The sequence below is a fragment of the Lissotriton helveticus genome, chromosome 4_2 (assembly GCF_964261635.1).
Source record: "Lissotriton helveticus chromosome 4_2, aLisHel1.1, whole genome shotgun sequence".
In the NCBI taxonomy this organism is placed as follows: domain Eukaryota; kingdom Metazoa; phylum Chordata; class Amphibia; order Caudata; family Salamandridae; genus Lissotriton; species Lissotriton helveticus.
The window spans coordinates 64,593,310-65,746,742 of record NC_136064.1 but is presented as its reverse complement, the minus strand read 5'-3'; the positions used below and the strand labels follow the sequence as shown (position 1 = coordinate 65,746,742).

Genomic DNA, 1,153,433 nt, shown 5'->3' with positions numbered 1-1,153,433 from the left:
AGGGAAAGTAAGCACCAAACTGCGTGACATGCCAGGTATGGGAGCACATGGAGAGAAATATTGCCTTTCAGCTGGAAATGGTATAGTCCAAAGCTCTGTTTTTAATATAAAATCAGGTCCTTCGGTTGTCATATCACTGAAAAGACAAGATTTGAAAAAAATATACTTGTTTACGGGTGCTCGTGGAAGGCAATTTATATGGACTGGAATCTAGAGAACGCTAAAGTGATTCTGGTATTTTACTGACCTCTGCTGGTCGTTTTCTGTCAAGAAAGTTAAATAGAGGCAGTTATATGTATCAAAAAGAACTAGCTACTTGTGACTTGTATGGAACTCTGAAAGGTCATGTCCAGTGGCACCGGGTGGGTGTCTTCATGAAGCCCTCACCCCCCAACCTAGTTGGTGGCATGCTTCATCATCAGGCCCACCCAGTGACACCTAATGTGTCCCGCGTGTGCTTCGACGCCTGATTACAGCAGAGCAGGTATCTTACTGAGAGTGCAGTGTAGTGAGAAAGGTGAAGTGAGATTAAAACGGCTTGGCAGGAGTCCCAGTGCCCGAGGGCTAAATTAAATTCTAATAAATGAGCTCCTGTCAGCGGTTAAAAACAAGGCAGGGTGGATGTGATGGTGGTGAATTACGACCTCCTACATCCGGTGTGGGCCGACATGTTTCAGCCAGTGCCTTCTTTTAAATCTGGCTTTCCTCAGGACCGTTTATAAGTGTTGGTGCAAGTTTAAAAGTTACAAATTTAAGTGAGTGTCGCACTCACTAAGGTGCTATAGGTGTTAAAGGGGGGGATTCCCTCCTCAAGCATACCTGGACATACAACATTTATGAAAGAGACACGACATATATAGAGACAGTTTTAGCACGTTGCACAAGTCAAATAAATATTATAAAATTGCCGTTTATAAGTGCTGCGTGTAGGGGCTTACAAGCAGCAACGGTGTAACAGTACTGGTGGTACTGTTAGTTGGGACAATCGGTTTCTAAATGTCGTGGTGATGCTAGAAAACGAACAGCTCACACACATTATGTGGAGAGGGGCGTAAGGGTAAGTAATCTCACGCTGACGATTGGCCTGCGGTGATTCCAGGAGTGGGTCGGCAAAGGAAATGACCCTGGAATACAAACGTGGGACCACTGGTATGAGAGGGACCTGTATGGGAAGAAACGCTTACCAAGGCGTAGTGTAGGTAGAGCAGCGAACTCACAACAGTCTTGGTCAGGACCTGCGGGATACCTGTGTGCCGTCCTCGTACTCCGGGACCTGTTCGGAGGTTGCGGTCTGCTTTTATGAGTGATTCAATTGCCTGCACCTGTGTGGGAATAGTAATGGAAATGGAAGAGAGGCTCGCCAGGTGGCGCGAGACCTGCGCATGCGTGTGGCTGAAACAGCCGGAGGTGTTCGCGCATGCGCGGTTAAGCCGCGTGTCTTAGTGGCAGAGCAGGAATTTGCTGCAACACAGGAGGTTCGGGAACTAAGGCTAAAGCAGCCCAAGGTTCTCGTGTCCTAAAGGCTCCGTGTGAGAGCCGGATGCGCAAGGGATGAGTTGGATTTGCCAATGCATAAAATATGACGTTCAGACTGGGGACAGGGGCCATGACGTGCTGACTCGTTGGGCGGAGTGTGGATAGTACTGTGGTGTCACTGGGAGGTTTTAATGGTTAAGGGAGTTCCACGGGATAGCGTCATTGAGGCCATCCTTCTGTGATGAGAGGCGATAGATCCAGCGTTGTTCCTTATTGAGGAGTTTTTTCTCATTGTCTACCCCATTGTCAGGGAAATGTTCAATGATGGTCCACTGAAAATCATTGGGAGTCTGGTTTAAGCGAAGGAAATGGTCGGTGAGTTTGCTCACATTTTTCTTGCACCTTATAGTGCTCCTGTCTTCGACCAACCTAGTGCGTACTTTGCGCGTGTTCATACCGATGTACCGCAGACCACAGGTACATGTCAGCATGTAAACTACATTACGTGAGTTACAGTTGGTATGTGACCGTTGGGTCCAGGTTTTACCAGGTTCCAGATCCAGTGTTTTAATGTGCTTGGTAAGATGGCACACACTGCAATCATTGCACAGGTAATGACCTGTCACTCTTGGTAGTCCCCACGTGTTGTGGATTGTGTTCACTTCAACTCTGGTCTGTAGTCTAGGACGAGTGGAGACCAGTTGGTCCTTGAGGTTGTTGGCTCTTTTGTACGCAAAACGTGGTTTCTCCCATTCTCTGTTTCCGGAATTGATGATCCTCCAGTTTTTTGGGATAATTTTCGCTACCTGGTTAGAGGCCGTGTTGTAGGTGGTGACGCAGGTTATAGGTTGTTCTTTTGTCTCCTTTGTTGTGGTTTCAAGTAGGGCATCTCTATTTTGGTTCCTGGCTCTTTTGTTAGATTTAGCGATGATTACTTTGGGGTAGCCCCGATCCTCGAGTTTCTGTGCCAAGTTGAAGGCTTGTTTTTTATAGTCTGACACTTTGCTGCAGTTCCTGCGTATTCGCAGGAATTGGCCGTATGGGAGGTTCTCCTTGAGAGGTCTGGGGTGAAAGCTCTCGTAGCGTAGTAGGGATTTCCTCGCCGTAGGCTTATTATAAGTGGTGGTAGTGAGGTACCCTTGATTGGCCGTGATGGTGAGGTCTAGGAAATCAAGAGTGGTCGAGTTGGATGTGCTCGTGAATTTCAAGTAGGGGTCTCTGTTGTTAAGCCATTTGAGAAAAGCATCAAGCGTGTGGGCAGAGCCTTGCCAGATCACCAGGATGTCGTCGATGTAACGGCGCTATTTCTTTATATTGTTAGCAAATAGGTTGGAGTCAGACTTGATGTGGATCTCCTCAAAGTGGTGGACATATAGTCCCGCTACGCTCGGGGCAAAGACTCTGCCCATCGATGTGCCGTTAGTTTGTAAATAGTAGGTGCCCTCGTACTCGTAGTAATTGTCTTTGAGTGCTAGGGTCGCACAATCCAAGATGAACTCTATGGGCGTGTGGTGTGGCCAGGGTGTCTGCATGAGGATGTCTCTCAGAGCCTGGATTGTGGCGTCCTGTGGTAAGCTGGTATGTAGACTCTCTATGTCTAACCCAACCAGTAATTGGGTGTTGACATCAAAGGGTTCATCATGGATGATGTTGAGTAAATGCTTGATGTCCTTGATATAGGTGGGAGTCTGTTGGACAAGGGGGTTTAAGAAGTAGTCACAATACCGTGAAAGAGGTTGAAGGAGCGAATGAATACCCGAAACTATGGGTCTCCCCGGTGGTGGTGTGATTCCCTTGTGTACCTTAGGTGCAATGTAGAAGTATGGGGTTCTGATTTTTTTGGGGCAGAGGTATTCTGCTTCTTGTTTCGAGATGTATTCGTTATCACTTGCTCTCTTAACGAGGTTGTGTATGGTCGTCTGGAGTTCCAGAGTTGGGTCCCGCTCAAGAATCTTGTAATTGCGGTTGTCACTGAGGAGTCTTTTGCATTCATTGTCATAGTCATTTTTGTCCATGAGTACAATTCCCCCTCCTTTGTCCGCCGGTTTTATGACGAGACCAGGGTCATTCTGTAGGCGCTGTATGGTGTTTCTGTCCTCTTTGGACAGGTTATTGAAGTATTGCTGGGGTTCAGCTTCTCAATCTCCGTGTATACTGCTAGCCCGAATGTTGCGATCTTAGGGGGACTGACGAGGGGGGTGGGGTGAAGGTGGACTTGGGTCTCAGGCCAGAGATGTTGGGGTTATCGATGACTGTGGGTTCATCAAGGGTGGGTTTCTCAAAAAACTTCTTTAATTTCAGCTTGCGGAAGAACTCAGCAAGTTCCACATGGAGTTTGAATTTTTCAAGTCTCGATGTGGGTACGAAAGAGTGCCCTTTCAGCAGTACCGTCTGTTCAGTGGTAGTGAGGTTGGTGCTTGATAAGTTGAACACAAGTGAGGCTGGTGGTTCCTGTCTTATTGTTTGCTCGTTCCTGGGGCCTCCTTGGACTTCTGGTGGGTGTTGGCACTCACTGGGTTGTTCTCGTCGGCCCAGTGTACCTGTTGGTTTAGTTGGTTGTGTCTTCTTCTGCCGTGTGATCGTCGGCCTTGTCCTAAAAAAGGAAGTCTAGGGTTGCCCGGGAATAATGGCACAGGGTCTGGAGGATACATCGGTGGGTACCCGTAGAATGGGTTTTGCATGTGGCTGAAGTTCGGGGGAGCTCCAAAGAATTGTCCTTGTTAGGGGCCTTGCCATGTTTGGGGCCATTGTTGACCATGTCGTCCTCTACCGCGTCTCCTGTTTTGGCCGTTGCTCGAATCACTGGAGGCCGAGCTGTCATCAGCCGATCAGTCACTGGTTCCACCATTTTTGGTTGGTGGCGTGTATTCCTCATCGGCATAGGGGTATACCTTTGTGTAGTTTAACTTTTTAAGGTCCTTCTGAAATTTATTTATTTTAGCTTGTGTGAGGTATTCTTTGTATTCGTTCATGTCTTTGTTTTGGTCATCAAGTTTCTTTTTATATGAGGTTAAGGTTGTCTTGAAATGTGACTCAGTGGCTTGAATTTCAATCACTATGGCGTCACAGAGACGTTTGGCTGTCTTGATGATGAGTATCATCCAATCTCTGGTACAGTGCCACGCGATCTGGGCCCAGTCTTTGCGGAAGGTGGCATCGTCCAAAAAAATTCTAGGTGCGTTTGTCACTATTAACCCTCTAGGCGCTGTGTTAGTTCTGAGGTATTGGGCTAGGATAGAAATAGAGGCAGTTGCCAGAAAAATAAAAAAAGAAAGTTCCTCAGCAGAAAGCAATTCTGGTATTTTACTGACCTCTACTGGTTGTTTTCTATCAAAATAATTAACTAGAGGCAGTTGAACAAGCAGAAAGCAATTCTAGTATTCAATTCAATAATCTTTATTTCGATTTTAAAAAAACATAAAATATTACATACTATATAAAACTTCATACAACAGTATTTCAAAGCGTAACCCACCCGGCCGTACGCAATTTAATTGGTAATCAATGTCCCAAAATAAGACCTTTCTTGGAGTTTAAAAAAACAATAAATATAAATAAAATCCCGTCAACACAGCCATTTTACGATAAAAACACAGTTTTAGTAATGATAACAAATTTATATGGGGAGTAGTTTTTCTATATTAAAAACATTTAGTAGCTCTTTCAAAAATATACAAGGTTCCATGGTAACCGACTAAAATTGTACATCTAGGTGTAAATCTATTACTTAATTGACACACATGTTTTTAGAAGTACCTAGAATTTCAGTCCCATTCTCTTTCTTATTAGGTCAACACAAAAAAGGTATCTGCTTACACTAAATACAATTGCTTGTGTAACGTCTGTTCACAATATTCTTCCTGCCTCATTACATGATCTAAGACCTCTACTGGTTGTTTTCTATCAAGACAGTTAAATAGAGGCAGTTGAACAGAAAAAAAGTCCCTAAGCGGAAAAATACAAGTCCTAGGGCTGATCTCCAGAGCGCACAAAGTACATACACATATAAGTATATACTAAAGTATGTTCAAGAGGTCTCGAATGCTCGACCTAAAAATGTTAGAGGTGTGTGATGTACGGTACCCGTACTAATGTTTATAGTTTACAAATGTCAAAACTATGTAAAATGCGTCTGGTGCTTCCCATGCAGTGATTTACACACCGAGCGCCATTATATTCACAAACCGTGTTGGCTTATGCCTGTATTCCAAATCACTTGTACGTGGGAACTCACATTTTGTAATTTACTTGTCTTTAAGGGGAGGAAATTATTTAAATAGTATATATTTCTTATAGCCAAGGAAACTTTCTACCAGGCGTCCAACTGGTAAAGCCCAGGAAAAAATTCTGATAGGTGATCCCCACAAGTTTGGAACCAACTTCTGACTTTGAAAAGGTTCTCCAAGCATCGTTTGAGTACTGTTGGAATTCTGAATAATCAGTCTTAGGTTTTCCGAAGTACTGGCATATGTAACATGCGTAATTTCCACCTGGTGTAAATTCCAATTGCAGAAATGTGGCATAAATGTATATTTAGCATGTTTTCTCTATGGGTAAAATAATTTCCCTCCTAGAGCAATGGTGAACCCACATTAAAATGGTGGTGTTCCCTGCATATTCTGACCATGGAAACGTACTTACCCCTGTCAGAGTTACTAGGGTGCAAACTCTGGGCAAAGGGTATGTGAACACCGACCAAGTTATGAGTTTTCATGAGTTCGCCTGCTGTTCTAGGTAGGACCACCCAGACATGTGCACAAAACCTCTGTGGAACCCCTGTGGAAATTCCACCACAACGCCAGCATGGTGTCATTGGCAAATCTTATTTGTAAGGGTAAAATTCAAGAGCTTATAATGGCAGAGGGAGAAGCTTTCTTTTCAGATCTATAACTACATAGCGCCTGGTGACACAGACGTGCTCATTTGAAGCCCTGCATTTCAGGTATCACTATAATCAATTTTTGCGGGATCAGGTATATGCTCTCTGAATAACAAATTAATGTAAAACATCTTTGTGGCTGGCGCATTATCCCAGTGAGTTGCCCATCCTGCTGCAGCCTTCCCATAGCAGGGTTATTTCAGTTTAGTCTGTGTCTTCCTAGATAGCTGCATAGAACTTGTTAAGAGGACCCTCCCTCTATCTTGTTAAGAGGAAACCCTCTCTATCCCCACCATGCATATGTCCTTCTAGACACGTCAGTTGTTCATTGTTTTTTCCTGCCCATTGAGATGCTGTTTACTTTTTCTTGGCAGAGTCGCTCCTGATTCCCACCAACCTGGACAGTGGGAGATGCCCCCTCGGGCAGTTCCCCTGTGGGAACCTGTCCGTCTGTCTGCCCCAGCTCCTGCACTGCAACGGCATGCATGACTGTGAGAACGGAGCCGACGAGGAGAACTGTGGTAAGGAGCTTACTACACAGTATTTGAATCTATTCTGCCATTTCCCCAAATCTTGTATGTATGCATGCATTTGGTATTTCTGTAGTGCGAACCTAGCCAAAAAGCATCGGAGCGCTGTACATGGTCAAAGACAAGCATACAGTCAGCGAGTGATAGGAGAGGTGGCAGGTGTGTGGATGGTCACTGCATCCTCATGTGGTCCTTATAGAGCTGCACCTTCAGGTCTATCCTAAATTGGAGCAGTGTTCGGGTGGTCCTGATGGATCTTAGGTTCATTGATGAAAATGGATTGATCACTATCCAGTACAACTGAATCTAATGGTTCCCGGAGTACTTCTTTGTTTTTAGTCCTCGCACAAGTTAGCCAGAATAAAGGTTAGAAGGCGAACCTTGTAGTTAGTTTTAATTCACTCATTCACCTGCACTGCACCCCTCACGAGACCCGGTTAGTAAACCTGGGCGTAATTCGCGAAGTAGCGTTATGCGTAGCAATGCAAAGTGCACTTCGCACTACGCGAACTACGCGTAGCTACGCGAACTGCGTAGTGCACTGTGCAAAATGCAAGTGGTCAGACCACTTATTTTAGGTCCTTCTTTGGACCCATAAGAGACTATTGAGTCCTGACAAAGTTCCAATGGAACCAAACGCGTTGGCTGAGGTTTTAAAAGATTAAAAAGAATAAAGGACTTTTTGGGACAAATTGGAAGCTTTCTTGAATCCTATTATTTGGTGCACCGTCCTTTTCTACAAAAACTGTGCAAAATGCTGTTTGCACTGATTGCACAGTGCCGGATGCTTGTCTGCACTGTGCAATCAATGCAAACTTCATCTTGCACAGTGCAAGCGGTCGTTTTCTGCTGCTCGAGTAGATTTCTACTCCAGCAGCAGCTTTCTCAACGCGGACTGGTAGTTTCTCATCGCGAGCGGCGCAAGCATACGCGACCATTCGCAGTGAAAAACCTGACCTCCCCGAGTGGAGAATCTCGCCGGGAGGTTTATTTTCCAAACTCGCGATCAGCAACTTGATGTTGCTGATCACGAACAAGGAAAAAGCCTCGCCGGGATGTCATTTTGCTTGCTTGCGGTCGCCACTTGACGTTGAGGACCGCGAGCAAGCAAAAAATGACCGCTGCACTACGCTACTTGTGTTTGCACTGTGCTACGTGCAATTCGCGTAGTGCGAAGTAACGCAAACTTCGCAAACTACACAAGCGTAGCGTAGTGCTTTGCCCAGGCCTACCTGTTAGCTCCCGTGGGGTTTAGTAATAACCCTGCTATTAAAACATCCAGAGCTCATCCCTCACAGTGAGGGGGTTGTAGCCCGCACCATGACTAGGCTTCAATGGTGCGAGGAGGATTCTCAATGATGAAGCATGCCACCATTGGTGGGTGAAGGAAACGGTCCATAAAGGGGACACCCCCCTGTAAGCAAGCCCCCCTTGTTTGCTTTCTTTCACATCACTAGATGCAAGGGACCGGTGTGTATTGAGTCATAGATGGAAAAGGCCTGTAGCCTTGTTTTTTCTTTTATATGCTTCTTCATTTGAAGTCTGATTGTGTGCTTACTGCGGGTGTGCTGAAAGCCACCAGACAGGTGAGCTTGTCATCAAGATAAGCAAGGGTGCTGGGTGTGATGGCTTTGCAGATACACCGAGCTACATCTGGCTGATGAGCCCTAACTAGGGTGAAACCTGTCCTGGGCTGCTTGTGTTACGGTTCAGGGAGGACCTGGCCAGGCACTTTGGTCTGGACTGTTCCAATAAGGAGCAGGGTCAAGACTGATTTGCATGTGGCTGGGTCCAAGCTGAGGTGGCATGGTGTGCAAAATAATGATGGACTGGGATGCGACCCCAGTAATTATTAGTGTATGAGAGATGGTACCAGGCTGTATTTATTTTTTGTCAAGGCATTGCTTGAGGGTGAGGTTGGTGTCCAGAGTGAATCCAAGTGACTTGCCATTCAGTGAGATGTGTGGTTTGTTGCCGTCATGTTCCATTTCTTTGACCTAGGTTGTTACTGTTCCTTGCCTATTGTCCTTGCCAAACAAGGACTTCTGTCATGGTTGGGTTGAGCTTCAGAGAGCTGGGCATCCAGGTCTGGATGATGTACAGGGAGTGTTTGAGGCACTGGATGTCTGGAACAAGGGAGAGTTTCAAATAGAATTGTTGAATCTCGATGCTGTTATCTGTCAGTGGCTTCATGTAAAGGTTGATGATGACAGTAAACAGTATGGTGGCCTGGGGGGACTCAAAAGGTCATGTGCATCTTTTGGGATCTCATGGTGCCCCTTTGAACAAACTGGTGTTGGTTGGAAAGGTAGGAGGAGACCCAGTGAAGGACATGGCTAGTGAATCCCATTTGAGACTCCAGGGTGTGTAAGAGGGTGGGATGGTAAACATTGTCAAAGGCAGCTGAGCGGTCCAGCAATATCAGGAGGCAGGAGTCACCATCTGTGAAGAGTAGGGCAGTGTCAATGATGTCTAAAGTAGCGGTCTTCATACAGCAGAGTGATCTGAAGCCAGACTGGTAATCATGCAGGAGATGGTTAGCAATGATGTGATCTTGGAGTTGAACACAGACTGGTTTTTCAATGATCTTGCCAATAGATGGTATGTGAGTGATGGACCAGTAGTTGGCAAGGTCATTAGGGTTTAGTGTATGTTTCTTTAGGAGTGAGACGATCGGTCTTGGTTTAGGAGCTTCTGGGAAAATAAGTTGTGTGAGGGAGGCATTGACAATAGTGGGAAGTGGTGAGAGGGCCTCTCCAGAGATAGCTTTGATGAAGGCAAGTCATTATCTTCACAAGAACTTGCTTCAAGGAAGTTGAGTATGTTGTTAAGATCTGCGAGGGATAGGGCTTTAAAGGCTGACTTATGTGGGATTCCACATTAAGGGGTGGGCATAGGTGATGAAGCAGGTTTTGTGTTATTGATGTGCTGTTGGATTGTCATTATTTTTTAACTGAAACAGAAATTGATGGGAGTGCACTTTCCAGTGGAGTAGAGATTAGGGCAATCTGGCGAGGGGATGATAGAGTGCTTTATTTTTTTGAAAATCATTCGGCTTCTGTTGGTGGCTTTAAAGGTGGTGTTGGTGTTGGTATTGTACTTTTCTTTGGTTGATGGGGTATGGTGTCTGCATGTTACATGTGGGACTTCAGTATTATGAGGTTATCAGGAGTTCTGTTTTTCTTAATTTCTTTCTTGTCTATATATGGATTATATCTTGTAGCAAGGTTGCTGAAGGCATCGGATTGCACATACATGTTTTATTTGGAATGTGGATGATCGCATAACTTTCCAGGAAAGTGTTGAAGTTGTTCAGAAGGGTGCTGGCATCAGATGTGGAGATGATAGGGTGAGAGAGGAGTTCAAGGATTAGGTTATCTATAAAGAAAAGTTTGAAAGATCTGAAGGTTTGTTCTTCGTTTGTGTTGACTTTGGTTTGTTGGTAGAATGCTGAGCAGGAGATGCGGATGTCAAAGTGGTCAGTCCTGTCCATTGTGGTTTGTATTGGACTATTGGTGGTGTTTAAAACACGAGTATGTTGCTTTTTCTGTGAGTTGGTTATCTGACATGCTGTACCACATTGAGTGTGCCCATGAGGTTAAAGAGTGTGTTTGTTTTTTGAGCTTGTGATGTCTGGACGGTTGAATTCACTCAAGTGGGTGGTGTGGGCATATTTGGTGGACAAGGTGGTGAGAAGTTTCAAGAATTCATTATAGAAGTGTTTGCTCTACCTGTGATGTCTGTAGATGGGATGAAAGACGGTGGTCTGAGTCTCAGAGACTGGGAAATGGCATATTAGCAGCTCTATGGAATTGAGTGTTGCTTGTTTGCCTAGGGTGCAGGACCAGAATGTCTTCTAGATGACTGCAAGGCCTCCTCCCTTCTTATGTGCCTGATCCACACAATGGTTGCTCTAGCTTGTGGGAAGAAGGAAACCCAGGACGCCTGTTTCTGTGATGAAGAGGGTGGCAAGTTTGTGACAGATGTTAAGGTGTTGGTTGTCTTTTGCATGGAAGTATTACAGAGTGTTCATTAATGAGCATGAGGAGGAATAGGAGTTCTGTCATTTGAGGGTCTTTGGTAGTTACTGGAATGTGTATGAAGTTGGGTCTATGTGTCATTCTATTACTATGTGAATGAGCGTCTGGGTCATTTAGATCTGGATGTGATTGTGGGGATTGGCAGTACGGGGTGTTGGGTGATGCACATGATGTTATCTTACCTTGTATGTTTCAGTGGAAAATGAGTTCTGGCCTAAGGCCCTTTCTGCCCCTAACAGTCCCAACCAGGTGATACTGTTGTCCTTGTCTGCTGAGGTAATTGGATACCCTGAAGAGTCTTCCATTTCTTTTCTATCTTATAGCGTGTCCTTCCTTCCTTCCACTTTTCCTTCTTAACTCCCAGCTTCCATTCACTTACTCAGTTATTCCATTATTTCTGACTTCAGTCCCTGTGTCCCTCCTTCCCTCATTACTTCTTTTCTTCCTCCCTGTCCCCAGACCACTCTTCCATCCCTTATTAAATTCATACTCTCACATTTCCTTTATTTTGACTTCATTTTTCCTTCCTTGCTCCTTAATTACCCTAACTCTCCTCTTCATTTCATCCTCTCCCTCCTGCCTTCATTCCTCTAACCTTTCCTTTCTTCTCCGTATCATATTCTCTTTCCTGTCTCTTCATCCCTCTCTTTCTAACTACTTTCTTTTGTTTATATCTGCTTTACCTCCTGCCTTCCTGTTCTTCCTAATTTGTCTCCCTTACTACCTTCCCACCATTGTCCTTGCAACCTCCTTGCTTCCCACTCTTCCTACCTTTCTTTCTTCCTCTCTCACTACTCTTTCCCTTCATTCTTAAGTCTCTCCAAACCTTCCTCGATCCCCTCTGTCCATTCATCATCCCTTCTTCTGAGCTCCAGGAGTCTTTTCACAAATCTGTGTAAACTGTGCTCTTGTTTGAGTATATTTCACTACTGGTTGGGGATGCAGGTGCATTCTTCTACACCGCGTACACTTGAACGTCATATCTGTGCATTTGTGTGTGTATGTTTACATGTATATTCAAGATGGAAGGATATTTTTCTAACTCTGTCAGTTTGCAATGCACATATTGCTGGGGTAGGCAACATTGTGGCTTTTCAACTTGTTTTACATTGCAGTGCCTTTCCTTGGATTAAACATTTTTCCATGACTGGCACCTGTTACTTCAGTCTTCCTGACATAACAGAGCTGACTGGCACACGGTACCACATTTTTGCATTGCTTATTCTAGTGGCATTTGGGTGCAAGTCAGGTGCTCAGAGAAGGGTAAGACGTGCATGACTAGTTGTGTGAACACTCACAAATGTAACACTCTCACCATCACCGTGAGAGTATCCAGGTGCTGGGGTCTCGCTGGGATCAATCAAAGAGCCAGGTCTTGAGTCCTTTTCTGAATTCAGGGACAGGGGATGATGTTCGGAGGTGCAGGGGGGAGGTTGTTCCCTGGGCCGGACTGGGAACCAAAACTGGCCCTGGCAAAGTGCTCAGACGGACCCCCGGGGGGTTGGGGTGCGGCCGAGCTGTTTGCCTCGGCCAGTTTCAGCCGATTTCGTTACAGCGGCCGAAATTGCAGCTATGCTGCAAAAACAGCCCTGTAACAAAATCGACCCCCATGGGCCCAAAACCGGCCCCCAACCCCTGCGGTCCACTGGGGAAATGCCTGGTGCCCGCTACAGCCAGTCCGGCCCTGGTCATTCTAGGACTTGGCATAGAGGTATAGAAGGAGCGGCCTCCACTGTTGCTTCGAAGGATGCACCTAATGCATGAATTACTGTCAGCCACTGGTATTTCATCAGGACTATGTTATCTTTTTTAGTTCATCTGAGCCATTACAGAGTGCAACTATATGCAAATCAGTCCCTGCCCTTCCCCAAAAGGGGCAGTTCAGCCTGAACTGCTAGATCAGGTCTCTATGAATGGGAACACAAACAATGAAGAATTGTTTCAGTCTTGTTTGCCTTCATGGATGACCTGCATCAGGAGTCGCATGACACAGCGGCTCAGGGCCCACATCTAAGCACATACTTCCATCAGTCTGAAATACCTCTGTGAAACACTTCAGTGGATGCCAAATGAGCTCTTAAGCCCAGTAGTACCCTGTGTTCATACGCGAGCGGATGATTCTTGACATAAGCCCTGCCTGTGTCCTGCATTACACCATTCATTCTTGTTCTCTTTTTGCAGTGGATGACTCAGGGTGGCCCCAGCTCTTTGATACCATTCAAAGAAACCGTGTGAGCAAAGAAAGACGGGAAGAGCAGACATACGACTGTAGTAAGTGTGCTGCCAATGTGTTGATATACTCCAAAGCATGTAATGTTATGTTACTATGTTATGTTACTAAGTTTTATTAAGCGCGAACAGCTGCCCCAGCAACGAGGCGTCCCGGCGCTGACCCATAACAATAACCAGAGGGAAGGAGGGAGAGAGAGGACAGAAAGGGATTAGGATGGGGAGAATAGAATGGTTTTAATCGCCTTGCGGAAGACCAGTAAGTTGGTCATGGAGCGGATATGGGGTGGATGTGATGATGTGAATAGACCCAGAGGAAGAGACAAAAATGCAGGATGTGCAGGTATGAGGTGGACTTAAGATGAGGCAGCCTTGGTATTCCTGAAATCTGGCATTCGGCTGCACTGACAGCAGTTTCTACAATAAACTTTGTCGCCTGCACTTACTTGTTTTTCCTTAATAATTTAAGAATTGATTATTAGCACCCAGCTGCCACTGAAGCGGCCTCGCAGCACACGTTGGTTGTCTGAATGTGCCCAGCAAGAGACTTTCTGGGTTTCCTTAGGAGGCTGGATGTTCAGCCAGAAGAAGCTAGCATGTTCCGCTTTCAGTTTCGTTTCTGAACGCGCATGACATGGTGTACATGGCTCACTTGTGTTTCCTGAAAGAGCAGAACGCGCACAGCATGCTGTCACAGTGAGACAGAGTAGTATACACTCATGCGGTGGTATAAGTGTGGAACCATGCCGAATGAATGGGGGTTGTGGTCTGCAAGCGAGTTTGGAGAAGGAAGATCAACAGGGGACATACAAGGGATTGGCAGGCTGTGGTGTGAGTGTACTGTGGAGAGTGACACACTGCTTGTCAATTGGTCTCAATTGGCCGAAAAATTGGTTAATAAAAAACTGTCTCAGTTCCTGGAAGACAATAACAAATTAAAAAACTCTCAGACAGGTTTCCGGCCAGGGCAGGGCACCGACATCGCCCTCCTGGCGGCGGTAGAGGAGGCCAGGACACTCTTAGACGAGGGAGGATCAGTGGCAGTGATCCTCCTCGACCTGAGTGCGGCCTTCGATACCCTCAATCACCAACTCCTCATTAAACGGCTCGAAAGAGTCGGTGTGGTAGGCTCTGCCCTATCCTGGCTCACATCCTTCTTGGACCAGCGTACTTTTCAGATCTGGGAAAACAACACCTGCTCCTCCGAAACTCCCCTCCAATGTGGTGTGCCTCAGGGCTCCTCCCTGAGCCCCACATTATTTAACATCTACATGTCCCCTTTGGAGGAGGTTATCACCCCGTTCGGAGTGAGCGTCGTCAGCTATGCTGACGACACACAATTAGTGGTATCACTATCCCATCCCAATCGAAAACCAGCAGATTTACTTAACTGCCTTACGCAGGTTCAAAACTGGATGAACAGCTCAGCCTTGAAACTAAACGGAACAAAGACAGATGTCCTTCTTCTTGGTCAAAAAGGAATCATTCTCCCCCCAGATATCTGGCCTGATTGTTTGGGTCCTATTCCAGAACCAAAACAAGAAGTAAAAAGCTTAGGTGTGTGGCTAGATACTACTTTGTCTTTTTCCACACAAGCAAAAAAAGTAGCCGGGACATGCTTCGGCTTGCTGAAATCAGTGAGAAAGATCCTGCCCCTTTTGCCACCCAATTCCCAAAAACTGCTTATACAAGGCCTGATAATTTCTAGGCTTGATTTCAGCAATGTGATATATCTGGGCGCCCCGGAAGCAACACTGAATAAACTTCAGAGAATCCAAAACATAGCCGCCCGGATTCTCACTAAAACCCCTGCCAGAGACTCGGCCAAACCAGCATTGAAACTCCTCCACTGGCTTCCTATAAGGGAGAGAGTTAAATTTAAAGCCTTGTGTCTAGCCCACAAATTATTACAAAATCAAGGCCCTCCCATTCTTAGAAAATTTATCAAACCTTACAAATCCTGCAGATCCCTCAGATCGGACACGGAGAATTTCATCAGCGCTCCCAGAGTCAGGAGGGTACGCACAGGTGGAAGGCGGTTTACAGTCCAGACCGCAAGCCTCTGGAATGCACTCCCGCACGACCTGAGAACTGAACCACACTACCTCCGCTTCAGGAAGCAGCTGAAGACTTTTCTTTTTCCCTAATGATCCCTTCCTATCCGAACCACTGTATCCCCGTCCCATTCCTCACTCCCCCTCCGTCTGGCCCCCCCATGTCAGGTTCAGGGTAGGGTTCTTAGCGCTGGGATACCTACGGGTGACTACGCGTTCTAGAAGAGTTTTTAATAATAATAATAATAATAATAATCTGGCGGTGGGGTTGGTTTGAACATCCGACAGGGCATGCAAGAGATGTGCAGATGTGGTACATGTGGTGACGGTTTGACTGCACTATCTGCCCACCTAGTCCAGGGGGATGGCACCTACACCAAAGGAGGGCACCTGCAAATTGTACTGGAATGGAATGGTTATTTGGGGAAAAGACGCAAATTTAATCAGGTGTCTTGGGAAAGGTTTGATTTACTAGTGATCGGAGAGGGAGGATTTAAACAGAGGTCTCAATGGGAATGATGAGAATGAAAAGGCCTAAAGTGAATTCATCTAGATGAGAATGGTCTTGAGTAAGAGGTCTGGAAGGAATGGTCTGGATGGAAGTGGGAGTGGTCTGGAAGGAATGGCCTAGATGGGAGTGGAGATGTCTGGAAGGAATGGTCTGGATGGGAAGAGGTGTGGCGCCGCGGCCAGGGCGACTGACTCCGGAATCTGGGGATCACGGTTCGATCCCCGGCACCGGCGGCAGATTAGCCCAGCACCATGTGACTCTGGGCAATAGCTTGCTTAATCTTCCCGACGGCCCCCAGCGCCTAGAGACCCTAACGGGTGATTGTGCGCTTTACAAATGTGGATATTATTATATTATTATTTTTAAGTGGGAGTGGTCTGGAAGGAATGGCCTAGATGGGAGTGGAGATGTCTAGAAGGAATGGCCTGGATGGGAGTGGAGTGGTCTGGAAGGAATGGCCTGGATGGAAGTGGGAGTGGTCTGGAAGGAATGGTCTGGATGGAAGTGGGAGTGGTCTGGAAGGAATGGCCTGGATGGGAGTGGAGTGGTCTAGAAGGAATGGCCTGGATGGGAGTGGAGTGGTCTGGAAGGAATGGCCTGGATGGGATTGGAGTGGTCTAGAAGGAATGGTCTGGATGGAAGTGGGAGTGGTCTGGAAGGAAGTGGGAGTGGTCTGGAAGGAATGGTCTGGATGGAAGAAGGAGTGGTCTGGCAGGAATAGCCTGGATGGGAGTGGTCTGGAGGGGAGTGGGTTGGAAGGAATAGTCTGGAGGGGAGTGGTTTGGAGGGGAGTGGTCTGGAAGGATTAGACCATTCCTTCCAGTGGTCTGGAAGGAATGATCTACAGGTTATGGGCCAGATGAGAGCGAAATGGAAGAGGAAGCAATGTTGTGTACGGATATGATCTAGCTGAGAGGATGGTCTGGAAGGGGACATATTTGAGCAAACTGGTTGTGGTAAAGGTCTGGATATTGTTGGTATGGACTGAAGCAATCTGGAAGGGTTGTACTAGTGAATATCGCCCCCCCCCCCCAGAATATCACAGTACAAGAATATGGAGTACAAAATATCAAAAGGTGTGTGCAAGTAGTTAGCATACATTTACTATTCAATATACGCAATTCCATATCTATGTTACTTGGAAGAAAAAAAAAAATATATATATATATATATTCACTGAAAAAAACAAAGCTGACAGGCACTTTATAGTTAGAAATTGGCTTTAAATAAAACCTTAGACATTCGCTGAAGCACTGAAGAAACCAAAGGTTACAGGGACATTATAGTTTCCAATAGAATTAAAGAAAAACCTTAGAAATTCACTGAAAAAACCAAAGGTTAAAGGGACGTTATAGTTAGGGTCAAATTCTGTCTACAAAACCAGGGAAATTCAGTAGCCATAGTTACCTGAGCTAACTATAACTTACGCCCCCGCAATGCACTGCTTATGACCTTATTTATTACATCACACATGGCATGGTCAGTGACAGCACTAATTATATCCCCCAGGGCCTGGCCTCTTTGTTGGGGACTGTGGGGAGAGCCTCAAAATTCCCGTGGTCCCTACCTGTCCCAGCCTCCTGAGGGAGCCGGCATGGTGTTGAGACCCAGGGATCTTCTCGCATAGCTCCCTGGATCCCAAAGCAAAGTGCAGTTTCCTTGCTCTCTTCAAAGCGAGCAGGGTAACATACTCGGCTCTGCTTTCAGCAACTCTTTTTGCTCTTGCTTGCTGAAAGCAGAGCTGGTTTGCTATGGCATGGGGTGAGCAGTGCCCCTGTCATGTCATAGTAAACTGCAATGTCCCAGGGTGGGCATCCCGGGACATTGGTGGAGCCAGCCCTGGGGGGGGGGGGTCCCCAGGGACATCTGGGGCTCCAGGAGGGGGGTCGTGCAGCCCCCCTCCAATGTAATTAAGCTCTGGGGAGGCAGTGGTCCTCTAGTCTACGGGGGCCGCGTGGCCCCGTACTTTATTTTTAACCCCCATACATTTTCACTTGAAATAGCCACGGGGAAGTAGCATTCAGCGGGACAGCGGGGAGGCCATACAGCCTCCCCCACATTATTTGTAAATTTGATCACTGCCCCTGGGAGGTGTAGGTCACTGGGGCAACAGGGGAGCAGTTATGCTCCCTAGCATATAATATTGTGACTGCCCCAGGAAGGTGGTTGTCCCTGTGGTGCGGGGGTGCCACATAGGCACCCCCCACATTAGGACATAAACTGCCCCCTGTACCTGGACCACTCGAAGGCCATTATTTAATGAGGCGCATGAGACCGCCCTTCGTTATTCTTTTTTTCGACGGGAGTCACTGAGCCAGACACGAATTTGTCTGAAAAGTTTTTAAAAGCAATGCTTGTATGGCCCTCTGGGAACCAGGGGGTCAGGGTGTTTATACCCTGATCCCTTTTCTTTTCTTTTAATCTTCTTGTGACTCAGTTGAACCGAGTCACAAGATAGCTGCCAACACTTCCTGGTTTTAAGTGTTGGCAGCCAGTCAGATCTCAGGCATGAGATCGGGAGGGTTCGTGGATCCTTTGCGTCCCTTTATTTACAACTGGGAATTTCTTCAAATTTCTCAGCAACTACTGAACAGCTTCACACCATTGAACAAAAAGAGCGCTTTCTGGACCAGCAGCTACCTTTTTTGATACATTTGGTGTAATTCCGTTCAGCAGTTTGGGCTGTAGCTTTGTCTAAAATTTACAAAAGAAATTAACATGGAGTAAAAGCGTTTTGGGACTCCTCCTTTTTTTTGGCCCCCGCTTGACAGATCGCCATCAAATTTACTAGTTTTGAAATGTTTGCAAAGATTTGTCAAATAACGCCAACATTATTGGCAAATGAAAAAAAGCTATTCCTATGGAAACAACATGATAACTATAACTACCTACTGGCGACCACGATCACCACTGGGTAGTTATAGTTAGGTCTGCATTTCCACAGGAAATGCCTTTTTTGGTTTGCTAATAACTTTGCTGCCGTTTGGCACCTCTCCACAAAACGTTCCAAAAGGATTCTCTTTTTCAACTTTAAGAAAGTTTCAGGGTGATCTGTAAAGCTAAGGCTGAGAGAAAAGAGGTGGGGGGCCCAAAATGCAAAATCTCCATGCATTTTCCGTAGACTTTTTAGAACAGTGCAACCGAAAAAACTGCTCAACAGAATTACACCTCATTTGGCAGGAATCTAGATTTTTGTTCATAAAGTAGAGTGTAGTTCCAAAAGCATGCATTTTGTGATTTGGTGTTAATTTGTTAAGTAGTTTTTGAGAAATTAAGGTTAAAAAAAATATATGGTTGGGTCCGAAGGGCTCATTCAAACCCAATTTTAATAAGGTTCCTGTGAGAGCAAGCGCCCTGATTGAATGCCTGCAAAATGAGGGGAAATGTTGCAAGCAACCTTTACAGAACACAGTGACAAGAGGCCGATGTAGGTAATTCTAATTTACCGATTCATTAATACCGAATTTTACCGATTCGGTATTTATGAATTGGTAAATTAGAAGGTGGGAGATGTAGGTAAATTTTATTTTTGATTTACCGAATCGGTAATATTCGGTATTTACCGAATCGGTAAATACCGATTTGGTATTGCCCATTGATTCCTATGGGCCTTGAAGCCTATAGGAATGAATGGGCAATACCGAATCGGTATTTACCGATTCGGTAAATACCGAATCCTGCAAGGGTGCAGGGGGTGTCACTTTGACACCCTTTAGCACCCCAAATACAGGCATGTGTGACATGTGGCACACATACATGCCCTAAGGGCATGTCTGTGTGTCACATTGCACAGTGTGCATGCACAGATGTGCATGCAGACCTGAATTCGGTATTTTACCACACAATAGGATTGTGTGGTAAAATACCGACTCTTAAGGGCCTGTGGCACTCTCAGGAGTGTCATCTACATATGGCTTTACCGAATCGGGAAAATATACCGATCCAGTATTTTACCGATTCTGTAAATTTACCGATTCGGTAAATTTACAGAATCGGTAAAATATAGGCCCCCTACATCAGAAAACCCTAATACCGGTCGGTAACGGCCGAATTCGGCCGTTACCGACCGGTATTAGGGCTCCTACATCTGGCCCCTAGTCCCATGTCCATAGTTTGCAAATAAAAAAAGATATAAGAGGGCAGGGTATGGGGGGGCAGGGCAGGGACTGGCCTTTCCTGTGCCCAAAATAAAAGGTTTTTAAAGCCGCAATCCTGTAAGTCTCCTGCCGGGTTGCAGCATAAAACAAAAGCAACACCAGCTGACATTCTTTTTTTAATTAAATCATTAGAACCCCGGAGTGAGCCAGGGCCTAGAGGTCTTTTTTTTTTATATTTGGGGAGGGTGCCACTCCTGAGACCCCATCCTCAAGGGTTAAATTCACAATAACAGGGAAGGGGCATGTGGCCCCCCTTCGCTGAGCCTATATTAGGGCCCCTCTGACCCTATCCCCGGGGTAATTGCCTAATAAGGGGTAGGAGGTGATCCGCCCCCTATTCCCCGAGCTACTAATAGGTCCCAGGGACCCCATCCCCCAGGGCCAAGTTTCTTAAAGAAGGAGAGCCGGGGCTGCATGACCCCGCCCAGTGCTAGTATCTGCTAAGTGGATCTCATCCCCCAGTCATGATACGTCAGAGTGTGATAGGGAGCCTAACCCTGGGCTATTGTGGTTCCTTGCCCAGGACTCCGATTAGCTCCTGTGTGGTGGGACCAATACAAAAATTCTGCTCTCGACCAGGCGGGAGCCAAGAAAAGGTGCCAGCTCCTGCCAGCACCCCGTGTAGTGCTGGCTGCGGGACTGCAAAGCTCTTGGGGCCCCCAATGCCCTGTGCATCTATTGGCCCAGTGATGGGGCTGCCTGGCACTCTCCTGTTACAACAAACAAAGGCTTAGGGGGCTAGGTCTCTGGGGCTTAACTTGGCTCAAGAAGGAGGGCTGTGCACTCCTCCCCTTAATAAAAAGAATGGCCCTGGGGGATGGGGTCCCTGGGACCCAAATTAGCTTGAACAGAGGAAGCTGTGTGCCCTCCTCCCATTAATACAAAAGAAGAATCCCTTGGGATAGGATACCCAACCACTTCTCAAATATATATTTTTTTAAAAGGGCTTTTTGAGTGGGCACTGGGACATCACAATACATAATAAATGAGCTGCTGGAGCAAATCATTTATTATTCACTGACCTTTCTAGGAGTTTTCCATGATGCCCTATAATGATATTTTTGTTTACTATTTTTTAAGATTGTTGTAAAACCAGCACCATATACAACAACTTTGCTCCCCAATATGACCTTTCCACCCTCGTCGCCCTTCAACCTGACAAGACATACACCCTGGAAACTGCTATTGCCCGGCAGACATACCACCCCCTTTTTTGAAACAGCCACCACCATTGGCTCAATCCACTTGAAAGCCCAAGTGGACCCATATCAACATTTGGACTCAACCCCATGTGTGCTGCACTCACCCCATACTCAATGAGCACCTCACAACAGCCACCTTACCCATCACCTGGAAACACACCACCATACTACCGCTTCTGTCAGCAAGCAACTGTCCAGCCGCCTCAATGACAACCACCTCCAGAACAGAAGACAGAGGAGACACAGTGGCACTAATCCTAATTGACCTCTGCCATTTTTGACACTGTTTCCCACCCCATCCTCTTCCAATGCCTCCACAAAACCAGAATACGCAGACCAACTCGGATGGATCACCTTCTTCCTCAACGGATGCATCCAGTCTATCAGCCTAGGCCCGTTAACCACTGCTGCCACCAACCTGATTTGCGGAGTGCCCCAAGGATCCTCCCTCAGCAGCATGCTATTCAATGTCTGCATGGTGCTGCTCGCCAACAACATTGGAGCCTTGGAGTTGGCATCATATCGTATGCTGATGACACCTAGCTCATCCTCTAATTTTCTGATGACCCTCTTAACACCCAGCTTACCCTCTCCTTCTCTAACGACATTCCTAACACCTGAATGATGTCCCTCACCTGGGTGTCCAAAGTCGCCAATTAGATGAAGATGAATTCCTGTCTGCTCTGAAGTTCAACTCCAACAAGACAGAGGTGGCACCCTTCGGAAAAGCCACCTCGCAGTGGACCTCACCAACCAAGCCAAGAGCCTAGGGATAGTAGTGGACAACCAACTCTGTTACCAGCCATATCAACACAGCCACCTCCTTCTGCTTCCCCACCCTCAAGCTGCTCAGAAAATCTACAAATGTCCCCCGCTCAACATCCAAAATAGGTACAAAAGGGGGTGGTGATGGACGGAGCATCTGAACCAATCAAACACTCACACCCAGTCAAAAGATCTGGGTTTGATCCATCACCGTTCTGTAGCCCACTCTGCCACCCCAGTTCAGACATGGCTATATGCAAATCAGTCTGACGCTGTGCCTCATGGGAACAGTCCAGCCCGAACTGCCAAGCCATGCCTTCCCTGGACCAGAAACAAGCTTCCGAGGACCGGTTTCTGGCATTCCAGCCGTCTTCAGCCCAGCTTGCTTGAATCCAGTGGCAAAGTGAGCAAGGGACTCACGTCTGAGCATACCCTGCCACACTTATGGCGTCCAAAGCGGTACAAAAGGGCGTGGTGATGGACGGAGCATCTGAACCAATCAAACACTCACACCCAGTCAGAAGATTTGGGTTTGATCCATCACCGTTCTGTAGCCCACTCTGCCACCCCAGTTCAGACATGTCTATATGCAAATCAGTCTGACCTTGTGCCTCATGGGAACAGTCCAGCCCGAACTGCCAAGCCATGCCTTCCCTGGACCGGAAACAAGCTTCCGAGGACCGGTTTCTGGCATTCCAGCCGTCTTCAGCCCGGCTTGCTTGAATCCAGTGGCAAAGTGAGCAAGGGACTCACGTCTGAGCATACCCTGCCACACTTATGGCATCCAAAGCGGTACTTAAGGGGTGGTGATGGACGGAGCATCTGAACCAATCAAACACTCACACCCAGTCAAAAGATCTGGGTTTGATCCATCCAAAATAAACGTCACACCCCTGATCACCAGCAGGTTGGATAAAGGCAATGTATTCTATGTCAGCATCACCACAAACCTCGCCAAAAGACTCCAAGTCATTCAAAAGGCAGCAGTCAGACTCATGCTCAAACTCCCACCCCACACTCCCATCTTCATACACCTCAGTGACCTCGACCACTAGCTCCCAGTTCAGAAACACTTACTCTTGAAGCTCTTCACACACACATACAAAACCTTGCACAATCAAGGTCCCACCTGCATGAAAAGCCTCACCAAACTCCACACTCCATCAGAAATCGCCACTCGGCGGCCGGCCTGCTTACCCTTGTCCGCCGCATTCGTAGAACCAGAGCCGACTGTCATACATTCTCATACCTAGCTGATAAAGCCTGTAATGACCTCCCCCTACATATTAGAGTTTACAGCTCAGCCCTTGAATTCTGCAAGAAACTGAAAACCTGGCTTGTCCAATAGGCTCCAGATAGGGTCCTTCTCTAGACACCAGTGAACCTTCCAGAGTGAGATGCATGCATAAAAAATACACATAACATAAAATAAAAAAAGAACTATGTTTTATTTCATAGCATCTACACCACTTGGTATGGCAGGAATGGTCAGAAAATTGTTGTCTACTACATTTGCAAACCTGGGCATTTTCACAGCAAGTGGTTGTACTTAGTCACTGACCAGAGAGGTCATTGGTTACATTGTTGACTAAATAAATAAATAAATGTGTTGGACTTGTAAAGCGCACAGCTGCCCGTGAGTGTCCCGGCGCTGAAGACTGCTGCGGAACCCGTCCTGGCTTTCCCTGTGAGATGGTCCCTTCTGGGTATCTCCAAGGTGAAACCAGGCATCCCCAGCGTCTGTGGGGGGCCGTTGTAGACATGAGGCAAGCTTAATGCCCAGAGTTGCCGAGTGTGATCCCTGGTTAGAGGAGGCACCGAGGCGAGAATTGTAGAGTCCGCTGACCCTGGTCCACGACCCTGCCGCGTCGGGAATTGAACCCTGGTCCCGGGCTGTTCTCTGCTTTCGGGTCTGCCGCCTCTAACCAGTGAGCCACACCGCACCACTTTCATTTGTGAAAACTATTAAGCCTATTTTTGAAATAAAATAAAAATAACTGACATACCATCATAATACACATTGGCAATTGTAGACAACTTTGTCCATTATCGAAAAAATTACTAATTAGTGTGACCTTTTACCTCATTGAATACGTGCTAATTAGGTAACAAAATCACCTAAAAAGAAACAAGCATCTGTATATCTTCTGTTATGATGGGCAGTAGGATATGCTTCCATGGACTGGGTTGTTATCCGCATGATGGTGAGAAGTCAGCCACCTGTCGACATATGCAAATGGAATCCAAAAGCAGCAGACGTGGGCCCATGAAATTTATAAATGATAGTGAAGAAAGACGCTGTAATATCGGAAAATAAGAAGCTACCATTCCAAAGGGCCACCCAACCCTCAACCTCAGGATCTTACCTTGGGCAAGGCCAAAGGGCCAACTCCCGTGTTAGTGCAACCCCGACTCCCCTCTCTGCAAAGTAAGGCGCCTGTAGATTCCAACGCATCTTCTGACGCACCATCAACCCACCACAAAACTCATCTGTTGTCAAAGCAGGAAAAAAACATTGCATAAAAGTCAGAATAAACAAACAGCGGGAACTAAAAACACTATCACCAGCTATTTCGCAAAGGATAACTCTGAGACTTCACTGGAATCACCCATAACGCACAAAGCCAACACCAGTTCGCCACCAGTAGCACAACCTTTAACATCTCAAAAAGCATTTTTTCAATCGAATAGTTCACCAACAGCAGACCCACCTCAAGCCCTAAGGCTCCCCTTGCAGCCAATCACTCAAGTCACATCGGGATTTAATCAATGTCTACCTGCAGAGGTGTTAGCGACTGGCAAAGATCCAGCTGGGACCGCTAATCCCCAAAAGTTACTATCTGACTTCATCGCACCTTGTCCACTCTCAGCAGGGGTTAATGGACCAGCCCGGCAAAGAGTAGTAAAAGTGCTCGATGGTCAGTATCCGCCAACCTAATCTAGCCATCAATTGCTGGTGGTAACGTGTAGTATATCCCCCATTTTATCACCAATCACTCATCGTCGAGAACTGATTCCCCCCCGTCTAACACACGTACAACCAAGATGGCACCAGTGGTAACCTCTAAGCTAAATAAGTCCCCAACAGTAGAGGAAGTGCACAACAAAGCAATTAACCGCTCCAAGACCAAATTCCTGTTAACCCCAGAATATGTCTCAAGAGGCCCTCATGACATTTTAAATTGTGGGAACATTCTCAGACTTTTCAAATCGTTCCCGGCCCTAAGTACCCTGTAATCAAAAGATATAACTGCCATTGAATTTATATCCAGTGAAGGTACTCAAGTAGGAGAAGCAGCTCAAATTACACTAGCGTCCTCTGCCATCTGGGAATTGGTTCAGTTAAAAGCAGACCAATTTAAAGACTGGGGCATAATAATCCCTCGCTATCCTTCAATACTAGAAAACACACAGGCCCATGCTTCTAGTACAAGCCTTGCCCTTTTTTCAGTACTAAAGTCTGCTAGAAGTGGGTCGCCAGTTGCTGCCCCAGAGCAAACAAGTATTCAGCTAGTCACCCAAAGAGCTGATTGGTCATGACTACCAGGAGCTTTATCTCGGAGGCGGAAAGATTGAAACATCTCAAATCATGGTTTAACAATATGCTCCTGGAACGTCAACAGATAGGGATCGAAAAGTCAATCCGGAGTAACTCTTGGCTTTATAAAAAATCGAGACATTATACTTATCCAGGAAACCTGGGCTGCATCCAGCATTCCCATTGAAGTCTATTTGGAATTCATGTCACCTGCCTGTAGACAGTCCAAGTTCGGCAGGCGTTGCAGTGGACTTTCAATCTACGCCTCTATTAAACTCTTCAATGCATCAAACAACAAAAATTCGAAGTAGTTTGGGTGGCCGGAATCGTGGTGCGAAGTCCAACCTCAGTCAACCAGCTGCTCCTCCTCAATGTGTATATTTCTCCGCGTACCACTAAGAAAAAATTTAAAATGGACCAATTGACAGACATAATCTGTAACCTACTAAGTGATTACGGCAGTATACCCAGCATCATCTCAGGGGATTTCAATTCAAACCTGTTGTGTAATGCTTCAGAGGTCCCTGGGATCGTTCCCCCCATTGCTCCCCCGCACCTTTCCATACAATCAATTTCCGTCGGACACAGACTCTCGAAACTGGGCTAGTATGTAACACAACATCACATCTCATTAGTAACAAAAAAATAAAGGTTCAAAGAAATCAGGCCCTCCGTCTTTCAAGGAAAAGTCCAGGAAACTAAATGTATTTAACTATTACAAGCAAGCACAAAGAGCCTTCAAGTCCTGTATACGTAGGGAAAAACAAGCAGCCTCTGACGAGTTTTGGCTGAAACTAGTTCATGAAAGCAAGAATCTCAACGCAAGCAATTTTGGTCTCTTGTGAACAAGGGATCACAGGGTGGAAGCGGTCATGGTAGTGCTAACCTTAGCGCAGATGAATGGACTCAGTTTCTATCATCGCATTTTAATGATCACAGAAACAGTGACGACCATCTCAATCTTCCTTCATCAGCCCCCCCCCCGAGTCATCACCCCTAGAATTAAAGCGCCCAAGCTAGTCTAGCCTCTTCACACCAGCCAACAATATTACGGTTGAACCAACAAACAAGGGCCTTGAGAAGAGTGACGACTCAAAGACAGAGATCCCAATGACATTAGAGGCACTAAAAAACAAGATCTCGCGTTCAATTAGGAAAGCCAGGGCTAAAGGGGCACCAGGGCCCAACGGCCTTCCCCAGGCCCTGTTCAAATCAGACATCGACCTCTGGTCAGACCACCTAGCCCTCCATGTTTCTCCACTGCAGACTAAATAATACCCTCCTGGAGTCCTGAAAGGTACTATCATCGATACTATCTACAAAAGTGGCAAGAGAATCCCCTAACAATTACAGACTGATAGCTCTCCTCGACGTTGAGGCCAAACACGATGCCAGCATTTTACTGGAAGAGCTGCTGGCCTGGGCAGACACAACAAAGCACCTTCCGTTCAACCAGACTGGCTTTGTGGTCAACTCCGGAACAACTACCAATTTATTCACCCTATCTATCTTCATAGAGAAAGCGGCATCCCAGCGCACCCAACTTCACTGCTGCTTTGTTGATTTTAAAGCGACCTTTGATCGGGTGCCCCGGGGCCACTTGTGGCAAAAACTTGAGCTCTGGGACATACCCCCGGCCCCTTTAAATGCTTTCATTCAACTTCATTCGGAAACACGGATAAGAATTAAGTTGGGAGAAGGTTCCCATGTTTCCAGGAAGATTGAGACCAAAAGTGGAGTCAAGCAAGGCTGCGTGCTGGCCCCTCTCCTTTTGAACTTGTTCATCTCGGATCTATCCCCAGTACTTGACAGCGTTAACAGCCAATCCCTCCCCCCCACCAATTAGATGGAACCCGCATCAGGAATTTGCTATACGCCGATGACCTTGTGCTATTAAGTCAAACAAAAGTAGGCCTACAGAGACTACTTGCCGAGCTGCTCCCCTACACCACAAGAAACCTCCTTGAGCGGAACTTGTCTAAAACAAAAACAATTTCTTTTGGGAGGCAAAAGCGGCTGCGTGGAGGGTGGTTCTTTAACAATGCAAAGCTGGAATCAATGCCTCACTATAAGTACTTGGGAATTTACCTTGACACCAGGTGCTCATTTTTTAAGCAGAAAGATGCATTAACCCGTTCCGTTGGCCGACGGGAGCACTACCTGGCTGGTGCTGCGAACGACTGTTGGCCGTCGCAGCCCCACCCGTTTCTTCAAACGTTCCGCACTGGTGTGGAACTTTCAAAGCAGTAAAGGAGTTAAGAGCTAAAGCTCTTACACTTGAGATTGCCTCATTTAAACTGTCGAAAAAAGTAATTGGTCAGAGTCTAACTCCGATGCTGAAGGATAACACTTAAGGCAGTCATTAAGAGGAGCGTCCGGCTGTGGTCTCTCCATTCAGATAGGGCAACACTGTCTAGAAGGAAACACGCCAGGGCAATAATCTCTCATTTTAAATCGGGGGTCGAATTATCCTCTTTATCTAGCATGTTTGCACTTTTCTGGAAACTAAAGTTCATGGCCCTGAGGATGGGAGAATGGCCTTTTTTAATGAACCTGCCTGAACGGCGCCGCCCCGGCACTAGTATCAAATGCAGGAAGTGTGGCTATCAGTCTGAAGCTAAGGAGTATATAGTTTGTGTATGTCCCGTTATGCTCATCGACAGACGGTCTTTATTGTGGGACGAATGGAACAACCTTGGAATACGATCCTGCTGCCAAGCCATAATCATCGAACTATACACAGACAATACGAAGCTGAACATTCGGTTCACCAAATTTGTAAACAGAGCAGTGAAAATGTTGGGAGATAACAGAGCTGCAAATCTCCATCATCCCGGCTGAGTTGTAACTCTACTCCAGGTTCAATTAATGAGCTTTTGATTGCTAATTTCTGTTGACAAGAACATTGCCCTCTGCTTAATATTAACAGTTTTTAGGTCCCTCCAGTTTCGTCGTTTCATTTAAAAAGAGAGGGGGTGATGCCCTGATTGACCTGACACCTCAGTATTGGACTGCCACAGGTAACCATTATCGTGAGGGTGTCTTTATCACTCTCCCCAGAGTCTTTTAGTATTAACCATAGTTTTATTAATGCCTTGTCTTCTGCATATAAGAACCGTATGAGTTTTTTTAAAAAATGTTAAATTGTAATGGTTTTAAATAATCAAACAATAAAGAATTATTATTATTATTATTATCAGAGGATGCTCAAAATGCTTACGGATGCTGTGGATGTTATGCAGGCAACGAGGATCTTCCTGCGGCTACTCCTCGGTCCAGGGTTTGGTGAAGAAATCCTAGCAATAGAGGTTGACAGGGTTCATGCTTAAAGTCTTCTCAGTCCGGGTAGAAGTCTAATCATCACTGGGCTGTCAGTCGCCAGGTATCTCAGTCACAGTGGAATTGTTCCATGCCTTCTGGGCTACCAAGCTGCACTCTGACAACACTCCTGGGTTCAGCAGACTTGGGGGCAACTGTGAGCATTAGGTCCAGGTCCCTGTTACTGCATGGTGGTGAGGAGCAGCTGGTAGAATATTTGGGCTATCAACTCACACCAGGAGGCTTCTTCAGCTGTTGTGGCCTTGTCCTGCAAACAGGTGGTCAGCCGACTGACCCCTGGAGTCATGTGCTTTGACTGGGCCTAGATAATGACTTGTCCATGAGCAGGTAACAGCAGGCACAGCTGCCTTCTCCTCTGCTAGCCACCAGGTTCAGCAGGTACAGTCTTTGTTGATGCAGCCTTTCTTTGCTGAGTCCTCTGTGCAGCAGGGCAGTCCTTCCTTAGTCCTCTTCTCCAGTCTGAAGAGATGTGAGCCCTGGGTGCCAGGGGTGCCCTTTTTATGCCCATAAAATGACCTCAAGGTAGGTTGTGGTCAGTAGTCATGGGGCTACTAGGTTCCCTCCATTCTGATCACCACTTCAAGATGACAAAACCCCTCTCTCCGCATGTAGAGCTTTCTAGCCCAACCCAGAGGTGTGGCTACCAAGTGAGGCAACATGCCCCTGAAAACCATTTTGGTTTCCCTCTCCTTCCTGAGTGTCAGCCTGTCTACCTAAACAAGTGGTCACCGTTTGACCTTCACATGTGGCTTCTCCTTTAAAGCTCGCCTGTTGGGCCAAAACACGTGTGGCTTCCTGCCAGAGAAAGGAAACACCCCCATGCAGTCTTCTGTTGTGTCCTATCCTGGGAGTCATTTGCACACCTCCCTAGCAGGGGAGAAAGCTGTCGCAAGGACACTTCCTGTGTGTAACTGTAAATGGGCATAGGAGGCTTTAGGCAACAAAATGGCAACTTTGTAAAAGTTGCACACTGCAAGACGTTACATTAATTTTGAGGTGAGCATCAAGTCAGATTTAATGTAATAAGTTGTTTGATGCCTTACAGTATCAACGTTAGTAGTCCCAGTCAGACATTAGCAGGGCTGCACTCTCCAATCGGGCTACTAGCCTTTTCCACAGTAAAAACAACAACTGTGTGTTTACTGAATACATGTTCCACTTCTTAATACACAGCCCCTTGCCATAGGGCTCAGTAGGCCTACCTTAGGGTTGACCTACAAGTATTGAAAAGGGAGGACTTAGCTTTGCCATTACTTTAAATGGCAAAGTTGAGGCAGCAGTACTTTCCTTCCAGTCAGCAGTGGCAGACTAGGAGCCAAGTAAGCTATTTTATGCCAATTGAGCATGCGCCAGTCAACCATACTCAGTTTTAGGGACAGGCAGTGAGGTCTGGTTAGCCGCCCTCAGTGCACTCTCAGAGTCAAAAAACCAGCAGCATCAGGCCGAAACTTTTGGGGTGACCATACAGGAAGATACATTTCCTTACAGACGTGCAACACCGAGACAGCTTTGCAAGGGTGACATTATTAAATTCATGGTGCTGAACCTCAAACCTCCTCGACAGTCACTTGAGTTCATGGGTAGTGTGTTTATTGCCCTCAGGGCAGCTTGAAGGGGAAACATCCTTTACAAGGAAACTTTTACAACGCAGTGCTTTTACAACGCAGGTTTTACAACGAAAACCATTACAACGCATTGCGCTGGGGGGCGCTCTAGGATAGGGAATAGTTTTAATTTACTATCCAACACCTTCCCTACTATCCACGGGGACTGGGTTTGGAATAGTAAATTAAACTATTCACTATCCAGCACCCCAAAGCGCTATGCGTTGTAACAGCATGCGTTGTAAAAACTGCGTTGTAACAGCATGCGTGGTAAAAGCATGCGTTGAAACGTCATACAACCGTTTGAAGTTGTGGAATCTCATTCCCACCATTGTCAAAATGAGTTTATAATTAAGAGAGGATCTCCTGCAGGTCATGTGGTTTTTCACCTTCATGCTATGTGCTCTCAATGTGGTTTGGCCACTTGTGTGGATTTATCAGATGTACTTGTCAAAAATGTATCTGTCCGAGTTGATGCGGCTGACCTATTGCTGTATAACTGTGCATACACCGTAGAGCGCACGCTACCTGCCAGATTTTGGTGAACTGGGGGAGATTTTGTTTTCACCTGCCCATGTGATTCTTCCCTTCTGATTGATAGACCTTTAAATAAGTCACTTTCAATGGCTTGTTCAGCTTCCTTTGCATAATTGCCTGGGAACTCCTTAAGCTTCTCAACTGCCTTCACAGCACGAATAATGAGCTGGTTAGCAGCATTATATCATCCCTTTGCAGTGCTTCTGAAAGTGCCCCAATTTGTGTGTACCATCTGCAAAACCAGCTAGATCCAGAAGCAATCTGCTGATATCAGGATTTTAGTCAGCCCACTTGCATCACAAGAAGTGCTTAAGCTTGACTGATAAAAATTATTTTGAAGGGCTGGACCTGCCTCCCACACTGCTCGGATTGCTCTTTTGCTAGAGGCAATCCACTGAATATTTAATGCTCAACCAATTTTGAATCTTGCAGTTTTAAACTCTTCAACCCATTCAGAAAGTTCAATTCAATCATTTTTGGGAGACGGGTGGTACATTGCATTTAGTTGTTAAAAAATAACAAGGTGTTAAATACCTATTGCAGTTTCTCAACTAGGTAATTTGTACATGGCCTTTCCAAAACACTAGGGGCCTCATTTATAAAAAGTGACGCATCGCTGCGTGAAAATAGCGATGCGTCACTTTTCACTGCGCCCTCCTTGCAACACCAATGATGCGTCATATTTACAGTATGACGCATCATTGCGCAAGGAATTACAGATACGTCAGTATTTCTGACGTATCTGTGTGGCGCAAAAGTGACGCATTGCTGGAGTGTGTCAAAAAAGTGACGCAACTCCAGCAATGTATCCTTTCACATGGGGCAAGCCCCATGTGAAAGGGCCTGTGTCAGTCTTACGCCTGCCTCAATTGACGCGTTTGTGTCCTAGAAGTTGCGCAGTGAAATCACATAGATTTCACTGAGTCACTTCTACGACCCTTTCTTGCGTCAATACGCCCCTCTTGCATACATTATACCTGGCGCAGGTATAATGTGGCGCAGGGGTTCACAAAGTGACGCATCCACCTAGATGCGTCACTTTGTAAATATGGCGCAACAAGCCGCATTTTTTACGCCACTGGTGCGTCACAAAAAGTGACGCACCAGCGGCGTAAAAGTGACGCATAGCCTCATAAATGAGGCCCTAGACTATCTCAAAAAGCATTTCACTTGTATCATCACTGCAAAGCCCATACAGGAAGGGGTAGTGGGGCATGACAGTGGTGGGGGGATGGATGTTGACATACGATTAGATAATGAAAATAAAGTAAATAAATAAAACTACTTACCTTGTGCTCACCGCATCACCGTGTCAGCAATGCAACGAAAGCAAGGTAAGTGGTTTGTTTATTTTATTTTCACGATGCTGTGGTATGTCGACTAGCACCACCCACCCCTGCCCACCATGCCTACTGATACGGGCCACCACTGAACCCCAATACAATTTGATGCAAGGAACTTGTTCCAAAACCCATGTTTGTCAAAAGTGAGGCCTCCATTTTCTCTGCATCCACCCTAGTCAACTCAACCAAGTAAAGGAGGAAGACAATGGGCTGTTTTCCATTGATTGAATAACAACAAGAAATGCCAGTACTGATACGTAAATCAAGACCAATATTTAGAACCCAAATACAGACAACAGTTCAATACTCAGAGCACCTATTAAATAGCTGTTTATTCGAAAATATTTCTGTAATGCACGATTTTGAATTAATGTTCAAGTTCGAAAAACACTTAACAACAAAGGACATCAGGACACAGAGTAATGAGGTAAAAATTCATCCAAAATAACACTCGTTAACCATCAGACATATCACATTCAAACCACTCACGTACAAACATTCAAGCTGAATACCTCAAACAATCTGGAAAAACAAATAAACCAGTTGGAGAAGTATAAGGTCTGCTCAAGAATCTAAAGCATTCTATAATGATCTAAATCATGCACTGTTGCTAATTCAAATAAATCAATGTGATTTTCATCATCATTTACAGCATGAAATTTACAAACACAGGTCAACGTGAAAAACAAATGAACACCAAGATATAATGAGCAGACCCGAGGGCCTACGCGTTTCGAATCCTTTTGAATAACAGGATTCTCATCAGGGCCAGGCGTCTCAGTCTGTTATGTTCAGCAAGAAAAGTTCCAAAGAGTGACCTCCTGTGCGAAAAAGTTGCTGTGCCTTCAGCTAGCTGGTCACATTTTACTTCAGTTCGCTAGGGTGAAACGTAAGGATCGTGCAAGTCCTTCTACCGCAGCAAGGAGTCGAGTGCTCCCGATGCGGTTTTGATTTGAAGACGCCGCATCTATCCCGGTGTTGAAGCCTGGTGCCCCGGATTGACACACCCGCACACGCCCGACCGATTGTCATCTACGAACTACCCATGCCGCGGTAGAAGGACTTGCACGATCCTTACGTTTCACCCTAGCGAACTGAAGTAAAATGTGACCAGCTAGCTGAAGGCACAGCAACTTTTTCGCACAGGAGGTCACTCTTTGGAACTTATCTTGCTGAACATAACAGACTGAGACGCCTGGCCCTGATGAGAATCCTGTTATTCAAAAGGATTCGAAACGCGTAGGCCCTCGGGTCTGCTCATTATATCTTGGTGTTCATTTGTTTTTCACGTTGACCTGTGTTTGTAAATTTCATGCTGTAAATGATGATGAAAATCGCATTGATTTATTTGAATTAGCAACAGTGCATGATTTAGATCATTATAGAATGCTTTAGATTCTTGAGCAGACCGTATACTTCTCCAACTGGTTTATTTGTTTTTCCAGATTGTTTGAGGTATTCAGCTTGAATGTTTGTACGTGAGTGGTTTGAATGTGATATGTCTGATGGTTAACGAGTGTTATTTTGGATGAATTTTTACCTCATTACTCTGTGTCCTGATGTCCTTTGTTGTTAAGTGTTTTTCGAACTTGAACATTAATTCAAAATCGTGCATTACAGAAATATTTTCGAATAAACAGCTATTTAATAGCTGCCCTGAGTATTGAACTGTTGTCTGTATTTGGGTTCTAAATATTGGTCTTGATTTACGTATCAGTACTGGCATTTCTTGTTGTTATTCAGTTGATTAGGCTCAGCCTTACTGATTGGAGCCAACCCCATTTGCTACAAGTTTTCCATTGATGGCAGCATGGATATAAATAAAACAGAAGTTGAAGAAAACTTTGTTGGCTCATCAATGTAAACATAGGTTTTACAAGTTGAGTGATACCCATGCAAAGTTTCCTTTGCATTTCATTAGTGATGCAATCTGTTATCGGTGTTGCATGTGTTCACTGTGTAGAATCGAGGCCACATCTGCCTCACCTGCACGTCTTATAGTCCTGGGAAGCTTCAAATGGATGATTATTTTTGGCACAATGATAAAGAGGGAGAAAAGCCTTACCTGTTGAGGCATGGTAATACCTCTACTGCTGTGCCCTAGTTTTACTGCAGTACCTCCTTCTTGGAAGGAGCTTGTATTTCACTTGCTTTGGAATGTACTTCAGAAAGTTTGTACTTATTTTTTTTTTCTGCAGTGAAATTAACTGGCTAGCTTTTCCTGTACCAGATGCAGACATTCTCCCAGAGATCTATTCTTTAGACGTTCTCCCACCCTGTGATGCTGACACTCTTGACACTCTAAGCAGGTTCATTTAACTGCAGATTTTGCACCCAAGCCAGCTATTTTCAGTGCTTAGCCATGGATACATTTCCTGGAATGTGTTCCACTGATTGAGGTCCCAACACTCTTGCAAGCTGGTAACCCCTTTCAAAAGTGACACTCCCTGCTCTGCCCTTGACTGTAGCGTCCCCTAGTGGAGAAGCTGGGTTACATTTGTGGTTGATTGCATCCCCTGCGAATCTCATGCAGATACATTACAAGGACCAACTGGGTTGTACTAGGCTACTTTTTAAATTTGACATTGACCTTTTGCAGACATAAAGAAATCCATGATACTGGATTTGCATTTGCATATTCATGTAGAACACATAGGGTTAGTTATATGTTGTTGCTTTTGCTGCTCTAATATACTTATTCACTGTTTACTAGCGAGCTGGAAAAGACTGAATAATTGTTTGGGAAACATATTTTCAACCTGAATGAGCATAGGTGACTGAATTTGTAGTATATTTGGAACAATACTTTTATAGTAATGTGCGAGGTTATCCACCCATCTTGGTTTGTGGTTAGATTAAAATGTATACATTAATAAGGAAAATCACAAAATGCCCTTTAAAAATCAAACATCCCCTGTATTCTCATGTAATTGTCTGCAAAATCACCCTTATGAGTTTGCTCATTTATTCCATTGTATTGCAACAACATTAAATTAGGAGAATTTATGGTCACACGTGAACCAAAAATGTACTGGTGAAGGATACTGTTGCTTTTTACCTCTCTTGGCCAGCACTGAGGCAGCCTCAAGGCTCGGGAGTTGAGGCAAGGTTTCCGTGTTGTGTGCCTTTCTTACCATCTGCTTTGTCTACCGGATGTACATGGGACCGGATGTGGCCTTGCCATGTTGAAGAATGGCGATACAGAAAAGGGGGTGGTGATGAACAGAGTGTCTGAATTAAGCAGACCACTCTTACCCAGTCCAAAGATCAGGGCTTGATCCATCACCGTTATTTATCTCACTGCCCCATCCCAGCTCAGAACCTGGCTATATGCAAATTAGTCTGTCCCTGGCCCAGTGCATCATGGGAACAGGGCAGACCAAACTACAAAGCCAATTCTTCACCAGAAAGGAGACAAGCTACCGGGGACCGGTTTCTGGCATTTCAGCCTCTTCGGCCCGGCTTGCTTGAATCCTGATGGAGCAGTGAGAAAGGGACTCATGTCTGAGTATACCCTGCCACACCTATAGTGGCCAAAAACGATACAGAAAAGGGGGTGGTGATGAACAGAGTGTCTGAATTAAGCAGACCACTCTTACCCAGTCCAAAGATCAGGGCTTGATCCATCACCGTTATTTATCTCACTGCCCCATCCCAGCTCAGAACCTGGCTATATGCAAATTAGTCTGTCCCTGGCCCAGTGCATCATGGGAACAGGGCAGACCAAACTACAAAGCCAATTCTTCACCAGAAAGGAGACAAGCTACCGGGGACCGGTTTCTGGCATTTCAGCCTCTTCGGCCCGGCTTGCTTGAATCCTGATGGAGCAGTGAGAAAGGGACTCATGTCTGAGTATACCCTGCCACACCTATAGTGGCCAAAAACGATACAGAAAAGGGGGTGGTGATGAACAGAGTGTCTGAATTAAGCAGACCACTCTTACCCAGTCCAAAGATCAGGGCTTGATCCATCACCGTTATTTATCTCACTGCCCCATCCCAGCTCAGAACCTGGCTATATGCAAATTAGTCTGTCCCTGGCCCAGTGCATCATGGGAACAGGGCAGACCAAACTACAAAGCCAATTCTTCACCAGAAAGGAGACAAGCTACCGGGGACCGGTTTCTGGCATTTCAGCCTCTTCGGCCCGGCTTGCTTGAATCCTGATGGAGCAGTGAGAAAGGGACTCATGTCTGAGTATACCCTGCCACACCTATAGTGGCCAAAAACGATACAGAAAAGGGGGTGGTGATGAACAGAGTGTCTGAATTAAGCAGACCACTCTTACCCAGTCCAAAGATCAGGGCTTGATCCATCACCGTTATTTATCTCACTGCCCCATCCCAGCTCAGAACCTGGCTATATGCAAATTAGTCTGTCCCTGGCCCAGTGCATCATGGGAACAGGGCAGACCAAACTACAAAGCCAATTCTTCACCAGAAAGGAGACAAGCTACCGGGGACCGGTTTCTGGCATTTCAGCCTCTTCGGCCCGGCTTGCTTGAATCCTGATGGAGCAGTGAGAAAGGGACTCATGTCTGAGTATACCCTGCCACACCTATAGTGGCCAAAAACGATACAGAAAAGGGGGTGGTGATGAACAGAGTGTCTGAATTAAGCAGACCACTCTTACCCAGTCCAAAGATCAGGGCTTGATCCATCACCGTTATTTATCTCACTGCCCCATCCCAGCTCAGAACCTAGCTATATGCAAATTAGTCTGTCCCTGGCCCAGTGCATCATGGGAACAGGGCAGACCAAACTACAAAGCCAATTCTTCACCAGAAAGGAGACAAGCTACCGGGGACCGGTTTCTGGCATTTCAGCCTCTTCGGCCCGGCTTGCTTGAATCCTGATGGAGCAGTGAGAAAGGGACTCATGTCTGAGTATACCCTGCCACACCTATAGTGGCCAAAAACGATACAGAAAAGGGGGTGGTGATGAACAGAGTGTCTGAATTAAGCAGACCACTCTTACCCAGTCCAAAGATCAGGGCTTGATCCATCACCGTTATTTATCTCACTGCCCCATCCCAGCTCAGAACCTGGCTATATGCAAATTAGTCTGTCCCTGGCCCAGTGCATCATGGGAACAGGGCAGACCAAACTACAAAGCCAATTCTTCACCAGCGTGGAAGGGTATACTCAGATGTGAGTCCCTTGCTCATTGCACCATCAGGATTCAAGCAAGCCGGGCCGAAGACGCCTGAAATGGCAGAAACCGGTCCCCGGAAGCTTGTTTCCTTCCCAGTGTAAGAATTGGCTTTTGTAGTCTGGTCTGCCCTGTTCCCATGATGCACTGGGCCAGGGACAGACTAATTTGCATACAGCCAGGTTCTGAAACTGGGATGGTGCAATGGGCTAAAAAACGGTGTTGGATCTAGCCCTGATCTCTTGACTGGGTGAGAGTACTCTGCTTAATTCAGAGACTCTGTCCATCACCACCCCTTGTTGTAAATAATGTTGGAGGATGGGCCATGGCAGAATGAGCTGGACAACACTAATAGACTTGAGGCCTGTACGTAGGTGAGGGGGGTTCTGTTGAATAGGGTGGCTCCAGAGCAAATGCTGTGGTGCATACAAAACTGTATATATACGAAGATGTAAGTACTTTGGAAGTTAAAGAAAAAGCACTATCTTCCTGCTGGAATCAGACATCTCTTAGAAACTCTTAAGAAGCATTGCATGGATATCCATCAGGCTGTAGCACAAAGAAATATGAATATATTAAAGTGATGCAGGCATTTTGGGTGTTGAAGAAAAAGTCCCATCAAACTGACGTTTCAAAATTAGATCGAGTTCCATGCAAACGTTTGTGGACTCTGGTGCATAGAATAGGGAAAATAGAAGTTGGATACCTTGCATAAAAGAGCATACCCATGCAGAAAGGCACAGTTGCAGACGGGAAGGTGCTAACATAAATACTGGTAATAAGAAGTGAGAAAGAGAGTACAGAAGATTACCAGTATGTAATTCAACCAATATATCTTCCTTTCTTACCTCACTACACTCCTTGCACCATAAAGATTTACCCAAGTAACATGCCATTTTAAAACTCTAATTTCACTGCACCAAGACACCAGCAAGCAAATGATTGCCACACTGCATCACACAACCCGGAGGCAAGTAGCACACAAAACCTCAATGCCATCTAACTGTATGCCAATGCACCAACACAAACTGCACATTCACTAAATTACTCTCCTGTGAATTTGTTTGAGGGGCCTGAGAAGAAGGTGTTTTATGCAGCCATGATTGTAGCTGTTACACAATGGTCATATGTGTAGATCTTGCCTGTGTCCTTAAGTACATGGACAATCAGCACTTGCCGAGCATACATATATTGCATGTCCTGTAGGCATTTCTCCTTCTGCTTTAACCCCACACCTTAAAAATTTCCTTAGAAAAAGTACTAAAAAAAATACAGGAAGAACATTTCTGAAGCCAAACATCAAGTGGTCGTCATAAGGAAAGATGAAATATAAAACATAGGGGATACTTTAAAGCCCTAAAAGGTATACATTTATAAAATACAGTATTTAACAAAGTGGTAAACTGATCAATTAGTTGCCCGAATTGAAGGGGCAATTGTTTATCTGGAAGAAGGGACACCTTCCTGCATGTAAACAATCTTAAAAGTCAATTTGCTGTTTCTATGTGTGCTGCATGCTGCACACATGGAAAGAGCAAAATATGAGGAGAAATGTAACATTTATCCTTTTTTTCGCCTGCTTAACACCAGGTATTCCCTCTCAATATTTTTGGCGCTGCCCATACCTTGTGAATATGGTACTGCATAAAAGAGCAATGGGTGTTGCGGCGGAATGCCCACTGCAACACCCATTGCACGCCCCTTTCACACTAAGTGATGCATGAATAGGGGCATTATTTACAAGGCATTGTCAAGCCATGTTAAGCGGCTTAATGCTGCCTTGTAAATAAGGCAAAGGACTTAACGCCACCAGAACACTGGAAAAAAATGACATTCTGATGGCGTTAACTCCTTGTAAATATGCCTCATGGTTTTGTAAGCTACATGTCAAACAATGTTGCCTTTTATCCGTGTAAAACTTCCTTTGCCAAAGGACTGAACAAACTCACTATGCCGCCAGCCCACTTCACCAGGAGTACTATTTTGTGCTTAGCACATTTCCATGTAGATGTGATTGCTTTAGCTGTCAGCATTCTCCAGGGGTGAGACCATCCTCCTGTGCGAAGTTTTACCCAGCCTTACCCCCACACTTAGAGGTCCATTTGGATGGCGGGCGGATGACCCCCTGCCATATTATTATGGCTGGGCGGGTCCGCGGTGGACGGAAAGACTGTCCGCCGCTTTTCCACCCCGGTCGCCTTGCGACCGGGCGGAAAAGGGATCTATATGGTGGCGGTGTCTCTCAGACAGGCATTTTCCACTGTGGGGGGCGGATCCTAATTTCTCCCACGGGACCCCCACCCTTATGGCGGGCGGTCCCTTTCCACGATGGGATGGCGGGCGGACACAGTCCGCCCGCCATCCTATTGGGCCCCTTAGTGTGTCTTTGGTGGGCACCTGCACTCATTTTAGGGGAGTGAAGCTCATTTTTCACCATTAACAAACAGTGTGGATGGACCCGCTTGCAAAAAAACGCAGAATCACTTGTATTGAGATTTAAACGGGTGCCAGAAAACCATTAGCCAGTGTTTTTTATCCGTGGGTAGGTAAGTATACAGACACCACCCACCATACAACACACCTTAGTGTGTGCTGCTATATCACCTTACACATGGTGTAATTTTGCCACATTCACTCCATTCACCTGGTCCTGACGAAAGCCCCCACCTTTTTAAAGGGGCTGAAACATGTAGACTTTCCATTGTGGCAACAAGGAGCATTTTTCTCCAATGTTGCCCTCTTTGTTTTTAACCTTATCCTGGGCCGCTAACAATAAAATATTTGGCAAGGATTCCCAAAGATAATTTTAACTTGCACCACTTCACTCACATATCACACGACACCAGCTCTGCTGTAATCAGGCATCGCAGCACGACCGGGTGGCACTCGGCTACCCGGTTGGGACCCCAATGATGAATCATGCCACCAACTAAGTTAGTGGGTGAGGGGTCTTTTAACAAACCTAATGGTTTTCTCGCACTCATGTAAATCTCAATACAAGTGAGTCTGTCTATTTTTGCAAGTTAGTCCGTCCACGCTGTTTGTTTATAGCTTATCTTGGGGATAGGGACGTACCCCCACATAATCTTCGCTCTCTCCTTTGTTTACCCGCTCATTTTTCACCAACAGACCATGACAGAGCAAAAGAAAAAGACTAACGTGTAGATAGAAGGAGAAAGAGATATGGAAACAGTGATCAAGGCAGAAAACGGTGTAAAAGAAATGCTTTTAAAAAGATCAATTTTAAGCAAGTATAGGGTTTTGAAAGAAAAAGGTACTGTCAAAATGAACCAGGCATTCAGCAACAGCACCCTAAAAAACATTTGGGGCTCTGCTTAGATGTTTTTACATATTGCACATTGCTCTCAAAAGGTTGTCACCTCCATATTAGAAGCAGACATCTCTCATTTTCTTACTGTTGGGACAACTATAAACCCCTACCATTCACCACCGTAAACGGAGAACAGCTCACCCTGAAATCAGTACTACCAGAATACCTACACAAAGAATGGAGCAAATATTTCACAGTAAGAGGTATCAGTTCCACATCCAAATATGTGCAAGCCTCCCAGTGTCCAAGGATGAGAAGGAAATGATGATAAATTTAACTCAAAAGAAATGGGCACATACTTTTCCATTCCAACTAGCCTTTTCAAGAAAATATTGGCCTTTACAAGGAAATGTAACTAGTTTGCATAGAAAGCCAACACTAGCATGGAGATGTAGGAACAATGAGAGACACCACAAGTTATGGACATTAATCAGAATTTACATTCAACTATGCTCACTAGTAAGAGCTCCGCACATCCTAGACTTATTAAACTGCCGCAATGGTGCCCTGGATGAGGCCTAAAACATGAGAAATAAAGAGATGCCCATCTATTGGCAGAATTGCACAATGTGAAACCACAAAACCTGACATCAATCCAGGCTTCTCCACTTGACCAAAATGTGTGATCCTGGCCAAGTCTTTCACTTGTGTTTCATTTAATAGACTATAATGTTGCTCTATGTACAATAAGGTTCTAGGCCACATATGGGGAGGGCGCTCATGACAGCCTCTTAATTCATTAATAGCAATGTTGTTAGGAGGCCAAGAACGTTTCTAAGGTCAACCTAAAATCACAATTCCCTTTTAATAAATGCTTTTCAAAGCAGTGATATCATTTAAACTACTACGGTGAATCTTTTTTTGCATTTAAATCAAATATTTTTTTTTACATTTTAGAGACTTTGCATATTTTGTTGCATGAATTACTTGCCAGATTCATGGCTCAGCTTGTGCACTGGATCTGTCCGTTAATGTTTTCGGTAGTCCACTTCTAAAGAAGCTAAGGTTTGAAACCAAGGCTGAGGCCTGGGCTATTGTAATGGTACCCTTGGACTCAGCCTTTGGAGGCAGAAACGTCTCCTTGGAATCAGGCCACATGCATATGAATTTCATATAGGGGTTGTGGCTGCAACCCCTCGTTTGTCCCTTGCGACCCCTGGCACTGTCTTTTCAAACCCTGGCCTCCAAGGTGGCAAAAGCAGCCCCAACAGCAGAAGGTAAGCAGTCTCCTGATATGCACTGTTTATTTTCTGCTTCTGGGCTGGTATTACGTTCTATAAATAAATTGGAATCATGTACAGAATTCTGAATAAAGACAAAAATTAAATTAACATAAGCATGGTTAAATGTATTCAAATTAAGATAGCACACAAAGGGCCAGATGTACGACCATTTGAAATTGCGACTCGCAAATTGCGCTTGATTGCGACTCGCAATTTGCGAGCCGCCATTTCAAAAGTACAATAGTGTCTAAGACACTGATTGCGATTCCCAATGGGTAGCAAAATGCAAGCCTCATGAATATTAATGAGGCACCCGCAATTTGCGACCCATTGGGAATGGCTGGCCCTCCTAGGGATGGTGGCCTGCTGAGCTCAGCAGACCTCCATGTCTGGAACTGGTTTTAAATAAAGCTGTTTAAAAAAAAAAAATGCAGCCGGTTTTCTTTAAAGGAAAACGGGATGTATTAAAAAAATTAAAAAATTTAACGTTTTAGTTTCACTTTTTTACGGGCAGTAGTGGTCCCTGGGACCACTGTTTGCCCCTAAAAAGTATTTTCCCCTGCTTTGCAAAGGGGAAGGGGGCCACTGGGGACCCCTTCCATCTTACAATTACATAGTAGTTGCATCGGTACACCTCGTCCCGCAACCCACACCACCCAAATGAAACACAGACAAGTATTTTGGGAAGAAGAGTTGCAGGTTTATTTGTAATACAAATAACAGAGCGGGTTAACTGACAGGTGACCCCTTAACCCCACAACCCCTTGTTGCAGGGCGCCTGAAGTTGAGCCAAAACAGACACCAGTGGCCATAGCCCGGTGTGTAGCCTGGGAGGAAAAAAACCCCACCGGTGGACCTATCGTCCACCTGTCCCACCCTCCGGACCAGGGAGAGTCAACTCACACCTTGCCCAGTCAGGCGAGGCATTATTAGCAAACCCCCGGTTGCACAGGCTACAACCGCCCTCAGGACTAACGGGGTGCCGTCGGAACCAAGTCCCCAAGAAGGGCCCCTTGGATTAGGTATGACTCAGCATTGTGCGTCTCGCACTAGGCCCTCAGGTCCTGTTCCTGCGCCTGTCCTGATGGGGGTCACCTTGTAACTCCTCCTGCAACCTGAAAGAACACAAATACATCGTTAATATTCACCCCCTCCCCACATCCCCCCTTTCAGCGGGTGAGCGGTAGGGAGGGGAGCGGAAAGTGCGGGCCTCGCGTCCGGCGTCGTGGGGGGATGGGGAGAGAGGGGGGGTCTAATGCCAGGGCTGGCGAGGAGCAGCCTGGCACGTCCAGCTAACAGGGGGGGGAGAGCAGCAAAGAGGGCGCATCCTGGGCGGGCTCCCCTATATCAGGTCCCGGGAAAGGGGCGGCTTCCCTCGTGTGGCCCCGCCCTGTCCCACCCTTCCTCCTACCGCTCCTCAGTTCCCCACGCCCTACTACGGGGGGTTTGCCCTCCTACGGGGTCCCCTGCAGGGACCTCGGGCATCCCTCATTACCACCATCTTGAAGAGGGCGGTAAATTGCAATTGTTTTGTGACCGCAATTACGGTCGCAAAACATTCGTACATGGCTTGTGAGTCGCTATTAGGAAGAGAACGTCCCTTCCTAATAGCAAGTCGCAAAACACTATTTTGCGAGTCACAAATTATTTGCAACTTGCAAAATAGTGTTAATACATGGCCCAGAGGAAAATTGCATGCGCAAACAGGTCGCAATCCCGTTTGCGCATGTATTTTCTGTTGTACATCTGGCCCTAAATGAAGTAACCCACTCTCCATCAGCCTGCCTGTGGAATCCGCATTAGAATAGACTATAATCTTACACACATATAATCGAGGTGGCCGGAAAACAGATCATGGCAATCACAGACATGTAGAAACATGATTAATACCCACAGAACCCGCAATAGCAATTTGGAAAGAGTGTAAAGGATGACTTACAGCGGTGGTAAGTGCACGTAGGCAGGGAACAGAGCCTTCCTGCGTTTCTTGAAGTCCTTTGCGCCAACCTGAATAACTGGAAACAAGGATGCTTAACAGTGGCCTAGCAGGCACTTTGAGAAGTCAATCTCCTGAAAGGACTCTATGCTGCCAGGTCGCAGGGCCGGCTTTAGCACTGGTGGCGCCCAGTGCGACAATGTTTTTTGGCGCCCCCTAATGACCAACTCCACCACCCTTTAACAGTCTCCATAACCACTCTCTCTCAGAGGCATTTAATTAATTTTATAGCGTCACTATGAGTGACGCTATCAAATTAAAATTGAAAAGTAAAGGGTGTCAGAGCACTTTACATAACACACACATTACACAGAGACTATCAATCATAGGTGAGTAATTCAGTGTATAGGAAATGTACGTAAGACAGAGGACAACAAGGAGTGGATTCACATATTATCCATACAGGTAGGCAGTATAGTTGAACAGTACTTGGTCTGGAGAAGCACAAACTCTGAATTTAAAAGGTAACACAATGGATTGGGGCTCTCTTCAATAACAAGAACTGAGTTGTATCCAAGTGAATTCTTTTTGCAACATTAGAATAATAAAAGTCTGAGGAAAAAATCCAAACGCTCCAAGCTATACTTTGAAGTCTGCACGCAGTTCTTTGACACCTAATAGCTCACTGTAAACTGCAACTAACAAAAGGAAGTCACTGACAAAAGCAGTAACTCACTGACCTGTTTACATTACATTCACTTTGTGATCTGCATGGTACATCTTCTTTGCAACAGGCGTGTTAACCCTCTGCTCTACCTTACCAAGAATCAAAACTTCAAGGAGTCAAAACTTCTACTAGACAAATATCCAATTTGCCTGGGAGAACATTAATCACTGGAGTTTTCTTGACATATTGTTGCCTGAAATTTGCTGGAGGCAGGAACGCTGCAGCAGTTGCTTTTAAGCACAATATAAACTAGCAAACAGGCGCCCCCATGCAAGGTCAGCACCTGGTGCGGTTGCACCGTCCGCAATGCCCTAGGGCCGGCCCTGCCAGTTAGCGCAACTAATGAACCTCAATTTTTGAGCTGATTCGTGCCCAGCGAAGGAATCTGTCACTCAGGGGTAGATGTATCAAGCCTTTTGAGATTCGCAAAGGCCGGAATTCTGCAAATTTCGGCCTTTGCGAATCGCAAAAGGCTTTTTTGCATTTTTTGGAATGTATTAAAAAATTGCAAAATAAGGAATCGCAATAATTTGCGATTCCTTATTTTTCTTAAGCATCTAAGGAAACGCACATTTTGCGATTCCTTAAATGCGATGTATGTAGGCTTTTGAAATTGCGAATTTGGGTTAAGAAATCGCAAATTACCACCAACTTGTAGTTGGTGGTAATTTGCGATTTCAATTAAAAATGCCCTATTTTTCATTTGTGAAGGTGGCATGTGACGCAGATACATGCCCATAGGGCATGTATGTGCGCCATATGCACACACATGTACATTTCAGGGGTGCAGCAGGGTGTCTTTGAGACACCCCTGCACCCTTGAAATTATTCTCAATTTGTGAATTCGCAAACTGCGATTCGCCAATTAAGAAATATTTCGCAATCATTCCTATGGGCCCCCTGGCCCATAGGAATGCATGGGAAATTATTCCTTATTTGCGAATTTGCAAAATGCGAATTCGCAAATAAGGAAGACTAAGAAATCGCTAAAAAATAGCGATTTTTTACATACATTCCATTTTGAGAATTCTAAATAGCAATTCCTTAAAAATCGCTATTTAGAAATCGCAAAATGGAATTTTGATACATCTACCCCTCAGTCTTGGGACCCAGACCACACGAGTCCTTCCCTCTGCGGCTTGATTGGAGCCCCATTTGGGGATCCAGCATATTCCCAGCTCAGGCCATCCTGTTCCTGAGGCTTGTCACCTGGGACCCCTCATTTAGCAACTGCATTACCTAACATAATCTATCTCTCGGACTCACTTTATCCCCTTGAATCCTGATGATGATCCCTCCATTTTTATTGGGATCGAAACGCCAACAACTTTATAAACATGGACCCTATATGATTGTTGAGAATTTCCTGTAAAGGGCCATGCTGTTCTTGTGCTTGTTGATACACTTGTTGATTTTTTTTATCACAATTTATCTCTTGTGTGCATCACCTCTAAAGAGCATCAAGCATGTTTATTTTGCACCAATATTCACTGCAGCTATGAGTTTTTCATAAACTTCTTTGAATACATTTTATTTGCCACTTGGTTCTTTAAATTTAAGTATGTTTACGAAGGATCAGTGTGTTTTTTGTTACAGTCAAGCAAAAAACAGTGGAAGGCTACACTCATCGAATCAGAAGAATAAAGAGTAAAGCCATCACACTAGGATAAGGGAAGGGAGATAGCCAGGAAAGGCATGCAATCATGAGCAAGGTGCTGCCCAAAGCCCACTCTAGTTGTGAAAGCAAAATCAATAACACAGGACCAGTGGCAATGTATTCAAAATCATTAGCTATTTGAAAGGAGAACCTGACTTGTTCTGATAGGCTTGCAGAAAGGTCCAGAAAGGTCCAGTAGTAGAAACAAAAACTACTGGTGGGGTGTGAGAAGGCTAATACACTAACTTGGGACTTGCAGAAAAGTGTCTCATCAAAAGCTGAAAGTTCCAACACATCATTTAGCTAAGTTATCCTGTGCGTTATTTCTATAACTCGGGCGATACTGACCAGGATGGCTCTATTCTTAAAAATGGATTGAGAATAGGTCATATGTAATAAAGAAATTTACCAAGAAAGCAAAGCAGCTGCTGCCTTAGAAAAATGAGGAGGACACTGGGGGCTGGTCAGGGCAGCTTCGTAGATCGATACTAGGGGTGCCTTAAGTCAGTGTAGCAAAATCATGTGGAATTACCTATGAATTCTGCGAGATTATGCAGATTTGCGCAAGAAGAGTAATTCTGTGTTTAGCACAAAAATGCATCCTAACGTCTCAGATGAATACGAGGATGCATTTTGCACTACGAAGTAGTGCTAAATGCAACACGAATAGTGAGTAGTCAGCTGGGCTCACCAAAGGCCATATTATCAAGAAAGGGCGATACATTATCGCCGCTTTTATCGGCAGGAAACTGCCGCTAAAGCGGCGATAATGTGCTTGATAATATGCCCTTGTGAATTCCCATAGCAGCCCAGGTTCTGATGTTAACATGGGCTTCTATGGGAATTCACAAGGGCATATTATCAAGCCCATTATCGCCGCTTTAGCAGCAGTTTCCTGCCGATAAAAGTGGCGATAATGTATCGCCCTTTCTTGATAATTTGGCCCTAAATGTGCTCCTGGGACAGGATTTTTCGGGAAACATCCTTTACAACGCAACTTTTACTCCGCGCTACCATTACGATGCAACTATTACAACGACTTGCGCTGGAGGGCGCTCTAGGATAGGGAATAGTTTAATTACACCTTCCCTACTATCCACGGGGACTGGAGTTGGAATAGTAAATTCAACTATTCCACTATCCAGCGCCCCCCAACGCAAGTCGTTGTAACGACTTGCGTTGTAAAAGTTGCGCCATAATGGCATGCGGAGTGAAAGCATGCGTTGTAATGACATACATCCGGATTTTCCCCCAAAATTATCCCCTCTCATCCAAAATGAAGCATGGATGCATTTTTGTGCTAAGATATAACACCAAATGGCAGAAGATGGCTAAAAATGAGCGCACGCAGCCACTCGTGCGCGATAAATGTGTTCTTGAAGTAGGATTTTTCACAGCGTACTCCTGACATGTAGCACTATTTTCTCAGCGCAATATCCACAATACATCCAAAATGGACGCGAGGATACATTTTTCCGCTAATAAATAGCACTAAATGCAGCAGAGCATAAATAGCGAGCGCAGGCGGCTACGGGAGCTCCCTACATGTGCTCTTGCCCTAGGTATTTCCCTCCAATGTACGCAAGAAGGAGTAATCGCATGTTTAGCGTTTATTCGGCGTCAAAGAGTAACGTAGAAATGCAGAATTACTCTAATTTAATCAATACCTGCAATATCATTGTGTTGTTCTTCCATGAAAATAGAAAGACTTTCAAGGGCAGGCAGTTTGTTCCAAAAAGGGTAATTACAACAGTATTACCTTTGGCTCATTGGTAATGGAAAGAGACCCTCTTGATAGCCAGACTGTGGATACTGTAGTAATAATGAAATCTAGGTGCATCTTCTTTGTAACACACAAAAATAGTCAAAATTAGAATTCTCCTCAAGCAAGAATGCAAGTCATAGAGACCGAGAAAGAAAACATCATGAGATTTATTAGTTTTGGATAGGGATGTGCTCCTAACTAAATAAATGTTTTAATAATGCATAAGATTTTACCTTTGACATATTTTTTTGCAATTTGCGGGAGTATGAAATCCCACTGAAACTTTGCATTCAGTCTATTTTCTAACAGCAACCTATATTCAGCAATGTGTTGTACTGGTCCGCTCAACCAAAGTGAAATATTAAACAGTACATTGGGCAGACACAATAGCTCGGTCCACCCTGACTGTGGTCAATGAGGATCAGTGCCTACACTCTGAAAGAGTTACAGTACAATATAAATTATTTTAGTGGACTATGTTAAAGCTGATACCTTAATGCGACATAACATATCATTATATGCTTCGCTGCCTTTCTGGTTAAAGGCGTCATTCTGTGTTTTTTCACAAAAGTAAAACATTTATGAAAAAAACTTTTTATTTGTCCTTTAACATGTTTTTATCATTGTTAATAATATTAACTAATATTAGCACCTGGTATTTATTAATATTTATTAATATTTATATTTGTTCCAAATTTTAAACAGTGTATCTGCCATGCATTTAGCGAACTAGGGACCGACTGGTTGTAATAATGGATTAGGAATTCCAATTGTCTGGTTTTGTTAAGCTCCCCCCCTTTTTGTAATTATTTTGGCCACCATGAGTGTGGAAGGGTATGCTCAGACATGAGTCCCTTGCTCATTGCACCATCAGGATTCAAGCAAGCCGGGCTGAAGACGGCTGTAATACCAGAAACCGGTCCCCGGAAGCTTGTTTCCTTTCCAGTGAAGAATTGGCTTGGTAGTTTGGTCTGCCCTGTTCCCATGATGCACTGGGCCAGGGACAGACTAATTTGCATATAGCCAGGTTCTGAACTGGGATGGTGCAATGAGCTAAAAAACGGTGATGGATCAAGCCCTGATCTGTTGACTGGGTAGGAGTGTTCTGATTAACTCAGATACTCTGTCCATCACCACCCCCTTTTTGTAATTATTTTGGCCACCATGAGTGTGGAAGGGTATGCTCAGACATGAGTCCCTTGCTCATTGCACCATCAGGATTCAAGCAAGCCGGGCTGAAGACGGCTGTAATGCCAGAAACCGGTCCCCGGAAGCTTGTTTCCTTTCCAGTGAAGAATTGGCTTGGTAGTTTGGTCTGCCCTGTTCCCATGATGCACTGGGCCAGGGACAGACTAATTTGCATATAGCCAGGTTCTGAACTGGGATGGTGCAATGAGCTAAAAAACGGTGATGGATCAAGCCCTGATCTCTTGACTGGGTAGGAGTGTTCTGATTAACTCAGATACTCTGTCCATCACCACCCCCTTTTTGTTAAGCTCCCCCCAGAAAAATGTTGCATTGTTTATCGTGACCCCTTTTTATCGCCTGCCTTTAATTGGAAACTGAAATTGATATTATTGGTATCACTTGTTTTTAGAGATTGTATTGTATTTTATGTCAATGACTCTTTTATGGTTTGTTTAACCGAAATAAAGATTTGAATTGAATTGAATTGAATTGAAAACATTTATGAACAACTAGGGAATAACTCTATCTCCGGAACAGAATCTTATTTTAAACTACCAAAAAGAGTACGGAATTCCATTGGATATATATTTAGTAAATTATATTTAGTATATTATGTATTAAATGCATAAGGGTTTAAAACGCATTGTATAACCTACCAGAGTATGAAAGGTAAGGAGCATCCAAGGGGAATCTGAGAAAAGAAAAATAACGTGCACTATGCACCTATATAGTTTCAATTAGTAAATATATCACTTTTACCAATATTTTACAGATTACAATATAAAATACAAAAATGATACAGTCAAAATTAACACATACTTGGTGGTGACAAGAAACAGGAAAATAATGGGTCAAAAGAAAAGCGAGCTGGGAGGAAAAGCCACAGACAAACCAAAAAATATTACTACAGTCTTTATTATGCGTGCAACTGCCCAGAACCACTCCTCACTAAAAAAAAATACAGTGTAGAAAGAAGTGCACATTATTCACTCGGTGACTTTTTTTCTTTTTGGTACTCTATGTATTGGAATAATTTTATTCCTAATAACCTTCATCTGGACAGGAACACTGTAGCAGCAAATAAGAGGAGTCACCAAACATACATTCTACAGCAATCAATTAAATGAAGAGAATACATTTAGTCTATTCTAACTATATTGTTTGCATGCTTTAAAAAGGGAAAAGGAATCAGTGAAGATGGGATATATGGGGTGGGAGGGCATTAAGGTGGGTTGAGACTGATGGGTCTAGAGGGAATTTGTGGTGAAAAAGAGGGAGAGAGAAACAACTATTATCACTAGCAGTACTTAACAACCTTGAAGCCAGGGCACCCAATGTCTTAGTTCTGTGTATTAAGCAATTTATTTGAGACTCATCAATTACCAATGCACACAATAGTCCCTGGTAAGAAGTAACACAGAATTCCAGGCAGAAATGTATTTATTTAAGTTTTGTTTAGCACACTGTAACAAATAGTACATTTCGAGGGAGTGTATGAAGAGTCATATCTTGAGGAGTTTTGTAAACCTAAGAAGATTTGTTTCTGCTCTTAAAGAGATAAGGGATTCCTTAAAATGATTCCTTGGACCTGAAAGACTCGTCCACCGTATACGGTAAGCTTAAGTCTTTTTACAGACCATTCAAGATTGCTCGATGAGCTAAGCTGGAGAGAGTAACATATTTCACAAATTTTCTAAGAGAGGAATGTTGGGCTTCTGCCATAGAGCACTTTCTATTGCACCCAGGCATATCTGAACTGGATCTTCTTATTAATCAGAAGAAAGTGTAGTTGTTTAAGATATTCTGAGATGTGGCCAAACATCTGTAAATTGAACAGAATCTTGACAACTGTATTTTGCATTCTCTGAAGCCGAGCCAAGCTTTTCTTGAGTAATACCAGATAGATAGAGCTGCTGGATTTTAAAATTAGATTAGATGTATGATTTGACAATTGTGTGAGAAGAATTATATAAGTGAGGGGCATATTATCAAGGGATTTATCTCCGCTTTTTTGGCTTTAAAAGCTAAGAAAGCGGAGATAAAATTATCTCCCTATCAGCAACAGGGTGCTAACATGCAAATTCGCATCCCCTTCCATCTCTGAGATGCAAAGGGGGCGTTCCAGAGAAAAATAATAGGAGAAATGTTGTTAAGCGACATTTCTCCTATTATCAAGGATTTCGCTAACCCTGTTAGTGATAAAAAAAGCAGCGCTAACCGCGGTTAGCACTGCTTTTTAGGTCTCGGCTAGTAACGCGCTGAAAGCGCGTTCTCGCCAGAGAACTATAGTCGGCGTCTCAGCAGTTTGAAGACGACGAAGTGAGACAAGACCTGGCCGCGCGCAGCGTTTTTCCATAGGATAACGTTGTGCGCGCGGCCCGGTCTTGTCTCCACAGCATTGCACGGCAGTCCGGATCGCGTCGCGCGCCTCTCTGGAATGCAGGGGGAGTCTGCAGAGAGGCGTGCAGCGCCGATAACAGCTACCCTGAGCGGCCCCCTCCCTCCTGTTGCTGGAGCAGCTCTGTTTTGTTCTTGTTTCTCACGGAAACTGTAGTGTAGTTCCTATCTTCCCAATAGGCTCTGCGCATTGGAATAATACCTACAGCAGTAAAGGCCTAGGCCAGACGTTAACTAGGTCTACTACTGTCGATACTAGACTTAAGTTTTGGGTTTGCCAGCGTAGCTCAGAGTTCGCTAGAAACTTTCTCGAATGTTCAGGAAAGAATTAACTCCCCTGATTAGACAAGAAGGGATTTAGTTTCTGACAACCATAGAACATGACAACTTTGCTCTCCCCTAATCAAGAGTCAATCTCGAGAGTCGTGTGAGCACAAGGCAATTATTTTACTCAGTCAGTACGTGCATTCTTAGTCTCATCAGATTGTAGAGAAAAGGAAGAGACGGGCGTGTTCAATAAAAAGGTGTTATTTATTGATCAGTCTCTTTTCTCGTACAAGAGAAATGGATCGATATTATTGCAATACTTATAGTTAAGTAAAGTGCATACATTAAAAGCAATAGTATAAAATAATACTGTAAAAACATTGATATGGTTTCTGAGCCATATGATGTTTAAAATGATTAAAATATATTTACATGCACATATACATTTGACTAAATGTACTCAACTGGTGTTTCTAAATAAGCCTACCCCGTGTACCTGACCTAAGTCTAATGCGTGGGCGGGAATAGAAAGTTACAGTTTAAGTTAAGTTTGTTTTTGCCAAGTGAATACCTAAAGAATTCTCTGTGAGGGGTTATTCAGTTCTGTACCTGGAAGTTAGGATGAATGAGGAATGGTATCTCTTTCTCTGCTCTCGATATTCCAGGCTGCCTGCGAGGGCTGCCCGAAAGCGCCGGTGCTGGGTCTCTCGGCAGGAGATAGCAGCGCGTCTCTCAGCGCGTCAGGAAGGCGGGGCTGCTGCCAGCGGGGTCTGCTCTGCTTCTGGGCTTCGGCAAGTATGGCTGCTCCGTCTCGTCACCACGCGTGTGTTTGCATAGGGCAAGATCGGCAATATTTATACCTTAAAGGTGCCGAGATTGACGTAAGGATGGACATAGATACGTCAATAAAGATGTCATACGACTTGCTCGTTAGCACATTCTTTACTAAAGTTCTCTGTGAAATCAAAACAATGGCCGCACGGATTTTCCAGGTTGTCATAGGTTTGATTTGTTATGAGAACGTCGTATGCCTTATCAGGGGCTGGAGGAATGTCGCTTGTCTAATTAGATCTCAAGCGTTATGACCTAATCAGATAACACGTTCCTGTGCCGTAGTGTGACTGCGTCAGATAACGGTATCTGCATCATGGGGGCTTTTCTTGCCTCATGGGCTGACTGTTAGTTAACCTGATAGTTAGTTTAACCAGAATAGGGTCAGGAATAGGGGGATTGATTCAGAACCTATAGGAATACATGACACCCACTCCACGCTAACTATGGTCATATTTACTAATCTATGCATAGTATAACATAGTACAACATACTATAGAGTATAGTGTATACCTTACCACCCCAAAATACATAAATGCATTTTGAAATTTTCAAATATACTGAAAAATTGCAGTCATATATATTGTATGCACTCAAGCTATGAATTAAACGCTAAAGTAAACACGCATTTGTATACATTATTGCTTATTTGGTATATGAGAAATACACATGAAATGGCTCTTAATATGGCTATACAGAAAGAAAGTTCGAGACCATTTCATCACATAATCAAATATTTGTGAACATACCAGCGGGCAACTAAAGTTTATAAAGTATCTAAAAATAGAAATCTTAGTTCTCTAGGAATAGTTTCTTACTTTAAGCAGAAGATAAGTGTCCCGAAAATTAGTAAAAATTAATTTGGGGCTGCTAAAAAATTGCTGTCCGTGAACTGGTGGGAAAAATTGTTCATGTGACTTTATTTTTAAAGTTGAAGGCCGAATTCAGGGAACGCCGTGTGCGAGCTTGCTCAAAAGTCTCTATTTCTGTTCTGGAGAGAACATCATATCATTAAGGCTTTCGAAAAAACTGTTAACAGCTTCATGGGAAAGTTCCACTAAGTCGGAAAAAGGGGTAACCATGCATTCGTGCGCATGATTGTCTCCATTGACATTCTGATTTGCATTGCTGACAGAAGGTCGTACCTGTTCGATGCTGCTTTCATCTTGAACTTCACTACTCTTCAATCGTAGTGGTGAAGATTCCACGAATGCCGTCATCAGGATTGGCAGCCTTTGAGGGCAGCACAAAGCGTGAACCTTGGTAGGAACCAACAATGTATCTGCATCCACTGGCGCATCCGATTGTAGCGTCAGACAGGTGTCTAACACGCATTCTTCTCCGCATAGCAAACACCTTAATACAGGTAAAACACACCTTTGCCACATTGGTCGAAATGATAGAAACCAAGTCATGTTCAGGTCTCTAAGCCGGGAGAGTCCCAGGATTTTTGATATCCGGTCCCGGTATCCAATGGCTAGGATTGTATCTTCCATTGTCGCTAGAGTTTGGTCTGTGACATGGGTTGCCATAACGAAAAATAAGGACTAAGAATAGGATTCCTGCAATTAGTCCCAGGATCAGGGGAAGTCCGCCAAAAATCGAATGGACGAAATCTGGAAAAATACCCAGTATGGCTTTGAATGGTGTTAATGCCATCGAAAATACTGTCTTAAATACCTTTGAGACCCCAGTGGTATCAGAAATATTTAAGATTTCGCTCAGGATTTCCGCGAAATGTACGGGGGAATTAGTTGATAATAATGTATGTATCTCTGCAGTCGTCCTTGCGACTTGTAGATCATACGTTTCTTTTGATGACGTGAGCCTTGTAGGCGTCTGAAGAAGCACTGTTTTCATTCTGCTTAAAGTATCTATTCGAATAGAAGTAATTTTCAAATTGGGCCATGCCCTTGCCTCCCTGTCTGGAAAGGAGCTGGGGAACAAAGAACGTCCACAGCACTTGACCTTCGCAGTCGTAGTGACTAGATAAGGAGTCCCGGGCATAAGACTACAACATCTGCGGTCTACAATAAGAATGTAACTCCCATTATAGAGTCTTTGAAAGAATGGTTCTATTTCAGTTGCAGGTGCGCCTTGCTGGTGACATGAAAGGTTGTATGAATTCCCTTCACAGGCTCCATGCAAACTAATTCCGTTACACAGAAGCGTGCCGCTTAGTGACATAGCACAATTGTTGCCACTAAGAAACACTTTCTGTCCTTTATTACTGACACATGCATGTGAATAGGGCAGGTTCCAAGTTGTTTTAAGGTACCCCTTTCCCAATTTCTCGTACATGCCAGCCTGTATATATTTTTGGCAGTATTGAAACCTGAAGGTTGAGATTGGAATATTTATGATTCCGTGTATTATCCATTCACTGACAGGTCGTTCTGACATTGTCATTGGTAATCTTTCTAGTTTTTCAATGCTCAAGATTGTATAATCAGCACCCTTTTGCGCCATACCGATTTGTCTATCAGTAAGGTTAAAGATTTGGAATAGTGACGTTGTGTTGATTAAACGCCAAGGCACATAGCCTGAACGCAGATTTTGTAACGTCCAGCCAAGCTGTACAATAGAACGCAATTGTGACTGACCATGTTGTAATAACAGTAAGTCTTGCGATAATATATCGATTGCTGAAGACACAATGCTGTCCAATGAAAAAATTCTGGAGGACAGAGTCATTAACCCATTGTCCACTACAGAAAGTGATTTTTCCAAATTGATACGGTCAATTTCCCGTATTCTCTCTGCTGTTTCAATTTGAGTAACCTTCCAGGCCTCATTGTATGCTGCATATACAGAGGCTGCTATGAAACGCTTTTGACGCTGATTGCGTGGTCCCATTATGAAATCACGCAAGTCAGCACCATCACTAAGTAAAGTTAGGTGTTGCTTAATTTCAGGCAGTGTGGAAGTTTGTAGCCATTGAAGGCATAATTTGCCCACACTGTAAGTTGTTATTATCCCTGGGTGATGTCTTTGGGGATATCTCGGGTCTGGCCTGGTCATTTTGAACCCCTGTGTTTTATTCAGGAATCTGTCTTGACAGTTATTTGTATCTGTGGGCCAGATCAACCATTGTTTCCAATCAGGATGTGTTCTGTTTTGGTTTATTATATGGTTTACGTCTATTTCTTCATCTGTATCAGAGCTATTGCTAAACATTGTTGGCTTTGGAATAGACGGTTTATTTAAATCTTTGATTTTGGCTAAGCCAAGACAGGTGGTTTGTTGGACAGTGTCATTTAAAAATATCATTTGTTCTGGGATCATGCAGGCTCTAAACAAAGCTTCTTTACCCTGTACTTGCCAATCTTTTGTACCCCAAACACTTTTCAAATCAACATTTTTGTCCCAATAATCAAATCCAAAAGTATTCATTTTTTCGAAGAATGAATCTGAATATATCAATTTTGTGTTGGTTATCATTGTTTTCATCCCTGTCTTGTTTGACAATTTAAAATAAAATGTTTCAGCATTACTTGTGTTAAAACCTGAAAAATATGAATATTTGTCATAAACGGTTCTGGAGCTCCCTTTTGGAGGTGTAGCACAATGTTCCCATTGATTATAATTTAAAACATTTCTAGGTTGTGCAGATTTATGTAAACAATGGTTACCATAGTGGTTATAGCAATACATACTATCATAATTTGTAGAACCTTGCAAATAATCATGTTTGGTAAATTTAGCAGACATTACTAAATCAGACATCATATTATTAATGCTTTCGAAGTCCCAATCATCAGCAAATGAGTTCGGTTTTGCAAAGTCACGCAAGGAGATCTTAATTTGGTGTGGATATTTCAGGATCTCGACCGGACCATAAATTTCATAGTCAGTGTTGTCCCAGGCTACCCCACCAGGTATCGGATTGGCTGTGAAGTTGGCTGAAGAAAGTTCTCTTTTCTCGACGTGTGAAGATGTGTGTGGTTTGAGGACCAAGTTGATGTTCTGACTTGCTGTGTCCATTTTAGCATATTTTCCCTCAATGAAGCGTCCCAAAGGTAATACCATGATGAGCCAAAGTATGAGGATAAATGCACCAAAACCCACCCAAAATTCAATCCATGGAGAAATCAGATATGTTTCTTTCAGTTGGTTCAAAAGTTCCTTAGCTTTGTCTTTAAAGGATTTTGATGATGGCTGTGTCTTTGATTCACTGAGGCTTTCAGAGGAATCATCGAAGTTTATGAAGTAGCCGGATGCAGTTCTGTCAATTGTTCCAATTGCTTCAGGATTTTTGTTTCTTGCATTTTCACTTGGTACTTCATTATAGATTGGTGTGTCTCTGCTAAATGTTTTTATTTGGGTTTTCAGAGGTCTGAGTTCTATTGCATTGTTGCATAGTCCTTGTTGTTCTTCTGTAGGCGTTTCGAATGTGATGAGCCTCTTCGTTAGGACCTCTGTACTGGTAGCAAACCTTGGTGTTCTGCTACTTATTGGGAGTCCACTTGGCCTACTGTTTATTATCGGCCACATGTTGTGGTTTTACCAGGTCGATGGATACAACTCGGTTCTCCTTTTTACCAGCAAGTGGCGGTAGTACAACTGATCTTGTCCCATTGACAGACAAGACAGGAACTGCTTTTCTGTAAGAAGGCCCAAATTCCTTCTTTACCGCGATCTTCTCCCTGACTAGATCCCCGACTTTTGGAATCCAGACAGGTCTTGCTGGGACAGGTGGTGATTCTTCAGTGGTTGTTGGCTGTTGTTTCAACTGTATGTTGCTCAGGTCTTTTCTTGTTTTGTTTAAGTCCTGCAAAATAGCCAAACGGTCTTTGACATCAAAGCTTTTTTCTTTAACCACTGAAGTCTGACTGTCGAGGTCAGAGATAATCATTCTAGTTCCAAATAATAATTCGTACGGACTGAATCCCTTCAGAGAATTTCTTGGCAAGTTATTTAGACTACGTTGGACACTTATTAGATGTTTGACCCACCCAGCTCCCGAACCTAATATCCTTTCCATTATAGATTGCTTTCTGCCTTGGTTTTTTCTTTACACCATCCCGTACCCTCAGGAAGGAAGTGAGAAGATTCCCGCTGGGCTGTGCTCATTTGGCCATGTTTCCCCCCAGGCTGGTGTGCCTGAGTGAAAACAATGGTCGAACGTAGCATGCTCTTAGCGTATATGCCATTTAGACTCGCAAATCTCTGTATAATAGTCCGGACGTCAGCCGAGTGCTGGTGATCTACATTATAAGTGGAAACTAGCCTGTATATGTTAATCGCAAGCCATTCTTTTTACTGGTGATGTTATCTGCAGTCAGATTCCACCGTATTATATTTTTTCTCTCCCCACTGCGATTTCTGTTGCAGTTTGGGCAGTTGTTTACAAACATGGTATGATGTAGGCTCATGCCTGGCCACCAGTACCGTGACTGTAATTCTTCCAGAGAATCTTTTAGTTTGAGGTGTCTGAGACCCTCGCCCATATGTGTGTCTGCGATTAACAAGCTTCTCCTGTCCATGTTTGGAATCACTCTATCCCCCACTCCAGGGATTCGAGCAAAAGGGACGGAGTTTGCATCGATTATGTATGTGTAATTGAGTGGATAGTTGATCGGTAACGCTGAGCAGTCGCCTTTTGATGACGTTTTCACCGCCAGCACTGTTTCACCGTCAATGTATTTTAATGTACGCTTTTTTCGAACTACGGGAGCCGATTTAGTGGCTGCCGCTGCGGCTGTTTCAGCCAATGAATTCCCTACAACGTGAACGCCATCACGCTGATGACTCAGTGAGTGAGTCACGTGAGTCTTTGGTAGTTCTTTTTGTAAAAGAGCTATTTGTTCCCAGAGCAGTTTCTGCTTTATTGGTGCATCTGTGTCATCTTTGTAACCGTTTTGAATCCATGTCTGCAAATCGCTGTTATATGATTTGACGCAGTAATATGAATCTGACACTATAAGTGTCGGGAATTCGCGATCCGCATTATCTAGCGCCATTTTCAATGCTATTATTTCAGTTTGTTGTTCTGAATTAGTTTCAACTGAGTGTGATTTTGTTAATAGAGGTTTTAATTTACCTCCGCGCCACACTTCTTTTGTAATCTCACATGTGGGGTTGTATGCTTGTTCTCCCCAAACGGAGGGTTGAGCATGTCCGTCTGTATAGATTACACAGGCGTAATGTCGTAGAGGCAGAATGTCGATTGGCAGAGGATATGTTTTTTCATATTCTAGATTTTTAGAAAATTGTCAACCATGCTATACTTGATAATTCATATCCTACGTACACGACTGTTAGATGGGCAATTCTGGATTTTTGAATTTGTAACCCTCTGCTGCGAACCCAAGTATTATGGTGTTCACTCTTTTCAAGTGAGTCTCCAAGTCATCGTCTGTTAAGTAAATGTCATCTACATAAGATAATGCTTCATCATCATATAGTTGTAGTAATTCTGTTACTCTCGCTGAGAATACCCCCGGGCTGTTCTTGTACCCCTGGGCTAACCGACAGAATTGTTTTTGAGTGCCATTTACTGAGAATGCAGTTAAATATCTGCTCTCTGGTGCTATATTTTGACAAAAGAATCCGTTGGAGATGTCCAAGGTAGTTTTGTATTTTTTGCGCACTATGTTATTCATTAGTGCAGCACTGTGTGAGTTTTGCACTGCAAAGGTTTTGCAACATGTGTTAAGGTGTCGGTAATCCAAAACTAGACGATATGAGTTGTCTGGTTTAGAGACCGGAAACAAAGGATTGTTCATTTGTGAGGTGCAAGTTTCAATCACCCCCTGGTATTCTAGCTGATCTAGTATTTCATTTACCTGTTTTTTAGCTTCTTGCTTAATTGGGTACTGCCTTTGTGCAGTAGGTTGTGATTTTAACTGGATTTTGTGAGGAGGAGAATCCTCATCCCATCCTACATGATTTTTATATAAAGCAGGTGCTAAGGCCACTGCCCACTTTCTAGCAAGTGTATATTTTTTATGAATCGGGATTTGATTAGAGAAGGCAGGCATAATTACTTCTTCGCCATGAGGGCACTCCCTGACAAACTCTGGTGGCCAGTCTTTTTCAGCTAGAAGGATATCATAGCCCTTGGAGAGATTATCCCAAAATAGTCCCCTTATTTTCCTAGTCTTATCTCCCTCTATACGTAATGTTATCTCGTATATCTTGTGGGGTTTGCTAACTCTGGTGTCTGCAGTTTCCACTTGAAGATATTCATTCGTGTCCACTGTCTCCAGATGATTCATAAGGACTTTGCGAGCTATGCTCACCTCTGCTGCACTGTCTAGCATTGTCTGAGCCCACTCTCCGTTTTTCAGTTGTGTCCTCAGTATTCTCGGCATTGTTAACTACCTTGATACTGGCTACCTTCTTTTTTGGAAATTGTAATTTCTTTTTTTGTTGAGCAGGTTCCTTGTCTTTGGACTTGGCGTGCTCTTCTCTTTGTTCTGATCGTCCTCTTCTTTCCGATTTCTGCGAGGAATTCTGAAAAGATTGAGAGGGACGTGTATCAAAGTCTTGATATCTATCAGGTTTTTTAATATTATCCCTATTTCTAAGGTTATATTTTTTCCCAGAGGGGTCACTCTGGGGTGACCTGTGTCTCTGGTTCGGAGATTTCTCCATTCGCCTAGGAGACCTTCCTCGGGACTGGAATTTCTTTTCTTTTGGATTGGATTGTTTGTTTCCATCCCAGTTCTTTTTTGGTGAATTGTTATTAAAAAATATTTTTTCTGGACTTTCAGTCAGTTGCGGTTTTACTGGTATTCCACCTAAACTATCTCTACCTAGTTCTTCATAGGATTTTTCTATGATTCTGGCAATTTCAGCTGGTTGGTCTGCTATATCTGTCTCTTTTAACCTCTGGCGGATCGTCACGTTTGCTGCTTCACCTTTTATATTGGCTAATAATATAGCCGAGACCTGCTTGAAGTCTTTTAGTAATTTGATACCAAGAGTTAAAGCAGGTTCTGGACCATATTCGTCTTGAATTTGTTTTAGCACATCTGGTATCACCGAAATGGATGGAACACCGTGCGTTTTTGTGTAGATGGAAGCAAAGACTGTACCCCAAGTGTCACAGTCCTCTATGTGTGGTGCGATTCCCATTGGGAGACATATAGTCAGAATCCTGTCTTTTTCTAGCGGGGTGGTGTCAGGAAACACCGCCTCTATTTGGGTGATTTTCTGTGCCAACCAGAATGGTATTTGTTCCCGTTTAGCCGGAACTTTACCTAGGCAGGATTGGATGTTCTGTGGTGTAATTTTATTTGTGTTCCCCTGGTGAGGGGTCAGCTGTGGAAGTTTAATCGCTGGCTGAATTGTTGAAGTCCGCATTACATACTGGACTAATTGTCTATGAATTTTTTGTAATTGTTTTAGCTGTATTAACAGCTCTCCTGTAGACATCCCTTCGATGTCTGGGTGTGGTGTGTATCCGGCTAAGACCGGCCACGTTGCTCCTGGTCTACCTAAAGGACCGAGCCTGGTGATGTGATTATTGTGTTTTAGGGCGCCATCAAATAAGAGCAAATGCTCTTGAAATTTGAGTGGTACTTCCACCTCCTCGAAAGGAGTGTACTCATTAGGAGGTTCCTCTATTTTGTAATAGTGGAAGTACTTTGTTACAGCATTAGCTGCTGGAAAATGTATCCATGAATAATATACCTCTGTCTGCCGATATTCGTGTGCCTCAATTACGAATATGACTGTGCCACCTCTAGGTGTCAGTCCATTTTCTATAAGTTTTAGGGTTATAGATCTCCTTTTGATGACCGGGATGAGTATTATATCCCCGTCTGCAGCCTGTATGGTAGCGTCAGCTGCTGCGAGTTCAGTTGCTAATCTAACTGCCTCTCTTTCTTCATCACTTTCTGACATTTTACTGTTAGAAAGGTTATTCTTTTTGTTTGCAGATCAGGTTTCTTATGGAAACAGAGATTAGATGCACAATATTTTGGAACAGTGTATCCTTCAACGTTGACTATACCAAGAACCATACATAGGAGTTCCCTCCTGCGAGGTTTTGGAGGATATTACCTTTCACCCACTCCAGACGTCTTTGGAGTATTTGGGAAAAGGGGTCTGAGTGAGAAAGCACGACTGAGTTACTCTAAATGTCTTACGTTAGTTTTATCGCCCTTTCCAAACGCGTTGGGCGCCATGTAGTGTAGTTCCTATCTTCCCAATAGGCTCTGCGCATTGGAATAATACCTACAGCAGTAAAGGCCTAGGCCAGACGTTAACTAGGTCTACTACTGTCGATACTAGACTTAAGTTTTGGGTTTGCCAGCGTAGCTCAGAGTTCGCTAGAAACTTTCTCGAATGTTCAGGAAAGAATTAACTCCCCTGATTAGACAAGGATTTCGCTAACCCTGTTAGTGATAAAAAAAGCAGCGCTAACCGCGGTTAGCACTGCTTTTTAGGTCTCGGCTAGTAACGCGCTGAAAGCGCGTTCTCGCCAGAGAACTATAGTCGGCGTCTCAGCAGTTTGAAGACGACGAAGTGAGACAAGACCTGGCCGCGCGCAGCGTTTTTCCATAGGATAACGTTGTGCGCGCGGCCCGGTCTTGTCTCCACAGCATTGCACGGCAGTCCGGATCGCGTCGCGCGCCTCTCTGGAATGCAGGGGAAGTCTGCAGAGAGGCGTGCAGCGCCGATAACAGCTTCCCTGAGCGGCCCCCTCCCTCCTGTTGCTGGAGCAGCTCTGTTTTGTTCTTGTTTCTCACGGAAACTGTAGTGTAGTTCCTATCTTCCCAATAGGCTCTGCGCATTGGAATAATACCTACAGCAGTAAAGGCCTAGGCCAGACGTTAACTAGGTCTACTACTGTCGATACTAGACTTAAGTTTTGGGTTTGCCAGCGTAGCTCAGAGTTCGCTAGAAACTTTCTCGAATGTTCAGGAAAGAATTAACTCCCCTGATTAGACAAGAAGGGATTTAGTTTCTGACAACCATAGAACATGACAACTTTGCTCTCCCCTAATCAAGAGTCAATCTCGAGAGTCGTGTGAGCACAAGGCAATTATTTTACTCAGTCAGTACGTGCATTCTTAGTCTCATCAGATTGTAGAGAAAAGGAAGAGACGGGCGTTTTCAATAAAAAGGTGTTATTTATTGATCAGTCTCTTTTCTCGTACAAGAGAAATGGATCGATATTATTGCAATACTTATAGTTAAGTAAAGTGCATACATTAAAAGCAATAGTATAAAATAATACTGTAAAAACATTGATATGGTTTCTGAGCCATATGATGTTTAAAATGATTAAAATATATTTACATACACATATACATTTGACTAAACGTACTCAGCTGGTGTTTCTAAATACGCCTACCCCGTGTACCTGACCTAAGTCTAATGCGTGGGCGGGAATAGAAAGTTACAGTTTAAGTTAAGTTTGTTTTTGCCAAGTGAATACCTAAAGAATTCTCTGTGAGGGGTTATTCAGTTCTGTACCTGGAAGTTAGGATGAATGAGGAACGGTATCTCTTTCTCTGCTCTCGATATTCCAGGCTGCCTGCGAGGGCTGCCCGAAAGCGCCGGTGCTGGGTCTCTCGGCAGGAGATAGCAGCGCGTCTCTCAGCGCGTCAGGAAGGCGGGGCTGCTGCCAGCGGGGTCTGCTCTGCTTCTGGGCTTCGGCAAGTATGGCTGCTCCGTCTCGTCACCACGCGTGTGTTTGCATAGGGCAAGATCGGCAATATTTATACCTTAAAGGTGCCGAGATTGACGTAAGGATGGACATAGATACGTCAATAAAGATGTCATACGACTTGCTCGTTAGCACATTCTTTACTAAAGTTCTCTGTGAAATCAAAACAATGGCCGCACGGATTTTCCAGGTTGTCATAGGTTTGATTTGTTATGAGAACGTCGTATGCCTTATCAGGGGCTGGAGGAATGTCGCTTGTCTAATTAGATCTCAAGCGTTATGACCTAATCAGATAACACGTTCCTGTGCCGTAGTGTGACTGCGTCAGATAACGGTATCTGCATCGTGGGGGCTTTTCTTGCCTCATGGGCTGACTGTTAGTTAACCTGATAGTTAGTTTAACCAGAATAGGGTCAGGAATAGGGGGATTGATTCAGAACCTATAGGAATACATGACAAAACAAAAGGAGGTGGGTCTGTTTCCGGCCTCAGTACTGTGCACGTGTATTGCGAGTTCCTCAAAGTTCGCCGCTGCCTTTTGATGCCATTCTTTGTGTTTGCCTTGATTGCCAGTCCACTTCCACCACCCACCCCTACATGTTGGTACGTTCCGAACATATGTCATTTTCGCGACAGCCGTCCTGCTCGTGAGTCTTGCATAATTCTCACCGTGTATCGGCTATTTAGGGAGATTGCAGCTATTAATAATACTAATAACATTATTTGAAAATGTCACCCGCCAGGGCTGGTGCCGATAATACTTACCAACAAACAAGAAAATTGCCTGGCGTTCCTCTCCCCTGGCTGCAATTTGCAGCGGTGTGAATACAGCTCGCTGGAAGTTGCAGGAATGCTTTGACTCTGGAAATAACGGATGGCGGCGCAGGGAAGAATGGAGGCAAATGTGCGAGCGGACAGATACGGAATTATGCGGATATCAGTGTGGACTGAAATATACCGACATACACCTCGGCATATAGCGCCTTGACGCGGCATCAATCGCTCACTGAGGCAGCACCATGATGGTGGTGACTACCAAGGCATAGTCCTCACACTGCCCGGACCGGGCAAAACCGCCCCACTTCTCTGGTACTCTGGACAATCCTAACTCTGTCCAGTCACATCCCGTGTCATTGCCCTGTCTAACCATGAACTGCCCTCATCCGGAATGGCCTGCTGCCTTAAACGCTGCCTGGCGTTTCCGACGTGTCCCGGCACTGCCCCCTTCCTCCGGCAGTGATTTCCTTCTGCCTCTGCAATCTGCCTTTCTTTACCTCCACCCGGGCCAACAGGTCATTCAGTTTCCATCTACTTGGAAATATCTGTTCCTTCCTGGCACACTAACTGTTCCTGCCGCACCAGCAATGTTTACACAATGCCCCAAATGTGCACGCCCCTTTCCCAGTCCACCGTCCCAGCACAGTTGCCACTGTACCACCGCCAGCCAGCGCCCCTTCCCCGTTAGTGTCCTTATCCCCTGGCAGGGCCCAGTCCGATCAGTTGCTCCAAGTCCCTACACCCTTGTCACCACTCTCTGGGGATCCTCGGCCCCTCCCCGCCTCCTGGATGCAAAATGAAAGCAGGGTGGAGCTCCAAAAAAGAAGAAAGCAACAGGGGGAGCCAGGAGAGCGAGCAGGAACTCTCCATGGAGACGGTACATGTGAGTAGCACCTCTGGGGTCATATTATGCTTATAAACGTGCTGTTAACATTAATAATGTTATTAATGCTAGTATTCGTACTATCATAATGAAAAGCAGTTCATTGTGCTGTAGCTTGCAAAAGCTCTGATCTGTGTTTTTGGCTTGCAGTTTATCACTTATTGGTCATTATCCGCTTGGAGTGGCTTGTTGGAGTTCACTGGGTGGCAGTGTGGTTGTTTAAATGCAGTCATGTGGTTCTGGTTGAGGTAGAAGATCTTAACGTACTCCCACAAAGTATTTATGAATACCTCTCGCGGTATTTAGAAATTATCTCTGCAGTGTCACAGTGCCCGTTACAAAGCACTAAATATTATGTCAAAATTAAAATCTACCGTGCTGGGGATGCCTCTGCCAGTAATTTACAATCAGTGGCAAATTAATTATTTCTTCTGGGGGTTGTAGTCCAATTGCTATTGCGTTTAGGTGCTTAAATGTTTCAGCAACATGAAATGATGTAATAAACACGGTAGAAAGTCAGTAAGAGTCTCACGACCATTACACTCAGCCTTCTTTATTTCAGCCGAATGATCATTTACCACCTGCTGAAAATCATACAATAATAAGGCCCTAGAAGCAGAAAGTGTGGGTTTTAACAGCTCGGATGAAAGATATAGGGAGAAAAACTCTGGCCCTCCCTCCCCCAGTTTATTTTCCCTGCTCCTAGGCCCGCTCCCCCTGGTTCCACCGTGCTCGGCCGCGTCTGCCTCCAGGGTTGTGAAAGGGGGTCATCAATGTTAGGGCGGACATTTGAGGGGGGCGCTTTCTGGATCTTGAGCCTGAAATACTCGCTATAAGGTAAGGATCATCCAGGATGGAACAGTAATGCGAATATTAAAATGTGACCGATATTTGATGAGCCCCAAAAAGTGGAACTCTCTCACTACCTCACTCTCTATCTCACTACCTCACAACTTCACTCTCTCTCTCTAACTCACTACCTCACTCTCGCTCTATCTCACTACCTCACTCTCTCTCTTTCTATCTCACTAACTCACTTTCACTCTCTTTCAGTACCTCACTCTCTCTGTCTCACTACCTCACTTTCTCTCTGCTAATGCAATAGGTCCCGCATATGCAAGCAATTAAGCTATTGCCAATATAAACGACAATGCCATTTATTTAGGGATACAAAAAAAAAGTAAAAAAAATAATGAGCAATGCCAATAGCTCTACCTATAATATTGCCGAGACCATTGCATTGTAAATGCTTGTTTTACACCTGGTATTTTCCTGACTTAGCCATAATATCCTATGGAAGGTGGATATCTTGGCTAAGTTTGTGAGCCCCTATCATCAAGCTAACTCGAGAGATTATCGTTGGTTTTCCAGCGATAATCTCTCATTTGGCAGCTAGGGCGAGGTTTTTTATCACTTCTCAGATAAACCTTGCTAATAGCAAGTTATCTCTGCGATAATTTCCGGCGATGCTTAGCGTTAAAAAATTTGTTGCTAAGCATCGTTAGCGATAAATATCGCTAATCGTTGGTAATATGCCCCTGAGTTTTTAAAAATGTTTCCAGTTAGAAAAAGCATGATTTTGTTACTGCAGAGTTTCAAGCTCCTAGAGATAGGTAGGTGTTTAAACTAGTACCAAACTTATGGACCACTTGAACTGGTTAATTGCAACTGCCTATTGAAGAATACAATATCTGTTTTTTAAGGAATATAGGCCTGATCTAGATCTTGACAGACAGGTTACTCCATCACAACAGTGATGGATAAAACCTCAGCCGAAACATAAATCCAATAGGATACAATGGAATTTAAATGTTGGTGGACCGGATATCTGTCACCCTTGTGACGTAGTAACCTGTCCACTGAAATCTAAATCAGGCTCCACGTCTCAAAATGTTCTTGAGCACCCACCACTGTGTTATTTCTAAAGCTAATGACAAGGCAAGGGCATGGTAGTTATTGTCATCACGCAGAATGAATGTTTGTTGTGCATCACTTGCTTAAAAGTATATTTTGTCTTGAAACTTCTGATGGAGCTAAGGAGATAAAAAAAGGTTTGGTAACTAAGGAGATTATGGAACCCTGAGGAATGCCCCACTGTAGAGGTTTAGGTGATGAATGAAGATCGGTCATTTTTACCGCTTCGGTTCTTCTCGACAAGACTGTGGAATGCCATGCCTGGAGGAGAGGACCTCTCATGGCATATGAGGATAGGCGGTGATGGAGAATTGAACGATCGATGGTGTTGAAAGCAGAGGAGAGATCCAAAAGTATGAAGAGTCCTGCGCTGCCCTCGATTACAACATCTCAATCGTAGATCGCAAACCACTGAAGTGAAACCAGAAAAAAATTAAAAGCTTTAAATCAGGAATTAGGTACTAATGTCCTTCACGGTGTTGGAAGAGGTAAGCAGTACACATATAAAGTAATAAGACAGCTGAGACCTGCACATGCCACATAAAACTACGGTAAATGAGGTGAGAAGTTGAAGCATTTGAGCTAAAGACAAATGGTTGACAATGGAAATTCAATCAGTTTATGCTGCATTTGAGTTTGTGAGTTCTCAACCAGGTCTCAGCTTTGCGTCATGTGGTACTGGCGTAGTTTTGGCACAGAGTTTCCCACTCCCTACGATTCAAGGGGGTAAGTAGTTAGGCTACTTACTCCCTTTAGTCTAACACAGCATGGATAAAAAAAAATGGGTAAAAGAAATCCAGTGAAATTGAAATATCCTTTGTTGGTATCACCGAGGACAGCCGCATTAGTGGATTAAGTCATACAGGTGATGCTTAAGAGTAGCCCACAAACAGGCTATCATCTCAGGGATAATGAATTTGGTGGGAGTGTTTTGGTGTGGACGATATCTGCGGCGAATTTGGGGCATCAGTGCGAGAAATTAAGTAAATAAAAACATGATTTTTGTAAGTGGATTTCATTCTCACAGCACTTTTTCATAGGGTGAATTAGGCACGTAGAGCTATTTTGAAATTTGTTTTAAATGATCTACTTTTTCTAAGAGATTGGGATAAGCCATCCACACACCCAAGGTGTACCTGAACATCTCTGTAGCGGGATCAATGACTGGTGTCGTCTTATATTACTTGTCTACCAGTTTGTATATTGATATGTTTTATGTATGTTATTATTATCCTACCATGTCAGTGACTACTATACTGCTTCCATTATCTCTGTTCATCCCTACCTCCCCTACCCTGTCTTTGTGAAGCGCTCTGATATCCGCAAGGATCTTGTTCGCGCTATATAAAACTTTGAATAAATAAATAAATAAAATAAGCGAGCAATTCTTTTACCTCCCCGCGCTTTTAAGATCCGGGTCCTCAGATGTGTTCTACCAGTACTCTGTCTTCTTGTGTAGCATGTGATGGTTTCCGCTCCTCAAGGGTCTCCTCTGTGACCTCGAGACTCCATCTCTCATGCAGGACCCATCCTATGAACCCTGATTTTCCCGCGTAAACATGTCCCCAATGCATATGATCCGCCATCTTGTAGAGGACTGTATGCCTTTCGCATCAATGTGTGAATTTCCTCTTATAACCCATCGTAAACCATTTCCATCTCTTTTTATTTTTGACTTTTCTGTGTACATTTATCACGCTTAGAGTGTCGTTTGGTGAACTGTCCTCATCCCCTGAAACTGTAGTGACCGCAGAGGAGAAGGTACAGGGGAAGTCTGCAGGGCCAATATGCTTGCCCGTCCACAGGTTTCCATATCTGGTGATGATGTCTCAATACTAGGGGCCTATTTACTTGGTATTCCAGTTCTAATGCCTGATACTCATATAGTTCCTATCATAGCTTCTCGCCTCGTGGATATGTACATCTGCTGAAGCTGCAGCACTGCTCGCATTAGTCTTACTACTAGCAACACTACTATTGTGAATACTACAAATCATTGAGATCAGTGCTACGACTACTATTACCTCTAGTTTGGCCACAACTACTAGTAATGCCACTGGCATTTCTAGCAGTGGTAGGTTTTATAGTGGAGCCAGTGATAGTAGTTAAGTCCATCATTAGTACTTGAGGTGGCCCTACTAGAAGCAGCAGCATTGCCAGTAGTGTTTTTTTTGATAATTGTATTAGCAGCAGCTGAAATAATATTAGTATAGTGAGTCATCGTGAGAGCTGGAGTGGTACTAGCAGCGTGCACTAGTGTCGCTCTAGTGACAGTAGCACTGGTCGAAATAGGGGTTCTAGTAATCCGCCTAGCATTCATATTTAAACTAGTATTAGCACTACTAGTAGTAGCGTCAAAGGCTGTGATAGTATTACTAGGCACATCAATTGTCCTGGCAGCAGCTTTGGTAGTAGTACTAGTATGATTGGCAGTGGTATTGGTGAACTGCTAGTAGTCCTTGTAGTAGTAGTATCACTTTTATTAGTAGTAACATTTAGTCAGGTAGTAGTAGTAGCAGTAATAATAATACCAGCAGCTGCACTTTAAGTAGTAGTAGTTAGATTTAGTAGTTATCGAGTTAGGGTGACAGGTCGCCAGGTGTCAGATACAAATCGGCACTATATGCGTATTGCAGTGAAGCCTGGAGGGGCAGCATCGTAAATTGTGTGAGCCGGGTAGGAGCAGTGGCGGCTCCTCTGTCAAGGTGGAGGAGCATCGCCCCTCTGCCAGGAGCAGCAAAAAAAGGAAAAAATAAACTGATAATACCAGAATGTTATTATCATTTTATTTTGTCCCCTTGCTGTGGCAATGCATGAAGGGACGGGGTAGAGCTACAGGGGGGGAGTGGTAGAACACTCCTGGGCGCAATAACTGTTTGGTCGGCCCTCTCGGGCAGGCCAAAATAGTCATGCGCACTCCCCTGTTCTCCATGCAGGCTGCATTACAGCCTGCATGGAGAACATGCCATCCTGCCAGCCACAGGCTGAGCGCCGTGTCACGGCTTAGGGGTGGGAGCATGGCTGCCTGCTACCTGTTACGACCTGGAGTTGAACACAGGCGAGCAGGAGAGAAGACGCGGGACCCGGCAACGGCAAGGTACGTTTTTTTTTTCATGTAGTTGGCGACCACCTGCGTACCCGCCCCTGCCCCACCCATGAGCCGTGCCGCCGCCCCTGGATAGGGGTCATGGACGTCATTTAGGGGTTGCCAGGTGTCACTACTGCAACCGCTGGCATGCCCCTTGTGACCCCGGGCACTGCCTTCGCGACCCCTTGTTTTAGCAGTGGCAACATGAGTGCCAGGAACAGAAGCAGCTTGTCCTGATTGACGCCGATGGGGGGCTTCACTCACCTCGTTTTTGTCAATTTTGATATTACTAGTGAATACTATTACATTATTTGCTATTAGTTTCATACAAATGGGGTACAAATAGCTGGAATATGACTTTCCTTGACAGCTGAGGTAAGTTAAAAAAATGCTTTTAAATGTATGTATGTTGTGTGCGAGCTTGCATTTTTGAGTGAGTTTATGTAAGAGAGAGTGTGTGTATGTGTAGGCAGAGTGTGAGTGCATGTGTGAATAGGTGTGTATGTGTGAGCATGTGTATGTGTGAGTGAACGTGAAGGTCAAAGGGCATGTGAAGTCACTTCCGCTACCCCTGGCATTTTGGTGAATTGACAGAGGTGCAGGTACCGTTGTCTCTGAATAAGAGAAGAGGATTGGAGGAGAGGATTGGATGCGAGAAACGCGTGAATGAAAAGAAAATGAACACCCAGCTTTTAACTTTGCACATTTGTTTCTGTAACAGATCTACAGAATGCACTTCCGCTTAACCACTGGCGTCACTTCCTGTTTCAATGATTCATGGCCGTTCACAAAAGGGAGGGCGGTCTTAGCAATGCTTGTAAAACAGTAAAAAAATAAGATTACTCTTAAGCACATTATGAATGTGAAATCAGCAGAATTTGAAACTTTATTAGGGAGGAATAACACATTTGATTTTTTTAAAACACTGTATGCCCTTTTGGGTGAGTATGTGGGCTACTGCCTTTAGATGTGTTGGGAGAGCGGATCTGGATGCCTTGGATTTTTGCTCTATGGAAAGAAACATACATTAAATGTCTCCTTTTCTCCTAGTGTTGGAAGATGTCCCCGAGAGGTGTGAGTGTTGGAAGCGTTCCATTAACTGCACGGGTCAGGAGCTGCGCGCCGTCCCTCCGGTCTCCACCAACGTCACAGCTCTGTAAGTAAGAGGATTTCATATGGTCCTGGCTCAAATCTACAAGCATTGAGAGAGTCAGGGATCTGATCCACAGTGCCAAGGGGCAGCATGGTTCCAGTAGAAGCTTCCGGTGTAGAGTCAATTAAACCCAGACTTGACAGGTACTTACTGACAGGTGTTCCTATGGAGCCTCCTATCTCGCTCTCACCACCCTGGAACCTGTCAGATGAAGCGTGGCGTGATACGATGAGCAGATCAATATGTTATTCTTAGCTCCCCTACGCCTAGAGGGTCAAGGGCTTCAGAGTTGCTGGTGAGAGGTTCTTGGCCAAGCCACCATTGGGAATTGGAGATTGAGTCTAACAAGCATCTCTGAGACAGCACTGAACTTTCTCAACCCCCCTTGGGATCCCACCTACCACTTACTCTGACCTCTGGGTCAATCATGGAGTCATTGCAAGGCGCAAGGTGACGCGGGGATGATGCAAAAGCTTCAGTAATAAATATAAGGCCACACAAGGGGAGATTTATGCCACCTTGCGTGGCTTTGTAAACAAATGTCACACAAGGCAGCTGCCAGCGCTGTGTTACATTACATTTCAACTTGCGAGGCATTCTATGGGTGGAAGATGGGCGTTCTCATGCATCCACCCGTGGAGTTTGGTTCATTCCCAGATATACGAAGACTTAATGAGAAGTGATATAATTATTCCTCCTTGTTAAATCCTCAGCACACATAGAAAGTGGGAAATGCCTCTAAGGATTGCTTTTGTGCAGGAAGGTGAACCTCTTGCACAAAAGCTATCCTGCCTGTAACACAGGCACCCTTGCACCATAGTGCAAGGGAGGCCGCGTTGGCACTAGGCAGCACACAGTGTGCCAGCACAATCTATTACTAATGTTACTAATCTATTATTTACAATGTATCTTTGTAAATATAGAGCATTTCTGCTCTCTCTCTCTTTCACATAACGCAGTGCAGCAGCTCTGGGTGCTGCCCTGTGTTGCATGAAATGTTAGTATATGTGCACCTGTGTGTATAAAAAATGGCAGCTAATTAAGGCGTAATAGATTTAGGTTGATTGCAAGTACTCTTTTTCAAAAGTTAAAATAAACTAATCGTGAAATAAAGAGAACATATGATGCTATTAATGTGATGCAGGAAACTATTGAATAGAAGCATCTGGTGGATTTAGACTTTGATTCCTAAGGTGGTGTAATGTGGACAGATATTTACAAAACCTCGTGGGCTGGATCAGGAAAAATGTTTAACTGGCGCTATTTCATGCCCTTGGTGGTAAGTTCAGTCCGTGTTTGGTGCAAGCACCTTTAATCAAGCTTCAGGAGGTGGCAATGTGTGACAAGAATATGTGTACATATTTGTTGTGTGGCACTTTGCTGAAGTGTTCATGTCTTCTGTTGATTTTGTGATGCTATGCTTTTGTGATGCATTTTTGCAATATGATGCTGTTGTGTTGTTTTACGTTGCTTGCTGCTTTGTGTATGTTATTGTGTCATTTTCTGTTTTTTTTTTAGATATGTCAACAAATGCAGCAACACTTCCATGAAAAACAGCATGTCTTTAGTTTCAGTGACAAACATCAATTTACGACTGCCTAAGGTGTTAAATAGCGCAGCTCCAGCTCTTCGACTATTGAAGACAACAGTCATCCCAAAACTGTGGCTTAGACTGTGTCTCAAACTATCCCCTCCAGGGCTTACTCTGTGTGATACAGCCCCTTATTTAACCACTTCGCTGCGGCGGCTATTCCGCCGCAGCGCTAAGGGGGAGGCGGGGCTGCGTGGCGCTCCCGTACTCGTGACGGAACTGCTCCGTCATGGCCCTCGGGTGAGCTGTGCTTGTGACGGAACGGTTCCGTCATGGCCCCGCCCGCTCTTCAGAACGTCAGCGCAGGCGCGGAATTCACGCCGTGCAGGCGCAACGAGCAGGCCGTGACGGAACCGTTCCGTCACCAGCACAGCCCACCCGAGGCTCGTGATGGAACGGTTCCGTCACGAGCATGGGAGGGGTTAAGAAGATTCATGGGAAGTTAGTTCAGCACTTTGGAGCAAAAGTCAATCCTGTGTCTGAAGCACATGTTGGGTCCATCCTGAAGGAACCATGACCATTGAGGCTTCTTTGCTAAAGCTCAACATGGGGCTGTGGTGGAAAATTAGGACTGCGGTATATAATAAAAACTGAAAAGGACTATTCACACCTGAGGAATGGAACTGGACTATTATCACCCTAATTCATAAAAAAGGAAAACGGGCAGCCCTGTGTTGTACAGGTGATTTCCAAAACGGATTATGTTAGCAAAGGATTTACCAAAACCATACCAGCTTCCCTGCCATTTTATTTTTATTTATTTATTTTAAAAGGTTTTATATAGCGCTGGCTGGACCCAAGGGTATCAGAGCGCTTTACATGGGTTTAATGAGCAAAATATAAAACTGCAGTTCCGGCAGTCCAGTCCACATGTGGAGAAGGTCATTCCACTATTAATCAGGGTGCACATTTAGACTATCTAGCCAGACACTCAAAAAGAAACAAGAGAAAGGAAGGGAGTTATGTTTCTGCTTTGTTGCTCTAGAAGCAGATTTTTATAAAACTGACTGAATTATACTATGAAAGAAACTGGATAGTTGGGTGAGGGGGGCTGACTAAGGTCTTCTTCAAGTCATTATGGGATGCGCTCTATGTTCTTGATTGAAAGCACCTCCTTCAATTCTACCCCTTGCGCTGCAGGGGTCCCAATTACTAGTGATGGAATAAGGTTCACAATCTCCTGATTTCCCCCTTTCAATTTTGGCAGAAAAAAGCCCGTGACATTTTTCGACAAAAAAAGGCTCAGTAAATTCTGACTGGATGGATTTTTGTGTTATTCAAAAACTAAAATCTGCATTTTATATGTAGGGGTCAAATAGTTTTGGTGCTAATTATCACACCTGATGAATTCAGAACCACTAATATCAAATTCAATTGCATGCAATAAATATCCCTAAATCCTCCGGGGCATTTGTAATCTGGGCCTGAAGCATCAACCTAGATTAGGAGTAGGGTGGATGCTTCAACAAAGGGCTGATTTAATTATTGACAGATGGAGTATTTATCATATCTGTCCGAGAGTACCCAACTCCCACCATGGCGAGGGTACTCCGCCCGCCTTATGTAGAGATGTCCGCTCCCCTGTGGACATCGCTTTCATTCCCAGGAACCTTTGTCACAACGGTTCCTAGAAATGCATTGTAAATTTGATGGGACAGCTCCATCAACATGACGGAGCCGTCTGTCAAACTTAAAAACTTTTTAATATTTTCAACAAAAAAATCCCAAATAAAACAACAAAAAAATCTTCTCACCATGGGAGCATTCTCATTTAAAAGTTTCCACTGGCCCTTACTGTCATGTTTTTCATGGCAGTGACTGCCAGGCAGTGAAAACTGCCTAGGTCCGCCCACAGGCAGACACATGGCCAAACCTCCTACGACCGTTAGTCCGTTGGGCCGTCGGAGATGCGTGTAGGTGACGTACATGAAGTAGTCTCCATCATCTACAAACTGAAGGTCTGTCTGACTAAATGAGGTGGGTGGACCTTCAGGTTGGCAGAAAGGTTACTCTGTTGCCGCGGCAATGGATTACCCGTTCCCCAATGTCTAAATCATGCCCTAAGTGACCATTGTTCATAATGGTTCTAGGTACAGGTTACTTTATTCTCTCAACTAGTTTAGTAAATAGTAATATTTCCGCCTAGTTTGAATGATGTCACAATACTTACCGATGTTATATCAAAAATCCTTAAATAAGTTTACGCTCATGAATATAACATTACAATTAATTTCACGAAAAGTAAAACTCTGCCTGAGGCCAACATCACAAACATTGAAAATGGTATTTGGGCTCATTATTATGATGGTCTTTAAACACCTACTGTTATCTTAGTGTGGTGGTTGTAGGCAATTTAATGTGGGATTGAAAACTATATCAAGAGAGCAGGATAATTGCTTCAGGCTCAGACCTCAGCTTACCATCAGAGAAAAATAGATTTAATTGGAAATTATTGGAAAGCGCTGTAATCAGATCTGAACCTCGACTACCAAGCTCTTATTGGTTTTCTAAGTATGTTATCATGGCCTATTGGGCAAAGGCTGAAGCTATAAATGAGAATTGTTTGATTACAAATATTTATGGAAACAGTCTGTTAAAGGACAAATGCAATCAACAATTTGTTATTGCATCTGACAGCGTTCCAAGACAGGCTTCCACGTTATGCATTTTATTACATTTGCTGGTAATTATCTTTAAAAAAGCAGTTTTCTTGAAAGTGCAGCTAAGAACGGGCACTGATTGGTATTAAAATGTGTAGGTTTACATTTCATGAAAAAAATGTTGATAAAATAATGCACAAATATGAGGGACAGTGGACTGATGTGATGCTTTGGCTGCACCCTGTACCACATAATTATGGATTTATGACATTTTCTTCATAATTTTCCGATTTCACAAAAATATTGTTTCTGTCTCACATGGATGATTATAATACCGCCAAAAAATGTGGCACATAATTTGGCTTTTTTGCCGCACAATTTAGATACCTTGCCACATAATCTAGACAGATAACCTTGCTGCATAATTGTAGTGCTAAAGCTCTGTAACTTGGCTTGGGGGTTGGCATTATGATGATGAAACCCATATTTCACAAGGCACCATGTGAACCATGTGAAATATTGCCCTTATTTCACAGTTGACTGTTAAATATGGGTTTTAGATCACTGCATTGTGTGTGATAAAACATCAAACAAAGTAATATATGTATAATAAATACACATTATATGGATATATAATATACACATGATATATTAAAACTTTTTTGGGGAGAGAGGTCCAACTACTCTCCCTTATTTTGTATTAAATATTTCTTGTTTTTTAGGGAAAATGTCCTTATTCGGACCTAATTCCAATACCCTAGCTATTAACCCTAACACTGCATTTTTTGATACAATGGTGTTTCCGGTAAAGTATTTCCTATTATTTAATATTTAAATACATTTCTTTCCAATGTACTTTCCAGATCCTGGGGCATAGGCTGAGAAGGCTTGTTTTCTTGTTTTCTCTTTTCTGCAGTGTTTAGTCTCTGGTCTGGTCATGTTGGAGCTCCTCTTCTGCAACTGACACCCAGAGTGATATTGTTGGTTTATTAGCTGGGGAGGCAGTGTCTTTTTGTAAAGGGTATTGTAAGTGATGTAGCTGATCTTAAAGATGGTCTGCAATTGTAGGGAAAGTCAGTATAGATCTTTTAGTGCAAGTATGATGTTGTTGGAAACCTTTAGCCCCTTGTTGTTGGCTTATAGTGCTGCTTGAAGAATGTCTTACATGGAGTGAGGGTGGTCTTGGGATGCTGTTGACCAGGGCACTGCCTCTATATACGTCAGGATGGAAGGCTTCTCATGTGAAAAAAAGTTTATCTTTGGTTCCATGCTGTTTTGGTCTTCTTGGTGATGTGTTCTTTGAGTGAGAGGTTGGAGTCCAGGGTGAATCCAAGGAACTTGGCATGTTCTATCTGGGTGGGAATGAAGCCTATTAGTTATAAGTTGGAGAATGAATCAGAGGATGTTTGGTGCTCTTAGAAAACAGAAGAAAACCAGCCTTCATTGAGTTTAGCATCAGGTAGTTTGTTGACTTACAGGTTTGTATACACAAGCCACTGGTCGTTTATTGCCGTAGAAACACTTTCAGGGGGCACTTCATATGAATTGGCACTGAGTGATTCTACATATGCACCTCGCACCTTAGGATCCAGAGGAGCATGCTGGTTCGCATGAAGCTTGCATTACTCGCGGGTGCTGTGCGTGTGTCTGACTCTACATCCAGCGTCCTATTTACTTCTGGCACAATCTCTTGGTGAGTCTTCTGCACAAATATGCACCACATACATGCATGCACTTTACGTGCACCACAGGTTTGAGCACCATATATTCAATGATCTGGGAAGAGTTTTGTTTCTCACTCTTATTATATGCTTTTTCACTCCAATTCGGCACCCTAGGTCGCAGCAGTATAGGGCCCCCATGCATACATTCTATGGCATTTGGAGGCTCCAGGTTTATTTGGTTTTTATGCATACACTTCTCTCAGATACACATACGATTGGCTTGGATGCAAAATATCAAGGGCCACAAAGTAGCCCTGGAGTAATTCACTGTAACCTGCCGATGCATGCTCACGCACAACATAATTTTATGCATGGCACAACACTGCACGCCCGCGCACCCCATGGTTTCTGGTTTTGCCCAGTGATGCCTCATTTTGTATTGGCCCCACAAAATAACTCTTTGAGCTATTTGCTGCTCCCATATCACTGGACCGTAGCACTTCCTGATGCTGTTAACCACACTTGGGCTACAAATGTTGTGACATTTAATTTATATATATTTTTTTACTTAAACGAACATCGTATAGGTTTTAACCATTTAGTTTTACATTCAATGCCTGTTTTACATTGTCTTTTGTAAACGATTTTAGGTAATCATACAATAAAGAATTTACTTACTTACAGGTTTGTATGGGTTTGATACAGTCTTTGAGTCTCTGTCTGTCATTGGCTGAGAAGATTTTGAGATATAGTTGGCTGTCATCTGTAAACTGGTGTATCTTGATGTTCCTGTCTGCAAAGATAGCTCCCAGGGGGTCCATGTAAAGGTTAAAAATGATGGGTGGCAGAATAGAGCCCAGAGGGGCTCCACAGGTGACAGGGAGAATCCAGGATTGCTAGATCCTTTTTGAAAAGTTGCTTTTGGTTGGTGAGGTAGGATGTGATCCATTTTATAATTTATACCAGTTCTCAAGGCATGGATCAAAGTCGGACCTATAATAAAAGCAATATGGTGGAATATGCCACCTAAGTGGTGTACTTTTAGAATATGTTTTCACTTTCCTGGTCTCCCTTCTGCATTTATGTTTCAGCAGAGATGAACACAACACAAAGCCTTTTTGCCCAGAGAATAGATTTGAAGTTTGTTAAGTTTCCTTGTTGAATATTCAGAATCACTACAACTGTATTATGCTCGGTGTTTTTATTTATGATTGTTCTTGGACATATAGCTCAAGGAACATGACGCCCCAACACCTGGTGCAAGAGAAGTGAGGATCCTAGGAGTGACCCTAGACTCATTTCTGTCTCTAATACCACATGCGAAGCGGCTCACAAGGTGTACGTTATTCACAAAGAAACCTCTACAACTCACGTCCAAATACCTTGGATACCAACAAAAACTGTAAGCTATACTCACTCTTGTGACCTCCAAGCTTGACTATGCCAATAGTACATAGCTTGGTGCCTCTTGCTTATCAGATGCAAAATGCAGTCAATCCAAAAAGCTGCAGATAGACTCTGCCTTAAACCCTGCAAACACCTCACTGGTTATCTGTAGCTGTTCAAAGCATTTAATATCATCCACAGAGCCTCCTAAAGGAAAGGACCATAATACCTAACAATTAAATGTAAACAATAAAAACAAAATACAACACTGCACTCCACACTACTACCACAGATCATCATACTGCCTTACAGTAAGAAATCCATAGGCGGCTTCACTTTCTTGGTACAAGCCACCCAGCGCTGAAACTCATTGTAAGCCACAATTCGAAGCATCCAAGAGCATTTAAGAAAAAGACATGAAATCAAGGTTGTTAGCAAGATAATTACTTCAACCACTCACCCTATTAAATGTTTGCAAAAATGGGCTGGTGTTGATTTTCCTATGAGCTCTAGCAATACATGGCACATATTTCAGAATTAAAAATGTAATGTAATCAAGTAGCCTTAGCAAACATGCATGGCTATGTAGTCAGCCACAACTTGATCTATAGAGAATTCTGGATGTATAGGCCACTATCACAAGTGTGGCCTTAATACCATTTTACATAATATGCATGCTCCAAAGCATTTGCTGTCTGATACAAGTATACAATAACAATTAATCCATACTAATATAATAAAAAGAGAGCCCAAACCTTTGAGGTGGGTAATCTCAGGAACCACAGCACCAATCGCAACACCCAATACAGCGTTGGAAAGGCCAGTTGCAGCAGAAGGACATAGGCTATGCAGACGCCCACCATATACATTTAAAAGGTAAACAAACCGTGCCAGCAAAGTAGTCCCTTGTGGGCATGTCTGCGTTGTGCTGTGGGCGTGTGCTGGGGGCGTGACAAACGCTGGGGGCGTGGGGGTACGTTCCACCCTTCATGCCATGTCTCATATCGTGTGCTGTGGGCGTGGGAGTGTGCGGGGCGCGGGATTACGGAAAAAAGCGAGCGTTGTGCCCAATATTTCATTGTTTTTTCTTCCCAGGTTCTGTACATTCCAGCTCCGGGTGTCCACCCTGCTCCCTGTAAATACCCCTGCACCCCATAATCATAACCCACCCTTACTCCTTAAAATACCCCAACACCCTTAAACACTAACCCATCTTAACCCTATAAATATACCCTGTACCCCAAAACCCAAACCTAGCCCTGAACCCTATAAATACCCCTGTACCTCAAAACCCAAACCTAGCCCCGAACCCTAAAAATACCCCTGTACCCCAAAACCCAAACCTAGCCCTGAACCCTAAAAATACCCCTGTACCCCAAAACCCAAACCTACCCCTGAACCCTAAAATACCCCTGTACCCCAAAACCCAAACCTAGCCCTGAACCCTTAAAATACACCTGTACCCCAAAACCCAAACCTACCCCTGAACCCTAAAAATACCCCTGTACCCCAAAACCCAAACCTACCCCTGAACCCTAAAAATACCCCTGTACCCCAAAACCCAAACCTACCCCTGAACCCTAAAAATACCCCTGTACCCCAAAACCCAAACCTAGCCCCGAACCATAAAAATAACCCTGTACCCCAAAAACCAAACCTACCCCTGAACCCTAAAATACCACTGTACCCCAAAACCCAAACCTAGCGCTGAACCCTAAAAATACCCCTATACCCCAAAACCCAAACCTAGCCCTGAACCCTTAAAATACCTCTGTACCTCAAAACCCAAACCTACCCCTGAACCCTAAAAATACCCCTCTACCCCCAAACCTAGCCCTGAACCCTAAAAATACCCCAGTACCCCAAAACCCATACCTATCCCTAAACCATAAAACTACCCCTGTACCCCATAACCCAAAACTATATCTGAACCCTTAAACTACCTAAACACCCCAAAACATATACCTCAGTACCCCAAAACATATACCCCCTATACCCATACTTACCTTATCCATACATTAAAAAAACATGCTTTTACCATTCATGCATTTACAACGAATGTTGTTGTAAATGTATGCGTGGTAAAAGCATATCAAATGTAATGCCATGCGTTATAATGGCATTGCAGAGTCAAGGTACTTTCGTAATGAAAGTATGCGGAGTGATGGTATGCGAAAAGAATTTTGCGGAATAATGGGTGTTTACCCTCCCCCGGTAAGTACATTGGTGGCACGGCGGCCCACATCTCCAGCAACATACTCATATTTTTTCACCACCGATTTGAAAAATACACAAGTCTCTCTCATTGATGGTCAGCACCGACATACACTTTTAGACACACCTCCCGCCACAAGTTCTAGAATTGCGAACTTTAGAGCTGGGGAGCTACGTTTGAATGTCGGCATCAGCTCAACATCCTGTGATTCCAGGCAAATCGCTTTGTCTCCCCGTGCCTACCACAAATGAATGTGTTCTTCTGTAATGTAAATTGTGCTCATACCATGTTTTCGAGTTTGCGCTATATAATATTGCAAGGAAAAATAAAGTTGGGAAACTCGAGTTCACACACTACTGAACGCGCACTCTTAAGTGCATCAGCAGTGCACTGTGAATCGGAGCGTTTCACAGGCGTGTCACAGATAAGAAATGCTATCAAAACGAAATCCTACAAAACAATATACTACTGGCCGGCAGCAATTCATACCCGGACAACGTCGGGACGGGCTGCTAGTAATATAAATAAAGAAAATGCAAAGGACATACAAATGGTGTGACTTGGTATCCCTAAAAAATAAAAGAGGAAAGAAGAGTAGGGAACGGAGAGCTGGGAGAGAGGGTGGAGCATGGGAATATAGTCATGCAGACGAATCAATGCACACTTCGAGCATATACATCACTAATGTTGTTAAGAGGATACTATAGTGGTGAGCAGAATTGCTCTTGATGTGTCCGATAACATTTGTTTTGAATATAAAGGTTTGTGACATGACATTTTTAGGGTTCAGACAATATGAGAAGGTGAATCAAGGTCTTGTTCAATATAGCACCAATACGGTTGGGGAGCAGAATTGCACCCTGACTGGCGAATTAGGTGGTTTGGAAGTTGAACTAGTTGGTGAATTCACATCCACAATCATTATAGTTTCCCCTTAATTTCTTGTAAGAGATTCTGGCTCTTTTGTTTATTTCATAGAAATTATGAAGTGATTTTATCCACCACAGAGGATAGGTTGTTAGATAGTCGTAAGGGCAGTATGCTTGAAATAAAGTTGATCAGGGGTGTAATCATTATTTTAATTCACTCTGCCTCACCACGAAATATGCTTAGGGGACCAAGCCGGTAGTAGATCTTTCACTTTATCTAGGGTTTTTGTTTGATGGTGTCTAATGCAAGTTATGAGATCACTGGGAAACCTTATGCCAAGGTATTATAAAAAATTGGGTTGCCAGTGGAAGCCCAAGTTACTTGTTGCCATGTTTGGCTGGGGCCTTCTGCTGAGAACGATGCACTATTTGCAGTTTGGGTGGCTGGCCATTGCCAGACTGCTCTGGGGAAATGGACTTCGCCTTTGCCGGTTTTTTTTTTCGTTTATGGTTGAGTTATGCCCTGTTGCAGGACTGGTGGTAAAATAATTCTTGAAGGAGGGGGGCGGGAGAGGGTTGGGGAGATGGGACTGGGGTTGAATTTCTTCAAATGGCGCCCGCACATCACACCAAAACTTATGACGTGAACATCAGGGGGGAACATCACCGTTACGTCTGGAGAAGGGTGATGCAGATCGCTTTACTGCAGGAGACGCATCTTGTGCACAGCAGAATAGAGAAATTACACAGACGCTGGAGAAGGCAAGTCTTTACAACATCCCTTTCTGCGGAGGTACCCTTCGAATCCTTACATACCTTAACGGATAGCGAGGGCAGATACATATTCCTGAAAGTGAGACTGCTTAGACGCGAGATCACGCTGGGCAGTATATATGCCCAAATCAAGAACAGGTATCCTTTGTTCAAGGCCGTCCAGCCCATATAGCTGAAGTAGTGGTGATGGATGTTATCATTGGGGGTGACTTTAACTGCATGGCTAACATCACATTGGACCGCTCATATCCCCCACCACCAGGGTCCTAGGCCCACTGCCCAGCAGTAGGATTCATGGAGGGGATGGGTCATTGAGGATTGAAAGCTATTTGGAGGACGCATCATTTGGACGACAGGGACTACTCATATTTGTCCTTTATACATCAGTTACACACAAGGATAGAGGCATTTCTTTACTCCTCTGCCTTGGGACTCGCTACCACAATCACAGAATACCTAGGTGCACCTTTTCTGATGACCGTTCTACCTGTAGGGAAGCACCCCTTAGTTCCATTGTGGCATCTCAAAACACAGATGTTGGAAGGCCCTTGATTTAAGGAGTCTGTGGGCTCTTCCATAGATGCTTATTTTGCCACCATCATGCGCACAACATCCACAGTGCTGATGGAGTGGGAAGCATTTAAAGTGGTGATAAGGGGGGTTTGCTTGAGACAATCTATTGGCATGCAGCGTAAATTACACTCGGAATTAAGAAAACTGGAGGATAAACTGCATGGTCTGGACAATGCACAGGGCCAGGACGCTGCACAACACAGGCTATTGAAAGAAATGCAAACACTATACCATCAAGCGCTTGAAAAACGGAGGTATTATGACTATAAGGGGTTCCTTACAAAGGTGCAGGAGGAGGAGGGGAGGCCTAGCCGCTTTTTGGCATGGTTGATTAAACCAGAAACATGAGGCTCCCTGATCACTCATTTACGAATAGGACGAATCAATCCGTCCATGACCCAGGGGCTATTAACACTGTTTCGTGGTTATTATGTATTACTGTATAAAGCACCATCCCGGGTGCAACACATAGAACAGAAAAATATTCTGTCTCTGATGCCCCTTGGCACACTAGACCAACAAGCGAAGGCAACCTTAGGTGGCCGCGTTGAACCACAGGAAATATGGGTGGCAATTAAGAGCATAGTCACAGACAAGACCCCAGGCCCAGGTGGTCTTCCTTCATAATTTTATGCTGCATATGCTTCGAAACAAACCCCCTGTCTGGTGACCATATATATAGAATAGTTGCAACTGTCATAGGTGCACTGGTCATTCCACTCCCTACAATGAACCTAGAGGGAGCCCGGTCCCTGATTTCCATCCTCTCTCCACGCTCAGCATGGATTTCAAAATCCTGAGCAAGAGTCTGACACTCCGTTTGCTCCCACTTACGTCCATGCTGATTCACACAGATCAAAATGGCTTTATATTGACACAAAACTCCTCCTATAACTTACGCAGACTGTATTCTGTGCTGTACCACCTCTTGGTGAGGCTACATCCTAGGGTGGCCCTCCTGTCAATAGATCTGGAGAAGGGCTTTGACACTGTTAGATGGGACTTTCTATTAGAAACTACCCCCCAGATTCATCATGCTCCTCTTTTGCGAGTCCTTAATAGCGATTATTAAGGAATCGCTATTAAAGACTCGCAAAACGGGATGCATGTAGAAATCGCAAAATTAATTGCGATTTCTACTGCTTCCTTATTTGCGATTCGCTAATTGCTTGATTAGCAATTAGCGATTCGCAAATAAGGAAGCGATTTCAAAGGTACCAGGGTGTCCAAAGGACACCCTGTAGCACCCCTGAAATAGTGATTTACACTGGTGTTGCGCACACACATGTCCAAAGGACATGTGTGTGTGTAACATCCAACTTAGAAAAATGCACTAAAGTGCATTTTTCTAAGTTTTCGCTATTTACCACGAAGTCAGACTTCGCTGTAAATAGCGGCCCCAGATTGCGAAATCGCAATTCTAAAATGGTTCATGAATTGCATTTAAGGAATCTCAAATAGAGATTCCTTTAATGCAATTCTTCGCAATTTAGCGATTTCAAAATTTGCGATTTTTGCATTTGGGATGATGAATCCCAAATGCAAAAAAAGCGCTCGCAAAGGGCCAGATTCGCAGATTCTGGCCCTTTGCGAGCCTATTTTGGCTTCATGAATCTGGCTGTATGACACACATGGGTCTGGGTGATGACTAGGTGAAATGGGTGAGGTTGAATTTGGAAAGCGTTGGTGATAGAGCTGCTTGCAGCACTGTTTCGTCAATGAGGCAAAGGTGCGTGTTTGACGGTTGGGGGCCATACCCACACCATTTCACTTTATGCTGATGATTTCCTGATTTACCGTAATGATGCTGTATGGGGCTTCGAAGTAGCACTAGACTTATTAGCTAGATTTTACCACGTGTCCAGATTACGGATCAACAAATGTAAGACTTTCATGTTCCCAGTGTCTCCGACCAGCCCTTGCCCTGTCGAACTTCCCTTGGATCCTCCACCTTTAAAGACCTAGGGATACACATCTTCCACACCTGGAGGATCTGAGAGATAGGAACCTCGGACGAGCTCTTAGTTCTCACAGAGCCTGTGTCCCATTCTGATGCTCCCTGTGTCTTCCGCTCATGGCCAGAATCTCACTTTAAAGATGGTCATGTTGCCCCGTTTGCTATATTTTTTTTGTTAACCTCCCGATAGTGGTGCCCACTGCATGGTTCCGACAGCTTGATGCCCTACTTCAGGATCTCATATGGGAAAAGGGGCACCGGAGGGTGTCCTTGGAAACACAAGCCGAGACCCTGCTCGCGGAAAGCATCAAAGGGGCGGAAGTACTTGGGGTCAAACTCCACTCTTCCTCACGGTGTGTCATCGCCATAACCGTGTACCGTCCCCCTAAAACACCACCCAAGTTTGTTAAGTGGTTAGTGGAACTGGCACACGATCTATGCTTCCACTACCAATGTTTAATTATATTGGGCGATTTCAATTTCCACTGGGAGGCATCCCCAAAGAGAATCAAGCCTCCCTCCTAGATGAAGCTCTGACCGCTCTCGGACGGTGCCTATCTGTCACTAGCCCCACCCATGCTAAAGGTCATACTTTGGACCTAGTCTGGACCTCATTGCCTCTCTCCAGCCCCCCTGTCATTCAACCCTGTGCCTGGTCCGATCACTCAATTATTTGCGGCACCATTCAACCCCCCAAACTAGGACCCCAACTTTCTCCAAGATGGAGAGTAATTAGAAGCTGGAACAAAATCAGTGCAGCCGACCTCGCCCCTGCCCTCAGATTGTCTGGCCCGCCTGACTATCCCTCTGGGGATGTCAATGAAAAAAACACGCTCTGGCGAAAAGAATTAATAAGGCCATTGATAGTTCTTGCACCCGCTCGTAGGGAAAGGATTAAAGATAAGGGGAAAGGAGCCCCGTGGTTTAACGACAAACTACGCACTCTGAAACAACAGCTTCGCCAAGGGGAAAGAGCCTGGCGAAAAGCATATGACCCTTTAACTCTCTCACACTATCTTGAAGTCTTTTCAGCATACAAACACGCTATACAGACTGAAAAGTCGGTCTACTATGAAAACAAGATTGTGTCTGCCCCTAAAACGCAGAAAGAAACGTTTAAAGTTCTAAATGAACTGCGACAGGTCAAAGAACAGAAACTTGCCTTTAACAAGGAGGATTGTGAGAAGTTACAAATCTTCTTCACCTCCAAAGTGGAGGACCTCTTGACCACCATCGAGAATACCCCTAAGCTGACATGCTCTCTAAACCCAGTCCCCTCTGGCCATTCCCCAGAACTTTCCCTTACGTCCTTCCCCCTGCTCACACATGATGCCTTGGGGCCACTCTTCGGACGTGTGAAGTCAGGTTCCCCAGCTGACCCCTGCCCACCCAAGATCTACAGGATGGCCCTCCCCGAAATTGAAAGCGAGGCTCTGTCACTCCTGAACACGTCTCTGGAAACAGGAGTGGTCCCGAGCGAGTTCAAGGAGGCGCGCGTGATCCCCCTCTTGAAAAAAACGGGGACCGATACTAAAAACGTGAACAATTTTCGACCCATATCCCAGCTCCCGTTCCTCGCCAAAGTCCTGGAACAACACGTGCTTGCCTCCCTTGCACACCATCTAGAGGCCAACGACCTCCTGCAATTTAACCAGGCGGGCTTCCGACCTCATCACAGCGCCGAATTAGTGATGCTGGCAGTCCTAGATGACCTGAGACTGAGAGCTGATTCAAAGGACCTCTGCGCCCTGATTTTGTTAGACCTATCCGCGGCCTTTGATACCGTGAACCACCAGTTACTTCTGTCGCGGATGTCCGGTCTCGGGGTGCAGGGCATTGCAATGACCTGGCTCATAGCCTTCCTAAAAGATCGCTCGCAGAGAGTGCAGTTGGGGGAAGCAGTATCCAGGTCAGGTACTCTCCCTTGTGGAGTCCCTTAGGGATCCGCACTTTCCCTCCTTCTATTTAATGCTTACCTTCTGCCATTGATAGCTGCACTCAATCAGTTGGAGTGCCAAATATACAACTACGCAGATGACACTCAAATTATCATCCGGATAGACAACTCCCTACCAGCGCACCAGAAAGTACAGAACATCCTAAAATTCACAATAAACTGGATGTCGGCCAACTATCTGAAGATTAATCCGGATAAGACGGAGGTGCTGGCAGTCACTAATGACGCCAACCCCTGGAACTGCCTCTTTTGGCCACCCGAGTTGGGCAAATACCCTGAGCCAGCTATAGCAGTCAAAAGCCTGGGAATAAAAATTGACAACAAACTAACCCTGGCTCCCCAGGTATCCACCACAGTCGGGGTCTGCTCCAACATAATCAGGCAGCTGCGAAAACTGGCCCAGCTACTCACCTTCGAGACCCTCAAACGAGTGGTAGTAGCACTCATCCTATCCCGTCTGGACTACGGCAACTCACTTTACCTAGGACTCCCAGACTACCAACTGACTAGACTTCAGACCACCATGAACGATGCGGCTCGGCTTGTGTTCAAAGTCCCACGCCGCACTCACGCCTCCCCCGTTCTACGCTAGCTACACTGGCTCCCCATCAGACAGAGGATCAAGTTCAAGGGTCTGTGCATTGCACTCAAGGCCATGTATGGCAATGCACCAACCTACATAAAGAACAGCCTTACGAACTATGCCCCTACCAGAGCACTTCGATCTTCAGAAGCCAGGATGCTAGTCTGTCCCCTTACCCGCCTGTCCTCCATGGGAGGCAGAGCCTTCTCGTCTATCATTCCACAGATCTGGAACAGACTGCCTGACAACCTCCGTAGGGAACACTTTCTGTTACCCTTTAGGAAACATCTAAAACCCCTCCTGTTTAAAGAAGCCTGGGGCGCGCAGTAAAGTACCTGCCTCCCCACCCTCAACACTAGCAGGCCCCTCTATCAAAGCGCTTAGAGACCGTCGGTGATAACGCGCTATACAAATATAAATAAAATTACAAAATTACAAAAAAATTACACTTCAACACCCAATGGGAGAGGGTGGCCTGGGAGTGCCAACTTTCAAACTCAATTTCTGGCTTCTCAATTGCAGTGGCTGGCACAATGGCTAGGAGGTATAGGTCCTGAAGGCACGAATTTGACTGATTTAGGAGACCGCACAACCCTATTGTTGGCCAAAAGGCTTAACCGGCAGTGGTGATCCCTCACCAATCCCTGTTACAGGCCACGGTCTTGCAGTGCTGGAAACGTTGCGGTCTGTAAACGGTCATAGATTCCCTTATATGCCCCGGACCTACCTCTCATTGGCTTGCCACACGGTAACCCCAGGAGGATATTTTCTTCCGAACAATTGTCGCCCAGGACTGTGGTGGGACTACAGATGGTGGGGGACGGTAAACAACCTTTACAACGCAACTTTTACATCGCAGAGCCTTTACAACGCAACCATTACAACGCAAACTATTACAACGCATTGCTCTGGGGGGCGCTATAGGATAGGGAATAGGTTAATTTACTGTCCAATACCCTTCCCTAGTGTCCACGGGGACTGGAGTTGGAATAGTAAATTAAACTATTCACTATCCAGCACCCCAAAGCACTATGCGTTGTAATGGACTGCGTTGTAATACTTGCGTTGTAAAGGCATGCGATGTAAAAGCATGCGTTGTAATGTCATACATCCGTGGGGGACTGTTATCAACAGTCCGTTCTGGCTTCCCTGGAAGACCTGGTAGAAAGTAGTGGACTTTAACCAGGGCAGTTCCTGCATTACAAAGCCTTGACACGTATATTCAGGGTGGGGAGCGGCACCAAGTAAAATGCCTTTACACTTCAGTGTCAGAGTTGTCCCGTACCCCTCTCCAAACATTGTGTGACAAATGGGATACTGCATTGAAAAAGGAACTTCCAGAAGCAGAAGGAACAGATTCTTAGCATACCCTAAAAGGTCTCCTGCAATACTAGGGTGAAATACATGCAGTTCAACTACATCCATATAACATACATGACACCCCTTAGAATCTGGGTTCCCTACGGTGGGGAAATGTTCAACTGCTTACGGTGCGATCGCAGTGACGCTGATTTTATACTCATGACTCAGGGCTGTGTCATTGTGAATAGATTCTGGAGGGATGACGTTGGGATGACAGAAGCCACAATGGGGCGCACAATCGAACCCATGATTGGGACCTGTATACTGGGACTTTTCCTATGGCCACTCAAGCAGAAAGTGGGAACAAGGTTCGTAGATCTGGCCTTGGTCCTGGCCAAATGGAGGAAATCGTTAGCATGGAAATAAACATGGGGTCCCAAGATAGGAGACTGGAAATGAGACGTGTCGCACTGGGCGGGGGCAGAGGGGAGAGTCTTGGCCAGAGAAGACGCGTGGAGGTTGCAGCCGCACCACATGGCAGACCCCTGGAGGGAGGATCCTGGAAAACTAGGAACACCCTGAAAGATAGCAAACCTTAACAGAGCAAGATGGAGCCAGCTCTCATCCAGACAGTGACCATAGCCAGGCACTCTGACTTGTGGGGCACTTAACTACCTGAACCCCCATCACCGCTGTCGCACCCCCACCTTGATTTGAATAAACCCGGGAAAGATAGGTTTAAACACCGGTTGGGCAAGTTGCTGTGTACCCACGATGAAAAAAAGACCCCCTTACCAGCCGGGTCACCCACGAGCCTTCCCCCTTCCTATACCCCTGACGTAATCCTGCTGACACACCACCCTGCACAGTTACCTAGTTCCCAGTTTTTTTCTTGTCTGTGAGTTGCTCAATCTGAGTCATTTTTCCAGCAGTTCCCTTTCTCTTAACAAACTGCATACACTAGTAGACAACAAATGGCACATAGACCCAACAATTGCTCTAGTCCACTGCACCCAAATAGGAACACCCACGGAACTCAACTCCTAGGGTTGTAACATTGACTAGATTGTTAAGGATTGCAGTGTGAAAATCGCTGGGAATTGTAAACTGGTCATGTTGGGTTAGTGTACAGTTGATCAATGTTTAAAACTGTATTGCATGTCATATCGCGAGCAGATATGTGAGACTATCACTAACTCAGATGCCAATAAAAATATGTTTGATAAAAAATAAAGATATGGACCAGGACTAAGGTGCAGAGGGCATTGTCAATTATTTTTTAACATGGCATTCTTGGTTGTTCAGCCAGGCCTGAATCCAGATTGGTAATGGTAATTTTCCAGTAATTATAGTCAGCGACAAATCCTTTCCAATAGGAAGCCACACAGCTTTCAATAACTTTTGCAAACAAAGGCTGAGTGGTTATTGGCTGATGATAGTTTAGGCCTCAAGGTCCCAAGTGACATCTTTATGAGGGCGGGGCCACCTTTAGGCAGTTGGAGAACTCAGGCTTGGTACTAACCTTGTACATCAGATCCAACAGAATCCCACTAGTAACCACAGACAATACAAGAAGAGAACTGCTGGTAGAAGCGGGGAAGGCGGAATGGGATAAGAGAGAAAAGAGACACAGCACTCCACAATCTGCTCATCACTTTTAGGGTCAAGGAAAGCTGCAGCTTGAGGTAGAGCACTACAAGCAAAGCGATATCATGAGATAAGCACCTTGCTATAAATAAATAATTATAGGCGTACACCTTTGTCTATTTTAGAACAACTATCAGAAGCTGTGTCACTTTGAGTTCTTTTGTGGCAGATGAATATAGTTTCTACTTGACTGCTGTAAAATTACAACATAAGAACATCATTAACATCCTTGAATTCCTACACATTTGCATTCATATGGAATGTCCACTTGGAGCAGGAACTTGAACAGAACATTTACCCCAAACAAATGTGCAAAATAGTGAACCGCTAGTTTTCAAATAATGCAGATCTTTAAAATACTTCTCTGAGACACACAATGTCAATAATCCAATCCTAAGGGAACTAGAGGACTTGATGCTTGAAAACCAGCAACCCTGTTGCGAGCTCCAGCTTTGGCAACATTGTAGAACAAATTGCCTAGCAAGAACGCTGAGCACCATGAGGGAATTTATACTTGAAAATCCAAGATGGCCACCACCGTCTCTCAATATGTGTTAGTGTATCTGGCCCATAGTTGGCTGCCCATGCTCTACAACATGGCACATTCATAATGCATGAGCAGCTTGAATCCAGACAGTACCAACTCTCTGTACGGAACACAAGTGTTTTCTTTGCTGGTATAGCACCACTGTAAATGACTTCACGGTACTACTTCCTCGGAGAAGACCCTGACATGACAATAAGTGGCACTTCTAGTCAGCATCCTGAAAAAAACCCTCCGGATAACATACAGTTTGCTAGTTTTTTTCCAATAGGTATCCTTATAATTACTTGTAGATTTAGGTAGCATGGCCCCAATTGGGCCAGTTGAGCAGCTGGATGGTCTAAATCCTAAAATATAGTCAGGAGGATACCTGTATGAGAAACTGAATCTAAGATCATATAACTGGTCAATGATGTCCATGGGATGACAGGTGAAGCGATGGTATGATGCATAGAAAACATTTTAAATTTTAAATTATTTTATACTTAGACTTGTGACTTTAGAGGTATGTATTCAGAAACTGCTGCACTTACATCTAAAGTATCCTAAAATGATATTAGCCTTTACAGATGAGCAGATACAGTTGAAAATATGGATGGATTTTTCTTTCAACATGTTGCTTGTTTAGAAGATATTCTAGGCATACTTTTTAAATTAAGTTTTCCTTGTAGACTCCTCTTATACCCCACAGCTTTTTCAGAAGAGTTGCAGAGATGCAATTCTGATTCTGCTTGATTGCTCTAATTATATATTTTCATTGTTAAGTGTCTGAGACCCAAAAAGCTGATTCCTCAAGATTTCTTTTTTTTTCTTTAACCGCATGCGTGCGGGCGGAATTCCGCCTGTACGCTGGGTTTTGCGAAACCGCACTTTACGTGACGAGCTGGGCTCGTCATGAGCGTGCGAGGAGGCTACGCCATGACGAGCCCAGCTCGTCATGAGCATCGAAGGGGTTAAAAGACTCCAGGATCATTAGTGATTCCTGGTGTCAGAAAGTGAGTTGTTAATTTGAGAAGGGGGGACTATTACCAACTCAAACAAGCATTAGAAATGCAATCGGGCTCGGATTTATTTGAGTTTGAGCTAATGGCATTGTAAATGCCAATGTATTGTTGCTATGTGTTATGGAGTGTGTTCATGTGGTGTGTACTGCCAGTGATCTCCTTGTGAGTGTGAGAATATTGCACCGTTACTGCCTGTGATGTCCTTCTTGTGAGTGTGAGAAGCTTGCACCTCTGCTGCCTGTGGTCTCCTTGTGAGTGTAAGAAGCTTGCACTGCTGCTGCCTGTGATGTCGTTCTTGTGAGTGGGAGAAGATTGCACCTCAGCTGCCTGTGGTCTCCTTGTGAGTGTAAGAAGCTTGCACAGCTGCTGCCTGTGATGTCCTACTCACTACTCTACTCTACTCACTACTCTGCACTCACTACTCACTACTCTACTCACTACTCTACTCACTACTCTACTCACTACTCTACTCACTACTCTGCACTCACTACTCTGCACTCACTACTCTGCACTCACTACTCTGCACTCACTACTCTGCACTCACTACTCTGCACTCACTACTCTACTCACTACTCTGCACTCACTACTCTACTCACTACTCTACTCACTACTCTACTCACTACTCTACTCACTACTCTACTCACTACTCTGCACTCACTACTCACTACTCTACTCACTACTCACTACTCTACTCACTACTCTACTCACTACTCTACTCACTACTCACTACTCTACTTTCAACTCAATACTCTACTCACTACTCTACTCACTACTCTGCACTCACTACTCACTACTCTGCACTCACTACTCTACTCACTACTCACTACTCTCCACTCACTACTATACTCACTACTCACTACTCTACCTTCTACTCACTACTCTACTCACTACTCTACTCACTACTCACTACTCTGCTCACTACTCTCCACTCACTACTCTCCACTCTCTACTCTACTCACTACTCACTACTCTACTTTCTACTCACTACTCTACTCACTACTCACTTCTCTACTCACTACTCTGCATTCACTACTTTACTCACTACTCTACTCTACTCACCTCACTACTCTACTCACTACTCTACTCACTACTCACTACTCACTACTCTGCACTCACTACTCACTACTCTACTCACTACTCACTACTCTACTCACTACTCACTACTCTGCACTCACTACTCACTACTCTGCACTCACTACTCACTACTCTGCACTCACTACTCTACTCACTACTCTGCACTCACTACTTTTGATAAAAGTGCTAATTATGAGGCAGATTATGTGGCCAATGTGGCAAGTTCATAATTATGCTGTAAACCCTGCATCCAAAGTGACAGAATTGCATATTTTTCTGACCCTCGCAATTTTCTATTGCTTTATTAACATGCCATTTGTGAAAGGCAAACAAAACGTGAACATTCTAGTTTCAAACAGTGTCCATAGTTAGCCGCACACTTGAACGAACAACTCCAACAATGCCTCCCTTCTGGGAACAGAACTTGTTTTTGACAGTGCAAACTGTACCTTTTATTTTAGTAAAAATTATACACCCCTCTCTATATTATGAAGGACTGTTCTGTCATTTTACTGCGAGCAACCAAACGACATAGTCCACTATGTTAATTACTATGTTCAATGTAAAGAAATCCGTTTGGAAAAATGAAAAAAAATATTTTGAAGCGTGACTTATGTACCAAAAGCGTGAAGAAGAGTGGCACGTGGAGTTGATTCATATCTGTAGACCAGAGTGAAGATGTCTGATTCTGATGCAAAACTAGCATGTTATGTGTGTAGCAGAAGTAGCATCTCCGACCCCAATAACACAACAAACACCGCTCACCTATCAAACCGCGCGTGACATGCAGGCAGTCAGCTGTCTGTTGATTCCTCTTTGAGGTTGGTGTTACGCATTTACAGCAGCAGGCGGAGTCATCCATGTCGTGTTCGTTTTATCCCGAGGAACCCACCTTCGCCGTTTCGGGGGCTTTGTGTACTGTCCACACTTGTTTTTACAGCCCTACAGACGGACAACATAAAGATACCAAGCCTGCAGTATCTCCTTTCAACAGAACATCCGTTAAGATAACTCACAGGGTAATGCGCCCCTGCAGCGCACTGCAGGTGACACGAAGGTTCTGCTTTTGCAGGGATAAACTGCCTGAATGCAATTCAGTTGAGAAAAGTGGTTAAGTGACATTTCATTTCCATCACTGGCAAACGGCAAATTCAACGAAAGTAACTCGACATAAAAACACGTCATTGTTTTTCTCCTCTTACACATCGCACACGTATCTCTCCTTTTTGGAGCAGTGCAATAGTGTTTGATGCTTCCTCGCTGTGGTGTCTTAGGAAGCCCATATTCACAGTAAATATAGTGCGTTTTCAAAATAAAGAGTCGTGTCACTGGCACGTGCATGTAATGTGACTCAGCAGATTAACCGCTCCCTGCTGTGACCTGCTGTCATGCTTCAGATGTCTGTTGATCGAGTACATTTACTCCATTGAATTGCGAGTTATAGGCTTTACTATGTCCTATACATAACAGAAATCACAGGTTGTTACCGCGTCAGTGTTTTGTTATTTTTTTAGTGAATGGTTTCAGTTTTCACAAATAGACTTTTAATGATTTAATTAAATCGTATTTAAACAACCCTGATTTTAAAAAGCGCTGCATATAACGAATGTTCCTTTTAATCCTTTTTACTGTTCTATTTTTTTATCACATTTTATGGTTAATGACTGCGTCTGCTCTATGTAAAAAATGCAATATGTTATTTCCTCGAGTAATGTTGCAAAGAATTCGTGTATTTTTGTTCTCTTTCCCAAAATTGTTATTTCACATCGTCATCAGATTCTCGCACAAACTCTCTACCCGTAGATATTAGCTTTTGCATTGCTGACTTTAAGCACATTTTCAAAAGAAAGTTATTTAAAAAAATATATATATATACACACAGATTATTTCGGCCTAATAGAACAATGCATTCAGAACTGTGTAGCCAGCTCAGGAGAATAGTGTACCTGCTGCAGAATTCCGTATGAAGATTCAAGCCTTCATGCTTCTGAGGTCGATAAAATCGAGTGTCCCTGATTTATAAACCAGCGCTTCTCCGTTGGACAGCGAGCGCTGGTAGTCACAAGGCAAAGACAACCGATTAATAAAATGAAAATCAGTATTTATTGTCAATAGCTGACTAATACCCCTTCGTGCATGAGTGTGGGTTAAATATGTGTACATTGAATTCGATACTAAGCCTCTGGGATGGGTGGGAACAAATCGACATGCTCGCCGAACGCAAGATTTATCCCCCTGACAGCTCCTCGGCACTGGAACAGTAAAACTCCAAATGAAAGAAGCAAGCTGCCGAAACCTCGATAAACTCATTCATCCCCTGAATAAATATGCTCGGACTTGCACCCACCCACAGGAGGCGCAAACAAACACCGAGGCCCTTAAAACCACTTTTAAAGCTGCACGACCTCCACCGCTTCCCGCCCGGTGCGCGTGCCAACTGTAACATGATGCCACGGCCATGTGTGTGTGTGTTTATGACTTTTTGTATGCAATGCCATGGTGAACGCGCTCGCACCATCTGGATAGCATTACACAGGCACTCTGACAGCTCCTAATTAAGATTAATCACTCGGCCGTGCTCGTTCGCGCACACAATATGCCACATCGGCCACGCGTAAATTACTTACAGCCTATCAGGTCAACGCTACAAAAAAAACAGCACAGCGAAGACGAATCACTAGGCAGATACCAGAAAACACTAAGGAATGTGCCTGGAAAGAGCCCTTTCTGAATTCCTTCTTCTTTTGAACGCATAAGTTCTCGGGAAGCTCCGCCTCCCCACTTCGTGGAGGCGGAGGCCCGAGCCCTAAAAACGAATCCTGGAGAGGTCTAAACACAAGTCTCGGAGAAACTCTGCTCAACCATTGGTACCTATGACACCAGCAGCAGGCAGTTCCCCAGAGCAGTATCAACTGCTTCAAAGTCAAGAAACACAATAAAATTCCCAAACTAATGTAGAAAAATAGAAAATGAGCAAAACCCCACTAAAGTCATTACAATTAGATAACAGAAACCAGAGATATATAGTTTTCAACTTTTATGACAAACAAATGCCAAGGAAAAGTAAAGCACCATAACAAAAACCAGTTTGAGGATGTCTGGGACCTAGGCACATGAAATGGAGGTCAGCTGAACCAAGCAGACCATATTGGTCAATGTTTTCCCCTAGGAATTAGTCACTGGAATTGAAGTCTGTGGTACAAGGTCCAAGGCCCAACGCGGACACCGGCAAGGACCCTTGAAGTCTCATACTTCTTCTTTCTTTCAATTGATCGATTGATAATTGATAATTTTCCCTTGCCAATTCCAAGAAGCCCAATCTTCAAGATGACTGAACCTTTCTTCCATCTGTTATAGCCCTAGGTGGCTACCATGCCCCACCCTCTAGGTAGATACAATCTATTCACCTCTATCAGATTTCAAACTGATTCTCTTTCCTGGTGGAGGTGGACCCAACAGCTCTAGGAGGGCAGTGGGAATGAATAGGAGAAGAACATGACAGTTTTTTGTGAACAGCAAACATAGGAAAATCTATTATGGCTAGCCTCTGTTCTGCCAAATGTCCTGTGCCCCATGCAGATGAGTAGCCCCTTCTAAGTGGAAGTTGTTGACAACATGTCTGCCTACCTAGGTCCAGATACCAGGTCTCTGTCTTCTGGAAGGCAGAGTCGTTGACTCCAGCAAGGAATGTGTATTGACTAAGGGAGTTGTGGTGAGTGGCGGCACTGGTACAATTTTATAAAGTTATGTTTCACTACGAAATCAGATTTTGAAAACTAAGTGGAAATAACTTTGAATTATTTTTGTAGCATGTTGTCAGGCTGATATGTCAGAAATATTTGAATCATACCTAGGCCTGTCTATGGAAACACTAGCCTAACCTTCATGATGAAAACAGCTTTTAGGACTTAAGTCACTAAGATGACACTTTTTCCATTATGCATACATTTTATGTATACACTTTTCATATATTCCCTGCCTTGTGCCTTCAAAGCACACTCTATAGGTGACACTAATATGTATATAAAATTGGTTTTCTTACATGGCCACATATTACTACAGTGCTTTTGCACTGCAAGTAAATTGTATCTAATAAGTGTGATATAGTTAGTCCTTACAAGGAGGCAAAGGGATAACAGCATAAAAATATTCAGTCTCCTCTTTTTAGGGGGCCAGGGCCACATTTGTTTAACTCACTCAGCAGAAATTACCCATAAATTGCATGAAATTATACGAAATGCCAGTCTGGCATATTGCACTAAAATATTATAAAGTCACATCCAGTGCCAACAACAGAGGCTCTTGCTCGCCGTTTGCATGATCCCATGCACCTGAAATAGGATATTTACCCAAATGAAATCTTATGTGACCTGATATAATCATAGGCATGTCGTGCAACAAGTATAACACTAAATAAAAATAATTATTTGAGATAACTCACCATGTTTGAGGTGCACCATTGAACCCAAAAGTCCCCAAATAATCTAAAAAAGAACATTAACATCTGAAATAACCAGTATAGGTATTGAAACTAAATGGAGCTTCAATAGAGGTCCAAAAACACGATCATAAGAAATAATGTAGACTAGCCACTCCAGTAAGTAACCAGAGATTGATAACAGAATCGTGGCCAATCCAAATCATATTTCAAATAGGTCAGAATCACCAGCAACAGCATGGCAGTATTAGCAAATGACCTATAAACATTATTGAAGGAGGTAAAGGGCTACTAAGGTAATGATTTTGCAACCCTACAGTGATTCATCCCTGGAAAGATGGAACGAATCAAGAAACATAACTAGTCGGAAACCTGTAATTGTACTGCCAAGTTACCAGCAACCTGAGGTCAGAATTGGTCATCATTACTCCTGAAGCAGCTGCTTTCAAGCCAAATCAAATGCTTGAATAAGTTACAAAAGAGGAAATTTGAGCATTGAAAAGTTAAACTCAGGCTACTATGATATATGATGGTATAGAGCATGGAGAGAAGATAGCCTCAAAGTACATTCCCCAAAGTTACCACTAGTCAAACCACGAAGGCTGATTCCTCAAGCAGCCAAGGTGACCATGCTCTGTACCTCAAACCCCAAGGCCAACAAGGAACATACAAAGGAGATCCGAATACTCAAGTCTGGGGACTCAATACCCAATTCAACCAGAGTCTAGCACCCATCAGTGTACATTGATATTCCTTTTATAGAATGCACAGCCCTCAATTGCTACCTTTCTAGTGAATAAATGCCTGAGGCTTATCAGGCCATATGAAATATCACTCTAAAGTGATATATACAGCATTTTATACCACTAAGGACAGGGTAAACCATGATTCATATCATGGAACAACTGCCCATTTGAAATGTCCTCTTACCAGACAGGAACTCTTAAGGGGGTGGGATTCTTCCTCTATATCATAACTCCAAGCCTATCTGGGAGATTATAGGGAAGTTCAAGTCAAAGGGTTTGGACAAATAGCTATTGTCCATCCTAGACTAGGGGCCAGAGATAAAATAAACGACCTGAGGTTATGTGAGAACAACACCTACGGCAATAGGGATTGTTCAAATGGTCCCAGATAAAGCCAAATGCCAGGATACTTCTCTCTGCTCTCATGGACTTCATTCAGGAGCCACCAGGAGTCACAGCTGTGACTCCAGTCTTGCTTCTTGTAACCCCTGTTTTTTTTTTTTTTTTTAAATAATTTTTATTGTAGTCACGCATGTACAGGTCGATACATGTAGTAGTTGCTTCATAAAATCGAGCAGATACACAATATACTTCGTCAAACAGTACACAGCCGTCATGCCCACAACCCGGGGGTTGGGCGGCGATGTTGTCTCAGCTCTTCCATGCCTGACGTTCCAGAATGAGGAGTGGTTAGTGTCCGGAATGTGTGCATAACTACTTTTAGAGTCCTACCAAACTACGCGCCTTGTAACCCCTGTTAGTGCCTTTACGATCCCTGAGCTCAGAGGTGGCAAAATCAGTGCTAAGAACAGAGTGGTATCTGAGCATCTTCAATTTCAGTTTTTCATTACACTAAAAGTTATACTATTCTATGATTCGCCATTAGTATAATAAGAAATGGAGCACATTTAGGACCATTGGTGGCAGCTGTGATATTTAGAAATAGTGTTAAATCTATGTTGTATACAAGCTTGCGGGTGAGGATATGTTTAAGTTACAGAAAGCATGTATGGGTCAGCAAGTGTGTCTGTATGTGTAAGCATCTGTGTGCGAGTGAAAGTGAGGGAGAATCTGTGACACCGTGCCGGATTGGGTGATATTGTGTGAGATTAAGTCCCAGATTCACTGTTCATTGACGCATGGCAATGTTGCGCTGGTGTTGCTGTGTTAATTTGCCTCGAAGGAATAGAGAAGAACTGTGTCACATCTACTTAGATACGGTGCTTTTTTTCCCTTCCCGTGCACTTGCACACTTTTAGCAGACATCTGCCAATGCACACACACTTGTGCCATAGTGTAAGAGTGTGTGCGTTCTCTGAAGCTTAGGCGTTGTACTGGAAGTAGTCCCACCCATACAAATCTATGCTTTCAGGCTTTTTCCCACTTTTTATGTGTTCTGTGAAATGCAACACACATTCCAAGATGGAAAAACAAGGAGAAATTAAAACATTAATCCTTGTAACACCTGCAATGAGGAGGTCTTAAGTTTTGGCACAAATTCCTTTCTGCCCATGTTTGTAGAAAGGGGTTTCTGTGAACACCCATGGGTGGTTGAATGGGAACACCCATCCACTACCCATGGAATGCCCCGTTGATGCAAAATAAGGCAAAGCTGTGCATAGTGCAACTATGTTTTACTTTGTGATGCTATCAAACACAAATTCTGATTGGTTGACAGGCTCTCAGTCGTGAGGCAAGCCTCCATAGAGAGAAACTATTAACCCTATAAAATGTTTACTATATGTTTTGTTGGGGTGAAAGAGACAATCTTGTAACAGAATATCATGGCCTAAATATCATCTGATAAAAATATACTATGCAAAATATTGTTTGTGAAAGTATTACTTCTTTGAAATTAATAACAGAAAATTGAGCAATATGTTTGTAAATGCTATTTAGTCCACAAAGGAGTGAATGATATTTAGTTCACAACGAAGTGCTATGTTTGTAAATTATATGTAGTCCTGAATGAGGTCAATGATATTTAGTTCACACTGCAGTGATATGTTTTTAAATGATATTTAGTCTACAATGGAGCGATATGTTTGTAAATTGATATTCTGATATAAAACTGCAGTGACAGGTTTAAGTCTGCCATGAGGTCAGCAGTGTCAGAACCTATTGCACTCATGGCTCTAGTATAGAATTAAGAGAAACTAGCCTGAGGATAAACATGTAGGTAAACATGGCGTATGGGTGAGAGGTGTCTGGTGGGGAAATGTACCCAAAGTGCTGTCATCAAAGGTTCAGCCTGATAGAAGACATCAAAAGAAGTGAGAGGAGAGGCTCCTCATGAAGAAGACCAAAGAATATAGGATCCTCGGAAGACACTATTGACAGACAGATATAGGAGGGAATAACTCAATGGACCCTGGGTAGCATGCTAGTCAGGAGGAGATAACTCTGCTGTCTAATAAGACAAAGGTGAGACAGAATCAACAGAAGTCTAATGTACTCCTTGAGACATGGTGATGATGCAGTCTTCCACCTCCACCATTATGAAATCCATCTTGAGCATGATCATAACTATTAATTAGCAAGCTGAATGGAGTAACACCAATATATAATCACTCATGTTGACGGAGCTCAAGAAAGCTTGAGCTTTTCTATTATGTATCACAATCCCCACCTCATAGTCAAACGCTAGTATTTCTATCTCCCTTTAAAACAACTGTGTGCTACATCCATGCCATATTGTAATGTCAATTTATACTAGTATAGGGTCAAAGACATATAGAACTGACTATCTTTATGTCGCCAATCAGGTAGAGCAAATGATATCTACCACACCTCGAGTCCAAAACATAAACATACTAGAGACCGAGCATTCTGACTGACCATGTTCACAGTATTGTTGCCCCAACTGGCATCATCTGAGCATGATAGGGGCAATCAAGGTTACAGAAATCTAAAACAAAAGGTGACTCCATCTAGGACCAAAGAAGTAATAAGCATCAACGATGCACTGACATCCTCAATACATGAGCCCTGCTCTAGTATCAGTATAACTTTAAAAACATTATCCTCCATCATTGTCATCAATCATAATAAAGGTGAGTTGGTGTAAGAAGCTAAAGCAAAAGCTGATGAGGTTCATAAAAAAGCCCCAAATTGAAATGGTACACAATATGTATTTCTCAGTTAAACCATAAAATATTTGGTCAAACTGAGGCAAGTATTCTTGTCATTTACAATCAGTCATTGTTTCAACCGCATTTCAGCCTGTTGTATTGAAAGCAGTGTAATGCGGCTACATAACTCCGTCATTCGAAAATGTGGAAACCTATAATTGTATGTTTGGTAAGTATTCCTAATCTAATAATTTATTGTGATGGCACATATCTTTGCCACTCGTCCAAGGCATTTGAAAATACAGACAAATATGGTTACATAACAATGTTTACCAGATAATAATCACATCATGGCTCATCCCGTGGACCAAATCCCTCATTTGTTTATCATATACAGTGCTAACTCGTATTCTACCCAGTGTGGCATGAAGATAGAGTGATAAATACCCAAAATTATGCAGTATATTATAAACAGATAACCATTTCATGAACCAAACACAAAGCTCGTAGCAAGGGAAAAAGAAAGGGAAAATATAGATAGATATATTTTCAGATTCATATAAAGGTAATGTGTCACCAAACCCTTCAGGTATATCATGTACCCAAGAAATATTGAAGTTCATGATCTATATTCAGACCTTATTCAACCGCATGCAATTTCATTATCCACTGCGCTTCGCACTGTCTATGCCTCAGTATCCCGTTTCCCAATTTCCACCCCTTACATCATTTTGCACAGATTCAATGTACATCTCAAGCCTCACAATATGTTGCAGATGTCGCAATAGGATAGCTTTCATCTCGTTTTTTCAATGCTCTGAAATGTTCTGTGACACAACCTTTCAGTGGTATGATAGTACTTTCCACATGTATCTTGCCACATTTACAGATTAGAACATAAACAACATATTTAGTCATACAGTCAATATGTGTGCAAATGCAACATTTACGAGAATTGTAATCAAATTTGGTGATATCATTCACAAACAGTCTGCACATATTGCAATTTCCACATTTATGCAAGCCCTTACTCATTGTGCGTAACCATGTTTCACTCACCTGTTGTGTTTTAGGGTCACTGGAGCTAACCATATTTCATAGTGTCCTGCCCTTACAGTATGTAACACTCAGATGATCTGCCAAATAGGGTTGTAGTGTATGATCCAAGGTTAGTAAGCACCAGAATCATCTGAGTAAGTTATACACCTTATTTAAATAAGGATGATAACCCCTAACTGGTCTCAATAGTGTCTTTTTGTTTCTGGGTCTGTTTCTAGTATCCTTAAGAGTATCACTCTTAGGGGCATATTATCAAGGACCGGTGTTAAAATTATCGCCGTTTTGTCGGCAAGAAACTGCCAATAAAACGGCGATAATGGGCTTGATAATACTCCCTTGTTAATTCCCATAGAAGACCATGTTAACATCAGAACATGGGCTTCTATGGTAATTAACAGCGATAATTTTAACACCGGTCCTTGAAAATATGCCCCTTAGTCTCTGGGACCTAATTCTAGCTCTAAATCAGAGCTTTATCATGCTAGGAATCTCTGGTCTGCATAATGTTATGTGAAAATTTGGTATCCTTGCTATACTTTTGCCTCGCTCTAATCATTTTACCAAAAAGATATCGAGTTCACCTGACATCTTGGATGTAAGCTACTGGCATGAAATAAAGAGTTGCAGGATGTCATGTTTCTGTACATCCTGCTGTTGAGCATCTCACCCACTAATATAGAGCTCAATATCCAAAAACGCAATATTTTCTTGGCTGTGTTGAATATACTGTCATTCGTGAAATCAAAAAAAATAATTGAGCTCTACCTAGCTATCAGTCTAAGTCATTAGACAGTCATCAATATAACGTCCAAAAAAATAAATGCGATTTTCCATCTAGATTCAAAGGAGCCCCAGATATGCATCGCCTTGAATCAGCCCATAAATTGTTTGGCAAAAGACGGTGCAAATCTGGAGCCCATTGCAATGCAGCATAACTGTCTACCACTCCCCATTAAATGAGAAGACATTATTTTCAAGTATCATCTGGGACATGGTTATCAACATCTCCGAATGCTCCATGAGCTCTATTGGTCTCTTATAAAAACAAATGCCTCAAGGCAGTCAGGTCGTGTTGATGTAGTATGTTTGTGTACAGTGAAACCAAATCCATGGTAACAAGTATCAAGAGGTCTCAAGTCACCACATTGAGTACGTTCAGTAAATGTTTTGCATCATCTATGTGTGAAGGGAGATTGGTAACAAGGAGGAGTAGAAAAATGTCTACAAATTCTGATAGCCTCTCTGCGCAGAAGTTACCCTGCCACGTTGTTAATTGATAAAAAGTATATCACTCAATACATACATAAGTACGTGTTAATTTCTTTTCAAATAAACATTTCTATATGATCTTATTCCTAGTGTTCAATTCATTAATTTTTTTATTACAGATTTTTGCAAGACAACAAGATTCGACATTTATCCCAACATTCCTTTGCTGGGCTTTTCGACTTGAAGACGCTGTGAGTAACAATCTTTTTGCAACAAATCATGGTGTGTTTAAACTTAATAATACTTTATTGTGTAGTAATGAAAAATGTATTATGGAAATTACAGCAACATTTGTTACTGTACTTGAGATTGATTTTATTATGCTCTCTTCATTCATTGTAAGAGATAAAAGAAAGCTGAGTAGGTTTTATATTTTAGGTTATAAGTGTGTTGGATCATTGACATGAAGTAGTAATTACAGCTGGGGGTTACAATAGAGATGTGTATGTGCAAAGCTTGTGATTTTTAACCTCCCTGTAAAGGTTGGGATGTTTACTTATCGGACACTTTCAATTGAAAATGTTCGATTTTTTGACAATTGATGTCACATATATCCTTATTTAGTACTAACAAAATGGTTCTGTTTAATTTGGAGGAAATGTATTAGTTCTTTCTCTTTGAGTCCGTTGTGCAAAGAAGAGTTCAGCAAAATGTTAACTTCAGAAGAAACTCTTGACGCAGGCTTGCTATTGTGCATCGAAATGCTTCGTTAATGGAATGCTCAGAAATAAATTCTGATTATATTTTAAAGTTTGGCTGGATTTGATTAGACTGAACATTATCCCACTAAACCATGAAACTTTGGAAACGCTATAAAGGGAGAAAATCTAGAGCTTATCTAAAATTTGCTGGTGTAAAAATTTGGGACTAGAAAATTTGATTCCAGTGAAAAGAGATAGAGGCTGATTTGTTAGCAGTGGGCCATTTTGAGTGATTTAATAAAAATCGTCATCGGGAGGCTCCTTGCCTCCTGATGGGACCCCGTAAAAAAGGCTCTTCCAGCAGATGGATATAGCATAAGTCCTCAAACTATGTTTACAGTTATTTGATGCTGAAATAGGTTTGAAAATGGTCCCTAAGAGATAGATATGGAATGAAGAATTTCAGAACAAACTGTACACATTTCAGAGTGTGTTTTTGAGATTAGTTTTTGAAATTCTAAATAATATGGCACAACTATTTAGAATAAACACTATTTTAGAGTCAGTGGAATCAAAAGCATAATTGGTGCTTAAATATTACTTTTTGAAGTCATTGAAATACCAATCCGATGCAAATCTGAGATACGGAATTGCTAGAAATAGAAACATCATATCGTATCAACATTCCATCTTTGAGTTGCCTCAAACTCTACAAACTAATGGCTTAAGGATAGCCCATTAAATATAAATATCCAAAGAATGAAAGCTAATATTGAGGACAGATAGAAGAGATTGTAAGATCAAATCAAATTGGAAAGATTTAAACATATGTACACTTTGCACATGGCTAGACACCAAAGGTTACTGATGTTCCTTGCAATCACTTGAAGCTAGAAAATGGATATCATGCTCAAAATGTACAACTCTAGCATGGGACCATTGCATGGAAGAACCTCCAGGGTCATGCATGTTTGAGGTAGGTTAAAAAATATTTTTTACACGTTTTGTTATATATGAGATGTAGACATTTAGGTATCTTATGCTGAATAATGCAGTACATTCAGGAGAGGCTGCGGTCCATATTTTTGTTGAAGAGATAGGTTATGTGATCAATTAACTTGTACCAAACAATGTAAATCTAGCTTTAAAAAGGTGGGTGTTCATTTTGAATCAGCATGCCTTGCATAATTGCATTTTACCCCATAAAAACACACGAGTACTGTAATTATTTTATCATTAGCCTTAGAGAATATAGTTATTTTTGCACAGATGTCCATTACAATTTGCTATTAAATATTTATTGTACATTCTAAAGTATCTGAATGTTTTAATGAAATGAAAACAAACACCCTAAAAAATAAGCTACATTTTATTTTGGATCCACAGATTTCTAAGTCACAATCAAATTACTTCACTGGAGGCAGGTGTCTTCAGGGACCTCCATCAGCTGCAATGGTTGTAAGTGACCCTTCTTCCTAAGAATCTTCACAAATAATGTGTGCGGTCTTAATAATATTATGAAAAGAAAACGAGTGATTAATGAGTTGCGCCTTATCAATCCTGATTTTTTTTTGTTTGCAGGAAACACATATTCCATGGTCTAATCACAAAATTCTAGCTTCAATGGGGTTTACGCTGCTAGCTGCTTCAAAACAAGCTACTATGAATAGAGGGGTTGTGATTTTGAGGGGTTGGGGGGTTGTAGTAACCGGCAGGACGCGGGTGGATAACTTTGGGCCGTGGGCAATTACTGAGTGTATAATTGGAATGAACAAGATTACAATATGCACAGTGTATGGCTCTAATCTTGACGAGGCTGAAATGTTTAAATTTTTAAATGTAGAATTGGCACAATGGGCGACCCCTTTGATAATACTTGGGGATTTCAATATACATGGTGATAATAAAACTTGGAATCTTGCTTCTCAGAACTATAAAGGTCGCAAACCAAAGGTATACAGGGCTCTACGGCAGCTGTTACTGCAACATGGGTTGGTTGACGGGTGGGCTATTTTACAACCAGGCAATCCGGGATATTCTTTTTTTTCTTCTCCCCATGCTAAACTAGTAAGATTAGATTACATGTTTCTTCCCCGACTTCTCACCGTAGGTGCTAACATGCAAGTAATGCCCCGAATAACTTCTGATCACATCCCAGTGGTATTAGACTTGACATGCTGTAATATGGTGCAGGAAGCCCGCACATTTACTTTCAATAAAAAATTAATTTGTGATCAGCAGTTTATAGATAATATTAAGGCATGGGCTAAGCAGTTTTTAGAATTGAATCGCGGCTCCGCTTCTCAAATTTTGGTTTGGGACTCGTTTAAGGCGGGATTTCAGGGGGGAAATATGTAGTTATGGTTGGGCCAAACAAAGAAAACAAAAAGCCTTGGTAAACGGCCTTATTGAGGAACTTAGAAAGGCAGAATGTGAGCTTACTGCTAGAATACGCTCTAACTCTGATTCCCGTGTAGCACAAACTAAGGTTGCTAGTTGTAAGGCTAGGATAAATGGGATATGGAGTCAGGATATTGCTGCTCAACATCAAGCGTATAAAAATGAAAGATATGAATATGGGGAGGCTACAGGCAGATGCTTAGCACAAAGGATGCGGGGTAGACAGGCGGCGCAGCGTATTGAGGCATTAGAAAACGCAAGCGGGGATATGGTGGAAACTATGGAGGAAATTTTGGAGGTTTTCCGCAGTTATTATCAAGAACTTTATACTCAAGATGTGGTCTCTGAGGAATTAATTGTGGCTTACCTCCAGGATTTCGATTTTCGTAAACTAGGGTCTCTTGAGGGGGAGAAATTGGAAGCTCCAATCTCTATGTTGGAATTACAGTCAGCAATGGATGAGTTGGCACTTGGGAAAGCAGCCGGTCCGAATAAACTCCCTCTGGAGGTATATCGGGTACAATTTGAAATTATTAAAGAGGATATGCTTAGTACTTTTATAACCTCTCAAGGTGGAAACCCCCCGGTTTCATGGGATGATGCTAACATAGTAATTTTTAAAAAGAAGGATAAGCCCCCTAGTTCTCCCGGGTCATATAGGCCTATATCTTTAATTAATGCTGATGCGAAAATCTATTCTAAAATATTGGCAACCCGACTTTTACTAGTTGTCCCTTTACTTGTATCTCGGCAGCAACATGGGTTTCTCCCAGGCAGAGGCACGATTAATCATCTTCACAGGGTTATATCTGCTATAGATTTTGCAACTACGTTACAAAAGGATATTGGAATTATTTTTCTTGATGCTGAAAAAGCATTTGACCGTGTTACTTGGGCTTTTTTATGGGGTATAATGCACAGGATGGGGTTTGGACCAGGCAATACGCACTATGTATAAGAGCCCTTGTGCTAAAATATGTACTATGGGACTTGAATCTTTGTCTGTACATATAACTAGGGGAACACGACAGGGATGTCCGTGCTCCCCTTTGCTCTTTGCTATTTATATAGAACCATTATTACAGGTATTGGAGTCTACCATTTTTATTCAATCATTGTTAGTTGGGGAGCACAATATACGTGTTTTAGCCTATGCTGACGACATCGCAGTTGTGACATCTGATCCCGCGTCGGCGTTAAGAGAGGTAGAAAATGTAACGCAAAGATTTGGACAGGTTGCCGGATACAAGTTAAATACTTCTAAAACGCAAGTCGTGTGTACGACTGGATTGTGTCCTGGCGAAGTATCTGGGGATTAAAATAAGAATGTCAGTTCAGGAAATAGTAGAAGTGAACTGGTCGGATATTGTAGGATCGGTTAAAAAACAATTAGAAAAAGTGGAATGTCTTCATTTGTCAATGGTAGGGCGTCGGAATGTATTGAAAATGTGCATTCTTCCTAAGGTACTTTACTATTTCCGGACAGTCCCTTTAGAGCTTACACGGCCTCAACTATCGCAACTTCAGTCTGTTACTGATAGGTTTATCTGGGGCTGGAAAAAAGCACGCCTGGCATCAAAATATATGGTGCTTCCATTATCCCGGGGAGGGTGGGGCGTTCCTAATTTCCTGTTATATTGTATACTTGTCTTATTCAAAATTCAAAGTATATGCTAATACGGGGGGCTGTTCGATCGTTTAAAGTTCCTGATATTTACCAGATGCTTGTAGGAGATTCGGCCCGCTTAGCTTTGCTGAAATTTTTTGAGCCAAGTTATTACAAACGGACTAGATTTAAAATTATGATTGCAGCATATAAGTGGTGGAAAATGCTATGTAAAATCCTGGCCATAAAATGGAGAAATTTTCATACACCACTGGATTCTACGGAATTATTCCCGGGGATTTTTTGGGATTCAAAGATGAAAGATTGGCAAAATAATGGGATTTGCTGCTTGGGCGATATATATAAGGATGGTGTATTGATGGCTTTTTCGAATCTAATGGCAACATATACAATAATCAAGAACGATTTTTTCAAATACTTACAGCTACGTGATTTTTTACATAAACATGCTAGGTTACAGGTTATCTTGTGTAATGAGTTTATTGTAGCTATATATAAAAAGGCAAAGATAGGGACGTTATATGAAATATTACTCTCTAAGCAACAAGACGATCTAGATATCCAAGATTCCAAATGCAGGGGTGGTTAGATAACTCTGGTTTTGCAGTACAAACTTCGATTGATTTAGCAAATGAAGTCATTTTGTCTGCAAACCTGCGTACACGACACTACAAAACGCTTTTTCATCTATATCATACACCACTTAAAATGATGAAGTGGGGCAATAAATATGACGGCAAATGTTTTAGATGTCAAATGGAAGAAGCGGATATTGTTCATATCTTTTTTGATTGTAATGTATTAAATCCGCTTTTTCTAAGTATTCAACGATTTTTGCTAGAAACAACTAGGGTCGGCAAATGTTGCTCTTTGGGGTTTGTGGTGAGTTAGAATCTACGCAGAACAATCACGCTAATCGTTATTTTATTTTTATGGCTATGGCGGTGGCTAGATTTTGTATGGCCATAATGTGGTTGAAGCGAGAGGCACCAGCATATGAAATGTGGAGAGCTAAATTCTATAATGTATTTTATTTTGAATATAATTTGTATGGTTTAAAGTCAGTGAAAAAGAAAAAATGAGGACTGAAAATTTGGCATCCTATGCTTCAACATCTAGATGTCTCTTTGCAATGATATTATTATCATGCCGTAATGACCTATCTAGTTATAATTTCAAGTGTATGTTATGAATCAATCCCTATGTCTGCCTATTTTGTTGTTTTGCCTATTTTTCATGTTATGAACTGATCAATAAAAAAAAAAACAGAATCTTCATAAATGTCTAGCAATTTGCCTAAGCCTTTGATTCCTAAGCTACAGATGCAATTGCACTGTGGGGACAGGGGTTTATGGTGAGGAGATGGTAATCAGTGTGAGTCTGTAGAAAGTCACAAATAATCACTACATTTGAAAGCCTTGTGGCTTTCTCAAGGTCAAACCCACTAAGCTGGCTCACGCACACAGTAATCTTGTTTGTAGAGAAATTTGTATAACCAATAAATGTTCATTAATTCAGCCAATAGGATCTCATTGTAAAATGCACCAGGCCAAGCCTGTGGACAGTCATCATGCTGATAATCTATCACTATAAAAAGAGAGATTCTTAGGGGCAGATTTACAAATACTGGCGCATCCCTGCATATCGGCAGAGATGCGCCAGTAATTGTGCGCCGCAGCTCCGCCACCCATGATGAGCCGCATTTACAATGCGGCGCACCATGGGGCAAAAACGGCACAGATGCGTCACCCATCTGTGCCGTAAAAGCGGCGCATTGCTGGAGTTGTGTCGCAAGCGTGACGCAGCCCCAGCAATGATCAGGGTGGCCCTATGTGCATAATGCTGCGTCAATCCGTACGCCTGCTTCAAGCAGGCGCAGGGTTTTGATGTAGCATGAGCCCAAAAGGGATGTATGACGTTACAACGCATACTTTTACAACGCCTACCTTTACATCGCAGTTTTTACAACGCATAGCGCTTTGGGGTGCTGGATAGTGAATAGTTTAATTTACTATTCCAACTCCAGTCCCCGTGGATAGTAGGGAAGGTGTTGGATAGTAAATTAAATCTATTCCCTATCCTAGAGCGCCCCCCAGCGCAATGCGTTGTAATGACATGCGTTGTAAAAGTTGCATCATAATGGTAGTGCGTTGTAAAAGTTGCATTGTAAAGGATGTTCCCCGCCCAGTAGATTTCACTCAGCCACTTTTGGGGGGCGTTCCTGCATCAGAACGCCTCCCCCTGCAATGGTACGCCTCTTCTGGCGCAGGGCTTTACAACGTGACGCATCTGGGAGATGCATCACGTTGTAAATACCCCCGTACCATGGTGCATCTTTTGCGCCGCCGCTGCGTCACAAAAGTGACGCAACTGTGGCTTAAAAGCGGCGCAAGGGGCTTGTAAATCTGCCCCTGTGTTCATATCTCTCAGCATCCATGCTCTATTTCATTTGGTAATTAGTTCTATGGTAGTTCTTCAGGTGGTATTGTAATTTCCTAAATTAAAACAGGTACTGCCCTGTTATATTGTATGCAAGAACATACTGATTCACCTTTGTCATCCATTCGGGACATGGAGTCCTTTAAGGCGAGTTTATCTGTGCTCTTAAATTGAATATAATTATTAGAACAGTGATAGTGTCCGAGATCATTATGTGTTCTGTATGTAACTACGCTCCACGCTTCATAGGACAGTATTGTTTTGCTAAATTATATGGCATAACAAAATCCTATATTTGTCTATTGAATCTGAAACTTCACTTTTGCCCCCTTTACTCATAACACCTCTCGAAACTGGTAGCAGCAGCTTGCCAGAGACTCTCCCTCGACTTTAATACTTCATTCCTCTCATAACACAGACTCTGACTCATAAAATCAGGCCCATGATGCTAGTCCCTTTTCAAAGTTGAAAAAGATTGACCCCTCTGTAGCTCCTTCTTTCTGTTACTATCTTACCTTTTTGCTTTCCTTCGCTTCCATTCCTCCAGCGTTTAAAAGTACCATGGCGAATCCCCTCTTGAAAAGCTCTCAGCTGACCCCAATATTTTGAGTAATTTTCATCCTTTATCCCTCCTGCCTGTCATTGCTGACCGAGCCGGGTTCCACGTTCTAGATTTACTCAGGAACCTCTTGCCGATCATCTTGTTGCCTGCTTTGCAAGTGTGGAAGGGAGAGAAAAACATTAGCCAATTATACTTTATCATTGCCCATGACCCCAAAAGAACACAGACTCCTAATCCAAATTTCTGTATATTTATTATAAAGCCAAGAGCAGTTGCATATATAAACGGTAAACATCCTTTACAACGCAACTTTTACCACGCAGTGCCTTTACGACGCAACTTTTACAACGCAAATCATTACAACGCATTGCGCTGGGGGGCGTTCTAGGATAGGGAATAGGTTTAATGTACTATTCAACACCTTCCCTACTTTCCACGGGGACTGGAGTTGGAATAGTAAATTAAACTATTCACTACCCAGCGCCCAAAAGCACTATGCGTTGTAAAGGTATTTTTTGTAAATACCGTGTTGTAAAGGCATGCGATGCAAAAGCATGCGTTGTAATGTCATACATCCCATATAAACACCTCAAGGCGAGAGTGTAAAGATACTTGGGCACTAAGACAAAACCAAACCTACGAAAAAAAATTTAGATGGTGCAACATACACAGAATAACCAATTCCAAAATCAGGACACACATGATTATATAAACCACATCAAGAGCCCTCTTCCTTATTGGGTTGTAAGCAAGAGTATTATTCTGTCCCTGCACTACTTCTATCTTAGCATTCCTCAGGCAAGCCCCCAGAAAGGTGTCAGCAAGTGAAGACTTCCTAAGAAGCACTCTCACGTTAAATGGGTCGAGTAGCATAAAGCAACAGAGCTCGTTCTAAGATGTTCTCCCTTCTCCAGGTAAGGCAGAGGTTGGTTAGGTCTATAATAATAATTCCCCTCGGGCCCCTCTCCACTCTGTAGTCTTGTGAGAGGTTGTTTAGGCTCTGTCCCTAACCCCAATACGAAAGTCAAAAATCACACCCCCAATTACATCACTTGACTGCCTCGTGCAGCTGGGTACCGCCTTGTAGTTAACTTTCCATGAAGTAACGATACATCCAGGCTCTAGTTTGTTGCTCTTGGTTCCCAGTCCTGTCCAGACACGGAAGACATCCTCCTACATTATCAGCTCTGCTTGTTCAAAGGCATCCTCTCCTCCCTATGCCTGTCTAACTCCTAAAACAAAGACGTTATTCAAACTAAAGAGGACAAACTCTTGCACCTGCAACAGAAACAAGGACAAACTCTTGCACCTGCAACAGAAACGAGGACAAACTCTTGCACCTGCAACAGAAACGAGGACAAACTCTTGCACCTGCAACAGAAACGAGGACAAACTCTGGACAAACTCTTGCACCTGCAACAGAAACGAGGACAAACTCTTGCACCTGCAACAGAAACGAGGACAAACTCTTGCACCTGCAACAGAAACGAGGACAAACTCTTGCACCTGCAACAGAAACGAGGACAAACTCTTGCACCTGCAACAGAAACGAGGACAAACTCTTGCACCTGCAACAGAAACGAGGACAAACTCTTGCACCTGCAACAGAAACGAGGACAAACTCTTGCACCTGCGTTTGCACCTGCAACAGAAACGAGGACAAACTCTTGCACCTGCAACAGAAACGTGAAAAGGAAAATATTCCAAAGGCACATAAACTGTAACAATTTCGACGTAAGAGCAAACAGGTCGAAAAGAAAGTTAGGCCTACCAAATTCAGCTAACATAAGAACAGTGCTCACATTAAAAAGGCAAACATATTGGAGTCATTTATACAAACACATTATATGAGCCTTAATAAGAAAAGTTCAATTGTCAGGATTACACTTCACACGTATATGATTCACCTAGATACATACATTTACTATGTTAGGGCCATATCAGCAAGTGCTTTATCTCCGCTTTTTTGGCTTTAAAAGCCAGAAAAGCAGAGATAAAACCATCGCCCTATCAGCAAGAGGGTGCTAACATGCATAATTGCATCCTTTTGCTCCCTTTTGCACTATGCCTAACTTTTCATCTCTAATGAGATGCAAAGTGGGCGTTCCTGACATACACTACATGTCAGGACATCAATAGCATGGCTTCGCGCTATCAGCAAGGATGCCCTAGCATTTTAGCGGACGTTAGTTTTTGGAGAAAACTGCTGTTTTCTCCAAAAACTAATGTCTGCTAAATTCTTGACTTAGCCACCCCTAACATAGGGGGTGGATTGTTCTGATATGACCCTGTGGGTCGTATCAGCAAGATTATCTCCCTTTTGCAGGGAACATCGCTGGAAAACCAGCGATGTTCCCTGCAAAAGGGAGATAACCTTGCTATCGCCGGAATTTTTATCGCTCTGGAGTAACGCATTGTTAATTAAGCACTACTAGGGCGATAAAAAGCAGAGATAGCTTGCGATAATCTATTTATCGCTAAGCACGGCAAGCGATAATTATCGCTGGCCGTTGTTAATATGCCCCTTAATTCTTTGATTGCATGAAGAAAATTTCTAGCATTTCACTTACACGTTATTACAATTTACGTTCTAATGCCCTAATGTTAATACGGCAACAGATTATGGGCACGATTAGGATTGCGGTTTTCCCGCATCCTCCGGGCCGGCGGAAGCCACCGCCGGCCCGGAGGATGCGGGAAAACCGCTGCGGATGCACAAAAGACCCACCGCCAAATTAGGATGGCGGTGGGTCTCAAAATCCGTCTGCAGCTTTTCCGCCACGGGCGCCTTCCGACCGTGGCGGAAAAGCTCTAACATGGCTGGCAGTGTCTATCAGACACCGCCAGCCATATTAGGATGGTGGAAATCATATGCTTTTCCACGGCGGCTTTTCCGCCGTGGAAAAGCATACGGACATTGCCTTCGGGGCCCGTTGCGGGCCCCCTATGTGAAGGGGGTGGGGGGTGCACATGGGGGGTACCTATGGTACCCCCCCTGCATTTGTGTGGACAAAGCGGCAGGCACCGCGCGGTGCCTGCTGCTATGTGCACGCAAATGCCGTGCATGCATTTTTAACATTGTGGTGGGTGCAGCTTGAAGCTGCACCTGCTGCAATGTTAAAGATTGAGGATGTGACCGCCACCCTGGCGGTCACATCCTAATCTGCACGGAGGGACCGCCGCAGCCCCTGCGGACGGTCCCTCCTACTCTATGGTGGCGGACGGACTCAGGTCCGTCCGCCATCATAATCGGCCCTTATGTGTGGATGCGGACTAATCATGATTATAATGCACCCCTACAAATGTAAGAGCAACATTGCACTCTGTCATTGCCAAAGTGATTGATAAAGTGGTTAATTCTTAAATCCTCTGGGAATATTCTGGAGGGTACTGCCACTTTTGGACCTGCCCCGTGCATTGCACAGAGCTCATCTTGGTGGGAGCCGTCGATGACATCAGGATGGCATTGGACCAAGCAGTGTCGTGTCTTAGTGTCCATAAATTGCCTTTGGCGCGAGTGACCTTCCCCAGCCTATTGTCAGGCATGAGATCACTTGCCTTAGACTAGCTCAGGTCATTCATCTGTAACAAAAGCCAAATTATTTTCCTTCGGCCTTTCTGCTGCTTTCAACACACTCTACACTGAAGGTCCTTCTGGGATCACCACTAAGGCCCTAATTGCAGGTTGGCCTGACTTTGCAATGGAGAAACAGGAGCTCTGGAACTAAATTTACCGGCCAGTATCTCTGCTGCAGTAAGGCCATTACGAGTTTTTCCCCGATATTGGAAATACCTGCTTCCACCTGGATTTACCAGAAGTTTTACAATGCAATTTTCACCATTTTGGTAAAAAATGCATACATTTTCTGCCACTTTGAGCAGCTGGAACGTGTATTGTGGCACTGTAGATTGGGTCAGGTGGCGGGTAGAGGGCTGGGGGTGCAATGGTTCTTGATAATGCTGAACCCTGACACACTTGTAATTTGGACTTGCGTTATTTCTCAACTCAACTCATAATGATAGCTGAAGCCTCATGCTGTTTAATACGTAGGTAAACACCTTTAGCTTCTCTTATTAGATGCTTTGGTTTTTCATTCTATGCATATCCAAATTGCACACACATTCTGATTAGAAATGAAGTGGCTTCTAATTGTAACATCTGTAAATTTCATAACTTGAATGACCCAGTTTGCTTCCTGGGTGACTGACAACAGCAGTGCTTAATTTGGGCCGGTGGTTTCCGGTGCTCAGCACCTGCACTTAATCATCAACAACAGCACTTTTCATGAGCACCAGTTAAGGACACATTCATTTACAGGGAGATTATATGATTTGCATAGATTCACAGGATGTTGAGCCGATGCGGAGACACGAATCTGGTTCTCCAGCTCTGAAGTCTGCAGCTCTGGCCATTACGCCACACCTTCTGCCCACTTTCATGGTTAGTAGTAGGCTCTGAAGAAATGGTCTTTTTTACAAATGAACCACTGGACGACAGCCTTTACCTAAACTTGTATAAAACAGAGTTGATTGCTCTTACTACCCCAGCCCCTTTTCATGTCTGCTACCTGGTGCTCAGCTTCATAATGGGCCCCCAGCTCGTACAGGAAATCTCAGAAATCTTGGTGTTCTAAAGTATATATAATATACCCCCAAATCATCCTGGGGTGGTCGGACTCCCCCACTCCCTTTGTGTAATATGGGGCTGACATGGCAGTATTTTCCAGGGTAGGTGTAGCTCCCCGTCCACCACTGACTGATTACAAATCACCTTTCAGAACTTCATTGGTTCAGAGGACAAATGGGTCAATATTACATTGTTTTGTACTTTATACAGGATAAAATACCGAACTTTGGGGCATATTACCAACCAATAGAGAGGATTTTTGTCTCTAACTTGTTTAGAGACAAAAATTATCGCCGCAAATCGGCGATTTTTACCGCAGATAAACCTTGGTATTAGCAAGGTTTATCGCAAATGCGATAGAAAACGGCCGCAATGCATGAATATCGCTGAAAAGTCAGCGATATTCATGCATTATCGAGCAAATGCTCTTAGCCATGTATTCCACCTCCCATTGGATAACATGGTGAAGAACTGCTCAGGGCAGGTGTTAGCTTTTGGAGATATTCACGCTTAGCGCGAATATCTCCAAAAGTTGGTAATAGGGGATAGCGATGTTAGCGACTGTTTCCAGTCGCTAACATCTTGGCACGCCCACTTTGCATGTCATTAGTGATAAATATCACTGACATGCAAAGCGGGGCCCAAGATGGTCGCTATCTCCTATTAGCTGTCACTAACTGGTGTTAGCGACAGCTTGGTAATAGGGAGATAATTTTATCTCCGCTTTCATGGCTTTTAAAGCCAAAAAAGCGGAGATAAACCCCTTGATAATATACCCCTTTCATCTCTAACTCTTGGACCTAGCTTTCCTCCAGTATTATTTTAGTGGAATTTCCCAACACTACACGTGCTGAACTTGAGGGGTTAGGGGGGCGGGGTTGCTCTTCTTCCGGCAAAGCACTCCTCCCATCCGGATTAAGCTCCACTGACTTTGTTCTTGCTCCCATCACTGCTGTCTTTCACAAGCTGCTGAGACAACATCTTTACTAAACCACCATGCTATCTGCCTCCTAATCCTCTGGCTTAAAAGACGCCCTCGAGCAACAGCGAGCTCAGAAAACGCAGTTCATTCAATGAAAGAGGACAGCTTGGATGAAGGTGAACATTCATAAACACAGAGGCCCACAATGACGTCCACAAAGAAGCTTTGCGGCATTTTAATAAATATTCATTGAGTATTTTACACCATTTTGGCTCAGTCATTCATAAGCTCTTGTTTTATTTTAGATGGTGAATGAAATACTATGAAACTATGGGGCATATTATCAAGGCAGGTGAAATGAAATTATCGCCACTTTTGCAGCCGTTTTCGGACGCAAAGCGGCGATAATTTTATCGCCCTATTAGCAAGCTATCGCTAACATCAGTTAGCGACAGCTTTTAGGTGATAGCGAGCGGTTTGGGGCCCGCTTTGCATGTCAGCGATATTTATCGCTAATGACATGCAAAGTAGGCGTACCCAACCTGTTAGCGACTGAAAGCAGTTGCTAACATTGCTATCGCCTACTATCAACGCAGGCGTAGCGATGGAAATATTCGCGCTAAGCCTGCTCAGACCACTTCTTAGCCTGTATATCCAATGGGAGGTGGATATTCAGGATAAGACCCTATTGGCATTAATGCCTGAATATCGCTGGATTCCCAGCGATATTCGCACATTTCGCCGCTATCGCCGGATATTTTATCTCTTTAGAGATAAAGGTTGCTAATAGCACGTTATCTCTGCAATAAAATCCGGCTATGTGCGGTGGTAAAAAAAATATCGCTAAGCCCATTTAGCAATAAATATCGCTATTTGTTGATAATATGCCCCTATGTCCCTTCTTTATGCAAGCAAAAGACTGAATTAACTCTCGAAGCTTAAGTAAAAATAGGATTATTGGCAACTCAAAGGGAAACCCAAGGATATTCAGAACATATTCCCAATAATTATACCAATTTAATATGCTCTCATTTCTACGAAGTGTTTCATGATAGTTCATATATAATTTCATCCTCATTTTTATCAGAAATCGTCTTTCCCCCTCCCAGCTCACTCTGAATAAGTAAATTTTATTGAATAATGTTGGTACTAACCTTTCAACTCTTTCTGGCTCTTTCTTTTAATCACCAAGGTATAGTAGCCATGAAGCCACATTGTCAATAATGGGCCATACAGCACACAATCTAGAAGGACCGGGGAGAACCCTATTCTATTGGCCCATGTAATCTATATCAGAACTTTGGACTGTTGAGTGCTCTGTTGAAGACAATGAAGCACACTGGGCTTCTAATATCCGGTAGAAGCCCGGAGCATCAACATTCCAATGTTTAATAAGGGCCACACAGAGCATGAGGGGATTTCAACCCCTTTCCGGCTCTCTGAGGCCTTTGGTTTACAAATTAAAACATTCTGCCTTCTTGGGGCAGAATGTTCTAATAGCCTTAGAGCCTTCCATAGCGTGCTCAACCGGCCATTAAAGACCCGCTCCCTTGTTAAAGGCCCTCGTCGACTGGAGTGGGCCTTTAATGGCCGGTAGAACCCGCTACAGTGGGCTCTAAGGCTATAATAGTTATAGTATGCTACATTTCTAGAGCTGGGCCTTTATGGGGAGTTTTAATACTAGAGCATTACTGCCCGCTGCTGAGATCTATATTTACCGATTTCTGGACATTTCACTGCATGGCAAACACCGACCTAATCTCCACACCAGTGCTTGTCTGCAGTGATTGCTGCCTTCTTGGTTTTTTTTGTGGACGTCAACCCTACCCACATCACTATTCTCCTTCCCAGCTTGCTGACAGGCATTTCCCCACCAACAACTGCAGCGTTATTTAATTAGGCGCTGCAATGCAGGCAGAGAAATGTCCGTCTGTAGGAGCAATGCAGGCCGAAGTCCATATACCATACTAACCACCTTTGTAGCTCAATTCAAACGGGCCACAATCATTTTTAGAAAATCCCCCCACTTTTAGTTGAATATTCTAAAATAAACAGGGAGAAACTGAAAGACAAACATTAGAATGCGGGAGCAGAAAGACTACAAAAGCCATTTTGGCCCATATTGACTTCAATGGAACCTCAAGATACCTATTCTCTAATTACTATTGGCTGTGGGTTGGGCTAGGGTTTGGGCCTTTAACAACCATTGTACCCCTTGGAAGTTGGCTATCACACTTAAGAAAACTAAATATTCCATCATCATCAACGTTATAAATATAATTGAGAATTTCATCTAAATTCAAAATATTAAAATTAGACCTAGAAAATTAACAAAAGTTGTAAAACATTCTATAACTTTAATAATAGTAACCAAGTAGAATCTGCATCAACTGACGTGGAGAGGGATGCTGTGTTTAAAAATAATTTATGGTTTTAAAAGCACCTGTTGCAGAATTCCTTGTATGTCCTCAGTGGGCAGGCAACAATGAACATTTCAAGATAACTCTGGTAGTTTTGTCTAGTGGCAGTTTTGGCTCACCATAATGTAGCACAGAGAACTGTGTTTTATCTGAATAGCTCAGTGGGTTACAGCTTTTGTAACTGAGATCCTATTGTTACTTGCAGTTCACTAATTACAATTCTCATTTAGGGCAGTGACCTATGAACTGTCAAAAAAGAGCTGCATGAAAACTGCATGGTGTATGTTAGAACATTATGTTTTTCCCTCAGCCTTTCATTATGCTAATGTTGCTAAAAAGGATTTTTGGGTAGGAATACATTCTTATTAGTAAAGCCAATCCCACCCACTGTGGTACGTAATAAGTCCTGAGTGTGTGCTTCTCCAGACAAAACACTCTTAAAATATACTGCCTACTAGTATCGGTGACATGTGACTCCTACACCTTGTAATCCTCATTGTTTTTGTGACATTTACTATATATTGAATTACAAACGTATGATTCATTGTCTATGAATAATTTGTGTGTGTGCTTTAAAGTGCTCTGACACCCTACACTGGTATGAGTAGAACTATAAAATAAATGAAATGCATGTCAGAGAGGGGCTATGGAGAGATGAGGGGCACTGTTGGAGTGTGGAAGCTAATAAGGGAGGTTATGGGGGGGTGCCAAAAAAGATCATTGCACCAGGCACTAAGACCACTAAAGCTGACCCTGTTACTGTAACTCATTTTTGAGGACTCACACTTATTTATCCTCATTAAACATTTCCTGAGAGCAAAAGAGGGAAAATACACAAACGGGAAAGAAGGAGGAAGCGAAAGACAGCATACCCATCGGATGTATGACGTTACAACGCAGGCTATTACAACGCGGTTTTTACATCGCAATCCATTACAACGCATAGCGCTTTGGGGTGCTGGATAGTGAATAGTTTAATTTACTATTCCAACTACAGTCCCCGTGGACACTAGGGAAGGTGTTGGATAGTAAATTAAACGTATTCCCTATCCTAGAGCGCCCCCCCCAGCGCAATGCATTGTAATGGTTTGCGTTGTAATGCCAGCGTTGTAATGATAGTGCGTTGTAAAAGTTTCGTTGTAAAGGTTGTTCACCATACCCATCACAAAGGAGAAAGTAGCAACCTGCAAGGGTGTGTCTGGTAAACAATTAAATAGGCCTTGGTATTCAGCCCACCAACATTTAATTGCACTGGTCGCGGGCGTCTCAGCAGAACTTTGGGCACTGGCACTCTTTCATTCACAAATTGAATACAGTCTGCTAAGGACAGATTACTAGGGTCTCCTGCGCTGGTGTCTGCTGACACTGATATAGGCACCTGACCTGTAGGTTCAGAGCACAGTTTCCCTTGTGATGTAGCTGTCCCTCCTTTCTTGCAGCCCTGACCACAAGACCAGCCAGAAACCCCCTCTGTGCAGCTTGATTGTGAAAATGATTGCAAGCACTGAGGTGATACCAACAAGAGAGTAAGCCACTCGGGCATCACCCCTACTGCAACAACTGCACTGGCTACCCATCAAACAGAGGGACAAATGCAAAGGCCTCTGCATTATACATAAGGCCCTGTTAGGACAGGCACCCAGCTACATCAAGGAACGCCTGGACAAATATGTCCCATGTCGCTCACTAAGGTCCTCCATGGACGGCCTTGACTGGGTGTGAGTGTTTGATTGGTCCAGATGCTCCGTCCATCACCACCCCCTTTTGTACCGCTTTGTTCGCCATAAGTTGGCAGGGTATGCTCAGACGTGAGTCCCTTGCTCATTTTGCCACTGGATTCAAGCAAGCCTGGCTGAAGACGGCTGGAATGACTGAAACCGGTCCTGGGAAGCTTGTTTCCGGTCCAGGGAAGGCACGGCTTGGCAGTTCGGGCTGGACTGTTCCCATAAGGCACAGGGTCAGACTGATTTGCATATGGCCATGTCTGAACTGGGGTGGCAGAGTGGGCTAAAGAACGGTGATGGATTAAACCCAGATCTGTTGACTGGGTCTGAGTGTTTGATTGGTTCAGATGCTCCGTCCATCACCACCCCCTTTTGGACCGAGTTAGCTTTGGAACAGGCTGCCAGGTCAGCTCTGTTCTGAAAGCTGCCTCCTGCCATTTAGGAAAAAACTTAAGACCCTATTATTCACAGAAGCCTGGGCATAACACTCCCCTTTTGATACTGCATACTTCCCAGGTTACCATTTCACAAGTATTGGTAACACAAAGATTTCCTTCCAAATCAGCTGGATTCTGGAATTATCAATCCATGACTGCAACGAACATTTGTATATTTTGTATTGTTTTGCATTGTAAATGCATATATACAGCTCTTACTCCTAAGGACAAGAGGTAACATCTTGTGTTATCCATCCCAGAAGACAGCCATCTTCAGGCGGTTTTAATTTTACATTAACTGGTAGCATCCGTTGTTACAAGAACGTCTGAATTTACCATTATATTCGCAGAGGTACTGCGGACCGCACGTGTTAGCTTTTCACAGGAACTTCGAACAAACTTAGCTGTCCCATTGTGGCAAACAATAACTTCTGGGGCTGTATTACAGTAAATGCCTGGGTACACAGTGGCCATTTGCACCCACTACTTGTAGTTCTTGAGCACTTTGGTATTATAGAAGGGGCTGCAGATGCTTGTGTGGTCTCTTCTGTAGTACAGACAGCACTGGCACACATTTTGCACTAGTGAGCTCATGAAGGGAAGTACCTTCATTTTAATGGAACTGCGGGCCCATGAAAACAAGGGAACATATTGCCTCTTACCCATAATAGAGACACGGGTGCAGAGGCAATAAAACTGTTAGGGGTGAATTTGATATAGTTTTTAGGGGTGGGCGGAATTTGGGTAGTCACACTACGCAAAGCTCTGCGTAATGGTAAAAAATCTCTGCAAGCATGCGGAGTTCCACAAACACGCGGAATTGCTTGTTCCGCCCATTCACAATGCTTTTTACCTGTTTACGAACACTGCTTGCGTGCTCGGGGGGAAATATCTCGCGAGCACGCATTTTGAAAGCGCGAACATGCAAATATTTTCGCAAAGCCTCAATTCGTGGAATTCTGGCCAATTCTGCATTCTCCGCAGGATGCGAAATTACCCAAATTCTGCAAATTCCATGTGCGTAACGGAATTTACCGTCCAGGCCTAATAGTTATCTTATATTTTTCATTTAAGTATCCCCCTTTTGCATTATCATGTTCATATTTTGAGGGATATGTTTATAAAAACAAATGCTCAATTGAATCTTTTGTTAAAATATTTGTTTCAGTGCAGTGTGAAAATGCAGCTTGCTGGAATATACTGTTCAATATTTATTCCCACACAGCCTGATATCTTGATTTTGTACTTATAATTTATATAATCAACAAGATTTTATAGAATCTGATATCTTAATTTTTCAGGTATTTGTTCCAAACATTAAATAATGGTTCATAAAACTGAAATAGGTGGAAGGCTAGAAGAGTCTTGGATATTGATTGTTTATTTTAAAACCTGCAACAATGTTCAGACATAGTGTATTAGCTGAACTGAAGCATTGTTGGCTAGAGAGCAGCTTCGATCCAGAGTTTGCAGGCAGAGATCGCATAGACAAGAGCTTTCACCGTAAACACCTTTCATTGCTGAAGGTTACAGCAGAAACACAATAAGTCCTTCGACAGGCTTATCTGCCTGCCTGAAGATAATACAGACCCTGCTGTTCAGACATTAACAACAGCTTTCTACTGATCACTACCTCAGTTGTTCCAAAAAGGCACTCAGTGAAAAAGTTATTGTCAGTTATGTTAGATCTGTCTTACCCCAAACATTTTGCCTTACTTCTCCACCTGTGTTAGGACTCGGTGCACTTTACCACTGCTAACCAGTGCTAACACGCATGTCCTCTCTCATTTAAATGTGCTAACGTGGCTTAAGCCCAATTGGCACATTTAATTTAGTTGGTCTTTGTATATTGCTCTCAGATAGTGAGACAAAGGAGCATAGGTGCTGGCAGGATGGGCCATCTCTGACTTGATGAGGGGTAGGAGCTGTCACACCCCACACTTGCCCATCACTGACTGAGCACACTCACAAGGGTTTGACACTAATCTATTTTCACCCCAGACAAGCCGAGGCCAGGGATGGGAGGCAGGAAATTCCAAACACATCTGGGGTGGAAACCTCCAAGACCCTTCATCTACTTCAAAGTGGACACCAGATGTAAATAATGGACCCTCAGTTCCAACTCTTCAGTGCACCTCTGGACCTGTGGAAGACTCAGAAGGACTGGTATGCTGCTCTGCAAGAAGACTGCTACTCTATTGCCCTGCTGTCATGTTCCCTGCTGCCTGAGGGAAATCGCTGGACCTGCATGTTGAACCCAGGACCACCAGAGGGATTCCATGGGCTAGTTGGCTGGCCTGCTGATCAGAACCTAAGGGACAGAAATGCTCCAACTACCTTCAACACAGCATCTGTGTGCTGTGAGTCCTACCCCCTAAGTGGTGCCACCCTAGGCCTGGACCCTTGGAAGTGGGCCTGAAGGTGCTCTGCCAGCCCAGCTTTGGTTCTGTAAACCAGAACCAATGCAGCGTGACGCATTTCCTTGCGACCATATTAGAACGGCAGCAGTGCAACCCATCCCCGACGCCGGACCACACATCACAGCATGAGGTATCCTTGGAACCTATGCTTCGCAATGCATCCTTGACGCAGGCCTTTGCATTGCAAGCCCCTTGTTGACAGAGCAGCACTCCGCATCGCAGCCCCGCAGCTTTTTCAGAACTGCTGGTGCGCGATGCATCTTCGACCCAAGACTTCCCATTACAAGCCCCTCATCGATTGCATTCTAGAACGTGAAGCAGGACCTCGCATCGCAGCCTCGCAGCTCCCCAGAACTGCCGCTGCGTGATGCATCCTCGATGCGGGAACTTGCAACACTCCGCAAACCAGGATTTAAGGTATTTTTATGCAGCGGGCCTAATTTGGTTCCTTTATGCGCCCCTCGCTCCATCACGCTTAGCCTGAACCTGTGACTTTGTCCCGGTCTGGCACGGCCAAATAACTACAGCTGGCACTTTGTGCTTTTAGGCACTATTTTCAGTTAAAACTTTGAACTTGCATTTCTCCAGTTGTACTAATTGGATTTTTGTTGTTTGGGTGTCAAATAATTTGTTAGATTTTACTTTATTTTTCAAAACTGGTGTTGGGTTTTCTTGTGTTGGGTTTCCACTTTATTACCGTTTGTGTGCTACATAAATACTTTACACAGTGCCTCTAAGTTAAGCCTGACTGCTGGTGCCAAGCTACCAGAGGGTTGAGCACAGGTTAATTTGGGGGTTTGCTTGTGACTTCACCCTGGCACAAATTGTGCTGCTGCTTGAGGAGGGTACTCCCCATCTTAACTAAATACCTAATTTCCAACAACTTAATTAAATTATACAGTGTTCTGGAGTACAATAAAATCATTTTCGTACATTTGAGACTAATACCAGAGTTTCAAATCCCTAGAAGAAAAGAAGGAAACATTATAATTATATTAAAAAACAAAATGCTAGCAAATTCCTCGTCTATGAGACCAATATAGTGGACAGATGTGTTGATGAACTTCACCAAATTAAATGACATTTGAGTCTTTTCGCAGCTCATTGGAAATGTCAGCCCTCTTCAATAAAGAGGGGTCAGAACCATATTTGTCTCTCTACTAAAAGAAGGGAATAAAAGCATAGTATATATGTTAGTGATTCATGTTTAAAACGGCGTTAGCGGCAATGAATGGAGCAGTTTTTTGTAGGCCGGTCAATCATGTCAATACTCCATTAGTGGAGTACATAGAAACCATATGCAAATACAATGATACCTGATTGGTTTTGACATTGAAAATAAAAAATAGTTTGGCAGCGTATTTTCAAGGATGCTCCCTGTGGTGTAAACTGTGAATTTTCGGAAATGATGGGCCTTATTATAATCTTGGTGGACAGGGTTACTCCGTCACAAATATGACGGAAACCTCGTCTCCCGTATTACAATTCCATTATATCCTATGGAACTTGCAATATGGCAGACAGGTTATCCGTCACATTTGTGATGGAGTATCCTATCCTCCAAGATCATAATCAGGCACCATGGGTTTCCGCGTCTTTTATGAAAGTTAACGTTTTACTTGTTTTTTGGCCACAGATTTGAAGTTCTCTGGTGATGTCGGCAAATTCCAGAGAGATTGTAGTTGCCAAATGGTCAGTGCGGAATTTAGGTAATTTGACCAAGGTAAAAACCTCGAATGGCTCGCTGAGAGGTATTACCCCAGCAAAGACTTTAAAAGTGTTTGCTATGGCATTCCACAGCTTATGGCAGCTAACTAAATATAGGAACATAAGTTTGAACGAAGGTTGCGGCCGATTAACTTCTAGTCTGATATGTGCCTGGGTAGTTGAATTAGGGATAGGCTACTGGTGCAGTCTTGGACTTTAGATGTGACCAGTGTTCTTTTGGGGTGACTTGATTGTGGAGCCTCATAAGATAGGAGTATGTGGTTTCTCTTTCTATCTTGGTTTCCCCTAACCGCTGTCTTGTCAATCAGCAATGGTTCTTTCTAAAAACTAGCACTGCAGATTTTGCTTCATTAATTCTTAGCTTGTTAGCAGCACTGAATCTATCCAGAGCACTCAGTGAATTCATCAGACCTGCTCATCTATAATCTAGAATTAGTGTATCATCTGTATATTGTGAGGCCTACAGCAGTAGTGACTTATTTTGGATGGTCTTCCAGGAGTCTTGATAGTTTCGAGTGGATTTACTGTATATAAATTGAACAGAGGGGCTAGCACACAAATCTGCTTTAGTCCTCCATTTGTCTCCAATTTTCTTGGTATGTGTCCATTTTGAGCAAGTTTGATTTGCACTGATGTATTCCAATAAAGCAATTGAATGCCTCTCAGTTACCTGGTGGGATCCTGCATTCTTCTAATACAGCCCATAGACTCTTAAGGAACCATCACTGTATAATGCCTCTATAGGAACAATCAACATTGTTTCTAGAGTGAAGTTGCCTAGATCTGGTCAGTAGTGAAAATCCAGCATATTTATGAATTGGTAGTATTTTTTCGAGGAGCCTCACCGAGTGATCGGGACAACTTTTAGCCACTGGTCCTCTTTTGAACACACACTGTTGTTTATACTGTCTGCTTGAATACGTAGCAACCATAGTAAGTATATATGGAGGGATAATCTACTAATTTGACATAAGGCCCTCTTTAAATGTATTTTTGGCTTCTTAGTTTTGGCATATAACCCCAGTTCTTGCATGCACCTCTTGTGAATCGAAAGGATGGGTGCTTGGCTTTGGGGCCTTGCTGGGTTAATAATCATTTTTACATTTGTGATCAAATTTCACTGGGTTCAAGTTGTGGAGGAGTTAAGTTGCTTATAGATTGGATTAAGCTGATTCTATTTTCTGTCTTGACCAAATTATTGAAGATAGTCCTAGTCCAGAAAAGCTGTTCTAGGTGGTTGCATTCAGTAGATCCTCCTAGTGCTGCATAGGGTTGATGTGTGTGGGTGGGGAGAAAGATAGCACAGGTCCTCTGGGTAGTGTGGTCAATCTCAATCCTTGCAGTTACGTCAAAGGTGGTACAATGGTGAAAATGCTCAGCTGATACAAAAGTGTAATTTAATACCACCTTGCATTGTGGTGAGATGTATCTGTAGTTCATGGGCTTATCACTGGGGAAGAACAAGAACTCACATAGAAGGGGGCCCCTGACACAAATGACAGGCAGAGAAAACGGGAAAATAGAAAGCAAGTTAGAACAATAATTTTCTGCCTGTGAACAAAGTCTTATGGTGCTAATAGTCACTGATGCATTTCACCAAACTTGAAACACTGGCCTTCCATAATATAATACACAAACCTTCAAGTACCAAACATATCACATTTTATTTATTCATTTAGTTTTTACAGTTTCAGATAAAAACATAATAAGAATTATTTTCCAAATAATCCAAGCACATCCTACATCACACTCACACATACGTTCAACCAAACAGAAAAATACCCACACATACTCATACGTCCTACAAAATCAGGGTTCAATATTTGACAACAGATATACATATATATATTCACTGAAAAAACCATAGGTTTTTCACACATGTTATAGTGAGCTGGACATTTTACTCATAAGAAACCATTGAAATTCCCCCGTTATAGTTAGTTCAGCTAACTATAACTCGTGCGCCCGCAATGCACTGTTGATGAGGTCACATATTACATCACTCATGACATGGTCAGTGACCTCACTCATGACATCACTGATGACATCTCAAATGACATCACTGATGACATCATCCTTGTGAAAGAGTGGCAGACCTCCTCTCACCCTAATATAACCTTTGATACACACATTCAAAAATAGAAACTAACATTTTCAAAGAAATGGAGATACCAATACCAGTTACAACAACCTATTCAGTAATTCCACCATATACATTTACTCATTCACCAACGGTTCTATATAGTCACTCATACATGTACTCACTCATCATATGTACTCGTACACCTATACATCCTGTTACACACCGATACTCATCCATAGAGTTACTCACACACATACTCACACATGCAAATAAACTATCAAACATCCATTTACTTGCATATACAGCTATACACACACTACTACGCTTACTTCTACAGAAACGTGCACATACTGGTTTTGTATGAGTGAAATGTCCAGCTAACTATAACGTGGCTGAAACCTATGGATTTTTCAGTTAATTTCAAAGGTTTTGTAAATGATAATTTTTAAATGTATTACTTGTTATGTTTTTTTATACTGATTTACTACACTGTTTTAAAGTATTTATTTTTAGATATTTTATTTTTAAATTACATTACATATTTTTAACATAAATTGAAAAAAAATGTTTTTAAAAATATTGAAATTGTTATATTTTTTTATTTTATATTTTTTTAATTTATATATATTTTATATAGCAGGCAATGATATCCTATGGAAGAAAATTCCAGTTACTGGTAGGTACGGGTAAAATTAATTTTCAGGATCAGTAGTGTGCTGAAAGATGCAGCACTGAGGTCTCTCCTGATAACAGGTGAGTAAATCAGAATTCGTAGTTCGGCTGATTTTAGAGGAATTTTTTAAAGTTCCAAAACTCCACACAGAAGAATTTCCAAGTAAAACCAGTCAATGTTAGCCTATGGGCGGAAATTCAAGTTACTGTAAGTATGGTTAGAATTACTTTTCAGGATCAGTAATGGGCTGAAAGATGCAGCACTGAGGTCTCTCCTGATAACAGGTGAGTAAATCGGAATTCGTAGTTTGGCTGATTTTAGAGGAATATTTGTACGTTTCAAAAATAGACAGAAACTTTTCTGGTGAAAACCACACAATAGATTCCAATGGAAGGAAATACAAGTTACTGGTAAGTATGCTTAGATTTACTTTTCAGGGTCCGTACTGGGCTCAAAGATGCAGCACTGACGTCTCTCGTGATAACAGGTGAGTAAATCGGAATTCGTAGTTCGGCTGATTTTAGAGGAATATTTTGCTCAATAGTGAAGGAAGGGGGCGTGTCTGAGGTGACATGTGTGCAAACGCGACCTGTGGCGCGTTTTAAGTTGGAGAGTTAATTCCTCTACAATCCTGAGGTCCCCTGTGGGCCAACTAGCCCACCAGGTACCTCCAGTATGCGCCAGGGAGCTGCGTTGTAGAGAGGTGTTCAGAGGCCACACACCCTTTTTACAACACTCTGCAACACAGCTCCCTGGCACTTACTGGAGGTACCTGTTGGGCTAGTTGGCCCCTACGGGACCTCTGGATTGAAGAGGAATTAATTCCCCAACTTAAAACGCACCACAGGGCATATTTGCACACATATCATCTCAAGCCCCGCCCCCTACCTTCACCACTATGCAAACGCGCCCCGTAGCGCGTTCTGAGTTGGGGGATTAAGTCCCCTTGCATACTGGGGGTCCCTGGGGGCCAACTAGCCCACCAGGAACCTCAAGTATGCGTCAGGGGGGTGCGTTGCAGAGAGGTGTAAAAAGGGGTGTGGCCTCATTACACCTCTCTGCAACACAACCCCCTGGCATGCTTCCAGAGGGGGAACTAACTTCCCTTGTATACTGAGGGTCCCTGGGGGCCAACTAGCCCACCAGGAACCTCCAGTATGCGCCAGGGGGCTGCGTTGCATCGAGGTGTAAAAAGGAAGGTGGCCTCATTACACCTCTCTGCAACGCAGCCCCCTGGCGTGTTTTCAGAGGGGGAACTAAATCCCTTGAATACCAGGAACCTCCATTATGCACCAGGGGCTGGTTGCAGAGAGGTGTAATGAGTCCACGCCCCTTTTTACACCTCTCTGCAACGCAGCCCCCTGGTGCGTAATGGAGGTTCCTGGTGGGCTACTTGGCCCCCAGGGACCCCCAGTATTCAAGGGGAATTACTTCCCCCTCTGCAAACGCACCAGGGGGTGCGTTTGCAGAGTGGTGCAGGGAGGGGGCGTGGCCTCCTCCCCGATCCCGTTTCTTTGGGGGGGGGGTTGTTTTTAAGAAGGGGGGCTGTGTAGCCCCCCTTCTTTTTCTTTTTTTGGGCCCTGGGGAAGCCATCCTCCAGGGCCTGACCACCAAAAATTATTATTATTTTTTTCCAATGGGAAGGGGGCCACGGGGCCCCCCTCCCGTGGCTAATCCAGGCCCCAGGGGACCCCATCCGCCGGGGCATGCCACTTTTTATTTTTTATTTTAAGAAGGGGGGCTGCATAGTCCACCTACTCAGGCCACTTAAGGCCCCGGGGACCCCATCCGACGGGGCCAGGCCCTCTCCCCGCATCCTGCAGGAGCCAGCATTGCTTTTCTGAATGGGGAGCAGCTAACATGCTGCTCCCCATGCAGAAAAGCATTCGGCTTTGGTTCTTGAAAGAGAGAGCAGGTTTCCTGCTCTCTCTTTCAAAAACCATAGCAAACAGCAGTGTCCTGGGGTTGGGCACCCCGGGAAACTGCAGGAGCCGGCCCTGGGGGGTGGCGGTCCCCAGGGCCATCACAGGCTCCAGGAGGGGGGCCCCCCTCCCATCATTTGTAAAGCCCCGGGGGGTGGTGGTCCCCGGGGCTGGTGGGTCCGTCACAGACCCCCCTATTTTAAATATTAGAGCCCAGGGAGGTGAGCCCCCCACACAGGTTTTAAAAAAAAAAATATTTTAAAAAGAAGCCCCGGAGGTGGCTGTCCCCGGGGCTGCGGGGGGCCGTGAACCCCCCCCCCCGCATACTTCATATTAAAGCCCCAGGGGTGGAGGTCCCCGGGGGGCCTTGGAGGTCCCCCATTATTATACATATAAGCCCCAGGGGGTGGCGGTCCCAGGGGCTGCAGGGGGCCGTGTGCCCCCTGCTACAATACGTACTTTGCCCCAGGGGGTGGCGGTCCCCGGGGCAGTGTGGGGGGGAATGGGCCCCCCCTCACACTTTATAGGTATAAAGCCCCCAGGATTCGGCCCCCCCGGGGGCTAATTTACATTCAAGCGCGGGAGCCATGCTTCGGGTTTTTTTTGTATCGGCAAGGTACGCGTACCCTACGCGTATCCCACGATTTTTTAAGAATATATACATTTATTTTGGGACCCCCTAAGCAGGCCTAGGGGGTCAAGGTGTTTCTACCCTGCCCCTTTTTGCATTTTTCGCGTTTCTTTTTCTGTTTTCTTGTGCCTCGGTTCTACCGAGGCACAAGATGGCTGCCAACACTTCCTGGTTTGGAGTGTTGACAGCTAATTAGTATAAAGCTCATGCTCGGGAGGATACACGTACGGTACTTTGTCTATAGATATATCTATGGTTTTACTTTTGATTTTCTCAGTAACTACTGAACGGATTTACACCATTTAACAAAAAGCGTAATCTGTGAACCAAACTCTACCTTTTTGCCAAATTTGGTGTAATTCCGTTCAGCAGTTCAGGCTGTAGCCGTGTCTGAAGGTCCCTTTGGAAAATTGCATGGGGAAAATACGTTTTGGCACCCTGCTTTTTTCTCAGCCCCCACATGACAAATCACCCCGAAACTTTCAGGATAGGAGCGGAGCGGAGCGCCCCATCTTCTTGGAGAATTTCGTCAACCGGCGCCAAAGTTATTCCAAATAGAGTGTTGCAGATTTCCTATGGAAACTAGGTCCTAACTATAACTACCTACTGGCGACCGCCTGTAGGTAATATATATATATATATATATATATATATATATATATATATATATGTTCAAACAAGATGCCTGTGACATGAGAGGCACACTGCAGGGCTCTCCTCTCCTCTCTTATCGAGGTGTATTCTTCACCACGGACTACAAATCCCATAATTCCAACTCAAGAGGCCACATGCTTGCCTATGGATTTGCCTGATAGAAAATGTCCATAAATCACATGAAATACATCGAGATTTGACTGGAAGCAGCCCCTGATGACGGGGGTGGAGTCCCCCAGAAACGCGTCGGGCACATTACTCCTTGCAACGTGCAGAAGCGCGCTGTGACATTTCAGCCCGGAGAGGAGAGCCCTGCAGTGTGCCTCTCATGTCACAGGCATCTTGTTTGAACATATATATATATATATATGAAAATCCCCAAGTTTGCCCATAAGCAAAGCCGCGCACTCAAGGAGATGCAGTCAGAAAAGATTTATTTACGGATAACGCTACGCGTTTCGACACCCCACGGTGTCTTGATCACACGATAACCTCTCCCAATATTCCCGCATGTTAAATACACAGCAAGGTTCATGAGCAGTAAACATAGATGAGGTATGCATTAGTAGAGTAATACATGAAAACAGTCGGCCATATTGGAGTAGTACTTTCCCCTGAATACATAACTATGTATTGAATGACCATACAACTGTACATGAAATTGTGTTGTAAATATATACATCAATACACAGGGGAATTAACCCACAAGGTATAAGGAATATACCTCCAACTTGCGACATACTTGTACGAACAATTTAGAACCCTTGTCATGCCAATCTAGGTTACCACAGTTCATTAAATATTAGCTGCGAAAATAACTAGTCGCGTTACAACACGCTATTACTCGAAATGTGAAAGGTGTTTGGTACACAGATTCCGGGCCAAATAAAATGTGAAAATAATTAAGCTCCGTGAGCATCTATGCCCAATGGCATAGAAAGAGACTACCACGTAAGGGATATATATATTAGCGGTCTAGCATGTGATGACACATAACACGATTAATCAATACATTCGGTCTAGTGCCAAAGGAAGTTGCAAGTGTGTGGTTTTACACATAAACAGAAATTGTTCTCCCTAAAAAGTAAAAGATTAACTCCCATTATAACGGAGATTACATCCTAAGCCATGCAAGGTGGGGTAACAATGACTACAATGGAATACTGTTTTTTTTTTTTTTTTTAAAGACATTTTTATTGCAGATGTACAAAACAAGCATCGAAATAGGTCATCCTTCAGATTCATCATATCACAAAGTACCTTTGTGTCTATAAGTTTGCACACAGCCATTTAGCCCACATCCCGGAGGTAGGGCGGCATATCAACCAGTTCAGATAGAGTACACAATGGCCAATTCTAGGAAAAATAGGGACAACAACATAATATAGCATCCGCTTTTATACCAACAAACTCCCTTCCCCAAGGCCCCGCTAAGCACAGTCAACTATTCGGAATGGGTGACGCCAGAAAACCAATGTCCACTGTGTCAGGCCAACTTTATTGCTGCCCAAACTGGCGGTTCCTAAGATCCCTCAGTAAGTCCTCGAAGCCCCTGGTATGTCATGGGTCCTGAGAGTCCCTATCCATCAGTCACCACTAATCGAACATATTATTAGTGCTTCCCCCCTCTCCACAGTGGTGCATTAGCGCGGTCCACCCACCCCTCCCTCTCCCCCCCTCCCCCCACCCCCTGCTGATGTGGGTGGCAACCGTGAGTTTGGCACAATAGTACGTTACTTATCGGTCATACATGTTCATATCGCAAAGCCCAGTGGAACTTCCTCCGCTTATCCTTCCTGCTCTTCATCTGCAGTCATGTAGTCCTTCAGGGCCTGTACTATGACCTCCCAAGCCCTTGCTTTCTCCAAACTCTTTTCATTCCCCGACCTGGTAGCCAATCGCATTCTAATCACTCCTTCACACCTGGACCATTTCAACAGCTCATTCATCCATCTCCGCACCGATGGGCCCTCCCTGGATTTCCAGTGCCAGGTTATCTCTCTTTGGGCCAGAACGAGTCCCAGGTCAATAAATTTGCTCGTGACTTTTGTTCTAGCCGTATGAGGGAACCAAAGCAGCAGACAGGCCGCCATGTCAAACTCCACCTCCCGGTCAGTAACCACATTCAGGAGCTCCCCCACCGCAGGCCAATATGACCTCAGTTTCAAGCAACCCCACAGCAGATGATCGAGTTCAGCCTCAGGCGCCAAGCATCTCGGGCACATCGCATCTTGCACATGAAAGTACCGTTTGAGCTTCCCCGGAGTCAAATAAGCCCTATGTAATATGAAGAAGTGCACCTGCTGAAAACGGGCATTCCTGGTACCCTTTCACGTCCGTTCCAAAATATGGCCCCAGTCCGTGTCCGGTATGGGCTTGCCTACACTGTCCTCCCATGTGGCCTTCAGCTTGGTTAGCGGATCTAAACCCTCGTGCAGCATTCTGGAGTGGAGACAGGTCACTGCCTTGAACGTCCCTGCTGCCATTACCACATATTGGCAGGCCATGGTTGTGGACGGTTCTGACAGTCCTCCCTTCCAGTGCTTCTGCATTGCAGCGACCACTGCCGCATGCAAGAGGTAGCTTCCATCTGGGAGCCCAAATTGTTCCTGCAGTACTGTAAACGGCATCAGCGTTCCGTCACTGTAGAGATCTCCAACTACATGTAGACCTAGTTCTTCCCAGTCCAGCAATGGGGACCAATCGCCCCCGTGTGGTAGTGCAGTCAGCATCCCCAATGGGATCTCTGGCGCATATAGTCGTACTACTTTCGCCCGCTTCAGGCTCCTGTGCCAGCATAGTCGAAGGGTCCTTTCCTCTACAGTCAGATTCCTCAACTCCAGTGGCTGGTGCATGACAATGTACGACAAGATGTGTCGCTGAATACCCGATCCCCGCGTATGTTCTGGGCCTCTAAATTCTCTGGCAACGTTCTGTGTCATTACTTGCAATTGAGCCGCCAAGTAATACAACTCAAAATCGGGGACCGCCATCCCTCCCTCAAGTTTGGGTCACGTCAGAGTATCCAGCGCAACCCGGCGCCGGCCAGATCCCCATAGGAAATCAATAACCATCGTTCTCAATTCTTTAAAGATCCGTTGCGGGATCCACGTCGGAAGGATGCGGAAATAATATAGCAACCTCGGCAGCGCCGCCATTTTCAGTAGCGCTACCCGGCCCAGCACGGACAGAGGGAGGGAGGCCCAGAAAGACATACAGCCCCTCAGGGCCCGTAAGCAGCGCCCTACATTGCCATCCAGGAGGTTCACGGTATCATGGTAGATGCGAACACCCAGGTAGGTGAAACATGCACCCTCCCAAACCACGTCCACCGTAAGAGGGGGATACTGCGTGTCAGTTCGCAATGGGTATACACAAGTCTTATTCCAATTCACGTTGAGGCCCGACAGCCGACCAAAATGTGACAACAACTCCACAGCTCCTTCCAAAGCCCCTTCCGTGTCCGCTAAGTACAATAAGAGGTCATCAGCATACAGTGAGATATGGTGTACGTCCCTACCATGCTCAATCCCGGCGTACCATATTCCGTCCCTTGCTCGCGCTGCCAACGGTTCGACTGCCAAGGCAAACAACAAGGGAGAGAGCGAGCAACCCTGCCTCGTCCCTCTGTGCACCGGGTAATCGGACGATATGAGAGAACCTAAACGTACCCTGGCAGTGGCCGAGGAGTAAAGAACCCTCGTCCATCGTCCAAAGCCTTCTCCCAGACCAAATTTCTCAAGCACCTGATCAAGATATGTCCATTCAAGGCTATCGAAAGCTTTTTCGATGTCTACAGATAGGACTGCTGGTCTTTGATCCGCCGTCCACGCACCGTCCAGTAGGCGGACCAGGCGGCGGATGTTTACAGAGGTGTTCCTAGCAGGTATAAACCCGGCTTGGTCCTCATGTACAAGCGTGGTCATGTGCGGTAACAGTCTCGTGGCCAGGATACGGCTCAGGATCTTATAGTCCACTGTCAGCATTGATAGGGGCCTATATGATGTTACATCCGAGGCGTCCCTGCCAGGCTTCAGCAGTGGTATCACTAGTGCCTCCCTCATCGATTGGGGCAGTCGCCCAAGCGTCAAGGCCTCCGTGTATACCGTCAGCAGCCTGGGTGCCAGAATATCTATGTATTTCACATAGAATTCAATCGGGAAGCCATCCACCCCCGGCGTCTTATTTTTGGCCATCTGCTTGACGGCCGCTCGGATCTCTGACAACGTTATCGGGCCACCCAACAACTTTGCGGTTTCCTCCCCCAGCCGTGGGAGATGGACGGTCTCCAGGCCGTCGCCTATATCAGAGCCCGTCACCTCCCGCCGACTGGCGTATAAGGACGTGTAATACGATTGGAAGCGCCGTAACACCCCTGTCTGAGAGTAGACCATAATCCCCGATTCCGCTTTAATGGCCAGTACCGGGCTACCTCCAGGTTCCGGATTAGCTAGTTTAGCCAGCAATGTGCCCACCTTATCCCTCTCCGCATGTACCTTGGTGAGATAGAGCTTATAATCATAGCACCTCAGGCGTTCCGTTTCCGCAGCCACCCTCTCCTTCGCCTCCACCAATCTCTCCAGCAAATCGAGTCGCTCAGGGCTACGCTGTTCCAGGTCTCTCAACACAGTCTCCGCTCTTTCCAGGTCAGCCAGGACCGTCGCCCTTTCATTCATGAATCTGCCCATATATACACCTCTCACCACCACTTTCATTGCATCCCATTCGATCGATCTTGTGGCCGCGGTCCCCTCATTCTCAGCAAAGTAGCTCTCAATACCCTGAAGGACTCTATCACTAAACACCGGGTCCTCTAATGTGTCAGGCCGCAGCCTCCACGTCGGGACCGCCGACCTTACTCTTTGCCACCCAATCATCATCAGCAAGGGATTGTGGTCCGAAATGGTCCTGGTGAGGTATTCCGTGTGGGTCGATAGGGCGGCCAAGGGGCCACTACAGAGGATAGAATCTAATCTAACATGTAAGGCATGTAGTGCTGAAAAGAAAGAATAGTCCCTGAGGTCTGGATGTTGCTCCCTCCATACATCAAGAAGGCCCCATCTTTCCTGCCAGTCCTGTCTATGTGATGCTAGCTTATGCACCGGGGAGTCAACCAATGGTGGATGCGACCTGTTGGAACTGGCCCTCTTTGCAGGGTCATCCTCAAACTTTTTGCTTCTTCCTCCCTTATTTTTCCTGACCCGTGGCTGTTGGCAATAGGACTCTGCGCCCTTTACCACTGCTGATCAGTGCTAAAGTGCATATGCTCTCTATGTAAAGTATTATTCTGATTGGATATACATGTTTGGCATATTTGTATCACCATGAAGTCCGTAGTAAAGTGCACTGAGTGTGCCAGGGCTGGTGATGACAAATGCTACTAGTGGGCCTGCAGCACTGATTGTGCCACCCACAGGAGTAGCTCTAAAATGGTGTCTCTGGCCTGCCACTGCAGTGCCTATGGGCAGTTTAGAACTGCCATGTCCGCCTGGTCAGTGTCCCCACTGACCAGGCCTAACCCTTCCCTTTCTGTGCACATCAGTCACCCCTATGGAAGGCCCAAGGTACCCCCCTGGGCAGGGTGCAGTGTATGTGAAAGGTAGAACATGTACTGGTGCAGGTAACATGTTCTGGTAGTGAATTACAGCCATTTTCGTTTTTCACTATTGTAAGGCTATCTTGCTCCATAGATTAACATGGGGGATGCTGGCTACAGTGGTTAACAGCATTTCTTCCCATAGGAACAAGATAGGACATAAGTATCTAGTATCCCTGAACTCAGAATTTAATAACACATCTTTTAGGAAAGGTTGTTTTTAAATCCTGTGTTTGAGAACAGCACTTTTAGAAAGTTGCTGTTCTCTTGTCTGACCCTTCTGTGTGCCTGGGCCTGTTTGTGTATTGACTGTCTGGTTTGTGAGTGACAGGGGCTGGGGAATTCCCCAGCAGGATGGATGAGTCAGCACTGGGCTGAATGACTGCAGTTGCAACTGGAGTGGTGGGAGGAGTTAGCACCTGGGCTGAATAGGGCTGTGCCTGCCTTCCACAATGCTGGCTCCACCCCCCTGCTGGGCGGCTGAGGACCCTGCCCCTCACTCTGAAAGGAAAGATGCAGCCAGCAAAACAAAGTACTCAGGATCCACCCAGAACTGGTTCAGACCGGGCACAGGGCCCACATGCACCAAGAGAACAAAGACTTTAGGGGTATAAGTACAGGACCCCTGACAACAGAAAATTAGATCATCCTGGAAATCAAGAAGGAACCTCTGCCAAGGAGAAAGCTGAAACTGAAGAAGGAAGATTGTCCTGCTGTTGCTCTGCTGGACTGACCTGTTGCTTTGTTGCCAAGGAGAGGGGAAGGACTTGGCTGTGTGCTGTGTCCCCTGTCTTGAAGGAATCTCCAAGGGCCTGAGAAGAGCTGGCTCCCTGTTTTGAAGTCCCAGGAACAAAAGGACTTCACCCCCAGCTTCCCTGAACTCTGCTGAGAGAGTTCTGTCCCTCCTAGAGTGCTTGATCCAGTTGTGGGGCCTCTGGAGGTTGGACCTGTGCTGGGAAGCTTGAAACTAAGCTTGAGTGACTTTTTGAAACTGAAAAGTGTCGCATCGTTCGCTTGCGGAGCACATCCCCGACAGTGCGAGAAGTTTCCCGCCGCTACGGAGGGCGAGATCGTCGCAGCGCCTGACGCGGCTGCCAGAGACGTCGCATCCTTCGTTTGCGGGACGCACCAGACCGGTGCGGGAGAATCGAACATCGCTGCGAGTATCGTCGCAGAGCCTGTCGTCGCTGGGTGAGAACGCCGCACCGCTTGCTTGCGGACCGCATCACGTCGCTGCGAGTGTCGTCGCAGAATCATCGCATCGAGGAGCTGCGAGAGAAAGGATCGCCGCTGGACCGTGCATCGTCGCCCCGGAGATCGTCGCAGCACCTACGAGATCGTCGCATCGTGCCTTTGCGAGAACAGACTTCCTACGGAACCTACGCACCGGAATCCATACAAGTGGCCTTCCTCCCCATACAGACCGGATTCGTCGCAACACGCCCGGTGCTGCAGCGGGGCTGTCGCATCGCCTCCCCAGGGTCTCAGGAGCAACGCATCGCTTGTTTTCCACCGCACCAGCTTCTGCTTTTGGAACTTTGTTGCAACTAAAAGGTACTGTGACTAAACGTGACGCAACTGTGAACTTTTCACGCATCTGTGGTTTATTTTACCGCAACTTGAAGAACTTTAACGCAACCTTAAGAACTCTTTTTGAAACCATATTCTTGAACTGTGTATGTTGGATTTTTGTCGTTTTGGTCTTGTGTAGTGTAGATTAAAAATACCTTTATTTTTCTAAACTGTTGTGGAGTCAGTTTGTGGTGTTTTCACTGTGTTACTGTGAGTGTTGGTACAAATACTTTACGCATTGCCTCTGGTTAGCCTAGACTGCTCGCGCCAAGCTACCTAGAGGGTGAGCGGAGGTTATCTCAGAGGGTTATCTCCTTGCCCTGACTAGAAGCAAGGGTCCCTATTTGGACAGTGGTACCTACCTCTGCCAACTAGAGACCCCCAGATCTAACATTGGTGGTCAGGCGGTGGGATTTGAACTTGTATTTGTACTTGACCCACAGTAATTGGTGTACATCACTAGTGAGTGCAGACCACTACGCCACCGCATACTACTGGTTTTTGGTTTTGATTTTTTCTATTTTTGAGTAACTCTTCCAAGCATCATGTCTGTGAAAGGAAAGGCACCCAGTCAGGAGGCAGAAGAAGAATTAGAGTTTTGCATTGAAGATTTGTGTTCATACAAAGTTGAGCAACTTAGGAAATTCTGCCTTGAGTTTGAGTGCCCCATAAAAAGCGCCTACAGAAAGGAGGAGCTGCAGAAAATCTTGAGGGCCCATTGGGAGGCTCAAGAGGGAGATGATGTGGTGGATGTGGAAAACAGTTTTCACAGCAAGGATCTGCCAGTGGGCAGAGTAGGCTCAGGAGCTGGCAGCAACCACTCCGGAAGGGGCCTCACCCAAGAAGAGTTACAAGAAAATCAGAGAATAAGAGAATATGACTTGGAAGTCATGAAAATGGAAAGGGCGGCGGAGGAGAGCAAAAATGCCCGTGCCCTGGAAGAATTGAAATTGACCTTGGCCCATGAATTAAGAATGAGGAAGCTTGAGTTGGAGCTCCAGAAGTGTGAGGCCATGAGGGTCTCAGCTGAAGAAGAAACATGGGTAGCTCAAGAGGTGAGCTTTGCTGAGTTGGAGGTGGAGTCCAGCTCAGATGGTGGCAGCATGTTTATGATATCTAGTGCTGAGAGAAAGGTACAAACACCCAGAGATGTGGCGCCTGACTTGAGGGAGGGGGTCGACATACACCAGGGGGTTCAGGTTTATGATGTAGTTCCAGTGGAGTGCAGTGTCCCTGAAGTAGATGGGGGGACTGGCACAGGGGACCATATTCCTAGTGGTGGGAGGGACACTCTACTGACTCTAGATGAGAGGTACAGGGAGAGGGGTTCCCCCATGGTAGAAACCTTGGTGTGTGTGTGTGAAGACCGGCCAGAAGAGTGTGGGTTGTGTGACAGAGGTAGTCAGATACTGTCTTGCCAGTCTCAAGAGAGTGGTGTGGGGTACTTGTGTGAGGCACTGGAGGGTGAGGCAAAGGGTAGCGTGGTTAACAACTGTGGGGGGCTGTGTGATTCATTTGTTGGAGAGCATATTTTAAGTCCCTGTTTTCCAGAGCTATGCCAACACCCCGGGGAGTGTGAGTTCTCTGATCCCAGAGAGCTTGCGTTGGAGGCAGACCTCCTGGTGGATTCCAGAGAGTCTGAGGAGGCATTGGGGAGTGATCCCAAAAGGAGTGGCTTAGATATCTTCCAGACCTGTGAGATGGAAGAGGTTCAGTGTAGCCCAGTTAGGTCCCAGTGTAGTGGGAGGGGTGTAGGGGCTCATGTCCGGTCTCAGTGGAGAAGGAATGAGTGTGAGACGGTGTGTCTCACGGTGCTCGAAACCCAGTCTCAGGGCCTGGAGGGTTCATTAAGAGAACACCAGGTTGGGGACCTAGACTGTACTTGTAGGGCATTTGAGGAGGATCTCCTAGTGTCTGGGGAACGGGGAGTGCCTGTAACCAGGCCTCCATCAGTTCTGGTGTCTGGCAGTGCTGCTCCATTTGGGAGGGTACCGAAGTCCAGACTGAGGGGTGAGAGGGGGAAGGAGTCCCCAGTGGGAGAACCAGTGGGTCAGGGACCAGTCAGAAGGGCTGAGTCCCCAGTGAGTGACCATGGTGACCTCACTTCTGTCCTGGGGGATCTTCCTGCGCTGTCAGGTGGACAGGGGTCGGGAGATCTGCGCCAGGCAGACTGTCACAGGACACCTGAGTTGTGTGTCACCCTCAAGGGGGTACTATGTAAGTCCCCAGAAGTCCTAGCGTGTCAGGCAAGTGTTCCACCGCAGGGGTTGGTCCCTGGGTGGGGATGCCATGTTCAGGTGGTGTCTGACCTGGAGGCTTTGGAGCCTAGTTTAGAGGGCCAGGCCCGGGGTATCCCCCCTGACCAGGAATACCAGTTGCAGGATAGCACCCCTGAACTGGTGAGTGAATGGTGCAGGACACCTGCCACAGGTGCCCTGACTATTCTAGAAGGGGGTACCACTCCAGGTTGGAGGGTACAGAGCCCCAAGGAAGAGGAGGACCGGGTGTGGAGAAGCCCAACTCAGCCTCCTGTCCAGCCGCCGGATACAGGTCCGGGACTGGTGGGTCAGTGCCAGGATGTTAGACCTGACCTGACAGGTGGGAGAATGGACAAAGGGTGCCAAGCACCTGGGGCTACTGCCCCCCATCCTCTGAGGCCACAGGTGTTTGAGAGCCATGAGAGGCATGAGGCCTGGGTCTCATCCCTGATCACTGTTGGTGGTCACTGTGGCTTGCTGTCGGTCTGTTGGGACACACATGTGAGGGAATTAAGGTTAGGTGCTGCACATGTGGTGTCCACAGGTGAGGAGAAGGGTTCCACATGGATTGGCATGGTGGACCCTGAGAGTATGGATAGAGTGATCCAACTGGGTTTAGGACGGCGTAGAACAGAACTGCCCTGCTGTGTGGGCCAGTTTCCGTGTTCTATCGCCTTAAGCAGGGAATACCATCGAGGTATCGTTTGGTATACCCTGGCTTTAGGCTGGAAGGGGGTTGTGTTGGAACTGGCCCTCTTTGCAGGGTCATCCTCAAACTTTTTGCTTCTTCCTCCCTTATTTTTCCTGACCCGTGGCTGTTGGCAATAGGACTCTGCGCCCTTTACCACTGCTGATCAGTGCTAAAGTGCATATGCTCTCTATGTAAAGTATTATTCTGATTGGATATACATGTTTGGCATATTTGTATCACCATGAAGTCCCTAGTAAAGTGCACTGACTGTGCCAGGGCTGGTGATGACAAATGCTACTAGTGGGCCTGCAGCACTGATTGTGCCACCCACAGGAGTAGCTCTAAAATGGTGTCTCTGGCCTGCCACTGCAGTGCCTATGGGCAGTTTAGAACTGCCATCTCCGCCTGGTCAGTGTCCCCACTGGCCAGGCCTAACCCTTCCCTTTCTGTGCACATCAGTCACCCCTATGGAAGGCCCAAGGTACCCCCCTGGGCAGGGTGCAGTGTATGTGAAAGGTAGAACATGTACTGGTGCAGGTAACATGTTCTGGTAGTGAATTACAGCCATTTTCGTTTTTCACTATTGTAAGGCTATCTTGCTCCATAGATTAACATGGGGGATGCTGGCTACAGTGGTTAACAGCATTTCTTCCCATAGGAACAAGATAGGACATAAGTATCTAGTATCCCTGAACTCAGAATTTAATAACACATCTTTTAGGAAAGGTTGTTTTTAAATCCTGTGTTTGAGAACAGCACTTTTAGAAAGTTGCTGTTCTCTTGTCTGACCCTTCTGTGTGCCTGGGCCTGTTTGTGTATTGACTGTCTGGTTTGTGAGTGACAGGGGCTGGGGAATTCCCCAGCAGGATGGATGAGTCAGCACTAGGCTGAATGACTGCAGTTGAAACTGGAGTGGTGGGAGGAGTTAGCACCTGGGCTGAATAGGGCTGTGCTTGCCTTCCACAATGCTGGCTCCACCCCCCTGCTGGGCGGCTGAGGACCCTGCCCCTCACTCTGAAAGGAAAGATGCAGCCAGCAAAACAAAGTACTCAGGATCCACCCAGAACTGGTTCAGACCGGGCACAGGGCCCACATGCACCAAGAGAACAAAGACTTTAGGGGTATAAGTACAGGACCCCTGACAACAGAAAATTAGATCATCCTGGAAATCAAGAAGGAACCTCTGCCAAGGAGAGAGCTGAAACTGAAGAAGGAAGATTGTCCTGCTGTTGCTCTGCTGGACTGACCTGTTGCTTTGCTGCCAAGGAGAGGGGAAGGACTTGGCTGTGTGCTGTGTCCCCTGTCTTGAAGGAATCTCCAAGGGCCTGAGAAGAGCTGGCTCCCTGTTTTGAAGTCCCAGGAACAAAAGGACTTCACCCCCAGCTTCCCTGAACTCTGCTGAGAGAGTTCTGTCCCTCCTAGAGTGCTTGATCCAGTTGTGGGGCCTCTGGAGGTTGGACCTGTGCTGGGAAGCTTGAAACTAAGCTTGAGTGACTTTTTGAAACTGAAAAGTGTCGCATCGTTCGCTTGTGGAGCGCATCCCCGACAGTGCGAGAAGTTTCCCGCCGCTACGGAGGTCGAGTTCGTCGCAGCGCCTGACGCGGCTGCCAGAGACGTCGCATTCTTCGTTTGCGGGACGCACCAGACCGGTGCGGGAGAATCGAACATCGCTGCGAGTATCGTCGCAGAGCCTGTCGTCGCTGGGTGAGAACGCCGCACCGCTTGCTTGCGGACCGCATCACGTCGCTGCGAGTGTCGTTGCAGAATCATCGCATCGAGGAGCTGCGAGAGAAAGGATCGCCGCTGGACCGCGCATCGTCGCCCCGGAGATCGTCGCAGCACCTACGAGATCGTCGCATCGTGCCTTTGCGAGAACAGACTTCCTACGGAACCTACGCACCGGAATCCATACAAGTGGCCTTCCTCCCCATACAGACCGGATTCGTCGCAACACGCCCGCTGCTGCAGCGGGGCTGTCGCATCGCCTCCCCAGGGTCTCAGGAGCAACGCATCGCTTGTTTTCCACCGCACCAGCTTCTGCTTTTGGAACTTTGTTGCAACTAAAAGGTACTGTGAGTAAACGTGACGCAACTGTGAACTTTTCACGCATCTGTGGTTTATTTTACCGCAACTTGAAGAACTTTAACGCAACCTTAAGAACTCTTTTTGAAACCATATTTTTGAACTGTGTATGTTGGATTTTTGTCGTTTTGGTCTTGTGTAGTTTAGATTAAAAATACCTTTATTTTTCTAAACTGTTGTGGAGTCAGTTTGTGGTGTTTTCACTGTGTTACTGTGAGTGTTGGTACAAATACTTTACGCATTGCCTCTGGTTAGCCTAGACTGCTCGCGCCAAGCTACCTAGAGGGTGAGCGGAGGTTATCTCAGAGGGTTATCTCCTTGCCCTGACTAGAAGCAAGGGTCCCTATTTGGACAGTGGTACCTACCTCTGCCAACTAGAGACCCCCAGATCTAACACGACCGATCTAAGAAGACATCAGTAATTGAGTTAAAGTCGCCTCCCAGAATTATGGGACCAGCTAGAAAGTGTGCTAGTGACCCCGACAGGCAATCAAAAAATCGCGCTTGGTCAGTGTTAGGGGCATACACACTACATAGAACCACATCCCGACCATATAACCTCCCCTCCACCGCCACAAACCGCCCTTCAGGGTCTACCAACTGGTTCAATGCCTGGAACGGGATCCCCGCTCTCACCCATATCAGCACTCCCCTGGCATAAGCCGAGTATGTGGTACCAAATACCTGTCCACGCCACCTCTTCTGCAGCGCAGTGCATTCCTGTTTAGTTAAATGGGTTTCTTGCAATAGTGCAATTTGGATGCCACGCCGCACCAAATGGGCATGCACCTTGTGTCTCCTTGACATCGTTCGAAGTCCACGGACATTCCACGTAAGGCACTTCAAATCAGGTAACGCCCCCATTGTCGCCATCTTCCCACCATCTCCACCAAATCAATCTGCCACCCACACCAGTGCAGCAAAACTCCCCACTCAAGAAACCCCAAAAAACTCCCCAAACCCCATACCCCAGAACAGGACCTAACAACAAGTCATCAGCCCCCATCCAAACTCGTAACACAACACACATTCACTACTCAGTAGTCGTTACTACAGAAGGCCTTAAGGGCAATAGGGAGATGAGTCAGAGCCAACCGGGGGCAGGCAGATACCCCCCTCCTAGCCTCGATCCCCTATCACGCATCAACACAATACCTGGTAGTTTGTGGAGTACCAGGGTACAGTATAGTAGTCCCTCTCGGAATGTCATTCATTAAAGAGTCCATCCGCCGTTTGCGGGGTAACCTCCGGTCCACCAGCACTGTCCACCTCCGAAGCATCCCCTCCAGATTTCCTGCCTTCCTCATCAGAGTCTGAGCTCACCGATTGTCCGTCAGGTCGTGAGCCCGTTATGGACGCTGTAGTGGCCAGTGCACCTTTCTTGTCCGCCGCCATTTGGCTTTCCATGAGCGCCATTTTGAGTTTATTCCGGTTGCGGATTCGTTTCGACTTTCGCATCTGTAGCGGTTTCTGTCTCTCACGGTCATTTCTACCTCTGCGATCCGTACCGGCCCGGTACAACTCCAGCCACGACCATGCCTCATCAGGGGTCTGAAAAAATTGGGTGTTGCCATCCACTATCACTCGCAATCTGGCTGGAAAGAGCAAGGAATACTGTATGCCCTGGTCCCTCAGTTCTTTTTTCACAGAGAGATAAGTAGCCCTGCGCCTCTGGACCTCTTGCGTGTAATCGGGAAAGATCGTAACAGGGCTATTGTCCACTTGAAAGGGGCCCAGCGAGCGTGCTCTCTGTATTAGGAGGTCTCTGTCTCTGAAATGCAATTACAATGGAATACTGTGTATCCAACTGCTGTATGAAATAAAGGGAGGCCATGCCCAAAAGTGAAAGTCTTATCTTAACGTGAGTGAAGTGAAATCTTCCATCCAAATGAAGAAAGGAGGGGCTGTAGTGAAGTGTTCAAAAAGTGTGCCGTCCCCATCCTTATCTCCTGAAAGAAATACATAACAAAAAACAATTAAAATGAGTTAAAACATATACTGACAGTATATCTGTACACAATTAAGCTATGCAAGATTATGAAACAACTTTTCACTGTGGAAAGAATCATGGAACTGTATAATAAACACTCCACAAAAAAAGAGACACAAATATTCCTCATGCAACATTGTTCAGTATGCAGATGAGTTGCCAGCTCTTCGTCCAGGTTGTGACCTCCCGGGAATCTGGTCTCGAGCTCCATTATCCATCTGGATTCCCTCTTCCTTCTGAGGGCAATAAGAAACTGCAGTAGCATAGATGGTTTCCACACTGAACAAGAGATCATGCTTACCAGATTCAGAGAACAGTGATACCCTGAATGGGTCCTAACCAAAGCTGTCAAAAAGGTTAAAGAAATAGAGAGATCTGAAACCCTCACACCTAAACCCAGAGATGACACTGCCTCAGTTAACACGAGTATCATCACTACCTTTCATCAAGAATCCAGTAAAGTCCAGAAAATCATCGTGGACAACTGGAAAATTTTGCAAGCAGACAACATCATAGGCCCTCAAATAGCAGAAAGACCACAGATCACATACAAAAGAGGTAGGAACCTGAGGGATATTTTGGTTAAGGGGGATATCACTGAGACCAAGAAACAACACATTCAGGGGCTAAAAGGCTTTTATCCCTGTGGACACTGCAGGGCATGTAGAGCCAGTTTTATGGTCAAAGATATTGTAATCCCAGGTACTCCGGAACGTAGAAAAATCAAGCAATTCTTGGCATGCAACACTAATTATGTGGTGTACGTTCTACAATGCCCTTGCAAAACCAGGTATGTGGGAAGCACCACCTGCATGGCCAAAAAATGGGTGCAAGAACATCTTAGAGCTATAACCAATATAGATGCCAAATACCCCATTGCCAGACACTTCCAAGAGTTCCACCAATCTAACAACTCTCTACTGAGATGTTATGCAGTGGAACAAGTCAATATAGGAAGACGGGGGGGCAACAGGGAATTGGCTCTAAGGAAGAGGGAATCCAGATGGATAATGGAGCTCGAGACCAGATTCCCGGGAGGTCACAACCTGGACGAAGAGCTGGCAACTCATCTGCATACTGAATAATGTTGCATGAGGAATATTTGTGTCTCTTTTTTGTGGAGTGTTTATTATACAGTTCCATGATTCTTTCCACAGTGAAAAGTTGTTTCATAATCTTGCATAGCTTAATTGTGTACAGATATACTGTCAGTATATGTTTTAACTCATTTTAATTGTTTTTTGTTATATATTTCTTTCAGGAGATAAGGATGGGGACGGCACACTTTTTGAACACTTCACCACAGCCCCTCCTTTCTCCATTTGGATGGAAGATTTCACTTCACTCACGTTAAGATAAGACTTTCACTTTTGGGCATGGCCTCCCTTTATTTCATACAGCAGTTGGATACACAGTATTCCATTGTAGTCATTGTTACCCCACCTTGCATGGCTTAGGATGTAATCTCCGTTATAATGGGAGTTAATCTTTTACTTTTTAGGGAGAACAATTTTTGTTTATGTGTCAAACCACACACTTGCAACTTCAATTGACAATAGACCGAATGTATTGATTAATCGTGTTATGTGTCATCACATGCCCTGTCGGCAGAGAGCATAGCTGGGCACTAGACCGCTAATATATATATCCCTTACGTGGTAGTCTCTTTCTATGCCATTGGGCATAGATGCTCACGGAGCTTAATTATTTTCACATTTTATTTGGCCCGGAATCTGTGTACCACACACCTTTCACATTTCGAGTAATAGCGTGTTGTACTCGGAGACAGAAGCTTTACAGGCTGGACCTTGGCTGCATACGGCCTGAAATTATTTAAGAATATTTGCGCACCGAAAAAAAGTTTCCTGACGGCAAACTTAATCACCATAATAACTACCCGACAAGGACCGGGTTGGAATTATCACCGGCTCCCCGACCACGCGTTTTTGATCATTTGATCAGCCCTGATGAGTCACAGCCACATGCTGTGATGAAACACGTGTAGGCTTAAGTGATTGATACAGTGATTTCTGAGAAGTGGACATTGTTCACAAATAAAATCCTTTTAAAAATATTCATTTGGTGTGATCTATCCCGAATGAATGAAAACTTGATGAAGAAGATACTTTGAAAAAAAGAAAAAAAGAACAATAAAGAAAAAAATATAGTGTGCTCTGGTCTCTTTGCCAAATTAACACAAGAAGGGGGTGGTTTATCCACTTCTTTCTACAGAGGTTAAGGTTTTCCTCTGACCAAGAAGCACCTACCTCGGTACCACGAATAAGTCAAAACCATACCGTAAGAAGTTGAGCGCCTAAATTTCTGAATACTCCAAAAACCTACCCACCGATATAACCAATAACGCGACTAGTTATTTTCGCAGCTATTATTTAATGAACTGTGGTAACCTAGATTGGCATGACAAGGGTTCTAAATTGTTCGTACAAGTATGTCGCAAGTTGGAGGTATATTCCTTATACCTTGTGGGTTAATTCCCTTGTATATTGATGTATATATTTACAACACAATTTCATGTACAGTTGTATGGTCATTCAATACATAGTTATGTATTCAGGGGAAAGTACTACTCCAATATGTCCGACTGTTTTCATGTATTGCTCTACTAATGCATACCTCATCTATGTTTACTGCTCATGAACCTTGCTGTGTATTTAACATGCGGGAAAATCAGGAGAGGTTATCGTGTGATCAAGACACCGTGGGGTGTCGAAACGCGTAGCGTTATCCGGAAATAAATCTTTTCTGACTGCATCTCCTTGAGTGCGCGGCTTTGCTTATTGGCAAACTTGGGAATTTTCATTGAAATTTACTCGGCTTTGGGTTTGCCTATTTTCCGCACCACCTGACCACAGGAGGAGGTACCCGGAAGGACCCAGTGTGCTGTTTCCAGTTATTATCCAAGGCAATATGTTTTCTATGTCTATGAGAGCAATACTATGGCACTAGCACTTTAAAAGGAGCACATACGCCCCTACACGTTGTCATGTGATCAAGGGCTTGTTTAGCCCGAAACGCGTAATGGTGGTGTGGTGGGAGAGCTAAATAAAAAATCAGCACCAGTCTTTGGGTTTGTCTTGTCTATTACCCGCAGAACTGCTGGAGACTTTCGTATGCCGAATATATATATATATGTATATATTATGTAGATTTTGGAGTATTTAATATGGTGTACATTTGTATATAATTGGTGATACTAACAGTCATGTCGATATAGGGAAGGGCCGAGGGATTTATCCCACTAACATGCGGCAGCAATAGAAATTGTGCAATATAAAATCTTCCTTTGACTGATGTAAATTATGTAAATTATCAAGATTTGCCATTATATATTCACCCGGCGTATTGTTAATCAAACAGGGATTTAGCCCAAAATTTGAATGTATGCATGACCGGTACTCATTAATGTTAAACTTAAAACTGGAGTATTTTTACCACATCCATTGTACCGCCATCAGTTCCCTACTGTGATTTGTTGATTTTAAATGCACTAGCACTTTAAATTTCTGCCACCGCCCTTTGTGGCGCCATGTGACCAAGGCCTCTGGAAGGCCGAAACGTTATGCTGTCCGTTGCAGATATTAAAAACTAATTACTCACGGAATTACTGGGTCTCTCGTTTCTCTCGGCGGTGCTGCGGTGACATCAAAATCTGCGGCATCAAGTGGTTGAAACTTTGGTGGATATATATATATATATATATATATATATATATATATATATATATACACACACATACACAAACAAACAAATACCCCCAAACAAAATGTGAATGAAAATGTAGCTTTATAATATCAAACAGTGAATACAATAGGATAAGGTCAGATAATTTGATAAACACATGAAGCAATTACATGAAAAAATTCATCAGTTGATGGTACAATTCATTTTTTAAATCACTGTTACTACTCAGGGTGGGAACGTCACATTGCCAAACAGAGCTTCAGTGCTGACGCGCGTTTCGGTGATGATAGACCCCAATGTGGGTCTCACCTTCTTCAGGGCGAACTGATAGTGTAAAGAAACCGAGATGGACGTGCCTGGAACAGTTGACTGCAAGATTGTCAGCAACGAGTCAGGTAAAACACGAATACTCAATGTGCTCTGGGCCCAAACCAATAGAAATAGCTGAGTTCCCAAAAAAGTGAGAGGATAATCTCAGCGTCCTAAGAGATAGGACCGAGACTGGCTGTCAAAGAATTCCAAGTGCAATCCAAGGATACAATGGGTCCTCGTAGGGGCCACTCACTTCGCTGGAGTGAGGAGCCCAAAAGATACGTAATAGAGTCTCCAGAGGTGGATGAAAATACTTGATCCACCTAGCAGGTAGGATGCAGCGGCAGCTAAGTAGCCGTCCAGCAGGAATGGCTGAAAACGAAAGTCGAGCGGGAAACCGCCCGGTAGCCAGACAGCTGGGGAGCCTTCCATTCAGGAATCATAGCTATAGCAATATGAAGCTTTCAGTAGGTTGTAACACTCCTGGTCTTTACGTTACAGTGGTGGAAACACTGCTGAAATACCCCATATCTGATCTGAATATACGTGAAATGGATCGTTCATGAGATTAAGAGCTAGATTTAAGTTAATATCGCCTGTTACTACTGTGCATACATTTGTATGCTCCTTAATGTGTCTATTCAGAATAGAGAGCATTTCTCTATTAATTGTGACTTCAGATTAGCCATTGGGTGTAGGTAGTTATTGAGTATGAGAAGACAGGTTATCACCATCATAGTACTGGTCGTACAAGACCACTCAAAATGTAGCACCTGTATATTACCTGTTCCTTTTTTTGTTTTTTCATAGTCTTTATCTTTGTTAGCGCAGCAACATAACAGAAAAACATACTGGAATCATCTGAGATATATACACACGTTGTGATACAAAAGAAAACGGTAAGGAAAGACACCTCCTAGGAACAGAAAAGATGAAGCCAAGACAACAATAATAAGCTCGAATAGCATTTACAACAATGAGCATTGATAGTAGGTAATGTATCTTCCTTATTCGGATACCCCTTCAAAGGACCACATAAGAAGAGGGAGTGGGGAGCCAACCCAATTGGCCACTACAACACTCAATACTGCTGATTTTCCTTCCATCTATAGATGGGTCCCCAGATACGTTTGCCAAGCAGCCTCCTCCTTTTACCCTTTCTTTCATAAATTCCCTTCTCGAGATTGTAGGTAGACAACAACCTGGCAAGCCATTGCTGGAAAGTTGGAGCTGCTTTATCCTATCACGCTGTGGCAATGCAGATACACAGTACAGACATAGCCATGAAGAGAAAGTATTGTGATGGATCTTGCCTGCCCTCACTATTTATCCCAAGCAAAATTATAGAAGGAGTAAGACTGACTTTAATTTCTAAAGTTCTGTCCAGAAATAATTCTATCGCCTTCCTCAGAACTTGCAGCTGGGGACATGACGCAAACATATGTATTATTTCAGCGTCTGCACTGTCGCATCGAAGGCATCTAGTTCCTGTCTGTCGTCCCCCCCCCACCCCATTGCGCAATCCTTGCAGGAGTATAATACAAGGACAACATTGTTTTATACTGTTGAGCTTGAAGCGCTGCAGAGCATAACACCGTTTGGCCTAGTTCTAATGAGTCTCTAAAGCCATCTTGATCTATGACAAGTTCATCCACCCATTTCTTCTCGCATTTTTCAAGATCATCATTTTTAAGTAAAGAGAGTTCAGCATATATCCTCCGAATAGTACAGTCTTCCCCTCCCATAATAACATCCATCATTCAGTTTTTATCAAATCCACAGGCCCCCCCTTTTTCCCACCTAGAAAGCTCTGAATTTGAAGATATTTAAAAAAAAAAATCTTTTGTTGATATCATAGCTATTTTGTATGTCTATAAACTGCCGAATTCCATGTGGCCCCATTAGATCACCCAGTTTCCGGATTCCACACATTTCCTATTCCGCCATTATAGCGCCTGCAAAGATTTCCTCAGGGAGAGTGGGATTCCTAAATAGTTGAGTGTAACCATTCCAACTGCCAAGACCATTTTTTTTGCGCAATGCTGTCCAGATCTTATATGCAGCCATCAGGGTTTTACTTAAACCTAGTTCCTTTAAAATAGCTAGGGTCAATAAACTTCAGAAGACAGTTCTCCGCTTCTCCTCCGATCAAAATAGAGTACATATCAATTGATCGAGTCTTGACCTGTGGGTCAGACGCATCTCCGCCAATTAACCCGCTCATATACTGAAAGGCTGCCGCCCAATAATACATTCTGAAATCGGGAACAGCCCAACCTCCCCTTGCCCTTGGCAAAGACGTAAAACGCAGTGGCCTCCTAGTTTTCCCATGTGCCCAAATAAACCTGTTGACTATGTGCTCCAGTGCTAAAAACCCTTTCCCCTCGAATTCAAGTGGAATCGCCCTAAAAACATACAAAATCTTTAGTAGAAAGACCATTTTCACCACATTGCAGCACCCCACTAGCGATAGGTGTAGATTGTGCATTCTATCAAAATCCTTTCTAGCTTTAGACATCATTGGCTCAATGTTTCTGTCTCCAGTCTTTCCCAGATCTGCAGATATATTGATCCCTAGATAAACAGCGGAGTCAGTAACACGTATATCACCATTCACAGCCCCCGCATTCTTGACTATCTGAGTTACCTGTTCCTGTGTCAATTTGTTCAGCTGAGCAGTTCAATGTGTTTGGGACGAAGATACTTAAGACACCATTTGCTCCGCCCCTGCATTTTCGTTTAATGGCTTTTATATGGTAACTATGGTAACCTGTAATGATAAAGGATCGCTGCACCAGTTGTCTTGAGTACGGATTATATCACCATGTGCCAGAAAGGTGCAGGAGTTGGCATTATCCAAGAGTTTAGAAGGACATGTGACATTACAAGAGAGTAATGAGAGAGCTTCCTTACCAGTTGTAGGCTGAATGTTATGCTTCACAAAGTCTAAGGATGCATAAATTATGTCCTGTGGATTTTTTTTACCCTAGAGACTTTTCTGGTTAATTATGGGTGGAGGCGAGCCAGTACCATTCCTCCTCGGTGGGTGAATACCACTTTGAGTTTTGCTTTATATGCATCACTCTACCTACGCTCCAGAGACATTTTATTTTTAAGTCATGGGTTGGTGGCATGGTGGCACTATGGTTACAGCATCCTGGTGGTTCTTTAAGAATGATTAGGCTGTAGATTTCATTAGTAAATTGGCCAATAATGTTGGTTTTAGTGAATGGCTCGGGGTAGCAACAAACTGTTGGATTGGAGACAATGAGTCCCCTTGCATTCCAGACTAAAAGTGAGAGCACCCAGAGTGGAACAGTGTGGATTCTTTGTCATGGTATGAAGCATTGTTTGAAACTAAAGTTTGTGCCCTAATTTGTGTAAGAGAGATAGAGCAGAAAACCCCCACATCTACAGGGTATGGCACTGCTCTGCTCTCTTTCCTGTGCTGGCTCGCAACCAGTATGTCATGTCACATGTCACATGTCTCACACACACACAGACACACACACACCCGCACACACGCACACACACACACACACACACACACACACACACACACACACGTGTTTTGTATTAAAAGGGTGCACTTGCAGTACAAAATGCCGTGCTTATACTAACATTTAATCTTTAACTTATTTCTATGTGTGCTGTACATTGCAGCACGCATGCGCAGGCGGAAGAGATTGGAGAAATAAAACCATTGCTCCTTGATACCGGCAATGTCAAAAAAGGTGTTATTCCTTGATGCTGTCTACTTTTTTTTTTAGATAGGGGTTTGCATCAAAATCCTATGGAACTCCCTCTGGAAGCTAAACAATGAATTGCAGCACTAGACCCTGCTTTGCTTTACTTTCACTTAACGTTTCAGTGCAAAACAAGATTTGTGCTGCAAAGTAAATTTCAAAAAAACATTTTACACTGATTTGCTTCAATTTGTGACGTAAAGTTGGTGCAAAAAAATGTGTAAATATATCCATTGGTGCCTTCAATAGCGTTGGTGTTCAGGCCGTTTAACTCTTAAAGGGATTTGCTTCAGAATATTCCTTCTGTTTAAAATTTCTAGTTGACCTGGGACACGTATTCTGGGATCAACAAGGGGGAACGGGCGTGCTCGTCTGTTTTTGCACTGGCTTCTTTTAGCGTGATGTGGAGGTGGGTTCAAGAGAATGGATGAAGGGGGGATATTAAAGAGGGGCTGTGCACTTGAGGAGCTTTTGAAAGGCAGTGATGAGTGTTGGTCTCTGTTTGAAGTGACTAAAGTGTAAAGCAGGGCTGTGGGAAACTCCTGATCTTGCTTGTTGTGTTACCTGCAGCAACATGATTGCTTTTGGTGATGGGAAGTAAATTTTGTTTCGAAGCTACATTTTTACTATCCTTAGATATGTCTCCTGGACTTCCATGAACTGGGTACATAGTTGCTGTGTGAATAGAGGACTTTTGATTTGGTGGCCCTAACTGCGCAATGAGTTTTGTGCTTGTGTGAGTCTCGGTAGAGGAAAATGCCTGCCTAATATTGCTGGGCGGTTAGGGTAGCTCCAGACTTTTTAAAATTATTTGGGGCTTGTGGGGGTTGAGATATTTCCGGGTGTGGATACTGGTAGCTTCGAACTGATTGATGTACTAAATGAGCTGAGCGTTGTGCTAGGGGTGTCAACTGTTGCTTCCTCACAAGTTGATGATAAGTGGAGAAAATTGGATCTACTTTAGTAGGTGATCTTGTGAGAGAACAAGAATTCACAAGAGGTTTTGATCTGCTGTTGTTTGTAGCCTTTCAATATTATTTAAACATACAGGTATTGTGTGAGCTGAGTGTAGTGGAGCAGAGTGCACAACATCGTCTGTTTGAGAACCTACTCCTCGTAGTACCCGAGAAGGCTTTTGGAGCAGTCAAGGAGAATTGACTGAGTTTGCTAATGATAGCAGGGAGAAAAAAAGCAACAGTAACTCAAAGAGTTTGTTGATAATTGGTTGATAATAACATGAGGTCTACCAGGGTGCAGGACACAAAGGTATCTAAGTGGGAAATTCTGCTTTCTATTAAGAAAGGTGGCTTGAGACTCTAATAGGTCATTGTGAATGTCTAGTTCATCCGCTTGCCAGTTTAGAGCAGACGCTGTAGCTTCCAGGAATCGGCAGAGACTAGGCTGTGTTACCCATAGATATGGGGTGTGCGGTGGTGAATATTCCGAGCGGCAAGGAAGACACTGGGAATTGTAATATGATTGGTTTGTGTAAGATGTGGGGAACTTCAATGATTGGCAAGCGGGCTCATGCAGGAACCCAAGACATTGGTGGTAGCTGCCAGAGAATCGTACAGTTTTAAAGTCTTATTTGATGGCTCATGAATTAAAGCTGCTGGAATGGTTGTTGAGGCCTCCAAAGTCTAGGAAGATGTTGAGTCTATAGAGTCACAGTGCAAAGTACACAATTGGGCTGGTCATGGGTGATCCTGAGAGCAGGTGCTGCAACCACAGCTTTAATTGAGGCATGAATTAATGCCTGAATAGCAACAGATTTATTGGTTGAAGCGGTCGATGCTCCACCCCCAAGTATAAGCTCAGTTAAATCCTGAGCGTTAAATTCAGATTGACTCAAGATTTCTATGGCCCACCGCCCCTTATTAAAACAAGCATTTACAATGCAATAGGTCTCGCAGCATTAAAGTTTGAGCTATTGGCATTGTATATTACAATGTGTTGCATTCATTTGTTATCAAACTCTGAATTGTTTTATAAAGATGATTTGCAAACTGTCAAATGTTGCTGAATAGTAAGCAACGTTGTGAATAATATTGTTTGCTAGTCATCCTTGGGTACCAGAGTACTTCACTTGAGGCAGAGGTATTATCTTTAGACTACAGGTGCCGGTGCCGCTTGAGCTAGAAACAGGGCCAGCCACTCACTACTCTGCACTCACTACTCACTACTCTGCACTCACTACTCACTACTCTGCACTCACTACTCTGCACTCACTACTCTACTCACTACTCACTACTCACTACTCTGCACTCACTACTCTACTCACTACTCTACTCACTACTCACTACTCACTACTCTACTCACTACTCTACTCACTACTCTACTCTACTCACTACTCTACTCACTACTCACTACTCACTACTCTTACTACTCTACTCACTACTCACTACTCTACTCACTACTCTACTCACTACTCTACTCTCTACTCTACTACTCTACTCACTACTCTACTCACTACTCTACTCACTACTCACTACTCACTACTCTACTCACTACTCTCACTACTCACTACTCTGCACTCACTACTCTACTCACTACTCACTACTCACTACTCTGCACTCACTACTCTACTCACTACTCTACTCACTACTCTACTCACTACTCACTACTCTACTCACTATTCTACTCACTACTCTACTCACTACTCTACTCACTACTCTGCTCACTACTCACTACTCTACTCACTACTCACTACTCACTACTCTGCACTCACTACTCTACTCACTACTCACTTCTCACTACTCTCACTACTCACTACTCTCACTACTCACTACTCTCACTACTCTGCACTCACTACTCTACTCACTACTCACTACTCACTACTCTCCACTCACTACTCTGCACTCACTACTCTACTCACTACTCACTACTCTACTCACTACTCACTACTCACTACTCTACTCACTACTCTACTCACTACTCTACTCTACTCACTACTCTACTCACTACTCACTACTCACTACTCTCACTACTCTACTCACTACTCACTACTCTACTCACTACTCTACTCACTACTCTACTCTCTACTCTACTACTCTACTCACTACTCTACTCACTACTCTACTCACTACTCACTACTCTACTCACTACTCTCACTACTCACTACTCACTACTCTCACTACTCACTACTCACTACTCTGCACTCACTACTCTACTCACTACTCACTACTCACTACTCTGCACTCACTACTCTACTCACTACTCTACTCACTACTCTACTCACTACTCACTACTCTACTCACTATTCTACTCACTACTCTACTCACTACTCTACTCACTACTCACTACTCTACTCACTACTCACTACTCACTACTCACTACTCTGCACTCACTACTCTACTCACTACTCACTTCTCACTACTCTCACTACTCACTACTCTCACTACTCACTACTCTCACTACTCTGCACTCACTACTCTACTCACTACTCACTACTCACTACTCTCCACTCACTACTCTGCACTCACTACTCTACTCACTACTCACTACTCACTACTCTACTCACTACTCACTACTCACTACTCACTACTCTACTCTACTCTACTCACTACTCTACTCTACTCACTACTCTACTCACTACTCACTACTCTCACTACTCTACTCACTACTCACTACTCTACTCACTACTCTACTCACTACTCTACTCTCTACTCTACTACTCTACTCACTACTCTACTCACTACTCTACTCACTACTCTACTCACTACTCTCACTACTCACTACTCACTACTCTGCACTCACTACTCTACTCACTACTACTACTCACTACTCTGCACTCACTACTCTACTCACTACTCTACTCACTACTCTACTCACTACTCACTACTCTACTCACTACTCTACTCACTACTCTACTCACTACTCTACTCACTACTCACTACTCTACTCTCTACTCACTACTCACTACTCACTACTCACTACTCTGCACTCACTACTCTACTCACTACTCACTTCTCACTACTCTCACTACTCACTACTCTCACTACTCTCACTACTCACTACTCTCACTACTCTGCACTCACTACTCTACTCACTACTCACTACTCTCCACTCACTACTCTGCACTCACTACTCTACTCACTACTCACTACTCTACTCACTACTCACTACTCACTACTCTACTCACTACTCTGCACTCACTACTCTGCACTCACTACTCTGCACTCACTACTCTGCACTCACTACTCTGCACTCACCGCTCTGCACTCACCACTCTGCACTCACTACTCTGCACTCAGCACTCACTACTCTGCACTCACTACTCTACTCACTACTCACTACTCTGCACTCACTACTCTACTCACTACTCTCACTACTCACTACTCTCACTACTCACTACTCTTACTACTCACTACTCACTACTCACTACTCTCACTACTCTCTGCACTCACTACTCTGCACTCACTACTCTGCACTCACTACTCTGCACTCAGCACTCACTACTCACTACTCTCACTACTCACTACTCACTACTCACTACTCTGCACTCACTACTCTGCACTCACTACTCTACTCACTACTCACTACTCACTACTCTGCACTCACTACTCTACTCACTACTCACTACTCTGCACTCACTACTCACTACTCACTACTCACTACTCTCACTACTCCCTACTCACTACTCACTACTCACTACTCACTACTCTGCACTCACTACTCACCACTCACTACTCACCACTCACTACTCTGCACTCACTACTCTGCACTCACCACTCTGCACTCACCACTCTGCACTCACCACTCTGCACTCACCACTCTGCACTTACTAGTCTGCACTCACCACTCTGCACTCACTACTCTGCACTCACCACTCTGCACTCACCACTCTGCACTCACCACTCTGCACTCACCACTCTGCACTCACTACTCTGCACTCACTACTCACTACTCACTACTCACTGCTCTGACAAACATCTCTTTATGGTTCCTCTCAATCAAAGCAGCATCGAGGTAAATTGCCATATTGATTAAATATACCTGATTGGCATATTTGCATCACCATGAAGTCCCTAGTAAAGTGCACTATGTGTGCCAGGGCTGGTGATGACAGATGCTACTAGTGGGCCTGCAGCGCAGATTGCGCCACCCACATGAGTAGCCCTAAAAAGAGGACTCAGGCCTGCCAGCGCAGGGCTTGTGTGCAGTCAGTGTACTGCCCTGTCCCCCGGGCCAGTGTCCCCACTGGCTGGGCCTAACCCTTCCCTGTCTGTGCACATCAGCCACCCCTATGGAAGGCTCAAGGTACCCCCCTGGGCAGGGTGCAGTGTATGGATAAGGTAGAGCATGTACTAGTGCAGGTCACATGCTCTGGTAGTGGGCAGCAGCCATTTTGTGCGCTCACTGCTGTAAGGCTATCTTGCTCCATAGAATAACATGGGGGAGGCTGGTCCCAATGGATACCAGCCTATCTCCTCCTAGGAACAAGATGGGACATAAGTGAAAGATATCCCTGAACTCAGAATTTAATAACACATCTTTTAGTGAAGGTTGTTTTTAGATCCTGTGTTTGAGAATAGTACTTTTAGAAAGTGGCTGTTCTCTTGTCTAAAACCTTTCTGTGTGCCTGGGCCTGTTTGTGGAATGACTGTCTGGTCTGGGTGTGACAGGGGCTGCAGAGACCCCGGAGGGAGGGGGTCGGAGTCAGCCATGGATGAAAGGCCACATCTGCTGCCGGGGAGGCGGGAGGAGAAAGCTCCTGATAGTGCCGGGCTGTGCCTGCCTGACCACCATGCTGGCTCCCCCTCCTGCCGGCCAAACTGTCAACTCTGACCCTGATGCTGACAGGAGACGGAAACCAGAAACACCCAGCGCTCCGCAACCCCCAGAACTGGTTTAGCCCGGGCTCAGGGCCCCCTTACACAAAGACTTCAAAGGACTTCAAAGACTTTCAGGGGTATAAGGGAAGGACCCCTGACTACAGAAGATTAGATTCTAAGATTCTACAATCAAGTAGGAACCTCCGCTGGAAGAAGGACTGCTGGAGAACTAAAGGAAGATTGCCTTGCTGTGTGCTCTAAGGGCTGACCTGTTCTGCTGTTGCAACTGAAAGCTGAGGAGGAGAAAGGGACTTTGCTGTGTGCTTTGACCCTACCTGCTTGAAACTGCCAAGACTTTGCTGTGTGCTGTGTCTACAAACTTGAATCTCCAAGGGCCTGAGAAGAGCTGGCCCCCTGTCTGCAACCCAGGGACATAAAGGTTGCCCAAGGACTACAAGACTCTGCTGTGCCCCCTGAAGCTGCTGTGTGGCGAGGAGATCGTGAAACCCTGTAGTTTGCCTGCTTAGCGCACTGGCTGCTCTCTAATTTGAGTGAGGGCGCCCCGCTGACCCAGCCTGCTGTGTGGCCGAGATCGACGTGTTCATCGACACGTGTGGGGTGCAGGCCGGAGACTTGTGGGCCTTCCCAGCGTAAGGAGCGCTGAAAAACAATTGTGGGCCGTGTCACCGTCGCAGCCCGGGGTCCGTCACCCCTGTGGAAGTGCCCCGTCGCTTGCCGGTGTTTGCGCTACAAAGATCGAGCCCGCCGCGCTCTGATTGGGTGAGAGAGCCAAGCCCCCTCAACAGAGCCGCGACGGGATTGGCTGGCGGAGCGTAGCGTCATCGGCGAGGCCGCGCTGTCATTGGTCGGCGGCCTCGCGTTCAGAGGGGCTCGTCAGAAGAGCCGCGACGGGATTGGCTGCCTTGGCTGAGGCGGCTGGAAGAGCCGAGGAATCGCCGTGATCACCGCCGGGACCGGGGAAGACTGACCCGACCCCGCCGATGGAATCTGAAGCGTCCCGCACCCCTGGCCAGCCGTCCCCCACAAGGTGAGCAGCACTGCCTCCCCCGCCGCTCGTTGGATTGTCGAGAGCGGGCGGGAGAGGACAGGGGACCGGCCGGGGCGGGGACGCGTGCGATCTGCACGGCCCGGGGCGCCTGAGGCACGATAAGGAGCGAGGTTGCACCTGGGGAAAGAAAGAGTCCCCGGGCCTCGCGGAGGAGCGCATTTGCAGCGCTTGAAGCCCACACGCAAGATTGCACGTGGGCAGTATTTTTAATGCTCGCTTTGAGGGCACATTTTTAAGAACAGTCAGTATTACTTATTTTAAGTGCTGATCCCCCAAGAGACTTGAGACTATCGTTTCAGATGAGAAACTTCCTATTTACAAGTACTGCAACCATTAAGATTAAGAGCAACATTTTATTGATAAAGTGATTATTGTGCAATTACCTTATTTACCTTGCTGAAACTAGATAAAGCTATATATTTTTATAAAATATACTTACCTGTGTGGTCTCAGTTTGTGGTGGATTGGGGATTATTGTTGTGTTAAGTGCAAATATTATACACATTGCCTTTGATTAGCCTAGACTGCTCGTGCCATGCTACCTAGAGGGTTATTCCTTCACCCTGACTAGAAGCAAGGGTCTCTACTTGGTCTAAGGCACTTACCTCTGCCAACTAGAGACTTCCCAATCTAACAGCCATTAATATTGTGAACTTTACATTGATCACTGAATTTACCTTTGTAAATTGGCCCTTATATGTTGTTGTAGACAGGTGTTTACAGGTGTTTTAACATATACCTTATTTGCAATGAATGTTTTTATTCCTTTTCACACCAGCACCCATACATGTAATAAGAGTGTCATAGGCTATTATGAACGCAAAGGAAACGCCAATACCTGATTCTAAATTGGACAACGGAGATCATAAACTATTTGAATGCTTACCTTAAATTGTCTCACGTTGTGTACATTCCTTGGAGTAAGCCTATAGCCATCTTAAAAGTATTTGGATAAGGCTTAACATTTAAAAAGGGTTCTAGGGCTGTTCTAAAGCAATTGCATTTGAAAAACTCTAATTTGTGATTATGAGATAAAGTCTATTGTGTTTGATTGATAGAAAAAAATTCATGCACTCTGAAACCTTTGATAACTTTGATAAACACCACTACGTATCTTTAAGAAACTTAAGAACAGAAACTAAACATTTTGGAGACAAACTGAAAAAAACCATCAAAAAATATCTGCATATCTCTGTCAAGCAGGTCTCTTTAACCCTGCCTTTCATTGATGTTCCCTTTCTTTGTTTTCTGTTTCAGGATTTTTGACAACAACAAACTGTCTAAGATTGTACCAGGATCTTTCACGGGATTGCAATCTCTGTATCTGCTGTGAGTATGAATTGTGGTCTCTGAACATGATCTGATTCAATCTAAATTTGGAACTGTCTTTTTTGTTTACATCCTACATATTTGGATTCACTCTTCAAGAACTAGAGAATCAAACTATAGGGGATACAGCCATTTGGAGGCTAGGATTGCTTCTGAAGACATTATTGGAATAGTTAAAGACCCATCCTTTACCTGAGTTTTTAAGTATTCATTATTTGAAAGCTTAGACCTAGCACTAAGAAGCATCAAATCGCATTGAATAAACTATGTTAAAACACACAAGGAATTAATGAAAAATAATTTTTTTTGTGGAAGATGATAAAAGCGAAAAGTGGTACAAAAGAGGTCCCAACTATGTCTGAAGAGCTCAACTAATATGCGTGATTCTGACGTGATTGAGGTATATGAGAAGTTTGTAGTTTTGCAAGGGTTTGTATGTGGGCCATCTGGTGAGTGGTGTCATAATCTAGCAGAAACCACACAATTGAGAACTGCACCTAGAAATAGAAGGCTGCACTGAGACTTGGATAAGGAAAGACTAGAGAATCCAGAAGGAAGAAGAAGGCAAATACAGAATCCAGGAATGGAGTGCGGATCAACGCGGAGATGGAGTGAACTGCTGGAAGCATATAGATATGCGCCAGTGTCATCTCCATATTTATAGTATACAATTTAAAAATGATGATTACTGGTAGGTGCCAAAAAGGACAGCTTTGGGGGTCTGAGGACGATTACCTGTGGGTTTGTTATAATTGTAATTTACGCAGGATTTAATCTCACCTCATGATAGGCCACTGTAAAGGCAGAATAAACCAGCGACTGTGAATCATATCCATGGTTTTGTTTCTCTAGATCACTTGACCCAAATGTAATGCACCTGGAGTAGTGGGAACCAATCATTATCCTTGCTCTAAATAGATCAACAAGACCTGATTTACATCTAAAGTGTGCAAAAAGAATCTAGAGAAACTTAATTTGGCACAAAAACTGTCTGAAAGAAATACCCCAAATATTTGGAAGGAATTATGGGGCTGTACAATGAAGTTCGTGGTAATGCACACCCTGAGGTAATCGCTGATGGAAGTGGAGCACTTCCTTAGAGCTTCGTCTGTCTGGCCGCCACTACAGATCTTTAGCGACACACGGAGAGGACGGTAACCAGACGACAGAAGCAAAGAACGAGTGCAAACACTTAAGGTAAAGGCTTCTGGAAAATCATGCTGGGCTCGGGTTGCAGAGCTTGAATTTCTGAGACAACTCTAATGGCCCGATCTCAAGCAACACTGAGAAGGTGAGCTCCAACGTAAAGTCAGCATGCCACTCAGCTCTCAAACAATCTTGGTGGGAGTGATGCACAGCACCTTGTTTTGAAAATAACTCAGAGTGAGGACTGACTCATAAGTGGCAGACATGCCTAAATAGGGTGCCGGTGGACAAAAGAAGAAACCCAGGCCCGACAGGGTCCGTAGCCTTACAAAGAGGACTGGCCAGTACTAAAGATGGTTGCCACATCGCAGTGAGCCGGCCAGTAGAGGGCTGTTTCACATAGGCATGGCTCATAATGATTTCTATCAGTTATAGTCTCTTTTCACCTAAATGCCTTCATAACTTGAGGTATCCATCCCGTGAGGCACCCCCTCAACAACTTAGCACTCTGCGCGGCCTCACATAATAGCTGCTCCTATGGCTATTCAGGGCTTCTTGTGTGAACATCACACCTCATAAGAGTATGCCAGGGCACGATTAACAACAGTGCAAGCCCTCATTACTCGACTCAAGCCCGGACTGGTAGGCGCAGGAGACCTCTCGCTGGTCCCTTGGGACCAGCGAGAGGTCTCCACACCACAAGCTGGCTGCTGCAAGTGACGTGGAGACGCATTGTGAACATCTACAGGGGTTAGAGATCCATATGTCTACATGACACTGACCAGTGTTAGCTGCAAGACTCCCAATTCAAAGCACCAGTCTAAGAGCGTCCCACATATAAAATGCTGGACTACATTTAGGGTCACCTAGGCGTTGTACTTACACTTCAAACTCTGTCACTCTTATTTCCCGTATAAAAGACAGACACAGAGGATACACGCTCAGCTGCACCTTTGAGGAGGGAGCCTGCTACAGACTCCTTAAATAAGTAGTCGCCTACCCTCAGCCGACAGACTGGTAAAAGTTGCCAGCGATGAGGTGCAGATGACCTACCATTCAATTTTTGCCAAACTCAAACCCTCCTCCTTAATGTCAAAATTATCCCGTCAACTCCTCTTTACAGTAGCTGTTTTGGTAAAGGAGTGAAAACCTCAACAGGACTTGGACTCCGTGCGCAAGACTCTCTACACTTGATAATTTACTTGAAGAACTGGCAGCCCTCAGAACTATGATGGCCACAGTAGATGACAATACTTCCAAAACGTTGCAGGAAATAACCTCAATGAGGACTTAGCTTGCAATCTTTAACTCCAAACTCTCAACAATGGAAGACAGAATAAACATCATGGAACAGGATTTAACCAAGGCCACTGACTAGGAACAAGATCATTGCTACATGCAGGAAACAATAATGGAAATAGAAGATAGAAACGGAAAAAATAACTTGCAATTCGATGAAATCCTAGAGAACCTGGAAGGCGACAATATAAGGTCTTTTATGTATCAATTTATCCTGTCAATCACCAAATTGGTGTTCCATCCACTGCTGGATTTACAGAGGGCCCACGGGATTAGATCATGACTTAATGAAGGCAGAGACACTCCGCGTCAGGTGATCGTCTGTTTCCTTAGACAATAACAAGCGATAGAAGTGATGCCAGAGACCAAAAAAACATGGACCTTTCCTGCTTTGGAAATGTAACCATGCTTAAAGGAAGAGCTTCCTCTCCCTGAGGCCCTGACTGAATCTTACGGACATTCACTTTGGCCTACCAAATCCAGCGAGAATATAGATAACGGAAAATGGGTTTACAAAAGAATTTTATGACGCAGAGCAGCTCTAGAGCTTCCTTGACGCACTGCACATGGAAGACATGGACACATCTCATCCCACTGATGTTAATTCACCACCTAGCTCAAGGGCAACTGATGACGTTTCTTCACAGCAGGAGATGGTAGAACAAGATATGGCCACCAAGTCCTGGACTTCGATACCAAACAGCAAATATTATGATTGGCCGCCACCTGCAAGAGATAAATCACTATCCCCTTTAAAGAAAGACTCATTTCCCAGCTGTTTTAGCCCTAATTATATTCATAGTCTTGACAATAACTGATACTTTGGGGTTACAGGTACTTCCCCGTGACTGTATGGGGGAAGGTTACTCTGTTTAGATGTTATTCATAAAGATCTAAGACTACAGGGCTCAGGTTGGACCCGCAGAGTGATTTGTCCTTGGGGTCATGATAGGTGGTGAACCTTGCATCCATGCCAGTCTCAATGCACCAGTTATACACTGCTAGTCAGCGACCAAGTAAGAGGGAGTTTGTTGCTACTTTACAATTATCATCAACAGATTGCCATGGGCCACATACACCGACACTCTCACTCATTTTCTACCTTTCCTTCCTCCTATATCTCACAATACACATGCTCAGCTATGGCGGATGACTTGGCAACTCCCTTGGTACTACCACTTAACCTAGGGAAAGCGGGTACACTCCCGCTTCATTGGTCTAATGCCCTCTAAACCCCACTTCTGTTCCATTTCCACATTTAATCCTAGTGCAGCATTAGAAGCCGCTGCATGGTCTCCGGTACGCATTCAGACACCCAGCCCACAACTGATATATACAAAAATGTCCAACTCCACGAAACCTACCAACTAAAGACACCATTTCTCCTGTCGCATTAGATAAAATCCACTTAATTTCCAGGAAGCTCCACGCATGGCACTCACGTACACCGCAACACAGGCCTTAAGTTGGTCTCTCTTAATCTTGATGGCCTCACTCACTACATAAAATGGAGCAAATACTGTCCTTTTACTCCCATCGCCTTGATGTAGCCCTCATTCAAGGAACTCACCTCTCTCAAGTGGAAAACCTTAGATGGCAGTGAGTTGGCAGGGAATATCATACCTGTGGAGGAACGAGACAAGGGGTAAAGTATCATCCACTAGACCTTCTTGGAAAGGAGGGGTAGACGTACTGATAAGAAAGGGACTGCGGATAAACATGGACTGACGCAGAGGGACACTGTATATTTAGTAAGGCAAGTAACCAAATTCTGCCACTGGTCCTTGGCTCCAAAGAGGCTTCAATTGGAGAGAAGGGGCTTTTCCTCAGAGCATTGTATTACAGTCTTCTTTCAATTCCCAGGTCAAAAGAAATCTTAGGGTGCGATTGGAACTTGGTCCTAGACCCTGTGCTAGATAAATATGACCACAATGAGCTTCACAGATAAGGGGACAGGTGCATCCTAGCTGATCTAATATATGACCTCTCTTCGACGGATCTCTGGTGCTAACCCACCCCACCAACCGTGACTAGACATGTACTTCATGCACACATGGCACCCGCACCAGAATTGACTATTTCTTCTTAACACGTACTTTTCTACCATATATTAAAGAGGTGGTGATCACACCAAATGGAACTTCCACAGTACAACTCTAGCTTGCGGTAGGTATACCGACCCCTCCAATGGGCCACTGGCGTTTTAATATCTCCAGGTTCAAAATTCCTGAAGCCAAACATAAGGTACAAGGCTTCACAATATTCTATTTAGAATTAAATAAGGTTCAGTGCCTTTCTCTCATGTATTATGGGAGGTTGGGAAGGCTAGTATAAGAAGAGAGTTGATGCATGACTCAGCTCTTGCAAAAAGCAGGCCTTGACAACCCAAAAGTGCTAGAATGTCAAAAAGCAGTTACAACACGTACTCTCACAACACACTTAGAGATCTTCTGAGTGAAAATCTAAAGTTAATAGGCTATACTTTGTGGTGCAAAGATTTTACTTTCAGCTTGAAACAACCACATTATGAAAAGGGTGAAAAGGCAAGGCCTTTGCTGGCTTTTCAGTTGAGATAACAGGAAGACTCTCGCACGAGACTCACCGCGCTGAGATGGATCCAGGCCTTCCTCACAGGAAGAAGCTTTCAAGTGAGGCAAGGCGACTGCTACTCAAAGAGGGTTCCTTTGGGCCAGGGCGTGCCTCAGGGCTCGTCTCTGAGTCCAACCCGTTTTAATTTATATGTAGCGCCGGTGGCCTCCATTGTAGAGAACTATGGTCTCCAATTGGTTTCATATGCCGATGATACGCAGCTGGTCATCTCCCTGTCGCACGCGCCCTGTCTTGCTGCAGATGGCTTCCGGTCGTGCATGAAAGAACTTGCCGACTGGATGGCCACCAACTGTTTGAAACTTAATGGCAGCAAGACAGAAGTGCTAGTGGTAGGGAGAGCCCAGTCTGCATGGTCATCGGCATGGTGGCCACCCTGTCTAGGACCTACCCCCACCCCTTGCCAGGAGGCAAAAAATCTAGGGGTGTGGTTTGATGCAGGTCTCACTTTCGGGCCCCAGATCAACCGGGTGGTTGGCGTATGTTTTGGGGTACCTAAAAGATTGAGAAAAGTCCTGGACTTATTGCCGAGGGAAGCTCGCCAAACCCTAGTACATGCTTTGGTAACCGCCAGGATGGACTACGGGAATTTGCTTTACCTGGGGGTGCCAGAGAAGAGCATGGCTCGCCTCCAGGTGCTGAAAAATGCGGCAGCCCGTCTCATCCTCAGGCTGCCCAAAAGGGCGCCTTCGAAGGCGGCACTGCAGAAGCTACATTGGCTCCCGGTGAGGCGCAGAGTTGAATATAAAGCCCTCTGCACGTGTCACCGTATCCTGTATGATAGGGCTCCTCGACCACTTAGGAAACTGGTTGAAGCTTACATACCCGCCCGAGCGCTCAGATCTGCCGATGGGGGTCTGCTTAGGGTCCCCAGGGTGAAGCAAGCACGTATGGGAGGCAGATCTTTCAGGTGTCTAGCGGCAAACTACTGGAATAAACTCCCAGTGGACTTACGTCTGGAACCTGAAGAAATGAGGTTTCGAGCGAAACTAAAAACCCACCTGTATACGAAGTAAAAGGACTAGTAAGCTACTGTGCTTCCTGTTTTCTGCCTCTCTCACTTTCAGCGCGTGGACACGCCGGTGTGCGTAACGCAGCGCTTTACAAATGTCCCAATAATAATAATAATAATAATAATAATTGCAGCCATTCGAAATAACTTAGGAGAGACACTAGCGCTCCCCACCATAATTTTGCAAACTTTCTGCTTGTTCTACAAAACACTATACAGAACAGAAAGTCAAGGGTCAGAACGGGCAGAAGGGAGTTTCTCTCTACCATACCCTACCCAAACTGTCCCCAGAGAAGCCTGAATTGTTAACATAAGGACATATTGGAAGAAGAAGTAAGACAAGCCATTAACAAACTCCTCCTGCCTAAAGTCCCCGGAGTAGACGGATACCCTGTGGCGTACTATGAAATAAAAAATAATAATAGTCCCCCTACAGTGCAAAATATTTAATGAGATCCAAGACAATACTCCCCCACTCAGAGAAGCTAACTAAGCAAGAATAGCAGATACACTTAAACCATGCAAGGAACCATATGACTGCACAAGTTTTAGACCAATCTTTTTAATGTTGATTTTAAGATCCTTGAGAAGGTTTTAGCAAACAGATTGAAGGGTTTTTTACCATCCTTAATACACAGTTGCCAGATGCAGTTCATCCCACACCAATCATCGATGTTCCATCTGTGATCCCTAGCACATGGCAGGAACAAGATGACCTTGGTGAAATATTATTAGCCTCCCTCGATGCTGAGAAGGCCTTTGACCGGGTACCTTTTTTCGATTATTGATTTCCGTGAGGTTGAGTCAAAGATTCCTGACCAAAGTAAAATGGCTGTACACTAACCCCCCAGCAGTGGGTGGCATTAAGTGGATATTATTATGATCCACAAAGTGCGGGAATGCCAAACTGAGATCCTACTGGGATACCCTGTGGGTGTATACAAAACAAACGTCAGGAATTATGGGGGATTTGGTAGACTCGTCAGTAATGCTTCATGATTTCTCACAATATCCAGAAATCACCTCACAACATGGGCTTTGGTTCATCAAAGTGCAAACAATTTCGACATTGTGGGTTCTTCGTTTTTGGAAAACTGAAAATGTTCCTCGTGGGTTCTGTGGAAAAGTAAATTTTGCCATGTTCTGTGTCCCTACGTGTTCCCCATCTTATGTTATGTGTGCATGATTAATATGCATATGTATTCCCCATGTTTGATTAAGGACGCAATTATAGTTGTGTCCATCTCTAGTATGCCAGTTTCCAGTTCTCATGAAAGCTACGAGTATTAGGCCTATGTAAAGTTACGTTGCCACGTTTCTCAGTGTGCACGTTATTTCATTGAAAAGTCTCCGTTTCTAGGCCTCGAAAGGGCCCGGACACCAGATTCAGCTCCTGTCTCCTGAGCCCTCGCTGAGGAGCGATACAGCCCCCACCTGTGTTCCTGACCCTTCACTTACTTCCTGCCTCACAGTGCCCGGCTTGGCCTGGCTCTGCCTCTGAGTCTGCCAAGAGTATGTTATGATTCTAGTTATCAGTCCAGCCCTCCTTCTCTGCATTCCTAAGCTACTGAATCGCATCAATAGTTTCAGTCATCGTCTAGTCTTTACGTCTCCATGTAAGAGAAAATACTGTATTAATGGTCATTTAATATTCTTCAACACGCACTACATGTAGAATAATGCATGCACCAGTCTTAGAGTCTGTTAGCCTTTACCCCGATAACTTTTGGATTCTATCAACATGTTCTCTAAACATCAGATACTAGATAGTGTTTGGGTACATGTCGCCCTGACTCTCCAGACTTCAGTCTCTGCTCCTAGAGCAGAAGTCATAACCCCCAGCTTCTCCTAGTAATACGTCATTGTCAGTTTGCGCGCACCACTAGGTTAGAGGTTCCAGCTCCTCAGGTAGCCCCCTCCATGTTTCCGCCCCATTTATGACATATTCTGTTACGTTTACATCACATGTCTATGTATACGCCTCCTGTTACACCCACTTTCACCCTTATCTTTCGCGACTGCTATGCACCACACCCACTGCTCCGCCTATTGTATGTACTGCAATGAAACTGTTTTAGTATATATGCTTGTGCACTGTTATTAAAGTGTGCTAGCTAGCCATCCCAGATTTTGCAGGTTGTCCTGTTCCTGTCCTTATGCTGTATTAAACCTGCAAACTCCTACTACCTCGAATCTTGACTCTTATTTATTGAGCTACCTGTTATTACCATATCCAGTCAAAAATAGATCCGGTATTATTTATTTATATACCACATAATGGCGCCCGAATAGGGACTTGCCCTTTCCCCACGCGCCGGTGAAGCCACGTATGCCCCCTGATCCTCTGCAGCCGTGACGGAACCATACCGTGCACGTGCAGATATTTCTGCTTCAAGTATCCCTCAGGCCTACGGAGGAGACGGAGGTTGCGGTCCAGCATCCAGACGAGGCGGTGGAGGAACGCGGCGAGTCCCGACCAGAGCCCAAGCCGAGAGTCCAAGGTCCGAGGTATCCGGAGGCCCACCCGTAACAGAAGTCCGAAGTGTGTCCGTCCGGCGTCGAAGCAGTCCAGTCCAGTCCGAGGCCTTCCGTTCTTGCTGCCCGGTGAGTACCGTTGCTGGGGAGTATCTAGACAGGGTCAATCTAATTGTCTCTGGTCCGTGGGGTTTGGTGGTACACAGATCCCAAAACGAAGTGTCCACTCCGGTGGATGCGGGTCCTGACGTGTCTCTTTATGAGACCGGTAAGTTTCGTACTATTTCAGCAGTGCATCTAGTTTCTGTTCTAGTCAGTTCTGTTCTCAAGAAGATTCATGTATTCTGTTTTCCGTATTCCAGGTAGTATTCTGTCCGAACTGTTATTTTAAATGTTCTTCATGTATTTTAATGTCGTGGTATGAAAGTGGTGTAATTATCGTGTTCATTGTGTATTGTATTGTGTCTAGATTACAGTCCAGTCATGCCCTGGTTTTCCAAACTACGTCAGTTAAAAACTAGAAAAGGTCTGTTAGAAGAAGCAGTTCCTGTCCCGCCTAGGGACAGTCCAGGTCATTTTATGTATCAAAAGCATGGCATAAGTGCCATATTGTATCTAGATTTATGGGTGGAGTACACCAAAGAGTTAGAGGAAAAGTATAGATGGCCCGTATCAGGTACGTGGGATGCCGAGTGCATCATGCGAGTAGAAGAAGCATTATGGAAAAAGAAAGCCAGACAGTCACAGAAAGATGCCATCGAGTTATGGCGCAAAGAATCTCATAAAAGAACCGAAAAAGAAATCAGAAAGTCAGAATTAAGTAGAGAATCCTTAGAACGAGCCCAAGAAAGGGAATTAATCGAGATAGGTGAACGAGTTAAAACCGAACAGTCAGACAGACAGAGGCATGCCCTTATTAAGGGTATGTATCCTCTTCTTGCCGAGGGCTTGCCAAAAGCGACCCCGGAGACATCCAGTAATTTTCCGCCACCATTAGTTCCGACCAAGCTACGTCACAAACCGACCGCAGCTGATATTTTTCTCCCGTCCTATTTGGACGACACAGTCCCAGAATATGCAAATCCTGTTCCACCAGCTCCTGTAAATAATGTAAATCCTGCTCCTTCAGTCACCGGGGCACCTCTTGCAGTACCTGCTACGGTACCCCCGGTCCAGCCAGTAGTACAAATCCCCGCCACATCAGTCACTCTGCCAGCACGAAGAGTATCAGTCGATGATTCCAGTATAGGGGCCGCAGGAGGAGGTCCTCCTGGTACCCCGCCGCCAAGTAGACGTCTAGGAACAATCGAGTTACATGAACGTGCGTTACAGCGTACGCCCAAATATAAGTCCGTTGCAGAAATCAGGCGAGCTCTTACTGAATGCGGTTATGATCCAGTTCCAGGCGAGGATAGTATGGTTCTATATTCCATACGTATAAGACAGGTGTCCGAGTATTTGGTCACCCTACCGAACATGAAAGAAGATTTAGACAGAATGTATCGTTTCATTCGTACAGGACAAGATTCAGAAAGTATTGGTGAAGTCATGTCTCTCAGAAAAGCTGAGATTCAGTTGATGTTATTAAAGTTTCTGATTAATTGTTTAATAAGGGAACAAGATTACCCGTCCAAAGATCCGACAGAAATGAGAACCCTGACAAGGTGGAGTGATAATATAGCCGAGGGTAAGCACAAGACACTCAATAGTATAGAGAGTATGTACAAGAAAATACGTAAAGAAATAATAAGGTTACACGAACAACGCAAAGAAGCACAAGTAAGCGAGAAAGAAAATGACTCTTCTACTGAAGAGGTAGACGACGAGAATACCGCCAGAATAGCGTATGTAGGTAAATCTAGAATTCTAGACCGACATTTACGCCTAGAACACAAGAAAACTGTTCATCTCCCAGCACCAGAACAAGGTTCTCTAGAACAAGTATTTCAAGCTACCGATCACATTTTGAAATCACGAATTGGTTATAGTGAGTTAAGTACTATGCATGAACAAGAACTAGCCCGATCAGCAGTCCGATGGACTACTGATTCTACCACTTTTCCAGACGAAATAGTGGCACAAATGTTTCTGAAACTGCCCCCAGCCGAGCAGCGACTGGTGGGTATGTATATGATTCAGCACCTCATCACATTGTATGAGGGTCAACATTCTGATCCAGGTCCGTTACATGATGTCCTGAACGAGTTACTCCAGTATAGATGGAAAGGTTTAGGTACCGATTTAATTAGTGTCATTCTAGAACAGCGTCATAAATATAGTATGTTTTTGAACCCGCATTTTGTTCATGTCTCACCTCCAGAAAGTAAACCGTTTTACATAGATAGACAGAATCCGTTACGAGAAGTACACCCGGTCAGGACAGCAGATGGTGAAATGCAACGAGTATTTGTTTACACCCCGATTACAAAGATGGAACTGTTAGAGATGAAGAAATTAATTCCCTGTCACGACAAAGATCCAGCAGGGTTCCACCGAGAATTAAAAGACATGCTCCGTATGGGAGAATATACGTATCCAGATATTATTAAAATGTTAAAGGTCCTGTTGCCCGCAGGGGTATATGAAAAACTCAAGGAAAAAGATTGGGAGGTGGGAGAGAAAAAGATCGATTGGGCAGTTCTAGATGCTGAAGATAAGATACGAGTACCAGGTACCGGTCTTGGAGATAAATGTAAAGAATTACCAGAATTATTGATACAAGTTTTGCCTAGATTATTAGCCACTAAAAAGGAAGACTGGGATGCAATCTCAGCCTGTAAACAGAAAAAAGACGAAGACACTAGTGATTTTTATTCTAGATTTGAGAAATGTTTTAGCATAAACAGTGGTTTGAAGACGAGTAGCGAGTCATACCCTCATCTTTTTGTTACTAAATTAGTCGAGAATTCAAGTCCACAAGTTAAGAATCGAGTTTTGAAAGTCGAAAGTACATGGCAAGCTAGTACCCCGTCCCAGATGTTACAGATGCTCCAGTATCACCAGAATAGAATCAGAGAAGAGCAAGAACACGAGAGAAGACGTATGAAAGACACGAAAATGAAAGTACTAGTTGCACAATCTGTTCCTCAAGACAGTCAGAAGAGGGGTCCGAATCAAGCCAGTCATCCTGCAGCTCCCGTTAAAGGGACATGCAATTATTGTAAACAGCCAGGTCATTTTATAAACGAGTGTGCAGTTCTGAAACATAATATAGCTACCGGTAAAACTAAAGAAAGACCACGTCCGCCTAGACAAGAACAAGTTTCACAGACTTCTCAGCCACAGAATGCACAACAGACAGTTCCAGCACCGCAGCCTATTGCTGCAACACAGCATGTTACACAGCAGATGTACCAGTATGCTCAGACAGAGTATCCAGAGTATCAACAGTACTCATGAAACAGCCTAGAGAGGGAGGTAGGCTTGCCTCTCATCGAGATTCCTGTAGATCAAGAAGGTCCCTATGTTCATAGTCAGGTACTAGGGAAAGACAGAAAGTTTCTGATTGATACAGGGGCAAGTAGGACTACCATTAGTCACGACGAGGTTCCAGGGGCTCCGCTCTCAGGCTCTAGAAATGTTTCCCTTGGATTTTCAGGAAAGCCTATTGTAAACGAGATATCAAAGCCAGTTACTCTGGAAGTAGGTCCATTGTCCTGTACTACTGATCTATTACTTACGAAGTCATGTCCAGAAAATCTGTTAGGCATTAAGACACTGAAAGATTTAGGTGCAGTTATTTGCTGTTCCCCAGAGGGAATACGTCTGTTTTTACGTGACTTCAAGGGTCACTATGTATTACGAGATTTTGATCCAAGATTGTCTAATGTTCCGCAGCATCTATGGGCGCAAGGTCCAACTGATGTTGGCTTCATGCAAATCACACCCCATCGTGTGACTCTCAAACCAGGTGTAGTGTTACCACGAATCAGACAGTACAGATTACCACCTGAGGCTGTAGCAGCCTTATCCAAAATTATTGACGAGCTCATGGCTCAAGGAGTAGTTGTAGAAACTGACTCCAATGTATGTAATTCTCCTATCATTCCAGTCATGAAACGTACTGATCCGAATGCACCCCCAGTATATCGATTAGTGATTGACCTTCGAGAACTTAATAAATGTATCATCCCCCAGTATCCAGTTGTTCCAGATATCTCATCTCTATTGACAGCCATTGATTCTGAGGCAATATTTTTCACCGTAATCGACCTCAAAAACGCATTTTTCAGTGTCCCCATTCATCCAGACAGCCAGTACCTTTTCGGTTTTTGTTTAAATGGAAGGAGCTATAAATTCACACGAGCTCCTCAAGGTTTCACAGAAAGTCCTAGCATTTACAGTCAAGCACTTAAGAGACAACTAGACAATATTCACATGCCAACTGACACTGCCCTGCTCCAATATGTCGATGATCTACTGATCACAGCCCGTTCTGAACGTGCTTGCGAGCGAGCATCGCTTACAGTCCTGTATTTCCTAGCCGAGATGGGGCACAAGGTGTCTCCTTCAAAGCTTCAATTCTGTGTCCAGCAAGTGATCTACTTAGGCCACTTACTGTCCAAGTGGGGTAGGCAGTTGACACCCGACCGTATCCAGTTAATAGCGAGTCTCCCTCAGCCCAAGACACAGAAGGAGGTACGTGCTTTTATCGGCCTCACTTCTTATTGCCGACAATGGATTCCTCAGTATGCATTTCTAGCTAAACCACTGATACAGTTAACGACACAGGAGGCAGCCGTATCGACTGTTCTCCCTTGGACATCTGAACATACACTTAGTTTCAATGAGTTAAAGAAAGCCTTATGCCAAGCTCCTGTCCTAGCTACACCGAACTACAGTAAGCCTTTTACACTTTTTGTCACAGAACGTAATGGTACAGCATTATCTGTTCTCACACAAGATCAAGCCGGACAGTACAAGCCCTGTGCTTATTTTTCGAGCACACTAGATCCAGTAGCCCAGGCTCTGCCTGCGTGCCTCAAGTCAGTTGCAGCCACAGCACTAGCTATCAGACAGAGTGATTCCATAGTATTAGGACATTCCTTGACAGTACAAGTTCCACACTCCGTGGAAGTTCTTTTAAACCGAACACAGACCCAGCACTTGACAATTGCACGTTTGACAGGTTATGAACTGACACTGTTCCAGCCACACATAGAAATCAGACGCTGCAACGTTCTAAATCCCGCTACACTGTTACCGTCAGTTAATCCAAATCCTGCCACACACGACTGTGTGGAAGTAGTTAACATTATGACAAAGCCAAGACAAGATCTGACAGATATTCCATTACCAGATCCCGACCTGACACTTTATGTGGATGGTTCATGTATGAGAACAAGTACAGGAGAACTAGTAGCCGCGTATGCAGTGACTACTGACACTGAAGTTATAGAAACACACCGTATTGACACCCTGTCTGCTCAAGCAGCAGAGCTAGTTGCTCTGACACAAGCCTGCATACACGCTAAGAACCTGAAAGTTAATGTTTATACAGATTCACGCTACGCATTCGGAGTTGTACACGACTTCGGAGTGCTCTGGCAGGAGAGAGGTTTCATGACTTCTCATGGAACCAAGATTCAGCATGGTCTCCTTATTCAAGCTCTGTTAGATGCCATACATTTACCGACATCTATTGCTATCATGAAGTGCAAAGCACATACGAAAGTTACTGACATTATTTCTCAAGGTAATGATCTAGCAGATCGCACAGCCAAGCTTACAGCACAGACTCCAGACATTTCAGTTAACAAGACACAGACACATACTCCAGATCCGACTACCTGTATGACAGTTAAGGACCCTACTCAAGATGTCATAGATATCCAGTTACATGCTACTCCCGATGAAATTAAGAAATGGTCCGAACAAGGAGGGGTCCAGACAGATCAGGGATGGGTAACGAAGGGTAGAGCCACATGGTTTCTCCCCGACTCTATGGTTCAAGTCATTATCAATACCGCACATAGTCCAGCACATTTAGGAGAAAAAGCTATGTTAGACAGCATCCAGAACATTTGGTTCAACAAGCATTTACGAGCTGCAGCCAAGCAGAAAGTCCGTACCTGTATGATATGTTGCCAATTTAATCCAGGTAAAAGTGTCCCGGTGGAACAAGGTGGATTCCAGCCCCCTGACCACCCTTTTGAAGTCCTCCAGATGGATTATATTCAGATGGAGCGATGTCGAGGTTTCAAGTATGTCCTTGTAGTTGTATGCGCTTTGTCCAGGTGGACAGAAGCATATCCAGTCCCAGATTACACAGCCGCGACCACTGCCAAACAGTTGGTTCGTGAATTCTTCCCCCGTTATGGACTCCCTAGGGTCGTATATTCTGATAACGGCCAGCCATTCTCATCTGAACTAATGAAATACGTTTCCCTGTTGTTAGGATACCAGTGGAAGTTCCATTGTGTACGCCATCCTGAAGCAGCCGGTCTCGTAGAGAGACATAATCAGACCCTGAAAATCCACATTGCCAAAGTCTGTAAAGAAAAAGGTGTAGACTGGTTAGTAGCTCTGCCAGTCGCCCTGTTTTATATGCGCATGGTCGCACATTCCAGATCAGGTCTGTCCCCGTACGAGGTCGTATTCGGCCGCCCCCCTAACATGTGGGGTACACCTAGACCTCGAAGTATTACCGATGTTTCAAGTAATATGCTGACAGATTACCTAGCTTCCTTGATGTCTGCCCTACATTCTTGTCGTTCACAGGTTGCCGCCGCATTTCCAGACAATACCGAGGTGGCACCGCATGAAATCGTTCCCGGAAGTCTGGTTCTTGTAAGGAACTTTGATCGTTCAAGTCCGCTGGAGCCTCGCTGGAAGGAGCCAAAACAGGTCCTCCTGGCCACCCGTACTGCCGTCAAGCTGGAAGGCAGGAAGGGCTGGGTGCATCTGTCTCACGTGAAAAAGTTTTATGGACTAAAGACTGTTTCCAAGAACATTTCCCAGGATTTGAAAGACTGCCAAAGTACTATTCTTAAGGACTGTCCCACAAAAGACAATGATATAAATTCCTCCCTGTTAGAGAAAACTCCGCAACAGGAGTATATGAAAAAATTAAGGTCTAGTAAAATAAGTCAGCCAGTTTGATTGTCTAAGTCCTCCCCTAGGTGAAACGGTTAGACCGGTTCTGACATGTATGAAATAGACCCCCATAGTGAGAGAGTTAGTCACAACTCAATCCGATGTATCGTTTTTCTAAGTTTCATATTGTTTTTCAGCCTTATGACTACCTGCACAAGTTATGCTTTTTATTTGTGTTTTCCAGTTCCTCATGTAAATAAGTCTTCTAATGTTACAGTAGAGCACACGTTTAGTGATCTGCCTCCTCATGAACTTTCTTATCGTCTTGCTATGCGTAATAACTCATTTATCCGCATGTTACATTATTCACACCAGACCAGCAATGCCACCAATTGTTGGGTGTGTGGTCGACTCCCCCCTTTCCAGACACCGAAGGGAGTTCTGCCACTCTTTCCTTATCCATTTTCACATAACGGTTCGTGTGGAGCATGGTCCACGTTAACGTCATCCTCAACAGATATGTCCTTTCTTAACAGTACATGTTTTCCAGACAAGCAAGGTTTTCCCCACAGAACAGGGTTAGATCTAGAAAATGAAGTTTATAATTTAGGTAATTATTCTTCGAATTTCATGGTCCTGAATGTTCAGTCTGATACTACTCCAGACTTACCTGCTATGTCAGTACTACCCGTTAAAGGTGAATTATGTGTCCGAAAGAATGGTTCCGTACATGTAGGACATAGTGATTGTACTATTATTGTCAAGTATAGTGACAGCAGGAAATCTATTTTCAAAGCTTCACGTCATTCTTATTTTGTTTGTGGTCAGACCGCATATGTTCGTCTGCCCCTCGATTGGGAGGGAACCTGTTACATTGCATTCCTACTGCCACCAGTTTTCCTAGCCCCACCTGACTATCATAGGAATTCCCACCTAGTACATACTAAACACAAGAGAGACCTCCCGATTGTCGATTATACTGAAACTGCTCTAGAACAATACATAGATATCAATAAAGGTGTCTTCCCCTATTTAGGTACTGTCGTGAATAGTAAACTGATACGTAGATTAACCAGAACCCTTGAAGCAGTAGTGATTGAGACTACCTCTGCTCTAGGTAACTTAACCGAAGAGCAATCCTTTATGAGAATTGTCGTGCTCCAGAATCGTCTCGTCCTTGACGTCATACTGGCCGATAGGGGCGGGGCATGTAGAGTCATCGGATCTAGTTGCTGCATTTTCATTCCTAATAACGCGCCGTCTGTTTATTCAGCTATAACCAGACTTCATAAAATTGCCCATCAGTTACACCAGGATCCAGGCACCTGGACATGGTCCGGTTGGTTCTGGAGTATAATTTCTGCCTGGGGATGGAAAGTATTGTCATTTCTAGGTATTGCAGTAGCGATCATATTCAGTTGCTGCCTCTGTATACAATGTGGCCCTGCGATTTGCGGCATTTGTGCTACCTCTTGTATTCCTAGTCCCAAGTCCCGTTCTAAATCCCGTTCCAAGAAAATTCGAGACGAGCAAATGATACTATATGAAATGATAGATGGTATCATGAATATTGATGTTTCCTGATGGAAACGTAGTGACAAGGAGGGAATGTGGAAAAGTAAATTTTGCCATGTTCTGTGTCCCTACGTGTTCCCCATCTTATGTTATGTGTGCATGATTAATATGCATATGTATTCCCCATGTTTGATTAAGGACGCAATTATAGTTGTGTCCATCTCTAGTATGCCAGTTTCCAGTTCTCATGAAAGCTACGAGTATTAGGCCTATGTAAAGTTACGTTGCCACGTTTCTCAGTGTGCACGTTATTTCATTGAAAAGTCTCCGTTTCTAGGCCTCGAAAGGGCCCGGACACCAGATTCAGCTCCTGTCTCCTGAGCCCTCGCTGAGGAGCGATACAGCCCCCACCTGTGTTCCTGACCCTTCACTTACTTCCTGCCTCACAGTGCCCGGCTTGGCCTGGCTCTGCCTCTGAGTCTGCCAAGAGTATGTTATGATTCTAGTTATCAGTCCAGCCCTCCTTCTCTGCATTCCTAAGCTACTGAATCGCATCAATAGTTTCAGTCATCGTCTAGTCTTTACGTCTCCATGTAAGAGAAAATACTGTATTAATGGTCATTTAATATTCTTCAACACGCACTACATGTAGAATAATGCATGCACCAGTCTTAGAGTCTGTTAGCCTTTACCCCGATAACTTTTGGATTCTATCAACATGTTCTCTAAACATCAGATACTAGATAGTGTTTGGGTACATGTCGCCCTGACTCTCCAGACTTCAGTCTCTGCTCCTAGCGCAGAAGTCATAGCCCCCAGCTTCTCCTAGTAATACGTCATTGTCAGTTTGCGCGCACCACTAGGTTAGAGGTTCCAGCTCCTCAGGTAGCCCCCTCCATGTTTCCGCCCCATTTATGACATATTCTGTTACGTTTACATCACATGTCTATGTATACGCCTCCTGTTACACCCACTTTCACCCTTATCTTTCGCGACTGCTATGCACCACACCCACTGCTCCGCCTATTGTATGTACTGCAATGAAACTGTTTTAGTATATATGCTTGTGCACTGTTATTAAAGTGTGCTAGCTAGCCATCCCAGATCTTGCAGGTTGTCCTGTTCCTGTCCTTATGCTGTATTAAACCTGCAAACTCCTACTACCTCGAATCTTGACTCTTATTTATTGAGCTACCTGTTATTACTATATCCAGTCAAAAATAGATCCGGTATTATTTATTTATATACCACAGTTCCAACGATTGAGTCACATACAGACTGGAGGATCGTTTGCCCGTCTTTGAGAAAATCTGGGGTAAATTTCTTCCAACCCAGGATTGACCACCATTTCAAGCTGACTGATGGTAGAACAATGCTTCAATGGGACAATGGGGAGAAACAAGAATACTGTTGTGGGCCCAATTCTACTAGGCCTTAGAGTGGACCCTAGAAGTGGTAGCTTTACCTTCAATGTTTTTCACTAATGATTGTCATCATAGCTACAGTATGGCCGGATCTGGTGGCTTAGTGGATTAATGTGTCCCTGTAGGGGCCTGTGTTCGACCTCACAGTCACAGGTTAAAATTCCTGTAGGTCAACTCAGCCTTTCATCTTTCTGAGGTCTATTAAATGAGTACCATTGAGTTAACAATAACATCTGTTAATCTGAGCTAAGATACCATACTGGGTGAACATTCACTGAACAAATACACATGTTATTTTTTTATGTTAGAATAATCTATGGGATGGACTGATTGGTGGGGGGGAAAGCGCTTGGGCATGATGGTATGGAAGTTTAGCATATATTGCCTATTATTGTGCGGGCTTTATTTCCCGGAGCAAGTTACCTTCGGCCATTAATACAGATATTACTGTTTATTGTTATCAATACGTAGACACCAATGATTATACTCCACATGAATACACACCTTAATGTATAACAAGCAGGACGAAAGTTATGAGGTCTGTTATGATGGAAAAAAAATTCCATTTTTTTTCGTTCTCTTAAAGATATGTGCAATGTTTGATTTGATGCTCAAAAAATAATTTATATAAAAAAATAACAGTTTTACCATCTTTGAGGAAAGAGGCAAAAGACAGATTTTGGCACAATCTTTCTGGTAAATTATCATATTGTAATGTATTGCAACATTCATATAAAGTTTATTTCCCTTATCTGGCGCACTGAACCACTTTCCTACATGGGCAGCATGCTACGCTGTGTGGGATGTAGGCTTGGGTGGTGAACTACGCTATGTTCGTTTAATTTGAGACGTTTTCCATGCTCCATTGAGCTTGCAGAGTTCTGATAAAACTCTGCTCCACATAGCGCAGTTTTTTCACCACTCTCGCTTGCCAACGGTAAGTTGGCAAGCGCGAACGAGGAAAATCCAATGCAGAACGCTTTGCAGCAAGATTTCTCAACGTGGGCGATTGTGAATGGTCTCCGACGGCTCACGTTGAGAAACTTTCTGTTCGCATTGGAGTAGCTACTGCTTCAGTAGAACTTCAACAAGAGCAGCAAAAAGAAGCAACACCCTCTTGTCCTGTGCTGGATGCCATTTGTGCTGATTTTACAGCACAGGACAAAAAGCCGGTGGTAAAAATCAGTGTGAAAGGCACGAGGTAACGCACTCTGCAGCTCATGGAACTCCCCGTAGCCTGGCGGAGTTTACGTAGAACTCCGCGAACTCCACCCAGGCGTGGTAGGATGTGTGGCTGGGAAATTGTTGTCTTTGTTTTTGATCCAATGTGGGTAGGGTTTCCATGTCATACATGAGGACCGTTATTGTATTATAGGATGCAACACTTGGCAGTGTAGTGGATGGAGAAGTGTGAGAAGCAGACACACAGTTTATGGGTTGCAGTAGTTGGCAGCTCTGCAGGTCCCTTTATGGTATTTCTTATGCTTACAGTCTACTAAGATGGTTACTGCCCTGCGTTGCGCAATCTGCGGTATTATGTTTAAAAGTATATGGTCCTGAGCAGGCATGGTTGGAGAAAGAAGTGGTGGGGAGATCATATCTGAATGTCATTGTGAGATGTAAAGAAGTGGTCATAGTATGTAGTAGTTGGAACCTACAGTGGTGTACTAGATTTGATCCCTCTTGCATTTGGCACATCGATTCAGTTATTCCATACTTGTTCAGTACTGGGAGATGGACAAAATCTGTAGCAGATATTATGTGTGTGTAAGAGAATTTAACCATATATTACAATTGACTGATGGCCACTATTTTGGTGGTACTGTTAGTGTGGGTCAGAGGATTACCAATGAATTGAAATGACTATGTAATACATTGGCTGGCCATAGGTCAACCCTTCATAACTTACCTGGATACAGAAAATGGTGTGCTGGTTGGACTGTTCCAATCCACCCTGGCCAATATAGAAAATGAACTATTGGTATCCTTATGTGATATCAACAAATTGATCGTCAGTCTACTTTTGTTGTACTGTCCTACTGATGCTCCATTAACCAAACAACACTTGTTTATGGAAGAACTCTGACTGCACGTTTTGGAGAGGGAAAATGTAGTATTGTTGGGCAATTTAAATCTCTGATTATTGGCCACAGTGTTGCAGCACTTGCATTCACAAATGATCAGGCAGTGTGTTACCTTTTTGACCCTTTGCGGACAGCAAGAGAAGCCATAACCATAGGGGACCGAGTTCCATTTACTCTGGACTGGCCATTACGGGGCTCTTTTTTATATTTCTGCCTCAGGTCTGCAAAAACCCTGTACGTCTTCTTCAATGCAACCTGAATTAAACTGGGAAAAAGTTTGCCCAGCAACCATGGACCTCCTTTTGCCCAATGCCACGTACTCCTTCAGATCCTGTGCCTTCTGAACATATCCAAACCCAAACAATATAGCACAGGGTTTCCCAAACTGTTGTTCGTGACCCACTAATGGGCAGAGAGATAATTTTTGATGGGTCACAAAAGTGCTAGTCTAAATGTAAGTAATATTTAAATGATTAGTCCTGTTTTTGCACCAGTGTAAAGGTAGCTGAACACAGAGACATTTTAAGGCATGGATTAAATGTGTATTAGCCCAGGGCCCCAGCCTTTCAGGGGGCCCCTGATAGAGGCAGCTCTGTTCCACAGACAGTCCTGTCCTGATGACCTTCAAGCAATCAATCAATCAAAGACATCAGAATCGTCCTGGTGCTCACAGCTTAGAGAGACTGACTCTAAGCGATAGCAGAGCAGCGGGGGACTAATCTTTCTCAAAAACAAAGGTTTTTATTTATTTTTTTAGTGATAGAGAGAGAATCAGACCTATGAAGGTTAACTGTGAGAGCATTTCACAGTTTGGAAATCAGAAATCTAAAGGAACTGTCTCCCTGTCAATCCCTAGACAATTTTGGGACCTGCATCATATTATTATTATTATTATTATGCTGTTTTATTACGCGCTCAATTACTGCGGAGTATCCTGGCGCGAAATGAAAAAAGAAAACAGAAAAGGAAGAGTAAGCTATACGAAACAATTAAAAAGCCAACCTGAACAGATAGGTTTTCAAAGCTGTTTTAAACGGACCAAAGTTCAGGGTAGCTCGCAAGAATAGTGGAAGGTCATTCCAGGCAGAAGCGGCCTTCACCGCAACCGACTGCCCTCCCAGCCGACAGCGCTGGAAACGTGGGACCTGAAGCAGATGTTGAGCGGCAGAACGCAAAGGTCTGTTGGTAGAGTAACGGCTAAATCGTTTCATCAAATAGGCAGGACCATGACCATTTATAGCTTTATGAGCCAGTGTAAGAATTTTAAAAATGATCCGTTGTGGAACTGGCAACCAGTGCAATCTCTGCAGATGGTTCTTTACACTCACACGGCTAGAAATATTACATAGAAGTCTGGCGGTAGCATTTTGGATTACTTGGAGACGCCTCACCAAATAGGCCGGTGGAGCCGCTCAGCAAGGCATTGGCATAGTCAAGGCGTGAGAGAATTAATGCCCTCGCCACTGACTCTCTTGCTGTGGAAGGAAGATAAGGAAAAAACTTCCGTAACGCTTTAAGGGTCCCAAAGCAACCCCCTGTCAGTTTCTTAATGTGCGCCTCGAACCGGAGGTCTTCTCCGAACCAGATCCCTAAATTCTTACCGGGAACATTAACTGAATAGGGCATCGGAAAGCCCGCCGGCCAAAGTAAATCTCTAAAACTAGGGGGAAAATGACCATACAACAACATTTCCGTCTTATCCTCATTACATTTCAATTGTGAGGCAGCTAACCAATTAAAAACCGAGGAAAGACAGGACTGAATCAGCACTGTGTCAAGAACATTGCTAGGCCACGTAAATAGCAGCTGCGTGTCATCAGCATAGGCAATAATTTTGGCCCCCAGTTGTTCGGCCATCTTTATTTGACCCGAGCGATCTGCATTGCTTATAAGGTCGAAGTCTGTTTCTCGGATAAGAAGCGCCTTCACCTACGAAAGCTCAAAGTGCCAGAGTAAGGGCTTTAAATTTGATGCTCTTACTAACAGGCAGCCAGTGTGCATGCTTCAAATGGGGCGAAATAGACTGCCGAAGAGGAACTCTCTGGATAAGCTTTGCTGCTGCATTTTGAATGACTGAAGGCTTCCAATTAGAAAAGCAGGAAGGCCCAAATAGAGACTGTTAGCATAGTCTAAATGGGAGGTTACCTAGTTGTGAACCTCTGTTTTCTGTGCAGCCTCAGTACCAGGTGCAGCAGCCTCTTTAACAATTTAGGTTTAGCAATAAAGACAGACGATACATACTTAATTTGAGTGGAAAAGGAAAGGGTTGAATCAAATACTATTCCCAAATTTCTAGTGGAAGAGACCTGAGCTGGAAGGGGATTTAGTGCTTCCGGCCCTTATCGGCAATGGGGTGGGGGACCACTGGCTAAAAAAAATGGTCTTCTGTTTTGTCAGAATTTAGTTTGAGGAATTTAGAATCCATCCAACCAGTGAATCCCTTATGACACTCCTTAAGCTTGATGAGGGGCAGAATCTGAATGCTCCTGCAAAGACATAAAAGCTGGGTGTCATCAGCATATGAGACCACCTGCACACCCAAAGATTCCATTAAACAACTCAGAGGGGTAAAATATATGTTGAAGAGGGTAGGCCTCAAAGCTTAATCCTGAGGAACTCCATATAAAAGGGGTTCAGGGAGGGACGAGAAAGGGTGGAGATGCACCCATTGACTTCTGTCCTCCAAGAAAGATTTTAGCCAAGAGTGGGCCCTGCCTTGGATGTCTGCCAATCTTAGTCTGTCGAAAAGGGCATGCAAGACCGTATCGAGCGTGGCAGACAGGTCCAGCAAAACTACCGTTGCTGAGTGCCCACAGTCCAGGTTCTCTTTAATATACCCTGTAACCTCCAGTAAAGCAGATTCAGGGCTGAAACTTGATTTAAAGGTAGATTGTGAATCTTGAAGTAGGCCATTAGTTTTCACAAAAGATGACCACTGTTGATTTACCAGTTTCTCTAAGATTTTAGTAGCCACTGGCTCTGCATTAGGGGCAGATGTACGACTCTTACATTTTGCGACTTGCAAACTGCGTCGCTTTGCGACTCGCAAAATGCAATTTACATTGTGTCACAGACACCGTTAGCGATTCCTATTGGTGTTGCAAATTGCCCGCCTCATTAATATTCATGAGGCAGGTGCTACTTGCGACCCCATTAGGAATGGCCAGCATTCCCAGGGATAGTGGCCTGCTGAGGTCAGAAGACGACCATGTCTGTGACTCCTTTGTAAATAATTCAGAAAAGGGGGTGGTGATGAACAGAGTGCCTGAATTAAGCAGACCACTCTTACCCAGTCCAAAGATCAGGGCTTGATCCATCACGGTTTTTTAGCTCACTGCACCATCCCAGCTCAGAACTTGGCTATATGCAAATTAGTCTGTTCCTGTCCCAGTGCATGATGGGAACAGGGCAAACCAAACTACCAAGCCAATTCTTATACTGGGAAGGAAACAAGCTTCCGGGGACCGGTTTCTGCCATTTCAGGCGTCGTCGGCCCGGCTTGCTTGAATCCTGATGGTGCAATGAGCAAGGGACTCACATCTGAGTATACCCTTCAACGCTTATGGTGGACAAAATGATTCATGATCTTTGGACTGGGTAAGAGTGTTCTGCTTAATTCAGACACTCTGTTCATCACCACCCCCTTTTCTGAATCATTTTGTCCACCATAAGCGTGGAAGGGTATACTCAGACATGAGTCCCTTGCTCACTGCTCCATCAGGATTCAAGCAAGCCGGGCCGACGACGCCTGAAATGGCGGAAAACGGTCCCCGGAAGCTTGTCTCCTTTCTGGTGAAGAATTTGCTTGGTAGTTTGGTCTGCCCTGTTCCCATGATGCACTGGGCCAGGGACAGACTAATTTGCATATAGCCAGGTTCTGAGCTGGGATGGGGCAGTGAGCTAAATAACGGTGATGGATCAAGCCCTGATCTTTGGACTGGGTAAGAGTGGTCTGCTTAATTCAGACACTCTGTTCATCACCACCCCATTTTCTGAATCATTGCTTTGTAAATAAAGCAGGGTTTTTTTTTATATGCAGCCGGATGAATTTAAAAAATAAAAAATAAAACTGTTACAGTTTCATTTTTTAAGAGAAGGCACCACTGTGGGACCACTGCCTGCTTCTAAAAAATATTTTACCACTCACGAAGAGGATGGGGTCTCCTGAGGACCAATTCCTATTTGTGAGTTGTTTACTACCTACTTCAAGTAGGTGGTAAACTGCGAGTGTTTTGCAATCACAAAACTATCATACATTGCAGTTAGAATCGCTATTAGGAAAGGACATCCTTGGCAGCCCCTTCCTAATTGTGAGTCGCAAAATAGGGTTTGTACATGGGACAGACCAATTTTGCGGTCGCAAAACCGGCTGAATTCCCGTTTGCGACCACAAAAACCAGTCGTACATCTGCCCCTAGGTTTCTTAAGAAGGGATAAAAGGAAAGCGTGATTCCAATCCGAGGAAACAGACCTACTTCCAAAGAGGTGTCCCATATTTATGGAGCACCTCGAACTAATCTTAAACATACATTATTTTAAATACAATTTTCCTTTACTGTATTTTTAATATGAATAATGTGTGGGATTTTATTGCAGACATTTTGTAGGGAAATGATTTCTTTTTCACCCCCATGCAACATCCATAAAAAAGTGTCTTTTAGATCGAAACAAGTCCTCATATATCAGAAATCGGAGGGTGTCAGAGACTATTTGCAATATCATTAGCGAGCTGCTGCAGTTTTACACTATTAAAAACACACATTACAGTCCCCGAATATTAGATAGAAACACATTTTGGATTTGGACCAGTGTATCTTTGCACGCTCAGTGACCTAGCCAAACAGGGCATGAAGCTGTAACTGGATCAAAAATGCAAAGTTGTTTATAACTGGGTCCCCCAAAATACGTATGGCCCAGAGCCCGTAAAATCCTTAAGATATTCCTGGCTAAATAATGTCACTAAGTCCACTTTAACAAAACACCCTGGCAAATATTAAGAATATGGGGCATATTATCAACGGCCAGCGATAATTATCACTGGCCGTGCTTAGCTATAATTATATTATCGCAGGCTATCTCTGGAATTTATCGCCCTGGTAGAGCCATATTAACAACGCGTTTCGCCAGGGTGATAAAAATTCCAGAGATAGCGAGGTTATCGCCCTTTTGCAGGGAACATTGCTGGTTTTCCAGCGATGTTCCCTACAAAATGGCGATAACCTTGCTGATAGGACCCACAGGGTCGTATCAGCATAATCCACACCAATGTTGGGGATAGGTAAGTCTGCATTTTAGGAGACGTTAGTTTTTGGAGAAAACAGCTGTTTTCTCCAAAAACTGACGTGTGCTGAAATGCTGGGGCAGCCTTGTAAATATTGCAACGTGAACATTAGCGATATGTGCAAGGATGGCCATCCGGGGTACGCCCAGTGATGCCCACTTTGCATCTAATTAGAGATGCAAAGGGAGGCGTTGTGAAAAAGGATGCTAACATGCGATTATGCATGTTAGCACCCTCTTGTAAATAGGGTGATAGTTTTATCTCCGCTTTTTTGACTTTTTAAGCCAAAAAAGCGGAGATAAAGCCCTTGTAAATATGCCCCATAGTCTATTGTTTGCATGAGGTGCTTCTCCTACAAAACAGGAAACTATCTCTGTCAACCCAGTCAAAAAATAACACATGGACAGAGCTCCTTCTCTCTGCTGACTGCTCATGGGGAAGAAGGAACAATGCTCATGGGGAGGGCTGAAGAGTATATATTTAAGAAGTGCAAAGATATTGGAGTTTTGTTCAATGCAAGGTTGATTTAGTCTGAGAAATACCAGTTGGAATACCATTTTCCTGACTTTTTTTCCACAAAGTAAGCTGTGTTTGACTTATTTTGCTAAAACCGCAGATGCTGAGAAAGCGGAATTGATCATCTTGCCACTGAAAAAGTCATGCTCTTATATTTTGTGTTTGTGTTTTTGTTGCTCTCCCACCAGGCACCTCCCAAATCCGCTTCAGGACACAGCTGCTAATCTAGAAAGGCTGCAAGTCTGTTGAAAGAGCTGTGTGCTTAGTGGGATAATGGAACGTTTGACAAGTGGTGTTCTTATACATTTTCTGCTGTGCCTATAATTGTTTGCTTTCTTTCCCTGCAGTGTCTTGCTGAACAACTCCATCAAAGAAATACCTCAAAAAACCATTTGTGCAGAAATGCCTCGCTTGAACTGGCTGTGAGTATCTTTTCCCATTGTACAGGGGCTTGAAGAGGTCTTGGGCGGCGTTTCCTAGTACAATACAGAATTACTAAATTGATAAAATAATTAATTTTCTCACACCATAGGTCATAGCCAAAGTTCACGCTTGTTGGCCTGGGTCAGCTGGTAGTCTATCCTACCATGTACATGCTTGGAGTTACTAGTCAGTGTATCTTAATGCATATGTGTTCTTAGCCTTGGGAGTTAATTGTTAGCCTATTATATTGTGTACACATGGCTCTTTCTAGGCAGTATCTCAACCCTCGCACTGTGCACATGCTGGTAGGCCACTCTAGACTAATATACACAAATACTACACGGCCTGGAGTGTATTAGCTAGTGATGCACAACAAAGACTTTACGGGAGGCACTCTAGGTCAAAAATCTTTGCATAATCAGTTCATCCATCCATGCTTCTTAGGGGCTGAATCCGATTCGGAAAAAACCACTCCGAATAGCCGTACGGAGCGTTTTTCCCGTACGAATCGTAGCCTGCAGCCTTCCCCGTACGTAAGATGAAGTACGATTCATACCTGGAGCAGGACTCCGTACGAATCGTACAAAGACCGTACAACTCTAATCTCTGTACGATTCTCCCTCGAAACCTGCTGTACGCGACATCTGTACGGTTCGAAGCAGGTTTTCCCAACCCATGAAGTACGATTCGTGTCGGGTACGCACCGTACAACGCTTTTTTTACTGGAGCCAAAAACGGTTGGAGAAGCAGAGTACGTCTCGAAACAGGTACGGAACGCCCCCCCCCCCCCGGGTACGGTGCGTACACCCCATGATCATGGGGTGTACGCACCGTACCCCATGATCGCAGGGTGTACGGTGCGTACACCCTGCGATCATGGGGTACAGTGCGTACACCCCATGATCACAGGGGTACGCACAGTACACCTGCGATCATGGGGTGTACGCACCCTACGGTGTGTATGTGATTGTGTGGTTGTCCGTACGAATCGCCCTTACCTGACGTGGACCGTACGAATCGAGTCCTCACACCCCAGTCTGGATAGTACTCGTCGGGTCGTACGCCATGGTCACGAATCGTACGGTTCAATTTCCGAAGCCATATCGTACGGATCTTGGCTTGTTTTTCGTACGGTTTGAAAACATTTGGACGTATTTTTGGGAAACGGATCGTTCTACTACGCGAATCGGACGGGTTTGTACGATTCGTACGGAAACGGCTACGAATACGAATCGTCTGACTTTTTTTTTCCCTAATCGAAATCGACCCCTTAGTGTTCTGTATCTAAAACAGCAACACCACCTAGAATAATGTATCCAGTCTTATTTGATCAAATATGCTTGCTACAAATGTCAAACTAGGCACCATATCTTTCACATATCAATGTGACTCAAAAAATACTGAAACATATACATTATTTTCAACCGTTTTACACACTGTGGAAACATTGTCAGTACTGGTAGGATGCTAATGGGCTGCTGGGCTCAATGTGTGTCAACAAGACCGTTTTACCATTGATATCCTGGGAATTTACCTTACTTTTAAACCCAAAACTGAGCACCAAGACATGCCTTTAACAGTTCACTCTCAGAGTAGCCAAGTCGACCAGTTCAAGGCCCACTCATGGAGGTGTTGCGGGGCAGAGACTGAGAATTCAATGAAACATTTAATAGCAAATAATATTTCAATGTCTAGCCAGTGCTTTGATCTTAGCAGACAATACAATCTGCACTTAAATGCCAGAGGGCAATATTATGGTGTACTACTAGTAAGGTAACTTCTCATAGGAAATGGGGTAGTCTGTATCGACTCAATTTGGTCCTATGGGGCAGTTACTACTACATTAAGTGTAAGTATAAACTGTTGCACTTGTGTGGGGGTTCTACTGTGGTCCACCATCCACCCCTCTTAAACAATGGTGATTGAATAGCATGTAACATAAAACGTTCTCCACGTAGCGTTCCATTTTTCAGTGTACTTTGTCTTGTGCGCTTAAGTCTCTGCATGCCAGTCCTGCTGGCTTGGGCAAGGGCTGCACCTTCTCAACGGGGTGTGTTGTCCACATGATCCACTGAGAAGGATTACGCAGACTTTGTCCCAGCCCAGCTGACACTGCTGCTGTCTCCAGTCGGTGGTACGGGCATTGGGGGAGAGAAGGTTGGCCTCTCCTGGATTTAATCGGTGTCAGATGAGCCACACTTGGCAATTTTCTTTGGGCCTAAACAAAACTCTGCAACCCAAACAAAGTGTAGAGCACATCCCAGTCTGCAGTAGTGATCCATTGCAGTGAGAAATCTGGGTCTAACACCAAACAATCCCCTCATCGCACTTTGCTTACTTCTGATGTGACGTCCTAGCACTGGTGTGACTTTCCAAGTGCTAAGTAGTCCCAGGTGCTATGTGTTTCTGGGCGTGCTGCAGAGGCACCATGTTCTCAAGGTCATGCAGTCTAACAGTGCATCCATGGCTGGGCTGCTATAGGCAGCCTCCAGTTCTTTCTGCTTCAGCTCCTCAGAGTGCTTTTCTGGGTAGTGTCTTCCTCATGCAAGGGAACCTTCAGCATCCCACCTCAGCTGTCAGTCAGCTCCTTTCCTCAAGGCACCTTTTCTCCTGGTAGATTGTAAGACATCCCGATTCCTGTTCATGAACTTGACAAAGGAAAGTTGGCATTCAGTGGCACCAGCCCTGGAACACAAAAGAGTTTCTCTGTCTCCACTGTTGTGAGGCCCCGATTCTGGCTGTAGAGAAATCTTGTCTCCATATCTTATAGTTTTTACCCAATACTTATATCAGGTTTATAGACACATTTTTGTATTCCACAGGTCCACTCTGGGACCGGTTTCTGGCTTTTGTGTATTAATCCGAGATAAGGTCCATCCATAGTTCTTGTCTCACAATGTTAGCATGAAGATGGGTTGGCACCGCTTATCAGAGGACATCCAAAGCAGAGGTGCAACAGAGGGAGAGGCTTCTCCTCTTGCAGGTCACTGACATTATTGTGGGATACACTTCCAGGGTAGAGTAGAGCAAGAAGAGGGCTAGGGTTTTCCCAACACTATAAAATGATCATCTGTCTCCTACACTCATCAACTTAGAGTCTAGTGGACTACAAAGGGCCTTAGAAATCTTCTGGAATCTCCACAGCTTGGACAGGCCATGTCCAAGCCTCACAGAGATTGCGCCTGTGCTCCTCGGTGGCAGGCTCAGCCCTCCTACATAATGGCTTTTTTAACAAATCATCCCTTTAAAGTTTAAAACCAGTTTTAACGTTTCAAATAATACTTTTGTAATGTCATATTTCTGCGAACCTGGTAATTACTTTTTCATTCTTCTTGTCTGCATTCTTTTGAACTTTTCCAGATTTTTCACACTGGTAAAAATTCAGGGAAAAATAATATTATTTTGTTGTCTGTTAGGATGACAGAAGCATAAAAAAGGCTATTTACCAATGTTGCTTTTCGGAACAGCTTGTTTTAAAAATTGAAGAATTCATAATTGGAATTATGAATGTATGTCATAGTGTAAAAACGACAAATATGTTTTAACATGTGTAAACGCTAGTTGGCCATTGAAATAATTTTTTAATAAATTACTTCTGCTATTGCAGAAGGTTTGGGTTTTATTTCAATTACCGCAAAATAATTAACTTAAATTTCCTTACAAGAAATATCAATTTTTAAATTAACAACGTCTACATAGTAACTTGATACATAGGACACATCTTTCTGAAGAATGCACAATTCTTGAGCAATGAAAATTCTGACAGACACATTCTTAAATTCATAATCTTAAATTAAATTCTTAAACAGATTTCTTTAAATTATGTTTTCTTATCGTGAATCTTGTTATCATATGTTTGTTCCTTTATTCCATTGTCAATAACAGGACAGGAAGCTTCTTGATTGCCTGAAAAAAGGGTGACTCCTTCCAGTATCCATGGTGCCAACCTGGATTTAATAGTATAGGAACATAAAACGTCAAGTGTTTACTTCAGAGGATACCAGTTAGGTGAAAAAGCAACAATTGGAGGAGAAACTTCCTTAGCAATCAGTAGTACTTCATGTAAGTTGATCCTTTATGAAGAAGTAAAAAAACGCTCCCTGACATGAGGACAGGTATAAGAGCCAAAGAAAGAATTTCAGAAGAAAAATATGAATGAAATCTGGCTACAAAGCAGCAAAATTAAGGGCCAAAATAGTTGGAAGTGGGATATAAATGCTGAGAAAAATAATGGAACAAATGTGTTGCAATGGATCTGTCACTTGTCAGTGCCTCCTTAAACGTGGGTCAAACAGGAACTGACATCACAGGAAAAGATGTAACACCCCCACACAATGTAAAGGAATTACTGGTTGATCAAGTGCAGGTGCCAACTCATGATAGTCTAAGATAAGGCATGCACCAATAAATCTTTAATCCAGGAAAATAGCTGATAATGAAGTGGTAGTGTGTGAAAAAATGCCCTTCTAGCTTGTCTACTAGTCCTATATTGAATATTTTTTAGACACTGACATTTTTTCGATGATGAGTTTGAATTTTGAAAGGTCTCCAGAGCTCAGCAAAAGATGCCTCAATTTTGTACAAATCATGTTCATGGCTAAAAGCTCTTAAAATTCTGTACAATCTCTGTTAAAACATGAGACTAATAAAGGGCAAGGTGTTCCGGCCCACTACCATCTTTGTTTTGTAACAACACTGCCCCTATAGCTCTCGGATACATTTGTCTCGACTATGAACATCTTAGATATATATGGATGAGACAGCATGGGGGCTTTAAAAAACATTGTTTTAATCATATTAGATGTCCTTTTCTGCATGTTCGTCCCAGCAAAAAACACTTTTCATGTATTCCTTTTTAGGTGACCGTGATATCCCTGGTTATTTCTGCAAAATCAGAAATAAATTGATGATATAAGTTTGCAAATTCAAGAACACTTTTAGGCATTTTAACTTTAGTATGTCTGGCAATTAAATAATTGCATAATAATTGGTTTGGATCCATGGAAAGGGCAGAAGTATCCAAATCCAAGATAATTAGTCATGTTATTCTCAAATTTAATTTTCCAAGGTTTTCAATACAAATAGTCTGCTAAGTCCACATGTTCGGGACATGATACAAGGTTCTTGAAAAACACCAAAATATTGATTAAAAAGAGCTGTAAAAAGTGACTTTAAGCACCAGAAAAAAAAATTCATACACAACTAAAATGGCATTATATGATATTCAGCATGCCCAAATGGGGTGGGAAAAGCTATTTTCCACTCATTGTCCTCTTTTATGTGCACTCTTTTTTACACACAAAAGGGCAAGAAGTGAAGAATGCTAAACCATTATCCTCCCATCATAAATTTACACACAACAAAGGGTTCCACAGCTATCTCAGAAATTTGATAGTCATTTCACACAGAGAGAAGGCAATAGGACAAACTATGTTCCTCATTACAGGAATGTGCAACCAACATCATAGCTATCAGAAGTGGTTGCGAACGTATCACCTGTGAATTCAGTCTAAATAAACTCACTAATAATAACCAGCATACTTGCACAGTTTTAAAACCAAGTATTAACAAAAGTAGTAAAAGAACAGTCTGGTCTTACCCGGGTACAAGGAGGGGAAATGCTTGAACCCGGAAACCCAAGGAGGCATCGCTCTGTTGTAATACTCTAAGGGATATATAGGTACATGGTCATTCATAGTGTGTTCCCTTATTTGAGGGCGGGGGGAGAAAGGAGATGTTAATGCTTAGATAATTCACTGAAAACAAATATGTCCACAACAAGCAACATGATTTACCTCCACTGGTTCCCACTTTGTCAGGCCACTGCATGAAGCTATTCACAAAATGAGCCTGAGGGGGCTACGCAGATGCAAAGTGTATTGCTATCCCTTCTCTAAATGAGGCAGAAGGACCAAGAGTTTGGCAGGCAGGGTACTCTGTCACGTTTGCGACGGGAATAACTGCTCAGCAAATCTTAAATTAGGTCCTTTGCTCAGCTTCTTTTGCTTTGTAACATCGCATTCTCCATTCATTGTACCTGTAAATCCATACCTTAAACAGATTAGTTTTCCACTTACATATGCCCATATTGGTCACTAGTGTAATATTATGGTGGCAAACGGTACCACTTATTCTTGCTGCTTTGGGGTCATCTGGTTTTTGACTTCTCTCATTTGCTGGTTATAACTATTGCTATTGCTGTCTGGCGGTTTCTTTGGACCTGCATTGGGTGAGTTTTATCTCAGTTGACATGCAACCCTGGAAGTTTGCAAGGGCTTTCCATGTGCTGTTTAAGCTCAGTAACAATATGTTATCAGACATAAAGCATCTAGCCAATATTCTAGGTAGATTCAAACGCTGATGTTGCTAAATTGCTGCAGATTGTAAGCCGGCCACATTGACACCTTATACCCCTGCTTCAGTGTATTACAGGGGTTATGGTTAGGTAGTATTTTAAATTGCTTTTTATAAGAAATATTTGTTATTTTTTGCATACTTTTTTTAAATATTTGTTTTTGATGTTTAATGATATTTATTTTGCAGGATATTGGGCTTTATATGTTTTGTTGGGTTGAGAGGCTTTTAAAACGTTTTTAATAAATGTGAAATTAATTCATTTTTGTTATTTTATTTAATTGGTAAATATATTTGTCACTTTTTTATGTTCCTGGTTGTTGTTTTTAATAGGGGTCTTAAGTGGGTAATATTTCAAAATTTAAATCTTTTACATTTTAAAAAATATTTGTCTTATGTTTTGGGGGTTAATTTGTTTTATATATTTTTATTGTTGTAATAAACAATAATTTGTTTTAATATAGCATTTTTGGGGGATTTTAATTTTTTTGTTCTAGAAAAAAGAAATATTTGTTGCTTTAAATTAAAATCCAACTAAATTTCCGTTTTTATTTTTACATTTCTTTATGTAATTTTTCCCTTAAGCAGTGATTAATTTGTTGTGGACATAGTAAATCTGACTCCTCCCCATCCCCCTAAGAGTCCAATGTTTTTCCCATGGTTGCTAAGTGTGGTGGGCAATGGTAAATAATATGCCTTCCCACCCCCCCAACACTTTTCTCAATCGTGCTTACTTTGCAGTGGGTATAGTGAATCTGACCCGTCCAGAGTTCACCACTTCCCCTAATGTTGCTTTGTTTTAAATGAGTGACACCCAGTGGGGCCCGATGATGAAGCATGTCACCGACCAGGTCAGTGAGTGAGGGCTTTATAAACAAACCTAATTGGTGTTGTTATCTCTTGTGCTCGATTACTTGTGTGTTTCCAACCAAGTAACATTCTTTTGTTGTTATTTTTCTTGTTTTAAATGAGAACAGTAAATATGACTCATCCAGAGTGCCACTCTTTCTCCAACTATGTTATGTTTGAAGTGGGACTAGCTACTCTAACCTTCCCTACAAATATTATTTAATTTCTAAATATTTAAGTGTATTCAAAATTGTTTTGTGTTCGTAGATTTATATATAATTATTTTTAACATTTGAAAAAAAGGTATTTGTGTCGAAATTTTATTTCATTTTCAGATACATTGATGCCCATAAAAATTATTTTAGTTCTTTTAATTGATTTATCTTCTGTAATTTAACTACTTTAAATCTAGAAGATCTATTATTTTTCATTCATTATAATTTAAAGTAGACGCATTTAAAATATATATTTTTATTTGTTTTATATGCCATCAAGAAGAACAAGAGCAAAGCTCACAAATAGAAATTCCCACCTTCATGTATCACAATACATCATGTCATAGCATTTGGCATTTCAGGTCTGCACAGTAGTGTCCACTTACATGTTCCAAACCCTCTCAGTCACATTTCAGGCAAGTTGGTCGGGCTGGGGAGACCCCACACTTTGAGGGGTCACTGCCTCTGGGTCACAGCCCATCTCCAACAGCTTATCAGTCATCACATGCCAGCGATTGATGTCCTCCTGAGCTCTATCATCCGTCCGCACCTTGGTGAGTCATCTCTTCAGCTAGCAACTATTCCTGAACATCAGTAAACAATGGGGCCACAGAAGGATCCCTGGTGGGTCCATTATATTATGATTCTGTTTTTCCAAGAACAATACCCAGAATACAAATTGATAACAGATTTTTCCTATTATATAAGTAGAATGTAGTCCCAACACTCAGTGTTTCAAGGTACACTCTTCTTTCGGTCCTGGTCTCATAAGACACTCCACCCCCAAGTCCAGTAAGTAGGCACCACCGGGCATGTCCACAACATATTCAGGAAATCAGCCGGAGTCCGTCCACATGTAGGGCAGTCTCCTATGTATGGCAGGTACATTGTACTAAGAGTAAGAGGGGTGAAGTAGGCTGGATGAAATGTCTTCATATTTACCAGAAGAAACCAAGCGTGGCTAGTCATAGTCTTCTGAAATCCCAGTATTCTGTCCCACTCAGCCAGTGAAAGGAACTCCTACATCCCACTCCCAGTTTTGCTCTCACAGTCGGGGGGCACCTTACCCAGGATTAATCCCTTGTAGAACTGAGACACATGTTTTCATCCCTCCTGCAAACCCACCATGACACTGAATGTGTATGACATTGGCAAGCACCCCGGGAACCCACACCAACTTGGTCAAACTGTTGCAGTCAGTCGAGCGTATGTCAGAAATTGCCCTGCACCGATAGAGCATTTTTCTTGTGCCATTTCAAACATGAGATAGGTTTCCTTCATATACATTACCCATTTCTCAACAGCATCCCTCCAGCCTTCCAGCTCCCATAGGAAGCAGGCTGAGGTACCAAAACACAGGCTGGGTCGATATTTTGGTGTCTGAGCTGAAAGGGGTCCGCATTACCACATATCTACTGCGAAGGTTCCACATCTGAGACATGAGATATACCTAATATGGAACCCCCTGGTCTTCCCACTGTATTTCTAGATGTACCCTCTTTAAGTCTTCCCTTAGGTAACAACACTAAAGAAGCCTCCTTTTCTGACTGGGCATCTCAACTTGCCACAGCAGAAGGTGTTGCAACATATGGGGCCAATTGCGATCTCAGTCTGAAAGCCTCCGACCTTTGGTCGGAGGCTTTCCAATCGAGATCGTCGGTTTCACTTCCGACTGACTAATTAAAATTTCAGTAGTGAAACCAGCTGGTCTTACCAGCTGGATTCTGTCGGGCTCAAGGAGCCCATCAGCCAGTCGGAGACCAGCCAGTAATCCATATGGACAGCATTTTACTCCGTCCGGATAATGATGCTCGGTTTCCGGCAGGATTTCTATGCAGGGTTTTCCAACATGAAAAGCCTGTCAGATTGGGAGTTTGGGGGCCCCTAGAAGGGCCCCCTTCTTTTTGTAGCCTCAGGTTGGGGGCCGAGGGGGCACCTATGGTGCCCCCTTATTGATCCCTGCACATTGTGACAGGCACAATGAGGTGCCTGCTACGCGATGCAGAGATGAACATAATCTCCCAATTCCCTATGGGAGCTTGTGCTACTGCCAGTACAAGGCTGTAGCACATGCTCCCATGGGGAAATGTGAGTATACAACCACACAATGTGTGGTCGCATCGTAATTAGGCGGTCGGGACCACCAGCCGGAGGTCCGTCGGACCGTTTCCGCTACTGTGTCCTGAAATCGTAATAAGCCCCTTAGTGTCAGCTAGTGACATCCCTCCTTTGTCGTAGGGCAGTTTTAGCTTGTCCAGCTTTATCCTGTGATACACACTGCCCCAGAGAAATGCAGTGATCATCATATATATTAGTCGGAAAACCGACTGTAGGAGTAGACTAATTATGCCCTGGATATACTGTGTGTGCTTGCTCATTTTGCACATCCCCTTACACTTACCCTGATTCTTGACGATCCCCGGTCCGTCACGGCTACTGGTGCCGGTTGAACGGAAGGACGCGACTCCTCCCCCTCATTAACTGTGAAAAGCTGAGTGAAGCCAGGCCTCACTGGTGTGAGCAGCGTGTGTATCGCGCTGGTGGCGAGAGCCTTACTTTATGCTAAGAGAGACTGGTTGATTTTAAGAACTGCTCTTTCCGCATGTCAGAAGTGTTTTAAAACTTTTAAATTTGGATGAAATGTAATACTGTGTGTGCTTACTCATTTTGCACATCCCCTTACACCTACCCTGATTCTTGTCGATCCCCGGTCCGTCACGGCTACTGGTGCCGGTTGAACGGAGGGACGCGACTACTTCCCCTCGCTCCCTCCGCCTATAAAAAAACATGGGAGCAAGGCAGCGCAGCGGACGAGCGCAGCGGGCGCGCCGATGGTGTGCCGAAGGCGCGCTTAAGGCAAGCCCATCTGCGCCCGTCCGCGACCGGACCGCGGCCAGCGCCAGCCACGCTGCTGGTGAGTGTAGTGATACTAAGAGGATTGTTTGGTCCAGGTCGGAACTATTGGCACTGAACACAGGACAATCGTGTCAGGTGAATAAGTTTAACTTGGCTAACTATGATCTACCGCCGTCATGCTTGCTTTGTAGCAAGACATTTTGTGATGGTCCGTCCTTAAAAAATTCATATTTAAAATCAAAAATCAAATCTATAGTTAATACCTCTGATACTCTCTTTAGGGCTGGCCTATTGAATTGCCGATCCCTCCCTAGGCATGCTGACGATATCTGGCTGTTACTGGCGGATTCTGAGTGGGACGCCTTATTTCTTACAGAAACATGGCTGAATGAAGACAATATGGCCTCCATTCCTCTGGCTGTCCCGCCGGGCTTCAAAATGAGCTTCTCTAACAGAGAGGAGGATAGAAGGGGTGGCGGGGTGGCTATTATCTTTAAGGACAAATACACATTGGCATCCTCTACACCTACTACTATCCCCGGCATAGAGGGGCTACACTTCTGCCTTCAAATCAACCCCCAATTGTCTTTGGCCGCCCTGATTATTTACAGACCCCCGGATTGCTCCTCAACAAATACCTGTGAACTTATGGACTTTATAGTCCAAAGTTCTCTAGTTCACTCACATTATATTATAGTTGGTGATTTTAATGTCCATGCAGATAGGCCTGGCTGCCCCCAAGCCACTCAACTTATCACAACGCTGAAAGCTGCAAACCTTACTCAAATCATTTCTGGACCGACGCACCGGGCAGGACATATGCTGGATTTAATTTTTCCAACATACTGGACACGACAGCCAAACCTCCGCAGCCACTGCTATGGACGGATCACTTTTTAATTCCCTTTTCAATCTCATTCCATCCCACTACCAGACAAATGGGAGACACTCATATGTGCGCAGAAAATGGGATAACATATCAGCTGACACCCTCTGTCCTGCTCTCGCAGCTGTCCCCCAGCCCTGACTATAGACGTGAACACTGATGCGGTGGTGCTGAACCGCTGGATAGGAAACACGGTCACGCAGAGAATCCCCCTCCGCCCCATGGTTCTCCACAGAGCTGATGGTTGAAAAAAGCAATTGCAAAAGGTTGGAGCGCCAATGGCGGGTAAATTATTGTGAATCAGCAAAAACCTGCTACAAAATAGCCCTCCGTGGTCTTCATCAATCTATAAAAAAAGCAAAAAAATTATTCATTGCGACCTCCATTCAGCAAGCGGAGCAATCAAGCAAAGAAGTTTTCAAGATTGTCCAATCCTTTTTTAAACCTAGGGCTATTGAGACTGAAGTCACTCCGTCGGAGAGACTCTGTGAAGACATCTCGGACTTCTTTGATAAAACAATTATGAAAGTCTATGATATCTTCACTAGCCCCGAGCCCACAGTAATGACGGACATGGCTGAAAATGTGATGCCCTCCCTTTCCCTAGCTCAATTCCATCCTATCTCCCTCCCCGAGGCACTGAAGGAATTATAAAAATGCAAATCAGGGGCCCCGGACGACCCCTGCCCGCCCAAGCTTTGGAAAATGATGTCAGACTCAATTGTATTACCACTCTTACATATTTGGAATACGTCCATTGCAACAGGTATGTTCCCTGAGTGTTGGAAACACGCCACACTTCTCCCTCTGAAAAAGAAGCCCAATGGCGCCCCCGATGACCTAAGCAATCTCCGCCCAATCTCCCTTTTAGCAGCCCCAGGCAAAATGCACGAAAAATTGATACAACGACAACTGAACAGCTTTATTGAGGAAAAAGGGATTCTGCATGAAACACAGTCAGGTTTCAGATCAGGTTTCAGCACCGAGACCGCCCTTATCGAGGTGGCTGAATCGATTAGGTGGTCCTTAGATTCAGGAGCATCAGCTATGCTGGTGCTCCTGGATCTATCAGCCGCGTTTGATACGGTGGATCATGGCAGATTGCTGCTACGGTTGGAGGACATTGGTCTGGAAGAAAAGGCACTGAGTTGGCTCCACTCCTACCTCACAGACCGTTCCCAGAAAGTGGCCCTGGGCACCTTCTCCTCTAAGCCAAAACGCCTCTGGTGTGGCGTTCCTCAGGGGTCGGCACTCAGCCCTTTACTTTTTAATGTTTATTTAGCCCCACTTTTTACCCTGATTGCCAAATGGGGGGTTAAGGCGATTTCGTATGCAGATGATACGCAATTAGTCTTCCCCTATTTGGATGTGTCGGAGGCAGCTTTTTGTAAAATATGGGGCTGCCTTCGAGATGTGGCCAGCTGGATGAATGCCAATAAACTAAAACTGAATGCAGGCAAAACTGAGGTGGTATTCTTTGGTAAAAACACTCACCCCCCTTCGGACCTGTGGTGGCCTCCTGAAATGGGTCCACCACCATCCCCCAGTACCAATGCGAAGAATTTGGGAGTAAGATGGGACGAGAGTCTCTCTTTTTCCTCTCATATACAGCAGGTCACATCTGGATGTCTTCACAAACTTAGGAACCTCCGTAAGTTCCTTTCTCTTCTACCAGAAGAGTGTCGCAAAATGGTAGTCCATGCGACAGTTACATCCAGATTGGACTACGCGAACGGCCTCTATCTTGGCTTGCCTAAATATCTGGTGCAGCGCCTGCAGATCGTGCAGAATGCGGCTGCGAGACTGATAAAGCACATCCCTTATAGATAGCATGTCTCTCCGCATCTGCGCGAACTGCATTGGCTCCCAGTGGCAAGCAGAATAAAATTCAAAGCCCTAACCCTGGCGTTCAGAGCGCTAAGGGGACCTGTCCGAACTACTTAAAACTCAGACTCCCCCTCTACCATCAGGAGAGACGCCTGCCATCTAATTCCCTGCTTCAGCTGCTCGTCCCACGAGCCAGAAAAGCTAGACTTGGTGGCAGGTCCTTTTCTGCTGGCACGGCGAAACTCTGGAACGCCTTGCCTTCCGCCATCCAATCTGCCACGACAGAATCTAGTTTTAAGAAGCAACTAAAGACCTGGCTCTTTATGCAGAAAACCTAAGCATTCTGCCTGCCTTTCGCCTTGCCCATTGCTCACTTAGCGCCGGGACACCTCCTCGTGAGGTAGCTGTTCGCGCTTTACAAATATCAGTATTATTATTATTATTATATCATATAGCCATCTAGTAAGTATGATTATTTTACAAACTGCTATCCTGCACCCTATGGACAATGGCAGTTTCCCCCAGAAGGGGATAGACCTTTCCAGGCCTTCTAAGAGGTTCCCAATGTTGAGCGTAAGGTCATCATCAGGGGTGTAAGTAGCATGTATCTCTAAATATTTCACTGATTGTGGTTGCTACCGTATCCCACTGTCAGGTGGATCAAACACCCCTGGGTGTCAGCGAGGGCGCCCATAGGAAACAACCTAAATTTATTCTGGTTAAACACCAGCCAGACACCTGCCATATGTCCTCTCAGTGCTGCAACAAACATGGCATTGTGTCCTTTGGGTGCCTCATATGTTTATCAACGTGTCATCTGCATACATAGACACCACATGCATCCCCAAGCTGACCCACACCCTCCAGTCTATCATCTCTATAAGCAGTGTGTTCGCCGTCAATTCAATGGCTAAAGCGAACAGGAGCTGCAATAAGGGGTATCCCTTGAGGGTACCTCATTGAAGCTCCCACTTTTCAGACAACACCATTCCTCCTGTGTGGACCCTGGAATCAGGACAAGTATACAAGAATTTGATCCATCTGAGGATCCCCGGGCCAAAGTTCATCTCTCTCAGGACCGCAAACATGTAGTCCCAGCCCACTGTGTTGATTGCTTGTTCTATATACAAGGAAGCCACAGCCTAGCAACCACCATCAGAGTATAGGGTGTGTTCTACATGTGTCAGTCAGTGAAGGTTAAGTATTGTGCTCCAGTGTGGGATACGATCTGTCAAAGGGACAACAGACAATATGGAACTAGCACGGCGGGGTCTTTGTCAGGCTTCCACCACCAACATCGCCTTGATGGGGCCAAGAGCCCATCATGCAATGCCTCCTAAATCCCTTCCCTAAGTTTGTCCATCAGCAGCGCAAGCACAATCTTATGAATTTCAGGGGGCAGACTATCAGGTCCGGTTGTATTTCCGTTACGCATATTCTCGAGCGCTGAGTTTTCCACTGGTATATGGGATGGTCTAGTTCCTTCCTGACCTCTCTCGATAGGCGGATCAAGTTCTTCAATTACAAATATGTAGTGATCTGTTGGCCATCTAGCACCTTCCCGTGGGTGTAAACCTGTTGCAAATGCTGTTGAAAGGCCTTGTTAATATCTCTGCCTGGGTATGGTGGACCCTACCCGCGGTGTCAGTCACTGGGGCGATACAAGGCCTATCGTTCTCCCCCTGTGGAGCCATGCCAATTGGGCACTTGGTTTATATCCCTCTCTATGCAATCTCTGTCTGAACTGTTTGTGAGTATATTGTTCAAGCTTATGATATTTTATAGATTAATTACAATTTACATTTATTTTAATTGTGTATAATATATTTGCTAACGGTATTTCAAATGTTTTTAATTTAAACTTAATTTGAATTAAATACAGTTAATTTGTTTACAAAAATGACCGTGTATTTTTATTCTATAAGTAATATTATTGTAGTCTATGTTTTTGTTTAAAAAAAAATAATTGTAGATATTTGTGTAGGTCGATGTATTGGATTAAATCATTTGGATATTTGTGGTGTTTTCATTAAAATGAAAGGGTTGTCAATATTTTGATATTGATATTAGTGTAGGTCAATATTTTTGTTGTGCCTATTCAGTCATACACGCTGTGAAGCAGTCTAGTGTGCAACATAAAGAACAACTTATGTTATTTAAGTCTACATACCATGTGGTGGCATTTTGGGGTTTCTTTTGAAATGATTATTAGGAACAAAATTGAAAGAAAGCATAATTATTAAGCACATTTAAGCAGTAGCTCGAATTTGCTTTGAAGCCTTTTTGACCTTCTTCTAGGAAGTTGTGGGGATTTGGTCAAACGGTGCCCTTTTAGGCATGTAAAGCCACTCTAAGAGTGTTGCAGGACAGCTGAAAGAGTGTGGAGGTCATAAGCACTAGCTGGTGTGCTTGTATCACTGTCATGGCTGGGGAAGAGTAGAATGATGTATCTGTTGTATAGCCAGACTTTTTGTGTCTTTCTGCAAGAGTCGACTCTAGAGAAGTTATCCTTGTGAGCCTCACAACAGGAATTTTGAAGCATCCCACTCTTCAGGAGACCCCTCTCTAACTCCCTTCTCCCCCGGATCCCTTACCTGCCCTCCGTGATTGTCAAAGTAGAGCAGGTAAGAGGTCTGAGGCCGATTGGAGGATTCACGTCACTCCTGTCAGAGTCTGCTGCCTGGTTGATGCTCTTCTGTTGTGATCTCAAATAGAACCATAAATTCACTTGGGAATAAAAGGTTTAAAAGTCATGACTGCTGCTAGTTACTTCCTTGGAACGTAGAATAGAAGAACACACTTTCTCTCTAATCCCATACGCTGAATAGCACAAGAGCCCTGTATAAACGTAGAACACAGATGAACAGGGGATGAATGAACATCAAGTAGGCACTGTATGGAAGTATGAAAAAAGTAGCTCCTGAAAAAGTGAGCAGCGGAACAACACAGTAATGCATCCATACCTCAGGAGAGTAACAAACACAAGAATAGGAAGGAACTCCCACTGACAATGAATAAGACGCAAGCAAATGAGCGTGACAGTGAAGCCAACCAATGGTAAGCAATGGACAGGCTCCAAGCCAACTGAAAGCTAACAAAACGTCTCTCAATAGACAGTGCATGCTCTGTCATAGGCGAGACCTCAAAATTATCATTAGCCTAAAAAGTTGTTGTGAAAAAAAAAATTATCATTAGCCTGGCACCCTGATCTCCACCAATTGGATGCATACCCACTCTCTTAGATGCAGGGCGTCGACATTTTCAATACAATGAACTGGTTCATTATAATTGTAAAATAAAGTACATACCTGAACTGCTAGACTTCAGGATAGAGAATAGAGCTATAGGGTCAGTTAAAAAAAACATTTATGAGCACAGGAAGTAAATGTTTTACTTACTCTTATTCTCTTGTGAGCTTGCTCTGAAAAGTCAAGCTACCTCCTAGTAAAGTGCAAAGAGGGCAAAATCCTTTCAATTTGTACTAGGCATTCAAGAACACATAAAACATTACTACAGGAGTACAACTTATGTATTCATAGTGGCCTTTGGGAATTGCCCCCATACATTTCCTGGATCTCAGGCTCAAATTGAACCTCTCATGCAGTGCTGTGGCTGTGGGATGGAACAATTTAGAAAAGGGGTAGTTTCTAAAGGGATATGAAATACGGCTTGATGTGCTGGTTTCAGAATAACAAAAATATGAAATTTTCGAAGAAAACATGGGTCACTCACAATTGTTCTAGGCAAAGGACTCCTAAATAACCAAATTTGATTACCAATTTTCTAGGAAGGTGCATTTATTATTAAAAGATTTCAATTTTAGTTGTTGATGTCTCACACAATATAATCTATTAAAGACTAAAGGGTCATGTAATGTTGTGAGGAATGAGAGAACTGTCTTAAATCAGCAAGAGGTTAATCTAAGGCTGCCACCAGTACACCAAATGATGACCGTTTTTCAACCATCTGGATTTCTACCCTCTTTATTACGACCCTCCTGATGTACACTGCCCCTGCTCAGGTCTGCCATGACAGGCTCAGCAGTCTGGAAGGTGAAACATACAATGGCCTTGTCACTTCCATTGTTTTTTTTCTTTTAAAAACAACTACCATTTATGGGATCTTTTTCTGAAAAACTAAAATGAATCCCAACTGGCTGCACCAAAGTGGCTTCTCACACTGCATTCTATTTTGGAGAAAGTGTTTCCACTACTCTAGTGGAAGCACATTTGTCAAAAGACATCCCCACCAACACAACAGAGTTCCAAAAAGGAACTTCACTTATCAGACATACTCTTCTATATGATCAACGGACAGTGACTTGCAATATCTGTATAATGTGTGGTATGATAATATATCTAGGCTTTCCTGTTTTAGTTTTAAACCAGTAATAACTCATCAACACCTCAAAAGGGAAATAGCATTCATGAGTGTATACATATAAACATTAATAAACACCTACACAACTCCAAACTGCTAATGCCATTCAAAGAAAGGAAAGAGAATGAGTCATTAGGTCTCGCTCGAGACCTATTGCTGTGGAGTTGGCTCTCAAGGGAGACAGACCTGGGCACGTGCGTCGATTTCACATCGTGGACGCGCATGCCCAGGCCCCCGGAGCCGTGCACATCTTTTGCTCCACATTCACAGCGGCAGCCTCTCACAATCATGCGCGCACACAGCCACACTCACGGAAGCACACACACACGCGCGCGCGCGCGCACACACACGCTGGCACACACACACACACCCCCCTTCCCACCCCCCCACTCACCAGGCTCTTTCCGCGTGTCCCTCTCCCTCCGCAGTGGGTCAGTCTTGGCAGCAGGCAGACTCGGAGGTCAGCGTGTCTTCTCCCGCGATTTTCAGCTTGCGCCGCTACAGCTGATGTGCACGCTCACGGCGACTGCGTGTCGTCTTGTGCGCTCCCACCGCGCTGTTTCGCGCCCGGCGATCCTCACTCAGCTTGTTTTTAAATGTATTCCTGTGCAGTGGAACTGGTTCTCATCTAAAGCGGGTCGAGTTCACGCTGTATAAAACTGCACACACAAAATACAGCTACTCACGCATACACTTCGGGAAAATGAGCGTTCTGGAGCTTATGACACTGCAAGGCAGTTGCTCCGTTTTAGGCAGCATCTATCTTGTTTTTGGGAATCGCAGTTTCTCGTCGCTGTGACTCCAATGGTCCCAGTATGCACACACATTGTACTACAAAGCCAGGTCCGTTTGCCGCTGCCTCAGCACATTGTGCAACTCCCTGTCTGATGCTCGCGGCCTCGCGCCGTTCCTGGTACGCCTACTGCGTGACGGGTGCGCGGGACCGGACTGGGAGTCAGGTGACCGAGACCAGGAACTGGGAGCAGAGGCACTGCCAGAGGGACCGATAAAAACAACAGCCGCCAGGGCGGGATGCAGGAGGGAGAGGGACCGCGAGGACAGGGGCCGGAGCACTCAAAACAAAGCGAGGGGCTGAGGTAGCATGAGCGAGGCGAATTCGACTGGATTGAAAGACCTCCCGAATCGGGTAAGAAAGTCCCTAGTTCCCAGACAGAAGCCTGCCCTGTGTCATCTACAGTACAGTTTATAGGTGTAGGTAGAGAGGACAGAGACGTCCACCCGGCACACTCTGGGGTAGTAACCCCGCTGATTCTGACGCCCAGGGTAAGTAAATACTCACTACCATTCCTATGTGATTCTTAGAGTTTATCAATTTGTATCTCTTCCATGAGTGACTTTACTACTTGTACATTTGCAATTTGTTTCTATTTGTATCTCTTCCCTGCGTAACTTTACAACTTGTACATTTGCATTTTTTTTCCTGTTTGTATCTTTTATGTAACTCATGTAATCCTAAATCCTTATGTATCGCAACTGGTTCTTTTGTAAAGCGCTCTGACACCTTCGGGTAATGTTCGCCCTATATAAAATCACATTAAAAAAAAAACTAAGATACTAGAAGTGGGATCAGGCAGGCAGGGTGTCGGGGGCAGGTGGCGGTGCTTAGCAAAGCGCCCTGTGACTAGTGAGGGTGTCGCAGTACCAGGCGCGCAACACCCATTGGGCTCACGGGGCTTCAGCCCCCCCCCGTCGTGCCTGTCAGCCCGGGCTGGCACAGCTACGCGGGCTGCCGAGCACGTAATTGCAGCCGCATCCGAGTACTTAACAGGTCTTTAAAATAACATTTAGTTGTAAATGAGGCTTTTGTTGTGTGGTCACCCCTTCTCACAGCCACTTTGTCCGTGGTTGGAAGAATTAGCCCACACCCCAAATATTTTCTGCCCCCCCCCAAATTTGGCTCTAGTTGCCCGCCTGCGCAGTACTATGCTCTTTGATTGTCTGATAACTGGGGGGGAGGCCTCGGTATCGGGGCGCTGTATTAGTACATGAGGAGATAACGGAAGATTGTGTCTGTGCTCACGAGGGTGAGCAGGGGGTCGGCGGGGTCGGTCTCGCGGCAGTGCCCTTGGATGTTTAAAGGCTATAAACCGTGCTTGAAATAGAAATATGCAAGTGCAGGTACCCACTATCTCGTAGCACCTGCCTGCCACTGAGAATTACAGGCACTCTCCCATTCACCCCCATTTGAGAAGACTATTTCAAATGATAAAAGTGCGGGCACTCCGTACCCGAGAGTGCCGGCTCATTTAAAGCACTATATGTAAGCATGTTTTTAGGGTACATGGTACTGGGCTGAGAGTCAGAGCAGCAGTACGTTTGATGTGAGGTGTTTGGGGTGACGCAAGTGAGAGGATCTGGTCACTGTGATTTTTTTGGGGAGGGGTAACGTGCTCTTGAGGGCTCTGCACTCTATAAAGTACTTGAGCAACTGTTGGCTGTGCTAGAACTCAGTGCTCTGTTTATTCTTTGAAGGCTCAAAGCTGCTTGGTTGTACCCTATTTTGACTGTGTGCATCGTGCTCTGCGGTGTGGAGTACGGAGTACACAAGAAGGGGGGGCACAGGTGAAGTAAGAATTTCAGAGAGATCAGCAGGGGAGGCAGGTGGCTGTAGCCTCAGGTGAGACCTGATAAACATCCCCAGGCACCTGTGGGTCAGAGGGAAGACTTGTGACTCAAGACAGTCAGGTGCTTATCAGCTGACAACGCTGTTGTACTGGTGGCACCCACAGGCAGCTGCTGGAGTCAGTTTGTAAAGACAGGTATTTCGGCCCTGCGGGCTGTCGAGGCAGACATGTTAGAAGTGGTTGTTTACTGACCCTCGTGCCGTAATAAAGGTGGAGTTAACATCCAGCGCTGCGAAGCGGCTTCGCATCAGGTGACGCCTTCAAACTTTCCCGTTCTTTTATTCTGTGACCTGTAGTTAGTTTGCATTATTGCACATGAAGTCGCAACACACAATAAAGGGCATGCACACAGAGGCGAGGAGGGGCGCGGATTGCAGGTGTATACCCAAGAATAGGAAGACTTGAGATAATAGATGCCCGGGCTGTGTGGGAGTATGTGACAAGAGGAATGGAGACAATTTGTGGATCTAGACTTTGGCTGCGTGCAGGTTTTTGGAAAGGGCAACACAGCGCCTTGAAGCTCCGTCTGGGTCATGAGTAGCTCTCTAGTAAATCATGTTTCGGATTCAGTGTCACGAGAAGAGATGAATGTTATAGATAAACAATTGGCAAAGCAATAGGTCTGGCGTTGGCAAGCTGATGCAGCGATGACTTTTTAAAGAAATCTTTTATCGTGAGCACATGCTACAAAGATAAAAATCCTGGCACCTAAACCGTGGCAGAATGTATATGTAATTGCAATATTCATTTAAAAAAGGACCACTGTGAATAGTTTTAATGAAACGGTACTGATGCTTTCTGGCAAGCTGGTGTACTTGGAAAAGGGAAACCCTTTTAATGAGTTTAATGCAGGGAAGGCCTAACAGCAAGCAGCATGGTCGAGTATCCAGGCTTGACAATTTTCATAATCGTTAAAGGTGGGGAGAGTAATTGACTAAAGATTAATAAACAGTAGAAATGGATCTAAAATGTGCCGAAAGCTATGGAAGGCATGGACTTCCCAACTCATGTAAACCGTGAAATAAAGTGCTTTTAGAAGCACCCTTCAGCAAAGGACGGAGTTTATCCTCTGTGCGGTGGATGGCTGATATTTAAACTGAGAAATTGTGCGGTTCCTTTTTCACCTCTAATGCACAAGCCTCGTGTAGATTCGGAAGAACAGATCCGTGTGACATTAATGCCGCGTGATTAGAATTTGTTCACATTGGTACATAAGCCTCGTTTAAATTTAACTATAGGGAGCGTGCGTATTAAAGTAAAAAGGACATGACAATCAAGTTTTATTCTCGATCTGGTGTTGTTTTATAAAGCCAATCTCTCCCAATATTATGCCAACAAACCACGAGAGAAGAGGCCCAGGTATTCATGTCGCCTTCTGCACCTGCCCCACTAATCCTGGATATCATGTGCAGGGTTCTGCACCCTCGTCTTCATGTGCATCAGTCGTGCCTCGTCTCGTGTGTGTGCAGCAGTTTTTTACCGCAAGGATAAGATCACGTGGGTATCAGTGGAGCAGGCATCATCAAGTATTACAAGCCCAGAACAGGCTGTACTGACCTCGGCGAGTGTTGTGGGCAGATGTTCAGTATCCTGTTAAAGTTCTCCCGCAAAGCCCCAGGCACCCAGCACAATAACAAGCCCCGAGCCACCAACTTTCTCCTATTACTACCTCTTCTGGGCGCAAAGTAAATTTATTTATTCCAGTGACACGTGCATGAGGGGTCTCTGTTATTGTGATGGGATGGTCTCCTGCTTCCAAGAATCACTTACCACCTGCTATATCCCTGGAACCAATTATATTGATTTCTAAACAATAAATCCTCTTCCAGACAGACCCAGTCTTTGACTTTTAACTCCTTTTTTGCATGTTTACTCTTCCGAGAGCTACCCTCGCACCATGCCTCCCTTTCCTCTCCTCCCCTTCTGCCAACCAGAAGCCTGTGATTGGCTATTCACAAGGCACAACCTCCCGTCCTGTGAGATGCTAACATTTTGGGGAACACTCTTCCATAATTCCTTCCTCTTGTCCCTTTCTTTTCCTCTCTTGGGCATTTCCATCCCTCCTGTTCAATACCCAATATTTTATGGAAAAATGTGGGTGGTTTAACATGCTTTATAAATAATCAGTGTATTACATCTTTGCTGTGATTGTTGGACATCTTTGAGAGATGTTGGTTTGTGATTGTTAAACATGTATCAAGGCCCAAATAATTGGCAAAGGGATGCTCTTCAGGGCGACAACTCCCTCCCTCAAATGAACTGTTGCTCACAGATCCAAAACAAAACATTAGACAATCAAATCAGTTTTTTATTAATTAAGACCTCATCAGAGATCAACAATATAAAACATTCAGGGTCAATACAAAATTAAATATGGCACCTTAATACCTTTTTATCTATTAATACAACAGTAGAAAAGTTGTAAAACATTTATACAGTTTATAGCATACAAACAAATTCATCAAGGGGTGATCTAGTTGGACATCTCAAATCACTAATTTTAGATATGCTTTATTTAAAACGTATACGTTTTATAAAGCGGTTCTGAGCTTCCACCAAGACTTTACTGGGGCAGACCTATAAAACATGCACAACATCTTGCACATCTTCCCTACAGAGTTCACAAGATCCAGACTTGCCACTTGTCACTCCAGTGTTTGGTGTAGGTTTTTAATGATAAGACCCCTAAACGTAAAATGATAATACATCATTTAAGGCTGGGATTTAATGTATGTCTCAGCTATCTTTGATTAATTTTATATTCTAGTTTATTAACAAATAGCCTATTATTTACTAACAGGGAACAGTGTACAATGTTAAGATCATAACTCATTCAAGGTGTAATTAAAAAGTGCTGGTGACCAGGACTGCAGTAGGGTGATAGAACATTGAAAATGCTCTAAGGCACTCGCGAAATTTTCATTAAAAATGTACTGGCTCTTTCCAGCCTTAAAAGTTTGACTCTTTAAGTAAGAGAACACTCTGAGAGCTTTCTGCCGCATGTAGTAAGTTATATGCCCATCTTATTACATTTGCCAAAGATCTAGAAAAGCGCTAACTATAATGAGCTCTAAATGTAGTGCTTGTACTGATATGGCTTGGCTCATAGTGGTTCTCTAAGGGAGAAGCTTCCCTTCATTTAAATTTTATATTGACCACTTATATATAGAAATATATGGGAAACGGCCTTTACAACGAAGCCGTTTCCACGAAATCTTTAACCACGCATGCAGTACAACGCATGCGTGGTTACCACTAAAGCCTTTACCACGCATACCTTTACTACGAGTTTTGTAGTAAAGGCATATGTGGTAAAGGTAAAAAGTAAAACGGGAGGGCTTGGGGGGGTCTCCCCCCCCAAATTTAAAAACTCACCAGAAGTCACGTCGGAATCTGCACATAATCAGCGTCGTTTAAGAGAAATCGGAAAAAAAAATCTGTTTCCTCTTAACGACGTATGACGTCACCACGCAAGTAGTCGAGGTAAAGGTTATGCGTGGTGAACGAATTCCGTTGTAACGCATGCGTGGTAAAGGCATGCGTTGCAACGGAATTCGTTGTAACGTCATACATTCGAAATATACTCTAGTGCATATGACAGAGTGGAGAGTATCTTTGCTCGATAGATTTCTAGAAGGGAATGAAAGTGTCTCTTTCCCAAAGAAGAATAACATCCTTTTACATCACTTACATGAGCTATAGCCTTGAACTCCAAATGTAAAAAGTGAGTGGCAGTTCCTAATGTTTGTGAAAAGACTTTCTTCGAATAGGTATACGTCCTTGATACCTCAACTGGTATCCTGCCCAATTTTCAGTGGAAGTGACAATCGTGTTTCCTCCCCCTAAACGGTACCACTTTTGTCTTAGAAATGTTTACTTAAAAAAAAAAATCGTTTTCAGTATATCTGAAGAGTGTGTCCATGTTACACTGTAGACAAAAAGGTGTGAGCTAAAAAATGACCAAATCATCAGCGTACATAAAAACATACAAATGTGTGATGCAGTTTTTGGAGGAAAGTTGTTTACTTTTAAGAAACAATTGGGTAAATCGCTAAGAAATAGTGAAAACAAAAGAGTAGCCAAGAGACATCCCTGCTACAAGCCATTTAAAGTAGAGATCTTGAGTCAGTCCCTTATCCCCCCCATTTGTACTCTACACCAGGTTGATGAGGGAAAAGCAACTATTGGTCTTAGAAGAGCACATGGGGATCTCCATTTTCTTTAGTTTCCTCCACAGAGTGGGTCTTTCTACCCAGTCAAAGGCTGTTGAAATGTCAACAAACTTGCTATATACCACTTGCGATTTATTCATCACATACTTGTCAATTATCCTTATATCAGTCGATCTGAGTCCGCAAGCACACAATAAAGCACCAAGCCAAATATTTGTTATGGAATGAATGTCCTTCACAACACACCCAGTGGACAGTCGACAACCATTCATCTTCTTGGAATGCAAAGAATGGTGCTAAGTCTGGCTCACTTGGAATCAAAATGTATGTAGCAAATACTACAGGCAAACTCCAGCACAGTAGGGCACCCAAGGGTTCTCCGTAACATCAATAAGAATCATCACTGAGCACTACAAATAACAGGTTACAGTTAGAAAGCCAAGGGCCCTGTGGAAAGGCATCACCGTAATGCTGAGAGTGCAAGGCATGGCAGGCACATACTACACAGACACTGATAACATAACAAAGGCAGTTGGCTGAGTATCTTGCACCAACAGAAGGTAGGTGCTACACTGATCTTTTTTTTTTCTCAAACTTTTAGGCTAGGCCACAGAAGCAGCTATTGGGTGCTGGACAAAGGCAGAACAAGCAGCTGAGGGGTGTTGTCCATTCACAGCCACTAAAGGTGGCAAATCCTCACTTTTCTTTTTAGTTAGTTGCTCAGCTGACAAATAGGCTCATTAGCAGCTATAGTCTATTTAAATTATGCTTGTGGGTTTAAGAAGATGTTCAAGAGGAACTTCGTGTACGCAAAAGTCAGATTCCAACCTTTCCGAATAACTTTCATCTTCAGAAGTACTTGACGCGGAAGCAATTTAGTAGAGATGTTCTATGGCATCTCTCAGGCAGTATGTATAGGTCTGTGTTCACTGTACATAGTGACACTGCAGTCACTCTTCATTCTACATAGGGACGCTGTAGCATATATATGCCTATCTTTACTCTAAATAGAGACAATGCAGCATCTATAGGTCTATCTTCACTCTACTCAGGGGTGTTGCAGCATGTATAGGTCTTTGTTCACTGTCCATAGGGGTGTTGCAGCATGTATAGGTCTTTGTTCACAGGGGCTCTGCAGTATGGTTAGGTCTTTGTTCACTGTTCATAGGGGTGTCGCAGCATGTATAGGTCTATGTGTGCTTTACATAGGGACACTGTCTGCAGCATGAATAGGTCTGTGTTCACTCTACATAGGATTTTTGCAGCATGAATAGGTCTATGTTCACTCTACATAGGATTTTTGCAGCATGAATAGGTCTATGTTCACTCTACATAGGATTTTTGCAGCATGTATTGGTCTATGTTCACTCTATATAGGGACACTGTCTGCAGCTTGTATAAGTCTATGTTCACCTTACATAGGGACACTGTCTGCAGCATGTATAGGTCTTTGTTCACTTCACATACGGGCACTGTCTGCAGCATGTGTAGGTCTATGTTCACTTCACATAGGGGCACTGTCTGCAGCATTTATAGGTCTATGTTCAGGTCCCAATGGGACACTGTCTGAAGCATGTATAGGTCTATGTTCACTTTACACAGAGGCATTGCCTGCAGCATGTATAGGTATATGGTCACTTCACATAGGGGCACTGTCTGCAGCCTGTATAGGTATATGGTCACTTCACATAGGGGCACTGTCTGCAGCATGTATAGGTCTATGATAGCGCGGGGACACGCCGTGAAGGCGTCACCAGGCGCTTTATAAATTCCTTTATTATTATGTTCACTTTACATAGGGGCATTGTCTGCAATATGTATAGCCCCAAGTAGGTCTATGTTCACTCTACATATGAACATTGCAACATGTATGGGTCTATGTACTCTCTACATAGGGACATTGCAGCAAATATAGGTCTATGTTCACTTTGCATTGGGGTATTGCAGCATGTATAGGTCTATGTTCACTCTACATAGGGAAATTGCAGCTTATGTAGGTCTACGTTCACTCTACACAGGGACAATACAGCATGCATAGGTCTATGTTTACTCTACGTAAGGGCATTGCAACGTGTATAGGCCTATGTCCCCTTCTACATATGGACATTGCAGTGTTACTAGGTCTATGTCCACTCTAGATTGGTATTCTTGATGAGGCCGATAACTGGAAAACACTATCTGTGAGAACCTACACTAGTTGAGAAATGGAGGTTTGAGTTGTACTGAAGTTAGAAAGACCGACTGGTGAAATTGCAGGGAGGCTGAGACATTAATTATCAAACAACTAGTAAAGGCAATTGAAATCTTCCAAGATGTGTAGCTCCTTGAGGTGAGAAAGGAGTTCTTGACAAGCACGTAGGAGCACAAATCCATTGAGTCATTGAAATAACAAAAGCAGCAGCATACTCTCTTGGAGCTACACTGAGCAGAGAACACAGGTTTTCTTGTGCTTGGGCTCACGAGCTTCCATGAGAGGCAGCTGCAAGGCTCATCCATAGATTCTGCAAAAGGAAGCCTGAAACCCAGTTTTTTAGGTCGAGCCTATCCCATTCCGCAGGAATGGATAGGGGAGAATTTTAGTGGGCAAAATAAGTTCTCACACCATCAGGCGGATTTCAAACAGTTCATGTGAAATCACGTGAACAAAAGCACGCGCATTTCCCCACATCAAAGCCATCTGCCTCCCTCCCACAGGCTTCCCCAGCGTGCGCAGTGCGCGCTGGCCTCACTTCTCCTCCCCCCTAATTGCTTGCACTTTCACGGCCGCCAGGCCATGAGCTACATCAAAGGGTTCTGCTGCCCCGCCCCCTGCTTCAAGGCCGCTTCTCATTTCTGCCTGTCATCACATCATCAGCCTCCCTCCCACAGGCAGCTTGTTTTTAACCCCTTCCACGCTAATGACAAAGCCAGCTCGTCATGGGCGTTACCTGCGCTGCGCGCATGACGAGCTGGCTTTGTCATGTAAAGTGTGATTTATGAACATCCAGCGCACAGCGGGAAAACCCGCTAGCGCTGTAGTGGTTAAAGAAGACTTGTTTAAGCTGCTCCTGCTATGTTCATCTAACAAGAGGCCCTGATTGTAATTACAATGGTCAGGTTTTGCTTCGCTTTCATGAACAGCTTGATAATTAAACTGTGGGCTATGGTGACGTTCTATAGAGTGGTGTGGACTTATCATTATCTAAATGCACTATCTATCATGCGTTATACATTAAATGGCTGCAGGAAGGAAATCAGAATGAATGTAGGTCCCCCCCAGTGTAAAAAACCCATATTGTACTGGAACCTTGAAATAAAACTCACTGCATGTTAAACATGGCCTTTTATAACACTGCAGTTTGCACACACACACACAATTAAATAAATATTGCTGCTATGTTGCACGACGTGTGATTTGTATAGCACACCTTGGTATACCCTCACAACATTCTGAGCTAGCCGCACAGCGCGTGCGTTTGTTTACACATGGCTCTGCGGTTTCAGTCAAACTGCTTGCTGCCTGTTTCGAGGGAGCCTGGCATATGTATTCATCGCGCTGGAGTGATCCCGGTCACCTGTTGGCTTGTGCAGTGTGAGACTCACATCGATGGTGTGAGCGTCCCGCGGTTGTGGTACTTGAGTAAGAGTATGGCATTGGCGGGCAGAACTGTTGTGCCTGGGTGCGCACTCTACGTAGGCAACACACGATGAGTGCATTAGTAGTGCCGCTCGTGTCGTTGTGTAGGAGTGTCCCAGAGTCTGCTTGTGCAAGTGTCACTGTGCATGCATCTGTGCCAATGTGAGTGCATTAATTAATTGTGTGGCTGTCGGCAGATAAGTGTCACAGTGCACGTGCATGTGGTGCCTGTTTGCATATCAGTGTAGTATGTGTGTGTGGCTGCACGTGGTGCCTGTTTGCACATCAGTGTCGCATATGTGTGTGGCCGCCTCTGTGTCTGCGTGTGTGTGGCCGCCCCCTGTGTCTGCGTGCGTGTTGCTGCACATGTTACGTGGCCCTTGCAGTTTTTCAACAGGGGGTGTCTCATTGTTGCTTCATTTGTTCCACCGCTGTCATTCACAGCATCCACAAGTACCTCTGTCATATCTAGATCGCCTTCTACGGCTCTTGCAGCAGCTGCAAAATTCCACTCTCTCAGCACTTTCAATTCCAAAAAAAAGACAATTATTATCGGGTGCATCACTGATATCTTTCCTGTTCCCAGCATACTGTGCACCACAGATTCGTATGGTAAGGCTCTGGTCAGGCGCTTGGAGGAGGCACAGTTTTTAAAGGCAAGCGCGTCTATCAGCTAGAAAGACAGTACGGATCGATGGTAAAAGGCGGAGCCGGCATAGGGATTCTCTGCAGCAGAGCAAACTACTAAGAGGAGCAATGAGGGAGACATTTAAATACTTGCAGTATGAACGAAGTGGATGCAGGCTTTGGGAGAGAACACAATACTTTGTTTCTATACATGGTTATGCACCAAATATATGTGGCTTCTAAGCGCTTTGACAGCGAAAGAGAGAGGCAAGCATGTTCTTGTGAAGGAGCACGAGATACAATGCATGTGTGACTCGCACACCCCACGACCAACCAATGAAAGATGTGAGTGAATCAAACACTGAATACTTGTGCCAAATCGGAAATAAGTAACATCCTGAAAAAAATCCAAGCAAAAGGCCTCCTACACGAGAACCCTTCTCAACCATGAACTTTAAACTTTCCAAACCTGCAAACTACAGACCAGTTTCCAGACGCCTGGATAAGCTGATTTGGAAAAGGTCTTAGTACATCCCCTTAACCTCACCCTGGGAAACGACCTGCGGACAGAGGAATCATTAGGATTCCCACCAGCCAGAGGCCCAAAATCAGAATGACCTAAAAGAGATATCCAGCTTGGAGGACTTAAATCTTACAGAGGACAAAACAACTCCACTGCTGCCTTATGGACTTAGTATAAGCTTTCTGATACAACCCATCACCAAACACTCATTCTCAGGCTGGAAAGCCTTGAAATGTACAGAAAGAATCAGAAAAAAATCGCCTGTTACCTCAAAGACAGACGCCAGAAAACAGGCCCCCACTCACCTTCACTCCCTCTCCACAGCCCACTCTGCAGTGACCCTCAGGGATCAGTTATCTCACTTCTCCTATTCTACCTCTATCAGACCTCCTTACTGGTTTTCTTTCTTTTGAGCACCTTTGTGCTAAAAGTAAAAACAAATCACGTTTTGTGCTGTTTTTACCAATCTAACATATCCACCACTCAAAATACTTTCACATTTCACTATATTAATTCACCACTAATCCTTTATGGGTTCCGGAATAGCACTGGCCAAAAAAGCGCTTCAACACCCCAACAGGGGTAGCAAGCGCTATATAAATGAAAACCTTTTTTCCCTCTTCTATCCCTCCACTATCCATTTTAATCCAAATAATTAACTATCATATCCACCACTCAAATTACTTTCATATTTCACTATACTACTCGCCGAAAAAGCGATTCAACGCCTCTCCCTCATCCGGGGTAGTAAGCGCTATATAAAGCTATTACCACACAATAAGATATTGGTAAATAAAAAAAGTACTTTCTGCATTTTGTAGGCATGCATATAGGCATGCTCCTACAAAATGACACAGTTGGCTTCATAATGGTGTTTATATATGTATATTTTTTTAAACAAAAATATAAGCCATGATGCTCAGCAGCCGCAATGCTGTACAGCTATGATACTCAAAGTAGGGGCCGGGGCCGCTTGTGCCCCTCTTGACCTTTACATGTGGCCTCCTCCTAGTGAACAGCAGTGTGAGCTGCTGAGCACTATTATCCAGAACAAAATGTTTAATCTGCAAAGAAATGCTTGTCCGTTTATTTAACATTTTTTTAAGACCTCCTCACACAGTCTCTGACCCACCCAGACCCCTACCACCACCCCTCTGCATCAGTGCGGCCCTCTGTCACACCACAGACCGTACTTTGATGCCCCTGTGCAAATGTCTGTGAGTACCCCTGCTGTACAGCATGACTAAATATCACTATCTTAGAAAGTTGATACCTTTTGGCTTTGCCAGAGCTGGTTTTTAGATACACCCCTTGCACCGCAAGTCCGTTTCCTTGTACTCAGTCAGACTGATTTCAGTACTGAACAGTAAGTAACAATAATTTTAGGCTGTCTATCTACCTTTAAAATACCTGCTGTAAAGTTCCTTGTTTGCGTATGGCACGTTATGATCCCATGAGCTGAGCGAAAAACTGTTGTTGGTGGAACTCAGCTGTTCCAATACTCAAGCATTCTCTTTGTCACGCTTCGTTACCCATTCCTCAGATCCATCTCTTTGTCACACTTCTTTACCCATTCCTCTGATCCATCTCTCTTTGCCCATTCCTCAGATCCATCTCTTTGTCGCACTTCTTTACCCATTCCTCAGATCCATCTCTCTTTGTCACACTTCTTTACCCATTCCTCAGATCCATCTCTTTGTCACACTTCTTTACACATTCATCAGATCCATCTTTGTCACACTTCTTTACCCTTCCCTCATATCCATCTCTATCGCCCTCACTCTATCTATCTATCGCCCTCACTCTATCTATCTATCGCCCTCACTCTATCTATCGCCCTCACTCTATCTATCGCCCTCACTCTATCTGTCTATCTATCGCACTCACTCTATCTATCGCCATCACTCTATCTGTCTATCACTCTATCTGTCTCTCTATCTATCGCTCTCACTCTATCTATTACCCTCACTCTATCTATTTATCGCCCTCACTCTTATCTATCCAACGCCCTCCCTCTATCTGTCGCCCTCCCTCTATCTATCTCCCTCCTATCTATCTATCGCCCTCCCTCTATCTATCTATCGCACTCACTCTATCTATCGCATCATCACAGCATCACTCAGCACCACCACAGCATCACTCAGGGGCACCACAACATCACTATGCGCTATCACAGCATCACTGAAGGCCACAGCATCACTCGTCGCCACCACAACATCACTCAGTGCCACCACAGCATCAATGTGTGCAACCATTCAACAACAACTGGTTCAAATATGTTCTATCAATGTTTCAAGCTTTATTACAAATGTCACAAAAAGATGTTAATATTTCACTTCTTTTCTTGGATTTTCGCCACAATAAAATACACTGAACATAATCTTCACAAAAGTTATTTACTCAAGTTTAAGCTATTGCCATTATAAATTACAATAACTTTTATTTAAGTATTAATTATTTTAAAAAAAACATTGTTATTTGTAATATCAATACATCTAAGTCACGTAAATACAACACAATGTGCATTACAAATGCTATAGGTGTCACATTTGCAAAAGTTTAAAGTATTGGCATTGTAAATGACAAAGCTATTAATTTCGCTATTTTCAAAACTGTAGTGTAGCTCCTATTTTCCCAATAGGCTCTGCGCATTGGAATAGTACCTACAGCAGTAAAGGCCTAGGCCAGACGTTAACTAGGTCTACTACTGTCGATACTAGACTTAATTTTTGGGTTTGCCAGCTAAGCTCAGAGTTCGCTAGAAACTTTCTCGAATGTTCAAGGAAGGATGAACTCCCCTGATTAGACAAGAAGGGATTTAGTTTCTGACAACCATAGAACATGACAACTTTGCTCTTCCCTAATCAAGAGTCAATCTCGAGAGTCGTGTGAGCACAAGGCAATTATTTTACTCAGTCAGTACGTGCATTCTTAGTCTCATCAGAATGTAGAGAAAAGGAAGAGACGGGCGTGTTCAATAAAAGATGTTATTTATTGATCAGTCTCTTTTCTCGTACAAGAGAAATGGATCGATATTATTGCAATACTTATAGTTAAGTAAAGTGCATACATTAGAAGCAATAGTATAAAATAATACTGTAAAAACATTGATATGGTTTCTGAGCCATATGATGTTTAAAATGATTAAAATATATTTACATACACATATACATTTGACTAAACGCACTCAACTGGTGTTTCTAAATACGCCTACCCCGTGTACCTGACCTAAGTCTAATGCGTGGGCGGGAATAGAAAGTTACAGTTTAAGTTAAGTTTGTTTTTGCCAAGTGAATAACTAAAGAATTCTCTAGGAGGGGTTATTCAGTTCTGTACCTGGAATTTAGGATGAATGAGGAATGGTATCTCTTTCTCTGCTCTCGATATTCCAGGCTGCCTGCGAGGGCTGCCCAGAAGCGCCGGTGCTGGGTCTCTCGGCTTGAGATAGCAGCGCGTCTCTCAGCGCGTCAGGAAGGCGGGGCTGCTGCCTGCGGGGTCTGCTTCTGCTCTCGGCTTCGGCAAGTATGGCTGCTCCGTCTTGTCACCACGCGTGTGTTTGCATAGGGCAAGGTCGGCAATATTTATACCTTAAAGGTGCCGGGATTGACGTAAGGATGGACATAGGTACGTCAATAAAGATGTCATACGACTTGCTCGTTAGCACATTCTTTACTAAAGTTCTCTGTGAAATCAAAACAATGGCCGCACGGATTATCCAGGTTGTCATAGGTTTGATTTGTTATGAGAACGTCGTATGCCTTATCAGGGGCTGGAGGAATGTCGCTTGTCTAATTAGATCTCAAGCGTTATGACCTAATCAGATAACACGTTCCTGTGCCGTAGTGTGACTGCGTCAGATAACGCTATCTGCATCATGGGGGTTTTCTTGCCTCATGGGCTGACTGTTAGTTAACTAGCTAGTAAGTTTAACCAGAATAGGGTCAGGAATAGGGGGATCGAATCAGAACCTATAGAAATACACGACACCCACTCCACGCTAACTATGGTCATATCTACTAATCTATGCATAGTATAACATAGTACAACATACTATAGAGTATAGTGTATACCTTACCACCCCAAAATACATAAATGCATTTCGAAATTTTCAAATATACTGAAAAATTGCAGTCATATATATTGTATGCACTTAAGCTATGAATTAAATGCAAAAGTAAACACGCATTGTTATGTATTATTGCTTGTTGGTATATGAGAAATACACATGAAATGGCTCTTAATATGGCTATACAGAAAAAAAGTCGAAACCATTTCATCACATAAAATCTATTGCGAACATACCAGCGGGCAGCTAAAGTCTATAAAGTCTATAAAGTATCTAAAATAGAAATCTTAGTTCTCTAGGAATAGTCTCTTACTTTAAGCAGAAAATCAGTGTCCCGGGAAAGAATATATAGAAAAATATTTTAGGGGCTTGCTGAAAAAAGTTGCTGTCCGTGAACTGGATTGTAATTGTTCATGTGACTTTATTTTTAAAGTTGAAGGCCGAATTCAGGGAACGCCGTGTGCGAGTTTACTCAAAAGTCTCTATTTCTGTTCCGGAGAGAACATCATATCATTCAGGCTTTCGAAAAAACTGTCAACAGCTTCATGGGAAAGTTCCTCTAAGTCGGAAATAGGGGTAACCATGCATTCATGCGCATGATTGTCTCCATTGACATTCTGATTTGCATTGCTGACAGAAGGTCGTACCTGTTCGATGCTGCTTTCATCTTGAACTTCACTACTCTTCAATCGCAGTGGTGAAGATTCCAGGAATGCCGTCATCAGAATTGGCAGCCTTTGAGGGCAGCACAGTGCGTGAACCTTGGTAGGAACCAACAGTGTATCTGCATCCACCGGCGCATCCGATTGTAGCGTCAGACAGGTGTCTAACACGCATTCTTCTCCGCATAGCAGACACCTTAGTACAGGTAAAACACACCTTTGCCACATTGGTCGAAATGATAGAAACCAAGTCATGTTTAGGTCTCTAAGCCGGGATAGTCCCAGGATTTTTGATATCCGGTCCCGGTATCCAATGGCTAGGATCGTATCTTCCATTGTCGCAAGAGTTTGATCTGTGACATGGGTTGCCATAACGAAAAATAAGGACTAGGAATAGGATTCCTGCAATTAGTCCCAGGATCAAGGGAAGTCCGCCAAAAATCGAATGGACGAAGTCTGGAAAAATACCCAGTATGGCTTTGAATGGTGTTAATGCCATCGAAAATACTGTCTTAAATACCTTTGAGACCCCAGTGGTATCAGAAATATTTAAGATTTCGCTCAGAATTTCCGCGAAATGTACGGGGGAATTAGTTGATAATAATGTATGTATCTCTGCAGTCGTCCTTGCGACTTGTAGATCATACGTTTCTTTAGATGACGTGAGCCTTGTAGGCGTCTGAAGAAGCACTGTTTTCATTCTGCTTAAAGTGTCTATTCGAATAGAAGTAATTTTCAGACCGGGCCATGCCCTTGCCTCCCTGTCTGGAAAGGAGCTGGGAAACAAAGAACGTCCACAGCACTTGACCTTCGCCGTCGTAGTGACGAGATAAGGAGTCCCGGGCATAAGACTACAGCATCTGCGGTCTACAATAAGAATGTAACTCCCATTATAGAGTCTTTGAAAGAATGGTTCTATTTCAGTTGCAGGTGCGCCTTGCTGGTGACATGAAAGGTTGTATGAATTCCCTTCACAGGCTCCGTGCAAACTAATACCGTTACACAGAAGCGTGCCGCTTAGTGACATAGCACAATTGTTGCCACTAAGAAACACTTTCTGTCCTTTGTTACTGACACATGCATGTGAATAGGGCAGGTTCCATGTTGTTTTAAGGTACCCCTTTCCCAATTTCTCGTACATGCCAGCCTGTATATATTTTTGGCAGTATTGAAACCTGAAGGTTGAGATTGGAATATTTATGATTCCGTGGATTATCCATTCACTGACAGGTCGTTCTGACATTGTCAACGGTAATCTTTCTAGTTTTTCAATGCTCAAGATTGTATAATCAGCACCCTTCTGCGCCATACCGATCTGTCTATCAGTAAGGTTAAAGATTTGAAATAGTGACGTTGTGTTGATTAAACGCCAAGGCACATAGCCTGAACGCAGATTTTGTAACGTCCAGCCAAGCTGTACAATAGAACGCAATTGTGACTGACCATGTTGTAATAACAGTAAGTCTTGCGATAATATGTCGATTGCTGAAGACACAATGCTGTCCAATGAAAAAATTCTGGAGGACAGAGTCATTAACCCATTGTCCACTACAGAAAGTGATTTTTCCAAATTAATACGGTCAATTTCCCGTATTCTCTCTGCTGTCTCAATTTGAGTAACCTTCCAGGCCTCATTGTATGCTGCATATACAGAGGCTGCTATGAAACGCTTTTGACGCTGTTTGCGTGGTCCCATTATGAAATCACGCAAGTCAGCACCATCAGTAAGTAAAGTTAGGTGTTGCTTAATTTCAGGCAGTGTGGAAGTTTGTAGCCATTGAAGGCATAATTTGCCCACACTGTAGGTTGTTATTATCCCTGGGTGATGTCTTTGAGGATATCTAGGGTCTGGCCTGGTCATTTTGAAACCCTGTGTTTTATTCAGGAATCTATCTTGACAGTTATTTGTATCTGTGGGCCAGATCAACCACTGTTTCCAATCAGGATGTGTTCTGTTTTGGTTAAGTATATGGTTTATGTCTATTTCTTCATCTGTTTCAGAGTTATTGCTAAACATTATTGGCTTTGGAATAGACAGGTTATTTAAATCTTTGATTTTGGCTAAGCCAAGACAGGTGGTTTGTTGAACGGTGTCATTTAAAAATATCATTTGTTCTGGGATCATGCAGGCTCTAAACAAAGCTTCTATACCCTGTACTTGCCATTCTTTTGTACCCCAAACACTTTTCAAATCAACATGTTTGTCCCAATAATCAAATCCAAAAGTATTCATTTTTTCAAAGAAAGAATCTGAATATATCAATTTTGTGTTGGTTATCATGGTTTTCATCCCTGTCTTGTTTGACAATTTGTAATAAAATGTTTCAGCATTAGTTATGTTAAAACCTGAAAAATATGAATATTTGCCATACACGGTTCTAGAGCTCCCTTTTGGAGGTGTAGCACAATGTTCCCATTGATTAAAATTTAAAACATTTCTAGGTTGTGCAGATTTATGCAAGAAATGGTTACCATAATGGTTATAGCAGTACATGCTGTCATAATTTGTAGAACCCTGCAAATAATCATGTTTTGTAAATTTAGCAGACATTACTAAGTCAGACATCATATTGTTTATACTTTCAAAGTCCCAATCATCAGCAAATGAGTTTGGTTTTGCAAAGTCACTCAAGGAGATCTTGATTTGGTGTGGATATTTCAGGATCTCGACCGGACCATAAATTTCATAGTCAGTGTTGTCCCAGGCTACCCCACCAGATATTGGAATTGCTGTGAAGTTGGCTGAAGAAAGTTCTGAAGAAAGTTCTCTTTTCTCGACGTGTGAAGATGTGTGTGGTTTGAGGACCAAGTTGATGTTCTGACTTGCTGTGTCCATTTTAGCATATTTTCCCTCAATGAAGCGTCCCAAGGTAAATACCATGATGAGCCAAAGTATGAGGATAAATGCACCAAAACCCACCCAAAATTCAATCCATGGAGAAACTAGATATGTTTCTTTCAGTTGTTTCAAAAGTTCCTTAGCTTTGTCTTTAAAGGATTTTGATGATGGCTGTGTCTTTTGTTCGCTGAAGCCTTCAGAGGAATCATCGAAGTTGATGAAGTAACCGGATGCAGTTCTGTCAATTGTTCCAATTGGTTCAGGATTTTTGTTTCTCGCATTTTCACTTGGTACTTCTGTATAGATTGGTGTGTCTCTGCTAAATGTCTTTATTTGGGTTTTCAGAGGTCTAAGTTCTATTGCATTGTTGCATAGTCCTTGTTGTTCTTCTGTAGGCGTTTCGAATGTGATGAGCCTCTTTGATAGGACCTCTGTACTGGTAGCAAACCTTGGTGTTCTGCTACTTATTGGGAGTCCACTTGGCCTACTGTTTGTTATCGGCCACATGTTGTGGTTTTACCAGGTCGATGGATACAACTCGGTTCTCCTTTTTTCCAGCAAGTGGCGGTAGTACAACTGATCTTGTCCCGTTGACAGACAAGACAGGAACTGCTTTTCTGTAAGAAGGCCCAAATTCCTTCTTTACCGCGATCTTCTCCCTGACTAGATCCCCGACTTTTGGAATCCAGACAGGTCTTGCTGGGACAGGTGGTGATTCTTCAGTGGTCGTTGGCTGTTCTTTCAACTGTATGTTGCTCAGGTCTTTTCTTGTTTTGTTTAAGTCCTGCAAAATAGCCAAACGGTCTTTGACATCAAAGCTTTTTTCTGTTACCACTGAAGTCTGACTATCAAGGTCAGAGATCAACATCCTAGTTCCGAATAATAATTCGTACGGACTGAATCCCTTCAGAGAATTTCTTGGCAAGTTATTTAGACTACGTTGGACACTTATTAGATGTTTGACCCACCCAGCTCCCGAACCTAATATCCTTTCTATTATAGATTGCTTTCTGTCTTGGTTTTTTCTTTACACCATCCCATACCCTCAGGAAGGAAGTGAGAAGATTCCCGCTGGGCTGTGCTCATTTGGCCATTCTTTCCCCCCCCAGGCTGGATTGCCTGAGAAAAGGAAAAAAAAAAAAAATGGTCGAACGTAGCATGCTCTTAGCGTATATGCCAATTAGACTCGCAAATCTTGTATAACAGTCCGGACGTCAGCCGAGTGCTGTGGATCTACATTATAAGTGGGAACTAGCCTGTATATGTTAATCGCAAGCCATTCTTTTTAGTGGTGATGTTATCTGCCTTGATACGACGAGGTATTAAACTGCTTCTCTCCCCACTGCGATCTCTGTTGCAGTTTGGGCAGTTTTTTACAAACATGGTGTAGTGCAGGCTCATGCCTGGCCACCAGTACCGTGATTGTAATTCTTCCAGAGAATCTTTTACTTTAAGGTGTCTGAGACCCTCGCCCATGTGTGCGTCTGCGATTAACAAGTTTCTCCTGTCCATGTTTGGAATCACTCTATCCCCCACTCCAGGGATTCGAGCAAAAGGAATGGAGTTTGCATCTATGATGTATGTGTAATTGAGTGGATAGTTGATCGGTAACGCCGAGCAGTCGCCTTTTGATGACGTTTTTACTGCCAGCAATGTTTCGCCGTCAATGTATTTTAATGTACGCTTTTTTCGATCTACGGGAGCCGGTTTACTGGCTGCCGCTGCGGCTGTTTCAGCCAATGAATTCCCTACAACGTGAACGCCATCACGCTGATGACTCAGTGAGTGTGTCACGTGAGTCTTTGGTAGTTCTTTTTTCAAAAGAGCTACCTGTTCCCAGAGCAATCTCTGCTTTATTGGTGCATCTGTGTCATCTTTGTAACCGTTCTGAATCCATGTCTGCAAATCCTGGTTATATGCTTTGACGCAGAAATATGAATCTGACACTATAAGTGTCGGGAATTCGCGATCCGCATTATCTAGCGCCATTTTCAAAGCTATTATTTCAGTTTGTAGTTCTGAATTAGTTTCTACTGAGTGTGATTTTGTTAATAGAGGTCTTAGTTTACCTCCGTGCCACACTTCTTTTGTAATCTCACATGTGGGATTGTATGCATGTTCTCCCCAAACGGAGGGTTGAGCATGTCCGTCTGTATAGATTACACAGGCGTAATGTCGTAGAGGCAGAATGTCGAGTGGCAGAGGATACGTTTTTTCATATTTTAGATTTTTTAATTCTTCTAGTTCTGGATCAAAGAAGTAATATACTTTGTCCGTTGTGATTGAATTTACCCATTGTAACCATTCTGGATCCAATGTTGTTGTTGGTAAATTACACGGTGTTGTTAATGCCTCAAAGGCTGATTCTGCTGTTCTGACTGTGATATGTCTACCGTCAGCTATGTCTTTTTCTCTAGCTATTGCGGTTTGAACTGCTTGAACAATTTTTCCTTTGTTGTTGAATCTCTGTTCAGCTTTTGTGTACAAATGTGATTTGAATGCAATTGGTACCTTATCTCCCTCATTAGAGGTTAGGTATGTGAATCCGTATCTCCCTGGGATGACTCGGATCACAAGGTTGCGTGTATTATCACGGGTTTCTAATTTTGTTTTAATTAGCATGTCTGTTTGTAAGGATCTCAAAATTTCTGTGTGTGCTTGAGTCCAACTGGATCTTTTAAAGTCTGGTTTAATTAGATCGTAAAGGGGTTTGACCCTTTCTGCGTAATTTGCAATATATGTTCTTCCGAAATTTAGGAAGCCTAGAATTGACTGTAGGTTTTTTAGTGTTTTAGGAGCTTGGATTACGGCACATTTCTCTAGGAAATTGTCTGCCAGGCTTTTGCCTTCACTTGATAACTCATATCCTAAGAATAGGACCGTCAGATGGGCAATTCTGGACTTTTTGAAGTTGAATTTGTAACCCTCTGCAGCGAAACCAAGTATTATGGTGTTCACTCTTTTCAAGTGAGTCTCCAAGTCATCATCTGTTAAGTAAATGTCATCGACATAAGATAATGCTTCATCATCATATAGTTGTAGTAATTCTGTTACTCTCGCTGAGAATACCCCCGGGCTATTCTTGTACCCCTGGGCTAACCGACAGAATTGTTTTTGAGTGCCATTTACTGAAAATGCAGTTAAATATCTGCTCTCTGGTGCTATGTTTTGACAAAAGAATCCATTGGAGATGTCCAAGGTTGTTTTGTATTTTTTGCGCACTATGTTATTCATTAGTGCAGCACTGTGTGAGTTTTGCACTGCAAAAGTTTTGCAACATGTGTTAAGGTGTCGGTAATCCAAAACTAGACGATATGAATTGTCTGGTTTGGAGACCGGAAACAAAGGATTGTTCATTTGTGAGGTGCAAGTTTCAATCACCCCTTGGTATTCTAGCTGATCTAGTATTTCATTTACTTGTTTTTTAGCTTCTTGCTTAATTGGGTACTGCCTTTGTGCAGTAGGTTGTGATTTTAACTGGACTTTGTGAGGAGGAGAATCCTCATCCCATCCTACATGATTTTTATATAAAGCAGGTGCTAAGGCCACTGCCCACTTTCTAGCAAGTGTATATTTTTTATGAATCGGTATTTGATTCGAGAAGGCAGGCATAATTACTTCTTCGCCATGAGGGCACTCCCTGACAAACTCTGGTGGCCAGTCTTTTTCAGCTAGAAGGATGTCATAGCCCTTGGATAGGTTATCCCAAAATAGTCCCCTTATTTTCCTAGTCTTATCTCCCTCTATACGTAATGTTATCTCGTATATTTTGTGGGGCTTGCTAACTCTGGTATCTGCAGTTTCCACTTGAAGGTATTCATTCGTGTCCACTGTCTCCAGATGATTCATAAGGACTTTGCGAGCTATGCTCACCTCTGCTGCGCTGTCTAGCATTGTCTGAGCCCATTCTCCGTTTTTCAGTTGTGTCCTCAGTATTCTCGGCATTGTTAACTACCTTGATACTGGCTACCTTCTTTTTTGGAAATTGTGATTTCTTTTTCAGTTGAGCAGGTTCCTTGTCTTTGGACTTGGCGTGCTCTTCTGATCGTCCTCTTCTTTCCGATTTCTGCGAGGAATTCTGAAAAGATTGAGAGGGACGTGTATCAATGTCTTGATATCTATCAGGTTTTTTAATATTATCCCTATTTCTAAGGTTATATCTATTCCCAGAGGGTTCACTCTGAGGTGACCTTTGTCTCGGGTTTGGAGATTTCTCTCTTCGCCTAGGAGACCTTCCTCTGGACTGGAATTTCTTTTCTTTAGGATTGGATTGTTTATTTCCATCCCAGTTCTTTTTTGGTGAATTATTATTAAAAAATATTTTTTCTGGACTTGTAGTCAGTTGCGGTTTTACTGGTATTCCACCTAGACTATCTCTGCCTAGTTCTTCATAGGATTTTTCTATGATTCTGGCAATTTCAGCTGGTTGGTCTGCTATATCTGTCTCTTTTAACCTCTGGCGGATCGCCACGTTTGCTGCTTCACCTTTTATGTTGGCTAGTAATATAGCCGAGACTTGCTTGAAGTCTTTCAGTAATTTCATACCAAGAGTTAAAGCAGGTTCTGGACCGTATTCATCTTGAATTTGTTTTAGCACATCTGGTATTACCGAAATGGATGGAACACCGTGCGTTTTTGTATAGATGGAAGCAAAGACTGTACCCCAAGTGTCACAGTCCTCAATGTGTGGTGCGATTCCCATTGGGAGACATATAGTCAGAATCCTGTGTTTTTCCAGCGGGGTGGTGTCAGGAAACACCGCCTCTATTTGGGTAATTTTCTGTGCCAACCAGAATGGTATTTGTTCCCGTTTAGCTGGAACTTTACCTAGGCAGGATTGGATGTTCTGTGGTGTAATTTTATTTGTGTTCCCCTGGTGAGGGGTCAGCTGTGGAAGTTTAATCGCTGGCTGAATTGTTGAAGTCCGCATTACATACTGAACTAATTGTCTGTGAATTTTTAGTAGTTGTTTTAGCTGTATTAACAGCTCTGCTGCAGGCATTCTTTCGATGTCTGGATGTGGTGTGTATCCGGCTAGGACCGGCCACGTTGCTCCTGGTCTTCCTAAAGGACCGAGCCTTGTAATGTGATTGTTATGTATTAGGGCGCCATCAAATAAGAGCAAATGCTCTTGGAATTTGAGTGGTACTTCCACCTCCTCGAAAGGAGTGTACTCATTAGGAGGTTCCTCTACTTTGTAATAGTGGAAGTACTTTGTTACAGCATTTGCTGCTGGAAAATGTATCCATGTATAGTATACCTCTGTCTGCCGATATTCGTGTGCCTCGATTACGAATATGACTGTACCACCTCTAGGTGTCAGTCCATTTTCTATAAGTTTTAGAGTTATAGCTCTCCTTTTGGCGACCTGGATGAGTATTATATCCGGATCTGCATCGAGTGCTGTAGTATCAGCTGCTGCTATTTCAGTAGCTAATCTAATTGCCTCTCTTTCATCATCACTCTCTGCCATTTTACAGAAAGGATGGTATTATGTTTGTTTGCAGATCAGGTTTCTTTATGGAAACAGAGATTAGGTGCACAATATTCTGGAACTGTTTTATCCTTCAACGTTGACTAGACCAAGAACCATACATAGGAGTTCCCTCCTGCGAGGTTTTGGAGGATATAATTAACCTTTCACCCACTCCAGACGTCTTTGGAGTATTTGGGAGAAGGGGTCTGAGTGAGAAAGCACGACTGAGTTACTCTAAATGTCTTACGTTAGTTTTATCGCCCTTTCCAAACGCGTTGGGCGCCATGTAGTGTAGCTCCTATTTTCCCAATAGGCTCTGCGCATTGGAATAGTACCTACAGCAGTAAAGGCCTAGGCCAGACGTTAACTAGGTCTACTACTGTCGATACTAGACTTAATTTTTGGGTTTGCCAGCTAAGCTCAGAGTTCGCTAGAAACTTTCTCGAATGTTCAAGGAAGGATGAACTCCCCTGATTAGACAAGAAGGGTTTTAGTTTCTGACAACCATAGAACATGACAACTTTGCTCTCCCCTAATCAAGAGTCAATCTCGAGAGTCGTGTGAGCACAAGGCAATTATTTTACTCAGTCAGTACGTGCATTCTTAGTCTCATCAGAATGTAGAGAAAAGGAAGAGACGGGCGTGTTCAATAAAAGATGTTATTTATTGATCAGTCTCTTTTCTCGTACAAGAGAAATGGATCGATATTATTGCAATACTTATAGTTAAGTAAAGTGCATACATTAGAAGCAATAGTATAAAATAATACTGTAAAAACATTGATATGGTTTCTGAGCCATATGATGTTTAAAATGATTAAAATATATTTACATACACATATACATTTGACTAAACGCACTCAACTGGTGTTTCTAAATACGCCTACCCCGTGTACCTGACCTAAGTCTAATGCGTGGGCGGGAATAGAAAGTTACAGTTTAAGTTAAGTTTGTTTTTGCCAAGTGAATAACTAAAGAATTCTCTAGGAGGGGTTATTCAGTTCTGTACCTGGAATTTAGGATGAATGAGGAATGGTATCTCTTTCTCTGCTCTCGATATTCCAGGCTGCCTGCGAGGGCTGCCCAGAAGCGCCGGTGCTGGGTCTCTCGGCTTGAGATAGCAGCGCGTCTCTCAGCGCGTCAGGAAGGCGGGGCTGCTGCCTGCGGGGTCTGCTTCTGCTCTCGGCTTCGGCAAGTATGGCTGCTCCGTCTTGTCACCACGCGTGTGTTTGCATAGGGCAAGGTCGGCAATATTTATACCTTAAAGGTGCCGGGATTGACGTAAGGATGGACATAGGTACGTCAATAAAGATGTCATACGACTTGCTCGTTAGCACATTCTTTACTAAAGTTCTCTGTGAAATCAAAACAATGGCCGCACGGATTATCCAGGTTGTCATAGGTTTGATTTGTTATGAGAACGTCGTATGCCTTATCAGGGGCTGGAGGAATGTCGCTTGTCTAATTAGATCTCAAGCGTTATGACCTAATCAGATAACACGTTCCTGTGCCGTAGTGTGACTGCGTCAGATAACGGTATCTGCATCATGGGGGTTTTCTTGCCTCATGGGCTGACTGTTAGTTAACTAGCTAGTAAGTTTAACCAGAATAGGGTCAGGAATAGGGGGATCGAATCAGAACCTATAGAAATACACGACAAAACCAACACATAAAAAAATTCTCATTTACAAGACCAATAGCTCAAACTTTCCTAATGTGAGACCTATTGCATTGCAAATGCTTGTTTTTATTTCCTCCCTAAGGTACCATTACAATGTAACTTTGTTATACAAGGTAACAGCAAAAAAGAGTGGTGTTAGATTACTCTGCTTGAGTTTTGATGCTTATGGATGACACAAAATTATTGTTTCTTCTAGTTTTATTTTCTTGGAAGAAAGGTGCCTGGTTAAGAATCATGGTTAGGTATAATCTAAATATTCATACACTGTACAGTAGTGTTTCTTAACCTGCGGTCTGGGGACACCTGGAGGTTTGCAAAAACTACTCAGTGACTGCTTAAAAACTTAAGTAATCCCCATGTATGAAAATCATAGAATCCGGATCTTTCCGGACTACACCAGGCTTGTCCAGCAGCAGAGACAGTCGTTCACAGTGGCCAAGGCGCGCCTTCGCGACCTTAAACTTCCGTATGCCTTACTGTATCCGGCCCATCTGCGGGTGGTGTTTCAATCCTGCACCCACTTCTTCGACTCCCCAGAGGAAGTGTTCCGCTGGACGCATGAGACGGTGAAGGTGAGGCCGCATACGCCGCCGGGCCTCGACTCAGACTCATCCACGAATGGAGTACAATCACAGACCGCCAGGGGCTCGCGGAGCAGAGGGAATTGGAGGTCCAGATCTAGGAGGCGCTCCTCCCCGGGAGGCGTGGCAGGCAGAAGCATGACTGTCCCTGAACATTCGACAACGGATCCTTGAACCTTCGTCCTGCGACAGCTGGAACACTGGTGTGCATGTACCCATACAGGGTGTAGATGGCCGGGGGCGCTCCACTGGTGTGGCCATAGGGCCGAGAGGGGCTGTTGGAACATTTGAACTACAGTAATTCAGCCTGTGAGATATGGAACATTGATGAGCATTTATCCTTGCAGGGTGTAGATGGAGGGGTCACTCCACCGGAGTGGCTGTAGGGCCGAGAGGGGCAGTTATGGCAGTTAAACGACAGCGATGGTGATGGTTTGGGGCGGCGGGGGTGGGGGGAGTTAGCTGAGTGGCGGACCACCTCCCCGAGCTTTAGGCTAGTTTTCCCTTTTTTGGGGGGGGGGAGTTGGGTGAAGGGGTTGTTACATGGGGATCCATTGGTATGGATGGCCTCAGGTCCTGCGGTTGGGATCGAGGGCTGCCCATGCCGCGGCTGGTACTTCAGCGTTTTTGAGGTATTGGGGTGGGTGTTTGGGGGAGGGGGAGTGGGGTGGGTTGGGAGTTGTGGGGGGGGTGTTTGGTTTGAACTGCACAATGATTTTGAGGTCTCAACAGTTGGTGTGTACACGTCTATTATGCCCGTCTCTAGGGCCTTTGATATGCATGCTTTTGGATGGCGGTTGAGGGGACCAGGACGATGACTCCCAGGGCATCCTTACGGATCCTTAGCTGGAATGTGCAGGGAATGCTTGACAAGATAAAGAGGGGTGCCGTTTGCGATTGGGGAAAAGGGAAAGAGCGGATGTCCTGCTACTGCAGGAAACTCATCTGCTAGGCAACAAAACACTTAGTTTACAGCGGTACGGATACCAACAGGTCTACCATGCTGGGTTTACTAGGGGGTCGAGGGGGTGGCCATTCTGGTGCATCGCAGATTGTCCTACGTTTACTCGACACAGTGGGCCGACCCGCACGGCCGATACATATTTATTAAAGGGATGCTTGGTTAGGAACCCCTAGTGTTGGGGAGTGTGTATGCTTCATCCCCGCTACAGTGGTCGCTGGTGGAAAAGTTGTTTGCAGTGTGGGCGGATATTCCGGAGGCATTAGCGGTGGTTGGGGGTGACTGGAATGATGTCATGAATGGCCGGATGGGTCGTTATAGACCCGGGGAGGACAGGTAGCAGACACGCCTACTAAACTTGCCAACATGCTCAGGGGGATGGGTTGGGTGGACACGTGGCGATACCTACACACACATAGTCAGGAATATAGTTATTTGTCAGCGGTCCATAAGTCCTTTTCTAGATTGGATTATATCTTTGTCCCCCGCGCAGCTGTAGGTAGAGTGGAATCAGCGACTATATTGCAACGGGGGCTCTCAGACCACTCTCTGGTGGCGATGTTGGATAAAGGTCAGCAACCTTTCCGATGGCGCCTTTCCACGTGGCATCTACAACAGGAGGATTATAGGAATCACATGGGGGAGGCCATAGCTCACTACTGGGAAGAAAATGTTGGCTCGGTTGCAGATGTCGTGACACTCTGGGAGGCCCTGAAGCCCACGCTTCGAGGGGTGGACATCGCCTGGTGCGCGGCTGCCCGTAGGAAGCGTAAAGAGGACTTAGTGAAGGCTGCAGCGCATATTGAGATCCTAGAGGAACGCTGCAGTGGAGCTGGAGAGGGTAGGGAGGTGGGGCAGCTTTTACTAGCACAGCAGTCATATGCGTCCTTGCTACTTGATGAGGCTAGGCAGGTGTGGCTGGCGACGCAAAGCAGAATATATCAGTGGGGTGACAAATCGGGCACCATGCTCCACAGGCTCTGCCAAAACACGTTTCAGGCGCATACACTGCCGGGGATCAGGGATGCGGCCGGGGCCTCAATCACAGACCCAAAGGAGCTAGCGGATAGCTTCGCATCATACTATGCTGAGCAATATGCCCAGCGGGAGTGCCTTCCTGCGGCAGTAGTGGATAAATTTATCGCGGACCTCCCGCCACGCGCAGTATCGGAGGAGGTACGTGAGCGCCTCGAACTTCCCCTGTCGGCTGAGGAGTTAGGCACGGCCCTAGGGGAGCTTAATACAGGAAAGGCCCCCGGGCCTAATGGGTTCCAGAGTGAATTTTTTAAGAAATACCACCTCCAACTAGGTACGCACTATAGCGCAGCATTGGAGGCGGCTAGGGAGCAGGGTTGCCTGCCGGCAGACTGGAAACATGGGCAAGTAGTGGTGTTCCCCAAGCCCGGCAGACCCCCGGACAGACATGAGTCTTACCGACCCATTTCTCTCCTAAACGTTGAAGCTAAGATACTGGCCAAGGCGCTGGCAAACCGTCTCCTTCCTTACATAGCAGAGCTGGTCCAGCCGGATCAAGCGGGGTTTATGCCTCATAGGGCGACGAGACACAATATCAGATTATTATTATTATTAATGAGTTTTGTATCGCGCGTGGTTACCCTTGGGCATCCCAGCGCTTATCCAGCGAACGGCCATAACAAAGCGAACTCGTTAGACAGGGAACAGGTGAGTCTTTAAAAGTCTACGAAATCGTAGAGTGCTAGTTTCAGAGCGCAGGGCGAAGGGAATTACACAAAACAGCCACGTTGACGGAAAATCTTCTCCCGCCAGTCCTGGCCTTTCTTACTCTCGCGACTTGCAGGAGGTGTTGGTGGTCTGAGCGGAGGGCACGGGAGGCCTTGTAAGGTTGAACCATATCCCGGAGGATAGGTGGCCCTTTCCCCTGCAAGATTTTGTGGGCCATGCAGAGTGCCTTAAACTTCACCCTCTCTCTGACAGGGAGCCAGTGAAGCGCCTTCAGCGCCGGACGGGCTGATTGCCGCCTGGGAAGGTCCGTCAAAAGCCTGGCAGCAGCATTTTGTACTTGCTGCAATTTATTCAGAGTTGATTCTGGCGCCCCCAGAAACAGCGCATTGCTGTAATCCAGCCGGGAATTGATGAGCCCCTGAATTAATAGCCTCCTAGTAGCCATCGGGAGAAGGGGTAGGATCTTCCGAGCTGACCGAAGCAGGCCAAAGCACACGCCTAAGATCTTTTTAGCGTGTGACTTAAAAGAAAGGTCCTGCTCCAGCCACACCCCCAAGCTCTTAATCTCCTGTTTAGGGGTGGGTGGCGCTCCCAGACAGCTAGGCCAGCTACTTAAGGGCAAGGAGGGAGGGGAGTTCCCCAACATCATCAGTTCGGTTTTTGAACCGTTGAGTTTAAGTGCTGAATTGCACATCCAAGTGAAGATCTTAGCCAGGCATGCATGCAGCTGGTCGGGTTGATTCGCCGGCTGGGGGAGCCCTACCACCAACTGGGTATCATCAGCATAGCTGATGATCTTAATACCCAGTGGAAGTACTACACTCTCCAGTGGGGCCATATAAATGTTGAACAATGTCGGGCTCAACGATGAGCCCTGTGGCACACCACACTGGAGAGGAACCGATGTTGACTTCTCGTGGCCTTCCCAGACCTCGAACGTCCGATCTTCTAGAAAGGACGCGAGCCATTTCAGGGCCATCCCGGAGACCCCCACCCTCGACAGCCGCTGGAGTAACACCTGATGGTTTACGGTGTCAAATGCCGCACTGAGGTCCAGGAGGATCACTGCCACCGATCCCCCTGAATCCAAAATGCACCTGGCATTCTCCACGACTGCCAGCAGGGCGGTGTCCGTCCCCTGACCCGGGCGGAAGCCCGTTTGAGAATCACCCAGAAGGGAGTTGGATTCCAGAAAACCCGATAGACGCCTATTCACGAGTTTCTCCGCCACTTTGCTAAGGCCGGAAAGTAAGGAAATAGGCCTAAAGTTCGCAAGGTCGGCGGGATCTAGGCTGGGCTTCTTCAGGAGGGCTTTGACTACCACTCCTTTGCAACTGGGGGGGCACCACTCCTTGAGTGAAGGATAGATTTATAAGATCCGTCACTGGGCCGCCAGTGTCGCACATGTCGCAGTGGAGGCGGTGAGAGGCACCGTGGAACAAGCGACGCTCCTATTGTCGGATCTAGACAGGGCTTTTGATTCATTGAGTTGGGTCAACCTGTTTGCACTCCTGCCACATCTTAACTTTGGGCCCCGCTATTTGTCGTATCTACAACTAGTATACACAGACCTGAAGGCTTCGGTGAGGGTGGCCGGGGCCACACCTACCAAATTCCCCATTGGGCGAGGTACTCGGCCGGGGTGCCCCCTCTCGCCGTATCTGTTTGCCCTTGCCATGGAGCCGCTGGCGTCGTGGGTGCGCATGGACGCACAATTGCGAGGCTTTGAATGGGAGACCGGACCGTCGGACAGAATCGCGCTTTACGCGGATGATGTCCTGTTTTTCCTTACTAACATTAATAGGTCGGGGCCGCGTGTCTTAGAGATAATGCAAATATTTGGTGAAGCATCGGGACTATACCTGAACCCGCGTAAATCTACTCTATGGATGCTGGGGGATCGCACAGGGTCATGGGCGTCTGCGTTGCAAGTGGCGATGGGGGGCCTTAAGTATTTAGGGGTGTTCATAACGGAATCCTCCGTGGTCTCCTGAGAGTGCAACATAGTGCCGGTCTGGGACCGGGTTCGAACAGAGATAAAGACGTGGTCCTGTATGCCTCTTACTATCTATGGCCGATCGGCTATTTTTAAGATGGTTGCCCTCCCACGTCTGCTATACCAATTGCAGAACCACCCCTACCCGATTTCACCTCATCGGTTTAGGCAAGTCAACTCGGTGCTAGGACAATTCCTTTGGGCGGGGGGGTGCAGCGCGGGTAGCGCTGCGCACCTGCTTCTTATCAACCTACTGTGGAGGGCTGGCAACGTCCGATATCCTGTCGTACTATCAGGCAACCCATCTCCTGATCCTGAACGAATGGTGGTATGGGGATAGGGGGGACCCTGCATATGCTCTGGAGCGACATCTTATGGGGTCCGATATTCTGCACACAATTCTATACTCGGTGAGGTTGAGGAAGAGATTGCCACAGGCTACCCAGGTAGTATTCCAGATCTGGAGGCAGGTGCTACGTCCTATGGGATGGTGGGGTACGCTAACTGAGGAGACCCCCCTATGGCATATTGGTCGTCTGCCGGCACTGGCGTCCTTGCAGGGCTTCCGAGGCTGGGATTGCATAGGAATTTCAACGTTGGGTAATGTAATGACCGGCGCGGCCCTTGAATCATTTCAGGATCTTAGCGAGGAATACGGCATGCCTCGGACCCAATTCTAAAATATTTACAATTCCGCCACGCCATCGCACCTAGTCTGGAGGGACTAGACTCCTTACCCGAATTTAGCCCACTTGAAGCAAAGGTATTTATGGGCGATCTAGAAGACAAGAAAATATCCTGCATATACCAGACCCTAGTTACACACTGTTCTTCCTCTCTACACAAATTGAGGGAATCCTGGGAAAGGGATGTCGGAGCGCTGGAAGAAGAAGATTGGCGGGAAGCCCTTGAAGCCCCCAGAGGTGCAGCCATTGCAATGCGCCTAAGACTAATCCTATTTAAATACCTTCACAGAGCTTATTACACTAGGGAGAGACTGTGGCGGGCGGGTCTGATTGAGTCTCCAGACTGTCTGAGATGTGGCCAAGAGGTGGGCACCTTATTTCACACGGTATGGAGCTGTAGTGTTTTGGCCAGGTTCTGGAAGGGGGTGTGGGACTGTTTGTCTGAGGTGTTGGGGTGGGAACTTCCCCGTACTCCACAATTAGGCCTCCTACATGTATTAGAAGGGGTGGGAGGTAACATATATAAAAGGCATCTGTTGTTGTTGGGCCTCACCGTCGCCAAGAGAGATGTGGCACATTCCTGGAAAGATCCACGGGCTCCTTCAGTAGTGGTGTGGAAGAAGGGGCTAGATTTTTGAATGGGGCTGGAGCGCATTATTTTTGAGGCCTGGGGCTGCCCTAGGAAGCATTACAAAATATGGAAACGATGGGCGGATTAGAGGGGTCTATGGCTAGAACCACCAGTAGAACAAGAAGAATGTGTGAGGGGGCCAAATTTGAGGAATTGTGTACACGGATTTATATATGAGAATTCTTTTAAGAATGAGACGATATTGTGCAGTGGGTTAGGGTGGGATCCGGGAGGGGGAGTTGGCAGTTGGGGGGTGGGGGGCGGGGAGGGTGTGGAGCGGGGAAATGTTCTGTTTCAAATGATGTATAGATTGCCAATCATCTGATGTTGTCTACTTGTTTGCAGTTTTCTCCGGAATGCGGAGTGCTGCGCCTGTTGTGCAATCTATCAATAAAATTTGTTTTTTTTAAACAAAAACGTAAGTAATATTAACAGATGAGTTAGTATCCTCAAATTGATTTGAGGGAGCAGTGCAACTGCATCAAACAGAACATAGTTTGGACAATGAGTGTCCTCCACTGATTTTACAAAAGCTCCAAACTTCCGATTAAAATGTTATCTTTATTTTTTATGTTTCTTTGTGGATTAAAGGAATTTTGTCAGCATTTGCGTAAGTATTTGATGAATTCTGTTATTGTTTGGCAGTTCTAATCATCGAAGTCTCCAGCTTCCAGTACGACTCAGTAGGGTTCCCGGATTCCAAAAATTATTCAGTGTGGGTCCTCAAGTTCCAGTAATGATTAAGTGGGGGTCCATAAATTCAAAAGGTAAAGATCCACTGCTGTAGAGAATTTTGGAATATTAAAATCATATTTGATCTTTTGGCAGTGTTTCACTCTTTCACTAATGTTGGATAAATGGCTGGTGCATAAGACATTTGGCCAATATGTTCTATCACAATTACCCACAGACATAGAATGAGTAAGCCTCTTTGATACATGAGCCCCCTTTTCTAACAAGTCAGTATTGAGAGCAAGTCACATGCCAAACACCCCAGGATTTAAGCATTCGGTGCAAAGTGTAGTGGCAGGTACATGTGACAAGAGTGCTGTTACCATGTGCATGGGATAGTGGTAAAAGCATGACATAAGATTTTCTACATGCCAAAATAATTCATGGCTGCAAGGTGTCCCGTTACAATGTGTGTTGCCTCCAGCTAATCCTATCTGTTCACCCACCTGAACTTTTCTGCTGGGACTTTTGAGAACATACTTACAATATTAACTGCAGAATTTCTTTCCCAGAATAACAATGTGATGTCTGTTAAAAGGTCATGACTTATATAAAGTGAGACATTTTTCATGGGGAAACTTGGTAGCTATGAATGTCCACAGAACAGCAGCGCCACCTACATGCAGTCAGACAAACAGTGCAGAAAAGAAGTAGTGAACATGCTCAAAGCATCACACTTCAGGTGCCTTAGAATGAAGGGATACAAATCAATTTGGTGCAATTGAAAATGTTAAAGGTTTTCTAAGGTATTAGGTTGTTATCAGGGTTGACAACCCCAACAATGTCATACTATTCAGTAAGGAATGTCCTCCAACTATGTCTATTAATTCATATATTAAAACATTTGAATATAGCTCTCTTCCTTTTTTAATCCATTAATAGTTCTGTATCTCAGACATAGACTGACAGTGCCAGTGTGAGAGGTAAGAAGGTGTGAAACAAGATAATGAGATGTGAATGTGTGTGTGAGTGCAATACACTGACTTCTATGATTTTCATAGTGCCAATGTGAAACCAATTAACACCCTGAATTGTTTCTCCTTTAAATTAAATATGTGATTTATAACACTCACTGCAAAAAAACAGCATGTTTAGTAAAGTCTGGCAACACACATTTTTTGTCTATTTTGGGGTTAGGCAGCTGAATAAACACTTATTTCAAGAGGTTTCGAAAACACCACTATAACCCACACAAAATACACACTGAAAACAGGAACAGCCTAACCCTATCTCGCATAGTATACATGGAAACCAGAACTAGCAAGCAATACTTGTTTTATTGAAATATGCCTGTGACATTATTGAACACTAGTAAAAAGGGAAGTGAGCTCATTAATCTAGGGTAAATTTCCACTTGAGTTGTGCTGTAACTATGCCAGTTCAATCAAGTGGCCAGTGTGAACAGCTGATAACTAAGCAGTATATCAAGAACAGTATATTTTCAGCCTTTTTGAAAATTCATCCATTGACCAGGAAGCAGTCGCACTGGAATTATGCAATTTTGCAGCTGTGATGTGTTTCACCAATAAAAAAGATGTTTATAGCTCAAAAGGATCAAAAGGTAATACAAATGCAGCAACATGTGCTGCCGCACTGTAAAACACCCTTCACAAAGGTTGTCTGGGCACTAATCTTTTGCTTATTGCTGTATTTGGGTGTTACACTTGCAGTAATGGGGTGAATCACTTGCCAAGACAGTGTTATCAGAAAAAATTACAAAATAATGAAGTAATACTATCATATAATTTGTCTTCTGTCCTGTATAATTTGGTCTCCCCGGCTGCATAATTCCAGTGACCCTGCCTGTAGTGATAATTTACATCATCATCATCATGCTCTACTCAGTAATACTTTGACAACAAGGCATCTTCCACTCTGTATCATAGTGGTGTGTCTCATCTCCTTGACAGAGTGGACATGTCTCTTGTTGGGAGATGGTTGATTGTATTTGTGGTTTTTAAACTAACACAGACCAAGCAGAGGACTTTACAGAGAATCTTCTACTGCTGCAGGACCAGATGGGCGAAACCGGGACGGTATGGGAGACAGAGGGTCAATAAACTGGACAGTTTATGTACTTTTAGCTTTTACAGTCCACATATATCACACTTTTATTACATCAGAAAAATGTACATTACATTGTACATGTTTGCAAACTGAACCATTTTTTTCATGTATTGTAGGTGCCTAATGCAGGTGCAATGTAAATAATTGAAGTATATTAATGTAACTACAACATTCTCCATCCCTTCATCTTAATGCAACATGTCTCCTGTAACTTGGGGCACGAGATTTCACCTGGGCCTTTCAGGTGGGTTGGTGCAGTCCTATGACAGGTATGCCTAGGATTGGTCAGGAGAACTCTAAGGCTAGGTGCGAAGGGAAAAGCCTCCTATTTCTGCCTTTCCCTGATGACAAAGTGTTTTGTATTTCTCTCGCTTCCTTTCCAGGTGGTTTTTTATGATTTGTATGGTGCCAAAACAGTACTTTTGTTGGGTTGTTTTGATTAACAGTTTTAAATAGCAGAGATTGCTTGCAATCCCTGAGTCTCTATATATAATTTGGTAGCCTGATTGCTCAGCCACAGGGACGACTGTAGTGAACCACCCGGCTCACCCATGACTCCTGACCTTACGCTATGACTGCACGCTACTCTATGGCCGGGTACGGCCAAAGGGTATAAATAAAGGACACTAGGAATGCTTGAGGTCCATCCCACAAACTGGGGAACATCCTTTACCACGAATCTTTTACAACGTGGTACCGTTACCAAGCAGGTTTTACAACGAAAGTTGTTACAACGACTTGCACTGGAGGGCGCTGTAGGATAGGGAATAGTTTAATTTACTATCCAACATCTCCCTACTATCCATGGGGACTGGAGTTGGAATAGTAAATTAAACTATTCCACTATCCAGCGCCCCCCAACGCAAGTCATTGTGACAACTTGCATTGTAAAACCTGCGTTGTAACAGTACGCGTGGTAATACCACGCGTTGTAACGACATACATCCCCACAAACTGCATCCTCCTGTGTGTGTCATTTGGGGCTGCAGCTACCCTTAGCAGCCTACAACACTGTAGAACAGGGTTAAGCACTCCTGCGGCACCTGCACTGCCACTCGCAGATGCCAAAGGTGCTGCAGAGAAATGACCACTCCCTGCTGCCTCTCCCCCACAGCATTATCAAGGCTCGGATGAGCCGCGTGGATTGCCTTGCTGGGCGGCCTTTGGAGGTGTAGGGTCAGGGCCCAAGGCCCCCATGCATATAGATTAATCACGCCTTCACAGTGCCATACATTCTGGCACTGTATTTATTAGCAGCGTCACATGACCATTGACACCTATAATGGATGGGTGTGGGGTGAGTGTGGAAGCCAGCCAGTGCTTAATTTGTAAAAAAAGAAGTGCAGGTGCTGGAAATGTTGCCAAGGAGGCCACAGCTCACTTCTTCCGGTGAGCCCCACTTTCAACACTCTCACTGCCTCAGTCTCTATCTTCTAACCTTGATATGTTGTCTGTCCCTTAAGTCTTTGCTCTAAGAGTCTATCCTCTCACCTCTCTAATTGTTTTCTATCATCTTTGTCACACCTGGTGTGTTACCTTATTCCCTGCATTTCTGATTTACCCTCTATTCATTCTAGCCCTGCCCTTTTTCCTCTTCACTTTTATCCATGCTCTGCTCTCGCTCCCCTCGATCTTGGCTCTTTACTATCACTCTTCTAGCCGTGATTAGCTGTGTCTCTGTTTTATCTTTTGTCTGCCTTTTTCCCTCGGTCCTGTCCTCTACATCCTTTCTTTCTATCTTCTCTCTTCTTAATGCTCTCTTCTTCACGTCATGGCTGTTTTCTCTTTGTATCGGATTTGCTCTCCTTTTCTTCTACTTAGCTCCGTCTTATCTCTCTGTTCTCCTGTTGTTTCTTTCTCCTCTTTACTCCTGCTCTCTCTCTCATCTTTAACACTGCTGCTGCCTGTGACCCCTGTCGTCAGCCTGTACATGTCCCTGCTATTTTGAACTCTGCGTTTTCCTGCTGTCATTCCTAAAGAAGTGGAAGATGGCGTGTTTTACTTTCTTACCTACACCGAGTGCAAAAACAAAATGTACACCAAATGAAAATGCTTTTTTTGCATATATTAACCAGTGTGGTATGACTGGGTTTATCGCGGAAGAGACGGCTGCTCGAGCACAGCAGGTGATGTCACTGCTAGTGTTGCCTGTAATTAGTAGGTCCAGGGATGGCGACGGCATTGGCATCCACTGCTCAGCTTGCTGCGACCCTGCCTGCCCCAGCTGTAATGGTGCCAATGCCGGTAAGTATGGCTGTGGTGCCTACTGGATTCACGCACGCTCAGCAATTGCCATGCTGGGGTGCAGCGCACAGATTCTACAGGTGACGCCATGGCACACAAAAGTTGTGTTGGGCCACAGCTGCATCGAGCACGTTGAGGATAGCAGCAATGCAGGGCTGCAGGATATGCTACTCTGGCTACACAGCAAGTGGAAAGTCCACAATTACTTTTGCTTATTCTTCCTCAAGAGCCCTCACTGCCAAGTCACAAATGCGCTCTCGCAGCTTCCTTGCCTCAACTCCATAATGAGCCAGCCCCAGCTACAATTATCCAATGGGAGGCTTAGGCTCAGGCAGTGGCAGGGTGCAGCAGACTCAGGGAATAGAATGCAAGCCATAGTTTGTTGATGACTTCTTCTTCTTCTTGTGATCGGCGGGATGACATCATCACTAACGTGGTGATACACAATCATGCCTGCCTAGACAGGCGTATGCTGGCCTGTCTATGAACATTTACCAACCGGTCACCATACGATGTATGTTATTCTTTTTATTTTGAATTTGAACAATAAACATTGAGACCACCACCTGCAGGGTCAGAAATTGTATCCCTGGCCCCGTGAAAGAAGTGCCGGTGCTGAGCACCTGAAAGCACCTGCTCAAATTAAGCACTGAAGCCAGCCCTCTAGGAATGGCTGGTGGAAACACAGTATTAGGAAACACTAAAACATGACCAGCTGGTCATACAGGAGGCACGTGTGGCCTAGCCTGGGTTTTGGCACCCTGGCGCACTGGGCTCCCTTGCGATGGCACTGTCATGCTGCCCTACCTAGGCAGTATTTCAAAATATCAGACAATATTATAAAGACCAACACTGGCAGCAGAACAGTTTCTAAGTGGTAACAAAATTTATTACAATCACATAAAAAATTATACATGTATCTTGCATCAATGATTAAAAATATACCATCCTTAGAAAGTACATATACATAAAAAATACGTGAACATGAGTGAATAAGTTGTGTGTCGACGCGTTTCGGCGGCCAGTGCCTTTCTCAAGACAGTTTACAACTTTCTGAAAATAAAAACAATAATCAATATACAAAGTATTATCATACATTATAATTTTAGCTACACAGTGCGAGCTTATTAAAAAATCACGTATATACATAATTCAATTTCTAACCTAGAAACACTTGTTCCGCCAGCCGGGTCCTGAATTAATATAATGTGAACAGAACTAATGATATGACATAAATAGCATAACGTACATGATATCACATAACGTAACCTCTATTGTAGCTTTCTAATAATAGGAACATTACTTAGATCTTTAAATAACTTTCAGACATAGATGTTATAGATGATACAATAGGTGGCTGTTACCTCCGCTAATATTCTGGTGGCCACTATTGACTAGTGAATTCTTTGCACAACATTGCCTCTGTTTTGACTTTGCACTTATCGACCTGGGTCTTTAGATAGCTAAAAAGCATGACTGAAGCATCTTATGGCTGTTACATACGCTCGTATTCTGATGAAAATTATTAAACGTATATCAACCATAAAAGTTAGGTACTTGTTTCTGGTGCAAGACAAGCTATGACTCTGTCAATCGATTACCAGGTATAGATGTTCTATCCGTTATGATTCACATACTAATCTAGGCCTCTAATAAATAATGAATACAATAATGGCTCCCAATTAGATACATCTGGACCACATAGGCACAGGGAGAATAGAATAACAGAAAAAGAAGTGAAAAATAGAGTGAGATAAACAGAAGAGGGTCTTTTGGTTCCGTACTACATGTGTACTGGCCTTACTGTTGAAAAGTCCAAGCCCTTAGGGGTCTCTTATTGTATTTAAACATCTACGGACACTTCTAGTAAATACTCGAATCTCGTATTAGATATTTATATAGGTATGAAGGTTCGTTTTTAATTGCAGGGATAGATATCTATGGAAATGGTTCCACTTACCTAACAAAGTGAAATAAGACAACGATTCACTCCACAGTGGTTAGCACTTCACACTGTGGGGATCCATATGGTGGTTAAAATAGAATTGCTGCTTCAATTCGTGCACAATTCTATAATCATTAATAACAAAATAATTTTTATTAGTCCCACATCTCATAGCTGATACTCATTTTATCATGGCTAAAAGGTGTTTGAATTCAGAAACAATGTAACTAACCTAATCTGCTAAGTTTGCAGTTTGTGTTATAGTAGACCGATATACAAGGGCCTCAGCAATATGGCAGAATGGGTCCCTATTGCCCGGAAACACGAACTTCCTATATAAAATGAAAAAAACCTATTATGTATGTACAGAAAAGGCTTCTGGGGACCTAAATACTCCTATGTAAACTCCTTACCTGCACACGGAGCTTATAAATTTCGACGCAAACATCTATATGGCCGAATTTGAGGCGAGACACATTTATAATGAAGTAGCGCCATTTTACGAGTCAATCTCCCATTGGTCCAGATATATAGACGATATTTTTTTCGTCTGGACCGATGGGAGATCAGCCTTGGATGACTTTTTAGCATGGTTGAATTCTTGTGACCCTAACCTTAAATTCACTTCTCACATTAGTGCTGAGAAGTTGGAATTTTTAGATATCTGGATCTTTCATGAGGAAGGAAAACTGAAGGTAGATCTTTTTATAAAACCGACTGCTAGGAACACTCTCTTACATTTCCGCAGTTTCCACCCTAGGAATCAGAGACAAAGCATCCCCTTCTCTCAATTTTTGAGAGTGAGGAGGAACTGCACCAATCTCCAAGATTTTGATATACAGGCAGCGGAGATGAAATTGAAATTTTTAAACCGAGGTTATCCCCACAGATTAGTACGAGACTCTTATAAGAGAGCTCGGTACTATGACAGAGATTGTTTGTTAAGATCTAACCCCACAAAAGAAGCCAATAAATTAGTTTGTATCACACGGCATTCCACAGTAGATGCTAAAGTGAAACAAGTAATTAACTCCTCATGGCACATTTTAAACAGTAATGGTACAACCAAATTGGAAAAACCCTTGTTTGCCCACAGGCGAAACAAAAATATTAGAGATTATATTGTCCATTCAAGAATGAAAAACTCTGTAAATTCTCAACATTTAGCACAGAAATCTCTGATAGGAGACAACCCTGTAGAAGGTACCTTTCCCTGTTCCAGTTGTAAATCTTGCGCCAATATTCATGCAGGTGCAAAGTTCACTCACAATGGCTATACTACTAGCGCCAAAGGGATGTTCAACTGCAAAACTTCCAATGTTATATATTTTTTGGAATGCCCATGCCGGCTAGGGTACGTGGGCGAAACATCTCGTGCCATTCAGACACGACTGACTGAACATCGCTCCGCGGTGAGAACTAAAAAAACAACAGCACCAATTGTGAAGCATTTTCTAGACCATGGCCATGGTCCTAATGACTTCACGTGGCGCATACTAGAAAAAATTAATATGAGTGACAACAAAGGAGGCGAGGCAATACGCAAGAAGCGTGAAGTCTTCTGGATTTTCTCTCTCAATACATTTCGTGAGGGGTTAAACAGCGAAATTCCATGGGAAAATGCGATTTTTTAAAATATATAGCGTCAGATTAAAGAGATGATAAAGAGCCACATGAATAGTTGCGTTCCCGTTATCAGCCTATAATTAGTTGTCAAAATATATGCATAAAAATCTTTAATGCTTGCTGTTATTGTCCTTTATGTAATTATTTTTTCGACTGGTGATTAGCGCTTGAAATATAATTTTTATGTAGGAGATCATGGCTGATCACCTACAGCGAATAGCAGTTGAGATAATAGTCGAGCAAGTTACTTCCAGCTTAAGTAACCATTAGCGCAGTCCTTCTTCGAGCCGTTATTGTCCCTCATGTATTTTTTTAGATTGGTAATCAGCGCTTTGTATATAATCTATTGTAGCAGATCATGATGGATCACCTACAATAAATAGTAAATGTAGGAACAGTTGAGTAGGTTACTTCTTCCTGAAGTAACTAGCAGAGCAGTCTTTTTTCGAGCTTCATTACCTGGAGCCACGTCATGATCAGCTTAACGAGACACACAGGTGTCTATTTAAATATGCGCGCGCAATTGACCCGACCCTCACTTTCATCACGGAACTTGACGGAGTAAGACATCTGCCTCCATGTGGTTTCCATCCATGAAACTATAGGTATGTACGCGACAGACGCCGGCTCCATACATGTTTCTCGCTTTCACTGAGCAGTCGTCTGCTTCGGTCTTTATTAAATGCACCAGTTACCTAAAAGATTATTCTGCCTTACATGAGAAGTTCGGCATGCCGATTTCAACTTAGCAGCCGAATGCTTCGGTCTTTATTAAATGCACCAGTTACTTAAAATATTATTGCGCTCTACATGAGAAGTTCAGCATGCTTATTTAATTTAGGTAAATTAGACGCTACGTGTGCAGGACACGAGGTTAATATATTATCATTCTGTTAATCGGCAGGAACTCCTCGAGAAGCATTTATCGTCTCCATGTGTTTTTATCGCCATTGTGCGAGCGCATTGAAATTTAAAGAGCCTACTCTGGAGGTATGTTATTTTTCAGTTATAGTAGAGACTTAGCTAGGATGCCTGTTATCGATAGTAAGTAAGCAAGTGTTTGATTTATTTAGGCTTGGAATTGAGCACGGCGATTCAGCAACAACCCGAATAACAGACCCCACATTAAATAACGTTTGTGATTCTAAAAACCACCCGGTAAGAACGTAGAGGGCAGCATGAGCTAATTTATCGCTCTTCCTCCCGGCTAATTTCCTAAAATCTGTATCTCACTTATCACATTTCAGATAATTTTTAGCCTGAGAGTTTGAATCAGTCTGTGGAGGCGTCGAAATTTATAAGCTCCGTGTGCAGGTAAGGAGTTTACATAGGAGTATTTAGGTCCCCAGAAGCCTTTTCTGTACATACATAATAGGTTTTTTTCATTTTATATAGGAAGTTCGTGTTTCCGGGCAATAGGGACCCATTCTGCCATATTGCTGAGGCCCTTGTATATCGGTCTACTATAACACAAACTGCAAACTTAGCAGATTAGGTTAGTTACATTGTTTCTGAATTCAAACACCTTTTAGCCATGATAAAATGAGTATCAGCTATGAGATGTGGGACTAATAAAAATTATTTTGTTATTAATGATTATAGAATTGTGCACGAATTGAAGCAGCAATTCTATTTTAACCACCATATGGATCCCCACAGTGTGAAGTGCTAACCACTGTGGAGTGAATCGTTGTCTTATTTCACTTTGTTAGGTAAGTGGAACCATTTCCATAGATATCTATCCCTGCAATTAAAAACGAACCTTCATACCTATATAAATATCTAATACGAGATTCGAGTATTTACTAGAAGTGTCCGTAGATGTTTAAATACAATAAGAGACCCCTAAGGGCTTGGACTTTTCAACAGTAAGGCCAGTACACATGTAGTACGGAACCAAAAGACCCTCTTCTGTTTATCTCACTCTATTTTTCACTTCTTTTTCTGTTATTCTATTCTGCCTGTGCCTATGTGGTCCAGATGTATCTAATTGGGAGCCATTATTGTATTCATTATTTATTAGAGGCCTAGATTAGTATGTGAATCATAACGGATAGAACATCTATACCTGGTAATCGATTGACAGAGTCATAGCTTGTCTTGCACCAGAAACAAGTACCTAACTTTTATGGTTGATATACGTTTAATAATTTTCATCAGAATACGAGCGTATGTAACAGCCATAAGATGCTTCAGTCATGCTTTTTAGCTATCTAAAGACCCAGGTCGATAAGTGCAAAGTCAAAACAGAGGCAATGTTGTGCAAAGAATTCACTAGTCAATAGTGGCCACCAGAATATTAGCGGAGGTAACAGCCACATATTGTATCATCTATAACATCTATGTCTGAAAGTTATTTAAAGATCTAAGTAATGTTCCTATTATTAGAAAGCTACAATAGAGGTTACGTTATGTGATATCATGTACGTTATGCTATTTATGTCATATCATTAGTTCTGTTCACATTATATTAATTCAGGACCCGGCTGGCGGAACAAGTGTTTCTAGGTTAGAAATTGAATTATGTATATACGTGATTTTTTAATAAGCTCGCACTGTGTAGCTAAAATTATAATGTATGATAATACTTTGTATATTGATTATTGTTTTTATTTTCAGAAAGTTGTAAACTGTCTTGAGAAAGGCGCTGGCCGCCGAAACGCGTCGACACACAACTTATTCACTCATGTTCACGTATTTTTTATGTATATGTACTTTCTAAGGATGGTATATTTTTAATCATTGATGCAAGATACATGTATAATTTTTTATGTGATTGTAATAAATTTTGTTACCACTTAGAAACTGTTCTGCTGCCAGTGTTGGTCTTTATAATATTGTCTGATATTTTGAAATACTGCCTAGGTATTGTTTTCCTCAGATTTATTCACTGACCTAGGGGTTGAATGTTACTTGCTCTAACAGGGAACCCTTGTTGTTTACAAGTACTGTCATGCTGCCCAACTGGCACCTGGGGCAGATGGTGTAAGGTGCAGAACAAAGAGAGCGAGAAAAAAAAGTACTGAAATACCCAAAGAGATAAAGACAAGTTGATCGCCAATTTTTGTGTGCAGGGAGGGTAGGCAGCCCTGTGACCCAAAGACATTTTAACCCCTTGGCCGCGGCGTTAATTCCGCTGCGGCGCTGGGGGGAGGGGGGTCCGCGCGGCGCCGCCATGCTCGTGACGGAACCACTCCGTCACGAGCCACGGGCGTGCTGTGCTTGTGACGGAGTGGTTCCGTCACGGCCCCGCCCTCTCATTAGAACGTCCGCGCAGGCGCGGAATTCCTGCAGCGTGGGCGGGGCAGCCGCACCGTGACGGAACCACTCCATCACTAGCACAGCACGTTAAGGCATGAGCAAAGTGTGCTGTGGTCCAGGGCCCCAGCCTTTCAGTAAGCCCATGATAGAGCCAGCTCTGCTCTGTAGGGAAGTCTTGTCCTAAAGGCCTTTTATAAATCTTAAACAGATTGTTTTAAATACAGTTTTCCTTTAATGTATTTTTAATGTGCGTGTTGTGTGAGAGTGTATTACAGACATTTTGCAGAGAAATGTTGTGTTTATGTTTCATGCAACATACATTAACAAGCATTTGCAATGCAATAGGTCTCGCATTTGCGAGAGTTTGAGCTATTGGCATTGTAAATGACAATGCCTTTTATTTATGCATTTGAAAACCTGCGAGCGGTGCGTAAACAAGCACTTTGTACCTGTAGTCCTTCCTTATGCGAAGCAAAGCTGGCAGTCTTTTACTTACAGCCTTTCTTCTCGTAATCAAGGATTGTAGGTACAAAGTGCGTGTTAACACACCGCTTGCAGGTTTTCAAAACAAATGAATAAAAGGCATTGTCATTTACAATAGCTTCAACTCTCGCAAATGCAAGACCTATTGCATTGCAAATGTTTGTTCATTATACGTGCACCACAAAAATAACACTTAGCACCAAACATTTGTAGTTTGTCCAGGATATTAAGAACACCCATAGCTCGGTGCCTGGAAGAGAGAGAAATAAACAGGAGGGGGAGGGAGACGTGGAAAGAAAGAAAATCAGGGACAGAAATGAGAAATTCCAGATAAGGACAGAGAGAGAGAGAGAGAGAGAGAGAGAGAGAGGTAATGAGAGACAGGCAGAGCAGGACGAAAGTCAAAGATAGAGAGAAAATAGAAAGTCAGAGACAAGGATACACAAAGATACAGAGAGAGGGAAAAAGAAGACAGACAGGAAGTGGCAGAGAAAGACAGGCAGAGAGACAAGGAGAGAGCGTCAGGATGACAGATGGCTAGAGAAAGATGAGGAGAGAAAGGGAGGCAGAGAAGCATAGAAAGAGAGACAGCAAAAGAAAGACAGAGACTAAGAAAGACAGAGCCAAGACGGGAGAAATATGGAGAAAGAGACAGGGTGAGACATACTAAGAGCCAACAAGAGAGCACTACAGGAAGAACAAACAGAGCAAGAAGGACAGACTGAGAAAGAAAAGAGAGGAGCAGCGATGGACACTACAAAGACAGGTAGAGCACAGGAAAGAAATGGAGAGATGGGCACACACTGGACTTCTAAGGACGTTTTAATACATCTAATTATGAACTATCCATCACTACCAGATTGTATGTCCATGTATCTTTATTGCGTTTGGATCACTCGCAATCTATCTTCCCATCTGCCTTTCAGTAAGTGTTTGTGCCTTGGTCTGTGTCTTCCTTTCTCTCTTCGTCCCCTGCCTACCCAAGTCCAATGAAATCAGAATCTGCACAGCATCGGCGAGGACACACGTGCGACTTTAGCACCATCTGAGCCCAGCATCTGGGAGACCGCGCTCTACCATCACACAATGTGTTGAACGAAAAAAGACAGACATGTAAGTGACCAACATAAGACATTGTTACGCTTGTGTTTCCCGTGTCCCGGTCAATTACGGAATAAAGGTCTCTTACATTCAAGAGTTTAAAATCTGAACCTACCTTCGCTTCAGATTTCATCCGGGGTTCGGTATAACAGGCAGGTCAGATTTCACAAATTTATTTATTTATTTTATTTTAGGTTTTTATAAAGCGCGTAGTCACCCGTGAGTATCCCAGCGCTGAATCTCCACAATGAGAATTCTCATGCGGAGATTCCGCCGTAGTACGTAGACTCCTCCATGACTGCGTAGTTTCCCCCATGACTAAGGGGCCTCTACCACGAGTATGGAGTCTCTTTGTGAATCAGGCCCACGGTGTCTGGTTCAATGAGAAAAGAGATACTGGAACTGCAGCTAAGAGGTTCCCGAAGCCCCATACCGGGCAGGAATGGCGTATTATAGAAGGGCTGCTTTGAATGAATGAATTCACAAATGAGAAAAGAGATACTGGAACTGCAGCTAAGAGGTTCCCGAAGCCCCATACCGGGCAGGAATGGCGTATTTAGAAGGGCTGCTTTGAATGAATGAATGGATAAACCTGTACACCGCAGAGCATCGAAGGTGGAGCCACCAACGAGTTCTGTTTTGTAAGAGGTGCTCAACTGACTTGCAGGCGCCATTCACACAGCAGTTCGCCCACTTCCGTTTCAGCTGAGCCTGTTTGTGAGCTCGGGTGCAGGGCTGTGGAACCCTCCAGGGGTGCAGTATTAAATTTTAAAGCGGAGGTCAGATGGGGCCTCCCCACGGCCGCCTTTAACCTAAGTCCGGCTGGCACACGTCCGTCTGGTACCCGGGGGATGCAGCGCTCCTTGGGTGTGAGCAGGGGCGGCTCTAGGCTCATAGTGGCCCTGGGCAGGGAGCGCAGGTAGGGGGACCTGGAAGAGGTGGTCCGGGGCGGGGCGGAGCGCAGAGGCCAGTGAAGAGGGGGGGGGTCAGGTTGTTTGGAAGTGGAACAGAGCCGGAGGCCGCCAAATCCCGGCCAGGGGCCGCCATGCAAATATGTATCCATCCTCAGAGGATTATTATATTAAGGATATATATTGGCATGGTGGCTGTGCACAGCTTGCACATGCCTAAGGCCGCCCCTGGTGTGAGCCCGCGGGGCTCGTAAGTCAGGCAGGTGTTCACCGCTGGAGGAAGACAGGCTCGGCTCGTCTGCAGCGAAGGGAGGGGGGGTGCAGGCTCACTGTGTGCACCAGTGTGTGCAGCACATTCGTACCTCACTCCAGTGAGTGAGTGCCAGTGAGCGGAGGACGCCCTCTGAGGCCAGCATCCCTGCCCTGACGTGCCAGCGGGGCCACAGAAAGGATGAGCAATCCCCTCTGCCCAGGCTGGGGCCTGAAGGAAGAGACAGGCAGAGGCATCTTTGACTCGAGGGCACCGGGTCAAAGGCCGACCTCTGGGCCTGGGGCCAGTGAGCAGAGCCTGTGCAAACACACCAGGGCTGACACACGCGCTAGTACACACAGCCCTGTACACACTGACACCTACGAAACCAGAGCCAGTCACACACTTGCTCGAGAAACAAGCATTGTCCACATGTTGTGAAGGCTATAGATCAGCATCGGTCATTAAAAGCAGTCAAACAAGAAAACCAGCATTGGATAAGTAGGGTTATTATGGTTACTGGAATATGCTTAAATGTCACTGCTTGACAGTCGCTTCTTAAGGGGTGTCAACACGCACTGGGGTTGCTTTTTGAGGCAAGTATGTGCCACCCCTTGAAAAATAAAGTTTCTCTAGAAAGACTGTTAAATAGCACATTCCTTTCGAGTACAATTTAAAATCTGTTTCTCAATACAGGTGTACATCCATAGACTGCATTCTATGCAAAAATGTCGCTACTATATTCCTAAAACGTTGCACTAAACAATTACTTACACATTACATTTGCCTCCCATATTTATTTTGAATGCCCCCTCCTTCCTTTCAACATTTTGCGCGCCTCCTTTATTAACAGACTACTCTAAATCTTCTGCCTCTCTAAATCTCTCTCTGAAACCATATCCCTACAAACCAACAATATCTCTATTCATTCCATCAACCTTTTGATTCTCACATAACTTCCTCCAGTGATCACACCGAGGTCTTTAATGTACAAGAAAGACACTGGAGTAGATTTGTGTAATTGTTTCTTTGAGAGCACAAGTCTAATTCTAATAACCCAAGGATTGACCACGAACTTTGGGCTCCGAGGAGGGAACTATTTGTCGTAAAGCGCTTCCACGCCTCGTCACTCTTCAGGGGTTGGAAACGCTATGTAATTGAAATTTTAATACAGTATGGCAAAACAACGCAGTACGGGATTGGGAATAGCATGCCCTGGTCTCGTGTAAATACGGTATGTAAATAAACTTTACAAAGGTTTCATGCGTTTTAGCGCGGACTTGGTAAACTAAACAAAGAGGACAGTAATACTAGGTCTGCATTGTTCACGTCGCCTCTGCGGGATATGTGTACCGTGGCTCCCACCCAGCTCCCGTGCCAATGTATATTTGTAGATTCCTTTGTTAATATAACTTTCCTTGCAAAGCTACCAAATGTTAACTTTTGGAAGTTGAAAGAGGAGCACGTAGACATCATGCCAAGAACAGTGTCGAAGAGTGTCTGTTCAAACGTACAGTCCGAGAAGAACAAAATGCCGATGTTTTCCTCCAACGCCGGGCAACAAAAGGGTCACAAGAGAAGCTGGCAGACGTTTCTTCTGAACTGGGAATAGAGTTTGGAGGAAAGCTGCATTTAAATAATGTGAAGTCCGAAGGGAGCTGAGACATGTGGGTGAACCCCCTTTGGGATTGTCATCCTGTAATCAGCACATTCACCAAAACTCGACCGCGTGCTTCGAAACGAGAAGTGTACGCAAGCAACAGACACTGCTGAATCCAGCACGGGTTGGGAACACATAGGCGCCCCAGGCACTTTCATCAGCACTTAAAACAAGCCTTTTCCGCGTTGTTGGCGCCAGCCCCTTTGATGACACATAAATGAAAGCGAAACTGACACGCGCACGTTACACATGAATGAAAGCGCAACAAGCAGCCAAGGCGCCAAAGCGCGCCCACGAGGTCAAATCTCCGGCAGGAGAAGCGCGTGTCAGTCTGCTGTCCACATTCCCCCCGGAGTGATAACATAAGTTGTCGAGCCCTAGGCTCGACCTAAAAACCAGACCTGACATATGAGAATTGGAAGGGTGTCTCAGGGTGCAGTAATATTAGTGAGCCGCGGCTGTGTTACAATATTGAAAACACACGTCACTATCCCTGAATATTAGATGTAAACACACTGTGACTGTCAATGACCTGGCCGAAGGGGGCGCGAAAGAGCCGAAATTGGATCATAAATTCAAAGCTGTTCCACAGGGGCCCCCAAATACCTTTACCCAAGGGCCCGAGATCCTTAAGAGTTCCCTGCTGTGACCTCTGAGAGATATGAGACCCAGTCTGCCTTTGTGGGTGCAGTGATACCTCGCCTCTAGGCCGTGGGGGAGTACCTCGTGCGCCCCCTCTGCCGCCTCAAGCACAAGACGCTCTGAGTGTCCCCTGCACTTCGCTGGGGGAGGTAGCGACTGCCCTAGAAAACTACAAGCTATTCAGGTTGCGAGGTGATATGGCAGGTGTGCAGTTTGGGTAGATCTGTCGCTTAAAGCTGACGTTTAGACGCTAATGACACCAGAGGCGCAACTAGAGTCAAATTTCGGGGGGGGGGGGTGGCTACGAACACATTTCGGAGGGGGGGGGCTGAATCTTTAGGCAATCTGCAGAGTCGAGCTGCAGGGGCTCTTAGAAGGGGTGAAACAACAACAAAGCCCCATTAACATGCACAAGGTCTTTTAAAGACCTGTGAAGTGCTCAGGTGCGGCTGTGAGCGGCCGGGAAGTGTCTCATCCCGGGCTGCCACACACGGGGGTGCGGGGGGCGGCTGAAGCCCTTTGAGGCCAATGGGTGTTGCGCGCCTGAATGACACCATGTGCTGTGGTTGTGTTCAATAGACCCTCCTTCAGATCATGACGCCATCTCCCCCACAGGGCACCTATTTACATCCAAGCTGTCGATCACTGTGTGGAACGCGCCAGCACAGGTGAACTCCACATCTGCTGAGCAGCAAGTGAGAGCGCTGCTACACCAGGCCAGAGACCAAACCTAGCCATAAATAACCCACAAGGGCACTAATAATCAGCTCTGGCAGAGAGAGCCCTGTGGGGGCTAAACTTCTCAAAGACACCCCGTGCCTGCGGTGCCTCGTTAATGCTGCGGTGACGTCGCATGTCCTTCACATGTTTATTTTGAAGTAGCTGCATTGTTTGTGGGCGCGAGCACGCTGCTTTATTTTTGATCTCTGCGGTCTGTAATAGCAGGCTGTAGGGTCAACCTGCTGGCCCCTCAGTGGGCAGAGTCATTTCTCTGAATTACCTGTCAGCTAATGAGGAGCGTGCTTTCAATTGCATTTGATTTGATGAGGCTTCTCAGCGCTACAGGGCATTAATAACCCTGCTGAGAAGCTTGGCAATGAGAGCAGGCACCCTGTCATGAACAGGTGCGCTGGCGCAGCGCCTAGCCGTGCACCTGTTTTAAGACGCTGCACCGTCTAAAGGACTTACACTTAACTCGGAAGTTCTCCCGAGTGAGTGCATAAATGAGAATTATTCCCTCTGTACACTGTTTCCTATCATACGGTGTCTCACGCACACTTACTCCAATTCAAACCCACTCTCAAAGATCATCTTCATAGGGCTCAGCATACCAATTGTTAGCACGTATCAGAAGTATAGAGAGTAGGACCACAAAGAGCAAAATATGGTGACAATTATAAAAACAATGATTAGCCTAGACATTATTAATTATCTTATGACTCCAATTTATTAAAACAATATATCAAATTGCATTTGTTTACTAAAAACATGGATTCATTGTGCAATGAATCTTTTCAAATACATAAGTTATCCAAATTACAATTATTTTGAGGTTTTTCATTCATTTCGGATATCAAGTTGCATAATCATGTATTGAAATAAGAATAACACAATAAAACCAATATCTTTTAAAAATGTACAATCCAACAACCAGAAATGTGTTGGCGCGTTTTGGTGGATCTTGCTATTATGCATCACCTTCCTCAGGACAATATTAAAAACAATGATTTTAGATTATAAAATATAATCATCCCTTGTTCTGTATAGATAGGGAGTATCTGAGTGTATCGATATCTCTCCTCGTGTCTTAGTTTTAGGGGGGGAGATATCCCCATATTTATTATTAATGGGGCTTCAAGAAACATTGTGCCACTACTGTTGCTCTGGCCCGAGGTACATTACCAGTATTATTTTCTGCATTCCTTCCTCAGTAAAACTCGGGTATGCGCTTTGCGGAAGTTGAATATATACCCGCCTCTTCTCTCCAAATTGCATTAATCAATTTTCCCACAAATCATTAAAACTTTTACATCTGCCGATCGGTCTCGTCTTGGGATTCTTTCAATTTCGCAAAACAGAGAGAGGTCAGTATCCCTCCCTGGACAAGGCTAATGTTTTGGAAGCACTAGTTGAGTCCTGTGATGGGTACACAACTGTGCTACTTATCGGAGCCTACAGTAACAGGCCCACTGTGAGGCCTTTACTGACAGTTCAGTGACTAACCATTCACTGCAGAATTTCTTCTTTCAGGGAACCTGTGAGCCCCAAAGTGATTCTTCTGTTGGAGCAGTGCTTAATTTGAGCCAGTGGTTTCCGGTATAGGCACCAGGCACTTAATTGTCAACACCAACACTTATGGCCGGCTGCCACATGGTGGCGCTGTCTGTCGTAATTTAGAGACGAGAACAACAACAGTTGTTTATGAATTAAATATACATTCCATGACGCAGAAGCCATTCTTATAGCTTTGGGGGCCTGGAATAGTCTGAGTTGTCAAACGTGTTGGACTGTGATGGTTAGTACTTAGTACTTTTTGTTTACAAATTAAGCACTGAATTGACCACACAGTTGTTTTGCTGAGCAAAGTAACAAGAAATATTTACATTTCACCTATCCATTATCATCCGTTTTTTCGTTTGAGGTGTTTCAACTATTACTGTACAAAAAAAAAGCCTGAGGGGTGGCATACTTAAATAAATCTCTGCCATAAGTTGCTCGGGTCACATTCTAGTCCATTTTATATTTGTTCACTGTGATCAATCAATCAATCAATCGGGTTTGTAAAGCATGGCTACTCACGGGCGAGGGGCTCAAGGCACTGAGGGTGGAGGCTGCTGATCCGTCTGAGCACTGGGCTTCAGTCCAAGAGCCAGGTCTTGAGATCCTTCCTAAATTGGTTCGGTGACGGGGATTGTCTGTGAGAGGGTGTAACAAGTCTTGGTGGCGAGGTAGGACAAGGATCTTCCTCTCGTTCCGTCCTTGTGGATTTGAGGCACAGTGGTAAGGGCCAGCTGGGCGGAGCGGAGGTGTCTGGTAGGTACATGGAATGAGGGGTGGTGGTTCAGGTATGCTGGTCCTGTGTTTTAGAGGGCTTTGAAAGCATGTGTGAAGGGCATGAAAGTGATTCTTTTGTTGACTGGGAGTTAGTCGAGTTCTTGGAGGTATTTGGTGATATGGCAGCAGTGGTATATGTCGAGGACCAGTCTGGCTGCAACTGATCTCCATATGTTCGGAGAGGAATAGGGGTAGTCTGACCCACTGTGTTTGACGGGGTGACGAAGGAGTCCATCCGGTCCAGGGCCTTGTCATGGCTGCCAGTGTCATGGAGTCTCGTGATTAGGGCGCGATGGGATACAGTGTCGAAGGCAACCGAGAGGTTCAGAAGGATGAGGGCTGCGGTTTTGCCCCCATTTGAGGAGGGAGCGGATGTCGTGAGAGGCGGTGGCAAGTGCGACCTGGGCACTGTGGTTGCTTCTGAAGCCTGATTGGGAGATGTCCAGGACGTGGTTTGCTTCGATGTACTCGGAGAGTTGGGCATTGATGGCCTTCTCGATGACCATGGCTGGGAAAGGGAGCAGGAAGATGGGTCTGATTCTTGAGGTCTGTCAGGTCTGATGTTTTCTTTAGCAGAGGGTTAATCTTGGCGTGTTTCTAGTCATCGATGAAGGTGGTAGTCTTGATGGAGCAGTTGATGGAATGGCAGAGCTCGGGGTGATGGCGGTGGTCACTCTATGTAAGATGTGGCATGGGCATGAGTCCGAGGGGGCTCCATAGTGGATGCTCTTCATGGTCTTGAGAGTGTCGTTTGTGGTGAGCATTGTCCAGTTGAGCAGTATCTGTTTGGGTGCTACCTGCTTGAGTGCGGTGGTGTCAGGCTTTGTGGGAAAGTCTTGGGAGTCAAAACTGTCATAGATCTGCCTGATCTTTTGGTGGAAGAAGGCGCTGAGTTTGTCGGAGAGTTCTTGGGAGGGTCTGATGTCCGTGGTCTTGCTGTTGGGCCTGGCAAACTCCTTAACGATGGCAAAAAGTTCTCTAGTGTTGTGTGCATTCGCGATTATTCTGTCCTGAAGGGCCGTTTTCTTTGTGGTTTTGAGGAAGAGGTGGTTTGCAGTGATTGCAGCTCTGAAGGTTGTGTGGGTATTTGGGGTTGTGTTGTTCCTCCATTTCTTCTCTAGTCGTCTGCAGGTTCGTCTGAACTCGTGGAGGGCAGGAGTGAACCAGCTGGCTGTCTGGCAGTGTTGCTTGCTGTATGCCTTCTTGAGGGGTGCCAGAGTGTCAAATCAGTTAATCAGTTGGAGATCCATCGGTGGAATTTGCATGCTGCCGTATTGACGTTTGCGGCTGTTGGCGGTTTGGTAGTCCTAAGAGAGGCAGAGAGCTGTTCTTCCATGACTTTGTTTCAGCTATGGTTGGGGGGAGTAGGGTGTTGGTGTACGGTGGTTTTGGTGAAGGCGAAGTGCACGCAGTAGTGGTCGGTCCAAATGAGTTCGGTGGTGTGGCTGTAGGTGATGTTTCCACTGGCATAGAAGACATAGTCAAGCATGTGTCCTGCTGTGTGGGTTGGAGTGGTGACTAGCTGCTTGAGTCCTACATTGGCAAGGTTGTCTAGAAGGGATGTGGTCTTCTGGTTATTGGGGTTGTCGAGGTGGAAGTTGAGGTCACTGAGTAGGATGTATTTGGTGGATGCAAGAGCTTGGGGGGTGATTCTGTCAATGATGGCTTCTGTGAAGGGCGGACGGTGGTCAGGTGGTCTGTACATGAGGGTGCTGCAAAGGGTAGTGTTGGGGTTGGTCTGGATCTGGAAGTGGAGATGTTCCATTGTTGTTGTTGGGTCATCTGAGTGGATGGTCCGGCGAAGGGTGTTTTTGTGGGTGATGGCAATGATTCCTCTTGATCCGTAGGCATGGTCCTTTCAGGTGATCTTGTAGCCATCGGGATGGTGGGGGCGATGTCTGGGCCACAGTTTCCGTGAGGAAGGCGATGTCGGGAGATGCAGAGTCGAGGAGGTCCCAGATTTCTGTGGTATGTTTTTGGAGGGAGCTCATGTAAAGGAGGATGCAGCTGAGCCATTCAGGTCCGCTGCTTGTCCCTTGGGTGACGGGAAGAGCTAGAGTGCGGAGGTGGAACAGGGTGCAGCTACAGTTTAGTCAGTAGAACGGTCCTTGGGTGTCCTTCGGCGATGAGAGGTGGCAGGCGGCGTGGCATCCGGAGTTGAGGGCAAGGAGGGTGCTGGCGTAGTATCGCCATTGAGTAGTGTGCTCTGGGGGGGGGCTTGACAGTTGAGAGGCGGGAAACACTGGGAGCAAGAAAGTGGCACTTGGAGGGGGGGGCACGGGGGATTGTAGCGGCAGGGGCAAGCCCCTAAGGATGAAGGAAAAAAGCAGTAAAGGCAGAAGAAAGCAGAGAGAAAGGTGAAAAAGGAGAGCAGAAAAAAGAGACAGAGGGCAGTCCAGCAGCAGAGCAGTGACACTCTACCATTAGGCAACCAGGGATTAGGTGCAGGTGGGTGCCTATGGGTGGAGGAGGGCCGAGGGTCAGTAGATCAGCAGCGGTGAGCTCGGTGGCCTCAGGTACCAGGCGGAGCTGTGCAAGGAAGGGTGCCACTACATACAGAACAATTGGTAGCATGTGAAAAGTTTTCAGGAAAACATGTATTTTAAAATGTAAAGGAACAATACAGCTGCAAGGAATAAACTATTTGGAAGCATCATCTGCACTGTACAAAGACATGTTTAAAAGATGTAAGAACAGGCTCATCCCACAATTAAGATGTAAAAATGCTTTGGTATTCATTAAAAGATTATAGTAAAGTCTTTAAAAACATTATTGATATTGGTTATTTTACTAGATCCAAGGTAAATAAGGTTTCTATTCCTTTCTAGGAAATACATGTTTAAATATAGTAATTATGCAATGATTTTTATTGGGTGGGAAGAGAGACAGTTACTTAATTCAGGTGCTCGCACATTGTTTATTGCAATATTACAATTAGGTGTATATCGAAAGAGATGTCAACAACTATGAAATGGATGTTTGACAGACTCCATGATTTTATTTGGAGAATATATTTTCAGAAATTGTCTTTTCTATAATATAAGGCATTAGCACAAGATCTTATCTCCACAGTTCTTCTTCCCATCTGTCTGTCATCTGGGCAGAACCTTCTGCGGAATCTCAATTAATTGAGAGTAATCAGAGTAATTTCTGTAATTCCTCATCACTCTTTGATGCAGAATTACCAATAATTATACGATTCTTCCTGCTTGCGTAATTATGAGTAACTGGGGGGGATCTTTCAGCGAGAGCATATTTAGCTCATGCTTGTTATTTATGTTCTACTGCATTTAGCTCTATTTCTTAGAGAGCATCCTCGCTTCCATTTTGGACAGAAGGGTACATTTTGTCCTAAGCAATTAGTGCGAAATGCTCGGAGTGAGATGGGGGAAAATCCTATCCCAAGAGCACATTTAGAGCTATTTCTTGGCGCAAAATGCATTCTCATGCCCATTTTAGATGCAAGTGGGAATTTTGCCCTATGGAATTAGAGCTAAATGCCTGGAATAATTTAGGGGAAAATCCTACCCCAAAGGCACATTTATCACAGGCAGGCGGCTGCTCGCGCGCACTGTTTGAGTTCTGTTGCATTTAGTGCTATTTCTTAGTTCACAATGCATTCTCACACCCATTTTGCCAAAAAATAGTGCTAAATGCAGAATTACTCTTCTTGTGTCACTATAAGTAATCTTGCAAAATTCTCAGGTAATTCCGCGTGATTTCTCTATACTGAATTATGCGAGTTACGCCCACCCCTACTGATAATCACTCGGAGCAGTCATTTAGTCCATGTGTTTTGGCTCGCTGTGCTACCACCGACAGGAACCAATCTTATGCAAAGCTGCCTTACTGATGAGGTGAAACAAGGTTCAAACAGGTCTGGGGTTTCTTGTGTTCCCTTTCAGATGAGACATGGTCTGGCATCTCAGGTTGCGTTTTTATATTGTACAATAAACACAGCTGTCTGTATATACTTGCTTCCAGTCTGAAGTAGTCCAGTCATCAAAACAAACAAGGCACTGGAATGAGCTCCATAGTAACTACCAAGCATTCCATCCATCACTTTAAGTTCCCTATGTGAGGCCATAATTGCAATAGATATGCCCGGATGTGGGCTCCGCCGGTCTTTAAACCATAACATTGATGCTGCACCCCACTGATGATTCCCAACAGGCTGAAACCAGTTTGCCACAGAGAGCATAAAAACGATGGAATGGAATCTGGCCCATAGTGTTTACCAGTGGTTGAGAATAATTCAAGTAATTTCACATACCACTTTTTATTCTCTTAAAATATTAATGTGTTGCATAAGGTTTTTTGGGTTTCTCTGCATGTTTTACATAGTTATTTGTTTTTTGTTTTTTATATACTTTTTTCTATTTCAGAGAGTTCATCGATCACACAATCCACATTATAAATATTTTATATATATGACTTAAAATGTGCCTAAAATATAACATACATAAGATCTGCATTTTCTATCTGACGCATTACCTATTACACATCTCATATTTTATATCAATAAGTGAATAACAAAGAGAAAGTAGATTCTATTAGAGGATTCCTTTTTGACATTGAGATATAAAACATATATCGTATATAAGACATAAAAAGATATATTGTCCATTTTTCTATATTGTACCTGCCATGATATTCATATACTTCATACTGTCTTGCCACTTTTAAAAGAAAGATCCCCATATCAATGTGTACTTAGAGTATGATTCCGACCTTAAGGCATACCTTTTTTCCATTTCCCCAACCCTACCCATTTTATTCAACCAATCCTGAAGCATTGGAATGACTTCCGCACGCCAGTTCTGTAATATCAAACGTCTAGCTACAAGTGTAATAATAAATAACTGTTTATTTCTCCTGCAATGGACTAATGCATATATCTGACGAATATCCTAAAACAGCGGTCTGGGCATCTAAAAGTGTCCCTGATTCCAAATTGTGGGAGCACTATCTCTCAATTTCTTACCAAAAGTTTTTTATTTTCGGGCAGCTCCAAATGATGTGGGTCCAGCTGCCCTCCCCTTGCAATAAGCACCTAAAACATGCATCCGGGACTTGAGGATATAATTTGTGCAAAAAAAAGGAGTTCTATATAATAACCATTTAGCATAAAATTGCATTCTTTTAAAATGTGATCCCTTCAGTAATGCAGCATTGTAGTTATTGATCTTGTACCTTGCTGCTGAAAGTTTAATCTTTTCCTTAGCTTGCCTTTTATCTCGTGCTTTCCAATATAATTGCCTATCGTTATTCTTTCTTAAGATAGCTATCCAGCAGTTGATAGATCGACATGTGTTAGACTCTATCAAATCTTCCGTAAGATTCAATCTAAAATGTCTTTAAAAAAGTGTCTAATCTGCATGAATGACCATTTTAATATATCGTAATAATATCTAATATCAGGCTCAATGTCCCCCCGTCCTTCCAGGCCTCCTTATTGACAAAATCAAAGATGATAATATAACCATTACCTTCCCATTTTTGTGCAACACTTTTCTCTATTAAACGCTGATCTTCTACAACTATGTCGGTTAGGCGTATCGACCAATTAATAAATGGTATATTATAAAGCTTAAATGACTGTGTTTTCTGCTTAATTAGCCATTGTAGGGTCTTATATCTAATTTTCATAGGATTTTTTGTAAGTTTTAAAACTTTTGCACTCTTGAAATATCCTTTCTACAAAAAAGTTATCTATGTTGAGCGTCTCTGTGGATCTAAAAAAATCTAAAAGTATTATGTGCAAAATCTGCGTAGTAATGTTCCCTAATATTTGGGAGAGCCAGACCTCCTTCCTGAGTTGGTCTATATAAAGTGTCTAGTGCTAATCTTGGTATTTTATTTGCCCAAATAAATGTTGAGAATAAACTCTCTAGCTCTTTAAAAAATGTGATCTGTAAAGCACACGGTACAGAGGAGAACAGAAAGTTACATAAAGGCAGTATAGACATACGAATCAAAGCGACACTTCTCATGAATGAATTTTGTAAATATAACCATTTTGCCAACATTGTCTAAACTTATGAATTATTGGAGCATAATTTAATGCAAACAAGTCGTTAATATTTTCAGAAACCCAAATCCCTACCGTTTTGGCTGTTCATTCAATAAGTGTTGAAATTCTGACACTAGGGTATCTTGTGAGCAGTTACACAATAACATTTCAGTTTTTAACTTATTTATCTTGTATCCACCTAGTGCTTGAAATTCTTTAAAGATCCCACATACATGCTTCTGACTACTACTCTTGGGTTTAAAGATTTAAGGAATAAGGCAATATCGTCGGTGTATAATTTAGTTTGACATGCCATTACCAGGTGCCTCCACATATTAGTTAGTTCTTATGGTTATAGATAGGGGCTCTATAAATAATGCTAATAATATTGGAGATAGAGGACAGCCCTGCCGTGTACCTCTATTCACCTTGCAAGTACCAGCTGTCGTTGAGTTTATGATTATTTGTGCTGTAGCTCCCTTTTACAAACAATTTAGTATTCAAATTAAATTATCTGGAAGCCCAAACTCCCTTAGAATCATAAAAAGGCGCTCCCAACATACTAGATCAAATGCCTTTTCGGCATCTAAAAACATCACTTGGGCGGGCACCTGATTTTGAGTCATAAAATATAGGGCTTCAATAAGAAAAGTTGTGTTTGTACATAACTGCCTTTCTGCAATAAATCTACATTGATGGGGGTGAACTACAGAGCCTATAACTCTACTTAGTCGGTTAGCCAAGAGTTTAGTAAAAATCTTATAATCCACATTTAGCAGACTGATTGGCCTATAGGAGTTAATATTTTCCCTTTTTCATCCTTCTTCAGAGCACTTACTACCCCGATGTTCTAAATGAAGGTGGGGGTTCACCTCCTTTTAGTTTATAATTCTCAAGCTTCAGGATCTCTTAATTCAGAGTTGGTGCAAACTTTTTATACAATTCCGAAGAAATTCCATCCCCCCCAGCTGATTTACCAACCAAAGATTTTACTACCTTCTCTGAATCATCTAGAGAGAAATCAACCACCAACTCTTTTACTTGACCACTCTTCAGCTGTGGCATTGGGAGCTTACTTAAAAATAGCTTCAGCCGTCTTGTATCTGTCTGACAATGTAAGCCATATTTTTTCATAATGTTCAAGTAAGGCGTTCTATATTTCTAGGGGATCTGTTAAATGTACCTTGGTTTCTATATTTACTAAGGATGTATTCCTATTACTTATTTGACAATCTCTAGATTGCCATGCTAGCAATTTACCCACGTATTCGATTTCTTCATAGATTTTTTGAAGACATGCCGAGTTGTCAGTATAACTTTGTGCGTAATAATATTCTTGCATATTTAATTTAGCTAGTCTGAATCGAGCCTTATGTACTGCTGTCTTAGCACGCATAAACATATTACTTTTGCCTGATGAGGCTCATTGTCCACCTTTAAGCTCTGTAATGATAGCTCTTTTCGTTTTTGTATCCCCTTAGTGGTAATATATCCTCTGATGGTTGCCTTGAACGACCCTCACACATTCTCTACTCAGGCAGTGTCGGTGTTTGTCCTAAAATTATTTACCATCTCATTATTTACTTCTGTGCAGCAATACTCTAAGTTGACTATATCAATAGTCCATCTTCCCATTTGTCTTTCTATCGTAGTCCCTGTAATTTCGATTTCGACCATAGCATGGCACGAAAAAGCACTTTGTATCTGCTCATATTTAATAAAATCCACACTGTAGGAGGAAATTATATTCAGGCCGAAAAAAACAAAAATTTGCGAATTTGTTGCTGTTTTTTTATCCTCGAATCTTTTAAATTGAATTCGCTCATACAATCTTCCAATGCTTTAACCATTCATGGCTGGAGTTTGGGGGATGGCAAACTCCGACCATCTCCAGAGACACCTTTTTTAACAATCGGGTATCTCTACCTCATTCACACTAAAATTATACTTTACATCTTGAATTGGGGTTACCCTACTTGCTTGATTCCATCAGACTGGCCCCAATCCTTCTGTGGCTTTCGATCTGGCGTAGGTCCATGGTCAACTTAACGCAACTTTTAACTGTTGGTTGCCTGAAGCTGGACCACTACAAGAGGATTGGCTGGCTTAGATTCGTAGAGGCTGAATTGACTGCAATTGGACAGAGAAATCTATTCAGGGACCCCTCATTGTTTAGGAAGGTCTCGAAGAGGCAAATCACTGAGCTGTATTTTCAGAGGTATAGCTTTCTTCGGGGGGGGGGGGTAAATCATACCCAAAGGGCCTCAATTGTACATGATCTTATCGCACCAAGACTAGGCAAAGGGTTTTCATATCTCTTGTGCATTAGTTTTGCTCACCCTAGATTTAGTCTATTGCTTTTTAGCCTGAATTACATCCCTCTGATGCTAGCCTACCCAGTGAGGAAGTAAAAACACTCAGATGTGTCCCCCTGCGACAATCATTCACCCCAATCAGACCTACACGTAGTATTATTCTGCAAGTTTTACCATACTGAAAGGAAAGCTTTTATACTCCCGATTTTAAGGCGCTACAATTTCACTCAATGCAGGGTGGCATTGTATTTTCTAAAGGCACTTTATGACCCCTTTGTTCGCTTCTCTGTAGCATGTTTTTTGTGGGTATGTATGAGAAGAAGGAAGAACTGGGATCCGTTGACCTAAATCGCTGTAATATTTGGGGAAAAATTGATTGTATCTAAAAGTTGGGGGCCTAAGTTACTGAAATCGTGTAAAGCTAACGGCTGCTCCTACAAATTATTTTAAATAATATTTCCAATTTGTAGAGCCTATTCTCGAAATTGATGGCCCTGTAAAGATTTTTAAGTGTTTTAACAGTGGTAGCATACGGATCTCTTTTATAATACTGTGTTATGGTTTATTAGATGATTTGATGCTTTTATGATCTGTTTTAATAAGAGATTGAATAAAGAGATTGAATGATTGAACTGTTTGTGGTTTGGTTTGCTTACAACCATGAATGGAGGAATCTAATTCCGGACTTTGCAATAGATTAAAGTCCCCTCCTATAATCACTAGGCCCAGAATGTTAATTAGGGTCTCTTTCACTTCCCTTAGGGATGTAGGGTTGTCTAATATTGGTGCGTATATTATAGCTAGAGACAATCTTGTTTATATAATATACCGCTAATTATAGCCCATCTCCCTTCTGTATCTCCCTGAGTGAACATTACTTGAAAAGGCAGATGTTTGTGGACATATATTGTAACTCCCCTTTGCGCTGCCCTTGCATTTGAGAGACATTGAGAGACAGCCCAGTGTTTAAAGAGTTTTCTTGCCTTATCTGTTTTTTTTTAAATGTGTTTCCTGTAAAAATATAATGTGTGCGCAGTGCCCTCTCAACCATATGTCTTTTGTCTGACCCTTTTGATTATTATTGAGGCCATTGGTATTAAACGATACTATATTCAGTGTCTATTTATCCATACAGCTCATGTCTTAGAAAACTGCTGATATTAAAGAATGTTGCTACATACATTCTGTTATCTTTTTCCCATCTTTTCTCCTGTGTGCTTCTATAAATTGGACAATGTTTTCCACCATAGCTTTCTTTAATCTGGCTTTTTTCTGGCTATCTCAACTTTCCACTATCTTTAATTCACCTATCAACCCTGGTGCCTCTGAACTCTCCTTTTTTCTCTTGCTGTGTCCCAACCCACCCTCCAACATCCTTCCGTGCACCCTCCTGAGGAAGATTTCCCCCCTCCTTCCCTCTCACTCCTGAATTTGGGTGCCATTGTATTGCACCCTTGTGCGCTCACCCTTCCTTCCACTAGAATCTACTTGAAGGAAAGGACCCCCCTCTCCATTGCCCCATCATACCCAATATTTATATATTGCACTGTCCCCTACAGTCAAAATACTTAGTTGACATTTAAACAATTGATTTATAATTTTAGTTGGACAGTTTCAATAGAAGTGCCTGTGCGTCCTCAACATCATTTCACTAACACCTTAAGTTTTGCTTTTTGAGCAATGGACTCTTGGGCCCCCTTAGCTTTAAAAGAGTCAATCACTTTAACAAATTCTCTACGTCTCATCGCAGTGATTGCTGACATGTCTGAAACTTTTTTAAATTGGGGCACTTCTGGCATTGAAAAGGTCTTTCTGATAATAGCCTGATTTAAAATGTGCTCCTTTCACTCTATAGTCTGCAAAATTAAGAAGTATTGCAAGTGGGTATTTGGCATTTGCATATTTCTGAGCCGGTACCCGATGGGTTCTAGTAATAGCTAGGTCTCCATCTAATTCGGGTATTGCTTTTTTCAGACATGTCTCAGACCATTTCAGAACTTGGGTATCCTTGCTTCCTTCAGGGATGCCCACTAGGCTAAGGTTAGAACGTCTGTTTTAATTCTCTAAATCTTTCATCTTATTTTCAGTCAGGCTTTTACTCTTCTCGATCTGGACAATCTCTTTCTGCAAGTTTACCACCTTGCCCTCTAAGGTTGGGACTCGGCTTTCTGCCTCCTTCAGTCTTTCTGGCATCAGTGACATATTTTCCTCCATTTCTGCAAGTTTTGCATGAAGTATTGCTATTTCCTGTGCTCAGGTCTCTCATCTCCTAGAGTATGGTGGCAAGCATATCTTGGGCTGACTCTTTCATTCTTCTTTTGCAATATGTTTTTATTTCCTGTCTGAGTGTCTATCACCATAGGGAGGTCTTGTATGATCTCCTGAGGCTCAAATATACTCCCCCTGAGAGGGGCGTTTTGTCCTGGGGCAGTCTCAATCTCGCCCTGCCCCATTGAGTGCGCCTTCAGATCAGACTGTAACTTAGTTTGTTTTGCGGATAGGGGGTAATGCTTGGGGCGTGTTAAACCGATATTTCCAGCTTTGGTACTTTTGCTGTCGTCATGATTATCTAATGTATCAGGATCCATTAATGCATCAGAGAGCTGCAGTTCTGATATCGCACCTCCGCTTTCTGACTTCGGCCCATTCTCATTTTCTGTAATACTGCTGTCAGCCACTTCTCTTTCTAGCTCCAATAGAGCCTTAGCCGTAAGCTCCATTCCCTGTTGTGCATTGCGTTGCACCTTGCTTTTCATTTTTTGGTCTGGCGTAGATTGACTCTGCATCACAGTTTTAGTACTGGCAGTTTTGCGCTGTTTTTGCATGATGGTTAATAATCTTTATACCCGTCCTTATACCAAATTCTCTTCTCCCTTTGGACCAGTGTGTGAATTTAGCCTGCAGATGCTACCGCCAAAACTCCCTATTTAACTACGTTTTGTCCCAGCACGGGTGACTCTATGATGAAGTTCTCATCGCTCAAAACTAAGCCCTCTTAGCGACCCTCTGGATTCACCGCAGCTTTCCTGGTCTTCCTGCTGCAACGCGCTCGCCTTCACCATTGTAGAGAGAGTTGTGTCTTTCCCTGAAGTCGGCCATGACTCCAGCTTTCCTCCGGATATGTGACTGCTAGTCTATCTATCGTCAGCCGAGGCCGTAGTCTGCAAATCTTTCACAAGCTTTCCAATCCTTAATGCAGGCGTTCAAAGAGAGACCCAGCCTCTCCACAGTTAACACGCGGGCTCGGATTCCCCCACCGATTCCCAGCTTTTTCGCTTCGCCGCGCCCTCAAGATCTGTCACTACCAATTTCAGGGGCGGGGTCAGAAGAGGGCACTAACAGCAGCGTGCGTTGGAGCCGTCTGCCGTCATCATCCGTGCATGGTTATTTGCATAGTTGCATGGTAGGTTCTCTGAGCCATATTTGTATAGGTTCATGTTGGTTTCAGGGCTCTCATATGGGAAATCTGAGCCATGAGATAAATTTGGTGGTTCCATGGTGTTTTAAGTAGAAGGAGTTGTTAGATGGACATTTAGATGACCATTTCACAAAATTGTTTTGTTGTTTGCAAACAAATTCGGTGTTCCATAGGTTGAAAGATTAATATCCGTTGTTGTGGGTTGAAATATATATCTCTTTTATGATGCATTGACAGTTGCCCCGTGATTGGTTGCTTTCTTCTTCTGTTTTGGGATACACAGGGTTACAAAATTATCTGGGCTTTCTTGATTTAGAAGATACCCTGCGATTGTGGGTTGGAGAGATCCTTTTTTTGGAGGGGGGTTGAAAGTTCCCATCGCCGCAGGGGGGGGATGGTTCCAGTGGTACCCACTTGGTGCTGCATATGGCGGATTAACGTCCACTTTCTTTCCTGCAGTATCCCTATGCAGAGTCCCCTATGGCACCCAAGGGGAAGTTAAGCCCCAAATACCCAGCGCTACCAGCAATGCGACACTACCCCAAGATCACAGGGGGCAGACTAAGGGGCCTCTACTTGAGCCAAAACTTTAGAAATCATAAATGGCCCCAACACAGACATCTCTGCATCCTTACACACATCGAGAAGGCAAACCACCAATAGTCTAACAGCCTCTAACACAACTAGACAATTGCAATAGGAGAACAAAGTGGTGCCTAGAAACTGCCAAATGAATTACCATTTCCAAGTAGCCAGGCACAAAGTGCAGCCGAATAGAACGCTTCAGGGTCTCTGCAGCCACACAAACCGTGCACAGACATAGGTCCTTAAGTAGCAGAGACAGTCCCTACAGAATGTAATCAGGACACTCCTTACCTTAGCAGAAAGGCTGCTGATAAGTATTACTCATTGCTTGGGTCACATTTTATCAGTAAGAGGTGGGTAGGTAAGGATCTGCTATTCATCAGAAAACGGTTGCATGATTTTACTTCTACAAATGTATTTACAAATGACAATATCATGTGTTAAAACAGGAAAACAACTCACATGTTAATATGCTTATAGATTATCAAACCTGTTTATATGTGCTGAATATTTCTAAAATAAAGCAATCTTTATTAGACAAAAAAATTACTTAAAAAATATATATTTGTCTGATACTGAATGTCACTTTTCCAGGCACTTACAGGGCAGCTGAATCAGATAATGTAGTGGTGTGAAAGGATGATAACAAAAAAAAAAGGATGATGCCTTCTGAGTGCTGCATGCAGCCAGCATTTAAAGCACCCTCACCCCTTGTTCTCTTTTTGACCTTCTTGAATTGTAATTGGCAAGCCACTTTTAGCAAGTTCAGAGGAAAAGGCAGCTCAGCAAATTGGAAGACTTTGTGAACAAAGATTGGGCGATGGGGAAGTGCATTCCTGAATATGCCGGTTATTGTCTTTGTCTCTTTTCAGTCCATTTCAAAGTACTTCAAATGTATGCATCATTTTTAAAGTGGCCACGGGGAAAGCAGAGGTTACAGGGGCTTCAATTGTACATTTTACTAGTTTTTTCCCCGCGTTTTATATAGCGCAAACTTGACACAAAGGTATTGGAGCGCTTTACATGAGCACCAGTTGCATTGCACAAGGACACATTCATTTTTCTGGTAGGCACGGGGAGATTAAGTGATTTCTCCAGAATCACAGGATGTTGAGCTGACACCGAGAATCAACCCTGGCTCCCCAGCTCCATAGTCGGCAGTTCGAGCCGTTACGCCACACCCTCTCCCCCTTATTGTTGCTCCAGGGCTTGACTAACGATGGTACAGTAAGCTGAGAATCAAGTTTACTGATGCTGGACTCTCAGAGTAGCACAGGCCATCCATCATTCAGAGGGTTCTCAGGGAGCTATTGAGGGCAGCAGAGACTTAGAACTCAAACCTCAATTGAACTGAGACACTACATGCTTCTAGAGCAGTGCTTTTTTAAATTGAAAAATACAAGTACTTTTATATCAAACTAAAACATAATTCTACACAAAGTAAGGCCAGTCAGGCACAGGGTTCTAATATGTGTGCTATAGGATTATATTCACACAAAAATTGTGTTTGCAAGAGTATAACATAGGTACAAGCTAACATTGGAGCACCACTGACTTTAAGCTAGGTTTGCGCTCTAGAAATACCACATACATACATGTTCAACAGTGTCCCACTTCTAACAAGTTACTATGGTAATTCGCTCTACCTAGGCGCCAACAAATCCTGCATCTCCCGTCTCCAAAGAATTCAGAATGCTGCAGCCTGTGCTCTGCTAGCTCTCCCTTAGGGCCATATGTATCAACATTCCGTTTTGCTATTTCTAAATAGCGATTTTTAAGGAATCGCTAAATAGCGATTTTTAAGGAATCGCTATTTAGAAATCGCAAAATGGTATGTATGTAGAAATTCGCTTCTTTTTAGCGATTCCTTAAAATTCCTTAATTACGATTAGCAAATTGCTAATCGCAATTAAGGAATAATATCCCATTCATTTCTATGGGCCAGGAGGCCCATAGGAATGAAGGGGAAATTTGCAATTCGCAATTTGCTAATCGCAAATTGAGAATATTTTCAAGGGTGCAGAGGTGTCCAAAGGACACCCTGTTGCCCCCCTGAAATCTGCATGGGTGCACATGTGGTGCACATACATGCCCTAAGGGCATGTATGTGCGTCACATGCCACTTTGAAAAATGAAAAAATATGCATTTTGAAAGGCATTAGCAACTTACCACCAACTAGAAGTTGGTGGTAATTTGCGATTCCTTAAGGCCAATTTGCTATTTTTTTTGGCTTCTTACATTGCATTTAAGGAATCGCAAAATTTGCGATTCCTTAAATGCAATCGCCAGATAAGGAATCACAAATGTTGCTATTCCTTATTTTTCAGGCAGATTTCCTTGATGCATACCATTAGTCCAAATTGCATTCGCAAACGCCGAAATTCTGCAAATTTTGGTGTTTGCAAAGTCAATTTGGCTTGATACATATGGCCCTAAATCTTGTTCAGTTGCGAATCTTCTGCCTAAACTTCATTGGCTGCCGATAACTAAAAGAATTCACTTTAAGACTCTGTGTGTAGCCCACAAAATTCTGACACATCAGGGACCGCCGATCTTAGAGGATCTTATGGTCCAATAAGTGCCAAATCACCCCCTGCGCTCTGCCAACTCTGGCTCAGTTTGTATCCCTTGATTCCAAAGAGCCAGAGGAGGTGGTCGCTCTTCCACGGTCCAGGCAGCGCACCTCTGGAATTCTCTTCCGATCTCAATCAGAGGACTTCAGAACCTCTTGGCATTCCGAAAGGCCATAAAGACCTGGCTTTTCCCTGCGTAGGCTACTTCCTTGGTTGGAGAGGTCCAGTGTCATTTGTTTGGGCACCGCTGGGACGCCTCGTCACTGGGGAAGCTATGCGCTGTATAAATTTCAGAAATGCATAAAGAACAAAATAAACAATGAGTTTAGCAGTAAAGGCACCATCAATGTTGGGTTCATTTGGATTAATTGAAGTATCTGTGCTGTGAAATCTTGAGCATAAGGCTGGGTACAACAGCAGCATAAATTTACAACAACCATGCACAAACATTTAAAGAAAATCATAATCACCTATAGTGCGACATTCACATGATCACAATAAGCAATGAATGAAGAGGCCAAGTATTTGTATTCAGAAAATACCATGTGATTGTAGGAAATGGGTTCCACCAACTTAATACCCCTCGATTTCTTGCTCTTTTGGACTACACGGTTTTGGACTTTTACTGTAAGTGAGTCTCACAAACTCATGGTACATTCTGTGTAAATGGACTGAGAATGCTAACCGCCAGTGTCCGCCTTTTTAGATAGTGCTGCTGCAGCGCAGCTAAGATACGAGGATCTCAGCGTGTAACACATGAACATGTGAGCACATGCAGTTGTGTACATTTGTAATTAATGCATAGCATTTAGTAGTGTGCAGCTGAGCATGTGCAACTAGTAGTGTGCGGCCTGAGGATGTGTGACTACCATCTAGCTAAGCATAGTATCTGCTCACTGATAGCCAGTCACAGAAGGGACCCTTCAGGGAATGGTGCTGACACTGTGTAAGCCTGTAATGTGAGTGGGCATTCGTAGTCTGCATCTGTAGTGCTTGCTGAAGGGCTGTATGCTAACTACATACCTTGTTGGAAAAATCTGCCTCACCGGTCAGTTTTGCCATACTTACACCTACAGATATGAGGCAGGTATCGATTTTGGGGTAAGCATATACACTGAATACATATTCACTGTCACTTTTGTGCTAACTGTACTCCTAGAGTTTTAGATTGATTTCTCTGGCTCCACCATAATCAAATTCTAGGCCTTTATCCCCTCTGCTAGGTCAAGTTAATTACTGTGCTGGTCAGCAGAAGTATCAAAGGCCTTCCCACACAATAGAGCCTTTAACAGAGTTTGGCCCAGTACCTGGGAAAGGAACGGGTGGGTAGCAAAACTGCATGTGTTAATTAATTCTTCACACTGTACCTGTCCCTGGCAAGCCCAAGCCCACAGAAACAATGGAGGAAGGCCAGCCCTCTGGGGCCAAACACAAGAGGGAATCCCCTTTGAGGTTTTGGTGGAAAGGGAGGCTCCCATGGAAGGTTCTTTCATAGACGACTTGAAATTGCCATGTTTAAGTGCCCCAGAATGCTGTGCAGGAGGAGTGGGGCATGATGTGAGTAATGCTGTGGCAGAACTTTCCACCTCCACTTAATAACCCTCACATAAGGGAGAGACTCTTGGGAAGATACTGGACCTGGGGCTGTGAACTGGATTAATGCCCATCTGGCAGAATGAAGACCCCTGAACCGCTTCAAGGTTACATTTTGTAATTCTGAATCTTGAGCTGGCCCCCAGAACTAGGATGGGTCTCTCATGAGCCAGTGGTGTGGCCTTGCTGTACCCCCGAGGAACAGTAGTGGGGACTGGACTAGCTGGGGAAACTTAAGAGTTCTCCTGAAACTTCTGTGAACTGGTCCTTGACTCCACTGACACACAGGTGCCCTGCAAGTAGCCAGAAGGCTGTGGGTCTTAGGGAGTGTGGAAGGGAGTGTGTTCTACTTGATGACTGTGGAAGGGCAGTGGACAATGTCCCCAAGCAGGAGAGAATATCTGGAGCCCAGGCAGAGGACCGGTCTGGTGAAGGGAACCTTAAAAATCAAGCTCAGCATCAAAAGTATCTTTCAGAGGCCAGGAGGCTGAAGAAAATGTTTCTATAGGCTAGAAGTGGAACCTGGGAACAAACAACACCAGAGTGAGGAGAATTGACCCAATGGGGCCCGAGAATCCAGCATCTAAAGTTCCATCCCCAGGGGCACAAGGCAGGAAACTGAACACTTAGGGGCTGATTCCGATCTCGCTCGGAAGGTCCCCGAACGCGATCCGGCCGTAAACTGTACGAGCCGTATGCGTGTTCTCCGCAAGACTCATACAGCTGTACAATCGAGCAAGTACGATGCGAGAAACGCAAAATCTCCGACTGAATCATTTCCGGGTCCGAAGCGCTCCGTACGCCTCATCCGTAAGCAAACTGTGCCGTGCAATGGAGGCGAATTCCAACCGAGCCAGTACGATGCACGCGTCAGTCAGCCGTATCGAGCAGAAGTTTCCGACTCGCAAAATGTCCAGGAAGCTGACTTTGGGGGTCCGCGTTGAACCCCCTGTCACCCGCAGCCATGCGACTCGGACACAGGGGGAGACCCAAGGGTCTCCCCAACACAGGCATGTACGGTGCAGATGGCATAGACGCGTACCCAAGGTAGGGGGCGCCCTTGTGCGAGATATCCCCATTTAGTCAATGGGAGCCCATGTACACGTCGTACGACCGGCTCCCATTGACTTCAAAGGGAGTCCGACCAAACCGAGTCCGGCAGCATGCGGCCGCATTGTACTCGCTCAGTCGGATTGCAGGAGTCCGGCTCGGTCGGAAAACACTCCGGATCCGGCTCGTTCGGAGAGCTTTCAAACCCAGATCGGAATCTGCTCCTAAGTACTCCAATGGGATTTTTAAATATTACCCCAAGGAGGGCCAGGTCCCCAGAGGTCAGCACTACCTCTTTTCATACATTTGTATGGGGAGGGTTCTGGTGATACCTCTCCCCAGGATCTATTTTTGCCCAGGGACCGATACACTAGGCCATAATTGTCCCAAGGGACCACATTTCCTTTGGACAAACGAGATCACACGTATCTCCAGCCCCCTCCACCCCCCAGATAGCTAGGAGCCCTCCCCTGCTCCCTGTGCCTGTGTCCCGGGGAGAGCAGGGAGGCACAGCCAGCCCTACAGGACCTGCCCACTGTCACATGGGCAGGAGAGTGAATTCAGGCTGCCACACCAGCACAGGAAGGTGTTGTTGAGATAGGGAACTGACCAGCAAGCATATGCCTGGTGCCCAATTATAGGAGCAATGGTACCCAGCGCCCAAACTAAAAGAGGATTAGAGCACGAGGCCATGCTATAACTAAAGGAAACAGCCTCAGGAAATGTGGCAGAAAGATGCAAAGAAAATATTCATTGGAAGGGCCAAGAAACACCCCATATGCCCCTGGCAGGCCTTTAGATATGCATGTTTTCCCCTCTATGATGTCACTATAAGAGGAAGGGGCACCACTAAATATTATTTTAAATGCCGTATGGGAGACTGCATGTAGTGCAGCAGCCCCCACCCAGAGGTTTTTACAAAAGTTGTCTACGTTTCCCTGGGAATTTGGCCCAGGATGTCATTAATGACCATCTTACTCCCATCTTTAATTAAATCATTCATACAGATATTTGTTCCAACGCTTGGAAACTATCTACCATCCTTCCCCTGATAAAAAAGGCCACCCTTCCAGTGTCATACCCCAACAATTATCGTTCCATATCCCGCCTACCTCTGCCAGCTAAAATCAAAGATGAAACATTAAATCAACAACTATCTCCTTTTATCAAAGAGAATAGTCTGCTTGATGCTTCTTAATTTTGCTTTCGGAGCCAACAAAGCACAGAAATCGTTTATAGTTGCAGCAAAAAGCATTAGAACTCATATTGACAAGGGCAAAAAGGCGGCCTTGATTCGTTTAGATCTCTCGGCGGCGTTTGACACTGTCAATCACCACATTTTACTTAGCTGCTTGTATGAGCTGGGCATCAGAGATACTGCCCTCTCTCTTCTGGCTTCCTTCCTCTCTGACAGGGAACACTATGTCACTTTAGATAATTTTGTCTCCAAACTTCTGAATCTCCCTTGTGGCGTACCTCAAGGGGCTTCACTAGGCCCCACTCTGTTCAATTTGTATATTAAGCCTTTTACCAAACTCTTTAAATCTTCTGGTTGTCTATACTATCCTATGCCAACGATACACAAATTGTTGTGTCTTTCTCTGGCAATCCTGCCCATGCAGCTCCCCAATTTTGGAAATTTATAAAATTCGGGAAAAACAGAGATTCTATTGTTTGGAAATAATACCACGTTTTGGTCTCCGGATTGGTGGCCACAAGACATGGGCCCAACTCCTGGACCAGTAGGAAAGGTCAGAAACCTTGGCGTTGTTTTTTATAAAGAACTAACATTTGAAAACAAGGTGAACCCAATGGCTAAATCTGTTTTTTTACTTTTAAAGATCATCAGGAAAATCCTCCCCTACATTCCCATCAATTTAAAAAAAAAAAAAGGTAAATTCAGCACTAATCCTATCTAAATTTTAGCCAAATATCAAACTCTGCAGAATGCTGTGGCACGTCTTGGCTACCGTTTCCTCAAATACCACTCAGCATCTTTCCTACTTATCCAAATCCATTGGTTGCCCATGAAGAAAAGAATAGCCTTTAAGGCGTTGTGCACTGCCTTCAAAGCACTACATAACATCGGACCTGATTTTCTCATCCAGAATTTTCATTGCTACATTCCATCTAGGTCTCTACACACCTCATTCTGAAAAATCATCGTCTATTCCCAAACTCAGGAAAGCGCATTTGGGTGGGAAAACGTTTTGTGATATGTACTGGCAAATTGTGGGATTCTGTACCTTTTTATCTTAAAAATTCACAAAATCTTTTTCAATTCAGAAAAGCTTTGAAAACATGGCCCTTCAACCAGTCGTGTTCTCTATTCTTTTAGTTATGCGTTATTTATCCAAAGCAGCGCCAAGACAACTTCAGATATTAGAGCGCTATACGAAACCTAATAACATAGCATAACATAAAATCCCTAAAACCAGGAGAGGGTTTTCATGTTTTAAGCACTCCTGGAATCTGACCATTTGTACATTGGATCAGGAGTCTTTGGTGGAACTTGCTGTGAATAAAGGCGCAATGGAGCTGAGACACAGACTTTAAAGAAGCCATTGTGGAACTTCTAAGACTTGTACATACTGGCGGGGCCTAACCTGAATGTTGCATCTCATGAGTGGGGAATAATCACAATTGCTACACAGGGAAATGGGACACAGGGACTTACCTGGACAATGCTACAGCGCTGGTCTTACATACCATAACGTGTGTACTTGTAAAGCGCACATTCACCCGTAGGCACATTGGTGCTAAATAACAGATTTTTGTTGTTACCAAACTCAATGGTACTCATTTTATCGACCTCAGAAGGATGACTGGCTGAATGGACCTGCCTTACGAAGACTATACGTATTATTTGTTATGTGTCCTGACTTTGCGTTCATTTTTAAATTCTACTTTTTTCATAAAAGCAAATATGTGGCTGAACGTTCATTTAGTGGCGTTGCTGCAGGTGTTTTTGAGTAGTGATTCTATGTACACCTTGCATCTACCTCCACAAATCCCTGAGAAGCCTGGGTGTGCTCGACCCACGCTACCACTGAGAGTCAAGTGCTGAAGGGGCAGTAGTTGGCTCAGTTGCTCAGAACCCATTGCTGGACGGGCCCCAGGACCAGAATAGTAAAATAAGAATACAAAATATTTTGCAGGATAGAGCAAGAAGGAAAGTTAGTGACTTAGTATCACTTGGCAGCTACTGAGACCTTAGTGAAAAAAAATACAAAGCATTGGCAAACCCAATTTGATGGCTCTTGTTCTAGGTAAGACGTATGGGCTTTTCCAATGCTCGTTTTTCATCGGTTTACGTTAGACGAGAAAACAAATGTGTGGAAGAAAAATCTCTGCTAAAAAGCACAACACTAACCTTTGTCTGCTTAGCAACCCAGTGTAATGAGTCACACCTTCAGCCAATTATGCTTGTTTAGCTTCAAGTATGTTGCATTCTGGGACTTGTATTATTGCTTTCAACATTGAAAATATAGGTTTAAAAATTTCGGGATGAGAAGTGCTGTTGGCTAAAAAGCCAGGTTTGGGCGAAGGCATGCCACATGGCATGATGCCACTTAGCAGCTATGACAAGGTGCACGTGGTGTATGGGATAAAATTACATCGTGTGGGCTGTTGCAAGCCACTTAGGAGTTCTGAGACCAATAAGGACACTCGGCAAAAAGCATTGTATCTCTGTTTCATTATGGAACTTCTGCGTGACTTGCTATGTCCTTATAATACAATAGGGGGCATATATTACGTTAATCATGCTTACCATGAAAATGTTAATGATCAAATTAAGATTAAAAAGTGTATTATATTAATTCTTTTGCTGCTCCTAATAACAAGAATCAATGTTTAATTTTCTGCAGAGATCTGGAGGGAAACCACATGCGCATGATCAGGAGTTCTGTCTTTGAGAAGTGCATCACGGTGCTGTGAGTATCCACAAAGCCGACTGTCCCCATAATTTGATTTAATAATTGCTTTACATGTGGTCCTGCACAGTGTGGTTTTGTCAATTTTTGCTGCTCTATTTCTCAGTATATGCTAAAGGAAAGTTCAAAATCCTGCAATGTTAGAAGTAACTTTCCAACTTTTACTTAATTCCCCAAAAAACAGGTGAATAGCAGGGAAAATTCGCCTTTGCATTGTTTCCTTGTAAGAACCCTGCTTCCAATCCAATCCAATCCAAAAGTTCTTTATTTCGGCCCTCAAGGCCATAAAAGAAACAGTAAAACACATTAAAAACATCCATTCATACATTGCTAAAAACAATTAAAAGCATGTGCAAGGAAAAAATAGTCAACATATTCCAAACTAGGATTCATCTTACAGCAAAAATTGTTAAATTTACATTAATCTTTTTCTTGCAATCCACATAGCTAGTAGGAACTTGGAAAGTGCAAATACAATGCAGTTTGTGGTGCTCGTTTTTAAGATTCTAAAAGAATGTAAACAATTTCTGAAACCTAAGTTCCTACATAGCGGTACCAGCCAGCACCTTCTCGGCCTGCTGTATGCCGGGCAAAAGAAGAGGATGTGGATTTCATCCTCAACACTAGCATTACATCCAGGGCAAGATTTGTCGTCCGTGGCGGACCATTTGCAAGTGAAGACTTTGAGAGGCAAGGTACTATGCCTCCATTGGATAAAAAGTTTCCTTGCAGTGATGGGGTAAAGATCCCTGCTTCCTCTTCCTGTGTTTGTGCTGGTTGTCCACAATACCAAAGATCTTCTGTTGTACTGCTTGGTTTCTTGTGGAGTTGTGCAAATGGTGTGGGGTATATTCACAAACAGCATTGTGTAGTACGTTAGTAGTACTACAGCAGTTCTACTACACAATGCTTTTCATAAACCTGCATGCGGCGTTCACGTCACCCTCTCCTATGATTTTTGTGTGCGGAGAACTATGACCCCATTGCGAAGTAGTGCAGTCATATTTGATGTTTTAGTTGATTCCTCTCCCTATTTTGAGGGGTGAGTACATGTATGTTTAAACTTTTGAGTAACTTTACACTCGTAAATGGTGAATAGCCAAAGGTATAAGAGTAAATTTGCTTGTCTACCTCTGTAGATTTACCTTTGGAAATAAGCATGTGTGTGTTGTTTCCCTTCTTTCTTCATGTGCGAGAAAATATTGCATGTGAAAACTACACTTTCCTTATACACTGTGCAAATATTATGGTGTGTCCATGCTCTCTACAGGTATAACCTGTAATCACAGAGGAAAGTGGGTTTATTATGAAAATTAAAATCATGCCCAAAATTAAAACAATTTAGAGAGAGAAAACTAATTCTTAAAAAAGTCGACAAACCGAAGCTTTTTACACATTTCTAAAGGCTATAGCAATAACATATACAAAAATCAGGAGCAGCAGGACGGGAAGGTTTCAAGAGTGATACAGAAGGAGGCAGAGAGCAGAAAGCTAGAGAGAAAGCGATCTTCGGGGGAGAGGAGAGAGTGGAGAAAGAGAGATGGAGGACAGAGAGTGATACCGTGAGAAGATGAAGTGAAAGGGCCTGTTTGAGCATTCTTGCAAAGCACTTTTTCTTATCTCAAACATAACGAACCTTTTATGTGAGGGCTTCTTTGTTTACCTTTATTCCATCTCGGACAATGCTGCCTTTTATGTTTTTTAAGTTAAAGAGCTTTAAACAATATTTGTGACTGCATCTCAACCACCACCCAATTTTTGATTCCCCTCGAACTATACTGCTTGTCAATTTTTGGGTTTTCCAGACCCAGTTTTCTTTTGGTTTCCTAGCCAGAGTCAGCAGCTCTGGCTCCGACAGATAATTTTCCAAGGGAGAAGAAACAATCTCACAAGGACTTAGAGCAACAATTGCAGTGCCAAAATCCACAAAATCAAAAGCCCTGTCGCTCTACTCCCAACATGTGAGACCATCCACAGCTCCCAAGAAACATTCCAGACAGTGTGTGAGAGACAATGTATTAAACTGAGCAGCGACTGTAGGAAGCAGATGTCAGTCGCTGAACCTCATTCTGTGTCTTTCTGGTGCTTGGGCACTGGTCATGAATGGTGTCCCCAGGCACCTGAAAGCAATCAGATCAGGAAGCAAAGCTCAAAGTTACTAAACAACATAATAGGTCATGCTGGAATCAGTAGTCCGATTCCCGCTTGAAGTCTTCAGGTAAGTCAAAGTCTAAAACATGCCAAAAATGCAACAAAATGAATTGAGCTTTGCCCTCTTTTCATCACTCGAAATCCGTCGCAAAGATGTAACTCAAAGGCTCCTTCATTCCCAGTGTCTTCCAACTCCAATCCATTTCCATAGCTGGCCCCATCACAACCCAAGTCCCCAGGGCCATTGCTAATGCTGCAGCAGGTTAAGGTTGTTAAGGGGGGGGTCCATGCTGCTGGTTTTCAAGACACTTCCAGTTGCCACTGCAAGACTTTTGGGCTCCATGGAGTTTCATTCTTACTAAATTAGTCTGTAAAAGGGTTCTGAAAACCAACTCTGAAATATATCAAATATCTTTTAACTGTTCTTTGTCTATAATATTTATTTTCCAAAAAGCGTCAGTCATTATGTGGAATCTACTTATTCTAGTATAAATTAAAGGTAGAAAAATACGTTAGTAATCTTTGAAGGATAATTCATTTCTAAAATAGGCAGATATTTTATAATTGTGAGAGGAACATTTCTCACTTAATGGCCTAAAACAATTTCAATTATGTTAATATTTCATTCAAATCAAATAATCGCCACAAAAAATTGCCTATTTGACGCAAAATAGTGAAAATCACAGCCTTTGCAACATTAACCTGTTGTACAAACTACATATGTTGCTATTTGAACATATAACAATGCCCGTGCCTAACAAAAAAAAAAAAAATGAATGTGTCCTCATGTAACGCAACTGGCGCTATGTAAAGTGATTCGGGTGAAGTTTGCGCTATATAAACCTCCGTAAATAATTAAAAAAAAAAAGATGTACTTTTTTCGCAATGCATGGAAGCATTCCATATATACTGCTTCTTGTGTACATGTGTAGGATTAGGAAGTAAAGTGAAGTATAGGGGAATGTAAAAAAGTCTATTCAACTCAAAAAAAGTGTAAGAATATTTGCATGTTTCATATAAATGTAAATTAAATAAATATATTTATTTTAAATGTAGAACAAAAGAAAACAGTGCTACAGAACTATTACCTTAATTTTGAAATGCATCTTTAAAAAAAGCTATATAGATTGAATTTAAATTATTTTCCTAAAGTTCAAATTAAAAGAATTCCCACGTACACTAAAAATGTTTTTGTTATGTATAAATAATTACTAAAAGTGATATATACAGTTAATTAATCTACTTTATAATTAAATAATGAATATATTTTATTTTTAGATTTTTTTTATCGTTAAATTATATGTGTTCATACTTTTTACTATTTTAAATAATTTTATTTAACTTGATGTTATTTTCTATGTTTTTTTTTTAAAGTACATACTGCCATTATTTGCTATAAGAGAGTGTTGCAATCCCAGTGGTTGGCCATGTTTTTGTGCTGGACATACTACTCTTTCATTTTGGCAGTAGTAATTTACACTCATGAATTTAGCTCCACTCCCTGTTTCAGGTAATTTAAGTCTATATTTGTGAATAACTTTACACTTAGATATAGTGAATAGCCAAAAAAAGTAGTGTTATTAATATGTGTAAGAGTAAAGTTAAACGCCTAAATTACTCACAAGTGTCAGTTATGTTTGTGAATAACCCCTAATGTCTTCAGATTCTACAGACACACCTTAGGATATCTTGGCACACTTTACCACACTATTCCAAAAAGGAGCCAAAAGGGAAAAAGGGGAATCAGGGTTGCCCCCCACTCATAAACTGACAATATCACAAAAACCTTGTCCCAAGGGCATTCAATATCAAAACTCCTATTAATGCAATGGAGAGACAAACGGTCAAAGTCCAATGCTGCACCACCAATTTAAAAAAAAATATTTTTGGTTGGTGTGTTTAATGCATTTTCCCAGAAATTCTCAATATAAAATTAAGGGAAATTCCTAGTAAACTTCCAAATGACAGTCAAACAGAGCACTGAAAGATTTCTGCATCAGTCATGTACACAGGACATCCAACCACACTTACTCCGTGTTCAAAAATGTGTGGAGAAAAGAATGACACCTCACGGGCGCACCACCCTCGGGGCAACTGGCAGGTGTTCACCAGGTTATGCCCCTTTTCTCATCATTGGTAGTCATTCAATTCAAAAGAAAGAGGAAGGAAAGTGTCCGAAACAAACCAAAAAGATGTGTGAAGTGCACAGGAGCAATAAGCATTCACTCCCTTCTGTGATCAGAAGTGTTTAAAATCAACAGGCACACCTTTCGCACAACTTTATTTCGAAATTATATGTGTTCTGTTGAACTAAAAAAAGGCTGGTAGCTAACTCTGCATACCATTACCTACAGCCAACATGTTTCACTGCCACTGAAACTCCCGGCAGATTCATCAGGGCTTGACACTTTGTCACCGCACCAATGTTGGACACCTTGTACTCTGGGACATCTTCCAGCCAATTTTTCTCGTACCAGCTGAAGAAGAGGGTATATGTTGGCTCCTGATGTGAGCCTCAACATAAACTGAATGGCCCCTACGATTGTTGCACCAATCGTACGGAGCTGCACGGAGCTCTGTTTCTCGTCCAGATGACGAGAAACATTACCACACTACCTACAGTTGAGACATCCAGGTGTAAATTAGCTATGCAGATTTATTTAGGAAGTACATTATAAGATGTTTGGGTATACTTAAAAAATAACAACTGAATGGATGTTCACTACATTAGCTTTTAATATCCTTGGCCCCCTACTGGCCCCCTAAAAATACCAGTGACTCAAATCTAAGTTCAAACGTATGTGTGCGTAAGCCACACATGAGTGAGTATGCTAAACCCGCAGAACTCTGTTGAGCCTAGGCATTTACAAGTTTGTTTTGTTTTGTGAATTAAAGAAATGCACAGGTAGATTGCTACTTTTTGCATATCTGAAGTTACTGCTTTTTCACATCTCTAGTCAGTCTAAAACAGTATTTGTGAAACCAGCCATTAAATACGAATTCAGAAATGTAGGTAATCTTTATAACAACCCAGTGCTCATGCTCCTCTTAAAACTCCACTGCCCTTGTGGTTCAGTTATATTAAAGTCTGTTACAAAATATAACCAAAAGCATCATGTTTATCATGTATGCATTAGTCAGATATATTAATTGATTTCCTACATTCAATACATTGTTTCAGTATTTGCTGTTTGCCAAAAACTCCATTAAGACAGATCATTCAGTAATACTTGGTTTAATTTTGTCAGTAGCGAAATTTAATATTCTCCCTTTTGTAGTTATCAATATCAAAATTCAATCAATTAGCACTCTAAATGCCAACAAATGTTTTGTAATTCTGCTTTCTAAGACAAAAATGAAGCACGGATAAATAAATGTAAACAAATTGGCAAAAATTAAATTAAAAATGTAAAGTGTTTGCATAAGGAATCATTGATTTTCAAAAATCTTTATTATTATTATTCAATATAGAGGTCTTAGTACTATTTTAAAATTGATCGAGGTACAACAAACTTCAGAAATACACTCATCTAATATATATATTACCTCATCTATTTTTCTGATATTAGACCCATATCAGATAAAATGTAAAGATGTTTTATATGAGATTAATTATTAATTAATTATCATCTTATTGACAGCATTGAAAGTGGTTCAAATGTGGTTTACTCTACGGATATTACTTCAAATTGAAGTAATTTAACTATTCTTAAAAATATTATATTTTTGATCAAAAAATAAAAGTATCTACCAGTAGATCTGTCATAAACTAAACACTTCTGCAATTCAAAGCCATGTTATTGCGCACATTTCCCACAGTGCTCCTTCAAGTTCTGAGACATGAAAGGTTTGGATTACGTATTTTTGTTGATACGCCAACACGTTTAGATAATAGTGTACTACTGATTACCAAATATTACTTTTAAAGATCCCTATAGACTCAAAATATGTAGTCTAATTTCTGTTAACAAAGATTACGATTTTTTACATGGTTGATATGTGTTGGAGCAGTATAACTTATTTTTTATGTTTCCTGTCAAAAGTCCTTTAGCATTTTATAGAACAAAGTTTATATGTATGAATTTAAATTAATTTATTACAAAAAGTAAGCTGAAATCAATAATAGGGTCCGGAAACAAAAGGACCTGTTTAGTTCAATCACAATATAGCATTCAACTTTTCAAGAGTGCATGAGAACCATTCGTCAGAAAATGATTAAGCCAAACCAGATCATTCTCAGAACGGAATTTTGTATATATCCTGCAATCATTATATTTATCCACTAAAACTCGCCTAGGGTTGAGTCACCCAGAAGTCAATTGTTGCAATATTTGTGGGTCTGGTATAACCAGTGATGTCACTTCTTATAGGCACAAAATTGCTATTGTTTTATCATTTAAAAACAACATTTAAAATATTTCATGGTATTCACATCATATTCAAGGAAAGACTCTCAGTACCATGTCAAAATAAATTATTAACCTAGTGGGTGCTCCTCGAGGGAGTGCTGCAGGGCGGTGGGTGGGGCGGGAGAGGGGCAAGGTGGGGGTAGTAAACTCCGGAATGCGGCCAAACGTAAACATTGACATGAAGATCTTACAACGAATAATGAAAACAGTATGTATTAGTGGAACCACTGAAGAAGGATATGATGTGTATAGTGAAGGAGTAGTGACCAAGCTGAGTTTAGTGGGGATATAGGGAATAGAGAGTATGAATGCTAAGAAGGAATAGTACTAGGTGAGAGTAACTAGAAGTGGGAATCAACGCAGTGGAGGGTAGGGTGGGGAGAGGTTAAGTATGAGGGGAGCAGACCAGAAAGGTAATGATGATTTTGGGGCAGTGGGGAGTTCATAGGTGTTTTAGGGGGTGCATGGTACAAAGAGGAAGGAATCTGGAGAATGTATATAAGGGCAGTTAGAGCAAGCAGGGAGAACCACGTGGATGGGAATAGGAACTGAGGGATAGTACCCAGGAATAAAGATGATGCAACTAAGTGGGCGCAGCCAGAGGAAGTTTTGGAAAGGGGGCAGAGGGAGTAAGCCTGAGAGGTCTATGGGATTAAGAGAGAGTGATCAGGGCAAGGTATTGAAGTGGAGTGGGAGGAAGCGGGGTGACCACAAGGAAAAAAGAGAGCAGAGGAGAGGAGGGCAGGAGTACTATGGAGGAGAACAGCTGAAAGAACTAAGTAGATGGTAAGAGAGTGGAGGACTAGGTAGTTGGCAGGGATGTCAGAGCAAGGGAGAGAGTGTGGAAGTGAGTGTAGGCTATTGTATGGACACATAGGGACAACTGCAGTTTAGCATAGCTGAAAGTCACTAAAAAAGCGCTATGATGCGACCAGTGCAGGCCAAGTTATAGTACTTTTCTGTCTTAGGAGGGGGCAGGAGAATAAACTCAACAAGGTGGTCGAAGAGATTCGCCGTGGGCTCATAATCCGTGATTCTGGGCTCTTCAGTGACTTTCAGCCATGATAAACAGCAGATGTGCTGCTAGACAACAATGCTAAATGAGATTCACTTTGACAAGGCGGCCAATAGCTTGGGCATTGCCAAGACCTATTGGTTTTGTCAATGCTTGTTGTTAAAACAAATCAGATTTCTCTAACAAAATTTCAAGTTATGTAAATAATTTTATAGGTAGTGCCACTTTAAATGTTACTTTGTCAACAAAATTATACATCTCTCAAAGATGTTTATGAATGACTGACACATTTCACCCTATTCAATTTTTTGTCTTTGAGATGTGATTGTTATTTGTTGAGTGCAGCTCAAGGGGATGGTAGCAAATAGTGAAACACCTCCATGCCACGGTGAGTAAAAACAAGCATTGACAAAGTCAATAGGTTTCGCCTATTGTCTGTGTCATGGCACTGTTTTTTTTTACTTTAAGTTCTATTGCACAGCACCTCAACGACTGCAATATGTAAAAAAAATAAAAAATTGACAAAGTCAATGGAGAAGTGTGGCTCAATCGTTAGAGCGGCAGACCCTGATGCAGAGGTCTGGTCCGGGACCAGGGTTCAATACCCGCCTCGGCGGGTCCTGGGCTCAATTTCCTCGGACCTGATCATTCTCGCCTTGGTGCCTATTCTAATCATGGGTCCCACTCTGCAACTCTGGGCAATAGCTTGCTTAATCTCCCAATGGCCCCAACAGCGCTGGGATGCCTGGCTTCACCTTGGGGATGCCCAGGAGTGGACATTTCACTGGGATAATGCCAGGAAGGGTTCCTAAGCGGTATACGGACAGCGCCGGGACACGTCGGGTGAGGTAGCTGTGCGCTTTACAAATGCCCTCATTTCATTTCATTTCAATGGAATTTGCATGGGGGAAACCTATTGGCTTTGGCAACGCTGGTTTTACAGTACCGTCAGTGTTGTACTTTCTGAGACTGATGTAGAATTTTGTGCGTTTATAGAACTCGTGCTCTCCTTTTTAGGTCTCGCCTAGACGAAAGCAAAAGCAAAGCTTTTGCTGTCTAGGGCGAGACAACTTATGTTATCACTTTTGGGGGAATGTGGACAGCAGACTGTCACGCGCTTCTCCTGCCGGAGATTTGACCTCGTGGGCGCGCTTTGGCGTCTTGGCTGCTTGTAACGTGCATGGCGGTGCGCGCGCTACACTGACGCATGCGCACATACACAGCCACACGCATACACAGGCACACACACACTGCATACATACACGCACCCCCCCTTAAACAGACGCACGCGCACACAGACAGACGCACGCACGCACAGACACACTCGAACAGACACACGCAGACACACGCGCGTACACCCCCACCCTCACCCCCACTCACCGGGCTCCTCTCCCCTTAGGCATGGTCGGCCCTTTCCGATGTTCTTCATGACGGGAGCTGCCGGACCTGGTAGAGCGGGGGCTGGCAACCGATGTTCTTCACGACGGGACTGGAGCTGCTGGACCTGGTAGAGCGGGGGGCTGCCCGCGCATGCGCGGCATTTCTAACCGGGGCCCTTAGAATGAAAGTTAGAAATGCCGCGCATGCGCGGGCAGCCCCCGCCCTCCCAGGTCTCGTCACAGAACACATAATACACCCAGTGGATAAGGCGTGAGGCCGTTTTACTACCCTAATTTCTACGCTATGTCTAATGCTTTTTTGTTTACTGTTCGCAGGCAAATGCTTGTTACTAATGTATTTATTTAAATTATAGTGCGTCCGCTCTAACTATCGCGCTTATACATTTATTTTATTAATAGTGCAGGCCTATTTCTCTAGGCCCAAGCAGGTCAACATTATGCCGCTAAGGATCTAATTGCGAGGTAATTGGCCTTCCTGCTGCGCATTTTCAGCTAGTATGCTGTGTTTGTGCATTTATGGCTGGGGTGATCTTTACCCAATCAGTAACGATATCCCAGGGCGGGGGGAGGATGGGGAGGGGGCACAACATAGCTGCGTCGCTTCAGCTGAGATGGGCTGTTATGAGCAGTCATCGCGTGCACTGGTGAGATCGAGTTTCCGGGGCTCCTTTTCCCTTAATGAGCTTCGTTACATATTTTAATACTTTTACCCTTTTCAAGTGGGCAGGATGGTTGCACAGAAAGAGACTGCTTTCTGCGGTGCAACTCGTTAACGTAGTTGTGGGATGCACTTAAGGTAAGGCAGCCGCCTTACAGTCAGTGGCGTAGCTAGGCCTTTGGCCGCCGGGGGAGGCCGCTGCGTGTCTAAGAGGGGGTGCTGGCTATTCCCATGGCCGCCCCCCCTACAATTCGTGCCGCCTGAGGTGGTCCGCCCCCTCCACCCACACTTGCTACGCCACTGCTTACAGTGCTATCAGAATGGTGCAGCTATGATTGCAAGCCCTGCCTGGAGATTTGCATAAGTATGCCGTAAACTCGCCATAGCATTCCTGCCTCTGGTTTTGCTATCTACTGGAATAACATGGTGTAGCGAGAGAACGGGTAAGAGTCGAGACAATGCTCCTCGGCTGCAGGAGAATGGCTCTTCCCCCTGCCACTCATTGGCTTGGCAGCAGCCAAGCAGGTGATTTATCTATGGGGTGCATGGCAAAGACGCAGCACTGCTATTTCTACTCCTCAACTGAAGAAAAAAAAAACATTTGCAATTCAATAGGTCTCCATTTACACGAGTAGAAGCTATTGGCTTTGTAAATAACAATGCCTTTTAGTTATGTTTTAAAAACCAAAAGATAAATAAAAGGCACTGTCATTTACAATGCCAATAGCTCAAACTCATGTAAATGCGAGACCTATTGCATTGCAAATGCTTGTTTCTTGAGGAGGCTTCCAAGGTGATGCTGTTGTGCGGAGTGTTTATATTTTATTAGGAATGAGGGGGCATATATGCAAGCCCCTATCGCCACAGGAATGTCGCTTTTAGTGAAATTCCTGTGGCAAGAAACCCTTCGCCTTATTTATAAGGTGCTGTTAAGTAATTTAACGTAGCTTCACACCTCCTTTTAAATAAAGCCCCCTTTCACGCTACACTTAGAGTGAAAAGGGACGTGCATTGTGTGCTGTGCTTGGCGTTCCGCCATGATTTTGTTGCTGCCTCCTATTTACCAGCGCAGCATAAATAGGAGGCAGCGCCAAAATTAAGACCAGGGAAAACATGGCAAAACAAGGAGAAATGCTTTATTTCTCCTCGTTTTGCTGTATCTATGTGTGCTGCATAATGCAGCACCCATAGACACAGCAAATTGCCATGAATGATTGTTTAAGCACGGGAAGGTGTCACTTTCCGCACATAAATAATAATTTAAAAAATGACGATTTGCAACTTCTATGTGTGCTGCACAATGCAGCACACATAGAAGTTACAAATCACCATTCTGGATTGATTATGTGCAGGAAGGGACACCTTTGTGCACATAAACAATCATTCCCTCAGCCCTTGCACTAAGGTGAAAAGATGCCCGTGTTTGCCCTAGGCAGCTAAATTTAGTGCCAGTGCAGGGAGAAACGCAGGGGTGCACCATAATATTGTAAATACGATGCATCCCTGTGTTTCTAAAATGACGGAGCGCGGCGTTGGCAGTTTTATCGCTAACCCGCGCTCTGCCACTTTCTTGTACATATGCCCTGAGAATTGTTCTGACTGAGCAATCTGCTCTAGTTTGTGAGATGTAACCTGAATCTGGCAAGTCTTAAGGTTAACCACTACTGCCTGCAGCATGTTTGGAAAGGTACTGAGCTTATCTAATATTGATGAAATATTGCAGTTGATTGATCATTCACCTAGAATGAACCCATATTTTAACCCAATTAACTAACTGATGAAGGCGATCTACCTTAGCATTAATAGCTGTCACATAAGAGGCTAATGTTTGTAATAGCTTTACCTGAATACCCAGTTATCAAACAATGGGTGAGAGCTTTAGCTGTAGAATCAAAGGTTGAAAACAGCGTGCCCTGTTCAGAAAGATACATTTACACATCTAGATTTACTTATGTGTAAATTTCCTATTTCACTTAAGTGTAAGGCTACATGTTTTCACTATTCACCATTTTCAAGTGTAGGTTTATACCTAACTAAAGACTTACATGTCCCCATCCACCTCTGTTCAGGGGACAGAGACATCTAATATAGAACTTGAGATTGTAAAGTTACTGCTAGTAACTTTTCACACGAAGGCAGGACGCTCCACTACCAGGGCTGGGATCTCCATATGATAAAGAATAGAGAAAAATAATAAAGTTTAATAATTAATACAAAAACAAAATCTTAAAAGTAATCTGTTGCAAAAAAAATGCAAATTAACATCAAATACTTATAATTACCTAGAATAAAAAATAAAATGTTACAGCACATTGATAATCAAATTAAAATTGTAATAAATAATGAAATAATTAAAATGCATTTATTTTAAAATATTATTAAAAACATTTTCAAATAATCCCAAAGTCACTAGCATGTGTATATATAATTATTATTTAGCAAATGTTATTAATAGTTATGACTTTTTTAATAATGTAAAACATTTTTTATATTTGTCTTATTATATTTAAAAATATATTCATTTTTAAATTATAAAATCTTAATATAAATGTATTCAAATTTTTAAATTTAAAAACTATTTTGTATTTACAAAAATATTTATATATTTAATATATTTTCCTGAAGGATGTTTTATCTAGTCAAGCCTACATTATTTTCTATGGAAATGGCTTGCAGTATCTGCAAGTGGCCATGTGTGGCACTAGAAGTACTCCAAAGCGGAGCTGGACACATTTATTACTTTATGACTCAAGTAACTTCAGAAATGTAGTGTGTGAAAAATAGTGGACTTACTCTTTTGTTGGTGTGTATTTGTCTTTTCATGCCCCTCCATATGCCCACTTCTTTCCCAGGCTAAACCCTACCCATTTAGGAGTAAAAATGTCCAATTTATAAGCCAGTGAACCAATCAATTTTTAAAAAAAAAACATCCATGTAAACCCTATTTAAACATTTATTCTTCCATCAACTTTTACATATACATATATAACACATATTTATTTTTTAAAAATACACGCATTCACTGGATGGTGTCATCAGTGATGTCATGAGTGATGTCACTGACCATGTCATGAGTGATGTAATATGTGATGTCATCAGCAGTGTCATCAGCACGCGCAAGTTATAGTGAGTCCAACTAACTATAACGTTGGAATTTCAATGTGTGAAACCTATGGTTTTTTCAGTGAATATATATATATATATATATATATATATATATATATATATATATGTGTGTGTGTGTGTATGTGAACAAGGGCAGTGGTTGCTCAAAACGCGTCACGGAGTGAGAGGAAATAGACATCTCACCTGCCAACACTATCTGGGTTCATTTCTCTCTGTTTGCCGGTGTGGAAGTTCGAAGAGTGTTGTTGCTGAATATATATATATGTATGTGTATATATATATATATATATATATATATATATATATATATATATATATATATATATATATATATATATATATATATATATATATATAAATTTTGTATCACTCATGCTTCACCACATTTACATCGCTTCTTCTAGCAAACAGCTGTGAGACCAAGAGTTGTGTTTCACCACCATTCTGACGGTGCAGTAGTTGGAGCTGCACAACCTTCCTCATTTCTGAGGAGGGTAAAAGGAACTGGATATAGATGTTCAGAAATAAACTGGGAGAAAGGCAGTGCACTAACACTCAGATTGTATCCACTGCTTTTCTGGCTGTGTAGAATTCAGATTGCACGATATTCTTTGCCCCTTACCTCGTACATTGGAGGTTCATCTGTCAACAATGTTAAAACGAATTCGACAGGGAGCACCCGAGGACAACTGGTGAATTGAATGAATTAAGAGAACAGGCAATTTGTTCTGACGTTGATCTGGAGATGGAGGTAGCATGGCAGGTCACAAGGCGATGCCCCAAGCCGAGACATCGTTCATTAGTGTCGTGCAATTGGATTGCGCCCTGTCTTGAAATATTGATGGACTTATTTCCTGTGGCATTTTAATTGCCTTTGTGCTGCAGGGAATAAAATGCCCGGAGAAATGGTCAATTGTGAAGAAAATCTACCAAATCTTCAATTAATCCACTGGTCATGTAGTCCTGTAATTGTCTCTAGCTGAAGTCAACGGAGTGGTTTTCCATGCTTAGCGTGAGCCCTGATTATTATGTGTCAGGAAAGCTGGTGGAGGGCAGTTGTACTATGTTAGTGCATCAACAAAGTTAAACTGTGTGCCAGCAAGCTGTAAAAACGTACTACTTGCAATCAACCAGCATGCTGGGTAAAATCTTGGGCCTCATTATGAGGCCGTGCGTGCCTTTTACGCCGCCGGTGCGTCACTTTTTGTGACGCACCAGCAGCGTAAAAAATGTGCCTTGTTGCACTATATCTACAAAATGATGCATCTAGGTAGATGCGTCACTTTGTAAACCCTTGCGCTACATTATACCTGCGCCAGGTATAATGTATGCAAGGGGGGCGTATTGACGCACGGAAGGGTCGTAGAAGTGACGCAGTGAAATCTATGAGATTTCACTGCGTCACTTTCAGGACGCCGTTGCGTCAAAATCTTGCGCCTGCCTCACAGCAGGCGTAAGACTGACGCAGGCCCTTTCACATGGGGCTTGCCCCATGTGAATGGACGCATTGCTGGAGTTGCGTCACTTTTGTGACACAATCCAGCAATGCGTCACTTTTGCGCTTACAGATACGTCAGAAATACTGACGTATCTGTAACTCCTTGCGACATGATGCGTCATACATTAAATATGACGCATCAGGATTGTTGCAAGGAGTGCGCAGTGAAAAGTGACGCATCGCTGTTTTCACTCAGCGATGCGTCACTTTTCATAAATGAGGCCCTCGTACTTACATAAAGGCACATAGTAAGGCTAGCCAGCATACATCATGTACATTGGACATAGCAATCACCTCCAAAAAATACTTATTGAAACTGTAAATATATATACATATATATATTACCTACTGGCGGTCGCGGGTAAATAGTTATAGTTTGAACCAAAGTTTCCATAGAAAAGTGTTTTTTGTTTTGCCAATAACTTTGGCGCCGCTTGATAAATCTTCACTAAAGTTTCCAAAAACGTCCTCATTTTGGTTCTGCTGCTGTGTTAAAAGTTTCGGGGTGAAGCGTCAAGCGAGGGCAAGAAAAAAGGTGGGTTCCAAAACGTGTTTTCTCTCTATGTTTATGGGGATTATTTTCATTTTTTAACATGACTACAGCCCGAACCACTGAACGGAATTACACCAAATTTGGAAGAAAGCTAGATGTTGGTCCAGAAAGTGTGCTTTTTCTGATTTAGTGTACATTTGCTCAGTAGTTTCAGAGATATTTAAGTTTAAGAAATATAGTTACCTGGGGACGCGAGTCCTTACAGTGGACTTGCAGATCCTACTAAAATTTGATTGGCTGCCAACATTTTAACCAGGGAGTGTTGACAGCCATCTTGGGACTCGGCTTGAAGCTGAGTCCCACAAAAAAGTAAAAAATTAATAAAAGGGGCAGTGTAGAAATACCCTGGCCACTACATATGGTGGGGCATGGGGTCCCACAGGGACGCCACTGTGGGTTAAAAGTATTTTTTAATTTAATTTTGATGCAAATTTGCAGGTTTACGCATCTTTTGTCTGAAGCCCCCAGATGGGCCAAATCCTTGAGGCACTGTTTATTAATCATACCCACCCAGGCAGACATTCCAACAACCATACAGGTACTCAGACAACCAGTAACTCACCCATACAGCCAGTCATGTACCAACTCACACACACATACAGCCACTTAGACACCAACTGACAGACTGGTGCAGACATTCACATAACAAGTCACTCACCCATACATTCACTGAGACACCTAATCACTCACTTATACAGTCAGTCACGCACCCACTGAATCATCTATACAGGCACTCGTATACCCACTAATTCACCAATACACCTTGGTGTATATATAATTAACACTCATAAACTTTTAAAAAACTCTCAGTCACTGGATGATGTCATCAGTGGTGTTATTTGAGATGTGATCAGTGATGTCACTGACCATGTCATGAATGATGTAATAAGTGAGGTCCTAAGCAGTGCATTGCTGGGGTGTGAGTTATAGTTAGCACAGCTATCTATAACTGCTGAATTTCACTGGATTTGTACGAGTGCAGTGAAACCTGAGCCTTACTATATCATCTCTGTAACCTTTGTTTTTTTTCAATTTATATATATAAATATATATGTGTGTGTGTGTATATTTATATATAAAATATTTATATATATATATGTATATATATATACATATATATATATATATATATATATATATATATATATATATATATATATATATATATATATATATATATATATATGTATGACTTAATATTGAACTTTGTGAACACATGAACACACAACCCTTGGTTTGACAGTTTTACCTTATTGTTGCTTGGGTCGCTATTTTTTCTCCCCCACATGTGCTTCACTTGGACTGCTCACCCAGGACTACCCAGAGAGTTAAGGAATCCTAATTGGGATCAAAATTCTCTTCTGCACTGGTGTAATGTATGTTTGATCTCTAGGGTCAGGAGCTCTCTCCCATTTAGAGAACTCTGGGGTCCTGTAATTACTTACTTTGTGGAACCTGACTTGATACATGCTTGCTTGTGCACAGTTAGAAATGTACCGCCCAAGTCAATAAATTAATGTAATTTAACACAATTGATTTCTACTAATAGATTTTCTGGTTTCAGACCTGTCCCCATACTATTTATCCTAAACCTAGAACCTTCTAGGGATTCCCAAACTCCCTTGGCCTCTCGTACCACCAATACGTGAATGATACCCAGGTCTACGTATAACTGAACAATGGTTTATCCCTTTACTACATCAACAAGTGTGTTTCCTCGCTGAAATTAAAACTAAACCAAAACAAAACTATCATCCACCACGACCAAAACAATGACATGGTCAAGAACTGACATCAGCACACGTAGGAATCTAGTTGGTACTCTCTGGGGAGAAAATAGGCACGATAATGGGGAAAGAGATGGAGAAATTGGTACCAGAAACTGGTTCCATATATTTAATATACCTCATGTACGAATGCCCAATTCATAATGGCTCAGTATTCTCACATTCGCGATGTACATATACCTGGAGTATCAATACTTCATGTGTGGAATTATCTATGTGCGCTACAGTTCAACATTTGTTGTAATTGGGCCTTTGGACCTTTACACATATTACCCTTGAATAAACCAAACGCAATTGGATCTCTCAATGTATTTTTATTTCAGCTTTTATTATTTTTAACACTCTGAAATTCAATACAGCTTACTATTTCATGAAGAAGCTCACATTATCTGGAAACTATGGCATGAGAATTCCACCTTATCACGCTTCTTATCCGATTCCAATCCTAAAATCTGGAACAGCATAATGTCTGAATCCCAAAAAAGCATACATGAAGACAGGAATCAGTACTACAGGTGTACTCTTTTTACACACTCTTACATGCTTTTGTACATCTGGTCTGAAACGTCCAACTGCCTATTGGTATAACTGCAAAGAGGGAACAGGCCACCTTCTATGTACTAATTGTATTTGAATATTCGTTGAATATTCAAATTTTATTCCCAAATTATGTTTTGTGGTCAATTCCCAAAGGCATGTAGGAGTACTTAAAAGACTAGCATAGGAGCCTTTATGTATGCCAAAAAGCATTTGTTAATGGTCTCCATACTCATTAAAACAGGCTTCTCCAATGGGTAGCTCGTGAGCTACTGTAGCTCTCCAGCCTCCTGTAAGTAGCTCTTCTGCGTCCAGCCTAGCCTACTAAATTAGCTTTTGCTTGGCTGCATTAATAGATGTATGGCAACATTGAAAATTGTGTATTCGAGATGGAAATGTGTGTATGTTCAGAACTCATAAGCTGAGTAAGTTGTTGAATTACCATAATATATTTAACACTTACTTTAGTATTACCTTGGTGCAGGGGCATTAAATCTATATCTATTATCTAAACTTATAAAGCCTTTTTAAGTTGAAGCTTACTAGAAAGTATATACAATGTCTGTTGCAAGACTATTGTTAACTTACGGATCTCTTAGAGCCCGCCCATTGCTCATCATTGGTTAGCTTCATTGTCACTCTCATTTTCTTGTTTCTTATTCATTCATGTGTGTGGGTTTCCATCCTCTTCTTGTGTTTATCCCTCCTCTGGAGCATGACCCTACTTTTTTCCTTTTTGTTTTAGCACTCCATAAGTGTACATGTTTTCCATCTGTCTCACATGAGGACTGCCCTTCATCCACCGCGCTCCTATTTTTCTTTGTTTCCTCCTGTGGTTATCCCCCACCCCTCCATGTTTGTACTCGTGCTCGTGTGCTTTTTCTCTCCCCATTGCTTTTTCACGTTTGTCTTTTCCCGAAAGCTCCATGTTGTGCTCTCATGTCCATTGTCTTTCTCGCATTTGCTTCCCTACCCACTACCTCCGTGTTGCTTTCCCATCCCACTGTGATGCTTTCCCTCCGCATTGAAGGAATAATGCATAATGTCAGCCTCCGTGTCTTTAATGAAATCCAGATTCTCTAGTCATGGTAATATGAAAATCGCAATTCCCATTCCTACAACTTTATGTACAATATGTGTACTGGGTAGGGGTAGAAAGTGTAACTATGAGCCTGCCTGCACATTGCATGCATCACAGACTTGTGATTGAATGATGTGACATATAGAAAAAAACAATTAAACAGGGAGGGTCTTGCATGCAAACTATACAGCACCTCCAGTACTGCTTGGGGAGATATAGAGAGTAACCAGTATCTTGTGTGCTGCTGTGGCTCTTACAGTGGTTTGCATGGCACATTCAGGTAGAGAGTTACAGTACCCGACAGACAGGCATGTGATGTATCAAAAGAAGCAGGGTAGCTCGGGAGGAGTGAACTGCAAGTTCAATACAAAGCAGCACATCCTTGAACCAGAAGGGAGGTCGGCTCCATACGGACTCTGCCATGATGCGCGAACCCTTACGTGCTTCACATCCCATCTTGCTATTTGGCCGTTGTGCAAAGGTATTAATGGTTATGCGTGTATACTGTGCCTGTATACATTAAGCAATAGGATTTGGGAGGGAATCTCTGGTACATAGGAAGAGATCACTACATGCAGTACAAAGAAACATGGTTACCAGAATGCGGTATGCAAACATGGCAGTTCACTGTCACGGAACCGACTACTACATATGAGCACAAAGGTAAAAAATAAATTGTTTATAACTCTTTTCTATATTACTTTTAGAAATGCTGCACAGCAACTTCGCTAGTTTATAACATGGCTTAAAGACATTGGCAAAGCCAATAGCTCTCGCAAACGTGAGACATATTGACTTTACCAATGCTTGTTTATATTACTGCTGGCTACCCCACACAATACGCAAAAGTATTCATGGCTAGTAATCTTGAATGATGTGGTCACTAATGTAATCTCGCCTGATGTGGTCACCATTACAACAGCAATTATACTAGCTCAGCTGGTTTTTATTGATCATAAGTAGCTCTTATTACAGAAAAGGTTGAGACCCCTGCGTTAACGTAAGGCAAGGCGACCCTTTAAGTCATTCTAAGGTGTATCGAAAATTAAGGTAGCTACACACAACCAGACTGGCTCCATTATCTCTCTTGACTGCATGCAAAGCCTACAGCGAAATACATAGTGTATGTGTTTATTAGTCAGCTAAAAGGGCAAACTTGGAGCCATATTATCAAGAAAGGGCGATACATTATTGCCGCTTTTATCGGCAGGAAACTGCCGCTAAAGCGGCGATAATGGGCTTAATAATATCCCTTGTGAATTCCCATAGCAGCCCAGGTTCTGGTGTTAACCTGGGCTGCTATGGGAATTCACAAGGGCATATTATCAAGCCCATTATCGCCGCTTTAGCGGACGTTTCCTGGCGATAATGTATCGCCCTTTCTTGATAATATGGCCCTTGGTTCCATGTACCTGCTAGACGCCTCCACTCATCTTCACTCGCCGTCGCATACACTCCCTGCATTGTTTACAGCTACAGCGGTGGCCGCTCCTTCTCCTACTTCACTGCAAGACCTGGAACGACCTGCCCCTCCAGCTCTGTAAAGCCCCCTCGCTGGCAGACTTCAGAAAGAGACTCAAGACCTGTATCTTTGATGGAGACAGCGCCCAGATACCCCTGGGGTGACAGTGTGGCGCTTTACAAGTGCTGTTTGATTTAATTATGTCACCCGCAGCCGCGGAGGGAGTTACGGTGTGGCAGGGAGGCGGGGAGATGGAAGGGGCAGGGTGGAGGGTGCTAAAAACCGGCATATGGATAATTGCAGGTAAGTAAACAATTTAATTAATAAAACGAATTTGGTAGTGCGCCTTGCATCGCAAAATGCGCGCTAAATTGTTTACTTATCTGCAATTATCCATATGCGGGTTTTTAGCACAAACCACCCCGCCCTTCCCCCTCCCCGCCTCCCTGCCCCACCGTAACTCCCTCCACGGCCCGCGGCTGGTCACCCGTGACATAGCGCCACTTGGTAGCTGCAGCTACTTCTGCCAACCGGTGCAATTTGGGTAGAGGAGTTGGCCTAACAGCTAGGGCGGTAACCTCGAATCTGGGGAACTGGATTCGAGTCTTGGCAATGACGCTGAACATCCTGTGATTCTGGGCAAATCACTTAATCTCTCCGTGCCTAACAAAAGTAAATGTGTCCTAATGTAACGCAACTGGTGCTATGTAAAGTGCTCTGATACCCGATTCGGATCAAGTTGGTACTGTATAAAACTCTATAAAAACAAAATTAAAAAAAATATGATTGGTGGTGGAGAGTTCTTGGTATAACATTTCAGAGCCACCCAGATGCAGATTGGAGAGGCGACCAACCAGATTCCCCGATCCCAAATGGTGAGAGCATGGGAGGGGCTCTTTTAGTAAACCAAAGAAAACCCTATGTGGAAACAGGGCCCGCCCTTCACCTGACTTCTTCCTTCCAGTGGTTTAAATGGAAAAATATAAGTGCAGGTACTCTGTAGCAGAGTACCTTGTTTCTGAGAAGTGCCGGTACTCCCCAATTAAAAGTATCGCATTTCTCTTGAGAAGTGCCAGTACTCTCCTTCTCAAAATAAAATAGTACTGGTACCCCGTACCGGACAGTACCGACCCATTTAAAGCACAGCCTTCGCCCCCAGTAAAGTATCTGGAAATAAATACAAAAGCAGAGAAGCGAAGCCTGAAGCTGCCATACCCACCATCTCCGAGCCAAGGACAACGCCCCCCTCCCCAACTCATCTTCTCCTAAAGCTTTTTTAATGGCCTGCGGGCTGCCTTGCCTCCCATCTCATCGCCCCCCTGCTGCTGGTGACCCCCATCCCTTTCTCAGTTATTCTTTCATGACACGATAGTGAATGAAACACATCCCTGATTAAAGCAAGTCCCTGCCTGCCTGGTGTGTGTGCTGCAAACCCTGAACTCTGTGAGCCCTGCTCCATCCTTCTCCTAGAACAAGTTTATCCAAGGTTTGAGCCTTTGTGTCCTGGAGAATCCCTGGGGAACATTCTTTACAGAAAACACTGAACACAGAAGATATCTTGAGGCTTGTTTCAGTCGTTTAACAATTAATTACTAACATGGCTATTGGACGTTATGGTTTCTTTACTGGAAAGATGCGGGCGTGGATTCCTTGCTCACAGATGTGAACTTGTGAGCTGAGGGGTGTGCACATCACAGAAGTGTTGGGTCACCATCTCTGCGGTATAGGGGGCATATTAGCAACAATTAGCGATATTTATCGCTAAATGCGCTAAGCGCATTTTTTTTATCTCCGCACATCGCCGGATATTATCGCAGAGATAACGTGCTATTAGCAACGTTTATCTCTAATGCGATAAAATATCCGGTGATAGCGGCTCAATGCGTGAATATCGCTGGAAATACAGCAATATTCAGGCATTTACGCTAAAGGGGACTTAACCTGAATATCCACCTCCCATTGGATACATAGGTTAAGAAGTGGTCTGAGTAGACGTTAGGTTCTAGCGATAATCGCGCTTACCATGACTTTTTTTATCGCTTCGTCTGCGTGGCTAATAGGTGATAGTTGTGTTAGCGACTGTTTTCAGTCGCTAACAGGTTGGGTACGCCCACTTTGCATGTCATTAGCGATAAATAATGCTGACATCCAAAGTGGGCCCCAAACCGGTCGCTATCGCCTAAAAACTGTCGCTAACTGCTGTTAGCGACAGCTTGCTATTAGGGCGATAGAATTATTGCCGCTTTAGTGGGAAAAAGTCCCGCTAAAGCAGTGATAATGCCCATGCTAATATGCCCCTAGGATTGCTATTTCTCTTCCTGTAGATCGTAAGATATATATTACCGTATCGTGAGTTTACTGCAGTAAGGTTGACAGAATGCCAGTGACGTGTGTACCTCCACAGCGGTATACACCTGTTACAACGCATTTTTTACTCCGCACTACCATTACAACGTGACTTTTACTCCGCATACCATTACAACGCATTGCGCTGGGGGGCGCTGTAGGATAGGGAATAAGTTTAATTTTCTATCCAACACCTTCCCTAGTGTCCACGGGGACTGGTGTTGGAATAGAAAATTAAGCTTACCACTATCCAGCGCCCCAAGGCGCTATGCGTTGTAACAGTATGCGGAGTAAAAGTCGCGTTGTAATGGTATGCGGAGTAATAGTATGCGTTATAACGTCATACATCCCTCCACAGCCGGTTGCTCTTCTCTTTCAGAGGGCAGTGAACGAACACTGACAATGCCTCGGTGAACAGTCCTGCTCCGGAATACATCATTGAACCATCCTTATGCAGCCTGGCCTCTAAATATGCCCATACGTTTGTGGGCCTCTCAGCTTTCCAGCAGAGCAGCGCCGCATAAAGGTTGAAGAATGCCATAGAAGTAGACCTCAGAGAGGTGATCTCCTCAGACATGGGCAGTCCACTGATCCCTCCTTGTTCATCTCTCCTGTGCAGATGGCTGCCCACAGTGTGCCTGGCTGGACAGAGACACAGGAGCAGCCCTGGGATAATGTGTAATATTAACCCTATACTGCACTACTTATGCAACTGATGCACTATCAACAGTGCACGTGCAGTGGTGTCCAGAGTGGGATTTCTTCCACATGCAGAATTAAAAAACTTATGACTAATTGAGGCAGTGTTTTACAGCAGTAAAAAGGACCCACGTTGTAGCATGCCACTGAGAAATCTTCGGCCGGCCTGCACCCCCATTCAAGCTCTGGTCACCCAGGAGGACTCCACTCCCAGACTTGAAAGGTGAACAGCGCGGGCAAGATGATGCAGACACGTGGCCTCAGCCCAACACTTAGGACGTCATGAAGTGGGGAGTCGTAATTTGCCGCACCAAATATACCGTGGGTTGGAATTTACTGGGTGAGATAATTTCCACCTTTTGGGGAATAACATGCAGATGTTATTGCCTACTGCTCCAAAATCTGCATGTCCAGATAATTCGTGGCATTTTTGCTGTGACATTCTAGCAGGGTCCACCCTGTAAAAGTTATCCTGGTGGGAAGATTTGATCACTTCCGGTAATTCATGGATGCGATAAAGTCCTCGGTAATTCCGATCACTGACTGAGCTATCCCGACTTGGGCAAGGGTCAAGACTTTCTGGCACACATAGCCCCCCATACACAGGAAAAATGGGGCAGCCGTATACACTAACCCTGGGCGAAGGACTACGCTACGTTCGTGTAGCTATGCGTAGCTTGCGTAGTGCGAAGTGCACTTCGCGTAGCTACGCGAACTATGCCTAGGGTTAGTATACACTATACATAGAGCACACAGGACACCCGTCTAACTCGAAATAATCCCATAACACTCTTATGCGGGTGATCTGACTCTATACGACTAGTCCTAAAAAAGCTGGAACCATCTGAAATGGAGGTGCCTTTTGTTGGAAACGAGTAAGCATGAGATTCAAGATGGATGAGCAAAAAAATCATATTTGAGCAGCCGAGTGCACTTTTGGTAAGGCAGAGCAGCCCAGATGCAAGCTGCTGTCGGGACCTCCCAAAAATGAAAATACACAGGTGGACCACAGGGAGGAGGCTCAGGGCAGGGTACCATGGAGGGGTGGGTGGCGGGAGCAGTGAGTTCAAGCACTGGAGTGGGCGGGGGCAAGGCAGCTATGGATTTGCTTAAGGCTGGGCCATGAGAGGCCCAATAAATAAAAATAAAGTTAGTGTGGGGTGGAGAAATCAGTGGAGGAGATTGGCAGGGATAAGGGAGCAAAACGGAGGACACAATGTGACGGGTGTTTGGGGAAGAGAAGCCACACACGATGGAGAGAGTTCCAAAACGCATGCACTCTCATAGCGTGGAAAGAAAAAGAAAAAAGTAGTTCCCTAAATGTGAATAGTGGAAGGATACAAGTCATTAAATAAAAAGGATGGTAAGGAGGCCATGCTGAAGGGGATGGTCAAGATGAACAAGGAAAACAGTTGAATAAAAAGCAAGCAAACAAGAGAGACAGCAAAGGCAAGCAATAGTTAGGAACAGGTTGGCCCACTTTAAGTTTTTGGCACAGTCCACGATAAGCTTTGCCATACCATACAACTAACAGCTAGAAGAATCTGACAGCAGCTGTCCATCAAACCATTTAAATATTTAAGGGAACCTATGGGACTGTGGTTCCTTTTAAGGTACAGAGATGACCACCAGGCGGGCGGTCACCTCTAAATTTGAGGAACGTAGTACAGTCTGTATGGTGAAGGTAATGTCCTTGGCATTCCAACGGACACGACTCATTTGGTCAAACTTAAAATCGGACTCTATTCTTGCCCTCCTTTATTGCAGGCATCATTTCTCATCTTCTTCCACACCCCTTCCACAACTCTCCACACATGCTCTTGCTTGTCGCCTGGATCATTCAATCAGGGTTGGTACGACTCAGCTACTCACCCGCGAGGGTCTCACGATGCTGGGGGGAGGGTGGGGGAGGCATCCGAAGACCATGAATCCAGGTTGGGGAGGACTTCTTGAGAGGGGTGAATATTTTCTCAACTTTGGCTTCGGAGGCTGGCACATACTCCTGTACTGGGTGTATGGGATGGAGTACCATGCTCTGAATATTGCTTGATGGAATCAGCGATTATATGGGCTCTCAGAGATTCAATGTTGTTGACGAAGACTTGAGGCTATCACAGGGACCAGGAGAGTAGGTAAGCAAGTTGTTGGTGGCACCTGACAGTTGTCAACTCCTTGAAGATGCAGAAAAGATCCATAGGAGAGTGAGCAGAACATGCAGCGTGTGACTGGTAGTTTGATTGTTTTCCCTTATACACATATATTTATCATCCCTGGCATGGACATGACAAGCTGTACACAGAGGAAACTCACATCTCAACTGAGGAATGCTTCTGAATGACTTGTAGGAAGAGTCTGATTCAACTTGACCCTCAATGTCTACCCAGCAACCATGAACAATGTAAACACAGTACTTGAACAGCATGCATTGTGCTTCAGCAGCATCTCTTCCACTTCTTAAGGATGGGTAGTCCTTTCCTAAGCCTGTATTAAACTGAGATTTTCGTTTGGGCAATCGATTCCTAAAAATGAAAGCACTTAAAAGTATCACTGAAATGGAATCCATGTGTAGAAAGAAATATTTATGGCAGGGATGAAAACTCAAACAAATAGCATTAAGCATTTCCAAACTGCATAGAAATGACCAGTTGTTATTACCTCTGTGACATTATGAAAGTAGTGCTTTGTTGTGGAGGAACAGTGACACAAGGAGAGTGTATGCCCGATAGAACCAGTAATCCTTCATACATTCTTTCAGGGGTATTAGAGTATGAGCATCGCTCTCGCATCCTAAAGCGACAACTTCTTATTCTTACATATAGTTGTACTCTAAGGGGCAGATTTATGATAACTGGCGCATCCCCAGGGATGCGCCAGTTATATTGCGCCGCTGCTCCACCACCCATGGTGCGCCGCATTTACAATGCGGCGCACCATGGGGCAAAAACGGCACAGATGCGTGACGCATCTGTGCCGTAAAGGTGGCGCATTGCTGGAGTTGCGTCGCAAGCGCAACGCAGCTCCAGCAAGGCTCGGGGGTGCCCCATCTATACAATGCTGCGTCAAGACCTACGCCTGCTTCAAGCAGGCGCAGGGTTTTGACGCAGCATTGGCCTGAAAGTGACTGAGTGAAATCTTATAGATTTCACTCAGCCACTTTTGCGAGGCGCACCTGCCCCGGAACGCCCACCCTGCCCCGGAACGCCCACCCTGCGCCGGAACGCCCACAAGCGGCGCAGGGCTTTACAATGTGACGCATCTGCCTAGATGCGTCATGTTGTAAATGGGTCGTAGGGATGCGCCACGTTTACGCCGCAGTTGCGTGACGCACACGTGGCGCATTCCCAACATAAATCTGCCCCTAAGATACCAGCTGATGTCAGATGGCTACTGAAGCAGCTTCTGCCAGTGAGAAAAAAGTTTGCTAAATTCTGGCATTTCTAGACCACTCATCCATCCACTCTGCCATCCCTCCACCCATCCACTTTACCATCTATCCATCCATCTACTCAACCATCTACTCAGCCATCCTCCCATTCTGCTGTCTACCTATCCATGCATCATGCATTCATCCACTGTGCCATCCACCCTGCCATTCATGCATCCGTCCACTTTGCCATGTGGATACCCATCCATTCATCATGCATTCATCCACTGTGCCATCCACCCATCCACTCTGCCATCCATTCACTCATCTTTTTACCCATTCATCAATCCATACTTCATGGGCATCCATATGACCAAAATGCCCGTGGTAACGCAAAGGGCATCACATACCTTTTACCCTTAACAACATCACAGGAAGTGACATCTTATCACGCTTGACCCTCATTTTATCCAAAACGCAGTCACATGATCTTAACTCTGATGACATCACAATAATTGACAGTGCTGAATCTCCATTTTACCTGCATGATTAAAATAACAACACACTCAGACAAAGGTCTATTTTAGATACCGTCTAGGTTTTTCTGCTGACTTGGTCTCTGAAAGTACTGGGATGCAATACTTGCTCTGAATCGTAGTGAGCAAGTGAAGTGAGAAAGCAAGGTCACTACTAGGGAACTCTCCCTCCCTGATAACATTTTGAATAGAATGTTGTCAAATAGTCCATTATGCCAAGAATTACCTCTACTATGCCATTGCCTGTATTTTATCATTAGTGTCCATTATATCAAGAATTACCTCCAGTTTGCCAGTATTTTGCCACAGTTGTCTGTCATGCTAAGAAATGCCTCAAGCATGTCAGCACAGGTATTTTACCATGGGTGTCTCAATAAGACAAGGATGCCCTTCAGTAGGCAAGAGCCCATGGCGAACTTGCAAGCTTAACACCACATTGTCACTCACTTACTTTCACCAACTCACACTCACTCATGTATTCAGTCTCACACTCTCTATAACTCACTTACACCAATTCCTAATCCTACGCACTCGCTTACATTGACTCATTTCCAATCATTATGACTCACTCACAGCCGTGGTTTCTTCGTTTGAGCGTGGGGGCATTGACCCGCCACCCCTCTTACTACCACACACATTGCCAATTTAAAAGAGCCAACTAAAAATTCTATATTACTATTTACTGTGGCTGCTGCATGCTTTAAACCCAGGGTGTGGCCAATCCTGTTGATTGGCAGTCAGCAGCTAAAGCCTGATGCGCATGTCTAGCTGGACAGGTCTGTTGCTGTAGCCAACCAGACATGCGCACTTTAGGCTACTGAACCGCGCTGCTAAGGAGCCGGGGGGAACACAGGACAGCTGTCCCAGTCTATTTTGGAGCACTGGATTCCCCTGCTCACACCAATCTGTGCTTTGCTCTCCTTGTAAAGACAGCATGAGAGCAAGGCATGGATTGGTTGTTTGTAAAGCAGTGAAATCAGGCTGCTGTGACGTGATAATGATGAAGTGCTCAAGAGGAAGTGCGGTGGTGAAGAAAACGGTATGTGTTATGTCCACTGTCGAAAGTGTGCTTCGAGGCCCTGGCGACCAGTGGTGAGTAGATGTTGTATTTTTTGACATTATTTAATTAACTTTATTTTTACCTTTCTGCTCCAGTCGCTACTGCTCATCCATACTTACTGGCACTGAATCCCACACATTCTCACTTACTCTCTCACACACACATTTACACATACTGGGCATAAATCTCTAAATGAACTGCGTCCACAGTTTTGGCAAGGCGTGAGCCCTGCCGTTTGCGACGGATGCCTTTCCCATGCATTCTCCGTATGCTAACTCGCAGGTAAACATTTACATGTTATCGTTCGATTTACACTGCAAACGCTCGCAGGAATGCATGATGAATTTATTGGCTAAGTTGGTCATCTAGGACATGTGGTGCAGACATAGGGTAACAAAATCCAACTCGTAATTAATGCAATTAACTGTTTTTATAAACTGAGAAGTCAACAACAGCTTGGTGGGTACCCAAATTCCTGTTTGGGCAGCATCTTTTATATTTGACATGTGGGTCCTCCTTCTCTAAATCTTGAACTTTCATGGTCAGGCTGGACTTTGAGGTAGAGTCATTCTTGAGGAAATGATTCTATCATGGCATTAACATCTACTTTCAGAGAAAAAGGAGCAGGACCATACAGCACTCACAAAGATTGTTAAGTTAGGTTCATTAATATAAGATATCCTGGACTAGTATTATGGATCTGTCAAGACAAGATCATATATTCTGGGTTCATTCACACCCAGCAGTACATAATGTTCAATATTTAGCAGCAGACTCCAAATTATGGATCCAAACCAAGTAGTAATCTTCCAATTCTTTATTTTGTATCCATAGACATAAAAAACTTTACAGCTCACACCGCCGACACGTGTTTCGTCTCATGGAGACTTTTTTAAGGCTGGAAGCATAGAATAAAACTACAATTAATATAATTTAAAATACACTCTATATTTACATCTCTTGCTATATACAATTAAAAACTAGATATAATACAAATATACATGAATTTATGATCTCTTTCTTGAAAAACCACCAAACCATATTGATAGCATGAATATATCTCATAGACAAACACATTGTGTAACATTAATAGATGTCACATTATCATCATATAATTACATTGTTATTGATATGCAAAAAGTGTGACCACATAACAGATTTCTATACATAGTCTAAACATAGTAGATGTTACTCGAGTTAAGATTCAGTTCTGATCATCAATAAGATGTATGCTCAAAGGCACTAGAATGAGCTTGTGTATACACGCATAGTAAGGTTTGCACTGTGGGAGTAAAATGCAGATTTATATTAGCTACCTGATTCACCATGTCTTATCGCCAGATATTATGCAGGACCTACCAAGGATAATAAACGTAGAGACGTAATAGTGTGTGTCTCAGTCAATCGACCCGTATCCCTCAAATAGTAGTGAATCAGTGTTGCTTATGACATCAACCACCTGGACAGAGTTCCTATAGAACAAAGCAGAAAATAAAGTCATACACTACATAAGCATGTTCTAAGCGTAGAGAACCACACTGTAATGTCATGCACAATTATAAAACCCACCTAAAAGGTGTTGCCAAATAGTTATATCTGTAGTGTATTCGTTTAATCAAACTGAGTTGCCATCATAAGTGAGAAATCACTCACCTCTCCAAATCGTTCAATAGGGTTGCATAGTCTTCATATACTGAACAGCCATTATATTTTCTCTATGAATAATTATATATCATAGTCATATAAAAAATCCCTATAACGGGTGGCACTAGGTCAATAGGACATTTTTGAAAGGATTCCTCACCAGAATTGTAAGGAGACAACGTGGCCGAGTCAGGCTACTACAAATCCCATACTAGATGCCAGCATCGCGTTTGGTACTGGAGTTCAATATTCTCAGTTCTATATTATAAGAAGAAAAGAAAATATTGCAAGGCTATCAGTGGTCAAGGCAGCGACGGGTTGCTACCGGCAGTGGAGGTCCGCAGACGATCGAATTACGAGGAGGTGAGGTGTTTGCGAGTTAAAGTGGCTAGAGACAGTTTTGGTTAATATCCTCTTAGAATAGAAATCTGTTATGTGGTCACACTTTTTGCATATCAATAACGATGTGATTATATGATGATAATGTGACATCTATTAATGTTACACAATGAGTTTGTCTATGAGATATATTCATGCTATCAATATGCTTCCAGCCTTGAAAAAGTCTCCATGAGACGAAACACGTGTCGGCGGTGTGAGCTGTAAAGTTTTTTATGTCTATGGATACAAAATAAAGAATTGGAAGATTACTACTTGGTTTGGATCCATAATTTGGAGTCTGCTGCTAAATATTGAACATTATATACTGCTGGGTGTGAATGAACCCAGAATATATGATCTTGTCTTGACAGATCCATAATACTAGTCCAGGATATCTTATAATAATGAACCTAACTTAACAATCTTTGTGAGTGCTGTATGGTCCTGCTCCTTTTTTTCTCTGATATTTGGCACTCTGTGCTGTTTGACACCCCTGGTGGTGGGTGTATATCAGGCCATAATAGCACCTCTTTGGAGTATATTGATATATCCTTCGTATAACATATGCCACGTATAACAATTTTGTCAGGAGATGTATTAACACTATGTGCGGACGTTTTCTCTTTAGATGGGGAAACACTACCACCAATCCTCTCTGTAACATCTACTTTCATTAGGATTCCGCTTCGCACATTTTCTCTTTAGTAAAAGAGATACACCGGGCTCCTGTTTGCCACACAGCACTACGACACTCAATATAGTACCTTGTATACTCTTGTGAATCACTCAAAAGGCAGTATTCTCTGACTCAAATGAAAAGTATCAGACCTGCATCAATTTGTTAGCTTAGTTCACCAGCCTCCTAGAGAATTCTGGACTATGTCAAAAATAAAACACATTTTTAGCCCTACTACAATGCCATACTCATAGAACAGAGTAGGACAAGCATGCCCAAAATTGTTAGCAGATGTCTAGCATCAACCTTATATGGGTACATGGCTGTGGAGTGGTGTGGCTCACTGGTTATAGGCGGCAGACCCGGAAGCAGAGAACGGCCCGGGACCAGGGTTCAATTCCCGACGCGGCAGGGTCGTGGACCAGGGTCAGCGGACTCGATAATTCTCGCCTCGGTGCCTACTCTAACCACGGAACACACTCGGCAACTCTGGGCATTAGCTTGCCTCATCTCTACAACGGCCCCCCACATTCGCTGGGGATGCCTGGTTTCACCTTGGAGATACCCAGTAGGGACCATCTCACAGGGATAGCCAGGACGGGTTCCCCAGCGGTCTACAGCGCCATGACGCCTCAGGGCAGCAGTGCACTTTACAAGAAACATACATACATTTACATGATGAAAATGCAACTAAATGCTTGCCCCAGCACTCCACCACTCTGACAGAGAGTACAGGGTGTGCTGAACAAGCAGCTTTGTGCTAGCACGAGTAAGCCGCCAGCCTCGTAAAGATAGAGGGCGTGGTGAACATGTAAGAGACTGTTTCCTACCCAGATGCTGATTGTAAGGTATGCCAAGTAAGCAACACCTTATTACTGCATTTCAGAGCCTGAAGTTGGAACAGCACCGCACCAATATTACGACACCTGACTTAGGCAAAAGTCAGCATAGCCCCTGCGTTGAGGTAGACCCCTCTCCACAGACCCCTTCGGGAAACCAAGGCTGGAATTGCCTATTAAGCAATGTTAGATCTCTGCCTAAACATGCAGTTGAAATCTGGGACTTATTTTCATCCAAGCTCCCCGACATTGGATTCCTGACCGAAACCTGGATCAAACCCAGCTCCACCGCTGCCATAGCAGTGGCACTCCTGGAGAGCTACCGCATCCAAAAGCTGGACAGACAAACCAAGGTGGGGCAGGGGATAGCCATCATCCATAAGGAATCCATCAAAGTCTCCACACTTGAGCAACTAAGCAATGACAACATTGAAATCCTAGTTTTCAGAATTGACTTGCTTCTCAACACAGCTGAAAAGGCGCCCTTGTATACTGGCCCCAGGTCCCCTCTTAGACTTCTCGCTTCAACGAATGGAATTAATTTCCTCTAATTTTCTTTCAACAAAATACTTCTTGCTTCTCTGTGACTTTAACGTTCACAGTGAAAACACCTCAAATCAGAATGCCTCGATGCTCCTGGAAGATTTAACCACACTAGAATTAAGTAAGATCAACGACAGCCCCACTCACTCAGGTGGTCACATGTTGGATCTTATTTTTACTAACTCTCCTAATATTTTCTGGGGAGCTCCCTGTCCACTTACATGGATGGACCATTCACTAATAGAGTTTAAAATCAGGGGTCCCAGGGTACACAATGTTTCCCCCACAACATCCCTTAGCTTGCGCAGACAGTGGCGTAAAATCATGCCTATCCACTTCCAGGATATAATTCCAGCACTCCGGAACCCTGATTCAGACAATGTAGAGGAATTCCTGGCCCTCTAAAATTAAAAACGCCATTGATCACATAACCCCCCAGAAACAATGCCCTAGTTCAGCTAGGCATCCTCATAGTGTGTGGCTCCCCCCAACTTTCGGATAGAAAAGAGTCTCTGCAAAAAACTGAAACAACGCAGGCATCTTTTCCATGACGCACAGGATAAAGAAAGCTATGAGACCGCTCTGGATCAATATCATAAAAATATTTTTAAAAAGCTTTGATTTTGTTAGGCCCACTTGCGTCTCGGACTCCTCTGCCCTTGGATTCCCAGTTACTAGATCTGTTATAAACTGTTGCGGTGAAAGTCATTCTTATGGATTGGAAATCTTTTTCCTCGGTTTCTTATCACACTTGCAGGTCGATTCCGATCCGGTAAAATCCCCGTCCGTACGATTCGTATCCGGAGCCGTTTCCGTACGACTCATACGGACGCCGTACGACCGGACGATTCCGATCCCGATCGGCCGACCCGGACGCGATTCGTACGGTACACGTCGATTCGTACGGAAAAGCGCACGATCACCTACACACCGTACGGCGCGTACCCCCCATGATCGCAGGGGTACGCGCCGTACCCCTGTGATCATTCGGGGTACGTGCCGTACACCCAGCGTACATGGGGTACGTGCCGTACACCCACCGTACATGGGGTACGGTGCGTACCCCATGTACGCTGGGTGTACGGCACGTACCCCGCATGATCACAGGGGTACGGCGTGTACCCCTGCGATCATGGGGGGTACGTGCCGTACCCAGGGGGGGCATCCGTACCTGTTTCGGCGCAAACTCTGCGTTTACGACTGTTTTCGGCTCCCGTAGGAAAAGGGTCGTACGGCGCGTACCCGACACGAATCGTACTTGCTGGGTCGTAAAAACCAGCCGCGAACCGTAGTGATGTCGCGTACAGCCGGCTCCGAGTGAAACTCGTACGGAGATTTGAGTCGTACGGAATCCTGTACGACTCGTACGGAGTTTGCCACCTGGCACGGATCGTACTTCGTCGTACGTACGGGACGTCTACGGGTACGATTCGTATGGGGAAAAAACTCTCCGTACGACGATTCGGAGCGCATTTTACCGGATCGGAATCGACCCCCTGGTGGGCTTGGGTCTCATATTTGAGAGGTGCACACACCTCAGTTGATGAAGCTCATCTTTCTTCCTCAATTTCTAGTGGTGTCTGGAGAACTTTGGATTCATATATGGATTTAGCTTCTAAGGGTTTGGTTGTTCAATATCCTTTTGACTCATCTATGTGAGTGCTGTGTTTGTGTCCAGGTGTAGCTTCCCAGAAGATCCCTACCTTCCTTCCGTTTCCCTTCTTTTCCTCCTTTTCCTTTCTTCAATTTCCCATCTGCCTCTTCCTCTTTCTTTTCCTTTCTTTTTCTTTCTCCTATTTTCTCTTCTCTTTCTCAAATCTCTTTTTTACCCCATGGTGATACCTCTGATCTATAACATGTTTTTTTTTTCTGGTTTCCACATTATATTATATCTCAGTAGTAACTCATGATGAATTTATATTAGCATTTCTCAGGATTGCTATTTTATTCTTTTTATTCCAATTTTTCCTCTTATGTATCACCTTTATGTTATTCAAATGTTTGTATGCTCGTTTAATTCTAATAAACGTATTGAACCTAAAATTATATATATATATATATATATATATATATATATATATATATATATATATATATATATATATATATACATATATATATATATATATATATATATATATATATATATATATATATATATATATATATATACCGCTAGGAAAGTCCATATTGCGCTGCAACTTGAACTTGATCAGGCAAGGAATGCCCCCAAAACCCTCTACCAGATCTTAAAATCCTTCACTAACCCGAAGGTGTGCAACAATGAAGGAGCTCCCTCCGAAAGTCTATGTCACAAAATAGCAACTCACTTCACTCAGAAAATGTAACTGATCTACAACAAAATCACCTCAGTCGGAAGCTCTCAGTTGGATCCTACGGCAGACCACTCCCCTGCCCCATCTAACGTGCATATGCTAGAGAGTTTCCCCACGCTCACGCCCGGTGATGTAGAGTCCTTACTAAACATAGTAAAATCAGGCTCGCCACTGGATATTATCCCAGCTAAGACCACTTCACTGCACTCCAAACAGCTAGCCACCCCAATTTGCTCAATCCTCAATCGCTCGATGAGAGAGGATCAGCTCCCCTCTGAATGGTAGGCGGTACAAATAATCCCCTTCCGTAAGAACCTTAAGGCCCCTAAGGATGACCTATGCAATTATCGTCGAAATTCACTGCTACCTCTTCTGAGCAAGATATTAGAAAAACACATTAACAAACATCTGCCTGACTTCGTCGAAGCCTCTAGCTGCCTTGATCCTTCTCAGTCGGGCTTCAGACCCAGGCAGAGCACTGAGTCAGCTTTGATCGCTGTCACTGACAACATTAGACAGTCCCTGGACAACGGACAAGCAGTACTTCTCGTACTGCCCGATTTGTCTGCAGCCTTCGACACTGTCTCTCATCAGACTCAGCTCAGGAGACTCAGGGAAATTGGAATCCAAGGGACAGCCTTACAAAGGATGTTGAGCTTTCTGTCTAATAGAACACAGACTATCAATCTAGGCCCTTTCCGTTCAAAGACTATGGGACTGACTAAGGGAGTACCCCAGGGAACCTGTTTCAGTCCCACCTTATTTAACATCTATGTTGCTACGTTAGCGGGATTACTCAGGAATTTAGGTTTTGTACCAATATCATATGCTGATGATACTCAGCTCCTACTTTCTTTCGACAAAAACAACCCTAACGCTCAGTCTATCTTTTCAGAGGGCATGACGGCTATCGCTAGCTGGATGAGGAATAATTTCCTCCAGCTCAATGCGGGGAAAACTAAGATCATGTTGTTCGGAGATGCATATGTGAGGTGGTCCCCAAGTGGGTGGCCAGTGGAGCTGGGCACCGCTCTCAAAACTTTGGTCAAAAACCTGGGCATCCGCCTGGACCAGAAACTGATAATGAAGGAGCACGCTGCAACTACCGCCGGCGCCTGCTTCCATGTGTTAAACCTCCTTCGTAGGGTATTGCCCTTCCTCCCTCTGACCTCTTGGAAAACCCTCATCCAGGCACTGGTGCTAAGCCACCTGGACTACTGCAATGCTCTGCTGATCTCAGCTAACAAAGCTTAACTGAACACATTGCAAGAAGTCCAGGACACCGCGGTTTACCTAGTCTCCATTGCTCCCCCTACGAACTGCCTCCCTCCCTCTCTTGCAGCAACTGCATTGGCTCCGAGTGCGGAAGCGGATCAGATTCAAGGTCTGCTGCATTGTGCACAAATCCTTGAATGGCAAAGGTCCCAGCTACCTGGCAGAAACATTTACTAAATATCTGCCACCCAAGTCCCTTTGCTCAGGGACCAAGTCTCTACTCCTTGTTCCATGGTGCAAAAAATTGTGCCTAGGTGGTAAAGCCTTCTTCCACCTAGCCCCATTCTACCGGAACCAACTTCCCAGCCATCTGCGGCAATGCCCGGATCACTTGAAGTTCAGAAGGCTCCTTAAAACTACACTGTTCTAATTTGTTCCTCTTCTGTGGCCGGCTGCATCAGGTCCATAGCGCGGAGAGATACCCCTTGGGGGTGATTCAGGCACTTTGTAAACCAATAAATATCAAATATCTGCACCAATTGCATCCGCAGTACAGGGCATGTCCAAGATGCAACAAACTGTTAGCCCTAGTAAGGCTCCGGTATCATAGAGAAAGTACAGGGCATGGCTAACACGCAACAACCTGTTAGCCCTAGTGAGGATCTTGGGGCAAATTATCAACAAGTAGCGATATTTATCGCTAACGAAGCTTATTGACATTTTTTCTATCGCCATGCTTCGCCTGATTTTATCGCAGAGATAGCATGCTATTAGCAAAGCTTATCTCAAATGCGATAAAATTTCAGGCGTTGGCGGCGAAATGCGTGAATATCGCTGGTAATCCAGCGATATTCACGCATTATCACCAATGGGGACTTAGCCAGAATATCCACCTCCAATTGGATATAATGGCTAAGAACTGGTCTGAGCAGGCGTTCGTTTTTGGAGATATTCATGCTTAGCGCAATTTTTTGATCGCTACGCCTACTTTGATAATAGGCGATAGCGATGTTAGCGACTGCTTTCAGTCGCTGACAGGTTGGGTACGCCCACTTTGCATGTCATTAGCAATAAACATCGCTGACATGCAAAGCGGGCCCCAAACCACTCGCTATCGCCTACAAACTGTCGCTAACTGCTGTCAGCGACAGCTTGCTAATAAGGCGATGAAATATTCGTCGCTTAGCGGCCGAAAACGGCGGCCGAAAACGGCGGCTAAAGCGGCGATAATTTCATATCGCCCACCTTGATAATATGCCCCCTTGTCTTTTAGAGAGTACATGGCATGGCCAACATGCAACAAACTGTTAGCTCTAGTGAGGCTTCAGTCTCATAGAGAGTCCAAGGTGTGGCCAACATGCAACAATTTTTCTGTCACTGCACCCAGGGACACCGCTGCCTCAGGGTGGGCTAGCTGAGGTGCCTAGAAGCCCGCAGGAGGCGGCGGCTCGATTATTCCCAGCGTGCCCCATCGGTGTCTTTGGGGGGGTGGCTGGCCCTGCGCGCTCCTACGGGTGCCTGACTCTGGGCGGCCGCTTGATTCATTTGTTTAAATATTAATCTTTTGAGGCATCTGTCTGCGCGTTGATCCCCGCTGGCCCGTGGCCAGCGGCGAGCTCTGGCAGCTTTCATGTAGTTGACGGAGGTTAATGAGTGTTAAATTGGAGATCAGGTCTCTGGGGGGCTCCACACCATAAGAGGCCCATTAAAAGTAAATTAGGCCTGCCTGACTCAGCAGGGGATGGGGGTTGTAGAGAGGGAGGAGGGTGCGACGTGCTTCCATCAGATTGAGGAAAGGCCTGAGTACGCGCGTGTCCATCTGGGTCAGGACAGACAGCTTTCAGTGAATTTCATCATCATCAAATAACTTTATTCGATTCACAGAATCATCAAAGCATAATTAAAATACTAAAAACATTATAGAATACATTCAGTGAATTTATCTCTATCAGACGCATGATGAGGCTGGCGGGCAAGCACTTTCAACTCCGTCAGAAGAGGGGTCAGGGCTGGCTTGAGCGGTGGTGGGGCCCCCTACCAATGGCCTCTTTCTCAACGGATTCCCTCACTACCACCTTCCAACGGTGCCCCTTATTTCTCCATAGCCCCTGTCTCCTTTATTTAATTTCTTTTACAGCGCTATTCAGCTCAGTCAGGTGGCTTAGTGGACTAATGCATCCACTGTAGGGGCCTGTGTTTGACCTCAGGGTCACAGGTTCAAATCCTGGCAGGTCCACTCGGCCTTTCGTCCTTCTGAGGTCGGTAACATTAGTACAATTGAGTTTTGTAACAATAAACATCTGTTATTCAGTACCAAGATACCCTTCTGGGTGAAAGTGCGCTTTACAAATACACCTGTTATGTTAGAGAGCTTTACGTTACACGTGCACATTAGACAATGAATCATTCAAGTCTGTAAATCAATGTATAGGAGATTATAACAGTAAAGTGTTTTTAGATAGCGCCTACTACCCCTGACGGGGCTGATACTTTAGACATTGAGTGCTACAAGGTGTAGAAGTCACACGTCATCCATACTGGTTGGCATTATATGTTACGAGTCTAGGTCTGGAGAAATGCAAACTCAGGATTTAAACCATAGTGCCATTGACATAGTGTCATGAGTGTTGTTGTCAGTTCTAGTAAGTATTTATTATAACCAATCAACTATTTTTAGCAATCTTAAAATAATGAAGATATTGAGTAAAAAACAATAAGGCTCTAAACCTCTGCTATGCAGTTTAAAGGCAGCTCTTCGATGTGGGTTGATAGCTCACTGTGCTATATTAGAAGGACTTCTAAACCGCAAGTAACAAAAGGATTTCTGTGACAAAAGCAGTATCCCACTGAGCTGTGTACACAACATACAAATCAGCAATCTGTGTGTTACATTTTGTGCTTTGCAGCAGGCACATTAACCCTCTGAGCTACTTTATGATGAGCCAGAACTGTGACAAGACAAACCCTGATCTCTCCAGCATGTACATTACCCTCCAGGGTTATATTGACGTTATTATTATATCCTGAAAGTCGGGAGCCACCAAAGATCTCTGCAGGCTGCTCTTATAACGACTCACCTGTCTGCCCTGTCCACCTAAGAGCACAAATGCGTCCGTCAAGCGCAGCTCCTAGTCTAGTGCGCCCTGGTAAGGCTCTGAGAGGGATTTTGAAGAATTGCCTTATGATTGTAGAACAAGTGCTTTGTTGAGTGTTATTTTTATGCTGGACGATGCTCTGCAGAGAATACCGCATCAGAATTACCATCTGTTGCTGACATAATTGCATCAAGTCCGTATTCTCTCCACCATTAGAAAAATCTCCAACCAGAGGATTTACAGCGCCCTCCACAATCAGCAGATTTACAGATAGCACCCAGCTCTAAATTAGTCTTTAAGGGCCATATTATCAAGAAAGGACGATACATTATCGCCGCTTTAATTGGCAAGAAACTGCCGCTAAAGCGGTGATAATGGGCTTGATAATATGCCCTTGTCAATTCCCATAGAAGCCCAGGTTCTGGTTTTAACCTGGGCCCTATGTTTCCATGAGACCACTGGAATCTTCCTTGGTAGTTAGAAAGAGGCTTCCAGGCTATTATCTGTACCATTAACATGTGACTCTATGCCACCAAAGACGCCACGCCCAAGTCCTGGATTTTTGTTTAATAATTTAAATATTTATTTGATTTATAATCCTGATACCGGCTATTCTAATTGAACGAATACAATGATTGAAACAGAAAGCCCAGGACTGGAGCGTTGCACCCTTCGTGACTCAGAGTCACATGGTAACATTTATCTGCCCTCTAGATTTTAAAATCCTTTGTATTCTCCAGTACTTTTCTGCATCTGTTTGTGCTCTTGAAGGCTATCACCAAACCTATAAGGCAACTACCTAATATCTACGCTTACTGTATACAGGCAACACGTGTTGGAATGATAAGAGCCACCTTCTCAAGGCCAACAAGGAAAAGTCAGGAAAGTGAGACCAAAAAAAGGCGCCACAAATGAGTAATTCCAAGGTCCTAAGAAGATGATAAAAGAAGGAACAAATATGGTACCTAAAGAGGTGAACCAATCAAAGCATAAGTAAGGCTCTCCAAACTTTTAAAAGATCCAACAAAGGAAAAGTACAACAAGGCACAACTGCAACAGAATAGAACCCTCCCAGAATCAAGTAACTGGAATGCAACAAGGCATAGGGCATGACAAAGACAAGCTACTCGAAGCATTACAATGCACATTCCTTTATCATCTTACTTGCCTTTTATAGGATCATTCCTGTGTGATCCCAGAAATGTTTGCACCCGTAATGTTGCTATGGGAAAATATTCTGCAGACAGCATTGATTCTATGTAATAGGAAAAAGATGCAAGCCTGAATTTTGACCGGTAGATTGAGCGTGTGTGCAGTCAGAAGTTACCACCTCAAGCTGCTGCACAAATGCATGCGTTTCTTGTAGGAAAATCTTGACCAGAAACATCACCTGCCAGCAATTTGGGTCGTAAAGCACCACCAGGGAGCCAACCCCTTCCACCCACCACAATAGTGAGGAGACCAGGAGAGTGGTCCCAGGACAGGGAACCCACCTGGCTGCTGAAGATCTACTGGAGCCTCACATGATGCTAAGGAAAGGAGGTGCGGGGGCTGGGGGTGTGGTGCTGGTGCATCAGAGCCCTTGAGTTGGGGACGCACCATGAGAAAACCATTTAACAAACTACAATGATGGTTGTGTAATGTTTACCTATCGTGGCCTCATAAGACCGTTCTCTGGGTTTGGCTGTCATGGTTAAATAGAAATGGCGTCACCAGCTCCAAATGAATAATTTGTTCAGTTTTACACACCTACATAGCTGTCATAGCATACGTCATGCCTAGATCTTCCTATGAAATCCAGATTACATTCCAGCACCCCTAGACGTTTGTGCTTTTGCCACAATTTGGACTCTGCATGCGTGGATCCATAACAAGATCTACATCATCTGAGATCAAACTCTGTTGTGGTGATGTAACAAATGAGACAACAATTGAGACCACTGCAGCCTCACAGCTCACCTATTGCTTCCTCAAGTAACCCAGCCCATAAAAAGAGTTTCAGGAGGCTCAAGTAGAAGCTGTGATGAGTTTGTACCTCAAGGCAGTACAAAAAGCACATTCAGGTTTCAGGTGAAGGACCAGATTTGGGCTCCAGACTTCACTAAACCAGTTTCAAGTTTCAAGTTTATTTTATTTGTTTGATTAATTAAAATCTTACAAAAGAGCAGCTAAAACATCACCAATTTTTAAAATGATAAAACTAAACCAGGAAAATATGCCATAGGTTCAGCCGCCAGACACAGTTCCCATATGTAATGTGGCAATTATTTTGTACTTGATTCACCTTCTATTTCTGAAATTCCTGGTAGTCAAATGTTTGCATATGTGTGCGTTTTTAGTTGGTTATTCGCTACAAGATAGAAAGGGATCAAACTCCACCCTTCCTAGCCTCTAAAATCAAGGCATCTGGAGGACTGCAAGTAAACAACGGCAGTGGTATCACCAGACTAGAATCCAGGAAACCACAAAATGCCAAAAACAGATTGCAGGTGCCATCCATTCCCCACTTCAGAAAGGACCTAATGACCCATCTCTTTAGTCAACTGACTCCTAGATCATTGAACTATCTGAAGTGTCACCTGTTTCTCCCTTCACCTCTTCTATAGGACTCACCTGTTCCCACGTCTCATCCACCTTTCATTTACCTCCCTTCCCCTATCACTGTCATCTTGATCTTATCACCCATCACCACAACCTTGAGCCCCAGTTAACTGTACATCACACCATTGCTTTATAGCTGGTTTGCACAATATATATGAACATGCATACATACCTTCTTCATTTTTTATGCTTTTATGTGAACATATTAGTAAATTTACCAGAAGCCCACACCTGGAGGCTTTAGAGAAGGTGGGAAATCACATGGCATCCTGCATTGTGGGGAGTAGATCACACACAGGTCCACGCTTTTATTACACATGTGCAAGCTAGTGCCTCCCTGTGTTTTGTGCAGGGTATGCTGCGACCTATATGTCTGTAAAGTACATGCGCCTTACATCAGAATAAAATTACTGATGAAAACATTGCCATCTCAAGTCATCCAGTCAATCAATCAATCAGTATTTGCAAAGCGCAACGCGGTCACCCCTAGGGGTATTTGGGCGATGTGTTTCCATCAAAGATTGAAATGACCGTTCTTTGGGCTAGATGTAGGTAAATCTAATTTACCGACTCATAAATACCGAATTTTACCGATTCGGTATTTATGAATCGGTAAATTAGAAGGAGGCAGATGTAGGTAATTTTTAAATAACAATTACCGAATCTGTAAGATTCGGTATTTACCGATTCGGTAAATACGGAATCCTGGCAGGGGGAACGGGGTGTCACTTTCACACCCTGTAGCACCCTAATTGCAGGCTTGTGTGCCATGTGGCACACATACATGCTCTAAGGGCATGTCTGTGTGTCACATGGCATAGGTGTACATGCACAGATGTGCATTTACACTGCAGTTCGGTATTTTACCACCCAATAGTATTGGGTGGTAAATACCGACTCCTAAAGGGCCTGTGGCACTCTTTGAAGTGCCACCTACATCTTGATTTACAGAATCGTAATTTACCGAATCGGTAAATATACCGATTCTGAAAATAAGATGCCCCCTCCGTTACCGACCGGTATTAGGGCTTCTACATCTGGCCCCTAGCATGTGAACTGGTCCTGGGCAAAATACACATCTCAAGCCCTGTTACAGGTCTCTGAAAAAACCTGTCAATGGTATTCCACTTGGTTCCTTCTGTAGTAAGCATTGGCAAAGCCAATACATCCCACATTTGCCAGCTATGGGTTTAGCCAATGTTTTTTAGTCATGCTGCCCAGCTTCTCATATACTGTGCAGCGTCATTCGAGTAAACAAAAAAAAGCCTTTGAAGTAGCCGCCTGCGTCATTTTGTAGGCACTCACTCCACGCCTGGGATCCTACAAAATGACACAGGTGCTTTCTTTCCTTTTTAGTTACTGATCTAAGTTGGATCGGTAACTCAAAAATAGATAAAATATTCAAAAGTGTTTTTTTTTTTAAAGCGAGTGAGGATAACGAAACCAGCATGAAGTGGAAGCAACATGAGCAGGGTGTAAGGGAGACATAAGCCATACACGGCGAGAGCAGATGGGAGGTCAAAGCAACACAGGGAGGGCGAGAGGGAAGGGGAAGTAGCACAGACATTAGGGAAAATTAGCATGGAGGCCACGGGCAGGGGTAAGGAACACCAGGGAGAGAGAAGGGGGCGCGAGTGTGGAAGTAACCAACACAGAAGCAATGGGTAGAAGCACACCACCGAGCACAGAAGGGCAGGGAGACGCAATTCAACTCGGCCTGGGTGCTAAATTCCGTTCCGTTCGCGGAATTTGGGTAATTTCACGTTCCGCAGAGAACGAAAAATTGTCCCAAATTCTGCGTTCCGCGACTTCGCGAAATTTTTTGCTTTTTCGCGTTCTCAAATGCGTGTTTGCGAGATATTTCCCCCGAGCACATAAACATCGATTGCGAACTGTAAAAAAGCATCGCGAACAAGCAATTCCGCTTGTTCGCTGAATTTCTGCGTGTTCGCGAGGATTTTTTACCGTTTTGCGGAGATTTAAGTAACGCAATTACCCAAATTCCGCCCACCCCTGACTTCAATGTCAGAAAGCAAAATAGTGCAGAGGAGAGCAGTACACGAGGAGACAGCTCAACCCATATTCATTTTCATGGAGTGCTTAATACAGAAGAAATAAGTAGTGCTTAAGAAACAAGCAATGGAAGCAGAGATATCAGCCAATCAAAGAGATGGGAGGGACAAGCACAAAACTGACAAGCTGGAACACAAGTAAGAAGCAGGCAGTTGAGAGTTACAGGAAAGCCAACCAATGGTGAGCAAGGTTCGCCTCCAACCTTCTCTATATTCTTCATAAGCCACAATATGCCTTGCAGCAGACAGCGTATGTACTGTCTAGTAGGCTCGCTCTAAAACACCATAATCAGACAACGCTGTGTTATGGCTCACATCACAGTTGTTTTAAGAGCTCGTACTTACATCTGCAGGAAGAGTCTAAAAGCAGTTTACATCCATGCAGTGCTTAATTTGAGCCAGTGGTTTCCAGGGCTTGGAACCAGCACTTAATTGTCAGCACCGGCGCCAATGGCAGGCTACCTATTTCCAGAGTAGCATAAAAAAAGTTATTTATAAATGCAATATTCATTGAAAATGACTGATGCCCGGTGGAGCTACCTGACAGCTAAAGAGGAGATGGACTGTGGACTTCCCCCTCGGTCGTCTCCTACCCAGCGGACTTGGGGCAGACCCTCCTTCGTCTCTCAATTCTTTCTAACTCCTACCCCCTTTTGCCCCACTGCCTTACCTCTCTAAACTCCATTTATTTTGTCTTCTACACTCTTGAAATGTTTTTCTAGTAACTGATGTAACGTGTAACTGAAGTAATTTTATAATTTCTGTTGAACCATATGTAAAGAGCTCTGAAACCTCCGGATCTAGCCAGCGCTATATACAACTTTTAAAATAAATAAATAAATAAAATAATACTGGCCACCCAAGCCAACATAATAGCATTGTTGCCCTGGAATAGTCTGAATTCTCACACTTGCAGGAGTGTGATGGTTAGTAGATGTGTTTCTAATGTCATTGGCAGCACAGGTAGGGGCAATAGGTGGAGCGACCTGAAGCGGCCCCCTGACGAGGACCTTGGCACTTATTTATTCACAAATTAAGCACTGCATCCATAGCTGCTATAATCCTGTGGCCACATATTTAGGGCTTGCTTCATCAGACCTTTACTCTTCTATTCGTTGCATAATATGCATATTTCAATAGAATTTTGTTTTTAATTGCAGCAGGTCAAAAGTTACTTTGTCTGTCCTTTTAAAATATAATTACTGTCTCTTGGAAAACACATGTTCAGCCATATGGCTGAACGTATGGATTAAAATTGTAGATTTTCATCAGCTTTGGTGTTCAGAAAATCTGGATTTTATTAATAATAATGTTAGCCTCCAGTCTTGCCATAAAATTATATAGGTCAGGCTTTACTAGAGAGGATTGGAGCGCACTTTATAGTTCTGCTGACCATGTGATAGAAAGTGAGGGAAGTTTTATCATTAGTTCTCCTCGAAGGAATTAATTGCTGCTTCCTTTGGAGTGGAGGAGCTTCTTGCTATCAAGCCTGGCATGTCCTAACTAACTGTTGTGATGTATGTGTGGGCTACTTCTTTAACCCCTTGAGTGCTGCCGTCGGCCAACGGTCGTTGCAAGCACTAACTTGGTAGTGCTGCGCACGTCCGTTGGCCGACGCGGCCGCACCCGTTTCTTCGAACGTTCAGCACTGGCGCAGAACGTTTGAAGCAACAAACAGATTAAATACCAGCATTTGTAAAGTGCACAGCTACCTCCGGAGAGGTGTCCTGGTGCTGGGGGCCGGCGGGAAGATTAAGCGAGCTATTGCCCAGAGTCACATGGTGCTGGGCTAACTGGCCACTGGCGATCGAACCATGAACCCCGTGGTCTGGAGGCAGGCACCCTTGCCGCTGCGCCACACCTTTTCTTTAACTGGTGAAGTATAATATACACTATTTAGCATTGTTATTTATCTGTTTGGTGTGACAAATGTAAGTAAAAACATGTCAAACCCAGCATGGTAAATTCTTAGGTACAACTTTTGTCTTAATATTGAGAAGAAGAATGGATGTAATGTATTTATTTTTGGTGCTTACTGTCCAAGTGTGCCGCTAATTGGCTTTCCTAGATGAGTACAAATGCAAAGGTGAGGGGAATGTGGAAAGGAGAACCAATGGGGTGAAGCCGCAGGGGTGTTAATGAGGGATCAAGTGTGTTTCCTGTTTGGGTTGAGTTACCCACTGTTGGGAATGGCTGGGGGGTTGTTAGAGGGTATCGATATGGGGCGGGAGCAGATAGTTCCCTGGTACTTTCTTCATTATGAGTCCAGCTGAGTTAAATTTATCATTCCTTAGCTACACAGCTTTTCCAGCCATTAAAATTTTTTAAACAAGCATGTGCAATGCAATAGGTCTCACATTTGCGAGAGTTGACGCTACTGGCATTGGAAATGACAATGCCTTTTATTTGTGTTTTAAAAACCAACACATAAATAAAAGGCATTGTCATTTACAATGCCAATAGCTTAAACTCTCGCAAATGCGAGACCTATTATATTGGAAATACTTTTTTTATATATATATATATATATATAAGTGCGGTAAAATCTCTTCAGGAGGAGTCTTCAAAATAAATTTCCTGTTCTGTATTTGCATCGGGTCTGGTAGTAAAGTGCGCAAAACTATTCTTCACTGACAAGCGTTGTGAGATTTTTTTGTAGATCGTATCTTCTCTCTATCTAAATAGCATACGCACTACTCTTTATGACCTAAGCGTAGCCCAGTTCTTCGGCAACTGAGCAACTGACAGGTTTTTGTCTTTGAGGCAGCAATTATTTTCGGAAATGTGTAACTTCCTCTGCTCTTTGACCGAAAGAAAACCTGTGGAGCATCTAATTAAATGCTAACGACAGAATCCCCCAACTCTTCCTGGAGAGAAGTTCTAAGAAACAAAGGCGCCTATTAGGATGGCGGACGGACCTGCGTCCGTCCGCCACCCCCGAGGTGAAGGGACCGTCTGCAGGGGCAGGGCGGTCCCTCCGGTGCAATTAGGATGTGACCGCGATCCTGGCGGTCACATCCCGTATCTTTAACCTTGCGGCGGGTGCTTCTTGAAGCAGCACCCGCCGCAAGGTTAAAAATGCATGCATTGCATTTACATGCACAAAGCGGCAGGCACCGCTCGGTGCCTGCCACTTTGTGCATGTAAATGCTGGGGGGTACCATAGGTACCCCCCATGTGCACCCCCCACCGCATGACACCCTGGTGGCCCGCAAGGGCCCCCCAGAAGCTATTGTCCACATGCTTTTCCACGGCGGTAAATCAGCCGCGGAAAAGCATGTTTACAAACCCATTGTAATTTGGCTGGCGGTGTCTTGCAGACACCGCCACCAAATTGCGTCCAACACCCCACGGATCAGCGGCGAACGGAACTGCCATCCGCCGCTGATCCCACTGCCATCATAATCTGGCAGTGGGTGTTTTGAAGGTCCGCAGCGGTAATTCTGCATCCTCCGGGCCGGCGGTGGCTTCCACCGGCCCGGAGGATGCGGAATCACCGCAATCATAATCGACCCCAAAGTATGGACACTTCAGGACAAAATAATTGCAGGCTACTGAGAGCAGAGTTTCCTAATTCAGCAGAGCTTGCTAGCTGTTGGCATTAAAACACAGAGATATAACAAGAAGCGTCTGACATTGTGAAAGCAGCATACAGAGAGTGGTGCAAGCAAAGCGGGCTCAGCCGACATTGTGAAAGCAGCGTCCCGCTGTAAGAAAGTGGCTCTGTATATACTGGACCAAAGTAAGGTACAGTGTGCAGAGAGTCCACAGTCCCCAGAGGTTTGGCAGAGGCTAAAGTTAGATATAACCTTACTCTCTAAAGTGGTAACTTGGTCGGGCAGTAAGGCAGTATTAGAGGACAGTGTAAAGCATTTGTTGTACACACTCAGTCAGGAAATGGTCTCACACACTCAAGAACTGAAATCTAGGCCAATTGTTTTGTATCAAAATATATAGTTGTTTTATTTTAGAACCAACAAGGTATCAAAATATACTTTCTCAGAATAAGTTACTTTAGTTAAATACTTTTCAAATAGGCAATAGACTTTTTGATTACAATAATTACAGTTGTTGCAATTGGCAACACAATTTCAAACACAATTATACATTGAGCTCAATGGGAATTTCTAGTTGAATGCAATTAGTTACTTTAAGGATTCTTTTCTAACCACAGGACTGGATCTTAGATTCAGTCCTGGGACATCTCCTGTAAACAATTAAGTAAAAGCGTTTTGGTTACAGTAGTTATTTTTAAGGAATATTATTATATTTTAAAAGTTGACACAAAAACTTTTTCACATAGAATCACCAATGTTATCCTATTGGAGGAAATTCACTTAGTGTTATGATTACTTTTTCTTACTCAGTGTTGGATTCTGGATCCAGCACTGGTGCATCTTCTGTAAATAGTTTAAAGAATGCGTTTAAGTCATACAGGCGATTTTTAAGGAATATTTGCAGTTTCTGAAAATCAACACTTAGAAACTTTTCTGGTGAAAACCAGACAATGGATCCCTATGGAAGGAAATTCAAGTTACTGGTAAGTACGGTTCGGATTACTTCTCAGGGTCAGTGCTGGGCTAAAAGATTAAGCACTGGGTTCTCTCCTGATAACAGGTGAGTAAATCAGGATTCGTTGTTCAGCTGATTTTAGGTGAATATTTTAAAGTTCCAAAACTCCCTTTAAGAATTTCCAAGTGAAAGCAGTCAATGTTAGCCTATGGAAGAAAAGTGAATTATCTCCTTTTAGGTAAGTACCCGACTGGCAGAGTTAAGGTTCTGAGCATAGACTCAGGGGTCTCCCAGGGTCAGGTAGGTATAGTTGGTACACCCTCAGCGGCACAGGGGCAGCCAGGTGCAGAGGTAGTTAGGCCCAATGTTATCCAATTAGAGGCTGGGGACCTTCGGTTGGTGGCTGCTGGCTCCTGATCACTTGCTCAGGGCAAATGGGGAAGTAGATGAGGACAACTGTTGCACTGCCAGGGGCACTAGGGTGGCTGGGTGTAGGGTGCTTTTGAGCCGTCGGGCGCTCAATGCTATTCAATGGAGATCTCGGAAAGTGGACAAAGGCTGCAAGCTCGGAGGATCTTCAGGAGCGACCAACACTTCGCGGGGTAAGTTGGAATCTTGGAGGATAGGTAGGCACCCCGGAGTTGGGCACAGAGGGCCGGAGGGCGCCGGGGTGTCTTTTGACGTTGGGAAATCTTACCCTCTGCTGGTCGCAGTTGGAGGGGTCCCTAGTTCTGAGGCTGCAGGCGCTGTTGGGGTCATCAAGAAGTTCCTTGGGGACTGGATTCCAGGTCAGAATCGCCGTGGCGACGTCCTCGGGGTCTTTGTCCACTCGGGCACAGGCCGGGCTCGGCGGGTGCGGAGTGTGCTGTATTCGCGGTTCTTTGCTGGCACCGGGGGTATTTGTGTTTGAGCAGAACCACTGCTCATGGGAGTCCCAGTCTTTAAGAGGGTCAAGGCAGGCAGATCCTCAGGGGTTCTCGAAGTTGCAGTCCGCAGGAGACGCCGGGATTTAGCAGGAGCAGGTTCAAGGATCAACAGGCCTGTAGGGCTGGGGCCAAGTCAGTTGGTGTTGTCCTCTTGTTAGCAGCTGCATGGCAAGTCTTCTTCTTCTTGGTCTTCTTTCTTGTTTCAAAATCGGGATCTGAGGAAGGAATTTTTATTATTAATTTTAAGAGTTTAATATAGCGCAGGCTAGACCTGGAGGTATCAGAGCGATTTACATGAGGTTCCACAAAATTACAAAATTACATCAGTTCCAATTTACATCAGTTGCTAGACAAACAATTACAAGAGCATAGAAGATGAGATAATTGAAGTGTAGAGGGGAAGGGGGGAAGGGTAAAGGGGTAGAAGGGAGATACGGCAGAAAGACGAAGGAAAGTCTGCCCAAAGTCCGGCTGGGTAGGTGACGGTCGAGGGGGAAGTACCAAAACCCATCTCCTCTATAGTTATCAGGTAGCTCCACCGGGCATTGGCTAAATAGCTAGGTCTCAATGGGAAAAACATTTAAAGAACATGGAGGGCAAAATAAATGGAGCGTAGAGTGGTGGGGCAGGGAAGGTGAGAAAGGGAGGATAGGGGAAGAGACAACAAGGAGGGACGCAATTAAGTCTGTCTAAAGGCCGACTGGGTAGGTGACGACCAAGGAGGGAGTCCACGGCCCATCTCCCCTATAGCTAAACCAGGTAGCTCCATCGGGCATCAGTCAAAATAGTTCAGTCTCAATACATTGAGAGAGGAGAAAAGGAGAGAAATAAATAGAGGGAGGATGTGGGAAGAGACGCCAGGAGAGACGAAAGGAAGTCTGGCTAAAGACCGACTGGGTAGGTGACGTCCAAGGAGGGAATCCCCGACCCGTCTCCCCTATAGCTAAACCAGGTAGCTCCATCGGGCATCAGACAAAATAGCTGGATCTCAAATGACGAGGGAAAATTCACAGATAAACAGGGTGGGGACTAAGGGCCAGGACAGGTGAGGGCAGAGGTCAGTAGCAGGAAAGTGGAGAGGAGTAGAGCGGGGAGGGGTAGGGGGTAGGTAGTTCGGTAAAAGTTCCCATGGATCTGCTTCGCAATCATTCAAAAAGCAGGTCCGTCCCTTCTCAGGCTGCTGCCCTTGTGCTCCTCTGCTGCCTCCTCTACTGGACTTGATGCATGAGTTTTATGCTCCTTGGACTCCCGGCAGACCCAGCATATCATCTTCTGATCCTCTGCACAGAACAGCCTCAGTTTCTCTTCGTGTTTCTCACACAGATTGTCTCCCAGGGGCCTCTCTGGGGGTAGATGAAGCTGTGTTGCACTTTCCACCATGTTACCCAGTTGTCTGTTGGGTCGGAATGTTTTCCGAGGAGATATTTGGCTGCACTGTGAAGGGATCAGGGTGCCCCTAAATACTAAATTTAGGGGCGGTTCAGGTACGGGAAGGGCAGGGACCAATGGATCCCTGTCCTAGGGTGAATACACCCCCTATCCTGCTCCCCTCCTCTGAGAGGGGAGCAGGAGCCTATCTCTGATTGGGCAGGGCTCCCCATTCTCAAGATGGTGAGAGCCCGGAGATGTGCCCGGAGATGTGCTTCACCTCGTCTCCCCCCCTGAGGGGTAGGATTGGCAGAGGCTGACATACCTCCCTTCCTTCCTTCGGGTTTCCCGCCAGTCTTCCCGCCAGAGTGGGGGTCAGAACTGGTGGGGGCCAGATGCTGAGTACTGCAAGTGGCCTAGAGAAGCTCACAAAAGGCAGCATGCCTTTGAAGCTTCCCCTGCACATCCTAGGGGAGGAGACCTAGCACCTCGCCCTCTGTAGTGCATTTGGCATTCAATCCAACACTGGCCTCAGTGTGGGTTGAATGTGCTGAGAAGCTTGATATTAAACTGCTCTGTCTTCAGTGTAGCCATCATAGTGCTGTGGAGTTCGTAATGACAACCTTCCAGCACCATATACTCTTAATGGCATCACTGCACTTACAGTGCCCAGGAATGGCCATGGGTACTGTAGGGGTACAGGGCTCATGCACCTGTGCCCACACCACTGGCATAGTGCACCCAGCTAGAAGTGTGACTGATGTATGCCAGGGCAGAGTGTTTGAGGGCATGGCAAACAGGAATGTGTGCCATGCCGACTCTTTGTTTAGTTCTGCACCAGGACACTCAGCCTGCAAAGGCAGTGTGTGGGTATCAGGGTACAGGGCCCCTAAGGGTGCTACAATAAGTGCTGCAGCATTTAGGGGTCTTCTCTGGTCACAATGTCCTGGGTACCTAGGGTACCATTTACCAGGGGCTGACATGTGGCCAGAGATGCCAATTGGGGTTATGCTTTAGTAAAGTTTTTAGGGAAAGAACACAGGCCCTGGGTACCTGATTGGCAGTGTCCCAGGGCACACCAAGGAAAAGTGCATCAGTTATCGGGCAAAAAGGGGGGGTTACTGCAACAAAAACCCACTTCCTTAAACCCGCAAGTGGTGCAAGTAAAGCGGGCCTGGCCAACATTGTGAAAGCAGCGTTCCACGAGTGGTGTAAGGAACTGGCACCGTAGCTGGAAAGCTGTTGTGCCTGCAGTAAGAGAATATGAGTAAGCCAGGGATATATTGGATACGTTTATTAGATCAAGAACACGATACAATCCAACTGCAGAGTTTAGTTTGCGAAAAAGTAAGCACCAGTTCCTTCTCAGAAGACCACTGTAGCCTGCACCAGCTATTGCCCCTGCCAGCACTGCCAGCGACAGTACCAACACAACTACTAACCATTGCAGTCCTAAAAGTGTGACAATTTAGATTATTCCAGGCCACCCAAGTGATGTAAGTGGTGTGAACATCACGTCTCATTCATTTCTAATGTATTTCGACTTATTAATCTCTGTTTTTGTGCTCATCTCAAAATTATACAGACAGCACCACCATGTGGTGGACTATCGGTAGAGCAGGTGCTGACAATTCAGTGCCAGTGCTGAGCACCGGAAACCACAGGCTCAAATTAAGCACTGTAGTACTGTCAGCAGACCAATAGATATTCTAACAAGTTTCATTACAGATCAATGTGGGTACTGCACGAGAAAAAGAACCACTCTCACAAAAACAAAAAAACACAATTCTAAAACATAAACTGAAATGACCAAGACCAGAAATCAAACAAAGGACAGCAATATGTTTAAGACGTTGCAATATTACAGGTCTATTCCAATGAACAGATGTTAGCTCGTCTGAATAATTTCCTGTGGATTTTCTGGAGTATTGTTTCTCTGTATCTCCTGAGACCTCTTAAATGCTTAGTTTTCCGTGTAGAAAAATTGACTTGATAAATTATAGCACCAAATTCAGGGGAATCAATCATAATATAAGACAAATTCTTTTCAAACACATTATTATGCTTAACCACTTTGTTGAGACTCCACCATTTCCTGTTGTTCAGGATAAGAGAGCTCTCACAAAGCAACTTTGAACACTTTTGAACATTTGGATAGTCCTTCCCTCAAAAGCTCATGTCTCTAGACTTTGATCAGAACCCCCTTTTGTAACCCACCCTTGCAATTTTCCTATTTTTATTTGAATTATTCATTGAAACCTTAATTTGCTTCTGAGACACATTTTGCCTGGCCTGGTTATATGCATTCAAAAGTGAAATGGTTTCGAGCAACGTGGTTGAGGCAAGATGGCCGCTAGCGGGTTGTAGCGCACAGTCGCACTCTACTCCCTCTCCTGACTAGGAGTATGAAGAAGCTGCCCTGAGACAATTATGAGGCGGATATGCTGGTGATCGTGTGGATTACAAGGAGGCATCAAAAGGCCATCAGCACCGCAGGATTCCGCGTTCAACATTAAGTTCTGTCAGCAGTTAACATTGTGAGAGAGCGCTGGTGGACCCTATACAGTAGCCTGCGCACAATGTCCCAACGAGTGAGAGGTGAAAAGGAGAAAGATAAAGAAAAGGTGGTACCAGCGGCAACCAGCGCGATCAAGGCGCTAGGAACCGGGACTATCCCCAAGATCCCGCCACGAAGCAAACGATCGACCCCGGCTGCCAGTGCGGCTCAGAAGGCACAGCAAAGGAAAGTCGAGAGGGAAAGAAAATTGGAAACTAGGGCGGCCCAAAATGAAACGCCGATTGCAAAACAAGGGTTAAATAAAGACCCTGCCATCTCCGGGCGCAGCAACAGACTGATGGCTGCCAAAGACGCAAAGGACTCCAACCTGAGACAGCCCACCTTGACGGAGTCATTCAACACAAAATTAGCGGCAGGAGCAGCAACCAGGATTCCGGCGAGGCTTTCCCCGGCGGAGAACGCTGCTGTAGACGCCGGTATAGACGCGGGGGGAGAGAGAGCCGTCCTCGAGGACGTCGGCGTCTCGGTTGCTGAGCAACCAGAAATGACGAACACAGTTTGCACGCTTCCCGCGGACACATTGGAAGCGGGGGAGACGGAGACGGAGGACATGAGCAGAAAGCAGCTGGTGAGCGGGGGACCTCTGTTAGTCATAAGCAGCGCTACTGGGGGGGCGGAAAATACAAATAATGCCCAGATGTTGGATGCTCTGTTACAAGTGGAGGCTGAATTAAGCAATGATAAAAGACAAAATCAGTGTGCAAACTGGGGGAGCCTGACAAGTTTGGACTCACAAAAAGAGCGCGAAGGGGATAAATTATTTTCGGTAAAGGAGGGCTCGGACTCCACCTCGAGCTGCGGGGAAGGTAAAGACTCCACAGAGATCAGCTCGGACTCAGAGGGGAGCAGCGGATCTAAAGATAAAAATGCACAGAAAAGGAGGAAATCGACAACAAGACGAGGAGGAGGGGGTGGAGGTTCCCCAGTAAATACAAACACAAAACTCCTATTGGATTATTCTGCAACCCCAAGTGTGCATCAGGACGGTACGCAAGAAGCAGGAGCATCAGGAGGGGGGGAAAGTGGAGTTCCACAACATGCTATACTGGATTTGATGTTTAACACACTAAGACAAATGCAGGCTGAAGCCAGGGCAGAGAGTCGGAGAGCCAGGCATGACACCAAGAAAATACAGGCATCAATCAGGAAAATGAATAAAAAGTACGAGAAGGTTGAGGAGCGAGTGGAACAGGTAGAGGAACGGACGGGCAGACTCGAGGATGAGATAACGGACTGGCAGGCCTTTAAGATGGAGCAGGCTAAAACGGTGGAGGATCTTCAATGGAAAATTGAGGATTTTGAAAATCGCCAGAGGCGAAATAATGTGAGACTTCTTGGTCTAGAGGAAGCGATTGAGGGGCAGGATGCAAGAGGTTATGTTGTTAAGTTGCTGAAAGGTGCCTTCCCGGAAGCTCAGTGGCAATGGGAAATAGAGGTCCAAAGGGCACACAGGTTTCCTCTGTCAATTAAAAAGAAGAGGGATGGGGGGCAGGATAAATTGCAGAGAGCTATGTTAGTGTTTTTCGGAAATTTCTTGGCAAGACAGGAAATCATTGAGAAAGCCAGACCAGACTCTAAAAAAACTTTTCAGGGGGTAACGTTCTTTGCAAGGCCTGATTTTTGCCACGTAACTGTGGAGAGGCGGTGGCGACTCAGGCAACTAATTGCTCCTTTTAGGCGACAAGATGCAGAGGCTTACCTAATGTTCCCGGCAAAATTAAAAGTTATCTTAGGAGGACGCACTAGGGTGTTTTTTTCAGAAGTGAAGGCAGGGGAATTCTTAACTGAACTTACTGAGTCGCACAGGGGGGGAGGAAAGAAATGATAAGGTAAAAGGGAAAAGTCAAGATACTGTCAGAAGACTGGGGGTACAACACAGATTCAGGGCAACGGGGGGAAAAAAAGGGTTGAGTAATAAAGGGGAGCGGAAGGCGACACTACAACACATAGCAGCCACACATAGGTCATGTCTGACCTATTTGCCTGTGGAAGGGGGGGCAGGAGTCCAGGGGGTGGGTGGAGGCGTAGGGGGATAGGGCGGGGGAGGGGGGGAATGGTGGTGTTGGGAGTTGGAAACAAACAGCACAAAATGACAAAAAACACAGAGAAGAGAATGCTTGGTTGACTATAATTAAAGGTGGTAGCAACAAGATGGTGATTGGGAAGGAAAGTCTCAGCAAGTATAAATGGCATTAAGGGCATTAAGGGTTGTCTCCCTGAACATTTGTGGTCTTAATAATGGAGTGAAAAGACAGAAGGTGGCTGCCATGCTAAGAATGCTTAGGCTGGAAATAATATGCCTTCAGGAGACACATATAACAGGGAGGGAAAAATACATGTTGGAGCAGATGGGGTTTGATGTCCTTGCTCACACAATGCAAGAAACTAGGACAAACGGGGTCGCCATACTGTCTAAGAAAGGAGCTGTTAAACTTAAAAGGAAAAAGGAGGATCAAGGGGGGAGATGGGTTATCGTGGAAGTGGAAACACATGCTGGATGTTTTACAATTGTCTCTGTATATGGCTCCAATGATGATGAACCGGAGGTTTTTGAATATTTAGATTTAGAACTCGCATTGTGGCCAGAACCTGTATTATGCTGCGGAGATTTTAATGTTAACGGCCTGGATGGGTTGGGTTTGAGGGGTGGGGAAGGCTTTGCTGGTCGGAAGAGGAAAACTTGCAAGGCTATACACAATTTGGCGCAACACAATGCTCTGGTGGACGTGTGTCGGATCACAATCTGCTGGTGTTAACCCTGCCACTGGATAACAGGGGTGGGAGAAAAAGCAACACATGGACTTTTGAGAGAGGATTGCTGAGGGAACCAGGATATATTAGCCACATGCAGGAATGGATTCCACAATTTTGGTAGATTAATAGGAATTCAGCTGACATGATTTGGGATGCGTTCAAGGCTGGAGTTAGGGGGGAAACGCTGCGTTATACATTACAGAGGACCAAGAAGGAGAAGAACAGGATGGATAAGAGGCTGATAGAATTGGGGAGGCTAGAAGAACGTCTAATTATGGCCATAACCAAGCAAGAAGCAATAGAGGGGATATTGCTGGAAATAGAACTGAATAAAGCAGAGGCAGGGGAAAGTCTGGCGCAGAAGGCGGCGGGAAACTTTTTGGCTAAAAAAGAAAAGTGTTATGAATATAACGAAAGAGTAGGCCACCTACTAGCAATCCGGACTAGGCAAAACTTAGCAGCAGGCGAAATAAAGGAAATTAGAGATGTCACAGGGAAGGTAGTTAATAAGGTGGAAGAGGTGCAGGAGGTTTTTAGGAAATTTTACGGAAAGCTTAAGTAATACAGATCTGGAGTATCTGGCAGAGATACCACATCCAATGTTAAGTACAGAGGGGAAACTGAAATTAGACCTCCCTTTAACCTTACAGGAAGTAGGTGAGGCTGTGACTAATTTACCATCGGGGAAAGCCACAGGGCCGGACCAAATACCGGCAGAATTTTATAAAGCCTTTTGGGACACAGTGGGGGAGGACATGCTGGAAACCTTTAGGCAGGCACAGCTAGGCAGGGCAGTCCCACACTCTTGGGCAAGGGCGGATATCATAGTGATATTAAAGAAGGATAAACCGCCACTAGAACCAGGGTCTTATAGGCCAATCACTCTTTTCAATGCGGACGCAAAACATTTTCTCCAAATCACTTGCGCAAAGATTGAGCAGGGTTATTGAGGGATTAGTCATCACCTCTCAACACGGATTCATTCCAGGGAAAGGGACAACTCAGCACACCAGACAAATGATCACCATCTTGGAATGCCGCGGAGGTTGCAGGAGACCCTGTTTCTTGATGCAGAGAAGGCCTTCGACAGGGTCTCCTGGGACTATCTGTGGAAGGCCATGGAGTGGTATGGGATAGGTGGGGCTATATTAAAGCAATTCAGGCCTTATATGAACAGCCGACGGCAAGGATAAGAATTAATAGAAGTTACAAAAAGGCAGTTCAGATAAAACGTGGGACTAGGCAGGGCTGCCCAGCCTCGCCGCTGCTATTCGCCTTATATTTGGACCCTATGCTAGGGAGACTAGAAAGCAACAACAACATCTCTCCGGTTAGGCTGCAAGGAAATGTGTATAAACTTTTCGCTTATGCGGACGATGTGGCTATTGTAACACCGAAACCAGGGAGAGCGATAATTGAAATAGAGCAAGAGGCAATGAACTTTGGAGCGATAGCTGGATATCTGATTAACAAAGGGAAGACTCAGATAGTGCAGAACAGTTTTACAACATACCAGGATGTTAGAGTGGTACCTGAAGCAACATACCTTGGGATAAAAGTGACTACCGATTTAGATAGCCTTGTGAGAATAAACATGGAATCGCTATTAGAAAAAGTAAAAGGAAATACAGAAAGGATCAATAATTTACACCTGACTCTAATGGGTCGCATAAACGTGATCAAAATGATCACGTTTCCGAAATCCTTGTATTTATTTAGAGCGATACCACTATTTTTTGATCATGTATGGTTTAGTAAGCTGGAAGTAATACTCAATAGGCTTATCTGGGCACAAGGGAAGACCAGAAGAGCTTATCGGTTTATGGCACTCCCGAGGGAAAAGGGGGGCTGGGGGGCCCCAGACATCAGACTTTACTATTGGGCAGCGGCCCTGCAATATTTTCAAGGGCTCCTAGGAGGAGGGGGAACTGAGCAACGGGTTGGGAGACCAGGATTCACGAATGTATATAGAGCACTGATGGGGGGGAATGCTGAGAACGGCTTACTAAACACGGTTGATTATGGTTACTTTAAACATACCAGGTTTAAGACTCTACGAGCGGCTTATAAGGTGTGGAAGGTGGTGGCAAAAAAGCTTGGAATAGGCAGATATAATAGATACACCCGACTGTACACAAATCATTCACTTCCAGGAGATATTTTTAGAGATACAATCATGAAGGAATGGGATAACAAGGGGATTAAGAAGGTAGGGGACTTATTGGATATTGAAGGGGGGGGTTGCAATTCCAGGAAATACAAAGGAAATATGAGATAACGGGTAACAATTTTTTTAAGTATCTGCAGGTAAGAAGCTATCTGGCAAATAAAGCAGGAGGCTTGTTAGGGTTTACCCACTGCAGAATGATGGACTATATTGAACGGAGTAACCAGTGTACAATCCGGCAGTTATATGCGGAGTTATATGTGTTAAAAAATGATGATAGAGAAAAATACGCCAGCAAATGGACGGAGAAAGTAGGAGCTGGCCCTGAGGGATTACAGACATCTTTAGATTTAAGGAGGACAGTTCTATGCTCAGCGACGCTACAAGCGCAGCATTACAAAACACTGTATTCTCTATATCATACTCTGGCCAGAATTGCACAGTGGGGGGGGATACAGGAATAACTTACCCGCGGTGTGATTCAAGAGATGCGGATATTGTCCATGTGTTCGCGCAATGTCCACAACTGCATACAGTAAAGGGGGCAATTGAGCAATTCTTGGAGAGTTCACTGGGGATTAAGATCAAAATGACAGATGAATTAATAATGTTAGGGGTGGCGGCAGGTGCAGAGGACCTCCCTATAGAATTTTTGTTTATGGTAGCGGCGGTATATCGGATTGGTATTGCAAGGGCGTGGTTTGATAGGGTATCACCGACATTTCAAACATGGATAGCAAGGTTACTTTCCACATATAACCTGGAAAAAGCTATATATGAAAAGAAGGGCAGATGGGCGAGAGCAATGGGAGGAAGGATATGGCAACCATCGGTGGAAAAAGAGGGGAGAGTAGTGGAGGGATCTCCATTACCGTGCTGGGAGAGGAAAGGATATGTATTTTATGTACTGTATCAAAGTATGTCTTCATTTTTCTTTTTTTGGAATAATACTTGCGTTATATTTTCTTTGTATTCTTTTCTGTATGTGCATTCATGCTGTAACATGTATTGGAAAACATCGTAAAAAGGGGTAAAACTTTAATAAAAAAAATAAAAATAAAAAAAAGTGAAATGGTTTCAGAGAACCAGTGGACTGCTGTGGATTGAAACCAGCATGTTATGCTGGTTATGCTTAACCACTTTGTTGAGACTCCACCATTTCCTGTTGTTCAGGATAAGAGAGCTCTCACAAAGCAACTTTGAACACTTTTGAACATTTGGATAGTCCTTCCCTCACCAGCTCATGTCTCTAGACTTTGATCAGAACCCCCTCTTGTAACCCACCCTTGCAATTTTCCTATTTTTATTTGAATTATTCATTGAAACCTTAATTTGCTTCTGAGACACATTTTGCCTGGCCTGGTTATATGCATTCAAAAGTGAAATGGTTTCGAGCAACGTGGTTGAGGCAAGATGGCCGCTAGCGGGTTGTAGCGCACAGTCGCACTCTACTCCCTCTCCTGACTAGGAGTATGAAGAAGCAGCCCTGAGACAATTATGAGGCGGATATGCTGGTGATCGTGTGGATTACAAGGAGGCATCAAAAGGCCATCAGCACCGCAGGATTCCGCGTTCAACATTAAGTTCTGTCAGCAGTTAACATTGTGAGAGAGCGCTGGTGGACCCTATACAGTAGCCTGCGCACAATGTCCCAACGAGTGAGAGGTGAAAAGGAGAAAGATAAAGAAAAGGTGGTACCGGCGGCAACCAGCGCGATCAAGGCGCTAGGAACCGGGACTATCCCCAAGATCCCGCCACGAAGCAAACGATCGACCCCGGCCGCCAGTGCGGCTCAGAAGGCACAGCAAAGGAAAGTCGAGAGGGAAAGAAAATTGGAAACTAGGGCGGCCCAAAATGAAACGCCGATTGCAAAACAAGGGTTAAATAAAGACCCTGCCATCTCCGGGCGCAGCAACAGACTGATGGCTGCCAAAGACGCAAAGGACTCCAACCTGAGACAGCCCACCTTGACGGAGTCATTCAACACGAAATCAGCGGCAGGAGCAGCAACCAGGATTCCGGCGAGGCTTTCCCCGGCGGAGAACGCTGCTGTAGACGCCGGTATAGACGCGGGGGGAGAGAGAGCCGTCCTCGAGGACGTCGGCGTCTCGGTTGCTGAGCAACCAGAAATGACGGACACAGTTTGCACGCTTCCCGCAGACACATTGGAAGCGGGGGAGACGGAGACGGAGGACATGAGCAGAAAGCATCTGGTGAGCGGGGGACCTCTGTTAGTCATAAGCAGCGCTACTGGGGGGGCGGAAAATACAAATAATGCCCAGATGTTGGATGCTCTGTTACAAGTGGAGGCTGAATTAAGCAATGATAAAAGACAAAATCAGTGTGCAAACTGGGGGAGCCTGACAAGTTTGGACTCACAAAAAGAGCGCGAAGGGGATAAATTATTTTCGGTAAAGGAGGGCTCGGACTCCACCTCGAGCTGCGGGGAAGGTAAAGACTCCACAGAGATCAGCTCGGACTCAGAGGGGAGCAGCGGATCTAAAGATAAAAATGCACAGAAAAGGAGGAAATCGACAACAAGACGAGGAGGAGGGGGTGGAGGTTCCCCAGTAAATACAAACACAAAACTCCTATTGGATTATTCTGCAACCCCAAGTGTGCATCAGGACGGTACGCAAGAAGCAGGAGCATCAGGAGGGGGGGAAAGTGGAGTTCCACAACATGCTATACTGGATTTGATGTTTAACACACTAAGACAAATGCAGGCTGAAGCCAGGGCAGAGAGTCGGAGAGCCAGGCATGACACCAAGAAAATACAGGCATCAATCAGGAAAATGAATAAAAAGTACGAGAAGGTTGAGGAGCGAGTGGAACAGGTAGAGGAACGGACGGGCAGACTCGAGGATGAGATAACGGACTGGCAGGCCTTTAAGATGGAGCAGGCTAAAACGGTGGAGGATCTTCAATGGAAAATTGAGGATTTTGAAAATCGCCAGAGGCGAAATAATGTGAGACTTCTTGGACTAGAGGAAGCGATTGAGGGGCAGGATGCAAGAGGTTATGTTGTTAAGTTGCTGAAAGGTGCCTTCCCGGAAGCTCAGTGGCAATGGGAAATAGAGGTCCAACGGGCACACAGGTTTCCTCTGTCAATTAAAAAGAAGAGGGATGGGGGGCAGGATAAATTGCAGAGAGCTATGTTAGTGTTTTTCGAAAATTTCTTGGCAAGACAGGAAATCATTGAGAAAGCCAGACCAGACTCTAAAAAAACTTTTCAGGGGGTAACGTTCTTTGCAAGGCCTGATTTTTGCCACGTAACTGTGGAGAGGCGGTGGCGACTCAGGCAACTAATTGCTCCTTTTAGGCGACAAGATGCAGAGGCTTACCTAATGTTCCCGGCAAAATTAAAAGTTATCTTAGGAGGACGCACTAGGGTGTTTTTTTCAGAAGTGAAGGCAGGGGAATTCTTAACTGAACTTACTGAGTCGCACAGGGGGGGAGGAAAGAAATGATAAGGTAAAAGGGAAAAGTCAAGATACTGTCAGAAGACTGGGGGTACAACACAGATTCAGGGCAATGGGGGGAAAAAAAGGGTTGAGTAATAAAGGGGAGCGGAAGGCGACACTACAACACATAGCAGCCACACATAGGTCATGTCTGACCTATTTGCCTGTGGAAGGGGGGGCAGGAGTCCAGGGGGTGGGTGGAGGCGTAGGGGGATAGGGCGGGGGAAGGGGGGAATGGTGGTGTTGGGAGTTGGAAACAAACAGCACAAAATGACAAAAAACACAGAGAAGAGAATGCTTGGTTGACTATAATTAAAGGTGGTAGCAACAAGATGGTGATTGGGAAGGAAAGTCTCAGCAAGTATAAATGGCATTAAGGGCATTAAGGGTTGTCTCCCTGAACATTTGTGGTCTTAATAATGGAGTGAAAAGACAGAAGGTGGCTGCCATGCTAAGAATGCTTAGGCTGGAAATAATATGCCTTCAGGAGACACATATAACAGGGAGGGAAAAATACGTGTTGGAGCAGATGGGGTTTGATGTCCTTGCTCACACAATGCAAGAAACTAGGACAAACGGGGTCGCCATACTGTCTAAGAAACGAGCTGTTAAACTTAAAAGGAAAAAGGAGGATCAAGGGGGGAGATGGGTTATCGTGGAAGTGGAAACACATGCTGGATGTTTTACAATTGTCTCTGTATATGGCTCCAATGATGATGAACCGGAGGTTTTTGAATATTTAGATTTAGAACTCGCATTGTGGCCAGAACCTGTATTATGCTGCGGAGATTTTAATGTTAACGGCCTGGATGGGTTGGGTTTGAGGGGTGGGGAAGGCTTTGCTGGTCGGAAGAGGAAAACTTGCAAGGCTATACACAATTTGGCGCAACACAATGCTCTGGTGGACGTGTGTCGGATCACAATCTGCTGGTGTTAACCCTGCCACTGGATAACAGGGGTGGGAGAAAAAGCAACACATGGACTTTTGAGAGAGGATTGCTGAGGGAACCAGGATATATTAGCCACATGCAGGAATGGATTCCACAATTTTGGTAGATTAATAGGAATTCAGCTGACATGATTTGGGATGCGTTCAAGGCTGGAGTTAGGGGGGAAACGCTGCGTTATACATTACAGAGGACCAAGAAGGAGAAGAACAGGATGGATAAGAGGCTGATAGAATTGGGGAGGCTAGAAGAACGTCTAATTATGGCCATAACCAAGCAAGAAGCAATAGAGGGGATATTGCTGGAAATAGAACTGAATAAAGCAGAGGCAGGGGAAAGTCTGGCGCAGAAGGCGGCGGGAAACTTTTTGGCTAAAAAAGAAAAGTGTTATGAATATAACGAAAGAGTAGGCCACCTACTAGCAATCCGGACTAGGCAAAACTTAGCAGCAGGCGAAATAAAGGAAATTAGAGATGTCACAGGGAAGGTAGTTAATAAGGTGGAAGAGGTGCAGGAGGTTTTTAGGAAATTTTACGGAAAGCTTAAGTAATACAGATCTGGAGTATCTGGCAGAGATACCACATCCAATGTTAAGTACAGAGGGGAAACTGAAATTAGACCTCCCTTTAACCTTACAGGAAGTAGGTGAGGCTGTGACTAATTTACCATCGGGGAAAGCCACAGGGCCGGACCAAATACCGGCAGAATTTTATAAAGCCTTTTGGGACACAGTGGGGGAGGACATGCTGGAAACCTTTAGGCAGGCACAGCTAGGCAGGGCAGTCCCACACTCTTGGGCAAGGGCGGATATCATAGTGATATTAAAGAAGGATAAACCGCCACTAGAACCAGGGTCTTATAGGCCAATCACTCTTTTCAATGCGGACGCAAAACATTTTCTCCAAATCACTTGCGCAAAGATTGAGCAGGGTTATTGAGGGATTAGTCATCACCTCTCAACACGGATTCATTCCAGGGAAAGGGACAACTCAGCACACCAGACAAATGATCACCATCTTGGATGCCGCGGAGGTTGCAGGAGACCCTGTTTCTTGATGCAGAGAAGGCCTTCGACAGGGTCTCCTGGGACTATCTGTGGAAGGCCATGGAGTGGTATGGGATAGGTGGGGGCTACATTAAAGCAATTCAGGCCTTATATGAACAGCCGACGGCAAGGATAAGAATTAATAGAAGTTACAAAAAGGCAGTTCAGATAAAACATGGGACTAGGCAGGGCTGCCCAGCCTCGCCGCTGCTATTCGCCTTATATTTGGACCCTATGCTAGGGAGACTAGAAAGCAACAACAACATCTCTCCGGTTAGGCTGCAAGGAAATGTGTATAAACTTTTCGCTTATGCGGACGATGTGGCTATTGTAACACCGAAACCAGGGAGAGCGATAATTGAAATAGAGCAAGAGGCAATGAACTTTGGAGCGATAGCTGGATATCTGATTAACAAAGGGAAGACTCAGATAGTGCAGAACAGTTTTACAACATACCAGGATGTTAGAGTGGTACCTGAAGCAACATACCTTGGGATAAAAGTGACTACCGATTTAGATAGCCTTGTGAGAATAAACATGGAATCGCTATTAGAAAAAGTAAAAGGAAATACAGAAAGGATCAATAATTTACACCTGACTCTAATGGGTCGCATAAACGTGATCAAAATGATCACGTTTCCGAAATCCTTGTATTTATTTAGAGCGATACCACTATTTTTTGATCATGTATGGTTTAGTAAGCTGGAAGTAATACTCAATAGGCTTATCTGGGCACAAGGGAAGACCAGAAGAGCTTATCGGTTTATGGCACTCCCGAGGGAAAAGGGGGGCTGGGGGGCCCCAGACATCAGACTTTACTATTGGGCAGCGGCCCTGCAATATTTTCAAGGGCTCCTAGGAGGAGGGGGAACTGAGCAACGGGTTGGGAGACCAGGATTCACGAATGTATATAGAGCACTGATGGGGGGGAATGCTGAGAACGGCTTACTAAACACGGTTGATTATGGTTACTTTAAACATACCAGGTTTAAGACTCTACGAGCGGCTTATAAGGTGTGGAAGGTGGTGGCAAAAAAGCTTGGAATAGGCAGATATAATAGATACACCCGACTGTACACAAATCATTCACTTCCAGGAGATATTTTTAGAGATACAATCATGAAGGAATGGGATAACAAGGGGATTAAGAAGGTAGGGGACTTATTGGATATTGAAGGGGGGGGTTGCAATTCCAGGAAATACAAAGGAAATATGAGATAACGGGTAACAATTTTTTTAAGTATCTGCAGGTAAGAAGCTATCTGGCAAATAAAGCAGGAGGCTTGTTAGGGTTTACCCACTGCAGAATGATGGACTATATTGAACGGAGTAACCAGTGTACAATCCGGCAGTTATATGCGGAGTTATATGTGTTAAAAAATGATGATAGAGAAAAATACGCCAGCAAATGGACGGAGAAAGTAGGAGCTGGCCCTGAGGGATTACAGACATCTTTAGATTTAAGGAGGACAGTTCTATGCTCAGCGACGCTACAAGCGCAGCATTACAAAACACTGTATTCTCTATATCATACTCTGGCCAGAATTGCACAGTGGGGGGGGGGATACAGGAATAACTTACCCGCGGTGTGATTCAAGAGATGCGGATATTGTCCATGTGTTCGTGCAATGTCCACAACTGCATACAGTAAAGGGGGCAATTGAGGAATTCTTGGAGAGTTCACTGGGGATTAAGATCAAAATGACAGATGAATTAATAATGTTAGGGGTGGCGGCAGGTGCAGAGGACCTCCCTATAGAATTTTTGTTTATGGTAGCGGCGGTATATCGGATTGGTATTGCAAGGGCGTGGTTTGATAGGGTATCACCGACATTTCAAACATGGATAGCAAGGTTACTTTCCACATATAACCTGGAAAAAGCTATATATGAAAAGAAGGGCAGATGGGCGAGAGCAATGTGAGGAAGGATATGGCAACCATCGGTGGAAAAAGAGGGGAGAGTAGTGGAGGGATCTCCATTACCGTGCTGGGAGAGGAAAGGATATGTATTTTATGTACTGTATCAAAGTATGTCTTCATTTTTCTTTTTTTGGAATAATACTTGCGTTATATTTTCTTTGTATTCTTTTCTGTATGTGCATTCATGCTGTAACATGTATTGGAAAACATCGTAAAAAGGGGTAAAACTTTAATAAAAAAAATAAAAATAAAAAAAAAGTGAAATGGTTTCAGAGAACCAGTGGACTGCTGTGGATTGAAACCAGCATGTGGTACAGTACTCTTCAGGAGCTCAAAAGGAGTAACACTGCTGCTGTTGTGTATATTGGCATGACCATGTAAGGCTTCCAAAGTATTGCTTAACATTCAAGCCTGCCATTTGCACCAGTTGCACTCCTTCTGCAATGATCTTGGTCAATCTCTCGACTAAGCCATTCATAGTGGGAGTATACAGTGCAGTGCTCTTGTGTTTTACTCCTCGCTCTGCTAGAATATTTGTAAGTCGTTGAGAATTAAATGAACATTATTATCAGTATTCATGCAGATAAGTTATTCTTGTTTGTGGAAGCTCTCTTGCAAACGTTTCCAACACAGAATCAATATTGGATTCTCTAATCTAGGCTTCTCTAGCGCTCTAGGGCAACCTGTAAGTAGCTCTCTTGTGTACGGCCCAGCCTACTAAATTAGCTTTGTTTGGTTGGACTATTCTCTGAATACCAAAATTAAAAGTGTGTGTATTTGAGATGATAATGTGCATATTTTCAGATCTCATAAGCTAGTATTTCGAGAAAAATGGCTGAATTTTTAAAATAAAATTAAAGCTGATACTTAAGTGTTGCACTGGGGAGACAAATGACCTAGATTCTGGGAACATTGCAGCTATGGCTGTCCCCTATTAACCATATAGAGACATTCCAGAATTGATAAATCCTTTTTAGCATTAGGACTGGCAACTTTGCCTGATGTATAACAAACATTTTAAGAGGGGGTCCTTGGGAAAGTTTAAAGACCACATCCAATCATACTCCCCATAAAAACTGTAAATACACAAATAGATGATTGTGGGTCTAAGAAAAAAATGTTGAGTTTAGCCTGACTGACAACAGAAGACAATAAAACAGGAAAGAGAAAATCAATCAAGGATATCTCCTTATTTGTAAAGATACCCATCAGTTTTCGATCGGTTCCGCCCTGTTTATCATTTGGGACTCCTCTCACCAAGGAGAGCAATCCTGCAACCACTTGATGTTAATAATGGCGGTTGCACTAGTGTGTCATTAGGTGTAAGGCCGTTAACCGTGAAAACTGAAAGCAGTGCAAATAAATGAAAATAACAATTATGTGATATAGTGAAGGGATAGACCATCTACAGTAGTTATTTGTTTTTCTACTGTATCTGAGCACTTTTTAGCGTTGGAAACATAGGAAACATCTAATAAAGTCTCGTTTTTTTCTCCTATTTTCTCCAATTTTATATCCCTTCACTATATCACATCATTGTTATTTTCATTTATTTGCACTGCTTTCAGTTTTCACGGTTAACGGCCTTACACCTAATGACACACTAGTGCAACCACCATTATTAACATCAAGTGGTTGTAGGAATGCTCTCCTTGGTGTGAGGAGTCCCAAATGATGAACAGGGCGGAACCGATCGAAGACTGATGGGTATCTTTACAAATGAGAAGATATCCTTGATTGATTTTCTCTTTCCTGTTTTATTGTCTTCTGTTGTCGTCAGGCTAAACTCAACATTTTTCTTTTAGACCCACAATCATCTAAGTTTGCCTGATGCTCTGAGGTGATCACTGCTGACCATCTTGCTTGGGGTGTCCATATAATCTTGTCTGATGTGGTCACTATTACAACACTATTATTATTAGTAGCTCGGCATGATTTTCATTGAACATAAGTAGCTCCGATTGCAGAAAAGGTTGGAGACCCCTAATCAATGTCAACTCAGCCCACTTAGGAAAGTAATCAATGAGCGCAGTGGCTTGTCCCTTTCCTTGAGTCCAACCTGCATAGTATCCTAAACACTGAATGCCAGCGTCTCCCAAGGAATCCAGGACAACAGACTGCGGTGAAGATGCGCAATGCACACTTATATGTGTGCGCAGAAGCGAATTAATCAACCAAAATAAAATGAAGCCCAGAAAGTCACCCCCAACTAAGATCTAGGATGTATTTCAAAAGCAATAAGTAAGAAATCAGGCATTTGGGGGCATAATATCAAGAACGGCGTTAAAAATTATCGCCGGTTTAGCTGCAGGAAACTGCAGCTTAAGCGGCGATAATGGGCTTGATAATATGCTTTTGAGAATTCCAATAGACGTCCATGTTCTGGTGTGAACATGGGCTTCTATTGGAATTCTCCAGGGCCTATTATCAAGCCTATTATTGCCGCTTTAGCGGCAGTTTTCTGCCGCTAAACCCGCGATAATTTTAATGCCATTCTTGATAATATGCCCCTTAGTGTGGTAAGAGATTTCCACACCATGATCGCTGCCCCAGGACAAGGCATGTTTAAAGTGAGGACTTCACTAAATTTAGGCCCCTCCAATCTTAGCTGATGGTTCCCATGGAGTCATCTCACACCCCCAAACAATGCCTGGAAAGGTGAGCAGAGTACTTGTGTGGAACTTGTCATTTCCATAGAAATACAAGGAGATTCTCCTTGACACCACCTGCTTTTAACATGGAAGTGCACAGTGGCATTTTGTAGTTTTCTTTCATTCATCTGGTCATGTTTGTGTTGTAACTCATACTTTCTTTTCTCTGCCCCCGCAGGGTTCTGCGCAGAAACAAGATAAAAAAGATACAACCCGGAGCACTCTCCATGATGACCAGGCTTGTGGAACTGTAAGCCGCCTCATTTTCCTGCTTTCCATGTGGATGATTCCATTTTGTAGATTTTTTGCTCAAGAATTTCCTTCTGACCCCTTCTGCCTTCATTTCTTATTTTCTTCCTTCTCCTTACTTCTTGTTCTTCCCCTTCCTACCTCCCTCAGTCCTCCCTTTTTCTTCCTCTCTTCCTACTTGTCTGTCTTCTTTTATTTCCTTTCACCATCTTTCCTTTCTTCTTCCCGCCATCCTTCCAGACTAGCTCAAGGGTTCAGCGCACTTCAGCATTTAAAAGCAACATGGCAGACATCTTGGAATAGCACAACACCCCAGTGCTGGTTGCTGATCTTAGAGTGCAGTCAGGTGTAATAATTGCCTCGAAAATCAGCAAGTTAATCGAGGAAGCTCAATTTATTCTATGAAGGTTCAGGGGAAATTATCCCTTGATAAAATTGTGAAAAACATGGAGTCAATGGGGCAATCTAAAGCATAATTAGCATAATTAGCACTTAAATTGCTCAAACGTCATAGGCTCTGTAAGGGCACTCATTAAATATCGCTGAAAACGAACGCCTGCTCAGACCAGTTCTTAGCCAATTATATCCAATGGGAGGTGGATATTCTGGCTAGGTCCCCATTGGCGATAATGCCTGAATATTGCTGGATTACCAGCGATATTCACGCATTTCGCCGCTGTCGCCGGAAATGTTCTCGCATTTGAGATAAACGTTGCTAATAGCACGTTATCTCTGTGATAAATTCCGGCGATGCACGCCGATAGAAAAAATGTCGATCAGCTTATTTAGCGATAAATTTCGCGAGTTGTTGATAATATGCCCCTTGGATTTTCTCAACATCTGACGCTCTATGCAGAACTCTTATCTAATGCCTTTCCCTCACTTATCGCGGCCACCCAGTACGTTTCCAATCCCGGGTTCCGCTTAGCGCCATGATGCCTACTTGGAGTGATAGTAGAGCTATGCAAGTGTCCAATTACAATACATTACATTACAAATACTTTCATGATGGACCCTATTTTTTTTTCAACTGTGCATGGGCTGCCCCCTCCGACCCCACCATTTAAATAATTACTTCAATTGTGCCAACCCCATCATTATACCATGGGCACCAACTATGCCAAGAGTTTTAAACAGTATGCCAGAATGTTGCCATTGATGCCATCTGGATGGTCCATCTGTCAAAAATGTTCTCTATTGTGCCAGAGCCAGCATGTTGTTATGGTTTGCCCACCCCTATCCTCTGATGCCATGGTTGTCCTCACTAATGCCAAGACTACATCTGGTGCACCAGTATTTTGCCATGAGTGTCCCATTTACCAAGAATTACCTCTTATGTGCCTGTGCCAGCATTTTGTCACTGAGATGGGGCACTATGTCGGTGTCCCAAACCATGGCACTGTTGCTAGTGCTAATGCAACCTTTTTAAACTTTTTTTCTCTTCTTCCACTTAAATCAGTTATATACCATTACTTCTATTCTTCAACCGACAGTAATCATGATTCATCCACGGGCAAGGGAATGCCAATTTACTTAAATTTCTCATATCCTTGATGGGCCATCCGAGCCTCTTCATTCAAAAATATGTACTGGAGGCGTGTTTCATCATAAGCAGTTTGTTAAAAACCCAATGCATTTCGGGCCTCCAGGGGCCCTTCGTCAGGGGTAACTGTGAAATTAATTAAACACATATTAACATACAATACGCTACTGGATGGACTAAACGACTGTCACATTATCACGTTTTACTTGTTTGGGAACAACAAACATATAATTCAAAAACATTATACACTCTGTCCATAGAATATACAATATTCTTTTGTGTCAATTTTATGGCAAATTCTAATTATCATTACATGCAGTGACATAATCGCCTGTGAGCTAAGGTATTCTCGTAGTATAACTTCCCATGTCGTCCCACCTCTCTTCCCCTAGTTACCAGTCTTCACGCTGTCCTGCTACTCTATTGTTAGGGTGAATAACCAAAACAACTGATATTCCCGTGATGAACAAAGCCCGCACTTGACGCCTTTTCATTTCACTTCGTTAAGTGCAATCGGGTGGTTTTATTATCCGTTCGCCAGCCTTTTGCCATGATTCCTTTACCGCCATGCATGGAACTGGTGGGGTGTTACTACAAAGTACTAGTAATTCTGGGTGCATAGTTTATATTCTGCCAGCATGCTGTAACTCCTAATGGAGGTCTATTTGGTGAAAATGATCTCGCAATAAGGAAGAAAATTGCAGGGCTGAGGTTAAACTGGCAAATTATGGGAGGGTCGAAAGCAAGAATTGTGCAAAACATTGCCTGCAAAAGAAATCGTTTGCTCACCTCTACTAACACTGCACGCAGGGGGACAGCACAGAGGGTGTAGCTGCCATAGTTTCACTTCGTGGTGGACCACTCAGTTCTGGTTTTCGTTCTTGCCAAGATGCTGCATGGTGAAAAAATAATAGCGACAGATATAGCAACACTTTGCACAGTTGCAAAATCACAAAAAGTGATGCAACCACCACAAAGTGTTGATAAAGTAATTTCCAGTGCAAAACTAGTTTTATGCTAGAAAGTAAACATAAAAGTAAAGCAAATAGGACCAGATGTACGACCAGCAATTTTGCGACTCGCAAATTGCGTTACAATTGCGACTTGCAATTTGCGAGTCACAAAACTGGATGTTTACCACTGTTTGCGATTCCCAAAGGAGTCGCAAATTGCGAGGCTCATGAATATTAATGACCCTCTCGCAATTTGCGAGCCCATTCAGAATGGCAGGCCCTCCCTGGTATGGTGGCCTGCTGGGCTCAGCAGAACACCATGTCTGGGACTGCATTTAAAAGAAAAAATTAAAACGTTTTTGTTTCATTTTTTAAGGGCAGGTAGTGGTCCCTGGGACCACTGCCTGCCCTTAAAAATATATGCAGAGCCTGTCACAAATGGGAAGGGGTCCCCTGGGAACCCTTTCCCATTTGCGACTACATTACCACCCTCTTGAAGAGGGTGGTAATTTGCAAGTGTTTTGCGACCGCAATCGCGGTCGTAAAACATTCGTACATGGGTTAGAGAGTCATTATTTGGAAAGAAACGCCCCTTCCATATAGCGAGTCTCTAAACACTTTTTTGCGAGTCGCAATTCATTTGCAAGTCGCAAAATTGTGTAAGTATATGGCCAAGCCAATTGTAGCTTGACAAACGTTTCGCTAACCCATTTACGCATGCTAAAATTGCTCATACGCCTGGCCCATAGTGCTTTACGTCACTTTGAACCAATAGGGTCTGCCACACTACCACCCATGGATTTTCCTACCTTTTAACAATAATAGACAAGACTTGGCATAAAAAATAACACTTCCTTGAGGCAGGCGCTAACAAGGAGAAATGGTTGTCTTTCTCCCGATATGTGACACATTGAATGTATGCTGCACAGTACAGCACTTGCACACTGTGGAAAAGTATTAAGTATGTTTAAGCATATTATTTTGTACTTGAAGATTATCCTTGCTAGACATCAGACACACAGTTGTGCACCACAGTAAAGTGGCACTAGGCAGACAAAGAAAATCGTCCATTGCAGCACCACAGGTGCTGGTGGGGAAAACACTGAAAAATGGCCCAGGAGGCGGGTGCACGAAAAGGATCTGGCAGTGAAGGCTAAATCCCAGCTCAGGCATGGTATGGCTAAGCTCCAGGAGATGGGTTTGTTTTGTTCTCCCATCTGTATTTAACTGGAGCCCCTAGTGTGATTCTACTGATGGTGCAAGGCCACAATCCTTGTGCATGTCAATTGATATACTAAGTTAGTACTTTAGTTTGTATGTATATTTTTTTGTGGTATTACTATTGCACGAACCTGGCCAAAAGTCAACAGAGCACTCTACAGGGTCAAAGACAAGCATAAAGCCAGCAAGGGAAAGGAGAGGTAGGTGGTTGGGAACTGCTAATGAGGTGCATCTTCTGTCTTTCCTAAACTGGAGCAATGCTGTGGCTATTCTGATGGCTAGGAGGATGCTTTTCCATATCCTAAGTGCATAGATAGAAAAACCTGCTATCTTGTTTTATCATTTTTACACGTCTTGGTCTGCAGTCTGAGGATGCCCTAGCTTCAGGTGGGCAATGAATCACCAGAGATAGTTGTTTTGCCTGAAAGATAAGCGGGGGTGCTGGTCATGATGGCTTTGTAAATGATGCAGCTGGTTTCAAAATGGTGCATGTCAGCAAGGGCAGCCAATGGTGTTTTGTCAGGATGTGGGTGTCAGCCTGGAGTCTGGGAGGCCATGGAGCAAAGCTTTACAACCATCTACATGTGAGAGCACAATGGTTTAAGTATAAGATCTGAAGCCACTTTCTGAAAAAATGGTTTCACTTTCTTTAGAAGTGCGAGCTAGTACCAGGCAGTCTTTGTGGTTGTTTTGTAATGTGTTCCTTGAAGGTGAGTTTGGTGTCCAGGGAGAATTCAAGTGAGCTGGCATTCCCCGGCATAAATCCATCTCAGAGGAAATTCGGAGGCTGCATTAGCTTCCAGTGGTGCAACAGATCAAATTCAAGGCGCTTTGTGTGGCCTTTAAAGCCTTGACACAGAAGGGTCCGTTGTTGTCTACAGGAGCTTTTTGTGTGGTACCAGCCAGCCAGATCGCTCCGCTCTACGGGTGCAAAACTACTAACAGTGCCGAAAATTCGGACCTTGCATTGGGGAGGACGGAGTTTTCAGTATGGTACTTCTAAGCTGTGGAACCTGCTGCCACCTGAGATTAGGAAGGCTAGCTCTCTTTTGAGATTTAGAAAAAACTTGAAAACCTGGTTGTTCCATTGAGGGGAGTTGGTCGGGGTTCTGCTTATGGTTCTAGCGCCGAGACACCATTTTTGGTTTTTGCACGCTTTATAAATATCATTAACATTATCATCCTTATCATTATCAATGAAAGTTGGGATTCAAATCTGTCAAGGCTGAAGTCATTGAGCCTGGTTTCTACTGTTTGTTGTTGTTGTTCATGGCAAATAACAGAAATGATGTCTTGGTTGGGTTGAGCATTTGGTAGATGCTCGTCATTCAGATCTGGGTGATGTGCAGGCAGTGTTCGAGGCATTGGATGTCTGAAGCAGAGGAGACTTTCGAGTAGAGTTGTGTCTAATCACCATATTGGTGCATCTTGATGCTGTTATCTGGAAGCTAAGCTGCTCTATGAAGACGTTGAAGATGACAGGGCACTGTATGGAACCCTGGGAGACTCCACAAGTTATAGGAATGTTTTGGGACCTGGAGGCAAATACATGAAAAAACTGGTGTTGGTGGGAAAGGTGGGTGTAGACTCAGTAACAGATATTGCTGGTGAATCCCACTAGAGACACCAGGGTACGACGAGGGATGGCAGACTGTCAAAGACAACTCAGAGTTCCAGCAATATCAAGAGGCTGAGGCCATATCCATCTGTGGGCAGGAGGGCATTGTCTACAAGGGAGCAGTCTCCGTGCTGCAATGTGTTGTAAAGCCAAGATCGTAATCATGCAGAAGATTGTTAGCATGAAAGGGATATTGCAATTGAACTGTAGGGAAATGCCTCTTTTTGTGTAGTTACCCCCGTGTTTTTACGAGATTTGTCTGCTGTTTTTTTTGTTAGATTTTTCTGTTGGCTTTTGGACTATGCACTCGGCGTTATTGCTATCCAGTGCCCAGTGTATGTGCTCTGACCCCCTAACAACATTTCGAGTTGGTATACACCTAATTCAGTGACACCTTAAGGATTAAGTTAAGTGAGGTATATTCAGTATATTGAGAGACAGGTGAGGTAGAAGAGGATGTATGACGTTACAACGCATACTTTTACCACGCATACCTTTACAACGCGGTTTTTACCACGCATACCTTTACAACGCATAGTGCTTAGAGGTGCTGGATAGTGGTAAGTATAATTTTCTATTCCAACTCCAGTCCCCGTGGACACTAGGGAAGGTGTTGGATAGAAAATTAAATGTATTCCCTATCCTAGAGCGCCCCCCAGCGCAATGCGTTGTAATGGATTGCGTTGTAATACCAGCGTTGTAATGGTATTGCGTGGTAAAAAATGCGTGGTAAAGGTTGTATACCGGTAGAAGAAGGTGAAGACAACTGAGATCAAGAGAGACGATGAAGGTACATAGAGCTGTAGAGAAAGAGAGAGAGCTTAAGAGAGACGGGTAATGTAGAAGAGGTGAGCTGAAGTGAGGAGCAAGAAATGTCACAGAAAGATTATTTGTTAATTTAATTACCAATAACTGCTGAGGGTGTGATGGTTAATTCTGATCGGGCTAGGCATGCACACTAAGTACCACATTTATCAACACTTTGCGCTGGTGCCAAGTCACCAAAAGTGCTGCAAACTGGGCCAAAGTGCTAATATGGGACTTGCTTTTAAGGGAATACTTGTTTTGTACTGGAAAGGTAGTAAATGTAATGCAAAGGAGCACAATGCACCACTTTGCATTACTTTGCATCAAGGGGGCATCCTATATTTACTACATGCTCATTCCCAAGCTACGACCCATTTTTGTACGCAAGGCCCTATATACTACCCTTTATAGGCAGGTGTTTTCTCCAAAAATAAAACATCCTTGAAGCAGTCGCAAAGTAGGAGCTTTTTATTTTCTCTCAGTGTGTATGTGTGCTGCACAGCACAGCATACATATAATGTGGGAAATGTTCTAAAGTTAAGTCTCAGCATAGTGTTTTGTACTGGGAGGCAACGCTCCCAGAAAATAAAAACCATGCTAGACTCACACAAGCATCTTTGCACCATGGTGCAAAGGAGTATCCATCACACAAGGCAGTCAGATTGTTTGCCAGAGCTTGGGAAGAGAGCAGCAGCACCATATCCTAAAACATATGGCATTGTCCTGCCCTCTCCCTTTCACACAGCACAGCATCCAACATTGTGTGAATTAATTTTAAAAAAACTTGTCTCTGTTACGCATGCTCAGCTGTCACTTTAGAGAAAGTAGTGGCGTCTATGAGTTTAGTTATAATGTCATTAATTTTGATTGTCCCACGCAATTTACCAGTGGGCCACTTGCCCACTTTGCCTATGCCTTAAAGTGTCTCTGACCTAATTGCCATATTTAACTCACCTACATATAAGCCCTTTTCACTAGTGGAGGCTGCATGCCTGCCACCAGTAAACTGGCTGTGCAAATGTAAACTACAAACTGGACCTGTCAAAGTAACACGCTTCAATAGGCCTAAATCCTCCTTTTAAATATTAATAAGTCACTTGTATGTAGGCCTTAAATGCCCATGAGGCAGGGTGCATGATATTTAAATGTAGAACATGTAAAGGTTTAATGTTAAACATCCCCTTATAGTGACAATCAGTTTTCACTGTAGCAGGGTTAGCTGTTCTATAAGAAAGTATTGGGATACAATATGTAAAGTAAATACTGTTATCGTCACCTAGGCACCAGATACAAAGTTAATTCTTGTACTTTTTATAATATTAAATATTTATTACAAACCCAATTTATTGGTAAAGTCAAATATTCTGCAAAAGGTACTTTTAGGAAAGTCAAATTTTACCTCTAAAAGCCCAATTGCATGAGCCTGAACCTATCACCCAGGAGCTGATTAGCTCCTTGAGGAGGTGTAATTTGGATCCCAGAGCTGAGACAAAGGGCCTGGGTGGGGTTTTGTCTTGTTCCTCTGCCAAATGACCATCTGAGCTTTGCACAGGAACTTAATTATCTTCAATGGGGTCTGACCTGCCTCAGACATGTGTAGCTTACACCTGGACCTGCTCCCTCTATTGTCATTCTTGCCAATGAGGGACCAATCCCAGTGGGAGAGGAGCTGCCTCCAGAACCGGTTTTTAGTGACCACAGGAGAGGGTTTGCTTGTTTCCCCATCTAAATCTCTAGGTTGGGCACAGGAACTCTGCACAAGTGGGTACTTTTGTAAGAGAGGGGCACATTAGGAATGTTTGCACTAGAGCACACAGCAATGGCAGGAAATGTGGGTATGGTTACCCTTAGGAACTTTTTCCATATTGTCAGGGAAGGGGCAGGAGTCTTCTCCTTCCACAGGCTAGTGCCAGGCATAAATGTAACACCCCTGGGTACCATCTCCAGTACACTACCGAATGTGTAGAGGACAAAAGATTGTCGGCCCCTGCTTTTGAGAGTTGTGAGGAGAACCCTAAGGGCTAGAGCCGCTCCCATGCGTACTCAGGACTTTAACAATCAGTTGACTAACCTCCTGTCAAGCTGCAGAGACACAAAATTTGCAAAAGGCCCACTTTCCTGAAGGTGCTCAGTTGACCAGTTTCAGCTTGGCGTGCACTGGTTTCTTTTGGTGGCTTCGGTTGGAGTAAGTTCTGACCCCCAAATGCTGTACCTGATATCCTGGAACCCTTGGCTTCTGTCAGAGTGTATGCATCTTGCCTAACCCTAAAACTTGGGACTTCAAAACTTTTCAAGGATTTTTGTCTGGAGAACCAATAGAAGACTGAGACCAGTCTGCAAAGCTGATCCACTGAGGGTGTATCGCCGGTGGGCCTGACTTTTACCGCAGGTCCCGCTACATTCTTCTGTGCAGCAGCAAATCCTATTCAGAGGACCCGACTGTGACCAGCATTTGACGACCACAGTCTGAATCCTTGCTCTGTTAAAGAAATCTAACTACTAAAAAAGAGTCAAAGTCCAAAGGTAGAAATCTCTACCAGACCAGATGAAGAGCAGCATTTAATCAACGTTGACAGTTTATGGGTCCTAGGCTGGACTCTTCCTGCTCTGAGCATTTTTTCCCGACTTCGTCGACAGCTTCACTAAGACCTCGTCCTTTGTCAACAACCCCATCTTTGGATCCAGCCTGTTGCCTTGCCTGAAAGAGAACTTTACCTTCTTGGAACATTTCTAAATCAGAATTTAACTTTTTGATTCGGACCAACCTGATCCTTGTATCCAAAATGCGCTCCATTGCAGTTGGCTGTAAAACTTACCTTTGTCCCTGTCTAGCGCAACCAGTTGCACACGGTTGGCTCTATTTTTATTTAAACTTTTCATAACTCAAGACTCCTGCTCCCTTTATTGGATTTTTGTTGTTTCAGTGTCATTTTGTTCAATTAACTATTTTCTACTTTTATAAATTGTGCTGGTACATTTATTGTGTTTTCGTTTTCAACTTTTTAAATGTTTTGGCATTTCTAAATACTTTACACATTTTCCTAAGCTAAGGCTGTCTGTTCTGTGCCATAGCAACCAGGGTTTGAGCTCTGGTTTAAATTACTGAAACCTTTTCAGGACCTAATGAGATTAGCATCATTATTACCTACGGTGGACTATCATCCACCCCAACTAATAATCCACTTTCTCACATGAACATTGACTGCTTTTTCAATGATCTTTCTGATGAATGGTAAGTGAATGATAGGCCAGTTGTTGGGAACTTCATTGGAGTCTGGTGTAGTTTATGTTTAGGAGTGGGTAGAGCTGGTCCATCTTGAGAGCTTCTGGGAAGATGCCTTGTTTGATAAAGTTATTGACAGTGTTACGTGGGGGTTGAGGAATTGTCCCCAGTGAGAAATTTCCTGCAGGACGGGGGTAAGACAACAGCTACATAAGAAGTCGCTTTGAGGAATTTGAGTATTTGGGTGAGATCTGCAAGAGTTGGGGCTTTTAAGGGTAGGATGATCAGTGCATGATTCTATGGGAAGGGGTGTGGTATGAGATGAAGAAGTCTTGGCTTTGTTGGTGTGCTGTCATATCTTCTGTATATTTTCACTGAAGAAGAGGTTGATGGGATTGCACTGCACTGTGGCGTGCGGATTAGTTGATTGTGGCAAGGGGTTGATTCAGTGATTGATTGTCTTGGAAAGTGTTCTGCTTTTGTTGGTGGCATCATTGATGTTGTTGATATACTACTTTGCTTTTACTGATGTGATTAGGTGTATGGGATTATAGGCGCATATATCAAATCATCCTCAGGTTGCTAAAAGTACTTTCATGCCCTACCAGTGGCTACTGTTTGCTACATAAGTGCCAAGCAATAGATGATGCATAGAAATTATGCTTCCAGGTACAGTTAGATTTTTAGGTGCTGGAATATTTCATTGGTTTCTCTTTAGAACTCCCTATAAAACATATATTAGATTAAGTGTATGCATGTTGTGTGGGAGGAGTTCAGTATCATGAGTCATTGCAAATTCTGTTTTTCTTTCATTTCCTTTCCTGTCTACAGATGGATCTGTTATTGTCAGGCAGTCTTTAAATTACCAGGACACCAAAGGCTTTGGTTTGCAGTTGTTTGTTTTTATTGGTATGTGGACGTTTACATAGTTTTCAAAAAATTGTTGAAGTTATTAAGAAGGACGTTGGCATCATACATGGAGTTGATAGAATGAGGTATAATTTCAAGCATTAGGTTGTCTATGGAAAAGTCTTTGTGGGATATGAATGTTTGGTCTCTTTTTGGTGGACCTTGGTTTCTTGACAGGGCGCTGAACTGGGCGATCAATGGCTTTATATACCTACATTCCTCTATGGGCCCACCTTCCATTTCAACTTGTTTCTATTGCACGCGAAAATTAAATCTTATAAGTACCTAGAGCAGTTGCAGAGCCAATCACACATTATTGTCTGACATATGGAGGTGGAGAAGTGTGGCTCACTGGTTAGAGGCGGCAGACCCGTAAGCAGAGAACGGCCCGGGACCAGGGTTCGATTCCCGACGCGGCAGGGTCGTGGACCAGGGTCAGCGGACTCGATAATTCTCGCCTCGGTGCCTACTCTAGTCAGAGACCACACGCAGCAACTCTGGGCATCAGCTTGCCTCATCTTCACAGCGGCCCCCCCAGATCGCCGGGGATGCTTGGTCGCACCTTAGAGATACCCATCTGGGACCATCTCTCAGGGTGAGCCAGGACGGGTTCCCCAGCGGTCGAAGCGTGGAGATACTCCTCCGGGAGTCGATTCCTAGCGCTATATAAACCCGCAATTAATTAAATTAATTAATTAATATGGCTATGGTTGAGGTTCTGCTGGCTGTGTCCTATGGTTTTGTCGGCCCCAGCCTAAACCAGTGAGTGCCAGTGTAAGACTCCAGTGTATGTGTGCTACATTGGTTTTAGTGCCTTGTGCGGCACTGGGCGCATGTTATGACTGGTCTCATTTGTGAATAGGAATCCAGTGGTGCTCCCTAGGTCTTGCTGCATCATTCTGAAAGGTTTAAAATCTTCTGGTTGATTGCTTGCTGATCCCGGTGTAAAGGGGTTTCCATAGTCCAGCTTGCTGGTGACGAGGGCATGTGTGTAGATTTTGCAGGGTGCTGGTTGGGAGCCATTTGAAGATTTTTCACTGCATCTTCAGGGTGTGGAAGCAGGAAACTGTGATGGTGTTGACTTGGGTGGTGATGTTGAGTTGGCTGCCAATGACAATCCTGTGGTAGGGGTAGGTCAAAGTTCAACTGGCCACCAGATGGTGTCACACAGTGTTGGGTCCTTCCCAAAGATTCTGTCTTGTCAGCATTAAGTTTGAGACAGTTGTTATAGGCACATGCATCAAATCATCCCCAGATTGCTAAAAGTACTTTCATGCCCTACTAGTGTATTATATTCCCGTCCAAAAGATTACAAGATTCACAGGTAAGTTCACTTATTTATTGAATAAGTGGAAAGTAACGAATTGCACAAACTCTTCCTACCTCTCTTTTTTACAAAAGGTGATAAATCTCCTTCACTTCTAGGAGTATTCCTGTAATTCCATAATAATGTATTCACAGCATCATAGCAATTCTTACCATTGCTTAAAGCAAGTTGCAAACCTTCTTTCAAAACTCTAATCCAGCGTTCTACAATTCCAATACTCTGGGGATAATATACAGAAAAGCGTTTATGTACAATGCCATGATTTTCAAGAAAAGACTTCATTTCCACAGAAACGAACTGTACTCCATTGTCAGTTTGAATTGATACAGGATAACCTTCCTTCTCAAAAACATCATTCAAAAACTGAATGACAACTTTTGAAGTAACCTGAGCAACAAATTTAACTTCAGGGCATTGTGATAGTTCATTGATTAAAATAATGGCATAAACTGGGTTGTGACCAAAACTCATAGGTCCAGCAATATCCAGTGACACACATTCCCACACATTTGTAGGTCTTGAAATGGGAACATGATGATAAATCAAGGTTTTCTGTGATTTGTCACTGTTGCTGCATTCAACACAAGATCTAACTTTCCTTTCAATGCATCTATCAAAAGCAGGCCACCAAAATTCACTCCTAATTCTTCTCTTCATACTGGACATACCCGGATGTCCTTCATGGGCCATATCTAAAACAATTTCCCTAAAATCACGAGGTACAACTAATTGCAAACCCCTCATCAAGATGTTATTCTGTATGGACAATTCTTGTGCAATTTGAAGAAAAGGTAACAAACTGTGAGACACATCAGCTTTCTTTGGCCATTTGGTTTTCCCATCCTCGTCGCCAGTATTATATTCCCGTCCAAAAGATTACAAGATTCACAGGTAAATTCACTTATTTATTGAATAAGTGGAAAGTAACAGATTAAGCTGTTAACAGGCCTGAGCAAACTGTCCCTCTGTGGAATCTGGACCATTCACAGCGTGTTCCAGATTCCATTGAAGAACACAGAACACCACCCAGTGCCTACTGTTTACTACGTAAGGGTCAAGTAATAGATGCAGCATAGAAATTATGCTCCCAGGTACTGTCAGATTTTTAGGTACTGGAATATTTCATTGGCTCACAGGCTGAAAACAATGTGTAGTAAGTGGTAAGAGTTAAGATGATTGTTAAAAGGTAGAGGATTACAAAATGGGAGAAGGAGTAGAGGATAAGACAGAATAAGTAGTATGGCTTGTCATCCCCATAAAAAATAAAATATATATTCAAGATCTTTCCCCAAAAAAGGGAGGTTATCGAAAACTAATTCAAAAAAACAATCTCAAAATCATTAATCTCAGAGTAATAGATTGACATAACATTTACACAAGGAAATGTGAAGATGATCAAATCCTTTATTTCCTGTTTACGTGTATGCCATGACAAATATTTAACCCCTTCGATGCTTGTGACGGAACCATTCTGTCATCAGTCACGGTTGAGCTGTGCTGATGATGAAATGGTTCCGTCACGACCACACCCAGTTAAGGAATGTGCAGCACCGGGGGGAAATCGGGGCAGCAGGCAAGGTGTTAAGTTGCTTCTAGTGCAATTTTTCGGGAGCAGTACTTAATTTGTAGAGTAAATAAATAAGTTTCCCTGGCACAAATATATTCTTGAGTGGGCACTGCCATTTCCACCAGTGAAACAGCCCTCTGCCACCATGGGTGTTGCTCCCTATCTCACCAGACAGCCTGGAACGTAGTGACGGCTTGTGAACTTTAAAGAAGTGGGACTTTAATAAAACCATGTAAACATAATATATTTTAATGGAATTAGAGAGATTTTCCCCTATAAAAATATTAGTCAAATGCTGAATTGTATAGCACAGTTTTCACTTAAATGGACTAAACATTCAAAAGTTCAGAAAGGGCAGTAATAAAATATCAATTATTTGGTGGTTTGTTAATTTCCCCATGAAGTCCTTCAAACAAATTGTGGCAACACAGTGATTTTTCAGGACATTTTCCCTAAGCTTTGGCTGACCCATATACATTAAAGGCAGCTTGAAAAAACTGAGCATGCACTTTCACATGGCCTATCATGTTTCAACATGTCGAGAGCGTGTTTCTTCACTTAAGCTTTCCATCCTACAACTTACAAACAGGTTGTGAATCTGCATGGAAGAGGCAGGTGATAAAAACAAAAGCTATTCAAATCTTACAGTCACATTGCAAAGACAGCAGAGGTAGACGAATGGTACAGGCTCAAACAAAAATTGTACTACTCAGGTACACTGTTTACAGGATCAGGGAGCAAACAGGCTTCACCAATCTCTAGGGCTGGGCTGGGAACCAAAAGCAACCCTGTCAAAAATGTTCAAGCAATCCTGAGCCTCCTTCCCTCCGCCCTCCGTTCCATCCCTTCGCCCCTTTTGTCCCTCCATCGCTTCCTCTCTGCTCTCTCCCTCGCTTCTTACTATTTCTTTTTTTTAAAACAATTTTTAGTTTCAATAACATAGTAACGGTACATATCAAGCATCATTACCATATTTGCGTCCTCCACACAGGGCTTCAGCAACTTTACATCCACATACATTCAATCAAGGACTTGAGCGGAACACTGCCTCTGGCCAGTGACCAACCAGCTTCAGGGTACATTGCTGATGGAGAACAATTTATCTTGGCACAACAAATAATGTAGGTCAAAGAGTCGTATACTGTCTAGTTGGGAAGTGGAGAGGATGCAAGCTCAGCTGGTAACTGGTCCATCAGTGTTTGTCTTTAACATCGCAGCTCAATCGTCGGGGAGATACAGATGTCCCCTTGGTACTTGTTCCACCTTCTCCATTTTTGGTCCCATTTCCTGGGGCATCCCCGTCTCTTAAACACCATCTTTTCTGCAATCATTGCACTGTCCATGTCCTTTGCCCAATCACTCAATAGCGGGACCCCGTCCACCCCCCACTTCTCTGTAATGTTGCGCTTCGCGATAATAAATCCCATTGAGACCCAAGCCTGTTCCGCCTAGGAGAGGTCAGTCGCCTCCCAGATATTAAGAAGGCAAAGTTGGGGAGATAGCTTTAGGGGCTTGTCACATGTTCTCTCTAGTTGACGGGTGATCTTGTCCCAATAATGCTGAATTTCTGGACAGTCCCATAATATGTGGAAAAAGGTACCCACTTGATTACAATGTCGGAGACAGAGCAGGTCAGGGCGCCCACCCAGTCTAAATAAAAGTTTAGCATCAAAGTAGACTCTATGGAGGATTTTCAACGGGATGAGCCATAACCGCATGGTAATGGCCACTTCCCTGGGGGAGGCCAGTGCATCACGCCAGTCATCATCCTCTATAGTACCCAAGTCTGTTTCCCAGCTCCCCTTCAGTTTCTACATCGGATCTGCAGGATTATTAACAAGTTTTTTATACGTAAGTGATATTGCCTTGTTGTCCATTGGATCCAATAGCAACCGGTCCTCTAAGGGGGAAGAGTCAGGGAGAGGGAGCCCCTTTGACAAGGCAGCCGAGATAGCATGACTAATCTGTAAGTACCTGAATCTTTCCAATTGTGCTAATTGGTACTTTGTCTGTAGATCAGTAAATGAGGCCAGCTTCCCTTTCACCCACATGTGTCCCACCGCGGAAAATCCCAATTGTGTCCCATTTATCGAACCCGGGGCATTGACTAAACCGTCCCAAAATATCAGGCTCCCATAGCGGAGTTGCCTTAGTCAGGCAATTATACTAACTCAGTTTTCTTGTGACTCCGTACCAAGTCTCAACCGTACGGGCTGTGAGGCTGGTTAACTTTAGTTTACGGGGATTGGTGTATAGGGCGATATAGCCGCCAGGTCCCATGAGCCAGTGGTCTGTGGGGAAATTGGGGTCATCGTGGGGGCTGAATACCCATCTATTGACCGCAGTCAGCTGGGAAGCTGGAAAATAGAGTCATAAATCTCGTAAACCTATGCCCCCGTTGTACCATCCCATAGTAAGCTTGGTTATTGCAATTCGCGATAGGCCCCGTACTACGCCGTCGATTTGGGAGAAATCGGAATCTGGGATAGGATTGGGAGTGTTGTACAACGCGTAAAGAAAGCGAGGAAGTGCAAGCATCTTAAACAAGGAAGCAAGTCCCAGGAGAGTACTGGTGGAAGATCTGCTCACAGAAGTGGGGTGGCTAGCGCAGCAGTGTCCTGAGTCAATAATAGCATGGTCTCACATGAACCCCAGGGTCCAGTGGAGTGAGGGGCAAGTCAGTTAGAGCATTGAATCACGGGGTAAACCAGATCAACAACAAATTTGATAATATTCAGGAACGCTAGGCTAAGGTCCATAGAACACCAATATATCAGGGGGGAGCAGTTTAAAAAAAATCTTTTTTCTGCAGGACAGGGTGCACCTCTCATAAATGGAATCTGGTTTTCATGGAGGACATCCTAGCTTGGGTGGAGAGTATGAAGCGCAGTACATGACCTTCCTAGTGAGTGAGGGGGAGGCTAGCTAGTCGGGCAACTACGCTGGCCTGTGGCGGTAAGGTCATGATTGGTAAGCATAGTCCTCGGTCCTTAACAGTCAGCACCATGTAACTCCAGGGGTAGTGACAGCTGGTAAGTAGGCTGTCGGGGTGCGGGGGCCAGGGGAGTCATCCTTCCCAGTGGGCCTGGGGCCACCCCCGCAGGCGCATTCGCATCAAGGCACCAATACCCAGAAGTCTGCAGCCCCCGTAATGAAGTTTAAGGCACAGGGTGTAGGGGGAGCCCGGGGGAAAGTATCCGTCCGATAAGCTGTACCCCCTGCGCAACCTTACTCCGGGAGTAGTATTAATAGTACACTGGGACCGGGGAAGCTGCCAGTCATTGACTTTGCCGTAGGCTCTGGATGGGACACGCAGAAAGTAAATACATGCATTGTTAGATTTACGGCAGGACTGTCTTCTGTATTAGACTGTGTTAAGGATAGCCCTGGAACAACATCTGTCTATCAATGTATCTGTACTTTCTGCGTAAATTTCGGTATTTAATGTTTTAAAAATTGTTTTGTTAATTTTTCATTTATCAAAAAAGGGGGGAGAGTTTGGCTGGGATCCTGCTATTCAGGGCCCCAGCCTAGCTGCTCCCTCTCTAAAATGAATACATGTACTTTACGTACACTCCAGATTGCATCACAAAATGGATGCTGCAGCCACAGACACAAGTCTAACCTCCTGTTGCTCGACGAAACTCTAGCAGGGGAGGCCTGGACAATAGGTTTCCTGTCACAGGGAGGTGTAACCACTTTCCAGACAGGCTTTAGTCAATTGAGGCTGGGTGGGTGCATTCAGAGAATGCTTTTCAGACAGTTCTGGGGGCACATTTGGTGTCCCTTTGCATATCCCAGTTCAAACCGGTTGCAGGGGCACTCAGCCCCTGCTCTGGCATGAAACTGGACAAAGGGAATGGGTGTAACCATGCCTCTTCCCTGACCCTCCCATAGGTGGGTACCCAGAGTATGTCAAACCCCCTAACTTAATATAAGTATGGGACCCCAGTCCATAGGACTTCAGATTACACCTGGACGAAACTCTGCAACATATATCCTGGAACTTCGACATTCTACATGAATAGAAGACGGAAGAATCTCCCTTGGGGTCAAGGAGTGACTCCCCTGTTCAAACAGGCACCAAAGAAGCATTTTGCCGGTCTGCATTTCCAAGGCTCCCTCTGGATCCCGCCGGATTTGCGACTCAGGACGCAGACTTCAGACTTCCCAGAAGCCAACATGAGATCCCAGCAAAGCTGAGACCCGCAGCCCTCACGAGTGACGTGGGACCGGAACTTCTGTACACCGTGCACATTTCCTAGTGCATCAATTCCCGAGCTTTTCCAAGTTGTGCATTGGGCTACTTGTAGTCTAAGCCCTGAGCACCATCTGCACCAAAGATTGTGGGCCTACACTCCACGGGTGTTCCGCTTCTAGCATTTCCGCTCGAGGCTACTTCGCGATTCCTGGTCCGTCAACTGGTGGGTCCCCACGAAGGTAACTCTTCTGTTTCTTGGGCATTCCTGGTTGATCTAGACGTGCCCTGACTCCCCACCAAGTGGTGAGTCCCTCAGACGTTGCTGGTCTGCACCAAAGCCAATCTCTGCTTTCTGTGTGGGTTGATGTTGCCTAGGCTTGTTGGGTCCAATCCAGAAACCGACATGGCAGCACTCGACATCCTTCATGGGACAGCTCGAATCCAGCTCCTGGTTGTCCTCGACACCTCCTGGTCCTCGTGGCTGAAGAGTCAATCTTCACCTTCTTCACCTAAAATCACCCGACATCGGTGGGCATCTGTTCATCGCCTTCCTGGTCCCTGGCTAGTGACCCAGACTCTGTCCCCTCTGCTTTCAGGTTCTTCAGATCTCCAATCCACCCTTGGATCCACCCGGATACTTTCGACATGGTCGCCAGCAGCACTTTGCAACAGATCGCCATTGAAATCGACGACGAAACCCGACACCAAAAGACACCTATACACTTGTCTTCCCTGGGTGAAGTAACTCGAGTACTTCAGTGCTCCCGTGGGTATTGACTCTAGAACTGCCTAGTTCTAAAGGGGTTTGCTTCAAGTCCTCTTCTAAGTGTCCTTAATCTTTAAAATTCCAATCTCCACTTTCCCCATAGAAGTTAATGGTGATTCGCGGCTGTGTTTAGACACTGCACGCGTCCGCCGTGGGTCCCCTGTGTCACTACCTTGGGTGGTTCCTGGTGGCCCCAGCAGTTCTAAAGGCTCTAGGCCTTGCCTCTATGTCAGTCGTGGTTCTTATACCACTTTCTTAATATATGTTTTGGTACGCCCCTAGGGCTCAACGTATATTGTGCTTATTTACTGTGTGCTAAATAAGTTTACTGAATGTACTTTTTGCCTCTAGCCTCATAAAGAGACTAGAGGGGTATGTTTAGAATACATATATATATTTTATATATATACCTGGTGTAGTTCTCCTTTCATTTGGTCATTCATGAGATTATAGACTAGTAAAACAAGCAGCTTTACATTCCTTCAAGACTTAGCCTGAAGGCTGTTCTCCACAGCTACCACTAGGATAGCTTTCTATAAGGTTGTCTTTAAACCTAACATCAATAAGGGTCGTTTGGACTGGTGCAAGGTACCCACTAGAATAGTGGACAGCATATGCCAGGCCAACTTCTCACAAGCATGATTAAGATAAAAGAGTAATTAAAAAGTTTGACCTAATCATTTGGGGGCACAGTCAGTAGTCTGCCACGTTTATGCCATACTGCCCTTAAGAATTTGCTCGTAGCAAAGACTATTACTGGGGTGCTGTCACTCTTTAAAATTCTAAAGGCCAGACAATATTTTCATTTTGTTAGTTTCATTAAGCAGCACACATAGAAGTTACAAAACACCATTTAAAGATTGTTTATGTGCAGGAAGGGACACCTTCTTGCACATAAACAATCTTCCCCTGCAACGCAGACACTCTTGCACTAAGGTGCAAGGGTGTCTGCATTGGCACTAATCTGCCAGATTTAGTGCCAGCGCAAAGGGAAACTCACTGCACCATATTGCCGGAAATATGGTGCAACCCTGCGTTTCAGAAGTGACGGAGCGCGGCAGTAGGCCAAGAAGGCTAACGCCGCTCTCTGCGACTTCTCTTGTAAACATGCCCCAGAGCATTGCTGACTAGCGGTTATAAGTTCTGTCCGAAAAGCACCTAGAATTAGAAGAGAGGAGAATCTTTCCGAGAAACTCGCACTTTTCATCATGCACTTAAAGCTAGAGTTTCTGTTTTTGCTTTGTTTATCTTGTATAGGTTTATCTAATCAAATTTCTGGTTTGATTGTTATAGATTGACCAGATTTCTCATGTATTAAAATAAAGCTTTGTATTTTGATACATGCATGCATTAATTCTTCATGATTTTATATTGGTTATTTGTTTGGACATATCTTGTGTTTTTTGATGACGGTTTATCTTTTTATGGTATTTAGTCGAATAAAAGTATTTGACTGACTGGGCTGCACATGGAATGGACAGCTTCTTAAGTTGTTCCTGCTTTGTCTTCCTTTAACTATTTGGCAAGCACTAGGGGGCATATTATCAAGACAGGCGATAACATTATCGCCGTTTTAGTGGCAGAAAACTGCAGCTAAAATGGCAATAATGGGCTTGATAATATGCTCTATGGAATTCCAATAGAAGCCCATGTTAAATGTGAAGGACATCTAAACTGGGCTTCTATTGGAATTCCATAGAGCATATTATCAAGCCCATTATCGCCGTTTTAGCGGCAGTTTTCTGCCGCTAAAACAGCGATAATTTTATCACCTGTCTGGATAATATGCCCCTAGATTTATTTATTATTTGCACTTTTAATAACGCGAACTCGGCACAAGTGAATTAGAGCGCTTTTCGTGCACAACAACTACACTACACAAGCTCAGATTGCTTTTTGTTAATTTATTTTTAGGCGAGGGGAAAAAAGTGATTTGCCTAGAATCAAAGGATCTTGAGCCAACGTTGGGACTTGTACCTGGCTTGCCCGGTTCCAAAGTGGGCAGCTCTGGTTGTAATGCCACATCTTCTCCCCGTTACACCACAGTCTTTGCTATCTACTTTATCCAGTACTCTTGATCTTACTTACCACCCTGTTGATATTCATCTAACTCTTCTTGCAATTCTACCTAGGCTTCTGTACATATTTGGCTAGACAGAATTGCATAGTTGACCAGCCCTTCTTGTCCATTCTCCTATTTATATATTTCACTCTTCCTTCATGCATAGTTGAATGCATTTACCTGCATGATTTACTATTCCTTGGCATATCAGTAGGTCTGTGTGAATATTTTGTTCTCTACTTGCGGTTTCTAGGCAGACTTCTATATTTTTGCGAGGCTTGGCCTCCGCATATTTCATTGGACCCTGCGGCCCTTTAGCCCGCCCCGGAAGTGATACCGCTCCAGGCAACTACAAGTTGTGCGGTGTCTCCGGGCTCAGGTCTTCAAACTTTGGACCCGATAATTAATTTACAGGTCCAGATACATCAGACCAGAGACATCGGTGGAGCTGCGGGGGTTCCAGACAGCTGCTGTGCCCGCCCCAATATTTCACAATTGAGGTAGCAGGAGAAACTCCCCCAGCTGAAGTAAAAGAACACCTTCCCTCCAGCTGCCTCACCATTCTTCCACCCACACATGGGAAAGGGAAAAGCCCCCACAGCACTTATCCCCTGCTCCAAGCCGGTGGTAAATGTTTGCAGATCTGGGCCCGTTATTTCCCCAACAAGAGGGGGGTAACCTATGGAAATGGACACAACGTTGTCTGCATCTTATTTTGCACTCTGGGAGAAGTAACTTGTAATAGTAATTTGTAATGCATATTGAATTAATAATTACCTGTTGTTGTGGTCATCTCTAAATTTGCCACACAGCGCCACCTTGTGCCAGACTGTCACAAGTGCTGGTGTTGACAATTAAGTACTGGTGCTGAGAACCAGAATCCGCTGGCTCATATTAAGCACTGCTTGTAATCCTCTTTTTCTGATGAGGAGATATCACCCGGGATGTATAATTCCCACCCTGGAATCACCCCACCAGACTCAACAGGGAACGTGTGATAAGCCTCTTAGTATTTTAGGAGGTGTCTGAATGTTCAATATTTTTTTCCATCTTCTACTAAACTGCGGTTCATGTTTCGATAGAGGCATATGTATACGTCATCCTATATATTGCATGTTAAATTGGGCCTCCATACATAGTAACAGACCGCTGTGTAGTTTTTGCTATTTCTGTTTGAATGTTTTTCCTCTATTGCATATTTTGCATATCAGTCCTAAACACCTGTGACAAGTTAATAGTTTCCTTCTATACAAAGATTCATGATAACCTTTCAGATGTACAAGTGCCTCAAGGCTCCTTGGAGTCTTTCCCATGAATATTAAGTGTAAGGCTCCCGGTTTTATGGTATTTTTTTTTAAACATTTCTGTCTGCATTTATGCATATTTATTTTTTGTCCGTCATATTAGTATTTATCCATATTTATTTCGTGGTTTGCGCATAATTGGAGTCAAAATGGGTACATTTCCACATTATTTAACTGATAAACATGCACTCATCATTTCAGCAAATTCAGCAGCCAAATATAGCAGAAAACTGCAACCACCGGTAAATAATAGAAATGCATTCCAACTATATTTTAACATATGCCTGTATTTAAAGATATCTTCACCTGTTTTTGTAACTCCCCATGCTATCTCTCTGCTCATCCGTTGTCTTGGAATGCACAGCAGACAACATGGAAAGATACTCATTAGAAGCACAATGTTCAGCGTTGTTCGGCTTTTAAAAATAAATATAGAGAGGAAACCCATTGTTTCCTGTCTGCATTTATCTGTAAAAATCAGTAAAAACACAAAACTGGGAGCCTTAAGTGTGTATTAAACAGGTTGTGGAAGCCCTGACTCACTCCTTCTACATGCCCGATGGTAGTAGTCCCTCGGCACAACTTCCACAGTGTCTCAAGGGACTCCTGGGACTGGGAGAAGTCCCTTAGGGGATATCGAAATGCTTCAAGAATCGAGGAAGACTCCTGGGATCAGGAAAGGAAGAGTGTCTTTAAATTACACAGGTTGGGAGCAAACAATAGGAATTCTGCACTTCGCATTACATGGCCCCCTCATTTTAGGGTCTCCTGTTGTGCTACCCTTAAATTATTGGGGTCATACCTGGTTGATCGTACAAGTAGCATATACTTGTCTTAAAGATTAAGCAATGCACAGTGTAAGACACACAGACAGACTGGTTGCTGAAGTGGATGCTGAATTTTGGAGTCACAACTTTTGGCCTGAAGGAACTAGAACATCCGCGGGGAGACATTAGATAACATATTGAAAAGAACGTGTGCAACCATACTTTTAGACAGTGAGTTCGAATTTAGGGAGACTAACAATACAAATGTGTGATGAAATATGAATCAGGCTTATTTAACCTTTGTTCTAATTTATTTGATTATTGCAGGGGTATTGCAATCTAATACGCATGAGTTATAGATTTATTTATTTATTTATTTAGCATTTTATAAAGCACGAACCAGAGCCTTTTGGGTAAGAGAGTACTTTAAAGGACAAGCAAAACAGGCAAATAATAATAATATAGTACAGACTGATCTATTATACATAACATATACCATGGAAAACATTAATTGCATGCACAGATGGGTAGAAGAGAGATAAGAAGATATAGTCTAACATATTTCCCAGTCTGAATGTAGTCCAAAGGTGGAGGAACATAGTGTAAATGAAGGAGCGACATAGGAGAGGAAACAATGCAAGACTCGGGGGCAGGTGTGGAAGAGGCCGATCAAGAAGAGAGGGGGGTAAGTCCTCAGGGAGTGGTGAATTTGCTGAATTATAGAATTTGTACTTCTTTCTTGAAGAGGTATGTAAAAGGGTTGTATCTGATCTCGGGAAGGAGCGCGTTCCAGATTCTGGGAGCAGTTGAATAGCATAAGTGAAGTACCAACTATGACTTCACGGTATGGGGCAGTTCTCTCTGTAAACTGTCCTGAGATGAGAGATTCTCTATCAGGTTCGTTTGACTCCTAACTCCTGCTTATCTGAGCATAACTCGCTATGGGAGGAATGAGAGGTAACTGCTAATAAAGAAAAATTCTCCAGTAAGTGAACAGGTCCATTTTGTGGCTTAGGGGATCTGCTGGTTGTTACCTACAACAATTTGGGTGTAACACAACACTTTGCCTCAGGCGTAGTTTGGAATCTCAGCCCATCTTCACAAAGAGCCATGTTTTCCATTTTTGCAAGCAGGGTGTAATAATTTACCCACCTCTAATTTTGTATGTCATAAGATATATGCCTTACAACTAGCAACAAATGTGTGAGGACTTAAAGCAAAGAACATTTACTTGTACAAAAGTTAAGTAAAAGGAAATGAAAGGATATGATAAGAATTTAACATGCTAATGAAAACTAGCATAGTCCCGGGGTTAAGCAACTTACAGTGAAGGATATTCCTCCAAGTCAACATAAAACTTTGGAAGGGTGTATGTATATGTGTACCTCTGAATGTATTTATTGGGCACTCTTAATGCAAACCTCGCTGGTAGGCAACTGAGCGCTCTTCTTCAAGCGACAACGATGATCCAAGACTCAGGAGAAGGGGGGGAAAGTTGGTGTAATCTATGCTGGCTTTGGTGTTGGTTTGTTCCTTATTGGTAACCTCTTATCCTAGAAGCGATAGCTTTTTACAATTAAATTAGATATTATTTTTATGCACAGAGCAGCATTTTCACTCCACATGCATGTACCTTGATGACATATAAATATATTCAAGATTCCACTCTCTTTTTCTTTGCAGAGACTTATCCGTCAACAAGCTCCAAGATCTTCCACCTTCATTATTCGCGGATCTGCCGGACCTGCAGCTGTTGTAAGTGGCTAGTAAGCATAGGTAGCAAATGCCTCATGTGGGAAGGGGAGCTTAGAGACTATTATTTGAAAAAATGTTATCTAAATAGTTGGTTTAATGGCAAACAATTAATTAATTTGTGAAACGTAATCCTCATGTACAACTTTTCTTAATTTTTCACCAAAAATTCAGTGGCAGAACTTATGGACTTAACTCCCAAACTTCTTTACGTTGCATCATAAATATTTCCAATATCATTTTATTGATCAGTTTTTAAACCTGAAACTACTACCGACCTGACGTGAGCAGCCAGTAGCAAAGCTTCTAAAGGCTCAGTCAGGCTGTACATTTAAATGATATTTACGAGTCGTACAAGTAATACAGACCTGAGTGAGTCACGGCCATGACGAGTCTCCGCCCGTCTCTTTGTCATGAAGATTGTCCATCAACCCCCCTCATCGTATTTCTGTTACTCTGCTTTCTCTTTGTCTCCTATCTATCTATCTGTTCCCATTCAGCATTCTTTTGTTCTTTGTCTACTTCCTTTGCTCCTATCCCCTCTCATCTAAATCTTTCCCCTTGCCCGCTTCACCACCTAGCCCCCTGTCCTTTTGTGCCCTTTGACTAAGTACTCCTTCTCCCCTTGTTGGGGAAATATCCAAGATATATACGCTGGAGTCTCAGCGTACCCGCTGAGAGAGTCCACAGCACCAAGGGAGCCACTCACAATTGAGGTATTGTATGGCACCCATTGCCAATGCACTCCCTCTCCCCTTTTTGGGGAAGGATCCAGTAAGTAGGCCTTGGAGTCTCAGAGACCCCTCTGAGAGATTCCACTGCTCTTAGGGAGCCTCTCAAAACAGAGATGGGGAAATGATACCACTCCCCCTGGGATCACAGCTTACTGGACTTTGGGCGCAGCTTTGATTCGTCTACCGGTTTGTGTCCCCGTCACCCTCCCCCTCCTCTTGCCATGCCGTGTCTCTAACCCTCCCCTCCTCTTTCCCTCCTCCATTCTCTGTCTACTTCCCCTGCTCCTACCCCCCACTCCCGGAACATCTCCCCTTGCCTGCTTTTTCCTTACCTATATGTTCCTTTTTGTTTTGTCTCAACCTTACTTGTCACTATGTTGCCATGCTCTAATAACTGTGTAACCTTTGTAAAGATGTAACCTGCAATTATTGTCTGATACTCATGTAAAGTGCTCTGATGCCTCCGGGTCGAGCCAGCGCTATATAAAACCTTTAAATAATAATAATAATGAGACAGAGTTCTGTCTGGGCAATTCCAAAGTGGGCATAATCTTGAGTTGTGAACGTGCCTGTGCATGGGGCAAATAAGCTAAGATCCAACTATAGGAACACTTATGACGCAGGCTAATGGTTCACACATATAGCATGGGTTAGAGCTGCCAACTTATGTGTATGCTATTGAATATAAATATTAGGCAGTGGGGACCGTCAATAATAGAACAACTGGTACAAAAATGTATACACGACTGGAAAGAAATTCACTTGATACTGAAAATTGAAAAATAGAACTTAGCTTGAGCACAAGTAATCGATCTGTTAGAGAAAATTGTCATATCATATCTTGGCATGATAAGAACTAACTTAAAATCCATTGTCAGACGCCATTGGAAAAGAAATGCCGTGTCAATATATGGGAAAAAGACACAGTATATAATTTGAAATAGATGGCTTGATTTGGAATTTGGTGGACTGGTACACATCACAAACATGATGAATCTCCAGTCCTTCTTATTACATGTGTCATAGGATATAATGCACTTCTAATAAGGCAGATGTGATATGCTTCACACTTGTGATGGAGTTACCAGCCTGCTAAACTTTAAATCAAAGTTCTTAGTACGGGTTGGAAAAGGGTGGATGATTGTCAAAGCAGATGTCTCGCCTTACAACACAGCATACACCATATCATCTTGTGAGGCTACACATTAGGCAGATGTAGCATCACCTTGGCGTAATACACTGTGATTGCTGAGGAATTGACTTGAAGTGGTCTGTGCATTCCAAGAGTTCAGGTTGAAAAGTCAAGTTTAGGAGTGGAGAGTGATTGAAGTTTGCTTGTGTCAAGCTGTGTGAAAAGAAGGTTTAGAAACCTTGCTGATGATGACAAGGGTGTGAGCCATGCAAAGCTCATTGGGCAGCATCCCAGATAGGTATGTACATCAAGGGTCAAGTAATAAGACTTGTAATTGAAGGCTGAGAAGTCAATGTTTTTCTCTTCGCAGAAATATTTCTTTCAACCCGTTGAAGGTGATCCCCAAAGACCAGTTTGACACCCTGATGCACCTGCACTCTTTGTAAGTATGCAGACATACTGTGACATCTCCTCCACCAAAGCCAGACATAAGTCATGGTATTTATTGGGAGAGAGGCAGGGAGGAGTAAAGGCAGAAGTTGACTGGGACTGTGGGTTGATAGCAGGCCTATCACATTAGGCAGATGAGAGGCCTGTGGTTATGCTGTGTTCCCCAACAAGGGAAAAAGGTCTCACTGCTCATGGGAGTGGTGTTGGAGGATGGACCAACCAGTCCAGGAAGCAATCTTTAGTCTAGGATATATTCATCAAGGAACAACTTAACATTGATTTACAACACCTCAAAGATGCTGAGCTGGCGACCCTCAGCTTGTCACTACAGAAGAAATGTCTATATGTGGATAGATTACAAGCTTTCTGAAATCTTGTATCCTGCCTGGGCACTCCTGAATGTTTGTCAGCAGTATGTACAATGACCTCATGCACCACACCAGCTTATATGTGTTTCTGCTGGCACTCATCTTTGTAATGCACCCACATCGAATTATGAACTCAAAAAACAGAGCTCTAAAACCTTGTGTTCCTTCGCTGAAGATAATTTCCAAAGGCTGTTAACACCACTGATAGGTCTGCACCTAAAGTTGTCCTCCAAAGAAGACTTTTTCTCCAGTAGTGGTCCAAAGGTTGGTAGCCACTGGTGTCATCCGTCGAGAGTAAGGCGGTGGGAAGAAAGGGAGAGGTGATGATTTCCTCTGGCACATTCTGGGAAAGCCTGCCTCGTGCCTTACCAAGGGCCACTTGGTGATTACAAACATTTGCCAAAAACACACACGGTGGTGGGAAAAATATTTGCAGATAGCATTCCAAACCTGCATCATCCACACACTGGGCCACTCACTCTAGACAGAGGCCCACTTTATGCAAATGAAACCCCACTGCTATTCTCATGCAGACTCTCCACGTCATCATCTGTCCATCTCTTGCCTTTGCCTTCACTCTCTACAAGGAGACCTAGGGGCATATTAATAATGGCCAGAGATAATTATCGCTGGCCGTGCTTAGCGATAATTATATTATCGCAGGCTATCACTGGTATTTATCGCCCTAGCAGTGCGTAATTAACAACGCGTTACTCCAGGGCAATAAAAATTCCAGAGATAGCGAGGTTATCGCCCTTTTGCAGGGAACATCGCTGGTTTTCCGATGATGCTCCCTGCAAAAAGGGCGATAACTTTGCTGGTATGACCCACAGGGTCGTATCAGCATAATCCGCCCCCATGTTAGGGATGGCTAAATCAGGATTTTAGCAGACGTTAGATTTTGGCGAAAACGGCAGTTTCCGGCAAAATCGAATGTGTGCTAAAATCATGTGGGCTGCCTTGTAAATATCGCGATGTAAACATCAGCGATATTTGCAAGGTAGTCCATGTTGGGTACGCCCAATAACGCCCACTTTGCATCTCATTAGAGATGCAAAGGGACGCGTTGGGAAAAAGGGTGCTAACATGCGATTATGCATGTTAGAACCCTCTTGTAAATAGGGCGCTGGTTTTATCTCCACTTTTTTGGCTTTGTAAGCCAAATGAGCAGAGATAAATCCCTTGTAAATATGCCCCTTAGTAAGTTCTAACTGATGCATTAGGGAGTTGCTATCACTCTAACAGGATAATGGCAAGCAGCACAATCTCAAAGTGTAGTCAGCCGATGACATCGATTATTTTTTTTAACTGTGTTTTATAATGGCAGGTTATTTTTAATAAGTATTGTATAATAGTTAAGGCCCTGATCACATACACCTAGTAGGAGAAATATACAAACTCACATTGTGTGCACACAACCTGGAGCTTGTTGTGTGTTAGCAGTCTAGTAGCTGGGTGGGAGGAGCTAGGTGGTCAGGGACAGGAAGAGGCGGAGTAGGGACAGGATGAGGGCAGTTAGAGTAGGGACAGGGAAGGCACTGGATGTACATAATAAAGCTCCAGTTGAAGTCCAACAAGTGTCTGTATTTACTTGTAGCAAGATGCTACAGAGCTGAACACAATCAGCAAGTGCCCAAATAAAAGACCTCGAGGTAGGTTTTCTTGGTATATGCCCCAGACACTGCAATGAGCCCCTTGAAATTATTATCTCTCCATCTGTTCCCACTTCCTCCTTCTTTCCAATTGACAATGGCCTTCAAAGTACCACAGACCTCTAGAGATCTAACTCTGGAAGCCTGGCCTGGACTCGCTGCCGAAAAATACTAGGGGCCTTATTTACAAGTAAATAGCACAGCACGGTGCCGCGAGCACTGTAGAACCATGGTCATGGATGACAATTGGAAAACATGAGTACCTGTGGTTTGTCTATGAGAAACATGAGCACCGACAGACGTTGACAAACAGACTGATAACCTGGGTGATATCAATAAAAGCTGAGGGCCCGATTCACAGAACTAACTTAAGACAAAATCCTAAACTAACTACTTTTGGCATTCACAGAAGGCATTTAGTAGTAGTAAAGTTAGGATTTTGTCCTAAGTCTGTCTTAAGTCTTTCTTAAGTCTGTCTTAAGTTTGTCTTAAGTCTGTCTTAAGTCTGTCTTAAGTCTTTTTGAAGTCTGTCCTACTACTTTGGTATTCACAAAAGGCATTTAGTAGTAGTAAAGTTAGGATTTTGTCTTAAGTTTGACTTAGCACCTTGCATGCCCACGGTGCTCGTGTGGTCATGACGAGCTGAGCTCGTCATGACCGTTGGAACGCTTCATGCTGGGCTAATACCCCTGCTGTGCGAGCGTTTCACACAAACAGGTGTGGTCATGACGAGCTCAGCTCGTCATGAGCACACGAGCACTGTGCCTCATGACGAGCTGACCTCGTCATGAGCATGGGGACGCTGTGCGCGCCCCCCTCCTCCCAGCACAGCTGGGGAATATGCCCCGCAGGGAAGGGGTTAAGACAGACTTAAGACAAAATACTAACTTTACTACTACTAAATGCCTTTTGTGAATACCAAAAGTAATAAGTTTGGGATTTTGTCTTAAATTAGTTCTGTGAATAGGGCCCTGACAGCCTTATATATAGACTGCTAAGCACAAGGACTGTTATTTTGACACAAAAGATGCCAATTTTCCTTCTTTAGGGGAAGTCAGTCTGTGGACAAACTCCAGAGGGATTCTTTTGGGTGACGATAAAGAGCAAAGAGGTACAGAGAGTTATACAGAGAAAAAGTGGTTGCTTTATGAGTAGGTCCATAGCTTGTTTCATACTGAATCACACTGCCCTAGCACTTCTTACTAACTAATATGCATTTATTTTTCCTGGCAGAAGCCTTGAGGGTTTGGAGATTCCGAACATCCACAACCAGATGTTTACGAAGCTCACGAATCTCTCTCACATGTAAGTAACCGCGCACATGCAGAATGAATGCATGAGCATTTATGTGGAGTCCACCAGGGCTTTCAATGTTCAAACATCACCTATACCTGAAATTATACTGATGCGTCATGAGGACTCTATGGAAAATATCATTAAAAATTGAGCAAACTATGACCTCCTCATGAAAACCATGTCCCTGCTGGTATCACTGTTAACCCAGTGCATTGAGACCTTCCATGATTTAGCATGAGTTTCCATTTCTTTCTGGTTATCAGTTGCACAGTCTCACCCTAAAGAGGTTTTTGTGTTGCACACCTAGCAAACATCACCTGCAGGAGCTACAGGCTAAAAGCATGTTTGCTCCACCTGTTTTAGCATTCTTGCGGCTCAGCCTAAATTCAATCATCAAGATACAACCACAGAGGCATGCCCTCATTACCAGGTGGAAGCTTGTATCTGAAGACCAGGCTAGAAATAGATCATGACCATTAAGGCCTAGAGCTTGGCAGGTAAGTGATGGAGATACACTCAAGTGATGTGAAGCAATGTTGTACACTAAGGAGCATATTACCAACATCTAGCGAAAATTATTGGTAAATGCGCTTAGCGACTTTTTTTTTGTCGCTGCCTATTGCTGGATATTTTAGCGGAGAAAACATGCTATTAGCAACGTTTTTCTCCATTGCCCTAAAATATCCAGCGATAGCGTCGTAATGCGAGAATATCGCTGAGAATATAGCGATATTCTCGCATTAGCGACGAAATACTCTTAGCCATGTTATCCACCTCCCATTGGATAAAATGCCTAAGAACTGATCAGAGCAGGCGTTAGTTGTTGGCGATAGCGGGAATATTTCCATCGCTACGCCAGCCTTGTGAATAGGCGTTAGCGACGTTAGCGACTGCTTTCAGTCGCTAGCGGTTTGGGTACGCCCACTTTGCATGTCATTAGCGATAAATATCGCTGACATGCAAAGCGGGCCCCAAACTGCTCGCTATCGCCTTCAAGCTGTCGCTAACTGCTGTTAGCGACAGCTTGATAATGGGGTGATGGAATTTTCGCCGCTTAGTGGCAGAAAACGGCCGCTAAACCGGCGAAAAGTGCCTATCGCCCCCCTTGGTAATATGCCCCTATATTCGGAGGTCCTGACTTGATGTATTGTGATATTCCTAAATGCATGCTGTAGTCCAGGTTGTGGACCATTAAATGTGTGTATAAGCACTGAGCATTCTAAGCTACTCAAACTCAGCCCCGGATTTACTAACATTTTGTGTTGTGGTTGTGCCACTCTTATGGCTCAGTCAGGGCGCAACGTTAGTTGGTATTTGTGTCGCCTTGTGTGACTTGGTACGCTGCGTTGTCACTCTGCGTCTGAGGGGTGTTCCTTGGGTGGACCATGGGCGTTCCCATGCATTGATCCATGGATTTTACCGCCTTCCTAGATTTATCAAAGCTAGTAGACCTGGGGAATGCGTACAATTGCTAAGCCTTCCTGAGAGAGGCATAACGAGAATAAATATATTCTTATTTCTGGTCGTTACTTCTTATTTCAATCTGTGACTCATTCTGCATCATGCATCGAAAGAGGAAATCGCCTTAAAATATTGTTTTACATAGGAAGGCACCCCTTCCTGCACAAAGCAATCCAGCCCATAATGCAGCATTGCACAAGGGTGTCTATATTGGCGCTATGCAGCGACAAGTGGGCCTGCACTAGGAGGGAGCTTTAGAGCGCCATCTTGGATTCTCAGGCCTCGATAGCACGGTGATGTTTCATGTCCTAGTGGACTCTCAGGGTTCAACTCTTATTGGGCTGAATTTTAACCAACTTGGAGGCACCTGTATCATGGGCGAAGGAGAAATACTGACTAATTTCCCTGACCACGCATAAAGAGGTTCAAGTGCCAAGAAACAGTTGTTATTGAGCTCTATAAATCCTTATTATTAGTGTAACAACACAGGTGTTTCTAGTGGTGCCACCAAATTGGGTGTCTTGCGTTGCTTGCTGCTGCCATCTGTGCTGGTTCCTTGTCTGGCCTGCTCTGGCTCAGGAAGGGGATGGGGGTGGGGCCCAATCATCTGATCATGCTGCCATGGTACTGATGGCGGACCTCCCCCTTGCTCCAGCAATCCGTGCATACTTGTTCGATCACCATGGTGGGAGTGGTTGGTCTAATTCGTGTCTGATATTTTATCCCGCTGGAATGGAGGGAGGGAGGGTCCTTCTGCCATCTGCTGCAGATTGAATGCCTGCCTGCCTGGAGTTCTGACCTCTGCCTCCACTGCCCCTCCATTCCAGTCTAAGGGCCTCTGAGTATCTACTTTGAAGGGGGCAATCAGGGCTTGAGTTCTTGGCATGGACTCTAGATTTCCCATCTGCTTGCTTCAGACTGATTTCATTTATAATTCCTATTGTTATATCCCTTCAAGTCATGCTGATATTGATTTGAAATTGGGACTCCTGTCACATGCCTGCTCCACTGGAGGAAGTTAAGGAACTGAGGAATATCGAATACTGCATGGATGATTTGTGGGTGAGAGGGTCTGTGTTCAGGAGAGAATGGATGGTGTAATTGTGTGTGTGTGTTTATTTACTTTCTGTTAGACTTGGCGTGGGTCTCCCTTCCATTTTTTGCGGTTGCCTCCTGTGTTTTTGCGGTGGGTTGAACTCCGTTTTGCTGGTCTAGATTCTTTGGGCAATTTGCCACTGCTGTTCAGTGCGAAAGTGCTAGTGCTCTCTGTGTAAATTATTGTTATGTATTAGTGCTTCATGATTGCCATATTTGATTTACTTGTCAGACCCTAGTATAGTGCACTGTGTGTGCCCAGGGCCTGTGAATCAAATGCTACTAGTGGGCTGCAGCACGGATTGTGCCACCCACGGAAGCAGCCTGTGAAATGTAACTCTGGCCTGCCATTGCAGAGCCTGTGTGCAGTCTGGGACTGCCATGTCGACTTGGCAAGTGCACACACTTGCCAGTCCCTAAACTTTCCCTTTTATACATATTAATAACCCCTAAGGTAGGCCCAAGGTACCCCTGTGGGCAGGGTGCATTGTAAGTGAAATGTAGGACATGCCCAGTTGTGTGTGGCATGTCCTGATAGTGAAATGCTGCATATTTTGTTTTTCACTATTGCAAGGCTACCTGTTCCCATCGGACAGAATGGGGAGTTTGTTTATAACATCCTATAAACATAACTGGCCTTGGGAACAAGGTAAACAAATACAGTTTAGTATGCCTGAACGCAGAATGTTAAAGTGCATCTTTTAGTGTGGGTGATATTTTCATTCTGTGTTTGAAATTACTACTTTTAAAAAGTAGGTATTTTCTTGCCTAACCATCCAGTGCGCCTCTGCTAGGTTTGTGTGTTGCATGTCTGGCTTTTGGATGACAGGGGCTGGAGAGGAGCAGCGGCTCCAGAAGTCTGATGAGTCAGGACTGGGCTGAATAGACCTGAGCTGCATTTAGAGTAGGAGGAGGGGATTTCCTTCCACCTGAATGGGCCTGGTCTGCCTGCAACAATGCTGTCTCCACCTCCTGCCAGGGGGCTGCACCAGTGAGGACAGAACTGGTTTTGGCTGGGTACAGAAACTCTCTGCCTTCAGAGAACAAAGGATTTTGGTGTATAAAAAGAGGGGCCCAGACTCCAGACTTTTAGATCACTTCTGGGAATCAAGAGGAACCTTTGGCAAGGAGAAGAGCCGGAGAAGCTGAGGAGGAATACTGCCCCTGTGCTGTTTTCTGTCTTGGGGTTGGCCTGCAGTGGCTGCTTGCTGTCAAGAAAAGGACTTTGCTGTTTGCTTTGTCACCTGCTTGCAAGAAGATCTCCAAGGGCTTAAACTGAGCGTGCCTCCTGGTCTGAAGTCTCAGGGACACAAAGGCTTCACCACCAGCTTCCCTGAATTTCTGTGTTGGGAATTTCAACCTGTAAAGAGGTGCCTGCTGCTGTTTAGGACCTCTAGAGACTGTTTGTCACTGGGAGCTGGAAAATCGACGCAACATCAAAGAAGCGTGTGGCATCTGCACCTGTTTCCGACGCATCGCCAAAGAAACCCTCACAGCTCCTGCCACAGCTCGAGAAATCGCCGCATGATGCATCGGGTGCAACCGCACCGATCCCGACGCAAGCCTTCAGTGTGGCTGCACGAAACCACACATCGTACCGGATCGACGCATCGAGGAGCCAAGAATGTCGAATCATTGGGGGATGCAGTAAGAAACTGACGCATCACCTCCCCAGGCATTAAGAAACCGACGCATCACCTCCTCTCCGGTACGGAACCGACACATCACCTCCCCCAAAGCTAGGAACCAACTCATCACCTTCCCTGCATGTAAGAAACTGACGCATCACCTTCCCTGCGGCCATTTTGTTTGTTTTGCGTGACGCATCCAAGGTACTTTGTGAGAAAAGTGTTACAATTACAACTTGCATTGAACCGAACTATTTCTACCATTTGGAAGCCTTATTTTTAATACTGTATTGTGGATTTTTGTAGTTTGGTCTTGTTTTGGTGTAGAAAAAGATTACTTGTTTTGCTAAACTGGTGTGGTGTCCATTTGTAGTGTTTTCACTGTATTACTGTATGTGTTCACAAATGCTTTACACACTGCCTCTGAGATAAGCCTATCGGCACGTGCCAAGCTACCAAGGGGGTGAGCAGGGGTTATTTTAGGAGTGAATTCCTTTACCCTGACTAGAAGCAAGGGTCCCTATCTGGACAAAGGTACCTACCTCTGCCAACTAGAGACCCCCCATTCCTAACACGTCCCAATATCCTGCAGGAGGCAGAATCCTTTTGTTCAACTTTAACAGGTCTTTGCAGCAAAGATGTGAAGGTCCAGCTGGACGCTGTGTGACAAATGCTCCCAGCCAGATGTTCAACCCAGTCGAAAAGAATTACTGGTGATCTTAGATATTTTGTTTTTGTAGTCTGATTGTACTAAAGAGGAAAGAAGAGCCATGCATTCCCCAACACACTACTGTGCACGGCAAACTTGCTGATTGTGTATGGGCCGTGGGCCCTGTTGCGTGTCAGCAAACCAAGCCTGGACCCAGTTGCGAAGAGCCGCGGATGCAGTGCTTAATTTGTAAAAAAATATAAGTGCCAGGTCCCTCATCAGGAAGCCACTGCAGGCACCATCCATTGTCCCTGTGCCAGTAACAACACAAGTATCAGCCATCACACTCCTACAGGTGTGGCAATTCAGACTATCCAGGCCCTCAAAGCTATCAGAATGACTCACGAGCCAGGTATTAGTAGTTTTCAATATATTTTGAACTGATAAAATAACTGTTGCTGTGCTCATGTCCAAGTGACACAATCAGCGCCACCATGTGGCAGCTGCCATAAGTGCTGGTGTTGACAATTAAGTACTGGTGTTGAGCATCGGAAACCACTGGCTCAAATTAAGCATTGTGCGTATCACACCTAGAACCTGGTTCCAGATCAAGAATAACTGCTGGAACCAAAACGCATCAGATTTCCCCCTAGTGTCAGGGCAGGCTGTCACCATACAACCCCAGTTTCTCTTAGGCAGGCATCTGCCAAGTGCCCCCATGCTAATAGTTACACTTTCATCTAACCCTTACTTTTTAGCCTTTCTTTTCTCTGCTTCAAGAAGGTATTCCTATTTTCTCACATATAATGTAGAAGGTGATATTGCAGAGATACAAAGAGCTGTTGCTTAAGACCTGGCTGGCTGTGGTGTCAGACATGGGGCTCAGCTGCTCTCCTCGTATTCTCTTAGCAGCATCCCACTGCACAGGTGCATGAGCTCGTGATGTAGTGTGAATGTGCGCTCACTCTGGGGCATATTTATGAGCCCATTGTGCGCCAGCGCAGGGGGAAAGGACAGGAATGCACTGCATTTATCCAATGCCCTTTTGCTCTGACGTAGGGCAGCGCAGCAAGGCCCTGTCTGTTGCATCTCCCCGGAGCAGGTACTTCTGCTGATCTGCTGCTCTACCACAAGTACTACTAAAATTAGAAAGACAGGGTCATAAAAGTCTCATCTGTAAAATGACTTTTTCCCCTTCTTGCATAGTCTTAGCTGTGAAGTGACCTCCTGTTGTGTATGACACTTTCATCTGGAGTGGGCTTTACAGCTGACAATTCTCTTCTTCATGAGACTCGTATTTTAGTTTTTAGCATTAAAAGTATGGGCTTACAGCCTTATTCATCAACGGGCCGTTTTGCGAGCCCCTAATAGCGAATCATAGCGAATCACTATTAAGGACTCGCAAAACGGTATTCATGTAGGAATTGCTAAATAAATAGCGATTCCTACACATTCCTTATTTGCGAGTAGCAAATTGCTAATCGCAAATAAGGAATAACTCCCCATTCATTCCTATGGGCCAAAAGGCCCATAGGAATGAATGGGGAGTATTCCTTATTTGCGAGTAGCAATTTGCTACTCGCAAATAAGATAGCGATTGAAAGGGTGCCAGGGGTGTCCAAAGGACACCCTGTAGCACCCCTGAAATGCAAATTGAAACAGGTGTTGCGCACACACATGTCCAAGGGACATGTGTGTGTGCAACATGCAACTTAGAAAAATGCTTTTAAAAGCATTTTTCTAAGTTTTTGCTATTTACCGAGAGGTCTGACCTCTCGGTAAATAGCGGCCCAAAATTGCATTTTCGCAATTTTAAAATGCTTCATGAATTGCATTTAAGGAATCTCAAATAGAGATTCCTTAAATGTAATTCCTCGCAATTTAGCGAATTAGCAATTACCGATTTTTGCATTTGGGATGATGAATCCCAAATGCATAAATTGCGCTCGCAAAGGGCCAGATTCTCAGAATCTGGCCCTTTGCGAGCGCAATTCAGCTTGATGAATCAGGCTGTTAATCTTGCCAGCCTGCAAAGTGCTTTTGCCTAAAAAGTGAGCACTGCCTAAAGGCACCTATTCCAACTGTGTGCATGTGCACTTCCCCAACCACTGGCATGGCAGTTAACCACATATCTGAGCTGGCAGGGGATGCAAAGTAAGCCCTGGGAATGACCTAGTATGCTGCACTTTCCAAATGAATGATACACAATCTCCATTGGTGTGAACTTGTATTGTGGTGGATGTCATTTAGCATTTCCAGGTGACCTAGCAAGAGTGTTGTGGGCCCTGCTGGGTCTGTTGGCTCAGTGGACTAATGCATCCAATGTAGGGTCCTGTGTTTGACCTCATGGTCAAAAGGTTCAAAACCTGAGGTTCACTCAGCCTTTCATCCTTCTGAGGTCAATAAATGAGTACCATTGAGTTGGGTAATAATAAACATCTGTTATTCAGCGCCAAGATACCCTTCTGTGTCAATATGTGCATTGCAAATACACATGCGTGTTATATGTTATGGTATGCCTCACCACTCCAGGCAACAGCGCTACTCCCTGCAGAAATGATAGCCGTGCCTCTGCTTGAGTCACCCCGTTTCTTATTCTGTTTGTCATCTCTTTCTCGTCTCCATCTCTGGTTCCTCTCATCTCATTCCTCCTTTTGAGTTTTCACTCCTCCCTACACACTTTCACTCTGTCTCTTTCCCATCCTCTGCAACTCATGCTGATGTCCTTCCACCCTTTCTTTAATACCCTTTCTATCTCACTCCATAGCTCAACTTCATTTCTCTTTATCCTTTTTTGCCCCCTAATTCTTTTCATATTTAACTCTCCAAGGCCCTTTTTCTTTTCCCATATCTCCTCCCTCCCTCCCTCCCTCTCTTATCCTGTCTCTTTCCTTGTTTTATTTCTGGCCGTTACATTCTCCTCTTTTCCTCTTCTACCCCTTCTCTTTTCTCTATTCTCTCTGCCCTTCTAATCTTCACCCTTCTACTCCTGCCCCATCTCTTTCTTTCCATTCTCATTTGTCTTTCCCTTCTCCTTTTCTGCTGTCTCTGCTCTTCCTTTGTGGTATATCCTTTGTATTCTCATTTATTCACACCCTCTCTATTACTTCCATCCTGTTTCCCGCTACTTTAGATGTTCACCCTCTTCTGTTTTTCCTTCGTAGCTTCTCTTGTCTTAATAGAATCTTCTGACCTTTTTCCTTTCTTCTCATCGACTTTATTTTTGCTATTCCTCTTTTCTTTACCTCCACTGCCTGGACCTTTTTTCTCCTTTATGCCCCCTTCATCCTTCTTTCTTCTCTTTCCTCATATGAAGTCTTTCTGTCTTTCTCGGACGGGCGCCGAGTTACGATTTAGCTCCATGGATACACATGCAGAACGCATTCTGGAGTGGAGGGGCAGTCTGAGTGCAGAGAATCCTGAACCCCTTTCTTACGTCTGGCTCCGGAGCCTCTGCACCGGCTGCACAACTGATAACTGCACCCCTGAGCTTATCTTAATGCTGCTAAAAATGCTCAAAAGTGCATATTTACAAGGAGCTAGCGCCGTAACAAGGTAATTTTGTTTGATGCAGCAGAGGAGAAATCAGTTCTCCTCACTGCTCCATATTTACAAACTGACACATTGTGCCCAATGTGTCAGTTTGTAGAGGCCTGCGTCACAGTATACCTGCACCAGGTATAATGTATGCAGGGCAGGCGTTCCATCATTAATAGCCACATAGAACTGACGCAGTGAAATTGACAACTTTTCTCTGCGTCACTCTACGACTTGACTGCGTCAAAATCCCTATGCCTGCTCAGATCAGGCGTAAGGAATGACACAGGGCTTTTAACATGGGACTCTCCTCTGTGTTCTGACCACATTGCTTGAGTTGCGTCAGTCTTACGATCAACTCCATTAACCCCTTCAGCGCTCATGACAAAGCCAGCTCGTCATGGGCGTTACCTGCGCAACGCGCATGACGAGCTGGCTTTGTCACGTAACGCGGGTTTTTCAAATTTTCAGCGCGCAGCGGGAAAACCGCTAGCGCGCATGCGGTTAAAGCATCACTTTAGTGTCAAAAGATGCGTCAGAATTCCAGACAGATCCATGAATCTTTGCGCCATGGAGCACTGTATTGTAAATAAAGTGCATCCATGACATTATTAGGGCATTTGCAGCAGTCACAAGAAATTTGACACATCAATGCCAATGTGTCAGTTCTTGTAAATATGCCCTTATTTTCGCTTTCACCTATAAAGCACATGTACCATCTCTGTGAGATATTTGTTTGCATACAGTGTGCTTACAGCCCACCCATAGCTTAGCATCTGTTCTCTTCAGCGTCACTTGGATTTGCATTGCTCCCATGTGGCACGACATTCAGGCGTCATGTCCTCTTCTTGTGTTGGGACCTCCCCTGGAGAATGGGCCAAGTACTTGTGTCCAACCACTGTTCCTGGTTTTCAAGCTATGTTTTTCTTTGTGTTCAAGAACTCCATATGAGTGCTTGTGTTTTCAGTCCATCTCCCATATCCCTGTCCATTTAGCTTCTATTCCCTCCCACAATCCCCTTCCCTGTTGCTTTTTTCCCTCTCACCCCTACTCTGTACTCTATGCCACTGCATCTACTCTACGTCACTGAACTGTACTCTGCAGCACTCTACTCTATGCCACTGCACTCTATGGCACTGCACTCCACTCATCCCCACTCTACTCTACACCTTTGCACTCTACGCCACTCTACACCACGCTACGCCACAGCACCATTTGCCAATCTGCTCTTGTCTGCACCACTGCACTCTATACCACTGTTTGCTATGCCACTCTACGCCACTGCACTTTAAACAACTGTACTCCACACCACTCTGCTCTACACAATTCTACGTCACTGCACTTTACTCTGCACCACTCAATGCCACTGCACTCCATGCCACTACACTCTACCACTCTAACATAGGCCATTGCACTCTATGCCCCTCTATTCTGCACCACTCCACGCAACTGCACTTTATGCCACTGCTTTTAATCTCACTGAACTCTACGCTACACTCCTCTACTCTGCACCACTCTGTTCTACATAACTATATTCTACACCACTTTACTTTGCACTACTCTACTCTAAGCCCCTTCACTTTAGGCCACCGCATTCTACTCAGCACCACTCTATGCCACTGCACTCTACACTTCTGCACTGTACTCCGAGGCACCCTACTCTGTGCCACTGCACTCAATGCCTCTCTACTTTGCACCACTATACTGCATGACACTGCACTCTACACCACTGCACTCTACTCTGCACCACTCTATACCACTGCACTCTACTATACTGCACTCTACTCTTTATGCCACTGCACTCTAATCTGCACCACTGCACTCTATGCCACTGCACTCTACGCCACTCTACACTGCACCACTCTACTCTACGCTACTGCACTCTTTGGCACTCTACTCTATTCCACTTAACGCCATTGCGTTCTATGCCACTGCACTCTACACCACTCTTCTTTACACCACTATACTCTGCACCACCCTACAGCACTCTACACCACTGCAATCTACACCACTATATTCTACACCAGTTTACACCACTGCACTCTACAACACTGCACTCTACTCTACACCACTGCACTGTATTCATTGTAATGTATGCCACTTAACTCTATGCCACTCTACTCTACAGCACTCCACACCATTCTACTCTGCACCACTCTGTGCCACTGCACTCTACACCACTGCACTCTACACCACTGCACTCTACTCTGCACCACTCTATGCCACTGCACTGTATGCACCACTGTACTCTACACCAGTCCACTTTACTCTACGCCACTCTACTCTATGCCACTCCACACCTCTCTATTTCACTGCACTCTATGCAACTTCATTTTACGCCACTCTTCTACACTAGCCACACCACTTTGCTCCACACAGTGTCACACTACTCTGCACCACTCTACTCTATGCCACGCTACTCAACTCTATGCCAATCCACACTACGCCACTGCACTCTACACCACTCTACTCTATGCCAGTCCAATCCACTCTAAACCACTCCACTTTACTCTATGCCGCTCAACTGTCTGCAACTCCACTGTGTGGCACTCTGCACCACTCCAATCTGCACCACTCTAATCTACACCACTCCACTCTGTGACACTTCACTCTACTATATGCCACTCTACAACACTCCAATCTGCGCCACTCTACTACACTCTGCGCCACTCCACACCACTCTACCTCAAACCGCTTTAATTTGCTCTACTCCACTCCACACTACTGTACAACATGGCTAAAAGACATTGACAAAGCCAACGGCTCCTGCGTAGGCCAAACCTATTGGCTTTGCCAGTGTTTGTTTAAATAAGTCCAGTCTAATGCTCCTAACACTGCCCATTACACTTGTGCTGCTGCCCTAAAATGCCCCGCTCTTTTCAATTGAGTACCCCAAACGTGCTTGTTGGGAACTCACAGACTCATACCCCTTAACATTCTTGACTGAGTTACACTCATGAGAGGAACAGATGTTTTTCACAAGGTTCCTCATGGGGCATATCAAGTAACAGTAATGTTTTTGGGGCCACTGTGAACTGAACTGCTTTCTTTATGTGCCAATGTCTGCGTGCCAGATGTATTGTATTGTATTGTAATTGCATTTATATAGCACTTACTACCCCAGACGAGGCGTCAACGCGCTTTTTGATTCTGGGCTAAATGTACAACGCCTTTGTATGAAACCCAAACTGTGATTCTGTAACATGTTATGGAATTGCATTTTAAGGTTGCAACTACATACCAAATTGATATTAGAAAGGGGCGTGTTTGGGGCATCCCTTCCAAATAGTGATTCGCAGTAATATGTACTATTGTTTTGTGAATTCCGGTCTCAAAACAATGATTTTTGTGCGACTACTGCAAGGTACTTTGTCCGCAAGGAACCCCTTACCTTTGAGAATGTTACAAAATAAATTTTTCAAGAGTACAGTACACAGTGGTCCCACAGACCACTTGCTACTCTTAAATAATGAAAGTAACAGGCACATGCATCAATATTGCTTTTTGCGATTCCTTAATTGCGAAAAATAAGGAATCGCAATTAAGGAATTGCAAAATGCAATGCATCAAGAAATCGCTAAATAAATTGCGATTTCTTAATATTCCTTAATTGCGACTCGCAAATTGCGAGTCGCAATTAAGGAATACCTCCCCATTCATTCCTATGGGCCTAGAGGCCCTTAGGAATGAATGGGAAGACATTCTCTTTTTTTATTTTTTTTATACGTTTTTATTAAAGAAACGGGAGCGACATTAAAGATATCTGTTGTCTCACCATAAAATACAGTACATAATAGGCGAGGAGAAGCAGTTTCGCAACAGTCAAATATAACGAAGCATGCGACGTCAGCATAGTTACACATAAAAAAGGATAAACCACATGTTAACGATCAAGAGCGAATTCCATCCCCATGACCCACCCATCGAAGTACAGAAGAATCAGAGCCAGTGTAGACACCCAGATGGATAAGAAATCAGTAAAGGATAAACAGCCCGCCTCCCGAAGGGGGAAAAAAGAAAGAGAAAGGGAGCCATAGAACAAAACAAAGGAAAAATAACAACCCCCCACCCTGCACCCCTGCAATGGCTTCGGCCTACCCCACTAGCAGCGTGCCTGTCGCCCAGAAACGTACCCTAAAAGAAGGAAAGAGGCGGAGGAGGAGAAATAAAAACACACTCCCGGTCTCCCTTACCCCCCGCCAGAAGCGACCACCCCGAAACACAATCAAGACAGTATGCGGCAAAGTATATAGTCAATCTGAGGGAGTAAAGTAAAAACCACCCGACTCCCGTACATTATAGGTCACAATCCCGGCATCAAATCAAGATATTATATCAAGCCCAAAAAGACAGATTAACCCTGGCCGGTGTGGTCCTTCATGAGAGCCCTTATAACCCAAACCAAAACCATAGTGGAAGAAACAGAGCGTTCATAAAAGTTCAAGTCAATGCGATCGAATCGGAAAAAGGATAAAAGTTCACGATATCCACAAAGCAGGCGAGGAAAGGTGTGGGAGGATAGTGAGTCTCTCCGATAGGCACTGAAGAACTTGTTGCGGCACTCAAGAATGTCCATGTCGATATTTGGCGGAATAGGGATCAAGCAAGGGAAGCTGACGATGATCACAGGCGTGCAATCTGTTATGCGGGGATCAGCAAAGCACATGAAATCCGTCTTCCGCACGGGGTCCTCAAACTCAAGCGTACAATGCTCCATGGGTACAACTGCTGGCTGATAGCGTGCCGAAAAGTCGTCGTCCGGTCTCTGGCAGATATTGTCCACTGTTACAGAAAGTTTCTGGTATGTGGCGGTGATCTGCGAGTGGAGCGCCCCGATGGCGGCCATTACGGTCTGCAGCGATGGTGTGCCTTCCGTCCCCCCCATCCCCTTTTGCGAAGTGACAAAGCAGGACAGGAACCCCGGAGGTCGACTACTCCGGGGTAACAAGCACACAAGAAGCCGATGACAACAGTGGGCGCTCTCCGCCTTGCAATATCAACACCTTCGCCGCTAGTAAGGGCCCAGGACCGTCCCCCCCGGGAGGCTTACGGAGTCTCCGGGCGTCGGATCCAGGACCACAGCAACCGGTGCGTCACGCTGCAGCGTCTTCGGCGTAGGTAGTTAACGAAATCGCCATTCGAAACAACCAAATTTTGTCCCAGTTCGGGAGACCGGACGCAGCCCAAGTCCCGCAGCCGATGTTGTTTAACTCCAACCCGGATGGGGTAGAAATCGAGGCCCCGGCTTCCACGCTGAGGTAGGCCGAGAATGAAACACGGCGTATCTTCGTCACCCGATAAGTTGGAAATTTCGGGATTGCACCTTCAGAGTCAGGAAAACCTCATGTGCACGGGAGTCCGGTGTAAGTTCAGGATAAATTGCAGGATATACGAGCTGCTGGCGGAGGTCAGCGGAGCCGGGAGCTTACGCTGCCATCTTGCTTGCTAGCGTCTCAGCTCCTCCGGGAAGACATTCTCAATTTGCGATTAGCAATTAGCGAATCGCAAATTGAGAATGCGATTTCAAGGGTGCAGGGGTGTCCAAAGGACACCCTGTTGCACCCTTGAAATCAATCTGTGCACATATGTTGTGCACACACATGCTCTAAGGGCATGTGTGTGCACAACATGAAACTTTGAAAAATGCACAAAAGTGCATTTTTCAAAGTTTTCGCAAATTACCATGAGGTTCAACCTCATGGTAATTTGCTCCCCCTAATTGCGAGTGCCCCCCTAGCACCTTTATTGTCACCTATATTTCATTTCTTTTCACACTACACTTTTTTGGTTGGAGTGGTGGCTGCTGATGATGAGTACCTAGGCGGCAGGCGAGTACCTTCCTGCAAAGCCTCCATGGTGTTACTCCCGTGAGGCTCCACCACTCCTTTTCTCACATTTTTTCTTTTCTCCTATTCTTCTTCTCTACCCACTCCTAATACCTGGGAAGGGAGGGAGAGCTAGTTAGGAGACACAGTGGATTCAGCGCATCTTCTTTTAATGATATTACCATAAAGGGTGTGCCCGGTCCAGTAAATAGCTGGCCAGATGATGATGGCTACAGCTCCAACCCAATAGCTTTGTAGGTTGGTATTGATCAGGAACAGTATACTCACCATAAGAACATTTAACATAGGGCCTGAATACAATCTTGTCATCCGCCCTATTACAAGTTTATAGGATATAATGGAATTTTAATTTGGTGAACGGGATATCTGTCACGTTTGGGATGGAGTAACCCAGTTCTGTTCTGATATGTCAGCTACCATCGAACTCCCAACAGCACTTGTCACCCAACAATGCATATTATTCATTCCTGTCTGAACAGTCTTATGATTTGCTCAATCCAAACAGAATACATTGGACAGACCCTAAAATACCCACATGCAATCAACATAGATAAAGTCCTCAACAGCAAATCTCCCTCATTACCAGTTAGCACAACATTGCAGCAAACATATCGAATTGGCTAGAAATTACAGTCTAGGGAACAGTCTCTTCAGACCAGGAAGTTGACAAACATGGTCCAGAATTGCAAATTAAGTAGAAAGTTGCCAAGGTTTTTCCTCAATAACTTCCAGAAATGTTGTTTTTGAATTGTATGATCCTTTTGAACTTCGCAAACTGTATAAAGGTATTTAAAACAAGAAATACCGGAAAAAAAATCTGATAATGATAATTCTACAGCAAAACAGCTTTTGTTGTCTAACTAAGCGTTTTATTTGTAGGAAAGATCTTCCTTTAGTGGAGTATGGCATAATTGACAAGCTGGGAAAAGGGTATCCTTTTGAAAATGCCCAGTCTGTGAAGTTATCCATATTCACCCAATAAGGGTCCGATTCCTAAACTATAATTAATCATTTACTCACTTAATCTTCAGACAGCTCTTCGAGTAAATTTTCAACTATCATTGAATTCACAATGGATCCAACCTCCTGGGAATCTTCTTTCAAAGGCACAGACCCCACCTATATGAGATGTTTGCTCACACTTAATATTATGCAATACTGGCATGATTTTCAGTGTTAATATTCCCATTTACCAGCCAAATTTAATTTTTTGTGAGTCGCAAACATGAAGCTGCATGTGTAAATTGCTCTATTTGCAAACGAGGCGAAGCGACTGAAATTTGCATGTAGCTTTGTAAATCAGCGGCTAATCAGCGGCCCTCTCTTATGTTTGGCTACGGTGCCCACAGTTTGTCCATCACACGCCGCATTACAATTGCTTCTCCAGTGCTCCCTAGTTAATTAAAGGGAAAGATGGAGCTTCTTGAATTGTGATGCAAAATGTTGATCAATTCTCCGTTAAGATACTATGCTTCCCATTTCAGATACTTTAAGAAGTTCCAGTACTGCAGCTACGCCCCTCACGTCAGAGCGTGCAAGCCGAACACGGATGGGATCTCCTCCTTCGAAGACCTCCTGGCTAACATCCTCCTGCGGGTCTTTGTCTGGGTCATGGCGTGTGTCACCTGCTTCGGGAACATCTTCGTTATCTGCATGCGCTCCTTCATTGTGACCGAAAACTGCCAACACACCATGTCAATCAAGTGTCTCTGCTGTACGTCAAGTGGAGGTTTCTGGTGAAGCCAGGAGGTTTGCATATGTGTACAATGACCGTGCTTCCTGACTCTTCCTCCTCACAGCTCCTGCTCCCATAACTCTACATTTGTTTCCCTCTCTTGTAGCTCCTCCTAGGTTTGTGTTCTAGTCATCCGCCTTCTTATTGCCGTTCTCCACTATCCTATTAACCTCTTACTGTTATTCTTCATTTACACAGTTACTCTTTCCACTTCTCATTTTCCCTTTACACAACCACCATTCACCTCTTCCAACATAATTGCACTTTTGTCTACCAAGATTCTCTTTCCAACATGTCTTCCAACATTCTCCAACATAACACATTCTACAAATGCCTTCCATCATTCTCTGCGACTCCCTGCCTTCCAAAATGTCTTCCACCACCTTCTACCGTTCCATCTCTTCCAAAATGTCTTCCAGCACTCATTGCCCACCAACAATTTTCAATATGTCATCCACTATTTTCTAGTGTTTCCATACCTATCAGCACGTCTTTGATAACCTCTCCCATCCCACGCCTTCAAACGCATCTTCAATCATTCTTTACTATCCCATTCAGTACAGCATGGTTCCACTCTTTCCTACCAACCTATGCTTCCCACCATTTGCAGCTGTGCCCCAACCTTCCCCCCCTTTTGCAGCCGTTCCCCACCCTTCCTATCAAACCTCAAACTTCTCTTTCAGTCTTTTTTATATGCACCCCATTATCACCTTTATTTATTTACTTGAGTTTTATATAGCGCTCGCTAGACCCGGAGGTATCAAAGCGCTTTACTTGAGGAGAGTTATATAGGTTGCAAGTTACATATTTTTACAGAAGGTACATCAATTACAAGTTACATCCGTTGGTTCATGGCATGTAGAAGGGTAAGGGGGTAATGTAAAAAGGCGACGGGGAGAGAGATTAAATGGAACAAAGCAGGCAGGGGGAGAGAGAGATTCAGGGGAGAAAGGAAAATAATAGGGGAGGCAAGCAAAGATTGAAGGAGGGAAGAGGTGAGGGAGGGGGTAGGAGGCACAGCGAGGAGACCAGGAAGTAAATGTGTCTGATGTCTGGCTGGTTGAGAGACAGCTCACAGTGGTAAAGGGATCATTCCCAGTCTCCCATTATGTGTGAATCCCTTGTCGCGGTGGAGTCACTCCGCGGGGTCGCTGAGACTCAAGGGCATGGATGCTGGATCCCTCCCCAACAAGGGGAGAGGAGTGCTTTGGTCACCGGCACACTTAGAAGAATGAAGGAGGAAAGAGGAGTGTGAGGGGGTAGAAAACACAGCGTGAACACAGGGTCCGACTTCCGGCAGGGTAGGAGACGGTTCCCTGTGGTAAGGGGATGAAGCCCAGTCCTCCACTGTATGTGACTCCCTTGTCACTGTGGACTCTCTCAGAATGTCAATGTCTTTAACTGTTCTGTTGCAGCACCACTGGGCCCATTTACTTTGTCTCACTTTATTTCCTGACACTAAACATCCGGGTCATTTACTTGGTCCTCCGATGGATCTTGAATCGTGCCAAGAAGCGTTTGGATATAGGGGATCCAATCCAGTTATCCAAGGAGGACCTGGAATTTGTTAACTGACCTACTAACTAGTAATTAGATGAGTATATGTAACTCTCAAAACTACACTCTACAAATGAAGAATTAATACAGCTATACCTAATATCCTGAAGAAATGCAGTCGGACTAAAATCATACAAACCAATAATTCAGTTAGAGCCATGCAGAATATTAACATAAGAATCTGATGCCCAGAGATCACTCTGTTTAGATTCCCATTTCTCATTAATACTCAAATTGGAATGCACAATCAATAATTAAAGATGAGACTTAGAGAGACAGAAACAGGATTTGAGGATGGTTTCATTTTACCAGTAAATTTAGGAAGAGTAAATACATAAATTTCAGAAAATTCAATTTAGGAGTGCAGCATAATTAAATGTATTCTTTTGAAGGGCCATCAATGACCAAATCTCTAGAAGAGTTCAGAAAAGGATATGCACCATCTCAGCTCAAAGGTTCTCTCCCATGAGGAAGAGAAGTCCGGAAATAGCGCCCACAGCGTATGTGCCAGCCAATAGAGTCCTCCAGGAATGAATGATGTGTCTCAGTCAGCTAGAGAGATGTACAACCATTTTTTGCAAACGAGAATTTTGCGAAATGTGGTTTGCGACTCGCTATTAGGAAGGGGCGTGGCAAGGGAGTCTCTTCCTAATAGCGAGTCTATCAACAATGTATGATTATTTTGCGACTGCATTTGCGGTCGCAAAACACTTGCAGTTACCACCTAAATCAAGTAGGTGGTAAGCCTGAGCTGCTGAACTGAATTACACCAAATTTGGCAATAAGGTAGCTCTTGCTTAAGAAACCAACCTTTTTTTTAAATGGTGTAAATCCGTTCAGTAGTTACTGAGAAATTAAAATAATAAAAATATTGATATCTGAGGGCCAAGGAGGATTCGCAAACCCTCCCAATCACGTGCTTCATTCTGATTGGCTGCCACCACTCCAAACCAAAATGTGTCGGCAGCCATCTTGTGACTTGGTAGTACCGAGTCTCGAGAAAGTAGTAAAAAATAAAAAGATAAAAAATATGAAAAGGGGGCAGGGTAGAAACACCCTGGCCCCCTAGACCTGCTAGCGGCCCCATGGGGACCCTAGGACCAAAAAAAAGCTTTTTTTCATACATATTCAGCTGAATTTGCGCTAGGTGCGCAAATCCGGCTGAAAATCTTTTTTTAAAACTCCTGCGCTTCGTTTCTTTAACCCCTGGGTTGGCCAGGTCCCGGGGGCTATGGGAAAATTACATGCAGGGGCTTGTGGGGGACCCCGCAGCCCCAGGGACCACCACCTCCACGGGGCTTTTAAAGAAAAAATGTGTGGGGGGCTCCTGCCCCCCCACACTGCCCCGGGGATCGCCACCTCCCGGTGCATTTAATAATTTTTGGGTGGGGGCCTCGCGGGCCCCCTCCCCATAGCTTCAGGGACCACTACCTCCCCGGGGCTACATGATTTTAGTGCGGTGGCCACGCGCCCGCCCCCGCAGCCCAAAGGACCACCACCTCCCCATGGCTACTTTGAAAACCAAACATTGGGGGGGGTCAAGCCTGTTAATTAAAATGTGGGAGTCCATTGCGGATGCCCAGCCCCGGGGACCACCACCTCCCCGGGGCTTTAATCAGTTGGGGGAGGGCATGCATCCCCTCTCCCGTAGCCCGAGATGGCCCTGAGAACCGCCACCCCCCAGGGCCGGCTGTTGAAATGTGCTGATTACTCAATGAAAAGAGCTGATTACTCAAACCAGCGCTTTCAGGTACAGGAAACCTTATGTGCAATGAGTGGCTGACAAAAAGGCTTGTAACATCAATAGCATCTTAAAAACCTTGATGCTCCCGGAATAAAACCCACAGTGGCATAAGTACAGTGTAATCTTCGAGGTATGAACAGATTTTCCATTACAATAATGGAAGCTTACTTTTAAGCATGGGCATAAAATCCGTTCCGCTCGCGGATTTTGCGGATTTTCGGTAAATTCGCAATTCGCGAACACTCGCGAACTTGCCGAAAATTCGTAAAATCCGTGCGAAGCGGATTTTTTGCTTGGTCGCACTTGCCAACTAGAATACTATACAATTTCGCGGGAGTAAACACTTGCGAACACGTAGATGCGGCGGGCAGCGACAATCTCGCAATTGCGAGATTGCAAAATTTGCAATTTCGCACAAGAAATCCACCAGCAGGCAGCATAAACCTTGAAAATTATGATTGTTATCAGAATAACTCCTCAGGTTGACATTTGCCTGCACTTTTTCTTTGCAAGGAGTCCATTTTGGGGGGTGGGGGTGGGAGGAAGGAAGTGCACCACAGTCTCCAACTTCCTGTTCCTGTCCACCAGGCTCCTCCCAGTGTTTTCTTCATGTGCTGGTCACTTTGATTTGGATCTTGACCTGGAAGGATGACTTTTTGTGGATGCTGCTGGATATTTGGATTTTTGCAATACTGAAAGCACTCAGCAGGTGCAAAAGTTCAATCTTATCATTAGTAACCATTCCCTGTAGTGCTTCCTGAGGGGCCCCTTCAGAGTTCATTTGCCTACTTGCAACTATTCTATGACCCTGCTCTGACCCTCACAGCAGGCTCAGAGAATAGCTACAAGTATACAACAAAGGTCCTGTTAAAAAAATTACACTGCAACAGAAAGCAATTACAGACAAAACTGAGAGCACTCAGCAGGTGCAAAAGTTCAATCTTATTATTAGTAACCATTCCCTGTAGTGCTTCCTGAGGGGCCCCTTCAGAGTTCAGTTGCCTACTTGCAACTATAGGCCACAAAGGTCCTGTGAAAAAAAATTGCACTGCAACAGAAAGCAAATTACAGATAAGGAAGCAGGTGCCAGCCAGACTGGAAGTTTAAATTCAGTGACACATTAATCAACCCCAAATTAATTCATGTCAGTTGAAGCAGGGCAGGTGTGCTTGCTTTTTTTCACCCCCATAATCTACAGTCAGTGATAAACCAACCAGAGGGTGGCAGTGATGTACCAGAGGGTGGCATGGGTGTACCAGAGGCTGGCAGTGGTGAAACGGAGGGTGCTGTGAACCTGTGATGATGAACCAGATGTAGAAACAACACAATTGCGGCCGTTGCGAGCCGACAAGTAAGTTCGCAATTGCGAACTGGTACAGAACACTCGCGAACTGGCAGAAATCCTTGCGAACACAAAAAAAAATTAAAAATCCGCAAATTCGCGAGAGTTCGTGGATTTTGCGGATTGCGAATCCGTAAATACACAGGTTTGCGGATTGCCAATTCGCAAAATCCGCCCATGCTTACTTACTTTAAAGGTTTGTTACCATGAAATTAAAAACACCACTATGGGACTAAAATGCAATCTACAGACACTCAATGATGGCGGTGTGAAATAATGAATGGACTATGGTGAAAGTGCAGTCCTTTCTTGCTTGACACTAAGGAGGGGGAGCAAAATGAGTTATTTAAACATTTGAATGCTACTGATCTGTTTAACTAAACTGAATTTGATGAAGGCCAGGCGGCTGAAACGTGGACTCGCATTTGGTTCCGGTGGCCGGGCTTACCTTTGAAAAAGTGCACTGGTTGCATGAAACGCGTCAGGACTGCCCGTAGCTGCTCATTAAAAATGGTTTGAAACCACAGTGTCACGAGCGCGGCTCATTCCTTTCTGCAAGGCAAGGGAAGGTATTGTGTTCATATTCAGCGGCTTGGGTTCCGCCGCAGAGCAACGCGCCGCCAGCAAGTGCGCCATCATTACCCATCCCTGAACCATGTTTGATGATTCGGTAATACGAACAGGGTAACGGACGCTGCCACGTACCGGAATGTGGCATGGTCCCTGTCAGCCTCGAAAATAGGACTGAGAAGGGGTAAAACTGTACAGGATAGACTTTGCTTCCTGGGAGACAGCATGAAAAATTGTGAGGGACTGCCACCACTAATTGGGGATTATCATTGAGACTAATGTGAAAGAAACCACGGATTCCAGCATGCACCAAAAACTGAAAATCTAAAACGTACCACCAGAGGGCTGCAAAACAATCAAATATATGAACATTTCCGTGGACTTGCATTTGGTTCCGGTGGCCGGGCTTACCTTTGAAAAAGTGCACTGGATGCATGAAACGCGTCAGGACTGCCCGTAGCTGCTCATTAAAAATGGTTTGAAACCACAGTGTCACGAGCGCGGCTCATTCCTTTCTGCAAGGCAAGGGAAGGTATTGTGTTCATATTCAGCGGCTTGGGTTCCGCCGCAGAGCAACGCGCCGCCAGCAAGTGCGCCATCATTACCCATCTCTGAACCATGTTTGATGATTCGGTAATACGAACAGGGTAACGGACGCTGCCACGTACCGGAATGTGGCATGGTCCCTGTCAGCCTCGAAAATAGGACTGAGAAGGGGTAACACTGTACAGGATAGACTTTGCTTCCTGGGAGACAGCATGAAAAATTGTGACGGACTGCCACCACTAATTGGGGATTATCATTGAGACCAATGTGAAAGAAACCACAGATTCCAGCATGCACCAAGAACTGAAAATCTAAAACGTACCACCAGAGGGCTGCAAAACAATCAAATATACGAACATTTCCGTGGACTCGCATTTGGTTCCGGTGGCCGGGCTTACCTTTGAAAAAGTGCACTGGATGCATGAAACGCATCAGGACTGCCCGTAGCTGCTCATTAAAAATGGTTTGAAACCACAGTGTCACGAGCGCGGCTCATTCCTTTCTGCAAGGCAAGGGAAGGTATTGTGTTCATATTCAGCGGCTTGGGTTCCGCCGCAGAGCAACGCGCCGCCAGCAAGTGCGCCATCATTACCCATCCCTGAACCATGTTTGATGATTCGGTAATACGAACAGGGTAACGGACGCTGCCACGTACCGGAATGTGGCATGGTCCCTGTCAGCCTCGAAAATAGGACTGAGAAGGGGTAACACTGTACAGGATAGACTTTGCTTCCTGGGAGACAGCATGAAAATTTGGGACGGACTGCCACCACTAATTGGGGATTATCATTGAGACCAATGTGAAAGAAACCACGGATTCCAGCATGCACCAAGAACTGAAAATCTAAAACGTACCACCAGAGGGCTGCAAAACAATCCAATATATGAACATTTTCGCGGACTCGCATTTGGTTCCGGTGGCCCGGCTTACCTTTGAAAAAGTGCACTGGATGCATGAAACGCGTCAGGACTGCCCGTAGCTGCTCATTAGAAATGGTTTGAAACCACAGTGTCACGAGCGCGGCTCATTCCTTTCTGCAAGGCAAGGGAAGGTATTGTGTTCATACATATATATATATATATATATATATATATATATATATATATATATATATATATATATATACAAATTACCTACTGGCGGTCGCCAGTAGGTATATATAGTTAGGATTTTTTCCCTATGGGATTTTTGAAAATTCTATGTCTAATAACTTTGGTGTTTGTGGACGGAATTGGCTGAAATTTTCTGGAAAATGGAACATTTTGTTTCTGAGCAGCCCTTGAAAATTTGGGGGGGGTTCGTCAAGGGGGGGCCGAGAAAAAAGGGGGGTCCCAAAACGTGTTTTTAACATTGAGTTTTCCATAGGGCGGTTGGCCTCACTTTTAGCCCGAACGGCTGAATGGATTTGCACGAAACTTGGCAAAATTGTAGGGACTGGTAGCCCGATGTGCCTTTTGTAGGTCTCAATATATGTGCTCCAGTGGATTTTGAGAAATTAACGTTTAAAAAAAGATATATATCTGTAAGCGCGCTCCGGTCCGCGCCCCGGTTCGCGGACCGGGGCGCGTACCGGAACTTCGCGTAGCGAAGCTGATTGGCTCTCCGGTGTCTGTCAACATTCTAAACAGTCCGTAGCGGCCGCCATCTTGTCTCTCGGTAGGATTGAGAGACAAGAGGAGGCCAAAACAAAGGGGGAAATGACCATAAGGGGGCATAGTAGATCCTCCCTGACCCCCTAGGTTTAATGTGGAGGCTTTAAAAGGGCCCCGCGGGGCAAAAAAAATAAAAAAAAAAATTGTTTTTTTTGCGTGGGTAGCGCCCGGTACGCGAACCGGGAAGCGTTCTGGGCAGCGTACTACAATGAAAAAAGAATGAGAGACTTTTCAAATGCAGTATGTTAATTGATTGTTGGTTTTGTTGATTATTTTTTATTTTCTTTATTTTTTAAGCATTTTTTTTTATTGTGATTGTGTTTCATAATTTATTAAACTTTCTAACATTTCATTGTCAGAAATTTCATAATTATCATGGAATATACATTGTAGTCTCTGAGGGTGTAAAATGTCCTCATTTGCAAGGAGGTTATCTACTGCTTGTACACATTGCAGTAGTTCATTGTCCCAAGTTTCATCGAAAAATTCAATGTCAATTTGATCAATTGTATCAATCAATTCTTGGCTGCTCTCTTGCAGGTCCATTTCAAAAGAAACTTGGTTTTCGCCTTCCATTTTGCCTGAAATTTGGATTAAAAAAATATATATTAGTAGAGATAGGGCAATGTTGGGAATAATTTTAGATAGGCATTTTTTATCAGTGAATTTATCTTTGGGCAGTGTATAGTATCAGAGTGGAAGTAGGAATTTAAAAAAGTGTATGTGATTTAACGTAAGTAAATTCATAATTATACAAGAGAAGCCTAACTCCATCCATAACTATAACAGAGAAGTCTCTCTAAATCTATAACTACTACAGAGGGATAGTATATATCTATCAGAAAAAGTTTACCATATTAACTTATAGTGCACAATATACTTCAGTTTTAAAAATAAAAACTTACCTTTAGAAAGAAGTTGAAGGAATTAGTGAAAATACTATTGAAATGTACAGCAAGAAGTAGTAGTCAAAATGGCTGTGTTTTCTTCTCTTCCTTTATATATATTCAGGTATATAACCAATGAAATGTCAGGTAAAAAAAGTAGAAAATGAAAGTAACATTTTCATTGGTTGTCAATTCCAACACTTCAGATGTGTTTTGTGAAGTAATTTACCTCAGGGTATTTAGAGAGGTCTACAGGCTAAATGACTAAATGGAATTCCAATAAAATTTGTGAAAATGGTAGGGATTGGTATGTAGTATTAGCTAATCTATATTTGGTGAAATTGTCTCCAGTGGCTTTTCTGTGAACTACTTTCCCACCTTTTTTGATGGTGCGCTTCCCAGGGAGCGACCCGGTACGCGAACCGGTGAGCGCCCCGGTACGCGAACCTTAAGCGTTACGGGAGTTCACCATTTTGTGTTTCGGTCGAATTAAGATACAAAATGGAGGGCAAATAATGTTCAGAATGGGTAGAAGGGGCCACGGTAGACTTATCTTGACACCCTAGGTTTTGTGAGGGTGGCTGAGGAGGCTTATATGTGCGGAAAAAAATCATTTTTTTAAAAAAATTCGCGAGGTTAGCTCCCGGTTCGCGTACCGGGTAGCGCCCCGGGGAGCGTACTTTGTTGAAAATTAGTGAAAAATGTTAGAGTAAAATAATAATTGTGAGTGATTAGATGTAGGGTAGCTCTGAGAAGAGCTTTTGGGTTTATGGTACATTTAGGTACTTATAAGTAGGTACCAATGCACATTCTTAAATTCAGAGTGAAAACTCTGTTGCCCTCATCTGAGAAGTGAACTCCATCTCCTCTGTAGATATCTTGCATGTAGTAACGCAAGTTATTGTTGTACAGGGAGCCCATTCCATGGTCTCTCATGTAAGCTGAAACAGATTTGTTTACATGCTTCCTCGACTTCTCAATTTGTGGACCAAATTGGTTTGACCACCTCCATTTCTGTCTTTGGCATATATTTGAATATACCAAGGCAGTCTGAGGAAAAAGTGCCATCAATTGCTCAAAGGTGTCCTTTAAAAGCATTTCCAGACCTACCCCAGTCAAAGTGCCCAAGTCATTACCTCCACAGTGCACAATTAACAGGTCAGGTTTGGGCAAATGCATAAAGGTTTTCACCAATGGTATCAATTGGTGACATTTTAATCCTCTGTGGCCAAACCACTTAATTTCCACATCTTGTAAATTGAGGTTAGGTAAATTCCTGTTTTCAACGTACCTTTGAGCCCAGTGAATATAACTATGTCCAACAATCCAGACAGAAAACATGGTGAGAGAAGGTTCTCCTGCAGTCAGATGAAGTGTGGCAATGAAATGGCAGTTGAAAAAATGAGAGTTTAAAATGAAAAAAACTGTGGAGTTTCTGTGTTCATGAAGCAGTAACAGTGATTGGTGGATTTTGATTGCTGAAAACAGAAAGTTAGGGTGCACGGATGTGTTCTTTGAAAGATGTATTTTGAATGGTCAATAAAAAATCATTAAATGAAAGAATGCACTGGATATGCAGGTGCACTGAGAGTTCAGAGTTCAATTGCAACAAAGTTGTGTGAACTTGCAAACACCAGAAGTCTTCCAATGAGGTGGTTGCCATGCAGAAAAGGCATGAAATGGCAGAGGGGGGAAGGGTTTTCATTTGAAAAAAAGTGAGGGAAGAGTTTTGATTGGGTGACATGAGAGATATGTGTGAAGATTTACAGCATTTCTGTGCTTTTGATAGCTGCAGACTCTGGAGTGCATACCTTTTGCTCTGCTGAAGACAAATTGGTGTGTTTCTGAGACTGTTTTCAAACTCAAAGTATTTGCTAAGGTGAGAAAATATTTCTTTAATTTAGATAGAGAATAGTGTGCTTTAAGGAGAAAATTATGAATTATGTGGCGCAAATTGCTTGTAAATATGATCCCACATGTGCATGGAAAATTTAGATTTTGAATGTTTGTGTTACATAGCCATGTTAAAAGTGATACAAACATGCTGCAAAGGCAATCAAAAAACGCTTTTATGTGTCTTAAGGACATTTTAAGTAATTTTCCCATGTGCAGTGTTTTGAAATTATGATTTGAAAATCGTTTTTGGGGAAAAGGAATTGTTTTTAAATTTATGACAAGGACATAATGGTGTATGCTTCTTTATACGGCAATTGACTGTCCCTGATGTTATTTTTCCCATTTTAATGTAAGACCTTTCTCTGTGGCGCAAGTTGCTTGTAAATATGCTCCGACCTGTGCATGGGAAATTTAGATTTTAAATGTTTGTGTTAGATAGCCATGTTAAAAGTGACCCAACCATGCTGGAAAGGCAATAAAAAAAACTTTCATGTGTCTTAAGGACATTTTAAGTAATTTCCCTGTGGGCAGTGTTTTCAAATTATGAATTGAAAATCGTTTTTGAGGTAAAGGAATGTTGTTAAAATTTATGTGCGCCATATGCCCACAAATTTCGTTTTCAGGGGTGCAGCAGGGTGTTCTTGAGACACCCCTGCACCTTTGGAAAAATTCCTAATTTGCGATGAGCTAATTGCTAATCGCAAATTGCACCTTCATTCCTATGGGCCTCCTGCTCCATGGAAATGAATGGGTAATTTGCAATTAGCAATTTGCTCATCGCAAATTAGGAATGGTAAAGAATCGCTATTTATTCCTTAAAATTCGCTATTTTGGAAATGCAAAATAGTTATATGATACATATGGCGGTTAATGTCTAACAAGATAAGAAGCTTAGGGATACATTTATGATGACTGGCGCAATGAAGTGGACATCACTTACTTCATTGGTAGAGCTTTACATGTATTATGTCCTCTGTATTCTTCATCAAGCGTAACTTTAATCTGCAATCCTGAGTAGGCCTCACCTTAAACAAACCTCTGGATAGGCCACACCTTATCGTCATCCTGAATTAATCATTTAAAATGCTAGGGACAGATTTATGATAGGTGTATGCCTCTTTTGTGCCACTTACAAAACACTGTCCACGGGGAAATGACTTAAAATGTCCTTAAGACACATGAATGTGTTTTTTTAAAGCGTTTGCAATTTTTTGGGGTGACTTTTAACATGGCTATGTGACTCAAACAGTCAAAATCTAAATTCACCATGCACAGGTGGGAGCATATTTACAAGGAATGTGCTCTATGGGGAAAGGTCTTATAATGTAATATGGGAAAAATGACATCAGAGACACTGAAATGCCTTATAGAGAAGCATACACCATTATGTCCTTGTCATAAATTTTAAACCATTACTTTTCCCCAAAAACGATTTTCAAATCATAATTTGAAAACACTGCACATGTGGAAATTACTTAAAATGTCCTTAATTCAAAATTTGCTATTCCTTATTTTGCGATTGCACTGAAGGATTTGCAAATTTTGCGATTCCTTAAATGCAATGTATCAAACAAAAAATATGTAAAAAATGATATTAAGGATTTGGAAATTACCACCAACTTCTAGTTTGTGGTAATTTGCGAATTCTTTTCAAAAAGCATTTTTTTCCAAAAAACAAAAGGTGCCATATGACGCCTATACATGTCCTTAGGGCATGTATGTGTGCCATATGCCCCCAAATTTCTTTTTCAGGGGTGTAGCAGGGTGTTCTTGAGATACCCCTGCACGCTTGAAAAATTTCCTATTTTGTGATGAGCTAATTGCTAATCGCAAATTGCAACCTTCATTCCTATGAGCCTCCTAGCCCATGGAAATGAATGGGTAACTTGCAATTAGCAATTTGCTCATTGCAAATTAGGAATGGTAAAGAATTGCTATTTATTCCTTAAAATTTGCTATTTAGGAAATGCAAAATAGTTTGATGGTACATATGGTGGTTCATCTGTAACAAGATAAGAAGCTTAGGGATACATTTATGATGACTGGCGCAATAAAGTGGACATTACTTACTTCATTGGTAGGCCTTTACATGTATTATCTCCTCTGTATTCTTCATCGAGCGTAACTTTAATCTGCAATCCTGAGTAGGCCTCACCTTAAACAAACTTCTGGATAGGCCACACCTTATCGTCATCCTGGATTAATCATTTAAAATGCTAGGGACAGATTTATGATAGGTGTATGCCTCTTTTGTGCCACTGTGCGTCACTTTTATGATGCAGCGGCGGTGCTAATTTGCAATTAGCAATTTGCTCATTGCAAATTAGGAATGGTAAAGAATTGCTATTTATTCCTTAAAATTTGCTATTTAGGAAATGCAAAATAGTTTGATGGTACATATGGTGGTTCATCTGTAACAAGATAAGAAGCTTAGGGATACATTTATGATGACTGGCGCAATGAAGTGGACATCACTTACTTCATTGGTAGAGCTTTACATGTATTATGTCCTCTGTATTCTTCATCAAGCGTAACTTTAATCTGCAATCCTGAGTAGGCCTCACCTTAAACAAACCTCTGGATAGGCCACACCTTATCGTCATCCTGAATTCATCATTTAAAATGGTAGAGACAGATTTATGATAGGTGTATGCCTCTTTTGCGCCACTGTGCGTCACTTTTATGATGCAGCGGCGGTGCAAAAGATTTGCTATGAGGCGACAACATTACAAATTGATGCATTTAGGCAGATATGTCATGGTGTAAAAAAAACGTACCACATGAAACCGATGCAGCAGTGATGCAAAAGATGCACCATGTCGCAAGACAGGCCTCACTTGGGGCCATATGTATCAAGCTAATTAGCATTCGCAAAGATCAAAATTCTACGAATTTCGGCCTTTGCGAATGTTAATTAGACAAATGGTATGTATCAAACAAGTTTGATGCAAAATAAGGAGTAGCAAAATTTGCTATTCCTTATTTTGCAATTGCACTGAAGGATTTGCAAATTTTGTGACTACTTAAATGCAATGTATCAAACAAAAAATATGTAAAAAATGACATTAAGGATTTGGAAACTATTGTGGTAAATTGGTGGTAATTTGTGAATTCTTTTCAAAAAGCTTTTTTTCAAAAAAACAAAAGGTGCCATATGACGCCAACACATGCCCTTAGGGCATGTATGTGTGCCATATGCCCCCAAATTTCTTTTTCAGGGGTGCAGCAGGGTGTTCTTGAGACACCCCTGCACCCTTGGAAAAATTCCTAATTTGTGATGAGCAAATTGCTAATCGCAAATTAAACCTTCATTCCTATGAGCCTCCTAGCCCATGGAAATGAATGGGTAACTTGCAATTAGCAATTTGCTCATTGCAAATTAGGAATGGTAAAGAATTGCTATTTATTCCTTAAAATTCGCTATTTAGGAAATGCAAAATAGTTTCATGCTACATATGGCGGTTCATCTGTAACAAGATAAGAAGCTTAGGGATAGATTTATGATGACTGGTGCATCACCAGGGATGTGTCAGTCATCCTGCGCCGCTGTTCCGCCACCCATGGTGTGCTGCATTTAGAATGCGGGGCATCATGGGGCAAAAATGGCACAGATGCGTGACGTATCTGTGCTGTAAAGGTAGTGATTGCTGGAGTTGTATCGTAAGTGCGATGCAGCTCAAGCAAGGCTCAGGGGTGCCCCATCTCCACAATGTTGCGTCAAGACCTATGCCTGCTTAAAGCAGGCGCAGGGTTTTGACGAAGCTTTCTCCTATCTGATTGTAAATACGGCACACCATGGGTGGCAGAGTAGTGGTGCACGTTAACTGGTGCATGCCTGGGGATGTGCCATTTAACATAAATCTGCCCCTTTACATTTAAGTATGTGCAGGACACACAGAGTCGGTGAGGCTTATCCAAGGTTAAGAAGAGATGAGTCCTGTTCACTGAAAATTTAGACATAGTCTTCACCTGCTCAGCATTGATGGACATGGCTAAATAATAGCTGCAAAATATTACTCTTGTTAAACAATTTTACTATTATAATCTCTGAGATTTGTCTCTTACTCTGCAACATCTCATTGTTGTTATCTTTCTTTAAAGATAAAGACAACCTCAACATGAGCGACAATCTGCAATCAGTTGATTTTGACCTCATCATTGAACTTGTAATTGAAACATCAGTGGATGTTTATCCCTTGGATGATTTAAATCCTGAGGATGAAGAAGAGCGTGATGAGGATGCAGATTTGTCCGAATTATATGACATAGGATGGGAAGCTGACCTGCTTGAGCCTATGGAAATATAAACATTTATTTTTAAAATTTATAATTAATAAAAAGTAAAAAGGTAAACCGTTTAATTTAAAAATAAAGACACCTTCAAAAGCAGGTTATGTGTAGTGTCTTCAATAAAATATTAAAATATGCTCATAAAATTAGATCAGATTCACATATAAAATAGCACAGGTAACATAAATATAAATGTCATTTCTTTTCTGCTATTTCTGTATTGTAAATTTGCAAGGACTAAAAAATCTTCTATTTAAAATGTCAAGTAGTGTGTTAAGTTTTTGATCACTGTTATTGTTTTACTGTTTGGTAATAATGGTTAATAACATTTTTTATTATATTTTACCACAGATTCAACTGCAGATCATTTCAAGATTTCACCATGCCAACAATAGAAAGACAGAGAAAGGCTGCAAAACGTCAAAGACAGCAGGTGAAAGAAAATAAGCAGCAGTCCTCTAACAAAAAGATTTGTCAAGTCACGAAGAAAGCACCGGGTAAGAGCACAAAATATTTCATAAGAAATATGTGTAGTAAAAAAAATATTACTACAGAAAATGTTTCAGTCCATAAAACGAGAAGGAATTCAAATGGAAAGGAAAGGCCAATGAAAAATGTTACTGCTAGAGCAAGAGATAACTCTGTGCATGATAGTAGAAGGAAACAACAGTTTAGGGAGATTCGTAAACGAATGTTCCGCAACAGGATAATTGGCAATTTGTTAAAAAATATTAAGAAAGGTCAACAGAAACTGGTTTTTTATAAGAGAAAAAAAAAAGTTGAGAAAGTTATTGATCAGGCATTTGAAATTAAACGTAAGTTATTTATTTTGATAATCAATAGAATTAGGAAGCTAAACAAGGCAATTTATGATTTCAAAAGAAATAGTAGATGGAAGAGAATAGTTAATCGTAGTAATTTTTGTGAAGTTTTTTCTGGAGAATGGATGCATAGTTCAAGCTGTGAGGCATTTTTTAATGAGGAGAGTTATTTCCAGGATAATGATTTGGTGCATGCAGTTGACACCAGTGGTCGTGCTTATGAAGTGAAAGATGGTTGTCCAGTTGAAAAAGAAAAACTTGTGACAACAGAGGCAGAAGAGGTGTTAGGTAATGAGGTTTTAGGAAGACGTGCTAAGGGTCCTGTGTACACCTGGAAGTGTAGTAGTATTTGCAGTGTGCGACAGGATTCCATCAATTTGCTTTGTGATTTTGTACGGTCATTTAATAAGAAAAGTTTGAAGCAGAAAATAAGGTTGTTGCAAGAATTAGATCCTTGCAGAGTAAGAGAAGTGACAGGTTTGCATGGTCATTCACTGGCTTGTCTTTCCAGGAGAGTATGCCAGAGTGTTTTTCATCATTTCAGGATGCTAGCAGTGCATCATAATAAAGTGAGGAAATTAGTTAGAATGTTGTATTATGCTAAGAGTCCAGCAATTATGCTTAAACAATTATGCGCTGCTCTTTTGCATGGTTCTGAAATAGATGTGAAGAATATATGTGAAGAAATTGAGTTTTGTTACTTTGGAAGTAAAGAGGAGAATGTTGAAATTGAGCAAGAAGAAGAGGGTCATGTGGAAGATAGTGTACAGGTTTCCAGTACAGATAATTTCCAGAGGGAAATTGCGACGTTTGAGGTAAAATCAAGTGAGAGGCCTAATTTCACTTGTGTGTGTTGTCGACGCACTTATTATAAGAATCAGACTAAGTTAGTGGATTTATATGCAAAAAGTGAAAGGGAAAATAATAGTGAATGGAAGGATTTCGCACCATACTTGATGGTAGAAAATTGTTTTGATTTGGGATTGGATCAACGTGTGTGTAGTTATTGTTGTTGCAAATTAAATCAAAACCAGATGCCTGCTAGAGCAGTTCATAATAATCTGGAATTGGTTGAGATTCCTTCTGAATTGAAGGATTTAAATACTTATGAATCTATTTTGATTCAAAGTATCCATCCCTTTCAGGCTATTGTAAGAATGGAGCCAAAGACAGGGAAATTGCCTCCATCAGATTTACAGAGAGGATTAAAGGGAAGAGTTGTTTATTTGCCTCTAGATTTGAAGAAAAACATTAACACAATTGGAGTAGAAAAAGTGGAAGAGGAACCTCTGGTTATCTTAGTTAATGGGGTTCCGACAAAGAATAAGAAAATATGGCAAGATTTAGTAGATGTTAGGAAAGTTAAAAAGGCAACATTGTATTTGAAAAAAAATAATAAATACTATAAGAATGTATATGTTGCAGAAGAGGAAGTAAGTGAGGAAGAGGATAGCGATTTGTGTGCTGGTCAAATTGAGAAAGTAGAACCCTCTACTAGTGAAGAAATATATGAACATTATAGTGTTCATCCTTTGCATTCCAAGGAAGTCATGGGGAATGCTATTGAGTTGTTTCAAATGAAACAAGCCAAAGGGAGTCCCATTAGTGTTTGGGAGGAAAGTTTGGAAGCTCGGTGTTTCCCACAGCTTTTTCCAACAGGTCAGGGAGGAAGATATGATGAGCGACCTCATCAAATTCCTGCTTCTGAATACCGGACTTTGCGATTGTATGCAGGAGATGCTAGGTTTCGACAATGCATTCCTTATTTGTTTCATCTCCTGTTTGAAAGCGATCTGTCTGGACTGTCATATGCAGTGAACCACATCTTGAAAAGTGGTATACACATGCAAAACATCTCGGCAAGTGACTTTATGGATAAAGTCAATGTCCAAGACAGTATTTTGGATTCTCACCTGATTAATCTCATGGCGTGTCAGCGTGGTACTAATGAGTACTGGTACCGTCGTCATGGTGATTTAAAATGTATGTTGAGGAACTTAGGTACTCCCACATGGTTCCTCACTCTGAGCTGTGCCGAGTATGGCTGGGAAGACTTACTTGAATTTCTACGAGAGGCAAATGCTAACGTAGATAACATCGAATTCAAGACACCCGGAGAACTGTGCTCTTTGGATCCAGTCAATGTATGTAGGTACTTCAATCATAGATTTGAAGCTATGATGTCTTTCATCATGACTAAGAAGAATCCACCTCTTGGAGAGGTGTTGGATTTCTTCTGGAGAAAGGAGTACCAAGCAAGAGGTGCTCCTCATATACATATGTTGCTGTGGATCAAGGATGCACCTAAATTTGGAACGGATCCAGAAGACTCAGTGATGAGTTTCATCCAACAGTATTCTACGTGTGCTGTTCCAAACGCAAAGGAGAAGAAAAGCCTAAGAGAAAAAGTTCTGCGTTTCCAAAGCCATCGATGTGGAAAGTACTGCCGTCGTAAATTCCGAAACAAGGACAAGTTCTACACTAAATGTCGTTTCGGCTTTCCACGACCGGTGATTTCTAAAGGAAGAGTAAACAGTTTGATGTCTTCGCTGCGACACAATGTCATGAAGAAATCACCTAAAAACACTTACAATTTGAAGAGGAACGAAGAGTCCAAGTACATCAACGACTACAACCCGGTGATTTTGTCCATGTGGAATGCTAACATGGATATACAGTTTGTGGCTGATAACTGTATGGCTGTGGCTCGGTATGTGACGTCTTACATCACCAAAAAAGAGAAGACAGAATTGAAGGATATGTGGGAGGACATTTCCCATGAAAAGAGCCTCAGCAAGAAGTTGTACAGTTTCAGTCTGAAGATGTTGTCGCATCGAGAAATCGGAGCGTACGAATGTTCTGACCGGTTGTCTTCAGCAAGTCTCTATGCCAAGTCCAGGAGTATCGTTTGGGCGAGTCTTGGTCTTGCAGCAACGCGTAATCGAGTTCTCAAACCTGTGCGGGAAATTGAGTATTTGGCGGAAAAGGAGCCAAACAGTACCGACATTTTGAAGACAAACATGTTGGATACATATTATCCAAGTCGAAGCAGTCACCTCGAGAATGTTTGTCTGTATGAGGTTCTGCAAAATTACATATTCAAGAGGAACATCAAAGAAGATACTGAGAAAGGAGTGTATGCTGTAATAGGAAGTGAGGGATGTCTGGTCAAGCAAAGAAAATGCCACTTGGTAAACCATCGAAAATTGAGTGGCGAATCTCCTGAAAAAAAGGAGTTTTTCTATTTAGCACTTTTGCAACTTTTCAAGCCTTGGCGTGCAGAAGAGGAACTGCTTGGAGATTTCCTCTGGTACGAAGACTCTTTCAATGCCGCCAAGGAGACCATAGAATGTCCTGCTTTTCCCAAATATGCAGAAATGTTGAATGCGGAAATTGAGCAGGAAGCAACGATTGCAGCCGAGATTGCCAGAGACAGTTCTCAGGACAGTCAGAGTTCTGCTTCATTGAGTCAGGATCCACTAGGAGGACCTGTTATCGAAAATGAAGCTGCCACTGCCATGAATGAAGTGGAAATAGCCATGGCACATGCTCAGGAGGATGCGGTTAACTTAGAAGAGTTGGAAAGACAACTCAACGTTGAGCAGAGGAAAATATATGACGAAGTTACCATGCAAATTGATCATGGATTAAGTCATGATAAGAAAGAGTGCTCATGTACGTCGTTAAGCCTGTCCGACTGTACGTGAGTGGAGAAGCGGGAACTGGAAAAAGTTTCCTCATTAAAGCAATTTCATGCTATTTGCAGGAAAGGACAGAGTCATCGCTGTCTTGTGTTGTCACTGCTCCAACTGGACTGGCAGCACATAATATTAAAGGGATTACTTTACATCGTTTACTGATGCTGCCAGTGGAGCATGACAACAAATTACAATATCACAAGCTATCTGGAGATGCTTGTTTTGAAGTTTCAAGAATCTTGAGGAAAATGAAACTTCTTATCATTGACGAAGTAAGCATGGTTTCCAATGTCATGCTTGCCTTTGTGCATTTGAGGTTCTCAAAACAGAGTATGATGTGTTATTTGGTGGCAAACACATCATTGTTTTCGGAGATCTTCTGCAGCTGACACCAGTGAAAGGGCAACCTGTGTTCAAAATGCTCACGCATGAAGATACCAGGAAGTGCCTAGGCAGCATTGGCAACGTCAATATATGGTTAAACTTCAATTATGCTGAACTGCATGAAAATATGCGTCAGGCGAAGGATGAAGTTTACAAGACTATTCTACAAGATGTTAGAATTGGAAAAGTGACCGAGCATGGGAAAGAAGCTTTACATGCACGTTTACTGTCAAATTTATATCCAGAACAAGATGTTGTGCCTGAGAATATTTTTCAGAAAATTACTGAGAAGAAATCTGGAATATGTTTGATGCCAACTCTTGCAGAATGTGCCAAATTTAACAACAAAATGTTGCATTTAGAAAAGCAAGAGATTGTGAAACTGGAAGCTATTGATAGAGTAGAGCATATGGGATCAACAATTATTTTGTCTGAGAATCTGAAAACAAAATTGGATTCATTAGAGAAGAGTATATCTAAAACTGCAGGTTTTGAAAAGACTCTGAATGTGTGCTTGAACTGCCGTATAATTTTAAGAAGGAATTTACATGTTGAAAGAGGTCTGGTAAATGGATCAATGGGTAATGTTGTTGATTTTGTGAAATACAGAAATAGAGATGGAATTGAATTTTTAAAAATTAAATTTGATGGCATTGAGGAAGTACAGCTAATTGCTCGTTGTTCTGCTAGATTTTTGCTTGTAAAAGACTTATATGTTCGCCGTAAGCAGTTTCCTGTTTGCTTGGCATATGCGGTGACAATCCATAAATCGCAAGGTTTAAGTGTAGACAGTGCATTGGTGAATATTGGCAGTTCTGTGTTCAAGGAGGGTATGGCATATGTGGCATTGTCACGAGTTAGAACTTTATCGGGATTGTACTTGATTGAGTGTGATGTCACAAACATTTGTGCGGATCTAGATTGTGTTAAGGAATACAATAGGTTAAGAAGAGAGTATGCGCCACATTTGCCTCAGTATCCTTTGTTTGAGAAACGTGTGGTAGGCCGGAAACGAAGAAATGAGAACAATACTGGGGAGGTTGTAGCAAAAAGACAAAAAGTCAATGAACCTAAAATTACAAGCAGAAACAAAAAGGATTCTGTTGAAGATGTTGTTGGTTTTCAGTTTGAAAACAGTTCTGGTGTCAACTGCTATGCTAATGTAGTGGTTAATGTTTTGTTTTCTCTAAAAAATGTAAAAGAAGAGATTGTGGTCAATTCTGATCAAAGATTTTGCAGTTTGTTAAATTCTGTGTTAGAGAAATGTAGCACTGATAGAAGAAACATAGAAAGTGTGTCTGAAATTCGAAATCTGTTAGACAGATGTTCAGGCCAAACACAATTCTCTCAAAATATTCAGCAAGATTGTCAGGAGTTTTTAATGTATATGCTTGATGTATTACATGCTGAAGGTGTAGATGTAGATCAGCTGTTTGGGCTTTCTTATCAATGGCAGCATGACTGCGAGAACTGTATGGTATCAAGTACTACTAGTGTAGACTCAGAAAGATTTATATATTTAACTTTGCCAGACAGTAAATCAGTCTCCTTTAATAAGCTAGTAAAAGCAGCTGATCACAACATGGAGTGTAGCCAATGTAAATCTGAAATGATGTCCACATTATTTATACGAACATATGGCTAGTATGTCATTTTAATGTTCCAACGATGTAGGCCTGATGGAACAAAATTGACAACTTTAATTAAAAATTTTGTAGCTTCGCAGTTGTCAATATCAGGAAGGACTTTTGTAACTGCAGCAATTATATATCATGACGGCCCTTCAATAACATCAGGACATTACACAGCTTATTTAAAGTCTAGAAATGGCTGGTCATTCTGCAATGATTCTGTTTTAATTTTCAAAAAAAAATTGCCGTATGACCTTAAAAACTCTTACCTGGTGTTTTTAAAACCAAAATTTTAGGGAAATAATCTCGGGATGTGCTCTGTGGAATTTCAAGAAGTTCTAATGGCTCCTACACAATTTGGCCTTGAGGATAAGTGTAGTTCAGAGACATAACTTCTAACCATAGGACTGGACGTCATGGAGAAATACGTGCACTTTCAATGAGTTCAGAAAAACTGTTTCTTTTTATAAGCTAATTGAAGCAGCCAATCAAAACATGGAGTAGAGGGAATGTAAGTCTGCAATGCTGTCTACTGTTTTACATTGCTTTGTGATTAAAAGTGATGTAGAGAATTAAATAATTGTAGTAGTCATAGAGGTAGTGTAAGTCTGCTTCATAGTAAGCTGTATCAGTGTCATAGGAAATGTAGAACATGACTGAGCAAGAAGGGGAAGATATTACTATTCCAGGATTGTGAAAATGATCTTCAACATTTTAATTCTGAAAGTTGCGGAAATGCCAAATGACGGGATTGGCTTACAAGAAATCCAAGAGTTATAAATGGCTCTGACCAGATTTGGCCTTGTGGAAAATTGTGGTAGAGAGCAAGAAGTCATTTATTGCATGTAACGTGTTTTTAAAAACGATGGAGATTTTCTTTCAGAAAGTGGCGGGCTGAAAGTAATAACAGCACAAAAGAGTGTAAGCTGTTCATAGGACATCCTTGGACGTCATGGAAAGTAAGTTAACTTTAAGGAGTTCTGAATTTTGATTTCTGATGTTGTATGGGTTTTTTAAACACAATCATTTTGATTGTGTTTTTTTTTCCCCGCTGTTACATGATGAATACCTTCAAGTCACTGTTTTTAGTGAAATTTGATACATTCTGAGAACAGCAAAAATAAACCATTTAACATGTATAATTAATGTTCTACTTTTTGTACTTATGATATACATTTAGAAATGTGAGGTAGATATGGAGAAACTGAGGCTTCTGTAAGTGTCAAAGTTAATGCTTACAGTGCTGCACTTCTGGGTACTGTTTTTTTTTTAAAACTGAATAGGCCTCACCTTAAAGAAACCTCTTGAAAGGACACATCTTATTTGTATCCTGAAAGAATCATTTAAAATGTTAGACACAATTTTATGATGGCTTTACATCTTTTTTGCGCTGCTATTGCATCACTATTGTGAGACATCAGCAGTGCAAAAGATGCACCATGTTCCAAAATAGGCCTCACTTCATCAGCATCAAGATACTGTTTGTTTAAAATATATATCTTTAGGATTGTGTAGGGGACGTGTAGCAGCAGAGGCTTCTGTAAATCTCAAAGTTTTTGAAAAACTGTTTCTTCTTGAACCTTTTCCCTTGTCTTTTCAAATTTTTAAATACATGTTTTAATATTTTTGAAATGTTTCTTCTCTCTTTTACAGATTGAAAGTATGAAAAAATATTTGAAAAAGTTAACAAGAATTATAAGGTAAATGTTTTCTACTCTTTTAACCCGCAATCCACTGCTGATGATGTCATTGACTATGTCATGAATGATGTAATAAGTGGACATGACTTACTTCATTGGTAGGCCTTCACATGTATTAATGCATACACTGCTGCACTTCTGCGTACTGTTTCATATGCTGAACTACATCTGCACTATGAGATACCTAAGCAAAGGCAACACAGGTGATGTGATTTTGAAATGAGCAAAAGAAACTCCACGTTTTTCAATTACATTACTTGTGTTTTCTAAGTTTACGGATGACATTGTGCAGATGAACTTTAGGTCTGTCTATGGACACAGAAGAGGTCTGGCCGTTGTTCAAGAGTGAAGTGGACATGTTTTACTTCAATGGTAGGCCTTCACATGTATTATCTCCTCTGTATTCTTCAACAAGCATAAATTTGATATGCAACCCTAAGTAGGCCTCATCTTAAACAAAATTTTGGAGAGGACACACCTTATCGTCATCCTGAATCAATCATTTAATCTATCACATTTAACATCTATTAGTTCTACTGCTTCATTTCTTTAATCCTTACTTTCCTGCGTTTGCTACTTCTCTCATTCCTTTCTCTATTACTTAATTATTCTACTCCTTCCAGTATTTTTCTCAGTCCCTCTCTTCTCATACTTCTTCATTATTATTCACTCATTCTGTCTCTATTAATGTTACTGTTTCTGAATGATCTCAAAAAAATTTTAAAACAAGAACAGTAAGTATAAGGATAGGAAACAGACATTTATGTTACAAGAAAGACAGCTATAGGAAGTAAACAAAAGATACTGTTACTCGCAATCCACTGCTGATGATGTCACTGACCATGTCAAGAATGATATAATATGTGACATGATCAGAAGTGGATTGCGGGTAACAGTATGTTTTCTTTACTCCCTGTAGCTGTCTTTCTTTTAACATAACTGTCTGTTTCCTTCCCTTATACTTACTGTTCTTTTTTTAAAAAAATGTTTTTGGTTCGCTCCTGGTTCGCGTACCGGAGTGCGAACTGGAAGCGAACTAAAAGAAATAGAGATTGGCAGAGTTTCAAAAATTCTACCATTTTTTTTTATAATGGGGAGGTAGTTCTGAAAAGAACTTTTTTTTTGGTTTTTGTTTTAAATTTTTTTTATTATTTTTCTGAACATTTTTTATATTTTTTTGTTTTTTCTGAACATTTTGTAATTTTTTTGTTTTTTTGGGGGGGAGGGGGGAAACAAAAATGATTCATTGAGAAGGGCTCAACAGGAGCAACGAAAAAAAGAAGAATTTATTTTTTGGGGCGTTTCGGGCAAACATGATTTTTGATAGCTCTCATTATAAGAGTAATGCTACTTTCTCGGTAGCAAAGTGTTTGGCTGCACCATAAGACGCATTACGCGGCAACGCGATACCGTCACTAAGTTGATTTTTTACCGGTTCGCGGACCGGGTCGCGGCATCAAATTGAGCTAACGGGAAGCTTCCCGGTTCGCGGACCGGGAGCGAAACAAAAAAAATATTGAAAAAAAATTATTAATTAACATATAAAATATATTTTTGGATTTAAATAAGAATACATTTTATAGCTATAGATATTTGCTATTAAAAAACCATTGAAATTCACTGAAAAAACCATAGGTTAGAAACCATATATAGTTAGGAATTAGCATTTAAAAAACCTTGAAAATTCACTGAAAAAACCATAGGTTATAGACCATATATAGTTAGGAATTAGCATTTAAAAAACCTTATTTTACTCACACAAAACCAATGAAATTCCATATATAGTTAGTTGTACTAACTATATATCACGCACCCGCAATCCACTGCTGATGATGTCACATATTACATCATTCATGACATGGTCAGTGACATCACTGATGACATCTCAAATGACATCACTGATGACATCACTGATGACATCTCAAATGACATCACTGATGACATCATTGATGACATCATACAGTGACTGTATTTTTCTGTAAAGTTAAAATATGTCTTACATATTTAAGAATGAGTGGATGTATAAGTGTCTGGATGAAGGATTTAGTAGGTGCATGACTGACTGTATGAGTGAGTGGTTAAATGTGTCTCACTGAGTGCATGGGTTAGTGACTAAACTGTCTTAATTTGTGCATCATTATGTCTGTTGTTCTGTAAACTGCTGCATGTGTTGATCAGTAGCTATATGAGTAACTATATGGGTTATTGATTGGTTGCCCAAGCATTTGTATGGGAGACTGAGTGTGTGTGTGGGTGGCTGGGAGGTGTATGACTCTGTGCATAGATGTATGGGTTCAAAAGTGCATGTGGAAACAGCTGTATGGGCGGTTGACTGTGTGCATGACTGTATTGGTGAGTGAATGGATATCTCAGTGCTACATGTCAAAGTAAGTACATATGTAAAATACAGTACATGTGAGAGTTGACATATATAAATAACTGTGCATAAGAGCCAGTGAATGTGTGAGTGGCTGTATGGATCATTGTGCTCTTGTATCCAGGATTGTATAAGTGAGTAAATATGTTTTAGTATATGTTTGAATAAGTAAGATGTGTATAACTGTATAGTTGTGAAAATGGAGGTGTGATTGATTCTTTGCATGACTGACTAGGTGTGTAAGTAACTCCATGGATGAGTGACAGTCTGTGAGTGTCTGTTTACACTGAGTGTATCTAAGGTTATATTAGAGTCTGAAGAGGTTCATCGTATTATCACATGAGTGATGTCATCAGTGATGTGATCAGTAATGTCAAATGAGATGTCATCAGTGATGTCATCAGTGATGTCATTTGAGATGTCATCAGTGATGTCATCAGTGATGTCATTTGAGATGTCATCAGTGATGTCATCAGTGATGTCATTTGAGATGTCATCAGTGATGTCATCAGTGATGTCATTTGAGATGTCATCAGTGATGTCATCAGTGATGTCACTGACCATGTCATGAATGATGTAATATGTGACATCATCAGCAGTGGATTGCGGGTGCGTGATATATAGTTAGTACAACTAACTATATATGGAATTTCATTGGTTTTGTGTGAGTAAAATAAGGTTTTTTAAATGCTAATTCCTAACTATATATGGTCTATAACCTATGGTTTTTTCAGTGAATTTTCAAGGTTTTTTAAATGCTAATTCCTAACTATATATGGTTTATAACCTATGGTTTTTTCAGTGAATATATATATATATATATATATATATATATATATATATATATATATATATATATATATATATATATATATATATATATATATATATATATATATATATATTCACTGAAAAAACCATAGGTTTCACACCAGTTATAGTTAGGTGGAAATTTTACTCGCATAAAACCATTGAAATTCCCACGTTATAGTTAGTTGGACTCACTATAACTTGCACGTGCAATGCACTGCTGATGACGTCACATATTACATCACTCATGACATGGTCAGTGACATCACTCATGACATCACTGATGACATCTCAAATGACATCACTGATGACAACATCCTTGTGACAAAGTGGCAGACCTCCTATCAGCATAAAATAACCTTTGACACACACATTCAAAAATAGAAACTAACATTTTCTTAAAAAAGGAGAAACCAATACCAATTACAACAACTTATTAGGTAATTCCAACATCTACATACACATCCACTCATTCACCAACAGTTCTATAAAGTCACTCATGCATGTACTTACTCATCATATGTACTCATACACCTATACATCCTGTTACACACTAATACTCATCCATATAGTTACTCACACACAAATTCACACTTGCAAATAAACTATCAAAAAACCATTTACTTGATTATACTGCTATATACACACCACTACACATACTTCTACAGAAACTGAAACATATTTACTCTCTTAAACAATCAATTATAAAAACACATACTCACTAACCCACCCATACACACAATCATCCACCCATACAGTCTTGCACACATGCTGTCTTCAAAATACATACAAATAGTGAGTCACTCATTCATGCATCTGTGCTCTAAGTAATATCCCCCACCGAACCATACAGACACTGATACTGATACTCAAAAAAACAACTAATAACCCATATACACACTCATGTAGCTACTCACCAACCCATGCAGCCACTTATACACAAAGTGAGACACAGATACAGATATTTAAATATTTAAACATTACTCGCTAATATATGTATTCACTAAGATACATTTAATAAGTCAGTTAACCAATCAATTTTACACAAAAAAAATCCATTTAGACATTTATTTACCCATTTATTCTTCCATCAACCTTTAGATATACATATATAAAAAATATTTATTTTTCAGAAAGATACACATTCACTGGATGATGTCATCAGTGATGTCATTTGAGATGTCATGAGTGATGTCACTGACCATGTCATGAGTGATGTAATATGTGACGTCATCAGCAGTGCATTGCAAGCGCAAGTTATAGTGAGTCCAACTAACTATAACGTGGGAATTTCAATGGTTTTATGCGAGTAAAATTTCCACCTAACTATAACTGGTGTGAAACCTATGGTTTTTTCAGTGAATATATATATATATATATATATATATATATATATATATATATATATATATATATATATATATATATATATATATATATATATATAAAAATTCTATGGCAAAATGAAACCCCTCATTTTGTTCCTTTTCAAATTAAATGTATTAAGTGTTACCACTTTATTCCAATCAAGATGACTTCAGGTGTGCCATACTTTTGTCATAAGTAAGACTGTTAGCGTTCTAGTTGTTCTTTAGAACACTCTTGGACATTCTGTCATTGGGCTATAGTTGGGCTACATCTGGCTGATATTTGGGCTAAATTTGGGCTCTTTTGTCTCTGGTGGCCATCTTGGGAGACTGCATATCAGAATTGTTTTAATGAAATATAAGAGGATTTGAGAAGTCACTCAAAATGTGCCCTAATTTTTCTTTCTTCAGCACTAATCATAATTTCTATGGCAAAATGAACCCCCTCATTTTGTTCCTTTGCAAATTAAATGTTTTAAGTGTTAACACTTTATTCCAATCAAGATGACTTCAGGTGTGCCATACTTTTGTCATAAGTAAGACTGTTAGCGTTCTAGTTGTTCTTTAGAACACTCTGGGACATTCTGTCATTGGGCTATAGTTGGGCTACATCTGGCTGATATTTGGGCTACATTTGTTTTTTTTTCTCTCTGGTGGCCATCTTTGGGCTACATTGGGCTACATTTGGGCTCTAACATATATATAGCCCAATGTAGCCCAATATATATTTTTCAAAGTTAATTTTCGTAAAAACCACTGGAGCATATATCTTGAGACATAGCAAAGGCACATCAGGGTACCAGTCCCTACAATTTTGCCAAGTTTGGTGGAAATCCATTCAGCCGTTCGGGCTAAAAGTGAGTCCAACCGCCCTATGGAAATTAACATGGGGAAAACATGTTTTGGGACCCCCCTTTTATCACGGCCCCCGCTTGACAGATCCCCCCGAAACTTTCAGGGAAAGAGCGGAGCGCAGCGAGGCAAAGTTAAGGAAAATTACAGGCAGATCCCTCATTCTGCGCCAAAGTTATTCCCAATAGAATTATGCGGATTTCCTATGGAAAACGATCCTAACTATAACTACCTACTGGCGACCGCCAGTAGGTAATATAAATGTATATATAAATATTAATTACCTACTGGCGGTCACCAGTAGGTAGTTATAGTTAGGACCTATTATCCATAGGAAAATCGTAACATTCTTTTCCCAATAACTTTGGCACTGGTTGACGAATCTTCGATACATTTTCTAAACTTAGCTCCTATGTTGAAAATTTCGGGGTGATTCAGCAAGCGGGGTCCGAGAAAAAAGGGGGGTCCCAAAACGTGTTTTCTCCATGTTAATTCCTTTAGGAAACTTTAGACAGGGCTACAGCCTGAACTGCTGAACGGAATTACACCAAATTTTGCAAAAAAGGTAGCCCTTGTTTCAGAAAGAACTCTTTTTTTTCAAATCTTGTAAATGCGTTCGGTAGTTCCTGAGAAATTCAAGAAAAAGAGGTGAAAAATGCATTTCCCATAGGAAACTTTACACATGGCTACAGCTCGAACTGCTGAACGGAATTACACCAAATTTGGCATAAAGGTAGTCTTTGCCTTAGAAAGAACTCTTTTTCTTAAATGGTGTAAATCCGGTCAGTAGTTGCTGAGAAAATCAAAAAATAAAAGTTTCGATATTTAGAGGCACGGAGGATCCGCGGACCCTCCCGACCATGAGCTGTATTCTAATTGGCTGTCAACACTCCAAACCAAGAAGTGTTTGCAGCCATCTGGTGCCTCGGTAACCAAGGCACAAGAAAACAGGGAAACAAGGGCGTGCTCCCCCACATGCCTCAGGGACCGCCACCTCCCCGGGGCTGTGTAGATATTGGGAGGGGGCCGTGCGGCCCCCCTCCTGGAGCCTGTGATGGCCCTGGGGATCACCACCCCCAGGGCCGGCTTTTGCAGTGTCCCGGTGTGCCCACCCCCGGGACACTGCTGTTTGTTATGGCAGGGCGGGAGCCTTGTGGCTCCTGCCCTGTCATAGCAAACACTGGTTTGGATTTTGGAAGAGAGAGCAGGAAACCTGCTCTCTCTTCCAAAATCCAAACCAGATTGCTTTTCCACACGGGGAGCTGCATCTTAGCAGCTCCCCGTGTGGAAAAGCAATGCCGGCTCCCGCAGGAGGCAGAGAGCCGGCTGGGACTGTGGGGGTATTAGGGCTCCCCCCACATTCTCCAATGAGGTGCCAGGACCATGGGATGGGGTCCCCGGGCCAGAAGTGGCCCAGGAGGGGGGCCACGCGCCCCCCTCCCTCCCCCTCAAAATGTTTTATTAAAAAGGCAGGACCCGGGGATGGGGTCACCAGGGCCAATAGAGGCCTCAGGAGGGGGGCCATGCAGCCCCCCTTCCTATAAAAAACAATATGTTTGACCATGCCCCGGGGCATGGGGTCCCCGGGATGGAATTGGCCACAGGAAGGGGACTCACGCGGCCCCCTTCCCATTCATTTAAAAAAAAAAAAAATTCAAGGGATCAGGCCCAAGAAAAGGGGAAGGAAGGGGGCCACACAGCCGCCCTTCGAACAAAAAAACAACAAAAAAAAAAGACAGACCGTGCCAGTGGCCCGCCCCTCCCAGAAACACTCCGCAAACGAGCCCTGTGGCGCTTTTTAAATTGGGGAATTAATTCCACTTCTATACTGGGGGTCCCTGGGGGCCAACTAGCCCACCAGGTACCTCCAGTAAGCGCCACAGAACTGCGTTGCAGAGAGGTGGTTCAGGCCACGCCCCTTTTTACACCTCTCTGCAATGCAGCTCTGCAGCACTTACTGGAGGTACCTGGTGGGCTAGTTGGACCCCAGGGACCCTCAGGATTCAAGGGGACTTAATCCCTCAACTTAAAACACGCCCCGAGGCGCGTTTGCACAGTGATGAAGGGAGGGGGGGGGGGGGCCTGAGGAGGCATGTGTGAAAATACGCCTTTTGGCACGTTTTAAGTTGGGGAATTCATTCCTCTTCAATCCTGAGGGTCCCTGTGGGCTAAATAGCCCACCAGGTACCTCCAGTAAGCGCCACAGAGCTGTGTTGCAGAGAGGTGTAAAAAGGGGCGAGGCCTTTGAACACCTCTCTACAAAGGAGCTCCCTGTCGTATTTGCAAACATGTCTCCTCAGGCCCCGCCCCATTCCTTCACCACTGTGCAAATGCGCACCTTGGTGAGCTGTAAGGTGGGGAATTAATTCCCCTTGAATACTGAGGGTCCCTGGGGGCCAACTAGCCCACCACTTACCTCCAGTAAGCGCCACTGCACTGCAGAAAGGTGGCCCAGTCATTTGAGATGTCATCAGTGATGTCATGAGTGATGTCACTGACCATGTCATGACTGATGTAATATCTGACGTCATCAGCAGTGCATTGCGGGCGCGCGATTTAAAGTTAGCTGAACTAACTATAACGGGGGAATTTCACTGGTTTTGTTCGAGTGAAATGTCCAACTAACTTTAACGCCCCTGAAACCTATGGTTTTATATATATATATATATGTATATAAATATATATATATATATACTAGCAGCCCGTCTCGACGTTGTCCGGGTATGAAATAGAATGTGTGTATTTGGCAAGGGCAATTTATTTTAAAATCTCGTGGTAGACAACATTTTTTGTTTCATTAGAATAGGGACGGAGAAGGCCCAGCTGCAGCCCTGGTTGATGTTAGCAGGCGCGTGTAATTGGTGTAGTGATCCGCCGCCTGAGCCCGGCTATAGCCCTGGTTGATGTTAGCAGGCGCGTGTAATGTCGTTGAATGAGACAGTTATCAGCCACGGATAAATCTGTTTAATGAGAGAGTTGAGTGACAGCGAGTAGGAGAGGCTGCAGTAATTGTCCCCGCAGACACGCTCATTTGCGTGTTCCCCCGCTTGAGGCCCAGATGCAGGCCTGTTTGATGTTAGCAGGCGTGTGTTCCCCCCGTTGAGGGCCAGCTGCAGCCCTGGTTGATGTTATCAGGCAGGTGTAATTAGTGTACTGATCCGCCGCCTGATGCCGGCTAGAGCCCTGGTTGATTGTAGCAGGCGCGTGTAATCTCGTTGAATGAGAAAGTTCAGTAACAGCGTGCAGGAGAGGCTGCAGTAACGTTACTTACCAGGCCTCCAGGTGAACGCGTTTGTCACGCCCCCAGCACACGGCCACAGCAGACGATCTTCTGATTAATGTACGACCCACATGGCATGAAGGGCGGAAGGTAGCACACTCCCCCAATGTTTCTCACGCCCCCAGCGTGCCCCTTGATGCGGCGCAATTGCGTTCACATGGCATGAAGGCCGAACAAACGCCCCTAGTGTTTCTCACGCCCCCAGCGTGTCACACCCCCAGCGTGCCCCTTGATGCTGCCCAGCAACGTAATTGGCACTTGTATGTACGACTCACATGGCATGAAGGGTGGACACACGCCACCAGCGTTTGTCACGCCCCCAGCACACGCCCACAGCCCATGATGTGATGGCCGTGCCACACACACCCTAGCGTTAGTCACGCCCACTGCACAACGCAGACACGCCCACAAGGGACTACTTTGCTGGCACGGTTCTTTTACCTTTTAAATGTATAGAGGAGTTGGCCTAACGGCTAAGGCGCTCGACCTCGGACCTGGGGATCTGGGTTTGAGTCTTGGTAACGACGCCAAACATCCTGTGATTCTGGGCAAATCACTTAATCTCCCCGTGCCTAACAAAAATGAATGTGTGTCCTCATGTAACGTAACATGTGCTATGTAAAGCGCTCTGATACCTGATTCAGTTTGGGTCAAGTTCGTGCTATATAAAACTCTGCAAAAAAAATAAAAAATATGGTGGCCATCTGCATAGCCTATGTCCTTCTGCTGCAACTGCCCTTTCCAATGCTGTATTGGGTGTTGTGTTTGGTGCTGTGGTTACTGAAATTACCCGCCTCAAAGGTTTGGGCTCTCTCTTTATACTATTAGTATGGATATATATATATATATATATATATATATATATATATATATATATATATATATATATATATATATATATATATATATATATATATATTTTATTTTTTTTTTGTTTTTTTTTTTGATAGGGAAAAAGCCCTGCGCATCTTAGAATCAAAACACATCATCAATTTAAAAACGATAGCTCCTTGGGGTTTGAACAACAATGAAGAACTTTGGGTTCACTTGTGAGCACGATGGAGTCAATAATGGGAAGGAAACTATAATCAAAAAATTAGAACTGAATAACAGCTTCACTTCCTTTTTTGACATCCAATGCCTTGTGTTTTTGGGTTGTACTGTTGATTTTGCACTGTTTAACTGAACGCCCATTCAGGGCGAAATAACACAAAGAGGATGACTTGGGAAAGAAAGGGGTTTTTTTTAAAACACCCAAAGTGTATCCCAATCCTAGTTACTGCATTTACTGAATGAATGTAAAAAAAGTATTGATTTATTGAAATAATGTTACTTGTTTTTAAACTGAGCACTATGCACTTTTTACACTAATCACCATGATAGAGCAAGCAAAGCAATGTTATTTGCACACTACAAAATGGCGACCACAATGTATTTAAAAAAAGATGTCCTTCGTTTATGTTAATGAAGCAGGTGGATAACCAATGTCTTTAAAATGGTGATTTTTACCACACAGTAATGTTACACTGACGAAGCCTGTGAAGGCGAAACGCGTCTGTAAGGGGTCAGGGGGGTTTGGTGATTAAAAATTTTGCAATTGGATACCAGCGTGCCGGCCTTTCTTTTTCGGGATACGAAAAGTGTGCAGCAATATATATATATATATATAAATATATATATATCGTTTAGACCTTTTATAAATGCAATTGAGACCACTAGTCGTCCATACAACATTCTGTTTGATGCACTTGCACTGCTTCCGCTAATCAAAATGAGGACACCTCCAATTTTAAATTCCTTCACATTTATAGAACATTTTAAAATGTTCAGATTTACATTTTGCTATTTTTAATTTATATGCCCTTCATTAATTTTTTTATGTTATTTAATATTCCAAGCAACCGCAGAACCCCTAAGTAGGCTTTACGGACCCCCAGGGGTCCCAGGACCTGTTCGATGATGGTCATTGCTGGTAATGGTTACAAAGGCAGGTTGGGAAAAGAGAAATGTAATTTTCTCTTCACTGGATGGCCCTTTAATGCTTGATAGTGCTGGCTACCACTTTAATTTATTATAATTCCCCTGGTGCTCCTCCATAGAGTTAACCTTATTTTAATGATGTAAGGGAAAGCCATTCATTCCTTTCATTGTGAGACAGTGTGCTGGGAACTCTCTTATTTCAGATGTCTGCCTTACATACTGATGTGTTTATTAAGGAAACACACATGGTGCTTTTCTTTGTGCTAATATTGCATGATTTATGATGTACTAAGGCATTAAGAGAATGCAAACACTGCATTTTTATCCAGAAATAATGAATTGTGCGAAGGGGAGTATATTACTCTTGTTGTGACTGGGGTATAAATTAGTTTGCTTATGCTGATTTTAGGCACATAGCCATGTTTTTGCGAAGATGACAATTATCTTTACTTGCATACATACACCTGGGTTAATGTGAAGAGGGTCGGTAGCAGTTTTATTTTCTGAATTTGCTGACCTGTTTCATCTTCTCTCCAGCTCTGTATAGGTGGTCCCTTCCATTGTGGCAAAACAGAAGCACCTTAACACTTGGTGATGAGTAAGGGAAATCTGTCTGCCCCTCTGTAAGTCCACCTTTCTTTACACTGATGTTTGACTAACACTGAAGTCTGAGGTCTGTGCAGATGCATCAGCTTCATGGTAATTCTTTTTAAATGGTAAATCACTCTCACGCGTGCCCAGCACATTTCTGACGTGTGTCCTTCTAGTGCTGACCATGTCATAACACAGGGCCTTCTTTAAACTCTGACAGCAATAGAGCTGAACCATACATTGGTGGAGCGCCCACCTTACCCCAACTGGTGCCCCTGCCCTACCGCCTCATTTGGCGTTGGGTGACCACTAATGGTGCACCTTTGCAGCCTCTGTGGGTCTGTTTATAGTGATCCAAAATCCTGCAGCAGGCTGCAGCAAAACAAGCCACACTGTGGAGCAACACACATGTTCATAAGGGCCACTCTTTCATGGGTCTGGAGCCCACAGCTAACACTAGTGGACACGAGACCTGTGAGTTTAGGCACCATCCTCATGCAGTAAGGAACGGACCGAGAGTGTGTCCCTGTGGCATATGTAAGTTGGGCATTGTCGGAGACAGAAACCCAGTACGCTCAGATTGAGCGTGAGACCCTTGCCATTAAATGGGCCTGTCAACACTTTCATTTACCCCTCTGCAGCCATGACTTGAAGGTAGCGACCAACCACAAACTGCTTCTTCCACTCCAGGAATTGAGAGGTGGGCCGTACAATTATATCCCTACGCCTTTGAGGTGGAATACCGTCCTGGGCTAACAACCCCCAAATTGCCTGTCATTTCATCCGTCACCTCTAGAAGTGAGGAACTTGACAGCCGAGCGAGTGTTCCGGCAGCAGCTGTGGGGAGTGTGGAGTGAATTCAGTGAAAGCAAAGACGACCTGCTGCTGTGGGGCTACTGATTGCAATGCCAAAGAGCCTATGGGCACATGTGATTGACCTGGTGCACCAGGGACACCAAGAAACTGTGAACACAAAGGTCCACCGACGCAGTAAGGTGTAGTTCCCAAGCATGGATGTGATGGTCGATGACATGGTATGCAACTGTGATTTGTGTGATTCACGAGTGGAGATCCTTCACCTGCTCTGGCTTTGACTGAAGAACCAACTCTGGAAGAAAGTCAGTAATGACTTTGGGTTTTTTCTGGACGTACAGACATGGTAGTGATAGTGGGCTCGTACACGAAGTTCCCAGTGGGAGAGGTTGTAGGGTGCTGCTCTCCACAGCGTTTAAACACATTAATCCAGTGCTGGAGAAAACGTTTGCACTGATGGGCCTGATGACAATGCCTTCCAGGGATGTGACTTCCAAGAAAACATGGAATCTCTGGCCATTCATCACCCAAAAATCACCCGGCAGTGGACCCAGGCTAATGGAATGGTGGCTAATTTATTAGAACACTCATCTGGGCTTTGAGGATTGGGGTAGACCTCTGCGAGGATGCCGAATACTGCCTGAATAAGTTCTTATGGGTGTACTGGAAAACCCCTCACAGCACTACCAACTGTGCTCCAGCAAATCGAGGGGCAGATTTACAAGCCCCTTGCGACACTATTGCGCTGCCATTGAGTCACTTTTATGACACACCGGTGGTGTAAACAATGCAGCCAATTTACAACATGAAGCATCTAGGGAGATGCGTCACATTATACCTGCATCAGGTATAATGTATGCCGGGTGGGCGCTCCCACGCAGGAAAGCCTTATAAAAGAGACACAGTGGATTCTACAAGATTTCACTGCGCCACTTCTAGGACGCCACTGTGTCAAAACCTTAAGCCTGCTTGAAGCAAGTGTAAGGAGTGACAGACTACACTAGGTATTGGCCTCAACATGCATTGCTAGAGATGCTTTGTGCTTGCGACATGACTCCAGCAATATGTGACTTTTGGGCCAACAGATGCCTCAGAAGTAATGTAACTTTTCATTATTTTTTTTTTATTTTTTTTGAGAGTTTTATATAGCGCGAACTTGAACCGAACCGAATCAGTTATCAGAGCGCTTTACATAGCACCAGTTACTTTCATTTTTTAGGCACGGGGAGATTAAGTGATTTGCCCAGAATCACAGGGGTTTTTTGGCGTCGTTACCGAGACTCGAACCGAGTTCCCCAGGTCCGAGGTCGAGCGCCTTAGCCGTTAGGCCAACCCCTCTCCCCTGCACATTGACAGGTCTAAACTGGGGTGGCATGGTGAGCAAAAGAATGATGGATTTAGCCCAGATCTCCTGGGGGTGAATGTTTTGATTTGTTCTGCATTCCGTCCATCAATTGTGTGTCTTTTGCTTTCTCGCCCTAAATCTGACAGGTATGCCTAGACGTGGGTTCAGGGCTCACTGTGCCACTGGACTCAAGCTATCCTGGCTGATGAGGGGTGAAACCCCGAAACCTTTCCTTGGATGCTTGTTTCCGGTCCAGGGAGGACCTGGTTTGGCAGTTCGGGCAGGACTGTTCCCTTGAGGCACAGGGTCAAGAAAGATTTGCATATGGCCAGGTCTAAACTGAGGTGGCCTGGTGAGAAAAAGAATGATGGATTTGCTCCAGATCTCTTGACTGGGGGTGACTATTTTGATTTGTTCTGCATGCCTTCCATCAATTGTATGTATTGTAAAAACGGCGCATCCATGGTGGTGCAATGGGTATCGTAGGCTGGTGCAGGGAAACTGACGCATACAGATGAGTTCTCGGAAATCTGCATCCTACTGTTTAGGAAGTCAACATGGAATAGCATCCCAGCTGACACTGAGTGGCGACTGGCTGGCATGGATGTTAAAGCTACTCGATCACTGAGAAGAGCCATCATTGACGATCCAGTCAGCTTCACTAAGCGAAGCATCCCACTCTAAGGATCAAAGCATCGGTTATCATGAAGGACAGACATCCTGGGTGGAAGTTTCGGACACGATGCGAGACAGAGGTAAGGGAAGTGATTAAAACTGACTGAAGTTTGGTCACAGTGCAAAGGGGTGATCAATGGGTCACCAGAAACATCTCATGATTCAAAGAGGGGGTGGCTTCCATAGACCATTTGGGGAATGCCGCTGAAGAGAATGCCAAAGCCGAGGAAGAGTATACCCTGAACCCCAACCACGTGAGGTGTGAAACTCCACCAGCATTTTGAAAAGGCATGCATGAGCAATACCCCAACGTCATCCTCACATGGGCATGTGCAACTAAGAAATTACCTGGCTGGGGAATCAACTGGCAGGAGGCTTTCTGGGCATGGAACTGATAACATCTGCCTGAGCGAGAAGTATGTTCTTCTGCCACACCTGGCTCCCAGCCACAGACCGAAAGACATTATGTGTCTGGCCTGAGTGAGCTGATTTTCTTTCTTGTAAGAACATTTTAAAAGATGGGAGAGATGTAGAGTGCCACCCAGCCTCTACACTACAAAGCATCCAATTCCTCACGCCGAGGGCCAGGCTCGGTCTGAAGTGTTAAATAAACTGGCAGATGGTCGCTCGAGGCCATTGACAATAATAGAGCCAAAGTGAGCGTGTGTTTTTTGGATCGTCCTGTGTGGCGAAACCTAACTGCATACCCCAGGCCTAACCAGCCTGCTACAGATGAGGCAGAGAAAAAAAACTGCCAGAACCTGTAATGCAACATGGCATCCACAGCTTTAACAAAAAAGAAGTAAGCAGTAGGTAACGTATACAGAGAGAAACTGAATGTGCGCTGGAAACTGAGGTAGCCTTTATGCTGTGTTTATGACGCAGGCTTCAAAAATGCCTGCTGATCACTAGGCTGTTGGCGAACACTGGAAGCAATGCCACCAGCTAGCAGCATATCAATCAAGTTAGATTTGTAGAGTGCGGCTAATCACCCGCGAGGGAAACCAGGTGATAGGTTCTTGCTGGGAGGAGGGGAAAAGCCAGTTCTTAAGTCTTTTTTTGAAGGGGAACGTCTTTCCCGGAGCGTCCTCCACTTTGGTGGATGCAGGAGTGTGGGCGAGGGAGGAAGAGCACATGTGTTTGGATGGTTGGTGGAAGTTCAGACGGTGGTTGATGTATGCTGGTCCTTGGTCATGGAGGGCATTGTAGGCACACGTCAGCATAATTAGGTGATAACTTGGAATAGCACCATCTTGTGCTATGGAAGCAAGGCTGCCATTGGCTTTTAGTCTGTATGGAATCTGCTTTGAAAACCATTAACTTTATTTTCTGTTTATGACACCGTGTTTTAAAAATCTAATTTCATGGGAGGAGGAGCTTCGCGCGCATCCGTGATGGCCGCGTGAGCACAGGGCTCCCGAGACCCTCGCCGCCTCCCGCATATATCCTGGTTACTATCCTGATTTGAAGGAAGATCATTGAGGACACAGCCCGGCTGATGTACTAGCTGCTTTCAGAGACAAAATCGGACTTCGGGTTCCCGAGTTACGCCATCCTGTATTTTGTGGCCTTCTCCGTAGAGCCGCCTGGGCCTTGAGTTGTGGCTATACCCGGACAGTAATTCAACAACAACGGCAAGTGGGGTTCAGCCCGCAGCCCCACTCCCCTTTCGGTTTTGTTTCTCCTGCCTAGCGTATCCCCTCATCGGGGTGAATGCTGATCACGACTGGCTCCCATGCCAGTTCATTGGGCTTGGGGCTAGCGAAAGCGTGGCTGTGGACTTATATTGACTCGTCTCTGCATTTTGTGTTCTTGTGGGTGAACTCTAAGGAGCCATTTGGACCAGGTCTCAAGCTTCCCTTCGGGGCACTCGGCTCGCCATGACGGGCAAGCCCGAGGGTGACAAACGGAAAGTCAAGACCACCTTCCGAGGAGGCTCAGCCCAGACGAATGTCATGGACCGCTACACACTTCCTAAAGGATCCCCCGGTGGCGCACCTAAGATCCGTGATGAGACGATCGACGACCCTGCTATGTCGGCGGACTTAACGCTACAGGACGTAATGGGCGCCATTGCTGGCCTCAAGACTTCGATCGGCCAACAGTATGAAGCCCTGGCCCTGAAACTGGATACGGTGGGTATTGATGTCAATCTAATTAGAACAGATCTGGCTAAGACAAACGAGAAGGTTAAGTCTCTCGATCTAAAGACATCCAGCCTCACGACGGATATGTCCGACTTGCAAACAGAAGTACGCAACCTGAGAACTGCCAATGACTTCTTTGCTCGTCGCTTGGAGGATTTTGAGAGCCGTGCATGACGCAACAACGTGCGTATTATTGGGGTCCCGGAGAACTCTAGTTCACTCTCCACTGATCTTCGTGTCGAGGACCTTATCCTCAATCATCTCGCACCCATGGGCCTGAGCAAATTCTTCGCGGTTGAACGCGCACACAGGGTGCCGTGGGGACAGGCAAAGCCGGGTTTCCCCCCCCCGTCCGATCATCGCAAGAATCTTTTACTTCAGGGACCAAGACGCCATCTTGCAGGCTGCACGGACAAGTGGTCCTACGCAGTTCGAGAATACCGCGGTGAACTTTTATCCGGACTTTTCTCAGTCTGTTCAGAAGCAACGAATGGGATTTCAAGGGGTGAAACGGCGACTCAGAGACATGGAGTTGAAATATGCGATGTTGTTCCGGCTGCGTGTGGAATATGACGATCGGACATTCTTTTTTGTCCGGCCTGAAGAAGCGAGTGATTGGTTGGATATGCTGCCTGCTCGTCGTGCTGGCCGAGACCATACTGGTGGCGCTGAGGGGGGCCTAATGGACCAAGAATGACAATGGTGCCTGAGTCCTGAACACTATCCACCATGGACAGCTGCGGCTCACTGACTTCTTTGATCGTTCTATGTGTATCCTTGGGGGCGGCGGGGACAGAGGGACCCTTTCCTCCTCTGGGGTTTCTTTGTGTAGATTAGTTATTTTTTGCTAGGGCGACAGGCACACTGCAAATTGGGGTGGCTTCCGAGTCTGTGCAGGGGTGCAGGGTGGGGGGGAGTTGTGTTGGGTACCACTGGGGGAGGGTGGGAAGTGTGTGGGGGTTGTTTCCCTTTTCTTTTTCTTCAAGGCAACAAACTGTTACGACTTCGGATATTGGTGTGGTGCTCGTTCTGAGATGGGAGTTCATCGTGGGCTTGGATGGGGGTAGGGGGTTGAAGCTACTGTGCTGGAATGTGAATGGTTTGGGAGATCGGATAAAGAGGGGGGTGGTTATGCAGCTCTTGCGGCGCCTCTCGCCCGATGTTGTACTGCTACAAGAGACACATTTGATTGGGAATACTTGCCACGCTCTTAACAGGCGGGGTTATCGTCTTGTTGCTCATTCTGGATTTACTTCTAGTTCTAGAGGGGTGGGTATATTGCTTAAGACCTCACTCCCCCTCGAGGTCGATGACGTGGTCCTTGACACTAGGGGTAGATATGTTGCACTTGTAGGTAGGTGGGAGGGGAGAACAGTTTCATTAGTATCGGTGTACGTTCCTCCTGGCTTACAATCCACAACATTTGCAGATTTGGGGCGGGTGGTTTTTGGGTCTCCCGGAAGGTGTTCTGATACTAGGTGGTGATTTTAACTCAGTCGTCTCTGGCAGAGCGGATCGCCATCCACCCAGAGACCTTACAGCTGCGCAATCCTGGTTGGGTGAATTTTTGGAGACTTTGGGGCTTGTGGATTGTTGGCGGCTTATGCATCCAGAGCAGACGCAGTTCACTTTCCACTCGGGCGCACATGGTAGTCTTTCTAGATTAGATTATATCCTGGTGCCGGCGGCCCAGTCCTCTTCGATTGGGGAGATTAGGTACCTAGCTCGGGGTGTATCGGACCACTCCCCTCTCTGGTTTCATTTTAACCTGAACATAGGCGCTGAAGGGAGGGTGGCCCCGATTAACCCCTGGTATCTTCTTAACCCCAAAACCCGTACTGAATTGATTAAATCATTAGATTTGTATTTTGCTGAAAACGTGGGATCTGTGTCTTTGCCTGTTTCATTGTGGGAAGCCTTCAAGACTGTTATTAGGGGACAGGCATTGTCTTTGATTGGGTGTGCTACGAAATGTAGGAACGAGACAGTTGTACGTCTCGAGACAGAAATTACTGAGTTAGAGAGTGCATAGGAGCGAAACGTTACTCGAGACGCATTGCATATCCTCAGTCTTAAGCAATTAGAATATAAAAATGTAGTTACTGATGCGACCAAGATGATGAGTAGGGAAGAGCAGGGACGACTGTATGATGTGGGCGACAAGGCAGGAAAATTGATTGCCTGGTTAGACAGAAAGGAGAAAGCGAGTCGTGTGATTCCTGTGATTGAGAAATCGGATGGTGTGCGTGTGACAGACCCTGTTGATATTGTTGAATGTTTTGCTGATTATTTCTGAGAGGTTTATACCTCGGTATCCGACAGGCCCGAAGAGGATTCTCAGTTGTTACTTAGAGATATCACATTGCCTTGTTTGTCGGAGTCTGATCGGAACTCTTTGGATGCTGCACCCTCGGTGGATGAGGTAGCTCTTGCGGTGCGCTCCATTCGCTCCGAAAAGGCTTTGGGTCCCAATGGCCTTCCCATCGAACTGTATAAACTACGTCCTGACACGCTAGCGCCATATCTCCGAGATATGTTTTTGGCTGCGCGAGAGACTGGCTCCCTCCCTCGGGATCAGCGTCTTGCGACCATTGTGGTGATCCACAAGGAAGGCAAGCCACGGGATCGTTGCGCATCTTACAGACCTATCTCGCTCCTGAATGCTGAGCCTAAGATTCTTGCCAAGTTACTCGCAAACCGCCTGATTACGGTGATCAGTGATCTGATTCATCCAGACCAGTCGGGCTTTATCCCACATCGTAACACAGCATTGAATTTGCGGCGTTTGCATGGTGTTCTCGCGAGGGCAGCGTCATTGAGTGAACCGCCCATCTTGGCGTCCCTGGATGCCACGATGGCCTTCGACACAATCGAATGGCCGTATCCTTGGGCCACACTTGCCAAGTTCGGTTTTGGCGCTGGCTTTATTAGCTGGGTGAAACTCCTGTACGAGACGCCACTGGCGCAGGTAGTGGTGAATGGTCGGGTCTCCGTGTCCTTTGCTCTTGGGAGGGGCACGCGGCAGGGTTGTCCTTTATCCCTGCTTCTCTTTGCTCTTGCGTTGGAGCCCCTTGCTGCTTGGCTGCGGTGGGAACCCTCGATGAGGGGTATATATTGGACTTTGAAGATCGTGTTTCATTGTACGCAGATGATATTTTATTGTACCTCACGTCCCCCCAAAAATCGCTTAATGTGTTGTTCGACGTGCTTAACTCCTTCCGGAAGAACTCGGGCCTTGTTATCAACTGGTCAAAATCCCATATTTATGTGCTCGCAGGTGGTGTCCCCCTTCTGCCGCGGGGTTGTCCCATCCAGGTGTCGCAGTCTGGTTTTAAATACTTGGGTGTGTTTATCTCATTGGACCCTGCGGTCCGCTATGAACGTAATCTGCTCCCCCCACTCCAACGTTTGCGTTCGGATGTAGTGAGCTGGCGCAAATTACCGTTGTCTCCGCTGGGGCGTGCAGCCCTTTTTAAAATGATGTCCTTACCGCAGTTTCTATATGCACTCCAGAATAGTTTTGATGTGATTCCGTCGAAGTACTTCCGAGAGGTAGAATCCTTGCAGAGGCAATTGATATGGGGCGGACATTCGCGCATCGCTCTTCCAAAGTTAACGCTTCCCTGGTATGATGGCGGCATAGCACTTCCGGATATTAGACGGTATTATTGGGCTTCCCAACTTGCTGCCATCAACCATGGGATGTATGGTCCGGCGTTGAATCCAGCGTTTGAAATGGATAGGTGGCTGCTACCGGGTGGTGACTATAACAGGGCGCTTTATTCGGGATCCTCCCGTCTACAACTCTCAGGTCCTACCGCTATAGCCGTGCGAGTGTGGCATAGCGCGACTGTGGCTATAATAATAATAATAATCCACATTTGTATAGCGCACAATCACCCGTTAGGGTCTCTAGGCGCTGGGGGGCCGTCGGGAAGATTAAGCAAGCTATTGCCCAGAGTCGCATGGTGCTGGGCTAACCTGCCGCCGGAGCCGGGGATCGAACCCTGATCCCCAGATTCCAGCGTCAGTCGCTCTGGCCGCGGCGCCACACCTCTCCCATGGGCTGGAGAGATAGATTAACCCGTGCAACTCCGCTTTATGCCTCCGCAAAATTGGGGTGTCTATGGAAGACGAAGGGGTATGACAAATGGGATACGATCGGTATTAGTAAACTGCGTGATCTATGGGTTAAGGGCAGGGTGAAGACCTTTTCGGACTTACAAGTGGAAAATCAGCTGAGTGATAGGGAATTCTTTCGTTATGTTCAAGTACGTCATGCCTTGAATTCAGTTTTTCCCGTGAGTAGTGACGTTCCGGAATCCTCCCCCCTCGAGGATCGTATATTGGATGGTCATGTGCCGGATAGCACCATTTCTTTGTTTTACAAAAAGATGATCAATGACCGGTCAAGCCTGCTTGACCGCCTTACGGACACTTGGATTGCTGATGGTATTGAATTAGATGACGAGGACTGGCAATCTGCGATCTCCTCTCCCAGGGAGGTTGCGATTCCGGCCCGCCTCCGCCTGGTCCAGCTCAAGATCCTCCATTGAATCTATGTCACCGGCCCCCGCCTGATCCATATGGGCTATTCTGCGGATGGTTTATGTAGGCGTGGTTGCGGTCTCCTTGGCACCTTTCTTCATATAATTTGGGAATGCCCTGAGGTGGTGCGTTTTTGGAACCGTATACATGATGTGATGAATGATCTAACGGGTATTGTGATGGTGCCAGAAGCCCGACAATGTCTATTGAATGTGTGGGGACCGAATGATTATGATGTGTCACAGCTTCGATGGGCGACTCTTGCCAATATGATAGCCAAACGAGATATTGCACAATTATGGGGGTCCCAGAGGCCCCCCACAGTGACTGCCTGGAAAGAGAATATGGACTGGTGCATGTTTAGAGAGAAAACGGTGTATGTGGCGAGAGGTAGACCCAGAAAATGGGGGAAAATTTGGAACCAATGGAACTCGTACCGGGGAGATATATGTACGCCCCCACTTACTGAGATCTCTAGTCTTCCCCAATCGCCGTGACCCGGCATTCCTGCTATGATGTGGTGTACCTTATTATTGATATGCAGTTCTCACCTCCGGCCCCCTTACCTGTAATCGATATATTTTGTCTTATGCTATCGTGTATCTCCCGTCCTCCTTGAGCACACGCCTAATGGTTGTACTATTTGTTATATTGCCTTGTTTGTTTTTTGATGTTTTATTATAATAAAAAAGTTACAACAAAAAAATAAAATCTAATTTCATAAAATGCTCCTTATATAGTCAGTCCAGTCTAGTAATATACAAATAGATGCCTGTGCTGTCTTGGCCATATCCTGAAAGAGACCTGGTAGCTGCGAAGCCCAAGGACACCCATAGATTGTCGGCAAAAACCTGGTCACCTTAGGGAATGGCCGTTTAGCATCTGGAATGATAACCCATAGCACAACCTCGAGTAGTACAAATTCATGTGTTTATGATGTATATGAGAGTGACGCTCATAATGCTTAAGCACATCAATTCAAAAGATGTTCAGTAGTCATACAGCTTGGACTACTGAACTTCTTTTGAATTGCAGCACTTAAGCATTACAGCATCGCTCTCATATACATCAGGAACACATGGATTTGGACAACTCGAGGTTTATACTCCACATAAGTGTTCCTGTTGGATGGTTGCTGTTTTTGCCAGAACCCACTACATTTGTCTTGTTTGGATTTCTTTCGCAACAAACCATGCCCTGATGAAGCCAGTGAATGGGTGAAACGCATTGGCTGCGCTCTTGTTCATACTTGAAGAAGAATAAAGATCCTAAAGGATAAAGAAAACCTTCTGATTATCATTTTGTATATGATTGATTTACTAAAGAGATCTTTTTTCATTTTTCATTCAAGTATGTCGCCTCTCTAATATAAAAGATGTTTTCAATTTTGGGCCATCTGGTAGCGGGAAACATCCTTTTCAGCGCTACGTTTACCACGCAGTGCCTTTACGACGCAACTATTACAACGCATGTCATTATAACGCATTGCGCTGGGGGGCGCTCTAGGATAGGGAATGGATTTAATTTACTATCCAACACCGTCCCTACTATCCACGGGGACTGGAGTTGGAATAGTAAATTAAACTATTCACTATCCAGCACCCCTTAACGCTATGCGTTGTAACAGCATGCGTTGTAAAAACTGCGATGTAAAGGCATGCGTGGTAAAAGCATGCATTGTAATGTCATACATCCTCTGGTAGCTGACCTATAGAGATGGACAGCAAGTGTACATACCATGTGGAAATTGCAGGTGCTGCGGCATAGAGTTGCCTAGCTACCATTGTTTGTTGGGGATTCCATTGTATGTTGTGTTACCTAAAGCAGTAAGTAAGACATGGTGTGGTGTGTTACAGTAATATATGTAGGCATAGTGTTGGGTGTTCAGACATTAATATATGATTTGGTGTATCATATAAGGGTGTGGCATTGGGTGGTATAATAAGTCATGGTATGGCCACCCAGGGTATGGTGTCTTACGTCAACACATGAGGTGGTGTGTTATATCACGGTGTGGCACCACATCATGGTATGGTATGTCATGTCATGCTGTTCCATGGTGCGGTGAGTTATATCGTGATGAGGCATTGAGTGATACGATCAGTCATGGTATGGTATCTTAAACCATGCTGCCACAGGACGTGGTTGAGGCCTGGTATAGTAAGTTGTGCTGTGGGTGCAGGGCAGTAACCAGACCATCCTAATGGCCCTCTTCTCTCTCTGCGTAGGTGCAGACTGCCTCATGGGCATCTACCTCCTCTGCATTGGCGCCTTCGACCTCAAGTTCCAGGGGGAGTACAACAGGCACGCGCAGGCCTGGAAGGAGAGCAGCGAATGCAAGCTGGTCGGGTCGCTGGCCATGCTGTCCTCCGAGGTGTCCGTCATGCTGCTGACCTACATGACGCTGGAGAAGTACCTCTGCATCGTCTTCCCTTTCAGCCACTTCCGGGCTGGCCGGAAGCAGACGATCGCCACCCTGGCGGCCATCTGGCTGCTGGGCCTGCTCATCACCGTCATCCCCTTCTGGAACGAGGCCTCGTTTGGTAACTTCTACGGCAGGAACGGCGTGTGCTTCCCTCTCCAGTCAGACGATGAGGAGACGCCGGGAGCCAGGGACTACTCGGCCAGCATATTCCTAGGTAAAGCGTGTCCCAGGGGGGTGGGGGGGCTTGTAACTCCGATGTTCCAAATGTAGCCTTAGATTTGGACTCAGTTGGGCTGAACACTCATGATTGGGACCAGTGTCTTCTTAAAGATTTGGGGTGCCTCAGGAAAGGCGTATTTTGGGAGTCCCTATATAGAACCAAATTTATTTTTTTTACCCATATAGTGCTAATTGAAGCCCGCGTGATGCCAAACAAAACAAAATTACAGGTTAAACTTTATCAGGAAGTATATATTACATTGCCCGGACCCCAAAAATCCTTAAGATGGCCCCGATTATAGACAGTTAAAAATGGATGGAGGCAGAGAGGGTGAGAGGTGTAGATAGAGAATCAGACTAGACAGAGGTTTAAGAGAGAGAAGATTCACGGTATGGCTTCCTGCTTGTTCAGGAAAACATTTGGGTACTGAATGTACTAGGAATTTGGGGAACAAGACTTCAGTTACTACCTGTTCTTGTAGACTGTCTTTTGAAAAAAGTGTTTTTAATGAGAGGCAGAAAAACTTTTTGCAACTACCTCACAAGCAAGAAAAAAGAGGAGTAAATGTAATGTAGAAAACTACAGTAACATGCACACGTTTTGTAGGTATTAATCTAAGAATAGATGCCTCAGAGACCAGGTCTTGGTCCAAAAATAAAGAGATCAAGGAGTGGAGGGGAACCTCTTTTCATATAATGCTGCCAAGCTGTGGAACTGCCTTCCCCTTCAGATCCACCTTGAACCAAACTATTTGATCTTCCGGAAACAACTTAAAACTTTTCTCTTTCCCTCAGTACAGCTGGCAGCCTTTGATCGCACTGTGGTAGCGCTGGGATGCCCTCGGGAAACCATGCGCTCTATAAATGCTGTTTCAATTCAATTCCATTTCAGCCTGGACTATGGCCATTGGAGCGGGGTCAAGACTGATTTGCATATGGCTGGGTCCAAACTGAGGTGGCATGGGGAGCAAATGAATGAAAGGTTAAAATGCCACCTTCAGCGATTGCCAGTGGTTCGACTTATTGCAAGCATTCCTCCCACCATCTTTTGTGTATTTGATATTAGCATATCTCGGGCCTGGATATGGACAGGTTTGCAGGTGAGGAAGGGTTCTTGTGGATGCCCTTATGCCATCTCCTGACTTTTCTTACTTGTTGCTTCATGTCTTCTGCAGGTTTAAACTTGATCGCCTTCATCACCATTGTCTTCTCCTACACCAGCATGTTTTACTCCATCCACCGAACGGGGACGAAGACAGCTGAGCGCAATGTTCTGTCCAGGGAAGTAGCCATTGCCAAGCGCTTCTTCTTCATCGTCTTCACAGATGCCTTGTGCTGGATCCCTATCTTCCTTCTGAAAGCTGTGTCACTGACCAAGGCGGAGATCCCAAGTAAGACCACCTGACAGTCCTTAAGCCTCTATAATGGGGGGATGTTGGTAGAGAGTTGGAATGGGACATCCAGCCTTGGAGCAGCTAGTGTCACTGGGCAAGAGCAGGTGGGGGGGTAGGGAGCTCAGTGTAAATGCCAGAGAATGAGGCAAATTGATGCATGGAAAGCAAAACAAAGTAAGAGAGGCACAAGTTTTAAAGGCAGAGGAACACAAATGGAAGGGGTGGGTAGGAGATGCACAGAAAGGGAAACAGGGAGGGGATGTACATATAAGATACAGAGCTGAGGAGAAAGAGATGAAAGAATGAAGAGGCACAAAGATGAAAAGGGGGAAGGCACAGATTTGGAAGGGGAGGATAGAAAGGTACAAACATTAAGGAGAGGATGCACAGAAGAAAGAGTGGGGAACAGAGGCATAGGGAAGAAAGGTTACCAAGGAGAGAGGTGCACCTAAAGAATGAAAGAAAGGCACACAGGAGAAAGGCTATTAAAGAGAGGAGAACCAGCAAGGTTATTGGGGAAAGGCACAAGGGAAATGGGAGAAAGGAGAAACACAAAGATGATTGGGATGAAAAAGAGGCAAAGATTAAAAGAAAGGGAGGAGAGGCTGAGGTGAAAGGCGAAATAAGAAATCAATTGATGAAGGAGTGGACATAGAAGCCCAAATGAAGGCACGCAGAGATACTGATGAGAGGGGAGGATGGAATTGAGGTTTTACATGAGATCATTTGAGACTGACAGAGGTGAAAGAGATAATAACTTATTTAATAACTTAGTTAATTTAGGTATACCCACTTTGTCTCCTCTAATGTCACTTTGCTTCTGCCTCTCTTTTACCCTTTCACAAAGGTTTTGTAGCAGTCTAATTGCAGATAGCTCATAGCTTCCTAAAAGCAAAAATGAATAAACAGAATTAAAGCTGCATGCATCCCCAGTCATTGCATGCGTCTGCAAACGCTGTATGCATCTGCAATCGCTGCATGCATCTGCAGTGGCTGCTTGCATGTGCAATTGCTGCATGCATCTGCAATCACAGCATGCATCGGCTGCATGGATCGGCAATGGCTGCATGCATCAGTATTCACTGCATGCATCTGCGATTGCTGCATGCATCAGTAATCCCTGCATGCATCTGCCATGACTGCATGCATCTGCAATGGGTGCATGCATCTGCAATCTTTGCATGCATCTGCAACGGGTGCATGCATCAGTATTCACTGCATGCATCTGCGATTGCTGCATGCATCAGTAATCCCTGCATGCATCTGCGATTGCTGCATGCATCAGTAATCCCTGCATGCATCTGCGATTGCTGCATGCATCAGTAATCACTGCATGCATCTGCAATGGCTGCATGCATTTGCAATCGCTGCATGCATCTGCTATCGCTGCATGCATCTGCAATGGCAGCATGCATCTGCAATGGCAGCATGCATCTGCAATGGCAGCATGCATCTGCAATCGTATGCATCTGCTATCGCTGCATGCATCTGCAATGGCTGCATACATCTGTAATCGCTGCATGCATCTGCAATCGCTGCATGCATCAGTAATCACACCCTCAATGGCTGCATGCATCTGCAATGGCTGCATGCACCTGAAATTTCTGCATGCATCTGCAAAGGCTGCATGTATCTGCAATTGCTGCATGCATCTGAAATGGCTGCATGCATCTGCTATCACTGCATGCACCTGCAATTGCCCCATGCACCTGCAACGCTGCATGCCTCTGTAATCACTGCATGCATCTGTAATCTCTGCATGCATCTGTAACCGCTGCATGCATCTATAATCACTGCATGCATCTGCCATTGCTGCATGCATCTGCAACCTCTGCATCCATCAGTAATCACTGCATGCATCTCCAATCACTGCATGCATCTGCAATGGCTGCATGCATTTGCAATCGCAGCATGCATCTGCAATGGCAGCATGCATCTGCAATCGTATGCATCTGAGACCGCTGCATACATCTGTAATCACTGCATGCATCTGCAATCACTGCATCCATCTGTAACCGCTGCATGCATCTGCAATGACTGCATGCATCTGCAATGGCAGCATGCATCTGCAATCACTGCATCCATCTGTAACCGCTGCATGCATCTGCAATGACTGCATGCATCTGCAATGGCAGCATGCATCTGCAATCACTGCATCCATTTGTGATCACTGCATGCCTATTGCTAGAGTTAGGCTTCTGTACGAGAGCAGAAACATGTCTTCCTTTTGGCGGCATGGTGTCTGGTGTTGATAGAGCTCTTGCAGCTTACATAAGCTATTTTTATTGCTTCTTAGTTGTATCAAGGATTGGCACAGGGCGAGCAGAATCCCCCAGTGAGGACCTGCATTGCGGATATCAGCTGCATGTAAACTGGCATTTAGCCTCACTCGCCACAATTTAGTCCTGCTACTTAGAGCAGCACATCCGTCTCTTTCACATAACCTTTCAGCCCAGAGAAAAACAAAATACCAAGCTATCTTTATATGTTACATCCTCAAAACACCATTAGCAGCATTTTACAAAGTTCTGCGTAAACTTGACGAGGGAGCTGGTGAACATTTTATTATTCTGAGAAAAAAAATCTTGTGCATCCCTGCATCTGCTACACTTCAACATTGACAGCTCACACTCCCTCTTCTAAGAACTCCCACCTCCATCTCTTGTTGATTTAAAGTGCCTATTTTTGCTAATACAGCAAATTTCATTCTACAGTAAAGTCCTCTGGGTTCTCAAGCGCTGACGCATTAGGACTAAGGGGCATATTATCAAGGGGGGTGATAGCCACTTTTCGCCAGTTTAGTGGGCGTTTTCGGCCGCTAAGCGGCGAAAATTTTATCGCCCTATTATCAAGCTGTCGCTAACAGCAGTTAGCGACAGCTTGAAGGCGATAGCGAGCGGTTTGGGGCCCGATTTGCATGTCAGCGATATCTATCGCTAATGACATGCAAAGTGGGCGTACCCAACCCGTTAGCGACTGAGAGCAGTCGATAACGTCGCTATCGCCTATTCACAAGGCTGGCGTAGCGATGGAAATATTCCCGCTATCGCCTGCTCTGACCAGTTCTTAGCCATGTTATCAAATGGGAGGTGGATAACATGGCTAAGAGCATTTCGTCACTAATGCGAGAATATCGCTATATTCTCAGCGATATTCTCGCATTACGCCGCTATCGCTGGATATTTTAGCGCTATGGAGAAAAACATTGCTAATAGCATGTTTTCTCTGCTAAAACATCCAGCGATAGACAGCAATAAAAAAAGTCGCTAAGCGCATTTAGCGATAAATATCACTAGTTGTTGGTAATATGCCCCTAGGCGTGTTGACCAACCGAATATTGAAAATCAGTCAGGACTTCAGGAAAACCGCAAGGAAAATGAATGGGAGTTAATTTTAATGGACACTGTTTGCACACGCTTGTAATTCTGAAAGCCAAACTGGATTTTGCTAGCCAGTGGTTCATCACTAATATGCATACACCTGCTTTGCTGGTACATACCTTGGTTCAGCTAAAATTACCATTGCCTCCAGAGTCCTCAAACTCCTAGAAAGTGGTTGCAGAAAAAGCTGCTGTTCCATCTAGACTACCAATGTTCTCTGAACTGTTGTGGAGTGTGAAGGGAGCAGGGTTGGGATTGCTGCATGATGGTGTAGGGTGCTCTATGGTGATTTAGATTATGCATCAAAACATTATAATTCAGTTGTGTGCTTGTTGCTTTCTTCGTGTTATTGTAGCGCTTCATGCCCCATTTCTAGGCACTGGAGTGCATTATCGACCAGGTAACATGCTGCACAGTGGGAGAGTGCTTGGTTGGAAGGGTATCATGCTTGCCATCAGGCTGGTGTGGGGAGAAGCCATTTGGTGTCACGCATGAGTGATCCGAGTGTAGCTCTTACCGTGTCCTATCACTTAGGAGAGAGATGGGAGAGATACTGTGTATAGTTCACACTAATTGGCAGCTGTACATCTCTGCTGGTCCCTGTGGAGTTTTTCTACTTACTACCTTGGGGCATATTATCAAGAACGGGTGTTAAAATTATCACCAGTTTAGCGGCAGAAAACTGCTGCTAAAGCGGCGATAATGGGCTTGATAATACGCCGTAGAGAATTCCAATAGAAGTGCGTGTTCTGGTGTGAACCTGGGCTTCTATTGTAATTCTCCAGGGCATATTATCAAGCCCATTATCGCCGCTTTACCAGCAGTTTTCTGCCGCTAACCTGGCGAGAATTTCAACGTGTCCTTGATAACATGCCCCCTAGTCTTTAATCCTGCGTCCAATGTTGGATTCCACAATTTAAGTCAGTAATTCTATAAATCCTATAGAAGATTCAGAGGACAGAGATCTGTCTGGGTGGTTTTGCTACAGTGCAAGGGACTGTTGCACTGAATAATTCATGATGCTTAGGGAGGGATGGGAGTCGGCCCTACAAGAGTGGACTCTGTTAAAGTTATCCAAGTTGAAGCTGTTATGTGCCAGACAATGTGTGCATCTCCTCACATGTTAAGAGGTGTGGTCTAAGCGTGTTGATGGCGAGTGCCTGAAAGAATACATGCTTCTTTTAGGTTCTCTATTGCAAGCTGCCTAGTATGATTGTTCTATTGCTCCAGAACCTGGGTTATAAGCACGTTCCAGTTTGTCCTGGTTAAAGGCAGTCAGGATACAGCATGACTGTTGTTCCTTGTCCTGTATGGTCAAGCCAGCTGTGGTCATGTTTAAGTCGTGGTAGTTCTGTAACTTTTAGGAGAACCCTTGTGCAGATTTTCTGATCTGACCTCAAATGTTCCTCAGTTTATAGATTCCTTGGTGCGAGCCATGTCTTTACTTCCGCCCAGAAATTCTAGTGGTCCTGTAGTGGTCCTGTATATTCCACATCTTTTCTTCTGAGGGTAGTGCTGCACAAGTGATCTTTTTCATGTATGAAGTAATGACAAGGGGCATATGTACAAGGGTTTAACGCCTCCATGGCACCATGTTTTTGAGGCTACCGCGGCTTTTTTTATCATTTTATTTACAAAGTGTTACAAAACCCCTTTAGCGACATTTTTCCACAGGTTGCACCTATTTTCAACAATGCCGTGTCAGCTACGGTGACTTACTGAAAATGATATGGAATGTAGGCGATCCCATGGTAAAACACCCACTAAACCCACTCTGCCATATGTACAAGAAATTTCAGCGATGACGCTAAGTTTCAAAAACTGCTGCTAAGTCTCATTAGCGGCAGTTTTGGATCACTAGGAATTGCCTGGTCTTAACACACTTGTTTAAACATTGAACAGACCCAAATCACCTTAGGCAAGCTCAACTACACCATGGATCTCCTGCTACTGCTGCTAGGAGCACCAAGGACACCACAACCACCACCGGCACCACCACAGAGGCAACGCCAGAGAAGGGAGCGGATATACCATCAGAGGACTACCCTCATTGACGTCAGGCAAGAGGAGGTCATTACCCATTACAGGCTCAAGAGGGGGTCCGTTGTCTGCCTCCTGAACCAGATTGCACCAAGGCTGCAGACCACATCCCAGCGCTGCTCCATTATCCCTCCACAGGCCAAGCTACTTGCTGTCATGCACATGCTGGCATCAGGAACTTTTCAACACACCACCGGCAGAGTAGCAGGAGTATCCCAGGCATCCTTTTCCAGGTTCCTCCCCATCGTCCTGGATGCTGGCATTAGCCTCACGCCACAGTACCTCTACTTCCCCAACACTGTGCAGCAACAACAGGACAACAATCAAGGCTTGTTTGCCATTGCTAGGGTTCCCGCATGCATTGGGGATTATAGACTGCACACATGTGCAACTTGTGCCACCTGTAAAAACATCACACATATACCGCAACAGGAAGCACACTATTTAATGAACATGCAGGCAATCGTGGACCATCTGGCCATATTCATTAATGTACTAGAAAAGTAACCGGGGAGTGCACGGCTCCAACATCTTTCGTCAATCTGTCATCAATCAGCGTTTCCAGGATGGGACCTATAGGAATGGCCTGCTTGTTGCTAAGGACATTTCAAACACACGGCAGACCACAAGGTACTCAATCATGTAGGAAAACAATGTCAAATAGGTCTTATGTTGACTTCTACTGTGCATACATTGTAGCTATGCCCCCATAAATAATTTCACACATAAAAAGGCAAAAGTACAACATATATTTTACAAGTTGCACATTTTGACACTAATTAAGCCAGTGTGTGCCACATAAAATGAATCGACCAATCAATCAGGATTCTTGTATAGTGCGATCTGCGGTTCAGTGGAAGAGCCAGGTTTTGAAGTCTTTCCTGAATTGCGGCACCGATGGTGATTGCCTGATGTGCAGAGGTAGCGAGTTCCAGGTCTTTGCAGTGAGATAGGAGAAGTGAAGCAGGCGGAGAGTGTGGAAGCAGAAGGATGAAACACCGTTGATGTGGCAGTCCATTGAGAGCAAGTAGTCCAGGATGTTTCTGAGGTTTCGTGAGGTCCAAGTGAGGGGTATTTCTGAGCACTGCAGATCACTAGGAGTCATCCCAGGAGTGGGTGGAGGCCAGAATGAGGACTACAATCTTGTCTGAGTAAAGCTTAAGTCAGCTTTCCTTCATCCAGGTGGTAACTGCCTCCATCCTGTTGTGGAAGTTGCACTTGGCCACTGTGTGTTCATTGGTGGGGACAAAACAGCTGTGTGTCATTGGCATAGGAGATAAAATTGGGTCACTGGCTTCTGACGATGGCTGAAAGTGGGGCCATGCTTCACATATATTTTGACATCTCACTGCCTATCACGGTCCCTGAGTCCTCAAACACAAAAGTTTCAACTTTACTCAGCATTTGAATTGGTGGCTACACAGATTTGCCATTGTTTTTTTTATATATATTTTTATTTTAACAGTAAGACAAGAGCAGGCAATACAGACATCAGGTGTTTCACAGTAAAATACAGAACAGGGCCAGGCGGGGGACATACACAAACAATAATCACTGTAAGAAGTAAAAGGCCCATCACGGGTACACATAACGGAAATCGGAAATAAGCAATCTATTAAGCAATCAAAGCAATCCCACCCGCGTGACCTCGTCCACAATGTTACAGGATAATTAAGCCAGCGAAGACACCCGGACAATAAAGGATTCGTGAAAAATAAACAGCCCATCTCTCATAGAAGGAAAAAGAAAAGACAAAAGGGGCCATAGAACAAAAGAAGGCAAAATAAAAAAAAACACCCCTAACCCCCCACCCTGCACCCCTGCAATGGCTATGGCCTAACCCCACTAGCAGCGTGCCTGTCGCCCAAGAACTACCCTAAAGGAAGGGAAAAGAGAAAGCGGAGGAGGAGAAAGCAAACACACTCCCGGTCTCCCGTACCCCGCGCCAACAGCGACCACCCCGAGACATGGTAAAATCAATATTTAGCAATTATACAAACCAGTCAGGGGAGGATAAACAACAACCACCCAATTCTCGTCACAATATAGGCACAACCCCGGCATCGCTAAAAGCTATTTTATCGGAACCCAGCGATAAAGTTCAGCCCTGGCCAGTACGGTCCGTCATAGGAGTCTTTGCCACTCGAGCCGCCATTTTGAAGGAAAAGGCAAATCGTCCACAAAAGTTCTTGTCAGCACAGGAGGATCGAATACAGGATAAAAGTTCACGGCTCGAACGAGGAAAGGTGTCCAAAAACAGCGAGTATCCCAAACCATCACCAAGGAACTCGTAGCCACATGGAAGACCGTCTATAGATGCGTTAGGCGGCAGCAGGATCAGGCAAGAGACGCTAGCGAGAAGCACGGGCTGGCTTGTCGGCAATAGGGGACCGTCAAGGTTCATGAACTCCGGGTTATGCACGGGGACCTCGACCTCTGATGTGCAATGCACCGCTGGTACCATCTCTAGCTGAAAACCAATCGAGGTGTCGTCCTCAGGTTCCAGGATACCGTCCACTTTCACCATTAGTGTCTGGAACACAGCGACTGTGTGCGAATGGAGCGCCCCAATGGCGGCCACAACGGCCTGCAGCGATTGCGCGCCTTCCATCCGCTCCATCCCCTCTCAATAGGCGACAGAGCCGGACTTGAACCCCGGAGGCCGGCTGCTCCGGAGTCGCAGCCACACAAATCTCAGATCAAGTAATGGGCGCTCCTCGTCTTACAGAACACACCTTTGCCGTCAGAGAGGGCCCCAGCCCGTCGACCCCGGGAGGGCAGCAAGGTCTCCGGGCACCAGACCCCCACCACAGCAGCCGGCGTGGCACGCTGGTGTGTCCTCGGTGTAGATAGTTCAAAGGATCGTCACAAAAAGTCAACAATTCAGGCACTCTTCGGGAGACCGGGCTCAGTCCAGGTCTCACGGCCGATGTTGTTCAACTCAGACCCGGATAGTCTAGAAATCGAGGCCCCGGCTTCCACACGTTGTTAGGCCGAGAACGGAAACACGGCGTATCTCCGTCAGCCGATGAGGTAGAAATCTTGGGATTGCACCTTTAGAAGCAGTAGACCTTCATAAACAAGGAAATCAGGTGTAAGGTCAGGATTGAAGACAGGATAATCGAGCTGCTGGCGGAGGTCAGCGGAGCCGGGAGCTTACGCGGCCATCTTGATTCGTAGCGTAGCTCCTCCTCCAGATTTGCCATTGTTGACACTTGTACTGTTTCATGGTGACAGACAATACACAGCTGGCAATTAAAGATGCATGTGCAAATCATAATTGGTCACACAGGGACAGTTCATTAGACAACAACCCCAAAGGATGTATGTAACCAGTGGATGTTCAGAGAGTACTTGTGGGGAACGGATCACTGAAATAATATCGAGGGACAGAATATCGACCAACAAAAATATCGTTGACAAAATATCGAGAGACAAAATATCGAGTTTCTATCTACAAACAGGTAAGTACAAAAATATTGAGTTAAAAATATCGTTTACAAAAATATAGTTGTAAAAAATATCGACTTTAATAAAAACAATGTTTAATTACATTAATATAAAAAATTAATTACTAAAATATACTTAACAATACTTAAAATAACTTTTAATAATTAAATAATTAATGAAAGTAAAAAAATAATATTTTTTTTATCATATTTCTTAAAACATATATATATATATATATAGTAACAAAATTTAATTAAATAATAGCCAATATTATTAACGTACAAATACAAAAGAGTAAAAATTACTATTCCCACTCCAGTGGGTGCAACAGTAGGGAAAGCGTTGGATAGCGTAGGGGTTAAAATTACTATTCCCACTCCAAAGAGTGCAACAGTGGGTATATGACGTTACAACGCAACTTTTACAACGCACTACCATTACAACGTAAGTATTGGTAAGTATATAATAATTTTTTTAATTTAAATTATTTAAAATTAATTTAATATAATTTAATTTAATTTCATTAAATTAATTTAATGTAAATTTAATTTTACTTTATTTTTACACTGTACCCCTGTACCCCAAAAACCCAAAACTGACCCTGAACCCTAAAAATACCCCTTTACCCAAAAACTAAAAACTGACTCTGAACCCTAAAATACCCCTTTACCCAAAAACTAAAAACTGACCCTGAACCCTAAAAATACCCCTTTACCCAAAAACTAAAAACTGACCCTGAACCCTAAAAATACCCCTTTACCCAAAAACTAAAAACTGACCCTGAACCCTAAAAATACCCCTTTACCCAAAAACTAAAAACTGACCCTGAACCCTAAAAATACCCCTTTACCCAAAAACCAAAAACTGACCCTGAACCCTAAAAATACCCCTTTAATTTAACATAATTAGCAATTAATCAATTACATTAAATTAATTACCAATTACATTTTAATTAATTAACAAATATTTTTTAATTAACAATTCATTAAATATTACTACCAATTATTAAATTTACATATTTAATTAATTATAATTAAATTACTTCCCACCCTATTCCCCTATAAACCCACAACCCGCTACAGGAAATAAATTATTTAAATTTACACAATTAGCAATTGATCAATTAAATTAAATTAATTACCAATTAAATTTTAAATAATCAACAAATATTATTTAATTACCAATTAATTAAATATTACTACCAATTAATACATTTACATATTTAATTAATTATAATTAAATTACTTCCCACCCTATTCCCCTATAAACCCACAACCCGCTACAGAATAAAATTACACAATAATAAAAAAAAATCATTAATTAAAAATAATTATAACATAAAATGACACTTTTCACACATATTATAACATAAAAAACACTATAAATAATTAAATATTATTTAAAAAACGATATCTTTTACTATCTAGATTATATACTTGGATATTTTCACTTTCTATATTATTTACAGTCGATATTACTTCACTTACCTTAAAAACAATATTTTGGCTGTCTATATTCTGTCCTGTCGATATTTTGTCCAAACGATATTTCAAACTCGATATTCTGTCCAAACGATATTTTGGAGTCGATATTATGTCTGTGCACCTTGGGGAACATGTCATGAGACATATAATGAAATGTAAATGAATTGGAAAGTATCAGTCAGGAGAATGACCGCAGTGTCATTGGGGAGGAAAGGCCACATTGTCAGTCCACAAATGTTCAAAGTGAACAGGGCAAAGTCATGTTGAAGACCGTGACGGCAGATGTTCCGAAACATGTTGGAGGGCACAGGGCTAAACAGAAACTGGACATTTGACACAGATGATTGCTACCGCAGACTTTTCCTTTTGAAAGCTGTACCATCTTCATCCTCTGGTGTGTGTGATGTCTCCTTTGAGGTATTGTTTGTATTTGTGGCAGATGAGGGAGGCACAGACACATCAGGAGCGGAAGATGAGGATGCTATGCCTGCAGCAGCATTCATCTGTGCCACAATGTGAGGCATCACTGCACAAAGGATGATTTGCTGGTTCTCCAACACAGCAGCAACATCGCAGCGCTACGCAGACGTGTGGGAGACTCCATGGTCTCCAAGATATTTCGGATTGCCCCCAGCTGTTTGGCCACATCACTGGTGCCTCTTTGGCAGGGCAGTTGTTGATGCCTCTGCTTTGTGACACCAGCGATGTCAGTCAGGGACTGCTGAAGGCCACAGAGCATAGAGTAGGTGCCTCTGATGGCAACCGAGTTGTCCCTATTGGGAATGAGGCAGCCACGGACACCCTCTACTGTGGCTGCCAGTGTCTTCAGCCCTGCCCACGCCTGATCTGCCAACTCCCGCTGGACTCCTACCACAGTCCGTGGAAGGTGATCAGTGGTTCCTCTGAGTCCAGGGTTGTGGCTGTGGTGGTAGGTAATGCCTGTTGTTTGTTTGGCAGGGTATGTGGAGATGCCATGATGCTGCTGACCCTCCCCAAGTCCGCAGTTTGCGTTTCTATGGAGTCCAGGAGCTCTTGGAGGGTGTTGTGGTCAATGGTTGAAAGATTTTCATCATCATCAGCATCATCAGTGATGTCTAGGCTAGGGGGGCGGGCTTGGGAGCCGATGGCGGAGGAAGCGTGAGCCTGCAGCTCCGCGCTAACCCCTCCGATTATCGTGACCAGGGGACCGCTTAGGCCCCCAAATTAGCCCCCGGTGTAGGGGAATGGCGAAGGTGCTTGCCCCGGCGGTTTGTGGAGGCTGGGCGCCCCCATGGACGCGCTGGGAGCCCTGCTGCGGCCCACGGCTCGAGACGGGATTGCAGGACAAAATGGCAGCGACCACAGAGCGGACGGAGCGTTGGAGCTTCACGGATCTCTGCCTCATGTACCTGGGAGTCCGGAAGTGAGACCCGTCTGCTACGGAGGCCGGGACAGCCTTGGAGCGGACCCCCCTTCCCCCCCGGCAGCCCGGACGATATCGGCGGCGGCGCGTTGGCAGCCCGTTGCCACCTCACTTTGGCCGGATCCTGGAGGCGGGGTCGACCTGCGGCCGGTCGGCAGTGCCTTTAGGCTGAACCTGGTGCTGGACCGGAGTTTCTCTCCCTGCTGGATGTGGGGACGTCGGGTGGCGGCCGGACATCGGGCGAAGGCTGAGTGGGGCGGGTTCGGGAGTGGCGCGGAGGGTCATGAGCACCTTCTCCCCCCTCCTCCATTGGGTTTCTTTCTGTTCCACCCTTGACGGCGGCCCACTGGATGCTGCAGATGGCGGCGCGGCCCGACTGGGCTATGGGAGACTCACCTGGGACCAAGTAGGCACTGGAGCTCATTGGGGCGCAAGCAGCGGAGGGACTGCCCTGCTGCCGTGTTGGGACGGCGGCACTGCGGGGCTTGGCACGGAGCGGATCCCCGCCCTATAAGGCACGTTGTTTAGACTTTGGCTGGTCTCCCTGCAGTGGGCTGCGACTGAGGAGTGGAAGGGGGTCGTGATCGTCCCAGCGGGGGACCCCCCTTTTTTTCTCCCCCCCTCTCCCCGATGGTGGCATAAAATGACTATGGGGGTGAGTTGGTGGCGGCGGCGAAGTTGAGACGCTGGGGCTACTAGTGGGACTTGACTGCTGTGGGCACCTGGCGCTCGACCTGCTGCAACATGGGCAGAACCCTTGCAGAGGGCCCTGCCCTGGGGGGCGAGTACCCCTTCCCTACCTCGAAGGACTTGTTGCTTCACAAATGGATCGCAACAAATGGCTTTAGCAGGAGGCACTATGTGCGCGGCTGAGTGGCGCAGTGCAGGAACAGCTAAGATTGTTAATAGCTGGTCCGTTTGGGGACCCTATAACTCTTGGGCTTCCCAGGGTGGTTTCGACTCGCTGTAGTGGCCCTGCCGGGCCTGACCCTACCTGAATTTGGGAATTACTGCTGCGGGGACCAGGTGCATATTTGCGGTGCTTGGCAGTCCCTTACCCCCCATAGGGGTGTGCGCAATAGACTATTCCGGGGCCTGAGGAGGGTGCTCGCCTCCTGGACTGACCTGGGCCGGCAACCTTTGAACATGGGGAAACCCCGAGGAAAGCAGGAGGGACCTCCTTTGACGGCACGGAGCCGGATGTGGTGCGGGGACCGCGGGACCCGGACACTGTCCCTCCTGGATCGCTCCCACAACACCAGGTGGACCAGATTCTACAGGCTATAACGGACACTAGAACGGCCCTTCAACAAGATATCGCGCAGGTGGCGCCGGGCCTGGGGCTCTTGAGGGCTGATCATGCTAAATTATCAGACAGGGTGCGACAAACGGAACTTACATTGAAGGACGTGGGGCCAGCACAGCACAAGTTGGATGCTCAGATGGTGGATTTTATGGCCCGGTTGCAGACCTTGGAGAAGAGTGCGGACGATGCAGAAGGCCACAATAGGAGGAATAATGTCCGAGTAGTGGGCTTGCCGGAACGGATTGAGGGGACGATATGGTGGCCTACCTAGAGCGCTGGTTCCGGAAGGTGGTCGCGCCAGAAGGCCTATCGCAGTTCTACACACTGGAAAGGGCCCATAGGGTGCCGGTGCGCCTGCGGATCCGGGACACCCGCCTCAACCGGTGGTGGCACGGCTTCTTCATTACAGAGACAGAGATCTGCTCCTGCAAAAGGCCAGGACATCTGGCCCCTACACTGTGGAAAATAGCAACGTCACGCTGTTTCCGGATTACACGCTTGAGGTGCAAGGAGCTAGGGCCTCCTATTGGTGGTCAAGAGGGCACTATGTGACGAAGGCTTGCAATATTCTCTGATGGTTCCGGCTCGGCTGTGGATAGCCCTAGATGGCAAAACACACTTTTGCAATAATCCTAAGGCAGCCTGGTCCTGGCTGGAGGAGTATAAGGCTGGCAAGGGTGAGGCTGGGGTACCATCGCGGCAACCGGCGCTGGAGCAACGACTTCGCAGATCCCGCCGTAACCGGAGACGAAGCTCGGTGCCTGGGGCCCTTCACTGTCCCAGACAGAAGTGGAGCGATTGGCAGCGCTACAGGCGGTGGCGGTAATTGCTGGAGCGGAGGCGTCCTCCCCAGGGCCGGCTGCAGGGTCTGGAGAGGAGGCTGATGGGACTGAAACGGAGCTGTCAGAGTCTGGCAGCCAGACCCTTCCTAAGGTGACACCGGGTACGGCAGATGACATGGTGGACGCTCCATGAAGATGGGGTAGATTCTGAGACTCTGGGACTTCTATGGTGGTAGCTATTGATTTGTACTTCCTGAATTGTTGGGGGGCGGACGGCTGGGGCCTGGGATGCCCGGGGCTCTGGGGGGGCTGTAGGGGTAAGCCTGGCTACCAGTGGATCTGTTAATCATTGATAGGGGAGCACTGCCGCTTTCACCGCTGGGGGCTTGGTTGCTGCCGAGGGGTTGGAGCTGGAGGTCTAGGTTGACTATGGTTGTTTGTTAGGCTCTAACCCACCCCCGCCGGATGGTCCACAGTTAGTACGCCTTGACATTTTGTGGGGGCATTTGTTGGGATCAGTTTGGATGGGATTCACTATGTTAGTGCCTGTTCTGGGGAGGGAGGGATGTGCTTGGGGGGTACAGGGGGAGTTGGGGATGTGGGGAGAATTAGTTTGGGGATGGTACTCACCGGCGTGTCTTGGAGTGAACAGCGATTCATTGTGCTTTTACATTTTGACTATGGGGCCATTACCTGATGTTACATGTATGACTTGGAATGTGCGGGGTTTACACTCGCTGCAGCGACGACACAAGGTCCACTCCTACTTGGTACGCAGGGGCGCGCAGATAGTATTCCTGCAGGAGACTCATCTGACTAGGGCTGAAGGGATGGCGCTGCAGCGTAGATGGGGTGGGCAACTTTATTATACTACCTATTCGGCCTTTGCGGAAAGAAGTAAAAAAGTAAAAATCAGTGATGTCTAGGCCAGGGTGCTGACCAGGAGATAAGGTTTCATCCTCTGCAATGGAAAGGGCAAATACTATTGATGCTCTCTGCTAAATGATGAAATGTTTTTAAGCATTTCACACCCAAAGTGCATGACACTTTCCATTTTCCTGTGAGACATGGTATACCTGGTACACTAAGCTGTGAATGGCAGTTTACACTGTCCATAAATGCTACATGTCAGGGGATGGTGGGATGTACCTATGCAGGGTCCTTTTGACAAGATTTTGACAAGACATGGCACTGCAGGCACTTCATCTGTGCACCACTGCTTATTTCCACATACACAGGACACCCCCATACTCAGAACGAGCACGCCCTCCCCTTGTGTTTTCCCCTGCACGGGCAATGATGAAGACAGGCAATCAGCAACACAGACAACTTTGAGCCAGGGTTCATGGATGGCTGCATTTTTGCACACTGACCTTATTACAGCAACACAAGGGTGTGCAAAGGGATGACACCTACTGCAGTGTATATGGCCCTTCCATGCATTTGTGAAAGGATGCATGTTGACACAACCCAATCTGTTTGCAATTGCACCCTGCAACTTTTGACTTTACAAATATCCTATGCTCTACATATGTATGAGTTGCATTAATCCCCAAACCCAGAGGAATAATTTCAAGGTGATATCACTTCGAGAACATCACTTTTAGCGACGTTCTGGTGCGAAATCCCCTTTTCCTTATTTGCAATGCAGCGTGAAGCCATTTACCGTTGGTTAACACCGCCTTGTAAAGAAGGCCCCTTTCCACACTTCACTTAGCATGGAAGGGCAGTGCAATAGGTGTTGCAGTGAGTGTTCCACCATAACACCCATTGCTTTTTTTAAGTTGCCCCATATTTACAAGGCTGTGGCAGTGCCAACAACTAAGGCCAGGTAAAACTTGGGGCCTTATTTATAAGCTCCTTGCACCACTGGTATCTCACTTTCAATATGAGAAAAAGTGACCAACTGGTGGTGCCAAGGGCTTGTAAATAAGCCCTAGAGTACCCAGGTGGCTACCGTTTGGCCTGCACACAGTGTGGGAGAGTGCGGAGGCATGGGTGCCTGGACTGGACGGCATGACAAACTTCCACCCAAGTCCCTTGTTGGTAAATACAGGTTAATGTCAGGTTGTTGGTGTAGTTTGTCATAGTCAGCACTGTCTTGTCCCTCCACTCAACCACTGACTCCTTACACGTGACTGTGAACACCTGCTCCTCTGAGAGATCGAGTTCCTCCGGGGAGCAAGACCCCAATCTCCGGTCTGCAGTGCTGCCTGTCGATTGCTAGCCAGTTTCTTCTTAGTCTTGTGCTTTGCATCATGCCAACATTTTTGCAGTCCATCATTGTCCTCTTGACTTCTGCAATGGCGTTCACCTTGTTTACTATGGACTGCTATTTAGCATTTTTGGTCCCCAATCACACCTTGCGGCTGACGAAGAGCGGTGTTAATGCTCCGACACCTCCACAATCCGGATCTTATTCTCCTCCTGATTGAATCTGCATTTCCTCTTCCCCTTGGACTTTGGCTGGTCATCCTGGCTGTTGGTGGGGTCGGGGGGAGGGGTTTGTTATTCTGTGCTGAGCTTTGTCCTGGCTACTCCATTCTGCATTCAGGTTTTTTTCTTCTTAGCGGCGTATTTTTTAATTTTTTTTTTAAAACTCTTTTTTATTAATGCACACAAAAGAAATCATAAGACATACAATAAATACACTGGGTTGCATCTCAATTCACATTACAACTACTGGCGGCCTCCTAGTCAAAGAAATATGACAAAATATCAAAATACGGGTTCAGGGAATCTCCGACAGTGTTGGACCCTCCAGAGTGGCCAGAGGATTACAGATCTCACCCCTGTACCGATTCCATGGTCCCCAAATGTTGCCCCATTTCCTGGGTCTCCCTCTGGCCACATACACCGCCCGCTCTCTAAACATACGCCAGTCCAGATATTCCATCCATTTCCGAACTGTAGGTGGCTGATTCGCCCCCCACAGCTGAGCAATATTACTTTTGGCAACACCACAAGCCAACGTGGCCCACACTTTCCCGTGGGATGGGAGGTCAGTTAGCTCCCAAACATTCAGGAGACACCTCCGGGCCTCCAATCAAAGCTCACTCCCCACACCTACGGCACCTTGGCGTGGATACTTGACCAGTACCCCCGAATGTGAGCACAGTCCCATAAGATATGGAAAAACGTTCCGGTCTCGCCACAACCTCTCTTACATACATCACTCATTGCCAAACCCATTCACACCATACGCGGACCAGTAACATAACAGCGATGGAGGATCTTTAATTGAACCAAGCGGAGTCTCATTTGAATCGCAACAACCCTCGGGGAGGCCACAGACTCTCTCCAATCTTCATCATCTAGTACCAGGCCATCGGCGGTCCACTGATCTCCAAGACCCAGCAGGGGGTCACCCGTGTGATTAACCAATTTTCTATATATCAAGGAGATCATTTTGGTTGGGAGATGACCGTCCAACACTCGATCTTCCAATGGGGAGGCCTCCAGGACCTCCGCCTCCCGGGGGATACTGGCCAGTAGCACATGTCTGATCTGGAGGTAGTGAAACCTCTCATTCCCGTGCAGTTGATACCGTTCCTGCAACGTCTCGAACAGGAGGACTCCATCTTTACCCCAGAGATCGCCCACTCTGGAAATCCCGATGAGGTCCCATTTATCAAAGCCCTTAGACTTCCACAAGCCTCCCAATCGTTCAGAGTTCCAAAGAGGTGTAGCCAGAGTGACCCTTCCCTCCCACTTAAGGGAGCGATTGGCTTCATGCCAGACCTGAACGGCAACTGCAGTTGGCCCCACCAGAGGAAAACGCCCACGCCTAGCATACAGTGCCCTCGTAAACTCCCCACCGGGAACCTGGCCGCGGTCCATTGCGTAACCGGGATCAAGCGGCGAGCTATAGATCGCCTGGTTGACCGCCGTCAATTGCGACGCCCAATAATACTTACGGATGTTAGGCAAACCAATCCCCCCCGTCATAGCATGGCAACGTCAATTTCGTAAATGCAATTCTAGGCCTACCCTCCCAAAGAAGCTGTCTCTGGAGAGATTCAACCTCCCAGAAATAAGACGGGGGAACCGGGTCCAGAGTGTTTTGAAGTGCATATAGAAAACGAGGGAGAGCCATCACCTTGAACAGGACAGCACGACCGAGGAGGGAGAGGGGAAGCGATTTCCAGCGGGGCACATCACGTAGAAGCCGGACCAGTGGCGGCAACAAATTATTGGAGTATCGACTCTGCGGATCCAAGGATATAAAAACGGCAAGATATTTAAATCCGACCGTTTCCAGTCTGACCAGGCAGCCTGCAGGAACCTCAGGGTGATCCCCACTTAAAACAAAAAGGACCGACTTCGCCTAATTAATGGTGAAGCCGGAGTATTGACCAAACACCTTCAGGACATTCAAAAAGACTACAAGCGAAGTGCGTGGGGAAGTCAAATACAACAGAATATCATCAGCATAGAGCGAAATCTTGTCTTCCCACTCCGGCGTCCACTTAAGTCCCTTAATCGACCTGTTCCAATGGACCCAAGCTGCCAGTGGCTTGAGCGCCAAAGCGAACAACAGCGGGGAGAGAGGACATCCCTGCCTGGTGCCTCTCCCCAGCTCGAAGTCAGCAGATCTATGGTTATTGACAACCACTCGGGCCAGGAGAGCGGAATATCAAAAGCGGACCCAAGAGACAAATTCCAGGCCAAAGCCCATCTTGCCCAGAACGGCAAAAAGAAAGGGCCACTCCAATCTGTCAAATGCCATGGTAGCATCCAGGGACAAGAGAGCCGCCGGTTCATGTATATGCGATGCCCCTCCCAAAACCCCGTGCAACCTACGTAGGTTAAAAGCAGTATTCCGGCGGGGCATAAAACCTGACTGGTCCGGGTGAATCAGCATCGTACTGACCTTCACAAGTCTGGCCGACAATAATTTAGCCAAGATTTTGGGCTCAGCGTTCAGCAAGTAGATCGGCCGGTATGAAGAGCACTCCGTCTTCGGCTTACCTTCTTTATGCAGGACAATAATATTCGCTACACGCTGATCATAAGGAAGCCGACCCCTCTCCCTGCTCTCCACAAACATATCCCTTACAAATGGAGCCAACTTGTTCACGTTCACTTTGTACAATTCAACGGGAAACCCATTAGGGCCCGAAGCCTTACCCGAACGAACCCCTCTAATCGCCTGCGCCACTTCGTCATTCGTAAGCGGGGAGTCAAGGAATTCCCTATCCTCGTCCGAAAGAGCAGGCATCGGAATGTCTCGGATCATGTCCGCGTTCTCAGACTCCTAGTAATGACATTCGGCCGTATACACCTCCCTATAGTAACCAGCGAACGCATCTACAATCTCCTGTGGATCCATAATCCGAATCGCGCCAGCGGGCTGCAGTACCGGAACCAACCGCGACGCCCAATCCCCTTTCTCCAGCCAGGCAATCAACTTTCCGGCCTTATCCCCGTGTTCATACACCCTGCTCTGGGTCTCTGCCAGCTGTGACCTCGCTTTATCTCGAGCCAGGCTCCGATACTCATCCCTACGGAGGCGCAATCGATGCAGCCCCTCCGGCGTAGAAACTAGCGACATCTCCCGCTCCAGCGCAAGCAGCTCTGAATCCACCCTGTCAATCTCAGCCCGCCCTTCCTTCTTTTTCCCGGAGATATATGAAAGCAATTCCCCTCTAAGGACAGTTTTGTACGCCTCCCATAGGGAACACTTGGAGTCCACGTTCTCCTGGAAATATCGGTCAGCCACCCGCACAATCTCCTTCTTAGCCACTGGGTCCCGGAACCGCCATGCACTAATAGGAGCAATCCTAGCCACGTCCCGTCTGCCAAGGTCTAAGCTAGTCCAAACGGGCGAGTGATCCGAAACCCCCCTGGCCAAATGCCGGACCTCTCAGAGCCACGCAGCCTGAGCCGCGGGTACCAATACGTAGTCTATTCTGGAGAGAGACTTGTGAGCAGCCGAGACATGAGTGTATTGAGAATCACCAGGGTTCTTAAACCTCCAACCATCAACCAGACCAACCGTGTCCATGAAATCAGCCAACCACCTCTGTGACGGCAACAACTCCCGAGCCGGACACCTATCAACCATCTCATCCACAACTGCATTGAAGTCACCACCCACAATCAACAACCCAACAGGCAAAGTGAGAAAAATCTTACACAGATGATGGAATGTATCAATCTGAAGGGCCGGAGGGATATAGACAGACAGAAAGGTCACAGTTCTCCCCTCCCACAGCCCCGAGATGCCAGCATACCTGCCCCTGTTGTCCATCTAGGTGGCCTGTATGGCCAATGGGAAGGAGTTCTTGATCAAAATCCCGACCCCTCTTGACCCAGACGTGAAACCAGCATGCACAACCAACTTATAGCCCCCTCTATGGAGAGCCATGCACCGCTTGCCCATAAGGTTAGTTTCTTGTAGTAACACAACGTCTGGGGAATTCCTCCAGATCAACTGGCCAACCATACCCCTCTTAATCTTATCCCCCAGCCCATTCACATTCCAACTCAAGACAGAGATCCCAACCACCCCTTTAACGGAGGACAACACCGCTCCAAGAAAAAACAAAATATCTCGATAGCACCCAGTGTAACAAAAAAGGGACTCCAAAAATCCAAAAACAAACCCCAGACCCCCCCAACCCCCTGCCCTGCACCCCTGCTTACAGCTTACGCTCATCCCTAACTCGCAGTGTGCCTGTGGCCCCCCACTAAGCAACAAAATCTAAAAGTAGAATACAAAGGAGGGCCCACTACCCAGCCCACCAACCCCCCACCACCGACTCTCTGTGGAGAAACCTGCAATCAAAATAAGTGAACAACATCATAAATACAAATTTGCGGGCAATCCAAACTCCAGCCACCCGCAGAAACCCACCCCAATACAACTATCGATCGCCCCCTGCAGAACCCACGCCAAACCAAGTTATTGTTCCTCTGCTGCCCCCTGTTCGCAGGAATCCCGGTCAGGGCGCTGAACAGTCTCCAGCCAGTCCGCCGCCACATCAGGATTGTCGAAGAACCATGCCTTCTCGTCGATTTCCACTCAAAGACGGGCTGGGAACATCATGGCGTACCTCATGCCCCTGTCTCTCAGAAACTTCTTGATCGCGACGAACCTCTGCCACTGTTTCTGCACCGCCTCTGTAAAGTCCGGAAAGAACAAGAGCTTCGCATTTTTGAATTCCAGGGAGTCCGCCGAACGGGCCGCCTGCAGGATAGCGTCCCGGTCACGAAAGTTAAGCACACGGGCAATGATCAGTCTCGGGTTTGCCCCAACCCGGGGCTTGCCATCCGGTACTCTATGTGCCCGTTCCAATGTGAAGAACTTGCTGAGGCCCTTTGGTTTAAGGTGGTTGAGGATGAGGTTCTCCACAAAGAGGCCTGCCCCTCCGCCTTCTCCGGGACTCCCAAAATTCGAACGTTGTTTTGGCGGGCCCGCCCTTCGTATTCGTCCAGCCGCCGATCTCTGCTCTCCCTTGAGGACCTGAGGTCACGTACCTCCTGCTGCAGCTGATTGACGTCATCTATGAGGCTCATCGTCTTGACCTCCAAGGACTTAACCTTCTTATTAGCCTTGGAAAGGTCCGCCCGGATCAACCCATCTCTATAGAAACGGTGTCCAGCTTGGCATCAAGAGTCTCCATCTTCTGATCCAAAGACGTCTTGACCCCAGTGATAGCCGCCATAAGATCATTCAAGGTCGGATCCTCCCCTGCAGAGCGGTCGTCAGAGCCGCCTCCCGGACCCTTCTTAGGCTCCTGTGGCGATCCTTTGGGCAGAGTATATCTGTCCAGTTTGTTGGAATGAATCTGCCTGGCACCCCTGACGGTCCTAGAGGTCTGCTTCTCAGTCTCCGTTTTCGTCGCCATTTTGTCACGGCCAGGCCTCCGCCGATACAATCCAGGAGCAACCAATGCAGTATCCTGGTAGCAAGTGCAGTGACTGCCTCCCTCACTCCGCGTGGCCACAGTCCAGCACCCCGATCAATGCAGGCAAAGGTCAAGGTTCCCCGGGCTGAGCCTCGCCGGGCCCGGCAGTAAGCAACAATGCCCCACTCCGAGACCGGCAGCAAAGCAAGGGCCCTTGAACGATACTGGGCTGGCCAGGGCAGAAGGCACTCACAAGCGGGGCCCTTCCGCTATGTTTTTTTGGGGGGTTTTTTAAAGTTTTTTATCGTGCTAGACTCTGACATGGGATGTTCGGCCGACGAAAGTGATTTTTGTTTCCGCTAATTGGCCGTCTGTCACTTTTTTCATGCAAACGTGTATTTTTCTTATGACTTGAGGCTAGAGTTAGCGTCATTTATTCCTGACGCTAGCTGTTCCTATCACCACATAGCGCCGTATAATAAATACGGCACTAGCATGGCACTAAGGAATTGGCGTATGGCAGCGGTAAAAAAAATTATGCTAAGCAGCATCAAACCATCATAGCGTCAATCCTTGTAAATATGCCCCAAGGTGCGCTGGTATTCTTGAGTGCAGTGTCTGCTTTTGGAAGTATCATAGTAATTTAGGCCCAGATTTACTAAAATTTTGCTTTGGGGGCAGTGTTGCTGCACAGCCGCAATGCAAAATCCATTTTGCCATTTACTAAGCCACGCAAAGTCAATTTGTGGAGCTTTGCATGGCATAGTTAATACAAAGTAAATCAACACAGCACATAGCGCTGTCATGCGTTACTTTGTGTCAGGTAGGCGTGGAGCATGGGCATTCCCGCATGTATCGTGGCACAAACCCAGATTTACAAACACTTATAAACCTCGATTTGGGCTAAAATGTTGCATCTACCGAACAGAGGAGTAAAGAGGAAAAATACTTAATTTATCCTTAATGTTGCCTCTTTCTATGTGTGCATCAACGTATTCCTTCCTGTACAAAAAACAATCCTTCCTGTAAAGATGGCATCAGTGAAGCATGGCGCTTTTCTGCTCTCTCTCTTTCATAACGTGCAGCTACTTATCCTGCTGCGTTGCGTGAAATATTAGCAGATCTGCTCCGCAGCTTGTAGGAGCCGCGAGCCTTTCCCGCTGATGGCGCTGTGGAAGAGGTAGAGCGCTTCAAAGGCTGAGCACCTGGCTATTGGGAACTAGTTATTGCCCTATCACAGGTGTTATGTGTTCCCCTCATTTTTGCTCCTTTGTAGTTTTCTTAGCAAGAGTTTGGAAGCCAGGTGCAGGGAATTTGCATAATCCACCTGAGACATTCAAGTTTGAGAATGGCCCGTGGTTTCCTAAGGTTCCTCAGGTGGTGGGAAATGCATTGCAGTGCTGCATCATGCAGAACGTGTGTATTGTGACTTCATTGATATGTTGCGGATATCATCAGACCAGCGATTCTAAACATTGCGAATATGTCAATCACTACAGGGAGAGTACCAGAAACTTGGAAATGTGACAGGGCTTTGTTGAAAAAACCCAACCTCGACCCAGAAAAAATGACCAACTACCGCCCCATCTCACTCCTCCCCTGGGTAAGCAAGCTGCTTGAGAAACACATTAACACCAGCCTTATGCTCTATCTGGAAGCTAATCATCTGCTCCATGACTCTCAAGCTGGCTTTCGCCCAAAATTGGGGACAGAGGCGGCACTATTGACTGTCACAGAACTAGCCCGTAAGCACATGGATCAAGGCGGCACCACAGCAATCATGCTGCTGGACCTAAGTGCCGCCTTTGATACCGTAAACAGTAACATCCTTATCTCCTGCCTAAAACAGCTCGGAGTGACGGGAAGCGCTATCTCATGGTTACAGTCTTTCTTAGGAAACCGCACTTTCCAGGTGGTGGAGGGTGACACTCACTCTAAAACTTGGCCTCTCAACCAAGGTGTGCCCCAGGGATCCTCCCTGAGCCCCACACTTTTTAACGTTTACATGCAGCCATTAGCAGAGGTCGTCCACCCATTTGGTTTTGAAATCATAACCTACGCTGATGACACCCAGCTTGTGGTGGCCCTGAATCAGCCAGGAAGCACCCCCTCCAACCTGAATAGCTGCTTAGTAGCAGTTACAAAATGGATGGCCTCTTCAGATTTAAAACTTAACGGGGACAAAACAGAACTGATGTTCCTGGGGAACACAGCCGGCCCCAGACCGACCCTAGAATGGCCACCCTGCATGGGCCCCCCCCCCCAGAGCCAAAAAAGCGAATCAAAAGCTTGGGCATGTGGTTGAATGATACCCTAAGCTTTAAGGTGACCGTCCTGTCCTCGGCAGAAGCGGTCGCTCCCCTCACCTCCTCCTCATTTGGTATTGTGGCGTAGCGCTTCTGATTCTGCCAAATATCTTTCCAAGCGCTAGCCTCTGTCTATTCATTTGCGCACTGCTAGGCTCGATATTGCTTTACTGATTAGCGATTGCTGAGAGCATTTCTCGTTTTGCATTCCGAGTTCGCTTGCGCACTGCTGGGCATTGTGTTACTTCACTGATTATTGACTGCTGAGTGCATTTTACGTTTTGCATTTCGAGTTCTTTTGCGCACTGCTGGGCTTTGTATTGCTTTGCTGGTTGCTAATTGTTGAGTGATTTTTGCCTCGCCTGCCTGTCGGTACAATTTCATTGCTGTGTGCATTTTACTTAAACTGCTGCCAAATTTCATAGCGCTTTTAACTGCACTAGTTCTCCCCCATAGCGCTCCTTTTTGCCCAATCTCGCCCTGCATCGCAGCATTTGTTGTTATTGTTGTGGCAATTTTGTTTTGTTGTGCCTTCCCACACCGTCACTCCACCTCGCTCCCGCCTCCCAGCTGCCCCTCCCAAGCTCCGCCCCCCTCCACTACCCATTATAGACAGATGGACCTACGCGCAGCGTCCACGCGCTGCGGCCGCGCCGAAGGTGCGCCAAAGGTAAGCCCGTCTACGCCCGTCCGCGCCCAACACCAGACCCCCTGGTTCCCGCACCCCCCCTCCTCCCGCATCACGTACGACGCCTCTACCCTCTCAGCCCTTAACCCCGGCCGACCACCAACCTGTTACCAAGCTGCACCCGGCCTCACCCATGGACCTTTCACCTGCAATTCCTGCAAGTTTGCCTGCATTAGGACCCTCACCAAACCCACCAACATCAAACAGAATGCCGACACCAACCATCTGAAATGCATCCTACTCAACACCCGCTCAGTCCACAGTCACGCCGTCCAACTTTGGGATCTACTCGACTCTACATCACCGGACGTCGCTTTCCTCACAGACACCTGGATGAACTCCTCTTCAACACCCGACATCGCCATAGCCATCCCTGACGGCTACAAGATTATCCGTAAGGACCGAACCAACCAAATAGGAGGAGGCATTGCCATTGTTCATAAAAACACCCTTCGCATCTCGACCAGTTCCGATGACATCCTCACAACCTCCGAATACCTCTACTTCCAGATCCACATCAACCCCAAGACTACACTCAGAGGTACCCTCATCTACAGATCACCCGGACCCCGCACACAATTCAGCGAAGACACGCCCTCCCCTCCGAGGACTACATCCTACTAGGCGACCTCAACTTCCACCTAGATAAAAACAACGACAGAAACACCATCACCCTATTAGATAACCTCGCTAATCTTGGACTCAAACAACTTGTTAACACCCCCACCCACTGTGCCGGACACACACTCGATCCAATCTTTACATCCAGCAAATACGTCTCCTTCAACCACACCACAGCTCTCCATTGGACAGACCACAGCTGCGTGCACTTCAACTACAAAAAGACTACGTCCCAAAACCAGCTTCAACAAATTCCCCGCAGGAACTGGAACAAAATCACCACTGAGCAACTTTTCACATCGCTCCACCAATACCCTCCTACCTATTCATCAGACCCAAACCAAACAGCTACCAACCTTGCACAATGGATCACCCGCAGCGCTGACGAGTTAGCACCTCTGAAAAACAACCCTACCAAGTTACACCTCAAGAAAGCCCCCTGGTTCAATGATGAGCTTAAGAAATCCAAGAAGACATGCCGCATCCTCGAGAAAGCCTGGAAAAGAAACCCATCCACCGGAAACCTAGCCACTTTCAAGAACGCCACCCGTAAACACCATCAACCAATACGCTCCACTAAGAAATCAGCACTCAAAGATCGACTCGACAACAACGCCCACAGCAGTAAGGAACTGTTCAACATAGTAAAAGAATTCACTAACCCATTAGCCGGCACCAATGACATCACTCCCTCCCAGCACCTCTGAGACTCCCTAGCTTCATTCTTCCACAACAAAATCGCCGACATACACAACAGCTTCACAAAACAACCGGATGACCGATCCACCCCACTCACCTCAGAACCTAATCTCCCCCCTAACAACCTTTGTACCTGGAAACCAGTCACCACTGAAGACACCATCCGCCTGATGAACTCCATCCACTCAGGATCCCCAACCGACGCTTGTCCCCACCACATCTTCAACAAAGCAGACTCCATCATCGCTCCCCACCTTCGCGACATCATCAATAGTTCCTTCAACTCTGCCACTTTCCCGGAAAGCTGGAAACACACCGAACTCAGCGCCCTCCTGAAGAAACCCACAGCAGACCCCAATGAACTTAAAAACTACCGCCCTATCTCGCTCCTCCCATTCCCAGCCAAAGTCATCGAGAAAGCTGTCAACAGTCAACTCGCCGCCTTCCTCGAATCCAACAAATCCCTCGACATATCACAATCCGGATTCCGAGCCAAACACAGCACCGAGACCGCCCTCATCGCAGCAATAGACAACATCAGTAAACTATTGGACAATGGTGAAACAGCTGCCCTCATCCTACTTGACCTCTCCGCAGCCTTCGATGCAGTCTGTCATAATACCCTCATACACCGCCTCAGAAACATCGGAATTCAAGGGAAAGCACTGGACTGGATCATCTCATTCCTCGCAGGAAGAACCCAGAGAGTCCGCCTCCCCCCTTTTAGATCAGAAGCCACCGAAGTCATCTGCGGCGTACTACAAGGATCTTCACTCAGTCCCACACTCTTCAACGTATACATGAGCCCCCTCGCATCCATCATTCGCAAACACAACCTCAACATCATCTTCTACGCAGACGACACCCAGCTGATCCTCTCCCTCACCAAAGACTCAAACACCGCCAAAATCAATCTACACGAAGGGATGAAAGAAGTGGCCGAATGGATGGAGACCAGTCGCCTTAAACTGAACTCGGACAAAACGGAAGTCCTCATATTAGGATCATCCCCCTCCGCTTGGGATGACTCATGGTGGCCGCCGGCTCTGGGAAACGCCCCCAAACCTACGGACCACGCACGTAATCTGGGCTTCATCCTAGACTCCTCCCTCTCGATGACCAGACAAGTCAACGCAGTCTCCTCCTCATGCTTCAACATCCTACGCAGTAATTGCAAACACAACAGTGATGGACAGAATGTGGATCAATGTCACACATTCACCCCAGTCCAAAGATCTGGGCCCAAATCCATCGTTTTTCCACTCCACACCACCCTGGGTTAGACAATGGCGATATGCAAATCAGCGCTGACCCTGTGCCCCATGGGAACAGTCCAGTCCGAACTACAAAAGCCATGTCCTTCCCAGAACGGAATCAAGCATCCGAGGACCGGCCCGGTTTCGAGGAAACACCTCTCATCAGCCCGGCTAGCTTGACTCCAGTGGTGTGGAGTGCCTGGGACTCACGTCTGAGCATCCCCAGTACACTTAGAGCGGTAATTGCAAACACACACATTCACCCCAGTCCAAAGATCTGGGCCCAAATCCATCGTTTTTCCACTCCACACCACCCTGGGTTAGACAATGGCGATATGCAAATCAGCGCTGACCCTGTGCCCCATGGGAACAGTCCAGTCCGAACTACAAAAGCCATGTCCTCGGATGCTTGTTTCCGTTCTGGGAAGGACATGGCTTTTGTAGTTCGGACTGGACTGTTCCCATGTGGAGTGGAAAAACGATGGATTTGGGCCCAGATCTTTTGACTGGGGTGAATGTGTGACATTGATCCACATTCTGTCCATCATTGTTGTTTTTGCAGTAACCGCTCTAAGTGTACTGGGGATGCTCAGACGTGAGTCCCAGGCACTCCACACCACTGGACGCAAGCTAGCCGGGCTGATGAGAGGTGTTACCTCGAAACCGGGCCGGTCCTCGGATGCTTGTTTCCGTTCTGGGAAGGACATGGCTTTTGTAGTTCGGACTGGACTGTTCCCATGGGGCACAGGGTCAGCGCTGATTTGCATATCGCCATTGTCTAACCCAGGGTGGTGTGGAGTGGAAAAACGATGGATTTGGGCCCAGATCTTTTGACTGGGGTGAATGCGTGACATTGATCCACATTCTGTCCATCATTGTTGTTTTTGCAGTAACCGCTCTAAGTGTACTGGGGATGCTCAGACGTGAGTCCCAGGCACTCCACACCACTGGACGCAAGCTAGCCGGGCTGATGAGAGGTGTTACCTCGAAACCGGGCCGGTCCTCGGATGCTTGTTTCCGTTCTGGGAAGGACATGGCTTTTGTAGTTCGGACTGGACTGTTCCCATGGGGCACAGGGTCAGCGCTGATTTGCATATCGCCATTGTCTAACCCAGGGTGGTGTGGAGTGGAAAAACGATGGATTTGGGCCCAGATCTTTTGACTGGGGTGAATGTGTGACATTGATCCACATTCTGTCCATCATTGTTGTTTTTGCAGTAACCGCTCTAAGTGTACTGGGGATGCTCAGACGTGAGTCTCAGGCACTCCACACCACTGGACGCAAGCTAGCCGGGCTGATGAGAGGTGTTACCTCGAAACCGGGCCGGTCCTCGGATGCTTGTTTCCGTTCTGGGAAGGACATGGCTTTTGTAGTTCGGACTGGACTGTTCCCATGGGGCACAGGGTCAGCGCTGATTTGCATATCGCCATTGTCTAACCCAGGGTGGTGTGGAGTGGAAAAACGATGGATTTGGGCCCAGATCTTTTGACTGGGGTGAATGTGTGACATTGATCCACATTCTGTCCATCATTGTTGTTTTTGCAGTAACCGCTCTAAGTGTACTGGGGATGCTCAGACGTGAGTCCCAGGCACTCCACACCACTGGACGCAAGCTAGCCGGGCTGATGAGAGGTGTTACCTCGAAACCGGGCCGGTCCTCGGATGCTTGTTTCCGTTCTGGGAAGGACATGGCTTTTGTAGTTCGGACTGGACTGTTCCCATGGGGCACAGGGTCAGCGCTGATTTGCATATCGCCATTGTCTAACCCAGGGTGGTGTGGAGTGGAAAAACGATGGATTTGGGCCCAGATCTTTTGACTGGGGTGAATGTGTGACATTGATCCACATTCTGTCCATCATTGTTGTTTTTGCAGTAACCGCTCTAAGTGTACTGGGGATGCTCAGACGTGAGTCCCAGGCACTCCACACCACTGGACGCAAGCTAGCCGGGCTGATGAGAGGTGTTACCTCGAAACCGGGCCGGTCCTCGGATGCTTGTTTCCGTTCTGGGAAGGACATGGCTTTTGTAGTTCGGACTGGACTGTTCCCATGGGGCACAGGGTCAGCGCTGATTTGCATATCGCCATTGTCTAACCCAGGGTGGTGTGGAGTGGAAAAACGATGGATTTGGGCCCAGATCTTTTGACTGGGGTGAATGTGTGACATTGATCCACATTCTGTCCATCATTGTTGTTTTTGCAGTATCAACATCCTACGCATGCTCAGAAAAATCTTCCGATGGATCCCCATCGAAACAAGAAAAACAGTAACCCACGCACTGGTCACTAGCAGACTAGACTACGGAAACACCCTTTATGCCGGAACCACAGCCAAACTACAGAAAAAACTCCAACGTATCCAAAATGCATCTGCCATAATCATTCTAGACGTCCCCCGCAGAGCTCACATCTCCAGTCATCTGAAAGACCTCCACTGGCTCCCTGTCAACAAAAGAATTACGTTCCGTCTCCTCACCCATGCACACAAAGCACTATACGATCTAGGACCCGAATCCCTCAACACACGCCTTTCCTTCTACACCCCCACCCGCAAACTCCGTTCTTCCAACCAAGCACTAGCCGCTATACCACGCATCCACAGGTCCACCATGGGGGGAAGATCTTTCTCCTACCTTGCGGCCAAAACCTGGAACTCCCTCCCCACCCATCTCCACCTTACTCAAAACCACCTCTCCTTCAGAAAACAACTCAAAACCTGGATATTTGATACATAACCCCCCACCTCCCTCAAGCGCCTTGAGACCCTCTGGGTGAGTAGTGCGCTATATAAATGCCAAACTTGAACTTGAACTTGAACTTAACCAGCAAGCCACAACACTCTCCGCCACTTGCTTCGGGTTGATGCAAATGTTGCGGAAAGTCCTACCACTCCTCCCTTTTCAGGCCCGCAGGATAATGGTCCAGGTCATCATCCTGTCCCGTCTTGATTACAGGAATGCTCTGTATTTGGGTGCACCGACCAGCACACTTAAAAAGCTGCAAGTCACTCAGAATGCAGCAGCACGCCTTCTTGTCGGCCTGACCCGTAGACACTCGGGTAGTGCTGCCCTGAGGAATTTACACTGGCTGCCCATCCAGGCCAGGGTAAAATTCAAGGCTATGTGCATAATGCACAAGGCCATGTGGAAAAACGCCCCCGCAATGATCTGCTCCCTAGCCACCCCTTACCATCCTCAAAGATCACTGCGTTCCAGCATGGCCTGTCTGGCAACAACACACAAGATCAAATGGGCCAGGTGGGGCGGACGCTCCTTCTCCCTGAATGCTGCCACGGCTTGGAACTCTTTACCCTCCACGCTTCGCAGCGAGCCCAATCATCTAAAATTCCGCAAAAACCTTAAAACCTTCCTCTTCTCTAAGTAAGTCAGTAGACTCCCCGAGACACGCATCTACGGGGCCTCCGGGTAGTAACGCGCTTTATAAAACTCACTTTCATTTCATTTCATTTCATTGACATCTGTGATTATGGGACAGACCAGCGTCAAAGGACAATCCTGCGCAATAGTTCTATTGTCCTGCCATAATTCAGGGGCACTTAAGGCCTCTCGGTTTGTTTAGGTTTTTTTGTGCCTTTTTTTGAGGTGGTGCCGGCATCCCACTGGCCCAAACCACCGTACCCAGGTCAGACCTCCAGAAACTGGTACATGCATTGTGAGTTGATAACAATTTCTGCTCAGGACAGCGAGAAACCAAAGAGTCCCTCTGTGAGGTGCTTCCAGAGTCAATCTGCTCGGTGCCCACAGGGGGGCAGGCTTGTTTCATAAAAAGAATGTTACTTCATGGCTAGCGCTGCTTTTTAGGTTGTATACCTGCAGCTACACAACTGACCACACGATGGCAGACTAGTTCCATATAACAAAAGAATAATTCTTTCGTTAATGTAGTTAACTTTGTACGTAAATCAACTGAATTTACAGCCTTATTTTTTGTTCACAATTGGCATACATGCCAACATTTTAGGACAGGGACGAGGGAGATTTAAAATGAAAAAAAGGGAGAATGAAAATTCCCCATTGACTTCTATTGTAGAAAATGCAATTTCAGATGGGAGACAACTAAAATAAACCAATTTTTGGCTTGAAAAATCGGTAGTTTCCCTCCTGAATCGGGTCTATTGGCATGTATGAATTGGGAAAATGAGGCTCCTTCTACTGAAGCGAGTATCACAACCAACAACAAAGTGCTCAGAGAGAAAGACGCAGTTCGTGTTTGTGGTACATAAATGCTTCTTCGCTGTCTCACTCTTGCCATGTTTTGCCTTTGGTAGAAGAGAAATTGATTAACTTTATTTGGAAGTGCTAAAGGAGGTTACAGCGAGGTGGGATATATAACCTCCCAGAAGGCAGCTGAATAAATGTCATATGCTGATCCTGTTCTCCAACCAGCATTTCCATTGAGATGCAGACATATTACGTTTCGCTATTAAACTTTCATGCGCTGTGCATAGCATTCACATAAGATACAAAAATGGATAAAAACCAGTTCACTGCATGCGTCTAAAAGTATCTTTTATGCATCTCTGTTAGCAGAAATTTTGCAATCTTAAAAGTACTCTTGTGTCCTGAATATAAATGCCATCTCCTGCCTTTGTGTTCTCAACCATGCTCTTCTTACAATTGGCTTTAAGACTGTTCAGTTTAAGGGGTATATTTACAAGTGCAAAGCGTGTAGTTAAGCCAAGAAAGCGAATGACACGCTTCATCACTTTAAAAATGCAGGGCTGCACCATATTTACTAGAATATGGTGCAGCTCTGCGTATCACCCTGCACTAGTGCTAACTTTAGCTGCCAGGCACCAACACAGGCGCCCTTGCACCGTAGTGCACGGTTGCCTGTGTTGAGGGGTAAGATTGTTTATAAGCAGGCAGGTTACCCTTCCTGCACATAAACTCTCATTAAATGCTGTTTTGTAACTTCTATGTGTACTGCTTGATGCAGCACACAAGGAAGTTGCAAAACAGCATTTTTTTTTTTAAATGATTGGTTATATGCAGGAAGGGGCACCTTCCTTCACATAATCAATCATTGGCGTTTTGCTGTTTCCATGTTTGTGTTGCACAACGCAGCACACATGGAAACAGCAAAAACAAAGAGAAATCTAGTATTTCTCCTTGTTTTCGCATGGTTTCTGACCAGGGTTTGCCTGGTCTTATTTATTGTGCTGCTTCCTATGTATGCCACCCTTGTTCATAGTGGACAGCGTCAAAATAAATGGGTGTTGCAGTGGAATGCCCACCACAACATCCATTGCCCGCCCCTTTCACGCTAAGTGTACCATGAACGGGGGCTTTATTTCCTAAGGCAGCATCAAGCCACTTAACGTGGCTTAATGCCGCCTTGTATAGAAGGCGTAGCCCCTATAAATATGCCCCTAAGTTCGGTGAGGTGTAACACAGACATTCCTCTGCAGCGCCAGGCTGACTCAATGAAGTACAATGGGGTCCTAATAACATAGAGATGCAGGCTGGGGTATCAATGACAACTATGAGTCAGCCAATGTTAAAATTGCAGACAAGTGGAGTGATGGGTACATCTCCACTGTCTCTTGAGACTCAGAGTTCCCTCATGAAGATGTTTGTGGTCCCAAGGTTCTAGGTCTGTTTCTCAATATTCCACACCCAGTAGTGTTCCATTTGTCTGCTAAACTTAGAAGCCTAAATGTTAAAACTGGCGCAGACTAGGAAACAGCCCCATATCAAATGGTAAATTCTCCCTTTTAAGCCGGATAGATTCACAGCACCTAAATTGGAAGTGTATTCTTTCTGAAGCAAGTTATGGTTACTCTACTGCAAGGATGTCTGTTCCAGATAACTTTTTGATTGAAAGCTTTTATCCTTTCAACTTTTGGTTCAATATTGGAAATGCCCTGACCCGGTCTGCAAGTACACCTCAGAGTTGTACATGAGCATATGACCTTCAGATGACCTTCAAATTGTTTCTATCTGCTATGAGTCCACACCTTCTCATCCATCTCCATGGCCACCAGTAATTGTGGAATGTGAGCATTATATGTTGTTATGCTTTACGGATAGGTAAGATATGGTGCAAAAACTCATACAAAATCAAAATGGAATTTTTGCATTGGTTCATTTGCAAGAAAAAAACCTGTTAGCTCCTGAGACAGTACATTAAAGTATAAACAGAGGTCCTTTTCCATTCAGTTCACACCTATTTTCTATTTTTGTATGTAAAGACTTGCTTTGCCTTGCGTTATTCCAGATTTATTAAGCCTTGCAGAGCCACACAAGGTGTCTTTTTTCGTGGCTTAGTAAATCTCAAAGAACCCCGTGTATTGCCGTGTGTGATGCAAAGGCAATGCAAGGGCTTCATCAATCTGAGCCAAGGTTTGTAACAGATCATGTATGTTCACTACATATCAAGAAGCAAGGTTACAACTCATGCTTTCTTCTTGTTGCAGTTACCATCACCTCTTGGGTGGTCATTTTCATTCTTCCCATCAACAGTGCCCTGAACCCCATCCTCTACACCGTGACCACAGCGTCCTTCCAGGAGAGGCTCAAGCAGTGCCTGAAGATGAAACAGCAGCAGCTGCAGGAAAGCTTCACTCTTGTCTCCACACAGATGACCAACACAGCTTGACTGGCGCCTCGCCTTCGGCCACGGCCACTCGACATTGAGCCACCACCTTGCACAAACAGTTGCCTGGGCTCTGTCTGCTCAACTGGACCTCTGTGGTTGGACAACTTACCAAACATGACATTGTTATTTCTGATATGTTCTCATCTTAAGCTCAGGCAGGGGTGGGAGAAGAAGGTGGTGGCATCAGTGAGTGCCAAGACCTGGGTCAAACAACACAGCATGAGGTGAGGCAAGGGGCACTGCTGAAAAACAAGTGCACAGCCGACCAGATCCCATCTTGGAAACCCAAAAGGGAGGTAAAGGGCCGGGCATACTTCCTTGTGGACATGCTGGACTTGCACTGTTGTGACAGTGAAGCACCTAAGCAGAAAAGGGGACTGTGGGGGAAGAGGAGAATGTGTGTTGCATGCAAAAGAGATCTTTACATGAGGGTTAGTAGAAGGTTTAAAGAGATCAGATACAAGGATGCTCACAAAGACCTGCAAAAAAAGAGGGGTTCTCCCTCAAAACCCTCAAGAAACCCTCTTCTGTGCTTACAGGTGAATCAAAAACACCTGGCAGAGTCCTGTGCATTATTACTCAGTGAGGACTCTGTTTGTGGTGAAGGTTAGGAGCACTCTGAGGAGAGTCAAGAAGACAGTTGTGTGTGCAGTCAGCAACATGTAAGAGGGATTTGGCCACGCAGAGGGGACTGCAGGGAGGGACAGTGTTTGCAGTATTGGGCAATAAGGTGTGACTCCTTCAAAACACAAAGTCACCTGCAAAGAAGGTAGGTCTAAGCACTGCCAGCCGCGGGTCCTTCCACATGGAGGGGCGGACTCCGTAGCGTTGGGCGGTAGGATCTGCACTGATGCGTAGGGGAGATGTAGTATCAGGCAGATGTGCCTTTGCAATGAGGGGCAGGTTGAGGGACTTTGAGGGACAGGTTTAATTGGAGTGAGGATGATGAACATGTTAGAAAGCAGAACGAAGAGACGCGTTGCCTTACTGGTTACGAGGCACGATTGGGTAAATAATCAATGTATGAGTGGAGAAACATGCGAGTCAACCAGTGTTTGATTTGGGTGAATGTATGGGTAGATGAATGTAAGGAGTTTGTATAGCACACCAAGGAATAGTGAGAGGCCAGGTTTAACTGCAAGAAAATATGAATTTAAGCTCAGTTGGGATCCTGTTTAACATATGGAGGGCCAGATTTACCAAGGACACCAGCTCAAAGTGGCACATGGTACCACCACAAAATGCATTTTCAGCTAGAAATGTGCAATTTTCCCCATGGAAAAAAACACTTTGTGCTGCTTTGTGTTGCTTTGCATCAAAGGGGTGTTACTTGAGTGGTTTAAAGCAAGCACCCATGGGTTTTGATGCACAGCCTGATCTACTAAGATAACCAAACAAGACTTTGCATCCTAAAATGCCTCGGTGAAGTAGGTGCTAACAAGGAGAAATGGTTTAATTTCACAAAAAAGCCTTCACATTGTATGCATACTTAAATGCACAGACCACATCCGGTGTATAGGATCCTGTGCTTGTCTAGTCAAAGGAGTTTGTAGTGTTTACAGTACAAATCCTGTGCTAGAAAGTGCACCTGACCTCTGTGAAGCAGGGCGTCAAGCAAGGCAGGTTCTTAGAGCGCATGCACAGGGGACAGCAATAGCAGCACTTAATAGATATGGCTCTACTTCACTAGGTTTACTTGTACCGAGAACGGGGTCACAGTTAATAAATTAAAATAAATTACATTAAAAATTAATTATTAAAGGTGTTGGGTTAGGAGCTCTTATACCTCAGGAATAGCTGTTGTTATACTATTATGCTGCAATGAGAGGTTAGGCTTAATTATACTAAGAGAACAAGTTTAACTCTGGTGCAAGGTCAGGTTGAAATCCAGTGAGCGGTCAAGTGTATCTACAGTGTGAGGTCAAGCTTAACCGCATTCAACGGTCAGGTACAAATGTAAGGAAAGGGTGCTTTAGATACTAAAAGAAGTGAAGTCATACATGTAATGAAATATGGTTTTGTTTAGTGTGTGTAGTCACGGGTCGGATTTACGTACTGTGATGAGACAGGAGTAGAGCTCAGGTTTACTTCGAGTGAGGAGTCAGAGACGTAAATGCAGTGAGAGAAATGTAAGTGCATTAAAAAGCAATTTTAATTGCATTGATAAATCAGGTTTAAGTGCAGTGAGATGCTAGGCTTTACTGCAATGGAAGATTACATTTGAATGCAGTGAGATGTGTGTTTTATATTATGTTAGGTGGTTACTTTAGCTGCAATGAGTGGTCAGCTTAACTGGAGCAATTTCTTGTTCTCGAGAGATCAGGTTTAACTGTAGTGAGAGATCAGGTTTAGATGATCATAGTTTTTCATTTTGCTACAATGGGATCTCAGGATGAACTGCAGTGAGATTTTAAATTTAAATGCAGTGACAGACCAGGCAGTGAGCTGTAGGGCATATATGATTTTTCAGTTCAGGTGCAAAGACATCTCCGGGTTTACTGCAGTGAGCCATCACGTTTAACTGCAGTGGGAGATCAGGTTTAACTGCAGTGAGAGAAAAGGTTTAACTGCAGTCAGCGATAAGGTTTAACTGCAGTGAGAGATGACGGTTAACTGTAGTGATTGATCAGGTTTAACTGCAGTGAGAGATAAGGTTTAACTGCAGTGAGAGATCACGTTTAACTGTAGTGAGAGATAACGTTTAACTGCAGTGAGAGGGGAGGTTTAACTGCAGTGAGACAGGAGGTTTAACTGCAGTGAGAGATAAGGTTTAACTACAGTGAGAGATCAGGGTTAACTGCAGTGAGACAGGAGGTTTAACTGCAGTGAGAGATCAGGTTTAACTGTAGTAAGAGATCAGGTTTAACTGCAGTGAGAGATCAGGTTTAACTGCAGTGAGAGATCAGGTTTAACTGTAGAGAGATCAGGTTTAACTGCAGTGATAGATCAGATTTAATTAGTGAGAGATCAGGTTTAACTGCAGTGAGAGAGGAGGTTTAACTGCAGTGAGAGATCAGGTTTAACTGCAGTGAGAGATCAGGGTTAACTGCAGTGAGACAGGAGGTTTAACTGCAGTGAGACATCAGGTTTAACTGTAGTGAGAGATCAGGTTTAACTCCAGTGAGAGATCAGGTTTAACTGCAGTGAGACATCAGGTTTAACTGCAGTGAGAGATCAGGTTTAACTGCAGTGAGACATCAGGTTTAACTGCAGTGAGAGATCAGGTTTAACTGCAGTAAGAGATCAGGTTTAACTGCAGTGAGAGATCAGGTTTAACTGCAGTAAGAGATCAGGTTTAACTGCAGTGAGAGATCAGGTTTAACTGCAGTGAGAGATCAGGTTTAACTGCAGTGAGAGATAAGGTTTAACTGCAGTGAGAGATCAGATTTAATTAGTGAGAGATCAGGTTTAACTGCAGTGAGAGAGGAGGTTTAACTGCAGTGAGAGATCAGGTTTAACTGCAGTGAGAGATAAGGTTTAACTGCAGTGAGAGATCAGATTTAATTAGTGAGAGATCAGGTTTAACTGCAGTGAGAGAGGAGGTTTAACTGCAGTGAGAGATCAGGTTTAACTGCAGTGAGAGATCAGATTTAATTAGTGAGAGATCAGGTTTAACTGCAGTGATTGATCCGGTTTAACTGCAGTGAGAGGTCAGGTTTAACTGCAGTTAGAGATCAGGGTTAACTGCAGTGAGAGGTAAGGTTTAACTGCAGTGAGAGATAAGGTTTAACTGCAGTGAGAGACAAGGTTTAACTGCAGTGAGAGATCAAGTGTAACTGCAGCGAAAGATAAAGTGTAACTGCAGTGAGAGATAAGGTTTAACTCTGGTGAGAGATAAGGTTTAACTCTGGTGAGAGATAAGGTTTAACTGCAGTGAGAGAGGAGGTTTAACTGCAGTGAGAGATCAGGGTTAACTGCAGTGAGAGATAAGGTTTAACTGTAGTGAGAGATCAGGTTTAACAGCAGTCATAGATCAGGTTTAACTGCAGTGATAAATCAGGTTTAACAGCAGTGAGAGATAAGGTTTAGATGCAGTGAGAGACCTGGTTTAACTGCAGGGAGAGATAAGGTTTAGATGCAGTGAGAGACCAGGTTTAACTGCAGTGAGAGATCAGGGTTAACTGCAGTGATTGATCCGGTTTAACTGCAGTGAGAGGTCAGGTTTAACTGCAGTTAGAGATCAGGGTTAACTGCAGTGAGAGGTAAGGTTTAACTGCAGTGAGAGATAAGGTTTAACTGCAGTGAGAGACAAGGTTTAACTGCAGTGAGAGAGGAGGTTTAACTGCAGCGAGAGATCAGGTTTAACTGTAGTGAGAGATTAAGTGTAACTGCAGTGAGAGATAAGGTTTAACTCTGGTGAGAGATAAGGTTTAACTCTGGTGAGAGATAAGGTTTAACTCTGGTGAGAGATAAGGTTTAACTGCAGTGAGAGAGGAGGTTTAACTGCAGTGAGAGATCAGGGTTAACTGCAGTGAGAGATAAGGTTTAACTGTAGTGAGAGATCAGGTTTAACAGCAGTCATAGATCAGGTTTAACTGCAGTGATAAATCAGGTTTAACAGCAGTGAGAGATAAGGTTTAGATGCAGTGAGAGACCAGGTTTAACTGCAGTGAGAGGTCAGGTTTAACAGCAGTCAGAGGTCAGGGTTAACAGCAGTGGGAAATCAGGTTTAACTGCAGGGAGAGATAAGGTTTAGATGCAGTGAGAGACCTGGTTTAACAGCAGTGAGAGATCAGGTTTAACAGCAGTGATAGATCAGGTTTAACAGCAGTGATAGATCAGGGTTAACAGCAGTGGGAGATCAGGTTTAACTGCAGTGAGAGATAAGGTTTAGCTGCACTGATAGATCAGGTTTAACTGCAGTGATAGATCCGGTTTAACAGCAGTGAGAGATCAGGGTTAACAGCAGTGGGAGATCAGGTTTAACTGCAGTGAGAGATAAGGTTTAGCTGCAGTGAGAGATCAGGTTTAACTGCAGTGATAGATCAGGTTTAACAGCAGTGAGAGATCAGGGTTAACAGCAGTGGGAGATCAGGTTTAACTGCAGGGAGAGATAATGTTTAGATGCAGTGAGAGACCAGGTTTAACTGCAGGGAGAGATAAGGTTTAGATGCAGTGAGAGACCAGGTTTAACTGCAGTGAGAGATCAGGTTTAACTGCCGTGACGGATACGGTTTAACTGCAGTGAGAGATCAGGTTTAACAGCAGTGAGATATCAGGTTTAACTGCAGTGAGAGACCAGGTTTAACTGCAGTCAGAGATCAGGTTTAACTGCAGTGAGAGATCAGGTTTAACTGCTGTGACGGATACGGTTTAACTGCAGTGAGAGATAAGGCTTAACTGCAGTGAGAGATCAGGTTTAACTGCAGTGAGAGATAAGGTTTAACTGCAGTGAGAGATTGGGTTTAACTGCAGTGATAGATCAGGTTTAACTGCAGTGAGAGATTAGGTTTAACTGCCGTGATGGATACGGTTTAGCTGCAGTGAGAGATCAGGTTTAACTGCAGTGAGAGATCAGGTTTAACTGTAGTGAGAGATCAGGTTTAACTGCAGTGAGAGATAAGGCTTAACTGCAGTGAGAGATCAGGTTTAACTGCAGTGAGAGATCAGGTTTAACTGCAGTGAGAGATAAGGTTTAACTGCAGTGAGAGATTGGGTTTAACTGCAGTGATCGATCAGGTTTAACAGCAGTGAGAGATCAGGTTTACCAGCAGTGGAAGATCAGGTTTAACTGCAGTGAGAGATCAGGTTTAACTGCAGTGAGAGATCAGGTTTAACTGCAGTCAGCGATAAGGTTTAACTGCAGTGAGAGATGACGGTTAACTGTAGTGATTGATCAGGTTTAACTGCAGTGAGAGATAAGGTTTAACTGCAGTGAGAGATCAGGTTTAACTGCAGTGAGAGATCAGGTTTAACTGCAGTGAGAGATCAGGTTTAACTGCAGTGAGAGATAAGGTTTAACTGCAGTGAGAGATTGGGTTTAACTGCAGTGATCGATCAGGTTTAACAGCAGTGAGAGATCAGGTTTAACAGCAGTGGGATATCAGGTTTAACTGCAGTGATAGATCAGGTTTAACAGCAGTGAGAGATCAGGTTTAACTGCAGTGAGAGATTGGGTTTAACTGCAGTGATAGATCAGGTTTAACAGCAGTGAGAGATCAGGTTTAACAGCAGTGGGAGATCAGGTTTAACTGCAGTGATAGATCAGGTTTAACAGCAGTGAGAGATCAGGTTTAACAGCAGTGAGAGATCAGGTTTAACAGCAGTGGGAGATCAGGTTTAACTGCAGTGAGAGATAAGGTTTAACAGCAGTGATAGATCAGGTTTAACAGCAGTGAGAGATCAGGTTTAACAGCAGTGGGAGATCAGGTTTAACTGCAGTGAGAGATAAGGTTTAAATGCAGTGAGAGACCAGGTTTAACTGCAGTGAGAGACCAGGTTTAACTGCAGTGAGAGATTGGGTTTAACTGCAGTGATAGATCAGGTTTAACAGCAGTGATAGATCAGGTTTAACAGCAGTGAGAGATCAGGGTTAACTGCAGTGAGAGATAAGGTTTAAATGCAGTGAGAGACCAGGTTTAACTGCAGTGAGAGACCAGGTTTAACTGCAGTGAGAGATCAGGTTTAACTGCAGTGAGAGATTGGGTTTAACTGCAGTGATAGATCAGGTTTAACAGCAGTGATAGATCAGGTTTAACAGCAGTGAGAGATCAGGTTTAACAGCAGTGGGAGATCAGGTTTAACAGGAGTGAGAGATCAGGTTTAACAGCAGTGGGAGATCAGGTTTAACTGCAGTGAGAGATAAGGTTTAAATGCAGTGAGAGACCAGGTTTAACTGAGTGCTTTCTCTTGCTTTTGCCTCATCTGTTTTTTACTGCTTTCTCCTTCCTTGGCCCTCGTTTTTCAGTGTTTCCGGCTCCTTTTGCCTCGTTTTTATACTGTTCTTTCCTTCCTCTCTCCCCTTTCTCCTGCTTTCACCTCGTTTTTCACTGCTTTTTCCGTGAAGCAGCTAGCAACTCCAGCGTCATAAGACCCTCACAGGTGATTTGCTATGCTTTATAAATCCTGATTTATTGACTGGGTTTGTTTAAACTGCAGAGGCCTTAGGTTTAACTGAAGTGGTGTAATCTGTTTTACCACAGTATTATCCCAAATGTAGTTGCAGCGACGTCTCAGGGTTAAATGTGCTGATATGTAGGATTTGGCCGCAGCGATAGTCCAGGTTTTCCTGCTGTGTCTATGGGTCATCATCTGATGAGGGTAGGTTTCATTGCGATGAGCCAAGTGTAAATACAGTGAAGACTCCAGGTAGACTGTAGTGAGGAGTAGAGTGTTTCTACAGCCCTCTTCTCCTTCAGTGAGTGGCAGCAAGAGCTTAAAAAGATTGGTTTTATACCATGATCTTGGGTCCAGCCACAATCACGGGATGATTTACTGAGACTGAAGTGGAAGGCAAGTGAAGGAGCACCAATGGATGTGCTGAACAACAAAAACAAACTTCTATTTAAGAATTATCCAGTTTAGTGACTGGTTGATCAACTAATTTGCTGTGGTAAAGCATGGGTCAAAATCCAGAATGCGGCCCTTTGTCAGAGGATTGGTCAAGGTCTTAGGGGCTTATTATACAACAAACAAACTTAGGGGTCCAAACTGGAAATCCTATTGGGATCTCTTATCAGCTATCCTTATGTCTCGTTAAGTACAGAAGGAAATGAATATCAAATTAGACTAACAGTCCAAATCACCAAAATATGGGCCACCCGTGATTGTCAATCAACCTCATTAAGGATTCCCATCAATGACTTGTATAGATCAATATTCTCATCTGGTAATCCTGCCAGGGTATTGTGTCTCTTGATCATTGAGACATCCGACATACCCCCATGGTCGGCTTGGGGTAACAACCCACAATCACTTTATTGTACCATATGATGTTGATCTGATGGGAAAGTGCAGAGGGCCCTCTCGCAGCTATTTGGTTGAACTGCGATTACTGTCCTACACTGTTCATGTTTTTAAACTGGAAGGGGCTTATGCCTAATTAATAATCTGTTGATAAGTTCCCTTTTTTAATCACCACTCTTATCATTTGTTGCACTGCACTTTCCCATCAGATCAACATCATATGGTACAATAAAGTGATTGTGGGTCGTTACCCCAAGCCGACCATGGGGGTATGTGGCGATAGGGGCTTGTACATATGCCCCACAGTATCTTCCAAGGCACAATCTTTCCCATTTGGGGTAATGCTACAACAGAGCTGTTGAGATCTATAATGTATTTTATGGGCAAAACATTAAACTAAGAGGCACCCCTCTCAAAGCTGAAAGCTGTCTAGACATGGCTACGTAAGCAAGAAGATCGCTCCTTCATAAAGGGATTCAAAAATTAGAAAATATATTCAAAGATTCAAGACGCCAAGGGGCATATTTACAATATTTTGGCATAGGGCAGCGCTGCAAGCATTCTAGCTGTGCTGCCCTCCGTGAAAAGAAAGGGGCAGCTCTGGTGGCATAAAAGTGCCGCTGTAGCATTGTAACTATCCCCCTCCAAGAAAGCCGGCAAATTCATACAGTGTGGGCACTGCCATGTTCTCGAATTAATTTGGAGTTTGCCTCATCTTCGACCGCAGATGAATGGTTGTAACACTCCTCGGGGCATATTACCAAGGGTGGCGATAGGCAATTATCGCCGGTTTAGTGGCTGTTTTCAGCCGCTAAGCGGCGATAATTCTATCGCTCTATTAGCACTCTGTCGCTAACTGATGTTAGCGACAGCTTTTAGGAGATAGGGAGCGGTTTGGGGCCCGCTTTGCATGTCAGCCATATTTATCGCTAATGACATGCAAAGTGGGCGTACCCAACCTGTTAGCGACTGAAAGCAGTGGCTAACGTCGCTATCGCCTATTAGCAAGGCTGGCGTAGCGATGGAAATATTCCCGCTATCGTCAAAAACTAACGCCTGCTCAGACCAGTTCTTAGCCATGTTATCCAATAGGAGGTGGATAACATGGCTAAAAGCATTTAGTCGTTAATGCGTGAATATGGCTGTATTCTCAGCGATATTCACGCATTTCGCCGCTATCGCTGGATATTTTAGCACAATGGAGAAAAACGTTGCTAATAGCATGTTTTCTCTGCTGACATATCCAGCGATAGGCAGCGATAAAAAAATCGTCGCTAAGCCTATTTAGCGATAATTATCGCTACTTGTTGGTAATATGCCCCCTTGTGTTTGTTACAGTAGAGTCTAAAAGGGACTTGACTTGAAAGAGTTAATAGAAACTACCCATCACCCCCACTGCATTCTCAGTGTGTCCCCCTCTCTGTGCCTTCAGATTTCACCACTTCCACCCACCCATTTGTCAGAGAACCCAATCAGTGGTTGTTGTCCTGAAAGTCAGTCCTTTCCGGCTCCCACAAAAAGTGAAGCTTTTTGCACCCAAATGTTGAAGCTAAATCCCATCACTCCACACTTGGACATTAACCAAGGGGAATACAAAGCCACAAAAAAGAAGTATTATCCACATTAGTGGGCATTCATGGGCCTATGGAAGAAGCAATATTAGAATGCCTCCTGGTAAAGAAAATGTGTTTTTTTTGGGGGGGCACGTATTTTAATCTTGAACTATATGTCGTTACAAAAGTTTATTGTCACAGGAATGTCACTTTTTATGACGTTCTTGTGGCGATAAACCCTTCGCTTTATTTACAAGGCGGTGTTAAGCCACTTAATGTGGCTTAAAGCCGCCTTGTGAATAAGGCCCCCTTTCACACAGCACTTACCATGGAAGGGGTGGGCAATGGGTGTTGCTGTGGGCGTTCCACCGCAACACCTATTGCTTTTTGATGCTGTCCCCTATTTACAAGAGTGGCGTAAATATGAGGCAGCACCAAAATAGCACTAGAGAAAACCTGCTCTTAACCTGGCGAAACGAGGAGAAATTATTAATGCAGAACACAATGAAACAGCAAATCACCACTAGTGATTGTTCATGTGCAGGAAGTTGTCCCAGAATGCAGCACACATAGAAACAGCAAAAACTAGGAGAAATTAATAATTTCTTCTTGTTTCGCCAGGTTAAGACCAGGTTTTCCCTGGTCTTATTTTTGGCGCTGCCCCATTTTTTTAGTGACTGTTCATGTGCAGGAAGGGACACTTTCCTGCACATAAACAATCATTAAAAAAATGACGAGCTGCAACACATAGAAGTTACAATTCACCGTTACTGATTGTTTATGTGCACTATGATGCAAGGGTGCCTGAGTTGGTGGTAGGCAGCTGAATTTAGCTCCTGCGCTAGGGAAAATACAGGGGTATTGTAAATTCGACGTATCCCTGCATTTTTAGAATGGCCTAGCGCAGCGTTAACAACTATGGCTTAACGCCACGCTCTGCCATTCTCTTATAAATATGCCCCTCATTTTCCTGTGGTTGTTTGGCACCTCCACAGCAGCATGGAAGGCCTTTCTTTCAAACAATCCAGTTGTGCATGTGGGAACTTTGAATAAATATTTTCAAGTGTACTATGTCTCTTTGTAATGACACATCCTCTGAACCCTAGAAACACTTGGCTCACTTCTGAAGTTGTGAACTATGTTTGGGTCGTGTGGGTTTGTGTGATTTACGTAGAAAGCAAAGGTAATTGTAAGCTCCACCATATACACTACTAGGCCCTCCGCATCTGAGGTGGGTCCCCTGAAAAGCATCACCTAAGGTAACTTTCAAACAATTTCCAGGAGAACATTTTCAAGTTGGATGGTGTGTGATGTTTCTACTCCTGAAGACTGTATTAGACCCATCCCCCCTCCCCCACGACCTTTTCATAGTAAGCAGTCATGAAATCAAAATACCACTCTGGCATTCATAACATCTCAGAAGCCTGCACTACAGAAGACAAACTGATCCTTATCCTAAAGTACTTTTTGTGGGTCTGTCAGGGAAATCAAGTTGATCACACTTTGCAACACATTTATTGTTTCATTTCTCCTTTGTACAGATGCCATTCTAAGTAGTGCGTAACTTGTAAAAAAGAAAAGTGCCAAGGCCCTTGTCAGGAGGCCACTGCAGCTTGCACCATCCATTGCCCCTGCCAGTGCTGCTAAGGACAGTACCAACACAACTACTAACCATGACACTCATACAAGACTGACAATGCAGGCTATTCCAGGCTCCGAAAGCTATATGAATGGCTTGGGTGCCAGGTATTAGTCATTGTTAATGTATATTCAATTAATAAACAGCTATTGTTGTGCACATACCTAAATTAGGCAGACAGCGCCACCATGTGGCAGACTGTCATAAGTTCCAGTCCTGAAAATTAAGTGTTGGTGCTGAGCACCTTAAGCCACTGGCTCAAATTAAGCACTGATTCGAAGGTACACATGCTTTTCGCTCTCATTGAGGTTTCCAATTTCTGAGAATAATTAATCTTGTTAGAGGGAAGTATTCTGAGAATGAGTTGCTCAGGTTAAATAATTAGAGGTTCTAGAGTAGTGTCTGAGGTGCCAATTTCCAAAGTGTGCTTCTTCTTGTCAACTACACTAATGAGATACCTTATTATTAGTGCCACAATAATACTCAACTAGAGCGAAACACGTGTCTGCTGTAAAGTAATAACTGTGTCAAGGAAAAACAGAGCAATAAATGTGTGAAGGAAGTCAAGATTGGTGTGGTTTATTGAGCAACAGATAACCAAATTGGAGTACATTTTCAATTTTTTTAAATAAGTTGAGTTTCAATAATAATTGCAGTGCCTGACGTCAATTCCAGTTGACATGTTTGTGGATGAAGACATGAAAACAGAGCTGCTTATTTAATTTCAAAGACGAATTGAAAAAAAAATATGGGTACACGATTCAGCTATACATACATTTGAAAAACTCAATAAAAGTGTTTATTCCTGATCACAGCGAAGATCTTCTCTCCATTCTAAAATGGAACTTGTTGCATTGAGATTAGAGCACAGTTATTGTTGTACAAACAAATCTCTGTCCAGTATTGGTCCACAGGAGGATAAATGTTCTCAGTTGAAGGGCATCAACTATGAACCTTGCTCCCCCTTAATGTAGCTACCAAACTGGACCACAAAATGAGTAGATGCTTTCTGGAAACCTGTTGTTCTCCCTTTGAGGCTCCAGGGAGTTACCTTGTTTAGTCTTGCAAGCCTGAATACGGCGCCCAGCAATGGTTGACACTGTATAGAGAGCTTTTTCAATGTAAGCTACCCGTCTGTCCAGTAGGTAAAGCATCTTATTGAAACCCATTATTATGTGTCCACTGCCTCCTCCATTTGTCCTTTCTCTCTTTCAGTTATCTATGCATTCATACATTTACATGTGTTTCCCAGATGCTGTCTGCATACTCATTTCTGAAGGATGGCTCGTGTACACTTGTTCGCAAATAACTTTACAATGATGCATTTTATGGTTGTAAAATTCCATAGATATTAATTCTGAATCGGGAATGTAGTTCAGTCGCAAATTGCCTTTTTTTTGTTCAACTTTGTATTATGGAGATGCGCAAAAATACTTTTGAGTTAGGCCAGCCGACAAACTAAAAATTAAGGGGCCGATTCACGAAGGTAAATGTTCATGTATATATTTACTCATGTGTATATCTGCTCCTATGCCTAGAGCTAACTCTTCACTTTTTTGCAATTCACCAATTCAGAGTGGAGATTTACACCTGGGTGAAGACTTACATTAAATCACCACCCCAAATGAGGGGTGAAACCTCATACATTTATCATAGGTGGCTTTTTCATTTAAAGTTTCAGAGCAAGCTTTCAATGGCCCTCTTCGACCACTGCCTACACTCCCTGAAAGGTTTAGACCAATTCACGAGCGGAATGAGTCCAAATGGGACTTCTTCCCCACATTTTGTAAACTCCAACTTTGGAGTCAGTGACTTTCTAATAGTTTGCCACCGGAATTCTGGTCACAAGCCATTAATGCATATGGTACCAATTGAGGGGCCTATTCACAGACGTATTTTGTAGTACGTTAGTGGTATAGTAGTACTTCTATATTTCTGCAAAATGCTACTCACAAAGCACCGAGGGTGAATCTCCACCTCTTCTATCTTTTCTACGGGGAGATAATCTATATCGTCACTACTTAGGGCATCATTACAATGTCAGTCAGAAAGACTCTGAGCGGCATTCGGATTTTCCTAACCCATTACGAAACCCATGTTTCCGACCGACTTGGAAACATTTCCGACCGACCGATTACGATAGAAGGTAACCGTTCGGTCTTTCAGACTTGTTATAGACTGCCATTCGGAGACCTCGGGTCGGTCGAAGCCGAATCGTGCAAGTCTACGGATTGCATTTCCGACCGACGTATTATGATGTCGGATCCGGTCAGCCTATCTGATTCGGTCTGTCTGACACAGAACGGCTGTCAGAAAATGACTTTGTATATTTTTTTACTTTAGGTGGGAATGTATTTTTTTATTTAAACTTCAGAATTTTATATTTATTACATATGTAATTCAACATGAAGTTAATCTATAAATTGAATATACATTCATATTCAACATAAAAATATTTTTACACTTTTTCTTTTTCTTTTAGTTAAATAAGCTTTTTTACTTTTCCTTATACTTTACCACAGGGAGCCTCCACAGTCAAGGTGGGGATCTTACTGTGGTAAAATATATAGAACATTTCAAAAGTTTATTAAACTTCATAATAATATTGGTAAAAATATTTTTATGTTAAATATTAACCTAAATTGATTTTATATATTTCTTTTAAACGTAGAACAAAACGAGTGCTGTACATTAATAACCTAATTTTGAAATAATTCTTAAATTAATTTATATATAATAAATTAAATATGGATTATTTTTCTGAAGTTTGAATTCAAAAATAAATTCCCACCTTAAGTAGGAAAAGATTTGTAATATGTGTTAATAATTTTTTCAAGTAATGTTTCGCATGAATTTAAAGTAATTTAATATCTTTTTAATGAAATGACATTTATAAATTCAAAAAAGTTGTTAAATTATTATATAATTAAATAATAAATACATTTAAGTTTTTCATTATCCTATATTTATTTATATTTTTAACTATTTAAAATAATAGACTTTAATTTAACATTATTACTATGGGCTTTATTTTAAGTCCCTACTGCCATTATTTTCTATGAACGGGTGTTGCAGTACAAGTGGTTGATCATATGCGGTGCTGTACTCACTACTGTTTCGTTTAGGTTTACAGTAAATTACACTTGTAAATGTGGCTCTACACCCTTTTTCACAGGGTGGAAACATTTACGTTTACACTTTTGAGTAACTTTTGACAAACATTGTGAATATCTCAAAGTAGTAAAGTTACTCAACATTGTAAGAGGAAATTATACATGTAAATTACTCACAAGATACCAAATCGGTATACATATTTGAACCTGTTTTAGGAGTTAGTAAAACTTTACTGACTCTTTTGGTGTATTAGAAGGAAAACGTTATATACCCTATAAGCATCTGTTTGTAGCATTCAGTGCTCTTGATTTACATGCTCTGCATACTCCTGCCATCTAGTGTTAGGCACGGACAGTTGTTTTCATTTGGGGTCACAAAATGCACTGTGACTCCAACTCCCACTACGCATGGGCAGCAACGCCATGTTGGGTTGTTTTTCACACAGCAAGTGAGAGGAAGTATGGCGAGAGAATGCAGTATGGTGCCTTTCTATTGTGAAAGGTAGTTTAAATTATAAAATAAGAGATCTAGAAATAGAGCCACATGGTTCTGGGGAGGAGGGTGGCACGTGACTCTACGGCACTGCACGCTAAGAACAGATGCTTATAGGGTACTTGTAGGTTAAGTAGCATTTTCCGTTCATAGCATGTGTTGCTGTAGTTACACTTGCTCTTCATTGTCTGTAACCCAATACCCCTACAAGAGGTGGCTATTGTGCGAATGATGCAGATGTCTGAAATATAGTAATTCGGACTCTCTGGCCAATCACAGCCTTCCGGCGGGCTAAGATATCCATACAATAGTGCTTAGTGAATGTGTGTAGGGTTGACCAAGTGGCTGCCTTACAAATGTCAGATAGCGGGATATTACCAAGGAAGGCCACTGTTGCCTTCTTGCTTGTAGAGTGTGCCCTGAGAGTAACAGTGAGGGGTATTTCGCTTTATGGTGCAGGTTTGGATGCACCTGGCTATCCACCTGGATCAATGGAAGGAACTTTGGGTTGGTTCTGAAAAGGACCCTGTGAACCTGAATGGAGGGTTCTTGGTGTTTAATAGCCTGATATTTCCTCGGCTTCATTTTCGACCGACTCATTTTGATGGAGTTGGTCAGAAATGAATCCAAACAGGATATCCGAATAGCTTATGTTGGGCTCGGAGAGCCCATCTGCCATTCGGAAAGGGGCCTGTAATACCAAGGGTGGCTCTTTGCGCCCGAGGGATTACAATGGCAGATTTCTACAGCCTTTCTGTGTCAGCCTTTCCGACACAGAAAGGCTTAGGGAATCCGGCTTTGGGGGCCCCCCAGCAGGGCTCCCATGTGTGCAAGTCCACTGGATGGCGGCATAGGGGTCACCTATGGTGCCCCCCTCCGCCCCCCCCCCTGTTGATCCCTGCACTGTAATACCTCCAAGGGAGGTTATGGCTATGAGGAAAGTTTACAGTAGAGGAATTGCAAAGCTTAAGAATGCAGGGGCTCAAAGTGTAGATTCTATTTAGAAAGAACAATTGCACTCCTTTTAAATGGTGAATAGGTCGTACGGGTGTTATGCTGATAAGTAGGTGCTGTTTGGTGTACCCTTCTGAGTACTAGGGTCCTGTTTATGAATTATGTAGCGTTATCCTGATCGGGGGTAACGTCCCCAAACGCACACTTTAGTGTGCGTTTGGGGACGTTACCCCCGATCAGGATAACGCTACATAATTCAATGCCCAAAGGGTAGACCCATGAGGCTGGTAAGGACCACGATGAGAATCCACACAGGGGCCTGGGTGGACTCTGGGTGGGATGACTCTTTAGGCCCTCCATTAATGCTTTAATTGCTGAGATATGTAAAAAGGAGGTGTGTTCCCTGTTTTGCATGTATGCACCCATTCGGTTTAATTCAATTCACGTTTAGAGTGCAAGGCTACCCGACTGAGGTTTCCCAGGGCTAACAGATCCAAACTGATACACGAGAGTTCTTAACCCGTAGAGCCAGGTCTTAAGCATCTTCCTGAATTGATGAAAGGAGTCGAAGAGAGGCAGGTATAGAGGGCCATATTACCAAGATGTGCATTAAAAAACGCACAACGCACATTTCCCTATCGCCGGCTGTCGCCGGATTTTATCGCCGTGTTAGCGCGTCATTATCAACGCGCAACACGTAGGCGATATTAAATCCGGCGATAGCTGGCGATAGGGAACATTAGCGCGTGAAAACAAGCGTTGTTGTCACGCGCTATTGTGTGCCTTGATAATATGGGGGGGTGGATTCAGCTTTATGATCCACACCCCCATGTTATCAATGCCTAACACCTGATCAGAGCAGGCGTTGGGAGACCTGCAATAAACGAGTTTATCGCAGGTCTCCTTTTCCCAACGCCTGCCTTGGTAATAGGGTGTTACCACCTCCAACCACATTTTACATGTGGTTGGACGTGGGAACGCCCACTTTGCATGTCATTAGCGATGTTTCTCGCTGACATGCAAAGTGGGCTTGAGGCAGAAGTATCGCCGCTTTCTCAGCACAATTCGGCGAAAAAGCGGCGATACTTCACCTTGGTAATAATGGCCCAGAGTTCCATAGTTTGGGAGTCATAAAAAAGGACCGACCACCCTGTCTAGCTAACCTCACTGTAGGAGTAGTGGCTAAATTGGCCACACGCGAACACAACTCATGCATAGGAATATGAAGGAGAGGAGGTCCAACATGCTGCATAGCTTTGAACACATAGGAAGGTGCCTTAAACATAATCCTCTGGACCATGGGAAGACAATGCAGCACACAAAGTGACTGAGCAGAAATGCTGCGAGGAATGTGGCAAAGAAGATGAGTGGCCGCATTCTGCACAATCTACAATCGCTTTACGCAGGAGGCATTGCTGACACCCAGGTTAAGAATGTTACCATAGTCCAATCTGGGGATTATGAGGGCCTGAACAACGGTCTTTTGTATCTCAGGAGGAAGAGGCCAAAGGATCTTTCTTAATAATCCGAGGAAGCCAAAACAACATGATCCTATCTTGTTTGAGATAGTTTTTCATCCAGCAGTAAGCCTAAATCCTTAACCACCTGCTTCAGCATAAATCAATTCCCCAATTCCTCTGGCTAGCAATGAGGACCCCAGAGATAAGGCAAAAGCCTAAAAGTAGGACTTCCGATTTACTCCCATTTAGCTTTAGACAGTTCTGATCCATTCAAGTAGCAACCTTCTTAACACAACACGTTAAGTTGGCGGAAGTTCCATGGCAGGTAGATGCAGCTGTGTAGACGAGGCATGACTTTTATTGATTGAGAATATAACAAATTCTGTTGTGGACACTGGGCTTAAGAGGGTCAAAATGATAGGAAAAAAAATACCTAATGAGGCGAAATTATTTTATTTCTCCTGATTTGTACCTCTTTCTATGCATGTTGCACTCTGCAGCATGCATAGAAAGAGGAAAATGCCTTTAATGATTGTTTTTGTGCAGGAAAGTGTCCCTTTAGTATCCCCTCAGTGCAGACACCCTTGCAAAATGACACAAGGGTGTCTGCGCCGGTGCCCAGCTGCTGTTTGTGCACTGGGGAAGGCAAGAAGGACAGGAATGCGTCATATCTTGAAGATAGCAAAAGACACACAATTGATGGACGGAATGCCGAGCAAATCAAAGCATGCACCCCCAGTCAAGAGATCTGGGTTAAATCCATCATTCTTTTGCTCGCGATGTCACCCCAGTTTAGACCTGGCCATATGCAAATCAGCCTTGACCCTGTGCCTCGTGGGAACAGTCCAGCCCGAACTGTCAAGCCAGGTCCTCACCGGACCAGAAACAAGCCTCCTAGGACCGGTTTGGGGCTTTCAGCCCTCATCGGCCAGGATAGATTGATTCCAGTGGCACAGTGAGCCCGGTACCCACGTCTTAGATGTGAAATTGAGCAGACCCACTTGTAATATCAATGCACACTTTTGTCAGTGTCAACATGTTGTGGTTGTGCAACTCGGGTGAGAGTTCGCTCACCGGCGATGGCATACAGTTTAAAAGTCTTTACAACATTCATAGAATTGGTGCTTGCATGACCCGTCTCAAGGGATCCACGAAGGCTTGCTGAGAAGAAGGTAGGTTTGCGCGCGCCTCATGTGACTGGTGCCAGTTACAGCAAACAAATGATGGACGGAATGCTGACAATGCAAACATTCTCCCTCAGTCAAAAGATCTAAGTTAAATCCATCGTTCTTTTGCCCAACAGCCACTCCAGTTTGGACCCAGCCATATGGGTCCAAACTGGAATGGCATGGTGAGCAAAAAAACGATGGATTTAGGCTCAGGTCTCTGTACTTGTGTGAATGTATGATATTGTTCTGCATTCTGTCCATCAATTGTTCTTTTTGCATTTGTCACCCCGAGTGGGACGGGTATGCCCAGATGTGGGTCCCGTGCTCTCCATGCCACTGGAGTCAAGCTATCCCGGCTGATGAGGGCTGAAAGCACGAAACCAGTCCTAGGATGCTTGTTTCCAGTACAGGCAGGACCTGGCCTGGCATTTCGGGCTGGCCTGGCATTTCGGGCTGGACTGTTCCCATTGGGCGCTGGGTCAAGACTGATTTGCATATGGCTGGGTTTAAACTGGAATGGCACGGTGAGCAAAAAAACTATGGATTTAGGCACAGATCTGTACTGGCGTGAATGAATGACATCGTTCTGCATTCTGTCCATCAATTGTTATTTTTGCATATCTTGTAGATAGGGTGCATTCCTGCCCTTTTATTTTGATGCACGGCAGCGCAGAAGGAAGACTTGCTGCACTGCCGTGCTTCAAAATATTGTAAATGAGGTCCATAGTACTTTGCCCATGGACTGTGTGTGTGAGAACCTGAATGCAAAGTTTGAGCATTTTTCATTTTCGGGAGTGGCAAACAGGTCTATCTGACAGGCACCCCAGCATTGGAAGTACTGTAGTAGGACTTGTGGGGGGGAAGGGTAGCTGAAGTTTTGGAAGAAATTAATGGTGTTCATGTTGTCTGTCTTGAAGATGACTATCTTGACCCGAATGACTCGAAGGATGCCCTTAAGAGTGGTGTGTATGGGCAGCTCTTGCGATAGTGAATATGCGACCCCTGGTAGAGGGTGGGGTGCCCACATCCCCTCTATTGTTGTATTGTCTAGATGTGCCCACAGCTGGTGAGAGGCATCTGTGGTAATGGGGACTTGTGGAACAGGGTCGGAGAGAGGCCGGCCCGGCAACAGGTTGTTGCTGTTCCACCACTGAGAGAGCGATGGGCACTGGCCATTCAGTATTACATCTTCCCAGTGACCCTCTGCTTGTAACCAATGAGCCGAGAGGCATTCCAACACTGGACACATGTGGACCCTGGTGTGGGGTGCCATGTCAATTAGGGAGGCGATTATCACTAGGAGGCGCATGGCAGGTAGATGGTACTGGGATGCCAATACCCTCTGCTGGCACGGTTAAGCGTTGCCTGTGACTGGAGTGAGTGAGGGCCCCAGGAAGAGCTGGCCCTGCAGGGGTTGTAGGTGAGACTTGATGGCATTGCTAGTGAATCCCAGGCCTTGAAGCAGGGAGACCTCAGCTTGGGTCTGATCCAGGCTTTGCTGCTTGCACGTGCTCTTGATCAGCCAATCGTTAAGGTAGGAAAAACGTGGATGCCCCACCTCTGTAGGTGACCTGCTACCTCTGCTAGGCACTTTTGTGAAGATCTTTGGTGCAATGATAAGCACTTTAAATAGGTAATTGTGACATTTTATCACAAAGCAGGGGGTGCAGGTGGGTGGAATGAATGGAGAAGAGCAGGTAAGTGTCCTTCAGGTCTTGCGGTTTCATGTAGTCACCTTGTCGAAGCAGAGGGTGACATCCTGCAGGGTTGAGCAGTGGAAATGTTCCAACAGGATGCATTGAGTAAGGATCCTAAGGTCAAAGATTGGGCTGTTGGAGCCATTCTTATTGGGGGATGAGGAAATAAAATAGCCTTGACCCAGTGGTGAGGGGCACTGTTTTTATGGCATTCTTATGCACAAGCGCCTGGATCTCTTCCTCTAGAAAGTAGAGATGATTTCTGCTGAGGGTATTTGGGGGTGTGATGTTGGGAGTGGTTGTGAGAAACTCTAGGCAGTAGCTGTGGCAAACCACTGAGAGTACCCACTGATTGCACGTCATTTTCTCCCAGCAGGAGAGGAAATCCTACAATTTCCCTCAACAGGAGCCATGAATGGGGGAAGAGGTGGGCATGTCAATGGTTAGAGGTAGAGACTCCTTTTCCAGAGCTGCCCCTCCACCTACCCTTGTTGTTGCCGCTGTAGGTGCCCCCGCCGTAACCCCTGCCAGCCTGCTGGTGGAAAGAATGATGCTGCCTCTGGTATGAGTGGGCAAGTTCTAAAGAAGTGGCCTTGGTCGCTCCTGGAGGATGCTGCCTCCGAAAGCCTCTTGAAGCCAGGGTATGAAGGGCACCTGTCGATTTGCGACAGCAGCGTCCTTCTTTATTGTCCCCCGCTTTTCATCAATATGAGGCCCAAATACGTGTTCCCCATCGAAGGCAGTTTGGTGAAATACTGTTGAACCTTCTGCTTAAACCTCAAAATATGGAGCCAGACACGCATCAGTCTGTGATGGATGCTGGTGTTGATCCCCAGGGAGACTGTGCCCATGGCATTGAGTGCACAACGGATGCTAGCACTGGATAGTCTTGGCCACGGACACTGTCTCCTCTCCGCTTGTCCTGTGCTCCTCAAGGACACCCCATTGGGGTCTATCGTAGCAGGAGAAGAGTCCCACGGAGTTGGTAAGTGCCACTGGGTGACCATCCCTATGGCCACCTTCTTGCCAGCTGTGTCCAGCATCTTGTGTAACATGGTCCCTGATGTAGACCAGGTCACTTGTGAAGGTCTTGTACTTTTATTCCTGGGTGTTACTACCCTGGCCTTTATTGGTTCCATGACTGTTTCTGGTGCAGAGTTGAGCATGTGTTTTCAGCCTGGGCAAAAATTACTGACTTGGGCAGCGTCTTGACAAGGAAATCGCCTACACTGTGGAGGACAGGCACGTCCACCTTGTGAAATGCGGCTACCTGCTGGATGACTTTAAGAAAGGCAATGGTATCATTTGGGGAAGATGTCCCGATGATCTAATGGTCAAGGTCTAGGTCGCTGAGGGGGGTCAACCTCGTAGTCTTCCGAAGAGTCATCCATGAGCTCTAGCTCGAAGAGTGTCATAAGGTCCACCAGAGCTAAACGGACTGCAAGGGTCATAAGATGAGTGTGGGGTTCTCTCTGGTGGAGGCATTGGTGGTGGTGTACACAGTGGTGGAGGAAGTGGTGAAGGCAAAGGTGGATGAGGTGTAGCATAAGGGATTGGAATGGTGCTTCTTGGACACAAGACCCTGAGGGGCCTCTGATGCAGGGTCCTCCTCGGAAGCCAGTCGCCTCTTCGAAGCAGAGTCTCTGTAGGTTTCGCCAGAGGTGTTTTTGCCGAAATCACCCCTGTAAGAGGATGGATAGAGAGGCGCTTCATTGCATCAAGCTCCTCCTGTAGGCTCTGGAGGATGGGTGTATACGAATAAACTGACCCAGTTATCGAGAGTGTTATCAGCATCAATGAAGGCATTGAAGTACACGGGGCTTAGCCACTGGCGTCGATGGAACCTTCGGCTTCCAATGGAGATGACACCATGGAAGGAGTCCTTTTCCAAATCAGAGGCCTTAGTTCAGAGCCAATAGACGTCTGTAGGTGGTGGACACCCCTGGAAGCTGGGGTGTTTCATGCATGGGGCTCAACGCCTAACTCCCTCAGGAGCACTGCTTTGCCTTGACATGAGGCCTCTTGGGAGGCTTGGGGTGTGTGTCAGTGTTGACCGCAGTTACAACCCTGGCCAAGGTCATCATCTGAGGGCCACTGGTCATGGAATTCTATGGAGCCTTCTATTCTCCCTCAGAGTTGGAGGAGATGGCCTCTGGGCCAGGTGTCGGCTCATGAGGCAAGATGCCGGAAGGACCGACGTCCTCACCTTCCTCAGCGCCGAAAGGGTCTTGTTCTGCAAGGATGTCAGGAAAGTTGGCAGTAGGCTGCTGGTGCATGTTCCAGTGCACGAATGTCTCTTCATTCCGTACGACAGAGGTTTCTTCCAATGGAAGGCGAGTAGGGTTGCCACCTGGTCAATATCTTTACACCAGCCTATTTTCAAGTTCATGTCGGTAAAAATATTGACAAAAGCAGTAAAATCCAGTAATTTTACATCTCTGAAACAAACTTAAAATAACCAACATACTCCGAAATCATTTAGAAAGTATTTGAGAGCAATCGATATAGTGTCAGAATGATTATTAGAGACACAGAGGAATAATTACCATGCTGGAAAATAATTCTGACAATTTTACACAACTGCTTTTTCATCTGCTTGCTCTTGGCTGCTCTAGAACAGCAAAATCTGGGATTTTTTCTCAGAAAGTTGGCAGCCCTAAAGGTGAAGCAAGCTTCAGAGAAGGCATCGTCGTGGTCGGTGATCCCACTACGCGTACTTTACATGGCACTGGCTGCAGTACTGGATGGGTGCCAGTTCCAGTTCACTTTGAGATCTGCATTCTCAGGTGTATAAGATTGATGCAAAGGGACACGTGGCCCTAGAAAAGGTTTGAGGGCCTTGCAGTTTGGGGCATCAAGGGATGCTGTCAAAAGAAAATGCAAATGGCAAATGTTTTTCCAACTGTGGGGTGCAAATTTACTAGAAAATGGTGCGGTGTTGCAAGCCAGCTTGCTGCACCATGCTGCGTCATTAGAAAAGTTTGGAGATGCATCGTATTTACAGCAATACGACACATTCCTGTCCTGTCCTCTGCGCTGGCGCCCAATTGGCTGTCTAGCGGCAATGCATTTTTGTATAAACTACAGGAGCAAAAACCCATCAACCACGTTGGGCTTGCGGTAGGTAATCTGATATAACAATATGGTATCCCAACTGGTATAATTCTGCGGACAGTTACAAAGGATATGTTATAAACATTATTGGAAAGGAAGTAAGGAGACTCGTTCGTAGTTTTTAGATGTGCTCATGGCATCCTGTTTTATCAAAAACAAGGGAGGATAAGTTACAGTTGTAGCAGCACTGTAATTTAAACAAATAAAAATAATAATACAACCCTAATTGTACTTGGTGCGCAAATTGGTGCAAGTGATATACACGGTGGCGACGCAAGTGACCATGTAATCAGCATGCACGGCGCAAGGTGACTGGTGCATAAATATATACAGTGAATAGATAATACAATAGGGTTACAGCTGATTTGGAGTTTGATTCTGCTTTGAGTTGGCTGTAGTATCAATGAACCATAATGTGTGTTGCGCCTAAGATTGCGCTGAGTAGTCGACGGCGTTTCGATCCACATTAATTGGGATCATCATCAGGACTGGGTTGAGTTTGTTGACAGTGCTGGAGAAAAATCCTAGTGGTGTTTTGGTCGATGGTTCGAGGAATCCGTGTAACTGCGGATGGCTTGGAGTGGACCCGTGGGCAGTATCCGGAGGAGACTTCTGGTGGAGTTTAATTGATAATCTGCAGGTTGGGTGAAGCGGGGCAGTTAGGAAACACCTTCCAGCACAAAAACAACCATTGGTTGCGTTTTCCTTTTTCTATGTGTGCTGTATTCTGCAGCACACATAGAAGGAGAAACAAGCATTTGCAATGCAATCGGTCTCGCCTTTGGGACCTTATATGTATTTAGCTATGCAGCACATTAGCCTGGGTTCTGAAATATCTACTGTTCTTTAATATGGAGGGAAAGTAAGCACCAAACTGCGTGACACGCCATGTATGGGAAAACCTGGAGAGAAATATTGCCTTTCAGCGGCAAATAGTATAGTCCAAAGCTCTGTTTTTAACATAAAATCAGAGCTTTCTGTGGTCAGATCACTGAAAATACAAGATTTGAAAAAAATATTATTGTCTACGGGTGCTCGTGGAAGACAATTTTTATGTACTTGAATCTAGAGAATGCTAAAGTGATTCTGGTATTTTACTGACCTCTGATGGTCGTTTTCTATCAAGACAGTTAAATAGAGGCAGTTGAACAGAATAAAAGTCCTTAAGCAGAAGCAGACAAGCCCTAGGGCTGATCTCCAGAGCCTACAAAGTACATACACAGTACATACACATAAAAGTATATATAAGTATATACTAAAGTATATACAAGATGTCTCGAATGCTCAACCTAAAAACATGAGGAGAAATAAAGGCATTTCTCCTTGCTGCTCTGCTTTAACACCTTCCCTAGGGAGGCGTTTGAATCGGACGCATTCCCAGTATTACGAAACCTTGTAAATCTGATGTATGTGCCAGAATCCATGGGTATTGCATGGGAATACCCACAGGAGCACCCAGGGAATGCCTCTTTCATGTAGAGAAATGCGTGAAAGCGGGGCATATTTACAAGGCCATGAAAAACCATGCAGGGTGGATTTATGTGGACTTCCATTTATGGCTCAGCATTGTGCGCCACCAAAGCGTCAAAAGAAGTGATGCTCCGGTGGCACAGGGGCCTTGTAATAATGCCCCTGGGTGTTGAAGATTCACTGTGTGGCACTAAAGGCATGTCGGTACATGTCCATACCCAATGGCAGAAAAAGTTTTTAGGTTGAGGCTACCGTCGCACTGCGTAAGCAGTGGGCGGAGCCGATATTTTATGAGTTCAACAGTGGTGCTTTAACCCGCCTCTGTCTTCCATTGGCTAGCTTCGTAAATAGAGGCTAGCCATTGGAAGAGATGGGTGTCTGTAAATCTTTTCCCCGTCCCGACGCGATTCGGGGGCGTTTCTTGCTTTTTTTTTATCTTGGTATTTAATCTTGACATCACTGCAAGAACACGCCCCCGAATCTCGAAAATGCCGGAGCTTTGTGGCAGCCATTTCAGGCCGACCGCCGCTGGAAGAAGTCCAGGTGAGTGCTTGTTTTTTTTTACCCCCGTTGTCCGTGTGCCCGGTCCTGCCCCTCCTCCCGCTGTCCGTGTGCCCGTTCCCGCCCCCCCCTCCCGCTGTCCGTGTGCCTGTTCCCGAAGATTATTGCTTTTTTGGGACACTGATCAGGAACTGCAGCCACAGTTTTAAGTAGAAAGCGGTAGTATGCGAATAAACACGGGGAGTGCATTTTGATGCCTTGCTTCAGTCGGACTTATTTTGCTCATCCTTCATTCTATAGTTTGTAAAGTTTGTGTAAGTCTCTGTACGTGTATGAAACATGTGTAACATTGTGTAATGTTTTGCTTGTTCTCAACCTGCCGATTAAGTAACTCTTGTGTAATATCGTGCATATATTTAACGTGCGTGATGCAACACTTTATATTGTCAAGCACTTTGACGCCTATGGGCAGTATCCGCACTATTTAAAATCGCGTAAATCCACAAAGATGGAGGTGGGGGGAGGAGGTCACCAGATGCTTCTGGGGGGGTGGGGATGTCTGACGAGGCCATCCTGAACAAGTAGGGCCGGTTTTGAGATCTGTATGCCCTCCCTTGCTTCAGGGCACAAACACCTCCTGGGCTTCTACATACTCCTCTCAAAGAGGGGTGGAGAGGTGGGGGGGCGAACTCCTATCAGCCGTTCACAGCACCCTGAGGTGCCGAGCCTGCCCAGAATTACCTGGTGCAAGGGGGCGGGACTCTACAGAGAAGGGCCTGTGTGTGTGCAGAGAAGGCCCAGTCTGTGCCCGCCACCCTCCGAGGCCACCCGGACTCACGGCCAAGGTAAAGGGTCTCGCATATCCTTGTTTTTTAAAAAAAAATCTCGCTTCTCTCCCGGCCGTACCGCCCCCTGCCCCACGGGTCACCAAAAACTTCACTCGCAACTTTCCTTCATCCAGAGAGCACTTCTGTGATGAACACAGGAGTACAAGGCTATTTATTTATTTAGCGCTTAGTACCCCTGACGAGGCACCCTGGTTCGATTGTTTCGACTCTGAATGCACATAGTTTACAGAGTCTACTGTGCCTTTTATCAAAGCGCTCTGACGTCAGCTCTGACTACACGCGCACTATATAAAAGAGAATAAACATTTCTGCAGGGTGAATCTCTGGCCGTCCTTCAGACAGACCCCGCCCTCCACTCGTTTCCAGCGAGCACTTAAAAACACACCCACTGTGCAGGCTTCCAGCACAGAGGCCAAGCAATGAATGAACAATGCTTTCCCTAACGCTTGCTTGCCCCACGTTTCCACAGCAGCGTGCCGCCTGCCATTGGTTGTGAAGGGTGTAAAGTGACATGCCACGGAAAGCACCGGGTAGATAGACTTCTGGACTAAAAGTACCGGAGTAAAAAGCACTAATAGATGTTTTTTGTGTGCTATCAATTGCATGACTTTGTAAAAGATAAAAAGCAATTGTTTTTATGTATATCTTTTGTACGTTTAAGTGTACCCATAAGGGACAGTGGTGCAGTAAGGCTTGTGTTTATTTTAAATTAAAATGCCCCTTTTGATGGATGTTGGCTTGAGTGCAGTCTAGATGGATTTAGGCGAGCGTCAGACATTGTTTCGCATCGTAACTCATTCTCAGGGGACAGCCATACAGCACTGGGGCATCTGGAATTCACACAGTGCCCAATTCAAACTCGGGGACAAAGCCCGCCCAGTAAGAATGTCCGACTAAGCTGAATGTTGCACACAGCAGCAACAGGCGCCTTGACCCCATGGGCTATTCTGCCTTACTCTTGGGTCCATCGCATTGTATGGTTTCACACAAGCCTCGACTTTTTTTGGATGTGCAAATCTTCCCACCTTGAACCCCATTCACCACGTAAACTGCTTCTATCATGATGATTGTTAAGGAGGAAGGGGGGAGTGCAGTGTAAAGAAAAAGGTGTTAGTGTGTTAAGTGGTTTTCCCAAAAACACTACATACAGCAAAAAAAGCAAAAAAAAGTTTAGCCATACAAAACGACATTCGCTCAAATCGTTATTTAACACAATCCCAGAATGAAAGTTTTCGATGCCAAACACCTTCCTCGCGATTGCTTCATTGGAAGGGCCGGTGCCGCCCCTCTGTCTGTCCTGGATCCGTGCAGGACGCCCCCTCTCTCAGTGGTGTCCTCCACCTTGCGAGGCACCGTGGCGCGGTTTACAACGGTCATCGAAGCGCTAGAATGAACTAGGGCTGGATACGGACAGACGCGATTTAACCAGCAGTCTGTCTGTTAACTAACCGGTCCAATGACATTGAATGTAGGTAAACGTAAACAAAAAGCTGAACAAACTTACGCGTTCTAGACAACATGTCTCAATCTAGATCACATTTACAAATGCAGGCGCCCATGGTGATTACACAAAGTGAAAAAAAGTTATCAGACGCTGTGTGTACCAAAGGCAAATGACGGGGACCAACAGCTGAAAACAGTATTTATTGTTATTCGCGTCCTCAAAGCTGCGGATCGGTTTCACACAGGGGAACGCGCCTCGAAGTGGTGGCTTGCAGCCGTAAGCCCCTGGTTTTCAGAAGCCCTCCCCATGGTCTCACGGGAGCCATACTGGCAACCCGTGGAGCTTGGAGATAGTTCGGTGGGGGAAAGCGCCTGCTGCAGAGGTGCTGTGGGTTCGACCCCCTCAGAACCGACCTCGGCTTTCATCCTTCTGAGATCACTGAAAGGCCAGTGGACGAGCATTATTCAAGCGCCAAGAGGGCGGTGGGCGCTACAGCAATGGCCAGTGTTATCTGTGTTTAATCTCACTTTCATTGTGTACCCGGATGTGATTTTGGACTGCAGTTCTTCACCAGGGAGAAGATGCACCTCTCAAGCCCGAGGCAGACAAGACTTTTACTTTGGGGGGGGGAGGGGGCGGTGGGGGGATTCATTCATGGGCGCGAGCTCCACAGACAAAAAGCATTTACATGTGCCTGCACGGGGAGGGGCGCAAATTCCAAGGAGGGGGCTAGGGCGATTCATTACTGAGCACAAAGACGTTTGGTTGGCCAGGGGGTGAGATTTGTATGTGTAAAGGGTAATTAACAGGTTTGCCAGGGGCGGGAGGGCAGCGTGAAGGCAACGTTGCAAAGTCGGAGGAAGTCACGAATCGGCCCTGTTTAAAGCTTAGAGCACAATCACCGCAGGGGTAGAGAAGACGTTGACCATTGACACCTGCGTGCAAGATCTCTCTTTAAGGAAGTCGGCGTATGGGAGAGACCAGATAAAGGGCAACCATGTGATCTTGTCCACTATTGCCACCCAGGGCTTATGGTGACATCATAAACCACAAGGCCAAAGGCCGAGTAATTTGTAAATATCACCAGGCCTAGAGATGGTAGCCCAGGACAACATTACACTTTACCCATTATTTGTATATTTTATTTTGCTTTCTTTTGGTTAGTGAAACCGAACAAGTGATCGTCTTCAAGGTGCAGCTAACAATGAGCACTGTTTAGAATTGGAATATTCAGGTTTTGTTTGCCTTTCGTAAATGAATTGTTGATAAAACAATGGACAATAGTGATGGACGCTAGGTTTATGCCTCTGTTCCCTGCATGTGATCCGGTTTTTCATGCCTCTGTTCCCTAGGGCGTTACTGGACAGAGAGCTGTGCGTGTGTGTGGCTCTCTGTGTGTGGCTCTGTCTGTGTGTGGCTCTGTCTGTGTGTGGCTCTGTCTGTGTGTGGCGCTGTCTGTGTGTGGCGCTGTCTGTGTGTGGCGCTGTCTGTGTGTGGCGCTGTCTGTGTGTGGTGCTGTCTGTGTGTGGCGCTGTCTGTGTGTGGCGCTGTCTGTGTGTGTGGCGCTGTCTGTGTGTGTGGCGGTCTGTGTGTGTGTGTGTGTGGCGCTGTCTGTGTGTGTGTGTGGCTCTGTGTCCGCTAATACTCTCTACTACTCTCTAATGCTCACCTATTGTCATTGTAAATGATACCATTTATTTCTGTTTAAAAAAAATGCCATTTGCAATGCCAATTGCTCTAACTTTAACAAAGCCGAGACCATTGCATTGTAAATGCTTGTTTTACTTTGAGTTGGTGCCAGCGCTGGTGACAGCCTGCCACAAGGTGGCACTGTCTAGCTAATTTAGAGATGACCGCAACAACAGTTAATTATTAATGCTATATTCATAAAAAATTACTATTACCTGCTGCCCAAGCCATTCTTATAGCTTTGGGGGTCTGAAATAGTCAGAGTTGTCACACTGGTAGGAGTGAGATGGTTAATAGTTGTTTTGTTACTGTCATTGGCAGCATAGCAGGACAATGTATGGTGCACGCTGCAGTGGCCTCCTGTCTAGAATCCAGGCGCTTATTTTGTAACAAATTAAGCACTGGTTGATGCACAGGTGCATTGGCCACTAAGAGCGGTGTCAGAGTGCATCCTGAGACTAAACACTAAGGCCTTCTTCGAACACAAACAGCCAACAAACATCTGAGGACAATACTAGATGGCAGGAGCATGCAGAGCATCGGTATCTACAGTAACACATGCTAAAGAAATAACTTTTTTGCTATTGCACAGTGGTTAATTTAGGCCAGTGAGTTCCGGTGCTTGGCACCGACACCTAATTGGTTTCCGGTGCTCGGCACGAGCGCTTAATTGCCAACACCGCACTTATGACAGTCTATCACATGGGTAGTCATAAACATATGCTTAGGGGCCACAACGTAGGGTCTATGGTGTGACCGAGGGCCGCACTGTGGCAGTAAGGGGTCCTGGGTGGTGAGGAGAAGTGTTCATTTGACTGACATCATTTGTACCAGGACTCCATTGCTTTTTCATTGCCATCTTGTGTCAAACACTTCCACACAACCCACCTGGTCATTTTCTGCTGATGCCTGAGGAAATTCTAAACTGACACGACAAAAAACATCTTGCAGCCTGCATTTCTGCCCATGAACTGTCGCACACCCAACCCCCCCCTGTTCTTTGCAGGTCAACTGAAAGCCACAAGACACTCACACCCTAAGTGAATGATTCATTTTCCATCTCATGCTCCCAGCCAGGTAAACATCCTTGACACAGTGATCAGGTTATCTAGACAATGGTCTGACTGCTGGACTCTAATCAGGGTAAATTAACAAATGATTTGAAAGACCAGGCTTTGATCAGGCAATTGAACAATGACCTGAAAGAAAGAGTCCTGATCAAAGCAGAGTGGACAATGCTCTGTGTACCAAGCCTTGACCAGGTCACCAACTACAAGCATAGAGTGGACAATGCTCTGTATACCAAGCCTTGACCAGGTCACCAACTACAAGCATCGCCTTGATCAAGCTATCAACTACAAACACTGCCCTGATTGGACAATGGACTGACAGCCAAAAGAATGGTATGAGAAATGTATAAAAGGCTTGTAAGCTACAGAGTAAAGTAGCAGCCTCCTGGGTTTTGTCTCTGACTAGCTTGGGACTCTGTTCCATAGCCGGTCTATTGAATAAATCTGGGTTCCTCCTGCAGACGAAGGCTCCTGTGTCTCCTTTTACTACGTACGAAGGGTATGGAAGATTTGGGCGGTGCCCCGGCCGCCGAGACCCTGTAAGTAGGTTAATCCGGTTCTTCAGTGGGTCAGGAGGTCTAAAAAATTTAAAACAAACTGGCAAGCATTTATTTGCAGGTTAACTAAAGTTAAGTGAAGCAGGACACTACCGTAGTTACTTAATTTTACCTGCAAATAAATGCTTGCCCCTTTATTTAAAAAAATTCTGAATAATAGTGCTCGGCAAGTAAACCGCAGCACATTCTACTGTTCACATGGGGGGCCACATGTAAAGGTCAAGAGGGCCGCAAGTGGCCCCAGGGCCGTACTTTGCGTATCACTGGTCTATCACATGGTGGTGCAGCTCATGTAATTTAGAGATGAGCAGAACAACGGCTGTTTGTGAATACAATATACATTAAATATTACTAATACCCGTCTCCCACCCAATCCTTTAGCTTTGTGGACCTGGAATAATCTGAACTGTTTCACTTGCAGGCGAGAGAGGTGGTCAGTAGTTGTTTTGCCCCCGACGACAGGGGTGGTGCAAGCTGTAGTGGCACCCGGTCAGGGACCTGGGACTTATTATTTTACAAATTACGCACTGCTATTGCAACTCCGAATATGACCGTTTGCAACCGCAAAAAAGTTTGAACATCTGGCCCTTAGTCCCGAAAATTGTACCTCAATAAATAAAAAAGGAAATATATGATATTATACATTCTTCCAGGTTTAACAGCTCCTTAAGGAAAGTTCATACTTGCCTATTTTCATGGAGACCGAAACACAACTTGTACAAATGTCTCCATCTACGGCTACAGCAAAGGATTCAATGGGATAACATTTTGCAAACACATTTTGAAAGAAAAATACTTCAAAATGTAAACAATAAAAATCTCCACCTTATACAAATATTTTACCAATAGTTCGACCTATATTTATTTAATCTACACCCAGCTAAACTCACTTGACACATATGTTAGGGTTGAGCTGATTTACTATTCTAAGTACAAGTGTTTAGGTGCAGGTTGAACTTTCAGTAGTGACATGATTATAAGCTAGAGATTTTAAAAGTCTTTATTTTGGGGGGCTATAAGGGTAATTTTAGGTTTTGTGGGGGATCTTCATGCCCACAGTGCATCAGCGAGGGAGAAGAATACATTAAAGGCACAGCTGAAATGCAGAACAGGCACCATGTTTTTTCAGCAGTTCTACACTTCATTTTGCTGTTGATTGAACCCTCAAATCAGGGATTCATTACCCGAAAAGCAAAATAATAATAGCACTGATACCCAATACATAAGAGAAATTGTTAATTTCCAAGCCTGCAGCATGCCTTGCATGGCAGACCCAGGCAGGGAAAATCAGTGAAGTTTGTCCCTGTGTTTTCCCAAGTGGTGGCACTAAAAATATCTGCCTATTGCCAGTGCAGACACCCTTGCGCCATAGTGTAAGGGTGCCAGGGAATGATTGTTTCTGTGCACAAAGGTCTCCCTTTCTGTACAGATTTGTAACTCCTATGTGTGCTGCATTGTGCAGCACACTTAGAAGAAGCAAATCATCGTTATTTAATGATTGTTTATGTGCAGGAAGGTATACCTTCCTGCACATAAACAATAATTTATGTAATTTTGCTCTTTTCTAATAAAAGCAAAATCGAGGAGAAATAAAAGTATTTCTCATTGCGCCAATCTAACTCCTGCTTTTGCAAGGAGTTAGTTTTTGGGAGGAACATCCTTTACAACGCAACTTTTACAACGCACTACCATTACGACGCAACTTTTACAACGCAAGTTATTACAACGCTGTTGGACCTGGGCCTCTTGGCAGGATCATCCCTAAACTTTTTGCCTTCCTCCAATACTCTCTCTGACCTGTTTTTGTTGGTTTAATGACTCTGGGCACTTTACCACTGCTGACCAGTGCTAAAGTGCATATGCTCTCCCTACTGTAAAGTGTATCTGTGATTGATGTCCATGATTGGTTCATTGGATTTACTGTCAGTCCCTAGTAAAGTGCACTAGGAGTGCCAGGGCTTGTAAATGCCAATACTGCTAGTGGGCCTGCAGCGCTGATTGCGCCACCCACAGAAGCAGCCTTAAAATGTGTCTAGGGTCTGCCATTGCAGAACCTGCGTGCAGTCCGGTACTGTCATGCTGGCTGGGCAAGTGCACCAACTTGCCAGCCCCTAAACCTTCCCTTAACTTCATATTAGTCACCCCTATGTAAGGCCTGAGGGCAGGGTGCATTGTAAGTGTAAGGTAGGACATGCTCTGATGTGTGTGGCATGCCCTAATAGTGAATTACTGCCAAATTCGTTTTTCACTATTGTAAGGCTACCAGTTCCCTTTAGGCCAGATGGGCTGCTGGAATTATTACACTCTATAATCCCAGCAGGCTCAGGGAACATGGTAGAAATTAATGTTTAGTAGGCCTGAACTCAGAATAATAAAATACTTCTTTTAGTAAAGTTTATTTTAATATCCTGTGTTTGCAAATGCTACTTTTAGAAAAATAGCATTTGCTTGCCTAACCATTTCAGCCCGCCTCTGCTTTTGTGTGTATCTGACTGTCTGAGTTGTATGAGTGACAGGGCTGGGAGGTGGCAGGTGGTGAATGGCAGGATGACACCTTAGTGGGGGGTGGGAGTTTCCCTGAACTATGCATCAGGCTGTGCTCTGCCTCCACAATGCTGGCTCCGCCCCCCTGGGGAGCGGCTGATGTGCCTGCCCTCACACTGAATGCAGAAGCAGAAGTACCCACCACAAGTGCTCAGAGGCTGAGAGCAGTTATGCAGAGGCCCCCCTGGCCTGTAAGAACAAAAGAAAGTATGTATAAAAGTAGGAGCCCTGCTCCTTGTAAATCAGAATCCTGTTTTACTACGAAGGACCTCTGCCCGACTAGAAGGAGAAGAGACGCTCGAGGGACTGGCCTGCTGCTTGCCTTGCTGAGAAAAGAGAGGAGAAGACTTGCTGAGAAAAGACTTTGCTTCTTTGTGCTTTAAACATTCTCCAAGGGCTTGATTGAGCTTGCCCCCTAATCTGGACCCCAGGACTAGTGGGTCCTTGGTGCTTTTGCTCGTCTTGACTTTCGAGCCGTGTGTGCTTCCCTGCTGGAGCCAGACTGCGCCCCTCATCGCCCCCTCCTAGGGCTGTGGCACTCGGGAGCTTGCCAGCCTCTGCCCTGTGAGAGCCTCGCTCCGATCGGAGTCGCTCTCTGCCCCCAGGCTTGGCTTCCTGCTCCTCTGCCCCTTGCCTGCTACTGGAGTGCCTTGAAGCGCTCTCACCCCTCCCGCCGGAATTTCCTTTGTGGATTGTGATCCACGCCGGGTCGACAGCTGCACAGTCCGTGCCCTGTGACCCCGCTTCGCAATCCCCGAGGTTTGCCAGGCCGCGCCGCCCCCGCTGAGGAGACCCCCGCACCGTCGTGCCAAGGGTCGCGGGCTGCGCCTGCCTGGCTGCATACGCCCGCTGGCATCAATATCCACGAGTGCCCCCATCGTTGGAGTCGCACAAGCCTGTGCCGACTCTGATCCAAGTGACTGAAGTGTTCTGCAAAGTCTCCTTCAGGCTCGGGGCCCGCAACGCTTTCCTTCCCTGCCCTCCAGCTGTTGCTCGACTGAGAGCCGAGCCGAGAAGTCTCCGAGTGCCCGGAGTCCCCACGGGTGAGTCAGAGCTGAGGGCTCCGTCAGTACTCCCCGTCAGGGACCCCGAGCTCCCCCCTACCTGCTGCACTGCTTGCAGAGCCCCCCCCCCGCACCGCTGGGCCGCCCGCCTTTAACTCTGTCCTCGAGCTGAGAGGAAGAGCCGGGGCCGGCACAGGCGTGCTCACGCCCGATGCGTGAGAGTTGGTAGGGGCTGTGTCAGTTTCACCCTTGAAGGCAGGAGAGGCGCTGCAAGGCTCGCCGAAGGCCCAGGGAGGGTCCCAAAGCCCCAGAACAGAGAGAGGCTTTCTTTTGAAAGGAGAGAACACTGAGAGAACTGTGGAATTTAAGACATCAAGAAAGAGAGTAAAACGAACTATTTTCTTTGAACAAACAAACAACCATTGAAAGCTACAACTAAGAACCTTTGCCTATTTACAACCTGTGGTGCAACAAAAACGTTATTTGGTCTTGTGATAAGTCTGTTGAGTTACATATATATATTTTTACATAAAGAAGCGTATTTTTATATATTTACAGCCTGGTGTCCATTTGTGGGGGGATTGGTATATTTTACTGTGTGTACTATTACAAATGCTTAACTAACTAACGCCTGAAGAATAGCCTTGGCTGCTCACGCCACGCACCTAGAGGGTGAGCAAGGGTAATTCTAAGGGGTCATCCTTCGCCCTGACTTAGAAGAGAGGGTCCCTGCTTGTCACAAGTGCATACTTGCGCCAACCAGAGAACCCCAATTCTAACAAACGCATTGCGCTGGGGGGCGCTCTAGGATAGGGAACAGTTTAATTTACTATCCAACACCTTCCCTACTATCCACGGGGACCGGAGTTGGAATAGTAAATTAAACTATTCACTATCCAGCGCCCCCCAACGCAAGTCGTTGTAACAACTTGCGTTGTAAAACTTGCGTTGTAAAGGCATGCGTGGTTAAAGCATGCGTTGAAACGTCAAACATCCAGTTTTTGGCGCTGCCTCAGATTTACAGAATCTTGTAAAACTGGGGCAGCATAAAAAAGCAATGGGTGTTGCGGTGGAGCTCCCACAGCAACAGCCAACGCGCGCCCCTTTACACACAGAAAACTGCGTGAAAGGGTACCATATTTACAAAGCGGCGTTAAGCCACCATAAGTGGCTTAATGCCACTTAGTAAATATGGTGCAGGGCATTGCGCCACCGGAGCATCAAAAAAGTAACGTTCTGGTGGCGCAATCACCTTGTAAATATACCCTTAAGAGTGAGCGGGTGGAAGTCTTGACAGTTTGCAGTAGGTTTCTTGCCCTGCTGATTATTGTTTCTCATGATTTTTTTTAAAGCAAAATATGATGATGAACTTTTCTCATGCTAACCAGAAAAATTACCATAGCCATAATAGCTCACACTCTCTATGTGCTTGGTCAAGTAGTGTTACAAAAAGACAAATGAAACTGAGACAGCAGAATTAAATGTATGAGTTCTTTAATGGCTCAGGCTCCCTTTTCCTCACATGAATCCCAACTTTACATCCACAGCACCCACGAGTCACTCAACCTCTGCATCAAACACTCTGCACATGTTACAAAAAATCCTTAAATAGAAAATACACATAAAACCCGTGCATTGCCTGTCACGGAATTCTTCAGCTGCAAAAATACAAAGGAAGGCATATATATATATTAATATTTCAACTGTACATTATTTATAAGGGGGACGTGCCCAAAAGACAAAAACACTTGTAAAACAGATTAGAACACAATGAGACAGAGCTTTAGTTTTACAATCAAATACTGTTGATAAGGTACAAACGGAGAGTAAGAGGTTATAGCTTGTAATAAGATACTACTTAGTTACAACACTTGATTTCTGTTCTCCAGAATAACAGCATGGTTTATTATTCTGGACACAAGCTACAGGCTGCCACAATGCCTTGACCTTGGACCAATACAGATAGACCAGTTGGTCCCAAAGGTTGGTGTCTGAAGAAAGGCACCATCGCAGGCATGATTATGTCACTATTCATAAGAAGAAACAGAAACATAAAACAATGATATAGCACACTTAAATCGACCAGGAAATCAGCTGGGAAAATGTCAAAGGGAAATACCCAAAAGTACAAAAATAGAAAACACAAATGGGAAAAGAAACCACAAAAAACACAAAAAGGAAAGAAAGATCTGCAAAACAAACTAATTTACACATATTTACATAAGCCACTGAGTGAGAACTCCTCCCTACAAATGTGGCATCATGGCTTTAAAACAGTAAGAACTGTTGGCGTTAGGTAGTGAACACTGCAAGTAAATTGTTTTGATATGGAAGCGTCTCATGTAATGGCAATAGCTGAAGACGCAAGTCCAGCAATCGGCCAATGAGAGGACTCGTTGATACCTAGCACTGTGGAATTGACCTACGAAAGCATCCAATTATTCAGAATTAGTAGATAGCAAGTGAGCCAGTGAGGGGTACACAAGTGGCAAGGCACCGTCTCACAAGTTTACCACGGTTTGTTTGCACCATTTGAAGTGGATCTCACTGAGAGAGGTTATGTCAGCGTGTTCTTAAGGAATATAGAAAAAAGCGGGGCATCATTTTACAGAGATATGTGGCCAGAGTTACTTTGGCGATTGTCTTATTCAAACGTAAGAAATGAAAGTGTAACATGAAATAGCAAGCTATGGAATGAAAGGTGGTGTACTCGGGTGGGCCTTTAACACGTCTAGATGACAGTTTCTCGTAATGATCATTGTGGGCTTCTTCAGGATGAATACAAAGGTCATAGAGAAGTGACATGGTCTATTCACTACATCACTCTAACTTCGGACTCATACCTTTGGTGTACCTTCTGCCTGATTTCCTACATATACTGGACCATAAAACCAACATTTAGCTTACAGAACAGGGGTGGGCCTCTGTGTGATGTTGGCCAAACGCTGATCTAAAGAAGGGTCTGTTTTTAGTTTACAGTGCGGTGTGGTGGAGAGTTTTCTTTAGGCCTGGGCAAAGCACTACGCTACGCTCGCGTAGTTTGTGAAGTTTGCGTAACTTCGCACTACGCTAACTGCACGTAGCACAGTGAGAACACGCATAGCGTAGCGTAGTGCAGCGGTCATTTTTTGCTTGCTCGCGGTCCTCAACGTCAAGTTGGCGACCGCGAGCAAGCAAAATGACATCCTGGCAAGACTTTTTCCTCGTTCGCGATCAGCAACATCAAGTTGCCGATCGCGAGCGTGGAAAATAAACCTCCCTGCGAGATTCTCAATGAGGGGAGGTCTGGTTTCTCATTGCGAGTGGTCGCGTATGCTCGCGACTGCTCACGGTGAGAAACTACCAGTCCGTGTTGAGAAATCTGCCGCTCGAGGAAAAATCTCCTTGAATGGCAGAAAACTACAGCTCGCACTGTGCAAGATGCCGTTTTCAATGATTGCACAGTGCCGGATGCTTGTCCGCACTGTGCAATCATTGAAAACGGCATCTTGCACAGTGCGAACATGCTACTACGCAGTTCGCGTAGTGCTACGAGTAGCTCACGTAGTGCGATGTGCACTTTGCATAGCGTCGCGAAGCGCTACTTCGCAAACTACGCCCAGCCCTAGTTTTCTTCGGGCACACCAGCAGCTAGAACATCAAGAAACTAGAGTATTAGGGATCTCCTAAGTGGTTCACCCAAAAATCATACAGGTAGAAGGTATGTTACGTGGGATACTACTAATAAGTGCAGTCAAAAGTAAGCTACGCGTCGGAGGGTCATGCTTGATTAAAGCAATAAACAAAATAGCAATGCTATCTTATCATTTTCACCAAAATATTGAACAGATCACTGATAGAAGCATGTCTCGTAGGTAGCATTTAAATGCCTATGATGTGAGAAACAGGTGATATAAAATAGATCAAAAAAGAGAAAGGCGTTTTTAGGGGTTGGCTGAATAGTTCCAGGACCAATTTACCATGGAAATGATTTTTTTCTGGTTAATCTACCGTATAAATGTGTAGTTAGTACAGACAGGGCTGAGCCAGCCGGACTATACACTGCGTTTTGCATTAGTACAAATATGCTTTTAGTAAATTTTGTGGCTTTTAGCACCCTTTTGACAACCTTGCAATGAATGAATTTTGTGATCTAGTGCATTCTAGTATCGTCCATTCTCATTGTTTCTGCATCGCAAAGAGAGTGAAAAATGTTAATGCCTTGTCAAACTGGCATGAACCAACGTGGCACCATTTAAACACTCTATAAGAAATGGTGGACATTTAACCGTCTTATAAGGATCTTTTTTCTAAAGGGCTTCTTGTTCCAGGTGCAATTAATGGGAATTCTATGGCATTCTGCTAAGGCTGTCAGATGAAGCACCAAAGGTAAGGGCAATAATAGGAGAGAACAGTGGGGGATAAGGTTGTCCTAAGGGACTGCATAATTCAATCCACAGAGACATGTATCATCGTCAGAGAAATAATTTGGCCTAATATCTTACACAAGTTCCTGATTGTATCGCCCCTTACTAGTAAAAGGCTACTACCGAGCACCATGCACACGTGCATGTTTGTCAAGATCACCTGAATGCAGAGTGTTGTGTCCGATAGGATGTTTACGAACAGTCACCCATTGTATCCTACCCCTAGAAGTCGCCTACCTGAACTATATAGGTCAAAGTGGAAGTCTCCCAACTTCAACCAGTCCACTAGCTAAACACCACATTTGGCACAGATTCTCAGTTTCATTCACATTCCAAGAATGTAACACATTTTGCAAGCCAGGGAAAGGCTGCCGTTGAGGTTAAAAACAATAAAAGCATCTTATCTACACAATAGAAATGTCTGTGCTGTCTTTCCACGTTTGACAAAGCTGAATCTTTGGTTGTAGCTCTTCCCCAGTGTGCTGGAACAGTGCCTTAATAGATGCATGATGTGACCTGTGGTTCTATGGTTCAAGGTCCATCGTTTGTCGAAGACCCGAGGACCTGTGCCTCCAGACACCGAAGAAAGGCTATCACTCCATTGTTTGTTCTTCGTAGGGCAAAGGGTTCTGATCAGGATGCAGTCGTCTGTACCTGCTTCTGTTGTGTGCTCTTGAAACGCAATGCCGCTGCTAGCACACCGATACAAGGCAGACACTGAGGGCTTTTCATCATCGACTCACTTTTTAACTCTCTGTTCCAATTCTAAGGCAATGAAAGGTGACTAAAGGGTGTCCCATTGTCCTTGGCAGATGATAATATGCTGATTCTTTAGACAGAATCCAGGAGATGCTATTTCTTGGTTGAAAATCCAAACTTCAACAGCGAGGTCTTCCCCAGGAAGTAATACTATAAAGCACGTTGCCCTGAGCAGGAAGGCAACTGACCTGGCCACTGTCCTCCAAGCAAGAGGTCCCAGTGAGCAGGTTTCTGTAGACCGGTCCCTCATCCTGAGGCCTGGCATCCAAGGGTCCACTGGGTCAACTCATACTCCAAGCCTTTTCAGAGTTTTGTCTCTGGGCCTACTGGGTTCAGGGCTGGGAAAGAGTTTCGGATCCTGGCCAGTTCCATAGCACAGAGTTGTCCGAAGACCTTGTTGTACCATTCGGGAGAGCGGCCCCTAAAATAACAAAAATAATGGGAGAGAATTGTGAGCTTTAAAAGGACCTTGGGGTAAGACATGAAATTCCAATAAAATAGCATTCACTTAGAAGAGCTGCCCTGTACTGATTGGTTAGACGTTCTAATATAGCGTTAACAACAGATTAAAAAGTATAAACAAGAAACGAAACTTTATGGCGATCACACTGCTTCGTCCTACCCTTCCATTACCACATCACAACACCCCCACCAATACTCTGATCCACAAGACTGAACCCCATATTGAATAGCATCAAGGAACCCTCTTTAAAAAAGCCAAAAATTCACAATTGCTAAAAGAAAAATTAAAAACCCATAGCAGTTTTAGTACAAGAAAAGTAAGCACTTTAAAAGGCAGTCTTTGTTGTCTAGTGCATTGGCAGCTGACCACAGAAGAACATGAGGCGCTGAGGCAGCAGGAAGGTGTGTTTACAATTCCTTCTTTACATACATTTACAGACCTCGCCACAGGACTAAAAGAATTCTCAGTAACAGGAGATGCATATGATGGAAAAGAGCAGGATAAAAAGGGAGAAGTGAAACAGACAATGTGTGGAAGAGGAGGTGGAGGGGCAAGAGAGGGTTCTAAATCCAATATGGAAATCCAATGATAAGAAAGAAAGAAAGAAAATGGAGGATTCACCCCCTTAAACACCAGAGTTAAACAAATACAAACTGCAGGAAATTGAAAGAAGCTGGGTTAGAAATCTGTGCAGGGAATACAAAAAAGAAAGATAATAGGTGGAATGGGTGCCAAGAGTTAAAAAAGAAACAAGTAAAAGAGAAAAGAGAGTAAGAGAGAAAGAGCAGGATGAGTGAAGAGGCATGCGGGTGGGTTAGTATTAAGTTCCTGATCACGGCTAGCGCCAAAGAGAATGGTTGACGTGAAGGTGTTTTTAGAGTGAACGATGCACAGTGTAAGGGGTAGTAGAATGATGTGCTTAAGTGGTTAAAGGTAAAGGGGGGGCTGATTTGATGGTAGTCATTGTGGTGGTAAACAGTAAGTCAAGGCATTTTTACATGAGCCTAGTCTCTCATAAATCTCAATTGTTGAGTTTCATATATTGCTCATAAGTTTAGTTCTTTTTCTTACAAATAAGCTTTTCCATAATTTTTGCACAAAGGTGACTGGTTTGAGTACAAAATATCACACAGACCACCAGACAATACATGTTTTTTGTACCAGCTGGCACATCTTAAGTGAAAAAATGACACAAGTTATTAATTCTGCATGTAGAGTAAGGAATGCAGATCAGTAAAGGCAGCAATTCTGAGACATGCCCTTTAGAAAAATAAACAGCTACAGACTGGAATATATTAAACAAAAAAGCAGATGAGAAACAGCAATGTCACTTTATTTAGGTTATGAACTGAAAAATCCATTAAGCACTTCCAGCTGGAGAAACAAAATGAGTTAAATGACTTTAACTATGTGCTATAATTTGCATAAAGTTTAGATCAAGGCGCTCTGAAATGAAGAATGGTCACGCGTAAATGGTCCCAGCATGATGTGTATCCTCCATAGAAAATCCAGAATAGGACAGTGCCGCACAATGTGTGGGAAGCACGAGCAGCGTATAAACTAACAAAAAAGAAGGAAGTCGCCACCTAAAAATAGACAAACTAAAATTCAAACTCAAGCGTTTACTTGGTAGAGCCCATAGGACTCTAAGGCTTGTTAAAACCGTGCATCTGTTTTTCAACTTTTCTGCAGCACCAAAATGTAAAACATAATGGAGACCCTAGAGACCTAGAGCTCAAGACTCAACCAAGTCCTGACTCCACTTTTTGGGCTTACCTCAGGTCCACCCTGCAGATGTGAGTCAGTTTGGAACGCCCCATTCCACACGGCTCAATCAGATACTGGGAAGCCAGTACCACGGCCTTGACGCCAGAGTCCAGTTCCACCTTCTCGTGCTCGAGCGACATGGACACAAGCACACACGCCCCCCTAGGCAGGTCCGTCTGCCACTTCCTGCAATGTGGAAGAAAAGACAGAATTTAAATCTCAAATGAAGGGCATGTCAATGTGCACTAACGTATCGTGGTTTTTACTTTTCCTATGTTTAAATTATAGTTTTTTACATAGCGTGAACTAGACGCGAGAAATCGGGTATCAGAGCGCTTTACATGGAGCGCATTACATGAGCACTAGTTTCCTTACAAATTGACACATTAATTTTTGTTAGGCACGGGGAGATTAAGTGATTTGCCCAGTCACAGGGTGTTGAGCATGGCTGCCGAGACTCAAACCTGGTTCCCCAGCTTCGAGGTCGACCGCTCTAGCTGTAAGGCTAGATCCTCTGTTCTTGTTCCGATTAATCTGGCCCAATTAAAAGTTATGTCTTATGTTTTTTTTTGCAGAGTTTTATATAGCGCGAACTAGACCCGAACCGAATCAGGTATCAGAGCGCTTTACATAGCACCAGTTACGTTACATGAGGACACACTTTCATTTTAGGCACGGGGAGATTAAGTGATTTGCCCAGAATCACAGGAGGTTTTTGGCGTCGTTACCGAGACTCGAACCCAGATCCCCAGGTCCGAGGTCGAGCGCCTTAGCCGTTCGGCCAACCCCTCTCCCCATCCATAACAAGACTATTTCCAAGAGGATTCCAGATTATATTACTTTTTTATGTTTTGAAGAAATCCCTAGGTCAAGATTTTCAAAATAATTTTTGTTTAGTAGGCTTCTTCGCGACTAACTCAAAATAATCAGTACCATAGTTATGGCAGGAGTGGCCAAAGCATGTTTAAAACATACAGGATAATCACATAAAACTGATTAGACAGATTCACATATAAGTTATCTTGCTTAAACTAATGTATAAATTCAAAGGTTGGAGGAGAGGATGTGGCTTAGTGGCTAGAGTGGTTGAGTTTGAAGCTGGGGAACCGGAACTTATTGGTTCAAAGTTCTGATCACTAGCAAGGCCACTATTTTTGATTCTTTGTCATACCTCAGAACTACAAAGTCCCTGCAGGGGTGTGGAGCCATGCTGTCCGTCACGTAGTGGTACACCTCTGTGTTCTTTTCCACCGTTTCGACCACCTTGACCTGAAGCAGGTCATCATCCCAGAGGTGCCGCTCACGCAGCACTCGGTGCAGAACCGTCACCGGTGGGGCTTCTATCTCTGTGGAGACCTTCCATAGGCGCAGAGGATGACCATCGCCAACCTGCAGGGGTGCAAACAAAGAGAGTAAAGATGAAGGGCCAGATTTACCACTTACTCATGCAATGCAGTGCACGAGCTGTATATGAAATGCGGTGCTGTGTGAAAAGGAGAGAGGAGGAGAGCGCCATATTTATAGAAATATGGCCCTCTCCTCCCATTTTCCTAGTGCTGGTGCTTGAATCAGCTGCCGTGCGCCATGGAGACACCTTTGCGCCATGGTACAAGGGTGTCTTTGTGAGTATAGGTTTTGTACTGGAAGGGTAGACTTCCAGCACAAAATACTATTCATAGACTGATTTTAACCAGTTTCCCTCTTTGTGTGTGTGCGGTAAAGTGCAGCACACGTACAAAGTCAGAAAAGGAAGGAGAAATTAAAGCATTTTTTCTTCGTTGATCCTACTTCAAAAGGGCGCAGTTTTCTGACGCTAAACCCTGTCAACTTTATTTAGTAAATGGGGTTTAGCATCTGAAATCTTGGGTGGTTGCATGAGAACTTACATTCTCCACCCATGGAACGCCCCCTTGGCGCTAAATAATGTTTGAGTTTCTTTCACGTTATTTCCAGCTGTTAACAAGTTTTGCACTGGAAAGTACGTCCAGAAAAAAAGATTTTGTGCTGATTTGCGGCACTTTTGTGATGCAAACACAGAGTAAAATCTTAGTAAATCTCCCCGTAAGACTCTTCTTCATCAGTCATGTGTGTATAACAAAGGAAAATTGCACAGTAAGGTATACTGGGTTGGTGGTGCAGCTAGGCGTGAAGAGGTTTTATACAGAGCTGAAAACAACTGATATTACTATTAACCAATGTGGTGATGTTTAATTTACCAACCTCAGGTGGACGAAAGGCTGAGTTGGCCTTCAGAGGATTCAAGAGTGTAACCTGCTGATTACATCAGAGATCAAAGGCAAGCATTTAAAGGATGAAATCAGAAGCAGGGTTACACAGAAGTACTGCATCAGGGACTTCAACCCCATATTTAACCGCTTAACCGCGGCGGCAATTCCGCCACGGTGCAGCAGTTTAGTGGAGTGGGTGGAGCCGCGTTGGCCAATGGACATGCGCAGAACTACGGAGGTAGTGCTTGCGATGGCCTACAAAAGCATGGAAGGGGTTAAATGGTGCATGCTATACAAGGAGTATGTGAATTTCTATTTACCCACATTAGAGCTGTCATGGCTATGTTACTAGCATAGCTTTGAGGACATAAAATCGCTGGTAACGTATTGTTACATACATTATTTTGACATACCGTTTAAGAATAGCACATAATGAGATAGGTAAATAGGTAGCATCCTGATGAAGGCGATCAGAACCCAGGACTAATGACGAAACCGAAACCCGCACTCACCTTTTTACAGGCAAGCTCAGTGTTCTGGGGTCCAGCCACACTATGCCATCCTTTGAACTTCTCAGCAGACTCGCGAAGCAGGCTCTGGACGGAATCCTCAACATACAACTGGAAGTCACGGCCTTCACCCTTCAGCTGCTGATTTAGCTCCTCGAGGGACAGTGGGTGCGGGTCAGCGGACACATAGGAGTTCCGTGACTGCAGCATCATGTCATGGGGGATCTAGAAAGGAATGCACAGACATTAAACCGTAGGCACCACTACGGCGACACCAATTCCAATATGGCCGCCAAAATGCCACTAACTCTGATAATCCCATAATTTCTTAAGGATGATCAAATATTCTAAAAAGACCGTGGGGGAGTTGTATGAGGACACGAGCACCGCGGGTGTTGTCTTGTGTCTACACTCACCTGGAAGAGCTTCTTGCACTCTGTGATCATGTGCGTGAGGCCCTGAGTGGCTGCCATGTGTTCATTCAGGTCTTTCTGGTCGGGCTGTCCTCTGCCTGCCTTCTTCTGTGTCATTCTGGAAATTAGGGGGAAAAAAGGATCTTCAGCACAAGATGAGCCAATGTGTCAAAGAGGTGTCAAAACCTGGCACAATTCCATCTAGTAAATTGTCTATGTAGAGGATGGAGAGAAAAGATCCGGAATTCTACATGAAAGGTACGTGAATGGTTTGAGGTGGCAAGGAAATGCACTAGTCTAGCAACCTGAAGGTGGTTGCTAGTAAAAATGGAAGGCTCTTTCTCTAGCACCCAAACCACCTCAGGCCATTTTTTTTTTTTTATTTTTTTTTTTAAGTTTTATATAGCGCGAACAAGATCTTTGCAGATAACAGAGCGCTTTACAGAGGTAGGTGTAAACATCATCAAGATCATCACGATCAAGTACATAGCAAAAAATATTACGTATAGTACAGGTATGAGGTAGCAAGGCATAGTTGGAGCGTATGACAACAAAAACGCTGTAACTATCCAGAGATGGGGAAAAAAGGATCTAAGCACTTTAGACTAATATAGGTCAAAACACACGTGCAGAGTAATATATAGGCTGTATCATTATAAAATACTGGAGTACTGTTCGCAGTGTAAGTCAAACGCATTGTTCAAGTGTATTTAGCCATAAGGATACTTTTGACTTCTTTCTTAAAAAGGAGGGAGGAGGAGATGAGCCTCGTTTCAGGAGGAAGTGCGTTCCAGATCCTGGGCGCCATTCCAGAGAAGGAGCGTTTGTAAGTTTTTTCCTTCCCGAATCTTCGCGGTTTCAGCAGAAGATTGTTTGAGCTCCTGGTAGTTCTGGACCCCCCGGAAATTGTCAACTTATGAGAGAGGTAGCTGGGTGATTTCAGGTGTATAGCCTTGTGCGTCATGCAGGCAATTTTCATCTGTATTCTGGCTTCAAGAGGCAACCAGTTCAAGGATTTGAAGTCAGGGGAGATATGCGAGTGCTTTTTTGATCCAGTGATGAGTCTCGCTGCCGCATTTAGTGACGCTCTGAGGGGTGCAGTTGTCGTTAGGGGGAGGCCGCAGAGGGCCACGCTGCCGTAGTCTATGCGAGGAATGACTAGAGCTTGTACTGCTGTTTGGAAGTCTTTTGCTGGAAGGAAAGGTTTCAGTTTCCTCAAGGTATTTATTTGGAAGTTCGCCCCCTTGGTAGCCTTGCTGATATGCTGCTGCATGTTGAGGTTGGTGTCAAGTGTTATGCCTAAGGATTTTGCTGAGTCCACGATGGTCGGTTGGACATTGAGAGCTGTTAGGTGTTTAAGCCATGTTTGAGCGGAGGATATTTTCGAGGGAGGTGAGATTAGGAGGAACTCAGTCTTCATAGCATTGAGTTTGAGGTGGTTATCGGCCAGCCAGGCTTGGGTGCTTCTGATCGTAGAGTTCAGACTCAGGATGTCTTTGGGGGAATGTAACTTGAGATATATTTGAGTGTCATCGGCGTACATGTGAAAGTGTACATTTGATGTTTGTAGCAGGGTGGTGAGAGGCTCCATAACTAGGTTGAACAAAGTAGGGGATAGGCAGGATCCTTGAGGGACACCTAGCGACACCGGAACTGGTGAAGACATCAGGTTTTTGCTCTTGAATTTTTGGGACCTGTTGTGTAGGAAGGAAGTAAACCAACAAAGCACAGTCCCAGAGAAGCCCATTCTTGTCTTTAGGAGATCGAGTAAGTTCACATGTTTCACTGTGTCAAATGCTGACGAGAGATCAAGAAGGATGAGGAGGCAAGTATCATTTTGATCTAAGATTTGGATGGCATCGTCAATTATGTGAGTCATAGCGGTTTCAGTGCTGTGCCCAGCTCGGAAGCCTGATTGGTGAGGGTTCAGGAGATCAAACTGTTCTATGTGCTTTGTCATTTGTAATTGGACGCATTTTTCTAAGAGTTTGGCGAGAGTGGGAATGTTGGTAATCGGACGGTAGTTGTTTAGATCAGTGGGGTCGGCTGTTGGTTTCTTCAGTAAAGGTGTAACTTGTCCCACTTTGAGGGAGTCCGGGATGGCTCCTTGTAGTAGCGAGCTATTGATAATTTTAGTCCAGAGTGGGAGTAGCAGAGGAATGAAGTCTTTTACGGCGTTAGCAGGGAGAGGGTCAGTGAGGTGATTGGATGGTTTTAGGGTGCTGAGTATTCTCTCAATTTCTTCTTCTGAGTAAGTGTCAAAGGATGACCAGGTCGCATTGTTTTTTAGCTTATAGGGAGTTATGCAGTTGGGTATTGAGTAAAGCCTTGCGTCATTAAGGAGGTCTCTCCTTATATTGTCAGTTTTTTTGTTAAAGAAGGATGAGAAATCTTCACAGGAAGGAGTAGTGCTCATAATGTCGATAGCTGGGGGTTGTTCCTTAGATTGAGATCGGATTAGCTCGAACAGTTTACTTGGACGGTTTTTTGCTTGGTCTAGCTGGAGTCTGAAGAACTCTGACTTTGAGCGTTTTATTTTCCTGAAATATGCATTTCTCTTTTTCCTCAGAGTTTTAAGATGCAGTGCCGAGGGGACTGATCTCCAGGTGCGCTCTGCCATTCGCATAGCCCGTCTCTCTTCATTGAGACTCCCGTTGTACCAGGGGTTGGATATCTTAGTGGATACTCTTTTCAGTTGCATTGGAGCGGCCTCATTGATTATTGAGGCCATGGAGTTGAGATAGTGGTTCGTTAGGTCATGGACGTCAGTAACGTCGGTAGGGGGGAGTAGGAGAGTGCAGCCGTTAGGGGGTAGAGAGTTTGGATTGAGTTTCTTCATGTCTCTTTTCCAAACTTTGGGCATGGCGTATTGCACCGGGATGAGTTTTACTTTTTCCTTGATGAGGAATGTGATAATATGGTGGTCTGACCAGTCCCAAGGTTGGATTGAGTCAAGTTGAGTGGTGCCTTCTTTGGAGATGACCAGGTCGAGGATAGAGCCTTTGTCATGTGTTGGAGAGTTGCAAATTTGCGTGAGGTCAGAAGCGATGAGGAAAGTTTTGAGGCTATTAACTACAGCATCACTGCTATCATTCCAGTGGAGATTGTAGTCACCAAGGTAAATTTGTGTGTTTTGCCGTCCAGCGTTGATAGATATTGTGTCCATGAGTTGTTGGGAGAAGAGGAGGTTGTCCCCCGGGGGGTGGTACATGATGTGTAGTGAACATACAGGTTTGTTCTCACTGATGACATCAAGGCATAAGTATTCACAGGAGGTATGAGAAGGGGCGGTGACTTTATTAATAGAGAGGTTGCTCTTGTAAATGCAGGCGATTCCGCCGCCTGTCTTGTTGGGCCTGTCAAGTCTAGTGATGCAGTAGTTGGGGGGGGACTAGGATATCCATGATAGGATTGGAGGATTCAGTTAACCATGTCTCCGTTAGTATGGCCAAGTCAATGTTCCTGGACAAGATGAGGTCAGCGACCTCTGTCGAGTGTTTTTGGGCCGATCTACAGTTGAGAAGTGTGCATTTGAGACTGGGGGTGCACGGGGAGGTGGAGGGGTCTATAGTGAGAGGGACTTTAGTGAGGTTGTCGGGAACAGAGCCTCTGTTGCTATGCGAGGGGTGCCTAATACGGTTGGAGAGAATCGTAGGGATGGACATGTGCGTGGTGGCTAAGCTGTTTTGGGTTGCCGGTGCATATGTGCTGAGTAGGGTGTTTATATCGCTGTCCGAGAGAGTCTTGATTGCGCGCTGGGGGCGGTTGGCGGTATTGCGAGCGGGGATGGAGGTCCAATGTAAGGAGCGATTAGGATGTGGCTTGATGGTGCGTTTAGGCCTGTTGGAGGTATTGCGAGAGGGAATAGAGGTCCCACGTATGGGGTGCCTAGGATGTGGGGAGGAGTTGATGATTCGATGAGATGTGGTGGAGAGGGGTGTATGCTCGGTGAGCGTGAGGAGTGACTCTTTGAGTGTGTGGAGATCTTCTTTCACTTGGAGGAGGGTGGTCATGATTGCGTCCAGCGTGCCGTTAGGTATGGAGTTAGAGTTATTGGAAGGGTAATCAGTAACAGGTGGGGTGAGGCAAAAGCGAGACGTGTGGAAATTGGTCGAAGCGGGGGGGCAATTGTAGTAATGGGGAGTGAGAGTGGGGGGGAGATGTTGAGGGGGGAGTGGGGACCAGGAGTGGAGGGGGAGCTAAGGGTGGGGAGTGAACTGTTGAGGGACGAGTGGAGGCTAGGAGTGACGGGGGTGCATGAGGTGGGAGGGGAAGTGTTGAGTGTTGGGTGTTGGTCTGGAGTGCGTTGAGTGCCACAAAAGGGGGGGGCGTTGTTGGGGGAGGAGTGAAGGCTAGGAGTGGCGGGAGTGCCATCTTCCATCAACACCCCTGATGGGTCTGGCACACTGACTAATCCTCTCTCTGGTAAACCAGTACTTTCCTTTCACCTCCCTTATTATCAGGCTGCGCAGAAAGCGGCAGAAAGTGTCTCCAACATACCCTGCCACAGGCATTTTTCAACTGGACTGAATGTGCACGGATGGAAGTGGAAATATATTGCACCACAAAGGGTGTGTAAAAAGGGTTTGCAAAGTTATCCTAATCGCAAATGGAAGGGGGCATGAAAGGGGTATCCCCCTCTCATCTGTGATTCAAAGAGGAATCTATTAAGGATTTGTGACCACAAATGCAGTTGCAAAGCATTGATCAGAAACAGACACTCCATAGGAGGTGGTATCTATTTGGCAAAGGGGAAGCTTTCTCCATGCAACATCTTCCCCTTTGGAAATCATGAGAGAGTCTTTGGGGGAGCAGGCCTGCTCTTGTTAAGGCCTCTGCAAACAGGAAACTTGTTTTCTAAAAGCAGCAATGTTCCTTTTAACCCGTTCTGTGCTGCCGTCGGCCATTGGCCGACGGCAGCACTACCTGGCTAGTGCTGCCGTCGGCCAATGGCCGACGGAGCCCCACCCACCCTTTAGAACGCCCGCACAGCGGCGGAAAAAGTGCCGCGGTCAAGGCGTTAATGAACGGGGGCTGCTTAAAAAAAAAAATCCTGTGGGATTACAAATGCAGGGTCGGAGGTCTGCTGTCCCTCGCAGGCCTCCATTCGTACATTTGTAGCCAATTAACGAGCCTTCCAACTTAGATGAGAGTAACTGTACCTGTGATTACAACATATACTCACCACTATCTTTTAAAAAAAAATAGCATATGTAATGTATAGGGGAGTGCCAGGTATTTTTCCTGAAGTCCATTTTCTCCCCTTTATTGCTGAGAATGAGATGGTTATGTTTCTAAAGTGGTATGTCCTAATTTCTCAACTTCTCATTCCTGCAGGGTGGGGTTTCTGTAAGAGATAGTAAAGCAGGAGTCCTATCAGAAAGGACAAACCCGGGCACCCTCTAGACTCTTAAGGCAAGATCTTGGCATTTATATGGGCTTAAGTACCATATGTTTATGTTAGGTCTAACAAAGGAGGCAGCTTCTATCGCTTCAAGCAGGAAGTCCTGCCTTTACCAATATTGCGGAAAGTATTCTGTAACATCTCCTTTCAGGGGGTGAAAAAGGAAGACAGGGGAAGGTCAAAGAGCAGTGGGTAGTATATCTAATCCTAAAAAAACATTAAAGGCTTGTTTCTCCTTACAGCAGATAGTGTAGATACTCAACAAGGCCTTTCTTGAGGGTTAAAATCAGTGAAAGATGGCACCTGCGAAGCCATTTTACTTTTAACGCCTTCCATGCTGATGACGGCCCCCGGCCGTCATGCATCACAGTGGCCGTGTGCGGATGACGGCTGGGGGCCGTCATGAACCCGCCCACTGTTTAAAAGTGCCGCACAGACGCCGAATCGCGGCCGCGCCCAAGTTAAGTCATATCATTTTTAACTCAATCAGTCGTCATCATGCAAAGCACTGAGAAGGAGTCTGAATTTCAGATCTGTTTACGGTGTACTTGAAAGTGTATCTTCAGTACTCCAAATAAAGTAGAGCAAATGGTAAAAGTTGTATTGCTGGTGCGAAGCAGAGATATATGACAAGGTGTCTCTTTTGCATATGAATAAAATTAATAACATTGGATTGATGGATCAAGAACGGTGAAGAAATTGTTTCGAAAACCTGTAGAGTTGTCTGGGGCTCTGCAGCTCATATTTAATGCTGCTTGGTGCAAAGCCATGAACTGAAGGTGGAGAAAATCTACAGTCAGAAGGGGAGGGGCTTAGATGGATCCAAGGTTTATCATATTATCTCCAAGTGTCTAAACAATGTGATGAGGCGGTTAAAGATTGCAAGCCCTTGCGGCTTGGAAAGTGAGTGAGGCCTCACCTTGTGGAGGTGGACTCCTTCTTGCAGATGTTGAGATGGAAGATGGAAGGGGAGAGGCAGACCCCCAGATTCCCTGGGGTCATCTGGTTCTCATCCACGGAAGCCACATCGCTGAGGAAGTAGAGCAGGCTCTGCAGCATCTCCCGGTTCTCGTCGGGCATCAGGACGATGGCCGCCTGGACCGCCTTAAGCCTCTGCTCCTTGGGAACAACTATAGGGAGCAAAGAGACATCAGATCAGTGCAGTTCCACACAAAAAAATGCCAGCGCCTCAACAAAAAAACACTGGGGCGTAACAATAATTTGCCACAATAAATGCCTTATTAACATATGTATAGGGCAATGCCACCTACAACAGCTGTCCTTGTACCCCTATATTGCCTTAGAGAGGCTGCAGCACAGAGACACTTACAGAAGGTTTGCCAAAGTGAATAGGTTGCCCGGTGGAAGGATTTCAACAAGGTACACATAGATGAGAACAGGCTCACACTTGGCTCTTGCAAATTTAATTACATCCTATACTTTTTAATATTTGCTATTTCTTTTGCATTTAAAATATAAAGGCACTTGCATCTTGGCCTTTATAGATCTGACCACTGAAAAGATAAAACCATTAACCTCTTAGTATTTCTGGCATTTACTGTTTTGAATTAAAATGCACTTATATATATGTTTTCTATTACTGTTTAACAAAAAGATACAGACAGAAGGTCCCAGTTTTTCATCATTGATGATATAAAATATAAAGGGCCTGATCCAAGTTTAAGTGTTATTTATCACACCTGATCAATAACTATACCACAGGCTACGTTATTTATCGGGTGTGATAAACAACAGCTATTACAACTTGGTAGGGAATAACAAGTGTCCCCTGTTAAATTTTTTGCAGATTTGACCTGCCGACATTAAACAACAGTCAAGGTATTTAATGCATCGGATACCAACTCGTTAATTCCGACCTATGCGTAAACAGGGATTTATGCATGGGCCTGTAATCAGGCCTAGAACCACTTAAAGCCTGGGCGTTCTAAAATTTACCATTTAAAAGATAATGCCACTTATACCCATGCTTTCTAATATTTACTATTTAAAAGGTTACCAAAAAAACAGCCTTTCCATTCCATCACTGACAAATGACAATATAAATCTAGTTTCCATCATTGACAAGATAAAAATAGAGAAGATTTAATTTTTAAAGCCTTTAACAAGATGGACTTTCCATTACTGATGATTTTAAATAAAAAGCCAGTTACATCTTTGCCTTTCCACCACCAATGAAGAAAATATAAAGCCACTACATCTTGGACTTTCTAATATTTACTATTTAAAAAGTAAAGCTTAAATCATTAGTGATGCAAAAGGTGAAAGCCACTTACATCCTGGTCTTTCTAGTCACAGCTTAAAAGTTACTGTAACTAATTACCTAGTCTAGAAGTTTTTTTGTTTTAAATAAAAGGGCACTTATATCCTGGTCCTTTGACCACTAAGGATTAAAAACAAAGCCATTTACATTTTGGCTTTTCATCACTGACAGTATGTAAGATAATTTCAATTACACCCTGGTCTTTCCATCATATACAACATAAAAAATGCTGGCACTGGTTATTTTTTGGTTGTTACATCACTCCTTAAGTGTAAAACGACCTCCCACTCCACATCAGAGCCAGATATGTATTTCTGACATTTTCTGTTTTTATTTTCCATTGTGACCGGTCAAGCCACTTACAAATTGGTATTTTTTACATTGACTAGTTCACAGATAAAGCCACTTAGACCATGGTCTTTCTAGCACTGACATATTCCTGGCCCATTCTTAAACTGACAACTCCTTTTCCCCCTAGACAATAGACAGTGCCTTTCCATGAATAAGTGCTACACCTATGCTGTCTACTCCCTGTCAATTTTACCACTTCCTTCTTGCCCCATCCAATAGCTGACAGTAAAAGTAATTAAGAAGGGGCTGGCAGCAAGGCTTACACTGATAGATCTGTAGGAAGGTGTCTGTCAATTTGCTGGTGAAGATGGGCTCCGGCAGGTCCCGGAAGTACTGCTTTAACATGTCTGCTACATCATAGGCCGACTGTTCCTTGTAGTTGACGTGGTCAGGCGATGCCTCGTTCATCTGTCGCAGGATCTGGATTCGCGATTTCACGCCAGACTTTCGGAAGATGCCCTCCTGCACAGACCAAAACACAGAATCAGCATCACAGACACTAAGCATGACTCAGATCTTACTCTTGATTAGGGAACACCAATTTATTGTTCTTAAACGTGAGGTTAATATGCTGGATTAAAACAGTGGATCAGTGTGGGCACGCAGCACACCTTTAGAGGTAACGCACAGCCTTAAACCAACAGCAGCAAATTAGAAGTTAACCCCAAGACAGTACCAGTGAATCCGAGATATAAGTCAATGACCTTGAGGCAATACCAGTGAATTAAAGATAAAGGTGAAATTGAGGAATCAGAGAGGAAACCTTTAACCCCAAGGCAATGCAAATGATTCATAAGTGAAACCAGTTGCTTGAGGCTAAACTATTGACTGAGAGTTGAAGTCAGCGACTCTGAGGCAAAACTAATGAATCAGAGACTAAAACAGGCAATAAAACTAAATCAGATATTAAACAAATAAACTTGAGGGAAATATAATAAATTAGGCATGAAACCAGTGACCGTAGGAAAAACAAATCAATTAAAGGGGGAACCAGTAATATTGAGGTGAACTCACTGATTCAGTGGTGAAAAAAGTAACCATGGGTGGATGCCAATGAAGCAGAAGTGAAACTACTAGCATTGAAGTGAACTTATTGAATCAGATGTGAAAATTGAAATGTTAAGGCAATACCAATGGACCAGAGGTGGGACATCTGACGAAATCTGTGATCTTGAATTAATATCAACAAAGTAAGAAGTGAAAAGAGTAACTAAACTTCATGTAATGCTGCAGATTCACATGAGAAACTAGTGACCTACAGGAGCAGAACCAGAGACTTGGGCGGGCGAGTACCAGTAATCAAGAAATAAAACAACTCCACATGAAATCAGCCATCTAGAAATTAATCTATAAACGCAAAAGTGAAATGTTCTATGGGTTGGGCCAAACTACATCCAGTAAGTCCTAGATTTCACAAAAGAACTAAAGGCACATTTTTAAACAGCATATAATGCTAATAAGGAATCTATTTAATCCAGTCAAAAGAGACTCTCCCATCACCCAAACTCCCCATTTGATGCTATCACTCCTAAATTTACGTGACTGTGAATCACACAGTATACTTATCGACAATAGTCTCCCACGTCACAAACTTCTATAACCACAACGTGTGAGAAAGCCGGCTTAGTGGCATTGTGTTGGCCGAAGGAAAACGGATTGTTGACAATTAACTAAATGAACTGGTAACTAATAATATCACGCTGAGGATATAACCAGATTAGAACAAAAGACACAATTCCAATACCTTCGGAACGACAAACAAATCAAACCACGGTACAAGGAGCATTTTTCAAGTGACCCAACTTGGAAACAACAAACAATTATCCAGAAAAAAGAGGGATAAGCCAAAACGAAACATTAAGATGGATAAACGGGATGCAAAAAGGAAGGAACAAATTACAACAATGTTTCAAAAAGATAGAAACTATACATCTGCAACCACAAATAAAGAAAAAGACAAAGACAAAGGAAAAAATGACACAAAGGAAAAATTGAGACAATGGGAAAAATTAAACAAAAAAGAGATTAACAAATCATGGGAATTGATAACACTGCAAAAATATCTAGAGGTGGAAAGAGTGCCACGTGGCTTACGTAACTTAACAATGCCCAGTCAACAAGAGGTCACAAACGACTTATTACAGGAGTGGGGAGAACACTCTTTGAACTCATCTTTGGGATTTATAAAAATTCTAGTAAAACATATAGAAATTGCATTAAATAAAATTAAAGCACAATTAAGGAACTTAGAAAAAGAAATAGATGCCCTTAAATTAAATCCTGAAATGACGAAATTCAAAGAGGATCTCAACAAACAAATTGAAAAACATGAGGACACAGTAAGGGAAAGAAAAGAAACCAAATTTATAAGAGATGAAAATGACTACGCACAGGGTCGAATCTTTACATTTGCCCGAAAGTATGACTCATTCAAACAACAAGCTGACAGCTCAAATGTATCCTCGTCAAGTATTTCGTCCTTCACATCATTAGAATTAAGTGATGAAGAAACAATAACAGACCCAACTCAAAAGGCTTTTTTAGGGGATATGCGCCTCGTTCTCATCCAACGCCAATGGGAACAACATCGGGGGCGCAGAGATTCACACGAGGCAGAGGCAGGGGCAGAGGAAGGCCATGGCAGGCCAGAAACCCAAAACCCCAACAAGGCGGAGCAGAAGAAGGAAGTTCTACAAACACAAGAGTGGGTACAGAAACACGAGGGATGAAACAAAAGAAGGGCACATAAATGATGAGCTTCAAATTATTAATCTCTCCAAAAGAACGATAACTCCAGCGGAAACTGCAGTCCTCAAGAAAGGTATTAATTTCTGCCCAACACAAAGAATGAATATGGCCCAAACACGTATTGATATATACCTTTACATCAGAAAGATCAAATTGGCAAAATTCTTTATGGAAAAACCACACAAACCGAGACCTGTCACAACACAAGCGGAAATCAAATCTACTCTTCTAGCCAGGGAGGCGGAGGCATATTTGACATTACTAAACCTAAACGAGGAAGAAAACAGCAATATGACCCTAACAGAAGCAATACCGCAATTAGGAGCAGGTTCAAGTAAAATGAAAGCCAAGTCTAAATTCTACCCACAATTAACACCAGGGAACAAGATTGACATGTTCCAGGAAGCAATTATCCATGACCTTTATAAAATAACTAAAATCAAGGGAAAAGATAATTTAACAACTGAGGAAAGAGAAGCCATTACATCCCTTACTAATGACCCCAGCTTTGAAATCAAAATGGCGGACAAGGGGGGCAACGTAGTTCTGTGGGACAGGAATCTATACACCACAGAAGCCATGGAACAATTAAACAATTCAAAATTTTATGAAAAATTGAACTCAAATCCTACGGATAAAATCAAAAAAGAATTTGACAAAAACCTGACTAAATGGGAAAATAATGGTTTACTTGATTATGATGAGAAGAAATACCTCACTGTCGATTTCCCCAAAATGGCAACCATATACTTCTTGCCCAAAGTTCATAAAAATCCCACGAAACCACCAGGGAGGCCAATTGTGTCAGCCAAAGGGTCTCTATTAGAACCTCTTGCTAACTATATTGACTACTTCTTAAATCCCTATGTACAGAACTTAAAATCTTATCTAAGGGATACGACTGATTTTTTAAGTGTTTTGAATGAACTGACTTGGCAACCTAATCACTTACTGATAACCATGGATGTAATATCCCTCTATACAAACATTGACAATGTTCTAGGCATAAATGCTTGCAAATTCTTTCTCCAGAACCGGAACATCCATTTTACAGATCATAACCTCATGCTCTTGGAAATGGTCGATATATCACTTACGAACAACATCTTCCTATTTGGGGATCAGATCTTCAAACAAAAAAATGGGGCCGCAATGGGCTTTTCCCACAGTCCAAGCTACGCCTGCATCACCATGGGATGGTGGGAGGAAACGGTCGCATGGCATCAAAAAAACATGGAATACACACAACATATAGTGTCATGGAAACGATTCATCGACGACCTGTTTATTGTTTGGAATGATAGTGAAGAGAAATTCCTGGAATACTTTGAAATTTTAAACACAGAAACACCATGTTTGAAATTTACATGCAACATAAGCAAAACTAAAGCCATCTTCTTGGATACTGAGGTATATATTAAAAACAACAACATCGAGACCACTCTTCACCGAAAAGACACGGCAACAAATGCAACTTTGGAAGCAACTAGCTTTCATCAACATTCATTAATTGAAAGCATCCCCTACGGGGAATTCCTACGCTTGAGAAGAATCTGTAGCGAGGAAGAGGAGTGGGAGAAACAAAGTAACAAGACTATCCAAAGATTCACACAAAGAAAATACAACCGGAAAGTGGTCCAAAATTGTTGGAGTAGAGCAAATCAAAAAACCAGGCAGGAATGCCTAGAACAAAAACCCAAATCAGACACTCAGAAAGAAGAACCGATCAGATTAATATTGAACTTCAACCAAGAATCAAGAAAAATCAATCAAATTATAAAAAAGAATTGGAAAATTCTTCAATTGGATCCGATAATCGGCAAGAAAATGGGCAACCATCCCGTAATCACATATAGAAGAGCGAGAAATTTACAGGACCAATTAGTGCACAGTCACTACAAAACACCAGACCCCAAAAAAGCGTGGTTAAAAACAAAAGGCTTCATCAAATGCTATAATTGCAAAGCGTGCGAAATCGCCAAGCCGACAACCCACGTTCTGATGCCAAACAAAAAGATGTGGCAGATCAAGGAGTGCATAACGTGTAATAGCAACTACACGATATATATGATTGAATGCCCTTGCAAACTCCGATACATCGGGAGTACAATATGCGAGCTGAAAAAACGAATCCTTGAACATGCACGTGCGACAACTCACAAGGATAGAAATAATGCAGTGGCAAAACATATGGAAACCCATCATCAAGGGGACTGGAAACAATTACGATTTTGGGGCATTGAATCCATGACTTTATCAGAAAGAGGAGGACACAATGAGAGAACTTTGCGGCAAAAGGAGTCAAGACACATACTCAACTTCAGGACCATGACTCCGTTTGGTCTCAACCAATCGGAGGAACTTTACATACATCTATGAAAATATGAACAGATTAACAAATTTGAACTGAACTAGTCCGATTCCTGATCAAACATCCCGTTTTGCACACATCACTAAATCTTTTTTCACCAAGAACACTTCACCTATGTTAAAGAGAATATAACAAACCGAAAACAACAGAAGCCCACCAGAGGGCAGGACAAAATCATCAAAAATCAAGCAGATTTATAATCATCGAAACCCCAAAAGATTCACCATTAAGTGGCACTGTCAAAACAATTAAACAACACAGTGAATGCCGTGTACACATTGTTTGAGGCACATTGCCCACTGGAGGGCTCAATATACAACGCGCTCTAATATCTGTTTCCAAACTGAAACGGGTACTCCTTGGAAGAATAATTCAGTGATACGTCACACAACTACATTATCCAGAAACCCCTGCACGGGGAAATTCCAAACAGGAGCAACGAGTGAAATGGCTACAAACAAGTGGCACCGGTCTCACACCTATACAATGGAATGGATAAAACTAAGCTGTCCGCCACTAAATAGAACTAGAATAAATGGTGAAACGAAGGGGTTAATTGAAAAAACGACTCACTACCAAATGTTACCAAAACAATGTATAGACTACATGGACCAGAATCCCATGGGTTGGGTCAGTGACTGGAACTACACCCACAAGGGGGAGGTAACATTGGGTCTCAGGAAAGGCGGTTTGTTTCTTAAACTTGTATGTTTGCACTTGACAAACTGACCGTGAACAAGACAGCGGAGGCTGTCGAAACGCGTTGGTTTATGTTTTGTTTTGGCACCCTATGGATACAAATAAATAATCTTTAAGAAGCAACCTCCTTGCTATACTGTGTGGCTTGACTGCGACTCCGTTACCTCCTTCTGTGGAAGGAACCTTGTTCGAATTGACAGCGGTTGGGCTCAACCGCAGGAGCAACGCGGCCACGCTTGGCAGCGCCATTTGAGAAAAAAGCGAGCCACACGGATTACATATATATATATATATATACATATATAGCACCAGGACACCGTACGGTAACAGTGCGCTCTACAAATGTCACAAATAAATAAATACAATAAATGTATATATATCTATATATATCTATATATATATAGATATATATATATAGAGAGAGAGAGAGAGAGAGAGATATATATATAGATATATATATATAGGTGCAATACATCAAACAAGATATGATGTGAACTTTACATAGAATTGTGTCATTTCACATCCACTTAGAAGGTGTGTAACCCACTCAGTGGTCAGGTGTGATGGCCTCGCTATGGATGACTTCCCTTTGAGTAGTGCTGTAATGGATGCAATGTACAGCCACATTCTCGGACACTTTCAAACTTCTGGTTAGAACTCTCACAGCACCAGCTGGCTCCGCCTTGACACCCACCTGGTCGAGACACTGGCTGCGGATGTACCGCATGGCTTGCTGGATGCTCTGCGGAAGAGGTTGCCCGGTCCTCTGCACATTGACGATTGGTGGAACTCCGAACACAGTCTTCCCTGTGTAGTCGGGGACTTTGCTTCGCTTCATGAATTTAGGGACTGTCCTGTATTGGGGGTAGATAAATGGGAATTAAACACTTCATTTCAGACACATTCAAAAGGATAATGAAACAATCTACTCTACTACCTGAGATAGACAATTCTTCTTACCTGAACAACCATCATGTTTTTGTTTAAAATAATAATAAGAGGGTGTTGACCACAGGTACATCAAGAACCATTCTCTAATACATTTACTTAGCCTAGTGAAGTCCCCTATGCCATGCTATCTTTAGATTGATTTTATGACTATGAGTAACAAAGACCTTTGGGCAGTTTATGAAACAGAATTGAAAATTTGAGGTTACCGTTCGCAACAATTTGGTCCTAGGGGTATATTTGACACAAATGTTTTCTTTTTAATTCGCTTTAATACGATTCTGTCTGAGCTGATATTGCTATTAAGGTAAAGTGCATGCCATTGGCAGGTTTCAAATTCTAATCAGAACAGGGCAGAATCGTTCCTGTAATGTTCATAAAATTAGCATCCATTCTACTGCTTACTACTAATGATTTAACTTTTTACTTTATCATTTAACTAGAGCTCCTCTACTAATTTAATTATTAGTTCATGGGAACAATAAGTGGAAATGCAACATATAAGAACAAAAAATAAAAAGGCAGGTGCATATAAAAAACAATTTTATTCGAATGTTTAAAAATTGCATTGGCCCACCGGTTGCACACAGAGAATAAAGAGAGCAAGTACTATCATTGAACAGTAACTAGTATAGCAGTGTGGGCTATGGATGGAAAGATATCCATTTCTCTCTTTTTTTTATCTAACTAGAAAGCCAGTTCTTAATATTCTGAATAATAAACAGCTAAAGTGCACCAAAAGGGCCAGCAGCTGTATTACACTATGACCTGTCCTCAATGCCTCTCCAAGCACTCCTTACTATAAGAATTTCAATATTCCTGACAGTGGGGAAAATTGTCCCAAACATTTAGATGTTTGGAACAATTATTATGCAAAAAAATATTTCACACATTCCCCTGTGCAAAAAAGGTATGTTTATAAATATTCAGCATACATTTCTACACAATAACCGCCTTCATTTTAAAAAGCTATGAACAAATAATGCCACATTTTTAAAAACTCCTTCACTAAGTAAAGATAAATCCAAGTTTAAAAACATCTTTAAATGTGTAAATTTTAATTGACATTTACTTCTCATTTGACATAATAACATTTTTCAACTTTCCAGCAGATAAATGCTTTGTTATAAGAACTAGCAAACAAAGATTTAAGCTTTAATTTTTTTTAACCAATCTCAGCTTTTATAAATACCATAGATACCGGTTTTAATGGTTTAACTATCAATTTTTTTTGAATTTTCAACTATGTCTTCAAAACATGAAGCACTGAGGGTTCCCTATTTTCGCAGTTGAAGCATCTGAATGTAGATAGAGGCTGCAATGCCTCCCTTTACTAGAATCCTCCCTGTCCCCAACCCTCAAGACTTGCAGTACGCATCCAAAAGAGTAAATATTGTAGTTCGACACAGCGTCTGCCTGACTGTGCGTCAATGATCTGTCCATCTAGTTGGTCCACATATGAAGTTGACGTAAGCGGCATTTATTATCCACAATGCTCGGTCATAACTTGTCTAGGATCTCTGCTGAACAGCTCTTAAATGCCTTGAATATTGTTCCATGAACAATAAGAGATTTTCAGAGACTCTATGCTGCGTTTGCCACCGACAACTAAGCACGCTTGTACTTACAGTTTCAATTTATCCAAGTCCCAGTATTCTTTGTTGTGTTCGCTAAAATAAATCTCTGTAACTGGGTCTTTGAATTGTTTATGGACAAAGGGTTCACCTCTTATGCTACCTCTCTGTCCCCCTGTCCTACATTCTCATAGTCAGTATAGCATCACCGATTGTCTATCATCACCGCCATCGGGCTTGCAGTAGTAAACAGAGAATGGTTTTGTGTTTCTATCGCTGAACTAGAAAAGAATTTGTGTGAAACAAATGGGTCGCCTAGCAGATCCAAATCCTCCTACAGTGGCATCCTTTTTCTGAGTTGGTGAACAGAAATCCCTGTTGGGCCAATCAATGGCTCCCATCACTTATGGTTGAAAATGTGTATACCCATAAAACTCCTAGATCAAGGGCAGTTGTTTCTCCTATACTTATATTTCATGGGTTGGTCTGTTCTTTGTGTCAGTGTTAGTTGTTGATGCCACAGTCCATTGCCTATTTCTGGCTCCCAATATACCAGCCTTTCTTTACAGTCCAGAAGTTATATAGCACTGTTTCAAGAGAGTGTCTATTTGGCCAAAGATAAAAGACATTTAAGGTCATATTTATCATGTAGTTGCATCGCTTTTGCACCACACAACAGGATAAAAGCGCAATGCAACTACTATATGTGATTACCAAACCATGCAAGGGCACCTTGCGTTGCCCTGAGTGGCTAGATATATCCAAAGTAACGCAACACACGGCAAATCGCTGCATTGCGTTATTCTGCCCCAGGGAGGCATTCCATGGGTTGTGCGGGGGTATTCTCACACAACACCCATGGATTTTGACACATTGCTAGATTTACCATAAGTGGGAGACCGAGGAATGAGCCAAAACTGCTATGCCTCCCCAGATGAGGCGTAGCGAGAAGAAATATGCTTATTTCTCTTCGTTTTTTTCCTCTATGTGTCCTGTGCTTCCTGTGCCACTCGAATCAAGCTATCCTGGGTGATGAGGGGTGAAACCCCGAAACCGGTCCTAGGATGCTTGTTTCCGGTCCAGGGAGGACCTGGTTTAGCAGTTCAGGCTGGACTGTTCCCATGAGGCACAGGGTCAAGGCTGATTTGCATATGGCCAGGTCTAAACTGGGGTGGCATGGTGAGCAAAAGAATGATGGATTTAACCCAGATCTGTTGGGGTGAATGTTTTGATTTGTTCTGCATTCCGTCCATCAATTGTGTGTCTTTAGCATTCTGCAACACGCATAGCAAGTGGAAAATTCCTCTGGGTATTGCTCTTGAGCAGGAAGGGGCACCTTCCTTCACAAAAACAATCCCGCTTTCAACGTAGGCACCCATGCACCATGATGCAGGGGTGCCTGCGTTGGCACTAGGCAGCACATTTCACAGTATTAGGATAGTATAGTTGTAGTGTGGTTCGCTGTCTTGCTAGACCATTCGGTAAGTGGTGATCAGCAAACAAAGGGTGAGACTAGTGATAGCAACTCAGCCCAGCTTGGGTGGATGACCCGCTTATAGTTTGGGATTTACTCCCTCGTTTCACTATAGACTTTGGAGGCATGGGAAATGCTTTAAGGCGTTTAGTTGCCTTCTGGCACCCTTTGCAAGCCAGCGATTGTTTTATTCTTGTAGGTTTGTTGTCATTTTCTTGTTTTAAAAGGTAGTTAGATTTGTTTTCAATGTCTTTGCACTTGACCTCTGGGAGCAAACAGGAATAGCAGGCATGCTTTGCACCAAGAGCAGTTTCGGGACGAAATAGTTCGGAACCCATGGTTTACCCTATAAATGCAGTGTAGTGAGGTTTATGGGAAAACCCACTAGTAGTGTTGCGTGTACTGCAATTTTATGATTATGGGGAGTTATTCATGTTTTGAAATAGGTATTACCAGTCACTTTCCTCCTCTCAACTACCCCATCATCACTGTGATCACCCCAGCAGTCCCAGCCTTGGTCAGACTTCTATCGGACACTCACCACACCCAGCCGTTCTTGTTTGGGACGGAGTACTTCTCCATGATGGCCGTCAGGCGCAGCAGCGAGAACTTCTGAAGCAGGTTCAGCTGGGCCGCCGACTGGCGGTTGATTTCCAAGGAGGCGGAGTTTAAGCTTGGCCGGTGCGAGTTTTGAAAGCTGTGCCAGCGCCATCCCCTGCCGGAGGAGAAAAAAGACAAAAATAGACATGTTGACAGATAAAAACCATAGTACTTGTAAAGGCAGCCCCATCATGTAGCCAGATAGTATTCACGTTGCTTTCCCTAACAAAGATAATGACAGGTAAAGGTCCCCACCCAAGGATTTTGTCGCTAATCTCCCTGTAACAACTTTTGCAGAAAGGGATTTGCTAAAAAAAAAATAAGGCCTCCTCGAGACAGGTTTAAAGTTGGAGAAAATATTTATTTTCTCCAAACCTTTCCAACTTTGCGTGTGGTGCACCGTACAGCACACATACAGAGCGCAAATGTTGTAAACTTAGTCTAAGCCAACAATTTTATGCCAGAAGGACACCCTTCCAGTATAAAACCTATGCTTGACATCCTGTACACACCCTTGCACTATGGTGTGCATTGGTGCAAGGCAGGCTAACATACACCAGCACTAGAGGACAGAGCAACAACACCATATCTCACTAGCTATGGTGCAGTTGTACAACTTTGGCTACTACACTGCGTGAAATATTAGTTAATCGGTAAATTTGTTTTTCCAGATTAAGCACCCTTAACATATAATATCTACTAGTTTGCATGACGTTACCCTTCATCTTGCAGTCCTCATTGTCTTAAGAAACGTTTCCTATACATTGATTTACACACTTGTATGACTCATTGTGTTTGTATAATATGTTTGTGATGTAAAGCGCTCTGACACTTTACACTGGGATGAGTAGAGCTATGAAATAAATGTGAGAGAGGCTATAATGATATATAAGGGGGCCCATTAGAGGGTGGTAGTAAGGGAGCTGGTGACGAAGAAGGGCACTGATGAGGGGTAGGGAGGCAACAAATATTGTAGCACTGGGCACTGCCAACGATAAAACCGTCCATGTGGACAGGTTATCTACATATTCTTGGTTTTGTTATTGGAGTTATTGGAAGTGCTAAAATTCCATAGCTTGTTAATGATTGCAAATATTTTTTCAGCTATATTGGGGTATTTCATTTTTTCCATTTTTATCCAACTCCTTTTCTAGACATAGATGATGCATTAGCTAAGCGAGCTGTGTGTTACTCTTTCTTGAAATAGCAGGCTTATGTTTATGTTTGTTGTTGGTATATAATTAGAGCGAAACATTCCACAATGACGTCTTTATTCTACATATTAATTAACATGTCAACAATTCTTTCTGTGGCAGCTAGTCCTAAGCTCTTCTGGAGTTAAATTCACGAGCAAAATCACTGGAAAGTGTCTTACTTAGCTCACGTTTCACAATAGTTTTTTTTCATTATTTAATGTGTTCATGTAGATGCATTCATGAATTGGTCATCGTATGTGTCTCTGTGCATTTTGCAATAATGAAGTAAATAAAATTCAATTTTCAGTATGTTCATTTCATGGAATCGGTCACTAAGGTTTAGTTGACCTATACATAATTAGGGGCCTGGGGGGCTACTTAAATTAACAAAATCTCCCTCAATTTTTCATAAGGATGCTTCATATTTGATGACAACCAGTGGCCAAGACAATTAAGTACCAAAGAAAGGAATCAGCCAGTCTGGAGCCTGGAAACTACAAGTAGCATAATTCCTTGGCCAGCACCAGGTGTGACACTGAGGGATCCTAGGTTACTCCCTATTGGTAACCATAACTTAACTACCAAATTATACTTATGGTCCTGTTGTAGAGAGACGTGCAAAAAACATTCTGGATTATACACCCAAGCCACCAGCATTTGAACTGCAATAACTGTGTTTTCTCAAACCCCAGTTCGCAAAGCCCCCTGCAATTTGTGATTTCAGGCTGCTTTTTAGCAAACATTAAAATCGCTTTATGGCAATATTCCACATCATGACTTCTGACCAATACCCATGACATCCATTTAAAATACGTTATGTACGTATATGCTCACAGCACTGCACTAAAGCCGCAGTCTGCAATGATGACTCCAAATCAAACAGCCGCACCACGCAGAGCAATCGTCAGCCATGCACCCCAGCAGGGCAAGTAAATGGCAAAGCACAAGCGTCCTTACAAGTAACTCTCCTCTAAGGCAGACCCTTTAGAGTTCTGGCTGGTCAATCTTCAGTATAATCCATCAACAAGTTAGAAGCAACAGCCACTACCAGCACGAAACACAACCAATCCAGTTTCCACAGACCACTAACACTGCTCAGTGGTAACTTCAGTCCCAGACAGCGCATTGAGAAAGCGCCACACATCCACACAAGTGGTAGAAAAGAGCAATACAAATCGTGGCGTAAAAAACAGCGCAAACACTGAAAATAGACTCTCCATCTCCTGTTGGATGGCAAGCAAAGACAGAATTGGTGTGCACTGGCCCCCTCATACCCATGGGCTCTGGTGTCACTGCACCTACTGCACTAATGAAAGTCACACCCCCGATATAAATGCTTGCAACAAAATTCAACATCACAGACAATGAGACTCCTACAGGGCTGTCCCCAACATCTAGGACTAGTTTAACCGCACAACTTGCAATTGGTACCAACACAACACAGGTACCCACCTCCGCCGTCGCGTCAGGGAAGCTCCAACGCCCGAATCACTCCTCTCCCTTATTTCAAGCTCCTCTGTGTCATTTAGGGAGTTGCCCGTGCTTTCGAAGTCACTGGCGGAGGTGCACAAGTCAGAAATGGACTGTTCTTCGAAGTTCACATGATTGGAGGCGAAGGTGGCCTCTTCTTCAAAGTCCTCTTCGGGGTCCTGGTCTTCACACAGAGCTTTGGACCAGGTCTCCACCTTCTGCTGTACGCTGTGGACGTGCTGGAGAATGGCGTCGAGATGCTCGAAGTCCACGCTCTTACTCACATCAAACGGGTCAGCGGTGGCATCGAAGGAGGTGGGCACATTGTCATAAATACTTGTCCTACTCCCTGAGGAGCTGCACGAGCTGAGCCCTTTCCGGTAGTCGAAGCACTGCGAATCTATACTGCTGCATTCAGAAGCTTCCAACGATTTACTTTCGGAAATCCAAGTGCTCAAGTGCTCCCGGGCCGCCGGGCACATGCTTCCAATGGAGAGAGATCTGGGGAAGGTTCCTGGCTTGTGATCACTAGGGATGTAAATAAGGCTGTTTGGGGGGCAGCTGGGTCGACGACTAGATTCTGCCTGCCACCTGGCTGCCTTACCATAAGCGTCATGTTCGCCCACATGTCCATTACATGCTGTCACAATCCCTGGCTTTATTCTACCCAAGGACCTAGACTTCATCTTTGTGCTGTACTCTGGATAAAGAAAATGCTTATTGCCATTGGGCAATAAAAGTCCTTTCTTGTCATCTTTTTGTGACTGCCATGTAGAGCTATCATGTTTGGTACAGCCCTGGCCTGGTGGTGACGGTGATTCGTCGCTGACTTTTTTAGACTTGTCTTTCTTCTTCCTTCCACTCAACCTTGACATTGACCTGCGCAAGCTAGACTTCTTTAGCTTCGCGTCAGATTCGGGTTGAGGTAAATAGGCAATGGATTGGTCACTTAAGCTTTTCTGGGCTGGCGTGATCGTTGGAAACTCATTGTGGCTCGGCTCGTCCGGCGGGGTGATCACGATGGCCAAGGTGCTGCTCTGAGCGCTGGCCGAGCTGGTGTTGCTGTGCAAGGAGGACGCCTCCAGGTCCAGGCTGAGATCGGTCAGGATGCTGTCTCGACTTGAGGTGTTCTTAATTCTTCGGTTTAAGATCTCGGGGCTGTGGCCAAGGAGGTCAGCGGAGCCCAACCTGGACCACCGCCTGCTGTCCGGCTGGAAGGCCCAGCGGTCACTGATGGCGCACAGGTCCTCATCCCCAGAATCATCATTCTAAAATAGAGAAAAAGAGAAAGACGGGTAAGTGACAGCGCAACAACTGGTGGATCCATGAAGCAAAGCTTGACCTTCAGACCTCTTGTTTCCCCAAGCCTCCTTCCTAGTTGCAAAATACTCGTGTACAAATACAGTTTGTGCAAGGTAGCCGCCATGTTCTTGCGCCTCATTATTACTTGTGCGGTGAATAGTGGAGAATAAGGTGTGAGAATTTGTTTTGACACACTTCTCTCCAGTCGCTACAATGTTATTTGTGCACAGTTACAACACCACTGCAGTACAGTGATCACTATTATGACATAAGAGAAGCACTTAGAGGACATCACAGTAAGCACAGTTCTTTGGACACCCCAACTATCTAGTTGATTGCATGGTACTCTCACATCATAATACCCTGCTAGTGGTATAAGTGCCCCAGAGGTGCTGACGAGCATGTTAACAAAGCACATTAACTTGAACAGATGCTCAGTCAGAACGAAGACCCACATTTCAGCATAAACAAAGACCTGCATTTCAGCATGGACAAAGGCCAGCATTTCAGCATAAACAAAGAACCAGCCACACACATAAGCCTTGAACCCCCAAAACATTTCTAACTTTTATGTACACTTGTCTGCCTTGCACTTGTGAACATTACAACAGGCAAAACGTGCTTTAGGCCCAATGTCAAAGGGCACGATGGATGTACAACTCTAGGTGTGCGCTTCATGGATGCATAAAAGTGTGGCAGGGTTGCACTTAAAAGGGCATTGCGTGATCTGTGTGAATAGTAGTGCGTCCGTGAGCTGCTTACCCATGCACTACCAGTACAGATGCCCAAGTGGAGCATGGACCTACAGCCGACTGCCTGGAGTGGGGAAAATGAGAGGCACAGGCGCAGAACCATGATCGGAGAAGAAACCGTGAGCATATCCTGTGGGGTCTGTTAGGAGTCCTGCCTTACTGCCATCAGTGTCCTTTGACGCAAACCAGCAGTTGAGTTCTCAAGTAGTCCATCCCACAGGTAAACGGAGTGCTAGTGTCAAGCCTTTGAGGAGCAGACATCCAGCCCTGCAGCGCCTGGTCTGGTGCTCAAACTGCAGGTTCAGGAAGCATGACTTTAGGCATCTGATGATCACACAGGGAGGAACCCGCTAGATAGTCAGGGATGGACTATAAGTGATCAGACCCCTGACAGCTCTCTGCAAGACCATTATAAAAAGCCTATATGCAATGCACAAAACATGTGGTGCAACATTGTTTCTACCTCCTTCAGAGGCGTGAAATAATTCATAGGGCCTTTAATGGTTGCGTAAGGGCCTTTGTGGCTCTCTGCTCTGAGCAGATAGCAGAGAACCTTCTCAAGCCTACGTCTCGGAGGAGCCGCAAACGTCTTCTCTGGTGACCCCCCATGGTCTGAGATGATGTGACAGAGCCTGCTCTGGTCCCCTTGTTGATAGCATCTGGGAGTGGAACTTCTCTGATCCCCCAAGAGCTGAGTGGCAATGAAAGGGCTGCTGTGAGCATCTGTGAGCCCGTGACAATGAGAGACAAGTCTGTGGTCCCCCTTCTAGGAATGGTGTGAGAGTGCAGTCCCTTTCTGGAGTGGCACCAAAAGGGCCACTTCTGGGCCACTGCTGGAAGAAGCTGTGAAAATGCTGTCTCTAGGTCACCTGTCAGAAGCCCCTGTGACTGTACAATCTATGATTGCCCAGGACTGAATTGCTCTAAAAGAGCTTTCTCTCACTCCTTCCGCAAGGAATGGCTATGAGACAGCCTTTAATGGTCCCTCGCTCTGCGCGAGTCCGAAAGATGTTTTTGGCCTCCGTACTCTGAAAGTTTAAGTGACAAAAATCTTGTGGTTCTGCTGGTTTCAGTGGTATCCAAATGCCTTTCTCTGGTCCCTTGATCTGAGTGGCTAGGAGGGAGAAATCTCAGGTCACCTTGCTGAGAGTTGGGATAGGGCACTCTTCACTAGTGGTTCTTTTATGAGCAGCTGATAGGCGTGGAAGGGCCTTCTCTGGTTTCCCGGCTCCAAGTGGCAATGGAAGCACTGTCTCTGGTCAACGTACCGAGAGAGTTGCTGTAGATGAATCTTTTATAACAATGGAATGCAAACCTTTAAATAATACCAAGCAAAAATCACTCAAATTGATTTGAGCACATATTCTTGGTTCAAGCTGTACATACAGTGTCCCTTAAAATCACATTTCTTATTCCCAAACATTGCTTCCAAAAGAAATGGAATATATATCACATTTGATTCTTCTGTCTGCGCTGACACAGCTTTCTTCAGGGCTGAAACTATACACTTTGGCACGTGTAAATCAAATGTTTCCATTTAATGCTTCAAATGGTACCGCCCGTAATTCGTATTTAAGTGAATAAATTCACCGTCTGCACAGAGGCTAAAAATGTATATATATATATATATATATATATATACAGTAGAAATGTTAGGTTAAAAACAAGTTATTCTGATAGTACCAGGCATACCAAGGCTCTGGGTGTGAGGTACTTGCATGCTAAAAAATGTGATCAGCATGTAACCTTAGATGCCACAGCTCTGATTGTGTAATGCATTGGGGGAACTTACAGGAAGTCTCCACCTTCTGACATCAATAGAGAGATTAGGGCAGGCAGCAGCCCCATGTATGTAGCTTTCTCACACCTCCCCTTCCCTCAAAACTCTTCAACCTGGGGCCTGGCTGCTGCAACACATTGTATATAGGCAGCACCCCTGATAAGGACACTAGGCTAGTGCCCTCACATTTCTGGTGTTTTGCAGCAGTTTTAAGTTGTACTTGGAGTTTCTCTTGCTCAAATGAGTGTTATTTTTGATATTTATATGTTTACCTCATCTTCATTGCTTGATTTTGCTCACAAGAAAGTGTCACTCATAGTCGTTGAAAATCTCTCATAGCTACACATATAGATCAATCAGAAACCTTGACATCTATGCTATAATGACTTACAGAATCTACTGTATGATGGTTTAATGTACTTTTGAGACGTAAAATAGTCCCTCCTGCATTGCAATGCCCATAGAAGGTGGAATGATACACCAGCCAATACCATGAAGTGAGTGAGAAACACTCCTCTGGGCAGAGATAAAGACCACTCTGCATACTTTAAAAATTGATAACAATAGGTCTATGTAGGACCTAAAATGCAATCTAAGGATGGTGCAGATTTAAGGGGCGTTGTGGAGCACTGGGGGTGTTATGGGCAAGCAGGAGGGGGATCTCATTGCAAACACACCCATTTGTCGACATTCACAAAAGGGAAACACGTTTGCCTTGATTTAGCTGCAAGTTCCCAGCTAACCGCTAGATGGCAGAAATATATAACGTATGAGTATCTCCAACACTTCACTGTGTAAATCAGTGTAAGTGCTAACTAAAAAGTGAGAAATTAATTTGTCCTTTCTAGGAACTTCGTTCAGTCATGCTTTTTTTCCTTTTCACCCTGGAAGTGGTAGATTTAAATTCCACATTGTATAAGCCAATTGGTCTCACATGTTTAAATCAAGCTTTGGCAAAACCAATAGGTTTTTAACCAATTGGCTTTGCGAATGGTTGTTGCTATCCTAGATAGTTGCTTTGATTGGCCTAACGGCTAGGGCGGACGACCTCGAATCTGGGGAACTCGATTCGAGTCTCGGCAATGACGCTGAACATCCTGTGATTCTGGGCAAATCACTTAATCTCCCCGTGCCTAACAAAATGAATGTGTCCTCATGTAATGCAACTGGTGCAATGTAAAGCGCTCTGATACCCGATTCAGGTCAAGTCGCGCTATATAAAACTCTGTAAAACAAAAATGTGCCCACACTTGTGGCAGCCATCTTGATATCTAAAACAAAAAGCATGAAAAGATGGCAACCATGGATGCCTATGAATTCATGGTGGCCATCTTTGAATGTTTTTAGGCATAACATAAGAGCTAAAGGTGTGGGAAGGATGCAAACGCTGCCACCAAGTATCGATTGTGAGCAGGAAAGGACATGGGTGCAGCGTGAGAGGGTATTTAAAAAAACATGGCAAGCAGGATACGGGTGGGAAGACTTCACAGAGAGCAGAGGGCAGTGAGGGTGTGAACTGGGAAGAAACACACCCGGTAGAGATGAAGAGAGCAAGAAGACACATGCTCTCCCATGGATTGCTAAAAGAAAAAAAGTTGTTTCCTGAATTTAGGCAATGGAAGGATACAAGTCATCCAATCAGAACACTGTAGAGAAGAAATGCTCCTGAGGCAGGTCAGTGAGTGATACGGAGAGCTGTGACATAACTCGAAGAGCGAGGGGGGTTCAAGGATGTAAAGTGGGAAGCAACACACAAAGTAGAGGGAGGGTGCAAGAAAACAAATGCAGTCTCATGGAGTGTGAAAAGAAAGAAAGTAGTTCCCTCAATGTAAGCAGTGGAAAGATACGAGTCGTCCAGTGGAAACATACGAGTCATCCAGTGGAAAGATACGAGTCGTCCAGTGGAAAGATACGAGTCGTCCAATCAGAACATGCAAAGCAGATATTTGACCCAGAAGAGTACAAACACAGAACAGGTAAGAAATCTACTGCATATTGTAGCTGGGAAATGCAATACACAAGAAAGCCATCCAGTCAAGAGCATGGGGCTGATCCAAAGCCTACTCTGTGCACATGTTTTAATGTGTTGGAGACAATAGGCTGTTGCTTCTGCAATACACAAGCACCCACAAAATCTATTGTCTCCACAACTACTTTCCATACTTCAGCTGAGGGCATCATCCCTGTGCAATATATGCAGTTGCTGGACAGGTGACCTTCTTTTATGACCTGGTGCCCACACCGTGCCGCCCCATGAGTCGTGCCTACCTGCTTATGCTGAAAGTGGACTTCCAGCTTCATGGAGGCGCAGGAGTTGAGGGTCATCAGCCTCCTGGAAGAGAAGCAGAGAAAGGTTAGAGCTGGAGCAAGTATCTACAGGGTGCAATCACATTACAAACGCTTGGCAGGAAAAGCAAAGTCAAACGGGTACACTATGTTTTGTTACTCTGCGTTTGTGTAGTACCCTTCCGCGACTGCTAAGGTGTTACAACACAGCCTTCGGGTGGTGCGTTGCCACTTCGCTGGGTGTTAACCTGTATGCCATGGTTTGTTTTGTGGAGTATAGCTTCTGTGTAATGCTGCACATCCCACCAGCTCTTTGTGTATGTCTACCTTTGTGCATGCCTGATTGTGACTGTGTCACTGCATCCTCCCACGTCTCCAAGTGCCCCACCACTGTCACTCTGTGTGTCGCTGAGTTCATCTCTCTGAGTGCGTCCTCAAGCCCTGTTCGCCCTGCGTCTGTGCCGTCCCATGTTGCAGACATCCTGTGTATACCCCGGTTGATGTATTTGGAGTGTACCAATGTATTACTATGCTGATGAGTGAACCAGTGTCTACGTTTACCCAAGATCCGTGTTTCCCCCTTTCCCCCTCTCTCCGTTTCTCCTTATGTCTGTGTCTCCTGATCCCCGCCCAAGTTCTGGTCCTCAAAGTTTCCATGAGTCCAGTGCTTAATTTGTAAAACTATAAGTACCAGGGCCGAAGGTCTTGCACCCACAATTCCTACCAATGCTGACAAAATGCTATTGTAAACATTGCTTATTAACCCCTTCGCCACGGGGCTAATTCCCCCGCGATGGGAGCGGGCGTGAGCGGCGCTGCAGTGCTCGTGACGCGGTGCACTCAGCACAGTGGCGCTGTGCTGATGACGAGCTGAGCTCGTCATGACTCCACCCGTTTGAATGGAACGCCCAGCACCGTAGGGGAATTATCCCCGCATGGGCGTTCCGCGGAGGTCATGACGAGCTAAGCTCGTCATCAGAACAGCGCAACCGTGCCTCATGACGAGCTCAGCTCGTCATGAGCACGCAAGAGGTTAATCATCATCACACTTGAACAAGTGTGATATTTTGGACAGTTCCAGGTCACCTCGAGATTTAGGGAATGCCTGAAGTTCTAGTGCTGTATATGTTTTGGTGTATTGAATTGTTAGCCGCTTCGGTGCGTCGGATGGCCCCCGGCGGTCTGACGTCACGGTGGGCGTATGCGGAGGATGGCCGGGGGCTGTCCAAACCCCGCACACGTGGAATTCTCCCGCACGGGCTGCAGCAAAGCGGTTAAACATTCTGGCCAGCATTGCTCAAACATAGGCAGAGAGCACCATCTTGTGTTATAGTCTCATAAGTGCTTGGGATTGAAAATAAGTACCAGAGCTGAGTACAGGCAAACACAGGCACAAATTAAGCACTGCTTAAGTCTTTTTTTCCTACACCTCCAATTGTCTGATCCTTGTAGTATCCCAATGGCCAATGTTCTCGGTGTCTTTGTTTCCTGCATGTCTTCCTGTATCTCCCAGTGGTTGGCCCTACCCTGTGTCTTCCTCTGACTGTGTCTCCCCATGTCTGTCTCTCCCCCTTGTCTTCATCTAGCTGTCTCGCTAGTGTCTTCATGTATCTACTTGTGACTGTGTCTTCCCATGTCGGTCTCTCCACAGTGTCTTCCTGTGTAGACTTGTGATGGTGTCTGTCTTCCCAGGCCAGTCTCTCCGCAGTCTGTTCCTGTGACTGTTTCCCTTTGCTTGTGTCTTCCGAGTGCCTTCCTGTGTGTACTTGTTGCTGCATCTCCCCATGTCTGTGTTTTCCAAGTGCCTTTCTGTGTATACTTGGGACAAGTGTCTCCCAATGCCTATGTCTTCCTGTGCATGCTTGTGACAGTAACTCCCTATGTCGGTCTCTCCCCAGTTTCTTCCTGTGGCTGTGTCTCTTTGTTTGTCTTTCAAGTGTCTTCCTGTGTGTACTTGTAACTCTGTCTCCCCATGGCTGTCTCTTCCAGGTGTCTTCCTGTGTGTACTTGTAACTCTGTCTCCCCATGGCTGTCTCTTCCAGGTGTCTTCCTGTGTGTACTTGTAACTGTGTCTCCCCATGGCTGTCTCTTCCAGGTGTCTTCCTGTGTATATTTGTGAAGTGGTACCCCCATGCTGGTTTCTCCCCAGTGACTTCCTGTGAATGTGTCTCTTTGTTTACATCTTCCGAGTGTCTTCCTGTGTTTCCTTGTTACAGCATCTCCACATGTCTGTCTTCCCAGTGCCTTCCTATGACCGTCTCCCTTTCTTTACGTCTTCCGAGTGGCTTCCAGTGTGTACTTGTAATGTTTTCCCCCCAAGTCGGGCTCTCTCCAGTGCCTTCCAGTGAGTGTCTCCCTTTGTTCGTGTTGCCCTGTGTGTACTTGCAGGGCACGCAGCGTTATCCACTTCTGCGTGCTCCTTAGAGCAGAACACAATTCATTCTTTCACAGGGTGACAGGGGAAGCATGTACAATTTGCACAATGTTTCTGTACACATGATTATATTAAGCAAACAGTGGTTCTGCTACACAATCTGTCGAGAACCTTTCTTATTTTATAGCCAACAATGTGAGATCTCCAATGAATGGTATAAAAAAGGGAAAGGTTCTCGACAAATTGTGTAGCAGAACCACTGTTCGCTTCATGTAACTATCCCCAGGTTCCGTGCACAACCGGGTTGCCCCATTGATATTAATGGATGGCACGCATTATTATGGTTGAGGGAAACGTAGACATAATCCCACTAAACAAATCCACTCCATACCACACAATTCCACAACTAACAATTCTAATGTACACCACATACATGTACTGCACTCCAAACCAAAACACGTGTGTGAAAAACTGTCATTTATAACGCCAATAGCTCTAACTCACACATGTGCAAGATTTATTGGCATTGCCAATGCTTGTTTTCTTTTCTTCTCCACATGAAACGAATCAGCTCACGAAGTCACCTCAGCCACATCCCATGACAATGTGTTTCCCGGGGGAGTTTCGAACCTAAATGCACACTTACGCCAGAATTCCTCGAACTTACGTTTTGTTCACCAACTAGGCTGGAAATCGTTTGAAGGTTCATGAATGCCTACAGAGATACACCCTTATAGCGGTCACGCTTTGTAAATTAACCCCTCTCCTCATCCCCGACCCCCACAAGAGAACAAACATGCTCTAGAACATTGCCCTACATGGAAGCCAGTTTTACAGAGCACAATATTCGGTGGTGGAACTCCTGATGAAGGCAGTAGTCTGTCGAAACGCGCGTAGAGTTATTCTGGAAACCACCCAAAAAATCATGTGTTCATCAAGTTGTTTTGCTACATTAATTGCAAATTAAACTGCTCTCATTAAGAAGATCATATATATCAATATGATCATTAGAATGTAGCATGCTTGTGTATTGTATGAATGCGGTCAAAATGTTGTTTAATTGTCAGTCTCTGTATGACCTTTTTCTATATGTGTGTTTTATATTTATCAAAATAATTTTGAAGTTTAATAAATTATTTTTGTACTTTTCTAATCATTGTATTTATTTATTTATTTAGTGTATTTTATATAGCGCACGGCTACCCCAACGGGGTGTCCCGGCGCTTCTGAGAGTGTAAATAAATCTTACTCCTGAGGGATTTAGCAAAAGAGGAATGTTTTTAGTGCCTTATGAAAAGGAAGCTCGTCCTGGATCATCCGGATGTCAAGAGGGAGTTTGTTCCAGAGGGATGCGGCACAGGCCTGGAAGGTTCCCCCCCCCCCCCCCCGAGAGTGTTTTGTTGAATCTAGAGGTGGTAAGAAGATTTTTGGAACTAGAGCGAAGAGATCTGACATTCCTGCAGAGGAAGAAAGGTAGGCAGTGTAGTGTCACTTTTGTTTTTTACCTTACTATGTTTTGAGATAATTCGTTTTTGAAGTAGCCCTAGATTGTTTACATTAAAGCCAGTGTAAACCCCACCATTCGAACAGATCTTTTGCATTGAATAGGTCGATATTCTGGTACTGGAACTAAAATGAGGTAAAACCTTTGTCCAGTGTTAACGTGTCAAAATGACAAAGTAATACCATAACAAAATAAGCGGCACTACGCCACATAATTTGCCTATCCAGACTGCATAATTTGGTCCTCCCTTGTTGCATAATGCTAGTGTCCATGATTATAAGAGTCAGCTTTATGGAGGTGCAACCGGTGCAGCTGCACCTGGTGCATGATCTCTGGGGAGCTGTGTGTAGAAATAACTTATGCATTTAAAAGCACCTGCTGCAGAGTCAGCATTTTTCAGGCAACAGTTAAAATGCAAAGATAACTCTGCTGATCAATGTTCCTGCTGGAGAGAGATCAGAGTTTTGTCTAGTGGAAGTTTTGACTCATCACAAGGAAGCGCAGAAGGTTAATATGCCTGCTGCAAGGAACTGTACCATGCAGATCACAGAACTCTATTTTATGTGGATTGCTCAGTAGGTTACTGCTTTTGTCCTAGACATGCTTTTGTTACTTGCAAATCATAAATTACAATCCTAATGTAGCACAGTGGCCTATGAACTGTCATCAAAGGGCTGCATGCAAACAGTATGGCATTGGTTACAATGTTATTTTCCCCCAGAGTCTTTCTTTGTCTTTAAATGTTGCTATAAAGGGTTTGTTTGGATAGAAATACATTTTTATTAGTAAATCCAGACACTGTGTGATACATTTTAAATCCTGAGTTTGTGCTTCTCCAGACTAAACACTCTTAAAATGTATTGCCTGCTAGACCAGATGACACGTGATTCCTACACATTGTAACCCTTATTGTCTTATGTCACATTTTCTAAAGGCTGATTTACACATGTATGAATCTTTGTCTCTGTATAATGTGTGTGATGTAAAATGCTCGAACACCCTACACTGGTATGAGTAGCGCTATTAAACAAATGAAATGCATGGGGGAGATCACCTTTGGAGATGGGGGCACTATTCCAGGGTCGACATGAGGGAATCCATGGAGAAAGAGGCCATGGGGCTGGGGGGGGGATGAGGGAGCCATGACGTTTCTACGTAACCGTATTTGTAAAGCGCGAACTACTCACCCTTACGGGTCTCAAGGCGCTGGGGGCCGTCGTGGAAATTAAGTGAGCTATTGCCCAGAGTCACATGGTGCTGCGCGGAGCTTCCCCGGAGCCGGGGATCGAACCGTAAACCCTGTGCTCCGAAGTCAGCTGCCCTGGCCGCTGCACCACACGTGAGATCTCCAGCAGCTGGCATGAGGGCACGATATATATTACATCAGAAAATCACCATGTGCGAGGAGAGAGCGGGGACTTGAGGGCGACAGGGCTTAATGTGGAGGACAGCTTAAGGCACCACTATGCGCTCCCCTCCCCCCAGTCACTTCCCTTTAAAAATGTATGCAATAAACACAAAATGTCCTAAGGCTACCATCGACGTCCTGAGGATACTGTGTGAAGGGGCTGAAGGTGTGTGGGCATACGGTGGCACCATGTCAGGTCTGAGACATATGTATGTATGTATAGAGAGATACAGATATATACACATATACATAGAACATCATATTCAAACAATCACTGCTTTGCAGTGAGAGGTATTTAGACATAATGCGTTTGGCACTGCCTTGGTTTTTTCAACAAAGCCTACCAAATAGCACAGCTCTATGGTTGCTAAAGACCTCTTGAGGACTTTCTGAATGTTGCCCTAGGAATGCATTCTGCTCATTGCTTACCATTGCCTTTGTGTTTTGCAACTCACCGTTGCTTGCATTATTTTTGCTCGCTTTATTTGTTTTAGGCTGTCCAGCATGTCTTAGTCCCTCCAGTGGAGCATAGCCTGATTACCACCTCCTTGTATTCTTCCATGAGTACTCTCTTTCTGTAAACAGCCCTTTAACTTTTGTTTTTGCTGTGCATTCAAAGACAGAGGTCAAATGCAGGCTTTGTCTTCCATGGAAGCGTGTTCTTTACTTTTCTTTCTCTGACTTCAAAGTGAGAGGATGTATCTGACAATCTGGGGTGTGAAAGGCAAGGCTTTTTTCTAGCATACAACTACACTGAAATGTCTGTAAGAAAACTGTGCAAATATTTTAGAATACATCAGAATTAGGAAAGCACAAACGAAGCACGTTTGCTTGTACTTCTGAAGTGTGTTGGAGTTCAATATTTTAATATGATCTAAACAAATCAATACGATTGGTGATACCATTTCCACACATTATCGTTTGTGTGCTGTATAATTTTATCAGTAAAAACTGTTCTATGCAAATGTATTAGTCATTTCAGTTGAAAAAGTGTTGTCCGTATCGCGCTACCACATCATGCATACTACCTTCTATGACACTCCACTCTACTCCACTCTGTGCGCCTCCACTCTATGACACTCTACGCCACTTCACTCTATGACATTGTACTCCACTCTACGCTATGCCACTCCACTCCATTCGACATCACTCCACTATGACACTCTACACCACTCCCTTCTGTGCCACTTATATTTAGGCCACTCTACTCCAATCTATGCCACTTCACTCTACTCCATGACACACGACTCCACTCTACTCCTCTCTACACCGCTCGCTCCATGCCCTTCCACTGTACTCCACTCTACACCACTCCACAATCCTCCACTTGACAACACTCTGCTCTACTCCATGACACTCTACAACACTCTACAACACTCCACTCTCTATTACACCGCTATCGTTTAGCCATGCTGAACAGCAGCCACGCTGTTGTACAACCTGTCTAGAACACATTGACACACCGTACCCGTTGCATACGCAAGACCTATTGAATTTCCCAATGCTTGTTTCTGTGTTGCCACTAGCCACAGGCAGCATACAATAGCTCTAGTGATGGAGCCATGGGGGCCCAGGACAAATGGTGCTGGCGACGGGCCATAGCCTCACCCTCCTCCCCAAACGCGCAAGTAAACCTACACACTCCAATAGAGAAGATTTTAGTGTCCTTCAATGGCCGGCAACGCATTAGTGATGAGAAACTGCTGCCAATAGATCGTCCAATCATAACAGACGCAGTGTGAAGGCAGCTGCCCAGCCCGTGTCTTAATAGCATGCTGAGGCCGAGCGATTAAATATCTTTGGCATTTGGCTTAGCCTGGATTAGCAGGATTAGTTTGGCGTTCCCATGCATATCAGTTTTTAATAACGTTACTCCCTGGGAAGCAACAGTGGAGCAATGAGGCCGAGTGTAGTGGGGCAGATGGAACCGATGCACTCGCCCCTGCTATTTGAATCAAGTGGAAATGTCCACAGACACGTGAATAATGGCTATTATTAGGACCACGGCATTAGAAGCCATTTCGTTTATGTGTACTGTACCTTACTATGCTCTTGTATCTGATGTAACTTGTAACGCAACAATCCTAAATGTAAAGCGCTCTGATACCCTTTCGAGTCCAGTTCGCACTATATAAAACTTTATAAATAAATAAAATGAGTCCTGCTAGGGTGGAAGACTGATTCAGCCCTCCAGGAATAAGAGTCGGTGACTGGCACACACAGGGGCAACCCTGTGTTATTGACTATGGGAGATGGCGTGTCGCAGCGGGTGTCAGACATGTAGGCGGCCATATTAGAGTGGCAGCACAAATTATTTAATGCAGTACAAGTAGCCTGGGGGATCTCACATCATGGTAAGGGGACAGAGGGCCTCGTTAACACATAGATGGTGCGACCGTGTGCACTGTGTGTGGTACGCTATGCTAACAGATAAAGAAGAGAAGAAGGGTGTGGGAGATACAAGAATGAAGCAACAGTGAGACGATGAAGGTCAGATCCCAAATTTTGAGTAGCATTTGCCCTTTATTTACTGTATCTGTGTTTGATGACCACTGGCCCATATGCTGCTATGGCTATCTTTGTGATACGCCATTGCCAAAGCCCCATACAATACTGTACCTGTCACTATGTTTGAACAGCAATCCCCCATATGTTGCCTTGGCTGTCTCTATGTATTTTATTTATTTATTTCAAAAGTTTTATATCTCGCAAACTAGACCCTTATGTATAGCGAGCATTTGCCCATATGGTGCCTTGGCTGTCCCTGTGTTGAGAGCGCCTTGGTCCATATGTTGCCTTGGCTGTCCCTGTGTTGAGAGCGCCTTGGCCCATATGTTTCCTTGGCTGTCCCTGTGTTGAGAGCGCCTTGGCCCATATGTTGCCTTGGCTGTCCCTGTGTTGAGAGCGCCTTGGCCCATATGTTTCCTTGGCTGTCCCTGTGTTGAGAGCGCCTTGGCCCATATGTTTCCTTGGCTGTCTCTATGTTGAGAGCGCCTTGGCCCATATGTTGCCTCGGCTGTCTCTATGTTGAGAGAGCCTTCGCCCATATGTTGCCTTGGCTGTCCCTGTGTTGAGAGCGCCTTCGCCCATATGTTGCCTTGGCTGTCCCTGTGTTGAGAGCGCCTTGGCCCATATGTTTCCTTGGCTGTCTCTATGTTGAGAGAGCCTTGGCCCATATGTTGCCTCTGCTGTCCCTGTGTTGAGAGCGCCTTGGCCCATATGTTGCCTTGGCTGTCCCTGTGTTGAGAGCGCCTTGGCCCATATATTGCCTCGGCTGTCCCTGTGTTGAGAGCGCCTTGGCCCATATGTTACCCTGGCTGTCTCTATGTTGAGAGCGCCTTGGCCCATATGTTACCCTGGCTGTCTCTATGTTGAGAGCGCCTTGGCCCATATGTTTCCTTGGCTGTCTCTATGTTGAGAGCGCCTTGGCCCATATGTTACCCTGGCTGTCCCTGTGTTGAGAGCGCCTTGGCCCATATGTTTCCTTGGCTGTCTCTATGTTGAGAGCGCCTTGGCCCATATGTTACCCTGGCTGTCTCTATGTTGAGAGCGCCTTGGCCCATATGTTTCCTTGGCTGTCTCTATGTTGAGAGCGCCTTGGCCCATATGTTACCCTGGCTGTCCCTGTGTTGAGAGCGCCTTGGCCCATATGTTTCCTTGGCTGTCTCTATGTTGAGAGCGCCTTGGCCCATATGTTACCCTGGCTGTCCCTGTGTTGAGAGCGCCTTGGCCCATATGTTTCCTTGGCTGTCTCTATGTTGAAAGAGCCTTGGCCCATGTTTCCTTGACTGTCCCTGTGTTGAGAGCGCCTTGGCCCATATGTTTCCTTGGCTGTCTCTATGTTGAGAGAGCCTTCGCCCATATGTTGCCTTGGCTGTCCCTGTGTTGAGAGCGCCTTGGCCCATATGTTTCCTTGGCTGTCTCTATGTTGAAAGAGCCTTCGCCCATATGTTGCCTTGGCTGTCCCTGTGTTGAGAGCGCCTTGGCCCATATGTTACCCTGGCTGTCTCTATGTTAAGAGCGCCTTGGCCCATATGTTTCCTTGGCTGTCTCTATGTTGAGCGCGCCTTGGCCCATATGTTACCCTGGCTGTCCCTGTGTTGAGAGCGCCTTGGCCCATATGTTTCCTTGGCTGTCTCTATGTTGAGAGCGCCTTGGCCCATATGTTACCCTGGCTGTCTCTATGTTGAGAGCGCCTTGGCCCATATGTTTCCTTGGCTGTCTCTATGTTGAGAGCGCCTTGGCCCATATGTTACCCTGGCTGTCTCTATGTTGAGAGCGCCTTGGCCCATATGTTTCCTTGGCTGTCTCTATGTTGAGAGCGCCTTGGCCCATATGTTACCCTGGCTGTCCCTGTGTTGAGAGCGCCTTGGCCCATATGTTTCCTTGGCTGTCTATGTTGAAAGAGCCTTGGCCCATGTTTCCTTGACTGTCCCTGTGTTGAGAGCGCCTTCGCCCATATGTTTCCTTGGCTGTCCCTGTGTTGAGAGAGCCTTGGCCCATATGTTTCCTTGGCTGTCCCTGTGTTGAGAGCGCCTTGGCCCATATGTTACCTTGGCTGTCCCTATGTTGAGAGCTCCTTGGCCCATATGTTGCCTTGGCTGTCCCTATGTTGAGAGCGCCTTGGCCCATATGTTGCCTGGCTGTCCCTATGTTGAGAGCTCCTTGGCCCATATGTTGCCTTGGCTGTCCCTATGTTGAGAGCTCCTTGGCCCATATGTTGCCTTGGCTGTCCCTGTGTTGAGAGCTCCTTGGCCCATATGTTGCCTTGGATGTCCCTGTGTTGAGAGCGCCTTGGCCCATATGTTGCCTCGGCTGTCCCTGTGTTGAGAGAGCCTTGGCCATATGTTGCCTTGGCTGTCCCTGTGTTGAGAGCGCCTTGGCCCATATGTTGCCCTGGCTGTCCCTGTGTTGAGAGCGCCTTGGCACATATGTTTCCTCGGCTGTCCCTGTGTTGAGAGCTCCTTGGCCCATATGTTGCCTTGGATGTCCCTGTGTTGAGAGCGCCTTGGCCCATATGTTGCCCTGGCTGTCCCTGTGTTGAGAGCGCCTTGGCCCATATGTTGCCCTGGCTGTCCCTGTGTTGAGAGCGCCTTGGCACATATGTTTCCTTGGCTGTCCCTGTGTTGAGAGCATTCATTCACCCATGAGTGCGGGCAGCGCTCGAAGGCTTTGAACACAGGCTAGATTGAAACGTGAATCTGTTCTACTGCAGGAGGCTGCAGGAGAGGTGAAGGGAATGAAACAAACGCACAGAGGCGAGGGAGGGGAGAGGAGGGGGAGACAGGATAAATGTCCGGGTGATGGACGCAGACACCCGGGTGGAGGGGGAGTGGAACCTAAAGATTAAACTCCGGGTAATAACTGCAGCTTCAAGCAGCACCAATGCTTGTTTTTTGGAAAGTAACTAAGAGATCTGCTCTCTTTCTTGCAAAGAACGGGCTCTTTACGAAATGCTTCTTATCTCGCCATCACTAAAAGCGCAGCCGCTCGCTCAGCTCTCCTCACAGCGAGGGTCCTTCCCTCCTCGGGCTCAGCCTCCGCTGTCGCCCTCACCCCTTCCCCAACTCCCGGCAGCTCAGGTCAGGCCAGATTTCACATTGATTGCGGTCGTTGAAACATTTGTGGAGATTAGAAACACTTTCTGCTCCCGCACCTGAAGTGAAAGGCCGCCTTCTCTGCGCCCGCAGCAGAGGCGCCCGGGGGTCTGCCCAGCTCCCCCGGGTAGCGCCCACCTCCGGGCGCCTGGAGTCTGGGCGCTGCAGCAACTCTTAAAGAGCAATTGTTGGTGAGGTTTCAGTCAAGAAAGGCGCTCAGTCCGGGGTCAGGGACTGCAGCAGGGCGGGCCTTTCAAAGACGTGGCTCTATCAACACAGGCACCGTTTAAGAGCAGAGCTGAACCGGGCCCTGGGAAGACGGAGCGGCTTCACCACAGTCCAGTGCCTGTGCTAGGCGGGCTGGGGCAGAGTCCATCAGGGGGACATTACCTGACAGGGCGGTGCTGCTGTGATACCAGCAGCCGGGCAGGGACAGGGCGCTCTCTCTTGATTTCCTGTAAGTCGGCCGATATTTCGGGGTGTTTGGCTATCCTGCTTCAAAGAAATTTGGTTAAAAAGCCAGGAGTTGTGGGTGCGGGGTGGAGGTGTCACATGGCAGCTGTGCTGTCGCCAGCCGTCACTACCCCAGCTAGCCTGGAGTAAATGTGTACAACTAACCTTTATCCAGTGCTTTAAATGGGCCGGTACCTTCCGGTACGGAGTACCGACACTTTTTTTTTAGAAACAAGATACTTCTCAGAAACAAGCAGGTTCTCTGTTACAGAGTACCTGCACTTCTGTTTTCCCATTTCAAGCACTGCATTTATCCCCTATCAACGTCAAATGCCAGGGCACTTCGCCTCACAAAACGTCAATCTTTTCCCATAAGCCTTTGCAGCACCCAACACACAAGTGGAAAAAAGGCTGTGTTGACAGTACTCACATTTTAGGCCTCTCGGTCGGTGTGATGGAGGGGGTGGGGTCCTCTCGACTGGAGCAGCTGTGGGCTTGCTGGTGGAGGGCACCTGTTCTGTGAGAGCAGCTCGAGGCTTAAGGCTGGTGGGGCCCAGATGTGGTGAGAACAGGAGCTGCCCGCTCGTGCTGGCGGGGCCCAGATGTGGTGTGAGAACAGCAGCTTCTTTTGCGCGCAGCGCGCGCTCACGGGTGCCGTGTGCAGGGCAGCACCTGGCTTGGTGTCGGTGAAGAGGCGCTTCGAAGCTGCTCGTTGGCACTTCTGCTCTCCACAGTCATTACCGCAGGTCCCTGCCGTCCTGTAGTGTTCTCTCGGCTCTACAGCGGCCGTGCCGCCTGTGCCATGCAGCGCTGCAGTCCTCTTGCCACCGAGGCGGCTCCGATGGAGTCTGCACTCTTTGCTTGCGTCACGCTGCCACGTGCAGGGGTCATTGCAACAGGGATTCGACTTCTACCGCAATGTGAGCCCGACTCGGGCACGCCCCTCCTGATAAGGAGCACAGAAGGGCTCAGAGGGAGCGAAACAGGTCACCCGCACCTTGGAAAGCGCCCATATCTACTGGCACCAAGGCGCGTGCCGGTGCGCGCACGTATTCTCTTCATGTGCGCAAAAGCACATTATGCAATGTAGAGACACAAACCGCGTTGGTGACAGGGACTCTGTAACAGCGGTTAAGAATATTTCCACCGAAAACCATTTTTTTTGGTTTGCTTCTATCTCTGGTGCTGCCCACAATGTGACATCTTTAGTTGTATTACATGTGACCACATAGGTGGCATTATTGATGATGTCACAGTGAGTGCAATATACTATGTTAAGCTATGTGCTGTCATTTAAGCCCGTTTTATTGTTAAGGCTTGTTATTTATTTGTGTAAATGTAGTGAGTTCACGACCATTGCATTTCGGGTGCGGTTTATGGCTTGCATGGTGACAATTGTGGTTTTTGTAGCACACCATATCTGGCCAATTTCAAGAATGTTCAGTTCTAGTTTTTAATTAGAACTGGACTATCAAAACCATCCAATATAGAAATAATACACATAAAACATCTGCACAAATATTTGGGTAAAAATCCAGGGAGGTGGCAACACCCACGGACGATTATTCACCAAAATGCCAACGAGCTGTGGGTGTGGCCCCCGCCCCCTGACACCTGATGGCCCCACAGCATTGACCTCTGCTCTCAGCTAAGAGTCCCTCTACAGCCCTCGAAGGAAATGACACAGAGTGGACAAGGCAGGAAGTAAATCTGGCTCTTGGGGTCCTGTTTAACTCCTGTTGCCTCTCGTGGTCCCTGAACCCAGGGGGCAATGCCATGTGTGCCAGAGGCAGCCGGCCACGTGAAGTGTCCCCAGTCTATGCGCGTGCACCCTCTCTTGTCCTGATTTTCACTGTGCATTCTGGGACTTGTGGTCTGTTTATCGTATTATACATCCAGGACTACCAGTCCCAGAATGCAAAGGAAAAACCTGGGCTGGAGCAACTAGTCCCACTTGGATCTGGGAAACTTTGCAGACGTCCATGCAGTCTTGCCACTGTGGCCCCCCAGGAAGGGCGCAGAGGGCCCCGTTGCCTTTGCTTGGGGCCCCAACCCCCTCAGAGCCGCCTGCAGGGCCTCAGAGGCAGCCTTCGAGCCGCAGCCTTGGCGGGGTCACCCCTCCCTCGGTCTCCGCAGCCGCCTCTTGGCTGCAGAACAAAGGCGGGCATCAAAGGCCTCGCGCAGGGCTGGCAGCGGGACAGGGGGCGTCGGCGCAGCGTGCCTATGAATGGGACCGTGTGTTCGAAGGACAGCCGCCCTTTCAGGGCTTTATCAGTGGGACGCGGCAGCATTATGTTCCCTCAGAAAGGGCACATCCGGCGCGCGCCGGCGGCGGGGCCGCGCGCCCAAGATGGCCCCTGGGCCTGGGAGCAGAGCAGAGCACAGGTGAAGGGCCGCCGCTGCCAGGAGGGTGGCACCGAGGGCCAGGGATGAGACTCCACGTGACACTGAGGCCCAGGGATGATGGGCACAGCGTCACCCAGGGGCGTCTACAACAGCGCACGTCACAAGGAGAGCCATCAATGGCAGTCAAAGTGGCCCCCAGGGCAAGAGCCACCACCGAACTGCCACTGAGGGTGGACTACTGCAGATCAGGTGGAGGGGGGTATGCCAACGACGGACAAAGTGCACAGAAGACACCAACGACCAAAGTGGCATGGAGGGCCTGAGACTACAGAGCAGGGCCCAGGTTTGCAAAGAGTTTATGTCCGGTTTGCGTTACTTTGTAACACAACCCAACACAAAAGCCTTCTGTTGGGAATTACAAACCAATGCAAATCACGAATTGTGTTGGTTTGTGACCCAATGCTCTGCAGTGCCGTGCCCTGCAATACTTTGTGTCAGGGCGGAGTTCAGTGGCTGGCGCATGACTGTTCCCATGTACCCACCCACGAGTGATGCGCAAATCCAGATCTCCAAAGAACTTTAGACAGGGATTTGCAACAAAATCCTGCACCCGCCCGAGGCAGGCGTAACTGAGAGAAATGTTTTAATTTATCCTTGTTTTTTCCTCTTTGCATGCGCGGTGCATAGATTTTGGGCAGGAAGGGCCTCCTTCCTGCACACATCTGTGGTGAGTACAACACAGACATCCTTGCACTATGGTGCAAGCATGTCTGCGTTGTTGCAGGTCAGCCACAAATGTGCCAGCGCAGGGAGAGAGCAGAACTGCGGCCCTTCACTTCTAAGTAGATATAGCCCAGTATTGCTCTCTCCCACTAAAGCAACTCAGTGCAGCAGCGTTACCTGCTGCGCTGTGCTGCGTTGCGTGACCTCTTTGTAAATATGCCCCCAAGTGATGGGGAGTACTATAAATGATGGGCAAAAAGGTTAAAATGGGCACAGAAACTACCAAAGGGCCACTGAGGCCAGGCAATGAGGAACAGATGGCAAAGGTGCCTTGGAGGGGTGTCAGCTACACACCAAGTGGCAATTATTATTGGCTCCAGTACAACAGGCAAAGTGACATCAGGCTCAGATTACATCCAAAGCGACAGTGAGGCACAGCATGCTGGGCAAAGACCCATCAAATGCAATCAACTAGACCAGTCATAGGAGGCACCATTAGTAAAAGTGACACAGAGTACAAGACTCAATCAAAATCACACTCAGAACCCAAAGCGTTGGATGAACAGCTGTGGCACAGGTTAAGAAAAAACATTTAAGAACTATAAAGTAAGGCCCAGGGGTTCACAACAAGTTGGAAAGCACCTCGAAGGGCCAATAAAGTGACAGCGAACGCCAGCCATTATAAGCATAAAGCACCAGGAACAAGGTACAATTGCCAAAGTGCCAATGGGCAGAGTGCCATTGACAGCTAGGAATGATATACAAAGTTCCATTGAGGGCCAGCATGAATGGGTAAAGTGCTATCAAGAGCCAGCAGTGACAAAGTGCTACTGAGAACCAGCAATAATAGACAACATGGCACTGAGATCCAGCACCAAAAGGCAAAGTGCTTTCAAGAGCCTGGAATGATATACGAAGTGCCACTGACGTGCAGCATCAATGGACAGAGAGCTGCTGAAAGCCAATTTTATACAAGGTAATAATCCCTGCTAGGAGCGAAACAGGAAGTATGCCCACAAGCCTAGATTAGATGTTAATGCTAAACCCGTTAGCAGACTATAACTACAGGTGACTGTGCCAGGAGCAGAGAGCAGTGTAATTCCAGGTGACCAGAGCCAAAGAGCATGATTCTACACCAGGAGTGGAGCTTAATTTCAAGTTTCTATACAAACAAGGCAAACCTGGCTGTGTGCGTCGATGGCAAGAATGAGAACCTCAATCTAGGTTTCCATTCCCACCAGGAGACCCCTCTGAGAGAGTCCACTGTGTATAGGGAGCCTCCCGCAACAGAGATAGGGAAGTGATACCACTTCCCCTGGGATCACAGCTTACTGGACTTTGGACGCAGCTTTGACTCGTTGACCGGTTTGTGTCCCTGTCGCCCTTCCCCTCCTCTTTCCTTGCGGTGTCCTTCACCCTCCCCTCCTCTTTCCCACCTCCATTACCTGTGTACTTCCCCAGCTCCTTCCCCACTCCCCTGAATCTTTCCCCCTTTCGTATTTGTGCTTATTGTTTATCTTGACCTTACAAGTAACTGTTTCCATGCTCTAATAACTGTGTAACCTTTGTAACTATGTAACCTGTAACTATGATCTGATGCTCATGTAAAGCGCTCTGATACCTCCGGGTCTAGCCAGCTGAAATGAAGTATCTTCCAGAGTCAGGAGGATGTTAAATGATGATTTATTATGGAGACAGATAAAACACATCTATCATGTCAACCTGGGTTGTAACTGTCATCTCATGGAATCCGGAGCACGGCAGTGTTCCTGATTCCATGTATGACACACAACACCACACATTCCCCTTCGTAATAAGATATTTATAAAAACACCAAGAATTACTTTATAACAAGAACTAGCAAATATTACATTTCAAGAAGTTATGAAAAGAAAGAAATATATAAATACTATTATCTGATAAGCAACATATAAGTTTTTCAAATTGAATTACTTATAAAAGTGATAGTCTTTTGACCATACTGGAACATGACATTTTCTTTGTTCACGATGAACTAGTACATTGTCTTTGGTGGAGCAGGATGACTTAACTTTAGGAGAACTATGAAGAGTTGTTGAACCTGAGAACTTCCTCCAATTACTTGCACTATTGGAAGACTTCAAACCAGAAAAAAACTTAGGCTCTGGAAACACATCCTTGGGCCATAACCATCTGGGAACCTTAACAACCCTAGATAAGTTCCACACATTTCCATCTGAAAGTTCGACAACTTGCCTTCCTACACGCGTGACCATCAAAGGCTTGGAATACCGAGACTCACCAGACTTGACATTCCTGCATTTCTTGACACGAACCCAATCATTGACACTGAACTGAGAAGAACCACCATAAGGAGCACAATCAATGTCAACAGATTTCCTAGAGTCAAGTATTTTCATCCATGGTTGAGATAGGTTAGAACAACACCTCCTCCCTCTCATCTTTTCAAAAGGAGATAAATCTCCCATGCTCCTGGGTGTGTTTCTATAACACCACAGAATTTCGCTAATGGTTTGTTTGTAATCTTTTCCATTTTGTAAGGCAAGTTGAAGACCTTCTTTAAATACTCTAATCCACCTTTCCACGATGCCGTTACTTTTCGGATAATACACTGACACGCGTCTATGCCTTATACCATGACGCTCCATAAACTCTTTCATCTCCGAGGATACAAATTGCACCCCATTGTCAGTAGTAATTGATTCTGGAAAACTCTCCCTTTCAAACACTTCGTTTAAGAACTTGATCACAACACTGGATGTTATGCTGGTTACTATCTTTACCTCAGGCCACTGAGATAATTGGTCTACCAAAATTATTGCGTACATTACACTTTTGTTAAATGACAAAGGACCAGCAATATCCAATGACACACTTTCCCATACACGTGAAGGTCTAGAAATGGGAAATAATTCACACTTAATATGTTTTTGAGATTTATCACTTAAACAGCAATCTAGACAGTCTCTAACCTGACGTTCTATGCATTTGTCCATTGCTGGCCACCAGAATTCGCTCCTTATCCTTCTCTTCATGAATGTCATCCCAGGATGACCTTCGTGAGCCATGTCTAAAATCTTGGATTGTAAGTCATGAGGAACCACTAATTGTTGACCTCTAACCAAAACATCCCCTACAACGGATAATTCTTGAGCAACATGAAAGAAAGGGAGAAACTCTTCAGATAACAACTCTTTGCGAGGCCATTGTGTTTTTACAAATTTGCTCACATCACCAATAATTGAATCATTATCACACGCTGACTTCCATGCATCCTCATCAATACAACCTTTGGAGACTTCACATATAGACACTACGTTATCTTCATCCTTATCTTCTTCCACAACATTGTCATCAGGCACAGGCAACCTAGATAAACAGTCAGCTAAGACATTTCTAATGCCAGGTATATATTCTACTTTAAAATGAAAGTCTTGAAGCTTGTACTGCCATCTGGCAATTCTTGAAGTTGCTTTACCACATCCTTTGGTAGTGAATAAGTCCACCAACGGACGATGGTCAGACCATAGCTTAAACTCAGTGCCATACACATACTTCCGGAAGTATTCAATCCCCCACCAGCAAGCTAGAGCCTCCTTTTCTAGTGTGGAATACTTGCTTTCAGCATCCCTCAAAGGACGAGATGCGAACCCAATCGCCACTAACTGACCCTTTTGACGTTGCATCAATACTGCTCCAACACCTACATTACTTGCATCAGTGATAATTAGTGAACTGTTAGCAGTATTAAACGTTGCTAATGCAGGTGCAGATATGATATTCTTTTTTAGCAACAAGAATTCTTTTTTGCAATTGTCATCCCAAATAAATTGAACATTTTTTTTCATCAAGTTTCTCATGTTTACAGTCTTGTCGGAAAACAGGGGAATAAACTTTGAATAATATTCTGCAAGCCCTAAGAATGATCTGAGCTGATCCTTGTCAACAGGGTCTGGAGCTAATTCTATGGCCTTGACCAAATTCATTTTCGGGGAAATGCCCTCTTTACTTATGGTGTGACCCAAATAGTCTACAGAGGATACACCAAATTTACATTTTTCTTTCGTAAGTGTTAGACCACTTTCTTGTAATACACATAAAACTTTATAAAGAATTTCGGAATGATCATATTGATTGGATGCAAAAATTAAAATGTCATCTTGGAAATATAAGACATTGACGAAGTCTTTAAAAAGATTATGCATGATCCTTTGAAAAACGGAAGATGCTGATATTAGGCCAAACGGCATCCTCTTGTATCTAAAGGCACCTTCCGATGTGATGAAGGATGTCAAATGCTTACTATCTTTGTGTAATGCTATTTGATGATAAGCATTTGACAAGTCCAAAGTGGAGAAAATTGATGCCCCTTTCAACTTTGTGAACATTTCATTAATATTAGGGAGAGGATGTCTGTCTACCCAAACATTTCCATTTAAATCCCTCAAATCTACACAGAGTCTTACTTTGCCGTTGGGCTTGTGAGCGACAACGACTGGGGATAACCAAACAGAGGATTCTATCTCTTCAATGACGTCTAGATCACATAACTTTTTAAGTTCAGATTTTACTGCATCCCTCAGATGTAATGGGACATTCCTTACTTTGTGAACTTTTGGTACGGCATCTTCCCTTAGTATGATTTTGTGTTCAAAGTTTTTCAAAAGACCTAATTTGGTGGTCGAAAAAACCAAAGGAAATTTTCTTTCACATTCAGAGCCGAGATCAGACTCTACGTTCATGACTAAATCAGAATATCCTAGTACCTGTTCAGGATGATTGGGATCTAATTTTATCATTAAGTCTCTCTGTTGAGGCCAACCTAACAAACAAGAGCCATCTTTGGCTACATAAACCTTTGAATTGATTGTTTTACCTTTGAAACTAAGGGATGTTGTAAAGAACCCTAGAATATCAATGGGTTTTTTGTCATATACAAGTAACTTTACGTCTGGAGGGGATAATTTTAGATCAGGAAATTCTTTCACCCATTCTTCACCTATGAGAGTGCGTTTTGCCCCAGAATCAGCCATGACATTAATATCTTTCCCTCCAACATTTACGGTGCAGTAAGGTGAATCTTTTTCACCAGCGTTGACTTCGTACACTGCAAAAAGAAACTCTTCTTCTAAATAATCGTCTTCAATTTCATTTACATGTTCATCTGAGCTTCTTTTTTGGTTAAAACTCCTATTCTTAAACGTATTCTTATTCCTACACATTTTGCTAAAATGACCTTTCATTCTGCAATATCTGCACATTTGACCAATTGCCGGACACTTTCTGTCATTTGCTAAGTGATCTGGATTACCACATTTAAAACATGCAAATTCTCTCCCTTGATGGAATTGTTGGTTTTTGTTTCTGAAAGATTTTTCTTCAAAATTAGATTTTTTCACAAGATTGATTTCGGCAATGTTTTTTTCTGCAAGTTCTTTCACTCCAAGTTTCATATTCTCAAAACGATGAGCAATATCCAATGCTTTATCTAAAGTCAAATCCTCCGTATCTAAAAGTTTCCCTTGAAGCTTGGTGTCAGCAATTTTGTGAACCATTTGATCACGCAGCATCTGATCATGAAACGTTGAATACATGCATTTGGATGCTAAAACTCTTAAGTCGTTCATGAATGAGTCAACTGATTCATTTGGTAACTGACCCCTACTCAAAAACTTGTGACGTGCAACTACTATGTTGACTTTTTTTATATATTGTTTGTCTAATTGTTTGATTGCCTCCTCAAAAACATCAATCGTGTTATCAGAAGTTGATACACCATCCGTGGGCAAAGGTAAATGGCTTAAGACATGCCTTCCTTCCGCACCCAAACTGTGTTTTAAAATGGCTAATTTACGCTTGTCAGTATAGTCTTCTCCTCCAATAGCTTCTATATAGGCATGAAATCCTTCTTTCCATCTCTTCCATTCTAATATAGGTTCGCCTGGATTAGGTAGAAATGGTGGCGGTGCTGAAAAACTTTCCATTATAGTGTTAGTACTGTATTTAAAATGTTATGATGAATACATTTTTTTTTTTTATATCTAAATTGTAGTTTTAGTTTTTCAAAAGTTTCATTTATAAATTTTGTTGCATTCCAGTGTATTTTGATGTAGAAATGTGGGTTTGTTTGATAAAAACGATCATCTTCGTGAAGGTAGAAGGTTTCTTTCCTTAAAATGGCCGCCGTGCGTTAAATTGTGACGTTATGACGTCATACGCATGGGTACTGGGATGGCTCGCGCAGCTCGCGTTGGTGTAGACGTTGGTCACGTTCAGGCTTGGCTCGCGCTGACACTGATCACATTCAGGCACTGGTCTCGCGCGTTGTCTCGTTCAGGGTCTTTTACGCGCATGCGCACAGGTTCAATTAGCGCGACTAGCGCGACTCACCGGAGAATGCAGATTTCAGTTGAAATTGCTCAGCCTCTTCCCAAATTTACTCACAAGAATGGCGATTTCACCGTTTTGAAGCTCAGGTGGATGGGGAAACAGCGCTGACACCGCTGTGGACAGTTCGTGATCCTCCGCATCAGACGAGGTGTAATGATGCAGGTAGGGACTCCAGGTTGAGTTGCGGTTCTTCTCCAATCGTCGCCAGTGAAATGAAGTATCTTCCAGAGTCAGGAGGATGTTAAATGATGATTTATTATGGAGACAGATAAAACACATCTATCATGTCAACCTGGGTTGTAACTGTCATCTCATGGAATCCGGAGCACGGCAGTGTTCCTGATTCCATGTATGACACACAACACCACACCAGCGCTATATAAAACCTTTAAAAAAAAATAATAATCTCTTAGTGACTATGACTGACTGACTGACTGACTGACTGAAACATTTATAAAGCGCTCGAATGCCGCGGCGTCTTGGCGCTAATGTGCAGAGAAAGCGGTGTGAACGAGAGTCTACTGCAGAGAGAAAAGCCAGGTTTTCAGTGCCTTTCTGAAACACATTTTGGATTTTTGTGAGCGCAGTGCGGGGGGCAGAGAGTTCCACAAACTAGAGGCTTGGTAGGAAAAAGATTTCCCGCCCCAACGAGCTCTCCTAATTCTGGGTTGGCAGATTAAGTCTTGGTTGGCTGATCTCAAAGTTCGAGCCGGCGAGTACCGAGGAAGGAGTTTGGTAAGGTCATCAGGTCCCTTGCCATACAAGGACCTGTGAACCAGGCAGAGGGCTTTGAACTTTATTCTGCTTCTAATAGGTAGCCAGTGAAGCTCGCGTATGGCTTTAGAGGTTGGATGGCGACGCGGTAGGTTCAGCAGGACCCTGGCTGCGGCATTTTGGATTGCCTGTAATTTGGTCAGCTGCTTTTCTCCAGTGCCCAGGTAGAGTGCGTTGCAATAGTCCACTCGGGACATTACCAGGGCCCCCATCACCGTCTTTTTTAGTACTGACGGAATGTATGGTAGCACTTTCCTGAGGATTTTGATGGTATAAAAGCAGGTGGAAGTCACCTGATTGATTTGCGCCTTGCACGAAAGATCTTTGTCCAGCATAAAACCGAGGTTCCTAACCTTATCTGCAGGGTTAGGACAAGAGCCCGCCTCTTGGGGCCACCAAAGGTCACTCCAAATGGAAGGTTTTTGGCCGAACTCGATTATCTTGGTTTTATCCGTGTTTAATTTTAGAAAATTTCCGCTCATCCAATTTTTTACACTAATGAGGCAAGTTTTAAAGCGCTCGGCTGTTGCATCGATTGATTGGGATATTGACACTACAATTTGAGTGTCGTCTGCGTACGACACTAATTGTAGGCCATGAGCTTGGATTAGAGCGGCAAGAGGAGTGACATACAAATTAAATAGTGTAGGTGATAGTGCAGAGCCCTGGGGAACCCCACCCGGCAGGGTGAATTCATCGGATTGTAGACCGTCCCAGTGCACCTGCTGAATTCGAGAATCCAAGAAAGATTTTAAAAGAGTCAGCGCGGTGCCGGTAAAGCCAAGAGTTCTCAATCTGCTTATAAGGACAGGATGATTCACGGTGTCGAAAGCCGCTGTGAGGTCCAATAGAATCAGGGCCGTTCTGCCGCCTTCATCCATTGTCCTTCGTATGTTTTCCGTTGCCATTATCAGGGCGGACTCAGTTGAGTAACAAGGTCGAAACCCATGTTGTGATGGATCCAGTAGCTTGTTAGAGTCTACGCATCTCACCATTTCATTATTCATAGCTTTCTCCAGGATTTTGGCTGGAAGGGGCAGGCAAGATATAGGCCGGTAGTGTTTAAGTTCGGCAGGGTCCAATGTGTCCTTCTTAAGGATGGGGCGGATACAGGCTTTTTTCCAATTTGTGGGGAATTCGCCGGAGGTGATGACCTTGTTTAGGAGCGGAGTTAGTACAGCTGACACAGTCTTTGTGATCATATGCAGTACTATGCACACAAGGAGAGCATTGCTCAATTCCGGACCCAACCACTAGATGGCGGAATAATGCACAGCATGTGAATCCAGAAAAGATTCACGCTGCAAAACCTACTGAAGGTGTCTTTGCTCACAGAGAAGGCCTGGCTCTGGGTGTCTCTAGCCAGAAAGAAAACCCAGCTCTGCATGTCAGTGACTACAAAGAGAGCCTAGACACAGGTCCCTCCAGACAGGTGTTCATGCTGGCCTAGATTTAGCTCCCCACAAAAAGAGTCTGGTTGTGTGTCTCTCTATCTGTAAGAAAGTGGATTATCACTTAGGATGAGCGATTGCCCATCTCACGGAATAATAAAACGTATTTTCTGGGATGAACACTTGAAGTCACTAAATTACCATGAGTTTAAAACCTTAGGAGCCATGGCACAGGGCAGACAGGTTTAACTTAGAGCAATGTGTAAACTATTTATGCAGTATCAAAACTGTAATAAAGTCAAAATATCACACTATAAATATCCACAACAGGACTAGAAAAATAGAGTAAAATGTAATAAACAAAATGACCCCAAAACAAAGAAATCCAATATTTGGAACCAATGGATTTTTAAAGTTTCACGAAGAAATAATGCCAAAAAACACAACATGCCAATGAGGTGTCTATGGAAGTGGCAGAGGCAGTGCTTAATTTGAGCCTGTGGTTTCTGGTACTAGGCACCAGAACTTAATTGTCCACGCCGGCACTTGTGGCAGTCATGCGACATAGTGACACTGTCTTGTTAATCTAGAGATCGACCACAACAGTTAGTTATTAAGTAAATAGAGATAAAAATGACTATTTGTTTCCAGCCCAGCCATTCTTATAGCCTTGGGGGACCTGGAATAGTCCGAATTATCACACTTGTAGTAGTGTTATGGTTAGTAGTTGTGTTGTTAATATCATTGCAGCATGGCGGGGGCAATGGATGGTGCAAGTGGACAAGCATGGTTTTTTTTTTGTTTTTTTTTTTTTTACAAATTAAGCACTGGAATGGAACGAAGGTGCGATTAGAGGCTCACCACGGTAGCACCCTTGTCAGATATAAATGGATTGGTTCCAGTGAAAAGTATGGAAGTCAAAAAGTTCAAAACAGTTTCCAAGTTCAGAAAAGGGACATTTTGAAGAAAAGTGTTGACATTTCTCCAAAGTTCCAACGCAGAAAGGAACTTTGTCACTTTTTAAAGAGAAAACGCCTCCCCGAGGGGGTCACTACTGAAATTGTAGGAGTTGTCATGGAACCAAAGTCCTGATATTTGAAGCAGATAGATCACTGTAGCTTTGGCGATTTCTCACTGAAATTTTTCCAAGTCCCAATGCTTGGACGGAGCTGAAATGTAATCCGACGGAGTGGAATTGCTGGTTGGATACTTTTTCCGGCAGGTCCCTCTGAAGCTCTGGCAGAAATGTTTTCAAAAGCTTCCAATCTTTCTTCTGATGCCCAAACAACCACAGGAGCCTTTAAAGCCCAGAAAGATTCTCATGGTGCCAGGCAGAGGCCAACAGCAAAGTCAAAGCCGACAAGGAGAGCCAGGCTCTGGGTTTCTGTGGCCATAAAAAGAGTCTACCTCTCCCTGTGTGGTCTTGACCATCAGAGCCAAGCCCAGGGTGACTGTGCCCTCGATGAGAGTTTAAGTTGTATGCCCACCTGAAAACACACAACTCCATACACTTTTGCTCCTTCGAACAGCATGCCTCTGGATGTCTACGTGCAAATCAGATGCGAAAAAAGGTAAAGTAGGAAGCCTGGAAGCTTAAAAGCTTGCGCCTCTTCCTACACCTCCTGCAGCTTTCTGCTTGCGTACTGCCACGTGGCTGCACTGACACCAACGAGAGGTCCCTCCACCCACTCCCATATGCCAGGGTCAATCCCTTTAGGAGTTTCTTGGCTGCACTTTGCCAGTTGCCTGCTCCAATTCTTCAAGGAGGCCCTTTCTTGATCTTGGGCATATGCCTGCTCCAACACTACTACGCCTTGCCTGTACTCTGTCACATTCCTGCTCCATTATTTTCAGGAGTTAATTGCCGCAAACCTGCCACATGTCTCTTTCAACCCTGCTAGGACAGCCTTGCCTGCACTCTGTCACTAGCTTGCTCCAAATCCAACAGGAGAGTCAGGCCTGCACTCTGTCATATGCCTGCTCCAGCACATCTTGGAGATCCAGGCCTGATCTCTGTTGTATGCCTGCGCCTGCACATCTAGGAGATCCAGGACTGCACTCTGCAGCATGCCTGCTCCGGCACATCTAAGAGATCCATGCCTGCTCTCTGTCATATGCCTGCTCAGCACGTCTTGGAGATCCAGGCCTGCAATCTGTCATATGCCTGCTCAGCACATCTTGAAGATCCAGTACTGCACTCTGATGCATGCCTGCTCAGCACATCTAGGAGATCCAGGCCTGCACTCTGTCATATGCCTGGTCCGGCACATCTAGGAGATCCAGGCCTGCACTCTGTCATATGCCTGCTCCGGCACATCTAGGAGATCCAGGCCTGCACTCTGTCATATGCCTGCTCAGCACATCTAGGAGATCCAGGCCTGCACTCTGTCATATGCCTGCTCTGGCACATCTAGGAGATCCAGGCCTGCACTCTGTCATATGCCTGCTCAGCACATCTAGGAGATCCAGGACTGCACTCTGTCATATGCCTGCTCCGGCACATCTAGGAGATCCAGGCCTGCACTCTGCCATATGCCTGCTCAGCACATCTTGGAGATCCAGGCCTGCACTCTGTCATATGCCTGCTCAGCACATCTTGGAGATCCAGGCCTGATCTCTGTTGTATGCCTGCTCCTGCACATCTAGGAGATCCAGGACTGCACTCTGCAGCATGCCTGCTCCAGCACATCTAAGAGATCTATGCCTGCTCTCTGTCATATGCCTGCTCAGCACATCTTGAAGATCCATGCCTGCTCTCTGTCATATGCCTGCTCAGCACATCTAGGAGATCCAGGCCTGCACTCTGTCATATGCCTGCTCAGCACATCTTGAAGATCCAGGACTGCACTCTGCTGCATGCCTGCTCAGCACATCTAGGAGATCCAGGCCTGAACTCTGTCATATGCTTGCTCAGCACATCTTGGAGATCCATGCCTGGTCTCTGTCATATGCCTGCTTCACCACATCTAGGAGATCCAGGCCTGCAATCTGTCATATGCCTGCTCAGCACATCTTGGAGATCCAAGCCTGCACTCTGTCATATGCCTGCTTCACCACATCTTGGAGATCCAGGCCTGCAATCTGTCCTATGCCTGCACCGGCACATCTACACGTTCCAGGTCTGCACTCTGCCACATGCCTGCTCCAGCACATCTTGGAGATCCATGCCTGCTCTCTGTTATATGCCTGCTCAGCACGTCTTGGAGATCCAGGCCTGCAATCTGTCATATGCCTGCTCAGCACATCTTGAAGATCCAGTACTGCACTCTGATGCATGCCTGCTCAGCACATCTAGGAGATCCAGGCCTGCACTCTGTCATATGCCTGGTCCGGCACATCTAGGAGATCCAGGCCTGCACTCTGTCATATGCCTGCTCCGGCACATCTAGGAGATCCAGGCCTGCACTCTGTCATATGCCTGCTCAGCACATCTAGGAGATCCAGGCCTGCACTCTGTCATATGCCTGCTCTGGCACATCTAGGAGATCCAGGCCTGCACTCTGTCATATGCCTGCTCATCACATCTAGGAGATCCAGGACTGCACTCTGTCATATGCCTGCTCCGGCACATCTAGGAGATCCAGGCCTGCACTCTGCCATATGCCTGCTCAGCACATCTTGGAGATCCAGGCCTGCACTCTGTCATATGCCTGCTCAGCACATCTTGGAGATCCAGGCCTGATCTCTGTTGTATGCCTGCTCCTGCACATCTAGGAGATCCAGGACTGCACTCTGCAGCATGCCTGCTCCAGCACATCTAAGAGATCTATGCCTGCTCTCTGTCATATGCCTGCTCAGCACATCTTGAAGATCCATGCCTGCTCTCTGTCATATGCCTGCTCAGCACATCTAGGAGATCCAGGCCTGCACTCTGTCATATGCCTGCTCAGCACATCTTGAAGATCCAGGACTGCACTCTGCTGCATGCCTGCTCAGCACATCTAGGAGATCCAGGCCTGAACTCTGTCATATGCTTGCTCAGCACATCTTGGAGATCCATGCATGCTCTCTGTCATATGCCTGCTTCACCACATCTAGGAGATCCAGGCCTGCAATCTGTCATATGCCTGCTCAGCACATCTTGGAGATCCAAGCCTGCACTCTGTCATATGCCTGCTTCACCACATCTTGGAGATCCAGGCCTGCAATCTGTCCTATGCCTGCACCGGCACATCTACACGTTCCAGGTCTGCACTCTGCCACATGCCTGCTCCAGCACATCTTGGAGATCCAGGCCTGCACTCAGTCATGTGCCTGCTCCGGCACATCTTGGATATCCATGCCTGCACTCTGTCATATGCCTGCTCAGCACATCTAGGATATCCAGGACTGCTCTCTGTCACCTGCCTGCTCTGGATCATCTAGGAGTTCCAGACCTCCACTTTGTCATGTGCCTGCTCCAGCACGTCTAGAAGACCCATGCCTGCACTCTGTCAGATGCCTGCTCCACACCACCTAGGATATCCAGGGCTGCGCACTGTCGCCTGCTTGCTTTGGAACTGCTAGGAGATCCACGCCTGCGCTCTGTCAGGTGCCTGCTTCAAACCTCTGTAATGTATCGCACACCTCTACCAAAAGCACTGGTTACAGTAGATATTTGCCTGCACTGCGGCACACTGCGGGGCCCATTAGCATGGCGGCGGCAATCCGCCCGCCATACTCAACAAAATGACCCCCTGCCACATTAGGATGGCTGGGGTGTCCGCGGCGGATGGAAAGTCCGTCCGCCGCATTTTCGCCGGTCATAAAGTCGACCGGCGGAAAAAGTGCTTTTCTATGGTGGCGGTGTCTGCGAGACACCGCCAACCATACAACGCCGCCACGGAAAAGCATGCGGTCTTTCTGTTTGGAGGCCCGTTGCGGGCCCCCGGGATGGTGGGGGGCGTGGGGGAGGCACATGGGGGGTACCAATGGCACCCCCCTACATGTGCATGCACAACATGGCAGGCAAAGCTCGGTGCCTGCCACGTTGTGCATGCACATGCACAACAAGCATTTTTAGCATTGTGGCGGGCGGTGCTGAGAGCACCGCCCGCCACACTGTTAAAAATGCAGGATGCGCCCGCCACTGTGGCAGGCGCATCCGAATACCCCCCACGGGACCCCCGCCCTTATGGCGGGCGGTCACGTTGTCCGATAGGATGGCGGGCGGACAAAGTCCCCTTGCGTGTTTAAATGACCTACACACATGACTGCTCCAGGTGGTACCTTCCCAGCAGTCTGCACACGCGCCTGCCCCTGTTCCAGGTGACGCCCCCTCCTCTGCCCGCCTCACACCCTCTTCCAGTCCATACCTGCCCCAATCACGGCTCTCACTAGAAGCTTCAAAAGGGGCCTTTAAAAGCAGCTGTTGTAATAACACGCATCACTCAAACGTGGCGCTGACCAAAGACCAGCACCGGCGCACTCTTGTTTTCCAAGAACCCCTCTGCATTCCTGAGAGGAAACCGGTATTTGAAGGTCCCTGCACCGCCCCCACTTACAGGCCCCTGAGTGACTGCTCCAGACGTAGCATCCCTCTGCAGGGGGGTGGGGAGGGGGGGGGGCAAATGCTGCCCGTCCCCTCCCAGACACGAGACCCTTACAAGAACCTGGATGGAGTATCTGAGAGGGTGTATTTCCAAATAGCTGTGCAGTCTAAAGAATAAAAGGTGCACATCTTTTATTCCTTATCCAATAAAAAAGTACATTTGGTAATTTACTAGAGAACACCCGAAGTTGCACCCTCGTGATAAGTCTGAGGATTATTAAAATGCAACGTAAAATGAAAAGCAGCTGGAAATTCTAGGACATTGTGTGAAGGCTGTAATTTTCTTTCCCTTGCAGGTTCAGTGTTATTCCTTCGCCTCTGACATGTCGGGTGTGATGCTGGGCCCATGAGTGAGCTGTGTGACTGTGAGGCAATGATCGTGCCCCAGTTCCCCAGGGGATGCTCAGCCCGTGAGTGAGCTGTGTAAGGCTAAGACGGTGCCCCAGTTCCCCATGGATAAGTACAGACACACAGAGTTCACTTCTGATACAAGCAGTGCTCCTGCCGGTAGTGCTCTTCCCTGCCGGAAGTGCCCTCCCCTGCCGGAAGTGCCCTTACCTGCAGAGGGATTTGAGGGCGTCCTGGTCCAGGAAGCTGTGGTCCTTCTTCACGGAGTCGATGTCGAGGGGGAACCGAGATTCTGCAGAAGAGAAAGGGAGGGAAGATTAGGCCAACAGAAGTCCTGCAGGTAATGTTAGTCAAACAAGTCCTATAGCTGATGTCACTCAAGCAACTCCTACTGGCAAGTCCAGCTAAGGTGGGGACAAACCATGTGTGTCGCAGGTGAAGGTTAGATGTGAAAAAACAAGGACCCCCTGAAAAAATGAATATATTTCAATTCCTAGGACAGGGAAACACAATTCGAGTGAGATAACTTCTTAGGCAATTTCAAATTTGTCTTTTTAAATATAATTAAAAATTACTATGCCTTTTACATGATTGTTGTTGTTTACTTTTCCCTGATTCATGTCCCGATATATGCATTGACTGATTGAAATTGCCTAGGAAGTTATCTCACTCGAAAAGCAGGTGAAGGTTAGACCAGAACAAGTCCTACAGCTAAGATTACACAAATAACACAACTAAAGTGCTGCATATAAGCTTAGCTAAGCTTAGCTAAGCAAGCCAACAGATTCATCAAGGCTAGGCCAACTATAGTCCAGCCGCTAGGGTTAGTCAAACAAGACAAGTCCTACAGCTGAGGTTAGTGAAATAACTTCTAAAACCATATGCAGCTGAGAGAGGACAACCCAGAATTACCGGTACTAAAGGTTAGGCCAGCACAAGTCCTACAGCTAGGGTTACTCAAACACCACAACTAGAATGCTGCAGCTAAGGTTACCTAAGCAAGCCTATAGCTTCATTAAGGTGAGGCCAACTCACACAGGAACCAGAGCGACATTTTACGCAAACACACATCCTGCAGCTAAGTTTAGTGAATCAAGTCCTACAGCTGGGGTTACTCTAACAAGTTACACAGCTGCGTACGGGTGGGACAACGCATGAGTGCCAGAGGTCAGGATTTGGCCAGCACAGGTCCTGCAGTTAATGTGACATATTATTATTATTATGTTTCTTATATAGCGCCTGAATCGACCCCCGAAGGGGTATCTCCGCGCTTGCCTTGGGAACCCGTCCTGGCTTTTCCCTGTGAGATAGCCCCTACAGGGCATCCCCAAGGTGAAAGCCAGGCATCCCGCCGCAGGGGGGGCGTTGTGGAGATTAAGCAAGCTTAATGCCCAGAGTTGCAGAGTGTGAACCCATGATTAGGTCAGGCACCGAAGCGAGAATTATCGAGTCCATGGACATTTGAGCTCAAGACCCTGCCGCGTCGGGAATTGAACCCTGGTCCCGGGTCTGACCTCTCTTCAGGGTCTGCCTGCTCTAACCAGTGAGCCACACTTCTCCACATACAGAACTGCTACTCTCTCCAAAGAACTACCCTATATCTCACCCTATACCCCTCTCAATGTATCCTCTATCGCGACTGTCTGACTCATCCCAAACCCCATTCTACTTTGATCCCCAAAATAACCCTTACTAGGCTCTTCCCTCCTCTACCACTCCTTGCGTCAACTCAAACCTCTCTTACTATTCTGATCTCCCAAACAAGCCTCTCTAAACCCTTCCCTCTGACTCTTCCCCCTCCACCTCCCTCTACTCATCCCAAACCCCCTCCTACTGCTATGAGCACCAAATAAACACTTTCTCGACCCTTCCCTCTTCTATCCCTGCACTATCCTTTTCAATCCAGGTAACAGACTCACATGTCCACCACTCAAATTAATTTCATATTTCCCTATGCAAATTCACCACTAATCCTGTTTGAGTTCCGAAGTAGCATGCCCCTCGACGAAAAACACTTTGATGTCCCATCAGGGGTACCAAGCGCTATATTAATGCAAAACCTTCCCTCTTCTATCCCTCCACTATCATTTCTCAACACAAATAAGACTCACATATCCACTGCTCAAATACATTTTCATATTTCCCTATACTTATTCAACAATAATCCTTTTTGGGTAACGGAATAGCATGCTGCTCGCCAAAAAGCGCTTTGATGCCCCATGAGGGGTAGTACGTGGTATACAAATGCAATTATAATTACATATTCTGCAGCTAAGTTTAGACTAATCTAAACCCTTTAGCTAAGACTGAGCCAAAAGAAGACCTGCAGTTAAAGTCAGCCAATCAAGTCCAACAAACATGAGTGTCAGAGCTAAAGGATAGGCCAAAAAAAGACATGCAGCTAACCTTAGGTTCAATATGAGTCCAGGAGCTAAAGGTTAGTCCAACACATGAGTCCAGGAGCTGAAGGTTGATCTAACACATGAGTCCAGGAGCTAAAGGTTGGTCCAACAGACAAGTCAAGGAGCTAAATGTTGGTTCAACACACAAGTCGAGGAGCTAAAGGTTGGTCCAACACATGAGTCCAGAAGCTAAAGGTTGATCCAACACGCGAGTCCAGGAGCTAAAGGTTGGTCAAACACACAAGTCTAGGAGCTAAAGGTTGTTCCAACACATGAGTCCAGGAGCTAAAGGTTGGTCCAACACACAATTCTAGGAGCTAAAGGCTGTTCCAACACACAAGTTGAGGAGCTAAAGGTTGGTCCAACACACGAGTCCAGGAGCTAAAGGTTGGTGCAACACACGAGTCCAGGAACTAAAGGTTAGTCTAGCACATAAGTCCTGGAGTTAACTTTAGACCAAGACATGTGCTTGAACTAAAGATTAAGAAAACAAATGAGCTCCAATTTTAAGGTTCGTTCATGAGTACATGTAGAAGGTAGACAAACACGTGTGTCTTACTGCTATGGCTGGGGCCAGGCATACAACCTGGAGTTCAGCCTAGGTGCATAAAGGTGTCCTGTAGTGAAGTTTAATCCAACGCAAGAGCTTTGGTGGTAGGTTTAGGTTCATACCGGTGTCTATGAGGGACTTTAGGCCAAGGCAGACACTTGAAGCTAATGATAGGTCAACACGTGAGTCTACAAAATGTCCTTGCAGAGCTATAGAGCAAGTGGGTCAGTGTGCGGTCATGATCAGACTAATGCTCTTGTACACAAAAGGACTAGAAAGGTGAGTCAACCGAGGGAGTGTTTCAGGTTTGGGTGAATGTCTAATTCTTTGACCACATTTGAAAGTGGCCTGAATTACATTATGGTGTAGGAAGTTATCCCCATGTTTGGCAGCTCCATCAATTGTTTGCATATTTGTTTTAAAAATGATTTGCTTGTTCCGCGGTTCAAGCTAATTGTTAATTGTTCGAATGGCAGCCAATGGAAGACAAAGACGTCTCTCTCATGTCCACTCATCCAGCGCCTGCATGTCTCCCAGATGTGCAGTGTAGGGGCCAGGCAAGTGGTCAGGACCAGGCCAGAGTCTGAAAGAGTGAGGAAGATTCCAGTGGTGCTCAGTTAGTGTACATATTTGATTTATGGAATGAATCTGGATCCGAAAAATATCTAAGCACTTTACTAAAAAAAGATTTCTTGCATCATAAGCATCTGAACATGGGGACATGCACATAGAATAATTTGGTATGCAGGGTCTGGCTAGAAAAGGATTGCCATAATCAGTGTATGATGGAGTGTGAATAATAGCATGTAATTGACAGTACTATGCAGTGCACTGTGCATCTTTTTTTAACAGAATATCTAAAAGCAATTGGAAACAAGCATGTGATTAGCTCTGAATCACAGACATTTTTGGTCAAGTGCAAAAGCAACCTGGTTTTCAAGTTGAAGAAGCATCAATTCTGCCAAATTAGCACATTTACACTAGAGACGGACAAGGAACAATTATGTTTTCGGTATCTATATAGCTCTATAGCTTTAGCTATAGATATATCTATCTATCTATCTATCTATCTATCTATCTATCTATCTATCTATATATCTATATATATATCTCTATATATATATAGAGATATATATATATATATATCCATACTAATATTATAAAGAGAGAGCCCAAACCTTTGAGGCGGGTAATCTCAGTAACCACAGCACCAATCACAACACCCAATACAGCGTTGTAAAGGGCAGTTGCAGCAGAAAGACATAGGCTATGCACACGGCCACCATATTTTTTTTTTTTGCAGTTTTATATAGCGCGAACTTGACCCGAACTGAATCAGGTATCAGAGCGCTTTACATAGCACCAGTTACGTTACATGAGGACACACATTCATTTTTGTTAGGCACGGGGTGATTAAGTGATTTGCCCAGAATCACAGGATGTTTGGCGTCGTTACCAAGAATCGAACCCAGATCCCCAGGTCCGAGGTCGCGTGTCTTAGCCGTTAGGCCAACTCCTCTATACATTTAAAACGTAAAAGAACTGTGCCAGCAAAGTAGTCCCTTGTGGGCGTGTCTGCGTTGTGCTTTGGGCGTAGGCTGGGGGCGTGACTAACGCTGGGGGCGTGTGGTACGGCCATCACATCGTGGGCTGTGGGCGTGTGCTGGGGGGCGTGACAAACTCTGGGGGCGTGTGTCCGCCCTTCACGCCATGTGAGTCGTACAGACAAGCGCCAATTACGTTGCTGCGCAGCATCAAGGGGCACGCTGGAGGCGTGACACGCTGGGGGCGTGAGAAACGCTGGGGGCATGTGTCCAGCCTTCATGCCATGTTAACGCAATTGCGCCGCATCAAGGGGCAAGCTGGGGGCGTGAGAAACGCTGGGGGCATGTGCTACGTTCCGCCCTTCATGTCATGTGGGTCGTACATTAATCAGAAGATCGTCTGCTGTGGCCGTGTGCTGGGGGCGTGACAAACGCGTTCACCTGGAGGCCTGGTAAGTAACGTTACTGCAGCCTCTCCTGCGCGCTGTTACTGAACTCTCTCATTCAACGAAATTACACGCGCCTGCTACCATCAACTAGGGCTCTAGCCGGGCTCAAGCGGCGGATCAGTACACTAATTACACGCGCCTGATAACATCAACCAGGGCTGCAGCTGGGCCTCAAGCGGGGGAACAGGCGCCTGCTAACATCAAACAGGCCTGCATCTGGGCCTCAAGTGGGGGAACACGCAAATGAGCGTGTCTGCGGGGACAATTACTGCAGCCTCTCCTACTCGCTGTCACTCAGCTCTCTCATTAACCCCTTCCACGCTCATGACGAGCTGGGCTCGTCATGAAGTAGCCTGCTGCTACACTGATGACGAGCCCAGCTCGTCATGAATGCATGAGGATCCCGGAATCCCAGCACAGCAGGGGAATTCCCATAGCATTCAAGTGGTTAAACGGATTTACCCGCGGCTGATAACTCTCTCATTCAACGACATTACACGCGCCTGCTAACATCAACCAGGACTGTAGCCGGGCTCAGGCGGCGGATCACTACACCAATTACACTCGCCTGCTAACATCAACCAGGGCTGCAGCTGGGCCTTCTCCGTCCCTATTCTAATGAAACAAAAAATGTTGTCTACCGCGAGATTTTAAAATAAATTGCCCTTGCCAAATACACACATTCTATTTCATACCCGAAGAACGTCGGGACGGGCTGCTAGTATATATATATAATGCTTGTGGGGGCCAGCACCAGGGAAGGAATGCACAGGCGTTTCATATTATACGAGCATTGGCAAAGCTAACACGTCTAGTTGCTGAGTCTGCCGGAAAGAGTTGCATTCATCAGGAGGGGGCTGAGAGCCTCTGGTGTGACCAGGTATGCATAAGAAATTAACTTGTCACGTCACCAAAGCAATGATGTGAAGTCAATGACACAGTGCACCCATCCGTATAATGCACTGGTCCTATATTGATCACACGCGTGCTTGCTTACTGCTCATGGACCTTACACTTTCCATATTGGTGGTGGCTTTTTATAACTCTATGTCACCGGGACACAATGTTTCCAGACTGGGGCTTGCAGTGTACCGGGAATTTCTGGAGCACAATTTGGAAGGCGAGCAGCTGCAGGCCTTCTGAGTATGCGGATCCGTTTCCTACTGTTTCACTGTTCCAGGATTGGTGCAGCAACATAGCTCCTAGAGGTACGAAGGAAGGCACTTCAGAGTTCCACCCCATTTGATCACTCCACTCAACTTGGTATCAAAGAGGAAGAGACAAGGCAAGTTTGCTTCATGAATAGATATTAATTTGCAAACGGCTTTATGATTAAGGCTCCTAGTTTTCACAGATTTGTACAGATAAATACGAACAGAAAATATGTTTTCTGTCTGTATGAATGTTTAAAAGCAGAAAATTGTGATTCTTGTGAGTAAATCTCCATTCTGCCCACATACATTCCAGGCCAACAGATGAGAAGCTACAAGCAGGAGGAGTTAAAAACAGGATGAGATTTCCTTAAATACAGCATATGTTAGCATACATTTGTACATAAAGCTAATATTTACCTGTGGGAGTAGTGATTTGTTATATTTGTCAGCTTAATTTTCTAAACCGCGACAGGTATTGAAGTATGAGTGCATGCTTGTCAGTTAAATAAATGTGGAAATGTACCATTTATTCTCAAAACAAACGTGGATAAATACAAGCACGATAGCCAAAAAATAAATATGGATACATACAGAAGGACATGTAAAAAACAAAATACCATAAAACCGGGAGCGCTATTTATGATACAATCATGAACCGATGCACAACTGCTATTTGATATCCCAGTCCCACCCAAAACTGACCTTGATCCTAGATCTAGAACAAGGACCACATCCCACCAACAGGGGTGGCTCTAGGCTCATGGCGGCCCTGGGCAGGGAGCGTAGGTAAGGGGCCCCGGAAGAGGGGGTCCGGGAGGGGCGGAGCGCGGAGGCCAGTGAAGAGGGAGGGGGTGGGGGGGTCAGGGTGTTTGGAAGTGGAACAGAGCCGTAGGCCGCCAAATCCCTGCCAGGGGCCGCCACGCAAATATGTATCCATCCTCAGAGGATTATTATATTAAGGATATATATTGGCGTGGTGGCCCCTGGGGTTTGGTGGCCCTGTGCAGGTGCACAGCTTGCACATGCCTAAGGCCGCCTCTGCCACCAAACATCAGAGTGTGGCTACGTGCTCTCACCTACATCACCACAATAGTACAGATAGTTATGATGCAGGAGCCAACAGCAGAAACCTCTGTCCACACGGATGCCCACTCAGGGCAAGGATCAGAGCGTTTTCTTATGGGTGTTCTATCGCGCACAAACACATGGCGCTACCAAAGTCCAGCAGCTGGTATACCGACTGCCGAAATATCGTCAAGATACATATATAGACATAAATACAACCAGTGACAACTAACCTGTATATATTTATTGTCACAATATTTTGGCAGTCAATAGTCTGGCTACAATATTGCGGTAGCGCGATATTTAAAAGTCGACATTCGGGTGGTATACCTTCTCTTATAGAAAGTACCACTCTTCATTGGTGACAGCCGTTGTAAAGCAGTTACGCACTCAGCCCCTTCTCACAGTAGGCAGCCCTGCTGCATATCCTCATGGTAACTCCTACAGCTGGTACTCACAATTTCAGTGAAGCCCACTCTTATGACATGTAATCGCGTGACAAGGGATGCCCGTTTTATAGGAGATAGCCACACAGGCCAGACAGCCACTTTACAATCTGGAAGGACCACAACCTTACAGGAAAGTGATCGTGACTGCGGGTGATGAACCCTTTGTTGTCTTTCTTCTATTTTTATGAATAGAATAAAAACAAAATGGCCGTCGAGTTACTGTGTGCTAGTACCACCAAACTTCCAGGGATGTGATGAATGCCTCTTACATTCCTCTAGCAACACAGAGTGGCCTACTCTTCCCTCATGAACACAGGACTATACACAGACACACATAATTAGGCAGTCGGTAAGGCATGCCAGATCTACCCACTTTCCCGAGTGCCCTTGGTCCTCAGATTAACCATTGCACAATACGGTATTGTTCATTTACTCTTTCTCCACCACTTTTGCTGCCTCGTGCATTCACAAAACAATATTTCTTACTGTCTCGAGTCCTCCCAACCAGACTTATGATCTTGTTTTAGAAATAGTCTACAACTGCAATGTCTCTAACAGTCCAGGGGAGCCGCGTCGAGGAGAGGGAGACTGACACAACAAGCAGCAATCGTTGCATAGTGGCCCGATTCAACCCCCATAATGCAAGAAGGCTCATGATGCTTATCAAGCTCTATTATTAAGTCTTTTCTTACAGCAACGCCTATTGGGCGAAAGACTACGAAAAATATTGTGAATTAGGTACAAATATACCCTTAAGTTCACTTTTCTGTATAATACACTTTTTTAACATATGTGACTACGGTGGGGATTTGTGCAACCCCGTCCTGAAGAAATTTAGACTCCGAAACATGTTGACGCACAAGCGAGGTTAATGTACATCACTATACATAGGTAACCTCACACCAAAACCCTTTTAACAATACCAGCCCGGGGGCATATTAAAAAAAAATTCTACCCCACGAGCCAGGTATTTTTTAATCATCACCTATCACATTCCAAACCCCACTACTCACTGACAAACCACCACCCTACACACACCACACATAGTCTGTGTATAAGTGCTCCGCGTAGTCGTAGGTAGTAGCACGCCGCATCCCGTAGAGGGGTGCGAAGACCCCAATGATGAAGCATGACACCAAGGGTCCTTTTGGTGTGTGAGGGGTATTTTAAAAACACTAAGTGCTCCCCACCATTGTAGGGACCACGGTAACTCTTCAGTGGATTCTACTTTGTTTATGATATACTGACCAGGGAGATCGAATCCACTTCCTTCTCTCTCTCCCCTTTTTGTTATGAGTATCTAACAGTTATGCACCTCTCCTTTTCTCCTCTAGGTTTCAATTCTTGAATCCCTCCTCATATGATCTTTTCATTTAAGACTAGTCTTGGACTGTGCCTAATCTATCGTTTATTTATGTATTATTGAATAAAAAATGCTAAAATAACTGCACAGATCCATTAAGAGTGGTTATCTGCCCTGCAATGACTGTTGCAAGTCCCACGAAAAGGCAGGTCATGACAGAACGGGTGATTAGTAGATGCCAATGCCCAGTAGCACTGACAACTTGGATATTAGCACCACTCTAACACACTGTCTGCTTCACTTTCCTGCCACTGAACCTCCCACAGATGGCTGAGCACAGACTGAGGACCCAGTTGGATGGGGCACATGTCCCACTCCCGACAGGTGCCGGACACTTAGCATGCACTGCCATCTTGGAATTCATTTGTGGAGATAGATCTTCCCATTTTTAGATGGAGGATGGTGTGCAGCTGAACATACCTCAGGGTGGCAGGGCTGTGCTCCCTGTCTGCTCAGCAGCACCTCTCTCTTTGGACTTTGAATGGGGCCTGCACTTTGGAATTGATCTAACCTTCTGAGGCAACCAGAAGCATGCAGTCGCAGTGCGGCGCGTACACCTCTTCCTCCGTTACTGTGCCGTCTTCTGCGCATGCACTGCTGGGACTTCAGTATAAGTGCAAGTTGTGGCACTTTTTTCTGATGAGGTGCACTGTCCCCTTGTTTACGGGGTTGCGCTTAGTTTGTGTTTGTGTGTTTGTATTTATATAGCGCACTTCTACCCAGAGGTCTCGTAGCGCTGTATTCATACCGCTGTGGAACCCATCCTGGCTTTTCCATGTGAAATGTCCACTCCTGGACACCCCCAAGGTGAAGCCAGGCATCCAGCGCTGTTGGGGCCGTTGTGGAGATTAAGCAAGCTATTGCCGAGAGTTGCTGAGTGGGACCCATGATTAGACTAGGCACCGAGGCGAGAATTATCAGGTCCAGGGAAATTGAGTCCAAGAACTGCCGAGGCGGTTATTGAACCCTGGTCCCGGGCCAAACCTCTGCATCAGGGACTGCCGCTCTAACCATTGAGCCACGCTTCTCCGCTTAGTGTATAAAAGTGCCTGTGCTTCATGGGATACCTTTATGCAATACAAAGACAACAAGGCCTTGCAAGGCAGCTTGTAGAACCTGAAAAAGAGAACTTATGCGCCGGGGACAGTTTTAATGAGGCTTCGTCCTAAAGGTCCCCAAGAAGCCAAAATGAGCTTATCCAAATCTCCAATATGGCGTCTTCACTCCTTGTTGCCATCAATGCATGGTCAAGGCCGGAGGGGAGATGATTGAAGAAGTCAGGGAGTAAAAAAAGCGCCCCTTCCCTCGCTGTGCAGAATTCTCGCTATGAGGGGATATGGAAGTCTCGGCGTCAGACAATCGCTGGCCTCGCGCTCGGCCATGATGCCCCGTTTCCCGCCATTGTTCTCGGCCTTCCCTTTCAGAGCCGAGCCAAGGTTGAAGGCCCTGGGAGCCGGCCATGGAAACGACAGATGGGCTGTCAGCGGTAAACAACAATTCTCCCACGGAAGACCAGTGTGGTGACAGGGGAAGGGTGTGAAGGCCGAACTCCTAACAAGCAATAGCCGTATTCGCGACACTTGGCCCGGGTTACGGTTGTCCATGAGAGCTGTACAGGAAATTTACAGAGAACTAGTCAAATTGAGTGAGTGTCTCAGTTCCAAAGTTGTCTGCACAGTTCAGAGACTGCACGTGGCCTCCCTTTTAAGATCAGAGTTCTGCAAACACATGAAACACACTCAAGTGGTTGGACCCAACAAGATAATAGAGTTTATGTAGAGCTTCAAGCCCCTGAGGAGACAGCAATGTTCGCCAGTGCCCAAGGTTGTTAAGCAGGCCCTTATCATGTAGAGCACCTCCAGCCAGTCCTGACTTCCCAGCCTCAGACCCCTTGTGATCTGAGACTTGTAGTTTGATTTTACCATTACAGCATGGGTTCAAAACCCCAGAATGCTTCGGGTTGATATTGTAGCATTCGCTTGTCAGGGTTGCAGAACATAAAAGGACAACATGGAAGTCATTTGGCAGTAGAAAACCCCTTAGCTGCTTCGGCGATAGACAATATCAAGAACCCTTCATCGCCAAAGTGCCCAACGGGGCGAGAAATCTGAAAAGAGGGTGTTTTTACCAAAGCAATCGGTCAAGAAACAAAGGAAGGTGATGGGCAAATGCTCTGCATAGGGATTTTATTTACAGGCACTAGAATACATAAGTGTGGAGTTTTCATACATATAGAATGTAGGCTTGTTGCTAAGGTAGAATGTTGTTGTTTGAAGAAGCTGACTTAGAGCTGTGAAGATAGAGGAAGAAGCTGGAGGTACCTGTTCCTTATCTTCTACAATAAAAAGACTACTTTCTTCATATCTTGCGTGGAGAAGATCTTTACATTGGCGACGAGGATCCGAACCCACGCGCGCAAAGCACAATGGATTAGCAAATTTGACAGTTCTTTATCTTCTACAATAAAGACTACTTTCTTCATATCTTGCGTGGAGAAGATCTTTACATTGGCGACGAGGATGGGATCCGAACCCACGCGTGCAAAGCACAATGGGTTAGCAAATTTGACAGTAGCGTATATAAACTACCTGAATCAACTAACATCGTGACATCATTCAAATCTAAACTAATAGTGCAATGAGGTTTTTCTAATTAGTCAGTATTCTCTGTAGTAATGTTATTTTCCATCACTCCACTGTAATAAACTACATCAGGACTACTCATGTCATCCACACATAAAAACAATTAATGTACCCTTTCACAAGAATCATCTACTTCTTGTACACCTACTTACTTATTTTTGAATCGGAAGGTATCACTCACGCTGTAACCTATCAGCCCAGCAGCGCACCGGCCCCCCAGCCCACCTCTCGCCGCACCCGCTTCGCGGGTGCCGCTTCGCCGGTGGGTGCTGGTAGAGGCAGCATCTCCAAGGACCAACGCGAGGACGCCGGCAGCAAGGCGGTAAGGGGCGCGAGGAACCAGCGGGGCTGCGAGCGTGCGGGGACTTCATTTCCCAGAAGTCCCTGCAAGACCAAGGAAGAGCTTCCGGTCCGCTCTCCCTGCTGGCCCGCCCCCCGCCCATCAAAGCCAGTTAAAAGCGCTCCTCTTCCTCTACCCTGTGGGACACCTACTTACTTATTTTTGAATCGGAAGGTATCACTCACGCTGTAACCTATCAGCCCAGCAGCGCACCGGCCCCCCAGCCCACCTCTCGCCGCACCCGCTTCGCGGGTGCCGCTTCGCCGGTGGGTGCTGGTAGAGGCAGCATCTCCAAGGACCAACGCGAGGACGCCGGCAGCAAGGCGGTAAGGGGCGCGAGGAACCAGCGGGGCTGGGAGCGTGCGGGGACTTCATTTCCCAGAAGTCCCTGCAAGACCAAGGAAGAGCTTCCGGTCCGCTCTCCCTGCTGGCCCGCCCCCCGCCCATCAAAGCCAGTTAAAAGCGCTCCTCTTCCTCTACCCTGTGGGACACCTACTTACTTATTTTTGAATCGGAAGGTATCACTCACGCTGTAACCTATCAGCCCAGCAGCGCACCGGCCCCCCAGCCCACCTCTCGCCGGTGGGTGCTGGTAGAGGCAGCATCTCCAAGGACCAACGCGAGGACGCCGGCAGCAAGGCGGTAAGGGGCGCGAGGAACCAGCGGGGCTGCGAGCGTGCGGGGACTTCATTTCCCAGAAGTCCCTGCAAGACCAAGGAAGAGCTTCCGGTCCGCTCTCCCTGCTGGCCCGCCCCCCGCCCATCAAAGCCAGTTAAAAGCGCTCCTCTTCCTCTACCCTGTGGGACACCTACTTACTTATTTTTGAATCGGAAGGTATCACTCACGCTGTAACCTATCAGCCCAGCAGCGCACCGGCCCCCCAGCCCACCTCTCGCCGCACCCGCTTCGCGGGTGCCGCTTCGCCGGTGGGTGCTGGTAGAGGCAGCATCTCCAAGGACCAACGCGAGGACGCCGGCAGCAAGGCGGTAAGGGGCGCGAGGAACCAGCGGGGCTGCGAGCGTGCGGGGACTTCATTTCCCAGAAGTCCCTGCAAGACCAAGGAAGAGCTTCCAGTCCGCTCTCCCTGCTGGCCCGCCCCCCGCCCATCAAAGCCAGTTAAAAGCGCTCCTCTTCCTCTACCCTGTGGGACACCTACTTACTTATTTTTGAATCGGAAGGTATCACTCACGCTGTAACCTATCAGCCCAGCAGCGCACCGGCCCCCCAGCCCACCTCTCGCCGCACCCGCTTCGCGGGTGCCGCTTCGCCGGTGGGTGCTGGTAGAGGCAGCATCTCCAAGGACCAACGCGAGGACGCCGGCAGCAAGGCGGTAAGGGGCGCGAGGAACCAGCGGGGCTGCGAGCGTGCGGGGACTTCATTTCCCAGAAGTCCCTGCAAGACCAAGGAAGAGCTTCCGGTCCGCTCTCCCTGCTGGCCCGCCCCCTGCCCTTTACGCTCCCTACTTAATAACATCTCACTCCCGCAGCGCGGGACGCAGCACGGGCGAAGACTGGGCAAAGACAGGGCCGTTTGAGGCCGTTCGAGGACGGCAGAGGACGGCCCCGGCCCTGTCACCCTGTACTTTACTTCGTTTCCACAGGCCCCCACGACTTCTGAAGCACATCACTGAGAATCACGATGCGTCCCAAAACCAGAAGCACGTCTAAGAAAGCTACACTGGTGACACAAGTGACCGGTCCTATAGACCTTTTCATATCCAGGGTAAACGACACCATTGATAAGAGTATCATCCTACTGGAGTAAAGAGTCTCCTTGGACCTCATGCAGGCCAAACGATCCTCGCTCGGCTCACTTGCTACCGCAATTTCCCCTGCTCACCAGGTTGCTAACAATTGCTCTTTACCACTGCCACTAACCATCGTTCCTACAATGACTGTTCCAAATTCTGTAGATTTATCCGTAACTCAAACTGACTCTGATCAATCATATGTCGACTTTGAAGCAACCCCAGACTTAGAAGCCTGCCAATCACCGACTGAAAAATTAGATCAGAGTGCCATCAGTAATCCCTTATTACCTGATCCAGTAACGACCCTAGAACCAACAAAATCAAGGAAAAACACCTCCACCCTCCCTAAGGCTACGCCAATTATCAAGGAAAAACCTAAAACAAAAACAAAGAATCATAACCTGATCACGCCCACCCCAAACTCCTCGGCAGGTATCCCCTGTTGGGTGGAAAACATGGTTATGGACCTAAAATCAGACCTCGAAGCCAAAATTACAGCACAGATCAAACCCCTAATATCAAAGTTGGACAGACTTACGTCACTAATCAATACCAAATGCAGTTGTAAGGCAAGCGGGAATGGTCCCGCCCCAACGCAGGGGGCAAAGGAAATACTCCCAAAAAAACCATCTAGTCCCAAACAAATAACAGGTATAACAAACAAGCCTCACACTTCACCAACCAGAAAAGCGGCAGTAACACAACCCCTAGCTAAAAAAGGGACTAATCTAGATGCCTCCCAAATTATTCCGGTGGCGGTAGATCTCCCCTCTGCCACACAAATAGGTCCAGCAGGCCAAACTAAAACAAACAACCGACAAAAAAAAGGAAATACCACCATTCCAGCAGAAACCCCCTCCCAAGAAAAACCTCCGGAACTGAAGACCAAGCAGTCTCAGCCCAAAATAATCAACTTACCCCCGGAAGCTTCTCCCTTCGTGGTGGTGCTAACAGCTGTTCCCCCACTGAAGGAGGGCGTAAGAGAAACCTTCGCAGAGCTGAGGAACAAATGCGCACAGTGGCTCCAACTCCATAAACCCCTACCCGCTCACATCAGGGGTGACATCTTCTCTGCACGCAGAGGAGACTGGGTTGGTAGAAGCACGAAGGCAATAGCGGGGGATGTCATCAGCATCAAATTCAGGGAGATAGGGGCATCAAATTATATTTGCAACTCACCCAACAGAGGACCAGCCACCCAAATAAATCCCCTACCCTTGTCCTATTTCCTACCCCCATCCTCAAGGCAAAATTTCCCCTTTCCCGTACTCCCATTAAACACTGGGCCTATAAACTCCACTGAATACAATATGTATCAACACCAGCAGCACCCACACATGCCACGATTCCCACAAAATTCACAACAATCAGTTTTCCAGTGGCAACCCCCCATCCAACTTCCTCAATCCATACACCCTGCGACCCACCCACCAGCGCATCTTCCTCAATACCCATATCATACCACCCAACAGTGGTGGCAACCCCAGCATTCCATGCAATACAACACTCACCCATGGCAGCAGCCGCGGCAAGGACGGTTTCCCCCGCCCAACCCACTAGGCCTTAACTACCAAGGCAGAGACAGGGACGAATGGAGTGGACAGGAACACTGGAGAAAGTACAGTGACCCCACACGTTGGGATAGCTGGAATGGCCTTCAATTAGCAAATAGGTATAGCGCTTTGGAGTGCGTCGATTGACTACCACAACCACAAGAACACTCCCAAATCCACACAGACCTACTGGAACCCACGGTCTCCCTATTAGTCCCTCCAGACCTAGAGACTCCTCCAGCCCCAGAGATCCTTAATGAATCAAAAAGAGTAAAAAGCTCAAGGGACAGTCCAACAATCCTGAGTCTGATCTCGTGGAACATCGCCGGTTTAAGGACAAAAATAGAGGATGGGACAATCATGCACCACATGCATAATCACCAAGTAATATGCATACAGGAGACATGGTCATTACAAGAACATCACCTGCAGGGGTACAAAACGTACTCCTCTCTCGCGCAGTCGGGACACATAGGCAGACCAAAGGGAGGTCTGTGCATATACGTAGCCAACACTATCCAAAACGCTAAAATAAAGGTTATAGAACTGGCACCTAATTTGCAGATCCTTGGTCTTTTCCTTCAGAAAAAAGAGTCAATAGTTATCATTAATTTTTATAACAACCTGGATGAACTGGACTTTGAGGGAGTCCTGGCCCATCTTCACGAAAAATTATTTACTCTCAGAATGAAACAAGGAGAAAGAGGCCCGGCCGCAATAATATGGGCAGGCGACTTCAATCTTCACGCCTGTACCCAACCAAAAAGAAAATGTCCTGGCATGGTGACAGAAGATGGCCTCTCACTCACCCATTTTTTGCATAATAAAATGGGTAGACAAATGAATGATCTCCTATCCGACCTGGATCTCCAGATAGTAAACACCTGGGACTATGGGGATAATTCACTTGCACCCACTTACATAGGAAGAGGCTACAAAACCACGGTAGACTTCATAATTATATCAACATCCTTACAACTAAGAATAAAAAACTTTGAAGTCAAACCAAATCCTCAAAGTGACCATGCAATATTAACCTTGGAAGTCTCATTAAACTATCAACAATGTTCTCCAGTAATAATAGCCAATGCATTGACCCAGGAAAATATCAATATGGATAAAGTAAACGGGTACTCAATAAAATGGGGAGGGATAAACCCAGAGGAACTTACCAAAGAGTTAATAAGATCAGTCTATTCCCAAATTAAAATTTGTTTGAACATAGCAACTAATGACGCGGAGCTTCTAAATAACTTTGCCCAAATTATGGACAAACTAAAGGTTTTACTCACAAAAAAACAAAAATTCGGTCCATCCCGGGCCAAAGGCTGGTTTAACCAAGAGTGTACGAAGGCTCATACAAAATTGAAGCTAGCCTTAAACAAAAACGAAAGGGATTCCCGTACAATAGCCACCCTCAGAAGTGAATACCATAAAATAAGGAAAAAGAGGAAAGAGGAACTGAAGCAAGCGCTGTGGCATGAACTCCACACCAGTGCCCAAGAAAATAACTCTCAAGCCTTCTGGAGAATTATAAGAACTCCTTTCTTGGCAGACGACACTTGCCCAAAAATCGAAGCTGCTATAGACGCTGCAACTTGGGTATCACACTTTACCAGCATCTTCCAAAAACCAACCTCTGACCAAGAGACGGAAGAAGAGGAAAAAATATTCCTACCATACCCTATAGGTATAAATTTTGAAATTTCCGAGATTCTTGTGGCATTGAACTCAACCAAAAAAGGAAAAGCTCCAGGGCCGGACGGAGTCCCGGCAGACTTTTTTAAACATCAAACAGAACTTTGGGCACCGATTTTAACAAGGGTCTGCACTGCCACGGCAAAATTAGGAATTCTGGAGTCATGGACAAGGTCCATTATGGTGCCGATATTTAAAAAAGGTAACCGTATGGACCCTGCCTGCTATCACCCAATTTCTTTGCTGGACTCACTGGGAAAAATAGCAGGAAGAGTGATTTTAGAAAGACTTCAGGACTGGGCGGAAGAGAGAGGCATCCTATCCGATCTTCAATTTGGATTTAGAAAAGGACTAGGTACTGTGGAACAAGCCCTAAATTTATCGATAATCTTTGGAAAATATGTGCATGCAAAGAAAGCAAAACTTTATATGACCTACGTAGATTTGTCCGCGGCCTTCGACTGCGTCTCCCATACAAAATTGTGGTCCCTTTTAGCACAGATGGGGGTAGATCCATCACTCCTGAACTTTTTAAGGGAACTCTATTCCAATCCATCTGCAAGAGTCCGCTACGGGACAAAGGGGGAACTGACGGCGTCTTTTAGAGTGGAGCGTGGGGTCAGACAAGGATGTGTCCTGGCACCCTTCCTTTTCTCCCTCTACACCAACAACTTGGAGGTCGAGCTCCTGAAGGGTGCCCGTGACCTTCCACTGGCCAAACATCGCCCGATCCCCGCCCTACTCTACGCGGACGACGCCGTCCTCCTTGCACAAACCCCCCGTGAACTCCAAAGGTCCCTTAATAGATACTCGCAGTTTATGAGAACCCTTGACCTTCACATAAACGTAAAAAAGACTTTCGTAATGAAGGCTGGGGTTGGGAGGAAACAGCAAAACTCCATCTACCTTGACAGCCAAAGAATAGATTCTACAAATGAATACTGCTATCTGGGAGTCATGATAGATAATAAACTCTCCTGGAAACCAGCAGTAGAAGCCAGAAAACATTGTTTTAAAAGAGCATTAGCCGCATTGGTGTCGTTTACACAAAAACTAGGAAAACGTCCGCCCAGGGAATTGATAACCATATATAAAGCCAAGTGTCAATCTACAGCTTTATATGGAGCAGGACTATGGGGCCATACGGATGTCACCTCTCTGCAAATTGCAGAAAACAAGTTTTTCAGATTCCTTTTATCCGCCCCCAAAAGTTCCTCGACTTACGCCTGCCATTTAGAATTGGGGGCACCATACATCGAAGATCTTGCCAAAATTCAACCACTCCTCCTTTGGCGACGTATCTGGGCGTCAGATAAAAACGACATCACAAAAACAATACTGGCGGATGCAATGTCTCTGGACTATGTCTTAAAAATTAAATGGCTGGCTTATATCCGGACCTTTCTCTTTGACCTTGGAATAGAAAAATATTATTTAAACCCCGAAAAAATTGGAGAACTCTCAAAAAATAACTTAAAAAAACGAGCCTTGGACCATCTGGGCAATCTGAGACTACAAATAGAAGCTGGGAAACAGTCGGTGCAGCACGCAATAATGGTTCAATCTACCCTTTTAATGCAGCCCTATTTAAACCTTGACATTGGTACCTTCGAACGATTTCTCCTGATAAGATTCAGACTGAACATATTTCATAAACTGGTAGCTTTCCCAACGCCAAACGTTTGGGACCCAAATCCACTTCCATGTCCATGCGATGGGATATCAGGCCAAACCACCCTTCATACTGTTCTGTTCTGCAAATTTTATCAGGAACATCGCAAACTCTGGTTACTAACTCTTTTAAAATCTTGGGGTCTCAGACAATGCCGAGTAGCCATGTTGAGCTTGCAGCTTTTGGATACCGAAGTCACATGTTACCATGTCCTTAACTTTCTGAAATGTATATATGGACACAGGAAAAACCTTTAACTATAATAGTACTGTATACATTTCCAAAACTCCTTTTTTGTTGTTTTTAAGTAATTTGTAATTATATTTCACTGAAGATTTTTTACCTGTACTGCTTTTATGGATTTGTAAAATCCGAATAAAGTTTATTATTATTATTACTTCTTGTACATATTGCGTCTTGGCACTGCATGCTTTTGCAAGGTGACCTCTCTTGCCACATGCCCTACAAATAGCATTCCTACCCATACTCATACTGCTGGAAGCAATATGACCTGGCGCCCGACAACGATAACATTTTACAACACGTGATGTATTCATTCCAGAATAGCATTTAGTGCTATGAGGAGCTTCATTCGTTTTGTTAAAAGGTCTAAATTGTGATTGCTTGACTTGAGATTTTTTAGCAGGTCGCATGGCCTTAGTCTCATCAATGCATGCATGGACATCAGACCCCTTAACACTTGTATCCTTTGAAACAGAATCTTTTGACAATATTGAATTACTACATTTGTCCATCTCTTTTATCCACAAATCAGTGTGTTTAAGACCTTTGGTATCTGTATTGCCTCCTCCAACGTAGAATCTTTGATGAGCAATTTCTCACGCACTTTCCTATTATTTGTGCATCGTACTATTTGATCGCGTATAAGAGAATCACCTAAATTCTCAAAACGACTAAAGGTAGACTAAAAGATATTTGAAATTTGGCTAGCTTTATCTGCATGCATCTGTTGGATTTCATATATTTCCATAAGTCACTGTCTCATGTGTATTAACATATTGTATTTGTGTTTGTTTGTGCCCTTGCTTCTGGGGCAGCATCTCACCCAATGGCAGGCCTTGTAAGATCTTTGTTGACTTGTGGCTGAAAGAAAGCATTCAATTCTAGGAAACATTTGTGTAGAAGCTTACACGACCAAAACCCAACAGAAAGATGAAATACGCACCCTCGTAGAGCTGAGCATACTGTGGGAACCCGGCCGCACGCAGCCAGGAGCACGCTTTCTTCGCCTCCCGTTCTGAAATCAAAGAGAGGAAGCCATTTTAAAATCACAGCAATATTGTCACAATTGTTAAATTGTTAAATGTCTTTAAAAACATCAGCATTTACATATTACATATAGGAGAGCGAGCGTGGTTCAATATTGGTTGGACTCCATTTTGTTTCCTATATCATTTGACTCAGCACACCAGTAAAGGACTACACAACTTATGCATGTTGGTATGCAATCATTTGTATATTTCAATATAGCTATGAGTTGTGGATTGACAAGATCACACATTTGCACAGAGAATGTTTATGCCTTCACTCTGACCCATTCACCTATTGAATTGAGTGGGGTGTGGAGCAGCCAATGCCATTTTCAAAGGTCTGCACTAGGAAGGAAAGTATCATAAAGACACCATGCTGTGCTTATCACCACCATTGTGTGGTCTGGCTTGGAAAATGTGACTTGTTAGGCTCACTAAAGTTTGTTGTGTCCTACACTATACACTCTACTTCCAGTAGCTGTGTTTTTTCCAGGCAATTTCGAAGCAAGTGAGGTTAGGAATAAACATGCAACACACTACTGTTACAGGTAGCTTATTTCATAAACAGTTACTGGAATCTGGGACCACAACCCTTCATTAGAACAACTAAACATGTCAGGGCCGGTGAAGATGAATTTCTCAGAATAGCTCCGTCCATCCGGACAGGAAACAGAAGGATTCATGCATATATGTTTGCAGAGGTTCCACGAGGCATCACTTGGCAGAAATCCGCCAACCGACACAAGCCTAAGTGTCACCGCCAGCATCAACGTAATGCTTAAAAGAGCTACACTGACAAAAGGACCTGCCAAAAGGAGTTTAAAGATGGGCTTAAATGTAGGAAGTGTAGGTTGGAGGCATCTAAATGGAAAGCAAAGCAATCAGATACCTCAAGGAAGATAACGATGCATAGATAATAAAATTAATAAAAAATAAAAAAAGGACGATAACGATGCAATGAGGTAACAGCAGTGCTTACTTTGAGCCGGGGGTTGCCGGGGCTAGGCACCGACACTTAATTGCCAACACCGGTACTTATAAGGGTCTGCCACAAGGTGGTGTTGTTTGCCTGATTTAGAGATGAGCACAACAACAGATGTTTACTAATTCAATATACATTAAAAAGGACTAATACCCGCCACCCAATTTGGTTCTGTCATTGGCGGCGCTGGCAGAGGCAATAAGTGGTGCAAGCTGCAGTGGCCTCATGAACAGGGCTCTGGCACTTATTTATTTATTTATTTATTTACAAGTTAAGCACCGGGTAACAGGTGAGAAAACTCGCCCACTCCAAGTAGGAACTCGAATAATCAGGAAGAATGGATGGGTAACGTTGTGATAGGGTAGACAGAGAGCAGAGAGCAGTAAGAAGAGAGAGAAAGAGTTGAGGAAAGGAGTGATAGCGATATTAGACTGCATCTTACTGTTCAATGTTGGAAAGACAGGGCAGGTCCTAGAAGAAAGCAATACTATATAGCAGTCCTAAGGTAACTTCACCCAGGCTAGATAGCTTAATCGCATCCACCGGACTCTAGGCAATTTGAGGAATTATATTAGCAACCACAATGGGGGGTTCCCCTTATGGTCGCAAATGATTCAACTTTTTGTCTGCAACACCGTGAAAGGGCCTAGGATCATATGTACTACAACTGTGGTCCGAAAAGCCTATCGAGATTTTGCAACCACTAAATTATTTTTGGAAAGTTACTTCGAAAGCATTGGTGAATACCCCAAATCGTGCAAGTTGCGGGTGTTCACCAGGTTTTTCAGATGGGCACATCCTGGAAAACTTTTGAAGTCACAACAGGTCTCATATAGTGAACAATGTCACAAATAATCCTCATCAAATGAATGATGTGACAATGAGTCCCCTATAGCAAATGATGTTACAGTATCTCTTATCTCGTGAATGACATCTCAACAATAGGTCTCACTTATGAATGATGTTGTAATACAATACATTTAGTCTTGAGCCATGCCACCCTTTTAATTCTTGGCACCGCCCTTGCTTCCCTCTACAATTTACAACACCAAACGGCACGAAGTACCTTCACACCCCTCTACCCAAGAACCTAGCACGCCATCATGAGAGCACAAAAAAACAAATCCTTAATGGATATTTAAATCAACAATCCCGTATTCTTAGAATTGTATTGGGAACATTTCTTTGAGATGACATTCAAATGCTGGCATTGTTTCCTTTTTAAATAAACCTATTCTTCTTATGCAATTCATGGTTTGCTAAGTAAAGAAAGTATCTCGTGGCAAGGTGATTATTTTGACATAAATTGTCATAATAACTGAGTTACTATGAGTGATACTATGCTAGTTCACAATTATTCCTTGGTGAACCACTGTTTTCTCTTCTATGGCCATCGTTTCCTCCGACAGCAATCACGCATAACTCTAAGTCGGTGAAGGTGGTGTAGACGGCTGTGTCCCGTGTGTCATGTGTCAGGAAGGCGACAAGAAAGATTCAAGTTTGTAAAGGTGAGATGCTGTATTGTGCTTGGTACCCAATGCTTAAATAAGAGGCGGCGGCGGGGAGTGTGCTGTAAGGAGGCGGGGCAAAGAAATCAGGATGCCAGTGTTGCCAAATCATGCCTGGAGCCAAGGGCTGGAATATTGGGGGTTAAACCTCTCAAAAGCTACCTAAGGGAGCCCCTCGCATGGATGCCACCATCAGAGAGGAAGAAGGAAGTAGAATCACAAACAGAATGGAGAACCAACCTTATCAAGAGACTTCCACTCTGTTTGGGTCACTCTAAGAAAGGCTATCTGGGGATATCCCTGATCTGCTGGACTTTATTGCATCCTAAAGAACCTGGGTGAGGGGTCTGTGTGAATCTCAAGAGATGGAATATGAAAACCAGAAGCAATGATCCCCTCCTGCTGACATGGCGACATCTTAGGACGATCAACTTTTCCCTAACCTATGATTCGGGGCTCATTTCAATTGTTAAATGCTTTGTTTTTGAAAGGATGTTTTTAGCTATACTGGAATGATTTAAAACAGCCTTAATAAAAAAACTGTTAAAAAAAAGATAGAGACTGCTAGTATAGCTAGAACGACTGCACAAAAAAGAAAAAATCAATAAAACAAATCAAAAACACTTAAACCAAAATACACATACGCAAATAAAATATAGACAACATAACTATATATTTAGGTAACTCTTGAGTACTAGATATATGATAATGATAGTTTTATGATTGCCCAGAGCGAGAGAGGAGCTAGCAGAAAAAAGTAAGCCCAACCATTAGCCTTAATTCCGAGAAGAGCAATACAAAATGTCTATTTAAATCAACCAATCGGAGGTCTGGGGACAGTTGCAAGTAATGTTATAGTAATCATGGATCCGGGCATGGACTACTTTTAATAGCTATTTCCCTGCATTGTGTACCCTAGCCTTTATTATGGAAGCATGTGTTAAGGAAATAAAAATTGTGGATGCTCCCATCCGAAAGCAATAATGCTCAAACAAAAACAACGTATCACCAAGAAAAACAAACTACAATAAATAGAAAATGTAAATATAAGAAAGGTCTGGTCAAATAAAAGAAATACAAGAAAACCCCATGAAAAGAAAACAGCTATATAGAAGGATGAGAAACTAAAAAGAAATTTAAAATAACTTTATAAAAATACATGAACTACAACAAAAAGCACCAATCTGTAAACGCATTGCACCCATAGGGAAAATACAAATCACATATTTTTTTTTAAATGCTAAGGAAGCAACCAACTACAGGAAAAGTCGATAATTAACTATAAATGAAATAAAATGAAACTATACACAAAGATAAATACAAAACTGTAATAAAATATAAGACAATCATGAAAAGGGAACATATATTTATAAAATAAAAAGAATACACGATGATGAGAAGAGAAATCAATAAAAAGGACAAAATCAAGATAAACACTGAAAATCAACTATCTGAATACACAAATCAATTATATGCAAAGACAGAAATATAAACAAATTATATCAAATGTAAGAAACCGCCAACTGTACATAAAGATACTTTATCATGAGGAAAACGGAGAAACTGGAGGAAAGAACAAAGCATATATAAGTAAGATGCAGCAGCTGTATGAAAAGACAATGCAACTATATAAAAACAGAAAATACCATTCCCTAAAAAACACAACTATAATTTGTTAGCCAACAACTATAGGAGTTGAAAAGGTACTATCACCGGAAAGAAAAGTAACGCGAATGGACAAATTCAGTACATATCAGGACACACCAATGAAAGTGGAGGCCTAATCGATACTTAGAGAGGAGCACCCACTGTATTGTAGGAAAGGACACAATGACAATAGAAATACAGACAGATTCGAGCAACAAGCGCAGTTTTAGGAAAATGCGGCAACGCCTCCAAAGGCAGCCAAGATACAGAAAACAAGATGGATAGCAATAGGACGGGACGAGCAGTATGGACATCATTTAGAGATATATTGTACTACTAATTTGAGCGAAATTGTGAGTTTTTAATAAAATCGGTATCACCACGCTAGATCTTCAAGGGCACTCTTCACCCGGTAAAACAGCCCGCATCTGTTATATTAGGTTATGTTTATTTGTAAAGCGCACTATCACCCACAAGGGTGTCCTGGCACTGAGTAGGTGTGTGTGTGGAGCCCTGCCTATGGTAGGTTGGTTAATTGAAAAGCCAGGTCTTCAGATTATAGTGGAATTCAAGAAGAGAGGAGGAGGCTCTGGTGTGGAGAGGGAGGTCGTTCCGTATGTTAGGAGTGATTAAAGAGAACGCTCGTCCTCCTGCTCTTGTTCAATGTATGCGTGGGATGTTGGCGAGCAGAAGTTCTGCGGAGTAGAGGGGTCCTGGGTGCTTGTTGGACTTGAGATGCAACTGTTGAGGTAGGTTGGGCCTGAGTTGTGTATTACCTTGAATGTGTGTGTAGGTGGAGTCCCACAGTGATGTGCTATTCCCGAAGATTACTATTTCGGTCTTCTTGGTGTTCAGTTTTAGACAGTTGGCCTTTATCCAGTGGGCGATTTCAGTCATGCTGGGCCAGTGTTCTGTAGTGCCTTGAAAGTGTGGGTGAGGAGTTTGAATTGTGCTTATTTGTGAAAGGGGAGCCAGAGGAGCTCCTTCCGGCGTGGTGAGATGTATTTGTGGCATTAGAGGTTGAGAGCGTTTCAGGCTAGTGTGTTCTGAATGGTCTGCAGCCTTCTGGTGAGTTTTTGTTGATCCCGGCATAGAGGGTGTTCCTGTACTCCAGATTGCTTGTGACCAGGGCGTGATGACAGTTTCATCAGGTGCTGATTGGGAGCCATTTAAAAATCTTCCTCAACTTCTTTAGGGTATGGAAGCATGAGGCAGTAGCGGCATTTACTTGGGTGAGTTTGTCGATTTTACTGTCAAAGATCATCCCGAGGTTCTATGTGAGAGTGGTGTGATTGGGGGTCAGTCCTATCTCGGTTGACCACCAGGTACAGTCCCACGGTGATGTGCTCTTCCCAAAGATTATGATTTCGGTCTTGTTGTTGTTCAGCTTTAGGATGTTGGTCTTTACCCAGTGAGCGATTTCAGTCATGCAGCATTAGTCTTGATCCGGGTTCTGGGTGTCTTGCCCATGATGGAGAGAACGAGTTGCATATGGTCAGCTTAGGAGACGGCATTGATGGTTTGAGAGCGGATGATGCTGACTAGGAGGACCATGCATGCATTGAAGAGGGTCGGGCTCAGGAAGGATCTTTGCGGAACTCCTCAGAGGAGGTCGGGGTGTCCAAGGTGTACGGTGCCAGGCTGGCGGACTTGGTGCTTCCAGTCAGGACGGAGCAGATCCATTTCGGGGGGTGTCCTTCGAATACAATGTCATGTAGGTGTTGGATGAGGATGGGTGGGAGAATGTATCAAACACTGCGGAGAGGTCCAGGAGGATGAGGGCAGTAGTGTCTCCTCTGTCCAGAGTCATGTGGATGTCATCCGCGGTGGAGATGAGGGACGTTTTTGTGCTGTGATTGGTTCTGAAACCGGACTAAGTGATGAGGAAATGGTGGTCGTTGAGGTATTCGGCATTAAGTGTGTAAAATGGGACCCTTTCGGCTCCTGATCAATATGGGGTTGTGTGGGAGGACACGACAGCAGCATACCAACAATAAGGATGTAAATCATTGAAAGGAGCAGAGCCGAGAACAGAAGGAAGAACTAAAGAGCCCAGTAGATAAACAAGTAATACACTAAGTGGGGATAGCAAAACTATCATAAGAAAAAAGAAAAAGTAACTGTCAGAAAAGATAAAGACCAAAATGTCTTTTTTATAGCATGTCCTACCACAGTTTTGACATTTTAGCTTTGTAAATAGCATATATTTCTGTTACCCACTTTAATGATGCTCAAGTCAACAACCTTGGAATAATGACAGGCTGAGTTAGCCTTGCTGTGATCTAAATTTGTCATCTGCAAGTCACACCAGAAGTCAGCAGTGAGCGCTTGAATTACTTGGCTTAAAAAAAAGGAAATCCTATAGTAAGTGAACACAACTCAATAAGGAAAATACAAAATATTTTCAACAACTATAAGTAAAAAACAAACTACCAATAATGAGAAAAGGCAATCATATGACGGTAAAGCTACTATACGAATGCCTAAAGGTAGTTTTGAAAGGACACAAAAATCAGGTGGAAGATCAATAGGAAATGTAAAGACCATTACAGGACACCGCAGCAATTAGACTGGACACAGCAGTAATAAAGATAGACTTTTCAACTTTGGAAAAACACGGCATCATATTAAAAAATAAAGCAACTATATAACAAAATACAGTCCTATTCTTAGTAAAAACAAATGTATTATTAAGATACATCAACTAAACCAAACAGCTCAGCTATTTTAAGGAACAACAAAGCAATTACATGAAACTAAATAGCAAATGTAAAAAAAAATAGAAAGCAAACGAAAGTTTAAAAAAAAATACTTTAAAAAAGGGCAATTAAATGTCTTTATTTTTAAACAAGAATCTATCACAAGAAAAGTAAAATTATCTGTATGAAAAAGCACAGTAACAGTAAATGCAAATATACTAAAAAAGAGACAACAAATGAGGGAAAGTAAAATCAGCTGCCTGACCGTAACAGTCAAAGCAACTATAGTCTACGAAATACCTGCTCCAGTCTGAAAATGCAGGATATGAGTCCAGCCTGTACTGCCTGTAATGCCCCATTAAAAGCACAGGAGCCCTACAGACGAGGTTTACTGTCCTATTAAACATATGGCTCTTGTTAAACGAAACATCTGCAATATTATCACCAGTGTCCAGTTGTTATTTCCTCCTCGTCAGCCTATAACCTCACCAATGACATGACAATTTCTGAACAACTGAAATTGCAAAACCTGGCAGATTACAGGGGAAAACCAGATGGGAAAACACAAGGTGGCTTCCAGTTTGCCATTGCATCACATCCAGTTGCGATTGCCAAAGGGAGCACATTCCTAGTGTACAGCAAAACATATGAATTCTCTCAGTTTGTCATTTGTGATTTCTAAAGGTATCATCCTCAAGAACTTTGATCGGGTCATAAAATGATATTCAGGGATCACTCTGCTGTTTTGGTTTCTCCGCTTCACCCTGATCCCTGTTGCCTGAACATTGAGAACAGAATGGACAACTCTTATGGTAATGCTGAGGTTCTGTCAATAAGGAACGAGCACAGATCATTCTCGGTCAAGGTTTTAGTAGAACTAGTTCGCCTCTATGCTGTGGTTGGGTCTGAAACCAGAACGGAAACGTAATCCTCATCGCCGCCACGGATAACATCCGCACAACTCTGGTTAGAGGAGACACATCGGTCATCATCCTACTGGACCTCGTTGCAGCATTTGATATGTTCTCCCACCCCAACATCATCCAACGACTACATGACATTGGAATCCATGGATACGCCCTTTGATGGATCGATTCCTTCTTGACAGTCAGTCATCCTGGCACCGTACACCTTGAATGCCGGCAACCTCATCTGCGGCGTTCCGCAAGGATCCTCCCTGAGCCTTTCACAAACCTTCCAGACACCTCTGGTCATCCAGACTGCTACTCGCACAAATCCCACCAATATGGAAAACCAGATTCGGCAGTCGAGCCGTCTCCTACATCGCTCCTAAATCATAGAGCAACTTGCCGTCACACATAAGAGCCTCCTCCTCACTTCTTGAATTCTGCAGCTATCTGACGACCCGGCTTTTAGAGTAGTGCCATTAGGCCCTAGGATTGTCTAGGCTCACACCTGCTCAGTGTCAGGATACCCTCCACGGTGATAGTGCACTCTATAAATCCGAATAACACAGCATGGCACGTATGGCTCTTTTTGCAGTTTTAGTTTATTTGTAGTGGGAGCAGTGCATGCAACCAGAACTGGAGATCCCACAATACAGAGAGGACATTTTCCCATCCCAGCCGCTGGGTCTTTGTAACGGGGCCATCAAAGAGGAGGAGCATCATGTGGCCGTGCCACAATCTTCTACAATGGTCGCGATGGCTTGCACAGAGGTGAAGCGCCGTGGCTAGGGCGACTGACTCCGGAATCTGGGGATCATGGTTCGATCCCCAGCACCAGCGGCAGATTAGCCCGGTACCATGTGACTCTGGGCAATAGCTTGCTTAATCTTCCCGACGGCCCCCAGCGCCTAGAGACCCTTACGGGTGATTGTGCGCTTTAAAATGTGGATTATTAAGTAAACCGGGGGGGCCTTGGTGGTACAATGGTCACTTTGTGGCAGAAGCTGAGACTAGACAGATTTCGCCGAAAAGCCTTCAGTTGGAAGAGGGGACGGTGTGCTCCAGAAAGCATTCAATGTCTTTTCGACCATCAGATTAAAGGTTGCGGAATTAGTTCAAAGCATACTTGCTGCATTACAAATGCTTGCAATCCTTGCACTATTTTGGTAAATTCAATACCTCACAGTATTTGTGGCGTGAAACGTCCCACGAGAGCTGGAAGGAACAACCGAAAGTGATGCAATAACAGCGGCTTTGGGTATTCTGCTCTGGAACAAACAGGGAGCCGTCTGCCTCTCTATTCATTCTATTCTATTCTATTCTATTCTAGGCAGACTTCTAGAGTGCATGGCTACCCGAAGGCTTCGCAGCGCTACCAGAATCGTGGTGTTGCACCGGAGCCATCATGACTTGATGAAATCACAGCCACCGACTACTGTGCTCTGTTAAAAAAAACACAGCGCACTGTTCCACTGCTATCAGTTCTATCCAATGCCCTAGTAACTAATCTGAGACAATTAAGAACATAAAATACAAAAGTAGAAAAAAATAGAAAACACGACGCTGAGCAAACAAAATTTTAATAGAACAGTTTCCTAGCAGGCAGGTGTAATTTAAACAGATTGAAAACCCAGTTTAGCTTTAATGCAAGTCACAAGAAAATATGATTGTTACTGGCGGAAAGAAAAGATATTGTTGGTTTGAATTACTGTAATTCAGGGATGACGGAAAGAGAAAAAGGATAAAGAATGGAAATGAAACCGCATTAACAAAGCAAAATAATGGCCTAGCAGCCGACACTGAAGAGCACTGCTTGCAAGGTGGATGTGCATGTGCTCAGAAGAAAACTCACTCACAGTGTGAGAGCCCGTGGCTGAAGCGGGCTAAACCAACCGCGCCTCGCGGAGGGCAGCAGAAACAAAATACACAAGCATTGGCAAAGCCAAAAGGTCGCGCCTATGCAAGAGCTATTGGCTTTGCCAATATGTTTTAGCATTGTTGTACACCAGTGTGACTGCTGTTCAGCATGGCTAAAAGGTAGCGATGTAAAGAGGTAACATGGAGGGTCGTAAAGCAGAGAGTCGTGGAATAGAGTGGAGTAGTGCAGTGGAGTGTCGTTGAGGGAGTAGAGTGGCGCAGAGAGGAGTGCTGCAGTGTAGAGTACTGGAGCGTAGAGTGCAGTGGTGTGAAGTATCACAGGGTGGAGTAGATTGGCATAGATTGCACTGGCATGGAGTAGGTTGTTTCAGAGTAGTGTGAAGTGGCAAAGTGGAGTGGTGCAGGGAAAAAGTGGTGTACAGTAGAGTGGCAAACAGTGCAGCGGTGCAGAGTAGATTAGAGTGACAGTGCAGTGGATTAGAGTGGAGTGACGCAGAGTAGACTGAGGTAGAGTGTAGTGGCCTAGAATGCATTGGCATAGAGTAGAGTGTAGTGGCATAGAGTGCAGTGGGATGGAGGAGAGCTCAGTGGTGGAAAGTGCAGTCTTGCAGAGTAGAGTGTCGTAGGGTGCAGTGGTGTGGTGTAGAGTGCAGTGGTGTAGAGTAGAGTGGTGCAGACTGCGAGCCGTGACACAGAATACAGTGGTGATGAGTGGAATTGAGTGGTGTAGATTGCAGAGATTTAGAGTGCAATGGTGTAGAGTGGCGTAGCATGCAGTGGCGTTAATTGCAGTGCTGTAGAGTGTTGTAGAGAATAGTGGTGTAGAGTGTAGAAGTCCCGGAGAGTGGGTGCAGAGTGCAGTGGCATGGAGTGCATTGGTTTTGAGTAAAGTGGAGTAGAGTGCATTGGCAGAAAGTGTAGTAGTGTAGAGTGGCATAGCGAGCAGTGGCGTAGCAAGCAGTGACATAAAGTGCAGTGGCGTAGAGTGTTGTAGAGTAGAGTGTAGTGCCATTGAGTGTGGTGGTGCAGGAGAGTGGGTGTAGAGTGCAGTGGCGTAAAGAGCATTGGTTTTGAGTAAAGTTGGGTAGAGTGCATTGGCAGAAAGTTCAATAGTGTAGAATGCAGTGGTGTGCACTAAAATGGTACAAAGTTGTACATGTATTTATATAGATGTACATGTATTTATATAGCGCAAATCACCGACACGGTATCTAAGCGCTTGCTTAGGGAACCCGTCCTGGTATTCCCCTGTGAGAAACCCCTGGCAGGGTGTCCACAAGGTGAAAGCCAGGCATCCCGCCGCGAGGGGCCGTAGTGGAGATTAAGCAAGCTATTGCCCAGAGTCGCAGAGTGTGACCCCGTGAATCGAGTAGGCAACGGAGCGAGAATTGTCGAGTCCATGGAATTTTGAGCCCGAGACCCGCCGAGGTGGGGAATCGAACCCTGGTCCACGGTCGATCTCAGCTTCCGGGTCTGCCGCCTCTAACCACTGAGCCACGCTTCTCCACAGTTATGTAGAGTGGAGCAGTGTAGAGTGCAGGGCCATGGAGTGGAGTAGCGTGAGAGTGCAGTGGCATAAAATAGATTATTTCAGAGTAGCGTGAAGTAGCATGGCGTGGAGTGGTGCAGGCTAGAGTGGAGTGGTTCAGGGTAGAGTGCAGTGACAAGAGTAGTGGCGTAGAGTGCACTGGTGTGGAGTGGTACATAGTAAAGTGCATTGTCGTAGAGTGCAGTGACAAGAGTAGAGTTGCATAGAGTGGCGTACAGTGTAGTGGAGTGGCGTAGAGTAGAGTGGGGCGGGTTGGGGTAGAGTGGAATGGCCTAGACTGGAGTGGTAATGAGTGCAGTGGCAAACAGTGCAGTGGTACACAGTAGAGTAGAGTGGAGTAGAGTGCACTGGCATAGAGTAGATTGGTGCAAACTAGAGAAGTATTGAGTGAAGTGGGGAAAGTGGAGTGGTGCTGAGTAGTGTACAGTGACACAGTGTGGAGTGCCGCAGAGTAGTCTGGTGCAGAGTGAAGTGGAGCAGCGTAGACTCCAGTTGTGTGGAGCAATGCAGAGTAAATTAGAGTGGGGTAGCGTGGAGTATGCACGGTGTGGTAGCGCACTCCCAATACAGACAACACATCTTCAATGGAAATGGCCGTTACATTTGCACAGACATGCAGTTTTACCGATCAAAGTATACAGCAGACAAACGATAATGTATGGAACCGTCATCGCCTATTGTATTGATTTTTTTAATCATAATAAAATAATGGTTCCTCCACCACACTTCAGAATTACCAAACAATGTGCTTCATTTGTGCTTCCCTAATTCTGATATATTCTGAAATATCTGCACAGTTCATTTACAGACATTTAAATTTTGTTGTGTGATAAAAAAAAATGACATCGTACAGCTTTTCGCCCAGCACGCCCACAGTAGCCAGCATGAGTGTCACAAAAACCCTCTCACTTTGAAAATGTAAACACTAAGCTCCCTCGGAACACAGAGCCTGGGATTTGACCTATTTATTTGACTACATAGCAAACGTGGCGAGAGAAGAACAAGATATAAAGGGCTCTTTACAGAAAACAAGCACTGGTGGAAGGATACCGTAAATGGGCTATGAGCCACGTAAGGGTCAAACCCAAGCTGGACAACCTAAAACCAAGCCAGCAAATAGAAAGCAGGCACATGTGAGTTACAAACCGCAAAGACAATGGTAAGCAATGGATGGAATGCGTTCCCGGGGAATCTTTTTTAATGTCCCCAAGATGTTGTTAGCAAACCAGATGGCTGCATTGTACGGTAGGCTTCGACCGAACAAAATGTGACTGTTCGTGCAGTAGACCAGTGGATGATAAGCCTTGACCCAAAGTACTTCATGAACGGAATATCTGTAAATATGTTCGGTTGTTAGGTGAGGACCGTTTAGCGACCGGCACTCCAGAGATGTGCAGGAAAATCTGTTTATTCACCCATTAGCAGATGGGAGATGTTAACATCTGCTAATGGGTGAATAAACAGATAACATCTGCTAATGGATGAATAAACTGATTTTCACACACAACTCTGGAGTGCTGGTCTCTGTCAGTGTAGGGAGAATGAAAACACACACACATATAAATATATATATATATATATATATATATATATATATATATATATATATATATATATATATATATATATATATATATACACACACATATACACATATATATATATATACACACATATATATATATATACACACATATACATATATATATATATTATATATATATATATATATATATATATATATATATATATATATATATATATTCACTGAAAAAACCATAGGTTATAGACCATATATAGTTAGGAATTAGCATTTACAAAACCTTGAAAATTCACTGAAAAAACCATAGGTTATAGACCATATATAGTTAGGAATTAGCATTTACAAAACCTTATTTTACTCACACAAAACCATTGAAATTTGCATATAAAGTTAGTTGCACTAACTATATATCGCGCACCCGCAATCCACTGCTGATCATGTCACATATTACATCATTTATGACATGGTCAGTGACATCACTGATGACATCACTGATGACATCACTGATGACATCTCAAATGACATCACTGATGACATCACTGATGACATCACTGATGACATCTCAAATGACATCACTGATGACATCACTGATGACATCTCAAATGACATCACTGATGACATCACTGATGACATCTCATTTGACATTTCTGATCACATCACTGATGACATCATTCATGTGATAATACGATGAACCTCTTCAGACTCTAATATAACCTTAGATACACTCAGTGTAAACAGACACTCACAGACTGTCACTCATCCATGGAGTTACTCACACACCTAGTCAGTCATGCAAAGAATCAATCACACCTCCATTTCCTCAACTATACAGTTATACACACCTTACTTATTCAAACATATACTAACACATATTTACTCTCTTATACAATCCCTGATACAAGTTCACAATGATCCATACAGCCACTCACACATTCACTGGCTCTTATGCACAGTTATTTATATATGTCAACTCTCACATGTACTGTGTTTTACATATGTACTTACTTTGACATGTAGCACTGAGATATCCATTCACTCACCAATACACTCATGCACACAGTCAACCGCCCATACAGCTGTTTCCACATGCACTTTTGAACCCATACATCTAGTAAATCAACTGCTCACACATCTATGCACAGAGTCATACACCTCCCAGCCACCCACACACACACTCAGTCTCCCATACAAATACTTGGGCAACCAATCAATAACCCATATAGTTACTCATATAGCTACTGATCAACACATGCAGCAGTTTACAGAACAACAGACATAATGATGCACAAATTAAGACAGTTTAGTCACTAACCCATGCACTCAGTGAGACACATTTAATCACTCACTCATACAGTCAGTCATGCACCTACTAAATCCTTCATCCAGACACTTATACATCCACTCATTCTTCAATATGTAAGACATATTTTAACTTTACAGAAACATACAGTCACTGGATGTTGTCATCAGTGATGTCATTTGAGATGTCATCAGTGATGTCACTGACCATGTCATGAATGATGTAATATGTGACATGATCAGCAGTGGATTGCGGGTGCGCGATATATAGTTAGTGCAACTAACTATATATGCGAATTTCAATGGTTTTGTGTGAGTAAAATAAGGTTTTGTGAATGCTAATTCCTAACTATATATGGTCTATAACCTATGGTTTTTTCAGTGAATTTTCAAGGTTTTGTAAATGCTAATTCCTAACTATATATGGTCTATAACCTATGGTTTTTTCAGTGAATTTCAATGGTTTTTTAATAGCAAATATCAAAAGCTGTAAAATGTATTCTTCTTTTAAAGGAAAAATATATTTTATATGTATTTAATATAATTTTTTTATGTATATAAATTTTTTGAGGGAACGAATTTATCAACTATCATGCTGAAGAAGAGTGTGGGGAAAAAAAAACAAAGAGGAGGACTAAGAGGAAAGAACAATCAGTTAAAAAATACAATTGCTTTAAAGCATGAAGTGCTTTTCCACACATTTACATTTAAATAACCCATATTAGAACATACAAAATATCTACAGAGGAGACGGTGTACATTGAATTTTAGACTCTTCATTGGTACCTACATGTTGGTACTTACATCACCCACACAATACAACAACCGGGACGCTGTCACAGATATATATATTTTTTTGAACGTTAATTTCTCAAAATCCACTGGAGCACATATCTTGAGACCTAGCAAAGGCACATCGGGCAAACAGTCTCTACAATTTTGCCAAGTTTTGTGGAAATCCATTCAGCCGTTCGAGCTAAAAGTGAGTCCAACCGCCCTATGGAAAACTCAATGTTAAAAACACGTTTTGGGACCCCCCTTTTTTCTCGGCCCCCGCTTGACAAAACCCCCCCAGGGGACACTCAGAAACAAAATGTGCCATTTTCCTGAAAATTTCAGCCAATTCCGTCCATCAACGCCAAAGTTATTCAACATAGAATTTTCAGAAATCCCTATTCAAAAAAATCCTAACTATATATACCTACTGGCGCCTGCCAGTAGGTAATATATATATATATATAACATTTCTATGGCAAAATGAAACCCCTCATTTTGTTCCTTTTCAAATTAAATGTATTAAGTGTTACCACTTTATTCCAATCAAGATGACTTCAGGTGTGCCATACTTTTGTCATAAGTAAGACTGTTAGCGTTCTAGTTGTTCTTTAGAACACTCTGGGACATTCTGTCATTGGGCTATAGTTGGGCTACATCTGCCTGATATTTGGGCTACATTTGTTTTTTTTGTCTCTGGTGGCCATCTTTGGGCTACATTGGGCTACATTTGGGCTCTAACATATATATAGCCCAATGTAGCCCAATATATATTTTTCAAAGTTAATTTTCGTAAAAACCACTGGAGCATATATCTTGAGACATAGCAAAGGCACATCGGGCTACCAGTCCCTACAATTTTGCCAAGTTTTGTGGAAATCCATTCAGCCGTTTGAGCTAAAAGTGAGTCCAACCGCCCTATGGAAAACTCAATGTTAAAAACACGTTTTGGGACCCCCCTTTTTTCTCGGCCCCCGCTTGACAAAACCCCCCCAAACTTTCAGGGGACGCTCAGAAACAAAATGTGCCATTTTCCTGAAAATTTCAGCCAATTCCGTCCATCAACGCCAAAGTTATTCAACATAGAATTTTCAGAAATCCCTATTCAAAAAAATCCTAACTATATATACCTACTGGCGACTGCCAGTAGGTTATATATATATATATATATATATATATATATATATATATATATATATATATATATATAATCACAAATTGCCCTGAAGCATTAGAGAACGCACACAACAGCGCTCTGGCCATCCGGCTTTAACTTGCAGCCTGACTTCCCACTTCACTTATATTTGATGTGCCAACGCGTTTCAAGGTGTCACCACCTCTTCCTCGGGGCTGCAAACAAAGGACATCTGAGGCTTGTGTAAAACATTGGGCTTTATTTCTATGCGTCACCATCCCACTGGGCGTGTCTTTAAAACAGGTTTTCTTGGTGCCTCCTGGGATGTGTAGTGCCAGACACAAGCATAATGTATTCACTGAAGGTCAGTTCAAATGTTCGTTCATTATTATTTTGCAACTCTCCGGTGAATCTGTTCTCATCCAGATAGTGATGGTGCAGATTCACCGGAGAGTTGAGGCCGTAAATCTGAACCTTCAGGAATTACTGGCACAGCGGTCTTTATGCAAATGAGCCTGCCCGATCACCTTACAACCTACTCAAGGTAATAAACATTGCAAAATAATAATGAGCGAACATTTGAACTGACCTTCAGTGAATACATTATGCTTGTTTCTGGCACTACACATCCCAGGAGGCACCAAGAAAACCTGTTTTAAAGACACGCCCAGTGGGATGGTGACGCATAGAAATAAAGCCCAATGTTTTACACAAGCCTCAGATGTCGTTTGTTTGCAGCCCCGAGGAAGAGGTGGTGACACCTTGAAACGCGTTGGCACATCAAATATAAGTGAAGTGGGAAGTCAGGCTGCAAGTTAAAGCCGGATGGCCAGAGCGCTGTCGTGTGCGTTCTCGAATGCTTCAGGGCAATTTGTGATTTAGATTAATGCACGGCAGGCCTGGCCGTGGAGAACTGCACCATCACTATCTGGATGAGAACAGATTCACCGGAGAGTTGAGGCCGTAAATCTGAACCTTCAGGAATTACTGGCACAGCGGTCTTTATGCAAATGAGCCTGCCCGATCACCTTACAACCTACTCAAGGTAATAAACATTGCAAAATAATAATGAACGAACATTTGAACTGACCTTCAGTGAATACATTATGCTTGTGTCTGGCACTACACATCCCAGGAGGCACCAAGAAAACCTGTTTTAAACACACGCCCAGTGGGATGGTGACGCATAGAAATAAAGCCCAATGTTTTACACAAGCCTCAGATGTCGTTTGTTTGCAGCCCCGAGGAAGAGGTGGTGACACCTTGAAACGCGTTGGCACATCAAATATAAGTGAAGTGGGAACTCAGGCTGCAAGTTAAAGCCGGATGGCCAGAGCGCTGTCGTGTGCGTTCTCGATATATATATATTTTCACTCCACAAATACCGGTAAAGAGACCAAGGCTGTCTTGGGCGGTCCGAGTTCCTAAAGCCGGCGCTTTACGAAAATTTACTCCCAGGCTCCCTTCAACACAGGAACCACTCGGACACCTCAGGTGCTGCAGAAATATTTATTCAGCAAGGGAAAAAGCTGAATAAATATTTCTGCAGCACCTGAGATGTCCGAGTGGTTCCTGTGTTGAAGGGAGCCTGGGAGTAAAATATATATATATATATATATATATATATATATATATATATATATATATATATATATATATATACACACATATTATATATATATACACATATTATATATATATATATATATATATATATATATATATATATATATATATACACACACATACACATATATATTTATTCATTTCTTTATTTATTTTATTCATTTTTTTCCCTGAAAGCACAAAGGTTAAAGGGATGTTATAGTTAGGTGAAAATGTCAGTCATGACATACTGTTTTAAACTTCAAAAACACTGAAATTCACTATTTATGGTTATCTCAAGTAACTATAACTTGTGCCAAAAAGTAACTATACTTCGTAGAAAACAGGAAGACACCTGAAGTCATTCAAGCCATGATGCTGCATCAAATAACTCTTCTCACTCACTCAACCACCCAAAAGGTAACAGCATGAGCTTTATAAATATTAATAGCAATTTCCAGTGTAACACATAAGGGAGGTGAGAACACAATTATTAATTTGCAAGTAACAGATGCAGTACTCGTGGAATCATCATTACACAGAGAGAAAAACAATCCAAGGATGGTAACAAAAGTATTTATGGAGAACTGATTTAAAAATGGTGATACCATCAATACTCAGAGTAAAAGCCGAGGACGGAAAGGCAAATAGGGAGGGAACCTAACATAATGGCACATGCGAACCCTATCAATACCAACGTAGACCAACAGCAAAAGAAAGGGAGGTGAGAACACAAACACTCGCAGAGAGCAACAGAAGTAGTGTAAATACCAAGGCTGAATAACATTATGGAATGGGAGCAACAGATTAAGCATCAATACCCAGAGGATCAGGAGAGGATGGAACACCAGAAACCCTGGCGAGTAACAGCTGCATTACCGGTGAGAGTATCAATTCCCAGAGTAACAGCATATGATGAGGATACTCAGAGGCACACAAGATGTAATGCTGGTCAGACCATCAATATTCAAACAAAGTATCAGGAAGATACACCAATATTTGTGGGAAGCAACAGATCTAATGCCATCAATACTCAAAGAAAGTAACAGCAGAAGATAATAACACAAACACTTGTGAAGAGTAGCAGAGCAGATGTAACACTGGTGAGACCACCAATACCCAAACAGAGTAGCTGTAAAGGATAAGAACATCAACAATCTTGGAGAACACCCGATATAATACTGATGAGTCCACTAACACCAACACTAATGGAAGAGAATTGAAAACCAATGAACATAGAAGGCTGAAAATGATACTCTGACCTTTTCTGCCTGCGGTTATCAGGCCGTCAAAGCATTTTGAATACCATAAGCACTTTATCCCTATTGGATTTGAAACATTGCGATTATTTGAAGAATACACTGTATGCCATATGTTGAAGCCCTGAGGAAGTCTCTCAGACAAGCCCGGACTGGCTGTTGCAGGCACCGGGCAATCCCCCGGTCGGCTGCATGGGTGGGGGCCGGTTTTGGGCCCCAGGGGGCCATATTTGTTACAGGGCCGTTTTTTGCAGCATAGCTGCAAAAACGGCCCTGTAACAAAATCGGCCGAAAACCGGCCCTGGCAAAGAGTGCGGTCGCACCCCCAGGGTAGAGGGGGGGCCGGCTGAGCACTTTGCCAGGGCCGATTTCGGTTCCCAGTCCGGCCCTGCTCTCAGAAGATGAAACGCATTGGCTATGATCAATGGAATTGTGAAGAGAGAATCTGTTTATAAAAAATAAAGTGAACACGGCACCGTGAAACATATACTCTGGACTTGGATGCTCTTTCTTTATGTGCTACTTTGTTGTGGATTGTGATACAAAACATCAATATCATTGTATAGAGTGCTGAAACCTTTTTGTGTTGCAATAGAAGCTAACTAATATAACACCGGTGAGACCACCAATACTGAAATAAGGAAATAGCACAGATTCGAATAACAAACTCACGGAGAGTAACAGGTGTAATACTGGATGGTCCATCTGTACCCCAACAGAGTAGCAGTAAAGGATGGGAACAGCAACAGTCATGGAGAGTAAGAGACATAGCATTGGAGGACCCCTCAATACCCCTGGAGAACAGCAGCAAAGGATGAGAACACCAACATACATGGAGAGGCAGCTGTAATACCGAAGGGTAAATCCAACACAGTAGCAGTACAGGATGGAAAACCAACGCTCGGAGAGTAACAGGTGTCATACTGAAGGGTCCATCAGCAATCCAACGTGGTAGCAGTAAAGAAAGGGAAACCCAACACTCATACAAAGTAACAGACGTAATACTAAGGGGTTCATCAACATGGCAAACACAAGGAGATGATGGACGGAGCGCTGAAACTTTTCAACCACTCACCCCGTCACAGATGTAGGTTGAATCCATCATCATTCTTTAGCTCACCACACCACTCCAGTTCAGACACAGCCATATGCAAATCAGTCTTGACGCTGTGCCTCATGGGAACAGTCCAACCCGAACTGGGAAGCCAGCAGCAAAGGATGAAAACACCAACACACATGGAGAGGCACAACTGTAATACTGGGGTTCCATCAGCGTCCCAACATGGTAGCAGGTAAGGTAGGGAAAACCAAAACTCAATGAGTAACAGATGTAATGATCTAATCTTGCAGAAGGGTATTTTTGACAGACCGTATGTCCAGCCCTCTCTTCTCAGTTACCTTCTCAATGCACCTTTGTACTTTTGCTACGGCTTCTGCGTCCCCCTGGCGTGGTGACGTCACGCGCCGCGTCGGCGGTGGGAAACAAGCTTCAACAGCCTCGTGTGTGAGCAATACGGGAAAACAAGCCGCAGATTTCGCATCTTACTCGAGTGTCTGGGAATTCGTTTCCAAGAAGCCCCCTCCCCCCCTTCTCTTTTTGCCCACAAATGTAAATGGAAGTTTGAAAACTAAAAACATAAGTTCCCGAGTCTGTCTGGTTTGCAAAATTCCCCCTCATAAAAAGGTCCCAAACAAGCAAGGAGTGTGAGGGAGGCTAGCCACGTCACCAGGCCCCGCCCACGGTGACCTCACGGAAAAGCAGCCAGGCAAGAGGGGCGGCCTGCTTCCATTACTGAAACGAGGCAAACTCTGGCATTTTGGGAGACTTCTGAGATGTTTCCATTTGAAAAACAGACTGGAAATGAGCGCGGTGCGGGGTTTTCGGCGGGGGTGGTGCTGGCAGAGGAGGGCAGGTCTGCATGGAAAATGGGAGATTTTCGGTCAAGCCCGGGCCCTCTCAGACCAGCAGAGATGGGAGACTGACGTCACAGGTCAGGCAGCCCGAGGGGAAGCAAGAGTGGGCCCTACCAGATCCATGCCCAGGTCTCCGAGAGGCTGATAGAGTAAACCAATAGTCAGTCAGGTACTAGCCCTGTGACAGGACTCAAGGGTAGGGGCGGAGTCAGCAGCAAGTCCATGCCTAATGGAAGCTGATGGAGCAAAGCAAATAGTCAGTCACACGACTAGCCCTTTTACAGGACTGCAGGGCTGGGGTGGAATCAGCAGCAAGTCGATGTCTATGGAAGCCAATGGAGTAGAGCAATAGTCACACGACTAGCCCTCTTAACGGACTGCAAGGCTGGGCAAAGTAAGCAGCAAGCCGATGTCTCTGGAAGCTGATGGAGTACAGAAATAGTAAAACAAGCAACAGTCACAGGACAATCCCTCTTACAGGACTGCAGGGCTGGGGCGGAGTCAGCAGCAAGTCGAAAGGCCTCTGGAATGCTGGGCTGTTTAAGAGTCAGTTCCATGTCAGGCCATCTCACCGGACAAGCCAGAAAGACGAACAGTCACATTTAAGATGTTCAGAAAGGATGACAAGGCTTTGTCAGTCAGTGACGTACCCCTCAGCTCACCCTCAAGAGCAAGGTGACATCCCCCTTCAAATGACACCGTCCAATGCACTTCATCTGAGTCACTCGCCCAACCAAACCTTCCTTGCCTTCCAAATAAAGTGTTCACCTGCTTTAACTTCAGAGGGATCCTCGCCATCCTGCCCAGACACCAGACTTCCCTCTCTGGAGACTCACCATGTGTTTCTTCTGGCCCTTGGCAGTCCTTATGACAGGAACCAGGCCGCTGCCAATCCGAGCCTAGTCCCGCCCAGAACAGACCGTCCACCCAGGCAGCCTGTCGTTGATTGGTGGTTCCCAGTCTCACTGTGACAGTGATGTGCTTATAACGTTCTTTCCTGGACCATCTATGGAGCAGCCTCTGTCATGCTTGTGGTATCCGGGCAGGGGACCAAGGCTTCCCTGGTCACTTTGACCTGGCTGGTCAGATCTATTTTAGCCGCGATTACAAGTTACTACACGTCAGAATCCCAAACTCTATGTCAAGACCGAAGGCTTCGAATAATGCTTTAACCACCAGCTTTAATTCCATAGCAGCCATCAAAATATTTACCATACATATATTTTGTAAACAATATCAAACGGTAACGTAGGAGAACTAAAACTCCCAGGAGTCTTATGTGAGGAACTACAGTCTGACCTAATAACATTCTAACAGCAGTCCATATAATGAGAGAGCTGTGTTAGCCCTTCCTCGTTCTTGCTGCTCCCTAGTGGCCAGGTAAGTGTAATGCATCTCTCGGGAAACGGCCAGTACAACGCGGCCGTTTCCATGAGTAACCATAACCACGCATGCATTACAACGCATGCGTGGTTCCACGGAAAGCCTTTACCACGCATACCTTTACTACGAGATACATAGTAAAGGCATGTGTGCAAAAGGAAACCAAACAAGCATTGGAAATGCAATAGGTCTCGCACCATTAGAGTTAGTGCTTTTAGAATTGTTTATGGGTTTTTTTTGTAAATGTTTAGCATTTTTGTTTCCTGTAGCCTATGCTAAAGAATTACAAATAAAAAAAGCCATAAACCTTTCTAAAAGCTCTAACTGAAATGGTCTGAGACCTATTGCACTGTGTGAGGGTGAGGGGTTGAGGGTGAGTGAGGGTGAGGGTGAGGGTGGGGGGTTGAGGGTGAGTGAGGGTGAGGGGTTGAGGGTGAGTGAGGGTGAGGGGTTGAGGGTGAGTGAGGGTGAGGGTGAGTGAGGTGTTGAGGTTGAGTGAGGGTGAGTGAGGGTGAGTGAGGGTGAGTGAGGGTGAGTGAGGGTGAGGGGTTGAGGGTGGTGAGGGTGAGGGTGAGTGAGGGTGAGGTGTTGAGGGTGAGTGAGGGTGAGGAGTTGAGGGTGAGTGAGGGTGAGTGAGGGGTTGAGTGAGGGTGAGGGTGAGGGTGAGTTAGGGTGAGGTGTTGAGGGTGAGTGAGTGTGAGGGTGAGGGGTTGAGGGTGAGTGAGGGAGAGTGAGGGTGAGTGAGGGTGAGTGGTTGAGGGTGAGTGAGGGTGAGTGAGGGTGAGGGTGAGTGTGAGGGTAAGTGAGGGTGAGGGGTTGAGGGAGGGTGAGGGTGAGTGAGTGTGAGGGGTTAAGGGTGAGTGAGGGTGAGGGTGAGTGAGGGTGAGACCTAAAAACGACTTGAAAAAACAAGATCACACAGAAAACCAGCTTCTACTTCAAGTTATTTGTTGGAGCCCTCACACCTCTCAGAAAGTAGGCACTCTGAACTTTTTTTAAATGTATTTTCTTTTCTTTAATGGTACACATTCGCAACTCAAAAGTGTAAAGGAGTTGATAAACCAAAGGAACAGTGAATTATATTTAATTTCGATAATTTTATGGAGATTTCATCGACCTCTGCAGCAACAGCATGTCTGTCTGCATGCGTTTGTGTTTGGGAGAGAAATAAAACGTGTCTTGCAAATCACCTGTGTACCAGGTATGCTGGAGTCTCCGAAATACGATTTATTATTAATGTTAATACATGACTACATACACAAGAAGCACCTTCTCTACATGCTACCACGCGAGAATGAGCATGTTAAACTCTGCAGAGCACACTTTGGCATGAAGCACCCGGCTGCGGTGCGGTGTACAGTCTGTCTGCAAATAACTCGGCGCTGGCAGGCAATTAGTGTGCATGAACAAGTGAAGTTTTTATCGCACCGACCACGCGCGCTGAGCTCTGAGGAACATTCCCTAAATGTGCTGATATTTTGTGAAACGGGCACATGCCAAATGCGTGATGTGTGGCGCTGCTCAGTGAGACACAACACCACAACTTAAAACCAGCCGCAGCCGAGCACCATTATCTCGCTGCTAAAATCGAGCCCGAGGCGGAAAGCGAGACTGAAGGCCGCAGCTGTGGGAAACTGCGGAGAACGAACCAAAGCACGCAAAGGTGCCTGGGGCTGGCGGACCGCGCTGCCTCGAGCGCCAGATCTACACATTGCAAGTACACAATTGCTGCGAGAGGGGGCTGTTTAAATATAACTTTTAGATGCTGGCGCCTGAGCCTTTACCCTATACAAAATGGCGACACCCCGCAGATTGCTCTCCTGAAGCTGGCTGCCTGATGGAGTGGAGAGCGGGCGGGCAGAGAGAGTGGCTGTGAGCTCCGGGTGCCCGTAACATCTGCTGATGTGACTGACTTTGAAGTGTTGCGCTCACTCACGTGCCAAGAAAATCTTGCAAACACTTTCCCCACCGTGCCACGGTACGTCACAGCCCTACCAAACAAACTTTAACCCTGCATTGGCTCCGAAGAAACACTTGGGATCGAGCATCTCTGAATCGAAGCAGGCCTTGGTTCCGAGGACATAAAAACAACATGGCCAAACTTCTGGACACCTGTGGGTACAAAGACACACAGACGACGTGGCTCCTCCTGTCACAGACATAGACTCACCAGTTTCGAGAAATGCGACGCGGCAGGCAGGGGAGGGGGCGGAGCGGGGGTGTGGGAGGAGTGCGGGAACAGACGGCGAGGGGAGGAGAGTAGGAGGAGGAGTAGGGGAGGCACGGCCTAGCGGCCGTGCAATCAAGAAGTGAGGGGGCGGGAGAGTAGGCAAGGCAGGCGGCTGGGGGCATGTGCACGCGCTTTTAAGCTCAATGCACATGTGCATTGAGCTTAAAAGTCACGGGCACTGCAAGGAATCGCCACGATTCCTTGCAAGTTGGACAAAGAGTGGATAAGCCCCCATAGTCTCGCTTGCTCGATGCGCATGCGCATCGACAGGCGAGACCTAAAAACAGGGGGGGGGGAGCTTTGGGGGGTCTCCCCCCCACCACACAAAAAAACGTAGGTTAAATAAAGGGGGTTTGGTGGGGTCTCCCCCCCTAAAAAGAAACTCACCTGATTCAGTAAGATGAACAATTGTGGAGGCAATCGGCGTCGTTAGAGGAAAAGGAAAGACATTTCCGTTTCCTCTAAACGACGAGAAACGTCACCTCGGAAGGGCTTGGAGTGGAGAGGACGTGGGAGAGGTAAGGAGGAATGAGGGGGTGGTTTCAAAGGGGAAAAATATAAGGGTTAATTTACAGTGATAAGATATCCTTTAACATAAAAATTTCAATAACATGCATAGTTTCACAACGGAAAACGTAAAAATATACGTGTTAAAGGCATTTTCGTGGTAAAGGAGATGCGTGGGAAAGGAATTCCGTTGTAACGCATGCGTGGTAAAGGCATGCGTTGCAACGGAATTCGTTGTAACATCATACTACCCATCTCTCTTGTCATGTTTGCATACATTAATGTAGCAATTACAATTTCTCAGAAATACATTTCAGTAAGTCAAACTGGGCAACATTTACTGCTGGACAATAGAACATATAACAAAACAACAGTGTCTCAACCGGTAATCATTAGCGAGGGCAATTACAAAGAGTGTATAAATCACTAGAAGGGGGAGAGGAAAGGGAGACCACGAACAGGTTTCATAGAGTATAAAGTGTTATTTGTAAGTAGTTGTATCAGCACTACAGTACAATTTTACATAAAGTAACCATAACAACCAAGTGTGCACTAAACGTGCTATTAATTGTGAACGGTGCAGTGACACAGGGGGTGAGGAAACAGCGTGAATGGTGAAAAAACAGTAAAAGCAAGTAGTTCTTTGGTCAATGATACAAAACAGATATACACAAGGTAAGTATTACAATTTAGAGTGAACTAATTGACCACCTAAACACCACAGTTTGCGCTCAATAGTCGATGGCGTTTCAACCTTTTCAATTCCAGGTCATCTTCAGGACAATGGTTACTAAATCCAGTACAGTGCTGTACAGAGAGGAGAAGGGGAAAACCGGGGGACAAATTAAGAATTGGTGGCCCTGGACACAATTAAGTTAGGGTTGTCAGTGGGTGGTCTTCGGGTCACCCACCTCTGGACACAGTGAAGTTAGGGTTGACAGTGTGTGGTTGCAGGGTCACCCTCCTCTGGACAGTTACGGTAGGGTTGTCAGTGTGTGGTTGCAGGGTCACCCACCTCTGGACACAGTTATGGTAGGGTTGTCAGTGTGTAGTTGCAGGGTCACCCACCCCTGGACATAGTCAAGTTAGGGTTGTAAGTTTGTGGTCCTCGGGTCACCCACCCGCCACCCCACCTCTAAGCAGAGCTAAGTTAGGATGCACGCGTGTTACCCAAAGACTCGCCATACTGAACTCGCCCGAGGGTCATGCATGTGCTCAGGAGATACAAGGACATGCGCAGCAGAGATTTTTTTATTTATTTATAAAGTTTTATATTGCGCAAACTTGATCCCGAAGGGTATGAGAGCGCTTTACAATTCTTTTTATAACAACAGTTCTCCCCTGAGTCAAGGAAAGGGAGAAAGGGAGACCACGAAAAGGTTGTGTGGCTCACTGGTTAGAGGCGGCAGACCTGGAAGCAGAGAACGGCCTGGGAACAGGGTTCAATTTCCAACGCGGCAGGGTCGTGGACCAGGGTCAGCGGACTTGATAATTCTCGCCTCGGTGCCTACTCTAACCAGGGATCACACTCGGCAACTCTGGGCATTAGCTTGCCTCATCTCTACAACGGCCCCATCAACGCCAGGGATGCCTGTTTTCACCTTGGAGATACCCAGTAGGGACCATCTCACAGGGATAGCCAGGACGGGTTCCCCAGCGGTCTACAGCGCCACGACGCCTCAGGGCAGCAGTGCGCTTTACAAGACACATACATTTACATTTACAAGGAAAGGAACACTCACGCGCGTGCACAAGCTGCCTGTGAGAATGCTTACAATGTCTCAATAATGATTAAGAATCACAGTACACGACGGGTTCCCCAGCGGTCTACAGCGCCACGCCGCCTCAGGGCAGCAGTGCGCTTTACAAGACACATACATTTACATTTACAAGGAAAGGAACACTCACGAGCGTGAACAAGCTGCCTGTGAGAATGCTTACAATGTCTCAATAATGATTAAGAATAACAGTACAACACAGTGTCAGTTTCTGAAGTGGCGCTGACACTTGCCCCCTCTGATCTAGTCTCAGACCTTTAGGCCCCGGTGTTAAAATAATAGTGGAAGACGGACTAGGCCAGCTGCATTGTTCCGTCCATCCGCGGAGTCACCTGTGGGGATGCGGCCGCTTCCCGTGCAGGAAGTGCGCTTTGCTTCGCCAGCAGGACTCAGAAGTGTGAGGAGGAAATGCAGGCGTCAGACAGCAGCTGCAGGGCGGCCACCGTCGCCTTTCTTTATTTATAGATGCTGAAAGTTACCAAAAACCCATCTGCTGGGGGTGAATGGGGACTTCCAGGAATGCTGCAGCCCAGACAGTTCTGATGCAATTTGTTTTCGGAATGAAAGACAAAACGACAGTTTACCGTTTGGGTGCTCCAGCTCCCATAGCAACAGGTCTATTTTGAGGCCATCTGCCGCCCTCTCGTGGCGTTTTCTGGTGGTGCCTTAAGAAGGCGTCATGCAGTGTCCTTAAATTAGCATCACCCTGGGTCAAACTGTTACATTACAGGTTCATCGGGTCCACCATCCGTGCACAAAGAATGTACCCAGACTGGAACATTAGGTTATTACCATCACAACCCTACTCAGACACTACAAATTTGTTTATTGGTAGTCAAAATACAATATTTCACTGTATACAAAAAAGCCAGACATATTGGCTTTGGCACTGTTTACACTATGATACCTGTTGCCCTTGAGGGAGAAGGCGAGGTCTTAATTGCTGCCTCCCTATTCAAAGATAAAACTATCAATAGTGCAGCAAGTGCAGTGGCACCGGGGCCCAGGGTTGTGAGGAGTCCAGGTCCACCTCATTCCAATTAGTGGATGGTTTTTTTTTTTTTTTTTTTGTTACCAGCAAATTAGGCGATGGGGGAGGGGTCCAGGTTTCCTGCTTGGCTTTGGGCCCAGGACACATTGCTACGTCACAGCCTCCACTCCCTGACCCCTAAATAACATGTTATGTGAAAGTATACTACAGTAGCATCGTTAGTACCCCCAAAAATACTGCATCACAGTTAACTAAATACAAAACCCCCCCAATATTTATTTAGCAGTAGGGGCAGCAGGTAATGTCTTCCAAACGCCCCCCTTTGGGGGTCCCTTGGATAGACCCCCGTGCGTGGGCAGATCGGCTCTTGTGAACACACGTCAGCCTGGACCTGGCCTTGCTCTGTCTCGGGTAGAGGGGCCAATCAAAGGGTCTTGGGGGCAGAGACAACTCTCTGAGAGGGCAACGCTCACCCACCACCCCAAACAAAACACCAGAAACCTACTATGCGCCTATGTTCGGTTCATCTTCGCAGCGCTGTAAACAAACACGGAGCGACACCCTCCAGACATGAACATATCAAACACATTGGCACTAATCTCCGTATGGCCCATGCAGTTATTTTCCTCCTGGTTCCCTCCCTGTACCGCCAACCCGTCCATTCTGAGGCCTCTTTATCCGGTCTCTCCCTACCACTCCCGCACTAGCATCGCTCATGCCCTGTTAAAATCGATAAACTTTAGGTGTACATAAGCGGCGTTCATTTATGTTCACCACAGCATGTTGTTAAAGGTAAAATGACGGTATTGTTTTTTATGTTTTATATTTTTTATTCCTTATACTGCCCCTCAATAACACTTCTGTTCCCCTCTGCCTCTCCCTTCACCTCTTCTCTCCTCTCCCTGCTCTCGCTTTCCCACACCCGGCCTCTCCCCCCTGCTTACACCCGCCTCCCCCCCTCTCCACACCCTGTGATGTCAGCTGACAGGCCCTCTTGACGCACGTGGAATCTGGCCGCCTCTCACGGAGGGTGTCTATTTTAAGTGAATGTCGATGACATTATCTGAAGCCCTGGAGATTACACTGCGCGAGTAAATCACTCATTCACCGAGGGAGGGGCGCGGCCCCGCCCCACAGCGCCGCGCGACGCCCCGCACGAGCTCGTGGCGCTGCAATAGTAAGCGCTGCACAGACCGGTGTACTTTCATGCTCACCTACACAACACTCCGCAACTGTCTACTAACCACAGACAGCAAAGGACTAACCAGCAACGTCCACGACTAATGGACTTCAGATGTAGCGCGCCCAGAATAAGAGCGTTACGGGGCGATAGTCCAATGTTTCTAAGCGCTATTGAAATTCCATTAATGCAACATACGCTCGTGAAGGTCACGGACAACTATTATGGATACATTTTTCTAAAACTGTGCAACAAATTACATTCTTTGGAAGACCCTCTATCAAAGCATTGAGTGTTCCTTAAGGAATCAATTTTAAAAAAAAGTTTGGAAATTCAGTGCAAATGAGCAACGCGGTACTGATTCATTGCTTTACACTCGATGAACTCGGGAAATGTTAACTATTTTGTGGTTTTTAACCAATGTAAAACACATTGCATTGATTGAATTATGCCGGGTGTTTTGCTAATGTGGAAATTGCGCCAGGAATAACATTTTTTCCGTGCAAGCAACCCTGCTAGGCGTGGGACTCTGAGGGCGGGGAGGGCTCCAGTGAAAGACTGCACGACCACAGGCCTGCAAGCTGGGAATGAATATTCACTTCAGCAGGCAGGCCCCGCCCCGAATGCGCGCGTAGATTTACTGCTGTGAAGTGTTAGAAATACATTTGTATTTAGGACGAGAAGTGAGATGTGGGGGTTCCCCCTTGGAGAAAGAAAAAAAACATATTGCAAACAAAAGTGGGGTTAAGCTCTGTTTCCACATCCTGTCTAAATAAATAAATGGTTACGCATGCGAGGGCTCCTGGGACTGCCCTGATCTTCCTTAAAAGTTTTGAATGTATTCCAAAAGTAGTCCTGCATCTACAGAAGTGTCTGACTTGTACCGCGCATGCGCGGTGAATTTGGCCTCGAGTCTGCAAGGCTGCGAGGGGCTGTCACCAGCGTGTGTGCCACAAATAGTCGAGGCACATAGCAGCCGCATAGCAGAGTCCAAACTGGAGCCAGCCTGCCTGGGCTCCCCCCCACCCGCACACCGCCCCCCCCCCTTCACTCAAACACTCCTTCAAAGGGGCTCACATGTGTACTGTCTGAGGTGTGAAGGGGGCCGCTTCTAGGGCAGCTGATAAGATTCACTGTCAACACGAGGAAAGTGAGAGGGGTGGCCCCTTCACAAGCATTCCTGCCCCCCTTCACACTCAGCCAGGGCCGGCACAGGGCTGACACAACACGGGCAGGCCCAGCTGAGAGGGTGAAACAGCCCCCCCAGGTAAACAGCCTTGTTTACCCACCAGCCACGAGGGGCTTTGAAGCAGGGACGGTGTCTGCAGCTTTTCACAGGCCGGAAGTAGGCGAGGAGCCCCTCCCCATCAGGCCCCCACCGCACACCTTTATCATCCTTTTTTATTTTTTTTATTTTTTTATTTTAAAAGTTTAATATAGCGCTAGCTTGACCCGTAGGTATCAGAGCGCTTTACAATCATACTGTAAAACACAGAAGGAAATTGCATTACATAGTAGGCAGGCAGCAAGGAAGCAAACCAGTGATACTAAAAAATACAGCATGAAAAATAAGTAAACCCATGAGTGTGCACTTGCGTCTTGATGTAACGGGTCTGGACCACGTGACCCGGGTCCACAGGGTATCCTCCTGACCTTTCACCTGTGCAGGACCACGCCTCAGACCAGGGTACATTGGCAAGGCTGGGCAGTGGCCTAGCATGTCAGAGAGACTTCCTCAAGGGCTGCAAGGAAAATAGAAATGCGAAGGCCTGGCGTTTACCAGATGGCTCATGGCCCCAGGGCCCCAGTCCTTGTCTTTTTCAAACCATTGCTTCCTGGGGCTTCAGTCCAAGTGGTTCACTTGGTGTGAATCAAGACTACAACTCCCAGAATGCATGAAGATAGTAAAGCCGGACTGAAAAATGTGTATCTGATGACAGGGGGGGGGGGGGTCTATCAACCATCAATGAGAGTGAGCGAAGCTTGCAGCTCTCTCCAGGGGTTCCCCAACCTGCACCCCCTCGCAGAGGTATCTAGACAGCTGCAGCTCCAGACACCCACCCCATCCATCTGTCGCCAATGGCTGGAAAGAGCCCGCGTCCAGGTCAACGTCACAAAGTGCCTAGACTGAGGGTACCCTTGGATGAAGGAAAGAAGTTAAATGTCGTATACTTGTAAAGCGCACAGCTGCCCCAGCAAAGGGGCGTCCCGGCGCTGTATACCGCTGGGGAACCCGTCCTGGCTATCCCTGTGGGATGGTCCCTACTGGGAATCCCCAAGGTGGAGCCAGGCATCCCCAACGTTGATGGGGCCGTTGTGGAGATTAGGCAAGCTAATGCCCAGAGTTGCCGAGTGGGACCCCAGGTTAGAGTAGGCACCGAGGCGAGAATTGTCGAGTCCACTGACCCTGGTCCACGACCCTGCCGCGTCGGGAATTGAACCCTGGTCCCGGGCTGACTTCTGCTCCCGGGTCTGCCGCCTCTAACCAGTGAGCCACACAGTTGGGTCTGAAAGGTGTCCATCATGATGCTGAGAGGTTTGACTCCACGGGGGTTGAGGCAACGAGGACCGCACTTACCCTACTGCGGGGATAGTTAAAAACTAATTTTGGTTCACAGAACCAGAAGTTCAACTCCCCATATCAGTTAAGGAACACTTAACTCATCAATTAATACAAAATGGTTCAGCGCATAACATTGCATGAATCAAGTAATTTTACATCCAGTAAGAGTTCAGCAAAAGCACTTTGGATAGTGTGACGCAAATTGCAACTTTTTTCAATACAAGACATCAATCGGACATATTCGGTGTATAATCCTTTATTCTTTTATCATCTTCTTCATAATCAATTAAGAACCATAGTCAACGTGTTTCATCCTCTGTGACTTCTTCAGGGCTCTCAGTAAAATTCTTCTCAATTTGGCTAGACGGTACGATTCTGTTAGTCCACAATGTGATATAAGGCGCCTTATATCACATTGTGGAACCCTGTGCGTGGAGAAACTGGGAATTCTGTCCTTGAACATTAGGACGCCACCAATTGGAGTGGAACGTTCATTCTGAATATTGCAGATGATGACATCTTTCACATCTTTTTAAATTCCGGTTTTATGACAAACAACCATGCGGACGCACCTCATTTTGAGAGGATAAAAAACAGTGATACATACGACCATAGATAGAGGAATTAACAGAATCGTACCGTCTAGCCAAATTGAGAGGAATTTTACTGAGAGCCCTGAAGAAGTCCAGAGGACGAAACGCGTTGGCTACGGTTCTTAATTATGAAGAAGATAAAAGAATCAAGGATTATAAACCAAATATATCCGATTCATGTTTTGTATTAAAAAATATGTAATTTGCTATCCTAAGAGCTTTTGCTGAACTCTTACTTGATGTAAAATTACTTGATTCATACAATGTTCACTGCTGAACCATCGTGTATTGAATGATGCTGAGTTGTGTGTGAGTGCCCATATCAGTGGCAGAGCCAGGGACATTAAGGTTCTTTCGTAATCCTATATTGCAATGCGTATTAGGACTACGCAAAGCTTTGTTAATATTGCAAACTAATGTCATGTCAATAAAGCATTATTGAAATGAACTGAGGTATATAGAGGTGAATGAACGCATCAGACAAAGTGTGTGAGATGGACCAAAAGGGAGAGAAACCAAGGGAGAAAGACGGGCACAAGAAACAGTGGGTGGAAAACAGAAGGAGGAGGGCACGGACTTCTATTGACGAAAATGCCATTGGTAGCGGAAGTGGAAACACCCACTCTATGACCGTAATGACATCACAGGAAGTGATCCCATATGACCTTTCACCTTGAAATGAGGTTACATGACCTTAATCCTAAAGCCATGACCTTAAATGACTAATTGAACTATTAATATAACTACACAGCACATAAGCCGCAACATCCTCTCTGAAAATGACTGGGCATAATACCTTCCCTGAACTGAAGCGAGCGAGCAAAGCAAGCAAGCCTCACCTCTTCTAGGGGGTTCAGGTGAGTTCTTCCGCTCAGAATTTTTTTTTTAAATAGGTTCTCATATTTTAATTTAAAGCACAGTTTACACATATACTTGCTGAAAACCCATAGGCTTCGAAGACACACCTTTATTGTGTACCACGCCAATGAAACCTGATGCTCACCAGTTGACCTAATTTTTTCCCAAGATGTACTATGGGTGCAACCTTATGTCAAATAATCATCTGCAATGTGCCAGGGTCAGCATTTCGTCATGGGTGACCCCCAGGCTACAAAATGACATACTACGCCAGTGGTAGAATGTTGCCATTATTGCCGTCCATGTATCACAGGTGAAACATGTCTGAGAAAAGTACCTTCCGTATAGCAGGACAAGGACAGATTAGCAAGCATAAAACCACAATCTCACCCACTTGCTCTTACACTGACTCACTCAATATCATTCTCCCTTACACTCACTCATTTATTCATTTTCACTTACTTGCACACACATTCACTCTCACTCAATCTTGCACTAACTCTTACTCTCACTCACTTGAGTTCAATCACTCACACATTCATGACTCATATTTTTTTATTCACTCACACTTGCACTCACTCATTCGCAATCCCCCTTTTCCCCTCACTCTGATTCACTCAATCATTTACACTCATATTCACTCTCACTCTCACTTACACTCACTCTTACTCATTCTCACTCACTCTGACTTCTCACCCTCACTTACGTTATGTTATACTCATTTATTAGGCGCACAGATGCTCCAGCAACTGACACTTCCTAACAGTCCTCACACACATTTTATTCCTTCATTCTGATTCACCTACTCTCTCACTTGAAGTCATTCTTACTCTCACTCATACTCAATCTCAGTCAGTATGTGTAACTGACTCTCGCTCATGTTGACTCACACTCACATGCTCACATACAAATGCCCTCACACTCTCTTATACAAACGCACCCTCTCCCACAAGTATGCACACAACGAGTGAAGTGGTGTGGCTCACTGGTTAGAGGCGGCAGACCCGTAAGCAGAGGACGGCCCGGGACCAGGGTTCGATTCCCGACGCGGCAGGGTCGTGGACCAGGGTCAGCTGGCTCGATAATTCTCGCCTCGATGCCTACTCCAGTCAGGGACCACACTCGGCAACTCTGGGCATTAGCTTGCCTCATCTTCACAACGGCCCCCCAGACCGCCGGGGATGCTTGGTTGCACCTTAGAGATACCCATTAGGGACCATCTCTCAGGGTGAGCCAGGACGGGTTCCCCAGCGGTCGAAGCGCGGAGATACTCCTCCGGGAGTTGATTCTAGCGCTATATAAACCCACAATTAAATTAAATTAAATATATTTAAAAGTATTTTCCTCTCATCAGTAAAGGTCTCCTTCTAGTTCCTGGCGCTCCATTTTTTATTACACTAAATAATACAATATTATTAACTGCCACGGTAATAAAAAAATGGACAGAAAACAAGCAGGATGGAGGCCAGTGGTCGCAAAGACAGTGCCAGGGATTGCATGGGGCAAGTCAGGGGTCGCAGCTGCGACCCCTGGACGATGTGTATGGAGGAGGGGAGGGAACAGGAATTGAAGAGAGAGAAAGAGAAGGGGAGGGGCTTGTTCTGCGTCTCTACCCACATCTGCAACGGATTTCCCGCTTCCTGCCCTGGGAGCACCTCGGCATTTCTCCGGCTCAGAGAGGGGAGGGAGGGGGTTGGGCAGAGACTGTTTCGCTGCCAAGTGTATTACAGAAAATACAACGCTCCGTCAAAATCCCCCAAAATTCGGCCTGGTCGAATGAGAAACCCTGTTTCTTCCGACTGCCAAAAACGCGTACGAATAAACAGCATCAAGCTGGGCCTGAACAGCAAATAACCACCCACTTGAAATGTGGTAATATACAGCGCCCACCGCACAATGGATCGTTTCTGGGCGCTGCAAAATTGGTGCTTTATTACCCAAGTCAATCCTTTTCAGCTGAGATTTGGTTCAAGTTCGATTTTTTAATCAATGGAGCGTCCCCGTTTGTAGGTTTGGGAAAAAAGGAGTATGCCAGACCATCTCAAATGAAAGGATGCCAACTGCAGAAAGAAAGAATGTGCCGATTTGATGTAATTATCCGGGCTCCCAGCCCCACAATGAGGCAGCGTGACAAATGTTCTATTATTGTTACAGTAAACTTGGCAGATACATTGTGCGTGGTTCAACCTTGAAGACCAGAATACAAAATAGTTCCCAAAAATGGTCCCACTTCCGCGAAAATGTGGGAGTTTTGGATATGATTTCCCGCCACTTCAAGGAGTGTCTGAGCACAGAATGTGTGTGCACGTGCGTTTCCAGTTACCCCAGAGCCCACTCGCAGTCTGAGGGGGTGCACAAGTTGCACCTAAAAGTTGTGTGTTTTGGGGTGGGGGGGTTCATTGCTCTCTCAGTTCCTGAGGATCTGATATTAGAATTGTAGGTGCTGCATTGAACAACCATTAGCAAAGCTTAAAACCCAAACTGAATTGAATAAAAGTCAAAATAAAGAAAACAGGCAATCAGTAAAAGGATGTAATTCAAAAAGCAAAAAACCTTCTACCTCTAGAAAAATACAAATCTCCCTAGCATCAAAGGCAGCCAGGTCTCTAGTCATGCTCATAAAAGACAACCCAATAACAGCCTCACAATTTAGAGAAATGCAACAGTTTCCCGACATTGTTCGACAACGACCTTGCTAAAATAAAAGCAGAATTTAACTCGGTTAGGGATTTAGACCCAGTCGTAATTCAAAAACATCCTAACGCCTGGAATTCAATCTAGAAACTGCAACTAGAAGGCCTAACAAAAGTCATCAAAGCACACGCCTTCCCTCCTACTTCAGAGACCTTATGCCTGCGATATAATCAACTCTCACTTACAATTGTTCACACCAACCAGGTGTGATCTAACTGATGCACCCCTGTCGCGAGGAATATATCAAAATAATCAAAAACTAGGCCAGGTCCAACTGAGCTCAAAGAAACTCAAAGCCAACCAGACATCATGGACGGTTTTACACCTATCCAAGACCTCCCATGGCTGAGTAAAGCAATGGAGAAATGTGTGGAAATAAGATTGAACCACTTCCGTAAATGAAAATTCCTAACTAGCCTCTTCACAATCAAGCATCCGAGAGGGGCTCAGCCTTGAAACAGCCGTGATGTAGGTATGGACGCCATCCATCGCATCCTGGTGACGGTGAAGTCAGCCTCCTGCTACAACCGGACTTGTCGGCAGCCTTCAACGCAGTGGACCACGGCCAGCTACTTAAAACCCTGGAATGAAGGACGGGCCTTGGAGACCGGAGGAGGCATCGCCATCATCCACAAGAACACGATCCGCATCACGACCAACACCGACGACTCCCTCGCACCCGCCGAGCACCTGCACTTCCAGGTCCACATCAACCCCAAGACCACCCTCAGAGGCACCCTCATCTACAGACCCCCGGGACCACGCACACAATTCAGCGAGGACATCGCCGACTTCATCAGCCCACACGCCCTCCTCTCCGCTGACTACATCCTCCTCGGGGACCTCAACTTCCACCTGGAGAACAACAACGACCGTAACACCACCACCCTGCTGGACAACCTCGCCAACCTGGGACTCAAGCAGCTGGTGACCACCCCCACCCACTACGCCGGACACACACTCAACCCCGTCTTCTCATCCAGCAAGGACATCACCTTCAGCCACGCCACCGGACTCCACTGGACGGACCACAGCTGCGTCCACTTCAGCTTCAGAAGGACCACGATCCACCACCACCAGCAACAGGTTACACGCAGAAACTGGAACAGGATCTCAGCCGACCAGCTCGCGACTTCCCTGAGCAAGAACCCACCCACCAGCGCAACGAACCCCAGCCAAGCGGCCAACAACCTCACGCAGTGGATCAGCGACTGCGCAGACGACCTCGCCCCCCTGAGGACCCCCCCCAGCAGACCCGGCAGCAAGAAAGCCCCACGGTTCACCGACAAACTCAAGAGCTCCAAGAAAAACTGCCGAGACCTCGAGAGAACCTGGCGCAGAGATCCAACACCGGACAACTTGACAGCCCTCAAGCTCGCCACCCGAAAAGACCACCAACTCATCCGCGCCACCAAGAAAACTGCTTTCAAGGAACGACTGGACTACAACGCACACAACAGCAAGGAACTCTTCAACATCATTAAAGAGCTCTCCAACCCCAACGCCGGAAACAACGACATCACCCCTTCGCAAGACCTCTGCAACTCCCTCGCCTCCTACTTCCACAACAAGATCGCGGACATACACAACAGCTTCAGCACTCAACCAACGCACGCCATGACCGAACCACCGCCCCCCACCACCACCCTCCGCGCCTGGACCCCGATCAGCACCGAAAACACCGTCTGCACGATGAACTCCATCCACTCCGGATCTCCGACCGACCCCTGCCCCCACCACGTCTTCAACAAGGCCGACGCTGTCATCGCACCCCACCTGCGGGACATCATCAACACCTCCTTCGACACCGCTACCTTCCCGGAGAGCTGGAAGCACGCCGAACTCAGCGCTCTTCTCAAGAAGCCATCAGCCGACCCCACCGACCTCAAGAACTACCGCCCCATCTCGCTGCTCCCGTTCCCTGCAAAAGTCATCGAGAAGACCGTCAACAAGCAGCTGGCCGCCTTCCTCGAGACGAACGGATCCCTCGACCTCTCGCAGTCTGGATTCCGGGCCAACCACAGCACCGAGACCGCCCTGATCGCAGCCACCGATGACATCCGAGCACTGCTCGACAACGGAGAAACAGCAGCCCTCATCCTCCTAGACCTCTCCGCGGCCTTCGACACTGTCTGCCACCGTACACTAGTACAGCGTCTCAGCAACGTCGGAATCCAGGAGAAGGCACTGGAGTGGATCACCTCCTTCCTCGCCGGAAGGACACAGAGAGGCCGCATCCCCCCGTTCAGATCTGAAGCCACCGAAGTCATCTGCGGCGTACCTCAAGGCTCCTCGCTCAGCCCTACCCTCTTCAACGTCTACATGAGCCCCCTCGCAGCCATCGCACGCCAGCACAACCTCAACATCATCTCCTGCGCCGATGACACCCAGCTGATCCTCTCCCTCACCAACGACCCCGCCACCGCCAGAGCCAACCTTCACGAAGGGATGAAAGAGGTAGCCGAATGGATGAAGAACAGCCGCCTGAAACTGAACTCGGACAAGACAGAAGTCCTCATCCTGGGATCCTCACCTTCCGCCTGGAACGACTCCTGGTGGCCCCCCGCCCTAGGCAGCGCACCCAAACCAACAGACCACGCACGCAACCTGGGATTCATCCTGGACTCCTCCCTCTCCATGACCAGACAAGTCAACGCCGTCTCCTCGTCGTGCTTCAACATCCTGCGCATGCTACCTAAGATCTTCCGGTGGATCCCCACCGAGACCAGGAAGACGGTCACCCAGGCCCTCGTCACCAGCCGCCTGGACTACGGCAACTCCCTCTACGCCGGAACCACCGCCAAACTCCAGAAGAGACTCCAGCGGATCCAGAACGCCTCAGCACGACTCATCCTGGACATCCCCCGTCGCAGCCACATCTCCGGACACCTGAGAGACCTGCACTGGCTCCCGGTCAACAAGAGAATCACCTTCCGTCTCCTCACCCACGCACACAAAGCCCTACACAACCAAGGCCCAGGGTACCTCAACAGTCGCCTCAACTTCTACGCTCCCAAACGCCAGCTCCGATCGACCGGCCACGCCCTCGCTGCCGTCCCCCGCATCCGAAGAGCCGCCACAGGGGGACGGTCCTTCTCCTACCTCGCCGCCAAGACATGGAACTCCCTCCCGACCCACCTCCGCCTGACCCAGGACCACCTCGCCTTCAGGAAGCAACTCAAGACCTGGCTGTTCGAGCAGTAGCGGACCCCCCTCCCCTAGCGCCTTGAGACCCTCTGGGTGAGTAGTGCGCTATATAAATGCTTTGATTGATTGATTGATTGAGACTCTGTGCTCAACTGGTTCAAGTCCTTCTTAAAAGGCAAAGCACAATTAATAAACGAGGAAATCCCTCATCCTCTCCGAATCAAGCGAGGTGTGGAGTTCCACACGGTGGACCCTTTTTGAACTCCACAAGTTATTCTCACCATTTTATTCATTTTGTATGTCGTACCTTTAGAAGCTTTGCTCAATACCCATGTTAAGATCCACCAATATGCAGATGATACACAGTTACACCTAAAACTGGCATGGATCAATGATCCTTTCACTTTACAGATAAGTCTAAGAAAATTACACCATTAAATGGAATCAAACTGATTAAAACCAAACTAAAAAAAACACGATTTCTTCTAATCCAGAAAAGACAACCACATCAACAATCATTAATTACACAAGAAATCTCCGATTCGCTCCATCCCCCATTCACTATTGACTGTTTCTATCTAGGATTGACACTTTTCTCTTTATCTACTTATCAGTTAAAACTGACTCTAAAATTGGCCTCATGGAACCTAAGCTTTGATTTAGATAAAGAGGCCCTTACTGCAAAAAGGGGTCCGTTACCAGTCATTAATCATTACCAAATTAGGATTTCTCAACCTTATGTTTCCTGTAATCTTCCCCATGGGGTTCGTTGTTTTTTGTTTCTCCTGAGGCAGGACCTACTCCCTTTAAATAATTTGTTATCAAAATGGTATGGCTCATCAGTGATGTGTAATTTTTGCAACAAATTTAAACAGGATGTTAAACATGTGTTATCTGTTTGTCCGGCCTTAAAACAACACCGCCTCAAATGGTTGAGACCTATTTGTTTAAGACTAAATATCTTTTCCGCTTCTGCTTTTCTGGATGCTATCTGTAATCCGCCAAATGAGAGGTTTTGCTGTATAATTTGTAACTTTTTAAAAAGTTTTTTGGATATATATTAGATTTGTTTTTTGTAAATTGTTGATAATGCTTCAAATATCAATGTTGGATGATTTTATGTGGACCTCTGTCAGGAGTTCCAAAACATAAATAAAATAAATTAAACTAGAAACTAAACTATCTAGGATTCCTCATGCCAAGAAATTGATGCAGTCTGCAAATCTACACCTCAAATAATGAAAGAAATCAAAGCATGAACTGTCCCACAAACAACTGAGAACTGCAGGGCATGCTCTGGTTATATCCGGGGTAGATCCAGGCGATGCAATCCTGGCTGCTCGACCTGCATCTAAACCGTTGTCTCCAAAAGCCACTCTTCATGCCACAGCATCACTCATCTCGGAGAAAAGAAGATTCCACCAGATCTCCCCAATCCTAAGAGATCTCAACTGGCTCTCCCTTGCGGCCATGATACAGAGTAAAACCTGCTGTGTCACTTACATAAATCTGAGACTAAGTAATTTCAAAAGTTTGTTGCATGGATATTTGATCTCACTGGAATTTAAATTAACAAGACATTAGTTTGAGAGGAATCACTTCCTATCATTCTCAATAATTGACACACACATACACACACACACACACAAAGTCGTTTATTTCAGATCAAAAAGATATTTAAATCAACTTTTATTGCCTATACACATAAAAACATGGTCGATTCAGCACATCAGACCAGTTCCAACATCTGTTTTCCTTCGAAGGGAGTATGTGTATGTGACTTAAAAAAACAACAGTAAATGGCATGTGCCTGATATTAAGTGTGACACATTCTATGTTACTGAGGTTGCTAAACACGTTTATTCAGTGAAAAATGTACACGAGCACACGTTACATATGCAGAGATCACCGTATTCACTACCATGTGAGCTAAGGCATTGGCTTCCGTCTCCTTCCTGCTCCTTTGGGGTGTTCTAACATAAATTATGGGAGTTGTTCTAATTGGCCGTTACAATTTAGATAGGTACCCCACGTCCAAAGCTCACACATGCTCTCAAAATGCATAACAGTAGAAACCTTGAGCAGTATTCCATCTTTCAAAAGTGTCAAAGTTTAGGGAACCAGACTGCAGATGTCATGTTTTTGCTTTCAGCGTTGTCTGGTTACACAAAGACAGGTGGGGCTGAGAATTGCTGAACAAATGCCCAGTCAGTCAGACAGTATCTTTAATAGACTGGTACTGTGTGTATCTTATCGTGAAGAAGGTCAGGGTTAAGCCATGAGACCGAAACATTAACTACCTCTACTGCATTGAGCCGGCAGTGCACCGTAAACACCAAATTTTACCAGCAAATGCAGTTAGACAGAAGAAAATGGACAGCTCTTGATTGGTCTTATGTCACGATGCTGTTCCACAAGTGGTACCAAGAGCTGTATCCATCCAAACTCCTCAAGCCACCCCATGACGAGCTGGATAGATGTTGTAAATAGGATGGTGATAGATGACAGGATACTTTCAGTTGATTACATGTAGATTTATTGTAGGACACAGCTGAGTACAAAACCTCGCCAGCTGACCAGACCATCAACTGACACTGATAGAACACTCAGGTACCAGTTAGAACACTCACAGGTATTCTGGGAGACTGATAAGGTGAAAACACTAAGGAAGGGCTAATGACTACTGTCAGCCATATTACAAGAAGAATCAATATACAATAGACTAAAGGAAGCAACTGCCTCCAAGTTACAGTCTGCTGAATGCACGCGCCTCCCAGGGCACTAAGGGCAGTGTTAAGGGTATTCTGCAGACACCCCATATAAACACTCTTATATAATGCAGAGGCATATAAACTTAGCTCTGGATTTCCCTCGAGTGAGGCCCGCCTGACACTGGAGATGAGGCTGCTTTAAGCCAGCTATGCTCTCCCCATTCTGCATCCTTTGAAGCTGGGAGATGCTCAGCTAAGTCCCATCCAGATATAGAGCCCTGCAGGGACAGAATGTGGAAATGACAACAATGCCCATCAGAATAGCTCTCAGCATGTGGTCCAGGTGAAACAGGATATGTGTCTGGATGTAGGCAAGCTGAGCGCTCATTGGACAGGAGGTTATCCAGGATAATCCAGAGATGTTTAACTCCAGTGAGCTCGGTGGCCCTACCTACAAAAATAGCCGGCAGAGGGGCAATGATACATGAGTGAATGAATCACTGAGTTAACTTAGCACTCGCTACCTGCAGCCAGGTCTCTAGGCGCTGGTATCACTTCACAGCGCTTTCTGGAGAGAGGTGCGCCATGAGTCCAGATTTAAAGATGGAGTAGGAATGAATGAATATAAAATGGTCTGGATAGATGGACGGTCCTCATTCAGTCTGGCTGGGGTTCCAAACAGAAAGAGTTCAGTTCAGGGTACATTAAACTGTGGGCAGCTGTGGGCTGCTGTTGCCCAAAGTACCACAGCACCTGCCGAAGGGTAGTGTGAATTGGCTGACAATAATCCGGGTATAATCGGCATAGATAGCCCATACCCAGAGGTCAATTCAAGGAAGGCAGAGGATGGACCCTTGGAGATCCTCACACACAACTTCTGGAAAGTTGGACCTCAACAACCGCATCAACTTCTACGCTCCCAAACGCCACCTCCGATCAGCCAGTCACGCCCTCGCCGCCGTCCCCCGCATCCGAAGATCGACAACAGGAGGAAGGTCCTTCTCCCACCTGGCCGCCAAGACCTGGAACTCCCTCCCGACCGACCTGCGCCTGACCCAAGACCACCTTTCCTTCAGGAAGAAGCTCAAGACCTGGCTTTTCGAGCAGTAGCAGCACCCCCCCAAGCGCCTTGAGACCCTCCGGGTAAGTAGTGCGCTATATAAATGTCCATGATTGATTGATTGATTGAGGAGGCCCATCTTTCTTTCAATCGACCAATCAAGGATTTATAAAGCGCTGCATATCACCCATGAGGGTCTCAAGGTGCTAGAGTTCAGTGATATCACTCAATTATTGAGCAGGTAACCTGTTCAATGAAGTTCCTTTCAACCCTGCTACCAACTCGAGGCACTCAACTGGTAGGTGGTGGTCGACTGTTTCAAATGCCACAGAGGTCCCCGTAAGAGCCGAAGATCCAGACCCCCTTCATCAATCTTTTCTAAGAGAGAGTGCACAAAGTCCATGGGCGCAGATTATTGTCGTAACCCCGATGATATCACGACTAATTGGGAGAAGACCCTGGCCAAGGTAGTCCTGCAGTCTGGGGACTTACTCCAGGACATCTCTGAGCCTGCTGACCGGCCACTGGTCTGTAGACGCCAGGAATGGGAGGTCCAGCTTTGGCTTTGGTTGGCTGTTGAGTCAATGGGGCGTATTTGAAGGAGGAGGCAACCTGGGTGTGTACTCACAAACTGAAGGAAATGACAGGCGGAAAGATGCTGGGGGAAATGTCAGACTCTTGGGTTGGCCAGAAAAGGTTGGTGGTCAGCATCCTACTTCGAGGTCCTTCTCACAGGGGGGGGCCTCTGGTCAAAGGTACCGGGCGCTGCTATGGGGAAGGGTCCCCTCCCTTACCGAGAGTTGTTGACTTTTTGTGGATATGTATGGCAATCTGGCGCCCTCCACAGCCCATTTCTGGTGGTGCAGTAAGGCAGCTGCCACATTGCTCCCACCATGCCTTGCTGTCACTATGATATAAAACCACCATTAATGTAAAATATTTTCGCCTGAAAAATCGAAAGGTGCAAGATTCATCCAAAGGTACCAAGGGAAGGGGGAGCTCTATCAATTCAGGATTTTATCAACTGATTTAAAGATATTTTTGTGGAAGATATTTTATCCTTAATAGCAAGATCACGACATATCTTAAGGTGAGTTTTATAAATCGTTGAAAAATGAATGATACTCATGTTATTGACTTTGGAAGGATGAAAGGCTGGTACGACTATTCCATGGTTCTGGCCTGTGCCCTGCTTCTTACATGGAGATCTACCAGAGGCTGCATGAAACCCACTGAGCTATCGTCACAGCTGGCATGGTTCTGTGATTCACAGCAGGTCATAGGTCGACTCACAGGAGAGGTATATGCCCACACGCAGTGCCACCTGCCCCACTAGAGAGCAAAAGAGGGGCAGGTGTTCACTTGCACTGCAGGAAGGGAAGTTTGGGAGCGAAATAAATATTACGGAATAGTAAGGAGTTGAAAATATAAATATATGCATGTTTTAAGAGAGAAAGAACGTAGAAATGTAAGACGTTTTCAATAAAAGTCAAATATAATCGAATCTGAGCACGGAGAATATAGAAACATAACGAGACAATACAGACAGTGTGACTAAAGCTAAACATTGTGTGATATTTGGCATATCACTTAATAGCGTGCCTAAAAACATGTGTACGGCCTGGTTCTCGTGTAAAGCGCTCCGACGCTCTTGTTCACGCTATATCAAAAAGCTGCAAAATAGGATGTTGAAACACATTAGGCACATAAGGAGATAACAGATAAAGGGAATTCGCAGAACGGGCACCTGTTTCTGCATTTGTCACCCCGAGTTGGACGGGTATGCTCAGACGTGCTCTCCATGCCACTGGAGTCAAGCTATCCTGGCTGATGAGGGCTGAAAGCCCGAAACTGGTCCTAGGATGCTTGTTTCCAGTCCAGGGAGGACCTGTTCTTGAAGTTCGGGCTGGACTGTTCCCATTGAACGCAGGGTGAAGACTGATTTGCATATGGCTGGGTCCAAACTGGAATGGCACCAAGATCTCTGTACTGGGGTGAATGTATGACATTGTTCTGCATTCTATCCATCAATTGTTCTTTTTGCTTGCAGTCAGAAGCAGGCACAATAATAGACTGAGGCGGAACAGAACAGACACACATGTAGAAGCAGGAGCCATTCAGTAGTCAGAAACAGACAAGAAGGAAGACAGACATTCAGATCCCCGCACAGCCATGAAGGCCTAGGAGCAGTCAGACGGTGAGCTTCTGGCAGTCTGGGCAAGGCAGGCAGACACGGGCCAAGAACTAGGTGCAAGCTGTAAACCCCCTGCTGCAGCCGGCTTGCAATCAGAAGCAGGCACAGAGACTGATGCCGAACAGAGCAGGCACACAGGTAGATACAGCCAGGCGCCATTAGGTAGCCAGAAGCAGGCATGAAGGAAGTCAAATCAAGCATGGGAGAAGTTGCAGGTGAATCACAGGTACAGGCCGCTGCAGGCAGACAGATGCAGGCACTCAGCCAGTCACAGACACGTGCGCCTCCGTGAAGGCCTAGGAGCAGTCAGACGAGGGGCTTCTGGCAGTCTGGTGCAGGCAGACACAGACCCTGGAACAGACGCCAGCTGTGCGCACCCCGCCGCAGCCGGCGTGAGGTAACCACGTATTTTCTAGGAATGCCCCAGAAATGTTGTAATTACGTCTGGCCTGTGGGTCCCCTCCGGTCAGCAGAAGGCAGGCAGGATGGGGTCCGGTTTCACGAGGCAGGCCCCTCCCCCGTGCGTGCGCCCCAAGGGAGTCAGCGTGCACTTCCGGCAGGAAACAATGACACCTTGAACCCCAGCCCGGGGCAACAGCTCCCCGTCGGTAACGGGGTTAGCCTTCCACCCCTTCACCAAATGTCCAATTCTTGAGCTACTAATGCCGATTTGGTTTCAGGAAGCGAGATATAGCGCTCTGCGTTTTAATAGTGGGGCATTAGGGCGCTTCTCGAGAGAACAGCGCCTCACACATTCGGTTGCTTTAACGCACAAGGCGCTTCAGGGGTTTGCTCAGAATCACAGGATGTTGCGCAGAAGCCCATATAGAACCTGGCTGACCAGTATCAAAGTGGGCAGCTCCAGCCCTAGACTCTCCTCTCCTCCTCTAATGGCCCAAGATCACACAATTTCGTCAAGTCGGGATCATGAGATTAGAACTCGGTTTCCAAAACGTACATCTACCACACGGGGCGCTACATGGCACGTTCTCCACGTGCAAACAGTTATGTGTACGAAAGAAGGAATGGATGGAGTAGTAACAGGACACAAACCTCAAGGAAAACAGTGTCGGGCTAGTTATTATTTGCAATGCATTAATGACGTGACGGGAAGTGGCGTCACAAGAAGAGGTGCCATGTCCTTAAAATAATCCGTATTTAAGAGGTTTTTGGCCAACTTTACAGAAACAACAATTTAACAATCACAAATAAATAATAGAAAATGGAAATTTCTGGTTTTATTTTTTTTCTTTATAAATCACTCTATTTTTTTCCACAACTCAAAAATGCAGCTGGGGTTTTAAATGGGTGAAAGTGATAATATTTTTTAGACAGATATGTGGAGCTCGTAAATGTCACTTTTTAGAACTGCTTTAGCGACTAAACAAAATGTGCTGGGTGCATTTTTTAAAACTTTACATTTAGTGTTCTTAAAACGAATTGCAAAGCAAACCTCTCCTCCTCGGGGAAAGGGGATCGGAGACCTCTTTCTAAAAATAGTGGGGGGGGGAGACTCAGTCCACCCAGACTCGAGCCTGACTACAAAAGAGGCAGCAGCCGGACCCACCTTTTGGCGTTGAGACATCCGCTCAACAGAGAAGACAATGGCTCCCACGGAGGAAGGGGAAGGGGGAGGAAAGGCATGGCCTGTGCACATAACCTGCACTTTGTACTCGTCTCGTAATGCACCGGGAACAGCCCCGCCCACCGCCCCGGAGGACTTGTGCACAGGGCCGTCCTGTCTTTAATCGGTGCTTTCAATGGAAATGTACAAGCGCTGGTGCTCGCTGCCCAGAGGACTCGTTTGCTCCTGAGAAGTGCCGATTCTCTTCTATTAAATGTACTGAAGCAGTGCCGAGAAGTGCAGGTACTCTCCATTTCAAATAGAAGAAGTGCAGGTACTCAGTCCCGGACAGTACCTGCCCATTTAAAGCACTGGCTGGTACTCTCCCGTTAAATGTATTGCTGCAGTGCTGAGAAGTACAGGTACTCTTCTATTAAATGTACTGAAGCAGTGCTGAGAAGTGCAGGTACTCTCCATTCCAAATTCAAGAAGTGCAGGTACTCAGTCCCGGACAGTACCTGCCCATTTCAAGCACTGGCTGGTACTCTCCCATTAAAGTGCAGGACCTCGTCATATCAAATTGAAGAAGTGCAGGCACTCCGTACCAGACAGCACCTGCCCATGTAAAGCAGTGTCTGTAATGCATACAAACTTCACACCCTACTCTGTGCGAGGCCAAGATGTGTTTACAGTACATGTACAGGCCGCAGTGCTGCAATGGACGTCGCACAGAATGCACTGGACAGAGGCTGTAATAACCTTTGAACTTTGTGTGTAGTACCTTCAGGCCATACGTTGCATGCAGAAGGCACAGCCCTTGGGCGTAGGGCTTCATGGCCAGTGTGAGTGTGCGTGCGCCATATGTGCCGTCATATGTCATAACATGCCATGGGCACAACCACAGTCCGCATCACACACAGGCAAACCACATACATCCAAGATGCACTGGTGAGGTCATCGGTGAGCTCACAGAGAAGAGTTACGATGGAATTGTCGTCAGTGATGTCATTGGTGATGTAATCTATCAGGACTGGAAGTTTTCGAGTGGCCTCCGACTTCATTGTGAGTTCAGTGCAGTTTGACAGAAGTGCAAATCACATGAAGTGCTGGGGCTCAAGTGCAAACTCAGCGCCTTGGGCCCTAGTGCCAAAACAGAGAGCAATATCCACTTCTCACTGATATTTTACAAAGCAGCCACCAAAGCTCGCGCCCACGTGGAAGGCACGTGTGAAATCACAGATGTAGCAGCTGTATGAGGAGATTCTGCCACTGAAGAAACAAGAAACAGACGAGTGAGCAGCAGCATTCTACCAGAAAAGCTAGACCTGAAATCTTCTCTTGTATCCAAAGGTCAAAACACTCAAGCTGCTGGCACAGATCCAACAAGGGCCACAAACCCAGCAACAAAGGAAAACCCACACTCAACGATGACTGGATAAAGAGCAGCAACTACACCCAACAGTCACCACCAACAGAACTGTGAAAAGAAACCCAACAGCTTTTATTAACCCAAGTGATAAACTCCTCAATGACAGCTAACCCACCAAGCATAGTAAGAAAGACCATCAGCATGACTGCCAAGGCAAACCTAGACGCAACACGAGAACAAGCCTTGGCTGAAGAACAAACAATTGCAAACCAAACAGCACCCACATATCAAACACAGACCAGAGCCAAACAGGGATCAACAGCACAGGTGTGCATGCTAACCTACAAAACATAGTAACAAAGACAACCAGCACAGCTGCCAATGCAAACCTAGAAGCAACACAAGAACAATCCTCAACTGAAGAACCAACAACTGCAAACCAAACAGCATCCACGTATCAAACACAGACCAGAACCCACAAAGTGATCCCCAGCACACGTGCAACTGCTAACCCACCAAAGAAAGGAACATAGACCCCCAGCACAGCTGCCAATGCAAACCAAGAAGCAACACGAGAACAAGCCTTAGCTGAAGAAGCAACAACTGCAAACCTAACAGCATCCACATATCACAGACCAGAACCAAACAGGGATCACCAGCACAGATGTGACTGCTTACCCACCAAACATAGTAACAAAGACCCCCAGCACAGCTGGCAATGCAAACCAAGAAGCAACACAAGAATAAGTCCTGGCTGAAGAGAACCAACAACTGCAAACCTAACAGCCTACACACATCAAATACGGGCCAGAACCCACACAGGGATCACCAGCATACGTGTGACTGCTAACCCACCACAGAAAGGAACACAGAGCACCAGCACAACTGCCAATGCAAACCAAGAAGCAACATGAGAACAAGCTTTGACTGAAGAGAACCAACAACTGCAAACCAAATAGCATCCACATATCAAGCACAGACCAGAGCCAAACAGTGATCCCCAGCACAGATATGTAAGCTAACCTACCAGAGACAGGAGCATAGACCACCAGCACAGCTGCCAATGCAAACCTGGAAGCAACATGAGAACAAGCCTTGACTGAAGAGAACCAACAACTGCAAACCAAACAGCACCCACATATCAAACACAAACCAGAGCCAAACAGTGATCCCCAACACATGTGTGACTGCTAACATACCAGAGAAAGGAACATACCCCACCAGCACAGCTGCCAATGCAAACCTAGAAGCAACATGAAAACAAGCCATGACTGAAGAGAACCAACAACTGCAAACCAAACAGCAGCCACATATCAAGCACAAACCAGAGCTCAAACAGTGATCCCCAGCACAGGTGTGACTGCTAACCCACCAAACATGGGAACAAGGCCACCAGCACAACTGCCAATGCAAACCTGGAAACAACACGAGAACAAGTCCTGGCTGAAGAGAACCAACAACTGCAAACCTAACAGCATCCACATTCTAAACACAAACCAGAACCCAAGTGATCCCCAGCACAGGTGGGACTGCTAACCTACGAGAGAAAGGAACATACCCCACCAGCACAGCTGCCCATGCAAACCTGGAAACAACATGAAAACAAGCCTTGACTGAAGAGAACCAACAACTGCAAACCAAACAGCATTCACATTCTAAACACAAACCAGAACCCAACAGTGATCCCAGCACAGGTATGTATGCTAACCTGCCAGAGAAAGGAACATGCCCCACCAGTACAGCTGCCAAGGCAAACCTGAAAGCAACACGAGAACAAGTCCTCGCTGAAGAGAACCAACAACTGCAAACCAAACAGCAGCCACATAACAATCAAAAACCAGAGCCCAAACAGTGATCCCAGCACAGGTGTGACTGCTAACCTACGAGAGAAAGGAACATACCCCACCAGCACAGCTGCCAATGCAAACCTGGAAGCAACATGAGAACAAGTCCTAGCTGAAGAGAACCAACAACTGCAAACCAAACAGCACCCACATATCAAACACAGACCAGAACCCACACAGTGATCCCCAGCACAGGTGTGACTGCTAACCCACCAAACATAGGAACAAGGCCACCAGCACAGCTGCCAATGCAAACCTGGAAGCAACATGAGAACAAGCCTAAGCTGAAGAACCAACAACTGCAAACCAAACACCATCCACATATCAAACACAGACCAGAGCCAAACAGTGATCCTGGCACAGGTGTGACTGCTAACCTACCAGAGACAGGAGCATAGACCACCAGCACAGCTGCCAATGCAAACCAAGAAGCAACATGAGAACAAGCCTTGACTGAAGAGAACCAACAACTGCAAACCAAACAGCACCCACATATCAAACACAAACCAGAGCCAAACAGTGATCCCCAACACAGGTGTGACTGCTAACATACCAGAGAAAGGAACATACCCCACCAGCACAGCTGCCAATGCAAACCTAGAAGCAACATGAAAACAAGCCTTGTCTGAAGAGAACCAACAACTGCAAACCAAACAGCACCCACATATCAAACACAAACCAGAGCCAAACAGTGATCCCCAACACAGGTGTGACTGCAAATCCACCAATAACTGTCGAGAGAGCAATCAATCCAGCAGTGACTGCACAGCAAACAACAATGGCAACGAAATTAAAACAAGACAGCATACCACAAGATGGGGCAAATTCAGCAGCAACAAACCGAGCTGCAATAAAAGAGACGCAGCTGCAACTAGAAGGCAAATAACGATACAAAGTCAACTTAAACGACAACCGAAGGTGCCAATGCAAGAGCCACCCCGATATCGCAAAAATACCTAAAACCCTATGCTGGAAATTCCGTAGCTAATGTAACCACGTAAGTTATCCTTCGGCCTTCGGGAAAGAGGCCGTGGCACAGGAGATGTTTGGCCAGGCACTCGCCGTCCTGTAGACTTTTGAAATAATGTCCATTTCGAGGCGAGGAACAGGTAGAAACGGGCATTTTCTTCATCTTTAAAACCCCAAAACTGGCAGCGACCCTTAATTCGGAATTGCACCACAGTGTAGAAGCACCCCACAGGGTGGCACGTCAGAAGCCTCACCCAGGGGCAGAGGAGAGGGCGCACTCCTCACACAAACCTCTCATTCAGTCACATTAGTATAATATATGCCCCAAATACCCCCTGCCCATTTGCACCTCCTGAGGATTTTCACCGGTCCTCAGTGCACGAGTGGAATAAGGATAAAACTGCCCCCTCCCCTCCCCCATCCGAGGACTCACTCTTCCATCACAGCGTCCTGCAGGGGAAGGGGGTCTAATTCCAGAAACGTGGCGACAGCCTAGTGCTTTAATTAGAGTCAATTGTAACCAAGCAGAAAGTTCCGTTTCCAGGCGCCTCACAGCGCCCAGAAGCCATTATACTCACAGCGCAGCACTATTATCTTAATTTAAAATGCAACATAAATCCTATGGTTTTAAAGCCTCTATTAATACAAGAACAGGTAAGAGCCATTTTTGCGTTTTCAAGGTGAGTGGAAAGTCACCTCCAGGCGCTACAAATGTTCCCCTGCACATTTGTTCATGTGCCCCGGGTCATGTGTGCACTCTCTAAACGCAGTGAATAAATTAACCGGCGCACTGATGAATGCATAAACTTAAAACAAACACAAATACAGATGTGAACTCACCATTTCTGATCTTTTTGTGCCTAAACCTGTGCATTGGAACACATGGGTGGGAGGCAGCTCCAGAGGGGGGTGAGTCCCCTGATGGGGGCGAGGGGCCACTCTCCCGGGCTCCGGCCCCAGGGAGGTCTGCGCGCCGATTCCAGGGAGCTCCAAATTTTGGGAGGGGGGAGCGACCGATCCCAGAAAGGGTGGGTTTACGCACAGATTCCAGGGAGGGTATGGCGTGGTGGTCGTCTCGTGGGTTCCAGGGAAGGTGGGGGTCTCAGCACCGGTTCCGAGGGGTAGAGGGGTCCCGGCACTGATCCCAGGTGGTCCCTCGAGCCGTCCAGGAAGGGGGAAGTTAATCCAAGTGGTCGCAGGGCGGATTCCACGCACGCAGGGTGGCCTCACGCAGAAGACCCTCAGTCCACGACCTCCGAGCGCACAAGACCTCCTCGAGTCAGAGCGCGCGCTGCCCCTCCCAGGCTCGCACGGGTGCGCGGGGCGGGTCACTCGCACTGCGCCCCCCACGCGTCCTCCCGTCCCGCAGCATGGCCCATCCGAGGGACCCCGGAGCAGTCAGTGTGTGTGAGGGGGAGGCTTCTGTGGCACAGGGCAGCAGCGCACCCAGTCCGGCTCCGGCGGCACATGCCCCCTCCAGGGCGGCTCCAGCTGCGGTGGGCGCAGAGAGAGGCCCCTCCCCGGGCGGAACACATGTCCCCTCCACAGCTGTGGGCTGTGGGGGAGGGGCCATAGGCTCTGACTGTACACTCTGTAAGTCTGTGTGTGAGCGCGCACTGCAGACATTCCATACCTCCCCGTGCCTCCGCGCTGGCCAGGACGGGAGCTAGCTCATAGACAGCTCAGAGGGTCAATGCGCCCGCTCCAGAGATCTGTGTGCAACGCACATTGGTTCTATAGGATTACTGGCTAGCTAACTCAAGTGCGTGTGTCTAACTTAAGTGCGCGTGGGCCTGAGGGGAAAAAATGGGTGACAGGGTGTGTGCAAAGCAACAACTTTAGGTAAAACAGCGCAGTGCGTTTAGGCGCCTGTTGCAGAGATCTGTGTGAAACGTAAACGTTACTGACACGGACGACTTCCTTTCGTGTGGAATGAAAATAATGTGGCCTTTAGTTGGGTATGAATTACGTCTAATTTTAAAGTTCCAATATAGAGCCATATGTATCAAGATACCCATTTGCGATTCTCAAATAGCGATTTTTAATAACGGACAGGGAGTGGGCGATCAGGTCCGGCGCAGGCGGGGAAAGAGGCCGAGTTGACCGTGACCCAGACCTAAATAGGTCATGGCCTCTGCCCCACGCCCCCACCGGACGTGCGTCACCCGCCCCCTGACCCGGAAGTACTTCCCAGGATGGCTGCCCATAGGGCAGCCTCCTGGGACCTAAGAACCAATGGCGGCGCGGTGTGGGCCGGGGGGCCGGGCCCTAAAGGCGGGCTCGTCTAGCCTCGCCCTTGGTAGGGGAGGGGAGGGGGCAGTTTTATCCTTATTCCACTCGTGCACTGAGGACCGGTGAAAATCCTCAGGAGGTGACCTAAGAACCAATGGCGGCGCGGTGTGGGCCGGGGGGCCGGGCCCTAAAGGCGGGCTCGTCTAGCCTCGCCCTTGGTAGGGGAGGGGAGGGGGCAGTTTTATCCTTATTCCACTCGTGCACTGAGGACCGGTGAAAATCCTCAGGAGGTGCAAATGGGCAGGGGGTATTTGGGGCATATATTACATGGGTTTGGACCAGGTGGAGGTCAATGTATGGTTGGAAAGTGTGAATGCCAAAGCATGTGGGTCGCAAAACAATAGACAGCCCTTTCGGACATCCCAGGGGGGACCTGGGGAGAAGCGGGGGACATGTTGGCAATTTAACAGGAAGGTGTGCACCTGGCCGCCGGACAAGTGCAAGTTCAAGCACGCATGCTCCTTTTGCGGGCACCCCTCACATCCCGAATTCAAGTGCATTAAAAAATCCAAGGAACGGGGAGGGGGGGGCAAAGAGGTTAAGCCCTCCCAGCCATAAGCTGCCCACCCCGGTGGACATTGGGAAACTGGTTTTTTGGCTGAATCAGTATCCAGACCGGTCAGCAGCCAAACTCTTGTACTCAGGGTTCTCAGAGGGGTTTCGCATTCCAGCACTTGGGGTCCCCCCGGTTCAGTTTTGCAATAATCTTTTATCTGCAAGGGCGATGCCTGCGGTGGTTGAGTTGAAGGTAAGGAAGGAGCTTAGTGCGGGGCGTGTAGCGGGCCCGTTCGGGGCCCCCCCGCTTCCAGGCTTTGTCTGCTCACCTCTAGGGGTAGTACCGAAGAAGGAACCGGGGCAATTCAGGATGATCCATAACTTATCTGCCCCCAAGGGAGAGTCTGTGAACGATGCTATCGACCCAACTTTGTGTTCAGTATCTTACTCGTCCTTCGACGTAGCTTTGAATAAAGTGAGGTCACTAGGGCCTGGCGCCATCATGGCCAAGACAGACATAGAATCCGCTTTTCGCCTGTTGCCTGTTCACCCGGAGGATTATCACCTGTTGGGATTCCAACTGAACCAACAGTTTTACTATGATAAGTGTATGCCCATGGGTTGTGCTGTCTCCTGCAAGTATTTTGAGACCTTTAGTTGCATGCTCCAATGGTTGTTTTCTCATAAGACAGGGTGCAGGGAGGTTGTGCATTATTTAGATGACTTCATGGTCATGGGACCAGCCGCCTCAACAGCTTGTAATCAGGCGTTGGACCAACTGGTGGCCTTGTTCAGGGAATTTAATATTCCGTTGGCCCCGGGCAAGACAGTGGGCCCCGATACATGCATGACTTTTCTGGGGATTGAAATTGACACGGTGGCGGGGGAATGCAGGTTACCACAAGACAAAGTGAAGGCTTTTTCCCAGGCCATTGATGCGGTCTTGGCTTGTACAAAGGTGACTTTACACCAGCTTCAGGTTGTGGTTGGACAGCTAAACTTCGCCCTCAGGATCATCCCCATGGGTCGCCCCTTTTCTAGATCTATTGCCAGGGCGATGGTGGGCCTAACGCAGAAGCACCACAGAGTGCGCCTACGGGCCGAGGTGAAGGGAGATTTGAGAGTGTGGCGAGATTTCTTAGCGAATTTCAATGGCACAGTTGTCTGGCCGTCCGCCCCGGTGTCCAACTCTGAGTTGGGATTATTCACGGATGCGGCAGGCAGCGTCGGCTTTGGGGCTATCCTCGGGCCTAAGTGGTGCGGGGCGGAGTGGCCGGAAGAGTGGCACAAAACAGGTTTGACAAGAAATGTAGCCTTTTTGGAGTTGTTCCCCATACTGGTGGCGGTGTCTGTTTGGGCAGAGCACTTCAGGAACAGATCAGTGATATTTTGGTCAGACAACATGTCTGTGGTTGAAGCCATTAACCGACAGGGGGCCACGTGTAAGAATGTGCTGAGATTGTTGAAACAGTTGGTGTTGGCATGTTTGAGGTTGAATTTAACGTTTAAGGCAGCACACATTCCAGGGGTCGACAATCATGCTGCTGATGCTTTGTCTCGTTCCAAGCTGCAGGAATTTCGGAGGTTCCATCCTGGAGCGGAGGATCAGAGGACGGTGTTCCCACCATCACTGTGGAGGATTGGAGCCCCGCTTTAGCGGGGCTGGTAGGTGCCTCGTTGAGTGACCGCACTCGGAAAACGTATCAGCAGAGTTTTTTGTATTACAGGACATTGGTGCAAGAGGCGGGTTTCTCATGTTGGCATTCTGATCAAGCTATGTTTCACTTTCTTCAGCACATCTGTGACCAGGGCAGGTCACTCTCTTATGCCAGAACGCACGTCACTTCTGTGGGATTCTTTGCCAGATTGGCGGGCTTGTATGATCCGGGGATGTCTTATGTAGTCAAGAGAGCATTGACTGGGTGGGCTAGGAGGGAAGGCCCTAAGCGAGACAGTAGACGGCCCTTGGACGTGGGGACTTTGAAGAGTATGCTAGACGCCCTCCCTAGACGGTGCACCTCTGCCTTTGAGAGCACTTTATTCTCTGCAGTCTTCTCGTTAGCCTTTTATGGGGCGTTTCGTCTGGGGGAGATAGTGGGGTCCTCTCGCAATGATCATAATGGGGGGCTGCAGTTCAGGGATCTCAATCTTAGAGCAGGGACCATGGAGGTATTCCTCAGAAAGTCTAAGACCGACCAGCTGGGAAAAGGGGCCTGGATCCAGTTGGGCCCTGCGCCTGATGCGCCTGTGTGCCCGGTAGCCTGTATGCAGGCATACCTGGCCATCCGCCCTGGGGAGAAGAGTCAGGCCTTGTTCATTCATGAGGGGGGTGAGTGTGTCTCGCAATACCAATTCAAGGCTGTACTTCGGGTGGCTCTGGGTGACCTGGGCCTTGGGGATTCGGGTTATTCGTCCCATTCATTCAGGATAGGCGCTGCCACATTGGCGGCAGGGGCAGGGTTTTCTTCCAAGGCTGTGAAGAAGGTGGGCCGTTGGTCGTCCGACTGCTTTAAACGATATGTAAGGCCCGAATTGCTATGACGTCGTGTATTGCCATGCCCATGTCTGACTTTCCTTTTTCTTCTCCGATTACTAGTATGCCAGGGAAGGTGGTGTGGGTATTGGGACACTCGTTCGTTCGACGGGCAGCGGTGCGACTGCGGCAACGGCGAGTGCGGAAGCCACCCGGGCTGGAAGGGACGGAGTTTTTGTGGCATGGTGTGGGAGGAATGCGGATTCGGCACCTGCGGCGGTTGGTGGAAGACATCAAGGGGCGCGAGAGGCAGTCTCCCGCATTGGTCATCTTACACTTGGGCGGCAACGACATGGTCGACAGGGGCCGCCTCGCAGTCAAAGAGGCACTACTTACAGAATTTGCTTGGCTGGGGCGAACCTTCCCCCATGCCAGGATAGCATGGTCATGCATGATCCCACGACGATGGTGGGGCAATGGGATCCGGCCGTACCCGGTGAATGTGTCTGTGAGGCGTCTCAACGGAGAATTGGCAAAGATGTGCTCAGGAAAGGGCCGCTTGCTACATCTCCCGCACAGGATGATCTCGGGATCTGAAATGTTTCACCAGGATGGGGTGCATCTGTCGGACATTGGTATGGATGCTTGGATTCAAGGCATTTGGTCATTTGTGCTGAACTTGGCGGCAGGGGGGAAGGGCGACGGACCTGAGGGCCCTAGTCTCCCTTGTGGCGGAAAAGAGACATTTGAACACTGATAGACTGGAAAAATGGAGTGGAGTCCGCCTTGCGCACTCCCTACGCCAGCACTGAGGGGAGAGAGGGTAAGCTCTCCGCAGGGGGATGGAGACCACCGGCTGGGGAGGCAAGGGCGTCAGGTACGAGCCTCCTAGCAGCGTGGTGGATGAGAGGTGGGGCCCTGGAAATGGCGGACAAGGACCCGAGGGCTGGGGCCCATCGCTCGGGGGGCGCAGGTGGGTTGCACCTGGCGCGGGCATCGTTACTTGGGGGATGCGAACCTGAAGGCCCCTTGGTGCTGGGGGAAGCAAGAAGTTATGAGCAAAATAAATACAAGTTGAAACGTATAATAAAGTTGATGAAGAAGAGTTGATGATAAAGGAGAGATGTTGCTCATAATTTGAGAAATGTATAAACGATTTACATGTCATGTTTATGAAGTGTAATTAAACATGGCCTTTTAAACCCACCTGTTCCCAAGTGCTTGTTTCGGTGGGTAGGCGGGTGTGGAGCATGCTGGGGGATCCGGGGCCTACACCCGAGGACTCACTCTTCCATCACAGCGTCCTGCAGGGGAAGGGGGTCTAATTCCAGAAACGTGGCGACAGCCTAGTGCTTTAATTAGAGTCAATTGTAACCAAGCAGAAAGTTCCGTTTCCAGGCGCCTCACAGCGCCCAGAAGCCATTATACTCACAGCGCAGCACTATTATCTTAATTTAAAATGCAACATAAATCCTATGGTTTTAAAGCCTCTATTAATACAAGAACAGGTAAGAGCCATTTTTGCGTTTTCAAGGTGAGTGGAAAGTCACCTCCAGGCGCTACAAATGTTCCCCTGCACGTTTGTTCATGTGCCCCGGGTCATGTGTGCACTCTCTAAACGCAGTGAATAAATTAACCGGCGCACTGATGGGTACATAAACTTAAAACAAACACAAATACAGATGTGAACTCACCATTTCTGATCTTTTTGTGCCTAAACCTGTGCATTGGAACACATGGGTGGGAGGCAGCTCCAGAGGGGGGTGAGTCCCCTGATGGGGGCGAGGGGCCACTCGCCCGGGCTCCGGCCCCAGGGAGGTCTGCGCGCCGATTCCAGGGAGATCCAAATTCTGGGAGTGGGTGGTGGTGGTGGAGCGACCGATCCCAGACAGGGTGGGTTTCCGCACAGATTCCAGGGAGGGTATGGCGTGGTGGTCGTCTCGTGGGTTCCAGGGAAGGTGGTGGTCTCAGCACCGGTGCCAAGGGGTAGAGGGGTCTCCGCACGGATCCCAGGCAGGGGAGGGTGGCCCCTCGAGCCGTCCAGGAAGGGGGAAGTTAATCCAAGTGGTCGCAGGGCGGATTCCACGCACGCAGGGTGGCCTCACGCAGAAGACCCTCAGTCCAGGACCTCGAGCGCACAAGACCTCCTCGAGTCAGAGCGCGCGCTGCCCCTCCCAGGCTCGCACGGGTGCGCGGGGCGGGTCACTCGCACTGCGCCCCCCACGCGTCCACCCGTCCCGCAGCATGGCCCATCCGAGGGACCCCGGAGCAGTCAGTGTGTGAGAGGGGAAGGCTTCTGTGGCACAGGGCAGCAGCGCACCCCGTCCGGCTCCGGCGGCACATGCCCCTCCAGGGCGGCTCCAGCTGCGGTGGGCGCAGAGAGAGGCCCCTCCCCGGGCGGAACACATGTCCCCTCCACAGCTGTGGGCTGTGGGGGAGGGGCCATAGGCTCTGACTGTACACTCTGTAAGTCTGTGTGTGAGCGCGCACTGCAGACATTCCATACCTCCCCGTGCCTCCGCGCTGGCCAGGACGGGAGCTAGCTCATAGACAGCTCAGAGGGTCAATGCGCCCGCTCCAGAGATCTGTGTGCAACGCACATTGGTTCTATAGGATTACTGGCTAGCTAACTCAAGTGCGTGTGTCTAACTTAAGTGCGCGTGGGCCTGAGGGGAAAAAATGGGTGACAGGGTGTGTGCAAAGCAACAACTTTAGGTAAAACAGCGCAGTGCGTTTAGGCGCCTGTTGCAGAGATCTGTGTGAAACGTAAACGTTACTGACACGGACGACTTCCTTTCGTGTGGAATGAAAATAATGTGGCCTTTAGTTGGGTATGAATTACGTCTAATTTTAAAGTTCCAATATAGAGCCATATGTATCAAGATACCCATTTGCGATTCTCAAATAGCGATTTTTAAGAAATAGCTATTTGAGAATCGCAAATGGGTATGTATGTACAAAATCACATTTTTTTGTGATTCCTTAGAATTCCTTAATTGCGATTAGCAAATTGCAAATCACAATTAAGGAATACTTTTCCATTCATTTCTATGGGCCAGGAGACCCATAGGAATGAATGGGAAGTTATTCTCAATTTGAGATTCGCAATTTGCTAATCGCAAATTTAGAATAATTTCAAGGGTGCAGGGGTGTCCAAAGGACACCCTGTTGCACCCCTGAAATATGCATGGGTGCACATGTGGCTCACATACATGCCCTATGTATGTGCGTCACATGGCACTTTGAAAAATACAAAAATTTGCATTTTTCAAAGAATTCGCAACTTACCACCAACTAGAAGTTGGTGGTAATTTGCGATTCCTTAAGGGCATTTTGCTAATTTTTTTTGCTACATACATTGCAAAATAAGGAATCACAAATTTTGCGATTCCTTATTTTGCACCAGTTTTGCTTCATACATTCCATTTAGCAAATTCGCATTCGCAAAGGTCAAAATTCTGCGAATTTCAGCCTTTGCGATTGCGTATTTGCAAGATACATATGGCCCATAGGCTGTTACATAAATCTTTAATCCTAGTGAGTGGAGGGTTGAGTAGTGACAACACTCTCAGATAGGTCTACATGGCTCCTTTCGGGTGCAAGCCCTATGTACTCTAAAAGTTTAGGGCCTTTGAGCGCCTTATTTAGATTTCACTGGGCGCCCCAGTGTCCATTTTCAATGCAATGTGGACACTCCCTAGGTAAGTGTACGGGTTTGAGCACGAGCTGCAGCCGGCACAGGACCGGAGTCAGGCGCGCAACACCAGTTGGCCTCAAAGGGCTTCAGTCCCCCCCCCCCCACCCCCCCCCCCCCGTTGGGTGTGGCAGCCTGGGATGAGACACTTCCTGAGCCCGCTCACAGCCCCACCCGAGCACTTCACAGGTCTTTAAAAGACCTTGTGCATGTTAGTGGGGCTTTGTTGTTGTTTCACCCCTTCTAAGAGCCCCTGCAGGTCGACTCTGCCGATTGCCTAAAGATTCAGCCCCCCCCCCGAAAAATTTTCTTAGCCCCCCACTCCGAAATTTGATTCTAGTTGCACCTCTGACCGGAGTTATTGCAAGGACTGTACGGTGTGCACGTAAAGTCGCTCCTTTCTCTCAGACGTGTCCATTCAAAGGGAGCGATCTGTTTCCGGGTGCTAACTGCACCCTATGTCACTCCTATGCAGGAGCCTGTGGAGCGAGCCACGTGCATCTATAATACGCGTGAAAAGTGCACGGAGCAAAATATGCTTGAAATTTCCTAAAAAACGAGCATTTTCACAAGTCACCAGCATGGAATTTCATCATGGCCACGCGCCAAGAGGAAATAAGCGGTATTTCTTTTTCCGCAGGAGCGCACAGCCACCGTGATCCGGTGTTCGGAACGCTTTGGCGCCTAATTGTTCATTTCACCATGTCCTGTGGGAGTAAACTCTTTAGACCAAATATGAACAGAGCATGTGTTGCGCACACGCCTCAGACCACCACATACTCAGTTTTGTAGACCAAGACGAATTTGAAGAGCGTGAGATCTCGGCGAGCGCGCCCTTGGGGCCCGGCCCCTCGGACCCACGCCACACCCCCAGAGTCCGGTCCAGTAGCCCGATTGGCTACGAATCAAATTATTGGTATGACAATGCTGACGTTTCCATTTCTCTTCCTACTACTAGTATGTCCTCAAAGGTGATTTAGGTGTTGGGGCACTCGTTCGTGCGGTTTGCCACAGTTCAGCTATGGCAGAAGTGAGTGTCTAAACCACCGGTTTAAAGAGGGCGTTCCTATGGCGCGGCGTGCGCGGCCTGCAAATTTGGCAGTTGGGCAGCTGATCGAGGAGATGCTTGAGCGCGAGGGACATCAGTCCCCGGATTTGGTGATCCTACATTTGGGCGGAAACGACATGGTGGAGTTGGGACGCATGGCAATCAGGGAAGCCTTATTGACCGAATTTGCCTGGATAGGGAGAGTTTTTCCTAAAGCTCGGATTGCATGGTCGTGTATGATACCTCGCCGGACATGGGCCACTGGAGTCAGATCGCGAGCTTTGGACGTGTCGGTGAGGCGACTCAACGGGGAATTGGCCAAGTTGTGCTCAGGCCCGGGCCGCTTGTGTCATATTCCGCATAGACTAATCTCAGGGGACCTGGTGTTTCACCACGACAGCGTGCATCTGTCGGACATTGGCACAGATGTGTGGATCAAAGGGATTTGGTTGTTTGTTCAGAACTTGTTTGCGGTTGGGGAGGGTGAAGGACCTATGGGCCCTGGTCACCCTAGTGGCGGAAAAGAGGCCACAGAACTTTGATTTTCAGAGTTAACGGGAGGCCTGCTTACATACTCCAGAGGCCAGCACTGAGGGGAGAGACGGTACGCTCTCCGCAGGAAGAATGGGGACACCGGCTGGGGAGGCAATGGCGCCGGGTCACACGAGCCTCCTTGGCAGCCTAGTGGTAGAGGGGTGGGCCCCCGGAAATGACAGACGAGGACCGAGAGCTGGGCGCTCACCGCTCAAGGACGCAGGTGGGTTGCGCCTTGCGTGGTTCTCAGATAGGGGATGCGGGCCAGAGGGCCCCTTGGTGCTGGAGTAAGTAGCTATTGCATAACCAGTGGTTATGATCAGCTGTAATACTTGTAAATATTAAAAGTGTGAATATTGAAATTTAAATGTGAATTTTTAAAATGTTTTTGTCGTTCATGAATGTTTTTTGATGGTTATTAAACATGGCAGTTTTACCCACACTCCTAGACTGGCTAGTTTGATTGTGGGATTGCATGAAGTTGGGGCGGGGGACATGCTGGGGGGTCCGGGCTCTATGAAGAGCGCAAGATCTCGGCGAGCGCGCCCTTAGGGCCCGGACCCACGCCACACACCCAGATTCCGGTCCAGTAGCCCGATTGGCTACTGGCCGGTAGAATTACTTCTGGGTCACTTATGACTCACTTTCGGCTAGAGCAGAGGAAAATTAGGGGCGGAGCCAGGGGGGCTATTTAGACCCTAGGTTCACCTCTGCCCATCCTCTTTTCCCACTCTTTGACCCCTGGATCAGCGGAGCGGAATCGATCTCCCACCCACCCGTCCCTGAGATTAGTAGTTTGGGGGTAGGTTAGGAGGGTGAAGGGCGGAAAAGAGGCCACAGAACTTTGATTTTCAGGGTTAACGGGAGGCCTGCTTACATACTCCTAAGATCAGGCGCGCAACACCCATTGGGCTCACCAGGCTTCAGCCCCACCCCCATCGTGTGTGTCAGCCCGGGCTGACACAGCTTCGCGGCTGGCGATGTCTAATTGCAGCCGCACCCGAGTACTTCACAGGTCTTTAAAAGACCGTTTACTTGTGAGTGATGCTTTTGTTATGTATTCACCCCTTCTTACAGCCACTCTGGTTACGGCTGGAAGAATTAGCCCCCCCAAAACTTTTTCAGCCCCCCCGAAATTTGGCTCTAGTTGCCCGCCTGCACTGAGGGAAGAGACAGTAAGCTCTCCGCGGGGAGAATGGGGACACCGGTGGGCCCCCGGAAATTACGGACAAGGACCAAGGGCTGGGGGCTCACCGCTCAAGGACGCAGGTGGGTTGCGCCTTGCGTGGTTCTCAGATAGGGGATGCGTGCCAGAGGGCCCCTTGGTGCTGGAGTAAGTAGCTATTGAATAACCAGTGGTTATGATCAGTTATAATACTTGTAAATATAGTGTGACTATTGAAATTTAAATGTGAATTTTTAAAATGTTTTTGTCATGTTTATGAATGTTTTTTGATGTTTATTAAACATGGCCATTTTACCCACACTCTTAGACTGGCTAGTTTGATTGTGGGATTGCATGAGGTTGGGGTGGGGGGACATGATGGGGGGTCCGGGCTCTATAGGGTTAGCAGACTTCTCTCGCAGAGATACAAGTTAAAATACTTGCGTCCAGTATCTCTGCTTCAACCACCAATCAGTGTCTCCATAACCAGTAACTCACAGATTCTTGCGCACACTCAGCGATAAAGAATAGGGCAAGTCAAAAAATGTGAAAAGGGATTGGATAGTGGAGAAGTGTGGTTCACCGGTTAGAGGCGGCAGACCCAGAAGCAGAGGTCGGCCTGGGACCAGGGTTCAATTCCCGACGCGGCAGGGTACGGGACCAATGTCAGCGGGCTCGATAAATCTCGCCTCGGTGCCTCTCTAACCATGGGTCCCACGCTGCAACTCTGGGCAATAGCTTGCTTAATCTCCACAACGGCCCCCTCGCTGCCGGGGATGCCTGGCTTCACCTTGGGGATGCCAATAGGGAACATCTCACAGGGAAAGCCAGGACGGGTTCCCCAGCGGTACACAGCGCCAAGAAACCCCAGGGTGAACGTGCGCCCTACAAATACATACTAACATAACATAACATAGCACAGATCTTTGCAGAAACTATGGATTTCCTTACCTACAGTAACTGCAGACTATTTCTAATACATAGTAATCTGAGTGGTACCACATTTCTGTAATTCTTTCTTGCATAAGTCTCTCAAACATGATTTTAGCTGAGGGATGAAAACTTAATTAATTCAGTCGAAGAGACTTGGCAAAGTTGGAGGATTCTTGTTCAGATCAAACTGAATTAACACCAGTTGTTGAAATGATTAATAGTCAAAGAATGTAAGACCACTAATTAATCTGCAGAAGAACAGCCACATTCGCCACACACATCTGAAATCACAATTAGACCACCTACATATAACAGGCCTCGTGTGGCTTTTATTACTTTTCTGATTGTACTGTATGGAAGGCCTTCTGCCTCATCCGACAAAATAAAGATTGTGGACGGCGATAGTTTTTTGCAACGCTCCGAGGACTACAAGTGATGAGAAAGGCTGAAGAACTTAAGAAACCAATTAACCTAGATATATATCTATATGTGATACACAGACTTATCTAAAACACCCTTGTGAAGGCTTGGGATACAGATTTTTCCTTTATTGGCCGAAACACGTTGACATCATATGTTTGCATTTCTTACTCGTGTTCATTCTGTAGTATATGGATAATCTTCCACATTCACATTTTTAAATGATTTTATTTACAACATATGCTAATAGGTCTTAAATGTGTCATGGCCTGTACTTGGTGAAAAATTGGTTTACATTGCATTAGGTGACTCGCTCTACGCTCCCGAGCTGAGTGGTCGCTCCCCTGCTGCTAAGGTACCGTCTGTGCAGCGCTTTTAATCTACTCCTGAGTGCATTTAACCGCGTTTTGCTCCTGCCGCTCTGCCCATTTTGCTCGCAGCTTTGAACATTTAATTTGCTGTAATTGACGATCTGCCCATTCACAGTGCAACTCCACCAGCGTGACTCTGCAGTTTAATTTATTGACTCATCGCCGCTTGTGCTACTTTGCATCCTGGTGACCAGCGCGACCCTGCTTCAGTCCTTGCGTGTCCCCCCCAAGCTCTCCTGCCGCCCTGACCCCTCCACCTCCATTTTGCTGTTGTTTATCGTCCTCCTTAGCCCGCCCCGCCTCCCAGCTGAAGCGCCCTCCCACAGACAACAAACAGCGCTCACACACCTCGAAGCGCCGTGACTCGCTCTACGCTCCCGAGCTGAGTGGTCGCTCCCCTGCTGCTAAGGTACCGTCTGTGCAGCGCTTTTAATCTACTCCTGAGTGCATTTAACCGCGTTTTGCTCCTGCCGCTCTGCCCATTTTGCTCGCAGCTTTGAACATTTAATTTGCTGTAATTGACGATCTGCCCATTCACAGTGCAACTCCACCAGCGTGACTCTGCAGTTTAATTTATTGACTCATCGCCGCTTGTGCTACTTTGCATCCTGGTGACCAGCGCGACCCTGCTTCAGTCCTTGCGTGTCCCCCCCAAGCTCTCCTGCCGCCCTGACCCCTCCACCTCCATTTTGCTGTTGTTTATCGTCCTCCTTAGCCCGCCCCGCCTCCCAGCTGAAGCGCCCTCGCCCCTCCCCCCACCATCCATTTATGGCCAATGCCCCCACGCGCTTCGTACACGCCGAAGGTGCGCCAAAGGTAAGCCCGTCTACGCCCGTCCGCGCCTGGACCGCGCCCAGCGCCAGACCCCCTGCCCCTCGCACTGCCCAGCCCCCCCGCGTTACCTACGATGCCGCCACCCTCCTAGCCCTTAACCCCGGTCGCGCCCCCAACTGCTTCCAAGCCGCTCCAGGACGCACCCATGGACCATTCTCCTGCCTCTCCTGCAAATTCAGCGGCACCGTCAACGTCTCCGCTCCGACCACACCACAGATTCCCGACCCCAACCACCTAGAATGCATCCTTCTCAACACCCGCTCGGTCCACAGGCACGCCATTGACCTTTGGAACCTACTAGACACCATCTCTCCTGACGTCGCCTTCCTAACGGAAACATGGATGAACGCTTCCTCCGCCCCTGACATCGCCATCGCTATCCCTGACGACTATAAGATTACACGCAAAGACCGCACCGACCAAACAGGAGGAGGAATCGCTATCGTCCATAAGAAATCAATCCGCATCTCAACCAGCTCTGACGCCAACCTCGCCAACTCCGAACACCTTCACTTCCAGATCCACATCGACCCCAAGACCACACTCAGAGGCACCCTCCTCTACAGACCACCAGGACCCCGCGCAAAATTCAGTGAAGACATCACGGACTTCATCACCCCACACGCGCTCCCCTCCAAAGACTACATCCTCCTGGGAGACCTCAACTTCCACCTTGAGAAGTTCAACGACCGCAACACCGCCACCCTCTTAGACAACCTCGCCAACCTCGGACTTAAACAACTGGTCACTTCCCCCACCCACATCGCAGGTCACACACTCGACCCCATCTTCACCTCTAGCAACCATGTCTCTTTCAACCACACTACGGAGCTCCTCTGGACTGACCACAGCTGCGTCCACTTCACCTACAACAAGCCGAAACCCATCATCCACCTCCAACCAACTCTACAAAGAAACTGGAACAAAATCACCACGGAACAGATCTCCTCATCGCTCCTTCAAACCTCCCCTGCCCTCTCTTCTAACGCCAACGAAGCCGCCTCCAACCTCACCCTTTGGTTATCCAACACCGCAGACACCTTAGCACCACTGAAAAAACGCCAACACAAAATCAAGAAGGCCTCATGGTTCAACAAGGACCTCAAGAAATCCAAGAAACTATGCCGCTCCCTTGAAAAGGCCTGGAAAAAAGACTTATCCACCAGCAACAAGGACGCCTTCAAAAACGCCATCCGTACACACCACCAACTGATCCGAAAAGCCAAAAAAACAGCATTCAAGGATCGACTCGACAACAACGCCCACAACAGCAAGGAACTTTTCAACATCGTCAAGGAATTTTCCAACCCCTCGGCCAACTCCAACGACATCACTCCCTCTCAAACCCTCTGCGACTCCCTAGCCTCATTTTTCCACAACAAGATTGCAGACATCCACAACAGCTTTGACAACCAACCCGGAAACCAACCCACCCTACCATCTGCTGACCATCTTCCCCCAGTTAACACCCTTAACGCCTGGAACCCAATCTCCACTGAGGACACCATCCGCCTGATGAATTCCATCCACTCTGGATCCCCCACAGACCCATGCCCTCACCACATCTTCAACAAAGCAGACTCCGTCATAGCCCCGCACCTCCGAGACGTCATCAACTGCTCCTTCAACTCCGCTACCTTCCCAGAAGACTGGAAACACGCTGAACTCACCGCCCTTCTGAAAAAACCAACAGCAGACCCCACCGAACTCAAAAACTACCGCCCCATCTCACTTCTTCCATTCCCGGCCAAAGTCATTGAGAAAGCTGTCAACAACCAGCTCGCCGCCTTCCTCGAAGCCAACAAATCCCTCGACTCCTCACAATCTGGCTTCCGAGCAAAACACAGCACTGAGACCGCCCTCATCGCAGCAACAGACGACATTCGAACTCTACTGGACAATGGAGACACAGTCGCCCTCATCCTCCTCGACCTCTCCGCAGCCTTCGATACAGTCTGCCACAGCACCCTTTTACAGCGCCTCAGAAACATCGGAATCCAAGGAAAGGCACTGGAATGGATCACCTCGTTCCTCTCCGGAAGAACCCAGAGAGTCCGCCTCCCACCATTCAAGTCCGAGGCCTCTGAAATCATCTGCGGCGTACCACAAGGATCCTCACTCAGCCCCACCCTCTTCAACGTATACATGAGCCCCCTCGCGACCATCGCCCGCCAACACAACCTCAACATCATCTCTTACGCGGATGACACTCAACTGATCCTTTCTCTCACCAAGGACCCCAGCACCGCCAAAACTAACCTACACGAAGGAATGAAAGAAGTCGCCGAATGGATGAAACAAAGCCGTCTGAAACTGAACTCAGACAAAACAGAAGTCCTCATCTTAGGTAAATCCCCCTCTGCATGGGACGACTCCTGGTGGCCGGAAGCCCTCGGAAAAGCACCCATCCCGACAGACCACGCACGGAACCTTGGCGTCATCCTGGACTCCTCACTTTCAATGAACAGACAAGTCAGCGCCGTATCCTCATCCTGCTTCAACATCCTTCGCATGCTCAGAAAAACATTTCGCTGGATCCCCACCGAAACAAGGAAAACAGTCACCCATGCTCTGGTCACGAGCCGACTGGACTACGGAAACACCCTCTACGCAGGTACCACCGCCAAACTACAGAAGAAACTACAACGAATCCAAAACGCCTCAGCCAGGCTCATATTAGACATCCCACGCAATGAACACATCTCTGGTCACCTTAAAGACCTCCACTGGCTACCCATCAATAAGAGGATTACTTTCCGACTGCTTACCCACGCACACAAATCACTCTACGACATCGGACCAGATTGCCTCAACTCTCGACTGTCCTTCTACACCCCCTCCCGCCAACTTCGATCTTCCAGCCAAGCATTCGCCACCGTCCCTCGCATCAACAAAACCACCATGGGAGGCAGATCCTTCTCATACCTGGCTGCCAAAACATGGAACTCACTTCCCACTTACCTTCGCCTCACCCAGAATCACCTAGCGTTCAGAAAACAACTTAAAACGTGGATATTTGACAAATAATCCCCCTCCCCTCCCCAAGCGCCTTGAAACCCTCTGGGTATGTAGTGCGCTATATAAATTCTATGACTTGACTTGACTTGACTTAGGAAACCACTGAGTTTAATACTATAAACAAATAAAAACATTTGGAATAATTCCTGTACAAACCTCATTGATAAGAGTCACTTCATGATTATTCATAAATCTAATGTCATTATATGTTGCCAAGCAAAATGTTTGTTATAAAACTTTTGGACTGAATATGCAACTGAATAGTTCCTTTTCAATTTCTTAGTTTTGCACAGTCTGTATACTTTTTTAAACAATTGCATCTTCCTATCTGGCTGTTTCTATTTAAACTGATTTTTTGGGTAAGGGGGGTTAAAATTCCAAAGTTCTTAGAGTTAGTCTTCTTATACATTTACAAAGACATACAACAATTTGATAGATTTGCCTAAACAGATTCTCTAATAGATTACAATTTTTTCTCCTGCCTCACTGCGGTTGCTACCTGGATAAGGAGAAATTTCCAAAAACGTACTTCAGACAAGAGCGAGGTCTTAATTATAGGAGGACCCTCAGCGACATAGTCCAAAGATGTGATTTTTGTAACACTTCGAATGACGCTTCCAAAGTACCAGTTGGAAAAGCGACAACTTTTTCACAACATGGCAGCGCGACTTCTGATAGGTCTTCCCTGTTGGATCCCAATTTCTCATCACATCAAATGGAACATCCGATCCCCATTGAGAAGCATGTTGTATTTAAGAGTCTTTGTATTTGCCATAAATCCATATATGGCCAGACCCAAAATTCATTTCTAGAGATCCTCTGTCAACTGACCCGCGCCCTTCACTCTGCATCTGCTTGTTTACTAATAGCAGAACTGGTGGCTGGACTTTTGCAAATGCAGCGGCTAAGATAAGGACTTCTGACTATCTACATTTCTGAAAACTTCTGAAAACTTTTCTGTTCTCAGACTACCCTAACAATCTGAATTATTACACCACAAACGGATTTGTCCCTGTGTGAAGAATTATAGAATTTTACCACATAAGTCAACCTGGTGATGACACCTCAGCAGCAGGCACTGAATACTATGAGCTATCTTCCCTTCTGAACAAAATACTCATGAAGTATATGAAACATTCCCACTTTCCTCCCACAAGGGCACATTTATATATAATAGAGAGATCAGTACAATTTTCAGTTTGCTCCACTGATTTTTTTTTAATCCACAATACAATTATAGGCAAACTTTGCACAAACCTGATTGGCAAACAATATATATATATATTTTTTTTTAAAAGAGGTACAAGCGTCACTTTGAGAGCCTGCCATTGAGTTATTTGTGAATTGGAATGCGCGCTTGAACTGCATACTCGACTAGATGAAGAAGTTTTAATAAATTGTAATTGTTAATTAAAATGTTATGAACGTTATTTAGGATGCAGTGCCATTTTCGTACAGGAAAACCTTAAGCATCCAAGGGAGAGTAAATATGTTGGTGAAAAAATATAATTGCTTCATGCAGGTGAACAGGAGTAACCCATTATTATCTCTGATCACTAAAATGGGGCAAAATGTAATAATTTCAAGTATTTTGACTTCCCAGGCTATCAAAGACACTCTCTGGAACGCGAGCGGATGGTGTTGGGAGCGAGGGGGGTGGAGGGGTAACAGGGCAGGCGCCATCTTGGCTCGGGACAGGCCTGGATCCAATGGAGGTTGTTGTGATAACGTCCATTGGATTAAAGGAACAATGTAAAGTGGCGCTCGGCCTTCAGGGGCCCACGGCCCATTTCTTCACATGTGGCCTAGAAGGAGCTAAAAGCGAACCTTAGAGTCGGCGGCCTTTGACCTGTCGGGTTTAGCTCTGCAGGTTACGAGGCTGGTCAGCCCCAGCTGTGCCCGGTTCTGTGTGCCAAGGCTGTGTGATCCCCGCCCCAGGTAAACACTCCCAGTTTAGGGGCAAGCCTCCCAAATCCTGCCCAAGGCTGCCCTGCCCTGACCTTTGCTGGCAGGGCGGCCTGCTCAACGGTGCAAGGGCCGGAGAGCAGGCGGCTGTCTCAGCCCTGCCCCTGGGACCGAAAGAGGAGGCCTGCCGGGGCCATGCCACCCCCGGAGCTGGAGTGACCCCAGGGGCCCAGGGCCGCTAATGCTTCCCAGATGAAGGCAGGCGCGGTCTGCAGAGAAGGCCTCTGAGGCCTGCGGGCCGGGGATAGAAGATCATGATGCAAATCGAGCGGTAGCTCTGCTGTCTATGGCACCTGGGCCTCTGCGCACCGCACGGAATGGCTCTGCCCTTTAAGCCATAATACTATAAGATAACCACAGCTCGCGCCACCCCACCAGCGGCTGTGAGCTTCACAACCTAAGGCAGGGGTGTCCAATATGGGTGCAGGAGGGCTGAATCCAGGGCAGATTTTTAGGATGAAAATAAAATGTGTAAATGTATGTGCCCGCAAATTTAACCTGGACCCAGCCCTCCTGTACCTGCGTTCAACACCCCTACCCAACAGATAGATCCGGGGTTCATGAACTAATCATGAGACATGTGCAACTCCAGGAGTATGCCTGCTGTCCAAGGCGTGGTGCAGCCAGGTCTGTCTGGAACCCCTGAGGGGCAGCTCTGCGGCCAGAGCCACCATTCAGCAGCAAATGCACAACACGAGGGGCAGCTCTGCGGTCAGAGCCGCCGTTCAGCAGCAAATGCACAACACGAGGGGCAGCTCTGCGGTCACAGCCACCATTCAGCAGCAAATGCACAACACGAGGGGCAGCTCTGCGGTCAGAGCCGCCGTTCAGCAGCAAATGCACAACACGAGGGGCAGCTCTGCGGTCAGAGCCGCCGTTCAGCAGCAAATGCACAACACGAGGGGCAGCTCTGGGGTCAAAGCCACCGTTCAGCAGCAAATGCACAACACGAGGGGCAGCTCTGCGGCCAGAGCCGCCGTTCAGCAGCAAATGCACAACACGAGGGGCAGCTCTGCGGTCAGAGCCGCCGTTCAGCAGCAAATGCACAACACGAGGGGCAGCTCTGCGGTCAGAGCCGCCGTTCAGCAGCAAATGCACAACACGAGGGGCAGCTCTGCGGTCAGAGCCGCCGTTCAGCAGCAAATGCACAACACGAGGGGCAGCTCTGCGGTCAGAGCCGCCGTTCAGCAGCAAATGCACAACACGAGGGGCAGCTCTGGGGTCAAAGCCACCATTCAGCAGCAAATGCACAACACGAGGGGCAGCTCTGCGGTCAGCGCCACCGTTCAGCAGCAAATGCACAACACGAGGGGCAGCTCTGCGGTCAGAGCCACCATTCAGCAGCAAATGCACAACACGAGGGGCAGCTCTGCGGTCAAAGCCACCATTCAGCAGCAAATGCACAACACGAGGGGCAGCTCTGCGGTCAGAGCCACCATTCAGCAGCAAATGCACAACACGAGGGGCAGCTCTGCGGTCAGAGCCACCATTCAGCAGCAAATGCACAACACGAGGGGCAGCTCTGCGGTCAGCGCCACCGTTCAGCAGCAAATGCACAACACGAGGGGCAGCTCTGCGGTCAGAGCCTTATCCCAACAAGATAAATACAACCTACAGGATAGCCTTGCTGTCAAAGCCACCATTCAGCAGCAAATGCACAACATGAGGGATAGCTCTGCTGTCAAAGCCTTATCCTAATAAGATACATACAATCTGAGGAATAGCTCTGCTAAGACCAGGGTTCGAGTCGGGGTACCACGCGGGTGGACGGCGTCCCCCCACTTATTTTAATGGGAGCTCAATAACTGGAGTAAATGGAGCCACACATTCACTCTTTGGCCTCTCTGGGGCGAGATCGGAGCACATTCAGAACGCTGCTCACCCGCTGGCTTCTCTGATGCAATCGCATCTAAGGGGTGAGTGAGGGGAGGCAATGAGTCTGATAGTTCCAGCCACCTTTCGTGACGTCGCTTCCTGTCGTGATGTCAGCGTTCCCCCACTTCTGTTTTTTCGGACTTGTACCCTGGCTAAGACAGCATTCAATAACATATGCACAACCTGCGGGGTAGCTCTGCTGTCTAAGCAAAATAGTTTTTAAGGTATGAGACTGGAGAAAAGAGAAAGAAGCATGTACGTGTTCAGCCGCAGCTCCGCCCGTGCTTGGCTTTGCTATCTACAGACTGCAGTTTAAAGACATAAAGCTATGGGATGTGTGCAACTTCAGGGATAGTTTTGCTGTCTGTGGATAACTCTATTTAAGGCTTCAAAGGGTGCATCCGTCCCTACATAGGCAGCGAGGACAAAACGGGTAAATCCATCTCTGGACAACCAGGTAACCAGGGGTAAAGGTATCTCTGTCCGGCAACCAGGTCACAAATTATAAATCTGTCCCTGTCCAGAGGAAATCGATACCCTTATCTGGTCACCAAGAACACATATCACTGGGTAAACCTGTCCCCATCTAGTGGACCAGGCCATGAAATGCAAATCTATCCATGCCTAAGCAACCTGGTCTCAAAAGACAAACCTGTCCCTGTCTAAATGGCCAGATCACAAAGGGTACATCTGTCCCTATCTGCACATCCAGGTCACTAAAAGTAAATCTGTCCCCATCTACTGGACCAGGCCATAAAATGTAAATCTATTCCTGTCTAGACAACCTGGTCACAAAAGAACACATCTATCCTCACCCCCGTCAACAGATCTGGGTTTAATCCATCGCCGTTCTTTAGCCCACTCTGCCACCCCAGTTCAGACATGGCTATATGCAAATCAGTCTGACCCCGTGCCTCATGGGAACAGTCCAGCCCGAACTGCCAAGCCATGCCTTCCCTGGACCGGAAACAAGCTTCCGAGGACCGGTTTCTGGCATTCCAGCCGTCTTCAGCCAGGCTTGCTTGAATCCAGTGGCAAAGTGAGCAAGGGACTCACGTCTGAGCATACCCTGCCACACTTATGGCGAACAAACAACCACATCACAAATTATTAAACTGCCGCAGTCTAAACAGCCAGATAATCAAACCAGAAAGGGAAAATATGTCCTTTTCGAGGGGATCATGCCACAGAGAGAGAGTCTGTCCCGTGTAGATGGCCATGCCGCGTCGAGTTCACAAATCCAATATCCAAACATATATTTGAGGAGGAGACCGCAAATACTAAATTGTACCCTTTACAGATAACCTCACAGGAAAATACAACTCTCGCCCTTTCTATTTGAGGAGGAGACCGCAAATACTAAATTGTACCCTTTACAGATAACCTCACAGGAAAATACAACTCTCGCCCTTTCTATAAATCCGTACCTATCTAGACAACCGGGCCCCAAAAGGCCAGAGAGTCTTAATGCTGAGGCCCAGAGAAGAAATTCCATACAGAGGATATGATGGCAAGGTATAGTTCACCCCCTGCCCAGATGACCAGACCACGCGCTGTAGAGCGGCCCCCAGACGACCAGGCAAGAGGTGTACAGATGACCAGGCAAGAGTTGTCGAAATGTCTTGTCTGGACACATCACCAAAATCTGTTGAGCGGACCCGGTGTAGACGATCAGGTCACAGATTGTCAAGCTTCCCTGACTTGACGTCATTGGTGCTAAACCACCAAGGACATACACTCGGGTAAAATGAACCCCTTTTGAGTCAAACCACAAATCAACAATACTACTAAACTACCTGGTGGGTAGTCCCTGTCCATATCAAGACACCAGAAGGTGTATAGCGGCCTCTGTCCGGAAAACAGACCGCGGGGTGTGGCGCTGCCCCTGTGCAGATAACAAACCCGCGAGGTGTATGTAGAGTTGCCACACTCCAGACAAGCGGCCACGCGGGGTAGAGCATACATGCCAACACACTCAATTCAGGCGTGGGCTCCAGAACTTTTGTGCCCAAAATGGCTTTTTTTAAAGCTGTCCCCCACCTAAAATCTCTTAATGTAAGTTAACGGGGAGAATAAATCTCCCCCCCCCCCAATTTCCCACCCAAAATTCTTCCTCTTTCCAGGTTCAGAATGTTGCCATGTATGGTAGAGGTGACCAGTGCACACATTGCCAGACTAAAGGACGCTGAGGGGTTGAACTTTCCACGGTAGCACACAGCACCCCCAAAGTGCGCACTGTTCCTATATTAAGAAGCAGGGTGCCGCCATCTTGCACCACTCGACAGTGAGGGTAGGCTCAGCTTTCCTGTATGTGACCAGCGTCCCCCAAAGCCTTTCGGAGCAGGCGATGAGGAAATTAAACTTAAACTCGCTCGCTCCTACCCACGCGCGCACGCGCCTCTGGCCGAGCGTTCTTTCAGCTAGAGAGCGCCGCCCGTCCCAGACATGTATTGGGCACGGTACGGCAGAGGGCACCCAGGGGAAGCCCGCCGTGAGGGGGGGGGGGCGAGAGCTGCGCATAACACCGCGAGGTGAAACCTCTCCAAGGCACGGCGCTTCCGCTCAGCCTCGTCGCCAAATGGCTGTTGGGAAGAGTTATTTATACAGCGCCGCGGAGGATGTCTCAGGATTCACAGAGACTAAAGTGCAGTGAAGGGGAAGGAGAATACTCCCCGTGCCAGGAATTTTGAGAATGTCGTGCAAATATTGCAAAACAGGATGTATAGAGTTGGCAGCGCGCGCTCTTTCTGATCTATATGCTGCGGGGCCGTGGACTCCTTCTAAAGAGGGCCCCGTCGCTGGCGGCGACCCCCCCAGCCCTCCCCTTCTCCCCACAGCCGTCCGTTCGTGTCGGATTTTCTGACCTGTGGGAGCTGATCAGCGTGGACGGAACAAGGCTGTACGATTTACAACACTTCAAGCTCTTCGTGGGGATAAAACACTGAGAGAGGCTCAATATAGACAGGGAGCTTGAGGCGATACGGCCCAGCAGCTAGGGAGTTAGAGCCCATGAATGCAGGGAGCTAGGGTCAGTAAAGGCAGGGAGCTAGGGTCAGTAAAGGCAGGAAGCTAGGGATGGTAAGGGCAGGGGAGCTAGGGTCAGTAAAGGCAGGGAGCTGGGGTCAGTAAGGGCAGACAGCTAGGGATAGTGAGTGCAGGTGAGCTAGGATCATGAGTAAGGGCAGGGAGCTAGAGTCAATAAGGGCAAGGGAGCTAGGGTCATTAAGGGCAAGGGAGCTAGGGTCAGGAAATGCAGGGCTCTAGGTTCAGTAAGGGCAGGGAGCTAGGGTCAGTAAAGGCAAGAGAGCTAGGATTAGTAAGGACAGGGGAGCTAGCGTCAGTAAGGGCAGGGAGCAAGGGTCAGTAAGGGTAGAGAACTAGGGTCAGTAAGGGTAGGGAGCTTGGGTCAGTAAGGGCAGAGAACTAGGGTCAGTAAGGGTAGAGAACTAGGGTCAGTAAGGGTAGAGAACTAGGGTCAGTAAGGGTAGGGAGCTTGGGTCAGTAAGGGTAGAGAACTAGGGTCAGTAAGGGTAGAGAACTAGGGTCAGTAAGGGCAGAGATCTAGGGTCAGTAAGGGTATGGAGCTAGGGCTGATGAGCCACGGTTGATAAGCGCTGGAGAGCTAGGGTTGATAAGTGATGGAGAGCTAGAGTTGATAAAAGCCAGGAGCTAGGGCTGATAAGGGCCAGTAGCTAGGGTCGATAAGTGCCGGCAATGGGGGTCAATGTGGGCGAGGAACTAGGATAGACGTGGATAAGACCTAAGGTCAATAAGAGTTGGGAACTGGAATCGATAAGTGCCAGGGGCTAATGTCAATAATGGTGGAGAGCTAGTGCAGATGTGGTCATAGAGGATAATTGCCGGGAACTCTGTTTGATAAGGACTGGGTCGATAAGGGCCAGGAGCATGGGCCGATAAGGGCTTTGAGATATGGTCATTAATGCGGCAGAAGCTACAGTCAATAAGGGTTAGGAGCTACGGAAAATTACGGCCAGAAGCTATGGTCGATAAGGGTAAGGAGCTAGTGGCGAGGAAACTAGTGATGATATCAGGAGGAAACTAATGACAATGCAGTGATGAAGCCAGGGGCAACGCAATGAAGAACCTAGGGACGATAAGAGCCAGGAGCTGGGGTTAATAAGAATTGGGAGAGGTGGTCAATAAGGGCTGGGGGCGTGTAATGCCAGGGATTTGCAACCGATAAGGACTGAGAGCTGAGGCCAATATAGACTGGAAGCTAGGGTTAATGTGGTGAAAGTGCCAGCGTCGATAAGGACTGGGGCTTGTGTCAATTAGGCCCAGGAGCTGCAACAGATAACTCAATATGGGCCGGGGAGCTGGGAAGGCAATGGGTCAGGAGCCACTGTTTATGGGATCTGGAAGCTTCGTTCTAGAAAGGAACAAGATTCCTTATGATCCAGTAGCTTGGATCAGGGTAATCCAGGGCAGCTTGGGAGGATATAGTCTTGGCGCTGTATTCAAGATGTAGGTTTTTTTCATGTTACATTTAGGAGCTTAAGTTTCAGCCTACAAACTGGACTTAGTACAGGGCAGGAACTGAAGTTGATATAGTCAAAGATTAAGGGTTAATCTGGTCAAGAAATTGGAGATGATAAGATTTGGGACCTGGAGCTCAAAGTCCAGTCACTGAGGTTGTTAAAGTCTATAACTAGGATTGTCTACAATGCTCAAATAGATCCTGGCACCCAAGTCAAGAAAATCTGAAACTTGTTGCTGATAATATCTCAAAGATGGCGTCAGCAAAGTATGAAATCAGGGGTTGGATATGTTTGGGAGCTGCTGTGGAATTGGTCAAGGAGATGGGGTTTTTATGGTCTACTCTAGATTTTCTGGGCATCCCCGTCCATGCACAAGTGTTGATGGTGTGTTGGACCGAACATCAAGTAGGTCTAACAACGGGGAGTGGAGGGCAATAATATTTTGGACCATATGTCGCCTAGGTGCACTAGTTGACGCTCAACATCCTGTGATTCTGAGCAAATCACAATCTCCCCGTGTTTAACAAAATGAATGTGTCCTTCTGTAATGCAACTGGTGCTCATGGTAAGAGCTCGGATACCTTTGGGTCGAGTTTGCGCTATATCAATCAATAAATCAATCATGACATTTATAAAGTGCACTAAATACCAGTGAGGGTCTCAAGGCGCTGGAGGGGGGGGGGTGCTGCTAGTGATAGAAGAGCCAGGTCTTGAGGAGTCTTCTGAAGGCCAGTAGGTCTTGGGTCTGTTGTAGGTTCGTGGGGAGGGTGTTCCAGGTTTTGGTGGCGAGGTGGAAGAAGGATCTGCCACCGGTGGTCGTTCTTCGGATGCGGGGGACTGCGGCGAGGGCGAGGCTGGCGGAGCGGAGGTGGCGGGTGGGGGTGTGGAAGTTGAGTCATCTGTTGAGGTATGCCGGGCTGGTCTATATAAAACTCACCTCCAAATAAAAAAGGTTGAGATAGAGAAATGGAGAAAAGTAAAAAAGAGAAAAAGTTCGCTTTCCCAGGGGCCCCTTGGAAGATGGTGGCCTGGGCAATTGCCACTTTGCCCATGCCTTCAAACGTCTCTAGTACACCCCTCATGCGACATGCGGATGGTAAAAGGCCAGCACCTGGAATTGGCATCAGGGCGCCCAGAAGTGCAGCCTGGGCAGAAGGCGCCAACGTAAATACACGTGGGCTTTTCCAATGGCCCGCGCAATACCGGGTGGAACAATGTGCTCAGAGGCCACCGCGGCCTTCCTCAGCCCGCGCCAGCTACGGATTTCCTGAAACTTGGCCCAGCGAGAGCGTCAAAAGCCAAGCACCGGCTTGGCCATCAGGTTTGAATCCACAGAGTAGGGGGGTTGCTAAAGAGGGCAGTGGCAAGTGTTTGTGGGCAGCAGGGAAAGCTAAAATGGCGCCCGAGCAGTCAGCGTTGGCTTGGATGGGGGCCACATCACCCCGGGGCAGGACCACGCATCCTCGCCGGCTCTCACATTTTTTCTCCCACGTGTTTCTTGCATTCAAGGCACGAGCCACACCCACGCAGTGCTCATTTCCTGGCCCGCCCTGGAATCTGAATAGAAATAACATCTTCCCGGCCCGAGGAGCATGGAGACCGACTGCGGTTTCCTGCTTTTTATAAATGAATACTCGGGTCCTGCCAGTTTCCAAGAGCGCCCGCCTTCGATATATAAACAGACCGAGGGGGGAGGCTACGTGATATTTCCAGGATGAAACAATTCCCTAAGAGGGCAACTTGGAATTCGAACTCACGTCTGCTGGGTTCACAACAAAAGACGAATTCCCTAGACACTTCCTTCTCTGTCTTACCAAGTTCATGAGATGACGCACCGTGTGATTCATGGCAGCTTCACTTACACCTGGCGCTGGCGGAAGGGCTCCCTCTACTGGAGAGTGGAAGCCGTTCAGATGGATGTACGTGAGCCAAAGACTGCAACGCGTGAAGGCCTATTGGTTCTTCTAGTTTTGCACGTCATTTCCGCAGTGGTCTCGCTAGCTGCCATTGGCTACTCTCCCATGGAGGGAAGAAGTGGAAGCCAGGAGTGGTCAATGGGGCAGCAGGCAAGGGCCACAGAGCACACCCCATCTGGCACCTGCAGGGTTCCATCTCTTTGTGGGGATGAGGGTAGCAATAGAGAGGCAGTAGAGGGCAGAAGGGCCAAATAAGGAGGAAAGTGGCAGGTATGAGATGAGGTCACGACGCGCTATCGTCTAATTTGCCAACACTCTACTTCTGTCTCATTGATACGGGGTACAGGGGTAAATAGGTAGAGTGAGGGGTTAGATGGTAGCAAGCCGGGTAGGAAGGAACAGGAGACCACATCTATCTACTCTGCCCGAGTGCTACCACTTGTAACCCTACTCAAGCGTCCAATTCTGTACACATCAGTTTTATCCCTGTATTGGGGGCAGAGGTAGAGCTGGTAAATGGGTAGAGTAGAGGGAGGGGGTAGGTGGTAGGAAGCAGATCAGAAGAAGGAGACGCAGTGACTCTACTCTGCCCACACCCTACCACTTGTAGGCCTACTCACCCTTACCATTCTGAGCACTCCAGTGTTGTCTCACCGTTAAGGGGTAGAAGTAGCACAGGTGAATGTGCAGAGTTGCAATGTAGATAGTAGGCAGCAGGGCAGGAGAAGGAGATATTGTTGCTCTACTCTGCCCACATCCTAACGCTTGTAACCCTACTCGCACGTCCCATTCTGTTCCCATCAGTTTTATCTCAGTGTAGAAGAGGGGGCTCGGTGGAGTAATAGCTTAGGTGGTAAGGAGCAGAAGGCTCTGGGCGATACAAACAAACATCACTCCCTAAGATCTAGTGGTGGGCAGGTGGAGTTCCAAGAATTCGAGCTTCAGGAAAGTGTCCAGTCACCCTACTTCATCCTCCAGGTAATTCTTCTTATCAGGCTGGACTAATCAGGACTGTGATATCGAACCGCGCCTCACCCGCCGGAGGTGTAGGGAGATGATAAGAGAAGCAGAACTTGGTCATGAACGTTTTCCCTCTACGTCACCGGCATCAATTGGGCCAAATCCAAATGCGGTGTGTTGGACAGGCCCCATGAAGGGCTCGCTCCCTCCCCGCAGGACAGGGCCCGGGTCCCAGACACAACCCGCAACCCGTCCCCCAGGGAACGCCTGCTCCCGGATGCCCCTGTGTCACGGGCCCGGGCCACCGTCAGCACCATTGCCCGGCCCAGCCGCCATCTTGGACACGGCACCACGCGGCCGCGCGGCCTCAGCCCGACCCCGACCCTGGGCCTAGCCAGGCCCCGACATCCCGGCACCACCATCCACCCAGGAGGTGAACGGACCACTTGGCAGGTCAATGGGAGTAAGAAGTGTCGATGGCTCTCCTCCGCCAGGTGCCGATCACCCCCAGCCCCCTCGGGCGCTGGCTCCACCCCCCTGCTGGGTGTCTGGACTCCCTCATCCCAGACCTCCCGACCTCCAAGAGCGAGGGTCCGGACATCAAAGGGCGCCAGACCTATAACTGAGGCAGCCCCAGGACAGGAAGGCAGTTGTATCCTGGAGTCGAGAGACACCGCGACAAACTCATCCTTGACGGACTGCTGGCACTGCCACAGCCCTGCCTTGTGAACTATTGTCCTGCCTGCTGGCGCTGCCGCGGCCCTCTGCAACCTTCATCCTCGTGGGACCTGCTGGCGCTGCCGCGGCCCTCTGCAACCTTCATCCTCGTGGGACCTGTTGGCGCTGCCGCGGCCCGTTGTAACCTTCATCCTCGTGGGACCTGCTGGCGCTGCCGCGGCCCGTTGTAACCTTCATCCTCGTGGGACCTGCTGGCGCTGCCGCGGCCCGTTGTAACCTTCATCCTCGTTGGGACCTGCTGGCGCTGCCGCGGCCCGTTGTAACCTTCATCCTCGTTGGGACCTGCTGGCGCTGCCGCGGCCCGTTGCCACCTACGACCTCTTCGGGACCGGCTGGCGCTGCCGCGGTCTGACCCGTCCGAACACCGAGCTCGAGGATTGTGAGCTACCACCGTTACCCCTCAGTACCTGTGGGTACCAAGACTGTCCCGCTACCCCCTTCCCTTACTAGAGACTAGAATTGAGAGGATCATCGTGTCCTGATCGCCTTGTATCGTACCCCTCTACTCCAAGAATTGCCTATAAAAGGTGTTACCCTGATCTTCGTGTGGTGTCCATCTGTGGGGGGGGAAGTTACTTGTCTGTGCGATCGCTAGAGACGGTCCTCACTGGAGGCCTCTCCCTTGTGCTCGGCCGACCCTCCAGGTCCCCGTCTAACACGGTGACATTTATTTCTATTTCATCTGGCCGCCCACTTCCACCATCATGGCAAAAAACTAGGCATATAACTGAACCTATTTGTGGAATTCATGTGAAACTACAGAGAATTATTTAATGTCAAGAATATGTATTCTGCTCTTTGCCAGTGACATATGGAAACTATGAAAAAAGAAAATCTCCAGTTTGTGTGTCAGAGCCCGTTTTAGAGGGCCAGAGGACACGCAGGGCCTGCCGGTCCCAACCGTGGTAGTCGAGGTCTTTTACTCCTGATGTCCAGGGGCCTGACGTACTATGGATCCGGAGCAACTGGGTGTAGTACCCCGTCAGCATTTGACTCTCAGTGAGAGCTGGGGGTGAGCGGTCAAAGGCTCTCTCGGGGGAGGGGTAAAGTATAGATACAGGTAAGTGAACACGACTCATAACTCAAAGTGCACACAGTACTGTCAATAAATCAATCTCCAGTCAAATACCTGCTTTGATAAGAAAAAGAAGTATGTTATTTGTAAGCAACATTCATAAGCAATAATAAAAAAAAACTTGGTCGAGGCTCTCACGTTTGTTAGACAAATCCCTGTCCCACTCTCTTCCATGTAACATGGTGGTGGTTATTCCCCATTCACTGGTGGCAGCAGCTAGGAAATGCTCACTAATAGTTAGTACTCAAGAGCTCTCATCCATGCTCAGGATGGCTCCCAGCCATCATGAGTCACGGTAGTCGTGTGCTCATGACGACCGGGTGCCGTCCGAGCGTTGCCGCTCCGCCCACGCGTGATTAATTTCCCGCCTGTGCGGGAGAATTAATCAGTGGGCGGACTTCGGATGGCTCCCGACCATCATGAGCACACGCCCACCGCGGTTTATGATGGCCGGGAGCCATCCTGGGTACCCGAGCGCCACGCCCAGCCCTGCCACCCCTCGCACTGGGGTGGAATTTGCCGCGTGGTGAAGGGGTTAAGGACTAGCCAAAAGTCTCTACGGTGCCGTAGCAACGCCAGCAGCGAGTCTCCTGGGGCCCGCATGCCTAGTTCACGTTTTCCCTGCTCCTACAGTACTGAAACATTCAGCGGTGCAGCGAGAGCAATGTCCGCTAGTGCTCACAAGTCCTGATCCTGTTCAGAGGAGTTGGGCTGCTCACGGTACGCACGTAGCACCCAGCAGGTGCAAGCTCTCTCCCTTGAGCGGCACTGACACCTTTTCCCAGAGATCTGAGATGCTGCCAAAGTGCGAAGATAATGTAAGGCGATCTTTCCCACACATGAGTGGGGGATTCAATCCTCCAGCTCCCGACTGGAGCCCAGCGAGGATGGGACATCTTCCACAGTGAACGTTATGGTCCTCGGGGCAGGGGCAGGGCTTGGTGTGCGGGCTCGACCTGCCAATTGCAGGTGCAATCTTGCCCCGGGCAACAGCCCGAACTTCTTGCAGTGTAGTACTATCATCCCCTTCTGGCATATGGTGTTGCCATGGTACTTTCCGGATTAGTCGCAGACTCCTCCGGTGCTATCACCCACATCAGGGCAGTCTCTTCTGGCATACAGGGTCACGGATAAGGCAGAGTCTTCATGTGCCGGCAACAATAACTTCAATGGTGGCCCCGGTCTAGCATACAGGGTCACAGCAATGACGCAGTATTGGTGTGGCACTCACAGCAAACTGATCAATACATAGCTCTGTCCACGTCAGCCCTCTCTTGGCATACAGGGGGGTCACCAGATCACTTCTGCCCATGAGCAATGACCTGATCGGTGCACAGCTATTTCCTCAAACCTCGCTCAGGGAGTCCTCTCAATAGGGCTCCCCACTCCCAACTAGGCACACTGGCCTTGGAGGTAGGTAGGCCCTAGAGCTCCAGGGCAGGAGGTCTTAGTTTCCTTGGGTGATGTCCCCTCAACCAGCAGGTGACAGCGAGCAGTCCTGCAGAGCTCCCTATCCCCTCCTCTCACAGCCAGTCTGGCTGCTTGAAGGATGACAAAGTTTGGGGTATCAACCATCTCTTATACCCAGTTTCCAGACACCAAATATTTGATTTAGGGTCCGAGTTTTTGAAGTTTTATGTTGGGGTTCTGCTTCTTTTGAAGTGTACACTTTTGTTTCTCTTCTTTCCTCTTGAAAGGCTGTCTGTCGCAGCAGGAAAGACTCCCCAGCGGATTGTCCCACAACACAGGCCATAGGAGTGTGTGATTAGAGTTCACACATGGGTGTCAGCCACAGTCATATGTGCATCAAATGGTTAATCCTGGGCTCCCAGCCGCCCCAGTCATTGATTCCCTTATCAGTCCCATCTCCATTCTGAGATGTGTTCTGGCCCCTTCCTTGGGACCTCTCACCGAATCAAAGAGCAGATGTCTGAACTGTACAGGGGGACCACCAGGCCCGGACTGGCCGTAGCAGGCATCGGGCAATCCCCCGGTGCGCCGCATGGGTGGTGGCCGGTTTTGGGCCCCTGGGGCCGATTTTGTTACAGGGCCGTTTTTGCAGCATAGCTGCAAAATCGGCCCTGTAACAAAATCGACCGAAAACTGGCCCTGGCAAAGAGCTTGACGGCACACCCAACCCCCGGAGGGGGGCTGGGGGCGGCCGAGCACTTTGCCAGGGCCGATTTTGGTTCCCAGTCCGGCCCTGTGGACCACCCTCTCTCCCTTCCTCCAGTGTGTGTCCCACCCAGCTCACAGGAATGCAGCCATACTCAGTGTACTTTCACAGCACACATACTCTCCAGGACTGTTCCCTCCATGCATTGTGCCATAACAGACACATGTATTCAGCACACACTTTCAATTTGTGAGCACTCTTCAGTACTGTAGCCTTTTGTAGATGGGTGTGCTATTTGTAAATGCACACACATACACACACACTGCCAGCACACTCACACTTACCATGTGTGCGCGCCGGACAACACTTCACCCTTCATATTGTACCTCTCACAAACACACATATACCCAAGCACATACGTTTCATTGCTCACGCATTGCACAACTCTTCATCTTTCTTGAATGTATTCCTTGCAGGCATACATACACACACTAGCCACACAGATGCTGCACTGTACTGTACCCTTCCTAGGTACACATACATCCAGTGCAGAGTCACTAATCCGGCGCTACACAGCACTCTACACCTACCTGATGGAGGCCAAGGATGAATTAAGCAAATAGCACCTGAACTTTAAAAAGGTGAATGAGCCTTTAGGCCTCACTCCAGTGACACAGGGTGAAAAGGACCTGTTCACTTCTACTGATCACTACACGGTCTGCTGACGCCACCATACTACTGCTGCTTATCTCCTGGTGAAGGCGGTGGCCTCCAACCACTATGAGGGTTGCGCTTTTGGCGCCCTTCCCAGTCCGAACAAAGAAAAACCAAAGGTGGTGATGGACGGAGCGTTGACAATACAAACACTCACCCCCAGTCAACTGATCTGGGTTTAATCCATCACCGTTCTTTAGCTCACTCAGCCACCCCAGTTCAGACATGGCCATATGCAAATCCGTCTGACCCTGTTTTTGCATTTGTCACCCCGAGTGAGATGGGTATGATCAGACGTGAGTCCCATGCTCTCCACACCACTGGAGTCAAGCTATCCTGGCTGAAGACGGCTGATAGCCAGAAACCGGTCCTAGGATGCTTGATTCCGGTCCAGGAAAGACGTGGCTTGGCAGTTCGGGCTGGACTGTTCCCATGAGGCACAGGGTCAAGGCTGATTTGCATATGGCCATGTCTGAACTGGGGTGGTGTGGAGTGCAAAAAAACTATGGATTTAGGCCCAGATCTCTGTACTGGGGTAAATGTATGACATTGATCTGCATTCTGTCCATCAATTGTTGTTTTTGCCCTTCCCAGTCCAACAAGACCACAATCCGTGAGACAAGGCTTACGTCAAGGCGACATGCATGATCCATATTTGCCTACGATGAAAAAAAAAAGCATGATTGATCCAGACAACAGCACGCTGGGCATCTCAGGGCAGGGGCACGTGTCTCGCCATGCAGAGGACTTTTGCATCCCAACATTTAATTTTTTTGCACAGAAATTTCAAATCAGGCTAAATTTCCAAAGAATTTTCTGATACGTCTGAAGGGAATTTCAGTTTTTTAATTGTGAATCACTTTTCAGGTAATTAGACTTTAGTAGAAAATCAATGTTTTTTTTTCTAATGAATTTATTTTTAAGACTCTGCTTCTTATTTCCATAAATTGTTTTCTTTTCATTTGTGATCTTTGTGCGGCAAATAGTGTTTTTCAGAATCAGTTCTTTTCATAAGCATTACTTTGTTTATCCACTTTTCTGTAATTTTTTTTTTTTGTTGCCAAAATGAGCATTGTTAGTAACTCATCCAATGTAGGCCCATTTCAGAAATTTCCAAAATATTATTTTCCAGATGTCCGGATGAGTCATTGCCAGGGTGACTGAACAGGAAATTATTTGACGCCTAAGGGTCCATTCCTTTACATGTCATAGGGGTGCATTTTTGCGTACCTAAAGGAAGCATTCCTCAGCCTTAGGTGAGGAAATCGCCTGCGTGTAGTCTGATGCATATGGCAGCCAAGGCTCATATATATCTATATGATGTGATGTAAACCCATTTTCCTTGCATGGCCCACAGGTATTACTCGCAGGGCTTAATTTGAGCCAGTGGTTTCCGGTGTTCGGCACCTGCACCTAATTGTCAACACCAGCAATTGACAGTCTTAATTTAATTTAATTTGGATTTGTAATGCGCATAGCTGCCTCAGCAATGAGGCGTCCCAGCGCAACCAGAGACCAAAAGCCGGAGCCGACACAGGAGCAGCATGGAGATTAAACAGCTGGCAAAGAGCAAAGCCAGGTCTTTAAGTCTTTTCGAAAAGCCAGATGGTTCGGCGTAACTCTCATAGAGGCAGGTAGCGAATTCCAGAGTTTCACCGCCAGGTGGCAGAAGGAGCGACCTCCGGCTCTCGCTCTCCAGACTCGGGGGATGCGGACCAGCGCGAGGTCAGTTGATTGCAGCAAACGCCCAGGCACGTAGGCTTCCAATAGATGGAGTAAACCTGCTGGGGCCTGATGTGTCAAGATCTTATGCGAATAGCATAGTGCCTCAAACTCAATGCGCCTGTCGACCGGAAGCCAGTGGAGTTCGGGGAGCACATGCGCCACCGAGCAGGATCAGGGCAGTGCAACCAGAAGCCGAGCCGCCGCGTTCTGGACCCTCTGCAGGCGCTTGATGCTCGCCTTATTTGCGCCCAAATAAAGAGAGTTGCCGTAGTCCAATCTTCCACATGATGGTGCTGCCAGTCTAATTTAGAGATGAGCACAACAATAGTTGTTTATTAATTCTATGCACATTAAAAAATGACACACCTGCCACCCAAGTCATTCTTATAGCTTTGGGGGCCAGACTTGTAACAGTGCAATGGTTAGTGGTTGCCATTGGCAGTGGTGGCAGGAGCAATGGGTGGGGCAATCTGCAGTGATCTCCTGATGAGGGCCCTGGCACTTTTTTTTTTTTTTTTACAAATGAAGCGCTAATTATTTGCAACATGAAGACATCATCGCTTTGACCTCCATCCTGTAAACAGGATTTATTTTTGTCCTACACCTGATCTGTTTCAACGCATCGTAAATTTAGCCCTCAGCAAGGAAACAGCAGTGGCACAGACTATCTTTAGGCCCACAGCACTCTCCCAGGAAGCTTGCTGCCCCAGGATCTTGTGACAGACTATTCACAAGGCAGGAGGGCCTACTGTACGTGCAGTCGTAGGAGTACCACTGCGCACGTGACACCACATGGATATTTCAACACAGTCCCACTTCTTCAAAAGGTCACATTGCTTCCAATGGAGTCTCATGCCGGTAGAATAGTCATCCATCACAATCGGAAATGATGTCTCACCTCAACATAACATACGTCTGGGTCAGAATATAATGAGGCTATAGTTTGACAGAATGTCCCACAATTCCTATGTTACCGCCTAGTAACACTTCAGTGGGACCACTGTTAGTTACTTGCTTTCTACACTTCATGGTAGTCTGAAGAACCGGGTTATTTAATACCCAGCGGCGCCAGGGGCATGCCCAAAGTCTTCGGGTTCCACCTGTCTTAGAATACAGAGACACGGAAACTTCTTGGTGGCGTCAAAGATCAAATTTATTGGCTGCAGCCAGTAACAGAAGTCCTAGAAATCATCACGGTATGAGTTCTCAGGAGACTGCTCAATTTTACAAAGCAAGTCATCCCTTTGTATGCCAAACATTATGCTTCAGGCAAACATTCCTTGTTTACAGTTTAACCAATCACATGTTTCTACAACAAAAGTATCGCATGACGACAAACCTACTTTTCAGTTGCCCAGCCCATGATCAATCATCGGTCAAACCCAACATTCTTCTTTAGACAGGTCGAACAAACCCATAATAAAAAAGGCCACAACCCAATCATAAATAGACCATAAAGAAAGGAGCAGAAACAGGTGAGAGTAGGATAAGGCATATTTGTGTGCAATAAAATTTACGATGTCCTGTGCTCTGATCCTTAATCTTGATCAGCTAAAGGGCAGGAACTGGTTTAATAAGGTCAGCTTCAGGCAACAGGGTCAGTTCACTCAGGTCAAACAGGAGTCAGCACGAACAGGAGCTAAGGTGTACATGTCCTTAAAAAGACTAGTTCAGCCACAGTCATCGGCCTATGTGAGGGCAACCACAAAATGGCTGCCATACACAAAATGGAACCCAAGGGCTCAGAACGAAATCCCTAAATACGTAGTGAATCCATCGGTCTAACATGATGAAAGGACTCATACTTGCCGCACTAACTAGTTACGGTTCGCTAATATCAAATTCGTAATGAAACCATGACCTTTATGAAACGGGTTCAGGATTCACGGAACCTCAAGTCTGTATGCATCAACTGCTCTATCCACCTCTTACTCTGTGCCTTGCTCCTTCCAAACCACTTTGGCCTAGTATTACATATATCTTACTCTCACGCTAGGAGTGGGTGGAATTTACGAAATTGACTTTGACAAACTATCGCGAAATTGCTCAAAATCTCAGCGAGCATGCGGAACTTTTGTGAAGATTGCTTTTCCCGTCCGTTCGCGATGTGTTTTAGTGCGCTCGCTGGGAAATGTATCTCTAACTTGCCCATGCGGTCGCCAATGGGCTCTGCTATCTTGCTTGCGATGCTTATTTCTTGTTCCAGGTCAGATGACGTGTTCGCAATCGCAAACTCTCGCATGATAGCGCGACCGGCTACCAACAATCCAACATCTCGTGGCGCATGCGAATGGATAGGAAAACTCGTTGGCGAACGCAGGGACCCGGTGGGTTGCAACCGCGCGCGCGAGAACGCAGTGTCTTGTTCCTTCCAGAAGTCCCTGGCCTCATATTTCCCATCTCATACTGTTACATAGTGTTTTGTTCCTTCCAGAAGTTCCTGTCCTCATATTACTCACCCCTTACTCTTACGCAAAAATGTACTGTTCTTACACAGTCCTTTACTCCTTTCAGAAGTTCCAGGCCTGATATCTCAGGACAGGTTACTCAGTTGCAGTGTCTTCAGCCCACTGGTACAAGGTGGTCCTGGACTGCAAAGGATTCTTGTGTACACACGCCGCCTACAGATCGCGCAGAAAGGTACTATTGTTCCTCGCATACGTCGTGAAGATGGAGGACACAGCTCATTTCTCCCCCGCGCACCCCATGCTGCCACAGCGCATGTCTCCCCCACGTGCCCCAGGCTGCCACAGCGCATGTCTCCCTTGCGCGTCCCAGGCTGCCACAGCGCATGTCTCCCCCGCGTGCCCCAGGCTGCCACAGCGTATGTCTCCCTTGCGCGTCCCAGGCTGCCACAGCGCATGTCTCCCCCGCGTGCCCCAGGCTGCCACAGCGTATGTCTCCCTTGCGCATCCCTGGGTGCCACAGCGCATGTCTCCCCCGCGTGCCCCAGGCTGCCACAGCGTATGTCTCCCTTGCGCGTCCCAGGCTGCCACAGCGCATGTCTCCCCCGCGTGCCCCAGGCTGCCACAGCGTATGTCTCCCTTGCGCATCCCTGGGTGCCACAGTGCATGTCTCCCCCACGTGCCCCAGGCTGCCACAGCGCATGTCTCCCCCGCGTGCCCCAGGCTGCCACAGCGCATGTCTCCCCCGCGTGCCCCAGGCTGCCACAGCGTATGTCTCCCTTGCGCACCCCATGCTGCCACAGCGCATGTCTCCCCCGCGTGCCCCAGGCTGCCACAGCGTATGTCTCCCTTGCGCGTCCCAGGCTGCCACAGCGCATGTCTCCCCCGCGTGCCCCAGGCTGCCACAGCGTATGTCTCCCTTGCGCGTCCCAGGCTGCCACAGCGCATGTCTCCCCCTGCGTGCCCCAGGCTGCCACAGCGTATGTCTCCCTTGCGCATCCCTGGGTGCCACAGTGCATGTCTCCCCCACGTGCCCCAGGCTGCCACAGCGCATGTCTCCCCCGCGTGCCCCAGGCTGCCACAGCGCATGTCTCCCCCGCGTGCCCCAGGCTGCCACAGCGTATGTCTCCCTTGCGCACCCCATGCTGCCACAGCGCATGTCTCCCCCGCGTGCCCCAGGCTGCCACAGCGTATGTCTCCCTTGCGCGTCCCAGGCTGCCACAGCGCATGTCTCCCCCGCGTGCCCCAGGCTGCCACAGCGTATGTCTCCCTTGCGCACCCCATGCTGCCACAGCGCATGTCTCCCCCGCGTGCCCCAGGCTGCCACAGCGCATGTCTCCCCCGCGTGCCCCAGGCTGCCACAGCGTATGTCTCCCTTGCGCACCCCATGCTGCCACAGCGTATGTCTCCCTTGCGCGTCCCAGGCTGCCACAGCGCATGTCTCCCCCGCGTGCCCCAGGCTGCCACAGCGTATGTCTCCCTTGCGCGTCCCAGGCTGCCACAGCGCATGTCTCCCCCGCGTGCCCCAGGCTGCCACAGCGTATGTCTCCCACGCGCGTCCCAGGCTGCAGGGCCTCTCTTCACGGCGCCAGCCACGCTCTCTCATCTCAAAGGACAGAGGAAGGGAAGTGACAGCAGGTGCAGCTCGACCAAAGGTGGGAAGGCGAAAACAATACTGCAACAGGGCTTTAAGTGGGATGAAAAAACTGGGGGGTTTCTCAAAGGGGCGTAGCCAATGTAATCAAGGGCGTGGCTTAAAAAACATAAAGTAAAAATCTGTGCTGAGCATAGTGTGCCGCCCGACTTGTATTTTGCTGTTTCTGTCATTACATCTAGATATATGATAAAATAAGTAACATCATACCTACAACAAATCAGAATGATTGGCTTGGTCAATGGTTGTTAGTTGCATACGATAAATAAGCAGCAACTATGGCTTGTATATAATATTGAAACAGCTTCCACTTAAAGCCCTGGTGACACACCGACAATGTTGCAGATCCGGAGTTTCGAAAAGAGACGGGAAATCCAGAGAGAAAATCACTCTCTTTACAGGATTTCCCTTCCCCTACAAGGCTCACCTAGCATGACGTCATGCAGTAACTTCTCCACTAGTGAGAAGTGAGCAGTGTGAGCACGTGCACATGATGTGCCTGCTGTCACTGCAGTCCGGAAAAATACGGACCGCCTGTGCCAGGGCACAAAACAGAGCCCGATAGAGACCCGTTTCGAGGCCCCCTTTAAAAAACTGCCGGTGCTCAGCACCAGTGACACCCGGCCCACTTAAAGCCCTGACTGCAGGGCACAGCTTTGTGACCTTCCATCGTGAAAGCATCAGAGTCTGAAGGAGGTTAAAAGGACCAGGCACGGTGGTCACAGCCAGTAGGAGAGAAGAAGCCGTGAGCTCGTCTCCATGAGGGCCCGGCTTCAAGAGATGGAGAGAGAGGCGCTGAGGAAACGATGAAGGGTCCATTGTGAGGAGCCCTGGGGTCACCCACTTTACTCTGTGAAAGTTGAGGCACCAGGATGACAAGCTTTCCCTGGGCCCAGTGGCGGTTCCTCTGCTAAGGCGGAGGTGCGTTGCCCCACTGCTTATCTGCAGTGACACAAAGGGAAAATAAAATGATAATAGCTTGCATTATTATTTTATTTTCTCCTATTCCGCCTGCTTTCGCTAGGGGGCGGGGCAGGGGGGTAGTATCACCCTCCTAAAGTGCGCAAGGACTGGTCCACTGGCCCTCTCGGGCCATCTAAAACAGTCTTGCGCACTTTGCATGTTATCCATGCAGGCTGCATACGCGGAGAACATTCCCAGGCCCCCATTCAACATCTGAGCGCCGAAACACAGCGCTCAGACCAATCACAACGCTGCTAAGGCAGCGTTGTGATTGGCTGACTGGTCACCTGGGTGTGCATCCGGTAAGGCTGAGCGAGGGAGGACTACGGAGGAGAGGAAGCGGCAAGATAGTGTGTGTTTATTTTATATTTTTAACTCCCGCTTTCCCCCTACCTCCCGCGTCCCCCCTCCTATCCCTGCCCACCTACCTCGGATCAGTGCTGGCCGCCACTGTTTCACTCACAGGGTAAAGATTTCTAGTGGCCTCCCATGGTGGTGCTCCGGGTACAGAGCCCCTCGGCTCTTACAAGCCACACCTGCATAGAGAGTACAGGATACTTTCTCCTTTAAGGGCTTAGAGTTGACATGATTGTGCAATACTTCTACATCCATGATAAGGACAGTCCGAGCAAGCAGGCAACATGCCCAACTGAGAGTGGATGTGGCGTAACGGCCAGAACCACCGACTTTGGAACTGGGGAACCAGGTTCAAGTCTCGGCGTCAGTTCAACATCCTGTGATTCTGGGCAACAGGCCCGGTTCTAGCGGGTGGCCGGGTGGGCCAGGCCCACCCAAACATGAGCCTGGCCCACCCAAACAGGAGCCTTGGCCCTCGCAGTGAGGGCTTGAAGGCAGACGTGCAACAGGTCGTGTGTGTCAGCCAAAGTCGTGTGTGTCAGCCCGGGCCAAGACAGCTTCCCGGGCGGGCGCACACACACAAAGACATATTTAGAGATGATCGCAGCCGCACCCGAGTACTTCACAGGTCTTTAAAGACCATTTAAATGTTAACGAGGCTTCGTTTATCTTTCACCCCTTCATCTCTGCATGGTGAAAGGCGACAAATCCTTTCTTTGACAATGGCAACCTTTGGTAACCTTTGCCTACTGTCATGTTGCGTTGATATTTATTTTTTTATGCAGCACAGGAGAAAAGAAGTTTGTTTATTCTTAGTCACCTTTCCTGACCCCTGCAGCGGCTTATCACATCAAAGTTTGACCAATTTAGTAGGTAAGAGAATGTGTTACTACATTTTTTTCTTTTTAAAATCTGCACAGGCCCAGCAGGACACATACTTCGTGTGTGCTTCATTTAAACAGTTTCTATCATTATCATGGTCGATGCAGGACAGCAATAAGACACAACAAAATGCCCAGATAATGCTGGTGATTAATGATCCTTCTAGAGTGCAATCATTTGTCTGTTAATAGTTTTTAAATGCAGGTGAACTCTATTGTATGTGGATAGCTCAGTGGGTTACTGCCTTTGTCACTGAGATCCCTGTGTTTTATGCAGGTCAGAAGTTATAATCCTAACATAGGACAGTGACCAATGAACTGTCACCAAAGAGCTGCATACAAACATGAATGGTATAGTTAGAACTTCACTTTTTTTGTTTTGTGATATAGTTAGAACTTCCCCAGTCTTTCATCATTCTAATGTTGCTCAAATGAGTATGTTTGGGCAGACATACATTTTTATCAGTAAAGCTGACCCCCATGGAATACTCTTTAAATCCCAAGGTTGTGTTTCCCCAGACCAAACTCTCTTAAAATATACTGCCCACCAGTATGGATGACATGTGATTCCTACACCTTGCAATACTCATTGGCTAATGTGACATTCCCTGTAGACTGATTTACATACTTGTATGATTCATTGTCTCTCTATAATGTGTGTGTGGTGTAAAGTACTGACACACACTACACTGATATGAGTAGCGCTATACAACAAATGAAATGCATATGAGAGAGGGGCTGTGTAAAGATGAGGGGCACTGGTGGAGGGTGGCAGTGAGGGAATCTGAGGAGGAGGTCAATAGGGGGAGGCTATGGAGAGATGAGGGGCACTGGTGGAAAGTGGTAGTGTGGGAGCCCGATGAGGAGTTCAATAGGGGGCTACGGAGAGGTGAGGGCCACTGTTGGAGGGTGGCAATGAGGGAATCCGAGGAAGAGGTCATAAGGGGGAGGGGCTTTGGGGAGATGAGGGTCACTTGTGGCGAGTGGCAGTGAGGGAATCCGAGGAAGAGGTCAATAGGGGGGCCATGGAGGGATGAGGGGCAGTGTTGGAAGGTGGTGGTAAAGGTATTTGCTGAGAAAGAGGTTATTGGTGCGGCGCCAAAAAAGACTTTCGCATCAGCTCTTTCTATTTTTGTTTATTTAATTAGCAGTCGGGCCATAAAGGCTACTGTAGAACATACTTTAAAGTGCCTGATAATTATATTTTTTAAGTATGAAGGTGATTTTATTAATGTTTTTACCAGGAAAAATGAAAGTGGAGCCTGATTGTGCCTGATATGGGGCTGAGGCCCAATGTCATCTGTGAGATAAGGTGCACTGCAGAGGAGTAGTGGCTAATCAAGCCTGTAAGGGAGTGTGTTGTAGAGTCTGTGGTCAGGTGGAGGTAGTAATGAAGAGGGATTCGCCCTGAGGCTCGCACAGAGGGAGACCGAGGAATGTCACTTGCCTGATACTCCCACCTCAGAAACCTCCTCTTCCCATCAAAGTAACATTACATGGAAAAAACACTTTTTGAGAGTGATAACATTAACCCCTTCAGTGCGGGGCATGTTCATCGGACGTCGCGTGCGCTACCTCTGTAGTGCTGCGCACGACCGCTGAACGATCCAGCCCCGCACGCGCATTAGAACGTTCCGCACCAGCGCGGACCGTTCGGCGCAGCGGAGGGGTTAAAAAGAGTTTTGGAAAAGAGTGAGTTTTACTGGGCGTTGTAAGACTAAGAAGAGATAAAGGAGGGCCCTGAAGCAGGCCTGCCTAGACATATATGCAACAAATCGAGCCCGCAGTGGCCCACCCAAAAGCACCCTTGGCCCACCCAAATAAAAATTCCTGGAGCCGGGCCTGCTGGGCAAATCCCTCAATCGTGCCCATCAAAAATGTGTGTCCTTGTGTAATGTAACTGGCAATTTAATGGGTGCTCATGTAATGCGCTCCAATTCCTTCGGTTCGAGTTCGTGCTATTTGAAGAAAAAAAAGTAGGCGAGCACCTTGGTGTGGGGAGGGGTGGCAACTGGTGGGCGGTATTAGCATGTACAGAGTCACTTTCATGCAAGCCACCCAGCACGGGTGATCTCACACCCTCAGCTGAGGAGGGCCCATCAGAACAAACTCCTTCAAGGGTATTTCAGAGTAGGGTGCCACCCTACAGTTGCCCCAGTTACTAGCCCCGTACTCTTGCAGAGGGCTTTACTCGCCGAGTAGTTGCCACACACACCCTTCAGTAACGCGTCGCCTCGCGCTTCGCCCTGGTCAGGGTCCCCATACACACACACCCGAAATAAGTCTCTGCCTGTTTCTCTGATTACTCGCCTCGTGCATGCGGGCTGGGGCTACTCCCCCCGCCCCCACCACTGCCCTCGCCACTACAATGAGGCCTCTATCGCACGTCACACAAATGCCCCATACACGACCTCTGACATCACAACCAGAGGCCCTGCGCCCACACCCCCGTCCATTGTTCTGACGCTCCAAAAAGCGCCAGGAAAGTGCGCAGATGCTTTGATAAACAGCTCGAGCTCTGCCCAGCGCCGGGCACACAAAGGGCAGGCCTGTGCCGGCCCGGCAGGACAGACGGACATTGTGCTGCCCGCAGTGACACTCTATACAGGCCACTTGTTGTCCGGGGCATGTGGCCAGGCAGATCGCATGCCAGGCAGGAATTCACTGCGCCCCACCCCGGGGCACTGGGCACAGGCCCCGGATTCCAGCTCGGAGCCCCATCACAATCTTTCATCATCCAGGACGAGTGCACGCGCTGCCTCTGCGCGGCACGCGCTGGGGAGAGACAGGCCCCTGTGCCACCGCGAGCCGGTGCCAGGGGACAGCGCGAGCTCAGGAGACAGTGCCAGGGGTGCCAGGGCAAGAGGCCAAGCCACAAGGACCTCACACCCGCTTCAGCGGGTACGGCTCAGGGTATGTGGAGCAACACACAAACTACCGCAGTCACGCGGTGGCATGGCTGGACTACAGACTGTCACACCACGCCTATGGATTCCGGAAGTAATGCACATCTTATCACTGTTACAGCACGCCATGTCCTGTATGGGGGCCTGCAACCTATGCATTCTCAATTTAAAGCATGATGCGCCGTGAGGAAGCCTGTGACATACACCTTACTACTCTACATGTGTTTTGCAACATACAAACAGAGTTACAGCACGGCGCGCCATGGCGTTGGCTGTGGCATACACTGCACATGGGTTCTGTAACACGCACACAGTCACAGCCGGGAGCACCACGCCTGTGGGATCTGACGCACACCTTACTAATATATGGGTTGTGTAGCGCACACATTATGGCGATCACATGCTAGGGCTATGTCTACATGCATCAAATGGCCGCTGTCAAATATGGACTATCGTTTTTGTAACGCACTATGGGTACGAAAGCCACCGCAAGCAACCTATCCGTGTTACCAGTGCTTGAAATGGAAAAATAGAAGTGCAGGTAGGTACTCTGTGTCAGGTACCCTGAGGTGCCTTGACACCTCAGGGTTTTAGTTGCGCGTTTATAAATTAATTTCAATTTCAATTTCAATTTCAGAGTACCTGCTTGTTTCTGAGAAGTGCCGGTACTCTCTAATTAAAAGTATAGGGCCCGATTGACAGAACTAACTTAAGACAAAATCCTAAACGTACTACTTTTGGTATTCACAGAAGTTAGGATTTTGTCTTAAAACAGACTTAAGTTAGGATTTTGTCTTAAGTCTGTCTTAAGTTTGTCTTAAGTCAAACTTAAAACAAAATCCTAACTTCTGTGAATACCAAAAATAGTAAGTTTAGGATTTTGTCTTAAGTTAGTTCTGTGAATCGGGCCAATAGCATTTCGCTTGAGAAGTGCTGGGACTGTTCCTCCCAAAATAAGAAAGTGCTGGTACTCCATACCGGACAGTACCGGCCCATTTAAAGCACTGCGTGTTACAGCACATTATGTGCACACATGTCCGAGCTAACGTGCATCAGGCCTTGTACCCTACACGCTATGGGAGTTGCAGTGTTAACACCGCATAAGAACATTAAAGCTGGGTAATGAAACGGCTGTCTATATAAGGATCCCTGGTCTAAGATACAGTCCTCTTTTTGTTTCCATGACAAATTAAGGCATGGCGGCAAATGAGTCCTCATTATAGGTCTCTGTTTAATATAGAAATAGAAAGAGCACTATCTCATGGTAAAATAGCCATGGATAAAGATATCTATCCTTTACTAGACTACTTGGGTGGTGGGAAGGGGGAGCAAGGGCCACACAGGGGAAAGGAGGAACAAGATGGTGGGGGGTGGAGGGGGTGTAGACAAGAAGCACAAAGGGGAAAGGGGTGCTGTAAGGGAGAAACAATAAGAGGCGGTTTGCAGGATAATTGAAGAGAGACAGAGGAAAGAGGGGGGACTGGAAAGAGTTTGTAGGAGCAGAATTCTCTATATATGGTTATAAAATAGCCCCCATGCAGGTCAATGCAGGCACTCCATTGCAGGCAGAACCATACACCACCAACCAACAGCATGGGGTGAGTTGGTAGCACCCGTCTGGACTACACTCCGGTGAGACGGGCAAATTCTCAAGCTATCGGCCGGAAGACAGTATAAAAAAAGCCAAAGGTTGAAGGGGCGAATCCAGAGCCCCCTCTAAGTATATTGTAAGCAAAAGGTCAGTCCGACAGTATAGGTGTCAAGACAGACCTACAAAGGAGATGAAGTATAGGCATTGGGTACAGAGCACAAGGGGTGACAGAGAAACATCTGGGCATGAGACAGAGTTCAAGAGAGCACAATGAGAGTCTGGAGACTGCCGCCCCCAAAGTGAGAATTTCGGCCAGTCCTGGGTTTTTAGCCAATAGCACAATGCACTCTGGGGCTTGTAGTTTTCCTTCCAGTGTCATCAGTCTCAGGCGCACATCCATACATCTACCCACAAATGACAAGGGAGCCTGGATGTGATAGGTCCTCGTCTTCCTTGTCGCTTAGGCTTCAGGAAGCCCAGGGGCATCAGAACTAGCGGGGAGCCTCTCCGGATGCCCATGCCTTGAACCTGGCGCTTGCCTAATGTGCGTCTTGGCCAGACCTTTAACAGCTCAGAGCCTCACCCTGGCTCACTTAGATGGCTGCTTCGGTCAAGCTCCAGTGAAAATATGCAGGCCATAACATGAGATGTTTGGATGGCTTTGGGTGCAAACTCGGCCCTTTTCAAACCAGGATTTCTTTGGTAAGAGACAGAACTGCAGGAAATGGACCTTTTGAGTAGGCTCACGAGAGAGACGAGATTTTCACTGCAAACTACCTTTTTGCATGACTAGTCACAAGTCTTGCAAAGTGGGCATTAGAAGTGGTACCCTAATGACAGAGTTCCATGTTGCTGCTTATGCAATATTCTGTCATTTCTTTGCGTCACGCTGGAGACCTGCAAAAAGGCAACTGTGGCACCTTCTAATAACAGACGCATGTCTCCGAAGGCCATCATGCTGCTTCAGGGCCCGACATGTATGACCATCACTAGCATTGGGCACCCACAGAGTACCGCGCGATGGCAAAGTGCTTCAACTTCTCATCGGAGTAGTAAGCGCTATATAAATACCCATACCATACAAGCCAGCCCCTCTGAGGTCTGTAGACACACTCAAATGTTACACTCCATGAAACATATAGGGCCAGTAACACGCGCTAGCTCGGTTAAAGTTCACCTGGTCACCCCAAGTTAAACAGAATGTGGGGCGTGGAGGACAGTATGGGGGCAGGTAAGATCACTGGAAGGTCAATCCTCAAGTGTAAAAGATCAGGGTAACTCCTGCAAAGCAGACAGTAGAGGCCGGCATCTTAGGGGTGCCAGAAAAGAGGGATGGGGGAGCAGGGTGTAAACGAGGTCATCGAGTGAAGGGAGGTCACCCTGGGAGTGAACCAGGGGATAAACCTTCCTGGCAGGTACCAAGCTTGCTGCCAGGTGTAATCAGGTGCACTCTTACAAGAGACTTGCCAGAAATCTAAAATTTCCACTCAATATGTTAATGTTAGTATGTTATTCTATTGATTTAAATCATTTTACAATAAAAAGTTAGTAGGTAAAATTAAAAAAAATCACTCAATATTATCGAGTAACACGAGATAAATAGACAATCAGTTATAACCATCATTTAAAAAAGTCCTGCCATTTAATGCCAGAAACGAAAGAGGATGGCTGTTTAGCTGTAAGCGTTATTAATAGTTGAATGACATTCTAACAGTTTTATAGCTCGATGGACAAGTTGTACCACACAACTGAGAGTTCAGTTAGTGCCCCCTTCAAATAGGTCACTATTCACAAATAGTTCCACAACCAGATTGTAAAAAAAAACAATTTCCAAAACAATAGGTCTTGCATTACTGAAAGGATGAACTATTGGCGTTGCATTATTACTTGCAACGCCAATAGATCAAACTTTCAGGAGCCAGAGACCTATTGTATTGCAAATGCATGTTTATACTTGATCCTACCTCCGGGATCCCATGACGTTCTTTAACAATAGTCCAGCGGCCTGTAGAAAGGGCGAAAGTGTTCCCCCTCCACATAACAACATGGATGGTGGCTCACTTAAAGCACAAGGAAACGGTGGGGGGAGAGAAACGCTGCATTTGCGCTCGGAGGGTGGGGTGACATCTCAATGCGAACTGAGAGGGTGAAAACAATAAAGCATACCATGAGAGCAGCCAACTTTAAAGCTCCCAGGTGGTCTGTCAATGCAAACAGAAAATAAAGCAGCGGCCGTGAAGCGCTCGTGTTGTGTGAGAAGACTGTCCGGCTGCTGTGCTGCTTAAAAAAGTTCAAATAATGAGGAAATCGAGTTGACCGATCTGCGCAGCGGCTATTGTTTAAGTTTAAGGGTGGTGTGCCGCCCACTTAAAAAAAATTGAGTGTGGCGAGCCACGCACAAGAAAATAAAGGCGCGGCCGCCATTGTTAAACATGATGGGTTGTGTGCAGCGTCACCATGGAGTTAATCTTCAGGGTGGGTTGCAGAAGCCTGCCTGCAACAGCAGCTAGGAGAAAGTCATTAATAAAATAGTGATCAGAAACTGTAAATTCAACACATGTAACAGGGGCAGTCCTCATGGGAGGTTACAACAGGAGAAAAGACAGTACCTAGGAGGGACTACTAAGCCTATTAACGAATCAAAAGCCACCATTTACAAAGGACAGTAACAGGAGCCAATTGAAAGGATAGGCAGAAAATGGGCAGAGCTTAAAATCCATACCTGAATACAGCATGTCTCAGGGAGACAGCGCAGGCGCTGCCTAGGCAAGACCTAAAATAAAATGAGTGCAAAGAAATGTTCTCTTTGTCTACCAAGCAAGAGCTTAAAAAGTTATTGTGTGCAAGTTTATCGATCAAGTTATTATAAAGCCAGGACAACCTGTATTTCAGAGCTACCCGCTCTGAGTTCCTTTAACCCCTCCCCTGCTGATGACGGAACCGCTCCGTCATCAGCTGCGGTGGCGCTGTGCTGATGACGGAGCGGTTCAGTCACGGCCCGCTCGGCACGCCTGCGCGGATTCCGCTCCTGCGCTGAGCGTTCCATTGAGCGGGCGGGGCCGTGACGGAACCGCTCCGTCATGATCACAGCGCAACCGCGGCCGGTGATGGAGTGGTTCCGTCACCAGCATGCACCCGCCGCGCGGCCGCCCCGCCCCCTTAGCACTGCGGCGGAATAGCCACCGCAGTGAAGGGGTTAAGGACTGAAATATCTAATGATCCAAAATATAAGAAGTGGCTTGTGGCCACTGGTGTCAGCGGCAAATTCAAATACACCCGTCTGCCAGCATAATACATATTCTGCAGTAACTAGACTGTATATTAGTGAGGCTGTGCACCAAGTCTATTTGATAAAACGCTTTTAACTCATTTACTACAATGCTTTTTTTCTCCATATGTTTTCTGGGATTTCCACTAGCCTTAAAGGTAGTTTACAGCCGATTATTTATGACATATATGACAACAAACCTGATTCAGTTACCAGTACCCATACTACTGTGTCTGCGTTCATTATTTCTAAGTATGTGGGCATAGCACCCACGTGGCGACATGGCCAATTTAAGCACTGTTTTAGAGGCCATTTTCCTGCGTCACTGTATGATAGAAAATAGTTGAACAGCAAAGTTTCCACCACAGTAGATAGCGATGCCATTATTTTTAAAGATAGCAAAGTTTGAGGGTGCATGCATCAAAGCGCTGCATGGTACAGGAGCAATGTCAGCGGCTGATTTTACGTCACCACGCATGGGATGTTCCAGTCATGGTGGTTTATTGAGTAAATGAATATTTTCAGATGCGCTAGTCTAGTTTTAGCCAATAAAACTACAACTCCCAGAAAGCCTTACATTGTTAAGCAAAGTCCCAGAAGCGGTACACTTGCGAATAAGGGCAGTGTACGACAGGAGGACAGCCCAAACAGCGCTTTCCTAATACAGACCCCGCCTCGCCGGAAGTGACTGCAAAGAGATGCCACCAATGAACGCTTGAGAAGATCCGGGAGCTAAGAGTGTCCGGGGAAGGGATAGAAATGACACGGGGAGGGATGGATGGCATTCAGGGCAGGGTTAGGGATGACTCCACGTCACAGGATGTTGTAGTCCATCTGGATCTGTTGCCCATTTGTTTCAGATGAAGACCCAAGACAGCAATCCCCAGAATGAATCAGGTCTGTTTCCTTATCTAAGGGTACTTTTTGACGAAAAAGGATCCTGGGTCCCGCAAATCTTACTTAAAAGGAACACTCTGGCCAGAGCCGAGGGAGCAACTTTAAATTTTGCAAAAAGATTGGGGTCTAAACCACTCCCTGCTCTACTAAAGATTTATAATGCAAAATGCATCCCGATACCTACGTATGGGAGCAACATCTAGGGGTATAAGGATACGAAGGGGATCCAGGTAGCTGAGAATAACTATATGCAGAAACTCCTTGCGGCCCCCATCGCAACACCCGTTTTGAATGTGCACGAAGAACTGGGAGCTGGATATATCTCAGACAAGATGGCAGTTGCACCGTTGCTGCGCAGGCTCAGAACTTGGGCGTCCCCAGCACCAAATCTGGGCCTGCTCATAATTGGCAACTGCTCTAGTCTGGATGGGACCCTGCACATCCCCTGGTTAAACTACATAAAAGAACAGACAGGCTGGCTTGGATGCCCGAATCTGTTCTCGAACCCTGGGGCATTGAGCAAAACTGCTATTAGAGCTCTTAAAAAGCAGTTTTTGGACAAGCGGCAGACGCTCAGGGAGGAGGTGGAAGTTGTAAAACCGTCTGTGAGGAGTCATGTTATATTGAGTATGGGCCCACAGATGCAGCCCTATTTAACTTACGTTAACAAACCATACCATCACTTTGTATTGACTAGATTTCGATTGAATATGGTACCCTGGCTCTTGCCATTTCCCCATGGCTACTTGAAGCATGATTCGCTCAAACCTTGCCCCTGCGACAATTTTTCAGACCAGGATACATTACATTTTATGTTTTTCTGCACTTTTTACAACCCTCAGCGCAGGTCTCACATTTTACCACTGTTCAAAGACCGACAGTTTGTTCAAGTGAGGCCGGCTTTCACCTATCTTCAAATGCTATCTTCCCCCACAGTGTGTTTTGGGGTTGCAAGCTTTTTAATAGCGGCAATCAGATATAGGAAAAGCTTGCCGGCTCTAGAGTCAGTGTGCTCGGTTATTTAACATGTACTTAACGAGACAGACACAATAGTCTCTGGTCATATATATATATATATATATATATATACTGCTTCTTTATACCTCCTATTGCGGTCTTGTCTGTACACCTTTAGTTGCTTGAGGAATCTGTAAACTGGGTTACGTGTTTATCTGCTCTGTATATAGCATTTTTAGAACAACATTTTAAATGTTTTTTAAGGTTTAACTTTTATGTACCAATGTCTTGTAATGAACTGTGCTTTTATGACTCTTAGCTGTCGAATAAAGTATCTTTTGACTTGACTTGAATCGAATCAGGTCTGTAACCAAAATTAGAGGCCTGATTTCTCTGGAAATGTTACCCCAGTGACAAGGTGTCATCTAATGACTGTAGCCAAAGAGGCTAATGATTTGTGTTGTTTTCTTGGGATGGGGCAGGTGGCTGTACCGAGTTTTATAAACATTTCCAAGGTTACTCCTACTGTTGTGTATTGCCCAGAAGATGTATATGTGTCTAAGTAGCCGACAGTACAAAGTGCAGTAGGTGCTCATTTTAGGGTTGTGTTGGCTCAGAGTTCTGTCTTCATGTGTGCTGTTGTATGGTGGTGCGCGCGAGTCATGTCTTGGCTAATGCTTTAGTACGGCTTGTTATTTATTGATGTGTATAGCTAGAGGTATTTAGGTACATGCTATCTGTGACATCATGCATCATTGTTGGTCTTTAGCCAATAGCATTTCACATGGTTTAAAGAGGAGGCTTAAAAAAGGGAAGGGAAAACTACAAGTCCCACAATGCAAACTGTTGCTGGCTACAAAGTCAATACTTTATGTCTGAAGTGTGACATGCGGACACATAAGAGCTATTGTGAAAAACTTTTTTATACACTTATGAGGTATAGCACATATTGCCATGTTAAAGCCCAAATACGGGTTCAGAGGATGTCTCGTAAGCTTAGCATAATACACAGAAGCCCTGGCGTACCATGTCAAGTGAGACTCCTTCTGCTAGCCCTGGCTTTTTCAGCTAATAGCATAGTCTAGCCTTGGGCTTGTAGTTTCCAGAGCTCTCAAATGTCTTTAGTCCATGTGTGGTAAACTCATCCAGGCGAGGGTTTTTCTCTGAATTCTGGTATTTGTAGCCCTGACGGGCACAGCAAAAAATGTGGAATGCACAAGCAACTCGTGCATGAAACTGGAAAATCTTGAAAGCTGTGAGTTTTCTGAGGGATTCTAGAAATAGGTTTCTTGTTAGTTTGATTCCAGAAAATCATCAAATAGCTCCCTGTGAGCACCAGACGAACCGTCACCCAAGCCCTTATCACCAGCCGGCTGGACCACGGCAACGCACGCTAGGTTGGAATCACCAAGCACCTCCTGAAGAGACTACCAACTATCAGAATGCTTCTAAGAACACTTGATGGCAGTGGTACACTACAGCCAGCACCTCTGTGTAAGTTTTGCCCCAAAGTTTAGGGAAAAAAGGGGATATTCTCCAGCGTGCTCCATGTCAATCACTGTGCCACCCACAATGTTATTATGTATGTAAGATACCCACATACAAACAAAATGTAAACATTTGGTTGACAGAGCACGACCCAAATCTAGTTACAAAAGTGACTCCAGTGAGTCGGCAGTTACATAAACAATACAAATACAGATCCAATAGTATGTGTAGCCAAAATTGTTTTATTCTTAAGTCTTCTTCAGTGTTGACTCGTAGGGACAGAAACAAGAACAGCCGACACGTGTTTCGTCTTGAGACGACTTTTTCAAGGCTAAGAACAGTTTTCGTCAAAACTTGATGTGTAATGACGCTTTCAGGATAGCTCTCGAAGTGTTCATGAGGATTGCCCAGGCTCTAATTTGATAAATTTATCCATTGAGTAAAAGGAACCCATGTGAGTAAAAATGTAGATACACAGTGTAATATATTGGAGAATTCAAAGTCACAAGCTGGAAGCCTCACTTGATAATGAGGAGCTTCTGACCGATCCCAAAATAGGAAAGCCCGTCTGAAAAAAGCTGCTTGCTTCTGGATTCACGCCGCGACCCAGAATGTAGCAGCCAAGGCTCAACCTCCCCAAATGGACCCACATCACCCCGCACCTCAAAAATCTACACCGGCTCCCCATCCAGAAAAGATGCCAATTTAAAATGCTGATGCACGCCTACGAAGTCCTCCAAAATCAAGGGCCAGCGTACAACAATCATAACCTGAACTTCCAGCTACCCATCAGATACCTGCACTCCGCCGCCCTCGCCACACCCCCCACATCCCTGAAGCAACAGTGAAGGACGCTCGTTCTCCTACCTCGCTGCAAGGACTGGAACGGCCTCCCCCTGCACCTTCGGACCTTTCCCTGTCTCTCTCAGAGTTCAGGAAAGGACTCAAGACCTGGCTGTTCAACTGAACCTCCCGCAGCAGCGGACCTCAGCGCCTGGAGACCCTCGCATATGATTAGCGGCACTTTAGAAAACATATTGATTTGGTTGCAAGCTTTGGTTGATTCTTCAAGTCTGGGCACACCACATTCCTGGATTGGGATCCCACCACTTGGAATGACTTGCCTCCATCGTTTTTTTGGCGGGGTTAAATCTTCTTAAAAAGAAGCCGGTTTGTGTTACTGGACTCGGGTTGTGATTCAGTGTGTATTCAGGAACAGAGGCTGAAGATATTGTGTACCTTGCCATGGATGGGCTTTGAAAACTGTGCACAGAAATTTGAGCTTTCTTCTCTGTGCCACTGGAAACCACTGCAGCCCTTTGAGGCTGGTGGAACATGAGATCATTTCTTGGTTTTGCAGTCTTTGGGGTTCTGCTGCAGTAGTCTAGCATTGATGACATTAACGCACTGTGTGGTAGTCGAAAGAGCTTGAAGATCCATCTCACTTACAAGAGCCGAAATCGATGTATTGACTACTGCTGAAGATGGGTGAAACCCCTAAACCGGTCCCCGGAAGCTTGTTTCCGGTCCAGGGAGGACCTGGCTTGGCAGTTCGGGATGGAGTGTTCCCATGAGAAGCAGGGTCAAGGCTGATTTGCATATGGTAAGGTCTAAACTGGGGTGGCATGGTGAGCAAAAAAATTATGGATTTAACTCAGATCTTTTGACTGGGGGTGAATGTTTTGATTTGTTCTGCATTCCGTCCATCACTTGTGTGTCTTTGACTACTGCTGAGGTCTAAAGACCAAAGAAGAGATCCAAATTAAGCAGTCTTTAGAGATTTGTTTGCTTTGTCAGGAAATGTTGTGGTCATTTAAATAAAAACTAGAAGCAACAAAGCAGAGTGTAAACAAAGAAAGTTGTACAAGAAACCACAAAACAAGACAAATAGGTCTTTTTGTTTGAGTTTATCTTTTAATAGTAGTCTTCTTCCGAATATGACAACAAGCGCAGCCAATGCGTTTCGCCTTATCAAAGCTACCTCAGGCGGAAATGGATAAAAAGGCATTTTAAGCTAATCTGAGCAGACATCATCGCAGAGGACCACCAATCTTCCGAATTACACTTGTAAAAAATACGTTGCTATAAATCATAGCTTGAGTAGTATTTTACTCCATTCAGAATGCCAAAATTCCTGATTGCTGGAAGAGACGCTCTTTTTGTTTTTAGTTTATGTAGCACAAACTCGACCCGAAGGTATCAGAGTGCTTTACATGAGCACCAGTTGCGTTACAGACAGACACATTAGTTTTATTAGGCAGAGGAGATTAAGTGACTGGCCCAGAATCACAGGACCTGCTGAGACTCGAACCCAGTTCCCCAGCTTCGAGGTCAACCATTCTAGCCTTTAAGCTAGAACACGGCTTGGACGGCTGATCCCAAGACCCTGAACGTCCGACCGTAACCATACCATAGGTCAATTAACTCTTAAGCTACGACTTATATATCAATCCTTTTTTTTTTTTTACAAGTGTACTCCTGGTTGATTGGTTGTCTTCTGCAACGCTGTTTGCTTGGATTGGTTTACAAGGCCTTTTTGTTAAAAATTCCACCCTGAGGAAGCCTGTGAAAAGGCGAAACGCGTTGGCTGTGCTTGTTTGCATATTCTGAAGAAGAACACTTTTAAGAGACAAACTCAAATAAAAAGGGACCTAATTGTCTTGTTTTCCTTGTTTCTTGTACAACTTTCTTTGTTTACACTTTGCTTAGTTGCCTCTCGATTTTGTTTAAATGTCTCTAATGTTTGACCATTTGGCAGCTGGTCTTTAGCGGTGGCCAACCATTGCTTGGCACCCAGGGATTACAACAGGTGGTGCTGCAGCCGGTACCCTAGCTAACAGAATTTGTTCATTGTCGTGGTACTTACCTTCTTTGGCTACAAAAAGTAGTTTATCTGTGCAGACAATGCTGATGGTCTACTGTTGCGTGCCTGTGTGCAGGCGTACCTGTGCAACACATATGGAAGGTCCTCTAACCTTTACGTGCCCGTCATGGGTAGCATCACTGCATTCATGGAAGTGTGCACCTAATGGTGCAGAAATGTGCTGAAAACAACCATAGCTATACATCATGCATTTTAAAGGACGCAGACCAAAGTCTTACCATTTTGGAAGTCGACAGCATATGTTATCTGCCTTAAAATCCTGTGCATATGGGACCCTTGACATGTAGAGAGACATCCTGTAGTGAAGTAAAATGAGAATGAAGTCCAACGTAGGTTCTTGAAGAATAAGTATTTATTGATAAGATGGTACAGGATGGAAGTCAAAGGTATAAGATGTTAAGAATGATACAAACCCCACCAGGAGCTGTATCCTTACAGCTCACTCCCAAGCTCCCAACTGAACTCACAGAGCTAGGAACCCACCATTCTAACGTGTCATCATGGATACCAACATTCCACATGGTGACAGCAGAGGATAAGCAAGAAGGATGAGTAGCAATCACTACACATCCTGATTAGTGAGTGGAGGAGAACAAACGATGGAGATACGATCTGGCAAAACTACATGCATGGGGGCCCGCTAACTTACTGTGCAGAGGCAAGGCGTGGGCAATCGACAAGGGTCTCCACCTTGCAAAGGGCCCCAGGGAAAGTGAACTTTCTCTCTGTTAGACTCCTGTCTATTCTATAGCTCTCTCTAAACACCTCTCCCTCTCTGCCCACATACATATTTGACTCTTTCTCTCTACCCAGTGTCAATTCAGGCGAATTTTGGGGTTCTGGGCAAGACATATTTCAATTATTTCTTGTTGAACCAGTTAAAGTTTAACATATAATTTAGTATTTTTTGGCATCATCCTGGCTTGAAATAGCAGAAAATGGGTAATAAAATTCAAATATGATCTGTACTTCGGACCCCAAAATGTGGTTTGCCCGGGGTCCCTAAAATCCTTAAGATGGCACTTGTGCTGTGGTCTCTGTAGGGTATCATGCATGTGAATGCGTGTGCTGTGCCTATGGTCCGTGGGGTGGTCCATCGTGAAAAGTGTAACCATGTGTGCAGCTCATGGGCGGAAGGATACTGCGTGTGGCAGGCACCGCCTGAAATTGCAGAGGCAGAGTCACGGCCAATTACCACGTGTGCAGCCCATGGGCGGAAGGATACTGCATGTGAGTGACGCCGCCTGAAGCTGCAGAAGCAGGGACTCCGGGACTGTGCTGTTCCATTCATGCTCGGAAGCAGTGCTTTAAGTGGGCCGGGTCTCACAGGTGCTGAGCACCGGCAGTTTTTTAAAGGGAGCCTCGAAACGGGTCTCTATCGGGCTCTGTTTTGTGCCCTGGCACAGGCGGTCCGTATTTTTCTAGACCGCAGTGACAGCAGGCACGTCTTGTGTGCGCGCTCACACTGCTCACTTCTCACTAGTGGAGACGTTACGGCATGACGTCATGCCAGGGGAGCGTTGTAGGGGAAGAGAAATCCTTTAAAGAGAGTCATTTTATCTCTGGATTTCCCTTCTCTTTTTGAAACTCAGGAGCAGCAACATTGTCCTGGTGTCACCAGGGCTTTAAGTGGAAGCTTTTTCAATATTATATACAAGCCATAGTTGCTGCTTATTTATCGTATGCAACTAACAACCATTGACAAAGCCAATAGTCCTGACTTGTGTAGGTATGGTGTTACTTGTATCATATATCTGGATGCAATGACAGAAACAGCAAAATACACGTCGGGCGGCACACTATGCTAAAAGCACAGATTTTTAGCCTACATGTTTTAAGCCACGCCTTTAATTACATTGACCACGCCCTTTTGAGAGACCCCCACCCCAGTTTTTTCATCCCACAGCCCTCTTCGGAAGTCATGTTGTAACGCTACACGCAGGGCTTTAAGTGGGCCGGGTCTCAAGGGGTCTGAGCACCGGCAGTTTTTTTCAGGGGGCCTCGAAACGGGTCTCTATCGGGCTCTGTTTTGAGCCCTGGCGCAGGCGGTCCGTTTTTCCCCCCAGATTGCAGTGACTGCAGTCCAGGAAAAAAATGCCAGGATGCAAAACAAAGCCCGATAGAGACCTGTTTCGAGGCAGCAAGCACATCAATGTGCGCTGCTCACACTGCTCACACTCCTCGCTAGTGGAGAAGTCATTTCATGATGTCATGCCAGGTGAGCGTTGTGGAGGAAGGGAAATCCTTTAAAGAGTCATTTTCTTTCTGGATTTCCCTTCTCTTTCTGAAACGCAAGAGCAGCAACATTGTGGTGGGGTCACCAGGGCTTTAATTGGAAGCTTTGTCAATATTATATACAAGCCATAGTTGCAGCTCATTTATCTTCTGCAACTAATAACCATTGACAAAGCCAAAAGTCCTGAGTTGTTGTAGTGATGATGTTACCTGTTGTATCACAGATCTGGATGCCATGACCGAAACAGCAAAAAACAAGTCGAGCGGCACACTATGCTAACCACAGATTTTAAGTGTGTGTTTTAAAGCCACGCCCCTAATTACACTGGCCACGCCCCTTTGAGAGACCCCCCAGTTTTTTCATCCCACTTAAAGCCCTGGCCTACACGTGTGAGGCACAGAGGTTTATAGGTCCTGCATATGCGGGGAGGCCCAAAGGTGAGATTACCGCATGTGTGGAGGAGGCGGGGCGAGTCAAGAGTCTGAAGCGACGGATCCCCCCTCGCCCCCTCGCCCCCCCGCACCGAAGTACGGGTGGGAAGGAAGCCCGGTGCCCCGGGCTGCAGTCTGCACATGGGCCAGGAATGTCCCGGCCCCAGGGGGCTTTGGAAACTCTGGGCACCGCGCGGCGCAGCTGTTACAGCTGTTGTACAAATTACTGGGCACGCCGCCCGCCTGGCACAGGGAAAGGTCGGGATGCCCGTCTGCAGCACACGGGGCGCTGACTGCGATGGCAAGGGGGCAGGGGAGGCTGTGTTATTCTCCACTGTCTCACCCCAAGACTCAGCCCTGCTGCCCCGGTACAGGGGTCAGAAGAATCCCCCAAACACAGGTGCAGCACGACGAGGAAGGGAGGTGGGCAGTGAGTGATGTTCTCTGTCTTTACAGAAGTCGGTAGCAGAGAACGCATGAATGTAGCCACGCCCACTTTATGGGACCTTTGACCCCACCCTCACTCTCTTCCTAACCTGCTCAGTCCGGCCGTGTGAGACAGGGAGAGACATCACTGTTCGTTTCAAGGTAGAGGGCATCAACCCTGCAAGTGGGTTCAATGCCAGGCTCTGGGCACCCGCTCTGGTGCCAGTCAGTGGTCCTCAGCTGTGGCACCCAGCAGTGTGCATCAGCCGTGGCGTCCTGCAGTGGGTATCAGCCATGGCGTCCTGGAGTGGGCATCAGCTGTGCTATCCTGGAGTGGGCATTCGCTGTGCCACCCAGCAGCGGGCCTCAGCTGTGCCACCCAGCAGTGGGCATCAGCTGTGCCACCCAGCAGTGGGCATCAGCTGCGCAACCCAGCAGTGGGCATCAGCCATGGCACCAAGCAGTGAGCATCAGCCTTGCCACCTAGCAGTGTGCATCAGCTTTGGCGTCCAGCAGTGTGCATCAGCCTTGTCACCCAGTAGTGTGCATCAGCTGTGACACCCAGCAGTGGGCATCAGCCTTGCCACATAGCAGTGTGCATTAGCCGTGGCATTCTGTGGTGTGCATCAGCCGTGGCACCCAAAAGTGTGCATCAGCCGTGGCACGCAGCAGTGGCCATCAGCGATGGCGTCCAGCAGTGTGCATCAGCCGTGGCATCCAGCAGTGGGCATCAGCCGTGGCATCCAGCAGTGTGCATCAGCCGTGGCGTGCAGCAGTGTGCATCAGCCGTGGCGTCCAGCAGTGTGCATCAGCGGTGGCGTGCAGCAGTGTGCATCAGCCGTGGCGTCCAGCAGTGGCCATCAGCGGTGGCGTCCAGCAGTGGCCATCAGCTGTGGCGTCCAGCAGTGTGCATCAGCCGTGGCGTCCAGCAGTGTGCATCAGCGGTGGCGTCCAGCAGTGTGCATCAGCTTTGGCATCCAGCAGTGTGCATCAGCTGTGGCGTCCAGCAGTGTGCATCAGCTGTGGCGTCCAGCAGTGTGCATCAGCCGTGGCGTCCAGCAGTGGGCATCAGCCGTGCCACCCTGCAGCATCAGCTCTGAAGCCAGGTGCTTTACTGGCAGGCACTTGCTGGGATGGCCAGGAGGTGGGTTCCAGTTTAACACTGGGCAGGTTTGGGTTCCAAACAGATCCCGCCCACTTCAACCACTGGCATCAGCTGTTGTCAGACAGTGGCTTTGATGTAAAACAAGGTGCATGACGTAGTGCTCTGGTGTCAGGCAGCTCGTGCCAGCTTTAGGGTCCGGCAGGCATCCTCTCTGATGCCAGGACGTGGGTATCATTCAGTTGGAATCGGCTGTGGTTTCAGGCAGAGGGTAAGAGCTTTAGTTTCATGTAGTGGGTGTAAGCTGCTGTGGTGTCCGGCAGTGTGCGTTAGTCCTGTTCGATCAATCAATCAATCAATCAGTATTTGTAAAGCGCTGCTTATCACTCGTGAGGGTTTCCAGGCGCTGTGGTGCTGGGCTCAGCCAGGTCTTGAGTCTCTTCCTGAAGTCCGCCAGCGAGGGCGATGTTCAGAGGTGGAGGGAAAGGCCATCCCAGGACTTGGTGGCGGGGTGGGAGAAGGAGCGGACTCCGCTATGGCTACGGCAGATGCGCGGCGTCTGCGCGAGGGAGGCGGAGCGAAGGTTTCTGGTTGGTTGGTGGAAGTTCACACAATGTCGGATGTCCGCTATGGTGCCAAGCGATGGATTTTGGACGGTGGTATCAGCATCGATATATGCCAGTTGGTTCAGCTCCAGTGGAAGCCAGTACTAAAGGTGGGGAAGGGAAAACAACCTTTACAACGCAACTTTTACAACGCACTACCATTACAACGAAACTTTTACAACGCAACATCCATTACAACGCATGCAATTACAACGCAACCATTACAACGCATGACACTACAACGCACACCACTACAACGCATGTCATTACAACTCAGTCATTATAACGCATACCATTACAACGCATAACATTACCATCCAACACTTACCCTACTGTTGCACCCCCTGGAGTTAGAGTAGTAATTTTACCCCTACACTATCCAACACTTACCCTACTTTTGCACCCCCTGGAGTTAGAATAGTAATTTTTACCCCCACACTATCCAACACTTACCCTACTGTTGCACCCCCTGGAGTTACAATAGTAATTTTTACCCCTACACTATCCAATACTTACCAAACATGCAATGTAATGGTATGCGTTATAATGGTATGCGTTGTAAAGGTATTATGGGTTGTAATGGAATGTGTTGTAAATGTAGTTTTTAAAATTTCGTTGTAATGGCATGCGTTGTAATGGAATGCGTTGTAATGGATGTTGCGTTGTAAAAAATGCGTAGTAAAGGTATGCGTTGTAAAAGTGTGCGTTGTAACGTTATACATCCGTGGGGAAGCAGCCTGGCATGAAGCAGTGGGCATCAATCAGCTTCTGTCTCAGGTGGGTTGCATTATCACTGTTGCTTGGCAGCTTGGATTCAGACCTGGCATCAGGCAGTTGTAACTCGCTCAGGTGCCAGCCACTGGTGATGGTGGTCTAGTGTTAGTGGGTACCACCTCTTGTGCTGGGCAATGGGAACTAGATTTAGAGTTAGACACTGGGCAGCACTGGTGTCGGACCCGGGGGACCAGCTTATGTGTTGGGCAGTGGATCAAAGGCTCTGCTTCCAACCTCACCCCAACACTGGTTCACATATATCCGGCTGGTCTGCTAACCTGCTCCGGGGCACTGCCCGCCAGGGTCCTCCACTGCATGGCACAAAGATAAAATGGCTGCTGTGTTGTTAGAAAGGCGATCCTGGGGGAGGCAGAAGAGGTCTGACTGACCACCCCTAGGTCCACCCCTCCGTCGAGAAGTAGCCGAGCGTTATCGAGAGGCCTCCTGGGTGAGGGTCCTCTCCTAGGATCGTACAGCAGGGTAACCACAACACTACAAACGGACACCACACAAGAGGTTAAGTTCTTAGGCTTTATCAAGAATAAAGGTTGCTGGGCCTCAGCGGTATATACAGGCAGATCGAGGGATCTGTAGAGTCTCGTAAAAGGGACAGGGTAGCGGGAAGGGATACCCTGTGCACAGCTCCCAATCCTCGAGCCGGGGGTTCCGAGAGGTCGAGCCTCGACAGGTGGTCTTAACGGAGAGGAGGCCGCGGCAGCGCCAGCAGGCTCTCAAGATGGTTCGGCCGCGGCAGCGCCAGCAGGCTCTCAAGATGGTTCAGCCGCGGCAGCGCCAGCAGGCTCTCAAGATAGTTCAGCCGCGGCAGCGCCAGCAGGCTCTCAAGATGGTTCAGCCGCGGCAGCGCCAGCAGGCTCTTAAGATGGTACAGCAAAGGTGGGCCACGGCAGCGCCAGCAGGCTCTCAGGGTCTCTTCAGGTTACAGGCAATGAGTTCTTCTGGTGTCGGCCGTGACAGCGTCAGCAGGGCTTCGAGTCCAGGATACAACTGACGTCCTACTCCGGGGCTGGCCCAGATATAGGACTGGAGTCCTTTGATGTCTGGACCCTCTCGCCTGGGGGTCAGAGGGGCCGGGAGGATGGTGTCCAGACACCCAGCAGGGGGGTGGAGCCAGCGCCCAGGGAGGCCGGAGGGCGATCGATACTAGGCATCCGGGGACGGCTGGAGGGCCATCGAAACTCCCTTTTCTCCGGGATCTGTCGAGTGGCCACTCGACCACCTGGGTGGATCTTGGTGCCTCGATGTCTGGGCTTCGCTGGGGCCTGGACCGGGGCCGAGGCCACGTGGTCGTGACGTGGTGGGCCCAAGATGGGGTCGGGCGCGGCCTCGTGCTTAGGTCGTGAGGGGCCCACGATGGAGCCAGGTCGGTAGTGGGGTCCGGGATGGTGGCCGGACCAGCAATGTTGGGGCGTGCAGTGTCGGGCAAAAGGGCTGCCCGATGCTGGGTGGAGGGCCGATGTCGTCCTGGGCCCGCCATGCGGGAGGGGTAGGACCATGCCATGAGGCCGGGTCCAACACGCGTCCCCCCCAGCTGAAGGCAGGGGAGAGTCACCCATCTTCTTGGGGATTCTCCTCGCCGAGGCGGAAGAATCGGGACAGGCCGTCAGCATTTGCGTGGTCGTTGCCGGGGCGATGCTCCACAGTGAAGTCCATCCCTTGCAGGGAGATGGACCATCGCAACAGTTTCGGGTTTTCTCCCCGCATCTGCATCAACCACCGCAGGGGCCGGTGGTCGGTCTGGACCCGGAAGTGGGTGCCGAAGAGGTAGGGCCGGAGCTTCTTTAGTGCCCACACGACGGCGAAGGCTTCCCTCTCGATGGTGCTCCAGCGCTGTTCTCTGGCCAGCAGCCGCCGGCTGATGAAGGCAACGGGAAGGTCTATTCCCTCAGGGTTCACTTGTGAGAGGACCGCCCCAATGCCGTGCTCCGAGGCGTCGGTTTGGACCACAAACTCTCGGCTGTAGTCGGGGGCTTGGAGCACAGGGGCGGTGCACATGGCAGTCTTTAGAGCCTCGAAGGCTGTTTGGCACTCTGGGGTCCAGCGCACCTTCTGGGGTAGCCTCTTGGAGGTCAGTTCTGTGAGTTCTCCGGTGTCCACATCGTGGACACACCACCGGGTGACTCCAGGGGTGAGGGAAAATAGGTCTGCAAATTGCCCCAGCATCTCCCGGCAGTCTTGGTGCTGTTCTGGGGTCAGGGTCGAGGAGAGCGTGACCACTTCGATGGAGCCGTCTTTCTCGGTGATGCTCATGAGATCTGGTACGGGTTCGGAGTCGTCTTCAGCTCCGCCATCGGTCACTAGCAGCAGACTTAGTTCAGTGCGGGCGAAGTGCGGCTTGAGCCGGTTAGCGTGCAGAACCCGGAGGGGGTTCCGGGGGGATTCCAGGTCCACCAGGTAAGTGACGGGGCTCTTGCGCTCCACCACTTTGAAGGGCCCCGTCCATTTGTCCTTGAGGGCGCAAGGTTCAACCGGGGACATGACCCAGACTTGCTGGCCCGGCTGGAATTCGATGGATGAGGCATTCTGGTCATACCAGCGTTTCATCTCCTCCTGACTGGCCTCGAGGTTGGCCTCGGCAAGTTCCCGGAACTTCCGAGTCTGGTTGCGGAGTGTGAGGAGGTACTGGTAGACATCTGGTGGGGCACTACGGACAGCCGTCTCCCAGCCTTCTTTGACCAGGCTGAGGGGGCCTCGGACCGGGTGCCCATACAATAGTTCGAAGGGGCTGAACCCCAGGGACTTCTGGGGTACCTCTCGATACGCAAACAGGAGGCAGGGCAGCAGGACGTTCCATCTGCGTCGTAGTGGCTCGTCTAAGCCTTTGATCATCCCCTTCAGCGTTCGGTTAAACCGTTCTACAAGTCCATTTCCTTGGGGGTGATACGGGGTGGTGAACTTATATGTGACCCCGCACTGTTACCACAGGGATCGCATATGCTTGGAGATAAAGTTTGTACCCCGATCACTCACGACTTCTCGGGGGAAGCCGACTCTGGAGAAGATCCCCATCAGGGCTCGGCCTACTACTGGGGCCGTGATGGTTCGGAGCGGGATGGCCTCAGGATAGCGGGTGGCATGGTCCACCAGAATGAGGATGAAGCGCTGCCCCTGAGAGGTGCGGGGGTCCAAGGGTCCCACAATGTCGATCCCCACTCTCTCGAAGGGGGTGGTGACCACAGGAAAGGGCTGGAGTGGGGCCTTGACTTTTCCCCCGCTCTTCCCGCTGGCTTGACACGTCGGACAGGATCGGCAGTGGTTGTGCACATCGTTGCGCATCTTCGGCCAGTAGAAATGGGTCACCAGGCGGCTGTAAGTTTTATCCTGCCCCAGGTGCCCGGCGAGGGGCACGTCGTGTGCCAAGTTCAAGAGGAAGTCTCTGAAACGGAGGGGAACGACCAGTACTCGGCTGGCCCCTAGTTCGGCAACTTTCTGCTCGCTGTAGAGAAGGTCGTGGTCCCAATAGACCCAGTGGGACCCCGAGGGGCCTCCAGCGGCTTGAGTGGCGGCTTGTTGTCGGATTCCCTCGAGGGAGGGACAGGTTTTCTGTTCCTGCCGGAATTGTTCGCAGGTGGGGCCACCTTCTTGGCGCCATTGAGCTAGTTCTGGAAGGTGGCCGAGCTCGGTGAGGTCTTCATGGTTGGGCCCCTGGGGGGCCAGGTTCAGGGTCGGCGTCCCCGGGGACAGCGGGCGGTGGCGGTGCGGGCCACTCTGGTTCCTCGGTCGGAGCATCCTCCGGTGGGGCGAAGGCTCGGGCGGACATGGAGCGGGTGGTCGCACAGACCCACTCTGGAAGGCCTAGCATCCCCAGATGCTCTCTCCGCTCGACGCTGGCTCAGGTGGAACTTTCCATGTCGTTCCCAAGGAGGCAGTCCACGGGGGCATCGTCCCGGACGGTCACCTTCAGCATACCCAATACCCCTCCCCATTCGAAGGGGATGCGGGCCAGCTGGCACAAACTCTCGGAGTTGTCCGCCGTCCGCACCGGGCACATGATATTGGGGAGAATTTGCTCTGGGGTCACCAAGTGGCGTCGGACCGCTGTTACGCTGGCTCCAGTGTCTCGGAGGGCTTCGGCCCGGCGGCCGTTGATGGTGACCCATTGGCGATATTTCTGGGTGTTGCCTGGGATCGGGTCTCGGGGGACCATGTCTCGATCACCCAGGCATGCCAAGATCATGGCGGCGGGCTCCCACTCGGCCTGTTTGGGGTCATTGTCGTCTTCCTCGCCTCTTTCTTCCCCCAGGGCGGCAGCCGCGATTTGGCGGTTGGGAGGACCGGTGGTGCCGGGTCGCTGGTTCATCGGGCAGAGGGGGTCGTTCGCGTAGTGGCCCTGTCGCTGGCATCTGTGGCACGTCACATTCGGGCGGGGCCCGGGTCGGGCTCGGGGAACCCCCCTTCGGCCCAGGGCTGGTGAAGTGGAGGTAGGGGAGGACCCCGTGGGGGTGTCTCGTCCCCTGCTCTGGCCTCCTTCGCCGCCTCGTGGTCGGTGGTTCCACGGGGATCCCCGGCCGTAGTCTCCCATCGGACTCCGGGGGACTCGGGTGCTCACCCATCTATCCGCCTCGACAGCGAGTTTTCGGGGCTCAGTCAGTTTGCTGTCGAGGAGGTGCTGCCGGAGTTCGATGAAGCAGTTGTTGGACAGATGTTCCCATATAATGAGGTCGACCAACTGCTGGTAGGTGGTGACCTTGCTGCCTTTGATCCACCCCTCGAAGGCTCTGCTGTAAAAGTTCACGTATTCCACCCAAGTGGTACCGGGGATTTTTTTACAGTCTCGGAATCGCTGCCGGTACATCTCGGGGGTGAGTCCATAGCGAGTGAGGAGAGCGGATTTCATGTGCTCGTACGAGGTCATCTCGGCATCGGGGAGCTCTAGCAGGGCGTCTCTCCCCTCATTGACGAACTTTCCCCACAGGCCGGCGCCCCAGTCCTTGAGGGGTACTCGATGTGCGGTCATGGCGACCTCGTAGGCTTTGAACCACTGTTGGATGTCATCGTTCTTGTAGTATTCCTTGACGACATCCTTGGGTATGTGCACCTTTGTGTCCAAGGGCGGGGGCGAGGTCTTGCCCCCGGAGGCGTTGGCATCATTCGTTTTGGCCTTGAGTTCTAGTTCTTTTAGGCCGCGCTCATGCTCGAGCATGAGTCTCTTTTCTTCGAGGTCTCTTTGTCTTCGCTTCTCCTCCAGGTCTCCTTCTAGCCGTAGTTGCTCGAGTGCGATTTTCCTTTCCGCCAGCTGTAGTTCTCCATCCAACTGGAGTCGGGCGAGCTCCAACTCGTGGAGCCGGTTCCCCTCCGCTCTCGGGCGTCTTCGTGGGGGCTCGTGCCTGGATTGACGGGTCTCTCCCCCGCTGGGGTCGTGTCGGTCTCCGGGCGTCCGCTCGGGCCCGGGTTGTCTTCATTCCGGGGGGGTGTATCATCGGTGTCCACCCATGCTTGTAGGGCTGATTTAAAGTCTTCCTTGGTGCTTAGCCCAGTGGTAGCGATGCCCAGGTCTTTGCAGAATTGTTTAAATTCCTTGTGACTGTAATCTTCCATTTTTTCTTTCTGGAATTCCGTAGTCGGTCTTGTCTCTTGCGTAGTCATGGTCGTAGTGTGTTTTTCTCGGTAGTGAGTGAATCACCCTCCGTACGATCTGCGTCGGCTCGGATCCCGTCGCTTGCCACCAATGTTAGAAAGGCGATCCTGGGGGAGGCAGAAGAGGTCTGACTGACCACCCCTAGGTCCACCCCTCCGTCGAGAAGTAGCCGAGCGTTATCGAGAGGCCTTCTGGGTGAGGGTCCTCTCCTAGGATCGTACAGCAGGGTAACCACAACACTACAAACGGACACCACACAAGAGGTTAAGTTCTTAGGCTTTATCAAGAATAAAGGTTGCTGGGCCTCAGCGGTATATACAGGCAGATCGAGGGATCTGTAGAGTCTCGTAAAAGGGACAGGGTAGCGGGACAGTCTTGGTATGGATGCAGGAAGGGATACCCTGCGCACAGCTCCCAATCCTCGAGCCGGGGGTCCCGAGAGGTCGAGCCGCGGCAGCGCCAGCAGGACTCGACAGGTGGTCTTAACGGAGAGGAGGCCGCGGCAGCGCCAGCAGGCTCTCAAGATGGTTCAGCCGCGGCAGCGCCAGCAGGCTCTCAAGATGGTTCAGCCGCGGCAGCGCCAGCAGGCTCTCAAGATGGTTCGGCCGCGGCAGCACCAGCAGGCTCTCAAGATAGTTCAGCCGCGGCAGCGCCAGCAGGCTCTCAAGATGGTTCAGCCGCGGCAGCGCCAGCAGGCTCTTAAGATGGTTCAGCCGCGGCAGCGCCAGCAGGCTCTTAAGATGGTACAGCAAAGGTGGGCCGCGGCAGCGCCAGCAGGCTCTCAGGGTCTCTTCAGGTTACAGGCAATGAGTTCTTCTGGTGTCGGCCGTGACAGCGTCAGCAGGGCTTCCAGTCCAGGATTCAACTGACGTCCTACTCCGGGGCTGGCCCAGATATAGGACTGGAGTCCTTTGATGTCTGGACCCTCTCGCCTGGGGGTCAGAGGGGCCGGGATGATGGTGTCCAGACACCCAGCAGGGGGGTGGAGCCAGCGCCCAGGGAGGCCGGAGGGCGATCGATACTAGGCGTCCGGGGACGGCTGGAGGGCCATCGAAACTCCCTTTTCTCCGGGATCTGTCGAGTGGCCACTCGACCACCTGGGTGGATCTTGGTGCCTCGATGTCTGGGCTTCGCTGTGGCCTGGGCCGAGGCCACGTGGTCGTGACGTGGTGGGCGCAAGATGGGGTCGGGCGCGGCCTCGTGCTTAGGTCGTGAGGGGCCCACGATGGAGCCAGGTCGGTAGTGGGGGTCCAGGATGGTGGCCGGACCAGCAATGTTGGGGCGTGCAGTGTCGGGCAAAAGGGCTGCTCGATGCTGGGTGGAGGGCCGATGTCGTCCTGGGCCCGCCATGCGGGAGGGGTAGGACCACGCCATGAGGCCGGGTCCAACATGTGTGCTAAAGATCAGTTTATCCGGTCCCAACTCGGAAATGGCAGAGGCCTGCAGTCTGGAAAAGACTAAAACCCTAGCCTTCCAAAGTTAAGACCTTCATATGCAAATTAATTCAATGTATGCTATAAACTATGCATGTCTCTGCCTGGCATTAAAGTGCATCTGGTAACTTTAAAATAGCTTTAGCATGACAGGAAACGCTGTATGCCTTCTAGGCTATTAAGACACCGCTGGAAAGGTTTACAATCCAAATAAAACGACTGAAAAATGTACAGTAGAATTCTTACCATGACATTTTTTGTGAATTAACGAAGATTTTCCAGGCTCATTAGGAGTGCCGGGTTTACCTGGGTGACGCCCACTCAGAGGCATCATTGAACTTTTCACTCTGTAAATATGTGATATATACTTGTCCAAGCCGAATCGCTGGTAAAATGGTATCCTTAGAAAATCTACTATTTGTATATATATGTGTATATAGACATAACTCTAACCACTAGTATATGTAGTAGACCTTTGTACTCACTACCATTCCTATGTGATTCTTAGAGATTATCCATTTGTATCTCTTCCTTGAGTGACTTTACAACTTGTACATTTGCAATTTTTCTCTTTGTATCTCTTCCCTGTGTGACTTTACAACTTGTACATTTGCAATTTTTTTTCCTATTTGCATCTTTTATGTAACTCATGTAATCCTAAATCCTTATGTATCGCAACTGGTTCTTTTGTAAAGCGCTCTGACACCTTCGGGTAATGTACGCGCTATAGAAAATCACATTAAATAAATAAAACTGGAAAAGTGGCAGCTGAAAATGGAGGCCCATCCTCAGAATCAAACTAAACTTGGCCACAAATGAGATTTTCTTTTGCAGGGCGAAGTATACAGTTAGAGAAACATATTGGTAACAGTTTTTGAAACTGTTTGATAATGAAAAAGTAACCCCAAGAAAAGGTGAAGAAACACTGCAGCACATTAGTAGGGTGGGGTGACAAACAGCAGCCTAGTATCTTATATCCCCTCTAAAAAAGCTATACATTAAATGTACTCACAGGTAAGTCTATCCAAATATATTTAGGGGTGCACCCTTCTATCAAACCTGAAAAGTAACAATGCATCCATCCTGCGGCCTTGAACATTGGTTATATGCAGGGCCACTGGAATTATGCAGCAGGAGATGGCCAAATTATGTGGCAGGGTTGAGTAAATTACACATCAAGAAAAGACAAATTATGCAGCATAATGCCGCACATTTTGGAATAATATTAGTTTGTCATTTTTAAACTTGGCAACACTGTCTAGTTATTGGTTGCACACCATTAATACCAATTTAACTCCCAAATATAGAAATAAGCAACGGAAAGGTGACCAGTCCAGCTTTGCAAAGGGCCTTCCACTGCGCAGCAACACGTGTCACTGCACTTTAGTAACTTTTGAACTGTTTGAGCTAGAAACTATTTTGTTGTTAAAATCTACAGATTATGCGACAGAAGATAGATTATGTGACAAATGCGACAAATCTATAATTATGCGAAAATCGCTGCAACCGCATAATTCTAGTGCCCTGGTTATATACCATGCAGTAAAATAAGTAAGACTGGATTAATTTGTTATGCAAATAAAGTTCACTTGAATTCAATGTTTACATTCTTAAGGATATAACACTTACTCCAATCGAGTCGCTTTCCAGCTAGAAAACAGTGAAAATGCAGCTCTCACTGCGGTCCCATCACGTGCCTGGGGGGCTCAGAAGGGACCCGGGAGGGGGAGGGGGGCTCAGAAGGGACCCGGGGGTCCTGGAGGGGAGATTCTCGGCTCCAAGACTATTTTAAACAGGGTGGGAACCAGCCTCAGAATGCAGACATGCAGCGCCATTTCCTGTTCCTTCCAGCCTAGTCTGTGACCCCCAGTGACCCCCGGCATTGCTGACCCCTAAACTTTCTTCTCCTAATTGAGGAGGTCAGATCCAGCTGTCTTGCAGGACGGACAGGCTGCAGCCCAGACGGACGCTGCAGGAAGGGCTGGGACGGAGGCGTCCCGGGGAGACCACATGCTGCCCTCTCTCACACGGGGGCGAGCAGCTGATCCAGGCCTGCCCTCTCTCACACGGGGGCGAGCACCTGACCCAGGCCCGCCCTCTCTCACACGGTGGGCAAGCAGCTGATCCCGGCCCGCCCTCTCTCACACGGGGGCGAGCAGCTGATCCAGGCCTGCCCTCTCTCTCTCACACGGGGGCGAGCAGCTGATCCAGGCCTGCCCTCTCTCTCTCACACGGGGGCGAGCACCGTCTCTCTCACATGGGGGCGAGCAGCTGATCCCGGCCCGCCCTCTCTCACACGGGGGCGAGCAGCTGATCCAGGCCTGCTCTCTCTCACACGGGGCGAGCAGCTGACCCAGGCCCGCCCTCTCTCTCACACGGGGGGGCGAGCAGCTGATCCAGGCCCGCCCTCTCTCACACGGGGGCGAGCAGCTGATCCAGGCCCGCCCTCTCTCACACGGGGGCGAGCAGCTGATCCAGGCCCGCCCTCTCTCACACGGGGCGAGCAGCTGACCCAGGCCCGCCCTCTCTCTCACACGGGGGCGAGCAGCTGACCCAGGCCCTCTCTCTCTCACACGGGGGCGAGCAGCTGATCCCGGCCCGCCCTCTCTCACACGGGGGCGAGCAGCTGATCCAGGCCTGCCCTCTCTCACACGGGGCGAGCAGCTGACCCAGGCCCGCCCTCTCTCTCACACGGGGGCGAGCAGCTGATCCAGGCCCGCCCTCTCTCACACGGGGGCGAGCAGCTGATCCAGGCCTGCCCTCTCTCACACGGGGCGAGCAGCTGACCCAGGCCCGCCCTCTCTCTCACACGGGGGCGAGCAGCTGACCCAGGCCCGCTCTCTCTCACACGGGGCCAAGCAGCTGATCCAGGCCCGCCCTCTCTCACACGGGGGCGAGCAGCTGATCCAGGCCTGCCCTCTCTCACACGGGGGTGAGCAGCTGACCCAGGCCCGCCCTCTCTCTCACACGGGGGCGAGCAGCTGACCCAGGCCCGCTCTCTCTCACACGGGGGCGAGCAGCTGATCCAGGCCCGCCCTCTCTCACACGGGGGCGAGCAGCTGATCCAGGCCTGCCCTCTCACCGCCCTCTCTCACACGGGGGCGAGCAGCTGATCCAGGCCTGCCCTCTCTCACACGGGGGCGAGCAGCTGATCCAGGCCTGCCCTCTCTCACACGGGGGCGAGCACCTGACCCAGGCCCGCCCTCTCTCACACGGGGGCGAGCAGCTGATCCAGGCCCGCTCTCTCTCACACGGGGGCGAGCAGCTGATCCAGGCCCGCCCTCTCTCTCACACGGGGCGAGCAGCTGATCCAGGCCTGCCCTCTCTCACACAGGGGCAAGCAGCTGATCCAGGCCCGCCCTCTCTCACACGGGGGCGAGCAGCTGATCCAGGCCCGCCCTCTCTCTCACACGGGGCGAGCAGCTGACCCAGGCCCGCCCTCTCTCTCACACGGGGGCGAGCAGCTGACCCAGGCCCGCCCTCTCTCTCACACGGGGGCGAGCAGCTGATCCAGGCCCGCTCTCTCTCACACAGGGGCGAGCAGCTGATCCAGGCCCGCCCTCTCTCTCACACGGGGCGAGCAGCTGACCCAGGCCCGCCCTCTCTCTCACACGGGGGCGAGCAGCTGATCCAGGCCCGCCCTCTCTCACATGGGGGCGAGCAGCTGATCCAGGCCTGCCCTCTCTCACACGGGGCGAGCAGCTGATCCAGGCATGCCCTCTCTCACACAGGGGCGAGCAGCTGATGCAGGCCTGCTCTCTCTCACACGGGGGCGAGCAGCTGATCCAGGCCCGCCCTCTCTCTCACACGGGGGCGAGCAGCTGATCCAGGCCTGCCCTCTCTCTCACACGGGGGCGAGCAGCTGATCCAGGTCCACCCTCTCTCACACGGAGGCGAGCAGCTGATCCAGGCCCGCCCTCTCTCACACGGGGGCGAGCAGCTGATCCAGGCCCGCCCTCTCTCACACGGGGCGAGCAGCTGATCCAGGCCCGCCCTCTCTCACACGGGGCGAGCAGCTGATCCAGGCCCGCCCTCTCTCACACGGGGGCGAGCAGCTGATCCAGGCCTGCCCTCTCTCACACGGGGGCGAGCAGCTGATCCAGGTCCGCCCTCTTTCTCACATGGGGGCGAGCAGCTGATCCAGGCCCGCCCTCTCTCACACGGGGGCGAGCAGCTGATCCATGCCCGCCCTCTCTCACACGGGGGCAAGCAGCTGATCCAGGCCCGCCCTCTCTCACACGGGGGCGAGCAGCTGATCCAGGCCTGCCCTCTCTCACACATGGGCGAGCAGCTGATCCAGGCCGCGAGCTCTATTTATCCATCAGAATGCCGCAGTTTCACTTTGGAAGAAGAAACAAGCATTGGCAAAGCCATGAAAAAAGGGGGTGGGGTGGCTGGTGTGTGTGTCTGTGTGTGTGTGTGCATGCAATAGACAGAAAATGTGTAAAAGTAACCAAAAGTAAAAATGACGCCATCTAAAATTGGCGTTCACGATTCCCCCCAAAAAACAATTTAAAACATCACAAAAATAAACTTTAAAAAACATGAAATTAAAACAAACGAAAGCAGAGATGGTACAGCGAAAAGAGGCAATGGCTGAAGCAGGCTGCCCCACTGCCCGTGCCACATAGGCTGTGGCGAGCAGAAGCCAAACATGAATGGGCCATAAACAGATGGACGGTTGAAGAGGGCTGACTGAAAGCCCCTTTATGTATATGTGTATATAGAGATACATGGATAGATATACAATATATTAGGCATGGATTTTTATTATGATTTTTTTTAACATGAAGTTAAAAACACACACCAGTCTGTGTCTCAGCCAGACCTAAAAGACTAGATTACAAGTGCCAGAATGGAAAGAGAAACCAGGACTCGGTAGCTTGGGAGTTAAGAGGGCATGCTTGGTTTTGGAATAAGTTCACAGAGAGTGACCTGCATTAAAAGTGAGCTACCCCATCACTAGAGCAAATAGTGCTTGCAATAATAACAATATTAATAACGTTTTTAGCAGAGCCGGACTGGCCGTAGTGGGCACCAGGCATTTCCCCAGTGGGCCGCCAGGGTTTGGGCCGGTTTTGGGCCCCTGGGGGGCATTTTTGTTACTGGGGGTCATCAATATCGGTCCTCGGTAACAAACTCCCGAAACCGGCCCTCGCAAACAGCTCGGCTGCACCCTCCCTGCCCCCAGGGGTGGCTGGCTGAGAAGTTTGCCAGGGCCGGTTTCAGTTCCCAGTCCGGCCCTGGTTTTTAGCTTCATAATATTTATGCAGTTATAATAATTATAATATATGGGATAAAGTACCCCCTGCCATACATTATAAGGATATTCCAAATCACAGAGGAGTTCCGTGACAATAGAGAAGTAAGGGGCCAGGAGAGTGCTGGAGGGGGGCACACACCCCACAGCTAAAATACAGGCCGGGCACCTTGCCACCGTCTCTGGGTGTTGGTTGGATTAAAGTTGGTTACTTTGATATACAATTTTAGAATGGAATTGACGCAATTGGACCTTATGTTCCCTACCCAGGAACTACACCATCCATGGAACGGAATCCTGCCCACCATGCGCTCTTCCTGGAGCAGGAAAGGCCACTGGGTGGTGTCACTTACTATCCACTGCCCCAGTACGGCACTGTGTGTGTAACTTGATGGCTGGGAGAAGTTACTAGTTAAGACTCGTTTCTGTAAGTTGGTTTAAAAGAGTTTCCTGAGAAGCAAATTGTTTGGTTGAGCAATCGAGGAAGCAGGGGGAGCGTTCCAGAACCAGTGACCCAGATCTCAAGGGGAAAGCATTGCAGGACCACCGTGAGCTCACAACCAGAGGCCTGCTCAGGACCACCATCAAGTTCAAGTTTAACATTTGTATAGCGCACTACTCACCCAGAGGGTCTCAAGGCGCTTGAGGGGGGGGAACTTTACTTATCGAATATCCAAGTTTTTAGTTGTTTTCTGAAGTGTAGCGCTGCAAATTCTGGATGGTCAGGGAGCATGGGGAGCGACCGCTTCGGAGCGAGCAAAATGAGCTCACAACTAGAGGCCTGCTCAGGACCACCATGAGCTCACAACCAGAGGCCTACCTCAGGACCACCATGAGCTCACAACCAGAGAGCTGCTCAGGACCACCATGAGCTCACAACCAGAGGCCTACTCTGGACCACCATGAGCTCACAACCAGAGGCCTTCTCAGGACCACCATGAGCTCACAACCAGAGGCTGCTCAGGACCACCATGAGCTCACAACCAGAGGCCTGCTCACGGCCACCATGAGCTCACAACCAGAGGCCTGCTCAGGACCACCATGAGCTCACAACCAGAGGCTGCTCAGGACCACCATGAGCTCACAGCCAGAGGCCTGCTCAGGACCACCATGAGCTCACAACCAGAGGCCTGCTCAGGACCACCATTAGCTCACAACCAGAGGCTGCTCAGGACCACCATGAGCTCACAACCAGAGGCCTGCCCTGGACCACCATGAGCTCACAACCAGAGGCATACCCTGGACCCCCATGAGTTCACAAACAGAGGCCTGCCCTGGACCACCATGAGTTCACAACCAGAGGCCTGCCCTGGACCACCATGAGCTCACAACCAGAGGCTGCTCAGGACCACCATGAACTCACAACCAGAGGCCTGCTCAGGACCACCATGAGCTCACAACCAGAGGCCTGCTCAGGACCACCATGAGCTCACAACCAGAGGCCTGCTCAGGACCACCATGAGCTCACAACCAGAGGCCTGCTCAGGACCACCATGAGCTCACAACCAGAGGCCTACCCTGGACCACCATGAGCTCACAACCAGAGGCCTACCTCAGGACCACCATGAGCTCACAACAGACAGCTGCTCAGGACCACCATGAGCTCACAACCAGAGGCCTGCCTTGGACCACAATGAGCTCACAACCAGAGGCCTGCCCTGGACCACCATGAGCTCACAACCAGAGGCCTGCGCTGGACCACCATGAGCTCACAACCAGAGGCCTGCTCAGGACCACTATGAGCTCACAACCAGAGGCCTACCCTGGACCACCATGAGCTCACAACCAGAGGCCCGCTCACGACCACCATGAGCTCACAACCAGAGGCCTACCCTGGACCACCATGAGCTCACAACCAGAGGCCTGCTCAGGACCACCATGAGCTCACAACCAGAGGCCTGCTCAAGACCACCATGAGCTCACAACCAGAGGCCTACCCTGGACCACCATGAGCTCACAACCAGAGGCCCGCTCACGACCACCATGAGCTCACAACCAGAGGCCTAACCTGGACCACCATGAGCTCACAACCAGAGGCCCGCTCACGACCACCATGAGCTCACAACCAGAGGCCCGCTCACGACCACCATGAGCTCACAACCAGAGGCCCGTCCACGACCACCATGAGCTCACAACCAGAGGCTGCTCAGGACCACCATTAGCTCATAACCAGAGGCCTGCCCTGGACCACCATGAGCTCACAGCCGGAGGCCTGCTCAGGACCACCATGAGCTCACAACCAGAGGCCTGCTCAGGACCACCAAGAGCTCACAACCAGAGGCCTGCCCTGGACCACCATGAGCTCACAACCAGAGGCCTGCTCGTGACCACCATGAGCTCACAGCCAGAGGGCTGCTCACGACCACCATGAGCTCACAACCAGAGGCCTACTCTGGACCACCATGCGCTCACAACCAGAGGCCCGCTCACAACCACCATGAGCTCACAACCAGAGGCCCGCTCACAACCACCATGAGCTCACAACCAGAGGCCTGCTCACAACCACCATGAGCTCACAACCAGAGGCCTGCTCACGACTACCATGAGCTCACAACCAGAGGCCTGCTCACGACTACCATGAGTTCACAACCAGAGGCCTGCTCAGGACCACCATGAGCTCACAACCAGAGGCCTGCTCAGGACCACCATGAGCTCACAACCAGAGGCCTACCCTGGACCACCATGAGCTCACAACCAGAGGCCTGCCCTGGACCACCATGAGCTCACAACCAGAGGCCTACCCTGGACCACCATGAGCTCACAACCAGAGGCCTACCCTGGACCCCCATGAGCTCACAACCAGAGGTCTACTCACGGCCACCATGAGCTCACAACCAGAGGCCTGCTCAGGACCACCATGAGCTCACAACCAGAGGTCTACCCTGGACCACCATGAGCTCACAACCAGAGGCCCGCTCACGACCACCATGAGCTCACAACCAGAGGCCTACCCTGGACCACCATGAGCTCACAACCAGAGGCCCGCTCACGACCACCATGAGCTCACAACCAGAGGCCCGTCCACGACCACCATGAGCTCACAACCAGAGGCTGCTCAGGACAACCATTAGCTCATAACCAGAGGCCTGCCCTGGACCACCATGAGCTCACAGCCAGAAGCTTGCTCAGGACCACCATGAGCTCACAACCAGAGGCCTGCTCAGGACCACCAAGAGCTCACAACCAGAGGCCTGCCCTGGACCACCATGAGTTCACAACCAGAGGCTGCTCAGGACCACCATGAGCTCACAACCAGAGGCCTACCCTGGACCACCATGAGCTCACAACCAGAGGCCTGCTCAGGACCACCATGATCTCACAACCAGAGGCCTACCCTGGACCCCCATTGGCTCACAACCAGAGGCCTACCCTGGACCCCCATGAGCTCACAACCAGAGGCCTGCTCAGGACCACCATGAGCTCACAACCAGAGGCCCGCTCACGACCACCATGAGCTCACAACCAGAGGCCCGCTCACGACCACCATGAGCGCACAACCAGAGGCCTGCTCAGGACCACCATGAGCTCACAACCAGAGGCCTGCTCAGGAACACCATGAGCTCACAACCAGAGGCCTGCTCAGATAGGCGTGGAAGACATCCGGAGTGAATGCAAACCATGGAAGGCCTATAGGATGAATAGAAACTATAGCTCTAAGTTATGAAGCGTAAGGCCACGGGCAGCCAGTGGAAACTGTAAACCTAGGGAAGGTCAACAACGGCCTGTGGAAGCTTCATACACTAAAGCCGACTTGGGAGTTAAGTTTAACCTTGCACAAGAAAATGAACACAGTAGTTGGCACGTGTTTTGGTCTCTTGCGTACGGCAAAACAAATTCTGCACTTCCTCTCTGCACCAGCGAGGAATACTTCAGCCCTCACCTTGATTTTGTCCAGGCTGGACTGCACTGTTATTCATGCAGGTTTCCCACAATATTTGTTGAAGAAACTGCAAATGGTCCAAAGCGAGGCTGCTCGCCCGGTGCTCCATCTACCAAGCCGGGCCCATGTCTCGCCGCAGCAATGCAGCGAGCGCAAGGTAAGTGGCTATCATTTTTTTCCTTTAAGTTTCCATCTTCGTCGTTGTCGCTCCAGCGCTCTTACCTGCATGGTCCGCGCCTGCTTCTCCTAATGCATAGAGCAATGAACCATTCTGGACCGGGTTATCTGTCATCTGGGATACACAACTACATACCCAAGAGAAACCTGTGCTCTTCCTGCGGTCACTTTGCCAGAACTCCTAGTGTCCGTCAAGCAAAAACGGAAGGCAGAACCTCTTCCTGCCTTGGACGCAAGCCTGGAAGAAGCTCCCAATAGAACTGCGTCAAACTGAAGACGCAGCACCTTTTAGAAAGAAACTCAAGACCCGGCTCTACACACTCAAGTCCCTCCGCACTCCTTCCCTATCTTACGCTCCGCATAGTGCCGGCTCTAAGGCGGTGTGATCGGTGCGACCGCACCGGGCGTTGACTTGGGGTGGGGGGGGCGTCATTTATGAAAATGTGTTTCCTCATTTTAAAAGCACCTGCTGCCTCTTTCCTGGCCTCCAGCAACTTTCAGACATCAATTAAAATGTCAAGAGAAGTCCCGTGATTAATCGTTTTCCTGGAAAGAGACAGGAGGTTTGTCTAGTGGAAATTTTGACTCATCCTAAGGTAGCACAGAGGGTTAAAATGCATGCAGGTAAGAAAGTGTGCCATGCAGATAACGATGTGCATATAATGTAAATAGGTCAGTGGGTTACTGCTTCTGTCAGAGAGCTCCGTTTGTTACTGGTCATTGATAAGTCAAAATCCTAATATAGAACATTGAGCTATTAACTGTCACCCTAGAGCTGCTGCAAACTGCAAGGTATATGTTAGACCTTTATGCCTTTTTGCCCAGTCTTTCATTATCCTAATCTTGTGAAAAGGGGTTGTTTTGGGTAGAAAACTATTTTTATTATGAAAGAGAACCCTTAACAATGATGTTGCATTTTAAATTATCAACATGTGCCTTTCTTAAATAAGAACTTTAACTATATTTCCTACTACTATCAATGACCAGGCACTCCTACACTACACCTTGTAGTCCTGTCTGATGCAACATTTCCTATACACTGATTTACACACATATGATTGTGTCTGTACAATGTGTGTGTGGTAGAAAGTGCTCTGACACCTTACACTGGTGTGAGCGGTGCTATAAAACTAAATGAATCTGAGAGACAGTGGTTATGGAGACTTGAGAGGGTGCTATTGAGGGAATCCTTAGCAGAGGTGGTCATTGGGGGGGGCGCCTACAGACATTATCGCACAGGGCGCCACCAGCACTAAAGCCGGCCCTGGACCGGACACTCTTTATGAGTAGGAGCGCACTCAACAAATCCCTTGATTCATTCTGACCAGGAAAGCCAGAAAGAACACCCAAGGAGCGCCTAGAGGCAGCCGATCTCGTCTGTGAGCTTGAAAACAGGAGCTTTACAGTGAGTCATTTATAACTCTTGTCCACCCAAAAACTCAGAGCAGCGCCCACCCTATGCACCAGAGGGAGTGTCAGGGCCAAGACCGGAGGAAAGAGACATCCTCTTTTCTCCGGGACATCCAAATGCACACAGGTACCTCCGACGGACGTGTCCCGGCGCTGGGGGCCGTTGGGAAGATTGAGCAAGCTATGGCCCAGAGTCACATGGTGCTGGGCTAACCTGCCGCCGGAGCTGGGAATCGAACCGTTAACCTTGTGGTACGAAGTCAGGCACCCTGGCCGCTGTGCCACACCTCTTCCGAGCTTGGGCAGTGAGCACAGGCACCCTGGCCGCTGTGCCACACCTCTTCCGAACTTGGGCAGGGAGCAGCTTGTCAATTTCCGCAGCCGCGGTCGGCAGTAGGAGTTCCTGCAGGGCGGTGACGTGGGGAGGGGGAGGATTAGGGTGGGAGATAGTAATGTATGGATTACGGAGTTTAACCCGTTCTGTGCTGTTGTCGGCCATTGGCTGACGGCAGCACTACCTCCCCAGTGCTGCCATCGGCCAATGGCCGACGCGGCCCCGCCCATTTTGCGGAAGTGCCGCACTTCCGCAAAATCGTGGCCGCCGTTAAGGCGTTAATAGGTAAGTAAACATATAAATAAATAAAACGAATTTCGTTGCGCGCACTGCATCGCATTTGGTGATGCAGTGCACGCAACAAAATTCGTTTTATTTATTTATATGTTTACTTACCTGTTAAACTCCGTAATCCATACATTACTAACTCTCCACCCTACCCCTCCCCCTCCACAAGTCACCGCCCTGCAGGAACTCCTACTGCCGACCGCGGCTGAATTTCCATGATTGCAGAGGCCCGGCCAGCTATCAAACAAGAGGCACATGGTGCTACCCAGCTCTTGTGGGGCACGACCCCTCTGTTGTCCTCCACTTTCTTGAGGTGCATTGTTTTTTGCAGTTTTTATATAGCACGAACTCGACCCGAAGGTATTGGAGGCTTCACATAAGCACCAGTTACATGACACAAGGACACATTCATTTCTGGCAGGCACGGGGACGGTAAGTGATGTGCCCAGAATCACAGGATGCTGAGCCAACGCCGAGGCTCGAACCTGGTTCCCCAGCTCCAAGGTCGGCAGCTCTGGCCGTTACGCTACATGCATTTCACTAATTCTGGGTGACAGCCTCATTTGTAAAATCGGTGTCAGACCCCGTTTGGCCCACTGGCCCCTAATAAGGGCCACTGTAGCCCTGTGATCTCCAGCGGTGGCCCCGCTGGCGCCCCCATCCGCTGACCCCACTCAAATTAGAACTAATCTGTCTTAATCTGCCCTCCCCGGGGCGTGGGGGTGTCGGAGTCGCTGAACCCCTGCTCTCGGTGAGCTGCCCTCTTCTCACGATGAGATGATTAACCCGGGGGAGGTCACGCGCCGCCAGAGCCCTGGGGGGGGGGGGGGGTGCTGTGCTGACTCGGGCCTGGTCTGGAAGGCTGCAGCACGGTTCCCAGAAGCCCCCGCCTGAATCATGCCAACTCCATCTGTCTCCACGGGTTGGGTGAGGGGCTGTGACGGCAGTCCTTTGCTTTGTTAAGATTGTTGCTTATATCCGTTCGTACAACAGTTTAAATCATGTTTATCAAACATTTCATTAGCTTGGCCCAAAAAGGAACTGGCCTCGTGCAAGGACGCGGCGTGGGGCCCCCTGTCGAGAAAGCTGTGCAGTTCTCCTAAAACCCCAACCCCATCTCCCTCCAATGCCCGGAGTTATATACTTTGCTGCCACCCTTCCAACGTCATATTAGAAATTACAAGAATCATTTAGACTTGTTTGTAATAAATGAATACCACCTGCTGGTGATTGAGCTTTAGTGCTGAGGGGAATGTTCTAGTGGACATTACTATATTGAAATTGCAACTTTTACCAGCACGTGGCTAAAATACACTACATTGTGTTTGTAATATGTATATTTATGTTTCTAGGGGAGCTCAGAAGTCACAGTCCATACTCAGAGAAACCGCGTGCACTCTACTATCACTCACCAGAGGTGAAGCTTGAGTGAGTCTTTCGTGTATACCGGAAAAGTTCCACGCTACGTAGCTTTGATGGAAATACTATGGCACATCAACCAACACTGTATGTTTTTGGAGCGTGGATTGTAGTTTGATTAAACATTTCTCATAGGCAAAAGAGACATATTCTGTCTCTGCCTGCTGTCACCTTAGCCTCTTCCATGCTGGTGACGGAACCGCTCCGTCACCAGCCTCGGTCGCGCTGTGCTGGTGACGGAGCGGTTCCGTCATGGTCGGCTCGGCGCGCCTGCGTGGCGCTGATTTTGCGCCTGCGTGGCGCGTTCTATTGAGCGGGCGGGGCCGTGACGGAACGGCTCCGTCACAAGCACTGCGCGCCCGAGGCTCATGACGGAGCCGTTCCGTCACGAGCATGGGAGCGCCGCGCGGCCCCCCCACCCCCCTAGTGCTGCGGCGGAATTTCGGCCGCAGCGAAGGTGTTAACTAAGGTGGCATGTTGCGGTGAATAACCACAGTGGAAGATTACCTGTGCGCGCTCGGTTTGAAATTTGGAATTAAAGATTTGACTTGCCTTGATGAAGTTCTTCGTATAGAACGAAACACGTTGGCTGTTTGGCTGTTGGGTGTACAATTTATGGATATTGAAAAGAAGAATAAAGGATTTTGACTTTTGTCAACAGTGGATGGACATTTGTACAGTTATTTTTGTGCACTTCTTAATAAGATGGTGCAACCTACAGTTGATGAAATATGTATATTTATGTTTCAAGGGGAGTCCAAGGGGAACCAACAGACCACGCACGCAACCTGGGCTTCATCCTGGACTCCTCCCTCTCCATGACCAAACAAGTCAACGCCGTCTCCTCGTCATGCTTCAACATCCTGCGCATGCTACGTAAGATCTTCGGTGGATCCCCACCGAGACCAGGAAGACGGTCACCCAGGCCCTCGTCACCAGCCGACTGGACTACAGCAACTCCCTCTACGCCGGAACCACTGCCAGACTCCAGAAGAGACTCCAGAGAATCCAGAACGCCTCAGCAAGACTCATCCTGGACATCTCCCGACACAGCCACATCTCCGGACACCTGAGAGACCTGCACTGGCTCCCGGTCAACAAGAGAATCACCTTCCGTCTCCTCACCCACGCACACAAAGCCCTACACAACCAAGGCCCAAGATACCTTAACAGCCGCCTCAACTTCTACACTCCCACACGCCAGCTTCGATCCACCAACCACGCCCTCGCAGCCGTCCCCCGCATCCGAAGAGCCACCACAGGGGGAAGATCCTTCTCCTACCTGGCCGCCAAGACGTGGAACTCCCTCCCGACCCACCTCCGCCTGACCCAAGACCACCTCGCCTTCAGGAAGCAGCTCAAGACCTGGCTGTTCGAACAGTAGCGGACCCCCCCTCCCCAAGCGCCTTGAGACCCTCCGGGTGAGTAGCGCGCTATATAAATGCTATGATTGATATAAATGCTATGATTGAGTTCAGAAGTCACAGTCCACACACAGAGGTTCCTCATGCACTCTACTATCACTCACCAGAGGGGAAGCTTGAGTGGGTCGTGGGGCCTTGACCTCCCTCAACGAGGTGTAATAAATACCATATCAGTCTTGGAGGATATGTATGTCCTCTTTATGCACTTGTTTTTTCACGAGTAGTCGTTTTGAGCAAAGGTATTTAAACAGCACCAGAATTCATGGGTTAAATCAGTGAAGAGAGATTGAAAAAATGGTGTCAGGATAAATAGATGGTTATGGTCGAGTATGCCACGTCCATGAGTCGCACTTGGTAATTGTACGTCCACTGCGCCCGCCTCCCTGGGTTATCAGCCAATAAAACCCGCACATAAAAACACTAGTTTAGCAGAAGGGAGAGGCACTTTTTGACAATCCAAACGGTTACAGAGGCATGGCACTAGGCTTCATTTATCTTTAAGTAAAGTCTTAGCAGATGTCTTCTCAATACAGACAAATTTCAGTTCCAATAATTGAATCCATCCACAATTCTCTCCTTTTCTTAAAAATATTCTTTATTTGTTTTTCAGAAATCTGTGAACAGAGCCAACACGTTTCGCTCAATTATCAGAAGTTCTTCAGGGCTGCACGGAGTGTTTTCTGAAGGCTAGACATGGCTGATTGGTGGCGTGAGAACTGAGGTTTATCTGAACTTGAGAAGACGATTGCCAGGATTGAACTTCAAAAAATAAACTGAGCATACTGCTATACTCTCAGCAGTTCCGACGATTAAAAAGTGCCTCTCATTTGCTAACCTGAGATAAAATTGTATTCAATTGAACTTATGGTTGCAGGCTATGGTTGTTTTCTCCTGTAAATTATTTGTACCCAGGGGTGCACAAAGTGTAATACATTGCGATTTTTTTGTTTTTTAAACTTTGCCAACTTGACAAAGCGTGACCCTGCTGAGGGCCGTTCTTGCGTGTCCCCGGGTGGCACTCAGGACTAGCGAATCCCAAAGAGGCAAACTGGCACACATTTGCAGCAGTCTGAAGTTGCGCCCATCTTGGGCATAGTTCTTGGATGCAGGAATGCATGTGTCAGGGAAAGAAATAAAACATTAACTCGCCAGACGGGAATCTGGCCACTGCTTCCTAGAGAGAAGTTTCCTGACTTTGCAAGCGGGAAACCTCCTACTTTCTCCACCCCTACTTCAAGGAACTACCGAGTGTTTTTTTCAAGTTATGTACAGTGTGCCATGGTCAAAACAGGGACCTTGGATGTTTTGGTTTAGGCCACCTGTAATTCTACTTACAGGGCACAGCAAAAACATTGGACTGTGGGTACAGTAAATAATATTGTGCCCTGTTGCCAATGCCCATCATGGCTGCATATGCCCCGTATCTATGTAAAGAACATTTTATCCGTTCTCCCCCTAAACCCAAGAGCCTTCTTGTTTTGGTTCCGTTTTTAAATGGTGCGAATATAACGAAAAGGATGGCAGCAGGTTTTCAGAGGAACAGTCGCCTCTTTGTGTCAGAACACACCTGCCCTTTTCTCTTGCGGCCACTGGATGGCGCTCCTGCTTTTTTTATTAGAAAGATGATAAGCGTGCTGGCTGAGCTGCTGAGGAGGGGTGAGTGTACGAATGCTCTGGACCGCAGATTGATTATTTAATGTTTATTTATTTTGCATTTTTATATAGCGCGAACACAACCCATATAGCGTGAACACAACCCAAAGGTTTAATCGCTTTACATGAGCACCACTGCGCCAGGTACATTACACATGTATTTTTGTGGGGGGGGGGTAGAGGGGGTTTAGGCACGGGGAGAGTAAGTGATTTGCCCCAGAGCACAAGTCCTAAAAGAAGTCGGGGGTCGCTGACGTCACAACAGGAAGTGACGTCAAGAAACGTGTCTTGCACCATCAGACTTGCCTCCTCTCGCTCACCCCTTAGATACGATTGCCTCAGAGAAGACAGCGCGTGAGCAGCGTTCTGAATGAGCTCCAATCTCGCCCGGCCAGAGAGGCCAAAGAGTGAATGTGTGGCTCCAGTTATCGAGCTCCCGGTAAAATAAGTGAGGGGACGCCATCCACCCGCGTGGTACCCCGACTCGAGCCCTGGTTTGTCCAGTATCACAGGGTGTTGAGCCGGCGCCGAGACTCTAACCCACTTCCTGAGTTCCAAAGTCGGCAGCTCTGGCCACTGGAGGCCTGGAGCACTTTCACTGTAAACATGTCGCCATTCCATCAGTGACGCGTGCCTCAGCATCGTCTTACACCTTTCAGGACAAATCGGAGTGAGTGTGAAACAGAAGAACTGGTTTAGCACCTGATAAGAGGCGCAGTTGTCTTCAGGGCTTAAACGGCTTAAAAAGAGGTTAGTGGCGAGAAGGAGTGTGGGGGTGTCTCTAAAAGGGGCGTGGCCTAAGAGACGTAACTAGGAATCTTTCCATGAGCCATGGCCTATGCAACAAAGAAGGGTCTGGCTTTTAACAGGTAGACTAAAACTTCCCCCAGTGTGCACCGGACCAGTATTGTGGTGCCTCGAAGGTAGGGTGACCAGATTTTTAAAGCCAAAAACCGGGACATTTCACAAAAATAGAAGAAGGACTACGATTTTACTTAAAGCGGTGAGCAGGCTTCTCAGCAGAGAATTACAGAACAGGCATTAAGAACATACATAAAATGCAATTTTGAAGCCCAGTAGCTTGCCTGTTAATTAAATTGCTTTCTTGAAACGACTGCTAACTATCTCTGCTTTGTAAAACATAAAAACCTCCTCCCACCGTTTTCAGTCGACCTTCTCTAAAAACGGGGACATGAGCTAAATTTCTTGAAATTTGCTGGGACAGCAGGTGAAAAACAGGGGCCGTCCTGGCAAAACGGGGACGCCTGGTCACCCTACTCGAAGGCAGCTTTCACATCCAACAATGATACACAGTAATGGACGTGCACCTAAAACATGCTAGAGACCTGTTGGCGTTGCCAATGCTTGCTAGCAGTATCAGATAACGAGTTCCACAGTGATTTCGTTGTGATTAATTATAACTGAAAATGTCCGTGCACACCTCCTTCCTCCCCGTCAGACATGCCAGGTTTCCTCCACAGCCCTCCACTTGCATCTCACACCTCTCTCTCTCTCGTCTTCAGCGCCCACCTTTCACCCCCTTGCATATACTTCCCTGCATCTCCCCCACGTTACCATCTCATCCACTCACGTGAATGCAATGAATGCTTTTTACCTTTTCCCTGTAAATATTCCGACGGTTGTCTTCCACCTTCAAACACAGAATCACAGCTATGCGATCTGCGGAGGGGCCAAGGATTGGATGAGCATGTATTCTAAATACCTTTATGACCAGGGCCCCTGGAATTATGGGGCTGGGGAGCACAATATTATGCCGCATGGTTGACTAAATTATGCAGCAAGAACATGGAAATGATGTGGCAAATGCCACAAATCCATCCTTGTGCAAAAAAGGCACAGCCGCAGCATTCCATAATTCCAGTGGCCCTGTTTATGACCCACTGAGCCTGGCAATGTGCGAAACTGGCCGCGCCTTCGGCCTCAACAATCGTGCCGGTTATAAACACCCCCTCACAACCCGAACTCATTACAAATACATTATAGAATTAATACACGAAGGACTTTCTCTTCCTGGTAACCGCCCTGCACCGTACCCGCGGCCGCATCATGAAACCTACCGAGCTACACAGTCCAGTCCAAAAGATAACTCAGCGAGCTGAGTGCTGGTTTTGAGCATCTGCGCAGGTCGCAGGGGCAAGTCCCAGCAAGGTTGTGTCTGACGTCAATAAACGAATACCAATATCGATTAGCTTATCATCACTGTACTTAAAATGTTATATTTAAAACAAGAACTAATTAACAGGTATTACAGGCCTTAGCGTTACCATATGTACCTTGATTTACTGCAGACGTTGTTTTTGTAGAAATAATTGTTCTCTAATATGTCTGCCCTGATTGTATGTGTGGAATTAATCAATAAATGAGTGTGATACACAAACACAGGGGCAGGGACACAAGATTGCTGCAGCCGCCAGCACAGGTAACCAGCCGGCTGTCACCCCCCTCCGCCCAGGTCCCGTAGAGAGGGGAAATAGAGGAAGGACTAGGAATCGGCGCTAAAATGATCTCTGTTTAGGGAATGTCTGTTAATTCCGCGTCGGAGAGATTGACAGCTACTGATGGGCCCTTTTAAGTTCGGGAAGACGCCAACGAATCCGTTTCTGAAATCCACCGTCAAGCAGCTCATCCTGTCCAGAGAACAGTGCATTCTGGGCCCTGTAGTTTTTTCAACCAATAAAAATGCAGGCCTTTTGTATCAGAATAAATAGAAAATACTGAATTGGGAACTCACAAGGACCAGGGCAGCACGAGAACCATGAAAGAGTTGGGATTGCCCATCTGGCCTCATTGGAAGCCTTGTTCAGAACCTCCTTGAAGGCACGCTGAACCTGCAAAGCGCTATATGAGCACATAATGCAAAAAAATAATGATACACGTTGATTTTAGGGGGCATATAATACGAGAACCCTGTTAGCGAGTCACTGTAGGTGGACACATTCCTCCTTGGAGTCTCCCTACTCCCACTGTCCACGTCCGTCACTTCCTGCCCAACGCCCCGACTTCCTGCATCCGGTTGACTTTTGCAAGGTGGGGCAATGGATTTCTTGATCTAGAGAGGCGTGAGCCCCCTGGGGGGACAGCTATAAAAAGACAATTGTTCCACAACCAGCGCCTGTATATTCTAGCTCCTAGAAATGATCATGATTCTTTTCTTAGGGCTTCACCGGGTACAGTGCTTCACTACTCTTCTGCTAGGTGTGTGCTATACAAATACAAATACTACTACACACACATGGGCAGGGTGCGCATGTGCGAGAACCAATGACAGCCCTCGGTGCAGTCATTGGTGTTACCCCCCAAACCGGTCCCAGGATGCTTGTTTCCGGTCTGGGAAAGACATGGCTTGGCAATTCGGGCGGGACTGTTCCCATGAGGCACAGGGTCAAGACTGATTTGCATATGGCTGGGTCTGAACTGAAGTGGCAAAGTGAGCTAAAGAACGATGATGGATTCAACCCAGATCTGTGACTGGGGGTGAGTGTCTGAAAAGTTTCAGCACTCCGTCCATCATCCCCTTTGGTTTTGCTTTGTTCGCCCTAAGCTGGCAGGGTATGCCCAGACGTAGGTCCCTTGCTCCCTTTGCCACTGGATTCCAGCAAGCCGGGCTGATGAGGGGTGTTAGCTAAAAAAAAAAAACGGTCTCGGGATGCTTGAGGCACGGGGTCAAGACTGATTTGCATATAGCTGGGTCTTAACAGAGGTGGTGAAGTGAGCTAAAGAATGATGATGGATTCAACCCAGATATGTGACTGGGGGTGTGTCTGAAAAGTTTCAACGCTCCTTGTGTTTACAAGAGAGGTTCTCAAGCTCCTCATATTTAAAAGACTGACCACTGGAGGACGGCCCTATACAGAACCCAAACCCACCTGGGGAGATTTGGACTGATGTGAAGAAAGCTCTGCGTCTGCCTGAAGCGCACTCTTTGAGACATTGACTACGTTAACAGGTCACTCAACTGCAGATGAGACGGCAATGAGTCATGGGCTCCAGAACCTAGGAAGAGAGAGATGTATCAGATGCTCGAACCCTCAGCTCTCACCTGCCTGGAGACAGGTCTTGGGTAATATACTCTGAGGTGTGTGTGGTGGTTTCTCCTGCACGTAACTCACAGATACCTGTATCAGGTGCTTAAACCCTCAGCTCCTCACCAGCCCTTTTCTGGCAAATTTTTCAAAGGTTGGTGGCAGGCTGTGGAGCGTGGCGTCGCACTGGAGCAGTAAATGAAGTAACTGTCGATATATGAAGATTCACCTATCAAAGTGAACGTGAGAACTGAACTCGGATTATGATACACAGTCTGAGGATTCGATGTATTTTCAAGCAATTGTGGACCACCAATTTAAAGTGTGGGTGAAACTGGGGGTTTTCGTGATTACAGCTGGATACAGAATATAGAGCAGATATTGGCGTCAAGTATAAGATTCAGTGATCCTGCTACTTCAGTGATCACTCTAAGATTGGAGGATTCCCATTACTGCCCTGAGGAAGCCCCATTGGGGCGAAACGCGTTGGCTGTATTGTTTTGCTGCTGTGTTCAATCATTTATACGCCATGAATGATGCAAGAATCTATTAAATGGAACTTATCACATATTTCTGAAGAGTCTGGACTGAATTACCTGTTGTACACTTGTGCATTTTCATAATATTTTGTGTTGCCTCTCTGTGTGCTTTAGATTATATCGTATGTGTGTGGTCCCATGGCAGTGGACCAATGAGGTGGGCAACATTGACTTAGTAGTATATTAATAGTGAGTATAGTAGGATTGTGCAGCCTTTTATTCCTTACTGCCATTGTCTTGTTTTGTGTCCTCACCAGCCTGGGGATAGGCCTGGGGTGATGTACTCTGAGGTGTGTAGGTCTTGCAGGAGCAACATTTGACACTTTCAACACAGAAGCCACTCACAGACGACAGGCGCCATGTCTTGGTTTAGGTTTTAGTGTGCGGGACACATGCTTTACTTGAACTCTGCTTTGGGCAGCCGATCTTTACTCATGGGTCCCTGAGGAAGTTACAAGATAGACGCGACCTTTGGTCGCCATTATCCTGCCGCTGAACCTCAATAGCGCTCGCCCCTGTGGTACAAAGCTCAGGTATTGTGCCACAGTCATGACACGCCAAGCAACCGTTGGCGCCACCCCGCTCCGCATCCTGGCCTGGCTTCGTGCCCAGCCTTCCAAGCCAAGACAGATAAGCGGTGCCCACTGCGGCACTTTTAACGCATTGATCCCGCCAAAATGGGAGCGGCGCGACACAATACCACAAACCGCAACGTACAAAGCGGTGCCGTGCCATGGCCTCCTATGGCGACCAGCACACTGTTGCACATTCTCCCACGCTACTCAAGACAGGCCCTCATTGGCCAATGACTAAGTGTTTCCTGAGGCCCTTCCTGGGCGTGGCCCTTCCGGGGCGCGGTCCACGTGGTTTCCAGTTGACTCTCCACCAGTGGTTCCAGGAGACACTTCCGATAAAGGATCTTTAAAACATGGCTTAATAAACAGCAGCCGTTGCCCCAGGTCTGATAAGGGCCCACGGCACACGCTCCCTGGGTAATATGTAACTTATTAACCGCCCGGCCCATGCTCTACCTGGAGTCAAGCGGTGAGGTGTAACAGGGTCAAGGGGAGCACCGGACTGATTCGTCGGCCTTGTCCACCTCCCTCCAGGGTGGACCAAACTTACACAATCTCTGGCAAAGCACACACACAAAAACACACACACAAAAGTACACAGCAGAGAGGTTATCAGAGGTGGGTCTGTGACCCCATAGAAGCTTCTGAAGGCATCAGGGGGCTGGAAGAAATGGGGGGTGGACTTCAGAGACTGGTTTTTGGGGTTCAGGTGTGGTACAGTGATGTCTAGGGGCCTTTTTAGAGCCTGTATGCTCCAGCCTTCACCTTCTCTGCACTGCCCTGCACTGTCCCTTCCAATCCTGTCTGCTCCACGCCCAAACCCTATGCTCCCCCACATTAAAGACGCGGAACTGGATTCCCAACAATCTGGCTCGGTTCCGCCCTCCTCCAGTTCATAAGAGAGCTTAAGCCCCATCTTTTCAGAGAGAACTGTCTCCCCTTTAACAGGATCGCCATGAACCTCACCCAGGGTACAGCGCTTAGAAGACCCACCCCTCTACTTATCTCGTTTTTGGTTTTATGAAAAAGTAAAGTGCACCCCTTCTCTGTCACCAAGTCTGCGATACATAAGCATCAGCTGGGCTGTGTTCATGCTATATAAAAACTGAATATAAATATATAAAAATGTACACAAACTCATCCTGCTCCTTGAAATCACACAGCACAGCGCCAGCGCTTAGAAGACCCACCCCTCTACTTATCTCGTTTTTGGTTTTATGAAAAAGTAAAGTGCACCCCTTCTCTGTCACCAAGTCTGCGATACATAAGCATCAGCTGGGCTGTGTTCATGCTATATAAAAACTGAATATAAATATATAAAAATGTACACAAACTCATCCTGCTCCTTGAAATCACACAGCACAGCGCCTGAAGCACACATCTTCGAGGCACTTCATCGTGGTCCAGTGCTCTCAGTAAAGTTCACTTGTGATGGTGGGGCTCAGGGCCTGCGTTTATCGCCCCTCCCCCCAGAGCTTTCGGGATATTCACCCCATGTGAAGGAAGGAGTATGAAAGGAAAGCAGGTCAGGGGGGTAAACTCGGGACAAATGTGTCCTTTCTCGTTTTCTACTTATCTGTCGCGTTCTAAGTTACCTCAAGTTTTTACTGGTGAATATTTCTGCACTTAACCCCTTCCACGCTGAATGAGGTAGCCTCCTCGCACGCTGATGACGAGCCCAGCTCGTCACGTAAAGTGCGCTTTTAAAAATCTCAGCGTACGAGCGGAATTCCGCCCGCACGCATGCGGTTAAACTCTAGGATGTGAACGTGAAAGTGTTAAACGCCACGGCCTTTGCCGTCTAGGGATAAGAAATGTTTTTTTCACAGCACAAGGTGGGAGAAACAAAAGTTTTGAGCATCTGTGGAGAGAAGTGTGGAAGAAACCACAGCTCTCAGCATCTATTGCAGAGTAGTGTGAGAGAAACCAAAGCTTTTACCATCTTTGAAGTGTAGTGTGAGAGAAACCACAGCTCTGAGCATCTGTGGAGAGAAGTGTGGGAGAAACTAAAGCTCTGAGCATCTGTGGAGAGCAGTGTGTGAGAAAACACAGCTCTGAGCATCTAATTGCAGAGTAGTGTGGGAGAAACCAAAGCTTTGAGTGGAGAGAAGTGTGGGAAAAACCAAAGCTCTGAGCATCTTTGGAGTGTAGTGTGGGAGAAACTAAAGCTTTGGGCGTCTGTGGAGAGTAGTGTGGGAAAAACCAAAGCTTTGAGCATCTTTGAAGAGTAGTGTGGGAGAAACTAAAGCTCTGAGCATCTTTGGAGAAACAGAGCGCGGTGTCCCTGAAGCAGGAGTCGCGCTCAGTTTTACATTTAAAAAAAATAATAATAATAATTTCAAAAACAAGTGCCACGCTCAGTATTAAAGTTTAAAAAAAGAAAAAAGAAACAGAGCACAGTGTCCCTGAAGCAGGAGCTGTGCTCAACATCAAAGTTAAAAACATTTTTTAACTCATTGCGGTGTGTCCCTAAAGCAGGCGCCACTCTCAGCATGCAAAACAGAGCGGAATAGCGCTCTATGAGAAAAGCGTCCGTCATTGTCCCCATCAGTGTCAATAAACAAAATTGTGCTCAGCAACTTATTATGCAGACCGTGTAACAAGCCAAGTAAAAGGTCCAATCGTTATGGTCGGTAACTAATGCAGACAAGGTGGTACCAAGGAGAGACGAATAAGCCTATTTACGAATTAGAAGCCAGCATTTACGAAGGACAAAGAAACAAGCCAATGACAACTATGGGTGGAGAGTGGGCGGGGCTTCCAGTGCATTATCTAATACAGCATGCCTTGCAGAGCGAGTAGCGCATGCGCGCTGCCGCTAGGCTCGACCTAAAAAAGGCAGCAGTTTGTCACAAGTTATACCCTGACATTTGACCTTTCTTTTGGAGCTCAGCAAAGTGACAAGATAAAGTCAGACTTTAAAGACATCTATATTGTTTGGACTTTACCGTCTGGGGTCCCGAAGTTTGGGAAACACTGGACTACTGGAATTTGTGCACCTTCAGTGGGAGCAGGGTGGGAAGAGACAGCAGGACGTCTGAGACTCGACAGCAGCGTGGGAATGACAGCGGGAGGGACAGCAGGGTGGGGAGCGAGTGACTGGAGGAATGTGTGTGACTGTGCACAGCGGTGGCGGGTTGAAACTGCAAGAATGTGTGTAGCTCCTCAGAGCAGTGAGTGTGTGTGCAAGAGTGTGAGCTGCTCTTGAAGGCAGGGTGTTAGAGTGCAGGAATGTGTGTGCCTTGAGCCCGTTGGCCGGGTGAGACTGCAGGAGTGCGTGTGTCTCGACGGAACGTTTGGATTACATTGATGTGTGTTCAGTTTGTGCGTCTGTGCGTGTGTCCGGTTGTGTGTTTGAGAGCGAGAGAGAAAGAAAGAGACTCATCTGGACATTTACTAGAGTGTCTGCAGTGGTGTGTGGGTTTGGAAAGAAGTGGGGGAGACCTACTCCGCTTCTCATCATCTCGGAGTAGATAACACGAGTTCTGCTACCATTGTTAATATCAATACACCTTTTATTTAAAAGAAAATTCTTATTTTTTGAGTGCTAAATATTATGTAACTCCCGCCCCCTTCACCCCCCCCCCCCCCATCCCCCAATAGGGTGTCGGACTCGTGCACTCTCGGGTGTATAAATGAGGAACACTGTCACTTTAAATCTGCGGGACACACATAGTAAAAATTAATTAAATTAGCCAGAGGCGGAGTCGACTTTCCAAAGTCAACACAAGGATGGTTATGGAGATTAATCAGTAACCAGGGAGGGGGAGGGGCACGCAGCCAGGCCGGGGTCTGGCTGATGAGTTCTGGGCAGCTCTTCCCGCTGTGTGCCTGCCGTGATACAGCAGATGTTGAACGGCGCTGCAAAAAATGAGGAGTTACTATCACTGCATTCAGTGGTACTCCTTTTATCAACCTTAACAGGATTCAGACCTCTGACCTGCTGCTTAGACATAAAAGGTCTGGATGCATTAAGCTTTGCTGCTTGCATCACAAGGAAAGTTGCAAACACAGTTTTCTCCAATGCATATCTCAGAGCGTTGTTTGTGGTAAAATATGGAGGAAACTAAAATTAAGCCAATAGGAAAATCCCTGGAGGAAACTGAAATTAATATGTCTTAACTTAATGACAAATAAAACAAAGGCGGAAGATTAAATTAGATTTGGAACACATGTGGAAGATGAAATTCACTTTGGTGCAAACCCCTTTTGCTATGTTTCTTATTAAAAAAACAACCTAATTGGGAAATAAATGTTTTTTTTTCCTTTTATAAACGGGTGTTTCACAATCTCTTATCTCCATTTTAATCCTCGAGGAAAACTGTGAATTTATGCTGCAGCTAAATATGTTTGCTGCATTTGTTGTCCTTTCAACAAAATTCAAAACAACCTGCGTGCATATTGTATTCTAATTGCATTTATATAGCGCTTACTACCTCTGATGAGGCGTCAAATCGCATTTCGGCGAGTAGCACGCTACTCCGGAACCCATAAAGGATTAGTGGTGAATTAGCATAGTGAAATATGAAAGTAATTTGAGTGGTGGATAGGTTAGTCAGTTATTTGGATTGGGAAGGATAGTAGAGGGATAGGAGAGGGAAAGAGGTGTACATGTGTATAGTGCCTGCTTCCCCTGATGAGGTGTTAAATTGCTTTTTCAGCGAGTAGCACGCTACATATCACCTGTGCGGCTGCACCATTTTGGGAAGGCAGCAGTGTCAAACCCAAGGAGTCAGACAACGAGTGGGTGGAGGAGGGCAGCTGGTTGCTAGGTGAGGGTGGCCCGTTCCTGCGTCCTGATGTAGTGCTCTTTAAAGAGGTGTGTCTTCATCTCTTTCCTAAATTAGAGCATCGCTGGGGTGGTCCTGATTTATTTATTTACAAAGTTTTATATATGAATGAATGAATGAATGTTGGATTTATAGAGCGCGTGGTTACCCTGGAGCGTCCCAGCGCTGTACCACTGGGGAACCCGTCCTGGCTTTCCCTGTGAGATGGTGGATACAGGATGTTGTTCCAGATCCTGTGTGCATAAATAGAAGATGCCTACTGCCCTTTTTCTGTCCTTCCTCGTGTGTGTGGGTGTACTTGTAAAGCGCACTGCGACTCCATGGAGTATCCTGGCGCTGAAGACCGCTCGGGAACCCGTCCTGGCTATCCCTGTGAGATGGTCCCTTTTCTGGGTATCTCCAAGGTGAAACCAGGCATCCCCGGCGTCTGTGGGGGGCCGTTGTAGAGATGAGGCAAGCTTAATGCCCAGAGTTGCCGAGTGTGTTCCCTGGTTAGAGTAGGCACCGAAGCGAGAATTATCAAGTCCGTTTTTGACCCTGGTCCACGACCCTGCCGCGTCGGGAATTGAACCCTGGTCCTGGGCCGTTCTCTGCTTACGGGTCTGCCGCCTCTAACCAGTGAGCCACACCTCTCCACTCGTCTCTAGTCTGAGGGTGTCTAGTTGTGGCTGTGCCCGAACCCACCAGACATGGTGTGCTGGTCAGTCAGGTGGGCAGGGGTGCTTGCCGCGAAGGCTTTGTAGATGCAGCTGCTTGGAGCGGGGTGCGGAACAGCAAGGAGAGCCAGGGTGGTTCCATCGGAGGAGGAAGGGAGTAACAAAGTGGATTTGTAAAGCGCACGTTCAGTATCATGGCGTTGAATAACGGATGTTTATTTTTACCAAACTCAATGGTACTCATTATATCGACTTCAGAAAGATGAAAGGCTGAGTAGGCCCACCGAGATTTGAACCTGTGACAATGAGGTCAAACACAGGGCCATGTAGGGGACACATTAGTCCACTAAGCCACCAGGCCCGACATTGTGACCAGGATGCAGCCATATTTCTTTAGTCCTGGACGAGTAGCCCTTAATGGGGGTGTGGGGGAGGGGGTGTGGGGGAGGGGGGAGTGTGGAGGGTGGAGCTTTGGAGGCAAGAGCAGGACATTGCCAACAAACATGCATGTTTTCAGAAGACTCAAATGTGAGCAATCTGGACTGTGATGCAACTGTGCAGCAGGTTCATGGACCCGCAGAGCTATCCAACCAACTTTTTTTTTTTTTACACCATTGCTAAATTGTAATTTCTTTTTGCCACTGCCTGCTTCTACTCGAGATTCCATCACTGCAATGCATGCCAGTGGGCGACAGTAAAATATGAAACTCTGGGCGCCTCACCCGTTGCCTGCGTGGGCCCCATTACTAGCCATGTCTGTCCCTCACTCCAGCATGGCAGGAGGGGGGAGGGGCGGTGCGTGAAGTTGGCCATGGGACACGCCCCCTCGCCCCCACCTCCTAAATCCTGGAAGAACTCTTATCCAGCAGGGCATTAGCCCGTGGTGCTGGCGCCACCCGACCAAGGCCCCTAACTGGCAGCGATCAAAGGGAGATGTTTCGGGAACTGTTCCGCCAATAAACTGTTTGCAGCCGTTCAGAGCCACAAACACAGCTCCTCGACTCCCGCAGCTGTCGAACGAGGCGCGAACACTTAGACCCGCCTCTACAGTTCCTGGCCTTTTAATGCATACACGTCCCTCCTTAAAGTGTCCATAAGGTCTATTTAAATGTTTTGCATCCCTATTGGGAAACGCTGCTACTGACGTTTTAAGGCATGGGCAAAGTGGGCGCTGGCCCAGGGCGCCAGCCTTTAAGGGGGGGACCCCTAGAGCCATCAGTGTAGTACAGACAGTCCTGCCCTGATGACCTTGAATGATTCTTATGCATATTGTTTTAAAACGGTAAACAACGTTTACCACGAAAATTTTTGCCTGCAGGAAATCACAACGCGGTCGTTACAACGACGGCGTTGTGATTCCGCATACCATTACTCCACAAGTCGGAACGACGACTTGCGGAGGGGGCAGAAGGTGTTGGATTTAAAATCCAACACCTTCCCTACTGTCCGCACAGACTGGAGTTGGAATAGTAAATAATGCTATCCCAACATCCAGCGCCCCCCCTCTGTAAGTCGTTGTTACGACTTGCGGAGTAATGGTATGCGGAACAACCGTGTTGTGATTCCCTGCGGACAAAAAGAGTGCGGCATAACGACACACATTCTTTTAAAACCGGTCTCTTGTAATTTAAATATGGGTGATGTGTGGGTGTCTATTACAGACATTTTACAGGGGAATGTTTATATTTTCACCACCATGCAATATCCATAAAAAAAGTTTCTTTCACATCGAAACAGGACCGCGTATATAAAGGGGAGGGGGGTCACAGAGATTATTTTCTGTAATATTAATGAGCTGCTGATGTGTTACTGAAAACACACATCACTGTTCCTGAATATTAGATCTAAAATTTTATCATGAAGTCAAAGCACTTCCGAACAGATGCCCCCCAAATATGTCTGACCCAGGGTCCCCAAAATCCTTAAAATGTCCCTGAATAAGCAGCACTGGTAAAGAAAATAGGTCGCACCTGTAACTCTTATTGGGTTTGTTAATAGTTTTTTACCACTGCTGTTCAGTATGGCAGAAAATAAAAAAAAGACGCAATGACTTGGCCACTGCATCATTACTGAGACACATGCTGCGTTGAAATCAGGGCGCATACTGTAGACGTGTGTATCCAGCATGTTCGAGTAATGTAGATGCTCAGAGATTGGTGTGTAATATCCGGTCACATGTTTGAATAAGTATGAAATAGTTATGCTTACCACAGAGCGTAGCAGGTAACCCACAGCTTACAGTTGTGTAATGTTTGTAAAATGGCAGAGTGGGTAAATGCACCTGTTGGAAGAGACAGAGGGGCTTATTTATGGCATTATATCGTAGGGGCAGCACAGGAAGGCACTTTGCTGCGCTGCCCTACGCCAAAGTGAAAGGGCAGGAATGCACTGGATTTATGTAAAGTGGCGCATTCCCGTCCTTTCTGCTGCGGTGGTGTCGTTTTGGCAGCCTAGCGCCAATGTAGACAGGAAAATGCAAAGGAATGAATGGCTGGGTTAACATTTGCGCAATGTTGTACGATTTATAATTCTAGTCCAGTTATTTAGAGCTCTAAGGATGAAGTGAAGGCCATTCAACATTCACCAGAAGGTGTGGAAAATCCAAACCATTAAACAGAACATGAGGTATATCCTGAGCTCACACTCCACGTAAAAAGTTCATAGAGACAAGTTGTTCTTCACAGTTTTCTTCTTTATTCCAACGGTTATGTATTTCTTCAGAGGAACAGAATTAGCTGCCACTAGCCAACACGTGTTTCGTCCTGTGTTCAATCAACCACGGACTTCCTATGTACTGAGAATGCGGATACGAAAAACATAGTATATATCGGTAATTGGAAACTGAACTAACATTTGTTATGGACGATTGGAAGAAGATATAAGATCCACGTTCGTTTTTGGAATTATAGCCGCGTTTGAATATTCAACAAATTTTAACTTCATTTGGACTTGAAACATATAATGAATTGCCCTGAGGAAGTCCGTGGTTGATTGAACACAGGACGAAACACGTGTTGGCTAGTGGCAGCTAATTCTGTTCCTCTGAAGAAATACATAACCGTTGGAATAAAGAAGAAAACTGTGAAGAACAACTTGTCTCTATGAACTTTTTACGTGGAGTATGAGCTCAGGATATAGCCAATGTAGACACCCTTGCACCATGGTGCACGGGTGCCTGTGTTGCAGGCAGGATTGATTTTGTGCAGGAAGGGACACCTTCCTGCACAAAAACAATCTTAAGAGGTGTTTTCCTCTTTCAATTTATGCCCACATTGAGTAAAAAACTAGGAGAAATATTTACGCCTCAACTCGGGAGACGTATGGATTTGGCAGTTCCCCAGGTTTACATCATTTGTAAATCTCGGGCAGCCTCAAATTCCATGGGTGTTGGGTGGGAAAATCCCTCGCAACGCCCATGGAACGCCTCCCGGGATCAGAGTAAGGCGATGAAGCGATTTCCGCTGCGTTGCCTTACTCAAAACTTATGAGGCCACTCAAAGTCACGCAGGGTAAATCGAAATGAGATCCCAGCGTCACGCATGTACCACCTTGGGTGGTGACAAACTGACGCGGGGCTCTCACAAATAAGCCCAGAGTGTGTCTTTGGTTCCTTGATGGTCTTCGGAGTCTGATGGACAGTGTCTAGATGTGCTCTCTTTGACCTTCGACTCCTGTTCCCAATCAGGAAAATCAGAAAAAACAATGACTGAGCATCCCAGAGGTGAACCATTTGAGGCTGGGAGAGGAAGGCACTGCCAACCTCTTGTCCCGCTCTCCCTGCCTGGGCAAGCTGCAGCTCTGCACAGGGCGGCAAGGTGTGCCCCGGGCTTTCCACACTGCAGCAGGACTCGGTGGACACATTGGACCATTCTGGACCTAAATACGGCCTAAGCAGAGATCTCAGAACCAGTGGTTCCAACCAGGGCTTTAAGTGGGATGAAGAAACTGGGGGGTTTCCCAAAGGGGCGTGGCCAGTGTAATTAGGGGCGTTGCTTTAAAACACTTACGCTAAAAATCTGTGTTTAGCATAGTGCGACGACCGACTAGTATTTTGCTGTTTCTGTCATTGCATCCAGATATGTGATACAACAAGTAACATCATACCTACAACAAGTCAGGACTATTGGCTTTGTCAATGGTTGTTAGTTGCATAAGATAAATAAGCTGCAACTATGGCTTCTTACATAATATTGAAAAAGCTTCCAGTTAAAGCTCGGTGAGACCCTACCACAATGTTGCTGCTCCTGAGTTTCAGTAAGAGAAGGGAAATCCAGAAAGAAAATGACTCTTTATGGATTTCCCTTCCCCCACAACGCTCACCTGGCATGATGGCGGCAACTGCTGTCACTGCAGTCCGGAAAAAAACGGACCGCCTGTGCCAGGGCTCAAAACAGCGCCAGATAGAGACCCGTTTCGAGGCCCCCTTTAAAAAAACTGCCGGTGCTCAGACCCCTTGAGACCCGGTCCACTTAAAGTAGTGGTTCCAACACTCAACTTTGAAATGCACAGGGGCCCCGCGGGTCAGACGTCCCTGCCTGGCCGCTCAGGCTGCAGCAGGCCCAAGCACGGTTTGCTGATGGTTGCCTTTACCCAGAGTGACCCTGTTTGTTCTCCTCACTCCCAAAGGCATTGCAGCCCAGATAAAAAGTGCCTCGAGAAGTCCTGCAAGAAGTGCTGGCACGGATTTAATTCTATTTCTTAATCAAGCGGGGAGAGAAGGGGGCAGGAGGACTGTAGGAAAGATTATTTACGGTAATAAAAAAAATATATATATATAGCGCCCAACACAAACAGATTCAAACAATCATCAATAAAAACTGGCCTTTGATTTTGAGTGACCCAGTGATAGGGAGGGATCTCCCCAAAAGGCGCTCTGTAACTTATAGTAGGGGGCAATCTATGAAAGATGAATTAGTAAAGACCAGTCCTGAAGTCTTAGAATCCAAAATTTGGTTTCCGACCAAGGCGGGATTTTACAACTGTAAGGTATGCAAAGCCTGTCAACAGGCTGTAAACAAAAATAGCTACCACTCGCCATTTGATTGCAGGGAACATAAGATTGACAAGTTACTCACATGTAAGACGGAATATGCCGTCTACGTCCTGATTTGCCCTTGCAATTTGCTTTATGTGGGCAGCACCAAGCTCCCCGTACACAAGAGAATTCTACAACATCTCAGAGCAATCTGCAATCAGGACAATACGTACCCTGTAGCGAGGCACTTTAAAGCCAAACATGATTCTAAGAGCAGTGAACTTAAATATTTTGTAATTGACTGTGTCCAGGCAAGTTGACGAGGTGGCAATAGGGAGGAGAAATTGTGCCGTCTCGAGACACGTTATATACTTGAACTTAATACCAAACACCCTTCGGGTCTTAATATTATAGAGGACCTTTACACTTGCCTGTAATGCACATCTTTCACTGTAGGCCACTCTTGTTATTTTGCACATGTTTTACAGGACTTGCAAACTATTAATCATGCTTTTAAGAGTTTTTTAGGCGGATTTTTATTATGTATCACATATTATTAATCCCTTCATCTTTTATTATTGCCGCGCAATCAAACTAATGTAATCAATTTTAGATATATCTGTTATGAATTCATTCCTTTAGCCATTATTTAACCATTTTAAGGTTTTTATTCATTGGCGTATTTATGAGTCCTATAACTGTGTATATTTTTATATTTATATGTATTACCTTTGATTCTGAGATATTTATGGGAAAGATGTAATACCTATGCCTAAATTCTACGCTTAGTTTGCACAAAGATCTATAACATAATAATAGGTGGCCTAACTATCTGAACTTCAATACTGTTTGAAATGGTATTTTACTGATATTGGGAGGGTTATCATACTGTACGTCGCACTTTATCTCCGGCCCCGGTGCACTCAAAAATATGTGGACAGTAAAAGCAAATGGGGCTCCATTGCGATTCCACAAATGCACTTGAAGGCATACCATGACAATGCAATTTTAATCTATGTTGCATTGTTTTTGTAATTAAGAATGAACATAATTTAATGCTGCTCTTTCACTAAAACTTTTTAATTTTAAACACTTCTTTTTTATCACTACAAAATTCTTGGAAGGATGGGGTTTTAACACACATGTGTAAAATCATTGTAGTTATATGCCACTGAACATTGCTTACGACCCGTACTCAATACAAATGTTATTAATGAAATGTCTTTTTTGTAGTTCATAGACTGCGATAACTCTTCAGTGTCTATGCTATTTGTAGGCCATAACATGTGATCAGTGTATTTAAACCTATGCCTGGTGATTACTGTGTCATGTGATCAAGCGCTCTGGGCAGTGCGAAACGCGTCGTGACGATTGGGAGCACCGATAGACAATAAAATATATACTTGCATTTATTTTGGGTCCGTGTCCGTGTTTGCAGCCTGGAGGTAACCTGAGCCGTGCCGGATTATCCTTGGAATATATATATATACATATATATATATATATGTGGACATCTTACGCTACGAGCAGGACCGCTGGAATTATGCGGCAGGGAAGGGCCAAATTATGTGTCAGGGTTGAGTACATTTTGCGGCAAGAAAAGGAAAATTATGAGTCATAATGCGGCACGTTTCGCTATATTATTCCTGCATTATTTGTCATTTTCACACTTGTTACCACGGCCTGGGCTTTGGTGCACCTCATTTAATACCCAAATATAGCAATAAGCAACAGAAGATGAACCAGCACCCCATCAAAACAGGAGGTCAGAAGGCAAAAAGACAGGAGAAACAGGCCAAAAGATGCCCGCTCCAACATCCGGGCTCAGTAGAATTGTGGTCCCTCTAGTGGTGGGGTATTAGTCTGACTGGCGGAGCCCCTCCCCCTTCTTCAGTAAGGTCTACAGGATGTATTATAGGGAATCATCTGTATTTTTGGCACAATTGAGGGCACTGCAAATAGCCTCTGTGAGCATCTTGGCTGTTCAAGGGGATGGGTGGGGGGGCGCGTATATCTGTTTCGGCCTCTACCTTATCTAAGTGTCCATTCCATGCCCCTATACCTCGGACTCGCCTCATACACTTCAAGCAGTCTCATTTATAACCACATAACAATCCTCATACAATTCAACACAGCCTCAGTCATAACCACATAACTGCCCTCCTACACTTCAGTGTAGTCTCACCAGAGTGTCAATCAAAACAACTACCGAGAAACTTCATCAGATATGGATAGTGAACGTGTGATTTTACGAGATAACTCTATAACAAACTGCTAAACTTCCATTAATACCTACTCCATCTATAACCCGACATCTACGTTTACAATCAATACTTGCACTACCTGATACCATCACAAACCCTGAAACCTAACCTAAGCTTAACTATAACTCTAACCTAAGCCTTACCCAGACGATTACGGCAAGCTTGTGACTCTTCTCCAAAGTCGGTCGCGGAGGGCCAGTTCCATTGTAGATTTTTAGCATATCCATATTTAGATAAATGTAGTTATCTTAAACTCTGGCATGGATCCGGCCCCCCACGACCGACTTTGGAGAACCCTGCTACAGCCTATTGTTTACTCCAACGCTATCCAATACTCTTGTAACACAATATACCCATTTATTTAAATGCTTAATTTTAAGTAATTTCAAAATAAATTATGTTTTATAGTATTCCGTTTTGAGTATGTTTCGCCTTTAAAAAAAACCTTTCCCTTGAGGCGTGATATTTTTCTGTCTGGGGTTCCCTTTAACGACAGGATCCCAGTGTGACAAAGGAGAGAGCCCTACACCATGACCCTATTCAATACACCGAGCTCCATTTATATAGTCAGATGAATGGGGGATGAAGTTTGGGGACACAGGGCTAGGAGGTGGGCAGCCGAGTAGGATGGTTTCCTGACCTTAAAGGTTGACTGGTGGGATTATCCTCATTGTCAAGAGCTTGGGTGACGTCAGAGGTAAACAGTGTCTCTCCCTTCAAGCTGTTGCATTGGCAACTGTGCCATTGGGTCCATCAGACAGACTAACCCATCATATCAACAACTTACTTTTTATATAGCTCTTTACATCTCAAGTTTGCAGTCTCAAAGCACTGTAAACGACAGGTGTTAGGATTACTCAGATTAATAGTACTCAAATTACTGACCTTAGAAGGATGGAAGGCTGAGTTATCCTGCCCAAGATTGGAACTTGTGACTGTTAGTTCACTGGAGATGTCAGCGGTGAGCATTTAACCCACTCGCGAAGCTGCTGACCATAAGAAGCACACAGGTTCCTACTCCCTTCCCAACAAAGGCACACAAGTCTTAATTTAGCTTGAAAGGCCCTTAACCCCTTCGACGCTCATGACGAGCTGGCCTCGTCATGGCGTAGCCTCCTCGCACGCTCATGACGAGCCCAGCTCGTCACGTAAAGTGCGGTTTCGCAAAACCCAGCGTACGGGCGGAATTCCGCCCGCACGCATGCGGTTAAAAGATCCCGACTCTGAGGATGACAGGGCACTGCCCACAGAAAGACCCCTTCAGGGTCCAAAGAGCAGCAGAGCGCCCTCTACTGGCCCCCAGCAGCATGAAACGGCTAACATGGCAGTCATGTGGCTAGGAGTATTGTGGCCCCTGCAGCCCTGACAGCAGCACGGCCGGTTACCCAGTGACTATCTGTTCCACGCTGGGCACAGCCCCCCACAACATGCAGGACTCTCACAGCAGCTGACACGTCACATCCCCCACTGCCACCCTCACAAAAATTATTTGTAAAGCGCAAACTACTCACCCTTACGGGTCTCAAGGCGCTGGGGGCTGTCGTGGAAATTAAGTGAGCTATTGCCCAGAGTCACATGGTGCTGAGCTGAGCTGCCGCCAGACCCGGGATTGAACCGTGAACCCTGTGCTCCGAAGTCAGCTGCCCTGGCCACTTCACCACACCTCTCCAGTTTCACCCAAACACACTCCCTTTCACCCAGTTTGTGCTCCTGTCAACAAACTGACCCTGCAGAGGCCCCGTACAGAGGTTGGCCTTGTGGTTACCCAATAGCACTAGAACTCTGCCACAAAATGCTATAATTATACATGTTTTCACCTCTCGGAAGCCGAAATAGTGCCTGTTTACAAACAGATTTTATTTTTTACTCATCCGTGGGCTGGTTTTTATCGGGGCAACAAGAATTATGTGATTTGGGGGCAGCGGCATTTTATGTATAGGTATGGGTTTGCCGTATTTGCCACTTAACCCCTTCCGTGCTGATGACGGCCCCTGTCCGTCATGCATCACAGTGCTCGTGTGCTGATGACGGCTGGGGGCCGCCATGAACCCGCCCAGTCTTCGAAACGGCCGCACAGGCGCAGAATCGGGCCGCGGCCAAGGGGTTAATTCATCATCTGCGGCATAATATGCAAATTAAAAAAAATACACATATATATATTTCTAGCTCAAACGGCTCAAAAGTTACTAAAACCCAGCAACATGCAGCACAGTAAAAGGCTCTTCGCAAAGGTTGACCTGTCACCTCCCTCTGGCTTATTGTCATATTTGGGTATTAAACTGGTACCTATGAGGTGAAACTTATGTCCAGCGTTAAGAAGTGTAAATATGCAACAATAATAAATTAATACTATCATAAAATGTGCTGCGTTATACTGCTTGATTTGCCTTTTTGTCCTGCATAATTTAGTTGCCTGTGCTGCATAGTTCGGTCCTCCCCGCCACTTAGTTCCGGTGGGCCCAGTCCATGTTTAAGCTCTTCTTGTTCTGCACATGCGCTGAAATGTTGCTCAGGTAAGAATCTAGTCCCAAGCTACTACAAAGATATCATTATCTCTATTGTCCCTTTCCTCAGTTTCTTTCTTCTCCGAATCTCTAGCTCTAACTTTATGTTTCTCTTTCATTGTGCCCTAAACTAGTATTTCTGTAAACTACTCCTCATTCTTTATATGCTTCTCATCATTCCCCTATCTCGTTCTCTTTGTGCTATTTTTTCCATATTTTCTCTACATTTTAAATTCTCCTTCGTTATTCAGCTTATTTCGCCACTCCTATCCTATCTCCATCCACCCTTTACATATTTCTCTGCCTTTGTATGCAATCTGATTTCTTTTTCTGTGCCACTTTGCTTTCTTTTATTTTTCCCAAACACATCTTTCTTTCCTTTTCTAATGCTTTCTCTACCCTTCATTTAACTTTTTCATTCTAGCCTTCTCCATTTCACTTGAGTGTTTCTTTCATATTGTATTATTTGCTTCTTCTTCTTTCCACTCTGCTCTTTCCCTTCAATTTGTTTCCATCTTTCTTACTCTAGAAAATCCACCTTTTCTACAGTCATCCTATATTTATCTCCTTTTGATGGACCCTATATTTTGTGCTGGTGTTAAAACTCTATGCACTTAAACTCGACTTACCATTGATAGAGTACCTCTGCTCCCCTATTAAGCATGGTTGGAATGGCATATTCCTAATTAGTATATTTAACTTGCCTGTAAGTCCCTACTGTATCGTACAAAATGTGCCAGGGCTTGTAAGTTAAATGTCACTAGTGGACTGCGGCACCTATTGTGCCATCTATTACAGTGGCAGTGTAAAACACAGCTTTCAGGCTCATTGTTGCCGGAATGTGGCAGTTTAAACATAGTTATTCAACCTATTGAAAACAAGCATTTGCAATGCAATAGGTCTCGCATTTACGCGGGTTTGAGCTATAACAATGCCTTTAATTTTTCTTTTAGTTTTTGAAAAACATAAAGAAAAGGCATTGTCATTTACAGTGTCAATAGCTTAAACTTGCGTAAATCCGATTGCATTGCAAATGCTTGTTCACTTTGTGATCCAACAGGATTTTTGCGCTCCCTGAAGGATTCACATTTATGTCTTTTACGGGTGGGAGAGATGTATAATTTACTACAATTAGGATGTCTGTCTCATCTGGCGGGGGTGGGTCTGGGGCTGTTTGAGATGGGGGATTATAGAGGAAATACCGCCAGAGACAGACATGCGAGAGACCTAGGTGAGACTTCACATATTGGAAGTAAAACCTGACATAGTGCCTAAAGTCTGAATAATGACAAGGCGCTCCATTGTTTCCTCAGCCAGTGATTGGGATCACGTTCAGAGTGGGCTCTTTGCACTGTTATCTGCCTGCTGGGGCACCTGATTTCCAACCTCGTCCGGATGTCTAATGGAAGCGAATCAAGACTACAACTCCCAGAATGCATTAGGTTGTTGGCTGAAAGAACGGGACTGGAGCCAGGCTCTCCATACTGGAAAGAACTATAGATTTTTTAAAAAATATTTGCATGGCAAAAATAAAGTTGCCGGCAAGTACCGGTCCCCAGACACCTAAAGGCTATTTTTGGGTACTGTCACTGGGTGGCGCTCTAGTGCAACTTCCTTGCCTTGGAAACTACAGACCTAATTTGGTGAGCGTTTAAAAGCGTCTACTTCACTACTCACCACAGTCTAATCTTCAAGGTGACTGGCAGGTTCAATTACTTGTTATAGTTTCCTGTAGTGCTTTGTGCGCGACGCTACAAACCTCATAAACACTGAATTAACCAGTAGACATTAGACATTAAAAGTAGCAGTCAGCCAACAAATGTTTACGAAGCTTTTAAAATACTGTAAGTCGTGTGTTTACAGTTAGCAGCCTCAGACTGACTATGACGGCCGTGGGCCTAAAATGTCTAAAGCAGGAGTATTTAAAAAACACAACGTTTTTAATTGGCCTTCGGTCAAGCCCTGCAATGGAAATAAAAAGGGCGGCCGCAGAAGTGAAACTCGTGCGGTAACATAATTAAATAAACGGCAAGCGCGGCAGCAGACTCGCACGGCAAAATAATTAAATAAAAAAGCTGTCGCCACACAATCCAAACAGAGATAAAATGCTTACGGCAATTATGTTGGCAAATTAACATGCATTTAATCAGTAAGACGCAGCAGTTCATATCTTTAGGCAGGTATGTAGGGTGTAAAATAGCCGATATTCTTTAAATGAAAGAACATGCAGTGAACACGTCCTGAAAACAGCAAGTGAGAAATGGCATTTGAATTTGAAATCATTAGCCAGGGAAAGTGAAATCTCTCCTCTATCTGTCTCCCCGTGCTAAGGTGTCTGAGGAGGCAGGGGGCGGCTGAGTGACAGGCAGAGACGGGCACGTGGGAGGGCGGGGGCTGCCCGCGCATGCGCAACATGCTCCATTCATAACTTTCGTTATGAGGAACGAGCCCGGACCCAAAGCGAAGTGCGGGAGCCGAAGTCCCGGGTCCCAGGAGGGGGCCCGGGTGAAGAGCAGCGGATAGCACACCGGGGCTCCAATGCCTAAGGGGAGAGCCCCGCGTCGTGCTGCCAAAGGAGCTGGAGTACAGAGATGAGGTAAGGGGGGGTGCGCGTGTGAGCGTGTGTGTATGCAGTGTGTGTGTGTGTGCATGCGTGCGTGTGCCTGCCTGCATGTGTGTATGTGTGTGTGCATGTGTGTGTGAGTGTGGCTGTGTGTATGTGTGTGCGCGCGACTGAGAGAGGCATGGCGGCATGGCTGACTTCCTGGGAATCTGAGATAGGATATGTGCACGGCCGGCGCGCCCACGAGGTGCAATCGGCGCGCGTGTCAGAACCCTGTCTCAGAATCCCAGGAAACTAAAAACAATAGTTGTCGAGCTAGACAGTGCATGCTACGCATGCGCAACTCTAGCTCGACCTAAAAACAACTTTTGACCGGTCAAAACCTCTCCCTTAAATATTAAAGTCACCTCTATAGAGACCTAGTCGCCCACAATGTAGGGAGCATGGTATTGAAATGTAGGACATGTAGAAATGTATTGTTAACATATCCTTACAGTGACTAGGACCCAATAGCTATTCTTCACTGTGGGCCTAGCTGTCCACTGTAGAATAGAAGTACTGATAAAAATCATAATACACTCTCAGCAATGGGACTGGCTAGAGAAATGATGACACAACTATTTATAAAAGTTATAACAAATCTAATTCAAGGCTGAAGTCACATTTTCTAATAAATATTAAGGAAGAGTAACTTTTAGAAAGTTTTTCCCATGTCGTCATTTCTCTTTCACCGTTTAACTTAATTTGGCTTTTGGGCGACCCTCGCCCATCAGCTGTCATGTATTCCCATCCGGTGTAATTTACTAGCTTTTATTTGGAAACCTGAAAGCTTATCTTCCTCACTTAGCAGGGCCGAAAACAAATGTTAGTGTGTCCCAGCATGGATGCATTGCGCATCTATGTCCGTGCATAGTCGCTGGCTGTTCAGAGGGCTTGTGGCACTGTCGCCGGCTGTATTTAGAAGCATGGCAAATGATCATGAGAAGGGCCGGACTCCACCATAAGGCATCCAAATGTGGCTTTTTGGTACTGGAGAGGGAGCACCCAAGCGGTAAAATGTCATGTTGAATGTACTTTGAAAACCATTGCACTAGAGCATCTTGATGACCTCAAACCAGAAGGAATGACAGGATGACGTTAGTTCCGGAGATAGTGACACATCCATAATCAATACACAGGACTTCCGTTGGATACCGGAAGTGACGGGAAGCCAGGACAAGGCCACTGGCAAGGGGGAGGCAGGGCCATACCTGAGGGCATCCAGCAGCTGCCTCACTGCATACTAAGGAAGCACCAGCACAGAGCAGAAATGCAAATGATTCTGGGATTAGATAGAATGCATTTAGAAATGGCTCACGTGAAAACTGTCAATGAATAATGTGCAAAACAAAAAGGTATGAATGAAAATTGTTCAAACAAATTTGAGTTGTCTGAAACAAAACAAAATCGATATGTCTTAACTTCAAAAAGATAAAAAAGGAAATACATATTAAAATTAGGCCTGGGAGGTAAACTTCGCTCCGTTCGCAGAGTTTGCGGAGTTTTCTGCACTCCGCGGAGCTTGCGGAGGGCAGAAAACTCTGCTTCGCGATGTGCAGCAGAGTTTTTCCCCCACCCGCGGTTGCATACGGTGAGTTCGCTAGCGCGAGCTGCTGCTCGGGTAGAATTTCTACCTGAGCGGCAGAAAAAACAGTACAAACTGAAGTTCACACTGCACTCCGCCACTCGCGGACCTTCGCAGAGTTTTTTATAACTTCGCAGACTTTCGTGTAGCAAAACTCTGCGAACTACGCCAAGGCCTGGTTAAAATGCCCGTACCTAAAACATTAAAAGCAGGCAACAAATTTAAATGGAGGTAAAGAAGGTAAACAATATGGCAAAAGTAACCTCTGTTGAATACGGATACCTAACCTTTACCCTCCCCGCCCTCACTATCCGCCGCGACAAATATATTTTTTTATTTGAATCAAAAGGGGTATAGCCCGAAGGACCTCTCCAGCCTCAAAAATACGTTTCTGCATAAGAAATATAAAATGCACGTACCCCCCAAAGCCGCCCCACCCAGGCCTCGCCTACAGGATGAAAGTAAAGGGCTTTTTTTCAATTATAAACCCAGCTATGTAGAAACAGGCCGATGCCACTATTCAGAAAGATCCCCACAGAAATACAAAACACGGCCCTACCCGGCTCGCCCCCTTCCTTCAAAATGTTCCGGCTGCTGCCTGCGTATTCATAACAGCACCAAAGTGGAGCAGCAAACACAAAGAACGGACACATACAGCTATTTAAAAACCCTCGTGAGGTCATACACTGAATAAGTGTTACCACTGTGTGATCGTTTTTCTCATACACGTTTTTGTACATTTTTCTTTTTTTTAAAGTTTCAAATGTATTATATTCTTAAAACATTTGAATGTATTGCCTAATCTAATGTAGGTAGGGCAAACTGTTTAACCCCTTGCATGCGCGGCGATTTTTCGCGCTGTGTGGCCGTTTTGAAGAGTGGGCGGGATCATGACGGCCCCCAGCCGTCATCAGCACACGCCCACCATGATGCATTACGACCGGGGGCCGTCATCAGCATGAAGACCACCACTTGATTTTGAAAACAACCCCATCGACTCCTCCAGATTTGGGGGGTAAACATGATAGCTATAAAGAGGCAAGTCCCGGCCCCTGTACCATTCCGGACTCATACCTTCCTCCTGCTCAGCAGCATGCCAGAGTATAGAAGCCATGCTCGCCACCTGTATCTACAGACACCAGGTGTGGCTACCAACTACCTGAGACAGCAGAGCTACCCCTCACACTGGAGGACCAGGCTCGAGGACCCCTCCCCCTTAACTTGGTTGAAAAACTCTCCCCAGCTTTATTTCTGAAAATATTAAATCCTGTTCTACCTTATTGCCTACATGTGAGGACTGCTGAGCAGAGATAGGGTTTAGTCTGTGGTGTGCATATTACAAATCTATCTATCTATCTATCTATCTATCTATCTATCTATGTGTGTGTATATGTACACATACACACACACACACACACATATATATATATATATATATATACATAAAAGTAGCCGTTCATAACCAGCAAAATTTCTAAACTGCTTCCAGTGGAATTTAACGGCCTGATTAATGCAATCCGCACAAAACAGGCCGACTTTGACTTTTACCCTGTTAACAGAAATTCCATTGAAGTCAAAAATTCACAAATCCACCCACCCCCAGGGGAGTGGACACAAAGTCTGGCACACACAGGGTCCTCTGTGTCCATTCCGAGAAAAGGTTGCAAGTGCTGTGTCGCAAAAAGGGCAGGCCGGCACGCCGCGGGCACGCAACGTGCCCCGCGGCTGTTCTCAGCGGTTATTAGGGCACCAGAGTGGAATTCAGCACAGAAAAGTAATTATTAATAGGGCACTCAGTGGTGCTGGACACAGAACAGTAAATGAATTCGAAAAGGCCCGAGGCAGAAACGAGAAAACTGCAACACTGAGTGAGAAGGAGGAAAGCTGGAGATTATGTGAGACCTGTGAGTAGACGGAAGGGACATGGATCCGCGCCTGGCCTCACTATCTTTTCCTATATGTACAAGCGCTGTTACACTTACTCAACAGACAGCTCTGTGAGAGTGACGAAAGCTCCCTATGCACACTTACTAAATTAATTCAACCCTCATGTATTTCCATGCATAAACTTTTGATCTATTTCACTAAGGCCCACATGCATCAATGTTCCCGTTTGCGAATTCTTAATGGTGAAAATTAAGGAATCGCAATTAAGAATTCGCAAACGGCTATGCATTAAGAAATTGCAATTTTTTTTGCGATTTCTTAATTTTCCTTAATTGCGATTCACAATTTGCGAATCGCAATTAAGGAATCCCTTTCCATTGATTCCTATGGGCCTAGAGGCCCATAGGAATGAATGTGAAGGCATTCTCATTTTACGATTCGCAATTCAGGAATCGCAAAATGAGAATGCAATTTCAAGGGTGCAGGGGGGTGTCCAAGGACCCCCCCCTGTACCCCTGAAATGTACCTTTAAGTACATTGTTCACACACACATGTCCCAAGGGCATGTGTGTGTGTAAAATGAAACTTTCAAAAATGCACTTTTGTGCACTTTTGAAAGTTTTCCCAAATTACCATGAAGGTTAACTTCATGTTAATTTAACAGTACCTATTTGCGATTTCGCAATTTAAAAAAAAGCATGCATTGCATTTAAGAAATCACAAAATTGCGATTTCTTAAATGCAATCGCAATTTAAGAAATCTCAAATAAATTGCGATTTCTTAAATTGCAAAAAAAGAAAAAAGCTTAATGCATCCCAAAAAAGGGATTTGCATTCGCAAACGGCCGAATTTTGCGGTTCGCACCGTTTGCGAATGCAATTTACCTTGATGCATGTGGGCATAAAAGCTCCCTGGATCATTTATATCAATCAAACAGTAGATTTGCAGAGCGCTACTTGTCACCCGTGAGGGTATCCAGGCGCTGGCAAGGTCCAGTTGACAAGCCGGAGAGACAGGTCTTCGGGGACTTTCAGAACTCTGGAAGAGATTACCGCCGAAAGCACTTCAAAACCTTGTTAGGGGTAGTAAGCATTATATAAATACAATTACGATTATATAAAACACCTGGGGGCATAATAAGGGTATCCGGTATTAAAGAAGAGGACATGGGCCCGAGGCAAACGCTTGGCAAGCCCCTTCTGTAGTACACAGGTGTGTCATTCTCTCTTCTGTAAAGCTTTAAAGACCTGGCTTTTTTCACAGATTTCAGTGTGAGGATGTCATTTTGTCTGCATTTTCAGTCCTGCAATTAGCGCCTTGACACCCTTGGGCTAAGTTTGTGCTCTATAAGTTCAATATTCATTCATTCACCTGCAGTACATATAGCCCTGGCACGTTTCTAAGGGGGCGTGCCCCCCATCAGCATGAGGTCTTGACCATGCGTCTGCGCCAGGGCCACAATATGGCGCAAAGGCAAAGTGGCCACCAGATGCTGCACTGATAGTGCCTCACAGAGGGGGCACGCGGTCACTGCGCCCTCCTACCTACCACTACAAGAGAGGCACTGAGGTCCCATGGACGCGATGGACAGCCCCTTACAGGCCTGAGTCTCCATTTGAGATGCAGGCTCCACTTGAAATGGGCTGGCAACTTCCATCAGCTGGGCCACCTGTCACTCATGAGCTGCCCCAGGGCAGAGGCGAGCTCACAGCTGTCCTTGGGGCACCCCAGCATCTATGGGAGGGCTCAGTGGCCAGGTTTGCATCCAGTGTACCCATTTCAAGGTATGCCCAGACCAGAGCAGTGCACCCTATATATAATACGCCCCAGATCTTTACTGGACTAGCAGATAATAACATGCCTAGATGCACAACACTTGGTAGCCAAATATATGTTTACCTCACATGGCACATGTGAAATCACTGGTTTTCTTACAACCCAGGTGGTGTGACAGGAACAGGTTCCCCAGTTCTGTCAGTATAGGTGTAGCATTGAAGCATTATGTATTATTTGCATAGTGCTTTTCAGCACTGCACTGGCCTTGAAGCGCTGAGGAAGTCATACATAGCTACAGTGTGAATACAGCAACTTCATCTTTTTGAGTCTGGCTGTATTGAGGCTCAGTGTGACGTTGGGGGCTGAAATACTGTATGTTTTCCTCACAAAATCTCACGAAATTCCATAAAAGTGTCACAAAATAATAACTTTGTAGCATTAGAGACACATTTGTTTACCTGAGCACTACTCATGTAAAAAAAATTCGTGAGATACCGGTAGGAAGCAGAAAATGTCTGTTGGAAAGACATTTTCTGGGTGAAACAATCTCCTGCTGGTATGTTGTAGTATGCAGTCGGATAACAAATTCAGTATGTGATATTTTGTGGAAAAGTGCAAGTTTCTTGTAATGCGAAAATTTGAGAGGATAGTGAATTTTGACGGCGTATTTAAAACTTTACCCAATCCTAGTGTGGACTAGATTATGAGGGCAGGGTGGGAATCTGAAAAGTTACTTGGCAGCCTGTGACATTCTGTACATAAAGTCCCTGTGACCATCTCATAAAAAGTCTTGCATCGTGACTGCTCGCAGTTAGTCATTTTTAGTCGAGTCTACCAGACCGTGCAGCTTTCTGGTATGCTTACTAAGAACCCTACAGGAGCCTGCAGCCTACCCATTGCTTACCATAGGTTGACTTTACTGTCACTCTCATTTGCCTGCTGCTTATTTGATGGCTTGCCTTGTTCATCTTGTGTGTGTCCCTCCCATGTAACATTGTCAATTTACTTGTGTCCTTCCACTGCTCACTTTTAGCGTACTAATTTTTTGCTTTGTCTTAAGCACTCCACGTGAGTGCATGTGTTTTCCAGCTAACTGTGCTTCTCTTCCGACCTCTGCACTCGTGTTGCTCTCCTTCGCCCGTGTGCTTCTGCCATACTCCACGGTGATGCGCGCACCCTGGTGAGCACCTCTCCCCTGCGTTGCTTTCTCACCCGCGTGCTTCTCCTCCCTGCTCTACGTTTCTCTCTCGCTTGCCTGTTTGCTTTTCTCTTTATAAACAAAATGATTCTACCCTATTTTTTGTTTTATATTTAATATGTAGTGATACACAGCAAGTAAGTGTTGCTTATCCCGGAACTGTCAGGGAGAAGCACTAAGTGTTTTTAAAAATACCCCTCACACACTAAGAATCCCATAGTGTCATGCTTCATCATAGGGGTCTTCCCGTCCCTCTACGGGGCGTGCTTCAACCTACGAATAAGCGGGAGCACTTGATTTTATGAAAATAGGGTATGTGTGGTGTGGGTAGTGAGAGTGGTAGGGAGTGTGAAAGATACAAAAATAAGGGCTTTTAAAAATTCCTTGGCTAGTGGAAAAAACTAATTGTATTCACTTCCCTAGCTGGAAACATTAAAAATGGGATAATGTAGGGGGTAGGTATTATGCCCTACTAGGTCAAACATTAAAAAGGGGATAATGTAGGGGGTAGGTATAACACCCTGCTTTTCACCCCAGCACACCATATTATGCTCTCTTGAGTATTTGATTTCCTCCCCTCCTTTCCCCCTTGTGCTCTGTGTTGCTGTGTGCACCACACAAGCCCGTGTTCATTCCCACCCCTGTGCCTCAGTGATGCTTTTGCCTCTCATCCCCTATGGTGTTTCCACCCCGTGTTGCTTCCATCCTACCTGCATTCAAAAAAAACTTTTGCTGTGTTTTTCTTTTTATTTACCTATCCAACTCGAATCAGTATATGGTGCGCTCCTGCACCATGAAGCGGGTGGCTGCGTCATAAGCTACTTTTGACTCATCTTTAGCCATGCTGCACAGTATCACTAAAAATCATTGGCAAATCCAAAGGTCCCAAAGGTGAGACCGATTGGCTTTGCCAATGCTTATTTTCAATTTGTGGTGAGGGAAGCAGATCTCTGGCAAAGGTGGATTCAATTCTTCTTAAAGTTGAGTAGACAAATGTATTTTGCCCATTTTAAGTGACAACACAAAACCCCCTTTGAGAGCAGTGAAATGGGTTCCACGTGACAAACACAGTGATAGGGGTAAGTGCATAAAAAGTTGAGGCACTCACCCCCCCAGGCAGCTCTCAGGGGTGTAGGTGAACACATTAATCACTGGCACTGATATGGAAGAAGGGTATATACAGCTGGTTTATAGTTACCAAATGGTTCTCATTTTCCTGATCTAAGATGGATGAAATGCTGAGCTGGTCCATATGGAATCCAACTGGTGAAATGAGGGCCAACATTAAGTCCCTGCAATAGATGCATCAGTTCACGAGCCACCGCTCAGATCCTAAACTAGGGCAACTTTCCATGGAGAGGAGTAGGTGTGCAGAGGATAGTCGCTCAGTCTGTGGGTCCTCTGCATGCACTGAACTCAGACAAGACGGAAGTCCTCATCCTGGGCTCCTCGCCCTCCGCCTGGGACGACTCCTGGTGGCCCCCCGCCCTGGGCACCGCACCCACACCGACAGACCACGCACGCAACCTGGGCTTCATCCTGGACTCCTCCCTCTCCATGACCAGACAAGTCAACGCCGTCTCCTCGTCATGCTTCAACATCCTGCGCATGCTACGGAAGATCTTCCGGTGGATCCCCACCGAGACCAGGAAGACGGTCACCCAGGCCCTCGTCACCAGCCGACTGGACTACGGCAACGCCCTCTACGCCGGAACCACCGCCAAGCTCCAGAAGAGACTCCAGCGGATCCAGAACGCCTCAGCCAGACTCATCCTCGACATCCCCCGACGCAGCCACATCTCCGGACATCTGAGAGACCTGCACTGGCTCCCCGTCAACAAGAGAATCACCTTCCGTCTCCTCACCCACGCACACAAAGCCCTACACGATCAAGGCCCGAGCTACCTCAACAACCGCATCAACTTCTACGCTCCCAAACGCCACCTCCGATCAGCCAGTCACGCCCTCGCCGCCGTCCCCCGCATCTGAAGAATGACAACAGGAGGAAGGTCCTTCTCCCACCTGGCTGCCAAGACCTGGAACTCCCTCCCGACCGACCTGCGTCTGACCCAAGACCACCTCTCCTTCAGGAAGAAGCTCAAGACCTGGCTGTTCGAGCAGTAGCAGCACCCCCCCCCCCCAAGCGCCTTGAGACCCTCCGGGTAAGTAGTGCGCTCTATAAATGTCCTTGATTGATTGATTGATTGAAAGCCAGGGTGCGATGCCCTTGCCAGCATGCCAGTTTGGGTAAAAAAACATGAATACTTGGCGGCTAGTGCATGGTAACAACAGAGATACCCTACCAGCAGGGCGCGAGTCAGGGTACCGCGCGGGTGGACGGCGTCCCCCCCACTTATTTTAACGGGAGCACAATAACTGGAGCAAATGGAGCCACACGTTCACTCTTTGGCCTCTCTGGGGCGAGATCCGAGCTCATTCAGAACGCTGCTCACGCACTGGCTTCTCTGATGCAATTGCATCCAAGTGGTGAGCAAGTGGAGGCAATGAGGCTGATGGTGCAAGCCATCTTTCGTGACGCCACTTCCTGTTGTGATGTCAGCGTCCCCCAACTTCTTTTTTAAGGACTTGTACCCACCAGTGAAGAAGTGGGGTGCATCTGCTGGGGAGCAGGGGGTAAGGGAGGGCAGTGTGCACACGAAAAGGCCTCGCTTCCAACTGGTGACTCCTGGGCAGTCCTTGGATGTAACCACCCCAGGTCAGCGGTGTGATGGAACACTCAGCAGGTCAGTGGCGGCCCGTAATAGGGACGAGTGGCGGGTGGGGGGGATGAGGCCGGACATAGGGGTCGTGAAGGGAAGGGGGCAGGCCACGTCCCACTCCTCTGCTTCAGACACAGGCTCCCAGAATGCCCTGCGGCCAATCCTGAAGCTGCTCTCACATGACAGCAGGTTCAGGATTGGCCTGAGCGCCCTCGATCGGCGCTCCAGGACAGAGTGGGAGTCTACGCCTCCTCTCTTTAACCCCAGCAATGCAGCTGGGGCTGGAGAGAGGTTCCCTGCGCATGATGGCCTGAGGCGGCCGGACAAACCATTATACGCAGTGATGGGAGTGCACTACCACTCCCGGCAGTGTCGTCACCCCCCAGGCCCTGCTCCCCAAGACTCGGCAGGACAGGAGAAATAAAAACGAGTGTAGTTTTATTTCCATTCCTGCCTTATTTTTGGGGGGTGGGGGGGGGGGGGGGGTGGCGCTACTATGCCATAGGTGGAGCCGCGGCGCTGCAGCAGGTACTGCCGTGCTCAAAGGTCTTTGCATATCTGGGAAGCAGCCAGTTCAAGTTATCTTTTAGGGGTCCCTCACCAAATACTGCTGTGGGCGGTGGGATGGAGCAGATTTGGCATCACTGTGAGTTAATGTGACTCTCCCATACCTTTTTTTTTGTCTTTAAAATCTTTATTTCGGCATTTTTGCCATAAAAGAGTACAATTGAAACAAATTTTTCCACAACACATATAAAATAGTACAATTCATACAGCCATAAAGATAGTTAGAATCAACCCTGGCATTCATTAGCAATTAAAAATCGTCTCTTGGACCACATAGCTGACAAGTACTTTGAAATTGCAAATACAATGTGTCCGGACGTATCTGTCTTAAGGATTCTCAAAGCATGCAAACATTGGACGAAACCCATATTTTTACATAACGGTACTAGCCAGTACTTCCTGGCTTTACTGTAGGCTGGGCAAAAAAAAAAGTATATGAAGTTCATCCTCTAAGCTACAGCTACACCCAGGACAAGATTTGGTCATAGAGGCAGACCATTTGCTCGTAAAAGCCCTTAAAGGTAATGTACCATATCTCCATTGTAAACAGGGTTTCCTTGATCTAATGGGATAGATAACATCCATGAAATCCTCAAAGCAGTATGATATTTTAAATGTTAAAAATAATTTAGTCAAGGTGCCCGCGTGAGAATCATACAGTGTAGTGTTAAGTTTGCTATCCATAAAGGACCTCGTGAGGGACTTGCCTGAAACGTCACGGCACGCCCTTTCCGGATCATGCCACAGAGCTGGCAGGCCCAATTTACCAAATTCCTGTTTAACAACGACGAGCCAAGGAATTTTTGCTGCACTTTTACAATATAATATTTCCTTCAGTTCTAGCCTGTAGTTCAGCGGTTCTGGCGCTGTCCAGAGCCTGCGCCAGAACCTAAGGGGTTTTAGTGCCAGCTCATCCTGTATAAAACTCAATCCCAGATCTAACCTTAGCGGAAGAAGCGGTGTACTTTGGGGAAGCGCCAGTAGCTGCCGCATAAATTTGTTTTCCGTGTTGGAAATCTCGGGCCTGCAAGAGTGCCCCCAGAGCTCCCCACCATAGAGAGCTGCTGCCCTCGCCTGGCTTTTGTAAATCTCCAGCGCAGGGCTCACTGGTTTGAATGACGATGTATTGGACATCTTGAGGATTCCCCCCGCCAATTGGGACAGTTTCAGTTGAGATTTAACCTGTTGGGGGCCACTATACCATAAAGTGTATTTGCAAAGCGCATATTCACCCAGAAAGGCATCTTGCCGCTGAATAACATGTTTATTGTTACGCAACTCTATGATATTCATTTTATCGACCTCAGAAGGATGAAAGGCTGAGTGGAACAGCAGAGAACTGACCCTGTGACCATGAGGTTGAACACAGGCCCCTCAGCGGACACATTAGCTCATTAAGTCCCCAGACCCTACACGTGCAAAAAACATTTCTCACCAATCCCCAGCTGTGACAAACAAAAGAAGATGAATTTACAAAAGTCCTCCACCCTCACTGCCCATCAGCAACAGATGCTCTCCTGGGGGGAGTTGCTGCAAGCCCTCACCCCCACCTCACACCCCGAGTGAGAGGGTGCTGATCTAGAGGGCCTGAAAATGGGGCACTGATGCCCTCTGGCACTGCAATGCTGTGCTAGGCATGCTTAGCAACCTAGCGCCTTGCGGGAGATATTGTTGTTTAAGAGCTAGCCATAACTGAAAACATGGGGTCCCAGTGAAATGAGGTCACCCATGCGCCCCCTGTTGGAGGGGGGGCACTGTTCTCTGCTCTACAGGCCTGATCTGCACCCATGGGCAGTTGTTCTACGTTACCGTCGGGTCTACCGCACTAATTTCAGAACATTTCTATTAATTTTAAATACAATAATATAGAGCACTACAGAAATAACACCGGAGCGGCACAGGAATAAACAGACCACTAGAGTAAATTACAAACAGATGCGAGAGTTCCTCAAGTAGCTTCCACTGCTGTCAGACATTAATTTTCTAAGCCTCTTCTTCGACGCTTCGTCTGGGGCATGAAAAGCTACTAAAATGCAATCACAACACAACAGAAATGCTGCCCACGCGTGAAAGGGTTGTCAGTGCAGCGATGCAACCTTCTCTGTAGGAAAGCACAGGGCTGCAAAATTCCCAACGGTGGCACCGGGCGAACGGAGCTGTAATCCAGCCTGTCACTTCAGTGCACCGTGTGCTCTTCGGCAACTAATGAATTGCTTAGTCCCAGAGATGCATTGATTTTCTGTGCAATTCTGAAGCATCAAGACTATCTCTTCTGCCGTTCCCAGCTCCGTGAAGCCGGCCTGGTGCCCCCCTCGCTACATGCAGCCTCAAAGAGCTGTGCTATAAATGTGTAAACATTCAGAAATTAATTCCGTATTTTCTCTCCCCCGTGGAAGACTCGCCACCCCGTGCCTCATTCTTTCTAAATCTGAATCACCCTCAGAGTCCCACCTCGCCTTAGATCATGCATTCGCCCATTCATCCATCCACTCAGTCTTACCGGGAGGCCGCGTCGGTTGCTTCTCTGCAGCGGGAAGGAGCCACAGCCACTAATCTGCTAGCCAAGAGGCTGCGCCAGGGAGGGGGCAATAAATACAGCAGGGGGCGGCTCAGCGAGCTGCCTGCAGCGGCCAGCTCTTGTCACTGAGCAGGTGGCTGCACTGTGCCCTCTGTGGCAGCGGCGGGCCACGCCCACCGGCGGGGACGGACCAATCACGGCTCGCAGCGTCCCAGGCTGCCCCCAAAGGACCAATCACGGCTCACAGCGTCCCAGTCTGACCCAATAGGCAGAGTCCAGGGAGTTCATATTAAAGGGTCTAGCTACTGATGGTGTGAAAACGAATTAACAACCCAAACAAATACAAAAACCAAGAAGGTAAATTGATTGACTGCCACGATGAATAACGTTAATAATAAAGAAAAAAACAACAGCCAATACCCATATTTGAAAATTAAATGGTAAAAGTAGCACTGATGAAACAATCATTGGCAAAGCCAATAGGTCTGGTGTACAGATGAGAGCCTTTCCTGCTATGTCAATGCGTGTTTTGTTTTGTCATGATATTTGCAAAACGTGTAGCTGGGGATTTCGCTTGGCCCTCGTCAATCTAAAAAAATTGTCTAAAAGCAAAAATATTTTTTGGCCTAAAAAAACATGCATTGGCATAAAAGTCCCGGAAACTGAAGGAACTACTTTGTGTGTGGATGTGCTCCTTGTGAAAGAGAAGAATGCAGTGTCTGATAATGACGTCTACTAGTGGCTTAAGTGGGCTGACCCATCACTTCATGATGTACAGTAGCGGCTGCTACCGGACAGGGGTGGTGAGGTGGGGGGTTAATTAACCCAAAAAAACACACACTTACCCAGGAACGGCCAGCCGCCGCCGACCCCCCTGTGTCCTCTTCCTTTCTGCACTCTGGCCGGCAGCAGGAAGATCCCAGCACACAGGCTCCCCTGAGCCAATCACAACGCTGCAATGCAGTGTTGTGATTGGTCTGAGTGCCGTAGATCAGCGCTCAGACTGGAACAGGGAGCCTGTGCATGTTCCTTACCAGGCTGTGTAATGCAGCCTGGTGAGGAACATGCAAAGTGTGCATGAAATGTTTGGTTGGCCCAAGAGGGGCGGCCAAACAGTTCATGCGCACTTTGGGAGTGCACACCACTCCTCCCCTGCCCCGGCCAGCCCCGCCCCGCCACACACTGCATGCAGGCCACGGACTGCATGCATTCAGAAAAATAAAATGGCAATAATGATACGTTATTGTTATTTTATTTGTATTTCTTGCGCAGTTGGGCAACGCTCCTCTGCCTTAGCGGAGGAGCCACCACTGATGACATATGCTGTAATGCAGGCTTCTCCAACAAGTAGCTCGTAAGCTACTGGTAGCTCTCCAGCTACTTATAAGTAGCTCTCCTGTGTGCAGTCCAGCCTATTGATTTAGAAGCTTTGCTTGGATCAATACCTGTGTGCCAAAACTGAAAAGTGTGTATTGAAGACAAAACTCTGTATATTTTCAAAACTTATAAACTGATGTTTGGAGCAAAAGGGCAGTATTTGGAAAATATTTTTAAGGCTAAGATTTCAGTGAAAATTACTACTGCGTTTTGGAGACTTACTACTAATATAATTACCTTGGTGTCAGGGGCAATAAAGCTATGGCTGCTACGTATTATCCTTGAAGACAATACAGTTGCTGCATTACTACTGGGAACTGTGCTGGATGAACTGAGGTTATCACTGCTGATAATCTTGCATGTGGTGGCCACTAATTAAATCTTGTCTGATGTGGTCACTATTACAACACTAATAATATTAGTAGCTCAAGGATGATTTTCATTGAACTTAAGTAGCTCTTATTACAGAAGACATTGGAAACCTCTGCTGTAGTGTAATGTGAATGACAACATAACAAACCAATGGATGAAGAGAGGTGGCTGAAAGCTCTTATAAGTAAGTACATTATACATATAATTTATTTAAATCAAAAGGTATTAGCTAGAGGCAAAGAAAATAGGATCCCTTTAAATTTGTTGTAAGGCAGTGGTCTTCAAAATTTATTTAATGGCACCACCCCTCCACCTCTTGTTTAAAGAAAAAAAAAAGTCATAGCGACCCCTCGGAATGTCAAATAAATGTTTTCACATTCATTCTATAAAATTGGTAGCACTAAACCTATTTAACAATTCAAACAATGCAGTTTTGTTTTAGGTATCCGTTATAAAATGCAACCAAATACATAATTGATAACATGCAATGGACAGTCCCGTCTCCCTAAAGTATAAAAGTATTCACAGTGTGATCTCTTATCAGAAATGGAGGGGTGGCCATTAGGGGTTATTTGAAAGCCCCCATCCTACCCTCTTTTGACACCTACTCCCAGCCAGGATATGAGTGAGTGAGTGAGTGATGGTATTTCTAAAGCGCACTAATGCCGAGGCGTCTTGGCGCTGTGCAGGGTAACTGAGATTGCGCTGGCCACTGTCCTATCGAGTAAAAAGCCAAGTCTTAACCTCCTTCCTGAACCTCCTGTGGTCGGCAATTTGTCTTAGCTGCTGAGGTAATGAAAGAGGTTACTAGATGAAAGAGGTTACTAAATGGACCGTGGAACTGCTTTCAGCATGCTTCTCTTGGCCAGTGCCTCAAACAACCCATCAACACCCCTAGCCCCTCAGGCTGCCCAGCAGGATTCCCAAAGGGTAAGGTGGTATGCGTATCTGTTACTAATTGCTGTCACAAACCACCACTGTTAAATATCATGGCGAATTGCCATTAGGAGGGAATCAATATCTAACCACACATTTAAAGTCCTATCTTGATATGAACAAAGAGGGCCTGCACTCAGATAAACAAGTAAGCAATTGATAAAAAAAAGGATGTTAATGTCCATAGTCCAACACAACAAAAATAAAATTATATCTTCCCAAATGAAGAGCGTTAGTCAATGTTTTTGCTGTAAAAACGATTCCTTCTATTCTTTTAATCCATAGAAATTATTTAAAAATCACACCACACAATTCATAAGACAGCCAACGCGTTTTGTCCCTCTTGGGACTTCTTCAGGGCTTGATAAGTAAAGCACATATACCATATGTTCTTTGTAGTTAATCTTTGTGTGAGCGAGCAAAAGTCAAGTGCATAGGATATGTATCTCCTGATGGTTAGTTGTGGCGTCCGGTTCGAAGATCGAAAAGAGATATACAGTCCTTAAATGTTCTCAGCTTTTCCTTCACTCACTCTGTACTATTTCCAACTTTATTTTTCTTAATTAAAATTGTCTGAAAGACAAGCAATTGTCTATGCAAACAAAGTTAGAGCAATTAATTTAAAACAACCTTAGAAACAACTAAAAGCATAAAGTAAAAGGAACATATTACACAAGTAACATCTTAAAAAGCTATCAGAAGTTGTACTAATGCCCGTGTCTTTCATACTAAAACAAAACAGAAACAACTGCTTGCCGCCTGATGCAACACCTGCAGGCAGAGCAGGTATTCACAAAAATCTGGGGGGAAAAGTATGTCAGAGACGAGACAATAACAGGCACAACTTTTTAGACTTATGAGCACTTCTCGTGGAGAAGTGTGTCTCACTGGTTAGAGGAGGCAGACCTGGAAGCAGAGGTCAGCCCGGGACCAGGGTTCAATTCCCGGCTCAGCGGGGTCTTAAGTCCTAAAAATGTCCATGGACTCGACAATTCTCGCTCCGGTGCCTACTCGATTCACAGGTTCACACTCTGCGACTCTGGGCAATAGCTTGCTTAATCTCCACAACGGCCCCTCGCGGCGGGATGCCTGGCTTTCACCTTGCGGCTACCCTGCCGGGGTTATCTCACAGGGGAATACCAGGACGGGTTCCCTAAGCAAGCGCTTAGAAACCGCTCGGTGATTTGCGCTATATAAATTCCTGTACATTTACATTTACATTTACATTTACCATAAAGTCTGGCCAATAGCTACATTTGCAGATGTATATGAGGGGTGTAATTCCTTGTAACCGCCCAAGTCGAATCACGTTCTGAATTGGCCTAAAAGCAGAGAGTAGGTTTAGAGGGGGAGGGGGCTTCTCTGATCGCCAGAAACAGAAGTTTGAGTGTCAGGAAGGACTTTGCCCCTTGGGCAAGGGACCGCCTTGAGCTGTCGGTGCTGTCAGTGCTGACATTAGTATATCTAAGGCTTTCTTCCAACATTTCCAGACCAGCTTCCCAAAGTTAGGAATTCGGTCCAGTATCTCTGCCACCACAACACTCATTACACAAAAAGTGCAGTGTTTACAGCAGTGATACCCAAAGTACGGCCCGGGGGCTGCATGCAGCTGTCCTGACCTTTAAGTGCGGCCCCCTGGCCACCTCAACAGCAGACCTGGGCTGTGGTTTACTCGACTCCACACTAACATTACATTACATAAATGGGCATGCATTTATTTAAAGATAAAGTGAAAACATCTTGCAGCAAACCCGTAAACATAGGATAGTCGTTTTAAAATGTAAAAAGGGTATTTCATCGACATCAGAACCCTTTATCCTTAGTATATGAGATTATATCAGTGCATTGAGAAGTATTATTTTTAAAGTGATAGTTTATAAACATGAATTTAGAAAAATTAATTCTTCCCACTCCCTGGCAACTATGCCAATTGTGAACTAAGGGGCAAGTTAGGTGTTACGTGCGCCCTCTGGTTGGCCTAGGTTCCTTTTACACATAAACAATACATAAACAACATTACAGTTTATTAACCCGTTTACTGCTTAGAACGTTCCGCACCAGTGCGGAACATTCTATTAAGCAGGCGGGGCCGCGTCGGCGAACGGACGTGCGCAGCACTACCGAGGTAGTGCTCGTGACGGCCATTGGCCGACGGCAGCAGCAAATGGGTTAAATCAAACACAGGGGAAGGTTTTGTAAGGCGCACATCCTGAAGTCATGTATTTCAAGGTCCTCTTATATGTAATAGTGAAGAAAATGGAGGAAAAGTGAATTAAAAAATTTGCCTAAGATCACACAATTTAGAAAGTGGGGAAGCCTTCTGGTTTCACATTGTGCAGTTCAGCTACTCGATGTATAGATTTAGCTTCTCCTACACCCACCATCCCAACAATATCCCACCCACTCCCAATCCATCTGTTCTGCCTCACCCCAAACACCACCCTACTGGCATCAATGAGGCTCTCTGTCACATAACAGACCAAACATTTTGGTCACTGATGAAATATTTGAGAACACCCATGGTTTATAGGAAACAACCTTTACAACAAAGTTTTTTTACCACGTCGTACCTTTACCACACATTTTTTACCACACGTGTTTTTAGAACGCATATGCTTTTACAACGGATGCTACAATGCTTTTCAGGTAAGTTTGAACGTATGGGTGATCTCCCCCCACAAATACTATATATATTATATATATATATATATATATATATATATATATATATATATATATATATATATATATATATATATATATATATATATATATATATATATATATATATATATATATATATATATATATATATATATATATATATATATATATATATATATATATATGTGTTTAGGGGAATGCCCACTTGGGCTAGATTGCCATAACCATGTGATGCTAAAGAATGAAGGATATTTAGCTGACACACAATATTTTTTACGTTCGCTTAAATGCGATCGTCTATTGTTGAATATTGTATTTTTTGCAATTTCTTTTGGTATTATTCGCATTGATGCTGCCTTCAAGTGTTTATTTCCTTAATTTGCATTACGTGATTTATGAATGAATTTCATGTATTAATGACTACGTGCAATGTAGCTCACCAATGTTTCAGAACTGTGAGTCTGTTCACTGTGTTTATGAACATGTGACAGTATTTATTTCACTCTTACACAAACACTCACGCTCGTGAACAAGAGGGAGTATCCTCGAAACGCGTCAAGTGGAGCCTGAACAAAAGCTCCTATTTCTGCATAAGCTCGCCTGGACAATCCTTTTTTCAGATTTGATCCTTGGACAAGTTTGGTATATATATATACATATATATATATGTATACATATACACACAAACATATACAAAAACAATGCTTGGTAAAGGCAAATGTTGTAAAAGCATATGTCATCTAAAAACAAATGCAGGGTAAAAAATGTGTGGTAAAGGCATGCAGAGTATTTCCCTGCGTTGTTCCGTCATACAACCATTCAAGTGTTTATTTCCTTAATTTGAATTACGTGATTTATGAATGAATTTCATGTATTAATGACTACGTGCAATGTAGCTCACCAATGTTTCAGACCTGTGAGTCTGTTCACTGTGTTTATGGACATGTGACAGTATTTATTTCACTCTTACACAAACACTCACGCTCGTGAACAAGAGGGAGTATCCTCGAAACGCGTCAAGTGGAGCCTGAATAAAAGCTCCTATTTCTGCATAAGCTCGCCCGGACAATCCTTTTTTCAGATTTGATCCTTGGACAAGTTTGGTGTGTGTGTGTATATATATATAAGTAATCCACGGCGTCCCGAATATCACGGTAAAAGAGAGACGGACTCCACAGTTTTCTTCTTCTGCAGCCGCAGGTAAAGTTTATTTTACATGATAGTTATACGTGCATATTCCGAATAAAAACCCAAACGCGTTTCGGCGTTCTCAGACGCCTTGATCGCTGGTGTATATATATATATATACACACAAACATATACAAAAACAATGCTTGGTAAAGGCAAATGTTGTAAAAGCATATGTCATCTAAAAACAAATGCAGGGTAAAAAATGTGTGGTAAAGGCATGCAGAGTATTTCCCTGCGTTGTTCCGTCATACAACCATGGTTTACAGTCTGCAGGTATCTCCGCCCACACGAAGTTCACGATACAAAACGTGCAATGTAAAAACTGTAAACATATAGACGCTCAATATCTTGGAAGAGACTTTGAGCGGGATGTTTGCGTTCCGCACAAGATGTCGCATATGATGCGAATGTATCCATGCAGATGCTATGGCTATAAACCGCTCAACCACAAGAACCTGAATATGCCATAGTGCTGTGAACCTAATGCTATAAACTTAGCGCTATAAACTTCTTTCTTGTTTTTCCTTTCTGTAGTCCGGCCCCTTCCTGTCCGAGCAGGCGCAGTCATCTCCTATTCTATTGTTCGTATCATGAGTTCACGCGCTCCAAGAATATAATAAACCTATTCATCCCTCTCGTCTCTGTGGGCAGAGGGACCGATGCTTCGGGCAGGGCCTTAAAAAGTTTGTTGTGTTGAGGGCACTGAGGCAGCATTTAGAAGTCTGTGAGAAGGCCTCAATTACCAGCACGAGACGAGGGGGCTCATTGGCTCCTCGGCGGCGAGGCCTTTGAGGTCAGGGCCAGGGGGCTGGTTCTCACAAAAACAGCAAAAAACAATTCAAGAGCTCGGAGGGGGAAACTGAGGCATGCGCGTCCATGCCGCGAGGGAACGCGCGACCGGATGTTTACAACATGCTAGGCGCCATTTCTGGAATCTTCACAGACATGTTTTAAGCAATCTGATTGGTGGGACGTTATTACAGCTCCGCCATGTTTCATTCCATGTCGTACCATTCGCGGTTCTCTCTCTAGTGCTTTGTTCCCCTCTCTCTGCTTTCCCTCCAGTTAGTATTTTTGGATGTCTTTCTGAATGTGCAAACATAGCTCTTGTCTACAAGACCTGTTTTAACAAACTGGCATACTGATGGACCTGTGCTGCGAGAGCTGCACTGCTGCTGTCTGTGCTATAACAGAGGGAAGCTTGCAGGACTGGTACACTTCCATGCTGTACATGTGCTGCGAGAGGGCTGCACTGCTGCTGTCTGTGCTATAAGAGAGGGAAGCTTGCAGGGCTAGTACACTTCCATGCTGATGGACCTGTGCTGTGAGAGAGCTGCACTGCTGCTGTCTGTGCTATAAGAGAGGGAAGCTTGCAGGGCTGGTACACTTCCATGCTGATGGACCTGTGCTGTGAGAGAGCTGCACTGCTGCTGTCTGTGCTATAAGAGAGGGAAGCTTGCAGGGCTGGTACACTTCCATGCTGATGGACCTGTGCTGTGAGAGCTGCACTGCTGCTGTCTGTGCTATAAGAGAGGGAAGCTTGCGGGGCTGGTACACTTCCATGCTGTACATGTGCTGCGAGAGGGCTGCACTGCTGCTGTCTGTGCTATAAGAAAGGGAAGCTTGCGGGGCTGGTACACTTCCATGCTGTACATGTGCTGCGAGAGGGCTGCACTGCTGCTGTCTGTGCTATAAGAAAGGGAAGCTTGCGGGGCTGGTACACTTCCATGCTGTACATGTGCTGCGAGAGGGCTGCACTGCTGCTGTCTGTGCTATAAGAAAGGGAAGCTTGCAGGGCTGGTACACTTCCATGCTGATGGACCTGTGCTGTGAGAGAGCTGCACTGCTGCTGGCTGTGCTATAAGAGAGGGAAGCTTGCGGGGCTGGTACACTTCCATGCTGTACATGTGCTGCGAGAGGGCTGCGCTGCTGCTGTCTGTGCTATAAGAAAGGGAAGCTTGCAGGACTAGTACACTTCCATGCTGTACATGTGCTGCGAGAGGGCTGCACTGCTGCTGTCTGTGCTATAAGAAAGGGAAGCTTGCAGGACTGGTACACTTCCATGCTGTACATGTGCTGCGAGAGGGCTGCGCTGCTGCTGTCTGTGCTATAAGAGAGGGAAGCTTGCAGGGCTGGTACACTTCCATGCGGATGGACCTGTGCTGTGAGAGCTGCACTGCTGCTGTCTGTGCTATAAGAGAGGGAAGCTTGCAGGGCTAGTACACTTCCATGCTGATGGACCTGTGCTGTGAGAGAGCTGCACTGCTGCTGTCTGTGCTATAAGAGAGGGAAGCTTGCAGGGCTGGTACACTTCCATGCTGATGGACCTGTGCTGTGAGAGAGCTGCACTGCTGCTGTCTGTGCTATAAGAGAGGGAAGCTTGCAGGGCTGGTACACTTCCATGCTGATGGACCTGTGCTGTGAGAGCTGCACTGCTGCTGTCTGTTCTATAAGAGAGGGAAGCTTGCAGGGCTAGTACACTTCCATGCTGATGGACCTGTGCTGTGAGAGAGCTGCACTGCTGCTGTCTGTGCTATAAGAGAGGGAAGCTTGCGGGGCTGGTACACTTCCATGCTGATGGACCTGTGCTGTGAGAGAGCTGCACTGCTGCTGTCTGTGCTATAAGAGAGGGAAGCTTGCAGGGCTGGTACACTTCCATGCGGATGGACCTGTGCTGTGAGAGCTGCACTGCTGCTGTCTGTGCTATAAGAGAGGGAAGCTTGCAGGGCTAGTACACTTCCATGCTGATGGACCTGTGCTGTGAGAGAGCTGCACTGCTGCTGTCTGTGCTATAAGAGAGGGAAGCTTGCGGGGCTGGTACACTTCCATGCTGTACATGTGCTGCGAGAGGGCTGCACTGCTGCTGTCTGTGCTATAAGAAAGGGAAGCTTGCGGGGCTGGTACACTTCCATGCTGTACATGTGCTGCGAGAGGGCTGCACTGCTGCTGTCTGTGCTATAAGAAAGGGAAGCTTGCGGGGCTGGTACACTTCCATGCTGTACATGTGCTGCGAGAGGGCTGCACTGCTGCTATCTGTGCTATAAGAGAGGGAAGCTTGCGGGGTTGGTACACTTCCATGCTGTACATGTGCTGCGAGAGGGCTGCACTGCTGCTGTCTGTGCTATAAGAGAGGGAAGCTTGCGGGGCTGGTACACTTCCATGCTGATGGACCTGTGCTGTGAGAGAGCTGCACTGCTGCTGTCTGTGCTATAAGAGAGGGAAGCTTGCGGGGCTGGTACACTTCCATGCTGTACATGTGCTGCGAGAGGGCTGCGCTGCTGCTGTCTGTGCTATAAGAAAGGGAAGCTTGCAGGACTAGTACACTTCCATGCTGTACATGTGCTGCGAGAGGGCTGCACTGCTGCTGTCTGTGCTATAAGAAAGGGAAGCTTGCAGGACTGGTACACTTCCATGCTGTACATGTGCTGCGAGAGGGCTGCGCTGCTGCTGTCTGTGCTATAAGAGAGGGAAGCTTGCAGGGCTGGTACACTTCCATGCGGATGGACCTGTGCTGTGAGAGCTGCACTGCTGCTGTCTGTGCTATAAGAGAGGGAAGCTTGCAGGGCTAGTACACTTCCATGCTGATGGACCTGTGCTGTGAGAGAGCTGCACTGCTGCTGTCTGTGCTATAAGAGAGGGAAGCTTGCGGGGCTGGTACACTTCCATGCTGTACATGTGCTGCGAGAGGGCTGCACTGCTGCTGTCTGTGCTATAAGAAAGGGAAGCTTGCGGGGCTGGTACACTTCCATGCTGTACATGTGCTACGAGAGGGCTGCACTGCTGCTGTCTGTGCTATAAGAAAGGGAAGCTTGCAGGGCTGGTACACTTCCATGCTGATGGACCTGTGCTGTGAGAGCTGCACTGCTGCTGTCTGTGCTATAAGAGAGGGAAGCTTGCAGGGCTGGTACACTTCCATGCTGATGGACCTGTGCTGTGAGAGCTGCACTGCTGCTGTCTGTGCTATAAGAGAGGGAAGCTTGCAGGGCTGGTACACTTCCATGCTGATGGACCTGTGCTGTGAGAGCTGCACTGCTGCTGTCTGTGCTATAAGAGAGGGAAGCTTGCGGGGCTGGTACACTTCCATGCTGTACATGTGCTGCGAGAGGGCTGCACTGCTGCTGTCTGTGCTATAAGAAAGGGAAGCTTGCAGGGCTGGTACACTTCCATGCTGATGGACCTGTGCTGTGAGAGCTGCACTGCTGCTGTCTGTCCTATAAGGGAGGGAAGCTTGCGGGCTGGTACACTTCCATGCTGTACATGTGCTGCGAAAGGGCTGCACTGCTGCTGTCTGTGCTATAAGAAAGGGAAGCTTGCAGGGCTGGTACACTTCCATACTGTACATGTGCTGCGAGAGGGCTGCACTGCTGCTATCTGTGCTATAAGAGAGGGAAGCTTGCGGGGCTGGTACACTTCCATGCTGTACATGTGCTGCGAGAGGGCTGCACTGCTGCTGTCTGTGCTATAAGAAAGGGAAGCTTGCAGGGCTGGTACACTTCCATGCTGATGGACCTGTGCTGTGAGAGCTGCACTGCTGCTGTCTGTTCTATAAGAGAGGGAAGCTTGCAGGGCTGGTACACTTCCATGCTGTACATGTGCTGCGAGAGGGCTGCACTGCTGCTATCTGTGCTACAAGAGAGGGAAGCTTGCAGGGCTGGTACATTTCCATGCTGTACATGTGCTGCGAGAGGGCTGCACTGCTGCTGTCTGTGCTATAAGGGAGGGAAGCTTGCAGGGCTGGTACACTTCCATGCTGATGGACCTGTGCTGTGAGAGCTGCACTGCTGCTGTCTGTGCTATAAGAGAGGGAAGCTTGCGGAGCTGGTACACTTCCATGCTGTACATGTGCTGCGAGAGGGCTGCACTGCTGCTGTCTGTGCTATAAGAAAGGGAAGCTTGCAGGGCTGGTACACTTCCATGCTGATGGACCTGTGCTGTGAGAGCTGCACTGCTGCTGTCTGTGCTATAAGAGAGGGAAGCTTGGGGGCTGGTACACTTCCATGCTGTACATGTGCTGCGAGAGGGCTGCACTGCTGCTGTCTGTGCTATAAGAAAGGGAAGCTTGCAGGGCTGGTACACTTCCATGCTGATGGACCTGTGCTGTGAGAGCTGCACTGCTGCTGTCTGTGCTATAAGAGAGGGAAGCTTGCAGGGCTGGTACACTTCCATGCTGATGGACCTGTGCTGTGAGAGCTGCACTGCTGCTGTCTGTGCTATAAGAGAGGGAAGCTTGGGGGCTGGTACACTTCCATGCTGTACATGTGCTGCGAGAGGGCTGCACTGCTGCTGTCTGTGCTATAAGAGAGGGAAGCTTGCAGGGCTGGTACACTTCCATGCTGTACATGTGCTGCGAGAGGGCTGCACTGCTGCTATCTGTGCTATAAGAGAGGGAAGCTTGCGGGGCTGGTACACTTCCATGCTGTACATGTGCTGCGAGAGGGCTGCACTGCTGCTGTCTGTGCTATAAGAGAGGGAAGCTTGGGAGGCTGGTACACTTCCATGCTGTACATGTGCTGCGAGAGGGCTGCACTGCTGCTGTCTGTGCTATAGGAAAGGGAAGCTTGCAGGGCTGGTACACTTACATGCTGATGGACCTGTGCTGTGAGAGCTGCACTGCTGCTGTCTGTCCTATAAGGGAGGGAAGCTTGCGGGCTGGTACACTTCCATGCTGTACATGTGCTGCGAAAGGGCTGCACTGCTGCTGTCTGTGCTATAAGAAAGGGAAGCTTGCAGGGCTGGTACACTTCCATGCTGATGGACCTGTGCTGTGAGAGCTGCACTGCTGCTGTCTGTCCTATAAGGGAGGGAAGCTTGCGGGCTGGTACACTTCCATGCTGTACATGTGCTGCGAAAGGGCTGCACTGCTGCTGTCTGTGCTATAAGAAAGGGAAGCTTGCAGGGCTGGTACACTTCCATACTGTACATGTGCTGCGAGAGGGCTGCACTGCTGCTATCTGTGCTATAAGAGAGGGAAGCTTGCGGGGCTGGTACACTTCCATGCTGTACATGTGCTGCGAGAGGGCTGCACTGCTGCTGTCTGTGCTATAAGAAAGGGAAGCTTGCAGGGCTGGTACACTTCCATGCTGATGGACCTGTGCTGTGAGAGCTGCACTGCTGCTGTCTGTTCTATAAGAGAGGGAAGCTTGCAGGGCTGGTACACTTCCATGCTGTACATGTGCTGCGAGAGGGCTGCACTGCTGCTATCTGTGCTACAAGAGAGGGAAGCTTGCAGGGCTGGTACATTTCCATGCTGTACATGTGCTGCGAGAGGGCTGCACTGCTGCTGTCTGTGCTATAAGGGAGGGAAGCTTGCAGGGCTGGTACACTTCCATGCTGATGGACCTGTGCTGTGAGAGCTGCACTGCTGCTGTCTGTGCTATAAGAGAGGGAAGCTTGCGGAGCTGGTACACTTCCATGCTGTACATGTGCTGCGAGAGGGCTGCACTGCTGCTGTCTGTGCTATAAGAAAGGGAAGCTTGCAGGGCTGGTACACTTCCATGCTGATGGACCTGTGCTGTGAGAGCTGCACTGCTGCTGTCTGTGCTATAAGAGAGGGAAGCTTGGGGGCTGGTACACTTCCATGCTGTACATGTGCTGCGAGAGGGCTGCACTGCTGCTGTCTGTGCTATAAGAAAGGGAAGCTTGCAGGGCTGGTACACTTCCATGCTGATGGACCTGTGCTGTGAGAGCTGCACTGCTGCTGTCTGTGCTATAAGAGAGGGAAGCTTGCAGGGCTGGTACACTTCCATGCTGATGGACCTGTGCTGTGAGATCTGCACTGCTGCTGTCTGTGCTATAAGAGAGGGAAGCTTGGGGGCTGGTACACTTCCATGCTGTACATGTGCTGCGAGAGGGCTGCACTGCTGCTGTCTGTGCTATAAGAAAGGGAAGCTTGCAGGGCTGGTACACTTCCATGCTGTACATGTGCTGCGAGAGGGCTGCACTGCTGCTATCTGTGCTATAAGAGAGGGAAGCTTGCGGGGCTGGTACACTTCCATGCTGTACATGTGCTGCGAGAGGGCTGCACTGCTGCTGTCTGTGCTATAAGAGAGGGAAGCTTGGGAGGCTGGTACACTTCCATGCTGTACATGTGCTGCGAGAGGGCTGCACTGCTGCTGTCTGTGCTATAGGAAAGGGAAGCTTGCAGGGCTGGTACACTTACATGCTGATGGACCTGTGCTGTGAGAGCTGCACTGCTGCTGTCTGTGCTATAAGAGAGGGAAGCTTGCGGGGCTGGTACACTTCCATGCTGTACATGTGCTGCGAGAGGGCTGCACTGCTGCTGTCTGTGCTATAAGAAAGGGAAGCTTGCAGTGCTGGTACACTTCCATGCTGATGGACCTGTGCTGTGAGAGCTGCACTGCTGCTGTCTGTCCTATAAGAGAGGGAAGCTTGCGGGCTGGTACACTTCCATGCTGTACATGTGCGGCGAGAGGGCTGCACTGCTGCTGTCTGTGCTATAAGAAAGGGAAGCTTGCAGGGCTGGTACACTTCCATGCTGTACATGTGCTGCGAGAGGGCTGCACTGCTGCTATCTGTGCTATAAGAGAGGGAAGCTTGCGGGGCTGGTACACTTCCATGCTGATGGACCTGTGCTGTGAGAGCTGCACTGCTGCTGTCTGTGCTATAAGAGAGGGAAGCTTGCAGGGCTGGTACACTTCCATGCTGTACATGTGCTGCGAGAGGGCTGCACTGCTGCTACCTGTGCTATAAGAGAGGGAAGCTTGCAGGGCTGGTACACTTCCATGCTGTACATGTGCTGCGAGAGGGCTGCACTGCTGCTACCTGTGCTATAAGATAGGGAAGCTTGCAGGGCTGGTACACTTCCATGCTGTACATGTGCTGCGAGAGGGCTGCACTGCTGCTATCTGTGCTACAAGAGAGGGAAGCTTGCAGGGCTGGTACACTTCCATGCTGTACATGTGCTGCGAGAGGGCTGCACTGCTGCTGTCTGTGCTATAAGAGAGGGAAGCTTGCAGGGCTGGTACACTTCCATGCTGATGGACCTGTGCTGTGAGAGCTGCACTGCTGCTGTCTGTGCTATAAGAGAGGGAAGCTTGCGGGGCTGGTACACTTCCATGCTGTACATGTGCTGCGAGAGGGCTGCACTGCTGCTGTCTGTGCTATAAGAAAGGGAAGCTTGCAGGGCTGGTACACTTCCATGATGGACCTGTGCTGTGAGAGCTGCACTGCTGCTATCTGTGCTATAAGAAAGGTAAGCTTGCGGGGCTGATACACTTCCATGCTGTACATGTGCTGCGAGAGGGCTGCACTGCTGCTGTCTGTGCTATAAGAGAGGGAAGCTTGCGGGGCTGGTACACTTCCATGCTGTACATGTGCTGCGAGAGGGCTGCACTGCTGCTATCTGTGCTATCAGAGAGGGAAGCTTGCAGGGCTGGTACACTTCCATGCTGATGGACCTGTGCTGTGAGAGCTGCACTGCTGCTGTCTGTTCTATAAGAGAGGGAAGCTTGCGGGCTGGTACACTTCCATGCTGTACATGTGCTGCGAGAGGGCTGCACTGCTGCTGTCTGTGCTATAAGAGAGGGAAGCTTGCAGGGCTGGTACACTTCCATGCTGTACATGTGCTGCGAGAGGGCTGCACTGCTGCTATCTGTGCTACAAGAGAGGGAAGCTTGCAGGGCTGGTACACTTCCATGCTGTACATGTGCTGCGAGAGGGCTGCACTGCTGCTGTCTGTGCTATAAGAAAGGGAAGCTTGCGGGGCTGGTACACTTCCATGCTGATGGACCTGTGCTGTGAGAGCTGCACTGCTGCTGTCTGTGCTATAAGAGAGGGAAGCTTGCGGGCTGGTACACTTCTATGCTGTACATGTGCTGCGAGAGGGCTGCACTGCTGCTGTCTGTGCTATAAGAAAGGGAAGCTTACAGGGCTGGTACACTTCCATGCTGATGGACCTGTGCTGTGAGAGCTGCACTGCTGCTGTCTGTGCTATAAGAGAGGGAAGCTTGCAGGGCTGGTACACTTCCATGCTGATGGACCTGTGCTGTGAGAGCTGCACTGCTGCTGTCTGTGCTATAAGAGAGGGAAGCTTGCGGGCTGGTACACTTCCATGCTGTACATGTGCTGCGAGAGGGCTGCACTGCTGCTGTCTGTGCTATAAGAAAGGGAAGCTTGCAGGGCTGGTACACTTCCATGCTGTACATGTGCTGCGAGAGGGCTGCACTGCTGCTATCTGTGCTATAAGAGAGGGAAGCTTGCAGGGCTGGTACACTTCCATGCTGTACATGTGCTGCGAGAGGGCTGCACTGCTGCTGTCTGTGCTATAAGAAAGGGAAGCTTGCAGTGCTGGTACACTTCCATGCTGATGGACCTGTGCTGTGAGAGCTGCACTGCTGCTGTCTGTCCTATAAGAGAGGGAAGCTTGCGGGCTGGTACACTTCCATGCTGTACATGTGTGGCGAGAGGGCTGCACTGCTGCTGTCTGTGCTATAAGAAAGGGAAGCTTGCAGGGCTGGTACACTTCCATGCTGTACATGTGCTGCGAGAGGGATGCACTGCTGCTATCTGTGCTATAAGAGAGGGAAGCTTGCGGGGCTGGTACACTTCCATGCTGATGGACCTGTGCTGTGAGAGCTGCACTGCTGCTGTCTGTGCTATAAGAGAGGGAAGCTTGCAGGGCTGGTACACTTCCATGCTGTACATGTGCTGCGAGAGGGCTGCACTGCTGCTACCTGTGCTATAAGAGAGGGAAGCTTGCAGGGCTGGTACACTTCCATGCTGTACATGTGCTGCGAGAGGGCTGCACTGCTGCTGTCTGTGCTATAAGAGAGGGAAGCTTGCAGGGCTGGTACACTTCCATGCTGATGGATCTGTGCTGTGAGAGCTGCACTGCTGCTGTCTGTGCTATAGGAGAGGGAAGCTTGCGGGGCTGGTACACTTCCATGCTGTACATGTGCTGCGAGAGGGCTGCACTGCTGCTGTCTGTGCTATAAGAAAGGGAAGCTTGCAGGGCTGGTACACTTCCATGCTGTACATGTGCTGCGAGAGGGCTGCACTGCTGCTATCTGTGCTATAAGAAAGGGAAGCTTGCGGGGCTGGTACACTTCCATGCTGTACATGTGCTGCGAGAGGGCTGCACTGCTGCTGTCTGTGCTATAAGAGAGGGAAGCTTGCGGGGCTGGTACACTTCCATGCTGTACATGTGCTGCGAGAGGGCTGCACTGCTGCTGTCTGCTCTACAAGAGAGGGAAGCTTGCGGGGCTGGTACACTTCCATGCTGTACATGTGCGGCGAGAGGGCTGCACTGCTGCTGTCTGTGCTATAAGAGAGGGAAGCTTGCGGGGCTGGTACACTTCCATGCTGTACATGTGCTGCGAGAGGGCTGCACTGCTGCTGTCTGTGCTATAAGAAAGGGAAGCTTGCAGGGCTGGTACACTTCCATGCTGATGGACCTGTGCTGTGAGAGCTGCACTGCTGCTGTCTGTCCTATAAGAGAGGGAGGCTTGCGGGCTGGTACACTTCCATGCTGTACATGTGCTGCGAGAGGGCTGCACTGCTGCTGTCTGTGCTATAAGAAAGGGAAGCTTGCAGGGCTGGTACACTTCCATGCTGTACATGTGCTGCGAGAGGGCTGCACTGCTGCTATCTGTGCTATAAGAGAGGGAAGCTTGCGGGGCTGGTACACTTCCATGCTGTACATGTGCTGCGAGAGGGCTGCACTGCTGCTGTCTGTGCTATAAGAGAGGGAAGCTTGCGGGGCTGGTACACTTCCATGCTGATGGACCTGTGCTGTGAGAGCTGCACTGCTGCTATCTGTTCTATAAGAGAGGGAAGCTTGCAGGGCTGGTACACTTCCATGCTGTACATGTGCTGCGAGAGGGCTGCACTGCTGCTATCTGTGCTACAAGAGAGGGAAGCTTGCAGGGCTGGTACACTTCCATGCTGTACATGTGCTGCGAGAGGGCTGCACTGCTGCTGTCTGTGCTATAAGAGAGGGAAGCTTGCAGGGCTGGTACACTTCCATGCTGATGGACCTGTGCTGTGAGAGCTGCACTGCTGCTGTCTGTGCTATAAGAGAGGGAAGCTTGCGGGGCTGGTACACTTCCATGCTGTACATGTGCTGCGAGAGGGCTGCACTGCTGCTGTCTGTACTATAAGAGAGGGAAGCTTGCGGGGCTGGTACACTTCCATGCTGATGGACCTGTGCTGTGAGAGCTGCACTGCTGCTGTCTGTGCTATAAGAGAGGGAAGCTTGCAGGGCTGGTACACTTCCATGCTGTACATGTGCTGCGAGAGGGCTGCACTGCTGCTACCTGTGCTATAAGAGGGGAAGCTTGCAGGGCTGGTACACTTCCATGCTGTACATGTGCTGCGAGAGGGCTGCACTGCTGCTGTCTGTGCTATAAGAGAGGGAAGCTTGCAGGGCTGGTACACTTCCATGCTGATGGACCTGTGCTGTGAGAGCTGCACTGCTGCTGTCTGTGCTATAAGAGAGGGAAGCTTGCGGGGCTGGTACACTTCCATGCTGTACATGTGCTGCGAGAGGGCTGCACTGCTGCTGTCTGTGCTATAAGAAAGGGAAGCTTGCAGGGCTGGTACACTTCCATGCTGTACATGTGCTGCGAGAGGGCTGCACTGCTGCTATCTGTGCTATAAGAAAGGGAAGCTTGCGGGGCTGGTACACTTCCATGCTGTACATGTGCTGCGAGAGGGCTGCACTGCTGCTGTCTGTGCTATAAGAGAGGGAAGCGTGCGGGGCTGGTACACTTCCATGCTGATGGACCTGTGCTGTGAGAGGTGCACTGCTGCTGTCTGTGCTATAAGAGAGGGAAGCGTGCGGGGCTGGTACACTTCCATGCTGATGGACCTGTGCTGTGAGAGCTGCACTGCTGCTGTCTGTGCTATAAGAGAGGGAAGCTTGCGGGGCTGGTACACTTCCATGCTGTACATGTGCTGCGAGAGGGCTGCACTGCTGCTGTCTGTGCTATAAGAAAGGGAAGCTTGCGGGGCTGGTACACTTCCATGCTGATGGACCTGTGCTGTGAGAGGTGCACTGCTTCTGTCTGTGCTATAAGAGAGGGAAGCTTGCGGGCTGGTACACTTCCATGCTGTACATGTGCTGCGAGAGGGCTGCACTGCTGCTGTCTGTGCTATAAGAAAGGGAAGCTTGCAGGGCTGGTACACTTCCATGCTGATGGACCTGTGCTGTGAGAGCTGCACTGCTGCTGTCTGCTCTACAAGAGAGGGAAGCTTGCGGGGCTGGTACACTTCCATGCTGTACATGTGCTGCGAGAGGGCTGCACTGCTGCTGTCTGTGCTATAAGAAAGGGAAGCTTGCAGCGCTGGTACACTTCCATGCTGTACCTGTGCTGTGAGGGCTGCACTGCTGCTGTCTGTGCTGTAAGAGAGGGAAGCTTGCGGGGCTGGTACACTTCCATGCTGTACATGTGCTGCGAGAGGGCTGCACTGCTGCTGTCTGTGCTATAAGAAAGGGAAGCTTGCGGGGCTGGTACACTTCCATGCTGATGGACCTGTGCTGTGAGAGGGCTGCACTGCTGCTGTCTGTGCTATAAGAAAGGGAAGCTTGCAGGGCTGGTACACTTCCATGCTGTACATGTGCTGCGAGAGGGCTGCACTGCTGCTGTCTGTGCTATAAGAAAGGGAAGCTTGCAGGGCTGGTACACTTCCATGCTGATGGACCTGTGCTGTGAGAGCTGCACTGCTGCTGTCTGCTCTACAAGAGAGGGAAGCTTGCGGGGCTGGTACACTTCCATGCTGTACATGTGCTGCGAGAGGGCTGCACTGCTGCTGTCTGTGCTATAAGAAAGGGAAGCTTGCAGCGCTGGTACACTTCCATGCTGTACCTGTGCTGTGAGGGCTGCACTGCTGCTGTCTGTGCTATAAGAAAGGGAAGCTTGCAGCGCTGGTACACTTCCATGCTGATGGACCTGTGCTGTGAGAGCTGCACTGCTGCTGTCTGTGCTATAAGAGAGGGAAGCTTGTGGGGCTGGTACACTTCCATGCTGTACATGTGCTGCGAGAGGGCTGCACTGCTGCTGTCTGTGCTATAAGAAAGGGAAGCTTGCAGGGCTGGTACACTTCCATGCTGATGGACCTGTGCTGTGAGAGCTGCACTGCTGCTGTCTGTGCCATAAGAGAGGGAAGCTTGCAGGCTGATACAGTATCTTCTGTGGGGGATGGGAGATGGAGTTGCTGCTAGCATACTGTACCGGTGCTGTGAGGGAGCTGCACTGCTGCTGTCTCCTCTACAAGAGAGGGAAGCTTGCATCCTGGTACAGTATCTTCTGTGGGGGATGGCAGGTTGAGCTGCCGCTGCCATGCTGTACCTGTGCTGTGAGAGAAGCATGCTTGCATTGCAGATGGACATGGTTTAAGTGGTCTGTGAAGGAGGGAAGCTTGCACTGACGCAACTGCGCTGTTCCAGTTCTTTGAGGGGCAGAAGCTTGCACTGCCGATACCCTGAAATAACCTGCTCTCCAGGTCTTACTGAAGGCTGGGGAAATCTTACTGCTGCACAAAATCAATTGGTATCACCAGGACCACTGAAATTATGCGATTGTGTGGCTGTTGCGTTTTCCACCTAAGTATGGATTTACCGCATTTGCCACATAATCATTCAGCTCCTGCATAATACGCAGATTTTAATCAACTGATGAAAAGTTACTAAAATCACTGCGACCCTTGTGTCACACAGTGGAAGGCCCTATTCAAAGGTTTACTGGTCATCTGGCAGTTGAATATTACTATGTTTTTGGTGTTAAACGGGCACGAATGAGGTGAAATCTTTGGCCAGTGTTCACATGAACAAATGACACAATTATGAAGTAATATTATTATAAAATGTGCTGCGTTAGGTTGCATATTTTGCCTTTCTTGCTTCATCATTTAGTCTATCCTGCTGCATAATTTGGTCCCCTCATGCCGCATAACTCCAGTGGCCCTGGGTATTACCACTGCTTGTTTCCTTTCTCCTAAGTAATCTTCCCTGCTTTACCTAATCCTCAACAAACCCTGGATTAGTCAGCTCACTTCAGTAGATGACGATACAGCTGCTTAAGTATGACCTCATATCTATTGCAGTTGTGTGCATATTTTAGTAGCAATGTCGTTAAGTTCTCAAACTAGACCTAAAAAGACAAGAAAAGCAGTGCTTATGGTCAGTATTAGCAGTGAACATGCTTCTTCAAGTACAGCCCCCTCGTAGTGCAGCCCCGGTTATCAAACCTTCTGATGGTGGCCCCAACATGTCCACAGGTACAGCCTTACCCCCGTTCCCTGCTGCAGCTGGCTCAACCTCTCAGCCAGGAGCCCACTCCCCCGCGTACCACGCCCCCATTTGTGTCTGTAAGAAACAAGTTACTTACCTGTACAGTGTGGTTCTCCAGTATTGACATCTTTGATGGAATCTCGAGCTTGAATCTTCCCCATCGTCAGGGTGTAACTCCCACTACGACGACTAGGAAGATTCAAGCTTGTGAATCTATAACAGATACACTACCCGAGAATCTCCCTTTCTGTCCTCCACCATCCCACGATGCATCGCATCACAACCACTAGTGTGCAGTGCTCCATTGCTTTGGCGGGCAGGTCACGCTGCATAAGGCCGAAAACATACACCAGTGACATTGTCAATAACACCTCTGACCGTATGACATCACCGGCCGCTTTATCAATAAGATTACTAATCGGTTCACTCATAACCTCAATGGCACCATTATCAGCAGAATTGTGTGCTGATTAATTCACAACATAATATAACTTATTCATGATGAAATAATCAATAAATCAATCAATTAGGGAATTGTTAAGTGCACTACTCACCAGTGAGAGTCTCAAGGCGCTGCGGGGGGACAGCGGGGGAGAGTAAGCAGCTCCATTCAGTCCTAGAGCCAGGTCTTGAGGGTCTTTCTGAAGATGGGCAGAGAGGGGAGCGGGTCTGATGTCGACTGGGAGCTCGTTCCAGGTCTTGACCGCGATGTACGTGTAGGCTCTGTCATTTATTCCGGCTCTGCGGATGTACGGGGTATCGGCAAGGGCGAGGTCGGCGGAATGGAGGTTTCTCTTGGGTACGTGGAAGGATAGTCTTTCGTGGAGGTATTGGGGTACGGTGTTGTGGAGGCATTTGTAGGCGTAGGTGAGTATCTTGAAGGTTACTCTCTTCTCGATGGGGAGCCAGTGGAGGTCTGATAATTGATCACGTAACCTGAGACGTAGTAACTATGGCAGAGTAGGTATTGGGAAGTGTCTCCTTGAGAGCTTAGTGTTTAACACCTCACTACGCGATATCGTCATGAAGCAGGAGACAAGGTGGCGCTGTGTGACTACTAGTTGCATTTCGAATGATTAATTTTATTAATCTGTATGCATTTTGTCATTTATGGCTTTCAGCCGAACAAAGTGTATTTTGACTTTAACCGAAGTGCATTGGTGCTTTTTAGGTTTCGACTGCAAAAAGCTGCGCAAGCAGCTTTTGCGCAGGAGAAATCTAATGAGAACTGTAGTGTGGCTTTGGGTCGGCCCTCGTCATTCATTGGCTGGCTCCATAAATGGAGCCTAGCCATTGGACGAGGGGCCTGTCCGTCAATGCCGGACCAGATTCGGAGGCGTTCCCGAGATTCTTTGGCTTTTGCCGACGTCACGCGACGTCAGCCGAAAGCCGGGAACGCCCCCGAATCTGGTCCGGCATTGCCGGCACCAGTGACTATCCTGCTCCTGATTGGTGAAGCTGCGTGGACGTCACTGCTGGTCCACGAGGGAGCCCACTCCTCGGGAAACTTCGCCGCCCGCCTGCCTGAGCTAGTGACGGGCCGCCGCGCTGCCCGCGGCGACCCGGAAGTGACCGGCCGGCCGGCCAATCCTAGCGCGGCCGGCCAGAAGTGCCCGCCCCCCGCAGCCCGGGGGAAGAAGGAAGACGGCAAGAAGTATGGCGGCGCCCGCGGGGCTCCCGTGGCCTGGAGGGAGCCCCGGGAGATGCGGAGGACGTTGCCGGTCTCCCATGCCAAAGAGGGAGACCGGAGAAGTGCCAGCGAGATTGCCGCCGTCGATGTTGCCGGTCTCCCATGCCGAAAAGGGAGACCGGAGAAGTGCCGCCGTCGCAAGGTGCAGGTGAGTCGATCTCCTTCCGGAGAGTCCCGAGGAGCGGGAGCTCTCGTCCAGCAGCCGCCGGACCCGGTGAGTGCCTGCAAGGGGAGAGGGGCGTCGGGACACATTGTCGGTGTCCGCCCCTCCCCCCGTAGTAGAAGACACCATGTCCCCTGCGCCTCTGTCCCGTGCATCCCCGTGCGCCTCCTCCTTCCCTCGTGTCGGGTCTCCTTCTCCGTGGGTCTCAGCCGTCTGGCAAGAAGCTGGGACTCGGGTAAAGATGGCGGTAAATGCTCCACTGGGGCACATCTGCCCAGAGGTGTGTTATGAAGGGGAAATAAATGCCATGATGCCAGATGTTACATTTATTAAGTTTAATGGAGCCCACAGCCGAGCGTGATTCTACCTGGGCTGTCAAACCTGTCACTCTTATCGCCACCATTCTGCAATAGAGTTACAATGACGTCATGCAACATGGCAAGGCGCACGTCACTATGCCGGTCCCAATCCACGACAGTGCTGCGGTATCCGTCGGTATTTTTGAATGGGTGAACAGTGCCAGCAATGGAGATGGTGCCTGGTGCCCCAAAGCGGCGCTTCATTTGCCATGATTGCAGAGTAGCACCAACCGAGGGGCCACCAGCCACCTCTGGATTGCAGGAAGATATGGCGGAGCGGCCAACCAGCTCTCCGCTGTGGCAGCAGCCGGGCATCAGTCCGTGCCTGGCACCGTGCTCAGGGCTCATGGACTTCAGCAGCAGGTGGGTGCCAGGGCGACTGGCAGGCGGAGAGGGCACTATAAACACTCCCTGCTGAGGAGGTCGGGGTGTCGTGTGCTCCTAGCCTGCACCCTGGAGGGGAAAAGCCAGCAGGGGTGGTCTGCAGACAGGGTCACCTGCCCTGAGTCCTAACTCTGCACTCTCCCTTCACCTGCAGGGTCAGTGGAGCAGACTAATGGAGTCCAGGGCCAGGACACCACAGTGTTGCTTCGCTGCAGCTACACTCCGACCTTGGATTTGATGTTTTAGTGTCTGCCCTGATAGAGCCTGATATCATGCTGACTGTTCCCGAAGCTTCCATGGCTCTGCTTTCAGAGGGCAGCCCCAACACCCTCCACCTGAGGCACTCTGTGCACAGTTGGTACAGTCATGGCTGCTACGAAGAGATGTATACCTTGGGCCAAAGAATGTTTTATTTACATTACTAGTTGTAATACTCTTATGCTACCTCACTATTTCCCTTTAAGGTGTGATCGTGGGTGTGTGCTCTCGCCCCTGTGTGCGGTTGTGCTTCAGGGCTGTGAGCAGCTTTTATTGTTTATCTGAACCTGTGGAGTAAATGGGGGGAGGAGAGGCGTAAACTGACCCAAACCTTGATATGTCTACTATCAGGTCCGGTCCTGCAGAAGCTTTCTCTGCTCTCTTGGACCCTATGAGTGAGAACAAAGATGCAGCATCAATGCGTAGGAACACGTGCAGCACGGAGCAGGGCTTCGGATGAGGGAAAGTGACTGACTGGTCGATAAGAGAGCGGGCGCAGCAGGAAGACACCCGCTGGACCAGGGAGACCAGGGCGGCGACACCGCGGCGGAACCAGGGCTGCTGCCTTCAGGACAGGGTGGCTTGCTTTAGCATGAGGGTGGGCACACGTTGCTGCACTGAGTTCATTGGGCATGCAGTTGGCAGCGCTAGGTTGGGTATGGCAGCACCAATGTGGCCCTGCTGACTGGACCAGGGCGAGGACTGACAACGCAATTTCTCTTTTCAACCTGCGCCTCACAACAACCAAGTGCGTCCTTGTACAAGAAAGCAGTAGAGACCGGGGCCTTTCTTTTAGAGGGGCACTCCTCTTAAAAAAAAAAAAGTTTTCTCAGTCCCGTTTACAATTATGCTGTTTGTTATGAGGTGATGCACAACAGATACTTGAAACTCCACGGGTCTGCAACAGGGCCTCTCCTCTTGATACTCTTCTGCAGGAGTAAATGCACAAGCCAGTTTTCATTGTAGTGCAAAATGATAAGTGAAATAGTTGCAATACAAATCGCATTTGCGAGAGATTAAGCTATTGCCATTGTAAATGACAATGCCATTTATTTATCTGTTTTCAAAACTAACACATAAATAAAACGTTTGTCATTCATAATGCCAATAGCTCAAACTTTTCCAAAGGCGAAACCGTTGCATTGTAAATGCTTGTTATCTACCCGGACAGTCACATTCCAGGTTTACGCTGTGGTGTTAACTCAATTTTAAATAGGGCAGCTGCCTTTATTCGGTAGGAGAGGGTGGCCATTGTGTAAGTATAACTCCACCTAAATCAAGTTGAGCCCATGGAATGTTTAAGGCAAGCGTTCCAGAAAGATGCGCATGACGTTGCAATGCTTGAATGTCAAGATAAAGGTTGCGGGGAATGTGCCATTGGCCAATGTCAACAACAGGACAGTAGTTTGTGTAGAATTATGATATCGCTCATATTAATTAAACACAACCAACAACGTGCCCTTGATGGTCAACAAAATAGCCTTTGTTCGTCAACTCAGTCCCTCATGTGTCTGAAGATGAAAGGAAGGTTCTAGAATTCCGGAAATGACTCAAGACCTGGCTGTTCAACTGAACCCACCCGAAGCAGCAAACCCTCAGAACCTGGATACCCTCGCGGGTGATTGGCCGTGCTTTATAAATCCTGTTTTGATTTGATTTGATGTACGCATCGCGACCCGCGACATACCACGTATCACAACCCGCTGATCTTTCAACACGTACTGGAGTGATATGACCTCAGCCCCTCTTGCTGAACAGCGTTAAACTGAGTGTACCAGCTGCCTGACCGCTTCCAAGGGTCTGGCTTGGACAACAGCGCTGTGAAACAAGTCAGGGCAGCGCTGCAGGCCGCTCTCAGGCCCGCGTATTCCCTGGCAGGCAGCTGCTGCAACCGCAGACTGCATACCAGTCTGTCTAGGGGTGCCTGGCCTTTAAAATGGGAAACCCCTAAAACCATGGGCTGGACAGCTGTAAACCAGAGCTCAAGTCCCAGTGACACAGCGAGGACTGAAAAATCCAGCAGGTTCGGTTGTGTGTTTACCAGTGCTTGAAATGGAACTAAAGAAGTGCTTGTACTCACTAGTCACACTAACCGTTCGCTGCTGAGAAGTGCTGGTAGGCTGCTATTAAATGTATGTCCGCAGTGCTGAGAAGTGCAGGTGCTCACCCTGTCACAATAAAGAAGTGCAGGTGCTCAGCCTTTCACATTAAAGAAGTTCTGGTACTCACCCTTTCACAATAAAGAAGTGCAGGTGCTCACCCTTTCACAATGAAGAAGTGCAGGTGCTCACATTTTCACATTAAAGTAGTGCTGGTGCTCACCCTCTCACATTAAAGAAGTGCCGCTTCTCACCCTTTCACGTTAAAGTAGTGCAGGTATTTACCCTGTCACATTAAAGAAGTGCAGGTACTCGCCCTTTCACATTAAAGAAGTGCAGGTGCTCACCCATTCACATTAAAGAATTGCAATTACTCACCCTTTCACATTAAAGAAGTGCTGGTGCTCACCCTTTCACATTAGAGAAGTGCCAGTGCTCACCCATTCACATTAAAGAAGTGCCGGTGGTCACCCTTTCATATTAAAGAAGTGCTGGTGCTCACCCTTTCGTATTAAAGAAGTGCTGGTGCTCACCCTTTCACATTAAAGAAGTGCCTCACCCTTTCACATTAAAGAAGTGCTGGCGCTCACCCTTTCACATTAAAGAAGTGCCTCACCCTTTCACATTAAAGAAGTGCTGGCGCTCACCCTTTCACATTAAAGAAGGGCCTCACCCTTTCACATTAAAGAAGTGCTGGCACTCACCCTTTCACATTAAAGAAGGGCCTCACCCTTTCACATTAATGAAGTGCATATGCTCAGTGAGTCCCGCACAGCACCGGCTCATTTAAATTACTGGTGTTTACAGCTATCAGTTGGTGTAGTGTAAGAGCAAAGACAGAGCTGGGGACTCGGTAGAGACACTTCCGTGTCACCAGCCCACAGAGGAGCAGGCTGGCTGTGCAGCGGGTATGAAGCACTGTTAACTCTGAACTGTGCCCCTCATAACGCACAGATGGGCTATTTCTTCTGCACAATAGCAAGGCTCTGGCACAGACACCTCTAATCCTCACACCAACTTCCCCTTCCCCACCTCCTCCCTCTACACTCCTAAAGTCTCCAACCAGAGCCGGACTGGCCATAGCGGGCACCGGGCAATCCGGTTTTAGGCCATGTGTTTGATAGCTGCAAAATCGGCCCTGTAACAAAATCGGCCGGAAACCGGGCCTGGCAAAGAGCTCGGCGGCACCCACAAGCCCCCTGGGAGGGGGGCGGCCGAGCACTTTGCTAGGACCGGTTTTGGTTCCCAGTCCGGCCCTGTCTCTGACACTGTCATGATCCCCACCCCAGTGGCATAACGAAACTTGAGGGGGGGTGCTGCAAAGTACATGGAGGGGGCTGCCCACGCTCCAGACCCAGTCAGGAGCTCAGGGGCCAAGGGCCTGCCACCTCTGCACAGTGCTGGAGGGGGCCCCCTGCAGCTTGCCCACCCCCCACTCTGTGGAAGCTGCGGGGCTATTGTTAATCAACTGCCCCACGCTAGAATAATCATAAACCCGATGCTCATCATCCTCAGTCGTGCTATAGTGATGAACTAAACGCTATGATTCACACCACCTCTCCTCTTTAATTAAGTTTTTTTTAACCACTACAAACCACCCCAGTAAGTGGCATCACTTGACTGAAAGTGCACAAACACCCCCTGTACCACACTCGTAGAAGACCTAACAGACCTGTATCAAAAGTGTGGCAAAATCAATGAAGCTTTACTCAATGGTTCTGCCTCGGTCTCTCAATCTATAGACCACCGCCCATGCATCCTTCCGGAAGCCCATTGAGGTGCCCCATGGCCCCTGAATGAATGCCCAAGCCTCCACAGGGTTCCTACAATGATATTCTTCTTCCCTTCTTAATTATTCCCAAGGACGCTCCAATGAGCTCCTACAACATTCAGGGCTATGACCACTGCTGTCACTCCACCTCCACCATCTCCTAATCGAAATTTACCAGATCCTACCACAGACTGGCCCACACAAATTTCCTGATCAGTGCCGACTCCATACTCGCCTACACTACAGAATCCAGCAGTAGGCTACCAAGTTTTAGCTATAGGTGTGAGGGTGTAGTCGTACAGACCGAACATCCAACCAGTCCCACGTCCCTCTGTTCATCCAATTTGCTAATTTTGGACAGTAAGTCATTCCTTTCCTGTCTGGCAACCGGTTAATCATCCGGAGTCTTTGTGATGGGCTGAAAGGATTAACATCTGAGTCCTTGCTGGGGTAGTTGGCCTCACAAACGTCAGGTTTCAGTTAGCGAACGGCAGGACCTGGTGGAATTCTAGTCCACCAAACCTCCTGCCAAGGAGATCTGCTTGAACCAGGAGATCTAACCCTGGCAGTGGCAATATCTCCAGGCAAAAAACAAATAAGAGTAAAGTTTGATACAGAGAGTCAAGTGCCGGCTCTGTCATTGCTGGTCAACCAGCAAGTGCGATGTTAGTTCAGGTGGAGTGTGTAGAGAAAGGTATAGTCTGTTCGTGTTGCAAGATCACTGGAGATTGCACGCACTACGCCCCGAATATGAACAAGGTAATGTTAACTTTAGGTATCCAACATAATGGAAAATACGTGCAACATACAACGGAGTAGTAAGTTCACCTGATAACACAATGGACGAGCTACTGGCAACATCTGCAGTGCATCATGAGAACTACTCCAGTACTGGGAGCATGGAGGAAGCACAGCGGGAACCTCTCAGCAGGTGGAATCCAGACAAGACGTTTATCGACCAAAATCACCGAAGGACAGTGGAAATCGAAGATAGGGGTAACAAAACAAGATAACAAGTGCAAGGATGCCACAAAAATGAGTAAACTAGGACAACAGTGGGAATCATAGAACTAAAGGAAGTTGCAAGGTGAACAGTTCCTCCCACTGCTGCCTCTTATATTGACCTAGTAGATAGTATCCCACCCCTGGTTGGTTGTTCCTTACAGCCAATCGCTGCAGTCTGAGTCCCGCTCTGTCCTGGTAGTCCCGCCTCTGTATCCTGAACCCCGAGATCGGTCCTCCATACTTTCCGTCAATCTTGCCTCAGCCCATGGCACCTTGGTTAGCTGGTCCACGTCAGTGGCTCAGGTAAGTTGCTCCTACTGACTTGAGCAGCTTTGAGTCTCCTGTTTGTCCTCACTTGACCGTGTCCTGATCCTTGCACGATATGGACTCCAGGAGATGCTTGAACCAGGGTGAGGAGGGCAGCCATGTTTCAGTGAGTCCAAGCATTTTACATTTATTATCTAAGATCAGTGGAGCGAGGGTTGCAAAGGGAGATGTGAACCTGCAGATCACTAGAGCACATATCAAGGGAGGTGTCTCACTGGTGACTGAGGAAGATTGGAAGGTGTTTAATAACTCACTTATCACACCAATGGATAAAGCAGGTGACCTGCCTGGAATGTCTTAGATACATCTCAATGAAAACACCATCTCATTCAAGGCAAATAAGCACAAACTCTGAAAGGATTCACCAAAGCACTGGGCACAACTGCAAATAAATCTACAACAGGCATAGCAGGTTCCTCAGACGTTGTTCCTCACCAGCTTTACATAGTACGTGCAAAAGCTAAAAAAAATGCAAAGATTGAAGAGTCCTACACAACACAGCCTCACAGTAGCATTAAAAAAAGTTTCAGATTTCAGTGGCAAGTAATATTTGAGTCCAGGTGAAGGTAGTGGGAAACTCTGCAAAGATGAATAATGGTTTTCTTGCGTACATAGTGTTAGGGTCGCTCCACCATAATTTGTTAAAAGGGCGGTTGCTATTCTGACAGCCTTCCTAAGAATTGCGTCCATGACGGCAATGTATGAGCAAGCTAGCACGAAAAGGAAAAAAACATGATGCCTTCCTTTACACAGGAAATATGAATTTAGCTTCAGGGATATTGTGGACAGATACAAATGTGTGCTGCTCTCAGCCCACCTCCAAAGATATGTCATTAAGCAGGACTGATTAGTTCTCTAGAACAACGCCAGGTTGATATGGCAGCAAGTAAGGTGACTGCCCCACCCCTAGGTAACATGTCAGAATCTCTGAGCCGCCCCCAGGATGAATGGGTTTCATGGCTAACATTGCCTCTCCTTGCCTATTTTAGTATGTGTAGGAAGGTGGCTACCTGACTATGGTTACCCCGGATTTTTTGCCTGTGTTTAGCTGGTTTTTTGACTTAGTTGACCCGGTTCCCTGCTAATCAGGGCCCCAGGCCATCTGCTCTCTCTGTAAAATGGATTCCATGTACCCTAGGTACATACCACAATTGGAAATGGACTCCTTGTCAGCCCCTGTATAATGCACTATAGGTGCACAGGGCATAGGGGCCACCAAGGCCTACCAGGGGCTGCAGCATATCTTTTGCCACCCCTGGCTGGTTCTTAAATTGACACAACTGGCTGATCACTCAGCTGGGGTAAGGTGGTGTAATCACCCCTTGCTTAGATATAGTATACCTATATCTAAACCTATATCTGGACACATATTAACCTGTGAGCCACTCCTATGGAAGGCCTCATCAATCCTGGAGGCAGAGTGCGTGGTTTCATGTGAGATGGAGCTCTAGCATGAGCTGAGCCTGTCTGCAGCTGTCGGGAACAACTCCCTAAGCTGTTTCAGGATAATGCCATACCATATACTCTTAAGCGCCTTATAATCCTCGCGGTTATATAGCAACTTTGGTTTGGCTTTATCAAAACATGTCGTGTAAGGTGTCATACGATTTGGAATACCATCCCCTCGCCAGTTCTGGCGACGGGGATGGCATTCCACCCCTCTAGAGGGGTAAGACATGTTACTTTACTTTAATGCGGTTGATTTCTCCAAAGACCTTAAGATCCACAAAATGGATGCCTCTGCCACAGACAAATGTCTGGACCCCTGCAGTTGACCGAAACTCGACCAAATGGGTCCTGGACAAAGGGTTTCCTGTCACAGGAGGGTGTCACCGCCCTCCAGACAGGAGATAGTGTATTGTAGCAGGGAGGTTTGAAAGAAACCAGACACTGCTTGGGGCGCACAAGGCTGCCCCTTGCATAATCCGGCCAAACCGGTTCTGGGGCACTCCAGCCCTCGTGCCAGGGCGGCCTGGATCAAAGGAAGGGGGTGTATCCACCCACTTCCTGGGTCCCACCCATAGGAGGGGACCTAGCAGGTAATCACGCCCCCCAGATTCGAATAAGAGTGGGAGCAGTGCCAATGCACATCAGATTTTCCTGGAAGAAACATTTGAAACGATATTCTGGACCCTTCGCCCTCCATCTCAACGTGGAAGCCCGAAGAATCTCCCTTGTGGTCAAGGAGTGACCACCCTGCAGCAGCAGGCACCATCCAGCCCTCGACGTCTACTTAGTTGCAGTTCCCGCCGGAACTCGAGCGACTGAGATCGACGAGATCAAGCCTGCCTGCCTTCTAACAGCCCGATCCACAGTCCCTGCAAAGCTGAGACCCGTGGAGGTGACCGGAAGCGTGGGGCACGCCATCTTGAATTGACCACGAGATGCTGACCGTGCAGCCCACGAGTGATCCTCGAAGCTGTGCACCGGGGTTTGAGAAGCCCCCACCCTGAGCTGCTCCTGAGCCGAAGTTCAGCCCTCCACACTCGACGAGTGCTGCGTGGGGCCCTTTGGCTCTATTTGGCTCAACGCGTTGGCCCGGTCACTTGCCAGCTGGCTAGTGGTCCCTGTGCCGACGACCTACCTAAGAAGACTCGTGAATCTGGTTGCTCCAGATCCACACCAGCTCCCCTGAAAAGGAGCCCCGACTCTGACCTTCCTGGTCCGAGTGAGAAGCAATCTTCCGATCCCGCGTGGATTGCTCTTGCCAAGGCTTGTTTGCTCCAAACTTGAAGCCGACTGCACCGACGGTGAGAGCCTGCGTGGGACAGATCGTGACCTGCTCCTGGACGTCGCAGATGCCCCAGAGCCCACGTGACAGCGGAGAGAAGCTCCTCGACGACCACCTGATTGCGCCCGACATTGCCTGGTTCCGTCCTGGTTCCACCCTGGTCACTGCTGAGTGACCCAGACTCTGTCCCCTCTGCTTTCAGGTACTCTACAACTTGAGTCCACCCTTGGACTCCACCGGACACTTCATCTTTAACCCGCCTGCAGCCCTTTCAGCTTCAAGCACCAAGAGCCTGCGAGTCAAAACCCGACGCCACTTCGACCCTGTGCACCCACTTCCTGTGGGTGAGGTAACTTTGCTCCGCCGGTGTTCCCACACTGGTGCACACCTCTAGGGTCTGTGTGTTAAGTTTTGTTCCTCTAGGTTCAGCGGAAGTGTCCTTTAACTTTACAACTTTTACGCACCATTGGTTAACATTGGTGCGTGCGTGCGCTTTCCGCACATCTCCCGAATCCCGAGGGCCATTCCCGACTTCAGCATTGCTTGTCCTGACTGCTCCCAGCGATTCCCTAGGCCTAACCACTGCTCGAGTGGCATCTCTTATACCACTTGTTTAGTATATGGTTTGAGTGGCCCCCTGCCCTCATCCATAATTGTGCAACTTTGTATGTTTAAACAGTGCTTTTGATTTAACGCTTGTGCCCCTTTATTCATAAAGAATACTGGGGATTGTTTTTAGTAATAAACACATATATTTTTATAATATATACTTGTGTGGTGTCCTTTCATTTGGTATTACAGGATTGTATGTGGTAAAACAGCTCGCTTAACACGACCTCTTAAGTTAAGCCTTTAGGCTGCTTAGTCCATGCTACCCCTAGGATAGCTTGTCTAATAAGGTTGACTTACAACCAGACACCATAAGGGATTGTTTGGTCAGGTAGTAGGTGGTTCCAGAATTGGAAACATCCCCTACCAGGCCAACTTCTCACATTGGTGAGCAGCGGTGCGGATTTGAGCTTGCTGTTGTTTTACCATTGCAATCTTTATATCAAATTGAAAGATCACATCAAGTACCTCTAGGTACATATAAATCAAAAGCTTAGCATATTAAGTTCTACTGAACTTAGTAGTTGTAGATTAAAGGGATTAGCACACCCTGACTACAACTCACTAGCAAGGTACAGTAGGAAAACACTTAGTGTAGGTAAGTGCACCACTTACACCTCACTAGTAACCATGTCTGACACAGGAAAGGCCTCAGGGTCTAATCCTGCGACAGTTGACCCTACCCAGGCAACTTTTGGATATGACAAGTTAACCCGCAGAGACTTGATTGCCTTGTGCAAAGCAAGAGGGTTAAAAAGGGGCAGAAGCCCCACCTGCCTAATCCTGGTAGAAATCCTAGAACAGGATGACTTAGACAAGGCGAAGCAAGCTTCCCTAGAAACAGGAAATGGAGGGAACCCCCCTGTAACTGATCCCCCTGAAGAGGAGGATGATGATGACTTAGATGAGGACTCAGATGTTGAGGACTTAGAAGTTCAGGAACAGGGTAGCCAGGTTCCAGTTGCCAGGCTTAGCCAGGCCAACTTGGACCTACTGGGGAATGGAGAGGGCCAGCACCTCCCCAGAACCCAACATGTGATTCTCCCAGGCAACAGAAGAGTGAGATCTCCCTCAGGGGACTCTCATATTTCTAGTGCCTCCAGAGAATCAGAGAGAGGCATGAGTGCTTCTCAGAAAGCTGAGCATAGGGCCAGAATGAGGGCTGTCGAACTCCAAATAGAGAGGGAGAAGGTAGCCTTGGCTCAAGCTAAACTTACCATGGCCCAAGCTAAACTTGCCTTGGCAAGAGAGCAGAAATTGTGTGGCTTAGATGCCACTGGTGGCAGCAATATTCCAAAAGAGAAACCCAGGTCCTATGATAGTAGAAACCTGACAAAGATTGTGCCCCCCTTCAAAGAAGGGGATGACATCCACAAATGGATGACTGCTCTTGAGAGAGCCTGCATGGTACAGCAGGTTCCTGAGGAACAGTGGGCAGCAATCTTATGGTACTCCTTTTCAGAGAAAGGGAGAGATAAACTCCTCACTGTTAGACATGAGGATGCAAACAATTACAAAGTCCTGAAGAGTGTTCTGATAGATGGGGTTGGCTTAACCACTGAACAGTACAGGTTGAAGTTCAGAGATACCCAGAAGACACAGACTCAGGACTGGACTGATTTTGTTGATTGTGCAACTAAGGCTCTGGAGGGTTGGCTACATGGCAGCAAAGTACATGACTTTACAGGATTGTATAATTTGATTATGAGGGAGCAGATCCTAAGTAATTGTCAAAACCAGCTCTTACACCAGCACCTGGTGGACTCTGATCTGACCTCTCCCCAAGAATTGGGAAAGAAGGCAGACAAATGGGTCAGAACCAGGATTAGGCCTAAGAATCAGGACAGTAACCAGAAGAAGGAGTCTACCAAGCCTCAAGATAAGGGTGGGGATAAAAATAAAGAAAAGACTTCCCCAGGGCCCCAAAACTCCAAGAATGGGGGTGGGTCCCAAGACACTTCTTCAACTGAGAAAAAGCCTTATTGTTATCCCTGTAAACAGGTGGGGCATTACAAAACAGACAACTGTTGTCCCAAGAATAACAATAAAGAAAATATACCTCCCAAGCCAGCTTCCACACCTCCTGTTACTGTCAGCAGTAATCCCCCAGGAAGTGGAAGCACACCCAGGAATCTGGGTGGGTTTACTGTTGGAGCTCAGGTGGACCCTGGCCTATCCAGGTCCCCATCACCCAATGATCTTGTTTATGAAACTGGCATGGGGTTTGCCAACTTCTCTGCTTGCCCAAATACTTTGAGCAAGTATAGACAAGAACCCATCATCAATGGTTTGAAAGTTGAGGCTTTTAGAGACACAGGGGCTAGCATCACCATGGTGGCTGATGGCATAGTCCCCTCTAAGCAACTTTTACCTGGTGCCACATACCAGGTTACAAACATTGATGGAATCCAAACAAATCATCCCATGGCAGTAGTAAGTCTCAGCTGGGGAGGTGTCATTGGCCCAAAGAGAGTGGCAGTGTCACCAAACTTGCCTGTAGACTGCCTACTTGGTAATGATTTGGAGATCTCAGCCTGGGCTGAGGTTGAACAGGAAACCCATTCTAGAATGGTGAATTCCAATGGAAAGGTTAGTGGGGCTGTAATGGCTACAGCCCCAATTCAAGATGTCCTTCCTGAAAAGGTTGGTAGGGCTGAGAAACTCTCTGCCCCATCTTTAGCAAAAGCTCTTCCTGAACAGAATAGCAAAGCTGTTATGATAACAGCAGAAACCCAAACTGAGTCTCCTCCTGAAAAGGTTGGTGGGGCTGTGATGGCCACAGCCCAAACTCAAACTGATATGTGTGTTGTGAAACCTGAAATGATGGATAACTCCACACAAACTGAGAGCATGGAGGAGGAAGAGAAATCTCCCCCTCACCAGACTTTAGGACAGGATCAGCCTCCTCAGGGAACTGATCTTACCCCTGATGAAGGAACTGCCCCAGAGGTTGTTAGGCCTGGCCTGACAGAGCCTCTGATGGCGGGGACCCTTCTCAGGTGGAACCCAGTCTGGAGCAGGTAACCTGCCCCTCTCTCCCTTGCCTTAGCCAGCCCAGGGCTGCAGAGGACAAGAAGGACAGTGAGACCCAGAGGGCCCCCTGTCAAATAAAGCACCCCCATCAAACGATTAGGTGCACCAAAACTAGTAGCCCTAGTAAGGTGAAAACTTTAAAAACTCCTGAGGGAGCCCCCTTAAAAACAGTTAGGGACCTCCCACAGATGGATTCTGTTGGGCACAGCCAAACCTGGGACCCAAGGGGCCCAAACCTGAACTGTCCCTCCAGCAAGCCAAACAGAGGGACCCAGCCTCCAGCTTTAGGTAGCCAGAGGTTGACCCTGAGAGCACAGTGCAACTCAGTTAAAGAGAGAAAGGCACATATGGTGGAAGATAATTGGAGGAAGCTAAGCCCTAAATTAGTAGGGCCTCTCTTCAATACTCCATATCCAAACCAGCCTTTAACTTTGCATAAACACACCCAAGGTAGTGATTCCCTATGGTGGAGACCCTCTAATACCCCAAGGGTGAGGGACTGCTTAGTGGACCATGAGACAGGGGGTACCCATGCTAGTGCAGGTACTTCCTTATATGGCCACTCAGGCAATATAGGCTTACCTGGCCAAGGATAGCCTTATCTCCTTTCGTTTGGGGGGGGGGTTATGTAGGAAGGTGGCTACCTGACTATGGTTACCCCGGATTTTTTGCCTGTGTTTAGCTGGTTTTTTGACTTAGTTGACCTGGTTCCCTGCTAATCAGGGCCCAGGCCATCTGCTCTCTCTGTAAAATGGATTCCATGTACCCTAGGTACATACCACAATTGGAAATGGACTCCTTGTCAGCCCCTGTATAATGCACTATAGGTGCACAGGGCATAGGGGCCACCAAGGCCTACCAGGGGCTGCAGCATATCTTTTGCCACCCCTGGCTGGTTCTTAAATTGACACAACTGGCTGATCACTCAGCTGGGGTAAGGTGGTGTAATCACCCCTTGCTTAGATATAGTATACCTATATCTAAACCTATATCTGGACACATATTAACCTGTGAGCCACTCCTATGGAAGGCCTGATCAATCCTGGAGGCAGAGTGCGTGGTTTCATGTGAGATGGAGCTCTAGCATGAGCTGAGCCTGTCTGCAGCTGTCGGGAACAACTCCCTAAGCTGTTTCAGGATAATGCCATACCATATACTCTTAAGCGCCTTATAATCCTCGCGGTTATATAGCAACTTTGGTTTGGCTTTATCAAAACATGTCGTGTAAGGTGTCATACGATTTGGAATACCATCCCCTCGCCAGTTCTGGCGACGGGGATGGCATTCCACCCCTCTAGAGGGGTAAGACATGTTACTTTACTTTAATGCGGTTGATTTCTCCAAAGACCTTAAGATCCACAAAATGGATGCCTCTGCCACAGACAAATGTCTGGACCCCTGCAGTTGACCGAAACTCGACCAAATGGGTCCTGGACAAAGGGTTTCCTGTCACAGGAGGGTGTCACCGCCCTCCAGACAGGAGATAGTGTATTGTAGCAGGGAGGTTTGAAAGAAACCAGACACTGCTTGGGGCGCACAAGGCTGCCCCTTGCATAATCCGGCCAAACCGGTTCTGGGGCACTCCAGCCCTCGTGCCAGGGCGGCCTGGATCAAAGGAAGGGGGTGTATCCACCCACTTCCTGGGTCCCACCCATAGGAGGGGACCTAGCAGGTAATCACGCCCCCCAGATTCGAATAAGAGTGGGAGCAGTGCCAATGCACATCAGATTTTCCTGGAAGAAACATTTGAAACGATATTCTGGACCCTTCGCCCTCCATCTCAACGTGGAAGCCCGAAGAATCTCCCTTGTGGTCAAGGAGTGACCACCCTGCAGCAGCAGGCACCATCCAGCCCTCAACATCTACTTAGTTGCAGTTCCCGCCGGAACTCGAGCGACTGAGATCAACGAGATCAAGCCTGCCTGCCTTCTAACAGCCCGATCCACAGTCCCTGCAAAGCTGAGACCCGTGGAGGCGACCGGAAGCGTGGGGCACGCCATCTTGAATTGACCACGAGACGCTGACCGTGCAGCCCACGAGTGATCCTCGAAGCTGTGCACCGGGGTTTGAGAAGCCCCCACCCTGAGCTGCTCCTGAGCCGAAGTTCAGCCCTCCACACTCGACGAGTGCTGCGTGGGGCCCTTTGGCTCTATTTGGCTCAACGCGTTGGCCCGGTCACTTGCCAGCTGGCTAGTGGTCCCTGTGCCGACGACCTACCTAAGAAGACTCGTGAATCTGGTTGCTCCAGATCCACACCAGCTCCCCTGAAAAGGAGCCCCGACTCTGACCTTCCTGGTCCGAGTGAGAAGCAATCTTCCGATCCCGCGTGGATTGCTCTTGCCAAGGCTTGTTTGCTCCAAACTTGAAGCCGACTGCACCGACGGTGAGAGCCTGCGTGGGACAGATCGTGACCTGCTCCTGGACGTCGCAGATGCCCCAGAGCCCACGTGACAGCGGAGAGAAGCTCCTCGACGACCACCTGATTGCGCCCGACATTGCCTGGTTCCGTCCTGGTTCCACCCTGGTCACTGCTGAGTGACCCAGACTCTGTCCCCTCTGCTTTCAGGTACTCTACAACTTGAGTCCACCCTTGGACTCCACCGGACACTTCATCTTTAACCCGCCTGCAGCCCTTTCAGCTTCAAGCACCAAGAGCCTGCGAGTCAAAACCCGACGCCACTTCGACCCTGTGCACCCACTTCCTGTGGGTGAGGTAACTTTGCTCCGCCGGTGTTCCCACACTGGTGCACACCTCTAGGGTCTGTGTGTTAAGTTTTGTTCCTCTAGGTTCAGCGGAAGTGTCCTTTAACTTTAACTTTACAACTTTTACGCACCATTGGTTAACATTGGTGCGTGCGTGCGCTTTCCGCACATCTCCCGAATCCCGAGGGCCATTCCCGACTTCAGCATTGCTTGTCCTGACTGCTCCCAGCGATTCCCTAGGCCCTAGGCCTAACCACTGCTCGAGTGGCATCTCTTATACCACTTGTTTAGTATATGGTTTGAGTGGCCCCCTGCCCTCATCCATAATTGTGCAACTTTGTATGTTTAAACAGTGCTTTTGATTTAACGCTTGTGCCCCTTTATTCATAAAGAATACTGGGGATTGTTTTTAGTAATAAACACATATATTTTTATAATATATACTTGTGTGGTGTCCTTTCATTTGGTATTACAGGATTGTATGTGGTAAAACAGCTCGCTTAACACGACCTCTTAAGTTAAGCCTTTAGGCTGCTTAGTCCATGCTACCCCTAGGATAGCTTGTCTAATAAGGTTGACTTACAACCAGACACCATAAGGGATTGTTTGGTCAGGTAGTAGGTGGTTGCTCCAGATCCACACCAGCTCCCCTGAAAAGGAGCCCCGACTCTGACCTTCCTGGTCCGAGTGAGAAGCAATCTTCCGATCCCGCGTGGATTGCTCTTGCCAAGGCTTGTTTGCTCCAAACTTGAAGCCGACTGCACCGACGGTGAGAGCCTGCGTGGGACAGATCGTGACCTGCTCCTGGACGTCGCAGATGCCCCAGAGCCCACGTGACAGCGGAGAGAAGCTCCTCGACGACCACCTGATTGCGCCCGACATTGCCTGGTTCCGTCCTGGTTCCACCCTGGTCACTGCTGAGTGACCCAGACTCTGTCCCCTCTGCTTTCAGGTACTCTACAACTTGAGTCCACCCTTGGACTCCACCGGACACTTCATCTTTAACCCGCCTGCAGCCCTTTCAGCTTCAAGCACCAAGAGCCTGCGAGTCAAAACCCGACGCCACTTCGACCCTGTGCACCCACTTCCTGTGGGTGAGGTAACTTTGCTCCGCCGGTGTTCCCACACTGGTGCACACCTCTAGGGTCTGTGTGTTAAGTTTTGTTCCTCTAGGTTCAGCGGAAGTGTCCTTTAACTTTAACTTTACAACTTTTACGCACCATTGGTTAACATTGGTGCGTGCGTGCGCTTTCCGCACATCTCCCGAATCCCGAGGGCCATTCCCGACTTCAGCATTGCTTGTCCTGACTGCTCCCAGCGATTCCCTAGGCCCTAGGCCTAACCACTGCTCGAGTGGCATCTCTTATACCACTTGTTTAGTATATGGTTTGAGTGGCCCCCTGCCCTCATCCATAATTGTGCAACTTTGTATGTTTAAACAGTGCTTTTGATTTAACGCTTGTGCCCCTTTATTCATAAAGAATACTGGGGATTGTTTTTAGTAATAAACACATATATTTTTATAATATATACTTGTGTGGTGTCCTTTCATTTGGTATTACAGGATTGTATGTGGTAAAACAGCTCGCTTAACACGACCTCTTAAGTTAAGCCTTTAGGCTGCTTAGTCCATGCTACCCCTAGGATAGCTTGTCTAATAAGGTTGACTTACAACCAGACACCATAAGGGATTGTTTGGTCAGGTAGTAGGTGGTTGCTCCAGATCCACACCAGCTCCCCTGAAAAGGAGCCCCGACTCTGACCTTCCTGGTCCGAGTGAGAAGCAATCTTCCGATCCCGCGTGGATTGCTCTTGCCAAGGCTTGTTTGCTCCAAACTTGAAGCCGACTGCACCGACGGTGAGAGCCTGCGTGGGACAGATCGTGACCTGCTCCTGGACGTCGCAGATGCCCCAGAGCCCACGTGACAGCGGAGAGAAGCTCCTCGACGACCACCTGATTGCGCCCGACATTGCCTGGTTCCGTCCTGGTTCCACCCTGGTCACTGCTGAGTGACCCAGACTCTGTCCCCTCTGCTTTCAGGTACTCTACAACTTGAGTCCACCCTTGGACTCCACCGGACACTTCATCTTTAACCCGCCTGCAGCCCTTTCAGCTTCAAGCACCAAGAGCCTGCGAGTCAAAACCCGACGCCACTTCGACCCTGTGCACCCACTTCCTGTGGGTGAGGTAACTTTGCTCCGCCGGTGTTCCCACACTGGTGCACACCTCTAGGGTCTGTGTGTTAAGTTTTGTTCCTCTAGGTTCAGCGGAAGTGTCCTTTAACTTTAACTTTACAACAGAATTGGAAACATCCCCTACCAGGCCAACTTCTCACAGTATGTTTTAGGGGAAATGTGTGGAGCTGGAGTAGTTTTAGAGCACACTGGGCCCTGAAAAAGAAAGAAGTGCACATAGATAAATAAATAAATACTCGGATTTGTAGTCCAATCACCCGTGAGGGTACCCAGGCGCTGTCATTAAGGACAGTAAGAGATTTGGGCAGAATCACAGGATGCTGGGCCAACGTCGAGACTCTAACCTGGATCCCTAGCGCCAAAGTCGACAGCTCTTGCCGTTACGCCACATCCCATTGGGTCCTCATAATAACGGATGCCATTGTTTTTCTGGTTCTAGACAGAGGCAGCTTGCAATATTCAAAAGCTAACGCCTGAGGTAACTGATTAGGGTGTCCAGAATTTTAAAGCCAAAAAACGGGACATTTCACAAAAATAGAAGGGGGCCTACAATTTGACTTTAAGTTCAAGCGATGGGAGCGCTATCAGCAGAGGATTACAGAACAGGCAGTAAGAACATACATGCAATGCAATTTTTAAAGCCAGTAGCTTGCCTGTTAATTAAATTGCTTTCCTTGAAACAACTGCTAACTAACCCTGCTTTGTAAAACATAAAAAACACCTCCCACCGTTTTCAGTCGACCCTCTTTAACCCCTCCCATGCTCGTGACGGAACCGTTCCGTCACGAACCTCGGGTGGGCTGTGCTGGTGACGGAACGGTTCGGTCACGGCCCGATCGCCGCGCCTGCGGGGCACGAATTCCGCGCCTGCGCTGAAGGTTCTATTAGGCGGGCGGGCCGTGACGGAACCGTTCCGTCATAAGCACAGCTCGCCCGCGGGCCGTGACGGAGCGGTTCCGTCACGAGCACGGGACCGCCACGCGGCCCCGCCTCCCCCTTAGCGCTGCGGCGGAATAGCCGCCGCAGCGAAGGGGTTAAAAACCGGGACATGAGCTACATTTCTTGAAATTTGCTGGGACAGCTGGTTAAAAACTGGGACCATCCTGGCACAACGGGGACACCTGGTCACCCTATAACTGATGTACTTCTGGAGGGTCCCTCAGCCTCCCAACTTGGTAGCAGTAAAGAAAGGGAAACCCAACACTCATACCAAGTAACAGGTGTAATGATATATTCTTGCAGAGGGGTATATTTGACAGACTGTATGCTCAGCCCTCTCTTCTCAATGCACCTTTGTAGTGTTAGCTGCTGCGGCTCATGCGTCTCCCTGACGTGGTGACGTCACGCGCCGCGTCGGCGGTGGGAAACAAGCTTCAACAGCCTCGTGTGTGAGCAACAAAGGAAAACAAGCCGCAGATTTTGCATCTTACTCGAGTGTCTGGGAATTCGTTTTCAAGAAGCACCCCCTCCCCCTTCTCTTTCCACCCAGAAATATGAGGACCCTATGGTTAACTTTGACGATTCCCGTGTTATCTTCAGGAAGGATATAGCACTTTCTTTTCTGTTGGGCATTATTCCACTTCCATTTATTCTTCTGTTTGTTTCCTGTTGTCTCCTGTGGGGAAGTGTGGCTCAATGGTTAGAGCGGCAGACCCTGATGCAGAGATCTAGCCCGTGACCAGGGTTCAATTCCCGCCTCAGTGGGTCTTGGGCTCAAAATTCCACGGACCTGATAATTCTCGCCTCTGTGCCTATTCCAATCATGGAGTCCCACTCTGCAACTCTTGGCAATAGCTTGCTTAATCTTAATGGCCCCCGCCCCATTCCCAGAGGCTTTATCCCAGCGTGCAGCAGCTGCTGCTGGAAAAGCAGAGGAGGCCTCGGCGCCATTATAGCTGTGACGTCAGGAAGGGGCAGAGAGGGGGGTCCACCCTGCCCACCCCCCTCCCCGCACCGAGAGTGGTCAATGGCCGCATTCAGCAGCTCCCTTGTGGTGGGATATGAAAATTGAATCACAAATAGCAGAGCGGTGGCGGGGGCCGCCCAGGCCTGCTCCCTGGAACAACGAGTGCTGTGTGAGATGGGGGTGGCAGCGGTTGCCCAATGCCCTCAACGCTGGGGCGAGAGGGCACCCAGGGGCGAGAGGCACAGCATGGCACACTGCACAGGTGCTGGGGCTTTACTGGAGGTACATACTAGGCCTGGTGAGGGTACTAACCAGGGCACAAGTCCTAAAAAAAGAAGTGGGGGGACGCTGACGTCACAACAGGAAGTGACGTCGCGAAAAGTGGCTTGCACCATCGGATTCATTGCCCCCCTCTCTCTCACCCCTTAGATGCGATTGCATCAGGGAAGAATGCGCGTGAGCAGTGTTCTGAATGAGCTCCAATCTCGCCCCAGAGAGGCCAAAGAGTGAATGTGTGGCTCCATTTGCTCCACCTATCGAGCTCCCGGTAAAATAAGTGGGGGGACGCTGTCCACCCACGTGGTACCCCGACTCGAGCCCTGGTACTAACCCTACTAGGATTATAATCAGGGACATTGGAATTATGCGGCGGGGAGGGACAAATTATATGGCAGGGTTGAGTAATTTATGCATCAAGAAAAGGCACATTTTGGGATAGTATTACTTCGTTTTTTTGAAATGTTTAAACTTGTTAAGACTATCTAAGAATTTTTTGCAACTCATTAGAATCAGTTTAAAACCTAAACCAAGCAATACGCTACCGAAAGCTAACCAGTCAAGATTGGCATAGGGCCTTCTTCTGAGCAGCATCACGTCGCTGTGTTTTTGGTAACTTTTGAGCCGTTCGAACTAGAGACACGTCGCCCCACTGTCTGGTTCAGAGCCAGTAAATAAAAAATAAAACAATGTCATGGTTCTAATTTTCATATTCCGGCTCTGAGCCAGTTTGCACAAGGAGGGGCGGGGCATTGGGAGGAGGAGTGCTATGTGCACTCCCTAAGTGCGCATATGTATTTGGCCAGCCATCCCAGGCCGACCAAAACACACATGCGCACTTCGGTTTCTCCAGTGCAGCTGCATTTAGCAGCCAGGCTGGAGATAACCCCCCAGAGCAGGGCATCTTTCCTGTCTGCTCAGACCAATCCCTGCGTGGAGTCCGTGACGTGGCCCCAGTACCTTCTGGGACCAGGAAGAAGGAGGCTAAATGCCATGCAGTAGGCCGCTCCAGGTAAACTTTGCTTTTTTTTTAATTATAGCCCCCCCATGTACTCCCACTCCCACGCTGCCCAGCGCCCCTTCCATCCGCCCCCCCAGGCCCGGACTGGCCGTTGTGGGCACCGGGCAATCCCCCGATCGGCCGCAAGGGTGGGGGCCGGTTTTTGGTCCCTGGGGGCCGTTTTTGTTGCAGAGCCGTTTTTGCAGCATAGCTGCAAAATCGGCCCTGTAACAAAATCAGCTGAAAAGCGGCCCTGGCAAAGTGCTCGCCCCCCTCCCGCCCAGGGGGCGAGGGGCCGGCCGAGCACTTTGCCAGGGCCGGTTTTGGTTCCCAGTCCGGCCCTGCGCCCCCCACCTCTTTATTGTGGTGGCTGCCACTCGCCAGCAGGACAGGAGGTGTTGAATAGGAAGAACAGAGTCAGAAACAGTACTGTTCCGCAGATTTCGATCTTTGGATTTCGAACAATAGATTGTGCCATTATTGAAGTTCAAAAGTTGGCATTCTCCTATAGGAGTGAGCGACCCAGTGAAGTTTTGAGCCAGACGCCCGGCTCTAGCTCAAGGTGGGGTTCTCTGAGACCCTTGAGCCAACAACGGCCGAGCCGTCATGTGGCTTGTGCCACTCACCCGCTCACCTCAGTCTCATGGCTTCCCTCCTGCCGCAGAGGAGGTGTTGCCAGGCGCTCAGGTCGTTTAGCAGATGTACTGTTAAAGAGCTCAGAGACCGATGCTGTGCTAATGGCATTTCAGGTGGTCGTGAGTACGCACAATTTGAAACATCACCACCAGGGCCGGACTGGCCGTAGCGGGCACCGGGCGTTTCTCCGGAGGGCCGCTAGAGTGGGGGCTAATTTTGGACCACTAAAGGGATCGTTTTTGTTACCGGGGGTCGGCAATATCGTCCAAAACCGACCGTAGCAAATAGGTCGGCCGCACCCCGCTCCTTCTCCCCCGGAGGCCAGTGAGCAGGTCGCCAGGGCCGGTGTAGGTTCCTAGTCCGGCCGTGATCACCACGATTGCATCCCTCGCCAAGCACTTTCACAGCACTCTACAGCGCCTCGATGGTCGGTCAGCCTGGCCTACTGCCCCAAAAGCCAGGGGGTAATGAATAATGCAAGCAGCCCACATGGAGTGGGCTCTGTGTGAACATCTGCCAGCTGCTGAGCTCTGCACTTCACTGGTGGAATGTGATCTCCCTGGCGTCGCCCAGAACTGTGCTTTGTTGATTCATGTAAATAAATTCACTGAAAGTGTTCAGCCTGAAGTTGGTCTCTCTCTTAAGACTGGATAAGCAGGTCCTGTCAATGCTGAAATAGAGTACCTTACCTTCCCCTAACTTTGAATATGTTTCTAGAAAGAGTTCTTCTTTCATTTGATTTTACATGTAATAATGTGAATTTAACGGAGCGCACTGATGTAGCTGCTCAAAAAATCAAACACAAAGCATTAACCTTGGATGCAAAATGGAGGAGAGCAAGATATACCCCTCAAGAGGATGAATTTGCACAATGTGAGACCAGGAAACTTAAAATCAATCCTGGCTTCTTCGCTTAACCAAATTGTGTGATCCGAGCCAGGAACTTTAGTTCGCTGTGCCTGCTTTTCCTATATTTGAGACAGCATCGGATTGGTAAGGCGAGCACTCGGGCAATGCCCGAGGGGCCGGTATCCGTAGATCCAGCTGTGGGCTGCTTTTTTGAGAAGCCTCGGGCCGATTTGGGCAGTTTCTGCGTTGTTCGATGCCGTAAGCGGATTGTGTTAGGGCTCTTTGAGCCTGGTCAGACCCTTGGCCTCTGCACTGCCTATTTGCTGATTTGCCCACATCTGTTCCCCATTGGCCAGAATTTGGGTGCCTCGCTGTGTTTTTTTCTATTATTGCATCTATTCTAGGCATTAACACAACTACAGACATATGCCTAACTCAAGCCGCCCTCTTCACTTTACCAATGCTTAGTAATAGTATCAAATACGTGAGTAACAAAGATATTGTTCTGATTAATTAGAGTTGAAAATGTTTCAGCTCTGAACTTATTGCGCTGTGAATTAAACATTACTAAAGTCTGTGGAAGGGGTAGTGGCCTTCAGATGGTCTCAAACACTCCTGTTCTCCCCTTCACACCATTTTCCTCTGCAACGTCGGACTCTGTTAGATCATTGCACACTTTTTTCTCTACTTCTTTCTGAAATCTGCATCTGCTTATCTCACATTATCTCTTTGCTCTTCGCTGTTTTTTCGCTGCCTCCCTTTGAATGTACTTCCTTGCATCACCTCCTGTTCACCACGCCCTCCATTTCTCTTACTCGCACACTTTCTCTCCTCACCTAGGGCCATATGTATCAACATTCCGTTTTGCGATTCCTAAATAGCGATTTTTAAGGAATCGCTATTTAGAAATCGCAAATTGGTATGTATGTAGGAAATCGCTTCATTTTAGCGATTCCTTAAAATTCCTTAATTGCGATTAGCAAATTGCTAATCGCAATTAAGGAATAATTTCCAATTCATTTCCATGGGCCAGGAGGCCCATAGGAATGAAGGGGAAATTTGCGAATCGCAATTTGCTAATCGCAAATTGTGAATATTTTCAAGGGTGCAGGGGTGTCTCAAGAACACCCTGCTGCACCCCTGAAAATGACGTGTGCGCATATGGCGCACATACATGCCCTAAGGGCATGTATGATCGTCACATGGCACCTTTTGATTTAAAAAAAATGCTTTTTTAAAAGAATTCGCAACTTACCACCAACTAGAAGTTGGTGGTAATTTGCAATTCCTTAATGGCATTTTGGAATGTTTTTTCCTTGATACATTGCATTTAAGGAATCGCAAAATTTGCAATTCCTTAAATGCAATCGCAAAATAAGGAATGGCAAATTTTGCGATTCCTTATTTTGCACCAAAAATGTTTCATACATACCATTTAGTGAAAATGGGTTCGCAAATGGCAGAATTCTGCGAATTTCGGTGTTTGCGTGCCATAGAGGAACCATGAGAGCCACCCTGCCCTAAAATCCACACTCCCGGGGATCCAGCCCAGCGGGTAAATGCCCGGTGGAATAAAAGGCCTTTCCGGCCCTTTATAGATGCATGAAAAAAGTACAGAGCACAACCTCTGGACAAGCAAATACTAGTTGGGAAGATAAAGTAAAGGTGTGATATGTAAACAGGAACAGCAACTACATCGCTGACATGATATTTACCTAAAGGGTTTTTTCAACCGATGTTGAGAAAAAATGTCAGTGTTTTTGTCTGTAAATTTAAGGAAAAGAATATAGGGCCTAGTAGGGACCTGTTTCGAATTAATGTTTTAATTACTGTCCGCCAAGCCCGGAAGGACCCGCCCACACGTAAAGCCCGGGCTTCTGCTTGTTCTGGGATTCCTAGGCGGCGTCTTCGATGGAGAGGTACTGTGGAGACATCGAAAGCGTAGCTGGAGCGCCATCTGCCGGACAGGAAGCAGATCTCAGTCTCTGCCTTCGACTGTGATTTAGCTAAAGTTGTTCTGTTTCATCTTCGTTTGCAGTTCTTATTGATCAAACATGGAATGAGGCATGGAGAGGGCTGTACAGGACAGCCAGATTACAGGTTCAGTGACATTGAGTGATATGTCCACAATCACAGGATGTTGAGCCGAGGCTGGGATTCGGACCTGCTGCCTACCTCCCTGGGCCCAAAGGCGACAGCCCCTTCATTTATCTGCTTCCCCCTGCAGAGTGCACAGCTGCTGCACCTACTCACACTCTGTACACTCTTTATGACAAATCCAATGCGTGAGTCGCAACTGTCCTGCGGGACAACAAGGACACGAATCGAATAGATGATGTCCCCTAGGATCTACAGTGCTGCTTCGAAGCGCTACTGTGGGGTCTTGCAATATGTATTTCTCGTCGTATTATTAACGTTTGTATGAGTCTGTGCTTTTAATGCAAAACACGCACAATGTGCAGTTTTCGAACGGAAAAGAGGAAACATCAGAGCTACCTCTCGTAAATGTACGTTTTGTTTCCGTTTGGTCGTGGGAGCAGTGCTTCTGTGAAGCTGCTTCATGATTCAACTGTTGGGTGTCTGCAGTGGTCGGAGTGTGCAGGACCTGTTGGGAACAACGTTCTCTAGCTTTTTTTATCAATTATACAGAGTTCCCCAACTTTTTGTAAAAAAAACAACTATTCCCTGAATGGTCAGTGCAGACCTTTGAGGTGCATCTGACTGAAAGGAAAGGCAGGTGTGGCCAGAGCTGTGAAATCAAGGAAGTGGCAGTCAGGGAAGATAGAAGCAAGCCTTGCCAGCAGGGTCCCTACCACCTGAAAGAAATGTATATGTGTGCAATTGTAATCAGAAAATCCATAGGTTGCTTGGGAGCCAGTGTGTGGCTTTAATTAACAGTAATTTGAGACTTTATTGTGGCAAATATTTATCTTTTTTAGGGGGTAATACAAGGGCGGTACCAGCGGGGTTTTGGAGTGTCGTCCTCTAAAATAAACGTACACAAAAAGGTTTCACTAGGTACAGTCTGACTGCATATTACTAAATGTAATTTAAGAGCACTTGTTTTATCTTAAGCGTTAAAACTGCACATTTTGAAGAAGTCTATCTTATACTGGGCGTACTAGACTTAAAAAATAATGACTGTCATACTTTTATAGTGTTATTAGGCACGGCTGGTACCTCGCAGCTCTATAAACACGTCACTATTCCCCACGGCAATAACCAGGATTCCATTCTGTGACTGTCTGGTTAAACACAAAGACATCTGCAGTGATCACATTAACCAATTGAACTGTCATAACACAAAGGAGTGTATTTCCCACCAATTATTTTAATTTGCATTTATTCTTCATCCAGGGTGTGTTTATCATGTTTTATTTGCATTTAACTGATGCTGAAAGCAGTGCCGGCTCATGTAGGGCGTTCCACCGGGCGGTGACGTGGGGAGGGGCAGGGTGGGGGGGGTGTAAAATACAGGAAATGAACGATTACAGGTAAGTAACGTAAAAAATAAATAAAACACATTTCCTTGTGCGCGCTGCAACGCCAAATGCGATGCAGCACGCGCAACAACATTCGTTATATTTATTTTTTACGTTACTTACCTGTAAGCGTCCATTTCCCGTATTTTACACCCCCCAACCCTGCCCCTCCCTGGTCCCACGTCACCGCACGGTGGAACACCCTACACGAGCCGGCACTGGCTGAAAGGTCAACAAAACAGCTGCAAAATATTCTTTGTCGCCTTGTCTCTGATCCCTCCCCCATATTCACTGACCCCGCCTAGTTTACACTCAGGATCACAGTTAGCATAGATTATTTTTAGGCCTGGGCAGAGTCTCGGAACTCCACAAAGTGGCCAAAAAACTCCCAGAGCTACACAGATATCCACAAGCGGCAGGGTACGTTAGGTTGCACCATTCACACTGATTTTTAGCACCGGGTGTTTGTACCACGCTGAAAAAGCAGCGCAAACGGCATTATGAGCAGCACAAGAGGGAGTTGCTTATTTATGCAGCTCGTGAAGATGTTCTACTCGAGTGGCAGTTTCCTCAGAACGAACGCAAGGTTTCTCAACGGGAGCGGTAGCGTCCATCCGCAACTGCCTGCGTCGAGAACCTCGCCAGGAGGTGTTCTTTCGAGTGGAGCGGAATTTGACACCCAGGCCTAACTATTTTATGCCCTTAAAGCACTGGACATGTATATTGTTCCAAAGTGCACATAAATTGTAACATGTATTACAACTGACTCCATTCAGACTTAGATGCCTTTCTGATACACTGATGTGGCATGTGAGTGACTCCCTCCAAGCCCTGCTGGCCTTGAAGGATGGAGCCCAGGAATGGCTCCACTTGCTTTAATGTGCCCCCACCTACCCGGCACGCCCCACAGTGTACCTTGCATGTTGTAGTGCATGCATTCTGTAGGGCTTCTATTGCCGAACTTACTATCCGACAGCCACCAAACAACACACAGAGACCCAACGTTCCTGTCACTGCACGCCCAACGTGTTCACTGCATACGAGTCAAGTAACTTTAAATTTTCTCAAATACACTTTTCTTCTAAAATGTTATTACTTGATGCACCCAAAGCAAGTCTTTTGCTGCCTAGGAAAATTTTACTTTTCATATGGCTTTAACCATTTAATTTCCCTGTGTAATAAGATAATTTCTAATGCACTTATCTTGTATTTTTTTTACTTTGTAATTCTAATATTTTCTTTCTATAACTTTTGTAAGATTCTAGAAACTAGGATATCACTTCAAATAAGAATGTCCAAATCAGGAAAGATTTGGAGAGCATGTGGACTCCAAACTGTTAAAAATCAACAAGGAAGTGAGCAGATTGGATAGGCGTTTTCTCGCAACAGAATTTAAGTTTAAGTTTTAATAGGTCACGACCCCGGGCATATTTTGTGTTAAAAATCTCTATTGTCACCTTCCACAGCAGCTCAGCTCAGCTTCAGCGACACTTTACTTTATTATGACGCGGTGGCCCTGTGCTGCCTGGGACTTCCAATGGCCTGAATAGAAACTATTGTGCGGCAGCCATTTTATATTCCTGCTAGTGGACGCACATAGCAGCTAACAGCAGAGCAGAGGTCTTCAAACTGGGGTAGGGCCAGAATTCATGGCAGGCGGGCGCCAGGTTCTGGCCAAGACATGCTTTTAGTAAGCGCCTGGTGAGCACAGACACACATGCTTAAAAACCTCACCTGGATTTTACTGAAACAAAAGATCAGAAGTCAGCAGCTCTGTAATAGACAATCATTAATTCTTCCGTCATTCATTTTTTTCTTTGACTATTTCATACTTGTATACAACGTGTTATCCCTGTAAAGCGCTCTGATACCCTAACGGGTCACGTTCGTGCTCTATAAAACACTAAATAAATAAATAAATAAGTCATGTCCCGGCTAGGAGTATAAAATAACACTTAAAAGGCTCTCTACATTTCTGATAAAGCATAATGACGTGGGGACTTTCAGAGTGTCTGATCCGTCAAGCAGCATGATGGAAACATTTATTTCACTGCACTTTTAAAAAGGAGAACTGCACTAAAAACTGCAATATTTTAGCTAACTATGATCGGAGCTGCCAAGTAGCCCAATCTCTCATAAACCATCTTTAGCCAGTCCTGATATTTTAGTTTATAGCAAATTGCATTTTGGGACTTGTAGTTCTGTATTTCACATTGTACGGATAAGGTCAAAACTTAAGTAGGCAAAGTGCTGTATCGCTGAAAAGCCATGGCTGGCTGGAACCGTCGCATGACATGAAGTCAGCTGACAACTTAGTATGATATTGTGAGAGGGCAAATACAAGGAATGTATGAACATCAATTTCTGTCATTTGTTTCTTCGACACTCTCAAAGGGTTTCAACTTCATAAACAGGATGTATTCTATGAAAGAAGTAAGACAGAACAAAGGGCCTGTGGGAAATATTTGGCTTGCTTTGTTTAACAGATATCAAGCATGCAAAGTTGAAAAACACTATAGCAAAATATAGATTTCCCTATATTAGCTGGAAAGTGTGCACTCAAGCTCCATACAATTCCTCTTCTTGCTTGCAGCATTTAACATTTTATAGAGTGATTGTGAGAATCTGTTATTTCATTTTGGGGCCCAGGTAAGATTATTTCACATGGGCGGTTGGTGGGGAGGGGGGTGCATGGGAGACATTAAAAAGTTAAAAGACCATGGCCTTAACAGTAACATAAACACTGCAGCCTGGGTTCTGGGAAATACTCCACAGGACATTCCTGCAGGATTTGTTAAGCTGGTATTCCCCTCCTGGACCTGATGCTATTTTGTGAACCAAAGGCTGGATTGCCAGTAAAAATACAAAGGCTCTCTCTATAGTTAGCACTGAGTTCATGTCTCAGCTGCTGGCCTGAGATTTTCGAGAAGTGGGCGGGGTCATGAACTGGCCCTCAGGGTGGCTGTGTTTACATGTCTGTGTGGGCCAAAGGAAGAGATGGCTGAACTTTTTCAACTTCTAATTTGATTTACAAACCCTTTCCAATACACACACCGCTAACTGAATAAGAGTAAAAAAAATCTAACTTTTCAGTAGACTGTACAGGGATGTCATATAACATTGACAATTTACACAGCATGCACCACAAACTGAATTGTCTCTTTAGACCTCAATAATCTGTGTCAGTATTACCTAACTCAGTGGTACTCATTTTATCAAGTTTAGACAACCTGATAAGCAGTGGCGGCTCCTCTGTTAAGGCAAAGGAGCGTCGTCCCACAGCTCTCTGAGCGGTGCAAAAACGAAAAATAAAATGACAAAAACACACCGTTATTATCATTTTATTTTTCAGTACCAAGACCGGTTAGGGCAGGGAGGAGCTGGGCTACCGTCATGTAGCAGGGAGGAGGAGTGGTGGGTACCACAAGTGTGCTTGACCTTTTAGCTGGTCATCTTAGGATGGTCAAACTGACATGCGCACTTAGCATTTCTCCACCCGGCAGTGTTACACAGCCGGGTAGAGAACAGTCCCAGGCGCTGTCTGAGCAGCAAACCAGGTTGCTGCTCAGACCAATCACAAACCTGCTGTCATGCTGGTAATACTATCACAAGCATGATAGCAGCATCATGATTGGCTTAGGGGAGTCTGGGAGCCTGTGTGCTTGCTCTGGCAGTAGAAATTGTGACATAGAACACTTGAGCCCTACGTATTGTACCCTGGGTCCCTATACCTTCTGGAACTATTCATTACACCCCCTGGCAGCATACACCATTCTCTCCACAGCCATGCACCCGTCCATGTTTGTGCACCATGCCTAGACTAATGGAGGGGTCAGGCCACCCATCCGTGTGCCACATCTCCAGGTGAGACAGCTAAACCCAGGTTGGCAAACTTCTAGTTTCCTCCACAAGCACATTGGTGTTGTTAATCTTGGCAAGCCCCTTCTCCCTTCCTAATACTATGGCCAGCATCCTGTTAAATTCATCCCAAAAGACTGTCGTTTGCAAGCAACGACAGGGGGTACCTTTCTGGAGTAGGCATGGTTGCTCTTCCAAACCTCAGGGCCCTAGAGTAATAGACACTATGTAGTATCTTTAACTGCATTAACCTAGAGCGCGTTCTACTGGCCGCCTCCCGGGGTACATCAGGGCCTTGTCCCAATCAGAGGCTCCCATACATCCAATATCCTCGTCCCACCTCACCCTTAAATGTCATGTGTATAACCTGGTAAATATAAGTGCTTCGCATGATGAAGAACCTCACATTTGTCCATGTGTAGTAGAAGGATGGATTGGAAGTGCCAGGAAACAGGGCTGGACATCTACATTTGTCATGCAAAGGTACTTCTGCCATCTATGGGACCAAGAGCCCAAGCCATTTGACAACCCTTACCTTGTCTTCGCTCCTCTTCAGTGGGGCGCCCCAGTATCCAGTCCCAGGACCTGGACGCTTTCTTTATCATCTTTTCGCTAAATGATTTCCTTCTGCCAACCATTGCAGATGTTGGCTTCTCCTCCTCAGCCATCCAGGTGTGCTGTGGCCACACTTTCTCTGATGTGACTTCCACAGCACCATCGTCAAAGGCCGGCTGATGGGGATGGCTCATACTGTCCATCACGGTTCGCTGCTGAAGGTTAAACAAGCACATGTCGCTGAAGCTGAACAGGGTTGTCCATGGGTGCTGCTGGGATGGTCTGATCTACAGCACCCTTTAAGTTGGGAGTATATGTACACATATCCTCCTGCGTATCCACCCACACGCTGCTGGGGACACGATTGGCTGCGCGGTTTATGAGCTGCAGGGGACATGTTTGACTGTTTGATTGATTCACTCACTGTACTCTGCAATGCTTTGCTTTTTCTACCAGCATTTCCTTCCCCATTGCTATTCAGAGACTTTGGAAGCAGTTGGGCCAGTTTTCCTGTTGTCAGCTCTGATCAGACCCCTTTGGTCACGTACGTTATCGCACTAACATCCAGGGACGTTTTAAAGTGTGACAACTTTTAAAATAGTTCCCTCGGAGAGAGGTGTCCTTCCTAGATTTATGTTTCAATATAAGCCATGTGGTGCCATATAGTGTAATGGTGCTAGTATAGTCTTTTAGCTATATGACCTGATGACCTGATAACCTGCAGGTTAGTGGCAGTTTTACCCGGGAGGTCATAAAATAATCTAACGCAAGATATTCCACAGAGTCGAAAAGTTTTTTGCAACAACAAACACTTTTGGGTACATCTAAACAGAGCGTGTGCAACAGAACACGGCATGTGTATACGACCAATCATTTTTGGCTTCGCCAATGCTTTTGATGATGCTGCTCTGCATTAGCAAAAAGAAAAATAATAAATACACGTTTGTTGATCCTTAGCAGCATCAGCAAAAATAGCGGGATGAGCTATATGTGGGCATGAGTTGCCATGCACGCACACACTGCATGACACAGCTGGAATTATTTTTATTTACAATTCCAAAATGGCGTCTGCCCATCTTAGAGCAGTAAGTAATATATATATATATATATATATATATATATATATATATATATATATACTTCAAACAGCAAGCACTCCTCCAGCTTACGAAAATGAAAGGCACACTCGGAGTATGGATTTAAAGCTTCAAGATGCTTTATTCGGTGCTCAGCCTTCTCCCCCCTATCGACAGACGCGTTTCGCCTCACGGCTTTTTCAATCTCGATTACAATCGTGATGAACAAACATTTTAAACCCTCCATCTGTCGTCATAGCCATGAAAACAGAAGATGGACTTCCCACCAACCTCAATGATGTGAATTATAAGGCGGCCTCTTATAGTGGGTGAATGTAATACAAAGAACTTACTAAGTTCATTTTTAAAGTGCAAGTGCAAGGCGTAAAATGATTTTAACCATAATTACAAAAAGAAAAATAATCAGAAACACGGAAAATATTTACAAACAATTCGCAAATAAAGACCAATTTATTATCACAAACCCTGTTGTGGTTCCAGAATTGAGCCCAGTATGGGCTTTTATTTAATTTGTGTCTAGAGAAAACTATCTGCTTATGGAAAGATCTTTGTTTCTCATTTTTCATATTGCGCAGAAGTTTTATTGAAAGAGAAATAAAGAAGGAAAGGATGTTTACAATGGAGCTGTTATTCTTTTTCTCATCATAGTTACACCACTTTTTATTCAAGGTGAGTCCAAAGTTCCTCATCATTATTGAGTCCAGCCGGACTCATATTTTGCAGCTCTATGATGTAACGGGACTCTTTGGCTCTAAGTTTTTTCAACCTGTCTCCACCCCTTTCATGTCTGTCTACCCCGTCGATACAGTAAAACTGTAACAGATCCCTGTTACTTTGATGATATAATTCAAAGTGTCTTGCGACGGGGTAGGTTGGGTCTTTGTTTGAGATGGCCCGCATGTGCTCTAGTATTCGTTTTTTAGTGGGGTTCTTAGTGCTGCCAATATATCTTTTTTTACATGGACAGATAAGACAGTATATGGTGTATTCTGAATTACAGTTGAAAAATTGTTTAATTGTTCTTATTGGCCTAGGGTCCCCTGGCCTACCTTCAAAAGTGGTGACTTTTTTACTAAATTTACAAGCTTTGCATTTCCGACATGGAAAGAAGCCGTTTACCCCAAATTTATTCTGTGTTATATTTGGTTTAGTAAAATGACTATGTATTAGATGTTCTCCGATCGAGGTACATCTTTTACATGTAATAGGAGGATGGTCTGGGATGTGATCTTTCAGTATATTGTCGGTTTGGAGGATATGCCAATTCTTTTTGAAAATTTGAATTATTTGGGCAGATTTATCATTGTACATAGTAATCATTCGTACAATGTTTTCATCAGTTTTCACTGTTTTATTTTTGGAGGACAATAATGTTTTCCTCTCAATGCCCTGCACCTTCTTTTCAGCAGTTTTTAAATAGCCTTTCCTCTGTCTTTAAAGCGTTCCAATGCCTCATTTTTAGCAATTGTGTAACTCCCTTCGGTGGTACAGTTACGCTTCAAGCGTAACAATTCCCCGTAGGGTATACTTTTTATTAGGCTGATAGGATGGTGACTGCCTGCGTGTAGGACTGCGTTTCCCGCAGTCGGCTTTCTATAAAGACGGGTTAGTAAGGTGCTATTTTCAATATAGACCTGAAGGTCCAGGTAGTTGACCGCACTGTTACTGATATTCCCTGTAAATATCAGATTAAAATCATTATTATTTAGAGACGCGATATACTCCTCAGCCGAGAGTTGATCGCCTCTCCATATAATAAAAAGATCGTCGATATATCGCGACCAAAGTACGATCCTGTCCAGCCATTGGTCATTGGCTTCCCCCCAGGCTACGTGCTTCTCCCACCAGCCAACGAAAAGATTTGCGTAGCTGGGGGCGAAGCACGTACCCATCGCTGTACCCCGATTTTGTTGGTACAGTTGTCCTCCAAATGTGAAGATGTTATTATGGAGACAATACAAGACCATGTCTAACAGCATTTCATTGTGTTGGGTGAATTTCGGATGTTTTTGACCCAGGAACCATCTTATCGCTTTTAAACCATCGGAATGACAAATACAAGTATATAAGCTGGTGATGTCCAGGGTTATAAGCAATAGATCTTCCTCCCATCTTATCCCTTCTATATGTCTGAGAAAGTCCTGTGTGTCCTGTATATATGACGCCAGGTTTCTCACCAAAGGAGATAGAAAAGAGTCTACATAAATCGCTGTATTTTCCAGGAGGCTGTTTATTGAAGCTCACTCACACATTGCAACATCTACTACCCGGAGATATAACTACAACGCACACAATATTTTTATAAAAGAACACGTAAGTAGCACAAATACACAGTGGGAGAACAAACCATTTACTAAAATAGTGGAAGGCGAATCACGCCTGAAGTCAGGACTGGACCCAGAAGACGTCGAAGAGCGGGGACCAAGGAATCACACAAGGTAAGTAACCAGGAACACCAAGGGGCGTGTGCAGAGTGGGAACACTACAGCGTGCTCAATGCAAGTCAATGGGTAAGTCACTGGTGCAGTTTTAAAGAAGTACTCTTCCAAGTGGACCCTGAAGAAACCCCATGAAAGATGGAAGATTGGAGATTCTCCCTACCAGTGGATAACCCAGGAACCCGGATACCTACACCAGGGAAGCTGGGTGCATAGGTGCAAAGTGACGTCAGTAACCGCAATAGACCACAATGGAGGACTTCGGTGAAGATGCCACTGGCGGAGAAGTGTAAAGAGTCCGGTAAAACCCAAAGGTGGGTTTAAGGTGAGAGGTACCTGCAAGCAGAGGGGACAGAGTCTATGCCACTCAGGAGTGACCAGGAGGCACAGAAGACCAATGCCCACCGGTGTCGGGGATGCAGGAGAGTTGATGGTGCCCTTGAAGTTGCAGCTGTGCGGACCAGGCAACATTATGGAAGACCAGGAGCCATTTACGAGCTGTCCCATGTTGGATGTCAAGAGGCAGGTGTAAGAAAGGGACTCTGTATATACAGGACCAAAGTAAGGTACAGTGTGTACAGAGACCACAGTCCCCAGAGGTTTTGGCAGAGGCTAAAGTTAGATATAACCTTACTCTCCAAAGTGGTAGCTTGGTCGAGCAGTAAGGCAGTATCAGAGGACAATGTAAAGCATTTGTTGTAAACACTCAGTCAGCAAATGGTCTCACCCACTCAAGAACTGAACTCTAGGCCAATTGTTTTGTATCAAAAGATATAGTTGTTTTATTTTAGAACCAACAAGGTATCAAAATATACTTTCTCAGAATGGATTACTTTAGTTAAATACTTATCAGATAGGCAATAGACTCTTTTTATACAATAGTTACAGTATGCAGCAATAGGCAACACAATTTCAAACACAATGCAACATTGAGCTCAATGTGAATTTCTAGTTAAATGCAATTAATTACTTTGTAGATTATTTTTCTAACCACAGGACTGGATCCTAGATACAGTCCCGGGACATGTGATGTAAACAGTTAAGTAAAAGCGTTTTGGTTACAGTAGTGATTTTTAAGGAATATTATTGTATTTTAAAAGTTGACACTTAGAAACTTTTCTGGATGAAATGACCAATGTTATCCTATGGAAGGAAATTCAGTTTGCAGGTAAAGTATGTTTATGTTACTTTTGTAAAAACTAAGAAATAGAACCTCTGAACTGACCTATTTATTTTTCAAAACATAGAATGAATCTAGTCTATTTAACAAAGGATGCAACATGAGTAAAAATATTCACATAGACATGTTATTCTTTAGTTTCCCATTTATTTTCATTTTCATAGTTTGAAATAAAGAAACATTTTTTATAACATTTTTTATATTTTTTAAGACAAGATAAATAAATAATTCAATGCAAAAAGTTCATTATTTGCAATAAGAAATTTGATATGAACCCCACAAAATAAACTATAAAGTGCTGTCAATTTATCCATCAGTCATACCACATCACCAGCTGCCACCACCAGATATGTTTCTGAACCCCTGCTGCTCTCGGGGGTCTGAAACAATGCACATCCTGGGACGCGATGCCAAACCTCCTCCCACAGGCTGGGCAGGGTTCACGAAGGGGAAGCTTCAAAGACTTGCTGCCTTTGTGAGCTACCGCAGCCAGTTGCTGCTTCCAGCAACTGGCCCCCACCGGTTCTGACCTCCCACTTTGGGCGGGAGAATCGGCAGGAAAACCAAGTGAGGAAGGGAGGTGTGCCCACCTCTGCCAACTCCACCCCTCAGGTGGTGAAGCACAACTTACAGTCCCCGCCATCTTGCAGAAGGGGAGACCCAGCCAACCAGAGAGAGGCATATACCCCCATCCCACTAGAGGATGTACCCACCACAAAGGAAGGGGCCCATTGGTCCTGACCTCTACCTACCTGTAACACCACTAAATTTAGTATTTAGGGGCAACCCTGAACCTGGCCTCCTCAGACAAGAACCGACCAGAAGAAGAAGGACCGAAGAAGCTGTGCTGAACTAAGGAGAGGAGGACCCACTGACTTGGCCCCACCCCTACCGGCCTGTTCCTACCTCGAACCTGCTCCAGCAAAATCACTGTGTGTCCTGCAGGCAGCGGCCCCCAAGAACCTGGAGGACCAGCCCTGCCTTCCCAAACCAAGACTTTTGTTTCTGTGAGCACAGGATTTGCTCACCCAGAAACTTTGGCTACAGCAAATCTGCGAGTCTGCACCACTCTGCACCCAATGCCCAAAGCCTGAGTTCGAGTGGCCCAACAACATGAGGAGGCCTCCCTCACGATCAGGTGATCTCTGACCTGCCTCAAATCTCCAATCAAGACCTGCAGCCCCTTTCTGGAGGGTCTCCCCGACTGCAACGTGAGCTGGTAACAAAACCCGACGCCTAAAGACACCCCTGCACCCAACGTCCCATGGCCTTGGGTGGCCCAACCAATGGTGTCCCAGTATCCCCAGGGATTCCAACTTACCTCTCCAATCAGTGCTCACCGCCAGAAGATCTTCGTTCACAAGCTTGCAGTCTTTGTTGCAACCGGGGAATACTCATTGAAATCAACAGGGCGCCCAATGCCAACAGCACCCTGCACCCAGCCGCCCCATGCCGCTGTGGGTGCACCTTGTGTTGTAACTCAGATCCCCCTTTGCCCTGAGCCTAACACCAGGAGCTTTGCTTCCACAACCCTGTGGGCTGCTCGTGAGCAGCCACCAACCGGATGCCCTCTATCCCTCGTTGGATATAATTGGGCCACAGCACTCTGCACCCGGCTGCCCTAGTAGCGCTGAGGGTGCATTGAGAGTGCATCCTCGACCCTGGGGGAGCCCTGGTTCTAAAACTCAACTACTGCATTCAAGTACTTACCTGTAAACACAGAACTTAATTTCCTCCGATAGGAATGCACTGACTGCTTTTCCATGAGAATTGTTTTAAGTGTGGAGTTGGTTTGTATGGAACTCTAAGAAAACAAACTGCAAATATGTAAAAACTGCTTTACTTACCTTTTCTCTAGGGAATGTCCCAGTGTGATATCTAGGCGTATCACATTGAGTAGAAAAAGTAATCCATAAAGTAATCTGTAAAGTAATCGAAAGTAATCTATCAGTACTTTCATCTGTATTCAAAGTATTTACAAACCTGTAACAAGGTCATTTCTATTCAGCTTGCTTGTATTGTTCAACCTGCCTTGAAAAGTACCATTAACACTTACCTGTGCCAGGCGTACTTGGTTCTAGTAAATAAAAATAACGAAATATTACTGTTATACAAACAAATTTGTCTGAGTTCAGCCTTTGAGTTTACAACATCATTTCTTGCCTGAGTGTGTACAATAAATGCTTAGCACTACCCTCTGATAAAGCCTTACTGCTCGCCCACACTACCACAAATAGAGAGTAGAGTATTATCTACTTCTACCTCTGCCAACCTTTAGGGTTCCACCGGTTCAGACTGTGCACACTATACCTTACTTCATAATAGTATATATAGAGCCAGTTTCCTACACCTTGGCAACAGCAAGTTGACGAGGTGCACAGGGGTACTGCTCCAGCGGTTCCAACGAGGGATACTGGCTTCAAACTTGCTGTGAAGATAATGCAGGCCTCAAGGGAATGGCAGAACCACCACCTGTATTGCTGAGCCTTTTGGAGTCCATAAGAGCTCAGGAACAGCAGACCAGTCAGCTTTGTTGCGTTGCCTGCAGATGCAGGGAAGTGACTCCTTCACTTCAAGGGAAATTCCTTTGAGAGTCTTGGATGTCCACAGGCCTTTAGAAGAACCTGTATGGAGCACAGGCACAGATGACGCAGAAGACTGGCAGGACGACGAGACCAGGTGCAGCAGGAATCTTCCCAGTTGCAGTCTCCGTTTCCAAAGCTTAGTCCAGCGAAGTCAATCAATCAATCAATAATAAGATTTATTCGGATGTATCAAACAGCCATAAAAGCACAGTATATAATCGTGTTACATAAAAATACAATTTAAAAAATTGACAATCATAACAAAATAGCATTTAGATAATAATTCCATTACTGTGGAAAATTAGTACGGTTTGGTAAACATTATGTGCGCCATCTTGCCTTTTCCCCTGATGCCACACTTTTTGTCGTGCGCACCCGCCATTTTAGGTGCCTCGATCAGAACCACCCTCTGCACGCCACTGACCCCCAGCACAGCTCTTCGCCCTCACAAGCCCCCCCCCCACGCACTAGCCACCCCCGCTCTCACATGCCCTGGGTCATAAACCCCTCTTCAGCGCAGCTCTGCCTCGGAATCCCATCTTGTTCCCAGCGCGACACCTCCCTTCATTCCTTTCATGGTCCCAGGCCCTTCGATACAAACCCCCTTTTCCTGTGTGCCCGTTTGTCTTCCTCGTTCCCAGGCCGCCACCTGGCCCTGCGGATACTGTTTATTGCCCCCCCCGTACAGTAGGAAGCTTCCCCCATTAAAGGACCCTCGAATTGATCAAAGCCCCTCCCTATGAGATCTGATCAACCCCACACATCCCGTGAATCGGCGGAATGTCCAGCTGCGCGATAATCATCACCTGTTGTGACCGGGGTGGGGACTTCAACTGTAAATGTGTGTGGGAACGGGCCTGAAGGGGAGATTCCGAGGATGTCCTTTCATACTTCAAAGCATTGCAAGAATGTGTTACCTGCAATAAAGATCATAAACCTGTGTATAAGAGGCCAGGCCTCAGAGATGCGGTTAGAGCACCTCGTGACGATACTTGCTGTCCGAACTGATGTGTTCTCCTCCGGAGAGAATAAACCCTTGTTTCCTGCCTTCCAGTCTCCAGCGCCTGCCTCTTCATTGATTAATATTTTGTGGGTTAAGAGGCGACACCGCCGGGCAATACTTAAGGATCTTTGTTTATTGGTTGTCCCTGAACCTTTTTTTACAATTGGCGCCCAACGTGGGGCCCATCAGCGACACGTGGATCCAGTGGGAGAGGTCCTGACGACAGAGTGAACGACTGCAACGATCGGGAGAGCTCCTGCCCAATAGACCCTCGTCTGGCAGCCGATCATCCGAACTTCACTGGTTTCGAACAGACCTCTCTCGAGTGATCTAATGTCCTGACTGGGAACCATCAGGAGTGCCGCGAGGAATACGAGGAAAAGAGGACGATCGGGCGCTGGATTCGGAAGACAAGAAACTGTCCATACGGTCCGGGTAAGGTCGTGTAAACACGACGAATTGCGAAATGATTGTTTGATTGTTTGGAAAATACTAGTATTGCTCTTTGTTGATTTGTTTGGAGATTCGCTGTCTGCAAACGGAGAAACGACAGGCTCTCTCTCTTTGCAAGCAGTGAAGGATAGGTAACGCAGCCGTCATGCCTATCTTTCTCCCCCACTGATTGATTGTTTGAACCCGAGCTACGGTTCGTGGATTGTTCTCGGGAGATTTCCCTCTCCCACACTGATTAATTGTTTGACCCCGAACTACTGTTCGCGGATTGTTTTCTGGAGATTCTCTGTCTGCAAACAGGAAAGAACAGGTTCCTCTTTGCAGATAGTGAAAGGGTAGAGGACGCAGACCTTTGCGGGCCTACTTATTCTCCCCACTGATTGTTTGATTGACCGAACATTGACTGTTCGATATTGGTTCATGAGGTATTCGCTGCCTGCAAACAACGTAGAATAGAAATATTCTGTCTAGTCTTTGCACGCAGTGATAAGGTAGGTAGTGCTGACTTTTGGCCCCATTGTAATCCGTCATGCCTATCTTCTCCTCACTGATTGGTAATTGGTTCAACCCGGACCGTTTATTAGAGGTGGACCATCTAGCTCCGCTGGAAGGCACCCCTAATAAAGACATGTTCACAAAGTATGGATTAGTTACCATAGCCTATAGTAAGCTGTGGCACAAGTATACCAAAGAAAATCAAGAGAAACAGTGGCCACTGATAGGATCCTTCGATCTTGATAAAATAGAAACGTTAGAAATAGCCCTTTGTAGTAGTAAGACAACGCCTATTATGCTCGACAGTCTCGGTATGTGGCGCAAAGAAGCAATGCAACGAAAGAAAAGAGACGAAGTCAGAGTAGATAAAGAAACGCGACAGACAACCTTCCAAGCATCTGGTAGGCAAAAGGAAGGGATAGCGGCAACACGGTTCCAAGGAGTAAACGCAGGAAGGGAACGGTGTAAAGGGATATACCGACAGGACAACCCCAAGACACAACGACCCGAAAGTAATCCCCCGACACTACGCGCAGGACGACCAGACTTAGGGCAAAACCAATGTGCTTTTTGTAAATATTCCGGGCACTGGAAAGCCCAATGCCCGACTCTACTGAACACGGGTAAGAGCAGAGGGCCGACAGAAATAACAGGCCGGCAGAAAGGGAAAAGGCGTGAGACAAAGATGAATCAGACTGGCACAGACAGGCCGGATAGAACCACCGCGTTTGATTACGCCCGATGGCACAGATTTCGCCAGACCGATTTCAGCGACATGTTTGAGTCCTCATAGATCGAACAATGCTAAGACGGGAAACCCAGTCTAGCTCTAAGTTACCCAGTGACGAACCCCGTACTACCGCTACTGTTCCCGGACACAAAAGCCACCCTTTCGGATAACATACAGAAACAATACACAGAGTAGTCTCGGACAGATTAGTATACATTCCATTAATGAACTCAAACTCCGAGTGCAATGGGACTGATTACTCTCTGTTGCCCCCCCACTCTGTGAAAAAAAAAAAAAGGCAATTACAGGCCTGCATAGACAACCCCCCATTACCCAGACATGCCTGTCCAAACAAAATACCTACCCCCACTCCGGAAGTTCACGAAATGCAGCAGGTCACCGGTCACGCCCATCCGGAAGGTGAAACACACAGCACGTGTGGGGCGGGGCCTACTGACAGCCATCGATCGAAAAGATCGCCAGTGGGATGTCCAGGAGGCACCACGGGCCCGGCTTGTAATGGCCTTCCCATCCTCTTCTTCCTGGGGCGGCGTCCCCCGGGCCACACAAAATACCTCCGCTGAAGAATTGGTACAGGGTGGGCTGGGAAGGAGAGGCGACGCGAACGAGCCTCTCCCACCTCCCCGGGTAGGAGGTTTCCCAGCCCCGGCCCGGCGCAGAAATCCTCCAGCCGGGCCAGCGACCATACTTCCGCAGCACAGGACATAGGATGGCCAGCGACCATACTTCCGCAGCACAGGACATAGAATGGCCAGCAACCATACTTGCGCAGCACAAGACATACGATGGCCCTCAAGTGTACTTGCGGAGCACGGGATGTGGGGTGGCCACCATGTATACCGTGAAAAGGGGCAGCGTGGGGTGCACTGAGGGAGGGAGGCGGCGCGAACGAGTCTCCCTCGCCCCCCCCGGTGGGGGGCGCCACAGCTGCACCCTAGCGCCCGAGCCGGATGTCCTTCTCCTACGGCACGGTGTTCTATTTTTTCGCCCCAAGAAGTCTCTTCCACTCTTGCAGACACGACGAAGGGCGGCTGCTGCGGGGTCTCAAAATGGCGTCTGGGCCCCCTGGAAGGCGGGTCTAGGCCGCCAGAGTAACTTTGACCAGCAATATAACTCGGACGCTTACCCACCGGGGCACGAGCCCCCACCTCCGACAGCATCCCCACAGCCTTGAAGATTCTACAAAAGTCCCCGGAGCCCTCGGCCCCTGCAGGCTTCCGGTGAGGAACAACTGCCTTGATCGCTAACGAAATAACCACGACATAGCCACCCCTTCTGTTAGCACAAGTCTTTTTGAACTGCCGAAAGGGACTCTGGTCCAACCGTCGGTTGTGGGAAACATTTTGTCCCTGATGCTACTTCCGGACTAACCCGGCCTCGCCCAAAATGGCGCCGGTGTCAATAGGAACTTACGAACACCTCGTGATGTTTTTAGCTAATAAGACTTGATGTTCTGAGATATGTATATGATCCTTTGTACACTTGACGAAAAAGAGGGAGGGTTCACTTGGCGAACATGTAAAAGGATCCCGTTAAAATGTTGGTTTCAATGTACGATTTATTATGATATTATTGTAACTGATACATAACCTCGCTTATGACACACGCCCACGGTATGCATCTAGGAAATTTGATTGCAACTAGTCTGACTGTGCTTTCAATTATGAAATGAATGCTCCTTGATCCCTCAACTATTGATAGACGTTTTTAGTTTCTTGCGAATGACTAAATAAACCCTTTTAAAATGTTTTTTTAATGCTGCAAAATAGCCCCCCCCTACTGTACGCGCTTCAGCCATCGCCGTGTCCGGCCAAATACGATTGCACTCTCACATCTACATGCTGAACGATTGTGCAAATAAAGGTTTTCCAAACTATGAACAGGTATTGCATGCTTTTGTAAAATGTGGGATCAGCGGGAGAGTTTTTCTGTGCGCTCTGCTTTGTTCTCTTTCTAAGGTTATTAGAAGATGGTTGCTCAGCCCCGGATTGAGGATCGAATCTAAGGCACGATACTCTGCCTCCAAATATGCGACTGGCTCAGGAACTAACGCATGGAGAAGGACCTCGACTTCTGAGGACGGGTAAAGTGAAGCGGTGTAAATGATAGAATGTTATAAAGGTATGGTACTCAAAGGTACTAGGGAACAGGGTTGGCCGAAGAGCTGATATGCCTTAGGACATCACAGTGTTGGAAAAGATTTAAGGACCCCGATAGCTAGATACATCTACAAACTAGATACCTCGCACTAAGCGCCTCTGATTTTTAACGTTTCCCTACACACGGCCTATAATGCCACACTCGGACCGTCTCCCTCGTGAACAACCTATCGCTCGCCATCCTTGCCACACTGCCCGCCCCCCTGACTTCAGAAACCAAGACCCCAGGGATTATATTCCGAGGAGATAAGACGAGTATGTGGTAAGTAAAGGACTTTCGTGCCCGTGCATTTGATATGCTCGAATGTTGTCCCCCCTCCCTTCCCCTCTTTTCCTCCCTCTACAGGTTACATTGGAATCACGACTGAGGTATGGTGAAGATCTGAAGCCTCGCCATGTCTGATACATGAAGCGGACTAACGCTGCAAGGTGGCACCTAAGGACACCCACAAACTACTCTTGTAACGAAAGAGCCAATAAGTTGTATGATATGATGAAACACGATCACCCCTAATCCGTGTTGCGTGAATGAGCACATGTCACGTATGTCTGAAACTATGAGAAAATGTTTTTTTTATGCGACTGAAGCATTGACTTAACTAGTCAAAGGACTGAGAGTGCGAGAAGTGCGACACAATGGTGCCTTTTACTCAATGTATGTCCCTTTGTACCCGGCCTAATGCTCGTCCGTCCTAAACTGCATGCTTTCGAAATTCTAACACAGACCCATAATGTCTCAATGTTGGGTAATGCGCTGAATAGCCTATCTTAATACACGGCCACTCCCCATGTCGCACGTGTACTATTTAGCCTATTGTTGCATATCTCTCTCTCTCTCTCTCTCTCTCTCTCTCTCTCTCTCTCTCTCTCTCTCTCTCTCTCTCTCTCTCTCTCTCTCTCTCTCTCTCTCTCTCTCTCTCTCTCTCTCTCTCTCTCTCTCTCTCTCTCTCTCTCTCTCTCTCTCTCTCTCTCTCTCTCTCTCTCTCTCTCTCTCCTCCACACTCTCACTCTTCCTAACGACTGGCACCTAATTGGCAAACCACCACCCCTGGTGCACCACCCAATTGGCTCCAAATACCGCAAGTATTTGCACAAATTTGTCTTAAATAAAATCACCTTGATGCCATGTTACTACCTCTCCTTTCTGCTAAATATTGATGAAACCTAGAATTGGCCAAAAAGGAAAGGACAGGTAAGACGACTGAGGTTCCCTAATCTGACCCGTAATAAGGGAACTACATGTCAGTGGCTTCTATGATAAAAATGCCTCAGGTAACGCGACCTTCCCCGTCCCGAATTGTCTCAATACCCAAACAGTAAAAGTGATCGAAGCATCCCCGTCTTCCCAGAACGCCCCCAGTTTTTGTATCAGCTGCCCCGGACGAGAGTTTGAAAAAAATGTCCCTCACCCCCGGTTGTAAGAGATGGGTCGACTTACAACTAACACAGGCCAGCCATTGTTCCTAAAAATGATTTGCTGATGAGCAAGCTACAGAGTTTAGAATTCGAGAAATATCACTGAACGCTTACCAACTGAACTGTGGCCTCCTGCTAGATAACGCCCTCATGACACAAAGCAAGACGATAGTCCCTCACCCCAGTTTACTATGTTCCTAGTTGTTTTCCATAAGACCCCGGTCACCCCAAGGATGAGTTGAGTAGTTATCGCAAGCCCCCCGGTTTTATAATGAAGTAGTCAGGTTGTAAGAGACTATGTAGAAATTAGAATGATGTTTGCGAAGTTAAGATTAGACCGAAATGAAGAAATTGTTGCAGTAAACCCTGTTGAAAGTAAAATGTTTAGCTGAAAGATAGGATGCATTGATATAATGGAAAATTGTTTAGCCTATGTTCATTCCTCAGAAAGATACCTATCAGACCATGGTGATAGCACGTTGCACTTTTTCGTAAAAATACAAAGCCCTGAAGAACGGTATAGCTTCGTAAGGCTCGTACTAGGAAAGTGGGTCTCTGCCAGAAGAACTGACGTGACTGTAATAAACAAATGCAATGAATAGGTATCAGATCTCGTACCACAACAATGAATGTAATACCAACAAACACCAAAGAAATAGTTACGAAGGAAAGTTATAGGAAATCCAGCAAACCCATCATCAATTATTTATATGTTGGTTGTAAACCCCAATGTAACGGATGTTTCCCAGTTGCTTGGAGTTGGGAGAGAAATAGACTTATGTGATTACCTTCCTCTGCCAATTCTCTAAAGACTGTCTTTTCAAACTCATTTAAGGGTACCACTGTCGGAGGAGAGAGAGACCGGATGTGGGAGCACGCGGCCTGACTGCAGATCGTGGAACATCTGCGACATTGGCCAAGGCGAGACCGCAACAGTAAGGAGTCGCAGGACGAGGCACTGTTTCCGACAAAATGAAAGGAAAGGGCTGACCTGATGCCCCTGCTCGATGATCAACATGTGCCGAAAAGTCCTCGCCCTCTGAACTCGGTCATGGGCCCGCCTACCTGAAGTTTTCCGTCCCCCTGGTCTGTTCCCGATCTGGCCCTGCTCCATCCCCTTTTCCTCCGACCTACCCTAAGGACTACTCACACACCCCCTTCTTCCACCTGAACTCTTTGACAATCGACTCGAAAAAGAAAAACTGCGGTCAGATAGAATAGGGTTTTGCTGCAAACTAAAATGAAACTTGGGTGCCCTGTCTAAGGTACCCATGAAAGAATAGTTAGGACACAGGGCGAAAAAGGACCTTTTTGACCAGGAAAGCGAGGAAAGGTCATGCCCTGCAACGCAGGACCTAGAATAGAGCTGGACACATAGCTCCACCGCCGGTGCTCAACAGTGCCAACAGAAGACGACAAAGAATGCTGAGAACTCACTAATGATGGTCCACGACAATAAGACTTCCCCTTCGAACAGTGACACCCCTGATTATCGTTTTTACTACGTCTCATTTCTCTCCCAGCCACCATTGTATTAATTTAGGTCCAACCGAATACGAAATGAACTTACATATGTAATAACCTATCAGTTCATATTCCGAATGACTATAAGCATCTATGAAATGTACCCAACGCTCTCACTACAGAATCGTTTTTGTCCGATATTGCATTACTATGACTTTCCTGCAACGAGCTTAACGATAGGCCCGCCTCCTAAGATGAAAGATTTTAAATGTAATGTTTACAGCTCCTTCACCTGGGTTCCTACTTCTTTACTTATGACCGCCACAGTAGACATGGATAGGAAATAGGCCAGCAAGATGTCTTGGGAATGTTAAAGGGAGGACTGTGGAAAATTAGTACGGTTTGGTAAACATTATCTGCGCCATCTTGCCTTTTCCCCTGATGCCACACTTTTTGTCGTGCGCACCCGCCATTTTAGGTGCCTCGATCAGAACCACCCTCTGCACGCCACTGACCCCCAGCACAGCTCTTCGCCCTCACAAGCCCCCCCCCCCACGCACTGGCCACCCCCGCTCTCACATGCCCTGGGTCATAAACCCCTCTTCAGCGCAGCTCTGCCTCGGAATCCCATCTTGTTCCCAGCGCGACACCTCCCTTCATTCCTTTCATGGTCCCAGGCCCTTCGATACAAACCCCCCTTTCCTGTGTGCCCGTTTGTCTTCCTCGTTCCCAGGCCGCCACCTGGCCCTGCGGATACTGTTTATTGCCCCCCCCCCGTACAGTAGGAAGCTTCCCCCATTAAAGGACCCTCGAATTGATCAAAGCCCCTCCCTATGAGATCCGATCAACCCCACACATCCCGTGAATCGGCGGAATGTCCAGCTGCGCGATAATCATCACCTGTTGTGACCGGGGTGGGGACTTCAACTGTAAATGTGTGTGGGAACGGGCCTGAAGGGGAGATTCCGAGGATGTCCTTTCATACTTCAAAGCATTGCAAGAATGTGTTACCTGCAATAAAGATCATAAACCTGTGTATAAGAGGCCAGGCCTCAGAGATGCGGTTAGAGCACCTCGTGACGATACTTGCTGTCCGAACTGATGTGTTCTCCTCCGGAGAGAATAAACCCTTGTTTCCTGCCTTCCAGTCTCCAGCGCCTGCCTCTTCATTGATTAATATTTTGTGGGTTAAGAGGCGACACCGCCGGGCAATACTTAAGGATCTTTGTTTATTGGTTGTCCCTGAACCTTTTTTTACATTAAAACATCACAGGGTGCATCAGTTCGCCTAGTGTCAATAATAGAGTCATTACAACATTACATGATTTTTTGTAACAGAACTCCAGGGCACGAGACTTCAGCAAAACATAAAGTGCGAGGTGCTTAATTAAAAAGGCCACTCCAGCCATGGAGCAAATGATTCGTTGCATTGGAACAGCATATGCATCCAGCGAAGTCAAAAGTGCCCAGACGGATGAAGATGAAGTGGTTTCGGATCTGAATCTTGTCCCACGATGAATATAGGGAGCCACTCACAGGTAAGCCCTTAAGTACCCCTATGGAAAGGGTTGGGATGATTCAGCGGTCCTTCTAAGAGGAGGGGTTGGACAGTGGGGAGGATACACCCATGTCCTTTGTCCAGTTTTGTGCCAGAGCGGGAGCCAACGGCTCCCTGAACCGGTTTCAAGTTGAGTATGCAAGGAGGACCTTCCTCTCGGCTCAGAAGGCAGCAGGAGGTACCGACGGACAGAGCGGGGCCTCTTTTGACCTGAGCGAGTGCCAGGCGAGGTGAGGCCTTCTCCTCATAAATATATGGGAGATTACATCTTTCATGATGACTGAGACCACCATATGAATAATCTATCTCTGGTAGGTCATTTATTTTTCATTTATTTTTCACCTTATATCGTTGCAGTAGTGTTATACCAGCAGGTCCTGACGAAAGCCTGAGAAGGCTGAAACATGTTGACCACTTACTTTCATAACTGATAGTGATATTTGTTTCCACACACTATCTTCACGCTGCTTTTAACCTTGCCAGTATGATGATTCTTTCTCAATAAAGTTTGTTTTTTGACATCACACTAGGCAATTTTAATACTCTTACTCTTTCACCACTCCACAATTTCTTTTAGCACTGCAACAATACTCCATCTCTCAACCCACTGACACCTTGTGTAGATTTTCCATCACTGGTGGTTCTGCTGCTAGTACCCTCCTATATACAACTAAGGAGGTACTTCGCGGATACCAGTCTCTAACGAAACCCAGATGATGAGACTCCGCCTGTGGGTGGGCTGATGGGTATTATCCTACACTACATTTCTCTCTCCTAACATAAACTACTTATGAATTGATTAGTCTTTTGTAGACCCTTAGCATCCCTGTTGTGTTTAGATAGTTGGATTGGGGGATTGGATGCTAGCTGGTCTTTAAAATATTCCCCTTAGACCCCTCCTACTGTTTGTTGTTTGATATGCAAGGAGGGCACCAAATGTGCCCCTTCAAAGCAGTTTAGTGGCACTGGCAAGCATCCCACACTGTCCCAATACACTAAGTCCTGTCTGGGAGGTGGTCACACTTCCCTGTGACAGGACATCTTTTGACCTGCCTTTTCCTGCTCGAGCTTGGCTCAGCAGCAAGAGGGCAGAATCAGGTCTCTGGTCGACAGTAGCCATAGTATGCTGTCCGGGTCTAGAAGACTGGTACCGGGAGCACAGAGGGCCTCCCAGAGGAGCTTTACAGTGCATAGGTGTTGGGGTATGATTCCAACATGTTTGATACCAAACACAACAGGGTTCGTTCCAGCCAGTTTAGAAATAGCCATCGCGTAATGACACATGGCCACTCGATGTATCGTAATGGATGATGCACTTACAACCCAGGAGAATGAACTCCAAGGTCGTAGGGGTGTCCTGCTCATGCAAGGGAACCCTCACACTTATAAACAAGAACCCTGCCTTCAGGATTGAAAGGCCTGCCTTAGGGGTGACTTATAGGTTTTAAGTGCAGTTATCTCAGATATAGGGAAACTTATATCTGTCATACGTGGTGCTAGCACCAGCTTACACAGGCTGCATTGGCAGGCCTGTCTTCACATTTTGAGCGGTCTCCCATGGGTAGCATAATACATGCTTCAGCCTATGGGAGACCCCTGGTGTACATATTCCCTGGGTACTTTAGTACCATATTCTAGGGACTTACAAGGGTACATCAGTAGCCAACCTGGGAGGTACCCAAGTACTCACCATGTCCAATTTGGAGAAGAAACACAGAGACTGGGGTCTTGATGAGCAGGATCCCAGTCAGACTAGCCAGTAAACTATAATGACACCAGCAAAAAGTGGGGTTAACCATCCAGAATGATCCTACCTTCCTACACAACCTTTTACAAAAAGGAGTGGTTCGGCCGCAAATTGCAGCTGCTGGGTCCGCCAATAAATCATTAAAAAACGGATGCTGTGGTGAGGGGTGGGAGTGCAATGGTAGAATGGGTGGGTGGAAATTTTAACATCTCCAAGCAGCAAGTGCAAAGAGGATCCGTGAAGAAGATGGATGGGTACAGACAGGGATTAAAAAAAGGGGTTGGACACTCACTGGGTTGCATTGGGATGCGCAAGAGGAGCATAGGGGTGGCGGGGCTGAAAAATACATTCAAAAAGAGACGGAGAGGTAGGAGAAGCAACGGATGAGCTTGGGTGGTAGGGGTGAGCAACACAAAGAAGGTAGGTTTGGGGGTTGAAGGGGCAGTACAACACGAGGCAGAGAGCAAGAAAACACAAAAACGTGCACTCACACGGAGTACTAAAAGCAAAAGAAAAAAGAAAGTTTCCTGAATGTGAGCAGTGGACGGATTAAAGTCATCTAACCAGAATGACGGTAAAGAAGCTACAAACAGAAGAGGAGAGAGGAAAACCACCAAATAAGAAAAAGCACATGAAGGGGGACAAGAAAGAAAACCAAAAGTATGTAAGGGCTGATCCAAAGCCCACTGGAAGCATTGCTATTGTCCACAATAGGTCTTCAACAAGAACTAAAAATAACTGTATTGCAGGTGAAATGTTGCCTATATCTTGTGCCAGAGCTGAAAGGCTTTACCATTTAGTAATGGCCGCCATGATAATCTGGGGAGAATCCATCCCCTTTACATCTAACTAACTGGCCCCTCCCTTATTCATCATGTGATCGATCACATGACTCGAGAAACATTGTTTTAACATCGCACCGAGGGTCACACAAACACCTCCCGGACCCAGTGGATGAGGGCAGGTCTAGAAGACACACGCACGACGCGGCAAACGCGAGTAAATCGCAACGACCCTACTACTGTTTAAACTTTAAGTAAATGTATTAAACTCTAGAAACTCACTCCTGATACGAGGTAACTGGCCATGGGGCATTAATCTAGTTACCGTGCTTCCCGCACAATTATATTTTGCAATGCTTTGTCGCAAACATTTAACCAACTAAACTAACTACAGCACACGAGCTCTAGAGGGGAATCAACACACTGATTGAGTCAGAATGACACCGCGTGCAACTTTAAAAGACATGAAAGTTTACTTGCGAATTCAGTGAGACATTGCGAGCGAGCATTTCCGCATTGGATCTATCCTATCTCGGATTCAAGCGACACCCAGATTTTTTAAACAACAGCTATGTCCATAATGATTAGCCGATTCACACAGACGAGGCACCCCCCAGCACGCTTTACTTTCTTTAAGCTCTAACTATGCGACAGCTTTAAAAAAAAAAATACATGTTACCTACACGTGCCTTATTTTTAGAATGTGAGCTAACAACACTTACGTGTGCGACCATGCCAGCACGATTCCAAGTATAGAACGACGTGAGGGCCCCCAGATGGTTTGTGGATAACGGTGACTCGGAGGCCATGCCCTATGATTGTACCTAATGGTTAGGGCCCTCCAGCCATCATTTTAAACCTAAGTAATATAACCTCCAATCCATCTCTATCCTGAGCCATCTCTAAAGAGTCTTTTTAATTCAAACCACCATACAACCTTTACATACACAACCAGATATCTCAAGGGACAAACTTAGACAAACAGCGCAGCATTATCGTGAATGCTGTACTAGTAGGGGACTACCTTTACTCAATGACGTAATAGCTGACCTAACCTGACTACAAGAGGAAATCATTTTGCTATGTAAGCGGAGTGGTAACAGGCTACAACGCAATAACATGTGCGATTCACGTTGTTTGTATATTGGATGTTGTTTTTATCTCCCCAATACCAGTTCACACACAGGAGCAACGCCTTGCGCGTGGATCCACCGGGCACTGTTGAAGCCTGGGGACCATAACTAGTGGGTGAGTCCTATTTGCGAATGTTTTTTCTGCCAAAACCTTCAGAATTCTTGTTCTTCCACAGGGGCAATAGTCGCCATAGCTCACAGCGGACAATCACCACAGCGTTTTTAATATGTATCTGTCATGTAATTGACCTGCACACACCTTAGGCGTCCACACACGTTTTAGATTTAGTATTTTTTGGAGTCACTATGAGACATTATGGAAATATGTGATCTAGCACTACATCACATCGCCTTTAACTCTTTCTTTCTCCCCCAACTGGTAGATCCAGGCAGGTTAAAGGTCATATTTGGGTATAAAATGTTACCCGAGTGTGCAATACTTTATGCCTCCAACCAGAATTTGTAGATAGCTTTTTCCTTAGGTCCTGAAGAATCGCAGGGTTACAACACCATTAGCGAGAAACATGTTGACCGATGTATTTTAAACAAGGACACCAACACACGAGGATACTCCTCGGGCGAGTGCCTTGTACACCCTTTTAATTAGGACAGGAGACCCCCAGAATAAAATTTGCCCTTCTAGGTACTCCCAGTCCTATTTACACACTACACTGCGTCTACACAGTCCAGGCCCCAGACCCGCCCTTCACCATACAGCAGTTGGATAGAAGATCTCCGCCAAAGTGCCCCTTTTTAGGGAGCCCATTGGGTATTGCACCGCCGACCGAACGAGGAGCAGCCTAGATGATGAAGCATGACACCTGCAAGGGTGTGTGAGGGCATTATGATCCAACCTATGGATCCCCAACTAAACTCTATTTAGAGTACAGTGGGTCCAAATCTTTTGCGACTCCAACCAATACCTTTCATTCAGGAACAGCATATAACCCATTGTTGCAGAACAGCTGAAAAATGGTCATCAAAAATACCGGGCCAGAAGAAATAAACATTGCTGTAAATGCTAGGATATATAGTTCCAATTTTATGACTTTTTCCCCACGAGAATTACAGCATCAGCAAACAAAATGCTTTCATGCCAACATAATGAGCAACAACACAACTAATTTACAATTGCTATTACATGCAATAAAGGAACCTCCTTCTGACATACACACTAAACAAAATCTTACAATAAGTGGAAAGAAAACCTGTGTATAGTTCTTTATCTTTTATCTTTATCAAATTCATTCAAGACAATTTACAGATGACTGTCAATATATTGAAAAAAGTGCAAAAAGTGACAATAGTGAATAGTGATCATGTGACAAACAATCTATACAACACCTGTAAATTGTCTTGAATGAATTTGATAAAGATAAAAGATAAAGAACTATACACAGGTTTTCTTTCCACTTATTGTAAGATTTTGTTTAGTGTGTATGTCAAAAGTAAAGTCCACATTTGTAAAGCGCACAATCACCCGTAAGGGTCTCTAGGCGCTGGGGGGCCGTCGGGAAGATTAAGCGAGATATTGCCCAGAGTCACATGGTGCTGGGCTAACCTGCCGCCGGAGCCGGGGATCGAACCGTGGTCCCCAGATTCCCGCGTCAGTCGCCCTGGCCGCGGCGCCACACCTCTCCCTATGTCAGAAGGAGGTTCCTTTATTGCATGTAATAGCAATTGTAAATTAGTTGTGTTGTTACCCGACAGAACCATTCTTTATATTTAACCATTAACTACCCAGGTTCTGAGGGACACAGGGTCTACCCCGTTTAAAAAAAAAAAAAAAAAAAACATAATGAGCAAGGCTTCTGCAAATATATGCTTCTGAACAGGTAGTAGTATCTTGTTGCTTTTCAGCATACCAGGGTGCTATCATTTCAACCACACAAAGAGGAGTGGTTCCTTTGGGGTTATTTAGAAATTATTCAAGTTTTGATTTTTTTTTACCTCAGTTGCCCTGTAGGGATTCAAAAAAGATGAAAACGCTTGTGTCGATTGATAGCCAATACACAACAGCTTTCCACAATTTCATACAACATGACCAGGATCCATAAGGGGTTCAGAAAAAAAACTAATAATGTAAATTTAAACAAATAACATCAGATTCAGAGGTGGCCCAAAAAAGTGTTAAGAGGATTGCAATGCTCACATAAATAAATACCACCCTGATTCAACCTCAGAAAGACAGTCTACGCTATAAGAATTGTTGACGTTTCAACCCCAGGGAGATGAGACTGAGAAGGGTCATGATCAGGACACAGATGGGACAATTGTAGAAGGAGCTACCCTAAACGAAAAGAGAATACAATAGGGAATAAAAAGAAAGAAAAGAAGCCCTGAAGGAGAATGCAGAAGAAGGCATACCCTCTAGAGAAGAAGACACTGATTCAGTAGAAGAACTGAATCATTTGGAATTTACTCAAGAGTTATTAATAGATGGAGAAGCAGCGTACTCGGAAATAAACACAGGGTGGTATGAGGAAATGGATCTAAGGGTGTAAAAAACCCAAACTCCACAAGTAGTGAGCAAACAATGGGAGGAGCCTATGTATGACGGACACCTTGTTAAAGATTCAAGAGGAAATCAGTTTCACAGGAAGCTTTACACCACAGACAATTAACCAACTCAATGAGTATTAAGAACACGCGGTGCCAGTAAAATGGAATCTCATAATTTGAAACACCCATACACAGCAGATGGATGGAAATCCCAGACACCTCTGAAGATACGCTCTATCACTGTCGTTTTTTGCAACAACTGGGAAGAAAACTTAATAAACGTTTTGTGCATCTGTAGAATCCTACTCCCCTTTCAAATTTTTTGGTTGCGCCCCATCTGGAGAATTCTCAACGTGCGGACATGCCAAGAAGCCCTAGAGGAGTGTATGTCGGGGGACTCAGCTCAGATGGCCGCCCGATTTGTAAAATTCATGATCAAGATAACCTCAATTTTACCGGCAGATATCACCCATGAACCTCCACTGTCTTAGCCATAAACTTCTTCCTTTTTCCTTTTTTTTTAAAAACATGAACTCTTTTAAAATTGAGAGCAGAAAGTGCTTTTTATGTCCTTTTTGTACGAATTGCAATGATTTTAATTAATTGTGCAAATAAATAAATCTATCTATCTGAAGATGGTGCTCAGAGCAAGAAAGTTTTACAGTCCCAAATCATACTAGAAAACGGTATGCTAATAATGAAACACACTATCCAAATGCTGCTAAGATAACGTAACGTCGTCACACCCCGACCCCTCGGTTCACTTTCTCATCCAGACCCAACTATTCTAGGAACTGGACAGAACAGTAAAAAATTACATCCAAGATGTTCTGTCCCATTCAACTGAATCTTGTGGTCCTACCAACAGGACCAAACTGCCCAGAACATCCAAGTAGAAAAGTCTCATCCAGTCCACACTTCATGCTCCATCAACATCCTCTACTTCTAACCAGAACCAAAATCAAGTGCACTAAAATAAATATTAATTAAAAAAGACCTACACTTTCAATATTTTCTTACAAAATGCACTTTTTTTTACATCTCTAATCACTATGTACTAAAGCAAAAAGAGAATTACATTCATTATAGAAAGGAGGAAAAAAAGGTAGGTTTGAGCAGGGAGAGAGAAAGGAAGAATAAAATGACTTAAGAGGGAGACAGCAGAGCGGTTGCCTCCAATGAAATGTAGCTTTTGACTTAATATGTTGTCGACCATATGTTTTATGTTACTAATGGGAAATATTTCGGATGGTTACAGGATGTTTGGATAAAGTAAAATAAAATGGCTGCTTTGAAAGTCTGAGCGCACTGCAAAATACATCTTATTCAAGGTACTACCAAATCAATCTGTATAAAGGCATTACAAAATAAATCAGTTCAAAGGGACTACAAAATATATTTGTTACAAGGCACTACAAATACATCTGTTTCAAGACACAAAAAAATTATTTGTTTCAGGGCACTCACTACAAAATAAATCTGTTTCAATGCATTTCAAAATAAAGGCCATTTCTTCAGACAACAGGGTTTGGATTGGTATACACCAGTACATCCTTAGAGAGTGCAATTAAATCTATCAACCGTTCTATTGCTTTCTTGTGAGGGGGAACATCCTTTACAACGCAACTTTTTCAACGCAGTACCTTTACCACGCAGGTATTACAACGCAAGTCGTTACAACGACTTGAGCTGGGGGGCGCTGTAGGATAGGGAATAGTTTAATTTACTATCCAAAACCTTCCCTACTATCCACGGGGACTGGAGTTGGAATAGTAAATTAAACTATTCCACTATCCAGCGCCCCCCAACACAAGTCGTTGTAATGACTTGCGTTGTAAAACCTGCGTGGTAAAGGCATGCGTTGTGAAAGCATGCGTTGTAACAACATACATCCCTTGTGAGTGATAAGCCTTAAACCTAAATATTCAGACATCGCCTTAGAAGTCAATGGTACCCCATTGTCGGTCAACAGACACTTTTGATTACTCTCTCTGGAAAATATTTCAGTCACAAAATTAATGAGTTAGGACATTGAGATGTCACTAACAATCATCACCTCAGGCCACCTCGAAAATATGTCCATTAGAACAAACAAATACATTCTACCACTCTTTGCCAGCAAAGGAAACACAACATCAAAAGCAACTTCTTCCCAAGGATGTTCAGGAAGTTCCCTAAACACCATGGGTGCAGTTCTCGAATTCGTGAAGTTATTGATCAGTTTGCAATCAACACATTCTCCCACCAATATTTCCACTTGAAGATCCATCCCAGGCCACCAGAAAGACTAGCTCAACCTTTCCTTATTATTGCTCTAACTCTGATGACCTTCATGAGTCAGAGCCAACAGCATTTCTCTCAGTCCTTTGTGAGCCACTAACCTAGAACCTCTTAACAGCACTCCATCTTCCAGGGAGAGTTCATGAAGAGATCTTGTTGCACCATTTACCACCAGCCTCCAACTTGATGTAACTCACTCCTCTTAAAATCAACAATGAAATCTCTTCAACGCAACATCCTTATCCAACTCTGACATCCACTCATCGCGGGAAACCCATCCCAACATAACAGTGCATACTCTGAAATCATCCTCTTTCCAACAGCAACTTTTAGATTAAGACTCATTCACAGAGTCAGACGCCAATCTTCACAAACAATCATCTGCTTTATTGTCAACTCCCGAAACATACTGAACTTCAAAAGAGTAATCTTGCAGAACAATTTTCAATCTGCAAATGCGACAGGAAATTCCATCCAGACCCTTCATAGCAAATACCTCACACAATGGTTTGTTATCAGAACAAACAACACACTTAGTCCCCCACAAAATCGGCTTACGGTTGCTTAAAGCCCAGAAAACTGCCAAAACTTCATTGTCAATAGTAGAGTCAATAGTAGAAGATCTACATGCTGTTCCTCTCAAGCTCCTAAAGGCAAAATCAATTAAGATCCATTTCCACCCTGCATTTGTTGCCCCCAGACCGTCCCCCAAGCATCTGTACTGAGATAACAAGGTATCCCTGAAACAAAACATTTTAAGGACTGAGCATCAACTAAACATTTCTTGATACATTTGAATTCCCTTTCACATTCCTCATCCAATTCAAAAGTAACATCTTTTCTCAATAATCTCCTGATTGGGGGGAGGAGCTACGCGTGCATCCAGGATGGCCGCATGAGCACAGGGCTCCCGAGTCCCTCGCTGCCCTCCGCATAAATCCTGAAAGATATCCTGACTTCGACCACGGGTGCTTGCAGATGAACCTCAGCTGATATCTTAGCTGTTTTCAAAATTCCATTTGGACTTCAGGAACCGCAGATACACCGTTCGGAGTTTCGGGGGCCCGTCCCTCGGCGACGCCGGGAGCTGGCACACCAAGATGCCGGGGAGCAATTGAACAACAGCGGCCTGAGGGGTTTTCCCTGTTGCCCTGAGTTGACTTTCGGTTTCGTTTCTGGGCCGCTGCCTTCTCCTACTGCGTACTTGCCTCGCTCCCCCATCGGTGTCCAGCCTAACTCTGCTTCCTGACTATATGCCAACTGTTCTGAGGGTCTGGGTGTTGGACTGAGCTGTCGCCTCTGCCCTTTCAGCCCACTTTCGTTCTTTGCAGTGGTCTGTGGTGAGCGGCCATTTTCACCAGGTCTCGCGGGCCCCTTCGGGGCTCACCATTCAACATGACCACCAGGCCTGACAACGAGAAGCGGAAGACTAAGATGCCTCTACGCGGGGGACCGATTCAAACCAACGTCATGGATCGCTATACCCAACCCAAAGGGTCCCCCGGTGGTGCCAGTCGAGCTTTTGAGGGTCCCACTGACGACCCGACTACGTCGGACGAATTGACTTTGCAGGACGTCATGGGCGCCATTGCCAACATGCAGACTTCACTTGGTCAGCAATATGAGGCTCTCGCTCTTAAAATAGACACTGTAGCAGTTGATGTTACTTTAATTAGAGCTGATTTGTCGAAGACCAATGAAAGGGTCAAGTCTCTGGACCTGAAGACTTCTAGCCTCACGACCGATGTCTCTGATCTGCAGACGGAAGTTGGACGCTTGCGCTCCACCAACGATCTCATGGTCCATCGCCTGGAGGATTTTTAAAATAGGGCCTGGCGCAACAACATACGCCTTATCGGGGTCCCTGAAACCTCTGGTGCCTTGGCTACTGATCTGCTCGTGGAGGACATCGTTTTGAATCACCTGCCCCCACAGGCCTGAGTAAGTTCTTTGCTGTGGAACGTGCCCATCGAGTGCCGGGCGGGAAGCCGAATTCAGGTGCCACGCCGAGACCTATCATCGCCAGGATCTTCAACTTTAGGGACAGAGACACCATCCTACAGGCCTCGAGAGTAAGTTCGAGAACACGACGGTGAGTTTCTACCCGGACTTCACGCAGCTTGTTCAGAGACAGAGGATGGGGTTTCAGGGAGTGAAACGATGGCTGCGAGACTTGGGCCTGAAATATGCTATGCTCTTTCCAACCAGGCTGCGGGTCGAATATGGAGACCAGACTTTCTTCTTTGATCGTCCCGACGGAGCTAGTGACTGGCTGGATGCCCTCCCCAAACGAACTGACTCAATTGGGCATCCTGGTGGAGCCGAGGGCGGCGTATCGGAACAAGAGTGACACTATGTTTCCTGATTTCTGAACATTCTCGTACTATTCAGCTGGGTTCGAAATTTCGTCTATTATTGTATCCTATTGCTCTGTACCCGGGGGTGGCGGGGGGGTGGGACTCTTTCCTCCTCAGGGGTTCTTTTCGTAGACTAGTTTAATGATGGGGCGACAGGCACACTGCAAGTTGGGGTGGCTTTTGAGTCTAACGCAGGGGTGCAGGGTGGGGGGAGTTGTAACGGGTTCTCATTGGGGGGCGGTAGGGGGTTCTTGGGTGTTTGTGGGTTTCTTTCAAGGCAACGTATCGTATTTTTTCTTGAATGGGTCATTGTGTTCGTTGTGGGGTGGACTCTGCACATCTCTTCGGGATGGGGGTTAGTGGGTTGAAGATAATGTGTTGGAATGCCAATGGGTTGGGGGATAGGATAAAACGGGGTGTGGTCTTGCAGCTATTGCGGCGCCTCTCCCCCGATATTGTGTTGTTGCAGGAAACGCATCTGGTTGGGAACACGTGCCATGCCATGAATCGGAGAGGGTATCGCCTGGTGGCACACTCTGGATTCACATCTGGTTCTAGGGGTGTGGGTATCCTCGTCAGGTCCTCCCTCCCCCTGGCAATCGATGATGTGCTTCTCGATGATAGGGGGCGCTATGCCGCTCTCACTGGTAGATGGGAGGGGAGGACGGTCTCATTTGTCACTGTCTATGTTCCGCCGGGTCTACAGACCTCGACTTTTGCTGATCTTGGGCGTGCAGAACTGGGGCTCCCTGAGGGCACTTTGGTGATAGGCGGAGACTTAAATTCGGTTGTCTCCGGTGACATGGATCGCTACCCCCCCCAGGGATCTCCCCAAGTCGCAATCCTGGTTAAGTGGGTTCCTGGAGACACTTGGGCTGGTGGACTGTTGGAGGTTGCTACACCCGAATCAGACGCAATACACCTTTCACTCTGGTGCCCATGGCAGTCTGTCCAGACTCGACTATATTCTATTACCGGCGGCGCTGTCCTCCTCCGTTTCGGAGGTAAGACACCTCGCCAGGGGCATATCTGACCACTCCCCAGTTTGGCTTAGCATGGATATTACCATGAGTAATGAGGGACGGGTCGCCCCTATAAACCCCTGGTTTCTTCGCAATCCCAAGACCCGTGCCGAATTGGTGAAATCCTTTGATCATTATTTTGTAGAAAATGTGGGGTCTGTGTCATCTGCTGTATCGTTGTGGGAGGCGTTTAAGACTGTGATACGTGGACAGGCATTATCTTTGATCGCCACCGCCAAGAAAAGTAAGCATGAAGAGGTGGTCCGTCTTGAGGCGGAGATAACTGCACTAGAGAGTGACTTGGAGCGCGAGTGTCCCGTGCCAAACTTCATTCCCTCAGCCTCAAACAATTAGATTATAAGGCCCTGGTTACTGATGCTGCGAAGGTCATGAGCAGGGAACAGCAGAGCAGACTGTATGATGTCGGGGATAAGGCGGGTAAATTGATCGCGTGGCTGGACAAGAAAGAAAGGGCGAGTCGTGTAGTTCCTGTGATTGAGAACCTTGATGGAGTGTGTGTGACTGACCCGGCTGCGATTGTTGAATGCTTTGCGGAACACTTCCGAACTGTGTATGCTCCGGTCTCTGACAGACCAGAGGCTGACTCTCATTTGCTGCTTCGCGATATTACATTGCCCTGCCTGTCGGTGGCTGACAGAGACCTAATGGACGCGGTGCTGTCGGCTGACGAGGTGGCTGCCGCCATTCGCTCAATCCGCTCTGGCAAGGCCATGGGCCCTAATGGTCTGCCCATTGAACTGTATAAATTGTGCCCAGACAAACTAGCTCCATATCTTCGTGATATGTTTCTAGAGTCCCGCGACTCTGGCTCCCTCACTCGTGACCAGCGTCTTGCTACTATTGTAGTGATTCACAAGGAGGGGAAGCCACGGAATCGCTGCTCGTCTTATAGACCGATCTCGCTTCTAAACGCTGAACCGAAAATTCTGGCTAAGGTATTAGCTAACCGCCTTACGAACGTTATCAGCAACCTGGTCCATCCGGATCAGTCCGGTTTTATCCCGCATCGTAACACGGCGCTCAACCTACGGGCGCTTGCACGGTGTTCTCGCGAGGGCGGCCTCACTTCATGAACCGGCCATCTTGGCTTCCTTGGATGCTACGATGGCCTTCGATACTCTTGAGTGGCCTTATCTCTGGGCCGCTCTTGTGAAATTCGGATTCGGCCCCGGGTTCATCGGCTGGGTGAAACTTTTATATGCGGAGCCACTTGCGCAGGTGGTGGTGAATGGTCGGGTCTCGGCGTCTTTTGTTCTCGGGAGAGGCACGTGGCAGGGCTGCCCGTTGTCACCACTGCTTTTCGCACTTGCCCTTGAACCGCTGGCTGCCTGGCTGTGCTGGGAGCCCTCGCTTAAGGGGATTCGTTTGTCCCCGGACTTTGAGGATCGTGTCTTGCTCTACGCGGATGATATTTTACTGTACCTTACATCCCCCCGGAAATTTCTGAATGTTTTGTTCGATGTGCTCACTTCGTTTTGGAAAAATTCGGGCCTTGTTATCAACTGGACTAAATCCTGTGTGTACGTGCTCTCGGGCGGTCCCCCTCTCTTGCCTCGCAGATGCCCCATTCGGGTCTCTCCGACGGGCTTTAAGTACCTGGGGATCTTTATATCTTTGGACCCTGCGGCTCGCTACGCCCATAACCTGCTCCCCCCCCCTTCAAAGATTGAGGCTTGACGTCGAGCGCTGGCGCGGGTTGCCGCTATCGCCGCTCGGGCGCGCGGCCCTTTTTACAATGAAGGCCCTGCGAGAGGTTTTTGGATGCACTTCAGAATACATTCAATGGCCTTCAATACTCTTGAGTGGCCTTATCTCTGGGCCGCTCTTGTGAAATTCGGATTCGGCCCCGGGTTCATCGGCTGGGTGAAACTTTTATATGCGGAGCCACTTGCGCAGGTGGTGGTGAATGGTCGGGTCTCGGCGTCTTTTGTTCTCGAGAGAGGCACGCGGCAGGGCTGCCCGTTGTCACCACTGCTTTTCGCACTTGCCCTTGAACCGCTGGCTGCCTGGCTGTGCTGGGAGCCCTCGCTTAAGGGGATTCGTTTGTCCCCGGACTTTGAGGATCGTGTCTTGCTCTACGCGGACGATATTTTACTGTACCTTACATCCCCCCGGAAATCTCTGAATGTTTTGTTCGATGTGCTCACTTCGTTTGGGAAAAATTCGGGCCTTGTTATCAACTGGACTAAATCCTGTGTGTACGTGCTCTCAGACGGTCCCCCTCTCTTGCCTCGCAGATGCCCCATTCGGGTCTCTCCGACGGGCTTTAAGTACCTGGGGATCTTTATATCTTTAGACCCTGCGGCTCGCTACGCCCATAACCTGCTCCCCCCCTTCAAAGATTGAGGCTTGACGTCGAGCACTGGCGCGGGTTGCCGCTATCGCCGCTCGGGCGCGCGGCCCTTTTTACAATGAAGGCCCTGCCGAGGTTTTTGGATGCACTTCAGAATACGTTCGATATTATTCCGGCGAGCTACTTTAGAGAGATTGAGAGCCTGCAGAGACGGTTAATTTGGGATGGACGTTCGCGTATTTCCCTCGCCAAACTCACTCTTCCCTGGTATGATGGGGGTATTGCGTTACCGGATCTTAGGCGTTACTATTGGGCCTCGCAACTGAATGCGATCAATCATGCGACATATACGCCTGCTCCTAACCCGGCGTACGAGATGGACAAGTATTTGCTACCGGGTGGGGACTACAGAAGGGCGCTCTACTCCAAGGCGGCGGGCAGGGATTTATCTGGTCCTACCAAGATTGCTGTGCGAGTGTGGCATGCTGCGAATGCGTCTGTGGGTTGGGAAGATCGTTTGACTCGTGCAACCCCCTTGTATGCTTCTGAAAATCTGGGGTGTCTCTGTAAAACGAAAGGGTTTGACAAATGGGACGTGATTGGTGTTAGCTGCGTGGGCGATCTTTGGGTCAAGACCTTTGCGGCATTGAAGACAGAATATGAATTGAGTGACAGGGAATTCTTCCGATACACGCAGATTCACCATGCCTTGAGTTCGGTTCTCCCTGCGGGTACTGTCGTCCCCGAATCCTCCCCCCTTGAAGATAGGCTCCTTGACGGCCACGTCCCTGACAGTACCATTTCCCTGATATATAAGAAGTTGATCAACACCCGAATGGATCTGTTAGTGCGTCTTAGGGAGGTCTGGACCGGTGACGGTTTGGAGCTGGACGACGAGGATTGGCAGGCTGCGTTATCCTCGCCTAAGGAGGTCGCGATTCCTGCCCGTCTCCGTTTCGTTCAGCTCAAAATCTTACATCGTGTATACATCACTGGTCCGCACTTGATTCGCATGGGTTTTTCCTCGGACGGGTTATGCAAGCGCGGTTGTGGGATGCTTGGTACTTTCCTACATATTCTTTGGGAATGTCCGGAGGTGGTGCAGTTCTGGAATAATGTGCATGCAGTGATGGGTAGAGTCACGGGGGTGGTGCTGCAGCCCGAGGCCAGGCGGTGCCTGTTGAATGTGTGGGAGCCGAATGATTATAGTGTGGCCCAGACGCAGTGGGCGACCCTTGGGAATATGATTGCCAAGAGGGATGTAGTGCAATTGTGGGGTTCCCAGCGCCCGCCCACGTTATCGGTATGGAAGGAGAATATGGACTGGTGTTTGTTTAGGGAGAAGACTGTTTATGTGGCGCGGGGCAACCCTAGAAAATGGAATAGTATCTGGAGCCAATGGAACGCGTACCGTGGAAATCTGTGTGCGCCTCCGTTTGTGGACAACCCCGATGTCCCTCTGTCCCCCTAATCCAACATTCCATGTATTGTGTGTTTTTTGTCGTCCTTCAGTTTGTTTTCACTGCTGACGCCCTCCCCACCATATGTCCTATTGAATTGCTGTATAATATTGTGCCTCGGTGTCCTCCTATGTGAACACATGTCCATGTATACTGTTCTTATTGCCTTGTACTTTGTTTTCTTTCTTTAATAAAATTTAAAAAAAAAAAAAAGAATCTCCTGATTACATATATTTTACTTGCAAAATCTTGAATGAAGCAGGCATAAAATTGTGTCATCCCTTACAAGGCGATGACAAATTAAAAATATTAACACACTCCTCCTTGGGATGAATACCATCTTTTGAGATTATATGACCTAGATAGGTAATCTCTTCACCACAAAACATACATTTAATCCACTTTAAAGCTATACCACTGTTTTTGAAGATAATAAGAACCTGCATTATAGAGTTCAATGATCTCCACAAGTTCATTAAAGATTAAAACATCCTGAAAAAATGTAACACAAGGATGGCAACCTAGCAAATTTGTCATCAATATCTGAAATACTGCAGCTGCAGAACATACGCTGAAATGATTGCAATTAAATCTGAAACTCTGAAAAGGAGTAATGAATTAAATGGAATTCTTTGAGTCTTTTGTTAATGTGACCTGGTGATAAGCAGACATTACGTCTGAAGTTTCGAAATACTTAGCTCTAGCCAACAACCTAATCATTTGAGTTATAGTGGGTAATGGAAAATAATCTTCTACCACCCTCTCATTATGTTGTCCTAGGTCAACACATAATCTTATATCCCCATTAGACGTAAAAACAACCACAACTGGAGTAAACAACTCTGTAGCCTTGAAAGTTTATATAGTACAGTCACTTTTGAGACGTTCTAACTCTTTCTTAACTTGTTCCTGCAGGGATATGGAAATGCGTCATACTTTAGACATGGCTGGACTGGTACTCAGAGGTAATCAGATATGGTGCATATAACTTTTCACACATTCAGTCTTATCACAGAAAACTGCTGGAAAATGCTTAACCAACAAATCAGGACAAAAAATATGCAAATCAATGTTGTGCTGCACCAAAGCTTGTGAAGAAGCATTGTGTTCTAAATAAACACCTTACAGTTTTCTATTAGGCCATCTTAAAATGGTGTCACCTTTAACCAGAACCAAGATTTTTCCTTTTGTGCAATTCCCTCTAAATTCAATGACTGCTTCAAAACAGCCTTCTAGATCATTAGGTTTACCCCCATAGTTGAATGGAATAAGATCAGGCTTGAGCAAAACTGCCTTTTCTATGAAGAAACAAGCAACATCTTGATCTGATATTAATAAAAGGTGAGCTACAGAATCAATCACCATGTTATGAGCAACACCATCCAAGGAGACCAGATCACAGGGATGTACTCCTGATTCAAACTAAGTTAACATTGTCAGAGATTTCTAGAATAATGTTTTTGTTTTCTGTATACACCTCATAAACCGTACCTTTCAGGTGAGCGCTTTTACAAAAATTGGCAAAATTACCTTCTTACCACAAACCTTACAAACAGTGTTGAAACAAGACATTCTTTGCTGTTGGCCAGTTGATTGGGATTACCACAACGAAAACAGAACATTTTGTGTTTAGAGAAAATTGAGGATTTGGTAAGTACTTTGGATTATACACAAAACTTTGCACTGAGAATTTTGAATCTTTTCTCTTCCGTAATTCATTGGCACATGCTAAGGAATGTTCAATGCATCGGGCAAAAATGGTAATAACTTCACTCAATTTCGGATTGTCCTTAAGTCAGAGTTCCTTCCTAACCTTATCAATATTACATTTTAACCTAAACTGGTCTATAACACGTTATTTCACTGTAATATATACCTTAAACAGATTCTTCAACTATCTGTTCCCTCATGCCAAAATGATAATGCTCTAGAATGGTAGGAACTTTTGGAAGAAAATATCTATCTATTTTTATAAAGCTGTATCAAACTCATTTGATGAACTGAAAGCTGAATCTGAAGCATCAGCCGAAATTTCAGAAACATTCTCGAAAATAGTCTGCCCTTCAGCTCCAAAGCAATGTATGAGTATATATGTTTCTTTCAAAGTGGGAAATTAGAGCCACAGACTTTTAAATCATTAATAAGCACCTTTTTCCATTTGGGCCAGCATAATATTGTATCTCCAGGAGATGATAAAAAAAGGTGGTGGTGAAATATTTATTGAGACAGACATGCAAAACCAAAAATTAAAAAAAAAACAGAAGAGGAAAAAAAGCAAAGAAAATTAAAATGCTGACACCCAATTTGATGTCTGAATTACCGGTGAAACATAATATTAGCTATTAACAGTCCCACTTTATATGCAAAAATACAATGAAGTATAATATTTAAGAGGAGCTGCAGTTTTAGGTACTCATTCTAGTGTTTGCACAGCAGACAATATGAAGAGTAGGCAGCAGGTACAAAAGAAATGTTGGTATTGTAAGAAGTCACATCTCTAGTAGCAGTCAAATGCAGGACGAGGGCCCGGGAAAGGCGAATAAAGAGAAGAAAACGCTTTCTTTGCACCCTCCTTCCATCTCTACCGGCTCATGGCCAAGTGCTGCATACAACAAGAAGAATGCACTCCCCTTGTGCTGTCCTGAGGTCTTTCTTCCCAACGGCAGTCAAGGTAGGCTGATTGCAAGTTCTCGAGCGCCTTCCTCGGTACCGTAGACGCAAGCAAGGCAGTAGGCAAAGTTTTTATTGTCAGAAGTCAGAGGAACCCACTGCACAGCCCATCAGCTTTCCAATTAAAGCCAACCTTTCATTTTTCAAGACAACATTCTATTTGGAACCCAATACACTCTGACACAGACAGTACTTAAAGATAAAAAATACAGAGTGAAAGACTACCACAGCGGATAACAGGCAGAATCCACATTTTACTTTCGGAAAATCACCATTGTGTGAAGGATGTATGACGTTACAACGCATACTTTTGCAACGCATACCTTTACAATGCATTTTTTACAACGCAGCATCCATTACAACGCATTCCATTACAACGCATGCCATTACAACAAATTTTTTAAAACTACCTTTACAACGCATTCCATTACAATGCATACTACCTTTACAACACATACCATTACAACGCATACCATTACATTGCATGTATGGTAAGTATTGGATAGTGTAGGGGTAAAAATTACTATTCTAACTCCAGGGGGGTGCAACAGTAGGGTAAGTGTTGGATAGTGTAGGGGTACAAATTACTATTCTAACTCCAGGGGGTGCAACAGTAGAGTAAGTGTTGGATAGTGTAGGGGTAAAAATTACTATTCTAACTCCAGGGGGTGCAACAGTAGGGTAAGTGTTGGATAGTGTAAGGGTACTATGTGTTGTGATGGTATGCGTTGTAATGGTATGCGTTGTAATGACTGCGTTGTAATGACATGCGTTGTAGTGGTATGCGTTGTAGTGTCATGCGTTGTAATGGCATGCGATGTAATGGATGTTGCGTTGTAAAAGTTTCGTTGTAATGGTAGTGCGTTGTAAAAGTTGCGTTGTAAAGGTTGTTTCCCTTGTGTGAACCTTGCCAGAGGACAAAATGGTGCTTAACAACAAATACAGGTGACACTACACATGTTTTTTTGTTGGCACAGGGAGATTTGCAGGGATTCAAAGGATGCTGAGTCAAGGTTGGGGATTCAAACCTGAGTACCCATGTTTCAAGGGCAGCAGCCATTGGTGAAGAGAAAATACAGGCCTATAATTACAATATGGTGTGCGGAGCATGAAAAATTCTTTACGCTCTAGGAAACGGTTACAGGATAGAAAGATAGAAGGGTAGAAAAGAGAGAAAAGCCTCATAGCCATATGTTATCTGGAGGAAGCTACAAATATATAATATCATTGTTGAAACCTAAGCATCAAAATTTGACAAAAACCAGTAGATTAGAAAAATGAACTATATTGATAGTAAAAGAGTAATGGAGGTTTAGGTACCTCTTCAATCCGAGGGTTATGCAAGCAGGCATTTTTTGCAGCTGAGTCCAGGAAATTTGTACCAGGTAATGAAAGAAGATTGACGTGTGCCCTGTCAAGTCTGTGATTATAGCCCCCATACCCGGAAAACTCCCCATACACTGAAAAGATATGTTAGCAGGGTATTTCCATGCCTTGGTAATCTGCTGAAATGCAAGTAGTAAATCAGGTACATGAATGTTATCTGAGAGGGAAGACCAGTCCTCCGAAACAGTTCCTAGAAAAATATTGGTGAGATTAAAATGTACTTGTGTGTGGAAGACTTCAATTATCTGTTTCCAGACTTTTAACCGAAATCTGTGAGTAGAAGGGCATTCGAATAACATATGTGTAAGGTCCATAAGCCATGCTTTTTAACACCTTGGCTGCGGCCGGAATTCCGCACCGGTGGTGGACATTCCGATCGCGGGCGTGGTCATAACGGGTCCCAGTCGTCATCAACACACGCCCACCGTAACTCATGACGACCGGGAGCCGGCATTAGCGCCGAAGGGGTTAATATCACATACCTTCCTTTTTCACCATTTTGAGCACACCAGTAATTTGTTGAAGCAGGTAAAGATATACAAGGTTTGCAATCACTCCCTTACAGAACAGCATCACCAGAAAGCACTTTATTTGTGGTTGGTTTTTAAAAAAATGCATTGAGACTGATAAAAAGCCTCCCAAACTAACGGAACCTTGTACCGTAGTCATGGTATCAACTACATTTTAGACTTATGTTTGCTCTTCTGGGGTACAAGCTCTTTAACTTGTTTTGTATTAATATACGAAGGAACTGTTTTATTACTTGCACAAGTTTAACGGACATATTTTTAATCATATAATTGTCCTTTTTATTGTTGAAATATCGCTTTTATGGTTTGCTGTTTGTAAAACAGAATAAAGTATTTTGACTATGAACAGCATCACCAAATATCTCTTGTAAGGTAACTTCAGTTACCCGTAGACCCTCCTCACTTCCAAAACGACATCAACAACCAACTCTAGCGAGGTACCTCCATTCACTTCGAGTCCCTCCTCGCTTACAGAATTCCATCATCATAGTCTCTTCTTGCTTATAAAAGCAGTCACCAAATAATTCTTGCAAGGTACCTCCAATCCCTCCTAGTCCCCTCCTGGTTACAGTGCACCATCACCAAATAACTCCCGCGAGGTACCTCAACTCACCCCCAGTCCTGTCCTGCTTATAGAACGCCACCATCAAAGAACTCTCATGAGGCACTTCCAGTCCTTCCAATACCCCTCTCCCTTAAATAATGTCATCACCCAAGAACTCTCGCGAGGTACCTCCAGTCTCTCCTAGACCCCTCTCGTTTACAAATCTCCATCACTAAATAACTCTCGCAAGGTACCGCTCGTCTCTCAAAGTACCCTCTCACTTACAAAACCCCATTATCAGAAAATTCTTGTAAGTTAGCTCCAGACACTTTTAGTACCCTCTTGCTTACAAAACCACATCTCCAGATAACTCTCGCGAGGTACCTCTAGTCTCTCCGAGTTCCCTCTCACTTACAAAACCCATGACCGGATAACTCTCACCAGGTACCTCCAGTCACTCCCAGTCCCCTTTCGCTTACAAACCCACATCTACAGGTAACTCTTGTTCAGTACCCCCAGTCACTCGTAGTAACCTCTTGCTTACAAAACTCCATTCCAGATATCACTCGTGAAGTACCTCCAGTCACCCCTATTCCCTTCTCGCTTACAAAACCCCATCACTAGATAACTCTCCCGAGGTACCGCCAGTCACTCATAATTCCCTCTCATTTAAAAAAACCCATCACTAGATAACTCTTGCAAGGCACCTCCAGTCACTCCTGGTCCCATATAGTTTATAAAACCACATCTCTATATAACTCTCAAGAGGTAACCCAGTTACTCCTAGTCCCCTCTCGCTGACAAAACCCCAACTTCAGATCACTCTCGCGAGGTAACATTAGTCACTCCTAGTCCCCTCTTGCTTACAAAACATCAGTAGATAACTCTCGCGAGGTAACACCCGTCTCTCCTAATCCTATATCGTTAATAAAACCACATCTCTAGATAACTCTCGCGAGGTAACACCAGTCACTCCTAATCCTATATCGTTTACAAAACCACATCTCTAGATAACTCTCGCGAGGTAACACCAGTCACTCCTAATCCTATATCGTTTATAAAACCACATCTCTAGATAACTCTCGCGAGGTAACACCAGTCACTCCTAATCCTATATCGTTTATAAAACCACATCACTAGATAACTCTCGCGAGGTAACACCAGTCACTCCTAATCCTATATCGTTTATAAAACCACATCTCTAGATAACTCTCGCGAGACTCCTAATCCTATATCGTTTATAAAACCACATCACTAGATCACTCTTGCTAAGTAACATTAGTCACTCCTAGTCCCCTCTTGCTTACAAAACCACATCTCTAGATCACTCTCGGTTAGTACCTCCTGGGCCACTAGTGGATGGCATTAGGGAAACAGGAAGAGAGCAAAAAGAAAAGTTATTTTGCAGTCTGCTGCATGCTTGTTTATTTGGACGCTGGAATTTACTGAGAGGGACTAACGTCTGAGGGAAAGAGGGGAAACCCCGCAGTGTAGGAGAGGACGAGTCATCGGGCTCCCCAGGAGACCTCCACTTGTGGATTGAAAACATTGCACGCGCGCGAGACGCCGCGAGACATTCACGTCGATGACGCATGGCGTCATTGAGGATTGTTTTTGTATCAAACCTCCCTTTTACATTCTACTGTGATTGTCAGTGTCTTGCCGCCTGCTTCCTTGTTCCTTCCAGCCCCGCCCTCCGCCTCCGTCCTTTAAAAATAACTTTTTAAGGGTTTTTTTCTGGCGGAGACTAAGAAGGAAAAATGCAAATTTGACGCTCCGCTGGAAGTACAAGCTTTGTTTGCTCGAGGGCTCTGCTCTGATGACGTTTTTGGAGGCAAACTCACTGCTATTTGCCCTCTGAACGTGGCTCGCAGCTTAGTACAGGTTTGTAACAAAATCGGCGACAGTGTCAGATGTCAGATGTCAGAAGAACAGTCTATGCAAATAACGCCAGACGCACAGAGATGAAACTTCGTGAATCACTTTTTCAAATTAAAAGCAATTGTACTTTAGCAAAAATATTCATAGGCAAGGTGGATTATAAAACGTTCCATTCTTAATGCACAGACAGAGTCTTATTCATCTGTTTATTACTTTCCTACTGTGTTTAGAGTCCAGGAGGAATCTGCTTTCACTTCCTTATCACCTGGTTGTGTGTCCTCTCTGCCTGGTTGTGTCTCCTCTCTGCCTGGCTGTGTCTCATCTCTGCCTGGCTGTGTCTCATCTCTGCCTGGTTGTGTCTCCTCTCTGCCTGGTTGTGTCTCCTCTCTGCCTGGCCTGTGTCTCATCTCTGCCTGGCTGTGTCTCATCTCTGCCTGGCTGTGTCTCATCTCTGCCTGGCTGTGTCTCATCTCTGCCTGGCTGTGTCTCATCTCTGCCTGGCTGTGTCTCATCTCTGCCTGGTTGTGTCTCATCTCTGCCTGGCTGTGTCTCATCTCTGCCTGGCTGTGTCTCATCTCTGCCTGGCTGTGTCTCATCTCTGCCTGGTTGTGTCTCATCTCTGCCTGGCTGTGTCTCATCTCTGCCTGGCTGTGTCTCATCTCTGCCTGGTTGTGTCTCCTCTCTGCCTGGTTGTGTCTCCTCTCTGCCTGGCCTGTGTCTCATCTCTGCCTGGCTGTGTCTCATCTCTGCCTGGCTGTGTCTCATCTCTGCCTGGCTGTGTCTCATCTCTGCCTGGCTGTGTCTCATCTCTGCCTGGCTGTGTCTCATCTCTGCCTGGTTGTGTCTCATCTCTGTCTGGTTGCTCGCTGTGCTTAACGTGTGTAGTGTTTGCACTCCTGTCCTGTGTTGTGAGCAGGTGTAATTTTCCTCATCAGAGCAAGAAGAGATTGAAAAGTAGAAAGTGGGTAGAAGGGGGAGGAGAAAGCAGTGGCGGCTGGTGGTATTTGAAAGTGGTAAGGCATAACATTGTCATACAGCACTGTGGTGAGCGAGCGAGCCCGAACAAACCTACAGGGGGTTTGAGGAGGTTCTCACCCCAAGAAATTTTTGAAAAAAGAGTGGACAAACGGTGCATTATTAAGCAAATTTGAGGAAGCAGGAAGGTTAATAAAGCAATTAGTGCTGGGCCTAATAAACATAGATCAGTTGCTACACCTCCCCTCCCCTCACTTCACACAGCTTTGCTCTTGTACCTTCACCCAGCTCCACAGAGACCCATGCTCACTCACAGGTATACACGTATCTCTCTACTGGGGATTGCCAAGTAGACGGACAAATGCACAACTAACAAACAGACACATCTCAGTCTGCGCATCCGGTGCTGAAGTTGGCAAAGAGCACTCCCGTCTCTCTGGCAAGGGACAATGGCATTCAGTTTTTACCCAATCCAACATACTAGAATGTGAGGCGCCAGCTTTACATGGCTCATTTGAACAGGAAACTTTTAAATGATATTAAAACGCATTGGTAAATGTTAATATTAAAATGCATTTTTATCAAGGAGTCCTGTTCAGGGAATGAAAAATAATAAATAAGAAAAAAGAAAATACAAATTACCTGGAGGTCGCCGTTGCTGCATCATCTCTAGCAGCAAGCACCCAGCTTCCCAGAATCCCCTGACCAATAACATTGCTCCCCTAAGCGGATGGTCTAAGCGCCGCGGTTCCGTACCCAGACAGGGGCTTGGAGGCTGGGCATATTCTCCACTAAGGCAGTATAAGAGAGCCCGTGGAGAACATGCACAGTGCACAGGACAGTTTGGCCGGCTCGAGACGGCTGGCCAAACCTTCATGCGCACTTTAGGTGCAGCCACCACTCCTCCTCCGGCCTCGACATCAAGGGGAGCCGGCCCCACCCGCACTATCAATGGGGCTGCTCAGCAGTGCAACAGCAATAGTAAAACTAAAATGATAATAACAGACAGTCGTTATCATTTTATTTTTACTTTGCACGGTTTTAAAGCAGTGGGGCGACACTCCTCTGCCTTGGCGACTGAGCCACCCCTGTTGGTTGGACTGTTCCCATAAGGAGCAGGTTCAAGACTGATTTGCATATGGCTGGGTGCAAATGCAGGTGGTTTGGTGTACAACATAACAAAGGATTGTGATGCTACCCGAGCGATTGCCAGTGAGTAGACAAATTGCAAGCATTACTCCCGTCACCTTTTAGGGCTGATAAGGAAATAAAAAGTTATTTATTTTTGCAACGTAATAGAAGTAACTAAAACAACATATTTCCAGGACAGACACAGCTCTAGCAATTCACGTTATATAAAGGAAGAGCCAGTCAGATACGGGAAGGAAAAGAAGTGTTAAACACCAAACTTAAACAGATCTCATAGAAGCCAGTTTAATATTTAGGCATGGCTAAATTGAGCTTTATCTGGCTGCCCTGGTGTCACCTATTCTTCAAACAAGTACAAGAAGTAGCACCGAGTGCGAGTGGGCTCTGGGTAAGCTTTCTATAGCCATCGCCTTCCATGGCCTTTTCATGATTGGCCATTGCTTGGATTGACTCCCATTAGTGTTCCCAATATAATTTGGCAATTGGGAAGCAAGAAGTTAATTTGTTAGACAGGTGCAACAGGACAATTAAGAGCCAGTGAGTGCTTTTTGGTGTATTTGCTTTGTATGCATGATGGTACGGCTACATTGGCATTTTGTTTATGAAGTGAAAACTGTCTGAATGCCTTAGCCTGTGATAAAGGTGCACTGCCATTTATTTTACTTTACTGTCATGGTATCTAGCTGCAGGAGTTGGGTAGGTTTTCTTCACAAAGTAGAGATGCACCCACAGGCTTTTTACAGGAAGTGACAATAATAGTAGTCTTTTTTGTATGCTCTGCTTCGATTGCTGTCATACAAATTAAAGACTTGCTCACAAATGGACTTTTTAAAAAATACAACAAAAATACTTGACTTGTGTCTATGTTCCACTACTATTGTGAAAATGTTATAGAGCAACCAATACAATTTGATTACTAAGTGAAAACTTCTAAATATAAATTACTTACAACTACCCAGCCTTAAAAAATCTTTGCGTAGTACACGCAACCTGTGCTTTTCTGATGTGTGTCCTGTCACAATCAAGTCCTGCAGAAACTAGAGTGTACAGGCAAAAAAACGAATGCCCTCCCTATCCCTACACCCTTTGGAAAATCTTGTAAACCTGTATTATATCCCCCTGAATGTAAAGTAATAAGATTAAGGAGATATGCTTTGGATTTGATTTTATATTTGAAAAGTTTTATATAGGGCGTACATGACCCTTGCGGATATCAGAGCGCTTTACAAGTAAATGTGGTAAAGACATACAAATCATTAAGCATAGCAAATGTACATACAAGATAAGAGTACAATAAGCTCATGAAGCAGAATTCTGATGATCTATTCAAGAAATGTGTTCATAAATAAAAGTTTGACTTTTTTCTTAACACCTTGCCTGCGGCGCCGATTCTCCCCGGTGCTGAACATTCCATTCGCGGGTGTGGTCGTGACGGAACCATTCCGTCATCCGCACAGCTCAACCGTGAGGCATGACGGAATGGTTCCGTCACAAGCATCGAATGGGGTTAAAGGAGGTATTGGAGGGGGTCAATCTTATTTCAGGGTGGAGAGAGTTCCAGATTCTGGGGGCGATACCAGAGAAAGCTTTGTCGTAGGTTTTCTTCCTGACGAAACGCTATGGCTTTAGCAGTAGGGTGCTATTGCTTCTAGAGGATCTTGAGCCTCCCAACAGTTCAAGTTTATTAGCGAGATAACTTAAGGCGCAGAGCTTTGTGCGTCATACGTGCATTTTTTGTTGAATTCTTGCTTCATATAGGGGTCAGTTAAGGAATTTCAAGTCAGGGGAGATGCGCTTGTTCCATTTTGATCCCATGATGAGTCTTGCAGCAGAGTTAAGGGAAGCCCTTATTGGGGCCGTTGTGGATCGAGGCAGGCCTGCGAGGGTAGCGCTTCCATACTCCAGTCTGGGAATCACAAGTGCTTGCACGGCCGACTTGTAGTCATTTTGAAGGAGCAAAGGTTTTAGTTTTCGTAGTATGCTGATTTGTAGGTCTACTCCTTTTGTGGTGGCACTAAAATGGCCCGGCATATTAAGGTTTTTGCCAAGGATTATTCCATGTGGTCTTGCTTACTCAATGATTTGTGGTGTGCAATTGATGCTGTTAGCTGCTTCATCCAATCATTAGTAGTGTGCATCTGATTAGGTGGGGCGATTAGGAGGAATTCCATATGTTCAGTGCTAAGTTTGAGGTGGTTGCGTGACAGCCAGGTTTGGGTATTTTGAAGAACAGGATTGGGGGTTTTGTATATCTTCAGGGGATGAGATTTTCAAGTACAATTGGATATCATCAGCGTACAGATGATAATGAATTTTAGATGACAGTAGAATATCTGTTAGTGGCTCGTTGAATAGGTTGAAGATAGTGGGTGAGAGAGAGGAGCCTTGTGGGACTCCAAGTGTGACCGGAGCAGTCTTGGAGAGGGACTGATTTACCTTGACTTTTTACGTTCTGTTTTGAAGAAATGAAATGAACCCATTTAAGACAGACCGTGATATTCACAACCTGTGCTGTAGTAAATTGAGTAGGTAGTCATGCTTAACCATATCATACCCTACAGACAGCTTGTTCCTGGGAGAGAATGAGCAACACGGACCTTCTGTGGCTTGATTACTTCATTCAGAAAACGGGCCAACTTTAACTGCCGGCCTGAACTGAGGCCAGTGACCGGCCGCTTCCCTCCCTGTGGTCTGCATAGCCAGACCTACACGCGCAAAATAATGTGAGCCGCCCTGATACCTGCAAGCTTCTGAAGCCTGACACCACGCCTTAAGTCCTGCTCTGCGCCTATTGCAGGTGTGAACACGACATACCTATGCCACGGCAACCTTTGTGCCCGCGTGCAGAATCTGTTTCCCAGTCCCTGTCCTGAAGAGAACCTTGAATACTTAGGTTCGAAACGCGTCGACAATACCACCCTGTGGCTACAACAAAGGGTGCCGCTAGGATGTAAATCATACCACCACTCTGTATCCTAGCCTTGCAACCCTATTTAACATTACACCACAGGCTTTCGTTGACAGGCAGGCTTGTTTTTGATCTCAACCCCGCCTGTCACTTGGTTTTTTCAATCTCTAGGACTGGTTCCCGTTTGTTCGCTTATGGATTAATCTCTGCACTGTATATAATTGCAATTTATTTGAATTATTATACATTTGTGATTGTCTTTTGGTGTGTCTAACCAATCTTTTGTTTGATTCTTTGTTGTAAATTTGTAAATGTGTGCATTTGTAGATACTGTATATATGAACCTTTTGAATTGACAGTGGTTTTGTTTGTGCTTGTGTTTCAAAAAATTGCTGATAAATGTAAAAAAGAAAAATAATCTTGTTTGGAAAATTAAATCCAGTGGTCACACGGTACAGATTGACTGTGTGTCTGGTGAATTGTTTCACGAATAATCCTGTCCAGCCACCCTGTTCTGTTTTCACTATTGTTGAGATCCGGGTTGGTCAGATGTAGGATCCAATACCTTTACTGTTTCACAGTAACCATATCAAAGGCAGAGGAAAGGTCCAAGAGGATTAGTAGGCATGATTTGTTTCGATCCAATATTTTTAGAGCATCGTCCACTATACGTTTCAGGGCCAATTTGGTGCTGTGCCCAGAGTGGAAACCAGATTGGGGTCAGTCAAAGAGACGAAATTGGTCAGTGTGTTTACGTAGTTGGACATTAATACATTTTTCAAGAACCTTAGCCAGCGTCGGGATGTTAGAAAGGGTGAAAATTGTTAAGGTTGTTTGGATCAGCCATTGGTTTTTTAAGATAGGTGTGACCTGTCCGTGTTTTAGGCAGTCTGCTTTTTTCCCTGTAATAGTGAAGCATTTAAATCTTAGTCCAGAGTGGTAGTATAGACGTTTTGATGTCGATGAAGAGGGTGGAGGGAAGTGGATCAATGAAGTGTTTTGAAGGGTTCATGTCTGTAAGCATTTTGAGAATTGGGTTTTGCTCAATTGTTTCAAATGAATTCCAGGAGACATTATTTTTTAGGATGCGCTCCCGAAGGTACCTGGGTTCACTTATCACAGTGGCGGAGATTTTAGTGTCTAGTGAGTGAGGACATTGATGTCATATTATCTGATGGTCAGCTTTCAAATTGACTGTCTTTTCAAGGAAGAAGGTGGCAAATTCTTCACTATTGGTAGTAGACAGTATCTTTTTGGGGAAGAGATTGGGTCGACCCTTGGATTGATGCTTGAACAGATCAATTAAGTTTTTTGGGGATTGTTTTTGGCTTGGTCCAGTTGGTTCTGAATAAGTGTGCTTTGACATTTATGATGTTTTGTGATAGGTATTTCTAAGAGATCTTAGGTATTTGAGTTGGCCAGAATCTCCACTTTCGCTCGGCTAGTCTAATGTTTTGTCTTTCGGTATTGAGGCTATCATTGTACCAAGGTTGCAAATTTCAGGATAGTTTTTTTGTTGTAAGGGTGCAGTCGAATCAAGAATATTCTTCATAGATATTTCTCGTATTCCTTTTCCAAATTTTTCGTTTGGGTACTTGTGTGTTAGTTGTTTTCAAGGGAATGGTGATGAGGAAGGTGATGCAGTGTTGGCCAGACCAATCACAGGGAATTATAGATTCCAATTGGGTAGAGTTACCATTTGCGATTATAAGATCTAAGATCGCCCCCTTGTTGTGTGTGGAGCTATCATGAATTTGTATCAAGTTAAGATCCATAAGAACAGATCTAAGGTTATTAACTATGGGGTCATTCAGGTTACTCCAGTGGAGGTTAAAGTCCCCAAGGAAGATTTGAGTGCCATGTTGACCAGTGTTTGTTGTGATGATATCCATAATTTGTTCTACTGTGGTATATAAATAAATAATACCGGATCTATTTTTGACTGGACATAGTAATAACAGATAGCTCAATAAATAAGAGTCAAGATTCGAGGTAGTAGGAGTTTGCAGGTTTAATACAGCATAAGGACAGGAACAGGACAACCTGCACGGGAACAGGACGGCAGGGCCCTGCAGGGGGGACAGGGAATGAGCGCGCTGACTTTAATAACAATGTACAAGCATATATACTAAAACAGTTGCATTACAATACATATGATAGGCGGAGCAGTGGGTGTGGTCAATAGCAGTCGCGAAAGATAAGGGTGAAAGTAGGTGTAACAAGAGGCGTATACATGGACATGTGATGTAAACGTAACAGAATATGTCATAAATGGGGCGGAAACATGGAGGGGGCTACCTAAGGAGCCGGGACCTCTAACCTAATGGTGCGCGCAAACTGGCAATGACGTGTTACTAGGAGAAGCTGGGGGCTATGAACTCTGCGCTAGGAGCAGAGACTGAAGTCTGGAGAGTCAGGGCGACATGTACCTAAACCCTATCTAGTATCTAATGTTTAGAGGACATGTTGATATAAACTAAGAGTCAGGAGGGGAGAGGCTAACAGACTAAGACTGGAGCATGCATTATTCTACATGTAGTGCGTGTTGAGGAATATTAAATGACCATTAATACAGTATTTCTCCTACATGGAGACGTAAAGGCTAGACAATGACGGAAACTATTGATGCGATTCAGTAGCTTAGGAATGCAGAGAAGGAGGGCTGAACTGATAACTAGAATCATAACATACTCTTGGCAGACTTGTAGGCAGAGCCAGGCCGAGCCGGGCACTGTGAGGCAGGAAGTAAGTGAAGGGTCGAGGATACAGGTGGGGGCTGTATCGCTCCTCAGCGAGGGTTCAGGAGACAGGAGCTGAATCTGGTGTCCGGGCCCTTTTGGGGCCTAGAAACGGGGACTTTACAATGAAATAACGTGCACACTGAGAAACGTGGCAACGTAACTTTACATAGGCCTGATATTCGTAGCTTTCACGAGAACTGGAAACTGGCATACTAGAGATGGACACAACTGTAATTGTGTCTTTAATCAAACATGGGGAATACATATGCATATTAATCATGCACACATAACATAAGATGGGGGACACGTAGGGACATAGAACATGGCAAAATTTACTTTTCCACATTCCCTCCTTGTCACTACGTTTCCATCAGGAAACATCAATATTCATGATACCATCTATCATTTCATACAGTATCATTTGCTCGTCTCGAATTTTCTTGGAACTGGATTTAGAACTGGACTTGGGACTAGGAATACAAGAGGTAGCACAAATGCCGCAAATCGCAGGGCCACATCGTATACAGAGGCAGCAACTGAATATGATCGCTACTGCAATACCTAGAAATGACAATACTTTCCATCCCCAGGTGGAAATTATATTCCAGAACCAACCGGACCATGTCCAGGTGCCTGGATCTTGGTGTAACATATGGGCAATATTATGGAGTCTGGTAATAGCTGAATAAACAGACGGTGCGTTATTAGGAATGAAAATGCAACAACTAGATCCGATGACTCTACATGCCCCGCCCCTATCGGCCAGTATGACGTCAAGGACGAGACGATTCTGGAGCACGACAATTCTCATAAAGGATTGCTCTTCGGTTAAGTTACTTAGAGCAGAAGTAGTCTCAATCACTACTGCTTCGAGGGTTCTCGTTAATCTACGTATCAGTTTACTATTCACGACAGTACCTAAATAAGGGAAGACACCTTTATTGATATCTATATATTGTTCTAGAGCAGTTTCAGTATAATCGACAATCGGGAGGTCTCTTTTGTGTCTAGTATGTACTAGGTGGGAATTCCTATGGTAGTCAGGTGGGGCTAGAAAAACTGGTGGCAGTAGGAAGGCAATGTAACAGGTTCCCTCCCAATCGAGGGGCAGACGAACATATGCGGTCTGACCACAAACAAAATAAGAATGACGTGAAGCTTTGAAAATAGATTTCCTACTGTCACTATACTTGACAATAGTAGTACAATCACTATGGCCTACATGTACGGAACCATTATTTCGGACACATAATTCACCTTTGACTGGTAATACTGACATAGCAGGTAAGTCTGGAGTAGTATCAGACTGAACATTCAGGACCATGAAATTCGAAGAATAATTACCCAAATTATAAACTTCATTTTCTAGATCTAACCCTGTTCTGTGGGGAAGACCTTGCTTGTCTGGAAAACATGTACTGTTAAGAAAAGACATATCTGTTGAGGATGACGTTAACGTGGACCATGCTCCACACGAACCATTATGTGAAAATGGATAAGGAAAGAGTGGCAGAACTCCCTTCGGTGTCTGGAAAGGGGGGAGTCGACCACACACCCAACAATTAGTGGCATTGCTGGTCGGGTGTGAATAATGTAACATGCGGATAAAGGAATTATTACGCATAGCAAGACGATATGAAAGTTCATGAGGAGGTAGATCACTAAACGTGTGCTCTACTGTAGCATTAACAGACTTATTTACATGAGAAACTGGAAAACACAAATAAAATGCATAACATGTGCAGGTAAACATAAGGCTGAGATATAGCAGAAAACATAAAATAATAATGCAACTTTTAGAGTTCTCACTAACTCTCTCTCTGTGGGGGTCTATTATATACATGTCAGAAACCGGTCTAACCGTTTCACCTAGGGGAGGACTTAGACAATCAAACTGGCTGACTTATTTTACTAGACCTTAATTTTTTCTTATACTCCTGCTGCGGAGTTTTCTCTAACAGGGAGGAATCTGTATCATTGTCTTTTGCGGGACAGTCCTTAAGAATAGTACTTTGGCAATCCTTAAAATCCTCGGAAATGTTCTTTGAAACAGTCTTTAGTCCGTAAAAATTTTTCACATGAGACAGGTGGACCCAGCCCTTCCTGCCTTCCAGCTTGACGGCAGTACGGGTGGCCAGGAGGACCTGTTTTGGTTCCTTCCAGCGGGGCTCCAGCGGACTTGAACGATCAAAGTTCCTTACAAGAACCATGCATCCGGGAACGATTTCATGCGGTGCCACCTCGGTATTGTCTGGAAATGCGGCGGCAACCTGTGAACGACAAGAGTGTAGGGCAGACATCAAGGAAGCTAGGTAATCTGTCAGCATATTACTTGAAACATCTGTAATACTTCGAGGTCTAGGTGTACCCCACATGTTAGGGGGGCGGCCGAATACGACCTCGTACGGGGACAGACCTGATCTGGAATGTGCGACCATGCGCATATAAAACAAAGCGACTGGCAGAGCTACCAGCCAGTCCACACCTTTCTCTTTACATATTTTGGCGATGCGGATTTTCAGGGTCTGGTTATGTCTCTCTACTAGACCGGCTGCTTCAGGATGGCGTACACAATGGAACTTCCACTGGTACCCTAACAAAAGGGAGATATGTTTCATGAGCTCAGATGAGAATGGCTGGCCGTTATCAGAATACACGACCCTAGGGAGTCCATAACGGGGGAAGAATTCACGAACCAACTGCTTGGCAGTGGTCGCGGCTGTGTAATCTGGGACTGGATATGCTTCTGTCCATCTGGACAAAGCGCATACAACTACAAGGACATACTTGAAACCTCGACATCGCTCCATCTGAATATAATCCATCTGGAGGACTTCAAAAGGGTGGTCAGGGGGCTGGAATCCACCTTGTTCCACCGGGACAGTTTTACATGGATTAAACTGGCAACATATCATACAGGTACGGACCTTCTGCTTGGCTGCAGCTCGTAAATGCTTGTTGAACCAAATGTTCTGGATACTATCTAACATAGCTTTTTCTCCTAAATGTGCTGGACTATGTGCGGTATTGATAATGACTTGAACCATAGAGTCGGGGAGAAACCATGTGGCTTTACCCTTCGTTACCCATCCCTGATCTGTCTGGACCCCTCCTTGTTCGGACCATTTCTTGATTTCATCGGGAGTAGCATGTAACTGGATATCTATGACATCTTGAGTGGGGTCCTTAACTGTCATACATGTAGTCGGATCTGGAGTATGTGTCTGTGTCGGATTAACTGAAATGTCTGGAGTCTGTGCTGTAAGCTTGGCTGTGCGATCTGCTAGATCATTACCTTGGGAAATAATGTCAGTAACTTTCGTATGTGCTTTGCATTTCATGATAGCAATAGATGTCGGTAAGTGTATGGCATCTAACAGAGCTTGAATAAGGAACCCATGCTGAATCTTGGTTCCATGAGAAGTCATGAAACCTCTCTCCTGCCAGAGCACTCCAAAGTCGTGTACGACTCCAAATGCGTAACGTGAATCTGTATAAACATTAACTTTCAGGTTCTTGGCGTATATGCAGGCTTGTGTCAGAGCAACTAGCTCTGCTGCTTGAGCAGACAGGGTGTCAATACGGTGTGTTTCTATAACTCCAGTGTCAGTAGTCACTGCATACGCGGCTACTAGTTCTCCTGTACTTGTTCTCATACATGAACCATCCACATAAAGTGTCAGGTCGGAATCTGGTAATGGAATATCTGTCAGATCTTGTCTTGGCTTTGTCATAATATTAACTACTTCCACACAGTCGTGTGTGGCAGGAGTTGAAATAACTGACGGTAACAGTGTAGCAGGATTTAGAACGTTGCAGCGTCTGATTTCTATGTGTGGCTGGAACAGTGTCAGTTCATAACCTGTTAAACGTGCAATTGTCAAGTGTTGAGTCTGTGTTCGATTTAAAAGAACTTCCACGGAGTGTGGAACTTGTACTGTCAAGGAATGTCCTAATACTATGGAATCACTTTGTCTGATAGCTAGTGCTGTGGCTGCAACTGACTTGAGGCACGGAGGCAGAGCCTGGGCTACAGGATCTAGTGTGCTAGAAAAATAAGCACAGGGCTTGTACTGTCCTGCTTGATCTTGTGTAAGAACAGATAATGATGTACCTTCACGTTCAGTGACGAAAAGTGTAAAAGGCTTACTGTAGTTCGGTGTAGCTAAAACTGGAGCTTGGCATAGAGCTTTCTTCAACTCATTGAAACTAAGTGTATGTTCAGATGTCCAAGGGAGGACAGTCGATAGGGCTGCCTCCTGTGTCGTTAACTATCAGTGGTTTAGCTAGAAATGCATACTGAGGAATCCATTGTCTGCAGTAAGAAGTAAGGCCGATAAAAGCACGTACCTCCTTCTGGGTCTTGGGCTGAGGAAGACTCGCTATTAACTGGATACGGTCAGGTGTCAACTGCCTACCCCTCTTGGACAGTAAGTGGTCTAAATAGATCACTTGCTGGACACAGAATTGAAGCTTCGAAGGGGACACCTTGTGCCCCATCTCGGCAAGGAAATACAAGACTGTAAGTGATGCTCGCTCGCAAGCACGTTCAGAACGGGCTGTGATCAGTAGATCATCGACATACTGGAGCAGGGCAGTGTCAGTTGGCATGTGAATATTGTCTAGTTGTCTCTTAAGTGCTTGACTGTAAATACTAGGACTTTCTGTGAAACCTTGAGGAGCTCGTGTAAATTGGTAGCTCCTTCCATTTAAACAAAATCCGAAAAGAAACTGGCTGTCGGGATGAATGGGGACACTGAAAAACGCGTTCTTGAGGTCTATGACTGTAAAAAATGAGGCTTCGGAATCAATGGCTGTCAATAAGGAAGAGATATCTGGGACAACTGGGTACTGGGGAATAATACATTTATTGAGTTCTCGAAGGTCAATCACTAATCGATATACTGGGGGTGCATTTGGATCAGTACGTTTCATGACTGGAATGATCGGAGAATTACATACATTGGAGTCAGTTTCTACAACTACTCCTTGAACGATGAGCTCGTCAATAATTTTGGATAAGGCTGTTACAGCCTCAGGTGGCAGTCTGTACTGTCTGATTCGTGGTAACACTACACCTGGTTTGAGAGTCACACGATGGGGTGTGATTTGCATATAACCTACATCAGTTGGACCTTGCGCCCATAGATGCTGCGGAACATTAGACAATCTCGGATCAAAATCTCGTAATACATAGTGACCCTTGAAGTCACGTAAGAACAGTCGTATTCCCTCGGGGGAACAACATATGACTGCGCCTAATTCTTTCAGTGTTTTAATACCTAACAAATTTTCTGGACATGACTTCGTAAGTAACAGATCAGTAGTGCGGGACAATGGACCTACTTCTAGAGTAACTGGCTTAGATATCTCGTTTACAATAGGCTTTCCTGAAAAACCAAGGGAAACATTTCTAGAGCCTGAGAGCGGAGCCCCTGGAACTTCGGCGTGACTAATGGTGGTCCTACTTGCCCCTGTATCAATCAGAAACTTTCTGTCTTTCCCTAATACTTGACTGTGAACATAGGGACCCTCTTGATCTACAGGAATCTCGATGAGAGGCAAGCCTACCTCCCTCTCTAGGCTGTTTCATGAATACGGCTGATACTCTGGATACTCGGACTGTGCATACTGGTACATCTGCTGTGTAACATGCTGTGTTGCAGCAATAGGCTGCGGTGCTGGAACTGTCTGTTGTGCATTCTGTGGCTGAGAAGCCTGTGAAACTTGTTCTTGTCTAGGCGGACGTGGTCTTTCTTTAGTCTTACAGGTAGCTATGTTGTGTTTCAGAACTGCACACTCGTTTATAAAATGACCTGGCTGTTTACAATAATTGCAGGTCCCTTTAACGGGAACTGCAGGATGACTGGCTTGATTCGTACCCCTCTTCTGACTGTCTTGAGGAACAGATTGTGCAACTAGTACTTTCATTTTCGTGTCTTTCATACGTTTTCTTTCATGATCTTGCTCTTCTCTGATTCTATTCTGGTGATACTGAAGCATCTGTAACATTTGGGACGGGGTATTAGCTTGCCATGTACTTTCGACTTTCAAAACTCGGTTCTTAACTTGTGGACTTGAATTCTCGACTAGTTTAGTAACAAAAAGATGAGGGTATGACTCGCTACTTGTCTTGAGGCCACTGTTAATAATAAAGCATTTCTCAAATCTAGAATAAAAATCACTAGTATCTTCGTCTTGTTTCTGTTTACAGGCTGAGATTGCATCCCAGTCTTCCTTTTTAGTGGCTAATAATCTGGGCAAAACTTGTATTAGCAGTTCTGGTAATTCTTTACATTTCTCTCCAAGACCGGTACCTGGTACTCGTATCTTATCTTCAGCTTCTAGAACTGCCCAATCAATCTTTTTCTCTCCCACCTCCCATTCTTTTTCCTTGAGTTTCTCATATATGCCTGCGGGCAACAGGACCTTTAACATTTTAATAATATCTGGATACGTGTATTCTCCCATACGGAGCATGTCTTTTAATTCTCGGTGGAACCCTGCTGGATCTTTGTCATGACAAGGAATTAATTTCTTCATCTCTAAGAGTTCCATCTTTGTAACTGGGGTGTAAACAAATACTCTTTGCATTTCACCATCCGCTGTCCTAACTGGGTGTACTTCTCGTAACGGATTCTGTCTATCTATGTAAAACGGTTTACTTTCTGGAGGTGAGACATGAACAAAATGCGGGTTCAGGAACGTTCTATATTTGTGGCGCTGTTCTAGAATAACACTAATTAAATCGGTACCTAGACCTTTCCATCTATACTGGAGTAACTCATTCAGGACATTGTGTAACGGACCTGGATCAGAATGTTGACCCTCATACAGAGTAATGAGGTGCTGGATCATATACATACCCACCAGTCGCTGCTCGGCTGGGGGCAGTTTCAGAAACATTTGTGCCACTATTTCGTCTGGAAAAGTGGTAGAATCAGTAATCCATCGGACTGCTGATCGGGCTAGTTCTTGTTCATGCATAGTACTTAATTCACTGTAACCGATTCGTGATTTCAGAATGTGATCGGTGGCTTGAAATACTTGTTCTAGAGAACCTTGTTCTGGTGCTGGGTGATGAAAGATTTTCTTGTGTTCTAGGCGTAAATGGAGGTCTGGAAATCTAGATTTTCCTACATACGCTATTCTGGCGGGATTTTCGTCCTCTACCTCTTCTGTAGAAGAGTCATTTTCTTTCTCGCTTACTTGTGCTGCTTTACGTTGTTCGTGTAACTTTATTATTTCCTTACGAATTCTCTTGTACATACTCTCTATACTACTGATAGTTCTGTGTTTACCCTCGGCTATATTATCACTCCACCTTGTCAGGATTCTCATTTCGGCCGGATCTTTGGTCGGATAATCTTGTTCCCTTATTAAACAATTAATCAGAAACTTTAATAACATGAGCTGGATCTCAGCTTTCCTTTGAGACATGGCTTCGCCAATACTTTCTGGATCATCCCCTGTACGGATGAAACGATATATTCTGTCTAGATCTTCTTTCATATTCGGTAGGGTGTCCAAATACCCGGTCACCCGTCTTACACGGATCGAATATATAACTGTGCTATCATCACCTGCAACTGGATCATAGCGGCATTCAGTAAGAGCTCGTCGGATATCTGCAACGGACTTATATTTGGGCGTACGCTGTAACGCACTTTCATGTAACTCGACTAACGTTACTCGTTGGTGTGGTGGCGGGGTACCAGGAGGACCTCCTCCTGCGGCCCCTAAACTAGAATCGTCGACTGATACTCTTCGTGCTGGCGCGGCGGGAAATTGTAATGTGGGCTGGACCGGGGGTACCGTAACAGGTACTCCGGTGACTGGAGGAGCAGGATTTACATTATTTACAGGAGCTGGCGGAACAGGATTTGCATATTCTGGGACTGTGTCGTCCAAGTAGGACGAGATGAAAATATCGGCTGCGGTCGGTTTGTGACGTAGCTTGGTCGGAACTAAGGGTGGCGGAAAATTACTGGATGCCTCCGGGGTCGCTTTTGGCAAGCCCTCGGCAAGAAGAGGATACATACCCTTAATGAGGGCATTCCTCTGTCTGTCTGACTGTTCGGTTTTAACTCGTTCACCTATCTCGATTAGTTCCCTTTCTTGGGCTCGTTCTAAGGATTCTCTACTTAATTCTGACTTTCTGATTTCTTTTTCGGTTCTTTTATGAGATTCTTTGCGCCATAACTCGATGGCATCTTTCTGTGACTGTCTGGCTTTCTTTTTCCATAATGCTTCTTCTACTCGCATGATGCACTCGGCATCCCATGTGCCTGATACAGGCCATCTATACTTTTCTTCTAACTCTTTGGTGTACTCCACCCATAAATCTAGATATAATATGGCACTTATGCCATGCTTCTGATACATAAAATGACCTGGACTGTCCCTAGGCGGGACAGGAACTGCTGCTTCTAACAGACCTTTTCTGGTTTTTAACTGACGTAATTTAGAAAATAAGGGCATGACTGAACTGTAGTCTAGACACAATACAATACACAATGAACACGATAATTACACCACTTTCATACCACGACATTAAAATACATGAAGAATATTTAAAATAACAGTTCGAACAGAATACTACCTGGAATACTGAAAACAGAATACATGAATCTTCTTGAGAACAGAACTGACTAGAACAGAAACTAGATGCACTGCTGAAACAGTACGAAACTTACCGGTCTCATAAAGAGACACGTCAGGACCCGCATCCACCGAAGTGGACACTTCGTTTTGGGTCTGTGTACCACCAAAACCCACGGACCAGAGACAATTAGATTGACCCTGTCTAGATACTACCCCAGCAACGGTACTCACCGGGCAGCAAGAACGGAAGGCCTCGGACTGGACTGGACTGCTTTGACGCCGGACGGACGGACTTCGGACTTCAGTTACGGGTGGGCCTCCGGATACCTCGGACCTTGGACTCTCGGCTTGGGCTCTGGTCGGGACTCGCCGCGTTCCTCCACCGCCTCGTCTGGATGCTGGACCGCAACCTCCGTCTCCTCCGTGGGCCTGAGGGATACTTGAAGCAGAAATATCTGCACGTGGCCGGTATGGTTCCGTCACGGCTGCAGAGGGTCAGGGGGCATACGTGGCTTCACCGGCGCGTGGGGAAAGGGCAAGTCCCTATTCGGGCGCCATTATGTGGTATATAAATAAATAATACCGGATCTATTTTTGACTGGACATAGTAATAACAGATAGCTCAATAAATAAGAGTCAAGATTCGAGGTAGTAGGAGTTTGCAGGTTTAATACAGCATAAGGACAGGAACAGGACAACCTGCACGGGAACAGGACGGCAGGGCCCTGCAGGGGGGACAGGGAATGAGCGCGCTGACTTTAATAACAATGTACAAGCATATATACTAAAACAGTTGCATTACAATACATATGATAGGCGGAGCAGTGGGTGTGGTCAATAGCAGTCGCGAAAGATAAGGGTGAAAGTAGGTGTAACAAGAGGCGTATACATGGACATGTGATGTAAACGTAACAGAATATGTCATAAATGGGGCGGAAACATGGAGGGGGCTACCTAAGGAGCCGGGACCTCTAACCTAATGGTGCGCGCAAACTGGCAATGACGTGTTACTAGGAGAAGCTGGGGGCTATGAACTCTGCGCTAGGAGCAGAGACTGAAGTCTGGAGAGTCAGGGCGACATGTACCTAAACCCTATCTAGTATCTAATGTTTAGAGGACATGTTGATATAAACTAAGAGTCAGGAGGGGAGGGGCTAACAGACTCTAAGACTGGAGCATGCATTATTCTACATGTAGTGCGTGTTGAGGAATATTAAATGACCATTAATACAGTATTTCTCCTACATGGAGACGTAAAGGCTAGACAATGACGGAAACTATTGATGCGATTCAGTAGCTTAGGAATGCAGAGAAGGAGGGCTGAACTGATAACTAGAATCATAACATACTCTTGGCAGACTTGTAGGCAGAGCCAGGCCGAGCCGGGCACTGTGAGGCAGGAAGTAAGTGAAGGGTCGAGGATACAGGTGGGGGCTGTATCGCTCCTCAGCGAGGGTTCAGGAGACAGGAGCTGAATCTGGTGTCCGGGCCCTTTTGAGGCCTAGAAACGGGGACTTTACAATGAAATAACGTGCACACTGAGAAACGTGGCAACGTAACTTTACATAGGCCTGATATTCGTAGCTTTCACGAGAACTGGAAACTGGCATACTAGAGATGGACACAACTGTAATTGTGTCTTTAATCAAACATGGGGAATACATATGCATATTAATCATGCACACATAACATAAGATGGGGGACACGTAGGGACATAGAACATGGCAAAATTTACTTTTCCACACTACGAAGGAGAGGTTATCACCGGGCGGACGATTGAACGTGTGCAATTTGCAGTGGGGATTGTTAACTCTAACTGTTTAACTGAAAGGCTGTTATGGTGATTACAAGCAATGCCTTCCCCTAGTCTGATGGGTTTATCTAGTCTGGTAATATCGTAACTAGGAGGAACGGGAATGTTGAGAATAGGTGCAGAGGACTCATTTAGCTAAGTTCTGCTGGGATCAATAGGTCTAGGGCCTGCGCTAGGATGAGATCTGGGAGGTACACTGCGTGTCTAACAGCCGATCTACAATTGAGAAGAATGCATTTAAAAAAGGATTTGGGGATGCGCTTAGAAGTTTGGGTAAGTGCAACTCTCTTGTGGTTGGCAGTAAGGAAGGACAATTCCGGGGAGGTGGGCAAAAGGCGAGGCATGAAGGGATTCCACAATACGGCAAACCTAAGGTGTACGCAGGAGGTATGTTGGACAAATCTCGCAATGATCCATGCTGGAGGTATGAGAAGGATGACTGTCAGTGGGGGCAGTCGTGCAAGTTCAGACACACCTGCAGCAACTGTGGGGGAGCACATCCAGCAATTGACTGCAAGAGACCCAAGGGGCAAGGGGATACCAAAAATTCAAGTGGAAAAAACGTAAGCATGCACTAGCACGGCCCCAGGTAGCTGATGAGGCCTTCGCCAGACAGCTACTGACACCCATTAAGATTAGGACTCTGCTGAAACTATTGAATGAATATCCTAAGGAGAGAGAAAAGAAATTGTTAGCAGATGACTTCTTGAGCGGTTTTATGATTCCCTACCGCAGCCCAGTGACACAGCGACTCAGCCAGAACCTGAAGTCAGTCAGGGACAAACCTGAAGTAGCCAAGGACAAGGTATTTAAGGAGCTTGGCGTGGGTAGGGTAGTGGGTCCCTTCACTGAACCCCCATGCGATAACTTGGTGGTATCATCGTTGGGTTTGGTGCCAAAGAAGGAGCAGGGACGGGTTAAGCTTAGTCATTGCCGGTCATACCCAGTTGGGGAGTCGGTCAATGATTGGCTGGACCAGGACAGTTGCTCGGTGTCCTATGCTACCATCGATGACGCCATAGACCAAATCAGGGCGAGTGGGAAAGGATCCATGCTAGCATTCAGACTGCTACCAGTGCACCCAATAAGCTACCACCTATTGGGGTTCAAGCTAGAGGGAGGGTACTATTACGATAGGTGCCTGCCCATGGGATGTGACATATCCTTCACAGATGTTGAGGCATTTAGCAGTTTCCTCGAGTGTGTGCTGGGTGTGGGTCACCCAGCTGAGGGGCGGGTACACTACCTAGAGGACTTCCTCTTCAAAGATATGCCAGGGATCACAGAGTATGCAGATAAGTGGAATCTTGGCCAGCAAGTTGGGGGTACCCTTGGCTCAAAAAAAGACCCAGCACCAAGTTACCCTTCCTAAGCACTGAATTGGATACTTCAGGGTCTGGCAGATTACCAACCGCCAAGATAGACGAGCTGAGGGAACTGATTAAAGGGATGCTGGCACAAAAGAAGGCTATGCTAGGGAAACTGCAAAAACTGTTGGGCAAGCTGAATTTCACCACCCGGGTAATACCTTCAGGGAGAACTTCCACCAGGAGATTGGCATGGCTGACGAAGGGGGTGACCAAGAGGCATCACAGGGTCAGACTGACCCAGGGGGTCGGAGAGGACTTGTAACAATGGGCAACTTTCCTGGCCGAGTTCAATGGCTTCTTGATCTGGAGGGAGCCCTGGATGATGTCAGATCATTTGGAGCTTTTTAAGGATGTGGCAGGGGGTGAAGGTTTTGGTGCCATCCATGGCTCTTCATGGCCAACATCTCGCTGGCCGGAGCGCTGGCACAGGAAAGTGATCACCAGAAGGCTGGCAGTATTAGAGCGCTTTCTAACCGGGATTGTTTTTTCCATACGGGTAAAGTGCTTTGCAAACAGGCAACACTCTCTGGGTAGACAAGTGGTTCAAGCATTAAATCTGGGGACAGCCCATTGCTCGATATTGATGCGCTTGCTCAGACACCTGACAAGCAATCAAATAAGGGACAATATAGCGATTAGGGTGCGGCACATACTGGGTTGGAGAATATGTCGGCTGATGCGGGGTCTCATTTTCAGTGGCAAAAATTCAGGGATGCAATGCCGCATGGAGACCACCATGGCACAGCGATACCTCAAGACCTGTGGAACCTGGTAGACCAGACTGAGCAGGCTGGTGGAATGTGCATTAGCCCCCAAGACAGCTGCCAAATACCGTAAGTCCAGGGCGACCTTCAAGAAGGTGACGGGTACCCAAGTGATTGCTCAGATTACCAGCAGGGTAGTGTAACAGTTCATTCAGTGGGCTTTCTCCGGCAACCAGAGTTAGTTGTGGGAGCAGAGTCACATCGGTGAAGCCCCCTATTACGCAAAATTGGTGGGTCTAAGTGCTCCGGCAAACACTTTTACTGCAGTGGCCAGACTCCAGTCAGGGATTCCAAAATTCATTTCCGTAAAAAACTACTCCGCTGGCTCCCTGTAAAACAAAAAGTGTGTTTTAGAGCACTCAGCACGGTCTTTAAAGCCCTCAATGGAGTACGACCCGACTTCCTGAGACGAAAATTCCAGTGGTATGTCCCTAGAAGGACTCTACGTTCCGCAGGAGCAAAAAAAGTACTAGTTCCTTCAATCATAAAGTTAACTGGGGAGGTAGGAGTTTTATCACTTGCACCTCAAAGGCTTGAATGATCTCCCATTTTACCTGAGGATTTCTACAGACCTCCTCTCATTCAGATAGGGCTGAAAGCATGGCTTTTTACTCAGTAGTAACAACCGCCTCTCGTTCTACAACCCCACCCGCCAGCTCCGCTCCGCCAGCCTCGCCCTGGCCACCGTCCCACGAATTTGCAGAACCACCACCGGAGGAAGATCCTTCTCCTACCTGGCAGCCAAAACATGGAACTCCCTCCCCGCGCACCTACGACTGACCCAGGACCATCTCACCTTCAGAAAACACCTGAAGACCTGGCTCTTCGAGCAGTAGCGACACCCCCTCCCTTCAGCGCCTTGAGACCCTCACGGGTGAGTAGCGCGCTCTGTAAATGTATTGATTGATTGTTTAGTACACTCTAATATGATATCCAGCAGGTAGTGCTCAGCGCCAGGACACCCCAGGGCAACCGTGTGCTTTAAAAGTTCAATTAACATAACATTAAGATAACAGGGCGCCAAGAAGGGTTGGGGGTGCTTGCAGCCCAAGAAACAGGACAGGAGATGCCCTATAGCCTTCAGTACCTTGCAGAGGCTACTGAAGGAGCTGGCTAGCATCTGCACACAAAGGCATGAGCAACTTCTATTCCGAGCAGCATTCTCTTAAGCATTTTTTGGGGCATTTAGGATTAGTGAGTTAGTGGCCCTGGTCAAGTTCAAGGCAGGGTCAGTCTTCCTCAGGGAGAAGGACCTGCGGATCGGAGGAGGAGTCATTACGGTGGACCTGCGTAGGTCCAAGACTGACCAGGCGGGCAAAGTCTCACGCCTGCGGTGTCCGGTGGAAGGGGACGGGTGCCCTGTTTGCTGCATGCGGGAATACCTGGGATACACTGCCCAAGGGGATTGGCCACTTTTTTGTCATGAAGACGGCTCCTTCTCAGGTGTTTCCAATTTCGCGCAGTCCTCAGAATGGCGGTTAAGGCCGCAGAACTCCCACCAAAAGAGTTCTCCCTGCACTTCTTACGCATAGTCGCAGCCAGCCCAGCAGCAGCCTGCGGTCTGGAGTCAGATCTCACCAAGCAGATAGGCCGGTGGGTGTCGGGGGCCTTTTGGGGGTACGTTTGACAGAAGTTAGTATAACTTCTCTTTTCTACAGGTGTCACGGCAAAGTCATGCAGGGTAGGAATCCTTGTACACTCTTATGTCACGATGGCTCAGCGGTGGGTGGTGGCCCGGAGGAGCAGTGATGTCTTGGGGTTGCAAAACACAGCGGTGCATTGGATGGGTAGGCCAGGCATGCGATGGGACCACCTGCTGCCCACCGTTCAGGAGGCGCTGGGTCGTGAGAAAAAGCTGGACGCCATGGTGATTCATCTGGGGGAGGAGAGGGACAACCTCACCAACTTGGGGCGTAGGGTCTTGATGGGTGTCATTGTATCTGGTTTAGCAACCGTAGCTAAGCTCATAAGACCAGCCAAGCTGATACGGTCAGAGATTATTTGGGGCCAATGGGTGAGGCATGGTCTCGTTAGCCTAGAGCACGGGGCTACAGCGAAGCTGGCGGCGTGCATCTGGTGGAAGTGGGCATGGGACTGTTCCTCTTTAACATAGGGGGAGTATTAGATTTGTTAGTTTTCAGCTCATACGAGGCCAGGAGGAGCAAGTGGGGGAGTTGTCTGCAGTCAGTAAACCACAGACAGTGAGGCGGGACAGCACAAAGGGTCAACAGACAGAGCACAATAGCCAAAGGGGGAGCCTCTCAAACCTGTGCCACCTTTGGGATGCCTTATGGAGGCAGGCTTCAGGTCAGCATGGGGTCAGCAGAGGACAGAGAGAGCACTTGCAGCCCGGGTCAGGACGGAGGGCCTCCCCTCAGCCTCCCAAGACATTTGGCAGCAAGATGTAGCCTAGAGGCCACAGGAAATGCTAGACCGGCTGAGAAGGGGCATTCGCTCGGAACGCTGTCGTAAAAGGGGTGCTCTCTAGGTTCCGGTCAGGAATGCAACGATCAGCAACAAAATGGACAAACACGATTGATTGGTTGAATTACGTGTTGGTTAACTGTATGTCAATAAAGCTGCGGGCTTTTTGCACCATAACCGAATTGTGTTATTTGTGAGCAGGGCACAAGTCGTAAAAAAAGAAGTGGGGGGACGCCCAAGTTAGGTGGTGTCATAGGAAGTGACATCACGACAGGAAGTGAAATCACAAAAGTAGTCCTCTGTTATTACAGGGAATTCCGCTGCACTTGGCACCTGATAGAATCTGGCAGCTAGCAACTTCGCATCGCAATATGGTGGCAGACATCAAGTCAAGTGCAAAATGTAAATGGAACCCTTGGTTGTTATTGCCGTACCCTGAAAGTAAAAGCGTTGCGTAATTCTTGAATACTTCATGGCACTTTTGGGCAGGGGGGACGGCATCCACCCGGTACAATAAGTGGGGGGACGCTGTCCACCCGCATGGTACCCCGACTCGAGCCCGGTTTGTGAGCATGAGGAAAAGGAGGGTGTAAGTTTTGGTCGGGAGCTCGAAGGCCTCGCCCACCTTTGAGGGGTTAGGAAACACCTGGGCCGCGCAGGCGCTCTGGGAGTGAACAGCACACAGAGAGAACACACAGCCTTTGTGCTCACTCCCTTCCCTCCTCAGATCACACACAGCCCCCGCAATGCTAATTTTTTACATTAATTTGTATGCAGTGGTGTAACTTGGTCAGTAAGATTGGGCCGGCGGGGTTGCGAACGTCAGATTTCCCAACAATCACGCAAGCGTGTCTTTTGAAAATACATTGTATGAGAAGCGGGACATGGGGGGACTCACGGGGCAGTACATTAAGGGGCAGATTTACAAGCCCCTTGCGCCACGTCAACAGCGGCGTAAACGTGGCACATCCCTGCGAGGCATTTACAACGTGACGCATCTAGGGAGATGCGTCACGTTATAAAGCCCAGCGCCACAATGGGGGCGTTCCCACGCAGGGTGGGCGTTCCGGCGCCTGTGTGCCTCGCAAAAGTGCCTGCGTGAAATCTACAAGATTTCACGCAGGCACTTCTGCGACGCTGCTATGTCAATTCCTTACGCCTGCTTGAAGCAGGCGTAAGAACTGACGCAGCATGTTAAGTATTGGGCGGCCCTGAGCATTGCTGGAGTTGCGTTGTGCTTGCGACACGACTCCAGCAATGCGCCGCCCGTACACCACATGATGCGTCACGCATCTGCCCTTCCTTGCACCGTGGTGCGCCGCATTGTAAATGCGGCGCATCTGTGGTGGCGCAAGGAGGGAATTGCATGACGCATCGGTTCTGGCGCATCCCTGCTGATTTGCAGAGATGCGCCAGAAGACGTAAATATGCCCCTAAGAGTACTTAAAACACTATAAGTTTAAAACTAACTAACATTTTTAAGACCTTCAAAAGAGAGAGAGAGCGTGAGAGAGAAAGAGTGTGTGTATATCCCAAATGAAATCTGACAGACATCTCGCCATACCTGAATGAAAGGACTTGCACCCAATTATTTACAACAGAATAAATTTTTTAGGGGTAGTGTAAAACCCCAAACACTCCCTCTGTTTGTATGGTGAGCCTGCCTGTCAGTTTGCTGGGGGCCAGTTAACCCCTTGAATGCTCATGACGAGCTGAGCTCGTCATGAGCCACAGCGCTCCGGTGCTCATGACGAGCTCAGCTCGTCATGAGCCGTGGAACGCTCGCATGCGGGGATAATTCCCCTGCTGTGCTGAGCGTTCCACGGGAACGGGTGTGGCCGTGACGAGCTGAGCTCGTCATGAGCACAGGAGCGCCGTGCCTCATGAGGAGCTCAGCTCATCATGAGCATGCGAGCGCTGTGCGCTCCCCCCCCAGCACAGTGGGGGAATATCCTCCGCAGCGAAGGGGTTAAGAAAATGGGAACAGGTTCACTTTATTGTCATTTTGTTGGGTACAGAGTTTCTCAACCCCTCCTCCCCCCTTTCTCCACCCACTTGCTGACAGGCTGTATTCATCAGATACCACAGTAAACCTTTTCTATTTTCAGCCCTGGCGACAATGGAAACCCCCCAGGCGAGGAGTTGGATGAAAGGGAATGCACGGGATGTGGCTCTTACCATGGTCGCAGCACCCACGGTTGATGCATAATACCCTAGTTACAGGATCTGCGAGAGACGCTCAACTATAAGGAAACATTCACAAAATCACAAACTGAGTGTAACAGAAGCTCGGAAAGTGGATAACCGCTGCTTCACGTCACGGGGAAAAAACAAGACTTGTGTGGATTCAAACTGGAGATTCACATGCCGGTTACAAACTACCCATCGCGTCAGGCAGTCTCACGGCAAATACAATAACTTGATCACCATCACTGTGGTTCATCTTTACTTTTCAAGCAGTCCAGTATTCTGGGACTGTACTTTGGCCAGCCGGGTCGGAATTATCACCGGCGGATCGACTATCAACGTAACTTTCACGCATATTCAGCCCTGAGGAAGCTGTGGAATTAATTTCCAATTGTGACGAAACACGTGTTGGCTGGTTTCTTTTTGCTTATTTAAAATGGAATAAAAAGCAAGAAATTTTCCACCCACCAGAACAATTACATTTGCTTACAACCTTACTCAAACTGTGTTGATATAATTTCACTGTGATAATACTTGATGTGTGCCCAGGACTTGTTTGTATAGAAAACACGAAGAGTGTGTGAAGTTTCACAGAGAATGAATGAGCCTTACTTGGAACAGTAACTGGAAGGTCTCCCATGAGAGCTCTGACTGGGTCAGGAATGGGGCAGGATTGCACGTCACTTTTGGGAGACAAGCAGCCCGGTTCACACACCACCAGGAAAACTACACAATCCGATCTGAAGAGTTTACCGAACACTTGGAGCTCTGAAAATCCTGGCAAATGTACAAAATATGCAGCTTCGGTCGGGCACACCTGTCCACACTGGTACTCTGTATGTACTTCTATGGGTCGAGACCCTTCCTTTAAACTCCCTGAAGCAACGGGTTGATGTGAACGTGTCTGCAGTACTTACACTTCCTGCTTTAGTGCTAGCCTTGGAAAGGCAGGTAAGATGGGAAAGGCGCTGTAGACACATATGTTTTAAGGCATGGGCAAAGTGGGCAATTGTCCAAGGCCCCCATTTTCCAAGGACCCCCATTCGAAAGTGAACTTTGTCTCTAGCTCACTTTTACTGTGTATTTCTGTATTTTAATATTTGATGTACCATTGACGGCCCCCGGGGAAAGAAAGGTGCACCCTAGTCTTTCCCCGGGGGTATTCGTGCTTTGAACAGGACATGAGTTGGGACAGGCTGTTTAAGGGGGAAGGGGCGTGTTGGAAACCGGCTATTTCTGGTAGGCTAAGGCTTATGCCAAAGCCAGGCAGAAACCACCATTCCAGTCAGGGCAAGGAAGTCACACGCCAAGATAACCCCTGCTCGCCCTCTAGGTAGCATGGCGCGGGCAGTCTAGGCTAACCTCGGAGGCGATGTGTAAAGCATTTGCGTCAGCGCACGACAGCAACAACATACTAGGCACACCACAAAAGAGACTCCACACAAGGTTATATTAAAATAACTTTTGTATTGTCAAAACATATCAGATAGAAATCACACATGTACATTGTGCCAACTGGCACGGCAATATTCACAAGGGATTATTTACAAGACAGGGCCACATGGGCCACTGTCTGAATCAACACTTTGCAGATATAGAAATACTTGTCAGAAATCAGAATAAAAGTATATAAACTTCACTGTAACACAAAGTAACAGTTATAGATCACACCCAGTAACTACTGGGAACAGGTAAGTACATACTACGCAACCCTAAACACCTTAGGAGCATGTCACGCAGGTACCCAGGACCTCACTAGGACCACCTGTACTAGAAAGAACAACCACCTAAGGATGAAATCCACTTAGGGGTATAGCTCAAAACACACTACCCATGATGCATGAATATACATTCAGAGGAGTAGTAAAGAAAGAAAACACATGATGTATAGACCTACACATTCAGCGGTGTTCAGGACAGAGCACATGATGCAATTAAAATACAGTCAGGGGTGCAGCGCAAGAAGACACATGATGACTAAACATTCAGAGGTGTAGCGCAAGAAGAGAAAGACACATAATGCATGAAACATTCAGGGGTGTCAAAGTAATACAATAGCGCAAAAATCACATGAGGCCTAAAAACCTTCAGAGGTGCAGGAATAACACATGATGCAAGAAATCACATTCAGAGGTGCAATAACCATATGATTGCGCACAAACTCACATAAGCCACCACCTGTGGCAGTCCCTAGGCCAATGGCCTTGTTGGGGCTCAGACGCCCTGAGTCTCAGTGTCAGGGTGCGCTGCCATGCAGCGCCAGTCTCAAAGTACCAAAAAGCCTAAACGTAGCAGGTGCCCACTAAGTGCTGGGCACCTGGAGAACAACAGAACTGAGCCAGGGCCCTCACTGGCTCTTCGGCGCCAACTGCGCCACTGCTGGAGTCACACAGGCTCTGGGCATATCACACATGCCCCAGACGTTGGAGCCACACAGACTCTTAGAACAATGATGCCCCCAGGAGCCTCACCGGACTCTAGTCCTCACACTCGGGGGCAGGAGGGGACGAGCACCGACAATATGCCCCGAAGCCCCCCCTCTCGAATATGGCCCTCTCGGGAGCCAAACGGGCTCGTAAACATAATGCGGCCCCTCTGAGCCTCTCTAGGCTCAGGCACGTTGGGGCGACCCACTGCCAACTGGGGCCGCCCAGGAAGCCTTCACGGCTTCCTACTGGCACTAGGCGCGATCTCGCGCCGCTGCGGGGGGGGGGCGGACACCGACAACGTGTCCCGGCGCCCCTCCTCTCTTCTTCCCCACTCTGCCCAGCCCTCCGCCCAGACTCACCGGGTCTCCTGCGCGGCGGGGGCGGGGCTCGGCGGCAACGGAGGAGCTCCTGCTCCTCGCCGACTCTCCTCGCTTGGCCCGGTCCCCCGTCTCGGGACCGGGACGCAGAGTGGAGCCAGCCAGGCTCCCGGGCAGTCTCTTCTCTCGCGGCAGGACGGGGGCGGTCGAACCTCTCTCTTCCTGCAGGGCTCCCTTGCTACACGGGAGCCCTGCCAACCGGCCGCCTCGTCTCCTCAGATGCCGCCGGGCTCCCTTAGCTCACGGGAGCCCGGCCGACCCGCCAGCAGGCAGCGCCATCTTCCTTCCTCCTCGGCGCGGCCCAGCCAATCACCTCGCGGCTCCTGCGCCGAGCCCCTCATGACGCGAGGCCGCCAACCAATGGCAGCGCGGCCTCGCCGATCCACGGGCCAATCAGAGCACGGCTCTCCTCGGGTCTCGGCCAATCCGGTCGCGGCCCCTTCGTGGTTTGTTTTCCTCCGCGACAGATCGAGGTGGGCACTCGTAGATAATTATATCCATGCAGGCAGGAATCCTCAGCGCATCCAGCGCTATAAACAAGCAGGAAAAGCGCTCCTAAGCGCTAGAAAGTCCAGAAAAGGCGCTCTCAAGCGCGTGGGGGAAATTAAGCGCCCCAGAGCTCTAGACAGCAGGCAGAGCGCTCCCAGGCGCTCAGGGGGAAGCCCAGCGCCTCCAGGCGCTAGAAATCAACTCCAGCGCTCTCCCCAGGAAAAGGCAGCTTCTCCATGCTGCCAGGGTCCCAGAGCTTCCCCAGGGGCAAAGCCAAGTCCCCCCTTCAGCCCAGGCAGGGCAGAAGGGTCCCCCAGGAGTCCAGGAATCCAGGCACCCAGGGGCTGGGCAGCGCCCACCCCTGGTAGATCCAAGTCAGCCACAAGAGCTAGAACAAGAACATTTTGGAAGGAGACACCGTCCCTTCTTATACACAGAAATGCCTTTGAAGTACTTTGAAGCTTTCGTGCAAGGGGCCCTGAGTACTGGAATGTTTCTGGTTTACGTCTCCCTGACAGCTTCAGGGCCAGAGGTGACAGTAGGCCGCCAGGATGGAGAGCCAGCAGGGTGGGCGACAGGCACAGCCCGGCACCACCAGATGCTCTTTCCTCCCATCCCTGACAGCAGAGGGGCCTTTCATCTACCCCCTCCTCCGGGGCCTTGCAGACCCTGCAGACCCTGTTCTACTCAAACCAGACAGTCTATCTACCAACAGGCCCAGGCATGCCTGGGCCAGGCCCATCAGCCAATCACGTGCTAGCAGACTCACTACACAATTATGCCAACTTCTAAAAGTGGCGCTTCTAGACTACACACAGCCATGCCGCAAACACCATTCTGCAGCATTCATTCTCACGAGTTCATACATATCAAACTCGCCCCTGCACTCCCCACGCATCAGGAATCTACCATGGGCATACATATTTCCCAGTCATTCCTATGGGAGGGCAGGTCACTCACCATCCATACACAGAAAGCACACGCACTTTGCACTGTACCACAGTGAAAAAGTGCGCAGAGGCCTAAAAATCACCAACCCAGGTTCCCAAAACAGGCTAGGAAAAAGCAAAAAAGTCACGGGGTAAACCTGCCCAAAGGACCGGGTCCAACACATCCCCCTTCCAGCCAAAACGCAGGGTAGACCAAACACTACACTGATGGTCTTCAATGCTTTGGGCGACAAAACCACGGAGACGGGCCTGCAGGGCAGGGCCACCTTACAGTTTTTCGCCACTCGGAACCCACAGGGATTTCCCTCAACAAAAGCTCTCTGACACAACTAGGATACCCCACTGGTACACACTAGTCATCCACAGCCAGGACCAGGCCCGAGGCCATACAAACATCACAGGTCCTAACCAATCCACAGAGTGGGGGCAGAAGCCCCTGGCACACAATAGCCAATCTCCACTCTCTCTCTCAGGGTAGCTACACTACCACTGATCCTACAACCTAGGGACCACACCCTCGGGCTGACTAGAGGTCACGGGCAAGCATGCCCCACCCTACCTCTACTCCATCAATGTTAGAACTGGGGGTCTCATGTTGGCAGAGGTAAGTACCTTAGACCAAGTAGGGACCCTTGCTTCCAGTCAGGGTGAAGGAATAACCCTCACAGGGAAGCACTCACCAGAACACAACTCTCCTACCAGATCAGGACCTCACTCCGTCACTGGTCTACCACCTGGAAACTATTCCACTTCTGAGGTACAAAGCACACAGCACAGTCCCTCTTCAAGCAGGTGGGGGGACACAGCACACAGCAAAGCCCCCTTTCCTCTACCTTAGTGGAAACAACAAACTGCAGGTGGGCCCCAGAACACACAGCAAGGGCCGCCTCCTCAGTCTCTTCAGTTGATCCACCTTAGTAGAGACTCCTCTTGACCTAGAAGTTTCCTAATCTCCCAACCTAGGATTTACACCCTTAAGTTGCACCGGGGTCAGAAGTACACCGTCCTTCTGCACCCCCTTCCAGTTCCACTATCACAGGCACAGTATGTCTCAGGCTAGACAGAGCACACGCCAGCGGCGTAGCAGCGACACACTCTCCTCCAGTACTCCCTATCACAGGGTGATTCTCAGTATGTTCCAGGCTAGACAGAGCACACGCCAGCGGCGTATCAGCAACACACTTTCCTCCCACCGGGGTCAGAAGTAAGGACACCGTCCCTCTGCACCCCCCTCCAGAGTTCTGCACCCTCCCACCTTGGAGCGGTACCCCTGGAAGCCAACAACCGGTCAGGACACTGACTACAGATGCCCTTCCTTCCAGGTCAGGCTGAACCTGAACCTGGCCTCCCCCCTCCTCGGGGAATGACCTCCAGAGGCCCCAAAAAAAGAAATGGTCAAGCACTCTAGACGGTCAAATGCCCAGCGAACCAGGACTTCTGCACCCTCCACTTAGGAGCGGTACAGACCAACACCAGGACCGCCGGAGTTCTGGTTACAGAAACTCCCCGTCCTCTTGACACAGGAAGATCCTCCTCAAATGACTTATAAGTACAGCCTAGGCCCCTGACCTGGCGCTCCCTTAGGGAACCCTCCAGGCCCTGAGACAAGGTTTCGGGCTAACGTGGGACACACCGTCCCACACTCACTCCGCCTCCACTGAGACAGGACGTGAGCCCCTACACCCCTATCATCCTAATGGGACATAGCTGGGCTACACATGAACCTCTTCACCTACACAGGATCATCAGATACACAAGCCACTACTTTTAGAATCACTTTCTAATGTCTCTGCACGACATCCAGCACACCGCCAGACATCCACCTTCTTGTCCAATGCCTCTGCAGGACGTCCTGCACACCACCAGAGGTACACCTCACGTGCAAGCTCCTTAAAATAAACTCACACGAACTCCTCCAGTTCAAGACACCACTCATCCACACACTCCCCCTCCAGACTGGTGAGACAGTTCCTCACTGCCTCTGACTCTCAACCTGTCACTCTCTTACTGAGCACCAGGCACCATACTCTGGGAACTGGGAATGGGACTTCACGCACTGGACACATTTAAGCTGCCACCACTGGATCCTACCATACTGGGGAATCCAGACACACACACTACACTCAGGGAATAACCACCCTCCTGAGCAAGCAGTTTCTCCTCCACCCTCCCTCTCTTCCATTTACCCACACAGGGACAGGAATAGGGATTGGACACTGGACCCAGCAAGGGATTCCTAACCTATGGGAACCTCCCCTATCTACTGGCGTCCCGCCCTGTCATTTTCTCTCATCTGCCACTAACCATAAAGCGCAGGAACACCATCTGAAAATGACACTTTTGAGGAAAAACAAAGTCAAAAACAATAATCCCAAATATGTGACTATCTGAAAAACGCAGAGTTTTTGTAATGTAGCCAGTTGTCGCTATGGCACTGGGCAAATGCAAGTCCAAATCCGCACCGCTGACCCACCAATGTTGGAAACCGGCTATTTCTGGTAGGCTAAGGCTTATGCCAAAGCCAGGCAGAAACCACCATTCCAGTCAGGGCAAGGAAGTCACACGCCAAGATAACCCCTGCTCGCCCTCTAGGTAGCATGGCGCGGGCAGTCTAGGCTAACCTCGGAGGCGATGTGTAAAGCATTTGCGTCAGCGCACGACAGCAACAACATACTAGGCACACCACAAAAGAGACTCCACACAAGGTTATATTAAAATAACTTTTGTATTGTCAAAACATATCAGATAGAAATCACACATGTACATTGTGCCAACTGGCACGGCAATATTCACAAGGGATTATTTACAAGACAGGGCCACATGGGCCACTGTCTGAATCAACACTTTGCAGATATAGAAATACTTGTCAGAAATCAGAATAAAAGTATATAAACTTCACTGTAACACAAAGTAACAGTTATAGATCACACCCAGTAACTACTGGGAACATGTAAGTACATACTACGCAACCCTAAACACCTTAGGAGCATGTCACGCAGGTACCCAGGACCTCACTAGGACCACCTGTACTAGAAAGAACAACCACCTAAGGATGAAATCCACTTAGGGGTATAGCTCAAAACACACTACCCATGATGCATGAATATACATTCAGAGGAGTAGTAAAGAAAGAAAACACATGATGTATAGACCTACACATTCAGCGGTGTTCAGGACAGAGCACATGATGCAATTAAAATACAGTCAGGGGTGCAGCGCAAGAAGACACATGATGACTAAACATTCAGAGGTGTAGCGCAAGAAGAGAAAGACACATAATGCATGAAACATTCAGGGGTGTCAAAGTAATACAATAGCGCAAAAATCACATGAGGCCTAAAAACCTTCAGAGGTGCAGGAATAACACATGATGCAAGAAATCACATTCAGAGGTGCAATAACCATATGATTGCGCACAAACTCACATAAGCCACCACCTGTGGCAGTCCCTAGGCCAATGGCCTTGTTGGGGCTCAGACGCCCTGAGTCTCAGTGTCAGGGTGCGCTGCCATGCAGCGCCAGTCTCAAAGTACCAAAAAGCCTAAACGTAGCAGGTGCCCACTAAGTGCTGGGCACCTGGAGAACAACAGAACTGAGCCAGGGCCCTCACTGGCTCTTCGGCGCCAACTGCGCCACTGCTGGAGCCACACAGGCTCTGGGCATATCACACATGCCCCAGACGTTGGAGCCACACAGACTCTTAGAACAATGATGCCCCCAGGAGCCTCACCGGACTCTAGTCCTCACACTCGGGGGCAGGAGGGGACGAGCACCGACAATATGCCCCGAAGCCCCCCCTCTCGAATATGGCCCTCTCGGGAGCCAAACGGGCTCGTAAACATAATGCGGCCCCTCTGAGCCTCTCTAGGCTCAGGCGCGTTGGGGCGACCCACTGCCAACTGGGGCCGCCCAGGAAGCCTTCACGGCTTCCTACTGGCACTAGGCGCGATCTCGCGCCGCTGCGGGGGGGGGCGGACACCGACAACGTGTCCCGGCGCCCCTCCTCTCTTCTTCCCCACTCTGCCCAGCCCTCCGCCCAGACTCACCGGGTCTCCTGCGCGGCGGGGGCGGGGCTCGGCGGCAACGGAGGAGCTCCTGCTCCTCGCCGACTCTCCTCGCTTGGCCCGGTCCCCCGTCTCGGGACCGGGACGCAGAGTGGAGCCAGCCAGGCTCCCGGGCAGTCTCTTCTCTCGCGGCAGGACGGGGGCGGTCGAACCTCTCTCTTCCTGCAGGGCTCCCTTGCTACACGGGAGCCCTGCCAACCGGCCGCCTCGTCTCCTCAGATGCCGCCGGGCTCCCTTAGCTCACGGGAGCCCGGCCGACCCGCCAGCAGGCAGCGCCATCTTCCTTCCTCCTCGGCGCGGCCCAGCCAATCACCTCGCGGCTCCTGCGCCGAGCCCCTCATGACGCGAGGCCGCCAACCAATGGCAGCGCGGCCTCGCCGATCCACGGGCCAATCAGAGCACGGCTCTCCTCGGGTCTCGGCCAATCCGGTCGCGGCCCCTTCGTGGTTTGTTTTCCTCCGCGACAGATCGAGGTGGGCACTCGTAGATAATTATATCCATGCAGGCAGGAATCCTCAGCGCATCCAGCGCTATAAACAAGCAGGAAAAGCGCTCCTAAGCGCTAGAAAGTCCAGAAAAGGCGCTCTCAAGCGCGTGGGGGAAATTAAGCGCCCCAGAGCTCTAGACAGCAGGCAGAGCGCTCCCAGGCGCTCAGGGGGAAGCCCAGCGCCTCCAGGCGCTAGAAATCAACTCCAGCGCTCTCCCCAGGAAAAGGCAGCTTCTCCATGCTGCCAGGGTCCCAGAGCTTCCCCAGGGGCAAAGCCAAGTCCCCCCTTCAGCCCAGGCAGGGCAGAAGGGTCCCCCAGGAGTCCAGGAATCCAGGCACCCAGGGGCTGGGCAGCGCCCACCCCTGGTAGATCCAAGTCAGCCACAAGAGCTAGAACAAGAACATTTTGGAAGGAGACACCGTCCCTTCTTATACACAGAAATGCCTTTGAAGTACTTTGAAGCTTTCGTGCAAGGGGCCCTGAGTACTGGAATGTTTCTGGTTTACGTCTCCCTGACAGCTTCAGGGCCAGAGGTGACAGTAGGCCGCCAGGATGGAGAGCCAGCAGGGTGGGCGACAGGCACAGCCCGGCACCACCAGATGCTCTTTCCTCCCATCCCTGACAGCAGAGGGGCCTTTCATCTACCCCCTCCTCCGGGGCCTTGCAGACCCTGCAGACCCTGTTCTACTCAAACCAGACAGTCCATCTACCAACAGGCCCAGGCATGCCTGGGCCAGGCCCATCAGCCAATCACGTGCTAGCAGACTCACTACACAATTATGCCAACTTCTAAAAGTGGCGCTTCTAGACTACACACAGCCATGCCGCAAACACCATTCTGCAGCATTCATTCTCACGAGTTCATACATATCAAACTCGCCCCTGCACTCCCCACGCATCAGGAATCTACCATGGGCATACATATTTCCCAGTCATTCCTATGGGAGGGCAGGTCACTCACCATCCATACACAGAAAGCACACGCACTTTGCACTGTACCACAGTGAAAAAGTGCGCAGAGGCCTAAAAATCACCAACCCAGGTTCCCAAAACAGGCTAGGAAAAAGCAAAAAAGTCACGGGGTAAACCTGCCCAAAGGACCGGGTCCAACAGGGCGGGACAGCTAATTTACATATAAGGGTCTGGCGAGGCGAAAACGGCCTCTTCCGGACACTGTACATCACCAGGTTAGGGGTAGAGAGGTTGAGGATTTGTTATAGAGATTTGAGATTTATTTTGTGACAGGTTAAATTGGTTCAGAAGTAGCTAGTGAGTGCTTTATTCCAGCGGCGAGGAGGTGAACATGACTTCCCCCTATGCCGACGAGATCAGGGCCACGCTCCAGATGTTGGGAGCGGTATCCGACACAATCTCCTGCGACCTGGAGTGCTTGACGAGGCGTGAGCAGGGCCGTTTCTAGGTGTTTTGCCGCCCTAGGCGAGAATTGAAAAATGACGCCCCCTCCCTTTCACTCATCAGCTACAAGTTTGTAATCCTTGCTAAGCACACTCGGTCTTCCATCCTGCCGAGGTAGGTAAATAGAGCAATCATGAAACCTGTTATTTGCTGCCTTTACAAACTGTATATGCATCGTGTAAATCGCTATATGAAAATAACTGTATTATTTTTGTTTGCGGGTGGCAAAAGGACGGGATGGGGATGGTTGGGTGGGTGGAGGTAGCAGCGTTCTTTGACATCACATGCAGGCGGGCAACTAGAGCCAAATTTCGGGGGGGGGCTGAAAATATTTCGGGGGGGGGCTAATTCTTCCAACCACGGACAACGTGGCTGTGAGAAGGGGTGACCCCACAACAAAAGCCTCATTTACAACTAAATGGTATTTTAAAGACCTGTTAAGTACTCGGGTGCGGCTGCAATTACATGCTCGCCAGCCCGCAAAGCTGTGTCAGCCCGGGCTGACAGGCACGACGGGGGGGGCTGAAGCCCCGTGAGCCCAATGGGTGTTGCGCGCCTGATCACATGATATAGTCTTCGCTCGATCAAGTGACCAGAAAGAAGAGCGTCAGTCAGTGCGCTAGTGCATGGGAAGCTAGTTTGCAGGGCCTGAACTTGGGTTTCATGAGGCGCTTTCTAAAGGTCTATCTGTTTGAGCTATGAATTCACCGACTGTAAGATGCAATTGGTAAATAGATTGATGCAGTAAAATTTAATTTCAATATTCAACTTGGGAAGGAGAAATGTATTCAACGCGAGCATAAATAATTAATATTATTACTAATAATTCAGGCTGTATATGCATCAGTGAATATTATAATTATTTACACACTATGCCTACTATCAAGCATCCGACAGTGAATATCTTCTGCTCCTTTAAATGAAAGTGGAATTTCACTTTGTTGTGGCTCTTACAAAAATCATGCCTTCCCATTTTCTTTTCGCCTGTTTAGTAGTATGCTATTAAAAGTATCACCCACCTTTGTCATTGGTTTTGTGTTAAAGTTATTACAATCAAACGTACTTTCACATTGTAATTTCTATAACTCTCGCCATAATAAAATACTTTGATTTTTTTGTTAGAAAATTATTTACAATAAAAAAATATTTAATTTCCCTTTTTTTACACTATTTTTACAATAAAAGTAATAGTTTACTTAGTACTCATGATGTGATAAACATATTTCGATAAAGTGTTATTACACTGTTTTTTAAATTAATTAACAAAACGTGTTTTTGCACTTTTTTGCATTCCTTTGTAATTAATATTATGATAAAAGTATCATAACATGTTATTTAATAATTGTTATAGCAATTACCATGTTTTTACGTGCATCTATTGTTTCTCATCATTCTGAAGGTGCCTTAAAACACTATTGCTCCATCAAATTATACGTGGAAATTACAAAGTTGGTAATTTTGGGTGCTACCTAGAACAACGCTGTAAAAGTTACTTTACTTTAATCATAGCACGGACAATCTCCACCTAATGCAAAAACTACAATACTTGGCCAAAGTGTGGATAAGCACTTGCTTGCTAAAACCATTTGGGAATTAGTAACATGTTATTAACATCATTAACAGCGCCACGAAACCAGAAAACACCAGTAGCAAGAGCCTGACTCCTCACTCCTGATCCACTGGTATAATCTTCTTGGCGCACTGAATTACTGCCGCGCAGCTCCAGGGTGGCACAGAGCTCTTTCATCCTTGTCCGTGCCGAGCCTGATGTATGGCACCTCTCCCGGCCACCGACCCACTTTTGCTGCAGTATTTCTGACACATTTGTTTCCGGCGCCTTTTAACAATGAATGCGAATAACTAAGACAAAAGAGGGACCCCGGACTGAGCGCGTGCACGAGGAGCATGACCGAAGGAAGACCTTTGCCAAGCACTTTGCCACCCTGGCAGGTATAAGGGTCCCTGCACTCTGATAGTGACGTAATTGATGAGCCCCTTACTGCGCCTCACGTGTACACACCCTTGGCAGTGCTCGGAATCCCTGCACCTTGAGAGAGGGGCTTAATGATAGTGACCCCTGCCCTCTTCTGCACCTCACGCAGGGCCATTTCTAAGTTATTTTGCCGCCCTCCTCCTTTTGCCGCCCTAGGTGGCTGCCTAGTCCTGCCTAATGGTAGAAACAGCCCTGGGCGTGAGTAGGCATGGCGTGCCCCGCACGCCTGGCCGCGAGCAGGGTTGCTGCCGCTGTGGCAGCCTGCCTCCCAGAGGGCTGCGGAGCCAGAAATAAGGTAGGACAGCGTGGGCAGGGAAAAGTCAGTAGAGATGGGGACACCGGCGCGAGCAAGGGAAGCAGGCGCTCTAGCCTCCCAGCCCGCTTAGAACATGCTGAGGCCTCCGGTGATACTGAGGCAGCAGCGGGCGGGGCTGTGGCCCGGCAGGTGCATGACGCAGCAAGCAAGGTGGAAGCCCAACACGTAACGGTAGGAAGCAGGGTGAGCACCCACGTGGTGCAGTCCCACGGAGAGCATGGGACATTCTTTGGTTCATTTGGCAGCCAAGTATGCGGACCAGCAAATATACGGCAGGAATCTGGGACTGCACGGCAACCGGCACGAGGTACTATGGTGGGAAAAGAGTGGAATGTGATGGAGATGTTTGCTGCCTTGTTTGACAAAGCTGGTGCCGCACAGAGGTTGTACGGACATGTTGCTGATTCATGTGGGGGAAAATGATCTGGTGAGACTATCCGGTTTGACTCTGTTGCAACACATGAAGAGGGATCTGGAGGCCACCTATACAGCACCTGTACAGCAGTCAAAGCCTGGGAAGGAGCAGGTCTCCTTGTTTCACACACACACACTCACACATCTTGAAAAGGGGTACTTTTCTGATGGGAAACATACTTTACGACGCAACTTTTACCACGCAGTGCCTTTACAACGCAGGTTTTTCAACGCAAGTCATTACAACAAATTGCGCTGGGGGGCGCTCTAGGATAGGTAATAGTTTAATTTACTATCCAACACCTTCCCTACTATCCACGGGGACTGGAGTTGGAATAGTAAATTAAACTATTCACTATCCAGCACCCCGCCATGCAAGTCGTTGTAACGACTTGCGTTGAAAAACCTGCGTTGTAAAAGCATGAGTGATAAAAGCATGCGTTGTAACAACGTACATCCTTTTCTGACAGAAAGAACGAGCATTGTATCAAAAGTGTAAGCTACCTCCTTGACACACGGGGTGAAGGTACAATATGTGTGGCAGCAGTGCCAGCTTCCATCACAGGCAGAACAGGTGATGTATTGTCAGCAGCAGTGCCAGTGTGCTTCGCGCACATAGGGTAAAGCACGGACAACAAGAGAACAAAGATCCCTCACACAGAACAAATACTGACCAGGCCCCAGCAGTGCACGTGTCTCTCCGATACGGGGCGTGCACAGACTAAGCGCTAATCTGTCTGATAACACCTACGTCAAGGGTGGCAGGCAGCGCTGAACGAAGGGTAAAGAGACTTGGAGCACCCAAGTGGCACATAAGAAGCCTACGTGTGACTGACCACTCACTTCCAGGAAGGAGGGGTCAGGATCTTCAAGGGTAGGTCACAGAACTTATGGGACATATCACCCTTCCAGCTTCTCCAAATAATGTACCTTAACCCCTTCACTGCGGCGGCTATTCCGCCGCAGTGCTAAAGGGGCGGGGCGGCCGCACGGCGCTCCCGTGGTCGTGACGGAACCGCTCCGTCACGAGCCTCGGGTGAGCTGTGCTTGTGACGGAACGGTTCGTGGAGAAGTGTGGCTCAATGGTTAGAGCGGCAGACCCTGATGCAGAGGTCTAGTCCGGGACCAGGGTTCAATTCCCCGCCTCGGCGGGTCTTGGGCTCAAAAATTCCACGGACCTGATAATTCTCGCCTCGGTGCCTATTCCAATCATGGAGTCCCACTCTGCAACTCTGGGCAATAGCTTGCTTAATCTCCACAACGGCCCCCACAACGCTAAGGATGCCTGGCCTCCACCTTGTACTTATCGGGGGAGGGTAAACACCCATTATTCCGCAACTTTCTTTCCGCATACCATCACTCTGCATACTATCATTACGAAAGTACCATGACTCCGCAATGCCATTATAACGCATGGCATTACATTTTATATGCTTTTACCACGCATGCATTTACAACGAAATTCGTTGTAAATGCATGAATGGTAAAAGCATGTTTTTTTTTAATGTTTGGATAAGGTAAGTATGGGTATAGGGGTATATGTTTTGGGGTACTGAGGTATATGTTTTGGGGTGTTTGGGTATTTTAAGGGTTCAGGTATAATTTTGGGTTATGGGGTACAGGGGTAGTTTTAGGGTTTATGGATAGGTATGGGTTTTGGGGTACAGGGGTATTTTTAGGGTGCAGGGCTAGGTCTAGTTTTGAGGGTATAGGAGTATTTTTAGGGTTCACGGGTAGTTTTGGGTTTTGGGGTACAGGGGTATTTTAAGGGTTCAGGGCTAGGGCTAGGTTTGGGTTTTGGGGTACAGGGGTATTTTTAGGGTTCAGGGCTAGGTTTGGGGTACAGGGTTATTTTTAAGGTTCAGGGCTAGGTTTGGGTTTTGGGGTACAGGGGTATTTTTAGGGTTCAGGGGTAGGTTTGGGTTTTGGGGTACAGGGGTATTTTAAGGGTTCAGGGCTAGGTTTAGGTTTTGGGGTACAGGGGTATTTTAGGGTTCAGGGGTGGTTTTGGGGTACAGTGGTATTTTTAGGGTTCAGGGCTAGGTTTGGGTTTTGGGGTACAGGGGTATTTTTAGGGTTCAGGGGTAGGTTTGGGTTTTGAGGTACAGGGGTATTTATAGGGTTCAGGGCTAGGTTTGGGTTTTGGGGTACAGGGGTATTTTTAGGGTTTAGGGATAGGTTTGGGTTTTGGGGTACAGGGTATATTTATAGGGTTAAGATGGGTTAGTGTTTAAGGGTGTTGGGGTATTTTTAAGGAGTAAGGGTGGGTTATGATTATGGGGTGCAGGGGTATTTAAAGGGAGCAGGGTGGGATTAGCACACGATATGAGACATGGCATGAAGGGCGGAACGTACCACACGCCCCCAGCGTTTGTCACGCCCCCAGCACACGCCTACAGCACAAAGCAGACACACCCACAAGGGACTACTTTGCTGGCACAGTTCTTTTACCTTTTAAATGTATATGGTGGGCGTCTGCATAGCCTATGTCCTTCTGCTGCAACTGCCCTATCCAACGCTGTATTGGGTGTTGTGATTGGTGCTGTGGTTCCTGAGATTACCCGCCTCAAAGGTTAGAGCTCTCTCTTTATTATACTAGTATAGATATACTTTTGCACTTTTGAAGTGATTGAATGATTTATGCTTTTATTTACTGTTATATATCATATTATGTATCATCATGTCTTGCCCTTAGCTCCGCCCCTAACCCCGCCCAATCAACACAGCTCTAGCTCATTTTAATGAGTACCTGCAATTATTTTTTCCCATTTAAAGCACTAATTACAACCATCATATAAACATAACTAGGGGTGGGCGTAGTTCGCGAAGTAGCGCTACGTGTAGCTAGGCAAAGTGCACTTCGCACTACGCGAGCTACGCGTTGCACTACGCGAACTGCGTAGTAGCATGTTTGCACTGTGCAAGATGTTGTTTTCAATGATTGCACAGTGCGGACAAGCATCTGGCACTGTGCAATCATTGAAAACAGCATCTTGCACAGTGCGAGCTGTACTTTTCTGCCGCTCGAGTACATTTTTACTCGAGCTGCAGCTTTCTCAACGGGGACTGGTAGCTTCACTTCGCGAGCGATCGCGAGCATGCGCGACCACTCGTAATGGGAAACCTGATCTCCCTGCGTTGAGAATCTCGCCGGTAGGTTTATTTTCCATGCTCGCGATCGGCAACTTGATGTTGAGGACCTCGAGCAAGCAAAAAATGACCGCTGCACTACGCTACGCTATGCATGTTTGCACTCTGCTATGTGCAGTTCGTGTAGTGCGAAGTTGCGCAACCTTCGCAAACTACACGAGCGTAGCGTAGTACTTTGCCCAGGGTTAAACATAACATCACACTGCGCTGACCAGCACACAATGATAAGCCCTTTTCACTCTTCTTCGCTCTGTTACATGAGTTGATTGTATTTACACATTCTTTCACTGCGTTCCGCTATGCACCAGTTCAGCACGTTGCCACGTACCCAGTCAGGGTGCGCTGACACGTTGCAGATACATGACAATAGAGCACCGATAAACATGTCAGGCCCACGATAATGAGCAAACTCAAGATTTCAGCACTGGGCGTGATATACTTTTTGTTTCTCTCAACCACAAAAACAGCAAGATGGTGCGATACGAGGCTCCTCTCTGATCAAAACAAGTTGAGTAGCTACAGCCCGGCAGTAAATAAAGGCTCTATCTCCGCGGACAGCAGGATTATTCCATGCAAGCAGGCTTAAGGTATTCCAAAAGGGTGGCTCGGTGGGGTCATGCACCAATAGCAGGGTTTGTGTGTGTAAAAAAATCGGAGGTCACACATTTGGAACCAAGTGGGAGCTGAAATCAATTGGTAATATGAAATGAGCAGTCACCGCCAGCATGACAGGCAGGTGGATGGGGTCAGGGGGGAACGGGGGGTCGCGGGTTGAAAGCAGAACAGTAAATACAATTTTTAAAAATGTACCTTCCCCCTGGTCACGCGCCACCGCCTCTACTCCTGGCCGGGTCCCGAATTTTCCTGCTGTTCCTGGCCGGGTCGGTTTTTTCCACAGGCAGCCTCCCTCCCCTCCCCTAAGACAAACACATCGCTGCAATGGCAGCATTGTGATTGGTGCAGACAGCGTCCAGCTGGGCGCATGTAGGGAGGTAATTTTCTATATGTAGGCTGCATGCAGACTACATAGAGAAAAAGGGAGAGTGCACATGACTGGTTTGATCGGCCCCAGAGGGCTGACTAAACAGTCGGGCCCATAACAGTGGGCTAGCCACTCTTCCCCTGCCCACTAGCAGGACCGCCCACCCGCCCACCCCCAACCAGGCAATGCTGCTTTCTCGCAGTGCAAGAAGCAGAAACATAAAATGGTAGTTTTACCAATTTATGTTTCTGCTTCTTGCACTGCGAGAAAGCAGGGAGGCGATGCCCCTCCGCCCAATTGGAGGAGCCGACCCGGTTATCTTATTAATACATCATTTACATTGATTTACACATGTATATGATTTATCATCCGTGTATAATGTATACATGTAATGCAAAGCACTCCGACATCCTGCATTGGGATATGTAGCATTATAAAAGGAATTTAAAAAAAATAACGGTATTTAAATAGTTATTTGTGTAAATACAGGGACCGACCAACACATCTGCCATTCCTCAGTGCATGCATATCTCCTATATACAGGGACTGAACAAAGTCAGAAGTATGCCTCTCTTAGTACCTGTTGAGTGATAAGCTGTGTGCCCTTGTTTCCCCTCCATTGTATTTGCTTGTAGGTGTGAGGCCCAAAAAAGGTCCCAGCCAGGATACTTCAACAAAAGGAGGCCTGATGGCTCCTAAAATTTGTCTTTTGTTTTGGGCCAAGCTGGAACTTAAAATAACAAAGCCCCTTGCGGGCACGCTGCACCTTGGAAGACAATGGGCCAAAAATATATGGGACAAGTTCGGTATATTTCAGTGAAGCCCAACTTCTTGGCAGAGTGGACAGCGCCCATCCTGTGAAAAGAGTGGGTAGACGCAGCCTACCCACGTGTGCCCTTGACTTGTGCACTATATACAGCGCACGTCACAAATTCCGTTGTCTCCTCGTCAGTGGTTGAAGGGCATTCAAAATAAGTATGGGAACTGTGATGCTGTTTGGAGTGGGGCGGAGTCAATGAGCGTGGGGGGATGGTGGGGGAGTCAACAGGAATAGGATGTAGCCTTATAGCTAGAGCGGTTGACCTTGAAGCTGGGGAACCAGGTTCGAGTCTCAACAACAACGCTCAACAACCTGTGATTCTGGGCAAATCACTTAATCTCCCTGTGCCTAACAAAAATGAATGTGTCCATCTGTAACGAAACTGGTGCTCGTGTAAAGTGCTCTGATACCCAATGTCTCGGGTCTAGTTTGCGCTATATAAAACTAAAAAAATATATATCCTGCATTTTTTTTGGGCCTTTAACCGTCAGGTAGCTACATGTAATATAACGCTCAGAGTGAATGAAAAAGAAATAAAAAGTTGCAACTCAGTGGGAAATGCACCATAGTACATTATAAAGCCTCTATAAGTTAATGCACTACAGAGGTCTGTGTGTAACCGGAGAATCACAGAATTAAGTCTTAGCTGGTGCAGCAGAGAATAGTGATTTTTGTATTTTTAGTGCTATGAGGTCAGATACTGTGTGAATATATGTCATCATTTTAAACTTACATTACACACAGTATATTATAGACTGCTACAAAGATCACAAAAAGGTTTAAGATAAAATGTTAGTTCTAAAATAAAGATTTGAGCAATATCTAGACTGTGCGTAATGCAATCTTTTTTTACATAACTACCCCTGCAACAGGTCGTTAGGGGAATTAACAATATGTAAATACAATTTAAATTAAAAGCACGCACTACACAGTTTGGTTGTTAACTCTGCACTACCACTCAAAAAGAATACATTTTTGTCATCACAAAGCTTGGAATGATTCGATCAGTTAACCTCATCGGTGCTCATGACGAGCGAGTCACGGTGCAGCTCTGCTCATGACGAGCTCAGCTCGTCATGACCCACACAGCGCTCGCACGCGGGATCAATTCCCCTGCTGTGCTGAGCGTTCTAAGAAACGGGTGTGGAGCTCGTCATGAGCACAGCGCCACCATGCTTTGTGATGAGCTGAGCTCATCACGAGCACCGCGGCGCTGCGCGCGCACCCCTCCCCCCAGCACAGCAGGGGAATTAGCCCCGCGGGTAAGGGGCTAGAGCCAGTACCGGCTCCCAAGCGCCCTTTACATTTACAGATTACCCTTTACATTTTTAACTCGTTGCTTGCACTCGCATGGAAGGGGGCCATATATATTGGATATATATAGGCAGGGGAAGCAGGGAAAAACAACGTAATACTCACAAAGAAAACCCCACTGCCTAACAGGTATTTAAAGATTGCTATTCGTCACTGATGAGCATAAACACAGAAGAGTCACATAACCCCCCAGAAGGATCACATGAGTGTCAGAGCACTTATAAAAAAAGATAAGAAATAACAAATGATACTTTATGAAACAAATTACATCAAATTTTGTGTATTAAATCACAAAAAGGCATGCTATTATACAGTATATAAATATAACATATAACAAGATGCCCAGGCGCAACAAACACAACACACAGCAGTCATTCATTCAGACCAATACATACTCATTCATTTGCATATACCCAAAAATTCATACATATACGCAATAGTCTCACAAAATGACATCTTACAATTACCCCCACTGTGGAAAATTAGTACGGTTTGGTAAACATTATCTGCGCCATCTTGCCTCTTCCCCTGATGCCACATTTTTTGTCGTGCGCACCCGCCATTTTAGGTGCCTCGATCAGAACAACCCTTTTTAGGTCGAGCTGGCGTTGGAGCGCGAAGCGCTCCCGCCAGCGAGACTATAGTCACCTTCCTCCCTGTCAAGGGAGTAACAGCTGTGAACGAGCCCGATACAGACCTGGGTACGAGCCGACCCAGGTCTGTGAACGCGCTTCAAGGTTGAGCAGCTTGTGCACGTTTGTTGGACGTCAGGCGCTGCAAGCCCGCCAGACCAATTATCTCAGCATGAAACTCTACTTCCTGAGGCGCCACAAGAACAATTATCCCAGCAGGAGTCTCCACTTCCTCAGGCACCGCAACAATTATCACAGCATGAGACCCACTTATCACAGCATGTCAACAGGCGCCCCAGGCTGCTGGAGCACTCAACTATAATTAATGTGCAGTTGAGTGCTCCAGCAGCGTGGGGCGGCTCTCTGCATGCTGTGATAATTATCACTTTGTGGCCTCATGCTGTGATAATTAGGGCGGCATGCTCTATTTGCAGCACTGAACATTTTCAAAGAAGGCGAAGCAGTGACATTCATTGGAGACACTCACCCTCACGCCCTCACCCCCTCACCCCTCACACACCTCCTCACCCTCACACACCTCCTCACCCTCACACCCTCACCTTCACACCCCCTCACACACACCCTCACATACCCTTACCAGCACCGCAAAACACAACACAACACAGCACAGCAAAACACAACACAGCACAGCACAGCAAAACACAACACAACACAGCACAGCAAAACACAACACAGCACAGCAAAGCACAGCACAGCAAAACACAACACAGCGCAGCAAAACACAACACAGCGCAGCACAACACAGCACAGCACAGCAAAACACAGCACAGCACAGCAAAACACAGCACAGCACAGCAAAACACAACACAGCACAGCACAGCAAAACACAGCACAGCAAAACACAGCAAAGCAAAACACAACACAGCACAGCACAGCAAAACACAACACAGCACAGCACAGCACAGCAAAACACAACAGCACAGCAAAGCACAGCACAGCAAAGCACAGCACAGCAAAACACAGCACAGGACAGCACAGCAAAACACAGCACAGGACAGCACAGCACAGCAAAACACAGCAAAGTACAGCACAGCAAAACACAGCACAGCACAGCAAAACACAACACAGCACAGCACAACACAACACAGCACAGCACAACACAGCACAGCAAAACACCGCACAGGACAGCACAGCACAGCAAAACACAGCAAAACACAGCAAAGCACAGCAAAACACAGCACAGCAAAACACAGCACAGCAAAACACAGCACAACACAACACAGCACAGCAAAACACAGCACAGCACAGCAAAACACAGCACAGCACAACACAGCAAAACACAGCACAGCACAGCAAAACACAGCACAGCATATCAAAGCACAGCACAGCAAAGCACAGCACAGCAAAACACAGCACAGCACAGCAAAACACAGCACAGCAAAACACAGCACAGCACAACACAGCACAGCAAAACACAGCACAGGACAGCACAGCTGCACAGCAAAGCACAGCACAGCAAAACACAGCACAGCAAAACACAGCACAGCAAAACACAGCACAACACAGCACAACACAGCACAGCAAAACACAGCACAGCACAGCAAAACACAGCACAGCACAGCAAAACACAGCACAGCACAGCAAAACACAGCACAGCAAAACACAGCACAGCAAAACAGCACAGCACAACACAGCACAGCACAGCAAAACACAGCACAGCACAACACAGCAAAACACAGCACAACACAGCACAGCACAGCAAAACACAGCACAGCACAGCAAAACACAGCAAAGCACAGCACAGCAAAACACAGCACAGCACAGCAAAACACAGCACAGCACAGCAAAACACAGCACGGCAAAACACAGCACGGCAAAACACAGCACGGCAAAACACAGCACAGCAAAGCACAGCACAGCAAAACACAGCACAGCACAGCAAACACAGCACATCACAACACAGCACAGCACAGCACAGCAAAGCACAGCACAGCAAAACACAGCACAGCAAAACACAGCACAGCACAGCAAAACACAGCACAGCAAAACACAGCACAGCACAGCAAAACACAGCACAGCATAGCAAAGCACAGCACAGCAAAACACAGCACAGCAAAACACAGCAAAACACAGCACAGCACAGCGAAACACAGCACAGCAAAACAGCACAGCAAAACACAGCAAAGCACAGCAAAACACAACACATCACAGCAAAACACAGCACAGCAAAACACAGCACAGCAAAGCACAGCACAGCAAAACACAGCACAGCAAAACACAGCACAGCACAGCACAGCACAGCAAAGCACAGCACAGCAAAACACAGCACAGTAAAACACAGCACAGCACAGCAAAACACAGCACAGCAAAACACAGCACAGCAAAACACAGCACATCAAAACACAGCACAGCAAAGCACAGCAAAACACAACACAGCACAGCACAGCAAAACACAGCACAGCAAAACACAGCACAGCACAGCAAAACACAGCACAACACAGCACAGCACAGCAAAACACAGCACAACACAGCACAGCAAAACACAGCACAGCACACCCAAGCACAGCACAACCAAGCACAGCACAGCCAAGCACAGCACAACCAAGCACAGCACAACCAAGCACAGCACAACCAAGCACAGCACAACCAAGCACAGCACAACCAAGCACAGCACAACCAAGCACAGCATAACCAAGCACAGCATAACCAAGCACAGCATAACCAAGCACAGCATAACCAAGCACAGCATAACCAAGCACAGTATAACCAAGCATAGTGTAATAAAGCACAACAAAACATAGCATAACAAAAAATAGCATAACAAAAAATAGCATAACACAACAAAACATAGCATAGCATAACAAAACACAGCATAGCATAACAAAACACAACATAGCATAACAAAACACAACATAGCATAGGATAGAAAAACTAAACAGAGCATAGCATAACAAAACAAAGCATAGGATAGCAAAACAAAACATAGCCTAACAAAACATGGCATAACAAAACATGGCATAACAAAACATGGCATAACACAACATATAATAGCATAGCAAAACATAGCATATCAAACACAACAAAACATAGCATAGCAAAACAAAGCATAGCAAAACATAGCATAGCATAACAAAGCATAGCATAACAAAACATAGCATAGCATAACAAAACATAGCATAACAAAACATAGCATAACAAAACATAGCATAACAAAACATAGCATAACAAAACATAGCATAGCAAAACAAAGCATAGCATAGCAAAACACAACACAACACAACATAGCATAGCATAACAAAGCATAGCATAACAAACACAACAAAGCATTGCATAGCATAACAAAACAAAGCATAGGATAGCAAAAAACATAGCATAGCATAACAAAACAAAGCATAGAATAGCAAAACAAAACATTGCATAGCATAACAAAACATAGCATAACATAACAAAAATTAGCATAGCATAACAAAACAAAACATATCATAGCCTAGCAAAACATAGCATACCAAACACAACAAAACATAGCATAACAAAACATAGAAAAACAAAGCATAACACACACAACCACACACACACAACCACGCACACATAACCACAACCACACACACAACCACAACCACACACACAACTATCTATCTATCTATCGCCCTCACTCTATCTGTCTATCGATCTATCGCCCTCACTCTATCTGTCTATCGATCTATCGCCCTCACTCTGTCTATCTATCGCCCTCACTCTATCGGCCTCAGTCTATCTATCTAATCGCCCTCACTCTATCTGTCTATCTATCGCCTTCACTCTATCTTATCGCCCTCACTCTATCGCCCTCACTCTATCGCCCTCACTCTATCTATCGCCCTCACTCTCTCTATCGCCCTCACTCTCTCTATCGCCCTCACTCTATCTATCGCCCTCACTCTATCTATCGCCCTCACTCTATCTATCGCCCTCACTCTATCTATCGCCCTCACTCTATCTATCTAATAGCCCGCACTCTATCTATCTATCAATCTATCTATCGCCTTCACTCTATCTTATCGCCCTCACTCTATCACCCTCACTCTATCGCCCTCACTCTATCGCCCTCACTCTATCGCCCTCACTCTATCTATCGCCCTCACTCTATCTATCGCCCTCACTCTATCGCCCTCACTCTATCTATCACCCTCACTCTATCTATCGCCCTCACTCTATCTATCGCCCTCACTCTATCTATCGCCCTCACTCTATCTATCTAATCGCCCTCACTCTATCTATCTAATCGCCCTCACTCTATCTATCTATCAATCTATCTATCGCCCTCACTCTATCTATCAATTTATCTATCGCCCTCACTCTATCTATCTATCAATCTATCGCCCTCACTCTATCTATCTATTTATCGCCCTCACGCTATCTATCTATCGCCCTCACTCTATCTATCTATCGCCAGCACTCTATCTATCTGTCTAGCTATCTATCGCCCTCACTCCTATCTATCTATCTATCTATCTATCTATCTATCTATCTCGCTCACTCAATCTCTCTATCGCCCTCTATCTATCGCCCTCCCTTTATCTATCTATCGCCCTCACTCTATCTATCTATCTATCCCACTCACTCTATCTATCGCATCACCACAGCATCACTAAGGGGCACAACAACATCACTATGCGCTACCACAGGATCATTGAATGCCACAGCATCACTAGTCGCCACCACAACATCTCTCAGCCCCACCACAGCATCAATCTGTGCAACCATTTACCAACAACTGGGTCAAATATGATCTCTCAATGTTTCAAGCTTTATTACAAATGTCACAAAAAGAGGTTAGTATTTCACTTCTGTTCTTGGATTTTCGTCACAATAAAATACACTGAACATATTCTTCACAAAAGTTATTTACAAAAGTTTAAGCTATTGCCATTATAAATTACAATAACTTTTATTTAAGTATTAATTATTTAAAAAATTCAAAGCCATTGTTATTTGTAATATCAATACATCTAAGTCACGTGAATACAACACATATTGCATTACAAATGCTATAGGTGTCACAAGTTATAACTATTGGCATTGTAAATGACAAAGCTATTATTTTTGCTATTTTCAAAACCAACACATATATAAAAAATGTGTCATTTAAAATACCAATAGCTCAAACTTTCCTAATGCGAGACCTTATGCATTGCAAATGCTTGTTTTGCATGCCACTGACCCCCGGCATAGCCCTCCTCCCTCACAAAGCCCGCACTCTGACAAACCCCCGCTCGCACATGCCTTGGGTCATAAACCCCTCTTCAGCGCAGCGTTGCCTCAGAACCCCATCCTGTTCCCAGCGCGACACCTCCCTTCATTCCTTTCATGGTCCCAGGCCCTTTTTATGCAAACCCCCTTTTCCTGTGTGCCCGTTTGTCCTCCTCGTTCCCAGGCCGACACCTAGCCCTGCCGATACTGTTTATTGCCCCTCCCCGTACAGTAGAAAGCTTCCCTCATCAAAGGACCCCCGAATCGATCAAAGCCCCCACTCTATGAGATCCGATCAAACCCCCACATTCCATGAATCGGCGGAATGTCCAGCTGCGCGATAATCATCACCTGTTGTGACCGGGGTGGGACTTCTGCTGTATACGAGTGTGGGAACGGGCTTGAAGCGGGGGTTCTGAGAATGTCTTTCCGTACATCAAAGCATTGCCATGAATATGTAATATGTAATAAAGTAATAAACCTGTGTATAAGAGGCCAGGCCTCAGAGATGCGGTTAGAGCACCTCATGACGATACCTGCTGTCTGAATTGTTGTGTTCTCCTGCGGAGAGAATAAACCTTGTTTCCTGCCTTCCCGTCTCCAGCGCCTGCCTCTTCATTGATTAATAATTCGTGGGTTAAAGAGGCGATACCGCCGGGCAAATATCGATTGTCCCTTGACCTTAGATTCAACAATTGGCACCCAACGTGGGGCCCATCAGCGACTCGTGGATCCAGTGGGAGAGGTCCTGACGACAGAGTGAACGACTGCAACGATCGGGAGAGCTCTTGCCCAATAGACCCTCGTCTGGCAGCCGATCATCCGAACATCACTGGTTCCGAACAGACCTCTCTCGAGTGATCTACGGTCCTGACTGGGAACCATCAGGAGTGCTGCGAGGAATACAAAGACAAGAGGACGATCGGGCGCTGGATTCGGAAGACAAGAAACTGTCCATACGGTCCGGGTAAGGTCGTGTAGACACGACGAATCACGAAATAATTATTGATTGTTCAGAAAATACTAGTATTACTCTTTGTTGACTCATTTGGAGATTCACTGTCTGCACACGGAGAAACAGTAGGCTCTTTCCCTTTTGCAAACAGTCAAGGATAGGTAACTCAGCCGTCGTGCCTATTTTTCTCCCCCACTGGTTTTATTATTTATTTGACGGCTTATTCTCGGGAGACTCCCTCTCCCACACTGATTAACTGTTTTTGGCCCCGAACTACTGTTCGCGGATTGTTTTCTGGAGATTCTCTGTCTGCAAACAGGAAATAACAGATTCCTCTTTACGGATAGTGAAAGGGTAGAGGACGCAGACTTTTACGCGCCTACTTATTCTCCCCACTGGTTTTATTTTATTTTTTGGGTTGTTTTTGTTATTGGTTCATGAGGTATTCACTGCCTGCAAATAACGTAGAATAGAAATATTCTGTCTAGTCTTTGCGCGCAGTGATAAGATAGGCAGTGCTGACTTTTTGTCCCTCGTCGTGAGCTGTCATGTCTGTCTTCTCCCCACTGGTCGATAGCTGGTTCAACCCGGACCGTTTATTAGAGGTGGATCATCTAGCTCCGCTGGAAGGCACCCCTAATAAAGACATGTTCGTAAACTATGGATTAGTTACCATAGCCTATAGTAAACTGTGGCACAGGTATACCAAAGAAAGCCAAGAGAAACAGTGGCCACTGATAGGATCCTTCGATCTTGATAAAATAGAAACGTTAGAAATAGCCCTTCGTGATAATAAGACAACGCCCGTTATGCTCGACTGCCTCGGTATGTGGCGCAAAGAAGCAATGCAACGAAAGAATAGAGACGAGGACAGAGCAGGTAAAGGAACATATCGACAGGACGACCTCAGAACACAACGTCCCGAAAGTAATCCCCCGACACTACGCACAGGACGGCCAGACTTAGGGCAAAACCAATGTGCTTTTTGTAGATATGCCGGGCACTGGAAAGCCCAATGCCCGACCCTACTGAGCGTGAATAGGAGCAGAGGACCGACAGGAATAAAAGGCCGGCAGAAAGGGAAAAGGCGCGAGACAAAAATGAATCAGACTGACTTGAACAGGCCAGATAGAACCACCACGTTCGATTATGCCCGATGGCACAGATTTCGCCAAGCCGATTTCAGCGACATGATCGAGTCCTCATAGATCCAACAACGATAAGACGGGAAAACCCAGTGTAGCTCTAAATTGACAGACGACAAACCCCGAAGAAAACCGAAAGAATAATGTACACACATGATCAAGCATCCTTACGTTTAGCCAAGTAGGGAAAAGTTTAGGGTATTTCGAGGTAAGGGTTACACAAGTATCCTTCGCCGATAGGACTAGGGATATCGCCTATGTCTGAAAACCTACTACCTCCTTTTCTTCCGCATCCTTATAGGCATATAACTGAAGCCTGCTCCATTGCTCCAACAAAAAGTATGCGCAGCATATAGAAATAAGATAATTATGGCCAATAACTGTTTTTATGTTTGTCTTGGGTCTTTTTATATAATATTTGTACTGTCTCCCCGTCTGAGTTTGTGTGTACGTAATGCATGAATCTGCGTCATCCCTCTGCCTGTGTTACCTTGGTACTTAAACTTCTGTTAGCAGAAGCTTTAGCATGGAACAACCTGGAAAGAAAGGAGTGGGAAAACGAAATCCGTAGGCCACTTATGAACTTGAACTTTTATTTAACATAACGAACAAGAAACAGATAACAATACGTAATAATAACACTTAATAATGCCCTAACAACAGAAAACGTTTGAAACAAGAATGGTAAAACTAGAAAATGAAAGTCAGCAGAACATTCGCCCCCCCATTCTGGAACCTTCCAAAGTAGGGCAGGGTTACGGCTACGCCCAACCGGCAGCAACCCATATAAGGCGGGCCCTGCTGCCAACAACCGGTCAGGAAATCATAACATAGAGTGGAGCCGGAGGAGAGGCAGGGGCCAGCGGAGTCCGGCCGCAGCGGCCCTGGGTAGCTGCAGGTAGTCCCGCCACATGTCTTCCCGGTCCGGCCACGGTGGCGCATGGGAGTTTTAGGTAGTCCCGCCACATGTCTTCCCGGTCCGGCCACCAATGGCCAGGGACTGGGGCCAACTGGATCCGGCTGCAGCCGATGAGCCAAGGAACCCGTTCATGGGGCCAGAGCAAGAGGCGTCCGGCCGACCTCCACCGGAAGCCCGGCCCAGAGAAGGACGGGACACTTCTTTCTTTTCCCCTCCGTAATGGCCGCAGCAGCACGCCCGGCGCCACTTCTGTCATGAACAATGGCCGCGACAACTCTGGGCGGCGGGATGTCTTGTACATACCTCCGCGAAATTAGTCCAGGTCGGGCTGGGAGGGAGAGGCGACACGGACGAGCCTCTCCCACCTCCACGGATAGGAGGTTTCCGAGCCCCCGGCCCAGCGCCGAACTCCTCCAAGCCAGGCGATGGTGCCAATACCTGCGTAGCACCGAACATACCATGGTGGCGCCCCAGTACTTGCGCAGCACCGAACATGCTCCGCAGGTGGCCATACTTCCACGGCACTGGGCAGGGGACTTGTGGAGCACAGGGTGTGGAGAGACCATCGTGCATGCCCATGAAAGAGAGCGGCATGGAGTTTACCGGGAGAGGGAGACGGCGCGAACGAGTCTCCCTCTCCCCTCAGGTGGGGGCACCACACCTGCGCCCTAGCCGAACGTCCTGCTTCCACAACACGGAGTTCCATTCTCTATTTGTCCCCAGAAAGGTCTCTTCCACTCTCGCAGACTCGACGAGGGGGGCTGCTGCAGGCCTCAAAATGGCGTCTGGGTCCGCTGGAAGGCGGGCCTCGGCCGCTAGAGTAACTTTGAACAACAATGTGACTCGGGCGCTTGCCCACCGGGGCACGAGCCCCCACCTCCGACAGCACCCCCACAGCCTTGAAGATTCTACAAACGTCCCAGGAGCCCTCGGCCCCTGCAGGCTTCCGGTAAGGGACAACTGCCTCGATCGCTAACAAAACAAGCATGACATTGCCACTCCTTCTGTTAGCATGAATTCTCGAACTGCCGAAAAGGACTCTGGTCCAGCTGCCGGTTGTAGGAAACATTTTTTTCTGATGCTACTTCCGGACTAACCCGGCCCCGCCCAAAATGGCGCCGGTAACAATAGGAACTTACAAACGCCACGTGGTGTTTTCTTTTTGCTAATAAAGAAAAACTTGATGTTCTGAGACATGTACCTGATCCTTTGTACACTTGAAAAAAAAAAAAGAGAGTTCACTCGACGAACATATAAAAGGACTCCGTTAAAAATGTTGATTACAAATGTACGATGTATTATATTTTTTTATAGCTGATGTATAACCTCGCTTATGACGCACGTACACGGTATGCATATAGGAAATCTGATTGCAACTAGTCTGACGGTGCTTCTAAATTATGAAATAAATGCCCCCCGATCCCCCAACCAATTTATAGACGTTTTAGTTTCCTACGAGTGAATGAATAAACCTCTCTAATGTTTTTTAATGCTGCAAAATAACCCCCTACTGTACGCACTTTAGCCATTGCCGTGTCCGGCCAAGTACGACTGCACCTTCATAAATCTACATGCTGAATGATTTTGCAAAATAAAGGTTTCTCAAACTATGAACGGATATTGCATGCTTTATTTAAAATATCGGCGGGAGAGTTCTTTTCTGTGCACCCTACTCTGCTCTCTCTTTAAGGTTAATAGAAGATGGTTGCCCAGCCCCGGATGGAGGATCGAATCTGAGACACGACACTCTGCCGTCAAATATGCGACTGACTCAGGGACTCGCGCATGGAGAAGGACCTCGACTTCTGGGGATGGGTAAAAGCGAAATGGTGTAAAAGATGGAATATAAAGGTTGGGTAAAGTGAAACGATGTAAATGATAAAATATTATAAAGATACGACACTCAAAGATACTAGGGAACAGAGTTGACCGAAGAGCTGATAAACCTTAGAACATCACAACGTTGAAAGAGGTTTAAGGACCCCAATAGCTAAATACACCTACCAACTGGAAACCTCGCACTAAGTGCTTCTGATTCTCTAACGTTTCCCTACTCACAGCCTATAAGGTCACACTGCCCCCCCCCTTGGCTCCAGAAACCAAAAACCCCAGGGATTCTATCCCGAGGGGATAAGACGAGTATGAGGTAAGTAAAGGACTTTCGTACCTGTGCTTTTGATATGCTCGAATGTTGTCCCCCTCCCCTCCCCTCTTTTTTCCCCTCTACAGGCCACACCGGAATCACGACCGAAGTATGGTGAAGATCTGAAGCCTCGCCATGTCTGATACACGAAGCGGACTAACACTGCCTGGTGGCACCTAAACACACCCACAAACTGCTCTTTTTACCAAAAGAGCCAATAGAGTTTATGACATGATAAAAGCGATCACCCTTGATCCGTGTTGTGTGAATGGACACCTGTCACGTATGTCTGAAACTATGAGATGATGTTTGTGTATGACTGACGCGTTGACTTAACTGATTAACGGACCGAGAATGCAAGAAATGCGACACACTGGTACCCTTTTTTCCTCGATGCATGTCCCCTGTACCCGGCCTAATGCTCGTCCATCCCAAACTGCGTGCTTTCAAAATTCTAACACAGACCCGTAATGCCTTATGTTGCGTAATGCGCTGAATAGCCTGTCTTAATGCACGGCCACTCCCCATGTCGCACGTGTACTATTTAGCCTGTTGTTGCACATCTCTCTCTCTCTCTCTCTCTCTCTCTCTCTCTCTCTCTCTCTCTCTCGCTCTTCCGAACGACTAAGCACCTAAATTGGCAAACCGCCACCCCTAGTGCCCCACCAATTGGCCCCAAATACCACAAGTATTTGCTCAAAATTTATCCTAAGTAAAAATCACCCTGACGCCGTGCCACTACCTCTCCTTTCTGCTAAATTGATGAAACCGAGATTTGGCCAAGAGGGAAAGGACAGGTAAGACGACTGAGGTTCCCTAATCTGACCCGAAATAAGGGAACTACATGTCAGCGGCTCCTGTGTTATAAAAAGATGCCTCAGATAACGCGACCTTCCCCGTCCCGAATTGTCGCAATACCCAAACAGTAAAGGTGATCGAAACATCCCCATCTTCCCAGAACACCCCCAGTTTCGTATCAGCTGCCCCAGACGGGAGTTTTAAACTGCCCCTCACCCCCGGTTGTAAGAGATGGGTCGATTTACGCCCTTACCACAGTTTTCTATGTCCCTAGTTGTTTTCCACAAGACCCCGGTTTTTAATTAAGTAGTCAGGTTGTAAGAGGCTATGTAGGAACTAGAACGATGTTTGCAAAATTAAGATTAGACCGAAGTGAAGAAACCGTTGCAATGAACCCTGTTGAAAGTAAAATGTTTAGCTGAAAGGCAGGATGCATTGATAGAATGAAAAATGTTTAGCCTATGTTCATCTCTCAGAAAGATACCTATCAGACCATGGTGATAGCACATTGCGTTTTTGATATATAGCCCAGGAGAACGGTATAGCTTTGTAAGGCTCGTACTAGGAAGGTGGGTCTCCGTCAGAAGAGCTGACGTAACTGTAATGCAATAAAAGGCACCAGATCTCGTACCATGACCAGGCAGAAAACACCATTGCATTCTCATTTACCTGGAGCTGGGAGAGAAATAGACTTATGTGATTACCTTCCTCTGCCAATTCTCTAAAGACTGTCTTTTCAAACTCATTTAAGGGTACGACTGTCGGAGGAAAGAAGGACCGGATGTGGGAGCACGTGGCCTGACTACAGACTATGGAACATCTGCGACACTGGCCAAGGCGAGGCCGCGGCAGTAAGGAGCTGCAGGACGAGGCACTGTTTTCGACAAAATAAGAGGAAAGGGCTGACCTGATGCCCCTGCTCGATGTCTAATGTATGCCGAAAAGTCCCCGCTCTCTAAACTCGGTCATGAGCCCGCCTACCTGAAATTTTCCGTCCCCCTAGTCTGTTCCCGATCTGGCCCTGCTCCATCCCCTTTTTCTCCGACCTACCCTAAAGTACTGCTCACACGCACATTTCTTCCATCTGAACCTTTTTTGACAATCAACTCAAAGGACACAGGGCGAAAAGGACCTTTTTGACCAGAAACGCGAGGAAAAGGTCGTGCCCTGCAACGCGGGACCTAGAATAGAGCTGGACCCTTAGCTCCACCGCCGGTGCTCCACAGCGCCAACAAAAGACGACAAAGAATGCTGAGAACTCATTAACTTCGAACATTGACACCCTCAATCATCGTTTCTGCTACGTCTCATTTCTCTCCCAGCCACCATTGTATTAATTATGCTCCACCATTGTAACATGAACAGAACTCACATATGTAATGACCTATCAATTCACATTCCAAACGACCATAAGCAACTATGAAATGTACTCAATGCTCTCACTACAGAATCATTTTTTGTCTGTTATCACATTACTATGACTTTCCTGCAAACGAGTTTTTATCGATAGACCCGCCTCCTAAGATGAAAGATTTCAAAATGTAATGTCTATAACTCCTTCACCTGGGTACCTACTTCTTTTCCTATGACCACCACAGTCGATATGAATTGAAAATAGGCCAGCAAGATGTCTTGGATATGTTAAAGGGAGGACTGTGGAAAATTAGTACTGTTTGGTAAACATTATCTGCGCCATCTTGCCTCTTCCCCTGATGCCACACTTTTTGTCGTGCGCACCCGCCATTTTAGGTGCCTCGATCAGAACAACCCTTTTTTTGCATGCCACTGACCCCCGGCATAGCCCTCCTCCCTCACAAAGCCCGCACTCTGACAAACCCCCGCTCGCACATGCCTTGGGTCATAAACCCCTCTTCAGCGCAGCGTTGCCTCAGAACCCCATCCTGTTCCCAGCGCGACACCTCCCTTCATTCCTTTCATGGTCCCAGGCCCTTTTTATGCAAACCCCCTTTTCCTGTGTGCCCGTTTGTCCTCCTCGTTCCCAGGCCGACACCTAGCCCTGCGATACTGTTTATTGCCCCTCCCCGTACAGTAGAAAGCTTCCCTCATCAAAGGACCCCCGAATCGATCAAAGCCCCCACCCTATGAGATCCGATCAAACCCCCACATTCCATGAATCGGCGGAATGTCCAGCTGCGCGATAATCATCACCTGTTGTGACCGGGGTGGGACTTCTGCTGTATACGAGTGTGGGAACGGGCTTGAAGCGGGGGTTCTGAGAATGTCTTTCCGTACATCAAAGCATTGCCATGAATATGTAATATGTAATAAAGTAATAAACCTGTGTATAAGAGCCCAGGCCTCAGAGATGCGGTTAGAGCACCTCATGACGATACCTGCTGTCTGAATTGTTGTGTTCTCCTCCGGAGAGAATAAACCTTGTTTCCTGCCTTCCCGTCTCCAGCGCCTGCCTCTTCATTGATTAATAATTCGTGGGTTAAAGAGGCGATACCGCCGGGCAAATATCGATTGTCCCTTGACCTTAGATTCAACACCTCTCCATGACAGAGTTGACAGCACTAGAATAGCCACAAAATGCAAAATGATAGAATAATGGCGTCAACACAATATCGTTTCACTAATTGAAACAGCACGTTGGTATAATTAATTTATACAATTTTTTGGTATCATCAATAAAGAATCTCAGGGGGAGACACAAGAGACACAAACTCCAGCGCTGATGCGCAATTTGGTGTGTGACCCCAATATTGGGTCTCACCTTCCTCAGGGCGACATAACAAGGGAAGACAAACGAAGAAGAAGCGCCTGGGGAATATAAAACCAGCAGTTCATATGTAATTCCAAAATAAGCATGTGATGGACTCATAGGACACCGCACAGGGCTTAATACAGGGGGGGAGGTAGTTTAGGACATAATACAAGAGGATACAAATTGGAAACGTCATTGGACACAGTACAGTGAGAGAGACTTGTGGAGTCAAGCCGAGATACAACAAACCCAGTGAGAAGAGTGAATAGAAACCAGTGCATCCATGCCCCTAGACCAGTGATTAAAATGAGGAGAGTGAATATAGAGAGACAGGCATGTCACCTCTTCACCAACACTTGAGTAAGTCCCAAAGGAAGAGGCACTATACAGTACCTGAGCTGAACAACAAGGATCAAATCCACATCGGGCGTATAACTAAAATGCCGGAATGGAGGTCAGGAGAACTGGTGTCCTACAGGGAAACATAGTTTACAATGCGGGATTACATCGCAATGCTATTACATTGCGGTTTCCACAACGCAAGTCGTTACAACGACTTGCGCTAGATGGCGCTCTAGGAATAGTATAATTTACTATCCAACACCTTCCCTACTGTACGTAGACAGGAGTTGGAATAGTAAATTATACTACTCCTAAGTCCAGCGCCCTCCAACGCAAGTCGTTGTAACAACTTGCTTTGTAAAAACCGCAATGTAATGTACCGCGATGTAAATATAAGCGTTGTAACGTCATACATCCGTCCTACAATGTATGACGTCATAAACATGTTGTCACATTGCAATACATTCTGGTTTGGCACTTAGCATCAGGGGTTTACTTCAATCCATCCCCCTAACTAAAAAAATAAATAATCTGGAAAAGGTGAAAGTCCAGTTGTCCATCAGAATACAAATCTGGTGCATCTACTACCAGTAAAAAGACAGACTCGAAAAATACTGTAAAACGAACGCAAATAACTACAATGTGTGCCATAACTACACTTATACATTAAGGTCTGCCATCCTTGTTGCTGAGATACAATTTTGGAATTATTCGTCATGAAAAGAATAAGATCATCGACAACTCTGTAGAGCGACGTTCCTCCTATGAGAAGAAAGTGAATGATGTCTTTAAATTGCATATTTTGTTTACAAGCCACTGTCAAAAGAATTGGAAGTTTCGTATAAAAGGGAAACAATGGCACAGGAAGGGTTAATTGAGTGACAGGATTTCTTTGCAGCAGCCCCTTTCTCTGCACTGCTAGAGGGGCTCTAGAGCAACAACTGTAAACTGATCCTAGAGCTTTGGAGAAAAAAGGGTTGAGCTGAAGAGTTCTGTCGGGTGAAAAATATAAGTGTTGTATGCTGTTGGCAAAAGCAAGCTTTAAGATTAATCGGGATAAAGTTACATCTTTACAGCAGATTCATAAGAACGCTTTACGGAGCAGCTGACAAGTGCAGGGGAAGAGGCTTGAGAAACAACCTTGATTGGCAGCTTGCCCGAGCCACAGAGGAAAAGTGAAAAATATAGTGCGTCCGTGTCTCCTGCCGCGAGTAAAGCAACTAGTCCCCACGTGCACATCTTCTGTCCTGTCTGTCCGCGTGCACATCTAGAATCTGTATTGATTCCAAAAAGCCCATGCAGCGCATGCTGGTAATGCCAGGCGAGACCTACAAATCTGAGTACATAGGGTTAAATCTTTTCATAAAATAAAATGTCATGGCAGAAACAGGCAAGTGCACAAGTGAAAATGGCTCCTCCATAGAGCTAAATGGGCAGGCCTTTCTTAAGAACACAGTTTTAATGGCAAAAAGAACATTAATTGCGGTTTACGTCACGTGACGCTATGCAGAACATTCGGGGATGCATGTCATGCCCACCAGCCTAACGATGCCCTGGCAATGCCAGAAGTCCCAAAAGGGTTTCTGTTCCCCGGGAGGGTCCTAGATTATAAAGCCATCGTTAGAGTAGTAAGAGCTCAAGCCATGAACTCAATCACCACCACCTTCTCCCGTACATTTGAATGTCTATCCCTAGAACTTCAAACACATCACGGCTCACCCTTTAGATTCTATGCCATATACCACCCGCCCGGTAACTGCTCTTCCTTTCTGGAGGAACTCACCGACATTATCAGTGACCAATTTTCTCAAAGTGACAGACAGATCTTCCTGGGTGACTTTAATCTCCACTGGGGCTCTTTGAAAGACTCGGCTGCCAACAAGCCTGCCACCTTTCTCTCAGCCAATGATCTTTCCCAACAGTGCTCGGAAACCACACGCTCTAAGGGATCAATTCTGGACCTTGTTATATCCAAAGCAAACCTGCTGACTATTGCTCCACCCATACATGTAGACTGGTCTGACCACTTCCTCATTCCCTTCCGTTTTCACCTATCGGCCAACCTAAATGAGCTACTACCTTGGTTCCGCAACACTAAAAATGTTGATCTAGACACTCTGTGATTCTGCTATGCGGTTACTTCCTAGACTAGACCCTAGCGTGGATGTCAATGATCTCACCTCTCAGTGCCTCTCAGTCCTAGCAGTCGAAATCGATAATGTCGCTCCACTCCAAAGCAAAAGGAAAAGACCCACCCCCTCAGCACCTTGGTTCAATAAAGCTCTCTATAATGAAACGAAGAACCTTAGAATCTGGGAGAAACATTGGAGAAAATCTCCATCCACCTCCGATCTCTCTCTTTTACGTTCAGCACGATACAAATACCACAACCACATAGCATCACATTTCAGATCCCTCCTTGAATCAGCCAAAAACAGACCCCAAAAACTTTTTGACCTCATCAAATATCCAAACTGCTCTCCCCTAACCCTTAAGTTTGAGGACTCCACAAAGAAAGCAGCAGATTTAGCTATATTCTTTGATGAAACGGTCAAAGCACTGGTGTTAGAAATGGGATTTCCAGTTGGCTGAGGCTTGCGCCAAAGCCAGGCAGAAACCACCACTCTAGTCAGGGCAAGGGAGTTACACGCCAAGATAACCCCTGCACATCCCTCTAGGCAACATGACACGAGCAGTAAGGCTGATCCCCGGGGCAATGTAAGTTAAGTATTTGCGCACGCACCCACCAGCAACAACATCCCAGGCCCCCCACAAAAGGAACTCCACACAAGGTATATGTAAAAATAGCCTTTGTATTACAAAACACATTAGATAGTAAACACACACTTTACAATGTGCCAGAGGCACGGGCAGAATTTACAGGGGATAATGTACATGGGACAGGGCCACTTGGACCACTGTCAGGAATAAGCACTTTTAGAACTTGCTGTTGGTAGAATTAGCACTTTGTAGAAGTAACACTTTTAGAACATAGAACATATAATAACTGGTGGCGGATACAGACCGTACCTTCCGTTCTGGTTGCACAGGATAATGCGAGTGATCTCCTCAGTAGGCCTGAGCGGGCGGCCGGCGTGCTACAAGCGTTCGGCTGGGTCGACCAAGGTGTGAGGCTCAGAAGAGGAGGGGGGCAGGGTGCGGGCGGCCCAGCAAAGTGGACGCGGCTCAGAGGAGAGCGGCGGGGCTCAAGGCATAAGGGCGGCCAGGCACGAGCTGCCGAGGTGCAGGATGCGGGCGGCCCAGGCGGAGCAGAGCACGGCTTCACAAGGAGTGGTGTGGCTCTAGGCGGGGGCGGCCAGGCACGAGCTGCAGAGGGGAGTGAGCGAGGCACACTTCAGGCGAGGCTCCAGAGGCCCAAGGAGATTAGACAAGTCCCAGCAATTTGTCATGGAAGGCAAAACAGAGTCCACTGGTCCTGGGACTCTGGTCAGGGGGCAAGCTCAGTATCAAGCCCTTGGAGATAGTTTTAAGCACCAAATAGCAAATGTAGCACTCAACCAGTAACCACTAGTAAAAGGTAAGTACCACCTACGCAACCCTAACCACCTTAGGAAAATATTACGCAGGGAACCATGAACTCACTAGCATATCTATACTAGGAAACACAACCACCTAAGCATAAAGATACATTTAGGGGTATAGGTCAGAAGCTTTACACATGATGCATAAAAACACATTCAGAGGTGTAGGGAAGACACATGACGCATAAAACACATTCAGCGGTGTAGGTAAAACACATGATGCATAAAACACATTCAGCGGTGTAAGGAAGACACATGACGCATAAAACACATTCAGCGGTGTAGGTAAAACACATGATGCATAAAACACATTCAGCGGTGTAGGAAAGCAACGTTGTACATGATGCATAAAAACACATTCAGCGGTACCAGAACACAGGGTGCGCAAAACATACAACACACAGTACATTTCCTAGCACCCTAAGAAGCACATAACTCACAACAAAGTCCAGGTTACGCCACTGCGCCAGAACCTGAACGTAGCAGCTGCCCACTACTTGCTGGGCAGCTGGGGACAATAGCAAGGGGCCTAAATGCTGCAGCTGGCACTAAGTGCTGCGCAGCTGGGGATGACCAAGTAGGGGCGAAGGAGTGCGACTCACTCCTGAGTCCAGAGAACACATGTCCCTAGAAAAGAAAGAACCTAAACGGTGCAGCTGCCCACTAATTGCTGGGCAGCTGGGAAGGCAAAACTGCGACAGGGGCCCTCACTGGCCCTTAGGAGCCAAACTGCGCAAAACTGAGCCATCTGGCTCTAGGACCACCTGTACACTTTGGAGCCTTCTAGGCTCTGGAAGAACCAGACTGCACATTGTAGAGCCTTCTAGGCTCTAGGAATGAAAATAGGGGCTTCCTGGGAGCAAAACTGCGCCAAACGTTGGGGGCCCTCTAGGCCCTTAAAACAACTGGGGAGCCTCGTGGGCTCAAGGCACAAAATGCCCCCAAATCAGCATGGGAGCCCGCAGGCTCTAAATACACAAATGCCCCTTTGGAGCCTCTCGTGGGCTCGGAAGAAATGCGGCCGCTTCGTTGGAGTCCCTCGTGGACTCTGAGGAAATGCCCCCGCTGGCGGAGCCTCTCGGGCTCGAACAAAGATTGCCCTCGGAGCCCTCGTGGGCGAAATCAGGAATGCCCCTGGCAACGTTGGAGTCCCTCACGGGGGACTCAAGATACAAAATGCCCCCTCACGAAGATAGCACACTGGGGGGGGGGGCACCAGCAATGTGCCCCGACGCCCCCTCTACCACAAACAACACCGGGCCCCACTCACCGGCTCTCTAGGACTCCTCCTCCGGTCCCGCTTCTGGGGCCGGGTGTCCTCCCTGGCGGCGGGCCTTCTCCTCGGCTGCGGGCAAAAGGCGGGGCTCTCTCAAAGCCACATGAGAGCCCCGCTGACCTCCGGAACACTTCTCCCAGGGCTCCCTCCATAGCTCACGGAGCCCGGGCCACGGGAGGACCTTGATTCTTCTCTGGGGGCTCGAGGAGGCGGGGTAGGCTCCCGACCTCATCCCTGGCAATACCACTTCCGGGCACACTCGGGACTTCCGTCGGCGGCCCCGCCCACAACCAGCCGGGCCGCGGACGCGGCGGCCATTTTGTTTAACGCGGCTTCTGCCGCGGCGGTGATTCTCTCGGGGGCAAGAGGGGTAGGCACCTTTGTAATTAAAAAAAGTAAATAGCGGGGTGAGTACCCGCTTTGGGGCACATCAAAACGGGGTGGGCACCCATAATAATAATAAAAAAATGCAAATAAAGATGCAGGGTGGCACCTGCGCACTCTGGGCACAGAAAGGGCAGGAGCGCTTCCCTCCGAGGGAAAACGACAGCGCTCAGCCCAGGGACGAAAAGATAAAGCGCTCTCAAGGCGCTGGGGGCACAGGCATCACAAAAAGGCCCAAGAAAGGACCCCACAGCAAGGAGGGTCCCAGCAGCAAGCAGGGCATTACAGTGCAAGGCTTCTAGGGCGAGGGAATAGTCCCCCAGTCATCCACAGGCCAGGCAGCAGGGGCCCCAGAAAGAAGTCCTCCAGGCCTCCAGGGGCTGGGCAGGGCCCAGGGAGGCAAGCCTTCCCCTGGGCCCCAGCAGCAGCACGCCCTTTGTGATTCCAGTCAGAAACAAGAACATTTACAAGAGGTCACAGCCTCTTTTTATACACACAAATCCTTTGTCTAAAGGTGCAGGCAAGGGGCGAACCAGGTACAACTGGTTCCTGAGCACTTTGTTTTTGCTCAGCCCCTCTCTCTATTCACAGGATGGGTCAGGGACATCAGACACACCACAGGGGGTGGAGCCAGCATTGTGGGGGGAAAGCCCAGCCCTATTCAGGTCCCAGGTGCACTCCTCCCCAGCCATCAACATGCAGATCTCCCATTCACCACCGGGGCAGACGCATCCTGACTCCAGGAGCCTGGCACACCAGCCAGCCCCAGCCAATCATAAGCCAGCACATTCACTGCACAGACAGGCCAACTTCTAGAAGTGGCACTTCCACACTAGACACATTTATGCCGCACACATCATCGCGCAGCATTCAATCACACGAGTCCGCACATACCAAACTCGCACCTGCACTCCCCACGCATCAGGAATTACCATGGACACACACATTCCCCATGCATTCCTATGGGTGGGCAGGCCAATCTCACACACACACTCAGAGAGCGCACGCACTTTACACTGCGCCACAGTGCAAAAGTGTACAAAGACCAGGAATCATTATAATTAGGTAACACTAAAAGGCAAAAAGTTCAGGGGTGAACCTGCCAGAAAGGCCAAGTCCAACAACTGGTGGATCAGGTCGCCCACCCCACCCCATTGAGGAGCGGAAATTCTTAGTCACCTGGCAGAACTTTGACGTCTGGAAACTACACCATCCAACCATTTCTCTGACCCCATCCCTAGTGTCATCCCCATCGATTTCTACACCTATACTCTCTCTTACTGGACCAGGCTAATTAATCTCTTCCTCAGTCAAGGCTCCCTCCCTGTTGCCCTCAAATCAAGACAGGTTACCCCTCTTCTAAAAAAAACCTCTGCTGATGTGACCGACCTCTACAACTTCCGCCCTATCACCAACCTCCCTTTTCTTTCGAAAATCATCGAAAAATGTGTTGCGAAACAACTTTCCCTACATATTATGGACAATAATCTCCTCGACGTTTTCCAGTCTGACTTCATCCAAATTGCAGCACTGAAACAGCCCTGCTGCAAGTGATTGATGATGTGCCTCATATACTTGACATTGGGGAATCGTGTCTTCTGATTCTTCTAGACCTCTCTGCAGCCTTTGAAACTGTTATTCATAACACCCTCCTCAACACTCTTCAACAGAGAATGGGATTGGATGGCACAGTGCTTAAATGGTTTGCCTCATTCCTCTCTGACAGATCCCAAATGATCAAGATACCAAACAGTCTTTTGTCTCCATTGGCGGTAGGTCAAGGCGTCCCTCAACGTTCTATCCTGGCACCCACTTTGTTTAATCTCTACCTGGAACCATTAGGGAACCTCCTAAGTAAATCTGGGATCCATTACCATCTTTATGCGGATGACACCCAAATCTACTTCAAGGTGTCGTCAGCACACGATCTCTCACTACTCAACTCTACTCTCAACTCTATTCACAACTGGATGTTAGCTTACCACTCATTCTAAATCCCGCCAAAACTGAATTCCTCCTACTACCTACCTCTCTCTCCCCTCCTCCTGTTCAATCCTGGATGGATCAGCTGAATTTACCCAACAATAAACCCATAATTGTCGACAGCGCTAAATCCCTAGGTGTCATACTTGACAAAAGACTCAACCTAATCTCCCATATCAACTCTATTGCTAAGAACGCATGTTATCAGTTGCGCCTTCTGTGGGGGATTCGTCAGTTCTTCCCGGAGAAAGACCTTAAAACCTTGGTACAATTGCTGGTTCTCTCTAGACTGGATTATTGCAATTCTCTTCTGACTGGCCTACCCAAATCCCATCTCTCCCCTCTCAAATCCATCCTCCATTCAGCAGCTCGCTTCATTTCAGGGTCTAAATGAAGCGACCACGTCACTCCTATCCTGTACTCTCTTCGAGGGCTTCCGATCGAGGCAAGATCTATTCACAAAACTGCCTGCATCACACACAAAGCCTTGCACACGTCCTCCCCTCGTTACCTGGCGAATAAATTGAAATTGTCCGGAGGCTCCCGACCTTCTCGAAATGTGGAAAAGCTTCTGCTTGAGCCCTCCTCCTTCAAAAGGGAACGATCGATGGCACAATCTTTCTCAGGCAATGCGGTGAGAATCTGGAACTCGCTTCCTCCATTGCTCCGTGCCACCACCTCCATCCGGATCTTCAAAGCTGACCTCAAATTTCTTCCCTTCCAAAGACACTTTCAGAACTAAGACTTTCATTCTCAGGCCCCTCTAGGAAGTTTGCTCATCATTGTACATTTCTATTTTTTCTTGTACATTCTTCACCTTTGCATGCTGTGTTGGATTTTGTGTTTGTGTACCCTTCCTTTTAAGTCTCCTATTTATCTTTGTAATGTTCTATTGTGTAACACTTTTCTCTTGTAACGTAACTGGTTCTATTGTGCAGCGCTCTGATACCTTCGGGTAATGTCTGCGCTTTATAAAAATTTACTAAACAAATAAATAAAATAAAATCATCTGTAAACGGGCACGTGTATCTATTTCACCATTTTCATCTGAGCTTTTATTCTCGCGAACCGAGGCCCCCTGTCGGACGAGACCTTAAAGTACAGAGAAGAACGTGCATCGAGGTGCCTAAACTACAGGAGGCGCTAGATGTTTACACGAACTTGGAGAAATCGTATCGATGCGCCTGCCCAACTGAAAAGTATTAACTGCCTGACTGACCCTAGAAGGATGGTCTCTTTAACTTTGCATACGGCTATTGCTACTTACTTGCATTACTTTCTGCCGCTTCTCGGTGCGCTGAAAGGCTAGCTTGCTCGAGCCTTTAAGTTTGAGGGCTGTTGCTTATTGTCTTGTTATGATTTGCATGGACAGCAGTTTTCATTTGTATCTGTGTGGCTAGAATCACGCATCTCTATTTTGTTTTTAAAATTTCGGGGCATTTCTGCAATTTTTAACTTTCTCTTTAACTTTGCATATGGCTATTGCTACTTACTTCCATTACTTTCTGCCGCTTCTCGGTGCGCTGAAAGGCTAGCCTGCTCGACCCTGGAAGTACGCGGATGTTAATCGGGACTGCACTGCACCTGGGTTGGCGCGCTAGTTGTTCTCAGGAAGTATGAATCGCGCTATGAGGCGACCGCGCAGCCTGTAAGTTTAAGGGCTGTTGCTTATTGTCTTGGTATGATCTGCATGGACAGCAGTTTTTATTTGTGTCTGTGTGGCTAAAATCACGCATCTCTATATCGTTTTTAAAATTTCAGGGCATTTCTGCAATTTTTAACTTTCTCTTTAACTTTGCATACGACTATTGCTACTTACTTTACTAGTTGTTCTCAGGAAGTATAAATAGCGCTATAAGGCAACCGCGCGCAGCGGGCGCGCCAGCGGTACGCCAAAGGCAAGCCCGTATGCGCCCGTCCGCGCAGACGGGCGAAACGCGCCCAGCGCCAGGACCCCTGGCTGTTGTAAGGTAACTACATACAGTAAACAGCGACTATTGGATTTTAATAATTGTGAGTGCAAGACTTTTGGTATCTGGCCCTTAGAAAAGTCAGTCTGTAGCAGCTGTGCATATGCATTTAATCCCGGGTCTGTTGACAGAGCCAATTTACCTGTTCAAGCCCATAATCAGGAGACCACGGGGGTGGGAGAACTGTTCGCTGCTCGTAAAAGTTGTGATATTGAAGTTACAACATGTAACAATCTAACCCCTGACACATATGGGAAACATATGAAAGCTACATGTCAGCAAATTCAGTGTGTGCTGATAAATATACGGTCACTGGGGAAACACAAATATGAAATCGAGGACCTTATTCAGAACACTACGCCCGATATCCTGTTTTTAACCAAGACCTGGACTGACCATGCTTCTGGCCCGGACTGGAACATTGCGCTACCACCGGGTTACGCGGTGAAGTTCCAAGATAGAGAGGTTATTAAAGGTGGGGGGTTAGCAATTATATATCGGGACCTTTTTAAACTGTACATTGAAGCTGTGACTGACCGACCTGCAGAAGCATTTTGTTTCTCTATATAGGCTCACAACTTTTGGAAGCTCCTGGGTCTTCCTATTTATCGCCCACCTGGACCTAGAGCGCCCTTTTCAAAAGCCCTGATGACTCATATGGAATCTTGTACGGATTCTGACTCTATGCTAATTCTCGGGGATCTTAACTACCATTTCGAATTAGGTAAGAATACCGATACCTGCAGATTAGTAGACAACATGGCAGCTTATGGTTTCAATCAAATGGTTATGGAACCCACCCATCAGGCGGGCCATACATTGGATGGCATTTTTTATAATAATGATGATATTACTGTGACCAATTTGACGGCTCTTCCTTGGTCAGATCATAGAGGAGGGCATTTCAAGTTTAAAACTTCTCTGCACGGATGCTATACGCAGAATGCTGCAGCGAAAACAAAAGTCAGATGTTGGAATAAGGTCCTACTAAATGATTTAGAAACTGCACTGGCTCAGCCTCCGAGTTGGAAAGGTCTGACCAATGACATATCGGTAGCAGCTTTTAATCAATGGCTTCTGGCAGCAGCAGACACTGTGGCCCCGGAGAAGGTGGTGACGGTTAAGAGGCTTAAGCCCTCGGCGACATGGTATAAATCAGAGCTGAAAGGTCTGAAGGCTAGCTGCAGGAGAGCTGAACAATCTTGGAGGCAAAATTATAATAAGGAGAGTAAAACGCTATATAATCAGGCCCTTACACAGTATAAAGAGGCCATTGTTAGGGCAAAACAGCTGTATTATACGCAGAGGATTGAGAATGCTAGCAAATCCGCTAAAGAGCTGTTTAAGGCGATTACTTTCCTATCCAAACCCCATCAAGAGGAGAGGTTTCAGCCAGATCAAGAGATATGTAACAATTTGGCTACAGATTTCCAAAATAAAGTTCACCTTATCTATGACGACCTTCAGAAGAGTCGCATAGACATGGAGGAGGAACTACATACTGATGCAGAACCAGTTCACGCCAACCTAGTCAGTTTCCCGCTAGCCACTAATGTGGAGATTCTGAACATATTAGGGTCGATAAAATCAGGCTCACCTATTGACCCGTGCCCCCCCTAGAATCATGCATTTAGGGGCTACTAAAATCGTCAGCCAATTAACTCCTCTAATCAACCTGGTGCTTGAGTCAGGGGATTATCCTACTGCCTGGAAGAAAGCGATAATTCGACCTATTCTGAAGAAATCCACTTTGGATCCTATACTATCGCCCTATAGCAGGTCTCCCTATGGCAGCTAAAGTGCTGGAGAAAATACTAAATAATACCCTAACAGAGTACCTGGACGCTAATAATCTGCTGGACCCGGCCCAACATGGTTTTAGAACCCACCATTCCACAGAAACTGCCCTTACCTTAGCAACTGAGGAGATTCGGAAGACTGTCGACAGCGGGGATAAGGTAATCCTCGTCTTGTTAGACCTGTCGGCAGCTTTCGACACTGTAAATCTTTCGGTGCTAGTCCAACGGTTACAGGACAATGGTATTGGGGGCTCAGCCTTGGCTCTCCTGGCATCATTTTTGGAAGGGAGAGAACAAAAACTGTATTGGGAGGGAATGAAATCAGAGGGTTTCAGTCTCCCCTGTGGCGTCCCGCAGGGCTCAGCGCTCTCACCGACGCTTTTTACGTCACCCCCCTTTGCAAGATTAGTAAGGAAACATGGCTTTGCGATGGTATCCTATGCGGATGACTCCCAGCTAATCATCTCATTGGCCAAACAACCTGAGGATACTGATGCCAGGTTCCATGGTTGCCTTTTGGAGATCCTGACCTGGATGAACCGGGGCTACCTAAAGATCAATACAGACAAGACGGAAGTCATGGAATTTGGGCCAGGACAATCCCTGTGGTAGGCCAACAAGTGCAGGGGAATGCCCCAACCCGGTGTCTAAAGTTAGAAATCTGGGGCAAATTTTTGATAGTCAGCTCAATTTTTCAGCACAGGTAAACAACCTCACCTCTTCTTGTTTTTTCCTTATGAAAAAACTGAGAAAAATCTTTCTTTTCATTTGCCAGGCTCTGCAAAAGACAGTGGTAGTGGGCCTTTTGCGGTCTAAATTAGACTACTGTAATGTGTTGCTGATTGCTAAAGACCAGGTTGCTGCTAATGATTCCCAAAGGCAGTTCTACCTCTAGGGTATCAGAGCCCTCCATTGGCTCCCCATACAGCAAAGGGTGGAGTTTAAGGCCTTATGCACGGTCCATAAAGTGCTCTTTGGGGGAGGGGCCAAAGACTTGCAGAGACTATTCAGGCCCTATATTCCAGGACATTAAGATCCAGCAATGCTTGCTTTATGCAAGTAGACAAAATCAGGAGAGTCAGATGGGGTGGAAAAACATTTTCCCATCGTGCAGCTAAGTTATGGAATAAGCTGCCATCTACTTTGCGATTGCAGCCTAATCATCGAATTTTCAGGAAGATTCTAAAAACTCTGCTATTTTCACAAGTATAGTTGGACATTTGGGTGATACCCCTCACTTACACTAGCGCCAAAACGCTGTTTGCATTTGTGCGCTTTATAAATGTGTATCCTATCCTTCTATGACCCGCTGCTCGTTGAACTCTTCGTCGGGCAGCAACCCTCTGACTTGCATTGATCTACGCACGGTTGTCAGAGGGGCGGGTTGAGCCCGCCTCAGCTGCATGCATTAGGCGGCAGCAGTGCATATGAACCCCCTGTTATTGGGGGGCTGGAGAGCTGTTTGCAGTTTAGGTCTGCATCGGTTTCCACCATGCTCAGGAATCCTGGTTTGCTCTGTTGTGATTTTTGTTGTACGTTGGCGCCCTCTGGTGGAACTGTGGGAGAGTGCGTGTTCATCATGGCAGCATAAAGACGTACTAATGTCGCACCTGATGAATGTACAGTGCCCTGGTAGGAATTTCTGCATAAACAGCTCAATGACGAGCTCTCCCTTCTGTGGAACCTTAGGTTACTTCATGTGATGTGATGAGTACCCTTTTTTACGGTATATTCGTTTTTACGTTATGGAATTAGATGCTATTGGTTACTTTGATCGTTTTTAGTCTTTATAACATTTTACGCAGGTAGGACGTTTTGTTTATTCATGTAAGCGTAGCAGGTTTAAATGACATTGCATTTGTATAGCCCTTACTATCCCCGATGAGGCGTTGAAGCGCTTTACGGCGAGTAGCACGCTACCCAGGAGCCTAAGATGAGTGTTCAGTCTTGTTACTGGGGTTAGCTTTGCACACTCATCCATGCATTCACGCCAGTTTCTTTGTGGTACATTGTCGGCATAGATGTGATCATTGCAGGCAGCTATTCGAAGCAACTGTTTGCTGGAATAATGGATATTGTTATGGGTTTCTAAATGAGTTTAAGCCTGACAGGCACAATATTTAGAGTAATTTATATACAGGAGTGGCTCGCAGAAGGTGGAAGGAAGCAACCGTGCAATTAAAAAACATACGGGCTGGAAGGTACATTTTCCATACAGGATGTTAAGGAATATGGCAGGATGAGAATGTTTGCATGCAATTTGTGGATGTAAGCCTGTTGAAAGAAACAGTTTCACATTCTGCTGCTAAGGAATGTGGCGTGCAGAATCTTTCTAGAGACACTTAAGAGGTGGCAGATACCTCAGGCAGTGGTAAAGGAAGCACAGTGCTTCTCAAGACCCCTTTATTTCAAGCAGTGCAACAAATGAGCACATCCTGCTACCAGTAATTATAATTTGAGAAGACCCAAGAGAGACCACTTTTATATACCTACTACAGCAGTATATTCAATACTATAAAGTATGGCTACAGTTTATGCAAATCATATGCACTATACGGTGAACAGCGTTTACAACGCAAATTTTACAACGCAAGTTGTTACAACGACTTGCGCTGGGGGGTGCTCTAGGATAGAGAATAGTTTAATTTACTATCCAACACCTTCCCTACTATCCACGGGGACTAGAGTTGGAATAGTAAATTAAACTATTCACTATCCAGCGCCCCCCAGCCCAAGTCGTTGTAACGACTTGCGTTGTAAAAGTTGCGTGGTAAAGGCATGCGTAGTAAAAGAATCCATGCTAACGACATACATCCGCACTATACATACAATATAAAGAATATGTAATGTAAGCACTTCGCAAGTAAAAAATATAACAGGGCTACTGATAGACACATTGCAACAACCATTAGTACATTTAGTGCATTTGTGACCCATTTAATGCCCAGTTCGGAAGGTGCTGTCCCTTGTTTCCACCCAAAGAGCGCCCTACAGAACAGACACCATGTCCAGCAGAATGGATGTGTCGGAGGTCACCTACACCTTCCAGGATCTACCTTGCCTCGTGTATGCTGTTGCACAATTATGCTATGCAACCTTATTAATAACAGGATCTTAAATTATGTTTATTTACTTTTAACAAATACGGCAGAGTTTGTTTAGTGTTTAAAAATAAAATGTACAGCTGGACAGAAAGAGTTATTAGTAATACGATGTTAATATCATAAATGCATTTTTTAAATATTTCAATAGCATAAGCCTGTTTACTGGACCAGAGAGAGACTTTTAAGGAAAATGCTGCTGATTGTGTTATAATTCATTTTTTATTACTAAAATAATTGGTTTCATTTTAGGTCTGCCTATAGAGATCTTTAGCTTACTTATGTTTAAGGCCCTATTTATTAGGACATTTTGCTTTTATTAAAATTATACATATTTATTTAGTTACTTAAAGGAGATTTCAGCCAACCCGCTACAGCCACTGGTCTGTTGTGCCTTTCACAATTTTCCTCAACTCACTACAGTATTCTTCTAGGGCAGTGTTTAGTCATACGTTAACTTCACTATGAGTTACAGCATTCTGGTCTTTCACAAGCAGCACGAGGAGCATACAAAGAAGCTTTGTTGAGCGTCATGGACTACTATGGCAGTATGTGCAATCAGGGACCAATAATATTTGTAAATTTAATTGTTAACAGCTTTCTTTTAATTTTACCCATTATTTTGTTGGCGAGGACCCAAAGTCTCCTTCAAAAATAACATTTTACAAAAACGAGGACAAAACAAAACAAGCAATAACGTAGTAAAAAGCTGGTAGCCAACACTAGAGCTATTGGCTTTGCCATTGCTTGTTTAATATACTGGCATATGGATAGAACTCTAAGTGTGCCAGCTGCATGTTCTATCTAAGGTATGTACCATGCACCAGTGTCAGGATTTGTATTGTTTATCCTATAGAACCAAAATGAACCAGTGACACAATAAAGAATGCAGGTTGCAGTTGATTTTGAAAAGGCAGCTTTCAGTCATTGACATGCTGGTTTTGAAAGTGAAGCCAGAAACCGGTCCTAGGATGCTTGCTTCCGGTCCAGGAAAGACATGGGTTGGCAGTTCGGGCTGGACTGTTCCCATGAGGCACAGGGGCAAGGCTGATTTGCATTGGCCATGTCTGAACTGGGGTGGCTTTGTGAGCAAAAAAACAATGGATTTAGGCCCAGATATCTACACTGGGGTGATTGAATGACATTATTCTGCATTCTGTCCATCAACTGTTGTTTTTACATTTGTCACCCCGAGTGGGACGGGTATGCTCAGATGTGAGTCCCGTGCTCTCCACGCCATTGGAGTCAAGCTATCCTGGCTGATGACGGCTGATAGCCAGAAACCGGCCCTAGGATGCTTGTTTCCGGTCCAGGGAAGACATGGCTTGGCAGTTCGGGCTGGACTGTTCCCATGACGCAAAGTGTCAGATTGAATTGCATATGGCCATGTCTGAACTGGGGTGGCGTAGTGAGTTAAAGAATGATGATGGACTAAACCCAGTTGAGTTGACTGGGGGTGTTTGATTTGCTCTAACGCTCCGTCCATCTGGCAGCAGCTGGATTTGAAACAGAAACTAAATCACACAAAGAGTGCAGACAGCTGCAGCAGGGACAGACTAAATCTGTAATATGTAGTTGTTTAAAGCTCATGAAAACACTTAAAATGCTCTAAGTACTGGAAAGTTTGCAAGACAGTGGCCCCATATATTGCTCATTAACTTTGTGAGCAATAAAAATGCCTTTAAATCTTGTTATCTTGTCACATTTACTCCGCTGTCAGAGACACAGGTCAAAAGTCAAGGTCAAAAGTCAGTTTGTCTTCCTACTCACCAGAAAGGGTGAGTAGGCCCTAAAAATAGCTCGTCCTGAATTAATCTAACTCGCAAATGTGAGCAGGTGAGTGGATGTTTTAAGCACTGGAGTAGCTTTATTCACACATAGGTTTGCTACTAAACTTAGGTGTAACTCCCAGCTTTTCTGGTATTGACCACTTCCAAATCAAGATTTACACCTCCATGTAGACTTACATGACTCCACTCCCTCCAATGACAGGTGGATTCTAGTAAGTTTGAATGTATGATTGTAAAGCTACTATTAGTAAAATTTCCACAGTTAGTGGAGATCTCCCTATGGGAAAGTGTAGGAAACGTAAAAAGATTATTTTAAAAAAAGTATTAAAAAAGCATATTAAAGTAAAATATAAATGTAAAATAATGTAAAAAATCATATTAATCTTGAACTTATAAAATACAAATACAGCACATAAACTCGAGGTGAAGGTGTATTAAATAAAATAATTTAACTGTATTCATTTAATTTATAAATATATCAATATACTTTTTTAAACATTTTTGATTAAAATACCCACCCTCACTAGAATTTGAATGTTTTGTTTCATGTCTAATAGATCCAGTTACAAGTTATGTATAGAATTAATGTAAATACTTTTTAATATTTTTAATAATGTAAAAAGCATAGTTTAAAAAACAAATTAAGGGCATTATTAAATAAAACTAACCCAATCAATAATTATACTCAATGTACATATACATATAATACATATATACAAACACACACACACACACACAGATATATATATCTAACACCTACACAGACTAGGCAGCTAAGCAACAAAGCAACCAGGCAGTAAACCATAGATGTATAGATTAAAAATCATTCCTGCTTTCCTGTAGGTTGTTAGTTGAAATCCCTGCCTCCATTGATTCCTATGGAGGTGTGTTTTACTGCTATTGATTGGCCATGTGTCTTGTCCTTCTCGTATTCCAATGCTGGGCTGGAGTCCATTTAAGCCTGTTTTGACATTAAAAAGGCTGTAGCAACTTCAAATGTTTATTTTGTGAATTCTAATAGTCTTACTCTTTTGTGGATATGTGTTTTGTATTAGCACATCTCTCCAAACCCGTCCTTAATTTTCCAATAATCCTACCCGTTTTTGATCAATTATTCCACATTTTCCCAACATTCTCTTGGTCCTTCTCACATTTACTACAAAATGGTTTACTTGCATGTGCAGACATCTCTACCACCAGGGCTCAGATCTCAATGCGCATGTTTGTAAATTGCATTTAATGGTATGTTACGCAGTCGACTAAAAAATGTATAATGTTGTTTGTGAATCGGGCCAACTATCGCTGACAACCACTGTTATCCTTAGAACATAACTTCTCCTTGAAAAACATTTCATTAGACATATTTACTTATGCCCGCAGCGGGTGTGGTGCTAGAACTATAGCGTCGTATGTACGAACACATTTTCCCATAGACACAGAATGGGTAAAACCCTTTGATACATCTGGCCCTAGTAACCAACATAACATCTAACAGTATTACTGCGCCCTAAATATCGTTTACAAAAATATCTGACAGCAAATCTACACTCAAAAAGACAATGTTTTTACAAAGAATATTCAAGAAACAATATTTCTGTCAGGAGATATTTTTGCTAATCATACTTTGACACACAGCCCTTCTTTAACAACATATTTTTTCACAAAACTGCTCTTTGAAATAAACAAAATCACTCAGCCACACTCTTTGTTTCACAAAGACACGTGTTTGTGCCCAGCTCACCATTATTAACACAATGAAGACATCTGATGTTATCAGAGCAGGTATTTTTATTTTAAGCTCAGCCCTTGAGGTTTTATGTACTTCTGCATTAAGGCCTAATTTATATAATGCTTTGCTGTTGTTTGTGTAATTTACAACCACAGAACATTGCTGCAATTCCCAAATCACGAGGTACAACATAAGCATTAGTGAAATATTTTTTTAAAAAAGCTTCTTATTTTGGAAAACCTGACATCCTTTAGGGTCATCAGTGGATTCTGCTGTGGCCTCTGGACATGTGGTGAACACCATCACAGCTGGAAGGGTCTGGGTGTTCACAGATATTGCAAACACAAGAAGATGTGATTACTTTGTTCACAGATATTGCCAATAATTTGCATACCCAGTTTGTGCTCTTTAATTTACTATGAATTTATTGTGAAAAATGCAAGAGCACGTGTGAAACCTTGGGGGTGCAGAAATCCCGAGCACCCATTGTTTCAGGGGGTGTGGGACGACTTTCCTCCAAGTGAAGGGAAAAAGTTAAAAGTGTACATTTCTGAAAAACTTGCTTCTGCTGGGGGCAAAACACGCAGGTGCAGAAGCGATGAGGAGGAGGCCTCGTGTATGTTTCTGCGCACACCCCGGTGGATATTTGTAAACCCCTTAAATGCAGAAATTTAAGCAAAATGTGAATCAACCAATTTCTTCTATATGAGTCAATGGGCTGCTCGGTGGGGTCATGTCCCACCAGAGTCCAGCTGAGAAGTTTCTTTAAAAAAAAAAAACTTGTTTTATTGATTTCAAACAAATAAGTCACATTTCTTGGTTTGTATACTATTATACATTTACACAGTTACATTTGTTATACATTCAATAGGAATCAAATTGAAAATTAGTCATTAATTCCCACTGTGAGTCGGGTATTGTGCCTCATCTCCCTCTCCCTGGTAGGTGAGATACACAGTTCATCCCGGTATACATTCCACTTGCTCCATTTTATGTCCCTTTTTTTAGGGCAGCCTCTTGATTTAAACACCTCTTTTTCACTTGTTCATTCACCTCTTCATTCACTTGTTCAATTCTTGAGTCCAACCCTTCAGAGATGGCCTTTTTCCCACCCCCCATTTCATTGCAATTACGCGTTTCACCAAGGTGAGAAGCTTTTTGACATTCTCAATGACCACTCTAAAACCATTTCACCATCAGCACCCATGAAGCAACCTTCCAAACACAGACATGGCTGCAGTCACTTCAGCTGGGAGTAACCCAAACAAAGGCACCAGAAGGAAACTGAACATATGGGGTCTTACCTGCATCCTTCTTGTCGTCCGGAAACGAGAAGCACTGAGGAGAAAAGGAAACATATTTCACTCACTTAGATTATTTTTACCTTATTTTTCTTTCACGATATTTACAAATGGACAGAAAGGCTCACACCCCAACAACCAATCACAGCCATTGATGTTTCATTAAAGCTAGTGTCTTTTTTTTATTTTTATTTTTTTATTGTTAACTTAATTGAAATATATCATAGAAAACTTACGGCAATCATAATACAGTATAGGAAAACAAAATGTTTACACTGTGACAATATACAAAATTAGTAAGAAGCAGAAGAAACGAAAAAAGAAAAAAAAAAGGTCAAGTCAGCAAGCAAAATCCTAACATTCAGTTATTCATCCAATGTACAAATGGAGCCCATATTTTTAGCCCCTTCTCTCGTCTCCTCTTCCCCCCCTCTTTGAAATACTGCAGATTCCAAATTATGAAGGGCAAGAAACCTTGCTCTCCAATTAACAAAAGTTGGGGGAATGGGGTTAATCCATTCAGACTTTATAGTTAGTCGAATAACAGACATAGCAATACACAGAAAAGCAGTTTTGTGCGTTGATCTAGTAAACAAGCAATCATTTTCACACCCTGTTATGACTAGCTCAGCTGAAATGACCACAGGGATCTTAAGAGCACTAGTGATAAAAAATTGAACTTCTTGAAAAAAGCAACCCAGTTTCAGAGAGGTAAAGAACATTTGCACGTCGTTAGCAGCTGATTGGCCACATCTTGGGCACACATGTCCCCTAGACCCCTCCCATTTAGAGATCTTAGCCGGGGTGAGGTAGCGGTCAAAAAGAGCCATGTTACTTTGAGAGCGTAAGCTCCCTGAAATTAAAACTGAGTTAGCTAACTCCAATATTGATGGAATATCGATGCCGCTCTTACCAAATTTAACATCCAATCTCGTGTTTTGGGAAGAGAGGTCATCTGGCACCCCTGTTAATAAATCCTGATACAGGTCCCCAATGCGTGTTTTCCTGAGAATAAGTTCCATAAGTGAATTTTTATAAAGTGCAGTGTGGGTGCGTTGCAAAAGTTTTTCAATATAACTGCGAATCTGTAAGTATTTGAAAAATTTATTTGTGCCTAATCCATATTTTTCTTTTAAAAATGCAAAAGAAGCCATATTACCATCAACAACTAAGTCCCCAGTATACAAATTCCTTGTGCTCTCCACCTAATGGTGACACAATCCTGAAAAATTACAGGTAGCAACCTAGCAGCCGCCAGAGGTGTATAAAAATTATAATTAGAAATTGCCCATTTCCGCCGTATTTTCCTCCAAACTGAATGCATTGTTTGAATCACCTTGAACTTTGTTTTTTTTATAATAACTGGGTTCCAGCACTGAAAGGAGAATCCCCTTAGCGTCATCACCCAACCCTATCTCAAAAATAGAGTGGGAACAAGCTATTGGAATTGAAGCTCTTGACCCAAACAAAGGCAGAGTTAGATGTTGCAGCAATGCTGACCAGTTATAGAGCAGCAAATCGGGAACTGCCCAACCCCCCCCCCTATTGAGTGGTAGATACATCCATTTGGCCGCCCTCCGAGTAGAATGATAGCCCCAGAGAAACCTATTACAACAGCTTTGTGCTCTACTTATACTAGACAGCAAATTCCAGAAGAATTGTCCTAAAGATATACAAAAACTTAGGTAAAACAAGCATTTTCAAAACGTTCCTCCTACCAAATAAAGAAAGTTGCAACTTATCCAATCTGGTCAGAGTGGTATTAACGGTTTGAATAATTGGCATGATATTTATTTCCGGTAGGAGTTCCACTGCTGCTATAATTTCAACCCTCAAGTACTTAGCACTCCGTACCACTGGGGCGTCCGAAGGGCCCATATTAGCTGTTTGTATGATCTGAGTTTTCTGAATGTTTAACTTATATCCTGACAATTGACCATAAGTATCTGCCAATCTCTGTAAAGCTGTAAATGCAGATGACACATTGGTGGTTAAAACAGCAATGTCATCGGCATACGCCAATGCTTTAAATTCATGCACATTGACCTTAACAGGGGCTATATTTGAGCAAGACTCTATTTTGTTGATAAACGGATCAATGTATAAGGCAAATAGCAGAGGTGAACAGGGGCACCCCTGCCTGGTGCCCCTGCCTATGCCAAAAGACCATGAAAGGAGACCTGATATAGATAACATTGCACGTGGAGTAATATACAATGATTGTAAAGCATATATGAAGCTTGGAGAGAAGCCCTTCCATTGGAGAACCCTCCACAGAAACTCCCAGGCAACCCTATCGAACGCCTTTTCGGCGTCCAATAGGATTAGCCCTAAAGGAGAATCCGTGACTTGGGCCCAATCCAGTAGAGCTATAACTCGACGTACATGGTCTGCCGTATCCCTGCCCGGGATGAAGCTGTGTTGACGGATTGACACCAGAGGGGATATGACCAGTGCAAGCCTAGCAGCAAGAATTTTCGAGAATAGTTTACTGTCCGTATTGATTAATCAAATCGGACGATATGAGGCTGGGTCCAAATCTGATTTGTCCTTCTTTTTGATCAAAATAATGGATGTCAAGTGCCAAGAATCTGGAATAGTCCCAAGCTGAGCTTGCCTCAAGGTTGTTAAGAGATCTTCGCAAATCTCTGCCCGGAATGTAGAATAAAATTCTAAAGGAATTAGATCAGGGCCAGCCGCTTTACCCTTAGCCAAGGAATTCAAGGCTGATTCCACCTCATCACACTCTATAGGAGCAGCAAGAAGGGAATTCTGAAAATCAGAGATTTTGCTCGTATTGAGATCGGCCACAAAGGTGCCGAATTCCTGATCTATAATAAGGTCACGAACTTTCTCAGTATATAAAGACTGATAAAATTCCGCAAAAACAGATAGTACCCCTTCCGGTGTGTTATGGATCTGCCCTCTAGTGTCTCGTATCTTAAGAATACGATTGGCTAACCCCCGCTACTGAAGCCGCTTGGCAAGAACCCTGTCTGATCTTTCCCCGAACTCAAACATTGTCGATCGGTACTGTAAATATTTAGCAGCGAGGTCATGGCCCAAAAATTCAAGAAGAGAGGACTTAATACGAGCCACAGACAGTTGAATAGACACTATGTTGTGACCATCCCTAATCACGTTAGTGAGCTGAATCTCGGCCTGACGTAATTCGTCAATACGGTCATTCGTCTGTGCATGGACTAGCTTCTGAAGTTAGTCCAGAAGTTAAAGCTAGTGTCTTCATTGTTTTTAAAAATAATTGCCGCCTGCAGGCGGTTCTAGCAATCTTCATGCAAAAATCACGTTACGCAGTAGCATCTCCTACCCCACGTACAGCAGATGGCCTTTTAGGTATTGCTTACCACAGCTGTGTGCAAGACCTTCTGTTACCAATTCTATAATTATATATGGATTGCGATTTGGCTCCTCCCATGGCATTATTACTCTCTCACCTCATGCTATTGGTTATTCGTTTATTATTTCGCCTTCCAGGAAGTGCTTCCATTAGAACGCATGAGGGACTATTTTATATCTGAAAAGTATAGTCATCACAATGTTTGTCAAGTTGAATTTAAAATCTCTTTATGCACATTGTATAAAGAAACCTATCGTTTGTTGTTACTTTCTCCACGGCACTGGCAAAGCCAATAGGACAGACTTCAATGGGATAAACAGCATTTGTGCACGCAACACACGTAAACAGCATTCGTGAATGTCTTTGTTTACATCCATTGGCACATTAAATCCAGACCTACTTGTTTTGCCAAGTCTTCGTTAAAATTGTGGTCCACTTTTATGGCTGTGATTAACTAGATAAAAAAGAATGCGTGACAGTGTAAGTTTGAGATGCCTGTCCTTGCGACAAGCACACCGACGAGAGGGATCATATAGACGTAAGCCCACTGACGAGGCGCTTCAACGGCACTGTTGGTAGCTTTACGCAAGTCTGGGGTATAGCGCTGACAAGTATGACTGACGGACTACGGCATCATAGGTGCTTGGGCCGCAATGATCGGGTTTCTATGCGCTTTGAGAGAGAAGCCTGAAAAATGTTTACGATGCCTTAGAAAAGGACTGACACTGGTCACTATAAGAAAGTATTGATTGATGAAACTTTTAATATACTCAAACTTGACTGAGTAGCAACAAGTAAAATTTGTACTAAGATGCCCAATAGAATAGATGCAGCTTTGCTTGTGTAATAGTCCAAATCTAGTCTGTAATTTGTAACATGAGGCAGACTGTTTTAATCGTGTTGTTCAGTTTTTTCAAGCTTTACAGATGCAATTGTTCAGAGACAACATTGAGACCCAATATTTTCCAACATGATTGCACCAGAATATTATTTTCATATGTAGGTTCAGAAAAGGTTCATAGGAGACATTTATTCTACATTTTCTGGTGTTTCTACAAAAAGGAGTCCAAATGGGCTCGAACTATAGCTCTCTAATAAAGAAAGCTATGTGCGTCACACAGTTCAAACACCCATTGCAGCACATTTAAGGAAACAATGCTCAGAGGAAGGCTCAGTGCTGGGTGGGGTGGGTCGTGGGAGACCACGAGCAGTGCCCCTCACGTGCCTGAGGAGAGGGAGACTGACTGACCTGCCACTGACCTTTAAGGCTCCGCCCATCTGTACCAGGATGTCTGTAGCACTTTTGCAAAGCTGAGAACAGCTCTGCTGTCGGAAACATCAGCCTGCAGAATCCTCTTTAATGTATGGGACTGCTCTGTTTTCTGGGGCACATACCTGTGTGTGGGGTGGCAATCTGAGAGATAGCTTTGCTGCTCCAAGTACACTCCAATAACATCTGTACATGTTGAGGTATAGCTCTGCTGTCCGAGATGCAGGCCTAGAATATTAGAATAATTTAGGAATAGTGCTGGTGTCTGCATAGCTCTATTATCCAAAGTATCAGCTTGCACCTCCCAAGCAAGCGAAGGCATAGCTCTGCGGTCTGAAGTATCCGCATACATCTTCTAAGCAAGTGAAGGGGTGGCTCTGTTGTCCGAAGTATCAGCTAACATCTTTGGCGCAAGCCAAGGGATAGCTCTGCTGACTGCAATATCAGCTTTCATCTTCTAAGTAAGGGTGGGTGGCGAACTCCGCTCTGCCTGCGGAGTTTGTGGAGTTTTGCCAACTCCGCGCTCTGCTAGGAACGTGGAGCTCATCAAAAACTCCGATTCCACTGCGTTGCGAAGTTTACCCCCGCCTCCCACCCCTGGTGAGGCACAGGGTCGGATTGGGATTGAAAATCGGCCCGGGCACACAAAAAAAAAATCGGCCCTCATTTGCATAATCACTGCTTCAGCGTAATTGAATTAAAAGGAAGGAGGGGGGCTTAAAAAAATGCACACATTAGTTTACACTAGTGAAACACACCTGAAAACAAGTGAGGCCACTTCTACTGGGGCCCCCTGCCCCGCTCAGTATGTGCACACAGTAATGTGCCGGCCAGCGAGACAAAGGGAGAGATACCTCTGCCTGCTGCTAAACCGGGGGTGGGGGATCGGCGGTGTTGGTGGCGGGGAGGGTGGTAGTGAGCGCCCATCTGCCTGCAGAAAGGCCACTCAGCCACCCACTGGGCCGCTGGCGGTAATCCGAAAATAGAGACAGTGCCCAAATCGGCCCCAGACTGCTCCAAAAAGCAGCCCACAGCAGGCACTCAGACACCGGCCCCTCGGGCATTGCCCGAATGCCCGCGTTACCAATCCGACGCTGGTGAGGCAGCAGAGGCTTACCTGGTGCATTCTCCGCCGTGCCCGGGCTGTCCTCCTCCTGGCTGTCTCCTCTCCTCGTCGGTGCAAAACCCCTACACTGTACATCTCCGGAGGACTGTGCATGTGCGCACAGGCGCTGTCCTCCCAAGACCTGCATCGTAGGGGTTGTGCACCGACGAGGAGAGGAAACAGCCAGGAGGAGGACAGCCCGGGCACGGCGGAGAACGCACTAGGTAAGCCAAGCAGGTGGCAGTCTTGGGGTCAGGATCCCTCCAGGTCTGCTGCCTGCATCATGCTGCATGCAGGGGTCGGAGCAGAGCGGAATTCCATTGAGTTTTTAGGCAACTATGTGGAATTCCACGTAGTGTCACTCCGCCAACTCCGCCCACAATTACTTCTAAGCAAGCCAAAGCAAAGCTCTGCTGTCTGAGGTGCAGACCTTTAATATCTCTACGTTGAGTTAAATTTGTTATTTGAGATGCAGGTCTGCATCATATGTGTTAATCCATCATTTTTTTCTTGATTAAGGCATCAGTCTCCCTGTATAATCTGAGCAAGGCGATGGACAGCTTGGCTACCTTAAGTGCACATGGGTAGTGTGCGTTTAACTTGAGGGACAGAGAAATACCTGTGACATTTGTGCAACTCCAGATTAAGCTGTCATTCACTAAACACTAAGGCCCATATTTATCAATACTTCACGCAACGCAACAGAGCAAGCCACCGTGCTGTGCTGCGCTGCGTGAAAGAGAGAGGCCAGGAATGCGCCATATTTGACATTATAAAGTTCATTCCTACTCTCTGCCTGCACTTGGGCACAAACTGCAATGGTGTCTGCGTTGTAGGCAGGATTGTTTTGTGCAGGGATTCCTTCCTGCACAAAAACAATCCCTGAGGCATTTTCCTCTTTTTAAGTGTGCTGCAGAAAGCGGAAACAACCTCTGGTGAGACAATTCTGACGCATTCCCAAGTCTACCAGTGTTGGTAAATCTGAGCATGTGTCAGAATGAATGGGTGGATGTGTGGGAACAAACACGCTCCTCCCTTGGAACGCCTCCCTGGGGCAGAGTAACGCAAGGCAGCGACGTGCGCTGTCTTGCGTTACTCTAGATTCAGCAAACTCACGAAGGGTGGCCGCGCGTAGCTTGGAAAAAATCTCATTCTAATTTTTGCGTCGCTCTGGCGTGCCCTTGCGTGGCGCAAGGGCGACACAAAACCTTGATAACTATGGGCCATAATATCTCATAGTAAGAAAGCTGGCTCTGCTGTCTGTCGATCACACGAGCAGTGAAGTAGCACAACTCTTGTGAAGTTTTTGCAAAACATATTACATTTAAGATTCAGTACATGGCTTCAGCCCATGAAATTATTATTATTAAAGGTGAGAGTAAAGTATTAAAGTCTAAACGTGTGCCTTCAAAAGGAAGTGGCCAGGCCAATTTTATTCGAAATATGTACAGTTTCATAGAAATAACAGCAAGTGGGTTGAGGTCTTCTCAAAAGACCTAAAGTGACTCTGCTCAATGTTCAGAAACGATTGCCCGAGTTACTGTGTGTGTGAACTGTGTTTGAGTGGGATGTGTAGATGTTAACTACACCAATGGCGCTTGTGTACATTTTGTGCACGTACACTTTGTGTATGTGAATATGTAAGCATGAACGTTTTAGCTTCTGGGAGGTATGAATGCTTTTATTTCATTTGTTATTAAAGCACAACAAGGCCCTGTGCTTCGGTGACAGAGCACTTTACAGAACACTCAGGCAGAAATAAAGCACTTTATGATATCAATAGGATTCAAAAAACAGCCATGCAGGAGGGAGGGGCATTCAGCAAACTACTTCCGGTTAGTCAAGGTCAATCGATGGACAGATTTCAAGTGAAGTCTCTGAGAAAGTTCTGTTGAACGTCCCTCCTAAAGGAAGAGATTGACAGGACCTGCTCGACTTGGACACCAGCTCTCTTGCCGCCCCCACCCCAGCCCCCCTCCCACCCACAATCTTGAGCAATCCACGTTTTCCTGAATTTAAACAATCTAATTTAACATTTCCTGTCATACTGCCTCCCTCCCTACTATTGGTACAGGCCACTGGAAAATCACAGTAATGTCATCTTTTTCTGTGTAAATAGGAATCTGTCGCTCTAGCCAAGCAAACCACCACCAGTTGCACAATTTGCAGATTTTGAAAAAGAATGGCTCAAACACTTCTGATGTTAATAAACTTGTGCACAGGATGGATGCCTTTCCACACTGAACATGTTGCACAAGTTAACTGACCACTGACCAGCTGCTCATTGCCTTTTTTCAAGTGTGTAAGGAAGTAATTAGTGTAAACATTCTCAATTAATGATGACCAGGTCAAGGGCTTTGTATGCTGAAAAATATGAAAACATGTAATTACTTAAATGTAATATAAGTATTAACCTACCTGCCCATTTCAAACCTCTATTTCGCCAACAAGTTCATAGAAATAGAGTTGATGAGACAACGCCAAGTTCATGTGGAGTTAAACCATCTCGTCAGCCACCATCAGCCTTGATACAGAACCACGAGGACCACCAGCCTGGATTCAGAACCACGGGGACCACCAGCCTGGATTCAGAACCACGGGGACCACCAGCCTCAATTCAGAACCACAAGGACCACCAGCGTAGATTCCGAACCATGAGGGCCACTAGCCTGGATTCAGAACCTCAAGGACCACCAGCCTGGATTCAGAACCACGAGGACCACCAGCCTGGATTCAGAACCTCAAGGACCACCAGCCTGGATTCAGAACCACGAGGACCACCAGCCTGGATTCAGAACCACCAGCCTGGATTCAGGACCACGAGGACCACCAGCCTGGATTCAGAACCACGAGGACCACCAGCCTGGATTCAGAACCACCAGCCTGGATTCAGAACCACGAGGACCCCAGCCAGGATTAAGAACCACAGTGACCACCAGCCTCGATTCAGAACCACAGGGACCACCAGCCTGGATTCAGAACCACAGGGACCACCAGCCTGGATTCAGAACCACAGGGACCACCAGCCTTGATTCAGAACCACAAGGACCACCAGCCTGGATTCAGACCCACGAGGACCACCAGCCTGGATTCAGAACCACAGGGACCACCAGCCTGGATTCAGACCCACGAGGACCACCAGCCTGGATTCAGACCCACAAGGACCAGCAGCCTGGATTCAGAACCACAGGGACCACCAGCCTGGATTCAGACCCACGAGGACCACCAGCCTGGATTCAGAACCACGGGGACCACCAGCCTGGATTCAGAACCACGGGGACCACCAGCCTCAATTCAGAACCACAAGGACCACCAGCGTAGATTCCGAACCATGAGGGCCACTAGCCTGGATTCAGAACCTCAAGGACCACCAGCCTGGATTCAGAACCACGAGGACCACCAGCCTGGATTCAGAACCACCAGCCTGGATTCAGGACCACGAGGACCACCAGCCTGGATTCAGAACCACGAGGACCACCAGCCTGGATTCAGAACCACCAGCCTGGATTCAGAACCACGAGGACCCCAGCCAGGATTAAGAACCACAGTGACCACCAGCCTCGATTCAGAACCACAGGGACCACCAGCCTGGATTCAGAACCACAGGGACCACCAGCCTGGATTCAGAACCACAGGGACCACCAGCCTTGATTCAGAACCACAAGGACCACCAGCCTGGATTCAGACCCACGAGGACCACCAGCGTAGATTCCGAACCATGAGGGCCACTAGCCTGGATTCAGAACCTCAAGGACCACCAGCCTGGATTCAGAACCACGAGGACCACCAGCCTGGATTCAGAACCACCAGCCTGGATTCAGAACCACGAGGACCCCAGCCAGGATTAAGAACCACAGTGACCACCAGCCTCGATTCAGAACCACAGGGACCACCAGCATGGATTCAGAACCACAGGGACCACCAGCCTGGATTCAGACCCACGAGGACCACCAGCCTGGATTCAGACCCACAAGGACCAGCAGCCTGGATTCAGAACCACAGGGACCACCAGCCTGGATTCAGACCCACGAGGACCACCAGCCTGGATTCAGGACCACGAGAACCACCAGCCTGGATTCAGAACCACGAGGACCACCAGCCAGGATTCAGAACCACAGGGACCACCAGCCTGGATTCAGGACCACGAGGACCACCAGCCTGGATTCAGAACCACGAGGAACACCAGCCTGGATTCAGAACCACGAGGACCCCAGCCAGGATTCAGAACCACAAGGACCACCAGCCTGGATTCAGAACCACGAGGACCAGCAGCCTGGATTCAGACCCACGAGGACCACCAGCCTGGATTCAGAACCACAGGGACCACCAGCCTGGATTCAGAACCACGAGGACCACCAGCCTGGATTCAGAACCACAAGGACCACCAGCCTGGATTCAGACCCAAGAGGACCACCAGCCTGGATTCAGAACCACAGGGACCACCAGCCTGGATTCAGGACCACGAGGACCACCAGCCTGGATTCAGAACCACAGGGACCACCAGCCTGGATTCAGACCCACGAGGACCCCAGCCAGGATTAAGAACCACAGTGACCACCAGCCTGGATTCAGTACCACCAGCCTGGATTCAGAACCACGAGGACCCCAGCCAGGATTAAGAACCACAGTGACCACCAGCCTCGATTCAGAACCACAGGGACCACCAGCCTGGATTCAGAACCACAGGGACCACGAGCCTGGATTCAGAACCACAGGGACCACCAGCCTTGATTCAGAACCACAAGGACCACCAGCCTGGATTCAGAACCACAGGGACCACCAGCCTGGATTCAGACCCAGGAGGACCACCAGCCTGGATTCAGACCCACGAGGACCACCAGCCTGGATTCAGAACCACAGGGACCACCAGCCTGGATTCAGAACCACGAGGACCAGCAGCCTGGATTCAGACCCACGAGGACCAGCAGCCTGGATTCAGACCCACGAGGACCAGCAGCCTGGATTCAGACCCACGAGGACCACCAGCCTGGATTCAGAACCACAGGGACCACCAGCCTGGATTCAGAACCACGAGGACCACCAGCCTGGATTCAGAACCACAAGGACCACCAGCCTGGATTCAGACCCAAGAGGACCACCAGCCTGGATTCAGGACCACGAGGACCACCAGCCTGGATTCAGAACCACAGGGACCACCAGCCTGGATTCAGACCCACGAGGACCACCAGCCTGGATTCAGGACCACGAGAACCACCAGCCTGGATTCAGAACCACGAGGACCACCAGCCTGGATTCAGACCCACGAGAACCACCAGCCTGGATTCAGAACCACGAGGACCACCAGCCTGGATTCAGAACCACGAGGACCACCAGCCTGGATTCAGTACCACCAGCCTGGATTCAAGACCACCAGCCTGGATTCAGGACCAACTGCCTGGATTCAGAACCACGAGGACCACCAGCCTGGATTCAGACCCACAGGGACCACCAGCCTGGATTCAGACCCACGAGGACCACCAGCCTGGATTCAGACCCACGAGGACCACCAGCCTGGATTCAGAACCACGAGGACCACCAGCCTGGATTCAGACCCACGAGGACCACCAGCCTGGATTCAGAACCACAGGGACCACCAGCCTGGATTCTGAACCACAGGGACCACCAGCCTGGATTCAGAACCACGGGGACCACCAGCCTGGATTCTGAACCACAGGGACCACCAGCCTGGATTCAGACCCACGAGGACCACCAGCCTGGATTCAGAACCACAGGGACCACCAGCCTGGATTCTGAACCACAGGGACCACCAGCCTGGATTCAGGACCATGAGGACCACCAGCCTGGATTCAGGACCACAGGGACCACCAGCCTGGATTCAGAACCACAGGGACCACCAGCCTGGATTCAGGACCACGAGGACCACCAGCCTGGATTCAGAACCACAGGGACCACCAGCCTGGATTCAGAACCATGACGACCACCAGCCTGGATTCAGAACCACAGGGACCACCAGCCTGGATTCAGGACCACGAGGACCACCAGCCTGGATTCAGAACCACCAGCCTGGATTCAGAACCACAGGGACCACCAGCCTGGATTCAGAACCACAGGGACCACCAGCCTGGATTCAGGACCATGAGGACCACTGTTGTATAACGAAAGATGACTCCAAATCCGGTAAGGTTGCAGGTAAGCAGTTTAATACAGCAGACAGAAAAGTAACAGGACCGTAACCTCATCTGGCCAGGTAGTAACTGCCACAGAATGGAATGGCAGACAGTGACACAGAGAGAACTATGCAAGCAGTCTAGAAGGTTGGAGCCAGAGCATGCAGGGAGAGGACAGATAGGGAAAAGCTATGTACAACACATCTCCCTCCTTTGGGAACAAAATGAAAACAAGGGAAAGAAAGAGCAAAATAACAATAACAGCTGTTAATGAACATAGTCACTCAAGTAAGCTGGAGGATGACGGGAACGTGGACACCTTGAGGAGACATTGGAAGAAGAAACACCAGAGGTAGTATCAGAACACTCATGCATATCATCACACGCAGACGAAGGAGCATCGCCACCACCCACCTCCCCCCGTACAGCAGGTGAGTCACGCGACTCGGAGTCTTGTCGAGCAGACAACATATAGCCACTGCAGCCTGTCTCAGAAGGAATAAGATCGGAATCATGGGTATTGGAGACCTCCTTCTGATATAAGGCAACCCTTCTGTAGTTCCACTTAGCACCATTCTCAAGAAGAACAAAATGGGGAAAAGCTTTCTTAACCCGGAAGGGACCAGTGAACTTAGAAAGGCCCTTGGAGCAGCGACCCGGCTTAACCTTGACCAAATCGCCAGTGGAGATGGGAAGAGGGGAAATATTTGAAGGGGAAGAAAGCTTGTTATCATCCCTCAACCAGGAAGGAGTTAGCTTGGACACAGGGGAACGCCCTCGCATCAGTTCAAAAGGGGATTTTCCAGCCTGCCCATGGGGTGTTGAGCGGTAAGCCCAAACCAGCTCTTGTACACGCTCATCAGAAAAACACCCACTAGCAACTGACATCTGTATAACACCCTTGACTAGTCGGTTGACCCTTTCACACAGACCATTGCTTTCGGGATTATAAAGACAGGTGCGGTGATGAGATATACCACATTCACGCAAGAAACAAGCCATTTTGTTAGAGGTGAGCTGGGTGCCGTTATCTGTAATGAGAACTGAAGGATAACCCTCATTCACAAAAACAGACTTGAGGAAAAGAATGGTGGAGTCAGTTGTAATCTCCTTCATGAAACGTACAGTCAACCACTTAGAGAAACAGTCAACAACAACCACCGCAAAACGTTGATTTACGGGCAATTCGCACATAGGGCCAATGAAATCTAAACATATTGTGTGCCAAGGCAAGCTTTTAAAGGAAATGCTGCCAACAGATTGAGAACCAATGACCTTGAGACGCTTCTCTCCTTCCATGCACAAGGAGCATTTGACAACACACTCCACAGCATCACTGTTGATTGAGGGCCACCAGAAATTTTCTTTTACACGCCGCTGAGTAAAAGTTTGACCCAAATGGCCCTCATGAGCTAAACCAAGAATCCTGCCCCTCAAAGAGCTTGGAGGAACATAACGATCGCCCCTCATGAGAACATTTTTCCCACACACAGACAACTCATTGACAACCTTAAGAAAGGGTCTGACAGCTGGTTCCACGGCACTTTCTCTTCTCGCCCCCTTGAGAACAAGATCAACTACAGCTTTCAAAACATGATCATCATCCATGCCTTTGGACCACTCCTCAGCTGAAAAGGAACTCTCACACAAAGACACGACATCATGTAAGGAGGCAACAGCCTTGTCATCGCCCTGTTCACACAAGGAATCCCCGGGGTTGGGAAAAGAAACCGGGAGACGCGATAAACAGTCGGCTTGTACATTCCTCCAGCCGTGAACAAATTCAACTTCAAACTGGTAATCCTGAAGGCGAGAAGCTAACCTGGCCAGCCTAGGGGAGCCCTTGCCTGTACCACCAGGTGCCAAAACATTTACTAGGGGTTTGTGATCCGTGCGAAGAACAAACCGAGAACCCCATAGATATGTTCTAAAGTAGTTAACGCCCCATGCAGCCGCAAGAGCCTCTCGCTCAATAACAGAATAGTTGACCTCAGAGGTCGACAGAGGCCTCGAGGCAAAAGCGACAGTTTTCTCACCACACTTATGTTTCTGGAGGAGAACAGCTCCGAGACCAACACCACTGGCATCAACCATCAAAATAGAAGGACGTCTAATGTCAAAGGGTGTGAGAACACCTGAAGACTTAAGTTCAGTTTTGATACAGTTAAAGCAAAACTCTTGCTCACTCGTCCAAGAGAACTTGACCCCTTTCTTTAGTAAAACTCTTAAGGGAGCAGTCTTTGAGGAAAAATCTTTGATAAACTTAGAATAAAACTCAATTAGCCCCATGAAGGACCTGAGTTGTTCTTTATCTACAGGAGGAGGAGCCAGCTCTACCGCTTCTAAGAGATTTTTCTTAGGCCTTACACCCTCAGCAGAGAGACAGAAACCCAGATATTCAACCTCTTCAACCAAGAACGCACACTTCTCTCGGCGCAACGTGAGACCCGCATCCACAATTCTACCTAAGGCATTGCGTAAAACATCATTGTGCTCCTCCAAGGTATTGCCAAAGATGAGGATGTCATCTTGGAAGAAGATAATTTTATCTAGCCCCTTGAACACTTCAGAAACCATGCGCTGGAAAACACTGGCAGCAGAGATTAGACCAAACGGTAAGCGAGTAAACTGGAAAGTTCCCTCACCCGTGATAAAAGCTGTAAGATGCTTTGAGGCATCATCCAGACGAATCTGGTGATAGGCATGCTTGAGGTCTAGCTTGCTGAAAAACCTAGCTCCCTTAAGGGTGGAAACTAATTCGCCTATATTAGGTAAAGGGAATATATCGGCCACCACACATCTGTTCAAGGAGCGTAGATCCACACAGAAACGAATCTTGTTGTCAGGTTTGAGCGAGATGACAACAGGAGAAACCCATGGGGAGGCTTCAATCGGTTCGATAATACCCCCCTGTAACATCTCATCTAAAACAGCCTTGACCTCAGCCCGCAAGGCAAAAGGAACACGCCGCGCTTTGTGCTGTACGGGAATACTGCCCTCTTTTAACAGTATCCTGTGTGTGTACCCCTGTAGCTCACCCAGTTCCTCACGAAAAACCTGACTGTGACTGGCAAGTATGTCATCCACGTAACAATCATCCACAACAAGAACGGGATCATCAGCTCTGGGATTGACAATAATGTGTAGATCGTACTGGTGAGAACGACCCAGTATTGCGGGACCATCCACAGACACATAAATCTTGCCCTGGGTTGACCTGTTCTTGAAAACAATCATTGCATTGAAGTAACCAAGGAGGTTAATTTTTTCCCCTTGGTAACCGGATGGAAAGATGTCACAGACCTCCAAATGTTTGTTACCCCAAACCTCATACAACATAGACGAGGGAATGATAGTCCACTTGGACCCAGTGTCAACCATCAAGTCAACGTTTTTTCCATCAACTAAGACCTTTGCTTTAATAATACGCTCCCTCTTCTCATCACACGCGCACACTGAATCATACAAAATCAGTATTTTGTTGACATCACGCTTCAGTTCATTGTAATCACACACCACAGTAACCCTCTGATTGGCTCTATTCTTACACACTTTTGCAAAGTGGCCTATTTTACCACATTTTAAACATTCTTTGTTATTAGCGAAACAAAATTTTGCATCAGAAGAATGAGAATAACTCCCACATCTAGAGCACATTTTAGACACAAACTTGTTACTAGGTTGCGACTGTGATCTACTGAATGGCTGTTGAGACATATTTTTCTTTTGTAATACATAACCTTTCTTTCTGACAATCGCAACAGCAGCAGTTTCATCATCACTGATATCGCTATTAGTTAATTTATAAGATACTTCCGCAACCTTGGTATCTGAACTAGATTTTGATAACTCTTTAATACATTTTTCGCTCTCCTCGACCACCTTAGCAAGATCGATTGCTACCTTCAGAGTAGGGTTCTTAGCGGCCCACAAGCGCTCCTGAATTTTTCTATTGTTGACCTGTACCACCAACTGATCCCTAATATGCTCGTCAGCCATTTGACCGAAGTTGCATTTGACTGACAACTCACGAAGGCGAGCAACAAAGTCATCAATACTTTCGCCCTCAAGTTGTTTATTTTTGTAAAACCTATAACGTTGAAGAATTAGGTTTTCTTCCCTTCCAAATCTGTTCTCCAGTCTGGCAATGGCCTCTTCAAATTCATCCAAAGGTTGTGACGTGGCGGAAAGAACTTGAGGTAAATATTTAAAAAGTCTTTGCCCTTCCTTGCCTAATGTGGTCATCAGGATGGCCTTCTTACGTTTGGCAGAGAAGCCCTCACCATCCAAGGCTTCAATGTAGTCATTAAACATAATGACCCAGTCTTCCCAAGGAGTGGAAGGATTGCCAGGTTCAGTTAGAAACTGAGGAGGAAGAGCGATGTTTATAGATTGCGCCATTACAGACCAGCAGCCAAAACAATATGAATACCAAGCACAGGGAGTTCAGTGTCGCAACGAAAGTACAATTCTTTTGGACTTTGACTAGTAAAAAGATTCAGCGCTGCACTTCCTAGCGTTAGGAGTAATCACCAAATGTTAATAAATATCGTATCATTCTTATGAACTTTGACCAGTAAAAATGTTCGGCGCTGCACTTCCTAGCGTTAATGTTAATGAATAATGTGCTTACTTGTGTGGAAACGTTGCGTGCCAACGACTTTAACTTGAAATGAACCACTCGAGCGAACTGCTCGCATCGGACTGATGAACTGCACAGAGCGGACTGAGGAAGTAAACAAAGATGGCCGCCAGCGTATGTTGTCACGAAGGTCACGTTAATGACCTTGCGTAGACACCACGCAACAACCGGAGGTCCGTGCAGTAGTGCGCAGTCAATGCGCGAGACTCAGCTCGAGACTCCGCTCGTGGAAGCAGATCCAGCAAGACCGTTGCTATGGCCACGCGGGACACACACAAGTGACGTTCAACTCCGTTGCTACGCACCTCAGGCTTGTGACGCTGTGGGTAGCAACCACGGAGGCAAAGAACAAAAACGCTGTTTTAGGAAGTTGAATCCATAAAATCTCGACATCAGACGGTTGCAGAAGGAGAAGACATCGAGAACTCAAAGCGCTGACACTCGTGGATTCGTCGAGGAACGGATCGCTGTTGTAGGATAATCTTTTCTTAGGCTGTAGCAAACATTTGGCCAGATGCTCCCATCCTGAAGTCGCCAAAATGTTGTATAACGAAAGATGACTCCAAATCCGGTAAGGTTGCAGGTAAGCAGTTTAATACAGCAGACAGAAAAGTAACAGGACCGTAACCTCATCTGGCCAGGTAGTAACTGCCACAGAATGGAATGGCAGACAGTGACACAGAGAGAACTATGCAAGCAGTCTAGAAGGTTGGAGCCAGAGCATGCAGGGAGAGGACAGATAGGGAAAAGCTATGTACAACAACCACCAGCCTGGATTCAGGACCATGAGGACCACCAGCCTGGATTCAGAACCACAGGGACCACCAGACTGGGATCAAAACCACGAGGACCCCCAGCCTGGATTCAGAACCACAGGGACCACCAGCCTGGATTCAGACCCAGGAGGACCACCAGCCTGGCTTTAGAACCACAGGGACCACCAGCCTCGATTCAGAACCACAGGGACCTCCAGCCTGGATTCAGAACCACGAGGACCACCAGCCTGGATTCAGGACCAAGAGGACCACCAGCCTGGATTCAGACCCATGAGGACCACCAGCCTGGATTCAGAACCACAGGGACCACCAGCCTGGATTCAGACCCAGGAGGACCACCAGCCTGGATTCAGAACCACAGGGACCACCAGCCTGGATTCAGAACCACAGGGAACACCAGCCTGGATTCAGACCCAAGAGGACCACCAGCCTGGATTCAGAACCACAGGGACCACCAGCCTGGATTCAGAACCACAGGGACCACCAGACTGGGATCAGGACCACGAGGACCACCAGCCTGGATTCAGACCCACGAGGACCACCAGCCTGGATTCAGAACCACAGGGACCACCAGCCTCGATTCAGAACCACAGGGACCACCAGCCTGGATTCAAAACCACGAGGACCACCAGCCTGGATTCAGGACCAAGAGGACCACCAGCCTGGATTCAGACCCATGAGGACCACCAGCCTGGATTCAGAACCACAGGGACCACCAGCCTGGATTCAGAACCACAGGGACCACCAGCCTGGATTCAGAACCACAGGGACCACCAGACTGGGATCAGGACCACGAGGACCACCAGCCTAGATTCAGAACCACAGGGAACACCAGCCTGGGTTCATAACCACAAGGACCACCAGCCTGGATTCAGAACCACAGGGACCACCAGCCTGGATTCAGGACCATGAGGACCACCAGCCTGGATTCTGAACCACAGGGACCACCAGCCTGGATTCATAACCACAAGGACCACCAGCCTGGATTCAGAACCACAGGGACCACCAGCCTGGATTCAGGACCATGAGGACCACCAGCCTGGATTCAGGACCATGAGGACCACCAGCCTGGATTCAGAACCACAGGGACCACCAGACTGGGATCAGGACCACAGGGACCACCAGACTGGGATCAGGACCACGCGGACCACCAGCCTGGATTCAGAATAACGAGGACCACCAGCCTGGATTCAGAACCACAGGACCACCAGCCTGGATTCAGAACCACAGGGACCACCAGCCTGGATTCAGACCCATGAGGACCACCAGCCTGGATTCAGAACCACGAGGACCACCAGCCTGGATTCAGAACCACGAGGACCACCAGCCTGGATTCAGAACCACAGGGACCACCAGCCTGGATTCAGACCCATGAGGACCACCAGCCTTGATTCAGAACCACGTGGACCACCAGCCTGGATTCAGAACCACGAGGACCACCAGCCTGGATTCAGAACCACGAGGACCACCAGCCTGGATTCAGAACCACGAGGACCACCAGCCTGGATTCAGAACCACGAGGACCCCAGCCAGGATTAAGAACCACAAGGACCACCAGCCTGGATTCAGAACCACAAGGACCACCAGCCTCGATTGCACCAGCCTGGATTCGGAACCACGAGGACCACCAGCCTGGATTCAGAACCACGAGGACCACCAGCCTGGATTCAGACCCACAAGGACCACCAGCCTGGATTCAGAACCATGAGGACCACCAGCCTGGAATCAGAACCACGAGGACCACCAGCCTTGATTCAGAACCACAGGGACCACCAGCCTGGATTCAGACCCACGAGGACCACCAGCCTGGATTCAAAACCACGAGGACCACCAGCCTGGATTCAGAACCACAAGGACCACCAGCCTGGATTCAGAACCACAGGGACCACCAGCCTGGATTCAGACCCACGAGGACCACCAGCCTGGATTCAGAACCACGAGGACCACCAGCCTGGATTCAGAACCACGAGGACCACCAGCCTGGATTCAGACCACTGCGGACAAAGCAATATTTTTGGGAAAGATAGAATGATGATAGCTTGGCTCTATCGTGAATCCAATATACTCTCATTAACCAGAGCCATAAAATAAGGATCACGTCAGTTAAGTCATCCACACACCCCATGTAGTTCCATGTAGTGTTCCCCAAGAATAGTCACTCTTATGTTTACTATGTACACCCGCGGCCACCGTTAAATGAACAGGACCGTCTACAGGACTTTCGCATGATGAGGTCCTAATCCCAAGAAACCCTTCAATTACATCGTGCGAGTCTCAATCGCAAAAAACTACACGATAACTGCTTTACACACCTATGCCACATGCTGAGAAAAGAAGAGAACCAATTCAAATTGCAAGGGCTCACTTTTACAAAATTCATTTATGTACGAATACTTTTCTCTCAACCACATTGTGTGTGTTTTTACTATTGTTATCTCAATCTCCAAAAAAGTGACGCGTTTACTGCTGTACATATTTATTCCACACAAGAAAAGAATCTCAGCAAAGTCTTTCTTCACGTTACGAAAGTATCTGTTATAACATGAACCCGGAAAGCATCCATTCACCCGGGTCCAGAAAGGCAGTGTCAGCACAAGTCGTGCTCGAGGATTCAGCCGCAGGTAGCAGGAACGCTATGCTCCACGCAGCGACGAAACCGTAAAGTATTACATACTCCTGACCTGTAATGTATATATTATCGCTTACAGTAGGCATCCCTGACCCCCTGGCAACCCGTTGAAGCGTGAACCAGCGCAAAAGAGGTATGTGCAAAATCGCGCTATGTTAACTCAAAGACGCCCGACACTGAGCGCAGGCTAGCCCTCTCTCGTAAACGCTACTGAGTACCACATAGAATGTTTGAAAGTAATGAAAACATGAGCAAATGAGGTTTTCGAAACATTGTGCTTTTTTTGCAAAAACAACCACTGAGTGTTGAATGAAATGAGTGAAATTGTGAATTAACGTTTATTAGAAACTTGGGGCAACTGGCTAAAACAGAGAGCTTTTTTTACAACAAAGTTGAATTAAACAAATACGGGAACAATTGTGTATTTAAAACATCGGGTATTTGATGATGAGAAACCACCTGATTGTCGAATGACATGAGCGAAAGTGTGAACAAATGTTTATTAGAAACATATGGCAACTGGTTGACACACAACACCAGTATTAAGAAATGGAATTCACAGCTACTAATAGAATACGATCAGTTTTAACTGAACATAATGAGTAGGGAAAATTTGCCTAGTATAACGAAACAAGACGGCTATCATGGATGAAGGCCGGAGAATGAGGGAGTGTTATTTGCCATATTGGTGTGTGCTCTATAAAGTATTGCCATTTTCCAGTTGCGAAATGTAAATTTGTGGTAACTTAAATGTTATGAATGTCCTATAACCCACTTTCCCTCCCCCATGATTATCTACTTCAACAGGTACCACGAGACCTCCCTGAGGTGGAGGACTAATACGTCATTTACAACACCTTTCATCATATTAAGAAATTCTTATATATGAGTTTTCACCCACACTTCACATGGTCCTGAAGAAAGCCCACATGACCTGACAAGGCAACTAAGGGCTGAAACATGTCGACCTTTTTATAATCACGAAAATTGAGTGCGTAACAATCCTAATCATTCTCTATACGCACATCTATATATTTTCTGACAACCTACTCAAATCCAGAAATAATAAAGAAGAAGTCTGGCTGTCCGATTATTTTAGAATATTTCACCTACCACTAACCACTGATCACTACTGCTTTTAACCAAGGGTAAATACCTCCGGGTGGAGGTTGCATAACAACTAACCCAATGATTATGCAGTCACATGATTGAACAGCGGAGAATCAAGATATACCTCTAACTCGATCTACTTCACACGAGCATGAGGGTTTTTTAAATTTGTGACATATACATACGTCACCTGTATACCCAGAATAGAACCAAGATTAGCCAGTGCTTTAACTATGTGCTCTACTGGATGAAGGAGAACTTCCTCTGCATGAACATAGCCATAGTCCTAATAGTGGAAGAGCCCTAGGCCATCTGATTACACCAAGTGGCACCTCATAAAAATCCAGAATAACTAAATACATCCATAAGGAAATATTAATATCTGGCTTTCTGGCAACTGATTCAGAAATTGGCTTTTTCCCCATTGTATAGTTGCAGTCAGAGAACAAGGAGTGCTGAATGTGTCATCACGCGTATTAGATTATTCTGCAAACGTGCCCCTCCCCAAATATATAATTCTTTGTGGTGTGTCTAGGAACATCAGGTCTTAAAGTTCCAGCCTCAGGGTAGAGTACACCTACCTACCTTTAGCCCTTTTCTATATCAGGTTGAAGAGCCTGTCCTCCCTAGGGATACTGGAGACAAGCTCTATGTTAGTGCCTAACCCTACAGCAAAATAACCCTCCTACACCAAAGGGATCTCTCCTGTGTGTGTGCAAAGTCTTGTGTTTTTTTCCTAGGGAAGTTTGCATAATTCTCACAAACACACACCAACAAACACGAGACACCCTCACCTCTGTGTGTGTGTGTGGGGGAGGGTGAATGGGAGGCTTTGGAATGAAAAGCTGTAATTTTGTAGGCTTTTTGTATACAAGAGTAGTGTGTGTTGAATCACTGCACGGATAATTAAGGAGATGCACTTGAGTAGAGAATGCTCTTGAGATACCAGCCCAAGATAGTTTTGGAGAACTCGAATAAAAAAGTTAAGCAAACTGTTAGCTGGCTTGAAAATTCTCGCACATTACCGGCGCCAACTAAAACTCGCATGAGAAAACTATGCAGGTGAGCAGGAAAATCTGGAAACTACAGGTAAGACAACAATTAAGAACCCTACAAACTTACAAGTGCAAAATAAAAAATTTGCACACTTCTCCTTTAAGATCTACTAATATAAGCGACTCTGACTGAAAAGCAAGGACAGTATGTAGTGGATGTATGTTTGATTGTGGTATTTGTATTGTGAAACCTTATCAGAAAGGCAGCAGAGTACAGGGGCAAAGATGCAGTCAAGGAGTTCTTGGAGGGGTAGTGGCCATCTGAAAATGGGGGTGCACTGTTACTGCATTGTGGTGCAGTGCTCTATAAAGAGGTGTTTCTTCAACTCTTTCCAGAAACTGGATCAGCGTTGGGATGGTCTGGATGGATACAGGGAAGTTGTTCGAGATCCTGGATGCAGAGGCGGAGGTGGCCATTTGCTTGTTTACTCTTTTTTCAACTTTGTTTCCTGCCTGATGGCCGCCTGGCTGTGTCGAGAGCCAAGGCCAAGCGAGAGGCTGAGCTTTTCAGCCAGAGAGACAGAGTGAAGCTTTCTAGATGAGACACTTGGGTTTGAAGATGGTGCAGGCTGGCAAGGGGGAGTTCTAACTTCATATCTAGGCACAGGGGTCATCCAGGGAGCATAGGGTTAAAGTTACAATCTATAAATGATGAAGTTGCTAATGCACATAATGCCTGCCCATTTATTTATTTATTTATGATATTTATAAAGCGCGCAAATGCCCAAGGGCGTCTCAGCGCTGTGGACGCTTTACCAGTTTTATCTGGTAAAGCGAATGATTAGAGGTCTTGGGGCCGAAACGATCTCAACCTATTCTCAAACACCCTATTGGATCCAGTGGGTAGGTAATTATACACTATGCACCATTGCCTAAGCTCCCACAGGTCAGTAAACTGGGAAGAAGGCTGACATGAAAACTGAGAGTCCCTTGTGCTCGGACAGTCCCTAAATGACTCCCCTGCGCTACACGCTCTTTCACCCCAGCCCGCGGACATACTAAGCACATGCCCAGCAGAGGTGCAGAGCTGTGGAGTCAAAAATGTTTTTCTTTGCAGTTTTGGCTGCCTCTGCTTCCAGGGACCTCTGCCAAGAGTTTGTTTACAACTGGAGCTCTGTGTGGAGAGGAATGTGTGGTTGGAGGAGTTAGTATGGGAAGGAGGCATGGAGCACAGAGCTGGGATTGCAAAGCTGGTCTGTTCAGCAGAATGAATGCTGCAAGCAGCAGAGTCCAGGCCCCTGGGAGAAGGGACCAGGCACCATCCATGTGCACACCACACCGTAGGAGGTCCAGGTCCCAGGGATCATTCTAGGAAAAGGACTTTACTGGAAAGAAGCAATAACCTCCCCACTAATCAGCAGAGACCCTGAGAATCTCTATTTATACACCAGAGGCTGGGGCTTTGGCAGTCACTTATTAGCAGCAAACATTTAACCCTTTAAAGACCATTCACAGTGTTTTTCTACGCTTTTCATTCCACTGGCCTAGCTTTGACTTCTGGATGATTCTTTAATCTTTAAAGTATCATAGAAATCATTTATATTTCCAGCATACTGACTGCAGTTTGTTGAAAAACCAGAACTGGCAGAAAGTTTCACTCACCAGATGGGGGTCAGTTGACTGTAATGTACGTCTGTCTCTTACTGAAGAAGCACGTGCTATCAGGACAGTTTGCACGAGCGGATCACAACTGAAAATTAGTGTTTCGAAAATTGAACTACATATTCTCCTTTGTGAATAAACCCCATAAGGGCACATCTTGAGTTGCCACAGTCCACACTGCCTTCTTAAAAGTAGGCCTGCTGTGAAATGCTGCTTCGCTTTCAGAGTCTGCAGAGCTTTTCCCACTTCGTGCTCCGCATAGAGCGTGGAGTTCCGAAGGAGTTTAGTCCGCGCTTGCCAACGTCAAGTTGGCGAGCGAGAGCAAGGCAAATCTTACTACAGACCACCTCCTGGCAATATTTCTCAATGCGGGCAGTCGCGGATGGTCGCTACCTCTCCAAGTCAAAAACCCTGCGTTCGCGTTGAGGAAGCTGCCGCTCAAGTAGAACATTTACTCGAGCAGCAAAAAGAAGCAGCGCCCTTGTGCGCTGCGTATGGTGCTATTCGTGCTGATGTTCCAGGGCAGGACAAACACCCAGCACTAAAAGTCAGCGCAAACTGCATGACCAAATGCACTCCGCTGCATGCGGAACTCCACTTAGCACGGCTGAGTTTTTTGGGTCATTACGCGGAGTTCCATACTCAGCCTCAAATTACTAGCCCAATTTAAATAATCTATTGCTGGCTAAAATAGCAGAATGAGGGGTGACACAGCAAAAAACTTTTCTTGGATTCCAACAATAAATCAAATCTCATTTTCGTTGCATTTAACATCATGAATGCTATAAGTACTTATCAAGTACTTCTTGCTTCTCTACACCCAGGTTAACTCTACTCATGAACAAATCCCCCTCAGGGCCGTAAACTCCAAAAAACAGACGGGTTCAGATTAATTAACTAGATTCTCCTACTTTGATTGTGAAGTAGCACAGGCACATAGGAATGTGAATTAAACATTTGTCCATTTCTATGATAGACAAACAAGGCTGTGATTTTGAGAAAAAAAACTAGACCCTTGTCCTGAAGAAAGCAAATACAGAATAGATTTAGTAGCAAAAACTTGATTGACAACTTAGTAGCAACTAGCCTGCGGAAAATATTCTGTTTTTGCAAGTAATCTATTATCCTTTTGTCGCCAATGATTTTTGGTGTTTAATGCAGGAGCACTGTGAATGTCACTTTTTTTATTTCACTTTGTCACATTGAGCCATTCATGTCACACCTATACACAGAAAATAATGTGCATTATGCCGGTAAGGTTGGTGGCATGCAATATACGGAGCCTTCGAGCACACTGTCCATTATGAAACAATTTACAATGAAGAGTCGTACATTAGTCTGTTAATTTTTTTTTGTTTTATTTTCTTTGAATAGGTCTACAATGATTTTCTAGCCAACACGTGTTTTGTCGTCTGTGCTTATATACCATCGACTTCCACAGGGCTAGAAAAAGTATAAACAGAATAGTAATTTAAATCACGGCAAGTCTTTGTATCCCTCCGCCAAGATATCACACCTTGTGGGCCTTGCAAGACATAATTCCCAAAGTAACCTTCACAATCACTCTAACCCTCGGGAGTAGCATAATATAAATTAGTGTTCGGAAAAAAACTTGAAAATAGCCATAAACACCATACACATTACACCCAATTGTGACACAATACCATTTATGCATCCGTTATCCGAAAAGACAATGAAGATAAAGGGAGGAATAAAAAATGTGAAGAACTAAGTTAATGTAGAAATAACAACAAGCAAAAAGAACCCTTTGATGGGATACAGCACTCACCAACATTTAATAATTCAAGAATTCATATATCAAAATTGAAGAGTACACAAGGAAAATCCTCAAGTTCTCCAATATCTAAAGATGAATATGTAATGTGATAAATTGACAGACAATCCTAAAGCCATGGGTTCAGGCCAGATAACCCTCATAGGTTACTCCACTTACCCTATGAACTGTACTACGCTTGTGTAGCGTCCACAAAATCAATCATTAGAGGATGTGTGTCCCCCTTAATCTGTAGAAGGCGAAGGACCAGTGTCTACTTGATAAGTCCTTGAATGTGAAAGTTATAACATCAGACATCCCTTGGTGATAATGACATCTTCCAATATATCATCTCCTAAAAGTGCCAAGTAAATACATTCAATGTTACACGCTATTACATGAATACACATGGTAGATATGAGTCTCATCTGATGTATACCCTCTTTCATACAATTCCACACATACATCATTAAATATCAAAAGTGTCCCAAAGCAACATACACGTACGGGTCATCTAGGCTCTACAAATGCACGCATCCATACTACTGAATCACCATACTACTTATCGCCAGTAAGTCACTATTCTAAAAATCTAATATTTTACAAGAAATGCATTGACCAAATTTACTCGAGAGAGTGCTCCTCCAACTACTGATCCTGTGTGCGGCAACTAACGCAAGCGCCATCTTGGTATAAACTACATACCTTACTTCGAAATTCAAGGACGCCATTAAAATTCACTAATACCCAATATCACGGCCATCTTAAAACTAGAAAATAGATATATTAGTCAAGTGTCAAAAATCATACACGGCGTGCTCCTGATATCAACCTGTAGTCTTCGTGAGCACGGTTTACCTGCTGCGGTCCAGCTAAACGTGTAGTATTGTTCTAAACACTGGCCTGCTACAAAAAACACTCTTCCAAATTTGCATCCATCTCGGGCGCCATCTTAATACAGGCTACCTGCCACTCGTGTATACAATTCATGAAATAACTTTATTTGTCACAGTCATTTTGCATCCATCTCGGCATTCTTAAGAGTAAAGCTATGACTTACAGTTTAAAAAAAGGTGTCTATCTATATGCTAGAGACAAAATGCCACACATAAACAACAAATGTTTTTATAATCAGACATCTTACTCTAGTTGGGGCTCGTTAGTTGCGTACAGCTTGGTCCCAGCGGACTCAAGTTGCACCCTACTGAGGAGCCCCAGCAGGGCGAAACCGGCCTGGAGTTGCTTGCGGTCCCTTCGGTAGGGGGCTTCACTTGGTAGTTCAGGACAGACTGTTGCCATGTGGAGTAGGGTCGGTTCCAATTTGCATACGGTAGGCCTTTGTCTAGAGTAACAATCGTGGGTCAAAAACGATGGACTGGAATGTAGCCCAAGCAATTGCCAGAGGCTAAGATTAATTCTAGTATTCCGTTCATCGCCTTGTTGTCTTTGCGGTTGATGCCCTAATTAATTACCACTACTTTCTAACACTGATGTTAAAGGAATTCAAACATATTATTTTTATGAATTTTTAAAATCTTTTTCATAGTTAGTCTTGGCTGTGTTCGATCCTAATGCCTCCCTTATCCTGATAAAAAACATGGTAAAATACTGGTGTTTTTAAATGTCCATTGATGATTGACCACACGCCATTGTGTGTCCATTTGCAACTAATAATTGGTATCTGTAGGAGAGATGGTTGAAGCCCAGCGCGTGCGGTCTTGGCTAAATCCAGCACACCATACATAGACCGTTTCAGAGAAGATTAGAGGACCAGGGTAATAAATCAAAATTAATTCACAATATGGCATTTTTGTCACTCAGCTTCTCAAGCCGGACTGATAGCCTAGAGGCCTACTGGACCTCATCACAACCCTTCTGCACAACAAAATGCCAGCTGTGGGTACCTACATGCCCACAGTCAACAGGAAATCGGTGGTAAGTCTGGATGGCTCACTGTAGTCCTAGCTTTGGGGATGGGAACGTGGTGGTTCCCAGGGGAACTTAAAGGATGCAATGGCGAAGAAATTAAATACAACTAAGGTTGTAACTTTCTGGTTATTCAGTAACCTTGCCAAAGCCTCTTCAAACCCACTTTGCGTACCTACACTTACCTCCAAAAAAGGCTGCTGTAAGTAATACTCAAAATCATAACTTGTTCTTCTGTGGTGGTTTATATCACACAATTGTTTTTTCCCAGCACTGTAAATTGATGTTTGTGTTATTCACTTTAGGGTCCTCAATTTTTCTGCATCTGAAAAACGGAAGGATGACACAGTCTTGCCAAGATCTGAAGGAATGGACTTCAGATCACCACATATGCCACAATGAACATTCAACTCACTGAGCCATCCTGCCGCTAATGTATAAACAGAGCACGAAAAACAATAAACATCACATACATAGCAACATATTATAGTATCATATTTTCTTGCAGTTCACTGTAAGCTATTTCTCCACCTGCAAACATGTTTTCCAATGTGTTCCATGCCAGGTAAATAAAAGAGAAATCAAACTAGATTACAGTAAATGTCCACAATGTATAGCCGAGAAGAGTGTTTAATCTGAGGATATTTGACAAGATTAAGTATCTAAAGGGCAGAGCAGCTTGCGTAGAAATCTAAGATTCACCTAGATTTCCAGCCAAAGCGCTGGGAATGTATGTGAATCTCCCTACAATGTGCACAAATGGTAGGAGTAAAACCGGTTTATACAGTCAGTCCAGGGGCATTTCGCTGTGAGACCTGGAGATCTGGATTGACACCCTCAAGCCGCTTCGAATCCTCAAACCGGCTTCAGTCCATCTTGCGTCAGGGCCAATCTCAGCGGCACTGGTGCTCTTTCTGAACATAGTTTACCAACTGTGGCTTGGAGCTGGGTAAAACCTACATTTTAGAAGGTGGCATCCTCCCTTTCACTGAAGGAGTTCAAAGCTGGCTTCATCAGTGAAAATGTGTAGTTTTTAGGCCAGTTTTCTAAGTTCATGGGAAGTTTGTAATGCTCGTGGAGCAGAATGTCAGGCCAGAAACATCTCTATTTGAGACCCTTGGCCTAGAGCCAGACATGTCCCATCTGAAACTTATAGTAGCTTGGATTCTATCTGTGACAGACTGTGGCACTTGGCTTTGGCAAAACCTGCACTTTAAACAAGTTTTTCTTTCTTATTGGCTGGCTTGTGGATTTGGTTTTTATTATTCTTAATTTAAATTTTATGCGCATTTGAATATTGATTTTTTTTTTTAAATAATTGCACATAAAACCCTGAACTGAACTCAAACTGAACTAATTCCTATGGACCTCAAATGCACATTTCATCACCTCCCTTTTCTTAATGTTTTTAAAAAATTTTGTTTAGCTGTTCAGACTTTAAAAAAAAATGCCAGTGTTCCCTTCCAAATCTGGCAAATGTGCTGTGTGCATGTTATTACTGGCCAGCCAATAAAGTCTTTAACCAGTGTGCACCAAACCTACAACTGTGTTCATTGATTTTTGTTAGTTACTAAAATCAGAAAGTTAAGTTTGTACGATGAAATCTTAAAATTGGAGCAACTGTGAGAGGCTAAGAAACCATACACAACTGTCTGCCAGGAAGCATCTTCCTGCCTCCCCCTCACCCCCTCTGGCCAGGGCTGGAGATGCTTCTCCGCGCCTGTCCGTCCAGGATGTCCTGCCCGGGTCTGCCCGGGTCTGCCCGCGCCTTTGTTTTGAGTTCCTCGGTCCTGCAGATGCAGTTGCCAGAAACAGACATCTTATCTGGCGTTTCATCGCGTCCATCGCCGCCTAAATCCGCAGTATTCTGTCTCGCGCTGCACCCCTGTGTTCCCAGATAGAGAAGGAAGGTCTGGAAACGGAGACTGGGGTCGTGACCTGGTACCAAAATAAGAAAGTTGATGCGCAGGAGAAGTGATGTCACACGAAAGGGCACAGGGAGGTCGGCGCTTTAAATAGCTTTAAGAGTTTGTTTAGTTTAATTGTTTATTTTATATATGGCTATTCCCTACTTTTCTCTCCTCCTTTTGTTTTTTCCTAGTAATGTCATTTAACTGCACTGCTCTCTGTGAGATGTCAGCTAGCCGGATTGTAGCTCGTGGATGTGGGGAGGACAGGCAGGGCAATATTGGTGCTGATACAGAGAGTCAGTTTTCATAAATAATAACAAGCAGTGGCAAAGCCAATAGGTTTGGGCTGGATGTGTATGTAAGGAGCCATCAGGAGCAGACAGAAAGAGCTCTAGTTGTGAAGTAAGAAGCGTCTCATATAGTTCAATGCAAGCACTCGAGTGTAAGCGGAAGGATGCACCCGAACCGCCAATAGCATTAGCTGAGAGATGTGCACTCCATTGTGCTGAGGCAAGACATATTTATTTATTTATTTTATTTATTTTTTAAGCTTATAAAGCGCACGGCTACCCCCAACGGGGGTGTCCCGGTGCTACGGACAGCAGTCAACCATAAGAGGCATAGTGAAATCTAGACTTTAGAAAATAGCCAGGTTTTTAATCTGCACTGGAATAGTGACTCTGATGTCATAAACCTCAAGTCCAAAGGCAGATGATTCCAGAGTTTAGCAGTAACCACAGCAAAAGCCCGACCTCCCGTTCTAGAAAGACGGAAACGGGGAGCATGTAATAGGCGAAGATGATTAGATCTGAGAACACGCACCGACTGGACCGGTTTCAGCCTGTGTCTCAAATAGTCAGGGCCCAGACCATTAAGTGCCCTAAACGCAATGACCAGTGCTTTGAATTGGATACGATAGGACACAGGCAGCCAGTGAAGTTTAGCCAAATGTGGAGTAATGGAATGGCGATAAGGGATGTTACAGATCATCCTGGCCGCGGCATTCTGTACTATCTGCAGTCGCTTAATCAGATAGGCCGGTGCTCCCACATATAGACTGTTCGCATAATCCAGATGGGACGTGATTAATGCATGGACCACAGCTCTCTGTGAATCAAGCGGAAGAAAAGGAAAGATTTTTTTAATCATGCGCAGTTTACCAAAGCATGCAGCTGAAACTTTATTAACTTGGGTCTTACAAGACAGAGCATTATCAAATTGAAAGCCCAAATTTCGGATAAGACAGGAACCGGCGCAGGGTCCAATTCAACAGGCCACCATGCTTTGGCCGGGAGAGGCGATTTTTGATTAAAGAGTAGGATCTGAGTCTTATCCGCATTAAGTTTCATATTGTTGGTAGTCATCCAGGAGGAGATGTTAACCAGGCATTGTCGAAAATTGGACAAACTGCCTTCAGAGCGATCTCTAAATGAAAACACAAGCTGAGTGTCGTCAGCATAAGAGATCACTCTGACCCCCCAGGATTCAACCACCTCCGCCAACGGTGAAAGGTAGACGTTAAAAAACAATGGGCTAAGTGCCGAGCCCTGCGGAACGCCACATAACAAAGGTTTCTCTGCCGAAGTATAGGGCCGAAGGAAAACCTGCTGAGTTCTATCTCTAAGAAAGGATCTCACCCACGCCAAAGGCGTCCCCCCCAAGCCAATATCTCGGAGACGATCTAACAGGATGTCATGTGAGACAGTATCGAAGGCCGCGGACAGGTCGAGGAGGGCCAACATGGCCTCCTCGCCCACATCCACGCACTCTCGAATAGCCTCCGACACCTCCAGAAGTGCAGACTCAGTGCTGAAGCCGGCCCTAAAGCCCGACTGGGAATCATGAAGAAGGTGATTTGATTCCAGATGTTCCGCAAACTGCTCCTGCACCACTTTTTCCAAGATTTTCGCAGGCTTGGGGAGGAGTGAGATAGGTCGATAATTACTGAAGAGAGTTGGGTCAGCATCTACCTTTTTCAGGATCGGAATCAGCATGGCCTGTTTCCAAAGAGAGGGAAATAGGCTCGAAGCTAATGAGAGATTCCAGCTCTCGAGGAGGGGATCAAGCAGCAGGGGGGCCAGATTGCTTAGTACTTGTGCAGGGGCAGGGTCAAGAGGAGAACCTGATTTACATCGATGTAACAGAGTCTGTGCATATTCCGCTGTTATGGGTTTGAAAGAAACAAAAGTGTCTTTATGAATAATTTTGGGAGCAGATGGTGCAGAAATCCTAGTCTGATGGAATGCATCCGTAATCTTGATAATTTTGTCATGAAAAAATTCTGAAAGACCATCACAAAGGGTCTGACTAGGAACAATCGGACAGGCCACAGCAGAAGGATTAGAGAATTCTTTAACGATGTTAAATAGGGTCTTAGATGAATTCTTAGCAGCCTTGATTTTCTCTACAAAATGACCCTTCATGATGGAACGTTTAAGTCTATGAAAATGCTTAAGGGCAGTTCTATAAGTAGTTTTAGCGGCCGGATCATATGACCGACGCCAAATACGCTCCAATTTCTTGCACCTGCCTCTTTCCTCTCGCAGTTCCGGTGAGAACCACGGGGCCGAAGGCTTAGATCTTAAAGAAGCAAGAGGTACCAACGGGGCAATAAGATCGATCGCTGATGAAAGACCAGAAGTAAATTTGGATACGTTGATGTTGACATACTTGAGACAGTCTCAGGCAATGGCTGAAAGTGGCCGCTTGTGGGAAGCCGATAGTTCAAAGGTGCTGTCAAAATCCAGACCTAAAAATAATCTTTTGCACAGGCCACACCACAAACGTCATTGCCTCCAACATAACCAGTGTTTTTGTCCTCCAGTGTTATGGGTATTCGGTTCATTCACCTTCAAAGGGTGAAAGGTAAAGTCAGCCCTGGCTGTATTCAAACCTGTGACCTGCAGATTATACTCAGATTTCAGCAGTGGTTGATAAACCTACAAACCACCTCACCTGAGCACTGATGCGAACTACAGCGGGGTCCAAGTGCCACCAGTATTAGCCGTCTACCTCTGCTAGTGTCCATTCAATGGAAACAACAGATCTCCAGGTTTTAGATCCACCTCCTACCTACACTAGAGACATTCCTCTGTCACCGAGCCACCCCCTGCCGTTCCAAATATAAAGTTTCCAGGTGGATCCCGGCTGGTGGCCTGCATCAACCTACACAAACTTTTGCTACTTTAGGGAAATGAAGTTGAGGCATCATCACCCCTTAGGCTTAAATGAAGAAGCGCCTCTCTTGTAATCTTGACTTTGGTCAGTGCAGGATAATTGTTATTTCGTTATTTCAGGACTTCTCTGGTCCCCTTTGCAGAGGCGTAGCTAAAGCGCCTGGCGTCCCGGGCTATCCCTCAGATTGGCACCAATGATGGGTACTTAGGGAGGGTGCGGGGGAAAGAGGACGGCAAACAGCGGGAGTGGATTGGCAGAGTTTCAGACACTCCAGGGTGCTATCTAGTCTTTTCTGTCTGTTCAGTACAGGAATTCCAGCTAACTGGGAGATTCCTTACAGTTTTCCTGCGCACAATCTGATCTTGGAAGGGTCTTCCTATTTGATGGAGTTGCCCAATCCATGGGATCGAGGGTGGTGTCCGGTTCAGACAAGAAAGTGCCACATGCCCTTTTAAAGAGGTAGGTTTTTAAAGTGTTTACTGAACTGAAAGAAGATGAACTCATAAACAAAGTCTAGCTAATTTCACAGGAGGAGGACCATAACTATCAGTGCTTTAATCAATGCTTCCGATACCTAGAGTTATTTTAACAGGAGCAGGCAGCATTTCTGGACAACAGATTTCTCATGGGTAGTGTGTGACCATTTCTTAGCAAGTGCCTCTACAATCAAAGGCTGCATGTATGGGACACAAAACCTGGAACTGGTTGTTTTACTTCTTCAGAATATAAAGGCGGGGCATCAGTGCCCGGGTGACGTGGTTGTGTTTTTTAGGTCAAGCCTGCGTAAGCTGCGCATGCGCAGTCTCGCTGGCGAGATTTTATGATTTAGAGGGGCTTTGAGTATCTGACTTTAAGCCCGCCCCTCTTTCCCATTGGCCGGCGTCACCGTTTATGCTAAACGGTGGCCAGCCACTGAGAAAGAGCTTTTGCTGACGTAGACTTTTCTCTTTTTCTGCTGTCCCACTTGGACGGCCTGGCCTGCCTTCCTTCTGGCGTAAAAGGGTTCTTATCTTTATGGGGCCAAACAGATGGCCCCATAAAGATAATAAACCTTTTACTTCAGAAGGAAAGCAGGCCGAGGCCATCCAAGTGGGACGGCAGAAAAAGAGAAAACTCTACGTCATGGCGTCATGGCGAGCGCTTGTTTTTTTTACTGTGCCAAGTGTACTCATGTCTTGTGTTCCTGCTCTCGCAGGAGTAAAACGTTTCCATTCACAGCTGCTTTTGAATTGTTTGACAGCGCCTAGTTATGGGGAGCTGTTTATGTGGCGTGGTGGCCACTGCTTCCCAGCTGGACACCTCTATTTACCCCAGGAGGGCTCTGTCTTGAACCCCGAGGCCTGGTGCCATGAGACAGTGGTGCGCTGGTGTGCGTGGGCCATGTTTTACCACAGGACCCGTGCCACTCTCTGCACAGACATAGTCTGTTTCTGCCAGCACCATCAGCCACAGATGAAAGGAATAAAACAGGCAAAGAATGAAAAGTAAATAAACGCCGACCCTACGCCTTGACACGTATCTCTCTCTTAACAAGTCGCAGAGCAGCTCTGCAATCCGAGCCTCAGTCCCTTCTTGCTGTCTGTTTGCAATAATGGACCAGGGTTGGAGCAAGCACACACCTCAAACAGAAAGAAAGATATTAGAATCTATTTTAGTTGTGGGTCTCGGCATGGACTGTCCTCCTGCAGCCAGGCCCTGGCTAAACTTACAGTGCTTGTTTGTAAGTGTACAGAAGGGTGATTGGGGGTGGGGTGAGATCTTTATCTCAGGAGCTGTACATTCCCCCACGGGAGGATGGCACCTTTATCACTTAGTTTGGGAAGCGCCCCCCTTCAAAGGCTGCCCCTCAGTTCACGTCCAGGCCTTGCACGTGGGAGGGGCGGTGGGGAGGTCACTTTCCTCTTAAATATGCTGTTTCTGAGGGGGAAGCCTCACTCTGGGACAGCTTGCTTCAGGAGGCGCCTTCCAGCCTGCAGCTTCCAGCTTTGATGCTACATTCAGCAGGTACGGGTGGTGGGGTAGGGGGTGTGGAAGGGTTCAGAGACATGTGTTATGTGCTTTAATTCACCATCCAACAGCACTGGCACCCCTCACATACATAAGCCCCAGCCCTGGCCGGGCGCAGTGTGTCTGTGATTGTTGAACCTCGTTCAGACATGACTGCTAGAGCGCCACTGCCTCCGATTACTTCACTCTCTGTGTCTTCTCTTAGAAGACCTCTCTGCGAGGTTGTGGGCGCTGTATTATCTTTTTTCACGTGAGGTTGTAAGTAAAATAATTTGAAAATACAGGTCTGCACCAGGGGGACTCTCCGTGGGTCTTGGTGGCGAGAATCCTTGATTTACAGGTTGTGCCCAGCGTACACGCTACGAGGCCTTGCACCCGCCGAGTGGCTCTACCTGCATTTTACTGCAATGGCCGGTGTTTTATGTGAACATTGCTTGGTTTCTTTTCGGGGTCTGATGGCACACTTTAGGGGCTATCTGGTGAATGTCATTTTAGGGCCGGGTAAGGCCGGTCTAAGTTTATCTTCAGTCAGAACTGTGGGCAGGACAGTCGATCTGGTGAAACTTTATTGATGTGGTTTGAAGGTATCACGTGTAGGTCACTTAGTCTAGCTGCGTGGGTCGATGCGCCTGCTGCAGAGACCTATGTCCCCAACTTGCACATATGTTTGGAGCTGGAGAGCTAGTTGGTAAGGTGTGAGATCCAAACTTTTGATGGACAGATCAGTGATTTCAGGTGTGTGCGTCTAATCAGTTAAATAAAAGCAAAATAAGACTACAACACCCAGAATGCATTTCGCTATCACACAAAAGTCCTGAACTGCTAACAGTGTCCCCGAAGACCTAGAGCATGGCCCAAGCCTGCACCGGTGAGGGTGGGGTCAGTGGGGGAGGAGGGTGGGGACAGAGCAAACAAGCATTGAAAATGCAACAGGTCTCGCCTTTGGTTAAGTTAAAGCAATTTGCTTTACTAATGGTATTGTATAGCAAAGCAAATGGCTTTAATTTAATAAAAGGCGAGACCTATTGAATTTTTAATGCTTGTTTTTATTTAGGGATAGTCTGCATGCCAAGTTCTGGATCATTAGCAGTTCCACATTTGTGCTTCTTCTAGGTCCTTAACTGAGTTTAACCTATTTGATATTGCGAGTAAAAATGCCAGAATTGTTGGAATAAGAACCCATAAGCATATTGCAAGCAGCTAGCCTTCATGTCTTTCATTTGCTGCACAATACACAAGGTGAACAGGAGGATTGGTGCAGACTCAAAACTGGAGGAACCGAAAGCAAGGTAACAGTTACTGATCCTTGGCAACACAACTAATTCTGAAAAGCACAGCAATTGTTTTAAGTGCGTAAACTATTCACCTGAAGATGGCACTGTGCGATTATTTCGGGAACATAAAGTTCATAAGCAGAAAAAACTTCTCTGAAGCACCAATACCTACTCTGACATGTTTCATACATTCAGAACATTGCAATTTCTGGCAGTTGTCCTACAAAGCACTGGAAACACATTTATTAACCCGCGAGAGACAAGTCATCTCCACTTGGAGCGTATGTCTGTGGGCCGGTGACAATGGCAATGGCGAGGTGACAGAGCCTAGAGAGGCGAGCCACCTTGTACAAGTAACGTCAGGCCTGACTAGCAGGCATTAAATTACCAAACAAGCACACCAGAGGGCTTGTTGCTTTTCAGTAGCAGGTTTGTGGCCTCTTGAAGAGGCTATGAGCCTGCAACTGAAAAGCAACGAATCAATTAGAAGTCTGCCTGTCAGGAGATTAATAAATAGGTCTTTCACACTCCTATACTCGCACTACCTAAATCTGTGGGTCCAGAAAAGCTCTGCCTAGTATTGCGCGTATTCTTACTCGCACACAAAACACATCATCGTATAATAAAACACCAATACACACAAGCGGAGCAGGCCCTACCATAAATCAAGCTGCCTCCGTCAGCACACCTAAGCGACAAGTGGCACCTGCAAACATGACCCGTTCTTTGTTGGGTTGGGAGAGGTAGGGGTTCCAGGAGGAGAAAACTGATGTAAATTAGGCAAAATAGCACTTACTTTTGATTGTGGCACCAACCTTACATACCCCCGGTCCACGAGTAAGTCAGAAGACTCACGACCCTGAAGCAGAAACAGGGGTGGAGTTCTTCTACATGACCAAGACCACAGTGGTAACGAGCGGGTGGCTGCCAATGGGCCCATGATATGTGTAGCAGCTTTTGCTAGACCTCAGGTTGTAACTAACAATATTTCTACAAGCTGGACTTACAGAACCACACACAGGAGACATACTGTTAGCTCGAGCACATTACCTTGTCTCAACTTTGCGATGTCATTTACCTCGACAATTTCCACGTCTTCGTCTTTGTTTGCCATTACAGTCGACAACATTACCTCATGTAAAGGTTAATTGAATGTAGTTTTATTTAATTGATATTATATTTTTTACATTTGGTTATGGTTAGTATTAAGGTCTTCCCAAGGAATAGGGTTAGGGAAATGGCTGCTTATTTTTTTTTTAAATGTCATTGGATTTAATTAAATTAATATAATTAAATATTTAAATTGACTAGGATTAGACCCAACATTAGCCTCATTGTAAGTGTTCATTTCTTTAATTTTATTGTGCCAATTAGGTATGTAACATTGGTTAAGTTCAACATACTTAGCTCTAGATGTTACATTTTAGGATACTTACATGTACCTAATATGAATATGATAGAATGCTAAATATTGGTCAGGGTTAGAGTGAAGGTTAATGACCCGTGGATGTAAATATTATAATGAGGTCATATTTTATTTATTTGATAGAGTTTTATATAAGTTCAAGTTCAAAAATTTGTATAGCGCACTACTCACCCAGAGGGTCTCAAGGCGCTTGGGGGGGGGTATTTTAGTTGCTTTCTGAAGGAGAGGTGGTTCTGTGTAAGGCGGAGGTGGGTGGGGAGAGAATTCCAGGTTTTGGCCGCTAAGTAGGAGAAGGATCTTCCCCCCCATGGTGGATCTATGGATGCGAGGAATTGCGGCGAGGGCTTGATTGGACGATCGTAGTTGGTGGGTGGGGGTGTAGAAGGACAGTCGCGTGTTGAGGCATTCGGGTCCAAAGTCGTAGAGGGCTTTGTGTGCGTGGGTGAGGAGACGGAACGTTATTCTCTTGTTGACGGGGAGCCAGTGGAGGTCTTTCAGGTGACCGGAAATGTGAGCTTTATGGGGGATGTCCAGTATGAGTCTGGCTCAGGCGTTTTGGATGCGTTGGAGTTTTTTCTGTAGTTTGGCTGTGTTTCCGGCGTAAAGGGTGTTTCCGTAATCCAGTCGGCTTGTGACCAGTGCGTGGGTGACCGTCTTTCTAGTTTCAGTGGGGATCCAGCGGAAGATTTTTTTGAGCATGCATAGGATGTTGAAGCATGATGATGAGACGGCGTTGGCTTGTTTGGTTATCGAAAGGGAGGAGTCCAGGATGAAGCCCAGGTTATGTGCGTGGTCCGTAGGTATGGGTGCTGTTCCTAGGGCCGGTGGCCACCATGAGTCATCCCAGGCAGAGGGGGATGAACCTAAGATGAGGATTTCCGTTTTGTCCGAGTTCAGTTTTAAACGGCTGCTCTTCATCCACTCGGCTACTTCTTTCATTCCTTCGTGTAAGTTGGTTTTGGCGGTGTTTGGGTCTTTGGTGAGGGAGAGGATCAGTTGGGTGTTGTCTGCGTAGGAGATGATGTTGAGGTTGTGTTGGCGTGCGATGGATGCGAGGGGACTCATGTATATATTGAAGAGGGTGGGACTGAGTGATGATCCTTGTGGTAGGCCGCAGATGACTTCGGTGGCCTCTGATCTAAAAGGGGGGAGTCGGACTCTCTGGGTTCTTACGGCGAGGAACGAGATGATCCAGTCTAATGCTTTTCCTTGTATTCCGACGTTGCTGAGGCGTTGTATGAGGGTGCTATGACAGACTGTGTCGAAGGCTGCGGAGAGGTCAAGTAGGATGAGGGCAGCTGTTTCTCCGTTGTCCAGTAGAGTTCGAATGTCGTCTGTTGCTGCTATGAGGGCGGTTTCGGTGCTGTGTTTGGCTCGGAAGCGGGATTGTGAGGGGTCAAGGGATTTGTTGGATTCAAGGAAGGTGGCGAGCTGACTGTTGACGGCTTTCTCAATGACTTTGGCAGGGAACGGGAGGAGCGAGATGGGGCGGTAGTTCTTCAGTTCAGTGGGGTCAGCTGTGGGTTTCTTCAGGAGGGCGCTGAGTTCGGCATGTTTCCAGCTTTCCAGGAAGGTAGCGGAGTTGAAGGAGCAGTTGATGACGTCACGGAGATGGGGTGCGATTATGGAGTCTGCTTTGTTGAAAATGTGGTAGGGACATGGGTCGGTTGGCGATCCTGAGTGGATGGAGTTCATCAGGCGGATGGTGTCTTCAGTGGTGATTGGGTTCCAGGCGCAAAGGTTGTTAGAGGGCGGTTTTGGGTCGGAGGTGGGTGGAGTGGACTGGTCTTCGGACTGGTTTTCAAAGCTGTTATGTATGTTGGCGATTTTGTTGTGTAAGAATGAGGCTAGGGAGTCGCAGAGGTCTTGGGAGGGAGTGATGTCGTTGGTGCCGGCGGTGGGGTTGGTAAATTCTTTGACGATGTTGAATAGTTCCTTGCTGTTTTGGGCGTTGGTGTCAAGACGATCCTTGAATGCTGATTTCTTGGTGGATCGGATCAGTTGGTGGTGTTTGCGGGTGGCGTTCTTGAAGGTGGCCAGGTTGTCAGTGGTTGGGTTTTTTCTCCAGGCTTTCTCGAGGGTACGACAGAGCTTCTTGGATTTTTTAAGGTCATCTTTGAACCAGGGGGCTTTTTTGCTACCTTGCTTGATTTGATGGTTTTTCAAGGGTGCTAGTTCGTCGGCGCTGTGGGCGATCCATTGTGTGAGGTTGGTGGCTGCTTGGTTTGGGTCCGATGATTTGGCAGGAGGGTTCTGGTGAAGCGATGTGAAGAGCTGGTCGGTGGTAATTTTGTTCCAGTTTCTTCGGGGAATGGGTTGTGGGGGGTTGTGGTTCGTGGTCTTTTTGAAGTTGAAGTGAACGCAGCTGTGGTCCGTCCAGTGGAGAGCTGTGGTGTGATTGAAGGAGATGTGCTTGCTGGAGGTGAAGATTGGGTCGAGCGTGTGTCCGGCGTAGTGGGTGGGGGTACTGACAAGTTGTTCGAGTCCGAGGTTGGCCAGGTTGTCCAGAAGGGTGGTGGTGTTGCTGTCGTTGTTCTTCTCCAGGTGGAAGTTGAGGTCTCCCAGTAGAATGTAGTCCTCGGAGGGGAGGGCGTGTGGGCTGATGAAGTCAGTGATGTCTTCGCTGAATTGTGTGCGGGGTCCTGGTGGTCTGTAGATGAGGGTGCCTCTGAGTGTGGTCTTGGGGTCGGAGTGGATCTGGAAGTGAAGGTGTTCGGCGGTAGCGAGGTTGTCGTCGGAACTGGTCGTGATGCGGATGGTGTTCTTATGGACGATGGCGATGCCTCCTCCTGTTTGGTTGGTGCGGTCCTTTCGGATGATCTTGTAGCCGTCCGGGATGGCTATGGCGATGTCGGGTGCTGATGAAGCGTTCATCCAGGTTTCTGTAAGGAAGTTCAATGGCGTGTCTGTGGACCGAGCGGGTGTTGAGCAGGATGCACTTTAGGTGGTTAGTGATGGAGCTCTGTTTGGAATCTTTGAGTTTGGTGTGGGTCCTAATGCAGTTGAACTTGCAGGAGTGGCAGGTGAAGGGTCCATGGGTGTGTCCTGGGGCGGCTTGGTAGCAGTTTGGTGAGCGGCCGGGGTTAAGGGCTGAGAGGGTTGCGGCATCGTATGTTATGCGGGCGGAGTGGATTTTGCGGGGGCCAGGGAGTCTGGCGCTGGGCGCGGTCCAGGCGCGGACGGGCGTAGACGGGCTTACCTTTGGCGCACCTTCGGCGCACATGGGGCGCGACCGCTGCGCGTGGACGCTGCACGCAGAAGCATCTGTCATAAATGGATAGTGGAGGGGGTGGGGCAAGGGAGGATCAGCTGGGAGGCGGGAGCGGGGTGGAGAGCCGGGCTGGGAGGCACAACAACAAACAACAAAATGGCAGCAAGCGCTATGAACAGGCAGCACAGTCAGGCGACAATATTCTGAGCAGGCAAAGCGAGTGATACACAATGGCACAATAAATATCGAAGCACGGTCTAGCAGTAAAGCGCTACGATAACACAATATTCAGCAGTGCGAGCAATGCGTGATAGATGGCAGTCTGGCAGTAAGCGCTACGATAACACAATATTCAGGCAAGCAATGCGTGTTAGATGGCAGTCTGGCAGTAAGCGCTACGATACCAGAAGATTGAGCAGGGAGCAGCAAGGGGAGCGACCGCTTCTGAGAAGCTCAGGACGGTCACAGCGCTCGTTCTGGAACAGTGGAGCCTACACTTTCTGTGGGAGGGAGGAGCAGCTGGGAGGCGGGAGCGGGGTGGAGAGCCGGGCTGGGAGGCACAACAACAAACAACAAAATGGCAGCAAGCCAAAAGCGAAATAGGACGAGATTGGGGCACGATCTTATAAAACGCTATGAACAGGCAGCACAGTCAGGCAACAATATTCTGAGCAGGCAAAGCGAGTGATACACAATGGCACAATAAATATCGAAGCACGGTCTAGCAGTAAAGCGCTACGATAACACAATATTCAGCAGTGCGAGCAATGCGTGATAGATGGCAGTCTGGGAGTAAGCGCTACGATAACACAATATTCAGGCAAGCAATGCGTGATAGATGGCAGTCTGCCAGCAAGCGCTACGATACCAGAAGATTGAGCAGGGAGCAGCGAGGGGAGCGACCGCTTCTGTGAAGCTCAGGACGGTCACAGCGCTCGTTCTGGAACAGTGGAGCCTACACTTTCTGTGGGAGGGAGGAGCAGCTGGGAGGCGGGAGCGGGGTGGAGAGCCGGGCTGGGAGGCACAACAACAAACAACAAAATGGCAGCAAGCCAAAAGCGAAATGGGACGAGATTGGGGCACGATCTTATAAAGCGCTATACGTGAACTTGACCCAAATCGGGTATCAGAGCGCTTTACATAGCACCAGTTGCATTACATAAGGACACATTCATTTTTGTTAGGCACAGGGAGATTAAGTGATTTTCCCAGAATCACAGGATGTTCAGCGTCATTGCCGAGACTCGAACCCAGTTCCCCAGATTCGAGGTCGACCGCCCTAGCCTTTAGGCCAACTCCTTTCCCAAATTATGCACACCTTTGAGTAGAGTAAGCATATACACTCCTGTGGAAGAAGGCTTCAGAACTTTCAACTTCTACCATGACTGAAATCACAAGTAATATTTACAAAAGCATTAAAGGTCGATTTAGTTAATTGTGTGCCTTGTGCAAGAAAGCTTAACTGTGCACTCAACCAGTATGCTTTCAAACGCTCATCAACATCATGGTTGTCACTGTATGTAACATTTTTTCACCAAAATACCAAGCCTCGAAAAGGTTAAAAACACATTTATCCCACATCAACTACGTGCAAAGAAAAAACGTATGCTGTACGATTCCAACACTTAATAGCAGCTAAGTGGCCCCATTTCAAGTGTGACGCCTTAACCGGTTCCATGCTGATGACGGAACCGCTCCGTCATCAGCCGCGGTGGCGCTGTGCTGATGACGGAGCGGTTCCGTCATGGCCCGCCCGATGCGCCGGCGCGGCGCTGATTTCGCGCCTGCGTGGCGCGTTCTATTAAGCGGGCGGGGCCATGATGGAACCGCTCCGTTATGAGCACAGCTCAACCGCGGCTGGTGACGGAGCGGTTCCGTCACCAGCATGCGCCCGCCGCGCGCCCTCCCCCACCCCCTTAGCGCTGCGGCGGAATAGCCGCTGCAGCGATGTGGTTAAGCAAGTACAAGCTGTTAAGTCAATAATAAGTAGCATTTTGGGATTTGTCTTAACTTTGGACGTTTGGACGCAAAACACCGGAAAATTGCTAGTGGTTAAACGACTAAGAGTGGAAGGAGTAAAACACTGCCTGTGATAAATAAGTAGGCAGGATTTTGTCTTTGTCTTGAAATTTATGTGGGAAAATCTGGTGTTGTATGGAAGTTTGCACTGAAAGAGCTTTGGCTATGTTTTGTAGTGGATAAAGCAGTCACAAATCAAGGACCATGTGCTTAGTGTGTATGTAAAACTCTGAGAAACCGACAGGAGGAAAAAAAAGAACAAATGGAAAAGCGTTTTCAATCCATTATATTAACTCATAAGTAAAGGTAATAGTGTTTCGGTATGTTGGAACTGGGGTCACCAGTCCCCTAGGGTAGCATGGCACGAGCGGGTAGGCATCCGAAAGCACATGTGTTAAGCGATCATGCAGCACACACTCACACTGAGACAGAAACCTGGGCACGCAATAAATGACTCCACTCCAGAGCTTGTATAAAAACAAGTAATGTGTATTAAGATAAATAATCAGATAGATAGAGCAGGATCAGGGAAATCATAAATTCATTTAAAATACATGTGTCTCAAAACTTGCGATCAATATTAGATGAATAAATATCCGTTCTGCAATAAATATTAAATATTGGATCAATAAATAGTTAAATACATTTTTAGTGGGACACAGGCCCGACCTACGCCTTGCTTCTTGGTCAGTACCTGAAAGGAATACATCTCAAAGTCATAAGAACAACACTGCATTAAGCATCAATATCCATTTCCTCAGGTAAACAAAGGGACAGTTCCATAACAGAAACATCTCCCCGCTGTAGGAATAAACAATTCGTTAAGTGTAGTTCAAACATTTCCTTAAATATGAAACATTTCATTTGCCAAAAAAGTATGTGGACGTAACTCTCCTCCTGTAATAGGAATTAAACATTTCATTAAGAATAATTATTCCATATAACAAGGTTGGGCATCCCTTTGGGAGAACTTCTCATTGGGCCCAGCTAACCATTGCATTAGCCAGCACTAACTAGGAGAAAACATTGCAATCTAGGTAACCATCCCCTTGTGCAGGTTTAACTGTATCAGGGCTACACCAACATTCCATCAGGGAAGTAGAAATCCCTACATTGAGCAGGTGTAAGTAGATCTCTGTTATAGCAGGGGTATGAGACCCTTCCCTGGGCAGGAGTAAACATTGCCTCAAATGAGGTCAACACCTTTCATTAGGCATAAAGTATTTCTTTAGGCATCACACACCATCCTATTACCTGATGCCTGAACAGGCAGGGACTTCCCCCTATTAATCAGGAGCTTACAGGTAAAACATTTCCTGCAATAGAGATAATCAGTTTAGCAGAAGTAAAACACTTCACTGAGGGTAAAACATTTCATTAACCATTTCCTTAGGCAGGAATGAAACTCCTATGGCAGGAATAAAAACACGCCACTGCGGATAAAACATCTCATTAGGCAGTGTAACTATATCCTTATAGCATTAACGTTCCCCTACTCAGCAATCAACAGTTAACAACTCTTCAAGGCAGAGATAACCATTTTTAACAGGCAAGCCTGAGCTTAGAAGACTTGGTTTATGCATGTAAAGCCTTTTAGTAAATGTAAACATTTCTTTAAAGCAAGGAGCACCTCACTCCATAACTGTGGGCATGGGCTCCACCTTTCAACCAACATGAATAAATGTTTCATTAGTCAGCAGACACAGTTCATTATGCAGCTGTTGGCGTTTCCACCCCAGGCCAGGATCAACATTCTAATTCCTACATTAAGCAGGCATAAACCTCTCAGCACCCAAGAGTAATCCTGTAAATAAGTAGAGGTTATAACACTGGGGCAGGGGTGTAATAAAACTTCTATAGTTCAGAATAATCCTGGTTCCAAGCAGGAATAACCACTTCAAAACTCTTCCCCAATCATAGGTAACATCCCCCTAATCAGGAGTAAACATTACAGGGAAGGAATCAGGCATAGGCATTTCATTAAGTAACTTATAAATAGAACATTACTCATTGCTAGAGAGCAACATCTCATTAAGTAAGCACAGGCCTTGCTTTAGATTAGTAAAACATTTCTGTTAATTAAGGTGAACATTTCAATAAGCAATTCAGTAAAGCATTCTCAATGAGCATTTTACTATGCCTTGGACTCCCCTATGCAGGGCTAAGCCATCGCAGGTGAACTCAGTATGTCTTTAGGCCTACGCCGGAACCAGGGCCCAAACAGTTAATGAATGGCAAGCCTGTCCTCAGGCATAAACAGTAACTTAATGGCCTCCACGTCACTAGAGGCACATAGGGGCCAACAGGTGGGCACTTAAGGTAAAAAATACAGCGTTTCTCTGGGGCCTACAAGAGAGCGCTTGGAGTGAAATTACAGCGCTTCCCTGGGCACTACCTCAGTTCCTCACATGACAGCGCTTGGCCACAGGCAATGCTGGGGACAGCGCTTCAGCAGGCAATCAGGTTTAGATAATAGCACCCTGCAGGTACAGCACTTCACAAGGCAGCAACCCCCTTCAGTACCTCAGCACTCTTCACAGGGACAGCAAAGGAGCGTTGGGGGAGCAGGGAGTCAGCGCTTCAGAAGGCAGCAACTTCTAGAGCCACAGAAGTTCTTGGTGACACAGCGCTTCAGGGGGATAGCGCTTTTCAGGATTCACAGCGCTACGATATAGCAGGCAATTCACAGCAGAGGTAGCGCTCGGCAGACAGTTCATTCCAGGTAGCGCTGCTGAAGGGCACCACAAAATATAGCGCTTCAGGCAGGAATCACGCCCAGGATTCTAGCGCTTCACAGACAGCAGGGTGCAGGGCTATAGCGCTTTGGCCCACACGAGGTGGGGGCAAGACCAGCAGGTCTAATAACATTCAGTTCAAGGTGCTGCAGTTCAGGCAAATATAGCGCTTCAGAAGGCAGCAACCCTCTCCATTACTTCAGCGCTCTTCACAGGGTCAGCAAGGGCAGCGCTAGATATACAGGACAGGTGACACCCCAGTAGCAGGTTAGCAAGGGAGACCCCAGGTGACATCAGGAAACGCAGGGTCAGTACCGCGCCAATACCTGTTTGCTTCTTCAAAAGTCCTGTGATGATTTAATTTCTTCTTAGCGCTTTAGGTTTCTTGCGCCCTTGTAAATAGAGGCTTAGTTTCTTCTTGGCGTGATGTTTCTTGCGCCCTTGTAACTAGAAGCTTAGTTTCTTGTTGGCGTGATGTTTCTTGCGCCCTTTGGTTTCTTGTTTCCTTGAAGGGGGGAATAGTTTGGTGGCTGGTGTTCCAAGTTCTTCTCAGCCAATCCCTTCAAGTGGTCCCTGGGGGTTCCCTGCCGCGGGGTTAGGTCAGTGGGGGGGGGGTACAGGATGCCTCAATACTTGTAAAGCAGCACACTAGGCCCTGTCATTCCAGCATCATAAGACCCTGCCCTGACCCCCACTGCCTATCCTCCTGCGTAGGTACTTCCCCAGGTCTCCCCTTAGTCCCTCTGACAGGAAAGTTTACCTTCCTTTCCTTATACAGTGCCAGTTGACAGTTGGCAGTGGCAGTTGGTGTCACCTCACCTGTTCCAGGGGGTTCTAGGAGGTTCCACCATTCTACCTGTGGGCAGGCTGGCAGGCTAAGTTGATACATTGTTTGGAGGGTTCCAGCCAGGCCCTAGCCACCAGGCCCTAGTCACTAGAATGCGCCCACTAAACCCCGCTGCAGCAGCAGTGGTCAGTGGCAGCCATGTTAGGGGTATAAGACACCTGCATCTTAACATCAGTTTCACAGTACACAGGGCTTTCCTCACTACACAAGGCCTATACATTGTTGTTACCATGAGGGCATTCTGATTTAAAAGGGAAATAAAAAGGCGAAAAATGTTGGGGAAAGGGCCAAGTCTCACACATCTCCCCCCCAGCCAAAAGCCAGGGTAGACCGATCATTCCCTTGATGGGCTTCCCTGCTTAGGGCGGAAAAAGGTGGACGCAGGCCCAATACCACCATGACATTCTCGCTAATCCAACCACCCCACTGGTGTTCCTAGTGGGATGCGGCCAGGACAGACCTCCAATCCAGATGTCTCTGGCCCTTACTCTCTCTCAGAGTGGGGGGCAGTCGCCCCAGGCCCGTGGTACCTTTTTCCACTCTCCTCCTCAACCTAGGGTCTAAACCCTTAAGTTGAATTGGTGACAGGGGCGAGACCTACCTCTCCCTGCACCCCCTCCCAGGGTTCCGCACCCTCCCTCCTGGATGACACATCGGGACAGCCTAGTCTCCCAACCTGGGGTTCTCTTAAAGAACACTCCAGGCCCAATGACCACAGCTGGGGCACCTCGGGACACCCCTGAGAGTCACAACCGGGGGAACTCTGAATACAGAGATTCCTCCCGCCAGGTCAGGCAACCCCTGAACCTGGCCACCCAACCCAGGATCTTTAACCCCATGGCTGGACCGGTGCCAGAGGAGAGTCCTTCCTCCCTCTGCACCCCCTTCCAGGGTTCCGCACCCTCCTCCCCGGATAGGTACCCCTGGAAGTCACAACCGGGGGAACTCTGAATACAGAGATTCCTCCCGCCAGGTCAGGCAACCCCTGAACCTGGCCACCCAACCCAGGATCTTTAACCCCGTGGCTGGACCAGTGCCAGAGGAGAGTCCTTCCTCCCTCTGCACCCCCTTCCAGGGTTCCGCACCCTCCTCCCTGGATAGGTACCCCTGGAAGTCACACTGGTAGGGTCCATAGTTACTGGTACCCCACCCTCCAGGTCAGGCAATCCCTGCACCTGAAACCCCAGTCCAGGTTCTACACCCCGTAACTGGTCCAAACCCCGAACCTCGGGTACGCTGCCACCATGGAAGTACCTGGCACACATGATTTCAAGGTCTTCAGCTCTGTCTCTGTTTAGCTGAAGCCTGTGCACCAGCTTCCCTTCCTTCATTGCAAGGCTCACACTCTCCCTTTTCTGCTCTAACCTCTTTGACGACACCCCCCCCCTTCCAAGGTTCTCTGGTGTGACCGCCTCCCTGGGTGTGACCTGCCCCTCCTGTCCCCATCCCCTCTCCCCTCTGGGTGGGCTCCTACCCGTGCCCCAAAGTGGTACGGAGTTCCTTCTTCCCTCCGCCCAACAGGCACCCCCATCCCCTGACACAACACTCCAGTGCCAGGTGAGGGCTCAGATAATTCAGGAAAAAGGTTCTAGGATGTGGCGACAGAATGAGGTCCAACAGGCCCTGATACACTCACAGGCTAGACAGTGGAGGGGTCAATTCCTAAGGCTTGCACACACAATAATTGTGCAGCCCAATTGCTGTGCACCCTGTCCCAATGGAGGGTGCTGCATGGTCACAGGTCCTGGATCCCACCGCTCGACACCAATATGTTGGAACTGGGGTCACCAGTCCCCTAGGGTAGCATGGCACGAGCGGGTAGGCATCCGAAAGCACATGTGTTAAGCGATCATGCAGCACACACTCACATTGAGACAGAAACCTGGGCACGCAATAAATGACTCCACTCCAGAGCTTGTATAAAAACAAGTAATGTGTATTAAGATAAATAATCAGATAGATAGAGCAGGATCAGGGAAATCATAAATTCATTTAAAATACATGTGTCTCAAAACTTGCGATCAATATTAGATGAATAAATATCCGTTCTGCAATAAATATTAAATATTGGATCAATAAATAGTTAAATACATTTTTAGTGGGACACAGGCCCGACCTACGCCTTGCTTCTTGGTCAGTACCTGAAAGGAATACATCTCAAAGTCATAAGAACAACACTGCATTAAGCATCAATATCCATTTCCTCAGGTAAACAAAGGGACAGTTCCATAACAGAAACATCTCCCCGCTGTAGGAATAAACAATTCGTTAAGTGTAGTTCAAACATTTCCTTAAATATGAAACATTTCATTTGCCACAAAAGTATGTGGACGTAACTCTCCTCCTGTAATAGGAATTAAACATTTCATTAAGAATAATTATTCCATATAACAAGGTTGGGCATCCCTTTGGGAGAACTTCTCATTGGGCCCAGCTAACCATTGCATTAGCCAGCACTAACTAGGAGAAAGCATTGCAATCTAGGTAACCATCCCCTTGTGCAGGTTTAACTGTATCAGGGCTACACCAACATTCCATCAGGGAAGTAGAAATCCCTACATTGAGCAGGTGTAAGTAGATCTCTGTTAAAGCAGGGGTATGAGACCCTTCCCTGGGCAGGAGTAAACATTGCCTCAAATGAGGTCAACACCTTTCATTAGGCATAAAGTATTTCTTTAGGCATCACACACCATCCTATTACCTGATGCCTGAACAGGCAGGGCCTTCCCCCTATTAATCAGGAGCTTACAGGTAAAACATTTCCTGCAATAGAGATAATCAGTTTAGCAGAAGTAAAACACTTCACTGAGGGTAAAACATTTCATTAACCATTTCCTTAGGCAGGAATGAAACTCCTATGGCAGGAATAAAAACACGCCACTGCGGATAAAACATCTCATTAGGCAGTGTAACTATATCCTTATAGCATTAACGTTCCCCTACTCAGCAATCAACAGTTAACAACTCTTCAAGGCAGAGATAACCATTTTTAACAGGCAAGCCTGAGCTTAGAAGACTTGGTTTATGCATGTAAAGCCTTTTAGTAAATGTAAACATTTCTTTAAAGCAAGGAGCACCTCACTCCATAACTGTGGGCATGTGCTCCACCTTTCAACCAACATGAATAAATGTTTCATTAGTCAGCAGACACAGTTCATTATGCAGCTGTTGGCGTTTCCACCCCAGGCCAGGATCAACATTCTAATTCCTACATTAAGCAGGCATAAACCTCTCAGCACCCAAGAGTAATCCTGTAAATAAGTAGAGGTTATAACACTGGGGCAGGGGTGTAATAAAACTTCTATAGTTCAGAATAATCCTGGTTCCAAGCAGGAATAACCACTTCAAAACTCTTCCCCAATCATAGGTAACATCCCCCTAATCAGGAGTAAACATTACAGGGAAGGAATTAGGCATAGGCATTTCATTAAGTAACTTATAAATAGAACATTACTCATAGCTAGAGAGCAACATCTCATTAAGTAAGCACAGGCCTTGCTTTAGATTAGTAAAACATTTCTGTTAATTAAGGTGAACATTTCAATAAGCAATTCAGTAAAGCATTCTCAATGAGCATTTTACTATGCCTTGGACTCCCCTATGCAGGGCTAAGCCATCGCAGGTGAACTCAGTATGTCTTTAGGCCTACGCCGGAACCAGGGCCCAAACAGTTAATGAATGGCAAGCCTGTCCTCAGGCATAAACAGTAACTTAATGGCCTCCACGTCACTAGAGGCACATAGGGGCCAACAGGTGGGCACTTAAGGTAAAAAATACAGCGTTTCTCTGGGGCCTACAAGAGAGCGCTTGGAGTGAAATTACAGCGCTTCCCTGGGCACTACCTCAGTTCCTCACATGACAGCACTTGGCCACAGGCAATGCTGGGGACAGCGCTTCAGCAGGCAATCAGGTTTAGATAATAGCACCCTGCAGGTACAGCACTTCACAAGGCAGCAACCCCCTGCAGTACCTCAGCACTCTTCACAGGGACAGCAAAGGAGCGTTGGGGGAGCAGGGAGTCAGCGCTTCAGAAGGCAGCAACTTCTAGAGCCACAGAAGTTCTTGGTGACACAGCGCTTCAGGGGGATAGCGCTTTTCAGGATTCACAGCGCTACGATATAGCAGGCAATTCACAGCAGAGGTAGCGCTCGGCAGACAGTTCATTCCAGGTAGCGCTGCTGAAGGGCACCACAAAATATAGCGCTTCAGGCAGGAATCACGCCCAGGATTCTAGCGCTTCACAGACAGCAGGGTGCAGGGCTATAGCGCTTTGGCCCACACGAGGTGGGGGCAAGACCAGCAGGTCTAATAACATTCAGTTCAGGGTGCTGCAGTTCAGGCAAATATAGCGCTTCAGAAGGCAGCAACCCTCTCCATTACTTCAGCGCTCTTCACAGGGTCAGCAAGGGCAGCGCTAGATATACAGGACAGGTGACACCCCAGTAGCAGGTTAGCAAGGGAGACCCCAGGTGACATCAGGAAACGCAGGGTCAGTACCGCGCCAATACCTGTTTGCTTCTTCAAAAGTCCTGTGATGATTTAATTTCTTCTTAGCGCTTTAGGTTTCTTGCGCCCTTGTAAATAGAGGCTTAGTTTCTTCTTGGCGTGATGTTTCTTGCGCCCTTGTAACTAGAAGCTTAGTTTCTTGTTGGCGTGATGTTTCTTGCGCCCTTTGGTTTCTTGTTTCCTTGAAGGGGGGAATAGTTTGGTGGCTGGTGTTCCAAGTTCTTCTCAGCCAATCCCTTCAAGTGGTCCCTGGGGGTTCCCTGCCGCGGGGTTAGGTCAGTGGGGGGGGTACAGGATGCCTCAATACTTGTAAAGCAGCACACTAGGCCCTGTCATTCCAGCATCATAAGACCCTGCCCTGACCCCCACTGCCTATCCTCCTGCGTAGGTACTTCCCCAGGTCTCCCCTTAGTCCCTCTGACAGGAAAGTTTACCTTCCTTTCCTTATACAGTGCCAGTTGACAGTTGGCAGTGGCAGTTGGTGTCACCTCACCTGTTCCAGGGGGTTCTAGGAGGTTCCACCATTCTACCTGTGGGCAGGCTGGCAGGCTAAGTTGATACATTGTTTGGAGGGTTCCAGCCAGGCCCTAGTCACTACAATGCGCCCACTAAACCCCGCTGCAGCAGCAGTGGTCAGTGGCAGCCATGTTAGGGGTATAAGACACCTGCATCTTAACATCAGTTTCACAGTACACAGGGCTTTCCTCACTACACAAGGCCTATACATTGTTGTTACCATGAGGGCATTCTGATTTAAAAGGGAAATAAAAAGGCGAAAAATGTTGGGGAAAGGGCCAAGTCTCACACATCTCCCCCCCAGCCAAAAGCCAGGGTAGACCGATCATTCCCTTGATGGGCTTCCCTGCTTGGGGCGGAAAAAGGTGGACGCAGGCCCAATACCACCATGACATTCTCGCTAATCCAACCACCCCACTGGTGTTCCTAGTGGGATGCGGCCAGGACAGACCTCCAATCCAGATGTCTCTGGCCCTTACTCTCTCTCAGAGTGGGGGGCAGTCGCCCCAGGCCCGTGGTACCTTTTTCCACTCTCCTCCTCAACCTAGGGTCTAAACCCTTAAGTTGAATTGGTGACAGGGGCGAGACCTACCTCTCCCTGCACCCCCTCCCAGGGTTCCGCACCCTCCCTCCTGGATGACACATCGGGACAGCCTAGTCTCCCAACCTGGGGTTCTCTTAAAGAACACTCCAGGCCCAATGACCACAGCTGGGGCACCTCGGGACACCCCTGAGAGTCACAACCGGGGGAACTCTGAATACAGAGATTCCTCCCGCCAGGTCAGGCAACCCCTGAACCTGGCCACCCAACCCAGGATCTTTAACCCCATGGCTGGACCGGTGCCAGAGGAGAGTCCTTCCTCCCTCTGCACCCCCTTCCAGGGTTCCGCACCCTCCTCCCCGGATAGGTACCCCTGGAAGTCACAACCGGGGGAACTCTGAATACAGAGATTCCTCCCGCCAGGTCAGGCAACCCCTGAACCTGGCCACCCAACCCAGGATCTTTAACCCCGTGGCTGGACCAGTGCCAGAGGAGAGTCCTTCCTCCCTCTGCACCCCCTTCCAGGGTTCCGCACCCTCCTCCCCGGATAGGTACCCCTGGAAGTCACACTGGTAGGGTCCATAGTTACTGGTACCCCACCCTCCAGGTCAGGCAATCCCTGCACCTGAAACCCCAGTCCAGGTTCTACACCCCGTAACTGGTCCAAACCCCGAACCTCGGGTACGCTGCCACCATGGAAGTACCTGGCACACATGATTTCAAGGTCTTCAGCTCTGTCTCTGTTTAGCTGAAGCCTGTGCACCAGCTTCCCTTCCTTCATTGCAAGGCTCACACTCTCCCTTTTCTGCTCTAACCTCTTTGACGACACCCCCCCCCTTCCAAGGTTCTCTGGTGTGACCGCCTCCCTGGGTGTGACCTGCCCCTCCTGTCCCCATCCCCTCTCCCCTCTGGGTGGGCTCCTACCCGTGCCCCAAAGTGGTACGGAGTTCCTTCTTCCCTCCGCCCAACAGGCACCCCCATCCCCTGACACAACACTCCAGTGCCAGGTGAGGACTCAGATAATTCAGGAAAAAGGTTCTAGGATGTGGCGACAGAATGAGGTCCAACAGGCCCTGATACACTCACAGGCTAGACAGTGGAGGGGTCAATTCCTAAGGCTTGCACACACAATAATTGTGCAGCCCAATTGCTGTGCACCCTGTCCCAATGGAGGGTGCTGCATGGTCACAGGTCCTGGATCCCACCGCTCGACACCAATATGTTGGAACTGGGGTCACCAGTCCCCTAGGGTAGCATGGCACGAGCGGGTAGGCATCCGAAAGCACATGTGTTAAGCGATCATGCAGCACACACTCACATTGAGACAGAAACCTGGGCACGCAATAAATGACTCCACTCCAGAGCTTGTATAAAAACAAGTAATGTGTATTAAGATAAATAATCAGATAGATAGAGCAGGATCAGGGAAATCATAAATTCATTTAAAATACATGTGTCTCAAAACTTGCGATCAATATTAGATGAATAAATATCCGTTCTGCAATAAATATTAAATATTGGATCAATAAATAGTTAAATACATTTTTAGTGGGACACAGGCCCGACCTACGCCTTGCTTCTTGGTCAGTACCTGAAAGGAATACATCTCAAAGTCATAAGAACAACACTGCATTAAGCATCAATATCCATTTCCTCAGGTAAACAAAGGGACAGTTCCATAACAGAAACATCTCCCCGCTGTAGGAATAAACAATTCGTTAAGTGTAGTTCAAACATTTCCTTAAATATGAAACATTTCATTTGCCACAAAAGTATGTGGACGTAACTCTCCTCCTGTAATAGGAATTAAACATTTCATTAAGAATAATTATTCCATATAACAAGGTTGGGCATCCCTTTGGGAGAACTTCTCATTGGGCCCAGCTAACCATTGCATTAGCCAGCACTAACTAGGAGAAAGCATTGCAATCTAGGTAACCATCCCCTTGTGCAGGTTTAACTGTATCAGGGCTACACCAACATTCCATCAGGGAAGTAGAAATCCCTACATTGAGCAGGTGTAAGTAGATCTCTGTTAAAGCAGGGGTATGAGACCCTTCCCTGGGCAGGAGTAAACATTGCCTCAAATGAGGTCAACACCTTTCATTAGGCATAAAGTATTTCTTTAGGCATCACACACCATCCTATTACCTGATGCCTGAACAGGCAGGGCCTTCCCCCTATTAATCAGGAGCTTACAGGTAAAACATTTCCTGCAATAGAGATAATCAGTTTAGCAGAAGTAAAACACTTCACTGAGGGTAAAACATTTCATTAACCATTTCCTTAGGCAGGAATGAAACTCCTATGGCAGGAATAAAAACACGCCACTGCGGATAAAACATCTCATTAGGCAGTGTAACTATATCCTTATAGCATTAACGTTCCCCTACTCAGCAATCAACAGTTAACAACTCTTCAAGGCAGAGATAACCATTTTTAACAGGCAAGCCTGAGCTTAGAAGACTTGGTTTATGCATGTAAAGCCTTTTAGTAAATGTAAACATTTCTTTAAAGCAAGGAGCACCTCACTCCATAACTGTGGGCATGTGCTCCACCTTTCAACCAACATGAATAAATGTTTCATTAGTCAGCAGACACAGTTCATTATGCAGCTGTTGGCGTTTCCACCCCAGGCCAGGATCAACATTCTAATTCCTACATTAAGCAGGCATAAACCTCTCAGCACCCAAGAGTAATCCTGTAAATAAGTAGAGGTTATAACACTGGGGCAGGGGTGTAATAAAACTTCTATAGTTCAGAATAATCCTGGTTCCAAGCAGGAATAACCACTTCAAAACTCTTCCCCAATCATAGGTAACATCCCCCTAATCAGGAGTAAACATTACAGGGAAGGAATTAGGCATAGGCATTTCATTAAGTAACTTATAAATAGAACATTACTCATAGCTAGAGAGCAACATCTCATTAAGTAAGCACAGGCCTTGCTTTAGATTAGTAAAACATTTCTGTTAATTAAGGTGAACATTTCAATAAGCAATTCAGTAAAGCATTCTCAATGAGCATTTTACTATGCCTTGGACTCCCCTATGCAGGGCTAAGCCATCGCAGGTGAACTCAGTATGTCTTTAGGCCTACGCCGGAACCAGGGCCCAAACAGTTAATGAATGGCAAGCCTGTCCTCAGGCATAAACAGTAACTTAATGGCCTCCACGTCACTAGAGGCACATAGGGGCCAACAGGTGGGCACTTAAGGTAAAAAATACAGCGTTTCTCTGGGGCCTACAAGAGAGCGCTTGGAGTGAAATTACAGCGCTTCCCTGGGCACTACCTCAGTTCCTCACATGACAGCGCTTGGCCACAGGCAATGCTGGGGACAGCGCTTCAGCAGGCAATCAGGTTTAGATAATAGCACCCTGCAGGTACAGCACTTCACAAGGCAGCAACCCCCTTCAGTACCTCAGCACTCTTCACAGGGACAGCAAAGGAGCGTTGGGGGAGCAGGGAGTCAGCGCTTCAGAAGGCAGCAACTTCTAGAGCCACAGAAGTTCTTGGTGACACAGCGCTTCAGGGGGATAGCGCTTTTCAGGATTCACAGCGCTACGATATAGCAGGCAATTCACAGCAGAGGTAGCGCTCGGCAGACAGTTCATTCCAGGTAGCGCTGCTGAAGGGCACCACAGAATATAGCGCTTCAGGCAGGAATCACGCCCAGGATTCTAGCGCTTCACAGACAGCAGGGTGCAGGGCTATAGCGCTTTGGCCCACACGAGGTGGGGGCAAGACCAGCAGGTCTAATAACATTCAGTTCAGGGTGCTGCAGTTCAGGCAAATATAGCGCTTCAGAAGGCAGCAACCCTCTCCATTACTTCAGCGCTCTTCACAGGGTCAGCAAGGGCAGCGCTAGATATACAGGACAGGTGACACCCCAGTAGCAGGTTAGCAAGGGAGACCCCAGGTGACATCAGGAAACGCAGGGTCATTACCGCGCCAATACCTGTTTGCTTCTTCAAAAGTCCTGTGATGATTTAATTTCTTCTTAGCGCTTTAGGTTTCTTGCGCCCTTGTAAATAGAGGCTTAGTTTCTTCTTGGCGTGATGTTTCTTGCGCCCTTGTAACTAGAAGCTTAGTTTCTTGTTGGCGTGATGTTTCTTGCGCCCTTTGGTTTCTTGTTTCCTTGAAGGGGGGAATAGTTTGGTGGCTGGTGTTCCAAGTTCTTCTCAGCCAATCCCTTCAAGTGGTCCCTGGGGGTTCCCTGCCGCGGGGTTAGGTCAGTGGGGGGGGTACAGGATGCCTCAATACTTGTAAAGCAGCACACTAGGCCCTGTCATTCCAGCATCATAAGACCCTGCCCTGACCCCCACTGCCTATCCTCCTGCGTAGGTACTTCCCCAGGTCTCCCCTTAGTCCCTCTGACAGGAAAGTTTACCTTCCTTTCCTTATACAGTGCCAGTTGACAGTTGGCAGTGGCAGTTGGTGTCACCTCACCTGTTCCAGGGGGTTCTAGGAGGTTCCACCATTCTACCTGTGGGCAGGCTGGCAGGCTAAGTTGATACATTGTTTGGAGGGTTCCAGCCAGGCCCTAGCCACCAGGCCCTAGTCACTAGAATGCGCCCACTAAACCCCGCTGCAGCAGCAGTGGTCAGTGGCAGCCATGTTAGGGGTATAAGACACCTGCATCTTAACATCAGTTTCACAGTACACAGGGCTTTCCTCACTACACAAGGCCTATACATTGTTGTTACCATGAGGGCATTCTGATTTAAAAGGGAAATAAAAAGGCGAAAAATGTTGGGGAAAGGGCCAAGTCTCACACATCTCCCCCCCAGCCAAAAGCCAGGGTAGACCGATCATTCCCTTGATGGGCTTCCCTGCTTGGGGCGGAAAAAGGTGGACGCAGGCCCAATACCACCATGACATTCTCGCTAATCCAACCACCCCACTGGTGTTCCTAGTGGGATGCGGCCATGACAGACCTCCAATCCAGATGTCTCTGGCCCTTACTCTCTCTCAGAGTGGGGGGCAGTCGCCCCAGGCCCGTGGTACCTTTTTCCACTCTCCTCTTCAACCTAGGGTCTAAACCCTTAAGTTGAATTGGTGACAGGGGCGAGACCTACCTCTCCCTGCACCCCCTCCCAGGGTTCCGCACCCTCCCTCCTGGATGACACATCGGGACAGCCTAGTCTCCCAACCTGGGGTTCTCTTAAAGAACACTCCAGGCCCAGTGACCACAGCTGGGGCACCTCGGGACACCCCTGAGAGTCACAACCGGGGGAACTCTGAATACAGAGATTCCTCCCGCCAGGTCAGGCAACCCCTGAACCTGGCCACCCAACCCAGGATCTTTAACCCCATGGCTGGACCGGTGCCAGAGGAGAGTCCTTCCTCCCTCTGCACCCCCTTCCAGGGTTCCGCACCCTCCTCCCCGGATAGGTACCCCTGGAAGTCACAACCGGGGGAACTCTGAATACAGAGATTCCTCCCGCCAGGTCAGGCAACCCCTGAACCTGGCCACCCAACCCAGGATCTTTAACCCCGTGGCTGGACCAGTGCCAGAGGAGAGTCCTTCCTCCCTCTGCACCCCCTTCCAGGGTTCCGCACCCTCCTCCCCGGATAGGTACCCCTGGAAGTCACACTGGTAGGGTCCATAGTTACTGGTACCCCACCCTCCAGGTCAGGCAATCCCTGCACCTGAAACCCCAGTCCAGGTTCTACACCCCGTAACTGGTCCAAACCCCGAACCTCGGGTACGCTGCCACCATGGAAGTACCTGGCACACATGATTTCAAGGTCTTCAGCTCTGTCTCTGTTTAGCTGAAGCCTGTGCACCAGCTTCCCTTCCTTCATTGCAAGGCTCACACTCTCCCTTTTCTGCTCTAACCTCTTTGACGACACCCCCCCCCTTCCAAGGTTCTCTGGTGTGACCGCCTCCCTGGGTGTGACCTGCCCCTCCTGTCCCCATCCCCTCTCCCCTCTGGGTGGGCTCCTACCCGTGCCCCAAAGTGGTACGGAGTTCCTTCTTCCCTCCGCCCAACAGGCACCCCCATCCCCTGACACAACACTCCAGTGCCAGGTGAGGACTCAGATAATTCAGGAAAAAGGTTCTAGGATGTGGTGACAGAATGAGGTCCAACAGGCCCTGATACACTCACAGGCTAGACAGTGGAGGGGTCAATTCCTAAGGCTTGCACACACAATAATTGTGCAGCCCAATTGCTGTGCACCCTGTCCCAATGGAGGGTGCTGCATGGTCACAGGTCCTGGATCCCACCGCTCGACACCAATATGTTGGAACTGGGGTCACCAGTCCCCTAGGGTAGCATGGCACGAGCGGGTAGGCATCCGAAAGCACATGTGTTAAGCGATCATGCAGCACACACTCACATTGAGACAGAAACCTGGGCACGCAATAAATGACTCCACTCCAGAGCTTGTATAAAAACAAGTAATGTGTATTAAGATAAATAATCAGATAGATAGAGCAGGATCAGGGAAATCATAAATTCATTTAAAATACATGTGTCTCAAAACTTGCGATCAATATTAGATGAATAAATATCCGTTCTGCAATAAATATTAAATATTGGATCAATAAATAGTTAAATACATTTTTAGTGGGACACAGGCCCGACCTACGCCTTGCTTCTTGGTCAGTACCTGAAAGGAATACATCTCAAAGTCATAAGAACAACACTGCATTAAGCATCAATATCCATTTCCTCAGGTAAACAAAGGGACAGTTCCATAACAGAAACATCTCCCCGCTGTAGGAATAAACAATTCGTTAAGTGTAGTTCAAACATTTCCTTAAATATGAAACATTTCATTTGCCACAAAAGTATGTGGACGTAACTCTCCTCCTGTAATAGGAATTAAACATTTCATTAAGAATAATTATTCCATATAACAAGGTTGGGCATCCCTTTGGGAGAACTTCTCATTGGGCCCAGCTAACCATTGCATTAGCCAGCACTAACTAGGAGAAAGCATTGCAATCTAGGTAACCATCCCCTTGTGCAGGTTTAACTGTATCAGGGCTACACCAACATTCCATCAGGGAAGTAGAAATCCCTACATTGAGCAGGTGTAAGTAGATCTCTGTTATAGCAGGGGTATGAGACCCTTCCCTGGGCAGGAGTAAACATTGCCTCAAATGAGGTCAACACCTTTCATTAGGCATAAAGTATTTCTTTAGGCATCACACACCATCCTATTACCTGATGCCTGAACAGGCAGGGCCTTCCCCCTATTAATCAGGAGCTTACAGGTAAAACATTTCCTGCAATAGAGATAATCAGTTTAGCAGAAGTAAAACACTTCACTGAGGGTAAAACATTTCATTAACCATTTCCTTAGGCAGGAATGAAACTCCTATGGCAGGAATAAAAACACGCCACTGCGGATAAAACATCTCATTAGGCAGTGTAACTATATCGTTATAGCATTAACGTTCCCCTACTCAGCAATCAACAGTTAACAACTCTTCAAGGCAGAGATAACCATTTTTAACAGGCAAGCCTGAGCTTAGAAGACTTGGTTTATGCATGTAAAGCCTTTTAGTAAATGTAAACATTTCTTTAAAGCAAGGAGCACCTCACTCCATAACTGTGGGCATGTGCTCCACCTTTCAACCAACATGAATAAATGTTTCATTAGTCAGCAGACACAGTTCATTATGCAGCTGTTGGCGTTTCCACCCCAGGCCAGGATCAACATTCTAATTCCTACATTAAGCAGGCATAAACCTCTCAGCACCCAAGAGTAATCCTGTAAATAAGTAGAGGTTATAACACTGGGGCAGGGGTGTAATAAAACTTCTATAGTTCAGAATAATCCTGGTTCCAAGCAGGAATAACCACTTCAAAACTCTTCCCCAATCATAGGTAACATCCCCCTAATCAGGAGTAAACATTACAGGGAAGGAATTAGGCATAGGCATTTCATTAAGTAACTTATAAATAGAACATTACTCATAGCTAGAGAGCAACATCTCATTAAGTAAGCACAGGCCTTGCTTTAGATTAGTAAAACATTTCTGTTAATTAAGGTGAACATTTCAATAAGCAATTCAGTAAAGCATTCTCAATGAGCATTTTACTATGCCTTGGACTCCCCTATGCAGGGCTAAGCCATCGCAGGTGAACTCAGTATGTCTTTAGGCCTACGCCGGAACCAGGGCCCAAACAGTTAATGAATGGCAAGCCTGTCCTCAGGCATAAACAGTAACTTAATGGCCTCCACGTCACTAGAGGCACATAGGGGCCAACAGGTGGGCACTTAAGGTAAAAAATACAGCGTTTCTCTGGGGCCTACAAGAGAGCGCTTGGAGTGAAATTACAGCGCTTCCCTGGGCACTACCTCAGTTCCTCACATGACAGCACTTGGCCACAGGCAATGCTGGGGACAGCGCTTCAGCAGGCAATCAGGTTTAGATAATAGCACCCTGCAGGTACAGCACTTCACAAGGCAGCAACCCCCTTCAGTACCTCAGCACTCTTCACAGGGACAGCAAAGGAGCGTTGGGGGAGCAGGGAGTCAGCGCTTCAGAAGGCAGCAACTTCTAGAGCCACAGAAGTTCTTGGTGACACAGCGCTTCAGGGGGATAGCGCTTTTCAGGATTCACAGCGCTACGATATAGCAGGCAATTCACAGCAGAGGTAGCGCTCGGCAGACAGTTCATTCCAGGTAGCGCTGCTGAAGGGCACCACAAAATATAGCGCTTCAGGCAGGAATCACGCCCAGGATTCTAGCGCTTCACAGACAGCAGGGTGCAGGGCTATAGCGCTTTGGCCCACACGAGGTGGGGGCAAGACCAGCAGGTCTAATAACATTCAGTTCAGGGTGCTGCAGTTCAGGCAAATATAGCGCTTCAGAAGGCAGCAACCCTCTCCATTACTTCAGCGCTCTTCACAGGGTCAGCAAGGGCAGCGCTAGATATACAGGACAGGTGACACCCCAGTAGCAGGTTAGCAAGGGAGACCCCAGGTGACATCAGGAAACGCAGGGTCAGTACCGCGCCAATACCTGTTTGCTTCTTCAAAAGTCCTGTGATGATTTAATTTCTTCTTAGCGCTTTAGGTTTCTTGCGCCCTTGTAAATAGAGGCTTAGTTTCTTGTTGGCGTGATGTTTCTTGCGCCCTTTGATTTCTTGTTTCCTTGAAGGGGGGAATAGTTTGGTGGCTGGTGTTCCAAGTTCTTCTCAGCCAATCCCTTCAAGTGGTCCCTGGGGGTTCCCTGCCGCGGGGTTAGGTCAGTGGGGGGGTACAGGATGCCTCAATACTTGTAAAGCAGCACACTAGGCCCTGTCATTCCAGCATCATAAGACCCTGCCCTGACCCCCACTGCCTATCCTCCTGCGTAGGTACTTCCCCAGGTCTCCCCTTAGTCCCTCTGACAGGAAAGTTTACCTTCCTTTCCTTATACAGTGCCAGTTGACAGTTGGCAGTGGCAGTTGGTGTCACCTCACCTGTTCCAGGGGGTTCTAGGAGGTTCCACCATTCTACCTGTGGGCAGGCTGGCAGGCTAAGTTGATACATTGTTGGGAGGGTTCCAGCCAGGCCCTAGTCACTACAATGCGCCCACTAAACCCCGCTGCAGCAGCAGTGGTCAGTGGCAGCCATGTTAGGGGTATAAGACACCTGCATCTTAACATCAGTTTCACAGTACACAGGGCTTTCCTCACTACACAAGGCCTATACATTGTTGTTACCATGAGGGCATTCTGATTTAAAAGGGAAATAAAAAGGCGAAAAATGTTGGGGAAAGGGCCAAGTCTCACACATCTCCCCCCCAGCCAAAAGCCAGGGTAGACCGATCATTCCCTTGATGGGCTTCCCTGCTTGGGGCGGAAAAAGGTGGACGCAGGCCCAATACCACCATGACATTCTCGCTAATCCAACCACCCCACTGGTGTTCCTAGTGGGATGCGGCCAGGACAGACCTCCAATCCAGATGTCTCTGGCCCTTACTCTCTCTCAGAGTGGGGGGCAGTCGCCCCAGGCCCGTGGTACCTTTTTCCACTCTCCTCCTCAACCTAGGGTCTAAACCCTTAAGTTGAATTGGTGACAGGGGCGAGACCTACCTCTCCCTGCACCCCCTCCCAGGGTTCCGCACCCTCCCTCCTGGATGACACATCGGGACAGCCTAGTCTCCCAACCTGGGGTTCTCTTAAAGAACACTCCAGGCCCAATGACCACAGCTGGGGCACCTCGGGACACCCCTGAGAGTCACAACCGGGGGAACTCTGAATACAGAGATTCCTCCCGCCAGGTCAGGCAACCCCTGAACCTGGCCACCCAACCCAGGATCTTTAACCCCATGGCTGGACCGGTGCCAGAGGAGAGTCCTTCCTCCCTCTGCACCCCCTTCCAGGGTTCCGCACCCTCCTCCCCGGATAGGTACCCCTGGAAGTCACAACCGGGGGAACTCTGAATACAGAGATTCCTCCCGCCAGGTCAGGCAACCCCTGAACCTGGCCACCCAACCCAGGATCTTTAACCCCGTGGCTGGACCAGTGCCAGAGGAGAGTCCTTCCTCCCTCTGCACCCCCTTCCAGGGTTCCGCACCCTCCTCCCCGGATAGGTACCCCTGGAAGTCACACTGGTAGGGTCCATAGTTACTGGTACCCCACCCTCCAGGTCAGGCAATCCCTGCACCTGAAACCCCAGTCCAGGTTCTACACCCCGTAACTGGTCCAAACCCCGAACCTCGGGTACGCTGCCACCATGGAAGTACCTGGCACACATGATTTCAAGGTCTTCAGCTCTGTCTCTGTTTAGCTGAAGCCTGTGCACCAGCTTCCCTTCCTTCATTGCAAGGCTCACACTCTCCCTTTTCTGCTCTAACCTCTTTGACGACACCCCCCCCCTTCCAAGGTTCTCTGGTGTGACCGCCTCCCTGGGTGTGACCTGCCCCTCCTGTCCCCATCCCCTCTCCCCTCTGGGTGGGCTCCTACCCGTGCCCCAAAGTGGTACGGAGTTCCTTCTTCCCTCCGCCCAACAGGCACCCCCATCCCCTGACACAACACTCCAGTGCCAGGTGAGGACTCAGATAATTCAGGAAAAAGGTTCTAGGATGTGGCGACAGAATGAGGTCCAACAGGCCCTGATACACTCACAGGCTAGACAGTGGAGGGGTCAATTCCTAAGGCTTGCACACACAATAATTGTGCAGCCCAATTGCTGTGCACCCTGTCCCAATGGAGGGTGCTGCATGGTCACAGGTCCTGGATCCCACCGCTCGACACCAATATGTTGGAACTGGGGTCACCAGTCCCCTAGGGTAGCATGGCACGAGCGGGTAGGCATCCGAAAGCACATGTGTTAAGCGATCATGCAGCACACACTCACATTGAGACAGAAACCTGGGCACGCAATAAATGACTCCACTCCAGAGCTTGTATAAAAACAAGTAATGTGTATTAAGATAAATAATCAGATAGATAGAGCAGGATCAGGGAAATCATAAATTCATTTAAAATACATGTGTCTCAAAACTTGCGATCAATATTAGATGAATAAATATCCGTTCTGCAATAAATATTAAATATTGGATCAATAAATAGTTAAATACATTTTTAGTGGGACACAGGCCCGACCTACGCCTTGCTTCTTGGTCAGTACCTGAAAGGAATACATCTCAAAGTCATAAGAACAACACTGCATTAAGCATCAATATCCATTTCCTCAGGTAAACAAAGGGACAGTTCCATAACAGAAACATCTCCCCGCTGTAGGAATAAACAATTCGTTAAGTGTAGTTCAAACATTTCCTTAAATATGAAACATTTCATTTGCCACAAAAGTATGTGGACGTAACTCTCCTCCTGTAATAGGAATTAAACATTTCATTAAGAATAATTATTCCATATAACAAGGTTGGGCATCCCTTTGGGAGAACTTCTCATTGGGCCCAGCTAACCATTGCATTAGCCAGCACTAACTAGGAGAAAGCATTGCAATCTAGGTAACCATCCCCTTGTGCAGGTTTAACTGTATCAGGGCTACACCAACATTCCATCAGGGAAGTAGAAATCCCTACATTGAGCAGGTGTAAGTAGATCTCTGTTAAAGCAGGGGTATGAGACCCTTCCCTGGGCAGGAGTAAACATTGCCTCAAATGAGGTCAACACCTTTCATTAGGCATAAAGTATTTCTTTAGGCATCACACACCATCCTATTACCTGATGCCTGAACAGGCAGGGCCTTCCCCCTATTAATCAGGAGCTTACAGGTAAAACATTTCCTGCAATAGAGATAATCAGTTTAGCAGAAGTAAAACACTTCACTGAGGGTAAAACATTTCATTAACCATTTCCTTAGGCAGGAATGAAACTCCTATGGCAGGAATAAAAACACGCCACTGCGGATAAAACATCTCATTAGGCAGTGTAACTATATCCTTATAGCATTAACGTTCCCCTACTCAGCAATCAACAGTTAACAACTCTTCAAGGCAGAGATAACCATTTTTAACAGGCAAGCCTGAGCTTAGAAGACTTGGTTTATGCATGTAAAGCCTTTTAGTAAATGTAAACATTTCTTTAAAGCAAGGAGCACCTCACTCCATAACTGTGGGCATGTGCTCCACCTTTCAACCAACATGAATAAATGTTTCATTAGTCAGCAGACACAGTTCATTATGCAGCTGTTGGCGTTTCCACCCCAGGCCAGGATCAACATTCTAATTCCTACATTAAGCAGGCATAAATCTCTCAGCACCCAAGAGTAATCCTGTAAATAAGTAGAGGTTATAACACTGGGGCAGGGGTGTAATAAAACTTCTATAGTTCAGAATAATCCTGGTTCCAAGCAGGAATAACCACTTCAAAACTCTTCCCCAATCATAGGTAACATCCCCCTAATCAGGAGTAAACATTACAGGGAAGGAATTAGGCATAGGCATTTCATTAAGTAACTTATAAATAGAACATTACTCATAGCTAGAGAGCAACATCTCATTAAGTAAGCACAGGCCTTGCTTTAGATTAGTAAAACATTTCTGTTAATTAAGGTGAACATTTCAATAAGCAATTCAGTAAAGCATTCTCAATGAGCATTTTACTATGCCTTGGACTCCCCTATGCAGGGCTAAGCCATCGCAGGTGAACTCAGTATGTCTTTAGGCCTACGCCGGAACCAGGGCCCAAACAGTTAATGAATGGCAAGCCTGTCCTCAGGCATAAACAGTAACTTAATGGCCTCCACGTCACTAGAGGCACATAGGGGCCAACAGGTGGGCACTTAAGGTAAAAAATACAGCGTTTCTCTGGGGCCTACAAGAGAGCGCTTGGAGTGAAATTACAGCGCTTCCCTGGGCACTACCTCAGTTCCTCACATGACAGCGCTTGGCCACAGGCAATGCTGGGGACAGCGCTTCAGCAGGCAATCAGGTTTAGATAATAGCACCCTGCAGGTACAGCACTTCACAAGGCAGCAACCCCCTTCAGTACCTCAGCACTCTTCACAGGGACAGCAAAGGAGCGTTGGGGGAGCAGGGAGTCAGCGCTTCAGAAGGCAGCAACTTCTAGAGCCACAGAAGTTCTTGGTGACACAGCGCTTCAGGGGGATAGCGCTTTTCAGGATTCACAGCGCTACGATATAGCAGGCAATTCACAGCAGAGGTAGCGCTCGGCAGACAGTTCATTCCAGGTAGCGCTGCTGAAGGGCACCACAGAATATAGCGCTTCAGGCAGGAATCACGCCCAGGATTCTAGCGCTTCACAGACAGCAGGGTGCAGGGCTATAGCGCTTTGGCCCACACGAGGTGGGGGCAAGACCAGCAGGTCTAATAACATTCAGTTCAGGGTGCTGCAGTTCAGGCAAATATAGCGCTTCAGAAGGCAGCAACCCTCTCCATTACTTCAGCGCTCTTCACAGGGTCAGCAAGGGCAGCGCTAGATATACAGGACAGGTGACACCCCAGTAGCAGGTTAGCAAGGGAGACCCCAGGTGACATCAGGAAACGCAGGGTCATTACCGCGCCAATACCTGTTTGCTTCTTCAAAAGTCCTGTGATGATTTAATTTCTTCTTAGCGCTTTAGGTTTCTTGCGCCCTTGTAAATAGAGGCTTAGTTTCTTCTTGGCGTGATGTTTCTTGCGCCCTTGTAACTAGAAGCTTAGTTTCTTGTTGGCGTGATGTTTCTTGCGCCCTTTGGTTTCTTGTTTCCTTGAAGGGGGGAATAGTTTGGTGGCTGGTGTTCCAAGTTCTTCTCAGCCAATCCCTTCAAGTGGTCCCTGGGGGTTCCCTGCCGCGGGGTTAGGTCAGTGGGGGGGGTACAGGATGCCTCAATACTTGTAAAGCAGCACACTAGGCCCTGTCATTCCAGCATCATAAGACCCTGCCCTGACCCCCACTGCCTATCCTCCTGCGTAGGTACTTCCCCAGGTCTCCCCTTAGTCCCTCTGACAGGAAAGTTTACCTTCCTTTCCTTATACAGTGCCAGTTGACAGTTGGCAGTGGCAGTTGGTGTCACCTCACCTGTTCCAGGGGGTTCTAGGAGGTTCCACCATTCTACCTGTGGGCAGGCTGGCAGGCTAAGTTGATACATTGTTTGGAGGGTTCCAGCCAGGCCCTAGCCACCAGGCCCTAGTCACTAGAATGCGCCCACTAAACCCCGCTGCAGCAGCAGTGGTCAGTGGCAGCCATGTTAGGGGTATAAGACACCTGCATCTTAACATCAGTTTCACAGTACACAGGGCTTTCCTCACTACACAAGGCCTATACATTGTTGTTACCATGAGGGCATTCTGATTTAAAAGGGAAATAAAAAGGCGAAAAATGTTGGGGAAAGGGCCAAGTCTCACACATCTCCCCCCCAGCCAAAAGCCAGGGTAGACCGATCATTCCCTTGATGGGCTTCCCTGCTTGGGGCGGAAAAAGGTGGACGCAGGCCCAATACCACCATGACATTCTCGCTAATCCAACCACCCCACTGGTGTTCCTAGTGGGATGCGGCCATGACAGACCTCCAATCCAGATGTCTCTGGCCCTTACTCTCTCTCAGAGTGGGGGGCAGTCGCCCCAGGCCCGTGGTACCTTTTTCCACTCTCCTCTTCAACCTAGGGTCTAAACCCTTAAGTTGAATTGGTGACAGGGGCGAGACCTACCTCTCCCTGCACCCCCTCCCAGGGTTCCGCACCCTCCCTCCTGGATGACACATCGGGACAGCCTAGTCTCCCAACCTGGGGTTCTCTTAAAGAACACTCCAGGCCCAGTGACCACAGCTGGGGCACCTCGGGACACCCCTGAGAGTCACAACCGGGGGAACTCTGAATACAGAGATTCCTCCCGCCAGGTCAGGCAACCCCTGAACCTGGCCACCCAACCCAGGATCTTTAACCCCATGGCTGGACCGGTGCCAGAGGAGAGTCCTTCCTCCCTCTGCACCCCCTTCCAGGGTTCCGCACCCTCCTCCCCGGATAGGTACCCCTGGAAGTCACAACCGGGGGAACTCTGAATACAGAGATTCCTCCCGCCAGGTCAGGCAACCCCTGAACCTGGCCACCCAACCCAGGATCTTTAACCCCGTGGCTGGACCAGTGCCAGAGGAGAGTCCTTCCTCCCTCTGCACCCCCTTCCAGGGTTCCGCACCCTCCTCCCCGGATAGGTACCCCTGGAAGTCACACTGGTAGGGTCCATAGTTACTGGTACCCCACCCTCCAGGTCAGGCAATCCCTGCACCTGAAACCCCAGTCCAGGTTCTACACCCCGTAACTGGTCCAAACCCCGAACCTCGGGTACGCTGCCACCATGGAAGTACCTGGCACACATGATTTCAAGGTCTTCAGCTCTGTCTCTGTTTAGCTGAAGCCTGTGCACCAGCTTCCCTTCCTTCATTGCAAGGCTCACACTCTCCCTTTTCTGCTCTAACCTCTTTGACGACACCCCCCCCCTTCCAAGGTTCTCTGGTGTGACCGCCTCCCTGGGTGTGACCTGCCCCTCCTGTCCCCATCCCCTCTCCCCTCTGGGTGGGCTCCTACCCGTGCCCCAAAGTGGTACGGAGTTCCTTCTTCCCTCCGCCCAACAGGCACCCCCATCCCCTGACACAACACTCCAGTGCCAGGTGAGGACTCAGATAATTCAGGAAAAAGGTTCTAGGATGTGGTGACAGAATGAGGTCCAACAGGCCCTGATACACTCACAGGCTAGACAGTGGAGGGGTCAATTCCTAAGGCTTGCACACACAATAATTGTGCAGCCCAATTGCTGTGCACCCTGTCCCAATGGAGGGTGCTGCATGGTCACAGGTCCTGGATCCCACCGCTCGACACCAATATGTTGGAACTGGGGTCACCAGTCCCCTAGGGTAGCATGGCACGAGCGGGTAGGCATCCGAAAGCACATGTGTTAAGCGATCATGCAGCACACACTCACATTGAGACAGAAACCTGGGCACGCAATAAATGACTCCACTCCAGAGCTTGTATAAAAACAAGTAATGTGTATTAAGATAAATAATCAGATAGATAGAGCAGGATCAGGGAAATCATAAATTCATTTAAAATACATGTGTCTCAAAACTTGCGATCAATATTAGATGAATAAATATCCGTTCTGCAATAAATATTAAATATTGGATCAATAAATAGTTAAATACATTTTTAGTGGGACACAGGCCCGACCTACGCCTTGCTTCTTGGTCAGTACCTGAAAGGAATACATCTCAAAGTCATAAGAACAACACTGCATTAAGCATCAATATCCATTTCCTCAGGTAAACAAAGGGACAGTTCCATAACAGAAACATCTCCCCGCTGTAGGAATAAACAATTCGTTAAGTGTAGTTCAAACATTTCCTTAAATATGAAACATTTCATTTGCCACAAAAGTATGTGGACGTAACTCTCCTCCTGTAATAGGAATTAAACATTTCATTAAGAATAATTATTCCATATAACAAGGTTGGGCATCCCTTTGGGAGAACTTCTCATTGGGCCCAGCTAACCATTGCATTAGCCAGCACTAACTAGGAGAAAGCATTGCAATCTAGGTAACCATCCCCTTGTGCAGGTTTAACTGTATCAGGGCTACACCAACATTCCATCAGGGAAGTAGAAATCCCTACATTGAGCAGGTGTAAGTAGATCTCTGTTATAGCAGGGGTATGAGACCCTTCCCTGGGCAGGAGTAAACATTGCCTCAAATGAGGTCAACACCTTTCATTAGGCATAAAGTATTTCTTTAGGCATCACACACCATCCTATTACCTGATGCCTGAACAGGCAGGGCCTTCCCCCTATTAATCAGGAGCTTACAGGTAAAACATTTCCTGCAATAGAGATAATCAGTTTAGCAGAAGTAAAACACTTCACTGAGGGTAAAACATTTCATTAACCATTTCCTTAGGCAGGAATGAAACTCCTATGGCAGGAATAAAAACACGCCACTGCGGATAAAACATCTCATTAGGCAGTGTAACTATATCGTTATAGCATTAACGTTCCCCTACTCAGCAATCAACAGTTAACAACTCTTCAAGGCAGAGATAACCATTTTTAACAGGCAAGCCTGAGCTTAGAAGACTTGGTTTATGCATGTAAAGCCTTTTAGTAAATGTAAACATTTCTTTAAAGCAAGGAGCACCTCACTCCATAACTGTGGGCATGTGCTCCACCTTTCAACCAACATGAATAAATGTTTCATTAGTCAGCAGACACAGTTCATTATGCAGCTGTTGGCGTTTCCACCCCAGGCCAGGATCAACATTCTAATTCCTACATTAAGCAGGCATAAACCTCTCAGCACCCAAGAGTAATCCTGTAAATAAGTAGAGGTTATAACACTGGGGCAGGGGTGTAATAAAACTTCTATAGTTCAGAATAATCCTGGTTCCAAGCAGGAATAACCACTTCAAAACTCTTCCCCAATCATAGGTAACATCCCCCTAATCAGGAGTAAACATTACAGGGAAGGAATTAGGCATAGGCATTTCATTAAGTAACTTATAAATAGAACATTACTCATTGCTAGAGAGCAACATCTCATTAAGTAAGCACAGGCCTTGCTTTAGATTAGTAAAACATTTCTGTTAATTAAGGTGAACATTTCAATAAGCAATTCAGTAAAGCATTCTCAATGAGCATTTTACTATGCCTTGGACTCCCCTATGCAGGGCTAAGCCATCGCAGGTGAACTCAGTATGTCTTTAGGCCTACGCCGGAACCAGGGCCCAAACAGTTAATGAATGGCAAGCCTGTCCTCAGGCATAAACAGTAACTTAATGGCCTCCACGTCACTAGAGGCACATAGGGGCCAACAGGTGGGCACTTAAGGTAAAAAATACAGCGTTTCTCTGGGGCCTACAAGAGAGCGCTTGGAGTGAAATTACAGCGCTTCCCTGGGCACTACCTCAGTTCCTCACATGACAGCGCTTGGCCACAGGCAATGCTGGGGACAGCGCTTCAGCAGGCAATCAGGTTTAGATAATAGCACCCTGCAGGTACAGCACTTCACAAGGCAGCAACCCCCTTCAGTACCTCAGCACTCTTCACAGGGACAGCAAAGGAGCGTTGGGGGAGCAGGGAGTCAGCGCTTCAGAAGGCAGCAACTTCTAGAGCCACAGAAGTTCTTGGTGACACAGCGCTTCAGGGGGATAGCGCTTTTCAGGATTCACAGCGCTACGATATAGCAGGCAATTCACAGCAGAGGTAGCGCTCGGCAGACAGTTCATTCCAGGTAGCGCTGCTGAAGGGCACCACAGAATATAGCGCTTCAGGCAGGAATCACGCCCAGGATTCTAGCGCTTCACAGACAGCAGGGTGCAGGGCTATAGCGCTTTGGCCCACACGAGGTGGGGGCAAGACCAGCAGGTCTAATAACATTCAGTTCAGGGTGCTGCAGTTCAGGCAAATATAGCGCTTCAGAAGGCAGCAACCCTCTCCATTACTTCAGCGCTCTTCACAGGGTCAGCAAGGGCAGCGCTAGATATACAGGACAGGTGACACCACAGTAGCAGGTTAGCAAGGGAGACCCCAGGTGACATCAGGAAACGCAGGGTCAGTACCGCGCCAATACCTGTTTGCTTCTTCAAAAGTCCTGTGATGATTTAATTTCTTCTTAGCGCTTTAGGTTTCTTGCGCCCTTGTAAATAGAGGCTTAGTTTCTTCTTGGCGTGATGTTTCTTGCGCCCTTGTAACTAGAAGCTTAGTTTCTTGTTGGCGTGATGTTTCTTGCGCCCTTTGGTTTCTTGTTTCCTTGAAGGGGGGAATAGTTTGGTGGCTGGTGTTCCAAGTTCTTCTCAGCCAATCCCTTCAAGTGGTCCCTGGGGGTTCCCTGCCGCGGGGTTAGGTCAGTGGGGGGGGTACAAGATGCCTCAATACTTGTAAAGCAGCACACTAGGCCCTGTCATTCCAGCATCATAAGACCCTGCCCTGACCCCCACTGCCTATCCTCCTGCGTAGGTACTTCCCCAGGTCTCCCCTTAGTCCCTCTGACAGGAAAGTTTACCTTCCTTTCCTTATACAGTGCCAGTTGACAGTTGGCAGTGGCAGTTGGTGTCACCTCACCTGTTCCAGGGGGTTCTAGGAGGTTCCACCATTCTACCTGTGGGTAGGCTGGCAGGCTAAGTTGATACATTGTTTGGAGGGTTCCAGCCAGGCCCTAGCCACCAGGCCCTAGCCACTAGAATGCGCCCACTAAACCCCGCTGCAGCAGCAGTGGTCAGTGGCAGCCATGTTAGGGGTATAAGACACCTGCATCTTAACATCAGTTTCACAGTACACAGGGCTTTCCTCACTACACAAGGCCTATACATTGTTGTTACCATGAGGGCATTCTGATTTAAAAGGGAAATAAAAAGGCGAAAAATTTTGGGGAAAGGGCCAAGTCTCACACGGTAATAATATTGTTATTGTTCCATATTGATTGAGAAGTGAGCGGCTTGTGAGGCATGAATGACGAGGCAGTGGCTGACGAGGTATTTTACTACAATCTTATCTAATAACATATTTCAGCGCCTCGTCAGGGAATGTAAGTGCTATATATAGTAAATACTTACGGCCCGGTCGGGGATCTCGAAGCGGTGGTGCTGGTCTCGAACGAAGTGAGACTCAGACTGCTGCTGTTCTTAATCAGCTGGACTGTCTGCTGTGAATCGCCCTTCACTGCAGAGACTCCACTAAAGAGAGCGCGTGGTGGTGGTGCTGCTAGTTACTAGTATATTTTACCGTACAGCGCGGGGGCTGGCCCAAAAAGATGCCCAGGGCCGTGATTGGTAGCGCTTTCGCGCGCTACAAGATTGACGGCCCTGGGATCCACATACACTGTACGCCGAGCGCTGCACCACCACTAAGCTAGGTGGTGCAGCCTTTGCAAGCATGTGCGCTTGCACTTACCTACACGTGTGCAGTGCTGCTCAGTTACAGCCGAACGTGTGGGTGTGGGGATTGGTGGGTGACCGGCGTGTACATCACTGTCAGTGTCCCGACTCCCCCAACAAAATCCTGGACTGGCCACGTGGGCCACCAGTGCTGTGCAGCCACCGCCCGTAAATTAGTGCCCCCTGGGGTGGACCGCCCCCACCCCCCCCTAGCTACGCCACTGCCCCTTTGTTCAGTCGTTAGAGCCAAAAGGCAACTTTAGAGACAATACTTGGGCTCAGAAAATAAACTCATACCACGTCATATCACATCAAACTATACGATGGACCCATTTCGGGAGATCTTGCCCCATGATCACTACATCTGCACAAGATGCATCCCTTCCCAGAAGATGGTTATCTTCCCACAATATGGATACCTTTGCCCAATATACATTTCTCTTCCAACAAGGCTTCGTCCCTCCCACAAAAACCTACCTTCCCACAAGATGGCCACAAAAAGACTACCTCACTACCAAATAACTGCCTTCCCACAAGAGAACTACATTTCTACAAAATTGCCACCTTCCAAGATGGCTACCTTCCCAATAGGATCCTTTTCCATAAATAGGCACATTCCCATATAAGAAGCCCGCACACGGAGCATTATCGGGCAAAGCCTGCGTGCTCATCATCTCGGGTGTCAAGAAAGCCTTCATACAGTGCTTTAAGCAGCACCACCTGCTGCACACAAATGTGCACCATTATCACATTTTACACTGAAATTGATTAACTTTCCATGCATAAATTATAAGTGTAGTGTTGCAGATATCATGGAAGACAAAAAATGGCCATTTATGCTATGTTACTTATGTTCAACAATGACCAACAGCAAAAAATAATATATCAAGGAATACAGCATTATACTTGTGATAATAATAATAATAATACTATTTTATTTTGTAATGTATATAGTGCACTTTCCCAATTTCTAAGTGTTGTAATAACAGGTGTGACTACAGGACGATTACCTTTTTAAACTGCACGTGGTTTACCAACCATAAAAGGATAGAAGGCCGAGTTAGCCTTGCTAGAAATCTAACCCATGACCTGCAGATCATATTAGATAGTCATTTTATACATGTATTACTTGTTTTTGGTTCACAAAACAATATCGTATACTGAGAACAGTCATAATCTTTCCAACAAACAAAAACATCACAGTACTAAATTAAACCACCAAGTAAAACCATATAATTTTAATTTAATACGTGAATACAAATGGAATGTTTATATTCTTGTATTGTTGGATTAAAAATATTGTCCCTAAATTTCTTGAGCGAACGACACAAAAACAGCATATGCTCTAATGACTTGAGTGCTCTATGACACAGCAAGGCACAGACCAAGCTCTTACACAATCCATCGCTGCCAAAAGTAGTGTGCGATTGAATCCGATTCAAAATCATTCATTTAAGATGTTATTTCAATATTTCCCATTGAATAAGATGGCGATTGCCCCTGTAGATCTGGCAATACCTTTGATGAATTTGAGTGCAATTGCCACTCAAGCTCCATAGGTCACCCCTTGATTGTTATTTGATGCCTTTAGTCACTTTTGCATATTGCAGTCAAATTACTTTGTACATTTACTGCATATTACTGTTTCATACAAAATCATGCTGGATCTCAGAATGACCTTTCAGATGACCGGAAATATCTTTACAAGTATGGTATCCAAGCAAATGTTTGTAAAGATTGACCACCATACTTCTGATTAAAGTCACCTAGGGCATTGAACGACCACCAGAATTCCCGTTAAAGTCATGTAGGACATTTGAAATCATGCAGTCGGATCATTTCTTTCAATTAGCCAATTGCCACGTTTCAACCCATCTTCAAAGCAGTTCCTCACAAAGTTGTAATTCCTCAATTATTCAACGTGTGTGCAAGATTTAATAACTATATTGAGAGCCGAGTGAAGATCTGCATGGGAAACCGGAGGATCGTCCTATCATGGGCTGGTCAGACTGATTCCGTTTGGGAACCTGAAATGAATTCTGCATATCACGTGAAGTTTGGAGCAGGATCGTCTAGTACAAAACATGGCTTTGAAGCAGTTTACCATTCAAAAGAGCAAAGCCCAGGAGGCAATCCTCTGAACACTAGCCATCGACTAATACATCGAATCTAGAAGATAGGCATTTCTGGAAATTTGGAAGATGACTCATTTATTTAATACTTTGATAAGATTTGTGGATCTATAAATAATGTGAGCAGTGTCCATCTTCACTGCCCCCAGATAATACTCTAATACAGCTGGATTGATATGCAATGTTTGAGCCTTGAAATAAGCAAGTTAAACAAATGCCAATGGTCATGGTGACTGAAGGGTAAAAGCATAATCACCGCCCATCACTGAAGTAAATTTATGATTGAAGAATATTTCCTTTATTGTGAGTCTTACTTTATTGGGTTTTATAGAACTATGAAACTTTGTGGTGCTTTCGTGTGCATGTCACATGGTAGCAAATTGGGCACCAGACGGATAACAGGTGGTATTAGGAGTGCATCAGGAATTTATCCTTTAAAGGTGCTTGCATCAACATCATATCTTTACTCTTCTTCCTACTGGCAGCTGAATGAGCCATCTTGTAGCATAGCCTATGCAAGGCAACGTACATGACAGTCCTTTCCCTTTGTATCGTAGGACCCAATTTGACAAAAAATGAGCACATGTACATATCGTAGACTAATTCCTTTGAATTTGGAACATATGCTCATTTTTGGAAGTTCACAAAAAAGTCCAGTCATAAGCCTGGAAAGTAATGAAAACCTGTGAGATTTACAGAAAACTGTGCACTGGGGATCTCTAGACAAAGTTAAGCAGGGATAAACCTGAATTAGAACAACATTACCTTCTCAATAGAATGAAGATGCCAAAACATTGTAATATTTCTATAATGTCTTTCTGGCTCATCTTGTATTGGAGGGTATAAATTCATCAGGGCAAAGTAAAAAGATCTTGGTTCAGTTTGTGCTAAAAATAATTTTTATCCAAAATAACCCAACTCCCTGCTCATGAAGAAATCATGAGGAGACGATGGGGCTGGATAGGTCACACCCTCTACAAGCCTGCATCAAAGACCGCCAGGCAAGCCTTGACCTGGAACCCTTGTCACAAGGATTCTGCTGGTTAGCAGGACTGTGCCTTGGGACAACAGGACGTCAGAATGAAGGGACTGAGTCTCTCTACAACGTCCATACCTGGAGGCCCAAATCCTGGCTGGCTCACAGTGCCTCACCTGAACTTTTAACCTTTCCAGAGTAACAGGTGATTCTGGCAACCTAGAAATCTTGGGGTAGATGTATCAACATACCCCTTTGCGATTTCTAAATAGCGATTTTTAAGGAATCGCTATTTAGAAATGGCAAAATGGGATGTATGTAAGAAATCGCTATTTTTTTAGCGATTTCTTAATCTTCCTTATTTGCGAATTCGCAATTAAGGAATAATTTCCCATTCATTCCTATGGGCCAGTAGGCCCATAGGAATGATTGTGAAATTAATTTCAATTTGCGATTCGCAATTTGCGAATCGCAAATTGAGAATAATTTCAAGGGTGCAGGGGTGTCTCAAGGACACCCTGCTGCACCCCTGAAATGTACATGTGTGTGCATATGGCGCACAAACATGCCCTATGGGCTTGTGTGTGCGTCACATACCACCTTCAAAAATGCCAAATTGTGAATTTTTTAAAGAATTCGCAAATTACCATCAACTACTAGTTGGTGGTAATTTGCGATTTCTTAACCAAAATTCACAATTCAAAAATGCTACATACATAGCATTTAGGGAATCGTAAAATTGCGATTCCTTAAATGCTATGGCAAAATAAGGAATCGATGAATATGCGTGGGGACTGCACTCGTGTATGCGGTTTGACTGTTTGTGCGGTATGTGTGCTCGTTGGATTAGTGCCTGCACACTATTCAAAACAAAAATGGGGGGCCTGGTGTCATAGGTGACCAGGGCTCCAACGTGCAACAACAATATTACATTTACTCAATGAAACAATATATTTCATGTTGTAATCACATATTTAATCATCATTCTTTGTATTGTTTCACAGAATGCATTATTATTCGAGACAATATCATAAATCAAATGAAGTTCAATGCAGAGTATAACAGTGACCAAAAATTAAATAACGTCATGAATTGCGTAAACCCAATGCATTTCGGGGCTTCAAGCCCCTTCGTCAGGGGTCTGTGTGAAGAGAAAGAAAACAAAGGGGAAACTAAGTTACTTCTAGTGCTTAGGAGGACATGTTTTAACATATCTGAATGTTAAATGTTAATCTTACCACAATTATAAACAAACGAACCCACTTAAGGATTCGGAGGATAGCATGAAGCGTGGCAGCGTGTGATCTAAGAAGATAAGTGAGTATTATAAATACACTCAATATATTTTTTTAAAAGGGCGAGAATTCGTTTATAAACAACGCACAAAAGTGCTCATTACCTGAATACCAGTGGTTGAAAGAACTGTAAATAAACGGACAAACGAAATGCGTCACGTATTTGGATCATAGTAGACTGAACTTAAAGTATAGCAATCAACATATGATTGAAAGTAATCCAGGGCTCACCTGCTAGATTAGTGATCCTGCGTTTAAATCTACGAATTTAAAAAAAGAAGAAGAAAGAAACCCATAAGCATTAAATAAATGCATGCTTGAAGAAAACAGTGTCCCTCAGCGATGCCGGGGTCGACAATTACCTGAAGAGGTCCGTCTTTGTTTAAGGAAGAGCAATTCGACCAGCTGTCACCGCGTTCTGTGGAAACAGATAGCGGTCGAAAATTAAGCTAACGTGAACAAATTTAGTTTGCTGGGCGGCAAACAGCGGCTGTAATACGAAAGGCGGTTGATAGTTGAAAGCGGAACTCACCGCAAATCTCGACCGGCTGTTCAAGAAAGCTCCACACACGTTCTTGCTCGAACGCGACTAGTCTTTTTGCCATTTTGATGACTCGTGGGAGCAGAGAGACGACGAAATAGAAAGTGGACTATTACGTCCTGAAAAATTAGCGCCATAGTGGAATGGCTTGATTCATACTCTAAGAAACAAACTATCGTTTTCAGAGTCTCAACCAGTATAGTGTGTGCCCTAATAGAAAAAGTGAAAAAAACAAGCGCTAAATAATAAATATAAAATATTAACATCAACTGCCTATTTACAATCTAGTGCTGCGCAGCATGTTTACTGATCAATCATAGGTCTACATTTCCTACCTATTTACAATCTTGAGAATTGGGTTAGGTCATTATAATTGATTATGTGTATCAGTGTTAAGGGTGTTGAGTGTATAGAAAATATTGAAGGTGTTGGTAGCACCGTGGAATTGAGATCAGGAGGGGTCCTGGTTTGAAAAGTTCATAGGAAACAAACCATCTCCATTTTATCATTAAGCCCACCTGGGGACATTGTTCGCAATTTGCGAATCCAAAAGGCCTCCCGCTGGAGGAGGATCTTGGCATTGTCATAACCTAAACGTTGTGGAATAAATTCGATTATTTGAAATCTTAACTGGGCAAGCGTATGCCTTGCATCATTCCAGTGCCTTGCCAGTGGTGATGTAAGATTTTTGTTCCGTATCCGGCTTTTGTGCTCAGACAAGCGAATTCTCAGTTTTCTATCCGTCTTTCCGACATACAGTAGACCGCATGGACATTTTATCGAATAGACTACGTGCTCCGAGTTACAATTTGTAGTATGCCTTAATGGTATTTTCTCACCAGTTTGAGGATGCAGTAGGGTGTTCCCAAGTATAGCATTATTGCAGTTTTTGCAGTTGAAGCACTTTGTTGTACCCTTGAATATTTCCTGCTGCTGATTCACATTACTCAAGGACTTATTCAATACCTCTTTGAAATTTTGCGCTCTTTTATATGCGAACAATGGTTTGTCCGTGAACAAGGTTCCAAAGTCAGTACCTGTGTGTTTGTTCTTCAAGGCTTTTTTCACATTGATCCTCGTCCGTAGATATTCGTTTGATCCTCATAAACTGAGAGATTGGGAGGTTTTTGATCAAAGTAGCCGGATGGAAACTGCTGTAGAGTAACGCTGTGTTTTTATCTGTGGTTTTTTTATATAGGCTTGTTTGAATAGAGCCTTCCGTTATCTGTACCAATACATCCAGGAATGGCAATGCTGTTTTGCTGATGCTGTGGGTGAATTGAATTCTCGGATTAGCTAAGTTCAGGGTCTTAATGTTTTCCTCTAATTCTAATAGGTCTACACTTGAATTAGAGGAAAACATTAAGACCCTGAACTTAGGCTCTATTCAAACAAGCCATCCGGCTACTTTGATCAAAAACCTCCCAATCTCTCAGTTTATGAGGATCAAACGAATATCTACGGACGAGGATCAATGTGAAAAAAGCCTTGAAGAACAAACACACAGGTACTTGGAAAGGGGTAACCCCAAAAAATTGCTTGAAGCACATCTAGGAAAGATCAAGACAATCCCGAGGAATGAGCTCTTGCAGAAGAAATCCAAAAAAAGCACTCAGAGAATGGTCTTCGTGTCTAAATTCTCCACATCTTCTAGAGACATAAAACGAATTATACTGAAAAGATGGGAAATTCTTCAAACAGAGCATGACTTTGGAACCTTGTTCACGGACAAACCATTGTTCGCATATAAAAGAGCGCAAAATTTCAAAGAGGTATTGAATAAGTCCTTGAGTAATGTGAATCAGCAGCAGGAAATATTCAAGGGTACAACAAAGTGCTTCAACTGCAAAAACTGCAATAATGCTATACTTGGGAACACCCTACTGCATCCTCAAACTGGTGAGAAAATACCATTAAGGCATACTACAAATTGTAACTCGGAGCACGTAGTCTATTCGATAAAATGTCCATGCGGTCTACTGTATGTCGGAAAGACGGATAGAAAACTGAGAATTCGCTTGTCTGAGCACAAAAGCCGGATACGGAACAAAAATCTTACATCACCACTGGCAAGGCACTGGAATGATGCAAGGCATACGCTTGCCCAGTTAAGATTTCAAATAATCGAATTAATTCCACAACGTTTAGGTTATGACAATGCCAAGATCCTCCTCCAGCGGGAGGCCTTTTGGATTCGCAAATTGCGAACAATGTCCCCAGGTGGGCTTAATGATAAAATGGAGATGGTTTGTTTCCTATGAACTTTTCAAACCAGGACCCCTCCTGATCTCAATTCCACGGTGCTACCAACACCTTCAATATTTTCTATACACTCAACACCCTTAACACTGATACACATAATCAATTATAATGACCTAACCCAATTCTCAAGATTGTAAATAGGTAGGAAATGTAGACCTATGATTGATCAGTAAACATGCTGCGCAGCACTAGATTGTAAATAGGCAGTTGATGTTAATATTTTATATTTATTATTTAGCGCTTGTTTTTTTCACTTTTTCTATTAGGGCACACACTATACTGGTTGAGACTCTGAAAACGATAGTTTGTTTCTTAGAGTATGAATCAAGCCATTCCACTATGGCGCTCATTTTTCAGGACGTAATAGTCCACTTTCTATTTCGTCGTCTCTCTGCTCCCACGAGTCATCAAAATGGCAAAAAGACTAGTCGCGTTCGAGCAAGAACGTGTGTGGAGCTTTCTTGAACAGCCGGTCGAGATTTGCGGTGAGTTCCGCTTTCAACTATCAACCGCCTTTCGTATTACAGCCGCTGTTTGCCGCCCAGCAAACTAAATTTGTTCACGTTAGCTTAATTTTCGACCGCTATCTGTTTCCACAGAACGCGGTGACAGCTGGTCGAATTGCTCTTCCTTAAACAAAGACGGACCTCTTCAGGTAATTGTCGACCCCGGCATCGCTGAGGGACACTGTTTTCTTCAAGCATGCATTTATTTAATGCTTATGGGTTTCTTTCTTCTTCTTTTTTTAAATTCGTAGATTTAAACGCAGGATCACTAATCTAGCAGGTGAGCCCTGGATTACTTTCAATCATATGTTGATTGCTATACTTTAAGTTCAGTCTACTATGATCCAAATACGTGACGCATTTCGTTTGTCCGTTTATTTACAGTTCTTTCAACCACTGGTATTCAGGTAATGAGCACTTTTGTGCGTTGTTTATAAACGAATTCTCGCCCTTTTAAAAAAATATATTGAGTGTATTTATAATACTCACTTATCTTCTTAGATCACACGCTGCCACGCTTCATGCTATCCTCCGAATCCTTAAGTGGGTTCGTTTGTTTATAATTGTGGTAAGATTAACATTTAACATTCAGATATGTTAAAACATGTCCTCCTAAGCACTAGAAGTAACTTAGTTTCCCCTTTGTTTTCTTTCTCTTCACACAGACCCCTGACGAAGGGGCTTGAAGCCCCGAAATGCATTGGGTTTACGCAATTCATGACGTTATTTAATTTTTGGTCACTGTTATACTCTGCATTGAACTTCATTTGATTTATGATATTGTCTCGAATAATAATGCATTCTGTGAAACAATACAAAGAATGATGATTAAATATGTGATTACAACATGAAATATATTGTTTCATTGAGTAAATGTAATATTGTTTATGCACGTTGGAGCCCTGGTCACCTATGACACCAGGCCCCCCATTTTTGTTTTAAAATAAGGAATCGCACATTTTTGCGATTCTTTAATTTGAGAATTTTTGATGCATGCCAAAACATGCAAATAGACCGTTTGCAATTCGCAAAGGCCGAAATTTCGGCCTTTGCGATTCGCAAAAGGCTTGATACATCTAGGCCCTAGTCTCCAAGAGAACCACAGAAACAGATCACCTTTCGTTTCTCACTCATGCATGTCCATAGTAAACAAAAAAAAGACACAAAGAAAGTTTAAAATATATCTATTGAAACTATCGTAGCCTATTTTAAAGCGGATGTGCTGTGATAAGTAGACAAAAACAACTAAGCAACGTAATTAGCATTACTAGCACGCTGTAAACTATGAACAACCCAACCATGGCAAATAATATATCTGTCTAGGCCTACCATCACTACATGAACAAAGGGATATATTATTGATCTCTGGCATTAGCCACAGACAACATACCTTGTGTGTGTAGCCGGGTGGTCTCATCATATGTGTAAACTCAGTTTACGCAAGGCTGCTGCCTTCATTCCAGTACCAGTCACTGTGTCGGAATTCTCCTCTCTGTTCTGGGGAACAATCCACATCTTATATGATAAAAACTATTGTGTTGGAAAAGTGCCGCTGTGCGACCGTGCTATGTCTAAAACGTAAAGAGATGTTGCTGACTAGGCATAAGGAAACAGTGCACACTATTGTTCGATCCTGTATGAAAAGTTCAGACTTAATCCGAAGAAGAGTCACTAAATAACAAAACTACTTGTACAGCGTATTTCTAAACTAATATATGCTGTGCATATAGAAGCAGCCTAAAATGTGTAATACGCAAACTAATGGAGAACTAAAGTAGGCTCACCGTAAGCCTCTGTAGAGGATTTGGATTCAGGGAAAGTTTGGAATCCACAGTCTACAGTATTCAACCATTCCCAGGAACATTCTTACCTCTCTGAGTAGCTGGTGGATGCATTTTCAGGAGTTCAGAAGTGCGTTAAGCGCTCCTGTGATGACCCAAGTAATTAATGTCTCTCATACAGTACTAAGAGTTTATGGGTCATACCTTATGACCATTTTCAGTGAGATGGTTCAAGAGATCAATGGTATCAGGCGTTCATTCCTCCTTTGTCTTTGAAGCAACCAGTAGGTCATTTATATACTGTACTTACAGTGAGTTACAGGGAAACTGTGACTTTACGAAATCTTCCTTTAAGATCTCACAAAAGGTTGAGGAACTTTCTGTATACCAGTTAGGATATGGCAACAAATGAGGAGTGTATTGTGGTATCAATGCGAAAAGATAGTGGCTATCCTCATGAAGAGGAATGGAAAAGAATGCTTGGCAGAAGTCGATGACTGTACCGTTTATACTCCACTGAGATCTGAAACAGAACTACTGCTGAATTTGGTACCATGAGACAAAAAAAAGTATTTATTTTTCTAATGTCTTCAACTAAGTTTCGTTTGTCACTCAGTGTTAATGCGTGTAACAGGAAGGTTACATGGACTCCCGGGCACCTCCTTAAGAATGCCCTTGTCAATCATTTCTCTAGCACTGGTTGCATCCCCTCCTCAGCTACACAAATTAGCTTGTATTAAGAAGTTTGAAAGTAAATTTCATCTGGTTTAATGTAATCTTCACTGGCACTGCACTTGTAATTAGCCCAATCTCTTTACCGGTGAAATCCAGTACCATCTCTTTCACTGTGTGTCTTAAACCAAAAGGCAATACAAAAGGGGATGATGGACGGAGCGTTTGAACAAATCAAACACTCACCCCCAGTCAACTGATCTGGGTTTAATCCATCACCATTCTTTAGTTCACTCAGCCACCCCAGTTCAGACATGGCTATATGCAAATCAGTCTGACCCTGTGCCTCATGGGAACAGTCCAGCCCGAACTGCCAAGCCATGTCTAAACCAAAAGACAAACACTCTTTTGAACAAATAAGACTTTAGACCGTGAGATATCATTATAAAGAATGAGTCTTCATCTTGAGTTTGAATTGCAATACCATCCGGTGTACAATAAATCACATCAATTATTTTGCAAAGAATATCCCTACCTAATAAGTTAACAGGACTAGTGTCACAAATTAAAATTAGAAAATCCCATTCAATTGGACCTTTGATCTGGGACATTTGCTGAAACCTGGTTCATAATCTGTTTATTGCTAATTCCTACAACTTGGACTTCTTTTCCCAAGAGGAGTAGGTTGGCAACATCCACCAGACAAACCGGGTAGTGGGTAGCAGCAGTATCAATAAAAAATTAAATTGTGTGGCCAGACATCTAACCTACTACACAAGGGTCACTCTGGTCTACCTCTAGGACTGCACAAAGCATGCAATCCTCCTCGCTTCTCAAACACGGTCATTGCAACGGATTCATTCCAGCAGGAAACTCAAAAATTGAAACTCACCAATAACGATTAAAGGATTTTGTCGGAAAATTTCTGGTTTTAGCATTTTGTTTCTCGCATTTTCTGCATAACTAGATCTACAGGCACGTTCACATTGGAGGGCCCATGATTCTGCACATTTTGAGCAAGAGCCAGTTGGGCTGGGACCATTGACTTTGACTGTCGCAGTCCACTCTGTGCTGACTGATTTGAATTTTGTCGCATTTAGGGAACAAAATCAGTTTGAACTTGATTTTGGTTCTGCATGCATTCCGGCTTGCAGTGGCCAGTTCACCCACAGGTATGACAGAGTGCTCTTTTTCAACATGTTACTATTCACATTGCTGTTCAGAGTATTCACCAAACATATAGCCCTACCTCTGTCTTGAGAAAAAGCTTGCACATTCGAAACAGCATTTCCCTGCACACTCATACCCTACGTCTCAAAATTCAACCCAGAACATGAGCACTCAACAAAACCAGAATCACCCAACTCCTCCTGCTGGCCCTTCCTCTACGACACAACGCAGTGAAAATAGTGAATGGCGGTGCTGCGACTAGTCTACTGAACTGGGATATCCCCCCTCCGGCATCAGGCACTCCCTCATTAGTCTGGGTATTCCCTCCAAATAACCCCCCCATCCCCTGCCCCGTTCCTTCCTACTCCCCCTCTCACTACTATCCCCCTCCTCCTCTCACCTCCTCCATTTTCTGGCTCCCCCATCCTCTTTGGACAACAACACCCTATGACATGCCCTATCTCGTTGAGCTGCAAGCCATACCACTATCCCCGTAAGCACAAGTCCTCTGCCAACAACATGGGACATCCTTACTGAATGAATGAATGAATGAAAATGTTTTTATTATGCGCATACTTTGCCCAATGGGCGTCAAGGCGCCTAACATCAGAATCACAGCTTATCACTCCAAGGAACATTCAATCAAAGGTAGGACTTCCTAAAGAACCAAGTTTTTAGTTCCTTTTTGAACAGATCAATTGATGGCAACCTCTTAAGCTCAATTGGAATAGAATTCCAAAGCTGAGGGGCCACAACTGAGAAGGCCCTAGCTCCCCATCTGGCCAGCCTAACACGTGGCACGACAAGTTGGAGTAGTTCAGCGGATCGAAGGCCTCTAACTGGAACATAGCGGGCGAGTAAGGAACTAATCCCACTCGTTGGTCCCTCCGCCAATGCTCTGTAGGTCATACAAAGAATTTTGAAAGAAATTCTATGCTGCACTGGAAGCCAATGAAGGTCTTTCCTGGCTTTAGTCGCAGATGACACCTTAGGAAGGGCCAATACAAAACGTGCAGCCGCATTCTGCACAATTTGCAGTCGGTGCACGTGGCTCTTGTTGGACTTCATATACAGGGAATTACAATAATCCAACCTGGAGCCAACAAGAGCGACTGCAATTTGTTTACGAGCTTGGGGAGAAAGATATTCGCGGATTCTATTAAGAGTCCTAATCACACCCCAGCAAGTGGCCACGGTCCTATTAACTTTAAGGGACATAGAGAGTGAGGTGTCAAATATCACACCTAGATTTCTGGCTGATTGGGAGGGAGTGGGGCAGATGCCAAGAGAAGAAGGCCACCACTCGCTCGACCAAACGTCCTGGTTCTTTCCAAAGACCAGTACCTCTGTTTTTTCGCCATTGAGCCTCAGGGAATTAACAGTCATCCAGTCTGCCACCAACTGCATGCATACCCTGAAGCTCAAGGCGGATGTTGCCACAGAGGAATGAGCCAGAGACACCATGATTTGAGTGTCATCGGCGTAGGATACTACCTCCATCCCCTGCGATCTTATTAGTCTAGCAAGGGGGGCCACATAGATGTTAAACAGGGTCGGACTCAAGGCCGACCCTTGTGGCACCCCACATTGCAAAGACTTGGCAGGGGAGAGGTAGTTCCCAAGCATCACTCTCTGCTCTCTTTCTAAAAGAAAAGAGTTCAAAAGACTCAGGGCCGATCCCTCAACCCCTGCCTCCCTAAGCCGAGATGTTAAAATGGCGGGAGACAGGGTATCGAATGCGGCCGAGAGATCAAGTAGGACCAAGACAGTGGTTTGGCCAGAGTCCACTTTCCGCCGGATCTTGTCGGCCACAAGGGTCAGAGCGGACTCTGTACTGTGATGTTTCCGGAAACCATGTTGTGTGTTATCTAGATATCCAGAATGATCAAGAAAGGAGGACAAATGAAAGTTTAGGTGTGCTTCCAACATTTTTGCAGGAGCAGGGAGAAGGGAGATCGGCCTAAAGTTTTTTAAAAGGCCAGGGTCAAGGCCTGGTCCTCCTACAATCCCCCTCAACCTGGCCAGGGGGAAGGTGGCCCTCTTTTCTGATACTAACCAGGTAGTGCGCCCCCATCCAGGCCAGCTGAACTCATTCTATCCTGTTATTGAGGTATAATACTCGTGAGGACAACATATGTAATGTATGCTCTGCTTAATTCCCCCCTTCCACCGCATCCCATATCCCACCCCTACATCCCATTTTGTATTCTGGACTGCATCAATGCACTGCTTTTACTAAGCTCCAAACGGAAGCCCAAAAAAAGCACTGCTCCCTTTTGTGTAGTCTTCAACGTATGCCCCACCATGAAGTTCTCATATAGGAAACTCAGTCAAAACTTCCACTTGTTCCTTTCTCTGCTCTGTCTTTTTCTTTTTAACCCTCACTTTCGACGTTGAGGTCCACTTGCTTTTGTGTTTCTTCAAATCCACCCATTCTCTGATACTGTTTGCCAAATATTTAACATTGGACCATAAATTAATAAACTCATTTGATTAATCTCTTAATCAGTCACATCCATTTTGGAATTGTTACAGTAATTCTTTTGACTAGCCAAATTAATCCCACATGCTTCTGCTAGTTCCTCAAGCTTCTCATATGCATCAGGCGCCCACCTAGTTGCTTCTTTGCGCAAGTAGCGCATTCCATCCTTGTAATATTTTGTCAATCTATCCAAGGAAATGGTACCCATCAATATTTCACCATACTCCGTATTGAGCTGGCAAATATGAATTTTGTGGTTCTTCTTGTTGCACCGCAGTAACAATAGCAATAGTAGTTACTGTGTCAGTCACAGTCAGTAAAGTTGTGGCACAGCATGAACAGAAGCAACATAAGCAGAGACTACAACATCCTGGATCTGCTGCTCCCCTGATCTAGTCTTGATCCCTATAAGTAATCACTGAACAAGGCCATTATTTATTCCATTGTTTTCTTTTTATCAACATCATGCACTACTGCAGGAAACACATCCACACCCAAATGTATTTATTTATTTTATGTCCTTACAAAGCACGACACTCATCCCCTAGAAGATACCACAGTGCTGTAAAGCTCCCCAATATTTAACCAAGAAAGACCACTGCAGAAGTAAAAACTTAAACCCACGAGGCCCATCATTGTATTTTCTCTCCATGACCTCTTCTATGAACACCATTTTGTTTCTACCCAATGGTTTATTCCACTTTTGACCTGCCATTTCATTTTCTTTCACACCCTTTCTACTGCAATATGATCCCACTCATTCAATGATTCAAATTGTGATGGTCTGGGCTGTGGCTTTTTATCAAGCATTACCTTTCTCAGATAATCAAGCTTCCTGACATTAAAGGTATGTTGTAAAGAAAATTGCATGTTCTTGTCATCAGACATAATCTCATCCCACTTTTTTAACCACATATTTGTAGAAAAAGCCACAATCAACATCATTTTTATAACTGGAACACCATCTGGAAGTATTTTCTCCCTATCCATAGTCAGATTAGAATTTTTCTTCAATGTACCACTCATTTTCACTCTGACCGGTTCAACCAAACAAGGGAAAAAACATCAACAAAGCACCAGTCACAGCACAGCACAGCTTAGGGAAAAGTCAACTGTTAGATTTAGGGGTCTCTAGTTGGCACAGGTAGGTACTTGTGACAAATAGGGACCCTTGCCTCTAGTCAGGGTAAGGGGGTACACTCCTAAAATAACCCCTGCTCACCCCCTTGGTAGCTTGGCATGAGCAGACAGGCTTATCTCAGAGGCAGTGTGTAAAGCATTTGTGACCACATACAGTAACTCAGTGACAACACTACAGATGGACACACATGGTTTATATCAAAAATAAGTATTCTTTACATAGATTTACCACAAAACCATAAACGACAAAAAAGTACACAATACTATACTTTAGATGGTAGTTTTAGCTTAGTTCAGTTCAGTTCTTAAGATGCGACACTTTGCGTCAATGTACCTTACGATGTGTTGCGCTACCACAACAAGCAATGTTGCAGCAATGGAAAATGCGGCAAAGTTCCAGTGCAAAGAAATAAAGACGTGAAGATCTTCCAGATGAGGCACGATTCTCCGATGATGCAAGAAGTCTTGATTCGATGCGTCAGCTGCAGCGGTGACATCCTTGTTTAGCGATGCGACGGCAACAGCTTCAGCTGCAACACTCTTCTCCGACATTTGCGAGAAGCTTCCGCGCGATGCGACAACTACAGCGGCGACATCCTTGTTCAGAAATGCAATAGCAGCAGGTCCAACGGCGGCGCGCTTCTCCGGGGATGCGAGGCGCTTTCCTCAATGCGGTGCAATACGACAGGTACAGCGGCGACACCCTTGTTCAGAAATGCAGTAGCAGCAACGGCGACACGCTCCTTCATCATTGCGAGACACTTCTCTCAATGCGGTGCAATACGACAGCTACAGCGGCGACATCCTTGTTCAGAAATGGGACGGCAGCAGCTGCGACACGCTTCCTCTTCGTTGCGAGACGCTTCTCTCAATGCAGTGCAATACGACAGCTCCAGCGGCGACACCCTCGTTCAGAGATGCAACGGCAGCAGCAGCGACACGCTTCTTCTTCGTTGAGTCGTGCTTTCAGCTCCTTGCAACACGCAGTCCCTCAGAAGGCCCAAAACAGCAGCAGGCACTTCCAAAGAACTCTGGGGAGCTGGGGGTTGAAGTCTGTTGTCCCTGAGACTTTAGCAGGAGGCAAACTCTATTCCAAGCCCTTGGTGATCCTTCACAAGTTGAAAGCAAAGTACACAAAGTTCCATTCTCCTTCCTTTGGCAGTCAGGCAACCGCTGCAGGCCAATCCCCAAAGCAGCACTACAGCTTAGGGATAGTCGCCCCACAATTTCTTCAGGTTCCTCTCCTCAGTAAAGTCTTGTAGTCCAAAAGTGATCTAATTTCTTGGGATCAGGGTCCCAATATTTATACCCCAAAATCCTTTGTCCTTTGAGGGCAGAGGGGCCTTTGCCCAGTCCAAACCAGTTCTGAAGCACTCTGTTTACAGGACTCCTTCTTTCCTTTCACAGTGCAGGGCAGAAACATCAGACGCCCCAAAGGAGGTGAAGCCAGCATTGTGGAGGGAAAGCACAGCCTTGGAGCACTTTGTTGACAAGATTCCTTCTCTTCATTCACTGTGCAGGGCAGAGACATCAGCCGCACCCCAGGAGGTGGAGCCAGCATTGTGGAAGGCAGGCACGGCCCTATTCAGGTCCCAGGTGCAACTCCTCCCACTTCACTCATCTAGATGCAGATCTCTCTATTCACCTCTTGGAATCCCCCAGCCTTGTCACTCAAAAAAACCAGAGAAGGAATACACAACCTAGCGGAGGCAGGCTTTGGATAGTTAGGCAAGAAAATACCTACTTTCTAAAAGTGGTATTTTCAAACACAGAATGTTAAAATCAACTTCACTAAAAGAAGCATTTTACCATTCTGAGTCCAGGCATATTAAACTCGAATTTCTACCATGTTCTCTGAGTCAGTTAGGATTATAGAATGTCATAATCGAACCGCCCATTCTGGCCTATGGAGAACAGGTAGCCTTGCAATAGTGAAAAACGAAAATGGCTGTAATTCACTATTAGGACATGCCACACACATCAGGGCTTGTCCTACCTTATACTTACAATGCACCCTGCCCTTGAGCCTACCCTAGGGGTGTCTGATATGAAGAAAAGGGAAGGTTTAGTGACTGGCAAGTGGATGCACTTGCCCAGTCAGCATGACAGTACCAGACTGCACGCAGGCTCTGCAATGGAAGACCTAAGACACATTTTACAAGGCTGCTTCTGTGGGTGGCACAACCAGTGCTGCAGGCCCACCAGCAGCATTTGGATTTAGACGCCCTGGGCACCCTCAGTTCACTGTACTAGGGTCTGACAAGTAAACCAAACAAGCCAATCATGGAATCACTAATGAATACATCAATTTACAATAGGGAGCACTCGCACTGTGGCACTGGACAGCAGTGGCACAGTGCCCAAAGCATATAACACCAGCAAAAATACATGAGGCAACAGCAAAAATGGAAGGGAGACCCACGCCAATGGTGCCAGGTCTAACATCAACCAATAACATAACGTGTATTTGTAAAGCGCACGTTCACCACTACGGGTATCTGAATAACAGATGTTTGTTGTTACCCAACTCAAAGGTACTCATTTTATCAACCGCAGATGAATGAAAGGCTGAGTGGACCTGCCAGGATTTGAACATGTGACCATGAGGTCAAACACAGGCCCCTGCAGTAGACGCATCAGTCCACTGAGCCACAAGACTCGGCCACTGAGCAAACTAAAAAGGTAACCAACCAATGACTCTGTGATTCGTGATGACCCCGCACAAATGTCTACGCAGCTCCTCAGCACGACTTTTCCATGAACAGAATCAACACAATGCCATCAGCCGCAACGCATGTCTACAAACAAAATGACCTTCTCTACTTAACTTAAATTAAGATAGGTAAGAGAATCAATCTCACCAGCTAAAGGAACAGTGCCCTTTGAAGCAGAATAAATCTCACACAGGCAGACTTACCACCAACGGCAACTCACCTTGCACAAGAAAATAAGTACATCTGGATTAGAACACATTCACAAATAGACTGCTATTAACTCAAAGAAATGCCCTACAACGGTGTGAACGTGGCGCCTCACATTTTCGCACCTCCACTTTACAGACAAGTTCAATTAATATGAATATCTCCAGATCTGAGATTTCAACAAATCCATTTACCAAAACTTCACTAAAAGCCTCACAAGAAAATAGCACTAATTTACAACTGCGGCAACAACAACAGCATCACAGTAACTAAACAAGTGTCTAGGTGGTTTATCACAAGCTCACACAGAGTGCAATTCATAGCAAACACCCACAATTTACCAACCCGCAATACTCTCTGCAAAGTTTAAAAACAACCCAATACATCTTGTCCTATTTATACTCACACTCATTTGTTCAGAAAGTACAGCTCAGAAACATCGGAACAAAGCAAATAATTCAATTGCGACCTTTGGAACCAAGGGTAGACAAAATGCAAATTTTGGGGTACCATGAAATTTTGGGGTGCTAACAGACTTTGGGGAGATTTGCCCGCAGCATTTTCCATCAAACTGATAAACACCATCTTTGATATATACAAAGATATTAGATAAAACATTGACGCAGGATTGGGGCCAGTCTCAAACCCCCTCAGAACATGAGGCAATAGGGTCCATCACAAACATCCCAATACATCAGACATTAGGGAACTAGGGGCCAGATGTAGATAAATCTCATTTACCGAATCATAAATACCGAATTTTACCGATTCAGTATTTATGAATCGGTAAATAAGATGTAGGTAAAAATTCGGTATTTTTTACCGAATCGGTAAGATTCGGTATTTACCGATTCGGTAAATACCGAATCGGTATTTGCTATTGAATCCTATGGGCCTTGAAGCCCATAGGATTCAATAGCAAATACCGAATCGGTATTTACCGAATCGGTAAAAGTACCGAATTGCAAAGGGGGACAGGGTGTCACTTTGACACCCTGTTGCACACCTGTAACTGGCTTGTGCACCATGTGGCACACAGACATGCCGTTAGGGCATGTCTGTGTGCCACATGGCACAGGTGTACATGCACAGATGTGCATGTACACAGGGATTCGGTATTTACCATGCAATTGTATTACATGGTAAATACCGAATCCTGAAAGGCCTGAAGCACTGTTCAAAGTGCTACCTACATCTGAAAATACAGAATCGGTAATTTTACCGATTGGTAAATTTACCGAATCAGTAAAATTCACAGAATCGGTAAATTTACCGATTCTGTAATTTTACCGATTCGGTAAAATTACCGATTCGGTAAAATTGCCGATTCTGTATGTTTTTTGAGCCCCTACATCTCCATAGCCCAATACCGGTCGGAAACGGCCGAAAATCGGTATTTTCGGCCGTTTCCGACCGGTATTGGGCTAACTACATCTGGCCCTAGGACTCCAAAAAATAGAGAATCCAGAAAGTCTGCAGCAAATTAGAAAACCATGAAAGCATATTAAAAATTAATAAGTCTTTACAGCAGGCAAGAGAACCATTTTGTCTCAATGTAGGATAATGTTCATAGGGAATTGGCTATTAAATGCAAGCAGCAAGGTCTGGTGTTAAGATCAGCCTCAGAGAAACTGTCAAAATAGTTAGAATGCCAGACAAACCAGCCAAGGTTTTAGTTTCTGAGAATCGGGGCAGGCAATAACACGCCTCGCCTCCAAAAACAGCAGCTTTTATGAAAAATTCACAAGAAACAAACATGATCAGCATAAAATGAGCAACATGTACCTAGCACCGATAAATAAACACAGATTAATGCAACACTACCGAACACCATTTTCTAAATAAACAGAATATTGAATACTCGTTTGACACCGAAGCAATGGATGTGACAGTATAACGCTTGTTACATGAAAATGCAATGGGCAACCTGTTTAATGAATGAACTTCTATTCCATAATAACCCTAGAATGTGGAAAAGGCATTGAGTGTAGCAGCCCAAATGAAAGCTGAATACACCGAGTTTTCTGCAGAGAGCAGAAAGCGGTTCAATTGTGGCATTATGAATGCTTGTGGAAAGAGAGGATTGAAACAGAGTCTTTTGAAGGAAATCCAAAATGAAGTAGAGGCTTAGGGGTCCATTAGGATGTCGGGCGGATTGCCCCCGCCAGGCTGGCAGTGGCTACTGCAAGCCTGGCGGGGGCAATCCGCCCGACATCCTTCCCTGATTTCCCCCCCGCCATATTACAATAGCGGGGGGGACCGCAGTGGACCAAAACACCGCCCGCCACTTTTCCGCTCCGGTCGCCTTGCGGCCGGGGCGGAAAATGTTTAATATGGTGGCGGTGTCTATTAGACACCGTCAGCCATATTATAATGGGCAGTGTTAGATGCCTTTCCGCGGCGGGGCTGCCGCCACGGAAAGGCATTCGGTCTTCACTCTGGGGGCCCCCTGCGGGCCCCCAGAGTGAAGTACAGGTGGGGGGGTGCACATTGGGGGTACCTGTGGTACCCCCCTTCATTGTCATTTGCAAAGCGGCAGGCACCAGGCGGTGCCTGCCGCTTTGCAAATGACAATGTGAAATTGCATTTTCAGCATTGTGGCGGGCGGTGCAAAGAGCACCGCCCGCCACAATGCTGAAAATACAGGATGTGCCCGCCACTGTGGCGGGCACATCCTAATAGCACCACCGGGACCCCCGCCCTTATGGCGGGCGTCCCGATTTACGATAGGATGACGGGCGGGCAAAGTCCGCCCGTCATCCTAATGGACCCCTTAGTTCTGGCCTTGTGTGGCTAACTTAAGAAAATTACATTTACACAACGAGTAAGCGACTTTGAACATATGTAAGTAATAATTATTTAGAATAAACTTTCTCAGGGTCATCATGGGGTGTGTGGTATGTGGTATGTGGTGGGGGAAGGTGGCGGCTGTTTCAGTGTCTCTACAGCAGTCTTCTTTTTCCTGCCATTTTGTATAAAACCCTCCTTTTGCTTATGTCAAGGTGGTTGCCTTCCCACCTTGATGACTGAACTTGTCGCTGGCGACGAGTGTGCTAGAAGACATAACCGTCATGCAAAAGAGCACATGTACATCAGACACAGGCATGTGAAAATAACAACCTAGGCAATTCACTATTTGCTTGTCATTATATTAATTGTTGATGTTGTAGCTCTTCATTGGTGAGCTATACACCATTTTAAATAATGTGGTTTTACGTGTAAACTTTATATATAAACTCTACGGAATTAATAAAAAGCAATAACTTCATATGTCATTATTTTATTTTCCTCTCTATTATCATAATTGACAAGCAAATAGTGAATTGTCTAGGTTGTTATTTCCACATGTTATGTCCCTGACCTAGGAATTTTCTGTAATTGGTCAAGCAGGGGGTCCTTGTTATTTCCACTCATCAGACATAGGCTCCATGACCGCGGACAGTTGAGTTTTGCAGACTTGCTTCCAGTGTCTGCAAGGTAGGGGGTCTATTGGGCGGCAGGAGGACAGCAATGGTAGCTATCCGGGTTGGACTACCGCTTCAAACGTTTGTGCTCAGCGTTCTGTGCCACTATTTTCCAACCAATCAAGCTCAGGATATGAACTACAAGTGCGCTTCATGCCATGCTGTTGTCGCGCCAACACAGGAACCAGCAGAGATGAAGAACTAAAAGTGCACGACGGCATCACCCATACATGCGGCCATCTTGGATTTTGCCAGCCTTATGAAAACAAGGAAAGTTTACCAGCTTAGTACATATTTGAAAGAATTCTCGAGTAAAATTGCGATTATTGGTGATGAAAATGTCATAATATTTAATTTTTTTGGTCAAAGTTCACCCTTGGGTAGATCTGCGAGCATTGTTAATGCACGCTTCATAGCTCTGACGTTTTGATGTCAAACCTGCTGTTTTCTAAAGCTTGAGCTGAATTTTACAGGCCAGTTTGTCTGAATAGAATTGTAATTTCTGCCATTTTCTCTCAAAGCTTTTTGTCCTTTTGGCTTTAATGGTTCATAGATATAATCTTCCTTGCAGGAATACGTTTATCAGGAGTCAATTTACATTTACAGTTAATCAGAATTAAGATATTATAATTCTAAGCTTTAGTGCATGTTTCCTCTGAAAGGTTAGGCTTAAACCAATTATGTCATGATCTGACCGAAACAATCGGATAATTGACTGGATAAAATGTATTAAATTTAAAATCCAAATATAATACAGGGCCTTTAGTTGAAGTTGGGCCATTCGTAAACTGAATTAATCCAATAAAATCAAGAACAGCTAAAAATTAATTGGAAAAAGGACAATGTGGACCTAATTTAATGTTAAAATTCCCTAAGAGTAAGATCATTTATTCCCTCACAATTATTAGGTTAGTGCCAAAAATCCTGAATTCGGCCATATAAGCAAACTATTGCGCTGTGGGGTACGATATATCACAGTAGTTGCGTTTGGTGAGAATTAAGCACACCTGTAGTTTTGCAAAAGGTTAATTTACTTTTTTCCTGCAGGTCTTAAAAATGCTCAGAATACTTCTGACATTTTTTTTTCTGTGTTTAATATCAAGGTTCCCACATGTTCCCAGTTTTTGAAAATAAGTGAACTAAGCCACTGGGAAATAATCGGACTTGCCAACTAAACCAGTGCCTAGAGACATCGGTGGTTGCAATGACCCCTATATGAATGTCATCATCAAGACGGTCACTGGTGCAGACCAGCGGTCAGATGTACTAACATTAGGAATTGTGATTTACAAATTGTGGTTCTTATCAAAACGCAATTTGGAAATCGCAATTCCTAATGTACTAATAAATATTTTTAAAATAGCAATTTCCTATTTAGGTGCAAATTGATCCCCTCATAAATATTAATGAGGTACTCTGCAAATGTGTGACCCACAAGAAATCATAGCAATCACAGGGATGGTGGCCTTTTGGGGTCAGCAGACCACCAGGTCTGTGAGAGCATTTAAATAAACCAACGTGTTTTTTTGAAATACAGCCCATTTTCCTTCAAGAAAAACAGAATGCGGTAAAAAAGTGAAACTTTTAAGTGTCATTTTTTTACATTCCCAGAGGTAAATTTGCATTTGGGTTACCACCTCCTTCGAAGGTGTCGGTAAAATGTTCGTGTTTTGCAACCGGAATTTTATATTAAAACATTAATATATAGTAATTTGAATCAGTATTTGAAAGGGATGCCCTAAACACGCCGCTTCCAAATACCGAATCGCAAAACCAAACTCCGATTCGGTAGCAAGTTACTAAGTTGCAATTTGGCTTGTGTACGTCAAAAAAACATTTTTACGGTCACAAACGGCCTGCTTCTGCAAATTGGGTCATTTGCAACTTCAAACAACTTTGCACATGTGGCCCCAGGTCACTTATTTCCAAAGTTTCCTATTTAGGCTTCCTCCACCTCCACCTCTTTTGATCTTTGTCTGGCACCACCACAAGTACCATCATTTAATAGGGGGCACTTGAGCAATCACCGTCCAGCTGATGATTATCCTATCATGGAACCCATGTGACTCAGGTGAGGTTTCGCTGTCCTTCTAAAGAAATTGTAATATATAGGTCATATGGCAGGTGCTTGTAGGTCATATTTTATATTACAATGGGTTGGGCTCTCCTTAACTTTCATACTTGCTGCAACAATTCTGCACACACTTATTAATGAAACCTACGTATCAATTGGGGGTCACCAGAAGGCACTGGTGAGGCTTTGTATGGATCTAAGTGAACAATAGTGCAAACAAAGAAATAAAAAAAATATGCAGAAATCATGATTAATAGACCAGCATCTATGGTTTGCATTAGCCTGCAATAGAAGGGGATTCGCAGAAAATTCTCTAGAGCATTCCAGGAAATCTAATTAAATCATATTTCCATTAATTCTCAGTCTCCCCTGTACTTACTCATGGGTATTGTCTGCTGTGGTGAACTATCAGCAGGAGCAAATATTTGGGATAACTCGCAACTGTATGTCATTTCTAGGTCTAGTGTTTTAAGAGACCTTTTGATTTTACTAAAATTATATGAATATTATACCTACCTTTGCTTTCAGCCAGCCCTCTTCGTACAATAGTCTGTTATTTTGTCTTTCACAGTTTCCTTCCTCCCACTATAGCAGACAAAATGGGGCAATGGGCAGCCCACCTCAGTCATTGGCTAATTTCACCGTGAGGGATGGCATTCCTCCCTTTCGCAAGTAGAAGTCCACAGACAAAGTAGTCCCTTTCAGTGCTAGGGACTACCACGGCAATGAGTGCTTTTTTTAAATCAAAATATATTTTAGTTTGTAGTCATTTTTTTTATAATGGCATGGACTGGCAGCTTCCCAATAATAAAGGTATGTAAAAGTTATAACAAAATAACACAAGCATTGACAAAACCAAAAGTATTGCAGCCACTGCCAGACCTATTGGCTTTGTCAACGTGTGTTTAAGAAATGCCTTTTTTTTAATGGATTTTTTCCCTGCAGCCACAGGGGGCATATGGAGTGTTTTGATATGTTTTACATATAATTTGCACATGGACTGCAGTCCATGTGCCATTAAAGTCCACACAGGGTATGTAAAATACACTAAGAATGTCTGAGGACACCCGCAAAGATAAAACCACGTGGCTTTTTTTCACCTTCCTAAGAGCCACCTCCCGTTTCAAGACGTAAAAGAAAATAATAAATTATGTTTTAAATCCCTTTTTAAAACCTATCACGGTTTGTAAAGAAGGCTTTGTGACGCAAGTGCACGAAGGACAATTCACACAGTGTGTGCCAGGGTTTCCAGATGCAACGATTACCACTGGCTCAGGTCCAACAATTCTCTGTGCCACGTGTATGTGGGCAGAATTCAGAAGGAAGCACCTGGCATGCCGCCGAGAAACATTTGAAACTTGCAACGCGCCTGTATGTTGCCAAAGAAGCTTGCTTCGTATTTATAGACTCTTAGGTACTTCCAGGAAGATCAAAATGATTCACTTTGTCTACTACACGTTTAGAATTAAAGTTCTGTGTGTTTGTGGGCAGTTCCAGATGTAGCAGATAAGAGAACTAGGAGACAGAGAAATAACCTCTTGCATGCTTATGACGAGCTCAGCTCGTCATCAGGCACAGTGGAGCTGTGCTCATGACGAGCTGAGCTCGTCATAACTGCCGCGGCCAGCCCACGCGCGGCTAATTCCCCTGCCGTGCGAGCGTTCTATGGGAGTGGGCGAAGTCATGACGCGTCCAGTTCGTCATGAGCACAGCTCCACTGTGCAGCATGACGAGCTGGAGTCGTCATGAGTACCACGGCGCCGCGTGCAGCCCCTCCCCCCCGCACCGCGGGGGGAATTAGCCCTGCGTGAAAGGGGTGAAAGGGGATGCTAGTTCCAAGAGGCAACAGTGATTGCAACAAGCACTATTTAAAATACTCATCATGATTGGTTTTCCAGTGATATTGCAGATCAAGGTCGGTGATGCACAGGTTGTTGGCGTGTTCGTAATGTCCTAGTGTAGGTTTCCTTAGGAGTGGGAGAATCTGGTCTGTCTTGAGAGCTTCTGGGAAGACTTCTTGAGGGAGGAAGGCATGGACAATAGTGGGTAGGGTTAGAGAGCATCCCCAGAGAGAGCTTTGATGAAGGACACAAGTAAGACATCTTTATAAAAGATGACTTTGAGGGATAGGAACATGTCGGTGAGACCTGTAAGAGATAGGGCTTTGAAGAATGACCATTAGGAGATTCTACGGCAAGAGGTGGGCATAAAGAGATGAAGAATGCCTGGTGTTATCAATCGGCTGTCAGATCTTCAATGTTTTATCACTGGAGAAGAAGTTGATGTCATTGCACTTTTCTGTGGATTGAGGAACAGGTGGTCTAGTGGGGGTTGATACAGTGCTTGATTGTCTGGAAAAGGGCCATGTTCCCGTCTAATCGATGAGATCAGCGGGAGCCCTGTCTGCTCTGAGGGAAGTGGCGGGCAGCTCAGGAGCTGTATCAGGGAATACTTTCTAAGATGAAAGACACCAGGACTGGGACAAGGACTTTCTGGAGTAACAAGGTGCAGCCACAGCAGTGATTAATTTATAAAATAATAAGTGTCAGGACTCTCACCAGGAGGTCACTACAGCCTACACCACTCATTACCCGTCATGCTACAATGACAGTACTAACACAACTACTAACCATCATAAGTGTGACAATTCAGACTATTCCAGGGCCCGAAGCTATAAGAATGGCTTAGGCAACAGGTAATAGTAATCTTTAATGTATATTGAATAAATACAGAACTGTTGTTTTGGTCCTCTCTAAATTAGCCAGACCGCGCCACCTTGTGCCACACTGTCACAAGCACCAGTGTACACACTTAAATGCTGGTGCTGAGCACCACAAACCACCGGCTCCAATTAAGCCCTGAATTCTGACAGAATGGTGCAGCAGGTGCAGTGTGACTAGGGCCTGAGGCTTCCGCTTAGGAATGTAAGTATCAATCGTGCAGCCAGTGTGGTGGAGCTGTGGTTCGGGGGTGTTAGGGCCCACTACACAATGATGGATGTTTTTACTTCCAAACCAGTGGTGGGGGACCCCGGCATCCTTCCTATGCCCCATAGCTGATCGGATAGCAGCTGTGGGTGCATTTTCCTGTCCTAAAATGATATTATGAATCCCATGATCCTTGCTGGCACCAAGGCCCGCTGCCGTCCATGGCACCCCCGCCCATGGGTATCTAAGACGCATCAGAAATGAGGGAAGTGATGCTTGGGGGACGCAGTTGGGACCTTTCAGAGCCTGGCAGGCAGGGGAGAGCTAGTGCATCTAGGAAACCGTGCTGGGGTCATATTTATTGACCAGATGCCAGTGGTACACTGAGAGGAGGATGCTGCCACCCTCCATTGTCCAGCCGGACACACCCAGGAGGAAGAATCTGCAGTAACACTCACCAAAGCAAGCAGCAAACATCTTGGAAGGATGACAGGCTGAGTCGGCCTTGCTAATGTTTGGTTGGGGGGCCGGAGGTCACACATGGTCTAAATAAGGTGCCACTGTTCTGCATGCCGTGCTTAATTTGAGGCGGTGGTTGCCGGTGGGGGCCCCTAGCACTCCTGTTTTTTGTGCCAGCACTTATTTTTCTACAAACAGAAAATTGCCGAGAGCAAGAGAGGGAACAAACACACGAAGGAGAAAGAAGGAGGAAGAGAAAGACAGAAAAAAGTCAGAAAGGGAGAAAGCAAGAACCTGGAAGAGAGAGATAAAGGGGCAGAGAGCGTCTATTAGTAAATTATTTGCCACACCAACATTTAATAAAACCTGCTAAGAATTTCTGAGCAGAACTTTGGCACAGGCACTCTCTCTTTTACAAATTAAGCACTGCCCATATGATACTAATGCAATTTGTTCTGTGACAATAGCAAGGTTAACACTAGCACAGCTAGAACTGTTCAAGCGAACCCTCTTACAGCAAAAGCGTCACAAAAGTTGTTGATTTTAATTTTGATAAACAAAGTGCCCAAGGCTACCAGGGGAAGATCAGATCATGGGTCACAGCAGAAGGGGAAAAGTAACTGTAACAACCTTTATTTACAGAGCTTAGAAATGCGGAAGTTGATGCGCCATAAAACTCAATGCGGATGATTTTCCATATCCCCAGTGTCATTAGGGAAATGTAAACATCACCTCGATTGTCATGTGCTCAAGAAGGATGGAGTCTGTGCTTTGAAATCTTATAAAAAAACAAGTTCTTATTCTACAAATTAGAAATGTTGTGTAAAAGGAACCGAAAGTACAGCTTAGGCAGAGTGATGTATTTCCATCATATCAATGGGATTACAATATTTCAAGTAACCTATTGAGGCCAACTGCTCTGTCTAATATTAGCTGCCCCTTTAAAAACATAAAAAGTGAAATGCCCAATCAAAATACACTTTCCCTTGAACAAAATCTGCTATCTCACAGCAGGTGGTAAATAAATTTGCACTCACAAGAAAAGTGAAAAGCCTCCTACAGCGATAAATTGGAATGAGGCGAAAATGTGCTGAGAAAGTAAAATTTAAAGAACCAAAATATCATATAAATAAAAGTGAGGATTATTTGAAACACATCTTTTTCCTCTGGGTAATCAGTTATATCAAAAGGGACGGGTCCTAACCAAGTCTACTGCATCCAAAAGCAATCGTACTTAGAAAACTATTATGTTTTTTCAGAAGAACCCTCACCCACAAACCTAGTTGGTGGCATGTTTCATCATTGGGTTCCCACCGAGGGTGCAGAGTGCATTCTAGGTGTGCTTCGACGCCGGATTACAGCGGATCGGGTATTGTTGTGAAAGACATTTCTTAACCAATTCTCCTTTTCACTGACCATCCGTGTGATTCCATGCCTTTTAATTGTTTTTAAATGTTTTTTATGAGTTATTTAGTGATCACACGTGATGATGTTTGAAGGAGGGAATGGACCTACAATTGAGTCTACACCATCCTGATGCATGCAACGCGAAGTAACCTGGCACACATAAACACATATTTATTCTACCAAACATTACCTAATAAGAAATACTTCTGATGAACGAAAGAGGTGTATTTGCACATTTTGACTTCTATGCAAGAGGCACAAGATTACAAATACCGGTGACAAACAATCCTTCATGGGTGCTTGTTTGTTTTAAGGTGAAGGTGACACTGAATGGGTTTACCACATCATACACTGCATCCGGTTATGTTCATACTATGGTTACTATTTGTCATTGTGCCATTTTTTTTCTTTTACAGATACAGCGTACTGGGTGAGAAACCGTGAGTGACTGACTCGCCCTCTAATAATAGGATCACCTTAGCGTGTGTACTTTTACAACACAGAGGCCGTGTTTTCACAGCCCTCCCACCTCAGGTCCTGAAGAAAGCCTGGTAATCTACTCGATATTGGCTGAAACATGTAGACCAACCCAAGGATGATTAAGATCAATTCAATCTCATAACGTCCATGTTTAGTTTTTTTACTTTGTCCCAGGACCCCACTATAAAAATGTCTCCTAGTCTGGAGGGATCCTTGAGATAATTTTAAAATTCACTTGTTATCTCACTGCCTTTCACAACACTACCTGCTCCACTGTATTCAGGTGTTGAATCACAGCTAGGATGTACTCGGGACCCTAGGTGGGACCCCGATGATGAAGCATGCCGCCAACTAGGTTGGTGGGCGAGGGTTCTTCTAAAAAAAGTTATAGTTTTTTAAGTACGATATCTTTTGGATTCAGTAGACCTGGTTAGAACCCGTCCCTTTTGATATACCAGTATAACAAACCTTCATTTCCCCGCGCGTTCTCTGGTTTTACCGTGCATGACGGCTGCATTTTCGGACAAATTTCACATCCTTTCCAACACCAGTGTAAATATATGAGGAAAAAGTGTGAAGTCTGACATCAGAGCACTGATTTTGACCTTTGACCCTGATGCAGGTGCAGGGAATCAAGGCACCAACAATGACATATGGACACTGTCACAGGTCAGGGGTACTGAAACCATAACAAAGATACTGCAGCGTGGGGAACTGGGTCACACACGAGTGAACTGACACAGGGGCACAGACAGGGGGGGCACTTCAGGACTGACCCACCACTGACAAGACAGAGGGAGGCTGGCAGAAGAACAGTGACGAGACAACATGGTAAGAGCACACATGTCCGTGACAATCCGTGCACGCAGCGTGAGCTGGAATCTAAAGCGTGCAAACATTCGTGGCTGGATGAGAGGGGGGGGGGGAAACGCAAAGAGGCCGAAGCAACAAGTGGCAGATGTGAGAATTCAGGCTTTTCCAGAGAGAAGAGTGCAGGCAGCCGTGCAACGTTCACAAACAAGTATCCAACCTGAAATCTAAACAATAACAGAGGATTCAGGAGATGTGTAAACAAAACAGAAATACATGCTGAAGGGAAGGATAGTTCCATAGCAGGTGGCAAGGGAACAGTTAGAAGTGGTCTCTCCCTGCTCTCTTGTTTATCTGTCTTTTCTCATTTCCCCCTCTCTACTTTGTCTTTCTCTCTCCAGCTCGCGCCCCCACACACGCACACTGCGCTCCTTCCTGTCTCCCTTCTGTCCTTTTCTCATCCGAGGCCAGGCAGCAGAGACAGTAAATCACGAAGGAAGCTGGAATCACCGAAGACAGGCACAATGCAGCTCTCCAACACACTGTATTCATTTTAAAGCATGTGTAACAGATTGCTGAGAGCAGATGGGAGATCACTCCGAGGAGTAACGGAATGTGTTTAGTGCATAATCAATGGCTCTGCACAAGTGCTGGACACAGGCAGTGACTGGCCACTGTGCCCTCTTCGTGAATAAGCAGCTGTGATCGTTCACAGGTTGTGAAAAATTAAACAACACTAAATATTTGTGAAAAGAAATCACTCTTATCCCAACTTTCACATCCATCCACAGTTACACACTGTGCAAGGATTAACCTCGAGTTTCCCAATGCATGCGTACAATAAGTCTCACAGGAAGCACCATCGCTCTACAACAAAAATGTAAACTGAAAACTTTCGACCTACATTTGCTTTTCAGCAACTTTTTCACCTCCCTACGGTTTGGCTGGTGTCTGTAGAGACAAAAACTACTGGTGAATAATTATTTACTGCGAAGCTTAGTCAGGTCTACTACGCGCTATATAAATCCAATCACAATACAATTAAATATAAATCATTGAACACACGATGTGGTCTCTTCAAAATTCAGAAAAGTGTATTTTTCTATTTTTTTGGTCCGGCTTGACAGAGCAGCTGTCGCCAGACAATTATGTGAGCATCACTAAAGAGGGGTTTTGGCTCCGCCCACATGTTGGGAGCCAGAAATGTATAATTTTGATTGGGCAGCCGTTGATCATTTTGTTCATTTATCCAGCTGGCTGAGCTTGAACTTTCAGGGGAGTCGGCATGACATTGTAAAGCTATTGAAGTGTCTTAGATAACTAGATACTTTATGGTGATTTTTTCTGGCAGCAGAACAGATGCGAGGGGCCAGCCTTTAACCTACATGGATTTTTAGGTGTGGCCTGACAGTGCAACTGTCAGCTGACCTTTTATCTTACACCAATATTACTCTACAGTTGGGTGCTTCCACACAAATACATATCTCTACATATAACATTCCTTAAAGCCAGACCCGTACACCTAAAACTCTACGAAGGTCTCATAATATAGGACACAGTTTAACTGGATAATAATATATATATTTTTTTTGTAGAGTTTTTATGCAAGAAAATATTTGCAGATGATGATAACTTATTTGATTTAAAAATCAAAGCTGAAAGGGCAATGGTGAAAATAGGACTGGATTTGCGAGTAACCAGGAGAGTCAAATAGCAGTGAAAACTCTCCCGAAGAAGGCAATGTGCAATTCCATCTGTGCAAAGGATCATAAGCACTCTAGGAAACATATGAAAGTGTATCTACTATATATACTAGGTCTGGACATGCATAATATTACTTCAAAACACTTAGGGAGCCAGAAAAGTGGCAACTTTTATCAATAGTAAAACAGCTGTTTACAACACTCCAAAATACTTGTGTGCAGATAGGAATTAGACAGGGGTTGGGTCCAGAAGACAGTACAAGTAATCTCTGTGCCGCTGGGGTCCAATATCTTATTCATATTTTTCCAAGAAGATATTTATGACAAATGTGTATCTTTAAGAAAGTAATTCAAATCAACAATTCAAACAATGTACTTTAAGTACTCAACGCTGTAATGATCAATTACAAACCATACAGTTTTTAGTGTGTTGCAATATTGAAGATAGGAATTGCCATATAAGGCCTTAGTAAACACCAACAAACAAAGCTCTTGATTAAATTCAATAAACTGAATTTGACTGAATTTAGATACTATTGTAGGGAAATTCAGCATCCCAATTTTCCCCAAGGCAGATGGATTCTGCTTTCCACAGTTCAAGCCCTGCTTAGAAGCCTGGATTGTTTGTTAATGCGCAGTGCAGGAGGACCAGGTTGCAGGGTTTTCCAGCTGGGTCTTGTCTGCAGTTGCTGCCGCCCCACCCCCCCCCCCCCGGCTCTATCGGGCTAGCTAGAGAATCTCCGTCCAAACCCTGGTTCAATCCTTCTCTTAAAGATTTGAAGCATGACTGTAAAATCCTTGAACGGGCGTGGAGGAGGTGTGGCTACTGCCCATCTGGTAATAGCAAGCTTAGAGATAAGCAGAAGTCATATTATGCAGCGATCAAGCTGGCCAAAGGACAATTCTACTCCGCCCGCATTGAATCTGCCAAGAATAACGCTAGGGAAATGTATGCGATTGTCCAGAATTTCATGTCTCCTGTGGCCCAAGCAAGTGTGATTGAGTTAAGACTAGCCTGTGGGGTAGTCCAGTCATGCACTGTTCACGTGGTGTTATCTCACACCTTCTTATGTTATCAAACTTACTCAACAATTATTACAAACGCTTTTTCAATCATTTAATTTTTCACATTTGTTTCTGATTTCATGTTTTCAATCACATGCTATAAATCACTTCATGAATCAATTTTAGAACACAGTTTTTACATATAATCAATAATCATGCTATCTTTTTAAACATATTCCAATCATTATTAATTCATAACACAACTCAGTCGCGGGCCCAATGCATTTCGGTACCCAAGGTACCTTCCTCAGGGGCCTTTCTTAATGTAGTTGTTATATGTAGAGTGTTATCGATATCATCAAAAAGAGGTTCGTATCTGTATGCTGATGCGTTTGTACGATTCTCTATCTCCTGTTGGGTAGTATTTTCGCGAATCTAATTAAACTGTCTTTCCTTCTTCTACGATTTTCCACTTTTCCGAACCACTTACGCACCAGCATACAGATGCGAACCTCTTTTTGATGATATCGATAACACTCTACATATAACAACTACATTAAGAAAAGCCCCTGAGGAAGGTACCTTGGGTACCGAAATGCATTGGGCCCGCGACTGAGTTGTGTTATGAATTAATAATGATTGGAATATGTTTAAAAATATATCATGATTATTGATTATATGTAAAAACTGTGTTCTAAAAATGAATTCATGAAGTGATTTATAGCATGTGATTGAAAACATGAAATCAGAAACAAATGTGAAAAATTAAATGATTGAAAAAGCGTTTGTAATAATTGTTGAGTAAGTTTTATAACATAAGAAGGTGTGAGATAACACCACGTGAACAGTGCATGACTGGACTACCCCACAGGCTAGTCTTAACTCAAGCATAACTAAGGCGTGACAACCCTAATCAGTCATAGCACCGTTGGATTAGTAGTTTAAGTTTCAAGAATAGGAGTGCTCCGCACGCCCACCCCATACAGTTATACATTTCTTGTCAAAATAGTGAGGAAGCACCTAGCGAATAAAATGCAGTTCGACCAAATAACAGGAATAACAGATAACAGAGCAACGACAAAAGCATACACAGCAGAACAAGCAGGTCAGGTATATTCTTTAATCCAGGAAGTACGTACTAAAGATGCCCATGGAAGCTCAGTCAGTCAACAACTGAAACAACTAGAATATTTGACTCGTCGTCAATTGAACCAAAAAATGCACGCATCAACTTTAGTGCAATATCACAAAGCAAAAAGGATACCAAGAGGTTTAAGATTAGCCATCAAACCAATGTTATTCCGCTTCAACTTAAATGCAAAATGTATGGAGAAATGGTATAGTATTTTAAATACATGCTCATTGGACCGTATACTATTAATAATAGAAGAACTGTCTAAAACCATACGAGAGTTGGAAGAGGAAATTAATATTTTGAAATCTGAATTGGAAAGCAGATTGGAAACCAACACGTGGCAAATTAACCTGGAAGGATTGAACCAGAAGTTAGATAAATACAGTAAGGAATTACAGGAGAGTAAACTGCGCAAGTACAAGTGCGACACAATAGACTATAAACTTAACGAAGTGTATACATGGGCGGACATCTACACACGTAGAAAATACGAGCCTAAAAAGACCACAACAGCAACTCATTCTTCTGAAGAAAGTTTGGTTACCGACAAAGACATCACAATAAGCAGGGGACCAGTACACCTGACCACCCAAACAGCAGCAGAACTACCCGAGTCATCGGGAGCAGAATCATCATGCAGTGTGGCTTTTTTATCCCAGGTTCAAAACAAAGGGCTACAACCTACAGGTGCGTAAGCGGTTCGGAATAGTGGAAAATCGGAGAAGAAGGAAAGACAGTTTAATTAGATTCGTGAAAATACTACCCAACAGAAGATAGAGAATCGTACGAACGCATCAGCATACAGATGCGAACCTCTTTTTGATGATATCGATGACACTCTACATATAACAACTACATTAAGAAAGGCCCCTGAGGAAGGTACCTTGGGTACCGAAATGCATTGGGCCCGCGACTGAGTTGTGTTATGAATTAATAATGATTGGAACATGTTTAAAAAGATATCATGATTATTGATTATATGTAAAAACTGTGTTCTAAAATTGATTCATGAAGTGATTTATAGCATGTGATTGAAAACATGAAATCGGAAACAAATGTGAAAAATTAAATGATTGAAAAAGCGTTTGTAATAATTGTTGAGTAAGTTTGATAACATAAGAAGGTGTGAGATAACACCACGTGAACAGTGCATGATTGGACTACCCCACAGGCTAGTCTTAACTCAAGCATAACTAAGGCGTGACAACCCTAATCAGTCATAGCACCGTTGGATTAGTAGTTTAAGTTCAAGAATAGGAGTGCTCCCCACGCCCACCCCATACAGTTATACATTTCTTGTCAAAACAGTGAGGAAGCACCCAGCGAATAAAATGCAGTTCGACCAAATAACAGATAACAGAGCAACGACAAAAGCATACACAGCAGAACAAGCAGATCAGATATATTCTTTAATCCAGGAAGTACGTACTAAAGATGCCCATGGAAGCTCAGTCAGTCAACAACTTAACCGCTTCCATGCGGCGCGTTAGCCGCGCCCTGTGCTGAACATTCCAGAACAGGGTGCGGTCGTGACGGAACCGTTCCGTCATCAGCACAGCTCAGCCGTAACTGATGACGGAACGGTTCCGTCACCAGCATCGAAGGGGTTAAACAACTAGAATATTTGACTCGTCGTCAATTGAACCAAAAAATGCACGCATCAACTTTAGTGCAATATCACAAAGCAAAAAGGATACCAAGAGGTTTAAGATTAGCCATCAAATCAATGTTATTCCGCTTCAATTTAAATGCAAAATTTATGGAGAAAAGGTATAGTATTTTAAATACATGCTCATTGGACCGTATACTATTAATAATAGAAGAACTGTCTAAAACCAGTCGAGAGTTGGAAGAGGAAATTAATATTTTGAAATCTGAATTGGAAAGCAGATTGGAAACCAACACGTGGCAAATTAACCTGGAAGGATTGAACCAGAAGTTAGATAAATACAGTAAGGAATTTCAGCAGGGTAAAATGCGCAAGTACAAGTGCGACACAATAGACTATAAACTTAACGAAGTGTATACATGGGCGGACATCTACACACAGAGAAAATACGAGCCTAAAAAGACCACAACAGCAACTCATTCTTCTGAAGAAAGTTTGGTTACCGACAAAGACATCACAATAAGCAGGGGACCGGTACACCTGACCACCCAAACAGCAGCAGAACTACCCGAGTCATCGGGAGCAGAATAATCAAGCAGTGTGGCTTTTTTATCCCAGGTTCAAAACAAAGGGCTACAACCTACAGGTGCGTAAGCGGTTCGGAATAGTGGAAAATCTAAGAAGAAGGAAAGACAGTTTAGATTCGCGAAAATACTACCCAACAGGAGATAGAGAATCATACGAACGCATCAGCATACAGATGCGAACCTCTTTTTGATGATATCGATAACACTCTACATATAACAACTACATTAAGAAAGGCCCCTGAGGAAGGTACCTTGGGTACCGAAATGCATTGGGCCCGCGACTGAGTTGTGTTATGAATTAATAATGATTGGAACATGTTTAAAAAGATATCATGATTATTGATTATATGTAAAAACTGTGTTCTAAAATTGATTCATGAAGTGATTTATAGCATGTGATTGAAAACATGAAATCAGAAACAAATGTGAAAAATTAAATGATTGAAAAAGCGTTTGTAATAATTGTTGAGTAAGTTTGATAACATAAGAAGGTGTGAGATAACACCACGTGAACAGTGCATGACTGGACTACCCCACAGGCTAGTCTTAACTCAAGCATAACTAAGGCGTGACAACCCTAATCAGTCATAGCACCGTTGTATTAGTAGTTTAAGTTTCAAGAATAGGAGTGCTCCCCACACCCACCCCATACAGTTATAAAATTCCAAGCAAGTGTGATGCCATCTTCACCTTCTTGGTACAACACTCGTTCACGCTCTTTTAGAGATAAGATTTGGCGATTCAATCAACCTTCACTCCCTGCTTTACCCACTCGGGGGCATCTCTGGACTGTCCTCTGGTAGTCATTGGTCACTCACTGTCCGAATTTAGGCTGGTTGATCCTCTGGAATGTTTTAAAATTCTTAAAGGTTTAAAATCAGGTTCACCTTTAGACCCTTGTGCAGCTAGGACGCTGGCAGGGGAAGCGGAGGTTGCTAATGCAGAAGTGAATTCCATCATCAATCTTTCCCACCAGAAAGTGGTGATCCCTTTGGCTTGGAAGGAGTCCAAGATACTGCCTCTCTTGAAAAAGCAGTCACTAGACCCCCTTTGCCCAGGGAACTACCGGCGTATCTCCCTCCTCCCTTCATTGGCAAAGTAGTGTGAGAAGGCGGTAAACAAACAGCTTACCGATTTTTTGGAAAAGGAGGTGCTCCTACACCCAGCGTAATCTGGGTTTTGCCCATCACACAGCACTGAAACAGTGCTGTTTGAGGTGGCAGAGGCTATACGGGACTGTCTGGACGCATGCGGGAGGGCGGCGCTAATTTTGCTCGACCTCTCAGCCGCGTTTCACACGGTCCCGCACCCATTGCTTCTGTCACGTCTGGCCAGAATTGGTCTGTCGGGCACCGTGTGGGTCTGGTTCCACTCCTTCTTTGAAGGGTGGTCCGAGCAGATCTGCATCCCACCTTCCTCCTCCTCTCCTCAGCTGGTAAAAACGGGTGTCCCGCAGGGTTCTTCCCTTAGTCCCCTCCTATTTAATATCTATATGACTCCTCTGATATATCTAGCAGAGGAGCTGGGGGCTAAGGTGCTGGCTTATGTGGATGACACCCAGCAGCTTTTCACCTGGCCCAAAGGTGCGGACTCTGTACTTCTGGCCCAACAGTGCACTTCATCAATCTTTAAATGGCGGGCGGAGACACGGCTCAAGTGCAATGAAGGGAAATCAGAGATTCTGCTTTTTGGCACATTTCCCCCGAATTTCAGAGAGCAGCTCTGGCCTCCTGAGTACCCACGTCCAACCTCTACTGGGAAGCTAGCAAAAAAATCTTGGGGTCTGGTTTGACGAAGAACTTTCCTTCGCAGTACACATCAAGAAGCTGGCCGGCGGCTGCTTCGGCTTGCTTAAATCTTTTAGAAGATTTTTTCCCCTTCTGCCATCTGTGGCGAGGCAAACAATCACATGTGCGTTGATCCTGTCTCGGCTGGATTACGCTAATGCCCTCTTTGCTGGCATCCCGGGTTACTTGTTGAAGAAGTTACAGTTGGTCCAGAACAATGCAGCCAGATTACTATTGGGTCTGTCGGCCAGGGACAGTGGTCATCACCAGCTGCGCTTTTTTCACTGGCTGCCCTTAGCAGCCAGAGTGAAATTTAAACGACTGATCATGGCCCACCGCTCGCTCCATGGGTGTGGCCCTCTTTACCTGCAGAGGCGTGTTTCCTTCTATGCCCTTGCGCGCTCTTTGCGCTCCTCGTCCCTATGCTTTGCCCAAGTCCCACGTTTCAAGCGTCAGAGAATGGGGGGTAGTTCATTTTCAGTTAAAGCAGCAGTTGCATAGAATGCTCTTCCTCTGGTCCTGCGTACCATCCAGGATGCAGTTGTATTTAAGAAAAAATTGAAAACTCATTTATTCACATGAAGCCCATTGCTGCACCTTGTTGGTCTCGCGCCGGGACACTCACGAGCAGCTGTGTGCGTAACAAATGTATATATATATAAAACAGAGGGTTCAGGAAAGATGCATAGACCATTTAATGATGTTGACAGCCTACCTGTGCCTTAACTGGTTTGAAGGAGTAAAAGGTATTGCAAGAAACAGGCCAAGCATTGTTATGGAGTCTAAAGATGTTTAGCCTCAGTTGTAACATCCAGTGACAAACTACAAATTATGTGACTCCTTTGAGCCGTACTTACCGAGTCCCAAGCGTCACCAGTGGTAAGATGTATTGCTAAATGTTCAAATTTTAGGAACAGCTGTCCGAAAGCCGCAATATAGTTCCACCAAATGCAGATAAAAGGTTTAACCTGCCGGTTTAAGTCAACTCTTCATCCTGTTTGGAACATTTTCATCTAGTCAATTCCTTTCCACCACAAGCTTCAGTGTAACCAATCCAGGTCTATAGAAGTCTGTTATCCACTAGCCTGTGACCTTTGCTGGAGATAAGAAACCTCAATAAATCCAACAAAACTAGAATTGACTTGGGAGAACCATCTGACAGACCCAATGACCCCGCCCCAATCATCGGCCACCTTGAAGAACCTTCCCACAGCGCGCTTGAAAACGCTGCCTCAAGCAAGAGATCTGACCTCGTTGAGCAGGCATCGTTTGTAGGTTTGAGCCAACTTCAGCTGGAGGGAGCGAGCTCCTTAGTAAATATATGTTCACTTGCACCGGGGCAATGCCACGGGCCCTACTGAACCACAGGAACTCATGTGGCAACCTGATTTTGCTCCAATCCAGCTTAAAACCCTTAGCTATGAGTGGATTAAAAAAAACGTTTCCATCCTTCCCTATAGAATATTATTGTTCGCTATTTATGATAAATCTTGCTGCCATTCACTTTAATTGGAAACAGTTGTATATTCTTGGGGTTTCTTTCATTGATTTTGTTCAAGCATTTTCTGGTAGTTTCTAATACATGTTTACTTTTTATGTGCTCAGGGTATACCTTACATCCTTTATTACTTCATCTGTATTGGGCTGAGAACTGTTGCCCCTTGCACACCTTAGCCTCTCCCTAGGGCACCGTTGTGCTCTTCTCCCACACTTCCTAAGGATATGACAAGAATACTTTAATCCCATCTTTGATTTTCTCCCTTTTAGGGCACAGCCCATGTTAGTCTTTAGCCACTCTCCCCCGCCCAGGCTGAAGAAGGGTCTCTTAGCCATAGAGTCTGTGGTACATGGGGTTCCCAGGCACCTCTGCTGGCACAAGATCTGCCAATGCCAACCCACACGGTGCCACTATGTGTCACACAATTTTGACCCCAGGGCATGGCGACAGAACCTCGCTGACCCATTGTTTTGTTTTTTGGGGTTTTTTTTTGAGAGGGGAGGAATTGGTGAAGGGCAGAGTCTTTAAGGTAGCACTCGGCATGGGGCTCACCTCGAAGGCCCCTGCCCCATCTCCTATGGTGAACTTTATTCATAAATTGTCAGGCCTGTAGCACGTGGAACCCAGCAAACAGCCTTGCACCAATTCCCCAAAAAGGCTACCAGCATGCAAGAACAAGCCAACAGGCCAATTCTAGAGGTAGATGTATCAAGATTCCATTTTGCGATTTCTAAATAGCGATTTTTAAGGAATCGCTATTTAGAAATCGCAAAATGGAATGTATATAGAAAATCGCTATTTTTTAGCGATTTCTTAGTCTTCCTTATTTGCGAATTCGCAATTTTCGAATTAGCAATTAAGGAATAATTTCCCATGCATTCCTATGGGCCAGGAGGCCCATAGGAATGATTGTGAAATATTTCTTAATTTGCGAATCGCAATTTGCGAATTTGCAAATTGAGAATAATTTCAAGGGTGCAGGGGTGTCTCAAAGACACCCTGCTGCACTCCTGAAATGTACATGTGTGTGCATATGGCGCACATACATGCCCTATGGGCATATATGTGTGTCACATGCCACCTTCACAAATGCCAAATAGGGCATTTTTAAATGAAATCGCAAATGACCACCAACTACAAGTTGGTGGTAAATTGCGATTTCTTAACACAAATTTGCAATTTCTAAAACCCACATACATCGCATTTAAAGAATCGCAAAATTTGCGATTCCTTAAATGCTTAAGCAAAATAAGGAATTGCAAATTTTTGCGATTCCTTATTTTGCGATTTTGTGATGCATTTAAAAAAATGCAAAAAAGCCTTTTGCGATTCGCAAATGACGAAATTCGCAGAATTTCGGCCTTTGCGAATCGCAAAAGGTTTGATACATCTACCCCCTAGTGACTAGACCGGATGGTCAAGGACATCTTAGTCCTGGAAGAAGTCTCAGTAAATAGCTCCTGCTCAGAAAAGGTGGATCTCAAAATCCAATCGCGTCTAACGTGGGTTCAACCAGTTCTCAGATTTTTAGTTCATAGTTCTTGATGGGTGCAGATCTTGAGCCGCTAAGGCCCCCAGAAATGGTTTCTCCAAAATAGTCTATAATAAATGTGTAAATGGTGAAGTGCAAAAAGATTTACAAAAATGCTTCCCAATGACTTACCCCGATGATTCGTAATGTGATAGTCTGGTGCTCTGCAAGGCCGCTTAAAAATTGTAGATCAGGGCCTTATTATGTAGATGGCGCTCTTTCCCTGCTTGCGCCATGGCGCACCTGTCAAAATAATGCGCGGCTCCCAGGGCAGCTGCGCACTCGTGCTGCCTTCGGGGCAGCGCATTCAAGTGAAATACAGAGCGACTGCGACTGCTTTAGAGCCGATCTGTGTTTGAAGAGGGAACAGAGGTCCCCTTGCAGGCGGGTGCAGGGAGTGATTGCACCCGCATTCGGGGGATGTCTGGTGGTCCATAGGACCCCCTTTCTCCCCTCTTGAGGGCTGCCTTTAAGAGGCGCACTGAGAGTGCTCCACCTTTATATGGTGCACTTTCGATGCACCACCTAAGGGCATACTTGCGTCTGCGCACACATCCACAATACGGCACTGGCACAGAGGCAAAGTGATCCCTTTATTTGCATATGGCCACGCCCCCATGCAAATGAGCATATGCCCTTCCATGATGGCACTGATTTTACATGTGCACCAGGGTTATCAGTATTACACACGGGGACGCAAAGGCGTCTGCCACTTCTACAATACCATTCTGTCCCAGGGGTGCACAAAGCGCGCGTTCAACCCCAGGGCACAACGGATAATACGGGCCCTGGTGTTCGCACTGCTCATCAATTACGTTCTCTTGACGTCAGGGGCCCTGGTTCCAAGCTTCACACATGTGTGTTGTACACTTTAGTGATTCTTTCCTCCAGGGGCGTCAGAGTCGGCGCCCCGGCTGCTCTTCCCTTGCAAAGGATGTGGCGAGTGAGACTTGGGGTCTCCCACGCTCTAGAGCACGTGGCCTAGACAGTGGATGAACCAAACACATTGGCTGGATGACAGCTCTATTAGCTAGGATTAGGGATTTAAGGCATCCACAGACCAATTAAAGCCCAAAATGTATTCATAAGTTTAACACCGAAGTAAAATGGCCAGGGTCGATGTTATTAGAGATGAGGTGGAAGCAGGAGCCTCGTGACTCGGTGGCAAACAATTCTCAGCCTCTTTTCCTGTAACCTTAACTTCACACGATCACACAACAAGCCAAAGGGCAGCGCTGTGCTTTCAGTCCGTCTCTCACGAGCCTCGGTTCATTTCCCTTTTCCACGGTTCTGTTTTGACTGTTGAGAAAAGCACCAGGCTTCAGCTGAGGATCAGATACTGCCGGCCAGCTTCCTCCTTCCATCCTGTGACTTCCGGTGAGGACCGTGACGTGCTTCCTCTGTGACCCGTGAAATACCCCAAGCCCCAGCCTTGCTGAAAAGTCCCTATAATGGCCTCTAGCGCTTTGTAACACGAGATATAGCCACTGCGCCTCAGGCACTACTAACATGGTTCAACACTGCCTTCGTCAACCCTACTTCATCAACCCTACTTCACCTCCCTACTACACTCACTCTCATATACCTGTTTTCAGAGTATCATGAACATTGGCACTGATAGTTGCACAGCTGCGGAAGGGAAGGACCCCAATGCGCCCAGTTTTGTCTGCCTTTTATTCAGTCCTTTAAATGGGCAGGTACTGTCCGGTACGGAATACGGCACTTTTTTATTTTGAGGAGGAGAGTACCGGCACTTCTCAAGAGAAGTGCAATACTTTTAATTGTAGAGTACCAGCACTTCTCAAGAGAAATGCAGTACTTTTAATTGTAGAGTACCAGCATCTTCTCAAGAGGAATGCAATACTTTTAATTGTAGAATACCGGCACTTCTCAGAAACAAGCAGGTACTCCGGTACAGAGTACCTGCACTTTTATTTTTCCAGTTTAAACACTGCTTTTACTATCAAACTGGGAGCACAGAGGCATTTTCCGTTCTGGCACTAGAGCCCACAAGACCCAGCCTTTCTTCACCAGCCTTTCCTCGCCTCCATAGAAAAGCGAACCCGGGAGAAAAGCCCACCCGCTTCTACCACAAGGCGCAGCTCCTACCCTCCCAACCCCAGGACTCTCTGTTCTCCTCCTGAGCGCTCTTCAAGTTGGCCTGGACCATCAGGGTGGGCATCACAGAACCCATCAGTGGTGTGTGGCGGATCTCACACTCCACGCTCAGTGATGGGTACTCAATCAGTACTCAATATACAACTCCTTCTACAGTAATGCACCCTCTCTACCCTACCCACGCCCTGAAACGCTCTCTTATATCCTCATGGGCACTTTTAAAGTTGGCCTGGACCATCAGAGTGGGCATCACAGAACCCACCAATGGTGTGCGGCGGATCTCACACTCCACGCTCATTGGTCAGTACTCAATACAGAACTCCTTCTACCATAATACATACTCTCTACCCCACCCAAGCCCCAGTACCCTCTCTCGTCTCCACATGGGCAGTGTCCATGCTGGCACGCCACCATCTGAGTGCACGTCACAAAACCCACCAATGGGGTGCAGCGAATATCACACTCCATGCTCAGTGGTCAGTGCTCAATCAGTTCTGCGTTTCATGCCCACAATGCACCACTTCAGGGGCAGATAATACTGAAGTGAAGGAACAGCAATGCACCCTGCTGTTCCACTCCAGGGGGTATTTTCACCCCAAGAATGATGTGCAAAATACGGGCGTGAATTGAAATCTGGTGATCCTGGTGCAAATAATATACTCTTCATGTAATGGAACATGCTTTATTACAATGTTCTTTTATACATATGTTCACAGAGTGTTCAGCTTACGTTTCACTCGACCCCAACAGCATCAAAGCTTTAAATACTTCACAAATAAAAGAGAAAAAATAGCAAATAACATCGCTGCAGATCGATACATTAGCAGTTCTAAAAATGGAACTGGGTACCTATAAAATTATACCAGCACCAAAAGGTGAAAATCTTCATCTCTTGTTTGGTGCTCATTTTGCTAATGAGAATGTTGAATTGTCCTGCTCAAGGGACATGGTTCTGGCTGCAGCATGTATACATTGGAGAAGCATGGCTCAATGGTTAGAGCGGCAGACCCTGATGCAGAGGTCTGGCCTGGACCAGGGTTCAATTCCCGCCTCGGCGGCTCTTGGACTCAATCTCGGCGTCTCTTGGACTCAATCTCCCCGGACCTGATAATTCTCGCCTCGGTGCCTAGTCTAATCTCTGTGACTCTGGGCAATAGCTTGCTTAATCTCCACAACGGCACCAGCAGCGCAGTGATGCCTGGCTTCACCTAAGGGGTGCCCAGGAGTGGACATCTCAAAGGAAAGCCAGGAAGGGTTCCACAGAGGTATGAATACAGCGCTACGAGACCTCTGGGTAGAAGGCGCTTTATAAATACAAACACATTTACATTACATTTATACATTGCCGCAAATAATGCTCAGCAATTTGTGTGAATCCGAGTATTATAATTAACGTTTGAGCGCGTGTCCATGTGCATCATGTGACTTGTATGCTATTTAGTATTTATACAGATCGAGGTTTCATGGCGCTGTAGAAAAACATAATACGCAGAGTACAGATACAATTAGAAAACGTTAATAAGGTTGATTGGAAATAAAAAGTCCACTTGTAGCAAGCAGGTAGTAACTGTCCAATTTTAGCTGGTGGTAACTGCCCACTTGCAGCTGGTGGTAACTGTCTACCTGTAGCACTGACCACTGGATCGTAAAGTGTGACTAAGTGAGATGACATTCAGTGACCATGAAGGGAGGTGCTTTGCCATGAATGGACTGAAAGAAAATTTCAAAACACTTTGAAAGGAGGTTTTTCCTTGATGGGAGCCGATAAACTTGTTCCTAAATGAATGAACTATGGTTGTGGTGCAAAGTTCCAGTACTATGCCGGACCACCGTCCACTGCACCAGTTGGAGCGTTCTTAAAGGGAGTCCAAACAGCAAGAGTTTTCGTAGCAGAGACTCGATTTCACTAGGACCAAGTCAGCTGGGGCAAAAGCTTTCTTAGTAGGTTTAGTTGCCAGAAGCAGATAAGAACAACAATGCCCCTGCGCTATACACAATAGATAGTAGTTTGATAGTACTGAAGTGAGTTAGTATAATAAAATGGTGGAGATTGATAGGACAAATCTAAACATTTGGTAGAACTTCAAGAATAAGTACATATGAACCAAAATAAACATTGATGGATGAAGAGTCTGTTCTTTGAATGGTCACTTCTGTTTAATGTTCCATTTCACAAGCCAACACGTGTTTCATCGCAGGGAACAAACTGCGAATCTTCAGGGCTGGAATAAGTAATAGTAAGGATTGGATATAATTATTCCGGATAGTAGATCTTATAGCGTTTCGCGGGAACGAAAATAGGGGAGAAGGCCGGTCAGTGTGTAGACTCTGTTGCGTGTCCACTAGGCAAATGTTTGCACGTAATAGTACGTTTAGATAAATATCCCCGGTCGGGGCATTGAGTTGAATCCTAATTTCGGAATCCCAACAGTTATAGATTCAGGCTGTAATGGATCTCGATTGTTCACGAGTAAGGTGAAAACCGGGAGGAGAAAAATTGTTCGTGGTCGGGCGGGTGCGCCTGAAAATCCACGAGGCGGTTTCACCTAGGCTGTATGGTTCCCCCTCTCTTAGTTTCCCGGCGCCGTGTATCGAAGACGGACCAGAGACTCGATTTCACTAGGACCAAGTCAGCTGGGGCAAAAGCTTTCTTAGTAGGTTAAGTTGCCAGAAGCAGAGACAACCTACTTTAGAGATCTGGGGCCATATTACCAGAGTGCCCCGGGGGCACAACAGGCGTTTGCGCCCCCTTTGCACACCCTCGGGGCACTTTGGTATTATAGAAGGGGCAGCCGACGCTTGTGCATCCCATCCTGTAATACTGAAAGCGCTGGCACCAGCGCTTCCTCAAGAGGGCGTTCCCTCATTTCCATGGGGGCGTGGCCCAATGCAGATGAGGGTATCCGTTTGCCTCTGCGCCCCTGCTGTATTACAGACGCGGGCACAGAGGCGAAGAAGCTGTCAGAAGGCGCACTGACAGTGCACTACCTAAAAGTTGGTGCAAAGTCAGTGATGGAGAAGTGTGGCTCAATGGTTAGAGCAGGCAGACCTTGATGCAGAGCTCTGGCCAGGGACCAGGGTTCGATTCCCGCCTCGCGGGTCTCCGACTCATTAATTCCCCTGACTGGATATTGTCGCCTCAGTACCTGTTCTGATCATGGGTCCCACGCTGCAACTCTGGGCAATAGCTTGCTTAGTCTCCACAACGGCCCCAAAAGCGCTGGGATGCCTGGCTGCACCTGGGGGGTGCCCAGGAGTGGACATTTCCCAGGAAAGCCAGGAAGGGTTCCTAAGCGGTATACGGACAGCGCCGGGACACCTCCGGTGGAGGTAGCTGTGCGCTTTACAAATTCCGACATTTTATTTTTATATATCTCCTGATGTCAGCCCTCTGGAGAGGGAAAAGGGGATACCATAGACCCCCCAGACATCCCCTTGCAGGCGGGTTGCTGCATGCACTGTGAAACACAGAGCGGCTTCAAAGCACCGTTCCGTTTTTCGCACAAATACGCAAGTTTGCAGCTGCTATGCACGTAGCACCTTCACCATAATGTGGTGCATTTTCCTGGTTAGCGCCTGGTGCTCCATTTAAAAGATGCATCCGGCGCCAACCAGGAAAATGCGCCCATACCACAATACGGCGGAGCGGGCCGTGCACACTTAAAAGTCTGTGCACTGGGTGAAGAGTGGGACATTGAACCATATCATAGTAAATCCACTTTTCCCCGTGTAGGAACAACCCACACCTGCACTGAGAGCAGTGCATTCGTGAAAAAAGAGCCAGCTGTTTGAAGCTGCCTGTTCGGCTTTCATTGTGCAGGTGGAAACCAGGCTGTCTTTAAAAGGGAAACAGGGATTCCCCCATTAGACGGCAGCAGTGATTGGCTGCACCACCTTCCGATGGATGCCTCACGGGTCCATGCAACACTTGTACCCCATTTGCAAGAACACCTCTGGGTGCGCTACCCTTATGTGGTGCGCAGTCAGTGCACCTTCTGATGGCTTTTTTCTCTCTGGAGTTATGCCTTTTATACAGCGCCAGTGCAAAGGACGCCCTCTTTAGATCACGTCAGCATGCATTTAACATTAGCGCAATATGTATCACAGAAACAGCCAAGAAAGCCTCTGCAGCCATTTCTGTAATACCAAAGTGCTTGAGGTGGGGGCTAAAAAAACAAACAGGCGCACGAGGGTTGCAGCATGAGGGACTTTCTATAACACATCCCCTATATTATATACATCTGTTATTTCAGCGCCAAGATGCCCCGTTGCTCGGGTGAACGTGCGCTTTACAAATACACGTTATGTTATGTTTAGGTTATATTCATTTACTAGAATGCACTACTTCTGGCATTTCTATATGTTGTACCCAATTTACTAACCATGGAAGGATGAACGGCAGAGTTAGCCTTGACTTGAGTCAAACTCTTAACCTGGAGATCACCTCATGTTTTAGCTGTGACCTTTAACTCACTGAGCCATCCTAATTACAATGAATACTATTCAATACATTATGTGTAATTATTAATTAGTCTTAGTGATATTTGTGTCTCATAGAAAATTCAGAATTTGAATGCCTAGATGTAGCGACTGTTAAAGGAGGCAATACTTGTCATTCTACAAATTTAATATCCAAAAGCTGAACTCTATCGACAGAGCTCCCCCGTCACTACCAGGTTCCACTTGCTGTCATGTAGTGCATGTGCATCTTCTCTTAAAAATATTCTCACTTCCGGAAAGCAAACAAGTTATTAACGTTTTTTCCCAGATCTAGGTGGAAAATACATATTTCCTCTTTCTTGGACTCACAGCAGTTATCATAATTGGGGCATAGGTTGCCCCCATTGCAGTTCTCTTTTGCAAACGATATACTTATATCAAGTCCAGAAATTGTGTCTCAGAATCCCTTGTGTTTTATAGTCCTTTACACAGCCAAGTTAACCTCTGTTTTCATATATTTAAAGCTGCTAATAAAATTATTTATTTTTAAATCCATTCCAATCCGGTTTACATCCCTGTACTCACGCGCTGTATTGAACTGTGTGGACCAATCACTGAATACAAAAATTCCCCAAAATAAGCTTGTGTTCAAGCAGCATTACATAATGTGTGCGGCCAGCTGGAGTGTACAAAGCCACTGCTCCACGTAAGAATATCAGACCTGAAACTGATATGGAGGGGGTGTGGGGGGGAAACTGGGTAATGAGGATGCAATGACACTCCCATATTTCATTTGGAGTCTTTGAAAGGTAAGGACATTAATAACCCCTTCAGGGTAGGAAGCTGATGGAGCCATGCACCACACCACAGGGGAGTACGTTTGGTAAGGTTGCGGTTCCAGAAAATTACGCGCCGCACCGCCCTCCACCAGTGTATCACCACTCGAGCACAGGAGGGCATCTCCATGGAAACCGGATATCCATAAAGATTGCCGAGTAGGCCCTTACATCCCATTATGTGGAGTTCGAGGTGGTATGCCGGATCATCCCACCGTCACGTAAACCATTCATTGATGGGCACCAATTGCGCAGCCCAGTAGTATTTGTAAATATCAGCGAATCCCAGTCCCCAATAGAAAGGGTGACTGTTGAGCCGCTGAGAAGTACACCCTGTGACGCTTCCCAGCCCAGACAAAGGAGGTCAGTTTGGAGGTTAGGGAGGGAAATCATTGCCTTGGCACATAGTATTGGAAATTTGCTAATATATAGGTACGGAGGAAGACACACCGATCTTAAAGAGCGCGCTGCACCCCGTTGGATTGAGTGGCAGACGTTACCAGCACCGGAAGTCTTGGCCAAGGGAAGCGGGCAGGTCCTGGACGTTAAGTCTCCGAGCTAGGTCCGGGAGGTGGGACATGTGGACTTCCTGGTATTTAAATGTGTTACAGTGGCATAGTAGGACACCTGTGACTGTCCTCAGCGTCCCCCCTCACCTCCATCAGTATGGATTTGGCCGGGTTAACAAAGACCGAATAATCGAATAATCTCCAGGCATTGGGGGACAGAGCTCGGAGGGTCCCCGATGCACAACAAGCGATCGTCAGCGTACAGTGCCACCCAGTCCTTGAACCCCGCTGCCCATCTAAGGCCACTGAAATGATGCCCCAAACTATATGCCATGGTTCTCTACAGTATGGAACAAAAGTAAAATTTTGCTACACATTTCATGGCATTATTATGTAGCTATTCTGCACTATACCAAAAGTTAAAACAAAACGGATTCAAGCGTTATTAAAACACAGAGGTACCTTAAGAAAGAAAACTATATATATTCAGCAGAACCTATTCAAAATATTATTCACAAACAAAGATTTTGTCTTGTATTATAGAACATTTTAACTAAGGACGTGCAGAGAACTCCGCTCAGCCAGCACAGAGTGTGCGGAGTTTTGCCTACTCCGCGCTCCGCTGAGAACGCGGAGTTTAGGCAAAACTCCGACTCCGCAGCACAGTTAGCCAGCCCTCCCCCCGACAAAAAAAGGCTCCTCGTCTCCACCTGTGTAGTTCTCGCAAAACGTACATCGGACTTGGGGTTTGTGGGAGCGAGACCAAAGCAAAGAGGAGGAGGGCCATCGTGAGAAGCCACAGTACAGGTAAGTGCCTTTTTTCTTTTTCAATTTCCGTTTTTATATTTTTTATTAGCGGGTTGGAGGCGGGGAGCAGAGCAGAGTATTTTAACAATTCCGCGGAACTCTGCATAGTGGCACTACGCCAGCTCTGCCTGTGGTTAATTTTAACACTGCCCTCCTACAGGGAGACAGATTGTGTAAACTACACAATGTTGCACTCTGCAGAAAACAAGCTTATATGTGCACACCTCTTGTAATAAAAGGGAAGCCTCATTTAGTAGCTTCCTCTCCCGCCCCACAGTTATTCTCTGAAAGCGCCCTTACTATTGTGTTTTCTTGTATTCACACTATGGGGTTCTGGAAGTAACACTTTTTGATACTAGACTGTCCTGCAGGGCAGTATTGTTCATTTCATAGTCATTCTCCTTGTTCCCAAACCAGGAAGTACTTCTGGATTCATGACACGGGACTGACTATAAGAAGGTGCAATATGTTTGTGGTTCCGTTAAAGCCGAGCGCCCTCTTGAAGTAACACCAGCGTTGCAAACAGTGCCTGGAAGCCAAATATGAATTTGTGCAAAAAGTCAAAAAAGGTTTTGCATGCTAAAGAAGGAATCAGTCGTTCTGCCGTGTTTGCAAAACAATTAAGACTTTAGGTTTTTAATTGGTCCTGTTACGTTGATTTGTATAGCGCACTAATCACCCGAGAGGGTATCCAGGGACTAGGTACTTGAGACTAAAGTCTTTTCCCAGTCAATCAACTGGTGATGTTTACACTATCAGAACATTTTTTAACTAGTTTGGAGTGCCCTGTTTTTAAGAAACTCTACTTCACGTTAATTTTATTTACATATTTATTTTTTGTTATTTCTTGCTTCTGCTGCCCAGTCTAAAAAAATTCAGAAATCGAGGCTGAATAAGAATAAATCGATAAATGAGGCTAACAAACGATATAATGCAAATGAGATTTCAAAATATATTTAATTTTATTTTTAAAATGTTCTTTTTATTTGTTTTTTTTTTTAAAACAGTCTGCCGAAATAATCTATTAATGTATTTATTGTCATCATCAAATTGCCTTACAACATAAAATGTCTGAACAAATCAAGATTCATCTAAATACAGTCCAAAAGTTAAGAAACATTCCATCGAACTCCGTACAACATGGCACGGCCCTAGGCGATAAACAGGCCTTAAAGGTGCACACACGGGATGACACACGTCCGCGTTAGTCTCCGATGCCGTGGACTGCGCTCCCTGCGCAGGGCCGGACTGGGAACTACAACCGGCCCTGACAAAGTGCTCGGCCGGCCAACCCTCTCCCCACTCGGGGTGTTGGAGGTGTCCTGCGGAGCTCTTTGCCGGGGCTGGTTTTCAGCCGATTTTGGTTCAGGGACGATTTTGCAGCTGTGCTGGGAAAACGGCCCTGTAACAAAAACGGCCCCCAGGGGCCCAAAAACATCCCCCACCCTTGCGGCGCTCCGGGGGATTGCCCGATGCCTGCTATGGCCAGTCCGGCCCTGTCCCTGCTGCTCAGAGGGTCTCTACCTCAGACCCTGTCACAAGACCACCCATAAGCACAGGACTCCCACGGAAGGAGAGAAGGTGAGGGCCTACACACACCGAAACACAGTAGAAATAGGTGCACAAAGAGACAAGGGAGGGAGGGGACACCGCGCAAGAGAAAAACTTAACGGGTGATACTGCTGTTGAGATCTGAAGTTGACGTTGTTTATTAAAAACTGTTTATGATACATTGAACCAAATACTCCTGCCGTCATAGCAGTCACAAATGTAAGCTCTGAAATACATTTTGCTTTGATATACCACGTCTTCTTGTACTGTGACAAAATATCATTGAAAATGGTTTACAAAAACAAAAAAACATGGCCCGCCATATTCGAATTACATTATTATAATTAAAAGCGTACCCTTAAAAAATTCCCCCAACATGACATGCGACCACCAATCCTTCACGCAGTAGCAAGAGTCGATATTAGAAAATATGTCTGAAAGATTGTGCAAGTGCATAGGAACCTATACTGCAAGCACTAAAACTTAACAGACTCAACCTGCAGATGGGTAGTAATGGCCCATTTCACTCTTGTTGGAGTAGTAAAATATAGCAATTATCAGGGTTCAGGGGGCCCCTTAGGGCTCTGGTCCCCGGTGCACTGCACCTGCTGTACCATTGGTTGCTACTCCCCAGCCATTCAGACCTTTCCACAGCAAATTAATTTACCCGGGAAGATTGAACATTTTACTGTGCGGCTACAGGGATGAGACACCTATGACCCCACCGGATGCTGGACCTTCAGCCATGCCGTCCATAAGTAAGAGGACACTTTGCTTACAATCTGCTCTTCTGCCCCTAAGGCAGAGAGACCGAGCCTCAGCCACCGTCCTGGCGCTTCTTAGCTTGAATAAGGGAAGTAGTCGGAGTTTTCGGGCCTGGGTGAACTTTGTGCAAAATAGCAAAAAGTCATAACAGAATCCTTTCCACCAATGGAACAATCACAGCTATAGTTCCCCTTTGAGTACCTTCTAGACCAGGAGTCTCCAACCTCTTCTGCGGTGAGAGCTAGTTCTGATCAGTGAAAAACAATGTGAGCTTCAGAAGACTAAACAACCCGCGCATTGTTACCAGACACCCTCACACCCAGCTCCATTGACTTCAAGCCTAATGTCCATAGAACCAGATACTATGGTTTGAACACATTACTTTGACTAGGCCCCAGACCAAGCTAAGTATTCCTTTGTTGGGAAGGTACCCAATCCAAAGCTTATGTAGGGAACGTTTCCATCTGGGTAGAGCATGTTCAAGTACTTCTCAATCCTAAAGGCTGATTTATGGGTGAGGTATGCACCCGATAGGCTACCTTCTTGAACTTTGGATACATATTCCTCTATTTTGTAAGACCAGAACCGCTTCTTAACAACTTCCATTGAATCCGGGCCTATTAGAGAAAGCTCCTACCAATAGTGCTTTAGTTGCAGATGTTAAAATATGTTTAATATAATTCAACCAGTTTCTACCACCCGTACCTGCATATATGGACAATCATTTCTTGGACCAGTTTTAAATATAATACTTGCGAAGTGTTCCTATAAAAGCACTCTCAATACAATACAGGTTTCAGCGTGGCCAGGTCTGCTATGATACCAATACCTGGATCGAGATACAAAGGCACCAATAGGGTCCCGGAGCCTAGCAATAGGAGAGACCTGAGAAGCGCATTCTCTTGCACTTGGATCTTTTATAAATTGCCGTGCGCCATAGCTCTGCCCCATATAATGTGTCTGTCACCGCTTTCTGTTGATAGACTTGCAATATTACGCTTAGGGACTAATTGCCCACCTTTTGTTTGAAGGCACATATAGCCCGAGTAGACCAAGGGTGGCCTTATCAATCTGGGCTTTCCATCTTAGCCTCCAGTAAGCTGTGTGATGCATTTTCAGTTGTCGCTAATAACACATCATCAGCTGCAGAGAGGATCTGCACCTTACCGCCTGCGATGGTACGAACATTCAGGTCGACTTCTAACAGATATTCAACCACATCATTCAGGAATAAGCTAAAAAGGGCCGGGCCAACAGCAGCTCTACCTAACACCTTGGTAAATCGAGAAGGGGTCTGTGCACTAGTCTAAGACCCGGTAATGGATCCTGCCCATGTTTTTGGTATTTAGCCCGATGATAGCACTCAAAAGGGGGTGTCGACACCCATCTTATGTAGTAATGACCATAGCTTCCCCCAACTGACGAGGTCGAGAGTTGACTTCAAGTCTACATAGATCAGATAAAGGAGACTGTTCTTGATAACAGTATACTTCTAAATAATCATATATAAATTGATTACCTGGTTCACTTTTCTGGATCGGAATCCAGTTTGTGCCTCCATCAGAATTTCCTTGTTGTCCATCCAACTCTGCAATTTGTGTAATAGTCCCTTGCCCAGGATCTTCCCTGCTCCATTCAGGAGTCAGATTGTGAGATAGCTTAATGAACTTTTTCAGCTACCTTTATTATGTAGTGGTACCAGGATCGCTGACTGGCAAGAAGTCAGTATCCTGTCCTTTATAGCAGCAGCATTGAACACCTTAGTGAGAATACGGGATCACGCTTTAGCCTCCTCATGATACAAGTCAGGGGGAATTAGATCCAGACCTAGAACGTTGCTTTTCATGCTGAAGATAGCGCTTTTCATTTCTTGGACTAAAATTGCTAGGGCCAGGTTTTTGCCCACATATAGCTCATTGTCTGCCTCAATATTGTTATTTGTAGGGCGCTTAATCGCATATAACTGCTTAAAATGAATCACCCGTTTCTTAGCACCTACGTGGCGGGCTAGCCTACTTGCTCTGCCGTTTCACACATCAGAAACTATCTTACAGAACTTCTTTGTATCTTTCCTATTTGAGGCTTCCTTTGATTATATCTTTGCTTTCCTGTTTTCAGTTTCTGTTTTTGGTAAATTCTGGTGGAGTTTTTTCAGTGTTTTTCAGTTATTTTAATACCTTGAAGAGCAGTGGTTGTCAGTGATTACACATTTCGCACCATTAAAAACAACAGAAACAGTGTTTTTCCAGTGTTTATGGAATGTTTTACTTTTATTATTGCTTTCTTTCTACACTGATAGTGCATGGTATATAGACAGTGCACATACAGCGTGTATGAGGTCCAAATACATCCTTATAAATCAAACGTATTGTAGTACACCACACAATACTTTTTCAGTGAGTATTTGGTCATGCGTGCCGTGCACGCTCTTTCCTTCCCATGTAAACTTTTATCTGTGAAAAAGACTGCTCAACATTGGCACTTAAGACAGGCAAAGCCAAAACAGCCTGTACACAATTTGCTAACTCTGGGCACTGACATAGCTTTCCATGCCAATACTTGTGCACCTGAAGATTGTGAGTCTCTGGGACAGATTCTGCAACACATGCGTTGAACAGGGTCCATAATCCTTTAGATATATTGAAGCTGTCATACAAGAAAGCAAAAGCCACACAATTAATGGATGGAATGCAGAACACATCAAAACATTCACCCTCAGTCAAGAGATATGGGTTTAATCCATCGTTATTTTGCTCACCAAGCCACCCCAGTTTAGACCTTGCCATATACAAATCAGTCTTGACCCTGTGCCTCATGGGCATGGTCCAACCCGAACTGCCAAGCCAGGTATTCCCTGGACCATAAACAAGCATCCTAGAACCGGTTTCGGGGTTTCAACCCTCATCAGCCAGGATAGCTTGAATCCAGTGTCACAGTGAGCCCGGGACACACATCTGGGCATACCCGGCGCATTTAGGGCGAGAAAGCAAAAGACATACAATTGATGAACAGAATGCAGAACAAATCAAAACATTCACCCCCAGTCAAGAGATCTGGGTTAAATCCATCATTCTTTTGCTCGCCATGCCACCCTAGTTTAGACCTGGCCACATGCAAATCAGTCTTGACCTTGTGCCTCATGGGAACAGTCCAGCCCGAACTGCCAAGCCAGGTCCTCCATGGACCAGAAACAAGCATCCTAGGACTGGTTTCTGGGTTTCACCCCTCATCAGCCAGGATAGCTTGAATCCAGTGGCACAGTGAGCCCAGGACCCATGTCTGGACACCCGGCGCACTTAGGGCCAGAAAGCTTAAAAACACAAATTTGATGGACGGTCCCAGGATGCTTGTTTCCGGTCCAGGGAAGACATGGCTTGGCAGTTCAGGCTGGACTGTTCCCATGGGGCACAGGGTCAAGACTGATTTGCATATAGATGTGTCTGAACTGGAGTGGCAGAGTGAGCTAAAGAATGATGATGGATTCAACCCAGATCTGTGACTGGGGGTGAGTGTCTGAAAAGTTTCAGCACCTCATCCATCATCTCATTGTGTTTGCTTTGTCATACAAGAAGCAGCACTTTTGAAAGTCTGGAGAAAATTCCCCTTTACGGAAGAGATCTAGAAGTTGTGCAGAGAACCACAATGAGGCTTCATTGACTTCAAATGCCATGGTTGGTGAAGGGACATTTCTATGAATCATTGCAGGGCCGTCTCTCATACATTGTAAAATAAAATGTCCTGAATTGCTCCTCAACATTTCTTTGCTTAACAAGAGGCAAGCATTCTAACATGGAACATGTTGCAGTGCCAAAGTCACTAAAAGTGTTGCCAAGCGTACTCTCAAGGAGATGTTACACATCCGCACCAATTATGCTGAGCATTTCGTAGACAAGGGTGTTTTCAGACACTAGATTTTTTATTATGTCCACTACAGCAGTCATGTTTTCCTGTAAAAATGTGAGAATGCAGTAGAGTGTACTTTTTTCATATCACTATCAATATGCGACCAGAGATCCTCACATTACTTGCCTTTGGCATCATTACTCAGCAAAAATTCTGTAAACAGTTGCCGCATAGATTATATACCATTCACGACCTCTAAGACTGAGAAACACCAGCTAAATGACATAGTTGGGATGACTTTTTTTTCTTTAATGCCACAGAAAGTACTGAATGAAAAATATTTGCCTTTTAGCTCCCGCGCACAACAAAACAGTGCGCCAGAATGGACTACAAAGTCAATAGCATTCTTCATTCACTCTGAGGATTGTAAAGATGGTTTCAACATACCATCTAATAAGTGGCAAGGATCTCTTACAGGGAAGCACTTCAGCTCAGGCACCGATTTTGACAGGTCATCACACAACTTTTTCACATACGTAGCTGAATCACTGAAAATACAATCAATATCACTCCAATCTTGGTTGAACTTGGTAAGAACTTTTTGCAGCAGCATTCCAAGTAATGCTGCATCATGTTTTCCAAAATTCTGGTGTCATGTTTTCACTACTATCCGAGATGCTTGCTGCAGCATTCTTTTCACAAATAACTGTCACTACACCTTGCATTGACTTTTCAAAGCCTAGTGTGTTTGGCAATTCACCTTCTATCAGAACCGACTCACTAGAAAAGAGGGCTGATGTATAAAGAGGTGTTGCCCATTCTCTGTGGGTAATTGTGATGGTGCGTATTGGGAAGTATTCTTATGAAACCAGCCATTTTAACTATCAGTGAAAGAATCAAAAGTAGCCATAATATCAAATATGATTTTGATATTTCCTGATTCTCTTTTGTTTATAAAATAATTAAACAAGTCCTAAAACATGCTTCTAAACCATGCATCTTTAGACCAAAGACCACAAACCTGAAAAAAGCAAAAGGAAGAAGAAACAATATTTTAGTGATATCCCTAAACAACAAAACTCAAGAAGAAGAATGTTAGCCACTCTTACTTTCTGCTACCTTGTATAACAATGTTACATTGTATTGGCCCCTTCAGAAAGAAATTTTTAAAAAATGACTCTTTCACTCTCTTTTACTTGAGTGGCATTTAGTTTGTGGATGTGCGAGTGATTCTTCAGTGTTTATATGTTTATACTGATGTGAACTATTTCCCTTTCTGTGGGGTTTTATCAGTTATTATAGGTTTAAACCTAAAACAGGCCTGCCTAAATATTTCCATTGTCTGATATGGGTTTCTGTTTTTTTTACTTTTTAATACATTTTTATAGTCTTTCCTAGGCTGCAGGAATTATGCTTCATGTGTCAAAGAAAGGTGGCAAACAATTATTGCATGTAAAACTTTAGGTTCTGCATCCTGGCACTTTTGGTTGAACCACCTGTTGCCAGAGCCGGACTGGCTACCAGGCGTTTTGGCATGCTGCCGAGCTGGGGGCTGATTTAGTTGATGGGGACCTGCGTGTGCTAAACGAAATTCGTTTTGCTTTGTTTATTTCAAAGCACACGCAGGTCTCCATCAACGAAATTAGCCCCCACCGCAGTGACATCAGGCCCCGGCTCGGCAGCATGCCAAAACGACCGGTAGCCAGTCCGCCCTGCCTGTTACAGACCAGTTTAGAACAGTTTGGGATACATCATCCCGATGGGGTGGGACCATAACAGTTTTATGAGGTTGAACATCTTTTGGAAGGAGTCAATACTACTACAATTTTTATTACCAGCTCTTTTACCCTAGACGGGTCTTTTAAATCTCGCTACTATAGAATTAAGTGTTCGATTTCTTTATGGCATTTGTCGTAGTGCCAATAAACTGATTTCCTATTATTAGATGGAATAATTGTGGGTGGGTATTCTAAGATACCCTCTCCTACTTGCTCAGACAGCCCCTCACTGCTCATGAGCAGACGAACTACAATAAGATCATGATGCAAAAAGTATCCTTCAAGTGGAGAGGGATAAAAGTTTTATAACGCTCTGTCTGCATTTGAGCGATAGACCTAATTATTCTATATTGCATTGTGAAAAAATGACAGGTGCTCAATCCACTAAGCTATCTTTAAAAAACTGTTTTGGGCTATAAAATGTTATAGAAATTAACCCCTTCGGCTCTTATGACGAGCTCAGCTCGTCATGAGGCACAGTGGAGCTGCACTCATGACGAGCTGAGCTCTTCATAACTGCCGCGGGATGCCCACGCGGAGCTAATTCCCCTCCTGTGCGGGCATTCCATGGGAGTGGGCGGAGTTGTGATGCGCTCAGCTCGTCATGAGCACAGCCCCACTGTGCAGCATGACGAGCTGGGCTCGTCACGAGCACTGCGGCGCCGAGCGCACCCCTCCTTCCCCCGCATGGAAGGGGTTAAAGGAAGATTAAAATCAATAACATACCAACACAGGCCCTATCTGGGTGCCCAGTGGCCTAATGCATCCCCTGCACAGGGTGAGGTTTATCTGTGTGATCCCAGGCTTGAATCCTGGTGACTTCACTTTTCATCCTTCCAAAGTTGATAAAATGAGAACATCGAAGTTAGATATTAATGAAATCTGATTTTTTTCCACCAGATTGCTTCAGCAGTGAGCAAACACTTTACAAAATAACTTATGCTATGTTACAAAATGTGTGAAAAAGACAACAGTGTGATTGGATCAAACGAAAAACGTTCAAACCATTAGAGCAGATCTCTTGTTTGGAATGCCCCCACGCCTCCTGTGAGAGGTGGTTTGAAGTTCACCACCACAAGGCATCAAACATAATGACAGAGCTGGCAGGATATCACATTGCCAGGTGCAAGGGCTGTAATTGACACAGTCATGGATTCTCCTTTGCATTCTGGAACTTGTAGCATTCTTTAGCTCCTTTATATTTTCAGGACTACAAGTACCAGAATGCAACGAGAACAGGGCAGCATTGTTTGAGCTACTCATGCCTCACAGCAGCAGCTCCCATGGGTGTTGAATTCCTTGAGCCAGACACCTAGGACATATTGTTTGAGGTCAAGGTCGACAAAATTCCAGTTTATTGTGTGCATTGTGCAAATAGGCCCCACCCCCTGCAGCAGAAACCCTTTAGCTGCCAGTTTACAGTACCAGGGTATTGACCGGCAAAAGAGGATTGTGGTTGTTTGAAACTAAGGCGAGGTTGGTATCTATTTGTAGAAATTGTACAAACATGTCTATATGATTAATCAATTCCAACCCTTTACTAATAGGACAAACGGGTTGGAAATGCAAGGAGCTTGAGCTCAGCTTGTATTATTTACAGTGGTTCCAGTATGAAAGAGTGTACCCATGTTTGTAAAATGCAACAATTGGAGACAGTCTATGATTGGGGCTTCTGGTTTTATTGTATTTTTTTACCATTCACGCCCCCGTTTATCCATTGTTTTTTTTATGCTCATTGTATCTGTATTTTTCCAGATTTCTTTTGTGTTTAGCATGAAAATGAAGCTGCAATTGGTATATTTCCACATGGATTTAAGAGATAAATGTAAAAGCAGATTGGATTGCCCAACATGTTTTAGCCATATACAGTAAATTACAGTCTACTGAACGCATTTGCATCGCACAACATAATTTATAATCCCACAATAATGCTCCCCACGTAGAAGTAAATAGATACTCCTGCATAAGCATAAAAGCAAAATTGGGGATAATTTGTTTTCAAAATAAAATGTAGACAAACAACTATAAAAAGCATTTTGCTAAACGTCTGTGCAACTTTAAATACCATTCTCTGAGGTATTGTTTAGTGAAGCATGTTTGAAGCAGGTCAGCATTAAATAAAAGAAAAAAGATTAGCAATGGGGAATCAGTGTAAAACAATTATGGGCACGATTAAGGGCAATTTAAAAATCTATTAGGGCCAGTTCTCAAAGAAATTCACAAAAGTGTCTCCACAGGTATGTGTCCTTGCATTCATGCAGATTTACAACTTTCAGGAATTCACAAGAGTTGACGGAAGTAGGCCTGGAAACACTACCCCCAGCAATCGTTTTTGAATTGTATTTCCGCAAAAGCAAAAATACACAATATTATGCAACGACAATCTGACAAGCAATTGCAAATGTATTTGCTTTATCCCCTTTTTTCTACCCTGAAAAGCTTTTTACTCCTGCTTTTGTCAGAAGTAAATTTCCAGTCTTTCCCACATGGGCAGAGATTAGGGAGGATATGGTGAAAACCATCAAAAATATATGTGTGAGTGTGCACCGTTTCACAGGTGATTCCTAGAATTACTGCTTCACGCCAACATCCACTGCTGTATATGGTTTTGCGAAAAGGTGGCAAAATGATAGGCTGGCTTGAATCAAACCCTGTGTATGACATGAGCCCTAAAATAATCAGAGAAGCCATTATCAGAGGGGCAACGAGGCCCGTGACGGATGTTTGGCGACCTGTTCTGCAACCCCGAATATATCTCTACTGATGAGGGAATCAATCCCGAAACACGAGCTAGGCTTGTGTCTAGAGGTGACCACAATACAAGTACTTACTTGCACCGATTGAGGTGAAATACTTTGAAATTTGAACTTTGAACTGTTCTTGAAATTACTTGAACTGCACAGACCATGATGCAGTGGGGCGATACGGCGGAAGAGGTCAGCGGTGTGCTCCCAACTCCGGTATCCAAGCCATTATCAGAGCTCAGATATAGTTAGAACTCTACCATGATGGGCCACCTCACTTCAAGGCCCCAAAAAGGAAAGTGGATTTGTTTTTCCACAGGCACCTAGATTTCTGAAGCATCCACTTCCTTGGACAAGTAGATCTGGTCTAAAATCCCACATCCCTGTGCCCCTGAAGCATAGACTATCTCACGGTGATGAGCAGGGCCGGAGGGATGAAGAGGGTTGTTCGGGTCTGCGGTGCAGGCAGGGCGAGGCGTCTACAACACACCAGGCATCGGTACCTCACTACTACATTCTTCCAGCACAGATCCAGGGTACCTCAGTTTACCTCTTCAATATTAATTGTGCGCACTGTAATGTGATGCTCAGCCTGGTTACGTGTGTGTTGGAACGTTGGGAATTGGAATGTTAGTAAGGTTTGAATCAGTTGATCATGTACTTTATTTCCTGTAACTTCTATCTTCAATAAATTTACATGAAGTTACCAACAACGAATGGACTTTTATTCTTAATTTTACACGCACCCTGTATATCTGACAACGAGAGTGATTGCACATGGGAGTAAGAGAAAAAGGTGAGAACAGAGGCAGCCATGCTCGCTCAGACTACAACGTGTCCAATGTGTGACCCTGAAGCAATAATTTATGGGCGTGAGTGTGGCTTGGAGTATTTTTTCAGTGTCACGTATCCCTTGACTCATTTACAATATACAGCGCCTTGATATCTTCGGGTTTAGCGCCTTTATAAATTTGCTTCCATTTCATTTCAAAACAGGGGGTGCAGCCACCACCCTGGCACGGAATGTAGAGGAGCTGGAGGACTGCAGCCAGGAATTAAAGGGACTACCAGTGGGTGACGTCACAATAGATCCCATGACCCCAGAAGACGTCATCAAAGAAAGTATCATCCTAGAACGCCGATTGTTGCCGATTGTTAGAGCTGCAGGACGGCGGGGAGAGAGATGTGGGTTTTCTCTACACTGGGCGGCCCTTTAAGAAAATACATCTTGCACGAGCCGCGCGTAGAGAGAGAGAATCTGTCCGGCCCTTGCTGGCCTTTCATTCGATCTTGCGAGTTATGAATTTATGATGCAGCAACCATGTTAGGAAATGACAAACGTTTGCACACAATTAGTAACTGCGCACACCCCTTAACCACAAACGTAGAAAAGATGGATATTCTGAGTCAAGAAAATGGTCAAATATTTATATTTCCCACTTCAATGCAGAAAAATAAATACAAACTTTGTATTCAAACCTAGATCCCAACATCTGGACAGTGTGTATGTGTGTGTGGGGAGGGTGGGGTTGTTGGGGGCACGCGACCCAATACTGTCCGTTGCACAAGAACGTGGTGTAAACTGTCCACATTCAAGGTTAGTGTTGGAGGGGGTGGTCTAGGCGCTAGCTTCTGCAATATAAAAAGTAGGTACCAAACGTGGCAAACACATTTATTAGTATTTGAAAGCGCTCTTTTATATGATGACCTTATAAACTCTAGTTTCTAATCCGTCCCTCTCTACTTGGCCGGAATTGTGTGATCTTGGACAAAACACTATCCGCCTCCATCCCGTATACGACTAAAGTAGCGGTCTATAGGAAGGACAAAAATCCCGGATATTTCGTGTTATTTAAAGAGCCCGGTAAGTCCATTTAACTTGCGCAGACGCCCTCCCCAGGCTGGTTCAGCACACGCACCGGCCGCCTGCACGCACTCCAGTCCCTGACTGCGCAGCCCCCAGTCCCTGCCTGCATAACCCCAGTCCCTGCATGCACGCACCCCAGTCCCTGCATGCACGCACCCCAGTCCCTGCCTGCACAGCCCCCACTCCCTGCACGCACAGCTGTCTTCCTGAACACGCTGTCAGTTTTCCATGACTTGTGCTGCACCCTGAAGCGGGGGTCGCGGAGGGCTGCGGGGGGTCGTGGAGGACTGGGGGGTCCCTTACCTTGGCCCTGGAGAAGCACGACCAGATAAAGTCCAGGAGCGGCATGATGCGGTGAGGGGCGCGTCCTCGGACCCCGGTCAGTGCGGGGGCGACCCTCGCTCAGCCGGGCAGACCCCCCTGCCGGACAGCGCCATGATCCCTGTCACAGCTGGAGTGAGGCGCCCGGCGCGGGTGGAAGGAGGGACCGGAGGGTGAGAGGAGGAGCAGCCGATTCAAACTGCGCACCGTTACTCCGTTGGTTGGAACTGAGCCCCGCAAATTCCCCACACATTACGAAAGTCCGAGCGAGCCGCAGAGGCTTCTCTTTCCTGTCTCTGGAGAGGCGCTGCCTGCACCGGCTGCGGCGGAGAGCGAAAGCAAAAGAGGAGAGAGGGAGACACGGGCCGGCCAGAGAGAGACTTCACAAGCAGAACCAGGAGAAACGGGCAGGGAGGGAAGAGAGAGAGCGACGGAGACAGATAACAAAGAGCGAGGGAGAGAAAGAGTGATAAAGATGAGGGAGAGAAAGAGTGAGAAAGATGAGGAAGAGAAGGGAAAAAAGAAAATAAACGAAAGGAAAAAGAACAGATATTCGTGCCACACCCTCGGGGCTCCATCCCAGCCAGCACTGGAAGTAGCCCAGTGTCCCCCAGCCCAGTAGGAGTGGGGAGGGTGGGTCCCGTGGGTCCCTTCCTTGGGGGCCACATATCAGGACAGCCCTTCTGTATGCTCGGCATCTCTTTGGTAGAAAACTATTGGTGCTTAGAAAAGTGCAAACAAAAACTGGTCGAAAATGTATCTGAAATGGATCTATTTTTACAGAAAACATTTCAGGGGTCATTTGTGCAGCATTGCTAGTCTAACAAGCATTGGGAAATCCAACAGGCTTGGCTTTCCTATAGTCTATGAACAATTTGAGAACCCTAGAGGCAGCTATACAGAGGAAACATGGACAGGGAGAGAGTATGCACACAGCCTAGGAACCCATGCACCCACAGGCAGGTGTATATGCGTGCTCTACCTGTGCGTCCTCTCTGGGGGTCAATGGGGGATCTCAGAAGTCTGTTGAGTGTTATTATCCCATATATAGGTGTGATTATCTACAAGAATTAAGCGAGAGGTTAAATGCTCCTCTGTGGAATGCCTTTAAAGTATGTAAAGCGGGGAACATCCTTTACGACGCGGATGTTACCCCGCGCTTCCATTATGACGCGTCTCTTACAACGCAAGTCGTAACCACGACTTGCGCTGGAGGGCGCTCAAGGACAAGGAATAGTTAATTTACTATTCCAACACCTTCCCTACTATCCACGGGGACTGGTGTTGGAATAGTAAATTAAACTATTTCTAAGTCCGCACCCAACAGCGCAAGTCGTGGTAACGACTTGCGTTGTAAAACACGCGTTGTAACGGTACGCGTGGTAATAGCCCGCGTCGTACCGTCATACAGCCCTAAGTAATTGATATTATTCCACTGAACGCCAGAGGTGGGAACCGGGAGTAAAAATTGAGAAAGCTTGAATCATTCTATATTATAGAATTGAATGCTAATATCCCGGAAGGCCTCCTCACTCCGCGACAGCTTCCAGTCTTGGACTTTTCACCTGAAAATAAACACCATCGGGTGTCCGATGCTAATTAAGTCAATGAAATGGGTCAATGGACAGCAACCAAGACTGGAAACAGTGTCCGTAATGATATGGAGGCGGGTGGATCCATACCCTCCATGCTGGTTCAACAGAAAAAACACTTTAAAGACATCTGTTGGACTGGGTCCCCTCTGCAGGATCACACCAAAGATTTTTGCCTTCACCCCTCCTGTTTTCTAACCCCACTTTTGTTTGCTTTAAGAACTCTGTGCTCTTCACCGCTGCTAACCAGTGCTAACGTGCCTGTGCTCTCTCCTCTAAACTTGATACAATTGGCTAATACATGATTAGTACATTTAATTTACTTGTCAGTCCCTCGTATATGGTACCACAGGTACCCAGGGCATGTAAATTAACTGCTACTAGTGGCTGCTACTAGTGGGCAGCAGCACTCATTGTGCCACTGCTGGACCCGGCCCTCTCTGCAGGGTCGCCCCCAAATATTTTGCCCAATTCGAATTTGTTGGCTTTAGCAATCTGGGCTCTTCACCACTGCTAAACAGTGTTAAAGTGCTCATGCTCTCCCCTTAAAACATGGTAGGATTGTCTTATACCCAAATGGCATATTTAACCTAACTTGTAAGTCCCTAGTAAAGTGGTACTGCATGTACCGAGGGCCTGTAAATTAAATGCAGCTAGTGGGCCTTTAAACCGGTCTCAGGCGTGCCGTGGCAGCCGGAATGTGCAGTTCTAAACTGCTATTTCAACCTTGCAAAACAAACCTTTTGAAAAGCCTAAAGCCTCCTTTTTAATACATATAAGCAGGGCCACTGGAATTATATGGCAGATGAGGACCAAATCATGTGGCTGGGTTAACTTAATTATGCAGCCAGAAAAGGCAAATTATGTGGCACAATGCGGCACATTTTGTGATAGCATTATTGCATTATTTTGTCATTTCGACACTTGTTCATACTGTCTGGGAATAGGCTGCACATCATTAGTGCCAGTTTAACACCTAAATATAGCAATAAGCAACAGAATGGTGACCTGTCAACCATTGCAAAGGGCCTTCCACTAAGCGTAACTTTTGAATCCTTTGAGTTGGATAAATGTTTTGGAGTTAAAATCTGCAGATTGTGCAGCAGATGATGGATTATGTGGTAAATGGGGCAAATACATAATTATCTGAAAAATGCTGCACACAATTGCATAATTTCTGTGGCCCTGTATATAAGTAGTGTAGGGCCCTGAATAACCCAGAGGACAGGGTGTAGTGTATATAAAAAGTTGGATATGTACTTTAAATGTTTCATGTCCAGATAGTGGAAAACTCTTAAATTGGTTTCCACTGCTGTAAGGCCTACCTCTCCCATAGGATAACATCAAGTTACCTTATTACATTTAATAAGTGGTATCTTTCAATTGGGAGCAGGTAGATGGATCGAGTTTGGGGTCTATAAAATTGTAATAAAAAAATTGTCAAAACTCAAAATTACTTTATTGGTAAAGTCAGATCTTTAGTCACAATTCTGAAAAGGACACTGTTAGAAAGATATGAGGTCCCCGTGGAAGCTCGTATCACCATGTGTGACTTCTAAGATTTGATCTGATTGGGACCACAAGAAAGTACGACCTATTGATATATTTGTTTTGACCCTGGGCTCCTGAACCTTTTAGTGTGATATATATCCTTATGTAATTTATTAATAAACTGTACTTTATGTTTACTATGCAGAGATGTATGCCTAACATCTATGATTGCATGTACCAAGATTAGCAGACTATTTTACTGCTATTTCACAAACAACATATTGCATAAAAGATTTTTTCCCCTCGGGATTCCTCGGTTTGTTCATGTTCATACCCAGTCTCCAGGGAGTTTACTGAGTCGCCCTAGTTTGTTGTGCTTTTCGTTTTTTAGCTGTAAAATTTGCCATCCCTGGCTGCAAAATCCTAGGCAATCTGTTAAAGGCATTTTTTTGTGCTATAGGAATTCTGCTAAACAGACCCATCAAGGACTCACTGCAAGCATGGTTGGTGCCGGAGGTTCCTGAATAGGGAATATTGACATATAATTTAAAAAACCAGGGCTCGATGTAGCAGACTTAAAAAAACTTCTGCCCTATTGCCCAATGAGAAACACCTAGCCACATGGCTGACAAACACTTTGAAGAATAGGAGCCTGTGGACACGGGAGAAGCGGGGTTCACACTGGTCACATCAGAAAATCAGTGCTTGTAGCTATTTTAAACCATCTACGTGTGTGGCAGGATGAGGTTCAGTCTGCCAGATTATTGTTACTTGATCTATCATGTGGCTTTTGTTGGACCATCTCAGAGCCACTGGAATTCAAGTGCGGGCACTTGCATGGTTCGCTTCCTTCTCAACTAGCCAGTCTCCTCAATTTGCGGCCCTAACTCCATTTCAACCTGTACATTCAACCACTCTGTGGCCTCATTCAGTCTTTTGGGTTTAGCATACTTTCTTCTGCTGATGACACTCAGTTGGAACTGAAATTGGACCAACATACTTCAGATTCTATTGACCGGCCATTAAAGTGCCTTTTATGCATACAGATATGGAGGTCTACTAATTTCTAAAACCTAAATAGAGACAAGACAGATGCTGATATTAAATTCTGTAAATTGGACTAAACTTTTGTGGCATTCCCTACTTGGCCCTACTCCTTCTACAATTGCATATGTGTAGAAATTAGGCATCCGTCTGACCAGCATTTGTCCTTTCTACCAGAAACTCAGAAAGTTTGGCCCTCAGGTTTTGCAGGAATAAAAAAGCAGGGGAAAAAAATCAGCCCATTTAGCCCTTTGAAGAAATTTGGACTGGTGATTGGGGTGTTAGGTCACATCTGGATTACTGTAATGCCCTAAATCTAGGTCCTCTCGAGCAGTCTATTTTGAATCTCCATCATCTGTAAAATATGACAGTGAGACTGGGGAGCAGTCTCAGGAAATACAACAATGTCTCCATGCGGTGATGAGCCTGGGATGGCTGCCTGTGCAACAGAAGATCCAGATAAAAGCACTCTGTTCGACACTCCCCGGGCCCTCTCCGTTGTCAAGCCCTGGGGTCTTGTAGACCCGCCAGAGCTCTATGGTTTTGTTCTTCTCTTCTCTTCTCCTAGATGTGCCCCATTTGAACTCTCGGTATGGGGTGGTAGAGCTTCCCAGGTGCCATGCTCCAAGCTTTATAACGGCCTTCCGGTTGACCTTTGATATAATTCCATCATTTTGGTCTACAATGCCCCTGATGTTCTCTGTAGATCACTCATCTGAGTTCCTACTTATGGGTGTATGTGTGCACTAGGGCTCCACACAGCGCCATAATGCTCCACAGAGTGAAAGCTGCGCTTTACAGATATTATATAACATAACATAACAAACACACAGTCAAACCCAACTTATTCTCACAATTGTAGGCACATTTCAATGTCTGAGGGATCATTTGTGTTTCTGTTTCCTTTTTCTTGTTTTCTTTTCCTTCTTCTATCTTTGAGCCAAGAAACTTCAGTGAGTGTGAAATCAAAAAATAAATATTAACAAAAATATGTTTTTAACATAAGTGATGTCTTACAAGAGTAAAAGTGACTTTTTGAGAGGCTTGTATGACACTGCATCGAGGTAAACATTATCTTCCAACAAAGACACGACTTCCACTACGCCATGGAAGTACTTTTATCATTACTAATTTTCTTAACTCCTGCTCTACTTACCTACACTTACTTTGCCAATGTAGTGTTTAGCTTAATATAATTGATATAATACTTTTGTCATGCAATATAATGCACGTATAATATAGTGTTGGTATACGCAGCAATGGAATTAACGGAGAGATTCCCATGTACTAGGACAAGTGACTCTGGGATGTGCAGACCAGCCGCAGCCCGTGGAGGGAGTTACTGTGGGGCAGGAAGGCGGGGCGGGGAGGGGTAGGGTGGGAGGTGCTAAAAACCGGAGTAAGGATAATTGGAGGTAAGTAAACAATTTCATAAATAAAACGAATTTCGTAGTACGCACTGCATCGCAAAATGCAAGGCAGTGAGCGCTACGAAATTCGTTGTATTAATTAAATTTTTTAATTACCTCCAATTATCCATACTCCGGTTTTAAGCACACCCCCCCCCACCCTGCCCCGCCTGCCTGCCCCACTGTAACTCCCTCCACGGGCCGTGGCTGGTGCAGAATGCCACTGCCTGGGTTCCCACTGGAGCCATGTAAAGTGAGCACATAACTCAGGCCCTCTACTGCCTATGTGGACTCCACCTGGCTCTACCTGCTAAGCTGAAGGCACTTCTAACACGCCCTCGTTACACCCCAGTAAAACGAAGCAAAGCAGAACAAACCATCAATCCTCTGGTTACCGCTCGCCCATCGAAACTCTGACTCTATCTATTTAGTCTGCCGCTGCCCTATCATATTCGAGTTCTGGAAATCAATTTTTGAAACTATTAGGATCCTAATCAAATTGAAACGTCTCCTCTTCCAGGACTCCTCAGCTATATAGTCAAGATACCTCTCTGCATGGTAACGTGGACTGCTATACTACGACTCTTCGCTAGGCGTAGAATAGGTACCACCAGGCTTCTTGGTCCTCCGCCAACAGTCTAGCAATGGCCGGGAGATGCAACCTACTGCCATGATCTCACTGATACTTTCCCATCCATGCTGCCAATCACTAGTAGACCACAATACATATGGGTACCATTGAGATCATGTCTAGCCAGCAGATCGGATGCCTCCCTCCCCCATGGCTCAAGCTCGGTCTCCTAGAAGGCCGGTCGAAATGTAGAACTTGCATTCACAATGAGAAGCTGATTAATCTCAAGAATCACAAGCTACCTAACCTGTGAGAGCAGCTGTGTATTTGAATACTCTGTGTTTTTACTTGTATGTAAAAGACTCTTTTTGTCTTGTCTTAGTACAACAGGCCCATTATAATGCTGTGTTACAATCATACACCCAATATACTTATTCTCACACATGCAAAAATGTTGTAATCTTTAGCGTGAACCTAGCCAAAAGACAGCGGTGTACATGGTCATGTCACAGTGGACACAATTTGACTTGAAATTCTTTTGTTTTATTGGTATGCCTAAATTCATATAAATAGTGTTTAGAAACTGAAAGCACTATGCACTCTTCCTCCTAATAATTTGGATCTCTGGTTCTACATCAGAAAACCACAAAGGTCAATAACTTTTTTTCTTCAAGCTCCTCCATTATGAAAGGCCAACTATGGCCATGCTCAGAGCTGAAGCACTCTGCAGATAACTGGGAGAGCTTGTGCGATACAAAACCATAAAGCCTTCCGCCTGTGGATAAAATCATTTGATGGAGCGCAAAAAACGGGGTCATCCAGGCCGATGCCCCCCTGGTGGGCTAGCCCTTGCACCACAAATTATCCCCGTGGGACAACCTGCTTTGTATTATGCACACTAGAGCGACAAGATGTCATACCCCCCTTTGCAAACAGATGGCAGCAAGCCCACTGCTTAGGCTAGTTGCGTGCTACAGGACTCACTTGACTGGATCGCTGTGGTATCATTTTATTTTTAAAATTGACTCTATTTTTCAGAATTGATTTGGGATTTTTCTTGTGTTGTGTTTTCACTTTATTACAGATTGTGTGTTGTATACATATTTTACACACTGCCTCCAAGTTAAGCCTGACTGCTTTGTGCCAAGCTACCAGGTAACTAAGTACAAGTTAATTTAGTGACTTTTGTGATTCACCCTGACAGGTTTCCCCACCTCTCAATCTATAACTCAATTTCTTACAAAAAGCAATAGGTGTATAATTTTCTTTAAGTGCCAAAGTGACTGATCCTTCCTTTAAACAATCTTTGAGTGGGCCCGCAAGACCCTTACGAGCCTGAAGAGGACAGAGAATAATAGTTACTCCTAACACATACTTCTACCACCTGGTGGTTTCCAATACGTCAGGTTGAAGGCCTTCCCCTGGCACCTTGCTTCATATTCTGAGGGTGCTTGGCATCTCCAGAAGGGTCCTGTTGGAAGGTTCCACATGTAATACAAGGACTGATCATCCTTTTCATCCCTGGAGGACATCAACAATGCGTCCATACGGTGGACTTGGAGGTCGCCAGATAAAGATGCTTCAGTACACATAGTTGTTGGGTCACAATGGCCAGTCTTTCAGTGGCGAATCTTAACCCCTTGCACGCTGATGACGTAACCGCTCCGTCATCAGCTGCGGGTGCGCTGTGCTGATGACGGAGCGGTTCCGTCATGGCCCCGCCCGCTCAATGGAACGCCCAGCGCATGGCGTGGCGGCCGGGCCATGACGGAACCGCTCCGTCATCAGCAGAGCGCCACCGCGGCTGATGACGGAGCGGTTCCGTCATCAGCATGGATAGGGTTAATGTTGTTTGAGCTGCTCTCCCATTACAGGGGCATCATTGTAGATCGTTCACCGAGTGAGTGTTAGCCAGGAAACCAAACAGCGAATTCCGCGCCTGTGCTGAGCGTTCTATTGAGCGGGGCGGGCCATGACGGAACCGCTCCGTCATAAGCACAGCGCAACCGACGCTGGTGACGGAGCGGTTCCGTCACCAGCATGCGCCTGCCCCGCCCCCTTAGCACTGCGGCGGAATAGCCGCCGCAGTGAAGGGGTTAACATCCCCGCTGAATTCTTCTGTCCAACCTTTTGATAGAAGCTCAAATCTCCTTAGACCACTCTATTTCTCACACATGTTGTAACTTCGACAGTGAAACCTGTGCACTATATAGGAGTTGGATTTGCATTCAAAATCACTGGTGCAAGATAAATAATTCTAAGTACTTCATTCTTATGTAGTGCTACATTTGTCTCACTCGGTGGTGAAAAACATGCTCTGATCCAGCCACAGTAAACAAGATATATTCGCAGAATACAAAAAATATATTATCAGGTAACACACTCACTTTTCAATTCCTTTTCATGGTACTGCTTTTCTCTACAAGTCATTCTAGTGATTACCTGGAGTGCCCAACATGCCCACCCCAAGTGCTTCTTAATACATTTGAAACAAGCATTGGCAAAGCCAACAGGTCTCTCCCCTTTAAGACTATTGGCTTTGCCATTCCTTTTTATGCATGCTGTATAGGATGGGCATTGCAGACTTTAGCAATGATTTGTAGTCCTGCTGTATAGCAGCAAGGCTGATGTGCAGCTGGACTGAAAATAATAATAAAATAACTATCATCAGGGCCAATGGAATTAAGCAATTGTGCGGCTGCTGCTAATGTAGCATAATTTAGAATTGCCACTTTTGCCACATAATCCACCATCTGCTGCGTAATGTGTAGATTTTAACACAAAAATAGTTTCTAGCTCAAACGGTACAAAAGTTACTAAAAATTGCTGCATAGCGTAAGGCCTTTTGCAAAGTCACCTTTCTGTTGCTTATATTTGGATGTTAAACAGATACTAATGAGGTGCAACCAAAGCCCAGTCAGTGTTAACAAGTGCAAAAAATTTAAAATAATTAACTAAGCTATCACAAAATGTGTTGCAATTCACTGACTAAATTGCCTTTTCTTACTCCATAATTTACTCGACTCTGACGCATAATTTGTCTCTCCCCTGCCACATAATTCCAGTGCAAATACAATCATTGGGGTGGCCCAAATGTAGCCTTAATGGCCTGTGTATTAAATGATACAAACAAACAATGGTCCATCAGGGAGGTGAACACAAGGGGTGAATGTATCACTTACTCTTTCACAATATATGAAAAATCATCTATTGGGGAAGGCAGCAAAAAACAATTGAATTCGGAAAAAAGACATATATATATATGCACTTCAACAGTTTTTTGTTGAAATTTCTGAAAAACATTAACTTATGCATCGACATTTGAATATCAGGATTATAAGGAATTAGAATAGGAAGGTGCTCTGAGAAGGTCCTCATGAAAGTGTAAAGAAGAGAGGAATGGGAGTGTTCCTGATCCTTTTCTGAATTATATTTCTTCATCTACAAGCCTATCAGATGCAGAAGCATGGCATTATCTGCATCACATAGAGGGCACAGTTGATCGATTACTATTGCCATCATGTGGATAGTAGATTTTCATTCAGGCTTAATTCTAAGAACCGTTGATATTTTGACCTGACACAATGAAGGGGGCACTAAATGCCTCAAATGCGGGTCTTCATCAGGACTAGAGAAGTGAGTGGTGAGAAGAGCTACCTGGGTGTAGACATCAACCAAGTCTGACAACAAATGCAGAAAATATGAGGTGGAACAGGCCACCAGGCTCAGTCTCATCAGGTAATAATAATCCCCCTGAATAGCAAAATCATCCAAAACTGTCCAACACAAATCAATTCAGGAGACACCAGGTTTATTCTACTTCTGGGAGATGCATATCCACCTTGTGGGGAAAACACGAGTGAGAGCCATCCACAAGTGCTCCAAAAGCGGTCTACTCAGCGATACAAGTATCTTATTACCTTTGTGTCGCGTCCGTATCTCTTCTCACTTCTTAGCTTTGGATTTACCTTTAATAAAAAATATACTGAATAAAACATTTTTTAAAACACTCTGCTATCTGTCATATAGTTAGATCTCACACTGGGTGAAGACAGATGGGTACCTATAGCTGTAGTTTGTTAGAGAAGGAAAACGAGCATTGGAAATGCCACTAGGTCTGGCCTTGACAAGCTGTTCAATGGTTAATTATGTTTTATTTTTAATGCAAATCTATGCCACAAAGAAATGTAAATCCTAAATGCAGCCATTTTTTTGTGATTATTGTTTTAATAAGAATCTTTTAGTCGAGCCATGAATATTAATATTTGTATTATTAATGCCTGTAAAAGAGATCATAATAGGTCACTCCATAGTCAAGCAATGAAAATCAGGGACAGGCTTTTATAAATTAAAAAGGAGACAGAAAATAAATCATCTACATAGTTTCAAACATTTGAACAAAATTTCCCGGGACACTTTGAGGCACAGGGCTTCTGCAGATAGAAAGTTCTTGTTTGCTGATCTGTATGTAATAAAGAGGAACAGTTGCTGCAACAATATTACCCGGAATATTGTCCAACTTACTGGGACTTTCCCGGTAAAATCAGGCCAGTTGGCAACTATGCATCCAACTGAGCACAAACAAAGGGTAGGCAAAAGAAATCACTGATATTTAAAATTAATATTCAAAATAAATAGCATGCTTTAAAGTAGTGTTGTCACTAATGATAAAGGAAATCTTTTTAAGTGGATGTGAACAACGCGCACGGGCTTTGTGCAGTCGCTCAAAGTGAGGAAAGACAATGGGCGAAGTAAGCTGATGAACTGCCCTGTGATGCATGCTGTGGTGGGCGGAGAAAAAATGTGAATGACAATCCAACAGACCAATTAATGAAGCCCTCGGACCAAAAGCCCCTCTAAATATGTAAAAAATGGATGAGTTTTCGGTAAAAACAATAGTTTGGCAACAGAGCTACAGCTGACCTAAAGTCCAGGCCTAATAATAATGGATAACACCAAGGAGTCAGTCACAAACTGGTGCGTGCTTTCCCAGGAGGGCACGGCGTGTATCCCATGAATGGAAGGGAGTAACGTACTGTTGCGTTTCACACAAAGAACTAACCAATGATGAAGCATGACACCCATTCGGTGACGGTCAGTGGCTTTGCAACACTGCAATGGGCCCTGATACAAACATGGAAAACTGACTCCTATTCCCATGACGAGGAGTAAAAAAAAAAACAAGCGTATATTTGCATTGCACTAGGTCTCGCATTTACGAGACTTTGAGCTATTGGCACTGTAAATATCAATAGCCTACATTCTTGCAAATGTGAGACCTATTGAGTTGCAAATATTGTTTGTTTCCTAGCGCCCCATGCCGCGCTTGCACTTAATAGAGGCCACGCACCTTTCTTTAGTAGAGCTGCATCTAAAGAAAGGGCTGCGGCCTCTTAAGTGCAAGCGTGGCATGGGACACTTGGAAAAAACTCACAAAAAAATGTGTAAGGCTATAGGTGACGCATTTGAGAGAATTTAAGCTATTGTCATTTACAATGCCAATAGCTCAAACTCTCTTAAATGCGAGACCTACGGCATTGCAAAGGAGCAACCGCCATTGTCCCGACTGCTTGGAAAGTGAAAGCGCTCATGGCACGCTGAATGTTGCTGCAAAGAATGTTGTGCCTGCAGTAAGACACAACTCAGTAAAGAAATAGAGCTTACAGACTAAAGAACACAGACGGTGCAACAACAGAAGTAAAAGGGCCAGTCCTCATGGGAGGTGACAAATGAAGACAAGGCAGTACTAAGAAGGGATTAACGAACCGATTACCGAATCAGAAGCCATCATTTACAAAGGACAAAGACACAAGCCAATGAAAAATATGGGCGGAGCTTCAAGTGTCTACTCTAATACAACATGCCTCGTAGAGCAGCGCATGTGCTGACCAGGCTCAACCTAAAGAAATCTATAACTGGGGTACAGAGGGCCCCTTTGGCCATGGGCCGCGTGACACTGCACCTGCTGCACCCCGATGGAGGTTTTTTATCAGCAAACACCACAAGAACAGTAGGTATTGCACTTGGGATCAATAGAACAGTGTTTAGTGTTCTGGTGAACAAACCAGAACAGGGAGGGCGACCCTAAACCCTGTGAGGTGCAACTCCTGTCTCTGTGTCCTTCTGTCCACCATAAAGAGACCGGAAGGGAAGGGGTTGCCCTTTCATCGGGAACCCCGTGGAGTACAGATGACTTTATTGGAATAAGGTGTGCACGCTTCTGAAAGGTCACACACCCTTTTGAGGTCAGGCAGACCCAAAGGACGCCCTCCAGGCTTCCTTAGTGGCATTAACTCCAGTATTGATGGACCCTTGCAGGGGGCTGCCCCCTGGTGTCTGCTATGGCAGGAGGGCTGTGAGTGTGCGTGCCACCCCCATCCCTGCACACTTCTGGGATCCGGGGACCCCGCCAGGCCAGCGGCCCTCCAGGTGACCCCCCCCCCGCGGAGGCCCGCGCTTTTCAAGAACCAGCGCCAGCCCTCGGACCCACGGCTCCCGGGATCCCTGTCCTCGCGCTGCTGCTCTTGGACACATTCTGGCCCTCCGCCCGGAAGCACTACACATTCTTTCCACGCCGAGAGGTCAGGACTTGGCACAGGGAGAGCCGGTTTCGTGGAGTCCTCTCCCGCGGTTGTATCTAAAAATGTCCCAGCTGTTGCTTAAGCGCAGTGATAAACGACCTTACACAAATCAAGCTTGAAAAAAAACATTTTAGCGTCTTTCAGAGTTAACTGCGAAGACAATAAGTCTTGCGAAAAAGTCTCATGTTTAACGCAAATGTTTATTTTTCTATAACATTTACGGAGGCAAGTGAGAAGGGACAGACACGTCACAACCTGCTGGTTTTTTCACAGCCCTGAAGTTCAGGTCAAGCGGTATAGTCCATTCTTGGAATGTCTGTTGACTTGCTGGTGCATTCTGGGAGTTGTAGTCATGGTTCATTCGAATGCACCTGCTTGGATCTAGACCTCTGAAACAGTGATCTGTAAAGAGGAAAGTCAAGGCCAGGAGCATGGTGTCCCAGAGACCTGACAATCACCTGTGACCTTGTCCATCTCTCCCTCTCTTGGTTTAACCCCCTGCAGTTTCATTACCAGATGCACTGTACATCAAGTAGTCTCAAGTTCAAGTTCAAGTTCAAGTTCATAAATTTGTATAGCGCACTACTCACCCAGAGGGTCTCAAGGCGCTTGAGGGAGTGGTCGGTGCATTACATATCAAAAAGCCAGGTTTTTAGCTGTTTTCTCAGAATTCCATTTTTGATTTCTTTTCGGTGACTGGTCTCCAGTTTCACTGATTCTTAATGCAACTTCCAGATCATGGGAAGGCCGCTGTACCAGCTCCTCTTGACAATAGGCAGCGTGAGGGTGCAGGTCTGCAACTTCACCCCTTGCAGTACTGGAAATGGAAATCAGGCATTGTCAAATCCAATAGGTCTGAGACTTTGTTGGGGGAAACAGTTTGGTCCTTGAGAGAAAATCTTGCCATGAAGCAACATCTTGGGCTATGACAGTTTGGAAGCTGGAGTAGGGCAGAGTACATTAGCAGAATTAAACTCTTCTCTCAAAGAAGATAGTTGTGAAATCGAGACAGGAGATGAAGTTTGCATGGTAAATAATGAATTCAGAAGACATGCACAGTTAAAGATTCCACAGCGGTTACTGTTGACAATGGCCCTTTCTTAAAGACTGTGGGTCATATTTACAATCCCCTTGTGCCGCCGTTGCGCCGCCATTGCGTCACTTTTGTGACGCAGCGGTGGCGCAAAAGATGCGCCAAGGTGCGAAGTATTTACAACGTGACCCATCTGGGAGATGCGTCACGTTGTAAAGCTCTGCGCCAGAAGGAGGCGTTCCTGCGCGGGGGGGGGGGGGCGTTCCGGCACAGGAACGCCTCCTGAAAGTGGCTGAGTGAAATCTACAAGATTTCACCTAGTCATTTTGGTGCCCATGCTGCGTCAAAACCCTGCGCCTGCTTGAAGCAGGCGTAAGGATTGACGTAGGATTGGAGTAATAGGGCCCCCTGACCGTTGCTGGAGCTGCGTCGTGCTTGCGACACAACTCCAGCAATGCGACACTTTTATGACACCGATGCGTGACGCATCTGTGCCGTTTTTTGCCCCATGGTGCGCCGTATTGTAAATGCAGCACAACCATGTTGGCGTAGGCATGGCGTACAATAAGTGGCGCGTCCCTGCTGATATGCAGGGATGCGCCACTTATTGTAAATATGCCCCTGTGTTCTCATATCTTTACTTTGTGAATACTAGAGCATGAAATCCAACAACATGCTATCATGACAGCGAAGTAAAACTAATGAACGCGCATGAGCGATTATAGAATGGACTGTGTTTTTATGAGAGGCTGTAGCATCCAGCTATCATCACTTCCACAACAAAAAAATCCATAAAACAGCTGAGATGCATATGCTGGCGGCTAAGACCAAACCACACAGCTGAAATCAACTGCAATGACACATTCACACAGATTGGGTGGAATATACAGAACGTACACAGACGACACTGACAGACCATCAGATGAATGCAAAAATGAAGGCCACAGCTGTGACCGCGCGCTATGTAACAAAAGGTAGACTACACCAAAGACAAGAAGTGGTTTCTTGCAAAGGAAAAACGACCTCACATTAACCCGAATATACTAGGTTTATGAACCTTAAGTCCAGGAGAGCCGTATTCAAGCCAGAAATTCAGTTTATCCCAATTGCATACATTTATAGCAATAAATCTAATAGAACGCCTAAGTGGTTGGTTGTTTATCCTAGAAACCAGCTATGGATCCAGCCATGCTAAAGTATGTTGTACTCCCTTCAACCCACCAGAATTCTACATCTAATATCAGCCCACTAGAATGCTACATATCACAGTTGCAAAACTGCAAGCTCACAATGAAATAAAGAAACGAGCTGTCAAGAGACTCAATTTATTATTTTTAGAGTTGTTCACAAAATCAGGAAATTTGTGTCCAACAGGAATCAACATTTGTGTATCAGGAAGCAATGCTCAGAGTAAGATTAAGCAGTAGTTCCCAGCAACCAATGTAATTCAGTTTGGCGGCCATTTTGAACAGGTCTTTCTTCTATTTCTGTTACTTACCAACTTTCATGCAAAGTAGGATCAATGGAAAACAAAGTACGGATTCAGGGAGCTTGAATTTCAGCAAATAACTTTACTAACTACCACCAGTAGTACTGCAACAAGAAGGCAACCCTGCCACTCAAAATTTGCCCCATGCCATGGTGGTGCCACGGACATGTCGTATCCTTCTTCTAGTCACTACTAACCAGACTCTTTGTTTTCACAAGTAGCGGCTACATCCTGGTCTTACCAAAAATGAACACCGAACAGCTCAGCTAATTCCTATCCATTGCACCTCACACTGTAATCAACATGCTGGCCACAAGCGTGTGTGCACAGACAATGTTATCTAAAAAAAATGGGTCCCGAATGACTCTCAAAATGATCAAACCACTAATCAGTATCTCGTGGTTGTGAACTATGTTAAAGCCGCAAACGCTCACTAGGATACTATTGTGAACTTCATAAAGCCCTTCCTTTAAGTGCCAGAACCCTGCCTCAATGTGCACTCCCAGTAGATCATGGCCTCCATGTTCTTCAAGTGGTAATCCATTCTCAGACAAGATGGGTAACTCAATCTTTAGTCAAGATTATTTTAAACGATTTGGATCCCCAGCCATCCACACATTATTTGATAAATCAAATACACTTCAATAGAAGTTTGAAAAACTTTTCAAAAACTTAAAAATGTAGAAACAAGTTATTTAATTGTATGTAACAATAGCAATCGACAAGCTTAATTGATGGAACGTGCATTATTATTTAAAAAATACAGGCTTTTAGAATTGACAACAAGGAAAGTGCAGTGCCAAACAAATGGGTATGGTTGGTTAAAATCTGGTTTGTGTGTGTGTGTGTGTGTATATATATATATATATATATATATATATATCAAACACAAGTTTGCCTGTAGTGAGAGGCCCTCGACAGGTAAGTGTTTGTAGGCTTTTATTTAGATGGCGAAGACGGGCAAAGCGGCGTGATGCCGCACAACAGAATTCAAAGTCCATCCAACGCGTTTCGTGCCCGACGGCACTTCTTCTTGGGATCTGGGCTTATGCTTTAGCTCCATGCTAATGGCAAATTACAGCTCCAACTTCTTATAACATCCCCCGCCCGGAGTGGGCGTGGCCACCTGCGTGGCCTGTTGGTCTCTGTGGTGCCGTCAATGAAAACTCCAGTGAGTCGCCAAGCATTTCGCTTATCAAAAGTACTAAATTGCCCCAGTGGGTTTGTAAAAGCAATTCGGTCGCTTTACCAGCCGTTAGTTTCATCCATCAGCCAGTACCTGTTCCCATTGTCGAAACGCCGCTTGACGCCTCGACAGGACTGCACACAAGCACAGTGGGACTCTTCTCGCGGCTCAGGCGGTGCCGCTAAACATCAAACACAAGTTTGCCTGTAGTGAGAGGCCCTCGACAGGTAAGTGTTTGTAGGCTTTTATTTAGATGGCGAAGACGGGCAAAGCGGCGTGATGCCGCACAACAGAATTCAAAGTCCATCCAACGCGTTTCGTGCCCGGGCACTGGGGCAATTTAGTACTGGGGCAATTTAGTACTTTTGATAAGCGAAATGCTTGGCGACTCACTGGAGTTTTCATTGACGGCACCACAGAGACCAACAGGCCACGCGGGTGGCCACGCCCACTCCGGGCGGGGGATGTTATAAGAAGTTGGAGCTGTAATTCGCCATTAGCATGGAGCTAAAGCATAAGCCCAGATCCCAAGAAGAAGTGCCGTCGGGCACGAAACGCGTTGGATGGACTTTGAATTCTGTTGTGCGGCATCACGCCGCTTTGCCCGTCTTCGCCATCTAAATAAAAGCCTACAAACACTTACCTGTCGAGGGCCTCTCACTACAGGCAAACTTGTGTTTGATATATATATATATATATATATATATATGTGTAATTATTGAATAAATCACAGTTTCTTTCCTTAACGGGGAAGTTACGCAACACTTCAGAGTTAGTATATTTATTGTTATTCGCAAATTGTGAATCGCAATTAAGGAAATTAAAGAAATTGCAAAAAAAATTGCGATTTCTTGATGCGTAGCCATTTGCGATTTCTTAATTGCGATTCCTTAATTTTCGCAATTAAGAAATCGAAACGGCAACAATGATGCATGTGGCCGTTAATTTTAGGCCCCTGCTTGCATTATTTTTATGGGGGGGTGTTGCTGTGCCAGTGATTGACCCTGTGTGGTGCTGGACGTACTCATGTTTTTTTCAGCAGTAACTTACACTTGCTAACCCTTTTCATGCCCCTGTCGGCCAACGGCCGTCGCGAGCACTACCTTCGTAGTGCTGCGCACGTCCGCTGGCTGACGGGCCCCGCCCACCTAATCAAACCGCCACGGCAGAATTGCTGCTGCAGTTAATGTGGCTCCACACCCTTTATCAAGGAGGGGAAATGTGTAAATATACTCTTCGAGTAACTTTACATTTGGATTTTGTGAATAGCGAAAAATAGTAAAGTTATTTAAAAGTGTAAGACTAAATTACACATGTTAAATACTCACAAGTGTAATTTATCTTAGCGAATAACCCCGAATATGTTTATCAGATGCATTTTTGCCCAACATATTCGAGTGCCTCTGGTCCTCGAACGGTCTGTAGTACACATAAGGCAGCGCGTAACGCCTTCTAAAAATCCTATGGAAGTAGTTTGATTTGACCTGGCCCTACTTGAACATCTAATTATGGGGGCTGCCTCCTCGAGGGCCTGCAGCATGCTGACCCTGTCAAAGCCCAGCCTGGTGGTCACATTGGTTCAGTGTTCAGAGAGGAAGCCACGTTCAGCCTACTTCCCCTGTTAGCTATGCATGGAATTCACAAGAAGGGAAGCAACTTAAAACAAGCTGCCTGCACAGTAGCAGCTTTGGCCTGTTCTTTGAGAGGGAACAGTGCCTCTTTCTATATTTCTGGGGCTCTGTGCCCATGCATACGCCCAGTGGCCCACACGCTTCATGCTGTCGCCGCCTACTCCAGCGAGTGCCGGGGATGGGGAGGGGTCACATTCAGTCACTCAGAGAGGCATCTGTTTCCATGAAAGTTTTATCATAAACTCAGTGCCCATGAAAGGTGGTGGGCTAACCGGATGGCCAACAAACCTTTGCGCGATATGCCCATCTACTAGTCTGCAATCCCGGCTCACTCACTAGACCAAATGTGTGACAATTGTCAATTTTGGGTGCAGTTCCCATGGACATACCTGAGCACACAAACAAAAGAGCCAAAGTAAGTGAGTAGATTTGTAAAACAAAATCCGAACCTTCCCCGGCAAATAGTAAAGCCCAGAAAACAGCCTATGGTCATTTTAAGCCGAATACATGGTGTAGCTCATTCAATATCTGTCAATATGTGCAGGTCTGCGGGGAGATTATGCACTAAAGTAGCATCCCCACATGTAAGTAAGCTCTTTCAGATCTACCTGTAGGGTGCTCCAATCATGTATTGGGAAGGAAATAGCACCAGGACTTTAGTCAAACACAGGCAAGTGGCAGGCGTCCTGAGACTGCTTTTCAGAAAAACTCTGTCCACGGGCTCCACACCGCCCCTCTTCCACGTGGATACATACTGCCCTTCCTAGGGGCTCTGTGGGTGGGTACCACACCTCTCCTCTTCCGTGTGGATGCATACTGCCCTTCCTAGGGGGTCTGTGGGTGGGTATCACCCCTCTCCTCTTCCACGTGGATACATACTGCCCTTCCTAGGGGGTCTGTGGGGGGGAACCACACCTCTCCTCTTCCTCGTGGATACATACTGCCCTTCCTAGGGGCTCTGTGGGTGGGTACCACACCTCTCCTCTTCCGCGTGGATACACACTGCCCTTCCTAGGGGGTCTGTGGGGGGGAACCACACCTCTCCTCTTCCTCGTGGATACATACTGCCCTTCCTAGGGGCTCTGTGGGTGGGTACCACACCTCTCCTCTTCCACGTGGATACATACTGCCCTTCCTAGGGGCTCTGTGGGTGGGTACCACACCTCTCCTCTTCCGCGTGGATACACACTGCCCTTCCTAGGGGCTCTGTGGGTGGTACCACACCTCTCCTCTTCCGTGTGGATACATACTGCCCTTCCATGGGGCTCTGTGGGTGGGTACCACACCTCTCCTCTTCCGCGTGGATACACACTGCCCTTCCTAGGGGCTCTGTGGGTGGGTACCACACCTCTCCTCTTCCTCGTGGATACATACTGCCCTTCCTAGGGGCTCTGTGGGTGGGTACCACACCTCTCCTCTTCCGCGTGGATACACACTGCCCTTCCTAGGGGCTCTGTGGGTGGGTACCACACCTCTCCTCTTCCTCGTGGATACATACTGACCTTCCCAGGGGCTCTGTGGGTGGTACCACACCTCTCCTCTTCCACGTGGATACATACTGACCTTCCTTGGGGCTCTGTGGGTGGGTACCACACCTCTCCTCTTCCTCGTGGATACATACTGACCTTCCTTGGGGCTCTGTGGGTGGGTACCACACCTCTCCTCTTCCGCGTGGATACATACTGCCCTTCCTAGGGGCTCTGTGGGTGGGTACCACACCTCTCCTCTTCCTCGTGGATACACACTGCCCTTCCTAGGGGCTCTGTGGGTGGGTACCACACCTCTCCTCTTCCACGTGGATACATACTGACCTTCCTTGGGGCTCTGTGGGTGGGTACCACACCTCTCCTCTTCCGTGTGGATGCATACTGACCTTCCTTGGGGCTCTGTGGGTGGGTACCACACCTCTCCTCTTCCACGTGGATACATACTGCCCTTCCATGGGGCTCTGTGGGTGGGTACCACACCTCTCCTCTTCCGTGTGGATACATACTGCCCTTCCATGGGGCTCTGTGGGTGGGTACCACACCTCTCCTCTTCCGCGTGGATACACACTGCCCTTCCTAGGGGCTCTGTGGGTGGGTACCACACCTCTCCTCTTCCGCGTGGATACACACTGCCCTTCCTAGGGGCTCTGTGGGTGGGTACCACACCTCTCCTCTTCCTCGTGGATACACACTGCCCTTCCTAGGGGCTCTGTGGGTGGGTACCACACCTCTCCTCTTCCACGTGGATACATACTGACCTTCCTTGGGGCTCTGTGGGTGGGTACCACACCTCTCCTCTTCCGTGTGGATGCATACTGACCTTCCTTGGGGCTCTGTGGGTGGGTATCACACCTCACTCCTTCCACGTGGATACATACTGCCCTTCCTAGGGGCTCTGTGGGTGGGTACCACACCTCTCCTCTTCCACGTGGATACATACTGACCTTCCTAGGGGCTCTGTGGGTGGGTACCACACCTCTCCTCTTCCACGTGGATACATACTGCCCTTCCATGGGGCTCTGTGGGTGGGTACCACACCTCTCCTCTTCCTTGTGGATGCATACTGCCCTTCCATGGGGCTCTGTGGGTGGGTACCACACCTCTCCTCTTCCACGTGGATACATACTGACCTTCCTTGGGGCTCTGTGGGTGGGTACCACACCTCTCCTCTTCCACGTGGATACATACTGACCTTCCTAGGGGCTCTGTGGGTGGGTACCACACCTCTCCTCTTCCACGTGGATACATACTGACCTTCCTAGGGGCTCTGTGGGTGGGTACCACACCTCTCCTCTTCCACGTGGATACATACTGACCTTCCTTGGGGCTCTGTGGGTGGGTACCACACCTCTCCTCTTCCGTGTGGATGCATACTGACCTTCCTTGGGGCTCTGTGGGTGGGTATCACACCTCACTCCTTCCACGTGGATACATACTGCCCTTCCTAGGGGCTCTGTGGGTGGGTATCACACCTCACTCCTTCCACGTGGATACATACTGCCCTTCCTAGGACCTCTGTGGGTGGGTATCACACCTCACTCCTTCCACGTGGATACATACTGCCCTTCCTAGGGGGTCTGTGGGGGGGAACCACACCTCTCCTCTTCCTCGTGGATACATACTGCCCTTCCTAGGGGCTCTGTGGGTGGGTACCACACCTCTCCTCTTCCTCGTGGATACATACTGACCTTCCTAGGGGCTCTGTGGGTGGGTATCACACCTCACTCCTTCCACGTGGATACATACTGCCCTTCCTAGGGGGTCTGTGGGGGGGAACCACACCTCTCCTCTTCCTCGTGGATACATACTGCCCTTCCTAGGGGCTCTGTGGGTGGGTATCACACCTCACTCCTTCCACGTGGATACATACTGCCCTTCCTAGGGGGTCTGTGGGGGGGAACCACACCTCTCCTCTTCCTCGTGGATACATACTGCCCTTCCTAGGGGCTCTGTGGGTGGGTACCACACCTCTCCTCTTCCTCGTGGATACATACTGACCTTCCTAGGGGCTCTGTGGGTGGGTATCACCCCTCTTCTCTTCCGTGGGGATACATACTGCCCTTCCTAGGGGCACAGTGGGTAGGTACCACACCTCTGCTCTTCTGTGTGGATACATACTGCCCTCCCTAGGGGCTCTGTAATTGGGTACCACACCTCTCCTCTTCCTTGTGGATGCATACTGCCCATCCAAGGGGCTCTGTGGGTGGGCTCCACACCTCTCATCTTCTGAGTGGCTGCATAGAAGGGTTGAATGTAATGCGGACATGATCTTGTGCTGCTTTTTAGGAAGGGTTATAGTTGTGTTCCGACAAAGTCACTCAGAAATAAATCAGTTTGTCAAGATAATCAGACATCTGTTCCCTTCGACCCTTTTATGGATCAGGCAGGTCTATTGTTGCACAAGGGTGGATGTCTACAAAGTCACTGAAGCAAAAGGAACAGACATCAGTCGAATCGCAAAGAATTTGTGGTATGATGCACGCGCGTACCCAGTCCATTCTTCTAATTTATTTCACATTATTTCAATGCATAGATAGTACAAATACAAGTTAAAACCAATAAAAACATCTAAGACCATACATCATATAAAATTATTACATATCTTCATAATTTCTTAATTGCCAAATAATTGCAGTCCATTAAAACATCTGTGCAGATAAATGTCTACGTCTGGCTACTGCCCATAGGTAAAAGGCGAGAGTACAACACACATGGGGGTCTGGGAGCTGTTGAATAAAGTGCAGTGCAGGCATACATTGGACAAGATTATATTTCCGTAACATCAGAACTAAATAAGCTTTCTTTTGGGGTCCATAAAAAGTGCCGAAAAATAGAATGCTTAGGGCCATATGTATCAAGATACCCATTTGCGATCCTCAAATAGCGATTTTTAAGAAATCGCTATTTGAGAATCGCAAATGGGTATGTATGTACAAAATCGCATTTTTTTGCGATTCCTTAGAATTCCTTAATTGCGATTAGCAAATTGCGAATCGCAATTAAGGAATACTTTCCCATTCATTTCTATGGGCCAGGAGGCCCATAGGAATGAATGGGAAGTTATTCTCAATTTGCGATTCGCAATTTGCTAATTGCAAATTGAGAATAATTTCAAGGGTGCAGGGGTGTCCAAAGGACACCCTGTTGCACCCCTGAAAAATGCATGGGTGCACATTTGGCGCACATACATGCCCTAAGGGCATATATGTGCGTCACATGGTACTTTGAAAAATGCAAAAATGTGCATTTTTCAAGGAATTCGCAACTTACCACCAAATAGAAGTTGGTGGTAATTTGCGATTCCTTAAGGGCATTTTGCTAATTTCTTTTACTACATACATTGCATTTAATGAATCGCAAAATTTGCGACTCCTTAAATGCAATTGCAAAATAAGGAATCGCAAATTTTGCGATTACTTATTTTGCACCAGTTTTGCCTCATACATTCCATTTAGCAAATTCGCATTCGCAAAAGGCCGAAATTCTGCGAATTTCGGCCTTTGTGATTGCGAATTTGCATGATACATATGGCCCTAATGTTGTTTGAGCTGCTCTCCCATTAGAGGGGCACAATTGTAGATCGTTCACCGAGTGAGTGGTAGCCGGGAAACCAAACATTACAGGAATATAATTCAGCCTAAATCTAATCAAGATATATCCATGCTGAAGGTTCCATACAAATGAAAAGTATGAATGTAGGGGGGAGGAGAATGTATGCAATAATTTTAACTTTATTCCTTTCCCCTCTATCATTTGCGGCTTTTTCAAGGTAAATCTTTTGTAATGAGAACGAGGCACACTGCAGTGGCGACTCAAATAGGTCTTGGCGTGCTATTTTGGACAAGGTGTTCTTTACATATTTTAATCCCTTCGCAGCTGGGGGATTCCCCCGCTGTGCTGGGGGCGGGGGGGCACGTACAGCGCCCCCATGCTCATGACGAGGTCAGCTCGTCATGAGCCACGGCGCTCCGGTGCTCATGAGGAGCTGAGCTCGTCATGACCGCGCCCGTTCCCATAGAACGTTCAGCACAAAAGGGGAATCAGCCCAGCGTGCGAGCGTTCCAAATAACGGGCGCGGTCATGACGAGCTCAGCTCGTCATGAGCACCGGAGCGCCGTCGCTCATGATGAGCTGAGCTCGTCATGAGCATCCAAGAGGTTAACCAGGGGGTCCTGTGGGCGTTGTCCAGTTTTACGCAATCCCTCAGGATCGCGTTGTTTAGTTGTACACATTGGGCCTCATTTATGAGCCTCTGCGTCACTTTTACGCCGCCGGTGCGTCACTTTTTGTGACGCACCAGTGGCGTAAAAATGCGCCTTGTTGCGCCATATTTACAAAGTGACGCATCTAGGTAGATGCGTCACTTTGCAAACCCCTGCGCTACATTATACCTGCGCCAGGTATAATGTATGCAAGGGGGGCGCAATCCCCCGCAAGAAAGCGTTGTAGAAGTGACGCAGTGAAATCTATAAGATTTCACTGCGCCACTTCTAGGACGCAAATGCGTCAATTTCTTACGCCTGCCTCACAGCAGGCGTAAGACTAATGCAGGCCCTACATTGCTGGAGTAGCGTCACTTTTGTGACACACTCCAGCAATGCGCCACTTTTGTGCCATACAGATATGTCAGAAATACTGACGTATCTGTAACTCCTTGCGCCATGATGCGTCATACTGTAAATATGACGCATCATTGGTGGTGCAAGGAGGGCGCAGTGAAAAGTGACGCATCGCTGTTTTCACGCAGCGATGCGTCACTTTTCATAAATGAGGCCCATTGTCTTTTCCATGTGGAAAGCCATAATAGCAGTGGGCCAATCAAGTTACGTCATCAAGGTACGATAAATCCAGTTCTAAATGTGGTAGATAATTTGCACATGAGCAGGGGAGTGAGAGCAATTTCTTACAAAAATCGTCCTTCACATGTTGCAACAGAGACGGGTCTACCGTTCCCCAGACTACTGCCCCATATGTGGCACTAGTAAGCGTATTTAGTTGGTATATATTTAACAATTCTGGTATAAGTTTCGAACTCAATTTTGTGGAAAGATTTGCAAGTGAACTGATCCCATTTTCCAAAAGGGCCTTTCTACTGAACACCATCCTTTTCCAAGAAAGCTTTTTGTCAAATAATACAACCAAATAGCTAAACGAATCAACCCCTTCTAATTTCCTCTTCTCTATCTGGAAAGTAAAAGATTTTAGAACATACTCCTGCAACTAGACCTATGGATTTCGAAACATTTACACGTAGGTCTAAACTAGCCATATAACTCGTGGACTACTGTATAGGTTTCTGCAGTTCCATAGGCTTTCTAGCCAGGAGTACCATATCATCTGCATAGAGGAGTATGGGGAACATCCTTTTCAACGAAACCCTAAAAACGCGGTACCGGTACAATGCAGGTTTTAGAACGAAAGTCGTTACAACGACTTTCGCTGGAGGGCGCTCTAGAATAGGGAATAGTTTAATTTACTATCCAACACCTTCCCTACTATCCACGGAGACTGGAGTTGGAATAGTAAATTAAACTATTCACTATCCAGCACCCCCCAACGCAAGTCGTTGTAACGACTTGCGTTGAAAAACCTGCGTTGTAACGGTACGCGTGGTAATACCACGTGTTGTACCATCATACATCCGAGGAGTATAGGTAAGGGGGATGACTCCACATAGGGGACATCTTTCGCCGTTTGCCTCTGAATTGCTTCTAGCCAATTAGTATACTAAGAGAACAAAAATGGGGAACGCGTACCCATCACTGAGGACATTTTACTGCGTTGTATATATCAACACCGTAGATGTACACAAATAACCACTCCTCATATTCAAGGGATATCAGCCATGCATTGTAACCCAGGCCGGGAAGGCGAAGCCGTACCCATTGGGGGCCCGGCTCAAACGCCGTCCGGAGGTTGGAAGCCCTCCTCCGCCCCAATTTGCATCACGGCTAGGGAAGGGGCGACCAGGACTGGTCCCCCAAGGGGGAGCGCGGACCCCAACAATCAGGGGGCGAGCAAGCTAGGGCGAGGGGGGATAAAGCGGGCCGGATGGCCACAAGGAATCACAACCACCCTTCTCGCAAAGGAGAGTGGAAGGATTCTACCAAGATGGCTGGGCAGCGATTACCTGCAGTTGTGTATCCATCATACTGAAAAGGTTCCAGGGACTCTCTTCTGGGCCTTGCTCCGGTGATTTAGTGGAAACAAGCTATGGGTCCGGCTTGTAGATGATCGGCGCTTGAGCATACCAGGGGCCTCATTTATGAGGCTATGCGTCACTTTTACGCCACCGGTGCGTCACTTTTTGTGACGCACCAGTGGCGTAAAAAATGTGCCTTGTTGTGCCATATTTACAAAGTGACGCATCTAGGTAGATGCGTCACTTTGTAAACCCCTGCGCCACATTATACCTGCGACAGGTATAATGTATGCAAGGGGGGGCGTATTGACGCAAGAAAGGGTCGTAGAAGTGGCGCAGTGAAATCTATGTGATTTCACTGCGCCACTTCTAGGACACAAATGTGTCAATATCTTACGCCTGCCTCACAGTAGGCATAAGACTGGCACAGGCCTTTTCACAGAAAGGATACATTGCTGGAGTTGCGTCACTTTTGTGACACACTCCAGCAATGCGTCTCTTTTGCGCCATACAGATCCGTCAGAAATACTAACGTATCTGTAACTCCTTGCGCCATGATGCGTCATACTGTAAATATGACGCATCATTGGTGTTGTAAGGAGGGCGCAGTGAAAAGTGATGCATCGAAGTTTTCACGCAGCGATGCATCACTTTTCATAAATGAGGCCCCAGGGCTGTAGTGGCGCCCCTACACTTTTCATTTCTGGGCTCTTCTACCCCTTCGCAGTTCCTGGTTGTCCGAGATGCTTTGCGCCAGAGCCGCGCCAGGGTCCAGAGCAGCATACACCAGCCACATTCACTGGTTCTTGCCCGCATTCCTGTTGGAGAAGGTCCAGAGGAAGGGAGTTGTCTTCATGAGTCTACGCCTAATCAAAATAACCCAGCCTGCTGCTACAGTTATTTTTCAGCATATATGCCTCCCATAATCTCAGCAGTGACTGTCCCACCCACAGCCTTTACTGCTACACGTTTCCAGAGGTTCTATGCTAGGATTGAACAAACTAGAGGCAAAACATGAGATTTATAAGCATGTGCTTAACTGGGTACAGAGAGTATTCAGCTATCACAGACTGGAAAACAGGCTAATTTCAATGAGGTATGAAAGGGTTAGGGCATTGCTCCTCTTGCCGTCACTTCCTGTGTCAGTGCAGCTCACCGTATATACCAAATAGTCCCCATTTAACTTTTTGGGGACTAGGATTCTGTATTTTGGTAAATGTGATTGCCCATACCTTCGGCCAATCAGAGAGCCTGAAACAATCCACTCACTCAGCGTCATATATTCAGTTAAAAAAGGAGAAATGTAGTACATTCTGCTCTGGGAGGATCAAGGGTCCAACACAGATGTGCCTGATGTCCATTTCAGATCCTCAAACTTTGTACATATCCTTGGTCTGCCTCCCATGCTTTATTATGACGCTTATCATAAAGTACCTTTTATATATTTCTATGTTTACCAAAGTACGGGCGAGAATTGTACGATAAATGCACTTTGGGTGAAGAGATTTTTTTTTTTTGGGATAAGATATTAGCGATAGAAAAACAAAATGTATTTTCCGTTCATAAATATAAAAGGCTTTATCAGTGAACAGTGAAACCAAGCAGAAAGAAGGCCGAGCAGTGCTAAAAGGGTTTCTATGGAAGGGGAGGTTCTTAATGTATAGTTTTTGACTTTATTACACTATGAGCCAGCTGCCTGTTCTGCATCTGTAGAACAAACCAGCTTTATGTCCAGGGCAGCTGGGGAGGGGGAGAGTATGAGAGTTAAACAGAGGTTTCTTAGGGTCAGGCATTCATAAATTAGAAATGGTGCACAATGGGGCTTCTGAGGGCCCTGAGCGCGCAATCAGGGGAAAAGGCGTGACCAATCAGATTATGGGGACATGGAACTAAACGGGGGTAACAAGGGGCTCCTATACCGCATGATAATATCCTGCCTCTGCAACATGTTACATGCTCAACAGCTCCTGACAATAAAGTGGGGTCTGGTGAGATAGAGCAGCTGGTTAACGCAACAGCTGCGGGAGTCACAGATTTAAAAATAGGACAGCGCGAGAGAAAAGGGAAATTAGTGTCCAGCAAAGAACGCCTGAGAAACTGGGCAAAACATTTTTAAAGCAGGACCCGAGTTTTAAAAATATGTATCAGCGCAGCCACCTACAGGACCAACATTTAGGGTCTGGAACCCAAAGTTAGAATTTTAACAGAAAAGGTATGAGCTACTGGTGTGAGTAAACTCTGGAGCTAGTTATCTCAGAGAGAGGATTCATGATTACACCCCCTCTCACACTCTGCAATCTTCCTCCGCTCACCTGGTAGAGTGGGCGGTAGATCCTTCTCTATTCTAGGGCCGCTAACTTGGAATAAACGTCCGAGAGACGTCCGCCTAGTCAGCGAGCTAACTGTTTTCAAGAAGAAACTGAAAACGTGGCTTTTGCCGCAGTCAGTCTAGGTTTTAAGTTCGGTGCCTTAAGCCTGAGCACCAAAACACTCTTTGAGTAGTTGTGCACTGTACAATTTGTTATAGCATAACATAACTCAATGGAGAAATGGCGATTGGTCAAAAGTGAGGCTGGTGGGAGTGACACTCACCCCTAATGAGGGAGATATGTCTGGTCTGTCTGCGGGCCTCAGACCTGGTAGACCTTCTAAACAGATCAATACTAATCACGAGACCATTGATGTGGGGGAGTTGTTTGTGTCAAGTCCCTCCATTGGTCTTCCCGTTGCTCTCAAGCATGGGCAAGGAGGTAGCCAGGGGTAACACCTGCCTTTTGGTACGCTTGGCACGGCCAGAGCTATCGCTAGTCTCAGGTATCAGGAGGAAAAGGGAGTAAGCAAGGCTCTAAGAATGTTAAGAGTGTTGTCTCCTCTCTTCAACCATGTGATGTCATCATTGGTTGAAAGGGTGTGCGATGCCCCTTCAAGTGAAGCAACGTCCATGCCTGTACCCCCCAAAAAACCATATCTATACAAACAATCGTGCATACGTCTGTCGGATGCATCTCTGCAGCAGGGTCATCGGCAGAAGACTCGCGGCAGTGGCCGATCCATGTCACCCACTACTACAGTATAATGCCAGATGGTCCGCAGACCATGCACGTAACTCATGAAAAGATCTCTAAGCCTAAAAGCAATGGATTAAGGACTTTAACCCCTTCGATGCTCATGAAGGAACGGTTCCGTCATGAGCATCGGTCGTGCTGTGCTTATGACGGAACCGTTCCGTCATGACCACACCCGCGATTGAATGTTCAGCACCGGGGGAGAAACGGCGCCGCAGGCAAGGTGTAAAATAGACAAAGAGGCGACTCCGTCACATCAAAGGTAGCGGAAGGCGGTGGACTGGTATCATACCAACACAGCTTCAAGACTGCCATCTGGCTGCTCTCATTTTATTAGAGGTGGCTGCTCCTTTCCCCGAATTACAGAGTGGGTGAGGACAATTTCCACCAGGTACATACAATGGAAAGTGCCCTCTTCAAGAAGTTCAATCTATCTGGGCATTTGTTTCGACATGGCCTTTTAGCTCTTCTAAAGATATGAGAAGCATCTTCCTTCACTTCCACCTCCTGTTTCCTTTCACTTTTTCATACAGCCCCAACCAAGTACAATATCGGTCATTTATTAGAACCAAAAATCTACTTGAAAGAGGTAGGGTGGAAAAATGAAAGAGGTAGAGTGGAAAAATGAAAAAGTTACACAGAACTCAGTCGCAGTAGCCCACGGAGCCATCATTCAGGTTAGGGAGATCTCGGGTTCAGACTGTTGACATCCTCCAAATCTTACACCAGCCTGGCAGGATCTGGCGTCAGATGCAGAAGTAATGACAAAGTCTTAGAAAGCTTTAGTCATTTGAAGGATAACATGCAGCAAGTGCCCTGTCACACCAAGAAAATAACATCAGCATTACATGACACCAAATCAGCACGCTACATAGGAAAGACAATCTATCTGTGCAAAAGCATCAGGTTGATATTTTCTTAGAATGCATACTTGTTGAAAAACAAACAGCCTTGACCTGCTGTGGGTGCCACGGACCCTCTGGTTTCCCTGTGACAAAAAAAATTCTACCTGTGTTACCCCTGCTTAATCAATAGCTTCTGAGAAACTGGACGCTAACAACAACAACTGTCAAAGGACACATAGTGGGAACTGTCGCATTGTTTACTAACTGCTCCGCACATGAGCCAAAAGGAACAGGTGGGCCCTTAACTGGTCCCTGGGCTCCAGTAACTGGACCGTGTCCCTCTGAAGGAGTTGGCGAAGAGGCATTGGGTCACCAGGGACATCAGTCGGAGAACCCATAGTTTTTCCTGGCTGAAGATTTGTTTCCCTGGTGCGTGTTGGGTGTGTGGCTACTTTTATCAATAGATCACCTCCTTTAAATCCAGAACTTGGACAATTTTGAGGAGTGACTTTTTGTACTAAAACATATCTTGGGTACCAGGAAAGCTACTTTGGCAGCTACATCAAAGTAGAGGCTGAGTCCCATTACCCTAGTCTATATCTAATCAATCACTCTCTATTTTTCCACCAGAGACCTGAACACATTAAAACAAGAGATGGATCCCCATAGGACTACATTGTCCATAGGCATCGAATTTAGCTAGACATCTAGCACCAAGTGTGAAGGAGCTAGAAAGTAGTCTGGGTGTGCAACGTGTCCAAGAAATTACAAGACCTTCGGTTTTTCTTTTCTTTTCATAGATGTAAGTGTATTAAGTGCTTCTGTTTAAAGAAGGTCCATATTTTCTTGCAGAGGAAAGCACTGATTGGACACTGAAGTTATTGAGTGTTTTCTACTACTTAAAACCAAACCATCTCCACCTCTTGGAGTGTGCCTTGAATGCTTGTCCTCGCTACCCTGAGAGAGTCGAGGGTGCAACAGTATTGTGGCCTTGCAACACAAGAGGCAAACGGCATGGCCCACACAAGGTAATAAGGGAAGCTCTGCATGCTGCTGGTCCATCAGTCTTTGACCTCACTCCCATCTTAATAACTCTGCACTCGCTTCCCATTGAAGCCAGATCTCCCTTTGAGGGAGTTTTCTATTACTCAGAGTTTTCAGTCAGTCAGTCAGTTCAACTTTATTCGGATACAATAGTACCCATAAAAGCACGCAAACAAATACATCACATTTGATAACCAAAATTCAGTTTAAAAACAATTAAAATATTCAGTACACAAATGCTAAAGTGACTTGTGCAAAACTATACAGATTATCGGTTCATTCAGAAATTAGGTTATTCTATATAACAACATCACTGGTCCATCATGGATCTTCGCGCCCTTACTGCAGATTTTAAAAATACAACACATTAGATATCCAAAATTCAGTTTAAAAACAATTATTCAGAGTTTTATACACAGACACACCTCACTGCCCGATGAAGAGATGGGGACCTCTGGAGGTCCACAGCCTACTTGTTGCACTGTCACTCTTACTTCTACCACCAGAACTGACAAAGTATCTCACAATGACCCCATCTTACTCTGTGACACTTACACTGGAGTTTGCTTTCTCGGACTCTCTGCACCAGTGCCTCTCAATTTACTTTCAAGAAGCACTTCAACCTTCAACTTTTCAAAGGCACTTCCATCCTGGACCCTACTAATGCCTTCTTCAATGTCCACCCTCCTTTCTCGACTCGATGGGTCCCACGCACACATTTTGACCTTTTGACATTTCGAGTGATTGTTAGTCTTCCGGTCAGGGTACGGGATAGGGTTTGCTTCCGGTACCTCATGCTTACTGACAGTGCTAGAGTCAAGCATAGGGTTAGCATTGGGCTCATGGATGAGGTTTTATGGGTTTCATGAATCTAGTGTTAACTGGAAATCATGTTTAAGGTTTTTACATTTTGTTTTCTCTTAGTTGTTTTAGGAATAACAGGTTTTTTTGGGGGGTGCGGAGTTTTATACAGCGCACACTCGGCCAGACGTAAGAGACTGCTTTACATGAGCACCACTTGCATTACAGATGGCGATTAAGTGATTTTCCCAGAATCAGAGGATGTTGAGCGTCCCTGCCGAGACTCGAACCCGGTTCCCCAAGATAGTGTAATTTTATCATATGCCGCAGGACCAAAGAGCCTCTTTAATGGGCATTAAGTCAAAAGTTTACTGGATTCCTCAAGTGACAGTAAGAAGGGCAGTCTCTCTAACCCACTGTTGAAAACTTTGCGCCTCATTTATGAGAAATTGGCGTAGGGCAGCGTCCTACACCAATGTGAAAGGGCAGGAACGCATCGTATTTATGAAATGCAGTGCATAACTGTCCTTTACCCCTGTGTTGGCACTCAATTTGCTGCCTAGCACTAACATAGGCACCACGGTGCAAGGGCGCCTCCGTTGCAGGCAGGATTGTTTTTGTGCAGGAAGGGGCACCTTCCTGCAGAAAAACAATCCTAATGTGCAGCACACACGGAAAGCGGCAAAGACGAGGAGAAATTGCTCCTCGATATGCCTGCTCTGAGGAGGCATATGGTTTTGGCTCTGCCCTGGGTTGCGTCATTAAGTACATCTGGGACAGCGCCAAAATCCATGGGTGTTACATGGGAAAACCCACTGCAACGCCAATGGAACACTTCCTTGATGCAGACTAAGGCAAGGCAACGGCCTGTGCTGCTTTGTCTTATTCCATATTTATGGGGCCATGCAAAGCCACACAGAGTTACTTTGCGTCACCTCATAGATAGGGTTTAGAGGCTTATGCCGCCGGAGCATCAAAAAGAGTGACGCTCCGGCAGTGCAAGCCTATCATAAATAAGCCCCTATATGTCCAGGGTCTTCGTGCACACGCAGAAGGTTCATGGTGTGAACAGACGTCCGGAAAGTAGGAAGTTACTTAAAGGAAGTAGACGTAACATAATTAGCCTCACTCGAAAGCCCTAAATAGTGACGGCTTTTCGACAAGACACACACTACATTTTGTGATTGCACGGATACAGTTCATGGTGCAATGCACCACAGAGGTGACTTTCCCTCTCCGTGCAGCATTACTCCGGATTCTTTACTTGTGTAGTTTGTCTTCTACATGTTAGTGATCCTCTGAGTTGCAGCTGTGGCATTTCACTGACATGTGCATGTTGTTACTGGACAAAAGTGGATTATGATTTGCCCTTGTGATGTTGTCCATGATATGAATGAAGGGTTCTACTAATGAAATGCCCAATTTACCACTAAAACTGTAGAAGAAGGTCATGTGGGACACCCCACAAATTCTCTCTATAGTTTTTGAATCATGTCTACTTTGTGTTAATGACTCAATGTGTCTTTGGAAGTTTATTTAAACACAAATCTACAGGAAAGCCCCTTTGGAAAGATACCCCTCGAAGTAGTCTTTAAGTCCAGCAAAGAACTGGCAATTGTGACCGTCAGTGACCTGTAACATACAGCATTAATCCCCCCAAAAAAAACTTGACAAGGAGATACCTAACAGGAGCAGTGGAGATGGGGACTACAGGACTAAGGAACCATGGGGTATATGTACAAGGCGATATCGCCCCCCGAGCATCACTTTTAGTTACATTCTAGTGGCGCTATGCCCTACTCCATATTTATAAAGCAAAGGTAAGCCACTTTGTGTGGCTTAACACCGCTCTGTAAAGACAGTAGGAGAAAGTAGGGAACCCAATTAACCATTGGAGGCTTGGGAAATGTATCTATTGGTAGGTAACTGTGCCAGCAAAGGATTTCATTCAATAAACTAAGTTAAACAATTTAAAACATATAACTATGTTAGTATGTCCCAACCGGTGACTTACAGTTGAGCAATCAATACATGGATTCATCCATATTATATCATGATGAATCAACAACAGATACTCTCAAAACGGGTTTTGTATTTTTCAAAGTATTAACTTCTTTAATATGACCAAAAAAAGAGGGTACAAACGACTGTAACAGAACACAATGACCAAGTTTAATAAATGATATACAGAGATTGATGTCTGTGGGTCATTAGTGTAAGCATCTATTCCAAAATAATACAATAACGGAAAATGAATCTGATGAGAACAGAAAACAATTCCTAGAGAAAATAAATCACTGGGGAAATAGATGAAAATGCCGACGTTTCGGTCTTTATGGCATATACATACTTTAGACCATCTTCAGGACGATGAGTTGAAAGTGTTGTAGGACCCTTATGTCTAATCAAAGTGGAATTTTTAATCCAGGCTAGTTTCAAGAATAGTAAAAAACTTCCTGGTCACAGACACCGGAATAACAGCTATTCAAAAGCTTAATATGTGTCCAAACAAAATGGGACACTTTAGTCGAAGTAATCCAGAAGGATTTACTTGGGGTAATGTTCGCATCAGTCGAGCAAAAAAGTGGGGGAGGCTACTCCAGCGTGCCGCCGTCTGCAGTGACGGCGGCATGCAGAAGGAGCCTTGCACCATTTTTACGGTGTTGATGTGGACGTTTCATCGCAAAAAAGATTTACAAGGATCTGTAAATCTGAGTCAGCTTCAAAAACTAACACCATGCAAGAGCAGGGGGTTACAGTGGTGAAATGAGGAGAAATACTTTTATTTCTCCTCGTTTTTGCTTTTTCTATGTGAGCTGCATTGTGCACCGCACATAGAAAAAGCAAAACGCCATTAATGATTGTTTATGTGCAGGAAGGAACACCTTCCTGCACATAAACAATCATTCTCTTACTGCAGGCACTCTTGCATTATGGTGCAAAGGTGCCTGCTTTGGTGCTAAGTAACTAATTTTAGCGACAGCACAGCGGTAAAGCACAGGGGTAAAGCACAGGGGTGTCCCGTATTGTTGTAAGTACGGCGCATTCTTGTGTTTTAGAAATGTCAGAGCGCGGCAAGGCCAAATTTGGCGCAGCTCCATGCTCTGACATTTCCTTGTCCATATGCCCCTTTGCTCTGTTTTCTATTGAACAGTTGTCAGGTCAAACATAGTACAGACATCCACCAGATGAAAAGTAAATCCACATAAAAATAAGCTTCTGCCACATTAAAGTTGGCGGGCAAGAAGCCGTAAGACGCAGGATCTGAAAAAGGGACTGAATGTCACTACTTTAATTGCATCAGTAGTTTTCAAACATTATGGTATGCTTGTGTTTATTTACTGATATTATTTATGTTACACACATTGCAAACTAAATCATGTTAATGCCTGACGGGCTTGAGCACAAACACACGTTGTAAGGATTGCATCAGTGTCCAGAGGGAGAGGCCGCATAGAGATGGTTGGGTGCATCTAAGGCAGGATCTGGGGGGATGGTGCTTAGGGCTATTTTCAAGACAAAGGAAGATGTGGGTGCTGTTGACCACTGGTCTGCTGTCTCTCCAAGTCTGACGTGGTACTGCAACTCTTCGTGGTGGAGTAATGGGGGTGTCCTGTTGTGGTTCCTAAATCTACACCTTGCCGTACTGTCCAGTTGTCACATCTTCTTCATACTGTCTTGTAGACGTGCTCAAGCTATCATCTTATCACAGTGGCCTGGGATATTATCCGACAGCTGATTTAGCAGCAATTGCCAGAAAGCAACCAAACACGTGCAAGTCACATCAGTTCTTCTTTGGCTATTGCACCAGCAACTTGGAAGCCTCAGATTGATTCCAAACTACTCTCTGCCAAGGAGTAAGCTTCTCTGGAGTCTGTTGTGAGCTAGTATACACAGGGGGAAATGGCCACTACAACGTGGCCGTTTCCACGAATACATTAACCACGCATGCATTACAACGCATGCGTGGTTACCACGAAAGCCTTTACCACGCATACCTTTCCCACGAGGTATGTAGTAAAGGCATATGTGGTAAAGGTTCAAATTAAAAAAGGGGGGCTTGGGGGGTCTCCCCCCCCAAAAAAAACCCTCACCTGAAATCACGTCAGAATGTGCAGGCAATCGGCATCGTTTAAGAGGAAACGGAAAGAAACTTCCGCTTCCTCTTAACGACGTACGACGTCACCACGCAAGAATTAGAGGAAAAGGTTATGCGTTGAAATACTATTTCGTTGTAAGGCATTCGTGGTAAAGGAATGCGTTGCAACGGAATGCGTTGAAAGAACATACAACCATAAACAGGTTGCAGGTTTACCAACTAAGGTGACCTCAGAGTCACAAACACAAGCATGTTTGTGTTTCCAAGGGATAGGAGCAGGTACCTCTTGCTTCCAACAAAAAAAGGGTTCCAGAGGGTCTAAAGGTACAGTGAGTCAACCGTGCAAGTAGCCGGAAAGCACAAGAACCTACCAACTAACTGAGAAAGATGGTAAACAAAGACACCCTAGTAGATGGTCTAAGGTACCCATCAGTCACCACTCGGAACCGCCCTTCATCATTTGGGATTCCTTTTTTAGGCCATATATCCGGATGTACTATTCTCATGAACAAAGGTAACCAGGATGGTAAAGTGGTTCCTTTGACTGGAATAGAGGGTAGTATGGTCCTATACTTCCTTAGAGAGGTAAGTGGCAAGTCATATAGTGACTAACAGTGTGCAGTGCAAAAAAAGGGAAACTAAATACAAAAGAATAAAAATGTGCAATTAAAATTGGATTGGGGAGTAATGAACAATTTTATTCGGGTGATACTCGCCCTACCAATGTTTAAAAATGTGTCAAGACAGGTTGAAAAATAGCTGTCTAGATGTGGTACCAGGTCGATATGTTTCAGCAATAGTGGACGTAATTGTCCTTGCTTTCTTCAGGACCCAACAACAAATATTGCTACTGCAAAGACTAAAATAGGTGAAAAAGTGGAAAAACATATATAAAGACAAGTACAGAGATCACCTGAAGGTTCCTAGGTGTCACTTCCTGTCTTATTCTTACAGGTCGTGTGTTTTTCACTGAAAAAGGTCAGAAAGAAGAAGATAAGTGCCACCGGTTCCTCGAACACATGTTAATACACAAACATCACTAAGTTGTAAACTGTAAACCTTAGTATAGAAAAAATCAGCGTGCTATCAATACCCATTGTAGTAGTATTCCATTATACCATTCAAGGGTATATACTTATATCCCACATGAACACAGATGTATAAATCTTACCAAGTTTGTAAGAAGTGAAGACCTCACCCCACCTGGCAGCGGCTCAGAAGTAGAGTGAAGCACCGCTCTGTATCAGGGTGAGTAAGCAAAAAATGAAAACATACCCTTCATTTATAGTAAGCACACAAAACCTAGGTGACACACTCCCATACACCCGACTCTCGAAGTAAAAAACTCTCAATTATTTCATATTGTAGAATATACGCTGTATGTCTCATACATGAAAAATGCTTAAATCTGTCCATATCCTCGTTTAATAAAGAACGGAGCAGTATTTTAGTAAAGTTAAAAGCTCAGCCGCTAATCACAGGAAATGGCCAGTTGGTATCTGGCACAAGGCTGGGCTCGTAGAGTCTCAAAGATTCGATGCTCCGTATAAAATAACACCCATAGCTACGTAAAGTTAAACACGAACAAACAATGCAGAGCATTATTATCGAGCCCAGCCTTGTGCCAGATACCAACTGGCCATTTCCTGTGATTAGCGGCTGAGCTTTAAACTTTACTAAAATACTGCTCCGTTCTTTATTAAACGAGGATATGGACAGATTTAAGCATTTTTCATGTATGAGACATACAGCGTATATTCTACAATATGAAATAATTGAGAGTTTTTTACTTCGAGAGTCGGTGTATGGGAGTGTGTCACCTAGGTTTTGTGTGCTTACTATAAATGAAGGGTATGTTTTCATTTTTTGCTTACTCACCCTGATACAGAGCGGTGCTTCACTCTACTCCTGAGCCGCTGCCAGGTGGGGTGAGGTCTTCACTTCTTACAAACTTGGTAAGATTTATACATCTGTGTTCATGTGGGATATAAGTATATACCCTTGAATGGTATAATGGAATACTACTACAATGGGTATTGATAGCACGCTGATTTTGGCTATACTAAGGTTTACAGTTTACAACCTAGTAATGTTTGTGTATTAACATGTGTTCGAGGAACCGGTGGCACTTATCTTCTTCTTTCTGACCTTTTTCAGTGAAAAACACACGACCTGTAAGAATAAGACAGGAAGTGACACCTAGGAACCTTCAGGTGATCTCTGTACTTGTCTTTATATATGTTTTTCCACTTTTTCACCTATTTTAGTCTTTGCAGTAGCAATATTTGTCGTTGGGTCCTGAAGAAAGCAAGGACAATTACGTCCACTATTGCTGAAACATATCGACCTGGTACCACATCTAGACAGCTATTTTTCAACCTGTCTTGACACATTTTTAAACATTGGTAGGGCGAGTATCACCCGAATAAAATTGTTCATTACTCCCCAATCCAATTTTAATTGCACATTTTTATTCTTTTGTATTTAGTTTCCCTTTTTTTGCACTGCACACTGTTAGTTACTATATGACTTGCCACTTACCTCTCTAAGGAAGTATAGGACCATACTACCTTGCTCTAAATGCCCTGATGCTCCATGCAGAGTTTTAGTGCTTGCTGAGAGGCCATAGTAAGGGAAATTCAGTCCTATACAGTTCTATGTTAACATAACATAACTTATCAATTCTGACAGATTAGGACTTTAGATGCCAGGGAGCCAAGTAGATCAACCAGATTCTCATCCAGGGCGGAGGGAACAGAGACGGACTTCTCGAAAACATAGATACTAAATTAATAGGATTGCAGGAAGACAGAAGAAGCATGGAAACTCCCTTTTGTGCTTATTTCAGCAACTGCAAAGTTTTCTAGTAGTCAACCAAAGATGGACAGAATACTATCAGACCTTTAATCATTTTGGGCCTGGGAGAGATTATGTCTATGATCAACCATAAAATTGTCTTTGTATTATAAGCCAACATGCAAAAGTAAAAAAATTACATGGATTTATTTTATTTATTTATTTTTAAAGTTTTATATAGCGCTGGCTAGACCCGGAGGTATCAGAGCACTTTACATGAGCATCGGATCATAGTTACAGGTTACATCGTTACAAAGGTTACACAGTTCTTAGAGCATGGCAACAAAGTTACTTGTAAGGTCGAGATAAACAATAAGCACAAATACGTAAGGGGAAAAGAAGGCAAGATGAGATATTCAGGGGAGGGGGGTTGGAGATGGGGAAGTAGACAGATAATGAAGGCGGGAAAGAGGAGGGGAGGGTGAGAGACACAGCATAGGGAGAGGAGGGGAAGGGTGACGGGGACGCAAACCGGTAGACGAGTCAAGGCAACGTCCAAAGTCCAGTAAGCTGTTATCCCAGGGGAAGTGGTATCCCTTCCCTATCTCTATTGCGAGAGGCACCCTTTACGCAGTGGACTCTCTCAGAGGGGTCTCTGAGACTCCAAGGTCTACATACTGGATCCTTCCCCAAAAAGGGGAGAGGGAGTGCTTTGGCAAGGGGTGCCATACCATACCTCAAGTGTGAGTGGCTCCCTTGGCACAGTGGACTCACTCAGCAGGTTCGCTAAGACTCCAGAGTATAAATATTGGATCTTTCCCCAACAAGAGGAGAAGGAGTGCTTAGTCAAAGGGCACAAAGGACAGGGGGGTAGGCAGATTAGCAGGCAAGGGGAGAGATTCAGGGGAGAGAGGATAGGAACTATGGAAGAGACAATAAGGAGAGACGAAAAGAAGTCTGCCTAAAGACCGACTGGGTAGGTGACGACCAAGGAGGGAATCCACGGCCCATCTCCCCTATAGCTAAACCAAGTAGCTCCATTGGGCATCAGACAAAATAGTTCGGTCTCAATACATTGAGAGAGGAGGGAAGGAGAGACATAAATAGAGGGAGGATGCGGGAGGAGACAACAGGAGAGACAAAAAGAAGTTCAACAATGTGGTTCAACAATATACCAGACGAAGATCAACAAGTAAACATTATATCAAACAATCAGCAATACAATTAGGGGAGGAGAAAAAGGAGAGAGAAAGTTGTGGGTGGGGCGAGGAGGGAAAGTGAGGAAAAGGGAAGAGACAACCGTAGAGACAAAAGGAAGTCTGTCTAAAGATCGACTGGGTAGGTGACGACCAAGGAGGGAATCCACGGCCCATTTCCCCTATAGCTAAACCAGGTAGCTCCATCGGGCACCAGACAAAATATAGTCCATAATTATACGAGTTAAGCAGTGTGGTAGACAGGCAGAAGCAATGACACTCTATGAATACCCGAGGCAAGGAAAATGAATTTTGATCTGTGGACCAGAAAGGAACTTGCCTATGAAGATCATAATCAAATTCAGAATCCGGTGGGCTATGTACAAGACTCACTGGAGCAGGGTTCTTTGCTGTTTCTAAGATTTATCATCACCAATGTGACAATCAAAGGTTTCAGACCAACACATTTTCAAATGATCCGTCAACAGCAATTTAAATAGCTGAAACATGGAAGCAGAACAATAGACACCCAATAAATTCAATTTTTCAACACAACATTGAGATTCAAAGCCAACCCTCTACAGTTCAAGCAACAACAAAAACAGTCCAACTGAGATACCTCTATAAGTAACTGGAAGCATTCTAATTTCGAACCCTCTCTCGTATCTGTTGGAGTACTTAAAATACACATCAAAGTCAAATTTGGTGAAGTTAAGCATGAGTGAAGTTAAGGTTCAACCATTTTCCAAGATATTTGAATACTTTCTCAACAATTGTAAATAGGGAATTTATACCAATTTAATTTACCTAACATTGGTGATAAGTGGTGCCTGGATGGCTATTCCTTGGGAGGAGAGTAGGTGCACATCTAATGTCCCATTGTTAGAAACTTGTGCGCCATTGTAATGCAGAGGGTTAAGAAAATGGAGAGCAAGTGAAACCTACCAGGATCTGTTGGTGAAGGAGCAAATGTATCTCAGAGAAACATGGATTTGTATTTAATTGTTTCGCTTACAAATGTTTCAGAATTTTGATACTGTGATCACAGATGTTGAATCAGCAAGCTAAAGTGGCCTTATGCTCACTTTGACCCACCTCCCCTGATAATATGTTATGGTGTGTCTTTTATCCCACCCCTAACCTCCTATGTTTTACTGAGGAGTTACAAAAGGGGCAAAGAATGGCAACTACAGAAAGTAGGCATTGAAACTAGAGGGCTCGGCGTGGCCGGGCGCGGAACCAAAAGCAGCCCTGGCTTAGTGCAATTTTACAGTAGTTTTTTAACAAGAGGCAATAATGATTTTTTAATATGATTACAAGTAAGGTCTAACGTGATATCTCCCTTATAACAAGAGGTGAGTGGTAATGGGACAGTCAGCAAATTTAAGGTGGTGCTGGCATGGGGTGGCCACAGGGCCTGACCTCAGGCGGATGTATGACGTTATAACGCATACTTTTACTCCGCAGACCATTACAACGCGACTTTTACTCCGCATACCGTTACAACGCATAGCGCCTTGGGGCGCTGGATAGTGGTAAGTATAATTTACTATTCTAACTCCAGTCCCCGTGGACCCTAGGGAAGGTGTTGGATAGTAAATGATACTTATTCCCTATCCTAGAGCGCCCCCCAGCGCAATGCGTTGTAATGGTATGCGGAGTAATGGTCGCGTTGTAATGGTAGTGCGGAGTAAAAGATCCGTTGTAACGGGTGTATACCCCTCAGGCCAAGGTCAACGTCCAACCCCAGCGTGCAGCCAACCACCCGCCGCACACAGTTTTCAGTTGTGTACGGTGTTGACTAAACAACCTCCCAACACCTCCAACCCCCACTGTCCACTGCTTTCTGAATTCTTCAAAAATGGACAGATGTCGCTATTCTGTCCACCTCTAGTCCTGTCCGCCCTCACTGAGAGGTGGGGGGGCCACTGAGTTTCAAAGGCAGAGCTGCAGTCAGGTCCAAAGTCAGAAACTCCTAGACAGTGGACAAATGACCACAGCTATAGTGGACCAATGACCACAGCTTCACTGGGTCAACACCATCGAAAGGGACACATGAAACTGCAGTGTTTTTTGCTTGCCCCTCATAAAAGGAAGGCTGTTGCGACCAGGGAAAATGCAGAAATGTCCCCCATGCAGTGGGGGAACCTCCCATCGCACCAGGGACGTTTCTGCTTTTTTTTATTTTTGTAAACATGTTTTGGCTTTTGTTTCTGAAAAAAACTGTTGGGTGACACTTTTAGTGGAAATACCCCTCCACATCCGTGGGAATCTTTAACTAGGGCGGGCCAGCCCCAGCAGCTTGGAACAAGTCCCTTGCAATTGGGAAATGTAACTATATCCAGCCTCTCGTGGCACCTTGGCAGCCTGGAAAGGTCTAAATGCCCCCTCAATCGTTTCAACTAAAACACTGATCTAACAGTGGTGTCACTTGAAGTGTGATGTGTCAGCTAAAAGCATGCGTTCATTAAATAAAAATAGAAAATACATACATATATGCAAAGTGGGCCTTTGGGTCAGCCCTCGTCATCCATTGGTCTTTTCAGCTGCCTTTCACATTGTGCTCCCACCCATCCCAATATACAGTATAGGACAATGAGTCACCCTACGTCAGCCACTGACCCTCCTGCACTGCGAGTGATGCGAATTTGGAGTGCACAGCAGTGGGTCAATAATTAACAAGTGATTTTTCTTTCCATTCGTAATCCCTTTTTAGTCAGCCGTTTGTGCCATATTTTCCTTTGATATTCATTAACATTAAAAGGAATTTCTATACATGTTCTAAGTACACATGTCTGCTAGGAAGCACCTGTACTGTTCTATTAAAATGGTATGCGATTTTTTTATTGCTCGTATATATATATATATATATATATATATATGGCTGCCACATTCAGGTGGCAAGTTATCTATTTTTTTTTGTTTTTTGGATCACATCCTGAAATAAAAAAAAAAGATAGGAACATTTAACCATGCATCCGCTTGGTAAAGCCAGGCCGAGTGCTTCCCACGGCATCAAAATGCCCGCCCCCCTTGGAAATGTTTATGTTTGCGTTTACTGCTTCCTCTTTACTATGCTGAGATCTCTTGGTGTGGAGCTGCCAGGGGAACTCTCTGCTCCACTGTATTAAGAAGTTACCCCAGTGCGCTCTCTTCCCGCCGCAGCAGCCAGCAGTGCATATTCCGTTCAAGTACTATTCAATTTAGATTTTGTGATTTTTTTTTAGGCAAAATAGAAAATGTGCCTTTTGCTTCCAAATCACTCACTGCTCGGTTCTCCCAGTAGAGGGCAGCAGAGCACAGTGTTACGATTACTGAATTCATGTATTTCACACCCAGCCTTAGTAGGTGCTTTTAAATTGCAAGTGTACTATCACTAAGTAGCGTAGTCTTTGAAGAGCAGGAATTCACATCGAGATATTTTTATAGAGTGTTAGTTAGTGTTTTCAATCGTTTGCGATTATGAAACGCTTGAAAGTAAAGTAAAAGGATGTACATTCATATGCCTCAGGTCACACAATCCGGTCAAGCATGTGTAGAGAGCCACCCGGCCTCTCACATACATTGTTACCACACACACACACGCACGCCTTCACCCTCAGGACGGGCACGCCCCGAGGTATATATAAAAAGCGCGGAAGACCGCTCGGGGTCTTTCCGGCATACCCTACTATCACTGTGTGTGTGTCTTATTGTTTGATCAGCGCTGCGCGCGAGGCCCTGACCTCGCCCACCACACTGGCGACGAGGCCGGTTCTACTCCCACGTGTGCCTGGCCGCCCCGCCGGAGCTGTCCGCTCCTCACCTTTTCTCTGCTGCCGGCCGCCCCTGCTCGGCTGTTTTCCCAGGCCGCGGAGCTCATCCGCCGGCCTGCTGTGCCGGCTCAAAGTCGGCTTCCCGCCCACGCGCCTCCCTGGTGGGATCGCGTTCAGCTGGCGGGAGCCGCCTGGTGAGTGCCTCGCCCCGCGGCCTTTGCCCGGCCCCCGCGCTGCTCCTGCTGCCATCTGCGGGCCTGTCCCGCTTTGCATCCAGCGCGAGTGCGCTTCCATTGCGTGCTGCCCCGTAGGGGGAGGGGTGAACAGGGGAGACGCTGCACGTCAGCCCCGAGGCAGGAACACGTGGTGCCTCCAACGCGTGTCTGGCCCTGCTGCTTCCTGCCGTGTCCTGCGCGCCTGGGTTCTCGCTGGGAGCAGGTGGGGGATGTGATCATCTGCTGCAGCGTGAAGGAAGGAAAATAACAATACAAGGCGAAGGGCACCTACAATAACTTCACGGTGGGCCCTTACACTCAGTTCACTGGAGTCAACATTGCCATCAAGCATTGGCGAGTGCAACTGACAGGGATCAACAGTGCCATCAAGCATTGGCGAGTGCAACTGTTCGATCATTTACTCACCTTCTATCTCCAGTCCACGCCACGCGGCCCGCGCAAGTGGGGTGTGATCCAAGGGAAGGGTCGCCATCATGAACGACGCCGCCACAGGGGGTGCGCCCACGTGGACGGCCGCACATACCGCTACGCCACGCCCACCTCCACGGCACGGAGCTAACACGCACATAGTCAGCCATGCCCGCACCGGAGTGGCCCCGCTTCCGCCATTTAGCGAGACTGCGGACCCAGCAACTGCGGCGCCGAGATGGAAGGCGTGGCTGGGGCGTTTGTCTCTCTGGTGCCTCGAAAGTAAAGGTTCAGACAGCACAGTGAAAAGATCACTCCTGATCCTGTATGGAGGCCCAGAAATCTATGACCTCTTCGAGTCTCTCCCGAACACCGGCGAAGACGACGACTATGACGCGGCGGTGGCCGCGCTGAATACCCACTTTGACCCCCAGGTCAACACAGACTATGATAAGTTCAAGTTTAAGCGGGCGTGGCAGACTGAGGCCGAATCTGTGGACATGTATTACGCGAGGCTGCGCCGGCTGGCCAGCAGCTGCCCGTTCACGGAACCACGTGAGGAAATCAGGGACCAGATCATCGTAGGGTGCAAATCAAAACTTCTACGGAAGCTCATCCTCAGACAACCGGGCATCACGTTGGATGCCATTCTCGTCCTCGCCCGCTCCCATGAACTGTCTGACTCCAGAGCGGACGAAATGGAGCTGGCACTTCGGTCCCCCATAGCCCCGCAAACCGCGCCCAAAATGGCGCCCATCAAGGAGGAAACCGTCGACGCGATACAGAGGAGACCAGCGGGCGGCAAGGCTCGACAGTGGCAGGCCCGGGACGCTCAGTGCGCCTACTGTGGGGGAGACCATGCGGCGACCGCCGTGTGCAACGCGAAAGGAAAGACGTGCTCGAAGTGCGGCAGACTCAACCATTTTGCTGCGGTATGCCAAGGAGGACGATACAGGCCCAGCGTCCAAAGGGCGCGAGGCGGATATGGATCTCGGTCGATGACATCCAGGGTGAGACAGCTGTCGCTGGAACAAGAACACCCACCGCCCGACACAAAGGCCCAAGAACGGAAACCGTACTATGAGGACGAGGAAGACGATGAGGTATATGTGGTATCCTATGTCAGCAGGATATCCACCCGGAAGAGGCCACCACCCATGTGCACGATTTCTGTGGAAGGCTCAGAGATCAGGGCGCTGATCGACACCGGAGCCTCCGTGAATGTGTGGAAAAGTAAATTTTGCCATGTTCTGTGTCCCTACGCCTCATCCATCATATGTTATGTGTGCATGACCAATATGCATATGTTATTCCCCATTTCTGATTAAAGACGCAATTACAGTTGTGTCCACCTCTAGTATGTTAGTTTCCAGTCCTCGTGAATACTACGAATATCAGGCCTATGTAAGTAATGTTGCCACGTTTCTCAGTGTGCACGTTATTCAATTATAAAGTCCCCGTTTCCAGGCCTCAAAAAGGGCCCGGACCACAGATTCAGCTCCTGTCTCCTGAAAGCCTCGCTGAGGAGCGATACAGCCCCCACCTGTATCCTCGACCCTTCACTTACTTCCTGCCTTGCAGTGCCCGGTGCACCCCGGCTCTGCCTCTGAGTCTGCCAAAAGTATGTTATAGTTCCAGTTATCAGTTCAGTCCTCCTCCTCTGCATTCCTAAGCTACTGAACTGCATCAATAGTTTCCGTCATTTGTCTAGCCTTCTCGTCTCCACGTTGGAGAAATACTGTATTTAATGGTCATTTAATATTCTTCACGCACTACATGTAGAATAATGCATGGTCCAGTCTTAGAATCAAGTTAGCTTTTCCCCTCATGACTTCTAGTTTATATCAACATGTTCCCTAAACATTAGATACCAGATAGGGTTTAGGTACATGTCGCTCCGACCCTCCAGACTCCAGTCTCTGATCCTAGCACAGAGTTCGTAGCCCCCAGCTTCTCCTAGTAACACGTCATTGTCAGTTTTCGCGCACCATTAGGTTAGAGGTCCCGGCTCCTTAGGTAGCCCCCTCCAAAGTTTCCGCCCATTCATGACATATTCTGTTACGTTTTGCATCACATGTCTAAGTAAACTCCCAGTTACACCTCTTATTTCTCTTATCTCTCGCGACTGCTACGCGTCACGCCTTCTACTCCACCTACTGTTACGCCTACTGCAATGTAATGCTATGTGTTTGCACTATGTATATAAGTCAATGTTTTGTTATTAAATGTTAGCGCGCTCATCCCAGACCAAGCCCCGGCAGCTGCTGGGCCCCAGTTGTCCTGCTGGGCCTTATTGTCCTATTCCCATGCAGGTTGTCCTGATCCTGTCCTTATGCTGTAATAAACCTGCAGAAACTCCTACTACCTCGAATCTTGACTCTTATTTATTGAGCTATCTGTTATGCTATAAGTCTAGTCAAAAATAGGGTATTATTTATTTATTTACCACATAATGGCGCCCGAATAGGGACTTGCCCTTTCCCCACGCGTCGGTGAAGCCACGCCGACCCCCTGACCCTCTGCAGTCGTGACGGAACCATACTGGCCAAGTGCAGATATTTCTGCTTCAAAGTATCCCTCAGGCCCACGGAGGAGACGGAGGAGGCGGTCCAGCATCCGAACGAGACGGTGGAGGAACGCGGCGAGTCCCGACCAGAGCCCAAGCCGAGAGTCCAAGGTCCGAGGTATCCGGAGGCCCACCCGTAACTGAAGTCCGAAGTCCCAAGTCCGTCGTAGTCCAGTCCCGTTCGAGGCCTTCCGTTCCGTGCTGCCCGGTGAGTACCATTGCTGGGGTAGTGTCTAGACAGGGTCAGTCTAAATTGACTCCTGGTCCGTGGGTTGGTGGTACCCAAGCCCACAAACGAAGTGTTCACCTAGGTGGATACGGGTCTTGATGCGTTCCTTTATGGGACCGGTATGTTCCGTACTGTTACAGCAGTGCATCCAGTAACTCTAGTCTGTTCCGTTCTCGAGAATTCTGTTCTGTTTCTGTTTTCAGTATTTTCAGGTAGTATTCTGTTCGAACTGTTATGTTATGATATTGTTTAATGTATTTCCAATGTCGTGGTATGCCTGAATTGTTTTCCCAATTGTTATTGTTTTTCGTGTATTGTATTGTGTTCCGATTCAAGTTTAGAATGCCGCTCTTTTCCAAGTTACGTCAGTTAAAAACTAGAAAGGGTCTGCTGGAAGCAGCAGTTCCTGTTCCGCCTAGGGACAGTCCAGGTCACTTTATGTACCAGAAACATGGCATAAGCGCCATATTGTATCTAGATTTATGGGTAGAGTATACCAAACAGTTAGAAGAAAAGTATAGATGGCCCGTATCGGGTACATGGGATGCCGAATGTATCATGCGAGTAGAAGAAGCATTATGGAAAAAGAAAGCCAGACAGTCACAGAAAGATGCCATCGAGTTATGGCGTAAGGAAGCGCATAGAAGAACGGAAAAGGAAGTCAGAAAGTCAGAGTTAAGTAGAGAATCCCAAGAACGAGCCCAAGAAAGAGAATTAATCGAGATAGGTGAACAAGTCAAAGTCGAACAGTCAGACAGACAGAGGCATGCCCTTATTAAGGGTATGTATCCTCTCCTTGCCGAAGGCTTGCCAAAAGCGACCCCAGAGGCACCCAGTAATTTCCCGCCACCATTAGTTCCGACCAAGCTACGTCACCAACCGACCGCAGCTGATATTTTTATTTCGTCCTATTTGGACGACACAGTCCCAGAATATGCAAATCCAGTTCGCGCTCCACCTGTCCCTGTAAATCAGGCATTTCCCGTTCCTCCAGACACCGGAGTACCTGTTACGGTACCCCCGGGTCAGCCTGTCATACAAGTTCAGCCCACGTTACAATTACCGACCCTGCAAGCACGAAGAATGTCAGTCGACGATTCCAGTCTAGGGGCCGCAGGAGGAGGTCCTCCTCAAACCCCACCGCCACACAAGCGTTTATCAGCACTCGAATTACATGCTCAAGCATCACAGCGTACTCCAAAAAGTAATAAGTCTGTTACAGAAATCAGACAAGCCCTTGCCGAATGTGTCTATGACACAGTCCCAGGCGAGTATAATATGGTTTTATATTCCGTACGCGTAAGAAGGGTGACCGAGTATCTAGTCACCTTACCAAATATGAAAGAAGATCTAGACAGAATATATCGTTTCATCCGTACAGGGGATGATCCAGAAAGTATCGGCGAGATTATGTCTCAAAGGAAAGCCGAGATTCAGCTCATGGTATTAAAGTTCCTGATCAATTGTCTAATAAGAGAACAAGATTATCCGTCTAAAGATCCCGCCGAAATGAGAATCTTAACAAGGTGGAGTGATAATATAGCCGAGGGTAAGCACAAGACCATTAGTGCCATGGAAAGTATGTACAAGAAAATTCGTAAAGAAATAATAAGGTTACACGAACAGCGTAAAGCAGCACAAGTAAGCGAGAAAGAAAGTATCTCTGATCCTGAAGAGGAAGACGAGAATCCCGCCAGAATAGCGTATGTAGGAAAATCCAGATTTCCAGATCGCCATTTACGTCCAGAACCTAAGTCTATTTTTCATCATCCAGCACCAGAACAAAGCTCTTTAGAACAAGTATTTCAAGCTACCGATCACATTCTGAAATCACGAGTCGGATATAGCGAATTAAGTACCATGCACGAACAAGAACTAGCCCGATCAGCAGTCCGATGGATTACTGATTCTACCACTTTTCCAGACGAAATAGTGGCACAAATGTTTCTGAAACTGCCCCCAGCCGAGCAACGACTGGTGGGTATGTATATGATCCAGCACCTCATTACCCTGTATGAGGGTCAACATTCTGATCCAGGCCCGTTACATGATATCCTGAACGAGTTACTCCAGTACAGATGGAGAGGTCTAGGTACCGATTTAATTAGTGTCATTCTAGAACAGCGCCACAAGTATAGAACGTTCCTGAACCCGCATTTTGTTCATGTCTCACCCCCAGAAAGTAAACCATTCTACATAGACAGACAGAATCCGCTACGAGAAGTCCACCCAGTCCAAGGGGCGGGTGGCGTAATGCAACGAGTGTTTGTATACACTCCGATATCAAAGATGGAACTTCTTGAAATGAAGAAATTAATCCCCTGTCATGACAAAGATCCAGCGGGGTTCCATAGAGAATTAAAAGACATGCTCCGTATGGGAGAATACACTTACCCAGATATCATTAAAATGTTAAAGGTCCTGCTACCCGCAGGGGTGTATGAAAAGTTAAAGGAAAAAGAATGGGAGGTGGGAGAGAAAAAGATCGATTGGGCAGCTCTAGAAGCTGAAGACAAGGCACGAGTACCAGGTACCGGTCTTGGAGATAAATGTAAAGAATTACCAGAATTATTGATTCAAGTTTTACCCAGATTATTGACAACCAGGAAAGAAGACTGGGATGCAATCTCAGCCTGTAAACAGAAACAAGATGAGGATATTAGTGATTTTTATTCTAGATTTGAGAAATGTTTCAGTATTAACAGTGGTCTCAAGGCAAGTAGTGAGTCATACCCTCATCTTTTCGTTACCAAATTAGTCGAGAATTCAAGTCCACAAATTAAAAACCGAGTTTTGAAAGTCGAAAGCACCTGGCAAGCAAATAGTCCGTCCCAGATGCTCCAGATGCTCCAGTACCACCAGAATAGAATCAGAGAAGAGCAAGAACACGAAAGAAAACGTATGAAAGACACGAAAATGAAAGTGCTAATTGCACAGTCTATTCCTCAAGACAGTCAGAAGAGAGGTCCGAATCAAGCCAGTCACCCTGCGGCTCCCGTTAAAGGGAACTGCAATTATTGTAAACAGCCAGGTCATTTTATAAACGAGTGTGCAGTTCTGAAACACAACATAGCTACTGGTAAGACTAAAGAAAGACCACGTCCGCCGAGACAAGAACAAGTTTCACAGACTCCTCAGTCACAGAATGCACTACAGACAGTTACAGTACCGCAGCCTATTGCTGCAACACAGCACGTTACATCGCAGATGTACCAGTATGCACAGTCCGAGTATCCAGAGTACCAGTCATATTCATGAAACAGCCTAGAGAGGGAGGTAGGCTTGCCTCTCATCGAGATACCTGTAGACCAAGAAGGTCCCTATGTTCATAGTCAAGTATTAGGGAAAGACAGAAAGTTTTTGATCGATACAGGGGCAAGTAGGACCACAATTAGTCACGCCGAAGTTCCAGGGGCTCCGCTCTCAGGCTCAAGAAATGTTTCCCTTGGATTTTCAGGAAAACCCATAGTTAATGAAATATCTAAGCCAGTTACTCTAGAAGTAGGTCCATTGTCCCGTACTACTGATCTGTTACTTACTAAGTCATGTCCAGAAAATCTATTAGGTATTAAGACACTGAAAGAATTAGGTGCAGTTATTTGCTGTTCCCCAGAGGGAATACGTCTGTTCCTACGTGACTTTAAGGGTCACTATGTATTACGAGATTTTGATTCAAGATTGTCTAATGTTCCGCAGCATTTATGGGCGCAAGGTCCAACTGATGTAGGTTACATGCAAATCACACCCTATCGTGTGACTCTCAAACCAGGTGTAGTGTTACCACGAATCAGGCAGTACAGATTGCCACCTGAGGCTGTAGCAGCCTTATCCAAAATTATTGACGAGCTCATGGCTCAAGGAGTAGTTGTAGAAACTGACTCCAACGTGTGTAATTCTCCGATCATTCCAGTCATGAAACGTACTGATCCAAATGCACCCCCAGTATATCGATTAGTGATTGATTTACGAGAGCTTAACAAATGTATTATTCCTCAGTACCCAGTTGTTCCAGACATTTCTTCCCTGTTAACAGCCATTGATTCCGAAGCCATGTTTTTCACTGTTATTGACCTCAAGAATGCATTTTTTAGTGTTCCAATTCATCCAGACAGCCAGTTTCTTTTCGGATTTTGTTTAAATGGAAGGAGCTATATGTTTACACGCGCTCCTCAAGGTTTCACAGAAAGCCCTAGTATTTACAGTCAAGCACTCAAGAGACAACTAGACAACATTCACATGCCAACTGACACTGCCCTGCTCCAGTATGTCGATGATCTACTGATCACAGCCCGTTCTGAACGTGCTTGCGAGCGAGCATCACTTACAGTTCTGTATTTTCTAGCCGAGATGGGGCACAAGGTGTCACCTTCGAAGCTTCAATTCTGTGTCCAGCAAGTGGTATACTTAGGACACTTGCTGTCCAAGAGGGGTAGGCAGTTGACACCCGACCGTATCCAGTTAATAGCGAGTCTTCCCCAGCCAAGAACCCAGAAGGAGGTACGTGCCTTTATCGGCCTTACTTCTTATTGTAGACAATGGATTCCCCAGTATGCATTCCTAGCCAAGCCACTGATACAGTTAACGACACAGGAGGCAGCCGTATCGACTGTCCTCCCTTGGACATCTGACCATACACTTAGTTTCAACGAGTTAAAGAAAGCCCTATGTCAAGCTCCAGTTCTAGCTACACCGAACTACAGTAAGCCTTTTACACTTTTCGTTACTGAAAGCGAAGGTACAGCATTATCTGTCCTCACACAAGATCAAGCAGGTCAATACAAGCCCTGTGCTTATTTTTCGAGCACATTAGATCCAGTCGCCCAGGCGTTGCCTGCGTGCCTCAAGTCAGTTGCAGCCACAGCACTGGCTATCAGACAAAGTGATTCTATAGTTTTAGGACATTCCTTGACAGTACAAGTTCCACATTCAGTAGAAGTTCTTTTAAACCGAACACAAACTCAGCACTTGACAATTGCACGTTTAACAGGTTATGAATTGACACTGTTCCAGCCGCACATAGAAATTAGACGCTGCAACGTCCTGAATCCTGCTACACTGTTACCATCAGTTAGTTCAAATCCAGACACACATGATTGTGTGGAAATAGTTAACATTATGACAAAGCCAAGACAAGACCTGACAGATATTCCGTTACCAGATCCTGACCTGACACTTTATGTGGATGGTTCATGTATGAGAACTAGTACAGGAGAACTAGTCGCCGCGTATGCAGTGACTACCGACACTGAAGTTATTGAAACACACCGTATTGATACCCTGTCCGCTCAAGCAGCAGAGCTAGTCGCTCTGACACAAGCCTGTATACATGCCAAGAACCTGAAGGTTAATGTTTACACAGATTCACGTTACGCATTCGGAGTTGTACACGACTTCGGAGTGCTCTGGCAGGAGAGAGGTTTTATGACTTCTCATGGAACCAAGATTCAGCATGGTCTCCTTATTCAAGCCCTGTTAGATGCCATACATTTACCGACATCTATTGCTATCATGAAGTGCAAAGCACATACGAAAGTCACTGACATTATTTCCCAAGGTAATGATTTAGCAGACCGCACAGCCAAGCTTACAGCACAGACTCCAGACATTCCAGTTAATATGACACATACTCCAGATCCGATTACATGCATGACAGTTAAGGACCCTACTCAAGATGTCATAGATATCCAGTCACATGCTACTCCTGATGAAATCAAGAAATGGTCTGTACAAGGAGGGGTCCAGACAGATCAAGGATGGTTAACGAAGGGTAGAGCCACATGGTTTCTCCCCGATTCTATGGTTCAAGTTATTATCAATACCGCACATAGTCCAGCACATTTAGGAGAAAAAGCTATGTTAGACAGTATCCAGACCATTTGGTTCAACAAGCATTTACGAGCTGCAGCCAAGCAGAAAGTCCGTACCTGTATGATATGTTGTCAGTTTAATCCAGGTAAAAGTGTCCCGGTGGAACAAGGTGGTTTCCAGCCCCCTGACCACCCTTTTGAGGTCCTCCAGATGGATTATATTCAAATGGAGCGATGTCGAGGTTTCAAGTATGTCCTTGTAGTTGTATGCGCCTTGTCCAGATGGACAGAAGCATATCCAGTCCCAGATTACACAGCCGCGACCACTGCCAAGCAGTTGGTTCGTGAATTCTTCCCTAGATATGGACTCCCTAGAGTCGTATATTCTGATAACGGCCAGCCATTCTCATCTGAACTCATGAAACACGTTTCCCTTTTGTTAGGGTACCAGTGGAAGTTCCATTGTGTACGCCATCCAGAAGCAGCTGGACTAGTCGAAAGGCATAATCAGACTCTGAAAATCCGTATAGCAAAAGTCTGTAAAGACAAGGGTGTGGACTGGTTAGTAGCTTTGCCAGTCGCTCTGTTTTACATGCGTATGGTCGCACATTCCAGATCAGGTCTGTCCCCGTATGAGGTCGTTTTCGGCCGCCCCCCTAATATGTGGGGTACTCCTAGACCCCGAAGTATTACCGATGTTTCATGTAATATGCTGACAGATTACCTAGCTTCCTTGATGTCTGCCCTCAACTCATGTCGTTCACAGGTTGCCGCCGCATTTCCAGACAATACCGAGGTGGCACCGCACGAGATCGTTCCAGGCTCCCTAGTGATGATCAGAAATTTCGACAGATCAAGTCCGCTGGAACCACGTTGGAAGGAGCCACGTCAGGTCCTCTTGACCACCCGAACTGCCGTCAAGTTGGAAGGCAGGAAGGGGTGGGTCCACCTTTCTCATGTAAAACTTTTCAAAGGATCGAAACCAGTCTTCAAAAACATTTCCAAGAACATTTCCCAGGATTCGAAGGATTGCCGGAACATTGTTTTAAAGGACTGTCCCGCACAAGACATTATTACAACCCCTCCCTTGTTAGAGAAAACTCCGCAACAGGAGTATAAGTTAAAGCTCAGGTCTAATAAGTCAGCCAGTTTGATTGTATAAGTCCTCCCCTAGGTGAAACGGTTAGACTGTTTCTGACATGTATAAAATAGACCCCCATAGTGAGAGAGTCAGTCAAAGCTCAATCAAATGTATCGTTTTTCTGAGTTTCGTATTATTCATCAGCATAATGATTTCCTGCACCAGCTATGCTTTCTATCTGTGTTTTTCAGTTCCTCATGTAAATATGTCTGCTCATGCTACAGTAGAGCACACGTTTAGTGATCTGCCTCCTCACGAATATGCATACCGCCTCGCTATGCGTAATAACACATTTATCCGTATGTTACATTATTCACACCAGACCAGCAATGCCACTAATTGTTGGGTGTGTGGTCGACTCCCCCCTTTCCAGACACCGAAGGGAGTTCTGCCACTCTTTCCTTATCCATTCTCACACAATGGTTCGTGTGGAGCATGGTCCACGTTAACGTCATCCTCAACAGATATGTCTTTTCTTAACAGTACATGTTTCCCAGACAAGCAAGGTTTCCCCCACAGAACAGGTTTAGATTTAGAAAATGAAGTATATAATTTAGGAAATTATTCGTCGAATTTCATGGTTCTGAATGTTCAGTCTGATACTACTCCAGACTCACCCGCTATTTCAGTACTACCAGTCAAAGGCGAATTATGTGTCCGTAGTTATGGTTCTGTATATATAGGTCATAGTGAATGTACTACTGTTATCCAGTATAGTGACAGTGGGAAATCTATTTTCAAAGCTTCACGTCATTCTTATTTTATTTGTGGTCAAACTGCATATGTCCGTCTGCCCCTCGATTGGGAGGGAACCTGTTACATTGCTTTCCTACTGCCACCTGTTTTTCTAGCCCCACCTGACTATCATAGGAATTCTTTCTTAGTACACACTAGACACAAGAGAAATCTCCCGATTATCGATTATACTGAAACCGCCGCAGAGCAATTCATTGATATTGATAAAGGTGTTTTCCCTTATTTAGGCACAGTTGTAAATAGTAAGCTAATCCGTAGGTTAACAAGAACCCTTGAAGCAGTAGTAGATGAGACTGCCTCTGCTCTGCATGACCAATATGCATATGTTATTCCCCATTTCTGATTAAAGACGCAATTACAGTTGTGTCCACCTCTAGTATGTTAGTTTCCAGTCCTCGTGAATACTACGAATATCAGGCCTATGTAAGTAATGTTGCCACGTTTCTCAGTGTGCACGTTATTCAATTATAAAGTCCCCGTTTCCAGGCCTCAAAAAGGGCCCGGACCACAGATTCAGCTCCTGTCTCCTGAAAGCCTCGCTGAGGAGCGATACAGCCCCCACCTGTATCCTCGACCCTTCACTTACTTCCTGCCTTGCAGTGCCCGGTGCACCCCGGCTCTGCCTCTGAGTCTGCCAAAAGTATGTTATAGTTCCAGTTATCAGTTCAGTCCTCCTCCTCTGCATTCCTAAGCTACTGAACTGCATCAATAGTTTCCGTCATTTGTCTAGCCTTCTCGTCTCCACGTTGGAGAAATACTGTATTTAATGGTCATTTAATATTCTTCACGCACTACATGTAGAATAATGCATGGTCCAGTCTTAGAATCAAGTTAGCTTTTCCCCTCATGACTTCTAGTTTATATCAACATGTTCCCTAAACATTAGATACCAGATAGGGTTTAGGTACATGTCGCTCCGACCCTCCAGACTCCAGTCTCTGATCCTAGCACAGAGTTCGTAGCCCCCAGCTTCTCCTAGTAACACGTCATTGTCAGTTTTCGCGCACCATTAGGTTAGAGGTCCCGGCTCCTTAGGTAGCCCCCTCCAAAGTTTCCGCCCATTCATGACATATTCTGTTACGTTTTGCATCACATGTCTAAGTAAACTCCCAGTTACACCTCTTATTTCTCTTATCTCTCGCGACTGCTACGCGTCACGCCTTCTACTCCACCTACTGTTACGCCTACTGCAATGTAATGCTATGTGTTTGCACTATGTATATAAGTCAATGTTTTGTTATTAAATGTTAGCGCGCTCATCCCAGACCAAGCCCCGGCAGCTGCTGGGCCCCAGTTGTCCTGCTGGGCCTTATTGTCCTATTCCCATGCAGGTTGTCCTGATCCTGTCCTTATGCTGTAATAAACCTGCAGAAACTCCTACTACCTCGAATCTTGACTCTTATTTATTGAGCTATCTGTTATGCTATAAGTCTAGTCAAAAATAGGGTATTATTTATTTATTTACCACAAATGTCATGGACTCTGACCAGTATGAACAGATGTCGCCAAAACCCACATTAGCCCCGACGAACGCTCGGATCTACACATATGGAGGCACCGAACCCATGCCGCTACGCGGCGTCATCAGCACCACCATTCGTAATGGGGAATACACAACCGAGGCCCGGTTCCATGTAACTGAAGGGAAGAAAGGGACACTACTCAGCTGCAACACTGCGGAGGACCTCGGGCTGGTCTTCTTCGCCAACCAAGTACACCAATCACACGCTGACTCCATACTAGGAGACTTCCCTGCGCTATTCAGCGGCCTCGGAAAGCTCAAAGATAAGAAGATCAAACTACACATAGACACCACCATCCGTCCCGTCGCTTTGCGTCACCGAAGAGTGCCGTTTAACCTCCGCGCTCAGGTCGAAGAGGAGCTGAAGAAGCTCGAAGACCTCGATGTCATCGAGAAGGTGTCGGGACCGACTCCATGGGTGTCTCCCCTGGTGGTTGCCCCGAAGCCCAAGCAGCCGGGTGCCATCAGGCTGTGCGTCGACATGAGGCTGCCAAACACTGCCGTGAAAAGGGAGCGCCACATCACGCCCACCATGGACGACATCGTCGCCGACCTCAACGGGGCGAAGTGGTTCTCTAAACTTGATCTCAACGCGGGTTACCACCAGTTGGAACTTGACCAGAACAGCCGATACATCACGACTTTTTCCACACATGTCGGGCTCCGGAGATACAAGAGGTTAAGTTTTGGAGTGTCATCGGCGGCTGAAGTGTTTCAGAATGCAATAAAGGAAGTTCTGTGTGGGCTGAGTGGGGTCATCAACCTGAGCGACGACATTCTGATCTACTCGAACACGCTGGAGGAACACCATGCACATCTGAGGGCCACCTTACAGAGGTTGCAGGAACATGGACTAACCCTCCACAGGGAAAAGTGTTCGTTCTACCAAGAAGCGGTGGATTTCTTTGGTTACCGATTCACACGCGAAGGACTTCGAGTTGACCCAAAGAAGGCGGAAGCCATCCAGAATGCCAGCACGCCCAGAAACCCCACCGAGGTGAGAAGCTTCCTCGGGATGGCGACGTACTGTGGCCGATTTATACCTAACTTGGCCGACTTGGCCGAGCCCCTCCGCGCACTCACTAGACAGGACCATGAATGGGAATGGACTGGCGTGGCAAACCAAGCCTTCCAGGAAATCAAGGCGAGCCTTCTGGACAAGGCCACGATGGCTTACTTCCAGCCGCGCAGGAAGACCGAATTGGTCGTGGACGCCAGCCCCGTAGGTCTCGGCGCCGTTCTACTGCAGGAATATGGCCAAAACGACTGGAAACCTGTCGCCTATGCGAGCAAGGCTCTCACGGACACTGAAACACGATATGCTCAAATCGAGCGAGAGGCGCTAGCCATCAAGTGGGCCTGCCAACACTTCCACTTGTATCTCTGTGGCCAACCCTTCACCATCGTGACCGACCACAAGCCACTCCTGCCCCTGTTCGCCGGGTCCTCCAGGCTTGCTCCACCGCGGATTGAACGATGGGCTGTACAGCTACAAGGCTATAATTTCACCCTGGTCTTCCGGCCCGGCGCCCACAATCCAGCGGACTATCTGTCCAGGCATCCGGATGTTACCAGAAAAGCAATCCCACTGGCGGATAGCCTGTTGGTGGAAGAATTCGTCCACATGGTGTCCGTAGCTGCCTGCCCGTAGACCCTCACCCTGCAGGAGATGGGAAGAGCCACCGCTGAAGATGAGACGCTGACCCGCGTCAAGACTGCCCTGGACACTGGAAGCTGGACGAGGTTTCTGGAAGGAGCTCAAGGACTTCGTCCGGAGATTAGTCATGCCCGACAACAGCTGTGGCAGATCCGCCATGAATTAAGCGTCGGTGACGAAGGCGTTATACTGAGAGGGCACCTTATTGTGGTACCGGCGAGCCTCCAACAACAGACCCTCGTGATTGCTCACACGGGCCACCAAGGAACTGCCAAAACAAAAGCCAGACTACGCAGCAAAGTATGGTTCCCGGCCATGGATCGCATGGTGGATGAGATGGTGCGCTCGTGCCACGCCTGCACCATCACGGTGTCAGATCCGGCCCCAGCCCCAGTCATCACAGAAGAAGCGGCAACAGCGCCCTGGACACAACTGAGCATAGACTTTGGGAGTTTCCCAGATGGCCGACACACGCTGGTCGTCGTGGATTCCTTTTCAAAATTCCCCGTCGTGGAGCTGCTCTCCTCCACAGCATTTGGACCGGTCAAGAAAGCGTTGGACCACGTCTTTGCCACTATGGGACTTCCGGAGGAGGTGAAGTCGGACAACGGACCACCTTTCCAAGGGCGAGAGTTCCAATCATACCTGGAGAGCCTAGGGATAAAACACCGCAAGATCACACCGTTGTGGCCGCAAGCAAACGGCGAAGTGGAGAGGCTCATGCGGACTCTCAACAGGGCTCTCCGCATCGCCGTCAATGATGGCAGAGATCCGGAAGCCGCGTTAGATCAATTCCTGAGTGCATACCGACAGACCCCGCATAGCACCACTCACTGCGCACCGGCGCATGTCCTGTTCAAAAGAGCACCAAGAGGCAACATCCCTGCGTCCTCTACATGGACCCCGAAAGAGAGGGATGGTGATGCCATCCAGGCAAGGAGAACAATCACGAACCAGAAAGCAAGCGAAAAAAGACATGCCAGAAACCCAGGGTTGCAAGAAGGAGACGTCGTTGTAGTACAAGATCGGCACCCTGGGTGGAAATTCAGGACCCCGTTCGAACCGGAGAGATGGGTCGTGGAGAGGATTCACGGAACAATGGTGACGGCCCGCCTCGGCCACCAGACTGTCACACGGAATGTATCTTGTTTCAAACGAATAGGAGTGCCGGATGGCACTCCCCAGGAAGCCGATGAAACCACCGGTGCCGGCGCAGATGGTCCGGATGATGGAAGACCAGGGGCCCAAAACTCCGTGCCCCTCTCGAGCTGCGACCAGCCAGGAGAAGACAGACGTCACCTTGGTGTACCCCGAAGTGAAACAACTGGGGGCACTTCTTCTTCCCGAGATGAAACAACAGCCCCGGCCGGGGCTGCTGAGTCTCCTGCCCGGACCAACCACAGATATCATCTGCGGCCCAATCCTGGGCCAAGCCAAAGACTTCGAGACTTTATATGCACTTCCCCTTAGCCATTACGTGGGGATAGTTATATGTGAACTAAATTGAAGGAGGGATGTAGAGAGCCACCCGGCCTCTCACATACATTGTTACCACACACACACACGCACGCCTTCACCCTCGGGACGGGCACGCCCCGAGGTATATATAAAAAGCGCGGAAGACCGCTCGGGGTCTTTCCGGCATACCCTACTATCACTGTGTGTGTGTCTTATTGTTTGATCAGCGCTGCGCGCGAGGCCCTGACCTCGCCCACCACAGCATGGAAGCCGGGCTTCATGCAGGTCTTCTGACTATGTTCCTAAATATAGCCACTGGACCACACCTACCCTATAATGCGATGAACCACTTGTGATACTGCTATTCTTTAAAAAATATATATATAATTACGAATATTATTGTGAAGCGCTTGTTGGGCAGAGGGCTCGGAGGCTGCACACATAGCTTCGTATACTTTGAGCACCAGCGGATTCAGGGACAATAATGTGGCATTTCCACAAAGATTGTAAAACTCCCGGGCCTGATGCATAGGTGTGAAAGCTTTAGCAGAAAAGGTGCGCTCTATATATCCTTCCGCGCCCCAGGGATGCGGGGCATACGTCGAGGTCGCTCTAAGGCACCGGATTGTAGTACACGTGATAATTCCTGAGCCTGTGACGTCAGCATACGCCTGAAGAGGAGAGTAAAACTTCAGTCCCCTCTCTGAGCTCAAGTTTTACGCGTCTCCGATTGATGTTGTGAAGTTGTTACTGATGCAGTCAGCGCTGGTCCTAAGACTTTTGGGGCCCCGGGCAGAAAAGGGAATGTTTAAGGCCCCCCTAATTTGCAAACAATGTGAAATCACAGAAAATTACATCATAGGAAGTGCCATCGATTGGCTATTGTTGAGGAAATTTGCTAGATGCAACTTTCTTGATGCGGATATCAGAAAAACAAAAACATAATATTACTACTAATAAAATAAGTGCATATATTTTACATTTCAGTTATTGGAAATACAATATATTATTCACACTTAATAGAAAGGTTTGGCCTACGTCTCTCCAAAACTTATAAATTCAATGAAATGTTAACAATTGGTTTCCATATTAGTGCATTAGATACGTATATGTGCATGCAGTGCTTATATAGCATGATAGGAGGAGTAGATGGTTTGAGGATCGTGACTGCATCATGATTTAGTTTTTTATTAAAAGCGGAGTATTCGCGGTTTCCTAAATTGGAGCGGATTTCGGGCTGTCTGGGTGGATATGGGAATAACGTTCCAGATCCTTGGGGAATAGATGGGAGGCCTTTTTCTTGTTTCTTCTCATTTTAGCACAACTTCTTGTTCCATCTGCAGGTGTCCTTGACGCAGGTTTGTGGAGAGCCAGTGGAGAGGCCAAGCTGGTCATCCAAGAAGGTAGCGGTGTCAGTCGTAAAGTTCAAACCTAGCGCAAAGCAGCAGAGCACTGTACTGGGTCAACGACAAGCATAGGGTCAAGGAGTGATGGGACAGGTAGCTGGTGTGTGGACTTTGCAGATAATGCCGCTGAGCTTGAAGATGGTGCTGGCCGGCAAGATGGCCCTGTGGAGTTCCATAACAGGGCTATAATGTGGTCATATTTCTTCATGCCCTGGTGAGGGCTGCTGCAGCATGTAGCATGCCCTTAAGAGGGAGGGCCAGAGTGGATTTACATTCCAAGATGGTTTCCCAGATACCCAATGCAAAAAAAGATATGAACGCAAATAAAACAGTTGGGAATATTTGCCCTTTTATTAAAGACATCACCCTAGTCATTGAAAATCACCGGAAACAACAGGAATACAATCCTATGTAGGCTGAAAGGGGTTTAATGTAATGAACCATGAGCTATGGCTACAAAACCACTATCAGTATCCTCTGAAGCTTTTAAATGTTCCGATACTATAGCCATATAGCCCGCCGTCGCGGACTCTGGCGGCTAGTAAAGGCCTGCTGCAGCGTTCAAGGCCCGAGCCGGAGGCGAGGGACTTTAACAAAGCAGAGGGACTTTAAAAGCCGGTATAGCCCTGCTACGAAGGGCTATAAGGCGATTAGAACATTCTGCCACTAGAGGGCAGAATGTTCTAACAAATAAAACAAAGTCTTCAGGGAGCGTGAGGGTATTGGAATCCCCTCAGGCTCCCTGAAGCCTTTGTTCACAGCCAGAGCTGTGAACAAAGAAACATTAGAATGTTGGGGCTCCAGGCCTATACCAGCCATTATAAGCCCAGAACACTCCATTGTTTTTAATGGAGCTCCCAACATTACAATGTTCTAATAATAATTAATATACATGAACACGGCTCCAGAGTGCATTTCATTTTGTAAATTAGCGTGATGCAGATTCAGTTAACAGCTTTGAAATAAATCTCCTCTCATTTGGTTTCTCCTACTTTTGAACCAAACCTGTAAAGCATGTGTTTAAATGCAATTAAATAATGCTGCGAGCAAGGCCAACTAATGGGCCCATTTCCTTGGGCCTCACAGTGCTGGACTCATGGCTGCAAGGCCAAAGTGAAGGAGGCCAGGCATCTATGGTTGTGTCTGGTGAGTATTTTACCATCATGGTTAGTATTATCGTGTCTAAAACAGTGCAAAAAAGCAAAAATTCTCAATAGCACTTCTAGGGATATAACAATATAGAACAACATTTCGGTGTCTCATCAGCTAAGCAAAATCTCTCAAATTGGAAGTCACAAAATATAAAGACTAATGGTGTAAGCAGAGGTCTTCAAATTGGAGTGAAGCTCACCTGTTGGCCCTCAGTTGATCATCTAGGGGCATCAGCCTCAGCAGTGGCGGAGATTAATTAAAGCATTCCAGAATTCACTTTTTGTATACTTTAGTGAGTCTCCCTAAGTGGGACGGGTTTACCCAGCTGTGGGTCACGTGCAGACTGTGTCACTGGAACCAAGCTACACCTGGCTGATGATCCCTAACTACGGCAACAGCTGTCCTGGGCTGCTTTTGTTCCGGGTCAGGAAGGACCTGCCCTAGTAGTTCGGTCTGGAATGCTTCCCATTGGAGCAGGGTCAAGACTGATTTGCATATGGCTGGGTCCAATCTGAGGTAGCATGGTGTGCAAAATAACAATGGAGTGGGATGGGGCCTGAGTAATTTACCAGTTTCTGTGATTAATTCAAGCATTCCATCCATCACTTTTCGTATACTTTTTTTGTGAACAGTGCAATACAGCAATCATTTGGGTGCATTGGGCGCATAACCTCATTAGGTCACGGTCCCAATGCACTTGCTGGACAATTGATAGCGATGCCCTTCAGAGGGGCCTCTTGCCTTAGGGGGCCTTGCAGCCATGGACCAGTGGTGCAAGGTCCAGAACAGCGGGCTTCCTTCCTTGGGCTTCTAAGTGCTGGACCATGGCTGATAGGCCATGGAGAGGATGGGCCTTTCCTGACCTTTGCAGCTCTGGATCATGGCTGTGCAGTGCACGAGAGAAGAGACCAGTTGCACAGTAATCTAGCCATGAGCCCTGATGCAACAACATGATGCTGGACATTAAAACACAGCCAGAATTTGTGTGCATTGGGACCAGAACATCCGTGAGCGCTGGTGCCACTGCTCCTTGTGTACTATTGGTAGCTATGCCCCTAAGAAAGGCCTCCAAAGAGCCTCAGAGCCATACTTCTGCTATGCTAAGCTCATGGACTGGTACCTCCTCACCTGAGTGTGCAACTACGCCGGCTGCAATGCCCAGGGGAGGGGGGCCTCTCCCTGGCCTCAAAGCTCTGGACCACGGCTTCAAAGCCCATGGAAGAGAGGCAAGTAGCACAACAATGGTGCCAGGGATGCTGGTGCAAAGTAAAAGCCCCCCTCACTCTTGTCCACTGGATGCACAGTAAAATAAAGCCATAATTTGGGAGCATTAAGCATTTAATATCCATGGGCCCAGTGCCGCTGCACCTGCTGCACTACTGATGGCCATGCCCCTGACCAATGGCCATGCTGGGTAGAAAAAGGAATGTGTTAGGCCCCTTTAATTGGCATACAACATGAAATCACAGGAAATGACATCACAGGACATGGGCCTTGACCTAATCACAGAGCCATGGTACAGAGCTGTAAGAAAGTTTCAATGGGGCCCAGAGGAGGCCCCTCCCCACCTCCTTGACTTCTCAGACATGGTGTAGTGCCAAGAGGATTAGGGGAGGCAGCCCACTCACCCCTGGGCATCGCAGCACATAAGCATGACTTCAGGGCCCATTGGAGAGGCCCCCTCCACATGGCCTGGCAATGCTGCACCATGGCTTTGAGGCATAGATTAGGGGCCTCCATCTCCGTAGGCCTCGCAACCATGGTCTAGTGCTGTGAGGCCCAGGAGAAGGGACCCAGGATAGAGGAACCCTCCACCATTGGCCTCGCAACCAAGGTCTAGTGCTGCCGGAGAGAGGATCCAGGTTAGGAGAACCCTCTACCATTGGCCCGCAAAATAGCAGTGTAGCCCTGCAAGCCCTGAGGAAGGGTGTTCCCTCCCATGGCTGTGAAGCCCGTGGGAGTGTTATCCCATTCTCCTGCCTCACAGCTATGATGTAGTGCTGCACGGCCCATGGGATGTGGCCCCACTGCCCTGAGCTTCACATCCATGTTCTGGTGCTGAAAGCCCCAGGAAAGGAGAGTCCCCTTCCCTGGGCCTCACAGCCATGGTCCCCAGCCATCGCTGCAAGAGCCAAGTAGGGTGGCCAATGTTCCACCATCACTTCACAGGACAATTTATGCCTTTGGAGAAACACGGCATGCATGGAGACACATTTTGTGTGCCAAGACTTTGGAAGATGTTTATTGGGGAGCAGTAGAACTAAGAGACACATAGCAGATTTTTTGGGGCTTCATTCTAAATCCCCCCTATAAAACAGGTAATGTTAAAGGTCTCATAGTTACTAATGCTCCAAGGATATTTCTGAATGATGCCACCTTTAGAAAAGACTGGGCCCAGATCGCCTGGCACTGCACCAGGGACTGGCTAGTTCTGATAATAAAAACTGCTAAACGCCTATCGGATGCTATACTTATCGAGATCCAAGCAACGGAAACCCATTTCAAAACCACGCTCACTGGCTTTAAGAAAAAACTAGACGACCAGAACCGGGAAATGGCCGAGTACAAAGAATATCTAACCCAGACTAAGGTAAAGAAATTTGAGAAGGATCTGAAAAGATTCAGCTACTCAAAAACCTACCCCTATGCAGACGATGACTACACTGCTCCCAAAAGAGATTCTGAAAGCTCCGGTGACAACAGCTCCATCTCGAGCAACTCCAGCACAGGATCCAACAAATCTAGAGGTAGAGGACGGCAAGGACAACACTGGCAACAACCATGGCAGGGACACCCACAAAATCACAACTTCGGGCCCCCCAGTTTGGACCGATACCACCTCCATACTTCGGTTACCCACCTCTATATGCACCAGGGCACATGCCCTTCTACCAAGACAACCAAAACCAGAGGTATCCTTTTTTATCCCAGGGCCGAAGACCACGCGGAAAGAGAAGGAACACCGCACAGGTGCAATGGGCACCGGAAGAAGAACTAGTGAGCTCCAACACAAGGAACAAATCCAGAGAACAGGCGGGACCGAGCAAATAGTATCCCCCCGAACCACCAGCCCATTAGTCTTCAACATCTCAAGCACACAGCTTACTGATGAGGAAACGGAAGTCCTGAACAAAGGCCTCTCCTTCGTCCCCACAACCAGACTTGATACCTTCAAGCTACATGTAGAACTAGCCGAGTTCTTCAGGAAGCTCAAGCTCAAAGCTTTCTTTGAAAAGAAAGAAAACACAGGCAACAATCACGATGAGACCCCCAATGAAACAGGCCTCAGACTGAAGTCCAATTTCATCCCACCACCAGCCAGCATTCCAGTAGAAATATCTACCTTTGAACAGGCAGTATACACAGACGTAGAAAAACTGCAACACAGGAACACCTTTAACAACCTGTCCCACTGAGAACGCAAAACCATCAAACGCTTACAGAATGACCCATCCCTCATTATCAAGCCTGCGGATAAGGGTGGAGGCATAGTCCTGATGGACAAGACGGACTATGACAAGGAGTGCCGCAGACTCCTGAGCGACACCAGGAATTACAAATGCCTTATAAAAGATCCCACTGAGGAGCTACACAACACCATCAACCTCTTGGTTAAAAATGCCAGCGATGCAGAACAAATCTCAAAACAAGAAGCGGATTACCTCTGTACTAAAAATGCCAGAACCCCGTACTTCTACACAGTCCCCAAGGTGCACAAAGGAGTCACTCCCCCACCAGGGAGGCCCATCGTATCTGGGATCCAATCACTTCTAGAACCGTTGTCACGATTCTGTGATTTCTTCCTCAACCCCCTGGTTCAAAAGACACCATCATACATCAAAGACACCAAACACCTCCTCAACATCATCAAGGACACCAGCTTCGATCCGGCAACTCAACTCCTTGTTGGACTTGACATAGAGAGCTTATACACCAGCCTGCCACAAGACGCCACACTGAAGGTACTACATGATGTCCTGATGGAAAACACCTGGAACTATCAAACCCCTCGCAGCTTCATCATTGACTGCGCCACCCTTGCGCTAAAAGAAAACTACTTTGAATACGAGGGAAAATTCTACCTGCAGACCAATGGTACTTCCATGGGCAGCGTTTTTGCCCCAAGCGTGGCGGGCCTGTATGTCGCCCATTTTGAACAGACCCACATACAGCCTCCCACCAATCCATACTTAACCAACATAAAAACATGGCCTCGCTACATCGACGATATCTTCATCATCTGGGAAGGCAACCAGGAGACACTGGACAATTTCCTACTTTGGATCAACAGTCGGGACACCTACCTACGATTCACAAGCACTAGCAGCCCAACTGAACTACCCTTTTTGGACCTCAACATCAAAGCAGACCAAGATGGCTTAACTACCACGACCTTTTACAAACCCACAGCAAGGAACTCCCTCCTTAGATTTGACAGCTTCCACCCAAGACCCCTGAGGGAAAACCTTCCCTACGGGCAATTTTTGCGCATGAGACGCAACTGCAGCAACATCCAGGACTACAAGCTACAATCCACCGCCCTGGTTCACAAACTGGAGGACAGAGGGTACCCCGCCAGGATCATTAGAACTATCTGTAAAAGAGCACGAAACCAAAATAGGGAGGCACTGCTTGAAACCACCGTCAAACCACCTGAGGAACCCATTCTCACTTGTGTGACGACATTTATTTATTTTTATTTATTTATTTTATTTTATTTTAAAAGTTTTATGTAGCGCTTGCGAGACCCAGAGGTATCAGAGCGCTTTACATGAGCATCAGATCATAGTTACCGGTTGCATCGTTACAAAGGTTACACAGTTCTTAGAGCATGGCAACATAGTTACTTGTAAGGTCGAGATAAACAATAAGCACAAATACGTAAGGGGAAAAGAAGGCAAGATGAGAGATTCAGGGGAGGGGGTTGGAGTAGGGGAAGTAGACAGATAATGAAGGTGGGAAAGAGATGGGGAGGTTGAGAGACACAGCATGGGGAGAGGAGGGGAAAAGGTGACAGGGACACAAACCGGTAGACGAATCAAGGCAACGTCCAAAGTCCAGTAAGCTGTGATCCCAGGGGAAGTGGTATCCCTTCCCTATCTCTATTGCGAGAGGTTCCCTTTACGCAGTGGACTCTCTCCGAGGGGTCTCTGAGACTCCAAGGCCTACATACTGGATCCTTCCCCAAAAAGGGGAGAGGGAGTGCTTTGGCAAGGGGTGCCATACCATACCTCAAGTGTGAGTGGCTCCCTTGGCGCAGTGGACTCACTCAGCGGGTTCGCTGAGAATCCAGAGTATAGATATTGGATCTTTCCCCAACAAGGGGAGAAGGAGTGCTTAGTCAAAGAGCACAAAGGACAGTGGGTAGGCAGAGTAGCAGGCAAGGGGAGAGATTCACGGGAGAGAGGATAGGAGCTAGGGAAGAGACAATAAGGAGAGACGAAAAGAAATCTGCCTAAAGACCGACTGGGTAGGTGACGACCAAGGAGGGAATCCACGGCCCATCTCCCCTATAGCTAAACTAAGTAGCTCCATCGGGCATCAGACAAAATAGATCAGTCTCAAAACATTGAGAGAGGAGGGAAGGAGAGACATAAATAGAGGGAGGATGTGGTAGGAGACGACAGGAGAGACGAAAGGAAGTGCAACAATGTGGTTCAACAATATACTAGAAGAAGATCAACAAGTAAACATTAAATCAAACAATCAGCAATACAATTAGGGCAGGAGAGAAAAGAGAGAGAAAGTAGTGGGGCGTAGGGGAGGAGGGAAAGTGAGGATAAGGGAAGAGAAAACCGTAGAGACGAAAGGAAGTCTGTCTAAAGACCGACTGGGTAGGTGACGACCAAGGAGGGAATCCACGGCCCATCTCCCCTATAGCTAAACCAGGTAGCTCCATCGGGCATCAGACAAAATAGTTTGGTCTCAATACATTGAGAGAGGAGGGAAGGAGAGACATAAATAGAGGGAGGATGTGGGAGGAGAAGACAGGAGAGACGAAAGGAAGTGCAACAATGTGGCTCAACAATATACAAGAAAAAGAACAACAAGTAAACATTAAATAAAACAGTCAGCAATACATTAGGGGAGGAGGGAGAGGAGAGAGAAAGTAGTGGGGGCTAGGGGAGGAGAGAGAGTGAGGATAAGGAAAGAGACAACCATGGAGACGAAAGGAAGTCTGTCTAAAGACCGACTGGGTAGGTGACGACCAAGGAGGGAATCCACGGCCCATCTCCCCTATAGCTAAACCAGGTAGCTCCATCGGGCATCAGACAAAATAGATCAGTCTCAAGTGGCGAGGGAAGAGGTTCACAGAAAAACAGGGTGGGGACAAAGGGCAAGTGAGGGCAGAGGACAGAAGCTGGAAAGAGTAGGAGCAGAGAGGGGGAGGGTTGGGGGAAGGGGAGGGGGAAGGTAAGGTCAGGAGAGACGCGGGCGCGTTAGCCCGAAGTCCGGCTGGGTAGGTGATAGTCAAAGGAGGGAGCCCAAAGTCAATCTCCCCCATAGCTGTGATATCTCTTCTTTTCCTCGGTCGCACCTTTTCAATAAACTCTCCAATGAGAATACTCTTCATCCAATTATTAAAGTTCTGGAGATAGAAAATGCGACTTTGGCTGCGTTGTTCCAGTCCACACTCCTAAAGCACGTTGTAAAGAGCACCTACTTTTGACCCATGGCCTTCAAGCCTTTTGTACTTTGCAGGTGGCTCTTCAGTCTCTAATGTAGTATGGGAGGAGATATATTTGGAGAGTATGAGAAGTCGTAGGCCTCCCTGTTTAATTCAAGATGATGACTGCTTGGGCTAGGTCCTCACTCCATTACCATTTGTGGGTCCCGTAGTGGTAGGTGGTCCTTGGTATTTGTAAGGATGGGATTAACTTGGATTTCCATGCCCCAATCTAGGTAATGCCCTGGGATCCTTAGTCATAAATATAAGCGGTTAATTATATTAAATAAGATCATTTAATTTGAGGGTTAGAGTGTCTGGGGATGAGATCAATGAGCATACTCTGTTTTAATTGCATAATGTATCAGTCGTTCCAAGATGGCTGCTTGCTTACTTAGTGGTGGAATAGATCTGGGGATTAGTCCTATCACTCTTTCCCTGCAACAAAACTACCTGGGTATAGTCCTCTATCTGTTTCTATGGGGGCAAATCAGCATGCATGGTCCTTTGTTTCTGTTTGATAGCGTGCTGGAAGCAATTAGTCCTATGTGTTTGCCTATGTGGTGGTGTAAGGTGAGTGGTCCTTTCTTTGATTTACCAATACAGCTAGCTAGCCATTTTGAAGTTCAACCGTTCAGGCACAAAATGGTGGGGCTTGTACTGTTCATCGAGGTGTTACCATCCAAATCACCCCCTCCACAGTGGCATCAGGTCCAGTACCTGCTCAGCTCGGGCCTCCTTTCAGAATGCTCCAGAGCCAGTCCCAGCGATGTGAGCCAGTACTCGAGCGCTTACATCCCCCAGAAGCAGCATACAGTTCAGGCATAGTCTCTCACATAATATCTCCGGTGGGGACACATTCGGCAAAGTCTTGCTGCTCAGGGCCTGGGGGAATCACACAGGGGTCACACATCCCCTACCTTAGTTCAGCATGGTTGTTGCCCCCCTTGGCATCAACAGGGGGGAGGAGGGTAGAGAAGGGCACGCCAGTCCAGAAATCGCCGATCCGATCAAGATCAAGTCCCCACAGCGCTGGTCACCACTACCTTCGCAGCCTGAGCGCCATGTCCAATATCGACATGGGGTAATGGCGGCTCCCATACTGTTCTAAGGCCACCACCACCCAGTCCAGCCCAGCAGTCTTCCCTCCGCGCCTCGAGGGACTTTGCCTGCGCACTCCTTATGCCCTCTCCTCACAAATCACATACAACAGTATGACCGCGGCTCGATCCGAAGGGGAGGCCAGGCCGTCCTTCCCAGGTCTTCAGGGGCATCTGCCCGATGTCCAAAAAATGTGGGGCACTTACCGGGGAGCCTCCGCTCGGCAATCACCTCCGGCCGCTGACCTCCGCGCCAGCCTACGCCACCAGTCCGTCCCCCTCCGGCACTCCGGACCTGGGCTCCTCGTGGCAGACTGGGACCTCTCGTAGCCAAGTGCTCCGACCCACAGCTCCAGGCATCACAAGATTTCAAAGCGCCTGCTGCGTCACCCTCTCACAGAGCCCAACCGATCCTCCCGCAGCTCCGATGGAGCTGGATTAGGAGCAAGCCCCATAGGGGCAGTAGGGCCGCCCTCCTTAGCTTCATGTCTGCTTTAGGTGGAGACCCCTGCCACCGGCACCGCCAACTCGGGCTGCCAAACCTTTTCTGAATGATGATGATGATCCGCTCGCTCCCTTTGTATGGCTTACAGCAGTTTCTAAAGAGGTAGAGGGCCGGGATTCTGCTGAGGTGCCCTAATGCACATTTGCTAATAGATATACATACAATACTGCATCCAACCAGGTTTCCAACATTATCCAAAGAAACTGGAGGATCATTAACTCAGGCACCAGAAACTGGGAAAAACCATGTTTTGTGTATAAAAGAGCAAAAAACCTAAAAGACCAGCTTGTCAAGACAAGGCCCAGGAACAACTCCGCACCGGCCGACAACACAATCCTCAACGCCTGGGGCCTACCAAAACTCACAGGCCACCAGCCATGTAACAACTGTAGCGTATGCCACTTAACATCACCGTCCAAAACCCTCACTCTGGAACCGGGCAAAACATGGACACAACGTCAATTTACCAACTGCAACTCGTCCAACCTGGTATACCTGATAACCTGTAGATGTGGCCTAAGGTACATCGGGATGACTACCCGCAAAGTCAGAACCAGAATGACAGAACACAGGAGCACCATCCGATGCGGCAAGAACATAAGTAAACTGACGGACCATTTCCTGTCCCATAACCACATCCCAAATGACTTCTCATGGACTGTCATTGAGCAGTTTGATGTGACAGAAACCAATGAAAATTACCTCCTTCAAAAAGAACAACGCTGGATATACAGACTTTCTACCCACACAGTGGGCTTGAACGACACAATTCCTTGGAATTCACTTACTCCTTGAGCAATCCACTCTTGTACAGCCCCCACTAGCCACACCTAGGAGAGCTCCCAAATACTGACACCATGCCATGTATCTCAACCAACCTCTTCTCTACCCACTGTCCATCCCAGCATAACTACGCGCGCCAATACACAGTTAGACACCCTCGTGTATCATATTTAGCGCCCGAGCAAACATGTAGTCACCTCTGTGTACAACATTGTACACATACTTTTTAAATGATGGTATGCTACCATCCTCCGAGTAAGCTTAACCTCTCAACCAGGGGCATTGTCTGCCCCCCGGCCTTGCCAGTAACAGTCTTCAAACATATCAATGCGCATGCGCAAACCCGGAGGCACTCTCTGGCCACCTTGCACTGCAGCACGCATGCATGGCAACCACTGGTCCCTTGCGCAAGCGCTCCGCTACAGAATGACGAGGCACATAGCGCGAGCGCATCCCTTCTTCCATTTCCATACTTACCCAGGTGAAAGCAATAAACGGGACTACTTAAACACGACCGATGGGCCTCCGCTTTTCATTCGGGCACCGCAGAAGGACGATAGGTCGAAGGAGGATCTAGACCGGCAATTCCGTGAGTAATACCAGCACACGACTGCAGCGATTGGGGTAAGCTGTTGATTTCTTTTTCCCTACAGGTCGGATGTAAACAAACACTCTCATAACCTTCTTTCAGGCTCTCTTTCTCTGCCAGGTGACCCAAGAAAGCCTTTTACAGCAAATAGCCTGTGTGAGGATAATGTATTTTACTTACCTGTAACTCACCATGCTATTATCCGCTATTTTAGCTCACCACCACAACAATCGGTTCTATGATAAAACCCACGCAGGTTATGTCTCTGACATGACCACACCCTAGCTGAATATAGGTCGAGCACCCACCTTATAAGTCGGCAAATGATGTGGAAATTATCATATCATGCTAACATGACTCTACCATGTACGTCTGTCTATGTCCTATATGTTATGTGTATTAGAGCAAGAGGGAATCTCCCTCTAACATATAACGCACCTTAGGGAGTGTGACACATAGCAATAAAACACAATCACTATAATTTAGTAATTTTATTTATTTTTCTACACCTTTTTCACATACTCACTTGGTCCTGAGGAAAGCCAGTTTTAAATAAAAAAAAAAGGCCTGGCTGAAACATGTAGACCAAGGACGCTGGAGGTCATAATTCCCACTCAACACGTCCGTTTGCCTTTTTAGCAGCTAACAGGGGCCCAGTAATTAAAGTTTATCCATTTACCCTCGGGTACTGGGACCCACTGTATAGCTTTTTAACCCTTCACTTTCTCACCCACTACACTGCACACTCAGCGAATATACCAGCTCCGCAGTAATCTGGCGTCGTAGCACACCCGGGACACACTCGGTGTCACTGCGGTGGGCCTGATGATGAAGCATGCCACCAACTAGGTTGGTGGGTGAGGGCTTCATGAACAAACCAATGTGTTTACCTGCACGGGTACTTCATTGAGTCTCCCCTCCCCTCCCCCTAACTTAGCTAGTCCTTATTGATTTTGACAATGTTAAAGATAACTCAGCTGGAGATTGAGTTTATCCAGCGGGTTTACTCTTCATAGTATATTTGAGTTCTAATCCCGTTACCACCCCCCTCCGGGAGTAAGCCTTGACTGTTTGCAATTGCAAATTTTGAGCAACAAGTATAGAAAATGAACTCTGGTATTCCAACAGGATGAAATCGTCTTAAGCTTTGAAACAGCAGTGGTGAATATCAGTATCTACCACAAGTACTGTCGAATAATTACCGACTGACACACGACCTGGTCCAACTGGTACATTTTAACCATGCAACTAGGATATTTGACATCTAATCTCAGTTTTTAATGGAAATAATCACCATGTTCGAAGGCTGAGCAGGGCTGATAAAGTGGTGATTCCCTGGGTGGGGCAGTCCCTTCGCTTTGCCATTAGAATCACTGACACCTCCGCTGTGGTCTAATGGACTAGTTGGAGATATGGAACTAGGAGAAGCATGTTTTAACCCTGGCCTCCCATTTGTCCGAATTGTGTACTCTTGGGGCAATCACTTTTCTGAATTTATTGCCAGAGCCACTGGAATTATGTGATAGTGCAGCCACTGCATGTTTTGCATAAATATAGATTTGCCGCATAGTTCATTATCTGTTGCATAATATGCAAGTTTTAAGAACTAGTACTAATTAAGTACAACTAATGCACAGGCAGTGTTAACCAGTGCCAAAATTACAATATAGTGAAGCAATAATATTATAAAATTTGCAGAATTACACTGCATAATATGTAATTTCTTGGTGCATTATTTACTCATCCCTGCAGCATAATTTGACCCTCCCCTCCCACATAATTCCAGTGCCCTGCTCATTGCTCTGCTCCTCCATTTTTGGCAAGATTGGGAGAATTTAGGTACAATGGAAAAACTGCTAGTCACAGATTTTTTTAAATGTACTGAATTTTTCCAGAGAGAAGGGAGGAGCCCCGTCATATGTATTAATCACCCAAATGCAGTTCAGTGGTAAATATATTGCCCTTGTACCAAGTACCAGTGTACTGTAGTCCTAGGTCTACTAATTTAACAAACTCTTTGATCTTGGACAAATAACACTCTACCTCTGCCTTGCCCATTGACCTGACAATAGGGAAGATCTTTGAAACAGGCTTAATGTGAGAAATAGACACCAAAGGTGTACTCCCAGGCTCTGGCCCAGCTCGAGGTCCAGTTTGAACCACAAGTCCATAAAGAGCTGAGCTTTCATGTGGTTTCAGCCAGTCACTTTCCATCAAACAAGGATGTAGCATTATAGCCAGAGCTGCCCACTTTGGAACGGGGGAACCAGGTTCCAGTCTTGGCTCAAGATCCTGTGATTCTGGGCAAATCACTTCTTCTCCCTGTGCCTCTAAAAAGAATGTGTTCTTGTGTAATGTAACCGGTTCTCATGTAAAGCACTCCAATACCTTCTGGTCATGTTTGCACGATACAAAACTGCAAAAATGGGTTTCATTCCTCATTCAAGGCTGTTTGCATCTAGGGTTGCCACTTGGCTGGTTTTCTGTCCCGTTCTGTACTGTTTTCGGTCCCAACCAGTACCAAAATAAGAAAAATAAGCAAATCAATTAAAGCCGTTATTATTAGCCCTTATCAAAAAGCAAATATACACAGAAAACACATTTAAACGTGTTCTGTTGCCGTGTTCGATCCCTGAGTAATAATGAAGGTAAACAAAGACAGAAAAGTCTTGTTACAAATTAATACATACGATTTTCTTTGAAATGCTATTTAATATTGCGTCTCAGCCTTTACAGGCTCCTAAGACAGCAACAAATGGCCTGGATTTTCCTCTTGAAAAGATGGCAACCCTATTTTAATCTCCTATAGTTGAAGGTGATCCAGAACCTGCATGGTACAGGGCCCGTCCTGCAGGGCCGGACTGGGAACTGAAACCGGCCCAGGCAAACTGCTCAGCTAGCCCCTCCTGGGGGGAGGGAGGGTGCAGCCGAGCTGTTTGCGGGGGCCAGTTTCAGACGATTTTGTTACCAGGGGGTGATATTGCCGATCCTCGGTAACAAAAATGACCCAGGGCCCTAAAACCGGCCCCCACCCTGGCGGCCCACCGGGGAAATGCCCGGTGCACGCTATGGCCAGTCCAGCTCTGCCCTCCTGTGCAGCAGCGCTCCCTCCCAGACACAGACACACATCTCTTTCACAGGGCTGGAAGAGTGAGAGTTGCTTGTCGTTCCATGGTAGGGCTACACATGTCTGCGAGGCTCAGGAGAGAAGTGCTCCTCCCCTAGCTTTGCTGTGCTGGAGCATAGGTACGACACCCAGGACGGGGGCGGGGAGAGGAACACTGGTGCAAGACTCCATGATGATAGGCTGAGCGCAGGGCCCTGGGCAGTTGCCCATGCTGCCCATGCCTAGCGCCGGCTCTGAATTCAGAACCATTATCCTGGGAGAGGGTCAATTTTCTCAAAATGAAGGTCCTATAGCCCCTCCCCTTCCCGCCATCTCCCATGTTAATGGTAGAGGATGATTCCTGCTTGCAACGGCTTGTCCCAAAGTTCGTAGGGAGGCCACATAGTCTGTAATGGCGGCTACTAACTTCTTTCCTCTTTGTGCCCCATACGACATTCTCTGCTGTATACTGAATACCTGGCTGGACTGGCTGTTCTGGCACTCGGGCATTTCCCCAGTAGGGTTAGGGGGCTACTTTTGGATTAGCGTTGGCTTCCTATGACCCAAGCTTTGCCTCAAGCCCCCTTTCTAGTCGAGGCCTCCTGCATTGTGCGGCTTGTTTTGAGCAGGTCTGTCGGGGCTGATTTTGGTTCCAGTAAGGTATGGTTGACTATAACGTGGTGATGTCACTGTGGTTAAGAGTGGTGGAGATGCTAGGTTTGAGAGAGGGGTATAAAAAAGGAAGTTTAGCTGTGCTTTGAAGTAAACGTGGGTGATGTAAGGCCAGGAGGTCTCAGGTCATACCAGATTTTCAGAATAACCACTATTTAAATGGGCGCAATATAAAGGGGACACCGAGTCAAGAAATCAGAACAGTTCTCTTTACCCAGTCTTGCATCACTAACACTCATCATCAGTAGGCATTCTGCAATGTTCCTTGCTTGCTGAAGTTTTGTTGTTTGAGGAAGTTTGCTGAGGTTTAGTTGCTCGAGAAGGTTTGCTGAGTTTTTGAGACATGTTTTGAACGACACACCAACTGGCCCCTTTAAAGTCTTTGTGTACATTTATCTCACGTGGATATCTTCTTGTCCAGTTCTTTATGACAAAGTTACAAAATTACATCAGTTAACAGGTTACATAAGTTACTAGTAAAACATTTAAAGAGCATAGGAGATGAGATAAATGGAGCATAGAAGGGTAGGGTGAAAGGGTAGGATGGAGAAACGACGGCGAGACGAAGGGAAATCTGCCCCAAGTCCGGCTGGGTAGGTGATGGCCTAGGGGGAAGTCCACGCCCCATCTCCTCATGTTTCCTCTTCTTGTACCAGTGGGTAGTGTGTGTTATCTGCTAGGACTGTGGAGTCGGCAGGAGCTGTCCGTGATTGGAGCAAGAAGAGACGGAAGGATCATGGGCAACTGGAGAAAGCCAATGTGGACTGAGGAGGTTTGTGGAAGCATGAGGTCCTAGCCTACTCCAGCACTGAGCTGAGACTATCACTGTAAAGCTTGAAAGTTGAAAAGTGACCAGTGTTGAGGGGACAGCTGTCGGTGGTAAGAGTTGTATGTTCATGTAAAGCGCTCTGATACCTCCGGGTCCAGCCAGCGCTATATAAAACTCAATAAATAAATAAATAAACGTGTATTCTAGAGAGACTGTATGGCACAGAGAGCACACTGGCACTAGTTCAGAGGTTGTCCTATAATCCAGAGGGTGTGAGAGGGGTCATCAAACGCAGAGATAGCCCTTCGGGGGTGATTCAGGCACTATATAAATAAATATATAAATCCCAATTGTTGGTATCCGTATTGTAAGACATCTGTTTCCCTTCCTCTGTGTAGTCATAACGTTAATATACTATTCCAATAGGTGTCCATGCCACCAGGCCCCTTAAAAAAGACATCCAAACACATAGTCCTCAGACCATCTTGACGTTGGCCGATGAGCATCCTTGAACCGTAAAAGGTACATAGACTGAGAGAGCTTTGAGACCATAGAAATTTTATAAAGGCACCATAGAAACACTCACAGCATAACACAACATAATTCATTCGTGGTGGCAGCCAACAAAAGCATGCCTCAGAGTGTTGAACCAAGACCCTCAGACTCTGTGGAAGAAGGAAGTGGAGGTTAAATCCAGGAGCAGACAGAATATTTGATACCAGCATCATGGCGCTTGGGTGCCTCTTCCTATGGGAGTCATGCTTGAACATAATAAACATTAGTGTAGCTACATGTGTGCCAAGAAAAGGGGAGACGTGCATAAAACATAACTAGCCAAGGGCACTAAGATACCAGGAACAGCATGGTCTTCTTTCATGAGCGACGGTGCCATCGGATTGGCTGCAGATGAAACGAGAAGAAAGGGGACACTAAATGGAAGAGACCGGTGAAGCCCATTCGAGGATAAGGGGCAGGGGAAGGCGAGAGGTGATATGAAAGACTAAACATAATTTCTAAGTGACACTACCGTCTAGATATCAAGCGACCAAAGTGCCCACTCACAACATGACAGGGTCAACCGGCTGGGAAATTGAACATAGTTAAGAGTTTGTGTTACCATTTTACAGACAGAGATTCTGCAGTGTATGTGCTGGGTAATGACATATGTAACGGGTCAAAAAAATGATCATCTTTTTGGAGTACTCTGCAAGGAAATCTAGAACTTACAGAACATTGACCAACAGTTTGTAAACCACAAGTATTAATGTTTTTTTCCCGAAAACATCTTACTATATTTTGTTGCCTTCTGAAAAAAAAGTGTGAGTTAAAGAAAATGCATTGGTTTTCATGCCGGTACAATTATAAATAATACTTTCCAAGACCACACAACTCTTAAAACTTACACTATAGTAGGGGCATTCCGCCACAACCCCATGGCTTGAGTGAGCATTATGGGTTAGGTGCCCATCGCCTCCATGGTCCCATCCCAGTGTGCACTGCGGTTTGACAGATTCCACTCCTTGGTCATCAGTGCACACTGGACAACACCTTCCATCAGGACCCCAGGTGTGCGCCCTTTGGCGAAGCCACGGCCCAAGGAGATGGGAGTTGAAAAAGTGTCCTTCCGTTGGTGCAACAACACTTCCTCTTGTCCACACACAGTTTTTGTTGAAGGTTATGGCACTTGGTTTGTGCTTCAGAACACACACACCTTTCCTACTTTCCTTCTCGTCCCAGGCAGTCTTGTACTGGTGGGACGACCATACATCATCAATGGTTATATAGTCAGGTTCCGCCACCCAGGAGTCATGACCATACTGCGGGCACATGATGCAATAGATGCCTTCTTCATCAACACTTCCTGCAGGAGGACCCATGGTTGCAGAGTGTCTGGTATCATCTGGGATTAATGGCAGCTTTCTTCTGCTCTTAGAACTTAGAAAATCCATTGTGCCGAAATGATTAGTCCTGCCTAGTTCCACTACCTCCTCATTTAAAGTCAGTTCTATTCTCTACTTCATCCTTCCCACTGGTCGGGTACTGGCCCATGCCTGCAATGATACACACCCCTGTGGCACATAGTGTTCTGATATCCATGGCTTCCTCTCTGGAAGTTCACCTGCAGAGTCAATCAAAGAGAATGATAAAAGGATTAGAGGAAAAATTGTGAAGAGTACATCTATAACGCAACTGGCTGATTATTCATCTATAAAATAATTATTTATCTATAATAAACGCATCAGATGCTTGAAAGCCACCTTTTTCAGAAACCAATTAGAGCAAGCAAAAAAATGTCCAAAAAACTGTTCGAACTCATCAAGTCGCAAGCAAACAGTCAACCTAACCTCTCTGCATTGGGTCGAGGGCCACAGCCGAACTGCGAAGAATTTGCGGATATCTTCACGGATAAGACTGCTAAGATCGAAGCTGAACTACTGTCAGCCCTGGAACCCTTGTCGATCAGTTCGCCGAACACCCTCCTTACTCCCTGGTCGGATGTCACCCTGCCTGCTCAGCTTTGCCCCCCCCCCCTTCCCAAAACCGCATCCTTGAGCTTTTTCAAAACTTTGGATGAAAGCCCCATACGCAAAACGATGGTTACTCTGAAACCATCTAATCATAACGATGACCCCCTGCCATAGAACCTCTTCTCTGAAATCAGACCCTCCACACTCCCACTTTGGACTAATATTGTCAATACTTCACTTCAGCAAAGTGCTATTCCGGACTGCCTAAAATCTGGGCAAGTTACCCCTATTCCAAAGAAACCGTCTGCAGATCCCACTGTCCTACATAACTTCCGCCCAATCTCTAACATCCCCACGTTGGCAAAGCTCCTGGAGAAATGTGTGCTCGTCCAACTGTGTAACCACATCGATCAATTCCAACTCCTGGACCAATTTCAATCTGATTTCCGCCAGGGTCATAGCACAGAATCTGCTCTCACTCACATTGTAGATGATGCGCTAAGAATGCTAGATCAAAATGAATCTTGCCTATTGATCCTCCTCGACCTTTCGTCAGCATTTGATACTGTTAAATACGATAACCTAATTGACCTCTTGGAACACAGGATGGGATTGTCTGGGCCTGTACTAAACAGGTTCTCCGCATTCCTTTACAATAGAACCCAAAGCTTCAAGGTGAACCAGTGCCTATCTCATCCTTCTCCGGTCAGGCTGGGGGTTTCACACCGATCTGCGCTCTCACCCACGCTCTTCAACCTGTTCATAAAGCCTTTAACAGAATTCTTAAATCATCCAGCATACACTATCACATGTACGCTGATGATACCCAACTTTACCTGAAGACCTCCACCCCTGAGGACATCAGGTCCCTCAACTCAGTCCTACTGAAAACATAAAGTTGGTTGACACATAACCACTTGAAGCTAAACACCTTCAAAACAAAATTTCTCCTAATCGCATCACACAAGCAACCTCCAGCCATAGGACAATGGATGAATCAGCTAACTGCTCTTAACTGTACGCCACACATCGTTGATTCAGCAACCTCTCTGGGAATAATGCTAGACAAGAGTCTGAACATGCAGAAGCACATTAGTACCCTCACCAAGGAGCGAACCTCCAACTCAGCATCTTAATGAAAATAAAACCTTTTCTCCCTCCACATGACCTAATGGTTGTGGTGCAAGCCTTAGTGATCTCAAAGCTGGATTATGGCAGTGCAACCCTTTGCGGCCTTCCAAGATGGAAGGCGGCTCCTCTAAGGGTTGCCCTCAATTCTGCTGCAAGGTTCTTAGCAGGCGCTAAAAGATGCAACCATAAAACGCCAGATCTGATATCCATGAAAAACTGCATGCATGGCACATAAAGTCACTCATTGCAATACCCTGCTTTACCTCGATCAAAAACTGGAGCTCTCAGGTGGATTGAGAGCCTCCAGAAGCGCCAGCACTCTACTGCTCAAACCACAAAAATTAAAGAAAAGAAAAACCTACAATCGAGCCTTCTCAGGTATTGCCCCGAGAATTTAGAACTCCTTGCCCCCTGAAGTCAAGCTGAATCCTTCTACTGTCCTTTTCAAAAAGTAAGCCAAAGTGCTATTGATGAAGAAATTTCTGCCTTAGAAAGGGAGCTTCCAAGGAGACTAAGGTCACCCTCGCAGACTTGAGCTTGTATCCTTCTTGATGTATGAACTGTAAAGTGCTCCGATACCCTCGGTGGTCATGTTCGCGCTATAGAAAACTTTCTAAATAAATAAATTCACGAGCAACAATCTGGTAAAGCCGATCAGAAGGGAAATATTATGTCTTGTGAAGAGAGGAAAGTGTTTCCACCAAGTTGTTGTATTGTGGAAGGAGGTTTAAGTAAGTGAGGAAGCAGCGATGTATGTATGCATGCGCTGATATTTGTATGATGCTAACCTAGATGATAAGCAAAGAAGTGCTGAACAGGGTGCATGACCTCCAGGAAGATCCGGTCATTTGGCTAAGGTCAAGGGTTCAGTCTCAGGTCAAGGGTAGCGCTCATTGAAGAGGTGTGTCTTCAGCTATTCTCGGAAAGTCAGGGCTGATCTGATGTCAGTAGGGTTGCAGTTCAGATCCCAGGGGCATGAACGGAGAAGGCTTTGCTTATGGTTTTTCTTCCTTGTATTATTTTGTCTCCAGTCTGACAATATCCAGTCTACTGGTTTGGCACTGAACCCAGACGTGGCTAGTTTGAATTTGCAAATAAGCTAGGGTCTCATTATTGAGAGCTTTATCAAAGTGATGCAACTGGTCTTGAAGTTGATCCAGGTATGCAAGGGGAAGTCTTAACGTGGGGGTATTGTATTCAAATTTCTTCAAGGCCTTGATGAGAGGTGGCACTGCTTGCATGATACCTTTTACGAGTGTTAAGGTGGTACCAGGGAGACTGCAGAGTAAGCACAGTCTCCATCCACACGGTTCAAGATTCTGTAGCTGTTCTGAAGTTGTATTCTGTGAGAAACTGCATCACTGTCATCAAGAGGAAGAGTTGGAACCAAGCGGTCATGATCTCCCTGGTGATGAGTTGCTTGAATGAGAGGTCAGGGTGAATCCATGGCATGTTGCATGCTCTGCTACCTGGAGGGTGAAGCCTGTAAGGTTTAAGTAGGTGAGCCAAGCTTGGATCTGGCTTTTGGTGCTGTTGACAAACAAGAGGAATTCAGTCTTTGTGGCATTTAGCTTCAGGAAGTTAGTTGGCATCCAAGATTGGATACGTTTGAGCATGATCTGAGTCTCTGTATGTCATTGGGTGCGGAGATTTTAGATACAGTTGTGTAATATCTGTGTATTGCTGGATTTTGATGTTAAAGATGAAAGTAAAGGGGATGGATCCCTGGGGTACTTTGCAGGAGATGACGAGTGCCAGTGTTCATGTGAAGCCTATTTGCACAAGTTGGTGTGCTTAGTCAGTTAGGATGTGAACCCTTTCAGGATAGCGTCTGAAAATCTCATGCATGTTCTCAGAGTGTTGATCAGAGACGTATGGTGTAATGTGCAAAGGCTACAAAGAGGTCAAACAGGACCAAGAGGCAGGGGGCGTTCCGGTTGTTGAGGAGAACGTCATTGACTTCTTGGAGTGTGACTGCCTCAGTTCTGCAGTCTGGTCTGCAGCCTGATTGGAAGCCCTGTAGAAGATTATTCTTGCTGTTGGGCTCCTGTAGCTGGGTGGTGACCTCTTCAATTATTTTCCCTAGAAATGGAGGCGGGCAATGGGACAGACGTTGACGAGATCAGCAGGGTCCACGGATGGTTTCTTTAGCAGGGGATGTATTGGACCAGTAAGAAGGTTTTTTGGGAATGTTCTTGGCTTAAGGAGGCATTGACAATACAGAGAAGAGGCTTGATGGCCTCTGTCCTTGGTGATTTGATGATGGAAGAAGGAAGGATGTTGCCTTCAATGAAGTTTGCCTTAAGAGACATCATTATGTTGGAGCAATCCATGTGTGAGACGGGATTGAAGGAGTTCCATTTGGTGGGGAGTCAATGGGCTGGCTGGAAAGAGGGGCCATAGTAGTGGTACTGATGATGGATTGGATTTTGTCATTCTCTGTGAAGAAGTTGATTTTGTTCCTTTCGTGGAGTGAAAAAGTGACTGTGAGTTCTGGAAGAGGACCGTTGCCGTGTTTGACATTGTTGAAGAGGGCTTTGTTTCCGTTGGTTGCCACAGATGGTGGTCTTATAGTATGAGGCTGTGATGATACAGGATCAGCGATTAGAGCGGAGTGTTTGAGTAGAGTGTGGTCATACAGAGGAAATTTGGACTTCTCAATTTTTTTTCCAGTTTACATATGGTGGGAGAGGTGTGGCGCCGCGGCCAGGGCGACTGACGCTGGAATCTGGGGACCACGGTTCGATCCCCGGCTCCGGCGGCATGTTAGCCCAGCACCATGTGACTCTGGGCAATAGCTCGCTTAATCTTCCCGACGGCCCCCCAGCGCCTAGAGACCCTTACGGGTGATTGTGCGCTTTACAAATGTGGACTTTACTTTACTTTATGGTAAGTTTATTTTCATTAAGGGTGCTTAGGGCGTAAGCTTGATGGATTGCATTTTCAGTGGAGCATAACATTTGACATGAGTTCTCATGCTGGTTTTTAATATATCTTCATTAGCCAAGAGGTTATCTAAGCTCCATCGCTCAGGTTCACCAAATATCCCTTTTCCCACTTATTGGTTAGATTAGGTACTTTTACTTCAAATGCTCAAAGTATTTATAACTATTTTCAATAGTAGCCTAAAACGGCATAGTACTTGATAAGAGTGCACCACTGCACTCTACCCCACTCTACTATGCACCACTACACTCTTTGCCACTTCACTTACACCACTCCACCCTACTTCACTCTACGCCAATACACTCTAGGTCACTCTACCCTTTGCCACTTCACTCTATTCTGAAACAATCTACTCTACGTCACTGCACTATACCCCACTCTACTCCACTCTGGGCCACTGTACTCTATGCCACTCCACGCCACTGTGCTCTACCCCACTACGCTATGCCACTACCCCCTACTCAAACAATCTACTCTACGCCACTGCACTCAATGTCACTTAAATATATGCCGCTCTACTCTATTCTGCGCAACTCCTCTCTATACCGCACCACTCTACGCCATTGCACTCTACACTATACCACTCTACTCTAAATCACTGCACTTTACACCAGTCTACTCTGCACCACTGTACTTTACTCCAGTTCACTCTAGGGCAGTCTACTACACTTCACGATTCTACTCTCCATGATACTCCACTCTATGATGCTCAACTCCACGAAACTCTTCTCCACTCTACAGCACTCTCCTCCACTCTATGCCATTCTATGACACTACTTCACTCCAGGACTCTTTACGCAATTCCCGCTATTCCACTCTACACCACTCTATTCTATGACACACTATTCCACCCCACCCTATGACAATTTACTCCACTCTATGCCCCTCTACTCTACAACACTCTACTCAACACCCTCTCTGCCACTCCACTCTGTTCTACACCACGCCATGCCACTCCATTCTGTGACACATTACTCAACTCGGACACTGTACTCCACTCTAGGCCTCCCAACTCTATGCCTTTCCACTCAACGACATTCTACTCCCGCCACAAGACTGTTCCATGACACTCCACTTCTCCCCATGACACTCCACTCTACGCCATTCCATAACATTCCACTTCACACCACTCTCCTTTTCCCCACTAAACTTTAGCCAGGCTGAACAGCAGCCACTCTGTTGTACAACTTTGCTAAGCCATATTGGCAAAGCCATTAGCTCTTGCATAGGCGAGACCTATGGTCTTTGCCAATGCTTGTAATTTAATCAGTTTGTGATACAGCAGGATTTTCTCTGCTGTGCCTCCTTTCTGTTGAGACACTGACTGATTTAATGTTTAAAGGCTCCGGGCGTTGCAGCTATGACAGTCTTATTTAACATTTGAATACACTGCGCTTGTTACCCCAATACTATATTTACTAGAATTTTGCTTTTAGATGTGACATTGCACCCACAAACTTATTGAATGTTTAGAAGCATTTTTTTCTTAATGTACAAATACATTTTGTTTGTTTTCCAAATGCAATCTTTACTACAATGTTGCTTTATATCGTCCAATGCATTTTTGTCTTTCCAGCATGCAATTTTATCTTTTTATCAAAGCAGTTTGTGTAACTGCAGTTTTTGTCAGCTGCGTCTCTTCTTGGTGTAATACTGAAGCCACGGAAAGCAGATCACACCGTACCATTGCATACCATAGATTGACAGGCCATACCATACAATATAATGCAATGACAGGCCATACCATACGATACCATACGAGGCAAGGACAGGGCATCCTGTACCATATTATAATATAACTATGAAATGACAGCTCATATCACATCATACCACACAGTGCAAGTCGAGCCTATACCATACTATGCCACACTGCACAATGACAGGCCATGCCATATCTTATTGTACCATAAACAACCAGGCCGTAGTATACAATACAATACAATGACAGACCATGCAATCCCATACTATAATAATAATCCACATTTGTAAAGCGCGAACAATCACCCGTAAGGGTCTCTAGGCGCTGGGGGCCGTCGGGAAGATTAAGCAAGCTATTGCCCAGAGTCACATGGTGCTGGGCTAACCTGCCGCATGCTGGGGATTGAACCGTGATCCCCAGATTCCAGCCTCAGTCGCCCTGGCCGCGGCGCCACACCTTACAAAGAAAGGTCATACCATACTATACAATATTAGGCAATACCATGCCATACTATAGGCATACCATAACACAACATAAAAAGCCATACGAGACTGCACTATGCAATAACAAGCCATAGCCATACCATACAGCATGCCATACCATATCATCCAATACTATACAATGACAGGCCATACCATACTGTACTATACAATGACAGGCCATACCATACTGTACTATACAACATAGCGAGGAAAGAAAAACAGTAACAGACCCAATAGATCTTGCATAGGAGAGCCCTGTTGGCTTTGCCAATGCTTGTTTATTTCTAGTACTGGTTTGAAGCGCCCCATGCAGTTATATCAGCTTTAAGAAGGAGGAAGCACATTTGGAATACAGAATAATGCCTGTACTGTTGCCACTAACTTATTTAATGTTTAACAGCATTTTTTTCTTTTCAGCGTGCTATTTTACCTTTTTATTGAAGCAGTTCATGTGACTGCTTTATTCCTCTGCTGAGCGTTTTCTCAGAGCCAACACTGTAGCCACGGAAGGCAGTTTATGCCATACTATACTATACAATAAAATGCCATACCATACTCTGCAATTACTGGCCATACCATACCAAACAATAATAGGTCACACCATTCTATAGTTTATAATGACCGACCAAACCTTACCATACTATGCAATGACGGGCCATATCATATCACACCACACCATACCGTACCATACCATGCCATAGCATACCATACAATGACAGGCCATGAGATACCACACCATACTATACAACCACATGCTATAACATATAATACCATACGACTCAAGAACAGGCCATACCATACAGTAACAGACCATACCAGACAATGCTACACAATGACAAGCCATTACATAACAACCTACACAATGACAGGCCATGCCATACCCTAGTATATAATAACGGGCCA

The 1,153,433-nt window shown here is 45.9% G+C and overlaps 2 protein-coding genes, 1 long non-coding RNA gene and 1 other non-coding gene across 8 annotated transcripts in view; 3 read left to right on the top strand and 1 right to left on the bottom strand.

Moving 5' to 3' along the window:
* Nucleotides 1-474,773, top strand: part of LOC144752040 (relaxin receptor 1-like) — a 998,955-nt gene extending 524,182 nt beyond the window's left edge. The window contains exons 2-17 of the mRNA XM_078639991.1: nt 6,730-6,876; nt 13,107-13,196; nt 71,012-71,117; nt 103,557-103,628; nt 105,465-105,536; nt 161,397-161,468; nt 188,210-188,284; nt 279,911-279,976; nt 347,572-347,643; nt 371,594-371,665; nt 373,899-373,970; nt 377,232-377,303; nt 392,995-393,224; nt 438,978-439,388; nt 440,569-440,784; nt 474,493-474,773. Coding sequence (XP_078496117.1) covers nt 6,730-6,876; nt 13,107-13,196; nt 71,012-71,117; nt 103,557-103,628; nt 105,465-105,536; nt 161,397-161,468; nt 188,210-188,284; nt 279,911-279,976; nt 347,572-347,643; nt 371,594-371,665; nt 373,899-373,970; nt 377,232-377,303; nt 392,995-393,224; nt 438,978-439,388; nt 440,569-440,784; nt 474,493-474,674 — 2,027 coding nt within the window. The 3' untranslated portion in view covers nt 474,675-474,773. The remainder of the gene's footprint in view (nt 1-6,729; nt 6,877-13,106; nt 13,197-71,011; nt 71,118-103,556; nt 103,629-105,464; nt 105,537-161,396; nt 161,469-188,209; nt 188,285-279,910; nt 279,977-347,571; nt 347,644-371,593; nt 371,666-373,898; nt 373,971-377,231; nt 377,304-392,994; nt 393,225-438,977; nt 439,389-440,568; nt 440,785-474,492) is intronic.
* On the top strand, nt 247,669-249,936 carry LOC144752041 (uncharacterized). 3 transcript variants are annotated; one of them, XR_013594015.1, is made up of 7 exons: nt 247,679-247,736; nt 248,036-248,121; nt 248,205-248,289; nt 248,379-248,445; nt 248,507-248,626; nt 248,734-248,843; nt 249,751-249,936. It is a non-coding gene; the product is annotated as an uncharacterized LOC144752041 (long non-coding RNA). The 3 variants fall into 3 exon arrangements; XR_013594016.1 differs by having other exon boundaries at nt 247,669-247,736; nt 248,379-248,626; nt 249,755-249,936; XR_013594014.1 differs by having other exon boundaries at nt 247,669-247,736; nt 248,379-248,626.
* A 35,602-nt stretch (nt 474,774-510,375) lies between the features above and the next one.
* On the bottom strand, nt 510,376-1,145,786 carry STARD8 (StAR related lipid transfer domain containing 8). 3 transcript variants are annotated; one of them, XM_078640144.1, is made up of 15 exons: nt 1,145,208-1,145,786; nt 934,266-934,299; nt 595,335-595,406; nt 575,728-575,809; nt 546,662-546,725; nt 540,542-541,827; nt 537,835-538,008; nt 533,992-534,151; nt 527,743-527,941; nt 525,767-525,977; nt 519,447-519,561; nt 519,034-519,255; nt 517,465-517,682; nt 516,303-516,479; nt 510,376-514,484 (listed from the first exon to the last, which is right to left on the bottom strand). In XM_078640144.1, exons 1-15 carry the CDS (start codon nt 1,145,751-1,145,753, stop codon nt 514,367-514,369), a joined length of 3,678 nt encoding a protein of 1,225 aa, XP_078496270.1. In that variant the 5' UTR covers nt 1,145,754-1,145,786; the 3' UTR covers nt 510,376-514,366. The 3 variants fall into 3 exon arrangements, with proteins under 3 accessions (XP_078496270.1, XP_078496271.1, XP_078496272.1); XM_078640145.1 differs by lacking the exon at nt 1,145,208-1,145,786 and adding an exon at nt 1,068,001-1,068,247; XM_078640146.1 differs by lacking the exons at nt 934,266-934,299; nt 1,145,208-1,145,786 and adding an exon at nt 646,595-646,693.
* Nucleotides 1,046,020-1,046,210, top strand: LOC144752322 (small nucleolar RNA snR46). The gene has a single exon (XR_013594087.1). It is a non-coding gene; the product is annotated as a small nucleolar RNA snR46 (small nucleolar RNA).
* Nucleotides 1,145,787-1,153,433: the final 7,647 nt, after the last annotated feature.

Bases quoted from the DNA above. Each gene is read 5' to 3' on its own strand.
- STARD8 (XM_078640144.1), bottom strand. From the start codon at position 1,145,753: ATGGATTTTCTAAGTTCTAAGAGCAGAAGAAAGCTGCCATTAATCCCA. The intron at 534,152-537,834 runs GTGAGTGTCCGA...CCCCCAATACAG, and splicing joins AACAAGAACGGCTGGGTGTG to GACAGTCCCTAAATTCATGA. The intron at 525,978-527,742 runs GTAAGCCTTGCT...TGCTCCCTATAG, and splicing joins CTTCCTACAGATCTATCAGT to TTGTTCCCAAGGAGCAGAGG.